Source organism: Choloepus didactylus, chromosome 18 (genome assembly GCF_015220235.1).
Source record: "Choloepus didactylus isolate mChoDid1 chromosome 18, mChoDid1.pri, whole genome shotgun sequence".
Lineage (NCBI taxonomy): Eukaryota > Metazoa > Chordata > Mammalia > Pilosa > Megalonychidae > Choloepus > Choloepus didactylus.
The window spans coordinates 43442628-44596060 of NC_051324.1; the positions used below are offsets into that span (position 1 = coordinate 43442628).

Consider the following 1153433-nt stretch of genomic DNA (forward strand, 5'->3'; position numbering starts at 1 on the left):
GAGCATCCCATGCAGAAAAACAGTATGTGTTAAAACTCATTGGTGGTGGTGGTGAGTGGTATTGAGACTTGAAAGTCTAACATAGCTGAAACATAATGTAGCTGAAATGAAGAGACAGCTGTTGGGGGAGGGTGGTTAATATTACACAATTGGGCTACAGAAGTAGGTAAGGGATGATAATTACAACTTTGTGGGCCATGCTAAGGACTTTGGTTCTTGTCCTAAGACTTAAAAGAAGTGTTTTCAGCTGAGAGTGGAGGAGTATGTTTATTTGTAACATGACCAGGTTTCTTTTAAAAATAAAAGTATTTTATTTGTAAAATAAAAAATTTTTTAAATCTCCGTGTGTGGAGAACAAATGGAATGGAGAGAACCAACATAGGTATATCAGGAAGGTAGAAGTGTTGGAAATGGAGATATATGCACAGATTATAGAAACTTAAGAAATATAGTCAGTGGATTGCATGAGGGGAATGAAAAGATAGAAGGATGTCAGAGATGATTTCTTTATATGTGAGTGGCACGACTGGATGGAGCAAGATACCACTCACTGAGACACAGAACCCTGGAAGATGACTTGTTGGGGAGTGGGTGGAGAAAATATTGGTTCACATTGAGACATATTAATTTTGATGGGTCCCTGAAAGATCTGATAGTATGGTCAAATAAGCTATTGAGAATTCAGAGGGGATGTCTAATCTGCATGTGAGTGCTAAAGAAAACCTTAGGATGGAGAAAATCATCTACAAAGAAAGCATTGAGTATGAGTAGAAGAAGGCCTAAGAGCAAAGCTTAAAGAATTCCACCATTCAATTGCTATATAGATAGGATAAGTCTGCAAAGCAGATTGATAAGCAGCCAGAGAAGCGTAAGAAAGAGCAGGACAGTGTGGGAATGGAAGTCAAGGAAAAGAGTGCATCAAGAGACCTTGAACACTGTGAGAAGCTAATGAAAGAGGAAGTAATGCAAAGCCTGAGTATTGTCAGAATAAATGGTTTAAAGAACAATGGTGGCAGAATAAAAACTGTTTTGGGGGAGTGACAGAGCCAGGTGCCAGAATGGATTGGGTTGAGGATTAAATCACAAGTAAAGACTGGGAGTGCCTGGTGTTATAAAATATAATAATAACAATAATAGTAATAATAATAACAGGGAGAAAGATGGGGAGGCAACTGAAGAGGAATATGAAATTAGAAGGGGTTTTTTGTCTTCTTGCTCATTTGTTTAAGTGTAAAACTTCAAAGGTATTTAGAAGCTGTAGGAAGGATCCAGATCATAGGGGGTGATTAAATATATGAGAGACTAATTTTAGAGATTTAATGACATTTAAAAAATTTAGATGTCAGTTGATTATAAGCATAATATGAGATGTAGCTAGTAAAACACAGAACAAAAGCTGGAATTTTCAGCAGGACAATTCTATATAAATAAATAGGCAGTCAGACTATTAGCTTAGGTTTATTTTAGCCCATGTTCCTTTTAATTAGGTTTTCTTGCCCACATTTGGGAAATGGTGGCAGCTATGTATAACATCCACATTCCATACAAGAAGCCCTCACTGAAGAATTTTTTAACTGCAAATAACCACTTTAATTGTTTTTAAATACGCAACAAAACAAAATTATCCATCTAAAATGAGAACCGCATGCTCCTGCCAAGAGCAAGCTTCTCTTCCAGAATCAAGAATCAAGACAGGACAGAGGAGGTGAGCCTACAAGTCATGGCATAATAAAAACACTAAGAGAACTGCACCATAAGTGCATCATCTTTAAAGAGGAACATGCTCAGAGTGAAAAATATTCTACTTTACCAAAATCTGTCCTTGTTATAGGTAACAAGTCACCAGAGCACTGTCCCAAACTTAATGAGGGCTGTGGTTTGTTCAACCTGCCTACTGAATATTAGGCAAATACTAGAGAATATTGCCTTGTTACCATCCTCATGATTGCATTTCATAAAGAATCATCTCAATAATTGTAAATGCTATTTTAGCAGAAGACAGGTTGCAGATTTCAGTGCTACTAGTGAACTGGTATTTTCAGTAAACGTTTTCTGAGCACCAAGGAACAAGAATTTTTCCAGAAATCCTAGAATTGGATATAAATGCTGGCAGGAGACAATCAATAAATATCGTACAATTTCTTAGATGAGGGTTTCCCCAACATGGACTCTTTCTCAAAAGACAGTCACGTCCCTGTCCTACCATCTCACTGGAGACCAGAGCTCAGCAATGTAAGGAGTGTCAGGTAATATGCAAACGGACTGAGGTGAGAGGCAGGAAAAGCAAATCAAGTCAGGTTCAATGTATACAAAGGTGAACTTCAAGTAAAGGACTCCACCACCTGGACCTTGCTACATGCACACCTCTCACTGGAACCTTGGAGTCAGCCATGATCAGACACAGAGACGTGGTGTTAAAACCCTGGCAAGATTTACTCCTTCCCCCACTTCACCGTGCATCTACCATGTGGGCTGGAAGCTAAGGAATGGGTGTTCTGTTGTTGTCTAGAGGCCTGTGGAAAAGGTTTGTGATTTTGCACAGTTCGTAACCAAATGGATGTAAACAATAAATATCAGCCCGGTCCTTTTGGCCATCACTCCCCATCAGTGTCACTTGTGCGTTTGCATCTTCTTTGGCACTGCCGGCTGTCTGCGCTGCCATAGTGGTTGTGGATGGTGAAGGCGTCCATGCTGACAGACATGGTTTTGGCTGGGATCAGGCTGAACTGCTTCTGGTCTGAGCTATATTTGTAAAGCTTGTCAATCATTTTCCTGGTGACGCTCTTGGGCCCCGTGCTGGTCAGTTTGCAGACCTCCTCAGTATCGGGGTAGTAGCAGTAAGGGACCCTGAACTGGCAACCAGCATCCCAGAACAGGATGATGTAGTGGTTGGTGTTGCACTTCTCCAGCTCCTCTAATTTGGAATTCTTGTGAGGTTCATTCACTTTTCCCACCAGACAGCAATGGAATATAGCATTGTGGATGATCAGTTTGTTTGATTTGATACTGGGGTCCTTAAAAAGCTTGGGACCTGTGGTCTTGGCCACAGACGCCAGGGAGGACACAGTGGATGCCAGCTCCCAGTCTGTCCATCCTGCTAGGGTTCCAGCTCAGTGTGGACAGGGTTTCCAGAGACTTGACTGGCTGGGAAGGTGTGCTCCCCGAATGCATGCTCTCCAGCTCTGTGGTCACTGCCGATCGCTGGCTGGAGCCAGTCTAGGCCTGGCTTAGATTATCAGTAGTTGAGGAGCCTTTGGTTCCTGAGTCACTACAGGATTCCTCTTGGTGGACCGACTTTGGTCATGGGTTTTTCAGCTTTGATTTAGGTTTGCCAAGTCCTTGTTCTTCTAGAATCTGTTGCTGCATCCTTTGCAAGTATTCCTGCTTAATAAGTTCCCACCGAGCCTTCTCTGACTCTTTTCAGATCCAGTCCTCTTCAGCTTAATGCCAGGCTTCATCTTTCTTGAGTTCAACTTCTGCTTCAAGCTGCTGTTTGCATACATGAACCTTTTCAGTTTTGTGTTGCTGTTTCAGAAGAAAGGCTGCCCTCTTCGTGGTGAGTTCACCTCTGCTTTCTGCTCATCCTTGAAGAAGAACCTGATCCCTGGCTTCTGCACTCGCTGACCAGGTCCACCAAGCCGTCATGGATTTCTGTCATCCCATCCTCCTTGGGGGTTCTCAGGTTTCAAATGTCCACTTTGATGAGTGTGGCCTTGCTCCTCAGGGGCTCTTCCATGGGAACACTCTCCTTTCCCAACATGACCGAAGAGCTGATCACCACTTCTTTCACGCTATTATCCAGAACCTCTCTGAAGCACATTTGCTTCGATATGATGTTTGCATATTTGGGCAAAGACAAGACACAGGTCCATTGGTTGCTTTCATCATGTCAGAGAAGAACTGGCCGTGAGGGTCCTTCCCAGGGCCAGCAGCACTTCCCAAGCGCAGATCTGAGGGTGTCCTGGGAGACTGGGTGGGATGGAGAGTCCTCGAGTGCAGGAGGGCCTCTACACTCAGTGTTGGTGTTTTGCTCCGGGATGAACCCAGCTGCCTGTCTTTCAGAACCATCAGCTCAGCTGGTCTTCCTGAATGGGAATTCCTTCCTTGACAGAGATGAGGGGGTTTGTGGTGACCAGTCATTCCAGTTGGAGAGAGCAGCACAACAAAGTGGATGAATGCCTCTACTTTCTGTCCTGTGAGTTATTTTTAGAACCTGGTGCTAGCACTGTTGGGGATTTCATGAGGAGCTGTTCTTGCTGCTGGGAAATCTTCAGTATTGCTTGCTGAAGTGTACTAATGGTCTCATTAAGTTTTCAATGGAAAGGTCACATTTGTTCACAACTACAACCTCACCAACACCATCTTCCAGGAGATCAGCGGAAATCATTTTATTTTTTTCTAAGTCATAGAGAAGCAAGGTCCTTTGGTGTGTATTGTGGAACAAAACCCAGGTTCTCTTTTTCTACATCTTGAGACTCATTGAGATCTTCTCCCTCTTAACAAGAAATGCTTCTGTCTTAGAAACACCATCGTCAATGTCTTCTCCATCATACTGAGAATATTCTTTTGCAAAGTGTTCTAGTTTCAGTGGCTGAGTGACATCTGCCTTGCCCTTCTTAATGACATGTAAGAACACTTCCTTCCCTAACTTCAGCCTCTGTGTGGCAGATTCGTCCATCTTCTTCTGGGTCTCTATGGCCCTGTGCTTCTCCTCCAGCTGCATGTGAAGCTGCACCAGCTCAGAAGCCATGAGGTTGGCATGATCTTTGTTCTGCCTGCTGGCAACTCTGTTCTCTTTTGTTTCCACATTGCCAGAAGTGCTGGGCAGCTTTCTGACGCCCTGAACATGGTTTTCTGAGAACTGCTTTACTAGACTTGGTTTCACAGCTATTCAGTCTCTGGAATTTCTTTTCTGCAATGCTTGTCATCTGAACACTCCCACTAGCCATCAAGACACTTCTAATTTGAGAAATCGTACTCAGACAGGGACTTGAGCAGCCACTGACTTTGTCCTTGTCTTTGTGTTCCTTTACTTTATATCCTCTTGTAGCTTTGCTGATTCTTCCTCACCAACATATTTAGTGGTAACTATAGAAGGGTCCTCACCACTTAAATCCTGCTCCACATCCTCTAAATCTATAACATTCGAATCAGAATCTTGCCTCAATATAGTCCAAGTGTCCAAATCATGTAAGTTCAAGATTTTTCAACAGCTTACATCGGATCTTCCCTCTATGTCCTCACCAGCTTTGGCCACATGAAGAAAGATGCCATTGGCAGATTGTACCTGAGGCACCTGGTGGAAACCACCACTGGCAAGAGACATGTCACACTCCTGCTCCAAGGCCTCCAGGGTGACGGCATCTATACCTATAGGGAATTCCGAGCAAGAAATCAGGGTGAAAGTCCTATTCAAGTTGTGGCTGGCATGAGCACCGGCTGCTTTCCTGCACATCTCACTGGGCTTCCTGGACGTGAGCTCTTTGGCTTACCTTCCCCACGTTCATCTTCCTTAGTAATAACCTGCTTTTTTGCTGGCTTAAGCACAGCTGGCACCAACAGCTCCCAGAGAAAACTCTTGGGCTTATTCTCCAAAGCGTCCACCTATCTTTGGGGAGACCTGGCACCTGCTGTCAGACCTGAGGCCTGAGGTGAGACCCTGGGGGTCTGCAAGTTGCCACCATGAGTAGCAAGCGGCATCTGTTCTGATAATTGCCACCAGCTCCTCATCCCCAAGCTCAATTTTGACATTGTTCATGAAGCCTTGCCCATTGGTCTTCATGACTGTGGGGGGAGCTTGATTCTGAAGGGTCAGACTAATGATACTGGAGGCCAGACTGTCTCTACTGATGGAGCAAGCCAAGCAGATGCTGTAGTCTGAGCAGGAGTCCATGTCACAGCTTGCAGCATGATGAAGGGTGAAGGGTGTCGGCTGGGACACAGGCCTGTTTGTTTTTGTTTTGTTTTTGTTTTTTTCTTTCTTCTGGCCATGCTATGACTGCACCATCAACACAGGTTAGAGAATTGGGTCTACTTCTACATCGTTGATCAGGGCTGTCCTCTCCCTGCAGCGTCTGCTGTTTCTGTCTCAAGGGCAGTAAAGGATGGGACAGGCTAAAAGCAGAGGTCCCTTTCCCACTGTGGTAGCCCTCGGCTGGCAGCAGGGTGGGGGGCTGACTTGCTGGGCTCAGTGCCGCAGGGATGGTCACGAAGCTGCATCTGGGCACGCTGGAAGCTGTGACAGCAGGCCGACTGCTTTTTTGGTATATCGCTGTTTTCAGTTCATAAACATCCCTGGGTTGAACAAAATCTGATTTGATATTCTCAAACCACCAGAAAAGTTCAGCAACAAAAACAATAAGATTCGGTGTCAGCACCAAGGGCTCATACAGCATGTCCTCCAAGGTGAGATAAAAGCACTTGTTAAAGCATTCATTTGAGAAGTCTCTCAGAAGCTGACCATCAAACAGACCGTTGGCCATCAGTGTTACCTCCTCCAAGCATAGATCACCCAGTGTCAATTGTTCAGGGCAGTAATAGTGTACCACAGCTAAGAGGGCAGCACCCTCACAGCCCTCTCACATCAAGTCTTCCAGCAACAGGAAGGAGGGTAACTGCCTATTGGAAGGGTTCTCTCTGCCATAGTGGACCTTTTGGTGAGCTGGGCTTTCCAGTAACTGCTGCTTTAGTTTAGCTTCCTTCTCTGTTATAGCTCTCATTTTAAGATTTAGTTTGTTGATTCCGAACACCATGGCCTCCTCCAGGTGATAGGGAAGCTCCTTCCAGGCCCTGAAAGTGGAGAAGCGCTTGTCTCTGGCCACCACCTTCTCCGTGCTCATCATTCCTTCCTGTAGGCCATCATCAGGGTGAGGATCATCGCCATGTGGGACTCATTTTTATGGGGGCACAGCTGAGGTCAGTTTCCATAACAGGGGTGTTGTCGATCTCCATCACATAAATCCTTTTCTGCGACAGAGCGTGGATGACCGACTGGTTCCTTGCAACACGGCGGCCTGTTCCCTTTCAGAATGAGACTGCAGACTCAGCAGTACAGCTCACTGGACAGCAAAAGCTTGATAACAAGGGGTTTAATGTGCTCCTGCTCACACTGGTCTACGTAGAAAGGTCTTTGAAATCTTCGGGGATATTGTCAGAAAGGGCACGGACTGTGGCTGTCTCTCCAGCCAAGCATCACCACATTCAGCAAATACCCCAAGGACTCCAATGCCAGTTCTAAGAAAACAATCGACAGCTGAGGAGCAATCCCCTAGGCCGTAGGCCTTGGCGCAGATCCACTGGAGGTTGGCGGCAATCTTGACCCTGGCGGAGTCGTAGCGATCCAGGGGCACAATGTCCACGGCGTTGTCCGGTGGGGCCTCCATCATCCTCCAGGCACCCTCTCCCGCCTAGCAGTCCCCTGGATCCACCATCTCAAGAGCAACCGCGGCTGCTTCATGCTGAGGGGCGGAGGCCAGAGGGGCGGCCCGGTGGAGCGGTCCAGTGAGGCGGCGATGGCGGGAGGGCACCTGGGTAGTGATGGGGGGTTGGGGAGCTGCCACGAAGTGGCGTCTCTGAAGGATCGCGAGCAATTGTAGGGAGCTTGCACGATGCCGTGATGCCTGCGCTTACCTAAGAATGTTAAGGAGATCTTTTGTGAACCTACAAAGCACACTGCATTGATTCATTAAATTTATTCTATTCATCTGTACAGATTGTCTAACCTAGACTGGGCACTGTACTAGGGCCTGTGAAAATAAAGATGGGCATGACACAGTCCCTGTCCTTGAGTAGCCAAATGCAGGAGGCACAGAGGTATAAGCACACCATGGCAAAATAAAATAATAAAGGTGCTGTGGGAGCAACAAGTGCTGGGGACATCAATCAAAGGACATCTATTGTAAGTTCTCTGCTGGATGAGGCAGGCCTTCAGCTCAGTACTCAGATCCCGGGTTCCATTGGATGTGTAACTGGTCAGCATGCTGTGAAGCCTGGAGACAAGGAAAATCGGAACGCAGCATCAAAGGGTGAAGCTGGGATCCAGCCAGATAAATGAAAGCCAGAACTCTCAATCCCTGCTGCACAATAGATCCACCTGAGGCGCTTTAAAAATATATGGATGTCTGGGCCTTCTTCCAGGATAATTAAATCAAAATTTGGGGGATGTGGATCAGATATCAGTATTTTTTAATACTCTCCAGTTGGAACTAAGGTGCAGCCTGGGTAGAGAAACACTGCACTAAAGCATCAAGTCAGAGGACAGAGACATAGAGGTAGAAATGAGGAATGGGAAGACCATAGATTCTTTCTACTCAAAGTGTCAGCATTGCCTGGAAGTTGGGGAAATGCAATCTCTTGAGCCCCACCCTATTAGAATCCACATTTTGACAAGTTTTATAAGATTCTTTTGCACATTGAAATTTGAGAATCTCTGCCATAGAATTTCAGATAATTGCAGTCCCCACCTCCACCCCCAACTGATCTTCCTGCTTTTACCCTTGCTTCCCCAGAACAGTTAGAATTCCCTGCTGAACTTATATTGCTGAGAGCTAAGCATGCATTATATCCGAACTTGCCTGAATTGTCTTAAAAGAATGAGGACAAAACCATCTAGTGATGAGGACAGATGTCACAAACTGTTGAAAAGCTCCCCCCAACCTCCCCTCCCCCACCCCCCTAGGAAGCAGACTGAACAGAATGGAAATCCAAGGTCAAGAAACTACCCTGTAAGTTCCTACTTGAGAAGAGTTGCACCAATCTAGCAGCCTAAAACACTTGTGAAATGCTTGAACCAGAGCTTGGATCAGTTTTTAAATCTGGGCAGCAATCTTCGCAGTATATATATTTGTAAATAAAGTCCAATCCTCCTCTCCTATTTCCTAGTCTTTCTCATCAAGATGACAGATTTTAACCCACACTAGGCCAATCAGGAATGTATAGCTGACATTCTTCTGAAATGTTATTGGATTGGTGATAAAATCCAATAAAGGACTTGGGTGTAAAGGAAGATCTGTTGCAAGAGCAGAGCTTTCATTTTTAGAGGATCTGATGGTAAATTGAAAGAACTCTTTAAAAATTTGGTCTCTGTCAGCAACACAGGAAAAGAGCTTCAAAATAGCTAACCGTCTTTGGGATTGTTCCTGTGTTTAACACTGATCAAATTTCTCTAAGACCATAACAAATCAATAATTTATTAAATATTAAATCTTAAGCTAACAACAGCAGACATTTCTGTAAATTCTAAACCATATAATCTGAATATCCACTACTTTCTATGTCAAAAATTTGAATATGGAGTGCAGAAAAACCTAGAAAGTATTGGCTAAAGCTGAATTATGCTGCAAATGTATGCAGACACACAATATTTTAAAACATTATGTTTACTTGTTATTGAGCCCTTAATCATCCACAAAATACTCACGTATATTTTCTCACTTAATTGTTACATCTACCCAACAGAGTGGGAATTATTTACTATTATGTTTTGATTGCAGACAAACCTGAGATTCAGAGAAGATGTGACTTTTACAAAAGTTTTGGGTGGACACAAACCTTCAACCAAATCCTCTGACTCCAAAACCCAAACTCCTTTCACTCTGTTAAGTTACCTCTCCTATTCTTTAATTTATCTCATTCTTGAGAATTGGGAATTTTTCTCTTTTACTATTACCTAAAGAGCTTGAAGTTTTCATGTTCCTACATTTTGCCACTGGGAAAGGAATTTCCAGCTTCATTTTCCCAACTCCCTTAAGAAACAGAAAAGCAATCTCTTCAAAACATAATTCCAATTCCATTCAAAGGAAATTGCATTTTGTTTGTTGGTTATTGACAGAGCCCCAGTGTCTTCTTAAATCAAATTGATTCCAAAACAATCAAACTTGATTTTGTTTGGAGTGAAGAAAGCTGGGTGAAGAGACAGACTCTATGTTGATCCTGTATTCCTGAATTAGACTTCAAGCGGTTAGTCAGTCTTAGTCATGATTTGTGATACCGTTTCAGTCACCATATTTACAGGAGTTCTGTTTGTTTTTTTTCCTTCTTGTTTTTATTGTTTGTTTGTTCTGGATTGCACTAAGCCCTGATTAGCATGGAAAAATCAGCTCATAAAATGAATGCCAACATTTACACAATTATGAAAATGAAATTAAAACTTCAAGTTGAGAGATTTTTGTCCTCTACAGAACAGCTTCTCCTGTAGAGTTTCTGTTGGCCCCACAGACAGGTGGGCACATGGTATGGTGTACGAGAAGGACTGCCCACTGACCTGATCCTCATGAGGGAAATCTGTGCTTTGCGGATGTGATTCCAGAGAGTTGTTTTGTCCTCACAGGAGGGTTTGAGGCAAGGTCCAAATTTTGAATTAAAAACCTTCTCTGATTAAAAAAGGACAGATTAACATAATTATTCAGTTTCTCTCCAATTAGAGAGCACCTGTGAATTCTTCCCCTACCTCTGGCAGAATGTTTAGGGCTTATGGGGTAATTTGGTCAGCTTATTTTCTTTTTCTCTTAATTTCCATGTTTAATAATATTTAACTCATAATCTGTGTATCTTTACAAATATCCTCAAATGTTTTTTGGAAAGAAATAGAAAAGAAATCAATTAATCAAACAAACATACTTTTCTTTGAAAGACAAGTTTTCTGTCATTGGTTGTCTGGCTCCCTTCTTTGTGTTCCCCAAATCCAAGGCATTAATATAACTTTGTGCAGGGAATAAATGATGTGGGGTCCTAGTAAACCCCAAATTGATTGTATTGACAGAATCACCCTAGAGAAGAAACTATCTACCCTGCATCTGATTCATCTACATAGGCCCACCAAGCAGCTTACCATTTAACACAATACAGATCAATAGAAATGTTTTATTTTAATTTAATTGAAGAATTGCAGACCAAATGGTAAGAGGTCTCTCATACAGTATATGCCCAAAGAACCTGTCCTCAGGACATTTTCCGTGAATTGGTGGCTTTTAGGTTGATTTTCTGCACAATGTTAGATTACAGGGATAACACACAGCCCAGAAATTAGTATTAACCATAACCATGAGATAGTAAATCATTACGGATACACCTGGCATTTTTAGTAAAAATTCAAAAACCCCACATAATCTTGAGCATCAGTAAGGAGTAAGTTGTAAGTCATCATCACTGATTACCTAGAGATAATTCTTCATGAAGCTCGAAAGAAGTCCGGGTCTAATAGAGTGATTAAATGCAAGAGCTGGCAGAGCCAGGTTTGAAACCAGATTCCACCACTTATTAGTAGTGTGACACTGAGCAAGTCATTAGAACTCTCTATGACACACGTTCCTCACCCATAAAATTGGAAGAAATAACAGTGACTACACCATAGAGTTGTGGTATGAGTATTACACAGAGAAGTGCCTAGTGGAATGCCTTCACATAGTATGGATGAAATAAATATTAGCTGGTTCTGGTTTTCTCCTCAGTGTGACTGCTCACAGGCCTAAGTCACAAGTTTTACCAACATGAATTCATTTTGGGCAGCCTTTCCCTGCCCACACCCTCTGGCAGCATCATTTCCCCTCTTACTATGCCATTCTCATAAGTGCACAAGTGGGTTGCAATAACTCTCAATTTTAAATCTCCTAACCATTCCCATTACCCAATTCCACTGTATGTTAAACTCCTGGCAAGGAGTGTGAGTTCTTATGGTTTTCACTTCTGCACTTTCCTTTTTCTCTTAACCCACTTTGATTTGGCTTTTGTCCCTACCATTCTGCAACCACCACATTTGTCAAGATTGTTCATTAATGGCCTCCATCTTCCCAAGTCTGTTGGTCAATGCTCAGTCCTCATTTTACTTGGCCTCTACGGAGCATGTGATATAGTTGATTATTTTGTCTGTCTTAAAACCCTTCAGTCACTTGACTTCTGGGAAACCATGTTCTTCTGGTTTTTCTCCTTCTTCTTTGACTGATCCTCAGTGTCCATTGCCAGCAACTTCTCCTTATTCCCAGAATCTAAATTTTGTAAGAGCCAATCTTTGACCCTCTTTTCTCTACACATACTCACTCCCTAGATGATCCTACCCGATTCCATAGCTTCGAACACCTTTTGAAAGCTGATACCTCCTATATTTTTATTTCTAACATTGTCTTCCCCTGGTTTCCAAACTAAAATATCTGAGTGCATCTGTAGCTCTACTTGGGTTTCCAGTAGGCAGCTCAACCTTACCAGGTATTGATTTCACCCTGAAGCTTCCCCACAAATCTTTTCAGTAAATAAATCACTATTCACCCCATTATTCAGGAAAAGAAATACAACTAAAATTTAAACTCATTTCTGTGTCTTCCACGTTTATATGACATCATTTCTTATGACCCTTATTCTTATTCAGTCAGCCCCACACACATTGGCCATCTTGTTGATAGTCAACTCCACAACATAATGTGCCTCAGGTCCTTTAACTTTTTTTCATTGTTGTTTCTGTTTTTCTACATCCCCCCAACATTTGTTAGTTTCTGCTTTTTTTTTAAATCGTAGTCATGAGTGTGAAATGATAAAAATCATATCTAAAATGCAGAGTTCCCATTTACCCATGTATTATTAACACTTTGCATTAGTGTGAATTTAGTACAGTTGATGAAAGAACACTATTATACTTGTACTATTAACTATAGTCCACGGTTTACCTTAGGGTTCACTGATAGTGTTGTACATTGCTATGTTATTGTTGTTGTTTTTTTAATTTTTATTCTAGTAACATATATACAACCCCAAATTTCCCCCTTTAACCACATTCAAATATATAATTAAGTGCTGTTAATTATGTTCAGAATGTTGTGCTATCATCACTACCACCCACTACCAAAGTTTTCCATCACCCAAACAGACTCTGTACATTTTAAGCCTTAACTACCTATTCCCTACCCAAACCCCAGCCCCCTCTAGATTCTGACTCTACGAGTTTACTTATTCCAATTATTTCATTTCAATAAGGTCATACAATATTTGTCCTTTTGTGGCTAGCTTATTTCACTCAACAGGATGTCTTCAAGTTTTATCCATGTTGTCACATGTACCAGAACTTCATTCCTTTTTACAACTGAATAATATTCCATTGTACGTATATACCACATCTTGTTTATCCATTCATCGATTGATGGACAGTTGGGTTGCTTCCATCTTTTGTCAATTGTGAATAATGCCACTATGAACATCAGTCTATAGTTATTTGTTTGAGTCCCTGCTTTCAATTCTAGCAGTGGACCATATGGTAATTCTATATTTAACTTTCTGGGTAACTACCAAACTGTCTTCCATAGTGACTGCACCATTGTACATTCCCATGAAAAAAGAGCGTGTGTTCTTATTTTTCCATGTCCTCTCCAACACTTGTAATTTTCTGTTTTTTTAATAGTACTCATTCTAGTGGGTGTGAAATAGTATATCACTGTGGTTTTGATTTGCATTTTCCTAATTGCTAATGATCTTTTCATGTGCTTTTTGATCATTTGTCTTTTTTGAAGAAAGGTCTATTCAAGTCTTTTGCTCATTTTTTAACTGGGTTGTTTGTCCTTTTGTTTTCATGTTGTATGATTTCTTTATATAGTCTAGATATTAAACTCTTATTGGACATGTGGTATCCAAATATTTTCTCCCATTCTTCAGGTTGGCTTTTTACATTCATGATAATGTCCTTTGATGCACAAAATATTTTAATTTTGATGAGGTACCATTTATCTATTTTTTTTTCTTTTGTTGCTCATGCTTTAAGTATAAAGTCTAAGAAACTATTGCCTAACACACGGTCCAGAAGATGTTTTCCTATGTTTTTATCCAGGTGTCTCATAGTTCTGGTTCATATATTTAGGTCTTTGATCCAGTTTGAGTTGATTTTAGTCTACAGGGTGGAGTAGGGGTACACCTTTATTCTTTTGCATATGGATATCCAATTTCCCCAGAACCATTTGTTGAAGAGACTATACTTTCTCCATTGAGTGGACTTGGCACACTTGTCAAGAATCATTTGGCCATAAATGTGAGGGTTGATTTCTGAACTCTCAGTCTGATTCCATGATCAAGTGTGATTTATCCCAGGTATGCAAGGGTGGCTCAACACAAGAAAATCAATTAATGCAATACACCATTAACAGAACAAAGGTAATAAATATGCAGAAAAAGGCATTTGACAAAGTCCAGCACCTTTTCTTAATAAAAACACATAGAAGACTAGGAATAGAAGGAAAATTCCTCAACATGATAAAGGGCATTCTTTTACTTTTCTGGATGCTAAAACCAATATCATGCAATGGGTTGGCTTAAACAATGGGAATTTATTGGCTTATGGTGTTGAGGCTAGGAGAAGTCTAAAATCAAGACATCATCAAGGAGATGCTTTCTCCTGGAAAACTGTGGCATTTGGGGGCTCACTGCTGGTAATCCTTGGTTGGTCCTTGGTTTTTCTGTCACATGGCAGCCTCTCCTGGCTTCTCTTTTCTCTTCCTATTTCTATTGACTTCCAGCTTTCTGACTGCTCCATGTCTTTCTATCTATGTACCTGAATTTCATTCTGCTTATAATGGACTCCAGTAATAGGATTAAGACCCACCCTTAGTCAGTTAGGCCACGCCTTAACTGAGGGAACCTCATTAAATGGCCCTATTTACAATGTGTTCAGAACCATAGAAATGGAAATTTTAAGATCATGTTTTTTCAGGGTACATAGCTCCAAACCACCACAGTCTGCCCCCTGGACCCCAAAAAGACGTTTTTTCCGTGTGCAAAATGCATTCATTCTATTACATCCCAAAAGCCTTAAGTCATTTCAGTAACAATAAGTACAAAGTCTCATCATAATCAATATGGATGTCATCTGTCCTATGACAAAATTTCTGAAGGTCTGTGGGCCATGAAACAGGAAATAAGTTATCTGCTTCCAACATAAAAAGGAGGGACAGGCATAGGATAAACATTCCCATTGCAGAAGGGAGAAATTGGAAGGCAAACAGGGATCATTGGTCCCAAACCATTCTGAAAGCCAGCAGGGCAAACTCCATTAGATTTTGAGGCCTGAGGATCATCTTGGCTTAATCCTTTGTCCTCTGGGCCTAATAAAGTACAGCCCCATCCACCCCTTCCAAACACTTATGCAGCAGCCATGCTTTCCCTGAACACTGCTGTAAGTTCTACTCTCTTCAAACATTGAAAGGGCCACCAGGCTTTCCTCAAATACCAAGACACAGGTCCTACCCTCTCTGAGCATTGGGGTAGGAGCACTCTTCCTTACCAATGGGTAAGGCCTGCCCCTTAAGTGCAGGAGTGGACCTACCCTTTACATACACATGCATGTGCCCATTCTCTTAGATTGAGGAGATCTCTGGTCCAGACCTCAGCTTCCATGGTTCTGCTCTTGTTATCATTCTCCCCTCGATTTATCCCTTTTCTGTCCCTTTCAGTCCAAGCTGGCAGTGGTTCTGCTCATACAAATTTTGCAAAAACTGCATGTTTCAGCTTTACATGCAGTTCACAGGGCATCCAAACCATCAGACAGAAGGACTTTCCACAGATACTTCCTGGATAACTGTACCTCCAATCTTAACATCCACAGAAATTACTATCTGTATCTATGTTCAACCATGCCTTCTTTAGCAAGTTAAGTTGAGTCCTCACATGCATCCCTGTCCTCTGAGAACCTAATTCCCAAAGCTCAGGTAGGTCCCTGATAGAGCTGCTTCCAGCCCTAGTTTCAGAGCACACTATGTGGATAGACTCAGAATTTTCCAAACTATCAATTTCTGGTTCCTTTGTACTTAAGAGTTCAGTTCTCAGCTTATTCCTTTCTTGTTGTATTTTACTATAAGCTGCAAGGAGAAGCCAGGCTGCATCTTCCCCAGTTAACTTGGAAATCTCCTCAGATAATATCCAAGTTCTTCACTTACAAATTCCGCTTTCAATCTGACATCAGAATATAATTTTTTTGAATTTCCAATAGCACACCTGTCATTTTCTGCTGAGGCCTCATTGGAAATACCTTTAATGTCCATATTTCTACTGACAATCTCTCTAAAGTAATCTTGGTTTTTTCTACAGAGTGCCTCAAAATTTTTCCAGCCTCCACCATCATCTATCACTTAATTCCAAAGCTTTTTCCAGATTTTAGGTATTTTTAATAGCAGCACCCCACTCCTGGTACCAAACACTGTTTTAGTTTCCTGGCTGTTAAAACAAATGCTATGCAATAGATTGACCTAAACAATGGGAATTTGTTGGCCTATGGTTTTGAGGGTAAGAGAATTTCACAAGACATCATCAAAATGATGCTTTCTACCATTTACAATAGCAACTAAAATAATCAAATATCTAGGAATAAATCTAAGCAAGGATGTAAATGACTGTACACAGAAAACTACAAAATATTGCTAAAAGAAATGGCTGCTTACACACCTTGGTCCTTGGCTTTTCTGTCACATGGCAATGCCCATGACAGCCTCTCCTGGATTCTCTGGGCTATACTGATTTCCAGCTTATTCCCATGATTTTCTCTCATTGCTGAAGGCTGTCTTCTTCATTGATTGTAGATGTAATCAGCCATAGATGCAATCAATTTACTGATGATTTAAATCCCCAACAAATCCTCACAATAACAATCAGGCCAGTGCTTGCTTGACCAAACAACTGGACACCATAACCTAGTTAAATTTATACATGAACTTAACCATCACAGGCATACATGAAAAATCTGCCACTAATATAATACTCTTTGGTGAAAGACTAGAATCTTTCCCTCTGAGATCAGGAATAAGACAAGGAAGCCCACCATCACCACTTTATTCAACATTGTACTAGAAGTTCTAGCCAGAGCAATTAGGCAAAAGAAAGAAATAAAAGGCATCCAAATTAGAAAGGAAGAAGTGAAACATTCCCTATTTGTAGATAACATGGTCCTATATACAGAAAATCCTGAAAACTCCACAACAAAGTTACTAGAACTAATAAACAAATTCAGCAAAATGGTGGGGTACAAGATCTAACATGAAAAAAATCAGTAGTATTTCTATACACTAGTAATGAACAATCTGAAGAAGAAATCAAGAAAAAAATCAGGGTACAATAGCAACTGAAAGAGTTGAATATATAGGAATAAATATAACCAATGATGTAAAGAAATGTACATAGAATCCTACAAAACATTTCTAAAAGGAATCAAAGAATACCTAAATAAATGGAAGGACATTCTGTGTTCACGGATTGGAAGACTAAACATTGTTAAGATGTCAATTCTACAAAAGCATTTACACATTCAATGCAATTCCCATAAAAATTCCAACAGTCTTATTTGCAGAAATGGAAAAGCCAATCATAAAATTTATTTGAAAGGGTAAGAATCCCTGAACAGCCAAAGCCATTTTGAAATAAATAAATAAGTAAATAAATAAATAAATAAATAACAAAGTTGGAGGACTCCCAGGTTCTTTAACTTTGATCGTCTTTGTACATGCCTAAAATGATGTTCTTCCACATCTTCACATGGTTTGCTCCTTTAAAGAATTCAGGTATAAATTCAAGTAACTTCTTCAGAAAGGTTTTTCCTGAAGACCTTATCTAATACAGATTCCCCCATCATTTTCTATATTATAATCTTGTAATTTTCATGTTGATTTACTTTATCTTATAATTACATGATTCATTCATTCACTTGTGGAATGCTTCTCTTACCCATCAGAATTCATTGTCCATTAGAGCAAATCATTCTTCTCTTTTTCCACTGCGTCCCTGATTCCTAATTTTAACAGACTCCCCTAAAAGTCTTTGTGGAGAATGAATGGATCCTGGAGATGGGGCTTGATTAAGGAGGGCTCTGATTCATACTTGGGTCTTGGAGGCCATTTACTGAAAATGTGTATTTTATTTAGCTAAAAACACGCTATTCTAATTTACAATCTCAAAGCACTTAGACATTGGAAAAAGCTCTGAACTTGAAAGCAGAAGCACAAAAGTGGTGGTTCTGGTCCTGTCTTCTCCAATCTGTGCCTCCCAGGGAAAGTCATTTGAGGTCTTAACAACTCAATACCCTAAGTAATAAAATGATGATAATATCATCTGACATCACTAACCTAGAGAATTATCAAATGGGAAAAGAAACTATCACTTATTAAGCATCTATGTTATATCAGGCATTGTACTATCACATGTGTCTCATTTACATCTCTTTTCTGAATTTGTACAAAGACTTTCTTACACATTTCTCTGACTTTACTCCACACAGTATATTTAAGATGGCCCTAGAAGACTTCTTATAGATATAAATATGATCCTGTCCATCTCCTAATGACCAGAATGCCATTATATCTCCATTGTCTAAATTAATAAAGTCCAACTTCCTCGGAGTGGCATAAAAAAACTTTAAATTATGGATCCTGCCTCTTTCTCCTGCTTCATTTCCTCCAGTTCACCTTTCTCCCATTCTACCATCTGACATTCTCAAAACATGACCTAGTGCTGGTTCCTAAATAAGGCAGGCTATTTCTCATCACTGGACTCTGAATTTGCTGTGTCCTCTGTCTGGATTTCCTTTCCCACCATTTGTCTGCTTGTCAAATTCCCATGTATCCTGAAAATTTCTACAGACATGTAATCACCTGCAGGAAGCCTTTACTAAAGCACACCAATCCTCCAGAACAGTCAATCTCTGTGTATTATTTCAGTACCTTTTACATATAATTTTCACCCTTAATATATTGTGCTAAAATGTTTGATTGCCATTTATACTGCAAGTTCTTTGGGGGCTACTACAAATTCTTCATTATCTTTGCATCTACAGATACTAAGCACACAGTAAATGTTCTATAAATGATAGTTGAATTAATTAATGAATTAACTCATATAATTTTAAAATGTTCACTCCATCAAGGAAGTCTCAGTATCCCTATTTTCAACAGAGGACATTATAAAATGTAAATATTGCCTAAATGTATCAATATTTAAGATTAATTTGAACTCATATATCTGTTATGAACTTTTAAATATGTTTTTATAGTATTTACTGCTCTCTCTGGGTTTTAGATGGTACTCAGTGGGTCTTTTTAAGTATGCATCTTAACTTCTTTCAACTATAAAAATGCTAGATGTGTTTCCCAAATATGATAGGGATGAAAATATTAATATATGCTGATTTTGTATCCCCATTTTTACTTCAGTCCTTTCTAAGGAAGATGTGGAGCTTATACTGTACTAAGCAAGGTAAAGTGTGTAGCAAGTTAAATGGGAGAAGTTAGGGACTGCCTTTATTTATGCAAGAAAGGCAATATGGGAGACAAGATTGGATAGATTTTTGGGAGAGACATGAGAGATGAGTAGTAATAAGGGAAATAAGGATCACGTATTGGGATTAATTGCTCTTGAGAAGACTTGGGGAAATTTTGTTGTGTATTATTTCATAAAACATTTCTTATGTTGCCTCTTCCAGAGACATCAGTAAATAACTGCATTTTGTTTCAAAGCATTAGGAGTCAACCCAGCAACTTTTAAAAATACTAGATCATAGAGAAATAGACCTTAACTAGGAACAAAAAACCCAGGATTACTGGCGTTTATGCTGGTAACAGTGAGTCATTTGATTTCTCTCTTTCCAAGATGTGTAAATTAACAAGCAGTCCAGCATGACTGCGTTGCACTCACAGAACTATATACACTGAAAATGACTTTAAAATGTTCTCATCCAAATATATCCTCTAAGCTTGTTGTAATTTTCCATATTTATTTTACCATTGCTTATAATTATATGATTCATTTATTCAATTGCTTGTGGATTATCTCTCTCACCCACAGAATTTAAGCTCCATTAGAGCAAAGCCTTTGTCTCTTTCTCCAAGCTAAGCTTGTAGCTCTTATTTGTTCATTCAACCAGTATTTACTAAGCACTCATATCTGTAAGAACCCAAACGGGATAGAGAGCAATCCCCTCCCTCACCCCTTACCGCAAACATATCGGCATACGCACGTGTGCACACACACATTCTCACACTTACACGCAAATCTACTAGCAGCTTTAACGAACAAGGCAGGAACTATGAACAAGACCAGCCATGGGAATTATAGCTTGGGTGAATATGCATTGAGAATTCATACAAAAAAATTGAGATCCTAGTATAGAAGGGAGAGCAATTTTGGGTGCCAAACCATAGTACCCAGAATGGGGATCAAGGTGTGATACTTGGTTTGAAAGAAGTCCTGATCCAGGGATAAAACAGAAAATAAAATAGAAAATATACTAGGAGCAAGGAGATAGTAGAGGATAAAAGGGAATCCTGAACCATTGTCTCAAATGCTTCTATGAGGCATCAAGTACAGCATTATTGGGTGAGTCTGGCTGGCTAAAATGGGCAAAGAATCAACCCAAACACATGACTGTAAATATGGACAGATGGTTCTCAGCATATTACATTCTAGAAAGGGCAATAAAGCAGATACAATAAAGATATTCAGTATTATGTGTTGTAGCTAATACTTTTTTGTTCATTATTGTCTCCCAGGAATTTTATCAGATGCTTTGTATGAATTATTTCATCAAAACTTTATAACAACACTATAATTAATTATTTTCCCCATGTTTCAGACAAGAAAACTTGAGAGATGATAAATTGATTACCTAAATCATGCATCTAGTAGGTGGGAGAGCCATGTAGTGTTTAATTCAGGAAAACATAAACATACAGGCCCCCCTTGAAAGATAGCACAAGGTGACCACTACCAACTGCCATAAAGTAAGCACCAAATATAGACAGAAATATAACTATTTTAATCAGTGGTGTTCAGGGAAGATCATTTAGCAGGAAGCCATTGAATTGGGCTATGAAAGATGAAGAGCAAAAATCTTCTCTATCTCAGTAAACAACAATTTTAGTAGCTCTAGCCAGTATAACTTGGAATCATTCCTGACACATCATTATCTCCAATATCATTTTGCTCATATTACCTTGCATGAGGTATGGTAGGCAAGATGTGGATCAACAGGGAGATACTGTATGAAAGATTTATTATACTCACAGTTCCCTGGGGAAAGCAAAGCACAACATGCAGAGTCACATGGGAAAAACACCAGGGTTGATCATGAGACAGTGAGAGGGAGAGAGAGAGACACTAAGTATTTTTACCATGGCCTGAGGGAAGCTTGTAAGAGTGTGGCATGGGTATGCAAACATGGGATTGGTTCGTTATATTTGAAAGTGGCGCCCATGCAAGTTTAAGGTGTTTCCTTGTGAGCAGGATGCAGCCAGGATTATCTAAAGAGTAACGGAAGTATAGGTAGTGGCTGAACACCTGGGACCATCTATAAACATAAAAGAAACAATTTACAGGAGCTAGAAAACATGGTTAATACATACACCAGCATTTATTCTGTCAAAATATTCTGTTAGCTTTACTTCCTAAATATACCCAGAGACTTCTGCTTACTGCGGTGATGGAGGATCTTGTAGCAGTCTAATGGAGAACAATTAGGATGTCCAGATTAAAAAAAATTTTAAAGCAAAACAAAATGAAACACACACACCAGTTAATTGGGATCAAGACATGCCAAGGCAACCAGGACTTGAGAGACCACAATTCTTGAAAGAAGAAAATCACAGAAAGGTGAGCTAACCTTCTGCATGCTACTTTTACTTTTGGGGAAGTTGCTGATTTTTGGCTAAGCCAAATGCCTGATAATACACAGAGAAACCAGCCATTTTGGGCAATATGTCAGGGCTTAGGAAGCAGGAATTGGAGTTGGTCAAAGACTGCCAGGACTTCATACTCTGCCAGTATCCCAGACAGAGAAAGGAAGAAAGAAAAAAGGCTAACACTCAGTGGTTTTCTCCTGGAGGCATCTGTCTATTTCTGATGTCCAGGGCTAGAGGCGGAGAAGCCAAGCAGAAAGCTGCTAAAAAGCAGAGCAAAATTTGGAGTAGTTTCAAAAGCTGAAGTGAGACAACTGACATTCCAGACCTGCCAAGAAAGGGAGGACATGGTAAACACTGGAGGTGATCATTTGAGATTCCTAGGAAATATATTGTAGCCAGAGAGAGGCAGAGCTTTTTAAAGAATTCAGCTAGCTCCAAATCAATTTAGCCCTGAATGGATTAAGGTGGTCTGACTCACTTAATCTGCCCAACAAAGAATAAGACAAACCCTCTCCAGATGGAGAAAACATTGCTCAGAGCCTCTACAATTTTCATAATCAATATTATGTATTCAATAAAAAATGAGCAATATATCAAGGAAGAAGACAAAAAGAAAAAAAAGGTATTGGAGACAGACTTATAGATGGTGTTATCAGACAGGGATTTTAATATGACTATGATTAATATGTACAATAAAAAGATTACAAGATGTAAAATTTCACAGCAAATAGGAATCTATAAAAATAATAAAATTGAAATTCTCAAACTTAAAATAACTGAAATTAAGATCTGAACCATTTGATTCTACAATAGATTGAACATAGTGGAAGAGACAATTAGTGAACTGAGAGATAGATCAGTAGAAAATATCCAGGCTGAAGCACAGTGAGAAAACAGAATGGAAAATACCAAAAAGAGAGCTTAAGAGATATTTGGGACATAAGAAAATCATACGTGTGTTATTGCAGTTCCAGAAGGAGACAAGATAACAAATGTGGGAGAAGTGATATTTAAATTTGTAATAGCCAAGAGTTTTCCCAAACTAATATAAGATATTAACACATTAAATACAAGAAAAATCACAATTAACAAATGATTACTAAAAAGCCATCATTAGGTATACTATAGTAAAGTTAATGAAATACAATGACAAAGAAAAAAATTTTAAAGCAGAGGGAAAAACAAAAAATATATTACTTCAAAGGATCAATAGCTGATTTCTCACAGAAATAAGTAAGCTAGAAGACAAAGAAATGACAGATTTAAAATACCTTAAATATATTAATGGCAACCCATTCTATTACCAGAAAAATTATCCTTCAGAGGTAGTGGTAAAATGAAGACATTTCCAGAGGAGGAAAAAAAACTGAGAGAATATGTAGTCAATAGATCCACTCTAAAAGAAATACCAAGACAGGTTATTCAGGAATAAGAAAAATAAATCAAGTTGGAAATACAGAAATTGTAAAATGATTAAAGAGTGACAGAAAGAATACATATGTGTGTAAATCCAAATTAATATTACTGTCATCAAACATAATAATATTAATGAATTGTGGGCTTTCATATATTTGTAGAATTAAAATTCTTGACAATAGCATAAAAGGCAAGAGAGAAGTAGGAGTTAAAGTGTTCTAAGGCTCTGTCATTTTCTAAAAATTGACAAAATTACTCATTGTATTAGATTACAGTAAGTGATAAATGCATGTTAATATCTAGTAGAATCACTAAAAATTGTAAACATGCATAAATAAGGAAAAAATTATAAAAATAATTTAAGAAAAGAGAGGAAGTGAGATAAAACGGAATATTAAACAAGTGATGTAAAGAGAAAACAAATAGTAAGATGGCAGATATAAAGCCAACTGTATCAACAATTATAGTAAAAGTAAATGGCCCACTAAGATGGCCATAATTAAAAAAAAATGAAAAATTGTTGGCAGGGATGTGGAGAAATTGAAACCCATGTACACTTGCTGGTGGAAAACAGTTTGGCAGTGCCTCAAGATGGTTAGCACAGAATTACCATATGATGCAGCAATTCCACTCCTAGATGTATACTCAAAAGAACTGAAAACAGATTTTCAAATACTTGTGCATGCATGCTCATAGCAGCACTATTCACAATAGTCCCAAGGTGAAAACAACCAAATACCCATTAATGTGTAAATGGATAAACAAAATATGGTATATGCATACAACAGAATATTATTCAGTCATCAACTGGAATGAATGCTGATAAATGCTATAACATGGATGAGTCTTGCAAAAATTGTGCTAAGCAAAAGAAGCCAGGCACAAAAGGTGACATATTGTATGATTCCATTTATATGAAATATATAAACGTAATAGATCCATAGAGACAGAAAACAGACGGTGGTTAAAAGGGGTTTGGAAGGGGGGGAATGAAGAATAACTGCTTAATGAGTACAGGTGATAAATTTGGGTGATATATTTTTGGAACTAAATAGAGGTGGTGGTTTGCACTATGTGCAAATGTACTCAATGCCAGTGAACTGCACACTTTAAAAAGGTTAACTTTATGTTATATAATATTTTTTCACCTCAAAAAATGTGAAAATCAAATGGCTTTCTTTGCCTATTAAAACAGTTTTTTACTTATAGTCTGTTTTGTCTGATATACATATAGCAACTCTAGCTCTCTTTTGGTTACTATTTGCATGGAATAGTTTGTCCATCCTTTCACTCTCAACCTATTTTTGTCTTTGGATCTAAGATGAGTCTCTTGTAAACAGCATATAGTTGGATCATTCTTCTTTATCCATGATAAATGAAATAGAGAATAGAAAAACAATCAAGCAAATCAACAAAACCGAAAGTTAGTTCTTTGAAAAGATTGATAAAATTGACAAACCTTTAGCTATACTGACAAAAAGAGAGAAAAGGTGCAAATAATTAAAATTATAAATGAAAATGGGAATATCACTACTGACCTTACAGAAATAAAAAGGATTATTAAGAGAATACTATGAATAATTGCCTGCCAGCAAATCAGATAATCTGGATAAAAGGAACAAATTCCTATAAACCCAAATTACCTAAACAGACTCAAAAAGAAATAGAAAAACTCAACAGACCTATAAAAAGTACAGAGATTAAATAAATAATCAAAAACCTTCTACCAAAGAAAAGTCCAGGATCAGATGGCTTTATTGGTAAATTCTACCAAATATTTAAAGATTAATGTGACTCCTTCTCAAACTTTTCCAAAGAATTCAAGAGGAGGAAACACTTCCTAATTCATTCTATGAGGCCAACGTTACCTTGATTGCAAAGACAAATAAAGTCATCACAAGAAAGAAAATTACAGACCAATTTCCCTTATGAATATAGATGCAAAAGTCCTTAACAAAATGCTAGCAAATCAAATCCAACAGCATATTTAAAAGATTATGAACCATGACCAAGTTAAATTTATCCCAAGAATGCAAAATTGGCTCAACATACAAAAATCAATCAATGTAATACACTACATAATTAAAAGAATGGAAAAAAAAAAAACAAAAAAAACACATGAGCATTTCAACTGACACAAAAAAGGCAGTTGACAAAATCCAGCACTGCTTCTTGGTAAAACTAAAAACTAGTTTTTCCTTGGTAAAAACTAGGAATAGAAGGAATGTTCCTCAACATGATAAAAATCATATATGAAAAACCCACAGCACTCCCCTTACTCTAAGAGTATTATTCAACAAATCACCTTCACAATAATCCCCAGCTCATAATCGCCTTCTACAAATCCTGACCTAAAACTGATTTTACACACCTTTGTCAGTAACAGATAGGAGACCTATTTAAAAAAAACAATCAACAATATGATTTGGAAGATATGAAAACACAAATAACAAAATTCACCTAATCAACATATATGTAGATCAGTATACCAAAAAAATGAGATGTATTATTTTCAAGAATCCATAAAATATTTATTAAAATTTACATATGCTAAGTCAAAAAGCAAATCTCAAAATATTTAAAAGAAATGAACTAATTAAGAGTACATCCTCTGATCACAGTAAAATCAAGCAAACTAATAAAAAAATTAGAAAATGGTCAAGTGTTGGTAATTTAAGCTATGTATGTCAAAATAACTCCCAGGTCAAAGAAGAAATTGCAATGCAATTTTGAAGTGCTTTGAACTAAATGATAATGAAAAATCATCATATAGATTTTCTAAGATGCAATTAAAAGTGAGCATATAGGAAAATTTCAAGCCTTAAATGAATATATTAGGAAAAAACAGAGGCTTAAAATCAGTGATTTATGTACCCATCTCCAGAAGATAAAAAAAAAAAAAAAGACTCAAAATAAAAGAAACCATAAGAGCAGAGATTAATAACATAATCAAAAGGTGAATAGAATATGTCAACCAACCCAAAATCATTGCTATGAAAAAATGAGTAAATTTGATAAACCCATGTTTTAGTTTCCTAGCTGCTAAAACCATTTCCATACAATGGGTTGGCTGCACAACAGGAATTTATTGGCTCACGGTTTCAGAGGCTAGAAGGCTTGCTTCTTCCTGGGGATTGGTATCTTACAGCTTGCCAGCAATCTCTGGGGTCCCTTGACTTTTCCACCTCATGGCAATGCACATGGAGGGTCTTCTCCTTTCTCTTCTGGGCTCAGTTAACTTCTAGCTTCTGACTGCTCCCTGTGGCATCTCCTTCTGTGTCCAACTTCCTTTATTAATTGGGACTCCAATAATTCAGATTAAAGCACAGCCTAATTCAGTTAGGCCACACCCTCACTTAAGTAATATCTTAAAAGATGTTATTTACAGTGGGTCCACACCTGCCAGACTATGGACCAGGACCAAGAACATGTCCAAACTGGAGGACACAATTCAACCTACTTCAACCCCTGAGAAAACTAATCAAAGACAGACAAGGGAAAACACAATTATCAAGTCCGGAAAGTAAAAGAAGATATTATACATATTCTGTTGACACAACCTTACACCAATAAAGTTGACACTTCAGACAAAATTGAGAAATTGCTAGAAAAAACACAATCTACCAAAACTGAAACAAGGAGAAATGACCACTACATAGTCATAGACCTAGATAGATAATCTGGAAAATTCTTACCTTGGCCGCTAATAAGCCAACCAAATAATTTATTATCCAAACCAGAAATGTTGGAGAATGAATAGAGAAATATCAATAATTTTGCTGGGAAAACAGACATAAACCTGGAGTCTTTGGAGAAACAGAGATGAAATGTCACCACATCCAGAATGACTGACATGACCCAGATCCTTCTTCCCTTTACTCTCTCCACTCCAACCAACCCTTGTGCCGCCTTTAGTCGTCCCGGAACACACCAAGCTTCCTTTCACCTCAGAGCATTTGCATTGCTGTTCCCTCTGCCTGGAATGCCCTTCCCTTAGATGGCCTTATAGCTTACTCCCTTGCTTCTTTTAGGTCTCTGATTAAATAAAGGCTACTTATCAGAGTAGACTTCCCTGACTGCTACCTAAAATAACCAACACGCCGTAACCCACCTCATTCTCCATCACCTAAACTTGCTTCATTTTTCCTCATAGCACCTATCACTGTCTAGAAGACTTGATTATTTGTATTCATTTATTTTCTTTAGTAGGTGCAGGGAAGTAATCTAAGATCCAATTTAGAGAGTGTGCATGGTTAGCCAGAAAAAGGATGCTTGTTACTAGAATAATGGAAATGTTGAAAGTTTATCAGAAGAGTTTGTATACCATTTGGTTGAAAATGAGTTGCCTCTGAAGATTTTCTACCAGGCAACTGGAATGATGGATGCTGTGCTTTAGTAAGATTAACAGGGTAAAAATCTGTAAGTGAAGCCCTGGCCCCTGGATAGCTAGGCCAGTGCCCTGACAATGGTGGACTATGATTGTGCTCTTCTTGTTACATGCTTGACTTCAAATATCAGTTTTGTACTGGAATATCTCCTCCCTTCTAGTTGGATACTCTGGATATCAAGACTGGTCTTAATAAGCCTGAGTTCACTATACTGAATAACGCCTTATTAGTCCATAAGACCCTCTATGGCTGGGTCATGTCCTCCTACTCTGGCTTCACTTAGTCCTACCTTCCTTCCACCTTCCAGACTGAGTGAAGTGAAAATAAACAGAACTTTACAACAGAGATGAAAGGACAAGGAAAGTCAGGTTGGGAGAGGCTTAGTTAAAAGTGATCCCACTTTTCAATCCTTAGGGATGGGAGGAGCAACAGTTCAATTTGTGTAAGTGAGAAAACAAAGAGAAAAAAGGTTCATTTCAGTTTTAAATATGTTGATTTTGAAGATGAGAAACTTCAGGTAAAAAGGTTGTCAGATAACTGGAAATGTGGGCTCCATAATTAGGAAATGTCTACACCTGGAACACAAAATTTGGGAATCATCCTCATCGATGTGATATTTGAAACTGAAAAAGCAAGTAAGATGAGCAAAATAAAAAGTGAGAGGACACAAACCATTCTAGCAAGATGTTATAACCAGTTTAAGCAATTTGATGAGGAAAAAAAAGAGAAGGAATGAGAGTGGAGGAGAAGGGAAGGTCTTCTAACACCATGTGAGTGGTACATGGGTGAGACAGAATCAGTAGAGAATAACTTGATTATAAAGCAGCCAAGAGGACCCAGCTGAGAGAAATCTATGGGGAACTGACGCTACGTGGTTTTATGCCTTTTTCTAGCTACCTCGGAAAAGAAATAGAAAAGGCAAATAGTGGGAAATTCTCCAGGTTGGCGCTTGATCCAGTAGACATAGGATTGATACGGTAAGCTAAGGATGACATCACCATCACAATCTGTCAAAGGTAAGGAATGCAAGGGCATAATGTAGCATTGTGCTGAGAGGCCCTGCCTGTCCTGGAAAAATCACCAACATCATTGAAAATCTAACCCTAAAAATCAGGGAAAGGAAGTAATAGATTCACAGAATATCAAAACTGGCAAAAAGAAAAAACCCAATTCCAATCCTCTACTGATTGATGAAGTGATTTGAAGTTTAATAGGCCTTGAGTAGTGACAGTGTGTCACGCACTGTCCTCAGCTCTGGGGATGCAGAAGTCTCAGATGAGGAAGGAGATGAGGGACAGAGAGGTGAAGCAATCTGATGAAGGTCCCACAGGAGGTTTGTGGCTAAACCTCCTGAGTCTTGGTCCATGCTTTTTCTCTCTGTGCCCAGTTCCTTCCATTTCTCTCTAACCAAGTGCTAGTTTTTTTCCAAATTCAGATTAATTTCTTTGTCAGTCCTTGTAGATTTTGGCATTTTCTCATTTGTGCTTATTTTTTAGATTCCTTAATTTAATCAAAACACTGTTTTCTCCCACTAAAAAATAATAATATAGACACAACTTGTTTATATATGATAATATGCATGACAGAGATAAAGTTCCCTGAAGTCCTGGAAAAATGCGCTGTAGTGTCAAAGGCAGGTATTCAATATTACAAATCAAATGATCTTCTCTTGCTGTCAAATGCTATTTAAACATCATGAAATAGAAAAATGTGACTTCCTCAAAATTCTGTTTTAGAAAGATACTCATTCCGATCTAACTGTGCCATGAAAGTATGAATGGAAAACACTATTCTTTGTACCTGGAACAAACAGAAAATGGCTGTTTTCATTCACTATCAGGCAACTCACTCTTCTATGAAAATAATGACAATATTTTGTCATACATGATGCATTATCTGGGGGGTAGGTAGGTATGCTCTGCTCAGTGCATTTTAATGCAATTTCTCCACCTTGCCTGTGCTGGAGTGTTCTATTGTCAACTTGGTAACGAGAACTATGTTTTCCAGAACCCCCTTCCCCATAAGGTTCTACGTTTGTGTCGGACAAAGTTGCATGAGATTTGGGAAGAAGTAGCAGCCACTGAGCTCTGAAATTTGTTGGTTAAAAGTAGTGAGAAACAGATGCAGATGTCCTGGTAGATTCCAGTTGCCCCACATTCTTCTCTTCTGCACACCCAGCTCTTTTTCCAACTGCTCTTTCTCTGCTGTGATGGGCAGAAATCTAAGATGGATTTGAAATGTTCTGTTCCGTATGTTGAAAATTCCAAATTTTCTTAAAACAAGGCTTTTGTTTTCTCCCCACCCCCTGCCGAGCTCTGAACTGTTGCTAGAGGAAAGCTGCAGTGAGGGAAGAAGTTCTAACTGGCTTCTTGTCTCTTTTCCCACCATCATTTCTACTTTTCAGCCACAACTTATTAACTAACTTTTCTTAACACTTTGGGTAGAACCATGGGGAATACTTATGGTTTTTCTCTGGACCTGGAAGATGTTTAAAGCTGAGCCTTTCTCCCATGGTGCTCTCATGGAATCTTTGGGATTATACCGGGGTTTTTTTTACCTCCAGTTCCTTTGACCTCCATTCTGTTTTTCTGGTCACTTACTCTATCCTCAACTCCTAAAAATCAGATCATACCTTCAGCTTGATTCTGATTATGTCCTTTGCCACTCTAGACAACCCTCTGACTCTCTTCTAGCTTTCTCTTACACCTGATCCATCACTGGCCCATGAGAAAAAGTCTTGTTTTCTTCACACTGACAAAGATAGGGAGCACAGGCTTCTCAATATAGCCATTTCTAACATGCCTCTTCATCAGCAGCTAACCAGGCAATGTCTTACCCTATGGCTTTCTTTGAGGAATTAGACCTTAGCCCAGGGTGTACCCCAACTCTCTGAGTGGTCCCCGTGAAGCCCTTCCCATAGGATGAGGTGAAGGGCAGGACCAACTACCCTTTTTGCTCGAACGGGGTAGGAGAACACAGTGCACACCAACAGCTTCTCCCAAAATTTTCTTTACAAATTCTCTTTTAATTTCCAATTCTAACCAACTTGCATCTGTTTGATGTGGAGGAGGGGATTAAAAACTGTCTAACCAGTTTCTAGCCTTCTCTTTTTGTGAATCTTTGACTGAAAATTTTCATGATTACTTTGGCATTTGATGTCTATTTGCTTGCATCCTAGAAGAAAATCCCATTGTAAAATACTACCACATAAAGTGATTTATTTCTCAAATCACTAAACCTTCCCATCCTGTACTTCAATTCTTAATCTGTTCCCTTACTTTCTCTAACTTACCAAATTCACTCTTCATGTTGTGATTATATTCTCTCCTCACTCCTTTCAAATAAATGTATATGTTATTTTAGATAGTTCATGACATGCTTCATAAATACAATTTCTATGGCTTAGCTTCATTCATCCAATTTTTTTAGGTGATACTACATGACATACTATATGTTTAGCACTATGCTATACATGATGATATCAAGGATCAGTAAGCTATAAACCCTGCCCACAAAGAGATCATAGACTGTTACATAAGAATTATTAGAAGAACAGGCAGAGGACATTATAATCACCCAGAGGAGAAGAATCAGAGGAAAGATATCACAGATAATGCATTAATAGTCTTCAAAGATAAATAAGAATCAGTGGATAGGGAGCCACTCTGGAAAGAAAGTAAGAAAGGTGTGTCAACGTGTGGAGACACAAGATGGGATGGGATATATGATTGGCCATAAATGGATTCATTTGCCTGGAATATATTGGGTGCAAGGCACAAAATGGTCTTTGATGAGCAGCCAAGTATACAGAAGACACATTTTCAACACTCTGTTAAAGGAAATGAATCTTGAAGGCAATTGGAAACACCAAATTTTGAGCAGGAGCATGCTGTTCTAAGATTTAAATTTTAGAAAGATCATTCTGACTAAATTAAAGGACTCCTAATAATTGAGGGGATGGGCAGTAAAACATCTTATGACAAAGCATTGACAGTCTCTAAAAATAAAGATCCCATACATATAAATAAAAAGCCAAACATTGCAAGAAGAAATAAAAACAAGATCAACAAAAATATATTCTGCTCTACCAGAAATCATGGAAAGTTAAATTAAAAATGAGAAGTTATTTTTCACCCATAAGATTAAAAAAACCTGTAATGTCAAATATGATGAGGATTTGGAGAAATCATCGCTTACACTGCTGGTAAGAGTGTAGGATACAGTCATTTTGGAAGGCAATTTTGCAGTTTCTATTAAAACTAAAAATGTTCATCCCCTGTGATTCAGCAGATACTCTTCCAGGTATCTTCCATCTCAAACACTTATAGCTGTGTACAGAAAGGCCTGTTCAAGGATGTTCAGAACTGCACGGTGAGGAACAGGAGAAACTTCTGTAAAAAGATGCAGTGAGATGCAAAATGGAATTTTTCTCTTTTTTCCTAGAACTAATGTGCACAGCTGAGAACAAAAGGAACTGTGTGCCCCACATTCTCTAAATCCAGAAAATGGTCAAATGTATGGGGGGCAGTCATCCTCCCTAGAGCCTGCCTAGAGGCAACAGTTCAGTGGAAATGACAGGTGGCTCCCTGCACCCCATCCATAGTCACACTAGGAGAAGTGGGAGGAGGAGAAGAATTTCTGGGGGAAACTTCCTCCAATTCCTCAGCCAGGAAAGGAAGAGCCAGGAGAATCACTCAGAACAGTCTGTAGGTGTCTTCAACAAAGGGAGATTGACATTTTATTCTCTTGCTGGATTTCTGTTAAGTCATGGAAGATACTAAGCTATAGGTGAATGGGATTGAATGGAACATTACAAGGGAGAGATGGCTTAGAGGGGCAGCCAGATTGATGGAGGAACTTACCATGCCCTGAAGTTCCCAATTTCCAATAGGTACAGAAAGTGGATCCTGCCTGGGCCAACTAGCCCCAGAGACGGGGGCCACAGAAAGGAGGGGAGGTTGGGCCGTGCTCTCCTGCTGGGGACTGCTGCAGCGTGAAGCCACAGGGATGCTGCTTGAGAGGAATGCTGTGAGATGTGCTGGGGAAGGCTGGATACCACTCTTCACATTGAAATCAGCTAACTGGGAAAGTGCAAGCAGCCAATCCTAGAGGGGATCACCAGGTTGGGCTATTAAACAGATGATATTCTTCATTCCTCCCTCTCCTCTTGGCCAAAAGCAGCAGGGAGGAGAAAAGAAAGTTTGCTAAAGCTGCCATTAGGCAATATACCTGAAATGGATTTGCTTTTATAAAGGGGATTTATTAAGTTGCAAATTGACAGTTCTGAGGCCATAGAAGTGTCCAAATTAAGGCATCAACAAGAGGATACCTTCACTGAAGGAAGGCCAGTGGCATCCAGAACACCCTCTGACATCTGGAAGGGCACATGGCTGGTGTCTGCTGGTCTGCAGGTTCTGGTTTCAAAACAGCTTTCTCCAAAATGTCTTCTGGGCTTCTGCCTCTCTTAGCTTCTCTCTCTCAGCTCCTGTGCATCCTTGCTTGTTCTCCCAAGGTGTTTCTCTCTAAGCATCTGGGAGTCCTCTCTTAGCTTCTCTGAGGCAAACTCTGGACTTTGTCTCTTAGCTTAGCATCTACAAATGTCTTTTTGTCTGCATCTCCCAGCATCTCCAAGCATCTGTGTCTGTGTGTGCTCTCAGCTTTCTTAAAGGACTCCAGTGATCTAATTAAGACCCACCCTGAATGAGCGAGCTCACATCTCCATGGAAAGCATCTAATCAAAGGCCTCACCCACAGTTGGGTGGGTCACATCTTCATGGAAACAACCTAATCAAAAGGTCCCACATAACAGTAGGTCTGCCCCCACAAGATTGCATTAAAGAACATGGCTTTTTATGGGATACATAACAGATTCAAACCAGTGGGGAAAAGGGGATGAGGAGTCATGAGCCATCTATACTTCCCCCCAATCCAAGCCCTTAGAACCCCAAGTTTGTTTAGGTGGGGAGGGGGAGAAAAGGGACAGTGTTTTAAATTAAATATGAAACTATAGTGTTAAAATGTACATAACAGAGTCCTAAAGCACTGAAGTGGGGCTGGTTTAATATCAGAAAGTGACTTTGCCGACTCAAATGAGGCGTCATTAAGGGATCCCACTACCAGCCGGAGGGAATGGGAAAGTGGACAGCAGAGCACCACTATTGTAGTTACAGAAAAAAACAAAGCTATCCATACACCCTCAGAGAATTGATATCCTTTTTAAATAATTGTACAAACTGAATGTTCAACAATGAGGAAAAGGATAAATAAATCTGTGTGTACATATATTGTGACTTCAAGTATACAGAGGTTCAAAGGAATGCAGTGGTTCTATGTTATCAACATGGATATTCCAAAAACATGTTGGCTGAAAAAAAATGAGTTGAAAAACAATTCAGACACAATATAATATTATATAAATTCTATGGATGATATTTATGTATATAAAGGTATACTAAAATTTTGGGGATTCAAAATCATGTTAGTGCTTTACTGGAGAATAGATAAAAATGGAGGGATCAAGTCAAGGGGAACTTTACCTGGATAAATAATGTGTTTATTTTCATTAAAAAAGGACAACATGTTCATACACTGCTTGTGTAACTTTAGCAACTTATAAGCATAAAGAAGACTGAAAGCAATTATACCAAAATAAAAACAATGTTTAATTCTGTGTGATGGGTATTTGGGTGACTGTCATTTTCTTCTTTGCATTTTTCTATATTTAAAAATAACCATAGCCTGCAAAAATAGAGGAATGAAGGAATGGAAAACAACATGAAAATAAATTCACTAAAGAAGAATTTTTAATTAAAAAAATCATAATGCAAAATAGCAATCAATATCACTAAAGTCACATAAAATCTAATAAAAATGACAATATTATTTTCTAATATATTGAAGTGCTTAATTGCAACAATCAAGGAGTTCATTTGCAGCAGGTAGATGTATATACTGTCATATTCCTTTCTGGAGAGCTATTTGGCAATAAATAAAAAGAGCCTTTTAAAAAGCCATGACAATGTAAGAATTTAAAAAATTCCAAAGGATTATATATTAAAATGTTAACTGGGTTAACCTCTTCGTTTTGGGTTTATGGGCAATATCTTATCAGTATTAGTAAGTTTTTTTCTATAATAAGCATGTGACATTTGTTATAAACATGTATACACATATGTGCACACATGTGTTTAAATTTTATACTCATTGACATAGCCAGTTCTCATGTAGGAATGTATTGTAGGGAAAAAATAAAAGATTTTCCCAAGATTTAGTACAAAGGTATCCATGGCAACGTTATTCGTAATAGCTAAAAATTGGAAACAACTTTTATGCTTAACAATAGGAGAATGTTTTAAATACATTGTAAACAACAATGTGATGAAATAAAAAGCAGCCCTTTGTAAAAAAATGATGTTTTCAAAACACAGTGAATCACATGGGAAAATTTTCATGATGTAATGTTGGAAGAAATAGGAAAGGAAGACAAACAGGAATAAACTTGAAATCCATGCATCTGTAGGGCACCAATCAGCCTGGCTGTGTGATTTTTCAGTACTCCAAATACAGAAGCACAGAAAATAGCTATCCTCTGGAAAGCTAAACCAATGCCAAATGCAATGGACCCCATGTTTTCCAGGGTTTTGAGCTTCAGTTTATAATCATCTTTGCCCAAACCACTGTATTCCCAAAGATCAATCATCAGAAAGTACAGAAGTCCCTCTGCCCTGGGAGATCCTCCAGTCAGGAAACTTGAAGCACTGCTGGCAGAAACAGAAGTGAAAAGCCTTTGGTGTCAGCAGCAGGCCAATATCTACTATGGGGGTAACCGGAAGAACTTTGAGATCTCTCTGACTCATCCCCCAGAGTCTGATTAGCAGAGCAATCACGGGATCATCTTTATTTGTGTATTCTGGCAAATGAGCTCCAAAACCAGATCCCTCGCCAGCTCCTCCAAGCCATTGTCACTCACACCATTGGAGTCTCTCCCACCACTTTGTCTGGGTTGCTGCGTTAATTGCTATTGTTTTGGTAACCCTGTATCTTGAATTATACCTCAGTACTAATGAATACATGGACCAAAGATATTTTAGGTTAAACTGGAGACCTTCTGAAAACACCTCTGAATTCCATGAATCTAAGAGTTTATGGAAAATAAATACTTTCAACTCCAATCTCCTCTCCCTTTAAGAGATGCTGTGACATTTTAGTCACAGTTGGCAAACAATAGTCCAAGCCAGGAACACAAAAAGGTCTCTGAGTGAATCTTTCAAAAACACGTATGTGGTCAGGCCTCACCTTCAAGGATTCTGATTCAAAATTCTGTGAGTTGAATACTCATTTTTGTAGGATTGCATTAAGAACAGCTAATCTAGTCTCCTTATAGGATTTCTTCTCTCAAAAAGAGATAGATAGCTATTTTCCAGAGGAAGTATTATGAATTCAGAGCTGGCTTAATACTCTGGTTTTTGAACACAGCCCTCAAATGGGTTCTAAATTTGGATGTACCACTCAACAGCCCTTTAGATTTCAGACCTCTCCTACCTCAGGTTTTGACAGAGGATTAACAGAATACCTCAGGTGCTGCCATCTCCTTAAAGATCATTTCATATGCAATAAGCTCCTCCACATCTCCCTACAGAAGAGTGACTATGGATTCTGCCACTGTAATGTCCACATGCAACTGAGCATCACCATAATGTCACCAGTGGCTGTCTGGAGGTGATGATCCCCCATCCTGACTATATTTTTAGATAACAGGATTCCAAAACCACTATGTAAAGCATGCACCAGACTCCACTTACAAATAATATTCTGATGCATGTCATTGATTTACACATTTCATTTCCTGAATAGCCATGCCTCACTCCTCACACCATTCACTTCACTTCCCAAGTTGCCACACCTCCTGAACTGCTACATGCACACCAGCCACTTGAGCCTAATTCCCATTCCAGTATTATCCAACTCGCATATTTGGCCTTGCTCTTGCTGTTGTTTTCATTTTTAGGGAATGAGTAGCTTGAACATGTCTGTAGGCTAAGGTGAAGAAGGTAGTACATAAAGAGAGAATGGAGAATCAGAAGACGGTGGAGATATTGGTGAAGCTAGATTCTGCTATGATGTGTTAGGATTTGACCAAGAGAGAAAGGAGAGTTGTTATCAGACAGTGTTTGGAATAAAATATATTGACAGAAAGATTGTTTTAGCAGAGAATCCTGAATTTTTGAATTACGTTCTTGACTGCTGTTTTAACATCATCCCTCTCCATGATCCCTCAGGGAAAATAAATGGACAAGGAAAATTAAAAGACCTAGATTCACCAATATTCCCTCTATTTTCTGATTCTGTATCTTCTCTTTCTCCACCAGCTGTTCCACTTTAGCCTGAAATCGTATTCAAGTTATTCATTATCTGATGAGTCCCATAATAGCCACAGCAAGGGCAAAGATATGACTTGGGGAATATGCAGGAAAATGCACTCATTTGGTTACTATGAGGTTTTGACTCAAAAACTCCATTCTGTAGACTGTTTCACTAGACTTGTCCTTGTGTAATATTTTTGTTTAGCTAAAGACAGTCCTGGAAACTTGAAGCCAAATAAATTGAACCTCCTTTCCCCTTGTCTCTCTAAATCATGACTGAATTCCAAGTCTATCTATTATAAAATTCTGATGAAAAGAAAGACTAATTCAAGAAGAACGTGCAGCAGGGAGACGAGACAAGCACAAGAGCTAAGAGAATGCATCACTGCCTAGAGCAGCAGTAATGTAGGCTTTATGCCAGAGGACTTTCTAAAGTGAGGACAGCTTCCAAGGCTTCAGGTTTTAAATTTCATGGAAAAAAATCCAGAGGGAGCAAAGGAAGAACCCAAAAGAAAGAGAGAAAGAGATGTCAGGGCCTTCATCTGAGCATGTGTGATGGAGGAAGGAAGAGACACAAAAGGAACAAAGACCTAAAGCTGTGTTTTCATTAGAAGGCTCTTGGGTAAAAGAGATACAGGTTTATTTATATTCTTCCTGCTAAGACCTACCCTTTAAAAATGTAGTACAATGAGGTTCTTGGAATTGACAATTTAAAGCATCATTCTCCCTCTAAAGAAGTTGTAAACTTCTAGTTAGCTGGGAACTGGATGGATGTTAAACATTTTCTCTGACATAACAGGGAAAGAAATAAGTTTAGGTGAAAGGGTTGGTAGAAGTGAAGCCATCAATATGTCTCTTAGGGTGAGTTTGGAAATATGCCTTAAGTCTAAATGCTATGTTACTTGTGATAAAAGTACAGGTGTTTCCAAATGATTTTTTTGAGGTTGAAAATTTTTAATTTTCAAAATCACAAATAAATAAGTGCACTCGAAGAATACCAAAGTGATAACCGGAAGACACTCTGCTCCAGCTCTGACATGAGTCCCTGTTTTATAGAGAAGGACCCCTAAGAAAGGTGATGGCAAGGGCCAAAGGCAGCAAGATAGAAGTCCAAAGCCCAGGACAGGGTGGGAGTCAGGGCCAGAGCCCCTCAGCCAGGGCAGCCCCTGCAGCCACAGTGATGATCATCCCACATCCAGTTTGCTTTTGTGAACCCAGCAAATGCAATGAGTTCCAAAGTTAGTATCTGAGTCAAATACATTGCAGGTAGCAACAGTATCTCACAACCCTCTCTTCTCCTTTTGATGATCGCATTTATAAGCTGCATAGCCTTCTTTAATGCAGTAGCCATGCAGTTCTTGGCTGATGGCTATCCACCTATACAAGAGGTTGAAGATGCAACGAGTTTTCTGATGAAGAACTCTGAAGATAGGTCAGAGAGATTCCATTTCCTCTTTCCTTTATGAGGCTCTGTTTTTGCTCCACTTATATTCTAACCCAACTCACCCAGGGTCAGCTAAGTCACCTCCCAGTCACTGGGGGAAATTTCCAGCTTCTTTTGACTTTCATCATTTTCCTTCACAAGATAATGTGCCAAATTTCTGTGACTTTGGAGAGGGTTGCATTCCCTCTCTAGTCCTCAGTTTCCTGATTAGGACATCTGTTTCCTTCAGTCGCCTCGTTGTGACTCAAATGATATGCTTTTAAAATTAGTTAGAGCTTATTCAAGGTTAGCTCTACGATACTATCAATCTCATCCACTGGCATCCTGATAGCTTTCTAGAGTGGAAGAGAAAACAGTCCTGTGGGTGTCTGCTTATAAAAGAAGTCTTTCTTCTTACAAAATCAGTGCTGGGGCTTCTCTGAATCTCAAGCCCAGTCCAAGAGAGTGGTTTGAATCTGATTTGGTATAGCTTGGTACAAAAAAGAACTGCTGAACTGACACAACAGTCTGAAGTTTACAAATGAGAACCAGAGAAATAAAGTGACTAACCACATGCTGAGGAGTAAATTAAAGGTAGAAAAGGAATTAGATCCTCATGCACTCCAATTCAAGGCATTTCCAATACACCAAGCTGCCCTCTTTCTAACGAACTAACCAAGACTTGAAAATAATATAAACTGGCAAAGAGAGAGGCAAGAGTAAAGTCTTGTTGGAATGGAGAGAAAACCTCACATATCCCCACATCTCCTGACCAATCCCAGAAAGAAAGCTTGTCTCTGTCACCTAAATTGGCTAATATTTGTTGGCCTTTCAGAAATAGAGAACAGTTAATACGTGCTGCAAGTATTGAGAAAGGGCTTGTAATTTTTGCTTTGACCTGCCATTCTTTTTAATTTGACAAAGCCCCTTTTAACACACAATTCAGATAATGCTGAAATGTCAATACATTTCTCTATTCAGGCAGCTCTTTACATTATCATAAGAAAGGCCATTCAATTTACCAGAGGGATGACATCCAGTGGAAGATCTAGTCTTCCTACAGAGAAAACCATTAGCACCCCCACCCCAAGTAATTATTGCCAATACCTCCAGTGAACAGCAAATTCCCTGTTGAAAGCTATCATTAGTGTCCTTCAAGGTCAGAAGCATGAAGTTTGAGGGGTAAAGATGACACATTTCAATGTAACCTTTAAAAGCCCCCTTTGAAATACTTTGCGTAAAAGAAAACTCTCCAATGACCTGAACTTTTGCAACAAAGTAAACACTCACCACTCATTACCATGGAAGACCCCCCTTAGTGATGATTTAATGAGTGAGGAGTAGATCATTTGTCAGGATTTCCTGCTTGACCTTTTGATTTCTTCATAAGGAGATTCATGACAGACTGTTGCAGAAGAAAGCTCTGTTTCTAGCTAGTGCTTACGTACATGTAAGTAACAGTAATGCTATTGACTATAATTTGTATTGCACTTTGTATTTTATGAAAATAATTCAGACAAATCGTCCTGTTTGTTACTGACAACAACCCCAGGAACAAAGCAGGGGATATTACTATCATTTTATAGATAAGGAGTTTTAGGCAGAAAGATTGGGAGTGAAAATAGATTACATAAAGATTACATATCAAGTTGTTTGCAGTGATATCTTGTACTGATGGAATGCCTGGAACAATATTTCGGTAGGACTATCATAACCTACAACTGCAAGCTACAGACTTTTGCTCATTTATCTTAAAAAATAATTTTGAAAAATTATATAGACTATGATACATGTTTGTATTCTCATTTAAAAGTTTTCATCATAAGGTCAAATACCTGTAAAGTATTTAATTTCTGGCATATTGTAAGAATTGGAATTTTAAAATAAGATTATTTCTCCACATTTTTAACATATCCAAACAAATCTAAATACCACTCATGATTGGACACATGCCTTTATCCATAACTAAATGTCATGAAATAGGTCTTGTCTAACAGTCAGAAATTTAACATCATTTCCTTTTCCTCTGGAATTCATATGTTGATTCCACTTATGCATGAAATGTTATCCTTGTATAGTGTATTTTTATATTTGGAATTTTGTTATATTGTCATTCTCACACTTCTGTGATGAAAACACACACACCCACACACATACATAGTATTTTTTTTCATTTATTTGAGTTTCCTGCAATCACAAGATTGTAATTGTTAAAATTCATGTTTTTAATTGACGTAAGTCATTATCATTAGTACAAATTGATTCAAATGACAGAAAATTATTTTAAATGTTGATAAAGAATTCTTACTATTAATATTAAAATTTCATTCAAAATGTGTCTCTTAATAAAATGGAAGGGGCTTGTGGTAAACAAAATAATATTGCACCCCCCACACCCCCGCCACCCAAATATGCCCATGTCCTAATCCCCGGAACCAGTGAATGTTACTTGACGTGGTAAAAGGGACATTGAAGATGTGATTTATTTATGAATGTTGACATGGAGAGATTTTCCTGGATTATCTAGGTAGGCCCAATGTAATATAAGGATCCTTAGAATAGGGAAGTAAAAAAGTCAACATCAGAAAAAGAAGATGTGAGAATGGAAGCCAAGTTTGGAACGATGTACTTTGAAGATAGAGGAGAGAGTCACAAGCCAAGGAAAGTAGGTAGCCTCTAGAAGCTGGAAAAAGCAGGGAATGGATTCTCCCTTGGAGCTTCCAGAAGGAATATGGCCTTGTGCACATTTTGATTTTAGCCCCTGAAGACTCATTTCAAACTTCTCTCCTCCAGAACTGCAAGATAATGAATTGGTGTTGTTTTAAGCAATTAGGTTTATGGGAATTTGTTATAGCAGCTATAGGAAAGTAATACAAGCTTTTACATTAAAAAGAAAAATTTTATCCATGAATGACTACGACAAAACAAGAATGACAAAAGATCCAGCATTAATTCTATACTTATTTATCATTTTTATATATGTAAGCATAAAGAAGTCTGCTCACAAAGAGAAGTTTCATCATGCAATGACAGTCATTTCCTTGAATGTTTTCTGAGCACTACAATAAAAATCAGAAAGTGACCTAATAGCAAAAATGGTCTTGAATCTATCAGCTAACATCTCAATTGACTTGTACTGTGGTCAGGACTAAGGTGAGACAAAACAAGGAGGGACTCACTTGCACATTGTGCAAGTGCAGGGTGGGCTTATGTATGACCCTTAGAGTTAGTGCCTGTTTAAATTTTGCTCCCTAGGTGCCTTGCTTGCCTCATCCTAGCCTGGCCTTTGATCCTACTTCAGTTACATATAGCAAAAGTATATCAAAAGGCTTTACCAAGACATAGCAAATATATATTATTGCTCAGTTAACTTTTTTTTAAAGGTTTCCTGCTTAATTTAATAGTCTTAGGAAGCTGGGAAAAAATTGAAATGCTGTTAATTTCATATATGTTTTCCGATGTTACATTTTGGGTCAAACATTTTTATTTTATTCTATGCTTGAAATGTGTTCTTCAAAGCCTGAATATACAACTCATGTGGTTTATAGAAAATTCCTCCCTATAAATTAATTGGAAAACTAATTAGCCAAATTAGACTTATTTTTTTTTAATCTTCATTTTATTGAGATATATTCACATACCATGCAGTCATACAAAACAAATCGTACATTCGATTGTTCACAGTACCATTACATAGTTGTACATTCATCACCTAAATCAATCCCTGACACCTTCATTATCACACACACAAAAATAACAAGAATAATAATTAAAGTGAAAAAGAGCAATTGAAGTGAAAAAGAACACTGGGTACCTTTGTCTGTTTGTTTGTTTGTTTCCTTCCCCTATTTTTCTACTCATCCATCCATAAACTAGACAAAGTGGAGTGCGGTCCTTATGGCTTTCCCAATCTCATTGTCACCCCTCATAAGCTACATTTTTATAAAATTGTCTTCGAGATTCATGGGTTCTGGGTTGTAGTTTGATAGTTTCAGGTATCCACCACCAGCTACCCCAATTCTTTAGAACCTAAAAAGGGTTGTCTAAAGTGTGCATCAGAGTGCCCAGCAGAGTGACCTCTCAGCTCCTTTTGGAATCTCTCTGCCACTGAAGCTTATTTCATTTCCTTTCACATCCCCCTTTTGGTCAAGAAGATGTTCTCCGTTCCACGATGCCGGGTCTGCATTCCTCCCCGGGAGTCATATTCCATGTTGCCAGGGAGATTCACTCCCCTGAGTGTCTGATCCCACGTAGAGGGGAGGGCAGTGATTTCACCTTTCAAGTTGGCTTAGGTAGAGAGAGAGGGCCACATCTGAGCAACAAAGAGGCATTCGGGAGGGGGCTTTTGGGCACAATTATAGGGAGGCCTAGCCTCTCCTTTGCAGCAACCGTTTTCCCAAGGGTAAAACCTATGGCACAGGGCTCAACCCATCAAACCACCAGTCCCCTATGTCTGTGGTCATGTCAGCAACCATCGAGGTGGGGTAGGCCAATACCCCTGCATTCTCCACAGGCTACTCAAGGGGACACTACATATTTTTTTCCTTGTTTTTCTTTTTTTTTTTTTTAACTTTCTTTTTTAAATCAACTGTATGAAAAAAATTAATAAAAAAAACATACAATAAAAGAACATTTCAAAGAGACTATAAGAAGGGAGTAAGAAAAACACAACAAACCTAAGATAACTGCTTTACTTCCAACCTGTTCCTGCTTTACCCCAAGAAAGTTACCTAATATAGCAACATTTCTGTGAACTTGTTCCTACTATATCCATCAGCAATTAACAGACCATAGTCATTCCTGGGCATCCTCAGAACGTTAAATAGCTTATCTGTTCTTCTTGGATTATTGTTCCCCCTTCCTTAATTGCTCTCTATTGCTAGTTCCCCTACATTCTACATTATAAACCATTTGTTTTACATTTTTCAAAGTTCACATTAGTGGTAGCATATAATATTTCTCTTTTTGTGCCTGGCTTATTTCGCTCAGCATTATGTCTTCAAGGTTCATCCATGTTGCCATGTTTCACGAGGTTGTTCCTTCTTACTGCCGTGTAGTATTCCATCGTGTGTATATACCACATTTTATTTATCCACTCATCTGTTGAAGGACATTTGGGTTGTTTCCATCTCTTGGCAATTGTGAATAATGCTGCTATGAACATTGGCGTGCAGATATCTGTTCGTGTCACTGCTTTCCGATCTTCCGGGTATATACCGAGAAGTGCAATTGCTGGATCGAACGGTAACTCTATATCTAGTTTTCTAAGGAACTGCCAGACTGACTTCCAGAGTGGCTGAACCATTATACAGTCCCACCAACAATGAATAAGAGTTCCAATTACTCCACATCCCATCCAGCATTTGTAGTTTCCTGTTTGTTTAATGGCAGCCATTCTAATTGGTGTTAGATGGTATCTCATTGTGGTCTTAATTTGCATCTCTCTAATAGCTAGTGAAGCTGAACATTTTTTCATGTGTTTCTTGGCCATTTGTATTTCCTCTTCAGAGAACTGTCTTTTCATATCTTTTGTCCATTGTATAATTGGGCTGTCTGTACTATTGTCATTGAGTTGTAGGATTTCTTTATATATGCAAGATATCAGTCTTTTGTCAGATACATGGTGTCCAAAAATTTTTTCCCATTGAGTTGGCGGCCTCTTTACCTTTTTGAGAAATTCCTTTGAGGTGCAGAAACTTCTAAGCTTGAGGAGTTCCCATTTATCTATTTTTTCTTTTGTTGCTTGTGCTTTGGGTGTAAAGTCTAGGAAGTGGCCGCCTAATACTAGGTCTTGAAGATGTTTTCCTACATTATCTTCTAGGAGTTTTATGGTACTTTCTTTTATATTGAGATCTTTGGTCCATTTTGAGTTAATTTTTGTGTAGGGGGTGAGGTAGGGGTCCTCTTTCATTCTTTTGGATATGGATATCCAACTCTCCCAGCCCCATTTGTTGAAAAGACCATTATGACTCAGTTCAGTGACTTTCGGGGCCTTATCAAAGATCAGTCGGCCATAGACCTGAGGGTCAATCTCTGAATTCTCAATTCGATTCCATTGATCTATATGTCTATCTTTGTGCCAGTACCATGCTGTTTTGGCAACTGTGGCTTTATAATAAGCTTCAAAGTCAGGGAGTGTAAGTCCTCCCACTTCGTTTTTCTTTTTTAGAGTGTCTTTAGCAATTCGAGGCATCTTCTCTTTCCAAATAAATTTGATAACTAGCTTTTCCAAGTCTGCAAAGTAGGCTGTTGGAATTTTGATTGGGATTGCATTGAATCTGTAGATGAGTTTGGGTAGAATTGACATCTTAATGACATTTAGCCTTCCTATCCATGAACATGGAATATTTTTCCATCTTTTAAGGTCCCCTTCTATTTCTTTTAGTAGAGTTATGTAGTTTTCTTTGTATAGGTCTTTTACATCTTTGGTTAAGTTTATTCCTAGGTACTTGATTTTTTTAGTTGCTATTGAAAATGGTATCTTTCTCTTGAGTGTCTCTTCAGTTTGTTCATTTCTAGCATATAGAAACATTACTGACTTATGTGCATTAATCTTGTATCCCGCTACTATGCTAAATTTGTTGATTAGCTCTAGTAGCTGTATTGTCGATTTCTCAGGGTTTTCCAGATATAAGATCATACCATCTGGAAACAATGACAGTTTTATTTCTTCTTTTCCAATTTGGATGCCTTTTATTTCTTTGTCTTGCCGGATTGCCCTGGCTAGCACTTCCAGCACAATGTCAAATAACAGTGGTGACAGCGGGCATCCTTGTCTTGTTCCTGATCTTAGAGGGAAGGCTTTCAGTCTCTCACCATTGAGTACTATGCTGGCTGTGGGTTTTTCATATATGCTCTTTATCATGTTGAGGAAGTTTCCTTCAATTCCTACCTTTTGAAGTGTTTTTATCAAAAATGGATGTTGGATTTTGTCAAATGCTTTTTCAGCATCTATTGAGATGCTCATTTGATTTTTCCCTTTTGACTTGTTAATGTGTTGTAATACATTGATTGATTTTCTTATGTTGAACCATCCTTGCATGCCTGGAATGACCCCCACTTGGTCATGGTGTATGATTTCTTTAATGTGTCTTTGGATTCGATTTGCAAGTATTTTGTTGAGGATTTTTGCATCTATATTAATTAGGAAGATTGGCCGGTAGTTTTCCTTTTTTGTGGCATCTTTGCCTGGTTTTGGTATTAGATTGATGTTAGCTTCATAAAATGAGTTAGGTAGTGTTCCATTTTCTTCAATGTTTTGAGAGAGTTTGAGTAAGATTGGTGTCAATTCTTTCTGGAAAGTTTGGTAGAATTCCCCTGTGAAGCCATCTGGCCCTGGGCATTTATTTGTGGGAAGATTTTTGATGACTGATTGGATCTCTTTGCTTGTGATGGGTTGGTTGAGGTCTTCTATTTCTTCTCTGGTCAGTCTAGGTTGTTCATATGTTACCAGGAAATTGTCCATTTCCTCTACATTATCCAGTTTGTTGCCATACAGTTGTTCATAGTATCCTCTTATAATTTTTTTAATTTCTTCAGGATCTGCAGTTATGTCACCTTCTGCATTCATTATTTTCTTTATATGGGTCTTCTCTCTTTTTGATTTTGTCAGTCTAGCTAGGGGCTTGTCAATCTTGTTAGTCTTCTCAAAGAACCAACTTTTGGTGATATTTATCCTCTCTATTGTTTTTTTGTTCTCTATGTCATTTATTTCTGCTTTAATCCTTGTTATTTCTTTTCTTGTACTTGGTTTAGGATTGGTTTGCTGTTCATTTTCTAGCTTCTTCAGTTGATCCATTAGTTCTTTGATTTTGGCTCTTTCTTCCTTTTTAATATATGCGTTTAGTGCTATAAATTTCCCCCTCAGCACTGCTTTTGCTGCATCCCATAGGTTTTGGTATGTTGTGTTCTCATTTTCATTCATCTCTATATATTTAGCAATTTCTCTTGCTATTTCTTCTTTAACCCACTGATTGTTTAGGAGTGCGTTGTTTAACCTCCAGGTATTTGTGAATTTTCTAAGTCTCTGATGGTTATTGACTTCTAATTGTATTCCATTGTGGTCAGAGAATGTGCTTTGAATAATTTCAATCTTTTTAAATTTATTGAGGCTTGTTTTATGTCCCAGCATATGATCTATTCTGGAGAAATTTCCATGAGCACTAGAAAAGTATGTGTATCCTGGTGATTTGGGATGTAATGTCCTGTATATGCCTGTTAAATCTAATTCACTTATCAGATTGTTTAGGTTTTCAATTTCCTTATCGGTCTTCTGTCTGGCTGATCTATCTATAGGAGAGAGTGATGTGTTGAAGTCTCCCACAATTATTGTGTAAACATCAATTGCTTCCTTTAGTCTTGCCAGTGTTTCTCTCATGTACTTTGTGGCACCTTGATTGGGTGCATAGACATTTATGATTGTTATTTCTTCTTGTTGAATTGCCCCTTTTATTAGTATGTAGTGGCCTTCTTTGTCTCTCAAAACATCCCTGCATTTAAAGTCTATTTTATCTGAGATTAATATTGCTACACCTGCTTTCTTTTGGTTGTCGCTTGCATGAAATATTTTTTTCCATCCTTTCACTTTCAAGTTCTTTGTGTCCCTGTGTCTAAGATGAGTCTCTTGTATGCAACATATTGATGGTTCATTTTTTTTGATCCATTCTGAGAATCTATATCTTTTAATTGGGGAGTTTAATCCATTTACATTCAACGTTATAACCGTGAAGGCATTTCTTGAATCAGCCATCTTATCATTTGGTTTATGTTTGTCATATTTTTTCCCTCTCTCTATTAATATCCTTTATTGTACCCATACTAAATCTCTTTAGTACTCAACCTTTCTCCAAGTCTCTCTGTCCTTTCTTTGTTTCTCTGTCTGTAGGGCTCCCTTTAGTATCTCCAGCAGGGCAGGTCTCCTGTTAGCAAATTCTCTCAGGATTTGTTTGTTTGCGAAAATTTTAAGCTCTCCCTCAAATTTGAAGGAGAGCTTTGCTGGATAAAGTATTCTTGGTTGGAAATTTTTCTCACTCAGAATTTTAAATATATCGTGCCACTGCCTTCTCGCCTCCATGGTGGCTGCTGAGTAGTCACTACTTAGTCTTATGCTGTTTCCTTTGTATGTGGTGAATTGCTTTTCTCTTGCTGCTTTCAGAACTTGCTCCTTCTCTTCCGTGTTTGACAGTGTGATCAGAATATGTCTCGGAGTGGGTTTATTTGGTATTCTATTTGGAGTTCGCTGAGCATTTATGATTTGTGTATTTATGTTGTTTAGAAGATTTGGGAAGTTTTCCCCAACAATTTCTTTGAATACTCTTCCTAGACCTTTACCCTTTTCTTCCCCTTCTGGAAGACCAATGAGTCTTATATTTGGACGTTTTATATTATCTATCATATCCTTGAGGTCCGTTTCGATTTTTTCAATTTTTTTCCCCATTCTTTCTTTTATGCTTTCATTTTCCATTCTGTCATCTTCCAGGCCACTGATTTGTTGTTCAACTTCCTCTAATCTCGTACTATGAGTGTCCAGAATCTTTTTAATTTGGTCAACAGTTTCTTTAGTTTCCATAAGATCATCTAGTTTTTTATTTAGTCTTGCAATGTCTTCTTTATGCTCTTCTAGGGTCTTCTTGATATCCTTTGTATCCTGTACTATGGTTTCATTGTTCATCTTTAGTTCTTTGAGTAGCTGCTCTAGGTGCTGTGTCTCTTCTGATCTTTTTATTTCGGTGCTTGGGCTTGGGTTGTCCATATCGTCTGTTTTTTTCATATGCTTTATAATTTTCTGTTGTTTTTGGCCTCTTGGCATTTGCTGAACTTGATAGGGTTCTTCTAGGATTTGTAGACCAATTGAAGTCCTTATCTCTAATTTATCAGATCTACAGCTTCATGGAGTACACTTTCTCTAACTAACCAGAAGGTGGCATCGACAAGCCACCTGTTCTCCACTAGCCAGTTCTCCCCTGCTTAGCCTTTGAGGTGAGTGCGGGAGTGAGTCTTGGGTTCCAATTGGTGTACCAAGCTTGCATGTGTAGTTGGTGTTGCCCGCCTTGTATATGGGGTGTGTTTCTGGGCAGTCAGGGAGGGGGGGTGGCTCTAACAATCAAATCTCCCTGGTGATCCTGGAATTTTAAAGCTGCTGCAATAATCTAATCCTTCAGTTCAGTCCTGCCACAGTTTGTCTCTGCCACTGACCCACAAGTCCTTGGTATTGGCGTATGGCTCCTGAGGCTTGGAAGTGGGCCCCTCTTCCAGGCTGTGCACCCCCTGATCCTCTGTTGAGGGATGACTGTGCTATGTCACAGGTGAGTACTGTACCCCCAGGGCGGTTCTGGGCTGCTGGGCTGTGTAGGGAGGCTCCCAGTCTGCTGAAATGATGGCTGAATGGGGCTTTGCTAATTCACACTGCTCCACCTTCCCAACTCTGGGACAATCAGCTGAGGTTGCAGGGAAGGCTAATGTCCACACCCAGTTTTGTGGTGTGTGCCTGTTATTTGAAGCACTTCTGTCACACTGGGTTGTCTGGGGCAGCTCTGGGCTATGGGGCTGGCGATGGGCAGGAGTATTTCCTGTCCACCAGGATGCTGGCTGTGAGCGGACACCTGCCTTTTCTTGGGAAGTTGTGGTGTTTAGTGAATTTTCTCAGCCACTGGATTATTGCCTTTTGTCTCAGAGCTCTCTTAGTTCTGCTCTTGTCTTGACCTGCCCAAATTGCAAGTCTTTGAAGCTTTCTATCTTGGGCTTCTTAGAGTAATTGTTTTAGAAAAAGAAAAAAAGGATTAAAAAAAAAAAAAAAGAAGGGTCCTCCTCAGAGATCTAATGGGTTATTGAAATGCTAAGAGACAAAGCAATTAGGGCCATTAAGGAAAGGTCCACAGGGTAGAGAGATCAGCTTTTCTTCGGGATTTGCATATGAGCCTGAGGGCCTGAGCTCTGCCCTTCCCCTTTCTATGTTCACCAGAACTCCAAAAATCCTCCGCTTTTATTTTGGAGTTTTTCGTGTTGTTTTTTTCTATGCCTGTTTCCTCTCTTCTGGGCTGGCTGCTTTCAGATTCTCTGGTGTCTGGTCCCAGTCTATCTATGGTTGGAGTTTGGATCAGTAGATAAGGGCTGCCACTGCAGTTCTCCCTTCTCCTTCCCGGAGCTGACAGCCCCTCCTCCCAGGGGACTGAGCCTGGCAGGGAGGGGTGTGGGTCCCCTGGCCACAAAAACTTACAGATTTCGCTGATTTCAGCAGTTCGACGTTTTCATGAGTATTGTATGAAGTATGCCCAAAGTCAGAATGCTCTGTGGTGTCCAGTCCATGCAGTTCCTGGCTTTCTACCTACTTTCCTGGAGGAGTAACTAAAACATACAGCTCACCAGTCCGCCATCTTGCCCTGCCCTCCTAGACTTATTTTTATGTCAGAAGGAATATTACTTTATTTTTTATTTTAAAACATATTCTGCTTTTTAATTCAAAGAAACATGCTAATACATAGCCCGATTGTACCAGTTTGTTTATGTTATGTCCCCCAGAAAAAGTCATGTTCTTTAATGCAATCTTGTGGGGACACATGTATTAGTGTTGATTACACTTCAATTCTTTCATTGAGTGTTTCCATGGAGATGTGATTCAATCAACTGTGAGTGAAACACTTGATTGGATGATTTCCATGGAGGTGTTACCCCACCCATTCAAGGTGAGTGTTAATTGGATCACTGGAGTCATATAAAGGAGTTCACAGACAGAAGGACCTCATAGCAGCTGTTAGTGACATTTTGGAGAGCAACTGAGAGAAACATTTTGGAGACAGCCATTGAAAGCAGACTTTTGCTGATGCTTTGGTAATACTAGCCCAGAGTTTGCCCTGAGAAGCTCAGAGAGGACAAAACGCCCCAAGAGCACATTTTGAAGAATGCACAGGAGCTGAGAGAGGGGCTAGAACATAACCTGGGATCTACAGATGCCAGCCACTTGCCTTCCCAGATATAAGAGGTTTCCTGGATGCCATTGGCCTTCCTTCAGTGAAAGTATACTTGTGTTGATGCCTTCATTTGGACATTTTCATGTCCTTCAGACTGTAACTTTGTAACAAAATAAACCCCCTTTATAAAAGCCAAACCATTTCTGGTATTTTTGCATAACGGCAGCATTAGCAAACCGGAACAGATTTTGGTACCGAGAGTGGGGTGCTGCTAAGTTTACAAAAACCAAACATATTGGAATGGCTTTTTTAAATGAATAAGGGGAAGATTATGGAAGAATTTTGAGGAGCTTTACAGAGAAGGCCTAGACTGCTTTGAAGAAACTGTTTTTTGAAATATGGACTCTAAAGACACTTCTGATGAGGCCTTAAACACGAATGATGAACATGTTATTGCCAACTGGAAGAAAGGCAATCCTTGTTTTAAAGTGGCAGAGAATTTGGCAAAATTGAGTCCTGTTGCTGGATGGAAGGCAGAGTTTGAAAACAATGAGCTGGGATACTGAGCTGAAGAGATTTCTACACTGAATCTTGAAAGTGTGGCCTGGCTTCTCCATGTAGCTTATAGTAAAATGCAAGAGGAGAGAAATGAACTTACAACTGAACAATTGGGCTCAAAGAAACCAGAAACTGATGGTTTGGAAAATTCTGGGCTTCCAAAAAGTGAGAAATCAGAAGCTACGGCCCCATGTAAGGATTTAATCAAACATGGAACCCAGTTGCCATTTCAGTACAAGCCAGGATTGGGGATGGAGTTATCCAGAAAGCATTTGTGGAAACTCCTATTGTCTAATGGTTTTGACCCCTGTAAACTGCATGCCAAGCCTATGGAATTTTTGTGAGGTCTATATAAACAGAGCCACTACTGGTCTGGACTGGAAGGGACACTGAAGGAACAAATTGAAGGAAAAATGTCTTCAAAGACCGAGCCATGGAGATTGAGGTCTGGAGTCAAGAGGTCTTGGGGTAGGGAGAGCTGAACATGCATGTGGAAAAGGTGAGTTTGCCCCGGAGGCAGAGGGTAGGCCTTCTGCCTCAGTGCTCAGGAAGAATGCTGCCCCCCACCCAGGCTTCAGAGACGGTGGAGCACCTTCCCTGGGTATTGGGGAGAGCCTGGCCACCACCCCACTGTTCAGAGAGGGGACAGCCTTTGCCCCAGAAAGGCAGAGTCCGGGTGGCACCCCAATGTTTGAAGAGTGTGGGGCCAAGAAGAAGGTGGTCTCCCCAGTGTGTGGCTATGTTGGAGCACTCACCCCAGTGTTTAGAGAGAAAAGGGCTGGACTCCCACTCGCTTGAGTCCCAAGGGTACAACGTCATTCTATAAATAACTCTCAGACCTTGAAATCTAATGGAGTTTGCCCTGTGGGTTTTAGGAAGTGTTTTGGTCCTTTAAACCCTGTTTTCCTTTCAGTTTCTCCCTATGATAATGGGAATGTTTATCCTATGACTGCCCCTCCTTTGTATATTGGCAGCAGATAACTTGTTCTAAATTTCACATGTCCACAGCTAGAGGGGAATTTTGCTTTAGGAGAGACCACGTCTGTGACTGATGGGATCTTGTACTTACTTATTGTTACTGAAATGATTTAAGTTTTTGTGATATTGTGATGGGATGAATGTATTTTGTATTGGGAAAGAATATGTTTTTCTGGGGTCCAGGGGGTGGAATGTGCCAGTTTGTACATATTATGTCCCCCAGAAAAAGCCATATTCTTTGATCCAGTTTTCTGGGGGCAGGCATATTAGTGTTGATTAGGTTGGAATCTCTGGATTAGTTATTTCCATGGAGACATGACCCACCCAACTGTGGGTAATACCTGTGATTGGATTGTTTCCATGAAGTGTGTCCCTGCCCATTCAGCGTGGGCCTTGATTAGTTCACTGGAGTCTTATAAAAGCTTCACAAATAGAAGGACTTCAGAGTTGCAGCTGAGAATCATGTTTTGAAGATGGCCATTGGAAGGTGACACTGACATTTTGGAGAATGCCATTTGAAACGCATCCTGGGAGCAAGTAGATGCCAACCATGTGCCTTCCCAGCTAATGGAGGTTTTTGAACACCATTGGACATCCTTCAGTGATGGTACCCTGTTGTTGATGCCTTACCTTGGACACTTAATGGCCTTAAGACTGTAGCTTTGTAACCAAACAAACCCCCTTTTATAAAAGCCAATCCATGTCTGGTGTTTTGCATTCCAGCAGCATTAGCAAAGTGGAACACCCATGGTAACCTTTTTATTTCTGAATCCTGATTTAGGTAGTGAGCAAGGCATTGGGGTATCAAATGGCTATAGCACTTAATCAGTATGAAGGCAATGATAATTGTAAGAACTGTGGAGTTGGATGCCTTCTTTTTTACAGCACTGGAGAACAAGAGAGAAAAGAACTGGAGAATATATATTCATGCAGTTTACCAGTTTAAGACATAGACATGCTCTCAAAGCTAGAGGATCTCTCTCTCAGCTTTAAAGGAAACTTATCTCCTGTGGCTGTTGAAAATTGGAACCAAGATCTAGTTATAAAGGTGGCAGATGTGAAAATGTACACTCTTGAGATATCTTCTCTGTTCAATTCAAGACAGTGAGATTATGAGAACTGAGGTGGTGATATTTGGGTGAATGACCTGAAAATACTGAACCTTCAAATTCTCTTGGCAGAGCAATGTTTCCCCCCTTTCCAGGAAAGCACAGCCTCTCCTTACATGAGGTTGTATAATATCCTAACTGTCTCACACAATAACAATATTTTTCCTCAGGTCCCATCTGTGCCACTCCTCATCGCTTACAGGCCAATAACCAGACGCATACCTAAACTGGCCTAAGCAGATCAATTTAAGCTCCTCTCCATGAAGAAATAACCTACATGCCAAAGAATATCTAATATACTGGCAGGAACTGGGAGAATACAGGGTATAAGACTTCATAGGGGATGATGCACTAAGCATAAGGGTACTCGATTTATGATTTGAAAGTCAATATTTTGGCAAGGATATCTAGAATCAGTCCTAATATCTTGCAGAGATTGCTCATTTAAGCCTGAAATCTGTTATGGCCTAAAGTCCACAAAGTGAAGGTGCCAGAATTTCCTTGGGATAGTATGAAAATAAAAGGGTAAGATGACTCATGGATGTGGGAATGTTAGGATGGATTTATTGTGTGTGACCTGAGACCTTCCATCTGATAATATTCCCAAGTAAGGCCTAGAGAACACTCTTATCGCTAAGGCAATTCAGAAAGAAATAGTGAAAGGAGGACTGGCATCTTCGAGACACTCAAAAATGAATGTGATCTATGGGCTAAGATTGATTGTAAGGGCTGTCTCCATGAAACTGGCTTCTCCAATGTTGATGGGAATGATAGGATCCAAGAATAGCAGAAGTGACAGCACTTAAAGGTCAGTAGCAAAATGGATGCAATTTCCATAATGGGAAGCAAAGTCATAGTAGAAAACAGGATAGTTTAATGCTCAGGGAGCTATAGAAATTGTTAATTATGGTGCTTCTAAGACAGAGATCTAGGTGCAGCCCTCCTGACTGCTGCTCAGTATTTATAATGAGAAAAGAAAGAGAAAGAGGGTTGGTAAGCAGAAGGCTTATGTCAGTGGCTACAATAAAAATTGTATTCTCCTCACCTAGTTTCTAGATCCAAGTCAATTCATGTCAGAGCCCATTGACTGAAGTGAAGGCTCCTGTAGAGGAAGGACTTTGCTACACATATTCCAAGTATGTGCGGTAAATATTCTCCCAATCCTCCCCAAAATGCTTCAATCATTTGCCAGGGTAAATGTGCATTAGAGATTTTTCAAGAACTGTCCCATGCCTATAGTGGGGCTGATAAAGATCAAGTGATGAAAGCTGAGATTCAGGTGAGGCAAGAGAGATGCCTAAGGAAGGAAATTTAAGGAGGCAATCACTCTCAGGGTTGTGCAAGTGACAAGTGCCAACCCTGCACTTGTATGACCCTAAAAATGGCTGCCTCCTCAGATTTTGATCCCTAGGTGCCTACTTGCTTCATCATTTCCTGGACCTGCAGATGATATATGTATGGAACTTTGGCACAAATTTTTCTCGTGTTGTGGACCCACTCTGTGTTTATTTCCAAGAGTATTGAATGAATTAAAAGATACCTAGCATTTGGCAGAAACTTACATTTTTTTTCTTGAGGGTAATTATAGGAAAAGTCAAGTGAAGGCCTGAACATGTTCTCCTCCTTTGTCAATATAGTAAATTAGAAGAAATACAGCAATCCCAAAGAACTGCAAATTGGTACCACTACAAAACTTAACATATCCAAGGAAAATGGGCTCCACCAAGTCCCTATTCAACTCATTTCCCTAGTTTCTGCAAAAACCAGATGGAATGTGGTAAATTACAGTGAAATACTGTAAACATCCAGATGTTAGTTCTAATTGCAGATGCTGTGCAGGTGCAGCAATCGCATTTACCTTAGAGGGAATATCACAGAATGCCCTGGACCACATGAGCCTTAAAAACTTCATCCATGTGGTAGACTCTTGAATGTTCATGGGTTTATTCCCCATCCTCTGGCATGCATATACCTTTATAGGGTATGTAGGTAACTTCCCACTTCCTGCTTATAAGGGCCAATGAACATATTGTCATCAATTTAAAGGACTGGCATGATGTTGTGCATAGTTGCAAGGTGATCAAGTTTCCAGTAAAACTAGTTTATGACAGAGAGCAGGAAGTTACAGAGCCTGGGTCAAGGCAGTAAAAGTCAATAAAAGTGTACTGTTTATCTTGTCATGTAATGGGAAACCATTTTTTTCGTCTTCCTGCTGATGGAGATCAAACAGAAAATATTCCCTGAGTCAGTAGTTATGTGCTACATACTAGAAGTTTTATTTCTCTGTTACACTAAAGAAGAGACCACATCCTACACAACACTTAGTAAACTTTATTTTTTTGGGGGGGGGGCAGTTTGGAGGCAGCATATATCACACTTGAAATAAGTTCCAATTCATGTATTAAATGACCTGAAAGGCTTCCAGTTTCAAGCAAATTCCAGAGCAAGAGAGAGATTTGCAGCTTGTCTAGGCTAAAGTATAAGTTATCCTACCACTTGTCATATTTGGGCCAGCACTATTTTTGACATTTTGGGTTGGATTATTATTTGTTTTGCGTGTATTTGAAGGAGGATGTGTCCAGTGTATTATAGGATGTTTATTATAGATGCCATTAGCACTGCCCTTCTCTCCCCCAGTAGAGAACCACAGTACTAGAGTGTGAAATAAGTATTCTAATGTATTGTCAAACCCCAATCAGACAGATGAATTAGAGAGCTCTTGGTTTCTAGAACAAGGTCATGACCTCCACTTCACAAAACTACTCTGTTTGAAAATAACCCTTGGCATGCTACTGGGCTTTAGTAGAGACTGAGTATTTGAATATGGAATATCAAGTGAATACATGACCTGAATTTTCCATTCTAAGCCCCATGTTATAAGATCTACTGAGTCATAAAATTGGTGGGCACAACAAAAATCCATGATATAGTGGGTATGGTACTTTCTAGTCCATGCTTGAGTAGATGTAGATGATATGATTAAATTACATGAATAGGTGACCCAAGAAACCTACTTCTGAAGTGCTAATGCCTCTTCCTCAACACATAACCATTACCCCATGGAACAGAGGTTTTCTGTGACCAACTAGTGGAGGAGAATTGGGCATGGCTCACAATGGGTTGAGGCAGTTGTTATCAATGGCTGGAACCTGACGTCTTCCACATTCCATCCCAACTCAGTAAGGATTGTAGCATAGGGAAATCTTTCTGGTGAGCATAAGTTTGAGCAACACACTTGGTCGTTTACCTCATGTGAAGCAAGCTGTAGCCTAAGGTTAGAATGTACAGTGACTTTTGGGCAGAAGCATATAGCCTACTAATGAGCCATGGGATTTAAACTAAAAATACTGGAAAACAAAGGACAGGAAACCCTTGAGACACAAGTGAGTAAGTCTTTGAGAAGGGGCACAAAGCATGTGAAACTTTGTGTTTTATATTAATGCCCTTAAAAGAACACAGAAGAATTTCTAACAACTGGGTTGACAGGATAACATACCCTGTGGATATCTGTCAGACTCTCTCTTTGACCATCTCACTGCTGACACAGAGGTCCCATGAATAGAGTAGTCATGGTGACAGGTACAAAGGCTATGTATAATTCCAACAGTATGAGCTCCTTCTCACCAGCATCACTGTTACATGCCCAGTGCCCAAACGCCTGCAGGATAGACTAACAACAAACATTCAGCATGACACAGTCCCTTAATGAAACCAGCCAGCCCTTTGGTCTTACACCCTGGAGAGGGTAGAAATTTATCTTTACTGTAATTAACTTCTACTCTAAATTTGGATTTTTCAGTCTTCTCAGTGCTTTTTGCAAAACTATCATCAAAATGGATTACAGAACACCTGACATCCTATATCCTTGCTTCAGACTGAGGGACCCATTTTATAGCAAAGGAGATATAACAATGGGCACATAACAAGCGAAACCACTTCACTTACAATATGACACATCACTCAGAAGGGTTCAGTCAAAAAAATGGATAATGGCCCATAAAAGACTCAGTTAAAGCACTAGCTCAAAGACAACATCCCATTGACTTTAGATGCTGACCTTCAAGATGCAATATATGCATTGAATCAAGCACCAATATATAATTCTCTTTCATTATTACACAAGTCTGGAAACAAAAAGATGGAAATAGCATTGACCTCATTCACCATCACTCAAAATTATCCATGTGTGGAATTTTTACTTCCTGTTCACACAATCATAGGTTCTGCTGGATAGGTGTTTGTTTCTGAGATGGGGGATAGTGAGGAGTGAGATATTTCTAGAAGGGAGCACAGTAAGATTTCCCTTACTGGAAGCAGTGCCTACTGCCTGGCCAGTTTGAACTCCACATGCCCATGAACTAGCAGAGAAAGAAAGGGGCTACTATACTGGCTAGAGAAATGACCTAACAGCCATTAGGAGCTAGGGTTGCTACTGCACAATGGAAGAAGGGAGCAGTATGTCTGAAATCTAGAGGATTCACTGGGGCCAAGCTTAATGCTCTCATATACATTAATACTTTTCAATGAACAGCTGCATCATTCTCAGTCCAAAAACAGTAGGACAACTGAAGAATCAGACCTAGAACATAGTAATAGATATTAACGATGGTTGGTAAAGAAAGGAAATAATGAATGTCAATTATACCTTTGGGGTTACCTGCAGTATCAGGGACTAACCTATTTTGCCTTGTGTCTTTTGGATGATCTCAACTTAAGATCACCTTAAATACATCTCTATTTTTCATTGAACTTGTTTTGACCAAAACAAAAAAAAAAGGCACTATGTAATAGTATGAGAACTGTATATAATGTGAATTTGAGTGGACTAAGGGTAGACTGTATTGGACACATCTGTGTACCTCTCCAGATTCTCTCACCCTCATTTGTCTCTTGGACTTCAGTACAGCCATCAAGTTGAAACAGTTCTGCATGGTTCCTCCAATCTGGATGACTGAACACAGGCCCAGAATCTCCTGCTCCTCACACTACTTCTGAACATGGATGAAGTGCTATGTTGCAGACATGGAACATGGCTTCAACCATAGCTAACAAAGAGGTCAGGTGACAAAACTTCAAAGAGGGGCAAAGTGTAACCAGTGGGAGAAAAGTAATGACAAGGAACTGTGGATTAATTATCTCTTCTTTCCTCCCCCTGAAGGACCTTTCTGAAGTGAGGTGTGCTCTGTGCAGCCAGTCCAGAGACATCTCACAGGACTAAGACGGTGGAGCGACTGGTTGTGTATGTTTGAATGTGTGTATAGAACAGGAACTCTCATGGCAATGCATTATCTTGCACTGCCTTCCATCATTCCCTCATTCTCTTCCACTTTTCCTTCCAATATTCTTAGTTTGTACCTCCCAAATAATGTATTCCTCTTGAAATTTTACCTCAGGTTTTCTACTCTAGGAAACCCAGACTAAGACACAATTGTAAAATAGATTTTCTCACAGAAGAACCTAACCAAAGCCAAAGTTCTCCATGTCTTAGACCAGGTTTCATCCCTAGAGTAAAACCTATACACATACATATACATATATATACACATATATACATATATATACATGTACATGTTCATATACATAGATGAGAGAGGGGAACTTTAACACAAGTTTATTGTAACTCTTTATTTTTTAACAGCTTTATACATGCACTATACAATTCATCCTAAGTGTACAATCTATGGCTCCTAGTATAATCACATAGATATGCATTCACCACCACAATTAATATGAGAACATTCCAATTTCTTCCGAAAAAAAATAAAGAAAAGAAGAATCCTATACCTCTCCTTTATATCCCCCTATTATTGACATTTAGCTTTTATATAGTGCTTTTGTTACAATTGATGAAAGAATATGACAATGTTACTGTTATCTATAGACCTTAGTTTGTAGTAATTGTATTTTCCCCATATACCACCCTATTATTAACACCTTGTAGTAGTGCCATATATATGTTCTAGTTTATGTAAAAACTTTCTTATATTTGTACAATTAACCACCATTGTCACCCACTCTAGGTTTTGCTGCTATATAATCCCAGTTTTTATCCTCTACCTTTCCTTCTGGTGACATACATGACCACAGTCTTCCTCTTTTAACCATAGTCACACTCATATTTGTTAATTACACTTACAATGTTGTGTTACCATCACACAGTATTGTGCTATCCATTTCCGAACCCTTCAGTCAACCTTATTAAACATTCTGTTTTCCTTCAGCATCAATTTTCTAATCTCTAGTTTATTGTATCTTGATTAAAGAAAGATTTTCAGTCGCTGATATTTCTAACTATCCATTTATTGGAAACTTGGTAGGTTTTAAAACAACAGGGGAAATGCCCTGTATTTGGGATAGCTAAGGATAGTCTTTTCATTTGAAAAATGGGATGAAGGTTGTGAAAGGAGAGGTAGAGAGGAGAACCAGCTGGATGCACAACTATAGACTATTCTTGTGCTGATCAGTTTGAAGAATAACTATAAAGGAAAGTTGGACATCTGTAAATTGATTGTCTTAGCACTATCCATGCCTGTGTACTATGTACATCCATGAAAATCCTCATGTAGTACTGGGAAGCACGTTCCCAGGAGCTGGGCAAACATACATGAAGCACAGCTGGTCATGGTCTCTCAAAAAATGATTTGTCTTGCAGGACTGCCCTGAGGAACTGGAGAAAAATGTGGAAATATTAAACTTTCCTACTCGGGGCATTACTGATATTCTCACAAGCATTGGGGACTACCAATTTAGAAGGCCGAGCCCTTGATTGTGGGGCTTGCCCTTGTCAAGCTTTTTACCGCAAAGCAGAGTCTAAGCCTACTAACAATTGTGCCTAAGAGTCTCCCCTAGAGACGTGGCCTCTCCCTCTTTAAGCCCACTTGGCAGGTGAACTCACTGCCCTCTCCGCTGTGTGAGACATGATTCCCAGGGGTGTAAATCTCCTTGGCAATGTGGGATATGACTCCTGGGGATAAGCCATGCATCATGGGATTGAGAAAATCTTCTTGACCAAAAGGGGGAAGAGAAATGAAACAAAATACAGTTTCAGTGGCTGAAAGATTTCAAATGGTGTCGAGAGGTCACTCTGGAAGGCATTCTTATGCACTATATAAATATCCCTTTTCAGTTTTCAGTGTATTGGAATAGCTAGAAGTAAATACCTGAAACTGTGGAAATGTAACACAGTAGCCTTGATTTTTGAAGATGACTGCATGACTATGTAGCTTACATGGTGTGACTGTGTGATTGTGAAAACCTTGTGGCTCACACTCCCTTTATCTAGCATATGGACAGATGAGTAGAAAAATATGGACAAAACCTAATGAAAAATAGGGTGGGATGGGGGTGGGGGATGGGATGCTTTTGGTGTTCTTTTTTACTTTTATTTTATTCTTAAGTAAGGAAAATGTTCAAACATTGGGGTGATGAATGCACAACTATATGATGATACTGTGAAGAGTTGATTGTACACTGTGGCTGATTGTATGGTATATGAATATATCTCAATAAAACTGAATTTAAAATTTTAAAAAATGATTTGTCCTCATGTGGCAGTAATGAACCGAGGTGAGCCACTCTGAACCATGGGAGTATATCATTTTGATATGGAATTTAAAATTTCAAAATTTCATAGACTTTGGAGTTGTTAGTAAAGCAGTTATTTTGGATTTTATAAAATCAATGAATAAATGTCAAAAGATATAGATCTTCATATAACCTTTGCTGTGTACAAACTAGATAATAAAAGGGAGTCAAACTCTCTGACGTTCAAAGTTTCTTTCCTACAAAATGGGTTAATAATAATCCCTTACCTGCCTAGTTTTCTGTGTTATTGAAAGTATAAAAGATTTTACAAATTGAAAGTTACTATTGACTGTGGAAAGAGAACAGGCTTTGGAGTTAGAGGGGCCTGAATTTGAATCCTGGCTTTGCCACTTGTCAGTAGCCATGACTAGAATTTGTGCTCAAAACGTACATAAAATCATGAAAAATAGCTACTTAATTTGTATACTTAAGAGTTTTACGTTCCTAAGATAGGAAGTATAAAATGAAAACAAAGCGGTAGTCAGACAAATTTAAAGGGCTTTGGAGTAAAGTGAGAAGATATCTATAAATTACATGAGTCTAATGGAGAGTCCAATCAGCTAGGAGTTGGGGTAAGTTGACTGAAAGTTCCAGTGCCCGGGATCAACTTCTTTGCATTTTGAAGTCATCATTGCAGTGACTAAACAGGATTCAGTATATCTTATCAAGACCACAGACAATATCCAGACAGCATCCCCATGGACATGCCCAGTTATTATTTTACCACATGCAATCTGAGAATTTACCCCAAATAACTTGATTAGAAGTTAATCTTAATGCAGGGGTGCTGGGCTTCCCCACCTTGATGGTTGCTGATGTGCTCACAGACATAGGGGACTGGCAGTTTGATGGGCTGAGCCCTCTACCACGTGACTTGCCCTTGGGAAGACAGTTGCTGCAAAGGAGAGGCTTGGCCTCCCTATAATTGTGCTTAAGAGCCTCCTCCCAAATGCCTCTTTGTTGCTCAGATGTGGCCCTCTCTCTCTAGCTAAGCCAACTTGAAAGGTGAAATCACTGCCCTTCCCCTACGTGGGATTTGACACTCAGGGAAGTAAATCTCCCTGGCAAAGTGGAATATGACTCCCTGGGAGGAATCTAGACCTGGCATTGTGGAATGCAGAACATCTTCTTGACCAAAAGGGGGATGCGAAAGGAAATGAAATAAGCTTCAGTGGCAGAGATTCCAAAAGGGGCCGAGAGGTCACTCTGGTGGGCACTCTTACGCACAATATAGATAACCCTCTTTAGGTTGTAATGAATTGGAGTAGCTAGCAGTAAATACCTGAAACTATCGAACTGCAACCCAGAACCCTTGAATCTTGGCGCTGCTTGTATAAAAATTTAGCTTATGAGGGGTGACAATGTGACTGGGAAAGCTATGTGGACCACACTCCCCTTTGTCCAGTGTATGGACGAATGAGTAGAAAAATGGAGGCAAAAAAAAAAAAAAAAAAAGGCACCCAGTGTTCTTTTTCACTTTAATTGTTCTTTTCCACTTTAATTATTATTATTCTTATTTTTGTGTGTGTGGTAATGAAAATGCTCAAAAATTAGTTTTGGTGATGAACGCACAACTATATAATGGTACTTTGATATACTTAATGATTAGCAACTTAAAATTCAGGGGAGATCTAGAATGAATTGTAGATGTATTTAGAATAATCAAGACCATAGAATTAAAATTTGAATTAAAGTGTGTATATTTATGTTTATATAAAGTATGTGTAAAAGTATTTTATATTCTTTTGCTATTTTATATAATTTGGCAATTAGAGTAATATTTCACCTAATTCCAATTTGGGATGTGTAATTGAATAACTGATTTAGATATATATTTCAGTTGAAATCATATTCAATTTATGTATAATACTACAAAGTCTTAAGGTTCAGCATATTTATAACTTTGTTTATATTGTTTAGATTTTGTGGGTTATGTAAGTATTTGAGAAGTCCCGTCTGTCAAGAATTAGAGTACTTACCACAAAGGAGAGTCTAAAGTTGTATGTAATGGTGCCTAAGAGTCTCCCCCGAGTACCTCTTTGTTGCTCAGATGTGGCCCTCTCTCTCTCTAACTGAGCCATCTCGACAGGTGAACTTGCTGCCCTCCCCTCTACGTGGGACCCAACTCCCAGGGGTGTAAATCTCCCTGGCAACGCAGAGTATGACTCTCGGGGATGAATGTGGACCCGGCATCGTGGGACTGAGAGTATCTTCTTGACCAAAAGGGGGATGCAAAATGAGACAAAATAGTTTCAGTGGCTGAGAGATTCCAAATGGAGTCGAGAGGTCACTCTGGTGGACATTCTTATGCACTATATCGATAACACCTCTTAGGCTTTAATGTATTGGAATGGCTAGAAGTAAATACCTGAAACTACCAAACTCCAACCCAGCAGTCTGGACTCCTGAAGACAATTATATAATAATGTAGATTACAAGGGGTGACAGTGTGATTGTGAAGACCTTGTGGATCACATCTCCTTTATCTAGTGTATGGATGAGTGGAGGAATGGGGATAAAAACTAAAGGACAAATGGGATGGGATGGGGGGATGATTTGGGTATTCTTTTTTCACTTTTATTTTTTATTCTTGTTCTGGTTCTTTCTGATGTAAGGAAAATGTTCAGAGATAGATTGTGGTGATGAACGCATAACTATGTTATCATACTGTGGACAGTGGATTGTATATCATGGATGATTGTATGGTATGTGAATGTATTTCAATAAAACTGAATTTAATAAAAAAAAAAGAATTAGAGTACTTAAATTTAAAAAAAATCCTGTTTTTCAAAAACATTATATATATAGATAAATGTGTGGTTCAAAATGTTTGTAGATGTTTAATTAACTAAGGTTGTAAATGGAAGTAAACATTATGCAAAATCCTCTTATATGTGATAGCTAAAATTTGCTAGACTTATGAATAGAATAATACTGTGTTTAAGCTGAACTTAAAAGCATCAGGAAGAATAAGGGTATGACTTTTCTGTTTTAATAAATTAAATATTAATTTCTAAAACCAATTTAAACATCTGAATAGTCTTTTCTGAGCACAGAAATTGCCCTCGAGGGCACCAAAAATCTAACATATAATAGCATTTATTAGTAGTATGACTAGCATAAGTTGCTTAGCCTTTAAGAGCCTTTTTCCTTACAGCAAATGGAGTAAGAGTCAAGATTAAATGATATGATACAGTTAAACTCCTAGCCTATGTCTGGAGCCTAACAGATAATTAACAAATGGTGATTGTTTTTAAATGCTTTGTAAGCAATAAAACACTACATGCATAAAAACTATAACTTATTTATTTCCTAAAGAAATATACATCTATGAATACAGAAGTATATGCATAATTATGTTCAGCAAAGCATTGTTTTCATAGTAAAAAACTGAAAACAATCTAAATGTCTAACAATAGGGGCTTAATAAAATAAATTACAGTGCATTCATATTACGAAATAATTTGCCAGTGTTAAAAAGTATGGGGTAGATTTATATACTCATATGAAAATCTCTCCCAAGATATATTATTAAATAATGGAAAACACATCACAGAAACATAAATATCAATATTATCACATTTATGTACAAAGAAATGAGATATATATAAATTTACAGCAAAAGAACTGGAAGCATTCACACCAACTCTTACCAATGATTCAGTGATTTCCTGTGGCATGGTGATAGTGAGAGGGTGATGATAGGTGGGGAATTGTGTTACTCTGTGTACCTATATAGTGTGTAAACTATTCAGATGATAAAAGATGGATGGCCAGTCACACATGTGTATGTATATTTATCTTTTATCATTATTTGGTAAATATTTGTATAATATATAAGTACACAAGAATATACATATTAACATAATATGTGGTATAAACAAGAAGCTTAATTACTGGCAAAATAAATTCATTTTTATTTAACATGATGTGCTTAAGCAATGCTCTCCACCTCTACATGACATACTTGTTCTACCACTGCTCATGCCACATGTTGAAACCTATCATTTTCATAAGCAGCTCTTTTGAAATTGCCCTGAGAAGATCTTTCCTGTTGTGTTTGAATACTCTGGTGGTATCAAATTATTTTGCTTTCCTTTTCCTTCACAATTTGAGCAACAACCAGGAGACATACAGGGTAATGATAATGATCACACCTATAGAGGTAAAATAACTGATACTGAGTGCTCACTATGTGCTAGGTATTGCTCTAAGAGCTTGAGTTAATTAACTTGTTTCATCCTAATGTCAGCTTCATGAGGTATACATCATTCGTATCATCCTCCCTAGATAATAAGCCTTGGGGCACATAAAGTTTTGGGTTACCTGCTGTAAGGCTGCACAGCCAATACGGGGCGGAAACTCAGGATCTGGCGTCAGAATTTGTGTTCATAACCTACTGTCTTTCTACTAGAGAAAGGATGGCAGTAATGTTACAATGGATGCATATTTAAGCACAAAAAATTGTTAGGTAAAAAGTAGTGCCATCCACAAATTGACCCTGCTTAACACTCTACATTTTTTGAAAACTGAGAAAAATACATGCTATTATAATATATGCTAAGTGCTGGTGCCCTCCAGTAAGATCAAAATTCAAGGGAAGATAGAGTTGCTATAACAACTTCTCCCAACATTGTTCCACCCACGCAGTCAAAAAGAACAGAAGAGTTCTCTTCATTCATTCTTCTACCCCATTTCCTTTAGGGAGGTAAAACAACTTGCCTGAAGTCTCATAGCTGTTAAGCAGCAGAGCTCCAACAAGTAGCTAGAATTTGGGGCAGGAGGTCCATATTCTCACTCACCTATATCTGAAAACAAGTAGGCTTGCTTTCTAATTATGAGAGCTACAATCTACTCTTAACCCATAAAATAGTATATTTGGATATTAAGTGGGCTCAAGGATATTCCTGAAACTATGTGGTTCAGGAAGAAACACATGGATTTTGGACTTAAACTTGAGTCTGAAACCTAGCTCAACCCCTTACTAGCTATGTCATATTGGGACAGTATCCCAACTTCTCTGAAAAGTAATACTTTAATAAGTAAAATAGTAAAAATGCCTATGCAATAAAATTATTCTTATAGTTTCCAGTCACACCTAAGAATTGAATTCTTATGATCTTGGACAAGTTATTCTCTTGGTGTCTCACTATTCTCATCTATAAAGTGGGGGTTTAAAAGTATCAACATCCTAAGATTGCTGGGAGGATTAACTGAGACAACCCATGAAAAGTGTTTAGTACAAGTTGAAGCACACAGTAGTCCTCTTATGGGCACTGTGACACACACACCTGATAAAGAAACATTTGTCTCAACAAACATAGATTCACTTTGTTGCACCTCCCTGGGCAAATAATATGGCACTTTCATAAGTATGTCTTCAATGTTCCATATGACACTTCTGTTCCTATCCTTTTGTGATATTTTGCTACATTGAGCTTGATTTATGATCCAATATACTTTTCAAAAGTAAATAGACAAAGGTTTCTACATCCCAACTTTTCTTATGAAGTCAGCATAATCCTGATAACAAAAAATAACAAGGACATTATATTAAAAGAAAATTATAGACCTCTTTTCTAATGAAATTATATGGACAACTTCAGGGAAGGAAGGAAGGAAGGGAGGGAGGGAGGAAGGAAAAAATCCAATGATATGTAAAACATAATCTAGAACTATGACTAACTTTGGATCATTTCAAGAATGCAAGGTTTGTTTAAGATTCAAAATCAATCTAATTCACCACATGAGCAGAATAAAGAAGAAAAACATGATAAAATCAATAGATTCAAAAAAAGCATTTGATAAAAACAACACTCATTCATGACAGAAAACTCTAAGAAAACTGAGAATAGAAGGGTATGATGAAGAAAATCTATCAATAAAATTGCATAGCAAACATCATACTGAATGGGAAAATACAGAATGTATTCCCCTGAGATTGTAAAGGAGACAAAGATGCTGGTTATCACCACTTCTAGTTGGCAATATTTGTAAGAACTAGGAAGAATTAAATAAAACTGTTTTTATTCATGGATTATACAATTATGTGTCTAAAAATTCTAACATAATATATGGAAAAACTATCACAACTTATAAATACATTTTATGAGGTGGCTGGATACAAGGTCATTATTTTAAAAAATCATCTGTATTTCTTAATAATAGCAACAAAGAATAGAATGTATGTATTTAAAAAGATACATTTACAATAGTATCAAAAATCTAGGAAGAAATCTTTTATTTAGAATGCCACAAAACATGATTAAGAGAAATTAAAGAAGACCTAAATACATGGTGGGATATACCATATTCTTGGGCTGGAGGACTAAGTGGTATAAGAATTTTAATTCTTCCTTCATAGATCTATACATTTAATGCAATTCCAATCAAAATAGTTTTTCTATGGTGGAAAGTAATAAGCAGATAATAAAATGTATACAAAAATACAAAGGGCAGAACCAGAGAATTTACTGTAGCAGATATTAAGATTTCCATAATGCTATGGTATTTCAGATAGTGTAAGGATAAATGTACCTAAAGAGAGAATCTAGAAATAGACCTACAAAAATCTGTCAATATATGACAAAGATGGCACGCAGTAAGTGTAATCGCGATAGAATAGTCTGTTCACTATGGAGCTGAGCCAATGGATACCATGTGGGAAAAAATGAATCTTGACAGCATCTAGAGAAAATATGCTAGATCATCTTAATTTCTGAGAATACGAGAAGCAGTAACCATAAAATTAAAGTTTGATCATTTCAACTACGTTCAAATTAAAAACTTCTGTTCAATGAAAGACAGAGTTAAAGAGGCAAACCATGTAAAGGGAAAAATTATTTGCTATCCCCATATCCTATGAAGGACTTATGTCAAAAATTCAGAAAGGGCTCCTACAAATCAATAAGATAAAGACCAGCAATCCAATAAAAAAAATCTGCAAAAGGCTTAAACAGGCAATGGGTCAAAAAATATGTGAAAAAGTGTCCACCCTCCTTAGTCACCAGGGAAATGCAAATAAAACTAACAAGGAACTGTCACAACACATCCAGCAGAGTAGCAAGAATAAAGTTGTCCAACAATACTAAATGTTGGCAAGGGTGTGGTGCACTGAAATTGCCATATAAATATGTAGAAACGCTCTGGAAAACTGTATCCATATATACTAAAATTCAACACATGTGCCCTATGAGTCACAAATTCCACTTCTTGGAATATACCCAACAAGAATGTGTATGTGTACCAAAAGACTTGCATAAAAGTATTTATATCAGTATCATTGGTAAAAGTCAAATACTGGGAGAAAGAAATGCCCATCATCAACAGAATATAAAAATAAATTGTATCATATTTGTATAACAAAATAATATACAAAATGGGAATGAACCTTGCAACCCAAAACAACATGGTTGACTCTTACAAACTCAATATTAAGTGAAATAAGCCATATCTTCTTTAAATTTAAAAACAGGCAATACTAAACACTCTTGGACCAGCAGGCTGCCCAGGACATCTTTTTTTCATGGTGGTGCCTGAAATGCAAGAGGTCAAGCCTGACCACTTGCAGAGCCTAAAGACTCTGTTGAGACAGTGGCTCAAGCAACATAGAGGAGAGATTAGATTTAAGAAACTGAGGATGAGCTCATTAGAAAGAGATAAAGGGAACTAAACTACAGAAAGACCTCTGAGAAGCTAACTTTTTCATTTAATTTATCTCATTCCTCACGTCCACCCCACATTAGTGTTACCTCCAGAAATGCTTTGTTTGACCATGTGAAAGATGGTAGGATGTAAGGAAAAACAGCCATTACTGGAAGCCAAATAGCTTTGGCCCTTGCTTAAGGCCAATCAAGTTTGTCCGTATAACTGAGCCTCAGTTTCCTCATTCATAGAAAAAGTAAGTAGTATTTACCCAGCTTTCCTAACATGGCTTTGAGTGATTTAAATTATACTAGCATTTATTTAGCTTGTTAGACCTTCTCAAGTGAGATGAGATAATCTATGGTGAAGTGCGTTGTAAACTTTAAAGGGCTATACAAAAGTTAAGAAAAAGTCATTGCTAACAAACGCAGTAATTTACACAAGCTGCTCTCATTTAGGTCAAATTACAAAGCAATCAAATAATGACGAGTCATATCATTAACTATATGTCAGCCAATATCTTGTAAGTTTTATTTTATTGCAGTATTAAACTGTTTACGTCTGTTAAGCATTCTCTGCTTGTTGCCCACATAGCATATTTGTCTGCTTACAGCTTTAAAAATTAGGAGTCGCATTCCTTGTAGTTCATTTCAGTGAGGAGCAAACTCGGTTTTAGCAAATCATGAAGTGAGTCAGTAGTGAAGATGGGCTATGAGAAGGCGTCTCTGAATTCTAAGACTATTACTTAGCGCAGCAGGATAATCGAAACTCTATAAATGGGGAGGAAAAGAGACCAACTGTATATTTGATGTCTCACTAAGATTCAGTATGGGTAATTTTAGGACTTGCATCTCAACCCCTGTTCTCCTGAAACCCTCAATTACATTTTTTTGAATCAGGAGGTGTTTTGAGTAATCGTGGGACACTAAATTGTTCATTCTTTAAGGGAAGAACTCCTAATTCTGCCTTTTGAAGTATGGGTTTCTGAAATTCTGTTTTTGAGAAGGAGGGAAAAAAACTTTTTTTATTACTGTTTGACTTATCATGTAAGGGGAAATGTTGATATCCTTTAAATGATTGAGGTCAAATGACATACTGGCACAAAATAAATGTAAAGATATTGAAAAAGTTCTAAATGTAACCCCTTTTCTTCTCTATAAGAGCAACCAGTTTCTAAAAGGTGTATAGCATATTGTTTACTAATTAGAAGTTTGGACTCTGGAGTCGGTCAAGCTGCATTTGAATCATGGATATGCTACTTCTTAGCCTTCTCTCTAAGACTTTCTCCATCTATAAAATGAAAACGGCAATAGTGCCTACTATACAGGGTTGTTTTGAGGATTAAATGAGATCAAACACTGAAAGCGTATGCCACATAGTAACTGCTCCAAGATTGTGAGCTCTTATTATCACCATCACAAAGCTGTTTCACATTCTAGACCCCAATCAGTAATTTAGAGACTTTAAGCTGAGATTGTTTCCCTTTGTGAACAATGTCAATCCCGTTTTGGAAGTTAAAGTGCAGTAGAGCACAAGCAGAGGGAGCATGGCACTTAGAAATTTAGAGGCCTGGGTTATAGTTCCATCTCTCTCATTAGCTGGTTGTGATCTTAAGCATGCTGACTCAATTTCCAATCTTCCTATCTTTTCTCCTAAGTTCACTCATAAGTGGTGAATAGGCTAAAGAAAGCAGCATAGCCACAGAAAGTGACTAGCTGTTGAGTATGTGCCAGCCCCTTCTTCCCACTGAAGTGACTAGTGCTAAATAACTGGCTGCAAACCCATCCAGGTCCACAGTCAACAGTGACAGTGCTGTACCAGCAGCACCTGCTTCATCAGTGTGGGAGCAGTTATGTATCATGACGGTCTCCTGACCTTCTACTGAGACTTCTTATTTCTTGGTGGAATAATCTCAACTTCTTGGATTAGATCATGGCATTCTCTGTACATCTTTCCAATTTCCATACAGACCTAAGGACCAAATGGGATTCTAGATAGAAGTGGGTTTATAAATTGACAAAGCATAGTGATGATATCTTCTTTATGCTAGTGATTGCCTTTGGTAAACATTTGCCCTGCCTTGTCTGCTGGCTTGGACTCTCTTGGTGCTAGTAGCTCTCTGAATTATGTCTGGCGAACATGGTTCTGTAAGAATGCGGCAAATATCTAAATCCCATATTCCCAGAGGGAACATAAGTTAAGGGTGAATCTTAGTCCCAATTTGATCCTATGCAAGTTACTTCCCCATCCTGGCAGCCCAGGTAAAAAGGTACATTGCTCTTGAGATTTCCTGAAGCAAGAGCAAGCAGATAAATGTCTTGGAAATAGTGAGTGTTGTGAATGCACAAACTCCAAGAAATGTGATCACTCTTGCTTTATTAAGTCTTTATCAGTAAAGGAAGCTAAATTATAGAATTTGAGCAACAAAGGGATGAATTTCTTTCTCCATTTTGGTCAGGATATGAGTTATCTGCAAATAAGCATTTTGAAGAAGAGAAAAAAATAGGGAAATGGCAAAGATTCTGTCCTTTTGCCTATTTGAGAAATCAGAATTGATTGCTTAGAAGATTATGGTTTTAAAAAAAAATGTGTTTACTGAAAGGGCCCCATGAAAAGTAGTGGAACAAGGGAAAATTACAGAAAACCCATACAGGGAGGGTATTGAAGGAAGTAGACTTAAATACAGGCTTTGTTGTCAAGATACATTACACTATATAACTTTTGTCCTGGATGGGCCTTCAATGGTGTCTGGAAACCATTTCACAAGATCTTGGTTGCCTCCTTCTGCTCTTCACCATTGTTCTTCAAAACCTCTTTTTTCCGTTTTATCAACTCCCCTCTCAACTTCTCACTCTCATCAGAAAACCTTGCTCCCTACTTCCACGGGAAAATAACCATAGAACTTGAATTTCTGAATCATAATCCCTGTGGCCTAAAATGTGTTCATTCTTTAAACTTTTCCTGCTTTTTACTTCTCCGAAGAAAGATATTGACATTTCTTTCTGAAGCTGATACCCCCACCTATGTTTTCAACTTTTTTCCCTCCAAAGCGTTGCTCCATCAATTATTCTGTTTGTTGGATATTTCAGACTTCCTCCATTGGCTTCTTCCCTCAATCCTACAGACATGTTTTAAATCTCTACCATCCTTTAAAAATTCAAAATAAAACCTTGTCTCAACCCTGTTCTCCCTAAAGTCACTCTCCCTCTTTTTTCCTTCTTACCCAGATTTCTTGAAAGAGTCAGTACTTTGTTTCTAAATATTTATCTCCCATTATCTCTTTAAACCACAGCATTCTAGCTTCTACTCCAACATGTTAACTGAAACTGCTTTTTTATAGGCTATTAACAATTTCTAATTATTAAACCCACTGTCTTCCAACTTTTCTTTCTGGTCTTCCTATTATATTTTATTGAGTAAATCCTCCTTGTGATACCATCTCTTCCCTTGACTCTGGTGATATTGCTCTATCCTAGTTTTATTCCTACTTTCATTGACAATGATTGCCTTCTTTTGACTAATTTTTCTGTGTTCATTAGTTAAATAATTTTAAAGATATACCCTCCTCCCTTTCCTCTTTGCCTACACACTAGCCTTGGTGAAACTAATCAATTCTTGTGATTTCAACTATTTTACTTTTGTTTGGATTATTCTCAAAGACTTAGCAATTATTTTAAGCACTTTCAAGCCCCAGGCTTTCCCTTATTTCATATTCTTATGCTAAAACTATCTCAGACTTGATGTATACAAAATTAAGCATACTATATGTATTAGTTAGGGTTCTCTAGGGAAACAAAATCAACAAGAGATATCTATAAATATAAGGTTTTATAAAAGCTTCTCATGTAACTGTGGGTGTGCATGAGTCCAAATTCCGCAGGGCAGGCAGCAAACTGGCAACTCCAATGAAGATATTCGATGAACTCCTCAGGCAGTGAACTGGCAACTTCAGTGAATGTGGTTGATGAAATCAGGAAACAAACTGGCAACTTTGATGAACTCCTCAAGAAACACCTTGCTGGTTAGCCGAAGAAGAAGTGAAGGTCCTCTATCTGTCTTGCTTAAAAGTCTTCAACTTACTGGATTAAATCCAGCTGATTGCATTCTCTCATGAAAGACACACCCTTCACTGATGTAATCAGTCACAGCCGCAGCCAATTGACTGATGATTTAATAAACCAGCCTTCTGGTTTATCAACCAGCCACAAATGTCCTTGCAGTAACGGTTAGGCCAGTGCTTGCTTGACCAGACACCTGGGCACCATCACCTGGCCAAGTTGACACATGAACCTAACCATCACACTGTATTTCCTTCAAACTTCCTTCCCTGGTGTTTAAGTTTCCTAACTGCTAAAACAAATATCATATAATGTGTCGGCTTTAAAACAAGTATTTAACTGGCTCATAGTTTTGAAACTAGGAGATGTCCAAAATCAAGGCATTAGCAAGGCAATGCTTTCTCCCCCAAAACTATAGTATTCCAGGGCTGGCTACTGGCAATCCTTGATCCTTGGTGTTTCTGTCATATAACAATGTGCATGGCAATGCCTTGTCTTTTTTCTTCAGGTTCTGTTGACTTCCAGCTTCTGGCTGTTCCCCATGGCTTCTCCTCCATGTCTAATTTTCTTTGCTTATAAGGACTTCCGTCACATTGGATTAAGGCCCAGCCTCATTCAGTTTTGGTACACCTTAACTGATAACATCTTCAAAGGTCCTGTTTACAAATGAGTTCACACCCACAGAACCAGGTGTTGGGACCTGGACATGTCTTTTGAGGGAGATACGATTTAATCCCAAACATATAGATAGGTCATTCCCCTACTTGAAAATTCCCACCATCTTAAAATGTTTATACTGCTGGAGCAGAGACTCTTAGCCTGTGTACACAGACATATGCTATTTCCCATATCCCTTTCAGGCGGATGTTGCCTTATGTTCTAATTCTGACAATGGAATAAGGATAGAAGCAAAGTGCTCTATGTCTAGGAATGACCCATAAGAATCTCCCATGCTCTCTTCCCCTGACTCTTTTCACCCCTATGTGCTGAGTAGATGTCAATATTCAGGGTGCTGAAGATGGCAGAGTCTGCTTCCGACCAAACTGAGCCTCAAAATAATTGTACAGAGCAAAAGACCCTCCTATGTCACTAATCAGGAACATTCAGTTTTAAATGTAACAAGTCCAATAAATAGACTTCTCTATATGTTAATCTAGCAATTACCTTCAACTAAAGGCCAAACTCTGGCAAACAGATACAACTTATTCCTAATGTACTTCCCCACTCAGTCTCCCCAGCTCACATAATCTATTCTTGACCCAAATAGTACTAGTTGCCTTGCTTTAGCCATATCATGCTCTTTTTATACCTTTTACCTCTGCACATGGTAAAAGTATATGTTCCAGTTTGCTAATGCTGTCATTATGCAAAATACCAGAAATGGATTGGTTTTTATAAAGGGGATTTATTAAGTTACAAATTTACAGTTCTAAGGCCATAAAAGTGTCCAAACTAAGGTAACAACAAGAGGATACCTTCACTAAAGAATGGCCGATGGCTTCTGGAACACCTCTGACATCTGGGAGGGCACGTTGGATGGTATCTGCTGGTCCTTTGCTCCCAGGTTATGTTTCAGCTCCTCTCTCAGCTCCTGTGTGTCCTCAGCTTAGCAACTCCAAATGTCCTTCTGTCTGCATCTCCAAGTGTCTCCACACATCAGTGTCAGCTCTCAGCTTCTCTCCAAAATGTCCCTCTCAGCTGCTCTGAGCTCCTTCCATCTCAGAAGAACTCCAGTGATTTAATTAAGACCCACCCTGAATGAGCAGGGCCCACATCTCCATGGAAGTAATTTAAACAAATGCTTTGCCCACAGTTGATTGAGTCACATCCCCTTAGAAACATTCAATCAAAACTTTCCTCCCAACAAGATTGGGTTAAAAGATCATGGCTCTTTTGGGGGAATATAATATATCCAAACTGGCACAGCATATTATTTTGTTTCATGGAATTCTCCCTTTCATCTCCTGTTCATATTCAGTATGCTTATTCATTTTTAATATATAGCTCAAAGATATGCTCTTCTGTGAAACTATCCCTAACTCTTTAGATGAATTCTTCCCTCCTCTATGTTCTCATAGCTCTTTATCACTTAACATAATGAATCAAGAAATTTTTCAAGAAATTTTGTGTGCCTTATAAGCTGGAAATTTATCTTTGTTTTTTTTCCAGCTCAAAGAACACAATCTGGCGTGTTTAGGTATTCAAGTAACTGGAAGAAAAACCAAAGAGAAATATTGTTAAAAATTCAAAAGCCTGGAATAAAAAAGTTCATATATACTTACACTTCTAGTAAGAAAGGGTCTATATTTTTATAATGTATTAAATGGACATAAAGTTAACATGTCATAGGATTATTTCAAGATTAGATAGCATACATTTAAATAGTTTTAAATTTTATGTTTAATTTGCTAAAAGAAAATTGTTATTCCTAGAATTAAGAAAACTTGTGATTTAGTTGTGGTATAAGGTGATTGCAATGCATGGCTGTAAATAGGTGATGTGCCAAATAAGAACACTGCTGACCCCTTACACAAAGGGATTAGTTGTGTTGCTCTTGTAAAAATGAGGGCAAGTATTCAATGGCACAGGAGAACTTATAAAAAGAAGTAAAAAATGCTGTGAGGACTAGACTCATAAGGCAATGAAATATCTTAACATCTGCCTCAAAGTATACAGAAAAGATACCTTAGCCCTAAGGAGAAAAAGAGTGAAAGGATCTTGGGGATAAAATAGAAGAAAAGTAAAGGTAAATCTCCAGAGGTGGTGTAGAGAGAGAAAAATATTAGCTAGTATAGAACTAGAAGCAGCATAGGAAAATAGCAGAAAGAAGGCTCTGAAACAGGAAGATGAAGGAAGATACATTTTTTAAAATTCAGCCTGGACTGTAATTCATAGAGAAAATAAAAGGGGAGATGGGGCAGTGAACCTAAGAGAAAAGACCTAAGAGAATTTGAAGAACAGGCCCATGCTTGAGAAACTTGCATCTTAGATTAAGTAGGCCAGCAGACGCTGATGAGTAAAATAGGAACAAAGAGAAATGCCAAGAGGGAAAGAAATGGGAGGGGTTCCAAAGAAGCCTAGATGGGTGAACCAAAATCACAGAAATGCTTGTGAGGCCTCAATCCCTAGGAAAATACAGAATTTTAGGGTTGTAACCTACAGAGCTCTAAGGTAAAACACTGGCTGCATAAAACTAGGTAGGCATTCTTTTTTATTTTCCATCATAACTAACTTTATGTTACTTGAAATGGTTAATGAGAGAAAAAAGAGCTATTCAGGTAGTATGTTATTTAAAACAAAATAGGGATGGTTAAGTGACATGAGTCCTGAGTAGGAAGAGGTGAATTAGATAACAGAAACATCAAAAATATAAATGTATGTAAAAGGAAAACAGCATTTAACGATAAAGCACTTTCCTTGAATTTGATTAGAGGAAAGTGTTAGAAGGAATTAACTATATCTCTGGGAAAGGAATTATGTACATTGGAGGATTATTGGCTATGCTGGTTTGAAAGGAAAGGCCATGTTCTTTTAATCCAGTCTTGTGTGTGCAGACTTATTGTGGGTTAGGACTTTTTTTTAATACAGTTTTATTGAGATACATTCATATACAACACAATCATCCACAGTGTACAATCAACTATTCACAGTACCATCAAACAGTTGTGCATTCATCACCAGAATCAACTTTTGAACATTTTTCTTACGATCCCCCCAAAATAGAAATAAAAGTAAAAAATAACATGCAAAACATTCCATCCCCCTATCCCACCCTATTTTTCATTTAGTTTCTGTCCTCATTTTTCTATTCATCTGTCCATACACTGAACAAAAAGAGTGTGAGCCATGAGGTTTTCAAAATCACACAGTCACACCATGTAAGCTACATAGTTATGCAATGGTCTTCAAGAATCAAGGCTACTGAGATGGAGCTCAACAGTTTCAAGTATTTCCTTCTAGCTATACCAATGCTCTAAAAACTAAAAAGGGATATCTATATAGCGCATAAGAATGCCCTCCAGAGTGACCTCTCAACTCCATTTGAGATCTCTCAGCCACTGAAACTTTATTTTGTTTCATTTCACTTCCCCCTTTTGGTAAAGATTTTCTCAATCCCACAATGTCATGTCCAGGCTCATGCCTGGGAGTCATGTCCCACATTGCCAGGGAGATTTATATGTGGGTAGGAACTTCTGATTAGATTGTTTCCCTAGAGATGTGACCCACCCAACTGTGGGTGAGACCTTCTGATTAGATTATTTCCATGGAGGTGTGATCACTGGAGTCCTTAATTAGATTAGTGGAGTCCTTGAGAGAGCTGAGAGCCCACACAGACCCAGACGCTTGGAGACACTGGGAGGTGCAGACAGAAGGACATTTGGAGATGCTAAGCTAAGAGATGAAGCCCAGAGTTCTCCAGAGAAGCTAAAAGGAGACCCCTGGATAGCTAGAGAGAAACACCCTGGGAGAACAAACAAGGATGCACAGGAGCTGAGAGAGAGAAGCTAAGAAAGACAGAACCCCAGAAACTTTGGGAGAATTCCGTTTTGAAACCAGAATCTGGGAGCAAGGGGCCAACAGATGCCAGTCACGTGCCTTTCCAGCTGACAGAGATGCCACTGGCATTTCTTCAGTGGTTATTCTCTTGCTGATGCCTTAGTTTGGACACTTTTATAGCTGTAGAACTATAAATTTGTAACCTAATAAAACCTCTTTATAAAAGCCAATCCATATCTGGTATTTTGCATAATGCAACTTCAGCAAACCAGAACATTGGCCAAAGATCTAGACAGTGGATTCAAAAAAAACAAGTGTACCAGACAAACTGACTACATTTATACCTTGTGTTATAATATGGGGTGTTAAAGATACTTCTTTTTATGGCAAAAGGCAAAATAAATTCCTCTAAAGCTGGGGTGTTTGGTTGAACTACAAAGAGAATATGTTCATTGCTGTTGGAATAAGAATAAATGTTAAAATAAAAAAAGGGATTAGGGAGAGGATGAGAATGAAAGCAATGATTTCTTGTATGTGTGCATGTGTGTTCTTCCTCAAGATGGCAGGAAAGTTTGTTTCATGTTACAAACTGATAAGAAGAGAGCTCTTAGGGAAGGAGTAACACCTGAAGTTTGAATAAGGCTGACAGTGATCCGAGAAAATACATTTATTGTGGAACCTGTTTTAGAGAGACTACAAAGAGCAGCAGCCTGCAAGAGGCTTAGCAAATGAGCAAACCTAAATTCGAAGTCTGGCTCTGCCCATGACCAGTTCTGAGGTTTTAGGGTATTTACTGAAAACCCACTAGAGCTTGAACTCTATGAAAACGGGGACTTGGACTTGGCTGATAATTCTCATGGCTGTGTCCTCAGAGTATAGAACAGAACCTGGCACATAGAAAATGCTCAATAGATACTTGTGGTATTGATAAATATAACTTGACCATTCATTTCATTTCACAGGTAAGCAGGTGACAGACCTGGCTGGCCAGTTTCTCTGCAGTTCATCATCTGTTCTTGAACAACCTTGTTCATGATTTCTGAGCTGCCTCATATAAGCAACCCAGCTCTAAACTGAGTACATATTGTGTGACAGGTACTTGAAAGACAGTGGTAAGACAGTGAGCAAGATACAATTCCTGTTTTCAAGGACATCAGAGTACAGACAGGAGAGAGAGACAAATGAACAATGTAAGTTGCTAAGTGAAAATCAACAGGAGAATGGCCTGGACTCTCCTGCTGGTGGTGATGGGAGAATCACAGAAAGCCTCACAGAGGGATTAAGACCACAAATGATGACTGACTAAATTTCTGGGTTGAATTCGGGAGCTATGGGTCTGATATACAGAGACCATAGCACATATAAAGCAAGACCACGTGAGCGTATACTGAAACTTTGAGGAAATTAACTTCTTTGAACCCAATATATCTTTAACTGTAAAATAGGAATAATACCACCAACTTCAAAGGGCTTGGGGGAAGAATTAAGTGAAATGTATGAACAGCATGACTTATAGATAGCTATTCAACAAATATTCTTTCCTCATTTCATTCAGTACTTGTTAAGTACCCATTATGTCCCAGGCACTCTGTTCAGAACAGGTATACAATACAGAGGGCATTTCTCCTTCTCTCCTTGAGCTTATAGCATAATGGGGAGGGATGGTGATCATAAGTATCAACAATGACAAGGGCTGTGATGGAAGAGTAGAGAGAACAGAGGGGATGCAATAGGGAAACCTATTTCATCTGGTGGGTTAGAGAAGTCTTTTAAAAAAATGGAATTTGAACCTATATCTGGCAGGTAACTAGGCACATCTTGATGAAGAGTAGTGCATGAAAGAACCTCCAAGGCAGGGTGTAAGGGTCCAGAGGAAGTGGCAAGCATGAGATATTTGAGGGAATGATCCACGGCCAGTGGGGCTGGAGCACAAAGAGGAAGGGTGATGGTGGTGAACTGAGGCTGGAGAAATAGTCAGTGGCCAGACCCAGTGGGTCAGATTCTCTGCAGTTCTCGATGTGATCTTGGATAAGCTCGCTGATGATTTCTGACTGTTTCATACATGCAATCCTGGCTCTAACTCTGGTGGAGTCTTGTCCTTCTATTTTGTACTTCCTGTCTTCCTAGTTGCTATCTTTCACTTAAAATTGCTTTGGCAACCCTTCGTATATTATAACTACTTTGTCTTTAAAACTCGGTTAAGTGTCTCTCCTGATGCATCCAGCTTGATTTAAAAGACAATCTTTCCCCATAAGACCCATGTGTATTTTACATGAAGACTACCTGAAGATAATTAACTATTTTCCTGACTAGAATCTAAGTTCCTTGAGGAAAGATGATGCTTCATATAACATGTTTTCCCATAATACTTGGAACAAGGTAGGGTATTAATAAATAAAGGGCAAATGGATGAATTTATAAATATGAATGTTGTGCCATATATTTAAATAATTTTACCTTGTGTTGGATTAAGAATTTTATAAATGTGTCCATGACAGTTTTTAAATGAGGACAGCATCTAATAATAGGTAGGAATGGTGCCTGTGCTGATTTTGTTCCCTGATTCCAGTGCAGAGGAAATCAAAATCATTTTGAAATTTTGCCATCCTATGAAAGTGGCAGAGATAATTATGCATTCATTGCTTTTTTTAATATAGAAGCCAAGGAACCATTATATAAGCAGATTTAAAAAGCCATACTCAACTCAGGCCATATATATGCATCCTTTATCTGAAGAACTCAAGGGTGTGGCCAGACGATTCTCTGGATTACCATGGAGAAGCAGGTGTTTGCATAGTTGGGAAATTGGTACCTTGACATCTCGGGGCATGTTCTGTGACCTCACCTCCCACCTCCACCACCTGCACAGCAAACCTCACACAAACAGCATATTGTTTGCAATGAAAGTATGTTTAGGTTTTATTTGTTTGTTTGTTTTTGTCACTTCCCTTGAGAAAAGTACCTTTTGAAATCATAACTCAAATCTCATATAAGTGGAAAACCACATGCTGAGTTTACACTTTGAGATCATAAGAAAAGAAAAAAAATCAGAAAGTGTACTTCATTCTTTGTTAGTTACAAAATGTATCTCATGTGAAAGAATCCTTGTAAAAACTGGGGCATGTTTGACAGAGTATCAGAATCAGTATAATAGGATAAAATTAGGAACAACGTGAATACTTACTGACAGAATACACAAACTAATGGAGCTATTCATCGACAACAATTGTTAAAAGGAATTACTACGATACAGTAAATGAAATAGCATGTGTGTGTGTATAAGTTCATATTTGTTCATCCACTCAAAATAATCCATTCTGTGCCCTCAGAACCTTCTCTGTGTCTATGATTTCCAATGGAAATTAGGAGTCAGTAAGATGTACACAATCCCTAGAGGCATGGAGCTTATACTCAAACTCAGTGGTTCTCAAAGTATGGTTTGTGGACCAGTAGCATCAGCATCATCTGGGAACTTGTCCAATATGCAAAACTTTGGACTTTATGTAAGACCTGCTATATCAGAAACTGTGGGGGTGTTTTAGCAAGCATCCTGGGTGATTTTGATGCAAACTAAATTTTAAGAATCACTGATCTAGCTGAGGCGGCAAATATTAAGCAGTGTTTTTTATGGTAATTATGTCAAGTGTCATAAGGGAAGGATGAGAAATTTAAGATAGGGTATGATGATAGGATGTAAGGTATTCTCTACTTTGGGGATAAGGGGAAGTCTTCCCTGAAGATTTGACTTTTAATATGAAATTTAATAGAGTAAGAGTGGGCCATTGAATACAATAGATGAATCAATAGATATATGATAAAAGAAGCATAATAAATTGTGAATAATAGAATCCAGGTGGTGAGTATTCATATTTTTGCTGTGAAATTTTTCAACTTTGATATATATTTTTAAATATTCATAATAAAATGTTGGGGAAAATAGAATGGTCTTTAAGGAAGATAAGAGGTGATAGAAGTGTGAATGAAGGCTTTCTGATAACAGAGAACATGTTCCTTGCTACCTAATTCTCATTCATCAACCAAGGTTTATGAGTCCTATAAGCAAAGGAAAGAAAGACATTTCTTCTGGAGCACAGTGGAGCTCAGTGAGTAGAAGAGAGTACGGGAGAGACAGGCAAACAAAGCCAAGACAAGAGGTAAACAGATTAGCTAATGTAGGGTTGAGTCAGAAAAGCCATGAAAGCTTGTCTTTTCCCTAAGTGCAATTATCAATTATTGAAATAGGTGCCAAGATAGGAATTATATTGGAAAACTACTCTGGCAGCTAGATAAATTATTTGAAAATTGACAAGAATGGATGTGGTGTCACCAATTAAGAAGCAATGCAATAGTCCATATGAGAGATGAGAGAAATAGGTAGATTTGAGATTTATTTAGGGTATGGAAATAGTAATATTTGACTTAATGGGGGCATAGATGCAGAAGATGTAAGTGTCAGTGATGGTGTTGATCCTATATATGTTATTGGGAAAACTTATAGAGAAGTATTCATTGGGAATGAATAACAAATGTTCAGTACTGAATGTATTTATACATGAATAAGAAAACCAAAAGGTAATAAACCCAAGCATTAACAGTATAAGGGATAAAATTGTGAGACAGCATTTTTTGCTGTAGTTTCCAAATATCGTGTAAATATGGTTACATTATTTTCCCTAGATACCTTTGTACTGTGATATAATTTACCTAAAGTACAATATGCTTTGACAAATATATATATATATACCATCTACACCATATCCCTATCAAGATATAGAAGATTTTCATCACCCTAGAAATTTTCTCTGTGTCTATTAAAAGTCAAGCCCCATCATACCCATCATAAGGAACTGTCCTGATTTCTATCACCATTGGTTTGTTTTGTCTGCACTAGAACCTGATATAAATGGAATCATACAATTATGTGCCCTTTTGTAAATGGGTTCTTTCATTCAGTATAATGTTTCTGAGAGTTATACATGTTGCTGCATGTAACATTAGTTCATTCATTTTTATTGCTGAGTAATATTCTATTATATGAATATACAGTTTGCTTTTTAATATTATTTATGTAGTTACTTTTATCAGTAATCATTATTTCTTTTTGAGGATTCAAGTTCTGTCTAGTGCCCCTTCTTTTCAGCCTGAAAGATTCCCTTCAGTATTTCTCAGAGGACAGGTCTGCTACTAGAATTAGCAGTTGTTGCTTATATTATCAGTTGTTACTTATATGGAAATATCTTAATTTCTCCATTTCTGAAGGACAGTTTTGCTTGATACGGATTTCTCAGTTCATAGTCTTTTTCTTTCAGCATTTTGCATATGCAATCCGACCGCCTTCTGGCCCGTAGGGTTTCTGATGAGAATAATCTTACTAAGGATGCCTTGTACATGATGAGTAAGTTTTCTCTTGCTGCTTTCAACACTCTTTGTCTTTGCCTTTTGACAATTTGACTATGACTTGTCAAGGTGTGGATCTCTTTGAGTTTCTCCTATGTGGAGTTCATTGAGTTTTTTGGATATGCAGATTCATGTCTTTCATGAAATTGGGTTACGTTTTTCACCATTATTTCTTCAAATATTCTTTCTGTCCCATTCTCTCTCTCGTTTCCTTCTGGGACTCCCCTTATGCCTAGATTGGTAGACTCGGTGGTGTTCCACAGGTCTCTGGGGCCCTGTTCATTTTTCTTCATTCTTTTTTCTTTTCTATTCCTCAAACTGGACTCAATTGACCTATCTTCACTTTTCAGTGATTCTTTCTTCCACCAGCTCAAATCTGTTAAGCCTCTGTAGTGAATTTTTCCTTACAGTTATTCTACTTTTCAACTTTAAAATTTCTATTTGGTTCTTTTTTATAAATTCTAAGTCTGTATTGATAGTGTCCATTTGATGAGAAATTATCATACTTCCCTTCAGTTCTTTAAAAAGAAGGATTTCCTTTAGTTCTCTGAACATATTTATAGTAGCTGATTTAAAGTCTCTGTCATGTAAGTCCAACATCTGCACTTCCTTAGGGACATTTTCTATTAACAACTTTTTTCTTTTCCCTCTCTGTGGGCCATACTTCCTTTTTCTTCATGTGTTTCAATGTTTTCGTGTGTTTTTTGACCCACCTCTTGTTTGCCCCAATTGGTATTGCAGCCTCTGTCAGCTGCCATGTTAAGCAACTGTCACTGATTTAGAGATAGGGCTTTTCTCACTGAGGGGCCCTAAGTCAGGCCAAATACACAGAAGCCCTGTCAAAGGGATTTTTCCAGGGCACCTCCAGACAGGTAAATGATGACAATTCTCTACGGCTGTTTGCAGAGTTCCAAACTCATTCGGATCCTTCTGGCTGCTGTTTTTCACAGTTGCCATGGGGAGTTCTTGGTGTCGTCTGTGAAGCAGCGGCCCGCGCAGTAGCAGCGGCAGAGGCGGGGCAGATCCCTGCGCCCCCCGGGTCCCATCTGTTATATCCCAGAAGAAGAAACTAACACGTAGAAGGAGTTTCTAACTCAGGGGCCCTGCAGCTTATCTCACAGAAAACAGGTGCCCCATAAATTAAAGAATGAAGCTGTTGAAAGCTAGTCAAGGCTGTCTCAGTCACAGTGGCATCTTGAAGGTGGGTAAGGCAAGGTCAGAGAGGCCCATAAAATAAACAACCAAAAAGGCCTGCTCTCCCCAGTTAGATAATGCAGCTGCTTTCCTAAAAAGAATATTGTCTCAGAATTCTAGCAACCAATCAGCCCAAAACTAGATAGGCACTTACCCAATAGAGGCACAGAACATCACAGCAGACCCCCTACCCAACATGGGTTCCTTGTTTCGTTAAAAAATGCTGCTCTCAGATAGAGAGCAGGAGCCATTATCTTTTTCTTCTTTTCTGCTGGCTCCCACCTGCTTTCTTCCTCTAATAAATCTTAAACTTTATACTTAAACTTTGACTCACTGCATTGTATGAATTCTTGAATGGCTCCGAACCTAACACCATCCCCGTGCCCCCCAGGTCCCAACGGCACCCCGCAGTCCCGTTCTTCCGCTCGCCCGCACTGTCATTGGCGTGCTGGCTCTTGCGGCCGCCCCTTCTGGCTTTAGGGTTGGGCCTGTCGTGGGCGTTGCGTGCTCAGTGTCGGTGCAGGAGGCTCCCCGCGGTTCGCACTGTGCATCCCGGCCGGGGCGCAGATGCCAGGTTCGGGTTCAGGTTCAGGGTTTGGGTTCCAGGTATGACGCCCAGTTCCGGACACAGACATCGAGCTAGGGGTTCGGGGCTTGGGCTCAGGACTTGGGGTTCGGGGCGCTCCCCAGCGACAAGGCCTCCCAGGCGGCAATGCATGTGAGATTTTGATCTCTGTTTTCTTTCTTGCCCTTGTCTGGTTTTGATTTCAGGTTATGTTAAATTCATAAAATGAGTTGGGAATTTAAATAAAGGAGGATTTTTATTTTTGGAGTTTATATGAAATTATTATGATTTCTATTTTAAATGTTTGATAGCATTCCCTAAGAAAGATTTTCTGGGACTGGAATTTACTTAGTGGAAGGATTTTAAACTTTGAATTCAGTTTCTTAACTGGATATTGCCCATTTAGGTTTTTTATGTCTTCTAATGTCAGTTGAAGTAAATCGGGCTTTTCAAATTTTTTTTTGTTTATCTAAATTGCTGAAATTACTGGCATAATTTTTTTTTAAATATAACTCCTCATTATACTTTTAATGCTTGTAGATCTTTCATTCCTGATATTGGTAGTTTGCATTCTCTTGTCTATTTTTTATTAATAGATTTTGTTAGGTTTTAGCAATTTTATTAAACTTTTCCAAGAACCAACTTTTGACTTTGTTGACTTTTCTTGTTTGTCCATTTCTATTTATGATGTCTACACTTATATTAAATAACTTCTACTTGTTTTGGTTTTATTAGCTCTTTTTCTAGATTTTTGAAGCTGAATCAGAGATCATTGATCTTATATTTTCTTCCATTTAATATAGTCAAACTATGTTTCCCTCAAATGCTTCCCATAAATTTTAACATGTTGCGTTTTTATTTTATTCATTCAAAATATTTTCTAATTCCCTTGTGGCTTCTTTGATAAATGGGCTACTCCATAGTCAGTTAATTCCCAAATATTTGGGGATTTTTCATATTTTTTTCCAAATTAATACTCTCATGGTAAGAGAACATACTCTGTATGAGTTCACACCTTTAAAACAAATTGAGACTCATTTTATGGTCCAGCACATGGTATATCACGGCAAATGTTCCTCGTACACTCGAGAAAAAAATCAATTTCTTGCTCATTTTCTCATGAGTCAGCTGAGGCCTTACAGAATCATCATCACCCTGAGACCCAGGTTGGTAAAGTATCCCCTAACTGGAACATTGCTGGTCTCACATCAGATGAAAGGGAGAGTTTAACAAAGCACCCAATGGCTCTTAAAACTTCTACCTAGAAATGACATATATTTCTTTCATCCATATTTCACTGGTTAAAAAAGTAACATTGCTATTTCTGATATCAATCAGAAAGAAATATATATAATCCTTCCATAGGAAGGAGCCCAAATAATTTAATCACAAATATCATCCATGACAAAACATGATTCTTACGTGACCTGTTGATAGAGTCTCCTAGTACATCTCTAATCAATAACGTCGCTGCTTCCCACTGGCCACACTTGTCCGAACACTCTCATGGCTCATCTGGATTGCTGCGAGAAAGCTCTTAATAGATTTATCTGCATCCACGTTAGCTCCCTGGCAGCAGAGTATTATATTATGAAACAAAAATCGGACCACGTCACATACATTCTCTTCCCACCATCTCTATCATGATCCACCCCCACCCCCCACCCCCTGCATTGAAAACCACTTAATGGCTTCTCTTTGCACTTAGGGGAAAATGCAATGCCTTCATGTGGTCTATAAGGCCCTGCATAACTTAGCCTCTGCCTACCTCTTCTGGCCCATCCCTCACCACTCTGGTTCTCACTCACTGTCTCCTGGCCTTTTCAGTGCCTAGAATGCATCAATCTATTTAAAGCCCCACAGCCTTTGCCCAGGCTGTTTCCGCTGTCCTCATGCTTCACATGGCTCACCTGAATATCTGTGTTAGAAACGACCCAACCCGGCTTATTCTTAATCATATAATGCCTTTTTATTTTATTCACACCAGTAATCTTGGTTTGTAGTTATATCCTCATTTGTTCAATTACTTTTCTTCCCCTCAGGGATCACAGAATTGAGTTAATCATATCATGAAGTTCAGGTGTACAATACTCTGTGCTAGATAATTTTCCTTTCCTGTTCATTCTCCTTTATCACTCCTTTTCTACTCCTCAGTTTAGCTACTAACCCCAGTCCATTTAAAGGGTGTCTCTCCAATTTTCATTGCATATGTTAATTTATACACATACACACACAAACCCACAGTGTTTTGTGTGCATTCTGATTCTTACTTTCCTCACTTAGTGCTAAGTTTCTGACATGTATCTATGTTGCTATGAGAATATCAAGCTCATTATTTCTGGCTAATCCTTTGTGGCATTAGTCCCAGTTTACAGATGAAGAAAGCAAAGCTCAGGGAGGCAACCTGATGTCTTAAGGCTTCATAGGAAGAATTCGGTAGATCTTCGAACACAATCTGGGTTTGTCTCACTCTAATGTCAGTCTCCTACACCCCCCCTTCTATCAGGTCCTTGAAGTCACCCTATCCTTGTTAGAGATAAGAAACTTGATATCAAAGAGGTCATGTGATTTGTCCAAGCAGTAAAGTTGGACCTAAAAGCCATTTCCCATGGGCCTGTCATTCTCTGTACAGCACCGTACAGAGTGGCTGAATTCAAGGTTGAATTTCCTGCCCTGATTTTAGAATCTGGATTTCTTTTTCCTCTCCCGAACCCAACTACAGCCACTTACTGCAAACCGCAAGCTATGTGCCAGCTCTTAGCTTTGTGCAAAGCATTCCTGTTTGCCCAGCCTGGAGCCAGTTGTTTGGAGTGGGTAAAGCTGTTTACTTTCAAGTCTCCATTGTCAATAGATCAAATAGAAACATTGATAACTCAATGAAGCTCTGGGCAGCCTGCCCATCAGGCGCATCAGCATGATACATTTCTATGTACAAGAAGATTTACCCCTGGAATCTTAGCAAACAGGAATTCCTGATTTTGTTCCAGAATGACTATCAGTATTGTCCAACCCCTTGCTTTCCAGGGCAGTGAGGAAGCTATGCAAACATCTATCTTGGCTAAATAGCCTTTTGGACCTTGAGGGTACTAATGGGCTTGAGGCTTAATAGACAAGAACAAATAGCCTATGGGCTGGAGCTGAGATTTGCAAATGATGTGCGAGAGAGGCCGCAGCTCTCACTCCCTGAACAATTACTTATTGAGTATCTATCTACAATGTGGCAGGCACTGTGGGAGGAATGGGTGATACTCCGGATAAAATACAGAGTCCCTACAGTCAGTGTGGTGACAGTCTAATAGGAGAAGTAAGTAAAACAAGATAACTAAGTAAAGCAACCATAGCAATGCTGTGCAGTTCCCTCCAGGGATTGAGTCTAAGTCTTACCTGATAAGGTAAAATCTCACAGTGGGATAGAGAACAGAGTTTCTATTCCTGGTGCTACATAATTGTGTTTTGAACACCTCAACGGTCCAAGTGTGGACAGATCATAAAACTGGAGATTTAATGGTAATGCTGACTGTGTTAGGCATTCTGGAAATTAACTCCTGAGGGGTGTCAGGAAACACATTCAAACTTCTTTTTCCGCAATTTTTAAAAAAATCTCTATAACTAAAATACTTGGGTTACTCTTTTTGTAAGCCACATGCGATGACTCACCGAGGAGTATTATATAAACCTAGGATTGTGTTTAAATATATTTCATTGCTATTCTGATATCTGATTTTCCATTAGATGTTTTCTGGACATTTTTTTTTCTTTGACTCTTATCTCAGTGTCACTGACTGCTGCTCCACTGTTCGTACTCTCTTTCTCTCTTCCTTTTTAATCACTTACTAAATAGAGAAGGCAAAGTTTGAAACTAGGGAAATAACACAAGTTTTTACTAGATAATGTAACATGTTCATCTTAGCAATTTATTTTATAATGAAACATGTTTCAGAAACATAATAAATCTTTCAGGACTCAAGATAGATTTGTACTCTTTTGATGATTACACTTTAATCACTATTTTTAGCCTCCTTAGTACACACAGCTACCTCTTGTAGGGGAAAACAAATTAAAAACTGCCATGTCTGAGCCAGGGGTGCTGTCTGTGGTTCCGTAGGTTACTCCAGGGGGTGCTATTCGCATCATTTCTAGTGAAGGGCATCCTTGCAGTTGTGCGTTGCACAACTTGGGCAGCTGTGCGTGACAGCCATGTCTAGGCCTACGTATTTCAATGGAATTCTGATACAAAATTAAGGGATTGAGCATGATGACATCTAAGGAGGGGACTGAACCAATGACAGCTAAAATTTCTTGCTGTTCTAATGTCTCTGACTAGAAATTCTATGCACTTGAAAGAAATGGCTCATTACTTTGTCTTGTGGACAGCATTGAATCCAGAAGGCAGGTGAGCCAAGCCAGAATTGACCATGAAATGTAAGGACAAGACATAAGACTGGGCTGCCCCCGTGAGCTGCATGTCTTGGAACCTAGTAAGTATTTAATACATATGTCATAAGCCAGACAAGAAGTAAATGCCAGTAAGATATGGTCAATAGTTTGGATTTGGTATTGACGCCCATAATTAATGTGGGTAAGTGGTAAGTAGGATATTCCACTTAGCAGAAATATTCACAACTTATTTCTAAGATTGGTTTACTTCTCTGTCTCTCCCACCAGAATGGTCACGTTAAGAGCAGAACTCTGTATTCCATGCCCTGCCTCTCTTTTTCTCTGCCTAGAGCTGCCCTCTCAGAGATTAATAATCAATGTTGGCATATTAAAGCATCTGAGAAGTGCTATACTAAGTAAACTGGTTTCATTTGGTTTAAGTCGGTGTTTCCAAACTAATACAACCACAGAGTCCCTTTGTCACAGAATACATATTAATGTCTCACAAAGCCTCCAAGGAATAGTTTGGACAGCACTACTTCAAGTGCTATCCTCCTCTTTGCTGCCAGAATTACATTTTATTACTGGGTTGTCAATCCCTACAACGAGACTGCATTAATATTAAAACAGATTCATAGATAGAGAATCATAGTTGCTAGGGAAATGGCTTTTGTCTGTCTCATGCACTACTACACCAATTATCTGTTAGAACTCATCCCTAGTCGAAGGTCTGAAGTTAAAGCTGCAGGAGGTGGGTAGAAAGATCAATGTCTGTTCCCTCTTTTCCCCATGTCATTCTGCATCAGGCTTCAAGCCAAAATCAGCATGATCACTGCCCATGGCTGTACTTCTCCCAAAAAGAATAAGAGAGTTTGATGCTGTCCATAAAAGGATGAGGGGTAGAGGCAGGGGCAATGGGATAGTTACCTATTTTGATGCATTTTCCTCCTGTAGTAACTATTATTGACCATCTTGCCTATTTCCATTTTCTCTAGTTCCTCTTGCCTGTTCTATACCCAGTTTTCCTAAGGGTCCTACTTCAGTCCCATTACCAGGCTACTGTTTTCCTCCTCCAGGGCTAAAACATTCTCTGCAACCAAAGACATATATCAGTATCTAATCCAAGGCCTTGACTGGTTCTTTTCCATGCCTCTAGCTTCATTTTGAAACGGCCAATATATTTTTTCATGGAGTTGTGAGTATTTCCCAAGGTCAAGAGAGGCCAGAAAACAAACAAACAAACAAACAAAAACAGAAAAGATAATATCTATGGGCCTGGGTATACAAGTAACTATGCAGCATCTTACAGAAACAAAACTTGCTCTTGTCACTCCCTTCCTTACATTCCTTCAAAAGTTCTCCAGGGTATAAAGGGTTAATAATAATGATGGTTAACCTTTACAGGGAACTAGCATTGTGTGAAATTCTATGGTAAGAGCTTTAACTGTAATCTCACAACAACTCTACAAAGTGGGGATAGTATTATCTCCATTTTATAGATGAAGAAACAAACGTTCAGACTTTACAAAAGCTATACAAGCGGCCCCCAATGGGGCCAGCATTCAAACCCAAGCAGCCTGATAGAGTTTGGGCTTAACCATTAGACAATACTGTCTTATTTAAGCCTGGATGAAGTATCAACTCTTTACCTTGTCATATTAAAACCCTTCACATTTAACTAGCTGAACTATCTGGGTGAGTACCTTTTAGGTAGAAGAACCATAATATACAAATGTTGAGTCACATATGAGCAAGGTCTATTTGGGGGGCCAGAAGTTCAAAATTATCAGAGTGCAGGGGTTTAGCAGAGAGTGATGGGAAATGGGGCTAAAGAGGTGTAGGAAAAAGCCAGATTATAGAGGGCCTGGCATGCCAGGAAAAGGAGATTTGATTTTTTTCCACTGAAAGGAAAGGAAAGTTATGAAAACATTTTACGCTTAAGATAGAGTGTACAGCTCTTCAGTTGTAAACAGAACTATGGAAATATTGTAAAGGATAGAATTTTTGGATTAGATTGAGCTTAGTACCCAGGAGACTGTTATCATTTCCTCTCCCCCCCTCCCCCCCACACAAACACAGTTAATAAAAAAGGGACATAGGAGCCCCTTGGCCTGGTTCCCCTGCTGATGCTGCCCTTGGAGTCTTTTGGTACAGGCCAGTCTCCTTTTTGCCTCCTTTTTGCCACTCTGCTTTTTGCTTTTACAGCCTCCCCATTTGTTTTGCTTCCCAAGGAAATTTCGGGTTTTCTTATGCATACCTTTACTATTTAAGGAAAATCTCATCATCCTAACCTGGGTCCCTGAAGATTTCTAAAATTTCCATCCTCGGAACACAAAAATATAAATCCCATATTCTAAGACATTCTGTATTTATTAGGATGAGTACAATTTTACTTGCAAGTGACAGAAATCCAACTTAAATTAGCTAATGTAAAAAAGTGAATTCATTTGCTTATGTAACCGGAAAGACCCAGGGTTTCAAATTGCCAACAGGGATCTCTCTCTTCACCTCCTGTCACAGCCCAAGAGGGCCATGCCAGTCCAGAGGCCAAAGAAGACAAGGAGCATTTTCTGACACATGAACTTCTATTCAGGGCTTACTTACAGGGTGAGAAGTCGTGGAGAGATCATGACGGCTCTCTCAGGCTGGGCATGCATCGTGTTCACAGGGAAGACGACCGAGCAATGCAAAGAGGACAGAAAGCGTTTTATAACAAAGGCCTTCCTAAGGATGGGGGGAGCATAGATGCAGGAACAGGTCACTTTGACCTGGGGGTAGTGCAAGAAGGACTAGATTAACCCTTGAGCAATTACATTTTGCTCTTTTTGTGAGACTAAGAGCCTCTCACTTCCTGCCTGCTTCCCATAAAGTTACATTTTAAGGTCAATTTACCCTTTTTCTATTTACTGGTTTAGAAAGACAATAGGTTAAACATTTAGCTGCCTAGGTCATGCAGACTGCTGTGCACCAAAGTTCTGCAGGCCTGTTTTGCTCAGGCCACGGGTTGCCACACCTCCTGACTCTTCACTCTTTTGTACCTTATTTTTATGTACTGTATGTTCTCTTCATAAGGTAGCAAGGATGGTGACCAACAGCTCAGGTTTGCATTGTTCTCACAGCTTTAATCCCAGAGGATTAAACCTGAAGCACCCATAGCAATTCTTCACAAGGATGTTAACAGTCTTGGTTGGATTATGTCCCTGACTCTGGACCAATCTCTGTGCCCAGAGAAATATAAGGTATCAGGATTTGCCTGTTGCGGTGATTTGATGGAGCTGGCTTGAATCAGCTCAATGGAACCAACTCCACACTTCTCTTCCCAACCCCAAATTTAGTGATGCCGTGTGGCTAGCTTGAAATCAGCCGTTGTGGCAAAATGGGGGCTTTACACCCTGATTTGTAGCAAACACTGCAAATCAGGACTTTCTTGTTTGGGCAGGGGGCAAATTATCAGCACACCACTCCTGTTTGTATCATATTCATATCCTTAAGAAATAATGTGTTACATGATTGACATTCCCACCAAAATCACATCAATTTCCAGAATCGAAGGGAAAAAAGAGAGAACAAAATGTAGCTAACATCTACCACATTTAATTTTTTTTCTTTGTTTTCAGTCATAAATGCTAAATCCTTCCCTTTTGGGTGGGGAAAGTACAGTTATCCTCACCACTTTAAATGCACACCTCCCAGACCCTTCCTGCCATTATCTTCAGAAAGCAGAGGAAAGAGGAAAAGAGGAAGAAGGCACACTCTTCTTATCCTTGGAGCCCTCTTCCTCTAGAAGTGATTTTCATTTTATCAAGCACATCTGCTGGGGAAGTTCAAGATCTGTAATGAGCAACTTAAGCAATAGAAGCACTACTCAATGCATATTGGACGTTTAATAAATATTTATTAAAATATCATGATGAATAGTCATTTTAGGACTATCATGTGTGTTATATTTGTTTTGGTTGGGCCAGAGCTAAGTTGGCTACTCTGTAAGACAAGGTAGTACCTCTCCTAAAGACATATTAGAATATGTGAACTTTCAAGAAGTTATGGATATACTGAAGTATCCAGAAACATCCATTGCTTTGATTAAAGCCCAAGAACAGATAGAAAAGAAGGTGAAACTTATTTGTAATTATCTTTACATCTGATAAACTGTACGCTCCTCCCCCCCTCCACAAGAAAAGAAGCAATAGCTCTGAGAAGAAACACACATACATTCACAGACAAACACACACGCACACACACACACACGTGGGCGCCATTTTGAACAAAGGGGACTGCCAGGGTAGGGCAGATTTGGTTCCCTGATACATGTGTTCCTAGGTGAGCTTATGCTTACTCTCTGACCAGATTTATCATCCTCAATGTCTGTGCCCTCAGGCAAGAGAATGACTATCATATGAAAACATAACTGTCCCTGGGAGTTCAAGCAGCTTTGCTGTTAGAGCCCTCAATGAAAGATCTTGACAGCCATGGTACAGAGTTATTGAAATGGAGAAGGCTTCCTGGAGTCAGCCGTCCAGGGGAGACCGAGAAGTAACAGGGAAAGTGGTCAGACCAGCAGAGCAACACCAGGTAAACTGGCAGAGGAACCCCAGAACAGCAAGTAGTAAGACATCCCTATGCCCTGCCAAACCCCAGGGAAACCGATAGAAGAAAGTGATGTTGGCTGGACATCAGAATCGAAGAGAGCATGCAGAAAGCTTTCAGGATTCCCAAGAATATTAACACAGGGAATTTCCTGGAAAATAATGGCTTCCTTGTATCAGTGTGTAAGGACTCAGAATGCCTAGATTTGGCTTCTTAAAGTAAAATGTAACCAAAACTTTGTTAATGAGCTAGTGAAGCCTGTGACATATGAGTTAAAATTAATGATCACCTAAGAGTGCTTAAAGATGCTAAAAATAGGAGGGTGGCCCCTATGTGGGTGCATTTCTCAGCCATCAAATTTAATGCTACAAATAGTCCTAAATAATTATGCAACTCTCTGTTAAAAAACATTTCACTAGTTGCTTATTTCCTCTAAAAGTAAAGACCTAACTCTAGTTTGGTAGATGACATCCATGTGGTTTGACCCCTGCATTTCTCTCTGGTCTCATCTCCTTCTTCTTTCTCCTATAAATTCAGAACCCAAGGCTGTGTCATTCTGAATGTAGTTCAGGAAACATGATATAAATGCCTTGACGACTTTAAATATGCTGTTCCCCCTACTTGGGATGCTTTACAAACCCTTACCCTCCCTATTTTGGTAATATCCTTCTTATTGTTTAAGAAATAGTTCAGTTAACTTTTTCTGATCCTACTTCCTCCTTGCTCACTCCCTTCTACCTCAATCCACACTCAAGCAATGTTATGTCCAACCCCTCCACTCTCCTCCTAACTAATCATGCCCGAGTATTCACCACAAGGTTTTGAGTTTATATGTATCTTACATACTAAGTCATGAGTTTCTTGAGAGTAGGAGTTCTGTCTGGGCCTTTTCTGCATTCCTGGAGCTTAGTACACTTCTAGTCACCTAGTAAGTATTTAAGAAAGATGAAATGAATTTAAATAGCCCAAAATACAGTTTTAAAACTCTTTGAAAATATTAGAAACTCTACCAAGAAATATTTTTAAGAATAATTATTTGTAGCCAGACTTTTAAAAATATTATAATATTTGCAAAGCTCTATGCTAAGTGCTATAAAAGTAGAAATTATGGAAAAACCTAGAAGTTATTTTATGTTTTTAGCTTATTTTTAAAATATTTTAATCTATTTTATCTAATAGAAAAAACTACTATTTATCAAGCACTAAGAATGTCCCAAAGTGGAGTAAAACACATTACCAAATTTTATAATTAACTGATTCTAGATAAAAGAGAATATTGAATTGCTAATTGTGTTAACAGAGCAATGGCCATTCAGCAGATGAGTGAGTGGAAAAATATCTCCTCAGTTCCATTAGAAAAATATGAACAAAGAAATTCCAGCTATACCAGCAATAAAGCACAATAATTTGCAAATCATTTCAAATACTAAAGGTGCAATAATATTTTTTCCCAAGAATAACAGTTTCATTGTGGAAAACTTCCTGTAATAAACATGAATGTTAAAGTAGAATTAATTTTATTTTGAAGAAATGGACCTATCTATACCCATATATATAGACACTATATAGATAGATAGATAGATAGATAGATAGACAGACAAATATGTAAGTAGTTGATATTTACCTAAAATAAGATGGAACCAACTATTCAAAAAAAGATGTAGCCCCAATAGTAATAGCGTTGGAAATATTTGGAAAAGCCAGGTAATTTTGGAAAAAAAAAAAAAGAGGATAAACTGGTACTTGCCATACATTATATTACAATAAACTATAAAAGTATAATAAAGTCATTTCACAAACTGTGTGATCTCAATGCTTCAGGATCTTGGCAACTTTAGCTTATACCTGACTTGAGCCCCCACTCAAAATTGGTATTTACTTAATCTTATTATTTTTATTCCATTTCTGACCTTATTTCAGATTGGTTCACCTCTTGAAGCAGTGTTTCTCAAAGTTGGATCCAAAGACCATCTGACTATGAATCATCTGTTTTGCATATTAAAAACACAGATCCTTGGCCCCACTGCAGGGTTCTTGATTTGGGACAGCCAAATTTCAATGAAATTTTAAGAACCACTGTCTTATATTTTGTTTTACATGTATCACCCCATGCCCACCCTTGTTCCCTAAATTGGCTGACAGCTTTATCTGAACTCTAACCACTGTTGCATGTACTGACCTTGTGGAATGATCCCTGATACTTCTCTTCCTGAAAAAGCAAAATTTCCTAGATCCAAGGGTAAATTTCTGCTTGCCTTCAGTTATTGCCCACAGTGCATACTCTGCCGTTTCATGCTAGCAACTATTGGTGCCACCTCCATCTCTTTATTGGACTTGACATTGTCAGTGTGGCACCAATTGCTGCTTATTGGATATCCATGTATTCTTCTATATTTCTCAGTCCCCTTGCAGTTAGGCAGGTCCACATGAATCATGTGGACAGCGGAATGTGGGGGAAATGGCAAGTATCACGTCCAGAATGAAACATTGAAGAGTTGGTGCTCAATCTTTCATTTCTCCTGTTCCCTTATAAGTAGCATGTTGAGGTGGTAGCCTAAGAATTCAAAACAGCCTGGATCAAAGAGTCACTTCAAGCAGGACAGCTGCCCTGGAGATCTCATCTTCCAACTCACATCAGAATTTACACGAGGAGGCAATAAATCTCTACTGTGTAAGCCGCAAAGATAATAGGGCTAACATAATCACAGCTCAGCCTATATACCCAATAACATGGTAGGTGTCCTGTATTAATCTCTTCAGTTTGTCACATTAATATTTGCGGTTCTAGTGAGTTTGCGACATATATGAGTCTTTCCCTTTGTTTACTGACCATTAACATTTGAAAACATTCATACCAGACATATTCTATCTGCAAGACTTTTCCAATGGCCTAGACTTGCAGTCACTGATGATCAAAGCTGGCCCTGCCCAGCCCCACATAGAATCTAGTATTGAGTATTGATTCTAAAACATACTTCCTTCTGTTTACTAGATGCCTTGAAAACATTAGGTGCTTAATACATGTTTATTGCAATGAACTTATAAATTCATTCATCCCTGCTACTGGACTACTTGCTTATGGAGGGAAGGAACTATGTCTTGCTTTTCTTTGCATTCTTCACAATGCCTTGCTTATATTAGGAGCTGTATAAACATTTAATTTGAATTTAGCAAGTAAGTATGACAATGTTCAAATTGGGGAGGGGTAGTACTTGGGCCACCAGGTGTGACAAGTGACTATCCATCTGTTTTGACTTTGATGAATTAGTGCCAGTGAGATGTTCAGCAGCAACATCGCAGGGAGTCTTTTATTTTCTATATTTTATACCCTTCCCACACTTAATATCTAGTCACAAGACTTAGCAGACAATAAGTATAGCAAACAAATATTTAGAGCCTCTAATTTCAGCTTGGCTTGCTTCTCAAAATCAACACTAGAGTTTTAAAATGTCAGTCAGATCAATACAGACTCATAACTACCTTTCATAAGATGAATATAGATAGATATATAAGAAGTTGATATTTACCTGAGAGTAAGTAAATACCAACCTACTCTTAGTAAGAGTATTTACAAAAAACATGATTGAAGTTTTGAATATGTGTAATGTAAATGATGTATAAGCAGTATCCTAACAGGAAATAGATGACACCCTCAAAAAGAATTAAACCAAAAATATTTTGTAATAAAGGAATGAGATAGTGAGGTGTGAATGTACACCAAGAAGGTTAATGTAATGACAACTAAAATCTGGGGATTATCTCCAGGATGATGCTCCCACCTTGAAAATGGTTGGAAAACAAATAGCTCAGGAACTCACAAGCACACATTTAACAAGTCCTAGCCATTATTATTTTCATGAAAAAAAATTAAAAACCCAAGGTTGGGAAATTCGGGCAATGCAACGGGGTACCAAATGTAAGATGAGCCCTTTGTTTGCAATTTGTAACTGTCTCTGGGACCATGCCAAACGAGGAATTCCCAATATTTTACATGGTGGTAATGAGGGAATGAGTACAAGCCTCCAGTAGCATCTATTTTGAAGAGTGCCACTATTTTGGATGCTTAAGTCCTGGAGTGCTTGTTTAAAGAGAAGTCTCTCTGCTTTATAGTCACCCTGAGTTCCTAGATGCAGGCTTAGGGACAGATGGATCCCATGCAAACCCACCTCTAAGGAATCCTATCTGAAGACCTTTGTAAACAGGTACAACTTGACTGGCAGGATGCTGCCTGTGCACAGGTCTCTTGATCTGCAAGCCTGATTCTTTCCCCCAGCTATAAGGATTTCTCTGCTTTTATTCTCCCTCCCAGGGACCCAGACACAGATCTGCAGATCTGTCGATTTGAACAGACTGCATAACCAGTAAGGAGAACTTGGGGCACCTTGCTGTAATCACAATGCTGGATGACACGCTTCAAGAGCCTCCCTTGCTCCTGGTTTTCTGAGTGACTGAGGCCCCTCCCATGAGACACGAAGCTGCTCCATAGGTAATGGAGCTATGTCAGGATGCCACTGGGATGCTTCAGGTAGAAGGAGTTAGAAGGTAAGTTATCCACACCTCCCCTGGGGAGTACACGTTGTAACAATGAACTTGGCCAAAATCTCAATGCAGGTCACTAAAGAAAGCAAATAGAAAGTTATAGTCATTTTTCATCTTTATAACTGTGATTGCCCTGGTTTAACTGGCCTCAGTGGTTGTAAAGGCAGGATTGGGGGTGGGGGTAGGGGATGCGAGGGAAGGAGCTGACCAGATTTTCTACCAATAATAATAGTTCATGTGTATAATAATAGTTCAATGTGTAAAGTTCTCCATCTAGCCCACCATCTTCCTGGAACTATTATTGTTAATTCCCCACTTCAGAGATGAAACCAAGGTGTAGAGACGTATAGGGACTTTTACAAGAGTTAAATGCAGCTGGAAAATGTTCAAAAACCTAGACCTCTGGAGCCAAATACTTGATTTGCTCCACACCCCCGCCCCCCAGATACCCACATCTATTGCCTGTGCTTTAGCCATCCTGCCACAGTTGCCAGCCCCATGACTCCTCCAGGAATCTCCCTAGTAATAATAATATTCCCTAGTGAGAAAAATATTTTTTTTATCATTTACTACGTCTCCTGTGCACCAGACCATGTGTTCAATGCTTCACAAGGATTGTCCCATTTAATCCTTAAAACAATTTTTTAGAAGTATGTGTGACCACTATCTTCATGTGAGAGATGAAAACACTGAAAACTTGCCTAAGGTCACAGAGCTGGGATTCAGCCCTGGTTGGTTTGATTGTGGGACCCAGAAATTTAAATCCTATATTGTCATAGCCAAGAGACCCTGATATAACTATCAAAATCGTCTGCGTGTGCTGCCTCCGAAGTTATCTTACTTTGGCTACACCACGGGCCTCAACACTGACCTCTGACCTAGTTAATAAGCAACTCTCCAGCCCTGGGGCATAATTTCCCCCAGAGCTCAAACCCACACCTGTGGCCACCAGCCACGCCACCCACACACCTCACTCCAAATCCACAGCTGCTCCCAACTGAATAGCTAACCATCCCCCTCGCCCTCAGACCCCAGTCCCCTTCCCTTCCCTCACAGGCGCGTTTGATTTAAACTAAGGGATCCTTAACTCCCGCGGGAAATTGACTGAACTCCACCCCTGACTTCAATGAAGGCACAAGCCCACGGGTAGCCCTTGCTCTGCTTGTGTGCTCCCCGCCCGCTGGCTGAGCCACCTGAGCTGATCGCGTCCTGCGGAGACCCCCCAGCGCCTCACGGCCCCCATCTCTCTCTGGGACCTGTGAATAACAAGCTTTATTTGTGCATTATGGCCTCCGATTCCTGGGCCCAAATTTAAAATCCAACTTAATCAATTCATAACGGATACCTCCCCCAGCACCCTTCCCCCTGACCCATAAACCCGGGGATTGTTCAACATAACAGGAACGGCCACCGCCCCTTTTCGGAGTCCCCCACCTTGGGGGTTTCAGATTGCGCATGGGAACTGAGAGGAAAATTAAGGGGCAGGCATAGATAAAGAGACTTGAGGCTCCCAGAGACTCTCCACAAACGATCACCTTTTTCTTTATTCCCCCCATTATGTAGCAAATATTTTTTTCCTCTTTTTATTTCACCCTATCGCTATATACCTGTCTGAGCGATCCATGGGCTTAATAAAATAGTCCCCAAACAACGTAAAAAACAAAGCAAGGCTAAAATGGAGTTGTAGGAAATAAAGTACCACAGACTTTGAGGGACTCCACGAGCTATTTTTCTTCTTGGTGCCTTTAGTACTTACTCCTCTCTGTGAACCTTCGGGCTCCCTGCACCAGCTTAGCAGGTTATTATTTTTCTCAGTGTTTCCTCAGTGGGTCCAGAGTTTTCAGGAGTCTGACACTTCAATGACTCTAATTTCATGATCCCTCACTCCCATACTTTTCTTTCCCTCCCCCTTTACTAAATGGCAGCCCTTACAGTAAGTTTTAGGATGAAAGCATCTTTACATGCATAGTCCCAGGATTTGGAGCGGGTACTTGTACTCAGGTGGTGTAGGTTTGAGAAGAGCCGGCTTAGGGCCAGGCAACAGAGCAGAGAGACCTGGAAGTAGACTTGTGGGTTCTAATCCTTTCCCTGCCAGTACCTCTTTGGTTTCATTCAGTGTCTATTGAGTGCTCACTGCCTGCCAATTACTGTGCCACTGGCTACATGAACAACAGGCTTCTACTTTTCTTCTCTGTGAAATGAAATGGTCTGGCTAGAAAATCTCTCCGGTGGCTTCCGGTTCTCATATTTCAGGCTTCATAATTGGAAGTACATGAAGATGTCAAAATTTGGTGTGGAGTCACTGATTTAAATGGAGGTGTTTATTTATTTGGCTGTATGAGCGGGTCTAGAGGATGGTTGGAAAAGAGTACTATAGAGAGTTAAAAAAGATTGAGTTAGTCTGGCATTCCCACCCTTCTCCAGCTTCATTTTCTCAGGCTCCTCCATCACTGGCACCTCGGTCTTTTCTGGGGCTAGAGGTAGAGCAATATCTATCATCGTAAGACAGCACATGTAGGCAAAGAGTTTTAAGGATTCTACTTCCTTCACTTAATTGGGGGACCCCACAAGCAGTATAGACTGAGGGGTGGACTTAGGACATTGAATTATCCTTTGGAACATGAATTGTGAACCTCTTTTTCTCCTCATTTTCTCTGTCATTACCTTAGCTCTGACTCGTATTAGCTCATTCCTGACTTAATACAACAGGGAAGAAATTTAGGTGGTCTAACTGCCTCAGGTTCTTTTTCTGCCCCCACCCTGCTCCTAATCCAGAGTGTGTTTCTGCTTTCATCATCTAGTTCTAAACAAGCAACTATATGCTTCACTGGCTCCCTGATTCCTCCCCACCCAGCCCATCTTTCACTCTGTGGTCCCAAACTGTGTGGCATCTGTTTTAAGTTTAAGGGTCATTCCCACCTCAACTGTGATGCCTCACAAACAATCCCCTTATTTTCTGCCAGATATCATCCCACCCTGGCCCTGCCTCTGCATTTTCCCATTTTATTTTTCCCTACACTTCAGTTCAGCTAAACAAATAGTAATTAACCCCTGTTAGGTTTGAAGACATGTTTTAGAAACTGGCAATATGTACACGAACAAGGAAGGTTTTAAACCATCTTTCAGTGTAGTGCAGTGAATTTCAAACATTTTCACCCTGATATCAGTATATACATAGAATATGTATATATGTGTGTTTGTGTGTAACTGAAAAATTTTGTGAAACTACTTATTAATGGCTGACTCCTGGTATTTTCTGTTGTATTCTATGAGTGTAAGAATAATGATTGCCATCCTGCTCAATTGATTCATAACTCCCTCATAAGTCAAGGCAGAAGTCTGGAAAGTGGATTTAGAGAAGGAGAAAGACATGCGACTCCCTGTTCTCATCATTTCTCTGTGAACCAGCAGCCTTGACATTTCCTGGGGGCTGGTTGGAGATGCAGAATCTCAGCCCCTACCCCAGATTGACTGAATCAGAATCTGCAGTTTAACAAGTTTTCTGACATTTCATATGCACATGGAAGTGTGAGAAGCACTGATGAAAACAACCACATATAAAACATGAGAAGTGATAAAATGGACATGTGTTTGGGGCATGGGAGAAGAAGAGGCAAGGCCACAAGGCTAACTTTTATTGATACAGGCAGCATACTGGGCTCTTTCACATAACACATCAACACAACCAGAAGGTAAGATATTGTTCTCATTTTCTGTGAGAAGACTGAGGCTGAGAGTGGTTAACGACTTGGCCCAGGTCATACAATTAGTAAGAGGTAGAGCTAGAATTTGAGCTCACATCTGCTTGATATGAAAAATGTGCTCCAGGAAGATGCCAAAGGACACTTGGAGCCTGAGGAAGGTGAGAGTAAGGTTACTTCGGGTGGGACATGATGAAGAATGTGAGTGGTTCTTTCTTTTAGAGTTTCTGCCTTTTGAACAACAAATTCCCTCTGCAGTGGCAGTGATACAGTCAGTGAATATCCGTAAAATAAATCCCAGAGTGTAATATAGAATATTGTTTCTACATAAACTCTCCCAGAAAATAGAAGAGGGAACACTTCCTAATTCATTTCACGAGGCCAATTTTACCCTGATACCAAAATCAGACAAAGACATTAGAATAAAAAACAAATCCAAAAGAGAGATCTTGTTTGTGATTCAAGTGACGTGACCTTTCTTATTTTTCTTGACAAACCCTCACTCACAACTTGGAAGGAAAAAACAAAACACAAAACTCCCTGACTTGGAATCATGTAAGAATTTCTGACAAAATATAATCAATTACCAAAAAGAAGCCAAGCGAAACAGAAACAGTGACAGTGCTGAAAAAAAATTGTCTACAATTTACAAGAGCAGTAGAATATGTATCTCCAGTGTGAGGATCAAATTGCTAAAGCACAGGCCTTCCTTGTAGCAAGCTATAAAGGACGTCTGTGTAACATTTATGTGAAGTTGAAGACACTGCGTTTGTGGGAGGATGAAGAGCCACCTGTGTTTTAGCTCTGGAAGCCTGAGCTGTCACCCTAGCCCCTGCTTAATCATGCAGTTGGTGGCATTGTTCCTAGGAATTGTTCCTAATTGATTATGAGGAAATTACAGGGGAAATTAATGGCAATTATTATTTTTGCATACATTTGTAAACTCCTAAGAAGCTCTATAATACTTCTGAAGTATAAACTAATATGGCATATTAGTTATTCAACCATAGTAAATAGGAACTTCTTTTAGCAATTTGGCTTTTCTGAGTTACCTGAAGGAATTCTAGAAGTTCAGGATTGTTTTTCACTCTACTCTATTCAAAGAGAATGTTACTACTATATTATAACTTGGTTCAAGGTTTAGGTGGCAGTCTTTCCCGGGTCCAGGCTTAATGCCCTCCCAATACTGTGGCTCATACTCAAGTCTGACAAACCTGGATCTTCCTTACCTCTCCCGTTTACCTAGGGTGATTTCTGGTGCTGCTTCCCAAACCCAGTCTCTGATCTTTCTGAACGTCTACACAGACCTTCTTGATTTTGAATTCATTTAATTTTTCTTTCATTCAGCAGAATAATTCAGTGTCATACAAATGCCAGAGCATGTGCCCAGCCCTGCCCACATACTGCCATCGTTTGGCGCCTTTCCCACGCACCTTCGCCCAGGTTTCTGACATTGGTTCTCCCTTGTCCCAGACTCCGTAACTCAGGGAAGTAGATTAGAGTCTACTTTGAGCTGTGTTGGCTGATCCTCAGGTTTGTCCACTCCCATGTGACCTGAGACCCACGAAATCCCTGAGTATGAAGTTATCCCTTGAATCCTGGAATCTTCTAGAGCTTCAAATTTTTTAACCCCTAGAGCTTAAACTAACGTAGCATAATTGACTGAATATGCTGAGTTTGGTTCTCTGTCATCTGGAAGATCTCCTTATATGGGAAAGAGATAAGTGTCTGAGGCTTTCGATGACCCTTCTACCCTCCAGCACAATGTAAGGGTACAACCTCATGGCACAAATCCAGGGTTGCATTTACATAATACGATGTGAGTGTGCCCCCTGGAGCACTGGATCTGCAACAGTCCTGCACACGATAGCAGGCAGTTGTTCCAAAGACTTGGTCCGGTATTGCATCACATGGCATAAGAGTACGGATGGAACTGACTGTTCCAGGGGCTGTGATGTGAACTCAGGGCCCAGTGAACCCAACTGAGGCTAAGATGATATTTTTTTTTTCTCCACTGAAAATGAGATGGTTTCAATAATATGAGGCCTGAGACTCTTTTTTTCTCTCTTTTATAATCATATTTTTAATCATTTTTTATTATAGAATATAACATATATGCATAAAAGTGATAGCTTTCCAAGTACAATTTAACAAATAGGAAATTTCAAAGAATTACAGGTTACAATTCCAGTTTCAGTTATTTCCTTATTATGAGATATAACATATATACAAAAAGTAATAACTTTCAAAGTATGATTTAACAAGTAGATATATAGGAAATTTCCAAAGTTATTGTGAGTTATAGTATTATAGTTTCAGTTATTTTCTTATTGTGAAATATAACATATATACAAAAAGGTATAGCTTTCAAATTACAATTTAACAAGTAGCTGTAGAACAGGTATCAAAGGATGCTATGGGTTACAGTTCCACCATTTCAATTCTTTCCTTCTAACTATTCTAATACCCTAGCAACCAAGAAAAAGAAAATTATATAAAGATTCAGTATTCATAATCCTTTGTTAAATTCCATCTTGTCTGTTGCTACCTCTTCCTCTAGTTTAATCATTCTCCCGATCTTCAGGGATGTCTAGGCAGTGACCACCCTAACCTGTTCATGTTAAAAATGGGTGTCAATTTTTTGAACAAAGGGGACTCATCTGACTGATGTTCTTGAAGAGGCTATTGCCTCTGGGTTTTGGGACTTAGCTGGCATAGGAGCACTTTGAAGGATTTAAGTTTCTGAAGAATAAACTTAGTGAGTGAAACTTTTATAGAGTCTCAGATAGGGATCCAGGTATTCTTTAAGGTTTTCGGGACTACTGTTGACTTGGACTTATCATATTTTGGTCATTTGGCATATCTAGGTGAAGCTTGCATAGGAGTAACCTCCAGGACAGCCTCTTAACTCTGTTTGAATTCTCATATCCACTAAAATCTTATTTTGTTACCTTTCTTTCCCCCCTTTTGGTCAAAAAGGCATTCTCAATCCCTCATTGCCTCTTAATGTATTCTCTTAATGAGCCAAAAGTTGGTGTTTGTTTTAGTTTCCCAGCTGCTAAATAAAATACCATACAAATGGGTTGGCTTAAACAACAGTGGGAATTTATTGTCTCATGATTTTGAGGCTAGGAAAGGTCCAAAATCAAGGTATCCGCAAGTTGAGCTTACTTCCTGAAGACCATGACATTTTGTTCTGGCTGCCATCCTTGGTCCTTGACTTTTCTGTCACATGGCAATGCACAGGGGCCTCCCCTGGCTCCTCAGGCCATCTGACTTTCTCTTTGCCTATAAAGGTTTCCAGTATCCCAGATTAAAGCCACACCTTAACTGAAGTAACCTCCTGAAAAGGTCCTATTTACCATAGATTCATATCCACAGGAATGGATTAAGATAAAGAACATGTTTCTCTTGGGTATTTAACTCCAAGCCACCACAGTGTCCTTGAGATTTTAGTAGGCCTTTCCTTCCTCTGCAAGGCCCCAGGTGCTCTCTTTTTTTAAAACAGTACCATTGAGATAAAATTTACATACCATAAAAGTCACCCATTTTAAGGCTACAGTCAGTAGTTTTTTTCTTCTTTGTATTTTTACAGTTATGTAACCATCACTATGATCTCATCTTAGAACATTTCCATCACTGCACAAAGAAATGTGTGCTGATTTTCATTCCCTCCCCATTCCCACTCCGAGCCCTCGGTAGCCACTAATTTGCTTTCCATTCCATATATTTCATATAAATGGAATCATACAATTCATGACCTTTTGTGTCTGGCTTCTTTCACTCAGCATAATGTTTTCAAGGTCCATCCATTTTATACCATGCATCAGTACATCATTCCTTTTTATTGCCAAATAGTGTTCCATTGTATGGATATATCACATTTTGTTTATCTGTTCATCTCCCAGTGCTGTTTTAAAATAAAAACTTGAGGATCTGAGGCCTCAATGCAGTCATCATCTGTGGCTTTTAAGTTGATTCTGAATAGCTCCAAAACTAAACTTTCATACGTATGGCACATATTGACATTGTCCTTGGAGGGGGGGTGGGTGATAAGGGTATGAGAGCTTTCTGGACTCATCTATTCCAGAAGGTTGTAATATCCTTTGGCCTCTGCAACATCCCTGTTATCTTCCAGTACTTGAAGAGTTGTGAGTTACTTTGACAAAACCCTGATGTAGTCTCTGGAGCTGGTATTTTGTGTGCTCCTGGCCCAGAGTCCTTGACTGTCTTCTGAGCATCACTTCCAGGCTAACACTAACAACTGGGTATATGAAAGTTCTGAGGTCGAGTTTCTGGGCCACATCCAAGCAGAAACACCCCCTTAGTCAATCTAGGATTTCCCATATTCTCTCAAATTTATCAGATATCTCTCTTACTCATTTTTTAATTCTACTACTCCCAACAGTCCTAAAGTCTTAGAACTTGACATAAATGACCCTCAAAAAAATAAAGTTTTTATGTCATGCCTGGAAGCTTCTGTTTCATTAAAATGGCTGAGGACTTAATCTCTGGCCTTATACTGGACTATTCTGATAATGTCCCACCTTGCATGTTTGAGACAGACCTCTCATTCAGCATTATAAGCTTTTATCTCACAGCAAGACCATAGTTCCTCGAGACAGAATATCCATTCTCATTCTTATCACGGTAGTTCCTAATTAATGTTGACTAGTTATCCAATGACTCTGAAATCACCAGCCATTGTAGAAAACTATGTGCTATATTCAAAATGCATAATAGAAACCAACTTCCAGTCAATAATTCTATTAGTATTATTTATCGTAAAGGCTTTGAAGCTTTAGTAAGCTAATAAATGGCTATAAATTGTAAGAAAATATTTGTTGAAAGTTTATGTTAAGAACTAGCTCTTTCCTACTGTAGATACAACTTTGGTTTGGATTCAAAGCTAAAATATCAGACTCCTTTTTTTTTTTTTTTTTTTTTGAGATTCTCTAGAGGCAAATGAGTAAACTGTTCTCTATGAAACAATATTTGAGGTAGTTAACACTTCAGTTTATCTGCTTTCTGAGAACGGCATTAAACAAAAACTATTCTTCCAGAACAACATCATGGGCAGTGTCAGCATTCCTCACGGAACCAGCTAAGTCTCTGTTCTAAGCCTGGAATACGATGTAGGCAACAAGTCTAAAAGTAAGTTCAGTTGCCTTAACTGAAAAGTGAGGAGGAAAATGTCTGTCTCTTGTCATTTTTGCTAGAACTAATGAGAAGAAAGATTGATGGGTACAGTTTTAAGGTGGCAAGAAGCAGGGATTTCAGGTGGTGGGTTTCATTCTTAAGCCAAACAAGACCGGGATAGATGAGATTGCTTAGCCCCTCACTGTATCTCAATGAACAGCTTGGGCACTATAATGGAAAACTGCAGGGCATCCCAGGTGGCATGGATTTTTCTTATGAGAGTAATAGCTATGACTAAAAATCTAATAGCAATCAAAAGCGAGTCCCGAGGGGTGAATTCCCTTCTTCCAATGTTGCTGAGCAATAGCAGCAGCATTTTGGATGCTTGAGAGCTGATGAATGAGCAAGGTTGCCGCAGTGTTGTATAACTTTTCAAAGCCATTTCTGACATCAGGAAAATCGAGATGTGGTAAGCAATCCTAAAAATGGCAAAGGCTCTAAAATAGACTCTAAAAAATAATGGGAGGCTGAGCTGCTGCAGTCATAATATAATACTTAAAAAACAATGAGTCCTGCTGTCATCTTCCAATCTTTCAAGACTCCACAAAAAACCTAACCTTAACTCTTTACCTCTGAAATGCAACTGCTCTCCTCACCTCATCACCTCTACCTCCAAAACCAAAAAGTACTTTTGCAAGGGAGAAGATCCATCTGCATTAATAAGTAGATGACCTTGGGCAACTTATTTGAGATTTAGTTCCCTAATTTGATTTCATTACAATACTAAGCACAATGAACAATGATAAATTTATAATAATGACAACCATTATACTCTAACAGGTTTTGAGGGTGATGAATATGGGCATTATCTTAGTTAATTCTCATTTTAAAAATTATGAATTTAGGTATTATATTATTATTCATACCATTTTACAGATGTGGAACTGGAGTTTCAGAATGCTTAAGTAACTTGCCCAGGATTAAGTCAATTAGTAAATGCCAGAATTGTAATTTGAGCCTGAGTATGTTGACTCCCAAACTTCAAACTGCTTTACTTTCTGGCATCTCAGAGTTTTAAGTGAATTTTGTTGACGGAATATTTCTCATATGCAGGACTCATAGTAGGACTCAGTAAATGTTTGTTTCCCTTTTTGTCTTTCATTGGTGAAACAAATCCTCTCCCTCCCTTCTGGAGTTCATAATGCACTGACACTCCTTCTGTCCTTCTGAAGGATCTTAAACTGGTGTTTATAAATAAACTATGATCTGCATCTTTTGGGAGCCATTGCCCACTGATCACTCTAAAGAATTAGCATTGTTTTATCCAACAGAAATGCCAAACAGCATTGGGTGGGGAATTGGAAAAATTTCCCAAAGAAGTGTCTGTAATTGATGAACTGTCAGAATCTTAGAACCAAGAGCTAGGAGAAGGTGGGGGCAAGCCGTGGGGGGATGTCTTGTGGGTTTGGAAGACTGTGTGTTCACTGGGAACTACACAATCACTAGTTTCTCAAATCTTCTATAATACATTCGATCTTAAAATTAATATGAGTAAGACATTTTAAAAAAATCAAATTGTATTTCTCCATTGCCTTATATTTGAATTTCAAGATGAGGTTCCAAGGGGAAAGCGATCGAAGACGTAATCAAAACCATATTTGAGGATTCAGTAAATGCCACATTTAAAGGAAACTGTAGGCATGTCATGATTAAATATCAATAGGCTCAGTGTGTACCTCTAGCAGATCTAAAGGTAGGTGTAAAGGTGTAGATATGCAATGAAAGACACAACTACCACAGGGCAGGACTCCTGCAAAGGAAGCCTCAAACAGACCTCTCAAGGGTGCAGCCTAAACGCCTTACTTGATGGTAATCAGCCGTAAGAAACCTGGCTCACAGCAATCAAACCCACATGGGACTGATTGGTATTAGAAGGGTATTTTAATAATTGACAGGAAGAATCTTCACTGTCAGGATTTCAGCTATCCACAGCAGCCAGTGCATTCCCTTGCCGTGGGGAAACTGCTTGAGAGAGAGTGTGCACCACAGGCACTTATTAGAGAATTCAGTCATAAATGGACTGCAAGCCAGGGTCTGCTAAAGGATCGTTTAAGGCAGATGATATTAGAGAGGGACAGTCTAATGGACAATGTAAACAATCTATTCTTTCAGATTTTCCAAGTTGTTAAATCATCAGAAAACAAAGTGCTTGGGCTATATTAGCTGAACATTCTTCATAATAGAAGATGTTGTCTGCTGTCTTCCAGATTCCTTTATTCACATTCCATAAATGTTGTGATCAAATTTTCCTTGAGTGCACTTATAGGGGTGTTTGGGGAGGAAGAGGTAAAAATTAGTCTCTGCATTTGTTTAGTCAGTCAGTCTCAACAGATATTATTAAGCTCCTACTGTGTGTTAATGCTCTGCAAAATGTTGAAATTATAAAATTGAATAACACACAGTCCTTGTCCTAGGGGAGTTCACAGTCGATGAGGGAGACACATACTTAAAGCAGCTAACAATATCAACATTGGAGGCATGTACAAAGAAGTGTGAAACAATTAATTCAGCCAGGATGGAAAGACTAGATAGTCCAGGAAGGGTATTCTGGGCAGAAGAAAACAGATACTTACCGGACAGAACTCTCTGGTTGAAAGTGGGGTAGATACCCACCACAAAGTAGACTGGAAAATAGGATTTATTGCTTTATAAAACTAGATTGTCCATGGGGGTATATACTGTTCACTATTTGCTTTTGGTTCACCTGAAACCTGGTGTTCACGCTGCATCATTGGCTTCTGTCTGTTTTCTACGCTAACTACACTGCTGTCTCCAGGTGATAAGAAAAAAATCAAACAGCAATTTAGGGCTTGCATGTCCCTCGAAGCCTGTGATCCCAGAGGATATTAGGGAGTATCTTTCTTAACCCCTGCAAACATCCAGGAAAGGAGTTTGGGTTTGGCTGGTGTTACGTGCCCATCCCTAAAATAACTACTGAACCTTTGTGTTGGTATGCTCTTAAACGGTCACCATGGACTATAAGGACTGAACAGGATTGTTACGATATCAAAGTTAGTTGGACTCCAATACGGAGCAAAGCTGGAAAGACAAAAAAGTATGTATTCACTACCCTGCAAAAAGCCTGAATATATATTGTGTTGTAGAACTCATGGGTGTGGCTTTAAGGAGATACAATTTAAAAAAATGGAGACTTGATCAGAAAAGTCAGGTTGTTCCAATGAAGCTTTCAGTAGAGTAATGCAGCTGACAAAACGATCAGTAAATATTTCCCTAAAGGGGTTGGCATTTATTCTAAATGTCAGCAGGAAGCAGTTATCACTTGTTGGCTACTTAAAATGTGCCTAGTACCTTGTAAAGCACTTTCGAGTACATCATTACATTGACTCCACGTTAATTTCTATAAATTATTTAACACTATCTTCATCGAAGGTGGAGAAAGTAAAATTAAGTGATTTGTCCAAGTTCACTGAACAGATACATAGCAGTCAGGATTAAGACACAGGTCCAATTCCAAGACCCATACTCTTAACCCGTAGGCAAATTCGTTGTATTTTAGGGGAATCTGCCACCAAAAGAAGGGTGGTTTCAAATGGCAGGTGCAAAAATGGAAGTGGTCTGTACTGAGAAAAGCAAAGGAGAGCTGAGGACTCCAGCACTGCCCCAGGGTTCTGCTCTATGACTATCTGGTTTTAAGAGGGTGAATGTGATTTAACAGATTGCTACAACTTGATAAAAATATCCGTTCCATAAGGGCAGCTAATCCCCTTTCCTCTGATCCATATCCAGTAGGCCTGTAACTCCCAGAATTGTTCATGCATCACAATATTTGGGCATTAACGAGCTCCACAGGTGATGCCAAAGATCAGCCACATTTGGAATCCATGGTACCATTGACCTCCTAATTTTCATGTGGCATTTATTTTTCCCTGAATATATTGGTTTTTATCCTGAGGAGCAAAGGGTTGAGGTGCCTAATAAAAATGTCAGGTATTTTACATGACCTTATACTTAGGACAGAGGTTTGCTGTCCTCTGTTCACTAGCATTTATGGTCTCTTGGTTCAAAATGAGCAAAGCTAATCCCCTCCATCAGGTATTTGCTTTCATTCTCTCATTTCAAAGTTTGAGATTTATTTATCCTAACCATTCTAAACATTTTGGAATTGTAGCTGATTTATCTACTACAGCGTTAAATTTTCTTTGACTTAAAAAAGCTGGGATTACCTCAATATCTTTCTAAAGTTTTTATTTTTCCTACCATTAAAGAAATCTGGTCTCTGCTTATATTCCCTTTAATAAATCTGAATTATTTCATTTTAAATGTTTTATGGTTACATTTAGAACCAACATTTATTTCCTGGTTCTAATCACTTTCTCAGATAATCACTCTTTGTTTGTGTTGTGGGAGTTTGAAAATTTTAAAGATCCTAGCTGAAATATCAGTAAAATAAACCAACAGGAATGAATTTACCAGTAATTGATAGTTCCATGTAAAGGAGTTTATCAGATCCTTTCCTAAGATCAGGTTGAGAAGAGCTAGAGAGGATCTGATTGCTGTGGGTACCCACAGGCAGCCAGCTCAGAAGGGAAGGTGGGTAAAGGGCACAGAAAGGGAAGACCTGAAGGTGAAAAGAATCACAATCTCTCTTCTGCGGTTCGTTAGAATGGCTTCCCTACTTGAGTTCCCCAGAAATTCTCAGAAATCTGAATGTATTCTGGGAAGAACATGGAGCAGATGTGTTGATCTTATAGTATGTGGAATTGTTTGCCACCAGAGAGCAAAGTTCAAGAGCATTTAGTCAATACTTCTGTTCTAGTTTGCTAATGCTGTGGAATGCAAAACGCCAGAGATGGATCGGCTTTTATAAAAAGGGGGTTTATTTGGCTACACAGTTACAGTGTTAAGGCCATAAAGTGTCCAAGGTAACACATCAGTAATCGGGTACCTTCACTGGAGGATGGCCAATGGCGTCCGGAAAACCTCTGTTAGCTGGGAAGGCACGTGGCTGGCGTCTGCTCCAAGTTCTGGTTTCAAAATGGCTTTCTCCCAGGACATTCCTGTCTAGCAAGCTTGCTCCTCTTCAAAACGTCACTCACAGCTGCACTGAGTTCCTTCTCTTTGAGTCAGCTCATTTATATGGCTCCACTGATCAAGGCCCACCCTGAATGGGTGGGGCCACGCCTCCATGGAAATATCCCATCAGTTATCATCTACAGTTGGGTGGGGTGCATCTTCATGCAAACAACCTAATCCAAACGTTCCAACTTAATCCCCACTATTATGTCTGCCCCACAAGATTGCATCAAAGAATATGGCTTTCTCTGGGGGACACAATACACTCAAACCGGCACAACTTCCAAAGGCATCCATATAAAAACAAATGTGGATCAAGGTTTTGGAGCTCAAAGCACTTAGAACATGCTCTCTATCATCCATCTATGAGTAAATAGAGGACCATCACAAGCAAGAATATTTAATAGTGCATATTTCATTACTATCAGATATCAGTGGGAGTTATGTGAGTGCTGAGAAAGGATAACTGACTTCTGATTATCTGTAGGAAGAGAAAGCAAATTTTCAGGATGGGAAGAAAAATTAATGCTTCATTATCAGACATTTTCTTAAAGTTAATTTTCCTTGTCTTTATCTCAGTGCTCAAGCTCTCTATCAGAGAGAAGATTTATGAGTGTCTTAGTTTAATTAGCAGTCTGGGGGTAAATGTTCTGTGGCAAGTTGAGTGTGTGGCCTCACTGCACAAGGCTGCAAGGGACACATATTGTGAAACATGTTACACAAGCTAACTAATGCCATATATTACATTTGCATTTATTTTCTTTTTTCTTTTTTAAATGTTTAATATGTGGCCAGAGGTGGGTTAACCATGAATCTAATAAAGCTGAGCTTCATGGCCCCTACCTTGTTTAGGGTCTTCATAAGATCTGGGATGAACCCAGCAATGCCACGTGGTCATGTTTTTGTAAAATTTGTTCAGTAAGATATATTTGCTTCAATGGTTAAGAGTACTGTTTCGTTCTACTCTAACTGGCTTTCCTTCAAACTGCCCCTTTTGCCAGTTGATATTATTAATGGCCATGAGCATTTTTAAATCCAGTTACAGGGAAGTTGAGTAGAGAGATACATTTATTTTGCATTTAATGGGATGTAGTTACATAGTTTGGGTCCACTTCTATGTATTGCCAAACATCCCAGGATTGGAATGGCGGCCAGAAGGATTCCTCCAGGCCAACATAAAGATTCGCTATGATGTGATGTGAATGTACAGGACCACCGGTGGCATCATAATGTGCTGTATGATATGGTATATTCATGGCAGAAGAGAATTTTTGTTTTGACTAGACGTCAGTAAGAAACAAAGCCTCTGCTTACAATTTTACTTTTGTGAAATTTGGGAGAAATTTCCAGAGACTAGCTTCTGGCTTCATGAAACCCAACCGGGTTTTCTTCAAATACTCACCTACTGCCATTGCTGATGAGATCTGAGGTCTCTGGAAAAAGAACAGATACCTTGTTCTTGCAGGGTGGAGTTTTTCTCCTTTCTAGAGAGTATAAACAAGTAGTATTCTAGGAATGTAAGAGATGAATAACTTCAGAAAAATCTGTTAAGGTATTTTACCCCATTAATTGATTATGTGACCCAATTATGTGATCATCTTAATAGATCCAAAAAGTATACTGGGTCAAATATAAAATCCATGAGAGATAAAACTCATAATAAAATAGGTGTAGCAGGGAGTGTCCTTAACTTAACAGAGGGACCTATCAAAAGGCTATAGCAATGATTGCACTTAAGGTGAAATATTAGACACAATCACTTTATGATCAGGAACAGTATGAAGATCCCCATTATCACTGCTAACCGGAGCAAAAATACAACAAAAAGCATTAAGAGAGAAAAGGATTGGAAAAGAAAGTAAAGATCCTAATCCACAGATTATGATTGTCCTCCTACACTATTGAATATAATCTGCAGTAAATCACTAGAAATAATAAGCAATATTGTTGCATTAAAGAGCCAAAAATTATTTATCTCCCTATATACTAGAAAAAGCCATTAAGAAAGTGTAATAATTGCTTTTAAAGACACCATTCACATTAGCAATGGAACCTATCATACAGCCAGAAGTAAATCTATCAAAAAAGGTCCAAGATCTATATGGAGAAAATGAAAAATATCTTATTGAAGGACATAAAAGAAAGCCCTAAATAAATGAAGAAGGATACTTTCGGTCATGGATGAGAAGAATCAGTTTCATAAAGTTGTCAATTCCCTCTAAATTAATCTATAAATTTAATGTATTCCTATCATAATCCCATTGCAGTTTTTAATAGACTGTGACAAGCTGGTCTGAAAATTCATATGGAAGAGGATATAGCCAAGAATGATTAACTTAATTTCAAGAGAAGAATATAAGGAGTAGGAATTTGCCTACCACATAGCAAGACATCATACAGTTATAGTAATTAAAATAATATTTATTCAGAGGTAGATAAACAGACCTGTGGAACATAATAGAAAGTAGGACTCTGACCTACTCAAAAATATGTGAACTTTATGTTTGACAAGGGTAGTAATACAATTCAGCAGGATGACTGGCTATGTTGTAAGTAGCAATTAGCATTCATATAGGAAAAGACAAAATATGTATGTAGCTTAGACTAGTGGTTCTCAACTGGGGCCGATTTGGCCCCCAGACAACATTTAGCAATATTTGGAGACATTTTTGGTTATAACAACCTGGAGAGGGTAGTGGAGGGTACCACTGTCATTTAATGGCTAGAGGTTCAGGATGCTGCTAAGCATCCTACAGTGCACAGGACAGCTCCCCCACCAAAAGAATTATCCTGTCCAAAATGGCAAAGGGGCTGACATTGAGAAACCCTGCTCCAGCTGGAACAGACTTCCCCCGGATGGCACCTCCCTTAACCCTTTCAAGACTATTCAGATGTCACATTCTCAATAAGATTGATCTGAATCCCTATATTTAAAATTGTCACCTCTGTTCCCCCTTTATTACACTCCTGATCCTTCTTACTGTATTCTCTTTTTTTCTTTATTCCATATCACTTACTGTATTCTAACCTAATATCGCTTATCATCTTCTAACAGTCAATAAAATTTACTTATTTATTCTATCTGTTGTTTATTGTCAAGCTGGTAGACTGTCTTGTTCTGTTCACTGATGTGTCCCCAAACTCCTAGAATAATGCTTACTACACAGCAGGTAATCAATAAATATTTGTTGAATAAATGACTAAACAACCCCAAGTGCTAATTAGGATGTAGAGTAGCAGTATCACTTATAAAATGCTGGTTGAGAGTGTCACTTGGGAGAGGAATTTAGCCTTGTCAGATATATTTGGAGATCCACATACCAAGGAAGTCAGTGTGAAGATGGCATGTTGAGTCATCACAGAAATTTATTCCCCCAACATCTAACCAAATGAGCCAAAAAAGTAAGCACATATTTTTAAAAATCACCACCAGCAAAACAAGGAGGAATGACTAAAATCCATAGACTTCAGCAGCATGTAACTAAATAAAGAAGCAGAAGATGAAGAACAGAAGAGAGATGCAGCAGAGCGGGGAGCCTAAGCTTGCCTTCTCCCCAATCTGTATGCCCTTACCTTTTTCATTTTCAGATCAAGTGTACAGATATGAATCACTATTACCTTCTAATGGAAAAAAATACTGGTTAAAAATGAAAAGGTATCAACTGAGAGCACCAACCTAGAAGAATCACATGATCACATGGGGAATAACTGTAAGCATGTGTATGTGTGTGCACATGCATACATACGTATGTATATAAATATATATACATGTCCATCCTAACCCAAGACCTATTGAACTAGGGTCTCTTGGTATGGTACCCAAGAATCTTTGGGTTTTTAAAAATTTTGTTTATAAAGTTTTTCAGCTGATTCTAATCATCAGACAAGTTTGACAATTATTTATCTAGAAGATTTTCAACTGCGTGCTGAGGAGCATTGGGTATCTGGGTATCTGTGGAGGTGTGTTAGTAGGGGTCATTTCTTGAACATGCTGGAATGCAACTAACATTATCTGTTTCATATAGTAAAATTTTGAGAAAGATATTGCTTGGAATGAAAGGTACTGGTTCTTAAAAAACAAAACAAAACAAAAAAAAACTGTCTACAATCCATTGAAACCTGGCAATTGAGGGACAGTTAAAGTATGGCAAATTGAGGGACAGTTAAAGTAGGTATGTGTGGAGAGCCGTCTCCCGGGACGGGCATAGCGCATGCGCTGTAAACCTGCTCCAAAGTCCCCCCGCCCATCGAGTGGTGCCAAGATGGCGCCCACATCCTGCTTCCGGCTTCTGATGTATGTAACCACCCGCTGTATTCACCAATCATGCTTGTGTGCGTGGCGTTAGCCCATTGGATACACGCAAGGTTTATAAGAAAGTTCCCGGGCAAAGCTCGGGGAGACAGCCCACAAGGAGCCGTACCTGACGGCCGCATCGAGGTTGTTCTCCCCCGAGGTGTCTCGCCCCGGGTGGAACCTGTAAAGATGATGATTGCCTAGTCCCATTAAAAGTTTATCTGCTTTACCACCGCGAGTCCTGAGTGATCACAAGTGCTCCGGGTAAGACGTTGTCCGCACCCTCTCTCCCCTTATCTCTCTGGTCCCCATCGCCGGCCGACCGAGGACTCGAGGCGGGGCGGGGCGGCGCCGGACAAGTGGTGGCCCGTACGGGGAACTCATTCGCGTTCCCCTCGACCCGACGGAGACGTGCTCCCGGGATCCGTGGTTTGACCTCCGCGACTGATCACCGCGAGAAGGTAAGCACCCCCTTTCCATACGAGGACTAGGGCCCGTGGGCGTTCAGGTAGCCCCGGGGACTCGGAAGAGCTCTCCGAGTGATTAAGAGATAGTGCCGACTGCAAGCATGGGGCAGTCTGAAAGCTCACCCCTATTAACCCCCTTAAAGACCCTTTTGAAGCAGCGGGGTATCTCAGTTAAGAAAAGTTCTCTCCAACGATTCCTTGATGATGTGGCTACTTTTGCCCCCTGGTTTCCCTGCTCTGGCAGCCTCAACCTGCCCTCTTGGATGAAACTTGGCCGTGATATAGACCGAGCGCGCCAAACGGGTGTCTGTTTGGACCCGATTCTAGTCCTTATATGGGAGACTGTTAAGGGCCATATCGCTCCCTCCACGTCACAGTGGAAAGGCCCTGACCCGGTGCTCGGCTGGGCCGGAGGCTCTGTTTGTGTTTTTCCCCAGGAACCAGGACGTCAACCAGTGTGGGTTCCGGAAAGACTGGTGGGAACCGTGGCATCACCTGGGGAGGCCGGGGAGCAGCTGTCAGAAACGCCAACGAATATACGGCCTGGGCCATTGGACCAAGCCTCCGGCCTTCAGGGACTTGAGAACATTAGGGAATTGAAGCCTGTTAGTTTCGACCTTTCCACACTGGGCGAGACTGTAAAAAATCTGTGGGACCAAGTCACCTCTTGGTTCTCTTGGCCCAATTTGACTAATTGGATTCTCTTGATGGTGGGACTATTGGTGGGATTAGTCATTGTTAAATCTTTGCTAGAACGCCTGTTTCAAGCGCGGCAGTACCGTGTTACCACTATGATGGCTATGTCCTCCACCTTTGATACCCCCAACAGCGACCATTCTGATGGCCATACCCCATCCTGGCCGCCTCGGGCGGGGCACTCGGGAGCGAGGTTTGTAGCTAAGCGCGCAGCTATGTCCCGGGTATAACGGGCGACGCCAGCAGTCATAATTTTTGTCTCAGGTAGATCCCTAAGGCAGAGTCATAGTTGTGGCCAGACTTGACTCTAGCCAATGCATAGGGACGCCTAGTGACGCCTCCGACTCTGGTTAATGCTATCCCTGCCCCCGCCTTTGTCCCCCAGTTGCAAGGCAAAGCACTGCAGGGAGAGTCATGTTGTTTCCAGCTCACGGACTCTCCTGTCTCCATATGAGGTGAGCATTCTGGTCGGTGCTAGAGGCTCCGCCGCTAAATGGCTGAGACCTAGTCCAGACTCCCCAAAGCACCGGAACAAATTGTGAGCCATCTGGGTTCACGGGAGCACACTCATCACTGGGGACACTGGGTCGATATAAATAATAAAGGGGGAGATGTGGAGAGCCGTCTCCCGGGACGGGCATAGCGCATGCGCTGTAAACCTGCTCCAAAGTCCCCCCGCCCATCGAGTGGTGCCAAGATGGCGCCCACATCCTGCTTCCGGCTTCTGATGTATGTAACCACCCGCTGTATTCACCAATCATGCTTGTGTGCGTGGCGTTAGCCCATTGGATACACGCAAGGTTTATAAGAAAGTTCCCGGGCAAAGCTCGGGGAGACAGCCCACAAGGAGCCGTACCTGACGGCCGCATCGAGGTTGTTCTCCCCCGAGGTGTCTCGCCCCGGGTGGAACCTGTAAAGATGATGATTGCCTAGTCCCATTAAAAGTTTATCTGCTTTACCACCGCGAGTCCTGAGTGATCACAAGTGCTCCGGGTAAGACGTTGTCCGCACCCTCTCTCCCCTTATCTCTCTGGTCCCCATCGCCGGCCGACCGAGGACTCGAGGCGGGGCGGGGCGGCGCCGGACAGGTATGGTCTCATGCCACCTAGATCTTCAGGAATGATGTTTCTCTCCCAGCTGTTAGGTATGTAGCCAGAAGATGGCCCTCAGTCTCAATCTTCCTTGAGAACTGACTCAACTGAAGGAAACTGCCAGGCCCAAGGTTAGCCTTCTCCAGGGAAAGCCCTTATCCAGTGACTGATCTATGCAGGAGTGAAAAGGTTTGGTCCTCTTGCCTCAAATTGGGACAAACTTAAAGAGCCATCCAGGCTCCCGAGTCCCCATGGGATCACCTGGGGCCTTCACTTGGACAACATCACAGCTACCTCCACCTAAACTTACTCTTTCCTCTCTTTCACTGTTAAATCCTCAGCGCACTCCCTAATAAGCATTCTGCTCACTAACCTCCATCTCAGCATCTGCTTTTTGGGAACCCAAACTGAAACACCAAGTGAACCTAGGTCATGGGATGTGATACATGATACTCCAATATTGCCCAAGTGAGTGAACAGACTAAATGACTGACAAGCAGATAAAAGGAGGAAAAATATAGTTCATGCCAAAATGAGACTGCTTGCATTTACAACAGATGGAAACTAATGGTCTGCAAGTTGTAAGTGAGTTAGGAAAATCAGAAGCTTGCAAGGCATACTGTTATGATGCTGAGATGGATACACATGTCTTTTGCCATCATCACCTGCTTATCCAAATGCACTATTTTAAATTTAGATTGGTGCAAGATTTAGAGGACAAGGACATGCATTACTTAAAATCTGAGAAATTAAACTATTGAAGAAAAGTCAAAGTATTTGTTGTAAAGATAGTAGACCCTACCACTCAGAGTGATGGAAAGAATTAAGTGAGCTTCATCCACCTTCCCATTTGTGGTCAATTTGTGTATGCATGTGTAATTTATTTATTTTGGGAGTATGATGATACATTAATAGAATAAGAAGAAAACACATACCAAGGCAGCAAGTTTCCACTGGTGGAGAAGGGGGTCCAGTTTAGCACCACTCTGTGCAACAGCATGGGGCCCTTTGGTGACATCTCTCCCCTCTCAGCTCTCTAGGGATGCTGTATCATTTATATCTTCTGAGGTTATGCACATTCTGAATCCTGGTATTTATGGAGGTTTGTAGTTGTTGCTGCTGTTTTAAACAAATTCCCTTCGGGAGGAATGTCATTTAATGTCATGAGGAAGCTTTCAGATGAATAACCATTGCAAAAGGTGAAAGGATCATTGTCAACATCATAAAAAAGTATAGTCAGAGAAATATTTGACAGTGTTGCCAAGATTACAGGATGTGCTAAGCCTGGAGCAAAACTGAATATGAAGACAACTTCCTAAGCAAGAATTTCTATGACAGAGAAGATGGGGAATAAAAGAGTGAGTGTTTTTTATTTATTTATTTATTCTGTGGCTCAAATGATCCCTGTCTCTAACTTTTATTTGATTGTTCATTTTGAAAAGACAGATTTGTATGCATTCATTTTCCCCCAAACTGTTTGTTTATTGTTTCAGTGAAAACTGTGGCGAAAAGCAAAAACAAACAAAAGCAACTTCAACATGACATTTTTTCCACCTGCTATAACATCAATTCTGCTTATTTTTCAATTTCTCATGAGACTGTGTATCTTAATTTGAGTCATTTCTTAAACTCATTCTACTTTTCATAAATCCAACTAATGTGTAAATAAAAAGACAAGTATAATATAGTAAGGGACCTAGTCGGTTTTCTGGCATTAGACATCTGTGGGATACTCAAACTTTCTCTGATGCCTAAAATTTGGCTCAATGCCACCAGAGAAACATTGTTACTTTGGGGTTTTAGATATAAGCAAAATGCTTAGACTTAACAAGCATGAATAACAGCTAGAGTTAGGATGAAAACGTCCTTCTCTCTTCAATGACTATTATTATATGCTATTTATTAAAATAGAATATGAATTATTTAAATGCCCACCATAAGAAATTTATAAAGTTTGTAAATTGGTAAATAGTTTGAAGAAATGCAACTATAACTGTAAAAATAAAATCTCCACCACAACCAGATGGGTAATGGGCATTAAGACACATTTTTAATTCAGTTTTATTGAGATATATTCACCTAGCATACAATCATCCATGGTGTACAATCAACTTTTCACAGTACCATCATATAGTTGTGCATTCATCACCCCAATCTATTTTTTAACATTTTCCTTACACCAGAGAGAATAAAAAATAAAAGTAAAAAGAACACCCAGATCATCCCCCCCATCCCACTCTCTTTTTTCATTTAGTTTTTGTCCCCATTCTTTTATTCATCCATCTAAACACTGGATAAAGGGAGTGTGATCCACAAGGTTTTCACAATAACACTGTCACCCCTTGTAAGCTACCGTAGTTATACAGTCATCTTCCAGAGTCAAGGCTACTGGGTTAGAATTTGATAGCTTCAGGTATTTACTCCTATAAAGCAGAGTTATTTTAAACTTTGGATTCACAAAAGGAGCCAAAAACTAAGCCTGTGGGGAGGGATTAGAAACAGCTAACTTGCTCTGTATAGGAATACAGTAAGTATTTGTATGTCTGTGAAACAACAAGCAGAGGAGAGAGGATGAGAAGGGAGAGAAAAAGAGACGTGGGCAACAGATGACAAGAAGCAAGATCAGGATTTGTAGAATTAGCTAAGACGGTTGAAAATTTGGAGGGTGTAACAATCAGTTAATAGATGTTTGTGTGATTGTAAATTCCTCTTTATCTCCAAACCTCCATTGAGATCTGCTACACTTTAAAATGGCTCCTGTGAATGATGTGTGAGTGTGTGTGTGTGTGTAAGCGAATGTGTATGTGTGTAAGTGTGTGTGTAAGTGAATGTGTGTGAGTGTAAGTGTGTGTGTGATAAAGGAAAACTGGACTTGTAGAGGAAAGGCACATACATAGGACGGTGAATGGATGAGGAACTCAGATCAAAGAACTTGGAAAAAAGACTTCCCTGGGGAATTTGAAGATCATGGGAGAACCTTGGCCCTTCCACAAACCCTAGAGCAAGCAGGAGCTTTGCTAGTCTTGTTTGGATATTATAGACTGATCCCAGCTGACATTTCGGACTCCTGTCTAAGCATGTGCTGGTACATTTTATGATTTAAAATTCAGCAATTCCTGCTAAATTTTACTCTGGTGTTCTCTAAGGAATTGGTTTAATGTCATGATGGATCTTTTCTTAAGGTCAGAAATATTCTGAGTTATCCTTACTTGAACATATTCAAACCAGTAAGGACAATGCCTCCCATCCCACTGACCCCGGGAGGCTGATACTAACTCTGCTATCTAGATCTTAATTAATTTAAGCTTTCTACCCTACTTAGGAAGCCTAGATCCTGCTACTGGTCCCATTGTCTCATTAAGTGATTTTTGCTTTAAGACTTGATGATCTCTCTCTTCTAAGAGAGACTCAAGCATTTAAAGGAAACCATATGTTGTCACCCACATAGTGTGATTCTCCCACAATGCCCTCTAACCAGGAGAGAGTAACTGTAGGAGACATCTCCCTGCCTTCCACTCCTCCAGTCTCTCCCTCCCTTTGAGCATTCATTGCTTGGTGAATACTTAAATGCTCTTTGAAAATACTCCTCAATTTTTAGAGCTGTTGCCAACTTACTTTCTGTTGATTCAGAACTGGTCCTTTTTCTTCTCTCGCTAAAATCACCCTTTTCGAAAGCATTTTAGAAATGTCTTTACAGTGGTTTCCTCACTGGGTCAGATTGTTAAAACTGCACAAGGAGGAGAACCGAAGATGGTGGCTAGGTGGGACAGGGCAAAAAAAAACACCTCCATGAAAAAATACTAGATAAAAGCCAGAAAGTGACCCAAAACACCAGTTCCAGCAATGCACCAGCTGGGCAAGGTCTGCTAAATCCACAGGGACATTGCATTTGGTGAAACCGGGAGTTTGCATTCTGAAACGAGTGAGTAAGCCTGTGGAAAGTCTGGTGGCTGCACTGCGGTGTGGGGAAACTGTGGGTTGGCATTTGGAGATGACTAGTTCTTTTAAAAAAACAAAAAAGCAAAAAACAAAAAAACTGGGGAGCGGCTGCAGATATGGCAGTGAGAACCGTGCAGTGAAGCACTGCAGGAGCAGGCTGTAGCCAACGCCTCAGTGTATGGTGTGGAGGATAGCCCTCCCCACACACACTCCTGACTGTCTCAGGGCCAGGGGGGCAGAGGGGAGCCAAAAGGAGAAAGAAACCGCTCCCTTTGCAGATATCTCTCTGGCGGGCTGGAGACACTCCTGCCCGGGGACAAGAGCCATAGCCCAGAGCCGCGCCAAGAGCGTTCCCCACAGTGCCACACACACACCACAATATCGGCCGTGGACAGTGCACCCACAGCTAATTGTCCTGGAGCTGGGAAGGTGGAGCTGTGCGAAAGGGGGAAAATAACATACCCCATTCAACCATCTTTATAGCAGGCTGGGAATGCCCCTGCACGGCCCAGCAGCCCAGGGCTTCCCTGGAGGCCGGCACGCACTTGTGATGTGACACAGCCTTCCCTCAGCAGAGGTCCTGGAAGAGCACGGCTGGGAAGGGGGACCCGCTCGGAAATCCCAGGGACCATGCACCAATACCAAGGACTTGTGGGTTAGCGGCAGAGACAATCTGTGGGAAGACTGAAATGAAGGCTTAGACTCTTCTAACAGCCTTAAATCTCTGGGAATACCTGGGAGGTTTGATTATTAAACCTGTCTTGTCTCCCTAACCACCCAGACACACGCCCCACATTCAGGGCGGACAGCACCAACAACACACCCAAACTTAGTGCACCAATTGAACCCCACAAGAATAAGATCCCCACACACCACAAAGACAAAGTTGGGGAGAACTGACTTGAGGGAAATAGGTGACTCGCAGATGCCATCTGCTGGCTAGTTAGAGAAAGTATACGCCACCAAGCTGTAGATCTGAAAAATTAGATATCAGTATTATATCCAGAAAGAACCCTGTCAGGTAAAGCAAATGCCAAGAGGCCAAAAACAGCAGAAAATCTTAAAGCAAATGATAAAACCAGACAATGTGGAGAACCCAAACCCAAACACCCAATTCAAAAGATCAGAAGAGACACAGTACTTGGCACAATTAATCAAAGGCCTAAAATCAAACAACAAGAGCATGGCACAAGACATAAAGGACATGGAGAAGAGCATGGCACAGGATATAAAGGACATAAAGAAGACCCTAGAAGAGCATAAAGAAGAAATTGCAAGAGTAAATAAAAAAATAGAAGATCTTATGGAAATAAAAGAAACTGTTGGCCAAATTAAAAAGACTCTGGATACTCGTAATACAAGATTAGAGGAAGTTGAACAACAACTCAGTGTCCTTGAGGACCACAGAATGGAAAATGAGAGAATGAAAGAAAGAATGGGGAAAAAAATAAAAAAAATCAAAATGGATCTCAGGGATATGATAGATAAAATAAAATGTACAAATTTAAGACTCATTGGTGTCCCAGAAGGGGAAGAGAAGGGTAAAGGTCTTGAAAGAGTATTCAAAGAAATTGTTGGGGAAAACTTCCCAAACCTTCTACACAATATAAACACACAAAGCACAAATGCCCAGTGAACTCCAAATAGAATAAATCCAAATAAACCTACTCCGAGACATATTCTGATCAGACTGTCAAATACTGAAGAGAAGGAGCAAGTTCTGAAAGCAGCAAGAGAAAAGCAATTCACCACATACAAAGGAAACAACATAAGACTAAGTAATGACTACTCAGCGGCCACCTAGAGGCGAGAAGGCAGTGGCATGACATATTTAAAATTCTGAGACAAATTTCCAACCAAGAATACTTTATCCAGCAAAACTCTCCTTCAAATTTGAGGGAGAGCTTAAATTTTTCACAGACAAATGCTGAGAACTTTTGCTGATAAAAGACCTGCCCTACTTCAGATATTAAAGGGAACCCTACCGACAGAGAAACAAAGAAGGGAGAGAGAGAGAGAGAGAATTTTAACAGACATATATAGAACATTACATCCCAAATCACCAGGACACACATTTTTCTCTAGTGATCATGGATCTTTCTCCAGAATAGACCATATGTTGGGACATAAGCCTCAATAAATTAAAAAAAAAAAAATTGAATATATTCAAAGCACATTCTCTGACCACAATGGAATACAAATAAAGTCAATAATTTTTGATTTGTAACTGCACTATTTACTTCCTACAGGATATAAAATACATAAACTCTAATGACAAATCAGTGGCTTTGGACTCAATGTATAATAGCTAATTTCTGACAAGAACTACATAAAGGTGGGGGAATGGAGGAGTATAGGAACATAGTTTACGTGTCCTATTGAAGTTAAGTTGGTATCAAGGAAAAACAATATTGTTATAGATTTAAGAGGTTAAATTTAAGCCTCACAGTAAACACAAAGAAATTATCAGAGAATATGACCATAGAGATGAAAAGTAGAGTATGGATTACAAGAAGTGGGGTAAGGGGCAATGGGGAGTTAAGAAATGAGTATAGGGTTGCTGTTTGGGGTGAAGGGAAATTTCTAGTAATGGATAGTGGGAAGGTAATAGCATTACAACATACTAAATGTGATTAAGCCCACTAATGGAATGCTAGGGAGGGGTGGAATGGGAAGATTTAGGCTGTATATATGTTTCCACAATTGAGAGAAAAAAAAAAAAAGAAAAAGACAGTCTAAATAGGCAATGACAATTAAAAGCCAAGGATGATCCTGGATGGGATCTGAGGATGGAGGAGAGGAGGCTCAAAGGGACACAGCTGGGACATAAGGAAAAAAAAAAAAAAAAAAAGGAAATACAGAACATAAGCTTTGTATCGATGTTGAATTTCTTGAACTTCTTAGCTGCACTTAATGGGAATGCATAAAAGAATGTTCTTGTTCATGGAAAATGTATACGTGAATTATATTGTTTGTTCAAAGATGTGTGCAGCCTGCTGTCATATGTTCAGAAGACAGAGCAATAGATGATGGATGATAGATAGGGAGGGAGGGAGGGAGGGAAGGAAAGAAATGGTGGTGTGACAGGATGTTAAAGTTGGTGGACCAGGGTATCGGGGGAGGGGGAATGGGGTATGCTGGGGTTCTGTATATGGGGTTTTTGCAACTGTTCCTGTAACTTTGAATTTATTTCAAAGTAAAATTAAAAAAGATAAATAAATAAAAAGAAAAAAAACTGCACAAGATGGCAATTCATTTTTCACCTCCTTGCAACTCTTAACAAGGAGCTGACTAACAAATAGTGGACAGAAAACAGCAACAGAGGACGTTTCCATAAGCTCTTGAATTTATAATGTACCTCATCTACACCTGTCTGCTGTATAGCATATGTTGCCTGAAATATACTTTTTGATTCCCCTATACTGAATCAGATATATCATTGTTTCTCCCACCGCAGATTATAAAATATGTGTTCATTTCAGGAGTTAATTGAATATATATAAATAATTAAGAAAGTAAAAAATCATGCATAACTAGCATGTCTGTATTACTTATTCAAATTGAGATACTTTTTAGATGGAAAAGAGATGTTGCTAATAATTACTTTGGGACAATAGGCTGTCCCAGGACAACCATGACATTAGTCACCCCACCCTGCCTTCAACTGATTTACAGAACTTAATCTATGAATATACACATTACAGAGTGCCTATCTATTTAGAAAACTTGGATCATAATATGCATACTCTTTCATGGGTCTTTCTTGTGTTAAGTTGAAATGTCTGTAAGCATTATGACATAATATTTGATAGCAAGAGTACCTATAAATTGACAATTCAGTGGGAGAATAATCATACAAATAGTGTCAAAGACAATATTTGAGGAAGACAGTATTTTTAGCACCTCTGCTTTCTCGTTTAAGATTTTAAGAATTATCGGTATAAATAGTTCAATGAGAAAAAATTTTTTCAGCTACTTTCTGGCTTTACTCTAAGTACAATCTGAGATGAAATTCTGTTTAAGTGTCTATTAAAAAAACAATGGGAAGATACAAGCATTGTAAAAGATTCAAGTGGAAATTCAGACTCAGCTGTTTTAAAATTTATGAACAGCATCAGTAATTTAACTTGTGATGGGGACAATTTTATTCCCATTCCCACGAATGCTAATGCTTACTTTTCAGTTATTAAAATTAATCTGATTCAATTATATTCTGTGGGCTTGTGTTCAGCTTTACTGATTGATATTTGCAACAAACATTAACTATGGTTTTGTGATCTGTGACACTATGTGGCTATTAACACCAAAGAGCAAAGGGTTGGCAGAGTGTCCTTTTGACCCAAAATGAAAAATCCATTAGGAATTAATGGTAAGTGATATTCTAAAGATAATGTCATTCATTCATTTGACAAATATTTTTTGAGTCTGTTCATAGAATCATGCTCAGGGAAGGGAAACTAACATTAACTGAGCTCTACAGTATATGCCAAGAACAATATTAGGCTTTTTTCCAAACTTACTTAATCCTCCTGGCAACCATGTAAGAATAGATATTATTACGAGAGTTTTACAGATGAAAATGTGTCAGTGTATCAAAGCTAAGTAACTTGTTCAAAGTCATGCAAAAGAAAAGCAGGTGTGCTGGAATTCATATTTATATCATCCATAGACCAAATCTTAATTCCTTTCATTATACCATGCTCCAGGTTACTCAGTAGATTCTAAGACGCTTAAGACATTGTTTGTTACTGTTGACAAAAGTTTACAGCCTAACTGAGAAGATAAGATATGCAAATGATCATTCATTTTACAGATACTTTTAATGGAACAATGTTTTATAAAGGTAGAGAAAAATAATAAATGCAGTTTATATCCCTTGCATTCAGAAGTTCATGAATTGGTTTCCTTTGCTCTTCTAGTGACAAATCAATTCATTTATATTTAATAAACTGAGGCATGATGTTTTCCAAGGATTGGCCAGTTTCTAATGTATACGAACTTAATCAGGGTGTTAGATTTAATTTAAAACACTAGAGTTTTTCAGAGAAATGTAAGTGGAAAGCTAATTCATTAATTTTCTGGCTCTACCTTATGCATATTTATACATATGTGTGATATGAAAATAGATTAAAATAGCTCAAATTATTTTTCATAAGTTATTTGGAAATCAGTAGATTTATTATTGTATCCAAAATGAAACTCCTGATTTACATCTCCACACTGGTTTCAATTTCAAGATTTTTCCATCTCAGTGAATGGTGCCTTCATCCACCCAGTTACTCAAGCCCAAAACCGAGAAGTCCTCTCTGATTCCTTCCTTCTACTCCGCATGGTTCAATTGCCTATGTAACCCATCTATAAATTATATTCATTCTATATGTCTAAAATATATGCCACAGCCATATACATTTTTCTCCATTTCCACTTCCTCCACCAGAACCTATCCCACTGTCACATGACATCTGCTCTGCAACAGTAACCTAACTAATCACTCTGTTTGTATTTCTGCCCTACACAGCCCCTTCTCTACGCTGTAGCCAAAACGAGTCTTTAGCTTTTTTCTTTACCTATAACCCAGATCCTGTCTCTTCTCTGTTTCAACACTTCACGTCCTTCAGTTCATTCATTAATTGATGTTCAGGTACTGTATTTCCATTGGCCTTAAAATTATATCCAAATACCTTACTCTATAGAAACCCAAAAGAACCTCTTTGTATCTTTTACAAAAAAAAATACTGGGACACCATAGCCCTTTCTTTCAATGTAAACCAAACCACAAAGCCAAGTAAGCCTAGTAAACTGGGTAAAATTAGGTAAACCAAACCACCAAACTAGCATAATCTCTCTTTGGACCAGTATGCCAATGCCCACATCATTTTCACTGGACTGTTTTATTTTATCCTACTTTTTGTATTTACTTAACGGGGCAAACAACTTAGGCAAGATTTATATCTACTTAAATTTAGGGTTGAATTAATCCTATTCATAGCCCTCAATATAACAGAAATATGTCTGGCTTTGGAGTGAGATCTTAATTGGAATATTGTTCCACCAATCCCTTATCTGAATATACTTAAGAGTTATTTCATCTCTCTGATTCTTGGGTTTTTAATCTGTAAAATGGGAAAAATAAGCATATACTTTACAGAAGAGTTGTTCATATTAAGTAGAATTAAATCCCCAAACAGGAATTTATCTAGGGTAGGATCAAATAAAAACTATTCCAGGCTTAGATAAGAAAAGACTTTATTGGAAGGATTTTTGAAAGAGGAGGGAAAGGGAATACTGCAATTGGGAGAATGCTTTGAACATGAGCTCTATAAGCATCTCAAGGTTTAGAAGAGTGATGGTTTTATTTTTGTTTTGTTTTGTTTTCTGTTTTTAATAGGGAGGAGCAAACAAGGCTCTGGATGAACGGGTGGAGGGGACCTAATCAGAGAGTAAATAGGTCAGCCTATTCTCGGGAAAAGCCATTAAAGAGGGACTGTATGCTGGTTTAGGCTAGGGTGACTCAAAGTACAGGGATCTGGGGAAGAGAAAAAAAAAAACTTTACAAAAATTTAGCTAAAAGCATTTTTTTTTTTTTTTATGATTCATCACTAGGGAATAAACAGTTCATTTAGGAGGCAAAAAAAAATGTGAATTTCAAGGGTCTTGTCTGATCTTGCCTAGGTAAATAAGGGAGCCATCTGTGAGTCTCATCTAAGTTATGTGGAGAATGGTGGTTCCTTGGTGCAAGCCATTTCCAGAACACAAAATGTTGAGGAAGTTTCTTTAACCATTGATATTTTTCAGGATCACAAAGCTCAGGAAAAGTTCAACATTGTTGGTAGGAATTCAGAAAACATTATTCCATTTTTCTATTCTTATCTTCTAGTAAACAGCCAAACAACTCTCTAGAGTTTAATAATGATCATTCCATTCATATCCTTTTATCTACCAAATTATGCTTAATTCTATTAACCAATTTTGCTTTCCTAAAGTGACCGTTTGCTTTAATAATAACATCACAGCAAATTTTTTTTTTAAATTTCCAGTTCTGAGATGCTTTCCTTTTAATATGTTCAGAACAGCAACATGCTATTCCTGGCTGAGGCAGGAAACCCCATGAAATCAGGCGTAGTTGCTTACATCTTACATTTCAACTCCACTGGGAGCTAGTACTGCAGAAATAACAGGGGACTTTTCCTTTCATTGTTTTGATGTAGATTCAGGCTGCATCTGTATGTTCTTTGACAGGTTTTTTAGCTTGAATACAAGCATTTTATAGCTCACTTTGTTTCCAGAGATTGAAAAATCCATCAATCCTTCAGGGAAAAATACACCCTAGTTTAAAGCAGTATATATAAACTCATTCTAGGATGATTTTTTAAAGCCTAATGTAATGTAGTAACCACTTTTGCTATGAGAGTTATTTGACACCAGAGATGATCAGATAGATCAGCCTTCACTCCAGGTGGACCTCACCTGAAGCTTCACCCTATGCTTTCCTGACTGCTCTGCTCAGAGGTCTAGAGCTATATGACCAAAGTCACATCTTGATATTCCTTTGAGGCACAGCAGTACTTTAGAATGTTGAAAAATAAATTCTTCCAAGAAGCTGAAATGTTCCAAATTGATGGGATCAGAATGAGATGTGGATTTTCTTATAATTCTTAGGAAGCATTAATCTGTAGAGAAAATGTAAGTCCTGTGATCTCTTCATGCCTTTGGAGACAAAGGCAACTGACTAGATAATATCAGATTTTCCATCTAGAATCCATCAGTTTGCAAACCTCTGATTAGTGCAAAGCAAATGCGATATCAGTTTTAGTGGACCCTGAATAAAGATTTTCATGTTGCATTTTTTGATGCCAAATGAATTTTTGTTAGTGAAAGAATGGATAGCTATTTTGAATCTTCAGGGAATATTTTTTAAAAAAGACATAGCAGTAGGAGAAGATGGCAGCATAGAGAGGAGTGGAAACTAGTTAGTCCCCCTGGAACAACTAATAAACAACCAGGAACAACTAGTAAATAATCTGGAAAAACTGCTGGGGAAAAAACGTGGCTGTCCACACATCATACAGCAACCTGGATTGGGAGGAATGCCTGAGATCGCAGCATAAAATCTGTAAGTAAAAACTACGGACCCAAGCCTAGAATGCCCTCCCCCCCATAGCAGCCCAAACTGCAAAGCCTTGCTGTCATAGAGAGCAGCACTCTCTGAACAAGCAAATATATCTCAGCCCAGCTCCAACTGGGGTTTTAATTAACAAATGTTGACTGCTCAATACAAGCTACAAATCTCCAACAAGCAGACAGAGGCTTTTGGTGATGACTGACCTTGGAGAGCTGGAGGACCTCTCTGGGAGGGAGGGGGAGACCAGAGGACCAGGTACTATCTCCGGCTGATGGGTAAAACTGAGGGTGGCCGTGGACTGGCCCTGAAGTGGGGCTTTCTGTCCCTTTTTTGGCTTAGTGGAGAAAGCCTCAGCCATTTTCATTTCCCAGTGCTCTGACCCAACAAGGGTGGAGATAGCAGAGTCAGAGAGACTATTCAAATGCAAATGATAGCTCCCTAAGAGGAAAGAGGTGGTGCCAGGTTCTACTACCCACCTTCCATTCAGAACCAGACCCCAGAGCCTGGGATAAAACAGCCACTGGCCACACCTCCTTACTCCGGTCTGGAGTGACAGGCTGACAGGGGCCACCTACTGGGCAGAAAAGCACAGTGGCTTGAGGCCTCACAGGGTTCATCAGTCTTCTAAGACACACCCTCAGGGAAATCTGATACTATTGCCTCCTTCTGAGATCTGAGCCTGTTCTGGTCTGGGAAAACCTGATCAGAGTAACCAAGGAAACCAGATGCCTAGACAGCAGAAAGCTACAACCTACACTAAGAAAAATGAAGTTATGATCCAGTCAAAGGAACAAACTTACACCTCAACTGAGATACAGGCATTGAAACAACTAACGCTAAATCAATTCAAAAAATTTAGGGAAGATATGGCAAAAGAGATGAAGCATATAATGAAAACACTGGGCGTACATAAGGTAGAATTCGAAAGTTTGAAAACAACTGGCAGAATCTATGGAAATGAAAGGGACAACACAAGAGATGAAAGACACAATGTAGACATACAACAGCAGATCTCAAGAGGCAGAAGAAAACACTTAGGAACTGGAGAACAAGGCATGTGAAATCCTACACGAAAGAACAGAGAGAAAAGAATGGAAAAATATGAGCAACATCTCTGGGAATTGAATGACAACACTAAATGCAAGAATGTATATGTCATGGGTGTCCCAGAAGGAGAAGAGAAGGGAAAAGGGGCAGAAGCAATAATAGAGGAAATAATCAATGAAAATTTCCCATCTCTTATGAAAGACATAAAATTATGGATCCAAGAAGCGCAGTGTACCCCAAACAGAATAGAGCTGAATAGGCCTACGCCAAGACACTTAATAATCAGATTATCAAATGTCAAGATAGAGAATCCTGAAAGCAGCAAGAGAAAAGTGATCCATCACATACAAAGGAAGCTTGATAAGACTGTGTGCGGATTTCTCAATAGAAGCCATGGAGGCAAGAAGGAAGTGGGGTGATATATTTCAGATACTGAAAGAGAGAAACCACCAGCCCAGAATCCTATATCCGGTAAAACTGTCCTTCAAATATGAGGGAGAGCTTAAAATATTCTCTGACAGACAATGATAGAGTTTGTGAACAAGATACCTACTCTACAGGAAACACTAAAGGGAGCACTAGAGACAGAAAAGACTGAAGTGAGAGGTTTGAAACACAATTTTGGGAGACAGTAGCACAGCAATATAAGTACACTGGACAAAGATGACTGTGAGTATGGTTGAAAGAGGAATGTTAGGAGCATGTGGGACACGAAAAGAAAAAAGGAAAGATAAAGACTGGGACTGTATAACTCAGTGAAACCTATGGTGCTCAACAATTGTGATAAAAGGTGCAAATATGTTTTTGCATGAGGGAGAGCAAATGAATGTCAACATTGCAAGTTAAAAATAGGGTGGGGTTGGGGGAAAATACAATCAATGCAAACTAGAGACTATAATTAACAGAAACATTGTATTATGCTTCCTTTAATGTAACAAAGGGAAAACACTAAAGTTAAATGCATATGGGGAGGGACATAGGGGAGGGGTATAGGACTCTTGGCATCGGTGATGTTGTCTGACTCTCTATTCTACTTTAGGTTAATGCTATCTTTCCTTTTGTTGCTTCCTAGCTGTCATGATTTTTTCTCTCTCTCTTTCTTTTTTCTTTTTCTTTTGTCTCTCTACCTTCTTTGACTCTTCCTCCTGCTTTGTGGAAGAAATGGAGATGTCCTTAAATAGATAATGGTGATGGTGGTGAATACATAAATACGTGACTATACAGGGAACCGTCAATTGTTTACTTAAGACGGAATGTATGGTGTGTGAACAAAACTGTCTTAAAAAAAATGGGCTGATGACGAAACCTTGAGGGCACTATATTGAGTGAAATAAGACAGACATAAGAACAAATATTGTAGGGTCTCACTGATATGAACTAATTATAATATGTAAACTCATAGACATGAAATATAAATTACCAGGATATAGAATGAGGCTAAAGAATGGGGAGTGGTTGCTTATTATGAGCAGAATGTTCAACTAGGGTGAACTTAAATGTTTGGAAATGGACAGAGGTGATGGTAGCACATTGTGAGAATAACTAACAGTGCTGAATGGTCTGTGAATGTGGTGGAAGGGAGAAGTTCAGAGTCACGTGTGTCACCAGAAGGCAAGTTGGAGGTTAAAAGATGGGAATATATAAAAGAGTGAATCTTGTGGTGGACAAAGTCCATGATTAACTGTACAAATATTAGAAATCTGTCTCATGAACTAGAACAAATGTATGACACTATACCTGGAGGATAATAATAGAGGGGCATATAGGAAAAAAATATACCTATTGCAAACTATATACCAGAGTTAGTAGTATTTTAACATTCTTTCATCAACAGTAACAAATATGCTATACCAATACTATGAATCAATAATGGAGGGGGGTTGGTTAGGAGTATAGGGGGATTTGAGTTTTCTTTTTTTGTCTTTATTTCTTTTCTGGAGTAATGAAAATGTTCTAAAAATTGAAAAAAAGTTAATTGTGGTGATGGATGCACAGCTGTATGACGGTACTATGGGCAATTGATTGTACACTTTGGATCTTTGGGTAATTGTATGGTATGTGAACATTCTCAATAAAAATAAAGACATAGCAGTGCCAGAAATTATGAAAGGTGCACAGTTTAAAATAATATAATCAAAGTAGAAGCAGGCAGGTGTGCAAGGGAATAATTTATTATCACATTTGTCTGCTTACTTGTTTATTTAGATATTTTTATTACATGCACAGAGTATAAAGAAAAAAGTGAGATCAGAAACTAATAAAAGAGTGAAATAATTACACCATATGAGCAATCTGTTGATGACTGGGCTTCCAAAATATAACAGGAAAGGGCTTTACATTAGAGCTTACCTGGGTGTTGTTATCTGATAAAAGAAAGCTTACCAGATCTTTGGAAGAGAAAGTTTTCCTGGCACTAAAGATTCAAAACAACCTATCTCATGGATAATTTTTTCTTTGATAAAGAATTATCAAGATGTGAAGTGAATAGCATGAACTTCAAAATAAACTTCTTAAGTTCAAATTATGGGGCCCATTAATTAATTACATCAAGATTCAGTTTCCATATCTGTAAAATGATAGCAGCAGTACCTACCAAATTGGACTTCTGTAGAGATTAAATGAAAATTAAATAAAATGTAATGTAACATTTAAGAAAAATATAATATAAAACAAATGTTAAGAGCTTTGAATAGTCTTAGGACATGGTAAGCACAACATAATTGTTTTGTTCATTATTATAATTATAATTATTATTAAAGAAGGGCATATGATAAAAATCAACAGTTTCCTACCACAGAATTCCCCTGTCCATTCCAGTTCCCAAGAGTTCTGTATTTTTAACGATTTCCATTTTTAGTGCTTCGGGTTGTTAATATCCCAGTATAATTGACATTCTAACATTTGATTTATCAATTTACAAACCCTATCCCTATCTTCTCTTCCCCCACTCCTAAGTCATCATCACCATGTCATTATTCTCAGGCCCTCCACTGATTCACCTTTTAGGATCATATCTCTAAACATTCATTATTTACTGATTTAAACCAGACAGTATCCCTTGACACTTATCAGGTTACGGATAAGTCATATTAAGGGAATTTCTTTAACCAGAGGTCTGGAGGAGCTGAAGAAACATAGGTCACCCAGCATAATATCAGTAATCTCGCCCATACTAGTGGCATAGTTTCAAGCCATTTTTTGTCAAGAAGTACCTCCAGTACCTAAATAAGAAGTATTAGCAATGCTTTGCTTTCTGGTGATGTGATTTGAGAGGTGAATTTTGTGAGAAACCAGAGAAAGAGGTGAGCTTGCTCAAATCTTACTCAGTTTAACTGTGCTTTTGACAGGAGACAAACCACATGCAGTTTAAGATTACAGTGTAGATATTATGTGTTAGTGATAGAAGATAAATGCTTATACTTGAATTGGCAAGCTTTCAGACAGAAGTCTTAACATTCTGTATTAACAAGTGAAAGGATCTGAAGTGTACTGTCGTTTGCAACTTTCCTTGAAATGCATTGAAAGTAAAATGGAGTAATGGTTGGGAAGATGAAACAGAAGTAAGATAGTCAGATTTAGCCAAAGCAGTAGGTTAAGGACACAGTCTTCCAGACTGCAAAGTCTATTCAGTACTTCTGACTCCAACATCAGGGAGTTAAGATCAAGCTACAAAATTAGAGGCAAGAATTCACTGAAGATCACCCTCACTTCTGACAGCAAATTCAAATTCAGGGGTTTCCCAACACCAACCACTAGAAAGTTGCTAGAATGACTCACAGAACTCACTGAAAGCTGTTATACTCAAGGATACTCAGGGAACAGATACAAATTAGAACCAGCCAAAGAGATTCATAGAGCAGAGTCTATGAGGACTCGAAACACACAGCTTCCATGGTGCTCATGGAAGCATTATCTTCCCTACACATCATGTGCCACATACATATGAAATTTGGCCAAACAGGGAGGTTCACCCGAGTTTCATGTCCAGAGTTTTACTGAGGCTTCATTACGTAGGCATGATTGTTTGACTGATTGCCCATGTGGCTGAACTCAGTCCCAAGGTAGATTGATACCTTCTGAGTCAAAGCCCCCACCCTAAATTATATGGTTAGTCTTTCTGAATGGCCAGTGCCCACTCTAAGACCGTTGGTGTGGCTAGGCCCACGCTGAGCCATCTTGTTAGTATAAACTACCAGATGTAGACCAAGGGCTCACTGTGAATAAAAAATACACTCCTGTCACTCAGAAAATTCTGAGGGTTTAGAAGTCATCTCTGAGGAGCTGACGATAAAGGTCAAACTTTTCTTTGGAGAAGGTCACATTTTTTCCTACACATATGGGTATGTAACAAAGCAAACATAACAAAATGTTACCGATTGTAACATTGAGGCAGTCGGTATCTGAATGTCTATAATTTTTTTTCAGTTTTGCTTCATGTTTCAAATTTATAATGAAATGTCAAAAAAATGGGTAACTCTTGATTTCCTTGTATTAGCTTGAAAATTCGTGGGTACAGAGATACATTGTTATTGTGGGTTTTTTTTCTCCAGGAAGAAAATAGAGCATTAACCTGCTTAAAATATGAATTTACACTTGGAGGCCCTAACAGTCTATATCGTAAAGGAGGAAAGAGAAATCTCCGTCCTGCAGAATTTTAAGGTAGCTATTAACCATCAGCAAACCTGATGAGTAAAGAATCCCATTGTGGCTCCTATTTGCCATGTAGTTTTGAATAACATTACCTCTTAGTAATCCCCTAGAATGATGAGTTAGCATGAAAATTTACCCCTAGAAAACTGCATGTATTAATTTGTGAAGTAGATTTTCTTAATCTTTTATCTTAAAAGGTTAGATAGTGACAGGAAAGGTCAACTGAGAGTAAGCTTAGTATTAAAGTATGAATATCTTAATCCATGATAAGAGAAAGGCGTTCCAGGAAGAAAATTCAAAGTAAGGCACAGACATGTAAAAATACGATGTGCCTTTAGCAGATGGGAAGTAGCCAATATGGTTGGAGTATAGCACATAAGGGGAGAATGGAAGAAATGGGGCTGAGAAGGTGGGAAGGGCCTAATTCAAAGCCATGATTAGTAATTGAGACTTTGTTCTACATGTAATGAGAAGCTATAAAAAGTTTTTAAGCAGAGGGTAATGTTAACATGTTTGTGGTATAGAAAAATATTCTGGCAGCAAGGAGAATGGACTGGAGAAAAGATTAAATTGAAGCTAGAAGACTAGATTCATAGAGTTACTTTTTTCATCCTACTGTCTGTCTCCATACCCCTCTCACTATCTCCCTACACCCTTTCTTGGCTCCTTTTTATCTCTGTGCTCTTGAAAAAGGCCACTAGTACCTATTTCTTTGTGCAAATCATATATATAGATAGATAAATTTATAGATATAAATAATATGAAATACATATATATATCAGATAGATTGGGTTTCAAACATTGGTGGGCAACAGAATGCTCTAGGGACCTTGTTAAAAATGCAGGTGCTAGGGTTCCACTCCAGACTGAGACTCGACTGAAACAGTTCATGAGCTCGACATTCTGAGCATTACTGACAAGCATATCACATAATAATGTACCTACAAATGAACTTTTAGCAAGCAGTCCACTGATCATTTCATAAGAGCAACATCTGCCCTGCCTTTGGCTTGATGTTTCATTAGATTTTTATGAGAAGTATAATTTGATGTCTGATTTGAGCTATCTTAGAAACTAGGGCTTTACAGAGATTTGCCTGAGGGACTAGCACATAAGAATTAACAATGACTTCATTATCACAATAAGCTGGCATTCAGAGTCTTATCATGGCAGAGAAAACAAAGCCAGCTTCCATTTCCTGGGCATCTGTGCACTGAGAACTTTACACCTGAATTATTGTGATTCACAATAAGAATCTGTGAAAGCACAAGAATCTTGAGGACGGGGTGGCTATGTAGAACTAGACATTAGCCTGAGTACCTAATGCTATTAATTAATACTATCCTTATTATAAGAGACAGATGCACAACTCTTCAATATTACTTCTTTTCTCTCACTCATTCATTCCTCAGTCAATACCTGTGATACTTAAATAAGGCAGGAAGATTTATGGAGAACTAAAATTAGTAGGACATAAAAATTCAGATGGATGGAGCTTTCTGGAAGGAGATCTGTGTGTCTGATTTAGAAGAATCACAATACAATTAAAGCATCTCCCTCCACCAACCTCAACCATAGGAAATGGGAGGACACTAACCTCTTGCATATTTAGATGAGACCCGGCTATGTGGATTATCAGGTACTTCCTAATCAGTGATTAAACTTCATTCACTGTGAGACACAGGGGCAAGGTTAGAGGTCAAGGGATTATGCTTTGACATGAAGGAATTATGTTGCAAGGATAAACGTGCTTCAAAGGTAACTCATCCTCAGGAAGAAGTAGAGTGGGATGTAATTCTCTATATATCTGAGGATCTCAGAAAGGATGTTTGGTAAATTAAAGATGGTCAGAAACTCTCAGACATTCCTCCCATCTAGAGGTAGGTCAAGATCCTCTTCTCTTGAATCTGAGAATGGTGAGGGACAGCTTTGACCAATAGAAAGTGATGCTGTACCAAGTTTGGGGGCCATTTTTAGGAGTAGCTTCTACCTCTTATCTCTGGGAATGCTCTTGAAGCCCTGAGTTCATAAGTATCCGGAAGCTGCCATGCTGTGAGGAAGCCCAAGCTAGCCACATAAAGAGATCAGAGCAAAGGAGGAAGAAAAGGGGCGGAGGGAAAAAGGGAGAGAAAAACAGAGAAGATACCTGGCCATTCCCCACTTGTTCTAGTTCTCAACCATTTGAGTCATCCCAGCCAAAGCTAGTTTGGGGATATTTCGTTCCGCAACAATAGATAACCAGTGGTGAAGCATGTGATGGTGGCCGCTAAAGAAAGACCTGGGAAACAAAGGGCTTTCATGACTGAATCCCTGAGGGAAGGGTGCTTCCCGCCCCCGTGGACATCACTCGGGACTTAGGAGCAATGATAGTGGTGACTCCCGTGGCAGAAGACCATGTCCCTCTCCCAAGAATTTTTGTTTAATTCAAGGGAAAGGAAAGGGACCTTGAAAGTTGACTGTTACTGCACTGCTTGCCAACCTTGGTGGAGGGAGAACTGAACCAGGTTAATTTAAATTAAACAAAAAAGTTACTTCTTGCACTTGAGTCTGAAGCAATTCTCACTGATTACACATGGAATTATTTGTCTCTATCACTTTCCTGAAGGATGAACTTTGCTGAAACCATGGAGACCCTCCATTTCTTCTTCAATAAAATGGGAGAAGCCTCTGCTCTACCTGTCTTGGAAAGTTGTAGTAAGATTGATGAAATAATGGGCATGAAACACTTTGAAAACTGTAATATATGTGTGCAATAGATAACTGAATCTATGAGCCTAAATCACTCCATTATATAATCAAATATATTTTGAAACAAAGGATAATGTATGTGTGTATGTATGTATGCACACCACAGCTCTCCTCTTTGGACTTATGTTCCGGTTTGCTAATGCTGCCATTATGCAAAATACCAGAAACAGATACACTTTTATAAAGGGAGTTTATTAGGTTACAAATTTACAGTCTTAAGGCCATAAAAGTGTCCAAATTAAGGCATCAACAAGAAGATACTTTCACTAAAGAATGGCCGGTGGCATCCAGAAAACCTTTGTTAACTGGGAAGGCATGTGGCTGGCATCTGCTCCAGGGTTCTGGTTTCAAAACGGCTTTTTCCAAAATGTGTCTGGGCATGTCTCTCTTAGCTTCTCCAGAACAAACTCTGGGCTAACATCTCCAAAGCATCAGCAGCAGTCTGGGCCTGTGTGGCTCTTTTTAGAGGACTCCAGTAAACTATTCCAAATCCATGCTGAATGGGTAGGTCCACACCTCCATGGGCATAATCTAATCAAGGGTATTACCCATGGTTGGGTGAGTCACATCTCCATGGAAACAATCGAAAGTTTCCACCCAAAAAGATTGAGTTAAAAGATCATGGCGAGGCGGGGCAAGATGGTGGCATAGAGAGGAGTGGAAGCTAAGTAGTCCCCCTGGAACAACTACAAAAAACCAGAAACAACTAGTAAATAATCCAGAATAACTGCGGGGGGACAAACGAGACCATCCACTCATCATACACCAACCTGAATTGGGAGGAATGCCCGAGAACACAGCATAAAATCTGTAAATAAAACCTGCGGATCCAAGTCGTGAGACCCCCTCCCCCATAACCCGAGCTGCAAAGCCTCGTGGTGCCAGAGAGAAGCTCTCTCCCAGCAAGTGAATATAGCTCAGCTGAGCTCCAACTGGGGTTTTAAGTAGCGAGTGTGAACTGCTCACTACAGGTACGCATCCCCAAAAAACAGACAGAGGCTTTGGGTGATGACTGACCTTGGAGAGCCGGAGGGTTGCCTTGGACTGGGTCTGAAGGGGACTATCTGTTTCTTTTTTGGCTCAGTGGAGAAAGCCCCAGTCATATTCAGTTTCCAGGGCTGTGACTCTGGGAAGGGTGGAGACAGCACAAGCAGAGAGAGAGACCATTGAAATGCTAATGACCTCCACCTGGGGGGTCTGTCTTCTCTAGGAGGAAAGGGGTGGGGCCCTTTCCATTCAGAACCAGACCCCAGAGCCTGGGGGAACATGGCCATACCTCCTCACAGCAGTCAAGAATTATAGGCTAACAGGCATCACCTGCTGGGCAGAAAAGCACAGTGACCTGAGGCATCAAAGGGTGGAGCAATTTTCTAAGACACACCCGCAGGGAAACCAGATATGAATATTTCTTCCCTCTGGGACCTGAGCCTGTTCTGGTCTGGGAGAACCTGATTTGGATAACCAAGGAAACCATGCCTGGACAACAGAAAATTACAACCTACACTAAGAAAAACAAAGTTATGGCCCAGTCAAAGGAACAAACGTACACTTCAACTGAGATACAGGAATTTAAACAACTAATGCTAAATCAAATCAAAAAGTTTAGAGAAGATATTGCAAAAGAGATAGAGGATGTAAAGGAAACACTGGGCATATATACGGCAGAAATCAAAAGTTCAAAAAAACAACTAGTAGAATCTATGGAAATGAAAGGCACAACACAAGAGATGAAAGACACAATGGAAACATACAACAGCAGATCTCAAGAGGCAGAAGAAAACACTCAGGAACTGGAGAACAAAACACCTGAAAGCCTACACGCAAAGGAGCAGATGGAGAAAAGAATGAAAAAAATATGAGCAACATCTCCGGGAACTCAAGGATGAAACAAAGTACAATAATGTACGTATCATTGGTGTCCCAGAAGGAGAAGAGAAGGGAAAGGGGGCAGAAGCAATAATAGAGGAAATAATTAATGAAAATTTCCCATCTCTTATGAAAGACATAAAATTACAGATCCAAGAAGCTCAGTGTACTCCAAACAGAAGAGATATGAATAGGCCTACGCCAAGACACTTAATGATCAGATTATCAAATGTCAAAGACAAAGAGAGAATCCTGAAAGCAGCAAGAGAAAAGCAATCCATTACATACAAAGGAAGGTTAATAAGACTATGTGCGGATCTCTTAGCAGAAACCATGGAGGTAAGAAGGAAGTGGTGTGATATATTTAAGATAATGAAAGAGAAAAACCGCCAACCAAGAATCCTGTATCCAGCAAAGCTGTCCTTCAAATATGAGGGAGAGCTCAAAATATTTTCTGACAAACAGACAATGAGAGACTTTGTGAACAAGACACCTGTCCTACAGGAAATACTAAAGGGAGCACTACAGGGTGATAGAAGAGAGGAATGCGTGGTTTGGAACACAATTTTGGGAGATGGTAGCACAACAATGTAAGTACACTGAACAAAGGTAACTATGAATACGGTTGAGAGAGGAAGGTGGGGAGCATGTGAGACACCACAAGAAAGGAGGAAAGATAAAGACTTGGACTGTGTAACTTGGTGAAGTCTAGAGTATTCAACAATTGTGATAAAATGTACAAATATGTTCTTTTACTAGGGAGAACAAGCAAATGTCAACCTTGCAAGGTGTTAAAAATGGGGAGGCATTAGGGGAGGTATGCAATCAGCATAAACTAGAGACTGTAACTAATAGAATCATTGTATTATGCTTCCTTTAATGTAACAAAGGTGATATACCAAGGTAAATGCAGATAAGAGGGGGGGATAGGGGAGGCATGTTAGACACTTGACATTGGTGGTATTGTCTGATTCTTTATTCTACTTTGATTTAAGGTTATTTTCCCTTTTGCTGCTTCCTAGCTGTCATTTTTTTTTCCTCTTTCTTTTGCCTCTCTACCATCTTTGACTCTCCCTCCTGCCTTGTGGAAGAAGTGTAGATGCCCTTATATAGATAGTGGAGAAGGTGGTGAACACATAAATGTATGACCATGCAGAGTACCATCAATTATTTACTTGGGATGGAACGTATGGTGAGTAAACAAAACCATATTAAAAAAAAAATGGGTTGATGACAAAACCTCAAGGGCAATATACTGAGTGAAATAAGCCAGACACATAAGGACAATTATTGCAGGGTCTCACTGATAGGAATTAATTATAGTATGTAAATTCGTAGACATGAAATATAAGGTACCAAGATATAGGACGAGGCTTAAGAATGGGGAGCGGTTGCTTAGTATGAGCAGAATGTTCAATTAGGATGAACTTAAAAATGTTTGGAAATGAACAATGGTGTCGGTAGCAAGATGTGAGAATAACTAACAGTGCCGAATGGTGTGTGAATGAGGTGGAAAGGGGAAGCTCAGAGTCATATATGTCACCAGAAGGAAAGTTGGAGATCAAAAGATGGGAATGTATAAAACTGAATCCTATGGTGGGCAATGTCCATGATCAACTGTACAAATACTAGAAATCGCTTCCATGAACCAGAACAAATGTATGACAATACAATTAGAAGTTAATAATAGAGGGGCATATAGGGAAGAACTATATACCTATTGCAAACTATATACTACAGTTAGTAGTATTTCAACATTTTTTCATAAACAGTAACAAACGTACTATATTAATACTACAAATCAACAACTGAGGGGGGTTGCTTAGGGATAGGGGAGGATTAGAGTTTCCTTTTCTTTTTTTCTTTTTTCATCTTTCACTTTATTTCTTGTCTGGAGTAATGAAAAGTTTCTAAAAATTGAACAAAAATTAAGTGTGATGGATGCACAGCTGTATGAGGGTACCCAGGGGCAAGTGGTTGTACACTTTGGATCTTTGGATAATTGTATGGTATCTGAACAATCTCAAAAAAAATGAAAAAAAAAAAAAGATCATGGCTCTTTTCAGGGGACATAATATATCCAAACTGGCATAACATCTCTACATCTGAAGACAAGTCTTCCATAGAGAGCTAATGGGCCTAATTGACTAACTGATCTCAGAATTAAAGAGGACAAGGACAGGGCAGGGGAGGGATGTGGAGTCATTTTTGTATTATTACAATGCTGGATGCTTTTTATACATCCATCTCATTAAACCTTTATTAAACCTTACAATCTGGATGTTGTTGTTGTTATTATTATCCCCTTTGTACAAATGAGGAAACTGAGGCACAGATAAGTTAGTTTCTTTGCCTGGAGTCTGAGGCTGGTAAGAAGTGGAGCTGAGTTTCAAACCCCTATATGTATAATGCCCCAAATTTTGACTCTTTCTGGGATCCTTAAACAAAAAGATACTATAGAACAATGAAAAGTTTTGCTTTGAGTCTTGAATATATTCTTTTCTCTATATTGTGCCCAAGCACATGTATCTCCATGTCCCAAGTATCACCATGATAACTGATCCAGCCCAAGGCCAGGTACCTTTAACGTGTTCCAAATTACCTCTGTGGCCGGGGTGCGCTGAGGCTTGCTGGCCTTGTGAATTAAGCAAGGAGTCAGTCAGAGCCATGAGTAAGCTAATTTCCACTAAATGTCTACATTCATCAACTTTTGATGTGAAGATCTGGATTTCTGGGTTCAGCCAGTTGCAGGGAAAGCCTGACAAGGATTGAATCAAGGATTGTGTAAAAAATGAAGGTTGAAAATAGAACAGAAGGCTCTGCATCCTTTTAGATAAGATAGGGATTTGCTATTTCCATGTCTTTTCCTTCTCCACATTCTTCCTACAAACTCAGAAATTCATCTTGGAATCCTGGCTCTGCTGTCCCATGTGTGTGTCTGCAAGGTCTAACCCTCAACCCACTGATCCACCTCTTTGACCTGCACCAGCGTGCCATGGGGCATTCAGCCCTGTGATTCAGAGCTAGTTTCTGTCAATCCTGCAGGGAAGATAGAAGTATGAAAGAGAGAGAAATTTTTGTTTGTTTGTTTTAAATTAAATCTGTAACAGAAAATAAAACTCCATCTGCCTTCTTAGGATGGTTGATGACCCAAACAGTCCATGTTGTTCTACCGAGCTTCTAGAAGAGCTGGATTGGGTGAGTGTAAGGTTAGTCACCAAGGAGAGCTGAATAGTAAGTAATAGTAAGTCTCCTTACTATGCTTAGTAAGGAGAAAGAATTTGGAGGCAATCTTGACAAGAGGTCCTCTCCTGTGACCTTCCAAGTCTTCAGCAAATCTTCTAACTTCACAGAATGTTTCATGTGAATAGATATCTCATGGAAATTGGTGGAGGGGTTACGTTTTCTGCCTGAGATGATGTGGAGCAAAACAGACGGTACCAGTTCTAGAGCTGGAAGCAGCAGGGATCATATTAAAAAAAAAAAAAAAAGCCTCTAAGAATTAGCATAAATACTGACAAGGTCTTTGGACTTTCACAAATTGTGAAATCTGTAATTAGAAGAAAGTTTAACTAGATACCTCAGGGGCAAGTTTCCTCCAAGTCACATATGAATTGCCTGTGAATATACAAAAGATTTCTCATCCATTCATCTTTTCATTAATTTGTTCATTTATTCACTCATTCAACACTTGCTGCAGGCATTATACTAGACAACCTGGGTAGAGAAATAAATAAGTCATAGTCTGGTGCTGCTCAAATTTGTTTGCATAAAAATCACTGGGTGATTGTTAAAAATGCAGATTCTGGAGCACCACTCATATTCACCAAGTTAATCTGATCCAGTAAACCTGGAGTGGGGCCCCCCAAATTTGTTGCATGTTGTATGTGCTGCAGACTATACATTTAAAGAATATAGACCTGATATTTTACTCAAGAAACTTACAACCTAGGAGAGAAGGCAGACATATAAATAAATAAGGATATTTATGGAAGTATTGTAGAAGCTCTCTGAAATCTCCAAAGGAGATAGTTTTTCTTTTGTTTGTTGGTTTTCACAACTTCCATCCTCCTTCACCATTCTGTAAGTTTTAAACCAGAGATTTACCACAGCCTGATTTTCAATCTGCAGATTTGCAAATTGAGTTCAGGATTTGGATAATGCCTATTAAGTCACTAGTCCTGTAGTCATCCTGGGTCTGAATCCAATGTCCAGTAATGACTATGTTTACCCATATGAAAGGTCCTCAATATTAGATAAAGCAGAGTATTATAAAGAGGTACACTAGCCATTTAGGTCAAAGGGAAGAATCAGAAATAAAGATGATCACTTTCCATTTGTTCTTTAATTTATGCTAAATGTCAATCACAGGGTCTTTATTCAGTGTTGAATAGCAGTTCAAACAGCCTGAGTTTGTTTTCCAAAATGTCCCACTTGTGCTTTTACACCCAGTGAAAGTGTAAGTGTATATCTACCTACAGTTGAGTAGTGTGAGATCCTTTAGATACTGATTTGGTATTTCTGTCATTCTGAACAAAGGTATGAATTTATTCCTAAACAAATTTTAACGGCAAATCAAAATGATATTAAAGGCACTAAAATAAAATAATAGCATCATCTTAAGTAAACATAAAGTAAAATATCACTCATTTGAAAGCAAACTTTTTGTTTAAAAAAAAACACTTGGAAAACATCTATTTAAAAGACTTATGCTTTTAATCAAAGTCAGAAAACCTCACATTCCATCTCTCATGAGTACAAATTTTTAAAAATAACTATTACAATATTAAGTGCTAAGATTTATTTATCACCCAGAGAGCTTAAGATTCGTGTCTGAGGTCTCAAAGATATTGAATGGCAAAGCCAGACTTCCAACTCAGACCTAATGTCCATATGCACAGTCACTTGCTTTGTCCTGCTTTGACTTTTCTGATGCTTTCCAACTTTAAGTGTGCCTCCTTGACATTCCTGCATATTAATGGAGTCTGAACATTAAGAGGGACATTGAAGAGCAAAAGTTTATACCTTAAAATTTATCTTCAAACTTTTCAGCCTCTTCTTCCCTGTACTTGCATGAGCAGACTCCCATTGCCTTGGGGGCATTGCCAGGGGGTGTTGTATATTGCTATACAGGGTAGGCATAAGCCTTCAGGACATTGCTGGAATTGGAAGACTCAAGCAGTCACATTCAACCGTTTATAATGTGGTAGGCTTATTCTTTTACTTTATGATTTGAAGCGTGAGGCTATTAAAGCAAGAACAGGAAAAACATCAGGATCCCATTTCCCTGAAACCTGACTCAAAGGTGAAACGAGCAACACTGGATGAGAATGACATGCACTAAGGTCCTGGGGCCACAAATGACTTTCAGACATCTCTGGAAAAGCACTGAGGAGGGGAGAACCCGAGCAGCTCACTGATGTACCAGCATATTCCCCACAGTCGCTCCTCTTGTCTGTACAAAGTGCTTTTTAAACAGAGAAAACTGGGTTCTAGTCCTGTCTCAGCCACCAACCTGCTCTGTGACTTGCTGGGACAAGTCATTTCTTTTCTCGAGACCTCATTTACTGATATGTAAAAAGAATTCACTGGAATAATGATCTCTTACTGTTGCTTTGTTTCCCTTAGCTTTCTAGGATCCTAAACAGAAGAAACATCTAGTTACTATTTGCGTAAGCATTATTTTATTGAGGGGACAGAGAATGTTCCTAAGGCACCACAGATCATCCTCCTTCATCCACTCCTGTACAGTCACTGGTAGGGCACGAATCCAAATAGCATCATGTTTGATTCTATTATCAGGAAATAAAATGAAACAACACAGTTTTATTTTAAGACTGTATAACAGTGATTCAAGCATTTTGAGGGGAAGAAGGTTGCAATTTAGAATCTCCTAGAAGCTTTTTCACACTACACTGGCCACCTACTTCCCTGCCCTCAAAGGTAAACAGAGGGAAGCTAAGTGCATATGTTAGTAAATCACATAGGGGATCTTTTAATCAACAAGTTGTGGGAATCGATGGCATAGACCAGTAACCTCTGGGGCAGGCCTGAGCTTCTTTGAGTGGAAACTCAGCTGAAGAGAGGTTGAGAAAGGCAGAATGAAAAAGAGCAAGAGGGGACACTGACAATTTTTACTGACTTTCTTATGAGAAGTGTCCCTTGCTTTGAACAAGCAGCCAGCTTGAGATATCTCTGTTTTCAGTAATTTCAGATTTAAGTCAGTGGCTCTAATTGGTCTTCTGAATTGGTTGCACCCAGATGAGTGTGTGTGTGTATTTTTTTTTATTATATCTACCTATTTTTACTGTTTCATCTTTGCCATTTTATGAAGTGATCTTTTAGCTTATTTTATTTTATTCATTTTATTTCCATTTTACTTTCACTCTTAAAAGTGAAATAGGAAATGGCAGTGTGATGAAAGTGGTTATGATGTCCATGGCCCTGGGAGAACAGATGCCTCCACTGCAGTGAGTTCTGCACAGCCAATTCTCCACTGTCAGATAGATCCCTGGGATCACAGCCTGGTCCTGCATGCAATCACTTAGGACCGACCACTGTGTACTGGGGTGAGAGGAGGGGGAAGATCAGCAGCAGCAGAAGAGGAGGAAGAACAAAGGAGAAAGGAGGAAAAGAAATGAAAAAGTACTTACACAGGGAACTCAAAAGAACCCCCAGCCAAATATAAGTCAAAGCAAATTGGGGTTAGGAAGCATTCCTAGAACATTGCTTTTTATCTTGTTTCAGAAAGCCTAAAAGAGAATTCGTTGCCTAAAACCTGAATTCTCTGACATAAATTTATCTAATAACAACAGTTACAGCAGTGTAATAAAAATATAAGAAACAACTCTGAGGTTAAAAACACTGGTCTAGGATCAGACTTCATGGCTTCAAATCCCCAATCCACTAATTATCTCATCACTTACAAATTATTAGCCTTGGGCAAAATATTAAACATCTATGAATCGCAGTTTTTTTGTCTTTAAAGCTAGGATAGTAAATTTACTTACCTTATAGGGTTATTCTGAAGATGAGATGAGATGATCCATTTAAGAAACACATTGCCTGACACAAATTGAGTGATCAATAATGTTAGCTCTGATTACTCATCATTAGTTGAATATCTACATGTGTTCTGAGTTTTAGCAATATTATAACTAATCCTTTTAGCATGCCTAAAATTTATTCTTTCATTAGATCAAGCACAGTCCTTTTCTCAAAATTGCACAATAATTAAACTGCAGACCTGTCGATTCCAAAACCTGTGGGGCTTCTACTACAAAACTGCCCCTAAAATAGGACACTACTAACTCAAGCAATTAGTACAAAAAATAACAAAAGCAGGATTATGTAACACAACAGATACATCTGAGACAAAATGAGTTAGCACTAATTTAGAGTACTCAGACTCTGGTGAGGTGATTTTGTTTTCTTCTACAACTAAACTTCAAAAGAGAAGAAATGATTCACATGGCTACTCTCCACTCAGTTTGCTGAAGAGGTGAATGGGGATAACTCTCCTGTTTAAAAGTTATCACGAATCATGAAAAATAATCAAAGATAATGCAAATGTACATAAAATGGAGAAACTCAAAAGAAAAAAAATCTAAATATGGAAAATTGAAACCCTTTCTTAAGATGAAAAAAAAAAAATTTTCAAAGTCATAGAATCCAACAGAAAAAATCAGACAAAATCATCAAACATTTCAAAAACAGGATTTTTTTAATCTACAGAAAATTCAGATATTCACTTTGATGCCCCAAACTGGATAATGTAGCTACTCTTTCCAGTGACTGTACAACAATGAATTCCAAATAGCAACACATTTGCTATAGAGCTCTGGACTTCATTAGATGTTTGCTGAAGGAGCTCATTACAATTAATATCACTGCACTGAATGTCAAAGGAATTAATAATGATTAGCCTCTGATTATAAAAAGCTGCCTATCATGTATATTATGTTAACATTCAAAAAAAAACTTGCTTTATTAAAGCATTTATTTTTAAATTGTCAACATTAATCTGTAAATCAATGGGTTGCATTTTTCAGGATCAGGGATCCCATACAGGTCGTTGGTTTTCTTGTTGGAGCTGTTTTCCATAATTATGTTATTCAGGCAGATGATCAATGTGTAAAGGGAGGAAAACAGAACTCCCTAAATAACATCTTGACATTGCTTACAACCCTGTGTGGGTTTATATCTATATTTACTTAAATAACTTGGAGACCAATTTTGCTATTTCAAATGTAGATCGCATTACTAGCTAGTCTAATCTAGAACTAAAGGATGTAAAAGTTTATTAAAAAAAAAAAAAAAAGCTGGCACATTGACCATTGTTAAATCCCATAATATTTTGTCCAAATCTATAAAATAGATACCTATGAAAATTAACTAAGGGCACTGGAGACGTGGGTGTCACTGACACTTCTCATTATCAACTTAAGCATTTCAAAGGTTTGAAATTCCTGAGCAAAATACCCTACAATGTATTTGAAGTTTTGAAAATTTAAAATCATTATCAGTAGTTTGAACCTGAACACCTGAAAGAACAAAGTAAAACCTGATTCCAAAAGGACAAAGATGTATTTATGTCCAAGGAACAGCTGATAATATTGAATGATTCTCAAATACTGGAGGATAAAAATATTTGGGGTTTATGGAAGATCATTAGGTTTAGACAGAGAGTGAAAAAGAGGAAAGTTTGTTTTTTCACATGTGCATGTAGTCAATTGGCCTTCAAAAGCTAATTTACTTATTTCTTTCAATTCAGCATGATGCATGTGAAATGTGCATCAGATTTAGCCTGCACTGTAAACTCTTCAGTCTTTGTGAAGTTCTTAAGAAAGAAAGAATAGACACAAGGCTTTGAAGCTTTCATGAAATACGACTGAGGAAAGGAAAGCGGGCAAGCTACAAAAATATGGTTCACTTGAACGGAGCGTAAAAATAACTTTTAATACAGTAAACAACATACAAATACTATACACTTGCCATAAAAAGGAAAATAGAGCTCATGAACCTTTATTATTTCTTCCTTTCTAATTTTTCTTAAAAAAATCCCCTCTGTCCCAAGAGGTGCTTGCTATTTTGACATTTGCTCCCATATCACCCTTGAAATTTCCATTTTAGATCAGTAGGGATCCTTTAAAGAATGATAGTAAAACCAGGAAAACAAAATTTATGTTCAGTAGGAAAACCAGTCACAACTAACATCTAGCCACTTTTAAGTGTAGTTTGCTCTTGTATGCTGTCATTCCTTGCTAGTATTATTTTTAATTTCAGGAATGTCTTTTCCCTTCTCTTCCTCAAAGTACAATTTCAACTGTTTCCTGCTCCAATAAATCTCCTTAATCTCTCCTTAGGATGTCCTCTCTGTACAGGTGTATTCAATACTTATCATGTTGTATTAAAAAGTTTATACTTCTGTCATTTCACTTGACTCAGGGTTAGAGGTTTTGAGCATGTTTGTGCCTCCGTATAGCAGTCACATTAGCATCTGTTCACTGAATGAAGTAACTTTTCAATTCAGGCTAATTTAGCAGTAATTCAAGTGATCCAAGTAAAAGCCTGCCTTAAAATTAGTGATTATATATTTTTAAATTCACTTTAATTATCATTTTCAACTGTATAATAAAGAACTAAAGTAGTTTTTCTCAAACTTCTTGGTCTCAGAAATCCTTTGCATTTGTAAAACTAATTGAAGACCCCCAAAAACTTTTATTTACATGGGTCATAGCTATTGATATTTGCCATATTAGATATTAAAACTGAGAATTTGTTAAAACATAGGAAAAAACACACTTTCCATTATGCATTAAAGTGATGATGTCATCACAGATCATGCAGCTTCTGGAAAACTCCACCGTTTTCTTGAGAGAATCAGAGTGAAAGAATATATGTAGCATCTTTTTTATTATTATGTAAATAATTTGGGCTCTGTAATGGTATAAAAGAAATTATGTTTGATGCCTCGTCATCTTCCCTGGCTTAGTCACACGTTTCTGTTTTGAGTGAACACCCCAGCTGTCCTTGCCCTGGATGTAACCCTGTCCAGCAAGGCCTGCACCTCTATATGGTTTGAATGGTAAGAGCTGCCCCTGGCTTCTCTCAACAGCCCCTGCCACTTCTCTGAACAGCTCCTTGCTGCTCCTGCTTTTTGCACCTTTCAGTTTGAAACTGCCAATTTCCCATATTCGCAGGAAAGCCCTGTCCCTCCTCTCTGGGTCACAATAATGGCGAGAGTTCGGGACCCAATGTACCGTCTTCTCCCTCCCCCGTTGATCCTCAGCGGACTCTCGTTAAGGAAGCCCAGCAGGCCCCTCCGCCAACCTCGCTCCCCCCACTTCCTCCCCAGAGCCTTAGGTCTAATGAAGCTGATCTCTCATGAATTCTTGGCTGGCTGGCCGTCTGTGTGTGCACCTCCTCACCCACACAACTTTCAGATAATATCCAAAACAGCCTCAAGGGGCTTCTGAAAGTTTTGGGGGATCCCTCAGAGTCTTCAGCTGCATATGAAAGCCACAGTGGTGGAAGAATAAAGCTAATAGAAAATAACTAACATTTGCTTGTGTGTGTATAGTTCCACAGTGACTTTGCATGCACTATCTCGTGAGAAGCTCCTGACAACTCAAGCAAGGGGTTTGGGAAACTAAGTCTTGGGTTAAACAGCTTTCCAATGATACAAGATAAGCATCAGACCCAAATTTTAAATGAAGATTTTTTTACTTCAAATCCTGTATCATTCATAAAACATTAAATGGTACCTTTCACTGTGGTCTTGGAGAGGGCTTTAAGGGATTAATGAATGAGTTTTTAATTTTTAAAAACATGCTTATTTTTAGTTTCATTTATTTTATTCTTTTAGGTTATAACTCAATTATTTCACTACTCAATTTTTTCTGGCTTTGGACATTGGGAGTGCTTTCAGGTTGGTTTCTGTGTCCTTTTGACATGCATGCCTCCTTTTCCTTTTTATTTATTTATTTATTTATTAGCACTTTTTTTACTTTCTGGTACCACCAGGTAATCCAGGCTCATCTTATATTTCCTGTGCCCTAGCACAAGTATCAGCTATTTCTTCAAGGAGTCTAGCTCCTTTGAATGGAGAATGGTGTTTAAAACAAAGATCTGGGTGCTAGCTGTAGATGTTGCTACTGGGGTGTCACAGCTTCTAGGCCCTCAAAGAAAAAAGAGCTAGGAAATACATGTATGTATACTAATCCATGTATTCACACATACGTGTATTTATTTCTCTGTTGATTGATCTATCTATAAAAATGAGTTCATACTGACATCTCTGACTGTAACCTAGAACTTCTTTCTATGACAGTGAGAAACATGCAGACTGTGATTTAAATCACTATACTATATCTTTAATCACTATACTCTATTTAAGACACATGTATCTTTATATGTGTTTTAAAAATTAAGTTTGAAATTTGGGGTGCATTTTTCCATAGGTATAATCAGTTGTATATATGGATAATTAGGTTCCCAGGCTAGCCTACAGAAACCTACTTAAACCCTGGTGCAGGACTTAGGACTTACCTCCCTAGTCAAGAGCCCAATTTATAGTACAAAGAAATGTCAGTGGGTTCTATTACTGCTAGAACTATAATTACTACCACATCCCACATTTGAATAAAACTCATTTTTACAAAGTGCTTGCATATAAATCATCTCATTAATCATCAAAAATACCACAAGGATTGGGTGTTATTATTTGTAATTTCTATTATTTTAGGAATTAGGAACTTGAGAATAAGAATGAAAGATTAGTTATTTATAACAGATAATATTTATTTGTTTACCATGTATCATTGTAATTCAGCCACATCATCTGGGTTTGGGGCCCAGGAATCCATATTTTGGTGAGTCTACGTGATTTTTATGCTCACTTAACTTTGAGAACCATTGTTTTAGAAACAGATAAACTCACTAAGGGCAAGAATGGTCAAGCTTCATGAGGACAGGGCTTGAACTTTGCTTTCTCAGCATCAGGGACAGGAATTTACTATATTCGGTTATGTGTTCAAGTACCTAAATCATATTTTTAGGTTAGACAATTTTGAAGATTTTACAAGGCAAGTTGTGACTAATTTAATAGTTCCCTTCCAGGTAGAAATATGGTTGAAAACATTCCTGGTGGGTTGGTAAATGTGTAATGTGTATTTTCAGGGCTGGTATGTGTCATGCTTGGCTTTTCTCAAGGAAAAACAAAGAAAGAAAAAAAAGTATTTGGTTCTTATTTTTAACCATGCTCACCATGAGGAATGAACATAGGAACTGAAAAAGAAGATTCCTGGATCTGCAGCTCAGGAGAAGGAAGGTTTTGGTGGCCATTGGAGCTCATCCTATGAAACAGCTAAATCCCCTTTTTAGTATTCACCATACCCAGCAAGCTGCACTTCAGAGCGTAGACTTTAAATCAAAAGCTTTGCTCAAAATTCTCATCTCTTTGCAAATCACAATGAATATCAATGATGAAAAAAAGTTTTAGCAGAGAAGATTACAAATGGACCTCAAAAATCATCTGCTCCAACTCTGTCACTTTACAAACAAGGAGCCTGAGGTATAGAGAGATTCAATGGCTTGTCCATGGTCATACAGCGAGTGAGTGACAGCACTGGGACTGGAACCTGGGTTTCCTGACGCCCTGGATAGCTGCAACTATTTAAATCAATCTTTTTAAAGCAGGATGTCCCTCAATGTCCCTTCCAGTTTAACATTCACAAAATAGCGATATGCCTATAGGAGACAGACTTTCTTGGGTGGCTCCACATCGAGGAGCTGCATGGAGAATAGGAAACATTATGCTGATAATTGGGAAGCCAGAGGCCCTAGGGGACTGGAACCAACTGAAATGCTGCAGATATGCCAATAATTTATAGATATCCCAAAGTGTATATTTTGTTGTGGTTCAGCTGATTTTAGGTGAGTATACACATAGACACAGGTGGTTTAAGTTTTCATAGTCAGGTATTTATTTGGGAGTGAAATAAAAATTATAAGACTTTTTTTTAGAAAAATACAAAACAGGGGACAGAGAACCAAGAGGCAGCAGGCCCCATGGAGGAATGTATGGGCGCAAAAAGTAACATTGCAGAGGAAGGAAGGATTTAGAGGTAGAGAGAAAGATGGCCAAGTCTTGGCAAAATAGATTTGATTCTTGCCCACCCCGGCTTGGCAATCAAGAATTCATTGATAGTGAGCCACAGGTTGAAGAAAAACCCTATAAGCAGTCTGCAATAGTGGCATCAGTCATCAAATCCTGGAAGCCCATGACAGAACTTGACTAAAGTACACATACCCAGGAGAAGAGCTAAGTATATTCAGGTGAGACCTAAATCAGCAGGAAAACTCTAACACACAAACTCCAAGTTTTACAAGTAGGTGAGGTGATTTGGTTTTGGAGCCTGAATTCTATATATAATCCACTTAATATTGTATAAATATGTTACATAACATTTTCAATTAACTAAACCTCTTAATATAGGTATATGGTAAGAATGCTTACACTATTTTGAAGCTTTTTAGGAGTCCTATAAAAAAATATATATGCTGTTGACCATATTCCATGAAACTAACAACCTGGTGGAACTCATGAAAATATCCATGGACATATGTGCTGCAGAAATAAACAACTATTCTTGGAGATCTTACCATTGCAATTTGTTTTCTTTACTTTCTCCTTTTTTTGGAATTTACTGTAGCCGATCACTCACCAAAGGAGTATAAGATATTAAGAGAAAAATTGGGCACAAATGAGCACATCGTGTTGAGTTCTGCAATTATGAAAAAACTATGAGGCCTGAAATAAATGCATATTTGCTAGTGTAGGAGAAAAAACTAACATGAAACAATAAAAAAAAAAAAAAACTTTTGAAGTGCTTAAATGGGCATGGGGAATTAAGTGATTATCATGGCCTGGAATAGACAAAGAAGGGTTCATGGAGGAAGTGGAATAGAAATAGGAACATGAAGAATAAATAGGATTTAGATGGATGACCAAAAGAGTCCATGAACATCAGGCAAGAAATAGGATGGCCTCTATATCTGGGGATTGGGGTAAGATGGTGCAGAGCTGATGAGAGTAAATAACCTGCTCAGAATATAGGGAATATATTTCAGAGCAATGTATGATTAAGTTGTCTGGGGACCAGATTACGCCCTGAGATCCAGAAGAGTCTGGCCTTGATGCTGAGAAAAATACGAAGACTTGAACAGAGAAGAGACATAAAGGAAACATTTTTTTTTTAGGAAGATAAATCCAGAAGGACAATATGGGTAAAACTGAGGAATGACATGTTACAATAAGGAAACATTTACAGTAATACAGGTGGAAATTTATGAAAGTCTGGTCAAGGTATTGATACCAGAAATATATGTGATATTTCCAAGGAAGAAATAATAAATTTTGGTGTCAAATTTTATGTAAGAAAGAAAGTATTTGTCAAAGATAACTTAAAGGTTTTAAACTTGAAATACTCAAGAAAATGTAGTGGATGACTATTGAAAATAGTTTGCTAGGTTGGCTAAGGACCATTTGGGATGATGATGATGAGTTAGATTTGGGACTTACTGAGCTTAAGTGAGAATGTTGTGGTAGAGACAATACTCTGTGTTAACCATATGTCACTTGATTTATTTCCTCTTGTGCTCACATGAAGACTGCAGTTACAAGTGTCCCTTAAAGTTTGTTTGGAGCCATGTGACTAGATTCTGGCCAATGGGATATGTGTGTGATCAGTTTGCCACATCTGGGTCTGTTCGGGAAGCATCGTGTAAGATGGCAGCACCACATCACAAGAAGGAAGGCTCTGGACCCCTGAGTCACCTGCCCCACACTGGGTGTAACATGAGTAGCAATACAACATTTTGCACATGTCACTCATCTTCCAGGTTTGCTTGTTGCGAAGCAGAGCATGTCTTGCCCTAACATAGATGTGCCATCTAAGTAGACATATTCTATAGACAATTGGAAATACGGAGTTAGAATGTGAGTAACTAGATTCATAGTTTGAAATTTAGACTGTAATTCATCTTCCTGGTGGTAGTAGTTGAAGAAATAACAGTGGTTTCCTGAGGTAATAACTGAACAGCAATAAAGGCATGAAAGACGGGGTATATGGAGAAATTCACAGTTACGTAATTAGGGAAAGCATATATAACAAAACACAATGTCAGGAAGGTTTAAAGAAGCAAAGCTTGATCAACAGCATCAATACTTCAAAAATATTGATAGTGAAGAGTAAGAAGAGTAATTGGGTTTCACAAAAGGCAGTTTTTCAGCAATATTTAAAATAATAGTTTCAGTAGATTGGGGCTGCCTGAAGCCATATTGATGGGAAGTGGTAAGGGGAAGGAGAAGGAAAGCTGCGGGTATATTGGAGAAGGCAGTCTTGAAAGTTGTGTATATATGGAGTAGAAAAGAAAAGATATTTGTGAGAAGCACAGCATGAGCTGGGTTTATGTTTGCATCTGATCCTCTAAGCCAGCCTGACCTATTCATGTGTCATGTACATTTTAGCTCATAAATATGAGGTGGTTTTTGAAGCAATCCCTCTTAAACTTCTTTTTCTTGATTCCATCTCTCCTAGCATTTCAAATCTGGCTTCATTACCTTGACTTTGATTTTATCTGATTATAAAAAGATTTGGTATTCCTGTGCACTCTGCGCAGTACTTAGATTTTTGGCTTAAATTAAACAATATACGTAAGGAGCTCAGGAAAGTCCCTGGCTCATAGAAAGCACAGATTAAATATTAGGAATAATAAAATAATTGTTATTACTATTGTTATTGTTTTAAACATAGCCTTACCATGCCTTTATACATCTCACACTCCATCATTGCCTTAAAAGGAAATCCCTTCTGTGCCGGTTTGAATGCATTTTGTCCCCCAAATGCCATTATCTTTGATGTAGTCTTGTGGGACAGACTTTTGGTGCTGATTAGATTTGCTTGGAATGTGCCCCACCCAGCTGTGGGTGGTGACTCTGGTGGGATACTCCCATGGAGGTGTGACCCCACCCATTCAGGGTGGGCCTTGATCAGTGAAGCCATATAAAACATGCTGACTCAAAGAGACTGACGGGAGTGCAGCTGTGAGTGACGTTTTGAAGAGGAGCAAGCTTGCTAGAGAGGAACGTCCTGGGAGAAAGCCATTTTGAAACCAGAACTTTGGAGCAGACGCCAGCCACGTGCCTTCCCAGCTAACAGAGGTTTTCCGGACGCCATTTGCCATCCTCCAGTGAAGGTACCTGATTACTGATGTGTTACCTTGGACACTTTATGGCCTTAAGACTGTAACTGTATAGCCAAATAAACCCCCTTTTTATAAAAGCCAATCCATCTCTGGTGTTTTGCATTCCGCAGCATTAGCAAACTAGAACTCCTGGGAATAAGCAAGAATATGCATGGAAAGTTTGGGAGATAGAGGCTGTTATTTCAGCGGGGGTAAAGGGTGTGTACTGAGAACTATTTGTGAACATGTGCTGGGTCTCTCTTGTCTTTTGTAGCCACAAGTCCTAGCATGCAGAAGGTTGTTGTTAACATTGGATGGAAAGAATGAATACATGCATGAATAAATAAAATGAATGAATGAAGTCAAGTTGAATGGCATTACGGTGTTATTGTAAAGAGATCAGATTCAATAGCCAGGTGGACCTAAGGTCAAATCCAAGCTCTGCGTTATTTTAAGTAAATTTTAAAACTCCCTTAGCCTATGTCTTCTATAAAATGAGGAGAATATCAGTATCTAACCCAAAAGTTCATTGCAGGGTTGATTACATTCATGTGTTTAAAGCGCTTGGCATGATGTGCAGTACAAAGTAAACAGTAAATGTTAGCTATCCTCATTTATCACTGTATAGTAAGATGGCAGTTGTTTATTGAACTCCAAAAGAAATTAATATTTCCACCCTAGCCCACAAAAAGAAAATCTGGCAATTTGGAAGTCTATATTTCTTAAAATGGCTCTACAGTAAGCAACCTGCATATAAAAGAATTCTAAGAGATGAAGCTAAGCCCAGATGCTGTTTTAATCACTTTGAAACTTTCTGGTTTAGATTGGCCCACACGGTGCTTCCTGCAGCTGTCTTCCTGTCAGATTTCCTTGAAGCACACACTACTCCTCTATCCAGGAGCAGTTCAGTGATTTTTTTTTCTTTTTTGTCTTCCAATTCCATCAATGTGGAAAGACATCTTACCTTATGTTGGATGCAGCTAAACAAATCCATTCATTTTAATCCCAGACTTCAACGTATCTAAGATGTCTTTGAGAGGCTTGCTGTAATCATGCCTTTGTTCTCACCATTCTTGCATAAATCACATTTCCACAACTCTGGCCAGCGCTTCAACCTTGTCATATTCCCCACACTGAATTCTGTTTCTTTTCCTTGCACTGTTTTAGATAAGTTTCCTATTCCACACATCTAAAGAGAGGCCGAAACTGCCTTTTATGCAGGTGGCAGTTTCCAACAGAAGAGAAGCCTGATTTCACTGGGTAATTCCTTGGTATTTTTAATGGAATTTTATTGTTCAAGTTCAAGTCAATTTTAATGATTTCCTTACATATGCATTAAGGACTGTCACAGAGCACTGCCATTAAAGTAGGTTTGCATAGTTTTTAATGCCTTACAAAGTGATATTCCCCTTGGACTTACATTCAGGAACTTCTCCTTCCTCCTCCTCTATACATTCATTTCGAAATAGTCCTGATAGGATGCAGCAGACCTCAAGAAATGCATACAGATAAAATAAAATCATGGCATTTCTAATTTTAGGCAACTTAAATTTCAATTACTCTGATTAGTTATTTAACTATAAATCCCCTCTACAACATTTTATAAATTTATTTTAATATGACAATCGATAAAAGCAGCTAACTTAACAAACCCCAAATGCTACAAAGCAGAAGCTTATTGATGTGATGGATAAATAATATGGTTACCTTCTTCATGCTCAATGGAAAAGTTCTGATTTCAATTTGGATTTCAATTGTGAAGTAATCCTTTCTACCAGAATGACTCCTTACACAGCAGTAGGGAGAGCACCAATTTGGGATACCATGCATTCCAGTTGGAAAACAGAAATAGCAGGCTATAGAGAAAGAGAGTGATGCCTTTTCCAGATTACTGCATAAATAGAAGCAAGAATCTTACAGAGAGCATTAGAGCTGTAGACTTCTATAGAAATCACTTGATAGCTGCCATTGTTAACGTGAAACTTTGGCATGTTCATGAAGAGAAGCTGGGGCTAGGCCCTGGTAATATAAGAATCATAATCAACATTTATTGAACATTAAGCACCATGAATTGTGTACAGGGCTTTGTATTTATTATCTCATTTAGTCATCACAACAATCCTAAGAAGTAATAATTTGAAAAAGTAGTTCCATGGAGGAAATGGAGTCATGGTGGTTTTATAATTCCCAAAGCCACACAGCTGCTAATTATCAAAGCCAGGATTCAATCCCAGGTCTCTCTATCCCAGATTCCAAACTCGTTGCCATTATGCAATTCCACTGCACAGGAAGTGACATCCCAGAACAGCCTTACTTAGAGTAATAATAGAATGGGACACAGAAACAGGTTCCTAGTATAACATTTAAGAAGACTTTGTATAAGACCCAAAGAGAGGCTCTGTGTGGTAGATTAAGGTTGGCCATAAGTCCTTTCCCTCTGCCCCCCTTAAGAGCCCTTGAGCCTGTGACTTGCTTTGACCAATGGAATGTGGCAGAGTGATGATCTGGGACTTCTGAGACCAGGCTTGGAAGGATGGGGAGCTTCTGTTATTCACCCCCACCCCCTATCCCCCAGGAAGACAGCTTCCAGGCTTTAAAAAAGCTATGGATAGACTACTTGTTCTCACCTGGGGGGAAATTTGACCCTCTGGGGACATTTGACAATGTCTGAAGACATTTTCATCTATCACAACTGGGCAGTGAGGGGATGCTACTGGCCTCTAGTGGATAGATACCAAGAACGCTGCTAAACATCCTACAATGCACAGGACAGCCCTCCCAACAAAGAGTTTCTGGCCTAAAATGTCAATAGTGCCCAGGTTGAGACACCTTGGGTTAGAATAAGGATGAAAGACCACCATGTGGAGAGGGGCCAGGTGTAGGACACCAGACATGTGAGTTTTATTGAAGCTTCTGGCCCAGCTCATGTGTAGCTAAATGCAACTGAGTAAGTAAATGACCTCAGTTGATTCACCTTGGAACAGAACAGCTCTGCCCTGCCCAGAGTCCTATACTACAGAATTGTGAGATATGCTAAAATCAAGTGACATTTTGGTCTGGTTTGTTACACAGCAATAGACAGCTTAACACTATGATTACTATTCTTTTTGCCATTTGTCAAAAAAGTTTTACGTTAGAACCCAACTGTATTATACCTGCAGTGTGGTATATTAATAAGCCTGAATTAGCAGCATAGAGTTTATAGTACACTACACTGCATTTGGGCTCATTCATTCCCAACCAAATTTGTGTTATCTGTATGAAGACCCAAGCCAAAGAAATCCTTCAAGTATTATTCTACATATGGATTTGGTCTGAGTGGATCACTTTGGTTATACCAGTCAAGATTTTGGTGGCAAAAGCAAATAATTCCAGGGAAGCAGCACCCTTTGCAAAAAGTGGCTCCCAAGGTTTACTTCAGACTGGAAATGCCATATTATGCAGGTCTTAGCAAGATACCTTTAGCATTGGCACAGTGCCTCCCAGTAGACCTCCCTTCACCATTGGACAATTTAAATGGTTAAAAATGTCTTTCTTTTAAGTCAAATTATATTTGCCTGCAATTTCATGCACTGATTCTATTTCTTTTACCTAGATCCATGCCCAACAGGTACAATTCCTCTTTGTTTCATCTGATAGTCCTTCACATATTTAAAGACCATTGATTACCATGTCTTTTCAGAATCTTCTTTTATCAGGCCTCAACTTCCCTGACAATTTCTTGATGAGAATGAAACCAGCCAGGGAAAAACCAAGCATGAATCACAGGTGCCAGGTCATTATCCTATGATAGCCCGAGGTGTCCTCTTCCTGGTAGGGATTTGCCTACTATGGGATGCAGACAAGTTGAATCTATGTGACCAGTCACCGTATTTAATGAATAATTCTGGATTAAAACACTACCTATGTTTGCTTCTAAATGTATTTTTATATGTCCCCTTGCCAATCTTAGGATGTATTATGGTTAAGAACAAGGGCTCTAGAGACTGAGTTCAAATCATGGTCTGCAAATTTCAAGCTGAGAGAACTTAGTTTAGGTTTGTGCCTGCGTTTCCACACCTGTAAAATGGGTGTAATGATAATACATGCCCCACAGTTACTGTGAGGATTTAATGAGTTAATATATGTAAAGAGCACAGGTCAGTGTCTGGCATATATGGAGTGTTCAAAAAGTGTTCGTAAAATTAATGAACCATCAGTGCTTTTCAGCAATTCCTTTTTTTTTTTCGTTATTTTATCAGTGATTAAGCTATAGTTAGATTGGTCTATTCTTTTCTTCTCCCAGTTAGCAAGATATTCTGTTCTTTAAAGTTACATGTTTGTTTATATACACGTTTTATTTTATTTTACATATGTGGATTTTGATACATTTATTTATAGAATTCTGGAGATGACTTGTATTTCTATACACTTTTATTCTATACACATTTATTAGCATTCTTTTAATCTTGCCTAAAATCACATTGGCTGTTTCAGATATGTTAATTCATTTGTCAAGAAAGGATTACTTCAGAACCCAACTATATACCTGCAAACTCTAGTATATTAACATGCCTAAATTAGCAACTTAGAGTTTATAGTACTCCACTGAATTGGGGCTCATTCAATCCCAACAAAATTTTTGTTTTCTGTATGAAGTCCCAAGCAACCCTGATGAACTTCTTGTTGATTAAAATTTCCATTTTTTCTTTTATTTGGTGATCCTGAGACTTAGCTCCCCCAATCTCTACTTGAACAGTTTTGTTTTTTTGTTTTTTTTTTTTTTTACTCAGGTCCAGGCCCTTACATTTAGTACTTTTAAATTCGAACTTGTTTTATTCACCTTTTCATTCCAAACTCTCAAGATTCTTTTTTTTTTCTTTTGCATTTGAAAACATCCTCGTGTTTCTGAGCCTCTTGTCAATTAAAATTTGATAAGCTTGCCTTCAGTTTGGCATAAAAATCCTGGAGAGATCAAGGCTGTAGATAATGCCCTGCACCTTGCTCTTAAAAATGCCCGTCCCCCTGGTTGACATTTTGGGATATGCTATGTGGCCGACACAAATCTGGGGGAAAATTAGGGTGAACTGTGGATTTTTCAGGTGCAGCAGTTTGTGGAAATGAGGTCTGGGGGGCCTGGTGGAGGAAAGCTTTAAAAAAATTTTGTCCTCTTTTGAGTTGATCCCAAATAATCAAATGAGCAAGAGGACATTAATGTGAGGACCTTAGGGTGTGGCCCTGGTAAAAAAGCATGTTTCCAGCATTCTTTAGTTAATTGTGACTCCTTTGGTAATAATGAAATAATTCTATTTAAGGTTGAGTCATATCATATTCTCAGTTAACTTACATAAATCCAATTATACTTGCCAGGTCTATGAAGGCAAAGGAGGGGAAAATAATAGCTTCAACAGTGCCCAGTTCTACTCAGGGAGCACATGCCCAATAGCAACCTTGACATGGGTGACATGAGTGGTTTCTCATGCAAAGATATATATTTTTGTATAAATTCACCTGTAAATGCAAGGCAATTACTTTTCATATAGTGCTTAACTGAAAAAAAAAATTCCAAGTCTGGAAGGAAGACAATGTGTTAAACAGTAATAAGGTTGCAACTATGCCTTACCCTAATGTGGGGTTTTCTTACAGGATTTTCAGGGACAATTTTTACAATATTTCATTTTTATTGTCAAAATTACTTAACATTCTGAAACTTATTCAAGGTTGCATATTTGCTGCTGCTCTTATGGTTATTTAATCACCTTAGAATGTGATTTCTTGATTCAGTCAGCAATGATCCAGTATTTTTGAATATGTACTGTGTGCTAGATTGAGGAGAATGCAGCCTCAAGAAACTCATGTTTTGATTACAAGAAATTCCATATTGGATGTCAATATAATTGATTTCATACTTCATCATTTTGGCATATTGGCTTCAGAACATTTGTTTTTTAGGGAATAAAACCTAACGGAAATGGTTGAAGACCTTCATCCCATTCCCACCTCTTTCTCTGCAGAGGTAAACATCATCCAAAATTGCTGAGTCTTCTTTATAGAGGCTCATGATTTTAATGTTTTTATCACATGTGTATATATCCCTAAAACTACACAGAATGTTAATTTGTGGTTTTATTTTGGAAAAAAAGATAAACATGGCAGGACATTGTTCAGTAATTTATCTTTCCCTCCCTTTCTCTCTCCCTCTCCCCTTCCCCCTCCCCCTCCCCCACCCCCTGCCCCCTGCCCCCTTCCCTCCCTCCCTCCCTCTCCTACACAGCATTATTTTGACATCTATTCCTGGAACATATTTATTTTGTTAATTTATTTTTACTTCTATGTAGAATTTCACTGGATTAAAATGGTATAATTTATATATTTATTCCCCTATGCTCTATTTTGGTTGGGGTCATACTTTCAATATTGCAAACAACTCTGAGGACATCTTTTCACCTGCCTCCTTGCAATATGGGAAATGGTTCCTGCAGAGGACAGACTTGTGTCATATGTAGGCACAGCTTCCGCTTGATCTGATGTGTGCTCACTCACATGTTGTTTAAATTTACCATTCTATCAGCAATATATGATAGTTTATCTTTTACCACATCTTCTCCATCAGTTGGTCTTAGTAGATTTTTAAGGTTGGCCAGTTGTGCATGTGAAGCTTTGTTATCTCATTTAATTTGCATTCCCCTGATTCCTAGTGCAGTTGAGCATCTTTTCATGTACTTGTTAGTCATTCAGTTCAGGTTTTCTCCTCTGTGAATTGCTGTTCATTTTTTTTAAGGGTTCTTTATATGGTCTGGAAACTAACTGTATCTGTTATTTTTCTTAATCGTGAGCAACAGTACATACTGTAGCCAGATTAAGCAGAAAAATTATGTTAAAAGGGTATCAGTGGGGAAAGATTGCTTATTAGGTACATGGTTTCCTTTTGGGGTGATAGAAATGTTTTGGAATTAGATAGGGGTGATAGTTATACGACATTGTGAATGTACTAAATGACAATGCATTGTACACTGTAAAATGGTTAACTTAAAGCTATGTGAATTTTACCTCAATAATTGGGGAAAAAAAAGAGGATACTGTGTGGCTAATAGCATCTCTGGATGACAGCGATTTGTCCAAATGACACTGCAGCGTTGTCCCAGCAAAGACCTTAGTGTTTCACAGTTGGGCCCAGACACAGTATTTCCCAGGAATGAACCTGGAAACTGAAGGCTGGAAACTCTGATACCACTTCCTGCCCCCCGCCCCAAAGCTGCGGGCTTCCTTCTTAACCAAAGTCTTGCACAGATGCATCTGATTGTTGAAACCTAGCCTGTGCCTTAGCCAGTTTCTGCCTTGGGGAAGCAGGGCTCATATAAGGAGAGACTCCCCAAATATTAGGCAGGGCTTTCAAAACATGCTGGGTGGCTCCAGGCATGGTTAATGTCCACCTTGCTAATCATTTGTTGCCTATAATTGCTGCAAATATCTATTTCCTGTAAGTGGTTCATCTTTTAACTATTTTATGATGATGTGTTCTGTTGCAGAGGAATTTTACATTTTTTATTGTCAGATTTATCGATCCTTTTCTTTGTTTTTATGTGTTGAGTGAATTATTTATTAAAACTTTATCCATGCAAAAATCATAATAATATTTTTCTATATTTTCCTTTAAAAGTTTTAAGTTTTACTGTTCACAATTGTATTTTTATTTTATCTGGAATTGATTTTTGTGTCTCATTGGAGAAAGAGATGAGCCTTTTTTTCCTTTCATATTTACCCAATAGAATAGTCCCTGCTTTTCTCACTGATTTGTGCTGCTATCTGTCTCATAAACCAACATCCCATATCTACATAGGTCTCTGTTTGGACTTTCCATTGTGTTCCATTAGTCTACCTGGATATTTTTGCAGCAATGCCACATGGTTTTAAACTGAGGTTTAATAAATCAACATCATGTAGTGTGAGTGCCACTTATTTATTATTTTTCTTGTTTGGGCTATTCTTGGTCCTTCTCTATGATGGGCTTTTGATTGCAATTGTCCTGAAAGCATTAACTCATATCAATTATGCATGTGTGTAGGTGAATGGTGTCTTTTTTATAATTAAATCTTCTAATTGACTTTTGCTTTTACATCAGAATTTCACTGATTTGGGCATATTAATCTTGTGTCAGGTAAAGTTGCTGAGTCTTTTATTGATTCTGATTGTTTTTATTGGATTATTTTGGATGATTTTATAAAGACAATAATTTCATCTGTGAATAGATTCTATTTCATGTTTTCCTTTTGATTCTTTTACTATGTGTCAATGTTGTCTTACTGGATTGACTGTCACCTAAAAGATAGGGGTGAATTGAAGCAGTAGCAGTAAGTATCCTTGTCTTGAATGTGGCTAACATTTCATAATAAAACACAATGCTTGTTGGAGGTTCTTGGTAGTTACCCTTGATCAGATTAAGTAAATTCTACTCTATTATTAAGAATGGGTATTGAAATTTATCCAATGCTTTTTTTTCTTTTTTACTATATTTTTAGATGACCATATATTTATCTCTTTGTTCTGTTGTTGTGGTAAATTGTTGATTGATTTTTGCATTCCTCGAATAAACCCTATTAGTCATGGTGTGTTTATATTTGTGTGTGTATATCCAAGTTCTGTAGGTTCTGATGCTTACACAATTTTATGGGACCATCTTTAAGGAAAAAATTCCAAAATTAAAAATCCAGAATGAGGTAATGAACCTTAGAGGAACCTCTTGTAACTGAAGGACCCTGAGGCTTAAATTTCATTATTTTCTTGGTAAATCCACCTCTGTCTATGAATGAACAACTAGATTCTGTTGGCTAAACATTTATTTGACTTTATCATTAATGTAGAATCACTAATGCAGAAATTGGCATATAATTTGCTTTACTCACAATTTCCTTCAGTCTTAGTATCAAGGTTATAGTTTATCATAACAAAATAAGAGAGGTAGCTTTTCATCCTTTTGCAGTTTCTAGAACAATTTGAATAAGATAGGAGTTACCTGTTCCTTGAAATTTTCAGTCTGGGGCTTGTGCTTTCACTAATTATATTTTGACAACTAGGTCTCGACTGCCAGTAATGGCAAGGGAGGACCAGGGATGGAGGCAGGGAGTATTAAGACCACTGTGTGCTACAATTAGCTTTTGTTCTCCACTCAAACTTTTAACATGCAATAAAAGTGATGTATTGATGGATGTCCTTTAAAATACCACCACCACCACCACCGAAAAACCTAACATGTCAGTCCCTGATACCATGATCCTTATTTGGAAGCCAGAACTGTGCATGTAATTTAGATAATCTACATTAAATATGGGAGTTTCTGCATGTCTACAACTAGCCAGCCATATGACTGTTCAATACAGTTATTGGTTAGCAGACATTGTACCTGTTTGTGCCAGTTTAGATGTATTATGTCCCCCAAAACACCATGTTCTTTAATGCAATCTTGTGGGGGCAGATATATTAGTGTTGATTAAGTTGGAATCTTTGGATTAGGTTGTTTCCATGAAGATGTGACCTACCCAACTGTGTGTGATACCTTTGATTAGATTATTTCCAGGGAGATATGGACCCTTCCCATTTAGGGTGGGTCTTGATTTTATCACTGGAGTCCTATAAAAGAACTCACAAACAGAAGGACCTCAGAGCAGCTGCAGCTTAAAGAGCCATTTTGGCGACCGCTGTTGAAAGCTGACTTTTGTTGATGCTTTGGAGATACTACCCAGAGTTTGCCCCAAGAAGCTGACGCAGAGACATTTTGGAGAATGCCATTTTGAAATGCAACCTGGGATCAGCAGACGCCAGCCACGTACCTTCGTAGCTAACAGAGGTTTTCCGGGCACCATTGGCCTTCCTTCAGTGAAGGTATACTTGTGTTGATACCTTAATTTGGATACTTTCATGGCCTTCAGACTGTAACTTTCTAAGCAAATAAATTCCCTTTATAAAAGCCAGTCTATTTCTGGTATTTTGCATAAGGGCAGCATTAGCAAACCAGAACACTGCTCATGGGAAACAAAGTCAAATCCAAGAATGGAGACTTGCTTCTGCCCTGTATTTTATAATATTGTTATATTAATCACAACATCCCAGTTATCTCTGGTCTTTGAGGAATAAAAGTTTTTCCTTATAAGAACATTCCAGGGCCACATATATTTTAGAAGTCAACACCAGTATTGTTTCATGAAATAGTTTGATAGGAATATTTCTAAGAAATTTTCTTTTCCTCTCTTCTTTTCTTATTTGGAGCAGTACACTGAGCATAGTCTCACCTTTGATTCAGACCTGTGGATCCACATTGCAGGTCTTTTTTAAGACCCTATGAACCAAGGTCCTAGGGAACTAACCTTCTGACTGGTCAGCAGCCAATGAAAGTATCTTCCTCTTGAGAGTTCATACCAAGCCAGGAAAAGACTAACTGTGTTCAACAGTGCTGGCCAGTGGAGCTGCAAGGTTATGTGGAACTAGGAATGGAGTCAGGCTCATAATAAGCTATTGCCTGTGCAAGCCAGTGTTATGGGAACAGGGTTTAAGAGCATCATTGAGGAGACTATACTGAAACAAAGAAAATAATGACATGTTCAGTACGAGGCAGAAATGAGAAACTTCACCACAGAAACAGAAAAAGAGCAAGCAAGAGAGAAGCCTGAAGACTTTACACTTCCATAAAGCACAGTTCTGTTTTCTGCAGTTGGTTCTGTGGGATTCTCCTGAATCCTTACAATAAAACCTTTATATTGGGTGTCATAGATTGGAGTTCTTGTTTTTGCTATCAAAAAGTCCCTAAATAGGAATTAGTAATACTCATTTGAAATACAAGTAATGGAAATCACATTAAATTAATATGACCAATGTTTTCTTTATTATAAAATTAAATTAATTACTTTTTTTAAAATTGAGATTGTTCACAAACCATACAATTATCCAAAGATCCAAAGTATACAGTCCATTGCCCATGGTACCACCATACAGTTGTGCATCCATCACTAAAATTAACTATTTTTTCCAATTTTTAGAACATTTTCATTACTCCAGAAAAGAAATAAAAAACAAAAAAAAGGAAATTCAAATCCTCCCATACCCCTAACCACCCCCCTCCATTATTGATTCATAGTTTTGGAATAGTACATTTTACTGTTGATGAAAGAATGTTAAAATACTACTATCTGTAGTATATAGTTTGCAATAGGTGTATCTATTATTAACTTCTAGTTATAGTGTCATACATTTGTTCTAGTTCATGAGAGAGATTTCTAACATTTGCACAGTTAATCATGGACCTTGTCCACCACAAGATTCACTGTTTTATACATTCCCATCTTTTAACCTCCAACTTTCCTTCTGGTGACGTACATGACTCTGAGCTTACCCTTTCCACCACCTTCACACACCATTCAGCACTGTTAGTTATTCTCACAACGTTCTACCATCACCTCTGTCCATTTCCAAACATTCAAGTTCACCCTAGTTGAGCATTCTGCTCATAATAAGCAAGTGCTCCCCATTCTTTAGCCTTGTTCTATATCCTGGTAACTTATATTTCAGGTCTGTGAGTTTATATTTTATAATTAGTTCATATCAGTGAGTCCCTGCAATATTTGTCTTTGTGTGTCTGTCTTATTTCACTCAATATAGTGCCCTCAAGATTTCTTCATCAACCCATTTTTTTAAGACGGTTTTGTTCACACACCATACATTCCGTCCTAAGTAAACAGTCATTGGTTCCCTGCATAGTCATGTATTTATGTATTCAGCACCATTGCCGCTATCTGTATAAGGCATCTCCATTTCTTCCACAAAGAGAAGAGGCAAAGAAGGTAGAGGGACAAAAGAAAAAGAAAAAAGAAAGAGAGAGAGGAAAGAAAAAACATGACAGCTAGAAAGCAACAAAAGGAAAGATAGCATTATACTAAAGTAGAATAAAGAGTCAGACAACATCACCAATGCCAGGAGTCCCATACGCTTTCCCTATGCACCCCCCCCATATGCATTTAGCTTTGGTATATTGCCTTTGTTATATTAAAGGAAGCATAATACAATGTTTCTGTTAATTATAGTCTCTGGTTTGCATTGATTGTATTCCTCCCCACCCCCGAACCCACCCTATTTTTAACAACTTGCAATGTTGACATTCATTTGTTCTACCTCATGTAAAAACATATTTGTACCTTTTATTACAATCTTTGAGCACCCTAGGCTTCACTGAGTTATACAGTTCCAGTCTTTATCTTTCCTCTTTCATTCTTGTATCCCACATGGTCCTAACCTTCCTCTTTGAACCGTGCTCAGTCATCTTTGTTCAGTGTACTTACATTGTTGTGCTACTATCTCCCAAAATTGTTTTCCAAACCTCTCACTCCTGTCTTTTCCTTTCTGTATGCAGTGCTTCCTTTAGTGTCTCCTATAGAGCGGGTATCTTGTTCACAAACTCTGTTACTGTCTGTTTGTCTGAGGATATTTTAAGCTCTCCCTCATATTTGAGGGACAGTTTTGCCAGATATAGGATTCTTGGTTGGTGTTTTTTCTCTTTTAGTATCTTAAATATATCACCCCACTTCCTTCTTGCCTCCATGGTTTCTTTTGAGAAATCTGCACATAGTCTTATCGAGCTTCCTTTGTATGTGATGGATCGCTTTTCTCTTGCTGCTTTCAGGATTCTCTCTTTATATTTGACATGTGATAATCTGATTATTAAGTGTCTTGGCATAGGCCTATTCAGATCTATTCTGTTTGGGGTACACTGCACTTCTTGGATCCATAATTTTATGTCTTTCATAAGAGATGGGAAATGTTCATTGATTATTTCCTCTATTATTGCTTCTGCCCCTTTTCCCTTCTCTTCTCCTTCTGGGACACCATTGACAGGTATATTCTTGCTTTTTGTTTTGTCCTTAAGATCTCAGAGACATTGCTCATGTTTTTCCATTTTTCTTCTCTATCTGTTCTTTTGCGTGTAGGCTTACAGGTACCTTGTTCTTCAGTTCCTGAGTGTTTTCTTCTGCCTCTTGAGATCTGCTGTTTTATGTCTCCACTCTGTCTTTCATCTCTTGTGTTGGGCCTTTCATTTCCATAGATTTTGCCAGTTGTTTTTATGAACTTTTAATTTCTACCTTATGTATGCACAGTGTTTTCATTATGTGCTTCATCTCTTTTGCCATATTTTCCCTAAACTTTTTGAATTGATTTAGTATTAGTTTTCTGAATTCTTATATCTCAGTTGAAGTGTAAGTTTGTTCCTTTGACTGGACCATAGCTTTGTTTTTCTTAGTGTAGGTTGTAGTTTTCTGTTGTCTAGGCATCTGGTTTCCTTGGTTACCCCAATCAGGTTTTCCCAGCCCAGAATGGGCTCAGGTCTTAGAAGAAGGCAATAGTATCAGGTTTCCCTGAGGGTGTGTCTTAGAAGATTGGTGCACCCTGTGAGGTCTCAGGTCACTGTGCTTTTCTGCTCAGCAGGTGACACCTGTCAGCCTGTAACTCCAGACTGGTGTAAAGAGGTGTGGCTCTGGGGTCCAGTTCTGAATGGAGGGTGGGTAATAGAGCTGGGACCCACCTCTTTCCTCTTAGGAAAGATACCCCTCTCCCCTAGGGAGAGGTCGTTAGCATTTGAATAGACTCTGCCTGTGCTATCTCCACCCTTGTCTGGGTCAGAGCACTGGGAACTGAAAATGGCTGAGGCTTTCTCCACTGAGCCAAAAAAGGGACAGAAAGCCCCTTTCAGGGCCAGTCCACAGCCACCCTCTGGCTCTCCAAGGTCAATCATCACCAAAAGCCTCTGTCTGCTTGTTGGGGATTTGTAGCTTGTATTGAGCAGTCCACTCTTGTTAATTAAAACCCCGGTTGGAGCTCAGCTGAGCTTTATTCGCTTGCTGGGAGAGTGATTCTCTCTAGCACCATGAGGCTTTGCAGTTCAGGCCATGGGGGGAGGGGGCTCCTAGCTTGGATCCGCGGTTTTTACTTACAGATTTTATGCTGTGATCTCGGGCATTCCTACCAATTCAAGTTGGTGTATGATGAGTGGACAGCCACGTTTGTCTGCCTGCAGTTATTTCAGCTTATTTACTAGTTGTTCCTGGTTGTTTATTGTTCCAGGGGGACAAACTAGCTTCCACTCCTCTCTATGCCACCATCTTCTCTAATTGCTTTTTTATAGTAACCTGGCATCCACCAGGCTCAAAGATGTACACTAAATTTCAAAGTTTAATATGTGAGTAATCAAAGGGCAAACATTCATTCACACAATGTTTATTGAGGGTCCATTGTGTGCTGAGCATGGGAAATATAAATAAAACAGGCAACACCCGTGACTTCATGGTTTTTATCATTCTTAAATAAGTGAGATATATTTTAAATAATCATATGAAAACTATTTATTGAGTACTATGAAGGTAAGTCATAGGGTGATATGCAAGAGGAAAACAGGAATAATGGATCCATGTTGGGGACAGTCAAGAGAAGACTCTTCGAGGAAGTGGCATGTCAACTGAGACTGAGGATACAGTCAGGCACAGTGGTGTGGGTGAAAGAGAAGGAGCATCCCAGGGACAAGGAAGAGCACATGCAAAGGCCTTCAGTTTGGAACAGAGGAGGCCACTGCACGAGTGAGATGCAGAGGGACTGCAAGCAAAGTGGAGAAAGAAGCAAGAGCCAGGTCACTTAGAAGATTCCAGATCTCATTTAGCATTTTGACAGTTACTCTGTAAATGTTAAAGCAAATTGCAGGTGAGAAACCCAGTGCTCCTCATTTCTAGGCTGGATTACTTTTTATGAGGTTTGATCTCTGGGAGATTTTTAACAAATAACTTTAAATACCCATAATGCAGTCAAATATTGATGCTTCTCACATGCGTTTCTTCTTCCTTCCCACAAACTTTCAAAAAGTAAAATAAAGGTCATGTGTAACTGAGAATTATCTAAGAATGATTATTAACCCCTAAAGAGTATCTGTTTACCACAAGGCTGCTCCAATGTGTAAAACATCTCATTCTTCCAAGGCAATTATTTCTCCACCGTATTCTGAACTACCATACCATAATCGCAATTTGGGTATGTGATGCAAGCAGCAGTGCTAAAATGTAAGACACTGAGTAAAATGCCAAACGAAGAAGTATAAGACAACAAATTGAAATCTGATAAAAGGTCTCAGTCTTGCAATCATCCAATTATACATCTAATGGAGACAGTAATTGTATCTAGCATCTCTAACTAGTGTGGGCCACATTACAAGGACTGCTTAGTTTGTAATAGGCCAGAGTGTTCCAGAATAAACTTTGCTGAGTTTCGGTCTACAGAGGCTAGTGGTAAGAACAAGAACAGTTAGTTTGGTTGGGGAAAGTGGATTTCAGATTAAGAGCTGCAGGCAGTAGGAGGAGGAAACATACTGATGGGAAGGACTACATGGGGACCAAAGCAAATTTGGTAAAATAACTTTCAGAGACTGATCAACCCACTTTGGTGCTTCTGGCACTGCATAGACAGCACCAGGGACAAAAGCATTTTTGATGAGCCAGTTTCCAGGCAACAGAGTCAAGTATTTGAATAGACATGGCTTTGCAGGGATTGGGGGTACAGGGTATAAATAAATATATGAAAGGCTCTCTGTTGCAAGTTTTCTTCTCTTTCTCTGGCCATATAAAAAGTATGGGGTGGGGGAAGAGTGGTATTATTTTCAAATACAACTAAAGAATATTAGAACTTAGAGGGACCATCAGAATGCCTGTTCAATTCTCTCATTTTTATGTATTGGGAAGGCCCAACAGGTACGTGATTTGCTGAAGGACAAAATGAGTGAGAGGCAGAGCCAGAATTAGCACTCACACTTTGATCCCAAACCTGAATATGGGCACATAAATAATCACTTGTGTACATGTTTCTTTATGAAAATAGTAGTTAATCATATTCTGCAGTTCATGGGACCCTATCTTCACTGATTCTAATAAAGGTACTCTCTGCTTTATTATTTCTCCAACATTCATCCCAGATCCCAATACCTCCAATTTTTCCGATATATTATCCATGACACACATCACTTTTCTTTTACCTTTATTTACTCATGGGCTAGAAATCCTTGAATATCTCTTACGGAAATTATGTTAGGCAAAATTATGAGGTTTTTTGGGGTGGGGAGGAGAGGACCTTTTGCGGGGTCGGGGTGGGGGGGCAGTGAATTGGAATACTTAGATGGTAATACAGTCCTTACAGAAGAGTTTCTACTCCTTTACCTTACTTGGTATCATGGATATTAGAACATGTTCCACCCCTATGTCAAATATCTGCTATGTCATCATCTCTTTCCCTGACAGAATGTTTTCTGACAAGTTCTTACCCTTCCCTGGCTTGAGTTTAGTCAAATATAAAATAATATCATTGGTCTGCAGACTTTTGTTATGTTGATATTTGTGTATCTACTAGTAGTGTTGCTGTTTCTTTTAAAATCACAACAGATTAAGCTGGAGCACCTAGAATTGTTTGCTCCCTCTCTCCCACCCCTAACGGAGCACCTAAGAAATCGTAAGGGTCCCTGTATTGTTACTTTAAAATCCTGGGGGAGATGAATCCCAAGAGCCTTTACAGCTATAACACTTTATAGCTTGTGATTAATTCTCCATCTATCAGGGAAAAATTTATAGTAAAATCCAAACTGGGAAGAAAACTAAAAATGTCATGCACTGCTATTGCTATGTTCCGGGGACTTTTTATCTCTGTATATGCATTATCTAATTTAATACCCATAGCCACCATAATAGGTAAGTACTATACTACCATTTTACCAACAAACTAAGACCCAGAGGGATTAGTCACTTCAATTCAGAGAGATTAAGTGACTCTCATAGTCATGGGATTAGGTAATATTGCTAGTTAGTCTTTGAAACTAGTTTCTGTTGGTTCTAAAAGTCCCTGCTCTTTCTACCGTTATGAGTTTGAGTAAAGAGTTAATGAGGTTAGGCTTGGTACTAGGCATGCCCTATTTGTTTGAGCTATCCAGATGTTCCAGCTGCTGCTCCACTGGGGCAGTAAAATTGAGTAGACTCTGATTTCTCTCCATTTGAAATAAATCTGAAGTGGTTTATAAAGCTCCTGAGTGATTTTAGTTGCTCGCACTTATTCGATTCTGCTTTATCTTCATTCTTGAATCAGCTGTTTATTTTATGCTCATGAAAGACACAGAGATAGGACAAATGCTCTATCAGAATGTTCTTTTGTTTGAGGAGCAATGAAGGGACATTTATTGAACACCAACTGCATACCAGATACTAGCTTGCACATATGCTATTTCATTTTATCTTCAACAATGCTACAACGTAGAAATTAACATGCATGGTTTATGGACAAAAGAAATGGAGAGTTACCTATTATGACACAGCTAGGAATGGAAGAAGCTGGATTTCAAATCCAGGCCTCCTGGCTCAAAGCCCAGTGTTCTTTTCATTTTTCCATACTGCTCCCTAATTCCTTGTCTGAATTAAATCATAGTTCAGCCGCTCTTTCATCCTTCCCCTCTTAGGGTTTGTATGCTTAACTAGATTTCCAAATAGTTGCCTGAGTTTTCAAAGAAATGTGTATTTCATTCTGACATCTTTACTCTCTCATTATTTTTAAATGCTGTTAAATTAAGTGCAAGTTTACTTTGAAATTCTCATATCAGGAGATTATGATCATCAGGGAAGGATTCAAACCCAGTGACAAAGCAGAAAAATTAAAGCATGGAAGTTAATTATCCAGCATGTAGGGTCCCTGATGCTGTGTCATGTCACTAAAAATGATTGCTTCATTTTCAAAAGACTCACCTCTTTCAAGTGAACACCATATAACTCACCAAAAAGTTATTGGTGCATGATACACAGATGACACAAATCTTGGCAACTGGGATGATTGCCCAGGTGGAAGCTCCCAGTTCCTGATAATTGGATGTAATTGTGGCTAAGATTGAGTCTATGACTGAGACAGAGTCTTCTTGAAGAAGAAGAATCTGTAGGTCTGAAACTTTGTAATCATATGTGTTTCTCCAGCCCTCGTCACTCATGATAGTCTCCTTCTTTAAGCAAATACTTAATTGCCAGCGATCTTCTAAGTACTGTGCTAGGCAGAGGAGATACCAAGATGCATAAGATCTCTGCCCTCAGGATGCTCACCCTCTAGACAGGATGGCAGACATACACCTGACCAAAGTACCATGTAATATGAACACCCTAAATACATTTCAAAGCATTAAGTATATCCAGATGTCACAACAGTTGATGTCGAATGATGAGCGGAAGGGATGGAGAAGGCTCCACAGAAGTGGCATTGTAATGGAAAAGAATGATTCAGCCTTTCAGAAAAGACGTAAAGAGCTTTTAAGGTAGGGGAAATAGCATGTACAGAAGCTTGGAATAAAATAACATGATTTAGGAATAACAATAAGAACCTAAGATGACTAACTTGCTGGTTTTAAGGCTGGAAATTATAGAAGATATATCCAAAAGGTAAGTTGATGCCAGATTATGAGGGTCCCTGAAGGCCCTGGTAAGAGCTGCAGACTTCAGTGTTTAGAAAGCCAGCTTTGTTTCTGGTCAGATGTCTCGGTGATCACTGGTGGGAAGTAGGCGAAGGTCACAAGGAATCCGGACAGCTCTTTTCAGCTCACACCAATCACACTGTTCCTGAGCCAGCTATATTAGAAAAAAAAGACGTGATGGTCTCTCAATTTCAATTTTCATTTGCACTAAAATGGATGGCCTTTTTACACACCATCAATAATGCCTGTGCTGGAGGAGCTTTTAATAGGACAAGCATTCATCATTTTAAGGTTACTGTTTCCCCAAAAGCGTGAGAGCAATATGTTGGTAAAATAGAAAAACCTTGTGCACTAGGCTGCCCTGCTGCATTTTTTTTCCCCCAGGTGGTACCCACTGATAGGAGAGAGTGGCAGTGACTAGGACAGAAGAAATATGAATTAGTATTTTGCTGAGCATTCCTCCCTCTGAGAAAGTTGCACCATATAGCAGAAAGGGCCAGGACAAGGGCAGCTGATCAGGGCTCTAACTTCAGCTCTGCTACCAAATTATTGTGTAACTTTAGAGAAATTACTTTCACTCCCTAAACCTAGATATTCTCATCTTTCAAGCAGAGCTAGATTATGGACATTCAATTTTTCTGATCCAATCCTATGTGCCTAACCAGATTTTAATATTAAATTAGATAATAGTAAAAAGAAATAAAAGCATTGCGTAATTCCAATACCTGGCGTGATATCCATAATGCCAGATGGTCCTCATAACCGATAACAACGCGTCATCTGTGTTCCAATTTTCTTACTACTCAGATTGAAAACACTCTTCCATCTCAAATATAGCCTGCACTGGTACAATAGTGAAATGTCCATAACTCATTTTAATTTGATAGAAGAATTGCTAATGGGGTGTCAGTCCAAACCCAAAGACTAAATATATTTATTTGCTGCTCTGACATTCTTTATTAATGAGGTTACAAACCTGAATCTCCAGTTAGTTCACTGGGTGGTTACTAAGGTGTAGATTAGTTCCTCTGGGAAGGATCATAAAATAATATACTTGTACAGCAGATGCTTTGGAGTCCAATTCATCCCTTTTTCAGTATATCACACAGGCTACCTGGAATATTTTAGACCCTGTGGGAAGTTTTGACAGCCATCGGAAAATCATTCCAATCATTCCTGACCTCGGGGAGGCTACAGTCTAGTTGTGGAAATAACACAAACAAATAAGAGAAAGAGATTAAATCCAAGGCAATCTATAAGTTTGTTCAAGAATTCAAAGTAAGTAAAGAGTTGTTCAGGAAAGCGTCAATTAAAAACAAAGTGATCTCTCCCTTGTTTGGGAAACTTTCTGTGGCAACATTTTTCCTCTTTTATACCTCATCCCATTTCTAGCATTGCATCATAGTGATCTGTATCTTCTCCTCATTTATTTGAAGCACTCGGAGGGCAGGAACCACATTGTATTCATGTCAGCATTCTCCAAAGCACCTAGTAACAGCCATTGCACACATCAGACATTCAACGAAGAGAGAGAAGAATGAACTGGCTGGATCAGCAAAGAATATGAATTGAAATGAGTGTTGAAGGATATAGAAGTAGGAATCACATGATAACTGCAGGGATCAATAAGGGCAAGAGAGAGCTGGAACCAAAGAACCCCTTCGAGGGTATGTTGGGGAGGTAAATTTATACAGGTAAAGGAGGACTGCTTGAGAAAGGGTTGGCAGGTGAATGGTCCCACTGAGGATTTGGTTTTGATCTGGCAAAGCTAGTGAAAGTTCTGGAGGAGAGGAGAGAGACATGATAAAATCTGTGGCTTGGGAAAATTTATTTCACAATGTTGTACATGTTGACTGAGTAGAGAAGCAGAAAAATCAATTAGAAGGCTATTGCTGTAGCCCGGACCTAGAAACACTGCCCTCAGTTGTAAACTTTTGATCTTTAATTTATTGTCTTTGAGTGGAGGGGTCCTTGCCTGGTGTTGTCCTGGCTGCTTCTCTGATCTCCTCTTCTATTATATGCCCTTTCACGTATTCCACTGCAGCCTTGCTGTGTGTATCTTCCACAGGTCAAGTAAAACTTGATGCAAAACCTTTGCTCTACTCTTCTGCCTAGAAAGTTGTCTTCATTATTGTAGAATACTCTTTTCCCAGATAACTAACTGGCTCCCCCAATTCATGCCGACATCCTATTAAATATCACCTTATGAGAGAGACTTCCTGGCTATCTGCCTATTGATAATAATGCCTTATCCCCACCAAGGCACTCCTTAGCCCTTTAATCTGCTTTCTTTTTCTTCATCATCTTTATTGTCTACACCAGTAGAATGAAAGCTCTAAAAGAGCAGACACCAGAGGCTTTGTTTTGTTCTTAACTGTGCTCCTGGCAATAGTGCCTGTAGGATAGCTGATATTATATAAATATTTCCTGAATGAATGGGCAACTCCAAGACCTAACATAAACTAATAAATATAGTTTCTCTTTTTCCAGGTCAAAATGGACATCCCCACCTACCAGATCCTACTGAAATGAGATCATCTCCTTTTATTTTACTCTTAGGATCACATTAAAGCTAAATTATCATCTTGTGATACAGTGTAGTGGAGAAGCACTGGACTTTGAATCAGGTATCTTAGTTGTAGACGTGGCTCTGCATGTTACTTACTGAGTGGCTTTAGGCAATTCCTTTCACCATCATTTCCTGCCTTATCTAATAAACCGTCTTCATAACTATCGTCTCTGCATTCTCCTTGCCTCCTCCTATCCAGTCTCCAAAACTGCAGCCAAAGTAGTATTTTAAAAGTTAGTAACCTCTCCACTTGAAATCAGCCAGTGGATTCCTATTGTCCAGATAGTGAAGTCAAAATGTTTTCTATGACCACAAGACTCTATATAAGTCTCCACTGATTTTTTCTTTAGCTTAATTGTGTCACACTTGTCTTATTTGGCTCAAGTCACCAAGAGTTTTTCCAAATACCTTGATTATATCAGGCATTTTCCCACTGAAGTCTTCTCGCATATGCTGGTCCTTCTGCCTGGAATCCCTTTTCTCTTTCTACTCCCTCCTTCTCTTCCCCAATTTGGACTCGATTCTGACTCATAGGTTCTGTCTCATCTTAAGCAATTCCTCAGGGAAACCATCCCAGGTCCTTCAGCTTGGCTAAACATTGCATACCTTTCTTTCTAACAGCATGCTTTCTAAAACATCTATTATTTTAAATTAATTTTTATGTGTCTTAATTTTTCGGGCTGCTATGACAAATACACACAGTGGGTTGGCTTGAACGATGGGAAGTTATTGAATCACAGTTCTGAAGCTAGGAGAAATCCAAAATGAATGCATCAGCAGAGATACGCTTTATCCCCAAAGACAGTGGCACTCTGGTAATGGCTGCCTGCGATGCTTGGGTTCCTTGGCTTTTCCATCATATGGTGATGTGCATGGCGATGTCCTCTCTCTCTCTTCCAACTCCTCCCTGTGGCTTTCTTTGACTATGTCTGAATTTCTTCTGCCAATAAAGGACTCCAGTCATATGGATTAAGACCCAACCTCATTCAGTTGGGTCACACCTGTCAGGTTCAGAGTCGTTCAAGAATTCACACAACGCAGTGAGTCAAAGTTTAAATATCAAGTTTGAGATTTATTAGAAAGAAAGTGGGCGGAAGTCAAAGGGAAGAAAGAAAATGGCTCTGAGTCTCTTCCTGGGAGCTGCATTATTTAAGGAAAAAAACCCACGTTGGGAAGGGTGTCTGCTGAGTGGTGTCCTGTGCCTTGATTGGATGAGTGCCTATCAATTTCTGAGTTGATTGGTTACTGGGGTTCTGATGCAGTATTCTTCTTTGAAATGCAGCTGTGTTATCTATGTAGGGAAAGCAGGCCTTTCTGCATGTTTGTGGTTGTTCATCGTATGGACATACCTGACCTTGCTTCATCCGCCTTTTGAAGGTTGAGGCACCACTGTGGCTGGAACAGCCTTGAGCAGCCTTTATCCCTTAGTTTATGGCTCACCTGGTTTCTATGAGATAAGCTGCGGGGTCCCTAGGTCAGAAATTCCTTCTATATACTAAATTCTTTTTCTGCCTAAGTCAGAAATTCCTTCTATTTACTAGATTCTTTTTCTGGAATCTAACAACACCATAACTAAAATTAACATCTTCAAGAGATCCTATTTACAACAGGTTCACACCCATAGGGATCTAGATTAGGATTAAGAACATGTCTAAATTGGGGTACATGATCCAATTTATCACATATGCTGACAAAAAAATATAAGCAAATAGTTATTTCTAAATAATAGGCATAAACTTTTCTCTCTTATCTATTAACTTCCTATTATAGGAGACAGATTTAACTCTCATACACTGCCATTTCCTCTGTGCTCCCATCATGTTCTTGACATAGATATGTTATACTTTTGTGTTCTTCTGAGCCAGAAAATATTACTCACAATTGAGCTTATCAGGTACCATGATCTTATTTTCTTACTTTTATTTTTGAAAATAATAGTATCCTTGTTTTATCATTTGCTTGGTTACTTTGTATCTATTGCAAATTCTTTCCACACATTTCAGTAACCTTTCCATAGGCTCAATTCTGTCAAAGGATCTATCAGATTCTGCTTTTATTGTTGTTGGAGGTGACACTCCTGTAGCCTTACTTGACTCTCCAGGCCTTCATCCTGGGTTTCCATTTTACTGTCATTTTAAAATTTCCTTTGCCTTTCTCCTGGATTTGATTTCCTATTTCTTAGGTTTTATGTTTTTCTCTTTTAGGATTTATTTTCTTGTTTAGGTGCACAGTAATTTTCTCAGGTTAAAAAGACAGTACAATGGCAGAGGAGGTGTTGATACTTCTCACCATATTATCTCTTGAGACAGGTGTTCCAGATTAGACTGTTTGCCCTCCATGCCTAGTTCCCTGTTGACATCTTGAGCTCTCCCTGCACCATCATCCTGGAGATGACCTTTCCTTCTCTCCAATACTCAGTTTCCTCTTTTTTGGTTAACCCCCTCATTGTGGTGGAAGTAATCATCCAGTACTTTCTAGAAAAAGGGTTCATGAGAGGTAACTTATTGAAATGTTGGAAAATGTCATTATTCTAACTATACGTATAATATTTTGGCTAAGTAGCATTTTAGATGTGAAATAATCCTCTTTTTGAAATTTGAAGACATAGCGTCTTCTAGTTTTGCTTCTAGTTTTGCTTTTGAGAAAGCTGAAGCTATTCTGATTTCTGTTTTGTTGTATGTGACATTTTCTTTTTTTCCTCTCTCTTGATCTCTCTTTCTCCCTGGAAACTTGTAGAATTTTCTGTTTGTCCTCATACTCTGAATTTATACAATGATTTGTTTAGGTGTATTTTCATCTCTTGTTTTGGCATTCATTTAATCCGGAAATTCAGTTCCTTCAGCTATGGGCGCTTTCTAGATTTACTTTATTGATGACCTCTATTCCATATCCTTTGTTTTTCCTTCTGGAATGCCTGTTCTTAAGATGTTGATGTTCTGAGGCAGTTTCTTTAATTTTTTTTAATTGTGTTATATTACCTACCCCCTACTTTTTTGCCCTACCTTCAGATAGATTTCCCTAACTTCATCTCCAAACTATCAGTTAGTTTTTCAGCTTCCTAAAACTTTTTTATTGTTCTCAGAAAGTCTCTTTTTTATATATCATTTTAGTCTCGCTCTTTTTTTGGAAACAACTTCTTTTTTCTCTCTGAAAATATTAGAAGATTTTTAAAAGTTTCCCTCTCTGAATGATTTCTGATTCCTCCAATTAGCTTCTCTCTCTCTCTTTTCCTGCTTTGATCTCTTCTGTGTGGAAGATTTTCCTCAGAAATTTCAATGTCAATAAACCATTGTTTGCACATAAATAAAAGCAGACCACTAAAATTCTGTTTGGAATCTCCGAGACTGTGGATGGGGCTTCCCCAGTGTTCTTCACCTTAGGTTGATCTGCGTGAGCTCTTTGTTGGGGAACGCTTTATGTCAGACTGTTACACTGGTGATCTCCAATGAATGCTCCCTCCTGGAATTCATTAATGTTAATGGTGACTCTGTGCTGAGCCACTGACTGATTCAATCAACAGACTGTGATAGAAGTGATAATGTGCCAATCCTGGGGTTAGCCCTTTCTTGACCTCCTTCTTTAACTGGTACCTCTTGGAGCATTATTTCTTGAAAAGCAGACCCAATGATGTGAGTCAACCCAGACAGCCATGTGGAGAGGATCGTGTGGAGAACTGAGGCTGTTGGAGAACTGAGCTCCCTGTTGAGCCTTCCCATGATTCCAGGCCAGGACCCCAGTCAGTGCCACCAGGAGCAGAAAAATTGCAATCAACACATAGAACTGTGAGAGACAATAAATGGTTTGTTTAAGCCAAGTTTCGCAGAGCACTAAATAACTGAAACGGTCAGTAGCATGAAGTCTTTTCTTAATTACGCCTGGCACATTTTCTGGAGAAGAGTCTTTCAAACCTCTGCTTAGAGCACAAAGTCTGTCAGCATTCTAAGACCTAACTGGGGAGAAGCACTAGGGGGTCTCAACATTCAGTCTGTACGTGGTCACTGAACCCCTCTTCCCCTGCCACCCTGTTTTTCAGGTGACATCTGTATTCTCAACTTGATCCTGGTAAGAATAAATCTCACCAGGGAGTAGATCTCCATTCCTCTGCCAGGTAGGATGAGGATGATGGGCAATCACTCAGCATCATGGAATGGGGGAGCAGATCAAGTTTTCTAACTAGCTCTCAAAAATATTTCACACAGTAAGACATGCTTACCTGCCTACCCTCCACCCCCTCCACACACATTCACTCCCATCCATTTCCTCTAATTCTTAAAGTTCTGTTGCTATAACCTAAGCCTTCTAGGGACTTTGCAGTATTAATCGGGTTGTTTCCCAGTTGTATTGCTGGATCAAGATTTGGCTTTCTTTGGTATACTAAGCCCATTATAACTGGTTCGTTTGTTTTCCAGTTCCCAAAATATCATTAATGCTGCATTCTCTCCTGCTTTCCCTTTACTTTTTGGATTTAAGTCCTAATGAAAAAAATTATCTTTGCAGAAGTTTTAGTGGTGCTTTTGGAGGGTTAGAAATTAGATGTGTATATTCAGTCTGCCATCCTAACAAGGAATTCTTGATTTTTATTACTATTTTTATGAAAATATTCTGGAACTCTTTTTAAACTACCTTGAAATAATTATAGATTCATAGGAAGTTGCAAAAATAAATTGCACAAGGAAGTTTGGTGTACCCTTTACCGAGCTACCCCCTTTTGGTAACAACTTGCTTAACTGTAGTACAATGTCAAAACCAGGAATTTACGGTTGCTACAATCCACGGAGCTTATTCAGCACCAGTTTTACATGCACTCATGTATGTGTATGCAATTTTGTTGTGTATATAGATTTGTGTAACTGCCACCACACTCAACATACAGAAATGTTGCATCACCACAAGACTCCCTTGTGCTTCCCCTTTATAGGCACAGCTACCCACCCCCATCCCTAAGCCCTGGCAGCTACTAGTCTCTTCTCCATCCCTATAATTTTGTTAATTTTAAAGTGTTGTGTCAATGGAATCATACTGTATGTAACCATTTTGAGGTTACATTTTTTACTTACCCTAATTCCCTTGAGATCCTGATTAGCTGTAAAGGCCTGGAGTCCTCACTAAACGTAGACTCTATGGGGAAAGAACCAGGCCTGCCTTGTTCAGTGTTGCATCCCTAGCTCTGAACACAGTGGCTGACACACAGTGGGAAATAAATGAAAAGAGCTGCCTAAGTGACCAAATAAAGCTCTGGTCCCTGAACCCCTTTATTGATTAGGATATGTTTGACCCTAAGTACCAGAAAAATGAAAATAAAAATAACTCTAAAAGACTTAAACTATACAGGGATGTTTAATCTCACATACGAAGGCGTCTGGAGGCAGAGTGGTTGTAACAGTATGCCAACATTATTATCAAGCACTAAGGTTCTTCTGTACTCTCTCCCCTAATGGTGTCAGTATGGTCACTACAGTTCTGGGCTGTATGCAGCTGCTACAATATTTGTCGCAGTTCCCATTAGTACAGGAAAAAGGAGCAACTGCTTTTGTTAGGAATATCAACTATAAAATGGAGGTATTCCTGCAATAGGATTCCCGAAGACCATGTCCACCTCTGGCTACCATGATTATAACCAGGCTGTTTGGGTAGACATTTTAAGTCTTACAGGACATGCATTTGTTCTACAAATTAATTCATTTGTTCTAAAATTTAATTGTAAGCTGTGAGACTTTATATTTACGATGTATCAAGGAAAATGTAAAGACTTTTAAAGAAATATCACCCTTCCACTTTTTCCTCAACCTTTCAATAGAACTTCCCGTTGTCCTTTCATTGACTACGACCCACTCTTCTCACAAAATGGAGTCGCTGTAGCCAAAAGGACTGACCAGATACCTGTGAAATGAGAAGAGAGAGAATGGATGAAACACTGCTAATGGCAGTTCAACAGAGATACACAGCCAGTACCAGCAAGCAATTCCAGAGGCATCTGAGGCTGTGGGTGGTTTTGCATTTCTGCTTCATAGATCTGATTTTCTCCATTATGAAAGGAACAATCATTAAAGGAGTCTGCTTGGTCCATAATGTTCTTCTAGACCCTTCATTTCAGTTCAGTTGCATTAATTTGGTGCTTAAATGCATTGCTCTGGAGTCTGATGTGTATTACTCCTGTCAGCATTACATTTAATTTACTGCAATGGGGCAAAAGGGTTGTTGAAACAAGATTTTAATTCCCAAGTCATTAAAATGTGTTGTCCTTGATAAACAAGATCTTTATTGTAAACCAGCACAATGTGTGTGCCTATAGAGCTATAGCTCTGCAAAATGTGCTTCTCTGGATAGGCTTTTTCTTTTTTAAATGATATGTTATCTCTTTATTCTGTATATATGAATATTCCTGAAATGTTGGGTTATTGAAACATTTTGTTCTATGACTTTTTTTCAGTTGATGAAATGGAAAATCTACCCCCAACCAGACTACAAAATATTCTTGTATATTCCTGCTGAGATCTTCTCACCAGTGGATTATAGCCAAAGACACCATGTTGACATTTTTCTAAGGGCAGATACCAGAGAGAGCAGCAATTTCTTTTTTTCTAAAAATGAAAATAGATTTTTTAAATATTTAAATTAAAAAAAACATTTTTATTTTTAAGGTAATATATGAGTGAAAAGAATTCAATTGGTCTGAAATATTATACATTGTCAGCATTTTGTCATATATCCCTTTGAGATTCTCCACACACACACACACTTTCTCTCTCTCTCCCTCTCTCCCTCCCTCTGATATATATATATGTATGTATGTATGTGTGTATATATGTATATTTATATAATTTGCTTTATATATTTGTTAACCTCTCTATTTCCAAGCATAGCAAATAATAAGTTCAATAAGTGTTTGAGGAATGATTAAATTGGCTAATTTATTAGTTATTCTTTTTCATTTATTAGTTTTATCATTTGCATCCACGATGATGTATGTAAAATAAAAAAAAAACAAAAAACAAGCAAGCAAAATCTATCTCAGATTGGTTGAGTATAAGGAAATGTATTAGCTCACATAGGAAAAGTCCATATTTAGGATAAGCTTTAGGGTTGATTTATCAGCAGTTCCTTGATGTTATCAAGGCCCTAAGTTTTTCATGTTTCTCCACTCTGTGATCCCCAGTTCAAGCAGAAGTCTAAGGCCAATTCCCCTTGTTTCCTTATTCTCAAATTACATTCCTTGGTTCGTTCACTCAAGAGCAAGAACTTTCCAGAAGTCCATATTATTCTTCTGCACAATCCCTCTCCCACCAATCTAAGCTGTGCATTTAGTCTCCCAAAATGTATTCCCCACATTTGGTTATGATCATGGTCTCTGGAGCCAGACGGCCACAGTTGAATCCTGGCCTTACCTGTGTCCCTTGGGCAAGTTGCCTCACCCATCTGTTCCTCATAGATGTGTCATCCATGGAAAGAGACCTGTTATAACACCATTGCCTTAGAGAGTTGTAGGAGTGTCTGGTACATAGTAAGCCCTGATGGACTTCTTACACTCCTCTATCATTACAAGAAGATGCTTACCCATTTGGTCTCCCAGAGAAGTTTTATTTTCAGAGTTTCATTCACTCTGATTGAAATCTGGAAATTATGAATATGTTTTTGATACCCCTTCTGAGATGAGAGAAAAGTCACTGTATTTGCAGGTACTTTTCATAGCTTAGAGCTTTAGGTTTTATTGCTTCTTATGAATTGAAATGTCCCCATCCAAGTTTTAGTCCCCTTTCCTCTGGATTCTCACTCTCTGAAACATTGCTGGGAAGATCCTGGAGCAACTTGTGGTTCAGGTAAAGATCCATGAGGCCCCAAATGACTCTCCTTCTGGCCGTCTCCCTCTTCATTGAAGTCTCCATCATTATTCATTTGTGCATTATAATTTGAGTTTTTGAATATGCTCCATTGGGCATCTGGGCTTTATCACTACCAATAAAGTTTTATTCTCTAATCTTTGTTTCTATTATTTATTTGCATGGTTTCAGAGAGAGCAGTAGAATAGAGAGCAGGACAGAGCCTTTTGTGTCCTTGAAGAGAATTTTATTTTATTCTTATTTATTCTTATTCTAGAAATATATATATATATATATATTCCTTGTTTAAAGAAAAGGTAAAAGATAGTGCAATAATAAAAAAAATTAAAAATCACTGTAAATCAGCAATTAAAAATTAGCTAGTATTTTAGTTTCCTAGGATGCTCAAGCAGATACCATAACTGGGAATTTTTTTGCTCACTGTTTTGAGGCTGAAAGAAAGTCTAAATCAAGGCACCACTGAGACAAAGCTTTCTTCCCAAGGACTGGCATTCTGGGGCCGGCTGCTGGTGATCCTTCATCCTTAGCTTGTCATATGGCAAGGCACATGGTGGCGTCTCCTGGTTTCTCCTTCTCTTCTGGGTTCCTTTGTGTTCACCTTCTGGCTGCTCCCTCTGTGACTTTCTCTCAGCTCCTTGCTTCCTGTGGCTTTTTTCCCTTGTTCTCTAAATTTCATTCTGCTTATAGAGGACTCCAGTATTAGACTTAAGACCCATCCTGGGTCACATCTTAACTGAAGTAACCTCATCAAAAGATCTTACTTATAGTGGGTTCAAACCCACAAGAATGGTTTAAGTTTAAGAACATGTTTTTCTGGGGTACACACAACTCCTAACCACCACAGCTGCCAACAACAGTTGGTTGAATATCTTTTCAAGTACAGGTCTGTGTGTATGACACACACATGCCTATTTATATGACTGGGTTTCCCTCCTCCTCCTTTTTTCCACAATATCTCATGAACTTCTTTCTACATAAAGAAATACATATCATTTTTAATGGATGCATATTATTCCTTTGGATAAAAATAACTTAATCTCTTGATCAACATTAAGATTGCTTCCATATTTTATAGGGCCTTTTTTCCTATGATGGATACTCTTTTAATGAACATACTTGTACAGTGATCTCTGTAATGGTACATTCCAAATTGTGAAATGAGACAGAAGATCTGGGCCTCTCTCCATTTAGCTGCTCTGTGAAAGTGTACCTTTTGGCCAAGAAGCTGATAGCTATCTCTTTTTCCTAAGAGAGAAATCATATGTTTTTTAAAAAAACTGCTATCTCAGTCGGCACAGAGATGGATAGTGACTTAAATCTGGAATGAAACATGTCTTCTTTTTCCAGGGGAATTCTGAAGTATTAAAGGGTTGGATGTAGGGTACTGAAACAGCAATTGTATTCTCTGATTTTTCCCTAAACTGGCATCACTACCAGAGGATGCTCTAAATATGAAATCCACTTGTTCAGCTAAAACCTTACTTTGCTCAGTAAAATCCAAGCTTGAGGGCTGTCAAGAATACTGGATCTCATCACCTGTCAGAAGCCTGTAGAGAAGACAGGGCTATTGAACTCATCTGGAAGGGAGAGAAAGGAAACTCTCAGAGGTCTGGTACAGAAGTCAAAACTCAAAAAAAAGTCTACTGCTTCCTTTTATATTTCTATAAATTTCTATTTATGGACAGTTTGGGAATTTAATGTGCTAGCCTACAGTGTCTGTGTTAACGACTCCTAGCTTATAGCAGTGAATCATCTAATATGCTTCCTTCTAGCATGTGAATTCTTCATGGAATTCCATTTGGCACAAATTCAGTAGTATTTTGTACCTTTATATGTCATACATTCATTCCATTCGGTACAAATTCAGTAATATTTTGGATGTGGTTGCTCTTTTCTTGCATTTTTCTCATGCAGAAATTTCCCTTTCCCTGGTGGATATTTATTAGGAAGATTGTATCTGTGTTGCAGAGAGAGATTACTCTGCTACCATTTTTTCTGCATGTTAAATTGATAACTCTGTAAAAGTAACCGTGGGTATAAAATATCCAAGGAATAATACTAAAACAAAGATGGCAAGAGACATATTGCCCAACTCACGAGTCTTCTTCTGTTTGTGGACATTATTGTACAGCAAAAAGCATTTTTGCTGATCTCAATGTCACTCTAAGATTCTCTTTTGAAGTCTTTACCAAGAAATAGATATAAAAATTTTCCAAGTAAAGCAAAAGCAGATTTATTCAGTTTCCACTTGTAGTTAGTTTTGCTATAACAGTTGTGAAAATGTGAATTTGTTCCAATGTGATTGATATATTAGGGAACAATTTGAGTACAACATGAATGTCACAATTACTTATGTGTGATATTGTCTTGCAGAAACAGGTGAATGCAGAAACCTAGCAGAAACCAGTTGAACCTAGCAATGTGGGAATACCCAAAATGTGGCACACAGACGCATACAAACACACAGATTTCAAACATCTCCAGCTACTTCAGTTCATTGCATATTATGAGGCACACTCATCCACATCTGATGTTACAACTGTCTGTCTGATTTCAGATAACCCTTCTCCCACCACTTCACAATAACTTACAAATTGTAACCTTCCAATGCCCACATCCACAGGCAAACTTTAGGTCTCTTTCAAGGTAAAATGCCATAACTATTGTAGTATTTGTGTATTTCTTAACCATTGGGTGTTCCTATCTTTTGTTTTAATGTGTCACTTATGAAGTTCTTGAGTGTTGTATCCCAACCCTATTTTTCCCACAAAGCCTGTTTTTTTAATATGTGATTTTGCATAGTACAGTGATTTTTAAGAAATCTATATGTCATGTTAGAGCAGAACTGATTGTGCGTAATCTCACCATGATAAACTCACTGGTGATGTTTACTTCAAACACTTGGTTAAGGTGATGTCTGTCAGATTTCTCCATAGTAAAGTGGCTATTTTTCCCTTTCCATATTTTGTCCTTTAGAAGAGAGTCCCTAACTCCAGCCATACCAAAGGAAAGGGGAATTAAGTTCTAACCCTTAGAGGTCTAGAAGTGTGGGTCCAGAGCCCACATCTTAACTACTAGGCTAGAAGGAGAAATTGTTGAGTCCCAGATATGTGTGGGAAATGTCCCTTGAAAGTTCTACAGATGATACTAAATGTTATGGTTTAATGATATTGAATGAATGGAACTAGAAGACCATGCCTCTGTAACATGTATTTCAGTATGAAAATTTGAAAAAGAGAAACATTCTTGGGACCACAAGGGAGAAGAGACAGCAAGCAATTTTGGTAGAAGTTAGTGTCAGTAATAGAGAATTAAATCATTTGTTGAGGTAGATAATGAATAAAAAAGATCTAGCAAATCAGTGGTCATGATAAACATAAATGAATATCTATGAATCCACATTGACTGACTTTTCCTAGTTGATGATAGAAATGCATGAAAAACTGGATGAGAGATGACAGGTCACCTTCTCCTGGTCAATTTTGCAAATTGCTCCATTGCTAGTAATTGTAGTGCTAATCAGCTGCTTTCCCTATACACTTGAAGTTTCCAAAGAGGGTTAATTCACTCAGAGGGGCTGGGATTGGGAATCAATTAATACAATAAAGCCTTTTGGTTAAAAGAAAGGACTTTGGGGACAGACATAACCAGGTTCAAGTTCTGGCTTGACCACTTGCCAGCCATCAAGTCTCAGGCATGTTATTTATCTCTCCTGACCTTTGGTTCCTCTTCTGTAAAGCTGAAATAATAACACATATCCCTCAAATTTATCATACAATGAAATAAGGGAATATATGTAAAGTTTACTCTCTGAAACATAGTAGATGATAAAGAAATATGTATTGCTATTATTATTATCACTTCTATTACCATTAGAGAGTATAGACATTTTTTGATTGAAGCCTAAGCTCTTTCCTACTAGTTAGCCGCTGCTTTTTTGCATACATTAGTATCCTCAAATCATTAAAACAATTCCCAAAATTTAGTTCCCAGTGTTCACCCTTGGCATCTCTAAAGCAGCCTTAGTCTGATGGTTGTACTTATACTGTCCAAAGGAGAGCTCTGGACATCCACTAAGACTGTGGCAAAAATGCATATTGTTTTAGACGTTGGTGGAGTTTGATAGTATTTGGAAGTCATGGTATAATGTTGGTACAAATATGAAAGGGAAGAAACCTAGAATATACCCTGAGGCATTGAACTGGAAATGGTGGCATTGGTGTGAACTCATGATTTTAAAAATATAGAGATAAATATAGAAATATGTGTATATATATTATTTATTTATATATTCCCTAGCTCTGTCCACTGAGAGGTGCTGGGGGCAATAGTGCCCCAATAGCAGTGAACATATCTAGCCCTGAGATACTGGTTTCTGAGTACTGTTTTTCTGTAAAAAGTAACAGAACTCCTTAAAGAAATAGATGACTCAGGGACTGGAGCAGAGTAAGTACACAATAAGCCTGGAATATTTTTTGTACCAAAAATCAAGCAAGTTCATCTGCCCTGGATATATATGCATTTTCTTCAAAAAAAATCTGAAGAAATTATATTTATAAAGTATATAACAGTATTTTTAATAGATAAAAGGGGAAAGCTGTTATTTTATCTAAACAAGTGTTATTAAATATGTATTCAGGCTCCATTTTGATTGAACTTCAAATGATGCTATATTCAGAGAATATGGAAAACTAGATTTTTTAAATGTAAAATATCTCATTATTTAAACATTGACTCAAGTTTTGTAAAACATTGTAAGACCTAAACCAGACACCTCGATGTGCCGGATGCCAGTGTGTAACCTCTTCTCTGTGGCTATCACAGAGAGCTTTGCCAGCCTCAGGTACCGCCCCAGCTGGAGGGTCTGAGAGGAAAGCTGATGGTCAGAGCTCAGGAACACACAACTGCTGCAACCTAAGCAGCTATGTTTGGTAGATTTTCTGTATTAGTTTTCTACATGAGGTTTCCTTTGGCATTAGTGTTGCAATGCTGAATTTTTAAGAGGTTAGAAATCTGCTCTAAGAACTGGCATCAAATCTTTTTAAAATAGCAAAACATCATCCCTGAGATGTTCTAAATCATTCTCTGGCTCAGCATCCAGCCCTGTGAAATATGGTGGTCACACAGCCGGGCCATCTCCCATCACATAAAAGAGCCTCTTCAAAGCCTTCAGAATCTCCTCCTCCTGGGAAGACTGGAGCCCTGTTGTTTGCATGCACTGAGATCAAATAAAAAACAAAATCCAGTGAATATTTATTGGGAGTTTCAAATGTGCAGAGTGATGTCTAGGAAATCTCTTCTCTCCATCCTTTTCTTTTGATTCCTTCTCCCACACCCCTGGTCCTGTACCTCCCAACTACTGCCTGGATCCTTTCCATATTTTTCACTTGTGTGCAGGGGCAATAAACAAGATTCTAGGCAATCCAGAATCTGAGAAGTCTACTTGGTTATAAAGTGGCTTTGGAAATATGATCTAGGGTAACTGCGTAAGAGGCTATGACAGTCTTAGAATCCTAAAGGAGGTCAGTGCTGGGATATTGTAGGAAGAGGATACTTCAGAGATCAAGAAGCATCACAAATTTAGGAGTCAAACGTCCTGATTAGTATGTCTTATGAAGGAAATTCTCGCATGTGTTAGGACACTGGCAGCACACCAGGAGCATAGACTTGTCAGAATTTAGAAGACAGGGAGAGGTTCAGCTGGGTATTATGACCCCAGCCAAGTATTTGGGGGGGCGGGGAGAGGGTTATAGCAGGAACCCTAGTTCTAGAATGAAATTGAAAATCTACTCTAGAAAAGGGGACAGTCTAGAGATGCAGTGGGAATAATATTCCAGTCTGTAGGATTGATTCAGTGCAGCAGTGGGGAAGCCAGGGGAGTCTGGATCAGGTTGCCAGTGGTAGATTCAGGTAGAAAATAAGGACATGGGAAGGATTCAGGTGCCCAGAGGTGAAAAGCACAGCCACCAGAATTAAGGGGTGGGTAATGTGACTTTATTCAAGCCTCTACCAAGCAGCTCCGTCCAATGGACCCACAAAGGCAGGTCTGACACTACTATGGAGCGGCCAACTCTAAGAATGGGGCAAAAGGGTAGGAAATAAAACAGGCTCTAAGCAGCCACTGGTGACCACTCCTTAGTGTACAGCGTTTGTCACACACATCTCTAGAGTAAGCCTTGTTTCCCCAGAAAGATGGGAAGCCCTTGAGGCAAGGACAGACTTCTGCCTTTTTTCCATTACCATGACCCACAGGTAGAGGCCTCCAACACAACCTTTTCTCTCTCTCAAGCACTGGCATAGGCCTCTAATTTGTTTATTTAAAGACGTTAATGGTTCCCAGTCTGTGCGTAAAATGAACATCACAGACAAGAGCTTCACAACCTGCCTCCAGCCCAACTTCCCAGCTTCAACTCAGCTCACGCCTCCCCATACATTCTACACTTGAACCATGCAAACCACTCACTGCTCCCCATACACATCAGGCCAGCAATAAGTATTAAATTTTACTTTGCAAATTCAGATATGCAAAAAACATCTAATTTTTTCATTCTCTTTAACATAAATTAAATCTAACTTTGCACCCATTTTACCCATTTTACCAAGTAGAAGGCAAATACAACTCAGTCAGTATTGGGGCCCTCTTCCTGCTTACCCACTCCCTTAGGGCCCTTTAAAGTTGTCGGCCGAGCAGAGCAGTTAGAGAACCTCCTCGGTGTCCTCCACACAGGGCACTGCTGGTCACTGCTGATGTGCACACTGTGCACACGCAGGGGGTTGTTACAGTCAGATGGCCCAGGTGACCTGCAGACCTCCAGCTTCCCCATCGTCTGCCCCCATCCCCCTTCCTCCAACCCCAGCCACCACACAAACACCCTAGCTCTGCTAGTCCACCCCTCCCACTAGCGTGACTCCCCCAGTGTGGGTTACTGAGCATATACCTCGACTTACCAGGTCTGGGCTAGGGGACCTGCGCAACCCCTAGGGAGGGTAGTGGGTACGGGCGGTCAGTGTCCTCCACAGCCCCCCGGACCTAAGGAAGCGAGGTCGAAGGCAGGCCCCATTTCCTCACCCAAAATACCACCGGTGGGGGAGGCTTGCCGGAGGAAACCGCCCTTCCCCCAACCGCCCTTTCCCCCACTTCCTTATCTTGCCCGTACACTCCCCGTTGCCAATGCAACTCCCATCACCACCAGTGCGCATACATTGTTGCCAGACACCGTTGCCAGAGCAACTCCTGCACCTTTTAGAACAACCTCCGTGCCCTCTTAGAACCAATCCTAACCTCCGCACCCTCTCAGAACCAATCCTAGCCTTTATCCCCTCAGCATTGGCTTGTAACAACCCCCGCCCTCTATGCCAGCCCATATAACCTGTGCTCACCCCGGAATAAAAGTCCTTTTGTTCTACCCTTACTGGAGGAAGAGTGTCTTATCTTTCCCTTCTCGCCGCCCTCCACACCTTGCACGCCTCCCGCCGGGGACCTGGCCAAGTCCCCCGCCTCGCCCTCGCCTCCGGGAAAGAGCCCCCGCCGCCGGTACCCTCCAAGCAACGCCGATAGCCGAGGGTTCAGCAACCGGCCGCCCCCCCCCCCTCAGACGAATCAACTGCGACCGCAACTGGCGCCCAACGTGGGGCCCCTGGAATTAAAAGTCCTCTCCACGCAGCGGTCCAGTAAAACCACCCGCTCGCCCGGACGCCTCTCCAGCTTCCCTTCTCCTCGCCTGCAAGGTAAGGGCCGCCTCTCCCTCGCCGCTCCCGGAGCCGCTCCTCCCTCGCCGCTCCGTGTCAGGGGCCGCCTCTCCCTCGCCGCTCCGGAGCCGCTCCTCCCTTCCCCAATTATCCCGGCTGCCTCTCATCCTTTTCTTCTATGTCCCCCATTCCTCCTGACACTCTTCCTCCAGTAACTCTCCCTCTTCCCCTCCATTACTTTGCTGTAGTCCTTTGTGTCTTTGTTTCTTTGTTTGGCGCCCTGTGCCTCTTTGCAACCGCCCCCCCAGACTGCTCCAAGATGGCGAACTTCCTCCTTCTTCTTCCATCGAGGGGAGGAAGTGCTCTAGTGATGACGTCAGCCCTAAGCCCTGCCGGAAACCGCATGCGCTTTACCCCGCCCTTTCACAGGGCGGAGCTAGTCCACCATCTTGTGCCTTGGACCCCGCCCTTTCACAGGGCGGGGCTGATCCACCATCTTGTGTCTTAGCCACGCCCACCGTGCCGCCATCTTGCGACGCTTGGGGCCTCCCACTCCCGCCTCCCCCTTCGACAAGCTCCCCCTCAGAGCCGCTACCGGCAGCTGCCGCCGCTCCTCCCACCCTGCCGACTAACAACCCCTGGCTGCCTTCTACACCTCAAGGCAACCCTTGGGGCAACGCTCCCCCTACCCCCACTCCCGCGCCAAGCCCTCTGCAAGCGCGTCCTCCTTTCTCTCATGCTTTTCGCTGCTTTCCTCTTAACCTTGCCCCCACCCCACAGAAACCGTATGACTGGTATCCCATTGACTCAGATACTATCAAGCAGCTTCGCAGGGCCGTCAAGGAGGACGGGTTAGGTAGCCCATACGCTTCCCAAATACTGCAGGATCTCGGCATGGACTATTGCATCCCCCAAGACTGGGCCTCGCTTGCCCGTTCCATTCTTAACCCCGGTCAGTTTGTTGACTGGCGTGCTCACTTCCAGGCGGAAGCAGCTAAGCAAAGTGAGCAAGACGCAGCCATTGGAGTCTATCATCCCCCCGAAGCCTATTTGGGCACTGAAGCGTTTCTAAGTGCGTCTGCTTATATTAATGTCCCTGCTACCTTCTGGACTGTCCTCAGAGGCATCGCCTTACGCGCGTTTGCCAACTGCTCTGCCCGTCGACCTGACAAATTTACCAAGCTCCTCCAGGAGCCAAACGAACCTTTTGCCACCTTCGTTTCCAGGGTTAAAGAGGCCTGTGCTAGAAAAGTTATTGACCCCCAAGCCCAGCTAGCGCTCACCCAGGAACTCATTCTAGAAGGGACTAACCCCCCCTGTAAGCAAGCCATTCTCCCATTGCGGGAAAAAAGTCTAAACGACTGGGTTCTCGCTTGCAGCGCCTTTGACCCAGCTGCCGCGTCCCTAGCCCAGGCTGTCTCTGGCGCTGTCACTGCCGCCTTAGCCGCCACCACCGGTTGTTTTAAGTGCGGGCAGAGCGGTCATTTTGCCCGGGAGTGCCCCAATACGGAGGTCAAACGCCCGCCTCCCATGCAACGCAATGGGCGCCCCCCTCCCACTCCATGCCCGCGCTGCCAACGTGGTTATCACTGGGCGCGCGATTGCAAAAGCAGCCACAGAGACCTTAACGAGAAAGATTTAAAAAAATTCTGCTATCCCTGGTGCCCTGATGGCAGTCAGCGCCAGAGCACTGGGCAAGCTTTAAACTCCAAGTGGGGCAAGCCTCAGCCCCGCCCCTAAGAGGCAGCGTGCCGGCCGGTTCTAATAAAACTAATCACTTCACCGGCAGTAAAACGCTTCTCTGGACAGTCCCCATCATTCCAGAAAAACCTACTCGTAAGTTAAGAATAGAGGGGCAATGGTACACAGGCACGCTCGATTCAGGGGCAGAAGTCTCTTGCATGCCCGCTCAGTATGCCACCATGTGCATGGTTCTTGATGGTCCCTCGGTAGTGGGAGCCACTGGTACCTCTACTTCTCTTCAGGCCATAAGACCCATTAAGTGGGAGGATGGAGAAGGCCACTCAGGTACCTTCCGCCCGTTATTTCTACACACCATAGACCAAATTTTATGGGGCCATGACATCCTCGCCGCCTCTGGGGCAGTGCTTACCACGCAGCCCCCCCAATAATGAGCGCCACTGCTCGTTTAACACCTCCAGCACCCATTCCTCTACAGTGGGATACTGAGAAACCTATATGGGTGGAGCAGTGACCCCTTCCCACGCATAAATTGGTAGTACTCCAAGCCCTTGTACAAGAACAATTGGATGCTGGCCACATAGAACCTTCTACTAGTCCCAATAATTCGCCAGTATTTGTTATTCATAAAAAAACCACAGGGAAATTTAGGCTCCTCAATGATTTGCGGGAAATCAATAAGCATATTCTTCCCATGGGTTCCCCGCAGCCTGGCCTTCCCCATCCGATGGCCATCCCGGCTCACTATCATGTAGCCACTATTGACATCAAAGACTGTTTCTTTTCCATCCCGCTACATGAGCGAGATCGCCCGCGCTTTGCCTTTACAGTCCCCGTCCCAAACCACGCGGGCGCAACTAGCAGGTACCAATGGAAAGTCCTCCCTCAAGGGATGCGTAACAGTCCGGCCATCTGCCAGATGTATGTTAATCACGCAGTGGCCCCCCTGTGAAAGCGGGCCATGCTCATCCATTACATGGATGACATCTTAGTGGCCTCTGAAGACGCCGAGGCTCTTCCTCTAATCCTAAAAGACCTTACTACTAATTTAGCTGACCTCGGCCTTACGATTCAACCCGATAAAGTTCAAATTGTGCCACCATTAGCCTTCTTAGGGTTTAGTATTGATAAAACCATTGCTCCGTCCGCTCCCCAGCTGGACATACCGGACCGGGTCACTATCACTGAGCTTCAACAGCTCTGCGGTCAGATCAATTGGTTCCGCTCTGCGTTGCCGATCACCACAGCACAGCTCCAACCACTCTTTATGCTACTGAGTGTCCCCGAAGCCCCGCCGCTAGCAATCTCCCAGCGCATTAAGCTCACCCAGGAGGCAAAGGAAGCCATTGCCGCAATTAACAAGGCACTCGCTGCCTGCTGTCTCAACAGGTTCAGCACTAAAGAGGGCAATCTTATAGCACTCATCCTCCCTACGCCCGGCACACCTATGGGCTGCCTGTGGCAGGAAGGCCCTCTACTTTGGGCGCATCCCGCTAAAAGTCGACTTAGGAAGATTTGCCCTGCAGTGCGGCTCTGGATCAGCCTAGCTTCAAATCTAGTTACCTTGGCTGTTCATGTATTCGGAGAGCCGCCAGAAAAAATTGTTTGGCCCCTAGACACAGGCCAAACCCGCCTGCTTATACGTGACAACCCGGACATGCAAATCCTTTTAGAAGGATTTCAGGGGGAATTCAGCTGCCACTATCCCAGCCATCGGCTGTTACAGGGACTCACCAAGCTTCCCTTCCGCAGCCCCTTCCATCCTTTCCCCTCCTCTGCACCCATCCCGGGTGCCACTACCGTCTTTACTGACGCCTCCAAAACCCGTTTCGCCTTCCTCTCTTATTCGCAGGACCATCCAGAACCCCGCCTATTCAGTTATGTCAACCTTCATTCAGTCCAAGTGGGGGAAATTCTGGCAGTGTCATACGCGCTAAACGCCCACTGCAACCACCCAGTGAACATTTTCACTGACAGCCTCTACACGTATCAGGTCTGCCGAGTCCTTGCATTTTCCACCTTTTTCCCCGGAAGACTCGGCCATTGATAAAGCACTTTCTGACCTCAGAAGCATCTTAGAGCATAGACAGGATCCTTGGTTCGTTAGCCACATTCGTAGTCACTCAGGCCTTCCGGGGCCCTTGGCTAATGGCAACAGTATAGTAGACCAAGCAGTCTCAGCTCAAACTACCCAAGCTATGCTAACCCACACGGCAGCCCCTCCGGGGGATGCTGTTAACCAGGCCAAGTTATTGCATTCCAGGTTTCACTTTTCGGCTACGTCGTTACATCATTTATGTGACCTTCCCCTAGACACCTGTAAACATCTTGTCCGCAATTGTACAACTTGTGCGCCCTTTGCGCCGCTTGGCCCCCTGCAACCTCAGGGAGTCAACCCACGAGGCCTAAAACCAAATTCTAGATGGCAAATAGATGTAACTCATGTTCCGTCCTTTGGGCACCTTAAGTATGTACATGTAATAATTGACACCTTTTCAGCTATGTGTTATGCGCTCCCCCTCGCCGGGGAAACGGCCAAACACTGTATCAAGGCCCTGAGACAAGAAATTCTCTTCATGGGAGTCCCCTGGGACCTAAAAACGGACAATGGGCCTGCCTATCGCAGTGCCTCCTTTCCGGCTTTTCTTCAGTTATATAACATCACCCATCATTTCGGCATCCCCTATAATCCACAGGGGCAAGCCATTGTAGAAGCAATCCATCGCCGCTTAAAAATACAAATTGAAAAAGAAAGGGCAATGCTCCCCCAGGCAACTCCAGGGGACCTGGTTATAGCAGCCCTTATTCACCTTAATCTACTCACATTCAATAAGGAAGGGCTTTCGCCCCTACATAAACATTGGGGGCCCTCGTATAGGCCCACCCAGGCCCCGATGGTTTACTGGAAGGACCCGGAGAATAATACCTGGAAAGGTCCCTCCCCACTTCTCGCCCAGGGGCGCGGGTTTGCTTGTGTTTTCCCAGATGATGCAGCACAACCAATATGGATCCCAGGAAGGGCAATCCGGCCCGCCACCAGCAACCACGCGTCCAACGAGACGAGAACGCCGCCAGTTCCGCAGCGTGACGCACCAGATGACAACAGTACACCTGGGCCTAGACCCCAGTCCGAGTGAACCCTCTTTTTCCACAGCCCTCCAGCCGCACCTCAGCTCCAACCAGCCGCACCTCAGCTATATCGCAAACCCCACCACCCCAGCCTCCTCTACCCCCCTCTCGTTATTCCTCTCCCCTCCTCAGCCTCATTCAAGCAGCCTTCACCTCAGTAAACTCCTCCAACCCCAATCTTACCTCCTCCTGCTGGCTCTGCCTCTCCACCTCTTCCTCACTGTACGAGCCCGTTGCCTCCAACCTCTCCTTTTCAGAAAGCACAGAAGACAGCCCCTTGGAATGCAATTGGAATACCTCTGCCGTCCCCCTGACCTTTCATTCAGTCTCCTATACAGGAAAGTGCGTCCGCCCTCGCTCCAGTAACTCTCCCGACCTCACTGCCTGTGCCAGCTACTCATCTCCCAGCAGCTCGGCAAAATTTCTCATTCCTCATAACTCCTCCCAATGGCTCTGCTCCTCTACAGGACTTACCCCCTGTCTCAGCACGAATATCATCAGTGAATATAAAGAAACTTGCCTCCTAATTGTCCTTATCCCTAGGGTCTTATACCACAGCGAAGAAGACTTCTTCCTCCGCCTGGAAAGAACTGCAGCTCCTGCCCTTCTGCAAAAGCGAGAGCCCATCACCGCCCTCACAATTGCCTCCCTCCTAGGTCTTGCCGGCGCTGGCACCGGAATCGCTGCACTAGCCAGTCAAGGCTCCGCCCTAACTCACCTCAGGGCGGCTGTTGACGAGGACATTCGTCACTTACAAAACGCTATTTACCATCTAAAAAATTCTGTCAATTCCCTCTCTGAGGTAGTGCTCCAAAACCGCCGAGGTCTCGACCTTCTCCTCCTCAAAGAAGGAGCCCTCTGCGCCGCCCTAGGAGAAGAGTGCTGTGTATATGCCAATTCCACAGGTCTCGTCGAGGACAGCCTGAAAAGGGTCCGAGAGGGACTGGAAAAGCGTAAAAGAGATCGTGAAGCCACCAGTTATTGGTCCAGTTTTTTCACTCCCATCCTCCCATACATCCTTCCTTTTCTTGGCCCCCTATTAATAATTATTCTAGCTCTCATCTTAGGACCCTGCCTCATCCGCAAAATTGTCCAGCTTGTAAGAAAACAAACGGATGCCATTTTTTCCTCGTTCGTGCAAATCCAGTATCAGCGACTCGCCACCTCTGACGCTCCCCACTCCGAGATGACAACCAACCCTCCGCGACCTCAACGCCACCGGTCAACCCGCCGACCGCGAGGCCCTTCTCAATCTCCTGAACATCGCTCTCGCCTCGAGTTCCAGCTTCTCTGAACCCCTGAACTTTAAACCCCTCACCTTCGCCCAGCCCGCTGCAGCAAAGCCCTTGTCGAGCACCCGAGCACCACACCAACACTGAGCTCCAGCCTCGCTAAGCCACCGTCAACCCCTTTTTCCCTTCCCCGACCTCCCCCTTCCCTCACCCTTAGCGGGCTTCTCCGGTAAACCTCTTCCTTTAAATTAGAAAAGAAAGGGGAATTGCAGGTTACTGAGCATATACCTCGACTTACCAGGTCTGGGCTAGGGGACCTGCGCAACCCCTAGGGAGGGTAGTGGGTACGGGCGGTCAGTGTCCTCCACAGCCCCCCGGACCTAAGGAAGCGAGGTCGAAGGCAGGCCCCATTTCCTCACCCAAAATACCACCGGTGGGGGAGGCTTGCCGGAGGAAACCGCCCTTCCCCCAACCGCCCTTTCCCCCACTTCCTTATCTTGCCCGTACACTCCCCGTTGCCAATGCAACTCCCATCACCACCAGTGCGCATACATTGTTGCCAGACACCGTTGCCAGAGCAACTCCTGCACCTTTTAGAACAACCTCCGTGCCCTCTTAGAACCAATCCTAACCTCCGCACCCTCTCAGAACCAATCCTAGCCTTTATCCCCTCAGCATTGGCTTGTAACAACCCCCGCCCTCTATGCCAGCCCATATAACCTGTGCTCACCCCGGAATAAAAGTCCTTTTGTTCTACCCTTACTGGAGGAAGAGTGTCTTATCTTTCCCTTCTCGCCGCCCTCCACACCTTGCACGCCTCCCGCCGGGGACCTGGCCAAGTCCCCCGCCTCGCCCTCGCCTCCAGGAAAGAGCCCCCGCCGCCGGTACCCTCCAAGCAACGCCGATAGCCGAGGGTTCAGCAACCGGCCGCCCCCCCCTCAGACGAATCAACTGCGACCGCACCCCAGGAGGGAGGTTGCTTTCAATAACTTCTTCCAGCTCCCAAACACAAAAATTCCCTGGCTTTTGTTGTTGTTGTTGTTGTTGTTGTCATCTTCTTAGAAAAGGAAAGGAAGAATTTTTTTTCGGAGAGGGAGAGCAGAGGTGACAGAGCACAACACACAAGTTAGTGCTTCAATAAATTACGCTGCTTTTACTCCCAGTCTTCTCTCCACGGGAGCAATATTCTCCTCTCTTTTCCTTCTGATAATTTCTCTCCTTCCCTCCAAGGCCACTCAAATACCACCTCCTCCCAAATCCTTTCTGTTTTTTCCCTACCAAAATTCAGAGCTCCCTCTTCTGGTCTCCCTGCGCTTTATAAAGCACCTTTACTCTAGCACTCATCTATCTGCACTGTTCTTATTAATCACATGTCTGTCTTGCCCCACATATATTTTTAGTTCCCCAAAGGTAGGAATTAAGTGTTGTTTTTGTATCCCTGGTTCTTAATAGAATTCCAGGAAAATGATGAATATTCAGTTTATATTTGATGGAAGAATGAATGGAGTTAAAAATAAATTTCTGAATGCTTATTTGATTTGACAGTGAAAAATAAGAAGAGATTATTGTTTGGGGGCAACCACAGATACAACCACATCCTAAAGACGTGGGTGTGGTTTGGGTTCCTTCTAATTTGTGTATGATTACAGCTACTCTCTAGGAGATGGACAGAGATACCCCAGGGGCCAGCCCTAACCCAGCAGCCTCCTCCAAAAGGGCAGAGCAGTGTCCAAGTGGCAAATACCTTTCCTTTATTATGGAATTTCCTTTAATTTTTAAAATGCTTCCAAATAAAAGAGTATCTTAAATTGGGTTCCTCAGGAGCAGACCCTGAGATGAAAATTTGTTGCAAGTGATTTATTAAGGAAGTTTGAATAGAAACCAGCAAGTGGAGAAGACAAAAAGCAGAGAAGAGGCCAAGCAAGGGTGCAATTTCAGGCAAAGCCCTGGAACTTACCCTCAGCCTGTTTCCCTACAGAGAAACTCTGGAGTATAAATTATGCTTAAGCATCATTACAACCTGAAGCAAGGGAGCTGGATTTCTGAGCTTCCTCACCCATCAGTAATTATTGGCTGAAGGCCACTCCTGGAAATGGATGGAGGATGGTGGATGGATTCCCGGCACTTCCCACTTTCTGTGTCGAGAGGCAGAGGGGTCCCTGTGGCCCCCATGAGAGACTTCTGAAGAGGATTCCCAGGTGCAGGCCATTGGAGGCAAAAGCCCACGGAAGCAAGCAAGGGGCTCAGAAACATAGGAAAAGGTCTGATTTGGGGGAGACATCAATGGTCCATTCAGAGGGTACAGCCAACCATTGCACGGGGACTCCGGGAGAGGTATGTCAAGACAACCATCCCAAATCAGCACATACTCTCTGCTCACAACAGGGTACATGTCAATGTCACACAAACATAGTCATCAAAATGTCCTGAAGTGACTAGTGTTCTTAGACATCAGGATTTTATACAAAGCCAGAATATATGGCATATTGTTCAAGACGTGTGTTAGGATTGGAGAGACAGAGATTAGGACACAGAAATCTGCCCCCTTGACCCCTTTGCATTTTCAGTTTCCTCATCCTTTAAATGGAAGTAATAATATCTATATTATGGAGCTACCATAAGGACTAAATGTATTTAACAATAACTTATGAAAGCATTTATCAATAAAATGATGGTGATCATGCTAATTTTTGTTTTGTTTTATTCACTGCTAGATCCCAGCACCTACAACAGTGCCTGGCACTCTTTTGCTAAACGTATGAGTGAATACATTGATGAACTTACTGTTATTGCTGCCACTCAATCATTCCCAAAATACCTACTGGGCACCCATGTTAAGCAAAACACTAGTCAAGGTACCATGGGGCATGCATAATTAAATGAAACTGTCCATACCCTTGAGGAGCTTACAGTCTAGTAAGAAAGAGGAAATGATAATGGCTATTATACCCATAACAGCTCCCTGATCAGGAAAAAAAAAAAAAAGAGTGTTCAATGTCTTAAGACAGTGCTACAAAAGCAGGTGAAGAGATGAGAAAAACAAGTTGAGTAGGGGGTCAGAGATGGCTTAATGGAGCAAAGAGCGTTCGAATTGGGACTTGAGGGGAGGAGTTGCATAGCCGTTAATATTCAACCGTATTTGAATTGATGCTTTGTAGCAGCAGGTACAAAAATAGACACAACCACTGCTCTCATGGAGCTTACATACTAAATAGAGAGATAGTGACAAATAGGCAAAGAATGCACACACATGATGCACGACATTGACTGCTATGGAGAAAAATCAAACAAGAAAAAAGGAATGGAAGACAGGAAGGCCTTTTTGATACATTAACAGGCCAAGGAAAGAGCAAGTCTTGTGAATATCTGGTAGAAGAGCATTTCAACCCACAGGGAAAAGCGATAGCCAAGATCTTGGGGCAAGTGTAAGTTGGAGAGTTTGAAGACTGAAGAAGAGGCCAGGGTTTTGGAGTGGAATGAGTGCTAAGAGATGAAGTCAGAAGGGTGTGGAGAGATCATGAACTCATGAAAATGGTGAAAGGGAGTTTTAGGTCAAAAGACCACACAGCTTCACAGCTTGGATAAAGTGCAGGGACAGTAAGCTAATCTGTTGGGCCATACGTTACCAGCAAGGGCAGTAGGCCCAGCTCAGGCCATTTTATATCTCTTACGTAAGCCCAGGGGAGACTGGCTTCTCTTCACTAAATGCTGGGACCCTGGCAGGCTATCCTTTCCTAAGTCTTTCCCTTCACCCCACTTCTTTAAAAAAATTAGCATTCCTTTTAACTCTGGCTTTATGAGCCAGACAGGTAGGGAATTTGGATAAGAGAAGAGATCTGTCAAAGAAGTTTTATTGACAGTTCTGCCTTTGGCTTCACCATCTTAATGCAGCAGAAGAGCTGCATTTGCAGAGAAGGAGAGTTGGCAGGGGGCATAGTGGCCCATGTTGTTTTGGTGACTCCATCATTTGTCATTCCTCAGCTTGCCTCTGCTGACATATATGAAAGCGAGATGGTAGTTATGAAAGGGTCCCTGTGATGCTGCAGAATGACTTAAAAGCAATGAGGGGATCATGGGCTTGGCTATTAGGCTAGACTTATTACTGGCATATGGTATCCAAAGGTACCTGAGTCCCTTTATGACTGGACTTTATTGGCTCAAATGAGTGATGCTTACTGTGCCAGAGATTTCTGAGTTATGGGGCTTGACTAGGTGGCAAACAGGAGACCCAAAATCACTTCCCCATACCACATTTTAGGAAAGATGGGTACTTTTGACCCAGATTCAGTTTCAAGGGAATATGTCCTCTTGTTCATGGAAAGGAACATCTGGTAGGAGACAAAGTGCCTCTAATTTTCCCTCTCACTCCCAACTTGGCATCCCAGATCTAACTCTATTCCCAATGCAGATATCCAGAGAGAAAACAAGATGATTGAGTGAACATTAAATCCCTAGATAACTAGTTCCAGAAATCATTAAAGGAAAAATTATCATTACCATTGATATCTTCCATTGGTATAGGGCTTTGCCATTTACAAAATGGGTTTGTGCATGTGTGTGTTTTATTTATTTTTATTACTCTGATTGTGACAACCACCTAGCAGGGTTATGTGTGGGCTATGTGGCTTTCCAGGAGGTGAAGACTGGCAAAACCAAGTGTTCTTGTTCTAACTCTTGTTTCAGTCACATGATGCAATTTAATTAAATACTGAGCATGGAATATGTTGGAGAGTGTGTTAGTATTGGTTCACTCTGCCTGTGTGTAAACATATTGTAGACACAGAGATGCTCTGCACAGTCCCCTTCAATTGCTGCCCAGCTGCAGGGAGTGCAATTGGCTTACAGCTTTCAGCTGTCGGCTCCTCCAGGATTTGCCTCACCTGCAGAGAGCCGTCCCACCCAAGATCATATCCTGGGTCAACCAACCAGCATCTAGTTACTGAATGAGGCAGGAATATGAAAGCCTGGCCCTTTTGATTCATAGTGGGAAAACTGTGACAGTCAGTTTTGACTCAGAGCTCTCTACTTGGTCTTGTCAGGCCTGCATCACTGTTTGACTTCTTCCACCCAACCCTCTTTTCCTTTCACAGGTGTTGATCCCTAATATATATCTTACACTCAAAATTACATTCCAGTGTCTGCTCATGAACCCAAACTTAGCAGTTGGTACCCTGAGTAATCCAAGGAAACAGCTGATAGGGTGGAATTTGGAGCACATTCCCTCAGCCCTGGCTGTCAGTGATAACACCTTCTCTGGTGATAGGTAAAGCACAGACAACCCTGGCACAAGGGTGTCATCCACCTGTTAACATGTTTTCTGAGGTAAGCTGGGATGGTGTACTGGTGAAAGGAAATAACCAGCTGGCATGATGTCTAGCATTTTAGAGGTATAGCAGAATTAGGACTACAAGTATAACAATATTGGATATTTATTGTGAAGTGCCATTGATGTGCTACAGAAAAGGGTCTCTTTCTTCGCATACAAAGAAGTTCTCACCTCCTGAAGCTCTCACCTTCCAGAAGGGTGGAGAAATCCAAGGTCTTAATAATATTAGTCCCTGAACTTCAGAGGAAGTTGAACACCCAGATGAGTCAGGTCAGCTATGCCAAGGTCTGCACCTCGACTGGGGAAACCTCAAAGGAGCTATCTGGTGGATGCCTCCAAAGATTTTGACTCCCGAGACTTCTCTGAACCTTCTGAGTCTACAGAGCGGCACTCTCCTCATACAGGAAAACAGTGCAGAGACCGCTCTCCTCTAGGAAGCAGGTGCATCCATCTTTATCTGTCCCCACAAACCCTCTTGGCTACTGGTTCTAGCACTAAGGGTTAAATCACAGCACAATATAATTGGGGACATGCTAAGTATTTTAAGAGAGAAAAGAGACAACATCCAAAGGAGCTGCAAGACCTGATCGTCAAGTATGCGTAGGACCAGATATGGTGCTTGAGCAAAGAGGCTGGAACATAAAATTTGATAAGGAAGAGTTTATCTATTTGGGCACTCTATTGAAATATGGGATTTGACATGCTGGCAAGGATCCCAGGAGATGGTGTGAATGCTCATGATGGAGTATAGTCTGTGTTCAGCCAGAAGACCCCCTCCCCAGATGATTTTCTATGTTCCACAGGAAGGGCCAGAAGATGAATTTAATTATCTAAAGGAGACAGAGGTGGTCCATTTAATTCTCCAGTCTGGACCCAGCAGAAACCAGATGGCACCTCAGAGATGACGGTAGACTACTGCCTTGTCAACCAAGTAGTAGCCCCAGTCACAGGTGAAATGTCAGTTGTGGTCTTTGCCAGAGCAGGTAAAGTCTTCTTTCCTGCTAGTAGATGGACACGAAGAGCCCAGAATGGTCAGGTAGCAGTCATAGCTTATAATTCAATGGGAGAATTTCACAAGCTCATTCACACACCCTATGAGACAGAGATTTTATTATCATTTTAGCCACTCAGAAACTAAGACATGAAGATATTAGAATCTGAGTGTTCTGACTGTACATCCATATTCTTTCCACCAGTTACTGAAGCACATACATTTTTAAAATACATGAACATTTTACCTACTCACAGAGACATGCTATCACTCACAAATGACCAACAAAACATTTTTAATATCATGCTAAATATCTAGAGTAGTCTGCATGCACTGGCAGTATTTTAAATGGCTTTTATTTCTCATAATTTATTTAATAATTCTGCTCAAAATAATGATATATTATTAGACTCTAGCATTTGGTAATGAGGTACAAGATTTTGAAGTTTTTTTTTTTAATTAGCTCTCCAGAATATAGAAAATGTTCTTTTTAAACTTACAAATAAATAATTTCTGCTGCCAATTGATAGAGAAAAATTAATGAATACAATCCATTTTACTGTAGTTTACATAGCATCCATCAAAATAGGAATTTTAGTTGCTAAGTTTTGTTGCTGCTAGAAACATTAACATTAGTCTCTAAAGTTAATACTATATTGAATTACAAATTTCTCCTCTTACAGATCAATGGACAGAATAGAGTCCAGAAGTAGACCCAAGACAAAAGGTGTACTTAGTATATGTTAAGATGACATTTTAAATTACTGGGGGAAAGTGGATTATTCAGTAGATGGTGTCAGGGCAATAGCCAATTGCTTAGAAAAATATAAAGCTGGATCATGCTTTTCAGATGAAAATAAAGCAAGAGGAATAAGAAATTTATGTGTAAAAAATTAAAAATTTAAATCATAGGTATATCATGCTCTATTTGTGTAACCAAAAGTTAGTTATTATATTTATTCATTCCAAAAATATCAACCATGTGACCGTGTTCTAAATGCTGAGAATAAAGGACATTTTGGCCTTACCAAGTTTAGAACCTGGTCATGAAGAAAGCAATTAAAAATAATCACATAGGAATAGTACAATCATAGACAAAAAGGCCAATGAAAGAGAATACTGATCTATACATGCAAGTAACCAGATTTAGACACAATACAGTTCATTGAAGGAAAAAGTGGTATTTTTTTAAATAAATGGTACTGCAGCTATTGGATATCTGTAAGAAAAAAAATGAACTTTGATCCCTATTTTAATTTTAACATTAATTCAAAAATTAATTCAAACTAGATCATGGACTTAAATATAACTGCTGAAAATATAAAACTTCTATAAGAAAATATTTTCATGACTTTAAGGTAGGTAATTTCTTAAATGAGATACAAAAATATTAACTGCAAAAGAAAATATGTTTAAATTGGACTTCATTAATATTAAGCATTTGTTCATCAAGAAGTTCATCAAGAGCATGAAAAAGCAAACTAAATACTATGAGAAGATACCTGCTAAAGGACTCATACCTGGAATAAATTAAAAATATATTACAAAAATATGAGAAAAGAAAAACAAGCCAATTTTAGAAATAACCAAAAGACTTGAACAGATACTTCATAAGAATATATCTAAATGACCAAACAGGATCAAAGAGTATAGAAAAGGTTCTCACCATCATTAGCCATCAGGGAAATGCAAATTAAAACCACAATGAGATAATACGACACGCCTACACAGCTAGACTGCTGTTGGGAGTATAAATTGGTACAGCTAGTTTGGAAAGCTATTTGGCAGAACCTACTAAAGAGCTTAACATGGCCCATCAATTCATGTGTGCCAAGATTGATCTGAACCACCAAAGACAAGTCTCTGCAGAAAAGGGTGAAGAAAAATCCAGAGACAATGTGATATTGAGACCAAAACCTGTTACAATGTGAAAAATCTATTCCAGTGCTCGGCAATTGCCCTTCATTCTAGAAGTAATTCACCTCCACTAAGGAGGAGCAATGGCCCAGTAATTTCACTCTTGGTTATGCACCCAAGAGAAATTTGTATATTTTCAAAAGACATGTACAAAGATACTCATAGCATCTTCATTGATCATAGCACCAAACTAGAAATAACTAAAATCTCCATCAACATTAGAATGGATAAATTAATTGCGGTAGATTCATACCATGGAAATACTACAGGGCATGGGAAAGAATGAACTACTGCTTCACCTAAAAACATGGATGAGTCTTATATATACAATGGTAAGTGAAAGGTAGACCCAGTCAAGTGTATACTGTATGATTCCATTTATGTGGAATTCAAGAACAGGCCAAATCAATACATGATAATAGGAATCAGAATAGTGATTTTCCTTGGGCAGAATTTGGGTTTGGTTTAGAATGGGAAAGGAAGAGTAAGCTTTCTGGGGTGCTGGAAATGTTCTCTGTCTCATTGTGAGTGATGGTTACACTGATGTAAACATAGGTGAAAAAATTATAAATTTGTGTATTTGACATTGTGCACTTTATGCATATTATACAACAATAAAAGTTTCAAGTCATCTCAACAAAAATACATTATGCAAAATTTATAATTATAAAATATAACTGCTTTGAAGAAAAATATAGGGTACTCTATAAAATGAAGAAAAATATGGGGAATCAGGGAGAGCTTTGCTATGAATATAAGGTTTGAACTGATCATGAAAGATAACTGAAGGAGCATTTCAGATAAAATGAAACAGCATGAGCAAAGGACCCCTGCGCACAATGGAGGAACTCAAAGGCCAGCGTGACCGGAGCACACAGAGTAAGCCTCTGAGAGCCACCTTGAGACGAAGTCGGAGGGCAGGTGGAAGCAGACCATGCAGGGCCTTGAAGGCCATGTTAAGGATGCTGGCCTGACCCAAAGATAACGGAGAGCCATTGAAGGCTTTGGCCACGTGATGAAGAACTAGAAGAACAGAACCAAGAGTGAAGGCAAGGGAGCCAGTGAGGATCCACTATAGTCACCTGGTGAGACAAAAGGCATCTTGGGCTAGGTAGGGATTAGTAATGAACTGGAGTTAGCTCATGCTGCTTGCAAAAACCAATTGTTAAATTTTTAGAAAGTTTGTGAGCCAAGTGTTAAGCACAGCTATTATTAAATTATATGAACTTAAAATTAAATAAATGATATGTTTTTAAATTATAAGTGCCCCAAATCTATTGCTTTCTAATTACTTTATTTTATATTATCTATGCTCTTAAGTTTATTGATCTCTATAGTAGAAATACTATAAAATAGCGTGGTGTTGAGCATCTCTCCCCAACTCCGCATTAAGTGGTTTCATGTTGGTAGCTTGAAAATAGCCAAGGTGAAAGTGTTTATACCACAAAAATCACCAGTTGCTGCAATCAAGTCTTTTTTATTGCTGCTGTTGTTTTCAGGGAGCCAGTCAATAACCATTTACCAGCACATTATTGGGGAGGAGGATGATAGAGACCAAGGCAGAAGGATAGATTTGAAGGATCTTTGGGAAGGAAAATTGAATTTGATGATGGATTGTACATGGAAGGTGAGGAAGAGAGAGGTGTCAAGGATAAGTCACGTTTTTAGGTTTTGCAACTATTTAAAAAGGAGTGCTCTTCAACAAGATAGGGAACACTAAAAGAGACAAGGTTTTGGACAGAAATGTGATGGCTTTGGTTTTACGCATTATGTTTGAGAATCCTTGGAGAATCCACGTGGATATTTTGAGAATGCCAGTGTATATTTGACTTTTAAGAACAGAGACTCAGTCAGTTAAAAATTATTCCTTTCCCTTACTCCCTTACTTGATTCTTTGAGCATATGGTCCCTCAGGGATCTTATAGGAAAAACCATATTTTGAGAGTAGGATGTGCATGTTTCTTGAGCCCTGGCATAATACCATCTTGATTTAACCACTGTATCCATAATATTAAAGTGAAGACATTGTTTTTGTTTTTGTTTTTGTTTCACTAATTGTAAGGAATATACTAAAACCATTTTAAAGATTTAGTATATAAATTCTAAACTTTTCTTTTCCCAAATCAGCAATAATAAGTAAAACAAACAAAAAATCCAGCAAGCTAAGAAAGTCACCTACAACATATAAGACACAAAGGAGGCATACTTCAAGATCTAATAAATCACTAAGTAAATATAAACTTCCCAATTAAAAAAAAAACTGAGCAAAAGGATAGAGATTCATGAAAGAAAAATGTTAGTGGCCCATAAATGTTTGAAAAATTGGTCCAATTGCCTTGACTTTTAAAAACACATAGAAAAATAGCAAAGAAGTTATCATTTGTGTTTTTCAGATTAGAAAAATATTTTAAATGATTTAAATGTTTAATTTTAGTAAAAGTGTAAAGATATGGACACTACACAGACTGTACCATCTTTCTGGAGGCCAGAGTGGTAATATACATCAATATTATAAACTGCAAATCTCTATATCCTAAAACATACAAATAATAGATACAGTATTTTCTGTAATATTGAAAATTTAGGAAAAACAGAAATGTGCATCAATAGGAAACTGGTTGACTATTTTATTGTGTATAGCAAGAGCAGACTATAAGTTACTTCCAGGGCTAGCACTTCATGGCTCTGAATTCCAGTAACTTCAGTTGCATCTAATATTCAATTTCCACAGTGTCATTTCAGTACCCATGACATACCCATCACTGTGCCAAGTGCTCAGTTTACAAAGATGAATAAGTCATATACCCAGCCCTTACGGATTTCCTATATTGATAGAGGAGGTAGACTTGTAAATTACCAACCAAAATAAACTAAGAGTGCATGCAAGAAAGGTATTCCTAAGTTGTTAAAAAAGTACAGGGGAAGTGCACTTAATTTAGACTCTGATTAAAAGACACAGATATCAGAGAATTGACACCTTTCCCATTTTACACTAAGTGATGCCCAGCATCACACAGTAATAAGCTTATGTTCCAGCATTTGAGTACAGGTATGCCTGAGGTCAGAGCCCTTAGATTTTTCCATTGCCCCACTTATGATTGGAATCAAGAATATCCATAGGGATGAGTTAATTCTTGGGGCAAAAATGAAGAGTGAGTCATTAGACCCGTACAATGGACTTGCTCAGTGCCTTTGCAGAGTACAATGAACGTAGGCGACTTTCAGTAAATAGTTGCACATGAAATGATTTTATTTTCCCAAAAGAGGATTGCCATGAGGTATACTAAAGGGAAGTGCCAAGCCTTTCTCCGTCAAGGGTAAACTGCACTTGACTGGCATATATATGATGCAGTTATATAGAAACAGCTTTATGATGATAAAGATTGAGAATGGAAATTCCCAAGCCCAATTACCTCTTTATTTTTCTAAACAAAGGGCCACACGAATGCTAATTTGCTCCCTGCAAAATCTGAACTCCTAACAGAAAGTCCAGAGAAAGCTTTGATATGACTCACTAATCTTTCAGCAACTGCCGTGCCTGAGAACTTTGTGCACCAACTTTTTTCTTAATTTTTTATCTCCTTCCCTAAAACAAAAAATTCTAAAAGAAAAAGAAAAATAATGATAATGGAACTACTCATTGCAGGAAGTTTAACCATAAATCACTCGTGGAGCTTTTAGGAAGGAGGAGGGAAGAGAAGAAAGCAATTAATTATTTTTTTCTTCCATAGAACAATGACTAGAAAATAGCCCATTGTATGCATGAATTACATCCAAGCTGCAAAAATATTGTATAATTTTAGCATTCTACTGACTTTCCCCAATCAATCTCATTGATGTTGTTTCCAAGTATAAAGAATGGAAGCTTGGCTTCTTCAACTTAAGGAAAATATAAGATCATTCTGTGCTTCTTTGTTTCTTTGTTATGATGCTTTAATGCCATCAGTATAATTGATTTCTCTCTTTCTCCTCAACTTGAATGCTCATTTTTGATTCTATCTTGATGGAATCTGCTTCTCTGTAGCTGTGATGAATGAGGTATATGCACTTTTCTAAGTCATCACTTTATGTCCAAAAGATACACTGGAAGAAGGGAATTGCTAGCTCTCAGAATGGGAGGCTGACACTGGTAACATATTTCCTGACTGCCTTTGGCACAACTCGAGAACATGTAAGAGAATCATCTGAAAACCCTAAGGGAGTGAAAATCTCTTTCAGACTTGCCCAGAAAAATCCACATCAGAATCTGTGAAATGTATCAATTGCAATTATTCATGGGCAAACATTTTTATGTAATTTCTCTTCAAATGGCTTTAGCTACCTCAATTCCCAAAGAAACTATGGAATCTTGAGATTCCACTAGAGCCAAGCAATGTGCTAGGAAAATTATATATATATATAATCATATATATGATCATTAATTCTTACAACATCCTGGAAAATAACTATTATTAATTACTGTCCCAGTTGAGAACAATAGGACTCTAATAGCTTAATTAACAATCAGTCCCAAAGTTGCTGAACTATTAAGCATTGAAATTGAGATATGAATCCAAGACCATCCCCAAAGCCCAGGCCAAACCAAACTACCCCACTGACAAGGATGTGGATGAGCCCAGGATTCATTCTTTAACACTGGGTTGGGTCTTAAAAACAAAACCAACATAGATCTCTCCATTTCACTGCTTTCCCCCGACCCACCTGCACCTTCCAAAGATGCATCTCTCTCTACTCGCACCCTCCCCTCCAAAAATTAAGGGCCATAAAAAATTATTTTGAATATGTTTGTTGGGCTCTGATAGAATATAATTTTGGTAGATGTGGTGGTAGTCAGTGAAATCTAGTTTAAAAGGATTTTGTTTTATAAATTTAGTACCTTGTGAAGGTTGATGTTTACCCCTGTGCTGCTGATATAATTTAGGTGCACTGCCAGCAAGCAAACGATATAGTCTTGAAATAGGATGCTGCAGCTGCAGAAATGCATGCTTCCCTTTTATTCAGGATAGTGACTTTCACATCTAACTCTCCCCTGAAATAATACTTCCTATTTCTAATACTTTATGTTGATATTACAGCTCATCAAAATGAGCTTTCTTTCTTTGTCTCTGTCTCACTGGATTTCTCACTTTTCCCTTATCTATGGGCCTACTTGTTACCAAGACATTTTCATGTTGTTTCATCTCCACTAAGAAAGAATTGTGCCTAGTTAATACTGCATGTCTAAGGGCCAAGAAGAGTTGAACCTATGATTTAATCCCAGATGTTTCTAACTTGAAAGCCCATGAACTTTCCACAACATCATGCTGCATTTCTATTATCCTTGTTGGTTTCTTTGTCTTTATTTCTCTATGTAGCTCTTTTTGATTGAATCTACTTTTATTGTACCTCTGGTCAAAGATGCACCTTCATCCCTATTTCTTCCATCACTATTTCTTTTGACTTCCCTGTTCTACCTGTACCAGGCCAGCTCTCCATGTCTAGGAGTATATTAGTCATTAATTCATTCATTATTTCAAATAATTAAACAAATATTTAGGGGGCACCTATTATGTGCCACATTCCTTAATGAGAAACACAAATATAAAGAGTAATATGATATACCCCCTCTGTCACAGAGCTCATGTTCAATCAAGACAAATATTCTGCGTTGGAAAATGTACCGGGTATATATATTCAACGCTAAGGAAGCTCAAAGGAGGAACATTCCATTTTGTAGAAACGGAAGTTTCTTGACTTTTTTTTTTTTTTGCAAAAGTGAAATTTTTTATTGTTTATATGATTTAGATCCCCAAGTAGCTTTTTAAAATCTTGGTACTTGGTACAGATTATGCAGATTTCCTTATGAGATCAAATATCCTTTTAAACATCATTTTAATGTCTGCAGAATAATCAGTGCATGGATTTATCATAATTTATTTTTAAAATCTACATTTATTGGTTATAGAGGTCATTTCCATTTTTTCCTCTATTAAACTAGTAATCCTGCAAAGATTTATCTGCATTTTGTATTAAACCTATAAAGTAGATGTCTAGAAGTGGATCATCTGATTCAAAAAGAAATAAAGTGTTCTTGATCCATCTTGCTAAAGTGCTTTCCAGATGATTGTACAAATGTGCATGCCCACTTGCAGTCTCCCCAGTAGTCAGCAATATAAAATAGTTAAACATCCAATTTAATACATGAAAAAGGATGCATATTATTACAAAAACTTTCACCTATCTGATTATTAACAGGTTTAAAATATTGGTAATTTGAATTTCTGCAGTTTTATTTCTTGCTCCTTGCATTCCACTGAGTCATTAATGTTTCTTCCACAGATTTATAAAAAGCTCTTTATGAAAACGTTAATTTTTTATTAAGAGTCTTCATTATTTGTCATTTTATTTTACATTTTATAGAGTATTTTCCATCAGATCAAATATTCATGCACTCATTCATACAAAATTGATGAAAAGGCTCTTGGTTCTAGATGATCGCCTGAGCATACCGTATTTTTCTTCCTCTCTTCTGAGTTCCCACTGAAAAGATGATAGAGAAGTAAAAGGGGAAATAAAACCAGAAGAACAGAAAGAATAAAAGGGGAGCATAGCAGAGGAAAGATTTCAACTGATGGATATGAAAAATAGATTGAAGTGTTTTGGTAGTTGAAACAAAGTGGAGGAAACCTCAATCGAGAAAAGCAAGAGAGATGTAAGCAGAATAGGGATCCCATTCTCCAGTAGAGCTCCAGGGAAGGTCCTGATGAAGAGAGGAAGGAAGGAAGTGAGGAGGAAGGCCAAATCTGTTCATGGGAACACCCAGGAGTGCTCCTACCCGCTTCTCAATGCCTGCTACAGTAAGGGACAGCTGAGTATTTATTCTCAGGCAAACAAACAGGAATAAGCCTATTAAAAGAAATTTGGTGGTTAACTGGGAGACTTAAGGCTGCTGAGGGTAAAGGGTGCAAGCCAGACTACAATGCACGTCACTGCTGGGGTGGAGTCAACAACAAAATGGCAAGGCTCTGCCTTCTTCCCTGAAGTCAAGTTTGATAGATTAAGCAAGTACGTGATGTTTTGTTTAGTTTTGCTTTGGCGTGCAAAGATTTTCATTTCCATGTAGTGCAACCTATTTATTTTAGGGGTTGGATTGCTTCCAAGGGTTTTTTTATTTTTTTATTTTTTTAATTTTTATTGGGATTGTTCAGATACCATACAATTATCCAAACATCCAAAGTGTACAGTCAGTTGCCCCTGGTACCCTCAAACAGCTGTGCATCCATAGCCACACTTAATTTTTGTTCAATTTTTAGAAGCTTTTCATTACTCCAGACAAGAAATAAAGTAAAAGATGAAAAAAGAAAAGGAAACTCGAATCTTCCATATCCCTAACCAACCCCCCTCAATTGTTGACTCGTACTGTTGGTATAATACATTTGTTACTGTTTATGAAAGAATGTTGAAATACTACTAATTGTAGTATATAGTTTGCAATAGGTATATATTTCTTCCCTATATGCTCCTCCATTATTAACTTCTAATTGTATTGTCATATATTTGTTTTGGTTCATGGAAGAGATTTCTAATATTTGTACAGTTAATCATGGACATTGCCCACCATAGGATTCAGTTTTATACATTCCCATCTTTCAATCTCCAACTTTCCTTTTGATGACATATATGACTGAGCTTCCCCTTTCCACCTCATTCACGCATCATTCGGCACTGTTAGTTATTCTCACATCTTGCTATTGACACCTCTGTTCATTTCCAAACATTTAACTTCATCCTAGTTGAACATTCTGCTCATACTAAGCAACCGCTCCCCATTCTTAAGCCTCATTCTATATCTTGGTACCTTATATTTCATGTCTGTGAGTTTACATATTATAATTAGTTCCTATCAGTGAGACCCTGCAGTATTTGTCCTATGTGTCTGGCTTATTTCACTCAGTATATTGCCCTTGAGGTTTTGTCATCAACCCATTTTTTTTAATATGGTTTTGTTCACACATCATACATTCCATCCTAAGTAAATAATCGATGGTTCTCTGTATGGTCATATATTTATGTGTTCACCACCTTCACCACTATCTATATAAGGGCATCTACATTTCTTCCACAAGGCAGGAGGGAGAGTCGAAGAAGGTAGAGGCAAAAGAAAGAGGAAGTAAAATGACAGCTAGGAAGCAGCAAAAGGAAAAATAATCTTAAATCAAAGCAGAGTAAAGAGTCAGACAACACCACTGATGTCAATTGTCTAACATGCCTCCCCTATCCCCTCCTCTTATCTGCATTTACCTTGGTATATTGCCTTTGTTATATTAAAGGAAGCATAATACAATGATTCTGTTAGTTACAGTCTCTAGTTTACGTTGATTACATCCCTCCCCCAATGCCTCCCCATTTCTAACACCTTGCAAGGTTGACATTTGCTTGTTCTCCCTCGTAAAAGAACATATTTGTACATTTTATCACAATTGTTGAACACTCTAGATTTCACCAAGTTACGCAGTCCCAGTCTTTATCTTTCCTCCTTTCTTCTGGTGTCTCACATGCTCCCCACATTCCTCTCTCACCGTATTCATAGTTATCTTTGTTCAGTGTACTTACATTGCTGTGTTACCGTCTCCCAAAATTGTGTTCCAAACCACGTACTCCTGTCTTTTCCTATCACTCTGTGGTGCTCCCTTTAGTATTTCCTGTAGGGCAGGTGTCTTGTTCACAAAGTCTCTCATTGTCTGTTTGTCAGAAAATATTTTGAGCTCTCCCTCATATTTGAAGGACAGCTTTGCTGGATATAGGATTCTTGGTTCTTGGTTGGCGGTTTTCCTCTTTCAGTATCTTAAATATATCACACCACTTCCTTCTTGCCTCCATGGTTTCTGCTGAGAGATCCACACATAGTCTTATAAAGCTTCCTTTGTATGTAATGGATTGCTTTTCTCTTGCTGCTTTCAGGATTCTCTCTTTGTCTTTGACATTTGATAATCTGATTATTAAGTGTCTTGGCGTAGGCCTATTCACATCTATTCTGTTTGGAGTATGCTGTCCTTCTTGGATCTGTAATTTTATGTCTTTCATAAGAGAGCGGAAATTTTCATTAACTATTTCCTGTATTATTACTTCTGCCCCTTTTCCCTTCTCTTCTCCTTCTGGGACACCAATGATACATACATTCTTGTACTTTGTTTCATCCTTGAGTTCCCGGAGACGTTGCTCATATTTTTTCATTCTTTTCTCTATCTGCTCCTTTGCATGTAGGCTTTCAGGTGTTTTGTTCTCCAGTTCCTGAGTGTTTTCTTCTGCCTCTTGAGATCTGCTGTTGTATGTTTCCATTGTGTCTTTCATCTCCTGTGTTGTGCCTTTCATTTCCATAGATTCTACTAGTTGTTTTTTGGAACTTTTGATTTCTGCCTTATATATGCCCAGTGTTCTCTTTACAGTCTCTATCTCTTTTGTGATATCTTCTCTAAACTTTTTGAATTGATTTACCGTTAGTTGTTTAAATTCCTGTATCTCAGTTGAAGTGTACGTTTGTTCCTTTGGGCCATAACTTTGTTTTTCTTAGTGTAGATTGTAATTTTCTGTTGTCTAGGCATGGTTTCCTTGGTTACCCCAATCAGGTTTTCCCAGACCAGAACAGGCTCAGGTCCCAGAGGGAAGAAATACTCAGTATCTGGTTTCCCTGAGGCTGTCTCTTAGAAAATTGGTTCCTGTGATGCCTCAGGTCACTGTGCTTTTCTGTCCAGCAGGTGGCGCCTGTTAGCCTATAATTTTTGACTGGTGTGGGGAGGTATGGCCGTGTTCCCCCAGGCTCTGGGGTCTGGTTCTGAATGGAAAGGGCCCCACCCCTTTCCTCTTAAAGAAGATAGACCCCCTAGGGGGAGGTCATTAGCATTTCAATGGTCTCTCTCTCTGCTTGTGCTATCTCTACCTTTCTCTGAGTCACAGTACTGGGAACTGTAATGGCTGGGGCTTTCTCCACTGAGCCGAAAAAGAAACAGACAGTCCCCTTCAGACCTAGTCCAAGGCAACCCTCCTCCCCAAGGTCAGTCATCACCCAAAGCCTCCGTCTGTGTTTTGGGGATTCATACCTGTAGTGAGCAGTTCACACTTGCTACTTAAAACCCCAGTTGGAGCTCAGCTGAGCTATATTCGCTTGCTGGGAGAGAGCTTCTCTCTGGCACCATGAGGCTTTGCAGCTCGGGCTATGGGGGAGGGGGCCTCATGACTTGGATCCGCAGGTTTTATTTACAGATTTTATGCTGTGTTGTGGGGCATTCCTCCCAATTCAGGTTGGTATATGATGAGTGGACGGTCTCATTTGGTCCCCCGCAGTTACTCTGGATTATTTACTAGTTGTTTCTGGTTTTTTTTTAGTTGTTCCAGGGGAACTACTTAGCTTCCACTCCTCTCTACGCTGCCATCTTCCCCATCCTCCCTTCCACTGGTTTTTATGCTTAGAAAATTCATCCTAATCTCATGATCAGTATATATATGACTCATCTTTTCTTTAATATTTTCAGTTTTAAACATTTAACACTTTAATCTCTCTAAAATTTATTTTCTAATATATTATAAGATCCAACTTAATATTTCAGATGTTCAAACTTCTGAACATCATTTTTAGTGTTTGGAACACTTATGTAAGTTTTTATATAAATTATGGATTTTTTTCAAAACTATTTATTCTTTTCCATTGAACTTCCTCTTGGATAATGTGTCAGTTCCACTTTGCTTTAATCATTATAATTTAAAAATACTTCTTAATATTTGATACAGCATATTTTCCCATTACTTTATTTTTTCAAAACGGTCTTATTTATTCCATAGATTAACTTTGATATCATCTCACTAAAGTCTCCAAAACATCTCGTAATATTTTAATTTCATTGTCTTAAAACTATAGATAAAAAGGAGATATCTTTAAAATATTTAGTCTTCTTAAATAGGGAATACAATGAGTTTCTTCATTAATTATATTTTTCAAACTTTAGGTAAAGTTTTGCCATTTTGTTCAAATGAGAGCAACACATTTTTCTTCATGGTTATCCCTAGGTATTTTTGCTTCTGCATTATGAAGTGATATTTCTCTCTAATAATTCTTTTTGCTGTCATGTCATCATTGCATTTTTATTTTTATTAAAAATATATACACACATGGAGATTAAAGAGTCAAATAGCTCTACAAGGCTTCTTACAGTAAAGAGAAATTCCACATCTCCTGATCCTTTTGCTATACCCCTCCCTATTTAAAAATATCCCACTGTTCTTACTTATATTGATTTTTCAGATTTGGGGATTATCTATTGATTTCCTCCTATAGAAAGTACAAATTACACTTTCTTCTTAATCCTTCCAACTCATTCTTCCAATCTCTTAATTTTTGTTTGATCAATCTTTACACTATTATTTTTATGTAAATACTATTGACCATTGAGCCATAGTTTACTTTTCCTGGTCTACTTTTTATTCTCCCTGGCATCATAATTGTCTTGTTTGTATTTGTTTGTCTGTCTGGGTGGGTTTGGGGAAAAGGAGAGTGAGTGTAGGTTTCTAAGTGATGCTCTTTAATTTATTCCACTTGTGCAAATCTCCTTTCATGAAAACTAAAAACATGGTGTTCTGTCACATTCGTCTTTCTGGAGCAGTTTTTCCTGGAGTGGTACCTTCTCTAGGCCTGCTACATGGTTCCCCAAGTGCGGTCTCCCATCACCGTCATCTGGTTACTATTCTCTTGGTCTCTCTCTTGGGTTGGATCCATTGTTTCCTGGATTCCATTTCTTCCTCTTTCTTGTGTTATTACCACATGTGCCAGTTTGAATGTATTATGTCCCCCAGAAAAAGCCATATTCTTTGATGCAATCTTGTGGGGCAGACATAATTGTGGGGATTAAGTTGGAACCTTTGGATTAGGTTGTTTGCATGGAGATGCGCCCCACCCAACTGTAGATGATAACTGATGGGATATTTCCATGGAGGCATGGCCCCACCCATTCAGGGTGGGCCTTGATCAGTGGAGCCATATAAATGAGCTGACTCAAAGAGAAGGAACTCAGTGCAGCTGTGAGTGATGTTTTGAAGAGGAGCAAACTTGCTAGAGAGGAACATCCTGGGAGAAAGCCATTTTGAAACCAGAACTTGGAGCAGACGCCAGCCATGTGCCTTCCCAGCTAACAGAGGTTTTCCGGACGCCATTGGCCATCCTCCAGTGAAGGTACCCGGTTGCTGATGTGTTACCTTGGACACTTTATGGCCTTAAGACTGTAACTGTGTAACCAAATAAACCCCCTTTTATAAAAGCCAATCCGTCTCTGGTGTTTTGCATTCTGCAGCATTAGCAAACTAGAACACCATATTTTCGCCAAGCAGGTCTTCCAGTCACTTCCTGGAAAAGGATGTATTGGAGGTAAGATTTTGTTTATGCCTTACGTGTCTGCAAATGCCTTTATGCTACCCTCACACTACATTGACAGTGAGGCTGAGTATAGAATTCTAAGTTGGAAATTATTTTCACTCAGCAGTTTGAAGGCATTTCTACAATTTCTTCCAGTTTCTGGTATCTCTGTTGAGAAATGCATTGCCATTCAGACTCCTCGTTCTTTGTCTGAAACGTGTTTTACTCCCTCTGGAAGCTTTGAGGGTGTCCTCTTTTTCTCTAGTGTTCTGAGAATTCAGTGACGTGTGAATTTATTTTCATCCATTTTGCTGGGTACTCAATGGGCCCTTCAAATCTGGGTACTCAGTGGGCCTGTTATGAATCCTCCCATTCTAGGATACATTCTTGAATTATTTCATTATTTGTCCCCTTGTCCATTTCTCTTTTTCTCAATCTCTTACCAGTTTCTGATGTTGTACATCCTGGTTTCTTCCTCTACTATTTTTTTTTATTGTTCCTTCTATTTCCCATCTCTTTGATATTTGGTTCTACTTTCCAAGATACATTTCTTCAACTTTCTTGTCCACTTCTTCCATTGAACTTTACTTTTCTGCAATCATAGTTTAATTTCCTAAAGCACTTTTTTGTTCTCTAAATGTTCTTACTTTTGGCTACGGCTCTTGATTGTTTTTTTAAATGTCTCTTTGAATAGTTTGTTTCTTCCAAGCTCCTTTAATGTTTATTTGTGTTGGCCTTGATCTTTTATGGTCCCTAGAATTTTAGAAAGGGAAACTATAAAGCTGATTGAAAATCTTGTGTACACCCATGGGCCTCACAGCAGAGTGATCTAACTGAACCATTTCCTTTGGAACCCCCCAGTGTTAGTATCTTTAGTCTTTTGTCCCGAGCTAGTCCAATTTACCAGAAAAACCTCCTACAGTCGCCTGACTGGAGGGTATAGACTGTTTCTCAGCCTTCCAGGGCACGTGTGAGACAAGAAGGCTAAAGATCTCAACAGTCAGTGAATGAACATATACCTCTTTCCTGCTTTTCCATAGTAGCGTTCTCCACTGAGCTAAGGCGCTCCCACTGTTTCCTCTCCAGAGAATAAACTCAGGTTTCCTGTCACCACGAAAGGGAAGGGGCAGTCACCCATGCAGGTAAAGCTGGAGGCAGAATCTGGGAGTCTGTGTAGCCCTTCAAGTTCTCTTCCTGTGTGAAGCCCCATAACCTGCCCTGCCATGCTCGGCTTCTCCCTCCTGCCCTTCTACCTGACCTCCCACATGGACCTCCTGCCCCAGTTTCTGAGCCTTTTAGTGGATCCACATAATAAATTAGCTTGCTTCACTGTTCTCCCCTATTGCAGCTTAGAATTTAAATTTCTTTAATCTAATAAGTGAAGAACCATTCTGCCATCTCCTTGCCAGCTTCCAAAACACTTCCCATTTTCATTTTCATCTTGGGTATATGCCTTTAGTTTTTTTGCTTACCCTCTCTAACAGAAAGCCCCCATTGATTCTACACTTTTATTTTTAGAAAAGAAACTATTAAATTTTTATATTCTTACCTCCTATTTATCTGTTACACCAAACAGATAAATGTATGAATTGATCTTTCATGAATTATAAGAGTTTTTCAACAAATACTTTCATATTTCTATATTTATGCAAGTATATAATATGCAAATAAAAATATTTTGCTCTTCTTTTTACTTCATGTATTATTGCATTTGCCAGAACTTCCAGGAAAATGTTAAATAACAATAGTTTTATTGTTCTTTTCTTATTGCAAAGTTCCTAATGTTTTACCGTTAAGTTTTTATTTCACCATTAGTTGCTGGTAAGATACATTTTATTATCTTATGGAAGTATTATTCATAGTGTCGTAAGATAGTACCAAAGCTATGATGTGTGTGTGTGTGTGTGTGTGTGTGTGTGTGTATGCACAAGAGAAAAAGCAAATGTCATTTGTTCCATTAAGTTCATGTCTATTTAAAAAAAATATTTATAACTGACATATATTGGTTTTAGACATTGTTTAAAATTCCCCCATCCAATATTCATAAGAAATATCTATTGAATTTTATTTTGTTAAATGCATGTTCATTGATTAACCATTCATTTACCAACAGTATTAGAGTCCTGCTATACAACAGGCAGTCTGATATGCCCTGGGCAAGATAAAAGGGGTCCTAAAGCCTATGGAGCTGACATCCTATTCACGCTGAGATGGAAAGGGTGTGGATATTCAGAATTGGAAGTCAGGAAGATCTCTCTAAGTTCACAGATATTTAAGCAGAGGTTGTGAGCCCGAATGGTATGGTGAACATGATATTTAATGAAATGAGGAATACTGGAGGGGAGCTAGTTGGGAGGGGCAATGAGGGAAGGGATTTTATTTGACTTTTTCTGTTTATTTGGACTTCTTAAGTATAAGATGTCTGTTAGGCAAGTAGGCAATGTGACTTAGGAATCTGGAGCTCGTGGGAGATACCAAAACTGCAGATATACATTTAGAATTTTTCAGGGTAAATTGTATTTAAAAACACAAGCTTGGTTATCACCAAGGGAGTGAGTGTAGCTAGAAAGGGAAGAGGTACTAGGATAGTACCTTAAGGAACATAAACAAGTTGAAGGTTTGGAAAAGAAGCAACAAAAATCTGGGAAGAACTGCCCAGTAATATAGGAAGAAAAACAAGACAGTACTAAATACTCAACACAGTAAGAGCAAAATCTCCAGGAGAGAATGAACATCTGTGTCAGTCTTCTAGTACAAACGGCTTGAAAAATGACCATTAATTTGGCAAAAACGTTGTTGACCTTGACAAATGTGATATGAAATGAGTGGCAGGGATACAGTCAATCAACCTATTTTGTGTGTGTGTGTGTGTGTGTGTGTATGAGTGTGTGTCTGGCTACTATTAAAAGGTTAAGTTCATGCACAGACTAAGTGAAAAGTTGGGTTTAACAGGTATGGAGCTTCCCTTAGTAAGTACAACAAAGGAGACAAAAGGGGAGGGAGGGCAAGGAGAGAGACAAGAAGGGAGGTGACTATAGGAGAATGTAATGATGTATCATAAAATCTAAGCTGAGCAAGATAAAAAGGACATGAAGAAAGTGACTGGCCTTGAGAAGATATCAGGGTCAATGAAAGAGACATCTTCATGATATTTAAGAATTTTTGCATTGAGAGTAATGGAATAGATAAGCTGCAAGAATAGGAGGCAATGATCAGAAAATGAAATGTCTAATGTCAAAATTTCTGGGCTGGTTCAGGGATGGTGGTGAAAATTCAAGGGTGTGGGCCTTGGTGAAGGCAGCTGAGATGAGGCTGGGGGGCGAGGGGGCGGGAATATCGATGGAAGTCAGAAAATGAAGGATCTGAGAGGACAGAGATAATGCATTATCCTCATTCTCTGCACAACAGCCAAAGCTTCTTTCAAACAAAAAGCAGATGCTCCCTGACCCCCGACTTAAAACCAACCTACAGTTTCCAAATGCACTTTGAATAAAATCCAATTTTCTTACCATGGCCTGAAGATCCTCCATGGTCTGGATCATACCTCCTCTTGGAACTCATCTTGACAGCTCTCTCTCTTCACTAAACTCCAGTGCAGGGGCTTCTCCCTGTTCTGAGCATGCCCTTGAGCTCGTTCCCCGTCACTCCCATAGTACTTGCACTTCCTTCAGCCTGTGCCCCTCCTCCAGGGCTTCAGCTCCTCTCTCCTTCCTGCCATTCGGGTCTGCTGCAGACACTGATGGTTACCTCAGCGACTATATCCCCTTTCTTCCTTGCTGTCAGAATCCAATTTTGTCCAGAAATTCATTCCTCCCTTACATGCCCCATAGGGTGATGAGCGGATAGAACCAGTCTATACCTGTTGCTCCAGTGTAATATATAACAGCAAACCATTTTGCTGTCAAAAGTGTCCCGATTTGACAAAAAATTGTTTGGTCACTCTATCCATGGGTAAATCCTGATCCATGTAAGCCAGATGTCAGCAAACTGTGAGGTAAAGGTCAAACTCAATACCTGTTTTGTAAATAAAATCTTATTGGACACAGCTGCACCCATTCATGTACATTTTTCCTGTGTCTACTTTTGCACTGTAACAGCAGAGTTAAGTAGTTACGACAGCGACCATGTGGTCTACAAAGTTGAAAACACCTACTCTCTGGTCCTTCTTAGGAGTTTGCTTTTTCAGTCTAAGCCAATCAGGACAATCCCATTCCCCTTGTCAGTGACTGGTCTGAGAATCTTTTTTTAATTTAGATTTGTTTTATTTTTTAATTTTTTGTGGTTACACATATACAACATAGTATTTGTCATTTTAATCACTTTCAAGTATACAATTCAGTAGTGTTAATTACATTCCCACTGTTGTGATACCATCACCACCATCCATTACCAAAGTTTTTCCATCATCCCAATCAGAAACTCTGTACCCATTAAGCAATAACTTCCCACTCCCCCCACCCTCTGCTTTCTGTCTTTATGAATTTTCATATTCTAGTTATTTCATATGAGTGAGATCATACAATATCTGTCCTTGTATGTCTGACTTATTTCACTCAACATGATACCTTCAAGGTTCATCTATGTTGTGGCATGTATCAGAACTCAATTCCTTTTAACAGCTGAATAATATTCCCTTGTGTGCATACCTCACATTTTGTTTATCCATTCATCTGTGTGTGGACACTTGGGTTACTTCTACCTTTTGACTATTGTGAAAATGCTACTGTGAACCAGGATTCTTGGCCAGTGAAATTTTGAAGGGACATCCGTCTGGGAAGAATCTGAGAAACATTTCTTGGTTGGTGAAAACAGGGAGAGTTGCTACTCCTCTGTTTCTTTTAGATGAACTTGATGTGTGGAAATAATGTATGAAACGCTGTAGCCATCTTTCAGCCAGCTGAGGATGAACCCATTAGGCAGAAATAAGAGCCAAAAGATTTTCAGGGAAGCAGGCTACAGTTCCAAAGTGCCACTCCTGGAGGCTCTCATATGTATAGGTATCTTCTCATGTGAGAAGAAAATCTGATTATTGTTTAAGCTAATGAGTATTTGGTATTAAAACTAAAATCCAACAATATAAGGTTTCCACCCAAAAGTCACCTTCATAGAGTTAACCTAACTTTCTAACATTTCTGTCTCACTCCCTCAGCCACCGTCACTTTGCCTTACTTTAATTTACTCGTAACACTTTTCACTATCTAAAATCATTATTTTTATTTATGTATTTTACTTATGCCTTTAGCTGTCTCTACCACTCAAGTGAAGCCTCCATTAAAAGAGAGACTACATCTGTCTTATTCAACCTTGAATCTCTGTCGTCATCCTGTCTACCCTGTCACATAAAACTCTCAAGGAATATTTGTTAAATGAGTAAATAAAGGGGAAAATTTTACAAAGGAGATAAGATTTAGTTAGGTCTGGAAGGATGCCAGGGACTGAGATAGCCTGATAAGAGTGGGAGTTAGTGGGTTTTCTAGGAAGGTAGAGTAGGATAAAGGCACACCATCTTCCTGCATTGTGAGCATGTCTGATTCAGCCAGCCTTCGGTAAAGGCATGCTGAAATCACAGCAGTGGCCTGGCCAGCAAGGGAAGGGATGTAGGAATGGGCTTATTTGGGGCTAGGGTATTGACCAAGATGTAGGATAGACTCTTGAAAGCACTGTCCAAATATCCAATGAGAGTGTGTGGAGAAGGTGCTATGTATACTTGGACAGTATCAGTATTGGAGAAGGTCTAACACAGAGTGTGGAGGGAGGGAAGGGGGCTGAGATAGTTGCCTGCGTCCCAGGAGACTGCAGTTTCTCATGAGTCAGCATGGAGCTGGACAGAAAGATAGTAGCTGGAGATCCAAAGGACAGGGACCCTCTCCCGACACTGGGACTGTCAGTAAGAGTTCAGCAAGTTGCCAGTAACCCAGCCAAGGAGTCTGAACTTCCGAGAAGGGCTCCAGAACCAGCATATGGACAAAAATGTGAATCATATGGACTAGATAAGGAGTGAAAAGTTCCTAATTCTCCAGGGCCAAGCCTTTGTGTGAATACAGTAGGCTGGCAAAACTGTGCCCCATCTAAATGAGACACTATTTACTAGATCCATCTGACTGATGCCATATGCAAGAATGAAGGCAAGGAAATTGCTAGAGCTAAGCTAGAAATATGTATGTATTTGGGAACCCCCAAGTTTTAAATGTTGGCAACTCATTTGAATGTTCAAAAAATACCATGTGAGAAACAAGCAAACTCCGTCTGAGTCTAGATAAAATCAACATGGCAGTGGATAGGATGCATCAGTGGAATGTGGGAGCCAAGTCAGCTGTGTAGGTAACCAGGCTCCAAACCAGGGGAAGGAAGACAACTTTGGGATGCCATCTATGGGTATAGATGGGAACCCTGACACACTCCTTTACCCAGTCAGGACTAATTCAGGAATGGGACAGCACAAACCTGTGATTGAAGTCTCAGTGAGAATCCAGCTGCTGCAAGCAAAGGAAGCCTAGTCTGGTTCAAGTAGAAGTTTTGTTTATTGGAGGAATGAGAGATAAAGACTAAAGATAATTTAGATCCAATTTGTTGTACAGGACCATTATTCAGGAAATGAGGCTAATAAAGAGACAGATCTTTGCAAATGGAAGTTTGATGAATGTCTCAGGTCCTAGTTTACGTAATAGAAATATGTGCAACAAGTGAGTCAATAGATCTGTCTTCTTAGTAGGCAGCCTGGGTCCAAATGAACCAGGGAAAAAATGTATCAAATCACAAATATTACAACAATTCAAATTCTCTTTTTTTTTTTTTTTTTTTTTTTAAGGGAAATAGGCCAAGCCTGTCCTAAAGCTAATGGGATCGGCATTAGGAAGGTTTGGAAACAATATGTCTGCACAAAGTGATGTTATGAGCTCATACCTTTCTCCCCCATCCCTAAATTTATTCTCAACGCTAAAAAAGGAGTTCTTCAGGAACCACTGCTTTTCCCTACTTGCCCTCAGTCTGCCTCATGTCAGCTTATATCTCTATGGAGAGAGAATGAGTTTTTGAACAGAACACAGTGTCTGGAACATGGCCAGTTACCTATTAAAAGGAAAGAATGGAAGAAGAAATCTGTTGTGTGTACAGCCAGGCTTCTGTGAATGCAGAGCATCAGCACAGTCACCTGGGAGAACGCCTCAGGAGGTAACACAGCCTGCTAATAAGAGGCCGTGTGAAACACTCTGACTACAAACTACTTAGGCTTTTGCGGATCAATTCCAGACTCACAGAGAATGACCCAGAGTAGTGACTCATTTGTAAGAATAGTAATGCCATGAGATCTGAATCTACTATAAAATAAATTGAAGGTCTTGTGCCAGGTAAATTAATGTCTCAGGAGCCTCAGACTATATCTGGATGCTTTAACAGAGCTGTACAAATTCTGTCTAATTTGTTTCCAGAATGACCAATTTTTCCTAATCATCATCATAATCATAGTAACAGATAATAAATATACAACATTCACAACATGCCAAGCACTTTGCTCAACATTTTATATGATTTATCTCAATTTAGCCCAACAGCCCATAAGATGGGTGCTATTATTATTCTTTGTTTGACAATGGGGAAAAATGAGGCTCAGAATAACGAGGAACATGACCAAGGTTCCACAGCTAATCAGTGGCTGCACTAGGATTTAAACCTCAGTCTCTCTGACACCAGAACCCATGTGCTTAATGAGCATATTGAACGGTCTTCAGATAACCTGCCTCTTCCTCCCTGAGGACAATGGGAACAATTTCCTGAAAGACAAGTTTACAGGATGGGCTCTTTCAAAGATTTAATTTATTATTTGTCAGTTCTGTCTGTCCTGTCCTACTTTTAAATGGATCCAGGCTTGCAAAACTGCTGGAAGTTTATTAAAGCAACATGTCAGGATCTGGCCTTTTTCTCCAGTGTCTCTTAAGAAGTTTTCCACCTACTCTAATCCACTGATTACTCCACTCTCATCTTTCCTGGCCCTGCAGCTCAATTTCCAGTTGTGTATGTGCCATTTCCCTCTGATACTCTGTTTTGGACTTGCCTCTAACTCAACACTGAAGTTCACCTTTAAACATGCCAAATAGTTATCCCCCTTTTCCTCACATAGCACTCACACCCTCCCCACCCCAATTCTAGGACCACATGGATCTACCCTACCTGACCTTTCATTTAGGGAAGAGAGGTCTGACAATGGATAACCGGCTATTGGGACTCTGCTAATGTTACACTAAATTTCAAATCTCTTCCTCCTGTTCCAATGATTGGCAATGAGATAGAGAGATCCCACACAGCAAATGTCAAAACCCAGAAGACTCAGCCCTCATGTCAGATCATTATTCTGTCTGGTGGGACAGCCAAAGGAGGCAGCCAATTACAATGAGCCAATTATAGGCCCCTGACCAAGGGCTGGCTCTGACCCAGGTTATGACAAGGTGAGGTAAGAGAGTGAATGAGAAGTAAGAAAAAACAGAGTGCTTTCTATACCCTTGATTTCCCTGACTCGCAGACCTACCGCCTGATTCCACACATTCTGCCATGGTAAGGCACGGCTTTCAATGGGCTGGTTGCCATTCCCCAGGGAAGTACAACCAAGCAGCATCTGACATCTCTTTACAGCTAATAAGGTCAGAATGTAAATGCCCAACCCCAATTGGAATAATAATATATGATCACTCAGAGTGAGAGATTTAAATTCCCATAATTCACCTCATTAAATAATAAAAATAATAATGAAGTACCAGCACCCTCTAGTCTAATTATGTATTTGATTCCTCAAAGAGGGTGAAAAAGCAATACCTGGCAAAGAGCCTTTGGTTCATGCTACTGGAAATTTTTTGTACCAGGGATTTTGGAGGTTTTGTTCAAAACCTAACATAGGAGCTGGAGTCCCTGACTGTGAAATTTAATAACTCTTCTTGCTTCATTAAGCTAACAGTTTTTTCTTTGCAAAATCTTGATTAATGAATTGGATAATTGATCTTCCCTACTGTGATAGTCCCTACTCATATTTAGCTTTGTAGTCTTTAGGTAAATACACACACACACACACTAAGTAGCCCATGTTTCCAATATTGTGGTTTTCTTGCACTGTCCTTGACACATGCTAATGCCTTTTCCTGGAGCCTCTTTACTCTTTTGTGGTCTGAAGAGAATCTTACCCATACTTCAGTAACCAACATGAAAGCCACTCCTCTGGGAATTCTTTCCCAGCTCCTCAGGTAGAGCTCACCATTTCTTGCAGTTACGACTTTACCCACAACCACAGTAATATGGAAAATTGCTACTCAATTTTTTGCTCTATGGACAAATTTGTTCAAAATCGCATAAGACTGTAATTTTCTTTGACTTTTTATCAGTCTTTGATTCTGTGGATAGGAACCAAAGAACCTAGCCAACTGATAATGTTTATTACCATTTCTGCAAAATCAGTATTCTAATAACACTGCCAAAACCAGGAATGGGGTCTGCTAATGGAAGGTGGCATTTTAGTAATCTGCAAGAACGTAGTTAAAAACCTCTCCACTATTTTAAAATTTATATCAATGTCAAAGTGAATTGGAGTCTGTGTCTTCTCACCATACTGAAATGAGGCTAAATATTCTTCTACAAACTTAGGAGAGCATCATAAAGCTAATGATCGATCGTGGTTAACTGCCCACTGCCAGTAATATATAGACACACCATTACTCTAAAAAGTAAAGCACTTCCTTTGCAGAATATCTGAGGCACACGTGGAGTCCATACTGACCACTGGAACCCTGTTTTGGAGGTCACCAATGAGCATGTTGCCCAGAGATGTTAGTCAGAACTTCAGGAGGATCTCCTTAGTCAAATTTCCATGAGAAGGGAATCTTCATATTCACATTACAGCTCCTTGGAGATGACAAGTCAAACTCACATTAGACTGAAAAATAGAAATCCATCACCCAAGTGTATATTAACAATAGGGCTATGTCTTTGCAATGCCCGAAATGAGCAGGCTGCCTATCCTGTGCGAGAGTCAGAAAGTGGAATTTATGGATATTACACCTAAGCTCTGGGAAAGTCCCAGTGACTGGACTGTTTGGTATTCCAGATTACCTCCTTTGGTCAAGGTTGTGTTCATACTGATAACACTGGTCTCTCCTGATCCAACTTTCTTTCTTTTTTTTTATTGAGATTGTTCACAAACTATATAATTATCCAAAGGTTGAAAGTGTACAATAAATTGCCCATGGTACCATCACACAGCTGTGCATCCATCACCACAATTAATTTTTTTTTCAATTTTTAGAACATTTTCATTACTCCAGAAAAGAAATAAAGACAAAAAAAAAGGAAACTCAAATCCTCCCATACTCCTAATCACCACCCCCTCCATTATTGACTCATAGTATTGGTATAGTACATTTGCTACTGTTGATGAAAGAATGTTAAAATACCACTAACTGTAATACATAGTTTTGCAATGGGTATACATTTTTTCCCTATATGCCCCTCTTTATTAACTTCTAGTTATAGTGTCATACATTTGTTCTAGTTCATGAGAGAGATTTTTAATATTTGTACAGTTAATCATGGACATTGTCCACCACAAGATTCACTGTTTTATATATTCCCTTCTTTTAACCTCCAGCTTTCCTTCTGGTGACATGTGTGACTCTGAGCTTACTTTTTCCACCACCTTCACACACCTTTCAGCACTGTTATTCTCACAACATGCTACCATCACCCCTGTCCTTTTCCAAATGTTTAAGTTCACCCTAGTTGAACATTCTGCTCATAATAAGCAACTGCTCCCCATTCTTTAACCTCGTTCTATATCCTGGTAACTTATATTTCATGTCTATGAGTTTACATATTATAATTAGTTCATATCAGTGAGACCCTGCAATATTTGTCTTTATGTGTCTATCTTATTTCACTCAATATAGTGCCCTCAAGGTTTCATCATCAATCTGTTTATTTAAGATGGTTTTGTTCACACACCATACATTCCGTCCTAAGTAAACAATCGTTGGTTCCCTGTATAGTCATGTATATATGTATTCAGCACCATTGCCACTATCTATATAAGGACATCTCCATTTCTTCCACAAAGAGGGAGGAAGAGTCAAAGAAGGTAGAGGGACAAAAGAAAAAGAAAAAAGAAGAGAGAGAGGAAAAAAAAAAACCTGACAGCTAGAAAGCAACAAAAGGAAATATAGCATTAAACTAAAGTAGAATAAAGAGTCAGACACCACCACCAATGCCAGGAGTCTCATACCCTTCTTCTTGCCCCCTCCACCCCCCACCATGTATTTAGCTTTGGTATATTGCCTTTGTTATATTAAAGGAAGCATAATACAATGTTTCTGTTAATTATAGTCTCTAGTTTGCATTGATTGTATTTTTCTCCCAATCCCACCCTATTTTTAACACCTTGCAGTGTTGACATTCATTTGTTCTACCTCATGTAAAAACATATTTATACCTTTTATTACAATCGTTGAGCACCCTAGGTTTCACTGAGTTATACAGTCCCTGTCTTTATCTTTCCTCTTTCGTTCTGGTGTCCCACATGGTCCTAACTTTCCTCTTTCAACCATGCTCACCGTCATCTTTGTTCAGTGTACTTACATTGCTGTGCTACTAGCTCCCAAAACTGTTTTCCGAACCTCTCACTCCTATCTTTTCCTTTCTGTCTTCAGTGCTTCCTTTAGCGTTTCCTGTAGAGCAGGTATCTTGTTCACAAACTCCGTCATTGTCTGTTTTCCAGAGAATATTTTAAGCTCTCCCTCATATTTGAAGGACAGTTTTGCCGAATATTGGATTCTCAGTTGCTGGTTTTTCTCTTTCAGTATCTTAAATATATTACCCCATTTCCTTCTTGCCTCCGTGGTTTCTATTAAGAAATCCCCACATAGTCTTATCATGCTTCCCTTGTTTGTGATGGATCACTTTTCTCTTGCTGCTTTCAGGATTCTCTCTTTGTCTTTGACGTGTGATAATCTGATTATTAAGTGTCTTGGCATAGGCCTATTCAGATCTATTCTGTTTGGGGTATACTGCACTTCTTGGATGGGAAATTTTCATTGATTATTTCCTCTATTATTGCTTCTGCCCCTTTTCCCTTCTCTTCTCCTTCTGGGACAACAATGACTTGTACATTCCTGCATTTCATTTTGTTCTTAAATTCCTGGAGACATTGCTCATATTTTTCCATGCTTTTCTCTATCTGTTCTTTTGTGTGTTGGCTTTCAGGTGCCTTGTTCTCCAGATCCTGAGTATCTTTCTTCTGCCTCTTGAGACCTGCTGTTGTATGTTTCCATTGTGTCTTTCATCTCTTGTGTTGTGCCTTTCATTTCCATAGATAGATTCTGCCAATTGTTTTTCGGACTTTCGTTTGCTACCTTATGTACGCCCAGTGTTTTCATTATATGCGTCATCTCTTTTGCCATATCTTCCCTAAACTTTTAGAATTGATTTAGCATTAGTTGTTTAAATTCCTGTATCTCAGTTGAAGTATAAGTTTGTTCCTTTGACTGGGCCATAACTTTGTTTTTCTTAGTGTAGGTTGTAGTTTTCTGTTGTCTAAGCATCTGGTTTCCTTGGTTACCCCAATCAGGTTTTCCCAGACCAGAACGGGCTCAGGTCTTGGAAGGAGGGAATAGTATCTGGTTTCCCAGCAGGTGGCACCTGTCAGTCTTTAGCTCCAGACTGGTGGAAGGAGGTGTGACTCGTAGCTGTTTTCCCCATGCTCTGGGGTCCAGTTCTGAATGGAAGATGGGTAGTAGAGGTGGGCCCCACCTCTTTCCTCTTAGGGAAGATAATCCCCCTAGGGAGAGGTCATTAGCATTTCAATAGACTCTCTGCCTGTGCTACCTCCACTCTTGTCTGGGTCAGAGTGCTGGGAACTGAAAATGGCTGAGACTTTCTCCATTGAGCCAAAAAATGTACAGAAAGCCCCCTTCAAGGCCAGTCCGCAGCCACCCTCCGGCTCTCCAAGGTCAGTCATCACCAAAAGCCTCTGTCTGCTTGTTGGGGACTTGTAGCTTGTATTGTGCAGTCCATGCTTGTTAATTAAAACCCCAGTTGGAGCTCAGCTGAGGTATATTCGCTTTCTGGGAGAGTGCTGCTCTGTAGCGCCACGAAGCTTTGCAGTTTGGGCTGTGGGGGGAGGGGACTCCCGGCTTGGATCTGCAGTTTTTACTTGCAGATTTTATGCTGCGATTGCAGGCATTCCTCCCAATTCAGGTTGTTGTATGATGCGTGAACAGTCACATTTGTCCCCCCCTCAGTTATTCCAGATTATTTACTAGTTGTTCCTAGTCATTTATTAGTTGTTCCAGGGGGACAAACTAGCTTCCAGTCTTCTCTATGCCACTATCTTCCTCCCAACTTTCTTCTTTAATGATGAACTTCGCATAGCTACCTATTACTGTATATCAACTATCCTAAGATTAGTGGCTTAAATCACAATCATTTATTATTGCTTACAAGGTTACAGCTGATCTTGGCTGGGCTCGCACATATGTCTGTGGTCAGTTGGCAGGTTGGCTGGAGGTTGGCATGTCTCTGATGATCTCATCCACATGACTGGTGGTTGGCCAGCTGTCAGCTGAGGTGATGCAGAGGAATGAGCCACGTGTCTGTCCTTCTTCAGCAGGCTGGCCTAGGCTTGCTCACAGAGCAGTAGCAGGATTCAAAGAGAGGCTTAGGCTTGGAAGTAGTGCACCATGACTTCTATTGTATTCTATTGGCCAAAGCAAATCACAAGTTCAGTTTATATTCAAGGACACTTATCTTGAAGAGGAGCCTATAAAGGGCATGGATGCAGGAAGGGCTTGAATAATTGTGGGCATTTTTGCAATCTGTCACAACCTCTACCTCCTTGCTTGACACATTCTTTCTTTAGATGTGTTGATGTCACTGATTAAACTATACTCAAGTGTCTGCCAGCCCTGTTGTCCTGAGAGACATCCTGGTTGTTGCTATTAGTGTGTATTCTGATGGTACCTTGTACCTCCTGACTTGAGTCACTTATTACCCAGGCACATATTTTTATTATTGCCTTATTACCATTAACTCTTTGTTCCACAGAAATATTACTTAGGATTTTTTGTAGCCATGGCTCATTAGTTATGGATGGTGCAGATGGGCACAGAGACTTTTTCCAAAAAGCAGGAAAAAGGGTTACATAAAAATGAGTTAGTTACTGCTTTTTAATTATTTAGCATTGATTCATGTGGATGACTGCCAATAACTGCCTGGACATTTTTCCTACTAAAACTTCTCCAGTCCTAGTCTATTACATGTCTCATTGGGATATTTTGCAGAGGATTTTTAGTGACATGACATGCAGTGACCTCAGTCACAGTTTCACAACAATGGAATTCATAAGACTGTAATCTCAGGAAAGTGCTGAGGTATATCTGAAATTTTTCCTGAGGAAAATCCTGGTATGATGGGGGGTACTTCCTGAATGTGTCCTCACATTGAGGCAAGGATACAAAGTGTGTTAATTTTCATGCCGTTGCCTACTCGTCTGCTTTCCAAGTTAATGGCTCTCTCATTAGTCAGCACTTTAGCGTATGCTTCATCCAGAATCTCAGAAGAGCATATACACTTTAAAATCTGTAATCTAGCAACTGTCAGAAATTCAGGACATTTACAATCAAACTTGGAAAAATTCACCCTATAATACCATTGGTAAGTAGTTTGGGAATATAAGCTCCTTCAAAATGGCATCATGCTGAATTGAATATCATTGCAAATTACCATGGAGAGAAAAATGCACGGAACACGCTTTACAATCAAAATTCAATAATGTGGGAATTATCTGCAACTTGAAAATTGTAGGTATCAGTCCACATCCCCAGCCTCTTTGTTTCTATAGACAATTGGGGATTCATACATACAGGCACAAAATGTCTGGTACAAACAGATCCAGGTAAGCTGGTCTTGTTGAGAGGATTATAGAGTTAATACACAAATGGAGGGAGAGGGTGCTAACTCATCAAGTGCTTCCTCTTTATCTGTAGCTAATTCTATTAATAGTGCAACTGAAGGTGACCAGTGGGAAGGAGTGAGGAGAGAGAATCTGAAGGCATCTCTTTTGAAAAATGCAGTTCTTCTTCAGGAAAGTAAAGCATTGTGCATGTTATCCCCTGGTGGCTCTGCTCTACCCTGGATGTTTTACAAAGAAGTTATTTCAGACAGTGAGCACCAGGCTCTAGTTTCATGGGAGCTGCCTGTGAATGTACGCCAGTCAGACGCTACCCGCTAAAAGGGCCGCCATGCTCACTGCTGTAATACTGAGAGAGCTTAAAGCTCAAGTCATGGACGAAAGAGAGGGCCTCGGAAGGACAGAGGAGGTGCAGTCAGATTTGGCCATAAATGATTCAACCTGTAAGAAATGAATGCAGTACTCTGCGTCCATAATCACACTCTGCCTTTGCAGAACACTTTAAAATAAAAAGACTTTTCTGCCGAGTTTTCACAGTGTTCGGTTTATGTTTTCTACACACTTTCCCTTAGAGACAGTTCAGAGCCAGTTGCATAAAATTCTCAGTATATTATAAGGTAGGAAATAAAGGCAAAGTGGGGTAAAGTCATTTGTTCAATGTCACGCAAATAATCAGGAACAAATTCAGAATTAGGATGTCTCTAGGTCTGTACTTCCTAAGGTCACCATTGTTCTAGGATGCCAGTAAATTTGCCAAACACATTTGGCAACCCCCAAGGTTGCCAAACAACCCTCCAAGATGAGTTCCTAATTATTTTTAGATGCAGCGAATACTCCATTCTTACTGTCTGTCCCCTCTGTACCTCTGATCTCTGGTCATCTTCGGTCCACTTTCCTTCCTCCATACCTCCCCAAGGCCAGTTAACTTACTGTGGGTGGATGGAAGGAGGACTTGCTTTCAGTATCTGCTTATTCCATTTCATTCACTCCATCTATTTCTAAAATTGCATTAGGTTGGCAAAGAGGCCCAATCAAAGCTTGAACAGACCCATTTGCTTATTCTGTGGCCTTGGACAAGTTATTTAACCTTTCTGAGACTCCATTTCTTCAACTGCAAAAATGAGTATGATAACTTCCATCTTACAAGACTCTGGGAATATTAAATGATACAACATGTAAAATCCCCCCAAACAGGCCAATAATTATTAGTCTCTTTATGCAGAGTCAGTTGCAAAACAATTTACAGGATAATCAACCCATCCAATTCAAATAAAATGAGGGGAAGAGTTTTCCTGAAAAATCTAATATATCTATATTATTAAATATAATCAGAAACACAATCAATAAATGTTTCTAAACTGGAAGTAATACTGATTATCTGTTTTATTAAACAAATAAAATACTGTGAAATTTGAACACTGCAAGTCAGAATTAAAATTTTGATAGAATTCTGTGGGATAGACTTTTCTTCATTTCAATTTGTACATTTCATTTATTAACTAAACCTTCTGTGATGGTCTTCTTGATCATCAGCTTGGCTAGATGATTGTTAAATCAAACACTAATCTAGGAGTGGCTGTGAAGGTGTGTTGTACATGTAATTAAAGTCCACAAATGTTGACTTTTCATAGGGAGATGGTTCTAGATAATCTGGGTAGCCCTGATTCGATCCGTTGAAAGTCCTTAAAAGCAGATTAGAGGCTTTCCTGAAAAAGAAGAAATTCTGTCTATGGACAGCAGCTTCAGCTTATGCCGAAGAGTTCCGGGCTGCCCTTCCTGATGTCCCACTCTATGGGTTTTGGACTTGGCTAGCCAGCCCCCGCAATTGTGTAAGCCAATTCCTTGCAATAAATCTCAATATATATCTGCTGGTGGTTCTGCTTCTGTGGTTGAACCATTACATAAACACCCTCTTTTTCTAATAGGTAGTAAAGATATATACTTTTATTCACTGTATGTAAAAGATATTACGTCGGTGTGTATATATACATACATATATCTATATGCCTATGGTTGAACTACATGGCTTTGTCCTTTTGTGGATCAAAAGAGTTCATCATAGAAAATATATCATGTTTTACTGTTCTCTGTGCTAGGGGGTCTTGGTCTGTTTTATCTGACAAGTGCTAGTGAAATGTGAGAATTTAGTGAGCCTCACTGATTAGTTGGGGTCCCTGGCCCTCAGTTCTCTTACAATAAGCATAACAAGCTGGGAGCTTGTAGAAATTTTATGAGGAAAATATGTGCAATCCCTCTTTCCTGCTGTTCTTAAGAGCACTGGAAATTTCTGTAGTCTTTGTGGAAGTGTGCAGCATGTCTTCCTAACTTGCTTATTGCCAGAACTCAGTGTCATCTCGAGTCACCAGGAACCTTCAGCAGAGTTTAGGAGCAGGGTTTAGGAGAAGTTAAGAATTGCAAGCATCCAAATAGCCATCCTTTGTGAACACAAAGCCTCAATAAACAAACTTGCAACTAATAGGTCACTGCCCCTCTCATTCTCAGACAAGTATAATCAATACTTCCAGGTTTGAGGATATAATCTTTCGTGCATTCTCCCCAATCTTCCAGACACTCCCATTGTTCACAGAATTCTCTCCAGCATAATAGTGCATTGAGGCCATGAGTCTGCTTTGAATTGAACTGAAACATTTCTCCTGCCCAGACAAAGCCAGGAAACTTTGCTTTGTGCACTTTTCAGCTGATGTGCAGCTTCCTATTATGTGAGTAAGCAGGCTGCAATCCATCTTCCTTTGGAAGGTTGTAACACTGCTCCACAGTTCCTAATGAACTGGCAAGGCCAATTAAGCACTGCATAGAATATCCATAGCCAACTAACCCAACAAACAACAGATAGGTGCATTAATACTCTGTCTTTTATAGATGAGGATTACAGGGGAAAAGGGCTTTTGTGTTATTTGCCAACTCTGAGGGAAATGGTTGCTCAAATTCAACAGTCCAATATCTTTTTTTCTTTAGTGGCTTCTTGACCAACTGGTGTGCTGGGTGCTAAGCTAGTCCATTTTGTATCTATTATCTCATTCACAATAATGACAGGACATAAGGATTACTACATGATGAAAATACTGACATTCGTAATCTTATTCGTAATCTTGCCAAATCATGCAGCTAACAAAATGGCAGGCCTGGGATTAAAATGTGCATTTGTTAACACCAAGTTTGATGTTCTTTCCACCCTGTTAGAGCTTTTTATATGTAAGAGTTGGATTTGTGAGATGAGTGACTTCATGAGACAGATACTGCTTATGGTGGCTTCCTCAAAACATCCTTTCCTATGGAAATTGTCCCTCTGCTTTCTTCTGAGTACTTCTTTTTCCCCATCTCAGTTAGAATTATTCCCATGGATTTTGGAAACAAAGACAGAGGGGAAAAAGTGAGTCCCACCCTGAATTGCTGAAATTGAGAACAGGTAGCCTGGGGAGCTATTAGCAGCTATGTTCTAACAGGAATGGTTTAGTCTCTGAGAAGGAGGGTGAAACAGATACAAGGAGAAGCATGTACAGCAGAAAGAGGGAAATTAGCACTTGAGTTCTTCTAGGGGCTCTGTCCTTCTCTCCAGTCTGTGGCTGGCACGAGCCAAGCTTTAGGTTTTCTTCCAAAATACCCCTGAATCCACTTCTTTTACTTGAATTACATAGGTAGTTTCTCTTCCTTGGAATCAAAAAAGCTCTTTTACACTAGAGAAGTCACAGAACACACTTTGTCATTGGAAGCTTACAGGAGACTGTGTTTGGATTCATACTGGGATCCTTTTTGAAGCATTGCTGTAGAGGGATAAGGCAGATTGTATATGAGATGGAGGATGGAATTTGAGGTCAACCTAGGTGTTAGCCAAAGCATTGCTGAAACTCCCAAGAGATAGGTATAGAAGGAATCAAGAACAGATGCAGGTAGATAATGCCATATTTAAAATATGAGAGGAAGGAGATGGGCAAAGAAAAAAAAAGAGTAATCATGGTTAGAGAAGTAGAAGCAGCAGCAGGATAGTGCTGAGTCATAGAAACTAAATGATGAGTGCATTTCTAGAGTGGAATCTTCAAGAGCAACCATTACACATGATAGGGTGAAGTGTCTGAGAACTAAAACGATTCTTACTCATGAGAAAACTTTTTCATAAAAGTCATAGGCACAGAAGCCAGATTGCAAAGCGTTATAGAGTATGTAGGTGGTAACAAAGTTGGTGCACTGAATGTAGATTACTTTTTTATAGAACTGATGGTGAGTGAAATGAAAAGAGGACAGTAGCTCAAAGAAAAGAGGTAGCACCCTAAGCTTTCTTTTCTTGTTCTTAGTGAATGGAGAATTTGAGTATCCTATTAGTTGAGGAGAAGGCAAACTTATTTCACTGTAATATTAGTCTAGCAACCTATGACTTAGAGACTGATAATTGTCTCCCATTTAGCTATTCTCCCCATTCTTTATTTTGGTAATAAGCTCCTTCTATCATCCTGTGATGATAGGCACATGACTACCCAGCTATACAAAACGTACCAGGACCTTCATTACAGCAGCCTCCCATGCACCAATTCTCATGAATAGTGTAGGAATAATGCGTGCAAATAATGCACACGATGATCTGGAGAGCAGCCTTGCTGGAAAACCAGCTCAGCCATGAGGACAAGGACGGCACTGTAAGGAATGGTAGAGCAGTAAGATAAAAGGAACTCAGGCCTTTTCTTGTGGGATGAAGCTGCCCATCTCTCCTGGATGACCCATAGGATCTCTGGATAACCGAGTATGTGTGTGTGTGTTAGGGGGGGTGGGTGGTGTGTGCGCGTGCAAGAGAAAACAAACTAGTATGCTTGAGTAACTGTATTTTGGGATCTACATTTCAAAAGCTTAGCTCATGCCCCAACCTCTAGCCTTAGCAAAGAGCAAAACTGCAATAATCTTATGTCATTTTAACAAGATCCTAAGTGACTAGTGAATATGATTCCCCCATGAAAAAAGTTGGGAAGACTGTGTCTTGAAGATCTAGATCAATCACTCTAAAAATGTGGCTATTTCTTAGATACGGGATGGAGCATCCTCCCTCAGACAAGTAACTATTGATTTCAGAGAAAGAGAGTGGGGAATTTAAAAGAATTCACCAAATTGATTTATAAGTGTTTGGGTCAATTGGAAGAGCTTTTGCTAAGAATGGCAGAGGATTCCATTTTGATGATATTTATGGTATTTGGGTCTCTTTTGGTTTCAATTAATGGAAACTGATCTTTGTGAGCTTAGGTAAAAAAGGGGGATTTATTGGCTCACACAACCAAGAAAAAGACAGGTGTAAGGTGGACCTTCATGACGATGTAGGCTGAGGCCTGCATGGCTCTCAACAAGTACTTACCAAAGTCATAGAACTAAAGATTTCTATTCTGTTATTTGTTCATTATATACTTGTTTACTGTCTCTCTTCCCCACCAAAATCTAAGTCCATAAGGGGAGCACTGGTCTGTTTTGTTCTTTGCTGAATTACAAGCGTCCCGAACACTGCTTGGCACATAGAGCAGCCACTAAATATTTACAGATGAATGAATGAAAAAAAGAATGATGTCCACTCAACTAGGAGATTTTTGGAGTGGGGAATCTGATATTATTCTTCTTTATATTTTCAGTGCTGGACTTTTTTTTGCCTGTTAGGTGCTTACTAATTGTTGCTGGATGAATTTAAATCTTCACAAATTATAGATGTTTTGCGGCCTTCCTGTCCTTTCTCCCTGCCTTCACCCTATTTCAGGTACAAATTACATCACACTCAGACTATTTTTATAGTTTCTTATCTCCTGTCTCCAGTCATTCTTCTGTAATCCATATTGTACTGTGTTGCCAGAAAAATCCACCTAAACACAGATTTCAATGTGGTGTTTCCTTGTCTCATTCTGACATTCCAAACCTTCCACAATAAATCCACCATCCAACTCTTGATTTCTTTCTTTTACTATTCTCTGCCTTATCTGAAACCTTTATTCTGGCTAGCTCTTGCATGCACCTTTCATTCTCCCAGTTTTGCTCCTTTGATCACATGAGTTGCTACCTGAAATGTCTATCCATCTATCTAGTATGTCTATTAAACACAGCAGCCTTTCTGACTGAACTTGCTGTCTAAATCATGTGATGCTTACCCCATAGTCCCCTTTCATTGAACTTAATATTTTCTCAACAAGATTATGGAAGATGACAAACAAATCTTGTTATTTATTTATTCATTGTTTCAATTATTTATTTATACTCATGTACTTTCAAAAATAAAAGAGCTGCACTTGATTCCGAGTGTAACGGAAAGCCACTGAAGTGTTTTGAGCAAAGGAGTGACATGATTTGACTTATAAAGCAGGGTTTCTTATTGGCACTCTTGGCATTTTGGCCAGATAACTGTTGTGGGGGCTGCCCTGTGCATTACTGGGTGTGCCACGGCATCCTTGGTCTCCACCCAGCAAAACGCCCACAGCATCCTCCCACCCAGTAGTGACAACCATACATGTCTCCAGACATTGACAATTACTGTTTTAAAGAATCATCCTGGCTGCTGAGTGGAGAAGAGAATATAAGAAAGCAAGCAAAAGAAGTGATTTTGCAAATCTCCCCACCCTCTCTGTTTTCTCTGACCTAAGATGTGAGGCAGGGAGGAGAGGGGACAAATGTCTACTAGCCTGTCAGCTGAAGCTTTACAGTGAACTAAGCAAAGATAAAGAATGCATCAATGAATAATCTTCTTTGAGAGATAAAGTAGAAAAACATAGCAGGTCCAAATAATATAATTAGGAGGTTTGCACTATTATGCTAGATCTAATTATATACAGATACTACGCTATAGTCTGACAGTAGAGCATATATATTTTTACAAGTTCTTCTTTTCTATGTTTGATCATTTGCATTTGTCCCTTTCTGGATCATGCTGGGGCTTGAAAAGCAGCTTTAAAAGTTAATCAAGAATAAATAACATTAACTTGCATCCAAAAAATGTTTAAAAAAGCACTGCCATGTTATAATATTCAGATTTCAACTATTTCATTCTTAATTGTTTTTGAGGGATAAAGATACTCCCATCTTCCTAAAATCAAAAGTGAATCGCAAATTCTCAGTAACAGATGACAGGCACAGCAGCTCACCCCCATGCATCTTCTGAGGGACAGCTCGCTCTCTCTCTTTAACCCCAGACCACAGCCCAGACCACAGCCCAGACCACCCAGGGCTCCAACACCAACCCTGGCTCCAGGCTGTGGCAACAGGAGCTCTGTGTCATTTACTTTCTGGCTCAGCTTCGAGTATGTGTTGCTTCCGGATCTAACCCAACTTTGGAATCAGCTTCTCAGTGATCTGCTTCCTAATTTGGTTTTTCATCTCCCCTGGATTTGATGTGGTGTAAACCAATTTTCTCCACTTTGCTGAAATTGCTGCCACTATTTTTCTGATACTGGCTCCTGGACTAAGGTACACTTTTTATGGATTTTTTTTTCTTTTTTTTCTTTTAAAAATAAAGTTGTTTCCTATAATAATGGAATCATTTGCAATCACAAAAAAATGTTTTTAAATTATTTGCTGGAAAACAAATGGAGACAGGAATATTTATTATGTAAAAATACAGGAGGCGGGCCAAGATGGCAGACTGGTGAGCTGTAAGTTTTAGTTACTCCTCCAGGAAAGTAGGTAAAAAGCCAGGAACTGCGTGGACTGGACACCACAGAGCAATCTGTCTTTGGGCATACTTCATACAACACTCATGAAAACGTGGAACTGCTGAGATCAGCGAAATCTGTAAGTTTTTGCGGCCAGGGGACCCGCGCCCCTCCCTGCCAGGCTCAGTCCCGGGGGAGGAGGGGCTGTCAGCTCCGGGAAGGAGAAGGGAGAACTGCAGTGGCTGCTCTCATCGGAAACTCATTCTACTGATTCAAACTCCAACCATAGATAGACTGAGACCAGACACCAGAGACTCTGAGAGCAGCCAGCCCAGCAGAGAGGAGACAGGCATAGAAAAAAAACAACACGAAAAACTCCAAAACAAAAGCAGAGGATTTTTGGAGTTCTGGTGAACACAGAAAGGGGAAGGGCGGAGCTCAGGCCTTGAGGCGCATATGCAAATCCCAAAGCAAAGCTGATCTCTCTGCCCTGTGAACCTTTCCTTAATGGCCCTGGTTGCTTGGTCTATTAGCATTTCAATAACCCATTAGATCTCTGAGGAGGACCGTTTTTTTTTTTTTTTTTTTTTAAATCCTTTTTTCTTTTTCTAAAACAATTACTCTAAGAAGCCCAATACATAAAGCTTCAAAGAATTGCAATTTGGGCACGTCAAGTCAAGAGCAGAACTAAGAGAGCTCTGAGACAAAAGGCAATAATCCAGTGGCTGAGAAAATTCACTAAACACCACAACTTCCCAAGAAAAGGGGGGTGTCCGCTCACAGCCACCATCCTGGTGGACAGGAAACACTCCTGCCCATCGCCAGCCCCATAGCCCAGAGCTGCCCCAGACAACCCAGTGTGATGGAAGTGCTTCAAATAACAGGCACACACCACAAAACTGGGCGTGGACATTAGCCTTCCCTGCAACCTCAGCTGAATGTCCCAGAGCTGGGAAGGTGGAGCAGTGTGAATTAACAAAGCCCCATTCAGCCATCATTTGAGCAGACTGGGAGCCTCCCTACACAGCCCAGCAGCCCAGAACTGCCCTGGGGGGACGGCACTCACCTGTGACATAGCACAGTCATCCCTCAACAGAGGACCCGGGGTGCACAGCCTGGAAGAGGGGCCCACTTGCAAGTCTCAGGAGCCATACGCCAATACCAAAGACTTGTGGGTCAGTGGCAGAGGCAAACTGTGGCAGGACTGAACTGAAGGATTAGACTATTGCAGCAGCTTTAAAACTCTAGGATCATCAGGGAGATTTGATTGTTAGGGCCACCCCCCCTCCCCGACTGCCCAGAAACACGCCCCACATACAGGGCAGGCAACACCAACTACACACGCAAGCTTGGTACACCAATTGGGCCCCACAAGACTCACTCCCCCACTCACCAAAAAGGCTAAGCAGGGGAGAACTGGCTTGTGGAGAACAGGTGGCTCGTGGACGCCACCTGCTGGTTAGTTAGAGAAAGTGTACTCCACGAAGCTGTAGATCTGATAAATTAGAGATAAGGACTTCAATAGGTCTACAAACCCTAAAAGAACCCTATCAAGTTCAGCAAATGCCACGAGGCCAAAAACAACAGAAAATTATAAAGCATATGAAAAAACCAGACGATATGGATAACCCAAGCCCAAGCACCCAAATCAAAAGACCAGAAGAGACACAGCACCTAGAGCAGCTACTCAAAGAACTAAAGATGAACAATGAGACCATAGTACGGGATATGAAGGAAATCAAGAAGACCCTAGAAGAGCATAAAGAAGACATTGCAAGACTAAATAAAAAAATGGATGATCTTATGGAAATTAAAGAAACTGTTGACCAAATTAAAAAGATTCTGGACACTCATAGTACAAGACTAGAGGAAGTTGAACAACGAATCAGTGACCTGGAAGATGACAGAATGGAAAATGAAAGCATAAAAGAAAGAATGGGGAAAAAAATTGAAAAACTCGAAATGGACCTCAGGGATATGATAGATAATATGAAACGTCCGAATATAAGACTCATTGGTGTCCCAGAAGGGGAAGAAAAGGGTAAAGGTCTAGGAAGAGTATTCAAAGAAATTGTTGGGGAAAACTTCCCAAATCTTCTGAACAACATAAATACACAAATCATAAATGCTCAGCGAACTCCAAATAGAATAAATCCAAAAAAACCCACTCCGAGACATATACTGATCACACTGTCAAACACAGAAGAGAAGGAGCAAGTTCTGAAAGCAGCAAGAGAAAAGCAATTCACCACATACAAAGGAAACAGCATAAGGCTAAGTAGTGACTACTCAGCAGCCACCATGGAGGCAAGAAGGCAGTGGCACGATATATTTAAAATTCTGAGTGAGAGGAATTTCCAGCCAAGAATACTTTATCCAGCAAAGCTCTCCTTCAAATTTGAGGGAGAGCTTAAATTTTTCACAGACAAAGAAATGCTGAGAGAATTTGCTAACAAGAGACCTGCCCTACTGGAGATACTAAAGGGAGCCCTACAGACAGAGAAACAAAGACAGGACAGAGAGACTTGGAGAAAGGTTCAGTACTAAAGAGATTCGGTATGGGTACAATAAAGGATATTAATAGAGAGAGGGAAAAATATGGCAAACATAAACCAAAGGATAAGATGGCCGAATCAAGAAATGCCTTCACGGTTTTAACGTTGAATGTAAATGGATTAAACTCCCCAATTAAAAGATATAGATTCGCAGAATGGATCAAAAAAAATGAACCATCAATATGTTGCATACAAGAGACTCATCTTAGACACAGGGACACAAAGAAACTGAAAGTGAAAGGATGGAAAAAAATATTTCATGCAAGCTACAGCCAAAAGAAAGCAGGTGTAGCAATATTAATCTCAGATAAAATAGACTTCAAATGCAGGGATGTTTTGAGAGACAAAGAAGGCCACTACATACTAATAAAAGGGGCAATTCAGCAAGAAGAAATAACAATCGTAAATGTCTATGCACCCAATCAAGGTGCCACAAAATACATGAGAGAAACACTGGCAAAACTAAAGGAAGCAATTGATGTTTCCACAATAATTGTGGGAGACTTCAACACATCACTCTCTCCTATAGATAGATCAACCAGACAGAAGACCAATAAGGAAATTGAAAACCTAAACAATCTGATAAATGAATTAGATTTAACAGACATCTACAGGACATTACATCCCAAATCACCAGGATACACATACTTTTCTAGTGCTCACGGAACTTTCTCCAGAATAGATCATATGCTGGGACATAAAACAAGCCTCAATAAATTTAAAAAGATTGAAATTATTCAAAGCACATTCTCTGACCACAATGGAATACAATTAGAAGTCAATAACCATCAGAGACTTAGAAAATTCACAAATACCTGGAGGTTAAACAACACACTCCTAAACAATCAGTGGGTTAAAGAAGAAATAGCAAGAGAAATTGCTAAATATAGAGAGACGAATGAAAATGAGAACACAACATACCAAAACCTATGGGATGCAGCAAAAGCAGTGCTGAGGGGGAAATTTATAGCACTAAACGCATATATTAAAAAGGAAGAAAGAGCCAAAATCAAAGAACTAATGGATCAACTGAAGAAGCTAGAAAATGAACAGCAAACCAATCCTAAACCAAGTACAAGAAAAGAAATAACAAGGATTAAAGCAGAAATAAATGACATAGAGAACAAAAAACAATAGAGAGGATAAATATCACCAAAAGTTGGTTCTTTGAGAAGATCAACAAGATTGACAAGCCCCTAGCTAGACTGACAAAATCAAAAAGAGAGAAGACCCATATATACAAAATAATGAATGAAAAAGGTGACATAACTGCAGATCCTGAAGAAATTAAAAAAATTATAAGAGGATATTATGAACAACTGTATGGCAACAAACTGGATAATGTAGAAGAAATGGACAATTTCCTGGAAACATATGAACAACCTAGACTGACCAGAGGAGAAATAGAAAGACCTCAACCAACCCATCACAAGCAAAGAGATCCAATCAGTCATCAAAAATCTTCCCACAAATAAATGCCCAGGGCCAGATGGCTTCACAGGGGAATTCTACCAAACTTTCCAGAAAGAACTGACACCAATCTTACTCAAACTCTTTCAAAACATTGAAGAAAATGGAACACTACCTAACTCATTTTATGAAGCTAACATCAATCTAATACCAAAACCAGGCAAAGATGCTACAAAAAAGGAAAACTACCGGCCAATCTCCCTAATGAACATAGATGCAAAAATCCTCAACAAAATACTTGCAAATCGAATCCAAAGACACATTAAAAAAATCATACACCATGACCAAGTGGGGTTCATTCCAGGCATGCAAGGATGGTTCAACATAAGAAAAACAATCAATGTATTACAACACATTAACAAGTCAAAAGGGAAAAATCAATTGATCATCTCAATAGATGCTGAAAAAGCATTTGACAAAATCCAACATCCGTTTTTGATAAAAACACTTCAAAGGTAGGAATTGAAGGAAACTTCCTCAACATGATAAAGAGCATATATGAAAAACCCACAGCCAGCATAGTACTCAATGGTGAGAGACTGAAAGCCTTCCCTCTAAGATCAGGAACAAGACAAGGATGCCCGCTGTCACCACTGTTATTCAACATTGTGCTGGAAGTGCTAGCCAGGGCAATCCGGCAAGACAAAGAAATAAAAGGCATCCAAATTGGAAAAGAAGAAGTAAAACTGTCATTGTTTGCAGATGATATGATCTTATATCTAGAAAACCCTGAGAAATCGACGATACACCTACTAGAGCTAATAAACAAATTTAGCAAAGTAGCGGGATACAAGATTAATGCACATAAGTCAGTAATGTTTCTATATGCTAGAAATGAACAAACTGAAGAGACACTCAAGAAAAAGATACCATTTTCAATAGCAACTAAAAAAATCAAGTACCTAGGAATAAACTTAACCAAAGATGTAAAAGACCGATACAAAGAAAACTACATAACTCTACTAGAAGAAATAGAAGGGGACCTTAAAAGATGGAAAAATATTCCATGTTCATGGATAGGAAGGCTAAATGTCATTAAGATGTCAATTCTACCCAAACTCATCTACAGATTCAATGCAATCCCAATCAAAATTCAACAACCTACTTTGCAGACTTGGAAAAGCTAGTTATCAAATTTATTTGGAAAGGGAAGATGCCTCGAATTGCTAAAGACACTCTAAAAAAGAAAAACGAAGTGGGAGGACTTACACTCCCTGACTTTGAAGCTTATTATAAAGCCACAGTTGCCAAAACAGCATGGTACTGGCACAAAGATAGACATATAGATCAATGGAATCGAATTGAGAATTCAGAGATAGACCCTCAGATCTATGGCCGACTGATCTTTGATAAGGCCCCCAAAGTCACCGAACTGAGCCATAATGGTCTTTTCAACAAATGGGGCTGGGAAAGTTGGATATCCATATCCAAAAGAATGAAAGAGGACCCCTACCTCACCCCCTACACAAAAATTAACTCAAAATGGACCAAAGATCTCAATATAAAAGAAAGTACCATAAAACTCCTAGAAGATAATGTAGGAAAACATCTTCAAGACCTTGTATTAGGAGGCCACTTCCTAGACTTTACACCCAAAGCACAAGCAACAAAAGAGAAAATAGATAAATGGGAACTCCTCAAGCTTAGAAGTTTCTGCACCTCAAAGGAATTTCTCAAAAAGGTAAAGAGGCAGCCAACTCAATGGGAAAAAATTTTTGGAAACCATGTATCTGACAAAAGACTGATATCTTGCATATACAAAGAAATCCTACAACTCAATGACAATAGTACAGACAGCCCAATTATAAAATGGGCAAAAGATATGAAAAGACAGTTCTCTGAAGAGGAAATACAAATGGCCAAGAAACACATGAAAAAAAATGTTCAGCTTCACTAGCTATTAGAGAGATGCAAATTAAGACCACAATGAGATACCATCTAACACCGGTTAGAATGGCTGCCATTAAACAAACAGGAAACTACAAATGCTGGAGGGGATGTGGAGAAATTGGAACTCTTATTCATTGTTGGTGGGACTGTATAATGGTTCAGCCACTCTGGAAGTCAGTCTGGCAGTTCCTTAAAAAACTAGATATAGAGCTACCATTCGATCCAGCGATTGCACTTCTCGGTATATACCCGGAAGATCGGAAAGCAGTGACACGAACAGATATCTGCACGCCAATGTTCATAGCAGCATTATTCACAATTGCCAAGAGATGGAAACAACCCAAATGTCCTTCAACAGATGAGTGGATAAATAAAATGTGGTATATACACACGATGGAATACTACGCGGCAGTAAGAAGGAACGATCTGGTGAAACATATGACAACATGGATGAACCTTGAAGACATAATGCTGAGCAAAATAAGCCAGGCACAAAAAGAGAAATATTATATGCTACCACTAATGTGAACTTTGAAAAATGTAAAACAAATGGTTTATAAAGTAGAATGTAGGGGAACTAGCAGTAGAGAGCAATTAAGGAAGGGGGAACAATAATCCAAGAAGAACAGATAAGCTATTTAACGTTCTGGGGATGCCCAGAAATGACTATGGTCTGTTAATTTCTGATGGATGTAGTAGGAACAAGTTCACTGAAATGTTGCTATATTATGTAACTTTCTTGGGGTAAAGTAGGAACATGTTGGAAGTTAAGCAGTTATCTTAGGTTAGTTGTCTTTTACTTACTCCCTTGTTATGGTCTCTTTGAAATGTTCTTTTATTGTATGTTTGTTTTCTTTTTAACTTTTTTTTTCATACAGTTGATTTAAAAAAGAAGGGAAAGTTAAAAAAAAAGAAAAAAGAAAAAAGACAAACAAGGAAAAAAAAAAAAAGATGTAGTGCCCCCTTGAGGAGCCTGTGGAGAATGCAGGGGTATTCGCCTACCCCACCTCCATGGTTGCTAACATGACCACAGACATAGGGGACTGGTGGTTTGATGGGTTGAGCCCTCTACCATGGGTTTTACCCTTGGGAAGACGGTTGCTGCAAAGGAGAGGCTAGGCCTCCCTGTATTTGTGCCTAAGAGTCTCCTCCTGAATGCCTCTTTGTTGCTCAGATGTGGCCCTCTCTCTCTGGCTAAGGCAACTTGAAAGGTGAAATCACTGCCCTCCCCCCTACGTGGGATCAGACACCCAGGGAAGTGAATCTCCCTGGCAACGTGGAATATGACTCCCGGGGAGGAATGTAGACCCGGCATCGTGGGATGGAGAACATCTTCTTGACCAAAAGGGGGATGTGAAAGGAAATGAAATAAGCTTCAGTGGCAGAGAGATTCCAAAACGAGCCGAGAGATCACTCTGGTGGGCACTCTTATGCACACTTTAGACAACCTTTTTTAGGTTCTAAAGAATTGGGGTAGCTGGTGGCGGATACCTGAAACTATTAAACTACAACCCAGAACCCATGAATCTCAAAGACAGTTGTATAAAAATGTAGCTTATGAGGGGTGACAGTGGGATTGGGAAAGCCATAAGGACCACACTCCACTTTGTCTAGTTTATGGATGGATGTGTAGAAAAGTAGGGGAAGGAAACAAACAGACAAAGGTACCCAGTGTTCTTTTTTACTTCAATTGCTCTTTTTCACTCTAATTATTATTCTTGTTATTTTTGTGTGTGTGCTAATGAAGGTGTCAGGGATTGATTTAGGTGATGAATGTACAACTATGTAATGGTACTGTAAACAATCGAAAGTACAATTTGTTTTGTATGACTGCGTGGTATGTGAATATATCTCAATAAAATGATGATTAAAAAAAAAAATACAGGCACTTTTCAAATTCTGGAGTTTAGATTGAGTGGATAACGCCTATCTACAGCTCTAATATCTAATAATGACATAATAATAACAACAGCAGTAGCAGCAAGTATGTAGCAGGATATATATATATATTTTTTTTTCCACTCACCCTTGCCCCTCACCTCACTCCTTTTATGATTAGAGGTGTTCAGCAAGAACAAAACAAAGCAGCAGCATGTTTGTATGATAATATATTAAAGTTATGCTTTGCCAGAAAGTCAATACATGGTGGAGAAGGGTGTGTTTGTCTTGAATAGGGTTCCCTCTGAAGTAGGTGAAGAATCTCAGGCCACCACCCTGAGAGTTAAGCCTCAACGGGCTGTTGCCACCCCTCCAGGGCAGAACTTTGGCCCTTGGCAGAGAGAGAAGCAGGCTGGAGAAAGGGAGAGCTGGTAAGGAGGAAGGGGAGAGACGAGCAATTAAAGGGAATCTTGGGTACCCATTCAAATGGCAACCTCATAGTTGATGAGTTGATGAGAAGAGCAGAGTTGTTTTGCTCCACCCTCTGGTCTCTGTGAGTTCATGACTGACTAATTGTGAGATTTTTTCATGGCAGTTGACTGAAACTATCCTCCCTCCTGCTAACTAACTACTACCAAAACAGAGCAACTAACTTTTTCTTAAGGCTTATACATACCACCACCTACCTGATAGGCCCCTAACCAGCCCTTCTTCCTCTGGCTGATCTTTTTGTAGGCTTACTTCTCAATGAATTGGAAAAGCCAATGCCAGCTGCTAGTGCAGAAATACCTTGGAGCTCATGAGCAGGGACCAAAATAAGGCAAATTATTTTTTCCTGGGAGTCTGACTGTCCCAGGTGCCACCTGCTCCGCATTGATGCCGCTTTGTTCATTTCTCAGTGATAAGAGCCGAGATCCTTGGATGCCCAGAGCTGAATTAGAAGACAGCTTCTCCCTTTCCTCGCTCTAACTGAATCATCGCTTTCTGAGGTCTGCTCTTGAACAAGCTCTGTGAGTGGACGACTGGGCTGTGTGATTACTCAGTCATGTCACAAGTGCAGAATTTTACTTTGTGGTATACGGGAAGGCTGATTAGCAGGAGGGTTGATGACACCTTGACAACCTGGGTTGCAGATGTTTTCAGCAGGCGCTGGGGATGCTTCCTCTTCCTGAGATGGCACTGCACACAGCCCTTTCCCCGGACCCCACCCTCTACCCATCACAACTAATCACCCCCTTGACGTGTTATGACTTTACAGCTACTATTCGGTGAGCTACATCTGAAGGGAAATAAATCCTCAAAGTGAAGGCAATTTGTCAGTGCAATATTAAAACAAAGTGTGGAGAAGGAACACTTCAGCAAAAGCCAAGCTCACTAACCTTTCAAAAGTAAGTGTATTTAATTTGAGCTGCATCAGGAAGCCTGTTTGGATGTCTTATGTATTTATACGCATTATGTGCAGGTTTCATTTTACCCTGAAGGCTGCTTATAATCCTGTCCCTCTGTACAAATGTCTCCTCGAGTTATATGATGAATTCTAAGTTCTCATTACTGTCTGGAGAGGTAGCTGCAGTCACCTATGTGGGGAAGTACTTCCAGGCTTGCTGGTCCCATCTTAGGGCCGCTTCCTAGATATTGCTTCCTTACCCCATTTTTCTGTCCCTTTCTTTGGCTACTGCAGCATGCTGGAGTCCCAAGCAGGACAGTCCAGACATTCCAAGGAGTTAACACCTCTGGGAGAAGCAGTCATCAGTCACAAAACAGCTCTTGGTAAGTAAATAGTCCAGCTCCTGTTACCCCTACTGGGGAGTCATCACTTTCGAGTCTTGCCTGGCACCATCTCCTGAAACTCCTCAGGGAAACTGAACCCTAATTGCCCACAACAGCAACCTGCTTATTAGGGTATCCTGTATTAACTTCCTTCTCTTCTCTGTCTCACTTCCTCACCTTGCTCCTCATGTGTCCTGAGATCACCTCCCAAATAAGCTACTTGTGCTTACATTCTAACTGGGGGGAACACAACCTAAGACCGTTCCTCCTTAAAGCTGAACTTTGAGCACAAATGTGAGAGTTCCCTGAAGTTAATAAATGAGCTTAAATAAGAAGGTAATGAATCCTCACAAACTGCCTTCCCTGAGACTGGGCATAGGAGGAGACCAACATGAATGCAGATCAGGCTTCTGGTCAACAACTATGGGGGGGAGGGGGGGACTGTAACCAATTCTGTAGTCAGATGTATACGAATTATATCTGTATGCGTGTCATCAAAATTTGCAATTATACTTGTCTTCCCACTGTCCCCAGAAGACGACATGTCCTTTCTCCTATTCAGGGCTAATTCTTCCTTCACCAGGGCTGTGTTCTGACCCTATTTCACCTTCCCAGTGACCCTGATGCATCACTTCTACCCTCTCTTTTGGTTTTATAGCTCCCTTTTTCAATTCTTTCCCCATAGCTGAAGTCGTTACTACAAAATTGATCCCCAATCCTTAGGATGTTTTCTTCCTATTTCAGAGAAACTTCTTAGAAAGAATAGACTCCTCTCACTGTCTTCTACTTCCTCACCTCTCTCTCCTTAGCCCACTACAATCCTCTCACCACTTGACTAAAACTCCTTTTTCAAAGGTCACTAATGAATGGCTTTTGGTGAAATCCAATCGTAAAGTTTCAATCCTTATTTTACTTAACCTCTCCACAATAGTTCATAATGCAGAAAATAAGAAGCAATATTGCATGTATAGTAAGTGCTCAATAATGATCTCTGTTACTACCAGAGAAATTATGATTGAGATGATTGTTGCCAACTCCCTAACTTCTTGAGACACATCCCACAGCTTTCTAGAAACAATTTTTGTTCGCTTTTATTCTACCCATCTGATTTGTCTTGCTTCATTTCCTTTCTTGGATCTTATTCTTTTGCTCTTATTAAATGTTTGTGTTCCTCTAGAGTTCTATCCTCTTCTTTTCTCTCCCTACACATGCTCCCAGAGAGATTCTACTTCAATATCTTCAGAAATTGATTTCTTTAGCTCAGAATTATTTATTGAATTACAGGTTTTTATTTCTGATTCTTTTATGAGTATCACTGTCAGGATGCTCTAAAGGACTACTAAACTCAACATATACAAGGTGGAATTTACTTACATTTTTTTATGCCTATCTATCCCTCTCTACTTCTCCTGTAGTGTTTCCTACCATGAATGGCACCACCCCCTCCTTAGAAGTCCAAGCCAGAAAGCTGGGTATAATCCTACTTCTTTGTTGTCATTCACCAACCATGTCTAATTGTATACTTTAGCCCATAGATTGTAATGCCCTTCTTCCTATCCAAACCACAGGCATTGCTTGGGTTTGCAGTCTCATTATTTCTTGCTGGGAAAATTGCTGCAACATCCAACTGGCTCCCTGTCTCCAGCCTTATCTAATTCCAGTTTACTGCCTAGTGGCAGAGGAATATTCCAAAATAAAGTTCTATGTATAATACAACCATGTTTGAAATCTTTGTATGGATCATAAATACAAATCACAAGGACTTGTGTGGATCATTATTTTCTAGACGTGTTTCACTTTGGAGTCCCATAAAACTCCACTCGCCCAATGTGACACAGCCATACAGAACTGCTTAGTGACACTTCCTGCATTTGTTTCCTTGGCACACTCTTCCACCCACCTGTCATCCACACTTCCCCCAAAGCAAAAATTAGTTTTCCCTTAGTACAATGAACATACATCCCTTTTGGCCCACTCTATATCATATTTAGAATAATTTGATTACATTCATGTCTTCCCTAGTGGCTTGTGAAAATACTCAGAATAGGAAATTTCATACTATTTCATCTTTCAAATGTAGTGCTTATCACAGTGCCTGGCACAAAAAGAGATGCTTAATAAATATTTGTTGAATGAATGATTTTAAGTAAATTGTTTTCACTCACTCCAGATTATGAGTTCAGTAACTTTTATCCAGTTCTTGTTTGTTTTATCTATCTTTGAAAGGCTGATTCCCAGAACCTCACATGATGAAATAGGTGAAGTCAATAACTTGGCTTCCACCATGAGCAAACTACACTCATTTGGGAATTGGAGTTAAAGACTAAGTGTTGAAGTCCTAACTTCTACCATTTTCTCTGTGAGTTTGGGAAAGTTATTTAAACCTTCTGTGCTTGTTGGCTCACCTTTAAAATTAGGATAGCAATTTCTGCCTCATATTTCTGTTGTGCGAATTAAATGAGATAATATATGCTCAGTGGATTAAATGAGATTACATATGGCACAAAGACTGTAAATTGGAAAATTCTAGAAAAATCAAGATGTTATGATCACACACATAAATGATTTATCAGATGTTCGAAATGCAATTGCTCTATCATTTAGAATGACTTCAACTGCAAGAAACATCAAACTTGAAATATGGTGACTTAAACAAATAGAAGCTTATTTTTCGCATCCAACAAGAAGTGTAGAAGTAGGGTAGTTGCAGATATTAGTACAACTGGTTCATTAATGCAATCAAAGATGGCAGGGCTGTCTCTTTTTCTATTCTATCACCTTCAGCGTGTTGGCTTCTGTCATTACACTTGTTGCCTCATGGTCACAAAAATAGCTGCAGCAGTTACAGTCATCACAGCTGCATCCAAAGCAGGAAGAATGGAAATAAGCCTCATGTGTTCTTTCCATTGGGAAAGCACAAGCTTTACCAGTAGCCCCTAGTAGCCTTCTGCTCCCATTTTATTGTCTGAAACTCAGCTGGCCACTCTGAGCTGCTTGGAAGGCTGGTGAAGTGTTTAGCTTTCTCAGTCTTTACAGTGGAAGTGGGCAAGGAAGAAGAGGGTTGAGAATAGGTGTTGGGTTTGCCAGTCAACAAGTGTTTGCCATGAATATCTCCTTGAACATCTCTGTCTTCAATCTGTTGAGTGATAAAACATCATATTGGGTTCTCAGAGCTGCTTCCAGTGGGGAAGGATAACACATCCAGGCTGATAGAGTGTCTTTTCAGATGTCTGGTTTTCCCCTCTGATATAAATGCACTTTAAATAAAGGTCATGGAGCTCTGCCTCTGGTTGAGTAGCAAGTTATCCTAGCTTTACACTTTGCCCCCCAAACACACCCATCAGAAGCTGATCAAGAATAGAAGAGGACAAGGGACCCCTTGGAAAGCAGTTTTCCAGTAGAGTTTCAAGTACAGCACAGTGTAGAAAGAGAAAAAACACAAAAGAATTAAGAATGGGAGATGTAGAAACAGGAAACAGGCTGGAAGAAAGCAAAGCAAAGCAAAACAAAACATGGAATAAAGCAAATTAAAAAACAAAACCAAAATGGTTTTATTCCTCTCTTTACCCAAGTCTCAATTTTATAAAGAGCAATGCAATATCCCTCTCCAGCTCCACCCCTCACTGGATATAATGGTAGGGAGCCCATGGAGTCTTTGGAAACACTGTCAATATCTTCAGAGTTTGGATAATTGTAAGTAACCTCTTTATTTTCATTAGATCAGTCAAATAGAACTAGAGGCTCTCTCAAGTATGCACCTGAAGTCTATTGCTTTAACACACATCTGTGACTCTGTCTAAGCCTCACTTTGGTCAAGGAGTATACCTCGGGTTGTGTCTGCTGTGCTGGATAAGGCAGCACCTTGGAAGAGAGGAACCACAGCTCCTGCAGATGGATACTTTCTGTGTTTAGAAGAGCCTACTTGGGATACCTTATGTTTTCAGTCTTGATGAAAGGCAGTCAAAAAACTCAGAGCCTGTAAATTGTTCTTCAACTTCTCCATTCAAGGCAGAGCAAAAATGCATTAATTTATTATTTAAAATGATAGGAATAGAATATATAATACCCCTCATAGAGATGTAATAATTAATTCCAGCAATAAATCACTGTGAACTATTCTAACCATCAGCATCTACTGTCATATGAAAAATTTCCTAGATGAAGCATTCCACTATATATTTCTTCCCAGGTCTTCCTTGCTTTCTTTTTGCTTTCCCTTGCTTTTTTAATTCCTTTCTAATTTCTATTTAGTACTTAACATAATGCCCTAAAGGCAGTAAGATAGGTGAGTATGTAACAGCTGTCTACCTGGAAGGTTCCACAGCCGCCTTATTTTAAGGTCTGCAAAGCTTTTATCTGCAGTACCTTCTACTAATGTTGTAGCTGCCGAAACTTTTGCAAAAGGCATGATTAAATACAGTCTCCATTTTCTCACTCAAATCATCTAATGACATTTTCATGGTTAAAACTAAGACACCAGTTCCTTAAATTAAATTATTTTTAAAATTCGTTTCCAGTTGGAGACAAGAATTTGATTTATTTGCTGTCCTTAGTTATATGTTATCATTGGTCAGCAAGCCTTCAACTAGCTTTTGGTTGTCAACTTCAAACATTATCAGTGCTACTCTCTTAACTTGTATACAGGTAAAGGAGTTGACTGACTTATGGGGATGTGTGGGCAATTGGAGAATTTTTTTAAAAAATAAATTTGAAATTGTCTTCTTTCTTATGGCTCCATTGCAAAAGGTAGTGTTGAAAATAGTAAAAGAGAGTTTACTCGCAAATACTGAATAGACTCTTAGAGTTGGAAGGGCAGAAAGAGACACAGTTTAATTGTTTTCTTTCAACCCTCTCCACCACCCCTCAGTCTTCACCACCTTTTTACAAGGTTAGGAGATTGTCCCTGAGAGAAGGACTTCCCAAGGTCAAATGACTCATTGGCATGAGATTTCAAATCTCTTCAACATCTTAAATTTATGATCAGTGCTTGTTCTGCTAAAACTGTTTTTTAACATGAAAAGTATTTTTTTAAATATTGAATGTACATTCAAACCAAACTCAATTTGAAGGAAAGAGCTCATGCTTAATTGATTGTATTAAAATTTTCACAAAGCAAAATCACATCAGAATGAATCATCTTTTTTAAACATTTCACAGTAGGATGTAGGGTAAGGTACACTGTTTGGGAGTCAGACACCTCTGGGTTTGCATCTCAGCCCTGTGTGATGACCTTGAGCAAGTGACTGCTTCCGAGGATAAGAATACCTATTTTGCACAGTTGTGAAAATTAGCAGCACTCTATGTGAGATGCCTAGCATAGTACCTGGAATATAATAGGTACTCAAAAAAATAGCAGCTTTTACCAGGTAACATCAAACCAAACTTTTATATAAGTCATGATGAGGGTCACATAGTTTTAGGAACAAAGGGGAAAATGTGTACTGGGCAAGTGGGCTTCGTAAAGTGAACACACTGATAAAATGACTCTAAGTAAACACAAAGCCCACAAACATTAATTCCTGCCTCCCTTGACAGGAGTCAGCTCAGGGATTGAAGGCTATTTCCATGACAAGTGCACTTTGCCTGGATCCTTAGCCTCACCCGACCAAGGAAGGGGCATAGTAGCAAATCAGCCACTCCAGCTGATGGGGCCTGCCACTCCTCTCTTGTGTCCTTCAGCAAAGTAGCCAACATGTCCAGCTTTGTGAGGGAGCTTCTGCCTTGGTGCCCTGATTTGCCTGTCAGGTCCTCTATTGGAGCCCAGCGCACACTTCACTGAGATTCTGATGTCCTTAAGAAAGGTTAGTCCTTCACACCCACTTCTCTTAGAGATAGACACTGTCACTTGGAGCCCTGATGGGGGCCCTGTGCCCTGTGGTGTTTCATCTGTAACCAGTATGCTTCCACTGAACGAATGCATTTCTTTTTCCAGAAGATAGCAAGCACAGGATCAGAATAAGCTCTGGCTCACCACATTCTTCTCAATATTGTGATTGGACTACGGGTCACCCCATCAGGTGCTAATCCTCCATTTTAGTTCATTAATCTATTCAGATTCCATTCTACCCCAGCTTCTTTCCTTTCTCCTACTGATGAGGCTCCACCATTCCTTGCACCAAGCTATCCTAAGCTAAGGAGTCTTTAGAAGATCTGCACATAAAAGGTTGCTGTAGATATCATGGATAAAGCTGATATCTGCAGGGCATTAATATGCTCATAGAATCCACATATTTCCTGAGCTGTAGTAGCTGTGCTACTTTTTAATGTCAAGACACAGATAAGTTCCCAGAAAATTACCATAGAATTTCCAGTGATACGGCTCTTTCCTTCCCAGGGGTTTTGGTGGAGCAGGAAGCCATTTGGGTAACAGTGCTGGCTGGGTATCAGTCCTTTGTTCTGAGGCTGAGCTATGCTGCTTGCACAAAGTTTGTATAACACATTCTTCTTTGTGACTCATTCCCTCATCTAAAGAGCTTTGCAGATATGCTTGCAAATATTTGAAATGGCAGTAGATAATCAGATTCAGATTCTTGATGTAATAATAAAGCCATTTATACATTTTGCCATTGTTTATACAAATGATGATAGAAGCCTAAAGAGGTTTTGGGTGCAACGTTTGGGCATCGAGGGGCACTTGACCGAGTATGAGTGGATCACATGGATTAGGTTGATGTGTGCTGCTGTTCACATTTAGAAATTGTTCTTGCCTCTGTGGGAGTAGGAGACACTCTGAAGGAAACACCCAGGTGGAAACTCTGGTCTGTAAATATGGACTTCCAGGGATCCATATAGGTAATTTTGTCCTCAATAAAGGCTCCCTACTTTGACCTTCAGATTGGATCCACAGTATTTGCTGCTTTTAGTTATTTTTAAATTAGAAAATAACTTGGGAGTCCTTCATTATAGCATTTGTTCAGTTTGATATGTAATATATTGTAGACCTAACATGGCTAAAATGCATGGCTTTTGTTGTTATTCCAGAAGTAGGGGTAGATTTCTTCCCCAAACTTACTCTTTCTCTGAGCTCCCATTATGACCAGTGACATGGATTTATGTGCCAGGAGAATCGTACACAGTCATGAACAGAAGAAATGAGAGGAGTGAAAAGACCAGGCATGCATAAGTGGAACACGGAGTACTGAGAGCCACTTGTATTTGTTAAGATTCTTTTGGTCACATGCAACAAAAAATAACCCTGGGAAGCTTATGCATGATAAAAAATATTTTATTGTGACCGTAATGTGATAGCTCACAGAATTGAAGGAAGAGATAAATAATTGAGGCTTAGGAAGGAAAAGAATGAGGGCAGATTGGACACCTTATCTGCAGAAGTTTGGGGCCTTTTTCTTGTGGCACCGCCATTGACAATGCATCAGCTCTAATTGTTCCAGGGCCTGGGTATTTCCAAAATACCATTGGACCTTCTTGAGCAGATGTCTGTGCTTGGTTTAAATTGTTATAGTCAGTGAGGGTTGTGTTACACACGCCTGCTTGGGCCTACACCTGGGGCCTAGGGATTAGTCTCAGAATGGATACTCATTTTGACCTGAAAAGCCACCTCTGAAATTCTCTGCTACAAACCTCATATTCCAACATTAATTCTCACAATTAAAAAGATTCTCAGATGCTTAAGAACAGATTGCATAGAAAATGAAAATTAACTGCACACACACACATCTTAGTATAAAAAAATTTAAAGCAATTTGATGCTTATAGCAAAGATGCTCAAGTTTTGTTGCTGAAGAGGGAATCTGGCTTTCAGCTCTTAGAATGATATTATCAAAATGTGAAAGGGCATTAGCCATACACTTAAAAATGACTTGATGGGAATTTAAGTTTGCAGAGAAAAAGATAATCTGATAAGGTTCTCTTTATGTTAGATTGTTGGGTTATTTTTTCACTGAGGCTAACCTTCACCTTTGTTTCTCTAGTAGTACATATGAGTATTTAATTAAATTCTCAAATGTATCAGAGACCAAATAAAATGGGTAAAATAGGCTGCTAAGTAACTGGACTAACAGTCACATATTATTTTTATCTTCTTGGGGCATATTCTGATGTTAAGCTCTCCTTTCTCAATTTTTAAATAATTAGGACTTGAGCTAAACAGTCACAGGAAAGTTATAAAGGAATAGATTCTGTTGTATTTTTAGGTCAACAGTGGGCTTTTTCTCTCTGCAATTACTAACATTTAGCTCAGCCATCTGTCCTTTATACCAGTGAACCCATACATTTCAAAGACTCCAGCTGAGAAAAGCTTGACTATTTCTCTTCTCCAGCAAAGCATAATGATTTCAATTAATTTATAAATGTTTGGAATAGCAAAAAATCTTGCAGATATTACAATGGTTTGTTCTGAGGTCAGTGTGCCAGTTTGGATGTATTATGTCCCCCCAAATGCCATGTTCTTTGATGCAATCTTGGGAGGGCAGATGTATTAGTGTTGATTAGATTGGAATTCTTTGATTCAGTGTTTCCATGGAGATGTAACTCCATCAACTGTGAGTGAGATGTATGACTGGAAAATTTCCATGGAGTTGTTACCCTGCCCATTCAGGGTGGGTGTTAACTGGATCACTGGAGTCCTATAAAGGAAATCACAGACAGAAGGGGCAGAGCAACTGAGAGTGACATTTTGGAAGAGCTGCAGCTAAGAGAGGACAAAACACCTCAAGAGCAACATTTGGAGAATGCCATTTTGAAATGTAACCTGAGAGCAAGCGATGCCAGCCACATGCCTTCCCAGCTAACAGAGGTTTTCCAGACGCCAGCGGCCTTTCTCCAGTGAAGGTACCTGTTGTTTATGCCTTACCTTGGACACGTTAAGGCCTTATGACTGTAACTTTGTAACCAAATAAACCCCCTTTATAAAAGCCAATCCATTTCTGGTATTTTGCATTCTGGCAGCATTAACAAACCAGAACAATCACCCAACCTCAAAGATACTGGCAAATGCAGTGGCTCAAAGGGAGACTGTAATTCTGCTAAACTATTAATAAGGAGCTTCCACAAATGTTTGGCGAGGATGATGGTGATGAACTCAATCTGAAATCTTTGTAACTTAGTGCAAGTGAGCTCCTGTAGCTATTAGCAAGTCATCGTAGAGAGGCCCGTGGTCTAGACTCTGCTCCGAGACTAAGAACTCTTGGGTTATTATTCATTTATTCTGTGCAGGAGGTTCTAGGAACATGAAGGTAATCAGAAAGTAGGCCCTGATTTTCATAGAGTCACAGTCTAATTGAGGGAGGAAACCATGCGTACAATTTTGTGAAGAGTACTATAATAAGGATCTGGACAAAAGTTGAGGGTAGCATGTAATATTGCCTGGGGAGGTCAGAACTGGCTTCCCCAGGAAAATGATATTTGAACAGAATTTTGAAGGAAGAAAAGGAGTTTTCTGGGTGGATTATTTTGAGAGAGGCATCCAGAACTCAAAGTCTATGGAAGGGGGTGGGGGATGGTATAAAATCAGCTTGCAAAATCTGGCAAGGACTGGAGGATGAAAGGTCTTTATTACTTGCTCTATTAAGGAGTCTGGATCTTGTTCTTGAGTGTGCTGAGTTGAATACTGTCCTCCCAAAGTTCATGTCCATCAGGAACCCATGAATGTGACCTTACTTGGAAACAGCCACTTCGTAGATATAATTAAGACAAAGCCATACTGGATTAGGGTTGACCCTAAATTCAGTATGACTGGTGTCCTTCTAAAAAGAGTGAAATATGGACACAGACACACAGGGAGAACGTCATGTGATGATGGAACCAGGGATCGGGGTGATGCATCTACAAGCTCAGGAATGCCAGGGACTGCTGGCAACCACCGGAAGCTAGGAAGAGGCAAGGAAAGAGTCTACTCTAGAAACTTCAGAGAGAGCATAGCCCTGCTGACACCTTGATTTTGGACTTCTACCATCCAGAAATGTAAGAGAATAAGTTTCTATTGTTTCAAGTCACCAAGTTTGGGTACTTTGTTACACTGGCCCTAGGAAACTAATGCATGTAGTAAGAGTAATGGTAACAACTGATGTTTGTTGACTACTTACATTCTGTCTCAAACTGGACTAAAACCTTCATCAGTCATCTCACTTAAATCTCACCAGGGCTCCTGGGGTAAGTGCTATTACTGCCCAACATTTCATAGCCAGTGAGTGAGAGAGCTGGAACACAAACCCAAGACTAGCCTTCTCCTAGCTCCAGAACCTACCACTGGAAACCCTAACGGATTTGGTTCAGGACATAATCCTTTAAAGATTTTGGTTTAGAAGCTGTACAGTGTGATAGCCAGGTTTGATTTGCATTTTAAAGATCACCTGGTAACAGTGAGTAATGATGTGTTAGATTTGGGTTAGACTGAAAGCAACTGTAATAATACAAGTAAGAGGTTATAGAATTCTAACATTAGGACAGTAGCTGAGGGTTGGTATAGGAATCCAAGAGGGTTTAAGAAAAATAATTCCAGGTAGGATTTTTTTTTTTTGTATTAAATTCAGTTTTATTGAAATACATTCACAAAGCATACAATCATCCATGGTATACAATCCACTGTCCACAGCATGATAACATAGTTATGCGTTCATCACCACAATCTATCTCTGAACATTTTCCTTACATCAGAAAGAACCAGAACAAGAATAAAAAATAAAAGTGAAAAAAGAACACCCAAATTATCCCCCCATCCCACCTCATTTGTCCTTTTAGTTTTTATCCCCATTCCTCCATTCATCCATAAAGGGGGTGTGATCCACAAGGTCTTCACAATCACACTGTCATCCGGGTAGGATTTTGCAAGCGATTATGTAACTATAACAAAAAGCTTAACTTCTCCTTTTCCTAATTACAGTGTGATAGGCTTATCTTGAAGATCTCACTCAAACATCATCCACTTGGGAATTTGCATCTGGTGTTTGAACATTTAACTAAGAAAAGAGAGACTGTCAGAAAGAAACATTTTCATCTTCCCAAATCCAATCTCTTATCTGACATGAACAAGTATCTTTCATGTTACAATTGAGGGAATCTCCCTTTTTTTTCCAAGTCCAATGCCTCCCCTTATGCTCCCCATCCCATAGTCTCTCACCTCCCTGAGGACTTCTCTTGTATAGTTATCAAATCTATCTTTCTGTTATCAATTGCTTCCACTCTGCTGGATCATTCCCATTAGCACGAACCATTCCTTTGTAAAAAGGACATTCCCCTTGCCAAATTCCCCAACTAACTACCATTCCATTTTTGTGCTGCCTCGCACAGAAAAATTTCAAAAGTGTTGTTGATACAGGCTATTTCCACTACCTAATCTCCCCTTCATTCTTTCACCCATTGCATTCCGGCTTCTCCCCACCACCACTCTGTTGAATCCCCCATGCTACCAAATCATCAGAGGTGCTCAAACTTTTAGGCACACAAACATGGATGATAATACTATTCTTCTCTCTTGGCTTTTGTGTCATTGATTCACGTACAGGGTCTTCCTATTCTACTTGACTTCTGAATTGCAGACTTTCTCAGTGATTTTTCTCTCACTATGCTCTCTCCTTTGATGCTTTCATCCACATTTGTGTCTTAAAAAGCCATCTAGTAGTAATGACCTAAACTAGTAATCACACGAAGCCAGAAAGATCTTGTAAAACATCTATTTGATCTTGTCACTCCCCTGCTTACATCATCAGGAGCCACCCATTGTTCTTAGAATGAAATGTGAATTCCCTGCAATGGTTTAGGAGGCCTCCACCATCTGCCCTCCCCCTCTGCATCCTCATTTTGTGCCACTGGTCTCCACCACTATCCATCAAACACGGCCCCTTGATGCATCTGGTCTTCACTTTTGCTGTTACCTCTGCCTACTGAATTCCACTCTTGGCTCTGTGCCTTGTTGGCTTCTTCACCTTCTTCACGTATAATTCGAAATAGCATAACCTCAGAAAATCTTCCCTGGTGTAGGTATCCCCTGGTATTCTCTCTCCCAAAACTTGCTTACTTTAGTAGCACTCATTGCAATCTGTAATTATCTCTTTTACATGTTCATTATCTCCCCTCTAGATTGTAAACTCCATGGGGGCCAGAACTACTTTTGTGTTGGTCATAATTGTATCCCATGAGTCTAGCACAGTGCAGAAGTTTTAATAAATATTTGTTGACTAAAAGAATTATAACTTATAAGCAACCAGTAATTACTACAGAGTCTAGGCAAAGTATTACCTGTTTGATGTGAAAAATAGTTAATTTTGTATTTCCGGAGGTGGGTTTCTACCTCTCCTTCATTGATATTTTAACCCACCAATTGTTATTTGTATTTCCCAACTTTGATAGGTCGTATCTTTCCTTTAATATCTTAGTAGTATAGTTCGTGTTATATATTTGTTACCACAATAACATTTAAAAAAACAGTAGCTCATCATTGCCTGTAGAGAGAGCCAAGTCCAAAATAGAGAGCAAAGCAAGTCTCTTTACAACTGGCCTTGATCAATACCTTCAGCCTCATCCTTTTCCATTTCCCCATTCTTTTCCATTCTCTTACCTTTCTCTCTCAATGTTCCTTATGATCTAGGCAGATAGCTCTATTCTCAATCCCAATTGTTCATATACTTTCAAAGGTGTATGATGGTGTGCTTGCTTAGACTAACTGCCCATGCCACCTCTGTCTATTAAAATCCTATTCATCTTACGAGACTCACCTCACTGCTTCAGTAGAAACTCCCATAAACTCTCTCTTTTTACAAAACTAACCACTTCCTCCTCAGTGCCCACCGAGACATGTGGTACTATTATTTTCCCTTGATTATCTGTGTATCCCTACTCTTGGATTGAGAATTCTCTTAGGGAATTTATTCATCCCTCAATCCCCTTTGTCTAGCACAGTGTATGGAACATAGTAGGTACATAGTTAACGTCACATGAGTCCTTCCTCGTTTTCCTCATAATACTTACTTTAAAATTCATTCTTTCAAAGAATATGTTAACACATGGCTTTACGTCCACAGATAAACTTAACCCACATCTCAAAAGTGGTCTGCTCATTTGTTCAGTGCTGACCTAATGTTTTATGGGGCAATAGAAGACTAAGACTGTTGGACCCTCACATCCCATTTTCAGCTCCTTTAAACATATCTTAAAGAAAGCTATCCCTAATGGCTCAAGACAGCCTGGTGTAGATGGCACATCTCAATGCTGAGGGACTATTCAAATTTTATATTTCTTTCTATTTTTACAAAATAATCAAGCTGGTGAATTAATACAGCTTCTTGTTCCTATTATACCCTTAGTCTAATTGACTTGGATTCTCGAGAGTCAATTAAAACTGAAAGTTATCCCACCCAGTCGAGGCAAATGGATGCATCTATCTAGTTTCTGTGTTGGCTTATACAATCTTTCTAAGGGTGATTCTGTGAGGACATGCCCAAGGCATGTGTATCTATATCCACAATCAGTTTTGGAAGGAATTGGGTTAAAGTTGGGAGGTGAGACTCCTATGGATCAGGTGGGCACCTGCTTCATTAATGCCACTGGGATTCCCCCAACTTGTTCCCCACATGAGTCCAGGGTCCTCTCCACAATGCCCCGTGGGATCACGGCACCTCCACTCCTGGGCATGCCGCAGTTGCCCAGAGAAGCTCCCAATTGAGAGAATGCAGATGGAACAACGAGTGCTTCTATTACCTTGTAATTGAGTTTTAGTGCAGATTACATGGTCTAGAGTGGTGTTACTGATCAGGTACCATAACTTCTGCATCTTCAATGGCCTTTTAATTAGGCAAAATGCTCTTTTAAGAACAAGTGGGAAAAATCCAACAGTATAGTGAGCTATTAGAAAAACAAAACTGTTTATTTCTTTAGTGAAATGATTCTTTTCCTAACTGTGGGTCCAAAGCAAAACAACAAAGTCTCTGGTTCCTCTGCTAAGGAAGGGATCTATCATTTTTAGAGATTTCCCATTTAAGCCAAATACTAGCCATCTAGCTCCTGAATTATAGTAGCAACTGACATTTGTCTATTGCAATGCAATTTAACAAAATGCTTTCCCGCAAATTAGATTTTTGGACCCTCTTTTAATCTGATGATATAGACGTCATTTTGGGTGACACAAAAAGTTTTGAGAGATTACATACTTTTTTAAGGCCACATAACTAGTATGTGGTATTTCTGGGAGTTGAACCAAGGTCTTTTGGTTCCAAACCTAAACCCTTTTTATTACCTGGTATAACATAGGTTTGCTAATTATTTAGCTGGAGCCTATACCCACGATGGCTATGAAATGAGAGACACTAAAAAAGGCCAATTATAAAACTATCTTTCCTAGTGGCCTTCAAGTGACATGCGCATTTTAACCAGGTAAAAGCATATGTTATCTAGGGAAAGTACCAGGATAACCAGCTAAAACAACAGCATAGATTCAAGAGATGCTTACTGAGTGTTTTCTATGTCCCAGTCATTATGTTAGGCTTTGGCTCTATAAAGACAGATAAGACATGGTCCTGCCCTTGAGTAGCCCTGAAGTCAAGATACCCAGGATAGATAAGGATAAGGAAAAATTCTGAGGAATCAACTATAAAACCAGGCTCCAAAGTTAAGTCACCTAACATCTAACTTAGAGTAAAGGTCCAAGTCTTTCCAATGGCCTTCCCAGGCCCTACAAATCTGCACCCTCTCAACTCTCTGATCTCAGCTGCCACCACTCATGCCTCACCCCCTACTGCTCCAGTTACACAGTCCTCTTTATTGTTTCCTGAACATCCCATCTGCAGCGGCAGTTTCTTTTACCAGGAATTCTCTTCTTCCAGGTATCTGCATGGCCAGCTCCTTACCCTCCCAACCATCTTCCTCTTCCATCTCCAGACTGTGTCTCCTCTGCTGGTCTCCATGGCATTTCTTTAATATATAGCCGCATCACTTCTCACCCTCTAACATACCATATACTTTACTTATTTGTTTTATCTATTGTTTATTATCTGAGTCACCATTCTAAAAGGAAGCTCCAGATCTTTATGTTTACCACCATGTCTCAAGCACCAGGAGAGTGTCCAGCACTCTTAGTATTGTTTAATGAATAAAATTCACAGAGTGCTTCCTCTGTGTCACAGTCTTCTGAAGTATATGATTTCCAGTATATTATTTCCATCAATCTGGGCAGAAGCTTTTTATTTTCTCCCTATATCAGAGATGAAACTGAGACCCAGGGAGCTTAACCATCCTGAATAAGCTCATCCAACTGGTCTATTTCAGAGTCTTCCTAGTACAACATGCTGCCTCAGTCTGGCAAGGAAAAGGTTTTAGATCATTGCAGCACAACTACTTTGCTTGAGCAAAAATTAGTATACAATTCAGGGTGAAGACTCTCCAGATATGGGCATGGTCCGTTGTTAGAGACAGGTTAGCAGGGTGAGTACAGAGACACCTATATTTGAGCCTAGGGTAAAGCAAATGAGGTAACAGGAGAAAGTATCAGAAATATCCAAGAACAGGGCTTTATCATTAAACCATGGTAAAGATCATACCACGTCAGAATCAGGTGGAGCAAGGTTGAAGATGTGTTTCACAGAAAACCAGAACATATTTGTATATTTTATCACAATGGTTGAACACTCTAGATTTCACAGAGTTACACAGTCCCAGTCTTTATCTTTCCTCCTTTATTCTGGTGTCTCACATGCTCCCAACCTTCCTCTCTCAACCATATTCACAGTTATCTTTGTTCAGTGTACTTACATTGCTGTGCTACCATCTCCCCAAATTGTATTCCAAACCTCTCACTCCTGTCTTTTCCTTTCTGTTTGCAGTGCTTCCTTTAGTGTTTCCTGTACAGCATATATCTTGTTCACAAACTCTGTCATTGTCTGTTTGTCAGAGAATATTTTAAGCTTTCCCTCATATCTGAAGGATAGTTTTGCCAGATATAGGATTCTTGGTTGGTGGTTTTTCTCTTTCAGTATCTTAAATATATCACCCCACTTCCTTCTTGCCTCCAAGGTTTCTATTGAGAAATCCACACATAGTCTTATCAAGCTGCGGTCGCAGCTAGGGGCAGGCAGCCACGGAACCCTCTGCGCTCAGCGTTGCTTGAGGGGTACCGGCGGCAGCTCTTCCCGGAGGCGAGGGTGAGGCGGGGGACTTGGCCGAGTCCCCGGCAGAGGCGTGCAAGGTGTGGAGGGCGGCGAGAGAGGGACGCGAGACACTCTCTTTTCGATGTAGTAGAACAAAAAGCCCTTATTCAGGGGTGAGCACAAGTTATATAGGGTGGCATAGAGGGCAGGGTCGGTGTTAGGGGTGTGGGGTCCTTACATGGCAATGCTGAGGGGATAAAGGCTAGGATTGGTTCTGAGAGGGCGCGGAGGTCGTTTGAAAAGGGGCGGGAGTTGCTCTGGCAACGGTGTATGCGCACTGGCGGTGGCGGGAGTTGCTCTGGCAACGGGGAGTGTGCGGGCAAGATAAGGGGGGCGGTTTTCTCCGGCAAGCTTCCTCTAACGGTTGTATTTTGGGTGAGGGAGGTGGGGCCTGTAGCCGGCTCCACTTTCTCAGGCCCGGGGGGCTGTGGAGGGTATTACTGCCCATGCCCACTACCCTCCCCAGGGGCTGGCCAGGTTCCCTGGGGGGGGGCTGTGGAGGGCGCTACTGCCCATGCCCATCGCCTCCCCCAGGGGCTGACCAGGTTCCCTGGCCCCGGCCCGCCAAGTTGGAACTCAGCACCAGCAACCCGCATCAAGCTTCCCTTGTATGTGATAGATCACTTCTCTCTTGCTGCTTTCAGGATTCTCTCTTTATCTTTGATGTTTGATAATCTGATTATTAAGTGTCTTGGCGTAGGCCTATTTAGATCTATTCTGTTTGGGGTATGCTGTGCTTCTTGGATCTGTAATTTTATGTCTTTCATAAGAGATGGGAAATTTTCATTGATTATTTCCTCTATTATTGCTTCTGCCTCTTTTCCCTTCTCTTTTCTTCTGGGACACCAGTGATACATACATTCTTGTATTTCGTTTTGTCCTTAAGTTCCCAGAGATGTTGCTCATATTTTTTCATTCTTTTCTCCATCTGCTCCTTTGCATGTAGGCTTTCAGGTGTTTTGTTCTCCAGTTCCTAAGTGTTTTCTTCTGCTTGTTGAGATCTGCTGTTGTATGTTTGCATTGTGTCTTTCGTCTCTTCTGTTGTGCCTTTCATTTCCGTAGATTCTGCTAGTTGTTTTTTAGAACTTTCGATTTCTGCCTTATGTATGTCCAGTGTTTTCTTTATAGCCTTCATCTCTTTTGCCATATCGTCTCTAAACTTTTTGAATTGATTTAGCATTAGTTGTTTAAATTCCTGTATCTCAGTTGAAGTGTAAGTTTGTTCCTTTGACTGGGCCATAACTTTGTTTTTCTTAGTGTAGGTTGTAGTTTTCTGTTGTCTAGGCATCTGACCTCCTAGGCCACCCCAATCAGGTTTTCCAAGATGAGAACAAGCTCAGGTCACAGAAGGAGGAAATATTCAGTATCTGGTTTCCCTGATGGTTTTTCTTAGAGGATTGATACACCTGTGCTTTCTGCCCAGCAGGTGGTGACTGTCAGCCTGTCATGGGCTGGTATAAGGAGGTGTGGCCTGCAGCTCTCCTCCCCCAGGCTCTGGGGTCTGGCCCTGAACGGAAGGCGTAGAGTGTTCAACAACTGTGATAAAATGTACAAATATGTTCTTTCATGAGGGAGAACACGCAAATGTTAACCTTGCAAGGTGTTAAAAATGGGGAGGCATTGGGGGAGGGATGCAATTAATGTAAACTAGAGACTGTAATTAACAGAATTAGTGTATTATGCTTCCTTTAATGTAACAAAGGCAATATACCAAGGTAAATGCAGATAAGAGGGGGGGATAGGGGAGGGGTGTGAGACACTTGATATTGGTGGTGTTGTCTGACTCTTTATTCTACTTTGATTTAAGGTTATTTTCCCTTTTGCTGCTTCCTAGCTGTCATTTTTTTTTCCTCTTTCTTTTTTCTTTTTCTCTTGCCTCTCTACCTTCTTCGACTCTCCCTCCTGTCTTGTGGAAGAAATGTAGATGCCCTTATATAGATAGTGGTGAAGCTGGTGAACACATAAATATGTGACTATACAGGGAACCATCCGATTGTTTACTTAGGATGGAATGTATAGGATGTGAACAAAACCATCTTTAAAAAAAAAAAAAATGGGTTGATGATGAAATCTTGAGGGCAGTATACTAATTGAAATAAGCCAGACACATAAGGACAAATATTGCAGGGTCTCACTGATATGAACAAATTACAATACATAAACTCATAGACATGAAATATAAGGTACCAAGATATAGAACGAGGCTAAAGAATGGGGAGTGATTGCTTGGTACAAGCAGAATGTTCAACTAGGATGAACTTAAATGTATGGAAATGAACAGAGGTGTTGGTAGCAAGATGTGAGAATACCTAACAGTGCAGAATGGTGCGTGAATGAGGTCGAAAGGGGAAGCTCAGAGTCACATGTGTCACCAGAAGGAAAGTTGGAAGTCAAAAGATGGGAATGTATAAAACTGAATCCTATGGTGGGCAATGTCTGTGATTAACTGTACAAATATTAGAAATCTTTTCCATGAACCAAAACAAATGTAAGACAATACAGTTAAAAGTTAGTAATAGAGGGGCATATGGGGAAAAAATATATACCTATTGCAAACTATATACTACAGTCAGCAGTAGTTCAACTTTCTTTCATAAACAGTAACAAATGTACTATACCAATACTATGGAGGGGGGTTGGTGAGGGATATGGGAGGATTCGAGCTTCCTTTTCTTTCTTTTTTTTCTTTTTTAGTCTTTTGCTTTATTTCTTGTCTGGAGTAATGAAAAGTTTCTAAAAATTGAACAAAAATTAAGTGTGGTGATGGATGCACAGCTGTATGAGGGTACCGGGGGAAACTGATTGTACACTTTGAATCTTTGGATAATTGTCTGCTATGTGAACAATCTCAATAAAAATTAAAACAAAAAACAAAACAAAACAAAACAAAAAAACCCAGAGCAGAGCAGAAGCCCTGAAGCTGATTGCAAAACTGAAAGGTGAGCTCCTGAAGGTCTTCAATACACAGATACTCTGATGGCGTCTCCTTGTTTCAGCCTGGTGGGTACAACAGACCATTTTCTTCAGCCGAGTGCTGGTTGCAAATGTTAGACATTCTGTATATTATCCTTTGTAAGGATTAAATCATATTTCTCTGTGTCTCTGGCCCCTTTATCTCAACTTCCTTGCCGATTTCAATTCTTCAGAAAATTTCCAATTGTGTGTCCTGGCAGAGAGTGCGGACACCAGCATTTGGAAGGCAGCAGGGAGCAAGATCATACAGAGTTGGGCACGTCTGTTCACATCCTAGCTTTGCCATATTCTTGCTATATAACCTCGGGCTGGTGGCTTATGTACCTTGGCCTCAGTTTCCTGAACTGAGAAGTGAGAATAATACTACTAAGTTGTAGGGTTGTTATGAGGATTGAACACATGTAGCAGATTTGCTTATGGGGTCCACTATGGTGACTAGCAAGTAGTAGGTGCTGAACAAATGGCAGTTATTTTTAGGTTTTTGCTCTCTTGAAAACACATTGCTGGGAGTTAGCCTTCCTGTTTTATTCCTCCAGTCAGCCAGGAAACTCAGCCACCTTGCTGGAGGCATAAAGAGAAACCAGAATTGGGATCAGTGGGAGGTAGGGAGAAAAAATACCTTAAAGAAAACCTCTACCCTTTACTTTAATCATTTACATAATCAAGATGTTTGGAATTTTAATGTTTAGAATTTAAATGAGAAAGACATTTAAGATTTGGCTACAGGTGTTTAAACTGCAATTAAAAAGATTTAGAATTCTGACCAAAGAGAAAAGATAAAACATTAAAATTGAGACCCTTCATTACTTGAAATGAATCAGGTACCACTCAGGTTTTTATGAGTCCAAAGTGAGATGCACTTTTCCTAGCTTTCCCTTTATCCTAAACTATACACATTAAATGAGCCCAAACTGATATCTGAACAGATGGCTATTTGCATAATTTAAAAAAATACCATAGTACATGTCACAGTTGACCTAGTGTTCCCCTGGGGTCCTGTGATCCTTGGATGAAATGATCAAAATGACAGAGAGGTCCTTTTCCTGATTAGGGGGTACAAAACACAGGACAGAATCAGTGGAGAAAATTAAAAGTATAAATTGATTTCCGTTTAGGTTTCAGAGAAGGTGCTCGTAAGTAGATTTTAGAAAGGAAAAAAATGTACTGAACTGTTCATTCATTTAACATTTATTGAGCACCTATTATGTGCTAGGCACTGAGCTGGACTTTGAGAAGAGAGAGACAGCAATGAACAAGGCACTTAAGGAATTGCAGTCTCTGGGGAAGAACGACTTTTTGTTTTAAGTCTGAGAAATGCTGTTTATGTGCTGATAGGTGTCTATGTAGGATATGGTTGTGACTCGAAAGAGAGAGTTTTCAGTTTTCCTTGAAGACAGTGGTCAGGAACGGGCTTTATAGCCCGAGCTGTGTTTTAAAAAATAAATAGGTGTTCTTTGGGTGGATGAAGCCAAATAGGGCATTGGGAGCAGAGGGGGACATTTGAGCAGACTGTGTCCAGTGACCAGTTGGCTGTCTGACATGACATTGCGTAGGATTCAAGTGAAGTAAGTATGTGTGTGTTTTGGGGGGGTGGGAGGAAGGGGAGACTAGGAAAGAAGAGATGAGACTTTGCAGGCTGCGTTAAAAATCGAGACTTAATCCTGGAGTTTGGGAAGCCAAGGAAAGACATAAACAGCTGCAAGACACAATCAGATGGGACATGCAGCGAGATGACTCTGGCAAGATTGTGAGAAGGATTAAAAGATGTGAGCCTTGTGATAGGGAGACCTTTCGGGACACTCGGAGGAAGTCCACGTGACAGAGATCGAGGGTCTGAGCTAAAGCTCTCCATTTTGAATTATTTCTAAAAATCCTTCCATCTTTCACTCTTTTTAAGTATTACATGGGATGATCCCCAACCCTGACTGTCCCTGAGCAAACTATCCCTACAACCGAGAAAAGAAGCAGGAGGTATGTTTTGCCCAAGTCCGCAAATACAGGGACACAAAGACCCATTTCCAGCTTCTCCAGCTCTCAGGGATCTGAGGAAGCACTGAGAGAAGAAAGACAATGCAACTCGGTTTTCATTACTGCAAGTCCAGAGAAACAGCTGAGACTAAAGGTAATGTCCTGTTGGTGACGCAAATGAGAAATGGGGAGCCAGAAAAGAAATAAACGAAAGAAAGTGCTGAGGAATCCAGACACATGACCCTTACAAACCTTGGCATATGAGTGAGTGAGACAGAAGAGGAGAAAGCAGTGTGGTTTGGAATCCTCACTTTTATTTTAGGAAATCTAAAATAGTGTAGCGAGAGACACTGGGGGTGGGGGAGGGTACTTCCAATTGTTTCACTAAGAAAAAACAAGAACACTCAAGTAGAACAAATTCACCCCTACCCCCCTTTCTTTCTTCCTTTGGAAAAGAAAGATTGCAGTGAGGGCATTTACATTGATTCTGATTGGTGTGTGTGAAATTAAGGAAGAAAAAAAGGAATAAAGAAATGAGGGAAAGCAGCTATATTCAAAACAATGAGTTGTCTTTGGAGCTGTGCTTCAATGACATCCTCCCCCTGAAAGGGCACAAAGAGGGCTGGTGGTAAGTAAAATGTCCTGGAAACAGACCCATGTTAAGTAGAGAGCCAGAGAAGTGCCTACAAAGATGAAAAGGTTTCCGTTTAAAACACATAAGGCCTGAGTCCCCTGTGGCTTGCACAGCGTGCAGCTTGAATTTCCAATTTCTTGCCCCTCACTACTTCCTCCACCAGCTCACATATTTTATTGAAAAGGTATTAGGACATGCATAGTGGGTAGCGTCTAGAGCAAAAGATATACTGTACTAAGCACTTGAGAGCAGAAAGCCTTGGCAGATCTTATAGATAAAATGCAGCCATGTTAAATTAACTGCACTAAAAATAAATAAAATGCAAAGTGGATTTAATGACTCACTCAGTTTTAAAAGGCAGTGTATTTCAAGTGTGGGGGGGGTGGTAAAGAAATGGTGAGCAGGGACATTTTTAAGAGTTCTATGACAAAGTTTTGTTCCTCCGATGATTTGCAGAAAATGAGGGAACTTTCTTGGTATTTTAAAAGTCAACAGCCCTGGGCTTTGATTCTTCCTTATTTCTACTAATCATTAGAGATTTTTGACATGCATTTATTTCTAATCTGTTGCTAGTCGTGTCTCCTTTTGTAAATTTTAGAGTGCTTGAATTGGTAAGGTCCTTAGAGACCAGCTGGGTTGGCTCATTTTACAAACAAGGTCTGGAGAGAAGCAGCTAAATTTCAAGATTTAATAACAGTCATGGTAAGAGAATATTTACTGAATTTAGACACAATTATCCTAAGGATGAGAATTTGTAGGTTAAAATATATATATATATATACACACATATATATATTTTCTTTTTCTGGTGTCTCTTAATTTAGTGAACTGATCACTTACTCAGCCACCTAAAGCAGCAGACTAGAGGAAAATGCTGGGTTTTATAAATTTCCTTGACTGTTAGAAAACAAGATGGAGCCATAGACAGCTAAACAACCACGTGGATCAATCTGCATGTTTGAAACTCCAGGACAGTGTTTTCCAAGTTTAAAGAGAATATAGACTTGCTCTCTTGCTTGCATCCATGAAAAATATATAAGCAGCTAAAACTTTTATCTTCTGCAGACAAAGAGGCCAGAACAGTGCTTAGGGGATAGATTATGTTATGGAGATTAAGTGATACAACCAAAACCCCAAACAAGACATTGAAAGTCAAGGGAGGAAAGTGAAAACTCCTTTTGAGATTTTCTATCTTGCTTTAGTTTTCATAATAAAATATAGAGGAGGATAAATTATGCATCACTTTTTGCTATCTAATCTCACTCCTAACTCCTGAGGTTACTGCTGAAACGTTCCCGAATTATCTCAGCATATGATTTAAAAAGCAGCAAAACCATTGGCCTTCCAGGGTAAACTGTTCCTGCTATTAACATGCAGCTTAATGAAATTCCATCTCCAGTCATTGATGAAATCCATTATCATCCTGATCAACTGCTTTGCTCAAATTCTCAATATTGCCTTCCTGCTTGCATCCAATGATTTCGTTCTTTGCTGAAAAGCTTGGGAATCCTGGCCAATTTAGGCAGAGTCTGATATTGGTGATCAGTTAACTCCACATGGAAAAGGAAGATAAAAGAGACACTTTTTTTAAAAAAAAATGAAAAGGTGCTTTCTATATTTTGCCTATCTCATTTATTTACTTAACACGTATTTGCTGAGCCTACTCTGTGTCAGAATTACTCTGTTATTTGCTCAGCCTTAGTTTCCTCTCATAAGCGCCATGCAACCGCTGGATGGTCTTCTGAAAACAAAAATAAAACTTGTTTATCTAAGATTGGCTTAAAACTCCCCAGTATCACTTTGTTGTCTATAGAATCAACTCTAATGTTCCTAGCTCAGATTTCCAGTATTTGACTCCTGCCAGATCTTTTATCTTGTCTTTTACAATTCTAATTTATATTTCTTATACACTTGTCATACCGATATATTGGTTGCTCTCCCTGAACATCCTGATATTTCTGCCCTCATCCGTCTGAGAAATTTGTCTCCTCGTTTGCAAACAAAATCAAATATCTCACCTCTTATACAGACTTTCTTTACCTCATCAGAGTTCATTTTTCCTCTCATCCCCCACACCAACATTCTTTCATTCAGTCAACAAATACTTAAACAAAGCTGACCATGTAGTAATGAGGGTCTGCCTTAATCCAATAAGGCTGAAATCCTTATAAGCAAAGGAAATTGGACACAGAGGTAGAAGTCAGAAGTAGGAGAAGACAGATCACCTTGTGACAGAGAATTGCCCAGACAAGAATCCTACAGACTTTGGAGAAAGCATGGGCCTGCCAAAGCCTTGATTTTGGACTTCTAGCCTTCAAATCTGTGAGCCAATGAATTCCTATTGTTTAAGCCATCTGGTGTGTGGTATTTGTCACAGCAGCAGTGGCTTACTAAGACAGCCACCGAGGAGAAGTACAGGTCCTATGAGAGCATAAAGCTGGGGAAGCAGACATGTTATTAGGGGAGGAGGAGTCAGTGAAGGCTGCTTCTATTAAAACACCTGCTAAACTCTAGCACAGCTGTCACGTTATTCCACTGCACCAGCTATACACATGAGCACATGAGTTCCTTTGTGTTAGGGGGGCCCATCTTAGTCATTTTTGTATTTCCAGTGCCTGGCAGAGTGGCCAACACATGGTAGGAATTCAGAACATGTTTAAAAATTCAACAACTTATACCAGTGGCCAAATCCAGAATTTTGCCTTTCTTAATACATTTTGGTATTTTCCCTCCAGAAAAAAAATGTCATTGTCCTGTGATGTAGGTGTTATTATGCTTATTTAATAGATGAGACACTGGAATTATAAGAGGTTAAGAATTTTTTTTCAAGTGCTTATATTCCTAAAATACTTATTGCTTTTATAAAGTTTGATACATTTACATGAAATTACGTGAAGATATAAACAGATTAATCAAAGAAGAAGAAATATGATCAGCTTGTAGTCATATGAGAAGATACACTACCCCAATAGTGATTAAGGAAATACTAATTAAAATAAGATCATAATAGTTTGATAAAATTGAACAAATCAATAGTATCGTGTAATGGAAAAGGTATGATGACAATGATGTCCATTCACACTTTTGGTGGGAATTTGAATTACTAAAACATTTTAGAAGTCAGTGTTTATAGTAGTACTTGTCACAGCTGAAAACCAAACCAAACCAAACCTTTGACTCAGCAATTCCATTTCAAGTCTGTTTGTCCTATAGACGTATTTTCACAGATGAGCATGGATATATGCAAAAAAAAATGTTCAATGCTTCCGTTATTTTTAATAGCCTCAAAGTAAAAGCATCATAAATGAGGGGATGAACAAACCATACATCATTGTTGAGGAATACTAGGCAGTAGTCAAATATAATTAGTTACGATTCTCTTTATTGAGTTGGAAAAATGGCCTTGTTTAGAGGAATGAATGAAACAGGCAAGTTGCAAGATAATATTGACCTTAAAGTATTAACCCATGGATGAGGAGAGGGGAGTGGCAGAAGCAACTGTCCACTTCTCTTGGATCAATTTCTTTATTATTTGTATTGTATTAAATGAATGAATGTGCATTAATTCTGTGATTTTATACACCAAGGAAACCTTGTAAAATAGGGCTGGTTTTTTTTTTTTAGTCTAAGATTACTCAGATGTCTTGCATTAGAATGAATATTTGAACCAAGTCTTTAGAACAAGTCCAATGCTTGTTCTTTTTCATTTCTCAGTTCCTAGGAGCCCAAAAGGTAGGAGCCCAAAGGCCAGGCTACAGTAGTCAGGGCTATTGAAAACTTGACCTTGCACTACTATACCTGCCTGGAAATATAAATGTATATTTGTAGTATGCATTTGAAGTTCTTTTTAGATGCCTAATGTTTTGAAATAGCCACCATATTAATGCATCTGAACTTGTGAGTCTGCATGGCTCACCCAAATTCATGGCAGTTACTGTATGAGAACTTGTTACGTAACAAGTGAATATTCAGCCCAAGGTAGTTTTTCTATGGCATCAAAAACATGACTGGGTACCCCATTCTCCTCAATACAGTTCTGAAACTTGAAGTCCTTGGTGTGTGTGTGTTTGGGGCTGGGGCAGGGGGAGATTGATCGAGAGGGACTAACCCAGTATTATTGGTGAACGACGCACAGTTAACTCATTTAGGAAAACAGGTAACAAATTACAATAAACAAAACAGACATTTCATTCTTTTTTAATCACAGCCCTATCTCAGATTAGGATTGGGCTTCTTTCCAGTCCCACACAGCACTCTCCTGTACCTGATGCTAGCACTGGTTTCCATGCTTATCTTGATCCTGCTTGGTTCTTTTCTGGTTATTGTGCCCCTAGATGTAAGCTGGATATGTTTCTTATCTCTTTCTCTCTTGTTATTTTTTAAAAATATATTTACTTAATTATTTCTGTTTCAGCAGTTTGAGTTAACATAAGCAAATTGATTATTCAAAAGTTACAGAATGTTCAAAGTAAAATCGTCTCCTCTCTCTTTTCAAACCCCCTGCCTTTGCCTATAGAATTAGTGTCTCATATTTCGGGTATTTTTGATTTAGATTCTTTTTTGATGGGACCAGATAATATTATTTCATCGTTTGTTTCCTTTTTAAAAAATCTAAAGTATATCACGAACACCCTTCCAAGTAAACATAATTAGAGACATGTCTTTTATCCTAGCTGTTAGTAATAGTATGATATTTTATATTATTAAAATATACTCTTGGTTTTAGACAGGCAGAATGGTACTAGAGCTTTTGTCTGTACTAACAATTCAGCAGTGTGTTCTTGCCTTTCTGTCTTCACTCACATGTATTTTATTCTGGATGGACACATTATGGAGCAAAGGTCATGCTGTTGGGTCAAAATAAATATGTACATTTTTTTAATTTAAAAAACATTGTCAGATTACTTTCAGAAGGTAGCTATTTATTTTCTCACCAAAAATGTACGCAAACATCCACTTCCCCATATCCTTACTAGTACTTGATGTTCACAATATTCTTATTTTTTGCCCATCTGATAAGCAAATAATTCCAGTTTCATTTTCAGCTTGATTTTCATTTCTATGAATAGCTATGAGGTGAACATCTTTTCAAATGTTTATTGGTCATTTGTATTTTCTTTTCTATGAATTGTGGGTCATATATTTTTAAAAATTTTCTATTGGGCTGTTGGGATATTAATCCTCTGTCTGTTTGATATGTTGCAAATATTTTCCTTTGTGGTTAGTGCTCTTTATATCTTATATTTGCATTTCTTAATTATCCCAAAGTCATAAAAATATTCTATATTCACTTCTCCAAGTTTTAAGCTTGGCTTTTCATGTTTAAATCTTTATTTCCTTAGTATCTACTCTTTTTTTTTTTTTTTTTTTAACCCATGTCTTATTTTCATCTTTTCCCCTTATTTCCTGTCTGAACACATAGCTCTGTTTGGTAAATACCACTTGGCATTTGTAAGCTGCCTTGCATCTTTGACATTGTTTTTGGATCCTGGCAGTATTTTCGAGGCACAAGTGGGGGCCATTGAAGTTTACAACCAGGAGAGGGGCGTAATCAATGAATTAGTTAATGTAATTTATGCCATAATAAATCCTGCTCCCATTTACTGAGTGCCTATTATACTCCATAACCGTGATGTAAACTATCTGTAATCTCTTTAGCAAGCCTGAAGGGTGGTTGTTACTAAGTTCATTCCCATATGCAGACACTGTATTTCAGGGATAGGCAAGTGCCTGGCACACAGAGTAGGTACATAGTGAAGCCAGGATTTGTGTTCAAGGCTGGCTCTAAAGAACAAACCACACTGCATCTTACCCCTTGCTCATAGCACATGGATATCTTTGTTCTTGCTTTTTTTTCACCTTATACTAGGCTATTCTTATCTCAGCACTTTTCTCATGGCAGCCTCCCCTCTTGTTATTTGTCTTCTATCTTTGGAGTTCACGCAGAAGAAGAAAGGGTTAGAGATAGGAAGTTCAGATGTGAGAGTCCATAGGACCTTAAGCTGGGCAAACGATGGGACATGATGGGTCAACAGGGAGAATGAACAGAGCCAGGGATTGTGAGGATCTGGGTTCAAGAACCACTTCTGACCTGTAATAGCTGTGTGAGGCCAGTTAGGTGAACCTCTCTGGCTTTTAGGCATTTTTTTTTTTCATCTACAAAGTTAAAAGTCATATGTAATTTATAAGGCTGTGTTAGAACTCATTTGATAGCTTATGTGAAATATAACATGTGTGAGAGAAAGGCTTTATAAATGGGAAAGTTGTTGGGGACAATTAAGGTAGCATATATAATATTCACCTTCAGCGATACCGGTAACATGCAACATGGCCGCCAGGGCTGATGCAAGAACAGCCTAAGCTATAATTAGCCTTCTTCTAGGAAGTAACAGTAGTTCCCGCCCAAGCAGTAGCTAGTTCGCGCCTAAACAGTAGCCGCCCATTGGCCATCCACCCCAGCAACAGCTACCACCAATCCCAGACCCCCAGCAACAGCAACCGCTAATCCCCCTACATCTGCCTTCCACCCTAGCAACAGCAGCAGCCAATCCTAGATCGCCACCCGTCCTTACTAGCCACTCCCTCCACCCTTAGAGTATATATACCCTGCCTCTTCAATAAAATTTTGCAGCTTGATCAGAAACCTGTCTTGCTGTCATTCCTTGTGTCTCTTGTCCCATACCATTCCTCCCTCACAGGACTCAGAGCCTCCGTTGAACATCCTGCGGGCCGGGACAGAAAGTTTTTGAATTGAGTATTCAGCTTTTGTTTTGTATGTCTCCTCTCTCCATCTAGATCAGTACCACTAGCAACATGTAGCTATTGAGCTCTTAAAATGTGACCAGTGATGTGCTGTCAGTGTAAAATACACACCAGATTTCAAAGACTTACTACAAACAATGTAAAATATCTTATTAATATTTTTGATGTTCATGGCATGTTGTAAAGACAGTATTTCTGATGCACTGGGTTAAATATATTATTAAAATTAATTTCACCTGCTTTCTTTTACTATTATTAATGTGGCTACTAGAATATTTAAAATTACACATGTGCTTTGCATTATATTGCTATTGAACAACACCGATATTGATCATACATTTTTTTGGGGCATGAACCCTTAGTCTCACTAAACTAATTGGTCTCTCTGAGTCTCATCTTACCCTTTTCAATAAACCATCTTCCACTCTGCTGCCAGAATTAACTTCCTTAACCCATATCTGATTTGGTTCACTCACCCGCTTAAATTCCATTTGTTGGTTTCTCGTTGCCCGTGGAGTAAAATCTATCTGTTCCAGTTTGCTAATGCTGCCAGACTGCAGAACACCAGAAATGGATTGGCTTTTATAAAAGGGGGTTTATTTGGTTACACAGTTACAGTCTTAAGGTCATCACGTGTCTAAAGTAGCACATCAACAATCGGGTACCTTCACTGGAGGATGGCCATTGGCATCCAGAAAACCTCTATTAGCTGGGAAGGCATGTGGCTGGCATCTGCTCCGAAGTTCTGGTTTCAAAATGGCTTTCTCCCAGGAAGTCCTCTCTAGGCTGCAGCTCCTCTTCAAAATGTCACTCTCAGTTGCTCTTGGGGCGTTTGTCCTCTCTTAGCTTCTCCAGAGCAAGAGTCTGCTTTCAATGGCCATCTTCAAACTGTCTCTCATCTGCAGCTCCTCTCTTAGCTCCTGTGTGTTCTTCAAAGTGTCCCTCTCGGCTGTAGCAAGCTCCCTCCTTCTGTCTGAGCTTATATAGTTCTCCAGTAAACTCATCAAGCCTCACACTGAATGGGCGGGGCCACACCTCCACAGAAATTATCCAATGAAAGATCTCGCCCACAGTTGAGTGATCACATCTCCATGGAAACATCCAATCAAAAGTCTCCAACCCAATCAACACCAATGTGTTTCCTGCCCACACAAGACTGCATCAAAGATAATGGCATTTGGGGGGACATAATACATCCAAACCAGCACAGTATCCTACCCTACCCCCTGAGCAAAAGGCTCACAAGGCTCTCTGTGGTCCACTCCCCAACTTCGCTACCTTAGGAAAGTAGGTAACTTCTACCACTCTCTATGTGCCTAATAGTAAAGGTGACTGACCATTTATTGTCCAAACAACCTAGGAGAGATTGAAGGTAGAAATGGGGCACTATAGCTATGCTGGGATAACAGGGGTAAACTGGGGCTGACCCAAGCAAATCCCACCTACAGTTCAGCTTTGCTGAACCATGTCACATGCATTTGCATTTGCTGCTCTTTCCTGCCCCATCTCCCTCCCATTCATTTCTCACATCTTGTTTTAAGCATCTCTTTAACTCTCCTCCAAGACCACTAATCCATTGGACAGTCCTCTGGAGTGATTTTAATGCACACTCCCTTACCATGCCCACTCCGCTGTACTTCAGGGCTGCTTCTCTGTTCTCATTGTTTTGTCTCCTTGAGGATATGAAATATATCTTTTTAACTATTGCCTTCCCAGTACCTAACCAAGGCCTTGCCTGAAGTTGATACTTGAAAATAATCACAAATGAATTTGCATCTCTTATCACAGCTAAAAACTAAGGCCACAGAGACATTACTGCTTAGTTAGCTGATGGATGGAGCTGCCATGTCTTCCATCAGGGATTCCTCCCACTGCAACTTAACCTCTCTGAGGATCCACACTTCAAGCACACTCTCCAAGTACACATGTACTTGGTGATTATAAGTCATTTCTAATCTGAATATGTATGACACTGAGCCATACAACAGAATCAGAGCAGGAGCAGAAGAGGGAAGCACTTAACTGTTACATTCACAAAACTCCTTCTCTCTCCCTGGGAGACACAGACAGAGGCAGCTCTGCGCTCTGACCTTTCATTAAAACACAGTTTGTAAGCAAAGGACAGTGTACTCCGCAGAGCACCTTATCTGCACTGGCACAGCCTCTCCTCACTAGGGATCCCTTTGTTCCCGGTGCCTGGTGGAGAGGCCGTGGGATCCCTCCTCCTGGCCAAGAGAGGTTTACAAAGTAAAAATGGGATTTTATCATGCCTGGAAATAAGAAACTGTAATCACTAATGAGATTTATAAAATTATGGCCCAAGCTGACTTTCACTTTCATAATAAAACACACCTCACCTTAGCCTGCCCACACCTATTGTCACTGTGAAAGCTGCAGGAGGCTAGTGGATATCCTTTTTGAATTATGGATTGATGAAAAGCAGCACAATGTGCTATTTGAAGGTTGTATGAAGGCTAAATAATCCCATCTGTGTAAGACAGGAAACAATATTTTATACTGTCTGTGGAGATAGGTTCAATTATGTTTTATGGTCTAGGCTCAAGAAAGATTCCAGCTTCTTATTTAACTCTGCAGGCAAGTGATCAGCAGGCCAACCACTCTCTCTGGGGCGGAGGAGACAGAGAGGTGGGGATCTGGAAATCATGATTTAGCTTAACCCCCAGGTCATGTTATGGGGTCAGGGACTTCTTTTGAAGTCTTCTTCTGTAGCAAACAAGAAAGAGAAAGACAGGGGTAGATGGGCTGCTCCCAAGATCTGATCCTGGGACTACGAGGGGCTCTCTCCATGTCACGTCACAAAAAAGCTGACTCAAGTTGGCAATGAACTTTGTGGTTAATTATATACTGTTTTCAAGGCCCTAGAGAGTCTGGTTTCATGTGAGTCTTCAATCTCTTAAAAGCTGCCAGCAATTGTCCTTCTTTATGCCATCTCATGTTACCTTGAGGCCACTATCTCCAGATATTCACTGTGTTTAGGTTCTATATATATTATGCTTCGATTTGGTTATTTCCTAATAGGAAGTTCATGCATATAAACTATGGTCAAACAATTGAATTAGGACCTTATATTCACAAATTCATTTTATGTCATAGTTCCAGAAAAGGGCAGAAATGGTAAGAAGTCATAGGTTTGTCCTAGAGGTTATCCAAAGCCACACATTCTTCTTTTCAGGAATCTAAACTTTATTTATTGTAAGATGGAAAGAATGTCTCTTGATATATGAGTTCTAAGAGGCAGAAAAAACAATCTCAAACTTTCCAAAATGTTCTAGTCAGACTTTTAGAGCATGCATTGTATTCTGTTTCTAATGTAAATTATTAAATACATAATTAAATGTATTAGGTGATCCAAGGTTGGTGCCCTGAGCCAAGCTAGGCCAGTTTGAGCCCTTCTGCAGGTCTTTTGGATTTAGGAGCAGAGAAAAATCCCAGCCCTTTGGAAGGTGAAGTTGAGTGATAAGAGGTTTGGGAGCTATCCATGTAAAGAAAGCCACTCTAAAACATTGAAGCCAACATGCAATGAAAGCAGAAAGGAGAGAGAGGAGGAAAGAAGTGCAGGTATTTGTATCCTTTTAAGAACAAAAATACTTATTAAGCAAAAGCTTAAAGTCTTAAACATATGAGATGTATTAAACATATTTTGTGTTCTTTTAAGAACAAAAATACATATTAAACATAAGCTCAAAGTCTCACAGTGGTGCTGGCAAAGCAAGACTAGAAAACTACATGACAGAGCAAAAGATAGCACCATGCAGTTTACAAAGCTCTTTATGTCTCAACTTATTTGACCCTCACAACAACTCTTTGAGGCAAGAATGGTCATTTCTCTAATACAGAAAAGGAAATAGAACATCAGTGATTTACCAATCTGAGGCTGAAGAACTAAAAAATGGCAGAGGCAGAACTTGAACCCTTATCACCTAGCCATTGCTCTTCCCGTAGATCAGACACAGAATATCTCCTGCTGGCCATGACCTCCCCAGTCTAGATGTGTGCACGGACAGGGGTTTCTCACTAAGGGAGTTTTCATTCCAACCAGAAATTCAGGTGTGATCTAATGACTAGGGGATATCCTTAATGCAGTGTCTAATATTCGACTCCAGTTCCCACAGTGCCAGATTAAGGTGGTAATCAGTTACCGAGGCTTCCTGGATTCCTGTTCGGGGAGCTGCCAATCAGGACATGGCTTCCAGAAAATTATTTTAAAATTTCAACTTTCCTTTAAGAAATGCCATCAGTTGGCAGCAAGTTTGGAGTAGAATGGTTTGCAATAGTGGGTGTAGTGTTGTGTGATATAAACAGCCCCGAATTTGGAAACAGAGGACCTGTATTCAAACCAGATTAGATGCGTCATACAGTGTGGCTTTGGCCAACCAAATTACCTCTGTCACCCTTACAATCTTCCTCTGTCAAATGAGGATTAGGATCTTTAAATACCACTAATAGCATATAAATAGTATTCAATAAAGGTGTACATATTTACTGTTAACTTTGATTACCTCTGAGAGATTTTTTCTTACATATTCCAGTATTATATGAGAACAAAAAAAGGTAAATGAAGAGATTAAAAAGTGGCTTTCCCAGACTCTTGAGAGGATAAAATGAGACAAATTTTTTAAATTATAAAGAGTTGTATGTGAATTGTTGTTCTTGACATTATTCTCTGAATATTCTGCTCCACAAGGCAAAGACAACCCCTCTGAGATGATCTGCTCTGTTTGCTTTCTTCCGGGATGGGCATGGCCCAGAGAATGAGGGGGCAGTCTTAGTTTGTCATTTTGGGAAGGCACTTGGCTAGCTTGGCTGGGGCCAATTCACCAATATGTTAGGACAACCCATAAGGTTATGCCAGACAATTAATGTGGGAGACGAAACTCAGCCTACTTCCTTCTTCATGTACTTAAATATGCTTTCAAGTTGATATTCAAGGCAGTACTAATTACTGGAAATGATCATGAAGCAGACTCTGTGCTAAGACCTTTTGCATATGAAATGAAATTTATTCCTTTAATTGTTCTGTATTATTATCCCCACTTTGAAGAAAATAGAGACTCGAAAATTTGGAGACAAATGATGTCACTAGAGCGTCTAATTCTAAACCCAATGATGTTTCCATTACATAGTATTGCCTCTCTACCACACCCATTGCACTTGGAATATAAGTAGAAATGTTTTTTCTCTAAAGGAATTTTTTTTTTAAATCATAGGGATAATATATTCCAATGATTACCAAACTTGCTTTAGCCCTTGCACATTTTGTTCAAGTAAAATTCTTTGCAAGGTTTGAGTATATAAAGCAGGTAAAAGCACAGCTACTCTATCTAAAGCAAGGTTAGATTTCTGTACTCCCATAACTTCACCCTCTCCTCTATTCCCCTCAGAATATGCTGAAAACTAATTTTGTCAAACACTTGCATAGCAAGAAAATAAAACTGAATCCAGGAAAGGTTCTATCTTTCAAAAACTCAAGCACCTGCCTAGCACCCAGAAGTGGGTAGGGCATGGGGGTTGAGAATATTGGCCATGGACTCAGGAGAACTGAGAATTGAATTCTGGCTCTACCCCTTACCAAGTATTTGAACTTGGGTTAGTTTCTGGAAATCCTATGAGAAGTATGTTGGAGTGTTTCAGTCTTTCCTCTATGTCTATCAAATTCTCATTCACATTTTCTGTTTTTTCATCTCTCTGTTATGCTCTGGAAGATTTACTCATTTATCTTCCTCTTCAAAACCAGTAATTATTCATCCTGTCCACTAAGGTGTCCATTTGATAGGAATTTTTATTGTTTTTGTTGTTTATTGAGTTTTTTTTTTTTGTAAAATTTGCATTTGTCTTTTACAAATATACCTGTTTTCATAATCTTATTATTTGATGTTCCTGTGCTTTATTTTATCTCTTTGCACATTTACACAGTTAATTTAACACCCATATCAGAGTGTTTTATTTTATGAAACTTATTTTCTATGATTTCTCTAACTTGCTCCATCAGTTGACTATCCTTCATGGCATTGTATTTCTTTGTATGCCTTGTAATTTTTGCCTGTGGTCTAATCTTCAGTAGAATTATTTTCTGAGAGAGTTGCAGATGTTCTTGTGTTGTAGAGAAACCCGTGAGGGGATATTTTTTTTAAAAAATCAGTTTTATTGAGATATATTCACATATCATACAATCATCCGTGGTGTACAATCAGCTGTTCACAGTACCATCATATAGTGGTGCATTCATCACCCCAATTTATTTTTGAACATTTTCCTTATACCAGAAAAAATAAAAAGAATAAAAAATAAAAGTAAAAAAGAACACCCAAATCATCCCCCACCTCCCACTCTATTTTTCATTTGGTTTTTGTCCCCATTTTTCTACTCATCCATCCATACACTGGATAAAGGGAGTGTGATCCACAAGGCTTTCACAATCACACTGTCACCCATTGTAAGCTACATTGTTATACAATCATCTTCAAGAGTCAAGGCTGCTGGGTTGGAGTTTGATAGTTTCAGGTATTTATTTCTAGCTATTCCAATACATTAAAACCTAAAAAGGGTTATCTCTATAGTGCGTAAGAATGTCTACCAGAGTGACCGCTTGACTCCATTTGAAATCTCTTAGCCACTGAAACTTTTTTTTGTTTCATTTCGCATCCCCCTTTTGGTGAAAAAGATGTTCTCAATCCCATGATGTCAGGTCCAGATTCATCCCCGCAAGTCATATCCCACGTTGCCAGGGAGATTTACACCCCTGAGAGTCAGATCCCAGGTAGGGGGAGGGCAGTGAGTTCACCTGCCAAGTTGGCTTAGCTAGAGAGAGAGGCCACATCTGAGCAACAAAGAGGAACTCAGGGGGAGACTCTTAGGCACAATTATAAGCGGGTTTAGCCTCTCCTTTGCAGTGATGAGCTTCATAAGGGCAAGCCCCGAGAGAGGGCTTGGCATACCAAGTTGTCATTCCTCAATGTTTGTGAGAACATCAGCAACAATCTAAGGGGATAGTTTATAATCACCTTTACTAGGACTGAGTAGGACTCGATTCCAGACCATATTTTACATTAGTTTCTAGCTAAGGGTTCTTACACAGTAAGAATAGTATATGAATTCAGATCTCACAGGTATCTGTGATTCAATGTTTTGAATCCAGTTCCCCACAGTTGACCTGTCTATAACCATGACTTGGGGCAGAGGACCCACTTCTGTGAAACATTCTTAGTTTGGTACATTGGATTTTTCCAAAGTGACATCCCTTCCTATATCCCAGCGTTAAAAAAAGGACTATAGTGCCTGTTCCCTTTATGTAAGGAGCCTGAAGCTTTGACTCAAGTCTCTGTGAAGATGTTTAGACTCTAGGCCTTAAGACACATACCTTATGTGATTACCCCATGATTTCACACACCGCTGGGATTAACTATTCGATAAAATATGTAAAAATATTTAAATTCACTATATATTTTAATTATGATGATGACTATTATAATGTCATCATTGTCATCAAGTATTTCTATGTGTTTGGAATATGAAGGAAGAGTCCCACATAACTTATGGGTCCATCTTTGCTGGAAGAACCCCCTTTACTGTGTGGGAGGTGGTAGGATTTTTCTTAATTCTAATTCTAGATTCAATATAATTTTCTCTCATACTTAAAACACCATAAAAATGTAGAAATACAACTTTATCTAAAAGTTATGATAGGTAAGTTCTAAAAAACCAGTATTCTAGTTAAAAGTCAGTCATTAAACTGTTGAAACTATCAAGGACATCAACTTCAGTGGACTTCTTGTGACACTGCAAACCTGAATTACTTAACTTACAATTTGAGGGACAGATAGTGCACCGATGCTCTCCCAGGAACTCTTTTGATTCCTAGTAACTGGAAGTAGCCACAGAGAACATGAGCTCTAGAACTGGTTCTCCCAGGAAACACAGCTGCAATAACTCTCATCTGCTTTCCTATAAGAACCAAACAAACCAGTCGGCAATTACTTGCCAGCAGTTCATCATATGGTTTAAAGATATATATCTTTATATCTTTATATAAGAGAGAGAGAGAGAGAGAAGGAACAAAAATCAGTGCACAAGCAAGAAACCAGCATCCTTTAGCCTACAGTTACACAGCAGGCTTTGCAGCTTGACTGATTTCCCTTTAAGAACTGGAAGCCAATGTACTTTCTCTTCATCTGAGAACAACTGGAGTATGTTTATAGACAGTTATCCTGATCCAATATATTCCTGCAGCCAAAATTTCAACCTGAAAATGTTTGCAATGTAAACAGCTATAAAGACTAGACAAAATATATTGAACATCCTTTAAAATCATAGCTAAAATTCTGAGAAAGTGAGGTAAATTTCTAGGGACCATATATAAAGAGAAAACTAAAAACTAGAACTGTAAGAAGATGAGCAGAAGCTGCAGCTACCCTGGGAGGTACTGTCATGTCAGCCTCAGTGATTTAGTGTTTTATATTGTTATGTTTTTAGACCACAGAGCTGAAAACTTGGGCTATGGGCAACAGGAAAATGGACCTGACTCCTATTACAGCTGAGAACCCTTGAAAGACTGCACAACCAAGGAAACGTTGGATTAGGAAAATATATCAAAGAAAGTTTATCTTCTTGGTCTTTGAAAGGGAAGAAGGGTCTCCCTTAAAACTTGATAATCATGAACTGTGTCACCCACAGATATAGCGTTGCATTAATACAACCTTCACAGGGTACAGACTTTTAAACAGAGAAGTGAATATTAAAATTGATCCCAATTTGTAATACCTCAAAGCTCTAAGCAGAAGCACTCAAAACCACCCTAGAGAAACATACCCTCAAGCCAAGACACAGGATTTCCAAAGGTAAAGCCCATCTAATGAAGAGCTTACATACAAAATTATACATCACATGAGGAAACAAGCCCCCATGAGCAAGAGTCAGTAAACATAAGCCAACATGCACACACAAACACATGTCAAATTCATATTTGAAAAAAATCTGAAAAATATAAATAATTGTATTTAAAATGATAAATAACATTAAAGAAGGAATTGGAACATAAAAGTATCTGTGTAAACAAGAACAGATATATTTGAAAAAGAGCAACATAACACTTCTAGAAATAAAGACTGAAGTATTTAAACTAAAACTCAACAAATAGGTTAAAGATAAAATTAGACACAGTTAAAGAGAGCTGGAAATATATAGGAGAAAGTTACCCATAATTAAACTTGGAGAGATAAAAGGACAGGAACTAGGAAAAGGAGATCAAGAGGCATAGAGAGGAGAGCAAAGTTTCACTATATATCTAGTAGGATCTCCAGAGAAACAGAAGAAAGAGGATAGGAAAAAGGCAATGTCTGAAGTCATAAACAACTGGTAAAGGACAAGAATCCTGAGGTTTAGCAAACTGAAGGAATCTCAAGGATAAGTTTAGATATTAATAACAATAATCCATATCTGCATGTATGGTAATGAAACTGCAACACATCAAAGCCAATAAGAAAATTTAGAGAGCAATTAGGGGTAAGAAAAAATTTTAAAAATAGCAGTCAGAAGATAATGTGATTATTTCTTTAAGGAATAGAGAGTTGACTTTGAAACCCAGAAATATACATAATTTTTATATCTATATATTTTAAATGAGGTTGAATAAAGGCATTTTTAGTCAGTCTGAGAGAGTTTTTCACCAACAGATCCTTAATAAAAGAAGAAACTCAAAATATATTTGCAAAAAGATGTAAGATAAATATAGAGAGAAGTACTGAAGCACAAGAAACAATGGCAAACTAACAAGTTGGTATTGTTATGGAAATATTAAATAAACATTATCTACAGAAAATAATAATAGTGTTCTAATCAGCTACTTTTCTGAAACAATCAATCACAAAATCTCAGTGTTACACAATAAAAAGCTTTTATTTCTTACACATCTGAACATGCCTGAGATTCAGCTGATGTAGGCTGGACTCTGCTGGGTTTGGCCCCAGGCTTTAGGTTGAGTCCAGGCCTGCTCCACGGTCTCTCTCTTGTCTTGGACTAGCGAGTCCCTAAGGCATCTTCTTCTCAGGGTGAAAGATATGTATATGTGTGTGTATACATACATATATGTGTATATCATATGTATCTTCTAAAACAATAAAAAAGTAAAAGGGAATAGACTACTTAATTAATATAAGAAGATGAAAAAGGAGGAAAAGCAGAAGTAGAGAGAAATCCTGGTGGATGGAAAGCACAAAATAAGATGGTAAAAATAAACTAAATAGATGAGTATGAGTCATAATAAATCAAGTAAAAGATAGAGGATCTCAGATTGGATTTTTAAATTAATAAATACATTTATATGTCATACACAAATGAGGAGAATGCACCTCATTGCTAACAGAATATAAATACCCACTGTTCCCCCCTTTAAAGTCTGGCTCTAATGATAACATATTAGTGTTTGAAAGTGTGTATGGGTATTTTGCTTCAAACCAAGGACAGTTAAGCTCTCTGTAGAATTTCCCCACATTTTTCCTCACATATATCCCCACACTGCAGATGTCAACAGTGAAGGCCAACTTTTTCAAGTGAAGAAAATGGCAGACCCTTAGAAATTTACAAGTGATATCCCAAGTGTAGGTTGTGGGAAGATAGAACATAAAAGATGTGCATCTCCAGGTCATGATGCAGTTGGGGTGCACTTTGTGAGAAGGAGTGGATCATTTGTTTCTCCCCTTCCCAATCTTTTGTTTTGAAAAGCTCCATGGAGGGGTCCAATATGGAAAACATTGAGGTGAGGGTTAGAGAATTAGGCAGAAAACTGAGTCTGAGATTAGTTGCTACAAACCATACTTCCCATATTAGATTCTAGATTCAAAAACTAGCTCACCAAGATTTCTGGTTTGACGGAAGCAAATAAACAAATACCTATTAAGTGTTTAAAGGGATATTATTGACATAAACGCAAAACAAAACAAAACAAAACCCCACAAGCTTCTCTTACTGTTTTGTGTGGTTGCTTAACCCCCAGGATAATCCCTATCTGCCTGAATTCATATTATCATATGGGGTGCTAAAAAGGTACACCAGTAGAAGGGGAAATTACCCAAATGGCCACCATAAAATAATGCCACCAAACATTGGAAAAGGAAGAGCCTGTCAGAGTGCATTACCTAGGGCTTTCAGATTAACTGACCAAGAAATTCCCTCTCATATCAGAGAAAAAAATTCCTTATTTCTGATCTGCAGGATCAGATAACTGCTATGAAGAGATGACCACTTATATTGTTTACCAATCTCTACTTTACCAAAGAGGTGTTTTAGTGCACATCTTTATACCACAGTGTATTGGTTGAATTAGGTGTGGATAATGTTATAATTTAGGCATAAATCAAAGGACAAAGAGCTTCTATATCCCAAAGTGACAGAGAGCTAACACAGCAGCCAAGGAGGGATCCTGGACTTGGGCTTTCTCCTTTTGACTAAGTTTCATGTATGAAAAAAAAAAATAGGTATGTGGATAGATTTTGGATAGCAAGGGATGTTCTTTCCTGGACATCTGTCGTTTGCAGTCTAGCATCCATTTTCCCTTCTTTTAGGGATGAGACCATGAATTTCCTTTGGGAAACTATCTTGCCTCCTTTCCTTTGGTTGGTTTGACCCCCTACCTATATGGTTTAAGCCACTCAATGAATCTTACCTTCCTAGAAACAACCCAAGTGAATTCTGTCTTGGGGGAAACGTACTTAACTCTTCTCCCTAACTGTATAAAACCAACAGATTACATATCTGTCTCTATGAAATTACTTGGTGGTTATCACTGTTTATTTGTTTGTTAGTTCTATAATTTTAGAAAGTTATTTGTTCAATTTCTATACAACCAAGAAAATAAGCACCAACATTAAATTGGTTCTATCTGCCACATTGAAACCAACAGTGGGTAATCAAAGGATACAATTCTGTAATATGTATGTTGTGAAGAGGGACAATTGGTACAGTGGGAGACAAGGGAAAAACCTGTTAAGGAAGATAGATTTGATATAAGTAACTTGTTTTCTAGTTCTGAAAATCAATGAGTACATGGGAATAAGTTTTTCAAATAAGGACTTGTATTAATATGTTTTCTATTGCTGCCATAACAAATCACCACAAATTTAGCTACTGAAGAGAACATGAAGTTATTATCTTGCAATTCCATAGGTCCAAAATCTGACACGAGTCTTATCAAGATAAAATCGGGACAACCGGAGGGCTGTGTTCCTTCTTGAGGCTGTAGGAAAGAGTCACGTCCTTCCTCATTCAAGTTGTTGGCAGGACCCAGCCCTTGCAGCTGTAAGGTTGAGGTTCCATTTCCTTGCTGACTGTCACCTAAGGACCATTCCTAGCTTCTAGACACCACCTGCATTCCTGGGTCATAGTCCCCTTCTTCCATTATCAAACCAGCAACAACAGGTTGAGTCTCTCTCACATATTGAATAGCTCCTCTTTCTTCTTCTGTCACATTTCACAGACCTACTCTTCTGTCTCCTCTTCCACTTTTAAGGACTCATGTGATTAGATTGGACCCACATGGGTAATCAAGGATAACCTCCCATCTCAAACCTTAATCACATCTGCAAAGTCTCTTTTGTTATGTAAAGTAACATCTACAGGTTCCAGGGATCAGGACATGGAAATCTTTTTTGGGGTTGTTATTCTGCCTACCACAGCATTGCCACTGTAACTTTTAGCAGGCTTTCAATGGAATTTCAGAATTGAAATCACAGTGGTGAATGTTTTATAAGAAGCGACTGAGTCCACTTTCTTAAAATCAGCTAAGCATGTTGCCTGTAACATTTGCACAAAGTGAAAACAGCCCTCATTACCCAGGTCCACTGATGCGTGCCATGCACCACTTCACCTCTGACTGACATCTATAGCACACAGCATTACTTGTACCTTCCACCCTGTAACACAAAGGCAATCGATTAGCGATAATGATAAACTTCCATACTGAGTCATAACCATGACCATGAATTATTCCTCTGCCTCTCAGAACATCAAGTCCCCATTTCCAAATTCTGTTTATCAGGATCTTAAAGTAAATATGCAAACCATTACCTCCATATTCAGGTATGTCCTAATTTTGTGTACTTGGTCTGTAGTAAAGCTATGTTGAATTATTACTTGATTTATTAAAATTAAAACCTATCTATAAAGTGAATAAGAAAAGAGAATAGAATGGGAAGTCAGACAAGCAGGGTTCCAGTCTCTACTCTGCCTCTAACAGCTGTGCGCCTTTGGACACATCACTTCAATACATGAGTTTTCTCATTCGTGAAATAGGAAAGGTGAGAGAAAATATTTTCTTAGGTCATTTCCAGTTCTGTAAGTTTACATTTATTCCTTATATCAGATATTGAATTCAAAGAGTCTTTTTTAGGTAAAAGACATGTAACATAAATTAACCATTTTAAAATGAGCAATTCAGTGAAATTTAGTATACTCACAGTGCATTGTAACCACCACCTCTAGCTAGTTCCAAAATATTTTCATCACTGGAAAATAAAATCCTGTACCCATTAAGCAGTACTCCCTATTCCCCCCTATCTTCCAGTCCCTGGCAACCAGCTATCGACTCTCTGTTTCTATGGATTTATTAATTCTGGATATTTCATATAAAGACAGCCATAAAATATGTAAACTTTTACGTCTGGCTGCTTTCGTTTAGCATAATGTTTCCAAAGTTTAGTCGTTGTTTTGGTTTGTTAATGCTGCTGTCATGCAAAACACCAGAAATGGATTAGCTTTTATAAATGGGGTTTATTTGGTTACAAAATTGTAGTCTTAAGGCCATAAAAGTGTCCAAGCTAAGGTGTCAACAATAGGGTGCCTTCACAGAAGAATGGCCAATGGCATCTGGAACACCTCTGTTGTCTGGGAAGGCACATGGCTGTGTCTTCTTCCTTTGCTCTCAGGTTGTGTTTCAAAAGGGCTTTCTCCCAGGACATTTCCCTGGACTTTCTCCTAGGATGTTTCTCTCTAGGCATCTGGGGGTATTCTCTTAGTTTCTCCCAGTCAAACTCTGGAATAGGAAAAGCCTACTTTCAATGACCGTCTTCAAAATGACTCTCTTGGCTGCCGCAGCAAGCTGCTTCTGTGTGTAAGCTTTTTTATAGGACTCCAGTGATTAAATCAAGACCCATGCTGAATGGGTGGGGCCACACATCCCTGGAAATAATTCAGTCAGAATTATCACCTACAGTTGGGTGGGTCACATCTTCATGGAAACAACTTAATCCAAAGATTCCAACCTAATCAACACTAGAATGTCTGCCCCCACAAGATTGCATTAAAGAACATGGCGTTTTGGGCGACATAATACATCCAAACCGTCACAGCCATACTATAGCGTGTATCACTACTGCAGTCCTTTTTATGGCTGAATAATGTTCCATTGTATGAGTATACCACAATTTGTTTATTCATCCATCGATGGATATTTGGATTGATTCCACCCTTTGCCTATTGTGAATAATGATGCTATGAACATCTGTATGTCTGCTTTCAATTCTTTGGGGTATATACCTAGAAGTCAAGAAGATTTTTGAAATTACTCACTTTTGTTTAATTTGTCAATATAATCAAGACTGTATGGAATAACTATCTTTTAATATTTAAAAACATACACTAATGTATGCTATTAGGTATTAAAAATTGCATTTTATTTTTTGCCAATTCATCTTCTGAAAGGGGATTTCCCTGAAGAAATAACGTTTCTTCTCCACGAAAGAGGCAATATCAAGTTATCATACGTAGATCACGGAAAGGTTACTTAACCTCCTTATGCATCAGTCTCCTCATCTGTAAAGTAAGTGCAATAATAATAGCCAACGAGCAGAGTTGTGGGGAAGAATAAATGAGGTTGTTGGGGGTTTAATCAGATCCCCCACAAAAGGCACGTTCAGGTCCCAACCCCTGGTCCTGTGGGTGTGAACTCATCTGTAAACAGGACCTTGGAAGATGTTCTTAGTTAAGAGGTGCCCAAACTGAATGAGGGCGGGACTTAATCATACATGGCTGAAGCCCTTATAAGCAAAGGAAATTGGACACAGAAGAGGAGCCGCAGGGAGCAGCCAGAAGGAGGAAGTCAGCGGAACCCAGAAGGCAAAGAAGACGACGACGCCATCATATGCATTGCCATGTAGCAGAAAAACCTAGGAATCCCGAAGATTGCGGGTTAGCCAGAACATACCAATCCTGGAGGAAGCAGGTCTTCTAGCCTCTATAACCATAAAAGGCCAATAAATTCCTATTGTTCAGCCAACCCACCATATGGCATTTGTTTTAGCAGTCGGGAAACTAAAACAGAGGTAATACAAAATACTTACAAAAGAGCCTGGCATATAGCAGATGTGAGATAAATGTGAGCTCTTATTATTACAAAACTCACAGAGTCCGTTTTTATTACTGAGGGTCCATCTTAAAAGAGGCCCATTCTCAAATTTGAACTTATCCCCATAGGCTGGGTTCATCCAGCCTATGATAAAAAAAACAATCCAGCTGAAATAATAGCAGAGAGCACAAGGAAAAGGCATATGCAAGAAACTAGCACTCCTTGTAAGAGTGGTGGTAAAACATAACTGAGCTAATGTCAGTTTTTTCTGTAGGCACTGTGATTTTAAGGAAGACTAGGGTCTGTCAGAATAAATTATCTAGTTCCACAATTAAAGGCTATGACTCTACACGAAAATATGGAAGCGAGGGTTATTAAGCAGGCTCTAAAACTTGTTGGGAATCCTTAGAAGTTAGTGGTTGATAATTAGGGCAGGTACTAGAGTTTAACTGCAGCTTCTTGAAAGGCATTGTTTATCCTTCCCTGTAGCATGAGGCCTTCCACCCCCATTTGTACATCTGCAGCACCAGCATGCTGAAAATGCACTTTGTGTCATGACCCCTTTCTTCAAGATTGAATCTTGGTGCCTAATACTTTTCTGCAAAAAGAGTGTAGGAGCAGACGTTACAGTCAGTTAAATTTGCATTTTTTTCTGGATCTTTCCAAACTGAAGACAGTTTCCTGATAAGAAAAACTTTGTGGTTTTAGATGAAAATGAAGAGGTTAATGATAATGAAAAGAAGGAACATTTTTGTGTTTATCAAGTACCGGTACTTTACATGCCTTATGTATCTGAGCCATACAACAAATCTGTAAAGTGGGAAACATTATGTCCGTCTTCTGTGGCAGACACCCAAGGCACGTTGAGGTTAAGCACTGGGCCAAGTCATATCATTGTTTAAACCTGTGTCTATCTGAGTCCAAGGACCCTGCGATGGGCTCCCTAAGGCCTGCCGTGGGGCGGCTCCTACACTCGTCACCTCAGCCCAGAGGTGGACTTTCCTTTGTCTCATTTTCCTTGAGCAACCAGCTCCACATCCAGTATTTGTGTTTACTGATGAAGGGCTTTGCTCCAGTGATTAAGGACCTACAGCAGATAATGACCCTGTGATTTGGTATTTCTCGAAGCATCTTGCTGTATGAATGTTACCTGTGTGCTGCGTCAGCTTATTGCCCACCTCGAGAGCAATCTCCCTGTTAGTTTTATGGCACATTAAGTCTCCTTTTGGAATGAATTGGCTTTGTACGAGTGGGATTGGTCACATCAGAATACAAAAGTAAACAGCAGGGACAACTAGAAAGCCATAAAGCAGAAGTATGAGGCAAAGGGAGGGGGGACAGGATGGGGTGGGGAGGTGTTGAAGGAGAGGTTTAAGATGATAAACTAATAAAAACGAGGTGACAGTCTGAGAGGGTTATACTTAATGCAGAGTGTGACTGTTAAAACAGTGGTGTGATTCAGAGGATGAAATAGCACAGCGCTAAAGGAAGGGAATTGTCTGGGGAAGGGGGGGAGAAGGGGAGGGGAGAACATTCATATTTATTAAATGTCCACTCTGAGTTTGTCCTTACACCTCGAAGCCAGTGGCCTGACGCACAAATTCTGACCCTTAGGACCTGACCTGACACCCCTGGAAGTCCCTCGGCTTGCCCCCTGCCCCCTCCAGCACCACCCCTGCCATTAGAGGGGTGAAGAGGGACTTGAGCACCAGGCACTGGCACTTATCACGTTAGGCAAGGTGCTGATAGCTGTTTCCTCTGCTAAAATGTTAACTTCTGGAGGCCAGAGGGCATCTTGTGTATCCGGGAGTGCCTGGCACTGGCATGAAGCTCTCAGTAAGCATTTGTTCCTTTTAACGGATCTAAAGTGAATGTACTGAGCAGTCAAGTCCATCTACAGAAGCGCTCACAGAAATGGATATTCTGGTATGAATTTCTGTACAAGATTTGAACCCTGAGACTGCAGTTGCATTTACTAATTACAGAACACTGGGAGCCTGGAATTAGGTCAGCTTCTCCTACGTAAATAATCTATTGGCTTAGAGATTGAGTTGTATTACAGCTGTGAATTTACTTTACAATAAATACTCAGTGCAAGTAATCCTGGATTTCCTCCTCCAACTGCTATGGAGGGATCTCGGTGATGTAAACTGAAAAAAAATTAAAATACCAAGGTGGTTTTTAAATAAATTTAAAAAATTAAAAACTTAGAAACCAAGGATTTAAAAAAAGACAGATAAAATTTTAAAATGTTACATGTGAGAGGAAGAAAGAGGATGGAAGGGACAGAGAAACTAAACATCTCTAAATATACCTTGTTTTATATGTTTTATCTTAGAATCAAGTAATTATTTAGCATAATTAGAATTCTAATTTAAAGGCAGTGCTAAAAATCCAAACCATTATGAAACAAAGGAGTTTAACTGTGCATTGAGTTGGTGGCATAGCAATACATAGAAGAGTTATTTCAAGTGATTTTAACATGTTTATTTCACTGATCATCCCTAGTGAGATATAACCCGAGGATGAAAGTTTGTAAAAATACCAGGAAACAAAATCTTAGTAACCATGCCTTTGTGGTAAATAGTGTTGGTATTGTTATTCTGACACTGTCATGAATTTTGGAATTTAAAAAATTTGTAATTATATTGGTAACGTAGGGGACCAAGATTTTTGACCTGGGAGAATGCATCACAGATATAATATTGAAAAGATAAATTAAAAATTAGGAGCCCTAAATTTTAATTGGAAGTATCAGTATGAACATACATGTTTTGTCTTTAAAGATAAATATGTACAAATAAATATGCCTTGAACACAGGCACACACACACACACATCACACACATATGTATCAACCCCCACCCCCACTCCAATTCTGGCCACTAAAAAGGCCTAGAAACAAAGGTCAACAAATGAGCACCCCTACATGCAGATTATAGTCTCAAACACTAGGGCCCATTGAGAGATTGCTGATTTTAGATCCTGGACAGGAACTGTACAAGATGAGCCAATAACACCTCATCATACCAAAAAGCAAGGAAGTTATCAAAGACTACTGTTGCTTTTTTAACTTGCTATCATATTCTGACAGCAGATAGAAATTTTTTTGTTTTGTGGTTATACCAGTTTATCCCCCCATTAGTGTAACACACATACACACACACACACACACTCTCTTTAAGAATTTAGTGTGGATAAACACAGACATGACTACATTTTAAGGGATGGAAAGGATAAAACCACTAAAAGTCCATTTAGACAATTCAGAACTGACCTTTATGTATAGCATAGAGTCTGCTGAAATCCACTCTCACTTAAATTTACTTTTATACGCCCCTAATAAACTTGAGGTCTTTGCCATTCATTGACTTTACATTTTAGCTTTTGTTGTAAATAAATATTATTTTCAGTTTGTTTTTGTTTTGCTCCCATTCTGTGCTCTGGTTTTCAAGCAAACTAATGATATAGTGATTTTTATGTTTCTACTAAAATCAATGAAAAATTTATGTTGCCTTTCATAGAAATTAAATGTAGAGGAAAATGGATAAAATCAGGTGCTGGAATATTTCATTTATATCCTCTTAAAAATTTTTTTTTTTTAAATATTTCCCTGTTTCTAAAAGTTATTTTTTTATATACCTGATATTTTATTAATTGGTGCACAAATGTCACGATTTGCCTTTTTGGGAAACTGTCCTTTTCAGTAGTATAAAATAGCCTGTTTTTTTCCATTTAATGTTTTTATTTTGAATACTACTAAACTGGAATAAAAATTTTCACCTGTGCCCTCGTTTTCCTGGTGCATTTCTCATAAACAGCATAGGATTGAACTTGGCGTTTTAACCAGTCAACAAGTTTGATGGTGGAGTTTCTGGGATAATTTCCCTCTGCCAATAGAATTTTAGCAGGGATAAATGTCCCTACTCCAGAAAAGATATCCATTTCAGCTTAGGTGTGGTACAGTAAAAGGAGGAGAGCCTGACCACATACTCTGTTACCTTTTCTTAAACATGGATGGTCGAGTGTGGGGTGGACTATCCGCCTTCCCCGGGATGCTTGTTGAAAAGGTAGGCTGGAGGCTCCCACCTGAGTCATACTGAGTCTGACTCTGTGGGTGAGGAAATACTCACTTTTGCATTTTTAGGAAGCGCAGAGGTGACTCCTAAGGCCACCACGCTTGAGCATCACCAATCACAAGGATGGAGATAAAACATTAGTAAAATAAATTCTTTTCTCATCTATTTGGGGGATTTTAAAAATAAAGTTTCCAAATTAACTTTTTCTCTGTACAGGAAGAGTTAAACAGTTAATAAGAGGAATTCGACAAGATTCATATAAGATTTTTTTTTTTCCTACTCCCTCCCTCTCACTAACTCAGAATAGGGGAATACAAGGGGTAGGCATGGTGCTCAAATTTGCTCTCTTTCCTGCTCTAGATTTTTCTCCCATTTTGTCCAAAGGTTTCCCATTTTCTATCTTGGCTCCATGTTTAGCCATTGCTGCTTTCCTCTTTATATTTCATGAACTTTGTCTATAGGATCTGTTTTCGTTTCCTAGCTGTTAAAACAAATCCTATTCAATGGGTTGGCTAAACAGTGGGAATGCATTGGCTTGCGGTTTTGAGGCTAAAAGTCCAAACCCAAGACGTCAGCAAGGTGATGCTTTTTCCCTGAAGACTATGACATTCTGGGGCTGGCTACTGGTGATCCTTGGCCCTTGGTTTTCCTGTCACCCAGCAATGTCTTCTCCTTTCTCCTTCAAGTTCCACTGACTTCTGGTGTCTTGCTCTTCTGGCAGCTTCTCCTTCCAGGTCCAATTTCCTCTGCATTTGAGGATGTCACTCATCTAGGATTAACGTCCACCCTCATTTCCCTCATTTAGTTTGGGCACACCTTAACTAATAATATCTTCAAATCTGTTTTACAAATGGGTTCATACCCACAGGCCAGGGTTTGGGACCTGAACAGGCCTTGTGTGGGGTGCATGATCTAATCCCCAACAGGATCTTTTATTTATTATCAACACACCAAGACACTTCATCAAATTTGTTTTTGCAAAAGGGAGGAAACACATTTGAAATGATAACAGTGTGTTAACCTGCTCTGATTCCACTATCAAGGTTTCCTTTTTTTTATTCCTATGCAACAGTTTCAATTTATCAGGTCAAATATCTCAGTACTTTTGCTGTCAGTCAATGAAGCTATAATATGTAGTTCAATTATCGTGCATTTCTTTCTCCACTGAACAAACATTTACTGACTTTTTAGATTAATCTTTTGGCTGAAGGGACTAGAAACATTGTCAAACACATAGTGGTGTTTAATAACTAGATTGAGCCTCTTCCCTCTGCTCAAGGCAGTAGTGAGGCAAATTTCTGTTTATTCACTCTCCTTTGTTAGGCCAGGTCATCAACATTGGACTTGTTGTAAGCTTTAAATGACATTTCAATTCATTGGGTATTGTTCTATTGGAATTCTATATACTTTTCCCTTGGGAAATACTTGCCTACAGTCCCCTATGAAGCAAAGACTCCTGCAAAGCCACTAATGGCTTCAAAATATCTATTAAAAAAATAAAGGTTTTGTTTAATCCTTAGAGACATAGCACAAATGAAGTGAATGGACCTTTAGAGGGCATTTATTTTAATTCCTTCTTTTGTACAGAGAGGGAAACTGAGGTGTGCAGAGATGGGAAATTTCTTGCTCAAGGCCAAATTCAATGTGGCAAAGCTCAGAAAAGCATGAGTTCTTAGTCCATTTTGTGTTGGCTGCACCATGCTGTCAATGGGATGTGTCAGAATATTATTCTTCATGCATCAATAGAACTTTTCCTTCGACCTGCTGGTTCTCTACCTATTTGCAAAGCCATTATATATCTGTTCCACAATTAATTCCTTAGCTCCTCTCTTTCCTCCATCCCCTAGGTCTGTCTACAAGTTGTATAAGTGCTACCCTTGAAATAGATCCCAAATCCAACCACGTGCCCTAGACCAATGTCTCAGCATCTATTGCCTAGTCTGCAGCAGTAGCTTCTCCCAGCGGATCTCCCTGCTTCCATTCTCCATGACCTCCCATCAACTATCACCCAGTTTAATTCTCTACACCAGAGCCAAGTCCTGTGACCTTTTCAAAATGATGAAGTCTTTTATCAAAACACTCAAATGGCTGTTCATCCCTCTTGGAATAAAATCCAAATTCATTACCATAACTTACGAGATTTGATAGCATCTGATCCTTGCTCATTTGACTAGAGCCACACAGGTCTCTTGCTGTTTCTCAAACATACCCACCTCATTTGCTTTTGGATCATCACACTTGCTGTTAGCTCTGCTGGAAATGCTCTTCCCTCAGATGCCCACTGGCTCATTCCCTTCTTTTGTTCAGGTCCCTTTTCAAATGTCTTGTTCTTCCAGATCACCTGATCTCAAAGAACTATGCCTTCCTCACCACCATGCCACCCTCTGTTAACTATTCTGCTTTAATCTTCTTCAGAGCACTTATCTACCTGATATTTAATCATATACTGATTAATTTATCACTTTTTGGTCTCTCTTCCCATTAGAATATAAGTCTCATGGAAACAGGATATTTGTCTGCTGTATTATTCATCTCTGATTTCCTACTATCTGGAACAGTATCTGACATGTAGCAAGACCTTAATAAATATTTAATGAATAAATAAATTAATATGCTTGTCCTCTGTGGCAAAAGCAAGAGCACATACACACACACACACAAATATAAACACACAACCTGCTCTGGTCAGACCAAACTTGAAATATTAGATTTAACTCTGGTCTACAGCGATGTTCACCTGTATTAGTTTTCCTGAGCTGCTATCATGAATACCACAAAATGGGTTGGTTTAAGTAGGGGAAATTTATTGGCTTACAGTTTTGAGACTAGGAGAGGTCCAAAATCAAGATGTCAGCAAGGCGGTGCTTTCTCCCCAAAGCCCGTGACATTCTGGTGCTGACTGTCAGCAATCCTTGGGATTTCTTGGCTTGCATCCTTGCCTTGTCACATGGCGATGTCCTCTTCTTTCTCTTCCACTGAATTTCTTCTGTTTATAAAGGAATCTTGTAATCTGGATTACAACCTACCCTCATTCAGCTGGGCCATACCTTAACTAAAAATAACATCTTCAAGAGATCCTATTTATAATGGGTTCACTTCCACCAGAATACGAATTAAGATTAAGAACATGTCCAAACTGGGGTACACAATTCAATGTATCACATCATCCTAAAAAAGGAATGATTCTGGGAGAGCATAATAAAACTCTTTGAGAACCTGAAAAACTGCTACTTAAAAAAGGATAAAACAGAGTACAGATAGAGACAGGATAGATGGGAATTTTGAAGTAAAAGTTATAGGAAAATGGAATCTAGCTCCATTATGGGAAAGGATTTTTAACAGACATAAATAACCAAAGATGGAATGGGCTACAGTGTGGAATAATGAGTCCAGCATCACTTTGAGTTGTGCAGGCACAGGCTGGACAAACACTTAGGGACATGGTTGTAGAAAGCATTTTAGCATCACATAAATTTCTGAAGGAGATGGCCTGAGTGTTCTCATTTTCAGATTCCACATGTTATCATTATTTAGAACATTTGTGAGATTCTCTCTTAGAAATTACTTACAAAGTCTTGACTTGTTCCTTTGGATATGTTCATTAGTGACAAATTCATGTCCAATAAATAAAGTGAGTGATAAAACTTCTTGATACCTATTATATCTTTTAGAAATGGTTGTGACTGTAATATAGTCGTTTTGTTTTGGCAAGATGGTTTTTAAATACATTTTTTCCCTCTAATATGAATTCCCAAATTATTTTCAGAAATGATACAGTTGTTGAAATAATACTTTGCTGAGGTTCTTTCTTTACAGGACATGTTTGTTTGAATGCACAAATCCTGACTGGTGTGGCTAAAATGAAACAAGCCCAGAAACATGTTAAAATCATCAAATTGCTTTATAATCACACATCTTATATAATATTCATCAAACCTCTAATATATGTAAAATGCTTTAACTAAATATCTCATTTTAACTCTTTCATAGCATATTTCATAACAATAATATTATTAGCACCTCCATTTGATGTGTAAGTTAAAGATCAGGGATGTTAAATGACTTGGTCCATAATTAGGTAGCAAATAAAGAGAAAGAGAGTAGATGAGCTCCCAGGCCTGCCAATTCCAGGTTCATGGTCATATTAGTCACCTCTGCATTTCTAATTAAGATCTTCACGAACTCTGCAGAATTCTAGACCCCACAGAAAGTGCATGGAAGAAATAATTCTGGAGTTTGACTTTACATTTTTCCTCAAGCTACACTGCATAAGAAGGCTCCTATTCAGCCTTCTTGTTGGCTTGTTCTGGCTGTAAAGCACAATAAAAATGCTGCAAATTATTCTCCTCTCTTGTAATGTGGGTCTTTTCTTTCCAGCATATGGAAAGCAATGATGGATTTTCCACACAATTTATAAATTGTCACACCCTTGTTATTTTGTTTTCCAAAATCTATTTATATTCCCTGGCTTTATGTTAAGCCTGGGTTACTAACTCACACATTTATTCTAAACTTAATTGAATTTTCATTACTCATGATAAAATTGGTATTTTGAATTTTGTGCAATATTTCTCTGTTGTGGTTTTTCATAAGTTACAATTATACTTGAATCAGAGCCTGGAGCAATTAATTATTAATGAATGGAGTAAAGATATTAATGTTTATTGTAACAAACGAGAGGCTACATTTGCTTCCCTCAATTGTCACAGCAAGCCTGGAATTTAATATCCTTTCCTTGCCTTAATCAGTAAACTCCAGTCCCAGGACTTCCACAGATAGTGTAATATTGAGTTGATAAAACAGTGTTAAATGTCTGGTAATAGTTTACTGTTTGCCTTTTTTTTTTTTCCCTCTAACCAGGTCCACTACCCAGTAACCTTGTGAGAGACAGAGACTTGGTATTCCTCCCTTGGTTTTCAAAATAAGGAAACTAAGACTTGGAGATTTTAAGTAATTTGCCCAAGATCACTTAGTAAATGCCAAAACTAGGACTCACACTTAGATCTGACTTATTCCAAAGTCCACCAAAATTGAACACTTAGGAGCTGACAGTAATGGCTCCAGTGCCTTTAGGGCTTATTCTATGCCAGGTACTTGCCTGTATTAGCCCATTTATTCCTTAAAACATCCCAGTGGGATGGATGCTATTATTCAACCTGTTACAGAGTCAAACAAAACAAAACAAACAACTCAGTCTGTGAAAGGTTAAGTAACTTGCCACACAACTTTTAAATGGCAGAGCAGTGACTTCAGCCATACCATTGGATTCCTATTCCAGTTCTCCTTGGATTACAATCTTCCTGTTGTTTTTCCTCTCTGATAAGAATAAAAACAAACAAACAAACAAACAAAAACACAAGACTTGGTTAGTGACCGTTAAATTATTTGCTTAAAATTAAAATATCCACCTGTATACTTTTCTGTTCCTCTCTACTTCACCTTTCCTATCCCCCAACTTCTCCCAGCTACAAGGTCATTGTATTGGCTAGAGAGTAGAGATGGGGGTGCATGAGTTCCATAACTTGGTATCCATTAAGTGTCTGATGCATGTTTTTAAATTCCTGGTTGGCATTTTTTGTGAACCGCATATCACGTTTTTTGAATTAGATTTGCATATAGATTCAGATTCATTAATAATTATCGAGTATGTATGTGCCGGTTTGAGTGTATTGTGTCCCCCAAATGCCATTATCTTTGTGGTCTTGTGTGGGGCAAACGTTTTTGGTGCTGGTTGGATTTGCTTGGAATGTGCCCCACCCAGCTGTAGGAGATGATTCTGATGAGATGTTCCCATGGAGGCATGGCCCCACCCATTCAGGGTGGGCCCTGATCGGTGGAGCAATATAAATGAGCTGACTCAAAGAGAGGAAAAGAGAGTGCAGCTGGGAGTGATGTTTTGAAGAGGAGCAAGCTTGCTAGAGAGGAACGTCCTGGGAGAAAGCCGTTTTGAGGCCGGAGCTTTGGAGCAGACGCCAGCTGCCTTCCTAGCTAGCAGAGGTTTTCCAGACGCCATTGGCCATCCTCCGGTGAAGGTACCCGATTGCTGAGGTGTTACCTTGGACGCTTTATGGCCTTAAGACTGTAACTGTGTAGTGAAATAAACCCCCGTTTTATAAAAGCCTATCCATCTCTGGTGTTTTGCATTCTGCAGCATTAGCAAACTAGGACAATGTATAATGTATTAAATGTTTTTATGTATACCATTCCATGTAATTGTCTCACAATTCTATACAAAAGATATTTTATTATGATTTTGCAAAAGAAATCAAGGTTTAAAACACTCTAGTGACTTTCTGATGTCCCAAAGCTGGTGAATGATAGATATGAGATTCAAATGCCAGCCTTCTGATTTAGGGTCGAGTGCTTCTTTATCTAGTGTTGTTCTGGTTTGCTAATGTTGCCATTATGCAAAATACCAGAAATGGATTGGCTTTTATAAAGGGGGTTTTATTTGGTTACAAAGTTACAGTCCTAAGGCCATAAAAGTGTCCAAACTAAGGCATCAACATTAGGGTACCTTCACTGAAGAACGGCTAATGGCGTCCGGAACACCTCTGACAGCTGGGAAGACATGTGGCTGGCCTCTTCTTCCTTTGCTCCCAGGTTGTGTTTCAAAATGGTGTTCTCCAAAATGTTGCTCTTGGGGCATTTTTTCCTCTCCTAGCTTCTCCAGAGCAAATTCTGGGCTAGCATCTCCGAAGTGTCAGCAAACGTCTGCTTTCAATGGCCATCTCCAAAATGTCTCTCTCAGCTGCAGCACTGAGCTCCTTCTGTCTGAGCTCTTATAGGGCTTCAGTGATTTAATTAAGATCCACACTGAATTTGTGGGGTAACACCTCTATGGAAATAATCTAATCACACATATTACCCACAGTTGGGTGAGTCACATCTCCATGGAAACACTCAATCAAGAGGTCACACCCTAAGCAAAAAGATCAATCAATCTGTCCCTACAAGATTGCATTAAAGAATATGACTTTTTCTGGGGGACATAAAAAATATACAAATCAGTACAAGTGTGTTCTCCATAGAGCCTGAGGTTGGCATATGTTTGAGTTCAAAGTGTAACCTGACTCACCTCTGCCACCAAGCTTTACCCAATTATTATCATGCTTCATATTGGGTGTTCCCCCTCTGAGTTTCCACAATGGTCTCTGTATCTGTAGGTCATCTATATTGCCTCTCTAACTCAGATGGTATTGAGGTTGAGTCTCCAGACCAGAAAATATCTCTTTCCCTTTTGCATCCACCTTGTTTTCTGACAGGTTCTAGGGATATGGCAGTGAAGCACTATCCTTGGTATTGTTAGCTATTTGGGGGCTGGTCCCAGCTGTGATTATCAGGAAGGCTCAGCCTTTGACTGTGGTGGAAGCAAGCCACAGTTATGAGATGTCAGATTTGAAGGTAGGTAAAGAGACTGTGGGGCAAACAGCTTAATCTCATAGGGCAGAGAGAGCCTAACACATGAGCAGGTTTTGGAAAGTCAAGTACATATGAAATTGTGGGTGAGATAGAACAGCTGATGAATCAGAGAGAAGCATACTGTTTCAATCTCAGCAAGCACTGTGGAAACCAGTGGAGGCTCAATACTTCATCTTCAAAAACTTAGATAATAACCACAAATGTGGCTGTGCAACTTTAGAGGCTAAATTTCCCTCTGTCCATGTCATGTTACTATCAACTTTTAGCTCCAACGTTTAGCTCCAAATCCTTCCATACTCTGTGATGCTGTGGCTGGCTTCTGTCAAGCACATTTCTCTTTTTTTCAGCTTGCTTTGCATTACGTTTGGCCAAGAGAGGGTGCTAGAAGAAGATTGGAGGTGGGAGGTGGGAGAAGGGAGATGGGACTCAATCCATTCTGTTTTATATCCTGTTTTGTCTCTACAGCAACAGCTCTTTACCCCAGCAAGCACCAGCTGGTTCCACTTTCCAGTTTCTTACAACAATCTCAGAACTAGATGCCACATCACAGATGTAATTGGGTTTAGTTTTCCTGACAGGACCTGCTTGGTTCATTGGGCTTGCATCATCTAGTTTGGGTTTCCATTAAGGTAGCCAAGAATGCCTTCCTCTCAGTGGGGAATGGTTAGGCTGAGATTCTTAGGTCCATTTACTTTCAGGGTTCCTCATTTTAAGTTTGGCCCTTGCTCCTCTGTTTAGATAAGGCATATCTAGGCGCGAGGTTGCACCCTGCTGGTTTCAAGTAGACAGCTGGGAGACAGGTGATGAGAAAAGGCTCTCCTGACAAAGTCCAGCCACCAAACAGCTTGGACAAAATCAGTCTCAGAACCATTCTAGAGCCATTGTACTGCCTGGTATCAGTGAGCCTTATCCAAACTCTTCATTTGATTTTGTGATGCTATCACCATGTACCTCCTTAAGAGTCATTATACTTAGAATACATTGAAATCAATTTGTCTTTGGAAATTTTATGAAACTTCTGCAAATGAGAAGTCTTTGGGGACAACACCCACATTCTGCCTAATAAGGAACCCTATTCTCTTTCTTTGATCACAGGGTATCACTGAACAAGCTAATTCAAGTAATAATTGATTGAACTGAATCCAAGAATCCAAAAATTATTATGGTAATACCTCCAAACTACCACCACATACTTCTGCAACTGACATACGCAAGAGGAGAAAATAGAATTCATTCTGCTCACTTGCTTTTTAACAAAAATCTGAAATGACAAGAGCAGGATACCAGTCTGCTTCCCATTTCATGGGAAAGCGAAGTGCGAAACAGCCGCTAGGAATTCCTATTTTATTATGAGATGTTGGAGTCTTCAAATGAAGAGAAGACGTTTTTTTCCTTCTTTTCTTTTTATTTTTTCATATTTCTCTCTGGCCAATATTTTTAGGAGTCCCTAAGGGGTATCTTACATGCATCCAAAAAAATCGTCTTGGCTGATACTTCCTGGTGCCACTATTTCTAGAGATATAACTGACAGGGTCACTGTGGCCTTCACCAACTTTTTTTCCACCATCTTTTTATCAGAAAGCAATGAAGTTGCCTCCATCACTACTGGCTGAGCCACAGCTGCCATAGTGGATCTTTGCTGCTCCCACTGGCCTCTGCTACCCTGCAGAGGGTTCTTAGCTTAGCACAGTGTCTTGCCTTTACTATGATTCCAGTCTCTGCCAACTCACCTTCACACCTGCATTACATTTTTAATATCCCCTGCAAAGGGAGGAAGAGAATACCATTTTTATTTTAATAGCTGATCATTTTGAATCTACTTAAGGTTTCAGTCACATCCATTTATAAATCCCATTTTTTTTTCCCTAAAGAAATGACAATATGGGGGATTAAAACCAAATATAACTTTACATGTAATTTTTATGACATTCTCCCTCCCAGAGGAAATTCAGCACAAGGTAATATAAATTTATAGGGTCTTCAAACAATCATTAAGAGAAAGTATTTGAACTTGGAATGAGATGAGAACCATCACTTGGCCATAAGTTTAGGTGGCATTTACAGCAGCCTTGATATTTGGGGGTACCTGATAATAGCATGTTACATTTTTTTAAGGAAAGTTCTATTCTCACCAACCCCTTTGGTCTCAATTGTTATTAACTCTGTAGTGGGCTTATGGCTACTCATACCACTTCTGTTCTGCTTAGCAGGAGGTTCTTGTCATTTTAATGAATTTTCTCCTCTATCTGGAGGCAATTAGGTAAGAGACAGAGCTTTGAGGGTTTCCTACCTTGGTAACTCAATTCCTGCTTTATTAAATCCACACAATAGTTGTAGGGAGAAAATACTCTTGTTGCAGTTAGGCAAAAATCTGGAAATCCCATTTACAGGAGCAGAAAATAAGCCACATCTGGAAACTTCTACAGCAGGGTCCTATCCTCTGCATTGATATGGGAAAATAATTTCTTTAGAGCCTACCAGTTGCAGCAGTCCTCACTTACTGAACACATTCAATGCTTTGAATAAAAGCAATGCTATTTCACCTAAGCATCTGATATTTTAACACTGTTTGGGGGGAGGGGAACAGGTCTGTATTCCCCAGGAGAGACTGTAGTGCTGGTGAGCAAACAATTGGAACTGAGGGGCTGCTAAGACATGACTATTTAGGAAGGTGTTTATGGGGGAAGCTGTGGATGTGGAGCTCGGGTTTGAGGTACTTGAGCTTGAGGTACTTGAGCTTGAGGTATCTAATGTCTGCATGAGGCCCTTCACAATTTGGGGCAGTGCTAGGAGTGGGAATGGGGGAAAGAGCCATGGACTTGTATGCTTGTGCCAGGACCCCAAATATTTGGGATGGGACTGTCTGCCATGCTCACTCTGTGGATTTTTCTAATTAAGAAACGGGATATATGAGTCTATAATACGGCATGTAGAAAATGCTGAATGAAGAACTGGGAGGTGTTTTTAAAGTTAAAAATGAAAAGCTAAACTTAATTTTTGTAATTTTGAACATGAAAAAAATGTTGGCAAATAATTTAAAAACTTTAGGCACTAGTGGCTAACTCCGAAATTATACCAGCTTAGGTGGGGCAGACCGTTGCCTTTCTTTAAACCTGGGATCCATTACGAAACTAAAGTCCTGTATATTGTTCTTTAACTGCTACCTGCAGCTGGCTTAAGAAGGAGAGAAAAAGGTTCCATTGGTATAAAACTTCACTGTAAAGTGTTTAATGTAAAAACAAAAACAAAAACAAAATCAAACAACACCCACATACACACAAACACACAATTGGTGAAGTGAATTTGAAAGTACATTGGACGGAATACAGAAAATCTGTGAAAAGCTTCTTTCACCAAATGGTATGGTTTGGTATGTTTCAGCTGCCGCACTGTATTACTTTGTAACAATAGAATGATGAGAATAAACGGCTGAAAAACGTACATAATTAGGAAGGCTGGACTCAAGCTTTGACTCTACCTCTACCTCTGTTTGAGCTTGAATGCATCACTTAACCTCATTTTAGGCCTCCGTCTTCTCAACTGAAAATTAAGGGGATTGGAGTAGATAAGTTCTGACATTGTATTAATGTGCACTTTAAATGAGCTATGAAACATCTACCATCAAATCCATGACAAAAATGCAAGAAAGACTGGAGTTATTTTAATAAGCAAACAAATAAACTTACTTGAATTTTCAGCAACCATTTACAGAGTGCCTGTTATTTATTCATTGCAAACGAATCTGCTATCTATGAGACCTTGAGATTGGGAGGCTAGAAATGTGAGAGATTAACTGTACTGAAAAGAATAAAAGTACAGCATGGATTTCACTAACTTCCAAAATGATACCCAAATAATTGACAAATAAATATATTCTTAGTGAGTATCATTTTCTAGTAATTATTCAACTGCCAATAGCAGATAAGGCAAAACATTTGATAGAAACAAACTTCAGCTACTTCCATTAAAAAAATAAAATTTTTATATGTTGATTACAAATTATGGTATGGGTGAGAAGAAATCCTATTTTTAAAATATAATGAACACTATTAAGTAACTAATCTGTTATCCGTTATGATGTCAGGGAGGAAAATAACCTGTTCTGGTCGTATATGCAATTACAGCCTCCTGATATTCTTTGTCCAGAGACGTGAACTACAGCCACTCAAATATGTTAACATCTCCTCTTGATCAACTCATTTATAGAGAAAAAAGTTACCACACCAATGTCTCAGATAACCCATATGAACGCGCTGTTGAAAATATGAATATTTTACTGCATAATATTGAAAGGTGGCAAGATTTTCTTTTTTCAGTTACTTCACAAAGAGCTCCATTGATTTATACTTGTCACTTCCTGTGATGCAAATCTGTACCTGCTTGCCGTAGGCAGAATAATGGCCCCCAAAATGCCCATGTCCTAATCCGCAGAGCCTGTGAGTATGTCAGCTTACACAGCAAAAGTGGCTTTCCAGGTATGTTTAAGTTAAGGATTTTGAGATGAGGAGATTATCCTGGGTTATTCGAGTGGGTCCCATGTAATCACATGGGTCCTTCTAAGGGAAATGGGGAGTCCGGGAAGTCAGAGAAGGGGGTGTGAGGATGGAGGCAGAGCTCAGAGCAAAGCCACTGATGGAAGGGGGCCATGAGCTCAGGAATGCGGAGGTCTCCAGAAGCTGGAAAAGTCAAGGAACAGATTCTCCCCTAGAGACACCATAAAGAGCACAGCCCTGCAAACACTGTGATTTTAGCCCCATAAAATTCGTATCAGTCTCCTGACCTCTAAAATTGTAAGATAATAAATTTGTGTTGTTTTAAGCCACTAAATTTTTAGTAATTAGTTACAGCAGCAATAGGTGATGCACTGCTTGGTGGCCTCACCCAGTATGCTGGATAGCAGAATCCAGGTTCCCACTTTGAGGGTCTTTCCTCCTACAGTCTCTTGGGGCACCTGGAGGGGGTGTCTCAACTGGGCTCACAATCTGTCCCATCACCAGGGCCATCACGATCCCTCATCTTTGTTATACCACGCAGCTCTCTGCTTTGCCCATGGCCTGCACTTTGTGTCACTGTCCATCACACTCTGCAGTTGGGGAGACCACAAACTGCTTCTGCTACCATCCTCACATTAGTCTTGGGACTTGCGATCCGCCTTACCACTGTGGCCCAAGTATTGGCACAGAAAATTTCCCACAGCAGGTTATGGTGTTTATTAATAGTCATCTGAAGAGACAGTAGAAAGGAACAACATTCAGAGCTTGATTTTCAACTGGTTCCTAGATATTATTACTGTCGGATTGCAGTATGCATGCCAATCTTATTGGGTCACCCCAGGATGCCTTCTTGCCTTGCTACAAGGCTTCCTCCCAGCCTGGCATGTGGTCCATATCTCAGTGGCAGAAGCCAGTTACTCCATCACCACAAAACAGAGACTCCTTGGCCTCCACATGCCCACAGAGAAGGAAGGGTTCCTTGCTCAGCCTGAGTCTAAAGCTCATCTTCCAAGTCTTTATTTCTGTCCCATGATTGGCCTCTCTCCAGGACAATTGACCTGGGTAATTTCTAGTATGTTCAAGGGAAATCTTCCCACTTAATTATGAAGGAGCTATTACATTATAACAAAATAATCCAATACTTGTAAAACAGATAAAGATACAGCAACAGTACCAGTGATCCTTCATTACACCACAGCTTCCAAATTACAGAAAATACAACTTTCATTTTTAACATTTCTCAAAATCTGAGTAATTTGGTAGTAAATAATACTTCAGATAGAACAATAGTGCAGTAAGGTTGAGCTTCTCTAAGCCAGTCCAGCACAGTTTATTAGATATCTCTATTTGTGATTATAGTCTCTGCCTTATATTTGCAAAAACTAACTCTTCCATTTGAATGGAGAATTTTGAGGTATAATTGACATAAAATATATTGTACATGTTTAAAACATAAAATTTGATGTTTTCACTTGCATAAACCCATAAACCATCAGCACAATTAAGATAACACAGCCATTACTCCAAAATGTTTCCTCGTGCTCTTTTGTAAACCTTCCCTCTTTCCCCTCCCCTCTGCCTTCATCTCCAGGCAACCACTATTCTGCTTTCTGTCACTAATGATTAGCTTATACTGCCTAGAATTTCATAAATGGAATCATACTTCTGTCACTCAGCATAATGACTTTGAGATTCATCCGTGTTGTCACAGGTAGCAATAGTTCATCACTTTCTACTGATAAGTAAGAATTCCACAATTTGTTTATCCATTCACCTGCTGATGGACATTTTAGTTGTTTTTAGCTTATGAGTATTGCAAATAAAGGACATTTAACATTGCTATGGAAGTCTCTGTGTAGACATAAGCTTTCATTTCTCTTGGGGAAATACCTAGGAGTGGAAAGACTGGGTCATATGGTTGGTGTATGTTTAACTTTATATATAAAGTTCCAGTTGTTGCTCATCCTCACCAACCCTTGATATGGCCAGTTTTTTGTTTTTTGCTTTTTTAATTTTAGATGTGTAGTGGTTTTAATTTCCACTTCTGTAATAACTAATGATGATTATTGTTCTATGCACTTATTTGCCAACCATATATATATGTGTGTGTGTGTGTGTGTGTGTGTGTACACATATATATATATATGTATATATATATATACACACACATATATATATGTGTGTATATATATACATGTATCAAATATATATATATATATATATGTATCAAATATATATATATTTGGTGAAGTATCTATTCAAATTCTAAGCCCAATTTTAAATTGGGTGTTTTTTAAATTATTGAGTTCTGAAACTTCTTTACCTGTTCTGTTCACAAGTCATTTGTCAGATATGTAATTTTCACTTATTTTATTTGCAATCACAGCTTTTATTTTTATTCTCCTAGCAGTATCTTGTGAAAAGCTTAAGTTCTTAATTTTGATGAAGTCCAATTTATTTTTTGTTCTTTTATGGATTGTGCTATTGGTATTATATTAAGAGATACTTGCCTAATTCAAGTTTATAAAGACTTTTTGCCTATGTTTTCTTCCAGAAGTTTTTTAGACTTGGGTTTTACATTTGAGTCTATAATTCATTTTGAGTTAATTTTTGTATATGGTGCAAAGTATGGATTGACTTTTTTTTTTCCTTGAAAAAGGATATCCAATTGTTCCAGCACAATTTGTTGAAAAGACTATTCTTTTTCCAAGGAAAAGCTTTTTTACCTTTGTTGAAAATCAACTGAACCTACATGGGTGGATCTATTTCTGTACTCTCTACATGTTCCATTAACATTTGTCTATCTTGATGCCAGTACCCTGCTGTCTTGATTATAGTAGCTCTATAATAAGTCTTAAAGTCAGGTAGTAACTCCAGATTTCCTCTTCATTTTAAAGCTAATTAGGTCATTTGTATTTTTATATGAATTTTATAAACAACTTATCAATCTTTACAAAAACAAAACTTGCCAGGATGTTGACTGGGATCACAGTGACTCTATACATCACTTTGGGGAATACTAACACTTTGAACAATATTGAGTCTTCTGATCCATGAACATGATATATCTTTTCATTTTAAAAGTAATTTCAACTTTTGGATAGAAGTCAGGGATTGCTTAATCACTAATCTCTGTTTCCCTTTGCCCTTTAATGATTAAAAAGAAAAAAAGTTCCTAAATGGGGATGGAGCCTTCATTAAATTAAGCATTATATGTCCCAAAATGTTCTATTATTTGGTTATATTGGAGTATATATTTTAGTCATAAGTTTAAAAGGCACTTTCCAATTACTCCCCATTCCCCATCCCCCTCTCAGCCCCCAAGAACTGGAAATTATCTGTAGGGATGGTTGGGTCTACAAAGATGATTCAAAATATGCTTTCCCAGCCGTATTGAGAATTGTGACTCCAAAATCCAGCCACTGCTAGAAAGCAGATAACTTACTGGCCCTCTCCTTCTAGGGTTGCTTATTCCTTGGAGAACAGAAGCACATGCTGATATATAATAATGTAATGAACCCACTGTTCCTGAATGCTGGTTGACTAAGAGAGTGGGAGAGGGGGGAAGAGAAAGGGATTTGCTTCACCTTGTAATACAATGTTCTCACCTTATGGGGAATGTCTTAATGGAGTTAAGCTCTTAAACATTTTACCAATCAGATGAGCCATTCCTTCTACTATGGAGTAGAGTGAAAGAGGAAGTAGGGACAGAACCTGAAGGAATGCAACATTCTCCTCTCCTAGTGATTGGAACTGTAATCTCTGCTCTCTTTGTGGCAACTGAGGTTGCCCATAACACTTGGGCTCAGTCAAGTCTTTCTGTTAAAAAATATTTGCACTGCATTTGGAGTGGACAAATGTAAAGAGAAAGACAAAATGAAAGAGACAAAAGATGAATGCAGGTACAATGGAGGGGGAGATATAGTTTTCAAAATATGGCTGCCAGTTCATCAAAATATGAAAAAATGCTAAGAAGAAATATTTTGTAGCTTTATGGGAGTTTTATCATTTCTTTGTTCTGCAGGTAAAAAAAAAAAACTCAAAAGACTGAAGACAGAATTCACTCCAGCTTTAAGGTTCTTGCTTAATACATTTTTCTTTGAGCTATTTTCTGGATTAAGATGGAGAGTTTCTTATAAAAAGGAGTAAGTTAAGCCTAGAGATGATTGAAGAAAGTATTGTCCTTTCTTGTAGAAAATGCTAATATGGAATCTAAAAATTGGGGGAATTGAGTTCATTAGAGTATTTCAAGTGCCAAGAACAGCACTGGCACCTAGCAGGTTCTTTCACTAAAAATGCCTTTGATTACACCCAATTCCCAGTGATCTTCTCCTTCTCTCAATTCCAAGTACTGTAGTTAGATGCTAAACTGCTAATGTGCTGTTACATTTTCATCCTTTGATTGACTTCTAGTGGTTTAATGTGTATACTTCTGCCCAAGTACACAACGACCTCCCCAACACCATACTCTTCCTCCAGTCCAAAGCATGTAGGGAGGGGGTGTGGCCGGGCCTCTAAGATAGGACTGCCCAACTGTGGGTGCTACATACCAATTAGTAGCTGTGAGACTGTGGGCAAACAACTACTCTGGGCCTCCATTTTATCAGCTGTAAATTGAAATAATAATGGTACCTATTTCACAGAGATGGTATGATGATTAAGTGAGATATTTAGTGTAAGGGATTTGGCAATGCCTGGCATACAGCAAGCAAGCAATACATGCAAGCTACTATTTTTACTTAAATGCTTTTGTATGAGTTGATGATTTTTTGATTGAAAGCACTAGTTAGAAGGGAATAGATTAAATGTTATTCAGGAGGTCTGAAGGCAAGTGTACAGGCAGAAGAGGGGGGATGAAATAAGCATTATTTTACTGGCATTGGTTCTAAAGGCAAAATGTAGAGGGAAATATGGCCTGTAAGGTTTTGGAAAACAAGAATCAGGCATTTTCAAATAAAAAAAAACCAACACCCCAGCATGTCGCCACAGTGTTGGCCACATATAAGGCCCTCAATATTTGCAGAATTAATTAATAAGTAACTGGATAGTGATATTTAAAAAAATATTTTAAAAAAAAAGCAAACAGGCACCCTCCTCCTGCTTCCAGAAGAGAGCGCTCCCCTGCTGACAACATATCCTGCTCTCCAAGAGCAGAAGGAGGGTCATTCTAGGGTGGATCTGTTCATCTTTGGCAAACTGCTTTTTTCTCTCCCCGCAAAAATCCCTTTCGTGCTGCCAACTTTGCAAGGCACTGAGGCAAACACCCCCGTATGTTTCCCAAATGGGCTAATTCTCACTCTCTCAAATTCAAGTTCTGAGGTCTCAGTGCCTTTCCTGCTGAGCCTCCAGGCTCTCTAAATAAGAATCCTGAATATATTTCATCTGCACCTAGATTTTTAATGTGTCGACCACCTGCAGTCTTTGGCCATCATCTCGGAGAACAGCTACCTCAGCTACACCACCTTCCTAACGAGTAGGTAAATCTGCTGGCGGTTCATTTTTGAATCCCTGGAGGCAGCGCGACGACGCAGCCCTAGCTCCTGCAGCCGGCCCAGCCCGGGCAGCTGTGAGAGAGAGATGCTGTTCCGCTCGGTTCCCTCCCGGATCTGCAAAGCCCTCCAGACTCCTGAGCATACTGGAGTCAGCTCAAGAATCCTGGGAGTACCACATGGTAACTCCTCTAGCCCGGACCGCGCACCCTAAGGTACCACACAGCTTGGGTGCCGCGATAGCCAGGGCCCGCTAGATGGATTCTGCTGACAATCAGTACTCTCTTCTCCCCCCTCCCCCACCTCGATTTATGCACCCTTCCTGCGGGTGTTTAGTTCGACGCTCACTCTAAAACGGCTTCTAAACACCACAAATAAAAAGTGCAGAACTACCCTGCGGGTTATGTGTGTTTGTGTCCATCCGCGCTTGTGCAAAATTTCCCAGCGTCACAGTTTGCAATCCCTACAAGCGCCCCGAAAAATCCCAGCTATTTGCCGGGATTCCCCCTACCATACCCTCCTCTTCTTCAGCGTCCCTAAGGAAGTCTGTCGGGGGCTCTCACAAACCACTCACTGCTGCAGCAACGGAGGCAATGCAAATCTGCGATTTTCCCTTCCCCCGCTCGCTCCCAGCCCTCTTCTCAGCCAAACAGTCCCGAGCGCAGGGTTTCCTTCCAATTCCCCCAGATCTCTTTCCCAAGCGGCCGAGCAGGTCCAAGTCCATCTTCCCAGGCCTTAGTCGGCTCGCCTCACCCCGAGACCTTCCGCGAACCCGCTGACTCCAACCTCAGCCTCCGGGGCGGGTGGTGCTCGCGCCGCCCCCACTTCCCCTGGGGCCGGGGATAGCCGCGCGCGGGGCGTGAGAGTGAGTGAGTGAGTGAGTGTGTGTGTGTGTGTGTGTGTGTGTGTGTGTGTGTGTGTGTGTGTGTACGCGCGCGCGCGTGCGGGGGCTTGACGGGGAAATCTTCGGAGAAAGCTGCTGGGTATCCCTGGCAGAGAGTATAATGAAGCCCAGGAAGAGCCTCCAATGCACTAGAACCTCCCGATAGAAAAAGAGAATAAAAGAAGGAAGGGAAGGCCGTTCCCCCAAAGCCCGGGGTTCCAGTAGTCCCGGATCCTCCCGGAGCCGGGCTGAGGCGCAGCCGGCAGTCGCCGCTGCTCGCACTCGGAATTGTAAAGAGGGATTTTTTTCCCCCTTTCGGGAGGAGAGAGGTGAGGGACCTGCAAGCGAGAGTTGCATCTGATCTAGGAACCTGCAGTGAGGAGAACTCTGGGGTAAGTAGTGTTCTGGCACTGGAGCGGAAAAGGGGAAGGAGGAGGGGGGCAGGAGAGGGACGAGAGGGAGAGGGCAGGGAATGAATTATGCAAAAAAAAAAAAAAAAAATTCCTCAATATTCCTCAGCGGAGGGAGAGCGCCGCACAGCACTCCCTGGTTGAGTCCCGCCCAGGTCTCCCGCGCCTAGCTGCTGGCGCGAAGTTCTTTTTAAGGAGAAGAGAAAGTCGAGAATCCTAGAGTGGCAGAGGCAGCCCGGACCGGGCGGAGCGCGGAGTTGGTAGCCGGGGACTGGGGCCGCGGTGGGCCAGTCCTCCGACAGCCAGCCCTCTCCCACTCCTTATGGCCGAGTTCAGTCTCGCCTCCCCATCGGCCTCCTGCCTCCGCCCCCGGACGCCCGGCGGCGGGGCTGACTTTGGGGCCCCGGGCGGAGGCGAGGACGCTCACCTGGCCGAGCCCCCCTCCTCCGCCTCTTCCCGCCCCCACCTGCCCTCCTCCTCCTATCCGAATCAGGAAGCGTCGGGCTCCCGTAGGCGAGGAAATAACGACCCCTGCAGTTACATTGCGGAAAATCTCGGCGGCGGCGGCGCTAGTTGCGGGCGATGGAAGCGAGGCAACTGGGGGTTCTGGGGAACCCAGGAAAATAGCCGAGGAGCGGAAAGCGCGCGCGCGCCCGCGACGTGGGGAGCCCGCGGGCTTCCGACGCGCCCCAGTCCCAGGCGTCCAGCCGTTGCAGCTCCGCGTCCTGCATGCGCGGCCGGAAGAGGGCTCCGAGGCGGCAGGCTGCGCGCGGACTTGGGGAGAGGGAGGGTCGGCGGAGCTGCTGGCTGCCGGCGGTGTCGGGCAATAATCCCTGCCTCTCTTTCTCTGTTTCTCTTCTGTGTCTGCTCCTCCCCTCGCCCCCGGAAGCAGGAGGAGAACGGCCCCGGAGCGGAGCAGCCACCCTCTGACCATGCCCCAGTGAGGGGAGGACTTCGAGGGCAACTTGTCGTGGACTGTCTGGGCTTAGCCAGCGAGCTGCGGGCTGCCGGGGGCCCGGAATTGCACGGCGCGGCCCGGCGGGGGGCTATCGTCTATGTCTTCTTGGGGCGCCAGGCGGATCGGGGTCTCGCTTGTGCAGGAAGAGCCCAGCGCTGTTGTCTTCAGGTGGCTGCCGCCGCCGCTGCTAGTGTTGTTTCCTCCGCTCGTACGAGGAGCAGAGACGGGCGAGCAGGGAGACCTCCGGGGCAGCGAGGCATCGGACATGTGTCAGCACATCTGGGGCGCACATCCGTCGAGCCCGAGGGGAGATTTGCCGGAACATTTCAAACTGCGATATTGATCTTGGGGTTGACTGTTCCTGGCCGGCTGTCGGGTGGGAGTACGAGTGTGCGCTCGGGAGTGTGTGTGTTTGTGTGTGCGTGTGTATGTGTGTGCCGTGTCGGGCTCCCCCCTTTCCCCCCTGTTTTCCCGTCGAGTGATGCACTTGGAATGAGAATCAGAGGATGGAAATAGTCTGGGAGGTGCTTTTTCTTCTTCAAGCCAATTTCATCGTCTGCATATCAGGTACCGGACGCGTTGGAGTCGCGGGCGGGTTTGGGTTGTGGTGTGGTGTTTGGAATATATGGGATTTTATTGTGTGTAGACACTCGAGTAGCCTGGCAAAGTGGGGAGGGGAAGGGAGGTGGCCGAGACCTTTGCAGCTCTGCGGGTTTGCCGCTTTCGGAATTAAAAACCTTCTGATCCCAAGCATGTATGTGTGCGCGCGCGCGTGTGGTTGGGTGGGTGGAAGGGTTGTGTGGATGGGTAGGAGCTGTGTGGAGTCCGGGGAAGGAGAAGAGGTGGCGATGTGAAAGAAGAGGCAGATGGGTGTTGGTTTTCAACTGCTTTTCTGGCCAGGAACTCTGGCGCCGAAATCTGAGCCTTGGCAACCTCCATCCCCATCCCCTAGCTTTCAAAGTTACCCAACTCTGTGATTCCTGGCTTGTAAAATGGACGCAGAACCCAGTCCTGGTATCTAGGTACTTGTGAGAGACTGCAGAGGATGCGGGACTGGAGAGTACTAGCAGGTAGCAGAGGGATGTGGGGGTCCACCATGTCTTTCCCAAAGATATCACGACCGACTGATGGTTTGAAACCTGGTAGAACGGCTCCCTCCACCCCAATCAACACAATATCATAAGTACCACTTTAGATCATGCTCTTTCTAATTCCCAGTGGCAGGATGTGGTGGCTCAGAGTTCCGGATTTCAGTCTACTTGTGCCAGTCTGATTTCAGGTGCAAATGGAAAGCCAGGGCATTGAGGCAAATAAGGCAGGTATTGTGCTTACCTGTGTGTCTCTATATTGGGAGGGATTCTGATTTCAGAGTAGAGTCTTTGTTGGTGCAGGAATCGGGGGGGGGGGGCAGTTGGAGCTGTGAGGGGAAGCCCCAGGACCAGCAGTATTCCTCCACATTGCTGACTCCTCCCATTGATAGTGCCCCCTCCACCTCCCTTCATACCTGCCATTTAAGGACTCAGGGTAAAGCCCATTTGCAGCACTCCCCTCTGCCTGCATTCCCTGCAGAATTGGGGAATCAGCCAACTTCCCATGAACTCACCAGAAGAGGGGAACAGGAACCATGCCCTTTTGAGGAGACACATTAGAGCAGCTTTGATGTGGAGGGACATGGTTCCTGACTCCTCTTTCAGCCCTATCTATCCCCACCCCCTAAGCTAGACCTGATTCTGGCAGTAAAAATCACTTGTCTTATCCTCGGCATAACCCAGTTCCCAAATAAGGCATGATCAGGTACTGTAATCTTATCTGAAATGTTCTTTTCAGAGCTTGGCCACCCTACTAAGAAATTTGGCATTGTAATCTTTTAGTGAGATATATTGCATACATGGCAGACAAGTAAAAGTGCCCTGGGATCACACCAACTTCTCTAGCAGGACCACTTTTACCCCCTTCCTCATCTAAGAGGAGAAACTCCCAGGTGAACTTATAAAGGTTTATATCAGCCACATGTCCAGGGAAGGACTGATTGGGGTCTCACTAAGGCCACCTTTTACATCTTTCTCTACTACATGTCTCTTTCAGACTGTCTTTGTTCCAGAATATTTCACTGGTCATAAAATGGCCTTCCCTTACCTCTCTCCAAAATCATAAATATATTTTAAATCAGACAAGCCATCTGAGCCCCTTTAAGATTTTCAAAGAGTTAACATGGATTTCCCCCGGCAGCCTCTTTGCCCTCAGCCCTGCCCTGCATTTGGTCAGGCAGTCACAGAGGGGAACCAGTGAGAAAGGGTCTCTTCTAAGTCTTCAAAAGAGGAATTAGTGGGATACCTGTCGCAGCTATATTTGATTTGGTATATCAGCAACTAGATTACTTAAATAGAAGCATCAGGAGGGGGTTATTTCAAGCGCGGGAAGGGTGCTATGGAGAATGTGGCCTTTCACATGTATTTACTAAGTAATCATCATTGCAATGTAATGACAGGATAAGAGTGTAAGGAAAATTGCTAGCTATTAGCTAAACCCAGAAAACTAGGTTAGCATTCCAAATGCCTAGTTAGGATCTGTATTAATTTGCACTTTATGAAGACATTTAGGCAGAGATTCAACATTACGTACACTGTATTTAAAATCCATAGATTTTGTTTTAAAAGGCCATTCTTTCTTCATGACCAAGGTGTCGTCCTCCCTTCGTAAGCAGAACTACACCTTGAACGATGCCTCTGTATATCAGAGTTATGATATTATAATTGTCACAGTTTGGGGGACTTGGGCTCCTTTTCTCCCACCTTTGACAGCCTTAAGAGAGATGAGAATGCAATGCATGTAAGTTGAATAACTGGCTGAGAGAGAGTTTAGTGGGTCTTTCATTTCCATGGTTTCTATGATTTGCAGTTTTAATTTGCCCACGACTGTTACCAAAAGGAACATAACCCTGGTATTGTAGAATCTCCTATATCATTTACAAAATTAAAAACCAAAGCACCTCTCCACCATTTGGGGGTTGATCCTCACTGGGTCATCAGGTACCATAGATTGATGTATCAGTAGTGTTGGCTCTGTTACTGAGGATTACCAGGCTGGAAGGCCCAGGAGAAGTCTGTAGTATAAACATAATTGCAGAAGGAAAATATTGGTAGTAGACTTGGCCCATGAAGCTATATTGACTGAATTTCACTGGGTGGCATTTGCTTTCAGAAGCACTCTGATGCTTTGTAGTTTAGTGTTTTGTTATCCAGAGGTCCCTCTCCCCAACTTCTGCCCACCCTCAGATTAAAAGTATACCAGAGAGTCTTATCCCTGGACCTGTTTCATTATATTGCTTAAAATTCAGAGACCCGGGCTTGCTTTGTTTGATGGCTTTGCACTAATTGGTTATGATGAAGTTGTCAGCAAATGAGGCTGGGGACCTGCTTAGCTGAGTTTGGCAGGCTACTGGGTAAGTAGCATGTGTGTGTTGCGTTTCTGAGATCACATCCATTTTGGCTACTTAATGACAACACAGCACGGCTGAAGAGGGAATGTCACAACCTGGGAGTTCTTCTGGCTCCACATTAAACTGAGATTTCATTTTCCTGAAAATTCAAAGCAGCCAGGAAAAGTGAAGGGACGAGAGAGAGAAAAAACACCAGGATGATTTTTCTCTGTGTTAGCAAGAGCACCATTCCCTTCCTACGAAAGCAGCTCAGATCAGCGAGAATGGATGCTTCACTGCACGAAGAGAAAATTTCCTGGTCAAAAGACAGCTGCCTGATATAATTTACACAATTCATCCTACTTCCCCCTTATGTAACTTTATTTCTTTGTCAGTTTATTCACAATAAAAACAGAAGCAATAGCAATTTTAATCCTGTGGTGCTTTTATATAGTTTACGTGATATTGCACATATTTTTACTTATTTATTCTTAGAATTTGTGGGGTAGTTTTATATACAAGGCAACCGGAGCACACAGAGGTTCAGCCTAGAGGCTGCACACCCAAGTCTGAGTCAAAACTCAGTATCATTTATGGTTTGGATCATTTATGGTTTGAAATGTTTTTATTCATTTTAAAGAAATTGATGTCTCCAATTGAAAGAATGAATTGTGTTAACTGGATGTAAGTCTCAAGGCATTTGGAAGTGGAAGTTTAGGGAGATTGTGGTTTAGAACTAGAATTAAGAAGGCAGCCTTTGGGTTATAGGCGACTTGTCAATCTACAGATGAGAGTATTAGCCACATTTGCTGTCCATGCCCTATAATAAGCAATCCCTACAACAAGGATTGTTTTATGCATTCTTTTCCTAAGGTGAAAATTAAAATGGTTAGACTTTGGTTTCTTTATGTATAGAAAGGGGATAATAATTCATAACTCACAAGTTTTTTATAGGGATTGAATGAGACAATGTGTCAAATGTATTTCACTTAGCACAATGTCTGACACATAGTAAACTTGCAATAATATCATTATTTATTTCCTGTCCCCATCAAATCTGACATTGCATGGGTTGTGAATTTATGGTAGATCTTGTATCTTCCTCCCTAGTTAACTTTTTTAAAAGCAAAAAACAAAATAAAAAACAACAAAAAAAAACACAGAAAATCAGCAGCAGCATTTTACAACACTTAGCACATATAACACTTGCAAGGAGGCCTTGGTCAGAAAATTTTGAAAATATCTGTTAATTTTCATTCTCATACAAGTTAGACTTATAGTATTGGTAGCATTAGGCTTTGATGCATACTCATGAGTGTAACCCAGTTTATTCCTTTGAGCCTAACATTGAGGTGAGGCATGCAAACTTTCATAAATCACCTGGGAACAAGTTAGTGCTTACTAACCAGGAGAGCAACAGAATTTTCTTCTTTCTGCTTGTATGTTGTAATTCGGTATAGATTCAACATTAAAGTTTTTCCAAAATGACAAGCTGCATATTCTGTTAGTATGGCTTGAAATTAGAACATGCCCTTAGTAAAAAGAGCCCTCCTCAATGGACAATACCTACTTGATTATCAGTATGGTTTCTTCAAATCCAGTTTCCCATGTGGTACCATATAGCTCTGTCACTGACAGATACCATCATCAAAGACAAGACCATCCTAGCAGTGAGTCAAGAGTCTTCCTGGATGATGTAAAATCCCAGGAGGGAAAAGGAATGCCAATGTGGATAACATTCTCTTGGGTGGGGAGGGGGTTTTGATTGCCATCTTAGGCAGTCAGTAATTAACAATCCAATATTTTACCTTAATTAAGAAGTACATTCTTGAACCTGGGGTTTAGTTTAGGAAGAGCCAGGGACCAGTAATTTGTGTGGTAGCAGGCCATTGTAGAAGCAGTGTGGAAATTAGAAGACCTTTCCTGCAATCTAACTGTACCTTAATTAATTATGACTTTGGGCAACTCTCTCAGTCTCTCAGGGCCTCAGTTTCTTCATCTGTAAAATCAAAATTCTATTTGCTTTTCCTATTTTGAAGGATTGTTGAGGGAAACAGTGATTGCAAACATTCTTTATGTTACATAAATTTATATGTAAAGTATCTGTGTCTTCACTATATTATGGAGTAAACTATGCTTATGATACAGTTGCAAAGCAAAATTGAGATATATACAAAATATAGAGTGACTAAAATAATAGGAATAACACAATTTATGATATATAGTTATAAAAACAAAGTTGAAATGCACAAAATGTAGAGGGGTATAAAGCAATAAGAATAATGCTTAATTGTTTGACAAAGGATATAAATGCTATAGACTAGAGAAATCCAGGCATGAAGAAAAGGAGGATATTAGAAAGCTGTTGGAGGTTGGATGGAAGAGATGAAGGGGGCCACATCCTCAAAAGGAGAGGAATAGGAATGAATGAGATGTACAGTGACGACCATCCCAATTGTAATAAAAGGTTCACTTTGGAAGTGACCCACTTAGGGAGCTGATGAGTTGGGAGAATATGGGAGGTCCTAATATGTTTACTCTGTTGATGACATTTATTTTCTTATTGTGGATCTTTGCATGAATTCAATGGACTGAACTTGTTTAAAAATTTTTTGAAATTTTAATGTTTCTTTGGATTTCAACTTTGTGTTGCTTGTCTTAAACTACTGCTGTGCTTTACATAGTTTGTTAGCATATTTCATATTGTAGGCAGTTGAACTTTGTGGGGAACTTTAACTTTCTCATCTTAAAATTGTTGATCTTACAGAGTAATTGTAAGGGTAACCAAACACTATTTATAAAATGCTTAACATGGTATCTGGAACACAGTAACCACTGGCCAAATGAAATATATCATATGAGATCAGCACAGGCTTTGGAATCAAAAGAGCCCTTCGTGAATTTTACCTTAAGCAGTCATTCAGTCATTCTCTGTGTGGTCTTGGAGAAGTTCCTTAAGTTCTCTGAGCCTCAGCTTCCTCATCTGTACCATGAGGAGTGGAGAAAATATACATAAGATCTTGACATGATGCCTGGCAGGTAGTCACTCAATGAATGACAGCTGCTCTCATGAAATTAACATCTCCATCATTGTCATCAATAATAACAATTGTTGTTGACACTTTGTACTTCTTCTTATAAATGTAAATTAATTATTCAGTCATTTCTTCTGTGTTCAGCAAAAAAGTATCAGTGGCCAATTGTGTCGCAGGTACTGAATTACAAAAATGAACAAAACCTAGTCTTAAGTATTTATAAGATGGTACTTGCTGTGTGTTAGAGTTGTGTACAAAGTGCTATGGGACTAAAAAGGAGGAGCATTTAGCTCTCATTGGGGGATGCAAGCAAGGGAGGGAAAGGATTTATAGACGAGAACACTTTTGAACTAGGCCTGAAAGAATACATGAGATCTCAAAAATGCTGAAGAGAAAAATAAAGACATCCCATGAGGAAAGAAGATTATGCTCAAAGACGAGGGATGAAAAAAACACAAAAATATGTTGAAATGGAAGTATGGAGTAGATGGGTTAGAATAAGTGACTGGGGATAGGGCTGAAAAAAATCTAAGAAGTCTAGGGCCAATGTGAAAGGTCTGGCAGGCCAAGGTAAGTTTAAACCTTATCTTTTGGTTATGAGGAGCTAAGAGGGAGCTAGGGAAAATGACATAATCAGGTTTGTGTGCAACTTAGTTAATGCTTTTCTATTTTGATTTTAATAAGCAATAATTTAGAGACCCATCTCCTTGCCTTCTTTTCTTGTCAACATTATTCTTGTCCACAATACCCTTTGAAAAACCCTGACCTAATAGATAAATTAGGCCATTATGGGACATTCTGAGTGATAGATTGAAAAAAAAAAAGACAATTGTCCTATCTCCTGTGGCCCTGATTTACTCTAATCTTTGAGATTTGGTATTTTCATGTTAAGCAAATGCAAATGTCTTCGATTTTGTACTTGAATAATAATAATAATAGTGTCTTTAGCATTAGATGAAGTCTAGGAGAAATGAATCATCCATACATGCTTTTGTGTCGTGAAGATTAATTATGTGCCAAGCAATAGATGCACCAGTTGACATGAAACAGATGCTAGAAGCACTGCAAAGCATTTTGTAGCAGTTTTACTTTACTATATTCTGCACAACTATTCCTTGCCACAGATACATGTTCACTTGGGAGAGTGCACCCCATTGTCCATTAAACTATGTACCCATTTTATCCTCTGGATGGTCCAGTTATAGTGAGTGTAGAGACCCCAAATGAAATCTCTTCCTTTGTCTACTAATTATTCAACATTTATTGAGGGAGCACTATATGTCAGGTACTGAGGATCCAACAGTGCTGCATAAGACATCAAGCTTACCATGCAGGAACATATAATCTAGGAAGAGACTGATTTTTAAAACATTAGTAATCACAGTAGGACATGCTAGGTATTGTAATGAAAAGAGATTCAGAAAGTGTTTGATGAGAGTAGAGAAGGGACATCTGACTTATTCTGGAGGTGGGAGGAGTAGAGGAAGGAGAGCAGGTAGACTTCGTTAGAGGATGCTTGGGCTGAGTCTTAGAGGTTGCTCAAGAGTTAGCTTGGAAAATTGTGGCTTATTGACCAGGAGGAGTGTGATGGGGAGAGAGAGGGAAGAGCCTTTACAAAGGCAGGGAATTAGAGAGGACACGATGCATTCAGGGGACTTTTGAGAGGTTAATATGGCAGCAACTAAAGGATGGAGTGTGAGAGATGAAACTGAGCTCTATGAGTGTTCAGCAAATATGATGTCAGTAACAGTAATATCTTGCATATAATAATAATAAGTAAGACCACCTGACTACCCTCTGTGCGGGACAGGCGTCCTTTTCAGGCCCAATAGGCTTTGTTTAGTTTACACCTGATCATCAGGAACAGACCAGTTACGGTTAAAGCTTTTGGCTCCACTTTGGTTTTGCTCCATTCGGTCCAGATCACTAGTCATTTTCCAGTGTTCTAATTCCAGGTATCTTCCAAGAAGTGTTTGAGGTAACCCAGATACAGATTATAGAGTTTATCTCCTAAATTAGTTTATCTCCATATATTTACATCTTTGGAAAAAGAGCCAGGACCCTATTAGCTGACCCTGGATTTTGCAATAGTAACATCTTATTCTCTTTGATTATTGACTCTTCCCTAACTTTATTTTCTTCTCATGTAACCTTAGGCAGGACTTTAGAGGATTTCCAGTATCCAGGGGTTGGAGTCGGGGGCCTGTGGGTGGTGAGAAATCATCTTGGATTGCCTTTGTAACAAATCTGTAATTGCTCTTAATAGCAAGATTGTCTGGTATTAGGGTCACCAGGATTTGTGTTTGATTACATTTGCATTAGGGCACCATCAGCTTGGCAGCAGAGGGATTGTCAGTGGTTGAGAAGGAGACAGTCTGCAAATGTCTTTCCTTCCTGGTCTGGGAGAGGTGGTACTTTTGTCACAGTAAATGCAGAATTAATCTTTAACTTTGCCCAATTCTTCATGCCCACTGGCTTAAAGGTCTGGCAATAGGAAATGAAGCCTGTGACTTTCCGGTGAGTTTTCCAGAGCCAAGTCCTGCTGACTTCACAGTGCATTTGGCAGCAATGCCAGAGTTGGAATAAACACATTTACTGAAGGATATGAGTCAACATATTCCCTTTTCATTGTCCCCTCTTCCCGCCACACGCAAAGCTACCTTTCATCCTCAAGGAAAATGATTTTGGTGGCAGTACTAATTGAGCAAGCCTGGACCTTTCCTCCTCTATAAGGTTGGAATTATAATAAATCCTTCATAGGATTCTTGAAATGAACAAATAAAGTAACATATCTATGCAAGTTTTTTTTCTGCCACTGTTTAATGTGCTCATTCATGCATTCCACAAATGCTGTGAATGCCTCCTATGAGCTAGGCACTGGGCCAAGCAGAAGATAAAATGCTGTGAACAAAATAGCCATGGTCTTTGCCCTTGTAGAGTGTATATCTAGTGAAACAGAAATACTGCTTTTCCCATTGCCCAGCTTAGGGCCTGGCATTTAGAAGATGCTCAGTAATGAATGACTGAATTAATACATAAATGAATAACGGAGTCTCTGTAGGAGACTGGGGGCTAAGATCTCAGGGTGGAAAAGTGAGGGAGATGAAAACTTTTTTGTCTGCTGCTCTCCTTCTACTGCATGTAGGTCTGTGAGTGTGCAAAGAGTTGGAGAGAAACGGAGTCTTCCCAAGGAAAGATGTATTTATTTGATAGCTTTCCCTTCCTTCTCAGACTCAACTCATATCTCTGTTTGAAAAAAGCCATAATTTTTTTTTTTTTTTTTGGCTGATGGAGTTGTTTAAAATGTATTTTGGCTCCCTTATGTTTTGTGATGCCACACTAAATGACTTGATTTAGGACAATTAAGGATTAATGAATGCATGGTTCTTTTTTCCATGCCCTCTCTGTCTTTTTTTAGAGGTGATGGCTTAGGATATGGTGTTTTCTAATTGGATCCCAGCTTTGGAGAAACCAGCCCTTTAGGAAAGCTCACTGTCCTTTAGTCAGTGTTGACATGGAGTGCTTAAAGGAAATCACCTACCCCACCCAGTAGTCTTGATGGAAAATGATACAGGGAATGACTCTGGGCTCGATGGTGTCTTCAGTCTTTTGTCAGAAAGCATTACTTCCCCTCTGGCCTTTTGTAACTGAAATGTGGTCAGCTGACTACTTCTTAACAGCTAGGAGGGCCAGGGGCCTAGGAATGGAAAGAACAAGGTGGATTGCTGTCCTTGGTTGAGAGTTCTGCCTGTAATCTCCTAGTTGATGTTTACAGATGTGAGGAAATGATCAGTGGGGTAGATTTCTTTTTGTTTGCTTGCTTGCTTGTTATTTTAATTAAGGAAAAAGTAAAATAAGGACAGGTTATAGGAAAAAAGGGCCTACTGTTAACCTCTTAGTAGATGTATGGAGATTATACTGATAGTTGGAAATGGAGGCATCTGCAGCCATCAGATTTTTATTGAATGGCCTGGGCTGAATAGAAATATGCCACTTGCTGTCTCAGCCCTGCAATATATCGTAATGTTATCAGCTCCATGTTGCAGAGAATCAAATCCCTGTAGAATGGAACATGATATAGTGAAGCCATTATTTTTTGTATGTAACAAGTTTCATCCCTATTTTTCCACTGTGATGAAGTTCTTTGTGGACTTTCAGTTTGTGTCCTTGAAGTACTATGTTGTAATGACTAAATGAGAGGCGCATGCAATTCTTAGTGCATGAGTTGTTGCAGGCTTTTTCCTCCTGCTTTTAGAACTGCTGAAATTAGATCTTGACTAAGTCAGGTGGAGTCTTGTAATATGCCACATCAAAGATTAAATGTGTTGAACTGATTCATGAATGAGTTTGGTTTGCACACCTGTTGTTCAGGCTAAGAGTGTGTTCAGTTGAGATGCCCTTCCTTGATCAGCACTCTTTGCAAGCTCCCTGTAACGTGGTTTTGAGTTGCAAACATGTAATGTTGGAAAGTTGAGAAAAATAATGATTCCCCATAGACCAAATTTTCATTTACCAAAGTTTGCAATTACAATTTTTGCAATCTCAGTATTTGTGTTCGCTCTTTTTAAAAATATGCATTATATCACAAGTATTTCCCAACATTGCTTCCTAAATTGTGTTAGTTCGGGTAATCTTGAACTCTGTGGTAGATAAGCCCCACAATCTCAGTGACATAACACAGTAATAGCTTGCTTCTTGCTCATGTTAGTTATCTGGTTGGTGCCATGTGCTTGTGTAGAAGTGTGACAGAGAAGGCAGAAAAGAGGAGGAAACCTGCTCTGTGTGGTGCTTCAGAGTCCTAAGGTTAATAGTCTCTGTTATCTCTAAGAAAATGGCTTCTGAAGTAGTACTGGGCATCAACATCTGCAGATGGAGAAAAAGAACATGGCAGATCATGAGAGAGATTTTTATGGGCCAAGCAGAAAAGCTGTGTACATCACTTCTGCTCAGTCACATGGCCACATCGTACTGCAGAAGATTTTGGGAATTGTTCTTGTGTTCAGGAGCACAGGGAAAATCACTTGTGAACATTTAGCTAATATCTGCTGCTTTAATAGTCATGGTTTTCTTTATAATAGTTCCATCATAGTCTATTAATCTAAAATAGCATTATTTATATGTGTCTTTCCCCCTATTTTTGAACATTTGTGTTTCTGGTTTTTGCCATTTTTGACGTGTTTTCATACCTATAGATATTTGCTTCTATTAAATCATTTCCTTAAAGAAATCTAGGTATTATAATTACTTGGTCAAATGGTATGAAGTTCTTTATGGTTTTACCATATAATGTCCATACATAAGGCACAGCTTATTAATAAGGCTTCAGAAATACACTTGAATTCTTAGTGGGGGGGAGTAAGTAGGTAGAAGGGTGGTGATTAAACTTTCGAAGATCCTTTCAACAGTGGTCTACCCCCAAAACTATTAACCAAAAATTGATAGCCATGGGATTCAAGATGTTATTTTGTTTACTAAGCTAACTTAGAGACAGGAACAAGCAAATGTTTTTCTTAGATCTAGAATGTTGAGGCTTCTTAAGGACAGTTCCTAGAGCATCTTTTTATAAATTATATGGAAGAGAGAATCAGGTGGTTTGCTGAAAAGATCACTGGATATAAGTTAGGACATCTTGGACTGAGTGTTGCTTTGCCAGTGCTAGCTTTGTGATGTGGGAGAAATTTTATTGCTCTGTGCCCATTTTCTCCTTTTAAACAGGGATTTTGCACTAGATAATTTCTAGGTCCCTTTCCAACTTAAATTTTTATGGTGTTAAGAGTTTTTACAGAAAATTGTCCAAGTTTGCAGTTGATGCTAAACCTCCAGTTTTTGAAATGTTGAGGCAGCAGGATTAAACTACAGCAAGACCTTTCAAGATAGTGTGTGAACAGAAACATGGCAAAGGACTTTCTGGATGAGCAAGAGTAAGATAAGGCATTGAGAAAAAATTCCAAACTGTATCTGTGCAATGATGAAACCACATTTCTCCGGTAAGACCCTGGGAAGGAGTCTAGGGGTCATTGACTGCTGCATGGAAGCTGTGACTGAAACCCTTGTTGTCCATATATTAATCTCCACTCTACCATTACTAGTTGCATGACCTAGTGGCTCAGCATTTCTAACTAAGCCTGAATATCCTCATTTGTAAAATGTGAGTAATAATAATATCCTTCTTTGGAGTTAAGGGAGGTTGAAATAAAAAAAAAATGTGGCATAGTGCTTGGCACAGAGAATGTACTTGATAAATGGTGTGTTTTGCTATTGTTATGGCTGAAACCAGAAGAACAAAAGACCTATTGGGCAAAATTAGGAAAGAATTTGGCAATAGCATGTAAAACATGGGGATTAAATGAGCCAAGGCATGTGAAACGGTTTAGCACAATGCCTGCGCATAGCACATAATTGGTCGAGGTTGGTTGAATCTGATTCACTAGGGAAAACTAGGAGGTTTGGGGAATATTTTAAAGGTAATAAGAAGGAAGACAGTCATGTCTCTCCATAAAATTATCTTCAGATATAATTTATTAGATCCAGCTCAATTTTTTAAAATTTTATCAAGGCCTGTAACATAAGCAGGTTGCATGACCTTATGTGATCCAGTGAGTATTCAGCCTTAAAAGTACTGGTATAAACAGAACCCTGATTCAGGAATTTCCTCATTGTTTTTCCTCTTGGTATATTAGTAAATGTAGGTTCAAAGCCCAGAGCAATAAAGAAATGAGATATTGTTATCCATTCCCTTGAAAATGAAGGATATAATATTTACTGGGTAGATTCTGCAACTTTCACTTGCTCTGTGTACCTGGAATTTGGCTCCTTTATTTTCTTTGGATTGTTTAGTCTTGCCAGCTTCCCCAAGCACTAATTTGTGTACATGGCAACCTTACCCATGTTTTTTCAATTCATTTGCAAAATTAAAAGATATTTTTGATTTAGGTTGTTGGTCTTCACTTGAGGGAATGATTTTTAAAATGATTATTAAATGCTGGACTCTTCCTGGGATTATGACATGGTTCCTTTTCAAATATATCTGAGAATTTCAGCAAAGGGCATAAAAGAAGAACCAACAAGAAATAGGGTGGATGATAAATGCTGTATTGATGTTAAGTAAAGACAAACAAACTGTGAACTCTGTGTGTGTTGGCCTCCAGGGAGCCTGCTTAGGAGCTTTTCTGAGTGTTTGGTTTTATGTGGGATTTTTTTCCCCCAATCATGTTGGCAGAGGCTGGATTATAACTGAGAGTGCAGAGATTAATGGACTGTTGTGACTAATCCATTAAATCTCTACTCCTGTTTCTCTTAAATTGATTGAACTTACAGATGTGGAAGATGGACCCATACCAGCTAGCCTGATATAGATCCCGATGAACTAATGAGGCCTAGTACATGTAACGTTGAATCATGGAGCCTTCATGGAACCTAGTTGCTTTTTGCATTTGGAAATTCTTTTATTAGTTGCTTATTGGATCCCAATGTGCTGTTTCATCATTTTTTAAAGAGAATTTTTTAACATTATTATATTTTTCAATTATAATACTAATAAATCCCAATTTAAAGTAATTTAGGAAAAAGAGATAAGGAAACATCTGCAATCACATTACCTTAATACAACTATTATTAATATTTTGTCTTTTTTCATTCTTGCTTTTGATTTATAAGCACTTACTTATTTGAAATTATATCCCACTATTAGCTATTTGGCCAAAAATCCATATTAGATAAATATATAGATTGTGTGCATTAAAGCAAGATGCACCCGAAATGTAGGCAAAAACAATGTGGAAATAATTTATAGACAGATGTATAGATTTGGCATTTGATGAAAATCAAAATTTTATGCCAAATTGGTGAGTTCAAATTAGGTGAAATTTGCATAAAATTTTGATTTCCAAACTTCAATTATGAATCCATTGCTTTTGCAAAAAAAAAACTGGTAGGAAGATAAAAAGATGAGAAATGTAACAGTGTGGGTTTTTAAACAGGAGAAACACTGGGAGAAACAATTTGTAAATTAGGTATGAAAAAATTTCATTTAACTATTACAACACAAAAATACATTTAAATGCGTTGAGAAGCCATCTAGGAGAGTGATTAAGAAGCTTAGGGGCAGACTGACCTATATTTAAACTGCACTTTGTCTCTTACAAGTTGGATCATTTGGGGTTATGTAAACCTCTTTAAGTCTCAGTTTTCCAGTCTGTAAAATGAGGATAAAAATAATCACCTCACTGATTTCTTTCTAAAAGTTAAATGATTTATAAAAATAAAGCACCTTTCACATTATTATCTGGCAGATAATAACAGCTGAATAAATGTGATCCATTAGCACTGTCATGTTCATAACATGTAAGATGTAGCCAACCATACCTTCTTTGTCAAGGAGGAGGTATATTTGACTTGCCTGATTTCTGGGGAACATTGTAATAGAGGCTGAGAAACCTTCTCTGTGTCCCACTGACTTAAGAAAAGGTTCAAGCTGTTGAAATTAATGTTTGTCTTCCATGATATGATATGCCACAAACCACCCTTTCCAACTTTGCCCCAGTTGGCCAGCTCAGTCTTCTGTGAACAAACCTTGCACATACTTACCAGTGCCTTTGCTTGCACTGCATTTCTTCCACATCGTCCTCTCCCACCTGAATGATGCTCATCTCTCACATTTGGTCACAAGGCACCTTCTCTGTGATTGCTATTGTCATCAGTCCAGACCGCAGAGGTCTGTTGGTTTTCTACACCCCACGGGCTCTTATCATCTGTTACAACTCACCTACTGGCCTTTCTTTCTTCCTCTATCAAATGGAAAACTCATCTCGCTCAGCGTTCATCTAGTCTACTTTTGCAACCCCTCCCCACTTCTAGAACAGCATGCGCATTGGCTGGGTTTTGCTCCCTACTCTGTAATGATGATTTAAACTGCATCCTCACAAGTAGTATCTGCTGATAGAAGTTTTATTTCCTCTTCCCTCACCCTCCTAACCCCTCTTGGAGATACTTCAACTCAGATCAGGGCTTGGCAAACAGCCTGTGGGCCAAATCTGGCCTGCCCCTGTTTGTTTTTTGTTCTTTAATAAATAAAATTTTTTTAGAACACAGCCAAGCTCATTCATTTATGGCTGCTTTTGCATCACGACAGAAGAGTGGCATATTTGCAGCAGAGATGAACATGTTGCCTGCAAAACTTAAAATATTTACTACTTGGCCCTTTACAGAAAATTTGGAGATCCCTAACTCAGTCAATTGGTTCAAATGCTTCCAACAAGTAGAAGAATAAATTGGGTGCTTGGATAATCCATTTTTTTCAATAAAGGCTTGGTTAAATTTTGGATGAAATATTAATTAAAAATAAAACCTGAAGCTTCAGGAGCCTGAAAACTATCTTGACTTTTATGGATGCCTTGGCATTTTTTACCACCCCATGGGGATTCCATAAGCATCTACCACGGTCAGAAAACAAAGAGGAACTCTGTGCTTGTTTGGATTTCTAAAGCTCACTTTGCTGTTGCAGGAGCTTGGAGTGGGTCTGGCCCTGCTCAGGTAATCATTCTGGGGAAGCCACCCTCCTTCCCCTGGGGGATAGCATGTGCCGGGGAGAGCAGCTTGGCAGGGGAGGAGCAAGTTTTCTGGGAATACTCTGCTGCTGCCAGCTCTTTGAGAAAATAACCCTTTTCTTTTGGGAATGTGAAGGTCAGACCACATTCAGAAATAAGAACATCACCTGGAGAGACAGGCAATTTTAGGAATGACAACCTGAAAAATCAAACCTTTCCCCCTGATTATTGAGACAGGCCAGACATACAACCTGGGCCACGATCAGTTTCTGCACTTAGGTGGAGCATTTTTTCTCACAAATAACAAGCTTGAATGAGCTATTTGAGACTCTGGGAGACTGGAGGGTGTTGTCATCCCTGGACAGATGGCAGATATGAAGTCAAGAAGCAGTGACTTAGCCTGGCCACAGAGGGAGTGGGTGACGGCAAGGATCCTGCGGGACATGAACTGGATTCCCAGTCCTCTTAGACATTGCATTTGCACTGTAAAGCCCCTCATGCAGATTTCAGTATGCTGCTTGACAGAGGTGCTTTTGGATTCTGGAATAGGGGCCGGCAGCCAACATCCTGCAGACCAAATCTAGTCCACTGCCTGTCTTTGAAAGGCCCAAGAGCTAAGGATGGTTTTTATATTTTTAAAATGGTTGAAAAAAATTTTCATGACATAGGAACATTTTATGAAATTTCAGTTACAATCAAAAATTTTATGGAAACACAGCTGTACCTATTTACAGTGCTCTGCTGGACAGTTGTTTATTATCAGTGGCTGTTTTTGTGCCACAGGAATGGAGTTGATAAGTTTTAACAGAGACCATATGGCCCTCAAAGCCTAAAATATTTACTCTCTGGCCATTTACAGAAAAAAGTTTGCCAATCCCTGCTCCAGAGTATATGTACTATATTAATATAAAAAGGCAAATTTTTTAATTGACTTTATTGAGATGTAATATATGATAAATGCACCCATTTTCAGTGTACTGTTGAGTTAGTTTTGGTGAAAGAATACAGTCATGTAACCACCACAATCAAGATGTAGAATATTTTCATCACCCACGAATTTCCGTCTCTCTTTGTAGTGGATCCTTCTCCCATCCTTGGCTCCAGGCATCCAAAGATCTGATCTCTGTTTTTAAATGTTTGTTTCCAGAGCATTTCAGATCATTGGAGGCTGTGTTGAAGGAAGATGGTGTGTGCGGGAGGGGGCTGGAGGTGTGAAAACAACATGAAGATGGTTTCATTCTTTTCATTTGATTATTTCTTAATTTTCTCCATCCCCCCCCCCACACTTATCTGTTCATAGTATTAGTAGCTAACTAACTTGCCATGTATTATCTCATTTAATCTTTTGACCCCCCCCCTAGAGAGTTATTATCTGTCTCCTGTTTAACTGATAGGAGATGTAGGAAGCCAGTTTAACTTGCTGAAGGGCATACAGCCATTAAGATGTAAGTCAAGATTTGAATTCTGATCTGTCTGAGTCCAGAGCTTGATCTCAGCCACTACACCATAGATTTATTCACTCTTCACCACACCTCTGGTGGAAGTTTTAATATCAACATTTCATAGAAGAGGAAAGCTCAGAGAGGTTAAGAGACGGTTTTGAGTTACCTGGATACTAACTCCCAGAGTCAGGATTTGAACCAAGCTCTCCTAACTGTGAGCAAAAGTCACAGGGGGCATACACAGAGAAGGAATGAGGTATTATTTTGAAAAGTCATCCTGATCCTACAAGTGGGTGAGTTGAGAGATAGTGAGTGAGGCCACAGGTGAAGGAGTTCTGGAAGATGCAGAGGTGGGCAGGACAATGCGTAAAAAGCAGTCTTAAGCCAGATGTACTTTTGCTTTCTAAACTAATGGATATTCCAAGACTATTTGATTTCATATAAACACCTAATGGTTGTAAAGTGCTTTGAAAAACACCGAGGGGTACCTCCATGCTGACCAGCATCGATAATCAAAGTACCTTGTCCTTTCCCTGCACAAACAGGATTGTGTCTGCATTTGGTCTGTTTAGACTGAGAAGAGTTGAAATCAAAGTCTCAGAGGAGAGCTATGTAGGGTGCTGCCTTTGTCTTCTCCCCCCTCAAACCTACTGTTACAAGGGATGGTGTGGTTTACCAACGCCTAGTTTGAATGATGACATTGCACTTCTTCAGAGCCTTTTATGACATGATGACATGCTTGGCATCTAAAAGGTGCTCAAAAGTCTGAGCTGTTTCAGTGTCCTAGGTGCACTCCGTGGCCTCTCCGCAGGCCCTTCTAGCAACCCAGAGCAGGAGGCTGTGTATTTCTAGGGCCCTCAGTGGCAAATAAGAGACCCCCTTCAAAGCTAGTGTAAGTAAAAAGAAGCTCATTAAGACATTTGAAATGAGCGCAGAATCTCTAGGTGGGCCAAAGTACCAGAATTGGAGGAAGGACAGACTCACAAGAATATGCCGTGGGATTGTTCCGGAAAAAGACTTCTGTTCCTGCCACTACTGGGCAGAAATGCCCAGATCCTATCAGTACTGATAAGGGCCGAGTACTGGATGCCACAGTATCACCACCAGTGTCCAGAAAGCCGGATGCTTCTGCCACCCTCCTCTCCACAATGTGGACTCCATATCAAACCTGCTTCTTCACGTTGTTCACTTCAGGACGGACGTCTCAGGCGTCTGAAAGGCCAACTTCAGTCTCATGCCTGTGCCCAATCAGCATAGAGGCTGCAGAAGCCGAGTTCAGATTCTGCTTGCATAGGATTGAAGGCAAAAGGCAGGAAGTGTTCCGAACATAGTGCGGCAGGCTGAATAACGTGCCCCCCAATATGCCCACATCCTAATTCCTGGAGCCCACGGAGAGGCTACCTTACACGCTGAAAGGGACTTCGGGACTTTGAGTTAAAGATCTTCAGATGGGAGATTATTCTGGATTATTCAGGTGGGCCTAATATAAACATAAAGGTCCTTATAAGGAAAATAGGGAATCCGGAAAGTCCAGGAAAGAGATGTGACAGCGGAAGCAGAGGTTGGAGTAATGTGCTTTGAAAGTAGGGGAAGCGTTTATGAACCATGGGATGCTGGAGCCTCTTGAGGTTTGAAAAGGCAAGGAACTGAACACAGCCCTGCTGACACCCTGACTTTAGTAGTATAGGACTCATTTTGGACTTCTGACCTCCAGAACTGTAAGAAAATAAATTCATGTTGTTTTAAGTCACTCAGTTTGTGGAAATATGCTACAGCAGCATTAGGAAATAAATACATGTGGGAGGGTGTTCAGAAAGAGATGAGAAATCAGAAAGCATGACATGCCCAGCACAGCAGAATTGAAGAAAAGCTGGAAAAATTGTTTCCCACATCCAGGTCATGGGGTTACATCTCTCCACCGTTTGAGGGCACTCTGATAGACCTAAGTTGAGGGCACAAGCTGAATAAAATTGCTTGTGGTTGTTCAGCTTGTTCACCTGCTTTATTCATTCCATGATTTATCCAATTAATGTTCCATTCACTAAATAAATATTTGCTGGAGCTATGTGCCAAGCACTGTAACAAATTTTATGGTTATAAAGGAAAATAAGAGAATAAGATTTAGGCAAGAAGTCTTATTAGCAGTCAAGGAGTTTAGATTTAACTTATTTTCAGTTGTCTCTTCATATCAAATCTAGGCAAAAAATGTGCATTAAGGTGGTTTTGAAGAATGGGAGCTAGGATGTCAGATGATCCCAGATGATTCTACAATTTATGTAGAAAGGCATTGTAACTGCAATGGATACTTTTAAAAAAAATTGTAACAGTAGTTAACATTTGTTAAAGATAATGCTAAGTATTTCTTTTAATGTCTGATTTCATTTAATTCTCATATATCAGCTCCATGAGTTGTGGACATTATTACCGGCAGTTTACAGATAACCCAGCTGAGGCTTAGGAAACCTCCTGACCAAGGTCACACTGCTAGGTAATAAACAGAGCTGTGATTTGAACCTCAGACTATGCCTTCTGAGTGTACACGCTTTGCCACTATGCTGTCCCACCTCCCAGGCACTGGGCTCAGTGGCAGGGATTCACTTGTGTGTGAGAGAAAATCCCCACATAAGTGAACCTTATGTTGGCTAAAAACAGCTATGATAACACAGATGAAGGATTAAGTAGCTTTCTAAGGTGTTTGATTTTGAAGGGGAAAACCCTCATTTGGATATATAATTTCTAGTCCATTTGGTGAAGGATCATACTATTTTACAACTAAGGTAAGGCAACAACCCTTGTGTTGTCTTCCTTAATCAAGATACAAAATGCGTTCTTCTAAATGATTTCAGTTTTAAACTCATGTTCTATTAGGGCTCCCTATGAATCATACTCTCCCCTTTCTCATCCTTCGCTCGAACCATAACTGTGTGAATACTTTTATCAGCAGTTTGTTTACATTGATACTCCTTGCTGCCTTTTGGAAGAAAGTATGAGGGTTGGTGAGGGTCACAGTGGAAGCTCTCCAGGACCCTGTTCTAAAGCTGGGTGCCTCCCGTCTGCAATGGCTTATCAAGCACCCGCACGGAAAATGCTGGATCCGGGCTGAGCTGTGAGCACAGACACACAGATATTACTTATCACTTCCACTTGAGCAGTTAAAGTATATAAAAGGCCTTGACCACCGAGCTAGTGGTTTCCCCTACCCGAATGGTGCCCTGGGTTCTGTGTTGTGCTGCCTGGGTTCTGGGATTGGCTGTTTGCTAAGTTACTGCTCAGCACTACTGGTGACAGATGGTGTGCCTTGCTCATTAAATCAGAATCCTCACCACTCCGAGGGCCCCAGGCATGTTGGGAGACAGACCTAGTGGTGTTTTCTAATGCTGAATGGTCTGCAGCTCATGAGCGTGAAGATAAATATTCTGCTTCATTGTGCATCCACTAGCTTAAGCCTTACTGGTCTATTCTGTTTGCTTTGACAGAGCACATTTGGAAAAGCGAAGTGAAGTGCTTTCAGGCACCCAGCTCCTCCATCCATCACTTTCTCTTGTACTATACCAGCCAGGCCCTTGTCTTGGAGACTTGTCTTCACACAGTGTTTTATGTCAGTTATATACAATATACTGACCCAAAAAGAGAAGTTCTTAGTCTAGAATTAGAGGCTTGACTTTGTTTTGTAGGGAGTATTGTGCAAGGCTTATTTCTTTGAGCAGCTTTGGAGGAAAAGAAACAGCCCATGCGAAGAGAAGGGCCTGGTGTAAAGCCAGTGTGGCTCCAGCACAGATAATAAACGCGGTTATAGAACAGCCCTGTTAGCTAGTTGTGTGTTTATCCTAAGGGCAATGGGAAGCCATGAGATCTTAACCTGCAGGCTTCACACGATCACATTTTAGCTTTAAGAAGACCCCGCTGCCTGCAAAGTGGGGCATTGGCTGGGAGTGAGGGAGAGCAGGGGAGACAGGAGACCTTCAGAGGCAGAAAGGAGGCTCTAGTGGCAGTCTGGGTTAAAGATGGAGGGAACCTGATGACAATGGGGGCCAGATATTGAGAGGAACACAGAATCAGGAGCGGTTCAGGACATGGACCAACAGCCTGATGGATTGTGCAAGGTTGAGTGCTGGAGAAGGGTGGGACAGAATGAGGCCCAGCTTTCTGAGTGGATGGTGGGGCCATTTACAGAGCTGGAGCACATGTGGAAGAGGGGATCTATTGTGCTTAGCATGTCCTCTGCCTTGAGTCACAGAGAGAATAAAGGACCCATTGAGGGGGTGTTCTAGTTTGCTAATGCTGCTGGAATGCAAAACACCAGAGATGGATTGGCTTTTATAAAAGGGGGTTTATTTGGTTACACAGTTACAGTCTTAAGGCCATAAAGTGCCCAAGGTAACAATCGGGTTCCTTCACTGGAGGATGGCCAGTGGTGTCCGGAAAACCTCTATTAGCTGGGAAGGCACGTGGCTGGCATCTGCTCCAAAGTTCTGGTTTCAAAATGGCTTTCTCCCAGGACGTTCCTCTCTAGGCTGCAGTTTCTCAAAAATATCACTATTAGTTGTACTTGGGATATTTGTCCTCTCTTAACTGCTGTGGAGCAAGAGTCTGCTTCCAACAGCCATCTTCAAAATGTCTCTCATCTGCAGCTCCTATGCTTTCTTCAAAGTGTCCCTCTTCACTGTAGCTCCTCTTCAAAAGTTCACTCTCAACTGCACTGAGTTCCCTCTGCCTGTCAGCTCATTTATATGGCTCCACGGATCAAGGCCCACCCTGAATGGGTGGGGCCATGCCTCCATGGAAATATCTCATCAGAGTTATCACCTACAGTTGGGTAGGGTGCATCTCCATGCAAATCTAATCGACACCAAAACGTCTGCCCCACAAGACTGCATCAAAGAATATGGCTTTTTCTGGGGGACATAATGCATTCAAACCGGCATGGGGTGGGGAGAAGGAGCTGTGGGGCTGGGGGAGGGGGAAAGAAGGAAACAGTAAGAAGTAAGAGAAGACACTATCCCCTCCCGGAGAGGATATCAGGACATAAGAACAGACCAATCAACTATTACCTCCACTTTAGTGAATATCAGTACCACCACTGTTACTAGCTGATGTTGATGGCTTAGTCCATGTCCAAATCTGACAGTAAACTTCAATTCTTACAAAAACCGTGTGCATAAGTATCATTCATCATCCCTATAGAGCTGGGCAATCAGAGATACTAAATAATGTAACTGAAATTAGAAAGCTAGTGAGTGGATGAGCTAGGATTTGAACCCAGGTTTATCTGGCTTTAAAGAATATACTTATAACTCCTGGGTATAACTGCTGTCCCAAATGACAAATAAAATAAGCTGAGAATAAAGGAGCAAGATAACAAAGAGTCTGATGAGAAATCATCTTAAGAATATTTCTTGGTGCAGTTGAGGTTTGCTGGTTTTAAATGCAGTCAAATATGCCAGATCTTGGGGTGCAAGCACATCAGTTTGAAGTGGGAAGCAAATAAATGAGATTAGTAGCATGTAGGGAGAAGAGGGCATTGAGGGAACAGCATTGGAGTTAGCTTTTTCTTGGTTCAACTTTTTATTGTAGTAATGTACATACTTTTTAATTGCCATTCTGCTTTGCAACTTTTGATTATGCCACTTTGCCAGTGAGATAAAGCCCAAATTCTTGCTCATCTTGGCACACATGATCCTCCCTTCTTTCTCCCCACTTCCCTCCCTCCCTACTTCCGTCCTTTCTTCCTTTCTTTCCTTTTTCTTTGTTCATTTATTCATTCAGTGAATTTAAATTGAGCACCTTTTATGTGAAAGTAACTGTATTGGGTTCTAGGCATATAAAGATGAGCATCATGAAGGATCTCATGTGTCTGTAATACATGGAATCTGTAATTCATCATATTATACTTTGAAGTACACTGTTAAAACATATTGTCATATCAAGTGATTATAGAGACCAGAAGAGGGTGTGGCTTCATCTACAGAAGATGAAATTTGAGTTGGGCTTAAGAGTAAGTAGAAATCTGTCAAGTGCACAGAGAGGAGTTGAACTTTTCTGCAGAGGAAGTGATGTATGCCCCAAAGAGCAGCAGGTATTGGAGAATGGAAAACAGTTTTCTGCAAAAGTTGACTTGAGCAATTTCTGAGATATGAGAGTTATTTTTTTTTCTTATTACCACATTTTACATTTCTTTTCCAAAATCCCAAGGCCTCTCTTCCTCTGTCTTCTCCTTTCTGCTTCCTCTTACCTCTTTGCTGACTCTCTAGATTAAACTCTTCATTGTAGACTCTGACAATTCCTCCCCTGCCTTGCTAACCACTTTAAAAAATAGACATTTAAAAGCCTTCTTCGTGTCTCCTGCTATGTTATGGTGCTTGTGCTGGGAGAATCGACGCTCGCTGCCCTCAGGACAGGTGCCCCACCGCTGGGGCCTTGGGGACTCCGAGGCATGCTGAAGAGGTTTGCACTGTGGGCTGTGCTGACTGACAGCTTGGCTTCCGCTCCCTGGGGTCGGCCACATGCCGTGTGCCTGCCTTCAGCAAAGGGCACGGTACCAGATTGCTTGCTTCCTGACAGGGTGAGGCTCGGACAGGGCAGTGAAGCAGCCCCACGCTACATGGATAGGGTGCAGCCTGACTGCCAGCTTTTCCTTACCACCGGGGTCACATGATCCTTACCTGCAAGGCTCAGCCTGCCCGTGGTTGTCTGGCTGCTCCTGAGCAGAGGTAGAGCAGATTTAAGCCACTCAATCCCATCTATTGGGCTCTGCTCAAGGCACCCTTGTGGCTGTCCCACTCTGCTACTGTGCCTTGGCTGAGCCATGGGATTTCACCTCTATCTGGGGCCTAGACCCTAGTTGGTGCCCCAGTCCTAATGAGTCCTCTTCCTTTGAGCCTTAGTGCCTGCATCTCTGTAGTGGTAACCTACACGGGGACCTTGAAACCTCTAGGCTATGGCCCGGCACCCTACTCTAGATTTGGTTTTGCTACCCGTGGGCTAACCTCATCAGAACCTACTGAGACACCCTGCAGCACCCTAAGACAAGATGCAGGATTCTGAATATCTACTGTGCCTTCCTTCCCCATTGTTGGATGGTGTATTCAAGCCCAAAATCCAGATATTAGTCTCCATCTAATTTTTATCAACAATATAGCAGTTAACACTTACAATGCACCTCTCTGCCCATTGCCATGCTAAGCAGTTTAGAAGAATTAGCTCACATAGCCTCGCAGTAGCTCCATGAGAAAGGCTCTCTGTGGCAGTGGGATTCCAGTTCAGGCTGCCTTGCTCCAAAGCCCATTTTCTGAACTGCCATCCACTTTATTGCCTGCTCATCTGGAGTATGTCCTCTTGTTGTCATGCTCAGTGCTTTTACAGCCAAACCAACTCTCTGGCTGTACCTTCCTCTGACTTGGCCTCACCAAAGCTTCTGTAGTTCTTGTGGGCAAATTGTGTTCCAGTCCAGCTCCCTCCACCATGCCCTGGCGCATGTTAGGTCATCAGACCTTATGTAGTTGAGTCTTGAGATGATTGTAGAGTGAATTTAAGGACTTTGAAAAGACCACTAGTGTCAGGAAATATACTGAGCAGCCAACAAATACTAATTGTATATTCTCTGTGCTCAGCTGTTCTCGGTGCTATGAAAGGATCACAGGAAAGACGAGCTCTCATAGTGGTTAAGCTCATAACTCTGGAACCAGACTGCCCAGATTTGAATACCTGCTTTACCACATAGTAGCCATATAACCTTGAGCAAGTCACTTATCTTTTCTGTGCCTCGGTTTTCTCATCTGCAGAATAGGAGTAATAATAGCACCTACATCAGAGGGTTGCTGTAAATATTAAATGAATTAATTCAAGTAAAGCACTAATGCACACAATAAGTGTTAAACATTTTCTATGATGATGATAATTAGAATATGAAAATATCGTTCCTGCTTCAAAAAGTTTTTGGTCTAATAAGGGAAATAATAAATCACATAAAACAATATGAGACCATGTGTAATTAAATGCTAGCTTGGGTGATGAATACCAGGAGTTTAATAAGAACTTAAAAAAATAAGGTTCCCAATACTTGTTGGGCAAAATTGGGGAAGGCAGCATGGAAAGGAACTTGACCATGGCTTTTAGGATGAGCAGGTGAAAGAGAGGCAGAAGGGGAAGTGGTGGTTTTGTCTTCCTGAAATGAGGGCTGTTTCTTCCAAGAGAGCACTGATAGTCCTTGTAACAGTGTTTTTATTTCCTGGTTACCAAACTTCCATCCAAATATGTGAGAACCTGCCATCTGGGTCTAAGCTGAAGTCTTGGGGGCTCATGTTAGTCATGGCAGTGGGGTGTGAGTGACTATTCAGAAGCAGAGCGTGGAGTAAAATATCAAGAGATGGCACCAGGGTAGGGGGAAGGGAAGTGCACCATGGAGGCAGGATAGTCTAATCAGGCTTCCACTTAGTAGCTGGGTTGGAAGGCAGAATAAAAGCATGAGCCAAAAGATTGAAAACTCAGGATAGATGCTAGAACAATGAAAAAACAGAAAACAGAACATAGAGTTGGGGTGTAACAAGCTGTTAAGGGCTTCTGTTGATAAGTTAAGGCAAATTAATTCAAATGAAAGCATCAGATAAGTGAATTCAAATTAAAGCAGCATGTCCAGTATCAGCAGAATCCTAGGGAAATGGGTTATAAGACGAAGCGTTCCTAATGGTGGAGATGGAATTAGAAGTAATCCATGTCTGGAGATTCTAATTTGGGAACCAGTCCCAGAATAGGTGCCACAGTGTGTGACCCATGAAGGCCACTGTCAGAATCAGCTTGGAGAGGCTCCGTGAACTTGATCTGTGTGGTAGAAGTTTTATGAGGTTGAGTGGTGAGGATGTTTCATGGTGAGGTACTAGTATCTGATGCTGTGGTGGAGACAGAAGAGGCTCAGCCATGCATCTAGCCTTTGAGAAGCTACTGGTCTAAAAGATAAGATAAATCCTATTCACAGATAACTAATGCAAGTTATAAAGCAGAATTTGATGTAAGGGAAGCAGAGATAAGGAGCCTTAGGAGGGCAGAGGAGGGAGTGATAGCTCGCAGTGGAGCTTGGTGGCTCACAGACCCAGAGTGGGCATTAGCATAACCCTGCCTGGCTTCACCGTTCTGCCCCACCGTTTGATAGAAGTAATAGGTTATGTAGCATCTTTAACTGTATCTTCATCTGTAAAATATGGATACAATAGTATCTATCTCATAAAGTTACACTGAACGTTAACTGAGATAGAGCATACAAAGTGCATGCCACTTCATAAATGGTAGTTGCTATTAATGCCAATGGACTATTGGATTAGGGTCACCCCCAAGAGAAATATAGGTCCAAAGGATATCCAGTGTCAGAGATTTAGGGGCAGCTGAAACCAGAGAAAATGATTGAAGCAGCATGAAAGATGAATTAACTTTGGTGAAATAGAAAGGGGACAGTTTTTGCCAGGCTGAGCTCCTTCCGCACCTTTAGGATTTTTACCTGCTGAATCTGTGTATATATCCCACAGGGAGCTAGAGGGCACCAGCTTCTTTTTCCCCATCTGTTCCCTCCCACAGTAACACAGAAATGCTCCCCTAACTGGAGTGAATCCCTGTTAGCAAAAGTGTAAAACGGTATTCCATTATTGGCACCAATTCTGCAGTAGCTATTAAAATTTAAGTAAAGTAAAAGAAAAAACCCCTGAAGCTAACAATTACTCCTCTTGGTATCTACCCTGGAAAAATATGCACATGTGTGCACTAGGAAACATATGTAAGATACTCATTGTGACATTATTTGAAAATAAAGACATTGGAAACAGCCCAAGTGTCCATCCAAGGGGAATGGGGTAGATAAACAATGGTGGATTCACATTATACAGTACAATTTAGCAATGAAAAAGAATGTGGGAGAGCTCTAGGTCTCCAGGATGTTTGTTGAAAAACAAACTTGGAATGAAATAGTGTGCTACTTCTATTTAAAAAATGTGTTTGTAATCACGTATTAAAAAGCCTAGAGGGATATATATAGCAAATTAATAACAGTAATTACCTTGTAGGTGAGGGTTGGTTATGATAGGGGAGGAGAGGAGGTAAAAGGAACTTGAGCCTTACATGTCAAGTTTGAATTACCATGAGGATGTGTTTACATATTATTGTGTAATTGCAAACAAAAAACAATACGTTAGTAAAATAAAGTGGCCCTGAAATAGCCGTTCCTATTTGGCACATCCTTGTCTCTTACATAGGCACATTTCAGAATGGTAAATATCAAGCTTTTCTGTAGCAAATGCGATATAGAAAGACATGGCTTAGTTCATGTACTGACCCTCTATAAAGCTGGTAAAAAAGTATTTTCTATTTTTAAAAATTTTGCAAACAGTTGCAAAGAAGCAATCTAGTTAAATTTGGTTCCTAAGTTTCATGGAGAATAATTTAAGGTTCTCCCACACATTGCTGGCATGCACCATATGTCCTAAATAAAAATGAGCTACATGGAAATAAAAAGAACATTTATTTGAGATGGGCAGTCCTATTTAGTTTGGTTTCAAAACTGGGCATAAATGCCCATTTTAAATTTACATTCAGACAGGAAAATTACCATTATCTCAATATTATAAGAAAAAATAATAATCCTACAGGTTGATGCTTTCAGGTGCACAGCAGTAAACTCATGGCTTTCCCAACAGTGCAGATATGTTAATCAAACAATCAGGTAAAGAATGGAGCCACCAGTCAGCCTTTGTTCATTTTCAAATGAACAAAAAAATGGCTTAATTTCTAAAATCTGTGTGTTGGTTCTTGGAGAGGGTAAAGACCATATTATATCAAAATTTAAATAATAATATATGCTTCATATGTTGTAAAAAATGCCTTCATATCCCTTAGTACCTGAGCCTCATAGTAACCCTGCTCATTATTCAGAGCAGACTCCATTAATCTCATTTTGACTCTGAGTTTCAGCCAAGTGTAATTGGATTGTCCAGGAAAGGGTGGGCAGTATCATAGCCTCCAGTTGTCCTCATACCTCTTATCACTACTGTGTATTACATGGTATGTTTATCTTTTTTTATCTGGTCTATCTGCCTCACTAGAATGAAAGCTGCATGAGGGCAAGGGATTTGCCTGTTCCTTCATTGCCTGGAATAGTACCTAATACATAGATACTCCATAAATAGCTGTTGAATGAATGAATGGATGGACAAATGAATGAATAAATAGGAACTGCGGTTGAAGTCTGCTGGTTCTTTCTACCACACAAGCCTACCCCAAAACCTTAAACAGTGATGATTACAAAGATGGGGAAGGAAAATCATGCACTCTCCTTTGGGACAGGCAGCGGTTTTTTCAAAAAAGAAAAAATCAGGGTGCAGCTGGGAGAGTCAGTTGCTAAGTACTTATTGATGAGACACTGGCAAGCAGGGACCCCAAAGAGAGAAGCCTTCAGGCAGCAAGGCAGGTGACTCGGGTTGGCTTCCTGGAGAAAGTCACATCACAGCTGAGACCTCCTGGAAGACTGAATTGGAATTTTCTCAGGATAGGGGATGAGGGATGCAGAAGGAACTACATGTGCAGAAGCTGAGAGAAGAGGACCAGCTAAAACAGGAAGAAATTGTTAATGCTGGACCAATTTGTATGTTTGTGGTGGTGGTTTTGGTGGCGGGTGGGGTAAATGCTGGAGTAGAGAAGGTGAACTAAAGTGTTGGAGATCCAGGAAGAGCGTGGTGGAGCTCCACAGTCAAAATGAAGTAGAAATAAGAGAATGTGGCCAGGGTTGGATACCAGAAAAAAAAGAAAAAGAAAAAAGAGACTGGAGAGACCAAGTGGGAGAAATGCAAGAGGAAGAATCTGTGGGACAGATCAATGGTTTGTTAGCCAGTTGGAGTGAATGAACATAGGTGTTCTGTATGCCTCTCAATGATTGTTCTGGACAAGATGCCTTTTTAAAAAGGGGACACAAGACTCTCTTGCCATTAGATGCTTGTATCTATCTTAAAAACACACTATTCCAATTCTGTGTCTTTTAAAGTTCATTCACCTGTCAAAACAATGGCGATGGAATAAAGAACTCATTTATTTAATCAACAGATATTTGAGTCTCTTCTGGGTGGGCACCCTGCAGAATCCCGGAACATTAGGTGATTCCTGTAACTCAGGGAGCTTACATTCTAGTGGATAACCTTGAAAAGTATTTGGAAAGTAGTTTTCTTAATGAAATGTTTAATTTCATTCAAAGGCATTTGGCCCCTTGGCCTTCTTCACAGCCCTTCTGTTCACAAGTATTTGCTCAGAAATTCATTGTTCTACTAGTTCTCTTTTTGTCTTCTCCCATAGCTGATTTATTTACAGTAAAACAGTGGTTCCTACCTTGGGGAATCCTCAGGGACCAACAGGGCTGGGAAGTTGGTAATGGACATCTTGACTGTTTCAACTTTTAAATGAAAACACTACATAAATTTTTAAAAATTGATCCATAATACTATTATTAGTCCTCCAAACCATTTTTCCTTTACGTATTGTCTTTCTAGCAACCTAGGTGAAAACATGGTGTAACTACCATATATTTTATGTTGCTCCTTTTAATTAATATTTCATTAAAATTATTTTTCAGAACTTTTCAGAATTTCAAAATGTCTGAAAAAATTTGACACCCTGTTGAAGTTCTGTGTGCTACTCAAGAGTCAAGTATTGATGCCTTTTGCCACAGTTGTGAGAGCTCGGTCTGGCAATCCTGTGATACTTCTGTTGATCAGAAGCTGTGATTGGCACAGATAGATATCTTGGTCAATGGAAATGGTGGACACAATTATTAAATGTATTAACAAATGCTTGGCAGACAGCAATTTTAAAAACATGGAGCCTGGTGTGAGTGGAAGAGAGGTGGAGTCTTCTGGGAATCACTGATTAAGAAGGACCTTGGTTGCAAAACAAGACCCGTGACATTAATGTTCAATTTGGGGCTTCCCAAGTATGGTCTTCCTTGCATAAAAGCTAGTGGCGTTTGAACCCAAGGAGAACTTGGAATCAGTTTAAAAATGCTTGAGTAAAGATAAAAGGATTTTCAGCATTTTGGAACAGATCAGGGACTAGGTGAGTGAAGTACTTACCTCAGATGCAAATTTAAGGAGGTGCTGAAAAACTCAGAAATCAAGATGAGTAACGTTTTAATGCAATATTTGTAAAACATCAAAATTAATGCAAAAAATCCACAAATAAGAAAATAGCAAACTTATAACAAAGATAGGATGAGTGTTACTGATTTTTCCCTTTAGCCTTAGGCTTCAAGATTGCATGGTGCTGTCAGATCGTTTGCTAACTTAAAAATTTGAATTTTTTTTCATCATGGAGTTTTTGCATTAATTTTGATTTTTAAGTAATTTTAATGAAAAAATATTTATGTTGGTTACTGAACTTTTTGGCTCACCTTAAATTTTGCATCTGAGGCAAGTGCCTCACTCACCTCCCTTGCCTCACTCTCATCCCTGGCATCTTTGTGTTCTTAATCAGATTTGACTTTGCAGCTCATTTGTGTCTGATTATTGAACTTCTTATTCGTCTCCTTCCACAAACTGTGTTAATGGCTATTTGGATAGTTCTGATTGAAGTGTACTTAAAGGGATATTTTCTACAAAATAAAAGGCAGTAAGAAGCATATTTGTGGTAGGGACTTTGGTTTGTTGTTCTGCAGTGTTAGGATAATAATTGTTACATTCTGAGAAAGGCACACCGGGTGGGGGAGTAGGTCAAGGCTCCTAATGATCAGCTTCTTGCTTGCAGGTTTCTGGAGACCTTCGGATGGAGAATGGCCCAGGTGTGCAGCAGGGCAGTATTGTTGTCTGGGAGACAAGCTTGTTTTCTTAACGCAACTCATGCTGTGTTCTGAGCTGTAAGTTATTGTGATGGGTCTGATGCTTTCTTAACAGTGATTGGAGGTTCATGTCCAGTATTTTGCCTTGACGTGTTGTTGTGTGTGTGTGTGTGTGTGTGTGTGTGTGTGTGTGTGTAGATGGCCAAGGATGCCCTCAGTTTTTCCCTTTTATATGATTGCTGGAGGATGCCTACCAAGAGGCTGTAATTTTCTTTTCTATGAAGGTCTCTTTCAAGTGAAAATTGTGAAATGGGATCACAAGTCCACATTTCACAAGTCTAAGCTTTGTAGAGTGATTTATGAAAGAGCTCTATAGCAACTTTGTTCTGCAGTACACACTAAGCATTGGATTTTCTTGTGCAGCGGTGTAGTTTTTGAAGCGATATACTATATCACCTGATTGGTCTTTGCCCTATTTTAATGCTGATGAGGAAATTTCCCAAATAGTAGAAGAATCAAGAGGAGTTCTCCCAAATTTCATCCTTCTCTCTCATTTTGCCAAACCAAGTGACCAAGAGGTGATGCAGAGAAGATGGATCTTTAGAGACTGCTTCTGTTTGCCACACCATCTGGGTGAAAGAACAGGTGACCTACACGGGGTATGACAGCTTACGCTTATTAGGTGCATAGTATGTGCCAAGTCTGACTATAAATACCTCCCACGTATTGACCTACTTAGCCCTCACAGCAATCCCAGGAGTTCTGTACTGCTATCCTCCCCATTTACAGATGGAAAAACTGAGGCTCGGGGGAGATGGGAAAATTGAGACTCGGTGGGGTATGCAGCTTGGTCAAGATCACAGTGGTAGACCAGTGAGCCACATTCTTCACCACTGTTCTATGGAGTTTATACAAGCAGATCACTGAGTCAACAAAATTAGAGCATTGATGATCCCAAAAGAACAGAAATCTGGGTATCTGTTGTTTCGGTTTGCTAAAGCTGCTCAAATGCAATATACCAGAAATGGATTGAATTTTACAATGGGGATTTATTAAGTTACAATTTACAGTTCTTAGGCCCTGAAAATGTCCAAGTTAAGTCATCAATAGGAGGATACCTTCTCTGAAGAATGGCTGCTGGCATCTGGGGTTCCTTTATCAGACGGCAAGGCACATGGCTGACGTCTGCTGGTCCTTTGCTCCTGGGTTTCATTGCTTCAGCTCCAGGTTCTAGTGGCCTCCTCTCTGAGCTTTTGTGGGTCCTCTCCCAGCATCTCTGGGTTTTCTCTCCAAGATCTCTGGGTGTTTCTCTCTCTGAGCTCTCTCAGCTTTTTTCTGTCTTTTATCCTCATCAAGGACTCCAGTACAGAATTAAGACCCACCTTGAATGGGATGGGTCACATCTCAATTGAAACAAGTGAATCAGAAGGTACCACCCACCACAGTCTGCCCCCACAGGAATGGGTTACAAGAACATGGCATTTTCTGTGGTGCATAACAGCTTCAATCCAACACACTGGTTGAACTTGAATTTGATGAACTTGAACTTTCCAAACATCAATGAAGTCAGGATTCCTGCAGTGCATTGGGGAATGTGTTTGAGAAGCTTCATTCAGGTATTGTCACAGGTGTTTCAGCTTGGTCTTTCTAGAACCTTCTGGAATTCAGCCTTTACTGCTGATTCCAGCTGGCTTTATGGAAGCTGTTCTCTGAGCTCTCTGCTATGTTCTTCAGCTATTGGGTCCCCTGATGTTGTTTCGGATGCCATCCCATCTTCATGTTTAGCTGTAGCAGAGTGCCTGCTTCTCAAGGCTTCACCATACCATGTGTCCTGAATTTCATTTGAATCTCTTGGTCTAATCTACATATTTCCTCCAAAAACATTATAACTGACATGGTTAGAAAACAACATTCAATGGATGGTTAACAAATACTGTTAGCCTGAGAAGCTAGTTAATGAATGTTCAACTGAAACTGAAACACTTTAAATTACTCACTTGAAGTGTAAATGCATATTTAACTTCAGCAGTTTATCTTCCTTCAGTAGGAGGAAGTAGGAGGGCCATTTTCTTGTGTTTTGGTTAACAGGTTCACCTGTCATGCTGCTCTTATTCTCCTCTGAAATTTCTGTAATGCTAACTATCTGAAGAGAGCATTTAGCTACTAATTACTTGCAACTTGGTGGTATCTTTTCCATTGTTGTCTTGCACTGCCATTGAATGATTAATTGCTATTTAACTTTTCATGAGTTTGTCTTGTCTTTCCAAGTAGATTATTAATTCCCTAGGACAGGAATTACACCTCACATGTTTCCTCCATTGCCCGCAGGGCAGTGCTTTGCACGTGTGAGTATCTTTGCACGTGTGAGTATCAATATGATTTTTCACTCAAGACACGCCTTTTTTATTGAGCCCTGGTCAGAAAGAGAAGAAAGAAACAGAGAGGGGTTTGGGGGAGTGGATCAGGGAGGGGGTGGGGTGAGGAGAGAGACAGGAACAGAGGGAGGGAGGGGAGGGGAAGGGAGGGGAGGGGAAAGGAAGGGTGGAGAGAGAGAGAGAGATGTGTGTGTGTGTAAGATACTTACCTATCTGTGTTTCTCAGTGAGGAGCATCATTTACAACTTGTACTGATTTTGCCTCCAACCTTACATTCCTGTCTTACAGAGGCAGGGCCCTCTGTGCATTTGAGCCCAGCTCATCTGTTCACACTAGTTAATCCTCTAAGGAATTGAGTGTGGGTGTTTTAAAGCACAGGCACTGTATTTTACAATACCTTCAGAGCCCCTAATATATTTTAAAGGTAAGAAGCACTATTGTTAGGGAAAACAAACCTGTTATTTTATCAAGGTTGTTATGCTGGCTGTTCTGGTTTGCTAATGCTGCCATTATGCAAAACACCAGAGATGGACTGGCTTTTATAAATGGGGTTTATTTGGTTACAAAGGTACAGTCTTAAGGCCATAAAAGTGTCCAAGCTAAGGCGTGAACAGTTCCAGATACTCAATGGCCAATGGCATCTGGAACACCTCTGTTGTCTGGGAAGGCAGGTGGCTGGCATCTTCTTCCTTTGCTCCCAGGTTGTGATTCAAAATGGCAGTCTCCAAAATGTTGCTCTTGGGACGTTTTGTCCTCTCTTAGCTGCAGCTCTGAGGGTCTGGGCCTGTGTAGCTCTTTTTAAAGTACTCTAGTAAACCAATCAAGATCCACCCTGAATGGGCAGGGCCAAATCTCCATGGAAACATTAAATCAGAGTTATCACCTACAGTTGGGTGGGTCACATCTCCATGGAAACACTCAGTCAAAGGATTCCAACCTAGTCAACACCAATACATCTGCCCCCACAAGATTGCATCAAAAGAACATGGCTTTTTCTGGGGTACATAATATATTCAAACTGGCACATTGGCCATTGAGTATTTTAGTAGAAGGCAGAGGGAGCAGGTTTGAAATCTCTGTATTAGGTTTTGTTTTTTTCCCTCCAAATTATTTTGATTTTTTTTCTTTACTAGAGAAGTTGTGGGTTTTACACTCTTTATTAGTTTTTTTTTTAATACATTTTTTCTTGTGAAATATAACATATCTTGTCAGTTGCTACTCCTCTCTCTCATTTGAACACTTTCTCAATCTTCAGACATATCTGAGCAATGACCAACCTAACTTGTTCATATTGAAAAGGGGTGTCTACATTATAAGGAAGGGGGATATGGCTGGTTTATGTTCCTGAGGAGGCTGGTATCTCTGGGTTTCAGGACTTATCTGGCTTATGCACAACCTGGAGGTTTTAAGTTTCTGAAGAATAAACTTAGTGAGTGAAACTGAAACTTAGGGTTTTCAGGGATACTGTTCATTGGGGTTTGGCATACTGTGGCAATTTGCAATGTCTACTTGAAACTTGCCTAAGAGTAACCTCCAGGATTGCCTCTTGACTCTATTTGAAATCTCTTAGCCACTGTAACCTTATTTTGTTACTTTTCTTTTCCCCCTTTTGGTCATGAAGGCGTTATCAATCCCACAATGCCAGGGCCAGGCTCATCCCTGGAAGTCACGTCCCACATTGCCAAGGAGACTCACAACCCTGGGAGTCATGTCCCATGTATGGGGGAAAGTAATGAATTTATTTTCAGAGTTGGGCTTAGAGAGAGAGAGGCCACATCTGAGCAACAAAAGAGGTTCTCTGGAACCTGTTTGCTCAAGGGCAGTCATTCTTATAGGTATGAGATGATATCTCATCGTATTTTTGATTTGCATTTCCCTAATAGCTAATAAAGATGAACATCTTTTCATGTGCTTTATAGCCATTTGTATTTCCTCTTTAGAAAAATGTCTTTTCATTTATTTTGCCCATTTTATAATTGGGTTGTCTGTATTTCTATTGTTGAGTTGTAGGATTTCTGTATATATACTGGTTATCAATCCCTTTTCAGATATATGGTGTGCCAGTTTGAATGTATTATATCCCCCAAAATGCCCTTATCTTTGATGCAGTCTTGTGTGGGCAGGAAATATATTGGTGTTGATTGGGTTGGAGACTTTTGATTGGATGTTTCCATGGAGATATGATCACTCAACTGTGGGCAAGATCTTTCATTGGATAATTTCCATGGAAGTGTGGCCCCACCCATTAAGCATGGGCCTTGATTAGTTTGCTGGAGCATTATATAAGCTCAGACAGAAAGAGCAAGCATGCTACAGCCAAGAGGGACACTTTGAAGAATGCACAGGAGCTGCAAGAGTAGCTGCAGATGAGAGACAGTTTGAAGACGGCTGTTGAAAGCAGACTCTTGCTCCGGAGAAGCTAAGAGAGGAGAAACACCCCAAGAGCAACTGAGAGTGACATTTTTGAGGAACTGCAGCCTGGAGTGGAACATCCTGGGAGAAAGCCATTTTGAAACTAGAACTTTGGAGCAGACGCCAGCCACATGCCTTCCCAGCTAACAGAGGTTTTTCGGACACCATTGGCTGTCCTCCAGTGAAGGTACCCGATTGCTGATGTGTTACCTTGGATGCTTTATGGCCTTAAGACTGTAACTGTGTAACCAAATAAACCCCCTTTTATAAAAGCCAATCCATCTCTGGTGTTTTGCATTCTGGCAGATTATCAAACTAGAACATATGGTTTCCAAATATTTTCTCCAATTGCGTTGGCTGCCTCTTCACCTTTTTGACAAAAGTCCTTTGAGGCACAGAAACATTTGATTTTGAAGAGTTCCCATTTGTCTATTTTTTTTCTTTCATTGCTTGTGCTATGGGTGTAAAGTCTAAGAAGCTACCTCCTATTACTAGGTCTTGAAAATGTTTCCCTACATTATCTTCTAGGAGTTTTATGGTACTGTCTCTTATATTGGGTCTTCAATTCACTTTGAGTTAATTTTTGTATAGGGTATGAGGTAGTGGTTTTCTTTCATTCTTTTGGATATGGATATCCAGCTCTCCCAGTCCTGTTTGTTGAAGAAACTCTTCTGTCCCAGTTCAGTGGATTTGGAAGCCTTGTCAAAAATCAATTTACTGTAGATCTGGGGGTCAGTTTCTGAACTCTCAAATCCATTCCATTGATAAATATGCCCATCTTTTTGCAATTACCATGAATTTTGACCACTATGGCTTTATAGAAGGCTTTAAACTCAGGAAGTGTAAGTCCTTCCACTTTGTTCTTTTTTAGGATGTTTCTGGCAATTTGAGGCCCCTTTGCCTTCTAAATAAATTTGATAACTAGGTTTTCCAAATCTGCAAAGTAGGTTGTTGGAATTTTGATTGGCATTGCATTGAATCTGTAGATCAATCCGGCTAGAATTGACATCTTAACAATGTTTAGCCTTCCTATCCATGAACATGGAATCTCTTTCCATTTATTTATGCCTTCTTTGATTTATTTAGAAAAGTTTTGTAGTTTTCTGTATAGAGGTCCTTTACATACATGGTTAAGTTTATGTCTAGATACTTGATTCTTTTAGTTGCTATTGTGAATGAAATTTTTTTTCTTGATTGTCTCTTTAGTTATTACTAGTGTATAGAAACATTACTGATTTTTAAATGAAATTTTATTGAGTTATATTCACATACCATGCAATCATCCAAAGTGTACAATCAGTTGTTCCCAGTATGATATAGTTGTGCATTCATCATGACTATCAACTTTTTGAACATTTTCATTACTCCAAAAAATAAGAATAAGAATAAAAATAAAAGTAAAAAGGAACAGCAAAAACATCTCATACTCCTCCTCCCCCCCCCATTATTCATTTACTTTTTGTCCCCCTTTTTTCTACTCATCTGTCCATACACTGGATAAAGGGACTGTGAGCCACAATGTTTTCACAATCACACAGTCACACCATTTAAGCTATATAGTTATACAATCATCTTTAAGAATCAAGGATACTGGATTGCAGTTCAACAGTTTCAGGTATTTCTTTCTAGCTATTCTAATACACTAATAACTAAAAAGGGATAAGAATAACCTCCAGAATGACCTCTTAGCTCCATTTGAAGTCTCTCAGCCACTGAAACTTTATTTTGTTTCCTTTCTCTTCCCCCTTTTGGTCAAGAAGGCATTCTCAGTCCCACAATGTCGGGTCCAGGCCCATCCCTGGGAGTCATGCCCCATGTTGCCAGTGAGATTTACACCCCTTGGAGTCGTGTCCCACATAGGGGGGAGGGCAGTGAGATCACCTGCAGTGTTGGCTTAGAGAGAGAGGCCACATTTGAGCAATAAAAGAGACTTTCTCGGGGTGACTCTCAGGCACAATTATCTTCATTTTTTCTAGTGTGAATTGTAATTTTTTGTTGTCTAGGCATCTGGTTTCCTTGATTACCCCAGTCAGATTTTCCCAGAGCACATGAGCCCATGTCTCGGGAAGAGGGTATAATCAACATCAAGTTTCCCTAAGGATGAGACCCAGAAAGTTGTCAGACTTTCCTGTAAGGCCTCTGGACTCTGTGCTTTTCCTATCCTGTCCAGTAGGTGGCGCTTGTCAGCCCACACCTCACTGTTGGTGTAAAGAGGGGAAGTGCCTTTAATTCTCAGTGGACTCTGTTCTTGTCAGGGGCTGAGAGTGCCAGAAACCAAGCTTAAGCTATTTCTGTTTTGTTTTGTTTTTGTTTTTTTTCCCTGGGCTCTAGGGTCTGAGTTCTCTGAGGGAGAACAGTCACTTGAGTTGGGCCCTGCATCCCCCTTTTCTTAGGGAAGATAAGCCCTTTAGGGATTTATCTCCTGCATTTGACTTCTTCCTTTGTCTCTCTAACTATCTTAACTCCATCCTTGCTTGGGTCAGCACTGACAATTGAAAATGCCCGAATCTTCCTTTAATGAGCTACTTAGAATGAGAGAAAAAAGGAAAAAAGAAAGAAATCCCCTTTTCAGAGCCAGTTCCTAGCTCCCCAGTTACCAGTCAAGAACCAGAGTTGGTGCCCAGTTCTGTGTGCCCCTTTTCTTGCACACAGCCCTTTTTTCAGTATTCTGAGCTCAGCCAACTCCAAAAGTCTCTGTTTTGATTTATTTATGTATTTTTTCTCTATCAGCCCTGCCTCCTCTCTATCGGGAGAAACCTCTGGGTTCCTTTCCTGCTTCTTCAAGGTTTATCTGTGCTTGTAGCTTGTATTCAGCAGTCCATATTCATTAAGTAAAACCACAGTTGGAGCTTGTTGAGCTACCTTTATTTCCTCCTATTAGACTGCTGCTTTTTCCCCAGGGAAGTGTTTCAGTTCAGCCTGCTATGCTGGTGGGGGAGGGGCACCAGCTTCGCAGTTTTGGGGCTTTACTTAAGTTTTTATGGTGTGATCTCAGCTGTTCCACCCATTACAGACTGTTATACGAAGTTTCTCTGCTCTCAGATGTACCCCAATAGTTATTCTAGACTATTTACTAGTTGTTCCTGGCTATATGCTAGTTGTTCCAGAGGACTAACTAAATTCCACACCTCCCTATGCCACCATCTTCACATTACGGATTTTTGTGTATTAATCTTACATCCCACCACTTTGCTGAATTTATTAGCTCAAGTAGCTTTGTCATTGATTTCTCAGGATTTTCCAAATATAGGATCATATCATCTGCAAATAATGAAAGTTTTACTTCTTCCTTTCTGATTTGGATGCCTTTTATTTCTTTTTCTTGCCTAATTTCTCTGGCTAGAACTTCTAGTACAATGTTGAATAGTAGTGATGACAGTGGGCATCCTTGTCTCGTTCCCAGTCTTCAGGGAAAGGCTTTCAGTCTCTTCCCATTGAGTACTGTGCTGGCTTTGAGTTTTTCAAATATGCCCTTTATCATATTGAGGAAGTTTCCTTCAATTCTTACCTTTTGAAGTGTTTTTATCAGAAAAGGATGCTGAATTTTGTCGAATGTGTTTTCATCATCAATCGAGTTGGTCATATGATTTTTTCCTTTCAATTTATTAATGTGTTGTATTACATGATTGATTTTGTTATGCTGAACAAGCCTTGCATTCCTGGAATGAACTCCACTCGGTCATGGTGTAATAATTCTTTTAATGTGCCTTTGGGTTTGATTTGCAAGTATTTTGGTGAGAATTTTTGTGTCTATATTCATTAGGGAGATTGGCCTGTAGTTTTCCTTTCTTTTAGTATCTTTTTCTGGTTTTGGTATTAGAGTGATTTTGGCTTCATAAAATGAGTTATGTAGAATTCCTTTTTCTTCAGTTATTTCAAAGAGTTTGAGCAGTAATAGTGTTAGTTCTTTTTGGAATGTTTGGTAAAATTCCCCTGTGAAGCCATCTGACGCTGGGCTTTTCTTTGTAGGAAGATTTTTGAGGACTGATTGTATATTTTTACTTATGATTGGTTTGTTGAGGTCTTCTATTTCCTCTCAAGTCAGTGTAGGTTGTTCTTGTGTTTCCAGGAAATTGTCCATTTCCTCTATGTTGTCTAGTTTGCTGGAGTATAGTTGTTCATAGCATCCTCTTAGGTTTTCTTTTTCGTTTCTTCGGGATCCACAGTAATGACCCCCTTTCATTTCTGATTTTATTTGGATCTTCTCTCTTTTTGACTTTTTCAGTCTAGCTAAGGATTTGTCAATCTTGTTGATCGTTTCAAAGAACCAACTTTCAGTTTTATTTATTCTCTCTCTTGCTCTTTTTTTTTTTTTTTTTTTTTTTTGGTCTCTAGATGACTTATTTCTGCTTTAATCTTTGTTATTTCTTTTCTTCTACTTGCTTTAGGGTTTGCTGTTCTTTCTCTAGCTTCTTCAGTTAAGTTAGGTCTTTCATTTTAGCTGTTTCTTCCTTTTTAATGTATGTGTTTAGAGCTATGAATTTCCCTGTCAGCCCCACCTTTTTGCTGCATCTCATAGGTTTTGATATGCTGTATTCTCGTTTTCATTCATCTCCAGATTTTACTGATTTCTCTTGCAATTTCTTCTTTGACCCACTGATTGTTTAAGAGTGTGTTGTTTAACTTCCATATATTTGTGAAAGTTCTGGTTCTTTTGTGGTTTTGATTTCCAGCTGCATTCCATTATGGTCAGAGAAAGTGTTTGCATGATTTCAGTCTTTTTGAATTTATTGAGACCTGTTTTGTGCCCCAGCATATCATCTATCCTAGGGAATGTTTCATGAGTTCTAGAGAAGAATGTATATCCTGGTGTTTTGGGATACAACAATCTATAGATGTCTGTTAGGTCTAATTCATTTACCACATTGTTTAGGTTCTCTTTTTCCTTATTGGTACTCTGTCTAGTTGTTCTATCTAGAGAATGGAGTCGTATTTTGAAGTCTCCCATTATTGTAGAAACGTTTATTGCTCCCTTCAGTTTTGCCAGTGTTTGCCTCCTGTACTTTGGAGCTCATTGATTGGGTGATTGGGTGCATAAACATTTATGATTGTTGTTGCTTCTTGGTGGCATTGTCCCTTTTATCAATATATGGTATCCTTTTTCCTTCTGACATCTTTGCATCTAAAGTCTATTTTGTCTGATATTAGTATAGCTACCCCTGCTTTCTTTTGGTTACAGCTGATGTGGAATATTTTTTTCCATCCTTTCACTTTCAGTCTCTTTGTGTCATTGGGTCTTGGATGAGTCTCTTGTAAACAGCATATGGGTGGTCATAGTTTTTAATCCATTCTTCCAGTCTGTATCTTCTAATTGGGAAGTTTAATCCATTTACAAAGTTCTTATTGTAAATGCAGTTCTTGAACCAATCTTCTTATCCTTTGGTTTTTATTTGCCAGATCTATTTTTCCCTCTCTCTCTTATTTTCCTTTAAGTTACCCTTACTAATACTCTTCAATTCTGTGCCCTTCTCCAGACCTGTCTCTCCTTTCTTATTTTTTTCAGCTCACAGAACTCCCTTTAGTATTTCTTGTAGGACAGGTCTCTTGTTAACAAATTCTCTCTGCATTTGTTTGTCTGTGAAAATTTTAAACTCTTCCTCACTTTTGAAGAACAGCTTTGCTGGTAAAGAATCCCTGACTAGAAATTTTTCTCCTTCAGAACCTTAAATTTGTCAAACAACTGCCATCTCGCCTCCATGGTGCCTCTTGAGTGGTCAGTACTTAGTTTTATGTGGTTCCCGTGTATGTGGTGAATCGCTTTTCTTTTGCTGATTTCAGAAGCTTCTCCTTCTCTTCAGCATTTGATAGTCTTATTAGTATGTATCTCAGATTGGGTCTTTTTGGATTTATCCTATTTGGAGCTTGTTGGACTTCTTTGATTTGCATTTTTATGTCTTTTATAAGGATTGGGAAGTTTACCCCAACTATGTCCTCACATACTCTTCCTAGCCCTTTTCTGTTCTCTTTCAGGAACAGCCGTGATTCTTATATTTGTGCACTTCATCTTATCCATCATTTCCCTGAGATTCAATTCAAATTTTTCTATCTTTTTCACCATTTGTTCTTTTGTTCATTCATTTTCAATTGCTGTCCTCTAGTTCACTTATTCTTTCTTCTGCATCTTTAAATCTGCTGTTGTGTGTCTCTAATGTAATTTTTAATTTGATCTGCAGTGTCTTTCATTTCCATAAGATCTGCTGTTTTTCTGTTTACTCTTTCAAATTCTTCATTATGCACTTGTAGTGTCTTCCTGATGTCCTTTATGTCTTTAGCTAACCCATTGGAGTTGTTTTGGAGATTTGCATGCACTTTGTTGATTAGTTGTTCCAAGTTCTGTGTCTCCTCTGGATTTTTAATTTGGTCATGTGGTTTGACCATATCTTCTAGGATCTTCATATGCTTTGTGATTTTCTGTTTTTTCTCTTGGTATTTGCTTATCTTAATAAGGTTATTTTGGGAGACGTAAGTCTGTTTGGACATCTGTATAAAATCTGGAAGAACCTCAGTTTCCCAGAGTGCACTTTTCCTGTCTTCCCAGCAGATTGCACTCTTGAGCTACCTCTTCCCTTCAAGCCTGCATTTTGCTGCCTGCGGCTGCATGGTGGGCAAAGTCCAAACCAAGTGGAAATCCTATCAGCGCAGCAGTTCTCCATGCACACCGAGACTGTGAGCCCCAGGGTTGGGGGATAGGCAATGTGCTGCTCGGCAGGGAATCTACTTGAGGGCATGGTAGGTCTGGTGATTCCCAGGCTTCTGAGTGGATTAATCTTGGGCTGTGTGTCTGCAGGGTCCACCTTCCCCAGCCCTCAGCTAGCTCAGAAGTGCCCTGTTTTCATCTGTCTACAAGATCCTTGCCCAGTGTGCACCTGTGAGCCTCTGGGATTGATGAGGGACTCCAAGTGGCACTCTCCCTTGTGCCCGCTTCTTTACCGATGCACACCAGGGTCCTCCCTGGAGAAGGGATATAGGCAGCAGAATATAGACTGTCTTCCTCACCTGCTAATTGTCTGATTAGCTCTGCTTAGCTCATGTCCCTTCTCCTCCTGAGGGGAGGGCCCTCAGTCCTCCCCCAAATCAGACCCCCATAGCGGCCTGCCTCAGGGTTGAGGGATAGGCACTGTGCACTCGGCAAGGCCTCTGTGCATGGCTAACACAAGTCTGTTGGTTGCTGAGTCCTCTCACAGGAGCTCCCAGCTGCGGGACCGAGCAGGGTTATCTCTCCAGCTGGTTGCGGAGATGGGAGTGTGGGAGTGTGGAGCTCCTCCTTCTCCCACTCTGGCCAGCACATAGCTGCCAGCCGCGGAGTCAGTCATGATTGAATAAACTCACCCCATCCTTTCAATCATAATTTCTGTACTTTTTCATCAGAGTTCCCCTATATATTGTAGAGGTTCTTCTCTGGCTGCTTGTACCCTTGAGCCACTGTCCTAGTCATTTTTTTGCCTTTTCTGTAGTTATTCCATGGGGGAGAAGTTTGCTCTGCCTCTCCTATTTTTCCATCTTCCTTGGAGTCCTGTATTAGGTTTTGACTGAAGCGGTCTTCCTGAGGTAAAAGGAGGAAAAGGAAAGATTGGTTTTCTTTCTGCATGAATGCCATGGAATACCTAAAAAGTGATCTTTACATCTGAAAGACATTCCAGATTTATTCATGGAAAAGGGCGGAGAGGTGTCCAAGTGATCCTGTTGGCAGAAGAGCCAGGAATATACATGGGGCAAGGGAAGAGTTTTATGTTATGCTGTTTATGATAATAATGACTATAACAACATTTTTTGTGCCAGACACACTAAATATTTTAACTCAGTCAATCTTCACATCAACTCTATGTAGTATGTAGTATTGGATTCTTCATGATGTCCATAGTGAAGAACTCTCTCAAGGTAAAACAACTAGGGCCAGGAGGTTTAATCCCAGGGAGTCGGGCTCTAGAGCAGGGTTAAGCAAACATTCTCTGTGCAGGGCCAGTTAAATAGTTTCAGCTTTGCTGGCCAGGTAGTCTCTGTTGCACCTACTCAGCTCTGCTGTTATAGAGCGGAAGCAGCCATCAACATTATGCAAATGAATGGACATGGCTGTGTTCCAATAAAACTTTATTTATAAAAACAGGCAGAGAGCTGGATTTGACCTGTAGTTTATCAGCCACTGTTTTAGAGCTCAACCATTTGCCTCTCCAAAATTAGTTTTTCCCACCCCTTGTTTTCCATACGATGAATTTATATGTGAGATATTAATTACTTTGTGTATTATCCACACCAAATAATGGGTGTTAATTTGTCTTTTTCTTCTGTTCTCAAATACTTTATGATCTGATAGAACCTAAAATGAAGTCTGATAAACTGGGGCAACAGATCCACTTGTTTCACACACATGAATCTCCCCAAATTTGACAACCAGTTGTCAGGCATTCATTTCCTTGACCATATGATGGTGACGATGGTGTCTAGAATCCCGGTTCCCTTTTTTATATGATTCCCAGGGGCCCCTAATATTAAGCCTTCCCTATCTACTTCTGGGATTTGTTTTTCTGAATTCATTTTGACCACTGTCAATACAGAGAGCACCAGACAAAAATGTGTGAGAAAAGTCATTCAGTCTACCTGGTTGGGGTTCTTTTAATATGTCTCCAGTGGCTAGAACCTAAGAAGTCTCTGGAAGGGGCTGATTAATTCAGAAGGAGATGTGGGGTCAGAGGATTTGGAGAGCCAAACAGAACACAAGGTTAATAGTAGAAGAATGAATAATAATAATTGACCTTTGTAAAGAGCCTTATAATTGACAAAATGCCTTCCCCCATTCCTACTGACGACCAACCGAGATCTCCCCTTCCATTCCTGGGTGCCTGGGGATTTGTCCTAATGGTGTTTCATTGTATAAGGCTGCTGATGCAATCTAATCTGAGCAGGTGTTTGGACCTGTGCACATTACTTATTCATGCATTTACTGGTAGAGATGGAAACCCAAGCATGACATCAGTAGATCCAGAAGGTGATGTCGTCACATCTTCTATTGCATTAAATCTGGGTCTTCCCGTGTCAAGGAGAAAAAAAAGTACATTATTTAAAAGTACATCTGTCACTTATGTGCTTAGAAATATGTCACAGTGAGGGGTGAAACATTATTAATTCCTTTTGCCTTCAAAGAATAATTCATGCACTTACAAGAATAATCTGCATCACAATGAAATATTTGGATGTAAGTGTAGATGTAATTAATGCCAAAAAATCTCTGAAACAAGGAAAGCAAAGAAATTCACTTGTTAGCTTCAGACATAATCATGGTGCCAAGGAATTTAGGGATATGCTACAAACTTGTGTAGCCTTGGTAATTTTGAGGGCCAGTGAAGGGAAGAAATGTGAGCTTCCTGCAAATCTTATGGACCTGTGGATGAGATTTGAGCTCCTCTTGTTTGTTTGGCATATGCTCTATAATTTGGATCATTTAATTTAATTCAATGTAATAACTAGTTATTGAATCCTTATCAGATAAAAAGCTCAGATGTAGACATGGGTGATACAAATATAATAATTGTTTAGTGTACGCTGTCAGTGCCTGGCCCAGAACCCCCAGGCCAGGTTGCTGTGAGTATCGGCTGTTATTAACTCTTAGCTACCCCCTTCTCTATAGAATTACCCTTGGCCAAACAGGAGCTGCCTGGTCATTGAGGATATATTGCATCTGCCTATAGGTCCAATGACTATAGCCAATGACTCTCTAACATGATGGGACAGACTGGGAGGAGATCGAAAGGGCTGGACCCCTTCCAAGGTGACAGCAACTCTTTGGTGCAGTTTATGCTTCAGAGCTCCCAGAGAACCTCACCTGGTTCTCTCGCTCTCGTCGTCCTGTAAGCGCTCCTTCAATAAATCACAGACACCCAGATTCCCATCTCTGACTTTGCCTCTGGAAAGCGCTATCACTTATTGCATCAATTACTAGTACAGGGCACTGGCTAAACAATGTATTTATATGTATTATCTCATTTGATCCTCAGAATAACTCCGTTTTACTGTTATTGAGTCTCAGAGAGGTTAATTAAGGGCTCAAACTCCCCAAAGTCAATAGAGCCAGTTTTCTAGAACACATCTATCAGGCTACAGAAGCCTTATTCTGTCTTGCTATAAGACTCTTGATCAGAGGTGCTCCCTACCCACAAAGAACTTACAGTTGAACAGGAAGAAAAGTGAAATGCAAAAATATTATCAGAGAGATGCAAGCAAAGGTTATGAGGGCTCAGAAGATGGAGGGCTCAGATCCATTTGGAAAAGATGACTATAGAGATTTTATCACAAGCTTCCATGGAGACAGTGCTGCCCTGCTGATTTCTGAGTTTTTGCAGCCAGACCGACACTGGTGTTTAGTCTAGTGTATTTTATGCTTTGTACTTGCAGAGCGGTGATGTGGATGAGATTGAGGGCATTTGAGCACACGCAGTTATGTCATAGGCACTCCCACATAAGCTTGTTGCAGATCAAGTTTTGTGAGCACCAAAGAAGGGAAGGGATGTGTTGTTTTAGGATTCTAGAGACAACAGGAACAGGGTCTCAAATTCTTCACTAGGTAGAAAGGAAAAGGGCTTCTCTTTCCTGCTCCCTTCTCTGAAATTGGTCACCTGAAAGTCGGGAAATGTCCCTTCAAAGGTCTTTCAAATGTCCTTACCCTATCTTTTGGATTGGGAAGGCTTAACGGTAGAGGGCACATGTTTTATGTTTAAATCAGGTCCTGCCACCAGCTAGCTATGTGACCATCAGTAAGTGATTTTCACTTTCCCATGTGTAAAGCTACATAAAGTTGTGAGAATTATTTTTATAGCCAATAAAGTAAAGGCTCAAAAAATAGCAGTTAGTGATAGTTCTGCTTATTTATTAATCTGGTGCTCTAGATTTTATCATTAATCCCAAATAACTCATCATTTGTACCATTCATTAAGCTCATTTATATTAGAGTTCTATCATTTTAAAATAAGATTATGACATAGTAAGAATTGGAAGAAATGTTAGAGACCATCTCCCTCAAGCTCTCATCTACTGCAGGAGTGCTTTCTACAACATGTCAGACAAACTGACCTCCAGCCTTCGTTGATCCCTCCTAGTGATAGGGAACTTACTACCTTCCGTTTTCAGTGGTTCTTTCAGTTGTAGAGAAGTGCATCCCCAATACTAAGGGTGACTGTGCTGGATTGGTGAAATTATGAGCGATTTGATTCTTTCTCCGTTTTCTGAAATATGGTGATATTTATTTTCTTAAAAAACTTATTTTAGGATAGTTTTGGGTTTACAGAAACTGGTAAAGATAGTACTGAGTTCCCAAATACTCTACACTGAGTTTCCTCTACTGTTAATATCTTACATTAATATGGTACATTTTCCACAACTAATAAATCAATAATAATAATACATGATTTTTAACTAAAGCCCATACTTGATTCATATTTCCTTAGTTCTTACCTAATGTCCTTTTTCTGTTCCAGGATCCCATCTAAGATACCACATTATATTTAGTCATCTTGTCCTCCTTATGCCTCTCTGGGCTATGACAGTTTCTCAGATTTTCTTTGTTTTTGATGACTTCAGCAGCTTGGAGGAGTATTGGTTATGTGTTTTGTAGAATGTCCCTCTATTGGGATTTGTCTAATATTTTTCTCATGATCAGACTGGGATTGTGGATTTTGGGGAGAAAGACTACAGAGGTAAAGTGCCATTCTCTTCCTATCACACAACATGATTTATTAATGTTAATGTTAAATTTGACCACCTGGCTGCCAGATTCCTCCACTGTAAAGTTACTCTTTATTCCTCCATTCCATACTGTACAGTTTTGGAAGCAAATCACTATGCACAGCCCACACTTAAAGAAGTGGAGAGTTATACTCTACCTCCTTGAGGGCTACCTTCATAAATTATTTGGAATTTTTCTGTACAGGAGATTATTCTTATCTCCCATTTATTTATTTATTTAGTCAGTCATCTATTTATATCAGTAGGGACTTGTGGATATTTCTTTTATACTTTGGGTTATAATCTACTACTTTTATTTTGTTGCTCACATTGTTCCAGCTTTGGCTACTGGGAGCATCTGTGTTCCTTTGACGTACTCCCATAATTGTGGTTTTGAGTACTTCTTGACTTTCCGGCACTATAAGATGCTCCAGGTCTGTTTTTTTATATTCCCTGCCCTGCCCTAGAATCATCCATTACTCCAAAAAGCCTCAGTTGCTTCTGTTGGGGAGAATGGTATTAGAAACCAAGACCTGAACCATGGATGTGCTCATTGCTTCTGGAGTGTCATTGCTTCTAGGCCCTCCCAGTGGACAGAGCTTGAAAATATATGTGTGTATTGTAACCAGTGTGTACCCACATCTCTATAATTGTTTCTTCATTTGGCTATCTGTACCTTTATTAAGCTAAACATTAGTTTATACTAATGTGTCCAATTTGAATCTAATAACACATAGTTCATTGTAGCCTTATATCTACTTTTATAATTTTTAAAAAAGAGCTTTTATTGAGGAAACAATTCTCATTACAAAACCAAATCCATTTCCTGTAACCGTTCACCTCATTAGCTCTGCCTACTGCAGCCTCCCAACATAAAGCAAATCTCACATCTTTGTTTAAAGGCTGTTTTTCTTTTCCAGCTAAAGGTCCTTAGTTCCTTCCACAATTCCTGATTTGAATTGAACGCCTACTATGCACCTATTGCTGCTCTAGTCACTTTAATGGCATTAATCCCCTGGATATAAAAGGCAATTTCAGAAAATTAAAAATACTTATGAAAAGTAAAACAGATTAATGGGACACAGAATGTTTGGTTGCAGGGAGAGGTTAATTCAGATTGGGCTGTTGGGGAAGCAGGGCCACTTAAGACTTTCTAAGGCCCTAGGTGCTTTAATTTTTTCTCCCTACTCTACATCTTTCTTTTATTAAATACAGGAAACATTTATTTTAAAACAATAAAAAGAATTTCAGTATAATTATAGAACAGTTGAGTGGCAGTTGACTAGTTGAAAAAATTGTTTGGTAAGCATGTAAACATTTGATAACTTAGAATTTACAGTTAGAGCTTCTTTTTTATTTTAGGAGTCACTATTATTTTTTAAGTTCCAAGCATGACCAAAGAACCCCCCTAAGAAGTTCATCAGCCTGAAACACTATGGCTATAACAGATAATGGACGCAGTGGCCCCACAGGGAGTACCTTTATGAGAAAGAGGTATTTGACCTGAGCCTGAAGGACAGGAAGGAGCCAGCAAGATGACATCCTGGACAAATGTTCAAGTAAGGGCCCTAAGGCATCAAATGCAAGCATGTGGGGCTGTAATATAATGGACTGAGGGAGAGTAGGAGAGATGAAATTGGAGAGAGGTAGTGCCCAGAGCATGCAAGGTTTGGTTTTTTTCTAAGTGCAGTGGGAAACTATTAGTGAGTTTTACTCTCAATTTTTAATTTTTAAAAATAACCTGGCCGCTTTGTGGAGGAAGTTTTTTTAGGAGGGCAAGAGTGGAACTGGGGAGACGGACTCCTTAGGGGCATTTGTATTCTTTGAGAGAGATGGTGGTGCCTTGGTCTAGGGCAGGGTTTCTCAACCCCAGCACTACTGACATTTTGGATCAACACCTTTGTTGTCCTGTGCATCGTAGGATATTTAATAGCATCTGTTCTTCTGCCTACTGGATGCCAGTAGCACCCTGTTCCCACCCCTGCTCCGCCATGTTGTGACAACCGAGAATGTCTCCAGACATTACCCAATGGTACCTGGGACCAACTTCACCTCCTACTGAGAACTCCTGGCCTAGAGTGGTAGCAGTAGAGATAGAGGAATGATGGGATTTAGGACATATTTTGAGGTAGAACTGATTGATTTTAAGGCTCATGACATTGGATATGGCCAGCATTAGGCTCCCTCTCCGTTATATTTCATCCTCTAGAATTTAATGGCTGCCATGTTGTCTGCAGGCCTCATAAAGTACAGGATGTAATCTGCAAAGCTTCTTCTACCAACCAGGAAATGAACTGGGTGGGGATTACCACCTCCTACAGTGATTCCCACTCAGTGCCTCGGAGTCGGAGGTGCCCAGTTAATGTCGTGGGGGATCTTCACATTGAGTACAACTTATGCTTTGGGGAAGTTCAATGCAGAGTCAAACTTGAACTTCTCTTCTCCCAGCTCTGTTGCTTTGGTTTTCTGCTGGTAATCCATGGTTTATTTTGTTTCTACTCTCCTAAGGAAAGAAGATGAACACATACATACATACATACATGCACATATGCATACATATGTATAGGTAATCCTCATATCCTTAGAATGACTTGCATGTTTTTCTCAGAAAATCTATTACAGCAAGATTTGAAATATCCAAAAATAGCTCTTATTAGTTGTGTGAGTTGATTTTTGTCGGCACTTTTGTCTCACCTTCCAAATTAGCCTGGTAATGCTCTTTTCAACTTCCTTCCAAGTGTGGTTTTAAGAATAAATGAAATTATGCACTTGAAAGTGTCTGGTAGACAAAAGGGCTAATTAAACATGAAGAAATTATTTGTTTGGTTTTTATTTTGGTAACATGATACATTTTCACTCAGCCAGATCACTGCTTGGTCAGTCGCTTTTATGTTGATTTATGTGGCGTTTTCTGTGTTTCCTTGTGGTAGAAAAAGAATTTCTCCCATCATTGCCTTGCTCTGACTTTCTTAAATGCTCTTAAGTGTTTGTTTCAAGGATGGAGGATTATACTGAGATCACCTTGCCTGAGCTAATGTCTCCTTTGAACTGTGACTAGGGAGGGGGGAGCCCTGAACAAACTGGTGGAAACAGAGGCCTGCTGATCACACTGCAGGTCTGCTTTGCACACAGAAGTTAGTCCAGCATTTTAAAAAAGTTTCTTTTTAGGGACTCAGAAGCAGCTGTTTTCCTTGGACTCGAAGAGCCTCATCATTTCATTTTTTTCAAATTATAAAAACCCACAACAAATCTGTATCTGGGGTCTGATGTTGTATCCTGCCCCCCCCCCCCATTTTCTAGACGATAAAAATGTTAGGATTTATTCAAACTGTTTGTGTACACACAGTAGCTTCAGTTACAGTCATGAGTATTCAGTATTCAGCTAATGAGTAGCTACATTAAGGATAAATCCAGTGGTTTCTGGAGTGTTTTCATAGGAAAACAAACGGGAATTATCCTTTTGAGAATTTTACCCTTCATTTATGTGTGCTCAGACTTAGAATGATCTAAGTCATACCATGTCAGAATTCACAGGAACCTTGGAGATTCTATTCTTTTCCTTTGTTCACTTTACAACAAGATTAATATATGGAATCGGAACTAGACCTCAGGCTACCTGGCTCCTAACCTGGGGTGCAGTGCTAGACCACGGCAGTTCGAGAGACTGAAAAGGAGCCTTGCTCCTGTCTTACCCAACCTTCTCCTTTTATGAGACGGCAGGCCCATAGGAACTCAGGTCTCCTGGCTCCTGGCCATGTTTCTTCATACATAACAAACACATGAAACCAGAATATCTCCTTTCAGAAAGCAGAATGTTAAAAAAAAAAATAAGGCAAATGTTTTTGGGCTTAGTATTTATGGGTCTCTTTCCATACTTACAATTGACCCGTAGAAAGTATGTTACAGTTTAAAAGCCCAGTTCTTTCTGGAAATAGCTATTACAGCTTTTGTAGGACCTGGTCAAAAACAGGTATGTACTCCAGCTTGTGGCCAGTAGAGGGCGTTCAAGTTAATACAATCTTTAGGAACTGTTGGGTTCTCAATGAATGCATGGAGATGAATAAATAAAACAGAAAACCAAGTTAGCCTAAATGTTTTAAAACAAGCCCTTTAATCAATATCCACTAAGTGGGGGAAAACACATTTTGCTTTCTATACTGTAGTCATTCACTAAGGAGTATTTGAGTTATGATGTTGTCTGTGACAGTTCATTATTAATTAAGCCCCAGAAACCCAGGCAGTTTGCTCCTCCATCACGGTCAGGGATGTGGTGGCTGTCAGGTAGAAGGCAGGCATGAGGCTTGCCATGTAGTTCTGTAATATTCATAGAATTTTCATATTAACAACAATAAAAAGCCTTCCTATGCCAGAGGGAATGGACCTCATATCAAATGTGATGGGAAGTAGCTCTTAATTCATTCCTCATATCTCCTTCTCATTCCCTACTCAATTTTCAAGGACTCAGCGATAAACAAATCAGTGGTGGAGGATTCTACCTCCCTGGATCGCTCTACAAGCAGCATAAATCAGGTCTGCTCTTGATTAGAGCCGTGGGCAGGTTTGCAGCATTTGGAAACAGACTGAGTAGCCTATGGTCAGTAAGGTTTTCGTGAGCTTGAAGCATGGGCAAGATCAGGCCGGAGAGTGAAAGTGAATACAGGTTCCCTGGCTGTTCATTCACGCATTCAGGAAACATTCCTTGAACCCCTGGTGCATGCCAGCCACTGTGCCAGTGGTGGAGAAACAAATACCAGTAAGACATTTGACTTCATTTAAGGAATGAAGTTGGGTCTGGCTTCTTGGACAAGAAGTGTCTGAAAAATACTCAAGGATTATAAACCTTTACTAAAGGTCTACTGTTAGGTATTATAACAGTTGGCATTTATTGGGCACTTGCTATGTACCAAGCCTCCACTAAACACTTTACGTGCAATATTTCATTTAAAACTCATGGCATCCTTATTCTATAGTGTTGTTTATGACCTCCATTTTATCAGTGAGGAATCTGATGCATGGGGGTGGGTGTGTGAGGGTGAGGTTATATAGCTACCCTAAAGTCATGCCACTGGAGATCAGAGACTATGTCATATATATATATTTATATTTATGAATGTAAATTGACAGTGCTTTCCCACAATAAGGGCCCAATAAATGCTTTAAAATGCTAATAATAATAACAATAGCTACCACTTAGTGAGATTTGTTATGTACCATATACTATACTATCATACAAATATCCTCTAGGAATTACCTACAAGAAGAAACAAAAAATGAAAACAAATAGCAAACTTCCTTGATCTCTTTCTCCTTTTCTATCCAGCTCCCACTCTCTTTGCTGCCCTTCACATGAAATCTTGAGCTGTTTGTCTACACCCTCCGCACACTAACCCATTCTATCAGGCTTCCCTCCCTACTGCTGCACTCGGGCTACTGTTGCTAAGGTCACCAGTGACTACCACCATATTTCCAAATCTGGTGGGCATTGCTCTGTTCTTATCTAGAAGACCTTACAGTAGCATCATATAAAGTCAGCCACTGTCTTCTTGAACCACTTCGTTGAACTCACATGACTCCACCTCTTCTTTTTTCCTCTTTCTTAATTCCTCAGATTCCTCGACCTTTCCTCCTCGGTCAGTCTTTGCATATGGCATCTCCTGTGGCTCTGCCCCAGGAACTGTCTGTTGTTATGCCAGGTCTTTCACTCCAGCTGGTTCTCCAGGACTCTATTTCCAAAGCCTAATTGGCATCTACTCATGGATGTCTAGCAGCCATCTCAAACTTACCAAAATCAAAATCAAACTCTTGCCTTCCCCTCTCAAACTTTCCCTGTACTACAGCTTTGCCCAACCAAGCAAATGGCCCCCAAAGCCAACTAGTTGCTGAAGCCAAAATAGATAGATAGATACCCAGTATTCCAACCTGAAGATAAGTCTTATGGACTCTACTTCTAAAATAAATTCAAAGATTTCCAGTGGCTTAGAATAAAATCTGGACTCATTACTCTGACTCAACATAATCTAGCCCTTCCTCAAATGTCACTGTACACCAACCCTCCTTCCTCTCTCTCCCCCCACCCTCACTCATGCTCCAGTCTCACTGGCCCTTCTGGTCTTGAACATATGAAACTCCTTCTTGCTTCAGGGTCTAGTACCAGCTGTTTCTTTTTCCTGGAATGTTTTTTTTTTTTTCCTGTGTTCTATACATGCTTTATTCCTTCTAGCTTTTCAGCCCTCAGCTTAAGTGACATCATCTCAAAGAGGCCATCTCAGAGCATTCAATCCATAGTAGCCATCCTAGCACTCTGTCACCCCTTGCCATTAGTCTCAGCATAACACTTGCCACCATATGAAATTCTATCCAGGTGGTTATTGTAGGAGTATATCTGGCCCAGCAGAAAATAAGCTCCACAAGGGGAAGGACTCTGTCTCAGTAACTGAAATAGTGACTGCCAGGTATGAGTGCTCAAAAACTATTCTTGAAGAAATGAATGAAAAGTTGTGTTGGATGTGTCTTACCAATGTAGCCCACTGGAGGACTTTTAAATTTAGCAATGGATCTCTAGACAGGTTAGCAGAAGCTCAGATGCATTGTTGGAGGCACACTAGGTATGCCTTCTCTTGAACTGACCTGGTTGAGTGATAGGCAGTTATTACAAATCCCTCCCAAATCACTAGTTCCAAATTAGTGGATGTAAAGCCCTCCCCAAGTCAAATAGTTTCCAAATTGGTGCATGCAAAGTTATATGGGTGTAGACAAACATATCTGCACAAATGAAAAATGAGGAAGAGTTGACTCTAAACTCAGTTCTTCCTAAAAAGACTTCACATGGGTCTTTAGCGTGGCACTACTACAAAAAGCTGCAATGACACCAAACCAGGTTATTAGCAGCATTAGTCACTATATTCCAAGCTTGCTACTCAAAGTGCAATCCTATGGCCAGTAGCGTCAGCATCAGCAAGCACGATGTTAGAAATACAAAATCTCAGGCCCCACTTCCAGACCTTCTGAATCAGAATCTGCATTTCAACAAGATACTTTGCTGTTTCAGGCATACATTAAAGTTTTAGAAGCACTGTAGTTAGACCTAAGTATATTTCCTAAGTAGATAGACCTAAGTATTATTTCAGGCACTGTAATTTAAGAGGATAAAGACAGATCCAGAATGGAGTAATTAGGATGATGAGAATACCTAAAACCAGGTCATCCACTGAAGGTAGCCCACATCCAGGAGAGACACTCAAAATATGTGACCATAGGTTTGATGGCAACCAATCAGAACAGTTGCCTAGTGTGGTGCAGGAGCAGGAGCACCCCTGAACACACACACCATGACACCCCTTTAGTTAATGTAGAAAGGTTGAGGGGGGTCCTTAGGAGGAGCCAGGATGGCCATATAATTGGAGGAGGGGCAATACATAAGTAGTTTGGGACACTGGCTATTTATCACAGATAAATTTTATGGAAATATTTAAATATTTTAGTAACTGGTGTGTCGAAACAGTGCGTATCTGTTGAAACCGTTCTCATTATTTCCTACCTTTGTGTCTTGTATATATCACTATTAATGGGCTTATCATGCTGTTGCGTTATGAGTTGATTCATTGTCTGTTTTCCCTACTAAACCATAGCTCCTTGAAATGAATGAATGAATGAATGAAATAATTTTAAGGCAGTCATATAAACAAGGGTCAGAGTTATTCTGTATGATCCCAGAATACAAAACCAGAGTACTGGATGAAAATATCAACAAAGAATATTTGAGCTCAACCTTAAAGAAGAAACTTCTGAAAATTAGAGGCATGAGAAAATGGATTGAGCTTCTGTGGAAAGAGTCAAATTCCCTGGCATTGAAATTATTCAAACAATCTAATGAACCATTTGATGTTCACAATGATATAAACAAGTCTGTTTATAGACGAAAAACTCAACTAGCCATAAATATATGAAAAATATGCTTATCCTCACTGGGATTCAGGGGAAATTAAAATTTCAGTAGCATACCATTTCAAACCCATCATATAGGCACACATTTTAAAATCTAATTACATCAATGTGGGAAAAGATATGATGGGTTTAAATTGTTATAACCACTTTAGAAAGATCTAATTATGTCAAGATAGGCATACTCTTCAATTCAGTGATTCTTCTTGGTATCCATTCTAGATTTTTAAAATTGTATATCTGAGTGCAGAAACAATGAAATATACAGAAGGATATTTCATTGCAGCACAGTTTGAAGTGGCAAAGCATAAAAAAAGGAAAATTCAATCATCTATTAGTAGGGGACTGAAGAAATCAGTGGTTGTTTATTTATACCATGGCTTACCACACAGCAGTTAAAATGAATGAATTTGGTCTGCAATATGTTAAATAGGAAAAATAGCTACAAAAGGATGCATATGACTTCTTCAATGTTATATAATTTTAACAACACACCAAACAACAGTTTATGAGTGTTTATGGGTAGAAAACCAAAAATGTGTGTGAATGATTTACAAACTGAAATACCTCAAGGGAGGAGGGAAATAAGGAGAAGGGAGGGGAGTGGAACTTCAGATCTATCTGTAACATTTAATTAATTTTTAAAAGAAAGATCCAAGCACATTTGGCAAAATGTTCGCTTTTCTTCAAAAAGGGTGATGGAGACATTGGTATCTATTATATTATTGTCTGAGCTTTTTAGTATACATGAAATGTTATATATATATATTTAAAGTAAGCCAAGTCTCATGGAAGTTGATGGGGCTTTTAGATTTGAACTGTTGGGAGATTGCCCACACCGTCCTGAGTTGGTTCCTATCGCTTGCTTCTCTGATCAGATGTCCCAGGGTGGCCTGGAACTTTTTCTCTAGGGATGGAGTAAAGGAGGACCCTGAGGTTCTGAGTTTCCTGGTCATTATCCAGCCAAGCCTTTTAAGACACTTTCACAGGCTTCTTGCAGAGTCTCCTTCCGGACAGCAGGAGGTCTATTTTTGTCAGGGGAAACATCTGCCAGATTCCAGAAAGGAAATGTGGCCAGAGAAAATGTGACAGTGAGATCCTCAAGCCGGTGGGGAGATGCTCAACCCTACTTCTTCACTGACCTCAGCCAGTGCAGCCCCCTGTGAGCAGCCAGGTGACCCTAGAACCGTGTTCGTGCATTCACGGTCTGCTGTTCACTTGCATTAGCCAAAGAGCTGTTGACAACAACTGTAAGTTAAATGATGGCATCATGGTTTTAGAAGTGAGGAGACAAAGACTCAACAAATGTAAGCTATTTCCCCAAGATCTCAGAGGTAGTAAGAGGAGGTCTAGATTTGAACCCAATTTTATGACTCTAAATATTATCCTTTGTACCACCTTTCAACTTCTGTCTTATAGCACCTTATTCATTCAATACACTGTTTTTACTGTGTCCTTACCCAACTGCAATGTGGTTGTGAGGTGGGGAGAGGTATACACGAGTGACCCTTGTCAGAATGGAAATGGGGTTGGAGATTGGGGAGTGGGGAGCAGAGGGAAGGAATGGAAGTAAATGTCCCCAAACCCAGGCCAGGAGAGTGACTGTATTGAATTAACATGAGATTCCTGGCATGAGTGAGACAGGGTGGGATACATGGTTTTATTTTCTGATCAAAGGAAGCTTGTAAGTGTGGTCAGGGGAGACAAATGTTTTCCCTGGAGGGATCACATAAATTCTTGTACAGGAAACTATTGTATTTACAATTATATTTCCATTCACCATGCTCTCATCATTGAGAGGATGGAGTGCTGTCATTTTCTTTTTTTATTGCAATATAACATGTAAAATGCACATCTTAATTGTATAGATTGATTAATCCTTACATATGTAAATCCCATACAACCACCCACCCAGATCAAATACTGCTATCACCCCAGTAGGTTTCTTCTGCTCTTCCCAGTCAATCACCAACTCACCACTCCGGCCCCCCAGAGGTAAAAATTATTCTGATTTTATTACCGTTGACTTGTTTTGCCTATTCTTAAGTTTCAGGTAAGTAATATTAGACTGTATTTAATCTGCATCTAGCTTCTTTTACTTAATTTGTCTGTGAGATTCAGCCATGTCATTGCAGGTAGCAATTGTTTGTCATTTTTCATTGATGTATAGTATTCCATTATATGACTATGTAAAAATATATTTATTTGTTCTACTGTTGATGGATATGTGGGTGTTTATAGTCTTTGGCTATTAAGAATAAAAGTGCTGTGAACAATCTTGTAACTCTCTTTTGGTTGACATGTGCATACATTTCTCTTGCATTATACCTAAGAGTGAAATTGGTAGGTGTGCTGGTTTGGATGTATTATATCCCCCCAAATGCCATTATCTTTGATGCAGTCTTGTGTAGGCAGGAAACGTATTGGTGTTGATTGGGTTGGAGACTTTTGATTGGATGTTTCCATGGAGATGTGATCACTCAACTGTGGGTGAGATCTTTCATTGGATAATTTCCATGAAGGTGTGGCCCCACCCATTCAGCATGGGACTTGATTAGTTTATTGGAGCCCTATAAAAGCTCAGACAGAAGGAGCAAACATGCTACAGCCAAGAGGGACACTTTGAAGAATGCACAGAAGCTGAGAGAGTAGCTGCAGATGAGAGACAGTTTGAAGATGGCTGTTGAAAGCAGACTCTTGCTCCGGAGAAGCTAAGAGAGGACAAACACCCCAAGAGCAACTGAGAGTGACAATTTTGAGGAACTGCAGCCTAGAGAGGAATGTCCTGGGAGAAAGTCATCTTGAAACCAGAACTTTGGAGCAGATACCAGCCACAGCTAACAGAGGTTTTCCGGATGCCATTGGCCATCCTCCAGTGAAGGTACCCGATAGTTGATGTGTTACCTTGAACACTTTATGGCCTTAAGACTGTAACTTTGTAACCAAAAAACCCCCTTTATAAAAGCCGATACACTTCTGGTGTTTTGCATTCAGCAGCATTAGTGAACTAGAGCAGGAGGTCATAAGAGAAGTCAAGTTTTTAGTTTTAACTTTAAAAGATATTGCCAAACATTTTCTTTAAGTGGTTGTACCAATTTATACTCCCACTTGCCACATAGGAGAATTCCAGTTGCTTCAAATCCTTGGCAACACTTGGTGGTGTTAGTGGTATTTCATTTTGATTTTTATGTGCTTGATGAATAATGTTGTTGAGCAGGTTTTCATATGCTTACTGGCCATTTCGATATCTTCTTTTGTGAAGGGCCTACTCAAGTCTTTTTCCTAGTTTAAAAAAATGGGTTGTTTGCATTTTTCTTATTAATTTGTAGGAGTATTTATTGTATTCTGGATACAAGTCCTTTGCCAGTATGTATCATCTCCTAATTCATAACTTGCCTTTTCACCTTTTTAGTGGTAACTTTAGATGAACACAAATTCTTGATTTTAATGAAGTTCAACTTATTGATCTTTTTCCCCTAGTGGTTAGCACTATTTGTGTCCCATTAAAGAAATCTTTTCCACAGCCCAAGGTTCTGAAGATATCCTCCTATATATTCTTTGAGAAATATTGTCACTTACTGTGATGCCATTTTAATGACACAGGCTTAGAACTAGATAGACTTGGAGTGGAATCTCAGTTTCAAGTCCCAGCTTCTGTACTTATCAGATGTAAGTTAAGAAGGTAAGATCTATGGTGCTCAGTCCTTAGAAAGGTCAATTACAATAAGAACTGATTCATAGTCATTGGGTCTTGGACATTAGAAGACCCTTGAAAGGAAAAGTTTAAATTATTTAAGAACACAAGCCAGGTTAGAGGGAGTGAAAACAAAAGCTGGTGGCAAGGGTGTGGAGGTGGGAATGATGACGGGCTGGCTGCTCTGTGGTCTCTCTATACTTGTGGGTAGGTCAGCTTACATCTTGGCCCTGGGTTTCCCAGCCTGTAGATTAGGAAGAACAATTGTTCCATCACAAAGAAAGTTCCTGCTGCAAGTGTGTTCTCAGACCAAGAAGCATGTGAATCCAGAGGGTGTGAATCAGTGACTCATCACCAAATAGCCAGCTGCAACCTCTGTAATCACAGCAAAGTGGGGAGATGGGTGTTGGAGCCAGACTGACCTAGGTCCAAATCCCATCCCCACCAACTACCTGCAATTTAGGACAAAATCCTTCTCTGGTCCTCAGTTTCCTTCTCTTAGGGCTGCTGACCACCTTGAATAAAATAATGCATATAAAGTAATAAACGTAATACCTGGCAAATAGGTGCTATATTAGTGTTATGTTAGTATCCCACACACAGTCTTTTTGGAAATTTCCACCAACAGGAAGCAAAGGAAGGACAGAACATGCACTGAGAGGAACACAGAAAGAGACAGACACACACAAAAGCAGAGAGACACAGATATGCTAAAGGCAGAGAGTGTTCTAGCTCATCCCTCCCACAGAGAGAAACATTGTCAGGTAAGAACTTGTGCAGTGTTAAAAAGGCATCAGAGTGTGTGAATGCATATAGTCAGCACTCACCTTTCACAGGTAGCATTTATCCTGCTCCCCATCCACCTCTCATCTGGGAGCCTCATGAAACCCCATTAGCTGTGCGGAGAGTAGGACCTTCCCGGACATTGTGCAGCTGATGTTCTATTAGGAAGACCCGATGTCAGGGGAATGGTCTTTGGGTTTGCTAACAGTATTTGAGATTTCCTGGTTAAGTGAATGCTGGCATGTAAAATGAGTCCTCCCACAGTGAAGTCTGCTGCCGTTTACAGCAGCAACGTGAAATTGAGTCCACAGTGGTACTAGGTTTCCTGAGCTCCCTTCCTTAATAATCACCCTTAAGGAGATTTCTCTGATTTGACATGTATCTTTTATGCATGAGTCAAAACGAAAACTAAGAATGGGGAAATTGTTTAGCCAGCAGTGTAGTGGCAAATGTGTGGGAATGAGAAATTATGCTCAGGAATGATGAGTGTCCTTTGGGTTTTCTTGCTCCCATCTATAGGTCTGAAAATTAAATATTAATGTTGGGGAAACTCATTATTTTTGCCATAGAGAAGAGGAGTTGTCAGGATATTCAATGAAATCTGGGTCACTGGCTCTAGGAAGCACAGCACACAGTGGGAGATTTTGCCTTTTAAATTTTTTATAACATTTTTATTCTAATCATAAAAAATAGATACACAACGTCAAAAATGTTGGAAAATACAGAAAGATAAAAATTAGAAAATTATCTTCACTTCATGATATTTCCACCTGAAATAACCTCACTTAACGTTTGGTTTTATTTCCTTACAAATTTCTTTATCTCTTCTCAAAATTAGGATCATATTTTATATACTTTTTTTTTCCCCATAGTGTTTTTAGGTGAAAATTTTTCTGTGTCATTAAATAATCTTAAAAAACATGATTTAACATTCCATTCCATTACATATTTAGGTAATGCTCTCTAGTTTAACATCTAGTTATTTCTAAATTTTGGTTATTATTAATAAGGGTATAGTCAACATCTGTTAGGAAAGTCTACCACTTACTCATGGTAATCTCCCCTAAGGAGTTTTTATCTTTCTTGCAGGAATTGACACATCAAATAATCTACACAAGCCTGTACCCCAGATTTAACTCTCCCATAGGGGAATGGCCAGCATTTGTTTTGATTTCCCTGAATGTTCTATGAGAGTTAGGTTACCGGTCTGCCTAGAAAGCATAGAAAACCTTTAGGTTTAAGTAAAGAGGTGAGCCTGGTTAACTTAGAATTGCTTTATTTCTGACCCAGACAAAATGCTTGTATATTTTATTTTACTTAAATTTCCTTACATTTATATTTTACAATTAACTTTTTAATTCATCTAGAATTTACATTATGCCAAAAATGTCTAACAACTTATTGTGTTACAACAAGCCAGTTTTCCTAGTAATTGTTAAATATCCAACTTTTTGCCATAGATTTTGTATATTTTCATATTAACAAATACACTAAAGAATCTTTCAGTACCATCAGTGCTATTTCATTGATCTGTCTGCCATTTACTTGTCATTACCTCACCATATTAGTTATTATAACTTTATAAAGTTTTGATATTTGCACATGTAAGTCCCTAGCAATATACTTTTTTTTGAATCCGTATGTGTTTGTTCTTCCATGTAAACTTTAGAAATAGTTTCTTGAGTTGCTAAAAAGATCTCTGTGATATTGATAGAATATCAATAAAATTATACATTAATTTAGTAAGAATTGCCATCTATTCAGTTTGTCATTTCTGAACCATGAAAGAATCTTACTGATCTCTATTTTCCTAGTCTGTTTTATTCAACTTTTATGAGGTTTTCTTTTTTCCAGTCAATTTAAAAAAATAGGTGTGTAAAGTTACATAATAACTTTTTTATTTATAACCATCTCTATTTTTTTAATGTATTTTAAAATCCTGGATTCATTTAAGCATACCAGAAAACTGCTGAGAATATAATGTCAAACATTACTGTAAACACCACTCTGAGATGATTAAATATTAACATTTTACTGTATTTTCTTCAGATATTTTAAATAAATAAATAGTTACACATGTAATTGTAGTCCACTGTGTACCTCTTTCCATTCCATTTCTCACTCTTTCCCCTTCCTCTCAGGAGAGAGAACCTCTTTGTTGAAGTTAGTATGATTCATTGTTTTTATAACTTTACTACATATGTATGCATGCATAAAATGTATAGTTTTATTTTGTTTAAAAATATGCATGTATAAATATCTTATATATAATTATGCACATAATCCTATATACATTTCATAAGTATTTTAAGAATTCCTTTTTTGAGTTAACATATTTTTGAGCCTATTTTGATAGATAGACCTAATTCATTTGTTTTAACTGCTATGTAGTATTCCTGCATATGACAGTTAATTGATCTAGTCCTATATTGATGAATATTTAGGCTCTTTCCAATATTTACTTTTAATCTTTTTGTGCTATTTTATTTTAGGCATAGCTCTCAAATATAGAATACAGCTAATTTTTTAAAAGTCTGGTGTGACAGCTTTGTATCTTAAAATAGCTGAGATTAATCCATTTATAGTTATAATGATTACCAATATATGTGAATTTATTTTCCCACCTTGTTTTGCTTTCCATATACATGATTTTTCTTGCTTCCCCTCCTCCCTCTCTCCCTTCCTCCTTCTCTCTTTTTACCTCTCCTCTCCCTTTCTGTCTTGACCTCATTCTTTCTCTTTCTCCATTCTTGAGTCAATTGGATTGAATTTTCTTCATTCCTTTTCTGCTTTTTTTCTTAGCTCCTTTGGAACTTACACATTTCATTTGACAAGATATTATGTACAAATAATGATGACTTTTTTTTCTGTTTCTTTCCATAGTTATTATTCCCATTTCCCTTCTATCATATTGTTCAGAGTGTGGATAGCAAAGCCCATGAGCATTAGCATCATACAGACTTATTTAAATCCTGGATCTGCCACATAAGAGCTCATGACCTTGGACAAGTTGTAATATGGTTTTGAATTTTAGTCTCCACAATATGTTTTATTTTGTGAATGTCTTTTGATTGGGAGAAATGAATATATGCAAAGTACCTAAAAGGATGTATGGCATTTAAGTGGTGGCATTTACTTTTTTGTTTGTTTTAATCAACCTTACCTTATATATGATTGGAATGAGGAAGTCCATTGGTTAAAGTTGTATTTCCTTTTTGACCCAAATAGTTCCACTTCTAGAATGTATCTTAAAGAATTAACCAAAGATGAAGCAAAGTTGTATTCATGAGAATGCCTCTGCAGTGACATTAACCAGTGTGCTGAATATCTGGAAGGAAGAGGACAATGGGGGAGTGAGCTGACCTTTTTTCTGGTGTCCACGTGAACCTGTGCTTTAAATCAGAAATAATCAAACATGGTTCTAGCCATTTGCTAGAACCCACTTGCTTCTCACCTGCCCCTTTTCTAACTTCATTTCTTATCTTTGACCTTTTGATCTCTTAGCACTATGGCCCTTCTGAGTACTGTTTTGCCCATTTGGACTTGGGAGCCAGACTGCATGACTTCATGTAGTTCTCAGCTCCGCCACTTAACCAGCAAGACTTAGGCCAAATTACTTAACATCTCAAAGCCTCAATTTCCTCACCTGTAGAATAAAGAAGATGAAAGTAATATTAAACAGAGTAGATGTGAGATTTAATGAGTCTACATAAGTAAAATGCTTAGAACAATGCCTGCACTTAAAAGCTGCTTAAATGTTATATCTTATTATCTCTTCGCTTGGCTGCCTCAGGGCTGCTAAGAACATCTCTGAATCCACGTAGAGCCGGAAACCTAATGCCAGTGGCCCCTGCGAGGACATCACACACCATGCACGCACCAAAGCCAGCGTCTTTTCATTTAGCAGCCACATGGGAGTACAATAATTACACAAAGCCTCATCCAAGGTCAATTTTGGTAATCTCACATGAACTTCTGCCAATCCTCCATACCTGTCTTTCTTTTTGACCTTGAAAGTAAGAGTGCAGTGTTTGCCATCAGCAGCACCCACACTGTTTATGTATCTGGTTTCGCCTACCTTCTGAAATTCCTGATGGCATGACCTGGGATGTTCCAACGGAAATGGATTTGTACAACTGCAGAACCTTAACCTAATAATGACAGAGCATATGCTTACTTTCTCAAGAAAACATGATCCAGGGAAATCTGGCCAGGATGATGAAACCACTTTATTGACTGAACTCTGTATAATCCTTAGTGTTTTTTTTTCCAATTTTGTGCCTGGTGATTTTCTGTGAAAGTCAAGGTTGCTGTAGCTATCAGGAATGACATCTGCCTCACCTGTGTGATAAAATAGTCTTTGTTCGTAAAGCCTTTTTCTTTATTTCTTGGTTTTGTAATGACACACCTGTGTGCTATTTTATAACAGAAATAGGATGTTCTTGATATTCCCAGAAATTTGAGAACACCTATTGTTTGATAAAAATGGTCATTTTAAAGTGTATTCGCCTTTGTTCCTTTAGAGATGAACTTTTAGAGGGGATATAGGAGAAAATAGGCACTCATTGGTTCTCTCTTACCATTCATAATGATCTCTTTGTTTTATAAGTGAGTAGACCTTGAGGGTCTATCACACCGAGTTCTGGAGGTGGATGGTTAAAAGAACAAAATGAGCCTTTGGAACTTGGAACTCGGGGGCTTGCCAAATGCTGTTCTTCCACTCACTTTTCTCAGGCAGGGGTACATCCTGTTCCAAGTCCCCTACTGTACATGGAGTTATATGCCCCAGAAAAAAAACATGCTCTTCTTCTTAAACTCTTCCTGTGGGTTTGATCCCACTGTAAATAGGCCTTTTCGAAGATGTTGTTTTTAGTTAAGTTGTGACCAACTGAATCAGGATGAGTCTTAATCCATTACTGGAGGTCTTATAGAGAGAAAGCCGCTGGGAGAATCCAGAAGCCAGAAGTCAGTGGAAACCCGAATCATAAAGAAGAGGTTGTTGCTGGGTGGTGGGAGAGCCAAGGATTGCCAGCCAGAATTGTCAACCAGAGAACTTTCAGCCCTAAGAGAAAGCAAGCCTTCCAGCCTCCGAAACGTGAGGCAAATTACCATTCTTAAAGCCAACCATTGTGTGATATTTGTTACAGCAGCCTGGAAACTAAAACAGTCCCTTTTTTTATTATGGATTCCTTTGGTGAAACTAGCGCTCGTGCTATTAAAAAACTTTGGATTTTGCTGACTACTGAACTAATAATCTGGAATAACTGAAGTTGGATTTTCTGCTTAAGTGACAACAGACCTTTCCTTTTACAACTTGTATTTAAAGTCCTTCGACATGTAGTTGAAAGAGCAGTGCTCTGCTCAGCAGAAGCCTGGGGTCACAGTACTGGCTCCCTGCTAAGTCCTCCAAAGGCTCTTAGACCTCTAGGTCTCCCATTTTGCCATCTAATTACAGAGGGGTCTGAAAACAGGATTTCAGAGTTACCTTCCCAGTCTCTAATTCGGTCGTGTTTACATGTTTTTTATACTTGTTGACCAAAATTTAGAATATAACAAAATGTAATTAAATTCATTATAAGATAATTGCAATTCATTATGTTCAATATTGTATAGCACAACTAATCCCAGTAGCTATTCCAGTCACTGTAGGACAGGAGTTGAAGAACGCATGGGGATTGTGCTATTTATTGATTGAGTGATGTTACTCAGAAGTGGAGAACCACCACAACCACTACCACGTGGCCAATAATATCTTCAATAAGCTTGTTTCTTGACATTTGCCCATTTTCTTCTAACATTTAAATACAAAGGAAGACATCTGGGTCATTGGATTTCTAGTAATTGAGTCTTTTCTGTGGTCATTTGAGTTGGTATTAATGGATTTATCAGTTAGCAAATGGTGATGAGGAAACAGGAGAAAGGGAGAAGGTATAGGAGGGAGGGAAGTGGTGAACATTCTTGATTTGGCTTAGCCAACATCCATACAGGAGCAAACATGGGTCAATACATGGAAGATCTGATATGAATCCAAATGCCCTAAAGGCAGAATCCTCAGAATAACTAAAGCTGCATGTGTAGAGATGAGCAAATCATTTATCATCTAAACTGGGACTCTTTTGAGAGCAAAAAAGTATCCTAATTATAATTACACTGGGCAACAGGTGTAAACTGGAACTAAGCATATTAGGAGTTATAATCACTCTGGCTATGTGTTTTCCAAAATACAGTTCCTTCTCATTTTGGTCCATTTCAGGGAAATGGGAAACTTTCAAATTCTCTTCTGTATCATTGTGGGATATAGGGGATTCTACAAGGCATAGCTCAGTTCTATCCAGTAAAATACCATTGTGTAGTCTACAGCTCGACTACGTTTCTCAACCTCCTTTTACAGTTAGGTACACTCATTTGACTATGTATTGGATCGTCTTTGCCCTTTTACGTTTTGGTTTGATGTACACAGCATGGTGGCCATAGAGGTCCTAAGTTGCCAATAGCAGACCCAAAAGCTAGAAGGAGACTGAGCCTTGAATTGGGGAACTTTATACCAATCACAAAAATCATTTTGAGATTTTTTTTGCATGTGTGAGAAATAAACTTGTACAACTAATACATTGCATAAAGTACTTGGAAATGCCAATCTATTTTCCAGTCTCTACCTTCTCCCAGTTTAAACCAAGCATACTGGTTATAGGAGACGTATGGTTTAATCGTTAGTTAAATAAATGAAACATATTCATTTTTCAACACGTACTTTTTATAGGTCACTTATTAGGAATAAAGCACTGTCCTAGGCATCAAACATCCTATAAAAATGAACTGAAATTCTGGGTCAGGGGTTCTCAAATGCAGGGTGTTGATGGACTACATCAGAATGTCCATGGATGTCCCATTCCTAGAGAAACTCTAAATATGCTTTTGAGAACTACTGTACATATAAAACTCTAATAGAAGAAGGAGAAATATACTATGCAATGCCCTTGTCTACTCATGAATGTCTACGTCCCCCTCAAGGACAGTTCATAATATCTACCTCTCTGGCATGGCTGTTAAAGAGCCCTGTTTTCTGGGTGGGGTTGGTGGTCTTTCTTTTCTGTCCCTAGTGTACATAAAGTACATAAAATCTTTGTAGGATTTAGCATGTTGCATTACAGATGTGTGACAAATATATTTCCTAGAGTCACAAATCTCATGTTTACAAAACGCATTATTATTTATGTCTTTAAAGTAAAACATAGCTGAGTTCTTGAGCTTCTGCTTAAGGGCAGAAGAGTTCTAGTTAATGATGACTTAGTTAACTCATCATTCCCATGTTTCTTTTTCCTGAGTCCTGTTGGGTAAACACTGAATCCAGTTCAAGATTTTGCTTTCCCTCTTCTCCTCCAAAAGATGCACATTCTGATGGATGAATGTATTCACCTGGCATGGGAAATTGGCACCTCTTCCAGGGTCTTTGGCTTCTGTCCACATGAGCTTCCAATGAGATGTTGGCTTTTGGTCACTGGCACCTAGCCACACTTCATCCGTTCTAGAATGTTCATCTTCTCTTCCTCTGTCTGGTTTATCTTGATCTTTATCAGCCCACCTGTTCTCTCCAAGTCCAACAAGCCACTCAACCACTTCTTTGTCCAACTCAGGGAAATGGGAAGCTTTCAGGCTCTGTTCTGCATTGCTGTGGAATGTGGGGGGTTCTGCAAGGCTTACCTTGGCTGTATTCACTCAAACACCGTACTCAGTCTCTGTTATGCTATTGCTCAGGCACTGTGTTGGATCCAAGACTGTTCTTCAAGGCTTGCAATTCTCCTGATTCCCCTCTGTTCTAGAATCCCTTCCAACTTGTCTGGAATTTGTATCATGGCCTCTGACATTGTGGCCTCCACCTCAGATCTTTCTATAACCTGAGACTGTCATTGCCTTTCTGTAGGTTCAGGAACCTATTTTGGAACTCAAAGCCAATAATTCTGTTCCTTTTCCTCAGTTTTCCTCCCCTGAGAATAGCAGGTTTGGAAAGCTATGCCTACCAACTCAATGATAGGGGGAAAACGATGGACAAAAGGAGTCACAGAGAAAACAATTTTCTGCTGATCTGGAATATACTAGCTTGGAATATATTAAAGACTTCTCTTTCTTTCTCATTCAACTGTAAACCTCTCAAAAATAGAGATCCAGAATAGGTTCACAAACATAGTGAGTACATTCTGAATATTTGTCGACTGGTTGTATTGAATTTTATTGAAATGAAACAACTTGTATATAAAGTGCTAAGAAACGTCAAGGATGAGAAAGCTTTCTTCCAGCTAGAGGGATTGTGAAAGATTTCAGGGATAAGGTGGTCTGTGAGCAATGCTTGAATAATTGGTTGTACTTTGGACATGCAGTGAAGAAAATGATATTCCAGAAAAAATAAATAACATGAACTCATGGCACACTTAAACAAGAGCAGTTAGTTCAGTTTGACTAGGACATAAGGTTGTCAGTGAGAAGCAAATACCTAAATATTACTTAAGTTCAAAAATATTTATTGGATACTTTTTCTGGCAGGAAAACAAACCTGTGAAATGGTGATTTTAGGAAAACAGTATATGTGATAAGGCAAAAGTATGGGGAAAAATGCTATGATTGCATAAGAGAAGACTCCCAAAAAAGATTGGAGTTTTGAAAAACAGGTAAATTAACCACCTCGCAGAGGGCATTGAGAGTCACACCAGGGCACTTACACCTTATGGTGTAACCAACAGGGAGCCATTGAAGAGTTATTGTGGTGAGCCTTGAATGATGATCAGTGAGTTTAGACATCTTATAATAGCTGGAAATCATTCAATACTTTTTAAGGGGCAATGAGAAACATTCCTAGAATGTTGGTTTAGGCAGAGGAATCTTTTTCTTTAAATTAAATTCAGTTTTATTGAGATAAAACATACCATACAGTCATCCATTGTGTACAATCAACTGTTCACAGTACCCTCATATAGTTGTGCATTCATCATCCCAATCTATTTTTGAACATTTTCCTTACACCAGAAAAAGTAAAAACATGAATAAAAAATAAAAGTGAAAAAGAACACCCAAATCATCCCCCACCTCCCACTCTATTTTTCATTTGGTTTTTGTCCCCATTTTTCTACTCATCTATCCATACACTGGATAAAGGGAGTGCAATCCACAAGGTTTTCATACTCACACTGTCACACGTTGTAAGCTACATTGTTATACAATCATCTTCAAGAGTCAAAGCTACTGGGTTGGAGTTTGATAGTTTCAGGTATTTGCTTCTAGCTATTCCAATACGTTAAAACCTAAAAAGGGTTATTTATATAATATGTTAGAATGTCCACCAGAGTTACCTCTCTACTCCACTTGAAATCTCTCAGCCAGTGAAACTTTTTTTTGTTTCATTTTGCATTCCCTTTTTGGTCAAGAAGGTGTTCTCAACCCCACGGTGCCGGGTCCAGATTCACCCTTGGGAGTCAAATCCTGTGTTGCCAGGGAGATTTACAGCCCTGGGAGTCAGGTCCCTCATAGAGGGGAGGGCAGTGAGTTCACCTGCCGAGTTGGCTTAGCTAGAGAGAGAGGGCCACATCTGAGCAACAAAGAGGTACTCAGGGAAATATTCTTAGGCACAATTATAAGCAGGTTTAGCCTCTCCTTTGCCGTGATGAGCTTCTTAAGGGCAAGCCCCAAGAGAGAGTGCTTGGCATACCAAACCACCAGTCCTCAATATTTGTGAGAACATCAGCAACAATCCAGATGAGGAAGTCCAACACTTTTCCGCATTTTTCCCCAGCTCCTCAGGGGTCCCTGCATATATATTTTTATTCTCTGTGCAAATTATTTTGGGATGTGTTGCTATTTCACACTAACCTATACAAACCTACCAGATCTCACTTCCTTTTCAAAGTTTCATGTAATTGCGGTGTTTGAACAAACTGTAGAAATTATATTGTTTAGAAAATATAGATCCTGTACCAAATAAGCATCTCTTCCTTTGGTCTCACATGGAAGTTGAAGCTTTAAAACACAGTTTTGAACTTTACCCTTTGGCCCGAGTTAGGCAGAGGAATCTTAATAGGGGTGTAGGTGTGGGGACAGAAGCAGGGTGAATGGAGACAAAGAGTCCAGTTATCATGCGTTTGAATTACCCATTTAAGAAATTAATGAGAGCTTGTGTCTAGGACCTGTGTCTAGTCTGCGTTTAGGCAGTATAAAGGTACGGGGGAGGATGGATGAGAGCTAGAGAAGAAGTAGGATCAATGTCTTCACTCCTTGGGTATTGGGAAGTAGATATGTATCCATTGGGATTAGTTTCAACTGTGACAGAAAATTCCAAATAAAATGGAACTTTATTTCTCTCTTGTACATGTAGGCAGTATAGGGGTCCCCAGGCTTCAGAGATCCCGGCTCCTTTTATCTTGTTGCTTGAAATGAAGCTTTTGCTTCATCATTCAGGATGGCTACTTGAGGTCTAGCCCTTGTGTCCACATTCTAGCCTACAGGAAGGGGTAAGAGGCATAGCCTTTCCCTTTAACAGCACTTCCTGGAAGTCTGACACACTTCCCTAACACCTCATTGGCTGGAATTTAGTCACGTGTCCACACCTAGCTACAAGGGAGCTAGAGAACTATAATCTTTCTTCTGAGAAGCCATGTGCCCTGCTAAACACTAAGGCTTCCATTGCTAAGGAAGGAGAGAGAGTGGATACAGGGGATCATTAGCACAGTCTTTGCCACAGCGGCAAAGGAAAATTGGGAATGTGAGGTCTTGGAAAATAGTGATACTGTATTCAGCAGACTGCTGGAAAGGTAGATCAGGGTAGAACTGGAATGAGAAATACAGGTGAGGAACATAAATCAGTGAGTCGTCCTTACTGAAGTAGTAACTGAGAGAGGTAGAATGATCAAGTCTTCTTAGCTACAACCCTCTAGATAATTCAGGTTTCAAACTTTACTATGGTCTTGGTTATCTGAATAATGGAACCCTAGTTCAGCTTATACGCTCATAATTCACTAGCTCTGCCACTTATAAAGAATGTGATAACACCTGTCCTGGAGTGCATGCTCAGCAAATAATGACTTAATCAATATTTGAATGAAGGACAAAAAGATGCTGAGCTGATGATATATGAAAATAATAAATAAATAAAACCACCTTGGCTTTTATATAAGGTTTGCATCTGGCCTTATGTTGCACCATATCTAATTGATTCCACCAGCTCGCTTTGCTCCCCTGCAGCCCTGTTGGTCCATGGGCTTTGTCTGGTCTCTGCCTCTGCAAAGAACACAGGTTCCATGCGTGAGCTGCCTGGACCAGTCATTTTGCTGCTTTTCTCTTCAAGTCTCTTGCTCTGTTCCTGCATGTTTGTAGGTGACTGCTTGCAAATGTCACGAGAGTCCTCTGGCTCCTGAACTCTCCCTCCATTAGGCAGTGCTATTGTCTTCCTTCCCTTTCCTTCCCCAAGTGGGCTCTGGAGTTTTAGAAGATGGAGTGTGCAGATTGAGCTTCTTCAAGTCAGATTTTTTTATTATTTTTGTTTCAACCAGATTCAAGAAAAATTGTGCCATAGCTTCAGGTTTTCTTTTCTGAGACATTTTATACTTGTTTTCTTTTGCCAGATTTCCTTTCTGTCTCTGGCTGCACCACCCACCCACCAGTACCACCACCACCACTAACTAACACCAAATGATAAAATTAATGGATGTCATTTATTGAGCACAAAGTCCTGGTTTATATATAGTAGCATATTTAGTCCTTTTATTTATCTCCCAAGGTACTTATTCCCATTTTTTAGATAAGGACACTGAGCTTTTAAAATGTGAACTAATTTCCCCAAAGTCACACAGTTAGTAGAACATTTGGGATTCAACTGCAGGTTTCCATTATTTCACACTGCCTCTCAAAACAGACCAAAAATGCTGCTTGATTCCTTTCTTTTCACTTGACTTAGCATTGCTGAATTAAGGCTTAATAGAGAGGAAGGAGATTTTAGTGTCAATCAAAGCTACTTGCTCGGATTGAAAGTTTTATGTGAAATAAGATTAAATCCACAATCGACAAATCCACTGATTTTAGGAATTATCAATTGTTTATTATCAACAATAGTTTGAAAATGGACTCATTATATAGTACTCTTTCATGTTTTGAAAACAACACACACTTTCTCCTTATTACTATGATTTGTGTGAGGCTGGATGAACCTGGTGAGGACTTAAACTCCTGGGGTCTGAACTTTCATTCATCTGTTTAAAAAAATAAGCAGACCCTACTATCAATTTGAGCGATGATATTCATGGAGAATACAGTTATACCTGACCAAAGCTGACAAATAATCATAAGAAATGGAACATGAAATGTGCCCTAACTAATGAATCATTCATTAGATGGAGTTGTGCTTCTTGATGAGGGTTTATTTATCACAAGTCAAAATTATTTTTAAATGGGATAACATTTTTGTACTATTTGACTTGATGTTACCCCCAATATTTTCCTTTCAAACATAATCACTTATATTTCTGTGGCAATGAACATTGTTATACGTTTTTTTACAAAGTACTTTGACATATATTCTTATGCTCTGTCTTTTAATTCCAATTTTGGTATTCTGTGCTAAAGAAAGATCTAAGGGATAGGGGGAGGGAGGCAGAGAAGGGAGACGCTCTGGATGTTCAGAGGTTAATTGCAACATTAAAACAACCATATGGCCCACAAGGAGGGAATAATTGGTTAATTATGGCATATCTACTAAAAGGATTGTTATGTTCACATTAAAAACAAAATGGGGAAAAACTCATAAAGTATTATCTAGTGAAAGTAGTAGAATACAAAATTATAGCTTCACTCTTACGAGTAAGTAAACTGGAGATGATGTTTTCTTTTCTTCCTTTTGAGTTCCACTCTTGTTATTGTTTGTTATGCTATTGTTAAGTCCTAAGGACCGTTTATCATTAAATTTATTTCAGGGACATAGTGGAGATTACCCTAAAGTGTGGACATTCCTAGAAACCTCGTGAATAGCATTTTACATGGAGCTTTCAATGTCTTTATTCCCTTCCTAAATGTATTAATCAAATATTTATTAAACACTGAGCTAGGTACACCTATTATATGTATTGCATTAATACAGAGATAACACTTGCTCTTGAGGTTTTTTTAATGAACCAGTTACATTTTATTTGCATTTAACGTGATTATATACATTCATGTGTCTAATAAAATCTGCACTGTTACTTTAAAAATACAGTACAATAACATTCAACATGACATTCAACATATACAGAAATAACTATGTAGTTTTCCTTCATAAATAATGCTGTAAGCTACTAAATTCAAGCACCCTGATGCACAAGTGGCTACAGGGTCCTGAAATTATAGCTGAGCTTATTTAAACCTTAAAACAACAACAACAAAAAAAGACAGTTCAGTGCAATAATTCTGTAGAAATTACGCCATTTACTTAAATGCTACTTCAAGATATGCTTAAAGAATGTTACATTAGAACAGATAGCCTAGTTACCCTTTATCCCCAGAATAACGACAACGAAGACTGCTAGGTACATTGAGGAAAGCAACTGCGGCGTATTCTGCTTAATAAACTTGTGTTTATCTACTCGAGTCCCTGCCTTCTCCGAACAATGCTTTCTAGTTTTAAAGGCTACAAAACTGGAGATTACCAAAGGAAATAAAGCAAACACATCAAAATTCATTCTATTTTGTCAAAAATGCAGAAGGAAGAAATAGCATTTGAAATATAAAAATTCTTACTCTAAGTCCAGTTTTCAAATTTAACCCACAGCTCTTGGCACCAGCCGATCAGATGATGGAGGTGCTCCCCTTTTCTAAAGTGATAGTAATTGACGTACCATTAAGTTCTTCTATGCCCAGTGGACAGGATCTCATTGGAGATTCACCAAGCAACTTCCCAGCCACATGGAGAGCTGCCAGCTAATGGGAGCACTGACAGGGAGTGTTACTGAGGAAACAATCCCCCTCTAAGGTTATCACACCCACCTCAAGAAGCTGATGTGATGAAATTTGTGCTAAGTAAAGCTTCTTCTCTTCTGGCTTAAAAATGAGTACTTCTAACCAGGTATACAGTCCACCAATTTGCATGGTAGCTAAGAGTTCCTGACATGTTTGACCATGCTTTAAAAACAAAATTCTTGGCGGAAGTATTCTTTTTTTAATTGGAAATGTGCCTTTATTTCATCAATGCTTTGCCCAAACTATTATCCATAATGTCTCTAATATGAAGTCATCGCTAGATCATTTTGGAAAATTGGTCCTGGGACGACTAGTCTGTAATCACCAGGAATAGTTTGTGATATTTTTGATTAAGTCAGGGAGAAAGAGCTAATAGAAATATACAAATTAAAAATATATAAAGAAATGGTCACTGCCAAAAGGAGACTACGGAGACATGATGATTAAATGTTATGTGGTATCCGGGATGGGATCCTGGAACAGAAACAGGACATTAGGATAAAAACTTAGGAAATCTGAATGAAGTGTGGGCCTTAGTTAATAATAACGTATCACTTGAGCAATTTGTTAACTGTGACAAATGCACCTATACTAATAATGTAACTTGTTAATAATAGGGAATCTGATCATCAGGATATATATGTATTTCACTCATATATTCTCTGTACTGTATTTGTGATTTTTCTGTAAATCTAAACTTATTTTAAAATAAAAAGTTTAATATATATAGGATATACCTGAGGTATACGTATATATATATGAGAGTGAGAAAGTGAGGGAGAAAACACATGAGCACACAGTAAAATAAAGATACAAGGAATAGCACCAGAGTACTATGTTTTTCTCCTGTTTCTTTTTTTTCTCTCTAACCTTATTTGGCTCTCTCTCTTGAATTTATTTTGGATTTTCCTCTTCTATTCAACCTGTAAATATTAAACATCCCAGAGGTTTACAGTCCCGTAGTCTTCTGGGTGACCCCTTCTAGGCCCATGACTTTAAATATCATCTATAGGTCAAAGAATCATAAATGTCTATCGCATCTTGATCTCTCCTCAGAACTCATTTTGTACCACTTGCCTACTTGACATCTCTCCATGAATGCTCACTAGCCTTCTCAAACTCTACACAAACCGAACCCTGGACTTCACCTATGCCCCAAAGCTCCCCACCCCATCTTACTCATCATCTTGGTAACTGTCACCATCTAACAACCCAGGCCAAAAAGGTGGGAGTGACCCTTGATCTGCACCTTTCACTTCTTTCAATTTATCAGCACATCTTATTCTCTCTTCCTCTAAAACATGTGGGGTCCATCCACTCTGTCTCCTCCAACACTACACTAGTCCCAGGCACCATCGTCCCACTCCTGGACCACTACCCACATCAGCAGGCCTCATCCTGAACCACTTTCCCCTGTGCCTACAATGAGGATCCCATATTGACCACCATTATGTTCTAAACGCCTTCCCGCTCTTTAGGGCCCATGGCTTCACCTCAAATACTATTATCTAGATCTTCATGAGGCCAGATCTTTTTTGTCATTTAAATCTCAGAACATTGTCACAGTTTTGAAGGCCATCTCTGTCATATAATCTAAGGTGTCCCTCTGTCATTCTCTATTACCTCATCTGCTTGAATTCTACAAAGCATTTTTCTCTATTTTAATTCAGCTGTTTGCTTATTTTTGTCTCCTTCCTGTGGAATGTAGGATCTCAGAGAACAGGAATGTTATTTGTATCCTCAATGCCTTAATTGTAAGTACTCAGTAAATGCTTGTTGAATTAATGAATGTGACAAATGAGGAATAGACATTAGAGTTTGGAAATTCAGGGAAGTCGGGGATCCCTGTGGAGTTGGAATCATCAAGAGAGGCTTCTTGAAAGTGAAAATTGGTGAGGCTTTGAGGATTGAGTAAGACTAGTGAAGTAATAGATAAAGAGGGAATTTCAGATAAAAAGAGTAGAGCAAAGATGTGGAGAGAATAATAAGCATGGCATACTTGAAGTTAGCAGGGAGAACAGAAACTTCTAAAGGATTGTGAGAAATGAGATCAGAAAGTTTGGTAAATCCGAACTGCAAAGATTCTAGAGTACCAGGTTGAGAAACAGCCATGTAAGGCATTTTTTCTCTCGATTTTAAACTACACCTACCTTTGAGCTTCTTTACCTTGATCATATTCTAAGCTTTTTCAGTAAAAGCAATACAGGCTGCCCCACCATCAATTTTTTTCTTTCCTTATCTCCCATTACAAATACAATTTTGACATCAGTTTGATTGGATCTGGTGCAATGTGCAAAATGATTTTAGTTCATCTCTATCCTGTATGCCTAGAACTCTGTTAGTGCATGAAATCTTTGATGATCTGAGTGTTTTGTCCAGTTTTAATGCAAAGTGAGGGTCACATAGGGTGGAGGGACAGAAATGAGCTTCATCGTTTCCCCACAAATTTAGAAAAAGTACCAAGTGGCAGAGAGTCTTAATTGTGACATTTCCTCCCCCTCCCACCTTTGCTTTTAAAACAGACACATTGAGCTAAGTAAAAATGGGTTTACTAAGGCCTTGATTCCCCCAGGCAGGGTGTGGGCTCCCAGTGCTCTTCCTGCTGCCAGGCAAGTATTGACTTGTCAGTCAACTTGAAAATCCTTCTGTCTGCATGCCCCTTGACCATAAATACAGGAAAGCATCCACAAGTCGTTGGATATAAACTAAAACCTCCCAAGGATTACTGGAGCTGAACTGCAAGTTTGTATAAATGCACAACTTCACTAAAGCATTTATTATACATTTGTTCTATCTTTATTGGGTACCTATTAGGTGGCAGGCTTGCATAAATGATGGGATTTCGAAGATGAATAAGATGCATTCTCTCATCTCAAAAAAAGTCACAATTCAGTGGGAAAGAATGACATGAAAACAGATGTGTAGGGCAGTATGTAAATGCTAAAATGCAAGGTAATGCATAATACTGAGGGTGCACAGAGGAGGGAGAGACCCCTCCAGGTGGTGTAAAAGTCCAGGCTTGGGGAAAAGCATTATCCCTGCCAGGTTCACTGGGTGCTGTGTAGCACACCAGGGCAGTCCTTGGCATTCCCTCTGCTGATCTGTGCCCTTCTCTTATGCATCCCACATAAGGGGCAGAATTGGCCATAACTGTAAACAAATGTTGTCCTGGGGATATGGTATGGTCTGTCAGTCATCCAATGTAGCAGGACTTTTGCTTCTTCCAGCATCTGGTTTTCCCGCTAGTTCAAAAGGCACAGTGCCTCCTTCTTTAAGTTACCTCCTCAGGCAGAGAAAAGCAGTATCTTAACAGCTGTTCAGGGCTTCTACTATCACATTAAAATGAAGCAACCACAGAAGCACATGTCCTTGCACTGCCTCTCCATGTATTTGGCTGTGTCTTATAGAGCACCCCAGCATAGGTATAATTGCACTGATGGGCCTGGAAGCTCGTTTTTGAAATGTGCATGTTTACACTTTGGTGTTTTTTAATGGAGGGTGGACTTTTACTTAGCAATCTCCCTTTTCCTGCTGGTCTCTCTGGGAGGGCACCTCTGTTTCCTCGTGCACCATTTTTCTTCTCTGCCTCACCTGTGTACCTTCAGTTGTTGTCTTTGAGTCTTAGTTTCCCATCAGGTCAGGAGACCACTGTGATTTCCATTTAGAGGTATTTTGCAATTTTGTTTTCTCTGAACCTAAGTTGCTTACAGTTACTTAACTCTGTTTTGCAACTAATGATAGGGATTGAAAGACAAAAGCATAAATAGAGGAGAGTTATAAAAGTCAATCTCAAAATGATATGAAAAGTAATATTAGAATATGAAAATATAATTACTTTGTCTATGGAAATAGGTGAGGTTTCCGGGACTCATCTAGAAACACACATGGGAGGAATGATAGGGGATCCCAGGAATTGTTCAAGTCCCTTATGACTAGTTTGGAAAACCCAGCTTGGAGTTATAAGTGGTGTTTATATGAAGCCCCTACAACTTTGATGGTTTAGCCTAGGAAATGGGATGGAATGGGTGTGGCAGCCCAGGGGCTGGAACCCCCCACCCCCTTAGGGTAAAGAGTAGAGCCGGGAGCACTCAGTGGCCCAGGTGACCAGAGCACAGACCTTGAAGGTCATTGAGCCTAATCACTGCTGGTAATCAACATTCAGGAGACTCAGCTGAGGCTTCTTTGTAACCAAATCTCCCCAGGCTCTGCTGAGCTATGTAAGGCACCCCTCTTCCTTTTGTTTGCCTGCATCGACTTCCATTTCCTAACCGGGGGTCATTGGGAAATAATCCTCCTGTAAGTAAGTAAATATATATATTTTAAAACTTTCAAAACAAAAAAAAAAACTCATGGGTAACTTTTTACCTGGTGTATTCTTTGGTCTTGGGGCTGAGTCGAGCTGGAGCAAAGGGCCATATTGAATTTTATGCAGGCTCTGGTGGTCAGTTTTAGGAAATCTGGAAAAGATTTAGTATTATGCATACTTTCTGCTGTGCTTATTGATCAGATATCATCTACATGAATTGGAAAACCATGTATTTCAGAATTCTTTCTGATTTTCTCTTTCAAGTAACTCACTTCTAAACATTTGAGTAGGAAGCAGGGCTAGATGATAAAATTCCTTGCTGGCTGTAAGACGGGGTCAGCAGTCTACAGCCCATGAGCCAAATCCAGTTATCTGTTTTTGTAAATAAAGTTTTATTGGAACACAGCTATACCCATTCATTTGCATACTGCCTGTGACTGCTTTTGGCTCTAAGGGCAAAGTTGAGTAGTTGGTACAGAGATAGTATGACCCATGAAATCTAAAATGTTGATCACCTGGCCCTTTATTTCTAAAGTTTGTCAATGTTGTTCCAAGTGATATCCCTTCTCTGTGCTTCAGTTTCCTTATCTGTACAAGGAGAGATTGGAGCAATTGAACTCTCTGTTTCCTTTTGAAATCCTGTCCTTTTGAAAGGCACAGGTTCTCAAACTGCCACAATGAAAAAAGAATAAAATTGAAATATGTTTTGTTTACCATCCCAAGAGAGTCCTTGCTCTGTAAACCTACTCATCCGGTAGTGATGACAGCTTTTATTGTCAACACGATATTTCTGATTAGATGCTTGGATTTTTCCCAGGGGCTGGTTGTACATTGAGGAAAGAAATTTCCATCCATAGGGAAAGAGAAGCAGGGAACGCTGTGGAAGCTAATCCTGCTCTCTGTTCATCTGTTTGCTCTGAGGAATTCTTAATCAGCTTTCCACTCACTGGAAATCAGGTGTAAACAAGATGACTAGTGAGAATCTGGCAGGCAGGTGTTAACATCGAAGAAATCCAGTTCTTCTCCAGATGCACCATCTAAAATAATCCTGCTGTATTACTGTAATAGAACTTTACATGAGGTGCCTTTTACATGTGCCATCCGGTCTTGCTAAATTACCTAGCAGCATGAGGCCAAACTGGGCATACAAGAACACTGGAAAACATATTACCTAAAGCACCTTCATTTTCTTCAACTCTAGCCTGCAGCTATCATTTTTTGTAATTGATAGTGGACCTGGCTCAGGCTGATTGATTTTTGGAGGGTGAATTTGGGTCCTTCACAATGCATGTCAAAGGAAGCTAATGGAAACGCTGCAGTTCCATCATTATGATAGACTTTACTCAGGTGGTCTGATTGTCTTCCTGCTTGTTGAAATCTTACAGGATTCCACTTGTGTAAGTGGATGCAATAGCTTAAGAAGCTATGATTAAAGCTGAAGAGAGAGTAAAGGATTTTACAACTTTCAGGGTTGATCAGAGGTTTTCAGTGGGCTTCTGTGTCTTCTTTCTCTTAAGTGACATTTCATAAATTGATGCTTTGGTCCCACTGATAGGTCTTTCTCGTGGGGGTGGGGGTGGGTGGGGGTAGTTGAGGGGTGTGTGGGTGTGTGGGGGGTGAGTGTGTGTGGGGGGTGTGTGGGTGGGGGTTGGTTGTGTGTGGGTGTGTGGGTATGGGTGGGGTGGTGGTAGGGAGAGGGAGTGAGAGAGAATATGAATGTGTCCAAAAATCTGAAAACCTAGTCATCTTACTCAATATTGTATTAGAGTTAGCTTTCCCTTTTTTCCCATCTTGAGGGCAAACATCTTTTCTCTCTCTTTCCCTCCCTGCTCTATCCTTTGTTTGAAATGACAATTTCTCAAGGATATTATCAAATAGGAAAAAGTAGAAAAATATTTGAGAATCTAATGGGTTAGCAAATGTACTCACCATTACAATTCAGATACAACAAGGAAAAGAGGCTACCTTTATTTATCTATAACAGATCTTCCTTAGGACACCCACCCTCTGATTAGTGTTCAACATAATATTTCATCTTACTCCATTTAGCACATATAAGTAGTGCTACAAACAATCCCTTTATGTCAGTGATTGTCAACAGCAGTGTCTGCTCCTTGGAGGATTATTTTGGAAGCAGGTGGGGGCTCTTGAGATAGTTACAGAGAGAGGCTGCAGTAAGCACCGACCAAGGGAGGGAAAGATGCTGCATTTTCTTCATGTATCATTCAGTTGCGAACAATGACAAATGATCCCAGGTTCTAGCAGTCATTCAAATGAGTGAAAAACTGGCTTATGATTGTCTGAGCCTAGAATCAAACTCCCATTTGTCAACATTGCAAATACTGTGTAAACTAAGGGAAAGTTGTACTTTCTTTTGTTTAAGAGTTTGCCAAGAGTTGTTCACTGTTTTTGGAAAATCGCACCACTGAAAGCAATGCCACTTGGAGTATTCTGGATTCTCCAATACAATACAGTGGTATCATTTGTACTTGCTTCAATCAAACATTGTACCTGTTTCAATCAAGCAATCTACTACTTCATTTTATTTTCTAGTGCATCATGTTCAAGCATTTACATAAGGAGATAGATATTATTTTAAGTTATAGCCTTGTATTTCTCTTTATATTGCATTTCAAGCATTAAATTGGTTAATTTTTTTAAAAAAAGTTATGTGTATAAATTATGAGTTGACAAACTTTTCCAGTAAAGGTCACATAGCAAATGAATTTAGGCTTTGTGAGACATAAAGTCTGTTGCAACTATTCACCCCTACTCTTGTAGTATGAAAGCAGCCATAGATGATATGTAAATGAGTGGGTGTGGCTGTGTGCTAATAAAAATTTTATTTGTAGACACTGAAATTTAAATTTCATGTGTCACAAAATATTGTTCTTTTGATTTTTTTCAACCATTTAAAAATGTAAAAATCCATTCTTAGCTCATGGGCGGTACACAAACAGGCAGCAGGCCATGCTTGTCTAGCTGGTCGTAGTTTGCCAATCCCTGTTCATGCATCATGCTTGAGCATTTACACATTGAAATATATATCATTTTATTATAAATTACATTCCTTTTATTTCTCCTTTATATTATAGTTAAAGTGTTATGTATTCACTTTTTGAAGTGGCATGTGGAAATTAAAACAAATTTTTGTAAAAAAAATGACAGAATTAAATGCAAAACAAACATTTTTTGAATGCTGAGTGGAGCCTTACTTGGAATACTGAAATGTATGCAAGGGACTGCAACTTGTTACCAAACAGCTAGCTCTTAGAATAAAAAGAAAAGGCTCTATTTATGGTCTAAAGTGTTCAATGGCAGGCAAAAATTCTGAATGGATAACATTTGGTGAGTGATAAAATCCAAAAATTCCTGTCTATGCAAAGGAAAACCAGTCATGGCTTATTTCTATGCAAAGCTGTTAGGTGATGTCCCTTTGTTCATTTCTTTTGAACTTTTAGAAATGTGAATCTTTTCCACGTTCGGGACATGCTCCAGGTCTAGCAGAGCTAGGCTGAACTAGCTAAAATGTCCAAATGTCAGTTACTTTTTTTTTCTTTAGTGAGTTGTTTATAAAGGTTTTTTTAATTATTATTATTACTTTCAATATGGATGTTACCAAAAATGTTTGTTTTTAAGAAAAGGGACATTGGGTCTCAGTGCTTTAGGTAGTATCTGATCTCATGGATGTCAAGCCTTAGGGATCCCCCTCTTGCCCTATGATAACCCCAGTGAATTGGGGAGGTATAGAAGGATGGATCATGTAGTGTCAAGGCCTGAGGAAAGAATCAGAACTTTTCTGAACTCTAGGGAAATATCCTTTGTCTACTCAGTTGATGAAGTTTCAGCCATGTACCTCTTGATTTGGTTTCTATTTGATCAGGCCTAAAGGCCTCCTGGCTGACATCAGAGCTCCTTGGGTTTTCCTCGTGCTAAACATATCCCAGTTGCTATTGAATTTTCCATTCGGCTCCCTGGCTTCTCCCAGCCGCTTCTTTGAGATCATGTCCCCATTTGCTTACTGTCCCAGAGCAGGTCCACTGGCTTTCAACTCAGCTGCCTTTGCTGTCTTCCTCAAGGGCTGTGGAGACATCTGAGCTCCATTTGTGCTACATGGGAAGTCAGAGAACCAGGAAATCCAATGTACTTGGTATACCATGCCCCAGATTTGTGCTGGGCAACTTGAAAGTTGTCTTCTTTCCAGAGCCTCAAATATGTTCTTTGTTGTTCTTCATTTGTTTCTAAAGTTCCCTAGCCCCACTGTCAACTCGAGAAGGGATGGGTATCTCTTTTACTTATTCTATGCCTTAAATTCTCCTTCAACCAGAGACAGAGCTGGAAGCCTCAGGAGTCCTAATGTCATAGGCAGAAAAAAGTGTCTTCTCTACACTCTGGTAAGACTCTTGGAGCTAAGCAATCCAGGCTCAGTCAGGAGTTAAAGATTTTAGCCAATCTCTCTCTATACAAAGCCTTGTTTTCAAACCCGTTGCTTTGTATCCATCCTCTCTAGCCCAGAATGATGAGTCTGAAAATTAAGCATTCTGAAGAGGGAGGATGAAAATAGAATAAGACTCAGAGAAGGAAATTAAAGTGAAATTTTAACTTTTGCTGTATACTGGCCACATTACAAATATGGTTGAAATAGATTTTATTTTTCTCTAGCATGACTCAGAGCTGAAATATTTGTGTAGTTTGTGTTACCTCTACTTTGGGATGCACACTCATGTGCAGTGGGATTGCCCCAGTTTACCTGTTAACTGTCATAAACGTCAAGGATTATCCCGAGCACATCAATATGAGATCACAGATTCCTATGTTATTTCCCAATGTCTTTTGTTCCTCCAGTCTTTCTGCTTGTGGTGTCAGAAGCTCTCACTGTGGTTATTTGTATTGTTGTTTTCATTTCCTGGGATCTGAGAGAAGCTGGTTGATTGCTTCCTTCCCCTTCTAGGTTGACCCTTTCAGCAAACTTCCTACCTCTACTCCACCCAAGGGTTCCATCACATGTAGCGTTCTCGCCTCAACTGTGGACAGGATCTGCCTCCTGTCCTCAATTCTGTGTGTGTATGTGTAAATGTGTGTGTGTATGCGTGTTTGTGTGTGTGCACAAGATAGGAGAAGAGGAGAGTCGGATAGAGACAAGTGACAGGAGAATTCAGATAGGCCTAAATACATAATTAATGGCTCTCTTTGATTAAAATATCCTGATGACTTTTTATAAAAATTATAACAATATAGTTACAGCTTGATAATCTATTTGAAAAAAGGAGGGGCGGGTTGCTGTTGCATTTTGAAGTATTACTTTGGGGTGGAAAGGAGTTTTTCTATGGCTATTCACACCTGCTTGGAGAGTCAAGACGCAGCGTTTATTACTGTTATCTTAGTCTCTTCTTTCTTGTTTTTCCTTTAGCACAACAGAATTCACCAAAAATCCATGAAGGCTGGTGGGCTTACAAGGAGGTGGTCCAGGGAAGCTTTGTTCCAGGTAAATGCGTATTTCTTATTTTATTTGGAAAAAAGGAGTTTGAGTGAAATACATTGTATTTCTAGAAATTTACTTTGCTTCACAGCAGGGACTGTATTGCAAAAGGCAACAGAGTCTAATTTGTGTGCTGAATGACTCAAGAGAAAGCTTGTCGAGTGAGTGGCAACTAACAGAATACTTTTTTACATCTGAGCCTACAGTCCCAAGGTTCTTTCTTCTACGGATGTCTCCATCAGGGAGAGGGGGCTGGAGACATGCAGATGGAGCTCTGTCTGCTGGTTAAGTGGGGCAGGGCCATTTCTTAAACATTAATGAACACAGTCTGGGAAGGCGAACTGTGGCAACGAAGCTTGCTGGGATGCATGCTGTCATTGATGTCACTTTATCAGCTGCCATGGCCAGGACTTAGCTGATCTGCCAAACACCAGCTAAAAATAACAGGCAAGGGGGAAGAGGACAGAGAACTGAAGACAGGTCAGATTCAGAAACGTACCATGGCTTTAGATATGGGGCAGGGTCCTTGGGAGGCTTATTCATCTCCCCCCTTCCCCCCCTGAACTACTCTTACCATAGTTATGGTCCTCATCCTTCAGTGGGTTCAAGACTTCAGTGGCCAAAGAGGAAGGAGAAGGAGCAAGCTTGTTAAAGAGAAAAATGGAAGGGAAGGCAGGTGAGATATGCCAAAGTATTGTTAACTGCTAGGATATGAGAGAGGAAGGAATAAAGCTGTTAGGAGGAGCCATGTGCTGTCCCTGCATAGGTTCTGAAAGCAGAGGGCCTAGGGTATCAGTGGACACCCCTGTGGTTGGTGGCAGCTGGAAAGAGAAGTGCCCCCAGCTTACCTGGTTCATTTGCTGCTGCTGTGTCTCCTATCTGCTTTCATCTATAGAGTTTATTACATCAATTATATAGAGCTAAGCAAGTTACCAAACCCCTCTGAGCATCACTTTTCTCATTTGTGTTATGGGAAAATAATATGTGCTTTTGGACCTTTCCCGTGGGAGAAAAGCAGGTGTGGTGAGGGAGAATAGGTGACCCTGGAAAACACCAGCTGGCTGCCAAATGGTCTCAGAAGTTGATGTTATTAACCTGATAAATTTACTCTGGTAAAGTGGGCATAGAAACTAGACGTGATTAATTCACTCAGAAATGTTAAGATTTCTAATAATAGTCTTTAACTTAATTGACACAAGGTATGTTCACATGACATGATATTGATATATAATATTATATATTTACCATTGAGTCTTCCCTTTCCAATGGATAGAATGTGGGCGTGTTTTTTTCTGGGGAATTTTCTTCTCATATTTGAGGTTTCCTCAAAATTACATTTATAGTTATATTCTTATGTGTTGCTTAGTATGGAATTAGAGCAACAAAGGATGTTTCCTCTAGGTTAAAATGTCTTTTTAACTAGTTCTACCCCTACAGAGAACATCCTCTGCAGTGATGAGAATGCTTGTAGACAGGACTGGATGGACACTGAAAAATTTTGCTTTTTAGCCCCACACTTTTCCAATGTGGATTTTTTCCTCTGTTGATGCATCCTTTCTTTACATGTGTTCCAGGCTCTGTTTTAATTTGGTGGTTGCTCCTAAGAGAACCACAGGAAAGAAGCTTTACCTTTCTGTTATGTGTTGATTTAAAGAGTTTAGCTTTCCCTCATTTCCAGCTTGAAATGAGATAATATGTGTAAAACCCATTTCGTGGGAAGCGACAGGGGCTGAGCGTGGAATATGCAGTCAGAGAGACCTGGGGTTGAGCCTGGGTTCTATGCTTTCTAATGATAGGACTGTCGGCGATTTACTCAACCACGCTAAGCCCCCAGTTTCTACATCTGAATCACGGAGATAAGAACCAAATCTACCTCGTAAGGTTTTGTGAAGATTAAATTGCATAATACAGGTTGCATTCTTATCACCATTCCTGGTGCCTGGTGAGAGTCAGTATATGCCAGTTGTTGGTATGACTACCATGATTTTATCGGTAACACTGTAACTAGATATTGATACTTCTTTGCAATAGAAGAAAGAGAAGCCTAAAGCTGAAAAATGTAATGATGCAACTGAGAGTCTCTCATGAAGCCTGGAATATGAAAGGTGCTTAGCAAATGTGCCTTGAATTTCTAAATTAAAGGGTTTCTACACCATGATTCACTGAGAAAAGACTTCATCATCCTCTGGATTTAACAATCCCCAAACCGTTTAGTGTTCTGGTAGAGACGACTGGTATCTGTTGATTTTATTTCCTAAATTTTTGGGAATTCTGACTGTGCTGGAAAGGATGCATAATTACAATTTGGGAATTAGGTAATTGACCCTGAGACTCCTAACACCTGGCAGACTCCATGTGACCTACTTCAACTGCATTGGTGCTTGGGGCAAGCGACGGATCCTTACCTCTTATTATTCCTTCTTGCTTATAAAGTTAAGTGTTTTCTTCAATTTGCTACTGGGATTTTTTTTTTTTTTCAGGCTGTGAATGTGTGAAAGGAAAAGGAACATCATATGAATAGACTACTTGTGCAATTTATTGTTCCATGAGTTTTTTACCCAGTATAGAGGTAATTGTCAGTTGGTGAAACAGTTGTGGATCTGTGACTTCAGCAAAGCTTGTTGTGAATAGAAGTATATGAGCTCTGTAGCAATGGCAAGCAAACGGTTGATTTAGCAAAGGAAGTCCCCACCTTGGGCAGTTCATCTGGAGTCGAACTGGAGTACTTATGTGGTGTCAAGCACCACATTTGGGGCTATTGGTGAAGAGGTGACTTGGATATTGTTCTCACTCAAGGGTGAACCCACAGTCTAATGAGAAAGATAAACCATAAATAGATGACTCAACGTGACAGGGGCTTTGATAGGGTTTATACAATGTGTTTTAACACCTAAAGAAGGAAACAAAGTACTGTGACTCTGCCAGTGGGGCATTTAGCAGACCTCGTTTACCTGTTCAAATCCATCCTGTCGCTCAGTTCTGCTCACCACCGTGGTCTGCCTTGCAGGCAGTGCCCAGATTTTGTTTGGGTGTACACCCTCTACAGCCAAGTGCTCAGGAAAGGAGCCCCTTCCCAGCACCAGATTAAATTTGATTACTATCTACATCAGTCATGGTGATTTCAGTCCCTTTGGTTTAGACATTGCATGTGACACGACATCCGTCAGAGACATGTGAGGGGCTGTCTGCTGAAAAAACCTGGGGACAAAAGCCACACTGAAGATGGCAGAAAAATAAAGTTGGGACACCCCCAGTCTTTTATGGCCCACTTGAGTGTTGAATTACCCATGGAACTGCCTTGACACTGGCAAGTGACTTTTTGTTTGAACCACATTTAGTCAGGTTTTCTGTCACCTGCAGCCCAAAGCATTCTCTCAGGTCCAGATGTCTCAATACAACCCTGAAAGGAAGGAAGTTGGAGCTGGGTCTTGATGATGTTTAAGATTACCCAAAGTGGAGAGGGAGGAGAATATTAAGAATTTCAGAGTAAACAGCACAGGGCAAATAAGGGTGAAAATGCACATTGGGTTTAGGGGGATGTGCTACTTTTGAGTGTCTGAAGGGTGGGGTGCATGGTGAAGCATGATAAGCAGGGAAGCCAGCAAGGGTCTCCGTGCAGATTATGAAACTCTTTGTTATTTATATTCAGGAGTTTAAGAATGGGAGAAGTGTAAAAATGTTTCTAAGCTCTGGAGAAACGCAATCAAATGTGTATTTTATAACACCAGCTATGGCTGCAATGATGGGGGTGTACTGTATTCCATCGAAGATACCAGAGGCAGAAGGAGCAATGAGGTGGTTTTTGTAATTGTCAAGGCAAGAAAAGATCAGCACCTAAGTTTTAAGACCGCAAAACCAAAAAAGAAAAAAAAAGGATATTGAAGGATTCAGCATGGGGTTTAGTAGCATTTGAAGTGTGTGTGATCTACTGTATACATATATTTAACTCACACATGTATATAATACGTTTATAATTTAGCATGAATAAACACACATTTACACATTTCAGGAAAATATATGCCAAATATTGTCTATTAACGTTCCATTTATCCTAAACAGTAGGGAAATTGGACTTTTTCTTTAGAGGTGGTACTTTGCTAGGAACTGGGATTACAGAAAGGTAGTCTTTAACCTCTTGGAATTTACAATCTAGTTGTTAAAAGTAATAAGCATTCCCATATCATTGAGATCACCCTCAATATCTTGTTTGTTCTTACTAGATTATTGTTCCTCTTTAACTAGATGCTGTCTATCTCTAGGTCCCCTATATTCTACAATATAAGACACTTATTTTACATTTTTCACAGAGTTTACATTAGTTATAACATACAATATCTCTCCTTTTGTGTCTGGCTTATGTCACTCAGCATTATGTCTTCAAGACAGGTGTGACTATGGTTTGTTAATTTTCTTTTGGTATGGTAGGATTATATTGGAAGGAATGAAATTATTTCAGGATATTTGTTTTCTAATTGCTTTGCTTTGTTTTGTTTGGAAATTTTTTTTTTTTTTTTTTTTTTTTTTTGATAAATAAAGTTTAAAAAAAATAATAAGCAGCCTCTTACCCCAACGCTGGCTTCATGGGATAGTGTTTGAGAGGTGAGTTTCCTTCCCCCTTTTCAGCCTGGGACCCCAGAATCTGGGGCGTGCTCCCATTTTAAAGCATAAAATGATGATCTTTGTTGTGTCTTTTCAACTTAGTGGAACCCTGAAGCAGGTAAAAAGATGCTTTTCAAGTCTGCTACTTCCAAAGGGTCACTTCCAGGTCCCCAAACCTGAGCTCTTCAGCACACTTGTCCTGTGAACTCTCTCTGGGCAACTGCTTTCGGCATGACCGTACTTGGACTTGGGTGTGTAAGATACAAAAGTGCCTCCCTGGTGGTCTCAAGGAGCTCAGGATAGTTGAAGAGAGATGGATGAATGTCTAATCATCTTACAATGTTTCCAGGATTGCCATGGATGGTGTTCAAAGACTACCCAGTCTGAGAGATCAAGGGGGGCTTCCTAGAGGAGGCAATGCCTAAACCAAGTCCCCCAAGGGTTAGTAGGATTCTGCTAGGGGAAGAAGAGAAGAAATGGTGCTTCAGGAAGGGGAGCAAGAGGGGCCAAGGCCCTGTGGCAGGGAAGACAGTGACTCACCAGAACAAGAGGCAGTTGGGGGGTTTAAGGTTGGGGAAAGCAGAAGGGGGCAGATCATGGTAGGCCCTGAATGAGAGCCAGGAGTTTGGATTTTACCCCAGGGTCACTGGGGAGCCAAGGAAGGGCTTGAAACTACTGCAGAATTCAAAGTGAGAGATGAGGGAAGTGTGAGCTAAAATAGAAACTGTGAGATTTCTAGGGTCAGGGACACTGATTCCTTCTACTCCTGCCCCCTCAAACCTTGCATACAACAGGGGCTCAATGTCTGCTAAATTGGCTTGGGTCAGAACAGACAGGAATTCTTGCCCCTTCAAAAAGCTAGGCAACAAAGGCCTGACTCTGGAGACAGCCGCTCCTTAGCCTTAGAAGGCAAGTGTGGAAAAAAGCAAAATACATAATTACAAACTGTAAGTTGTGTCAAGAGGAAGCTCTTTGGGTTCTGGAAATTTCAGCAAGGATGATCTGGAGATCAGAGGCCTTCCTGTGTGAGCCATGGGAAACTGAGACCAGAAGTTGAGGGAGGAAATTATACTGGTAACGAGTGTAGTGAGGGAAGTGTCCCAGGCAGTGGAGTGAGCCTGAGTGAAGGCTCTGGGGCAGGCACAGGCTTGGCCTATAGAAGACAAAAGAGAAAATCCACCGTGGCTGGTGGGTGCAGTGGTGGAGGCAGAGTGGTCCGAGCTCAGCCTGGTTCAGTGTTCTGGAGTCAGATGACAGGGGACCTTGTGGGCCAATCTTAAAAAAGTGTTTAGCTAGAGGTCCTGGAATAACAGGATGGTAAACAGGTGTAAGCAATTTACTTGTCCTCAGAGATCTGGCAAGCACCATGGGATCATGAAGCTAAGTGTGTAAGCAGCCTGAGTGATGAATAGAGAAACTCTTAGTTTAGACTTCAGATCAGGACTGGGACCAAATGCCAGCTTTGGCTCATTGCATCATCCCTGGAAGCTTAGGTTAAAATTGAGCAGTTGGGAGAGGTGAAATGAAATGAAATAAAGCTTCAGTGGCTGAGAGATTTCAAATGGAGTCGAGAGGTCACTCTGGTGGACATTCTTATGTACTATATAGATAACCCTTTTTAGGTTTTAATGTATTGGAATAGCTAGAAGTAAATACCTGAAGCTCTGAAGCTCCAACCCAGTAGCCTGGACTCTTGAGGATGATTGTATAACAATATAGATTACAAGGGGTGACAGTGTGACTGTGAAAACCTTGTGGATCACACTCCCTTTATCCAGTGTATGGATGGATAAGTAGAAAAATGGGGACAAAAACTAAATGAAAAATAGGGTAGGATGGGGGGGATGATTTGGGTGTTCTTTTTTACTTTTATTTTTTATTCTGATTCTTTCTGGTGTAAGGAAAATGTTCAAAAATAGATTGGGGTGATGAATGCACAACTATATGATTGTACTGTGAACAGTTGGTTGTACAACATGGATGATTGTATGGTATGTGAATATATTTCAATAAAACTGAATTTAAAAAATTTTTTTTTAAAAATCAAGCAGTAATTGTTCTCCCAGGCCAAAAACTTTTCCAAAATGCCTCTTTCCCCCTTTGTTGGGCAAAGGAGACCTCAAGATTGTTAGAAGATGAAGGTAATTATACTTCTTGGCAACTGTGGTGCTTTGGAGCTATATGTACTGGAGGAAAACATGTTCTTAAACCTTATCCGTTCCTGTGGGTGTTAACCCGTTGTAAGTAGTCACTTTCCATGAGGCTACTTCGGTTAACGTTGCGGCCCACCCCAGTCAGAATGGGTCTTTATCCTATGACCGGAGTCCTTTATAAGGGGAGTGAAATTCAGACAGAGAGAGCAAGCCACAGAGGGAGCAGCCAGAAGCTGAACATCATGGATCCCGGAAGAGAAGGGAGAGACCAGGAGATGCCCCATGTGCCTTGCTCTGTGGCCAGCCAAGGACAAAGTGCCACCGGCAGCCAGCCCCAGAACGCCACAGTCTCCAGGAAGAAAGAATTGTCTTGATGGCATCTTGATATGGACTGTTTCCCAGCCTCAAACTATGAGCGAATATTTGGTATTTGCTTGAGCAGTCTGGGAAAACTGAACCAGCAACTACATGTGGTCTATCTCTGATTCCTAATTAACTGTGTTTTCTTAAACAACCCGTTTTCTTTGGCTCATGCTACACACTGGTAAGGAGTGTTGTGTGCTCTTCTTCTCTGGCAATCTTCCAAGGAAGGAAAACAGGCTGGATGGTGGGGGATGCTTGCCCCCTAGGATGGCCTGGCTCTACCCCCACTCTTCCGTACTGTAAGCAGTGCCTATATTAGCTTTCCATGATGCATAACAAGTTACCAACAAATGTAGCAGCTTAATAAACCGTTATTATCTCTCAGTTTCCGTAGGTCAGGGTCTGGGCACAGCTCAGCGAGGTCCTTTACTTGGGGTCTCAGGGGCCAACGAAAGGTGTCAGTGCACTGCACTCTTAGCTGGGCTTAAGGTTCTCTTCCAAGCTCATTCAGTTCCTTGAGAGAATTCAGTTCTTTAGAGGTGTAGAGCTGAGGCCCTTGTCTCTTGGGTGCTGCCCCTTCTCCATGGGCAGTGTACAACATGTCTGTCTGCTTCTTCAAGACCAGCAGGAAAGTGTCTCTGTCCCTTCAGATCTCTCCCTGCAAGGAAGGTCTAGTTCCTCTTTTATAGATCTCACCCACCAGGGATAATCTCCCTTTTGAGTCACTCAAAGCCAACTGATAGAGGAATTTAATCGGATCTGCACACTCCTTTCACCTTTGCCATATAGTATTAACTTAGTCATAAGGCTGAAATCCCTACATAATCACAAGTCTTGTCCATACCTGAGATGAGGAATGATACAGGGTGTGTACGCCAGGTGGTGGGACTCCTGGGGCATCTTAGAATCCAGCCTACCTCCGGGCCCCTCGTTCCTCCATAGAATAGTCGAGCATAGGAGGCTGCTAAGATGCCCAGTCCCATCTCATCACCGGGTGGCACTTTAAGATGAACAGACACTGCTCTGGCCTGCTCTGGCCTAACACCTCCAGGTAGAGACGTGCGAAATAGTACTCCTTGGACTAGATATTTATTGCTTTTGTTGCCTTGATATGAAGGGTATCTTTGGAAGATAAACCAGTGCTTATCCAGATGAGGAAACAAACCAAGCTAGGTGAAATTGTGTACTGCATGTCAACATGGGATCATGTCTTGAAACCAGAACTCTTTACTTCTGAATCAGTGTTCTTTCCAGTACAAATTTGTCTAAATATGATTAGCAGAAAACATTTCTTAGACGGAATACAGTTCTATTTTATCTCTTAACAAAAAGATAACTAACCAACAGACAAAAAATAACATACAATGACAGATTAATCTCTCAAATTACATTTTTCTCTACAAATCTATGTTCTCTCTAGGCATGACCTAGCATTTGAATATAATTTATTATACTTAAGAAAGTCTTCTCTGTTGTTATCACATTTTCAAAATAAACTATTTATTTTGGAATAATTTTAGTTTTATACCATTTACACAGCTTCCCCTAATGTTGACATCTTACATAACCATGGTACATTTGTCAAAACTAAGAAACCAATATGGGTACATTACAATTAACTGAAGTCCAGACTTTATTCTGATTTCCCCAGTTATTCCACTGATGTCCCCTTTCTGTTGCAGGATCTAATTCAGGGTGCCACATTGCATTTAGTTGTCATGTCTCTGGACTTGGCAGTTTCTCTGTCTTTCTGTGCTTTTTTGACCTTGACAATTTTGAAGATTACGGGCCAGATGTTATATAGAATGTCCCTCAATTTGGGTTTGTCTGATGGTTTCTCATGATTAGACTGGAGTTATGGTTTTGGGGGAAGAATATCACAGAGGTGAAGTAGTCTCCAATCTCATTGGCTTTGGGGGTACATGATCTCAACATGTATCATCTCATTTGTTACAATTTCTCAGTAAAGTAAGAGAAATAGCTATGTCCGTCACCAGTCTGTAGATGTGGAAGGCTCAGCATGGCCAGGGATTTATCTGTGATTGTAGAACAAGTGAACACTGGAGTTGGGTCTAGAATCTTGGGACCTTGAATTGACAGCTGCTGTTGATGAATACAGACTATACTCCAAAGCCCCCCAGATGCCTTACTTTGTGACTTAAATTTCTTTGCTACAAAGTGTATGTAAACCTTTTTGTTTGTAAGTAGAATTTTTTAAAAACTTCTCTAAAGGATACAATTTGCACTTTGAAGAGCCCTGTGGCATGTTGTGTAGTCAAGGGAATAACCCTCTAGTAATGAGGATGGTCAGTCCTTATTTTGTAGATTCTTGTTTTGTCTGTTGAATTTTCCTTAGGGGGTGTAGGTGGTTGAGCAGACCAGAATCCCGCCCCTGTGCTTTGCTTGTACTGCGCATCTTCTTCCTCCTTTGGATCAGGAAAGCATCAAGGAATACTGGAATGTGCTCCCTGGCTTGGCTTTTCCCCTAATCAACCATGAAATCTTAGGCAGGTCGCTTAGTATCTCAGAGTCTCCATGTCCTCATGTATAAAATCAAGGTACTGGGTTGCCTGATTTTCTCACACCTGTTCCATCCAGCTCTGATATTCTCTGAGAGATTGCTAACGTGATCTAAGATCGGTTTGGCAGATATATTTAGCAGCATTAAGAAACAGAATACATGGTAGGTTAATATGTTTCAATAAAATTATACTTAAAAAGAAAAAAAAAAAGAAATAGAATACTGATTTCATTCACAGGATAATTTTATTCTGTTTTCAATTTCAGTTTTTGGAAGTGGAGTCAATGATGTAAGTGTCCATCTCTGTATTTCTGATTTTGCAGGTCTGAGAAAAAGCAAATAGAACTTAATGGATATATGCTTTTCTGTATAGGAGGATGATGTTACACTAACTCAACCCTCAATCCTAAATACTTTTGAGTTATGTTTTTTCCCAGAAATTGGGATGTGTGGAGTTTAAAATTTGCTCTGAGCTTGATATGTGCCAGACACCCTGAGAGACACAGGGATGCAAATAAGAATCAACCACAGCTCCTGATCTTAAAGGTAAGCTTACAGTCAAGTTTAGAGAGAGAAATGCAAATCAGGTGTTACAGTTTCGCCTGATAAGGGATGTGAGGCAGGTATGGTGAGATCCATTGGCTGCACAAAGGAGAAAGTTACCCCACCTTCAGGGTCGGGGAAGGCTTGGCAGAAGGCTTCTCTTCAGATAGGTCTTAAAGGATGTGTAGGGATCTGCCAGGTGAACAAGATGGAAAAGGGCATTGCCAGTGGATTAAATGTAAGGGAATCTGAACTGCTGCTGGGTAACAGATTATACACTCCTTGCAAAGAATAAGCCCTCTTCATCATTTTATCTATAACAGTCCCAGTTATTAGCATACTTCAGAGCTGTGTAGTTGAAAGTGCACTGGACTCAGGAGATTGTGGTTTGAGGCCCCACTCTACCATGTACCAACTGAGTGATGTTTGGCAGTCAATCAGCATCTCAGAGCTTCTGTTTGCTCATCTGTAAAATAAGGGCAATAAGTCCTATATCTCAAAGTTTGTGGGAAAATCAAATTATGTAATGGTCCTAGGTGTGTTTTATAGATTGTAAAAATATACAAAGATATTATGATTTTTTGTTATTATAATAACTGTGTATTAGCTATTTAAGGTTGCAAGAAAGAGACCTGCTCTGATGTATCACTACTCTGGGCTCCTAATACATCCTTCTGATACAGAGAGGCACCGTAAGCCTTTGAAGATACGTTAACAGCAGCAAACCGTGCATAAAGATACAACTCCAGTGCAAGTATAACTCAAGACTGCTTCTGTGCTTTACCACAGAGAGGGTTTGTTTGGTACAGATTCTAACCATCCAATCTTGAGAGCTCCCGTTGGATGGGATTTTGCACCAAATATTCTCAGAGGGACATGGCTTTCCTGGTGTCACACACTGATCTCTGTATAATCAACACATGTGGCTCAAGCCACTTGACTCCTTGGAAAGTACTTCTGAAGCTTCAGAACCTGTCCAGTCGGAGGTGTGCCAAAGGTGGCATGCTGGGCGTGGTCTACACTGGGCGTGGTCTACACTGGGTGCAGGCAGTAAGGGGCTGCATTGTCTATAGAAAATTTAAAAGCAGTGATGAAACCCACTGCAAGTTTGATCTGCTTTTCTGCTTTTTATTATATCCATGTGCTAGAAATGTTAAAAACATCCATGATAAACTATTCCTCCCCAAAGAAATCTTGTGTTGGTCTGAACTCTAAACAGTTGTTGTGGATTCTGTTGGGTTTTAATAATATATGTGTAATCTTCAAATTAGAACCTTTTTGCTACTTAGCCTTTAATGAACACTATATATTTTACACAGAAATTAATTTGGGTAATTCTGTTATCCAGTTAGCCTCCAACACACAAGGACTAGGCTGCATGTGTTTGTTCCAAGAAGTTCCTAAGGGCTCAGAATTGGTGGAGTTCAATTCAGGCTATGTCCTGTCTCCAGCCACTACAACTGAACGTTAACAGTCAATTCAAAATAAACAATGAAAGCACTCTTTTGATAAAGGCAAAGAAACAGAATTTGAATTATTTCAATTATGTCATTCTGTATGGCTTCTTAGAGTTTTTACTTGTGTTTAAACTTTAAAAGTGTGAAGGAGAGTGTGAACAACATATAATATTTTTGTTTGGTAAGTGCAATTTTTAGTTCTTGAAATATTTTGCTGAACCTGAATAACACCTATACATTGAAATTTTTAGAAATTGTTTATTTTCAAACTTAAGAAGATCAAGAAAAAGTATTGTTATTGATCATTACATGATTATTACTGAAAATAATAATGTTTGGAGGAAGGGGTATTAAAGAATGATCTGCTCTAGATGTCAGATATTCTAGTTCACCACTGTATACAGCAGTAGGTTCACTAGCTCTCTGTTCACTGAGAACTCATTCAAGGAGGGGGACCACTCCAGAGCAGAGTCCATCATTGCCTTCTGGCCGTAAAACACATGGTCTTCTCTGAATTAAGCTTACTGGCTCCTGGAGGATTAAAATCCATGGCAATGACTTCATTACCCCGGGCTTCCCAGCCAGATGAAAACCCACTTCCCTCCTCCTAGCAAAGCCTTCCATTTGAATGGCATGCCTTGGTTGCCTTCAGAAACCACAGATACATCTTTATTGGAGAGCAGCTTGGCGAGCTGTTGGGAGATACTTCGTAGGGGTAAATACCGATCATTGAATTGCTGTGTGATGATGGGATTGTTTATGGAATACACAGCAGGATGCTTCAACCCCAGGTTGTGCCTTTTTGTCAAGTGGAAGATAATCAAAAGCAGCAGGACTATGTCCCAGTACCAGGAGGCTACTTCTTATACCTGCAAAAAGATGACAGGGAGGTGCCCGAGGACTGCAAAAATAGAGCATGTTCTAACATTCTCAAAAAGACATACTATTTAGCAAAAGCTTTTATGCAGCATGTATCCAGTGTGGAGGGCTCTTACTTTGAAGATACAGCCTCATGTTTGGCAATGAGATAACCAGCTCCTACTCTCCCACCTCAGACCAGGTTTGCAGCATCCTAGTGTGATCATAAGGGCTGGGGGAGGGGAAGACTCCTTTCCCTGCCTCCCATGTCTCCTTGTGACTGGAAAACATGGCAATTTGTGATGATTTCTGCATTCCAGCTCCAAACTGCCTTACAAGCTGGCACTGAATAGAATTAGATCACCAGTTCCTGGCAAGTTCCAAACCATTGGCTCTTTTTTCAGCCCCTAAGACAATCACCAATGATTCTCCTTTCTGCATATCATCTTCCTTTCTGGGAGAGTCCACACGTTTCTACATCTGAGGGCTCCTTTGCAGCCTTTGGTGCCTGCTCTTCCTCATGTCTGCTCCTAAAAGATGGCTCTGCAGAGTGTTTTCCTTTACCTTAGCTCTTCTCAGCCTCAGTGGACATCTGTTGTGTGTGAGCAACTTGGAAATCCCTAGCACTGGTTCCAGCCTCTTCCCATATATGTCCACATTTTCCAGGCCTTTGGACAGCTCTGCACCCCATCGATTGAGCACATGGGCTTCATGGGACATAGTTAAGATTGATGATAAACCGTATTATGCTTTATTTCAGATTCTCTGATTTACCCATGAAGATTTGACTTTTTTTCCAAAGAATTATCTTTCTAACACCACATCCAGATTCATGCCTCATTTTAGAGTATTTTATATTTAGACCTTGCCTTTCTTGGATTTGTTTTTCCTGGAGGAAATATTTCATATTTATGTTGTTAATCAGAAGAAAATATGCTTTCATCTAATCAGTACCATAAAAATAAAATATCATAATATATTATATAATATATCATGATTTGTCAGTATACAACATATTTCTATTTCAGGGTTTTTAACTGTGTAATTTATGTTACGGCAGCTACTTTTCCTGAAGACATTTGTTCTGGTTTGCTAAAGCTTCCGAAATGCAATATACCAGAAAAGGTTTGGCTTTTACAATGGGGATTTGTTAGCTTACAAATTTATAATTCTAAAGCCGGGAAAATGTCCCAGTTAAGGCATCAACAGGAAGATACTTTCTCAGAAGACCAGTTACCAGCAAGCTTGGGTTCCTCTGTCAGCAAGGCACGTGGTAACGTCTACTCGTCTTCTCTCTGGGGTTTTGTTGCTTCAGCTTCTGGCTTCTGCATCTGTGGCTTTTCCTCTAAAGTTCTCTAGGTGTTTCTCTGTGAGCTTCTCTTAATTTCATCTCTTTTCTATAAAGGACTCCAGTAAGGGAATTAATACCCATCTTGAATGAAGTGGTCACATCTCAGTTGAAATAACCTAATCAGAAGATCCCACCTACAATAGGTCTACACCCACAGGAATGGATTAGAGGACATGGATTCAAATTACCACAGCATTCTTCCTAGAGACCTCAGATATTTTTGTTCTAATTTGGATTGATTGCTTTCTAAGCTTGCCAATTAGCTGTTGCATTAGCTACTTGTGTGTGTGGGTGTTTGTTTGTTTTTTAACCTTGTGGATTATTTCAACTCTTTCTCATTCAATGTGAAATCCTCTTTCTTGGATTCATTTTCTAATTTTCTGAATTCCATACTGAAGTTTTGCTTTTGGGGTTTTTTACAGAAAGGGTATATGCGTGAACAATTTTATAGGTCTTCAGATGTCCAATAAAAGGTCTTTCTCTTGTTCTCACACTTGAATGATAGTTTGGTAATAGGATTCTAGTTACAAAATAACCTTCCCTCAGAATTTTCTAGGCATTACTCTACTGTCATCTAGCAAATATGTCCCAGATGAAAAGTCTAATGCCTCTGTAGACAAATGTCTCCTGTCCCAGCTACTACTAGCTTTTAGGGCATTATCTTTATCCTTGAAGTTTAGAAATGACACTGGGTATATCCCAGTGTTCTGTGTGTGTGTGTGTGTGTGCGCACGCGCTCAGCATTCTGAGAGGTAGGCTCCAACAGGGCAGAGATTTTTGTCTATTTTGTTCACTGACATATATGGCATTTTATTCCCCAGTGTGTGGAATAAAAAGTAAGAGCTCACTGTGTGTTATTGAATAAATGAACTAATATTCAAGTCCATCCTTATTTTATAGACGTTTTCCTCTGTTATTTCTTTGTTGTTTTCTCCCATTGGTGCCCTCTGCTCTCTTATTCTGGATGAATTTTGGAAACTTAAGATCTGTCTTCCAAGTCTTTCTTTTCTTTCCAACCACAATTTCCATATCCCTTTCTTGATCTTGTAATTGATATCTCTGTCGTTTTGTTTAAGTTCTGGGAGATTTTCTTATCTTTCATTTTCCTACTTTGGTGTTTAGCAATGTCCATTCAATAGGACTTCTTTAAGTTTTTAAAATTTGGCAATCATATTTTAATTTCCAAAAACTATTCTTGCCCTTTGACTTATTTTTTATGAGTATTTTCTTGTTTGATAGACACATGGTCTTCCTAAATCCCTACAAGGATACAAACTGGATTTTTGAAAGTTCTCTTATGTATTCTGTTGTCTCGGTTTCCCTCTGTTAATCTTTGTTCTTCTCTTTCGTGCTGTTAATTTTCCCCAAATGTCTGGCGTTGTTTGTTCATATTTTTAGATGGAGTCAGTTGTTTGGTGTTGGAGACTGGTTTGGGTTTCCTCTACAGTCGTGCCTGTTTCTATGACAAGCTCCTACCCTGAAAGAGAGGGTTAAAGGTGGGAAATGCTGATGGTCCATCTTCCCTTCAGGGTATGTGAGAAGAGGATAAGACGGCAGCAAATGAATATTAGTCTCCAAACTGGGGAAGACTTTCCTCAGGGAGTGGTGTGCATGAGTGGATTTCATTCCTCTGCAGAATTGCCCTTTCTGTTTTTTCACCTCTGTGTCACCTCTTTGGTTTCAAAGTAACCTTGGGCTTGGTCTGCTTCTTTCTGGTCCCACACACATACTGCAAGTCTTCCAGCCCTTAGGGGTATTCTCTGCTTCATTAGAAGAGACTTTCTCATGGCTTCAGCTTGGGAGCAAATGCCATCTCCATATCCAGGCTCGGCATCAGCATGCAAGGGGGGAGAAGGAAAAGCAGCCCAACACTTCCATTGACCCTACTCTAGGTATTTTCCTTACATTTGGCCACAGACTGTGCCTTCTTTCTCCCCTTTTGCCTGTGGTTTGGAGTTTATCGGGGAGCCAGTGAAAAGTTAGGAAAAGCGGCTCTTATTCTCTGTTCTGGTTAGTTATTGTTTTGTTAATAAATAAATAAAATTTATATAAAATTTGAACTTAATTTAAAAATATTATCCTTTTTGTTTTCTTGCAAAATTTCCTCAAATATTTTATTAAATTCCCCATAGTATTTTATTACATCTTACCTTATCTGCTTGATGTCTTCCAGAATTTCTTCAACTTCCAGGTCCTGCAGTAGAACTTGTTCATATTTACCAATGCTGTTGTGTGTTTATTCCTTTTCTAATACTTTTCTGGAATTCTGCCTTTAAAGTAGGGGGCAAGAGGAGAGTAACTATGTTTGTACTACAGTAACAATAAACCAAAACCAGAATGAATTCTCTTTTGCCACCAAACCAACTCTCTTTCCAACTGCCCCATTAATCTAATGACTTCAGTTCAAGAAGCAAAAGTCAGTGGCAAACAGATGATTGGGTTGGTGAATGTCTGTCTTGCTGTTTTCTTTCTTGCTTCATCTCTTTTGTTCTTAGGATCAATAAATGCATTTTGTTCCAGGCCCTGAAGAGGAACTGTTATGTAGTGGTGAACAAACTATTACGTCCCTGCCCTCTCAGCTTACAATCTAACGGGAAGGCAAACATCAGCCAAAGAAACACACAATTAAATACAGATATATTAAATATGGTAGGTCCTATGAAGGAAATGCCTGTAGGAAGGCCTCTGCACAAGTGCCGTTTGAAGAGAGTGTAGGAATGTTTCAGCAAGATGAAGGATGACACTGGGAAAGGCGCTAGTGGGAAACAGCTTGCCACGTTTCAGGACACTAGAGAAAGCCAGGAAAGCGATTGAGGTGCCAACTGACATGGGATGAGACTGAAAAGCTGGGATGAAGGGGCCTTGTAGACCATGTTCAGGATTTTAGATGTAATTCTTTACTCAGTAGTAAGAAATTAACGAGTAGTAGGCAAGGGAGTGGCAGGCATGGTATACATTTTTTAACAATCATTTTAGCTGTCATGGGGACAACAGACTAAAAGAGGGCAAGAATGGAATTAAGGAAACCAGTTAGAGGACATTACAGAAGTGTAGGTAAGAAATAATGGTGGCTAGAACCAGGGAGGTAGCAGTCAAGGAGACAAGTGGACTGATTCTGGATATGTTTGGAGGTAGTATTGACAAGAGCTTACTGATAAAATCGAATGTGGAAGGGGAGAAATAAAAGGATGGCTCTTAAGTTTGGGGCTTGAGCAACTAAGTAATGGTGGTACCATTATGTGAACTGTTAGGGACTGTGGGAGAAGCAGGTTTGGGGATGGAAGAGTCAAGTGTTCTGTTTTAGCTGTGTTTAGTTTGAGATGCTTGTGAAACATTCAAAAGGAGGCATCATGTTGGCAGGAGAGATCTGAGGGGATATATACATTTGCCTCCTGCCAACATACAAATGGTATTTAAATCCACGGAATGAATGTGATTGCCTAAAGAAAAAATAGATCTTACAGAGAAAAGATTAGGAACTGAGAAGGCCATCATTTAAGGGGATGGGCAGAAAAGGAAAAAGTTTCACCCACCGTGACAACTCAGGTTAATGTAGGACTGCCTGAACCTGGTGGGGAGGGGACAGGTATTTATTTAAAACAAAACAAAAAAACAACAACAAAAAACATTTTTATAGCACTTATATTGTGCCAGGCATAATTCCAAGCACTTTTCAAATATTAACTCATTTATTCCTTGTAACTACCCTATGTTAATTATGATTATTAACCCCATTTTACAAATAAAGAAACAGAGCACGTAGAGGTTTAGTAACAAAGCTCACATGACTAGTAATTGGCAGGGTCAGGACTCAAACCCAGACATCTGGCTCCAGAACACTTGCTTTAACCACTCTGCCAGAGTACGTGTTGGCATTGTTTGAGCTTACCGGGGTCAGTGAGACCCAGTGATAAGCAGATATGGGAGGTAGGAATAGAGCTACATCTGCTGACTTTTGGCCTTGTAGACCCTGATCTGTACTGATGCCTGATGTCTGTTGCAAAGAAGTCATTTTTTAACTCCAAAATAATTGTTTTTTTGTCTGTTTTTTCATTATATTTCTTTTGCCACTCTTCTAATCTCAGCCTCTCAGAATATTGTGGGAAACTTCTAACTGGTCTTTACTTTCTCCCTGCACCAATCTTTTTTACCCACTGCAACCAGATTGCCCAACCCCATCCTGTTATCTCCTTGATCGCAACCCTTCCTTGACCTAATGTTTCTTACAGGGTAATGTCTACACACCTCTCCTGCTACCCAAAGCCATCTGTAATTTGGCCTCAACTTCCAAGCTCATCAGTCACAATTCTCCAGCATGTAGTTACTGCTGTCAACCTGGACTAATTAACTGTTCCTTGGATATGTCCTGTTCTCTGCTTAGTGGCTTTGTCATGCCTCTCTGCATATTTAGAATCACTTTGTATTCTACCAAACCCCAAGGGCTCCTATGCCTGCCTGTTGGTCTCCAACCCATCCCTCACAACACAGCTCAAAGTCCACTGCATGGTTTCCTGATTCTTTAAATAGGAATTGATCACATACTCTTCTGAACTCTTTGTACTCTTTACAACAGTCATCACATTCTGCATATTCTAGGTATTTGTGTGTATAGTTGCCAAGTCCTAGAGGGTATACCCACTGTCTCTCTCCACCCCCTACAATGCCTGTGCAATGCTGACAAACAGTTGGTGCTTCAAGTATTATGTACTCGGTAAAGAGTGTCAGGCTTTCCCCCTCGGCCGCTGCTTCCTGTCTGACCCAGACCTGCTGAGCACTGCCCTCTTTGTCTTGCTTTCCACTAGAAAAATGGGCTTCCCAAATGCATCCACTTCATGGAGTGATTTATTACATCTGTTCCCAAACTTACGCTAAGACCTGGGATGTGAAGTGACTGTCTCCCCAGTTAAGGCCTTTTGCAGATAGAATGAACTAGGGACAAGAATCCTTATTCCCAATTTGTCTCTCAGCAAACTGCTTTTCAGATACTTCAGGAAAAGAAAGAAAACAGCAATAAAGTTTTGGGGGGGGGGGGGGGGGCGGGGTATCTGTTTCTAGAAGGGAACCAAGTCTTGAAAACTTGTTTTCATCTAAGTATGAGAAAAGGGAACTTTTTCAGAATTTTATTTTACTGGTGCAATAAATATGTATATATATTTTACCATGATTCACATCTTCTAACTGGAATTTATTTTTAAGTTGCAGAGAGTAAGTTATTTTGTAATATTTATGAACTAGATATTTTGGGTTTTTTGACCAGGAAAATAAACACCGTAGATTAAGTTTTAACTTTTTAGTTTTAGTAATAAAAGCAAGATATTAAATTTAATATCCAGTAGATTCAATTTTGTTATATATTCTCTTATAACTATATAAGAAATACCCTGGAAGGAAAAACACCAAAATATAAAAAGTGTTTATCTCTGGGTGATAGTTGTTTTCTTTCTAGTACATTAATACATTTTATAACTTTTTAATAATTAGTATACATTACTTTTATGTTGAAATGTTATTAAAACTACAGCTTTTATTTAAAAAGAATAATTGCAGAAAAAAGGAAGTGACATGGGGAGTTTTCTTGAGCCCATATGAAATTTAGGGCTTGCGAAAAATCCATTTGGTCTTCTTCTTTAATCCATTTTATTATCTATAGTTTACATACAATAAAATTCTCTAATTTTAAATGTATAATTCCATTAGTTTTGACAAATGTATACATGCCTGTAACTACTACCAATCATGATATATGGCAATTTTATTGTAAACTTTTTATTTTTAAATACATTCAAACTTACAGAACAGTTACAAGAATAAACAGACACCATACAGAAAACTTTAACATACCCCATCCACCACCCCCCAGATACCCAGCTCCACCAATGTTAACATTTTGCCACATTCGCCCTTGCATTCTATCTGTCCATCAGTCTATCAGTCCATCTATCTGTTTTTCTATTTATCAATCCATTTTCTGAACATTTGAGAGTATGTTGTATAATTCATCATGCTCCTTTATCACTTAACACTCCCATGTATATTTCCTAAGAACAAGGATATTCACTTATATATCTATCTTAAGTGCGGTTATCAAGTTTAAGACATTTAAGTATATAACATTTTTATCATCCTCCAAAGTTCCCTGTGCCCTTTTGTAGTCTGTCATCTCCCCTGACCCCTTGGTCCCTGCCAACTACTGATCTTTCTATCAGTCTAATTTTACCTTTTCTGAAGGCTTTTATCAACAGAATCATACAATATGTAGTCTTTTGTGCCTGTTTTGATTTTTACTTAGCATGATATTTTTAAAAGTCATCTGTATTGTTGACTGAATCAGCAGTTAATTCCTGTATATTGCTTAGTAGTATTCTATTTTATAGACATACCACATTGAAAATTACAGAATGATGGACAATTGAGTTGTTTTGAGATCTGTTTTGGATAAAGCTGCTATGAAAATTCATGTACAAGTCCTGTGTGAGCACACGTTTACATTACTCTTAAATAAATACCTAGGAAGGGATTGCTGGGCTACTTGTAAGTTTATTTCATTTTATGGGAAATGACAAACATTTTTCTAAAAAGTTGTTGTAGGAAAATGCAACTTTATTTCATATTTGGAAGAGAATAATCACTATCATGCACAGCATCATTTCTGATTTCTCTGTGATATTTTTTTCCTTTGACCCATGGATTATTTAGAAATTCGGTGTTTAATTTCAAAATATTTTAGGATTTTCCCAGATATATTTCTGTTACTGATTTTTAGTTCAGTTCTGTTGTGATCAGAAATAATGCTTTGAATGTGTTAAAACTTTTTAACTTTAAAAAGACTTGTTTTATGTCTCAGAAGGTGGCCTATATTGGAAATTGTCCCGTGGGCACTTGAAAAGAATGCATATTCTGCTGTTATTTGGTAATGTTTCATAAATACCATTATTTGACAGTGTAGTTCAAGTTTTCTATAGATTGATTTTGTGACTACTTGTTCTATCAGTTATTGAGAGAGGATTGTTGAAATCTCTAAATATAATTGTGGATTTGTCTAATTATTCTTTCAGTTGTATCAGTTTTTGCTTTATACAGTTTTTAATTGTTATTAGCATGATATGAGAACCTTACAACAGTATACTTTCATTTCCCTTTCCCTAGCTTTATGTTGTTAACACCATACATTTTACTCCTACATGTTATAAACCCTATTATACATTGTTACTTTTCCTTTAAACTATGAGTTATCTTTGAAAAAGATTGAAAAGAGGAAACCTGTCTTTCATGTTTATCTACATATTTAAACTTTCTGGTGTTCTTCATTCCTTTGTGTAGATTCAAATTTCCATCTATTATCATTTTCCTTCTAATTGAAGAACTTTCTTTGATATTTCTTTTAGTACAGGTTTCTTGGCAATGAATATTTTCTGATTTTGTTTATATGAAAAAGGCTTTATTTCACCTTCATTTATAAAATGTACTTTCATTTGGTAACAAATTCTAGGTTGATAGTTTTGTGTTTTTGTTTTTGTTTTTGTTTTTTCTTTCAGTATTGGATATCCCTCCATTGACTTCTGGCTTCCATAGTTTTAAATGAAAAACTTATTGTAATTCTTATTTTTGTTTGTTTCTCTGCATATTACTATATCCCTTACCCTTCCCTCCAGCCACTTCTAAGGTTTTTCTCTTTATCACTGGTTCCATTAATATGCTTATGATGAATCATATTATGGTTCTTTTCTTCTGCGATGTTTAATCTGCTGTTAACCTCATGACATTTATTTTTCATTTGAGATATTTTCTTTTTCATGTCCAGAAAATCCCTCTGTGTGTTTTTTAAATCTTCCATTTCTCTTCTCATCATGCAAATGTTTTCTTCTTCTTTCTTGAACATGTGGAGAATATTTATAATATTTATTTTAATGCTTTTGTCTGCTACTTCTGTCATCTATGTTATTTCTGAATTTGTTTCCATTGGTTGAATTTTCCTGCTTTTTTTGCATGCCTGGTCATTTTGAATTAATTCAGTTACTGTGAGTTTTATTTTTTGGTTGCTGGATTTTGTTTTACTCCCTTCCTAGTGTTGGATTTTATTCCAGCATGCAGTTAAATAACTTGAAATTTGGGGATCCTTTTTAACGCTTTTAAGCTTTATTAAGACAGATCTAAAGCAGCCTTTATTCTAGACATAACTTAGCTCCACTACCAAAACCATACTCTTTTATGTACTCTACTGGATGCTCTATTTATTAATGGTCTTTACACTCCAGTGGTGGGAACATGAACTATTCCCAGCCCTGTGTGTGCTTCAGGAATTATTCTATTTCTTTCCAGTGGTTCTTTGTCTGGCTTTGAGTAGTTTACTTTACTTTGATGCATGCTCAGATCATTATTCAGCCAAAGACTCAAATGGGGCCCTCTGCAGATCTCTAGAACTCCCTCTCATCACATACCCCTCCTCTTCAGTCTCCTGCTCCACAATTTCTAGCTGCCTTGGTCTTCCCAAACTCTGAGCTCTGTCTCCTCAACCTAGCAATAACCCCAACTCTGCTTGGGTTCCCTCTCGCTGTACTTTAGTCAGAAACTTCATTCAGGCATGATCTGGAGCACTCAGAGGACTCATTGAGTTTGTACCCCTTCTCTGAAGATCATTGCCCTGCACAGCCTGTTGTCCAAAGTCTGAAAACCATTTTTTTATGTATTAATGCTATTTTTATAATTGTGTGATGGGGCGGATAAATCTGGTCCCTGTTATTCCATCATGACCTGAAATGAAGGTTTCCATTTCATTTCCTATTTTGAGACCTACATTCAGCATCCACAGAATGCAGAGAAGGCTTTAAAAGTGAAACCTAAAGCAGATTACTATCATGGGAAAGATCTGAGGGCCCACATACCTCTAATAAAAAAAAACATCACTACTACAAAGCAAAAATGAATGCCGTGGACAGACCAGGTATCTGGTATTCTTTGAGATTAGAGTTCCTTGTTTATAGGCTGGAAATGAAAGCCATGCTTTCCCTCCATTAAGGTGGAGGTTTTTCTAAACTATTGATTTTTAAAGTCCCTTGAGAATTGTGCAAAAAATTTTTTAAAAATGGAATCTTCCTGGTAGAAAAAACCTTTGTTAATTCCCACCATATCATCTCTGAGACATGCCCATCTACCCTCTGCTCACACATTTTCAGTGTTTTGTTAGAAATACCTTATATGAGGATCTATTCTAATGTAGGATTGCTAGATTGTTTGGAATCATTCAGCAAAGTATCTCCTCCTTTATCTTTCTCCTATTTACTTGTGATTATTCTGTCCTCTGGAATAATATCAAATATACTGTCCTAAATAATTGTTGGCCATTATGAGGTCTGTTGTAAGTCTTTTATATCTAGATTATAATTCTTTATGTCATAAATCTTTTATATTCAAATTATAATTCTTTAGATTCTTATGGAGAACATGGCTTCTAGACCTTCTCACCATACTGGTCATTATTCCTTGGACAAATTCTATTGTGTTTCTTTTACACTTAACATGCCATTGCCAGAAATGATTTCCATAGTTTAAATATAGTGTGAATGGGTCATTTATTTCCCAGGAAAAGGAAACCTGACTTCTCTTAATGAAGTTTAAGGTTATATTAACTTTTTATAGAATGTGAAGAGATTTAATTTCTGGGCTTATCTGAAACCACAGGTAATTTAAAACACATTTATTCCCTACCCCACTGATAGAAGTGAAGCAGAAGTGATCACAGGAAACCCGTTGGTTCATCCATCTGTCTGGGCTTTGGGTGGAGATTCTTGCTGGTTTCAGACGATTTTTTAAAAAAATCAACATAACTTTCATTCTCTGAATTAAAACATGCTCCTGCTGTTTAAAATGATCACTTCTCCCCTGGAATTTCCTATCAGCTGCCAGCTGGCAAAAGGTTCCATATAGAATGGAAGTGTTTTTATAAATCCCTGTCAACAATGAGAATGTGGAGTCAATCTAATATTTAGAGGAGAAAGCTCCTAATCCTGGAATTCAATGCTGTAGCAAAGATACTCATAGAAAGAGAAAATGCCCTAATACATACTTCTTTTACCTGGAATCATCCTAAAGGCAAGAAAATAGAGATCACCCCGGATTCCCATAACCAATTTAGAAAGAAGGGAGATGATTAAACCACCTTTCAAACGTTAAAATGATTTCAGAAAAGTAAATAATCATAAAATTCCAGAGTTGAAAAGGGTTTTAGAAATCATTTAATTCAAGTCTTTCATTTTCATGAGGCCACAGAAAGGAAAATTATTTCCCCATGGTCACATAGTTTGGGATAGAACAGACCTCTGACCCCCCACCCTCCTGCCCCAGGTGAAATTTCTACACCATTTGGAATGTTTCTAGAAAGAGACCATTTCTTTTACATTAACTCTAAGCAGGGCCCAGAAAAACACCATGGGCTTAATTGTCATCACATTATTATGATTAAGGCAAAAAAGAAAAGAATAAGCAAACAAATTTTGTAGGAAGGGGAGAGAAAGTGGGAAACCTGGAGTTAATTATCACTGAAAGACTTATAGCGTGTTCAGTTTTCAAAATGTTTGCAAAATACGTTGTCTTACTTTCTTCTCATCACAGCTGTATGTGTTGTGAACACAAGGCAGCTCTGACTTCTCTCCTTTACAAATGAGGATCTCAGGGCTCAGGGTTAGACGAGTTACTTACAAGGTAACTCAGCTAATAGTGGCAGAATTGTGATAAAAATCTAGACTATTGAACCTTGTTCAGGTTTGTTTTCACTGCACAATTCTGCCCACACACTGATTAATTATGATCCATCCTTTTAATTATACATTTTTCTGTTCTTGAGTTACAGACCTGGTTGCCCTTTACTAAATCAGAGAATGGATGCAAAGTCTCTATTCACATCTTGCTTTAATGTTTAATTCAGTCTACTCTTGTGCATCCTAATTCATGAAAGCAACAGAGTAGGTAGAAGCAGTTAGATTTGGAATCAGACTCGTTCCCATGCTGCCACTTATGAGCTCTGTGATATGAGGGGGGAGTTAGTGGCCTCTCCAAGCTCCTCTGCTCTCATTTGTAAAATGGGAATAATAATAATATCTATCTCACAGTGTTGAAGTAAGGATGGAATTACTGATAATGAATATGCGTGGTAAGTACCCGGTTACTCCTCTCCCTTAAAAGCCTTCCCCACCCTCTCCTGCTCTCCCCAGAACTCTCTTAGTTCTGTTTTTCTCACTCGGATAACTCTCCAGTATATATGTTCATATGTTTTTATGAATTTTCTTAGATTGCTTCTAAGTTATTTAAAAATTGGTTTCTAAGCAAATTGAATTATAACAGCCATTCAATAACTACTTGTTGAGTGCCTCCGATATACCAGCCACTTGTCTACACTAGATATAGTTGGATACAGTAGAGGTCTAGACAGGCAGTGGCCCCTTACCTTATGGTGCTTGCCTTACAGTGAAGAAGATAGCACATGAAGAAGTCAATAAACAAATTAAGTATACTTTGGGAAAAAGTGCCATCAGGAAAATAGAGTGCCATGTAGAGGAAAATGGTGGGTGGGCAAGTTGAGACGGTCTGGCATGACCATAGGTAGAAAACACGCACCCAATAACAAGCCTCAAACAAAACAAAAACAAAAAACAAGACCACTCATACTTGCAAACTCTCCTGAACCAACTTTGTTCAAGAATGAATAAGTTGTCCCCCTTACCCCTATCCATTCACAAGGCTGGTAAAATCTTTAAAGTATGAGTAGAATTTCTTTATTCCTTTAGGGAAAGGGAAGAGAATTCTAGATTGAATGAGCAGAATGACCAAAGGCAAGGAGGCTTGAAAAATTCATGGTGTAAATGGGGAAAATGCAGAACCTCACTGTGGATAGGACGGTCTTTGTGGAAGGCTGTCTAGGGAGGTGAGGCTGTACCAGTGTCATCTGGAGCCGGATCACAGAGGGCTTTGAAGCCCACACAGATCTTTTGGCAGAAGGTGAGAGTAAATATACAAATCTTTATTCTTTTTGAGGTTTTTCAGGACAGTTTTTGTTTGTTTGTTTGCTTTGAAAAAAAAAATGTGCTCTTTGACCTTATTACTGTCTACCCCCTTTACTTTCTTAAATGCAAATCTACAGTTCTTTATGAAATGTATATGGTGCATTCCACCTCGTATAAAGCACATTTTAAAAATGGATCCCCTGGTTGCTAAATCCAGTACTGCTCATTGATCCTTATCTTTCTTGATCTTTGGAGCATTTTGTATTGTTGATGGTATCTCCTTTTAGAATCTTTCTTTTTGCTTAGCTACTTGGATATTATCTCATGAGTCTTTTCCCTCAACTTCTCAGGGCTGATTCTTTAAGCATTAATGTGGGCCCTCTTCCCTCTAAATAAAATCTCTGGGTGATTTAATTCACTCCCATCAATTCAACTCTCAAATTTGCATAGCCAAGTTCTTTTTCTCTAGTTCTAGACATTTCTATTTGAATACCCCACTTATTTACAAAATTGAGCTTTTCTCTGAAATCTGCCTCTACCTCCCAAATTATAATATCACCCATCTTAATCATTCTCCCTCCCTTCAGTTATAATGCATGTAAGTCTTCTGTGTAAATTCTACAGTGTCTTCTCATTGCCTACAGGTAAACTGACAGTATAGCAGACAGAGTCCTTCATTGTCTGGCTCCATCTGCCTCGTTAGCTTCACCTGCACCTCCTTGTCCTGGTCCATTCAGGACTATGAATGTATCAAGCTCTGACACATGGTTGAGCTATGATAATAACACTAGTCATAATTGCTCCTATTTATTAAGGGCTACTTGTGTTTCAGGCACTGTGCACCTATTATTTGATGCAATCTTCACATCAATGCTAGGAAGTAAGTTTTTTGAATATCCCTATTTTTAGAAGAGGACACTGAAGCTCAGAGAGGTTAAATAACAGTGCAGCTAGTGAGCTGCACTGAAAGAATTCCTACTGTTAAGCATGTTGGTAGGTTGCTTCTCACATGCTTGCACAACCTGTTCCTGCTGCCTGGATTTTCTCCTTCCACCTGGTTATTTGGACTGGTTGGCTACTGTTTATCCCTTAAGATACCTCGGTATCATTTCCTTCAAGAAGCCAGGGACATTGCTTCCAGAAGTCTTACATACTGTATCATCTATTATCTCATTTTTTTCCACTAGACTGCAAGCCCCTGGAAGACAGGGACCATGTCTACTGTAGGCAGAATAACCACTCCACCTCACCCCCCCCCCCACAAAGGTATCCATGTCATAATCCCTGGGACTTGTGAATATGTTACCTTACGTAGCAAAAGGGACTTTGCAGATGTGATTAAAATTGGGGAGATTATCCTGGATTATCCAGGTGGGTTCAGTGTAATTACAACAGTCCTGAAAATTCACTTGTAGAAGGAGCTATGAAGACAGAAGCCAAGCCAGAGAGAGATGTTGGGCTGCTGGCTTTGACCGTGGGAAGAAGGGGTCATAAACCAAGGAATGCGGGTGTCCTTAGTATCTGAAACAAGGCAAGGAATGGATTCTCCCCTGGAGATTCCAGAAGAAGCACACCTCTGCTGACCCATTTTAGACTTCTAACCTCCAGAAACTGTAGGATCATAACTTTGCATTGTTTTAAGCCACGAAGTTTGTGGCAATTTGTTACAGCATGCATGAAAACTAATAAAATGCCATATTTATCTTTTTATACCCAGAACCTAGCACAACACCTAGGATAACAACTAGTATATAGTTGGAACTTCATACATACTTTTAGAATAAATAAGATTTTGCTTGATCCCCCAGCTCCCTCACTCACTAGCTTTCTGACCTTGCATAGGAAATTGAATTACTACCTCTAGGCTTTTTGTCTCGTGTGTAAAATTAGGAAGTAGGATTTTAGCTATGGTTCTCCAAGCATGCTAAGTGTGATTCCTGAGCCAGCATCAGCTGGAAACTTGTTGGAAATGCAAATTCTCATGCTCCATCCCATACCAGAAACTCTGAGGGTGGGACCCAGCAACCAGTGCTTTCTCAAGCCCTCCAGATGATTTTGATGCACACCCATGTTTGAAAGCCACTAGTCCAGGGATTGGAAAACCTATGGCCTGAGGACTTCTGGGCCAAATCCTGACCAAGGCCTGCTTTTGCACAGCCCTTGAGCTAAAATCGTTTTATATATCTTAAAATGTTATTTAAAAAATAAACAGAAGAATATGTAAAAAAATAATAATAGGAGGCGGGGCAAGATGGCAGACTGGTGAGCTGTATGTTTTAGTTACTCCTCCAGGAAAGTAGGTAAAAAGCCAGGAACTGCGTGGACTGGACACCACAGAGCAATCTGTCTTTGGGCATACTTCATACAACACTCATGAAAACGTGGAACTGCTGAGATCAGCGAAATCTGTAAGTTTTTGCGGCCAGGGGACCCGCGCCCCTCCCTGCCAGGCTCAGTCCCGGGGGAGGAGGGGCTGTCAGCTCCAGGAAGGAGAAGGGAGAATTGCAGTGGCTGCTCTCATCGGAAACTCATTCTACTGATTCAAACTCCAACCATAGATAGACTGAGGCCAGACACCAGAGACTCTGAGAGCAGCCAGCCCAGCAGAGAGGAGACGGGCATAGAAGGAAAACAACACGAGAAGCTCCAAAGTAAAAGCAGAGGATTTTTGGAGTTCTGGTGAACACAGAAAGGGGAAGGGCGGAGATCAGGCCTTGAGGCGCATATGCAAATCCCGAAGCAAGGCTGATCTCTCTGCCCAGGGCACCTTTCCTTAATGGCCCTGGTTGCTTTGTCTATTAGCATTTCAATAACCCATTAGATCTCTGAGGAGGGCCGTTTTTTTTTTTTTTTTTTTTTTTTTTTTTTTTTTTTTTTTTTTTTAAATCCTTTTTGCTTTTTCTAAAACAATTACTCTAAGAAGCTCAATACAGAAAGCTTCAAAGAATTGAAATTTGGGCACGTCAAGTCAAGAGCAGAAATAAGAGAGCTCTGAGACAAAAGGCAATAATCCAGTGGCTGAGAAAATTCACTAAACAACACAACTTCCCAAGAAAAGGGGGGTGTCCGCTCACAGCCACCATCCTGGTGGACAGGAAACACTCCTGCCCATCGCCAGCCCCATAGCCCAGAGCTGCCCCAGACAACCCAGTGTGACGGAAGTGCTTCAAATAACAGGCACACACCACAAAACTGGGCGTGGACATTAGCCTTCCCTGCAACCCCAGCTGAATGTCCCAGAGCTGGGAAGGGGGAGCAGTGTGAATTAACAGAGCCCCATTCAGCCATCATTTGAGCAGACTGGGAGCCTCCCAACACAGCCCAGCAGCCCAGAACTGCCCTGGGGGGACGGCACTCACCTGTGACATAGCACAGTCATCCCTCAACAGAGGACCCGGGGTGCACAGCCTGGAAGAGGGGCCCACTTGCAAGTCTCAGGAGCCATACGCCAATACCAAAGACTTGTGGGTCAGTGGCAGAGACAAACTGTGGCAGGACTGAACTGAAGGATTAGACTATTGCAGCAGCTTTAAAACTCTAGGATCATCAGGGAGATTTGATTGTTAGGGCCACCCCCCCTCCACGACTGCCCAGAAACACGCCCCACATACAGGGCAGGCAACACCAACTACACACGCAAGCTTGGGACACCAATTGGGCCCCACAAGACTCACTCCACCACTCACCAAAAAGGCTAAGCAGGGGAGATCTGGCTTGTGGAGAACAGGTGGCTCGTGGACGCCACCTGCTGGTTAGTTAGAGAAAGTGTACTCCACGAAGCTGTAGATCTGATAAATTAGAGATAAGGACTTCAACTGGTCTACAAACCCTAAAAGAACCCTATCAAGGACAGCAAATGCCACGAGGCCAAAAACAACAGAAAATTATAAAGCATATGAAAAAACCAGACGATATGGATAACCCAAGCCCAAGCACCCAAATCAAAAGACCAGAAGAGACACACCTAGAGCAGCTACTCAAAGAACTAAAGATGAACAATGAGACCCTAGTACGGGATATGAAGGAAATCAAGAAGACCCTAGAAGAGCATAAAGAAGACATTGCAAGACTAAATAAAAAAATGGATGATCTTATGGAAATTAAAGAAACTGTTGACCAAATTAAAAAGATTCTGGACACTCATAGTACAAGACTAGAGGAAGTTGAACAACGAATCAGTGACCTGGAAGATGACAGAATGGAAAATGAAAGCATAAAAGAAAGAATGGGGAAAAAAATTGAAAAACTCGAAATGGACCTCAGGGATATGATAGATAATATGAAGCGTCCGAATATAAGACTCATTGGTGTCCCAGAAGGGGAAGAAAAGGGTAAAGGTCTAGGAAGAGTATTCAAAGAAATTGTTGGGGAAAACTTCCCAAATCTTCTAAACAACATAAATACACAAATCATAAATGCTCAGCGAACTCCAAATAGAATAAATCCAAAAAAACCCACTCCGAGACATATACTGATCACACTGTCAAACATAGAAGAGAAGGAGCAAGTTCTGAAAGCAGCAAGAGAAAAGCAATTCACCACATACAAAGGAAACAGCATAAGACTAAGTAGTGACTACTCAGCAGCCACCATGGAGGCGAGAAGGCAGTGGCACGATATATTTAAAATTCTGAGAGAGAGGAATTTCCAGCCAAGAATACTTTATCCAGCAAAGCTCTCCTTCAAATTTGAGGGAGAGCTTAAATTTTTCACAGACAAAGAAATGCTGAGAGAATTTGCTAACAAGAGACATGCCCTACTGGAGATACTAAAGGGAGCCCTACAGACAGAGAAACAAAGACAGGACAGAGAGACTTGGAGAAAGGTTCAGTACTAAAGAGATTCGGTATGGGTACAATAAAGGATATTAATAGAGAGAGGGAAAAATATGGCAAACATAATCCAAAGGATAAGATGGCCGATTCAAGAAATGCCTTCACGGTTTTAACGTTGAATGTAAATGGATTAAACTCCCCAATTAAAAGATATAGATTCGCAGAATGGATCAAAAAAAATGAACCATCAATATGTTGCATACAAGAGACTCATCTTAGACACAGGGACACAAAGAAATTGAAAGTGAAAGGATGGAAAAAAATATTTCATGCAAGCTACAGCCAAAAGAAAGCAGGTGTAGCAATATTAATCTCAGATAAAATAGACTTCAAATGCAGGGATGTTTTGAGAGACAAAGAAGGCCACTACATACTAATAAAAGGGGCAATTCAGCAAGAAGAAATAACAATCGTAAATGTCTATGCACCCAATCAAGGTGCCACAAAATACATGAGAGAAACATTGGCAAAACTAAAGGAAGCAATTGATGTTTCCACAATAATTGTGGGAGACTTCAACACATCACTCTCTCCTATAGATAGATCAACCAGACAGAAGACCAATAAGGAAATTGAAAACCTAAACAATCTGATAAATGAATTAGATTTAACAGACATCTACAGGACATTACATCCCAAATCACCAGGATACACATACTTTTCTAGTGCTCACGGAACTTTCTCCAGAATAGATCATATGCTGGGACATAAAACAAGCCTCAATAAATTTAAAAAGATTGAAATTATTCAAAGCACATTCTCTGACCACAATGGAATACAATTAGAAGTCAATAACCATCAGAGACTTAGAAAATTCACAAATACCTGGAGGTTAAACAACACACTCCTAAACAATCAGTGGGTTAAAGAAGAAATAGCAAGAGAAATTGCTAAATATATAGAGACGAATGAAAATGAGAACACAACATACCAAAACCTATGGGATGCAGCAAAAGCAGTGCTAAGGGGGAAATTTATAGCACTAAACGCATATATTAAAAAGGAAGAAAGAGCCAAAATCAAAGAACTAATGGATCAACTGAAGAAGCTAGAAAATGAACAGCAAACCAATCCTAAACCAAGTAGAAGAAAAGAAATAACAAGGATTAAAGCAGAAATAAATGACATAGAGAACAAAAAAACAATAGAAAGGATAAATATCACCAAAAGTTGGTTCTTTGAGAAGATCAACAAGATTGACAAGCCCCTAGCTAGACTGACAAAATCAAAAAGAGAGAAGACCCATATAAACAAAATAATGAATGAAAAAGGTGACATAACTGCAGATCCTGAAGAAATTAAAAAAATTATAAGAGGATATTATGAACAACTGTATGGCAACAAACTGGATAATGTAGAAGAAATGGACAATTTCCTGGAAACATATGAACAACCTAGACTGACCAGAGAAGAAATAGAAGACCTCAACCAACCCATCACAAGCAAAGAGATCCAATCAGTCATCAAAAATCTTCCCACAAATAAATGCCCAGGGCCAGATGGCTTCACATGGGAATTCTACCAAACTTTCCAGAAAGAACTGACACCAATCTTACTCAAACTCTTTCAAAACATTGAAAAAAATGGAACACTACCTAACTCATTTTATGAAGCTAACATCAATCTAATACCAAAACCAGGCAAAGATGCTACAAAAAAGGAAAACTACCGGCCAATCTCCCTAATGAATATAGATGCAAAAATCCTCAACAAAATACTTGCAAATCGAATCCAAAGACACATTAAAAAAATCATACACCATGACCAAGTGGGGTTCATTCCAGGCATGCAAGGATGGTTCAACATCAGAAAAACAATCAATGTATTACAACACATTAAAAACTCGAAAGGGAAAAATCAATTGATCATCTCAATAGATGCTGAAAAAGCATTTGACAAAATCCAACATCCCTTTTTGATAAAAACACTTCAAAAGGTAGGAATTGAAGGAAACTTCCTCAACATGATAAAGAGCATATATGAAAAACCCACAGCCAGCATAGTACTCAATGGTGAGAGACTGAAAGCCTTCCCTCTAAGATCAGGAACAAGACAAGGATGCCCGCTGTCACCACTGTTATTCAACATTGTGCTGGAAGTGCTAGCCAGGGCAATCCGGCAAGACAAAGAAATAAAAGGCATCCAAATTGGAAAAGAAGAAGTAAAACTGTCATTGTTTGCAGATGATATGATCTTATATCTAGAAAACCCTGAGAAATCAACGATACACCTACTAGAGCTAATAAACAAATTTAGCAAAGTAGCGGGATACAAGATTAATGCACATAAGTCAGTAATGTTTCTATATGCTAGAAATGAACAAACTGAAGAGACACTCAAGAAAAAGATACCATTTTCAATAGCAACTAAAAAAATCAAGTACCTAGGAATCAACTTAACCAAAGATGTAAAAGACCTATACAAAGAAAACTACATAACTCTACTAAAAGAAATAGAAGGGGACCTTAAAAGATGGAAAAATATTCCATGTTCATGGATAGGAAGGCTAAATGTCATTAAGATGTCAATTCTACCCAAACTCATCTACAGATTCAATGCAATCCCAATCAAAATTCCAACAACCTACTTTGCAGACTTGGAAAAGCTAGTTATCAAATTTATTTGGAAAGGGAAGATGCCTCGAATTGCTAAAGACACTCTAAAAAAGAAAAACGAAGTGGGAGGACTTACACTCCCTGACTTTGAAGCTTATTATAAAGCCACAGTTGCCAAGACAGCATGGTACTGGCACAAAGATAGACATATAGATCAATGGAATCGAATTGAGAATTCAGAGATAGACCCTCAGATCTATGGCCGACTGATCTTTGATAAGGCCCCCAAAGTCACCGAACTGAGCCATAATGGTCTTTTCAACAAATGGGGCTGGGAGAGTTGGATATCCATATCCAAAAGAATGAAAGAGGACCCCTACCTCACCCCCTACACAAAAATTAACTCAAAATGGACCAAAGATCTCAATATAAAAGAAAGTACCATAAAACTCCTAGAAGATAATGTAGGAAAACATCTTCAAGACCTTGTATTAGGAGGCCACTTCCTAGACTTTACACCCAAAGCACAAGCAACAAAAGAGAAAATAGATAAATGGGAACTCCTCAAGCTTAGAAGTTTCTGCACCTCAAAGGAATTTCTCAAAAAGGTAAAGAGGCAGCCAACTCAATGGGAAAAAATTTTTGGAAACCATGTATCTGACAAAAGACTGATATCTTGCATATACAAAGAAATCCTACAACTCAATGACAATAGTACAGACAGCCCAATTATAAAATGGGCAAAAGATATGAAAAGACAGTTCTCTGAAGAGGAAATACAAATGACCAAGAAACACATGAAAAAATGTTCAGCTTCACTAGCTATTAGAGAGATGCAAATTAAGACCACAATGAGATACCATCTAACACCGGTTAGAATGGCTGCCATTAAACAAACAGGAAACTACAAATGCTGGAGGGGATGTGGAGAAATTGGAACTCTTATTCATTGTTGGTGGGACTGTATAATGGTTCAGCCACTCTGGAAGTCAGTCTGGCAGTTCCTTAGAAAACTAGATATAGAGCTACCATTCGATCCAGCGATTGCACTCCTCGGTATATACCCGGAAGATCGGAAAGCAGTGACACGAACAGATATCTGCACGCCAATGTTCATAGCAGCATTATTCACAATTGCCAAGAGATGGAAACAACCCAAATGTCCTTCAACAGATGAGTGGATAAATAAAATGTGGTATATACACACGATGGAATACTACGCGGCAGCAAGAAGGAACGATCTGGTGAAACATATGACAACATGGATGAACCTTGAAGACATAATGCTGAGCGAAATAAGCCAGGCACAAAAAGAGAAATATTATATGCTACCACTAATGTGAACTTTGAAAAATGTAAAACAAATGGTTTATAATGTAGAATGTAGGGGAACTAGCAGTAGAGAGCAATTAAGGAAGGGGGAACAATAATCCAGGAAGAACAGATAAGCTATTTAACGTTCTGGGGATGCCCAGAAATGACTATGGTCTGTTAATTTCTGATGGTTGTAGTAGGAACAAGTTCACTGAAATGTTGCTATATTATGTAACTTTCTTGGGGTAAAGTAGGAACATGTTGGAAGTTAAGCAGTTATCTTAGGTTAGTTGTCTTTTTCTTACTCCCTTGCTATGGTCTCTTTGAAATGCTCTTTTATTGTATGTTTGTTTTCTTTTTAACTTTTTTTTTCATACAGGTGATTTGAAAAAAGAAGGGAAAGTTAAAAAAAAAAAAAAAAAAAAGAAAAAAGACAAACAAGGTAAAAAAAAAAAAAAAAAAAAGATGTAGTGCCCCCTTGAGGAGCCTGTGGAGAATGCAGGGGTATTCGCCTACACCACCTCCATGGTTGCTAACATGACCACAGACATAGGGGACTGGTGGTTTGATGGGTTGAGCCCTCTACCATAAGTTTTACCCTTGGGAAGACGGTTGCTGCAAAGGAGAGGCTAGGCCTCCCTGTATTTGTGCCTAAGAGTCTCCTCCTGAATGCCTCTTTGTTGCTCAGATGTGGCCCTCTCTCTCTGGCTAAGCCAACTTGAAAGGTGAAATCACTGCCCTCCCCCCTACGTGGGATCAGACACCCAGGGAAGTGAATCTCCCTGGCAACGTGGAATATGACTCCCAGGGAGGAATGTAGACCTGGCACCGTGGGACGGAGAACATCTTCTTGACCAAAAGGGGGATGTGAAAGGAAATGAAATAAGCTTCAGTGGCAGAGAGATTCCAAAAGGAGCCGAGAGGTCACTCTGGTGGGCACTCTTATGCACACTTTAGACAACCCTTTTTAGGTTCTAAAGAATTGGGGTAGCTGGTGGTGGATACCTGAAACTATCAAACTACAACCCAGAACCCATGAATCTCGAAGACAGTTGTATAAAAATGTAGCTTATGAGGGGTGACAATGGGATTGGGAAAGCCATAAGGACCAAACACCACTTTGTCTAGTTTATGGATGGATGTGTAGAAAAGTAGGGGAAGGAAACAAACAGACAAAGGTACCCAGTGTTCTTTTTTACTTCAATTGCTCTTTTTCACTCTAATTATTATTCTTGTTATTTTTGTGTGTGTGCTAATGAAGGTGTCAGGGATTGATTTAGGTGATGAATGTACAACTATGTAATGGTACTGTAAACAATCGAAAGTACAATTTGTTTTGTATGACTGCGTGGTATGTGAATATATCTCAATAAAATGATGATTAAAAAAAAAATAATAAAATAAAACTGATACAGGAAAAAAAAAAAATAATAATAATAATAATAATAATAAGACCATATTTGGCCCAGCAAAGCTTAAAATATGTACAACCTGGCCCTTTACAGTAAAGTTTTGCCAAACCCCTGCATTAAATGGTAAGATTACCAGAGGCTATTCCAGTTTTTTCTTTGGGTTAATATGGGCCTGAGCCATAGTATGTAATGAATGAATCAGTGGTGATCTCTATTCTAACTCCATTGTGGCTGTTACTGCAGTGCCGTGACATTTCATATTTGCCATTGCTCCCTTCTTGCAAGTCTGAGGGCCCCTCAACCGCTGATCTTTTCATCCATAGTGCCCAACTTGCAGTAGCTGCTCAAATGTTTATTTCAAGCCAGTCACTCCTGTGTCATCCAGAAGGAAGGTTCGTAGGCACTCATATTTTATTCTCTTCTATTGGGACCTGACTTGGCCCAAACACAACTTCACTCTATAAGGGAGCAGAGTAAAGAACCCTTTCTCTGCAGCAGGCAGACCCTACTTCATTATTAGCCCTCAAGAGGAAGACACAATGGAATCAGTAACTAAAGTAAAAGGGGGCTCCTTTTATGTTTTTACTTCAACTGTTATTTAAGAATTGAGTTTATGAGACAATTAGAATAAGTCATTGTGTTTCCAGCATGTGGAAAGAGGTACAAAGCCATATGGATTAGAATTAATCGAGGAGCCGTCACATAGATCTGTGCAGAAAGGGAATTGCTCTGCAAGTAAGGTGCCTTGCCAAATGAAAATAATAATAATAAAGTGATATTGATAGCCTTTGGTTGCCATGGAAATACTAGTTCATCTGCTTCTGTTAGGTATTGTGGTTCATTTCACTGAATTAGGTTTAATAGAAGATCATGTACCTGGATATGTTTTTTAACCATGTCTGGGATTTGAAACATTCACTGGGCTATAGTGGGAAAGCATAGAATTATGCATTTCAGTTTGTGCATTGATATGACCTCCCTGTTGGTTTAGAAGGCAGAACAGTCAGTGCTTTTAACTTAATCCGTTTTTATTTTTGTGTATGTGATTAGAGATGTTTGCTATGTTCATGGCAGCTCCTGTATTTTTTCAGAATGCTTCTAATTTCAAATTCCTGTCCCTCTGTTGAAACTGTGTATTGCATTGAAAATGTGGTCATGGCAGCTATATCTCAAAGATTCCAAGGGAGGCAGACATTATCAATTTCTAATTTTTATCAATCTTATTTTTCTCCTTCATCATTTGATTTGTGGTTGAGCAAGTTAATGCAAAGGAAGATACTAGCATTTAACAAACCTACGATATGGCCCAGGAACTGTGTTAAAAACATTGCAATTGTTGTCTTTAATTCATAAGGCATTAGAGCCCTTAATTTTTTATATTTTGGTAAATCCAGTTACTAGAGAAGGGAGGTGATTTGTATATAATCCTGTATATGATTAGCGACAGAATCTAGTACCATTCCCGTTAAACACTGTTGAATTGGTATAGAAATCAACACCATTGGGCTCAGTTAAGTAAATGTGTTTGTGCTTTAGGTGAGCAAGAGTAAATATTTTATTTATTTTATTTTGGGTCAAGCTTTGCTGTGCACCCAAGGACCAAATGTTTGGAGCAGAGATGGAAACAGAATCCAGTGGACCCCTTGGTTTCCATTTACATGTGACTTCTCAGTTCACATAGGACTGAGGCCAGTTTTCTGTGTCATCCTGAACATCCGTTTCTCATCTCTTCCTCTCCACAGGGACCACTCCTGAGTACACACTCTTTCTCACTTCATTCCACTAATGTTATCCACCTGTTTTGCAAGTCATCGTTAAGACAGTAAGGTCAACAGGCATTACAGCGTGATCTTTAAAAGGCTGATAATGTCAAAATAAATGCATCGTCTTACATCTGTGTTTAAAGGCCAGAACCATTCATGATTACCAGGATCCAGGCTCTGTGGTGATTGGGAGCAGCCAGGCTCTCCTACTCAGCTGGACAGAAGCCTCTGCCACCAAGTGCCCGTCTTGCATCCCTCATGAACTCCATTTTAGGGTGTAAGGTTCAAGTCGTAACTTCGCACTCTGTAGCAAGGCAGTTTGTGGTCTCAGTGAATAAGCAGATGCCATCGCTTGACATAAAAATTCTTGACTTATAAAGTGGTGTTGCTCTCTTGGAGTATACACATATAGTGCATGAAATATGTACACATATGTTATGAGACAATAAATTCTATTTTATCTAAGCCAAGTGACTTTTGTACTTGGATTTTAAAATAAAACATAGGAATCTATGGCTAAGAACAGAGTTATGTTTCCTAGAAGTATTTATCATCAAGGTTCAATGGCTCATTCTTCTCAATTCTTTTGCTTCTCTTCGGAGATTCAGATTCAGGGTGACTTTGGAGTGCCCACTGTTGGCCAGACACAATGTCAGGCACTTTGTATCTCACTAATCTTCCCCAAGGATGATGGGGGTAGGTATTGTTGGCCTTTACAGCTGAGAAACAACTAAGACCGTGAGATGTTGAGTAACTTACCCAAGGCTGTGTGATTCAAGCCCTTTACCTACCAAGTCTTGTGCTCTGCTTTCTATATCACTGCTTCCATCCCACCAATAGCATTATTTTCAAGGCTAGACAACATGATGCTCTCAATCAGTGTTTCTTATTCTGGAACCAGAAAGAGCATGCAAAAAAATGTTGGAATATGGTCAGACTAATTGACCAAATGATGTTTTGGAATCATCTCTTGAGAACTTAAAGAGATGATAATTGTCCATCTTTTATGATAGTCATAACCACCAGGAGGGAGGTCCAGGTGGCCTACTGGGGCCCTTCTGTTCCTTGAGACATTGTGGAGGAGACATGAGAAGAGGCAAGTCCTGAGAAGATCCCTTGCAATGAGTAAATATAAAAGGATTCAAATAAATTATTTACTTTACTTAAACCAAACACCGAAGATGTTCCCTATTTATCATTAGAAAACTTTAAACCCTGATACTTTTGGCTATTTTGTCACCCTTCAAGGGAATTATCCAGTAGTTCTAAATAATATAATAGAAGAGCATGCCAGGGTATATAAAACCAGGTATGTGTGTTCACTAGATCACAGGGAAGGAAGAGAGTGTCAGAGATGAGCTGTGTAGAAAAAGGTAAAATTTGAAATGTTAAGAGTTATCTTTGCCTCTCCATGACCCTCAAAGTCCCGTCATCAAAGCATAAGTTTCATGGGCACCCAAACAGCAGGCAGTTTTGTAGATTAACATTAGAGGAGTGGACTGTTCATCTAATTCAGTATTATATCTACAGCCTTATCTTGATTAGCACTTCCCCTTTGGCATGCAAGGGCTCATGGCACAAGTTCAGTTTCCTTTTCATTTTGTCCACATCCAAGTATTATTTGTAACTATTTCTGTGAGCTCTAATGCCAGCCCAGGGAAATAGCTAACAACATTTGTAAGTGATGTAATTGGTTGGTAGAGTCTTATTCTGGGAGGGCCCTGCTGCCCAAACCCTGAATGATGATCCAGTAACTTCAGTTGTATCTCACTTTGTGTCAAAGATGCACTCTTGAAAGACTCTGTGTAAATCATTGTTTTACAATTCAGATTTCACTGAATGCTAAAAGCATGTGATATAGCTTAGAAATCCACTTTAAATAAAATCTAGAATAGTTCTGTAGAAGATATATATATATATATATCAATAAAGATTTATAAAATTACCTATTGGTATTTAATTGTTTATAAACTAGATTTGCGTATAATGGGATTGTTTGAAAGTAAAGGCACACTAGACAATTTTATTAATAGGAAACATTGGTCTGTGTTTCCTTCCTTTAAAAATGGGGATGTAAGATTTGGGCCAAATTTAACTCTGCAGCCCCTGCATTTTGTTAATAACATCATAATGCCTCATGGGGATTTTAGCACTGTCATTAAGAAAAACTCATTGGCTTCTTACCTTTATTACCTCATTTATCTTCCAGGCATCCCTGGGAGGCATGGAGTCAGATATTATTATTACTTGTATTTATAGAGGGGAAACTCGGAGAGGTCAGCCAGCATAAAGTGATGGTCAGCAAGAAGGCTCTGGTGAGAACTCTGGGACGAACCCCAGCCCAGCCCACCAGTGTACAGAGGCCCAAGTCACGTGAGGTTCTATGTGACTGCCCGTGTCTCCTTGTCGTCTGATGCTTATTAGAGACACTATGTGACCTGAGGCAAGTAATTCAACTTCTCTTACTCACAGCTTCCTCATCTGAAAAGTGCAGAAAGTAATACCTGCCTCCCCTCTGGGGAGAGATCCTCCCTAAGAATGACCAGCACTGATTCTGAGTAGGGATGAAGAAAATAGAGGGGTGGTTCATCTTGCTCTTTCTTCAGAACACAGATTCTACCAGAAGGATGGCTAGGTCACTCCTTTGTGGCCTCCAGGGTTCCTTCCTGCCTGTAATACATAGAGTTTTTTAAAAAATTAGCTCCTTGTAGGGGGGTGTCTTATCTCCCCAATTTTATTGTGAATTTCAATTTCCCCATTATCTCATCATAGAACCTAGAGCCATAGGAATTTGAAAATGTGTGCTGGTTTGAGAATGGTTTTCAATTCCTAAAAGAAAACATGGGATCTTATACTCTTGCATATCCCAGCTGGGATAGATGTCTTTGCATAAATGAAAAAATTGAGATACAGTGAGGGGATTCTAAGAAGAAACCAATCATTTGCCGGTTGCATTGCCTTCCCCTGAGGAGGTTTTCTCCTGTCCCCTGCTTTTGTTTTGGAAAACTTGAGATCCTTGGGAGGATTACACTAGAAAGAAAGGAGACAGAGATAGGTGTCATTGAATGGTGGAATATGGAAATTACGGGAGGGGGTGGTTAGAGTTCCCAAATCTGCAAACATGGTGGTGTTTGGAGGAGCCTCAGAGACCGATTTAATTTTACTTGAAGTAATGAAGTGCACATTTATCGTACACCCCACTTGGTGAAGCAAGATCCTCACCTACAACATGTGATCTCCTAACCTGCATCGCTTTGATCTATGCCAGTAGAAGACTTCAGATTTCCAAGACTGTTGCCTTAGGCTGCGTAAGGACAAGTTCATTCATTAATGGAACCCCATGTCTGCCAGAATCTTAACATCTGTCAAGTTGAAGATTAGGTAACTGTTGCTTTCCCCTCCATGGAAAAATACTATAAAAGTACACCCCAGTCACGCTTATGATTTCTCCTTTTTAATTTGTTTCCTCAATCACCCCCTTAATGTGCTTCACCTCTTCCCTGTTACCATCATCTTTCTCTCTATCCGCAGCTTGAAAAGCAATCATCAAATCCATTTGTCTCAACAGAGTTGCCCATCACATCCTGAAAAGGCTTGTATTTTATGCATTTTTCACTTCTCTACCATCAAAAATATTTTAAGATAAATGAGGACAGGAAAGGTGTTCATGAATAGAAATGGCAGTGTCCCGATTTGATCTATTCCTGTCTAGTGCCATTTTGTTTAAGTGGTAGTTAGATTAAAAAAAAAATTATCCGCTTTTAAAAATGCAGTATATTTGAAGCAAAAAGCCATCTAGTTCTCTGTGAATGAGCTTTAGGAAAATCACTTTCTATTATCAGTGTTTTTCAGCAAGAGCCAGAGGAATGTGCCTGCTCTGAAGTATGTGTTGTTACTCCTTTGAGACATTGTTTATCATTGTGAAATTCTGAGCCATGAAAACTCGCAATGAGCCGGTCTCCAAGCTCTATGCCAAGCAAGTTAACTTTATTCTCTCCCTGTGATGACTAGTTATGAGGGACAGTGGGACAGGACAGTGGCTGCGGCATGTCACGTGACACAAGGAGCCTGTCTGGGGTCCTGGTCTTTCAATCCGGAAGTCAGCACAGTCAGTCTGATGGAGCCTCAGGAGCACAGCCACGTTAAGGTAGAAAAAATATTCAAAGGCAATAAAGGCTAGACTTTTCCTTTCATTAAAAATAAAGACAAAAAGGAAAGTTAGCCAGAAGATATCAGGACCATGTACTCTGATGCCCCCAGTCTTCCTCCTGATAAAAATGATAATCATCATTTTCATTATCATCATCCCAATTATCAATATCTTCACAGTCATCATCTGTATCACCATCATCATCATAGCTATGATTTATTAAGCAATTACCATAAATAAGACACTATCCTAAGTACTTTACATATATATTATTTCTGATGACTGCAGGCCTGTAAGATAAATATGCATGGTTGTTGCCATTTTAAGAAAACCAAAGCTTAGAGACCAGAAATTCCCTGCTTTTAGAGGGAAGGTTGAATATCATTTCTGGATAAGGAAGTAGCTTGTGAAGCCCCGAGAGTGCTTTTGGATCTCTTCTAATGCACTACTCTGCTTCTTCCTTGACTTTGGTCTCTATACCTAGATCACTTTTTCTGCTTCTCTTTGGCTTGGGATTTCTGGCAATAGCTTTGCCACACTTGTCCCTGGCTTATGCTTGGACAGCCCACTCCAGTACCCCTGGGTTTGTAGTCAGGGTCTCACTGCCCTAGCACTCTCATTTAGGACAACTGGTGGCTAGGACAGCAGAAGATCTAAATTTCATTTAATGGACTTGACATTATCTCTTTCTTAATACAATGAGTTTGGATTACATTTCACATATATCATGTTGAAATAAAAATAAGATTGTGTTATGTCTATAACAGGGATTATTACAGTTTTAAAAATATCACCCCCAAAGGGATATATGCCTCCTGGTTATGGAGGATTGGCTTGTATTGGATCATACTCCTGCTGAGAAGAACTGGATAAGGTATTTAAAGTATTCTAAAAATATGTTGGAAGGCATTGGAGAGCATCTAAGTTTGACAGTACCTAAGAGGCCAAGATCCCAGATAGAAGGGAAGTACAGAATGAGGCAGAAGTAATATTTGATGAGAAGATGGCCAAGAATTTTCAAAATCCAGTAAGCATGTTACCCACAGATCCAAGAAACTTGACAAATCCAACTCAGGGTAAATAAAACCACACCTGGAGACATTATAATAAAACTGTTAACAAAGTGAAAATCTTAAAAGCAGACAGAGGGAAAAAAGGGCACATTACTTTCAAAGAAGCAATAATAAGACAGACTTCACATCTCAACAGAAGTTATGAAAGTCAGAATAAATGGAATGACATTTTAAAAGCAATTAGAGAAAAATAACAGCAATCCTGAAATTCTATACCCAGTGAAAATATCCTTTCAAATGGGGGCAAAATAAAGGCAGTTTTAGACCAATAAAAACTAAGAATTTATTACTAGCAGATTTGCAATAAAGAAAATACTACAAGCAGATTCTTTAGACAAAATAAAAATAATCCTAGATGGGAGCAAGAAAATTCAGGAAGAAATGAGGAAAAACAAAAACATAAGTTAAATAATATTTGACCATAAAACAATAATACAAGTAAACTAGTAATCTTGATGGTTTGGGGTCAAAATGGATGCAGAATTAAAATGCCCCAAAGCAACAGCATGAAATTTGGGAAGGGCATCATTGGAATTAAAGCATTCTAAGAACTTTGCGTTGTTGAGATAATAGCAAAAATAGTAATTTATATTAGACTTTAATTGATCAGGTATTCACATTATAATCTCAAGAAAAATATCAAAAGATAAATATACAAAAAATTTGAACATAAGAAAGTGAAAAAATATATACCACACAGTTTAATATCAGACAGTATAGACTTTAAGGCAAGAAATATTACTTCAGATAAAGAGGACATTTCATAATGATAAAAGGGTCAGTCCACCAGGAAAATATAACAGTTCTCAGTTTATGCTCACCTAAAAACATATCCTCAAACTTAATAAAGCAAAAAGTGACAATTAAAAAAAGAAAAGAGCACTCTGCAATTATAGTCCCAATAACTCAAAAAATCAGTCAAGATGTAGAAGATTTGAAAATATATTCTCTTCACAGTGTTATTAAACTAGAAATCAGTAACAGCAATATAACCAGAAAATAGCCAAATATTGGAAGGCAACATGTCTAAATTTTACCATGTATTAGAAAGGAAATCACAATGGAAATTACAAAATATTTTTGCATTTCCTTGCTTCTCTGTGGGACTTCTGGGGTATCGATAGTGTTCTTTTTTCTTGATCTGGGACCTCGAGTTTAGGTGGCAAATAACACAGGTGTGTTTACTTTGTGAAAATTCAACAGGCTATACAAATAATTGTATGTTATGTATACTTTTTTTGCATATATCTATACCTAAACCTGTATCTATATATCTGTATCTGTTTCTATACCTATACCTATGTATCAGTTCTTTTTTAAAAGAACATTTAAAAAAATATAAAAATGTATGCTCAGCTTGCCTCCTGCAAGAAATCCCCACATTGCTTTCAGATGCTGAAAGTTGTTTGGTGGTGTGCCGGTTTGAATGTATTATGTCCCCCAAAACGCCATTATCTCTGATATAATCTTGTGTGGGCAGATGTATCAGTGTTGATTACATTGTAATTCTTTGAGTTTCTGAGGAGATGTGCCCCACCCAACTGTGGGTGATGACTCTGATTGGATAATTTCCGTGGAGGTGTTATCTGAATGGGTGGGTCTAAATTAAATCACTGGAGCCATATAAATGAGCTGAAAAACAGAAGGAATGTAGTGCAGCCGAGAGTGACATTTTGCAGAGGAGCTACAGCCAAGAGGGACACTTTGAAGAATGCACAGAAGCTGAGAGAGTAGCTGCAGATGAGAGGCAGTTTGAAGACGGTCATTGAAAGCAGACTCTTGCTCCGGAGAAGCTAAGAGAGGACGAACACCCCAAGAGCCACTAAGAGTGACATTTTTGAGGAACTATAGCCTAGAGAGGAATGTCCTGGGAGAAAGCCATGTTGAAACCAGAACTTTGGAGCAGACGCCAGCCAGGTGCCTTCTCAGCTAACAGAGATTTTCCGGACACCATTGGCCATCCTCCAGTGAAGGTACCCTTTGTTGATGGACACTTTATGGCCTTAAGGCTGTAACTTTGTAGCCAAATAAATCCCCTTTATGAAAGCGATCCATTTCTGGTGTTTTGCATAACAGGCAGCATTAGCAAACTAGAATGGAGGCATTATCTAAATTAAACTAAATGAAACTTTGGGTGCCTTTTTTGTTTTTTTTTGTAGGTGAGTCAATTCAGAAAACTAAAATGTTTACAAGCACAAAATTGAAACAAATAGCTTTACTGAATTCAAAAAAAATTATAATTTTTCAACTAAGATTGCCTTCTTTATTTAAGAGAAGAATGACAATGAGAAAACCGACCCTATTTTTAAACCACTAAAATGCCGATTTCTGGGCATATATGAAAAGTAGTTAGATTTAACTAGTGTTCTGTTGTTTTTCTTTTTATCCCTTATTTTTGTAGATTGCTTTTGAGTTCTCAATATATATTTACATGCATTATCTCATTTCATTCTTGAAACAACCTCAGAGTTTGTTGTTTTTTTTAAAAAAATAAATATATATCTCCTTTCTGGACTGGTTAAGTGACTTCTTTAAGGTCTGTGCTGAGTTAATAGTAGAGCTAAGGCTAGAATTAGCCCTTTTCAAATTACTGAGTGTAACATTTCCTGGATGGTGATTGAAATCCCAGATACTCTACTATGTACTGGGAATACAGACTAAATAGAATGGCATGGGAGATCCTTTTCCTAAATGTCGTCACCTTCTGTAGTTGTAAGGTCTTTTCTTTGTTTCCCCTAATATATTAGGTTAACTCAAGAGAGAGTGCCTCTGTTTGTGGAAAGCTAGGGTGCTCTGGATGCTTTGTGTGGAGATGTCCCGGGCCCTTTTGGATCTGGTGTCTGAAGGTCCCAGCCTGTTTTAGATCTCAGATCACACTACGGCAGGGTACTGCAATGCCTCTTCAAAAGAAGTCTCTCTCCTTCTCGCAGACTTTCCTTCACCACCCAAGGCCATCTCCACCCATCTGACATGCACCTTCGCCAAGGACCTCCCATTCTAAAAGTGTTTCTCTCCACATTCAAGACGGTGGTCTGAAAGGATCTGTTTTGTTAATAAAAAGCCACATTTGAAACTAGATCATATGCCAGTCACTGTGGCCCTGGACTAGGCATGGCTCATCTCCAGCCCACAACAGAAGTTCTTGAAAATGGATGCCCTTGGATTAGGCTTAAGGTTTTAGCCTTCAGAAATTGTATATAGCTCTGCATTTCTGGGAGAGAGATTTTAAGCTCCCTTTAGAGTCTCAAAGATGTCCCTGATACAAAGAAGAAGATGTATAACTGGTGGACTGTGGCTTATAAAACCTTAACCCTGACTAGTCTTTTTGCCTCTGGCAATTAACTTCCTCCTTAAGCCTCAATAAGGGTTACATCATTTCATCTCAATTTATTTCAAGATCAAGTTATCTAACTTAATGAGGATGTGTTCATTTTTTCCATGTTCTCCTCATTGTCCCCCTTATCTACCCACATTTCACGAGCTGTATTAATCACTGGAAAATGTACTATTTGAGGCAAACTCCCTATTTACTTTTAAGGAGCTAAGAGGTACATAAAATGAGGGGGAAACTAAGAAGATCTCTGTCACCTACATAAAGTCACTTGCTTCATAGCCCAACCTCAGCTTAATGTCAGTCCCAAAAAAAGGAAATTTTGGCAACCAGAATAAGTCAAGGATTTTTGTGTGTTTGCTCCGATAATTATTTTTTTTAAGAAAATAGCATTATACAGCTAAACACTCCCCCATTCCATTTTCTTTTCCTTTGTCACCAGAGGAAAACATACACTGAAGTTAGTATGCATGCTTTTTACCCAGCTTCTTTTATTCTTGTTACAGGTGTCTATTCATAAACATTGTATTATATTATGCATGTCCTTTGCAACTTGTCTTTTTAATTCATTTTATGTTTCTGAAATACATCCATGTTTATACATGGGAGTCTAGTTCATCAATTTAACTGCTCTTGAGGGTTCCATTGTTTATGGTTCCAAGCTACCACAATTATTTATTCGTTTCCTTCTATGAAGTGTTTAACCAACTGATGAGCAAAATTTTGCTGATGGCTATGAACTGGTATCTCATTGTTGCTTAAGGATGCATTTCCCTGAATGCTAGTGAAAGGGAACATCTTTTCACATGACTGGGTATCTTCTTCTGTGAACCTTTAGTTCATATCTTTTGTCTGTTTTTCAGTTGGTTGGTATGGTAGCTTGAATAATGTATCACGAATTTAGACATATTCTTCATCTTAATTAGCAGTCCTGCAGGTGTGAATCCATTGTAAATAGGGTCTCTTGAAGATGTTATTTTTGTTAAGGTGTGACCCAACTGGATGAGGGTGGACCTTAATTTATCCCAATTGCTGGAGTCCTCTATGAGCAGAAGAGATCCAGAAATAGTGAGAGAAAGGTGTGGGGAGGAACAGGAAGCTGGAAGTCAATAGAACCTGGAAGAGAAAAGAGAGGACATTGCCATGTGACAGGAAAGCCAAGGAACCCAAGATTGCTGGCCAGCTAGGACACCACTGCCCCTGGAAGGAAGCAAGCCTTTCAGCTCCCGAAACTGTGAGAAAATAAATCCCTGTTGTTCAAACCAACCCATTGTGTAGTGTCTTAGCAGCTAGGAAACTTAGACAGGTGGTGAGTGTTTTTCTTATTGATTTATAGAAGTTCTGGACATTAATATTATGTCAGTATGTGCCCAGAAAATATCATCTCTTGGTCTAAGACTTCACTTTGATACAGAGGATTTAAAATTTTAATGTTACATTTATCCATTTAGCAAACTTTTCTTAGAGAACTTGTAGATTTTGTATCTTTGGTTCATTAATCCTCCCCTATGTTGATATTATAAATATATTCTTTATGTTTCCTTTTAAGTTTTATACTTTTTCACTTGGGGTTTTTACTTATAAGGTATTAAGTGTGAATCCAATTTTTTCCTATACCCAGTTGACTCAGTACAATATGTTAAGTAGTCTGTCCTTTTCCCACTGATTTTTTTTTTTTTAAGTTGTGGGTTTCCCACTGATGTTTTAATGTCACTTCCTTCATATGCCAAGTTCCCATACATACATGTGTGTGATTCTGGGCTTTCTCTTCCTTCACCTTGGCCTATTTGCCTATAGCTTATATGCGAGTCTTCATATCTGGCATGATGACTCACCTTTCCTTTTGCTTCTGAACTCGTCATCATCCTTCACTCTTTTATATTGTTTTAGGATTAAAAAGTTAATATAAAGTGCATAATTTGAATTTTTAAAAATTGGAATCTGGTACTCTTTTTCATTATGGAAGTTTAATTTCATTTTCATTTATTATGATTACTGATGTATTGGGTCAAACATCTACCATCATCTATTGTATTTTTGTTTGTCTTGATTTATCTTTGTTTCCTCTAGTTTTCTAAAATTTTGTTTATATTCTTTCAATATTTATCCTCAAATTTATACCATGAATACATGAATTAACAAAATTCAAATTTAATGTATTCAACTCTTGAATATTATAAAAACCCTAGACATCTCAAAAGAAAGAAAGGGAAGTCAGTAAAACACTGTCGTCGAAGACATGAGGGGAAACTAACAAACCACAAGTATATACCCATAAATTATTGCTTCTTGGAAGGTAATCTGTATTTTCTCCATCTTTGCATTAAAGATCTTTTCTTTATTTTTAGAATTCTAATTATTGTCTCTTTGAAAGTAATATCTGTCTTCTCTATGTTTGCTTCAGTTATCTTTGTCTTTGGTGTTCTATAGTTTCCCTAATACTTGCCTTACTTTATTTTGATGCATCATGTTTGAAGCTTACTATTCTTTTCAAATCTGAGAAATCAATTTTTTATTATGAAATATTTTCCACCCATTATCTCTTCAAATATTTATCTCTTCTATATTCTCTCCACTTGGAACCCCTATTAGATATATTTTGAACTTTCTCTTTCTATCCTCTTAACCTACTGTGTGTGTGTGTGTGTGTGTGTGTGTGTGTGTTTAAACTCTGTGTGCGTGCTGCATTCTGTGTGGCTTCTTCAACTTTATTTCCCAGTTTTCTAATTCTTTGTCTGACTCGTGTCTGTTTAACACAGCCATTAAGTTTTAATTTTGGTTTATTTTCAGATGTGTTTTTATTTCCCTTCTCCCCCATGAGGTCTTGTTCTTTCATTATGATTTCTATTCTTCTGTTATGTTTTTATTGAAAATAAATTTATTTTATTGTCCCTTTTAGGATTATATATTATTTCTAGTTCTCTTTCTTGCAGCACAAATTCTCTTTCATTTTAGCTCCTACTCTTCTCTATATTGATTCATTTCTTCACGTTTTTTTCTAATTTTGGGTAGGGATTTTCTATTCAGTGTATTGTTCTGTTTCTGTGGGAGCTCCTTGAGTGGGTGGTTGTAAAAGCATTTCTAAAGAATTATTTTGTTTTTGCTTCTCCTGGATCCAAGGGATTTGTTACTTTCTCAGTTTAGGACATCTTATGCTTGATGAGAGCTAAGTTAAAATTTTGCACATGACACTTCTCTCTGTCCACAGGCCTAGCTAGCAAGAAAGATACCTTGATATTTTTCCAGACAAATAGATAAAATTTTCCTAATTCTATGTTTATGGCAGAGGAAACCCTTTGAGAATTAATGCTAGGGAGAAAAAGTGCTGATGGCTATATAACTTTAAAACAGGACACTTTGATAATTGTAAATAGCAGAATCCATTTTCTTTTTATGTTTAAGCTTCCCATCTTCTAATCCTTCAATTTTATAAAGGTAATTCATTTGATATTGAAAAATCATTAGACCATTAATCAGAAAACATTAAATTTGTGCCATGCTGCTACACGTGTGAGTAGGGCTGAATAGTCTTCTGTGTGTACAACTTCCATCCTTTCTTTTAGCAAAAAATTATTGGACCTATTAAATATAGTTTAAGTTCAAGCAGTCCACTTCTCTCGGAGTATTTGCTCATGTGTGAAGTAAGTACACTGGACTAAAAGATGTCTAAGATCATTTTCTTCTTTAAAATTCTGTTAAACCTTGGCCTCCGCAAAGAAGAAATACTCAGTAACCATTTGAGCCAAAAATGGCCTCTCCGTGTGTATGTGTGTATATGTGTGTGTGTATATATATATGTATGTATGATGGGCTTTGCTCCTCTACTTATCAGCTATCAACTATGTGGCCATTATAAAGTTGCTCATTCTCTCCAGCTTCAGTTTTCTTATCTGAAAATAAGATTAGTAAAACAGAACTTGTAAGACTGTTTCAAGAGGGTTATTGAGAGAATTAGGACAAATTATTTGATTGTTCTTTTCCCTCAGTTTTCTCATCTATAAAATTGAGATAATGCCAGCATCAAGGAAGTGTTGTAAGGATTAAGAGAGAAATTATAATGAGTTGTTCAGTCTTAGTATTGTGCTTAATAAATGGTAGGCTACTGCTATAAACTCAGTTCATGGCTAATGACCTGAAAGGTGGAATGTCCTCCCAGCAGGCATCTTTCTTGCTCCTGGTGCATGGTTCCTGAACGAGGGCCCCCAGCTTTCTCCAGATGAGGGCCCCAGCTTCCGTCCGTTCTGCCTCCTTGGTCATGGAAGGCATTAAAATGCAGCGGTGTTCCTAGCCAGGCCCTTTGGGCTAGTTATCTGTAAAGGCAAATCTCCTTTCCTTTTGAGTTTCTGATTTTCTCTTCTGTGATGCTGAAGTCATTTCTCTGTCAGCATCTCTCTGGTTCTCTGTCCCCTTGAAGACTTTCTTTGTCCCACAGTCTACAGCCCTTCTCTGTGTCCTGATCCTTTGTAGTAGTTCTTCCTGGTCATGTCTCCAATGAATGTCACTTATAATACTGGCTTTATGTTACATGTGTATTTCTATACATTTTCATTATAAGGTGGGAAAATACTTATCCCACATTATAGGTCATATATAGTGGAGAAGAAGGAAAGACAAAAAAGATCCAAATGTACTTTTGGAAAATTAGACGTTTTTTCTCATTTGCTTTAATAAAGCATCTCATGTTTTATATATTGTTTAATAAAACTGAATAAAATTATTTAGCATTATCTTCCTTTTATGAAGGAGTGTTCCACTTTATTATCATCAGCTATGAATGAATAATGCCCATGCCATCAAGAATGCAATTTTGAAAGTTGCCCAGAGTATTTGAATCAGAGCATACTGTCATACTTATGACCTTGAGGACAAACTGCCTCCATCTGATCAAAGCAGAAACTCAAGTCCAAATTTACAGGCCTGATCCCATGACTTTTAAACCCAGAAAACATCGTTTACTTTGTGAAAAAAAATCTCTTTATCATGATCTTCGTCATCATTATGATCAATAACCCCATAAATTGCACCGGAAATGATAGATGTTTAATATGGTGTTAGAAACCATATATACTTTTCTGTAACTCTCATAAACATTACACAAGGTCAGCATTTCCCTTCTGTTTTCAGGCACCAAAAGTAAGGATCAAAAGAAATGTCTGCCTGTTCTTTGTACCATTTTGAGCACTGCTTCTCATCATTCTCTGCAGCAAATTTTCTGAAACTTAACTTCATCCTCTGATCATATAACTTAATCATATATATAGTGGTAAAATGAATTCAGTACTTCAATTTGATTAGATTGGCTTTGCTGAGTCTAATGTGAAACAGGACTAGCATGCATTTTTTTCTCAGGAAAAATATTGGTAGATACACTGTGAAGAAAGTATAAACATCATTTAGGATTTTTTTTTTTAACATTTTGGTTTAAAATGTGAGTTTTGATTCCTAAACTTTCCTTATTCCTCTAAAGTTATGCATTGCAAAATTATGAATTCTGAGGAGAAATGCTGTAATCACAGCAACCATTGTCTCCAGAGATCCTTTGAAAACCTGGGGAGGGTGTTTTGCCCTGCTAGATAGCCACCATGGAAGGTTTGGTTCTGTTTTTAAAGGAAAGAAGAAACATTTAATGCCCACATGATGTCTTCTCTTCAGTCAACATGTCAAAACCATAGTTCAAGAGCTTTATAAAGGCCTGGTGGGAATAATGATTAATTAGGTAGTGGGCAAATGAAAAACTCAAGTTCTTCATTTATCCTTATATTATAAACAATAGCTTTATCCAGCAAATATTTATCCTTTTCTTTACTAGTACAAACCACAAGTATGAATTAGAAATAGATCCTGCTCTCAGAGAGTTTACCGTCCTATTAGAAAGAGTGATATCTTCATAAATTATTGTCCTACAGCATGGAAAATAGTAAGTGGCATAAAAGAGATATGTAAAAGCCTTTACAAATTAAAGGAGGAAAGCAATGATTTCCAGGTGGGAGTATAGAGGAAAGCTTTATAATAGCAGGTGGCTGAATCTTGAAGAAGTGGGATTTAGACTTGTAGTGTCTTTGAAGTCTAGCATTCATACTTGTAGAGACGGAATAGACTAATGTTAGTGGCAAGAGGAAGCTGTTTGTTTCCCAGCTGCTGAAACAAATACCATGCAATGGGTTGGCTTAACAACAGGAATTTATTGGTTCATGGTTTCAGAACCAGAAGGCTTGCTTCCTCCCAGGTCAATATCTTCTGTTTGGCCGGCAATCTTTGGGGTTCCTTTGCTTTTCTATCACATGGAAATACATGTTGCAATGTCTTCTCCTGCCTCCACTGGGTTCCATTGACTCTGGCTTCTGGCTGCTCCCTGTGACTTTCACTCTGCTTATGGAGGTCTACAATAATCCAGGTTAAAGCCCAACCTGATTCTTAAGTAACATCTTGAAGAGATCTTATGTACAGTAGGTCCACAACCACCAGAATGAGGACCAAGACCGTGACCAAACTGAGTACACAATTCAGTCCACATCAGAAGCACTTTAATCTAGCCAAGAAACATTTGTTGAGTATTCTGTACCAGGAAATGTACGTACTAGTCAGTGAAGTAAAAAAGATCAGTAAGAAGTGCCTCCTGTCTTCTAGGAAGTTGCCATTTAGTGTTCAGGTGAGAGACTGTGGAGAAGGTCAAAGGGAAAGTAGACAAGGGCAGGAAGATGTGGATTCTTCAGGAGGAGCATCAACTTTTATCTGGAAAAATCAACTGAAGAGTACGAAATCTTAAGTTCATCTACAGAGGCTACTACATTCAGGTTAAATTCATTAGCTTTTTTATTTAATTTATTAAGTTCAAAGAGATTTTGCATATGAAATCTATATGACACTTGGGGCTAAGAATGTCATTCAAAATTTCTTTGAAGTAATTGGTAGGTACTAGAAGATCTGAGATTTCTGATAAACTCTGCTACTGATTTCTAGTCAAGATGATGTTGGAAGTTCATATTTTGAGCCCACACTTCTGCTCCAAGCAGATGGCTGTTATAGAAAGAATAGAAAAAGAGAAAATTTAAAAGGCTTAAGTAGAATACTCAAATTTTTAACATACTTAATTAACAAAAGCGTAAATATTTAGTTTCTCTACCCTGTTCTCTCCAAAAGGCAGTTATACACTAGATACTTTATATACCCCCAACTTCCTGGTAATTTAGTGTCTAAAATCCCTATCTCATCTTCTCAGTAAAAAATTGTTCTTATAATATTTTTATCTAGTCAAGAAATTTGAACATTCCTATTCTAAATTTATTTTCAGTTTCTTTTCTTATTTTCATTCCATCTGGCATGTATTCACATCTTAATTACTGATTTTATTGATGTGTACTATAGTTTTCCTTGAGTGTTTTAGAAATTTGTTTGCAAAGATATCATATGAAAAGAAGCAGTAATGAAATAGGAAACAAAGAAGAGATGATCAACAAAACCAAAACTGGCCCTTTCAAAATAAACCAAATTATATTAAAAAATAAAAAAGCAAAATTGATTCAGAAATGAGAGATTGCACAAACAAATAATATTAGTGATGAGAAAGGTAATGTTACTACAGGCACAATGGAGGGATGAGAAAGTTATGAAGCTATTTGATCAATTCTTTTGTTTTGCCAAATATTAAAAATTTTAGAAGAGATGGATGATTTTCTAGAAAAATATAAATGATTAAATAAATTTGCTAAAAAGAAACAGAAAGCCAAAATGAACCAGTAACCATTATAGAATTTTTTTCTTAGAAAGCTGTTTTTATGAGTAATAGATAGTCACAAATTTATAACATGAACTGTATCACAGAATAGAAAAAGAAGGAAAGCTACCCAGCTAATTTTGAGACTAATATGATCGTGACACCAAAATCAGATAAAAACAGAACCAGAGAAGATCACAACCTATTCTCTTGTGTGATTATAAATGCAGCATTTTAAATAAAACATTAGCAGATTAAATCTAGCAAATATTAAAATATAATGTATTATAAAAAGTTTTTTTTTTTTTTTTTCAGAAAAGTGACAGTGGGCCAACATCATAAAAATCCATTTGTGTAATTCCCTTTATTGATTAAAGAAAAAAAAGCACATGGTTGTCTCAAAAGAAGCAGGAAAAAAATACCTAAATTTTAGCTAAATCATAATAAAAAATTTTATTGACCATAGGAGTCAAATGAACTTTCCTTAATCTATTAAAGAATATCCACCAACACCCTCTAGCAAACACCTTACTTATGGATGAAATGTAAGTAGTATTTCAGTTAAAGGCAGGCATCTGAGTAGATACTCAGTGTCACTATCAGCATTTAAAATTATTATATAAGTAAAAGAAGAAAGAGAAATAAGCTATAGAGGATGAGAAAAGAAGAAGAAAATAATTGCCACTATTTGAATATTTATGACTTTCTAAATAGAAATTTGAAAGATGATTTACAGGCAAACTGTTAGAATAAAAGTGTTTAACAAGCGCTTTGGATATTAAGATCAATATGCTAAAATTTAGTGCTTTTGTACATTGGCCATAACAAAATAGAGAATATAATAAAAAAGAAAAGGTCCTACTGGGTGGAGTGTACACAGCAGTTTTATATTATTTCCTGTGTTTTTCTGCATTTTACGGTAATGACTATAAGGAACCTAGAACTGTGTATATAGAAAATGCAAAAGCCCTTTAATAACAACAACCAAAAAAGTTACAAGGTATGATTGAAGGATCTAAAGGATGGTGTTAAAGGGAAAGAATTCCGATGTTCATGAGTGGGAAGAGTTAATTTAATAAAGATGTTAATTCTCTTTAGGTTAATCAATCCAGTAATATTCTAATCAAAATCTCAAGAGAGTCCAAGAGTCACCATGGTCTTTTTAAACAAGGTATTTATTCAGGAATACTTTACTGAACTTAAATTAACTAGATCTTCCCATATCCATATCAACCTGAATAAATCTCACGCAATTTTGTGTGAAACAGCAAATTGGAGAATAAGTACTTTACATTTATATAAAACTCTTTAAAACTCAGAATAGACTGTATATTGTGTGGCAATACATATATGTAGTAAACCTATAAAAACAATGATCAAAAAGAGTATCAACCAACTTCAGAACAGTGATCACCACCAGCGAGGGAGGGGAAAGAATGGGCTTAAAAACAATGGGAATGGTTCTTCCGCTGCATTTGCGATTATTTTTCCACAAGGAGAGATCTGACGAAAGAACGATAAATGTTAACATTTATTGAATCTGGGTGGGGTGTACACAGCAGTTTTATATTATTTCCTGTGTTTTTCTGCATTTTGCAATATTTCCTAATTTTACCCCCAAGTCTGCTCCATTCTCGTTTTGTACTTGGTTGATTGAGCACTAATGGGCAGAGAATAGAACAAGTTGTATGTCATGACCTTACCGTGTCTCTTGTAGAGAGCTGCTGGCCTCATGCTGTAGCATTCAAGCTCCATCAGCCTGGTGTTTCAGGTTTGAGTAAGATCCGAAGTCATCTCAGGTTCTACCTTCTCCAGGATTTAGATCATTTTGCTGTTGATCAGGGATTTTGGAATATGAACCTTCTATGTCTGTTATCTCTGGCCCTCATTACTTCCAGGCTGTTGGATTCTGGTGTAATCTCTAAGGCACATGGAAGGTCTGTGTGGGGTTAATTTCTTTTACGTTAGTGCAATTGTTTTTCATCCTCTTTTCCTCTGGAACCCTTAACTCACTTTATCTTGACCTTTCCTATCTCTTTTTCATTACTCTTCTTCCATGTCCAGATATTGATAGTAGATCATGGTCACTATTCTCTGTCCCCTGATTAGTTCTCATGTGACCAATTAGTATGAATCAATAGGGTCAGGATATCAATATATTTTACAGAAAGTTCTCTGAAAATTAGAATTTGTAAGCTCTAAAAGGGATCTTTTGGGGAAGTGTTGGTGTATCTTATCATTACATCAGCATTGCAGATCAAATCCCACACTCCCACACACCAGATAGCTAGCTACTCTGTACCGTGAAAGTCTGGTAGAAAATTGTCCATCCATGAAATAGCTTTGAGAACCGTCCTCCAAATCAGTGAAATAGAGCTCTTGCAGGCCATCCTCAGGTGGCACGTTCATGGGTTTACTATTAGCAAAGTGCCAAAAGAGCCGTGATGTTCGTTGATTTATAATGCCAGTGAGGTATGGATTACCAATACACCATGTGGGGTCACTAGTAGAGCCAGTCACGTGGCTGGGGAGGGGCCCCAGAGGATGCCCACCCTCTTCATCTCAGTGAGTCTTAGTCTATTACTCACTACATAGAGAATAACTCCCAAGAGGTCAATACCTAATGGAGACAAAAAGTTTCTTTTATGATTCTAGTAGGTTCATAATTAATGTTAACGACAGTATTGTGGAAGCATAATGATGTGTAGAGTTTATTTTGGAAGCAGAATTTATTTTTATGGCTTTATGAATGATTTTATTACTGTATCTATAGAACATTTAAGGTTCTGAAGGGTCACCTAAATTATTATGTCATACATTATTGCACTTTATGGGAGAAATTATGTGATATAGAAGTATTCACAACTTTGGGCCTTTATGAAGAACTAAGATCTAATGTCTCTTAGTTATAACACCCAAATAACTTGCTGTTAAACCAGTGAAATTCAAAATCATCATAAGCATTTGAAAGTCTTATTTCTTAAGGTGTTTTTTTTTTTTTTTTTGGAGGGGAGGTATGCCGGTTTGCATGTATTATGACCCCCAAAATGACATGTTCTTTAATGCAGTCCTGTGGGGGCAGACTTATTTGTGCTGATTATGTTGGAATCCTTTGTTTGAGTGTTTCCATGGAGATATGACTCAATCAACTGGGCGAGACCTTTGATTAGATAATTTCCATGGAGGTGTTACCCCACCCATTCAGGGTGGGTCTTAATTAAATCACTGGAGACCCATAAAAAGAGTTCACAGACAGAAGGAACTCAGAGCAGCTGTGGGTGACATTTTGGAGAGCAACTGAGAGAGACGTTTTGGAGACGGCCATTGAAAGCAGACTTATGCTAGCCCAGAGTTTGCTCTGGAGAACCTGAGAGAGGACAAAACACCCCAAGAGCAGCATTTTGAAGAATGTACAGGAGCTAAGAGAGGAGCTGGAACATAACCTGGGATCAGCAGACACCAGCCACGTGTCTTCCCAGCTAACAGAGGTTTTCCAGACACCATTGGCCTTCCTTTGGTGAAGGTATATGCGTGATGATGCCTTAATTTGGACATTTTCATGGCCTTCATACCGTAGCTTTGTAACTGAATAAACCCCTTTATAAAAGCCAATCCATTTCTGGTGTTTTGCAAAATGGCAGCATTAGCAAACTGGAACAGGAGGGCAGTTTAATATTTGAATAAGAAAAACAAGAACCTTGTTCTTGGCCTGGTTTTGAGCTATCTGAGATCAATTGCTAAATTTTTTCAGAAGCTAAAAGCAAATTGGTATTTTAATAATTTTATACAAACAATAGAAATTTATTATATAATAAAACAAGAATTAAACTGGTTGACAATAAATGCTATTTATCACTAACTTATTCTTGGTTTGGGGGGCATTATGTTAAACTCCACATACCTCAATTACTCTGTAAAATGGGGAAAATGCTTCTTAATAATTGATGAGACATTTAGATTTCTTTGGAGAAATGGTGTGAAAATAATGTAAGGTGGTGACATATCAATTAATGCAAAATTCGTAAGCTTATTCCATATCTTGGATGCAATATAATTTCAGTAGCCATAACTCTCTGGCTAGTTTTAAGACACAGAATGGCTGCTCTGAGAATCTCTACTGTCAAACTCTAAAAAACGTAGTTTGTCTTTTCCTCAGTATTTGTTATAAATCACAGTTTTGGTAGAATCAGCAAGATAAATATACAGCTGGGTTTCTTGTTAAGTGGGCAGTTTTGTTCTGATTCCTAAATGGGTTAGGTATTTTCTCTGTTTGGGTTCTGGTTAAGGAATTATGATGTGAAAAATTTGTTTTGTTAACTCTTAAAATACATGTGTTTATATAAAATGCATCATTCGTGATTGTGGAAGGATAACATTGGAAAATTATATACTTATCATGGGAATTTATCCTGGTGCTGAAAAACAAGATATTAAATTATACTATAAGAAGCAGCATAATTCAATGAGTTTTTATGATCTGTAGAGATGGGCAAATTGCATTGCAAATGATAAATGAGTTTTTAGCATCAAGATTTACAAATAAATCATCATAAGTAGATATTTTGATTTATTAATATAGCTAGGACGCAGCCTTTTGGGCTGTGCATGTTATTTTCAGTGGTTGTCCTGGTAGGAGACAGCTAAGCTTATTTATGTGTTGTGTTGTTGCTTTTTTTTTTTTCCTGTAAGTAACTAAGAATATTTTTAGGAAAGGGTTATTCCATTAGAAATGAGCTTTCTTGTACATGAAAATGGGAATAGATGCTAATTTGATTAGTCACAAGTTGATAAAAACTTAAGTCAGTCTGGAGATGTCTTTTCTCTGCTATTTCCTTAAAGAAAGTCATTGTGACTAAGTGAACCCATTTCCCTGCATGAATAATCTCTGTGGGTTTTATTTTTCTACCTTAGTTGTGAAGTTCCATTTCAAATCCTTCTGTCATAAGCTTCTCCTACTCATCATTGGAAGAAAAATGAGCATACACATGTATTTGCTTCATCAGCTGCTATTCATGACTGTAGTCCGAAGATTGCTAAACAGAAAAGAAAGAAAGTCTTCATCTATTCATTCCTTCAGCAGAGACTCACGAACTGCTTACTGGTCAAGGGCTGTGCTAGGGGCTGGGGAAACAAAATGAACAAAATGCAGCCCCTGCCTTCAAGGAGGTTATAGTAATATGCGAGCTATCACAATGAAAAGGGGTTGAGCTTCATAGGAATTAGAAAAACATACCTTGGGAACCCATAGGACAGGCCTCTAAACCAAAGGGCAGTGTTGGGGGCCAGGATATTTGCCATAGTGAAAGGGTGGTGAGAAAGAACTTCTAGGTGGATATAGTGCACAAGCTGAATCTTGAAGGATGTGAAGAGCAGATAAGGACACTCCTAGTAGGGGGATTGGCATACAACTTGGCCCATGGGTTGGAGGGAGAGGATTCAGAGATCAACAAGGAGATTAGTCTGTTAAATGGTCCAGGATGCTACCGGAAGAGCAGAGTGGAATAAACTCAGTAACTACAAAGAACAAGAGACTTAGAGACAGCAGTCTTGCCCTCTTCCAGCCCTCTCTTACCTTATTTCTGAGGGTAAACCAATCCTACATCCCCATTCATTTCATGCATGGGTTAGGAAGGGTCCTATGGTGGGAAAAGACTGGGGTTGTAGGTAGACATGGAGCTCAAATTCCACCCTTAGAATTTACTGGTTGTGAGTCTTTACCTATGCTCAGCCTCAGCTTTTTCATATGTGAAAAGACAACAATATCGGTAACTAAATATATGATAAAACATGCAGGTTAATTGTGATGCTTGCATAAGAGACCTTGGAAGTGTCTAGACACATCAGAGGTGCTTAATGAATATAAGCTTTTCTTTTTTTCCCCTAATTTCTAAAATGAAGGACTTAATGCTTTCCCCATAGATGGATCCAAAGGAGCCAAAGAAATTATGCATTTAAAGTAACCAGTAAATGAAAATAAGAGATATAGTGCATGCTCATTATTTATATGTGGGGATAAATTTAGAACACCCTGAAGTCTCCCCATTTGCTTGGATGTTGTGTCCTCTAAGTTTGGGTCCATCCGTGCCCATCTTCCTTCCTCTACCTTCTCTATTTCATGATCCCAACCTGGTCACTTCCCTGTAGTAGCAACTCTTTCATGCACCCCCAGGGACCCCAGAGTTTTTTTATGGCCCTCAGTGGATTGGCAGGCTTTCTTCATTTGTTCTCTAACCTCCCCTCTCTTCCAGACATCTGCCACTGTTTTTCTTTCTTACACACCTTACCTTTGCAGTGGTCTAACCTAAAATATTTCCAGAAGACTCATGTCTTTAATTAAATATACATGCTAGTGTTGGAGCACATGCTTATTTTAATATGTGGTCTCTTCCCCATATATTAAGTTTCGAGCTTCCACAGCCCCTGTCGCTTATTGAGAGACCATTGAGAGATTCTATCAAAGACCATCTCCCTGGCTTCTCTTTAGTCTCTTCCTAACAGGCCTCTAGTCAAACCAGGATAATCCCAGAGTGACTCTCCAGGATAAACCCTACACTCATGTCATCTGTCTTCATTGCCTCTTGCCCCTTCTTCTAACCTTTGATCTAGAAACCAGGCCAGGAACCTCAGGGCACCTGTTGCATCCAGGACCACCCAACTAATTGAAGCCCATGGTCTTCCAGGACGATGTCTCTTGACTTCTCTTTTTCTTGTGTTTTGCATGAAGATAAATGCTATCTTCTAAACATTCACTTTTTTCTTTGAAAGACGATAAGAATAGAAACTGAGGATCTGCTGCTGGAAGGGTAATTTTGAGAAGATACATATATAATCCTAGTAGGGTTGAGCTGCCCTATGTCCTATTTTCACACTATGTAACATCCTAACACATACACAAATTCCACCTTCCAGAAGTAATATAAATCTTTATTAGAGCCTCTTAAAAAATGATAGAGGGAGATGCCATGGCATGACAGGTGGCAGTGTTCCCTAAAACATTACTTCCCATCAGTTATTTTCCCTCTTAGAGCGAGGTGGAACAGCAGAGGGTTTGGTGTGGAAGAGAGAACATCTGTTTGCTCATGCCTTTTTATTTTTCCTCCACAAAAAACAAAACAAAACGAAACAAAAACCCAAACAGGTCTTTCCTCTTCCTCGGTCACCCACTCCTCCTATCTTCCAAGATCCATTCATTTTCTAGGTAGGAGCTCTGCCTTTATAGAGTAAATCGACATAGCTTTGTTGGCTCTCTCATCTCTGCAGCTCAAGGTCAAAGAGGCAGTAGGGTATAGACCGTGAGTTGGCAAACTTCTTTATAAAGGACTAGACATGAAATAGTTTGATGTTTGCAGGCCACTTCAGTCTCTGTTGCATAGTCTTGTTTTTTTTGTTGTTATTGTTTGTTTGTTTTTAACAATCCTCTAAAAATGTAGAAAACCATACTTATCACATGGACCATCCAGAAACAGGACTCAGACTGGATTCCGGCCACAGGTCATAGTTTCTAATCCCTGGTATAGGCAAGCAAAGCATCGGATGGACTTAAGACTGAGTTTGACTGAGTGGATGCAGTAGCTGACATGAAATGAGTGCTCAGAACCCATCAGATACAGTGCAAGCATCATTCTTGTATTAGCTTATTTAGTCCTCAGATCAATGTTACAAGACAGTACTGTACTGATCCAGTATTAAGAAGCTGAGGCTTGGAACACCATTCCCATCCTCAACCCTGAGGCCCTTTGCTTATCTGCATCCCGATTTTAGTCTTCCTCCACCATTTACCTGCCATGTAACATTAAGCAGGTAATTTAGCCTCTCTTACTCTTTAAGCCTTGGTTTCCTAATCAATAAAGAAGGATAATATTATTACCCTCGTAGGTTTTTTGTTTGTCTTGTGTCTGTGCGTGTGTATTAAATGAGCTAATATGTGTTATCAGTGTCTGACACATATATGCACTCCATCCATGTCAGCTTTATCATCATCACTATTTCAAGGGATGTGTTAGTCTCTGTTCTATCATTTGCTAGCTGTATGACCTCAATTAAGTCATTTAGATACTCTGGGCTTATTTCCTCATAAGTGAAGTGAGGATAATAGCATTCCAAAATTACCCTGAAGACTCACTGAAGAGTTAGCAAAAGTCAAGAAATGATACAAATGCAAGAAATAACAATTACCATTTATTTGTCATTACATGCTTAGCCTCATCCTGAGGTTCCCACATCAATTAGCAATGTGTTTCTCACAGCAGCTCTGTAACGCAGGCCTTATGGACAGGCATGGGCACCAGCTGTGAAGGGACTTGGACGGAAGTAAGGTGATAGGCACATGTGTGGAGTTATTGCTTTCACTGAACCGGCACGAAACCAGGACACTCAGCAACTACAGGGCTTGTTCTCCGCCTTCACCTTCATCATATGCTTTTCTACATTGGTACCCAAGGCTTGAGGACTCCCTTGAAATGTTGCTCACATCATGAAGTCCAAGACCTAATTTCCACAGGTGACTCTTATTTTCAAAACAATAGCATCGCCTTTGATTATCCATATGCAGATTGCCTACTTTGTGGTTTATCTGTGGCCAAAAAGAAAATCCCCTCAGCACAATTCTGGGCCACCTTTCACTGTCACTGTGGAGCCACGTGAGACTATTTACTGATTGAGAAAGTAAGTCTGAAGAGAGGAAATGATTTCTTATGGCTACTCAGAAGCAGACCTATTAGGAGCTGTAGAGAATAAGGAATTATTATTATTTTTGGTGATCAGACCTTGTGCAATTATGGGAGCTCGTTTAAACAGCCTATGTGAGATTATAGCTTTTCTTCCTGATGCCTGAAATTGCATTTAAGGTAGTAGAGCAGAAAAAATGGATGTGTTGTGGGGCAAGCAAGGATAAACTGGAACCTGGGACCAAGAGAACCCAGGAAGACAGATTGTAACCTACATCAGTCTCCCACCACCCCCAAGCCTTTGATGCAGAGTGATCTGCAGAAGCTGACTCCCTTCCTCCCGGAGCTAAACACACAGGATGTCCAGCAGGAGCTGAAGGTGCTTCAGGCCCAGCTGCTGTTCCACGCTAACATGAGCCAGTGATAAATGACAATGTGTGAGCTGCTGGGCTTGTCTTCTGCCTTCCAAGTCCCACACAGAATGTCTCTTATGGCCCATGCTAACTTGAAACTCTGCAGTGAAGGGAATTCTGGGGAGGAAAATTACAGCTTAGCCAACTAGACACGAAACAAATCCTTCATGTTCAGTAAGTTTGTAGTTATCCAGAATTTGAACCCTGTTTTCCCTAATTCTTAGCCCAGATATTTTCCCACAATACTCTGTTGCCTCTGAATTTCCTCCTCTATAAATTGGAATAATGTCTCCCTTATAGAGCGATTACACAAGATAATGTTTATAAAGTACCCCAAACACTGCTTGGCATTCTGATAAGTGCCATATCCTTTTCCTTGATGTCTACTTGGTGACCAAGGTAGCTTCATTAATAAAAAGGTAAATCATTTTGGTAAAAAAAAAAAAAAAAAAAACACAAAACATGCATTGCACTCCTCAAGACAAATATGATCAATTCAGAAATAACCATTATTTTAGATTATCTACCTCATTGAATCCCATTACTGGTAGGGATAATGGAAAAGCAGTCACAATTTCATCAGAGCAATTTAGAACCTGGCTTTAGCTCTGGTTTGAGTGGAGTGGAGGAAATGTGCTATTCCATATGGAAGAGAGAGGAAGGGGAGGAGAGACTCATTTGATTACTCTCAGCTTACGGCCTACCCGACACAACTCGATGATTACCGAGAATTAGTCTGTGACCAAAATAAGTTGATTAAAACAGAGTCCTGCCACTGAAGTGAAATTAAACCACACAGTATGAGTTTAATATCAGGCTCTTTCCCTGTGGTGTGTTGCATAATAGAAACCAATTGAAAAAAATATATATTAGGATGAATAAATATAAATAAATTGGTGCACTGTGCAGAAAGCAGACTCAGGGGACCCTACAGAGAAAGGAGGTACTGCCAGAATTGAGAGCAATGACTTTTAATTGATAAAAGGTGCGGTCGCAGTTGATTTGTCTGGGTGGGGGGGGGGCGGCCGGTTGCTGAACCCTCGGCTCTCGGCGTTGCTCGGAGGGTACCGGCGGCGGGGGCTCTTTCCTGGAGGCGAGGGCGAGGCGGGGGACTGGGCCCGGTCCCCGGCGGAGGCGTGCAAGGTGTGGAGGGCGGCGAGAAGGGAAAGACAAGACACTCTTCCTCCAGTAGGGGTAGAACAAAAGGGGGGTTTATTCAGGGGGGTAAAGCCAAGAGCGTTTATTAGGGGTGAGTACAGGTTATATAGGCTGGCATAGAGGGCGGGGGTTGTTACAAGCCAATGCTGAGGGGATAAAGGGTAGGATTGGTTCTGAGAGGGTGCGGAGGTTAGGATTGGTTCTAAGAGGGCACGGAGGTAGTTTGAAAAGGGGCGGGAGTTGCTCTGGCAACGGTGTCTGGCAACAATGTATGCGCACTGGTGGTAATTGGAGTTGCACTGGCAACGGGGAGTGTCCGGGCAAGATAAGGGGGTGGGGAAAAGGCGGTTCCCTCCGGCAAGCCTCCCCTAACCGTGGTATTTTGGGTGAGGAAATGGGGCCTGCCTCCGGCCTCACTTTCTCAGGCCTGGGGGGCAGTGGAGGGCGCTGTCGCCCGTGCCCACCACCCTCCCCAGGGGCTGATCAGGTCCCCCAGCCCAGGCCCGCCAAGTCGAAGCACGTAATCCGTATCCCGCAAAAAGGGAAACGGGAAGGAAGAGAAATACATCAGAGGAAGATGGGGTAATGCTATAGTTTTATGAGGCTGGTATTTTATGGTATGAGGAATTCTCAGGGACAAGCATTAAAAGACAATAAGGTTAAATTTATCCTTGACTGACTCGCTCAATGAAGAATTACAGGATAGTGAATACTTGTATCCCATCCTTTTCTGGATGCTCTCAAATATCTATATTACCTGCAGTCTGTGCATGTAACCCAGCACAAAATCATGCACTATTTACATTGTTCTTTCATTTTCTTACACAGGTATGTCATTTTAATCTTTGTTCTCCCAGACGCAGCGGTCTAGGGTCGATGAACACAGGACCTGGACACCATGGCCTCTGTAATGGGTGTAGGCCTTGACCCATGTCCTCACCAGTGGAGGCCCCACCCCCTTGTGTCCATGCAGCTGGGTCTAGGATGACCTATCTTTTCTCCTCGGCAGATATTTTAAGTTAACATGCTGCTCTCCAGTCTGTTACTTGGAGGCCACAGTCCCCAGATGCTTCTGTCTCTGGGAAGATGACCTTGGATTGCCATTGGAGGTGACATTGCTACAACAGCTTATGTTGACTCCACTCTGTCTGTTACTCTGCGGGTTTCTCTCACTGGCAGTAGGGTGAGACATTTCCTCTATGGTGTCAGTTTTGTTTGGGACTCCTGAAAAGCATTGGCCTGTTCATTTAGTTTCTTACAGCATGCTCTTTTCGAATATGAGGCAGGTTTTCCCAGGCCGAGTCAGATGATATTTAATTGTCCTATATCATATTACATCTAAAATCCTCCCTCCTTGCTAAAATCAACATGTTTCATGGGAGAAGCCAGGATACCTTGACTCTCTTCTACTTTAGGATGAATTTTCTGTACAGGAGAGAGTTTGGGAGAACTCTGCTACTCCATTTATCTTCCAGAAATTTGACTGCAAATTTCAAAGTTCTTCTTTCCTCTGTCTTTATCTCAGGGCTTCCATGGGGTCTACCTGCAGACAGAAATCTTAGAAACCACTTAGCAGGCTACACATAACCCTCATATGTGTAGGACCTTCATCAACAACTGATTTCTCCAGCGACCAGGCTGAAATTCGTGGGGGCATGCCACCTGCTACTTTGTTATGCTTCTAGGTCATCTAATGTGGTGCAACATGGAATTGTACTCATTCAACACATATTTATTGAGAATCACTCTGTGCTGGGCTAGTGCATGATATGTACTGATGAATAAAACAAAGGTGATCCCTGTCATTATGGAGCTTACAAACTTGTGCAGAAAAAGACAGTAAACAAAGAATAAATATATAATGAATTGGGGTAAATGCTGTGAAGAAAAAGAATGAAATTCTATGAGAGATGGTAGCCGAGACAAAACTGGGTAGTGCATCTAGAAAGTCCTTTTAAGGAGGTTGAGTATAAGCCAAAACTTGAAGGATAAGCTGGGCCAACCATACAGAGGAAATTTAGGTTATAATCCAGTCTTTCTGACACCTAGAAGCTCTGAAACTCCAGCCTGCACCTGTTGGCTGTGAGAAAGTTATATATTTTGAGAAATGCAGTAACATGTTTAAAGCCATAGAAAACAATTGAGCACATTACAGCAGTTCTCTTGGTGATGTTTACATCACACTTAATAGTTTTGTGCTTGGCTGAAGTGGGGTCCTCAGCTGTTACTTAAAAGTCAAGTTTTCCCCCTCATGTGGAGTGCCTTGCAGTTGTTGGGTGAGTGGCCATCTGGTAGCCCCTTGCAAGTTGGGTGAAGAAAAGACCATGATTTCTTATCTATTGGGTAAGAATTTTCCCCAGGAAGATGGGAGCAGGAAGAAAGGTCTACCAAGCAGAGAAAAGGCCATGCCCAAAGCTACAGAGAGTTGAAAGAACATGGCATGTTTAAGAAATCAAGCAAAGTTTAAGGTTGCTTTGAGAAAGAGATGGGAATTGATGCCAGAGAAGTGTGTGAGGGGGAGATTGCAAAAAGCTACTTGTGCCATATTGAGGATATCGAACTTGATCTTGCTGATACGTTTGAGCCAGTTGCTGCTTAACAACAACAGTAATAATCTTTGGTGAAGAAAGTACTGGCAGGGTATAGTTATCCAGACAAAACTTATTGAGGGTCCATTTCATTGGCAGTGAGATGAGATGTCAGAGGTATTTTGAAAGCAGAAATCATCATCTGATGTTAAGGAGTGAAAGAGTAGAGGGATGTCACTTAGATGTGTCAGGGTCATGGTAGATGATGACACCATGGGTAAAGGAAGCAGGAGAGGCACTTCCCGGGTGAATGATTTGCTCTCTCACCTGTGCTTACATAGTACTTACCTTCCTCTGACTTGAGCACCTGATTACTTGCCTGCCTCTCCCAGTTGATGGGAACTTCTCAAGGGCAAAGATGCCTTCTTCATCACTGAGTCCCCAGCATAGCTCTCCAGACACAGTGGAGGAGTTCAGTAAATTATAACTACTGTTATTATTGGGCTTCCAGTGTATGTGTTAGAGTGAATGTATGGATGACACACTTTTGGTGGTATGATGGTGAAATTCTTTGGTGAATTCTAAAAGTTCCAGAGAGAATGATGGGAAATTGATTGAGAAAAATGATGTTGACTTTGAATTCATTTCAAGAAAAGTGACAGCTCTTAAGTGAAGAGGAAATGTAATATGTGTGGGGACACAATAGGTTACCCAGTTTGTTTCCATTGCTAAAAGGCAGCTGTGGGAAAGGTTTGAAAGCAAGAATAACATAGGATATGAGTTCTGAAAATCCAGCCGTCTCAGTTGGGCCATCCTTAGTATCGAATAGGTAGAGAAACTTTGCACAAAGAACCTATAACTTTCTCAGATAATTTAGAAATTTTGGAATTCACCCCAGCTACAGTTATCTCCATTTGCATCTTCTTTATAGACCCAATTTCCTTGGTTAGGAGCATGTACAACATGTCTTTAAACATAAGGATTGAACATAGTTTTCATGAAAATGTTAATTTGGCCTGCAGAAGTTTTTATAAATTTTTAAATGGTTTAGCAATGTCTTCTCCTTAGTGATCAAACTTCAATTGTTTCGTTGTCATTATTTGCATGATTTTTTTTTACAAAAAAAAAACAATGCTAAGGAATATAAACAGAATTTTTGCTTAAAAATTCAGCATGTGCATTTCAGGCATTTTATTCCCTGAATATTTTTTTCTTATTTGCAATAAGCGGAACACTGCATAGAAGCAATTAACAATTTTAATTAAAGAATGACATTTTTCTAATAATTCAAACGCTAGGTATTGGGTTTTATTTTCTTCTCTTGGTTGCTTTGTTTGTGTGAAGGGTTTTATGAATTTGAGATTTGGGAGGTAAAATACATTACACGGTTTTACTCCCTTGTCTAAGATAACCTTGTATATCAATCAGTCATGATCTTGATATCTTGTCAGGTTTATTCTCTTTCTTTTCATCTGGCTATGACTATTTGTTGATTTCTGGGTTGCCATCGCATTCAATTCCATTCAAGAATCTTCTGTTGGTCTCAAATTTTGCATCCATGAAAAAATAAACCATGGTCAGTAATAAAAAGGAACCTCTAAGACATTAGCTATAAAAGAGATAAGATTGTCCTCTCCATGTTGAATTATCAAATCAACTCAAGCACCATTAGAAATAGGTATTCATCTTAAAGAGAAGGAATACCTTATAAAATAGTGGAGACTTGATTGAGGGATAGATATTGTCAACAATTAATATTTATTGGAATCTATAGGAAAGAAAATATGGTGCATAGTGAAAGTGTAGAAGAAAAAGTCTGGGAGGTAAAAGTTAGTAGTGACTCTTCACTCCTGTCCTTGGGAAGGGCTTCCAGCCAAGCATATTAAAGGACAGTTACCTTGACAGACAGAGCTCTGCCCTGGGGATGGATGCATTGAGGTAGATGCCTGCAGGACCTGCTGTCTTTAAACATTTAAATCATTCAGTTCCCTTTGCTTTGAGTCTATGATTAACTAACCTTTGATTAAAATGCAGCTTTCCCTATAGTTTTCTGTAAGAGGAACATTTCATGACAGGCTGACAAAAACCTTTATTTTAAATCAAGAAATTGATTTACATACCTTAATTATTTATGAGTTTAGTCTGGTTAAAACAGGTACTCTAGTCCAGATATCTCTGTAGCACTGATAAGAGGGAGTTTATGCTCTTGCAGAGTGAGCAAGAAGGATAGTAAATTCACGAAGGTAGCGTGCCAGCTTACCTCTCCTGGAGGCAGACCAACTCATTACCCACTATCAGCCAGATCTGCTACAGCTCTCCATTTCAAGAGCCACCTCAATATTCCTTATATCACACTTGAAGAAATAAAAGCCCAGACTAGGGTCTCTTAGATTCACCGTCATCTTTGGAATAAGGAAACAATTTAACATATCTTATCAAAATCGTAGGGTGAAACAAAGCTCCTGGATTATTTGTCAGTCTAATCCTTATCCCCATAACTCACTGGATGATGGTCTAAATGCAATTTAATAAACCCTGTGAACCCTGCGCTCTTTCTCTTCTTTGTGATGGAGTCAGAACCAGACAAATTCCTCCTCACTTTTCTAAACCACCCCATTTGTTACTTCCTTTTTTAAACCTTCCTAATTTCCCAAAGCCATTCCCTTTTCTGTCCATTTCATGTCTCTGTGGCATTAAAAAATACCAGCATACCTATTTTATTGCCTGTTTTAGGAGGTGAATGTTGCTAATGAGGAACCACTGTTTAAATCTGTATCCCTTGAAGCAGTAATGATTTTCATCTGTTTCACCAATGATTCTCACAATGTCCAGCAATTGCAGACAAGCAATAAATACTTCTCGAATTAAACGTGGCTTGAGAATTAGCAATAGGAGGCCATCAAGAGTAATGTGAGTATGTAAATACCACATGTGCAAAAGAAAATTTGTGATGAAGGAATTATGAATACAAAGAAGACAACAAGAGGTAAAAACAGAGGTGATGGATTCTGAATGAATTCATTTCAATTCAAGTAATAGAGATTGTGCACCTCGTACATGAAAAATTTGGTGATATACTATGAGAATATGGAGAAAGATGTAGAAATAATGATTTGGTCCTTATCCTTGACAAACTTAGTTTTGTGGTACAAGGAAAAAGTAAGGGAGAAGTTAGGAGTGATTGGGGATGGGGAAAGTAATTAGGGACTGTTGGGGCAGGATTTGAGTTGAGTCCTTCTCTAGGCAAAATTTAGTGGATAACTGTGGGAATCATTGGGAATGGCATCATGGGGGAAGGGCAGAGATCAGGAGCCAAGAAAGGCGGTGTAATAAAAGGAAGACCTAAAACTATGCCAAGTGAAAGTAGAAAACAGTAGAGCAAAAGCCTCATGACAGAAGTGCACAGTGATTATAGATCCAAAACATTTTGTTTTGTTCTTCCTAAGGCATGTAAGTACATGACGCAACTTTTCAACACTGCTTATACACAATAAGTAAACAAGAGGGAAACTTGAAATCTTCATTTCTGATTATTATAAATAACCAAGGGTTACAAATATACAAAAGGATGATTGTTGGCTGTCATGGAGATAATGGTTAAAAAAAAAAAAAAATTCCGTACCCCTGCACCAGTAGTGCCTGGGACTCAGTTCCTTAATCTCTCAACAAAAAATGAGAGGAGTGGAAAGGAGAGAAAGAAGGAGGGAGGGCAGGAGAGAGAAAAGAAGAAAGAAATATGAGCACATCTTCCCCAGAGAGAACCTTCTGTTTTCTCAGTAGCAGATACTAGGATTATATGAGAAGATGAAGGTACAGAAAATGTAAGCAGAACCACATATATGGCTCAAAGCAATACTTTAATTTTCAAGGCTGGATGGAACAGCTCGAGTTATTTTCACTTCCTATTATCTTATGCAGAATACAATTATGAATTATTAGAATTTTTCTTCATGTTTTGTGGTAGAGTAAACAAATAATATCCTTAGAATCCTAGAGGCACTGGGAAGGACTTTTTCTCATGGTTACACAGATGCTGTTAAATAACTATACCATTTCTCCAAAGTGACCTCATGTCAGAGCTGAAGGGTAGTTGATTCCAGTGGTAACTGAGATGCTGCATCGGTTGAACAGATGGGAAAGAATGAAAGTGTATGCTTGAGAAGAGGTCCTTATGACATTCAGTGTCAAAGACAGCAGTGGATGTTAATCCAGCAGAGCTAATTCTGTAGTGGGGAGTGAAATATTATTTAATCAGCAGTGCTTCATACATAATTCAATTAACTGCCTTCACTCATCAGTGTTAACGAGAACGGGAGTTTGGATTAATGTGCAAGAGACTCATAAAGGAGCTCCCAGCCTACCTAAGTGCTGCCAAAACTTAATAAAGTCCTGCCAATCAAATTCTGGTATCTGGACCCAGCGCGTCAGTGCACTGGTATTGCAAATCATCCTGTGCGCCCCTCATTGTTTCCTAATTCTTTAATTATGCTGATCTCTGCACTAAAATGTTTAATTAGTGTATGGGGAAAAAAGAGTAAGATTGCCTGATGCTTCCTTGACTGTAGGTATTTAGCATCAAGTAAACAAAACTGAATTTTGTTGTAAGTAATTTTAAATGGGAAATTCTGCTTTTTGATGTTTGTAAGTCTCAATAATTGAAGAGGAGACACTAAGTTCGGTTATAGCTGTCTAAAAGGCTGCTTTTATCCTGAGAAGACATCAAGGATGCCGGAAGACTGTGTTCACCTCTATCCAATACCTGGTCATCTTTAGTGCAGCATTTGAGCTTCAGGAACCTTAATTTGGTCCTGCTCTCCTTGGAGTCAAGTATTCGATAATTATAAATGATACTAATGAACAGGATGTTGGGGCCACTTGAAAACAACTAAGAGATCCTCTGGATTTTTCTGGATGAATGAATATTAGCCTGCATATTCTGGTCAAGTTCTTATTTTAGGAAACTAGCAAAGAACCATGTGTAATATGTTTTAAGATTATGCCTGAAATTAGAGAACGGAAGGCAGTCTGTACAGCGTTCATAGCATTTATTCACTTTTTAAATTCTGTGTGCTAGTTATGCATCAGGAACTGGGCTAAGCCATAGGTATACAGAGGGGAGATGCAGTTGCAGATCTCAAAAAAATAAATATCTACTGGAGGAGACAGACAAATGTACAAATAAAAATGATAATGACAATAATGAGAACAACAATGATGATGGTGGTGATGGCCAACTGTTGAGCATTTAACTTTGTCAGCCACATTAACTATTCCATTTATTCCCATAACAACCCCGTATGAGGGATGTTACAACTTCATTTTTACAGAAAATAAAAATGAAATTTACACAATAGGCCAGTGGTTGCCACAGAGGAAGGAGGGAGAGAATAGGGATTGACAAGGACCCACTTGTATATGAAATACTTCTTTATCTTTAAAAACCAGAACTTGAGTAATATGACAGCAATGTCGACATTCATGATATCTGAACGGTAGAGGCAGGATGAATTACTTCTCTGTGTGTTTGAAAAGTTTTATATTAAAAAGAAGAAGAAAACCCCCAATTTTCAGTACGCGAGGCAAGGTTTACGATGGAGAGTTCCCAGGGTAGAATGAAAGTGTAGAACTGGAGAGGACCAAGCAGTGAGGTTCATGGAAGGCTCTTCAAAGGGGTCGGGTACCATTCGCTAACAGAAAGTCTTTAAGCACCTGCTTGTTCCTGGAGTTGTATTAGATGCCCAAGAAGACAAATGAAACTGACCCAGACCGTGGCCTAGGGATGTTCACAGTAAGATTGAGGGTAAATTAATAAAGTAGACCATTGCATACAAATATTTTTTAACATGAAATACATCTGAGAACTAAATACATTTTGGAGGAGGACATAGATATGTTTATGTTTGGCTACTGGAAAGTCTAAAGCAGTGATAATATCAACTTGAGGCCTCAAAACCCCAGTGATTAAGTAGGGAATGGATTCCTGACAAATACTAATGTGATATTATTCATCAAGTGCTAGGCTTTGCACTATATTCTTTCATAACTTTTTTCTCAGTTAATGCTGTCACAACCCTATAGGTAGGTAAAAATACATTATTATAGATGAAATTTGAGGTTCATAATAGTTAAGTACCTGGTTCAAGTTTACACAGTTCAGAAAAGTAAGGTTCAGAGAGTCTCAGTAATTTGCCCAAGGGCACACAGCTTTTAAGTGGTAGAAGATGTATTCTCATCATTGTGGTCTCTACACCCTCTTATAAAGGAGTGGATTTTTCTCTCTGATGGCGAGTTCTTCCTTTGTTGGAGAAGGGACTGAGGCCATCTATGAAAGAGGTGGCTACTCTGATTTGGCAGCATCTCCCAGGAAGAGTGGACAGCTGCTGGACATCTAGCAGAGGGCCCAAGGTACCTCCCTACCCAGGACTCCATGTCCTTGAGAACATCTCAGCCATTTCAGTGTAATCAAGTGAGGAGCAAAGACTTGAAAGCATCAAAGTCAAAAGGAAGGCAAACTGGACCCTTTTCAAAGGGAGAAAATTTACGTGGAATTCAATGAAGTAAGTTAGAGCCAAAGGCAGGAGTCTCCAAAAAGGGGGTCATTAATGGATGTGTGATTAAAGTTATCATCTGCATGTGGAGAAGGTGGTTGTTGAAATTTGGAATTATCCCAGCTTAAATCTCCTTCTTCGGTATGGCCATTTCACTAGTTAGACTAGTTAGGTTATTAGTTGGTAAAAATTATCTTTTAAAGATTTAGGAAGAAACTTTTTGTTCTTTAGCAGAAAATGGGTTTGGATATTTTCTGTGACTTTCATAAATATTTGCTTAATATTGACGTGAAATAGCACAGAAAAAAAACTGGCACCTAGGAGGTTCTTTGACCAAGGCCTACAATGTAGTAATAAGATGTCTACTAGCATGGGGGTTGTGAGCTATGGAAATGTGTATTATACTCTGGGTCATTTGGTCTTAGAAGGTTAGTCCTAGTAGAACCAAAGAAATCCCTCCCTCCCTTCCTTCCAAAAACTATTTTTATATAGGTATTATTGTGCAGAGATGTGTAAGGTACATGATATATCCCTGTAGAGCTGGATATCTCTCAGGTAGGAAACAGAAATATGAAAACAGATTATTGTTCATTGAGACACAGAACTTCAGAGGCAGAACAGTCGATTTCAAATCCCAGCCCTGTCTGTTACTATCTGAGTGATCTTGGGCAAGTTTCGTCATTTATCAGTGCTTCTGTTTTCTCTGTAAAATGGGAATGATAGTACATGCAAAGCATTAGCACACAGTACCTGGCACATATTAAGTGCTGTTTGTAGAAATGATGGCGGTGAAGAGAGAGAATAGTGGCAGAACACAGATTCTGCCTCAGGGAACCAGTGAAGTTCTAGAGGAAGACTCAGTTTGACCTATTTACTCTTGCTTCTGAAAGTATTGGCATCATCTGGGAGCTTATTAGAAACACAGATTCTGATTCAGTAGGTCCAGGCTGGGGACTGAGATTCTGAGTTTCTTACAAGTTCCTGCTGATGCCAGTGCTGCTGGCTGGTGGACCATAATTTGAATAGCCAGGATCTAGAACAGCACTGTCCACTAACGAAGCTACTAGCCACATGTGGCTATTGAGCTCTTGAAATGAGTCTGAATGGAGAAGTTCTTGTAAGTGTAAAATACTGATTATAATTTCAAGGAATTCAAAAAAGGGTGAAATAGCCCAGTAATAATTTTAATATTGGTTGTATGTTGAAGTGAGAATATTTTGGATATACTGGGTTAAATGAAATGTTATGAAAATTAATTTCACCTGTTCCTTTTATCAATGTAGCTACTTGAGGAAATTTAAAATTATATATATGTGGCTCCATTTATATTTCTATTGGACAGTGCTGCTCTGGAGCATTTTTCTAATAAGTTTTCCTATACATGTGCAACTCAAAAAGTATTTTACTTAGAAGCTGAACCCAGTAGAAAAATAGACAAAAAAGACTGTATCGTCCGACTAATAGTAAGGGACCCAATATTTTCAAAATAATTTTCTTTTTTTATTATAACAGCATTAAATATTTATTGCAGAAGAGTTTTGAAGCTAGAAACAAAAAGAAAAAATCAAATTATCCACAAACCCACCACATGGAAGCAACCATTGTCAACATATTGTTCTATATATATTCTACATTCTTAAACAATTTAAAATATTCTTTTGAATCCTCTTTTATAAGAATCTTTCTTCACTGGCCTCCTGGAAACCATTCTGTCTTGTGTTTTATTGTTTCCTACCTCACTGGCTGCTCATTTTCAGTTTTTTTTTCCTGGTTTCTCTTCATCCTTTCCACCTACAGGACTTGCACATCTAAACGGTTTCTCAAAGTTAACGTGTCTAAAACCCAACTCTTGATTTCCATCTCTCACCCAGGCTTGCTTTTTAAAATGACACATTCTGCTCAGATTAGAAAGAAACCTGGGTGTCACCTTTGACTCCTGACTTTCACGCTTCACATCCAGCCCAATGGTAAATCCTCTGGACTCTACCTTTTAACACACAGTTCAGATCTGGTCTTTTCCTACCTCCACCACTCACTGTCACTTGAGCCCAAGCCTCCCCTGGTCTCTCACTAGAACATTTCAGTAGCTTCTAAGCTGGTCTCCTAGCCTCAGTGCTTGTCTCCTATAATCAGTTCCAGAATCACAGCTAAAGTGAGCCTTATGTGCCCCTCTTTTTCTCAATCCCTTCATAGTAAAAAAATCCAGAATCCTCATCGCAGCATATAGAACAGGTGGGTTAGGCCATTTCTTGGTCCACCTGACCTTACAGCCTACCATTCTTTAATTACCTCACTCTGCTCTTAATCACTCTAGACTCCCTGTGTCTGAAACGCACCAAGAATATCCCCTCTTCAGGGTTTTGGACTTACTGTTTTTAATCTCCATAATTACTTTCCTTCTGATATCCACATGTCTTGCTCCTGCACTTCCTTTGGGTTTCCAAGCAGGTGTCATCTTATCAAAGAGAGATTTCCTGACCCTCCTATATAAAACACATGCCCACTCCTTTGACACATTCTACCCCCCTTATTTTACTGTGTTTTCCCTTTTAGCACTTAATGCCATCTGGTTTACTATATATTCATGCCCTTCCTTGCTCTGTCCCTCCCTCCTCCCTCCCCTCCTTTTACCACTAGGTGTGAGCTCCAGGGGATCAAGGAGCTTACATTTAGTTCCTAGAACAATAGGTGGCACAAAATAAGTCCCCAGTAAATATTTCAGATGAACACACATTAGTTTGCAAAATATACTTATAGCATTTATGCAGTTTGGATTCTGCTCTTTGCACCTAATAATACATTGAGCAGTGTTGAGAAAGGATTTCCCATTCCAGTGTTCTGAAAATATATTTATGATTCAATTTTACAGTTAAATTATTAATCCACATAAATTTATATAAGAAGTTGGACATGCCAAAGGACTGGCCTAGCAAGATGTACTGCCATTCTTTTCCTCTATGACTTATTTGACATGCACAGATATAATTACTTGCTTTTCTAGAGTCTCAAATCAGTCCCAAAAATCTAGATCTAGAGCTGAGCCAGTAACCATACAGTTTTTATTTACTGTGATTTTATAAAATAATACATTTTAGGGTTATTCCACTCCACCTTCATTATGCTAATTTTTCCTAATTTCCTGGATATGTTTATATATTCTTTGTAATGACATTTACAAATCATGTTTTATATACCATATTATTCCTATTAGAATTTTGATTGGAATTGCATCAGATTTTCAGATTCATTTGAGGAGATTTGACATCTCTACAGTTGAGTGCATTTCTACCCATCAACATAGTGATATTGTTCCATTAATTCAAATTGTAAATATGGCTCTCATTAAAGGCTTTAAGTTTTCCTCTCTTTGCATGTATCTAATTATGTGTATTTTTAGTTTTTAAAGCATTGGTTACTATTGTAAATATGATCTATTCTTCAATTATTTTTTTCTAATTATTTACTTGCATATTATCTTCCTTTTCTTTGCATTTGCTTTGTATGTTTTTGCTCACCATGTTATTTTCTGAAATTCTGTGCAGAATTATAGATGGGTAAATGTGCATTTTTCTGGTGAAAGGGTGCAGTGGTCTCATTAAATTAGCAAAGTGATCCATGATCAATTAAAGGTTAAACAGTACTATAATATGAATAACTTGCAGAAAAATAACTGAAAGGCAACAGCTATGATATACATACTAGTCACGGTCAACTCTCAGATAATATCATCTAGGGATTTCAGGTTGGGAATATTTGCCAAGGAGAACAGAAATCAAAGCCCTCCTACCAAGGCAGTTCAGGAAATTCCTCCACCCTGTTCTGTGGCAAACTCCACCTCCCTCTCTGAGCCTGAGGCTTAAATGATGAACTATTTCGCCTGTTGATACAATTGGTTTCCTCTCCATCAACCCCATCAGCCCAGTTCTTTTTGCTATACATGACATTTTGCTTCACCTACACAGACCTTTCTTTTCTTAATCATCTCTCCCGTATTCCAGCTACAGAACTCCTAGTAACAGTGATGAGGGTACTATGTGAGAAGTGTGCCCAATAAACCCTACAGACTGGCCTGCAAAACGCCCTCTTGATCTTCTAGAATGGGGACACTGTCAAAGTTCTGATCACCCAGCCTGTGCCCTACTGTTATATGTTCTTAATCTTGTTAGCAAAGCATTAAAAAAAAACTGCGTGTTTTATCATGGAAATGGGAGTGAGTATCAAATAGTCATTGACTTCTTTGAATATCTAGATCATTTCGGGGCTGGAGCTTTGTTTGCTGAAATTTTATCTTATCATAGTAATCTTTTCATGCTTGATGTACAGCTGCAGTCAGTGTCTTATTTTTTTGTTTTGCTTTTGCATAAGATTTTAAATCAATGAAAAGTAAATAAATAAATAAATAAATCCATGAAAACAAAGAAGTCCTGCCATTCTTGATGTTACTTAAGTAAAGTATATTATTGCATTCAAGTGAAAGAGAAGAGGCACTTCAGGTGCAGATAATTTATTAGGATGCCCATGGTACTTTTGATATTCTGCAGTACACTGGAAGAAATCAATCAAACAAATCAGAAAACCTGATGTGAGAGAGATTATGTACAGTAATCCCCAGATGGTTTTAGGAGAGAAAGAAATGGTATTCCTGATGGTAAGAAGCACTGTCTGTTATGAATGTCCTAGATAGGCATATAGCCTAAAAAGTGGTCCAGTTTGCCTGGAAAGCTGAAAGGGGATATTAAACGGTGAGTATTCTGGACAGTTAGTTTCATGGTTGGATAAATAGCACATTCTATTAAAGGTGACCAAATATAAAACACAAAAGTATTTGGAATCATGAAAATAGAGAAAATATATCATTTCCTAAAGCAAAATTGAAAGCAGACTCAAAGATGTGAAGCCAGATTAGGCCGGAGATAAAGGCAATATTACTGTGGAGGAGGATGCAAGTGAAAAAAAAAATCCAAAACATAACTGAATATCTTGAACTGAAAGAATCCTCATGAAGTTGACACCTAATGATCGTAGGGAGGATAGTGTTCCAAAGCCTCTGGTGCAGCTAGCCCGTTTGATCCTTCATCAGATAGTTATGTAGTACCTACTATGGGTTAGACCACATGGACACAAGGATTACTATTACCAAACACCTGCCCTCAGTGAGCTCCCAATCTTCTAGGAAAGACAGAGGTGTGAGCAAATATATTTGAAATACCCAAAGTTGGGGGGATAATGTATGGGGGAGAGGTTGTGGTATTTTCCCAGCCTTGAGTGAGTAGCAGGACTTTAGCAGAAGGAAATAGAGGAAAGAATTTTCCAAACAGAAGAGATAAAAAGGAGCATAGACACTATATAGATAACCCTTTTTAGGTTTTAATGTATTGGAATAGCTAGAAATAAGTACCTGAAACTATCAGACTTCAACCCACTAGCCTTGACTCTTGAAGATGATTGTATAACAATGTAGCTTACAAGGGGTGACCGTGTGATTGCGAAAACCCAGTGGGTCACACTCCCTTTATCCAGTGTGTGGATGAATGAGTAGAAAAATGGGGACAAAAACTAAATGAAAATTAGGGTGGGGGGGGGATGATTTGGGGGTTCTTTTTTACTTTTATTTTTTATTCTTATTTTTACTTTTTCTGGTATAAGGAAAATGTTCAAACAATAGATTGGGGTGATGAATGTGTGATGGTACTGTGAACAGTTGATTGTACACCACGGATGATTGTATGATATGTGACTATATCTCAATAAAACTGAATTTAAAAAAATAAAAAAAAAAAATTAAAAACAGAGCATAGGAAGTCTTGAGCACTACACGTAGTTTTGCCTGGCCTTGCCAGCTATAAATCAGTTCAAGCAAAAGTTGAATGCATGGAACTGGAGTCTCCTTTGTATTTTCTCTACTTAATTCTTTCTCCCTGAAGGTGTACTAAATCATGGCATTTAATTTCCTTCCCTGGACACTTTTAATTCATAGATGCAAAATCTTCTATAACATTTGACTGAATATTTGTATAGACCCTGATTGTACAATTTAAGTCAACTGAGGAACTAAACACGTTGTTGTTAATAGTGACTAGAATTTTCCCCACCCACCTGCCTTCATTGGGTCCCCAGATGAAACTTGCACAAAATGGGCCTGGTAGCAAATGCTAAATACCAGAAAAAAACACATTCTGAAAGACACAGTGCCTGTACTATTTATGCTCAATTTAAAACACAACATGATCTTTACCTTGATGTTTACCAAGACACCTTAGTTCTAAGTGTTTAGAATAAGAAGGAAGACTGACAGTGACTTATAATGTTAAAATTCATGGTTCGGAATCTAATTTTACATCTGATATTCTTTTAATCTCCTGCAAGCGTGAATGGCAATTTTACAAGTGCGCCTTAGGTTCTTACGTTCACATATATTCTGTTTACCTTTGTAACGTTTATGGAAAATAGATAGTAGATGAAGATAAGCCCATTGTCTGAATTCAGTCCATTCCTTCTCACCATTTAAATGAGTTCCTTTATCTTAAGTGTCCCATTCCCAGGGATTAGACAGGTTTCAAAATCTAGTTCAATTATCGTTTGAGGTACTTCTCAGTAACAGAAAAAGAGAGGGAGGGACAGAAAGGAAGAGAGAGAGAGGAAGAGGGGAAGGTGGAAATAGAAAACAAAGTTTAAGTACACAGAGGCAAATATCAGCTTTTCTCACTAATCAGATGAATAGTCTTTTTAAAAGTTGGAGTATAATTCACATCCAGTGAAATGCACATACCTTAACTGTAAAGTTCAGTGTGTTTTGATGCACATAAACACCTGTGTCATACCATCCATAAAAACAGAAAACATTTTCATCACCCCAGTTTCCTTGTGCCCCTTCCCAATCGATCAGCCTCCTCAGGAGTCAACCGGTTTTGATTCCTAAAATAGAATCTTTTAGTATGCACTCTTCTTTCTGACTTTTTCTCTCAACATAATGTTTCTGAGATTCATCCCTGGCATATCATATATCAGGAGTTGTTTGCCTTTTCCTCCCAGAGAGCACATTGCATGACTATCACGATTTATTTATCCATTTTCCTATTGATCATGTGGGGTGTTCACAGTTTTTTGTTAGGAAGAATAAAGCTGCTATGAACATTTGGGTACAAATCTTTTATGAAGATATAGTTTCATTTTGGGGGGTAACTATCTAGGCATGGAAAATCTGGATCACATGATAGGTCAATGTTTAACCTTTTTAGAAACTACCAGAATGTCTTCCAAAATTGTTGCACCATTTTGTACCCGCACCAGCAATTATGGATATTAGATTCACTCCACCTCCTTACCAGTATTTGGTGTTGCTAGTGTTTTTAATTTTATTTATTCTATTTGGTGTGTTATAGCACTGTGGTTTTAATTTGCATTACCCTGATGACTAATGATGGTGAACACTTTTTCATGTGTTTATTGACCATTTGTGTGTAATGTTTGGAGGAGTGTTTGTGCAATCTTTTGCACATATTTTTAAATTGGATTGTTTCGGTTTGTATTATGGAATTGTGTGAGTTATTTTCCTATGTTGGGTACAAGTGCTTTGTCAGATATATGTTTTGTAAATATTTTTCCCAGTCTGTTACTTGCCTAATCATTTCTCGACAGTGTCTTGGAATAGGCAAAATATTTTTAATTTTGATCAAATATAATTTATTCATAAACTTCCTTTTATGATCAGTGCTTATTGTGTTCTGCCTGAGAAACCTTTGCTACTTTAAGGTCACAAAGGTATTAACCTATATGTTCTTCTAGACATTTTATGGTTTTAGTTTTTTATTTAAGTCATGATTCATCTTGAATTAATTTTCATGTCTATTATGAAGTAGAGTTGAGGTTTACTTATTTTTCCCCATAAGGATATCCAGTTGTGCCAGCACCTTTTGTTAAAAAGAGTTTCTTTTCCTCATTGAATTGTTTTGGTGCCTTTATTAAAAGTCAATTGAACATATCAATGTGGGCCAGCTTCTGTAGTCTATATTCTATTCCATTGATCTATTCATTTATATTGTATCGGTAGCTCAGCTGTTTTGATCTTGTTTTGAAGTCCTCCAATTGTGTTCTTTTTCAAGATTGTTCTGCAAGTGCTGTCAGTGGACAGCCATGCTGTTTTCTAGATCTTAGGGGAAAGGCACCAAATATTTTTATAATTAAGTACAATGTTACCTATAGGTTTTTTAAATACAATTTTATTAAGATATATTCAAACACCGTATAATCCATCCAACATATATAATCAGTGGCTCACAGTGTCAACATATAGTTGTGCGTTTATCACCACAATCAATTTTAAAACATTTTTATTACTTTAAAAAAAAGAAAAAAATAAAAATAGAAAAGTACACCCAAAACATCCCATACCCCTTATCCACCCCCCCATTTATATAGTTTTTGTCTTTATTTTTTACTCATCTGCCCATACACTGGATAAAGGGAATATCAGTCACAAGGTTTTCACAATCACATGGTCTCACAATAAAAGCTATATAGTTATAAAATCATCAGCAAGAATCAAGCCTACTTGACTACAGTTCAACAGATTCAGGTATTTCCTTCTAGCTATTCTAATACACTAAAAACTAAAAAAGAATGTCTATGTAATGCAAATATTCTGGAGGAATGACCTCCAGAATGATCTCTTGACTCTAGAGCTATAGGTTTTTAACAGATGCATTTTAATAGGTCAAAGACATGCATTTCTATTCCTCTCTTGCTGAGAATTTTTATCCTAATTGGATGTTGAATTTTGTAATAATGATTTTTGTCATACTGAAATGATAATATGCTTTTTCTTCTCTAGTCTTTTAATGTGATGAATTACATTGATTGAATTTTGTATTTTAACCACCTTTACATTCCTGAAATCTCACTTAGTCATGATACATATAATGTGGATTTGGTTTACCAATGTTTGTAAGGAGTTTTGTGTCTATGTTTGAGAAGTATTATTCTGTAATTTTTTTTAAGCCCTTTTCTGGATTTGTTAATGAAGATAAGTCGTCTTCATAAAATGAACTGGAAAGTGTTTCCATCTCCTCTATTATCTGAAAAAGTATAGGTAAAATTGCTATTATAGTTTTCCATAATATTTTTGATAGAATTCACCAGTGAGGCCGTTTGTGCCCGGGGGGTGGGGGAGGGGTGGGGGTGGCGGAGCTGTTTCTATTGCAGTTAAATTCCTTTGATACAGAGTTTTCATATTTTCTATTTATTATTGTATCAGTTTTATTAAGTTTTATGTTTCATGGAACTTGTCCACTTTATCTGAGTTGTCAATTTCATTGGTGTAAGGCTATCCATACACTCCCTTAATATCTTTATAATATCTGTAGAAATATTCTTTCTTTCATTTCTGATACTGGTGATATTTGTTTTCTTTTTTGTCTTAATCAATTTGACTACAGTTTATCAATTCATCACCCTTTCAAAGAACTAACTTTTGAGGTTTCTTTAGTGTCTTTTTCCATCCTTAGTTTTATTATTGCCTTTTTTTAATTTACTTTGAGATTAATTTGTTCCCTTTTCTGTCATCTTAAAATGAAAGTTTAGGTCATTGATTTTTATACTTTTTTTCCTTTTTAATATATGGATGTAACACTATAAATTTATAAGTACTGCTTTAACTGCATCCTACAAACTTTTAAAGTAGTGTTTTTATTTTCATTTAGTTCAAGTTTTAAAACAAATTTCCTTTGGGATTTCTTTTACCAACAGGTATTTTAGGATTGTATTGTTTAATTTCCAAGTATTTATGAGGTTTCTTAAAATATTGTTACTAATTTCTAATTTAGTACCATTGTGGTCAGAGAATACATCTGTATGATTTTTATTTTTTTATTTTTTTGATTTATCAGCACTTCTTTCATATGGCCTATCTTGAAAAAAAATCTATATCATGCTGTGGCTGGATGTAATGATTCATGAAAGTTAATTAGGTCAAGGCGATTGACAGTGTTGTTCAAATCTTCTATATCTGAATACTTTTCTTCCATTTTTCCAACAATTACTAGGAGACTGGTGTTAGTGTTCCCAACTATGTTTGGGAACTTGTCTATTTTTCTCTTTAATTGAGTCAGTTTTTGTCTCATGCATTGTTGTTCCTTGTAAATAACCCATGGTTTACCCTTGCTTTTTTAATCCAATATGGCAGTCTCTGCTTTTTAAACAGTGTGTTTAGTCCATTTACACTTAATGTAGTTATTTTTTATTTTAGATTAATATACCTTGTTTATATTTTCTATTTATTTCATGTTTGTTTTCTATTGTCCTGTCTGCTCTTTTACTTCAATTCCTCCTATCTTCTTTTTGCTGAACTAAGTAATTTCCAGTATTCTATTTCATCTCCTATATTGACATTTTTATCATGATACTTTGTGTTATTATTGTTTTTTGTCCAGATATCATAATATGCATCTTTAACTTAATTGCAGTTTACCTTTTTTAGTATCAATTCTCCAAGAAATGAGAAAAATATTGTTTACCTATCTACTTTTAACCATTTCTCATGCCCTTAATTCTTTCAACTAAAAATGTGTTTTCATTTTCCTTTAGTGAAAAAACTTTAGCATTTCTTGCATTTCAAATTCTCTCAGCTTTGTTTTTATGGAAATGTCTTTATTTTACCCTCATATTTGAAAGATATTTTTGTTAGATATAGACATCTAGGTTGAGGTTTTTTCAGTCATTTAAATTTGTCCTATTTTATTTTGATTTACATTATTTCTGATAAGACGTGTCAGTGATAATTCTTATCACTGTTCCCGTGTATGTTACGTAACTTTTTTCTGGCTGCTTGTAAGATTTTCTTTTTATCTTTGGATGTTATTTTCTTCGAGAGGTCATAGAATCTAGCCCTGCATATCTGTAGTTTAGTATTTGACCAAAGCCTCTAGGTCTACACAGATTTCTGGAGCCTATTTTCTGCAAAGCTCCCTCCTCTCCTCCACCTTGCGCTACATATTCATATCTCTGTAGCTCAAACTCTGTTTCCTTCACCCAGCTGAGATTGCTGTTCTCTGGTTGATGTCCACCTCCCTATGTCAAGCTTGAAATGTACCTTCAGGGAAAAATTAAGAGTAAATATGGAACTGACTTTGTGATTTTTCCTTCTCTCAAGGGTCATAGCCTTGTGTTCTCTGTTGCCCAATGCCAGAAAACATTTGCTTGCCTGTGTATAGTTGTTTGTGGCAGGAAGGTTAGCCTGATCCTCATTATTTTAGTATGTCAGGAACTGAAAATTGTGACGCTTTATTAGCTTTAGACCCTGTAGAATGCTGTCTCATCAATTGGATAGTACTCTGCAGGCTGGTTTTGCAATACCTCCTAACCCAGTGGAGAGCCACGTCAGTCTGTGATGAAGTGAGAGTCTCTCCGGGTGTATCCTTGATAGCTATACTTGCAGTTTTTCCTCCATTTTGTTTGGGTGGTGTCTGGATGACCCTTTATTTAAACAAATGCATGCCATGGATGGCTTCACACAAATGAGATCAGTCTGGTCATATTTTGACACTTTTTTCAGTACTGCTTAATACGTCTCTTTCTTTCTTTCTTTCTTTCTTTCTTTCTTTCTTTCTTTCTTTCTTTCTTTCTTTCTTTTCTTCTTTTCTTTCTTTCCTTCCTTCCTTCCTTCCTTCCTTCCTTCCTTCCTTCCTTCCTTCCTTCCTTCCTTTCTTTCCTTCTTTCATCACCTCTTGCCTTTACTTATTCATTTGATCTTTTCTATTGCCTTCAAAAGTGAAAGCAGTAACACCATATGCTAGATAATATTTCACTTTTTGGCTACCTGTTTTAAAACATAATTTCAGGAATACATGTATTTTGAAACAACAGCCTCCTTTTGCTCCTCTAGTACCTTATGCTCTTATCACAATATATTAGTGTTATATGTGTCCATTAGTGTGTTTCCTTTAGGTGACCTCCTCTAAGACAAGAGTCTTGTCTAATCAACTTCTGTATGAGTAGCACTTCTGTTGTCCTTCAGATATTTTAGATACTCAGCAAAGTATATTATACATAACATAATTTAGAATATCATTTATGTTATTGGATATTCAGAGGTATAGATACAGAATCTGAAGATAAAGATTGAGGATTAGTAAATATCCATCAATATGAAGAGTAAAACAATGCAAATTATGACCACCACATTGTTTTTCAGTTGCTTTCCAAAGAGTTTTATGTTTGCAGTCTGAACCTTTCCTGCCTAAACCTTTCACATCTCCTGAAATCTTACTCTCTTTCTGATTCCCCAAATGGTATCTTTCCCTTTTGTAACTTTCATATCACATACTCTTTCATTTCTAATTCCATTTGTGTTTATAATTGCGTATGTACGTATGTTTTTCTTCCTCTAAGACTGTAAAGTAGCTGAGATTAACAAGTGTGCTTAGACTTTTGTTTTAATTACCTTCTACTTTGGTGAAAGGAATAGTATGAAAAATTGATGTAAGTTGGTGGAATAAGGAAATAATTCAAATAAACTGAGAGTGAGTCTTAATAACAATTTTTAATTGTAAAGTACTTTTTAAATATCTAAAAAATTTAAAACTATTTTTAAAATATGTTATACTGGCTTATGCTAATAAAATATCTCTAGTGGCTTTATTCTATATATAAACAAATAAGAATAGCTTTTCATTAACTAGGATTATGTGTAAAATATGGGTCCTTTTATTGTGGTAGAAGAGAAAAGCCAAAAAATGCACCAACAAATATCATTAAACAATTCCCAATATCTTGTTAATACACTGTTTTCACAACTACTATAAAAATGATCTGCTAAGAGTAGCTTTCAGTCTGACACAATTTCTATCTGAATTACCACAAGTTCTGATAAGCAAATGATAAATTTCCATTGTGATTGCTGTTGAGAGTGATGAATCAATGATTTGTCCATTTTTCTCCTGCAAAAAGAAAGGGTGAGACTTTCTAAGGATCCCTTCTCTAAAAGGGATCCATATCAAACACATAGATACATTTTGGATTAGTCATGTCCAAGGACAGATTTAGGGAAGAAATTGTTCGGTAGAAGTATATTATGTTTTTATTTTCTACTCTAGAGCTTATGCAGATAATAAGCTTGATGTTGCCCTTTATAGATAAGAAATTATAAGCTCAGGGCTACCTGTAAAATGGACATGTTGCATTCTAGGTTCATTTTTACACTCTTTTTACTCCTCACTTGTAGGCACAGGCAGCTACAAAGCAAGACAAGTAAGTATGTCAAATTATTGGTCTGAGGCTAATGAACAGCTCTAGGTCCTTAGCTAATAAATCATCTATGACTATTTTCAAATCATATCATCTTACGGATCCTAGAACTTCTTTTATAGCGTGTTTTGAAATCCATGTTTAGAATCACACTCATTGACAAGTTCATTCTCATTACTAAATAATACTTACAACAAATGTGGAATAGTTTATCTTAGTATTTCCCCTGCAGAGCTATGGTCTAATAAAATAAACTTGTATCACTTTGGGCCCACTTTCTTCACTGGTTCTCCTTCTACCCTCACCTCCCCCTACTATTGCTAGTTGCAGTATCTACCTCTGTTTCATTCTAGGCATGCAGGTGATTTACCTTCCCAGTGGAAGTTTTACTTTATTTTTTAAAAGGAACTAAAAGCACTGCAGATAAGACTTATTTGTGACTTACAATAAGCAGACTAAACAAAACAGTGCATAAAATGATAAAATTTTGGAGGGATCTCTGATGAATGTGCCTTAGTAACTTCTGAACTGCAGATGCATTAGATCACCGTAGGGTTGGTGTTTATCATGCTTATCCCATGAGAGCTAACATTTCAAATAATGCTGAAGAAGCCAAATAGTCATTTCAGCATTTGAGTACATTCTGCTTATGCCTTGCTATGTAAAACTATGCAGGGTGATAGTAAAATCACTTATCCTCTGCTAAAGCATCCCATGGCTGAAGAGCGTAAAATAAAATATGCTGCAGTGATAGCTGTTAATTCAGTTTTTACACTTCCCCTTGTCTATTCCTCATATGCAAGAGAAAAAGAATAATTTAAAAATATTTCTTTTACTTTGTGGAGGCCTTGTTTTTCTTGCATAAACACCTCTCTTTGTATAATTCCCTGTTTTTCATGTGCAGTCTTAATCCACACACCTGTAAAATTAAATTGAAGAGTAAGACTTTCTAGATATCATAAAAGGATATTTGAAAAGATTGTGCTTTAATAGGATTTAAATGGAGTAAAGACTTAGTCTGGGTAGCTTGGAATTGGACAAGTTTTCACCCAGCCTTGCATGGTATTTTTTTTAATTAAAGAGGCTATAAAAATTCTATGTGTAGTTTAAAATCTACATTGGCCTGAGGTGTGTGTTCCATCTCCCCACTTCCCCCTCTTTGAGCTAGCTAGCTGTTCTGTGGACTTCTATGACTCTACCCCAGCCTACTCAATAACTCCATATGCTTTGGCTGCCTCTTTGGAGTCCCCACTGTCCAAGATGGGCAAGAGGAGCAGAGAGCATATGAAGGCAGGCAGGGTAAAGTTTCTGAGAGCATAAGTTTTCTTAGCTCAATATCCATTTCTTTATTATTACTGTGCCCTCTGTCTGGAATAGATTTTACTGCTTATTTTCTACTTGTTCTCTTAAGATCCACACATAAGCTGTATGAAAATTTTCAGAGCTTTCACTGCTCTCTCACTGCACATCTTTCATGTCCTAATAACTTTCTAACACTGTATGATAATGATCTGTTTACACGCAATGCACATCTCCCCACCAAGGTGATGGGATCATTGACAATTCTTTTATTTTTTAAATTTCAGTCTATCTTCGTTGCTTAACACACTGCCTGGCAAATAAGAGGTACTCAATAAATATCGATCTGAGTAGAAGAATAAATACATAGTTGAGCTCATATAAGAACTGGGCTATACTTACATAGTATAATGAGATTAGCTGGTTGCTCATAAATGTGATGAAGAATGTTGGGAAATAATAGTAAGAACTCAAGGCTTCAGTTTCCCAGAGCAAATCTTCATAAAAGAAATGCAAGTTTCTACATCTCCCCTCAAATATACCTCACCTCTTCTAGTCAGATAGCTGATATTTCTGAAAAGCATCTCAGTCTCTAATCAACCTAGGGCTGCCATAACAAAGTAGCATACCCTGGGTGGCTTACAACAACAGATATTTTTTGTCTCATAGTTCTGAGGGCCTAAAGTTCAAAATCAAGATTTAAGCAGAGCTGTGCTTTAACTGAAGTCCATAGGGAAAAATCCGTTCCTTGCCCCCTTCTAGCATCTGGTGGTTTCCTGGTGATCCATGGCATTCTCCCTTCTGTCTCTTTCTATTTATCTTCTAAATTTCCTCTTCTATAAGCACACCAGTCATATTGGACAGGGCCCATCCTAATCCATCAGGCCTTATCTTAAATAATAACATCTTCAAAGATCCTGTTTCCAAATACAGTCATGTTCATGGGACCAGGAGTTAGGTCTTGACCATATCTTTTTGGGAAACACAATTAAATCCATAACAATTGCCTATAGTTCAAGCCATTCTTTCATTCATTGTGCTCATAGGCAGTTTAGGGAAGCTGATTTAGAAGGGTACTGTTCCTCTCTAAGATTTGTGAGTGAGTAGTAAGAATTTGCCAGAAATATGATGAAAAAAGACGTAAAGTTTGAAGGAGTATTATAAGCAAAATACAAAGCCATGACTGTGGTTTAGTAGAAAAGGCATCAGCTCAAATCTTTCACCCATTAAAAAAATTTTTTAATTGAGTTGTTTATTTTCTTACAATTGAATTTTAAGATTTGTTTAAAAGTTCAGGTTACAAGTAATTTATCAGATATGTGTTTTACATGTATTTTCTCCCAGTTTTTAGTTTATCATTGCATTCTCTTTACAGTGCCTTCAGCAAAGCAAGAGTTTTTATTTTTTGTGAAGCCTAATGTATCATCTTTTTTCTTTTATAGATTGCTTTTAGTGTCACTTGTAAGACTCTTTGCCAAACCCAAGGTCACAAAGATTTTTTCCTATATCTTCTTCCAAAAGTTTCACAGTTTCCAAATGATTTTACATTGGGGTCTATGATCCATTCTGAGTTAATTTTTGGGTAAGTTATGAGATACAGATTAAGGATCATTTTTTCTTTCTGCATATGGACTCACAAGTCTCTCAGCATTGTTTGTTGAAAAGCCGTTGTTTGCCCATTAAGTTGCCTGTGTATCTTTGTCAAAAATAAATTAACCATATATGGGTTGGTCTTTTTCTGAACTGTATTCTGTTCCATTGATCTATGTCTGATTAATGTATCATTATAATAAATCTTAAAATCAGGTAGTATGAGTCTGACAACTTTGTTATTGTTTTTCAGATTTTTTTTGTAGTCTGGTCACCTTACTTTTCCATATAAATTTTAGAATCAGGTTATTGGTTTCTACAAAAATTCCATCTGGGTTTTGATTGGGATTGCATTAATTCTTTAGATCACGTAAGGAAAAAATTGATGTCTTAGCCATCACGCATCTTCCATCCATAAACATACTATATCTCTCCGTTTATTTGATGAGGAATAGCCTCACACATCCACACATTCACACACATATGGCTTATTCTTTTGCCCAGGGAATTGAACCTAGGACTTCTTGGTAGAGCTGAGGGAATTAATGCTAATTGCCTAATAAAACAGTTATTTTCTGTGGACTCATATCTAAACAAAGTTTAAGGCAGTTACACTACTGGGATTCAATTATTACTCTGTCTAATTCCCAGTGCTAAATTTCCCTTTCGGCTGTCCACTGAATGAAGCTCATATTGAAACTGACTATGTGTTGACACTATGCCAGGTACTGAAGGGAATACAAAGATGATTTATGTGACTCTCTGTCTTCTAAGAGTAGGTGACATAGAGCCAGGCACCATTTTCCAGACTATTTGTCTGGGTATGCTGAGTGCTATGCTTTACAGGAGCAGAAACAGCCTTGTCTGGGGGTACCTGAAGGGATGATTCACCCTCAGGAGGTGAGTGGGGAAGGTTTCCTAGAGAGGTGACATTTAAGGATGCATTAGGCCACAGAGAAGTAGAGAACTCAGGGCATGTCATCCAAAGCAAGGGTATAAGCAAAGGCTTGGAGGCTTGAAAATGCATGGCACTCGTGGGGAATAGAAAATAGTTCAATGCAGCTGGTGTGTGGTGCACTTCAATTTGTTTTTGTTCTCTTGAGACGAATTGTTTCTCTTGTATCCTGGTCCAGGCAATGGTGGAATTGGCCAAACTAACTAGGATCTGGATTCCAAGTAGATGTGCTTTTGCAGGTGTTCCTTGTGGGCATTAATTGTTTGTCACTACCCCATGCCTTTGTTTTTGTGTTCCCGCTGCCTGGAATGCCCTTCCAATCCTATTTTCCAGCATTCCCACCAAATCTCCTGCATCCTTCAGAGAACCATGCCATCTCTTTTTTTAAAAAAAATATTTTTTCACCTATTTAGGAGTGGTAAGTAGATTCTTAGGGGTAGACACCACCTTATTCACCCCTTTGTCCTCAGTGCATAACCTCCATGCCTGTCCAATTAAGTACCCTCATAATAGGCAGAAAGAAATAAAAACTGATAAATGCAAATGTCCCAGTGGAATCAGGGGAAACTCAAAGTTAATAGGAGGCGTCTATTTTCCTCCCGAAACACCTTGTAATAATATTTCTTTCCTCCTTCCAATTTGTATAAACTCATTCAGAAATAAAATCCAAGTTCTGCTTTAATTAGCTCTCAAAATAATTCAGCTGTCTATTCCCTTATTTTCTGTGGAATTATTTATAGGCATATTTTTAAACTGTTTGGAGAAAAACAATCATCTCTTAAGTAGTCTAGGCTTGTGTTTTGAAAGAGTTTATTATTTTGAGGGAAGACTAAAGCAATCTGGGCAGAGCTGGAAGATGGGAAACTAGGATTTAGAGAGATAAGACCCTAGGCCGCCTTTGGTTTAATGCTACCATTTTGTATAATAGCATGAACAAACCTTCCAGCTCTATTTAGAGATTTGAAAGAGCATAGCAGAGCCTAAAGGGACTCCTGTCATACCTGTATTTCCCTGAGGAATGCTGATTGTTTCTCTCCTGCTTTTTTATGGATCTAAAGAAGAAAGGGGGTTTTGCTGAACCAAGAGGGACAGAAAACCTCTCACTACTGCTAAAAATATTTCTTTGACATCTCTTTTAATTTTTTTTTCTTCCCTAATGACTTCAGTGATGCTCTCTGGTGGGAAAGATTGAGTTAATGGATCAGTGCAGACCCACTTCCTGTTTCTGCTACTACAAACAGGGCTGCAATGTGTGTTGTGTGTTTCCCCTTGTCCACATTAAAACCAATGAGAAACTGAACTGTCTATCAATTGGAGAGAATAAATTTTTATGTGTTCATTTAATAAAATGTCTTTCAGAAAGTAAAATGAATGTACTAGATCTGCATAATCAGTAACACAATGCTGAATGAAAACCCAAATATGTAAAACAGATTGATATGTACACAATGATGCCATATATGAAAAGTATGACAATATGCAAAACAATTGTATATGACTTCTGGAATACATGCATATGCAGAGAACACAGAAAAGCATGCCAACTAAACATAAACACCAAATCAGGAGGGTTGTTAATTCTGAGGAGGAAGAGTGATTAGGATCAGGGAGAAGTACACAGGGGACTTAACATTAACAGGAAGATTTATATCTTTAAAAAAACTGAAGCTAAAGGCAAAATGTTGAGATTTGATAAAGTTGGAGGGGGTTAAGTATATACGTGTCTGTGATATCATTCTTTGCACTCTTCTATAAAATATTTCATGATTTTAAAAAGTTAAGTGATGATATTCCTGCAAGCAGTAGGGAATCCTAATTTAATAGGCTGAGCCCTTGATCTTGGGGCTTACCCTTAGGAAACTTATTCTTGCAAAGGAGAAGCTAAGCCTACTTATAAGTATGCCTAAGAGTCACCCCCAGAGAACCTCTTTTGTTGCTCAGATGTGGCCTTTTTCAGCCAACTCTGCAAATAAACTCATTACCCTTCCCCCTACAAGAGGCATGACTCCCAGACTGGCCCTGGCATCATGGAATTGATAATGCCTTCTTGACCAAAAGGGGGAAAAGAAATGAAACAAAATAAACTTTCAGAGGCTGAGAGAACTCAAATAGAGTTGAGAAGTCAATCTGGAGGTTATTCTCACACATTACATAGATACTACTTTTTAGTTTCCAGTGTATTAGAATAGCTAGGAGGAAATACCTCAAACTGTTGAATGGTAACCCAGTAGACTTGTTTCCTGATAATAATTTTATAACTATATAGCTTTTATCATGTGTTCATGTGATAGTGAAAACCTGGTGACTGACACTCCTTTAACCAGTATATGGGCAGATGAATAATAAAATAAAGACAAAAAATATATATTCATAATGGGGGTGGGGGATGAGGGGCATGGGATGGTTTGGGTGTTCTTTTTTATTTTTTTTATTTTTATATTTTTTTTCTTTATTTTGGAATAATGAAATTGCTCAAAAATCTATCGTGGTGATGAATGCACAACTATATGATGATACTGTGAGCCACTGATTGTATACTTTGGATGGATTATATAGTGTTTGAGTACATCTTAATAAAATTGCATTTTTAAAAAGTTATTAGGTGAGAAATCAGTACTATATAACTCCACTGTAAATCTAAAATTAGTCCAAAAACTAGTTTTTTAAAAAGTTATTAGATCTGGAGTCTGTTTGCAAATTGTGTTTAGGTGTTACTGAAAGCACCAGAACTTAAAGTAGAAGGCTCTGAGTTTATCAGTCCAGAGAAAGACATTAGGCAGAGGAATGATTCATTCAGACTGGTAGATTTCTCACAGCAGGGAGCTCCTGAGCTGAGCCTTAATTGCCGGAAGACTTTTTTTTTTTTTTTTTTAAGTTGTGCATTCATCACCCCAATCTATTTTTGAACATTTTCCTTATACCAGAAAGAATCAGAATAGGAATAAAGAATAAAAATAAAAAGAACACCCAAATCATCCCCCCATCCCACCTTATTTTTCATTTAGTTTTTGTTCCCATTTATCTATTCATCCGTCCATACACTGGATAAAGGGAGTGCGATCCACAGGATTTTCACAATCACACAGTCACACTGTGTAAGTTACATAGTTATGCAATCGTCGTCAAGAATCAGTGCAACTGGATTGCAGTTCTGCAGTTTCAGGTATTTCCTTCTAGCTATTCCAATACAGTAAAACCTAAAAAGTGTTATCTGTGTAGTGCATAAGAATGTTCGCCAGAGTGACCTCTCGACTCCATTTGAAATCTCTCAGCCATTGAAGCTTTATTTCATCTCATTTCGCATCTCCCTTTTGGTCAAGAAGATGTTCTCAATCCCACAGTGTTGGGTCCAGACTCATCCCCGGGAGTCATATTCCACGTTGCCAGGGAGATTTACCCGCTGGGAGTCAGACGCAGGAAGACTTTTTTTTGGCTGAAAGGAAAAAGAAAGGGCATGAGCCGAGGCCAGGTGTGGACAGCGAATGACATGCACGGAGGGTGGGGGTGGGGTGGGGGGGTGGCAGTGTGGGTTACTGGAGCAGAAGCTGTGTTTCCAGGAGGGACCCCACATGCTGCCTGAGGAATGGGGACTTGCCGCTGGGAAGACACAGACATTGCCAAAACCCAGCCTGGATAGCCGATGCAAATTGAGACCCATCAGGAAAACCTCCCTGGAGGTCACTGCCAAAATCACACCGCAGGGCAGAAAGGATGAACACTTGGAGGTCCAGAAAGATCCAGGAGCAGTGAGACCGGCTTCTCCATTTTCCTTTTTTGCCTCCTCCTTTTCTCCCTCTCTCTTTTCCTTTCAAGATTTCTCCCAAAGTTTTCAGTTCCTTTACGAAAGCCATCAAAACACTCCCCAGGAGTGAGGCTATTTTTAAAAATGAGACTCAGCATATTCTGTGGGAAGGTCATCAGTAATAGAGCCTGGAACTTCCTGCCTCTTGTGAATCCTGACAGCCAGAACAGAAGCATACATTATCTTTTACACACATTCCCTGGGAGGGGCTGATGCTCTCCCCTCTGGAGCTGAAATGGGGTCTCTATGGAATGAAGCCTCCCCCTGCGAAGTAGGACCTGTTTAATGACCTTACAGAGGGACCTCCTTTGTGCCTGCTGAGGACCCCAGAGCCTCCAGTTTAATAATTGTGAGTCTCACTGCTGCGCAGCATTGGCCTTTTTGCAGTCTCTGCTGTGCATCCTAATGACCTTTCGTGCCTTCAGAGAAAGTAGGATCAAAGCAGTTTGACTGGGACATTGTTCCAGCTGGTGATTCTCTTATTGAAACAGTACCACATCTGGCAAGCATCACCTGAGTTTTTAACCTAGGGCCTCAGTTTTCTTATTGGGAAAAGGAAGGATATTAAATTAGAAACCCTCTAAGTCCATTCAAATCCCAGGATGGTGTGATTCTGTGATTCTTTAAGGTCTGAAGATGGACAATCATCATCTACTCATGTTTTATGACTGTTTCAAGCAGCACCATATGCTGGGAGAGCTATCAGAGAGATGATTGGCCTCTGAGAAGTTCAGCAAATGTGCATTTTGAGGGGAAAGTAGAAAAAATTTGAGTTTATGAACTTTTAAAATTTTTAATTTGGTTTTATTCAACAGCAATAAGAATTTGGTAAAAAGAAGCACTGGGATTTGAATCAGAACTTGAGATAACATCCACCTTTTATCAGGCAGGGATGTAGTACTTTAATTAAAAATCACTTATTATCTTTGAACCTCAGTTTCTCTTCCTGTCAAACAAATAATAACACTTGCCTCTCAGAGTTTGCAAGAAACAAATGAGATTAATTAAAGAAACACTTTATAAAGTGGAAGCTCCAAATACATGGGAATAATTCTTATCACTATTAAAATTAGTTTTATTTATTAATCGAAACATGACTTAGAGTTCAAAGTGACTGCCACCTACTGTGCAGGCTCTTGGTTAGGTGTTTTTTTGTCTGTTTGTTTTATTCCCAGTGCCCAAACTAATCTTTCCCTTTCTTAATTCACCTCTTCTGGACAACTTCCACAAAACAAGCTGGTATAGACATGCTACATCTGCTTTCGGGTAATTTTCCAGGCAGGACAGGTTACTATTGCAGCTTCTTTATCTGCAAATGCAAAAAAAAAATCTCAGCTTTGTGAAGAATGAAACTAAAAGCAGTGATACATGCTTAGGAAATCACCGGAGTCAGAGTCAGAGCCCCTGTGTTCTGCGCCAGTCTCTGCCACTAACTCTGCCGGGTAGCCCAGGACAAGTCTCTTATCTTTCCATTTCCTCACTTAAAAAAAAGGAGGGGTTGAACCAGGTGACCTCTTAGCAGAAAACTAAATTTTTATTTTTAGCATTAGGGAGTCTGACCACTGCTAACAGTGGAAAAATGTAAATGTTACAGTTCAATTGAAAGAAAATTCTATCTTACTTTGCACATATCTATTTTTTGCAAGCTAATCCATTCTGGTTGCAATAGAAACCAGAGTTCCACTTTAATAACACTGGCAGTTAATTTCCTCTTCTTCCCAAAGACTGTTTGAACATCACAATGTTTTGACTTGCAGCTCAAGAAACTTAAAACCATTATGAGAAAACTCTTACTCATGCTACTATATATATAGCCAGAGATGAGCACGGCATTTAAAAATGTAGCTGCATGCTCATAGAAGTTACTGCCTTTACAAAATATTTCCTCCTGGATACAGCATTCAGCATTTCTGGCCACTCATGCTCTCCCTCTCAAGGCAACCTCAGCAGGTTCCATGAGGTTGACGTGAAGATTGGGTTCTGTTCAGTATAGTAGCTACTCTTAGAACCCGGCTGCAGTTATTGATTAATACAGAGGAAAGAAACTCAGGCATTTGAAAAGTGATCTGGTTAATCCCGGTAGGGCACTGTTCTAGGAATTGAGGATGGCAACAACAACAACAACAACAACAACACACACACACACACACACACACACACACACACTGCCCTCAAGGATTTTACATTCTAATGGAAGGAAGCAGACTATCAATATAAACATATGGTGTAATTAATGGTGATAAGTGCTGTATAGTCAGGGTCCTGGAAGAAACAGATGACACTCTCAAAGTAAGTGAGTTTAATGAAGAGTTCTTTAATGAGGTCTAAGCAGGGTTTAGAGAAATCAACAAGAATGGTGAGGCAGCCCAGGGGCTCTCAGTTGTAGGGTACTATCTCCCCCAATGGAGGGAGCTGTTACCCAAATCGAGAGAAACAGCTGTGGATATAGGAGAAGCTAACCAACTAGAATGGCCTTGGGAGAGAAAAAGAGCCATTTCCAATCCATATGCAGAAATTTACCAAGGGAATCAACACTTGGGCATCTCTCTCCTCTGGCCCTCCAGTTCATGGTGGTGCCTCCTATTTTCCCAACTCAACTGGAAACCTCAGGGTCAGGGAGCCTAGTTCATGAATTCCGTGCAAGCCAGTCTCCTGGGGCACAGAAATGTGTGGAGAAGGGGAAGAGGGTATCTGCAGGGTAAATGGAGAGCACCCAGCATAAGTGCCCTGGGGAAAAATAAAGCAGGAAGGGGGAGAGGGAAGGCAAGAAGCAACACAAGGGAGACAGTGGCATTTGAGCAAAGACCTGAAGTAGGCTAGGGTGTGAACCAAGTGGCTGGCTGAAGGAGAAGCAGCAAGTGCAGAAACCACGAGATAGAAACATGCCTGGCAAGGGCAGGGATCTGTAAGGAAATCGAGGCCACTGTGGTTGTAACTGAAGAAGAGAGGAAGAGTAGGAAGAGATGAGGTCAGACAGTGAATATCACTGCTGGCTGATAATCAGTGTCTTAGAGGGAAGCTAATCCTAGAAATAATTAGTACTGTACTATACATGTGTAATTTATGAACACATTCATATATAGGAATTGCAGACTCAGCTTTTATTTTTCCCCACTCTTGGGTCTATGCTACCCAAAATTTTGGCAACCACTGCTTTAGACTGAGTTGCTTTAAGAAGTTGTAGTTAAATGATTTTATGTAAAAGCAGGCTGCAAAGAGGCAACAAAGCTCTGCTAGTCCAGTGCCCATTGCTTCAGATTTAGACTTGTCCAAGTCACATTTAGGTCTCCTGTTCAGCACTTGCTTCCCTGCCTACATCATGCTCAGGTGTTTAAGGTCAGCTGTCTTAATCAGGACTTTTCTTTTTGCTTAAACAGTAAAGGCACATTCCTGGGATGCGGGAATCTTGGCCATTCATTGACCACCTTCTTGCCTGTGCCTTAGAGCCTAACATACACAACTCCAAGTGGAAATTGTGATAAAGAAATTAAGGTGTAGAAATTTCAAACATATGGGCAGGTAGAGAAACCCTCATCTTCTGATGGGAATTCTGTCTTGATTGAAGGCAGAGACAGAGATAAAATTAATTCATGGGTGGGCTTGAAATACAAGTGCAAATGAGAACATAATTAATGTTGTTGCTAATCTTCTTCCTAGCTGTGAACTTTAGTGTGAATTTTTAGCTGTATTTAGCTTTAAAAAAAGTTAAATTTTAGATACAGTAGTATGTATGCCTTTAAATTACACATGTATAAATATTTTGAACTTCAAATTGTGTCAAAAAAAATGAGGAAGAATCCATCTGAATTGTTTTAAAGTTGTTTCAAGCCAAGCTAAATATTGGACAAAAAAATTCATATTGGCCTGATTACATATACTAAAGAGTTATATTAACAGAGATGATAAAGTACTCTCTTAGAGATCACAGGATCCTATTATTATATTCTTCTTAATTTAATTTTCTCTGATTATGAAACAAATGCTTCCTTTAAGAGCACTTCCTTTATCACTCAGTGTATCAAGAACATTTTTCAGGGCAGTAATATTGAGCTAGCATGTTCTTTTTCACAAATGCAAATTATTCATACCCCTTTAGCACATGAATATACCTTCTAAAACATGAACATACCAACAATAGAGCAAAAATCCTTGTAACTCCATTAGAAACAGTAAGTTATATCCATTAGGGTCCAGTAAGGAAAACAGAAAGCATATCGTTTTTTCAGCAGTGATAATTTAATATGAAATTATTGTTTAATCATGTACCAGGGTCTAGAAAGACAAAAAAAAAAAAAAAAGTGGGGAGACCTTGCGCAATATCACAGAGGTCAAAGTAGCAGGAAGCAGCTACCACTCCAGGGCTGGCAGAACCAGAAGAGACAGGGACAAGAGTTAAGAAGCTTAGAGGAGGATCCCCACAGAGATGGTACAGAGATAAGGCTCTGCTCAGCTGCTGTTAGGGACCTCTGAGCTTGGAGGAGGGTTCCTGTGGAATTGGCACCCAGCCCTCTGCCAACTGGTTGGTGTTGGGATCTGCAGGAAACAGCATCAAGAGGGGTTCTGGAAATGAGGGAAAATCTGCCAAGTGGAACCAAGAGTGGCTTCTGGAACCACATGCTGCCAGGGTGAAGACCCATTGATGGCTGGGAGTAAACAGAAAGGAGTCCTTCACCTTTAGCCTTCCAGTTTCCTTCTAGATTTCCCTAAGGGCAGAGCCCATAGAATTGAGCTGCTAAAGGAGAAATGTGTTCATAGAAGCCCAGCCCCAGCATCTCAAGGCAGAGTGTAGGAAGGAGGGTTTGAAGCTGAGGAAAGTACACATGGTTGGTAGTGTTTGCTTGCTAAGCCCCAACACTAAAATAAATTGTACTGAGTGTAAACTCAGGTCTAGCCCAGCTCCCTGGGTCTCCTCTAGTTGAAGTCCTGAAGGAAAATTAGCCCTTAGAAGAGTTAGCATACATAAGATGGACCTGTTTCTTGTATGTCAAAGTTCCCGTGAATTAATCTGGATAGGCAGATTGGATCTTATCCCACCCTGTTCTTTTTACCTGAATTTCTTAAGCCTTCCTAATATCTTTGGAAAAACCATGCTCTAGATTTTCCTGGGAGCAGAACCTTATAATTGAAAGAAGTCGTTCTGTGTTATTCTGTAGAGATTTGCAGGTGGATGTGTTTGAAAGTTCTCAGGCCAATAAATATCGTCACAGCATCTTCCGCATCATCTCATGATGAACAAGGTGTGTTAAGGGTGTGGCAGCTTCTGCAAAATGACATTGCCGAGAGGGGCTTGAAATAGAAGCAGAAAGGCTTCAGTCAGGAAGAAGCGATGACTTAATTCACACTACAGAGAGCTGCGTTGTTATAAAAACAAAAACTTGACATGCACGACTTGAGCTCCAAAAAGGCACCCCTGTGTCACATTAAGAATTCAGACTAAAGTGTCATATTAAGTGAAGTTAAACATCTGTCTGTTTGCCGGGAGAATAATTTCCCTGAGTATAATGTGCCTTTGCAATTGAGTAGGAATATTTGCACAGCACTAATATAGTCTGCAAAGAGTCCTGCAAGGTCATGTCTACACCAACGGGAACATCTGCTCTGTTTACAAACCTCAGGTAGGTGAACCTCCGTCGGATTGAATGAGGCCCTGCAAAAGTTACCACTGTGGAATTTTGGGAAGCTTCCTCTCCTCTTTCTCCACAGCACAGAAAAGGTAGCTCAGAAAGTCTAAACAAAGGTTACTTGTTTTTCTTTCCACATGAAGGTGCATTCTAAAATCAAGATTGTGCACTGCAAAAAGGGCCTGAAAGTCTGCAGAACAAGGTGGATTCTACATTCAGAAATTATAATTAACTGCATTCTAAAAGCTAAGTAGGAAAAGATCTTCCTTATTTAAGAGAATAAAAGCAATGATTTTTTTGTTTTGTTTTGTCTTTACACTGGTTTTTTTTTTTTTCTTCTGCTGATCAATCTTTTATTTTTCAATTATGATACCTGGATTTTTCTCACTGACAGAAATATGTGAGTGTATGTATCTGAGAACAACAGGGAGTAAGCAGGAAGAGAAAGATCCTTCATTGTGGTGTGGTGGGAATCACTCAGAGTTTGTGGTCAGGATTTTTCAGTAATTCATTCTTCATTCATTCATTGAACCATTGAATAATAGATCATTGAGATCCATTACCATGCTATAAGTTAAAAGGAATATTAGGGTGTAAAAAGATATTTTAGGGTTCCCCAGAGTAATAGAACCAACTGGATATGAGAATAAGGAACTGGCTCACACAGCCTTAGGGACTGGCAAGTCTCAACTCATAGGACAGGCCACCAGCTGGAAATTCCTATAAAGCTGAAGGTGAAATCCTGAACCCATATTCCCCAGGGGAAGCTGGTCAGCTGGAAATTCCAACAAGAGGCCTTGATTAATTTGAGACAAAAATTCTTCTGACCTCTGAAATCCTCAGTTCTAGCTTTTAAGACCTCCTATCGATAGGGTTGACAGTAGGTGGAATCAACTGATCCACCCTCACAGGAACCAGTAGGCAGGGGCTTGGCCAAACAACTGGACACCATAACCAAGGCAAGTTGACATAAGAAATTAGCCATCACAGATGGCTTCTGCCATTATTACAAGGGATGTCATAAAAAGTAGCAGAAGAGAGACACTGGATATAACAGAATTTCAGAGGAAGAAGAGAATACCACTGAAAGAGGCAGAAGGGGAAAGGATACTTGAGTCTGGCCCAGAAGAATGAGTAAGACTTTAACAAGTAGACATGCCAAGCCAAGCACAACATATGATGAAGACACAAAGAGAGGAAAGCCCTAGGATGTGCTGGAGATGGCAGATTTCTCGTCTAGCTGGAGGCCGAGGTTCATGAGGTACAGCAGTGGGAGGTTAGTTCCAAAGGTGGGTTGCTGCCAGATAGTGGACGGTTAAAATTTGGCCCAACTAGGCAATGTTATTTATTTTTGTCTTTTTAAATTGTGTAGGTACAATCTGCTCATTGTAGAAAGCTTGAAACATATGGACACATCAGATATACATTAACAATGCCCTGTAATTCCATCATGCAGAGATAATGTCTGTGCACACTTTGGTTATTTATTTTTCCTCCAGTGCTTATTGTGTTATGTGTAAAAACTTGCTGTGAAGTTATATCTTGTGTGAATGACTGCACAGATACTCTTTATGTGGATGTACCTAATATACTAAACCATTCTCCTATTATTTGCACATTTAGATTTTTGATGCTTCATTATTATAAATTATGTTCAGGGGAACGTCTTTGTACACAAATCATTTTTGGTTTTTAAATGCAGTTTTTTGTTTCTAAAATAAACAATGAGTGGGGGCCCTTTTTCAGTGAGGTAGGGGCAGTCCATTGTGGGCTGTGGTAGGTTTGCTGGCTTCGCAAGGGCCACATGTTGCTTAAAACTCTGTGGCCCAGTGTCTGATGCGCAGGTTCTCAAATGCAGAAACTGGATATCCTTGGCATATCCACAGGTAATCAGGACCCCGTGACTGATTGGTGCTCAAAGAAATAATACAGGATGATGAATAAGCCATCATGACAGTTTATTTTTTTATTTTTTTATTTTTTTTTTTGGCCTTTTCAAAAGGGGGTTTATTTGGTTACACAGTTACAGTCTTAAAGCTATGAAGTATCCAAGGTAAGGCATCAACAATCAGGTACCTTCACTGGAGGATGGCCAATGGCGTCCAGAAAACCTCTGTTAGCCGGGAAGGCATGTGGCTGGTGTTTGTTCCAGAGTTCTGGTTTTAAAATGGCTTTCTCCCAGGATGTTCCTCTCTCAGCTCCTGTGCGTTCTTCAAAGTGTCCCTCTTGGCTGTAGCAAGCTCGCTCCTTCTGTCTGAGCTTTTATAGGGCTCCAGTGAACTAATCAAGGCCCACACTGAATGGGCGGGCCGCACCTCCATGGAAATTATCCAATCAGAGTTATCACCTACAGTTGGGTGGGGCGCATCTCCATGGAAACACTCAAAGAATTACAGTCTAATCAACACTAATACATTTGCCCACACAAGATTGCATCAGAGATAATGGTGTTTGGGGGGGACATAATACATTCAAACTGGCACACCACCTAACCTCATGTTAGTTAGTAACAGCTCTAGGAGCAGTTCTAAATGGAGATGTGGATGGGAGAGTTTTAATGTCAGTTTGAGGAGTCTTTCCAAACTGCACATTCCTAGTTCTATTATCTCTGCAGAGTTTCTGCTATCTTCTCCTGCCAAGTCCCATTTGAGGATCACTTATCTATAGCATATCCACAAATTTTCATTTGCTTCCAACTGGCAAAATTTAAGTCACTAGTTAAAAATTAGCTTAGAATTTTGCTAAGTGAAAAACTGCCTAGAGGATTAGAAGGTAGCAGAAAAAAGGTATTATGGTTTTCATATCTTGAAACCCATGTAGAGTCTCATAACCTTTTTCGCTTAAACATATTTTGAACTTGAAAAGCCCAGTTGTGTATCCATAAGCAATTTAATTTTTTTCTCCACTCGGTTCTTCCTTGGAATGCTCCTTCAGGAAAACGGGGAGGAGTGGGGGTGGGTGGGGATCCTGTGCCATACATCTGTCATACCACTACTTTTCTTTTTCCTATCTCGCCTTCAGTAATATTTATTAAACACTGTGGCATACGTGTTGCTGTTCTAGGCACTATTTACACTTGCCAGTGGTAAAACACAATTTATCTCCTATTTCCATCGAAAGCTCTTCCCGCTCCCTGTGGGAGGAATCAGTGTCTTCTTTTTCTCTCTCTTGGTGGGTGGCCTGTTGATTTGGGCTGATGCTTCTCAGTATGTACTCATTGGGTGAGCTGTAATTAGACCAAGACTGTAGCATTTTTTGCTTTGTCTGCATGACTTGGTGGTAGAGGAAACAAAGTCTCAGCATCAAGATTTGAAATGCTTTATAAATAAAAACCACCAATACAGAAAACAAAACAAAAACTAGAAAGAAAGAGAACAGGGTTAGCTGTTACAAGGAAATGACGTTAGCTTAGAGGCCAGCAGTAGCACTCACACATTTTAAAGTTATAAAGGAAACTATATACTGCCTTGTGATCCTATGTGCCTCTTAACCTACCTATAGAGTGAATTCTGTGAGGTCAAGATGTGAATCCTATACCTGTTAGTGCCAAGTGCACTGTGGGACATGGCTCCCTGCTCATACTATGTGCACAGCAAATGTGCATTAACTTATTGGCTGGTTAAGTTGAAAAATAAAGCAGAGATTTTATGCTTGGGTGATATAAAGTTAATTTTAGTTTAAATTTCAGTAGGCCTCCGATTTTAAAAAAAATATTATTTGTACAACTTGCACACAGCTTTGAATTTTTTGCTAGTTAATGTAGGTTCCAGGAAGTCAGGGATTGATTTTTATGGTATTTAGTACAGAATAGGCACTCAATAAATAATAGTTGAATTGAAGAACTCCAAGGGGGGAAAAAACTGCATTTTTCTGTAGATTTGACTTTTCTCCTGTTGCTTAAGCCTCAAGCCTTAAGTAATGGATTTGACAGTGTGGCAGAGAAAGCCTGCTCTCCACCAGGCCCCGTATGACAGTTTATTTTTAATGGGGAAATTGAGGAATCCCTTCCCAGTAGCAGGAATAGTCATGTCTACCGTCTCAGGCAATGCTTTTTTTCCTTCTTGGGATTATGACACTTGGGAGCTTCTATCTGAGAGTTGCTTGGTGGACAAGGATTTAAAACAAAAGAAGGTGTATTAAATTGAGGGCTGTTGCCTCCAGGCCATGGTGAGTCTTGGTGAAATATTCCTGCCCCTGGCAAAGAACACCTTTCTGTGCCTCTTTCTTGAGTTAGAAGAGGAAACACAACTTTGAAGTTTGCTTTTCTTTTCCATGCTTTCTTTTCAACACTTTAGAGATGTGTTTTTCTCCTTAGAGAGGTCACATTACTAATCTTGTGAATAGAGAAATCTGGCTCTTCCCCAATAAATGTTAATTGCGTTAGCTGGTTTTTCTTATGGTCTAGTAAAAACCTGCGTTGGGAACATCTAGGCTGCTTGTTAATAATGCAAATCCCTGGGTCCCACCCTATCATCTAGAATCTCTCATGTGGAGCCACTGATCAGCTCTTCTGACAAACTCCCCATTTGATTGTTGTGTAGCCTTAAAGATCATGAACCAAAGTGAGACAGGATCACATAGTGGTTAAGAGGTACAGGCTGTGGGAGCAAGATTTGAATCCTGGCTCGACGACCTCTTATCATCTGCAAAACTTTGGGCAATTTGCTTTAATCTCCCTGTGCCTCAGTTTCCTCAGCTGTAAAATGGAGATAATAATTATACCCATATCATAGGACTGCTGTTAGGAGTAAATGAGTTCATGCCTGTGTAACCACTTACAATAGTGCTTAGAATGGAGTTAGTACTTAACTTGTTAATTATGCAACCACACTCGACTGTTAGACCAACTTTCCACTTATGATATCCTACTAAGACCTTTAACCCTCTGACTGTCTTCCCCTGCTTCCCATTCTTTTCAAACATTGATCTACAACCTTATTTCCTCAGTGAACCAGTATAAACTGAGTGCTATCTGTGCTCACAGTTTCTCACTATGCCCCCAAATTAATGCTTCATCGCTATACTAAGGCTCTATTATATGTTTACAGCTATCGTTAATCTACCACCTCTGATTGCTTCTGGGTATAGGTTTTGCTGCCTGCTTTTCTAGTGAACGAAAGAGAAATTTAAAGGGTTGCTCCTTGCTGAGAAATTTAAAGGTTGCTCATTCTCCTGTTTGGTGACTCAGACTGCACAAGGGATTTTGTTGAAAAAGCCGAATTGTTAATGAAATCGTTGTGTACTATGCCAGAGAGTAGCAGAACCTGCATGTTTTGGAAACATGTTTTCTAAACCATTAAGTATTGCAAAAGTGAGGACTTTGGTGGTTCAGCCGGGTTTCCCAATGCACAGACAGAGGGAAAAGGGCAGGAGGGGCTGCGCTAGGACCAGCCGGCACTGCAGCTCAGACTCCTTTCGGGGGAAGCTTTTAAGGATATGTTCACTGCTGATTAAATTTCTGAGCAGTCCTTGCTGGCTCTCCTAGGCATCTCAGCCTTTAAAACTCAAATGCTCTTTTTAATCTCTTGTCACCAGGAACTGGTATTTCCTCCGGGCAGCTGAAGTTCTCAGTGAACACTAGGGAGCCTCCAACTGTAGTGAAGAAACTTCACATTCTTGCTGTTTCAAAAAGATGATGTCGGACTTTCATGTCCCGAGTCATTGATTTGAGAAAGTGCTCTAAGCTGGATCAGTCTCTAAAAGAAAGCTTAGCTTGGATCAGCATGAATTTCTTTTGCTGGGTTGCCAGTGATCTCCTGGGGAGGCTGCAAATTGGGATATGGTTTAGTAAGCACCTTACATTTTTTAAGCAACAATAAAGGAAAAGGCCAGTGTTCGTGCTGTTTGTGCACACATTATAACAAAGGTATATTCCTTGTATTTAGTATATGAACTTGAGTTATTGTCCTGCCAGGAGAGCAAAATCATACTGAAATGTGGAGTCCCAGCTGAACAAGTATAATGCTGGTTGTTTGCAAGCATGTTGCAATGAAACCTAGGTAATTCAGAAGCAACAATTTGCAAAGCAATATTACATGTATGAGTTGTCAAATATTTGTACAGTGCTGTCTAGAAGAGAGAAATATCTTCCAAAGATGGAAATTTAACTACTAGAACATGTATCTTTTTGCATTCTATAATTACATTGACCAATTTAATTGGTCAGGTTCTCCTATAAAGATGGCATTTGACTTTTTCTTTTTCCAGTCTGACCGTTCGATGTAGCCTCCAACCCATCTTTCATGATTACTACAAAGATAGGTCAAGTGTCTGCCCAGGGACTACACTTTTTTTTTTAATAAACTTTGTTTTTTAGGGCAATTTTAGATTTACAGAAAAATGAGTAGATAGTGCAGAGAGGTCCCATATACTCCTTACCCTATTACTGACTTACAGTAGTGTGGCACATTTATGGTTACAGATAACAAACCAATATTGATACATTATTATCAAGAGTCTGTACCTATTCAGATTTCCTTAGTTTTCACCTTTTTCTTTTCTTTTCTTTTAATGTTCCAGGAGCCCACCCTGATATCACCTTCTTAAGCTCCTCTTAGCTGTAACAGTTTCTCACAATTTCCTTGTTTTTTTTTTTTTTTTCATGTGACATTGACAGTTTTGAGGAATACTGGTCAGGTTGTAGGATACCCATCTATTAGAATCTGATCTTTTTTTGATGACTAAACTGGGGTTATGAGTTATGGGAAGGAAGATCGTAGAGATAAAGTGCAATTTTCGTCATATCATATGAAGGGTACATGCTATCAACATGAGTTAACACTGTTGATGTTGACCTTGATCACCTGGCTGAGATAACGTTTGTTAGATTTCTTCAGTGTGAAGTGATACTTTTTTTTCTCCCTCTTTCCATACTGTACTTTCTGGAAGGAAGATACTATGTGAAGTCCTTGCTGAAGGGGTGGGTAGTTTATCCAACCTTGATAAACAACACTGTATCCCTCTCACTTTATCTGGAGAGGGTGATCAGACATTAAATAGACATCCTAAGTAAATGCCTAACATTGGTCCTGTCACAAAGTAGGTGCTCATTAAAATGCTAATTCTCCCCACTCCCCATTCCTCGCCTTATCTTCTTCCACTAGTGTGTATCAGGTTTTAATTTTTATCCCTTTGTTTATTCAAACATTACCCATTAATCTGTGTACCATATACTGCACTTAGTGGTAATTTAGAGATGGAGGTCTCTTTTCAAGAAATGTCCTGTCTAAGCAGGTAGACAGTATGTACAAAATTACAATACAATGTGAGTGCTAGAGTAGAGGGGTGGGGCATATGACTCTATTGGAAAGACTGGAGGATAGAAGGAGTGGCAGGTGGGGAAGGCTTCTTAGCAGGGTCAACTGATGTGAATCTTGAAGGATGAAAATGTGCTTCCTACATGGGCAAGCGGGGGAATGCATTCTAGTTAGTGGAAGCACCAGAAGCAAGGAAATATGAGTGGAATTGTAAGGAGCTCTGTAGGGCTTGCACACTGTTGGGGAGAAGTGGTAAGAAATCACTGCCCTATGTCTTTTCAAATACAAATGCTTTCCTTAAAAGCTTCTTAGACAGCAGTTTTCATGATTTGCAGTGGATGGAGGTGGCCCAACAGAATGGTGAAATTTATTGGCTGATCAACAGAATGGTGAAATTTGGTGTATGCATTCAATAGAATATTGAGCAGTGCAAGAAGGAATGAAGTTGTAACTTGCACAACTATGTGAATGGATCTTGAGGGCAGCATTTTGAGTGAAGTACACCAGAAACGAAAAGACAAACATAATGCCTCACTAGTATGGACTAACTATAATGTATAAACTCTGAGAATTGAATCTTAGAGCACAGGTTATCAGGGAAATGCTTATTGTAATGATCCCTAGACTGGAAGCTCTTACAGAAGTCACATCTATTCCTAAGTTGTAATGGTTATCTACAAATTCTGAGATACTGGGCTCTTTGTGTATAACCTGGTCGGTCTCTGGAACTTTGGGTTTCTGTGTGACACCTGAGACTGAGAGCTAGAGCTCAGCAGCTATGAATGTCAGTATTACCTCATACAGCAACTGCTAAAAAAGCTGAAAAAGAGTTCAGATTTCAGTTAGAGATACGAATGAAATGGATCTGGTTAAGACTAAGGCAAATCAGGTAAAGGACAATATTGACTATGTCTTAAAACTTTAACTTCTGTGTGAGACCTAGGGAAGAGACGTTTCTTTGGTGCAGGATCTATATTTTCTGAAGCACACTAACTAATTTAACTTGTACATTCAGTTTATTCAAATACCATAATTACATGGAACTTTGAATAGGAAGTGAGATCTGCTAGGTTTGTACAAGTTAGTGTGAAATGCCAATACATTCCAAAGTAATTTGGGCAGAGATTACAAATGTATTTGCAGGGCCCCCCTGAGGAACTGGGGAAAAATACAGAAATGTTGGACTTCTCCACCTGGGAACTGCTAATTTGGTAGGCTGAGTCCTCAATCTTGGGGCTTGCCCTTATGAAGCTTGTTACTGCAAAGGAGAGGCTAAGCCTACCTATAATTGTGCCTAGGAGTCTCCCCCAGAGAACCTCTTTTATGACTGAGATATGGCCTCTCTCTCATCCCACTTGGCAGGTTAACTCACTGCCCTCCCCCATTACATGAGACATGACTCCCAGGGGTGTGAATCTCCCTGGCAACGCGGGACATGACTCTGGGAGATGAGCCAGGACCCGACATCATGGGATTGAGAAAATCTCCTTGACCTAAAGGGGGAAGCAAAATGAAACAAAATAAAGTTTCAGTGGCTGAGAGATTTTAAATGGAGTTTGAATATAGCCTGGTCAGTCTCTGGAGAGGTCACCCTGGAGGGCATTCTTATGTGCTATATAGATACCTCTTTTTAGTTTCTAGTATGTTGGGATAGCTAGAAGGAAATAGCTGAAACTGTTGAACTGCAACCCAGTTGCCTTGATTCCTGAAGATAATTGCATGACTATGTAAATTACACGGTGTGTGTGATTGTGAAAACCATGTGGCTCATACTCCCTTTATCCAGTGTATGGATAAAGATTAGTAGGAAAATGGGGACCAAAATTAAATAAAAATTAGGGTGGGATGGGGGTGATGGAATGCTTGGGGTGTTCTTTTATACTTTTATTTTTATCCTTATTTTAATTTTTTTTGGAGTAATGAAAGTGTTCAAAAATTGATTGTGGTGATGAATGCACAACTATATGATGGTACTATGAACAGTTGATTGTACACTGTGGATAACTGTATGGTATGTGAATATATCTCAATAAAACTGAAGTTTTGAAAAAAAAACCCTTAGAGAGATTTAATCTCAAACAACTAATGAACCATCTTTTATAGACCAGGCCCTGTAATTAGGTGCTGTGACATGTTCCGGTTTCTTAAGATCTTATTTCTAGTTAAGAAATAATACTAATGCATTTGCAGCTATATATAATTAAGTGCAATGCAGCCATATATGACAATGCAGCTATATATAATTAAGTATGAAATTGTCTGGTATAGAACCAGCTTCTCTTGGAATCCAGAGTGATGACTTGTATTGTAAAGGATGTTTTAATAGGACAGTTGGGATTTTGAAGTAGGGGTTGTAGGATGTTTGGGGTTTGACTAGGGCAAGGGAAGGTGAAAAACGAATAAAAGGAAAGGCACAGAAGTAAGAATGAGCTTGTGGTGTTGTTGAGGGTACTGAAATGAAGTGGAATAATGCACATGCAGTCATTCCACAAATTGTGTTAAAGGACTGTATTATGACAAGCACTGGGAAGAAAATAATACGCAGAGCAGACAACATGGCCCTGCCCTCACTCAGCAGTCCATCCATCCATCCATCCATCCATCCGTCCGTCCATCCATTCAATCAATAGTTGTTGAGTACCTACTCTGTGCCAAGCAGTGGCATCAGAACTGAGAATATAATGCTGGCATCAAATCAGAGCTTTTGGGTTACAAGGGAACACTGGTCTAGAATAACCTGATCTTCCCACTGTGGGCACTAAATTTTGTTATAGACCATGGATCTAGCCCGATATCCAGTCCTGGGTCTTCCTTGTCTGCCCACCTCCCATGTCATTTGTGATGTGGAACTGACCCTAAAATAGGGGAACTTATCAAAGAAATTATTGCAAAAGCCAAGGTATGTGGAAATGAGAAGTTGGGTTAGGATAGTGGTAACTTAGTGGTAACTGGGTTGGATAAGGAGCATTTTAAAGCAAAAGAAATCATCCATATTTGATTGTTGATAAGGTGTTAGACGTAATAGAGATCTACAACAAGTGAGATTTCTGCAGGTTTTCCCGCCTGGTTAATAGGAAGCATGTGATACAAAAGTCAAATAGGAAAGTTAAGAGGAGAGGCTTAAATGTATTGGTGAAGTCCCTACATCATAGAAGCTAAATCTAGCATCTGAATAGCAAATGCACTGCAGACTTATTGGACAATCCATCCTAGTACAAAATTGGGAAAAGACCAATAGATCATTTTTGTATTTTTGTTCCCTGTTTAGTGACTGATTCTGTTGTGTCTGCGCTTCAAGACTCAGTGGTGGCAAGAAGATTATTTCTCCCAATGTATCATGGAGATAATTGAGCCCTGTTGTTTTGCAAACAATAAAGAAAATGCCCTAAAACATGTCAAATTCAATTCAGACTGGAACGGTTGGAAGCTTTTGTAGGATTACACAAATGTGAACACAGTGGGAAGTTTCAAAAAGCTGAGATACTCACAGCTGTAATGGTGTGTAACGCTAGGCTCAGCTGATGGCCCCAACATTTGGGCAGCAGGGCTTGAAAGTAGCAGTTTACCCTTTGGCATGTGCCTATCTATGACATTTGTGTAAGGGGATAATTTCAAATGAGTAAGAGGAAGAGAAAAGAGAGGGAGATGTTAGCATCCTTGGATTTAAGACACTGTATTCCAAGATATGTTTTCAGGATTGTAGAAGTGTTTCCCTGATGTTTGAATTTGTACAGAATCACTGCCTCTTGGGTGACTTTTCAGAATTTCCCAATGCTGCAAGAAATCATCCACTTTCATGGCTGTATGTTTTTAACCTGGCCTTTGATTCTTATGCTCCCACTGGCTTCAGCATTACTGACATGTGCTTCTTGAAGCCAAGAGAATGCAACATTAGGAATTTCACGTAGGTCCTGTGATTATGCAGAGCCATCAGCTTGGTCATTACAAAGGGCAAGAAAAACTGCTATCCAAATGCAACCTGATAATGCTTAACACTATTTTTAGTCTAAATCTTAAACCTAAGACATACACACAGGGCTGAATGCATACAGAAACCTGACCATGTTTCATGCCTTTCTGTGGGTCCCCAAGATTGAGTCATCCTAATTCACTGGCCTTCATTCTGAAAAAGCAAAATATTGAGGAGAAAATGATAGCATTTTAGTTCTGCTGAGTTCTTTGCTGGGTCTGAGGAATGGATGAGAGCAGAATGAGGATGGGAGTTGGACCTGTGTTCAAATCACCGGCTCAGCCATGTATTAGCTAAATGTCCTCATTTAAGTCACTTAGCTGCTTTAGCTTCAATTCCTCTTTTATAGAATGGCACAAATAGTACCCACCTTGGATGACTACCATTATGAATAGCTTGATGTAAATCTATTCTCTTTCAGATCTGCCACCAAAGGCACAATCCACGAGTCATTCAGTAATGGAACTGGCTGTGATCATTGCCATTTTTGTCCTTTTAATTTTCACTATCATTTTGATGGCCAGAACTTTCCAGTGGAATATATCTTCTTAAGATCCTGATTTTACAAATGAGGAGTCCAAAGCTTAAGAGAAAATGTGTTTGGCTCAAAATCAGGGTACCAGGATAGGAAGGGAGTTAGGAACAAGGCATCTGGAACCAGATGGCCTGAGTTTTGAATCCAGACTTCACCACTTGCAATTTAGGTTATTTATCATCTCCATGCCTCCCATTCCTATAACGTTCTGTAACAGTAGGAGTAATAACAAGTTCTACCTCCTAAATGATTAAATGAGCTAATGCATAGAAAGTACTTAATACAGTGCCCAGCACACAGTAAGCACTCAATTAATGTGACTGTTATTGGGAGAATCAGGACCTGAGTCCTATTGTACTGGCTCCAAATACCATGCTGTCTCCATCACACTGGGCTGCCTTCTGGAGCATCTCTGAGTCCTTTTACATTAGAGGCAAAGGCTTCAAATGTACAATTTCCCCTTGAGTGGTTTTGGGGGAAAGGGGCAAACACTGACCTCTCTACCTATCATTCAAGTACATAAGTACCTGAAGACATGAGGATGTGCCAGATAATCTTGAACACTCTTGTCCCCCACCCCTACCCCAAGAATGCTACAACTGTGTAGTGTTTCAAGGGTAACTGATCAAAGAGGTTTTCTGAGAGGTCAGATGTTCTTATGGTCCCATAGTGGTAGTGTGGGAAGAGGGCAGGTTTTTGATCAGAAGCCTCATCTTATCAATTACTATAAATGTTTCTATACTCAAAACAATATGGCACCGACAGGGGAATATACAGATAGTTCAGTGGCACAGTCTAGAAAGATCAGAGCAAATTTGACATATATGGAAACTTAATATGTGATAAAAGTGGCATTTAACTTGGTGGGGAAAGATGTTATATTTAATAAGCAATGCTGGCATAATTTACTTTCTCTCTGGGGAAAGCTTAGACCTCTGTCTTATAGTATAATCAAATATTATTCTCAGATATTTAAAAATAAATTGTAAAAAGTGTAACAATAAAAATATTTTTTAAACATTTAGGAAAACTTTACAGGCCTTGTAGTTGGCAATGCCATTTTAAACATCAGGAAACCCAGAAACCTTAAAAAGAAATTCGACCATGTAAAAATTAAAAATTTCTATTTAGTGAAATAGCAAAAAGGAGACTAAAAGCTAGATAATAGGCTAGGAGAAATATTTGTGGCACATGAGAATACTTGTGCTATCCAAAGAACAGCTAAAATTGATATGAAATACAAAGGAAAAATGCGTGGAAACTATGATCACGAGAGAAATGCAAATAGTCACTGAGCATATGAGAAGATACTGAACCTGGGCAGTAGTCAGGAAATGCAAATAAAAACAATAAAGTAGCATACAGTGCTGGAGATTGTGTAGAAATGGACACATCTCTACATAACTTATAGGAGTGTTAATTTTCATTGACACTTCCAATATCATTTAAAGTAACCTGGCAGTACTTATGAAAATAAAGCATGAACATAACCTTGACACAATCCTACATTTAGGAAAACTGAATGAAAACACCAGTATGTAAAGGTATATGTTTGATGTTTATTACAGCGTTGATTTTAATGACAAAATAAGATGGAAACAACCATAATGTACTTCAGTTAGGGAATGGTTGAGAAAACTGACGTGCATTCTAGCAATGAATGCTCTGTAGTCTTACAAATGAATGAATAGATCCATTAGGTGTTGCCATGGGGGGTCATTCATGGCATATTATTATTAGAAATAAAATGTAGTTCTGTAAAAAGGGCATTTCTAACTCTCTATATATGTGTGTGTTTGTGTCTGTATGATCGATCATAGTGAAAGATGTGGAGTGATCCCTAATAAACTGTCCACAGGGGTACCACAACTGTGACCCTGAAAGGAAGGGGCTTTATACACCTGTGTGTTGTCTGGCATTTTACCACACACATAATACTTTCTTTGTTTCTTGTTTGTCTTTAAAGAAAGAAACTGATCTCAAATTCTGGTCTTCATTTACTGTATAAGTGACTTTGAGAAAGTCGCTTAACCCCTTTGAGTCTTATTTTTCTCATTTATAAAATAATGACAACATTATTTCATAGAATTGCGATGAGAATTAAGTAAGATGAGGTATGCCAAATTCCTAGTGCAAAGCTTACAAATAATGGGTGATTAGCAAGTGAAACCTGCCCCCCATTCACTTCTCTTCACCCTCAGTTGATGAGCTCTCAGGGATTCAAGTCAGTCAAACATGGGGAACAAGCACAGAAAAGGACAATAAATCTGCTGCACAAACAAATAATCCAACAACTTCCAAAAGTCAAATGAAAATGATTTTTCTTGAGAATTAAATCTATCGTGGATGATCCATGTCACAGCCCACTCCCTCCATTCATCCAGACATGCAAGAGTTATGGATCTAAGAAATAATTGCACATGGCTCATTAAAAGCATGAAATGGAGTGGCTGGTCCTGTGACTTAGACTGCTGCCTGCTCTCCAGCCAGGCTGGGTTGTGTGGGCATCTGAAAGCTGCCTCTCCTCCCGTCCTATCTGGGTCCTTCGCCTCTGCTACAGAGGAGGGACCGCAGTGCTAGGGCCAGGTGTTCCCCAGCATCCCCTCACTCGACGCCTCCAGCTTTTATTGAATACTTAGCATAGGACCAGCATTATGTTAGATCTTCTATAAACATGTTCTCACTTAATCTTCCTGACAACTCTGCGAAGTAGCTATCACTCCCATTTTACAGAAGGAGAAACTAAGGCTAGAGAAGTTGAGCCACCTGCTCCAGGGTCTCTGGTGAGGGTGATTTTCTCCTTATCTGGTAGTAACTCTCTAAGCGACATCAGGAGAGCCAGAGATTTAAATTCTCCCAGTATAATAAAAATTCAGTTCCAGTGATAATTCATCTCAACTGCAAGGGCTAGAATGTCTCGCTGCATGAGGAAAACTGCAATTTTTTAAATACTTACCAGGCTTGTGTCTTCAACCTCCTTTCATACGGAACTCAAATATCCCCTGTTCTAAGAAGGCCTACCCTAGCACTTGAGAAGAGGTCAGTTTGCTTCCCTCTCTGCATTTAAGCGTTAATGTGCACATCTCTTAATATACCACCTATCTTGTTTTGTTATAACTATTTACCAGCTTGCCTACCTTCGACCAAACTGGGTGTCCCTTAAGGTTGAGGACATTTGATTTATCTTTAAGAAGCTCCATTCATTTTTTAGATAAATGTACAAATTGGTGATTGAGAGTTAAATCTCCCTGTAGAGATCCCCAAGTGAGAAAATGGGAAGCACTAGTTAGAAGCCCTCCATGTAATATGAATCAGAGAGCCAGAAATGGAAGAATATTACAGCAACAAAGGAGTGAGTTCCAAGGCTAATTCACCCTATGAAATAAGTATGAAAACAGAAAGGGAGCAAAAACCTGTAGCAGTGGGTATTTTAAACATGTTCATTAATAATGGCTTAAAGTGGAGATTTATTACCATTGAGAACTAGAAGAAGAGACAGTAAATTGGCATTGGTGAGGGAAAGAGGAAGGGGAAGATATGAGTTCGTATTTAAAATGAATTTTTATGCTTTACAACCCCAAAGTAGAGATTGCTATACTGAATGGAAGGCTTTATTTGTAGGATTGAATTCATTGAAGATAGGTTTTATGCCAGTATTCATTTTCCCAACTTTTTTTTACTTTCCTTTGACCCAAAAGTTGGAAATTTAGTTTATTGCTTGAGAGAGAGAAAAGATTGCCTTAACAGTGTTTCTTCATGAAAATATTCCTTGTTCCAAATTATGACCAGTTGAATCCTAGGAAAATGTATTTTATTGGCACATATTGAAGAGAATAGTGTTTAAAATATTCAGTTGGTTCTTTCTTTGAGATAGAATCTTAAAACACACAAAGCAATAGTATGAAATTCATGTAAAACTCCACGTGTCCAACTGTTGCTTGGGAACCAATTCTTTTCCCCTTCAAATTATGCCAAGGGTAATCAAGCACATTCTTGGTTATATTCCAGCCAAGGCAGATGCATCCTTTTCATTCATAAATCAGACCATGCCCCTTGCCCCAAACCCTAAGTAGTGTGCTATTACACTTGGAGTAAAATGCAAACTCTTTCCATGGCCTGCAGATTCCTGAACCAACGGGCCCTGATCTATCTGACCAAACTCATCTCATCTCACTTTTTTCTTCACCTTATCCATCAAGCTTCAGTCACCTGGCTTCCTCCCAGTTCTTGACTCATCGAACTCCTCTGTCCTCAAGACCTGCTTTTCTCCTCTGCCTTGGACACCCTTTCCCCTGCCACTCTTCCGGAGTGACTCCTTCCAATTTTTCTAGGTTCTACTAGATGTCATTTTCTCCAAGAAAATGACTGTTGTATCTAGGTCACTGTCCCCAACCATGCCTTATCCTATAGCTCAGCATCATGCTTATCAAAAGTTGTCATTATGTAGATAATCATATATAAACTTACTTATCTCCCATGTTCCCAACTAGTTTGCAAAATCCATGAGAGCAGGAACCATGTCTATTTTAGTCATTACTGACTACCCAGAACTGATGACAGAGCCTGGCACATAGTAGGTCATCAGTAAATATTTGCCTCATGAATCCTCAGTGCCAAGCCTAATGCTTGGAACATTATAGCCTGTAAGTAAATGCTTTTGAGTTGTGTTTATCTCATTCCCATAGGATTTAGCAAATTCAAATAAGCTGTATGACTTCATTCCAAGTGCCCAGCTCCCACAGTAGCGTCGTCTCTACAGATTCTGCTGGCTCGGGACAAATGAATAAGGAGGATGCCTGAAAGCACAGCATGACTTTGGAACGTCTTCCCTAGCATAAAAATGTCATCAAGACAAATCTTAACTCTCCGTATCCCCCTTGATTCTTCTAGTTCTCTGCTTTCCTGACCATGTCTTACTTTGGTGAGAACTTTGTTTTTGACCACAGATTGCCAACATGTGTTAATGAACTCAACTTGAACTTGTTTGTTTCATTGTTTTGAACATGCAGCTGATAGGTTTTGCTTTGGGTTTGCCAAGGCTTACATTTTAAGCAGCTGGAATCACAGTCACTGAGCATCTTTCATAGCTTACTGGACCCAGAGCCAAGAGACTGTTTGGGATTTGTTTTTTATGGTAAGAATGGCAGTATTGCCATGGGGAAATGTTTTGGCAAGATAACACCTAGCTGTAACACATCAGTTAAATTCATTGTTTAGGTTCTGTGAAAATTAATTTGCAAAAATATTCAGATCTGTTGTATGTTCTAGTTTACATGTAAATTAGAAAATTGTTTGGAAAAGATGCCAGGGATGGTGGAATTCAAACATCTTCTGACCAATTGTGCATTAATTTGTTAGAGTGATTCTCACTGTTTTGCTTTACTACATTTACACTTTTTTTCTAAAGAATAAGTTCCATCAGTCAAGCTAAAAAATTATAGTAACTGACATTTTAAAATATGAATGTGAAAGTTTAAAAATCTGATTTATAAGCTGGGACAGCCATGGAAACTAAGAGAAAAAAGAATTCATCAATGAGACTCTAAATTTGGAAATAGAAGCACAGCATTCTGCAACCCCACCTGCCCTCCCAGGGTGACACAGAGCACCCATAAACTTGAAGGATCAACAATATGGCAGATCATTAAATATCAGAACCCTGGGGAGAACTGAGAGCACTGGGCAAACCCAGAAAGAGAGTTTCTTACTCAGTCTTGATGCTTTAGTTATTATGTCCAGCCCTGCTCTGCACATAAAGTCAGCCTGCTCACTCCCATGGCCCAGTCAGCATGCGGCACACTATGCCCTCCTGTTTTCACAGCCTGCATTCCAGGGATCCCAGATAACACTGCATTTGCAGACCTATTCCTGACCCATTTGGCACCCGGGGGTCCGGACTTGCTTCAGCACCTTAATTATTGCCCCAGCACTTGACACCAAGTTGCCAGGTCCAGCTATCCCTGGAGCAGCTCCTCAAGGACTGTCATTCCCACGAGGTCTCAGGACCCAGCGGATGGAACCCAAACACAGCTTTTCCAGCCTGAACTGAAGGCTTTTTGCTCCCAGACCATAGTGTCTACCTTACCCCATTGATGTATGGCTTTTATAGGATCTTAGCTTTATTTGAGAGAGTTGACTTTTGAAGTAGCTCGATTTGAACCTTTGCCCTGGAAATTTATTTTGACTGAAAAATACATGCTGATGTTGCTTCTGATATACCAAAATAGGAACAGGAGCAAAATTCTTACAGTGGCCATGGAAACAATTTACTCTGAAACTCCTTGGCTACAGTAATCTGTTCATGCATGGAGCCTGCTTGGGAGGAAAAGGTTTCAAGCACAGATGCCTATTAGGACTGCAAATCTGGAGACCTGGGTTCTGGTTCTTACCCTTCCTCTACCTGGCTGTGTGACCTTGGGCTGATGACTTTGTCTCTCTGGGTTTAAGCCTATTTCCATGTATGCATTTAGGTGGCCCCTACCTCTGAAAGTCTAAAAGTTTATGGCTGGTTTATAATCAGCAATCCAGTCATGAATAAACCTAGCTATCCCTTCAGGAATGGGACTAATGAAGAAAACAGCTGAGCAGGGGAGAGTGTTCCTGATTGTTCCTCAACTGACTGAGCAGGTTGTTAGAACCAGATACAGAGGCCTTGATAGTGAATGGGGAGATAAAACACCAAAACTGTTTGTCATAAAGAATCTCATGCCCAATAAAAGCAAAGGCAGATGTTCACATAAGGTTTTTTGCTGTTGAAGTTTTTGTGTGGGACTTTTTGGTGTGAAGTTTATTGGTGATGTGTAGCAGCAACTGCCTACCCATGTTGCCACATAATGGCAGCCTTGCAATCTATTTATGGGGTTGGAGTAATTTTTGTTAATGATTTTCATGGGAGTAAATGTGCACCAGCTGTGACTACATTTATCACACAGCTGCCATCCAGAGATGCCTCCCCCAGATATCATCAATGTTTTGATTGTCAAAGAGATTATTGACTCACAAAGTTTTAAAGATAATTAATTTCCTATTGCTGTTGTAAAAAATTATCACAAGCTTAGTGGCTTAAAACAACACAAATATATTATCGTACAGTTCTGGAAGTCAGAAGTCTGAAATGAGTCTTACAATACTAAAATCGAGGTGTCAGCAGGCCTGAATTCCTCCCAGAGACTCTAGAGTTGAGTCTGTTTCCTTGCCTTTTCCACCTTCTAGAGGTCCTTGGCTCATGTCCCCTTCCTCTGTCTTCAAAGTCGGCCTCTTAGCATCTTCTCTCCTCTCTGACCTCTGTTTCCATCCTGACATCCTTGCTCTGACTTTGACCCTCCTGTCTCCCTCTTATAAGGATCCACTGGGTTTACATGGATCACCCAGGATCATCTCCCCATCTCACGGTCCTTAATGTGATCACATCTGCAAAATCCCTTTCGCCATGTAAAGTAACATATCCAGAGGTCCCAGGATCAGTAAGTGGACTGGTCATTTTTCTTCCCACCACAGGAGACATAAGCCAACCAAGGCCCAAGGGATAAATGAGTTGTCTGAGGCCACAGAGCTGATCTATGGTGGTGCCGTGACTGTATCGCTGGCATCCCCACATTTACCACATTTATGTGCATCCCTGACAAAGAAGGATAGGAGCATGTCCTGAGAAAGGCTTTATTTTCATAATAAACTTGAAAGGATTGAGGAAGAAGTACAGAATTGTCAGTAATTGAAAAAAAAAGAGTAGTTTAGGGAAGGAAGAAGTTTCTGTTTTTTAAAGTACATTCTTAATGCTCAAACTTCCTTAAATATTATAGTTTTGCTAATACATGTTGGCTCCTAAAGGTGCTGAGGGACTTGCAGTGATAGCTTACCAGGAACAATGATGAGAGATGAGACAAACAAGGAATCACCATTTACATGTTCCTCCTAATACTCTACCTCTCACTTCTTCCCTTCTCTTTCTGCTTCTGTAATTGTCTGTCCATTGCAACCATTTTGAAAACCAAAATTATATAAGTAGAGCCCATTTAGACTCTTTAAACTGGAGGGAGTAGAGCCGTGAGAGGCTTATTGTCATGGGTTGAACCAAATCATGTCTTTGACATACTTCACAATGAGGCCCCATCTTCTTCTGGTGCTGAAGTATTCTGGGAATCCACTTCCACACAGCAATTCCTGTAACAAATAATAGGGTCATAGATTTTGGATTTAGATGTGGCTAAAGGTACCATCTAGCCCAATTCTTCTGAATTATGGACTTCTTATATAGTATCTCTGACAAGGCTTTCCCCATTCTTCTCTTGCCTAATCTTCTCCATGTGTAATAGGGGGAAAGGATAGCTGCCATAATTTGGAGTTGTGTTAAATTTACATGGAGTTCCCGAGAGGACAGGTGTATCAGGCAGTGTTGTGACTTATCTTCTCCAGGAGTCGTTCCCTGGCTCCCACTCCCACCACTGCAGCGCTGGGTGCCCCTCATCTATATCCCTTAACGCTCTTGACCTACCTTATTCCTAGTGCGGGGATTGTTCTTGTACTTATCTGTCCTCCTCGTTAAACATGTTACAGATGGATGAACAAACAGATATGTAATCTCGGATGTATAGAGGACACATGAATCTAGGACTTCGTGGAAATATACTGAAAGAGGAAGCATATCTTTACTGACATAAAATTAGTAGGTTGGCTCCACCCTACCCTGCTGACTTTATTAAATAGAAGAAAATAGGACTGGAAATTGATGTCAAAATTTATTTAAGTAGATGTTTTAATTTGATACTAAAAATGAGTAGCTGGTTTTCCTTTTAATATTTGCACTCAGCACTAAATTACACTCGTTCTGCCCATCAAATGAACATGTTCTTCAGCCACTGGTACATTAGGTTAATGTACAATGTTGACTTAAACAAGCACAAAGTCAAGTTGCCAAGTTCCTGTCTGGTATTAACTAGAGTTTGTAAAAATAATTCATTCCTGTAGTTTGGTCTTGATGACTCACAGACTAACATCTTGTATATGTTGAATGCTCCTTTCTTTGAAAAGCTTCAGATAATTTCTAGATAGAACAAGGTTGATTCTCACATCATTCCTACCATATGGGGAACCAGAGCGTCAACTCAGGAAATGCTGAATATTTGGTGTAGCTTAGACATTTTGCAAAGATCATGAAGCTGAACTGTGCTGTCTTCCCATTAAAACATTAATGCCAACCATTCTCATCAAAGAGGCCACAGAATGGATGGGTCTGGAACAAGAAAATTTGACCTTCAGAAATCATGACTATGGGACTTGGAGAAATTGACCAAGATACAGGCCATTAAAATGCCCCAGGACTCACTATGGGCAGAGACCTTGATTTTTACCATTTTTGTATCATGACTTTTCTTATATGGCTTCCCCAACCTTCACCCCAACTTAATTCTACAATTTCTTTTTGTTTCTAGTTCCTTCTTTCTGGGGATTGGTGAACTCAGCTTGGAATCTTTGCTCTGTGGGGAAACGGCAGTCACCAGTCAACATAGAGACCAGTCACATGATTTTCGACCCCTTTCTGACGCCTCTTCGCATCAACACTGGGGGCAGGAAGGTAAGCTGCCGCGTCGCGTCCACCATGAAGTTCAGGAAAGGGAGATGCTGAGTCTGAAAGCTACTCCTCCAGGAATTCTGCACACCTCAAGGTCTCCTGCCAACAAATACAATTATGTCTCAGTTGTGCTTTTCCTGCCTAGCTAGTAGGGCCCTCATGCTTCTAATTACTCTGCACCCCCTGGAGGCTGCCCGAGGCCCTATCCCTTGGTGCTCCATGAAAGTCAGAAAACAGAGTTGCCAGCCCTGCTTGTCATACCGGGAAAATTGCTGCTCTGGAAAATGTCTTTTCCTGGGTTTCTTTTAACCTCCGCACAATGAAAAATATTTTTAAACAAAAGCAAAATCAGGCGTTCATCATCCTGGGCAGAAAAACAAACAAACAAAAATCACCTTAGATGATTTATAAGAAAATCAATAATTAATCTTCCTAGGGGCGTCTTGCTGGCTAAAAATGCTAGCTCCTGCAAAGAAATGCTGAGCTGTGCTTTGTGATTGTCACCTCTGAAAACCTCTCCTCTCCCCCACCCCCCAAAATGAGCTCCTCCTTAATTTGCAGAAGGTCATGATGCCTGCAGTGTCTTCTCATTGCTGGAATCTAGCATTGCTGTTGGCTGGTTCACTTCTTTTTGGCTACCTTTTACTGTTAAATAGATTGTTGAAGGTGGAAAAAAACACAAGGGAAATTGTATCTGAAGGTGATGTAGCTATTGTGAACTCAAGAGGAATGGTAAATCATGTGTGTGCAAGAAATTGGGTTTAAAATTACAGACAAGTTTTGTTACTGCTGGTGACTGGGCTTTGGGTCCCTGCTCTCTCCTTCTCTTTTGTGGTCTATTTAGTATATTTCCCACTGAGTTTGTAAGTTATTTTTTCTCATTTTGATATATTGGAATTTTTTTCCTACTACATAACTGTCAAAAAAAAAAAAAAAAAAAAAACCTAAAAACCACAATGGCTCTTCAAAGAATTGTTGGTGACTTTTACTCAGGCAACAAGGCAGATTTTAAAAGATGTTGCGTGTGATTGCAACTATTTCATCACATCGTGTTTGTATGCTACTTTAGATAACACTTGGGAATCATTTTTATATAAAGGCCCTATGTCAGTCATTTCGTTTATTGCTCTGATTTCATAGGAAATCAGTCTACCCTAATGATTGCTTCATTTGCAGTTTTTTTTTTATAAACTCTAAATGGAACTTGAGATGGATTTTATATGCACATCACCCTAAAGAGGTGCGTCATTCAGTTAAAACGATGGGTATGAGTTCACTGGTCAGTACTTTGAAAGTTGCCATTTTGACTAAGTATTCCGTCATTCTTTCTTTCTGGGAGACGATGGTGGAGGGAATGATTGCATACTAGACAAAGGGAAAAGCAGTGCAAAAGCCCAAGGCAGAATGGCGTTTAGTACCCGAGTTCCAGAAATTACTCGAAATGTGGCCAGCAAGGCTGGAGCACAGAGAGCCAAAAAGAGGTGATGGGGAAATAAGCGTGGAGAGGAAGGCAGGGGCCAGCTCATGAGGCTGTGTTGAGGATCTGGAGCTTCTTCCTGAGAGTTTCAGCAAGCATTTGAAGGGTTTTAGGTAAAGGGGTATTGGAAGTGGGATGGGAAAGGTGACAAGCTAATCAAAGTAATGGATATATAATTTTCACTTCCTATAAGACCATCTTAGTTGGAAATGTTGATGTGAAAGAAAGGAAAGAAGACAAAATTCTAAGATAACTTCTTCTTAAAATGTATTGGGAAACAGTGGACAAGGAGATGGCTGATAATAAAAATCACTCATATGGTATGTGTTTTTTTCCCTGTGTTTGACAAGTGATTTTTTTTTTAATCTTTGCAGTTCAGTAAAGTGTACCTGATCCAAATCAATTTTCAAATGCACTGGAGTTTGGAATGTTGGAAACATTTACTTTTGATGATATAAATATTTATATCTGGAACGGTTTGTGTTGTCAGCTGTTTGAAGAGCTGAGAACTGTCTGATGGTTCCCTTTGCATTCGTGAAAAGTGTAAAATAACATATAGATGGTAGATGGTATTTAAACTAACTGGTAATGGATTGCTGAAACTTGATGGACAATAGCTAAATCATGTTTGCAAACTTCTAAAAGGTGATGTTTAATGAGTTGGAGGCTTTTTTAGGATGTGAGGATTTGAATAACTGTTCTGAATTTAGCTTTGCCTAAAACAAATGTGTGTCCAGTTCCAAAGGTATAAAAACCACCCTGCAAGACTGGAAAGTTTTGTTGAATTTGGGAAAGGTACCATATTTTTAAGTCTGAGATCAGCTGGGTGCCAACATGTTAAATGCATCCAGTTACTATGTGTTTTATGATGCATTTTTACACATGAGAATTATTTCTGCTGGCATTTAAATGTACCTTCTGCACAAACCTACGAAGCAGCTCTGCTGCAGATCCTGACTTGGGTTATAGCTTTGGATTAAGGGCTGTTTCTTAGCATGGGTTAGGGCTGAAATTAAACCTGAATACAAGAATAACAAAGAATAATCATAAATAGATGATATGCAAGACATGCCATATCTTAGAAATAATAGAGAATATTCTTTTTTACTTGGATAAGATTTCTTTCACCTGTTAAATTACTTATTTTCAATGATGGGTTTTAGGCAATTTTTTTTTAAGGGTGGGGAGATTTAAGCCCAGCCCTCCATGTATGGGACTCTTATGGCACATGGGACTCTTTTGGACAAAATGCATAATAATTCTATGCTTTTAGATGGCACTCTTTGTGATGTAGATGCATGTAAGGACCCTAGCTTGGAACCAATCTCCTGTCCTTGACCGCCCCCTCCCCCACCCCTGGCATTATACTTAACCAACAATCTGCTAAATGGTTTTTCTTTGCCTTGTGGAAGTTGGAACAGAAAAGAACTAATTAATACATTCTCGATAAAGCTACTAAGTTAACTGAGAAATTAAAAAAAGAGGTGAGCAGGATTGTTTCTTCCTTCATAGTCTTGGATCAATTAAAGTCTCTCTATATAGGAAGCTGGGTTATAATGTAAATGGTGTTTTACACCCAGGTCAAGCCTCACTGACTTTTAAAAATTTGAGACTCTTGGCAGCCATTGAACGTGTGCAAATTCATGCTGACGTTGACCTTCCTTGTCTTTTTGCTCAGGCCAAAGTGGGTGTATGTAGAATGTTTGTGTATTGATTTTAATGTGCTAATCACATAGTGAGCTTCTTGGTAATTTGAAAATGAAAATAAAATGTGAGAAGGTTACCCCAGCATGTGAGAGAAGTATAACCTCCCTTGGTCCTCTTGGGTTACAGTGTTTACCTGCAACATTCTCTGATACAGGTGGGTGCAGGCGGGTGGTGTATTAAGAGGTGAGTTTTGCTTTCATGGAAAAAGATGTGGTAAATAGATAGTCTCTCTGCTGGTCTAAAATAAATATACAGAAGAAGAAAAAATACATTGAAATCAAGTCTAAACCCAGTTACTAATTCTTCCATTTTAACCAAAAACTAGTTCTGGCATCTTTCCTCATCTTTTTTTTTTCCCCCCCAGTAAAATGGACACCTCAGTAGTTAATGACAATGGGAATTGCTCATGGTATGTTAAGTCTAAAATAGTCATTTAATTTTCTCAATTTTGTTTAAAAAGGGCTCATTATATACATAGAAAAGAGACTTGGATTAAAGGTAAAATTGTTTTCTTTCTACTTTTCTGTATCAAGACTGCATTAATTTAATAATCTGAAAATGCCTATTATTTTTTAATCTACCTCTCCACTTTGCGTAGAAACATACTTGGAGATGGAAGATGTGTAAGAGAGAATAATGCCTTCCCAAAATTGGCCACATCCTAATCCCTGGAACCTATGAATATGTTAACCTTGCATAGCCAAAGGGACTTTGCAGATGTGATTAATGTGAGGCTCTTAAAATGGGGAGATTAGGCTGGATTATCCTGAATGTGTAATCACAGGGTTCCTAAGGGAAAAAGGGAGGCAGCAAGTCAAAGCCGATGTGAAGATGAAAGCAGAGGTTGGAGTGTTAAAAGGCCATGAGCCAATTCATCTGGGCAGCCTCTAGAAGTTGGAAAAGGCAAAGAAACTGATTCTTCCCTAGAGCCTCTAGAAGAAACACAGTGCAGCTATACACCTTGATTTTAGTCCAGCGAAACTGATTTCAGACTTAGAAAATTGTAAGCGAATAGATTTGTGTTGTTTTATGCCACTATTTGGGTGGGAATTTCTTACAGCAGTAATAGAAAACTATACAGTAGATGTTATTAGCCACCACAAATCAACGGACACTATTAAAACTCTTTGGAGCTTTCATAAAATTACAGCTTTAAATATCCTTTTCCTTTACTATGAGAAAAAAATCAAAATAAACTTATTTACAGATTAATAGCATCTTAGATTTGTGAAGTCAATTGTTGCCTCTTCCCATCGAGTGTTTCAGTCTGTGTCAAGTTTTCCCTCTGGTATTGTCACACTGCGAATTCTAACCTCCTTACGTTTCTTCACGTGGGTCCTGTATTTGGTCTCTGCTGCAGGATATTTGACAAGATTTTAAGGGCATCCAGTATGAATCTTTGATATGCAATGGATCTCTGATAGAGGGCAAAAGCGTTAGGACCTGGAAACTCTGAAGGGAAATAATTGGGAAATATAAGTAACAAAAAAGAGGGGAAAGTCGTCTCAAATTTTTATCTCAAAGAAGCAGCCTTTCCAATCTTTATGCAATTTTATTTTTTTTAAGTTTGCTCAGTCGATGCCTGAAATTCTCAGGGGAAGACCCTGGTATCCCTACCTAGTACAGAGGGTCTCAGCAGGGGACAGATGGAACGCTTAAACTGGGTGAGTTTCAGAGATGTTAATAAGAGGATCACTTATAACTACCCCTGGGCTTGAAGGGGCAAGGATAGGAGTAGCTACCAGAACCTGGAGACAGGCAAAGCTGTGGAGAGGAATTCCTGACCTTCAGTGAGGGAACCGTCAGAGATGGAGCAGGAGAATAAAGACCCCAGCCTCACTCCCTTACCCCCATCTTCTGCAAGGTTTCCCTTGGAGAGAAGCCAAAGCCCAAGGAAGCCTATGGATTCAGTCCACAAAAGCCAACCTCCAGGCCACAGAGCAGCATGAAGATGGATCAGAAAAGGGTAAATGGAAAACATCCAATACAAGTTTATCTACACAATTATGTCCATATTTCCCATGAAATTAATATGAGCTAATAAAACTCATCATTACGTACAAAATTAGCTTAGCCTGGCATTCAAGACACCCCTGTAATTTAACCCCAAATCTCCTTTCTAGAGCCATATCTCTCTTACATTCTGTCGACTCATGCTCCCAGGGAGATTGTAATCCTTCTTTTTGTTTGTTTTGAATGTATCTCACCCTTCCTGTGATCTGTGCTTGATCACAGCAAACCCTTCCCCTAACATGCCTCAGCATCCCTAGTCCCCCCCTTTGAATATTCAGCCTCTGTGGTTCCAGTGCTATCTCCTCCTTGCAACTCCTGTCAGTCTCCCTAGCTGGCCGTGACATCTCCCTTCATTCAACTTCTTAAGTACCTTATATATATTTCTTTGGGGACCTGTATCTTGCTCTATAGTGTATTAGTTTTACTTGCCTTGTGTCCATTAGTGGATCAAGAGTTCCTCAAGATGAGTACACTTTCCTATTTTCAGTTTTACATCCCTGGGATCATCTGTGATGGCACTGGTTGATTTGACTTGAACCAAGATTTTTCTTGATTACCAAAGAAAAGTTTTAAGTAAAGTTAGTCAAAAGTCATGCAAGTCCAATGAGGAAAAAGTAAATTTGCTGTCAGTAGGGTCTGTCGCTAGAGCTAATCATTAGGTATTGCACATTTCCTGAGGTACGGTTGAAATTACTTGGAAAAAATAAGGAATATGAATTGGTTTAGTGCTTAAAATCTTATCACCTCCCTGCTTTTAGATTTCCCCGTGAACCTGAGAGCAAAATTTAATTGACAGCAATCAATCATTGCCATTCATATAATGTCTACTTATCTATGTCTTCAAACCTTTTATATGTGAAGAGCTTATGTTCTTTCATGGAGCTTATGACATATTTGGAGAGAATATATAGAAACACAGAAGTTAAATGGCAGTAACTGATTAAATAACTATTTGTGATAAGAGTGGAATAGATATTAAGCAGTGAAATGATTAATTAGCACCTCAGTCATTTTGGCATTCATTTTTAATAGAGGTTTAAGGTTGGGTTGGTCAAACTAAGATTTATTGAACTGATAGGATATGAGCTAATATGGAAAGATAGAATGAAATACTATTTGCAGGTGGTTCTCTAAAAGTCAGATGTTCTGGCTACACATGTGGAAGATTGAAAGAAAAGTTAAAGGTAGATACATTTTGTCATCTAAATATGTTTCTGTGGGCCTGATTTTTATTAGGCAACTGAGAGTAAACGTTCATAGGTAAATATTCTTACCCATTTGAAAACATTAGGTGTCTTTAAGCACTGTGGGTCTTTTTATGCTGAAGTTCTGGTATGAAAATGTTATGTGTAATTTTACATGTGTTTATGGAGTAGACTAGATCTTTAAGAACTGTTGAAGAAGTAAATGCAGTTCTTACTCATTTGTATGTTATGATATGATAAATTTCTTGACCTGTCAAATTAAAAAAATATCATTTATCAGCAGAAAGAAATTAGGGGTCTGTTTACTTGTATCCAGTTCTAACCAAGTGTTGTAGAATGGACATTAACTCTGGGAGAATTTCAACATGTTATCTTAGAAATTATGTTAGTCAAGGTTAAAAAAATCTAAGTATTATGAAACATGAATACTTAAGCCTTCAAAAGGTAGATTTTTGAATTTCATTGTTAAAATAGCTGTGCTGTTAATGCCTCATGGAAGATGACTCAAGCGGGTTGGAAAGCTCTTAAAAATGAAATTACGTTAATACAATTACAAATGATGATATCAGAAAGGAACTGGTCATAGTTAAAGATACTGACATGGCTGCACAGGGAGTTCAGCCAAGTCGTGTTTTTAAATGGCATGTAAGAGATGTGGGGAGAGACGGAGTATAGCCAGGAAGGAGGACAAAAGGGGAAATGACTTGTAAAATTGGTTTCAGAGAGAATAAAGACCACAGTGAACTGAGGCTTCCAGAAAATGAGATGGTCCTTTAAAAGTTAAGGTTAGAGGAAGTAGGAGTACTAGGGCAATGTAAATCTACATTTTGGAGAAGAGAGATGTCCACAGATGATCTGACATGAGTCCTGGGTTTGAATTCTAGTTGTGCCACTTACCAGCCTGTGCAAGAGGTTTAACCTCTCTCTAAGCTTCAGTTTTCTTCACATTTAAAAGATCATGAAAGCACCCACCTCAAAGGGTCATGGTGGAAGGAATTATGTGAACTAGCTCATGTATTAGGCTGGCTATAATGCAAGTTATTAGCCAAATGACTGGCAGAGAAGAGCATGCTCGTCAATTGTTAGCTACCTTCAGAGGTGGTGTTCTGCTTTTAGTGGGAAAACACAACTTAATTCCTAATGTAGTTTTCTCTAAGAGATTAATGTTCAAATTAGTATCAGGAACATATATTCTGAGGTGAAGTGATTGTTTGAGATTACCTAGCTGCTAAGAAATCATCCAGAACCTGCTAGTAAAGGAAGCAACACCCATAGGCCCCACCAGAGATTGCTAAGGACAGGGTTGACAAAATCTTCCACTTGGTTTTGTGATAGCTGCTCATGACTGGTGTGTCATGGGAAGGGTAACCAGCACTTCCCAGACTGCAGGCTAAGGAACACTTACTCAAGGATGCTGCACTGAGGGCTATTATTTAAAAAGGGAAACATTTTGCATCCTATGCCTCCCTTCTTGAAGTGTCTCAGAGCGCATCACCATATTAAAGGAAATGAAATGTTTTCCAGCAGGAGAACCTGCTTACCCAGCATTTCCCAGACTTACTTGAGCTTTGATTTGTTTCTTTGTTTGCTTGTTTGTTTTGCCACAAATACCCACCTACATCCCTTGGAACAGAGTTCTGTGAAAAAAAATAGTTGGGAAATTCATAGCATATGTAAATTTCAATCAAATATTTGATAAAATTTCAAACGGAATGAAGACAGAACAGTTAGGTGGGTATAATGAATAGTAATTGACCAGGGCATAGCTTTGTCTGAAGCTCTTTCCAATTCAATATTTTGATTGGAGGCTTGACTAGGAACATAACGTAAAGACAGAACAGAAAGCATTGCAAATTTTTGAATGACAGGATAAGAATTTAGAATGATCTGGTGAGTACCTTCAATCCAAAAATTTGAAATTCAGTATGGAGAAAGATAATACTTTCTTCTTAACTGTATGTATTTTAAAAGCTACACAGATTCAGGCTGAACAAGATATGCTATAAGAACACTACATGGGATAAAGTAGAGGAAGTCAGTGGGTGATAAGCTCAGTGTTAGTAAATACCATGGGGAAGATGCCAAGCAATGAATTCAGTCTAGTTATATAATACATAAGGTGCTACTTCCACGATAAGTGAGATCCTAGTCCTGCAATATGCTTCACTGAGAAGATGGTATCTGGGATGTTACAGACATAGCAGTTCCCCTAGTGCTAATGGTAAGATTAATGGAAAGGACACTAACAAAGTACAGTACAGGAGAAGAGGAACAAAGTGGTGATGAGAAGAATCAATGTTCTATATTCGATTTTATCTATTTGTCATTGTCTATCTGTTTATCTATTTATCTGAAAGGAAAATATTTTAGGGAGGTATTACAGCCACCTTCTACCTGTCATATGCAGCCTCAGACACCAGAGAACGAGCCCTGGTTTTTGGAAGTCGCTTGGACTTGACTTCAATTCCAAATAATAATTCAAGCTGTGTGAAAATTGAATGACCTCCTGTGTTTCACTGAGATGCCTTCAGAAAAAGAGGTCTGGCAGGCACTGACAGACACTTGAGACTGCAGAAAGCACTCAAGCATCTGATGAGAGACTTGACTTGACCTGGAAACTCCCTTCAACCTGGAAACCCTTTGATTCTATATAAACAGCAGTTAGAAAGACCCAGGGAATGTATTTCCTGAGGCTGACTCTAGAATGAGATTTAACTACAAAGTAAACCCTCCTGAAGGAAAACTCCTTTTAAAGCCCTGGCATTGGTTTGGGAGAAACTTTCAGTCTCTTCTTCTCAACCCCTATCAAAACTGTTTCTCAAAGTTTGGGATATAGGAGTCTTTCTCCTTTAGGATATTTTTCTCTGAAGAGCTAGAAAGGAGGATTCAGGGCAAAATGAATATTACAAGAAAGGACTTTGATTAAAGATAAAGGAATGAGGCCAACGTAATTGTGTTTATGCTCAGAACAGCTTTTCTGCAGGGAACAGAAGGTTTCAATGCATAGCGTTGAAAAGTGATGAAAGATAAGCAAAATGCAAAAGACCAAGATGCTGTATCCTAAATCCTAAATTGGGAAATAGATTCAGAGCAAAGGCATTCTGTTATGGGTATGAGGTTCCCATGCATGATTACTGAGCTTGCATCTGGGCTGAAGATTACTTCACAGGGTCTTTCCAGTTCCTCTGTAACACTGGCGTCTTTACATTGCCTGGCAAGTCAACTCAGCATTAGGTGGGTCTCCCAAGGAAACCCCTGGATGTCGGACTTAGTATTTTGTAAATGTATCCAGTTATCTTTCATTCATCACTCCTCTGGTGTGTATTGGAAATGATGTTGCTTCATTTCCTGCTTCTTACTCCTTTCTTCTCTCTGCCCATCTCCTTTTCTTTCTTCCTTGTGTCCACTTCTCTTACTCTCCTCTCATTCCCTCACCTCTTCAGTCCTCCTCTCCAATTTCCTCTCTCCCTTGTCCTTTTCCCAGTACCTCTTCTCATCCTTTCCTTTACTCCCCACCTCCCTTCCTTCCTCCTTCCCACTGGTTCCGACTGCATTTGACTGAAGAACTTCTTCTCTCTTCTGTATCAAAGTAGAGTAGGTTCTCCCCTTTCACAGAACATTATAACTAAACATAGAAAGGTTGACAGTTTAATGATTCTGGTGACAATACTTGAATGAGAGAAAAACAGGCTAGCCTTTCATAGCTGTAATAGTGGTGCTACATCACAGTAAATTCATAAGGTTGACAGAATTTAGAACCACATGGGGAATCCTGATTGCCATAGCTTTTTCTTGAGCTCCCTCCCTTTCAGTATTTTATTGGAGGGTTGGGTAGTGTTGGGGATTGAATCATGTCCCCTCAAAGGCATGTTCAGGTCCCAACCCTCGCCTTGTAAATAGGATCTCTTGAAGCTATTACTTCTGTTAAAGTGTGGCCTAACTGAATCCTGTTGGGCTTTAATCTGGATTATTGGAGTCCTTTATAAGCAGAATGAAGAGAGAGAGAGATGCCACATGGAGCAGCCAGAATACTGAAGTCAATGGACAAGGAAGAGAAAGGAGAAGATTCTGCCATGTGTTTTGCTGTGTGGTGGAAAAACTAAGCAACCCAGAGACTGACATCAGCCAGAAGATACTGACCCCAGCAGGAAGCCAGCCTTCTTGCCACCTGAGACCATGAGTCAGAAAATTCCATTGTTTGAGCCAACCCATTATGTGGTATTTGTTTTAGCAGCCAGGAAACTAAAACAGATAGGGACATAACATGGAGATGGAATGGCAAGTTGGGAACTTAACACAGTTTTTATAGGAGAATATGGGGAGAATTAATTTAAGATACTTAATGAATTTATAGACAGATTAATTCATAGAAGGAAGAATGTTCTCCAGGGACCCATGAGTTACATATCTGTCATACCTTTGTTTCCTGGCTACATGATCCTGCAGATGTAACTAACAAGCATTTTGCAAATTATTCTTTTAAAAATAGACAAAAAAATGTCTTATTTACATACTCTGCTTGCAGCTCAGGTCTCTTGCTAGCCATCTAATTATGGGGGAGAAGAGGAGAATAAGGAGAGGAAAGCAGAACCTAATTTTCACACACTTCCTTCGAGGTAGCTTCATCTCTCAAGAAGCCCAGAACAAGTAGCTCCTTTACAATCGAGAAGATAGAACTGGCAGAACAAAAATAGTCACATGCCCAAGAGAGGTTTTTAATTTTGATATTATAGCAGGCATCAGTTGTGCATTCTCTCCAAGCAACCTCTGAAGCTGGCCTACTCCTTGTAAGCCTGATCATTTGGTTGGATAGACCAGTGAAGCATTCCTAAATGAACTTTGGAGGCTTTGAGAGTCCCGGTAAAGTTAAATATTGAGTTGTGTTAAAATGCTGTCATTGCCTAATGGGATACTTTTGGTCTGAAAATTAAAATATAAATACATAATTTCCTCACTGCCTAGATTGAAACAAAAAGCTGGAATCAAAACTCCAATTTTGGGGGTCTATGCATTATGAACAATTGAACATCTAAGTGATTGTTGAGCTTTTAATTTTTCTTGTGTAAATTTGTTGTTATATAGTAGAACTTATTAACTCTGCACGAAGGATTCAGAATAACTAAGGTAATCAATCCAGTCTCTCCAATATCTCATATATTTTTAAAAGTTTAGAATTTAAGTGTTCTAATCTCTTGTTCGGTATATTCTGGGGCCAGGATCGAAACTATAAGCAAAGTTAGGATCAATCAATTCAGCTTAACATCTCTTTCTCTGATGTAGTAAACCTAGTGTCTATTCAGTAAGGCAGCAGTTAGCAGTAATTACCCACCTAATGTTCAAAACAGATTCTTTTCCATTTTCATTCAAATCTTCATCAGATGGGATACCTAAAATGCTGTAAGTCAGTTATGGCCTTAGCTCCGAAATGTACGTGCTCTGACTCCAACACAGAGCACAGGTACTTATGATGTGATATGATGAAGGTGCATGGCCACATTTCTACCCCCATAGATGAAAACATACACACCCACACAGTTTCATGTGTCATATCCAACAGACGTTTATAGGAACTGTCAAACTAGCAGCATTCCCCTCCTGAAAACGTCTTCATTTCCCACCTTTATTTCACAAATATTCTCCATATCACATCTCAGGAGCAGAGATTTTTTTTCTAATTTGCATTTTCCTCTCAAATATTCAGAAAATATTTCTTTTTTAATTGAAAGGCACTCATCCTTTATCTTTTTAGCCAAGTAGCTATTTTTGCTAATTTCTCAATATGAGCAAAATATATTATTTGTGCTGTGGTGAAGAAATTGAATACACATTACTTATAGCATGTTGCCATTCAATGCGTTTGTTAGGTAGGCTTAAATATAGAAATTAACTCAGTGTTTGTTGACTCTCAAATTATTTATTCTGTGCTTGTGAAAGCATTCACGACCACAGAATAAATAGACTAAGCTTTTGGCAAAATCATCAGTTCAGAATAAATGTATAAATCCTTCAGAGTCTGATACTCTCTAAGACTGGGTTTAGAGCCTGAGATGGGTATTCGTGTGCAAGTGAGTTGCTGCAGGAGCATCCTCAGGTGAAAGCCATAAGGGAATGGAGGATGTAGGGTAGGACTGGGGGAGCAGCTAGGCAAAAACATGTTCAACTGGAGTCCAACCTCAGCCTAATCCCATAGGGAATTCTGGCATGAGCAGCGACCCAGTGCTATTCCCACCCACTACCTCAGAGGTTAGGGAGCCAGCAGTCAGTACCCCAACTATCAGAGGTATAATCTCCCTGGCATTCCCAAGCAATGTAGCTTTTGTACTGTGGTGTGCTGGAGGCACTAGCTCGCCCCAGCTTTCAAGAACCCATCGTGCAAATCTCTTCCCAATTCCATGTTCATTGATGTCAAGCTGGTAGCCTGAAATCAACCATTGGAGTTAGAGTATTTAAACTTTGGAAATCTACAAGTGCTCCAAATCAAGGCTGCCTCCCCCACTGCATCCCCAACCCCACCTGCCCTGGAGAGCTGGTGTTAAACATTCATCAGCACAGTCACTACTCTTGGGGGCCAAGAATGATTCCCAGGAGAAAGGTGGGCTGAGAGCAGCAGCTGGGGAACCTGTCCACTAGCCCAGAAAATGGGATTCAGGTGGATCACTAACAATATCTAGCATAGATATTACCACAAAGAAAGTTCTAGCTTTGTTACAAGTATTCTTATTGGCAGTGACACCAGTGGCCATGGTTTGGACACCTGAAGCAAATCTAACTGAGCTGTCTGAGCTGTCTGTTCTGCATTCTACCCTCACCAAGCTGAAGACAAAAAAGCACAGAAGTAATTATACAGAACACTGACTTTTCTTACTTTTATCCTAAACCCTGTGTTATCCTGAACCCATGTGATTTACTTGCTTTCCTCTTCAAACCCATCTTCGTCCTAATCACAGCTTTGCTACTTAAGTAAGGGTAGCATATGGGTACCCGTCCACTGGCAGGAGAAAGCAATGTCCTCAACATCTTGACCAATTCAAGCCTCTATCAATCCAGAACCAAGTCTGTCCTGGGCTATCTCACACCCCAGGCCCCACAGCCAGCTTCTTGTCAATGATACATGCAGGAAACATGTTTGAAAATCCAAAATAAGGAAATAGGGAGGCTCTTAGAGACTTCTTCAAGTAACTGGTCCTTATTCTACACATTGCCTTTCAATGATTCTGAATCCAAAATGTAAGGTTAAAAAAAAAATCTAAATAGGAATGAAGAAGTAGCCCTGTGCCAGGCAGTTTTGAGTCCATGCTGTTCAATCAGTTCAAAGTATTACTAGCATTTTTCTCAAGAGTGTAATATATGGCAACTGCCAAGTTTTCCTTTTGCGATTACAAAGAGGACAGATACTGGAGTGAGCCATATTTCAGCACTGCAGGGATATAAAAAATGAACTGCTAAAAACGGCCCAGGAGAAATGAATAGCAATAAGACATCAGTGTCATCTGTATACTGATTTGTGATGAATTTCCAAAAGGCTTAATGGCATGATGCTATGATATATAGGGGCTTCCTGAAAGTTAATAACTGTAAGTTACCCGCTTGGAAATGGGGAAGGGTAAGTGATCACAGTATATAAATAAGTGACTTTACTAATATAGTCAAATGGTTCTATGTGTTCCATGTTGCTCCCCTCTGTGATGTGAAATATGAAATTTAAAAGATTGTGAAGATACGAGAAAGCCAAGTGTAACACAACACACACTAATAGTTACACATTTGATAAGGCCTTTAATTTGCCTTTTACTAGACTGGGATGGATGTAACTGAAGGGAAGACTGACTGCATACTCCAATTGGCTTTCAGGGGTGACTCAATAACAGGTAGAGGAGTCCTCAGATTCAGGTGTCCAGCTGGGAGCACCAAAATCTGTTTGGTCAAAGAAATGGTCCTTGCCAATTACCATGTGGTCTGGCCCTTCCCACATGGATTGTGTGCTTAAAGTATCAACACATACAAGGCATAGGCTCTTGAGTAACCTTGTGGTCTGAGTTACTTTTGACTCACTAATCTTTTACTGCTGTGGCAGACAGCTACTGGTGCCCTTATAGAGGTCACTCAGTGTTTACTGGATGAAATAGTAAATAGATGAGTGAAGATATGCCCCAGTTTCTGGAACTAAAAATAGATGAGAAAAGGGAAAGGAACTAAATATATTGAGAACCTACCTCATCCATTTACACATACATATTTGATCTCATGTAATTCTCCCATCAACCTGAGATGGTCAGTTGTTAAATAATTTACCTCGAGTTACAGAGATGACAAGGAACAGAACTGAGTTTCATACCCAGGTTGTCTGACTCCAGGTCAGTGTCTCTTTCCAGAATGTTGCATTAAAGTTGAAGACAGGCGAGAAATATTGTTCATCTATATCAAGGTTTTAGAAAGAAGACTTAGGTTCAGAAGAGCTCTGAGCTTCAGCCTTTCTTTCTTCGTCCCTTCTCTTTGTCATATTTTGAGAGTGAGGGCAGGTGGGTACCCTATTCCCCAGTTCTCTCCATGTTTCAGTCTCTTAATTGCATCTCAGCAGCCTGTTTGTTTTGGCTCTAGCAACATGCATATTTTTCTTGGAGGTGGTACTATAGGTCTGCTTTATTATCAGCCTCCCATTCTCTTCACTGGCAACATGGCAAAGCACGAACTGAATGTCATTTCTGAATGGGTAATTTCCATACATCCTTCAAAAAAGTGCCATATAAAATGCCCAAGCTAGTTATTGTTATCACTGCACCACTTCTGGCAGATGTGCAGTCAGGGAAAAGACACACAGTTTTAGTTTCTGGGACACAAATATGTGTGCTTTCTCTCTGTGTCATGAGTGGTGTTGCTTTCTCTGTTTCCTCTACTTTCTCTTTCTTCTGCTCTGTCGCCTTTACTTCATGATGAGGGCACACCTTGGTGCTTTTCCACCTGGGATATTTCCCCCAAAGAACATGATTACACTTTGGAGACCCTGAGGGTCATATGTCCAAGTTCCGCAGGACTCAGAATGGATCAGGAATAACTTTTAAAGTCCTGAGCCTCAGAGGACTGGTCAGTGTAAATGGCTTGTCCCTGTTTCTCCAAGGCAGTGATCCTTTAAGTCATTTCATAGGATGTGCATAATTTAACAGGGGAGAAGCAGACACGTCCCTGCCATTCATTTCTCAGTCTGCACTCAGTTCTCTGTGGATAATAAGGATGATAATGGATAGAAATTTTGGGGTTTTTTCTTCTCCATATCCAGGTTAAGACTGAAAAGAGTTCAAGGATGACCCTTACTTCATAACAAGAATTGGATGATCAAATCAAAGGCTTACATCTGCAGTGGTATTTGGCTCAGTGTCCCCACCCAAGACCACTGCTGTGAGCTTACCCCAGACTTCCAGTCCTCCCCCTTCTCCGTGGTCTCAGGTGACACATGCGTCTTTGGAGGCAGGTGCATGTGGAGGTGGAGTCACTCCTGCTTCTTCCACCAACTAAAACCTTAAACTGTGAGCACTGTTGAAATATGACCTTATTGCTCCCCATTCTGCCAGTGGTATTTCTCCGAAGCAAGTAAAGACCTTTTTTACAAGCCTGAATGGCCTGACCTTGAAAGGACTTTTGTCTTCTTTTGAATTCCCAGAAGATAACCTGGCTTTTCCAATTTCACTGGAGCCTCTGACATAAAAATTCAAAACAAGATCCCTAGGGATTCACCTGGAAGTCACCTGAGTGACCAAACCAGGTGGGACTTGGGAGCAATCCTCGCAGCCACCAGCAAAAACGCCTCACTTGAAGGCATCTGTCTTGGGGCTCTCCTACCTCAGAGGAATTTGCCTCTAATCCCTCAGTGACCAAATATTGTGTTTCCTCTCCCTATTTTTCTTGAGAATCTGAGAGTGCCCCGAAGCCTTTATGTAAATTGGCCCTTCTTAGTGGCTGGAATCAGTATCCTTGTGAATCTAGGGAAATATGCAAATTAAGCCTGTGCTTCTGGGCACAGGAATGAAATACCCAACCCACCAACTGGGAGAGGGTTCTGTAAATGGACGCCCTGCACCCTGCCCCTGCACTTCCACCCCTCCCTTCTCATAAAGATGGGAAAGTCACAGGACTGAGCTTCTCCCCCTCCCCGTCACTGAGGGATAGTCATTCCTAGCGCACAGGTGAGCTAACTAGGTCTGGGAATTTTCTAATACCATTAACGTGAATACAGCATTTTTACAATGTACTAAGTTTTAGATGGGTGTTTCATCCTTTTGTTACTGAGGCTTTTCAAAAGATAAAATATACATTATACTGTATGGAGTATATGAAAGTTCAGTAAAATATGATAATGTTGCTTCACACACTATTCTCCCAGGTATGATATCAGGAAAATGTTTTTCTCTGACAGTCTCTTGTAATGGATGAAAATATTCCTTCTCCACATACAGTGCAAAGTTTGAGGCATATTATAAGAGTCAGGTAATCTGCCTCTCAAATGCTGGTATTTGAAAAGCCAATTTAAGGCTTAGGACATTTTTGCTTTACGATCATTGACACTGATGTTAATAAACTGTTTCTCTAGCTGTGAAGAAGAGAAATAGCAGGCAAGTTTTTTTTTTTTTCCAGTCGCCATTTGCTTTTTAGAGTTTGTACCATATGGAGCTCAGTAAACAAACTACGAAGGTAGAGGATGCTTGGAAAAAAGCAATGCACTTGCATTCCAGTTGTCCTTAAGCAAGTTACCTTACCTCCTTGAACCTGTTTCCTCATCTGTAAAGTGGAGTCAGTATCAAAGAACTGTGACAAGTATCACAACTTATTGGAATGCTTCTGTAATTGTATCTAGCCCATAGTGTTTGTACAATTTAATTTTAATTAACAGAAAAATAGCTGACCCTGTAAATTATGTCAACAGAAGCTGCCCACATAATAATACACTTGTGATTTTAAAGTCAGTGTTACTTTTGCTATCAGCATTACTGTACTTACAAAGGAAGTAAAAGGCAATACATATAACGTGAAATATGTGCTGAATTATAGACTTTCTGATATCTGTACTTCTTAGTTTTCATGAAGTACACTCCTCAGATAGCTTACCATCAGACATATATTTATCATATATCAAATATTCCATCTTGCTTATTCCTGAGGCCACCAATTGTTTAACACATAGTAGGTTCTCAGTAAATATGCACTTAAATTGTTGGTAGGAACTCGATACATGCTTACTGAATTTAAGTTGGGCTAGGATGACCAAACTAGGTTCAAAAATATCCACAAATGTGGATATGTTTTACTGTAAGTCCAGAAAAAGACAAGTAGATAATTCAGAATTTTACAGATTAAACAAAGGTATCTCCATCTTGTCAAACTATTGCTTAATTGTAGACCAGCCTGACTTTGACTTGGGTTTCCAAACTCCTTTTGGTAGTTCATTACTATTTTGTCCCAGACTTTGTAACTGCTTCCAGCTTGTCTTTTGCATGATTCCAACCTGGTGTCTTACCTCAGCCCCTCATCTATGCATGTCTGGCCAAATATACACAGGACCTGTCACAATACAGAAAGTCCCTATAATATGTCAACTAATGAATCTGGTAATGCTGGACAGAATGCACATCCCCTCTGATAGGCGAATTGGTCCCAGTATTTTTTAAATACTTTCCTGCATCCTTTACTGCCCCAAGATCAGTCTGTTTGCCAGCAAGCAGCAGGCAGGTCTACTTTAAAGTAAGCCATTTCTTGACATGCACATTGAAGAAATGAGTAATTATAATTAACCCCATAAATTTGCATATGCAAATAGTATCCCTGATCATTCTCTCACTTAATCCTCACAACAACTTTGTGAAGTAATTAAGGCAGAGTAGTATTAGTAAACTACTGCCACAATAATGCTGTGTAACAAGCAACTACAAAATCTCAGTGGTACATAATAAAAGCATCTATTTCTTCCTCGTTGATCTCCCATTGAGCATCGGGGCAGCTCTGATTCAGGCTTCTGGTCTAAGTTAGATGTGGCCGGGGCTGAAGGGGCAGCCTCCACCTGGAGCATGTTCTCTTGGCCGAGGTCAGAATCTCCCAGAGAGGCAGATGGAAACATGCAATGCCACGTAAGGCTGAGGTTCAAAACTGGCCTGCTGTCACCCACACACATTCCACTGGCGAAGTCACATGTCAACTGTCGCTTCCACCCACATTCTGTGCAGTACCCATTGGCCCTTATTTGAGAAAATATGGCAAAAAACAATCCAGAGTTAATAGAAGTGAGAAATTGAAAGGTGTTAACTTACAGGCCAAAATTGGCCCCTTCCCCCAGTGACAAATACCTTTGCAGTTCATTTTGCTTTACAAAACCTAAGTTTATGAGCCATATGGGGGAAAGGTCTCTACCCTGTAAATGGCTGCTGGCATTTTGTTTTATTTTATTTTATTTAAACATTTTTATTGTGAAATATAACATATATGCACAAAAGTGATAGATTCCAAAGTACAGTTTAGCAAGTAGTTACATACCAAATTTCAACATATACTATGGGTTACAGTTCCACAATTTCAGGTATTTCCTTCTGGCTGTTCTAATATACTAGAAACTAAAAAGAAATATCTCTATAATGATTCAGTTGTCATAATCATTTGTTAAATCCTAACTTCTCTGTTACAGCTTCTCCTTCTCATTTGATCCTTCTCTCAATCTTCAGGGATCTTTGGGCAATGACCACTCGAACTCTTCATGTTGAAAAGGGATATCAATATTACGTGGTAGGGGACTGCAGCTGGTTGATGTTCTGAGATAGACTGATACTTCTAAGTTTTAGGACTTATCTAGCATAGGAACATCTGGAGGTTTTAAGTTTCTGAAAAATAAACTTAATAAGTAAAACTCCCATGGAGCCTTAGATAGAGCTCTGGGTTTTCTTTATTTCTTTAGGAATACTGTTGATTCGGGCTTTGCATACTATGGCAATTGGCAATATCTGGCCAAAGCTTGCATGAGAGTAACCTCCAGAATGACCTCTTGTCTGTATTTGAAATCTCTTAGCCGCTGAAACTTTATCTTGTTACATTTCTTTCCCTATTTTTGGTCAAGAAGGCATTGCCAATTCCATAATGCGAGGGCCAAGCTCATCTCTGGGAGTCATGTCCCACATCTCCAGGGGGACTCACACCCCTGAAAGTCATGTCCCATGTAGGGGGGTGGGAGGAGAGTTTATTTGAAGAGTTTGGCTTAGAGAGAGAGGGGGCACATCTTAGCAACAAAAGAGGTTCTCTAGGAGTGCCTCTTAGGTGTGTTTTTAAGTAGGCTCAGCTTCAGCATTATGGAAACAAACCTCATAATGGCCAGCCTCAAGATTGAGGGCTTGGCTTATTAAATTGGGAGTCCCCAGTGCTTGAGAAAGTATCACCTTTTTATTATCTGCCCAAATACTCTGGAATGTATCAAGGTATTACATTAAGCTGTATATAATCACCAGATCTCATTCCCTATTCTAGGCTCCATGTATTTAGATTGTTTAATTAAGCTGGCCAGATGGGTCAAGTTAGATAGTGTGCTACAGACAATTTAAATTTTGGCAAAAATGAACATTTCTTCCTTTGGTCTCAGACATAAGTTGAAGTTTTTAAAATACAGACAATATCATCTTTGACCCTATATTCTGATTTACCTCGGTCACAACCAGATAGGCTATAGGCATTTTTAAAGGAAATCATATCACTGGGTCTTCTGGAAAGAATCCCCAGGTGAGAAATTTCTTTAACACTAGATTCTTCATGAAACTTTGCTTCCCCTGAACAACTGACATGTTTATTCCCTCCTCCATGAGAGCTGTTAACTGTATCCATTTCCCTATGAGTGTCAAGACCCTCAGAGCCAAATTTCCACTCAGTAATAAAATTAGTGGGACTTTATACCCTGCTGAGTTATTCTCTGGATCCTACAATTCTCTTTGAATTTATCTTTAACCTGCTTTGATTTTTTGTTACATAAAATGTTACATATAATGTTTTTTTTCTGTAAGCCACATCAAGTCTTTTGCAGAATGAGGCAGGATAGAAGGAGGAACAAAACAAATCAGTGCATCTATGCACTGCCTGTGTACCCGATTAAGATCAGGAAAATCAGCTGGTCTGTTTCTCTGCTGTCTGGTTTTATTAATTACCATTGGTAGAAGGATATTCTGTTTATAGACAAAACTAAGCTAAATCTTTCGAGATTAAGTTTTCTTAAAGAGCTTAAGGACAGGATCAAAGGGGATTCAGCCCACTGTCTTTAAGCTCCCCTCTGACACTGTCCTCTTCTCTGAGCCTCCCCTCCCCTCTCCCTCCAGCCTGAACTGACAAAAGGACATGAGCTTCCCTTTCCACTGTTAATTCCTATCGCCCTGCTTTGGACTGGTAGGTCTGGCTTCAATAGCTTGCCACGAGGATTTCAAAAGAAAAGACAACAGATAATATAAGCAGGAGCAGATGAATTAAGCAAAACAGTCCAGGGCTACATTTTATTGTAATCAACAATTTCAAAAATTGAAGTGAAAATTAGTCCTGATATAATAGAGTGGAAGAAGTTTCAGTCCTTCAGAGAGCCATTGCAGTGAAATAGAGGAGAGGGCTGTGGGTGGTCTGCAGGCTGTTAACAGGAGGCATCTGTCTCAACACTCCTGGTACCCTCTAGAGTTAACATGAACAAGATGGTAACATTGCAAAAGAGTGAGTCCTACAATCTCAGAAGTACTCAATAGTCTCCTAAGAAAACAGGATCTTTTTCTGGGAAACCAAATTATATAAAACTGAGCCTCCAATTGACCATTAAAGAAAAAGCCGTCAAAAGAACATCTGTATAAGAGTCCCTGAAATGGACTTTTTGTCCTCTGGATAATTGAAATTATCTCTCATCTCAACACTATCATTTTGCTCTTATAAAATGGGTTGCTTTTCATTTTTAATATTTGCCATTTCTCCAATGTCTTCCATTTCTCCAGCTAATTCAATAGAAGAGCAGAGGAGACTGTGTTTCCCTCTTTTTGAGCTGACACTGTTTAGCTCTAAACTTCCCCTGACTCTCATGGCTTTCCTGTCCTTGAAATCATGATAGTTAGTGCTCTAACCTTGGTCTGTAGATAAATAGTCAAGAATTCTGCCGACCCAGTCTCCAGTTTTGGAAGAGCCTGAACTTCCCTTAAGTGTAATTTTGCAGAAACAGAGTTGGCATCTTGTCTTTTTCAGTATTGCTTTAACTTGGAAAATGAGTTTTCATCTTTAACCAAGACCAGGAAAAACCTACCTGAGTGCACCTTTCACCTTCTATCTCACCTGTGTCTAGGAAATGGCTGCATATTTATACAGATTGTGGAAAAGACAGCGTGGCTGATCTGAAACATTGTGTGTGCTTGTGCATGCATTCATGTGAGTGTGTGGTCTTCCCTAAAATATAAAGACGGCTGTATCTCTGGTATTTGCAGAAAACCAGATGAAATCAAGTCAAGAAATTAGTTATGAAAGCCAAGGACACGTTATTCAGTGATGAGGCCTATTGTACCAATGTCCTTGCATTGATAATCAGATCAGCATAATCAGAGTTTGATTTTCTCTGCACTAGGACAGATATCATAGTACATAGCTTTCCTAGTGATTTGGTAAGGTTGACTCTGAAGCACATCCATGGAATATGAGCTGTGATACTGTGGGTTTTAATCCAGTGGGAGCAACAGGAGTCATTTGGAAAGCACAGCATCATTCCTTAACAGAACTGGCTTTTTATTTAGTAACTGAATTTGTATGTCCCCACTAGTCAGGAATTAAGGTGGTCAATATTCTTAAGTATTCTTATTTGCTGCCTCCCATTTTATTTTGGTGTAGAGCTAACTAATACTGAATGTGTCCAAAGTGGAAGTCAAGAATAAGAAGCTATGGAGCTGAGTGCTCTCAGAGGAAAACTCTGCTTCCTAACAAAATCTAATCTAGCAAGCAGGAGCTGTCAACATGATAAATATTCCAGTCTTTAATACTGGTTTACATACCAGGGCAGAAGAAAAGGATAAATTATTCACATACTTAAATTTTGTTAAAATGATGTTGTTTGACTTCAAGTGACAGAGGCCCAAGGAAATTCAAAGTTAAGATGGAAACCTCAGGCTGAGCCTGATTCTGGGCTCTCCAGAGACCTTCTGATGTATCGATGCCACCAAAATAATTACACTGCCATGCATGAGCTCTCCCAGGTTCACCATTTGTGGGAATGAGTTCTTTCAATTAATCTCTGTGCCTTAGCTAACTGCAAGCTGCATCTGGTACCAGGTGCATGCAGACACAAGGGCAGAGTTTCAAGCAGAACTGAATTTCAAAGCTACAAATTAGATGGTGGTGTAGTGTGGGGCAGAGAATACAGGTTTTGAAATCATGCAGAAGTGAGTATGATCCCAGCCTTGTGACTTCATTTATTCATTCACCAACAATTTTTCAAACACCTACTATATGCCAGGCACTGTGCTAAGCTCCGGGGTTATAGCTGAAAAGAAGACCAATGAGGTTCAGCTCTGGTGGCACTTACACTCTAATGGAGGTATTACAGATCAGCTTTCCCAAGAAGCAGACTCTGAGAAAGACATTTGTGTGCAGGAAGCTTTGTTAGAGAAGGCTCTCTAAACTAACTGCCCCAGACAAAGAATTTGAAGAAAAGTTGGGCAGAGGGAGAAGGCGGATTATAATGCAGACCCAACAAAGGCTTCAGGTGACCCCATGGGGCACTCTGAAGCTAGGATGGCCCTTCAGAATGGTCCCGCACTGGGCTGAGGAGGCACCTGCCTTAAGCATTGCATAGGCCAGTCAATGACTACAGGCATTTCTGGGAAGGAGGCATGACCTTGGCCCTGGAGGCTCCTTCCAGCTAAAGGCAACAGGGAAAGGGCTGGCAGCTGAGGAATCCCAGTGGCAGCCTCCTAGCACCTATGGGAATAAGTTTTTCAGTCTTTAAGGAGGATCAGGACATTTATACATATGTTATATAAATATATAATAATTTTGAAATGTGGTATGTTAACAAAAATAAAGCAAAGTAGAGAACAATGGTCAGAGGTTTCTCTTTTAGATGGGGTGTACCGCACACCCCACTGGAGTGGTGACATTTGAGCCAACCTAGGCAGAGGAAGTGAGCTATGAGGGTGAGGAAGTAGATTATCCAGCCAAAGGGAACAGTCATGCAAAGACCATGAAGTCACAGAAGCTTGACCCATATGAGAAACAGCAAATTAGAGTTGCAGGTGAGTCAGAGAAGTGGCTAGGGACCTGATCGTGGAGGGCCACATTGGCCATGGAAAGGAGGACTGTGGTTGTAATGCTAAGTGCTATGGGAAGGCATTGGAGGGCTTTAATTAAGAAGTGGCATGATCTGATTTTAATTCTTAAAAGGTCACTCTGCTACGTGTAAAATTGACAGAAGCAGGGAGAGCAATAGGAAGCCATCTTGGTTCCTAGAGGAGAGACAGCAGTGGCTGGCAAATGCAGGTGTCGAGGTCCATCTCAAAGGTAGGGCCAGCAGAGCATATGAGTGGATTTCACGTAGGTTGGGGGAGAAAGAAAACAGTTTGTCTAGTGAATGGTGGTTCAATTTAATGTGATAGAGAAGACTAGGGAGAAGTAGGGTTTTGTAGGGGGTAGAGGATTAGGAATTCTGATTTAGACTTGTTGCACTTGAGGTGCATTTTAAACATGCAAATAGAAACATCCAGTTGGAGTTAGACGCACAAGTCTGGAGTCTGTAACAGAGAGTTGGTATATTAGTCAAGTTTCTCCAGGGAAGCAGAGCCAACAAGATATTTATAGTAAAATTATGAGATTTATTGTAGGAATTGACTCACACAACTGTGAATGTGCAAGTCCGAATTCTGAAGGGTAGGCCATAAGCTGGGAACTCCAGTGAAGGTTTTCGATGAATTCCCCAGGAGAAGCTGCTGGCTGGCTGAAGTGAGATGGAAATGCTTCCTTCTGAATGCTGAAATCATCAGTTCTCCTTTTAAGGCCTTCAGCTGATTGGATGAGACTTCTCTCATTGTTGAAGGCACTCTCCTTAGTTCATTGTAGGTGTAATCAGCCATAGATTACTGATGATTTAAATCCACAAAGTATCTTCGCTGTAACCATCAGCCAGTGCTTCCTTGACCAAACAGCGGGACACCATAACCTATCAAAGTTGACACATGAACTTGAACATCACAACTGGATTTGAGATATAATTGTGCAAGTCTTCAGCATATAACAGATATTTAAAACCCTGGGCCTGTGTTAGACAATGTGGGGAGTGAGTGTGGTTAGACAGCAGGGCTAATGAATGAACCCTGTGGCATCCCAATGTTTAGAGATTGGAAAGTAATAGAGGTCCCAGCCATGGAGACTGAGAAGGGGGGTGGCATTGAGGAAGTAGGGAAATCCAGAGAGTGGTGTCATAAAATGAGGAATAAAGGTTTCCTGGAGGGAGTAATTAACTGATCATTGGGTTTAGCCAAGACAGAAGTCGTTGATGAGAACAGTGTCAATGGAATAGTGGGGATAGAAGCCTTCTTGTGAGGAACACATTTAAAAATGGGATAGTGAAGATAGTATAGAAAACTATTTGAAGAAGTTTTGTGATAAAACAGAGCAGAAAATTGGGGATGGGGGATGTTGAGTAGCTAGAGAGGGATGAGGGTCAGAATAAGGAGTTTTTTAAGATGGAAGATATTAATGGTCATGTTTGTGTGTGCTGACGGGAATAATCCAATTCATTGGTGATGCAAAGAAAAGACAAGTTATCTGTAGACAGGTTTCCATTAGGAAAGAGAAGGTAGCATCCAGTGCAAAAGAAGAGATGTTCAACACTGGTAGGGGAAGGGACAGCTCACCACAAATAGGAGGAAAGGAGGGTACAGCTGGGGAAGTAGGTTTAGTTGTGTAAAATGAAGTAGTTCTTTTTCTGATTGCTTTATGTGCTCAGTCAAATAAGAATCAAGGCCACCCATTGAGAGTGAGAAGTAGTGTAAAATAGTTATCCTGAAACAAGGGAGAATAAATTGATTAGAGTAATGTAGTAGGATTGCTAGAGAGTGTTGAGGGCACACTTGGGAGTTCTGGCTACAAATGGAAATATAGTTGTATGTTGTTATCCAGATTCATTCAGCGGCTAGATGGCAGGAACAGAGTAAACAGAGTTGGGTCTAAGCAGTGATGGGATATGACAGGTGGCCTTCTATGACCCCATTTTTTTAAGGTTTTTTTTTAAACAAGAGAAAGTAGACAGATACATGTTGGTAAATGCTAACTGTCCATATTCATGTAGAGACACAGTGTAATCTTGAGCCCAATATACAGAGAAAGGAGGAAAAAAGCTAGAATTCTATGCACTACTACACAGGGGCCTAGCACCCTCCAGCTTCCAGATTTTTCTTTTTTCCCACAGAGCATGGTGGTGGGTTGATTCCGTAAAGTTTTTTTCTTGAGACAGGAAGGGATAAAAATGAATTTGAAACAGAAATGGGTAGAGATTCTTTTCCCACTGTATTCTGCACAAGGTAAATTTCCCCCATGCCGTAAAGGAGAGAAAAGAGATCTCAGAAACAAGGTAACTGAGCACAAGAGAAAAAAGGAAAGAGGATCAAAGGAGATGAGCTTTAAGTAATGGAATGATCATGGTGAGAAACTGTAGATTATGAGCAGGTAAGGAGGGAAGCAATGCAACAGGGGGAGTGATAGATATGCTACATACTAGCTGTGTGACTCTTTGATTCCTTTTGCCAAGAGGGGAAAAGAAGTGTGCCCAACTTAACCAACAGTTTTGAGTTCCTACGCTGTGCCCTGTGCATTTAGATCTGTTCTCAGTTAATCCTCACAACAATCCCAGAATGTAGGGAGGAGTTATTAACTCCACCTGAGACTCAGTAAGACTCTGCCCAAACGACTTCTAACTCCAAGTCCAAGCCTTGTTTTCTAACTCCTTTGCTGTCTCACAGCCACGGGGGAATCCTAGTCAACTGCAGTTTCTAGGGCGCTGATGGATAACCCTTTTGATTTCCAATCTTGAGTCAAATCTTCAGCCACTTACCTGCCTAGATGAAAGAATATGGAGAACATACTTTCATCTTTCTATAGTGGTTGGAAATGTATGCCTCATAATCATCTATCCAGCTAAACGTCAGAGCAAATGAAGCAGCCACCTCAGAAGGCTGGAGACACGTGAATATGACTTTTTAAATGCTTTTCAATCTCAGCAAAAATGTAATGAGAAAAATGAGGCTTAGAGGGATGAAATAATTCATCAAGAACTTTCAACTAACAAGTGGCAGAGCCAAGATCTGAAACCAGCTGTAAAGCAGGTTCAGAGCTCCAAAATCCTCATGGTTTGCGTTACAGACACCGCCTCCTGTCTAGGAGAAGCCGAAGGAGCCTAGGCTGGAGGCTCCTAATCAAGCCTGCAAACAATAGAGGCAAAGAGGAGATGATGGGCATGAGGTAGAAGTGGGATTGGTCCTCACAGGTATGCAGTTAGTAAATAATGAAATTTACACAGAACTTGCTCCAGGTGTATATAAAATAATTCCAAATGTATATTTTATTGTGATATTTTTGAGGCTGTTTTTAATTACTCTGAAAATTTACCTCATGATTATTTTTTTCTGTCCTTTGGTTAAAAAATCCTTGGAAAATATAAAAGGAGCTCTGGGCCTTCTTCATGGACAGAGGACAAAAGGGATGAAATTGGGAGACTCTTCTCCTTCTGCATTGTGCCGATTTATTGTCTTCAGCCTGGGAGCTTAGATGCAAGTTGCTGAGCCAAAGAAGAAAGATACTGGGAGAGGACTGGGAGATTTGGACAGATAATCCAGTTTAGGAACTAGAAAGATCTCCGCTGGCATTCATATGAACAGGCAGCCTCATTTCCCCACATTTGTCAAAGGAGATAACTGACCCCCTGACTTGGCCAACTGAACTTCTGAGTTTATACCAAAGGTTTTTCTTATAACCACAGTTTCATGCATCAAGAGTAACCAATTTGTCTCAGTTTGCCCAGGACTTCCCCAGTTTTAGCACTGAAATTCCTGTGTCCCCGAAATCCCTTCAGTCCTGAGCAAACCAGGATAGCTGTCACCCCATGATGCACCCCAGGTGAACAGGAACAGTGCTTGTTTCAAATATGCCAGCATTTGGTTCCCCTGTAAGTACATAAAAACCTCCCAAGCCATGGGTTTCACATTTTTGTGTAGAAGATATAGCAACCCTGGTACAACCAGGAAGTCAAGAAAATGTTCCCCCCTTCTGCTTATCCAAGAAAGAAGTAAGGCATTAGTAGTAGGAAGGCAATATAAAACAGCTTATTGCATTATTCTTTCCCCTTTGTGTTCTAAGAATTCCATTCCTGCCAGAATATTTTGAGCTCTTTTCTCTTGCTCTTGAAAACATAGTTTCCGACATAATGTAGATGGGGTACAAGTGTTGACTAAGTTTTGATACACATCAGAATACTCTACAAGGTGGCTGCAGGATTCTTCATGTAGGAGAGAAAAAATTAGGAAGAGCATAATCAGGTTTGTGTTTCTTCTAACAGAAGTGTCCCGATGCCATCTGTTACCCTCAGTGGAAGATGCTTCAAGTTGAGAAATAATGCTTTACTATGAATAATGAGGATGTGATTGCAGTTTTCTCTCCAACCCTCTCTAGAGTGTGTCTGTCTGGCTTATTGGGAAGAAAAGAACAGTTTAATTCTGCACTACTCCATACATAAACTGAGAACAAGAAGATAAACATATGCTGTATACATGTGGGCTGGGGGCAGACAATGAATGAAGCAGTGTTGTAAGAAAGAGTGAGTCTATCAAATTAATTATCATAGAATTGTAATTATTATAATAAAGAGTATAAGCATTCTTGTGTACCCCACTTCCAATGAGCACCTGAAAACTATGCTATCAATGTCCAAGCCTTGGAGGGAATTCAGAATTTCTCAGTTGCTATTGGAGGATTTCAAAGAAACACTGTCTTGAATCAAAGGGTAGATCATATGCTCTTTACAGTATATTAGGTGTCCTTTGCCATACTTACCACACTTATGACTTAACATTTGGTTAATTCTGTCTTCCCCATTAGATGATAATCCTTGAGGATAGAGATCATGTGTGTTTTGTCAATGTGCAAAGCATGGCAGTAAGAAAGTGCTCAATAATTGTGTGTTGAGTGAATCAATGACTGAGGAACAGCATGTCCCTCTTCTTGGAGACTATGACTCCTCCATACGTCTCTTTCACAGTGCTTCTCCCACCAAGCACTCATGGGTTTAACTGCCTGCTTCTCCCACTATAAGTTACCTGAAGGCAGCCATCATTGAAACCCCAGCACATCCACAGTGCTTGGCATACAATCAGTGTGTGTTGCATGAATGGCAGAATGAAAGACAGTGATGCAGCTGGTATTCTTTTGATTTTGCGGAAAGTTGTAACATACTAAATTTACAGCAGGCATTATTATATACAACCTTCACCCGTCAATATAGTAGACAGCTGGCAGCTTTGTCTTTCCTGATAGACTTGTCTTTTCTGCCAAGAATATTCAGGACTCCTCTTAGATAGCAGTCATCATTGAAGAGAGCACTGCATTGAGAGTTGAAATTGGGTTCCATTCTCAGATTTTTACTAATTCACTGTGTGGCCTTGGCAGGTAACTAGCCCCTCATTTTTTTGTAACATGGGCATTGATAAGGTCTGACATCCTAGTCTTTTAGGATACTTATGCAGAACAAATGAAAAAAGGATGAAAATAAAGTTATTGAGAAAAGTGTAAATCACCATAGACACCCAGGTGACTTATTTCCTAACCTCTATGAAGTACCAGAAGCATCTTTCCATTCTGAGAAGTCTATAACCATGTTCCTCTTTTGGTGAAATTCTAAGTAGCACCTCCAAGAAAGAATAATAGGAAATGTGTTCTGCTGATAAAAAACAAAATCTAAGCTAGGTTTCCTGGAGACCCCAAAAGACCCTTTGAGAATGAACATAGCCCACTTTGTCATCTCCAGATAAGAAATCCTACATTTTCTGTTTAAGTAAAGTTTCTTGTGTTTTCCCATTGTAAAAGTAACAAGAACTTAGAAAAACGAGGAATAAAGAAGGCTGAAATAATTACATATAGTTCCACCTTTGAGAATCAACTATTAACATTATACTGTATTTCTTTCTGGCTCTGTTTTTCAATGAGTAACTTTTCTTTTATAAAAGATACAATTTTCTGTCATGTTTTTCCATTTCTCCACTTTACTATAAACTCTTGGCAGCGCCATCTTAAAATGGCTAGATGACTCTCACTCATAAGATTGTTGTGAGGATGAAATGAATGAATATATTCCTAATGTTTGCTAATGAGGGCTCAATAAATGTTAGCTGAGTGGGCCTCCAGGAGGGTAGTTTGGGGGCCAGGCTAGAGTAGAATGGGTGTTTGTAGAGGCCCTATATCAGTGGTTAAGCACAAGACTCTGGGTTCAAATCCCAGCCCTGCTGTTTTCTAGCTGTGTGCCCTTGAATAAGTTACTTAACCTCTCTAAGCTTCACTTGTTGATATCTATGATGGAGATAATAACAGTACTTCCTCATAGGATCGAGAGGATATGTAACCATGATATATGCGAAGTCTCAGTGCAGTGTCTGCTACAGAGATGGGCTCAACCAATATTAGCCACTATTGTTATCATGATCAATGTATTTCCTTTTCTTCCATCTCCCCCTCCTCCTCTTCCTCTTCTTTTTCTTGGTGAACTGAGACAGAACACCACTTATAATCAAGGACAAAAGCTGAGATGGAAGCCTCAAAAGTGATGCCAAGTGTGACATCTTAAGAATGAGATGAGGCTGATAAACAAGAACATGAGTGAAGTTGTCTGTCATGGATGGAAGGATAAAGAGGAGGTCAGGATCTGGAAAGCACTTTAAGGCCAAGTCTATGAGAGATGTGAGAACTTTACATCAAAGGTTTGCTTTTTTTTGGTCCCTGAATAGGGGTGGATCTGGTGGGTCTAATAGCTGAAGAAGCCACTTGTGACTGGATACTGGCCATTTGTGACTTAAAAGATTACACACACACACACATGACTGAGAATTGGCAAAACACAAAATAGTTCACCAAAATATAATTAGGGCATGGTATCTTTTTATGATACATATAGGTTAGGGATAATTTGTGTTAGATTTGGAGTATGGTTTAAAATATTATTTTTTCCTTTTAATGCATGATCCAACCAGATGGCATATATACAGTATTACCATATACATATTACCATATACAGTATTACCATATACATATACATGGGCAGTGTGGGAGAGATTCCTGATATGAGGGTCTTTGTTCCAGGGTGCTGAGGGAGAGAAGTATGCACATCCCATGAACCAGAAACTCTACAGAAAAAATGCTCTGTAGTGTTTCATACTTTCTGGATGAGGTGCAGAAATTATGGTCTGAGTTTTTCTCTGCATATCAGAGAGACCGTAGAACCCATACCTCTTTCAACCATGGAATAAGCCAATACGAAAACAATAGTTTTTGCTGGTTGATTTAAACTAGAATCGCTTAGAAAAATCGTATAAAAAGACATTTTGTATTCCCTTAAGATTTTTAGCACTTATTAAGCAAGTTCAAAATCAATAAAAGTTCAGCTAAAAGGGTTATGTCCCCATCATAGCCAGAAATGAAATTGCCTTTTGGTAAGAGCACAGTCGAGGCCTGATGTCCATGAGAATGATTTGCCTTAAATGAAGGTCAGTTTTACCTCCTGTACCTCCTGAATCTGTCTACTACTCTGTATACTCCCAACTCCAGCCTAACCCAGATCATCATCTCTCTCAAAGACAACCATAATAGTCTTCTAAGGGGTCTTCTCCCTCCCTGAATTCCAGTTCATTCTCCACTTTCTATCCAAAGGAACGCTTTTGCAGTTAGAATTCCCCCATCCCTAACACTAGCTCCATTTAAACCCTTTCAGAAATTTCCCGTAGTGTTCAAGAGAAAGACAAAATTCCTTATCATGGCCCTACTATTAGCTCTCATTGAACCTTGTACCATTCCTTTGTAACAGCGATCATAGTTGTAATTTTACCTTTTACATTCCTTTGTGTGATTATTTAAATGACACTTGCCTGCCCCACTAGACTATAAGTTCCATTGAGGCCGGAACCACATCTTCTTGACTCACCACTGCATCCCCAGCACCCAATATACTACTTAGCAAATAGCAACTTCTGAAAAGAAAATCCAGTGAATTAATCAATGTCACCTAAATCCTCAATTTGAATCTTTTGGGGACACTTTTCTCCCTCACTTGCCATTGGTTCTAGGCAAAGGCAAGCAAAGTAAATATTTTGTAATCAGGGACCTACCTCCCAATTTAGGGGCCCTTGATTTTTTCATGTATTACAAAAATACGTGCTCATGAACTTAGTGTTTTCTGTGACTTTCTGCTGGTGTGGGGAGTGTGTAAAGAGCATGGACTGTATACTCAGACCTCACTTTAAATCCCAGCCCTCTGAGCCTCAGTTTTGTCATCTGTCCATGGTGGTAGTGAGGATTAAATAAAATAACCTTAATAAAGTGCTTAGCAAAATGCTTGGCAAATAATAAGCCCTCATTCACAGGGTAAGCTATTATTTTTGCTGTTAGTATTATCATAATTACTATCAAATTCCTATCCCTACTACTTCTATTATTTTTTATTGTTGTTATTATTTTCTACCTGAAATTCTGTGATCTGATTCCCAAGTGTAAGATTTCTTACAATAATGAAAATTGTAAGCTCTTACTAGACAACGGCCACAAATCGCTCTTCAACATTCCTTTACAATGTCTATTACCTATGGCTGAATTAATGTTTTCTGATAAATTTTTAATTAGGGAAGTTGTAGGTTTCCAGAAAAATCATGCAGAAAATACAGAGTTCCCAGATGCTCTCCCCCACATTAATAATACTTTGCATTAGTGTGGTAGTTTGTTAAAATTGGTGAAAGAATATAATTGTACTATTAAATGTAGTCCATAATTTACATTAGAGTTCACTGCTTGTGTTGCACAGTCCTAGGCTTTTTTTTTAATTTTTAGATTTTTTCCAATAACACATATACAAACTAAAATTTCCCCCTTCAATAATATTCAAATATATAATTCATTGATGTCAACGTCATTCACAGTGTTGTGCTTCCAAAACTTTTCCATCACCTGAAGCAGAAATTCTGTATTGATTAAGCAACTCTTCATTCCCTACACCCACCCTGGCCCTGGGTAACATGTATTTTAGTTTCTGATCCTACAGTTTTGCTTATTCTAATTATTTTGGTGAACTCAAACAATATTTGTCCTTTTGTGCCTGGCTTATTTCACTCAACGTGATGCCTCAAGGTTCATAAGTAATAAAGATGACGGCACCAGAACCATTCCAACAGATCTGAGGCTGCAGGAAATGTCGAGGGGGATTTTGGATTCCAATCAATAGCCTTTGGAATGTTCTTCCTCACCTAGATTTGGAAGTATTCACCACAACATTTCAGCCCCTTTTGTGGTGCGAGCAAAGAGGACTCTTCTTAGTGACGAAAAGGTGACAGAGGGGAGAGAGCATTTCCTGATTCAGACTATAAATGCTCACAGTTTATTCAACAATATTATTGAATTAGTATTAAAAAGGTAATTTCATGCTTGGTGAAGTGGTAAATTTGATTCATATGCCTGGAAGGCAAAGGAACAAATGTGACATTGACAGTAATAATTATACCCCACCATAAAACAAGGCAAGGTAAACATTTCACACCACTTTGGTGTGTAGCCTGCATTCCCTTATCCTTCTTACTGTCTTCATAAACTGTCTAAGGAGAGGACATCATAAGATGACAAAGGTCCCTTTGTTGGGATTCATTAGACTGCTTTTTCCCCCTAAGTAACAATTTATTGCATTTTTGTTTGTTCTGCTCAGGAACTGATTTGCCATTTGCTAATTTAAATTATTTGAATTACCTATATTTACTTATATGTAAGTATAAATAAGCTGGAAACATTCTCTTCGTCTCCAAGTTGTCCTCATACTCTGACCGGTTCTGGTCACAGCTTTGGCCTTAAAGGAGCATCCAGTCCTTGAGAAGGGAGTTTGGGAGAGCACAGCCTTATTTCATCTCAAATGCCACATTGCCCATTCATTCCTTTGTTCTTCATTTTGCACAAATGAGTTGTGATTTTTTTTTTTTTTTTTTTTTTTTAATGATGTTTCTGCTGGGAGTGTTTCTTGAAGCATCTTACTGGAACTCACTGATGTTTCCTCCAAGAAGGACTTTGCTCCTCCTTGGGTCTAATCTAATGAATGACTATTGATCAGTTTCGAAAGCAGCATTACAAAACTAATCATACTATTTGTTTGGGGTGGGTTGTGGAGATCACCTGCATCAACATTTTATATGAAGCCACGGGAGAAATGTCTGTTAGACCATAGTGCCAAAGTATGGTAACTGTTGTGCACTAGTTGTAACGGTTATTATTGTTATTATTATGGTTGTTACAGTTTCTGTGATCATTACAACTGATTATGTTTTCCTTCTTGCTTTGACCACCAGGATGCTCAGTGCTGTGTAGATGACCCAGTTAGTCCTAGCAGATGCCCTGGATTCATGTGAATTTGCCTACCCCTAGTCTGCTCTTACTAGTCTAACCTTATCTTGTTTTAACCTTGATTAATTTATCTATTTTTTTCCTATTAATTATAGTCTCTAGTATGTAATAGGTAGATTTTTCCCATATACCCTTCTGTTTTCAACTCTCTGTGCTAGTGTCTTACCTTAGAAGTATATCATTGCAAGCACCTATCTATGTTTGTGGTGTTGATCTGTGGGAAACATGCCTTTGAACAACCCCTTTCAATCCTACTTGCCTTCAATACAACTCTGATACTTATAATCCCATTAACAAACTATCCATTTTAAAAAATTACCTATTTTTGTTCATTTAAAAATACAATGGTAATGTTACCTGTCAGGTTGAAAGAAATATAGTTGTATAAAGTTAATCCCAAGTCAGATTCTCTAGGGAAAATCATTGTTGAGAATTCAGCAGTATATCCTATTAGAATTTTCTCTCCATATAGACAAATATAATTAATACATGTATATATATATACATATATACATACTGTGTGTGTGTGTAATAAATGTGGTATCAGACTATTTACAAGTTCTTTAGCTCTCTTCTCAGCTAAAGAACTCTCTTCTCTTATCTCAGCAATATGTGAATATTTTTCCATGTTAGTATATAAAGATCTGCATTATTTTTAAGATTTAAGTATTCCCTGGTATAGCTGGGCTCTTTTAGTTTCCTGGATGCTAAAAGAAATACCATACAATGGGATTGGCTTAATAACAGAAATTTATTGGCTCATGGTTTTGAGGCTAAGAGAAGTCCAAAATTGAGACTAGAAGGCTGGCTTCTGCCCAGTGTCAGTGTCTTTTGGCTGGCCAACAGTCCTAGGCTTTTCAGTCACATGGAAAGACACATGGCAGTACCTTCTCTCTTCTCTTCCAGCTTCCATTGACTTCCAGCTTCTGGCTGCACCCCGAGGCATCTCTCTCCATGTCCCATTTCCTTCACTTAAAACCACTTCAGCCGTATTTGATCGAGGCCCTCCGTCATTCTACTTGTGCACACCTTAACCAGTGACATCTTCAAAGGTCCTTTCTACACAGGACCAGGGATTGGGACCTGACCATGCCTTTAGTGGGGGACATGGTTCAATCCCCAACGTAGGCTGTAATTTATGTAGCTATTCTTTTGTCAAAATTGAAAATATCTTCAATTTTTCTCTCTTTAGATAATCATACATTGAGTGTCCTTGGAGGATAGATTCCTAGAGGTGGTTTTGCTGTTTCAGTCTCTGTGTTTTAAACATTTTGATAAGTTGCTCTCCAAAAAAATCTCTACCAGTTTTAACATTGGCCAAGAAGTTATAAGAATGCTTGATTCTTCACACCCCAACAAACTAGTAATAATCTGACTTAAAATCAGTTGCCAATCTAACGGGCAAAAACTGTATCTTGTTTCGACGTGCATGTCTCACATCACCAGTGTGAACATCTGTTGCTATGTTTATGTCCATTTCCTATTTCTTCCTGGATGAGTTGCCAGTTTATATCCTTTACCCATCTCTTGATTGGCCATTTATTTTTTCTTCTCGATGTGTAGGTTCTCTTTGTATGTGTTTGATGCTAAACCTTTACTAATAGGCTGCAAGTGTTTTGCTCCTTTGTCTTTTAACGAATCAGTGACCTTTTCTACATAAAAGGTTTAATTTTTTTGTTACCAAATCTGGCATTCTTTATGACTTTTATGTCTCAGATCTCATGCAGTGTTCTCATTCTGCCTCATTTCTAGAGTCTACAAGGTCAGGGTTATCTTTCTCTTTACCCAAAATGTTGTGTGGATGAGTGTTTTTTAAAAATCAGTTTGATTTTCCTTTTTCTTTTACTTTTTTTGTTGTTGTTATACCCTTGGTTTTAATATCCAGCTTTATTGCACTGTGGCCAGAGAATGTGACCTATACAATTTGAAATTTTATATATTTATTGAAATCTTTATGACCTAGAATATGGCCAGTTTTTGTAAATATTTCTTAAGCATATAAAAGGACTGTATAGCTTAAGTATTTATGGAACAAAATTCTCATTTTTGCCTGTCTTCTCTTTTTCCTTCTTTCTGTTTCCTTTCCCCCCTCTCTCTTTCATTCTTCTTTAACTATGTTATTCAAATCTTCTAATCCTTACTTTTGTATCTCCTTAATTCAAAACTCTCCCATTGATTCGCTTTTAAATAAGATTCTCCTTTTATTATCCATTTTTTTGTGATGCATTGTGCTAGATATTAAGGTTAACAACTATTATAACATATTTACAATACATGTTTTAGAAATATAAATTATACTTTTTATTGTATTTAATACTTTTGTCTTGAAGTCTACTTTTCTGTAACTCCCAGGTGGTTGTTTTTACTGTCATTTTCCTGGTAAATCTTCATCCAGTCCTTTATTTTCAGCTTATTTATGAGGCTTTATTTTAGGTATTTCTCTTTTAAACAACTTAGTTATGTGACTTTATTTAGGTATTTCTATTTTAAGTATTTTAGGTGATGGTATTGTTTTATTTCCCCTCACCCCCAAATTGAGAGTCCTTTAAATAAAAAAATTCAACTGGTGGACATTCATTACAGTGTTTTTAATGTGTTTGTTCTTATTTTGTGTTTTTCATACTTCATCTTATTTGTGTTGATTTTTTTCTTTACATTTTATCTTTTAATGCTCTAAAAAGTCTGTCTTGTACTTTTGTTCTGCTAATGCTATCCTTAAACTCTCCACACCCAGAAATTATTTTCCTGCCTCCATTCAAATGTAGCCACATCACCAGTCACTTTACTTAAACAAAATAAGGGTTGTTTTGTTTTTTAGTTGTTTTATTTTTATCTTTTTCTTCCCTTTATTTCTTCCTTATTACCTCCTCTGTACTATTAAAATTATCTTGAATTTTGGTTCCAGATTGTTAATTTTTTACTCTGTGCCTCTTCTGTTTTATGAGTACCTACTTAATAATCTCATTAAATTTCATGACCATATTTTCAACAATTACTTAGTATTTTAACTATGCTTTATTGATATCATTGCTCATTTTGGAGTATTCTCTGTATTTCTGTTTCTCAGCTTTATTTTGCCAAAGTACAACCTGAAATTTTATCTCTTTGAGTGTTTTGTTTTTGTAAGACATTATGTAGGTAGTAAACTCTTGAGTTCTTGAATGCTGGAAATGTCACGTCCCCCTGTTCCGTATTTGGATGATAGGATTTGAGCTTAAAATGGTTTTCCTTAGCTCTTTATAAGCATTGATCCACTGTTTTTCTGCTTTCGTATTATAGATGGGAAGTATGACATAAGCCATTACAGTCAAGGTCAGAATCAGGTAACCCGAGTTTTAATTCCATTTCTGCCACTTGCCAACAGTATGGCTGCTTAAATAACTTCAGCAAGCCTCAACTTCCCTATCCATAAATAAGGGATAAGCGTATGACATAGAATCATTGTGTGGCAAAGATTAAAATAAAATACTTTAGGGTCCCTCTTGACTTTGGCTTTTCATACTGTGGTCGTTTGGCATACTTTTTAGTTGCTAGGATATTAGAATAGCTAGAAGGAAATAATTGAAACAGTGGAACTGTAACCCATAACATCTTTTGAAATTTGTTCCATAGCTACTTGCTAAACTGTAATTTGAAAGTTATCACCTTTTTGTATATATGTTATATTTCACAATAAGGAAATAACTGAAACTATGGAACTGTAACCCATAACATTCTTTGAAATTTACTCTCTAACTACTTGTTAAATTGCACTTGGAAAGTTATCAATTCTATGTATATGTGATATACTACAATTAAAAATGATTAAAAATAAAATAAAATACTTAGCCCAAGTAAATAATGGACACAGGGAAGACAATGATATCAATTCCGTGAAACCAACCTTACATTTTTCTCTCTGGAAGCTTGTAGGATTTTGCTTTATCCTTGGGGATCACAGTTTTCTACAATTTTCTCATAAAGGACTAAGTTGGCCTTTTCTTTCTGAAAACACAAGTCCTATTTTGTCTCAGAGGCATGCCTTCTGTTATTTACTTGGTTACATCCTCCTCTCCATCCACATGTATTTTTTTCCTTCTGAACTCTGACTATACAGCTATTGGATATTTCGAGTCTGTTCTCCATGTGCATTAGATTCCTTTTGCTGCTGTGACAGACTTAGTGGCTGAAGACAATACCAATGTTATCTTAACCATTCTGAGGTCAGAAGTCTCAAATGCATCTTATAGTGTTAGCAGGACCTCTTTCCTAGGGGAAAATCCATTCCTTTGCCTTCTCCATCTTCTGAAGACCTCCTGTATTCCTTGACTTGTGACCCCATCTTCAAAGCTAGCAGTGCAGCATCTTCAATTATCTCAGACTCTGATCCTCTTACCATCTTCTTTTCCATAAGGATCCTTGTGATTACTTTGGGCCTACCCAATAATCCAGGATAATCTCCCCATATCAGGATCCTTAATTTAACCACATCTGCAAAGTCCTTTCTGCCTGTAAGGTAATCTATTCCCTGTTTCCAGTAATGAGGACATAGACGTCTTTGGAAGGCCATTATTCTGCCTACGACACAATATCTCTTTACTTTCTTTATAAAATTCATCTCTTTGGCTTTTTGCTCTGTTTTCCTGGAGGGTCGTTTGTCTCATTTTTCCATTCTCAAAACTGCAGGTATATTTTATTCCAACATTGATATTTTTAATTTTCAAGAATTCTGATTCATCTTTTTTTAATTAAGTGGGAAATCACAAAGATTTCTAAGATATTAATTTTATGTGGTTTAAAGTTTTGTGGGTTTTTTTCCTGTTTGCTGAATTAACTCTTTTGAGGATTTGTCTATTTATTCATGTTATGAATTATTTCCAACTGCTGGTTTTCATTAAATAGAAATGATTCTCAGGTTGTGTTCAGATTTATAAATGAAGGTCTAAATGATTGTTGCCTGGAGTTTGGCCTTCTCATCATATGCAGAAATCACCATTTCACCAGCAACGGGTGTGGGTTCTGATGACAGAGGCTCTGGCTCCTTTCAGGGTTTGGGGACTATGGGCTGGGAAGGCTTTGCTTTAGGAAGTATGGTGATTTCCCTTTTAGTGGCCCACCAAGGTAACCAGAAGTTACTTAGGGTGCACAGCGCTGCATCTTTTGGCCCTAGTGCCCACCCTGGGAGTCCCTCATAGCTGACTTGCCAGCCTTTGCAGGGAGCCATTCCTTCAGCTTTAGTCAGGGGGCAAATGCTGCCTCATGAGTAGTACAGCTCTTTCACAGCTCTTTATTCAGTTACCCCTCACCTTCAGGGAGGACCTCCCTACCTGGAGGCTCTTCCAGAGTTTTGCTGGGAATACTCATATTTCCTGGTACTGCTCTTTGCCACATTTTGTGTTGTGGGTTCTTTCACTTGGTAAGATATGTTACCATCTGCATTGCATCTTTCAGAAATTCCTCAAATTCTGATGTGCCCGTATCAGGCTTCCTATACTTTTCCAGTGATGCTATGGTTTTGCCGTTATTTGAATGTACCTTGCATCATTTAATGGAATGTGAAATAGGAGACATGCATAGTCTGTCTTGAACTGGTAAAGTATTTTATCTATTGTTTATTCTTTTTCTGTATGTTTTTCCATAAATTGTCACAAATATTTTTGGAAATGTCTAAATAATAAGGATGATACTGTTAGTAGCAAGGGAGATAGAAATTTTGCTCTACTGACTTTATGCATATGGCATCTCTGATTTTATCTAATGACACTATGCTATTTATTTGATGATTTGCTTATTTAGCAAACGTATATATGTCTAGGGCTATGGTAGGCACTGGAGTTATTTTTAAAAAAAAGATAGCCTTTTCCATGTGTCTTCGTATCTCTGATTTGTAAGATTCCATTTTGCATTATGAGGTTCATGCAAAACTTAGCCTTTAACATACATTATAGATTAACAATTCATCTCACTCCATAATTGGCTAGACAACTCTGAAGTTTGGAGAACTCTGAAGGTTAGCGTTCCATGAACTTTGGTTCCCCTGATTTCTAAATCCTTTATCTAAATTCTTTATTTATATTCTTTGCCAAAAGCCACAGACTCTCTTTGCTAGTTTGATTTCTGTCTATCCCCATGATCACTGAACACTGAATTTAAGGCATAGCCACATAATCCCTCTTCCAGGGTCAGAGTACTAATTTTGTAGCCATCACTCAGAATTTTCCAGTAGCAGTGTTTCCCTTCCCCACCATGTATGCTATGCTTCTGCATCTGGATAAATAATGCAGATATCTGAATAGAAAGTCCTTTCCTATAATCCTGGCTTTTTGAGCTTATTGCCTGGATTTTCCCGAAATCTGTGTAGAAACTTTCCACCCCTACAGAACCTGGTTTTATATCCACCCCTCAATCCTTTTTGGTGACTTTATTTCCATCTTTTCATGGGAATATTGAATATTCAATCATGTATTTTGATAAGTCTTTTCATCTGCAATGAAAAGTTAGCCTGTAGCTTGATATTATTTATCTCTAAAAGCAGTAATATTGATGATGATAGTAAGTATTCCTTATTTAGTAGCAACTAGGCACCAAGTGCTTTTATATACTATATCAATTATAATTATATTTGGCTGCAAGAATAAAAATTATACTTCAGCATATTAAACAAGTAGAAGTTTATTTTTGTCACATAATGAGAACTCCAAGAGTTGGCAGCTACTGGTGCTGTCCAATAGCCTCTCATAGCCTTGTCCTCATTATGGTAGGATGAGTGCCTCAGCTCCAGCCATCATGTCCACAGGCAGGAAGAAAAAAGAGAAAAGGAGAGGAACCTGTATCAGAAAAGTGAAAGCATTCCTAAGAATATAACCAACTCCACATATGTCTGATTGTTCATAGTGGCAACACCCTGCCTAGAAGAAGCCAGAGAAAGGTACTTGAGAATGGGGATGGGGTCAACTAACCCAGTGGTGTTGCATACCCACATTATCTTATTTAATGTATACATCTCTTCCATTGTTATTCCTATTCCCATTTGATACCTAAGGATACTGAAAGTCTAAGAATTTATGTGACTAGCTCCAATTCACACCCATTAGGAAAAGGAATAGCTGTATTTAAACTCATTTCTAGCTTTCTCTGAATCCCCTTTTTTCTACTTTATTATGCTCTCTCAGGAATGTTTACTGTACACAGGTACACATAACTAAAGCAGGATAGAAGGTGTAAATAAATGATTGGCTTCCTAGCTTTGGTGCTTATGCACATGGCTTTCTATGAGATAGTTCAAAAACCCTACAGGTACCCAATCATAAGGCTCCAGTCCTTAAAGTGAGTTTTGAAAGATGGAGGGAAGGAACTTGGGAGCCACCAGCCTGAGTTCAAGTCCCAGTTCTACCACTTATTGATATGTGACTGAATCCTTTACTCAACCTCTCTGCCCCTTTGATATCTCATCTTTTTCTTTGCTGATGTTCTCTCCAAGTCCAGCTCTCTGCAGCCAAATTAATTGTCATGTAACACGGCTTTGACGTTATCATCCTCCTGTTTGATAGTTTACTGCTTTTGTGGCAGACACCAGAGACTGGCTTCTCAAAAGGGACTCGGAAGTATCTTTCCCTTGGCTTTCTTGACCAGAGAGGGAGGGAATATAAAATACACAATTTCTCAGCCTCCCATGCAGGTTTCACACATTTCCAATCAATGACTTGCAAGAGGAAGTCTTGGGAAGCTCTTGACTTGCATGTCCCACTAACTTTAACCTTTCTACCTGCCTGTAGCTCAGACATGAGGTTAGAGAAGAGCACCATATATTGTGACCATGAGGTGGCAAGCATGAGGACAAAAGCCGCCAGTGGAGGATGATGATGGAGCACACAAAATGAGCCTGGGTCTCCCATGGCATCGCTGAGCCACATCATTCCAAGGTGGACTGCCTGCCCCTGACTTCTTGTTGCGTGGACTAAATGAAGCCCTTCTCATTTAGCCACAGTTTGGCATGCTTTTTTCTGTCATTTGCAGCTGAGCACTTTCTTATCTTACATGATTTCCTACCAAGTAACTATAAACCCTTTAGGTCATCAATGAAGATGCTCTAGGGTCTGGCCTCAGACTTGTTTCCAGACGTCCCTTTGTTCCATTCACAAACTCTATGATCCATCGAAAGCAAATTGCTTACTGTTACTACCTCTACTTCAAGGCCGGGATCAAGTACAACCTCCCCCTCCAAATCCTTCAGATGTCACCCAGCTACTGCCATTTCTCATTCTTTAGAATGTTGAGCTCTTATACTGCTTAACGTTTTTCTCTTGGATTTTAAGTGTTTAGTTACCTCTCTCATCTCTCCCTTTATGAGTGCCTAAACACTTTGCGTTATTTATCCCCCAACCAGGCCCTACACACGCAGCTACATACATACCCCTCCTCAGTCCCCACCCAGCACCTTCCCAGGCGGGTCCTCAGTCCCTCTGTGATGATGGATACGTTGTTTGGGGGTCTTTGCTTAAATTAACTTTCCTTTTGTTTTAACTCCGAAGGTCAATCATTGGTGTCTCTTCTTGTCCCTTCTGTTACTTTGAATCTGCGTCAACCAAAACAGTTTTCTTAGATTCAGAGGTACTTCTTTCCTGAACTGTTCTTGACCTACTTATAAAAACCTGGAAAAGGGGAGAAATGGCCTTATTTGCAGTGCTTGATTCACAGAACTCTTTCTGAACTGTGCTGTGCACTGAACAGAAACAAATTTTCAGTTCTCCCCTTGGCAGGCAGATTAATCTGTGCTGCTAGCCTAACTGTCAACAAGTTCCAAATTTAGCAATCTCTGGGTAAGCAGAGTAGAAGAAGCTTTGAAAACAGGGACCAAATATGAATCCTGTCCTCCATGGAGCCTAGCACAGTACCTCACATATGCTCGTGACTCAATAACTATTTTTTATTGAATTGAAGCTATGATTTTAGTCCAAATTTTCAAAGAGGGTTGCTTTCCTTTGTAATCCTGTTCACTCGTTTCTTATTTGTGTGGCTTATTCATACGCTGACTACTTCTCAGAGGGAGTTGTGGTAACTAAAATCTGCGGGTACACCCTAACCATTATATAGAAATCAAGTGAGGTTAGAAGGACAAAAACCAAACAAACAAACAAAAAATGGCCCAGTGGAAGGAAGACCTAGTATATGGTCTAAAAGTTTAGCTCATTTATTCCTCCCAACAACACTTTAGGTTTGGTGTTTTTTACAAATGAGATTCAGAGAGGTTGAGCAAATGGGAACACTTCTCACAATTCATGAACTTCAGAACCAGGACTCAAGCCCAGCATCTGCTGAAGCCGTCGTCCACACTCTGCTTCACACTGTGAGAGGACTTGGATTTTAATCTCGCTGCCTGCTTATTCTCAAAAATGAACCAAAATTTAAAAAAGAGATCGATGTTTTAGTGAAATGCAGTAAATTAACTGAAAATGTTCTACTCTGTGAAGTCTCCTATAAAACCCCAAGCCACTGATATATTAATGGAATGTCAGGAGGGAAGAGACCCTAAAAATTATCTAGTTTGTTCCCTCAGTTTTCTAGGTGAAGAAATCAGGGGAAGTAAGTTGCCCAAGATGCTAAATGTAAGTGGATCATCTATGCCAGCTTGCTTCCCAAAGACTTAGGAGCAAGGAGAATCTGACTGTGTTTCTGTCTGGAGATTGGAATCAGAAACTCTCAAAGGATGGGTGTCAAAAGTGGTCCCTCATTTGGTAAAAGGATTTTCACGGAACCTTTAACAAGGAATATTTGAGCATGTGTTTTGTTTCCTTTGATGGGAACTTCATATGTGCAGGTAAAACTTCTATTTGGAATTTGTAGTTAAATGGTAAGTGACTCCCTTACTGATCTTAGAAACGTAAAAATTAGCTCCTGTGAGCAAGGAAATTTAATTAAAAGATAGGTAGTTGTTTTAGATAGTCTCCCAAGATGCTCCCCCAAGGAGCCATGCCTCCCAGGAGTCATCCGTTTGCATATTGAAGTACTTGTGCCCTTGGTTCCTGGCTAGCCCAGTGTAACCGAAAGAATAAACTAGAAGAGACACTGCATGTCTGCTGAGACCAGGTCATAAAAAGACTTGCAGTGCTTACTCTTGGGGCTCTCCCTCTTGGAATCCAGCCACCATGCCCAAGGAGCCCAAGCCACCTGGAGAAGCCATGTGTAGGTTCTCTGGTTGACAGCCTCAGCTGAGCCCCCAACCAACTTCTGGGATCAGCTGCCAGTCATTTGAGTGAGCCATCCTAGGTGTCCATCTGAAGGCCTTCAGATGATTGTAGCTCCAGACTGCAACCACATGAAATGCTTCAAATGGGAGCCATCCAGCTGAGCTCTGGCAATCTGCAGAACCATGAGTGATAATAATAAGTCATTATTTTAAGCCACGGAGTTTTGAGATGATTTTGTTAGCAATAGATAATGGGTACAGTAGGCTACACAGAAAGATGATTTTTCTCTCTGGATTCCACAAAACCCAGTGGCAAAATGTAATTGCATCTACTGAGATCTAGAAAGATTGTCTAATTGAAATTTATTTAAACTTCTCTCTAACCCTGTCTCAGATTGTGCTGTTTCCAGCTAAGTTATTTCTTTCATTCCTAAGCAAGACACTAGGGATAGAAGGGTCTTGGAAGAGGAATGCAATTTAAAAATATCTATTGAGACAGGTGTTTTGACATTTGAAGGAAGAGAAAACAATTTAGGATGCTTTAAGAGCTTTCCAATGTTCACTTCATATTAGTGTATTCTGAGCTACAGAAAATAGTCCTTAGTCTGCTATTTTGTTATTTGGAACAATCTACAATGACACGATGTACCCTTTAACAATTTTAATTGAAACATGCAGTGAAAAATTTTGTGTGCAGTAGGATATTATATCTGCCAAACTGGACCAAGCTAATTTTATTTCTGTTCTCTATCTTTTCTTTTTCTTTATGTTTTCTCCTCCCACCTACCTCCTTCCCTCTTTCCCTTCCTTTTTCTTTTTCCTTTTTTGTTTAAGTCATGGCAACTATTATTGGGGACACAGAAAAGGAACCTAGAAGTGTCATTTCAGGTGTCCCTCAAGAATTCTGTCATTCTAGGTAATTTATGTGCTCCATCTAACTTATCTAATTGCCCAGTGGTGATGTTTTTCCCATTCTGCAGGTAAGGACACTGAGGCTGAGAGAAATTAAATAACCTGTCCAAATTCACTGAGCCAGAAGTAACTGGTACAGAGCAGGGATTCAAACCTTGTTCTTTCTTATTCCAAAGTCCAGTGGTTTCCACTATACCACCCTGAATCTGAAATCTATATTTAGTTTCTTGGGCTGCTAAAAAGTATAGCTGAATGACTTATCAGAATCCCTGCTTGCCTTTGGGTGCATTTGCTAGCATGCTGTCAAGAACCATTGTTCTCTTCCATTCCAGCCCTGTGGGCCTCCTGGCCTCGGCCCACAGAATTCTGGGTGCTCAGTCTAAGACTGGTTCTATCTGGGGGAAGTATTTAGAGGGACCACAATTTTAACATAAACAAATCTATCGAAAGACTTGCTGTTTTTCTCCATTTTCCCTCTCCAGCCTTGTCAAGAGTAGGATTGAACATGAGCAGTCATTTACAAGGGCTTAGGGGTGATCTCTGTACAGTAGTGATTCTTTAACATACATAAGCATCAGATTTTCATGCAGCGCTTACTGATGATGCAGATCCTCCAGCCCCACCCCAAAGATCTGATTCAGAGGGATCTTAGTTAGAACCCAGGAATTAGGCTTCTAAAATGCACCTCAAGTGATCCCAATGCTTCATGGAACACTGCTTAAAGGGGAGACAAGATCAGTCACATTTTTTTTAGTTACTTCAGGGAAGGGGGTTATTACTCCAAGAAATTTCGGTAGTGGCAGCTGTAGCTTTTATAGTCACGTGGGCACATCTATGAATAAGAGTATGCTGCTAAATTCACCCACAATGTTCCAAATAGTACTGGAAATGAGTCTAAGGGATTGGCCTTTAGAGGCGGTGCAGGTGGCTGGAGGGAGAACCCCTTACCTTCATGCATTGCACTGGGCTTTAGCCGTTAGACAAATTGGAGAGACAGAGCTCCTTTCCTCAGCTTCCTACAGGCTGTACACTCTGCCCATGGCTCAGGACATTCCTGTAAGGCAGTTGTTTAGAAAGACTGAAAAAGACTTTAGAAACCTCCCCTCTTCCACTCTACTCCCTGCCTGGTTCTCTAGTACAGATGTTCATGGGTTCACAGGCCAAAATCATATCTGCTGTTACTTCAGATCCCAAGATGGCAAAGTTTCCTTCCTTCTGTCAACAGGAATGTGGCATGCAGCTATTGCATTCCAAGTCCCAGGTAGATGCTGGAGGTTGGAGTGAAGGAAAAGATGGGAAGACAAAAAAGGCATTGACCCTCCTGCCCCCAGTGATCTCCCAGTTTAATGGGGAAGCACAGGGTTGTCATGTTAACAAACCACTACATCCACGTGAAAGGATACATGGTTTCTAAAGGGGAAAATAGAACAACTGTGAGGGACCCAGAAAAACAGGTTGTTAACTGTCCCCTGTGGGAACAGGGGAGATTTCAAGGAAGTGAGAACTGAGTTGATTTTAGGAGGGGTACGTTTTTAAGAGATGTGTATTGTGAGAGAGGAGGAATGTATTTTTGGAGAAGGGGAAGGAAATAGCAAACGACACGTTGTTGTGGAAGTGTTTGCTTAAGGAAGGGCCAGGAGTTCACTTTGGTAGGAATGGGGGAAACTGTGGGAGGTGATTAAAGATAAGAGAGAAAATTTAAGCCAGGGCCAAGTGGCCAAAGAGCCTGAATGCTGTATCTAGCAGTTTGACCTTTATCCTCTTGGCCACTAGGGACTATCAGAAGGTTTTCAATTATTCAACAAGTCTTTATTGGACACATGCTATGTATCAGATACCATTCTAGTCCCTGAGATTATAGCAGTGAAAAAAAACAGGCAGAAATCTCTGCCTTCTTGGAGTTGCATTTTTGTATGAAGAGAAAGGCAATAAACTAAAATATGTAGTATGTCAGATGGTAAAAAGTGCTATGAAGAAGAAAAAGCTGAAAAGAGTTATAGGAAATGGCCAGGGTCGAGGGGCTCATTGCTACTGTAATTTGAAGTAGTGTGCTCAGGGATGGCCTCTCTCCGGATAGGACATAAAGTCAAAGACCGGGGTGGGTTAAATTTCCAAGCCATTGGTTAGCTACGGAAAGAGTGTTCCAAACAGGACATGGCAAATGTAAAGGCCCTGAGGCAGGGCCATGCCTGGCTTGTTCTAGGGAAAGCGAGGAGGCCAGTGTGTTGGCTGAAGTGAGCAAAATGGGGAGTAAAAAACAATATTAGGTCAGATAGGATAATGGAGGTCAGGTCCTGTAGGGCCTTATAGGCCATTGTAAGGGCTTTGGTTTTCACTCTGAATATGATGAGCAGCTTCTGTAGAGTTGTGGGCAGTTATGCTCCAGCAGAATCACTGTGCTTTATGCTCCAGCTGAGAATCACTGAAGAGGCTCAAAGGCTGAGTCAGTGCAGCCAGTGAGGAGGCTCTTGCAACAGCCCAGAGGGGAGGGATCATGTCTTGACTCACACCGGTAGCAGAATAGCTGGTGGAGAGTGATCAGATTTGGTATGTAATTTGGAGGTAGAATAAAAAAGATTTGCTGGTGGATAAAATATGGAATGTAAGAGAAAGAGGTCAAGAATGCCTCCAAGGCTTTTGCTGGAGCAGTAGAAAGGATGGAGGTATGATTTATCTTTTTACAAAAGAATGCAAGAAGAGCAAGTTTGGGAGGCCATTTCCTGAATTCAGCTTTGGGTATGCGGAGTTGGATATACTTATCAGATATCCAAGTGGAGATGTTGCATAGGCAGTAGAATATTTAAATACCGATTTCAGGAAAGGGCTAAGCTAAAACTATAAAAATGAGGAATGTTTAATAGAGTATAGATGGTATTTAAAGCCATGACTGATGAGATTACACTAGAAAAAAAACTTAAAGACTGAGCCTTGGGGCACTCAGCTTTAAGATGGGGAGGCAGTGAGGTGAAATCAGCAAAGGATACTAAGATGGAACTGCCACTGAGGGAGCAGGAAAACTGTACAAGTGGTTTCTGGAAGCCAGGAGAAGAAAATGTTCTAAGGCAGAAGGAGCTGTTGATGGGGCAGGTATGATGAAGACTGAAACTGACCAATGGAAAAGCAAGATGGCAGCCATTAGTGGCCTTGGAGTGGAAGGGGGGATATGGCACTAGCATGTGTTCATGAGAAAATGGGAGGAGGCGATTTATAAGCAAATATAAAGAGTTCTTGAGGACTTCCGTGGTAAAGAGGAACAGAGAAATGGTGTAGTAGCTCAAGAGGGAAGAGTAATTGAGAGAGGATTTTTTTCAAGTTGGGTAGCAAGTATCTAAACTCATGACAATGATACAATAGAAAAGGAAAAAAATTATGAGGTGAGACAACCGTTTTGATAATTTTAGTTGGTTTACATGTATGTCTATATATACAAGTACATGTACATACACATACACGCACATACTTATGTACACACACATGCACACACGCACAAATTAATTGCCAAAAAAAAAAAATCAAAGCAAGCCATTCAAGATACTGTGGAATAAGGGTGAGAGTACTCCTTTAACTTCTGCTCTCTCATTCTCCATCTTCCGACATAGAGAGGGCCCACTATTAATGGTCTTGGTGTGGATCCCTACGGATATGTACTGTGCACAGAAAATTTAAACTAACCTATCGGCCAAGTGTCCTACCAGTACCTTACTCAAGATGTACTTCACCAGGATTTCTTGGGGACACAATTTCTCTTTTCTAGAGAGAAGTTGTAAAATATTTACTATGTTCTAGGAAAGGCAAATAAACGATGAATTTTAAGGCTTAGAAAGGAAAACCTGTCTGAACCCGTTGGTGGACCCTTTAGAAGGGACTGGGGGTGGCAAAGCTGAGCCTTTGTGTGGCCAGAGTCCAGCCTTGACCCAATGCTCAGTCTGGCATGGGTCCTGGAAGTTGATTGTATAGGAAGTGAAAGAGCGGAGCGTGAACAGCTGCACCCGCAGCCAACCTTAGCTCTCAAGGTGTGGGCATGTCCTCAGGTACCAAGATGCCCAGGGCAGAGGTTAGGTCAGGAGGCATCATCCCAGCCAAATGCCACCACCGTAGACTGCACTGTGCCGGGATGGTCTCCACAGTAACATCTTGTGGCGGCAAGTAGCAATGTTCATGACGGACATTCCGGCTCCAGAAGGCTCCACTTTTTGAGTCTGGAAGCAGGAGTGACACTCACCCCAACCTACAACCTACACACACAGACACACACACACACAGACACACACACACACACACACTTGGCATTCTGGAGACTCTGAGGTTTAGGGCCAAGTTTGGGGATGAGCAATAACAAGAGGAAGATCCTGGATTTCTTCTACTGAGGCTTATGGAGTCTCAAATGATTAGTTGGGAAAAATAAAACAGGATTTGCTGATGTAACACTCTTGAGTTTTGTGAAGCTGATTTTATCAATTACTTCACAGGTATGTTTTGTTATACACAGACATACACACATACACACAAAACAGATAATATCGTATGTGTTGTAATATTGTCTTGCAACTTTCCTTTAGTTTTCTTTCTTTTTTCTTTTTACCAACAATATGACATAGGTCTCTGTTTTAAAGTCAGGCCATGTAAATATAAATCTATTCTTTCTTTTCAGCCACTGTGAAGAATTGCACAGTACTTACCATGCCCGTACTGATGAACCTTTGGAATTTTTCTGATTTTTTACTGTTACAAACAATATTGCATCTTACATTTTGCAATATAACATGCCTTTATGCATCTCGATAGAATATATTCCTAGAAGTGCAATTGCCAAGCCAAAAAGTCACAAACTTGTAATTTTGATGGATACTGCCAAATTGTCCTCCCCAAAGTCCTATTGCTCTCACCAACGGTGTAAGGTGCTTCATTTCCTCCATAGATTTACCAACTCTGGATATTATTAATCTTTAAAATTTTTGCCAATCTGATATGTGAAAAATGCTATCTCATTGTTGATTGAATTTGCATTTCCCTGATTGCTACTGCGGTTCATCACCTTTTCATATGTTTGTCTTTTGTATTTTATTGTGAATTACCTATTCATATCCCTTGCCTTTTTTTCCTATTAGATAGGCTGTCTTTTGCATATTGAGTTTTATGAGTTTGTACACATTATGACTATTAGCCTTTTTCCCGTTTTAGATATTGCAAATATTTCTTCATGTTATCATTTGTCTTTTAAATTTGTTTATCCCGACTTTTGCTGCTGCATGGAAACTTCCATAGTTAAATGATGAAATCCGTAAATCTTTTCCTTTGTGGTTTAAGATTATAAAAAGGCCTTCTGTGGCAAAAGATTATAAAAATACTGTCCTATCAGTTTAATCACTGTGGGACGTTTTTACACTTATGTCTTTAATCCATGTGTTCTAGTTTGTTAATGCTGCCGGAATACAAAACACCAGAGATGGATTGGCTTTTATAAAGGGGGGTTTATTTGGTTACACAGTTACAGTCTTAAGGTCATAAAGTGTCCAAGGTAACACATCAGCAATCGGGTACCTTCACTGGAGGATGGCCAATGGTATCCAGAAAGCTTCTGTTAGCTGGGAAGGCACGTGGCTGGCATCTGCTCCAAAGTTCTGGTTTCAAAATGGCTTTCTCCCAGGACGTTCCTCTCTAGGCTGCAGTTCCTCAAAAATGTCACTCTTAGTTGCACTTTGGAAATTTGTCCTCTCTCAGCTTCTCTGGAGCAAGAGTCTGCTTTCAACAGCCGTCTTCAAACTGTCTCTCATCTGCAGCTCCTGTGCCTTTTTCAAAGTGTCCCTCTTGGCTGTAGCTCCTCTTAGAAACATCACTCACAGCTGCACTGAGTTCCCTCTGCCCATCAGCTCATTTATATGACCACTGATCAAGGCCCACCCTAAATGGGTGGCACCACACCTCCATGGAAATATCCAATCAGAGTCATCAACCACAGCTGGCTGGGGCGCATCTCCAAAGAAACACTCAAGGAAATCTAATCAAAACTGATAACGTCTACCCACACAAGATTACATCAAAGATAATGGCATTTGGGGGACATAATACATTCAAAACTGGCACACCATCTCAAAATTATTTTTAATGTATTGTATGGTAAAGGGATCTATGTAATGTTTTCCCGCTTATCCAATGCTTCTAATAAATCATGGATCTCCACTACTTGGAAATGCAGGTAAGTTCTTACATGTGCCTGCACCTGTTCTATGCTTTCTCATTTAGTTTCTCTCCTCATCTAGTCCTGCACCGATACCACAGAGTTCAATTCTTTCCATCTTATTGTTCTATATGTTTTCACACCTGATATTTTTTTTCTTCATGCTTCTACATTAGCCTTTTATTTACGTGTGTATTTATTTTTCCTTACTGAAACCTTTTGTATACGGCAATAAGCAGGATTTCCTATGGAAGGTTTAGGCAGGGAAATGACAGACAAGTTGGGGATTCCCAAGAGGATCAGAATAAGGAAGGCTTCACTCAAGCAATGCCACCCTTCAGTGAATTTCACTCCTGCATATATTTCACTGTCTTCCTTTTAAAAAAAAAAAAAAAACCCTCTGTAATTTGGATGTGGGGAGTTTCTTTGCATTCCATTGCTGCACCTCATATTTGCTGACATGAGTTTGGAGATTCTCCAGGACTCTGCTGGGAGCGACGGTGCCTTCTCTTCTTGAGTCTTTCCTTGCTCTCCTTGGACACTACGTTCTCTGGTCTTCACTTCCTACAAGTCAGTCTCATTTGCTCATTATCATTCAGAAATTGCTCAATGTTTCTGTTTATTCCTGGTTTCTAGGGCTTTTATTGATTTAGTTGTATATTTTATCCCTTCTCCCTCATCTTAAAAATACTGGGAGGTTGAAGGGAGGTACATACAGGTGCTCAGCCACGTCGTCTTGAACAAGGATCCCATCAGGGGCTTAATCAAATGGGGGAGAAAAGAGGTAAAATCTGTTTTAGAAAAATAATCTTGGCAGCAGTAAGGAAGATGAGAAGGAGGGACAGAATAGAGACCGGGAGACCATTTAAAAGGCTTGTGAAACTATTTTTAATGTCTGATTGATAATTCCAATTCTAGTAGTTTATCTTGAAGATATAGTCAGAGCTACATATAAAATGTATGTACAAAAGATATGCATCATAGCACAATGAACAATGAACATAACAGGAGATCACCTAAAGTTTCCAACATTTCAGGGATGGTTACATAAGTACGATAACTAGCTACTAACACACCTACGCAGATATTTAAAATTCCATTGTGCAAATATTGAGTCATGGAAAAATTCTCATGTATAGTGGAAAATTAAAAGGCAGGTTAAAGATCTTTGTGTTGTATGTTTTGTTTTAAAAACATGAAGGAAATAATCTAAAATATTAATGTTATTTTGGAATGTTGGAATTATGGAATTTTATTGTTATGTTTATGTTTGTTTTTCATATTTTACATAATGAGCATAAATTATATCTGGAATGATCAAGAAGTGTTACTTAAAAAATAAAATCGGAACTGATGAGACCCTCACTCAGGCAGTGCACCCTGTTCCTCAATGAATGAACAATTATAAACATTTATTGGGCCCATAGCATGCATTAAAATTCTGGCAAGAGCCTGAGGGCCCCCACCTCATGCAACCATCTGGTTGGGTAATCAAAATGAATGTTTGGACCATAGTAAATAATGGACATTTGTAGATGGAAGCACAGAGCACACATTTTGCAGCTGTGGAGTCTTCATGTGCAGAGAACTAAGTTCTCTGCCTAAAGTTTCTCTTCCACTTAGAGCAAAGCCAGGGATAAATTTCAATATTGAGCAGTAATATGAGACATATCCTACAGCTGGTTGTAACTGTGCCAAGTGAGCAGTATGGACTAAATAGCTGGAATGGTTTTAGGAGTTTTTCAGACTCTTTATTAGGATTCTCAGCTTCAGTTTTCCTGCCCTTTTGTAGCTCATGCTGTGGCTCCCAAACTTTTCTATGCATTACAATTCTGTGGGAACTCTTAAAAAGAATATTTTACATCCTAAGCCTCACCCTGGATCTAGTGCCTCAGATTGTCAGTGGGGTTAGGTCTTGGAATCAGAATTTTCAAGCTTCCCTAGGTAATTCTGATATACCATCAACTCTGAGAATATTGTGATTTTGTACCTCTGTACCTCTCTTTACAGTCTTGAAAAATGAGCAAGAGATAGATAATGTAAAAAAGTTGCCTGACCAATGAAAAGTCTTCAAAACATGTAATGACTAATAGGAGACAGGTTTTAAAATGACTTGATAATGTTAAGTGTCATTCAAAAGGATATATTTGCAGCTGCGCAGTGATGACACCTCCTTGAACCCTGGGTGGCGGGACAGCAGACCTGAGTGGCAGGTGGCCAGTAAAATGCTTCTTGCTTCATTCTGTCTCTCTGATTCCAATATGTTCTCAAGACACATTCAAGAAAATGAAGTTACTCTCTTAATGCATTATAGAGAATAAAAGCTGTTAGTTTAGAAAAGGGAGAATCAACATAGTGTGAGATGGTCAGAGAAGAGTTATAATAGTGACCATTTATTGAGCACTTATTTTGGGTTGAGAAATGTGCTAAATGCTTCACCCTCATTTATTTCATAAAATACTTGGCAATAAGCCTATTACATAGGAATTTGCTTTAATCAAGATAGGGTAAGTGTGATGAGGTAGCAAAAAATCCCCAAACATTGGTGATTTAAAACAACAAAAGTTTATTTCCTGCTCATACCTCATGTCCATTTAAGGTTTGGCAGAGGACTCTCTCCCATGTCATTTGCACTCAAGAACACTGGCTGGTCCATCTAAAGGGAGCTGGTTGCCAAAGCTGGGGGGAGAGAAGATGGAGCAGCGAGCCTTGGCCCTTATGTGTGTCCACCCTGATGTGACCCACTTCACTTCCACTCACATCTTGTGGCCAAGTGTGACTTAAAGGATACCGGAAATGAACTTTTCCCACATGACAGGAGCCAGAGAACCAGAGATATTGATGTGCTTCACTAATAACTTCCACAGTATTATTGTCCCTGATTTTAAAATGTGAAGGAATTACCCAACCATTAGAATGACTAAATTTAAGAAACCTGATAATACCAAGTACTGACAAAGATGTGGAGCAGTCAGAACTCTCGTGCAGTGCTGGTAGGAAAGTAAAATGGTACAGACAACCCAGAAAATAATTTGGAAGTTTCTTTTAAAGTTAAACATATACTTATCATATGGCTCAGCAATCGTACTCTTGAGGTTTTTTTTACCCTAGTGCAGTGGTTCTCAACTGAGGGCAATTTTACTCCTCCAGGGACATTTGGCAATGTAGGGAGACTTTTTTGCTTGTCATAACTGGGAGGAGCTGTTGCTACTGACATCTTGTGGGTAGAGGCCAAGAATTCTGCTAAACCCCCAACAATGCACAGGACAGCTCTCCTCAGCAAAGAATTTCCCACCCCAAATGTCAATAGTGTTGTGGTTGAGAAATCCTGCACTAGAGAAATGAAAATGTGTTCATACAAAAACCTGTACGTGAATGTTTGTAGGAGCATTATTCATAATCACTGAAAACTGGAAACAACCCTAATGTCCTTCAATAGGTAAATGGATAAACAAGCTGTGTCCACCCATACAATAGACTATTACTCAGCAATAAAAAGGGATGAACTATTGATACACACAACTTGGATGATTTTCAAATTTATTATGCTAAGTGAAAGAATCCATCTCAAAAAGTACATTCTGTATGGTTCCATTTATATAACATTCTGGAAAAGCCAAGGCTGTAGGGATGGAGAGAGATCAATGGTTTCCAGAAGTAGGAGTGGCAGGGAATTGGAGACCGGAGTTTAACTACAAAGGGACAGCATAAGGGAAATTTGGGGGATGATGGAATTGTTCTGTAGCCTGAGCTGTGTGATTGTTACATGAATCCATGCCTGTGTTAAAACCCATAGAACTGTAAACCATCTCAAGAAAGTAAATTTTTAAAATTTATTTTTGAAGTTTAAAAAATAAGTTAAAAAAAAAAAAAAAGCAGAGAGGAACAGGGGCTGAGATACTTGTCTATGGCACAGAGCTAGACATGGCAGAGTAAGGAGTAGAACTCAGAGCCATATGACTGCAGGGGCAGAGCTCTTCCGCTTACGTAGAGCTGCCTCTGTGGAGGGAAGGCCAGTGAGCTATGAGCAGAGCTTAAGTAAACTTTTAGGGTCTGAGATATTTCTGTTGTGCAATCGCGTTGACGGTTCAAGTGTTAAGTCTGCTTATGGCGCCTCAGATACCCTTGTATCCCATGGTTCTCCATCTGTCTGTGAACACAGATTAGGACTCAGATTGCGACCCTCCTCCCTATGCTCACCACCACCCACCCTGCCCCACAGAGGATGCTGAGGATAAAAATATAAAGACCAGTCACCAAGGGGAGACCCAGTTACAAGATGCAATATCCCTAGGTAAAGCAGACATTCTATGGGAATGGTAGAAGCAGACACTGAGTTTGGTGTTATAGTTTTATTTTACTCACATCTACATTTCATTTTTCCAGGCCTCCATTTTTAAAAACTCTAGTAGTGAGCAGTTGCCTGAGGTGCCAAAAATAAAACCTAGAAGAGCTGAGTATCAATGTTTTCAGCACATTTTACATTTGGAATGAGATTAACATAATACACCATTTTAATAATAAGGTCATATTTAAGAATCTAGCTTTCTCTCATAAGGCTTTCCTGGTGCTTGTGGTCACAGGCTATTCTAATCAGCTCTGCTCACCTCCTGACATTTTAATCACTGAAACAATTACTATTGCTTAGGAAATGAATTGAAAAGGATTTGAACAAAAGAGCAAAGAAAGAAGAACTGAAGTTTTTGTTGCTGTTGTTGTTGTTGTTTTATAATTACTTCAAGTGTAGATATTCACATGGCAATTTTTTTTAACAGAATTAATAAGACATTATTGGGGGTTGGACACCACCTCCATTGGCAGTGGGCATGAATGGACACAAGACCGATTCTCGGATACCAAGGAAAACTCTTCCAAACGATGCCATCTTTTATCAGATGGCAGAGGGAGTGGCTTTACTTCTGGAGTCTAGCACCTCCTGTATAATTCTGTCCATGAAGGCCACGGTCTTGTGACATTCTTCAGCATCCTTTGTGGATTTGCATATATAAAAATATACTTAGAGCAATGCTCTGGCTTTCCCAGAGAATACACATTTCTCCCATGCTCTGTACAGAAAGGTCACAAAACAAATCATGCTGATTACCAGCCGTGGTGGACTGGGCCTTTTCTTCCATAGAGAAATGAGGACTGATGAGTATGAGAAGGAAAAAAAGAACTCACATTTATTAAGAACCGGGCACACCAGGCACAATGCAAAAATTTTTTGTGTCCATCATCCAATGTGCCTACAGAATCCTCCCCAAACTCTGTGTATCAGCCAGGGTTCAGTTGGTTATTTTAGGCTTGGAGTTATTTAATAAGGGAACTGGATGCTTACAATATTGTAGAAAGGGCTGGAGGCGGTTCCCAGGCTGAATCTCTAGGAACAATTCCCAGAACAACGCTGAGGACTTGACCCCCCATGGGAGCTGCTCTTACTGCCACAAGCAGGAATGAGTATGATCAGCGACCCACCCCAGCCAACATAGTTGCCTCTTAATGCCCCCAAGGCCAATCTTGGATACTGTAACTCTGCTGCAGGAAAGCCCCAGCATCTCCACAACCATGCAAAAACAAGAAACAAAAAGTTGTCCTCTGCCTCATGTCTGCTTTCCAAGTCCCACACAAGTGCATGATATTCAGGGAACCCATTCACTTCTGACTGCTAGCTGCAAGGGAGTCTGGAAAATATGGTTGTTAACTTTCCAGCCTCTGCAATACTGAGAAGACCAGAGGGAGGGTAGAATGGATGTTGAGTGTCAACTACCTAACTCACTGCACCCTGTAAGGTAGTTAACATTAATCTAATTGTTTATATGAAGAAACTGAGGCCCAGAGAAGTTAGATAACTTTAAAAGGGTGGAAAATAGCAGTACCATCATTTGAACCTAGGTTAGTCTGCCTCCAAAGCCATCATTTATTGGGCATCACTCCATGCTATGGTTTGTTCTAAGTACCAACGAATATTATCTTCTTTAATCTTTACTCAAACTGTTAGATAAACATTATGATCCCCGTTTTGCAGGGAGAAAAACAAAGTACCCATACTTACATAACTTGCCCCAAATCACATGGTCAATAAGGATTAGAGCCAACATTCTTAAACAGTAAACCCCACTACTTCTCTTTCCCTTGCCTTGCTCTACAGTCTTGTCTGTAGTCCCTCCTGTATTCCCAATTTAGGATTCATCCTTCCTAGAGATACCCATGCTCCTCACGAAGATAAGTGTTTTCACCAGAGAGATTGTCTGTGGTAAAGCCATTGATCAGAACACAAAGAATTGTTGAAGTCAGTGTGCCAGTGCCTCCTTGATAGCGAATACTTCCATGATGGAAATGCCTTAATCACTTTGTGTTTCTCTGAGCGTGTCAGTAAGTGCTCATGTATAATATATGTGTGCTTACAGCATATAAAATATATATGGATGTATGTGCTATTTAGTATTCCATGCCTGAAAGAACAGCTGATTTATTTCGCAGCTTTTATGGACTGTTTTATTATTCTCAACAACATCACATCTATTCTCTTTGCATGCATATTTTATAGCACCTTGATGGACCGATTTGATTTGACCCAGTGTTTTGATGAACAGCACGACCATAGGTGGTGCACATTAACTTACACAAATCATTCGCTCAAGTCACTTCAGTGTGTGATCCCGCCCTCAGGTGATTTGTGGACTGCCAGCTCTTTCATAATGGGGAAAACAGCATAGCATGCCCTATAAAGCCATGGCCAACAAAAAACTATTGGTGCTTCCTGGGTCAGCAGTGTAGTGTCATAGGAGGAGCTCCTGATGGCTTCAGTGCAGTCAGTCATTGCCAGAATTACATCATTGCTTCCCAATCCATGTAATTCTTCTGGTCATGTGTTACATTCTTGAGTGCCAAAAGGTCCTACAGCAGGGGACTGGTCTTAAACACTAATTAAATAATGATAAGGGCAGGAAGTTTTGGGGCCGATTTTGGATAACTCCTGACCTCTCCCTTCCTCTCAGGCTTGGTAAACCCACATATGAACTCCAAGATTTACATCCTCCTCTTTTGAGTGCCCTAGTTTTTACCTGGCTAAGGAAAATTATCTTTTACGTTAGGACAAACAACACTTGATTTGTGGTGGTATAACCTTCCATCCTTCTCACCATTGTGTGACCTCGGGTGATACCTCCTGGCTTAGGTGATTCTTCAATTAGAAACATTTTGGGATGGTGACATCTACAGATGTTTGCTACCTAGAAAAACTTGCTCTGTGAAGGTGAATGTTTTCATTGGATTACAGGTTCTGAGACACATTCATTCACTCAGCACGTCAGTTCTTTTAGCATGCGTATTTGGAAGTTTACTAGGTGGCAGGTGCTGAATAAGACCTGATCTCTTCCTTTAAAGCCCCTTCAAACACCAGTGCATTTCAGAGTCACCAGAAGTGCTATGAAGATATACATTTCCATACTTACTAAATCCCCATCACTAGATATAGGGTCAGGCAAGTACTAAACCTCAAGGAGCCCTGCTTTAAGTCATTCATTTTCTTGCCAGGGATGTTAGCATGTTAACAAATATCTCCATAAAGTGCTGTAGGGGCCCAAAGATGGCAATGACAGACTCTATCTTGGGTAATTGAGACTGGGCTTCCCAAAGATTTGACTTCCAGGCTCTTTCTAATAACCTGGATTTTTGTACTTTGCTAGATATGCTGCTTTCTCTCCCCTGGCCTTGTCCTGAGTCAAAGTAGCTCTGCCCAGTTTCTGAAACCTGCATTCTATATGACCATCACATGAAACAATATCAAGGATATAAAAGACAGACTCTGCTTTAAGTCGCTGCAGTTCCCTGTACATCACTTGTAGTAATGAGACCTGAGAGCTACATGAGTAAATTGATATCTGAGGAAACTGAAGCCCCAAGAGGTCAAGTAACTCGCCCTGGATCACAAAGTGGGTTCACAGCACAACCAAGACCAGATCCCAGGCTCCCTGATCTTTAAGCAGCTATTCTTTCCATGACAGTGAGTTCTCCTCCCTTTGGCTTCAGAGATTCTCTGTTCATTTGAAATGATTTGTGATTGGGCTTGTGCCCTTCAAAGACAATTCAGTGTTCAAGTCTGAAGTTTTCATAATTTAACTTCGACAGAGATGGACTACTTAACTTTAGGATTATTTTCTTCTTCTGTATTTCCACCCTTAATTAATAGATGAGAGTCCTCACTTTTCATTAGCGTTTCTTTCTGACCTTTTCCCCCTTGATAGTTTAGGTTAAAAAAACTATTGAAAACCATATTTTATATCATCAGCGTCCAACTATCATAAGTCACTATATTTGAATGTCTTTCAGGGTATATGAATCTTTTTAAAAGTAAATGTGTTTGTTCCTTTAAGAAGTGATTAGCACAACTTGGACATCCTGACTTTCATAAAAATAGAGTAGAATAGAATATTAGCTTTTTGTAAAACCTTTTGTAAAAAGCCTCAGGCTTTGTGGCTAACTTGAAATTCCTTCTATAAAATTCCTTTGAGAATGACGATAAGCATCCAATATCAGCCATCTTGGGCAAGAACTGAGGAAGGCCAGTGACTGGGTAAATATTGAGTCACGTACAGCAGAGTTTCTCGTGGGTGTTGTTAAGGGAGGGCCTAAAGACAAGCAGCGATGCCAGAATTCCAGGTGGTAGGTCTGAACAGTGCTGGGTCAGGGGAAAAGAGGCAACAATTACAGTTGGAGAAATTAGAGAAACAGCTAATCCAAGGCTACAACTGTGTGGAACTTAACAAAAGGGAAGCAAGAAGATGAGGAAGCAAAGGACATCGACAAGAAACAGGCAGAGAATGAGGCAAGGCTCATGGTGAGGAATAAGGTCAGTTCAAGGGTAAAACTTGTACTCCTGGCCACTGAATGCCTTTTCCTGCAAACCTGACATCCTCACCATGGGGAAACCAGAGATACCGTGCTTCAAGCAGTGAGCCCTTCTGAACAGTAGGTCACTTCCCTTCCAGAAGTACTGCTGCAGTCATGCATTTGTTACCCATGGCAGTAAAAATAATTTGAGCATTATGAGAAAGAGTAGAAGAGATTCCAGTGCTTTGTATAAAAATCTTTAAATTCCCATTTCATTAAAAATTCCTCTGTGCAGCTGGTAGCAGAGATTACCACGGTTCACCATCTGTGCGGATTAATGTTTACTAAAAAGAGAGGAAGACAGGGAGAGAGAGCAACAGATAAGATGAATGGTTTCCCAGAGATAACAGAAAGCCAAGGTAGAATATCTTTCCATGATTTTTTTTTCTGCAACTTACACCTGTTTTATTTGAATCCTATAATAGAATTGTTTAAGGAAAACTCAGGTTTATTTATTTTTAAAGACTGAAAAAGGTAGAAACTGTGGATCGTCATCAAACTGTTTAGATTTATGTTTATGCAAAATTTGTGTTGAGAGGATTTTAGAATTCACTGGAAGTAATTAGGCACCATTAGCGCTTCCCTTTATTTCCCATTCTGGGAAGATTTTCCCTGATATTTTCAGATTTGATTCACAAGGCAGAACCCCAGATTCTGCCCTGAGGGACCACAGGTTGCCAGTTGCCTTGAGGACAGAATTTAATCACTTACAGAAGTGCGTCCCATCCATAGACTGACAGCTTCCATAGAGCACTGGTGGCTGCCTTCCAGTACCTGAAGTTTCTGTTGAACAAATACAATATGGGTTGCCTTTTTTTTTCTTTTCTTTTCTTTTCTTTTTTTCTTCTTTTCTTTTTTTTTTTCTTTTTTCTTTTTTTTTTTTCTTTTTTTTTTGTTTAGCATGTGCTGTGTGGTGGACACAGTCTTTGCTTTACCTACATTGTCTCTTTCAGTCCTCACAATTACCTAGAGAAGTAAACACTATTAGCATTCCCATTTCACTGCAATGGAGACTGAGACCTAGAGAGTTTAAGGAACTTGCCATGTATCAAACAAGTAATGTATGTTAAACTTGATCTTTGAACTCAGGTCTGTCTCACTCTGAAGCCCTTGCTCTTAACCATTATACTCTACAGTCTCGTTCAACAGTTAGGTTATTTCCAATTCTGTTTACATGCTTTCAGGCCCAATCTTAATATTGGGGTCTCATTTCCTTGAAAATCATGCTTTTTCCTCTCAATATGCCACGAGTCCTCATTACCAGGAACAGAGAGCATCTTACATACTGCAGTTACATTTGCTAATCAATTCTGCATCACTGCCCAGTGTTATAAATGTCTAGTTACCTGTATTCTATTGACATGTGGCCTCATTTCTTACCGAAATGGGCAGTAGTCTCAATTTAGAGGCTGTCTTTGTGATAGCACAGGGGAGCTAAGGAAATATGTCAATCTTATTGCCAACCAAACAGAAATAAACCGTAGTAGTCATTCCTCATTCTGGGAATCTGTCAGCTCAGTGCAATCCAGGCACTTCTGAGTTTTAACTTCTCCATTAAGGGGACTATTTCTGAGGAACTCTGCTTCCTACAATTATTTTTCAGATTTCCTCTTTAATATTCCTGTCAATGTTTGTCTAACATGCATTTAAAATATTTGCAGTGTTGCTTCATGGGGTTTAAAAGCCACTATGTGGAGCTACATTTCTACTAAGCTTTGAAAATTAGAAAGGTAAACCATGTGACTCTGTTGGAAGATACCCTGGGATTGATCCCATGACTGACTGGCCAAACTGAAGATGATCTGACGGGGGCTGAGGAATAAATATTCCAGAAAGGATGCCCTGTCACTGCAAAGGGAGAAGCCAGGAATCGTACCATCTAGGGGATCACTTGAGTATCCATTCCATCCAGGCTGGCAATGATGTCTAAGGGGCAGAAGGAGCAAGGACTCTTGGGAAGCAGAGGTCTAAGTGTCAGCTAGTTGCTTATACTGTAGTGGCTGGGGATTTCCTAGAAACATGGTCCTGTCTTGGGGAAGGACCGAACAGAGGCAGGTGAGGAGGACACAAGGAAGAAATAGAGTTAAAGGGCCAGGAGGAATAACCACAGGTGTTGGAAGGGGGCATGGTTACAGGGAGAGGTTATTGCATGAGCTCCAGCTCACCCTTAAGCAATGCACAGGGACAGAAGACTAATTGCAGAACCCTCTCCTTGCTAGAGGAATGGATCCTAATCTAGTGCCTCAATGGTGCTTTGATTGCTCAGATTTTAACCATGAGGGGGAAGGCTAGGGTTAAGACACTTAGGTTGCTTGCTAGAATGGTCAGGAACTAGCAGGACATGACAGGCTTTTGCAACATTTGCCTTTTCTTTACTTGCTAACAGCACCCACCCACCCCTCTTTTTTTTCTCCCAAGTTTTGCTCCCCTGATCTCTCTTGACAGTAAGTAACCAGGGGCACGGTCATCATAGAGATGAGGGAAGCCAACAGCTCATTCCTGCAGTAGTAGACAAATTCTGTAGTGCATCAGATGGTGACGAGTGCCAGAGAAAAATAAAGCAGGGAGAGGAGACGGGGAGTGTCAGGGTTCAGTGAACAAATTGCGATCTTAAGTATGCTGGTCACATCTCAGCAGGTGACATATGGACCCCAAGGAATTTCTACTGGTTGGGAAGGACCTTGGAGGGAAAGTGCATCCCACTTATCCCCCACCTCCTTTGTCCCCTGGACACTAAGTTCCTCCAGAGAAGAAACTGTGCCTCCTTGGTGCTGGTTTCCCCAGCTGCCAGCACCAAGTCTGACGCATCCTTGGCACTCGATAATTGTTGAACCACACTGCACTCCTCGGACCACTCTCTGCAGCCATCGTGCCCTTTGACATCTGAAATATCAGTTTGCATTAACAGCACCTCCAGCATGCCTCAGTGTGACAGGCAGTAAGCTCCAAGCCTGCAGGTTGCTTATTGATTTAACTAATAATGAGTAATGGAGTGGCAACTCAAGTGACATTCATATAATGTGGAGAGGAATGAACACCAGGATTGAAATGCTCTCATGCATCAAGGCACCTCTGCTCCTGAGAGAGGAATTTGATTTTCTTGCACAGTGTTTTCAGTCTCACTTCCTCAGCTCTCAGAAGTGTATAATCCCATTGAAAAGGTGTGAATGTCAAAGGCAGAGTTTTAAGGGGGAACGCAAAGTCTGTTTTACAGTTGTAAGGAATGATAATGTTGGGAAGAACTCAGTGAAAATAGGAGAAAATAGAGAAGGAAATAGAACAAGAGATGTGATGGCTTCAAAGGCCAGAAATACGCCTATCCCCCAAAATAAAGACAGTTGGCCAACTTTCTCCTTCCCCAGCTGGGGTTGAGACAATCGCCTTGTCTGACTTTTACTATTGATTCTGTCATTCCATAGATACTCACGGAGCACCTACTATGTTTTAGGTCCTCCACTAGATGCACAGGAAATACAGTCTGTCCCTCAAGTTGCTCGCACTCTAGTTAGAGAGATGAAAAGAAAAATCACATTCTCAGTACAACGAGAAAGCTGTTTGCACACAAACATAAATTTAGTGTATCGTGGAAGGGCAGGGTAGCGGCATCTAACTTACTGGGGATAATCAGAGGCTGCTTCCAGGACAAAGAGAAACTTAAGCTGAATTTAAGCACAAATAGTAATTAGCAAAGCAAGGGCGAGGTAATGGAGACAGAGAGAGAAGCATATGGAACAACTCTCAAAGTCATCCTTGTGCCATCTGAACTGATAACAACACTAGTAGCAGCTCAGATTCTTTGGACTGTTTTTATGCAATAGGTGCCTTATGTTCATTGACTCACATCATCCCCACAACAACCTTGTGAGGAAGGTTTTGGGGTTTCTATTTTCCAATGAAGTATCTGAGATTTAGAGGGAGTACACAGTGTGGCCAAAGTCAGCACATTTTTGCTTCACACTTTGGTTTCTGAACCCAGAACTCTTGTACATGAGTACTGCACTGTATTTTCTTTGGAGAAAACATCTTAGCCTCTGAAAAATATGGTCAGTGTAATGCCTCCTGTCTCCTCTTGGGCGAAATGTCATATCTAGAGGTGAGGGAAGATGCTGGAGGGGAGATCAAAGAAATGAAATCTAGTCGAGGATTGATTCTGCCTAGATTCTCTATTATCTGAATGAATAGAGCTTTAACTGTCCATTGTACCAAGGTCTTGCTCACAAACCAATTGCCAAAAAATCTTAAGCCTCTTGGTGCAAGAAGGGATCCCCAAATCTGATTCTACATTTCAGGCAGTCTCCAACTTAAGCTTAATACTATTTACTTAATACTTAATGCTTACTACCTTACTAGTAGGCGATGCCTTTTTCATACAGCTCAGATCATCAGAGCATTTCTTCTAGGAGTTGAAATTTAACTCTGTTTTCTACCCATTGGTCCTGGCTCTATCTGTGAGAGGATTAAGAAACTGGTTACTGGCAATGGCTAGAGGGTGGCTGTATATGGCGGGCCGTATCGGAAGGCTTGTGGTACTGTTTTGACCCCTTTCTAGCCTTGCAGAATCCATTATAGCTTGTTTTAAGAAAGTCATGCTTCTGGAGTTCTCTTTAATATAGCCTTTGGTGATTCGTCTTTTACTTGAGCCTTTGAAGTATCTAGTCATATACTTAAGTAATCTTTTATTCAACACTTATTTTCTGCATACGTGTTCACTGTTCACATTAGAATTCTTTTATGTAAAGCAAGTCCCCCAATATGAGGGAAACAAAGCAAAGCCAGATTAATTGGCTAATTTTCAAAGGCTTTTTCAAAATTGATCACAGCTTTTTTTCACCATAAATTTTTTTTATTATGCTCTCTTTGCTATGCCAAGAGTCGCTTTTGAAACAACAGTATATAAAGTTGGTATGTAGAAAGTTGACCCAAATCATCTCATTTAAAAAAAAAAGGCCACATACCTGCAATTGTGCCGTTTCTCATTTCTCTAACTCAGCGGGTTTAAAATATAATAGTGGAAGAAATGGTGTTTTCACAGGTGTAGCTTTTCCTAATGCCTTTAAACCTCACCCTTTATGTCTGACTTTTTCTTTTTCTCTCTCACATCCAACTTATTTTTCATCTTTGCAGTTTTAACCTATGAATTTAAAAACTTTGACTAAAACCAGACAATTTGATAACTTTGGATCTGAAAGGAATTTTAGCAATCCTCTCCATTGCTGCTTGAAGCCCTGCTACTCTAGCCTTACAGTCCCTTCCTCTGTTGATCATTTCTGATGGGAAGCCCACTGCTTCCCCAGGCAGTCCTTTGTATATCTCTCACTTTTGTAAAATTCCTGTTTATCTTGAGCAGGAATTACTGTCTTTCTCCTGTCAGCCCTTGTTTGACCCTTTGGGGCCATACAAAACATGGTTTATTTCTCATTTACTTCTGAGCCCTGAAGATAGTTAAATCGATTTAACTTGTCCCCCTACCCTACCTTCAGTTCTTCTCTTTTCTGGGCTAAAAGGAAAGTCAGCAACCTCCTTTTTATTCCTGCTACTTTTGAATAGCAAAAACAGGAAAGAGATCTAGCTTCCAATTCTGTTTGCCTAAATCCCCGAATACAGTGGTATCCCTTTTTTGTAATAACTTGGCAGGAAACAACACAAGCAGCTGTCTTATTTTAAAACACACACACACACAATTACTTTTTGAGCAGTCATAAATCAGCCAGATGCTTTATATGATTATCTCATTTAATATTCCAACAGCCCCATGAGATAGGCATGTCCTACCATGATCCAGGCATGTAGCTCTCGGGTGATCTGGCTTAATGAAATGTGGGGAATTTTGAGGCATGAATAGTTCCTATAGTCCTGGATTATTCTTCTCAAATATCAGCAGTCCCCTGTAAGCTTTCAAGAGACAATCCATAGAGCATGCATTTATATCTTTGATTTAAAAAAAATACTGTTAGTTCTCACTCCCAGGCATGATAAATAGCAAAAGTAGTGTCCAATCAGGAGACAGAAACCACACGAGCTATTTTAACGAGCATTTAATATAAAGGATGGTTAACTAGGACTGAATATCTGAAAAGGCAAAAAGAAACCACATTGGTATCACAGAGGTAGCAACTACAGGGAGCAGATACCACTTCTGGGGCAAGGAGAACAAAAGGAAGAGGTTGGAATTATTAAAACCTAGAAGTTTGGCCCATGGAGCTGAAACTCAGACCCCTGAGGGGGGGTATTACTCAACTCAGCCAGTGCTAGCATCTCTGGGCTCACAGGACCCAAATCCCAAGCTGGTATGTCTGAGGGTTTTCAGTGAGGCTGGTTCTATGTTAGAAAAACTGCAAACTGGATTCAGTTGCTGCTATAGGAAGGAACTGCTGATGCTGAGTGAAAAAGGGAGGCCAGCGACATGCTGCCAGGAAGTCTTAAACAAACAGGAAGTCCCTCCTCCAGCCGGGTAGCCTCCCTCTAGCACCCCCTTTTGGCAGATCCTGACAGATTTAGTGGCAAAGCAGAAATGTGTTTTTGCAGAGTCCCAGCCCCAGCCTCACAAAGCAAAGTTACAGAAGGCTGAGTTTGAAGCTGAGGACAACAGCTTAATAAGTGGCACAGAGGTGTTTTATGTTAAAAATTTTTTAAAGTGCAGTTTGTATCCTTGGCTTAATAGGAGATCCTCTAATACAGCCCATGAGTAGGATAATCAGCTTGTGGAATGGGGAGGGGGAGTAAATCAAGTACTTATTGCAGTATCTCTTAGTCCCATTCTCAGTCTTTTTTTTTTTCTTTTTCTTTTTCCAAATCTCAGCCCTTCGGGATGGCAGCTGCTGGGCTTACATTCTGAATATCCCCAATGACATTTTAATGGGGGACAGAAAATGCTAGCTGCTATGCTGTCATTGGCATATAGAAATACATCATTGAAAGTCCATGGACTGTTTCTGCTGTGTGGGTAACACACTAGGAGATGGAGGAAAGCTACTTGCTTCTAGTCTTCCAACTATAGGGTCACAGGGAATGATTTAGGACAACTAACATTGGGAGAGAGTATCCATCCTCCAGACACTCTCTGAGGAGTGTGGATAGCAGCTAGCCATCCCCTCAGTGGTCAGTTCTCTCCTTCAGACAGTTATCCTTGCAGATCTGCAATGTGAAATGCAGGCCTACCTCCCCCATAGCATCAGAATACATATCGCATATTTGGCCCACTCTCCTAACCATCGCTTGCAATAAGACTATCAGCCGCTCAATTTGCCCAGTGTTTCATGGAAAAAAAACAAGAGAATGTTGCAAATGAGGCCTCTAGGACTCGCCAAAGAAAATTGCAAATATGGCTGTCCTCAAGTCACTCTGTAATTGGATGGTTCTAAGTAGGAAGGGCTAATTTCAGGAGGTCATTGCTGGGTTCTGTAAAAGCATCTACCATTTAAAAATTAATGCTTGATGAGTGCTGAGTCCAAAGTGTCTCAAGAGACAAGGGGAGAAAGGGTTTCCAGGAATGGGTTTTGGACAGAGTGTAAGGAGAAAATAGGATACGTCTGTATAGAAGGAAGAAAATATAAAGTTTGATTCTAATAAACAAGAGAATGTGAACCTTTTGCTTTCCCTGGCACACTTCTCCTTCTGCATCACCATAGCCTGCATAGTGCTTGTACAAACAGTCTCTCGCTGCTCTCCATTGTGCCTCATCCTTATCCAATCCCACCTCTCTGACTTTAAAAAATACAGCATTTATTTTTCAGTGCATCACAGCAATCTTTAGCCACAAAACACTCACAATTCTTAACTGATCAGACAGTGATGACCCAACCTGCCAAAGTAATAAGAATTAACGTTTGTGACCCTTTACAGTTTTTGATGCTCTTTTGTGTTATTATCCTTTATTCTTCACAAAACTCTGTGAAATAAATAATATTTCAATTTTTCACATGAGAAAACTGAGACTCAGAAAGTTTGTTTAACTTGTCCAAGGTCACATGATCAGTAGGGGACAGAGCCAGAACTTGAACCAGCTTTCCTGACTCCAATATTTACATCCTTTCAGTGGCCTGTGGGAAATGTGGTCTAAGGAAACGTGTACCTCAGGGCGCAGCTGGATCCCCCAAGTTTATTTCCAAGTCCAGCCAAGAGTAAACTCTCTTTATAATCCTGGCCACCCTTCAAGGCCAGAATATTCCAGCATGAGGGAAAGAATTACAAATACAGCAATCGAGGAGGAACTAACAGACTAGCGCAGGATGCTGAACAATTGTATCCCAGGTCCTGCTTTCCTTTATTCATAGAGAAGGCCAGGGAGAGGGTTGGAGTGTAAACCTTGCAGTAAACTGGAATCCCTTGGTGAAGAAATAACAAGGTTCACTGTTAGTCCTCTAAGAAGCTGATTACAACAGAGTTTTGTTATGGTCATGAAATTGCATTCTGTCGCAGATTCCAGTACTCTGCCCTGATTTAGATGAAATAATATGCATACATGACAATAATAGTAGCTAACTTTTATTGGGCACTTACTGGATGCTTTATATGTCTCATTTAGTTCTCTGCATAACCCTATATAGGAGGTGCCAGTAGTGTTCCCATTTTATAGATGGGAACTCTGAGACTTTGAGAGGCTAAGTGACCTACTGAAGTTCATACAGAGATTTAGAGGCAGCTCTAGGATTCAAGCTTAGTCTGTGCATTTCCTAAACTCACCCTCTCAATCACTACATCCATGATCTAGATTTGAAGTCTGTTCTTACCTTCCCTTCACTTGCCACTCAAGTTATTTCAATATGACATTTTCTTTGGTGGGTTTGCATGAGCGTTCTAACCATAACAATTTACACCATTCCAGCAGAGGAAGGGACCAAAATGCATTGAAGCCAAGTGTTTTAATAACTTTCTGTGCTAGCAGTTATAAAAATCTGATTCTTGTGGCAAGTTCAAAGAATTAAAATATGGCACGGTAGAAGGGGCTCTTAAAACCAGCCTTCAGAACTACAGTTTTGCCCTTGTAAACAACTTTTATATACCCCTTTTGGAGTGTGTATAATGAAATGACTAACATTTTTAGCTGTAACCAGAGCTATTACACAGCAGCTGAGTGTTTTGCAGCTTGAAATCTGTTCAGGAAAACACTGAAAATTGGTGGAAGGGGTAGGCTGTGGAGACTGCGCCTCTCTGCACACAACACGTGTTCCCCATCTCCCAGTGGGAATGGCCTGCAGAAAGCAAAATGAGGTACAAGCACAAGGTAAATCACATCCCTGCCTTCTCATTATAAAACGAAGCCCTCATCTCCTGTGTTACTTCCGTTTTTAATGCCTATGTCCTTTCGCTCTTGCCCACCAAAATGGAATGCATGGCTTTCATGTTTTTTTAGCCTTGCCCCCAAGAAAACTCCAAGTTGAGGATTCCAGGTGCCCACCAAGAATCCAGAAACTTACACGATTTGCATTTCTGATTCCCAGGGAGATTTTTGATGAGTCATTTCTTAGCTCCTCCGTTTCTCAATTTACGTAATAATATAGTTGCAGATCATAGTTATGAATATTTTAAAAAGACAATATGAACTTACTGAGTCCTTTTACACCTGAATTTCTTCAGAAAGTAGGCTTTGGCAGATTGTGTGATCCGGGCTAAAGAGAAGCCCCTGAGGTTTTCATCCAGTCTCAAATCCGACTGTGCTGAAATGAGCATTTTCTAAGGAAAGGCACTATCACAGAATCAGAAAGATTGTTATTATGCTTGCTCCTGCAGACTAGACAAGGAATCATAAAATTATGAAAACAGAATATTGTGCCTGTGTCATCTGCTGTCTCGTATATCGTACAGATCATAAGGACAGACTGTTCTATTTCCAGCCCCTCGGCATGAGACTGGCTACAGGAACAGAACAAGGGAATGTTGTTCTTCCCTCAATCCCAACAGTAGTTTATTGCTGGAATTAGAAGCAAAAGAGAAGCCCTGTGGGGCCCAGCCTGAATCCTGGCAGGGAGATTGATCCAGAACCATTACCTGGGCTAGCTTACTGCATCACGCCTCAGGGAGACATCCCGGGGCGTCCTGAGTGCACCTTGAGGAGTTTGCTAATGGTGGGGACCGTCCTGTAATGCTCTCCCGGTGAAAGCATCCAGGAGCAGTCTCTTGGTTGATGAACTCAGTACCATGGTAGAAGGCATATACTGCAGGAGGGAGGAGAGCAGTCTCCTTTAGCCTTTGTTCTGCCACAGGATGCAGATTATGTCCCTTCTTAGAACCTCAGCGTCCTTATCTGTAAAATGGGGTTTAAGAGGATTGTGGTGAGGAGTAAATGAGAACATAATTGTAACATGCCTGGCAGTAGTAGACTCTCAGCAAATGGGGCTTATTACTACCATGGAATGTATGGTTTTGCAGAGAAAAGCAGTGGGTTTTAATTATTTGGAGGGATAATAATTTTTTAAAATCCTTGATTTACCTAATTGTCAAGTCACTTCCCTCCTCAAAACAGAAGGATTGCTCTGCATTGCACATAGGATAAAATCAATCAATCTCCCTGTCTCTCACACACAGCACACATGCACACACACACACACACACACACACACACACAGGAAATCCATGGCCAGTCACTACTCACTCTGAACTATTGTCTTTAACCATGATCTTTGCCCAGTACCTGAAATGCCAGTTCCTCCATTCTCCACATATTGAAGTTTTGTCAACCTGGTTGTTTCCTTCTACTCTCCTCCCATAGACCTTTTCACAAGCCCCCTACTTCAAGTTGAGGGTCCCTCTGTCCTCTAAGTAACCTGTCATTGCACCTGTCTCCCAGCTCTTTGCACAGGCAGGCTTGTAGTAAAGGGACCCTTGAAGCTTTTTTTTTTTTCTTTCCCTGTGAAAATGTGATAATCTCTTGGAGACAGGACTTGTGGCATAATCAGCTTTGTATTCCTCAGAGTTGTGGGCCAACTAAATGGATGCTGATTTGTGCTAAAATTTAGTGTTTAAATGCTGTGCTTATTGTTCTGAGTTTTCTAGTTGTTAATTTGTGATTTGTGCATCTTGTCATTATTTTCATGCTCTTTGGCAAACACTTACTTTACAACCGTCAGTCCTTTTATAGTAAGCATTTCTAGTCCTTGTACTATCATGTAAACCATTCAAGGATTTGGAGGGGTTTGTTGTTGCGTTCCTGAAATGTCCCCCTCACTTGTTGTCATGTGGATTACCCCTTAAATAACCAGAAGTAAAAATGGAAAACAAAATAAAACAAGAGTTTGGGATGCAGAATTTCTGCCATTGCTACTTCATGGGATGGAAAAAAAATCTCTAATACATTAGGATCGGATCTGCTTTAGGGAAACATTTGAATCCATCATGTCATTCCCTTGGCAAGAAGAAAGCTCAGGCAGCAAAGGGGACAGGATTGTCCAGGGACCAGGTCTGAAATGCATGAAGCATTGGAAAGCACAGTTTCTTAATGTTGTCTTCAGTTTAACCATTGCACATGTGCCTTCAGCGTAGATGTATAATTGTTCAGAGCTGGCAGAACCTCACTGTGTCCTCCTGCAGCCCCTCACTGGTAGAGGAGCCCAGAAAGTAAACCCACCAGCTCATGTTCCATAGGTAATTAGGGGTCCACAGGATACAAGTTCCACTGATCTTTCCTCTCCACCCTGTGGACTCCTCCCATCCACTGACTACTTATAGTGCAAATTTTGACATTTTAAGGGACATTTAAGGAACTAATCAAACTTCTTTGCCATTACTTCTTTTTACTTTGAGGTAGTGCCAGATTTTGACATTATTGTACTCTGCGGCTCCCTGAATGGTGAAGAGACTTGCCAGCACCTAATTGCCTTTATGGGTTACCTACTGGCAGAAGGCCCTGTGCTCCCCATAAGGCAGCACTGGTTTGTTTCCTTGCATTTCCTCCCTTCCTGGCTGAGTGGGGGTGGGGGCGGGGTCCATCTTCCTTTTAGCTTGTTTGTAATAGGTTTACTAAGTATTTTGTTGATTCTTAGACTCACTATATTTTGCATTTTAGCATTTCTGAAATTGAGCCCATCTTACAGTCAATGGTGTGTAATAGTTCATCAACATTTTTCTCTTTCTTAAGGGAATATAAAATAATGATTCATATTACAATCTATACCACCTAGGATTTTAAAGTATATCATAATTCAACGTTTACACATGACTTTCCCATATAATATTAAGTGCTAGCACATCTAGACTGCCTACTCTATGTCAGACACTGTGAGCTTGGTGGGTTGCACTATTTTATCGCCTCTTCATAATAACTCTCTAAGCTGGCATTATCCCCATTTTATAGATGAGGAAAGTCAGGTAAAGTAATTTCCCCAAGGTTTATACATCCATGCTGTTCTCTTTCCATTCTCCCCTCCCATCAGGTTTGCTCTCTGTCTCCCCCAGGGCCAGATGGGTGGCAGGATGGGCAGCGATAAGAGCACAGGCTCTGGAGTGACCTTGGGCAACTTGCCCAGCCTCTCTATGTCTCTGTTTCCTCATCTGTGTAATGGGAATGAAAATAGGTCCTTCCTCTTCGGGCAGCTGTGAGATGGATCACTGATGTGGCACGGGGTGTTTGGTAAATGTGATACTCCCTGGTTTGCCGGATCGCCCATGAGCATCTGCTCAAGCTTTGAAATGACCTCCTGTTTCTTCTACTGGGTCATAAGCCATGTATCCAGAGGCCTCTATACCACATACCATCTCCTAAGAGAACAGGAGGGGAATGGAAGACTCAATGCCTCTGCCTTCCAGGACCCACCTTGACAGTCTGGGCAGATGACTTGAGCAGAGCTCACCTCCCTCTGAGGCCCCTGTCATTGGGAAGTGACTCCTCAGCCAGCCCTTCCATTCTTCAAAACTCCCAGGAAGAAATGGGAGCTGCCCACGAGACTAGCCCCTGAAAACTACACACACCAGTACTAATAAACCCCAGAGGCTTATTGTCTTCTGTGCATTTGAGAACTGCACAGAAATACATTTCACTCTCCCCCAGAGGAACATTTTTCAGCTGCTGCTGCAGTATTGCTGCCTCGTCCCAGTCCTTGTCCTGTGTCTTCTGAGTACCCAGGGACACTCTGAACTCACCAGAAACTCACAGTACCCTGCAGGGGTGAAACTACTGCCCCTACATTGAGAACTCATTTATCCCGACCTGCGTTTCATAACCTCCCTAGGAGAAGGAAGGCTCCCACAGAGCAGGCAGACTAACCTCAGAAGCCTGGGTGGGAAGTGGGTGCAGCTCACCCATAGCCAAGTACTCAAGACCAAAGGGAGACTACCTGGAGTGTGTCTCAGAGCAGGAGCAGAAGCCAAGTCAGAAAACACATTTGTAAAATGGGTCGCCAAAGCCAGGGAAGCTGGAAGTGGACACAAAGAGCTGACAGGCATGGAGAGGCTACGGACCAAGCATGGAGAGGGGCAGCAGGTTGGAGTAAATGCACCACAGGTGATTTGGGCTAAGTCCAGAGTCATGAGTAGGTGCCTCCACTTGGGTTTGGGAGATGGGGTAGGAAGGGATGTTGCCAGTGTGGGCAGGCCACATCTGCTTAAAGGGCCCAGTGGGACAGACACGCCAGTAGCCAGCCCTCCCTGCACCTGGAGTGGGGCCAGTGGAGGGACAGAAGTCAAGCTCCCAGCCATGGCCCACTGACCAGCCCGTCTCCAGCCTCATGCAGGACAGCTGATGGGCCACAGATTCTGGGTAGCAGGCCCATGCATCTGGCATTATTACATTGCAGCAGTATTTCATTGCCCCACTCCCTATCTAGCCCTTTCTGTGGGTTTTATTATATAGTTAAATATCATCATTGGGACCTTTTTAATATTCTTTTTATTAAACAACTAATATATTAATATTCGAGTTAATACCTCACAGTAAAGTAGCCTCAAGCCCTCTTGAGCTATCTACTTACCCCTTTTCAATTTTTCCTAGCATGTTATGTTATGTTATAGTCTCCATAACACTTTTTCATTTAAATAAAACCAGTGAGCCAGATTAGTATTTCTAAGCTAGAAATTTGTAAAGCCATAGTTCCCTCAAAACTTAGGAGAACATCTGAGTTATGTAAGTAGCATGATGTAGCAGTGGTAAATAAAAGAATAATAAGTAACTGAACTTGATGGAGCTACTACACTGACATTGTGCTAAGTGAATCAAATGCATTACCTATTTTAAGCTTCACAACTGCTCTGTAAGGTAAGTACAGTTATTCTCTTTTTACCTGTGGTGGAAATGAGCTTTAAAAAGTTGAAATAGGTTCCCTAATACAATGCAATTAGTTACAGGCAGATGTAAATTTAAATCTAGATCCTTCGGATTCCAGAGCCCAAGTGCACAAGGCCTGTAGATTCAGACTTGGATTTGGGGTTTGAACTTTTAGCTCCGTAGCCTTGGGCACAAATTACTTAACCTCTCTGAGTCTATAATTTGGAGGTTTATTGTCCCTACCTTATAGAGTTCTCATGAGGATTAAGTTAAATAATCTATGAGCCAAGCGCCTAGAACTATAATAGTACTTTAACTAGTATGTGTTTGCTGCTTAACTGGCATGTATTTTCTGCTTAACAGTTGTTACCCAAATTCCTAAATAATTCAGAAAATTAGTGGGTTTTTATTTTGGTCAGAAATGTATCTGGCGGTTGATCAGCTCCACTCACCTTAGAGTGTGGAGACCACGGGCAAACATTATCGCCTTCACTAACTCGGTGAAGCCAGAGTCCACTTGAATGGAGGGTCTGTGGTCATGGATGAGGGTCAGCTAATCCCCAAACCTTCTTGCAAACATGGACCAATGAAGAGTGCAAGTGACAAACCCACTGCTCTTACCTCTATCTCTGACCTTACCTCTATCTCTGGCCCAGGAAGTTTTAAATGCTGTATTAGGTTGGATACTGGGTGGATGGCATTGCCTATGTATTTCTTCTATTTAATTGTATGATCCAAAGGAGAGCAGCAGATGGAAAAATTCCTTTCAAATAGGAGCCTTTATTATGTATGGATCTCTGGCAGTCAGCCAGAGAGAAAGCTCTTCTTTAATTTACTTTCTCTTAAAATAAGAGGATTTCAGTGGGGACTATAGGGAAGGAAAGTTTAGTGAAATCTAAACTTTTTAGGTAAAACTACCTAAGATTATTTGGCTCAAATTCCCCAGCTCTTGAAGCAGAACAGGACAATTCATGATGAGACATGGCCAAAGAGACTCGAGATTTTATTTTTCAACATCTGGTTTGTTTTACTTCAACAATTATTTATCAAAAGCCTAGCACCAGATCAATGGCGATACATGGATGAGTGGACAGAATCCTTGCCTTCTAGGAGCTTCCAGAATAGTCCAGAAAACTGACCCTAAAATATGTTAGCTTAACACACTATGAGAAATGGTAAATTAATTATAACAACTATTTCTCAAGCTCTTACTACATGCCTTCTGAGTACTGTACATCCTCAACACAACCCTATGAGGGACATACTCCTTTTATTCCCATTTGCAGATGAGGAAATTGAGGCAAGATGTCCCAGCCTGAGAGTGGCAGAGCTAAGGTTTGAACCTAGGTTTGTCTGGCTCCATTTGTGGCTCCTCTGTCCTATTCACCATTCTGTCCCCAATCCAGGAGCAGGGCTGCTGCACTGCACAACTCCAGGGAGCACCATTCCTTTTGTAGGTTACGGCAAGTGGAGTTGTGCAGTGTACCGCCCATGAAGCTGTAGCTACCCTAGGAGACAGTAAGATAACATTGATAAACTCATTTCAAAGACAAGAAGATGGAGGTTCAGGAGGAGTTAGGTGATATCTCCATAGTCACATAAATTAGGAAGTGGCAGAGGTGAGGCTTGGAGCATAGTTTGTTGCCTCTAGGCTTCTTGTTCTTTGTAGATTCTACGCTGCATCCACCTTGCTCCTCACAGAGGGCTATGCAAGCACATGGAAGGGACATTCAGCACAGCCTAGTTCTAAAGAAGTAGTCGGGGAAGGCACTGGGGAGAAGAGGCATCTTCCTGTTGGGCCTCTTAAACTGTAGGATCTCCCTGCGCTGTCCTACTGAAGGTTACAGCTTTCCCAGTACCCCTGTGGATCCTTTCTTCTGCACAGATGAGCTGCTTCTTTCCTCCCATCACAGCAAAATCTGATGGGAAGAACACCAGTCATGGAGTCAGAAGAACCTGGGTTTGTCATCTTCACTTATTTTATATGTTCAACGAATACTTACGGAGGATTTACTATGTGCCAGGCATTGTTGTAAGAGCTGAGGATACAGCAGTGTACAAGGTCCTTGCTTTCTGGCGGCTTCCATTCTAGTAGAGCATCTGCTGCCTACGTGTCCTTGCATTAGTAACTCTGTGTCTCTGTGTGTCAGTTGTTCCATCTATGAAATGGGGACAGCAGTACCTGCCTCACAACATTGTGGAGAGGCTGAAGTGAGATAATAGTTGTAGTGTGCTTAGCAGAGACCTGACCCATTGCAGGTGTTCAAGAAATCTTAGTCTGTTTCCCACTCACCCTGCTGCCATGTAAAATGAGTGCATCCAGGCCTGTCTTCACTGCTTAAATCCATTTGAGGTGGTGATTGCACTTTTTGATGCTGTATAAGTTTGATAGATTCTTCCAAGTGCTTTTGACCAGCACGGGTTAAAGCAATGTACTGGTTCTCCATGTTCCTCTACTTTATATACATTATGACTCTGTAGATGGAACCATACAACTCAGGACAGATTTATATAGATGCTGTACTGCATATTTTCGTAGAAAGGTTTTGCCAGGCACCTATAATACACTGATATATGTGAGCAGTTTTGTAAAGTTTATTTCGCATAGATCTTTCTTAAATTGCATGTGAAGTGGCATGTTATGGTTTAACTTTTGTTTTCATGTCACAGCCCCAATTTGCATCTCTTCTGTGGCATTTGGGACTTCCCTGTTGACAGCATGTGTGTTCCTCCTTTAAGCATTTCTTTGGTCCCACATTTCTCCAGGAGGCTGTTGCTAAAGACTCCAGTTTGGCATCTTTCCTGGAGGGACCAATCCATTTATGACTGTCCTGTGGAAATGGACTTGAATTATTCAAATACCATATCCAACTAGCTTTTGGAGTATTGATGCAAAGAAACAGACTGGTCCCATTCTTTGTGTGGTCAGAACTGTTGGCATGACAGCAATCGTGAAATCTCATTGCCTCTTTCCCAAAAGGTTTTCTCTGCCTGGTGATGACTTGGACTTTCTGACCTCTGCTTCCATCTAGTTCTGAAGCAAAGTGGAAAGGAAGGTAATGCACATCTGTCAAGTACTTTCTGTGAGCTAGACTCTTAATGAAGCACTTTGCAGACCCAAAATCCTCACAAAAGACCTACACTTTTGGTGGTATAAACCTTATTAGAAGAAACAGTTTCCAAAAGATTAAGTAAATTGACCAAGGTCACACAGCTATCAAGTGGTGGAGAGCAGCAAGTTTTAAGTTCAGATCCGTCTATCTCAAAATCTCATTCTGCCCATTGTGCCAGGCCACCAGCATCCAAGACAAAGAAGGGGCTCCATATGGGTCTAGTGTAACTTCATCATCTCCATCTTACAGGAATTCATTAATTTGAACAAACACTTAACGAGCATGTATTTTCTGAGTGTGGCTTATGTGTTAGGTACTGTGTTAGGTGATGCATTTGAACAAGGCATCGCAATTTTTGAATTCCAAAAGGATCCTCTCACACCTCCGCCTGCTGGGCCACTGTAAATGGAAATACTGACCCACATAGAAATGACGAGTCCCTTTCCGTGACCCAGTTGTGTGCCTGGCACCTACAGGGGAGGTACTCACTAAACATTTTTGAATGAATAAGTGAATGGATGCGTATACAACACACCTAATGAATGAATACTTGGCACAGATTTGTTTGTGTGTCTGTGTTCTGCAGAAGGCCAGTGCTGCGTCTCAGCGTCCGGCTATCCTCAATGCCTGGCCCGACACCTGGCATGGATCAGGGCTTGTCGAGTGAATGCATGAGTGAAAGGATCAGGCCAGTTTAGGCCCAATCAGGAATGTCAAGCTAGCATCAGAAATGCAGCCAGAATTGGGACAGGCTTAAGTGAGGGAGGTTCTTGCCTCGGGTGCAAAATTTTTAAGGGGACCCCCAAAAAACTCAATAATCAAGAAAGATCATATTTTAATGAAATGATACATTTAAATTAAACATTTTTTTAAAAATCAAGACAGGATCGAACCGGGCCAGGATTAGGTAGGATGAGTAAGGTGAGTTGTCGAGGTGCAGAGATAGATCCTGTCTTTGCTTAAAATTGTGACTTTTTTTCATCCTGGGCTATCTTTTACATTAATTCTGATTGATTAAAATATTACATTGAACTATTATTTATCTTGATCACTGAGTTTTGGTGTTCCCCCTTAAATTCTGTACCCAAGGTGAGCATCTCATTTGCCTCACCCTAGTCCAGGCCCTGTAACAACAGCAGCTGGAACTAAAATTCTTAGATGTTATATTCTGTGAAACATGCTTTATGTACATTAACTCACTAAAGTCCCAGACAGCCTTGTCAGGAAGGTGCTGTTAATGATCTCTGTTCTATACGTAAAGTGGCTATGACCTGAGGAGACGAAGCTCTCCTCCTCGGGTGTCACAAATGGGTGATAGGTGTGAGATACTGAGTCCCTCAGCCCTCAAAGGGTGCTGAGCAGAACCTGAGGCAATGGGAGCCACCAGTCCAGGTGCCTCCAGCCAAAAGCAGGCTCCCTCCTTCTCAATTACCATCCCTTCTGAGAAGCCCCACTGTTATGTGTACATCACTGCTGCCATCAATATGGCAGCAATTGTACAGTGCTAACAATTTTGAGATACATCCCTACTTCAGAAATTTTATAATCTGGAAAAAATTTTGGTAGCTTGGAATGGGATGAAAGAAGGTATTATCATCTCCCAAGTAGCCATGGCATTGAGAAAGGTTGGGAAGATACCGCTCAAGGATTTTGGCAGCATGCCTATCTTTAAATTTCCACAAGTCCACCCACTACCCCCAGATGATTGAAAGCTGATGTGATTGCTGTAAAGAGATAAACTTTAAACTAACAGAAAGGTGGAGTTTGCTTAGGACGGAGATGCTGCTTTGTTTGCCATCTGGAGAGATTTCCCCGAGAGAGGAAAGATTGCAGTTATTGGTTGTCTGATTATATTAATCTTCGATGTATTAAGAATTTTATCTGCTCACAAAATTACTGGGAGCCACAAATTAAAGAGGAAAGGGCTGATGTCATACAGCTGATTAGAGACTCAGACTCTTTTCCTTAGCAGCATCCATTTAAAGTAAATCTATGATGAGCTACAGAGAGGTTCCCTAGCTGGCATCCAAAGTCTCAGAGAATGGCCCTGGGTTTATTATATAACACTACACAGTTGATGTTATTCCACATCCAAAGCATCTGCCTACTCCATCACCAACAATGGGCACACCTAATTAATTGCATTCCAAAATACTGCATTAAAATTTATTTATACTTAAAATATACAAAGCAATGCATTGATCTAAGTCAGCTGTTGGCTTCCTAACCATTTTAAGGCATGATCACAAAACACAAAACAGCTGAGTCTGCCTCGCCATCATTTTCTTTTTAATATGTCTTTCAAGTACAGAAACAGATCAACCCTACAGTGGTAACTACAAACTCACTAGTGCTAGACCTATATGATTTGCTTAGAAGGCTTGAAATTCTCCCTCTTGTTACATTTCATCAAAACTCCAAACCAGCTGCAGGACAAATAAAATGTCCTCTCTGCTAATGTTCAGGAGTAATGAGAGATTAATATGAAGGTGGTATAATCTGGAGCCCAGCTGCCCAGGTTTGAACCCAGCTTTGCGTCTTACTGTGCCTTAATTTTCCTTATTCATAAAATGGGAACAATCTTCTTAAGATTATTGACAGGATTTAATGAATTAATATTGGCTAAGGGCTTAGAACAATGTGTGGCACCTGGTATGTAAGATTAGCCGGCATTTCTGACCATAAACAGCCCCAGGTCAGGGCTTGTTCGTTCCTCCAAGGGGTCCCTGTAAAACAGAGCTTATGATGTAAGTGGATCTGTTTCCCCTCCTCTGCTCTTCCTCCTCCTCCTTCAGTATAGGATGTTTGCAATTATTGCCTTCAGGGTGCTTTTCATACAATTCCTTTGGCAAACAAACCTACAGGGCAAACAGATTCTGGAATAAAAAGATTGGTCAAGCCCACCTCATCTCCTCTGGATTCCTGTTGAACTTTGCACATATGCCATTATTGTCCTTACCCCATGATCTTTTTATGGGTTTGTCTCCCCTGCTGGACATTGATGAGCCCTTATCTTATTCCCCCTTGTATGCCCAGGACATTACATCCTGTGTCCAGTGCACAGCAGGTACTTGATAAGTTTGTATTAAATCAGGCCTGGCTAATGCCTGAATCCGTGCACCTATGGCATTTCTATGAGGTACTTGTTTTCTCTCTGCTCCATGCTCAGGGATCCACTCCCTCTTTGGTATACTCACTGGCAAAGCTGTTGGAAGTTTCCTGACTTATAGCATATCCCAGCAGCAGAGCTGCCTTCATTTGAGCTTTCCAAGGAATCAGGGTGATCAGAGACAAGCTGTTCTCTGCATAGATGGGTCTACTTTAACCTTCTATGATGTTACTCAGTACAGTAGAAAGCCAGAATTGAATCTACATCCAAGAGAGTTTTCCAAGGGGATACGAGAGGCTTCAGATCATTTTTGAAATACATGAGGTAATGAAACTAATAAAATATCTAATTTATGAAAGTGGCAACCTCCATTGCATCGAATCTTTACATCTCAGAGATGGCAGGCCTTTATGAGAGAGAGTTCTGTGGAAGAAAGAAGCCTACTTTTTAACCTGTCAGAAATAGGAGGAAGGATAAGGAGTGTAAACCAAGTCATGAAAAGTTATCAGAGCCTTGGGAGAAGAAATTTCTGTTCAATTCTAAGTGCAGCTTGAGTAAAGTGGGATCTTCAGGAACTTCAGAGGTGAGGAAATTGGATCTGAGGGAACAAAGGGGCCTGTATTAGTTGTTTATTGCTGCATGACAAATCACCCCAAAACTCAGTGGCTTAAAACATGAGCATTAATTTTCATGTAGTCTCTGTGGATCAGGAAATTGGAAGCAGCCTTGTTGGGGGTTCTGGCTCAGGATTTCCCGTGTGGTGTAGTCAGGTTGTTGGCAGGGGCCACAGTCATGAGAAGCCTTGACCGAGGCTGGAAGATCCCATTTGCAAGATAGCTCCTCACTGATCCACTTCCAAGATGGCTGCTCACTGATCCACTTCCAAGATGGCTGCTCACTCGCTGGGCTGTTGGCAGGAGGCCTCACTTCCTCACCACAGAGGCCTCTCTGTAGGCTGGTTGAGTGTCTTTATGATGCAGCAGCTAACCTCCCCTAGAGTGAGAGATCCAAGAGAGAGCAAACAAGAAGGAGGCTGCAGTGCCTTTTATTATATGGCCTCTGAAGTCACCACCCTCACGTCTGTTTTATTCTGTCGGTTTGAAATGAGTCACTAAGTTCAGCCCACAGGGGCTCCACCTCTTGATAAAAAGAGGTAACCAAAAATCTGTAGACATATTTTAAAACCACCACAAGGACATTGTTACACTGCCTTCCCAGACACCATTTAGAAATGCTGGGCTTTTCTAGTCTCATGTGAGACACTGTGGTCCAGTGAATAGAGAATATTTTCAGAAGTTCCGTTTTATTTTAACAATAATGGATACCTGGAGAAGGCCAGTTAAAGTGAATTCTCTTAAAATAAGAAATAAAATTTATTTCTAAATGAATGAAAAATGTTTTTACTGGGACTTCATAATGAAAAATTATTAAAGTCAGTGTATTTTACTTAAATTTGAAAAAAAAACAGGTTATAAATATAACTGTACAAATTATTAAAATGAGGAATAAAAATTGTCTTTTTCCCCCCTTTTGGTATAATTTTCCCAACAAAATCACATGATTTCACAATATAGACATCACTTTTATTTTTACTTTCTCAACATAATCATAAAGAGGGTTGTTTTTGCAAAATTCAAGGATTTTATCCATATTCCTTTATTCCTTTGGTATCCATGGCATTCTCTTCTGTAATGCTTTGTCTGTCATTATCCTTGAGAATTTTCTCTTCTCCAGATAATACCTAGTTGTATTTCTGCCACATAATCATGTCAATAATTCTGTATGTAATTACAGACGTTCTTCAGCATCACTTTTTTTACTTCATGAAATATTATATTTTTTGGAAAATTTGAAAATTTATATTATGCTCAATTTGCAAATTATTTTTCACAAGAGTCAATGAGAGAGCTGGAATAATGTTGGCTACGAGTCTAGTGTTAAATAGGAACTGATCTTGTATGGGGACTGATTTTATAAGTGGTCAGTTCAGTAGTGAATATTTTCATGCTACTGTGAATTTACCTCTCTCTAAACCCTCACAGCTGTGGAGGCTGCAGTCCTGAAAACCCAGACAAAAGTATTCCCTGGCCTTCTTCAGCTCCACCTCCCTCCCTCAAAAGTAAAGATATTAAGATCTTCCCACCTTTTTTTAAGCATTACTGTGAAAAAGAATATATTAGATAGAATTACTTTGAAGAAAGGTATATTTGTGTAGGGAACAGGTGGTGTATACAGTTAGAGACTGTTACTAAGATTGAATTGCATCAAGAAAATGTTTATTGAATATGAGCCCATGTCATTTCAGAAAACCAGGAGAAGTTACCAGAGCCTTCATGTGGGGGAAAGTCAGCCAGCATTGGATGATTCTAATTTAATCTGTCCTGAAGCAGAGGTCTGGGATTTCTTCTTTAAAAGTCCCTTCCACTTGAATGAATGTGCAGGACAATCAGTATCAAAAATAAATAGGAAATCTGTTTTATAAATGCTGTTCAAAGTTCATTCAAAGGCTGTGTGATTAGAGTAGGCAATCGAAGACACTCTTTGAGCCAAACATCAGGGGCCCATCCACCATAAGCTCTCCTTAAGAGAATGGCTCATTCCCACAGTAATCCTCTCCAGTCCCAGTCTTTTCCAATTGGATGTGTTAGCCCCTTAGGGTTCTCCTGCTAACTTCAAGAAACAGACTGCCCCAGCTGCTAGAGATGTCTCCATGGTTCATTTATTCTGAAGCTGTTGTTATACCTTCACTTGAGCTTGTCTCTGGGTTAACTTAGCTGCCCCACTTGAGTATCTCCATCACTTCTGGTTTCAGCATATACACAATGGATTTTCACTGATTCACATGGTCACTGTACTTCCATATTATTCGTAGAGAACCTAACAAGGCTGCATATAGTCTTTCCCCTTGCTCAACCTCTGGAAACTACCCATCTGCAGCACCAGTTCTGCTCATTTTTCTGCTACAAAAACAAATTTTTGCTCGTCTCTCACAGGTTCATCTGTAAAAAATACAAAAACCAGCTGCAGTTGGGGAGTTGGGCTCTATGGTTCCATACGTTGTTTCTTTTCTCAGAATAAAATGTTTAAATTTTAATTACTTATTGATTTATTGACATGACTTTTATTAAAAGCAAAAGTGATTTGATATGCACAGAAAATAAGTGATCAGTTATACATACATCTCTTTGTAAATGTATATGTGAGAGAGTTTGTTGCCAATAAGGCTTTATTTTTTATAGGGACACATTTCCAACAAATAAACCTAGTAACTGCCAACTCTTTAAAAACACACAGATTCTGATAGTAAGCACAGAATTATCTGTCAGGGAACTGCTCCATTGCAGCCGTGTCTAATGGGTACACAGGACATATTTTGATATTTCTGCAGCCCCTGCTCACAGGCAGCCAGCTCTCTAAGCCTGACATTTTCTTTATGAATGTATCACACTGTTCATGACAAGAGTTCCTTGCCCAGAATCAGCTATCTTCTTGAGCCTGGTCCTGGTCTAATAACACCCTTTTCCTTTTCCTTTTCTTTTGAAATAAAAGGTATTATATGCAGAGAGTAACTGTAAAAGACCCTATTGGCTGCCCATGTAATGTCTGCTTCCTTTGTCCTCGTCACTAAGAGAGTACTGATTTTGTTCAGGTGGCTACTCAGAAAAAGTGACCCCAAATCCCAAATAGTGTAAGACCTTTGTAGTAATCTCATAAGCCTTTTAAGTGATTGGATTAGAGGCAGAGATGTAACTCTTGTCAGACCAGTAGGACAGAAAACCATCGGGCATTTGTGAGAAATGTTTCCTGACTCTCTAAGAGAGACATAAGGGGGAGACATTGTCTCCTTTCCCCCTAGTCTTGGCATGGCTGGATGTGATGTCTGAAACTGCTGAAGAAGCAAAACTCACAGAAGAAGACACGCCCACAGTGAAGGGGACAGAGCCTGACATACCCTGCCTGGAGCCTTCCTGACCAAGGGGCAGCTTACTCTGCGAGGTCATCAATCTCCTTAATATTAGGCTGGTTCAGTCCAGATTTTCTGCTATTTAGAGCCAAAGTGGTTTAACTGACATAGTGGCCAAAATAATTAAATAATCCAGGCTGTGTCCTTTGCTTGGAGGGGGTTTCTATACCTCCAATGATTTGAATGTCCCCGGTGCCCTCTCTTCAGAGTGGAACAAACCTCTCCCTCATCCAGTTCCCCTGAACCTATATGCCTGTATCCTGCTATTTATCTTACTTCCTGGCCTCATATGGTTTGTCTTCCCACGTTTGCACTGGGAGATCTCCTGCAAAAGAGCTAGATCTGTACCAGAGGTACTGCCAGGGCGCCATTAAATAAAACAGATCACCAAGGGAGATGGTTCTTAAGAGTGATTGCATGTTGGTTTATTGAAAACTACGTTTCCAGAGTTTGAAACAATACCAGTGCCACGGATATGTTGCAGAGGCCACGGAACCAGTAAAAGGGGCTCTGGAAACCAGCTAGAGATCCACAGATAAAGTCACACTGGATGGCAAATGCAAATGACACCTGTACTGAAGAGTTAATGTTGGGAGAGGGGAGACTTGGGCAGGGACCCTGACTTCTGCTGCTTCAGGAAGGTGGGGGGGAAGGAACCAAGAGGTGAACTCCCTCCTAAGGACAGGCAAAAAGGACTGTGTGTCATACAAAAAAAACGTGCTCTTCAGGAAGGCAGGAGCCTGACTTTCTGGCTGATGTAATGAAGGTCACTACTGTCTGTCCCCACTGCCGTCACTTAGCCCTGCAAAAACATTAATTCAGCTGTACTTCCAAAGCAGCAATCCATGCCACTCAAACAGGACTTGGCTCCATTTTTCCTTCTGTTCTCTAACTGCATGAGTGTATTCTCTCCGGGATCTGCCTCTGCTGCTGCTTTGGTTTCCATGTTGGTATGTTTTGTTTACGATATCTGGAGTAATAGCCACACTTTTTTCTGGACTCTGGTTGTGATGTTCTGCCTCCATACTCAAAACTGCATGGCCGTCTCCCTCATGTAGTCATTTTCCTGTTGACAGTGTCTTTACTGTGTCTTTCCCATTTGTGCTTCCTTTGTGCTTGTATGATCCACAGGAATCTCTGACCCAATATATTCAAAACTGAAATCATCCTGTTTCCCTTCCTCAGTCTTAGAATACTCTCCTAGGTCAGAAGCATGGGAAAGAGCCCTAATTCCTTCCTCCCCTTTTCTATCACTTACTAGCTCTGTATTACTGTAACTGTAAGGAATTATTACCAGTGTATTTATTTTAATGTGGTTGGGATTGGCTTCAGAGTCCAAGTGCATTTCAAAATCTGTTGTTGGGGTAGACATGCCCTGGTAATATGTTCAGAATCTAGAAGAACTGCATTCTGCACTTTTGTCCACATTAGACATCTAACGAATGCCTGTCGGATCACCCAGTTTTCCCAGGAAGGCAGCACGCTTGGTGGCAAGAACATGACCTTGAGCTAATGAAATAATCAGTGCTTAGTGTGTCCTCTATTAGGCATTGTGCTAATAACCACCTTACCTGCCTCCCCAGTGAGGTGGGTGCTGTCGTTACTCCTGTTAAGGTGGAAACCTGAGGCTTAGAGAAGTTTTGTGATTTGTCCAAGGTCACACAGTTAAGTTATGGGCCCAAGGGTCAAATCCAGCTCTGCCAGACTCCAAAGCTGGTGCTCTGAACCCCCGGGCTCTATTTATTTTATCTCCCTGATCCCAAATTTTTCTTTGTAAAAAGAGACAGGTGCATATGTCCTAGGGTTAGTGTAAGGAGTAAATGATGCAGTGGAGGCAAGGCACTTGCCACACTGTCTGACACTGAGTAATGCGTCATCAAAATTTTAGGAACCTGTTACTCTTAGTTGCCTATGTGTTGCTAATCCCCAGGATCAATTTTCCTGTGGATTTCTCTGCCAGGGCTGTATTTGTGTCTTCTCTGAAGTTTTCTGATTTTCTCCTTCACTCTTGCCTTACCTTTTGTCAGTTACTTGACTGTAGGCCAACTCCTTCCTACCAGTTGTAAGCCCCCAGGCTCCGGTCATTCCTTGTGGACCTAGTCATCAGCCAGTGCCTGCTCCACTTACATTTTTTACTTTTCTACACCTTTTCTACAATGGAGAGCACTTTAAGCATGGCATTCTGAGTATCACAGGGAAGTGCTGTACATATTCAAAGCCTGTTGCTTCTTTTTTTATTATTTATTTAACCGAGGCCTGGAGTCCTATTTTCATGCATTGTGTCTCCCTCCAGCAAACATTTCTGAGTGTCTGCTCTGTGCCAGGTGTAATGTGAAGAGGCATCAGGGATAAATATGTGACTAAAACAAAATCTCATGTGTCCCTCTAGGAAGCACACAATTTAGTAGGAAAAAAAGAGAAATGATAACAAAACGGCTTCATTACTCGTAGAGGTCCATGAGGGGCACAGTGGTGATGATGAGAAGGGGTGGTCCAGCCTTGGGTGGGGGAAGTGGAGAAGGGAGCAGCAGGAGCCAGGGTGGCAGAAGGTGCTGGGGAGCTGACAGGCAACCTTGAGAAGAACTGTGTATTTTCCAACCATCTTCTTTATGTCTGAAGTATAGGGCGTATATGGAGAGAGATTTAAACTATGCAGAGGGGAGGGGAATGGACACTTGCTCTATTGTGGAATGTTTCATTGAATTTCTGGGGAGCCTCTGGTAAGAAAATAATTGTCAGTTCTCAAAGTAAATAAGAAACAAGGCTATTTCTCTCACAGTAATAACTGCATTCAGCTCTTCGCTGCAATTACGCAGTTCCATCCCCTTTAATTGAGTCAGCGTACCAGCCATCTCACATATTTCTCAGGATTTCTGAAGCTATAGCAGTTCTAAGAGCCACATTTCCTTGGAGGTTCGGAGGCAAATGGGGATTGATTTAGGAGGTACTGGTTCCATCAGGATATTTCCTGCCATAGAAATAAATCAGCTAAGACATCAAAAATCTCTATCTAAAAGACATAGACTAGAACTGAGACCAAGGCAAGATGGTTTGTGAGAAATGCAACAAACTGAGAACCCAGAGCCAGGAGCCCTGATTCTGCTTCTGCCATTGACTTAGAGGTAAATCAACTGTCTCTCTCCATCGACTTTTTAAAAATCTGTTAATAAATATTTGCAAAATGAATGAATTAATTAATAAAGTTAAGATGATCATAATACCTGCACCACTACTTCACAAGAGTTTTAAACAAGGTAATTAATTATACATTGAAAAGATAAAATGCTTCAAGACACTTGCACTCCAATTCTTAAATCGGTGTGATAAATATCACTTTAAGGATTTCAGAGTCTGAGGCTACAGATTATTTCATCATCCAAATTTGTCCTTGACCAAGAGAGAAGAAACATTAACTTGAAGAGCAGGTGTTATATTGCATTTTTATTAAATAATTAGCTGGTTAGAAACTCCAAAAATTTAATCTCCTGTGGACCAGACTGGAAAGTAAAATGAGGAAGCTGTAAACAATGGAAAGTTTTTGACAGGGGTAAAATAATGATAATCATAAACCCTCATATAGAAATAATACTGGACATACGTAAAATATCTTACATCCTCCCATTTAATCCTGTACACATAAAATGATGTAATGGTGCTAGCTAATGTTTTCAGGGCAGCATCATATAGTGGAAAGAATATATGCTTTAGAATAAAAGAAACCTGGATTTAAATCCTGACTTGTATCAATTGTGTGGCCTTAGACAAATTATTTCATGACTCCAAGTTGCAATTTCCAGTCCTTGGTGAAATGGATTTGGCTTTTCATACCCAATGTTATCAGGTGGCTATAAGAAATAAATGGAATTGTGTGTGTGTATAGCATCTGCCAGAGTGGATCCTCAGAAGTGTTAGCCCACACCCACCTGCTTTCATATCAGGTACCATGATCCTGCTAAAAGAGGAGGAGCATGTTTTCTTGGAGACTCAGTTTGCAAAGAAAAGCTGTGTGCAAAGGCCAGCTAACTCGGTTCTGCTTTCGGTGCCTCTATCTTGGAGAACTCTCCCAAAGCCTTGGAGCTTAATCAGTACTAACCTGATGCTTTTTACTTCTTTCACCTTCAGTTAATATTTTTGTGGTCTACACTCAAACCAGTATCTATGTATCATTTCTTATGGCATTATAACTACAAACATGATATTTCATTTCCAAGTCTTTCTCCTCAGCCTCACACCCCCCTTCCCTCCTTCACTACCCCCTTATTCCCTGAGTAAGACCTTCCAATAGAAGGAACAGGTATATACAGTAAGAATTAAAACAGAATAAGTGCCCCCCCTTCTCTCCCCCCCCCCCATACTTAAACAAATTTACCTTTGGGAAGTATTTTCTGCACCCCTAGCCCTCCTTGCCAGTCCTCCTCGCTGACTGGGTCTCACTTTTTGTGCTACCACAACATCACAACATTCAGCACATGCTATAGCAATTGTTTTGCTTTCTTGAAATTTCTGCTTTCGTACTCACTGGGAGATCCTTGACCAAGGGGTCCATGGCACTTGACGCCGCTGGCACTTTACAAATGTCAAGCAGTGAGTGAATGCATGAAGTCACTTCTTTTCCTCCACCCTGAGCGTTTTAGTACATGGTGACAATGGGTGTAGGCAGGATGCTAAGGGGGCTCCCTGCAGGACAGTGTGGACAAGAGCCAGGTTACATATACCCTATCCCCACATTGCCTGATCTCTGCCCTTAGACAGACTGCTGCTCTGGTTGTCTTTGTCCTGTGGCTCTGATTGCAAAGGAGGAACCTTTGCACAAACTTTGAGTGTCAGGTCCTGGTGCCTTTTCAAAGTTCCTTTGCCTAGAGCATCCCATTGGATTTACAAAGGGGCCATGGTCTGTTGGGAAGAAAGATCCTATGAGTCGATGTTCGGTTTGCTAATGCTGCCGGAAAACAAAACACCAGAAATGGATTGGCTTTTATAAAAGGAGGCTTATTTGGTTATACAGTTATAATCACAAGGCCATAAAGTGTCCAAGGTAACACATCAACAATTGGGTACTTTCACTGGAGGATGGCCAATGGCGTCTAGAAAACCTCTGTTAGCTGGAAAGGCACATGGCTGGCGTCTGCTCTGGAGTCCTGGTTTCAAAATGACTTTCTCCCAGGACGTTCCTCTCTAGGCTTCAGCTCCTCAAAAATGTCACTCTTAGTTGCTCTTGGGGCATTTGTCCTCTCTTAGCTTCTCCAGAGCAAAAGTCTGCTTTCAACGGCCATCTCCAAAACGTCTCCATAAGCTGAAGCTCCTCTCTCAGCTCCTGTGTGTTCTTCAAAGTGTCCCTCTTGGTTGTAGCAAGCTCATTCCTTCTGTCTGTTCTTATATAGTGCTCTAGTAAACTAATCAAGGCTCATGCTGAATGGGTGGGGTAACACCTCCATGGAAATTATCCAGAGTTATCACCCACAGTTGGGTGGGGTGCATCTCCATGGAAAATCCTAATCCAAACGTTCCAACTTAATCCCCACTAATATGTCTGCCCCCATAAGATTGCATCAAAGAACATGGCTTTTTCTGGGGGACATAATATATACAAACTGGTAAAGTTGACATGACATTTTTCCTTTACAGTATGTGTACAGTGGCCAGAAAGAATGGCAGGGGAGAGATGGAGAGCCAGCCTTCACTTTTGGCCAGCTCAGCAAGTGGTTTTGCAGAGGCTGTATTAGTCCAGTCTGTGTTTGCTTCTCACAATCCCATTCAAGTCAATGAGTGAAAAGTGTGTATTGAAACATCAACTTCTACTTTGAGGTGTGTTCAGGGCGGGTGAGCATCTAAATTTCTCACCTCTTATTTAATTTTTCTTCTTTCTCCTCCTCCTCTTTTTGCTTCTCCCTGCTTTGGCCTTGATTGCCATCACCATCATCATGGATGCCATCACTACAGTTTGTGCTCTTCCTGCCGCACCTCTTCTGGGTGGCTAATTCTCACTCACCCCTCTAGTTCAAATGTCACTTTCTCTGCCCTTCTTCACAAGCCCTCTCTGTGCTCCTATAGCACTCTGCCCATTACACCCTTATGGCACTTAGTGCTACTATTTCCCATTCAGTTGGTTAAGTGGCTGACTCCCCATCTGACTCAAAGGCAGATGTCATATTGTTCTAGTTTGCTAATGCTGCAGAATGCAAAACACCAGAGATGGATAGGCTTTTATAAAACAGGGGTTTATTTCACTACACAGTTACAGTCTTAAGGCCACAAAGCGTCCAAGGTAACACCTCAGCAATCGGGTATCTTCACCGGAGGATGGCCAACGGCATCCGGAAAACCTCTGTTAGCTAGGAAGGCAGCTGGCGTCTGCTCCAAAGCTCCGGCCTCAAAACGGCTTTCTCCCAGGACATTCCTCTCTAGCAAGCTTGCTCCTCTTCAAAACATCACTCCCAGCTGCACTCAGTTAGTTTCCTCTCTCTGAGTCAGCTCATTTATATAGCTCCACTGATCAAGGCCCACCCTGAATGGGTGGGGCCATGCCTCCATGGGAACATCTCATCAAAATCATCTCCCACAGCTGGATGGGGCACATTCCAAGCAAATCCAACCAGCACCAAAAACGTCTGTCCCACAAGACCACAAAGATAATGGCATTTGGGGGACACAATACGTTCAAACCGGCACACGTATGTTAGTTATTTAAAAAAAAAAAAACAAAAAACACAAAAAGTACCCAGAGCACTGACCGCAGGCAGTAAAACTCAGTAACTGTTAGGAACTGGTGTTGGCATTAGCTCCTCTCCCACTGCTCCATGCCCTGGGAACTTGGAGGTGCTCCATGAATGTTTATTTTATTGGACTGAAAAATAACAATAAAACAACTTCCTTAAAAACATACTCTCATCCTGCCTTCTGCTAGTTTGCTTTCTGTGCCTGTGCTGGGCTCAGTGTAGAGGGGGACACTGAGAGCCAAGTGGTAGTGGCGAGTCAGGGATCACTGGTACGTTTGAGGAGAACTGCTACATTGCCAGCAGACCATAGCCCCACCCCTTAGGTGCCTCAGAGTACAACTTGACTCACAAAATATATAGGTCAAGGAGAAGTGGCCTCTCTCCCCAACCTTATACTCCAGGACATGGCCTCAACTCAGATTCAAAGTTGCAGCCTTCTCAGAAGCATGTTTTCGTCTAGGACATGTCACTCTCTGGGGTTCACTGTTATCTCTTTCAATGGGAGAGGCTTCAACTTCCCACAAGTGCAGACTGGTGTTGGCCCAGGAATGAACAACCCCCTGAGAAGCCGGTGTCCAGCTGTACCTTGTTTGTCTGCAACTTCCTTGAGCAGCTGGTGCACAAGACCAGATTGCTTCTGCCGCTCTTTGGCGAATTTTCTCACACTCTGTATAAAAAGGTAGAATAGCAAGAGGGGCAGGTCCCTCTCCCAGATCAAAGCCCCTGGACACCTCTCTGTGGAAGTGGAAAGATTGGGTGGAAGGGGTGTCTTGCTGACCCTCTGCTTTTCATGATACTGTGCTGGTTGGCATACCTCCACTCCCCATCAGTGGCCACCTGTAATTCTCTCAACAGCCCCATAGATAAGTTTCATTGGTCCCTTTTAGCCATTGAGGAATCTGGAGCTCAACTGATTTAAGTAACTTGCTCAGGGACTCACAGTAAGTGGAGGAGCAAAGATTCAAGGCCAAGCGCCTGTGCTACCGCCTCACATGGCAGCTGCCCTTCCCCATGGAGATGGGCAGATGACGTGCTACTGTTGAAAAACCTCCCTCTCACAGCCTCTTAACTACCCAGTTTCCTAACCATGAGGCATAGTCTCTGCCAATCTCTCTGAACCTGCAGTAACCAAGGAAGTGAAACATCAATAGCCCAACTTTATTGTTATCATTCTGACAATAAGCAAATTCTCCTAAGCAATTGCCATTGCATCATCATGCTCTTACACGGTATAGAAAGAGAAACCAAGGAACGAGGCAGCTCCAAAATCAGCATTCACTCTCTTCCTGTTTTTCCATGAAAACCTGGGAAGTGCTACGTGCAATTTCACTTTACGTGACTGAAGTTGGGATTGTCTCTAAATCATTCTTATGCATCATATACTGCTTTTCAAAGGGAAAAAATATGCATTAAAAAGATTTGTTCAATCTTAAACCTGCCTCGGAGCATCCAAGATCAATGTGGAGGCTGATTAAGTTGTGCTCTGTAGATTTCTGCAGTCAAGTTCATCAAGGTGCCCATTTCTCTTCCGCTAATGATGCTGAACCCCAAGTTCTACTCTGAAGTGCTTTAATTTTCACTTGGTCATTGTGAGGAGACACTGACTTAATGAACTGCAAATAGGAAAAGAAAGTTACATAAATCATCTTTATATACTCTTCTCTGGTCTTACCATAGCTGTTCTTTCATCATTATGGTGCCTCCAGTGGCTTCTGCATACTCGGCAGTGGAAATTAAATTATAAACCACATTTTCGGCAATGTAGCACACGAATAAAAACATAAAATCTTTAGAATAAATAACAAAGATAAATTAATGTCAACACAGCACATTATTATTTTCATTGTATTACAATAACTTTCTCCCAGCTGATTTTCAGTTAGATCTTTTAGAAGATAGCTGTTCTTCTAAAATATGTATATTTTAGAACTACTGTCTATCAGTGAAGATTTTACAAAGCCGGCTTCCAGGAAGTGACTACTACACAGTAGCACATCTCCCCATCTCTGGCAGACAGTCCTGCCTTTCAAAATGATGAGATAATGAGTTTGTGGTTTGAACACAGCTCTGGGTTTTAAAGGTAGCATTGAGAATTAAAGTGAAGTATTAATTAAAGATTAATCAGAAGGGCTAGACCTCTAGTAAATTCAGTGTTTTTTGCTTAATTCTGAATGGCCCAGTGTGAAAGAGTATTTCAACTAAACTAGAATTTTAGTAGCTAGGTAGAAATTGGGAGAGCAAATGAGAGATGGAAAGAAAGAGAAATAATCCTGAGGGTAAATGCTTAAAAACGCATCAAATGCTTTTGAAAAAGAAGCTCTTAATCTGTGTCATGTTGGAGGGAAAGTATGCTGGCAGGAAGGGGACAGGATGTGTTGGTTTCTCCTGGACTGCAGGGTGATGGCATTAGAGATCCACCAGGGCTAATGGTCAGCCTACTTTCCTTTCAGCACAAGGGGAAGCCTGGATACCTGGAAGGCTTTACTGTCCTCTCCTAGCAGAGGTGCTAAGGGCAGGGCAGAGGAATGGGCACCTAGGTTTGACTCCAGGGTGCCTCCAAGCACAACTCTCTCTGCTGGAAGGGGAGCCTCCACCCACCCCAACCCCACCTGGAGGCTGGTGTTGCCCTGTCCCTCTCTTTCACAGAGTTTGGATCTCAGAACTGAAAAGGTCCTCAGAATCATTTAGTCTTACATGTGTGCCTCCACCTAATGCGTAAAACACTTCTGCAGGAGACCAGTGCTGTTCACTTACTTCCAGGGACAGGAACTCATTCTCACAAAGGCCACTCATTCCACTGTTGCCCAGCCCCTGCTGCATATGCCGTCTTCTGCTGCTGACAGTTTCTCTCCAGTAACGTAATTCTTGTCTTCAGCGGCTACAGCCTTAAAGCAGAAGTGAGATCACTTATTCACACACTAGTCCTGCTGATATTTAACGGCAGTGAATGTAACACTTCCGAGTTTTCTCCAGGTTAATCGCCAGTGGTCTTCAAACCATTTGATTGGCCACACTGGTCAGCTTCCAGGTGCTGAGGTAGGAGGGGAAGAGCCAGGGCAGACCTGGCTGAGGAATTTGCCCATGCCCCTGAGCAGATACATGCCCTCAGGTCCATCGTGAATGTATCTGAGCCTCTGATCCCTCAACTGTGAAGAGGGTTGTGTGGAAACTGAATGAGCTGAGGCATGCAGCATTTTTTTTTATAACATACTCATAAACACACTTTTGACAAACACCTCACCTTGCACTTGGTATCAAATTAGCTCTATTCTAAAATCATCAGGTGATATACCTGTATTGCCATGCCAGCCTACCTGGGAACACTCCACAATAGTACACCTCCTCCTGCAAAAATAGTTTTTGTTTACCACGTTCTGGGGATTGGGAGTGACTATAGCATTCAGTCTTCACAACAACCCACGAGACTATTGCTATCCCCATTTTATAGATAAAGAAAGGGAAGCGAGAGAGTCCTCGTCCAAGTCAGCCACACTGGCAGCATGAGGCACAGCTAGCATTCAGACTCAGGTCTCTCTGACGATGGATCCATCGAAGATTCTGAGCAACTGGAATTTGGACTGGGGGGGGGGGGGGAATGGAAACCAGAATGTGCTAGGGAAGGCCCCTTTTATAGGGGCAGATTCCCATCACCAGGTCTGGTCAAAGGGAGAGCAAACTTGGAATCTAACTGTGGTAGACATTTTCAGTTGCCTCCTCAGAAGCCACCCCCTCCCTTCTTTCTTGATTATAGCCCCTGGGTCTAAGTTTACCATGGCTACCACAGTCCTCTTCGTCAGATACTCCGTTGGCAACTACTAGTGGTTTTATGACCCAGTTCTGGTCAGTGAAACATAAGGTGGGCTTCTAGAAAATGTTTCCTCTTTAGTTTTTTATGTTGTTGTTGTAGTTTTTTAAAGTTCCTTTACCGCCCATCCATTTCTTTTCTACTTGGAACAATAAGGTGTGAAGTTGTAATGTTTGAAACAGTGGTAGCCATCTTGATTCCATGAGAGAATCAGCCTTTGGATGAAAAGTAAACATGGAAGCTGGGAGACTAGGGGCTGAATCCTTAACGATATTCTTTGTGCTACTGCCCAGACCCTAGAATCACCTATTCCCCCATCTGCTTCTTGTCATGTGAGAGCATGATCAGAAGTTCTGAGTTGTAAACAACAGAATTCACTTCTGCTAGTGCAAGTAAAAATGATAATTTTTAAAAAGATGTTAGCTGACTCACAGACTTTCAAAGAGAGCCAGAGAGCCTACTTTGGAACTACAGAAACAAGAATGATGTCCAGCCACTCATGCCAGGGGAACTGCTTTAGGTAAAACATCACTGTCACATCCCTTGCCCCTCAGCCCCAGTGCTCCTCTTGCCTGGACACTAGAGGCTCTGCTCTGACTCCCCTGAAGAAGCAGAAGCCCCACCACAGTGATGGCCAGAGTACTAAGCACCCACACCTAGCCGCCTCCTCATGTTGCTCTCTTTTTAATCCACGTCTTACGTGGCTGCAGCTGATTGGGAGAACAGGAGCTCATGCTGGTACTCTAGCAGCAAGGGAGTCTGGGAACACGGTTTTCTGGTCTCTATCTTTGGGAAGAGAGAACTTGTCTATTGAGATATAACCAAAACAGAGGAAGAGTATGGGGCAGCCACAAGTGATAAATATCCCCTGGAGTAAGATAATCATATCATCATTTCTTAAGCCCACATCAGTCAAGTATTTTGTTTCTTGCTCCGCTCTTTCTCCCACCCCACCACCCACTGACAGAGGTGGAGTAAGCAGCTAGGTCAACATGGTGACCTCTTTACTCAAGCCAAGTGTCACCTTTCTATACCTGGAACATACTGGGGGCTCAGCTCTGCAAGTTCAGGGCTACAAAAAGCCATTCAATGAGGTGATTCCTGAAATTATTCAAGAGTTGCAGCTTTATCGGTATCAACTGGACATAAACTCTTTTAGAATAAGGATAACAAGAGCTAGAAAGCATAGAGACACAGAATTTTAAGGCTGGAAGGGATCTCAGAAATGGTTTATTTTAAAAAAAATAATGCTTTTTCTAAATAGGGCAAACCTTAAAGAGACAGAGAGAGGAAAGACAACTTCACTCTGGTTCTACTATGCATTAATCATATATATTCTTAAGTTGAGGGACTGATTCAGAAACCCCAGCCCACTCCTCACCCTCAGTCACCCATGCGTAAATATACTAGTGACTTCTGGATGTCTACATTGACTCTTTCTGCCTTTGAGTCAGGGCTATTTCTAAACTTCATAATGAAGTCCCAATCACATTCTGTTCTACAAAAGAACAAAGACTTGGAAATAATCCAACTTTCACTCCAACCCTATCTGAGGAAGGTCTTCAACAAGCCAGTTGTCTCTCTGAACCAGAGTTGCCTGGCTTGAAATATTGATATGAATATTATAATCACATGCCTTTGTTTCCCAACTGCTAAAACAAATACCATACAGTGGGTTGACTTAAACAAGGAGAATTTATTGGCTCATGGCTTTGAGGCCAAGAGAAGTACAAAATTGAGGCATCAGCAAGGCGATGCTTTTTCCCCTAAAGACTGTGGCGGTCTGGGGCTGGCTGCTGGTGGTCCCTGGCTTTTCCGTCACGTGGCAGTGCACATGGTGGCATCTTCTCCTTTCTCTTCCAGGTTCATTGACCTCAGGGAGCTTCTACTCCTTCCTGTAACTTTTTCCCTGTGGCCTTCTTTCTAAGGCCTCTAGTAATAGGATTAAGTCCCATCCTGATTCAGTTGCCACACCTTAGCTAAAAACAGCCTCTTCAAAAGATTAAGATTAAGAACATATTTTTCTGGGGTATATAATTCAACCCTCCGCATGGCCTCACTGGGCTGCTATATGAATTAAGATGCCAATGTGCTAATGAGGGCATCTAGTCCAATACCTGACACATAGCAGGTACCTAAATAAATGCTACTCCCCTTTCCCCTTCCCTTTAGTCATTTAGCTTAGAAGGCATGCATTGGTTTTCAATTTCATACCGCCCTCAAGACTCCTTCCTAAACATTAGCAGGAGGCTTTTAAATGTAGCTCCATGCTGCTGCTTTTATTTGCATGGAGATGACATCTTTGCAAGATGTCACGGGAGGAATCCCTACAGCCTTCACTGAACAAAGCCTCAGCCCCTCACCTCCTGGTGTCTCTTGTTGCAGCCCAGTTGGTAACGATCAGCTCCACAATACAGTGCTTGAGTTTCCTGGGAGCAGGAATCAAGGCTCCAGAAATCCTTGTGTATAATGAATGTTTACAGTCACTGAAGCTATAAACTTGGTAAAAATTTCAAACGCCTTAAAAATTAAAAAAAACTGCAGGGAGGCTGCAGTGGGCCATTCAGAGGACTCTGGACACATCCAAGGGGCATGGGCTTTGAATAATAGAATCTATCCTGCCTACAACCTTCCTTGCTGTAAAAGCACTTAGATCCTCAAGCTGGACTCTGTGTGTCTGGCAGAAAAATCAGGAAGAGCTAGAGGTCAGTTCTTGGAAGGGGGCTCATTAGGCCTGGTGGTTAGGAGTCCAGCTGTCGCCCTCGGCCGTATTAGCACCGGGGCCCTCCACGGTCTCCTCTTGTCCCCTCCGGCAGCTGGCACCTGTGCTGGTCTTGTACTGTGCTCTGAGACCACAGTCTTGCTCATTAAAAAGAGTCATTGGTTTCCTGGCTGGCTAGACCCACTCTAACATCTGGGAGAAAGACATCAGCAGCCATCGAACAGCTGCCTACGTGTGAGGCACAGACCTGCTCATCCAGATGCATGTTCTCACCCTTAACACAACCCCAAGAGGAAGACTGACCACTGCTGCCACCCCAGCCCACTCCCATTTACAGGAGAAAAAAATGTTGAGTTTTACACGTTAAAGTGAGGAACCAAGGCTCAGGAACATTACTTAACTTACCTGATCTCATATACCTAAAAAGAGTCAGGAATTTGAATCCAGCATCCCTATTACTTTCCAGTTTCCCATACCATCTTTCTAGAAGAAGAGATAACACAGTCATTTCCACAAGTAAATAGCTATTTGCCTAAAGCAGGGATCAGCAAACTTCGACTGTAAAGGTCCAGAGAGTAAATATTTTAGGCTTTGTGAGACACATACGAACTGTCTCATATTCTTTGTTTTTCTTTGTGTTTGTTTTAAAAATGTGAAAACACAGGCTTTGAGCCACACTTGGACTGCTGGGTAGTTTGTTAACCCAGGTGAGAACCAGACATCTTAATGAGCTCAGGAAATCCAACTCCTTGCCTATGAAATAATAAAAATAGCTAACATTTACTTAATGCTTCCTGGGTGCCATGCACTACTTTAAGCACTTAACATATATTTACTCCTGGCAACAACTCTGTATTATTATTCACATATTACAAGTGAGAAAATGAAGCAAAACTGATTAAGCAACTCAACTTCATGTCTGGTGACTAAGCTAGGACTCAAAACCAGGCAGTATGGTTTCAGAATCCCCACTTCAAACCACGACCTACAGTAAATCTTTGGAAGGTTTATTTTATTTCATGAACAAACTGTATTTAGCTATGAAACAGCCCTTTTGAGAAGTCCGTGGATAAGAAATACTTTTGCTTTCCATGTTTGGATTTCTCTGAACTATGATTCATCTTAGCGGATCTTGGGTTTGTTTTATGATGCACTGTTTTAATGGCTGGATTTCCTTGGAGTTACTCTAAATAAGTGGGTAAGTTAGGGTCTTAAGAGGCCTTACTTTGATCATAAGAAGTCCTAGGAATTCATCCATTCAATGAAATATTTTTTTAGTGTCTATCCATTGCCAACACTTATGCTGGGCCCTAAGAACAGTTGCATTAGAAATTATGTTCCTTGACCTCAGGGCACTCGTGGCCAAGTGAAGAAGATAGATGTGTATGCAGAGATAAAATGCAGCATATGAAGTGAGTGAGTAGAAGTTACACACAAAGGAGTAGGGAAGAATAGGGAAGGGATCATCCAGTGCTAGCTGGGACATGGGAAGACTTGAGAGAGAAGGCTGAATTTGGAGGGATGCTCTGAGTTTAAAGAGGCCAAGGCTGTGTGCAGTCCCCTGGTAGGATACTGGATGCTATGTCCAGCCTCCGACCACACTCCTAACTCCAGTCACTCCTTAGTCACAAGGGGGGAGCACATGCAGGAAATCAGTGATATAGGCTGCTGGAAGCTTTGTCATCTTCAGCACTTGGCCTCCGAGTTTGGGCATTGATGTTTCTCTAGCAGATGAAAGAAGAAAGCATGAAGCGGAGAGTTTTACGGACCCAGTTTGAAAGTGGTGCACATTACTGACCACATTCTTTTGGCCAGAACTCGTAGGCCACACAAAGCCACAAGGAAGTCTGGGAAATGCAGATAATTGGTTGCACAGGACAGAACAGAACTAGGCTTGGTCAACGGCTAGCCAATCTCTGCCACAGAAGCCACTCAACCATCAAGTATTTGTGGAGTCCATAGTATATGTTAGGTTCTATGTCTGGAGATGGGATTTTTTACAATTACCTCCAACAAGAGATTTATAATCTATTTGTAGTTAAGCCACAATGTCATAAGTTTTAAAAGGCACAGGTGGTATGTCTATTGTTGGCTGCATACTATCGATTCCATCAATTCTAAGAAAAACATCTTTATCACATTTTAACGTCTCTGAACTAGTAGTATATTTTACAGCAGATGATGACCACAGGCATCAGCCTTCCAGATACAGGTGGATAAAAGTAAAGGCAGGATCTGGGGGTCACCAATATCCAGCACAAGTAGGGCTTTGAAGAATACATAGACTATGGATTGAGCCTGATGAAATCCACCCAGGGAAGATATGATCACCTCCTCATTGCTTTATAGCCTATAAAGCCCTTTCATATCTCTCTGATTTGCTGTCATAACAACACCCTGGGGTATTCAAAGCAGAGGAATTATCCATTCTTGTTACTTGAAGAAACTGTGTTCCCCACATCTGAGCTGGAAAGGTCCAGTTGGCACTTGAAGGTGGGGCTCCTGGAGCCACCTGGTGCTATTTCCACTGAATCAATGACACACCTTGCTGAGGGTGTCCCAGAAGGTCATCTCCATGAAAATACATCATCGCTAGTCACTTATTGCTGCACTTTCAATAGATAGCACCTTCACTTCTTCTGTAATTAGAAAGCACTGTACACTTTCCATCCACTATACAGAAAGGTCATGTAAAATGCATGGAAACCTCTGTCCTCCCAGGACCTGAGAGGTCATTTCTATTGGGCAGATACTATTCCTGTGTTCCTTCTTCAACAAGTACTTAATTCAGCTGCTATTTTGCACAAGGCAAAGATGAATCCACACAGTCTAATAAGAGAGATCAGACTTGTATAGAGTAAAAGAACAGTGAGGTGCTTTGAAAGACAGAGAAATAAAGGGTTTGGGGCTGTTATAGGAAGAGCATCCTTGTACCTTAGAGTATCAGGGAAGGCAGCATGGAGGAGGTACCTTTTTATGTGAGCTTTGAAAAAAGTTAGGCTTAGGACCAGCAAGAAAAGGAGAGGGGCATGGGGCAAGACAGTAATTCTGTATATAATGTTTTATTGAATTAAGAACAAAAGTAAATATGTTCAAAGGTAGAATATATAAATCCAACAGGCCTACATGTTACATAGAAGAGGTCTAGTGTCTTGGCTAAAGGCCTGGATTCTGCAGTCAGACTGCCTGAGTTCAAATCCCCAGCACTGGTGTTCACTACCCATGTGGCCTTGGATAAGTTACTTAAGCTCTCTATGCCTCAGTTTCCTCATTTGGCACATAGTCCATTCTGGATTAACAATTATAATAATATTACAAGGATGTCCTCAGAAGAGCTAAAAAAAAAAAAAGAAGAAGCATCAGCAACCCAATTAAACCTCACCTTTGACACAATCTTTGATAATGTATCATCGGCATTTTATACATGTTCTTTAATCCTGTTTGTCACACGAAGATACGTAGTCAGTGGGCTGAAGCATCGTGAGCCTCTGATTGAAGCTTAAGAAGCATTGTGTTTGGCATGCCTAATGATTTCCATTGTGCTTCAGTTAGATTAGATTAGAAAACGTTCACTTCCTCTTGCTAGATTTACTTCTTCATTTTTCTGTTTTCCACTCATGTTCACAAAATCATAAGGGAAACGCAACAATAGTCTAGTAATTGATGCAGCATGGCTGTACAGACAGTAGCCCTGACAAAATGAGCAAATAGCTGGGGGATGGCGCTGCAAACACCACACTTCTGGAAGGCCTCAGTCAGCGGGGTAGGAGCTCGGAATTTGTGCGGTCGAGACAGCTACACATTGGTAAGTGAGAGGTGTCCTCAGCCCACCATGGTTTGGGGACTATGAAAAACCACAGACGTGTCAACGGTTCAAAAGGCAGATATCCCAAAGCAAAGGCCTAGAGAGAGGAAATCCCTCAAGAGTGAGAGATTCAGCACAGAGCTAAGTGTGATTAGAGCCCAAAACAGGACCAGGGTAATATCACATTTTAAATAAAGGATCTATGCTGGTCTGAGCTGTAATGGAGCCCAAGACAAAGAGAAAAATCAATCCTGTTCCTTTCTTGACTTAAAATGTAGATATTCTGTCCATGGTGGGCTTTTGGTATTGATTTTGATATTTTTAGAAAAATATTGCATGACAACATTATTTATCTTGACCACTGAGTTTTGGGGTGTCCCCTTAAATTTTGTACCAAGGTGAGTGTCTCCCTTGCCTCACCCTAGCCCCCACCCTGATAGAACGTGGGGTGCACGAAGGGAAGTATTGGAAGAGGTTTCTTTGAAGTCAGCTGCCCTGGGATCAAATCCTGCCTCAGCCCGAGCCTTGGCCACATTCTAGATACATCATTTTGGGCAATTTCTTTTAAACCCTTAGTTTCTTCCTCAGTAATGGGACAGTAATAAAACCTAACTCATGGGTTTGTTCATTCATCCAACAAATATTTACTGAGTACCTATTATATACATGTTAATAAAACAGAAGCCTCTGAGTTTAAGACATTTTCATTTTAGTTTGGGAGACTAATGAAATGCATAATGTATGCATAAATAAATGCATAATATAATGTAGCATAATTATAATAAGTGCTTAGAAGAAAGATAAAGCAGGGTGGGTGACAGAGTGAGAGAAACAAAGAGGAGCAAGAGAAGAGGTGGATCTGGTTCAGAGAAAGGCTACTGAGAAGAATAAAGGAGCTAATTATCTATAAAGCGTATTGCACAATGCCCAACACATCATAATACCTTCATAAATGTTGTTGTTCATGTTGTCGTAAGTAGGAAAAAATAAATTTGGAAAGGTAGTTTGAGACCCCTGAAGCTGAAATTCCAGGATTCTGAGCAATTCTCCCACTAAGCACACACACACAGACTTAAAGCGTCAATAGCTGTTTTCATTACCTGGTTCCGCTCCAGGAACATGGAGGTCTCTTGCCTGGAGGTCTCTTGCTAGGCGGGAAAAAAGGTTGTACCCTACCCTCCCTCCACAGGGAGCCACTTGGGCTACTGAACAGAGAAAGACCAGATATGCTGAAGATAGTAAAAGACATGAGCAGAGCCGGGAAAACAGCCGCTCGGTAATCGATGCACTGAAAGGGAACGTGATTCCTTTCAAGAGCAGCCTCCAAACCACCGGCAGGAAGCATCAGCCAAGCGCGGCTCCATTGCTGGGAGCTGGGGGCAGCCCACCCACAGCCCCCTGCCCAAGTGGCCTTCTGCCAACCTCTGGATGAGACCGTCCTGGCATTTCACCAGCTCATTTCATGGTGTTTGGGTTCCAGCAAAGCAGCATATAGAGAAAATGAAACCTTCCTCTTCTTCATCTGGACTTTTTATGCCTGTTTTAAAAAAAGATAAACAAAACAAAACAGAAAACAAAAGTAAAGAAAATAACCTGCTGCCCAGGTTAGAAAGAATAGGGCTCAGGAAAAGGTTTAAAACCCTCTCCGTTTCATGAAACCTCTAGTGAAGAAGGCTGTATCTCCTCCTTAGGCCATTGAAAAAGGATTCTGGACTTGACTTCACTCCATCTGGAGAACCACTTATAGTTCCCCAGAGGCATAAGGGTCCTTCCTTCCTTTGTGCCTCGGCTCTTGGTATTTGGATCCTCCATCAAATACATTATCCCCTCTTTTCTGTCCAGCTGACACCTTTTAATTCTTCAAAACTGAGGTCAGGAAGGACTCACGAGCCTTCCCTAGCCCCACCCAGTCCAGACAGATGCCCCTTCTCTGTGTTTCTGGTGCACCACCTTTCCCGTTCATTCAGTCACTACTTACGGAGTGCCAGGCACTCTTCTAGATGCTAGGAATATATCCATGAATCAAACGAACAGGCATGGGGCTTCCATTCTTTGGGGGGAGGACAATAATCACCTGAGCCATTAGAAATATGTCCACTGACATTAAGTCTTATGAAGAACAATTAAACAAGAGGGTAGTGATGATGGGAGGGCGTGGGTGACAGCTTAGGTTAGGATGGTCAAGAATGGAGTTTTTAATCAGATGAGGTGTGAACAGAGACCTGAAGATGGTAGCAGAACAAGTCATGTGAATATCTGCAAAAAATAAAAATAAAAAAGGATATTCTAAGCCAGTACTAGTATAAAAGAAGCTGTGAAACTCTGCAGTGGGTGTGTGCTTCAAGGAGTCAGAGCCAGGCAAGCAGCCAACGTGTGGGCTAAGCCAGGAAGAGAGTGGAGGAGCAGAGGAGGGCCGGGACCACATGGGTAGGATCCCATAGCCCCTTGTTAGGACTTAGGTTTTTACTCTGGGTGAGGTGAGAAGCCCCTGGAGTATTCTGAGGAGAGGAGTGATGTGTTCAGACTCACATTTTAAAAAGATCTTTTTGGCTCCTAGCTGTAGAATAGACTGGAGGAGAGTAAAGGTAAAAGGAGGAAAACCTGTTAGGAGGCTACTCAAATAGTTCTGGTGAGAGTCAGCACTAGTTTGGACTGAGGTAGCAGCACGTGCAGGGGAGAAGTGGTCAGATGCCTGATATATTTCGAGGGTAAAGCTGACAGTACTTGCTGATAGGTGGGCTGTGGGATTTCAGAGAAATGGAGAAGTCTAGGATGATTCCAAGGTTCAGCAGATAATACATTACACGCCGGATCTCCCTCCTGATTCCACCTGCTCCATGGCATGTGACATGCGTGTGGTGGTCATGGGTCCACCTGTCTCTATCTTCTTTTAGACTATGGGGTCACTGAGGGGCAGGAACTCTGTCTCGTGAGGCTTTGCATATCCAACAGTCGCACCCAAATATCCAGCATTTAGCAACTAGTGCCTGCATGAGGTGCACTATAAATATTTGAAGGAGGGTGGAAGGAAGGAAGAATTTTAATAGGAATTCATCAGCCATAGACCCTCCACTGAATAGTTTTACCTGCAAAAGCCATCCTTAAGATTTCTGCTGATTTTGCTATTCAAAATGAACCACAACTCAATTATTCTACCAAAAGAAATGCCTCTGCCACCAGCTTGCAGTTAATAAGACTAATGACCGATGTGTACCAGGGGAGTGAATCTCCCTGGCAACGTGGAATATGACTCCCGGGGAGGAATGTAGACCTGGCATCATGGGACGGAGAACATCTTCTTGACCAAAAAGGGGTTGTGAAAGGAAATGAAATAAGCTTCAGTGGCTGAGAGATTCCAAAAGGAGCCGAGAGGTCACTCTGGTGGGCACTCTTATGCACACTTTAGACAACCCTTTTTAGGTTCTAAAGAATTGGGGTAGCTGGTGGTGGATACCTGTAACTATCAAACTACAACCCAGAACCCATGAATCTTGAAGACAATTGTATAAAAATGTAGCTTATGAGGGGTGGCAGTGGGATTGGGAAAGCCATAAGGACCACACTCCACTTTGTCTAGTTTATGGATGGATGAGTAGAAAAATAGGGGAAGGAAACAAATAAACAAACAGACCAAGGTACCCAGTGTTCTTTTTTACTTCAATTGCTCTTTTTCACTTTAATTATTATTCTTGTGTGTGTGCTAATGAAGGTGTCAGGGATTGATTTAGGTGATGAATGTACAACTATGTAATGGTACTGTGAACAAGCGAATGTACGATTTGTTTTGTATGACTGCGTGGTATGTGAATATATCTCAACAAAATGAAGATAAAAAAAAAAAAAAATAACCAATATGTAAGTTGAGGCAATGTGTATTGCCTAACTTAACCCTCACACAAACTCAGCGAGGTGGTCTGGGTGGGCAGGTGCTACTATCTCCATTTTACAGATAGGGAAATTGAGGTACAAGAATCTTGAGCCAGGGGCCAAAGATTACACAGCTAGTAGGTGACAAGGCTGGGACTCAAACTTAGATCTTCTGACTCTAAACCACATGCTCTGCACTGTCCCACCCCCTTCCAAGGTGACTCAGTAGTGTTCAGTAGTCTTCTAGTTTAAGTGAAAATTTTCAAATATGATTCAGGACTCACCATTTTGATTCCATGCCCAAAGACAGAGTGAAGAACATAAGTTTAAGTGCTGTCAGAGATTTCATCCAGATGTGAGAAAGGTCTTGCTCAAAAAATAGGACTATCTGACATTCAGAAAAAAACAACATATTAGGTTTAAATTATAAGCTCAACCCTGTGCAAGGAGCATGGGGTGTGGGGCACCCAGATGTATAAGAAAAAATCATTACCTTTGAGAAGTTTATAACCCATGGAGTAAGGCAACAAATATTTACTGAATGCCTACTGTGTGCCAGTCAGGAAAGGCCATTGTACATAAAAAAATAAGAACAGACTGAAGTGGAAAATTGTGTGGGTTCAGACAGACCATTCCAAGAGCTGAGGGCCGTATTGCATGGGGGTTCAAATTCTTTCTCGTCACTTACAGCCAAGGGACTTGGGATCAGTCACTTTACCTCCCTGAGCCTCAACTATAAACAGGAATGACAACAATAACCACCTCATAAGGTTCTTACAATGATCAAATGAGAAAATACATATAAGAACTAGGCACACAGTAACTCATCAAACAAGGAGAGGGAAGAGGGAAAGGAGAGAGAGAAAACACATGTGAAAACAGACTTCTAGTAGGTTGTAGATTTGAGCAGAGCTCCAGAGGGGGGATCCAGTCATGAGAAGAGGAGGGATGGACCTCTCAATCTAAAACAAAAGAAAGTACAGTAGGACACCAGAAGCCCCTCCCATTTCAGTGGCATCTGTACTGCTTCCTGCTGGAAAGGTAAGAACATGGGGCTTTGGGGTCTTGGGAAAATGCTGGAAAGTTACTTTATTTTTAGGTCATAAATCTGCTACGTGACTTCAGAAGGTGACTAATTTCAGTTTCATCAGCAATTTCTTAATGAGACTAAATAGCGCCGAACAGCTCCCACCCCCATGGGGCCCCACTGAGAGCTTGGCTATGTGCAAACCAGCAAGCCTGCGATCACCCATCAGTGGCTGGGAGGCCTGGTTCCTAGGCACCAACCTCATCAAAGCTTAAAGACATCTCAACAGTAGGAAAGGGTTTGCAGTGGCCCTGGGTTCCCGGTGCCGCCAAGTGCAGAGGGCCGGCTCCATGGGAGCCCCCTGGCAGAAAAGGCCCACAGAGTTCCAGTGGGATTTCAGCTCCAACACAAAGCCAGGATGGAGGCCACCACCATGGGTTACCCTCGGGAGGATTAAACCAAGTGCCCAGGGCCAACTTTTAGCAGGAAAGAAAACTTGCACAAGAAATTTGACTCAGGAGGTTTAATTTGTTTATGGGTGATTTCCTGAGTACTTACACTCGCTGACACCAGAACATGAAATAAACAGATTTAAATTCACATTTAGTGATACCAAGCAAGAGGCCTAACCCAGCAGTAATTTTCTAGAGTGCTGGGTTTGTTGACGCTGCTGTTGTTTTTTTCGCCATCATAAAACTGGGCAGATAGCTATGGCTTCCCTATCCAAAGAAATCTAACTCCCTTGTTTCTTTAGCGTTCTTTTGCTGGACCTCAGGGTGACACATCGCAGGCTCTTTCCTGCCCCATGAGTGGATATATGAGGTACTGAGCATGGCTGCTAGAACAATAGCTGTGATGATAGCTAGCATTTATCAAGTCCCACTATATGCCAGAGACCTTATCGCATGCTTGTTTCCCTCATCTTAACTTCTCAACACCTTATGAGGTAGATCCTATTACTATCTCTATTTTATAGATGAGAAAACCAGCACTTTGGGAGAGGGGGTAAGATTTAGTTCAAGTTCACACAGCCCATCAGTGGTAGGGACACCATTCAAACCCAGGAGTTTCTGAAGTTTAAAGCTAGTGGATTTAATTTGCACACTGAGCCCCAGAGGAAAGGAGTGCATCAGTTGTGACATCCATGCTTGGATAACCATCCTCACGAAATTGGGCACTCTGAGCCAGAACTGGTTCCCCCTTCGAGAGGCATTAAAATTGCCTGGAGCTCCAGGCCTAGGTCATACATCCAAGGTGACCCAAAGCAAATTGCTTTGCCTCCTTGGGTCCCTGTTTCCTCATCTACTAAAAGAAGGGACTGACTTAGAATGATCTCTTCAACACCCTTCCAGCTCTAGCACTATATCACTATATGATATGTCAAGATAATTGAATCAAATAAGATGTATTTTAATAGAAAGAAGAGAACCAGATGCTAATTTTGGCAGCTACCAGTTTTGCAAATCTTTCAAAGAAAAAAATCTTTTTTTAGTGCTGTGACTGAAAAAAGGAAGAGCCTACCCAGCTAAGTATTTCCTTTTCTTCTTTGAATGAGTTATAAATTACCAAAGGAGGTAGGATAATGATTATAATTCTGTGTTTGACTGTTGAATAAACTGAGGCTCAGAGAGGTTAAGTGACTGACTTAGGGTTACATGGGAGTTCAACAGCAGAGGACAAATAAGAGCTGACTGTGTGTCACTTGGAAGACCATTCTAGCTGGTTTATGGCAGATGCCCTGTCACAATTATACCCTGTAACCACATGCACCACACAAAGGCTTCTTGATGATGATGCTAGTGGCTGTGAAAATGAAGGCAGAAGGGATATTGGGGAGTATAAACTCTGCTGGGCACAGAACTAAGCTGGGTTAAAATCCCAGCTCTGCCACTTATACCGATTACACCATCTTGGGCACGTCCTGTGACCACCTCCCCCTACCTCTAAATATATGCTTTGTGATGTGATTTGAAGGACATGGTCATTAAAGACACTTGATCGTTATATGCTAGTTCCTTTGCCACACTCCCTTAACCTCTCTGTGCCTCAGTTTCCTCATATGTGAACCATGTGTGATCGTATCTGTGCTGCTACCTACACTTTGTTGGGGTGTGAGGGTTGTGCTAGTGGAAGGGTATGAGGCAACTTTTCTTGATATCTGCCCCATACCTGACCTCCAGGTCTAAGGATGTCTTGTCTACCCGATGAAAGGAAACAACCCTATGTAAAGCATCGGTATATTGAACCAGTTCAAGCAAATTCCAAAGGGGGCTTCCAGTTCTGGCTTGCAATCCTGTTGGCCCAGCACCTTTATCTGGCAGGGCAGCCTAGCCTAGCAATTGTGCCTGAAGAGGGTAGCATCCTCCCAGGCCTTTTATCCACACAAAGAGCCTGAAACTTTTCCCTCCCCTTGCTATGTCAAGGGGAAAAGCAGAACCTTGGGGACAGAGATTGGCAAACTTTTTCTTAAAGGGCCAGATAGTAAATATTTTAGATTTGTGGGCCATAGGATCTCTGTTCAACTCTGCCTTGAAAGCAGCCATAGACAATACAAACAAACGGGCGTGGCTGTGTTCCAATAAAATGTTATTTTCAAAAACAGGTGGGCTATAGTTTGCCAGCCCATGGCCTGTGAAAAAGCAGCCTCACTTGATGATTGCTTCTCATCTGTGGTATCTTTCTACACACATCCTCCCATTTAGTCATTGTAGCCATCCTGTGTGAAGATATAATTCTTTCTTTGAACAAGTTTGGAAGCCACTGCTTGGAGGAGTTGAAGAGCTTGGCAAGGCTAATCAGTGTGAGTCAGGGTTCACTAATGCTGTAAAAAACACCCCCCAAAATCTCAGTGATTCCTTAACAGAAAGGTTTATCTTTTGCCCATGCTGCAGCCAGGGGTGGGTTGGCAGGGCTGTGGGGTGCTGGGAGAGGGCTCTTCCCCGTACAGTCATTCAGGCACCAGGCCCCTTCCAGTGAGAGCAACGACTGAACCTGTTTGTGCCATGAACCCTGTTGACAGTCTGGTGCAACCTAGGGACTCTTCTCTGAACAATGTTTGTAAATGAATAAAATAAAATACATGGAAGTACAAAGAAGCCAATTTTAAAATATTATTGGTAATATGTGTGCTTCTTTATTAATGCATTAAAAACCAAGCTCTAGAGGTCGAAGAAGATGGCAGCATGGGGAGGAGGGGAAGCTAGTTAGTCCCCCTGGAACAACTACTAAGCAAACAGGAACAACTAGTAAATAATATGGAATAACTGCTGGGGGACAAATGTGACCCTCCACACATCATACACCAACCTGAATTGGGAGGAATGCCCAAGACCACAGGATAAAACCTGTAAGTAAAAACTTCAGACCCAAGCTGAGAGCCCCTCTCCCACGGCTGCCCAAACTGCAAAGCCTTGCTGTGCTGGAGAGCAGCACTCTCTGAACAAGCAAATATACCTCAGCCAAGCTCCAACTGAGGTTTTAATTAACAAATATTGACTGCTCAATTCAAGCTATGAATCCCCAACAAGCAGACAGAGGCTTTTGATGATGACTGACCTTGGAAAGCCGGAGGACCAGGTGCTATCTCTGGCCAATGGGTGAAACTGAGGGTGGCAGCAGACTGGCCTGAAGGGAGGCTTTCTGTCCCTTTTTCGGCTCAGTGGAGAAAGCCTCAGCCGTTTTCACTTCCCAGCACTGTGACCCAGACTAGGGTGGAGAAAGCACAGGCAGAGAGTCTATTGAAATGCTAATGACCTCTCCCTAGGGGGGTTATCTTTCCTAAGAAGAAAGAGGTGGGGCCCAGCTCTACTATCCCCCTTCCATTCAGAACCAGAACCCAGAGCCTGGGGAAAAACAGCTAGGGGCCATACCTCCTTACACCAGTCTGGAGTTACAGGCTGACAGGCACCACCTGCTGGGTGGAAAAGCACAGTGACTTGAGGCCTCACAGGGTGTACCAATCTTCTAAGACACTCTCAGGGAAACCAGATACTATTCCCTCTGTCCAAGACCTGAGCCCGTTCTGGTCTGGGAAAACCTGATTGGGGTAATGTTCTAGTTTGCTAATGCTGCCAGAATGCAAAACACCAGAGATGGCTTTTATAAAAGGGGGTTTATTTGGTTACACAGTTACAGTCTTAAGGCCGTAAAGTGTCCAAGGTAACACATCAGCAATCGAGTACCTTCACTGGAGAATGGTCAATGGCATCTGAAAAACCTCTGTTAGCTGGGAAGGCATGTGGCTGGCATCTGCTCCAAAGTTCTGGTTTCAAAATGGCTTTCTCCCAGGACGTTCCTCTCTAGGCAGCAGTTCCTCAAAAATGTCACTCTTAGTTGCTCTTGGGGTGTTTGTCCTCTCTTAGCTTCTCCGGAGCAGGAGTCTGCTTTCAATGGCCATCTTCAAACTGTCTCTCATCTGCAGCTCCTGTGCTTTTTTCAAAGTGTCCCTCCTGGCTGTAGCAAGCTCGCTCCTTCTGTTCAATCTTATATAGTGCTCCAGTAATTTAATTCAGACCCACCCTGATTGGGCGGGCCAACACCTCCATGGAAATTATCCAATCAGAGTCATCACCCATAGTTGGGTGGAGCACATCCCATGGAAGCACTCAAAGAATCACAATCTAATTAACACTGATAGGTCAAAGATAATGGTGTTTGGGGGGACATAATACATTCAAACTGGCACAGGTAACCAAGGAAACCAGATGCCTAGACAACAGAAAACTACAACTACACTAAGGAAAACAAAGTTATGGCCCAGTCAAAGGAACAAACTTACACTTCAACTGAGATACAGGAATTTAAACAACTAGTACTAAATCAATTCAAAAAGTTTAGGGAAGATACAGCAAAAGAGATGAATTGTATAATGAAAACACTGGGCGTACATAAGTTAGAAATCGAAAGTTCAACAAAACAACTGGCAGAATCTATGGAAATGAAAGGCACAACACGAGATGAAAGACACAGTGGAAGCATACAACAGCAGATCTCAGGAGGCAGAAGAAAACACTCAGGAACTGGAGAACAAGACACCTGAAAGCCTACACACAAAAGAACAGATAGAGAAAAAAATGGAAAAATGTGAGCAATGTCTCCGGGAACTTAAGGACAAAATGAAATGCAGGAATGTATGTGTCATTGGTGTCCCAGGAGGAGAAGAGAAGGGAAAAGGGGCAGAAGCAATAATAGAGGAAATAACCAATGAAAATTCCCCATCTCTTATGAAAGACAAAATAACAGATCCCAGAAGCACAGCGTAACCCAAACAGAATAGATCTGAATAGGCCTATGCCAAGACACTTAATAATCAGATTATCAAATATCAAAGATAAAGAGAGAATCCTGAAAGCAGCAAGAGGAAAGTGATCCATCACATGCAAAGGAAGCTCAATAAGACTATGTGCAGATTTCTCAGCAGAAACCATGGAAGCAAGAAGGAAGTGGCGTGATATATATAAGATACTGAAAGACAAAAACCTCCAATTAAGAATCCTATATCCAGCAAACCTGTCCTTCAAATACGAGGGAGAGCTTAAAATATTCTCTGACAAACAGACAATGACAGAGTTTGTGAATAAGATACCTGCTCTACAGGAAACACTAAAGGGAGCACTAGAGACAGAAAAGAAAAGACAGCAGTGAGAGGTTTGGAACACAATTTTGGGAGATAGTAGCACAGCAGTGTAAGTACACTGAACAAAGTTGACTTTGAGTATGGTTGAAAGAGGAAGGTTAGGAGCATGTGGAACACCAGAAGGAAAGAGGAAAGAAAAAGAATGGGACTGTATAACTCAGTGAAACGTAGGGTGCTCAACAATTGTGATAAAAGGTACATTTGTTTTTACATGAGGGAGAACAAATGAGTGTCACATTGCAAGTTGTTAAAAATAGGGTGGGATTGGGGGGAAATGCAATCAGTGCAAACTAGAGACTATAATTAACAGAAACATTGTATTATGCTTCCTTTAATGTAACAAAGGCAATATACCAAAGCTAAATGCATATGGTGGGGAGGATATAGGGGAGGGGTATGGGACTCCAGGCATCAGTGATGTTGTCTGACTTTATTTTACTTTGGTTTAATGCTCTTTCCTTTTGTCACTTCCTAGCTGTCATGTTTTTGTTTTTGTTTTTTTCTCTTTCTTTTTTTTCTTTTGTCTCTCTACCTTCTTTGAGTCTTCCTCCTTCTCTGTGGAAGAAATGGAGATGTCCTTATATAGATATTTGTGATGGTGGTGATGTGACTATACAGGGAACCATCGATTGTTTACTTAGGACAGAATTTACGGTGTGTGAACAAAACTGTCCTTAAAAAATGGGTTGATGAAGAAAACTTGAGGGCATTATATTGAGTGAAAGAAGACAGTCATATAAGGACAAATATTGGAGGGTCTCACTGATATTAACTAGTTATAATATGTAAACACATAGACATGAAATATAAGTTACCAGGATATAGAATGGGGCTAAAGAATGGGGAGCAGTGGCTTGTTATGAGCAGAATGTACAACTTGGGTGAACTTACACATTTGGAAGTGGACAGAGGTGATGGTAGCATGCTGTGAGAATGACTAACAGTGCTGAATGGTGTGTGAAGGTGGTGGAAAGGGCAAGCTCGGAGTCACGTATGTCACTAGGAGGAAAGTTGGAGGTTAAAAGATGGAAATGTATAAAACAGTGAATCTTGGGGTGGACAATGTCTGTGATTAACTACAAATATTAGAAATCTCTCTCATGAACTGGAGCAAATGTATGACACTATAACTAGAAGTTAACAATAGAAGGGCATATAGGAAAAAATATATACCTATTGCAAACTATATATTACAGTTACTAGTATTTTAACATTCTTTCATCAACAGTACCAAATGTACTACACCAATACTATGAATCAATAATGGAGGGGGGTAGTTAGGGGTATGGGAGGATTTGAGTTTCCTTTTTTTGTCTTTATTTCTTTTCTGGACTAATGAAAATGTTCTAAAAATTGAAAAAAAAATTGTGGTGATGGATGCACAGCTGTATGATGGTACCATGGGCAATTGATTGCACACTTTGGATCTTTGGATAATTGTATGGTTTGTGAACAATCTCAATAAAAATGTAGACTCAAAAAAAAAAACAAAAACACACAAGCTCTAGTAGCCATTTTGATAACTACTGTTAACACTACAAAGTGGTAATGAGTGAAAATGATATTTTGAGATGTTGATGTAACAACTGCAATGGGATAAGAAAATATCTCTGATTTCTATTGGTGACAGAGTCAGAGGTACGGCTAACACTTCAAAGGTTTGGTGCTTGCATTCATAATTGAAAAAAAATTCCAGCTTCCAATTAGAGGTTGTGAAACTAAAGGGATAAATTTTCCCCTTTCAAGTTCCAGTGTCCACACATCTCTTAGGGGGATCCAAGGACCTAAGTTTAAGGACCCCTGAACAATGTGTCAGGCATCACAATCGTCCCCTGGGTTCTCTGTTGGCAAATGATGGAGGAGAGAATGTGTAGAAGGTCCAGGCTTAGGGTCAGGGCCAGAAGGGGACCACATCGCTTCACCTGCATTCTGTTACCAGGTGCTAAGTCACAGATTCCACCAATCTGTGATAAGGAGCAGAGAGGGGGCTGCTGAGTGAACTTTGTCTGTAGGCCCAGGAAGGAAAGGAGAACTACATGACAGTGAACCCCAGAAGCTTCTACCACACTGGTGGAACCAGAATTTGAACCCTGGCTCTCAACCAACCGAACTGTGCTCTTCCCACTACTCCACTCTGACTCAAATAATTTGACACACAACCCGAACCATCTCACTTCCTTTATCCCGCATTTCTCCACCCTGGCACTATTGACAATTTGAACAGGATAATTCTTTTTTCTGTGGGCTGTCCTGTGCCTTGTAGGATGTTTAGCAGCATCCATGGTCTCTTGGTCTCTACCCACTAAATGTCAGTAGCATCCCCCCATTGTGATAACCAAAAATGTCTCCGAACATTGTCAGATATCCCCTGGGGGTGGGGTGGAGGGATCGCCCTGGGAGAAGAACCACTGCTTTAGCCCCTCTCCTTATTCTTGGTGTCTGGTATTTGGTGTCTGGAGTACTGTCTCTGGAATCTTCAGAACAACTCGGAAAAAAATCCAGGACTACACAAGTTATGTTTATAATGCATGATCTTTTTAGACTAAGACAGAAGAGCCTCTGTACATCCCATACTTAAACTATTCACTGGACATTTACAGGGAGAATGAGCTCCTGGACACTGGAGAAAGCTAAGTCAACCATGTGGTGATATGAAATTACCACATGGTACAGGCAACCTAGCATTTCATCAGCAACAAGTGCAAGTAAAATTCAGTAGGGGCTGGAGTGGTTGTGCAGCCCCAGTGGTCCAAGAGGAACAGAAAACTAACCCATAAAAGCAGTAAAATTTATTATAACTGTAGGACTATAATATGTTTCTGCTAATGGCCAAAGTCAACTGCATATTGACTCAAAGATAGACAAATTGGCTCTTCCAGCCACATAACCTTGGCTAAATCGTGTAGTACAGATATTACTAAAGGTCAGTTCCACAGAACATGAGCTCCATGGAAGCCCACTTTCACAAAATGCTAACAGCTATTTGGAGACGGGGGTTCTTGTTCATAGTCATATAAGTTTAGCAAACATTGCTTATATAAAATCAGGCAGATTTCCTTACTGTAGGACTTATCAGAGCCTTTAATGTACCACGTGTACACTTTGTAACTTTCTCTGTGGGGTCGATAGCATGCAGCACTTCCTGCCCGCCCCTTCCTTCATGAATTATCTCCAGGGACTAGTGTGTTTCCAAAATACGCTTTAGAAAATTCTTGTGGAATATCTCTAGGCCTCAGTTCCTTCACACTCATATTGGGGCAGTAATGTCTGCCCTGCTGACCTTACAGAGATGTTGAGAGAAGAAATGAGAAAACACTTGAGAAAGTGCTTTGTAAACTCTGAAGAGCAAGAAAAGTTTAAAAGGTCATTATTTATGCATACTTATTAATAATTTACTAATCATCTTCCCTGCCTCACTTAGATGTTGAGCTGATGAATGGGATAACTGAAGTAACTGGGGCCCTGAGAGGTTAAAGTTTTGCCCAAGGTCATGCAGCTAGACATGGAGTAACAGATTAATTAAGGTGACAAATACAGAAGCAGTCTGCACACTGGAAAGTACTGTGCAGTGTCAGTTGTTTTTGTTGTTGGGATGATTATTATTTTGACTGTAATGGGAGACAAGGCAGTTGGAAATCACAGTGAGATAAGCAACCCAACAGTTTGGAGACAATGAGGAAAGAACGGTAGACTTAGTGTCAGAAATAGGCTTGAGCCCTTCTGCAAGCTACTTGTCTTTTTGGGGCCTTTGTTTCCTCATCTACAAAGCAGAGGTTTTATGTAATGTCTGCTGTATTAGTCAGGGTTCTCCAGAAAACCAGCACCGACAGGTAAATGAAAGGAGATTCATTATAGGAATTGGCTCATACAGCTGTGAGGATTGGCAAGTGTGAATTTCATAGGGCAGGCCACAAGCTGGGAACTTGATGGTGACATTCAGCTCCCCAGAATAAGCCACAAGATGAGAACGCTGACAAAGATTTCAGTGAATTACCCAGGAGGAATTGGCTGGCTGAAGTAGAGACAGAATTACTTCTTTCTCATTACTGAAATCCTCAGTTGTCCCTTTAAGGCCTACAACTGATTGGATGAGGCAATTCCTCGTGTTGCTGAAGGCAATCTCCCTTGTTGACTGTAGATGTAATCAGCTGTAGATGCATTCAGCTGTAGATGCAATCAATGGGCTAATGATTTAAATCCACAAGTACTCTCACAATAACAATCAAACCAGTGCTTGTCTGAGCAAAACCTGGACACCATACCATAACTGAGCCAAATTGATACATGGAATTAACCATCACACCTGTCTTCAAGAGTGGTTGGAAAAATTGGAATATTCGGTGGGATGTAAGGATTGGTGTAACAATACTGTAGAGTGGCAGTGGAGACCATTCAGAGGAGAAACCTTTCATACTCACCGTTCAGTCACACACAGCTCTCTAGAGAACCCAGTAAAGCCATAAATCCCTGATGGGCAAATCCCTATGCAGAGGGCAAGAGAAACAGGTGTGTGGTCCCAGTCCTCCAGGTAAGAAATGCAAATGGCCATGTGAAACAGCGTGTGGTAGGTGACCAAGGGTGATCCGAGGCCTGGGTAGTTATTGGGGTTCAGAGGAGGGTCAGAGGGGAAAGCAGGGCCTGGTGGTCCAGGAGGGCTCTGTGCAGGTGGAGCATGCACTGCCTGTCTCCATGTCACATGTAAGTGCAGACTTAGCCTCTCGCACTCCTCTGGCCCTCACTACAGAGTCCCAGGTGAGCCCTCCAGGTGTGGGGCAGGCCCAGTGTCCGATGGAAGCCAATGGATTAATGCCAAGAAGTGGCACTGCCATCTACCATTTAAGACCCCCCACTGTGAGCATGTGCAATATGCTCTGGGTCCTGATATAATGGCACAATTATGTCTCAGCATTGATGCAGAGCTTTATGCTCTTGAAGCATGTTACAACCATTAATTACCTGGACTATTAATGTACCCGACACCATCATTTTAGGAAGCTGCTTCCTTCTAAGCATCATGCTCTTGCTCCTCTCCCAGTGGTGCAATTTTTAATCTGTTATATATAACTCTCCTTTTAATCTTTCCTATCAGCCCTGTGTGTCTCAATTATCTGATTTAGTCTAAGTGAAATTTTAGTGCCGATTGGAAATTTCAAAAAGTAAATAAATAAGTTTTAGGCATCTTTATTTAACAGCCACTGAAGTCAATTCAGGGCACACACACTGTGATTGTTCTCTTCCTGAAGGATGGCAAGCCTCTCGGGAGACTGCTAAGCACGGTCCCCTCATCCTGACGGCTGTCACCAGAGCCCCACAGCTAGCAGAACTCCTCTGAACTACTTTTTGCCTTTCTTTGCACTCAAGCCATAGATCAGCAGTCGGCCTGCGAGCAGGCAGGACACAGGGCAGCATCAGGAAGGGGCATTTGACCCTAAGGACAGGCCTTCTGTTCTAGTTTGCTAATTCTGCCAGGATGCAAAACACCAGAAATGGATTGGCTTTTATAAAGGAGGTTTATTTGGTTACACAGTTACAGTCTTAAGGCCATAAAGTGTCCAAGGCAACAGATCAACAAGCGGGTACCTTCACTGTAGGATGGCCAGTGGCGTCTGAAAAACCTCTGTTAGCTGAGAAGATGCATGGCTGGCATCTGCTCCAAGTTCTGGTTCCAAAATGGCTTTCTCCCAGGACATTCCTCTCTAGGCCACAGCTCCTCTTCAGAATGTCACTCTCAGTTGCTCTTGGGGTTTTTGTCCTCTCTTAGCTTCTCCAGAGCAAGAGTCTGCTTTCAACAGCCATCTTCAAACTGTCTCTCATCTGCAGCTCCTCTCTCAGCTTCTGTGCATTCTTCAAAGTGAGCCTCTTAGCTGTAGCAAGCCCGCTCCCTCTGTCTGAGCCTACACAGCGCTCCAGCAAACCAAACAAGGCCCATGCTGAATGGGTGGGGCCACACCTCCACAGAAATCATCCAATAAGAGTCATCACCCACAGTTGGGTGGGGCACATTTCCATGAAAATAACCTAATCCAAATGTTCCAACTTAATCCCCACTAATATGTCTGCCCCACAAGATTGCACCAAAGAACATGGCTTTTTCTGGGGGACATAATACATACAAACTGGCATACCTCCTTAAACCAAGGAAACCTGAAGCTTCACACTGTTTCAGGGCAGAAGAATCAAGATAAGTAATTCCCTTCTCCATCAACTTCCTTTTCACCTAAATAGTTCTTGAATCATCCATTGACCTCCAGCCCTACTTCCTCTTCTCCCATTCAAGGCCTCAACATCACTGATTATCATGACCTGTAGTGTGCTGGTAAATGCTTAACAACCAGCTTTTAGGGGTGGGGGGAGCAGCACACAGGAGAAGCCATGATTTTTCAGTGTTGTCAATTTCCATGGTGTCAATATCTCCTTTATGGCCGGTTTTAAGCTACCAGTATGGCATCACTAAATAGGAAGTTGGAAAGAGATACACAATAGTCCACCATTTTATGGTATTTCCACCATAAAGAAGAGATGTTATAACCTCAAGAGCAGAGATAATTTAGTAACAGAATTATGAAATGAGTTTTGAAGATGTACTACCTTTGTTTTTAATATAATTAAATTTATTTGTCATTTTATATTATTTATTTTTTATAATAACTGTGTTTGCCAACCAGCTTGCCAAATTTCTGAAAAGTTAACCATCAGCTCTTAAGAGCTGGTAGATGTGGGTTCCAGCACACAGCTGATTCTAACGGCCTTTTAGCAGTGGTGACCAGAGGAACACACCTGTAGTTGAACAAGTTAAGATAATTGCTCCTTTCAGTGAATGAGAATGCCTACCTTGGGTTATCACAGGCATCTCAGTAAGGTGGTATTAGAAAGGACTTGATACTAGATATTAAGAAGTTATAGGATTGGGACTTACATTAGGTGGTTTGGAGGAAGGTCCAGCGAAAGAAGGCTTTGTTCTGGACTAGGTGCTGTCAGGAAATGGGAGTAATTTCTAAGATTGAGAATCTTAATAAATCTTATCTATAAGGCTGGAGGAATGAAGCCAGGCTAAAGTTATAATTGGTAAAGAAGCATCAGCCATTCATATTAGCCAAGAAAGGGAGGTGTTTGGTTAGTTTTGTCATTTGAACAATGTTCGCAATTTTGTCTGTGTTCAGACTTGATTATGGAGTGGGCTTGCTTTTGCCTTGACCCGTCACAATCACAGAGTGGCCTTGTCTGGTGTGGTGGTGTGTGAAAGTGTTTATGTTCATCAGGAGAACACCACAGCCTGGCTGACAGTGCCAGGCCACACCTCCTGGGTACCAGGGGCTGCTTTACCTTGCTTGGCAGGGATCCTTGCCCCCAGTCTTGTGTCACTGAGAGGTGTCTTTCCACATTGCCAGTCATTCAAAACACACATCTGATCGTATCGTGTCCCCACTTAAAGCACTCCAGTTGACCTCCTTTGTCTTCCAAATAGAATCCAAACTTCTAAGGCCTGCTGGAGCTTGGTCCCTGCGTCATCATGAGCCTTATCCTTAGGCACACCCTGCTATACTCCCCAGCTGCTCTGCACACCTTCTTCACCACCTCGTCTTTGCCTACGCTGCCCCCTTGGCTGCGATGCTCTAACCCTTCCTCCAGCCCTCCTGCGTCAACCCTGACTCTGGGGAGGGCCTCCTCATCCTCTAAGGCCCACCTCAGGCGCCACACCTGCGCAAGACTTCCCTGACATCCTCTACCTGCCTGTATCCTTCTGGGCTAGAGCTCTCCTTGGTGCACCCTTAAAAACAATTAATGCATTTGATAAATATTTAGTGAATGTTTTCTTTTCCAGGTACTGTTCTAGGCTCTTAGAATTCATCCAGGAATAATAAGACAGACATGGTCCCTCCTCACTTGGATTTTGCATTCTAATGGAAGGAAATAAGCAATAATTTTTTAAAGCTGCAAAACAAGTAAAATAACCATACTTCTAAATGCCCTACATAGATTTAAGATGGGGTTCTATGGAAAGTGACCAGATGGCCACTTTAGATCGAGCCTGACATCTAAATGACAAGATATCCTGTCTCATAATCTTTCCTCATTATCTGATTATGGGCCCATCTCCCTTGTAAGACTGTAAGAGTCAAGGAGACTGGACTGTGACTTATGCATCTCTCCATCCCTAGCACCTAGCTCAATTTAGATATTTACTAAATATTTGAAGAATCTATGACTAGCCCTTCCTCATTCCTCATTGTAGCCACTGCATTATATTTGAAATAATTCCCTGGGCAAGATTGCCTGTGAAGGAAGGGACCAAGCCCCATCCGTGTGCCCCTCCACCCGCTGCACCCCAGCCTCATGATCATGTGATTATTCTCATCTCTCTGCCTTTCTGAGCTGCTGGACGATCTTGCTCCTCACCTCCACCTTTCCTAATCTACCCCATCTAAGGCCCAATCAGGTTCTCTTCCATGGAGGCTTTCCTAGCTACTGAAGAGTTTGTCAGTCTGGAAGCATCCATAACATGTATCTCATGCTGGTCTTCAATGCCAGGAAGTTACAGTTACAGCAGAGCAGCTGCATATGGTGCAAAGAGCAAGTTATTCAAGCCTAAAGACCTCTGCTTAAATCCTGGTTCCATCACCATCTTTCTGTGAGACGCTGGACAAGGTGTTTAACCTGTATGAATCTAAGTTTTTCACCACTATTAACTGGGTGAGTCTCCTTGAGGTAAAGGTATGGTCTGAGCTCTGTACCCCAGGAAAAAAACCTTATCTTAAACTTTATCTATTCCTGTGGGTGTAGACCCATTGTAAGAAGGATCTCTTCAAGGTGTTACTTTAATGAAGCTATGACCCAAATGAATCAGGTTGAGCTTTAATCCTGATTCCTGTAGTCCTTTATAGACAGAGTGAAAGTCAGATACAAAGCCGCAGAGGGAGCAGTCAGAAGCCAAACATGAATGAAACCCAGAAGAGAAGGGAGAGTCTGGGAGAGGCCACCATGTGCATGGCCATGGGACAGAGGAACTAAGGATCACTGGCAGCCAGCCCCCAAAAAAACAGTCTTAGGGAAGAAAGCATCACCTTGATGACACCTTGATTTGGACTTCTCCTAGCCTCAAAACTGTGAGCCAATAAATTCCCATTCCTTGAGCCAACCCATTACACAGATTTTATTTAGCAACAAGGAAACTAAAACAAAGGGCTATGCTTTTTTTTCTAGTTATAATGTACATATAGCAATTAGAACTGTATCTTTTTATCTTTGTAGCCTCAGCGTTTAACACAGTTCCAGGCACGCAATAGGTGTTATAAATGTTTGTGGAATAAATAGATAGGAATAATAATATCTACCTTCATCACTGAGTGTTTTGGAGATAACTGATTTCAAGGTAATCAGTTGAAATAAACAATTCTTGTTTTTATATTTGCCTCTCTTGCTTCTCTAACACTTCTGTCCCTGTTATCAACACCATTTTATACACACGCACACATAATAACAAATATTATTCTTATAATATAATATTGCTTTGAGAAGCCTTGGACACAAAGTTAGGGCTTAATAAACCTCAGTTTACTGGTTGAAAAATAAAATGTTATTAGTAATATGAGGCAGTCTGTAGATCTGAAAAATGGAAGGTATTTATAAAGTGTGCCTTAAAGATACTGAAAATATTTTTTATTTCCAAATTTATTTAGAATTTTTAAAGAAAATTTGGAAAATGTAGATAAATAAAAAGAACAAAATACCCTGGTTCTCCTATCTAAACACAATCAATGTTGACATTTGGGTGTACTTTCTTTTCATGCATCTGTAATTCTTACCAAGTCAACATATACTGTATATACAATTTTGTTTGCTTTTCTTCCCTTAACATATCACAAGCATTTCCAAGCTATTGCCTACTTTTAAAGGCTGCATTATATTCCGTCTAGCAGATACACTATCATTTGTTCAGACATTCCCTATTATTGGATGTTTATTTGCTTCCTATTATTCTGTAAAATAAATAATGCTGCATTAAATGTTTTTGTGGAGTAGGATTCTCCCTCAAAAACAAGCAAACAAACAAACAAAAAAAAAAAGGGAAGTTCGGGGGTTAGAGATGCAGATGTAAATCTGAAATTGCCTCTAGAACTCTTGGCTAGTAAAGCAAACCATGCTTAGTGCTGCAAAAATTTATCCCCTTAGATCCAAACTACATTGGTATAGGTCAAAAAGTCAGAGAAGGAAGTTAATTGGGAAGTAACAAGCAAGTTGAGTAAATTGCCTAATCTAAACCCATTAGATTAGCATTTATTGCAATATAGAATCTTGATGACTGTAATTAACACATTTACAAACCCTGTAAGAAACTTAAAATCTCTCTCTGTTGGCTGACTTGAAACCATGAGCTTTTTCAAGTGGAGCTTATGACTGGGCTGGCCCTTTCCCTGGGCTGTGGGGCTGGTCAGCAAATGCCCCAGGTCTAAAACTCCTACTCCTGTTCTTACTCCACCCCTTTCAGTATTGGAACAGGAGCTGATGAGTGTAATCTTTTTTGTTTTTGATTCATCAACTCTATGGTGATATAACTTGCATTCAGAAACATATACATCTTAAGTGGATAGCTTGGTGAATTTTTATACATGTTTATACCCGTGTTACCACCACCCATATCAAGACACAGGACATTTCCAGCACCCTGGAGAGCTCCCTGCTGCCCTCTTTTCCCCATTACTGCCACCCACCCACTCACCCACCCACCCACCCACCCACACACACACACACACACACACAGACACACACAATGTAAGCACTCTGAAGACTTCTATCACCATTTTGCCTATTCTTGAACTTCACATCAGTGAACTCATAAAGTATGAACTCTCTTTTGGTCCAGCCTCTTTGACTCATCATTATATCTGTTCAAATTTTTCCATGTTGCTTTATGCAGCAGTAGCTCATCATTTTTTTGTTACTGCATTTGTATGTATATATTGTATGAATATACCGGATTATCACAAATATGTTGATTTCTAACCCTATTCAGATTAGAAGTCAGTGGGAGCTAAATATTGTAATTATCGTTCCTGAGAACAGTGTTAGTATAATTTATAAACCCATTTTACCGTTGACTTATTTACTCATTTTACCATTGATACACATTTTTGTTATTTCTACTTTTTAGCTATTGTAGATAAAGGTGCTGTGGACATTTTTTGATATGTCTTTTGGTGGAAAGCATATGTAAGCTTTTAAGTATTTTACAGTTTAGTAGTAAGAACAGTGAACCAAGAGCTAGGGAACCTGGGTTTTTTTTGGAACATTGCCATTTCCTAGCTGTGTGGTTTATGCAAATCATTTCACATCTCTAGTTCTAAATTCCCTCCACAGTAAAATGAATGAGGTCTTCTCACTCCCAGAGTTCATGGCTTTCTGACTAGAGTTGTGTAACTTAAAAGAAAGCTATGTCATTTCTCTAGGCCTTTGTTTTCTTACCTGTAAAATAAAGTGATTGAACCAAATGCACCCCAAGACCCCTTCCATCTTTAAATTCCAGCTTTCAAAAGAGTCAACATGGAGTGTGTCATAGAAACAACTGTTGTTTTCCACAGGAAAACTTCCCAGTGTCATGGATGTGAGAATTCTTTCCAAGAGTCATTATCCAGCAAAGGGACGTGGAAGCAGAAGGCGTGGATTTGAGTCTCAGTTGTCACTTTAGCTATGCCCCTCAATCTACCCGTGTTTCCTCATCTGTGAAATGGGGATGATGAGGCTTGACCGGCCCAATTAAGCCTGTTGTGAGGAAAGGATTAAATGAAGTATGATACTCTGCTCCCCTCCAAGAAGCATGGAAGGAGAACTCTGTGTTGTTGAATCCTGTAACACCCACCAACACCCACCAGTGTGCCTGGCATGTAGCAGGTGCTCAGCAACTGTTTCTTGAAACTGAATGAATCAAAGTGATTTGAAAACTGTAAGTTGTTATATAAATGTTAGCTTCCGCTGTTACGACAGTTACATTCCGTGTTCTGATGGAATCCCATCTCAAGGTAGATTCATTTATGCAACACGAAATTATACATTGCTTATCTTGTGCATTAAATCATGCTAGTTGCTGAGGGGATTCAAAACATGAAGCATGGTGTCAGCCCCTGAAAAGATGCATCATTCAATTCAACAAACATTTATATCCATAACACCTGTTATTGCACCAGGCAGAGTGCCAGGTGCTAGCAAGAGAAGAATAAATAACGTAATTCTTTTTTCTTTCTCATTTTTGTTTGTTTGTTGGGGTTTTTCCATTAATTTATTTATTTGGTGAGATTTCTCCCTCATGTAAACCACCAAAGGAGTTTACAGCCTATAGGGAAGAGAAATAAGTAAATAAATTATTAACAACCCCACATAATTGGTTCTATAATGAAGGTGTGAATGGAGCTCTTTGGGAGAAGGTGGGGACATTTCCCAAGCAGGGAATCGAACCCTAAAGAGTAGAAAGAAGTCAGCCATGTAGAAGTAGCCTCCTAATTGGTCTCCCTGTTTGTCTCTTTTGCCCCTCTCTAATCCATTCTCCACAGAGCTGCTAGGAAGCTTTTTGAAATGAGATTCATAGCTAGTCACACTCCTACATAAAATCCTCAGTGACCTCCCACTGCTCTCAAAGGAAAACCCAGGCTCCTCACCATACCACAAAGCCCTGGGTCAGCCTCCTGCTCATCTCTCTGTCATGCACAGTGGCCTCCTGTCTGCTGCTGGGCCACAACACACTCTGTCCTCCTCCGAGCCTTTGCCCTGACCGTTTCTTCCTCCAGGAGTCCTTTTCTCCGCACTCCTTGTATGGCTGGTTAATTCTCCTCCTTCAGTTTAGCCTGGTCACTCCACTCCCTCCCTCATTTACTCTGTCTCCACAGCTGTCAATCCAGAGCGCACATTAGAACTCCTTGGAGAATGAAATGTCCAGAAAAGGCAAAAGTATAGAAAGAAGATCAGTGGTTGCCTGGGGCTGGGGGTGGAAATGGAGGGACTGCATGTGGGCAGGAGAGATCTTCTTGGCATGATAGAAATGTTCTAGAACTGGATTGTGGTGATGGCTGCATGGCTCTGTAATTTACTAAAAATCATTGACTTGTGCGCTTATACATGGGCAAATTTTTAGTATGTAAATTATACTTCAGTTACCTGGGGAGCTTTTAAAAAATACTGGTGATTTGCTCCCACCCTCAGGTATGCTGACTTTACTGATGTGGGGATGGGGCCCAGGCATCCCTAAGTTTGTAAAGCTCTCCAGGTGATTCTGATGTGCAGCCAAGGCCAAGAATCACTGCTTATCTTATCACCTAGTTCTTTGCCTTCATAACACTGTAATTATTTTATTTACTCAATTGTTCACTTGCTTATTGTTCTTCTCACCATTATAATAAAACTTCTATTAGGCCTGAGACTTTACCTGGATCAGTGTTGAACCCCCAACATCCAGCACACAGTAGCTGTTTAGTAAATGTTTATTAATTAAATGAATAGAAAAGTGGAGGATGGAGGAAAAGACACCATGGCACAGCAACATGAAAGAATGTGGCATGTTTGCAGATATCAAAGGAGATGACCCGGTGGACAGAAATGAAATTCCAGGGCAGGAGACATCTTGGGAAAGCAACACATGATAAGCAAGATGGGGTGGAACTTGCCCAGAGTTCAGAAAGATAGCAGCTGCCTTTCCTGCATGGGTGGTTCCCACTTGGCCAGTCCTCAGCCTTGTCCCTAGCCTTAAAAAATGTCCATGCTAGTTTGTGCTATCACGTGAAAATACTACATGCTGAAAACTCAGAAGCAAGAATAGAAAAAGAATAGCTGATAAATCAATCTGTTGAACAGACTTAGTGAATACAAGCCAGCAGTGTTTTGGAAGATGCCTGCCGCAAACAGTGACTTTAACTTTTGGTAGAGTTGTTAGCTAAGCAACCATCTCTTCTGAGACCTACATACAAAACCATTGGTTAGTTTCAGCAACTTCTAGATTGTGACATCATAGGAGACATCCTTTTTTCCATGCTTGAGCAGTTTTGAATGCAGACCATTGTAAGCTATTTAAGACTGTAAATATGTAAGCCAGGGGAGACTTTTGTTACTAAACATAATCATCTGATTTCTCAGAAGAGGATACCCACTGATCTTAGGTCTCTTGGTGGAATTGCAATGCAACTTTTTTCTGAGTGTCATTAAGAATCTGTAGTTCAAAGCTGGAGTGGTCGATGATTGTGATTAAATGTACAAATGCGGAATGTTTTTACATGTGGGAGAACAAATGAAGGTCAACCATGCAAAGTGCTGAAAAAGGGATGGTATTGGGGAAAAAATATAACCAAAGCAAACTGGAAAAAAAAGAATCTGCAGTTTAAACCCATTCTGGGCCAGGTTAAAGGCTGAAAAGAGGCCAGTGAAAGCTGTAAAGGCTTTGTGCTGTTCTTGAAAACTTTTTGACAAAATGATGGCCAGTGTAACTGCTGTCAAGAAAAGAGCAGCTTTGCCTTAAAAAGCCCATTTGCTCCTCAAGAAAAGTATTAGCATGAGAAACCCCAACTTCAGTTTGTCAGGAATAAACTGACCATGTTTTTGTGTGATGTATCCAACCAATTTGTTGTGAGGAAGCAAAATCGTACCCTCTTTGAAGATGGGTGAATTACACTTGAACCCATTCAGGTGCAATCTTGCCATGGCACTTGTGAAGGCAAGCAGGTAGAGCCTGCCACTCAGAAAGGACCTGAACTCTTCTGGGGGGTACAGAGAGCATTTATTAATTAGATTGAGCTAACGCTGAGATTAAGTGGATTCCCAAGAAAGCAGTTTCCTCTGCATATGATGTTGAAAGGATGCCTGCCAGCACGGGGACGGCAGAGAGAATATTGGGTGTCAGGGCAGGAATGAAGTCTACGACTCTGCTAAACGCTCCACCTGGAACGAGGCAACCAAGGCCTCTGACCAGCTTCCTTTCCTCCATATTTTGAAACATATGAAAAAGAGTTCTACTGTGGAAGTACCTCAAGCATTTTATATTTTAATGCTTCTGTCTTCTTGTGACCTGTATAACTGGTCCCAAGCAGGGACTGACCTGACCCAAATCAAAAAGTGACCAGCAATTCCAGACACTTGCAAAACTTCAGTTGTCAGAATTTGTGAAGGGGACAAAAAAGAAGCATTTGAAGCCAAAATGGGGATGGTGATAGATTAAAAATTAAGAATAATTGGCTAAATCAGTGAGGCAGATGTTACGATCAATGAGTTTAGGAATTTACTTTTTTTCCTCCAGATCCATTACTACAAATTTGTAATTTTTTTAAAATCTGGTTTAAGTCCAGAAAGCATAAGGAATTTTAAAAATATTCATGGGTGACACTAATTAAGCACTTACTGTGTACTGGACACCGTTCTAAAGGTTTTGCAAGGATTAGCACATGTATTCCTTACAACTCTGTGAGATAGGTACTGATCAGTATGAAGAAACCAGGGCACAAAGAGATTATGTAAGTTTGTTGATCAAGGTTACACAGTCAGTAAGTGGCCAAGCCAAGCTTTGAAAAAGGCAGCCCCGTTCCTGGGCCTGTGCACTTAATACTGTATGACTCATATAAAACACAATGTTGGAAGAAAGTTTCTTTCATTATTGTTGTTCTGCCTGCTTTTTATTCACTGACAAAAGGAAAGATGCTAGATTCCTTGCAGCTAAGTAACTAGCAGCTCCATTTGTAGCAGAAATTTAAAATATTGAAAAGCAAATTTAATTAGTCCTCTGGTAATTATTGTCTGACTAAATTATACTTTAAATTTTAATTTACCAATCACCACTTAATTAGTGAATCAAGTTATAGAGGGTAGCCTTCTGTTCCTAAGGACTAAAACTATCACTTAAAAATAAGCATTGTGTAGATTTCTATTTTTCTTAAAAGGTAGTGTTTCTTTGCTTGTTCTTCCACACCATGCTTTCCCCCAACACTACCACACACACACAAAGAGAGACAGAGAGAGAGAGAGAGAGAGAAATTAGAAAATTTCCAGATTGCAAAGCTGGGAGAGAGATACAGAAATCAGGATTTGGGGAGTAGAGGCAGGAAACAGGAAACGAGGTCTCTAAGCAGGGCCTGGGACACAGGAATGGAGGAGAGAGAGAGGCAATAGGGCGCGCTCCCCAGTTTGGGCTGCCGATTTGGAACAGAGAAGGCCCCAGAAGGAGACCCATAATCCCAGGAGGTTGGAGGACACAACTACATCTGCTTCCAGAACCTTGGACAGAGTACTCGATCTCATCAGCCTCTCAGGACCCAAACCTCAAACCCGACCCCCCTGAATGGCTTTCCAGCTAGATCTTCCTACTGGCCTGCAGATAGGAGATTCTGAACACCATCCATTTTCTGGTAGGGTTTCAAGTGATGTCAGGGAGCATAAGGAGAAACCTGGCTTACTCTGCATTAGGCTGATCTCCCATTTAGATCAGGAGTAGCATGTTAATCCTTTAGCCAGAACAGTATCTGTGCATGGCTGCTGGAGTCCTGAGATTTTAGGCTGTGAGTCTTGCTGTCTGCTACTCTGCACTTAATGTCAAGGAGATGGCTGTTTTATTGCTGTTGGGAAAGGGATGGGGCACTTAGAGATGGGCAGACTCAGCAGAAACTGCAAGCCCATATAACCTTGGAAGCAGGCACCCTGTCAGGTATCACGTCATGCCTAATGGGCATGAAACGGAGGTGGCTGGTTCCTTCCTCACCTCAGCTGCCAGTGCCACCTGCATGTTAACTGGAGAGGGGACACTCTACAGATGCCCCCAGCCATCTGTCCCTCAGGCTGAATCCAGACTCAATCAGCCCCTCTTGTGTTAACCTTAATCCCCTGATGCGCAAATGTCAGAAGCACTTCTTTTTTTTAGGATTTGAGACACAAATCCTCCTCGCAGGGCCTTGTAGAGTGCGTTAGGTTTGATCTGAAAGCTCTGGCTTGCAAGGGAAGGTTTCCCATGGGAATGGATTCCCGCAAGGATGAATTGTGCTAGGCATCTGTGATAATCACATGAGTTAAAATAGGCAAAACACTTTGGGACAGTACCCAGCACAAAGTGAAGGTTATGTAAGTGGTAACTATTGTAATTATTATTCCAATTTTGCAAACGAGTAAATGGAGGCTCAGGGAGATTATATAAATTGCCCCACTGTGACGTGGCTAAAAAGAGAACCAGGATCGAGACCAGGGCTGCCTGATTGCAAATCTTTCTCTTCTAGGATGTTGTCTCCCTAAGAGGAGATTGTATGAGAAGCATTATACCAGACAGAACCCAGCTAAGAGCACACAGGGGCATGGTTAGTAATAGTACATTTTCCCATTTTCCAGCTGAAGTTCTGAAGCAACCTCAGAGTCCTCTTCAACATGGTATGCCAAGCAACCACCTCCAATCCAATGGGCTCCAGATGAAAAATGAAACCTATTTGACATCTCTGAACAGTGATTCTCCTTGAGCCTCTAGTTCTGTAGACTACAATCTATGTTCTTTCTTATGGAGCTTCTGTTGGATTGGGGTCTATTGGGATTGTCCCATGAGCATTGTCTCCAGTAGAACTGAAATCAAGTCTCCAGAAAAACAGTCTGACACATTTCAAGTCAAACACTGCTGTGAGAATTACACAAGGCAGCACACCATGATCAAACACTTTACGGTGTCACTGGTTAAATATGGGGAATCTTGCACCATAATGCCTTCTTCTTATATCACCAGAATCCTCATGAAGTTATGCTCTAAAGCTAGAAGCATCATTAGCAAAATGCCTGCCCCAGATAACTAAAATAATGTTAGCATCTGCAATGCTTTTCATTGAACTGTTTCAAGATTTGTTTCTGAAAGCAAATGATTTTTATCACTAATTTTTCTTAATTGCATTTCCCCCACAAGAAATTCTATAGTTCAAGTAACGTTCCATGGCTGGAAGATAGGACTGAAGAGTCTGGGTATTTTTCCCCTCTGGCCTGAAAATTAGATGGTACGTTCACACTATGAAGAAAGCTCATGGGAGCCTGCTGATGATGAAGCTATTCTCCCATCTTTCCTAGATGAGACTGGTAAATTGCAAGAGGGAGAAAAGAATTCTCCCCAGTCCCTAAGATTTACTGACAACCGAAAGATAGATGCGTAGTGCTTTTATTCATTCTACCATCCATCAGTCATCAGCTCCAACTGCTCATCACCCAGACAAAGTGAGCATGTGTGTGGTTTCTCATTCCATCTTCAGTGGAGGCTGCCATGAGGGGGCCAGATGTCTCCCCCACAACAAAGCGCTCTCCTTCTTTATCCCAGTCACATCCCATCATGAGAAAGAGAAAGGGTTTTGGAGGCCTAAGTGACCTCCAGTTCCCGAGGGAAAGGCTGACTCCAGAGCCTTGCTTGTTCCTTGCTCAGGCCTCACCTCCATACAAAGAGACAGGAGATACTAAGGCAGACCAGGGGCTTCTAGGACTGCTCTTCAGTGGGGAGGGTTGGGGGCTGGACCAGGGGGGCTAGGCCCTCACCCTGGCACAAGAATGGATCCCCCAAAACCAAATCAAGAATGGATCCCCCAAAACCATAAATCTGGGGAAGGTGATATGAGCCTGCTAATTGAGCTGAAGACCGAAAGATTTACTCTGCCGAATAGATTTAACTTCAGATGCTACTAACACTTCTTCAACATGTGCCATAATTCACTGGTTCTAAGACACATTTTTCCTTATTTTAGCATCTCTTAAATTAGGATACATCTTATAATTGATGGTCTGTCATAATTTACTTGGCATTGTTTTTTCTTTCTTGGTGGCACATAAAATGATGCATGTCTTATAATCTATAGCATCTTAGATTTTACAAAGTATGCTAACATAGCCAAGTATTGTGTCAGGTATTTTTACAGGCATTATCTCATTTATTCATTTTTGATTTTATAACAGCTTTGTTGAGATATAATTAAACCATAGGATCCACCATTTAAAGTGTACAGTTCAGTGTTTTTGCATATTCACTGAATTATGCAACCATCACCATAATCAATTTTAGGAAATTTTCATTATTCCAGAAAAACCTGTGTCTTTTAGCTATCATTCCCCAACTTCCCATCTCCCCCTACCCTAGGCAACTACCATCTACTTTTTAATCTCTCAATATATGTTCATTCTGGATATTTCATATAAATGGAATCATGTAATATGTGGCCCTTTGTGACAAGTTTTTCACTTGGCATAATGGCTCTGAGGTTTATCCGTGTATAACATGAATCAGTACTTCATTCTTTTTATGGCTTAATAATATTCCATCGTGTGGTATACTGCATTTTGTTTTTCCGTTCATCTGTTGGCAGAATTTGGGTTGTTTCTACCTTTTGGCTATTATGAATAATGCTGCTATGTACATTCATGTTCAAGATTTCATGTGAACACATTTTCATTTCTCTTGAGTATATATCTAGGAGTGGAACTGCTGGGTTAAATGGTAACTATATGATTGCCTTTTTGAGACCTTTCAGCTTGTTTTCAAAAGTGGCTGCTCTGAGGTGTTGGACTTCATCACCTGGATTGTTGCTGATGTTCTCACAAACATTGGGGACCGATGGCTTGATGTGCTGAGCCCTCTGTCTTGGGGCTGGCCCCTACAAAGCTTGTTGCTGCAAGGAGAGGCTACACCTACTTGTAATTGTGCCTAAGAGTTTCCCCCTGAGTGCCTCTTTGTTGCTCAGATGTGGCCCTCTCTCTCTTACTAAGCCACCTTGGCAGGTGACCTCGCTGCCCTCCCCACTACGTGGGACCTGACTCCCAGGGTGCAAATCTCCCTGACAACACAGGATATGACTCCCGGGGATGAATCTGGACCCAGCATCATGGGATTGAGAACATCTTCTTGACCAAAAGGGGGATGCAAAATGAAACAAAATAAAGCTTCAGTGGCTGAGAGATTTCAAATGGATCAAGAGGTCACTCAGGTGGACGTTTTTACGCACTATATAGATAACACTTTTTAGGTTTTAATATATTGGAATAGCTAGAAGTAAATATCTGAAACTACCAAACTCCTACTGGATTGGTAGCCTTGACTCTTGAAGACGATTGTGTAACAATGTAGCTTACGAGGGGTGACAGTGTGACTTGTGAAAACCTTGTGGATCGCACTCCCTTTATCCAGTGTATAGATAGACGAGTAGAAAAATGGGGACAAAACCTAAATGAAAAATAGGATGGGATGGGGGAGGTGATTTTGGTGTTCTTTTTTTATTTTTATTTTTTTGATCTTATTCTGATTCTTTCTGGTGTAAGGAAAATATTCAAAAATAGATTGAGTTGATGAATGCACAACTATAAGATGGTACTATGAACAGTTGATTGTACACTATGGATGATTGTATGGCATGTGAATATATCTCAATAGAACTGAATTAAAAAAAAAAAAAGTGGCTGCACCAATTAACTCTCCCACCAGCACTGTATTAGGGTTCCAGTTCCCTTGCATCCTCAGCAACACTTGTTATTGTCTGACTCCTTGATTTTAGCCATCCTAGTGGGTGTGAAATAGTGTCTCATTATGGTTTTGATTTGCATTTCCCTGATGGTTAATGGTGTTGAATGTCTTTTCTTATGCTTATTGACCATTTGTGTAATCTTTTTTGGAGAAGATTTAACTTATTTTTGCAACAAATGCTTATTGAGCCCTTACCATATTCCAGGCATGTGGGATATTGGTCATATTAATGGCTTTATTTCTTTACTCTTTTCAGTGTCTATATCCATTGCCAAGTAATTTGGTAGTACCTTCCTATCGTAACTCTGAACATACCCACAGGGCTTGCTTTGGCAAATGAGCTGTTAGGAGAACATGCCCAAACAAGCCTGCTAGAGGGTAAGATAGATATGTGGTGCAGAGCCTAGTTGCCCCAGGCATCCTAGCCAAGACCATCCCAGCTCAGTCAATACCCATCCAACCCCCCACCATGTGAGCAAAGCCAGTAAGTTTGGCAGAGCTATCTAGAAGACCACAACCAACCACAGACACATGAGTAACCCCAGCCCAGGTCAACTGAACCCCAAAGACACAGGAGTTAAATAAATTTTATTGGTGTATATTACTGAGGGTTTTTAGCTGTTTCTTTTGCAGCAGTTTCTTGAGTACTGATGATCAAAAGATGAAGGATACAGTTCCTGCCTTCCAGGGGCCATGTTGAATTAGGTGAAGCAGAGAAGACAGAAAGTGACAATGCAGTTTAGTCTGTGCTGTGAAAGACAATGTACACTCTTTTGACTGAGTGAGGCTGCTCATTTTGCAGGAGAAAGAGGCTTTGAGAGTTCGAGCGACAGAATTTCATAGCTCTTCCCCCCAATTTTCCCACCTTGTGCGTTTGGCTCCCTTGGTGTTCACAGCAATGTATCTTGTACCCACATCATGTTCTTCCTGGAGCCATTAAAAATGTTTGGTGATGCACAGAGTTGGCATAAAATTTTAATTATGAATCTTGGTTGCCCAAATTAATGTAACTGGCATGACTTTAATTAAAAGTTACTGCTTCATATTCCTCCCAAGTTCTGCCCGGATAAAGTGGTTTAGTGTCCTTCCAAGTCTGTGTTTCAAGTCTTCTGTGACTTGAGTTTTTGGTTTGGCCATACTTTTGCTTCACATAAGTGGCAATGCTGTTTTTTGCCCAATTTTAAAAAAAAATTTCAAGCTGTGTTACCATTCATCAAGCTAGGTATGCCAAAAACCAGTAAGTTAAGCTGAGTTTCTAAAGTAGATCTTCCTTCATTCCTCCCTCCCTCCCTCCCTCCCTCCCTTCCTTCCTTCCCATGCTGTAGCATGAATCAGTACTTCATTCTTTTTATGGCTAAATAAACAAAAGTGGGCATGTTTCAAGTTCTAAGCCATCTCCTTCAAAATGGTATAATATCTTATCGGGGATATTAAAAACCAGAGGTTTTAGCCATTTTAGGGATATAGATAGATGCCTCTGAGCATCTGATGAAAACTGTGAACCTTCTTGCAGGAAACAAGCACAGATGTCTATATACAACATTTTTCATTCATTTTCAGAGGCTTATCCGACCTCTAAAGCCTCAGGGTCTTTCTTAAGCCTTGGGATTCCCTGCCTTTCAGAACTCATATTCAGAGGGAATTTGAGCTTCCAAAACAAGGCAGAGTTAGATTAAATATTTTTAATCAATAAAAGTGCTTGCTTAGCCAAGTATGCATTTGTTGTATTGTGAAAAAGAGATAACTAGGAAGGAAGGTTTGTCCATTATTAAGGTGCAGGGAAGTATGCGTTGTGGGAAGACACAAAAAATAAGAAGTCAGGGGATTTGCTTCTAGTCCCATCTCAGTTAGGGCTTTGCCATGGGCTCAAGGCAAGTTGCTTCCTCTCCCAGGGCCATTGTGTCTTCTATAAAATTTTTCTAAGGGTAGGGGTTTAGTTGAGCTATGGTCAGTGGCCCCCAAATTCTAGTCATTGGATGTGTGCTGGGCTGGCTATATCCAAATCACTTGGAAATCTTGTTCAAATATAGATTTTTTTTTTTTTTTTTTTTTTTTTTTTGGCTTTACCTCTGGACTTAGTAGGTCAGGAATGGAGCCTGGGAATCTGATTCCTAAAATCTCCAGGTGATCAGTATGTATAATCAGTGTAGGAACCCATTGGATTAAATGATAACTTGGGTCACTTCCAGTACAACCATTTCATGAGTAAATGGGTGTGTGTGTGTGTGTAGAAGGGGGCTTTGCAGTCTGAGCCTAGGAAGTTCAGAGAAACAGCATTTTGCACAATGTGGACAATTGCACATCCATTTTTATGCTGCCAAATACCCTCAGTAGCTATTCCATGCCCAAGTTGGCTATGTTAGACACCGTCAACTGGGGCTGTCCCATGACAGGCCCGCCTGCCTCCCTGATGCTGGAGATGCATTCCTGAGCCATGCAGAGACTCTCTGGGTTCATCTTCCATCTAATAGGCAGCTGTTCTGGCAGAAACATCTGGCAGATGATCTGTATGTAGAAACCTTAGTGTATCTGGGATGTTTCTGGAAAAAAAATGTCATTAAAGGTAAGAATGATAGCGGAATCATGGTGAGGATGCCATCATCATCTTTAAAGACACCTAGTTCTGCATCTTGTAGAAAAAGGTGCCCAGTGTCTTTGACAGCTGTGGGAGCTAGCTTTGCAGGGACCTTCCCAGGCATTGGTGACTTTAGCAAATGCATCAGTGGTCTTCGCTCAGATATGGCCTTGGTAATGGACAAAACTCTGGGGGAGTTGGAGAGGAAGGGGATGAAATGGCCAATGCTACACTGTAATTAGGATGATGGATTTCCTGCTTTGAAGTTCCCCAGGCACCCTGACTACAAGAAGAGAAAGAGCCAGAGGAACACAGTTTTGTGACCATTGTTGTACACTTAGATTTCACCCCAAGCTAAAGTGGTCTAGGATTCAGGAGTTATACCTGAATTACCTAAAAATATTTAGACCAGGGGGAAATAGGTCTTCTTGTCTGTTTTGTTGATGCAGTCTCCTTCCATAGGGTATAAATTTTTCTTCGTGGTGCACTGTAAGTACTCAGGACAGTGCAGGATGGCACTTGAGCTTGCATTTCCTGGGAGTGGTGGGAGCACATTGGGCCTCTTTGAAATCTCGCTGCATCGCTTCCACACAAGGAAACAGAAATGGCCCTGGGCCCGTGATAGGTGAGGTGAGCTCTGGTTGGGTCCTCTCACTACCTTCCAGGAGGCCCTGGGCAAGGCATTTTCCCTTTCTGGGCCTTACTGTCCTCCTCTGAAAAACAACAGGCTTGGAACAAGAAGTTTGTAAGCTGCCTTCCATTTGCAACATCCAACTCCATGTTCGTGGTCCACAGCTGGCCCTAGGAAAGAAGGCCAAGAACCAGGCTGTCAGGGAGACAATGGGAAGAACACTGCACAAAAAAATCAGTACCCCTTGGTTCTGATCCCACTGCTGCCATTTACTAGAAACTCTTGTCCCTTTCCAGGCTGCAGTTGCCAGTTCTATAAGTTAAAACATCTAGATAAATAGCTCTTGACTTCTAGGATATTTTTTAGGCCATTATTTTCTTATGCTTTGGATTCTCCCCCACTCCTACCTATTCCTAAAAGCCACTTTTGGAAAGCAGAGGTTTTTGACACGTTCAGAGACGTTAGCATATACGCACACCTGTTCTATGACCACCATGGGGAGAGGGGTGGGGTTGGGGCCGAGTATGCAGAGAAAACCTTGTGTCTCCCCAGGGTGAGTCCTGAGCCCTGTCAGCACTGGTCCCATCTAGGAGAGGCTATCTTTAGTGAGGGCACTCAGGCCCTTTGCCTTCTGGAGCAAGATGATGCTAAGAAACCCATACCTGCATCCAAAGGCACCTTTGGTAGGTTCATATAAAACAGGACCTCAGTAACCCACAACTCCCACAGCAGCCGTGTTCTGGTGGGAATCTTCGAGTTGGCTGCCTGGGAAATGTTTTTCTTTTCCATTTTTCTGACTAAAAGTCTCTCCAAAATGTATAACTCCCTTGTTCTGCTTTGGTAAGTGAAACACCTTAGCTAAAATGGAACCATTTAAAAATGACTGTGACTCTCCTGGGACGTCATCACCGTCATTCCAAATGGTGTCCTCACTGTTCCATCTTACAATGTAGATGTGCTGGAGCCAGCTCGGAATAAGGGTCAACCCCAGGAAAGTCCTCTGGAAGTGCCATTTTAGAAATACGGAAGACAATGAGTATTTACCAAGCAGGTAACGTGCCACACTCTATCCTGGGTACTCTGCATACAGTATGAAGCCTTGTGGTAGCTTTTACAGAAGATGAAACTGAGCCTTAGAGAAGTTAAATCCTCACACGTGAACAATCTGAATTTGAACCCAAGCCCTTTCCAGATGCCATCCTGCCTAGTTTGTCCTAAGTTCTTTGTGGTTAGTCTCTTTCTCCCAAAGTACAACTAACCAAACCAATTCTGCTTACCTGAGAATCTTGGTTAATTCCCTTCTAGTGAATTGAGGGTTCACTATAAACCCTATTTAAACTGAGCAGTTTTAGATGTTTTAAAAGTCTCAAGTATCCTGTCTTGTTTTTTCTGCAATTAGTACATTTTCTGGGTTGCAAAGTCTACTTTTTTCTTTCTCTCCTTTTCCATTGGATTGTAAATTTCTTGTAGTTATTTTTTGAAACTCTGACAATCTCTATCCCAGTGCTTTGCACAAAAGTCCTCGAAAAATATCTGTCGAAAGAATTTGGAAATTTATGGCAATGCACGTGTGCTGGTTTGGATGTATTATGTCCCCCAAACTGCCATTATCTTTGAAGCAGTCTTGTGTGGGCAGATGTATTAGTGTTGATTAGATTGTAATTCTTTGATTGCATGTTTCAGTGGAGATGTGACCCACTCAACTGTAGGTGATAACTCTGGATAATTTCCATGGAGGCGTGGCCCTGCCTGTTCAGCCTGGGCCTTGATTATTTCACTGGAGCCCTATAAAAGCTCAGACAGAAGGAGCGAGCTTGCTACAGCTAAGAGGGACACTTAGGAACACACAGGAACTGAGAGAGGAGCTGTAGATGAGAGACATTTTGAAGATGGCCGTTGAAAGCAGATTTTTGCTCCGGAGAAGCTAAGAGAGAACAAACGCCCCAAAAACGACTGAGAGTGACATTTTGAAGAGGAGCTGCGGCCTAGAGAGGAATGTCCTGGGAGAAAGCCATTTTGAAATCAGAACTTAGAGAAGACGCCAGCCACGTGCCTTCCCAGCTAACAGAGGTTTTCCGGATGTCATTGGCCATCCTCCAGTGAAGGTACCCGATTGTTGATGCATTACCTTGGACATTTTATGGACTTAAGACTGTAACTGTGTGGCCAAATAAACCCCCTTTATAAAATCCAATCCATTTCTGGTATTTTGCATCCTGGCAGCATTGGCAAACCGGAACAGCATGTTATATTTAATACATGTATAATACATAATGCTTATATAGTTTTATTTGTTTGGTACCATCAATTTTAAAGTAACAGTTGAATTTAAGCTTTAAAAAACCCAATCTGAATAAGAGAAGGTGTCTTAGAGGCCAGTTATAGAAATTAAAATTGATAGGATATAGTGGAATGATACTTGCCCCCCCTGGGGGTAAAAGAACTAGGTCTCCAATTCCACTTCAGCTACCAATTAGCTGATGACCTTGAGCGAAGCAGGCACCTCTCTGACATCAGTTTGCTCACTAGTGACTTAGAGAAGGACACTTCCAGCAACTTTCCTTCCAGCTCTTACCCTCTAAGCTTCCAGGCACTGGTGTTCATACCCATGGTTGTCTGCACAGCTTAATGCACTGTTTAAATGCTCATTTGTGTTGTTGACAATGGAACCAGAAACAAACTAAAAACATGCTCTTCCCTCTTGTGATACTCAAGAAATTCAAGGTGACTAGAGTAATTAACTTCTCTCCACAGGCCTTGCAAGGCCCAACAAAAGCCCTGGCAGAAAAGCAGTTGTTTTAATTTGCAAATATCTGCCCTGCCTAGTTCAATTCAGCCTTCTCCCAAACAGCTACCCAGCATCTGTTGACTTTGCAGAGGTGGGTGCCACGGTCAACGCTTGTTATTTAATGTATTGTGTACAAAGAGAAAAGGACTCTGAAAAGCACATCCCCATCAGATTGCGTCAGATGTCCGGAATCTGAGCATGCTCAGGTGTTCAGAGGCAGCTGGAGGCACAGCAGGTAGATAGATGGTAACCCTATACTGAATGAACAGTCGACAAAGAAAGGTCAGAAATGAGATGGTAAGGAAAGAAAGCACAAGGAACACCGAACATCTGTCTAAAAGACAGAAGGGATAAAGAAATTGTCTTTCCTCCACAGATACCATGTGGGTCTGTATATTAATTTTCCAGTCAGCAGCTGTTCAGTGTTTCCACTGTCCATTGTATAGGAGACAAGTTTATTAACAAGCTACAGCAAATTTCTCTCAGCCCAACCTCTAATCAGCCAAACCATTTGTTTTATCCTTCCTCCTGATCCAGTAGCTTTGACACAGGGCAAATCCCTGCTTTCTGTGTGGTACCCAGTAGTAATAAATTTGCACCAAATTAAAGATGATAAAGAATTATGGCTGCATTCTCGGCCCATTCACTTTTGTTGCAACCTGTAGTCTTTGTTCCTCAGTGGCTTTTGGACTTTAATATGTGCGTGTCATGCAGATAACGACTGATAGGGTCAGGCAAATAACCTTAAACCCACTCCCATCACCATGAAACCTTAGCCACATGGTTTCAGTAACACGCATCTTGCTTTTCATTTCCTTGACTTTTATTTCCCCTAGTGGCCGATGATCCAAAGGAAGTTGTCAGGAAATCCAGGCACTGCAGGAAGTCATGGCCCAGCATTCTCTACCACAGCCCCCCCTACCATTCATTTAAACTAAGAAGCAACATTTCCTGTTGCTTGAACTCAAGTGGGCTCAGATAAAAAGCATGCTGAGTCCTCAGCAGATGGACCATGGAGAGAAGACAGAAGATAAAATAGCGTAAGAGAGGAATACAGTGACTATGGTAATCAATTTCCATGAACCTCACTAGGACCAACAAAATCCTTGGAGGAAAAGCAGTTCCTTGAAGGCTTTTGTTCTCTTCTTTGATCTTCCAAACTACAAAGAGCTGCATACACATAAGAATATTGTTATCATTGTAATAATAGCGGTTGGGCGCGACACATTGATCATCCCTGAAGTTCACACGCACATGATTTATAGCTCCTGTCTGCATAAGGCAGACCATACTCTCTGTTGGATCTGGTGATCTTAGTGCTTATTTTCCTATTTTTCCTTTTTCAGATGCATAAAAACATAATTAATAGCTACCAGTCAATTTACTTTTGATTTAATCATAATTAACAGCATGCTATGATGATGGTTTTGCACGTATCCAGCAACTGAGGCTGATCTTATACACTAAGCTCCATTCATTAATTCAGTCTCTGCTTCCTATTTAAGTAAATTGCCTTCTCATAAGTAGTAATTCTGACAAACATATGCTGTCACCCATCTTCTGCTCAAGTACTTTGAAGCTGTTAAATTGGATTTGATTATGTTTAGCTATAATCACATACCCTCTCTTTGTTATTAGGCATATCAGGTCACGGTTCAACAATTACCAAGCCTCTGTTATGTGTAAAGCATTGGGGAAGAGCTGATAAAGAGTAAAAATAAGCTTTGAAACCAAAAGAATTGGGCTCTACTTCTAGTGCCGCCATTTGCCGTCTTTATCACTTGGAACAAGCTTGGAGCCTCTCTGTCTTCTCCTTGGTAAATTTGGGGAAGTAATATTTGTGTCTCAAGTGAGAATTACCCATGATATCCATGAAGCACCTGGCGTAATCCGTGTAATCAGGGTAGATTTAATGCAGCACCTCTCTATATCTTTCTCTTTCAGTTTCTCTCTCCTCCTTTCCCAGCCCTGTCTATCACAACTGATACTTTTCTGGTTAGAGGTGAATATCTGCTCTCAAGAACTGATTATCTAATAGAAAAGATTGAAGTACAAATAAGTAATTTCAATACAAAATAGAAGTGGGTTCTAAAATCGAGGTTCAAACAAAGTCCTACAGCATCACTGAGGAAGTAGGTTAATTCCAACATGTGAAAGACTTTAAAGGTTTTCAAAGGCCAGTAGGAACCTGACAAGTGGGAAAGGGAGAATAGTCATTCAGATGTTTAGCCCAGAAGAGCCGATTCTACCATAGGACCATGAGGAATTAATCTATCTGGTCATCTGAGGTGGTGGCACCACACATGATGAGGCTTCATCTCCTTCTGGACCATGGATGAGTTTTCTTAGGTTCTTGGTCACAGACAGTTCCCCTTTTGTGGACCAGAGAGAATGGGATTGGATGGGGCATGATCCAAACAGTCGTGTCAGTAGCCTCCCAAAGCAGTCAGTTAGAAAGTCCAGCACAAACAAGGTTGGGAGAAAAGCAAGGAATCCATAGGGTGTTTCATTCAACAAACATTAGTTGGGCACTACTTGTGCCAGGCACTCTGCATTTCATTCAAAGGAACACAGAGATGGAATATGAATTGCACCTTTGTAAATGAAGATAGAAATACGAGCTCGTTGTCACATCCTCGCTTGACCACATGAAATGGTTTGAATAGAAATTCAAAATGGCAGGCTATCTGTTAGTCAGGCAGTACTGCAGACAAGTCATGAAATTTGGAGTGCTTAGCTGTTGGTCTACCTCTACTACTTACTAGGTATGTGACAGGAATGCTATTATTACTTACACAGAGTGTGGTCTATAATCTGGGTAATTACATAATCTCACTTACTATTCCTAAAGCTCTTTGAGATATGTATCTTGATTCTCATTTTACAAATGCAGAAACTGAGGCTAAACGAAGTCACATACCTTGCCTAAAGTCACATGATTATGGCTGGTAGAGCCCAGAATAAATCCTAGTCTATTTCACTTCAGAACATGTCCTCTTGATCAGTATGCTATGCCACCTCCCATGCAAGTTGGAAAAGTTTCTTTCTCCCCAAATTGGAGATAATGTTTGTGAAAGTGATGAGATGCTGTAAAATATTATATAGATGTTGGTTATTATTTCAAGTATTGTTTAAAGTGTTAACAAATGGAAGCATGACAGATGTAAAGCTGGTAGAATCTTTAAAATTGATTCACCTGCTTATCTTATCTTTCCAAGGTAACAGCATAAATTGGAGACAGAGTTTATCTGGATATGCATTCAAGCAACATACATTTGTTGAGCCCACTATGTTCCCAAAATTTTAAAAATGACAAGAGTCCCTGTCCTCCAGATGCTCTCAGCCTAATAAGGAAGACATACTTGCAAGCAAATAAATTACAGTCAGTTTTGGTGATTTTGGGAAGAGAATTGTATTCAAGTTAGGGGAGTAGCAGAGAGGAAAGAATGCTCACTTCAGCTAGGAAAGTGATGGAAAGATGAGGGTGAATGATTATGGGTTTGCCACATGCAAGAGGTACAATCCCAACCACCTGTCACTTAAGCCAGAGATTTATGACTTGAAACCCAAAGGACAGTTGTTATGATAGGAAGATCGTCTCCTTCAGGCAGGGGTCAGGTCCCAGCCACAGGAGCTGTAGACTGTCATGTTCTCACTGAGCTCTCCGCTCTTCTTGTCTCTGTGGCACAGTCATCACAGGCCAGCCAGGAGAAATCAGAGACTGGGGCTCCTGCAGAGCAACAAGTTGAGCCAGGGACCTGACCCTGCCAATTCAAACCATTTTTATAGCTTTTGCATGTCTAGAAGGCCACCCCCCAGATGAGCCGTAGCTCCTCACTCATTGTTCTGTCCAAGCATGTGATAAACCTGTGGATGCAACCATGGGGCTGGGAGGTGATGGGGAGATGAGATACATGGGCCTTTCCTTTCAGAGGAGAGTTGGGTCTAGGGGGCATCCCCAGTCTTCATCCTCTAGTAAAGCCATTTCGCAGGATCTCCTAAGGCAACCAAAATCATTTTCTGGGCTTCGCAGGCCCACATATCAGGGTAGAAGGGGGGTGGGTCTAATATCATAGGCATTTAAAATAGAAAATGGTAAATGTGTCTATGTCTGTTGGTGCAATGAGTACCTATGCATAGGTGCTCAGCATACAGACTTAGGGAGCAGTTACAGAATGTGGGTCAAGGAAGGTGTCCCCGAAGAAGTGGGAAAATGTGAGCCAGGTAGAATATAGGTGCAAGGGTGGGCAGAGCAGGCTGGATATCCAAGCAGAGGAAATACCATGAACAGACCCTCAGAGACAGAGAGAGGGTGGTAAGCTCAGAGATCTATAAGCCATGTAATGTTCCATGCAGGGGTGGAATCAGAGAGAGTAACTTGGAGGGGAAGATGCGTGTCAGGGTCTGTCTGTAGTACATAGAAGAAGATAATTGTGCATGCGCTGAACTTGTTTCTTTAAGCTGCAAGCTGTTATCTGTCAGCATAAAGTACATCACAAATAAATATAGCATTATCATAATATGAATATGTTTTATTAGAAAACTATATAACTGAGAACTAAATTGTATGACGAAAACTATGTGTAATTGAATTTCAGAGAAAGGGGGAAGAATGAGAGAAGATGATTTCTAGCATTTATTTAGTTAATCTGCAATTATATATTCTATCTTGAAATATAGTAACTCAGGTAGATTTTTTTTTATCACTCGTTTTCAGTGAAGGAACTAGAGCCTCAGGGAGGTAAAGTAACTTGCCCAGTATCGCACAGACAGTAAGTAGCAGAGCCAGGATTTGAACCTGGTGTATTGAAAGCCATTGCTCGTGCCTTCCACGCTCACCTGAAGTGGTCAGGGCAAAGCTTCCTGGTGGAGGAGAAAAGGGCCTCTGTGGAAAAGCTCTGTAGTAGGTTTTGATGAAAGCTGTTTTACACCAACACATTTTAAATTAAATCCTCACTAGTTCTGGAAACTAGAACCAGGCATAAACTGCCTCTCGTGTCCCCCCTCGCACCTCCCACATGCTAGTGAGTTGCCGTTTTGCCGCTGGATCGCAGACTCTGGGCTGTGGCTGGATTGTGGGGGCTCCTTCCTAGCTGAGAAGGGAACATCACCCCCCAACCCCCACCCCCAGCATTCACACAGCCGGGGTTTGCCAGCTCCCTTGGTCTAGCCAACTTCTCTGAGAAGTTATTGCAGAATCTGCCCTTGGCCCCTGGCCTTGAGCAACCGAAGTGATCTGAATTTCATCCTTGCCTGAAAAATGGGAATAATCGTGCTTAACTCACGAGGCAAGGGGAGTGAGAGAAGTGATTCCAGGGAATATTTACACAGCGCTGCCAGCATGGTTAAGCAAGTTCTTCCCAAAGCCATTCCACCCTGTACGCAGTCTCCCCAGGCAGGCCTCTTCTCTAGAACCTTCTCCTGTTCTCCAAACAGCCACTGTTCAAGAAACTCAGGGGAGAGGCTCTAAGGGCACAGGGCCAGGCCAGCTTTCCAGCCTTGCTCTGACACAGCTTGGAGAACTGCTCTGCCAACAGCTCAGGACCTCCTCAGATACTGGCTCTCTCCACAGGGGTGAACCCCAGCCTCCTGGCCCCCATTGCACAGCCTTAGCACCCAGCATGAGCAGCCTTCTCCCCCTGTTTGTATGCACGAAAACACAGCCCTCCGGTAATCCTTGCTTATCTAAAGGAGGGAAACCCATCTTTGAAATATGCAGGCCTTTGCTTCCCCCAGACCTTCGCTTTTCTTTTCCTTTCTCTCTTCCTTCCTTCCATTCTTTCTTTTTCTTCCTTCTCCTCTGTTCTCTTTGGCTGCCTTAGCATGGGGAGTTGAAAGAGCCTACTTTGGATTTAGGTTGTCATTACTTTGAATTTCAGCTCCACTAGTTATCACTATGAGACGCTGGAAAAATGTATAACCACTCTGCATTTCATTTCTGTATCTGTACAATGTAGATTATAATAGCTACTTTGTGTATTGTTGTGAAGACTAAATATGAAAATATCTGAGTTATCATCCAGCCCACAATAGATGCTAAGCAATTAATTAATCAGTCAAATATTTATTGGGTGTCCAGTGTGTGAGAGGCACTGTTCTGCATTCCAAGGAGACAGCAGGTGAGCAAAAGAAACACTAGCTTTCCTACTTCTCTAATGGGTCACTTCAATAAATATTCATTTCCAATTTAATTCGGGCTTTGGGGGAATCTTCCAGCTTATTAGTGCCCATGAAATTTGAGAGGGAGAGCAATCACAATTCCCCGTCAGCCAGTGGCATTGCCCAGAAGCTACTCAGGGGAATAGAAGTTAATATTATAGACAGTTCATTGGGAGATTGTCTATAAAATTCTATGTTCTGAACTATATCACTCAGGATTCTTGGTTGCAAACAATAAAAATGAGCTCCAATGGGCTTAAGCAAAATCGGGATGTATTGGAAGGACATTGGTAGGGCTAGAGGACCAAGCTTGGAACAAGGGATGCCACTCATCAGGAACAACTGCCTGCTGGTTGGAAGGCTGTCAAGGGCATCTCACATCACTGCTGCCACCACTGCTGCCTCTCGCTGCATTGCTGCTGCCTCCATGGCTAGGAGGAGCTGGCCCCCAGCCAGCCCCTGGTTTGCTATCACATACTCAAATGTAATGTCTTGCCTCCTGGCTGTACCAGGGATTATTAGAAGAATCTAAGTCCCAGGCTTCCAGAGTGGGAGACGGGCATTGGGAATTGCTTTCCCTCCAAGATCACACCCACTGGAGGAGAGGGAGATTCCTTCTCTGTCAGGAGGCTGATGCTGGAGAATCAGAAAACTGATACCTGTCTATCACACTGGTCTTCCTGTTTCCATGGAGAATGAAGAGATGAAGTGAGCTTCCCTTTTCTTATCAGAAAGGAATGGACCAGTGCTTGACAGCAGCTGCTATTGTTAAGAGGAGGATTCTAGTCCAGTGGGCTCTAATTTTATTTTGACTCAAGGTGTTTTCTCTAAGAAGATCCCTAGTATCAGGCCTGCTCTACAGAGAGCTGGCCTGTCATCTCTGATTACAGCATCCATGTGCTTGTGTGATGGATGGTAGGCCTACATTTTCAGGCAGCTGTTATAATGCTGCTTAGCATATAAACAGAAAAACATTTCCATTCTTGCCATATGTCAAAATAGCAGGAATTCCCAAAGTCCAGGAGTTAGAAGTGCTCTCTGTGGCACAATCTAGGTGACCATAGGACAAAGGTCTTTTCGGGGTAAGCCTCCAAGTATTTAATACACATCAGCTTTTGCACAGTAGATTGGGTATTGAGAGAAAAAAAAAAATCCGAATCACAGCCTGGTAGGTCGAAGAGACCAATGTACATGGAATCACTTGGTACATCGGAAGACAGTGCACAAACGCTATCGGTCGATGCACAGCACAGTCCCAGGCTTTGGGGTCAAATGAGCCTCTGTTCAAATCCAGTTTGGCTATAAGATTGGGATCAGGTCTTCTGAGCCCTGGTCTCCTCACCTGTTAAACATGAGTAACAATAGACCCACCTTGTTGTTACACGATAGAAAATGTTGTCATAGATGTGTAGGATAATGCTGGGCACATAGTAAGAATTCAGAACTTGTCACATATCATTGTTGCTACAAGGGGTGGCTCCGCGGTCTATACAACATGAGAGAAGGAAGGTCCCCCAGGCAGACTCAGTGACAGCCACAACAATATCTTCATCAAAACCATTGAACCCTACTGAGTGCCTGGTACTGTGGATGCAGATGAATGGCCCACTTTCCAGGAACTCACTGTCCAGAAGATGAAAATGAACAAGTAGCTTTCCATTAGGAGTTATGTAAATAAGGTCAGACAATAAGAGGAGGTCATTTGACTGGACTTATGGCCAGATGGCATCTCTCCTTATTTAACCTGCTGGAGGAAACAAGGCACCTTGCTCCTTGAGTCTACTCTGAACTCTTGAAAACGCCACATCCCCATCTCTTCTAAATGCATCCCATTTGTGGAGGAAGTGGCAGCAATAACAGCTAACATTTTACAGCACCTACTAAATGCCAGGAGTTGTGCTCTCATTATCCCAATCTCCACATCAGACCTTCTGGGGAGTTGCTTTTATTTCCATTTTAATGAAGACGAGTAACTTACCCAAACATGTCTTTAGCATATAAGTCCCTTCTTGGTCTGCCATTTACTGAGATGTCCAGATTCATCTCTTTCCACATCTCCTCTCCTAGGTCTTCTTCCCAGGAGTGGACTGAATAGTAGCCAGGAAAAGATATATCCGAGTTCTCACCTTGCAGGGTCTGTGAATGTGACCTTATTTGGAAACGGGGTCTTTGCAGATGTACTTAAGGTGAGGACCTTGAGATGAGATCATCCTGGATTTAGGTTAGGCCCTAAACCCAATGGCAAGTGTCCTTCTAAGAAATAGACAAGGAGAAGGCCATGCAAAGATGGAGGAAGAGATAGGAGGTCTGCTGCCTCGAGCCACGGAAGACCAAGGATGATGAGCAGCCAGAGGAGCTGGAAGAGGCTCGGGAAGACAGAAAGGGTCCCTCAGAGCCTTCGGAAGGAATCAACCCTGTGAACACCTTGCTTTCGGGCTTCTGCCCTTCAAAACTAACAGAATAAATGTCTGTTCTTTTAAACCACCCACTTTGTAGTCATTTGTTACAGTAGCCCTAGGAAACTAATACACTCTCTGAGCTCTGTGATCGAGCCACATCAAACTTCTTATGGCGTAAATACCTTGGAGCAGGGGTCAGCATAGTACAGCCCAGTGGCCAAATCCAGCTCACTGCCTAATTTTGTAAATAGAGATTTATTAGAACACAGCCACGCCCATTTGCTTACGTTCTTGTCTGTGGCTGTTTTCATGCCGTAGTAATAGGGTTGAGTTGCTGTCACAGAAACCATTTGGTCCACAAAGGCTAAAGTCTTCACTTCCTGGCCCTTCACAGAAAAAGTTTGCTGACACCTGCTTTAGAGTTTCAGACCTCCCAGCTCTGACACATGCTTTCTTTCTTCCAGGTATGCCATTCCTTTCAGAAACACATGATAAACTTTGATTTTTACCTCAAAACCCTCTAAGACTTGTTTTCTCAAGGAGTATGTCACTTCCTTCCTGGGTTTACCACTCTTCTATGTACACTTCTACTTTTGCACTGTCTCCTGTGCTGCAGTTGTTCATTTACATGTCTGTGTCACCTAAATGAGGACAGGGAGCTCCTTTTATGCATCTTTATATCTCAGTATGCAATTCAATTCCTTGAACATATTGGACCTTCCCTTCATATTTATTGAAACAAGTCGAAGTCTTTCCTGCCTTCCCTCTTCCTGGCACCCTATAGCCTTGTTTTGAGAGGACCTCAGAGGCAGTGCAGTGTGCCGGAAAGAGGCACTGGGAGCTAGAAGCCAAGATGCAGGAAATGTGGTATCTCTCCCCATCTTTGTGTCTGTCATCCCTTCACCTGAGTGGCCTTGGGCAAGTCCTTTCCCCTTTCTGAGCCTGCATGACTTCATCTGCACAGTAAAAGTGTTGGACTAGAGTATCCTGAAATGTCCTCTCCTGTGCTAAAATTCCATGAGCCTCTGATGTCTGTGCCTGCGGTTCAGCAGTTAGAAATACAGCTAGCCAGGGAGACAACTAAGTCCCCAACTCTCCTCCTTGTATCTGAGGAAGGTCTTATCTGAATGTATCCCTAGAGTTTTCCAGAAATTTGGGTTGAGTATCCATGATTACACTCCCAAAGTGATTTAAATCAAAGTTTTTCTTTTTTTATATATATAAAACAATTTTTAATTGGTAAATCCTGGTGCCCCTTTCTGAGTTTTCATGCTTATTGGGGTAGAGCACTCAACATTCAGCATCCACAAGGAGAGATACAACCTTTGGGATCCTACATAAGGCAAAGCCAAACCAGAAAGGGGTAGCAAATGTCACTCTGCAGTCCCACCGTCTTCCACCCCACCGGTGGCATTTCACATCCCCTGGACAGCTCCCACCTTCATTTGGAGCACATCTCCCAAACTTGTCTCATGACAAAAATCACATGAATTATATTTTAAGCCAAAGATCCCCAGGCGTGTCACCCAAAACCCCTGAATCTGAATCAGTGGGAGTGGGGCCAAGGAATGTGTATATTTACCAGGCACCCTGGGTGGTTTGCAACTCCTGACTGAGGTGTCTGAAGCCAAGTATGAAGCTCCACTGGCCCCGAAGCCACAGAGGTTCATCATCACAGTTTGCTTGAAATGGCAACTCCGTTTGTCACCCAAAGGGTGATGTGAGGGAAGTGTTTGCTGGAGGGGAGGCATTTTTCAAGCCCTGCTGCAGCGCTTTCAGGTAGGACTCATTTGCAAGCCTGCATATTTCCCCCAATTTTCTAGCATAACCCTGTGTGAATAATTGCAGTTTTGCTAATTGAATCTGAGAGCACCTGTTTCTTAATCAATATTAATGCATTGCTTGGACACAGAATTTGTAATGAATCACTCTGGGGCGGGGGACAAAGGATTCAATTCTAAAATGCATTTGGTGTTCATCTGCAGCCTGATGACTTGAGGCCTGAATCCTGTCTGAGGAGGTGCGGGGTCGAATGGGGTGGCCAGACAGGGAGGGAGCCCCAAGATGCCAGACTCCTCAGCAGGGCTCTCAGTTGAGACAGTGCTGCTCACTTATCTTTCCCACTATTTTTGGAAAAGGGAAACTGTGTCTGTAACCTACCAACCCCCAGACACCAGCCGTGTTGTCCCAGGGGAAAGCCCCTCCTTGGCCCCTTAGTCCCCAAGTCCAGCTCTTCCTGCTCCTCCATAAAATGTCTCTTGATCTTGCTGTGGATCAAAAGATGTCCACTTGAGCCAAGTGATTTATAGCAGAGCCTTTCTGCAGGCAGCGGGCTGGGTTCCATGTCTCTGCAGATCTCTCCCAGTTCTTTGACACACGAAAGTGACACTTTGGTCCTCCTGTTCTCCAACCGTTTCAGCCGAGAAGATTCTTCTTCAGGAAATGTCCTCATCTCTCCCTCCCTGCACAGCCTACACTAGATGCCTCACTTCTCTGATCTTCTCCGTTGTACCTTTTAACACACGTGACTCTGTTTCCTGGTCTCCCTCCTGACTGGGAGCAGGATCAGTGCCCTGCTCACCTCTGGGTCCCCATGCCTTGCTCAGGGTCTGGGAAAATGTAGGTGCTTTATAACTTTGAGTTGAACAAATGGTTGAGCCCTAGATTATTTCCTCTGTGGAAAGGAGTTTGATGTGATTTTTTTTACAGCTATCAGGGCAATTACCATGTGGTCAAGGTGTGTTTTCTACAATCCCATCCAGGCTGATGGAACAAAACCTCCTAACAAAGTGTGAAATCCTGTAAGACCTCATCATCTGTATCATGTAGAGTGGCCCTATCCTGAGCGAGCTGTCTGCAGGGTACCCAGTGTGCGAGCCTGCAAGCAAAACCAGCCAAGCTTGGTCTGTAAGAGCCTACAGGCTCTGCCACTGGTTCCTCCTCTGGCCTGTCAGCTGAGTCCAGGAGAGCCTCCTGTGTGCCTAGCACTGGGCTTATCCTATGGGCCAGGGCACTCTGAGTGCAGGGGTGCCAAGGAGACAGACCCAAGGTGAACAAAGCCCCAGCAGGTGGCAGTGTAAATCCAACAGCTGCTGTTAACATTTAGAATAGGTGACCCTTTTCCAACGACTATGTCCTTTTCTAAGATAGCCTCTCTCTACTATCATCTGCCAAGAGAAGGTGCTTGATGAGCATGGGCTCAGAGGAAAAGGGAGTAAACATTCCTAGAGGATTTTTTTCTACACAAGCAGAGGGGAGTCCCATGAACCAGTAGTGCCTCACAACAAAGGAGAACCCCACTAGAGACCAGATGTTTCTTCAGAGATGTTAATACCTGCAATTTGGCCACTATTTCATCTTGCACTCAGCCTGGGAGCTATTCTATATTATTTAAGGTGAGTTTGCATATAACTGATCATTCCCGTTATATATTTCCTTGTATTACTCAAGTTCTAGGCCCAACTGGATTATCATGGACTGCAGTTTACTGTCCTGACGTCTTTCTTCATCTCTTCACCAATTCATCCCAGAGCCAACTCGACATCTCTACTTGGGTATTTCACAGGAACTTCAAACTCAATTGTTCGAAATTAAGTTAATGGTTTTATTCCCAAACCAAGGCCTTCTCCCATCTTCCCTCTGTCGATAAATGCTACTGCTACACACGCAGTTTTTAAGCCAGAAATCTGCAAAGAATACCTGATTTTTCCTTTTTTCTCATTTTACACAGCCTATAAACTCTGTTTCCAACATGAATCCTCCTGTAGCAGATTCAAGCCTACCCTTATGCCCTTGGGCTTTACCTTGGGGTGCACAACCATCCAAATACCAAGTGCCCAGGGCTTTCTCTGGCTGCCAGAGTCCCCTTTGCCCAAGAACAGGCACAACCCTCGACAAATGAGTGACTTCACTGGGTGTATAAACTTCCGGCTCCCCAACTTTAAGGCTGCACTGTCCAATACAGTAGCCACTGGCCACATGTGGCCACTGAGCCCTTGAAATGGGGCTAATGCAACTGAGAAATTGAAATTTTAATTAATTTTAATTTTAAAATGGATACTCAATTCCTTCATTGGAAAACTTTTAAATTTATTTGGAACAACTTGGGTATATGAATCTACATTTTCAACTACAAATTTTATGAACTCTAAATACAAATCAAGTATTTCTGATGAAAATTTAATGTTCTAATTGAGATGCACTGCAAGTATAAAATACACATTGGATTTTGAAGACATAGTATTAAAAATGCATGTAAAATAGCTCATTAATCATTTGCATTTGGTTACATGTTAAAATGATAATCTTTGGGATTTATTGAACTAAATGCATATTCTTAAAATTAATTTCACCTATTTTTCTTTTAATTTTTTATGTGGCTACTATAAAATTTTAATTATAGTATGTTTCTGCATTATGTTTCTGTTGGACAATACTGCTCTAAGCATGAGTTCCAAAGATATCAAGCTCCAGTTACCCATAGTAGCTTGATTACTCACCCTTTATTGACCTCCTTTCTTACAACCCCAGACCCTATTGGTGTTTCCTGAATTCACCTACCAAATAAATTACTGTGCTGGAATCCTTGTCTCAGTTTCTGCTTTGGAGACAATCTAAACTAAGACATCTAAACCACCTCTGTTGCCACAAAATGAGTTCTTATCTCTAATACGATATTTGGGCCTTGGTAACGGCCTCCTAATTGGATACCCAGCTTCTGCTCTTGCTCTACTCCAGTCCATTCTCTAACAACAGCTAGAGTGATCTTTGTGAAACCCAAATCTCAGTATATCCTATTCTTGTTTCAAAGCCTTTCAGTAGTTTCCCAATGATCTTGGAAAAAGCTAGAATATTCTAAATTTGACTCACAGGATCCTGCACATTCAGTTTACCTTACCAGCTCTGTCTTGCAGCATGCCCCCCTCCCATCCACTTCACTGTTTCTGCCATACCTGCCTCCTTTCAGGTTCTCAGATGCCATGTGCTAGGATTATCCCCTGTCCCTCTCCACACACATATGTGCTCAGCTCCTCCTGCTCATCCTTCAGAGCCCACTTTAAATGTCACTTGATCAGAGAAGACAATTTCCACCTTCCACACTAGATTATGCTAGCCCCCCATTTTATATTCTCCTAGCATTATGTACTTTTTTCCTCTGTTCTTATTATTGCATACCTATGTAATTAATTGTTGACTGCCTTTCTCCAACATTAAAATATATGCTTGATGAGGACTTTTTGTTTTAAAACCTAAGCCTTGACACATAGTAGACACACAATTAGTGTGGTGAATAAATGAAAGAGCCAGCAGTCTTACTAAGTAATCTTGGATTTGATTCTTAATTGTGTTGGAAGGGGCTAATAAGTAACATTTCCTATCCACCCTCACATACTGCAAGTTTTAAATTAAGAGGGACCCAGGGGTCTGACAGATGGAGACCAAAATGCCAGCTTTATTAATGATAATAACTATGTTGGAAGATGTGGCTAAGGTGTGCTACAGAGTGAATCCGGGAACATTGTCCGAGTTTAACTTGCTCCCCTAAACCACAGGCCCAACCTTGGAGGGGAGAAGTCTTTACTACCAAGATCCCAGCATGGCCAAGAGAACAACCCAGAGTGTGCCCTCTCTGTGGGCAGGCAGTTCTGAGCAGAGAGTGGGGCACCAAGTGTCACAGGCCCAGTTCTTTCTCCCAGGCTCACCCATCAGAGAAATCGCTCCCTCTTCCTTGCGGACGACCGAGGAAAGGGGGCAGAGGGACCAGGGATTCTTTCTGGGAAGAGTCCCTCCTCATGAATCAGAAGGCTGGGGACCAAGCGTTTCCCACAAGATCTCGGAGCCTGTTCACTGCTCTGGGAGAGGACGGTGATAAACAAACACCACTGCACAGTTGAGAGGACAAGGGAATTGGGATATGTGTAAGTGATCTGAGAAGAGCTGCAGAAATATAAGGTATTATTAAGAACCCTTACACACACCTAGGCTGGCTGGCCCCTGCTCTTTCTTCCTCTTTCTTAAAAAAAAAAAAAAGAAAGAAAAGTAAAAATTATCCATTGGCTGAGAAACCTGATCTTCTGACCCATGACCTTGAGCCTAGCTGTGGCCTTCAATGAAATAAAGTTTCCACTCACCCATCCAAACAGCCCAGCATTACTGTGTTCACCAAACATATTAGCCAAACAGATTGATTTGCAGGCTGAAAGAAAAAAAAAAAAACACCAATTAAAAATGTGCTAAAGTCCTTTGAAAATTCATAAGTAACAGCTAAGTATCTAGTCTGGTGCTTACATTCTGACAGCCTGACAGGTTCATTTGGTGAACTCTTTTGAAAAAGTAACTTTCAAACTTGCATAAATTGCACCTTTTGTGTTTTAAGTCATGCAGGCATGACAACATGATTATTCATGACTTTGGAGAGTGTTTTTGACAACGAGAAGACATTAATATCCCCAGCCCTGTACCAAATTAATAAGAAGCTCCAAGAATCAAAGAGAACAAACAAGCAAACCCTCTTTTCCACAGGAAGAGAGAAGAGTCTGTGCTTTGAAATGTGCTGGGACCTGGGGTGTCACAAAAAGACAGGTGTGTGTTTCTGGCTAGTGACTGATAAATATGCTTAGGCAGAAGCTGCTGAAAGACAGGTCTCTCTAATGGCAACTGAGAAGCCTTTGATTTGCTTTGTGTTGCAAGTAACAGTTGAGTCTCCAAGAGTTCCAAAACGAGGAAGGAAAAAGTATCCAAGACGCTAGAAACATACAGATGGGAAACCCAGCAGAATCAAGTGGCCATACAACCCTAAAATGATAGCTTCATTTCATTGTGGGTGTATTGAGTGTCCAACACTGGGCTGAAGTACGTTACACAGACATGGGATCCTGGGGAAAGTCCTTTCATCCTCATTTTACGGAGGAGGAAATTGAGACACAGGGTGCTTAAACAGTTTTCCCACTGTCACACTGATTCTAAGGGGCAGACCCAAGATTTGAACCTGAGCAATTTGGTCCAAAGATCCAAGTGGTCTCCCGTGACGCACCTCCCTGTAGAAATCTAGCACCTTCTCCATCAGGCTGTAAGGGTGTCTTCTCTCCCTGAACATCTGCTTCATGCTCCTCTCTGCAGTCTGGCTTTCTCTGCTTCTCCGGCAGAAGAAGACTAGCTCACAGCTCCTCTTGTATTCACATCCCCTGCATGTAAAGGAAACAAGCCCAGGCTGAATCCCCTATCCAAATCCAAATAAGTAAGAAAAAAATCTGAATAGCCCGGCTTCAGTGAAGGATTCATACTGAGCTAATCATTGGTTGCCAATGGCTTCCAAAAGTCACCCAGTCCTGTGGGTAGGGGGAGTAAGGAGGTCCTCATAACGATACATGGAAGAAAGGTTCTGCACACTGAGGACGTTCCCAGGGGACCATTGCTTATGGAAGTGCTGCCTTCTCTCCACTCTTAAACATTACGGAATCTCTTCTCCACCAGGTCACTAGATGGATACCTACTATGCACAAAGCAATATTCTAAGCATTGTGGGAAATATAAAAGTGACTGAGGCACTGACCCTGCCTTCGAGGATCTTACTGCCTGGCTATAGAGATCACTCAGGTATAAATATAAGGCAGTGCATGATGTGTGGGCTTTGTGTGCAAATTACAGCAGTACTGAAAGCTCTAAGAGATCAGAAGTCATAAGCTGCTCCCCTGCAACACTCCCCGGATTCTTCTGTTATTGTCAGCAAGATAGGGAAAGCATGGGTTTTGTAATAAAATGTTTGTGTTAAACTTCCAATCCATTTTATGACCTCGACATATTGCATAATTTCTTGGCGTCTCAGTTTCCTCATTTGTAAAATGGGGACACCACTTATCTCACACAGCGGTTATGAGAATTAAATCACAAGACCATGTTAGTTGGGCCAGTAGAAGACTTGCTTCTGTATTCTCCTTTCCCCTCTCCTTCTCTTCCGGTTCCCATGGCAGTGGTAGTCCTTAGCTCATTTTAGCCTGCTCACCTGCTATGTGTCTGTCTCTCCACCTTTCCCATTTGTGAATCCCTCAAGGATTTAGGCCGTTTATTAGTCACCCTTGTGGCCTTAATGCCTGAAACATGAGATGTTAAGGATATAGATCAAAAAAGCTAAATTCAGGAAACCTTATTTTATATCACTTTTTGTTCAATATCACTCAACACTTTCATTTTATAAGTAAATTTTATACTCATTTGCATAGTTCCTTATATTTGTTTTTTTATTTGTTGTATAGACATCATAGTCATAGCAGTGATGGTAATACTATTAGTAAATACCAGTAATAGTAACTATTAGTAGTAACTAACCAGTAACCAATGTTTATTGAGTAATTCCTAAGTGCCAGGTATTTTTCTAAGTATTTTTACACATATTCCCTTAACTAATCTTCACAACAAACCCAAAGCCACTGTTATTCTCCCCTTTTTACAGATGAGGAAAGTGAGGCCTAGAGAGGTTAACTAGTTGTACCAAGAATGAGAAAGAGGAAAAGAAGAGGCGTGCTAGGACCCAAGCAGCAATGCAGAGCGCTTGATGTGGGATCATGTGAACTGCCGTTGAGCCCTGATTCCACAAATGTGTGGCCGTGGCCAAGTCCCTCAGACTCTGAAAGAGGCTTTGTCCTCATTTGTCAGATGAGCTGCCTGCCCGTACTTCAGAAATTTCCATCTGGGCATGACCATAAGAGAACAGGAAAGGAGCCGTGCTGAGTTAGCCAGCTCGCTATTGGTCAAGTCTCGCCTCATGCTTTCCTCCCTTCCTTGCCCCACTCCACCATTGTGGGACTGGAGAAACACTGGCACATGGCGCCTGCTCAAACGGGACTGGCTCAGTGAGCCAGGAAAGAGACAGGGCTGGCTGGCAGTCGCTTTCTTGAATTTAGGGAGGATACATGTCAAGGCTGGGCATGGCGGGACAGCTGCCATGACAAAAGGGGGAAAGATGGACCTTAAAAGAAATCCAAATGTATGACTATGGAGATTCATGGAAAGTCAAAGGGTCCCAGATCCATTGCAGCCATTAGACAGAGTGGGCACTGCCAGATATGGGTTGGAAAGCTCCTTTTACTGACTTCTGGGAGGTGATGTGGTGGGGAGAAGGCTTTGGAGTGGACAAGCCTGGATCAGTGATCTAGTTTTATTTCCTCCTAGTTGTGTGATCTTGGACAGGTCAATTATCCTCTCTGAGCCTCAGTGTTACACCTATAAAGTAACTGTAATACTAGTACCAGCTTAGTGGATTGCTGTGATGATTCAATGAGAGATTGTCCTCAGCCCTGGGCATGGCACATAGGATGTCTTCAACATGGGTTAGCAACTATTATCATGGATGTTTTCATTATTTCGCAACCCTCCAAGCTCTGAGGGGCTTTGTGTCTTATTCGCTTTTATTGTTTTAAGATTTTTTTGTCCCTCTGTAGTATATGGAGAGAACATAGGATGCTATAGCCACACTTGGTAATTTGCTGTTCACCGCAGATAACTATGATTTAGAACATAAATGAAACTCATGCCTTGAAAGCTTTTTGTTTTTAGGGGAAAAAAATGCAGTTTTACAATGTGCAGCTACTGTACATTCCTACGCATAACAACAGACAGGTACTCCCAAATAGCTCTAGGGAATTAAAAAAAAAAAAAAAAAAAACCACAGCTACTTTAAAAGGCTTTAACATCAGTCTGTTAAGAGAACAATGGGGATATAGACTTAGACACTCTGGCACCAAATCCTCCAGTTACTGGCTTAGAAAACCCCCATAGGACTTGCTTCATGGCCTCAGACCAACAAAGGATATATCTGCTCTTTAAGTACAAATGGGCCCCCTTTTCCAGACTGCCTCACACCGCTGTCTGGTGGTTGCCTGAGGGTAAGTTATGACGGCCTTCCCAGCCTGAACCATCTCATCTTCACTTGTATCCCTGCATCCATGATCTGGTGCTGAGCAATCAATTCTGTTAATCAACTGTTTTAGGATGCACCAATGAGTGTCCAGGAAACAGTTAAACCTTATTACCTGTATTGAGTACTCTTGCTCCCAGGTGCACTTAAAACAAAAGGACAACTGATGTGTATACTTGATGTATCATGTTGACCTAATAGGATTCATTTGAGCCTGACTCCACCCTCTTTTACATGTGACTAATGTCTACCAATTTTCCCAGACTCAGATGAGCTTTTACCTCCTTCAGGGAAACTTCCCTGAATACCTCTTATGCCCAGACACACACATAAACAGAGTCTGGGTCACAGACCTCCCTGTGTATCCCATTAGTGCTCTTTGTTAACCAATAGCACTTAACACTTTGTAAATAATTATGTTTACTGCTCAGCCCCCAGCAGACTGTGGAGACTCTCTTTTATCTTCCTATTTCTAGTCCTAACACACTACTTAGCACATTGTAGTTTTTAAGAAATGTTAGATGAATGATCCAATATGCCTACTGGTGGCAAAACCTTGCCTTCAGCTCCCCCATCTCACTAACTTGTCAGGGACTCTGTGATGTTATCTCAAGGGAAGCTGTCCATCGTTTTAAAAATACAATGGCACAAGCCAAAAGAAAAAAGAAAAAAAATAGATAAATTGGACTTAATCAAAATTAAAAACAGTACATCAAGGGACACTATTAAGAAAGTGAAAAGACCACTTATAGAATGGGAGAAAATTTCAGCAAATCATATATCTGATAAGGGTCTAGTGTCCAGAATATATGATAAACTCTTACAACTCAACAATAAAAAGGCAAACAACCCAAATTTAAAATGGCAAGAAATCTGAATAGACATTTCTCCAAAGAAGATACACAAATGGCCAATAAGCAATGAAAAGATGTGCAACATCATTAATCACTAGGGAAATGCAAATCAAATCTACAATGAGGTACCTCTTCACACCCACAAGGATATCTATAATTAAAAAAATTGAAACTAACAAGCGTTAGCGAGGATGTGGCAAAATTGTAACCCTCCTACGTTGCTGGTGGGAATGTAAAATGGTGCAGCAGCCATGGAAAAGTTTGATGGTTCCTCAAAAAGCTAAACATAGAATTACCAAATGACCTAGCGATTCCACTCCTAGGTATATTCTCAAAAGAATTGAAAACAGGTGTTCAAACAAACACTTGTGTACAAATGTTCACAGCATCGCTATTCACAGTAGCCAAGAAGTGGAAACGATCCAGCCTATCAGTGGATGGATGGATAAACAAAATGTGGTCTACCTGTACTGCAGGATGGCATTCAGCTGTAAAAGCAATGGAGTCCTGATACATGCTACAGTGTGATGAACCTCAAAACATTATGCTCAGGGAAATACGCCAGACACAAAAGGTCACATAGCGTATGATTCCAATTTCCACGAAATATCCAGAATAGATAAATCCGTAGAGACAGAAAACAGATTGTTGGTTGCCAGGGGCTGGGAGGATGGAAGATAGGGAGTGACTACTTAGTAGGTACGCGATTTTCTTTTGGGGGTGATGAAACTGTTTGGAACCTGAAAGAAGTGGTGTGAATATATAAAATACCACTAAATTGTACACTTGAAAATGATTAATTGTATATTACGTGAATTTTACTTCTGTTAAAAAAAAATTTAAAGACTGCAAGCAGGCTAAATATTAGTCATCCAATTACTATTTTCTCATTGAGCTGTCTTGGCAAATGGCAAGAACAGATGGTGTTCAAAGCATGTTGTCATTATACAAGCATGAAAACATTATTTGTTTTTAAGAATTTTTAAAAGAACCTGCACATAACTGCAAACGATTTCAAGAGCAGGCCTGGGAGAGCTAGTGTGGCGAAGAAACACTGTGCTTTAACATTTCCAAGACTCTTCTGTCTTGCCATGATAATAGTTTTCATCAATTGCCCTTTTCTTTCTGTAAATTTGATAAACTCTCAAAATTGAGTTCTAAGATGCTTGATCTTCTTTCTCTCTGGGGGGGAAGGAAGCATTATCACAGATTGCATACCCACTATGCACCAAGTACTTTCTTAGGTGGCATACAGTTGTAGAAACACGAGGTTCCTCTCCACATACTTTAATAAGCATAAATGAGAATTTACTATATTAATTTTTTTATAAAGTTGGGTTAACAGCGACTGGGGGGAGGCCACTTATGATCAATAGGAATCTAATGTAGTGCCAAGGAGCTGAAATTTAGAGTCAAGGATGCTGACCTCTTAAACCCACCTACCCATGTAATCACATGACATCTTATTTGCAGAAAAGTCCCAGCCAGCAATTCTGGCCAGCTTGCCTTATTGAAAACTGAGCACTAAGATCAATATAGTAATATTTTATGAAATTCAATTTATCAGAAGATTTGACGTCTTAAAGATGATGGAATGTCTTCTTTATTGGCAATTGTGGAAACTTCAGGAATATTTTGGTGCAGTGAATGCTAAAGCCTAAAGTTGATTTGAAATTTTCTTGCCCTTCAAAGAAGACAATGATGGAGAGTTGCTTTGGAAAGCTGACTTTCAATCCCAAACCTCCACAGTCATTGTACAAACCAGCCAAGATTTCAAGCCGAAATGAAAATGTTATTTGCAGTGAGTTTTAAGAACTGCTTCTACCAAAAGCAAAATTAAAATTAAAAAAAAAACTAGCACTTTTTTTTACACATAGGTGTAGCCTGAAAAAATTTTAGCCTTTAAACTTTATCCCTACTCTAGCCTTTTCCCAACTGAAGTTGCAGCAAACAATCAGATTAAAACTGAGAGTCATTAAATGAAATGTAGTGTCCTGGACTGGATCCTGGAACAGACAAAAGGACATAAGTATGAAAGCTGATGAGATCTAAATCAGGCCTGTAGTTTAGTTGATAGTGATGCACCAATGTTAATTTCTTAGTGGTGACAAATGTATGATGATTATGGAATTGCCAACACTAGGGCTTGCTGGGTGAAGGGTGCACAGGAGCTCTCTGCATTATCGTTGCGACTTTTCTGTCCATCTAAAATTATTCCCAAAAGAAAAGTGCACTTGAAAAAAATTAAGAGGATCAAATCTAGAGGTCATCAGGGATGAGGCGTGAAGTACTAAATATTGCGTGAGACATGGAATCCATGCAGAGACTTGTGTGTGGAGATCTCCTCTCTTCTTCTTAGCTGTCGCTGGAATTAAATTCCTAACATCCCTAGAACTCAGTTTTCTCATCTCTAAACCAGGGCATAATTAAACTATCCTCATGCAATTATTATGAAGAGTAAGTGACATAACAGATACAAACTGGCAATTAGTAAAAGTCAGTTCATGTTAGTTAAACATAGTCAATGGCTGAGACAAGCTAAAAGTCAAAAGCCAAAGGAGGGTTTTTTTTTTGTTTTTTTTTTTAAGGTGGGAAACCCTTGCTACAGCACCTCCCACAACTTCTGAAGTCGGGTGTCTCATTTTAAGGCCTGGGCACGCTGTGAAGTATTCCTCTCATTGCCAAGGGGGGAACTCGGGCAGCAGTTTGCAGAAGGGTAAATTCAGCACAATCCATTTCTCACATTAAACACACACCTCCTAATTAACATGTTATTATTTTGAGCCCTCCGACCCATGGAAAAATCCTCCTTTCACAAATTTATTTCCAAGTTACTCAAATTAAGAGCAACCTTACTTTCCTAAGTCAGTCCCATTATATATAAGAATTGCTTCAAAAAAGACTCCTGATTCTGTTTGTAACTTATTTTTCCTTATCTCTGGTGTTGGAGAAATAAAAATAAGCAAAAGTAAGCAAACTGACATATTCATTTATCTCTCCACCTCCCAGCAAATAGATAGATTGCCCAGCAAATTAAATGTCAGTTAGGAAAACTACCACTCAGAGAAATTGAGCCACTTGCCCAAGACCACGCAGCCTTATAGCAGAGGAACCAGAACTTGAACCTGACTCCAGGAACTGTCCTCTTTCCTGAAACATTGCCTGTCCACTCCCACTAGAGTCAACTTGGAAAATGCTGATGGAAGCCCAGTCTTCCCCCCATCCCTGCAGAACCGAGCTTCCCAGCATGGCTGAATAGCACGCTAGAGGATCATCAGCTCCTTCAGGGAGACTTGTGAAATTTATTTCTACACTTCTATCTTTAAAATAGGTACCTTTTCACCCTTGGGTGCAGATTACAGAATCAAGCAATTCCAACAAGCCTGGCCACAGAGTCCTTCTCTTAAAGGAGCTGTGCCAAGCTGGAGCCTTTTAAGGAGACACCCCTTGGGCTGGGCTGTCCTTTGCCCTTTCACCACAAAGTGCCCAGTCCTGCCCTAAGCCACATGGGCAACCCAGAATCAGCATGCATTCCCAGCAGCCTTTCTTGCTTCCAAGCCTGAGTCTTGGACCCTTTTGCTGCCCAGCACTCCCATTTTTGCTTCCCCTAAAGGATCCCCTGCCTTTTTTTTTTTTTTTTTGCCAATGATTTTTTCAATCATATTTTTATTGTAGAATATAACATATGCATAAAATTGGTAACTCTCCAAGTGCAGTTTAACAGGTAGTTAGCAAATTTCAAAGAATATCATAGGTCACAATTCCACAGTTTCAGTTATTTCCTTATTATGAAATATAATATATATACAAAAAGGTAATGTCTTTCAAAGTATGATTTAACAAGTAGATAAATAGGAAATTTCCAAAGTTATTATGAGTTATAGTACCATAGTTTCAGTTATTTCCTTATTGTGAAATATATATACAAAAAAGTATAGCTTTCAAATTACAATTCAACAAGTAGCTATACAACAAACTTTAAAGGATGCTATGGGTTACAGTTCCACCATTTCAGTTCTTTCCTTCTAACTATTCCAACACCCCAGCAACTAAGAAAAAGAAAATTATGTAAAGATTCAGCATTCATAATCCTCTGTTAAATTCCATCTTGTCTGTTGCTACCCCTTCCTCTAGTTCAATCGCTTTCCAGATCATCAGGGATGTCCAGGCAGCGAACACCCCAACCTGTCCATGCTGAAGAGGGGTGTCAACGTTATGAGCAAAGGGGACACATCTAATAGATGTTCTTGAAGAGGCTATTGCCTCTGGGTTTGGGGACTTAGCTGGCATAGGAGCACTCAGAAAGATTTAAGTTTCTGACGAATAAACTGAGTGAGTGAAACTTTTATAGAGTCTCAGATAGGGATCCGGGTATTCTTTAAAGGTTTTGGGGACTATTGTTGACTTGGGCTTATCATATTGTGGTCATTTGGCAAATCTAGGTGAAGCTTGCATAGGAGTAACCTCCAGGACAGCCTCTTGACTGTATTTGAATTCTCTTAGCCACTAAAATCTTATTTTGTTGCCTTTCTTTTCCCCCTTTTGGTCAAAAAGGCATTCTCAATCCCTTGATGCCACGGTCAGGCTCATTCCCGGAATCCATGTCCCATGTCGCCAGGAAGGCTCTTACATGTTGAAAGATCCCTGCCTTTGCAGTCTGAATTTCCCACTTAATACTGCTTGCCTAGTACTGACCTCAGCTTCTCTTCTCAGCTGCAGTTCATTCTTGGCTCCCCAACTATCTACTCCTGACTTTTCCAGGTATCTGTCTGTCTGTCTGTCCTTAGCCATCCCAGCCCTCTGGATCCTCCACCAATGCCCTTCCAGGTTCCTGACTTTCCTGCTAGGTTTCCTGAGCATGTTGGCCCCCCGCTTTACACACACCACTGGAAGCTGCCTGCATTGCAAGGCCCTCATTAGCATTAAGTGATGCCAAGTTTCAGGAATAACCAGCCTTCTTGGTTACAAGTAAATCAGAGATTGCTGCATTAATGCAGTAATGGAAATATAATGAAGGGATTTATTGTCCCTGAAAGACGGTATCTGCCACACAAACCCCATGGGGCATCTCCAGACAGTAAGTACAGCTCCACGCCTCTAATCCCTCTGGCCCGCAATTATCTCGGGAGGACAATGACCCTGTAGTTCTCCCCATTAAAAGTATATTTCTTTACAAAATGAACTGTGCTTTATTGAATCGCATCATTCTGATCACTGGAAAATGACATATTGGGCTCATTAGGCAGGAAGTTGGATAGTTAATTTATGAGGTTTCCTCAGAGCCTGTCCCAGACCACTCATCAAGGAAGCTAAACAGCCCACAGTGAGATGGGAGAAAGTTACTCCGACAGAGTTGCTTTATTTTTCTCTCATTATGAAGATAATGAACAAAAAACGTCCCTGGTGAAGATATTGCTTCCCACTCCTCACCCACCCCCCCAAAAAAAATGGTTTTGCTTTATTGCAACCCGATACCATTTGATGGGCAGTCTTATTCTGCTCATTAGCACCATTTTTTGTTTAAAATGCTTCAACTGCTGAGATGAAAAGACTATCTGAGTCTTCGTCTTTATCTTTAATATTTAAAACTGTTCGCAGAACCTTTCAAAAATCAAATATTGATGCTGCTACCTGTTGTTCTTCAAAGTGGAGCAATTATATTGCAGGCCCTTCGCAGCAAGGCTGCCTTTATGTGAAACGAGAATGGGGGGTGTGAGGGAGCTGTTTCCTTCCCTCTCCACAGCCCGGCTCCTGTCAGCCAGTGCTGGAAAGCTGGGAGAAACATTTGGCTCTTGTCAGAGAAATGTGCTGAGGCAGCCTCCTGAAAGCACCTAGTGGCCAGGCTGACAGGGGAGACAAAAGTGCATGGGGCATCCTCAGAGTAGATTCTGCACAATGGTGCTGTGTCCTTCCGAAGCTCTCAGCCAGGTTGCCCATGGGAAGCCAGCTTCCATCAACCTCTGCAGTCTGGATTTTGGGGAACAGCAGTTGTGGGTAATGGAATGGTTCTACACTGCCCTCTAGTGGCTGTGCACAGAAGCTATGTGAGAAACACAGTCCTCAACTGCATTCAGCAGTATCTTCTTGGGGTCCGGCTGTTACCAGGGATTGGGGATGTCCAGGTGAACGAGACACGCAGCTCACCCTCAAATTTCTCACAGTCCTTGGAGGCGAAGGGCATGTAGGTAATCACCAAGCAATATGCATGTGTTAGTATACACACGAGAAAGTTCAGAATGCCATGGGAACACGGGGTAAGGGCACCACCAAGCAGGGCTTGTGGAAAGACTTCGAGGGACTTTGAGGATGTCTTGAAAGGTGAGGAAGGGTTTGCTGTTCAGAAGGTCAGAAGACACAGCCAGCACCTGACTGCGAAAGGCCCGTTGGGCCAGGGAGAGTATTGTCGGCATGAACACTTAGGAGCCAGGTGTAGGAGTTTAGCTGAAATACTGCATAGTATCAGTTTTTAAGATGTACATTTTCTTTTCACATTTTCACATTTCTTTGGGATGCCTCCTACAGATGGTGATGTGTCACAATTTTATTTGTACTATTTTTTTCTTTTCATGGTGAGACAAAGTCATGGTGCATTTTACAATCTCTGGCATCTGAGATTTGAGAAATAAGGTAAAATAAGAACTTCACTTGGTCAGTGGCTGTGGAAACAGAGAGGAGGGGACACATTATAGAGGTTTTAGGGAGGGAAGGATTTTTAAACATTAGTGAAGACGTGGAAGATTCCTCTCTGGGATGTGTATGTGGAAACAATTGGAAGGAACTAGTAAAAAACAGTTTTGCTGCGAGTATTTTAAGTTCCTTGACAATAAAAGAGATAGGGAGAACTGCATAACAGAAAAGAGCCAGGAAATCACCTCCCTGAATGAAAATCTGAGAAGTTTTACGCTGGACCAGGATGATGGAAGGGAGTCAGGGAGGGGTGTGGAAATAGATGAGATGATTTCTCTCTGATCCTCTGGGTTTATGACTGCCATCTGCCTATAGGAAATGAGAGCACAGTATTGCATTTAATTTGCCCTAATTCAACTGATAAATCCACTCTCTTGATATCAGTTGGGTCAATTGTACAAATAACTTCTGAGCCACTCGATACCTCTGTCATGGATGAGATTGAAGGTACAATTTGCTTTCTCATGCTGGATACCCAGAGAGCTGATTTTAGGATCGCTAAACAATGACGAAGAATGCCTCCCAACAGACAATACACACACCGCTGCCTTCCCTCAGTGGGCATTTAACTGTATTAAGGACAAAAATAGGCTGATGTAACTGTTGCTTTGGAACCATGAAATGGAATATCAGTTGCATAAAACTGAGCTACATATTCTGAGATGTTGGTTGTTGTAGCACTTACCTTCTCATTCCTGAGGTGAGATTCTAGCTGGTGCTGCCAGCTCCTTAATCATTTCACTGGGCTTTTCTTGGTTGGTGAGTTTTAGATTTCATTCCTATTAGTCAAAGCCTGGGGAAGAGGGAGAAAGGGGTTGTCAGTGGTGATGGTGGTGGTGCCAAGCCATACGGTAGAGGCACCGGAGTGGGCATTCTCCCTTGTAAAGAAATGCAGCAGATCTGAGGACTCGTGTAGCAGGCCAGGACATGCCAGCAGGAAATCATTTCTTTAGGAAAAGCATCCATTTTTAATGTGATTTCACAGTGCAGTGGAAAGAGTTGGACAGGGGATGTTCAAATCCTACCTCCCATTCAAATCCTGCCTCCTTTCCTAGCTAGCTGTGTGACCTAAGCAAGTTCTTTCATCTCTCAGAGCCTGGTTTTTCTCATTTGTAAGTCAGAAACCATGATGCTTTGTACTTCACAGGTTTCTGTGAAAAGCAAACGAGTGGGCCTATGTAAAGTACTAGCAGATGTCTGTCACCTCACGGCTGTCCGGAGCCTCCCATCACAAATACCCTGTATGAGCCCCCGTCACTCACCTCATATCTCAGCCACCCAGCCCCTGTGAATAGTCACTGCTGTGGTTCCCTCTCTGGGCCTTGTGTTCTCCCACTCCCAGGTCCTCGAGGGTGTTGCTCCTTATTCTGGGGTTTTCTGGACATCCACATCCTACACATTCTCCAAGGCCTGTTTGAAATGCAGACTCCTCTAGGAAACTTCCCTGGTATCTCATCTCTCCTGCCTCAGGGCCAACATAACAGCTCAGAGTGCAGTATCCATCCTGGGCCCTTTCACGTATAGTATCTCTGACACTTTCTGGCTCTGCAACCTATTTACCCTTGCTAAGCCTCAGTTTCTGCATCAAAGTGGTGATAATGAAAACATCTGCTTCCTGAGGCAGTGACAGGGTTAAGTTGCTAATGTATGGACCATGGCAGATACAGCGCCTGACAGATGATAGTGATGATATATTACTATTATTATTATATCTAGATGGTAATCATGATGTATTATTATTTTTACATCTAGATGTGCCCTCCTGTCATAAATGTAATTGCTTGCTTGCTTGCTTGCTTCCAGAAAGGGCACCTGCTCTTTCTAGAAATCTGCGTCTTTTTACCCCCTCGCTTGTTAAGGTTGCAATAGTGAGTGGCAGCAGAAGCGAATCCAATAAAAATTCATCAATGGTTGGAGTCCTGTTTGGATTTCAGTTGTAGATGATATTTATTTATCAGCTTAAGACCCCAAGCCTTGCTTCCTGGGCACGAGAAGGGTGCATTACACTTGCAGACCCACTGAGAAATGCAGAGCACGTGAAAACTTGACAACAGTGTGAAATACACAGTCGGTGACTGACAAGACTAAGCTTTGATGAATGTAGAATAAATGACTGACCTTCGTGATGGGAGCAGCGGCTGCCCCATCTTGGGGGGAGGAGGGAGCAGTGGGATGGAAGCACGTGAGAATTCTACCTCCGTGCTCCCCGATAAACACACCTGTGAGCAAAAGCTTTCTCACTTTTATGTCCTTTCTCTTTTCAGTTTATTTCATGATTTTCAGATTCAGACAACTTCTTAGGAGGAATATTAAGAGGTTCATAATTTAGATAATGGGATACATTATTCATTACTAGTAAATAGCACTGTGCCACACCTTCATGGGTTTCAGAATGTAAGTTGCAGCCACCAACCCAGGTGACTTGTCATTTGGCTGCTCCCATGCATGGTTGCCCCATAAGACTTGTATGAATCACACGCATGCACACACACACACGCGCTATCCCTCAAGAGAAATAAGGGCTGTCTACTTGGCTGGGAACCAGATCTGAGTTACTAGCACTATATTCCTAATTTATTCCAGGAGTGTTTTAGTGCTCCTTAAAGTCTATCTCTGTCAGCAGCTCCCCAGTGGGCCCACCCCTTAATATAGCTCTGCTTGCTTGAGGGAGAACAGATTGGAAAGAAAGACAGGCCAGACTGCTCCGTCCAACATAGCAGCCAGTAACCACATGTGGCCACTGAGCACTTGAATTGCACCTGAATCAGCATGTGGTGTATGTGTAAACTATACATCAAATTCCAAAGATGTCTTATTTAAAAAGAATGGTAAACTTCTCATTAATAATTTTATGGCAATTATGTGTTGAAATGATAGTGTTTGGGATGTATTGGGTTAAGCCAAGCATATTCTTAGTGTTAATTTCAACTGTTCCTTGAACAGTTGAAACTGGCTTGGTGTCTATTTCTAACGGACAGAGCTGCTGTAGCCCAGCTCCTGGGCCACGTCACCACTAGCATACTACAGCCCAGACTCACAACCAAGGTGTCTGGTCCACGGAGTATCTCATTTCATTGTTTGAATAATTTTGTTTACTTTTAACGTTTGAACAATACAAAAGGGCACAAAACGAAAAATCAGTCTTGCATGCCTGCCCCGTCTTTCCCAGTTCCTCTCAGTTCCTCCCCCAGAGGCAGACCTCCTCCACCTGTCCTGTATTCCCTTCCAGAGATGTCCAAGAGATGGGGCAGGAGCTCCCCAGGGCCCTGCTGTGGCCACCACTCCCCGTTGTCCTACAACTGGCCTGCCTCAGTTATTGGCATTACCTGCAGGCCACTGTGAGCCTTTGAAGATGTCCTGGAGGGTGACAGCTGGTGGTAGGCAAGAGTCAACAAGGGAGAACACTGTGGGAGAGCAACGTTAAATAATTAACTTGCATACAATGAAGTGAAGAATGAGCTTAAGGGACTTGCTATCTAACTATCCCCCCATATTTGCTATTTCTCATTTCTTTGATAAACTGACATCAAGGGTTCTAACACATGACCGAGGACCCAGGGATACCCACAAGGGGGGATGTTAAGAAGGTGATCTTTGTATCCTGCTAGTGCCTGTGTGCCATTGTGTTCCACAGACTCCCCTTAAAAGGCATTTTCCTCTTTGGAGATAAAGTAACTGGAGATTGGGAGTTATTTGCCTAAAGCACTGTGAATCAGGGATTGAATTAAATGACATTAAGCTAGAAATAACCTTTTTAAGGCATGTTTTAGTGTGTTAATTAAGGCAGCCTAACCTTGAATTTCCACAGCTGAGGGAAAAACAGTGGCCTGAGATGATCAATGTACGGCCTATATTTAGAAAGAGCTTTAGTGCTTCCATCCTTATAATTACTAAAATGTGTCCTTAAGGCTGCAGGGTGGGGAAAACAAAGAAAATTACTCTATATGACTGTGCCCCTCCGTCCCGCCCTGCCTCCACTGGGCATTGAATATCTGTCAGACTCGGTTAAAATGAACATCAAGGGAAGCCCAGACAAGGAAGATGGCAGAGTCCTGCACCCCACCTCAGACCCACTTATCACAGGGGTGCAGCTTGGGCCAGGCACCCAGTCATGCTTGGAGTGGTCCTTGTCCATTTGTTCAACAAACAGAAACCAAGCATTGTGCGGGTGCTAGTGGAGACAGGGCAGGAAACAACAAAGGCAAATCCAAACAAACATGCCCATACTTACTTTTCAAAAAATAACATACACACACACACACACACACACACACACACACACACGAGTGCAAAAATGTATGCTAAAGCCAAGCTTGATTTGGGCTAGTGTGGATAGCTAGAATGAGCTGTCAGCCCATGAAGGGGTCAGCAGGGTGGTCATTTTCATCTGGGAAACACTACTAGTCAGTCACTGGTTTCATCCTGGCACTGGTTGCTCTATGCAGTTGGCACCAGGTTTCCAGCCACTCACTAGGGAGTCAAAAAAATTGGATGCAGACAGCCAACAGTGAGGGGTTTGGCAAGAACCCTGCAGGCTGTCAGAGTCCTGGTGGGCTAAGGTTTAAAGCAGAGTTTCAGTGCAGGTAGGGGAATTGGAGAACTAATCCCGAAACCAAAACTGAGCCGCAGTCATCGAGACTGGGCCTGCTTGTTGAGGGTCAGGGGAAGCATGGTAAGACAGCAAGGAAGAGACTTATAGTCAGACACTCTTCGTTCAAACCCTGGCTCTTTAACCCACTAGCTGTATTATATTTGGCAAGTCACATAACCTTCTGCGCATCAGCGTGTCATCTGGAAAATGAAGAGATCACACCTACTTTTCAGATTTTGTGTAGGGATTTTATATGTATCTAAGGCACCTAAGGAGACGTAGAAAACAAATTACTAAATTATAATTATAACAAATATAATTATAATAAATTCATTGATATTATAATTAATAATATAGAATGTTACGTTATTAAAATAACAATACTAAGTTGTAAAAATTGTTGGTTGCAGCAGTGGCTCAATAGGCAGGCGTACGCAGGGCTCACACCTGGAAACCCAGACACCAGGACTGTAATGGAAAACTCTGCTCCTGGAGTCCCCTTTCCTGGTCGGGAATGGCTCAGGGGCTGGGCAAGCCTAAGGCATAATGGAAGGACTTCAGCATCAGCCACTAAGTGTGGCAAGAACCTGCCCAGCCTGATGCTGGCCACCAGCCCACTGTCCCCTAGAGGGGAGATGGAGAATGGGGAGCAGCGTTCTCTTCACACAATCCACACCTTTGTGTACCAACCAATATTTTTCATGCCTATTCTCCAACCCTCTGGTCTTCCTCTTGTGCCCATCCTGACCATCAGCACTAATCATGTTCAAGAGGTGCTTTGGAAATCCTGTTATTTCCTGGAAAGAGATTGTGAGTCAATATTCCTATAAATAGGTTCCATTTTAACTTACTAACAATAATAGAATTCATAGAATAATAAGCAACACGTGATCATTTCATCTAGTTTTTCAATGTTGACTCCCAAATCCTGGTGTCTTCAAGCAGGAGAAGCAGATTGACTTAGGTGGGTGGAAGAGAGAGATTGAAATAAAAAAACATTGCTAGGGAAGGAACCTCTATCCTCCCTGCAGGATTGAGGATGGTGGGTGAGATTTTGGAAGTACTTCTTCAACCCTCCCACCAATCACTGTCCATGGTAACTCAGCAGATCACTCCAGTCTGGTTCCATTTCCTTCCTTGCCCACATCTCAGCCACTTGCTTCCTAACAGTCCCATCCCAAGAGCTCCAAATATTTATAGCCTGCTTTCTTTCAAAACTGCATTGCAAAAATACCATCTCCTAAACTTCTGCCCTTTTATCTCCCATTCTTGTTTCTCAACATCTGATCCTTTACAATGGAATCTACATAGCACAAAACACATGGATTCATGGCACCATGTAAACGGTATATTCCAGATGTCAGGTCGAATTTTCCTATTTTTCTATGTATTGTGGTATTCATATACGCATATTCTTGATAGTCCACTGTTTCTAACTCTGAGTCAGTATGCTTATGTACCTTTAAACATAAAATGAATTAAAGGAAAAATAAAAGAATAAGAAGAAAGGGAAGTGTGCTGCGCAGAAAAAGAAACCGAGATAGTTGGTTGATTCACTTACTAGCTGTGCAATCTTGGGCAAGTCACTCAACCTTTGTGTCTGTTTCCTGGTCTGTCCAGTGAGAGGTTGGGCTTGATTATCTCTGAAGTTCTTTTAGCTCTAGAAGTCCATCCTACCCTAATTTTGCCACTCTGTGGACATGCTGTGCCACAGTAAGTCTGATGATTTGACTCCAGTTTTTCCTTGCAATGATGCCTCCAGGTGCCATGTCAGGAAGCAGCCCACCAGCTTTTTGCATTCAGCCTTCACAAATCAGCCCTTTGGCATCTAGAGCTATTCTGCAGGAAACCAGACTAAATGATGTTATTAACTCTCTTAGGCTCACTAATTACACTGCAATACAGACCTATTACACACCTCAGCAGAGCAGTCAGAGACGTACAACAGGAAACCTCAGTTACAAAGAAAGGACATCTAATTTATATGACATGGTTGTTGGACTTTCTTCACTAACTCCTCTTGGCACTGAGCAGCCTTCCACATTTATGGACTTGGCCACCCAATTGCTAAGCCAACGTGAAGATAGGCAGGTGTGACCCATCTCTCAACTCTCAGCAAGTGGGGACAGGAATTGCCCCTGCTGCTCTGGGTCTAAAAACCCCAAGTGTATCCAGGCCACGCCTGGCCAAATTAAACCCAATTTAGTGCATCCATGTGGACACCAGATGTTGGCTTTAAGAATTGATCTCAGATCCCAGAAGTTAGTTAGTTATAAGCCCTATGGTTTCCCCAGTACTCTGCCAACTTCTGCCTTCTCTTTTAGGAGCTAGAGAATTTGGAATCAAACAGGCCTGGGCTGGAATTCTGGCTCTGCCAGTTGCCAACTGTGAAGCTTTAGATAAAATCATTTAACCTCTTTGAGCCTCCATTTCCTCATCTGCAAAATATGGATAAGAATGTCTTCCTCACATGGACAGTGTTAAGGACTGAATGAAAGAATGAACGTGAAGGTGCCAAACGCGAGGCCTGGAATCCACTGCTGGAATCCACTGCTACTGTGGTGACTCAAATTATACTGGACAATCTGCTGAATAAGACTGTATCCTAAAGGCAAAAATGCCCGCACTGCTGTTATGAGTGAACTGGGCTCATGTGCCAACTCCATACAGAAAAATAATAAAAAGACCATCATTAAATATCTGATATTTACAAGTCACTGGGAAACAGAGTTGGGCCTCTCTGAGGTGGCTCTGATGTTGCCCTCTGACACATTGGCAAGATCATCATGAAGACTTCTTTTTGAGTTCTGGTCCCCACACTGGTCTCTTCGTGCCCTGGGGTAGAGTCCTTAGCTTGTCTGAACCTCAGTTTCCTAATCTAAAAAATCATGTGGTATCTGACATGTAGCAAGCCCTCCAAATTTAAGAGTGCCCTCCATCCTCCCTCTCCTGACCAACTGTGTTGAAAATGGAAGTAATTCTTGTGCAAGTTGGATGGCTGTCTCTTCCCTTTACACAAATGGAGTTCTGTTTCCTCTCAGCTACTCCATTTGTGGTGTTACATTTCCATTTTTACTGCAGAGAATTATTTCTGAGTATATTAGAGGAGATTTGGGTCAGACTTCCTTGAGAGAAAATATAACAGAAACCTCGCACCAACCAGGTTACTACTTATTGAATCTTTTGGAATTTCTGAAGGTGAGGTTTACTCAAGCTTAGCTTTCTGCAATGAACATCAGCTCTACTAGTGCCATCTCCATTAAGCTGAAAAATCTCCAATATGTTTATTTTGTGAACTGTGTCTTTTACAAAAGATCTGGTGACCTTTTCCCAGGGCCCAATTCTAGCCCTCTATTTCCCTAAAAGAATCCTGCTGCCTCTGGAACTGCCTAAGACCTGCATCTAAAAACCAAAGAAGAAATCAAAATTCCCAACATATTTTTCATCTTAGATGAGCTAAGATACTTGCAATTGTTCATGTCAAAAGCATTGGACTCAGATTCAGAAGACCTAGGTTTGCCACCTGCCGATTGTGTGACCTTGGACAAGACACTGAACCTCCACCAATCTCACTTACTTTCTCTTTTGTAAAATGGGCATCACACATTTCTCTCACCTCATTTTCCAGTGGATTAAACTAAAACAAACCAGAGAACTCTGGGGCAGCCACAGGCAACCCGGATATCCTGCAGCTATAACTTCTCCATTCAGCTGTTTCCTGTGTTTCCTGGTCTGCGTAATCCAACTTTTTCCAACGTGCTGGACACTAAAGTAGTTCATTGGAAACCCAGTAATTAGCATGACAGATAAAATGACACTGCTGCATTGTTAATTACTACAGTGCAGATGTACCGTTAGATGTCATACATAATGTTGTCAAGCCTTTATTTTTAAATTAAAGTGCAACAAACCATACCTCAGCTACACAGCTTTTTTGATTAATACAAATTAATGTTATTTCAGTGTCTAGGGAAAGGATGGGAATAAAGGGGGTGTGGCATCTAAATGTAAGGACACACCGGCAAGTGGTAGAATTTCAGGTGGACTCCCCTTAAATTCTTGCCCTCCTTCTGGTCTCTTCATAATGGAGAATGTGGACTCCAGGAAGGCAGGGGCCACACCTGGTTTGTTCATCCTATCCCCAGCACCTAGCACACAGTCAGATGCAGGGAGTATTTGTTGAATAACAGAAGGGAGGGAGGAAGGAAGGAAGTCATTACACAGAAGAGATTTGGAAGTGGAGTGGAAGAACTGGAAAACAAAGTAGTTCATTCTTGATTCCCTTGGTTTTGTGTTTGCTTCATGGCCTTCGTGGCATATATAGTATGTGTGAGGAGTATTCATGCCAAAATATTAGTGGTAGTTATTGATGAATTGTTGAATCATGGCTAAATTTTATTTCCTTGAGCTGTTCTATATGTTCCAAACCTTAAAAACGCATGTATATTATCTTAATAATTAGAAAAATAAATTTTATTTAAAAACAAATGTGCTGTCAAACATGAAATTGTATTGAACCATTGTATTGACCAAAAAAGGCATAAAATGGAACATGAAAAGATAGCAAGGTCTCATTACCTCATACTGATTATCTGTGCATTTATTTTGGGACTGGAGAATAGGAGTGGAGTCTTTATCAAGGATCATTTGCATGCAAGGAATAGATAAGAAAAAAATGAATTTATTGGTAAGATGGAAAGTATCTGAGAAAGTGCAGCACAGACCTGTTTAAGGGACTGGAACAAGGATGTGTGAAGGAATCTGGAGCTCAAGTCATTATTGTCTCCATTTCTCTCCATCTCTCTCTCTGCTTCTCTCCTCTCTCTGCTTCTCTCCTCTCTCTCTCTCTCTCAGAACTCAGTCTCTCTTGGCACATCTGCGTCATTCTTCTCTCTCCCTGGTCTGACTTTCCAACTTCTCAGGGCTCTAAGAAGATGGGTGTCTAGGCTCTCTGTGACCTTCCAGTTTAGGCACTCAATAGAGACTGTCCAGAGTTTCTGTTGATAGCTCCACATTCATAGGAGAGAGAAGCTGATTGATTCAGTGTATATTTAGTGGCTTGAAGCAACCAGTTACTTAGCACCCAAGTCTGTGGGTCAGTGGGAAGTCCTTCTGGTCTGGGCCAGGCTAGGTTGACCTTGGCTGGGCCAGTCAGCTAGTGATGAGTTGTAGAATGGCTGGTCTGAGATGGCCTCTCCTGGTCCTCTATTTGTCTCATCCTCTTGCAGGCTGGCCCACGCTTGTTTACATGGTGATCTCAAGAATCCAATAAGGAGAGAGGAGGCATGCAAGGCATCTAAGAGGTCTAATCTTAGAACCAGAATGTTGCACCCCCTGCATGCTACAGGGAAAGCAAGTGACAAGGCCAGCTCAGATTCAAGGGTTGGACTCCTGTCTTGATGAGAGCAGCTACAAAGTCACTTTGTAAGGGGTGAAATTATAGGGAAGGGAAGGATTTTGACCAGTTTTGAAATCTGCATATAGTACCCCAGGGGCCCAGGCTGTCATGGACTCCATCTTGCAGCTGCTCCACATTTATAACGTCTACATAACCTCCTTGGCTAATGCAGCAGGGGAAGCGAGAGACTGGAGAACAGTTCATAAGCTTTTCACTGTTGCAGCCTGAAAGTGACACTTGTCATGTCTCCTCACAGCCCGTGGCCAGTGTCAGTCACATGATCAGTCACATGGGCTCCACCCTACAGCAAGATGGCAGGGAAATGAGTCAGTGACGTATTTGATGAGCATTAATATCTTTGCTACAGTGAGAAATCTACAGAACTAAAGTGATTTATCATTCAGGAGACCAGTTTCAGAAAGGTAGAGGGGACAGATGAAAGCCAGTGTGCTTCAGAGCAAATGTATGAAAACCTTGTCTAATGAAGGTGTCAGAGGTTACGTGAAGCCCTTAAGGAATCCCTAGGACAGAAGGCTGGGTCCAAAGGAGTCAGAGAAAGCTGGGAGAAAATCAGAGTAGCTCACACCCAAGAGCCCAGAAGCATTCCATCCAGCTCTGTCAAACCTTCTGTTCTAGTTTGCTAATGCTGGAGAATGCAAAACGCCAAAGATGGATAGACTTTTATAAAACAAGGGTTTATTTCACTACACAGTTACAGTCTTAAGGCCACAAAGCATCCAAGGTAACACCTCAGCAATCAGGTACCTTCACTGGAGGATGGCCAATGGTGTCCGGAAAACCTCTGCTAGCTAGGAAGGCAGCCGGCGTCTGCTCCAAAGCTCCGGCCTCAGAACAGCTTTCTCCCAGGACGTTCCTCTCCAGCAAGCTTGCTCCTCTTCAAAACATCACTCCCAGCTGCACTCAGTTCCCCCCCAAGTCAGCTCATTTATGTAGCTCCACCGATCAAGGCCCACCCCGAATGGGTGGGGCCACGCCTCCTTGAGAACATCTCATCAGAATCATTGCCCACAGCTGGGTGGGGCACATTCCAAGCAAATCCAACCATCACCAAAACGCCTGCCCCACACAAAACCACAAAGATAATGGCATTTGGGGGACACAATACACTCAAACCGGCACACCTTCCTTATGTCAACCCAGGAGAAAAGATATGTCATAGGGTCATGTGTGGGAACCAAAATCCTAGACTCAATTGTTGAGAGGTTCTAAGGTCATAGTCAGGAAAATGAAACTGAACTTCAAGTCCAAAGAAGAAATAAGATAAAGGAAAAAAACAAACAAACAGCAAAGCAGTAATGTTAGAAGCCTGGAATGTCTGAAGCAAGGTGGAATTGGGAGACAGAAAGCCTGGGAATCTATGAAAGGGAAAGCTTGTGTGAGTCTCTCTCGTTTGCCAGTGAGGCCACAAGCTATAGAAGGATCAGAACTCTCATTTTGCCCAACGTCTGGTGCGGGGGAGGGTGAGGAACCTAACCAAGGTGCTCCAGATGCAATGCCTGAGACTCCAGACCTAGGCCTTTGATCTCCCACTAGGGCTTGCAACTATTCACCCATTTCAGAGTCTGTTTCTCACTTGGCCTTCCTAACCTCTCACCCCTGCTAACTCTTTCCCCAGTTTCTCACACCTGAGCTTTGAACTTTTGGAGCATCTCTACATTCCTAATAGCTGTAGTAAGAGACATGCTAGGTTTCTTTCTAAGATGTGCTGTACAAAATATTAGTCACACTTCTTGAAAAGTCCCCTTTGGGTTCCTACCTAAAATTCCTAAATTAAATGTGGTTTACTCCTCCCAGACTAGGCAGGAACTCCCTCTGGGGAGGCCACCACTCCCTGCCCTACATGTGGATTTCACCTGCTGGCTTCCCATCCAAGAGGAAGCAAATGGCCATGGTCTAAGCACCACACTGGGTTTGAAGAGGAATGGAGGGAGAGGAGCTTGACCTGTTGCCTGTTGTCTTACAGGTCAGTGGAACCATGTACAATACTGGAAGACACGTGTCCCTCCGCCTGGACAAAGAGCACTTGGTCAATGTTTCAGGAGGGCCCATGACGTACAGCCACCGGCTGGAGGAGATCCGGCTACACTTTGGAAGTGAGGACAGCCAAGGGTCAGAGCACCTCCTCAATGGACAGGCCTTCTCTGGGGAGGTAAGTAGGTCTGTTGGAAGTACTGAGGTTAAGTGCCAACAAAGAAGATTTGGGGTCTGTTTATATCTGAGGTGGGCTAACAGATGGAAAGAATTCTCTTGAATCAATGAAATGAAAAGGTCTGCGCCACTTCTCCCCACCTGTCTTTTACAGATTAACAACATCTATAATGAGTTCCAGTGTTTTCCAGGGAAAGCCACAATAAAGCTGGATATTTCTTTCTGAGGTGTTGGTGCAGCTCCCCTGTGACCCATGTCCTGAGAACTCCCTGAAGCATTATTACTACCCCAAACCCATACCTTTCATGTACATTTTCACTTAACACCTTTCAGGGCAATCAGCCCAGATTCTGTGTTCCTCTCTTCTGGCAGAGTAAGTCTTATTTGCGCAAAACTGTAACATACTGTGAAATAAATGTCAGGCAACTAAATAGTCTGCCTGAGTTTCTGCAGAATGGAAATGTCATCGGGTGCCACCATTAACAATGAGTGTCACTGTGTGCCACCATCAACTGATATTGAACCTGGGCCACAGCCATGAGCCAACCATGGTTTCAATTATAGGATGAGAACTACAAGTTAAACAGATTTCATCCAAGGTGTGACATTTGAAAAGCAGGGCATAATTAATTTGACCCATTTTACCTCTCTTAGACCCCATGGTGGTTAGCAACTTGAGATCAGGGTTCTTTATATGCTCAAGACCCTGATAACTAGGTTTCTGCCTAAAAGTCCTATATAAATGCTGTCGGGGAGGCGTTGGAGTTATAGAAGTATGTATCTCATTACCAACTTGGTTTTGTTTTGTTTGTCAAAATCATCTTTAAGCCTGTTTTTAAAGTGACAAGGCCATGCACTGAGGACTTGGCCACTGACAAATTTTAATGTGTGCTCAAAATGTGTCCACTGAGACCTTCCCTGGGCACTCTCCTATTCACCAGGGACACAGAGATTTTAAAAAAAGAAAGAGCTCCTACCACAGAGGAGCTCAAAGAGTGGCGTATCCAAATAATAACGTAGAATATCATGCTATAATGGATATGTGCAGAAACCCCGGCAAGCTCAAAGGAAGGAAGTGACAAATTTTACTTAAAGAGGTCAGGAAAAGCTTCACAGAGGAGGTGCCTTTTGAACTAGGATGTGAAGAGAGGCAGTGTAGACCGATTTAAAGAGCATGAGCTTTGCAGTCAGAGGAATGAGTTTGTACCTCCTGATTTGGTACACACTATGTGATCTTGAAAGTGTTACTTGATCCCTCTGAGTCTCAGTTTTAACCCCTCTCAAGGTTGTTGTCAGAATTAAGTGGGATTCCAGAGGTAAGGAGCCCTGGAAGTGCTTGATGATTGGTAGATAAGAAGGATAAAGTTGGAGATGGGGCATGGCATTTCAGGGTGAGGGACAGTGGGGGCAAAGGCACTGGGGCACACCAGGGCACTGTGTGTTGGGAAACTGCATATAGGTTTCATCTGGTACCTGACCTCTGATCTTCTAGTAATAGCTACATGAGCATCAGGCTTGAGTAGGAATATGAACCTGCATCCTGGATCTGTAGGAAAAATCTGGATTTGATTAGGGATGTCTGCCAAAGGCACTAGAAGGAGAAGCTCTGGGGGGTTGCAGATCCTGCTGGGAGTATGGTGAAGGCAGGGCAAAAACTCACAAATTGAGAGAAATCGGGGGACTGCCAGTCAGAATTATAGAATATTCAAAATTTAAACTCTTCCTTTTAAAAATAAGGTTACTTTAAAATTTGTAATTATTTTATTTTTGTTGGCTTATTTGCTCATTTATTTGCTTGCCATAATTTGTTTGTTTCTCCAGTGCCTATCACAGTACTGCCTCAGAGTAGAAATATCTGTTAAGTGAATGGATAAAAAAGATGGGAAAAATATGGATGGGTACTGTATTTCTTTATAATCTTTACAATGTAGACTTCCTTAGAGGTGTTTGTTTTTCCAACATGTAATAAGGTTGCTTTGTAACTTGTATTAAACCACAATTTTGGAGTTAATCGGTGCTTCCAGAATCCTCAAAGGAAGCATGTAATAATTTGATCTCTTAGTGTGTTAATGTTCTCAGCCCTACCTCAGACCAAGAGGTATCAGGCTCTCCAGGGTGGGGCCTAGGAATCTGCATTTTAAAAGTTCCCGGTAGGGTCTGCTGAGTAGATTTGTGAAGCACTCTCTCAACAGTGCATTATTAATAAATGTTCTCCATAAATAAAGCACTTAAACTGAGTTGCAAATCAGAATTAACTGGGGAGCACTTTGAAAACTTTTACGTTTGGGTCCTTCCCAAAACTAGCTGAATCAGTCTCCAGAAATGGGATCAAGGTATTGGCATTTGTAAAAATTTCCCAAGAGCGCTCAGGTAGGGACCAGGACCACTGTATCAATTTCAGCTCAAGCTCTGCCTAAATTATCCTAGTTTTCTAAACAGCGAGGACTTACTCAACAAAGCCTTACAGCACAAAACAGGGAACCCAGAGGTAATTGCCCCCCGGCAAGGCAAAGCAAAGGTGCTGTCTAGACGGATGGGACTTGGATAACCGCTTCCCACACAGGGTGACCACACAGGCATCCATTGCTCCAAGGCCAGCTCTGTGTAAGCCTCAGCGTACATACAGTTCTCCCTTCCCCCTCAACATGAGGGGCTCTAGACAACCTAATGTGGGTTTCGGTGCAAGAGACCAGAATTTTGGAGGCACAAAATGTCATATGGAAAGCAATTGAATAGGCAGTTGGCCTCTGGGAGATTTAAAGGGTCCCAGTGAGCAAGAAGAGCTTAGCATCTTCTATATGGCCTGAGGGAAGAGAACTAAGGCCGATGGGTGGAAGCCACAGGAAGACACAGTTCAGCTTGCTCTAAATCAATGAAATGAGTTTGCCTGTCAGAATAGTGGGTTCCTGTCATTGGAATTATTAAGCAGAGAACCAAATTTGGGGACTTCATAAAAGTGGCTCACATCCTAATGTGCAGGTTGGCTGTTAGCTTTAATGTATCTTCTAATTCTGAAATTTTACACAAGCCATGATTCCCTTATAGAAAAGTTCGCCCAGTTGGATTCTGCTGAGGGTTAACCTCAGTTTAAGTAAATATATCTTGCCTGGTAGACTGACTTGTTATTTTTATTTTGTGCTACCTTTAAAACCACCTTTGGTCTCTATATTTAGTTGTCCTTTGAGAGAACCCAAGTACCATGTCTAGCAACAAAGCATGTGTTTATTTTGTTGACAGTGAGTAATCCCATTGCCATCTGCCCCATCTATCATTGCTGATCGTGATAAGTCAATTAATGCCAGGCATTTTCCCTGGCACAGAATAGCCATCATTATCTGAAGAGCTGTGGATTAATTGCAGTCTTGTCTAGTGAGGTTATTGTAATTGATGGTAATCATTTGCTTTGTTTTATAAAGCTGCATGGATGTACGACACAGTCAGCAACTGCGTTTTTATAAAAATTTTTCATGTCCTACCCAGAGAACTCCTGGACGCCTTGTTGGGGGTTGGTGATAAATGAGCATATTCGGGGATTCAAATGTCTCCATTTTTTAAGAAGGGAAAATTAACTGTTTTTAATAAGTAAGACCCTTAGCTTGCTAATAATGGCTACGTAGTTAGAGTAATGTCTAGTATAAAATAGGGTATTTATGAAAAGAAACAAGTACATTAGCAGGGCAAAAGATAATATTTGAAAAGAATGCATGCCTGTGGATTAAGTTGCAATAGAGAGGCTAGACAAGAAGAATCTTTCCTTTTTGGGGGAAATTGGACAAATTCATTTTAAAGCCCTCTTTTTTTTTTTTTTTTTTATTAGTTACAGTCTCTAGTTGATGCTGATTGCATCCCTCCCCCAATGCCTCCCCATTTTTAACACCTTGCATGGTTGACATTTGCTTGTTCTCCCTCGTAAAAGAACATATTTGTACATTTTATCACAATTGTTGAATACTCTAGATTTCACCAAGTTACACAGTCCCAGTCTTTATCTTTCCTCCTTTCTTGTGGTGTCTCATATGCTCCCCATCTTCCTCTCTCAGCCATATTCATAGTTACCTTTGTTCAGTGTACTTACATTGTTGTGCTACCATCTCCCAAAATTGTGTTCCAAACCACACACTCCTGTCTTCTATCACCCTGTAGTGCTCCCTTTAGTATTTCCTGTAGGGCCGGTGTCTTGTTCACAAAGTCTCTCAGTGTCTGTTTGTCAGAAAATATTCTGAGATCTCCCTCATATTCAAAGGACAGCTTTGCTGGATACAAGATTCTTGGTTGGCAGTTTTTCTCTTTCAGTATCTTAAATATATCACACCACTTCCTTCTTGCCTCCATGGTTTCTGCTGAGAGATCCGCACATAGTCTTATTAAGCTTCCTTTGTATGTAATGGATCGCTTTTCTCTTGCTGCTTTCAGGATTCTCTCTTTGTCTTTGACATTTGATAACCTGATTATTAAGTGTCTTGGCGTAGGCCTCTTCATATCTCTTCTGTTTGGAGTACGCTGCGCTTCTTGGATCTGTAATTTTATGTCTTTCATAAGAGATGGGAAGTTTTCATTAATTATTTCCTCTATTATTGCTTCTGCCCCCTTTCCCTTCTCTTCTCCTTCTGGGACACCAATGATATGTACATTATTATACTTTGTTTCATCCTTGAGTTCCCGGAGACGTTGCTCGTATTTTTTCATTCTTTTCTCCATCTGCTCCTTTGTGTGTAGGCTTTCAGGTGTTTTGTTCTCCACTTCCTGAGTGTTTTCTTCTGCCTCTTGAGATCTGCTGTTGTATGTTTCCATTGTGTCTTTCATCTCTTGTGTTGTGCCTTTCATTTCCATAGATTCTACTAGCAGGTTTTTTGAACTTTTGATTTCTGCCGTATACATGTCCAGTTCTTCCTTTACAGCCTCTATCTCTTTTGCAACATCTTCTCTAAACTTTTTGAATTGATTTAGCATTAGTTGTTTAAATTCCTGTATCTCAGTTGAAGTGTACGTTTGTTCCTTTGACTGGGCCATAACTTTGTTTTTCTTAGTGTAGGTTGTAATTTTCTGTTGTCTAGGCATGGTTTCCTTGGCTATCCAAATCGGGTTTTCTCAGACCAGAACAGGCTCAGGTCCCAGAGGAAAGAAATATTCAGTATCTGGTTTCCCTGAGGGCGTGTCTTAGAAAATTGCTCCACCCTTTGATGCCTCAGGTCACTGTGCTTTTCTGCCCAGCAGGTGACGCCTGTTAGCCTATAATTCTTGACTGGTGTGAGGAGGTATGGCCCTGTTCCCCCAGGCTCTGGGGTCTGGTTCTGAATGGAAAGGGCCCCACCCCTTTCCTCCTAGAGAAGACAGACCCCTCAGGTGGAGGTCATTAGCATTTCAATGGTCTCGCTCTCTGCTTGTGGTGTCTCCACCCTTCCCAGAGTCACAGCCCTGGAAACTGAAAATGGCTGGGGCTTTCTCCACTGAGCCAAAAAAGAAACAGATAGTCCCCTTCAGACCCAGTCCAAGGCAACCCTCCGGCTCTCCCAGGTCAGTCGTCACCCAAAGCCTCTGTCTGTTTTTTGGGGCTGCGTACCTGTAGCGAGCAGTTCACACTCGCTGCTTAAAACCCCAGTTGGAGCTCAGCTGAGCTGTATTCGCTTGCTGGAAGAGAGCTTCTCTGTGGCACCACGCGGCTCTGCAGCTCGGGCTATGGGGGAGGGGGTCTCCCGACCTGGTTCCACAGGTTTTACTTACAGATTTTATGCTGTGTTCTCGGGCATTCCTCCCAATTCAGGTTGGTGTATGATGAGTAGATGGTCTCGTTTGTCCCCCCACAGTTATTCTGTATTATTTACTAGTTGTTTCTGGTTTTTTGTAGTTGTTCCAGGGGGACTACTTAGCTTCCACTCCTCTCTATGCCGCCATCTTGCCTGACTCTCTCTTTTTTTTTTTTTTTTTTTTTAATACAATTTTATTCAGATATATTCACATACCCTACAGTCATCCACAGCATACAGTTATTTCCAGTACCATCATATAGTTGTGCATTCATCACCAGAATCAATTTTTGAACATTTTCCTTACTCAAAAAAATAAAAAATAAAAAATAAAAGTAAAAGTAAAAAAAGAACACCTAACACATTCCATCCTCCCCCATCCCACCCTATTTTTCCTTTAGTTTTTGTCCCCATTTTTCTGCTCATCTGTCCATACACTGGATAAAGGGAGAGTGAGTCACAGGGTTTTCATGATCACAGTCACCGTGTAAGCTACATAGTTACACAATCATCTTCAAGACTCAAGGCTACTGGATTGCAGTTCAACAGTTGCAGGTATTTCCTTCTAGCTATTGCAATACACCAAAAACGAAAAAGGGATATCTATATAGCGCATAAGAATGCCCTCCAGAGTGACCTCTTGACTCCATTTGAAATCTCTCAGCCACTATAACTTTATTTTTTTTTTATTTCACTTCCCCCTTTTGGTCAAGAAGATTTTCTCAATCCCATGTTGCTGGGTCCAGGCTCATCCCCAGAAGTCATGTCCCACTTTGCCAGGGAGATTTACACCCCTGGGAGTCAGGTCCCATGTAGGGAAGAGGGCAGTGAGTTCACCTGCTGAGTGGGCTTAGAGAGAGAGGCCACATCTGAGCAACATAGAGGTTCTCTGGAGGAGATTCTTAGACACAATGATAAGTAGGCTTAGTGTCTCCTTTGCAGTAATAAGCTTCATAAGGACAAGCCCCAAGATTGAGGGCTCATCCTACTAAATGGTTAGTCCTCAGTGTTTGTGAGAATATCAGTAATAACCCAGGTGGGGAAGTCCAGCATTTCTGCATTTTTCTCCAGTTCCTCAGGGGGGCCCTGCAAATATGTTTTTATTCTCTACCCAAATTACTTTGGGATGTATTGGGATTTCACACTGACCTATACAAACCTACCAGATCTCACTTCCTATTCAAAGTTCCATATAATTATGGTGTTTGAATAAATTGACCACACAAGTTAAATTGTTTAGTGTGCTGCAGAAAATATAGATCCTTTAAAGCCCTCTTTAAGTTCTTCTTTTCAAAGAGGCAAAGGGGTATACTGAGAATTGAACCAGCCACTTGACCAATATCTGTAGCCGGATCCTACTGCTCATTTTCTCCCCTTTTCACATAACCATTGTGCTTCTGCTGTGTTCTGGGTTCTGAGCTAGGCACTGGCCACAGCCTGGCTCCTGCCCCAGAGAAGCATACAGCCCACTGAGGGATATTATATTTATAATGCAATGTACTGCAGATTACATTTGAGGATTGCTCTGGAAGGATATTTGAAATGGCTCTCTCTGGATGGCATTAAGGAGAGAATGGATGAACAGCTATGCGGCCTGACATCCCCCCACCCTCTGAAGGTGGGGTGCAAACGCACTGACCTTCCAGGGTCACAGCCTTTTGGATTCTCTGATACTGCTCAAAATGCATCTGAAGGAGGAAAAAGTCCACAGCTGTTGCTATGGTGATGTAGATAAGATTTGTTTAATTAAAAGGGGGGAATAAAAGTCATATGTAAAAAGAGGGTTGTTTTTAATTGACTCAGTCAGAAAAGAGAAAACAATTCTCTCAGAGATGATAACTGAAACTAAAAAACAGAAAACGCAGGCCTTGTCCTCTTAAAGGAATCAATTATTTGCATCCTTGAGAGACTGGTTTCACTAAAGCAACACAAAACTGTAGGAATAAGCAACTAACACCAAATTGTCATGAAGAGTGCTGGGGTGTGTGTGAAAAGTGCTGAAGCACCCATAACAGAGAACCAAGGCCCCATTAGGGCTGAAGGGCTCTGGGAGAAGTGCCCCTGCAATCTAATTAGCACTTTGCTTCCAGGCTGGATCTCCTGGGAGAAATGCTCAATTGGCACAATTGGAGATTTGAGGGGGAAAGAGAATTGGCATATGTAAGAATAACAGGTACACAAATAAAACCTATGTTAAGAGCTACTTAGGTACCATGTTAAAGCTGTTCCCTGTACCTGGAAAACCAGCTCCATCTCTCTCCCCCCATATCCACCACAGCACCCCCCCCCCCTTAGAGTTTCCCAAGCCTATTTGCCTCCTCCCAGCCAGCAAGGTGCTACTTCCTCTCCACTTCCAGAGAATCCTGTATATTCGTCTATTACAGAGGTCGGCAAATCATAGCCTGTGTGACAAATACAGCTCACAAGGTATAAGTGGTTTACATTTTTGAAGGGTTTGAAAAAAAGGAAAAGAAGTAGAACAGATGGCGATTATATGTGACCCACAAAGGTTAAAATATTTGCTATCTAGCCTTTTACAGAAAAATTTTGCTAACCCCTGATCAATTACATTACCCACCATGGTGGGTTTTCTAACAGTTGACTCTCACTTCTATCAGACTCATGGTTCTTAGTTGATAGGAATTTTATCTTAATCATTGCTATATGCCCAATACCTCATACAGTATCTGATGCACAGCAAGCAATCAATAAATATTTTTTTAAATGAATCAGTGATCTTGGTAAACCCTTTAAGGACAGGGATCTTCTATCATTTATCTTTGTACACCAAGCACCTAGTACAGTGCTTGACATACAGTAAGTGCTTAACTGATGTTTGTGGAATCAATGACTCAGTCAACTCTTGGTCTCCCAGGAACAGAAACTTTATTAGCTGTTTCCCTGGAATTTTGAGGTGAGTTGTATTCATTGACTGTTCAGGAAATATACAGCCCTATTTGAGTCAAAGATGGAGTGTTTCAATAAAGGCTGCCTCGGGCATCAGCTTCCAGTAGAAACTAGACAAGAGAATGTGCAGCACACAATAACCAATAAGACATGTTCTGAGATTTCTCTGGGAAAGGAGAGTGTTTTGAGTAATTCAAAATGTATTTATGGGGAACCAACATAGCCTTATCCTAAAGGTGTTGAAGGACACAAAGGGAGTGAACAATTAAGTGTCAGCCTGGAGGAATTTCAGGTCCATTGGAGGGACATGGGAGAGATGTGAATCAATTACTCTGCAGCACAATCCAGAACTTGCCCAGTCTTGGCCATAGATGGCTGCAGAATCTCACTGTTAATACCTGGCCATTGTTCAAGTGCTTTGTGATTTTCCTTCCTCCATTCAGTCAGTCTACAGATATTGATGGAGCACCTACATGAGCTGCAGAGAATAAAACAGATAAAAGTCCCTGTCTGCAAGGCACCTACAGTGTAGTGGGGATGAACAGATAATAAATAATAAACATAATAAGTGAGTAAATTGGTATGGTAAGTTACAGTGTGTTAAGTACTATGGGGGAAAATAGTTGAACAAATTGGGGGGATCATAGAATGAGGAGTGGAGGGAGTGCGTTACAAGTTAAACAAGGTGGCCAATGTAGGCCTCGTGGAAAGGATGAGCTTTGTGAGACTGCCAAGGGAATGTCTAGGGAAAGGACATTTCAGGCAGTGGCACCAGCCAGTGCAATGGCTGTGAAGTAGGAGAGAGCCGTGAGGATCCAGGAAAAGCAGGAGGCTGCACAGCCAGTGCGGTAAGAGCTCATGTGTAATAGGACCACGTGATGGGATGTGAGATCAGAGAGGTCAGAGTGAGACTGGAGGTGTTGCTGATTGTGGGTTCTCTTTGTATGAACTTTTTATGGAATTTGCCTTTTACTCTGAATGAATTCCAAAGCACAATGTTGTAAATTTTCCCATTTGATCACTGAACACTGGCTTGATAGTTTTCTCTTAGTATGATTGTGCCAGTTTGAATGTATTGTGTCCCCCAAATGCCATTATCTTTGATGCAGTCTTGTGTGGGCAGACATATTGGTGCTGATTACATTGTAATTCTTTGATTGAGTGTTTCCATGGAGATGTGACCCACCCAAATGTAGGTGATGACTCTGACTGGATAGTTTCCATGGAGGCATGGCTCCGCCCATCCAGCGTGGGCCTTGATTGGTTCACTGGAGCCCTATGTAATCTCAGACACAAGCAGCAAGCTTGCTACAGCCAACAGGGACACTTGGAAGAACACCCGGAAGCTGAGAGAGGAGCTGCAGATGAGAGACAGTTTGAAGACGGCCATTGAAAGCAGGCTCTTGCTCCGGAGAAGCTAAGAGAGGACAGACACCCCAAGAGCAACCGAGAGTGACATTGTGAAGAGGAGCTGTGACCTTCACCTGGCAGAAAGCCATTTTGAAACCAGAACTTGGAGCAGACGCCAGCCACGTGCCTTCCCAGCTAACAGAGGTTTTCCAGATGCCATTGGCCATCCTCCAGTGAAGGTACCCATTTGTTGATGCGTTACCTTGGACACTTTATGGCCTTAAGACTGTAACTCTATAACCAAATAAACCTCCCTTTTATAAAAGCCAGTCCATTTCTGGTGTTTTGCATTCTGGCAGCATTAGCAAACTAGAACAATGATCTCCTTACCTGGGGACACTGAGACCCAGGACCATCCAGACAATAAATGACCAAGATTGACTTCAGTCAGGTCATCTGATTCATAGCACTGTTCAATATAGGCCAAAGTTTACCCATGAGCCCTATACTAAAGGCTATTCACCTACTCTGGACCCTGGCCCAGTGAAGAAATTCAAGGAACAGTAGGCTATCAGGCCCGCCTTTAAGGAGCCTACAGTCAAGACGAGGATCCTGTTATCCCAAAGAGATGGTTAATTCCCAGCAGTCACAGAGTAGACTGTACTTTCTAATATCACCCCATCCCCTTAACAGGCACTGGGTTGATACTATTGAACAAAGAGATTGAATGAGTAAATGAAGATGATTTAAATGACTGTATCTTTCAGAGTGCCTAAATTATGTCCAGTATCTCATGAATTGAATTCTGTAGTCATAAATGGTAAATCTAATAAAGTTTAGATCAATATTAACAGAAGCTCTAGACTTTTTATGTTACATTATTCTCAAATAAATGAATTCTTCAGGAAAGCAGGGTACCCATAGGTATCTGGGAGGAGTAATTGAACAATTGATGGCCAGTCTGCTAGAAAAATTCATTTAGTGAGTTTGTCAATGCTAGAAACTAAAATTCTGGATACTGGGAGTCTGCCCCCCACCAGAATGAGCAAACCAGCCTTCAGGAGGCAAAACAAGCAGAGGGCAGGAGTCCAGAGGGAGCCAGGGCAGATTATGATGATACCAGCAAGTAGATAATGAGCCTGATCTAAGGACAGGAACTGTTTTCCCTTTGGACGTTTTCGTAATTACTTTGCGAAAGGACAGCCGAGTCAAGCAGACAACTTCCTGAATTGTCAGTTTTGGATGGACACAGTGGGGCAGCCTACAAGAGAGGACATCGCATTTGAAGACATCCTGCTGAGGTCAAGTCATTGCCCCAACTCTCTCCTAACCTGCATCATCATTCTGCGAGGATGGCCTTGTGAAAGTCACTAACCTTCTCCACTGGACTCCAGTCTCCCCTCTGGTGTTCTGACTAAAGAGAGAGACATTATATTACAAGGAAAATATTAAAGACAGGCATTGAGTGTGAATTGATCAGGATTCAACCTAGAACCTGTTACTGTGGAGACCCTCACTGTTACAGCTCTACAAGTGTTGCATGGAGCCTTGGTTTATTTAATAGCCAATGACACCCCAGTTAAAGGAATAGGTATGGCTCATAACATTGCTGTGATGTAGGAGGGCTTTTTATCCATTTCCAAAGCATGGGAATAATATCAATTGGAAAAGAAGGTGTGAAGTAAGAGACATTTATTCACTGCCACCATGACTACTGTCAACAGTTAATTACAATCTATAGAGGTTCCACGAACGATCACATTCCCCACTTCAAGGTATAGCCTGTAAGGAGGTGGACCTGCTGTTGGAAAAAGCAGGTGCACTCGCAGCTGGAGTCAGAGGCACCATTGAGGTCATCTGTCCTTGCCCACCTGCTGTACAGAGGAAAAATCAGGTGCCAGAAAGGTCAGTGGACCTGCCCAAGGTCACTGAGATTTAGTGGTAGCATTGGGACCAGAATCCAAATTTCCTGACTCTTAGTTTGGGATTTAAAATTTTTCAAACAAAATGTAACATTATATCAAACTCCGGGATTCCAAAGAGCCTTTTGGGTCAGTCATTGGTTTAATCACCGGGAGAACAAGTGTGGCCTGAGAATCAGTAGGAAACAGATTTCCCTGGCAAAGATATTTTTGCAGTCAGGCAGCCTCAAAAGGAAAAGACATTGGCAGATTCTTTTGCAAACATGAGCAGTGATGAGTGTCCATGAAGAAATGAATCTGGATGTCACTAAATCATAAACACACACACACACACAACACAAACACACACACACACACACACACCCCACTGGTTTGAAAAACATTATAGTGTCTGATTACAAAAGCTGCAGAAGTTAAAGACTGGAAGACTAAAATGGAAATTCTAATGCTTTAAAGATCCTTTGTTTGACCTCAATATGAGAAGGCAATCATAAGAACCTAAGGACCCAGGTAATGCATTTGTGCAGTTTGAATTCTCCCACCCCTGCTCCCCAATAACCCTCCAGAACAGCTCAGTAATATTAAATTTAAGTAACCTCAATAACAGTATTACAAAATTAAATCATTGGATGTCTAGCTTCTCCATGGATGTGCTGCTCTACAATTCAAAATTAAGCTATTTAAAACCCCAGATTCATTTGCTCTGACATATCGATAAACTTTTGCTGAAACAAAACTAATCATCTCGATGGTGCTGACTTAATTGTTCGCCAGTTGACGGATAATAAACAGATCTGAGGATTAAAATAGGAACTAATTACTGTACTCAATTCCATTTACTTGATTTCATGTTCCATTAATTTTTTGCATCATTTCTGGTGGAAACCTTAGATTTATGGTCTCCCCAAATGAATTATACCTCTGAGATGCCTGTGGCATGCTCGTGTTCAGAATTGGTTGGAAAGAGCAGAATTCTGGGTAGTAAATATTTAGCAGAAGCAGCCTAAGATATAGTAGGTGAAGGTAATTATCCGTTCCCAAATATCAGCCAGAGCCAGCTTCTGTAAATCTATCCCCATCTGACCAGTAAAAGGACAACACTGTGATGGCTCTCATGATTATTCATTGGATCGGCTTGTCAGAGACCTGGTTGCCTTGGCCTGGAAGGGGCTGCAGGAAAGCAAAGATGAATACATATAGGGAAAGGGCATTGGCCTCGGAGTCAGACACTTGGGCCATTGGACAGAGGCAACATTTTTACTTAGAAGATCCACGTTCAAGACCCTGCTCTGTCACTTGCTAGCTGTAGGATCTTTGTAAGGGCAGAATTGGGCAAGTCACTTACCCTTCCTAAGTCCTTTTAAGCTGTGAAATGGGGCTAATAATGCCGGTCTTGTATGCATTATAGGGTCATTGTGCAGCACAGGGAGGAATTACTCCTGTGAAAAGGATTTTAAGCTATAAAGTTCTATACATGTTAGTAACTAGCCAGCCTAAGCCTTATAAGTCATTGGTCAAAATCCCTTGCAGATAAGATGCATCAGGATAATCACAATGAATTAATACAATACTACCTTCAGCTTTCATTTACTGAACATGTACTATGTCCTGGGCATTGTGCTAAGTACCTTACTTAGCAAACCCAATCCTCACAATAAACCTATCAGCTAGCTCTCATTAGCCCATTTTACCTGAGAAGAAAAGAAACTGACCTCAGTCACATAATTGGTACAGGGAAGAGCCAGGATTTGAACCCAGGTCTCTGGCTCTAGCTGTATGCTATGTGGCCTTAGACAAGTCACCTCACCTCTCTGACTCTAGGTTGCTGCTTGATGACAGGTAAGTCCATTCTCTCTAATCAAAAGTGCCTTGTTCTACACCTGAAACTCAGAGCTAGAGCTCGGCAGATATGAATATCAGTACTTACGCATACAGCAACTGTTAAAAATAAAATGCTGAAACAGAGCCCAGATTTCAATTAGAGATATGAATAAAGCAGATCTGGTTAAGACTAGAGCAAATCAGGCCAAAAGGTAAAGGTTGAAACTGACTGTGTTCAAACTTCAACTTCCATGTGAGACCAAGGGAAGAAATGTTTATTTGGTGTAGGATCTATACTTTCTAAACAATATAACTCCTACAGTCAGTTTGTGAAATACTACAATTACATGGAACTTTGAATAGGAAGTGAGCTATGGTAGGTCTGTATAAATTAGAATGAAATAGCAACACATCCTAAAGTAATTTGGGTGGAGAATAGAAAGAAATATTCGGGGCCCCCCTGAAGAGCTGGGGGGAATGCAGAGGTGTTGGACTTCCTCACCTGGATTGTTGCTGATGTTCTCACAAACACTGGGGACAGACAGCTTGATGTGCTGAGCCCTCTGTCTTGGGGCTGGCCCCTCTGAAGCTTATTGCTGCAAGGAGAGGCTAAACCTGCTTATAATTTTGCCTAAGAGTCTCCCCCTGAGTGCCTCTTTGTTGCTCAGATGTGGCCTCTCTCTCTAACTAAGCCACCTTGGCAGGTGACCTCACTGCCCTCCCTGCTACGTGGGACCTGACTTCCAGGGGTGTAATTCTCCCTGGCAACTCAGGATATGACTCCCGGGGATGAATCTGGACCTGGCATTGTGGGATTGAGAACATCTTCTTCACCAAAAGAGGGATGCAAAATGAAGCTTCAGTGGCTGAGATTTCAAATGGAGTCGAGAGGTCACTCTGGTGGACATTCTTACGCACTATATAGAGAGCACTTTTTAGGTTTTAATATACTGGAATAGCTAGAAGTAAATACCTGAAACTACCAAACCCCAACCCAGTAGCCTTGGCTCTTAAAGATGATTGTATAACAGTGTAGCTTACAAGGGGTGACAGTGTGATTGTGAAAACCTCATGGATCACACTCCCTTTATCCAGTGTATGGATGAATGAGTAGAAAAATGGAGACAAAAACCTAAACAAAAAATAGAGTGGGATGGAGGGGGACGGTGATCTGGGTGGTTTTTTTAATTTGTTTTTTATTTTTTATTCTGATTCTGATTCTTTCTGGTGTAAGGAAAATGTTCAAAAATAGATTGGGGTGATGAATGCACAACTGTATGATGGTGCTGTGAACAGTTGATTGTACGCCATGGATGATTGTATGGTATGTGAATATTTCTCAATAAAACTGAATTTTAAAAAAAAATAGTGTCTTGTTGTGTTACCTGAGATCATCTTCCAGCCCCTCCCAGTTCTGCATCAGCCTTGAGAATAGTCTGCCCTTTTTCTGGCTATAAAGTGATACAGGAGCCTATTTCTCCAAGTGGCACAATAGCGATATGAAATATGATGTGGCATCAATTTGTGTGCCTGCTGAGAAAGGTGACTTCACACAGCTCCCATTCTCAGGTGGACACAAACAGGAAGTTACATAGAGATGTACAGTTCTATTTTTTCTCTCTTTAAAATGTAAGTAAGTTATTCTATATCTGTATATTCGTATGTGTACAAACACATCTATTTCCTCCTGTAAAACAAAAGAAACTGTAGCCTCGGAGGTAACTTGGGTGAATACATTTTCCTGCTTTGGATCTATTTGCTGAGCTAGAAATTTTTTAATTCATCCTTGAAAAGGAATCCTGCAGGAGCTGTTTGGCAAGATGAGCTTAGCCAGGAGGTTTTAAATCGCAGTCCCAGTCAAGAATAAGGGGAAGGCCCAGGGATGAGCAGATATCTGAATCCAGGATTCAGTGCACCATTTCTAGCAAATAATTTTGTCTGCTCTGGAAAAGACTAATTGTGTATGGGCCCAAATGACTGCCCCAGAGCAGCTGCTATTTTCTGTAAGTTCCTCTGCAGGGGTCAAGCAGTTCCTGCCTGTTACACAGGCCTCTTTAGGGCTGATGTGTTTCCCTGATCCTGGTGAGGAGCTGTGACCTGCTTGTGTGAACAGTGGTTAATTGCTGGAGTTATCCATTCCTGTGTTTAAATCCTGGCTCTATCACTTATCAGCTGAACCTTGGCCAAGATGCACAACCTCCCTGTGCCTCAGTTTCCATCATTAATAATAATACCAGTGCCCAGGCTATAGGGCTGCCCCCCCCACTTTGTTTATGTAGAGTTTACACAATAAAATTCAGCAATGTTAACTGTATAGTTTGATGTGTTTTCAAAAATATATAGTTTTGTAATCCCAACCATGATCTAGAACACTTCCATCATCCCCAAAAATTCCCTCACATCCCTCTGCAGTCAGCACCCCCAACCCTGACCCCTGGAAACCACTTATCTGCTATCACTATAGTTTTGCCTTTTCTTGAATTTCAATCAGTGGAATTATACAGGATGCCATCTTTTTTTTTTTTACTTGATTTTTAAAAATTATCTTACGGTAATTATACTGAATCATACTGGATTATACTTATGTATAGATTCATGTAACCATCACCACAATCAGGTCACAGAACAGTTCCATCTACAGGCTTGTTTCGAGGTTTAAGAGGATGAATATCTGTAAAATGCTCAGAACAGTGCCTAGCATATGGTGAGTGCCCCAAAATTGGTAGTGTTTATTAGCAACAGCATGTTTCTTTGAGCTCCATCTTCTGGGATCAGCATTTTTATCCTCCATCCACATCTAAAGTGGTGTCAGGGCAAGAAGTTAAATTCTTAAAAATTACATCAGTCATTGTGAGTTGGTTCCAAATACCCTTCCTCTGAGAAGGAGGGTCTGGGATCTTTTTCTGATGCCATTTTCTTGTCGGTGCCCACGCTGCCGGAAGTAGCAATGCCAGGAGAAAAGAGCTCCTTTTACTTTGTATAAGGAGCCATCCACTGGCCAGGGTGGGTGTCCTCAGGACTGGGCCTTTTTAATACTCAGACAGGCCCTGTTTAGGTGAGCTAAGCCTCTGCAAATCCCATTGTAGGCTTGCGGGGAAATCTCATCAACTTGAGCACATGCAAGGAAATGCCCTCCCCACTCAGGCCTCCTGGGGGATCCCTTCCCTGTTCCCAGAAGGCAGCTCATCCTTGCAAAGCACAGCGGCAGGTAGAGCATTTTCCCATTCCCTGTGAGTCTGAGGCAAAGCCCTAAGCTGTCCAGATAGGGCGATCCCACCCCCTGGTTTGCCTGGGACAGTCCAGCATGATGCCAGCTGGGCCTGGTGTGTGCCTCCTTTCACTCCCAAAGGTGCCCTAGTTTCCTTAATGAGTCATATTGTCACCCTATGTCTAGGTGACCTTAGACAAGCCACTTAACCTCTCTGGATCTTCTTTCCCACATCCGGAAAATAAAAGGATTAGAATAGCTTGATCAGGGCCCTTCCAGCACCAAGAGGCCTATGGAAGTAAAATCTTGCATAATTTTATCATCACAAATAAACCTTGATTGAGGGGTCCCCATGCGATCTGGAGAGTCAGAAACATTGATCTGCAATAAAAATCTTTATGGGATTTTGGAGAGATTTTCCCCAAAGGTTGAGTATACATTTTATAAATAGCTACCCTCACACCTCCTGTAAGGTAAAATCATGGGAAATGAAGTCAGTTGATGTGACACCAAAGTGAAAAGATAAGATTATTCTGCTTGCTTGGGCACATGACATTTTCTTATTAGGATGCTAAAAATATGGATCATATTACTCCTGTGCTGCTGCAGCCACCATTGCTACTAGTACCCACACGTGCGTGCGTTCAAACGCGCTTCAGTCATGCAGCTACCTCCCAAGTAAAATTTCTCTGTAGTTAATAAGGTATTTCAATGGAAACTATGGGCTCCCCTTGAACCATTTTGCTTTGTACATTTTAATTACAATTTAAGTGATTTCGCTACACTGAGCACCCCTAGGAAGAAACCCCAGGAATTACCATCATCATCCACTTAAGCTTTGTTTCAATTCTGGTCTCTAGAGAGTCAGAACAAGAAGATTCTTTTACCTTAAAATCCTCTGTAAATCCCTAGTGGTGTCAGCATTTAGCCTCCTTTGCCATCACACAAAAAGGAGAATGTTTCTGCTCCAAGACACAGTTTGCAGTTTGCAGTTTGCAGGCTTTGCTTTCAAACCTCTGGGGCATCCAAATAATCCTACCAAGCTCTAGTGCTGCTTCTGGAGTATTCATTTAGCTTGAGTTACATTATTTTAATTTTCTTAGGGGTGTCTTTACTAGCTGGAGGGTGATTTTTTTCCCTTTAATTAAAGAACAAGTTGATTCCAAAGCACACAACAAAACAAGCCCCTTTCATACCCTGTCTCGCTTGTCACTTTCTCCGGCTGTTATCCTTTCTGAGTGCTTTTCAGCTTTTCGCTGCACCTGGCTCCTCAAACTGGAAATGGGATGGAATGACAGCAAGGCGAGACATGGCTTTCAATGGAACCAACCAGCCCTTGGTTTCAGTTCATTTAATTTCCTGGAGCAGACGGCAATTTGAGGGAGAACCAGGTAGTGTTATCTTTATCTCTTAGAAAGGAAAGCTGTATCCATTCAGTGCAATTCAACAAATATTCACAGAGCTGAGCAAGGGCCAGGATTTATGCTAGCCTAGGTCTACCCAGAGGAACAAACTCCGGACTACCACTGTTCTCTCGGGGGTCACGTTCCTGGGGGCATCTTAGGTCAGATGCTTTGGGGTGCAAATAACAGAAAGTCTCTTGTGCTAGGTTAAGCCATGAGAGGAATTCACTGGAAGGCCTCTGGGATATGTCTTAGGTCTTAGGGGCAACTGGGCCATGACCCCGGGAATGATGCCTTTTCTGTTTCCCATCCACATAGCTGCTTGATTATCATTCTCTCCATAAGCCTTCTCCGTCTGATTCTCTGTACACACAGAGGGCAGAAATGGCCCCTTTCAGTCCCCAAATTGGCCCCTTGGATCAAGACTATCTTGGACTGGCTGACTAGCTGGCTCTTTATTCCACTTTCAAATTCTCCAAAGAAGAGATCTGATTTTCCCAGCTTAGATCTGATGTCCCTCTAACCCAGTCACCTGGGTGTGGAGTGGAGACCTGTAGAATAAACAGGCCTTGGGGGACAGCCCCTGCAGTTGGGAGAGCAGTTATCTGGAAAAGGTAGCCATTGTGAGCTGAGAGGACATCCCAGACGATGTTTACTATGGTGGGAGACAAAAGGCATTCTTTCTTTTTTTTTACTGTTCAGCCTGACAAAATCCACAAGCCAAAGTGCTATTGACTCATCTGACTCAAACTGGGGGGTCAGAGAAGGCTTTCTGACATAAGCAGGACCATGAAAGAGAAGTATGAGCGTGACTGAAATAGGATGAGAACATCCCAGACAAAAGGAATATCAGATATTAATAGAAAGAATAACTGTAGTCAGTCCATAATGTTCACTCAAAGGATTCAGCATCTTGTAACTGAGTGTCACAACAATCTTACTGATTAGAGACATCAGTGGTACATCACAACCTCGTCACTTGTCTTCCCGGCTGCTAACATTGCCGTCTCTTTCTTTCCGCCAATGCATAAATCTTGGGGTGGGCTCAAATAAGTCACTAGAGGCTAGCACCTAGCAAACCAGCTCTTCCATTTACTGTATGCCTCTTAGCAAGTTATTTAGGCTCTTTCCAATTATAATGTCATCCTCAGAGGGCTGCTTGTGTAAAATGAGATAGTACAAAGTAAAGAACCTTAGCAGTGTGCCTGACACACAGTAGTGTCAAGGTAGTTCTTTCCAGCCCTTCCCTCTCCATCTGTTTTCTTCTCCGGTAGTGGGCTGATGAGATATTTTGGATAAAAAATCCAGACCTTGGGGCTGATGTGTGTTCCAACATTAGGACAAAATTGTTAACGTAGGACCTTCTTCCCCGCAAAAAGGACCATTTGTAACATAATCAATGGGCCTTCAGATATGTTCTCACCTCTTGTCCTACTGTCAGTTTCCAGAACTCAGAGCAAAAAGAAAAAGAATTGTGTAAACTTCCCAATTGCTCATTGACTAAGCTCCATTTTCACTTTCTCGGCATTGGGCCCGTTGGATGTGAGCCATCCTGTGTAGCAGTCTCCAGACTCCACATCACCCACCTCAGTCAGGGACCACGACATCTGGACACAGGTGATTCATCAGTGACACTGTAGGTAGTATCTTTCCCTTCTAAAGCACTGAAAAACCCAAAGACTTATTCCTTCCCTTCTGTTGACTTACACTTTCAAGAGTCCCAGATGTGAAGCACTCTCCAAAAATCTTTTGAAAATACTTCAAAGTCCAGGACATCCACTGGGAAAGTTTCCCCATTATTAATGTTCTGAGGAATGCCAACAGGTTAGAAACACACAGCTTTCTTACGTAGAGGCTGAACTTGATCAACATTATAGGTTATATTATTTATTTTTGGTGCTCACTTTAATTAAAAGAAAAGTTCAGTTACAGTGGACCTTTAACACTGAGAATGCATTTTTTTCATTCTGGCCTGTGTTTGATTTCTTTCTCAAAGGGAAAAAGAATGTTTGCTTGAGTTAAGAGGTAGGAATCAGGGTTAAATTTGCAAAACCAGCTACTTCCTTTCCTCTAGTATGACTTGCTTTATTGCAAATACACGTTAATCCCTTTAACCTCGCTTAAGTCCCTGTTGCTTTTGTGGCCAGATTTACAAAACCATTCTACAGGGAAATAACGGTCAACAATTTCAGAAAGAGAATCTGACTAGGGAGAATATTCGTCATCACAGGGCTTGACAAAGTCTGAATGATGTGTCTAATATCTTCCTCATTAAGGAAACAGAAGAATGACTACTCCAAAATAATGAATAATCCAAAAACTCCTTTTAATGAATTATATTTATTCCTCGTAGATATATATTTGAGTTCCTACTGTGTGAATTATTTTGCCAGTATCTGAGTTCAAATACAAATAGTGTACAATCCATGTCTTCAAAGAGCTCCCGTTCTATAAGGAGACATTTACCGTGTGTCTTGCTGAGTTGGGAGTGACCGCATGTTATGCTGTGCTAGGAGAAAGCACTGCCTGCAGCGGGGATGCAGAGGAAAGTGTGCTATACTTTCTTTGCATTTATGCTCCACCGATTCATCTCCTGTCCTGATTCACTGGTCATTTGAGAGAGATTTGTATTCAAGACTTATTTCCCCTTGTCTGACCACTGGGTTGACTTACCTTTTGTGTTTGCTGAAAATAAATGTAATGTCAGTAGCCACATCATTAGAGAAGACAAAGGCTTGTTAAATTTAGCTGAAATGATACGAAGCTGTACAACATATGCTACCTGAGTTCTCAGTCCACTTTCCACTCACTGGTGTGTGTGTGTGTCTGTGTGTGTGTGTGTGTGTGTGTGTGTGTGTGTGTGTGTTAAATATAGTGCAGGTTAAAAGGTGATACATGCCTGCCAGAAAAAAAAAAGAGATCGAGTTAAGGGGCATGGGGGTGCCAGGGGTGGGGGGCATGCGCCTATATTTAGTAGGAAGGTCAAAGACACTGAGAAGACACTTGAGCAAAACCTTAAAAGAGGTGAGGGAGCTGGCCTTGAGGATACAGGGGAGAAGAGAGTTTCCCCAGAGGGATAGCCAGTGCCAGTCCTAAGTGTGGCGTTTCCTAGCGCATTTGAGGTTCAGCAAGGTGGTCAGTGGGACCAGAGCAGCGTGAGACAGAGGACATTAGAGGGCATGAGGTCAGAGAGGACAAAGGGGATGCCGATCATGCAGCATCTTGGGTCCATTGTGAGGACCTTGGCTTTCACTCGGAATAGGTGGGGAGCCATCCGAGGGTTTCGAGCAGAGGTGTGAGGTGGTCGGATAATGCCAAGCTTGTTCCTGCTTTGGGAGTGGTTCTCTCTTCCCAGAAAGATCTTCCCTGGGGTCTTTTCATGGCTGCCTCTTTCTTGTATGCAGATCTCTGCTGAAATCGTCCCCAAGCCCCCACTCACCCGTAATCACATCCCCCTGTTTTAATTCTCTGCCCGGCATTTATATCTCACTGTTAATTTTTCTTGTTTATTTATACATTATACTTGTATATTTTCTGTCTCCTTTCACTAAAATGCAAGCTCCCCTAATTCCCATCCCCTACGCTGTGGACTGGGCTTAGTGACTCACTTGGATGGAAGGGGAAAGTAGTGACTTTACAGTGGGGACTTCACAGTGGGGACTTCACAGTGACTTCACAGTGGGGACTTCACAGTGACTTTATAGTGGGGAAACCCAGCAGGTGCCACCTGGACCGAGGCTCAAGGCCAGCATGCCCACTGATGCCCTGTGGCTGGGAGGCAACGAGAAGGCCACTTTACTTCTGTGCTATGCGTCCCAGAACCATGATCCCACTCTAACCATGAGAACACATCAGACAACCCCAAACTGAGGGATAGTCTACAAAATAGACTACCCTTCAAAAGTGCTATGATCTTGAAAACCAAGGAAAGGCTGAGGAGCTAACACAGATTGGAGGAGACTGAGGACAGAAGACAATTAAATGAATGTGGGATTCTGGAACAGAAAAAAGGACAGCAGCGGGAAAACTGGGAAAATCTGAATATAGTCCCTAGTTTAGTTAATAGTGTTGTGTACATGCTAATTTTTTTTGTTCTGATAAAATTACCACAGTTATGTAAGATGTTAATATTTAAGGTAAGCCATATGAAGGGTATCTGGGCACTCTCTACTATTTTTATGTCTTCTGAAAATATGAAATTATTTCAAAATAAGGAGTTATTAAAAAGTAAGTTCTGTGTTACTGGGGACATTGCCTGTCTTCCGATTCACCGCTGTTCCCCTAATGTCTAGGATGGTATTAGGTGCTCAATAAATATTCAATAAGTAAATAGGATGGACACAGTAAAATCATTAATGAGGTCTTAAAACTAAATGAATCAATTACAGTGTTTTTCCAAGTGCAAAGAACTTTGTAAGTAGCTCATTACAAATGTAAGGGAATATCATGATTATTTCATTTTGATTTTTTTAAAATGGGGAAAGACTGCCCACTTCCTGGGGCATAGCTGCAGTAAGTGACAGCTTTGCATGTGATCAAGCAACTCCTGGGCATTGCTGACATGCAGCCATCTCTGTTCATAAAGATTTCCCCAATCAAAGGCTCTGAAACAAGAGAAGACTCATTTAAAAGTGAAAAAATCATCATCTTGGTGACATCTTATTAATCTAGGCTCATTAAAAATGTGTAGGATCCCCTTCCCACTCCACAGCAGATTATTACTCTGGAAACACTTGTCAAAGACAAGGGGAAGACCTTTCTTTCTGAAGAATTGAAAGTGAAAGCAGATTACATTTCCTCCCCTCCCCCCTTCACCCCTCAATGCCAGGTGCGTTGTGAAAGGTGACCTTAAAAGTCTCAGGGAGGAGATGGCCCAGTGCTCAGGAGTCTCAGCCTCTGTAATGCATGCTCTCCTCCCCCAAGATGGTGTGGGCTCACCTGGGAGAAGGGGGAGGGGGCAAGTGGCTGAAGAGTGGGCAGCATTGAGAGAAGGCTGTAAATGACTTGCATCCTGCCCCTATGATATCCATCCACCCATCCATCCATGCATCCTTCCATCCATTCAACCCACAGGGAGGCAGCTGTTGCAACAGAGCACAACTTGCAACCTGGGTTCTGATACCATCTTGGCCACCAAAAGGTTTCATGAATCTGGGCAGTTAATTTCCCCTTTCAGGATCTCTCATCTGTCAAATGAGGGCCATTCACCAGACAATCTCTAAATCTTTTTCGGACTCTGACAGTCTCATTCTAAATGCCTAGTAAGTAGTTCTAAGTACCCTGTGCTATGCTTGTTATAGTAGGAGAACAACAGATCAATAGATGATAGATAGACTAATGATAGGTACGTAGGTAGGTAGGTAGATAGACAGATAGGATATGGTCTGTGTTCTCCAAGATATAAGAAACAATACAAGACACTAGATGATTAAGTGTAGATAATCCTATAAAATTATTTTAAAAGGAGGCCAGGTTCCTGAGGTATTCTATGTTGGTCTCTTAGATAAAGTGGAATTATGCTGGACCTCGTGCTAGGGATGTGTGGAAACACCAAGGAGGCTAGGCTACTAGCCCTGCCATGCAGAGCTTTACCAGCAAGCCTCTCCCTTGTCTTTGTTGATATGCTGGGCAGCGCCATGCCCTTAAAAGCCTTCCTTAAAACCATGGCTTTTGCTGATGAAACCTTGACTAGGAAAGGGGATGATGCACATTCTATTAAGTTCAAGCTGGAGCAGTTGGGAATCAAAGAAACCAGTCTGGCTTACTGAGCCTTTCTTGTAGGGTTTACTCCAAAGCTGTTTTTGAAGGGGCTCTGGCATGCTTATGGATGGTTGGCCTGTCAGTTGGGAATAAAGAGGAGCACACCTGCCAGGTGCAGTAACATGCATCCATCCCACCAAGAGACCACAGAGGACAGAGCAGGGGCTTTGGAGTCTAGGAAACCCAGATTCAAGTTCCAACCCTGCCACTTACTCTCAGTAGTCTTAGAGAAGACTTCATCTCTTTGTGTCTCAGCCTGACCACATATAAAGTGATGATATAATTCCCTTCTTGCTGGTTCGTCCTGAGGACTAGAGATGATGAATATAATGCTCCCCTCCTCCTTGCTCCTGATAGACACTCAACAGTGGTAACTGTTATCCTCATTATTAGCTATTACCATGCCCTCGATCTTCAACAGTATTTACTAAGCTGCCAGTAAGCTCATACCAACATGCTAGGCCCTGGGGAGGCACAGAGATGTTTAAGGGAGGAATTTCATGGAGAAGATGGAATTTTCTCTGGGTCCTCAGAGATAGGCATGATTTAGCTTTTTTTAAATGAATTTTTGATTTTGGAATATTTAAGATTCATGGTTGCAGAGATCATACAGAGTTCCCATATACCCTTCACCTAATTTCAGTTTCTCCTAATGTTTTCATCTTACCTTACCATGCTACTTTTATCAAAACTAAGAAATCAATAGTGTACATGATGAACTAATCCAAACTTTATTCAGATTTTACCAAGTTTTTCCATTAATTCCCTTTTTTGGTTGACGCAATCAAGTATACTACATTGCATTTAGTTGTCATGTGTCCTTAGTCTACTCTGGTCTGTGACAGTTTCTCAGACTTTCCTTATTTTTCATGACCTTGATGCTTTTAAGGAGTACTGGTCAGGTATTTTATGGAATGCTCTTCAATTTGGGTTTGTCTGATAATTTTATCATGACTAGGCTGGAATTATGAATTTTTGGAAATAACACCACAGAAGTAAAGTGTCCTTCTCTTCACATCATTTTAGGAATACATGATGTCAACGGGTGATATTAACTTTGATCATTTGGTTATGGTAACATTTATACTCACAATAATGTGCTATCATCACCACCATCCATTTCTAAAACTTTACAATCAACCTAAACAGAAATTCTATACAAATTAAGCATCAATTCCTCAGTCTCTACCCTCAGTCTATCCCCTGGTAACCTATATTCTACATTCTAAATCTATGAGTTTGCTTATTATAATTAGGTCATATCATGCTTATTATAACTAGTTCCTATCAATGAGATCATACAGCATTTGTCCTTTTGTGTCTGGCTTATTTCACTTAGCATAATATCATCAAGGTTCATCCATGTTGTCAGTGACTTCATTCCTTTTTACAGCTGAATAATATTCCATTGTATGTATAGACCATATTTCATTTAACAACTCATCAGTTCATGGACAGTTGGGTTGCTTCCATCTTTTGGCAGTTGTGAATAATGCTGCTTTGAATTTCAGGGTGCAAATATCTGTTCAAGTCCCTGCTTTTAATTCTTCTAGGTATATCCTCGAAATGGGATTGCTAGGTCATATGGTAATTTCATACTTAGCTTCCCGAGAAACTATCAAACTGTCTTCCACAGTGGCCGCAGCATTTTACATTTCCCCCAGCAATGAATGCATGTTCCTATTTCTCCATATTCTCTACAACTTTTCTAATTTTATAGGTTTTTTTAATAGTAGCATTTCACTGAGTGTCAAATAGTATCTCATTGTGGTTTTGATTTGTATTTCCCTCATAGTTAGTGATGTTGAGCATCTTTTCATGTGTTTTTTAGCCATTTTTATTTCCTCTTTGTAGAAATCTCTATTCAGGTCTTTTACCCATTTTTTTAATTGGGTTGTTTATCTTTTTATTGTTGAGTTGTATGATTTCTTTATGTATTCTGGATATTAAATGCTTTTTGGATATGTGGTTTCTAAATATTTTCTTCCATTGAGTAGGTTGTCATTTCACTTTCATGATAAAGAAGTTTTTAATTTTATGGAGGTCCCATTTATCTATTTTTTTTTTCTTTCATTGCTTGTGCTGTGGGTGTAAACAGAAGGAAACCGTGGACCTGGTTTACTTTTGTTCTTAAGTCAGGTAATATCCTCTCTTACACTGAATTTTGAATTGCAAACCCTTATTCTTTTAGAGTGCAAATAATTGCTTTTTTGCATTGCACAGATATCATAATATTCAGAGAAAACAAAATAAAATAAAGAAAAAATGTACCCATCATCCTCTGCCCCACCAAATCAAACGGTTTTTGATCTCCCATATTCATTAGGCAAACACCTAGAAGTGGAGAATGGGCCTCTTTCACCTCATCACACAAACGGGGATGCTAATGCATCCTGGTTTTTTATTGGCAACAGGTTTACAAAGAAAAATCCATCCTGAATGTTCACATTATTTAAAAGTGCACATCCCAGTTGGACCTCCCTAAGCAAGTATATGGTAAACAGTTTTCTTAAGTAGAAAATAAGCAGGCAGGACCAGATAACCTCAGCACATCTCCCAACTGAGGAGTTTCTTTTATTGTAGCAATATTCTTTCATATTATATCAGTTCCATAATGCATGAGTGTGTGTGCCTGCCATTCTGTAAGAACAGCAGTATAAACCGCACTTCCCAAAGCTCCTGCATTTAGAGTGGCCATTTACAAAATCTCTCACACTTTATATTTCTGTCCCCCAAAACCTCTTTCCTCTCCAGCCCACTCAGAATTCAAACTTCTTGGCCCTTTGTGCCATTTACCCCTCACCCTCATTACGACTCTTCAGGGCTGATCATCTGTGGCTGCTGTTCCCTGTTGGGAGCCAGGACTCAGGGCAGGAGGTTGGGGCCATCGGCGTCTCTCATGGGTGCCCAGGGTGCTGCCATGCACCCCCAGGCACCCAGGAGACATTGGCGGACGTGATGCAGCGGTGCCCAGCTAATGAGTGCCAGGCTTTTTATCTTTACTCAGAAATGTAAGGAAGGACAGGGAGGGGTGTTGAGCAGAGGGGTGAAAGCAGCCTCACACTGAAGCCCAGATAGCATTGCCCCCGCACACTCGTCAGACACAAAGGATTCTGATTCTGGCAAAGATAAAAGGGTCAGCAGGCACCCCGTATGAATGGCAAGTAGGTAAAAAAGATCTCAGTCTGATTCTGCTTCTCTCACATCAAAGAAAAGATGAACTCACTGAGTTTCAAAAAACTTCCCCAGAGACCTAAATATATATATAAATTCTTTGAAATTTTAAGACTAGTTACTTCTGGAATGTATTCTTTCCCATGGATGATACTCACAGGACTGCTCATCAGAGAACGTGGTCAGTCCCGTGTGGTTCTTCCAAGCAATATGCCTGTCTCCACAACACCAAACTCCATGCTGTATGGCCTCTAGGCCCACCTCATTGCCTCTTAAAAGCCAGAAAATCCATGTTCATCTCCCTCTCCACATGTTTAGCTCCTTAAATCATCCGAACACAGGGCTGGGACACCACGAATGAAAGACGTCTGTGGGTCTCAACCTCCCTTGGGCAAGGCAGCTCTCCACCCCATTTAGAAACATGCAAGAAACGCTCCACTGAAACCTCCTGTATTCCAAGCCTATATTAGGTTATGGGGCCACAGGGAAATACAACATGGACCTTGCCTTCAGTTCTCCAGTGACTCAACTTCCAAGTCTACTCTTCGGCAATAGACTGAGCTCAAGAGTCGCCTAAGTTCAATGGTACCTGATGTAGGTGCTGCACAAGTTTTGTGAAGACAAGATGAAAAGAACAGAGGGGAAGCCATCTGGGAGTTTAAAATTTCATGCCTTCATGCCTCAATTTGCAGAAGATGTCATGCATCATTTATGTGGGGATTTTGGTGGCATTTATTTTATTCAAAGCCCATTTGCTGGACTTTTTCCAGTGCTGTGTGAGATTTTATGATTCATCAAATCCCTCTTGTCCATAATGTAGTCTTGCACACATGCCGATCTGCAATGTGCTCAGTGAGCCCCCAGAAGGAGGCAGGGGCTGGAGTGAGGTCAGAGGAAAAGGCAGGGCCATTTTTGGAAGTGTCCACTGCTTCCTGTTTTACAGGGCTGTGATATAAAGGGAGGCACCAAAAAATTCCTCACTGCAGCACGTTTCCAAAATGGCAGCAACCTACAGCACAGATTAGTCAACTAGCACCGTAATTCATTTCTCCTTATCCCATCCTATTTAAGAGCCCTTAGCCTGCATATTCAAAGTTAGAAAGACCATAAGACTGATGAGTTAATGCTGGACACCACCCCCCCCCATGAACCTGGTAAATCTTGGGCTTTATATTGAATGGAAAATCTGTTTCCTGTCATTATTCAGTAGCAGAGTCAGGAGCCATAAAGTTGAAGGTGTATAAGGGAAAGGATTTTATATTCAATTCAACTACCTTTACTGAGACTCATAATTCAATGGGGGAGACAAGCACATGCTTAATTAACTTCTCAACAAGATAATATGGAGCAAACTGAGGCTAAGAGCAGCTAAGTGGGGTGCCCAAGTTCATGCATGTAGTAAGTGGGTAAGACAGTCCTTGAAGCACGTTGCTGATCTGCTCCCTCGCTCCATTCTGAGTTCAATCCTGGGGGGCTACAGGAGAGCAGGAGGGGACAGGGAAGGGGGCCAAGAAATGGACATCTTGGCAGTTTTTTCTTTTTGTCTTTGAATTAATGTCATTTTTTTGAGGCAAAAGTCCGAACTGTGAACATTTTAGACACCTTTTTCTTTGGGGTTGGTTCTTGTCCCAGATGCTCTCTTTTCCCAAAAACACACTAATCCATTTCCCTAACTGGGTCATCTCCAGGCACTGGGACTCTCCACAGTCCAGCCAGATTCCTTTGAAAATAATGCAAGGGGTTACAATATGTCATTTTGCAATATGTCATTCAGCCTCATTTCTTGGATCAAGTCTGGAGGGAGAATTCTTGAGTGAAGTGGCCCAGAGGACTGTCCCCACGTGGGGAGCAGAGCAGAGAAAATGGAAGCCATTTTACACGGTTCTTCTAACATTTATTGATTCAGGAAAACAAACCCAAAATTCTGAATAAAACAGCTTGGACACTGCCCCAAAAAAACACTTGTTTTAATTCTCAATACTTTGTTCTTTTCACTACAATAAACTTAGAATGTGAGAATGTGAAGCTATAAAAATTGATTATTGAGAAGCTAGACCTCTTATAAGAGTGATAACTAGAGAGAAGATTCCTTGTACAGAGAGACTATGATGTTTTTTCATTCTCTGAATAATCAGCAGGATTTGACATGTCCTCTTACACATGGACATCCACTCCCTTGCCATGCTCATGACCAAATCAAGCAGGGGCCAGTCATAGGCTCCTTCGTCTTCCTGCGTGTGCCTGAAGTCCAGCCATCAGTTCAGTGCGTTAGTCAGGGGTGAGAGGTACAACCACATCCCCTCTTCAGACAATGCAATGAATGAAGGATAAAGGCATTTTGAATAGCACATCCAAAGTCTTCAGGGACTCTAAAATAGGAAAACACTTTCTTGAGACGTCACCTAGTTGGACAAGTGAAGGCCCATGTTTCCCAATAATGAAATCTTGACATCCATTTTAATGTTTGGCTGAGTCTCTGTGATGACCCACACACAGCTGCCCAGCAGGGGCCAGAAGAGACAGCCTGCGGAGGCCAAGACAGACCACTGGACAGCTGGAGCACGGGGCACAGAGTGCCCGCAGTAACTCTCTCCTGTCCTGGCACATGCGCTCACTCTCACTTTGCTTCCCTGGTGGGTGGTGGGGAGTGCTGTCTTATTTTTGACAAACCCAAAAAAAGGAGAATTCAGCTTCATGGTCTGAGAAGGAGGAGTGAGTGTTGTGAATAGACACCTTTCCAAGGGCTAACACACAGGAAGAACTCATGATTGACCTGCAGCTCACAATTTCTCTAGTTACGGGGAGCTCAGAGCCTGAACTACAAACTATGTTGGGACATAGAACAATGAGAGACTCACTTTAGGTTGGCTTCACTTTCTGTAGTAGATTTATTTCTAAAAGCCAGTATGTTGATCAGTATCAATCCTTTATGCCTATTGACTTTACAGCATGGTTCCAGTACTGCTTTATCTTTAATTTTTTTTTTTTTTTTTTATGAGAGGCTTCTAATCCTTTAGCTTTAAATGACTCTATTCCTATACTCCAACCTCTCTGCCAAAGAAAAGTATTTTAGGAGAAGCAAAATTACTGAGCATTTCTACATGCCATTTCTCTCGATCCTCACAAAAGCTTTGTGAAGTCCTACTTTTCCTATTTAAAATAGATTGGACAACAGAGGTCCAAAACCACATATTTAATGAAAAGCTACACTAGGGTTCCAACCCATGTCTTCTGATGAGATTAAACCTTAAGTAGCGTATTATTGTTTTCTCAATATTTCAAATGGGTGTTTGTGAAGTGTTTGGAAGGGGCATGAACACGACTGCATCTCCAGTTGACACTGTAAGTGATTTGCACACTGTTCATTTAATGCCCATTTGTTGACTGACTCATTACTCCATTCATAGATGACAAGACAGTGTCTGGAACCGGGAGTAGCTAACAATTTTAAAGGGGCTTGTTCACTGAAAGTGACATTTGGCCCTTCCCTTGCTGGGATCACCCAACAACCTCTGTGAGACAGAAATTCTGCCCAGACGCCATCCGGTAACCACTGTGCCCATCCCCCGGAGACTATGACTTTGGCTGATAACATCTCACAGCCTTTTCCTGGGAAATTGCCTCCTGCTAAATGCTCAGGAGGCCACACCCTCTGACACACCCATCTCACACCCAGCAGATGTCTGCAACCAGTGGCTGACAAATAGAGAATGGGGACACAGAGCTGACTCCCTTTTTTCTGCAGTTTGTGCTCCTGAGCTTCCCTGTGGGCTCAGACTGAAGCTATTTCCAGCTGAGTCCACACCTCACTTAATCTTTTTCTCTTTTCTCTTTCACTATCCTGCTTCCCTCCCTCACTTCTCTGGAGAGCACAGGCTCAATAAATCACTAAAACTAGACTCTCCATCTCAGGCTGTGTCTAAGGAAACCCAACCGAAGATAGCTAGTTTGAGTACCTTTTGCAGCAGAAGAGTTACAACATAAAGATTTTGAAAAGAATCTGTATTCCATGTCTTCACTCATTCAGATTGGGCCTTCCCCTAAAATGAAACAAAATCAGCAGGATCTATTTCTGTTTCCATGGTTTTGTTTGTATGGAGGCTAAGGACACAGTGTCTTAAAATATTCAGGGCACTCGAAAACCACGACCATTGCCAATTTCCCAGTAGAGTGTCTCTCTAAACCAGTTCCTGGTGAGAACATCATCTCATCGATCACATCGAGCTGGCGGGAGTCACAAGTTTTTGCTTTTGAGTAATGGTGCTAATGTAAGTATGAGCTGCATTGAAATTAATGTGCTGCCTGATTATTTCATAGGGTCTTTGGTGAGGTTGATGTTGAGCTTGTTGGATAATTATCTGTTGTTGTTGTTGTTGTTGTTTAATCTAAGCATCCTTTTATACATCGCAATTTCTGTTCAAGTTTAGCTTCAAGTTTACTGAACCATTTAATTAACTTAAGTGTTTAAACTTCTAGAGGTGTTGATTGATTCTAATCAGTATTTTCTGCTACTCTAATTGAAGGCTTCCTCTCTTGGACTGTTGTCAGTGAAGCAAAAAAATAAAAAATAAAGCAAAATGTTGTTTAGTCTTTGGCATCATCTAACACAAATTTAGTTCGGCCCGTAATTGCATGAACTTCAGGAGGTCATAATAGAGCCAATTTTTCTGTTTCCTTATAAGTGGGAGAGTCAGCCCCAGAAAGAGAGGCTGTGCAGCGGCTGGGAGGGAGTCTTGCAGCCTCTCAACGGGACTTAGACTTCAAGCCAAGCCACTTTCAGGTTTGGCAGTTTGCACTCTTCATGGAAACTCAGTGGGAGGATGTTTTGCAGAGATGCTTGCCACCCAGAGGAAACGATTTTCTCTTACAACAGCTCTTCTGTTCTCAGAAAAACAAAAATCACCGCAACCTCCCACATCATGTAGTAGCTCCCCAGGCAGAGCAAACCTAGGATAAGAGCCACCCAAGATTGAGTAGGTCTTTCGGCTGGAAACAGGGCTTCCAGACTCCAAGCGCTCAAACATCCTGGGCATTGTCTTTATCTGCCCTTTAGAGCGCCACTGGAGGGAGGCAGCAACAGAGGAGAGTTGTGTCAGAACAGCTCTGGGGCGCATCTCAAACCCTCAGGCACCCAGTCCATGGCCCAAGAACCTCTCCCCAACTTTGGATTTTGGAGACCAGATTTCCCATTAGCTTCAAAAAAGATTTTCTAGCAAGCTGCCCTTGGTTTTTCCTGAGACGATTCTGTTCTAGTTGACTTCTACTCGGCACAAAATAATGTATTATGGTTATTGCATTTTTCTGCTAAGAAAATATCGGCTGCTAAACTACATCAAACCGCTCTCTGGTTCTTCAGTGCTGACTCATTTTAATTATTGAACTTCTCTCCCTGCAAAGCACACTCTGTGCTGTTTGCCGAGAAACTGGCAGTTTTTAACACAATTTGGAAACTTTTCATAGATTGATCACCCCGGGAAAATAGGCAGCTGATCACCAGAGAAATTCTGCATTTAAGATTAGCTTGCTACTTGATGATTCTGAAGCAGTGAAGTGTATGGGTTCTCTCTCTACCTCCCACCCTGCCTCCCTTGCAGCTTACAAGGCAATACCTTCCTTTGAATAAGCCAAGAGCCCCTCGTATCCTCTGTATTTCAGAGGTCGGGTTCTAGAGTCACAGCCAGCTCACCAGCTCATCTTGGCCAATATAATCCCTACCTCCTTCCCCAACTCTGTATTTTTCCTCCCTCTGCCTCTATCATTCCATTCTAGCCACATCCACCTTTTTTCTGCTTTGAGAACACTCCACCCTTTCCCTGCCTCAGTTCCTTTGTATTTGCCATTCTATGTAGAAAGTTACAGACTTCTCATCTAGAAATGTGCTTTGCAACCCTGGCTGTATGTTAGAATAACCTTATGCCTCATCTCTAGATCAATGGAATCAGAATAACCGGAGGTGAGGCCCACCATCAGTAGGTTTTAGAAGATCCCAAGTGATTTTAATGAGGAGCCATGGTTGCAGCCATCGCCTTAGATCTTCATGTGGCTGGCTCTTCTCCATTGTTCAGCGCTTGGTTCCAGCATTCCTTTCAGAGAACCCTTCCCTGACCATCCCATCTAAATTAGCCTGAACTCTGCATCACATCACTGATTTTAATGTCACTATAATACTCGTAAATGTCTAGACTTATCTTTTGTATTTTTTATTAGTTTATTGTCTATCTTCCCCACTATAATTCAAGCTCTTAAAAAGCAGGGTACTTTTTCATCTGGTTGACTTCTTTATCTCCAGAACATATGCCTGATACATAATAGGTGTTCAAAATATATTTGCTGAATGAACAAATAAGTGAATGAATGAATATACGAATGAATAAAAGAGTAAATGAAGAAGTGAATAAGTGAGCTCCTGCTACCATACTTCACTTGATATAGTCAGTACACCTGGGGAAATATATTTACCAACATCCATCAATTTCTACTGTAAGGTCCTCCTAACAAGAATCTGTAGAAAATTTTGATGGACAATGACAATGAATATATTAAAAAACATCATTTGTAAGTTGCATATTGATAATGAAAATTCTCTTGAACTCTAGGTTTTTAAGTTCATCCCCTTCCTTGTGTCCCATTCATGGCCATCAGACCAGCAAGCTGATGCTTTACTCTCCAAATCTCTACCCTCCCCATACCACTGTTGAACTATAATGAAGATATCTGAGCTCTTTCTATCCCTCCTGTTTCCCTCTATCTCCCTTCCAGGCTCCCCAGGGGAGCATTTAGATAATATGCTGGTCTTCAGTAGAATCTTATTGGAAGGAATACTGAAGTAGCAAGGAGCGATTGTATCTTTCGAGATCCTCCACCACTTCTAGCGTCTTCTTCCACTTCACTCCCTTGTCTCCTTGGTGGGCATGCCTGCCTTAAATGCCTCCGTAAGAGTCTCACTCCATCTAGTTCCTTCATCATGAATCCCCAGGCAGCTCATCCTTTGACCAACATGGAGAAGCGTGATGAGTTCTTCTGAGCACCACCTTTACCATTTTCCTCCTCCTCAAGGCTGACTCCATTTTTCCTATAAAAGCTAAGCCACTATTCTCCAAAACAGAGGGAAGATACAGCCCAAGATTTGGCCGGCCGTTTTTCCAGATGGGATTTCATTTGTCTGTTTAAGGATAGGAACACAAGAAACAAACATATATATCCATCTGCTTTCCTTCCCTGCCCAGTAAGCATAATACCCGGTGATGAAGATGGTAAACAGGAGACTTTACTTCTTCTTACCTGTCCTTGGCTATCTGTGCATATCAGTAGCTGTGTTCTGCTTCACAGAACTGAGAGATATTTCCGGTAACCTGAGAGCTCATTCACCTTCAGGAGGAGAGTAACTGTCCCATATCAGAGTCTGACTCACTCTCCATTACGTAAAAATGTGTCACAGTTGCCTACAGTTTGAGCTGGGTGTCAGGGCCATCTACAGTCCAGACTGACTGTAGTCTAGAGAATTCAAAAACTTGATTGTAGCCGAGTGCCCCTGTGAAGAGGAGGTTCTGAGAATCCAGCTTGCACCAACCATATAATCCAAGAAAGTTTTAAAGTATAAACAGAAAGCATCCATACCCCAAGAACTCGACTGGACATTCATGCACTCATACAATAAATATTTATTGAACACTTAGCATGCATCTTCTGTGAGAATATAGGCACCAAGGCTATATCAGGGAACTAAAAAGAACAAAAACCTCTTCCTGGTAGAACGTAGTGGGGGAGACAGGCAATAGACAAATATGTGAAATATATAGTACAACAAGTGCTATGGGGAAAATAAAGCAGAAGAGGGATGAGAGGAAGAAATGCCTGGGGATGGGGTGGGGATTATAATGTTAAATACGGTGGGACTGGGAAGGCCTTACTGAGAGTGTGACATTTGAGCCAAGAGCTACAGGAGATGGGGAAGCAGCCTTGCAGATTTCTAGGTGGAGAGTCTTCCAGCCCTCAGGTAGGAATGTACCCAGTGCCTACAAGGAGACCTCTGTAGTCAGGCACCTACACATTAGAATAGGAGAGCGGGTAGGATCAAAAGGTTGGCTGGGACAAATCACGAAGTTTTGGAGGGTGGGATCGGGATTCAGGTTTCATTTTAAATGCAATGGGGAGCCGTCAGAAGCTTTTAAGCAGGGTGTGACATGCTGCGACTTAGGTTTCACCAGGTTTGCTCAGGCTGTAGGAAGCAGAAGCCAAGGCAGGGAGGCCACTGGTAGCTTGGACTAGGGTGGGAGCAGTGGAAGGGGGAGAAGTGGTTGGATCCTGGATACATTTTTAAAGTAGAACCAACTCCAGTTGCTGATATGAACACCAACAGTTCTGTGTGAAAAGAAGAGATGAGTCAAGGTTTGGGGCCAGAGCAGTGAAAAAGATAGAATTGCTGTTTGCTGTGATGGGAAACAGTTTCTGTAGAGAGCCCACTTCTTGCAAAAGAGTCCACTCAGGAATCAAATGCAGACCAGATGGACCCTTAGGTGAGCACAGAATTACAACAAAGAGAATCATTTATCTTATGGTAATAGCTTCCATTCACAGGGCACTAAATACCTGACAGACTTTGTGCTAAGCACTGAGCCCACATGATTTCATTTTCTTTTCAAACAACCCAGTGATAAATGTACTATTATCCTCATCGATGAGGAAATTGAGGCTTCAAGCAAAGGGACTTGCCCAGCCTTGTACATCTACATAATCCTGGAACTGATTCCCACTGAGTCTGCCTGGCTTCCAGACTCAAGTTCTCACCCTTACGCCACCCGGAATCTCATTCAAAATATCTTTTTCCACCAAGCTCAAGAAGAATTATGATTTGTCTTTCCTTCTAAGGCTTTTTAAACTTCAAAAGCAGTTTTCCAGGCTGAGAAACCTCCCCTCCCTTGGACAGTGATAGGGACCCCTGGTCAAATTCTGTCTCTCAAGCCTTCCATTTAAATTCTTTCCTAACTGTCACCTTGACCCTCCGTCAGCAGCTCCACAGTGGCTTCACAGCTTGTGATATGTTACAGGTTTCAGAATCATGGTTGATGTTACATCCATTTGATTCTGATGAATATTTCTAATCGAGATTTGAGAGGCACCCTGGACAGCTTGATAGCATTTAGATAGCACCTTGCTCTTATCTGCAGCAAGTTTACAACATATGGGTGGCTTTCTTTTGAGATGACATTTTTTCAGGAGAATTAAGTCAGTCAGGTGTGGGGGGGCTCATATTTGTCAGCATGTGGTATGAACCATATATTCCTTTTTTATTTGCTGAGAAAAATCCTTAATGAGTGCCCCCGATATGCCAGGCAGTGTTTTAAGGAATGCAGCGGAGAACAAATGCAACACGAGTCCTGCTCCCATGAGCCTTACAGGCTGGTGAGGGGGGTGGGGGGGTCAGACACTAAACCAAAGGGCCCTTTTGTTGGAGTTTAGGGTAGGGGTAGGAATAGGGCTTGCACTCCAAAGGGAAGAAGCATCGTTCTATACGTGTATTTAGCAAAGGAGTCAGGATTTGCCTGGGAGGTGAGAGAAGGTGTCCCTCAGGAAATGGCAAGTAAGTTGCTATTCAAAGGATGAGTAAGTCTCCCTGGATAGAGGATGGGGAGAGGAGCAAGTGGCCCAGACAGAGGCTTGTAACAATAGGGACTGTGGCAAGTTTAAGGGACAAAGAAAGCAAGCCAAGGCCTGATGCAAAATTTGGTCGAGTTAGGCAGGGTTACGACTATGCAGGGCCTTAGGGATGGTGGCCCTTAGCATAGAGGGATAACCCATTAAAGGGATGAATGATGATCAGATTTGAATCAGAAAGGACCACTCTGCCTACATTGTGGGAGACAGATTGGAGGGGTAAGATGAACAATGGAGACCACTTACCAAGTTATTGCAGTATCTATATTCACCTGATGATCTACTGTACACTGAATTTGCATGGACATAGAATCTTAGCCTATCTAACCTGGAAAAGATCTTAGAGAGCATTCTTCTAGACCAGTTGCCTTCTTTTGTGGATGAAAAGTTGGCCTAGAGAGAAGCGACTTGCCCAAGACTACAAGGCCACTTGAATTATGAAGTCAGCACTCAAACACAGGTCTTCTGACTTAAAGCCTTGCCTCGTAGCCATTGTTTCTGTTATCTGTATTTACAGGCAGACTGAGCTCTTTCAACGCATACTTAGTATAGTATTCTCAGTGTCTAGCAGTTGTAACTGTTCAGTATATGTTGGATGAATGGAAGGATGGATGGATGGATAATGGATGGACAGTTGGATGGATGGATTTGGAAGGATACCTTTCCTTCTACACTCCACTAAATTCCATAGCAGCAGTTGAAAGAGGAATCATTTTTCCATTTGTGAAAATCTTACCAAGTGACCTTCCTTTCCATAAAGCACGTCCTCCAGTCACCTCAGTCACTCTTGGTCCACGGCATCAGTGTGACCCCACAGGGCAGCCTAGATCCCGGGGGAAGCTGATAAACTCACTTCTTTCAAAACTCTAGTTGTTTGGGGTGGCGGGCAGCCAGGGATCAGTTAGGTCATTGCACTGGCTCTTTTCTCCTCCTGGAAAGGAGCCTAGCTTGCTAACTGTCCAAATTGCATTTTAAAAACTTTAATTAGGTCACCATAAAGAGCTGTCTCTTTTAATGGCATAAAGCCCAGTTTCCTGTTTCCTCAGGAGCTCATTCTTTGCCACCCCACTACTCCCGTTCATCCACACCCCATTAAAGGAAGGCTCCTAATGGAATGCTGATTAAATATTATCTCGAGTGACAACAAGCATGACTCAGGGGCTATTACAAAATACAACCATGACAAATATGCTCTGGTTTAATCCTCACGACAACAATGTGGGGAAATGGATCTTCTCTCAATTTTATAGACAGGGAGAATGAGACCACAGAGTTAGTTAAGGGGCTTGCCCACCACAGGGCCAACATTTAGATTCACATCTGCCAGGGATCTTCCAAACAGCTTGCCTTCCTCATTTTAGTAACTTATCGCGTGTAATCATTGCAGCCAATGAACAAAGAAAACTTGTGTCATCAGCCAACATTTATTGATCACCTACTATATACAGGTGTCTTACAGAGGCCAGCCAGGTACTTCTCTTCCCCTTGGAGCACTGCACTAGAACTTGTTCAAGCCCCAACTCTGCCACTTTCTCCACCATATTACCTGGGGAAAGACGCTTAACCTCCCCAAGTTTCAGTCTCCTCCTCTGCCCAGTGGGCATAGTAATTTGCATCTGACACATTCCCAACAGGATACATATAGCACAGTCAAAACTGTCAAAAGCAGGTAATCTGAGGAGGTTATACTGAAAAAGGGCTATTCACAAAGGTGTGTATCCAAGAACTCTACCTCAGCCATGCCCCCTTCTGCAGGCCGTGGCAGCCTCTGTGTAAGTGGAATTTGAATGTAAGCTAGAAACGTCGAAGAATGCCCAATTTGCCAAAATGGAATTCTTCAGGCAGTACATTAGAAATGACTGTGAAATTACTTTCCTGGCAAGTTCTCACATACGGGTAGATAATTGAGAATTAGCTGCTATGAGATTTTTCATTTAAGAAAATAAAAAATACTTACAAGAGGAGAACTTGGAGGAAGGAAGCTGACATATGTTGAGTATCTTGGGGTACACTGGTGAATAACACAAAGGTCCTGGTCCCCTACGGAGCTTATCCAGCAGGGATGAACAGGCAATAAACAAGAAACATAATAAAAGTTAAATTATATTGTATAGTAGAAGATAGTAAATGCTATCAAAAAAGATAAAACATTGAGCAGGGAGAAGAGGATAAGGAAGGTGGGAGGAGGGTGGGTGTGGGAGGTGAATGTTGAGTGATCAGGATGGGCCTCACTGAGCAAGTGAGATGTGGGCAAACATTGAAGGCAGCGGTGGGTTCAGCCAAGCAGAGATGGGGGAAGAGATCAGCATCAGGGGGAGCAGGCATCCTCCACGCCCTGAGGCAGAGTGTGGTGTGGCGGGAGTCCTGAGCAAGCAGAAGGGGAAGAGGGGACCAGAGAGGTTAGTGGGGGCCAAATGATGAGGGCCTTGAAGGCCATTGTCAGTACTTCTGCTTTCACCCTGAGTGGGGTGGCGAGTTTTTGGAGGGTTTCGAGCAGTTCAGTGGTACTGTCTGAAATACCATTTAAGAGGCTCTCTCTGGCTGCTGAGTTGAGAGTAGATGGAAGGCAGGTAAGGACAGCAGCAGGGAGACTGGCCATGCCAGGAAGCCGTTGCACCATCCAGCTAAGAGAGCCTCATTTACAGGGATATTCGCCATTCCCCCCAAGGACACCCAGCTGGCTGGGAAACAGACCTGGGATTCCCATCCGCTTCCCAAGTTCTTATCTGATTTTCTGCTACATCTCACAGCCTGCACGTCCACCACTGGAAGGCCCAGGCTTCTAATCACACCCTTGATGCAAACTTACTCTGAGTCCTTGGAAAGTAGGAAGGAAAGTACCTTGCCTACCTTCCTACATTTCCGTGCCCTCAACTCTGACATCTGTCTCACAAGGATGTTGCAAGAATCGAATGAGGGAACAGCTATGGAAGCATTTTTGAAAAAGCGTAAAGCTCTAGATAAATGCAAGAGTTTGTAATTAATACTAATAACAGCCACCCTCTCTTCACCCTGCAACTCTGAGCCCATAAATACCACCACAGGAATATTCATGAAGAGATGGGTCTTCCCATGGAGATGAAGCAGATGCACACATCTGTCAGGGAGAATTTCTCATTTAATAGATTTCCTTGTCACAAGATCAGCAATGCCCTGCTACCGTGGGCCATCTGATGGGATGTAAAAGTAGCCTTGTCACTCCCAACTGGACCTTTGAAAGGAACAACCCTCTATCAGCATGCAATAATTTAAAGCACTGGATTCTTCTACAGTGCTCCATTTTTGTTGTTAATTTTTAAAGGTCGCTGGATTTGTTTTCTGAGGTTTGGAGGGATGTCTGAGCTGAAGCTAAGCAAAGATCTGGCGTGGGCAGCCAGAACTCCTGCTGGCACTCCAGTGTTCGCATGAATCGGTATGCCTGGGAGCTTTGCAGGTCTCTGGTTGAAGGAAGAGGGAGGAGGTTGGTTCAAACGAAGCTTGGAGCAAAGACCAAAGGGGAGATAAGAAATAGAGGGCAGGATGGTGTCTCTTCATTAGGTACTAGTAGGTCCTAAGCAAGAACTGAAGGAGACCATTTTGTTCCCTTTGGGCCTTGTGAAATCTGGAGCACACCTGTTTTGCTTCAGGGTCCAGGTGACAGAGGATAGAGAGAGGAACATTTTCTCCATTGCTGGAGGAACACAGTGGCAACATTCAGAGATGGCGGTGGAGCCGCCGCAGCATCTGCTGTGCCTGGTGGAGTGAGAAGAAAGCAGCAGGAGGCCCACTGGGTCTGCAGGGAGGCGGGGAAGCTGCAACCCACAGAAGGCAGCACGTGGAGGGAGCCAGGTCCATGTGTCTTCAAGCACCTGAAGCTACCAGAAGTCTGGAGCTGTGACACGATGGTAATTGCTATGGGAGAAGAAAAGACAAAGCCAGGAGTTTCAGGAGCGGTGGGAGCAGGGTGGGGAACTAAGTAAGATGGTCAGAGTAGACCTCATGGAGGAGGCACTTGGAAGCCAAGACAAAGAGCTGAGCCATTGAGCATCTGAAGCGAGAATGTTTAAAGCAAAGAGAAGAGCTGGTACAAAGGTCCTGAGGATATAAGCTCAGAAAGGAAGGGGAGGCCAAGATCAAATGGAACTTTATATAGTTGTCATATCAATCTTCACAATGAAACTGTGGAGTGAGTGTTACTATCCCCATTTTACAGATGAGAAAACAGAAGTGCCAAGAGCTTAAGTAATTTGCCCACATCTGTGTAGCGTGTAAGTGATCAGACAGTCCAGCTCCAGCATGACACATTTTACCCTTAAGACACCCCCATAGGATTCATACCCATGTGCGTAGGTTAAAGTCAAGGCCATGTAGTTTACTGATCTATTCTCCACAGCCAAAACACATAGCCACAGTTATACACTCACTTGTAGATCAAGTTTTGAGAACCACATTTCATTTTTAAGCACTCCTATTGGTTGAGACTATTTTTCTCAGCAAGATCTGAAAATGAGTCAGGCCGATTTGAAAGGAAGGGCATATTCTATGAAGCCAAGTCACAAAAGGAAAGCGGGACAGCTCAGGATGTGCAGGATATTGGCCTATAAATCAGAAATTGCTATTGGCAATCAACAGTTCACATAAAATGAAAAGCTGTCCAACACTAAGCCAATATTCTACTTCCTATGACATCATTTCCTTATATGTAGACAACCCCACTATTACTTCAAATTGTATTTATCTCAAAGCAGAAATAAGTATATACAGATCATCGGCCTTTCTCCGTTACTATTTTTATGACAGGGATTTTCCATCATGTATTAATTCACTTGTTCATTCAAATACTATTGGGAGTGTCTGATGTCATGAAAGGAGAACGACGTTTGGAATTGGCAGCCCTGGGCTGGGATCCTGGCTGCATGTGCCACCAGCAGAGATCTTAGACAGTCAGTCATTCAACCTCCCTCAGCCTTAGGTTTCTCATTTGTAAAATGGGGGTTTAAATTCCCTGCTTTGTAAATTCCCATCATACTATGTTACAGCTGTGGCAGATAGTCAATCAATGGCAGCTATTTTTTTTTTCATTTTATTGAGATATATTCACATACCATGCAGTCATACAAAACAAATTGTACATTTGATTGTTCACAGTACCATTACATAGTTGTACAATCATTACCAAAATCAATCCCCGACACCCTCATTACCACACACACAAAAATAACCAGAATAATAATTAAAGTAAAAAGGAGCAACTAAAGTAAAAAAGAACACTGGGCGCCCTTGTCTGTTTGCCTGTTTGTCTGTTTCCTTCCCCCACCTTTCCACTCATCCATCCACAAACTAGACAAATGGGAGTGTGATCCCTATGCCCCCCCCAATCCCACTGTCCCCCCTCATAAGCCACATTTTTATACAATTGTCTTCAAGATTCATGGGTTCTGGGTTGTAGTTTGATAGTTTCAGGGATCCACCACCAGCTACCCCAATTCATTAGAACCTAAAAAGGGTTGTCTAAAGTGTACGTAAGAGTGCCCACCAGAGTGACCTCTCGGCTCCTTTTGGAATCTCTCTGCCACTGAAGCTTATTTCATTTCCTGTCACATCCCCCTTTTGGTCAAGAAGATGTTCTCCGTCCCACGATGCCAGGTCTACATTCCTCCCCAGGAGTCATATTCCACGTTGCCAGGGAGATTCACTTCCCTGGGTGTCTGATCCCACGTAGGGGGGAGGGCAGTGATTTCACCTTTCAAGTTGGCTTAGCCAGAGAGAGAGGGCCACATCTGAGCAACAAAGAGGCATTCAGGAGGAGACTCTTAGGCACAAATATAGGGAGGCCTAGCCTCTCCTTTGCAGCAACCGTCTTCCCAAGGGTAAAACCTATGGTAGAGGGCTCAACCCATCAAACCACCAGTCCCCTATGTCTGTGGTCATGTTAGCAACCATCGAGGTGGGGCAGGCCAATACCCCTGCATTCTCCACAGGCTCCTCAAGGGGGCTCTGCATATTTTTTTCCTTTTTTTTTTTTTTTTTTTTTTTTTTTAACTTTTTTTTCTAAATCAACTGTATGAAAAATTAAAAAATTAAAAAAAAAATTAAAAAAACATACAATAAAAGAACATTTCAAAGAGACCATAACAAGGCAGTAAGAAAAAGACAACTAACCTAAGATAACTACTTTACTTCCAACGTTTTCTTACTCTACCCCAAGAAAGTAACCTAATATAGCAACATTTCTGTGAACTTGGTCCTACTATACCCATCAGAAATTAACAGACCATAGTCATTCCTGGGCATTCCCAGAATGTTAAATTTACCCTCGATAGCTTATCTGTTCTTCTTGGATTATTGTTCCCCCTTCCTTAATTGCTCTCTATTGCTAGTTCCCCTACATTCTACATTATAAACCATTTGTTTTACATTTTTCAAAGTTCACATTAGTGGTGGCAGCTGCTATTTTGATTACATGCTTCCTGTGTTCCAAAAACTCTAATGGGTTCTGAGGAGACTGATAAGTGAGCCACGGCCCTGCCCTCACTGGGCCTCCTCTGTGTAGACAGGATGTAATGAGCTGGTTGAAAGCAGGGCCTCAGGGGCTGAAATGCCTGTATTTGGATCCTGGCTCTATCACATATACCTCTCTGTGCCTCAGTTTCCTCTTTTGTAAATTAGAGATAAAATACCACCTGACTCATAGGGTCATTGTGAGGATAACAAGTTGGTATATGTACAAGTGTTCGGAAATGAGTAGCCCATGGTAAGGGCCAAATAATTGTTTGGTATGATTGTAGCTGATAAAGGAAATGGGCATAAAATTAACTACTTCTAATATAATATGATGCATGCTGTAATAAAGGCAAGAATGGAAGAACAAAGGAGAGAGGCATCAGCTCTTCTACAATGGTCAGGAAAGGCACCTTGGAGAATAAGATACTTGTACTAAGTCTTGAAGAAAAGTAGTTCTGCAGGTACATGGGGAAAGAGATGACATTCAGGCAGAGAAAACAGTACTGCAAAGTCATAAAGGCAAAATGTATTCTATAACAATATGAAACACTCCATAATAATAATAATATAGGAAAAATGATAACAAATAACACATACTACTACTACTAATAGTTCCAAACACATGCATCATCTCATTCAATTCCCACAGCAACCTGAGAGGTAAGAACAAATATTATCCACATTTTGCAGGAAAGAAAGCTGAAGCTTAGAAAGGCTGAGTGATAAAACTCATCAATGGTAAAACCATGTTTCACAACAATTTAGAACATTGCAGAGAGTTCCAGATTCTTGGATTCTTATGAATCAATATATTAGTTATTCACTGCTGCATAACAATTATTACCAAAATCTAGTGACTTAAAACAATAGACATTTATTATCCCACATAGTTTCCATGGGTCAAGAATTTGGGAGCTTCTTTGCTGGGTGGTTGGGCTCAAGTTCTCTCAAGAGGTTGTAGTCAGATGTTGGCCAAGGTGACAGTTGCCTGAAGGCTTGACTGGAGTGGAGGATCCAGTTCCTAGCTGGCTCACTCACATAGATGGCGAGTTGCTGTTGGCTGTTAGCTGGAGGCCTCAGTTCCTCACCACATACACCTCTTCAAATGGATGCTTGAGAGTCCTTCACATATTGCAGCTCTTTCCACAGGGCAAGTGATCCACGAGAGCACAGGGCAAAGCTGCGATGTGTTATGATGTAGCCTTGAAAGTCACACACTCTCATTTACTTAAACTCCTGTTGGTTTCACAGTTCAGCCCTCTTAAACATGGAAGGAGACTACATAGGGGCAGGAATATCAGGAGGAGAGAACCATTGAGGATCTTAGAGGCTGGCTACCACAATCATGTCAGACCATTTTTATTCCTCTTTTGAAGCATGGAGTAGTACCTGTAAGGCAGGGTTTGGCCTGGTCTTTCTCCTCCCTCTGACTCTTCTGGGGTTCTTTTCCACCAATGGAGACCAGCCTCTCCAACCTTTTACTCTGTCAGCTCTTTGGCTCCTGCTCAGGGCCATTTCTATTCCCCAGTCAGTGCAGTACAAACCAATTCATTTAGCAGCTGCTCCTCCTTCTGATTGTTTGTTCCAAGATATATTATTCCACATTTGTCCACATTAAACTGCATTTTATCATCCATTATCCCAAGTCCTTCAATGATCTGGACCCCTCTGCATTTGATTGCAAGGCTTGGTGATTTGTGATGCCTGCAAAGCTGTCATTTGCAGAGTTGAAATCCTTCTTGCAGGGCCATTACTCGGGTCATTAGCATCAATAACACAGACTGGCTGTACCTGGCAGCTTTGCAGAAGCAGGAAGAGTTAAGGGAATGGAAACGGGTTTGTTTTCTTTACCCAGAAGAAACAAGTGACACATTACCCTCACTCCCACCCAACCCATCCCCCATCTGGGTTTCCTCCACCTCTCCTGACATTGCCACTGAGACAGTATCCCAAATGATTTTCTAACTCCAATTCTGAGTCTTCATGCCATCCTCCCTGGTGCACGTTGCCTCCAGAAATCTCAATACTTTAATAGCTGCTCACACCAGCATGCCTCTGGCTATCTCTAATCAACCTGGATGCATTTTCAAACAATCTCTGGCCTAGTTATAAAGGATGTTTCTGGAGATCAAACATATATTTGCATTTCCACCATGAGATTCCCCATGCAGCCAGCCATATCTGGTAAACAACTTGTCACTCCTCACAGTATCCAATGATTCACCCTTGACCAGCATGGGAAACCTAAGGGGTGGCCTGTCTTATGTTTACAGTCAGGAATTCAAGGCCAAGTGTGGAGCTCAGAAACAGGAAGCCCACCCCAAGTGCCCAAGACATCTCTTTCAATGCTCCTTTTAATGAGATTCTATTTTCTTTATTTTCAGCTTACACTTTTTAATATCTTAAGTCACCATAAATCTTTCTTGGAAGCCTGCAAAATCATTAATTGAATAATCAATGTAGTTTCTTCACAAACAATTAGAAAGCACCTGCTCTGACCGGTGGTAGGTCCTGATGTGCAGGGAACAGGTAGGCGTGAATAAGTTTCCAATGTAATGGCGAGTAAATAATGCTAATGAGGACCATTGAGCTTTAAATGTATTTTTAAACTCTGCTTTTAGAATTTCCATCCCATGCACCCCTATTTTCCCCAGATGTCCCAGTCCTGGAGGCTTTTCTTTTCAACCTGGGCAATGTCAGCCCCTGCCACAGGGCATTTGGAAACACTTGGGCATGTTATGAATGTTCATAATGACTTGGGGGGAAGACGAGGCTGGCATTTGGTGCCCATAGGATGCTAGGCACCCTGCAATGCTCGGAACTATCCTTCACTGAAATGCAAAAGCACCCATCAATAAACACTGAATGAGGGTGTGTGTTAGTTTCCTCTGGCTATATAGCACATTATCACAAACAGTGGCTTAAAACAGCATAAATTTATTATCTTACATTTCTGGAGTTAAGAAGTCCAAAATGGGTTTCAGTGGGCTAAAATCAGTGTTGACAAGGCTGCATTCCTGCCAGAGACTCTAGGGGAGATCCATCTTCAAAGCCGGCTGTGGCCGATTGAGTCTTTCTCAAGCTGTATCACTTGACTTCTGCTTCCAACACCAGATCTCCTTGTCTGACTCTCCTGCCTGCCTCTTTCAATTAGAAGGGCCCTCTCGGATAATCCAGGATCATCTCCCCATATCAGAGTCCTTAAGTTAATCACATCTGCCATGTAAGAAAACATACTCACAGGTTCCTGAAATTAGGACGTGTACATCTTTGTGGACATTATTTTGTCTACTTCAGGGGAACAAATGTTCAGGTATCTGAAGGTGCGCTGACAGTCTCAGCCAGTAGAGGGCGCCCTCCTACGAGTCAGGCAGCATGCCATTATCCCTGCTAAAGCTGCAGCTGGTGAATATACATTTACTGCAGAAGTGGTACACTTACTGTCACACAGTTTCAGAACACGTGTACAGGTGTCTTTGGAGGATGGCCTACCTTGGGGCTTCTTGCACTTAGGGACAGCCTTTGATGAAGAGCCCTATTCATGCATTATTTAATCTGTCAATAAATAGGAATTCCTGAGTCTCACATTGACCACACAAACCGTTAAGAAGTGATCCAAAGGTGAGAAGAAGAATTCAGTGCTTTACATGTTCCACAAAATAGAACCTGGTTATGCAGATAATTGGGCATCAGCTTAATCAGGACTCAGTAATTTTAAAAGCCTCACAGACAGCTTTACCATTTGCAAATCTCTTGCACATACATTACCTCATTCTATCCACACAGTGAATCTGGAGGCAAGTGGAGCAAATACTATTTTTTATCACCATTTTTCAGATGTAAAAACTGTGACCAGGAGAGCTTTAGTAACTCGCCCAAGGTCACAGGGCTAATAAACCAGAGAGCCGTGCCTCAAGTTCTTGGGCTCCGGTCATGGCAGTTTCGTACACCACGCCAACTCTCAAAGCTCTTAGAAGCGGATATGCAAAGCAGGAGGACACATTTAAGCCTACCTTGTCTGAATCTTAATTGGACCTGTCATTTCTAAGGAGGCAACATGAAGTCATGAAAAGAGTTTAGAATTAGGGGTCAGGCGAAGCCCAGTTTCCACATCTATTCACTTGGGGATGATAAATTACAGTTTACTGAAGCATTTCCCAAACTAACCTGATCATTAGAAACCCCTGGGGCAATTGTTAAAAAGACAAATTTTCATATCTCCCTGGAGAGCCTGATTCGATCGGTCCAAGGATAAGACTCACATCTCTGGCTTTTTAATAAGCATCCCAGGTAGTGCTTGAAAGCAGACAACTTTGGGAAATAACTGGTTCACAGGACTTTTCTGTGGATTAAATAAGATGATGTAAATATCAAGCACTTGGCACTGTTCCTGGCACCAAATAGCCCTTCAAAGACATTGGGGTTCTTCCCTTCTCTCCATCTTCATGGGGGGATTTTCTGTCTTGCCATTTCTTTTGATTATCAGTGTTAAGAAGACTGGTACCTGTTTCTAATCATGTACAAGTTTCAGAACTTTCTTATAGAGAACATGGCCTTGGAGGGAGGTGGGGTAAAACCTTTGGGTAGTAGCAGTAACTGATCGTTTAAGGAAAAACCAGCTGAATTTACTGCATTCCCTTCATTTTCCTGCCTTGAGTCACTGTATTCCACCATCCCCTTCCACCTTTATCCAGGAACAGGGAAATCTAGCCCAGTACATTTATTTTACTTATCTGCTGATTTATAAGTCCCTCCTTCTGCCTTGAGCTCTGAGTACATTACACTCATATATACAATACACCTCACATATCAGTCTTGTCAACCAAACCTCCTTCCTGGGATAAATCCGGCCTCCGCACGGTGGCAAGGGGAGATTTCATTTTGCCAGCGGGTTCAGCTTCTGCCTTGGCCCGGCTTTCAGAAGAAGCACCAGCATCAAGTCCATCCACCTCCCTTCTTAGCAGTTCAGCCGACTAACCTCATGGTTTCCAGAGACACGACAGCAGAACCTGCCTGGAAAATGAATGGCTGCTTTATGGCTCAAGTTTCAAGAAACTTCTTCCCCAGGTGGGACTGTGTAAAGACAGGTAGCCGTGTCTTGTTTCTGTCTGTCCTCAGGGCCTCAAGCGGTGCCTGGCATTGAGTGAAAACAGGATACATTGTGTTATTTCCCGGCCAAAGAGTCTGTGGTCAGAATTTTTGCTTACACAAGAAACAAAGCAGCCCCCCTTCCTCCCTTCATTTAAAAACACCCACAACTTATTTTTTTTCCTCTCCTAAAACAGGGGTTCCCAGCTGGGGATGATTTTTCCTCCTTGTCCTGATCGGGGTTGCTATTGGCATCTAGTGGGTAGAACCCAGGGATGCTGCTAAACACCCAAAAATGCACAGGACAGAACCACCACCCCCCGCCCCCACTACCACCAACAACAACAAAAAAAGCATCCAGCTCCAACTGTCAACAGTGTTGAAGATGAGAAGCCCTGCCTTACACCAATCGATGTCCTACTTGGCTCTCCTCTAGTTTTTCCAATCAGCCTATCGTAACTGATCAGACATAGCAGCTCCGTTGGCAGCAAAAATCAATTTGTGCTCATGGAAGCCAAGACAGAAAGAAACACATTTATTGGGCACCATAATGGGCCCCATTATTGTGCTAAGCCTAGGCTATGGATTATCTCAATCAACCCTCGCCACATCCCTCACCGTACCCATTTTACAGATTAGGAAACTAAGGCATGGAACACTTAATCAACTTTCTCAGAGTCACCCGACCAGGAAGGGACAAAGCTGAAGCCATATCCAGCTCTTTCTGATCCCAAAACCAGCCATCCAGCCCCTGTGGTTTAAGGCTCAAAGACCGGTTGTGGGTAAATGGCAGTGACAGACCTTCTCTCACCACCCAAATCTTATCTTTCATCAACACTATACTTTTCCTCCAAAACTAGATTCTCTTTGGATTTGTACTTTTCCCTGGCATTCTTGTTCTCTGGTAATCTGAAGAAAGAAATTAAAAAAAAAAAAGGAAATAAATATTTCAGTTCAACTGCCAAGAATTGGCCTCAATTCACCCACTTGCTTTGGTCTCTATTCATCGGTATCCAAGTGGTTTGCATTCCTTTTATCCCAGTTTTTATATTCCCCAACCCATGCCACTTCTGCACCAAAGAAGAGTCCTCAGCCAGAGTTTGTCAGTGGAGGTGCTATTGGCATTTAGAGAGAAACCATTCAACATCACCCAGGATAGTCCTCTGCATTTCACAGCAAGTCCATTTAGCATCCCAGGGCTGTAAATGTCAGTAGGTGCCCCCGATTACTGTGAAAACCTGAAATGCTCTGACACATTTCCCAACACTCCCTGGGGGGAAGTGCCACTCCCTAACTTAGTGAACCACTGGGTCCCAGATTTCACCCAAAAATCCTAGAGTATGGTACCTGGGCTTCCTTGTTGCTCACAGACACACACACAATTCACCACACATTTACCCAGCTGGTTTCATACCCCCAGAGTTGGGAACAGGGTTTCTTTTGTCAGACCATTTCTTTTTTCTGTTCAGAGGGAATCTTTAAGGATCTCCCACATTGGCAGTCCAGACAATGGCCCGGAATCTTAATGACTTTAACATGAAGATCTGCGATCCCATCACATGCTTTTCCCACTTCTAAGCCTTTGCACCTACTGGATTTCCTTCCTCCCCAAAGGCTATAGTCCAGATCCTACCCACTGGCCAAAGCCCCCAGATGCTTTCCTCTTGAAGTTTTTCTTGATTAATCCAGCTGGAAGTGGTCTCTCCCTCTCTCGTGAAATCCCCTTTTGCTTTATATCAGGGGTAGTCAAACTTTTTTCTGTAAAGGTGCACATAGTAAATATTTTAGACTTTCTGGGCCATATGGTATCTGTTGCAAACTTCTCAACTGCTGTTGTAGTGCAAAAGCAGCCATAGACAATATATAAATGAATGAGTGCATTATTTATGGACACTGAAGTTTGAATTGTATATAATTTTCATGTGCTATGGAACAATATTCCTCTTTTGACATTTTTTCAACCATTTAAAACTGTAAGGACCATTCTTGGCTTAAGAGCCATACAAAAACAGACAGCAAGCCATATTTGGCCCATAGACTGTAGTTTGCTGAACCCTGCTTTATATCATCACTTTTATGGTGTTTATCACAGCCTAGCTCCTCACTGTGCCAAGTGGGGTGCTCAGACCAGCAGCATGGACTTCACCTGTGTAATTTTTTTAGAAATGCAGATTCTTAGGCCCTAATCTGGACATAATGAATCAGAATCTGCATTTTAACAAGATCCCCAAATAATGCTTATGCACATGATAGTCTGAGACACCCTGTCCTAGTTTGCTTATAATTGTTGTGTCTATGTCTATATCTTTGATTCCTATATTATGCAAAGCAGTCATGCAGTTGTTTTTGAGAATAAATGAAGATACTAATTAGTGAATTGGGAAGGCTTAATTCACTAACCAACACCTACTTTTTAGTTGACAGACAGCCCTTTCCCTTTATTATTAGTCTGTCTCAAAAGCTTAGTTTTCTGTTTTCTGGCTAATCCATCAGAGAAGGAGAGGGCTTAACAATCCTGGACTTTGCTTTGCTAATTAAGATAAAGAGAGAGAGAGGAACTTGGATCATCCCAAACTGTTTAATGGAGAAGAATTCCCAATATTACTTTTTATTGCCGATTACCAGACTCAATCTTTCAGAAGAACTTGCCTGCATCCTTTCCTTCACATTTTTCTCATGACCACATAAACCATTCCTATGGCTCCGTCTTAGATGTTCACCTGTCTTAGAAATGGCTGAGTTATTAACAAATTTCATAGTTCCTTATTTTTACCTGAAATCCCCTAGACCAGCAAGGCCAAATTTATGACCACGTACACTTGCTGGAGGGCCACTCATTCTTCACCCGAGTTTCCCACATGAATTGAGGATTTTTAGTTATAGCAAGAAGCAACAGAAATAGAAGCTCCTTTTAGTGGTTGTGCTTTTCAGGAATACCTAAAGCAGTCATTGGGACTCAACCTTTCATCTCTTATTGTTCTATAAGAATATATACATATTTTTTAATGAGGTTAAATTCACATAACAAAATTAACCACTTAAAAGTGTGCAGTTCAGTAGCATTTAATACATTCACAATATTGTGCAACCACCATCCCTATCTAGTTCCAAAATGTTTTAATTACCCCAAAAGGAAACTCCATACATTAAGTAGTTACTCCCCATTCCCTCTTCCCTACAGACCCTGGCAACTACCAATCAGTCCCTATGGCTTTGCTTATTCTGTATATTTCATATAAATGTAATCATACAATATATGATCTTTTGTCTGATTTCTTAGCACAATGCTCTCAAAGTTCATCTGTGCTATAGCATGTATCAGAACTTCATTCATTTTTATAGTTGAGTAATATTCCATTGTATGGATGTAGCACAATTTGTTTATCCATTCATCCGCTGATGTACATTTGAGTTGTTTCCACCTACAGGCTGTTATGAATAGTGCTGCTAGGAACATTGGTGTACAAATATCTGTTTGATTCCCTGTTTTTAATTCTTTTGGATATACACCTAGGAGTAGAATTGCTGGGTCATATGGTAATTCCATGTTTAACTTTTTAAGGAACCACTAAACTAAACTGTTCTCCATTTTTAAATTGAGCACTTACCTGTGCCAGGCACTGAGTTAAAGAGTTCAAAAGACCATGCGCTTGAACAGTAGACATCTGGAGACAGGTGGAGGTCAGAAGGGCGGCAGTAGTTCCAGAAGTCTTCAGGAATCCATGACAGTTGTCTCTTTTGCTTTCTCTCATTCTTCCTACCTCACCTTAACTGTTTACCTCTTTCCTTCTATTTCCCTTTTTACCATTAAAAGATGACGTGGGAGAGTGGGGGAAGAGGGGAGCCCAATGGAGACTTCCCCTACACAGCATCAGCAAAAATTAATAACAGTAATAGCCATTATTTACTGGACAAATATTATTCCATAGTAGATATTATTAACCCATCTTGCAGGCAAGGAAATTGAAGACTCAGCGAATTAAGAAACATGTTGAAATTCAAATAGCAGAATCAGGATTTGAACCCTGGTTTGTTTGACAACAAAATGCATGCTCCTTCAACACACATGCACTTCCTAACCAGCAGAAACATGGAAGGCTTAAAACAAACACCAAATATCACGCGTCAAGGCTACTTGCAGCTTGTCAGAGTCACAGGTGGCTAATCCTGCCGTAGCCAGTCGTCACGCTGGCAGGCTGAAGAAAGGGGCGTGCGCCCTGAAGAAGGGGACAGGCTCAGGAATGACTCGCAAGACCCTAGATTGTTTCCGCAGCAGCCGCTCGAGAGCCACTGATCTGGGGCCAGGGTGTTTCTCCCTCAGAACTGCCTGGAGTGGGAGCGTCTTCTTATCAGAAGTGGAGGGGGGCACCTGTACTTTGCTACTAATTTCAAAGTGAGAAGTACAGCATATGATTTACTCTTTTACAAATAAATTAGAGTCAATTCTCAGCTATCCGTAAAGCAGTAGCTCTCCCACCCGCTTTGCTGCAGATAGGTTTTTTGATGTGAGAGGAAAGAGGGTGTCTGTAGGCTGCCCCCGAGTCTTGTCTCAGAGCTTCTCAAACTTGAATTATTGTGAGAATCACCTGGGGGCTTCTCCAAAACCGATTCCTAGGCTGCGCCCCAGAGATGCTGAAGCCCCAGGTCTGGGGTAGGGCCCTAGATTCAGTATTCCAGCAAGCTCCTAGGGGATGCCAGTGCAGCTGTCGCAGACCCCACTTTAAGCAGAGCCGGCCAGTAGCCCCCATAACCAACTATTACTGGCTTAACTTTGGGCAACTACAGGTTACCATTGTGCTCTGTATTCCTTTCAAGATTTTTGTCAGTCTTTTTCAAAATCAGGGTATTGCCACGAGGGTGTCATTTGAATGTCATGCATGTGTCAAGGTGAGAGAAATTTTTAGAACTTCTGGCCCCAACAACTGAGAGAATTAAAGAGTCGCAGATCCCATTCCCATTGCTCTGGCCACACAGCAATAAGGACAGTTATGCTAATTACTCCTGCAAACCCCAGGGCAGAAGGAGCACTTGCAACACAGGAGTAACGCAGGTATTCTCGCCCCGCCAACTCCTCCCCGAGCAGCGTCCTCTGCAAAGCTGCCTTCGTCCCTTTCTCACCTCTTCAGGGCTCCTCCTTGTGAAGGAGCACACACAGCCTCCTTGAGCTGGTTCTCTGTGTATTTAAGGCAACTGGGGGCAAAAGGCTGCATGCTGGAGATGAAATGGAAGCCGTGTTAATTCCGAGCTAATGACGGCAGAGCAATTTTCTTACAGGAAATAACTAGTTACCTTAATCATTTGAAGTCGTTATTAGCAGCAGCCTAAAAAGGGTGGTTGTGCTTATCACGGTCCACGCACAAAGGAAATGAAGACATGACTAACGGGGCCTTAACCCGATTTCTGGCATCTTCCTTCTGGGTGGTATTAAATAGTATTAATCTTTTTAACTGACTTCAATCCTGAGACCACAACCGTGTGATAAAATGTGAACTGAATTGCTGGAAATAGAGGCGGTGCCGTCAGATTTATTGTGCCAATTTACCAACAGCAGAAGTACACACCACTGCTGTGAGGAAGGCAATGGAGAAGGAAGAATGACAGGTAGATGTATGGATTAATTAATAAAATGCAGATAATAGCATCTTTCCCAATATTCATATTTCTTTGGAGGCTGCTCCATATATGTCTCTGGGAAAGAAAGGAGCCACAATCTACTGTGCGTTGTTTCATCCCCCCAGCCCCCAAGATAACAATCAGAGTTGGGAAATGAATAAAACTCAGGCAACTTATCCAGACCCACAGCCGCACAATAAAAAGAAAAAGTAACCACAAAAGAAGAATTAAGTGCTTGCTCAAGGGTTTTCCAGTTTCAACACGTCAAGTAATTTTTTTTCTAGGTAAGAGGACTATTTCTCCTCCCTGCAATGGTTGTGCTTTGTGAAGGAAATGGGCTTGATGAATTTGGAAAAATTGTCCATATCAACAAAGTGTATTTAGTGCCTATTATTTGCCAATGTTTATGCTAAATCCTGGGAAAATGATTTCTGTTATCCACAGTTGCACCCTCAAACAGCTCTCGTTCTGCTGATGACATATCTCTGTAAACAAATAATTGCATTGTAGAGAATAAATGCCTTAATAGAGGTATGTTGTAGGAATAATGGTGGCACAGAGGCATGTGTGAGCATCTCTACCAGGAGGGTGAGGCCTGAATGAGGGGTTTTGCAGGGTGAGTAAGAGTTTACTAGATGAATGCAGAGGTGAAGGACATTCCAGGAGGGGAGAAGACATGTTCAAACACCCAAGTTATGAAGGTAGTGTGTGGTGGATGATGGTGCAGTTAGAGGGGACGTGGGAGGAGGAGCAGATCTGGAGGGGAGCTTGGGACGGAGACTTAATGAGCTTGGTTTGGGACAGGCTGATATTTGGAGGATAAAATTCCCTCTGAGTGTGCATAGGTCTCCTTTGCCTAGGCACAATGATAGGCTACAACCATTGGGACAGCTTTTTGAGACTGGCTTGGCTTAGTCCTGTATCTCTGCCATCTGGATCTTCAAGCACCCTGATTTTCAAATGCCAAAGAACAAAAACGTGAACCAAGGAGAGGTTCCAGGGCTAGAGCTGGGAGGTTTGGTTTTATCATCCTACTCAACCCATCTCTATGAGAATCTAGAAGGCAGAGAATGGCCCTTTCTGGCACCATCCAATCTGACAAGTTTTAAAGCCACAGGACTGTTTAACTCAGAAGGACCAGCAGGAGAGATATGTGTGTTTTGTCTCAGGCAAAGACAGAGTTAGGATCCTACATGTCCACTTAGAGCATGTCTTGGGACAGCCTAAGTTATTGAAGCTCTCCTTCCAGGTCTCCCCTCTTGCTGGAGCTCCCCGCCAAATGCAGCCAGCCCTTGGGGATCGTTTCTGCTATCGAGCAAGGTTATTGGGAGAGCAAGAGGTCTGGCCTGGTGGAATTCATTTCCGTTCAAATCCTCTCCAGGGCAAATAGATCTGGAGTAGGAATCCAGAAGTGAGTTTTACTCCCTTTCCTGCAACCCTGGAGAGGACTCTGGAAAGAATGCAGGATAGCTGGGATCCACTTTCAGTTTAGCATCTAGTTAAAAGGCGGAATCTGGAATTAGACTCGTAGGGCTAAAATTCTAGCTTCTCAGTTTATTAGCAAATTGAAGTATTGGGCAAGTTATTTAATCTCTTTAAGTCTTCCCGTCTGTAAAATGGGGATGATGAAATGTTACTATCTAACCTAACAGGGGAGTCATCGGGAGGATCCAATAAGATAATGCTTGTAAAACACCAAACCCAGTGCCTGCCATATAATAGGAATGCAATAATTGTTAGCTATCATTACCATATGGGGGGCAACTGGCCCCCAACAAAGTGCTAGACATTTATTTGTAAAATGGAGAGCTGGACTCTGTAACTGCTAAAAAAAAAAACCCTCTAGTTCTAACATTCTGTAATCCTGTGTGTAAGAGGCACTGAGCACCTCTCATGGTGATAGTTGTGAGGATGGTAATGGGGACAGCAGTGGGGGTGGGAGTTGTATGTTGGGGAAGAGATAAGGAAGTAGGGTAGATAGGAGTAAATTAGGATTCTTGAGTGCCTTGAGTATATCTCGAATGTGCTGGGTATTTTACATGTATTAATTTATATAATCCTTACAATTGGGATAATCAATAGTTATTATCCCCATCTTAACGAGGAGAGAGGTTAACTTGCTTGCCCTAAGTCACAATTAATAAGTGACAGGACTAGGGTTAGATTTCTGACTCTTTCCCATATTTCTTGGCAATGGGGGAATGGCTACAAGCACCCAAAAGTTATGATTTAAGGCGGTGGAAAAGGTGAACCTTTGAAGAGATCAGGGAAAGTGCTACTAGAGTTCAAAAGGAAGAAGAGAACAAATTCAGTCTGGAAAATCCAGAAAGCCAAAGTGGAGGAGATGGCAGTTAAGAGGGGCTTTCAATTAACAGCAATGATGGCTGTTTCCAGTGGAGACAAGGGCGTGGGCAAAAGCCAAAATGTGTGAAATGACAAGGCATGCACAAGGAGCAGCAAGGGGCCTCTTAGGCTATGGGTTATCTGTGGCTTGTATGGTGCAGAGAAGTGGGCAAGAGAAGGCTGGAAGAGTTGGGGTCAGGCTGCAGCAGGCGTTGAGTGTCAACCAAGGAGATGCCTGGAGGTAAGAGGAAGGAGACAGCATTAGCAGTTGGGAAAAGCCAAGAAACTGATCCCAAGCTGGAACTTGCAGGGTGAAGGGGTTTGTGGTGTGTCTGGGGCAGCTCCTACCTGGAAGAGACAGAATCTGAGACTCACACCTGGCCCGGCCCAGAGCTGGGAGGCCCAAGTCTGCACTAAGCCAGCTCCCTTCAACCTCAGAGGGCAAGATCCCAGCTGTCTGAGCTGAGGCAGAGAAGTAAGGCAAGAAGCACATCTGACCCTGAGTAATATACTCTGGTGCAAGAGGCCTTCATTTGACAGGGATTCAGTTCTTCAGCCAGCCCCTTTGGTCTGATTGACAATCCCATGTCCCAAAGCTTTTACCATCCATTTGGGGCCATATGGCACAAGTAGTTGACACAAGCTCTTTGGCAGCATGCGCAAGCCCTGTCCTATCCATTAAGAACTGTGCGACTCGGACACATTACTTAATGTCCCTATGCCTCCAGGTCCTTATCTGTAAATTGGAGGTACTAATATGATTCTCATGCATGGGGTTTTGTGAGGATTAAATGAGATGATGTATGTGAACTAGCTAGCACAGCCCCGGCTCACACTACTGGCTGAATAATGTTTGCTACTGGTAGTGTTGGAGGTGATGTTACTTGCTGTGGATATAATTGTTAAACACAGGAAAACTTGGGCATAGTATGGACAGTATTGATAGAGTCAGAGAAAGGCAGTGCAAGAATCGAGCTCAGAGATCACTCAACCCCTCAGCCTAGATCCAGCCAGGGAAGGTACGTTCCCTTGGTTCAAGCATGAGCTGATGCCCCAGAGAGAGGCTCAGAGAAGGAAGAGGAATTGTTGATCAGGGGGAGTCTCTAAACAGGAGGTAATCGCACCTTCCTTGGGAAGCAGAGGCTCATACTGTGGCCATCAGACCTGGGTTTGACTAACGGCGCTGCCTTTTCTAGCTGGGTGAACTTCAAGCAAGTCATTCTACCTTTCTGACTTTGGTTTAAAGGGGACAGTAATCCTGCCTGTGTATCTGTGTGTGTTGCAAGAATTGACTGAGACGACAAGCCTAGGCATTTGTGTCCCTCCAGGAATATGGAAAACTCCCAGGAAGTGGTAGCTCCTATAACTTTTTTAAATTGAATTAATAGGCAAGATAGGATGGATGGATAAAAGTAGGGAGAGTACAACAGACAGAAGAAGCAGCTTAAACAGAAGTCTAGAGACGGAAATAGACTGTGTTTGGAAAAGACCTGGACTCAAGTCTAGGAGCTACCACATAGCGGCCAAGGCACCCTGGGTCCTCAGTTTCTCTTGTCTGAAAGTGCATTTCAAAGCTCCTTGGACTAATTCTCAACAGGGCTATTGTGTGAGTCCATGAAAAAGCGGACATGAAGATGCATTGTAAATTATAAAGCTCTCCATGTATGTGCTGGTTTTCTCCATTCCTAGATTGGGAACTCCTCCAGGGCAAGACCAGATCTGATCTCCACCTTAGACTCGCCACCACCTGGCCCGGAGTGGGTGCCAGCTCTCTGGGGATGTGGACTGCACTGTCCCCACCTGCCCTTGGGAACGCCTCAGAACGATGTAGAGGGGACAAAGAACCTCTCCTCTGGCTCATCCGGTTCTGTTAGAAACCACCTTTGCCTTGGCAAATAACACAGGTCCCATGATACTGGGTAAAACCCTTTGTTAACTGCTTAGGCCTGGGTGACAGGGAGAGGATGGAAAGAATGAAAATGTGGTCAGCCCCAGGGAGACTGAACCCAGTGGTTTCCACCCAAAGCCATGTGCTCTCACATGCACACAGCTATGCTAGGAATCGTCGTTGAAATCTTAACATAGACTGCTCACAAGCTTGTTCCCCAAATGCTGTGAGCAATATGCGGCCTCTGTTTCCCTCCCAGAGTGTATTTTGGGAGCCTGGGACAAGGACACCATTGGGACTCCCTGTAGTACAGGGAGGTTAATTCTTTCTCTTTTCCCAACTCTCAGCCCAAACTAACTCCTCAGTAATAGGATCAAAGGATACTTCTGGAAAATAAAATCCACTAGGAGAGGAAGGAATTAACTGCATGCTGTGCAGAATTTGGTATTAAATGACAATCAGGGTGAAGCATGAAGGGAATTGCAACCCAAGGTGTTTTTGCTTGACCCCAAAACTCTGCAGCCTTCCTGAAGATGTATAACATAGACATAGAGCATGAGAACCTCCAATTTACAGATAACAAAACTGGTTTTCCTACATGTGACCTTCAGTCTGGGCAGAAACAACAACCCAACCCCCTATACTCCAGGAGCTCATTTCAAAATGTTTAGGAGGTATTTGGGATCATCACTGTGATGGGAAGTACTATAAGAAATTAGTGGGAGGGGCCCACTGGCACTAACATCCCTGCAATGCACGGGACAGTCACACACAATGAATTCCTGCCTGGCCCCAACCATCCTCAGCTCCTTGGTGAAAACCCACTGGCTGATGAGCAGAGGGAGGGCTGGATTCTAATGTTCTCTTAACTTGGCCGATAAGCCCATCCACCTGTGTTTATAACTCCTTTCATTCTTATTCAGTGTAGAGTGTCTTTGTGGCTCCTCTCTCCTGTGTGGCATGTAAAAATCCTAAAAACAGACCCGGGTGTCCTCTGGAATTTGCCTACATTGTAAATTGCAGAAGCAGACTGAGTCAACCAGGCCATCCCAGAGGCATTCAAATTCGTTACTGAAAATAATTGCTTTTGCCCTTTTCCATATAAGTATTGGTGCTTTCTTGGCTTTTTGTTTGTTTGTTTGTTGCCATCTATAGATAGCCTATGTCTTATTTCTTGAAATAAGCTAGAACTTGTCTGGGTTTGCCAAAAGTTGTTTTGTACTGATTATTCATCTTTTATAATCTTGAATACTGTTCCTGACTTTTCAGAAGCCTGTTTGGGAGTCTCCCATACCCTGTAATCTGGATTGGTTTATTTTCTTATTCTCTCTTGTTTTTTTCCTTAAGAAAAAAAAAGAATCACTAAATAATCTGTAATGCCTTTTATGATTAAAGTATTTGGGCAAACATTCAAATTACTTTTAGTTTGTCAAGCACCATGACATATGTCATTAAATTTGGGTGATCCGGTTCCAGGTCTGCCTTGAATAGCTGAATGACTGAGCACCTGTACAATTAGTTCTGGAAAGTCAAGAACAGGGGAGAGCTGGTGGGCAGTTGGTGATGTGATTCCCAGCAGTTGGTCACCACAGTGAGAAAATGTGCTATGGTAAAGGGTCACTTCTCTCTATACTTGTTGGTTGAGTGATCTGTGCCAAAAGCAAATCTGATGTCATCACCATTCCCTACCCATCCACACATACCCTCTCCTCCATCTTAAAATTTTGGATGACTTTCCAATGTGCTTAGAATAAAGGCAAAAACATCTTACCAGGGTCTCCAAAACTCACTATGGTCTACTCCTTTCCTTTTTCTCCTCAGTCTTCTTACAATCATATCTCACACCCTCTGGGCCCCAGCCTTTTCCTCTTACACATGGTCCTCTGTGGCCACAGGGCCTTTGCACATATGCTTCCTTCTGCCTCTGAGGTCTTCCCCCTCTTCATCACTGCTGTCCATCACAGTGCCTGGCCCATAGAGTCATAAGTAAGTGTTTATTGAAAGAATGGATGAATGCAAACTTGGGAGGCAATCTCAGGTTGTGGTTATTTTGTTTTGTTTGGGTTGGGTTTGCTTCTGCTGAAACACCATCAGATGAATAACCCAGAGGGTACAAACGGGCAGACAGGAGGCCCAGAGACTGTTTCTGGCCTATAGACATGCCTTCTTTGGCCACGGTCCCCCCCTTGCCCCCTTCTCTCTTCATACAACCTGACCTGCCCCTGTAATTGTTCCATTTGCAGCTCTAGGCATAAACATGATCCTACTGAACCTTTCATTTAAATATTCAGTTTCAATTCAGTAGAATTTAAATGACTTTGATAAAAATTCAGAGGCAACACCCTATACTGCCCACCAATGCCTGTTTCGTTTTTAGAAGAATCACAAAATGCTGGTCCTTGAAATCTCCATATTTTCCAGAAAAAGGCCCCAAGGTCTAAAAAGGGGAATGACTCACCAAAGAGCACCCAACTAATGACTGACAGAATTGTCACTTAAAACGCAGTCCCCTTGACTCCTGGCTCGGGGCCCTTCCTTCTCCTCCTCACTCCAAGAGCCAATCCACTGTGGGTGGTGTTTGTGTGTATTTAATGGCTTTGAAAGTATGTATTTCTAGTTATTAAGCATCACATTTTGTGCAATTAATGTGTACAAAATCAAGCCTGGTTATATGAACATTTTCTCTAAATGACTCCACAGCTTGATTTACAAGAGGAGATAAAACCTTCCTCTCTTACCTAATAGATGTTGTGTTTCTATTTTCCATTAATCTGACAGTTAAGAGTGCTTGTCTAAAGTGACTCTTCTGAATTAACTTCAGCTGAATAAAGGGGCTTTGGCGAGTGTGTGTGAGGATTTAATCTTTCCTTCCTCCATGGGTGTTTGTGGCCTCTGCAGTTTATAGGAAGCAGATGTGAATGATTAATGTGTCATAAAAGCCTTAATAGAGTTATTTGTTTATAGAGTTGGAATCTGAGAGAACTGAGGGCTTGTTACTCTGTCTCTTGTTCCTTTGCTCTGTTCCGAGAGTCTGAAGGGACAGTCCTGCCCCCAAGCACCACCTAATTTAACCAGTGTTAATGACTGAAGGAGACACACTAAATTCTTAAGAGAAGGGTTTTTTCCCCTAAAGAGGTCATCCACGAATCTTACCTGCCCTGGTTACCCCCATCGGGATGCATATAGGACTGATTTGTTGGAGTTCCAAAGGGATTGAGGATTGAGTGTTGCACACTTTTCAGAAAAAGAGAAAAACAGACAGGCAGACAGACAGATAGATAGATATATGTACATACATATATACACATATTACATTACAGTTCATAAAGGATTTTCATGCATGCATTTGTTTGTTCAACAAGCATTCAAGGGCTTACCAAATGCCAGGCATTGGGGTTACTGTGCTGAAAATACAGCCAGGTGTATATCCATTATATTTCTTGATCCCTCCTCCAAAGCCTAGAAGACAAAGTGATTAGCCCCATTTTACAGATTAGAAACCTGACTGAGAAAGATACCAAATGGTTGCCCAGGGTCACAAAGGAAGTAAGGAACAGAGACAGACTTTGGGTACTGAAACTTGAGATGCTAAGTCCCTTGCTCAATCCAGTTCAACAAGCTGCCTCCTATTAGGAAGGAGCATCCATTTCTACTCTGTTTCTCGGTGATTTGAGCTTGGCTGTGAAGTGTAGCTTAGAAAAGCTGTCTCCGTCAAGCCTTTGGTTTATATCTACTGCAGAGCACCTATTAATAGTCATTCCTCCTGGATATTTGACAAACCACATTTCTTTTTAGGTTAGTTTTATCCAAACTAGTGGCGCCGTAAACATTTATAAATTACTGTAAGAGGATAAAGACCTTTACCACAGCCCCTTGAAATGTCATTCGTGTCACACAGTGGGTGTCTGCTCCTAGCAATGAAGCATAAGCTTCCAGAGCCTTTCTCAGCCTCCGTTGGACATACTGTGGCCCAAATCATCAAGCCATCTCCCAGAGAGCAGACCAGGGGCAAAAGATATCTCAGGCATCAGGTTGAGGCCCTGGAGTCTTTATTATTATTGTTGTTACATTTTTAAACTGAGGTTATTTTAACCTGGAGAACAGCACAAAATTAACTTATTAACAGTTTCCACTGTGTCCCCCAGATACAAGAAATACCTGTACATCAGTAGAGGCAACTGTTAGAGCCAAATTCTTTCACTGAAGTGAGAAATTAATTCCACCAAAATGGGTGTGTGTTCTTTTTGTATAGACTTAACTTAAATATGGGTGATTTTAAAAAGCCATAGTATGAATGTAAGGCTGTGGACAGAAATCACAGAAGGAAGGCTTTAGGAAAGATAAAAAGAAGGAATGGAAATCATGTCTGTGAAGACAACTGATGTAACAAATGAACAATTCCCATTTCTTATTCTTCTTTCATGATAGACCTAATTGTATGGACATATTCTAGTCTGGAAACAAGAAGATCACTAGTACAGGTCCTTCCAGATTCTCCAAATTTGCATCCCTTGGTGGTTTTCTCTTTTCTTTTTTTTTAAGTGCCCCCTGAGCAGATCACATTTCTAAAACCATAGCACATGCTCATCATTAGTATATGTCAAGCCCATTTTTTTAATCTTATGTATTTTATTTTACATCATTTCCCCTTCCTGGCCCATCCCTAATCCCTGTACTCTCTCACCATAGGCACCCACTATGGTGCATTTGATATATGTCCTTCCAATTGTCACAGCCCAAGAGCGCCATGCCAGTCCAAAGGCCAAAGAAGAAAACAACAAGCATTTTCTGATACATGAACTTGTATTCAGGGCTTACTTACAGGGTGAGAAGTTGTGGAGAGATCATGACAGCTCTCTCAGGCCAGGGAGGCATTGCATTCACAGGGAAGATGACCAAGCAACGCAGAAAGGGTAGAAAGCCTTTTATACGGGTTTAAGACAAAGGCCTTCCTAAGGGTGGGGGGAGCATAGATGCAGGAATAGGTCATTCTGACCTGGGGGGTGGTGCAGGAAGGACTAGAATCACGCTTGAACAATTACATTTTGCTCTTTTTGTGAGACTAAGAGCCTCTCACTTCCTGCCTGCTTGCATAAAGTTACATTTTAAGGTCAATTTACCCTTTTTCTCTTTACTGGCTTAGAAAGACAATAGGTTAAACATTTAGTTGCCTAGGTCTTGCAGACTGCTGTGCACCAAAGATCTGCAGGCCTGTTTTGCTCAGGCCACGGGTTGCCACACAATCTACCTTCTATATACTTTTAGATACACCCATTAAATATATATATAGCAGATTCCCTCTTGTCTGATACAATTCGGATCAGCAGTTGATCATTTAATTGAAAAAGTTATTTAAAACTGGAAATCATTTTAAAATCATGCCTATAGACCTTAAACATTTTGCTACAACTGAAAACATAAATATGCAAACATTTGACAATCTTTTGATGAAGGTCTGGGTCCTTTTATTTGGAGTACCACACTAGTTCCCCTTTTGATCTCTTTAAAAAGGATTGAGAACTTTAAAAAGGCTTGCAAAGCAATAAGAGTACATAATCCTTCTATGTTGTAATGGTTTTCCCCAATAGTTTCCAATTATTTCTTGCAGACCTAGTGTGACAGCATTTTAAAAAGCAGTTCATATCTATGAGTTTTTGCAAACACTTCAGCTGGGTTTTCATAGATGCATCAACTCTCTTTTCACCCAAATTATGTTGATGTAAGTAATACTTAATCGGCAGAATTAAAATGACAATTGTAACTTTCATAGATAGTTTGGGGAAATAATAAGGAATACTAGAGAGAGGCAGCTGGCAGCCAGCATTCCAGATGCTGCATGGCTCTGCTGGTGGGCTCAAGGGAATGGAAACCCTCAATTAATTAGGTAGGTTAGTTCAGCAGAGTTTCAGGTTAGATATTATTTTAGTTTGTCAGGCTGCTATGACAAATACCACACAACAGGTTGGCTTAACCAACAGGAACATATTGGCTCATGGATTTGAGGCTAGAAGAAGGCCACAATCTAGATTTCAGCAAGGCTTGCTTTTCCCAGAATCTATAGCATGCCAGTGCTGGCTGTGAGCAATCCTTGGAGTTCCTTGGCTTGTATCTCTGCCTCCCATCACAGGGCAATGACTTCTTTCTGGTTTCTCTGACTTTCAGGTTCTTTATAAGGTCTTAGTAATACGGATCAAGATCTACCCTGATTCAGTTGGCAACAACTTAACCAAAAATAAAATCTTCAAAAGGTCCTATTTACAACGGGGTCACACCCACAGGGACACAAGTTAAGAACATGTGTTTGATGGGGATACACAATTCAACCTTCCGTAGCTGTCTCATTCTGTTCATTCATTTTTTTTACTCGGTGTTATTTGTAAGATCTCTTCATGGTGCTATATATACATCTGGTCCATGAATTCCAACTGCAGAGCAGTGTTCTTCGTATGCCTATCCTGCATGGTAGTTTTGGGTTTTTTGTAACTCAATTCCCTATTGATGGAGACCCAGATGCTCCCAACACGCAGTACCGTAAACCACACAGCAGAGAACATCCTCAAACTTGTTTGTCTGTGACTCTGTGTGAGCATTTTTCTGGGTGAATATCCTACAGTAAAATTGCAGGAGCGCAGAACATTGTTAGATCCCAGAAGAAGAAACTAACATGTAGAAGGAGTTTCTAACTCAGGGGCCCCACAGCTTATCTCACAAGAAAATAGGTGCCCCTAAACTAAAGAATGAAGCTGTTCAAACCTAGTCAAGGCTGTCTCAGTCACAGCAGCGTCTCCAAGGCAGGTAAGGCAAGGTCAAATATACCCGTAAAAACAAACAACCAAAAAGGCCTGCTCTCCCTAGCTAGATAACGCAGCTGCTTTCCTAAAAAGAATATTGTCTCAGAATTCTAGCAACCAATCAGCCCAAAACTAGATAGGCACTCACCCAGTCAAGGCACAGAACATCACAGCAGACACCCTACCCAACGTGGGTTCCTTTTCTCGTTAAAGAATGCTGCTCTCAGATAGCGAGCGGGAGCCATTATCTTTTTTCTTCTTTTCTGCTGGCTCCCACCTTCTTTCTTCCTCTAATAAATCTTAAACTTTATACTTAAACTTTGACTCGCTGCATTGTATGAATTCTTGAATGGCTCCGAACCTAACAAACATGCTCTTGTTTGATTCCATTAAAAACACTCAGATTAGCTGCACTGTTTTTCACCCCATCAGAAATGCATGGAGAAACTTTTTTCCTCATCCTTATCAGTACGTGACATTATCCAACTTTCCCTTTTTGCCAATCGGTGTTCCTATGTGTAATCTTGTTTTAATTGGTAATTCTCTGATTGAGGGCCTCTTCTTATACTTATTAACATTTGGTTTTCACCTTCTGTACATGCCTATTCAGAATCAGATCATTTGCCCATCTTTTCCTTTATGATTTGAGAGGAGATCCTTGGATAGTAGTCTCTTGTCAGTTTCAGATATTGTAAATCTTTTCTCACAATCCATCACCTATCTTTTAATTTTGTTCGGAGAGTCCCTCGAGAACAGAAATGTGCTGTGAAGAGATCTGTCGTAAAAACTCCTTGCCAATCCTGATGTCACAATAATATTCTCCTACATTTTATTCTTGAACTTTATAATCTTATTTTTATATTTAGGTCTTTAATCCTTTTGGAGTTTATTTAGTGTATGATGGGTTTTTCTATATAGAGCCAATACTTCCAGCACCTAGATCATTGTAGTTTTTATTTTTCTTGTAAATGATACACTACTTTCTGTTAACATTTTTCATTCATTATTTCTGGCATAGCAGAATGCTATAGGGTTTTGTATGCTGATCTTTTACCCAAAAACCATGCTCATCTCATTCTGTTTGTTGATTCTCTTGAATTTTCTATCATATGCAAATAGTGACAATTGTACTATTTTCCTTCCAAAATATATACTTTCTTTTACTTCTTTTATTATGTTGCCAAACTATCAGTGATAATGAGCATCCTTGATTTGTTCCTGACTTTAAAATGAATACACCCAAAATGTATCTCATATATACACTTATAGGCTGTAGACTTTTGTAGCCAGCCTTTAACAAATTAAGGAAGCCCCTTCTCTTCCTTGTTTTGTGAGAGGTTTTTTTTTCCTTTAATTATAAAGAAGTGTTGAACTTTATCAAGTGCTGTTTCTATCCCTATTGAGATATTCGTGCTTCTTTTTTTGTGCTTTAGTAAATTGTGTGCTAAATTACACTGGAATCTTTTTCTAAGGTTGACCCATCCTTGATTTCCTGGTACAAACCCTACTTGATTGCGACAACTTAAATTTAATACCATGTTTCAATGTAATGTTGTCTTCCATTAGCTAATATTAACTTAGGCTTTTTGCATATATGATTGTAAGAGAATCTGGCCTATCTGCCCCCATAAAAGTCTTGTGGAAATATCTGTAAACTCATCTTGGCCAAGGCTTTTTTCATGGATAGAAGTTTCTATGGGGAGTAGAAGTAGGAAAAGGATTCTTGCTTTAATTCAAAGGAACTAAATAGAATTATGTTTCTATAATAAATAGAACAAGGTTAGCCTTCACAGATAACCTTTACGTGACTTGGGAATTAAATGCCATGAACACCCCAGTACAGTGGTTTAACATCCAGGGAATTACTATGCCAGAGAACTGATCATGATCTGAAGGGAAGCAGTATATAGATAGTTTGAGACAATGTGTTCAGTATATCTATAATTTTTGTAGTACAAACAACAGAAAGAAAAGACTAGGCAAAATCTCCTTGTCAGTCAGAGCCACAATAAGATGAAGTGAGACACAAAAAATGAGTAATAGTGGATAATACACAAAACACAGCTCAGAAGTGTTAACTGCCTGTCTCTGCCATTATCTATGGAACTTCATAAGTCACCTCATCATTCTGGGCCTTGGTTTTCCTGATGTGAGCCCTGCCAGCCAGACATTTCTGGTCATAATGATTCCAACTCCCATTTGATGAGTGCTTACTTTATGCCAGGCACTGCATTTTATACACTGCAGCTCATTGACATGCTTTGGCTCATTTAGTCAGTGCAACTCTTTTGAGTGGTCATGTCATAATCACAATTTTGCCTGTGAAGAAATTGCATCTCAAAGAGACTAACCCAGGATTTGAAACCAGGATGTTTGACACCAAAGCCAATGAACTGTCTTCATCCATGCCCCATGCTGGGATGAATCTGAGGTAATAGGAATGTAGGGGAAATAGGTGGATGTAGCGGAAAGTGGGGCACAAGCAGTGAAATCCAGGTTGCAGGATGTCGGGTGGAGGAGCATGAAGCAAAGTTAACCAAAGTTCAAAAAGTACCTCCAGACCTCGCCTTGAAAGCCTATCAGGGTGGCAGCCACTGCCTGGGAAGCACTTCTGGAAATATCTGGACCTTATTACAGAAGGCGAATCCTGCTCTGGCTTTCAGCAGCATTTTCCTTCAGAAGTGGAAAACATACAGGTGCTTTGTAAAGGATCATGGGAGGAAAGTTTGACTTCTGGAGATGGCTATTTCAAAACGTTTCAGAAAAAAAATAGCATTAGGGAACATCCTAACTCAGTGGTTCTTGATAAAGGTGTAAGAAATATGCTCCTCTAAAGGAGAGTGCTTTCTAGGAGACAATGCTTGGCATATGGTTTGTGACAATATATTTCAAGTCCATAAACCAAAAAGAAGGAAAATATGGTCAATCTTTGCATTGTGGAAGGGAAAAGAAGGAACATTTCATGACTGCCTTTTATGTGAACAGCATTTTATATATATAGTGTGCCGCATTTGTTTTGCTTGTTTGCTTATACCTTGCCTGGTTCCTAAAAGAATTTGTAGTGGATCATCTTGTTTCATTCTCATGACAATCCTTAGATGCATCCCCATATTACAGATGAAGAAACTAAGGAGTGAAGAGACTAAATCACTAACCCGAAGTCACTTAACAGAAGAGGTATCTATTGGGATCAAAGTTTTGCATTTTCCAGCATCATCCTGCACCCAGACATATCACTCTCCACTTGCACTTACTGCCATACGACTCAATGATAAATACCACATTTTAAAATCCAAATTTTGTTATCTAGTGGGGGAAAAAATATATCTCACTCTGGTTTTCTAGGTTGCTGAGATAGTTGGATCGCATTTGGGGGGCTTCAGTCAATGAGATTACAGGCACTTGTTTTGTTTTGTTATTTTTAGCCATAACTGCATCCCCTGTCTTAAAATGCAGGGAATCATCAGTCTCCAGGCAGACCAGTGATAATTGTCAACCCTTAGTGTGAGAATGTGGTGGTTGGTAAATATTGAACTGCATTTTCTCTGCAGACTCTGTGTACTCTTACATATAAAGACAAACTTGTTAATGACTTTCTATAAATAAGTTCTAGCTTATAATTGTTGTTCTAGCGACAACTGCTGAAATGTGATTTCCCCTCAAGTATGAAACACCCTTCCGCTTCTTTTGGTTTGTTGTGAAAAGAATATGTTTGACTACCTGAAAGCGTGGACCAGGGTCACTGCCTGGCTGTGTGAACTTGGAAGAGTTGCTTGACCTCTCTGTGCCTCTGTCTTTGCCTGTTTCAGGAACAAACGGGATAATATGGATGAGCTCCTCAAGGATATAGGATATATGGCATGCATCTCTGGATTCCTGGGGCATAGTCTAGGGTGGACACTCAGGACCTGTGGTTTGACCTCGATGAAACTGACTTGAATTGAATATGCTTGGAAAGTTTAAAGGACTACAGAAATGTGACAGTGGTGGACATTAGCATTTAAAGGGAAGGGAGAGGGGTAATGCTTAGATCCTCTGGATCTAATCCACTTATTCCGGTAAGTATTCCAGAATACTTACCAGAAAATGTATTCCATGAGAGATCTTTGTTTTCATCTCTTGAATTTAAATTAGCAGAGTCTGGGAAACTACAGCCCCAGGACAAATCCTGCCCACCACCTGTTTTTGTAAATAAAGTTTTACTGGAACCCAGCTATGTCCATTCTCTTACGTTTTGTCCATGCTGCTTTCATACCACAAAAGCAGAGTAATTGTGACAGAGACCATACAGCCCACAAAGTCAAGAATATTTACTATCTGGCTCTTTACAGAAAAGGTCTGCCAACCTCTGAATTATACCTTCAGCCACAGGAGACACGTTTCTCTTTAAAAGCTCATCCAATTCCTGGAACACATGAGTGCTCCATGCATGAGTCTGAAAGGAACAAGATGAAACGATCCAGGTTGTGAATAAGCAACACGCTCCTCAGTTTCCTTAGGGGGAAACAGACTCAAAATGAGAATTCAGAAGAGGAGGCTGCACACACCTGGCCTCTTTCTGCAGGACCAGAAGGCTCTATCATCTATTTCCTGTATAATAATTACAGGGTAACAATGACACCAACAATAATAGCTAATTATTGATGGCGTACTACATTCTAGGCCCTGGGCTAAATGTCGTATATATTCTCTCATAAAATCATCAGCACAGGCTTAGGATGGAGTTAGGGTTATTATCCCTGTTTATATATGAAGGTCCTGGCTTGCCCGAGGGTCCCCGGTGATGGAGCCAGGCTTTGCAATTCTTGTAGCCCCATGTGATATTCAGTTTCTCGGTTCCCATTAGAGATGCCCTCCAGGATTCCAGGCTGTTCCTTAACCAGCTCAGTCCAGCTCAATCCAGTCTGCATTGCTTCATCAGTTTGCTTAACAATTATTCTGCCTTGCAGCTGTTAATATGTGCCAGGTACTGGGCTAGGTATTGGGGACATCACAGGGACCAATCAGAGTCAGTCTTTGTCCTGATGAAGCTTAAAGTCTAATGAATGAAATGGGCATTAATTACACAGTAAATGTTGAAATACAGTTGTGATAGGCGTTTCAAAGGGGAACGCTACAGGGCACCGTGAGGGGGGGTTATGGGACCTCCATCAAGAAGCATGCCTTGAGCTAAGATCCAAAGGAGCTTATAAATAGGAGTCAGTTCAGGTGTAGAAGGAAGGGAATGGGATTTATAGTGGGTTGAATGGTGGCCCCACCCCAAGATATGTTTCTGGTCCTAAGCCCCAGGATCTCTGCATGGGATCTTATTTGGAAACAGAATCTTTGTAGATGGAATTAAAAATCCCAAGAGGAGATCACCCTGGACTTAGGATGGGCCCTGAATCCAAGGAGAGTATCCTTAAAAGATGCAAAGAAGGAGAAGACACGGAGAAGAAGACCATGTAGAGTCAGAGGCAGAGGCTGGATTTTTGCTTCCACAAGCCAAGGAATGCCTGAGGCCACCAGAAGCTGCGGGAGGTGAGGACGGATTCTCACCTGGAGACTTCGGAGGGAGCAGGGCCCTGCTGACACCTGGACTTCGGATCCCTGGCCTCCAGGACTGGGAGGGAGTACATTTCTGTTTGTTTGAAGCCACCCAGTTTGTGGTCATTTGTCACGGCAGCCCTAGGAAACTAAGACAGTGTCCTCAGCAAAAGGAGCAGCGTGAGCACGGGCTCCAGACAGGAAGAGGCTGGGGCGTGAGGGAGACTGAAAGGAGGTCTCTGGGCCAGAGCATGTAGAACAAAGAGACGCAGTTGGAAAATGCAGGCCCACATGAGGCTGTGTACTCAGATTTGGGTGTTTATCTTAAGGGCCATGGGAAGCCACAGAGAAGAGGAAAGAGATGGCATTATCAATCCTGAGGACTGTGTGTGCTCTTCCGCTACAAGGCTGCTCTCTCCTGAGTTCACTAAGGGGCCTCTGCTAATGGAGCGTCACACTGAGAAAGGTGAACTAAGGGATACACGTCAGGGTCTGCAAGGAGCTGGTCGCTCTCCCAGGCGTGAGGGCCGAGCGGGCAGCATCCATCACACATGGATGAGCCACCTCACTGCTGCAAAGCAAAAATTCCTTTTGGACCTTTATAACAGAGGCTGCACCCAGCTCTGTCAGCTTACCCGTGACAATGAAGGCTTGGAAGTTTGCAGGCAATTGGCCTGTTCATTTACTGAAGATGAGTACTTGTCTATTAGCTTGAAAACTGAAGCACTTGTCACCAAAGGCCAAAGTTTTTCAGAACCCTAACTATAATGATGGGACATACAAGAAGCCCAGAAGAGACCAGGATTCTAAACACAATTCTCCATCACCCTTAGTATCATGGAATCCAGGCTCTCCAGGTCTGGTCCTGCCTGCTTGTCTGTTCTCCTGCCATTCTCCTTCACTTAGTAGTTTCTCAATAAATATTTGCTAAATCAATGAATGTATGAAAGACCATATGCTCTTGGGCAAGTCACAGTCCCTCTCTGATCCTTAGTTCCTTCATTTTTAAAAGCAGTGGGCTGGCCTCAGGTATCTCTGAGGCCCCTTCTATTACTAAGACTCTACGAGTGATGCAAAGCTGGATTTCATTCAGCAAATACTTGCTGACACCTTCTCTGAGCCAAGTTCCATGATAGGCACCAGGGATATGATGATGGATATTCCTGCCCTTGAGATGTTTATCCAAAAGTAGAGACAGGCACAAAAAGACAATACTTTCAAAATAACCTGGTGGGTGAGCATGAACTCTACAGTCATAGGAACTGGGATCCCTCCCAGCTTTACCACTTCTTGGAGCAAATAGTCTCTCAAAGGCTAGGTGTCCCCATGACTCAGAGGGAAATAATGGTACTAACTCATGGAATTCTGTGAGAATTAAGCAAGATGATGTTATAGTAGGCATCATCTCTGGCACAATGAAGTGCTCAACAAACATTGGAAGTTTTGATGATGATGATGACTATTGTCAACAGTGCAAGTCAGCACGAGTGTCGCTGTACCAGAGAACTGCGGCTGGCCTCTGCTCTGCTCACCCAGTTCCCACACCGATAAAATTGCAAGATATTTTGAACATGCGCTTTAGACAAGGCACACACAGAGTACCACGGGGGCAGAGAAGAGCTGCTATTGACTAAAGTCAGTGGTTCATAGAAGGTATCCTGGAGACGATGAGGACAGAGCTGAGCTGTGAGATAAAGAAGGATAGGCAAGGCTCCCTCTGTCTCCACTCTGCCCTCCTACAGCAGCCAGACAGATCCTTCAAAAATGTACATCAGATCAATTGATTTATTCCTTAAAACCAGTGACTTCCTGTCCTCACCATGGTCTACAAAGCCCTGCATGGTCTACAAAGCCTTGAGCCTCTTCATCCTCCCCTGACTACCCCTCAGCTGCTGTTCCTCCCTCTGGCCCTTTGCATGGACTGTGTTCTACCAGCAGTGCCTCACCCTCTAGCCTTCTCATGCCTGGCTTCTCTTCATCAACAGACTCAGCTTCAGAAAGGCCTTTACCGACTCTACTACCTGAAGTTGTGCCCACTGCCATTCACTCACTAAGCCACTCACTACTACCTGAAGTTGTGCCCACTGCCATTCACTCACTAAGCCAAAATCATGTCTTGTTTCCTGCAAAGCACTAGCCACTCTCTGAAATTATCTCTCGGAGGGCAAGGACTTTATCAGTCATATTCCCACTGCACTAAGCACATAGTTGGCCCTCAAAGATTTTTTGAATGAATGTTCTGGGATGCAAACGGCAGGATTCTAGTTAATATTACACAATCACGGCATAGATTAGATACAGAGAATGTGCTGGATCATGGCACTGTGTCTGAGCATAAGGAAAAGATAAACGATATCTCATTTCTTCCTCTGAGAGGGCCTTTTCTCAGTCTTGCATTTCCAGAAAGCTTCTCTGGGAGGATACCTGCCTGAATTAGTAAAAAGTAAAGATTATAAAATAATTTCCAATGATCCAGGTATAGTTCTTTCACATGGCAGTTACAACAAGGCTAGCAGAGGCTCTTGGGGTATCTACTAAATGAATAGGTGAACTTGGTGTTTAATTAGTATGTCATCATTTGCCTGCAAAGAGTTTGCTCATATAAGGAGTTTTGACATTATCCCCGCAGTCTCAGTAGCCTAGTGCACTTGCCCAGAACCGTGAGCCATCACTTATTGATCACCTATTTCATAGCAGTCACTGACTACCCTGAGTGAGCCCCAGAGTTGAGGCTCATTTAAACTATAGCTTAGCTCCCATCCAAGTTATTCAAAAGTCTGAAACCCTGTAGAATTTTTCATGTAAAAGTGTTACCTATAAATTCCAAGAAGTGATCGACAGGCATGACTTTCAGAATCCACGTGCCGATCAGACACTCTGGTAGGATGTGATTTGCACATCGCTGCCCCTCAAACCCAAATTAGTGGCAGGACAAGCAGCAAACCCACCCCAAGGCCCACCCACACCCGTCACACACTGGGAGTAGGGAGTGCGTATTGGTGCCACTATGCGTGGTTGGGGGAGAACAAAGATAACAGCTACAGAAACCGTAACTGCCGCTGGCAAGGACCTGGGAGGAGACGGGGGGCGGGGTGGGGGGAAGCAGAGGTTTCTCACAGTAGAGCCCTGCTGCTGGCATGAACTGGTGGGGGGCTCCAGGGCAACTTCCCCTCTTCCTTTGGAGGTCCCAGTTGGGTTCTGACAGTGGGAAAAAGAAGCCTGACCACTACCAAGCTGCCTGCCAGGCTCTTTTGGTGCTCCTGGGGGATCTCTTAGTGCACAACCCCCCACCCCCACCCCAAAACAAACATTCTGTAAATTGCAAAGTCCTCCAGATCATATCTCTGCCTTAACGGCAACCATCTGAAATTACAGCCTCCTCACCTCCAGTCTCTCCCTGCTCAAATCTGCCCTCTAACAGTCCATGCTGAGTACTTCATTCCCCTGCCCAAAACCTTTCTGTGCTCACCACCTGAGATTCTAGGCCACCTATGATCTAGACGCTTCCCTACATACATGAGGCACGTGTCACTTAACCCAGCTAGATGTAATAGGAGAAGGGGTGAACACCCAAACGAAATAGGGCTCTGCTAGCAGGGAAGAGGGAAGGTGGCTGTTGTAGCCAGTCAACAGTATCTGCCACAGCAGCACTTCTCAAATTTCAATGTGCATTCGAATCACTGGGAATCTAGTTAAAATGCAGATCTTGATTCACGATGGCTGGGATGGGGTCAAAGATTCTGTATTTCTAACAAGCTCCAGATGCTGCCACTGCTGGGGGTCCAGGGACCACGCTTTGAGTAGCAAAGTACTATGTCATCTTGCTGACAATCAATTGGGAGACAAGGGGAGGGTGGACCATGCTGAATTCAAACTAGCTTTATTTTAATAATAGACTGAACTATATGAAACCACCATTTTTGTAGATCAAAAATAGTTCAACCTAATAAAACAGGCAGTCCATCAATCATCTCCTAATTGAAACCGAAGCTCACAATATCAGAATCCTAGTCTACTTACCCTGGAGTAAAGAGAAGGCAAGACTTCAGTCAAAATTCTAAACGTTTTGAAAACTCAAGCTTAAAGCAGAGCACAGCCTCATCCCCACACCCACTAGCCCCTCTCTCACAGCTCGCAGTTCCATTCTGTGCCATACTATGGGGCTGGAGAGTCTTCCTGCCTTTTCCTGGCTTGCAAGTTGGAGCAAAGGATCACTCCAGTGGATGGTCTTTTATTTCCACAGTCTCCAAGGCCTGCTAAAATTCCAAGGCATGCCGTGATACACTGGCATATCCCCATGGGGTTTTGTAGGTCACTTGGATCAGGTGGGAAGATATTACCAGATGGCAGGGGTGTGTTTTGATTCTCATTAAGAAGCTGCCTCCACAATGAAGGGAGGTACAGCAAGTCCCCCAGGGCTCCTGGTTCCTACACATGGCAGCACCTGGCGAGGGGCGGGGGGAAGCGGTTGATGATCACAGGCCTGATAACTTGCCTGGCATGAGCCCCACACAGGCAGGTGCGTTCTCCAGTCCCTGCCTGTGGTTGCCCTTCCGATGGCAGACTAGCTGCCGTATCAACCATCTGCCTCCGTTGGCAAAACTAACAAGAAGTAAAAAAGCAATAAGCAAAAGGGTATTTCAAGAGCAGCACAAGCATGTGCTCCCTCCATGAGATGCTCCACTGACAGGATGCTCAGGGCAACCTCAGATTCAAGGTACATCTGAGGGGCAGTAACAGAATATTGATGCTCATTGGTTATGTTCCACTAGTTCTCAGTTCAATCTGCCCTCTAGCTGGAGAGCTTTTAGCAAATACCAGTGCCCAGTTCCTACCCCAAACCAATTAAATCAGAATTGGGGGGAAGGGGAAGACAGGCATAGGTGGGTTTTTAAATATCCCAGGTGATTTGGATGCAGTGAGTTCTGCAAATCACTGTTAGCCAAATAAGATGTTCTTTCAAAGATAAAGGAAGAGCACCTCATTCTCAAAGTTATTTCTCAACTTCTAAAACACTGTTTTCATCTCCTCTTCTGAAGGCAATACAGGATATCAGCAATAATGAATACTCTGTCCTACTTTCAGAGTCACAAATCATTTTTACTTCATTTCCTTATTAGAGTTTCGAATCAGCCTGTGAAAAATTCTAACACCACTGCTGAGAGATACATGTTTTTGTGTTTGCTGTGACATTGTTTATAAGAGACCAAAAAAAATGGAAACAACTTAAAAGTCAGGGAGCAGATGGTTAAATACGTTCTGGGGCTTGCATGCAATGGAGAAAGCTGAAGCTGTTAGGAAGACTTAGGTAGATCTATACATAAATACATATGCATTATCTAAGAAAGACAACCACAAACTGTTTTTAAATTTAAAAGATTCAACTTCCAGAATCACATTTATAGGTGATTCCATTTCTGTAGTTTTTTTAAACCCAACATATGTGTATGATTTATTAGCACAAAAAAAGATTTTGACTAGAAGGATATACACCAAACTGTTAATAGTTGTGTCTCTTAGGCTGGCCTTGGACAGAGGTGGTGGGAGATGATTGCTTTTTTTTGCTATTTCTATATTCTTTTTTACAAAAATTATACTTCCATACTTTAAAAAGAAAATTCTATTCTAAAACCACAGGCCTGAGACGATTCCAAGAAGAGATAATCGTCATCATTTTTTTAGAGGACACAATCGCGGGTCACTGAGGCAGAGGAACTTGGTCAAGTAGCTAAAAATTGGTGGTGCATTCATTTGAACATAAATGTATGTAATGCTTCACAATAAAAAAGGGTTTTAGAAAATTAAGTGAGGTCAGAGGGGGAACTAGCTCAGTGGACCCCAGGTCCAGGATTCCTTTGGCTACCAAACCCTGCCTGTCTACAGGAGCTGGCCAGGCAGACTCACTGAATTCCCTCACGACCTGATGTCCCCAGGCTGGCCCGCACTGGGGAGCCTAAATACAAGTTCTCTCTCCCTCTGGACGGCCACTCCGTACAGGCTGGCCGGTCTCCTGCCAGGGTCTCGGGGCTGCGGGAAGATGGACCCCGGGCCAGTGGCAGTTGTTGGTGGCGCTGGGAGAGCAGGCCCATCCTCCTCGGGCAATCCCATTCCTGACGAGGGAAATTCACTTTACACATACTTCAGGGGAAAGGTCCTGGGCTGGAGCCAGAGCCAGCTGGGCACTGGGTTTATTAAATGCATGCTTGTTACTGGAAAACATCTGCAAATATGTATAGGTATTTCTGAATGTGTGTGTAAATGTGTGTAGGCATTTTACACACATGCATACACACCTAATATATAAATCTCCCTCTGAAATCCTTTCAGTTGAAAGATGATGCGTTTTACAATGTACTTTACAGCTCGCCTGCACATAGGGTAGCTCCTGTGCTCCCACCTTGACTGCTGCCTTGTTCTTATTCCTGTTTTTCCTTCCTGTCAGGTGCAGCTCATCCACTACAACCATGAGTTATATACAAATGTCACAGAAGCTGCAAAGAGTCCAAATGGATTGGTGGTAGTTTCTATATTTATAAAAGTAAGTCTCTTGCAGTCCTTCATTCTATATGGTCTCTTAGAAATATTAAAAGGGGTGTCCCTTGATATCCATGCCCAAGAGAAGCTGCAGAGTGGTCCTTTTTATATCCATGGATTTTAATGGAAACCGAGGTCCCCTTCAGAGATGCAAAAACCATGAGCTCCATTTCAGAGCCTCAGGGCCCAAGGCGACTTCTGTGTTCCACAGGCTTCTGGTCTCCCTTAAATTGCAGACGAATCAGAAGGATGCAATAGAAGGGGCTCACTGATGTCCCACAGGATTAAAACCCCATCCGTCTGCTTCCCCTTTGGAAAAGAGATAAAAGAGAGCTGTAAGAGGTGTCTCCCTTCCGGACACTGCATAAACTGCTCCCTCTGGCTTCCCCACAGCTGCTCTGGGTCTCCTCGCTGCTCTCGTGCTCACCCTCCCTCGTAAGCATCCTGGGTCAAATAAAACAAAGATCACCAGTGCTGCCTTCACAGCCTTCCAGGGAGGCCCTACATCTCCCTAACAGTCCACAGTAACAAAATAAAATGTCCAACCCATCACATTCTAATGTGTTAATAAATAATTACCCTTAACATTTTGGAAAATGTAGAGTGAAACAGGCATGCTACGTGAACTTGGGTGACATGCCCAAGATTTTCTGCACCATCTCTCCCATCTACAAGATAGGGACATTGATGCCCACCTCATAGGTTTATTAGGATTAAATGATAAAAATGGATGTAAAGTACATTTCACTGGTATCTGGGGATCTACTGTGTATTCTTATAGGGTTTGTGGTGATGCCAAGAGATTTAGAGTAGGGACTGAGTGGGCTCTGTGCCAGGACCAATTGCCTTTGGGATGTCACATCCAGCGTTAAGAAAGCATGAGAGGCTAAAATATGCTTCCCTGGCCAAAATGCCCCTCCCTCTCTTTACTAACGACACATCAGAGGAGTCTCAGGTGGGAGGTCAGGGGCAACCTGTTTGGACCACAAAAAGGTCCAAGCCAGGTAAGGGAGAGGAAGCTAAGAGGTGGGGGGGAGTCTGGAGAGGCTTGCCCAGGCAGGGCCAACTACCCCTGGCAAAGGGTGATGCTTTGGGGGAGGAGGAGGGAGAAATGCCCTGGGGGTGCCCCAAGGGGCTCATTCTTCTGAATAATGATGTTCTCACTACGAGAGCTTTTTTAAAACTTCCTGGTGGGGACTGCTGGGTTTCTATTGATCATCTTCATCAGATTCCAAGTTCTGGTTGGGACACTTCCTAGTAGCCCAGCCTGACAAGGGGTCAGGTGTTGCCTGACTTTAACACTCAAGGCCTTATTTATACTATATGCCTCAGAGCTGGAGAAAGGAATCAAGAGGAAAAAGAGAAAACTACATCTAAAAACACCACCCCCACCACCCCCATGCTCCCCATGAACTCAGGGCAACTTCTTGTTTATCCCTAGTCCAGCTCCCATTTCGACATCGGTCCCCAACTGGGGAGTCCAACCCTGGCCAGCGCTCACCCTTATGTAGGGGTACATGGGGCCTCACACCTTTCAATGCTGGGTTGTCATTCTTGCTCCTGTTTTCCCCTCATTGTGGCGAAGGCTGCTGATACGCCACAGGATCCCATCGTGTTTCTCCAGGGGCTCACCTACCCCTGTCCTTTTCTGTGAGTCACTCCCGCAGGCCAGCCCCCAACTCCTGACCTTCCCAGTCTCAGTGCCTGAGTTTGTCTCACTTTGATCAAAACTCCTGAGTCGGGGAAGGTCATCCTGGAAATGCAGGTGTATTACAGCTGACAGGGTGATTGATGGCCCCGAAGCCAGCCTCCTCCACAGCCAGACCACTGGTGTTTCTCGCAAGCTTTTGCAGAAATGCTCGCTCCACCGAGATCACTAACCGGCAGGCGAGGATCGCAGGCCTCGTAGACCCTGGGTGCTTCGCTGTGGGTTGGGAAGCACTTAGGCCCCAGACCCTGAGGCCAGAGAAAGGATGTTCTCCTGCATCTTCTAGGGCCACTTTGGCCCCTCAGCATGTTCCCATTCTTTCCCTGAGCAAATCTGAAGCTTCTGGCTGGATCTCAAAATAAGCCTGGCATTTCTATCTTTGTCTGACTTAATCGACCCCCAGCTGTTCCACAGTGAGTTATCCAAGCTGCGACTTGTCATCCACCCATCCCAAAACACCAACTGCACGTGTGACACAGGCCAGCCCTTTGCTGGACACTGGCCCCCAGAAATGAAACAAGCAAAGCCCTTGGTCTCCCAGGGTGCAAGCCTCTTGGAGTCCTCCTCCCCTCCTTGCGATCCTCCCGCCTTCCCTTCTCAGCTCCCTGCAGGGTGGACAGGACCAGATGAGGGGCCCCACATCTAGATCAGCTGAGGCCAAGAGATGTGACCCTGGACAAAATCTCGACCATGGAAGCCTGGGGACTTGTTGGCTAAAAGAAGAGATTTGTTTATCTGTGGGTTTTATTTATCTCTGCCCCCTGCTTCGAATCCCTCCCCCCTTCTAATCCCCCACCCTTTCCAGGACCACAGGGAACTAAGATTTGGCTGTAATTGCTGCTCAATCACACATCATTAACTTCCCACTTAAGCTCACTTATTTCAAGTACATATTTTATCCTCTCACCCACGCAGCCAACACACTAAAGCCCACAAATCATCTGTGTGCACTTTGGAATTTTTTTCACTTATCTGTAATCAGCTCCAAAAGGTCCAGTCCCAACTTCAGCACTGCCCAGACCCACCAGGCGCCAGGATCCCAAGGCAGCCGATTAAGGGAGGGCGGATTCCTTGCTCATTGCCAACAGTGATGGGGTTGATTTGTTTTATTGACGTTCCTGTTTTCGTGGGATGGATCAGGAAAAAACAAGAGGCTTCAAGCTATCTTTTTGAATGGCCGAAGATAATGTCAAAGTAAAAGTTGAATTTGGCACTGAAGCTTCAGGGTTTGATCTGGGGCTTTTCTCTGTTGCGTGGACTCTCACCTCCTTTAAGCATCATCACTCTCCAAGCTCCCCTCCGTACATGTCTTCCCAAAACACACCCAGGAAACTGTATTAGAAAGAGAGACAGATGGAGGGAAAATAAACAGTCTGTGCTTCCTCCAAACCAAAATTACCTGTTGCTTATCTAATAATAATAATCATCTGTTGCAATTTTTCCAACCCTCAGAATAAATCAGATTTAAAATGTTGATGTGTCACAACATCCGATTAACAGCTGAGGCATAAATTACAGAGCAGAGCTAAGCGAGGTAGGAAAGCAATGACTGGAATGAACAATGCTGCCTTGGAAAAGGCTGAGTTAAAAGTGGGTTGTTAAGAAAACAGCATACGCAGTTATATAGCGGCACATCACCATCTCCAGAGGATGGTTCCCCAACTTAAGCCCTTTGAAGCTTGGCTGGCACTCCCAAGGGAGGACTCTGGAGATACGAGAGCACGGGCATTGAGTGGGAACTGGTCCCTTAACATCTCACACAATGTTTGACCTGTAATAGGTACTCAGGAATTACTTACTGGATGGATACATGGATAAAAGATTAACTGAATGACATGGCTTATAAATATATTCAATTCTTATATTGATATAACAATATATGAGCAGTGATAAAACAAGGTTCTGTATTACTTCTTAGAGATAATTTTTCATCTCCTGTTACCTGTGTTCTGGATACTCTGTCTCTCGCATCCTTTACTGAGATCAATATCCCCTTCCTAACATGTCACTCCCTGCCTACTGCTTAATGGATGATTCTCCAGCCCTACAGAATAGAGTTTGTGTTCTACCATGAGATTCAAAGTCCGACATGAGCTAGCTCCTGTCTGCCCCTCTAGCCTCATCTCCCATCCTTCCCCCACACCATTGGGAAATACCTACAGTTCCCTAAGCATGCCTCGTTTTTACTTCTCCATGTCCATGTGTGTGTATATCCTCTAAATGTAGAGTTTTTCCTTGCTCTTCTCCACACTTTACCACCAAAACGCTTTCACTTCCAACCCTCCTTTAAGAGCCAGCTTGTGCCCTAACTGCTCAGATTCCTCAGGTGAGTGGCGCTTCCTCTTTAGTGACTCTGTTGCAGCACTCTTCACGTGGTATTATGACAATTTATTTACTCGTCTGTTTTCCTTCTCTCAACTGGAGTTTCCCCGAGAGTAAAGTCTGTATCTTTCATCTCTGAATTTCCAGCCATCATCGTATTATGCACACGGTAGGTACTCGATACATGGGAATGAATGAGTGAATCCTGGAGGTACAGCTTATCCTGGATCAGTACTGCACAGTCATTAACATTTTCTTTTCTCCTCTAGGTTTCTGATTCATCAAATCCATTTCTTAATCGAATGCTCAACAGAGATACGATCACAAGAATAACATATAAAAGTAAGTTCGGTTCAATTTCCGGTACAGCAACTATTCTATAAAGCTTAGTTCTGTCTGAAGGCAGGAAGCCAGAACGGATGATCTCTGAGGGCCCTTTCCAGGTTCATGATCCTTTAATTCTGCAGAAAGTCATGCTGGAGAGGCAGGACTGGCCAGGAAGCAGTCATTTCAGACAGATGTCCCAGGTGGCCTTTGTCATCCAGGCCAGTCTATGGTGGTGATGATTATGATAATGGCGGTCTTTGTTACGGCCGTGGATTGGTAATGAGCTGGGGGATAGGGCTCACCGACAAACTCTGCCACATCAGCTGGCCCACATTTGGGGTCTTGCCAGTTATGTGACTGGAAAAGCATCCACCAGATACTTTGGATTCAGCCTCCACACTTCCAGCGGCCCTCAGCTGGACCAGGTCTTCCTCGGTGTCTCTGGCTCTCCCTTCCAGGGGAAGCAGGGTGGCATCTTTCTTCATTCCCGTGTGGCCCACTATTCCAGAGGACTCTGCTCAGTTTCCTTAGGCATCCAGAGTTTTGTTCTGTTTTTGTTTTTATTGCCAGGCTCCATAAGCAGAAAAGAGAGAACAGTGCAGAGTTAAAGGGTAAGAGGGGAAAAGGGTACAGCTGTCATCCACAGTGATGCCCGAGGCTGCAGGATTTGGGAAAAGTTATGAGAAATACCACAGCCCAAGAGATGAAACAATACAGGACAGGGAAAAATAAATACTTAAATGAGAGTGAGCGGGAACTGGGATTTAAGTCCTGACATTGTCCTTGAGCAAGGAGCTGCCTCACTTGGAGCCTGTTTTGCCTCCTGTAAAGTAAAGTTGAGCTTCAAGATTCCTAAGGCCCTTTTAGGTCTAGGATTCTGAATCAGGCCATAGGTAAATAATGATTTTAGCAGAAGTGAAAAAAAACAGCATGCAAACCTTCTAACACCCCCATGTGCCCTTGGCATGTCCTTCACCAGTCGAGCTGTCTGCTGCTTCCACCTTTCATGGTGATGTGGAAAGAAAGAGCAAGTGTTTACAGATCTCCCTTTGGACTGCTGGAGGGAGCCCAGGGGAAATCCTTCCTCATTCATTTATTCATTGATTCAACAAACATTTCCTGAGCACCTGCCCCAGGACAGCTACCAAGTGAGGCCCCCAGAATGCAAAAATGGGTTGGACACCAGCCCTGCCCACCAGGTGCACATGGCCAAGTCACCCCTGATGGCGAGGTTGGGGGAGGGAGAGTGGTGAATGGACCTGGAGAATCACACGCCACCTGGATGACACCCCCTGTGTGCCCTTCCTCCTTTGTCACTACAATCCTCTACAAGCACACATGCAGATTGCTCAGCTAAGGGAGAGTTTTCCGTCTCTTGGGTAAATAGCACATTTTATAACTGCCCATAAAAGATTATTATTCTTTTAACTTTTTGATTTAAAAAAAAAGCATGAAAATTAAATAAAATGTTTTCAAATAATCTTCAATTTGCAGTTTAGAGACCGTGCAAAGCCATGAAATTGCACATTAGGTCCCAACACACAATCTAACAGATTGCCAGCTGCAGTCGGGCATCAGTAGGACTTCCCTCCCCACCCCTGCACTGGTATGGATGACATTAAGTGATGTGGCTGCTCCCAGAGATGCACAGGTCTGCACAGGTCTGTGCCAAGGGGAGGGGCCTCCTCAGGAGCAGGTATTGATTCAAATGCAAGTGGGGGCTGGGGAGGCAGGGTGACAGATCTTGTCGGGACCAATGACAGATGGCAGTTGTGTGGTGAAGGAAAACTTCAACTGCATCAATTTCAAAGGAGGTATCCCTGCTGAATGCCACCCCTGTCAGGTCTGTGGGGGCTGAGAATGACACACTTCAGCAATCGCTGAAGTAGACGGCATTGTGAAATCCCAAGACCTTCCTTCATTTGTTCATTCACTCACTCCGCGGACTCCTGAGTGCCAGGAGATAATCAGTAGGACACCTTTCCCGTCCACAAGGTTCCTCGGTCTCAAGCTGGGGAGACAGGCATGCCACAGTGTATCCTGAGGATTTGTGTCACAAGCACAAGGTTGGAAGTATGAATGGAACCTTGTGGGATCACATAAAAGAGAATGACCAGATCTGTTTATGATTATGTGGGAAGGTTGCACAAAGCAAGTGCCAAAGAAAGACTGAACTATTTACTAGGAAGAGAAGGAAGGGGGGTGGGGAGAGAGGGATTAGGGGTGGAGGAGAGAGAGAGAGAAAGGAGAAAAAAAAGCAAGTAGGGAAGGAAAGGGAGGAGAGAGGAAGGAAAGGGCAAGGGAAGGGAAGAGGAAAAGAGAAGAAAGGATGAGGGAAGGAAGGAAGGAGAGAAGGAGGGAGGGAGAACATTCCAGGAGCAGTATGTACCACAGCAGACAGCCTTGCAAGGATTCAAAGGGAGGAACTCTATCTCCATCATCTCTGCTTCTCTGCACCTGGAAATATAACTGATAAACATTGGTGAGAGCCTGAGTGAAAGGTGGAACGAATGGCCTCTTGGGGTGGCAGTGATAGGGCAGAGGGAGTGGCAGGAAGATGGTCTGGAGCCAGATTTGAAGGGTCCTGATGCCCTGCTGAGGAGTTTATGTGGTAGGCAGGCAGGCACGTTTGGAGAAATGCCCGTGCCACCTCTAAAGACACACTCCTAGAAATGCAAATAGAAGGGCGCAGGAGCACACCCCCTCCTTCTGTCACTCACAGTCTATGCCTGCCAGGGCCAAAGGAAAAGAAAGGGGAGCTAAGGCAGGATAAAGAGACCCTGGCCTGCATGGGGAGGGCTAACTGCTTTAGGCCCCTAATCGCAGGTATTTGGCACTGTTACACGCAGGCTGGAATATGGAGGCATCCCTAAGTAGCAACTGTCATCACATACCTGAAGGGAGTAGCACAGCAGGGATAATGATGGCCCAATACACAGAATGGCCTAGACACACACTGTGCCCAGGACACTGGCAGAAAGGGATTGATTTGCTCAGCAGGAAACCCAAAGCACTCTTCCCTCCGGCTAAATTCCCTAAGGTGGGCAGCCTGTGGATGGTTGGCCGGGTGGCAAGCAGGCAGGCAGGGGAATTTCTGAAGTCATTTGCTAGGACACTGCCAGTGGGTGGAAAACACAAGCCTGGACACCTCTCCAGTGGCTCTGCAGGGGACAGCAGGATATGCTGGCATGGACCCACAGATTCACATCAAGATAAGACAATGCCACCGGCTCAGGGACATCTATCAGGACACCCTGCTTCTATACTTCTAAGTAAGATAGAGAGAAACCACACTCCCCTCCCACCCACCACACTACCCAGGGACACCTGCTTTCCACCCTTCTCCCATTCTCTCAGTTCTGCTGCCTCTGCCTGGAGTCACACCACAGCATGCTTCACCTTGCCCTGTTCATTTAGATGCAGTGTCCTATCTGACAAATGGAGCATCAGGAATATGGAGGTGATGCTCACTGAGCCCTTTCCACCCTCCAGCTAAGTGCTCTCCATGCAGTACCTTATCTGCTGCTCAAAAAGCACCAAGCTCCGAAGTAGGCACAATTATTATCCCGTTTACAGGCAAGGAAACCAAGGCTCTAAGAAGTGAAGTCACATGACTGAGGACACACGCCTAGTAAGTGGCTATATATGTCAGTAACTTCTGCATAAGAAACAAGCATTCAACGGAAAGCACTGATTTCTCACTGTTGCATCTGTGGGGCACTGCTTTGGGCTCTGCAAGTTTGCTGGGTAGTTTGGCTTCATACAGCTCTCATTTTCCTGGGATCAGGAGACCTCATGGATGGAAACATCTCATGACACTTAAGGCCTAGAGTTGAAACTCACACATTTCCACTTCTGTCCATCTTCCACTGGCCAAAGCAAATAGTGTGGCCAAGCCCATCATCACCTCCCACAGAGGCGGGGATGGGGAGGGAGTGAACATTGCTGAACAGTAATCTACTCTCTCATAGTGGAAGCAAGGATTCAAACATCCCAGACTCCTTCCTATGCCCTTTCCTTCTATCATGCTTCTTCCCTGAGAAGGAAGGAAAACTTAGCTCTGAGGTCTTACAATAAGTTGTCATACAATAGTTTCACATTACACGAAACGACCTATTTTCTATTAATTCCAACTTGGGTCTGGTTTAAAGACCTGTCTCTACTCGCATATGCATCCACTTGGAAGAGACCCACACTAGCCCCAGAGCCGACAGGTGCTTTGACAGTGCAGACTCATTCTGGCCTAAGCCCTCGGCAACCCCTGCTGTCCCATGGCATGAGACTTCCAGTGGAAATCACCGTCACCCAGAGGCACACGGTGGCACAGCCATTATTGGCAAGTATGGTAACCAGAAAAGGCATAAAGATTGCTTCTAGTATGGGGCTGGTCTTCCCCCTGCAGGCATTGCAATGAGAAGCCTGTGGAAGACCTTGAGTGGAGAGTGACATGACCTGCTGACATAAGGATCACTCTGGTTGTTCTGTTGAGAATAGACTATAGAGGACCAAGGGTGAAAGCTGGGAGATGATGGCAGCAATCCTAATGATGAGATGCTATTGACCACACCCAGGCTGGTGTGATGGTTCTCATAGTGAGTTCTCTCCCCACCCTCACCCCTTCACTTCCAGGGAGGTCTGGAGCAGCTCTCTGGCCCTCTTGGACCACATGGGAAGGGTCCTCTTCCCTTTTGGGCTAGACCCCTGCTGGCTCCAGGGTCTATTCCAGCCCTGAGGTTCTGTGTTTCATTCATTCAATTTATTCAATAGATATTTATCAAGCAGCTAATTTGTGCTAGGGATACATGAGTGAATAAAACAGATGAAAATCTCTATCCTTGGGGAGCCTATAGTGTAACATGGGAGGCACCACAAGCAATAAACTTAATAAGTAAATTACATATTATGTTATAAGGTGAAAGTGCTAAGTGGCGAAAAATGGAGGAAGTGTTAGAGGGATCAGGGTTGGGGAGAAAGTTGAAATCTTAAATAGTGTGGTCAAGGCCAAACTTCATTAAGAAGGTGTAAAACTTCTCTCCCATGAGTGAAAACCTCAAGGTAAGGGATACTCCAGCCTAACCTCTCTGACTCTCTGGGAGGAAGTGGGTGCAGGGGTAGGAAGCCTTCTAGGCAGAGGAAATAGCCACCCAGATGTCAGCGTGGGAGATGTTCAAAGAACAACTAAGAGGCCAGCATGGCTAGAGCCCAGGGAACAAGGAAAAGAGGAGAAGACAAAGTCGGAGAGGTAAGAAGGGAACAGATCATGCAAGCCTTTGTAGTACATTGTAATCAAAGGCAAGTGTAAGAGAGTGACATGACCTACTGTCAGAAGGCTCACTCTAGTTGCTCAGTTGACAATAGACTTTGGAGGGGCAAGCAGGAAAGTTAGAAGGCTATTGCAGCAATCCAAATGCTGAAGCAATGACAATCATGGCCAGGCTGGTGTGGTGGAGGTGGTGAGAAATGACTGGGGATATGTTGAAGCAGAGAGCCAAGAGTTTTCTTGATAGATCAAATGAGTGATATAATACAAGGTGAAGAGTCAAGGATGACTATAAGGTTTTTAGCCTGAGCAAGTGGAAGGAAGACATTCCATAAACTGAGATGGGAAAGACTGTGTATGCCAGTTTGCTAAAGCTGCTGAAATGCAAAATACCAGAAATGGATTGGCTTTTATAAAGGAGGTTTATTTGGTCCTAAGGCCATAAAAGTGTCCAAACTAAGGCATCAACAAGAGGAGCTTCACTGAAGAACGGCCAGTGGTATCTGAGGTTGCTCTGTCACATGGGAAGGCACATGGCCAGAGTCTGCTGGGCCTCTCCTGGGGTTAGCTTCTGGTTTCTGTTGCTTTCTCCAAAATGTCTCCGGGCTTCTTTCTTAGCTTCTCTCTCTCATCTCCTATGCGTCCTTCCTTTCCTTGTTTCTCCCAGGGTGTTTCTCTCTAAGTATCTAAGGGTCCTCTCTTAACTTCTCTGGGGAGAAACTCTGGATTTCATCTCTTAGCTTCTCTCCTGGTTCTGGTTTCAGTGGTTGTCTCCACAATGTCTCTGGGCATTTTCTCTCTAAGTGTCTCTGAGTTCTCACTTAGCTTCTCCAAGGCAAACACTGGGCTTCATTTCTTTGCTTAGCATTTCCAAACATCTTTCTGTCTGCATCTCCAAGCTTCTGGGTCTGTGTCGGCTCCAAGCTCTCTCTCTCTGTCCAAGCTCTCTTAAGGACTCCAGTAAACTAATTAAAAATCCACCCTGAATGGGCAGGATCACTTCTCCATGGAAATAATCTAATCAAAAGGTCCCACCCACAGTTGGGTGGGTCCTGTCTCCATGGCAACAACCTAATCAAAAGATCCCACCGATGATAAGTCTGCATCCACAAGATTGGATCACAAGAACATGGCTTCTGTGGGGTACATAATAGATTTGAACCAGTACACTGTGGATGAAGCTTATCTGTGGGAAGAGAGGGAATCGGAAGATTTGCATATGTTAAGCTTAACATGCCTTTTAGGCATCCAAGAAGAGGTGTCGAGTAGGCAGTTGGATATATGAGTCTGGATTTCAGGAGAGAGGCCTAAAGATATTAATGTGGAAGTCATCAGCATCCAGATGGTTTCTAAACCTGGATGAAATCCTGGGAGTAGGACTAAATAGGCATTTAGTAATTTCCTCACTGTTGAAAGAGCAGCTCAAATCCCTGTGACCTAGGATTGCAAATCACTTCTAAAGATACCTGGAAAACCCCACTGTGGAAGAGGCCTTCCAGTGTGACTGCCTCATCAGCTAGCCAAGGGGTTGGGGTGAGGCTTCGGCACAAGTATGGTGTGAAATGGTGACTGTTAGGGACAGGCCATTTGACAAGTTTATAGAGTGGGGTGTTGAATGACTAAGAAAAAAGGAGACTTATGCAAAACCATATTTGGAGAGGGTTAAGAAAATCTATGCCAGGAAATCTGAAAAAAAGAGGAAAGAAGGAGAATCTTGGCAAGAGGACTGGGAATTTGAAGAAGCCAAATACCATGTTGGTGAAGACAGTGTGTTCCAGTGAACAGAAATGGAATGAAGCTGAGCTGGGTTCCTATTCTGGCGCCACCACTTCCTTTGCTGTGTGACTTGAGGCAAGTATATTAACATCTCTGAGACACAGTTTCCTCCTCTATAAAATAAAGATATTGATATTGATTTTTTTTATCTTCATTTTGTTGAGATATATTCACATACCATGCAGTCATACAAAACAAATCGTACTTTCAATTGTTTACAGTACCATTACATAGTTGTACATTCATCACCTAAATCAATCCCTGACACCTTCATTAGCACACACACAAAAATAACAAGAATAATAATTAGAGTGAAAAAGAGCAGTTGAAGTAAAAAAGAACACTGGGTACCTTTGTCTGTTTGTTTCCTTCCCCTATTTTTCTACTCATCCATCCATAAACTAGACAAAGTGGAGTGTGGTCCTTATGGCTTTCCCAATCCCATTGTCACCCCTCATAAGCTACATTTTTATACAACTGTCTTCGAGATTCATGGGTTCTGGGTTGTAGTTTGATAGTTTCAGGTATCCACCACCAGCTACCCCAATTCTTTAGAACCTAAAAAGGGTTGTCTAAAGTGTGCGTAAGAGTGCCCACCAGAGTGACCTCTCGGCTCCTTTTGGAATCTCTCTGCCACTGAAGCTTATTTCATTTCCTTTCACATCCCCCTTTTGGTCAAGAAGATGTTCTCTGTCCCACGATGCCAGGTCTACATTCCTCCCCGGGAGTCATATTCCACGTTGCCAGGGAGATTCACTCCCCTGGGTGTCTGATCCCACGTAGGGGGGAGGGCAGTGATTTCACCTTTCAAGTTGGCTTAGCCAGAGAGATGATATTGATTTTGAGAATTTTCAGGTGAGGATTACATAAGGTAATGAATCAAGTGCCTAATCAATAACTGGTATAAACTAGGTGTGTCCCTCTCTTCCCCTTAGTTAGACATGGCATTGTCCTAAGGCAAGTGGTAGTGAAATCCAGCCTCCTGAGGAGGAGCCAGGACACTGTGGTGCCAAAAAAATTATGTTGAAGGTGAATGCGTCCAGGGCACGCGGTTTGCTTACCTTAAGTGAAGCACAGCTCTTGCACATGAATCTCTGCAGTGATGGTAATGACTTAGTGGGGTTCTGCAACTTTCCTTGAAAGCTTAGATTTCATACATGTAAGAGTAAGGCTTATGAAGCACTCTCACTGACTGAGACCAACAATGGGAAAGACCAACCTGAAATTAATTTCAGGCTGAATTTAGAAGTCTTCTAAAGAAAATCCATTTTATTAAAGTTAAATTACCCTTCAACAGCTTGAGGGTTAGGACTAAAATCATGACATTAAAAAATGGATTTTCTGAATGGATTTTCCGGAGGAGATATTGGTCGTTTACTCAGAAGTATTTTATTTTTTCATATGTGTTAATTAATTAGTGGACATAGAAGCCCAATTACATAAAAGGTAACACCCTTGTCTTTTTAGTATCTACCTGATTTCATTGAGCGAGCATTTCTATCCAGATGGCATTATTTTTTTTTTCATTTTTATTGAGATTGTTCAGATACCATACAATTATCCAAAGATCCAAAGTGTACAATCACTTGCCCCTGGGTACCCTCATACAGCTGTGCATCCATCACACTTAATTTTTGTTCAATTTTTAGAAACTTTTCATTACTCCAGACAAGAAATAAAGTGAAAGATGAAAAAAGAAAAAAAGAAAAGGAAACTCTAAATCTCCCCTATCCCTAACCAACCCCCCTCAATTGTTGACTCCTAGTATTGATATAGTACGTTTGTTACTATTTATGAAAAAATGTTGAAATACTACTAATGGTAGTATATAGTTTGTAATAGGTATATAGTTCTTCCCTATATGCCCCTCTATTATTAACTTCTAATTGTATTGTCATACATTCGTTCTGGTTCATGAAGTGATTTCTAGTATTTGTACAGTTGATCATGGACATTGCCCACCATAGGATTCAGTTTTATACATTTCCATCTTTTGACCTCCAACTTTCCTTCTGGTGACATATATGACTCTGAGCTTCCCCTTTCCACCTCATTCACACACCATTCGGAGCTGTTAGTTATTCTCACATCTTGCTACCAACACCTCTGTTCATTTCCAAACATTTCAGTTCATCCTAATTGAACATTCTGCTCATACTAAGCAAGAGCATCTACATTTCTTCCACAAGGCAGGAGGGAGAGTCAAAGAAGGCAGAGAGGCAAAAGAAAGAGGAAACAAAAAAATGACAGCTAGGAAGCAGCAAAAGGAAAAATAACCTTAAATCAAAGTAGAATAAAGAATCAGACAATACCACCAATGTCAAGTGTCTAACATGCCTCCCCTATCCCCCCCTCTTACCTGCATTCACCTTGGTATATCACCTTTGTTACATTAAAGGAAGCATAATACAATGATTCTATTATTACAGTCTCTAGTTTATGCTGATTGCATCCCTCCCCCAATGCCTCCCCATTTTTAACACCTTGCAAGGTTGACATTTGCTTGTTCTCCCTCGTAAAAGAACATATTTGTACATTTTATCACAATTGTTGAACACTCTAGATTTCACCAAGTTACACAGTCCCAGTCGTTATCTTTCCTCCTTTCTTGTGGTGTCTCACATGCTCCCCATCTTTCTCTCTCAACCGTATTCATAGTTACCTTTGTTCAGTGTACTTACATTGTTGTGCTACCATCTCCCAAAATTGTGTTCCAAACCACGCACTCCTGTCTTCTATCACCCTGTAGTGCTCCCTTTAGTATTTCCTGTAGGGCAGGTGTCTTGTTCACAAAGTCTCTCATTGTCTGTTTGTCAGAAAATATTTTGAGCTCTCCCTCATATTTGAAGGACAGCTTTGCTGGATACAGGATTCTTGGTTGGTGGTTTTTCTCTTTCAGTATCTTAAATATATCACACCACTTCCTTCTTGCCTCCATGGTTTCTGCTGAGAGATCCGCACAGTCTTATTAAGCTTCCTTTGTATGTAATGGATTGCTTTTCTCTTGCTGCTTTCAGGATTCTCTCTTTGTCTTTGACATTTGATAATCTGATTATTAAGTGTCTTGGCATAGAACTATTCATATCTCTTCTGTTTGGAGTACGCTGTGCTTCTTGGATCTGTAAGTTTATGCCTTTCATAAGAGATGGGAAATTTTCATTAATTATTTCCTCTATTATTGCTTCTGCCCCTTTTCCCTTCTCTTCTCCTTCTGGGACACCAATGATACGTACATTATTGTACTTTGTTTCATCCTTGAGTTCCCGGAGATGTTGCTCATATTTTTTCATTCTTTTCTCCATCTGCTCCTTTGCATGTAGGCTTTCAGGTGTTTTTTTCTCCAGTTCCTGAGTGTTTTCTTCTGCCTCTTGAGATCTGCTGTTGTATGTTTCCATTGTGTCTTTCATCTCTTGTGTTGTGCCTTTCATTTCCATAGATTCTACTAGTAGATTTTTTGAACTTTTGATTTCTGCCGTATACATGTCCAGTGCTTCCTTTACAGCCTCTATCTCTTTTGCAATATCTTCTCTAAACTTTTTGAATTGATTTAGCATTAGTTGTTTAAATTCCTGTATCTCAGTTGAGTTTGTTCCTTTGACTGGGCCATAACTTTGTTTTTCTTAGTGTAGGTTGTAATTTTCTGTTGTCTAGGCATGTTTTCCTTGGTTATCCAAATCAGGTTTTCCCAGACCAGAACAGGCTCAGGTCCCAGAGGGAAGAAATATTCAGTATCTGGTTTCCCTGCAGGTGTGTCTTAGAAAATTGCTCCACCCTTTGATGCCTCGGGTCACTGTGCTTTTCTGCCCAGCAGGTGATGCCTGTTGGCCTATAATTCTTGACTGGTGTGAGGAGGTATGGCCGTGTTCCCCCAGGCTCTGGGGTCTGGTTCTGAATGGAAAGGGCCCCACCCCTTTCCTCCTAGAGCAGACAGACCCCTCAGGTGGAGGTCATTAGCATTTCAATGGTCTCGCTCTCTGCTTGTGGTGTCTCCACCCTTCCCAGAGTCACAGCCCTGGAAACTGAAAATGACTGGGGCTTTCTCCACTGAGCCAAAAAAGAAACAGATAGTCCCCTTCAGACCCAGTCCAAGGTGACCCTCCGGCTCTCCCAGGTCAATCGTCACCCAAAGCCTCTGTCTGTTTTTTGGGGCTGCGTACCTGTAGCGAGCAGTTCACACTCGCTACTTAAAACCCCAGTTGGAGCTCAGCTGAGCTATATTTGCTTGCTGGGAGAGAGCTTCTCTGTGGCACCACGCAGCTCCGCAGCTCGGGCTATGGGGGAGGGGGTCTCCCAACCTGGTTCCGCAGGTTTTACTTACAGATTTTATGCTGTGTTCTCGGGCATTCCTCCCAATTCAGGTTGGTGTATGATGAGTGGATGGTCTTGTTTGTCCCCCCACAGTTATTCTGGATTATTTACTAGTTGTTTCTGGTTTTTTGTAGTTGTTCCAGGGGACTACTTAGCTTCCACTCCTCTCTATGCCACCATCTTGCCCGAGACCCAGATGGCATTATTTTTTAAAAAGACATTTTATGATATTTTCAAGTGATGAAACCAGTGAGTAATGGAGTACAAAGAGCCTTCTTAAATGGGTAAGAGGGTGTAGTTATTAGAACATTGCATATAAATGAACAGTATCTTCCAACATCCTAGGACAGTGTATCATTTTGGTAGCTTCATTCTCCTTCAATTTCATAACTACCAAACACAGTGAGGAACTTCAGTGCAATAACTATCCAAAGAATCAAAAATTCCAAATTTTAAAAGATCCGCATATTGTCTCAATATATTTTCTCAGAGGAAACAAAAGACATACGACTGAAGGCATTCAGAGCAGGGCTTTTAAATGTGGTGTTTTGACACACCATAAGAGCTCCATAAAACATCTTTTTTAGTCTTGCCTGTGTATAACTTTGTTTTAGCCCCCCCCCCCCCCACTCCACCCCAGCTAGAAGATGACTGTATAGGCAAAGACAGATCAACTTGTGACTGCCCCCTATTGGCCGTGTGCCTTGGGAAGTGCCCTGTGTACCCGCTTCTCCGAAAGACGCAGCATTAAATGTGATGAGCTAGCCCTGGGGAGCTTAAGCCTGTTGCTCCCGGTGCCTTTCTCTATGCTAATTGAACTCGTACTTTCATTTCAAAGGAATGGCGCTGGAAATGTTTTCAAAGAATGCGAAATGCAACGCACCACTTCTCATATTGCAATCTAAGTTTTAACTCAAGTCAGGGAGGAACTGAAAAAGAAGCAGCTTACCTCCACGAATCCAATTCTCCAAGGCACTTTCTTTCATGTATTGTTGGTGTAAAACAACAAAAAAAAATCATATTACTTTAATCTTTAGTAATTGCCTTTTTTCATTTAAGTTGAATTTGCCTCAGATTACAAGGGAAAATATCATTCCATATGAGAAAATTGCCAAATAGTTCCATATTGATCAGAAGCAAGTACCGTATTGATCTCCTGAACTGCCATGCCATTTCACAGTAGCGTCGTTCTCTTTGAATGGGAACTTCATAAGCAGGAAGCCAGGCGATGTCAATTCTCATCAGTGGCCCCCACAAGAAAGCGCCATGCATTTCACAGCAGCCGCTATTGAAGCTCAGACTGAGGGAAGGATTCCACCCACCAAGCGGCCCTGGGCATTTCATCTTAGTGTGTCTCTTAAAAAAAAAAGTCTACTTGGGAGTTGTGTTTTTGACTAAGAACACAGCATAAGATAAATCATAGATTCATCAAGAGTATGTCATAAAATCAGAGATACAGCTGTCAACGTCTACAGTCGTTGGAAAGAATAAAATTGGGCTATAAACTGTGCATAAATATTCTATACCTTTGAGCTATCCAAGGGGTCTTCCTGTACTGTAACGATGTGGCAAACAAAAAAAATTGCAACACTGTCCCACCAAAAATTTGACCTACCTAAGTTAGAGGTAAGCTTAGGACAAAGCATGTTTTTGGTACCACAGAAAATTTTTTACCAGAAGGGGTAATTATTCAGGAAATACCATATATTTATATAAATAATAGCAATTATTCAGGAAAATCCAGTGCCCCCCAAGTGAGAGGTTAGATGACTTACCCATGAAGGAACCATAAGTTACTTAGACTTAAATTAGAGCTCCTGACTTGAAATCCAGGGCCTTGTCCTTGTCCTATATAAGCCGTTTCCTCAGGTGTTGGGAAGGTAGAGAGAGAGATGTAAATCAATAGATAGAGATATTAAGACTTCCATATAAAAATATCTGTGAAAACTTTATTTGAACTTCAAATGTATTTAAACAAGCAGAAGTGCATATGTTTATCCCCACGGGCCTCTGAGCTTCACCCAAATTTGTATTTCTCTTTTCACAAACAACTCAGCTCTCCTTCCTTGGGACTGTAGTCAGTGGGTGTCAAGAGCTGAGTCAGGCTCTAGCACATTAGTCGTCAGGCCCCTTTCTGTCTATAACCCCCAGATGGTAACTTTAACTTGCACAAAGTGTTTTTTTTCTTCTGGCTGCTGTGTGGACAAGATAGTCTGTGGGCAAGAATCAGTGCCTGGCCTGATCAGCCATGGAAGACACCCAGCACGCCTTGACACTAGAGGTGAAAACTACTGGTTTTGCCCGTATTCTTTTTTCTTTGGTCCTGCTACCTCCATCCTACCAAATACACTAAGCAAGCCTTGATGGGGAGTAAAGAAGATATAAAAAGGTAGCCTGCAGGATATATCGTGTGCTCTTGGTTTGCAAATTTTAATAGACTGATTTGATGGCAGCTTTTGACTGGTGAGTCATGAGGATAAACATTATGTGTTTGGTGCACACCAATTTCAGCAGTGTCAGTATAGGGGTGTGGGCTTGTTTGGTGTAGAAACACGGTGATGCCATATAAAGAAGGAAATGGGGAAAAGCAGTCTTATCCCAATATCTTGACATATGGGGATGGGGCTGGAGGGTGACGGGCAGAGTATATTTAAGCTAATGGCACAGACTGCAGTCTCAGAGATTTGTTCACATCATCTGACAGATGATGTTGCCTTTCTGCCTTAATTTCTGCTCAACACCACCAGCAGGTGGAGCTGCTGCAGACACCAATTTGTTCATTCATTCAACCAGTGTTTGCTGAGCACCCGCTGTGTGTTAGACTCCACTCTGGGGCTTGGGATTTAGAGATAAAAGATGCAGGCACTTTCCTTCAGGGCTCACAGCCTAATGGGGAGAGGCAACAAGGTAAATAATTGTTTTCAAGCCAATTCAGTAGATACGATGAAAGAAGAGAGCAGGAAGCACAGAGGGTACAGCCACGGAGCCTTCCGGGAGGACAAGCCGTGGTTTCACCAGGCAGAGAGAAGTGACATCGGTGCTCCCCAGCTCTCCTGAGTGCTTACCGTGGGCCAGAGTGGGAGCAAGGGCTGTGGGAGGGCAGAAGGTGCTGCATTCTCTTATGACCATTGCATCTAGCTGGGGAATTGTGCAAAGAGGAATCACCCTGGTGGGTGGAGTCTGAGGGGTATCAACACAGTGGAAGCACACGCCTTGTTACCTTCTGTGTGGGGAAGACATGCACACAACCTTTGCCTCTTGCTCCTAGCCTGCCCCCGACACCACCACCACTATACCCCTTACCTCAACCATGGATGCAACACGGAAGCTGGTTGTAGTTTCAGAGAAGCACAAGTGCTCTTTTCCTTTACTCTAGGCATGCCCGGAATGCCCCTCATTATACTGCCTTCTTTCTTCCCTCCCCCACCACCACCCCGAATAAAATAAAATACAATAACAGCAGCATGCTCGAGTACCCAATATGCTCTGTGTGCAAGCTTGGTTAAACAAATCACATTGACCTTTTAATAAAAATGTGCAGAATGCTTCCTTCTCTCATTCACTATGTTAATCTCCAGGCCAAACCACAGTAACTGCAAGCCTCATTAAGTGCAAATCTGATCATGCTACACCTCTGCTTACAGCCCTTCAGTGGCTCCACGTTGCCTACAGGATGAAACCCAAACTCCCAACAGTGCAGACAGGGTCATCTTGGTGTGGCCTGTGCTGACCGCACCAGCCCCGTTCCTCACAGTGACCCTCCTGCATTCGTCCCCCACAGTGGCTATGTCCAAGCCTGCACAGCTCTCTGTACTTCCTTAGCTCTTTCTCTAATTTGACTCTGTCTGCGGTGCCCTTAACACCCCACCCCGCTGCCAGCCACACACTGATTACCTCCAGGTCGTTCAAGATGCATTTCATGTCACCTCCTCAGTTAATCCTTTCCTGAATCCCACCTCCAGGCAGAACTGACATCCTCTCCACATGCCCAGTGCAGATGTAGATCACTGTCTCTGTGGCTTCTTGCTGCGTTCACTTAATTAAGTCCTACTCACCTGTACGTAGCTTAGTGCCTGACACGTATTAGGGGCTTAATAGAGCCAAATGATGGATACCCAACGTAAGCTTGTGTCAGACCCTGATCTGACTGCCGAGCACCATCACATCGGTGTGTGCTCTGGGCACTGTGGCTCTGTCATGGAAGCATCTGACTGCACAGGCCACAGTGCTGACCTGGCTCAGCCTTTTGCCATCATTACTTCTGTCTTGGGTTCAGCCAAATTAGTTACCCTGGTTGTTTTGATGTAAAGGCAGAAATGGTCAGCTGTAAAGCAAGAGAAAGTCATTCTTCCTGGGGTTAGTCTCCAAATCTAACATGACCAAACCCTCTCCCTCATGGTTATTGCATGGGCAAAGCCCTGGAGGGGTTCAGGTACCCCACCAGGTAGTATGAGGCCTGGAGGGACAGAGTGGGATGGCAGGCAAATGGTGGTTCTACTTAGATCAGTTGCTTTGTTCCTAATGGAATTGGCAAGCAATGGAGCACTGATATTCCAGTTTCCCTTAGCAAAGATGGCTCTTGTTCTATCAGACAAAGTAAAGTCAGGAATTTCTAGAGGAAGAGACAGGACTTGGAGGAGACTTTTGCCCAGGAGAATTGATTAACAGCGTTAATGCTTGAGATCAGAGCATAAATACAGGCCAAGCCAAGGCACACTTAGCACCTCCTGATGTCATAGTCTATGTGTATTCATTTTGCCATTGATTGTCTGTCTTTTCAACTAAATGAAGGCAAATCCCACATCTGTCTTGTTCATTGCTGGAGCCCCAGAGCCTAATCCTGTGCCCAGCACAAAGAGGTGCTCAGTGAGTATTTGTTGAATGAGTGAATGAATGAATGACCCTGGTCTGGAGCTCAGGAGAGCTGGCTTCCTGTTCCCACTCTACAAGCCACCAACCTTCAGCAGGTCACTTCACCTCTCTGATCCTCACTTTTGTGTTAGTGAGGATTTACTGTCTCACAAGCTTAATATGAGGGTCCAGCCGTCTGGGAAATTCCTTTTTTACCCCTCCATGTGCATAAAACTGTAATGCTCTACTTGAGAGATTATATTAATCACTGAAGAGTTAGTCTTGTCCTACCAGGAGCTGTGTGTGTGGGTGAGAGGATACTCCCTGAATCCAGGGGGGCTGGGAAGCCAGTCTCATCCCTCTGCCAGCCAGGTTCTGGGTCCCTGCCACGTGTACTCCAGGCTACCTGGATCAGCCGTTATGGTGGGCGCTGGAGTCTCTGGGGTACTGAGGGCAGTGGTATAAGCTACCATGGGATGAGAGAGAAAAGAAGAGCACCTCTGGCTGATCCTCAGGGAATTCCAACACTGAGAGGAGGAGGAAGAAGACCAGGAGCCAGCCACAGAGCCTGAGAAGGAATGGCCAGAGAAGGAGGGTGCTAAGGGTGTTTTAGAAGCCAGGGGAGGAGGTGCCAGTTTGAGAAAAGAAGGGAGGAGGGATCATGGGGAGGGGAAGGGAGAAAGAGGGTCACTGCAATTTACTAAGATTTGAAATCTCTAGTACCTCATAATTTGGTAAAAATACAACTAATGCATTGAATAAAAAAATTAGAAGGTAATACACAAATTGCTAATGGTAATTGTTTTATATTATTGGAATTGTTATTTTCTTCTCCTTTTCTCTTTTTTTTTCCACAGTCTGATAAGTATCCATATCACTTTTATAAATGAAAAATATATTTAATAATAAAAGATATGAGTATAAATACCTCAAATCGGTATAAGAGAAAGGGCTGTTGGCATGGGCCTGACAGAGAGGAGATACACAAAACAGAACATCAGTTGTTAAATTTAACTGTTGAAAAAAATTTTACCTGTTGAATCTCATGGTAGGATTTGACCTGATTAATTTTTCTATATAAAAGTATTTTCTTAATGTTCTTCTAATATAGTTTCTAATTAAATAATGCCAATAAATGAGAATGGTGACCAGACAGCTTTTCAACAGGCCTGAAGCTTTCAATTGTGCATTTCTCTAGGACTCCAGTGTTTCTAGGTGCAGGTCACAGGGGGCCACAGCCAAGGACTTGGCACTTCAGATAGTCCTTGTGTAGACCATGTTACTATTCACCAATGCCCAGTGTCCGAGTGCGTTGCCTCGCATCCCAGACATCAGCCTTGGCCATGTGACTTCTTTGTCGACCAGAATACGAGCAGAAGTGACGAGTGCCTCTTCTTGGATGGAAGCTTTAAGGGCCTTGCTTACTTTTCTCTCCATCATTGTAATTCACAGTGGTCCAGATAGCAGCTACCTCAAGAGCCTGGGTCCCAGGATGTAGACAGCAATGTCAGGGGGAAGCCCTCAGCCAATCTTGGAAGGGACATGTATGTGAGCAAAAAATAAACTTTTTTATTTAAAGCAATTGGAACCTGGAGGGCTGTTATTGCAGCCTAATCTGATGGATACAGTCTTTTAGAATAATCCATAAACGGGGAAAATGTATTGGCAATACCAGGCACTTCTTCAAGGAATCTAATTCTTAAGTCTTTCTAATTTTCTTCTCTAGATGATGCATATTTACTACAGGGACTTAATATAGAGGAACTGTATCCAGAGACCTCCAGTTTCATTACTTATGATGGATCGATGACTATCCCACCCTGCTATGAGACAGCAAGTTGGATAATAATGAACAAACCTGTCTATATAACCAGGATGCAGGTGAGATTTGTTGTGGTCCTTAAGCTCATGGGGAAGATGGGGTGAAGACTGGCTGGGTTGGTGGAGTGACCTATGTTTAAAAAACCATCATCTGAAAAAGTTACCATGGACTCATTGTAGAGGCATCCTACTGGAGTGAGAAAAGACAGAATGGTTAGTTCTCAAAGGGCATTCTGTAATTACAGCACCCAAAAATAACAAACAAAATGAATGAAAAGGTCAGTGCAAAATGTTTGGAAAAGGGTCATTTAAAAATTTAAATAGATTTTATTATTGGGAGACTCCTCAGGGCCTTTAAAATGATAATACATGAGTCAGTCCCTAAGAGGAGGCAAAGAATATGAAGAATTTCATCCCCATCTTTGAACATGGAATTTCTTTCAGAGCACCTCACAGTGCTAGTATTCTTCAGAACTGGCTGGGCACTGGGAGATATGGCCTCTGGTTCCAGCTTTGCTAATGGCTCATTGCACACTGTCTCTCTCTCTCTCTCGTTCTTACTGCACATTTGCCTCATTGTTCTCTCCTGCTAGAGATGGTTTTCCTTTGCTTCAGAATCCTGCAGTGGACATGGCTGCATACATTACAGTCCAGCCCCCTGGCTATGATAGTCACAGAAAAGGAACAAGATTGGTCCACCTTAGTTTAGCTGTGACTCCTTGGCCAGTCCTTGTGGCCTAGATGAGACCCATGTGGGAGTCACAGAGTTATGGAGCCATGGCATGTCAGAGAATGGAGGAACCCTGGAGAACACATAGCTGGGTCTCCTCCTTTGACATCTGATGTATTTGAGAATGAAAAAGAGTAAATGACTTGTCCAGAGTTATATGTGAGCTACTGAAGTAGAGCAGGGCTCCCGCCACAAAGCGAGTACAGCTGAATTCATGGAACAAGGGGCTCTCGGGGGGTCACGTGCCTTCCCGGTCAGCCAGTGTCGCCACAGTAGACTGGCCAACGGTCTGTGCGACCTTTCTTCCCTGGTGCGTTTACAAGGATGGGTGGTAGCTCACAGCTATTGCTCTCTCCTCAGATGCACTCCTTACGCCTGCTCAGCCAGAACCAGCCATCTCAGATCTTTCTGAGCATGAGTGATAACTTCAGGCCTGTCCAGCCACTCAACAACCGCTGCATCCGCACCAACATCAACTTCAGTTTACAGGGGAAGGACTGTCCAAATAACCGAGCCCAGAAGCTTCAGTATAGAGGTGGGTACAATGGCCCTGAGAGCAGGTGACCCAGCCCCCAGCTTCATCTTTCTGCTTAGGCATGATCTTAAAGGCCTGCTGTTACCTCCCATTAGAGGAATCTTTATTGTAAATGACAGTAAGACCACCCCAAGTTCCCTCGGTTTGCACTGCATTTTTCAGTTGGCTAAGTCTAGTCACGGGCATCAGACCTTAAATCCCCATTGGGTCAGGCAAGATGGCTCTTTTTTACCCCCGTTTTACAGAAGAGCCCAGAGAAGCTGATTAGTCCGAGGTTGTCTGTTAGAACAGTGCAGCTAGAAGCATACAGAGCTTTTAGTAATATGCAAGATGGGACTCTCTTGTCCCCAGAAGGTGAGCAAATACTCTGGTGCCAGGCCATTGGGATCCAATGAGGCATTGTGTATGAATGTATCTTTGCCCATGGCTACGTCCGTAGAATTGATGATTATTCCTACCAAAGGCACATTTAAGATGACTCCCGCCTCTGGTAACCCTCTGGTCCCTGCCCAGCCCTCTCTCCTCTCTTTCCCCACACTGACTAAATATCTTTGGATCATGGGAAATCCTCAACATAGAAAGGAAAATAGGAGCAGGACAGCGTCACAGAGGTGCCCTGGACTAGGAGTCGGGACACTGGAGTTCCGAGTCTGCTTCTATCACTAACAAGCCACACAAACCCAGCCCAGTCATCGACCCGTCTGCACTGGCTTCTTAGGACAGTCCCTATCCATCTGCTTCAGAAGCTCGTTTGAGGAGCAAATGAGAGCCCAGCTGGGGAAGCTCTTTAGAGCAATATCATGCTGCCTAAATGCAGGGGAGCGTGGTTATTGCAAGGTGGCTTGTAGAAACAGCCACCACTGTGTCCCCTCAGTCCCCCTGTCCACCCACTGCATCTCTCCTACTCCCCCCACTTTTCCTTTCTTTTTTTCTCTCTCAGACACACAGAGTGCCAAACTATATAAATTTCCTGTTCCCTTCCTGACAGATCTACCAGACAAATAAACATCTGACTCATCCAGATCCTTCTCTTTATTTGGCACAGACGATTGTACACCCGTGTGCCAAGCATGGGGCTGGGTGATGAGGATATAGTAGTGAGGAATCCAGATATGACTCCTATCCATACAGAGTTTACAGGCTAAAGCGGAGGATGGCAAACTTCTTCAGCAAAGATCCAGAGAGTAAATATTTTAGGCTTGGTGGGCCATACAGTGTGTTGCTCTCTGACATTGTAGTGTGAAAGCAGCCGGGGTCGATATGTAAATGAATGGGTGTGACGATGTTCCAATAAAACTTTGTTGGCAAAAACAGGCAGCAGGCTGGATTTGGACCACAGGCTGTAGTTTGCCCACCCCTGGCCTAGAACCCCCTAGATTTTTCTGTGATGATAGAAATGTTCTGCATCTGCATCCTCTAAAATATTAGCTACTAGCCACATCTGGCTTCTGAGCACTTGGAGTGTAGATACTACGATGGCCCAACTATTTAATTTTAATTTATTTAAATTTATGGTAACCAATTGTGGCTAGTGGCTACCATGTTAGGTGGCATAGTTCTAGAGGTGGGGTGGTGGGGGGAGGGTGGAGCAGGGCAGCTGGGATATATTGTAAGAAAGCAGACATTTGTAATACTTTCCCTTTTCCTTTGGAGTAAGCCCCCAAAACTGTGCAAATTAATTCAAGTATGCCTTGTTTTGTGTCGTGTTACTTTTTTCTTTTTCTCTCTCTTTCCAGTAAATGAATGGCTCCTCAAGTAGGGAACAAAGCCAAGAAGAATCCCACCTCACTGAAATGCTACAACTACAACTGTGAATTGACATAACCTAGAATGTTCCCCTTCTTACTTCTCTCTCCTTCCTTCCCCCAAGCCTCACTCACTCTTTGGATTGGCCCTTTCTCCATTAAAGTGTCTGCAATACCACAGCAGAGGAACAGATCTCTTGTGCATACTGACAAACACACACACACAAGCACTCATACATTCTTATACACAGATGCAAACATACATATACACACACACATATTCACACAACCTCCATGATGGGCAGTCACGTTTCAGAAGTAAAAGGCTCATTCATAAGCGGTCATAGAAGAAAATAACTTCAGTTAACCTGATGACAATTTTGATACAGTTTTCCCGAACTAATAAACCTACCCAATGAGACTTTTCAGCCTTTGTACATACAAAACTCTTCCAAAAGAGAGAGGAGGAAACACAGCTCCAACAGCATCAAGTGGACTTTGTTCTTTGCATCAAGTAATCTCAGATAGTGTCCTAGGATCCTTCTAAGGGAGCTGGTGACAGGTGAGCTGGACAAGGTTGGCCAAGGACACTTATTTCTAGATTATGATTCTTCTGTTTACTCAATTAAAAGAAAAAGGACAGACATTGAAGAGATACACAATGTATATATATCACTGCAGACTATAAAGAAATGGAATTATTTCCTTCTTTGTCACTTATCTGTAGTAGGATTTGCCAAGATCAGAACTGATCCATTTGCTGTTTCTTGTTTTCCAAAGGTCATCCATGGTGTTTGGTTATTGTTAACAGCTCAATAAATGTGTTTAACAAAAGTTAATTTCATTTTTCTGGCTTTGGTCTCTTCTCCTTCCTCACAGGCTAAGCCCTAGCCCCATGCAACTGCATCCTTTGGTTTTACTTGTTCTTTCATCTACGTGTTTTGTTCACTTGCAGCCAGTTTTTACTGAGTCTTTGGCAATCAGGAATGCAATTGCTAAGCAAGTATAACTTTAATTCCACTCCATGGCTCGATCATTCATACAAGGTGAGCTTCAGCCTGAGATAGCAGGCGACAGATTTCTTGCATTTCAAAACTGCCATTCCCACCCCCCTGTGATGCTCCCTTGAAGGAATGCACTTTGCCTTGTAAATTCCTGGGAAAGGGGTGTCTTTTCTCTCCAGGTACAGCCAGATCTCACCAAGTACAAACGAATGCCTTTCTTTTCTTGTTTATAATGGTCACTCACTGTGTTTGGTTACTGTCAAGAAATCAATAAATGTGTTTAACAAGTTACCCAGTACTCACGTCTGAGTTTATTGAGAAGGAGGACGCTCCCTGCTGCAGCCTCTGCGTCCTGCTGGGTCCTCGAGCAATTGCATTAAGGCCGGCAGGGCAGCTGGAGCCGCCAGAACAGCCTGTCTGGCCATTCTGAGAGCCAGGTAATTAATACCCTGTTGAGAAAACATACAGGCTTAGCTGCTGGATGGGAAAACTTGGATGTCTGTTCAGTGGCCAAATTAAAAATAACTTTTGTCCCTCCTTTCCATCACAATCTCAAGAAAGAGGGAGAGCACAGGCATGCGGTTTGTGCAAACAGGAACATTTGCAAGCATACCTAAAACAAACGGCAGGTATGTTGACAATGAAAAATCAAAATCAAACACCCAGTCTTTTCATGTTTGAAAGAATACATACAACTGGATTTTTTTTTCTCTTTTTTGCACCAATATTACTTACATGAAGGCCTCAGCCCTGATACATCTGAGTCTCTCTGAGCAATCATGTTTTTCCAGAAAACCAAATCTGTCTGCAAAGGTTTAGGGTGGGCTGGTGCCAGTTTTCTTAGGAAGTCCTCCACCGTGTGACTCACTGCTTCTTCTCTAAAGATGAGGATGGAAACTATGGGTGGTAGCTTCAACCAGGCCTGGATTTAAATCCTCACTCTGCCACTGGCCTGCTATGCGACCCCAGGCAAGTTGCTTTGCCTCTCTGATCTGTACAGTGGGGATGCTAATGACTGCCTCGGAGAGTTATGAGGCTTAAATGCTATATATACATAAAGCAGCTAGCACAATGCCTATACTGATTGTTCAGATGGGTATCTGTAGAGCATTTGCATGGCCTACAGATCAGGGGTTTATCCAGATAGTTGCTGCTGTATAGAAAGGGGTTAGCATCAAGCACAACAGGGAAATCAAATTAATATCAAGCAAGAGCAATAGAGTCCCAGCAGACAGCCCCTAATTAAATGCCTAAGGGTGTGTGGGGACAGAGGAGGCGGCGCAGGTAAGGAAAGAAGGCAGGGCACTGGGTGTCTAGGCCCTGTTCTGCTACCAACCCCCTCTGTGAATTTTGGCAATTCACATCCCGTCATCTGTAAATGATTTTGACCAGATGGCCTCCTAGCCTTACTACTCTATTATTCCTGAATTCTGTCATTCATTTCTACAATTCAGGGAAGACAAAGACCCAAGCTCTCACCCCTGAGGTCCCTGGGCACAGGCAGGATTTTACCTTGGCCAAACACAACTCAGAATAGACTGACCTGGCCCGTCTTCCACCTTCTGTCCCAGTCCTCGATGGCCCTTCTCCCCACTGTCTGACTTTCCCAAACTGTATTTCCCTCAAACCACACAGGAGAAACAAAAATTAGCTAGCTTAGTACCTCTCTAAATAAAGATTTAAAAGTACCAAAGAGCCCTGAGGATTTGGCCTAGTGAGGACACCCAGGGACAAAAAGGAAAGTCATCAGGTGCTAAAGAAGGGGTGGGCGGCAGTGCCCGTTGAGTCTTGTATCCACAGTGTGCCCGGATATAAGTCCTGAGCCTCAGCTCCCTCACTGGGGAAGAAGCTAAATATGCACATGAGAGAGTTCTGAACAAGTTGAATGAGAAAAGGAAAAGACATGGCGAGCCTCAGTCCCTACTCAGGGACACATATGTGGTTTGCGAGGTTATTTAGGGCCTTATACCCACCTCCCTCACTAGCAGCTTGGTTTCCATGGTGACAGGACAACCACAACTCACTGCACTAAATGTCTGGAATGTAGCACCGGACAGTGTGGAAATAACATGCAGTTTGGACAGAAGCGCAGCCCATAGCCACCCATGTAGGGCGGAAGGGCCTGATTGATGGTCATCAACTAACATATACCAACACCCCCAGGGGCCTGTTCCTGCTGGACTCAGGGCACTTGCAATTTATGAGAGTGTCTCACATTTTCCTGGTCTGGAAATTACTGGGGCTCCCCAGAAGCAGAAACTTACATCAACATTATTCACCAATTAGTACAATTGAACATAAGGAAAGAGTAGACAAAACCCAAGTTGAAGAAATGTATTCATTAAAAACACCACGTGTGGCCCATTTCCCAGAGCCCAGGCCCTGCACTAAGCAGTTTACAAATATCTCATTTCAGCCACACGGCTACCATGGCTGTCCCTATGCTATAAAGGAAGAAACTGTAGTTCTTAAAGATGAGGGGACACGCTCAGGATGACACAGATCCTAAGTGGCAAAGCCAGACCCAGCCCTTCTAGGCCAGTGGTTCCCATCAGCACTGCTTGGGAACTGGATAGAAATGCAAATTCTTAGGCCCCACCATGGACCTAGTGACACTCAGGGGTGGAGCCCAACAATCTGTGTTTTAAAGAGTCCTCCAGACGACCTTGATATACATTCAATTGTGAGAACCCCTGTAAGTTAAATGTTCACTCCTACTACCTTTTACTCTAGTGGACCCCAAATTTTGCTACACATTACAATCTTCTGGGAAGTTTTTGTTTGTTTGTTTGTTTGTTTGTAAAATCCCAATGCCCAGGTGGTATCCCATACCAATTGAAATCAGAAGGTCTCGGGGTGGCAGCCCGACCTCAGTGTTTTCTAAAGATCTGCAGATGGTTCCAATGTACGGCAAAGTTTGGGAACCACTGTTCTCTGAAGAGGCTTCTCAGAGGAGGGCTCACCTGTAAAGTGGGTCCATGGGAGCCCAGAGTCATCGAACACATCTCCCCTCTCTGAATAGCATCCTGGTCCCTGTGCAGGCTAATTTCAGATAGTTCCAGGCACTGTCCAGGCCCCTTTTCACCTTCTCCAAGTCATCATTTAATAGCCCAGAGTTTGAATAACAAATCATACACACACACACCCCTCTTTTTTTTAATAAAAGAAGCATTAGAATTTGAAATAATGGCTTGGCATCAGCCTTCCAAAACCTACCCCAGGTCTTCATTCCTAATTACTCACATTGCAAATTTCCAAGACCTCAGACCATTAGGGACAAATTAAGCAAGCTGTAAGTCAGGAGACCAAGTTCGGAAAGATGAGCTGCCTCCATAATTAAATAGGCAAATTACAACCCTGTCAGTTCTGACTTCATGGTGTCTCTTCCATGCAGAGTTTCACTCCCCAGACCTTGCAGCCCCCATGAAAGCCCTAAGCCAAAGCCCCATCATCTCTGACCTGGCCAATTAAATCAGAGTCTCTGATACATTCCAGAGTCTTTAGGGCAGAAAATATATCTATATCTATATCTATCTGTATCTATATCTATATCTATCTATATATCATCTATCTAGCTATCTATCTATCTATCTATCTATCTATATGTATATTTGCAAAGTCCCTTGAGGGACTGGAGAAAAAACATGAAACTATTAAATTTCCCCACCTGGGAAATGCCTGTCTCTCAAGCATTAGAGACTCCCAGTTTAATAAGCCAATCCCTCAATCTTGAGGCTTGCCCTTATGAGATATTTCTATAATGACAAAGCTAAGCCCACTTATAATTATGCCCAGAGAACCTCTTTTGTTGCTCCGATGTGGCTTCTCTCTCTAAGCCAACTCTGCAAATAAACTCAATACCCTCCCCCCTACATGGGACATGACTTCCAGGGGTATAAGTCTCCCCTGCAACATGGGCCATGACTCCCAGAGATGAGCCTGGCCCTGACATCATGGGATTGAGACTGCCTTCTTGACAAAAAGGGAGAAAAGAAAAACAAAAATGTTTCAGTGGTGAAGAGATTTCAAATAGAGTCAAGAGGTCATTCTGGAGGTTACTCTTATGCAAGCTTCGGCCAGATATTGCAATTTGCCACAGAATGCCAAGCCCCAACCAACAGTATTCCTAAAAACTCTAGAGAATACTGTGGGCTCTATCTACGACTCTAACATAAGTTTTACATAGCAAGTTTATTTTTTCAGAAACGTAGAGCCTCCAGACAGTTCCTATGCCAGATAAGCCCTGAAACCAGAGGCACCAGTCTCTCCTAGAACATCAACCAGTTTCATTCCTCCACCCCATAATGCTGACATCCCTTTTCAGCACAAAGAAGTTAGAATGGTCATTGCCCAGATATCCCTGAAGATTGAGAGAATGATCAAATGAGAGGGAGGCATTGTAACTGAGAAGTTAGGAGTTAACAAATGATTATGACTACTGATTCATTATGTAGATATTTCTTTTTAATTTCTAGTGTATTAAAGTAGCCAGAAGGAAATACCTGAAAATGTTGAACTGTAGTCCAGTAGCTTTGATCTTCGATAATGACTATATAACTAGATAGCTTCTATCTTAAGACTGTTTGATTGTAAAAACCTTGGGACTGACACCCTTTTTATCCAGTGTATGGGTAGATGAATAATACAATGAAGACATGCATTGGAAAAAAAATCAGAGTCTTGACTATGAGTCTAGGCTGTAGATGTATTTTGAAATCCCCATTTGATTCTACTGGCTGCAACATGCATCCAACAGGCCCTCCTGCCTCCTGCCTGAGGTCAGGTAAGTGAGAGCAAAAATGTCTAAACTCTGCTTTCAGGAAAAGGGAACATGAGTCCACCCTGAATAGAGGCTGTAAGAAGTTTAGGCTGGACTTGGGGTGGGTGGAGAATAATCTGAAATGCTTTTCAGGGGAGACATCAAAATACAAAGCTAAGCAGACAAACCCAAAAGGGCAGCTCTCCAAATCCAAATTGATTCGGTAAAGAAGCAGATTCCAGGCGCAACACGAAGAGACAGAACCTAGTGCCAGACCTGGAATAGAGATAGGAACAGGACCCAGGGAAATCTCCTGAGCTGCTTTTCATAGGGCCTGAGGGTCATGTTTCAATGCAGACATTTCCAACCCAATACCATTCCATCAGTAGGATCAATGAACCAAAACCTCCAACTGGAACACATCTCCCAACACCCAACCTCCAGGGGTCCCCAGTTGTGTTCAAGTGAAAGTTTCGAATTCCTTAGCAAAACGAAAGCGAAGCAAAGCCCAAGTCTTTGCCTTTCATCTAGTTCCCAAATGATGCTGAGGGTCAGAACTACTGAGAACATTTTGAGAACCACTGGCTTCGAAGGGCTGGGTCTGGCCTTGCCACTTATGAGCTTTGTCATCCTCGGCATGTCCTCCAAACTTTAAAAACTACAGGGTTCAGCCATCCCAGATTCTTTGCTGTTGTCCAGACACTTGCTCATATTTTCTATCCTCTTGGCCTTGGTTCATGTCATCCTCAGTTTGGAAAGCGCTTGCTGATTCTTCTTCATCTGTGTATATACTATATACACTTAACAAGAGTGAGCTGAAATCCCACCTAGGCTTCCCTGATCCCCCCAGGGAAAATTATTTTTTCCTTGTTCTGAGCTTACACAGAATATTAATTATATCTCTCATTAACAGTTACTTCAGTTGGTTTTATATTAGAGTTGTGTTTTTTTACTGTCTGTACTTGCCAATTTGAAGTTCCCTGAAGGCAGAGATTCTCTCTCCATTCATTTTTGAATCTCTCCTTCCTATGCACAGAAATAAAAAGAAAAATAAATGATATGATAATGCTTTGCAAACAGTAAGCACTCCAAGTTTCTTGAGATATAAAATGTTCCTATCAAAGGGAGGATAATATTTGCTTCTTTTCAATTCAACTCAAAATTAATTGAGCTCCTTCTGTGTGTTGGGCACAGTAGGGGGTTCTTTTTACATATGGTTTACACACATTCTTTCTTCCATTTGATCCTCATACCAGTTCCGCCAAGTAGTTTTTGGCTTTATTTTGATTTAAAAAAAACTAACAATCAGAGAGGCAAAGATACTTCTTGCCAAAAATCACACAGCTGCTGAGTGTCAGAGTCAGAAAATTACAGCAAAGACTGACACTAGAGAAGCCTCAGGTGCACTTTCTCTTGCAGATACTAGGATGGAAAGGTTCTTGCCATTAGGACCACAATCATTTAGTCCCACCCTATAGTTGACACAATGTATAGGAGCCCTGTCAATGGTTCTCAATCCAGCCCGATTAAATCAGAGACTCTGACTATGAGTCTAGGCCGTCGATGTATTTTAAAAGCCCCAGGTGATTCTATTCTGCCATTAGCATTGAGGACCATTCTCAACCTTGGCTGCCCATTGGGATCACCTGGGGAACTTGTAAAGGTACCAGGCACTGGTACTCTGAAAGTTCTTAGGTGAAACTAATGTCAGCCTAGGCAGAGACCCACTGTTCTTTACCAAAATATTTGCCAAACAGTTCCAAATATGTCTGGTAAACTTACAGGTTACCTTGCCCCTTGAAGAGATGCTCTAACAGATTGGAAAAATTCTGATGGAGAGTTGATTAAGGAAAGGAACAATTCTTTTAAGGACTCAGGACGCTGGATTCTGACCCATCAACCCAATGAGAGAGAGTTCATGAAGACACTCAACCCTCCCACCCAGGTCCATCTGTTTACTTAAGGGGTCAGACTCAGTGAGAATTCCAAGGATAAAGAATGAATAGTTAACTTCAGGCAGGAGTTACAAGGATAAAACTGCGGCCACCTTGACACTGGGCCTCCAGTGGCCCAGAGCAGCTCTCAGCACATAGTGTGTGAGTGGCTGCCTTGCCCCTGTCACTAAACTATGGGATCAGATGCTTCACCTCCCAAGACTTATGGTGCCCCATAAGTGAAGCCTTCTATCTCAGAAGCCACTATTTGGAATCAGTTTCTCCCTCCTACAATGTCGTTTTGCTGGATCCCTTCAGAGCCAATGGGGCTGGCACAGCACTTGTTCTAAGTCACTTTATTAGCTAGTCCTTCCACACTTGAGCAGCACCAACTAATTAAATGGCTCTGCGTAGGCATGATGGGGAAAACAGAAGGATAAGTCAGGCTTCCTGACCTCAAGAAGCTTAAAATCTAGTTGGAGGAGGCAATGAATGAACATGAAACACTTGAATACTGTGTGATTTAAGAATGCTTACACTTATGAAACTATTTTTGAACCCGTCAGATAGGCAAGCCTATGGAGTGTGGTTGCATGGGGACACCTTTTTACAATTTCTCATCCAGGAGGGTATGAATGCCTCCTTATAATTCACACAAAGACATCATTCCTGCCAGCTGAGGCCCTGAGGACAGCAAGTTTAAGAATGATAGGCAGTTCAGAAATGAAGAACAAGGTCTTGATTGAAAATCTCTGTGGGGAGCTTTAGCGAAGCAAGAAGGCTTTGAACGAGGCTTGCCCAGGCAGCAAGATTGGAACAGGTGGGAGGAAGATGGTGTTTGAGGCAAGGAAAACAGCTTGGGCTAAGATCTGAGGCTACAAAGAGCCTAGCAGGTGCTCTGGGCAAGATGAGGAGTCACTGGCTTAGCATAGAACAGACGGAGGTGAAGTAAGGAGAGATCAGCTGGGGTTGGTAGCAGGATGCCAGAGCGGGTAGAAGTCTACAAACCGGAAGATCTCTACTGGGTCTGAGTGGAGTGTTTGAATCTGAGCTCTGTGACCCACTTGCTGGTGACATTTGGTAATCATTTTATGCTTCTGAGTCTAAGATTCCTCAGCCATAAAAAATAGAGGCAACTCCCACACCCCTTTGCAAGCAAATACACAGAAACCAAACAGAGAGAGATACCTATTTCACGGGGTCATAAAGGAGCTGTCATAGTGTAATAGGCAATAGAGAGCCTGTGAGCCTTGAGCAGGAATAAGAAGGGAGAAAAATTTAAGAGTCATCCAGCAGCACTGAGCAGACAGAAGGTAGCCATTGTGGAATCTGGGAATCTACTTAGGACATAGATCCCAGGGGTTCTATTTTTTTTTTTTTTTTTTTTTTTGAAATAAATTCAAACTTACAGGAACAGTTGCAAAAACAATACAAACCACAGACACAGAACTCCAGCATACCCTGACCCCTCTCCCCCAATACCCCAATCCACCAACTTTGACATCCTGTCCCGCCACCATTTTTCTTTCCCTCCCTCCCTATCATCCATCATCTATTGCTCTGTCTTCTGAACATATGAAAGCTAGCTGCACACATCCTTGAACAAACAATATAATTCACATATGTACATTTCCCATAAACAAGAACATTCTTTTATGCAATCCCATTAAGCGCAGCTAAGAAGTTCAAGAAATTCAACATTGATACAAAGCTTAGATTCTATATTTCCTTTTTTTTTCTTATGTCCCAACTGTGTCCCTTTGAGCCTCCTCTCCTCCATCCTCAGATCCCATCCAGGGTCATCCTTGGCAATTAATTGTCATTATCTATTTAGACTTTTTTTTTTTTCACTGTGGAAACATATATACAGCCTAAATCTTCCCATTCCAACCCCTCCCTAGCATTCCATTAGTGGGATTAATCACATTTAGAATGTTGCAATGTTATCACCTTCCACCATCCATTACTAGAAATTTCCCTTCACCCCAAACAGAAACTCTACACTCATTTCTTAACTCCCCATTGCCCCTTCCCCCGCTTCTTTTACCCATACTCTACTTTTCCTCTCTATGGTCATAGTCTCTGATACTTTCTTTGTGTTTACCATGGGGCTTAAATTTAACCTCTTAAATCTATAACAATCTTGTTTTTCTTTGATACCAACTTAACTTCAATAGGACACGTAAACTATGTTTCTATACTCCTCCATTCCCCCACCTTTATATAGTTCTTGTCAAAAATTACATATTTTACATTGAGTCCAAAACCACTGATTTATCATTACAGTTTATGTATTTTAGATCCTGTAGGAAGTAAATAGTGGGGTTACAAATCAAAAATACAATAGTATTGGTATTTATATTTACCATGCGTTCTTTATTGGAAATCTTTATTTCTTCATGTGGTTTCAGTCAATTGTTTAGTGTCCCTTCCTTTCAGCCTGCTCAATTCCCTTTAGCATTTCTTATAGGACTGATCTACTGGTGATGAAGTCCCTCAGGTTTTGATTATCTGGGAATGTTTTCATCTCCCCCTCATTTTTACCCTCCAGGTGTTTGTGAATTTTCTAAGCCTCTGATGGTTATTGACTTCTATTTGTATTCCATTGTGGTCAGAGAATGTGCTTTGAATATATTCATTTTTTTTTTTTTAATTTATTGAGGCTTGTTTTATGTCCCAGCATATGGTCTATTCTGGAGAAAGATCTGTGATCCCTAGAGAAGAATGTGTGTCCTGGTGATTTGGGATGTAATGTTCTATATATGTCTGTTAAATTTCTCTATATCTCTCTTTCCTTTCTTTGTTTCTCTGTCAGTAGGGCTCCTTTTAGTATCTGAAGTAGGGCAGGTCTTTTCTTAGCAAAATCTCTCAGCATTTGTTTGTCTGTGAAAAATTTAAGCTCTCCCTCAAATCTGAAGGAGAGTTTTGCTGGATAAAGTATTCTTGGTTGGAAATTATTCTCTCTCAGAATTTTAAATATGTCATGCCACTGCCTTCTGGCCTCTATGGTGGCCACTGAGTAGTCACTACCTAGTCTTATGTTGTTTCCTTTGTATGTGGTGAATTGCTTTTCTCTTGCTCCTTCTCTTCAGTATTTGAGAGTCTGATCAGAATATGTCTCGGAGTGGGTTTATTTGGATTTATTCTATTTGGAGTTCACTGGGCATTTATGCTTTGTGTATTTGTACTGTGCAGAAGGTTTGGGAAGTTTTCCGCAATAATTTCTTTGAATACTCTTTCTAGACCTTTACCCTTCTCTTCCCCTTCTGGGACACCAATGAGTCTTAAATTTGAACGTTTTATTTTATCTGTCATATCCCTGAGGTCCATTTCAATTTTTTCAATTTTTTTCCCCATTGTTTCTTTTGTTCTTTCATTTTCCATTCTGTGGTCCTCAAGGACGCTGAGTCGTTGTTCAACTTCCTCTACTCTTGTATTATGAGTATCCAGAGTCTTTTTAATTTGGCCAACAGTTTCTTTTATTTCCATAAGATCTTCTATTTTTTTATTTACTCTTGCAAGTTCTTCTTCATGCTCTTCTAGGGTCTTCTTTATGTCCTTTATATCCTGTGCCATGCTCTTCTTCATGTCCTTTATATCGTGTGCCATGCTCTCGTTGTTTGACTTTAGTTCCTTGATTAATTGCACCAAGTACTGTGTCTCTTCTGAACTTTTGATTTGGGTGTTTGGGTTTGGGTTCTCCTTATCATCTGGTTTTATCATATGCTTTAAGATTTTCAGTTGTTTTTGGCCTCTTGGCATTTGCTTTACTTGATAGGGTTCTTTCTGGATATAAAAAATATCGATCTCTCATTTGTCAGATCTACAGCTTGGTGGCGTACATTTTCTCTAACTAGTCAACAGATGGTATCTGCAAGTCACCTATTCCCCTCAAGTCAGCTCTCCCCAACTTTGTCTTTGTGGTGTGTGCGGATCTGGTTCTTGTGGGGTTCAATTGGTGCAATAAGTTTGGGTGTGTTGTTGGTGCTGTCCACCCTGAATGTGGGGCGTGTGTCTGGCGGGGGGGCAGGGCAGCTTTAATAATCAAACCTCCCAGGTGTTCCCAGAGATTCAAGTCTGTGGCAAGAGTCTAAGCCTTCATTTCAGTGTTGCCACAGATTTTCTCTGCCTCTGACCCACAAGTCCTTGGTACTGGTGTAGGGTCCCTGGGATTTCTGAGTGGGTCCCCCTTCCCAGCCGCGCTCTTCCAGAACCTCTGCTGAGGGAAGGCTGTGCCATGTCACAAGTGCACATCGGCCCTCCAGGGAAGCCTTGGGCTGCTGGGCCGTGCAGGGGCATTCCCAAACTGCTGTAAAGATGGTTGAATGGGGCGTGTTAATTTCCCCCTTTTCACACAGCTCCGTCTTCCCAGCTCCTGGACAATTAGCTATGGGTGCGCTAAAGGCCACTGTCCACAGCCGATATTGTGGCATGTGTGCAGTGCTGTGGGAGACACTCCTCGTCACACTAGGTTTCTTGGTGTGGCTCTGGGCTATAGCTCCGGCCCCGGGCAGGAGAATTCCCAGCCCGCTGGGGAGATGGCTGCAAGGGGCTCTGTTTCTTTCTCCTTTTGGCTCCCCTCTGCTCCGCTGGCCCTGAGGCAGTCAGCAGCAGGCTGTCCTCCACACCAGACCCCGAGAGGTTGGCACAGCCCACTCCTGCCGTGCTTCACTGCATGGTTCTCACCGTCATAACTGCAGTTACTCCCTGTTTTTTTTTTTTTAAAAGAACTAGTCTGTCTCCAAATGCCAACTCACGGTTTCCCCACACCGCAGCTTGGCCGCTGGACTTTAAGCAGGCTCACTCACTCATTTCAGAATGCAGACTCCCGGTTTCACCAAATGCACTGTCCCTGTGGATTTAGCAGACCTCGTCTGGCTGGTGCATTGCTGGAACTGGTGTTCTGGGTCACTTTCTGGCTTTTATCTAGTATTTTTCATGGAGGTGTTTTTTTTTTTTTGCCCTGTCTCACCTAGCCACCATCTTATGTTCTCCCCAGGGGTTCTATTAATGAGAAGAAGAAGGCAGATTCATATGCTGATGAGTCAAGCAGGAATAAGATCCCAGCCCAGCTCCTCCAAAGCTGAGGGGAATTACCTTATTGTTTCAGAGACTTGGGTCTTCCAGGGACCCAAGACTCCTGTTAAATGAGGAGCCCTGTAGCTCAGGCACCTTGCCCAGAAGAAACTTCAGCAACCAGCTGCTCCAGGAAATAGATGAGAGAGGCTATCAGTCTGAAAGACGCAGAGGTTAAAAAGGAGGTTCCAGGAAGGAAGCACAGGGAAGAGAGAAGAGTGATAGCTAGTTTCCCCAAGCACAGACTATGAGTTTTAGAGCTATCAATTCATTTCAACATCACACTCCTCCTGTAAAGTAATAACTGTTGTTATCCTTTCCATTCTACAGAGGGGAAAACAGAGATAAGGAGAAGTCAGGGCCTGTGCTCAATGTCACTCAACTAGGGAGCATCAGGGGAGAGGCTCTGCTGCCAGAGCCCTCAGGCCTCGTCACTCTGTCATGGTGCCTCGCAGAAGACGTGCTAGTGAGAAACGCACAGCAGAGGTGAATTTAGATAAGCAACCAAAGCTCAGGATGGGCGAGGGTGAGGGCAGAGATGCCTGGTTGAGTGGGAGAGTAACCTAAGGAAGCATCAGTTACATAATCATCAGCCTCTGGCTCATGTACCTTGGCTTTTTTTTGAGAGGAGAGGGGGGCTCCTTTTATAGATAGAAAGATAGATAGATGATAGATAGATAGATAGAGAGAGAGAGAGATAGACAGACAGATATAGATATAGATAGATAGATAGATAGATGATAGATGAACAGATAGACAGATAGATTTTATTGTGAACTTTAACGTACATACAATGGCTGGTTAAACCCAGCTTTGCTACATCACTTGGTAGGAGAATGTCCACTAGTCACTGAATACCTCCCATGTGCTAAGCACTGTGCTAAGAAATTTGCCAGCATTATCTCATCTAACCCTCGAATAGCCTTATGTGATAAAAGCAATTATGGTCCCCAAGTTCAGTGAGCCAAAGGCTCACCCCATTTAAGTCGCTTATCCAATATCCTACTCTTAGTAAGCTGCAGAGCTAGGATTCAAACCCAGGTTCTCTAACTGTTCCACACTACACCCTCCTATACTACCCTTTCTGTCTCTGCCACTTCAGAATCCCTCTGCAACACTGGGCTACTCTGTGGCTGGAGGGCACCAGCAACACCTTCACCCCAGCTTTTTACCATCCTTTGGACAAAGAAGTAAGCTCCTTCCTCCCACCAGCAGCATGCACCAGAGCTCCCTGCCTGAGAGCAGTTTGGACAAGGAATGGGCAACTCAACCACGCTTTTTCCAATTTTCTTTCCCAACCGGAGATGGACAGGGAAGAGCCATTGGAGCTCAGAGCAACTGTTTGGTTTTCAGTGAATTAAAGCAACTGTCAAACAATGGAGACCATCTTCTGCACTCTTGCTACAGATTTATTTGATTTGCATGATAAAAACGCAAACCAATTATAGTGAGAAGTCCTGCATCAGAGAGAACCCAGACTCCTTCCTGCAGTGGCCAAACCATAGAAATAACTAAGGATCTGTCAAACACCCAAGTGAAACAGAGGATGAAAAATGGATAATAAAATCTTTCCAAGGGGAAACTGGGCACTGACAAGGAGAAAGCATTAGAAATGGCCCAATTTGCGTAACTCAGAACAGCTTAACCCTCACTCAAGTGGGAAACCCAGACTTCTGAAAAAAGTAAGTCAGGAGAATTGACAACACTGAGTAAAGGACAGTAGGATAGTAGAATGTAATGGGAAAGAATGGAATTTGGAGACTCTAGGTCCCAGAAACTTCAAGAACTAGCTAATACTACCCCTGAGAAACCCCCACACTTTCAATCCTAAAGAAAGTCCTATAAATAAATCCTAAGAAAGACCTATATACCTGGTTGGGGGTTCCTTGAGCACACAATGTAATTGGTGACTTTTGAACAAAAATAATTAAGTTCATAAATTGATGTTGATGGTTCTTAAACCTATGATGAAAAACCTTAGCAGAAGCAGTGTGAAGGCAAGTGCTTGGTTTGGGTGGAGACGTTTGTCAAATTTAAAAATGTTTTATGTGCCAGCTCCCCAGCTACCAGAGGTGCCAGCCTATCTCCACCTAATATGAAAATGTGGCTATTTACAGTGGATTGTTCAGAAAACTGAGTAGGAACGATTCCGGATGTTCTGATTAGAGGCTCATCACCTTTTAAGAGAACTTCACTTATCAGTAGAAGAAAAAGAATTAGGCTTTGTTTAATGGGTTCAAATCCCAGCTCTTTGTCTCACAAGCAAGATAACCTGGACATGACGCTTTATGAACCTCGCATTTTTTCATCTAAAAGAGTAGGGTATCATCTTCCTTTCCATTTTTTTTCACTGAGAACATGCACATACACACACATGTTCTAAGTGATGCCTGGTGAAGCTTTCTGGATTCTGACAACTCATTTACTCTGCCTCGCCTCCCCCTGCATGAACGGATAATGCCCTTCATCACATTAACTTATTCCCTTCCTGCGCCATCTTGAAATCCTTCTTATGTTGTTTCATCTCAGGGTCCCCTCAACCCTCCAGACTATTAGTAGTTTCATAGCTCCCTAGCTGTGCAATGATAGGAAAGTTAATTTCTTTGAACTACGGTGTCCTTTAATGCAAAAAGCAGAGAAAATAAATAAAAAATAATATCTAACTTGTGATTGTTGAGAAGATTGAGTTAACATGCATAAAAATGACTAGCATAGCATTGATCACAGAGTCAGGACTGGATAAATGTTATTTTCATTTTTGTCTAAGTGTAGAATCCCAGAATAGAGGTAGTATCTTCCCTACACACTAACAGGTATTTTCCCCCTTAATCTCTCAATTTCAGGGCTCGGGGCAGAAGGCACACATTTGGGGTATAATCAATAAGTATAGATTACACAGGTCCAGTCAGTGACTCAAGGGGAAGGAAGGTATATACTGAGGATAATTAAAGCTAGCTGCCATAACAGCCAACCCCCAAATCTCAGTGGCCTTACGTAATAAATATTTTTGTCTGTTTGGCGTTACAGTTCAATGCCAACATCAAATCTCCTTGGTAACGCTCTTCCAAGAGGAGGTGATTCAGGAATCCAGGTTCCTTCTACTCTGACATTGCCATAGTAAACAACTGGTGTCCCCTATTGATTTTGCAGAAGTGTTTTGCTTCTAGCTGCATAAATGGGAAAAACAGAGAATTTGTAGATAATGACTCACCCAAAGCGTTTTATTGCCATGCCCGGAAGTGGCATAAAAAATTCCCCCCTCCTCCTATTGGCCAGAAGCCCTGGGAGAGGGAGATTGACTCTCATTTTTGCACAAGGAGAGGGGCTCCAGTGAAAGCAAGTGCCTCTGAGGACACAAACAGTTGCCAGGGATACTCTGCATAGGAAATATTTATTTTAAACTATTCCAAATCTCTTTCCTCTCTGGATAATCCACCTTCTTTCTACCATATGGCCCTTGGGAAAGGGGAGGCCAAATACCAACTCAGGAATGTGAGAGACACCGTGGAGAGAGAGAGGCTGCTGAACAACAAAGGTTTCCCTCCTGGCGGAGGGCCCAGGAATGAGGGGGAAGGACAAACCCATACACAAATTCTCTCCAGGCACAAATCCCAGGACATAAGCTCCTCATTTCCGTAGGGTGCTATAGAGTGTCCTTTTACCCTTCAGACACACTCTCCCCCGTCTCCACCCTGCTCTTCACCCCAGGAGGCACCTGGCCCTCTTGCTTCCATTCAGCTCCAGCAAAGGGAGTCACAGGCAGGGGACTGGAGGATGGGAGGAAAGCGGCGTCTCAGGATTTGTTCCCCCAGCTCCCCACCAGGCAGCAGGCTGGCAGTGTCTGCATTCTCTGTTGAAGGCCATAGCTCCCTCTGTAAGGCACTCCTACAGCTCAAGTCTTAGAGGGGAACGCCACACTCCACCTCCCCAGGTATATTATTCACCTAGGATACAAGCCTCGACCACGCTCCCTGGCTGTGTGTTGGTCCATCTTCTCCGGGTAACCAGGGGTCTCCCCAAAGGGAGCATCTGTGTCCCAAGTCAAAGCCCTGGAGGTTGAAGGATTTGGGTCTGCACCTGAAGACCTGAAGGCTATAGGACCCTTGACAATGCAAGGTGGGCTCACTGCAGCCTCAGGCCCCAGGTTCTGTACCCAATGGGGCCAATAATTTGTTTCACAAATGTGGATAGTTTCCTTGGCCTCCCTGAACTTCTTTTTCCTTATCTGTGAAAAGAGGTGGCACCGTCCCTGTCATGAGGGGGTTGTCCGGAGGACTGAAGGGACAATGTAGAGGGAGGGCAGTGTCTGCCACAGCGGAGCCTTCAGTATATGTTAATTAACTAACTTCCTTCCTTCCTTCCTTCCTTCCTTCCCTCTTAAATCCCTCACCTATAAACTAAAGGAAGGACTACTTTGAAAAATCACATTTAAGAAACACCACACCTTAATCAAGTATCTACTATGTGCAAGCCCCTCTGCAGCCCCGAGAGCTCTGGAAGACCCCAGGCCATGTGAGCCCCCGAGCCTGATCCCGAGAGGTTAGGGTTCTAACACGCAGGACAAAAAGAGTCCCACCTGCAGCCAAAACAGGTGGTGGTCAACAGAGGGCTGAACAGGGCCCCACAGGAGCACAGTGCAAGGAGCAATTAATCGGGGCTTGGGAAATGGAAATCCTGAAGGAGTTCAGTTCTGCAGTTCTGCGTTTTCTGGGGAACTGTTGGGACTGTTAATTGGCTATTCACACCAAGTACCTCATTCCGTACAGCAGCCTGTCACTGACAGCAGGTTGGGCCTGACATCCAATTCTGCCCCAGGCGAAACACTTACCTGAGTGTAAATGACATTTTCTTATGGTTTCGTCCAAAAAATAAGAAAGGGCACATACAAAGGGAAAAGAAATACAGTGCTTCATACTCGAGGTTTCTGGCTGCAGTGGTAACAAGGCTGACTCCTTGAGGAAGTCTCTAGAAGGCTCCACGATAGCTCCTGGGGCAGGGTTATCTGCAATCGGATCCTCACATCCTTTACGCACATTTGACCCTGTCACTCCCTCTTACAAACTTTCAAGGTTCCCTGTTGTCCTCAGAATAAAGATTAAATTTAAGCTCCTTAGTCTGATCCTGAGGCCTTTGTTATGTGACCTCACCTGTCATCCCTGGACTCTCTCCCATACACTGTACGATCCAGTCACACAGGTTACTTGCAAGTCCTTGAACAAATCCCATTATTTCAAGCCATGGCATATGCTTTCCCTTCTGCTGAGAACATCCTTCCCCAACTCTCCCACCTGATAATCTCTCATCTACACGTTAAAAACCAAATGTAAGTACCACTTCCTCCCAGAAGCCCCCTGACTTCATCATCCAGCCACCTTGTGTCTATATCACGGACATTTTTGCACTATACTGTAATTGCTTGCCTATCACTCCCACTAGACTACTATAATCTGAGTACCAAACATAATGCCTGGCACATATTATATGCCCAACTAATGCAGAATGAATGAATGAATGAATGGGTGGATGGAAGGAAGGAAGGAAAGAAAGACAACTAAGTGAACACTAAGAGGAGCTACTCAAATCAAACCAAAGAAATTCATTCATTCAACAAAATGGTCATGTAAACCTGGGGCAGAGGTGAGCATCTGGGGCCATGCGCAAGCCGATGAGCATGCAGAAGACGCCTGTCTGTAGAGAGGGGGAATGGAGCAGCCACTCAGTGGTCACCAGAAATCAAGCTGCTCCATAAGATGGAGGAAATAACTATATTTAATCTCACTGCAGTCTTGTGTTGTACATACAATTACAGTCTCCATTTTACACATTAGCACATTAGAAACCAAAACTTGTCCAGGGTCTCAGAGCCAAGTGTTGAGCCAGGATCCACACCCAGACAGCCTGACAGCAGGGCCACGTGCTCAACCCCTACCCAACAGCCTTCCAACTTGATGCCATGACTCAGTAACACCATTGTCAGGTCCTCATCACTTCGCACATTCCAAGACACCTGGCTTGGTTTCCTATCCTTGTCTTGAATGATGTGAACCTACCTGGACTCTTAACATCACAGTCCCTGCACCTGGCCTACAAAGTCTGTGGGTTTCCAGAAGGCCCGGCTAGAGGTCTGCAGATGGAGACCTCAAAGGGACGCCTAAAACCCTAAAGATGAGGCACAGGCTGCCTAGAGCACAGGCAGCTTGGAGAAACATGCCAGAGGGTAAGGCCCAGACTGGGCATTTGACTAAGTAAACTCCCCCAAACCACTTAGAATGCTGTCCCCAAAGCTCTGCTTTACCTATCGGGTGGCATAAGTCTGAAAAAGGAATCTGCTCAAATTGTTTATTGTTTCCCAGAGGAACTGTCACCTAGGAAGCTGTCAGCCTAGGTCTCAGAAAATCCTGGACTAAAAATAACAGCAGAATACTTAGACTTACAGACTCCTCGATTATTAGAGCTGGAATAATGAAAATAATCCTGAAAGCTGCAGTTACCATGTATGTCAGCCCCTGGGATAAGTGCTTGATATATATTCATCTAATTCTCAGAACAACCCTCCCTGAAAAGTAAATATCAGCGTGGTTTTTATGGGGGAACAACCTTAGGATCAGAAAGATTAATTAACTTGCCTAAGGTCAAACAGTTGGTATCCAAGGTTGAGGAGAGGTGTCAAAACCATGTAGAACTAATTCCAGTACTCCAGCCCTTTGCTGCCTATTTCATAAATAAAATGTCACTGGAACATAGCCAGACTCATTCGTTCTGTGACTGTTATTGCGCTACAAGGGCAGAATGCAGTAGTTGCCACTTAGTCCATATGGCAAGCAAAGCCTAAAATATTTACTCTCTGATCCTATGCGGAAAAACTTCACTGACCTCTACCTTATACCCTGTCGCCTCAGTCTTATATAGGATCCTGGGCAAGTTACTCCTCTCTGAACTTCAGGTTTCTCATCCATAAAATGGGATTATCACCAATTACGTCATTACCACTTGGGTTATCGTGAGAGTTTCTGAATCCATGTGGAGGAGGAGAGATGAGAGAAGTGGGCTAATAATACCCCTTAACCAAAGGCAAACAATTCCCTAGGTTAGACCAGAATTCATGATTTTTGTTTTCACCTGTGGTGATGTCCCAGGTCAGTGGGGTGCTGGGACAACTCATACCAGCTCAAACAAAGTTGATTATTAAATATTCAGGAATTTTGCAAGCTAGACTGTTAAACTGTTGGTGGCTTGAAATCAACCAAAGTGGTAATAACATGGAAATTGGCAAACACTGCAAACAAGGCCTTTTTCTGTTTTATTTTCCTCCAGAGAGCTGGTAAACCAGCTCACCAGCGGCAAGGTGAGCAGCTTAGTGTAGACCAGAGCATTAGGGTCATTGCATGGTTCCCAGAACTTCATTCCCTGTGGAATAAGATGGCTGGAGGGAAAGAACAAACTCAATTCCATGGTACTTTAGATTTGAGGGGCACCATTTTCCTTCCTAAGACAGTGGTTCCTAAACTGTTCTCCCACTGCGACATACATATCACAGGTAAAATACACTCCCCTGGGTGTCCCGGGCTCAGTCAGATTTCCCAGCTCCCTGCCAGGTGCCCACACCTTTTCCCTCCCTCTGAAGAAAGCCTATCAGAATGCCACGAGTGGAGGTGGTACTTTTATAGAAATAATCTTGATCTGCTCTCTCTTTTACTAAGTCATTTGCAAACATTGTTACTTTATTACTACCAACAAATTGGTTATGACACAGCTCACCAAGAAGCCAAGACCGAGCTGTTGGGAATCATTGTCCCAAGCATATTGTATTTGCCTCATGACTTGTGTTCAATCCTGTTTCCCCGTTTTTCAAACTGATTTGAAGCTGCTTACGCATTCCCTGAATTGATTTGGAAAAGGAGAAAAAAAACCATCTCAGAATTGGCACTTGTGATTTTATACTCTGGCTTTTCCTCAAGAAATCAGTCATTCTCTCATCTATTTGTTCAATAAACGCATACTGAAAACCTGCCCCATCCCCATCTTCCAACTACTGCCAGGGGCAGCCATCAGAGTGCAGGTTTGCTCCCCTTCTTTCTCATCCTAAACCCTTCCATAATTCTCCATTGTCTACAGAATGAATTTAAACTTGAGCCAGACATACAGGGCTCTCAGTCTGGCCTAAGCACGTGTCTCTAGGCTTTGTAGTTTCTAGAATGAAACAACTCTGCCCTTCCCCAACACCCTTTTTAGAGAAAACAATTCAAGAATACATTCTCTGCAGGGGTATTGGGCTCCTCCACCTCGATGGTTGCTGATGTGCTCATAGACATAGGGGACTGGTGGTTTGATGGGCTGAGCCCTCTACCACAGGACTTGCCTTTGGGGAGACTGCTGCTGCAAAGGAGAGGCTAGGCCTCCCTATAATTGTGCCTAAGAGCCTCCTCCCGAATATTTCTTTGTTGCCCAGATGTGGCCCTCTCTCTCCAGCTAAGCCAACTTGGCAGGTAAAATCACTGCCCTCCCCCCTATGTGGGATCTGACACCCAGGGAAGTGAGTCTCCCTGGCAACATGGAATATGCCTCTGGGGGAGGAATGTAGACCTGGCATCATGGGATGGAGAACGTCTTCTTGACCAAAAGTGGGATGTGAAAGGAAATGAAATAAGCTACAGTGGCAGAGAGATTCCAAAAGGAGCCGAGAGGTCACTCTGGTGGGCACTCTTACACACAATACAGACAACCCTTTTTAGGTTCTAGTGAATTGGAGTAGCTAGCAGTCAATACCTGAAACTATCAAACTACAACCCAGAACCCATGAATCTTGAAGACGATTGTATAAAAATGTAGCTTATGGGGGGTGGCAATGTGATTGGGAAAGCCATATGGACCACACCCCTCTTTGTCTAGTTTATGGATGGATAAGTAGAAAAATGGGGGAAGGAAACAAACAAACAAACAAACAAACAAACAAAGTCACCCAGTGTTCTTTTTTACCTTAATTGCTCTTTTTCACTTTAATCATAATTCTTGTTATTTTTGTGTATGTGGTAATGAAGATGTCAGGGATTGATTTTGGTGATGAATGTACAACTATGTAATGGTACTGTGAACAATCAAATGTACACTTTGTTTTGTGTGACTGCATGGTATGTGAATATCTCAATAAAATGAATTAAAAAAAAGAATACATTCTCATAGTCGAAGTTTTAAAAACAAAAAACATGTGGAGTAAAAAATGAATATTCCTCTTCACCCACCACCTCTGACCCCCAATTTCATGTCCCTCCCCAGAGGTAACCACATAGCAATTTAGTGTATATATATATGTGTGTGTGTGTATATATATGTATATGTATATGTGTATACACACACACACACGAACGAACATGAGCAAATGTATATCTCATTTTTCCAAACAGTTAAATCAATTTCCACGGTATGAATGTATTTATTTAATCAATTTCCAGTTGATGGATATTTAGGTTAATTGTTTTTCACTATTACAAACAATTGTGCAATGAGCATCCCTACACATATTTGTGCACATCTGTAAGTATTTCTCTAGCTCAGAAACCTTGAGTTAGAGTTGCTGGGTTCAAGGATATGTTCATTTAGAACTGTAATAGGAACTACCAAATTGCTCTCTGTAAAGATGCTACTGATTTATACTTCTATCTACAGTGTATGACTGTTCCTATATCCTCACAATCCCAAGCAATCCTGGACATTATCACATTTTAAGTTTTGCTGGTCCGATAGGTTTAAAAATGATATCTCATTCATTGTTGTTTAAATTTTCATTTGCCTGGTTATTAGAGAGGGTGTGCAACTTTTCAAATATTTTTTCTTTTTCTTCTGTGAATTACCCGTTCATATACTTTTCCCATTTTTCTCCTGGATTGTTTTTCTCTTTGATTTTTTTAGGCGTTCTTATGGATTAAGAATAATCCTTTGTCTGTTGGATACATTCATGCAGCACTCCTTTGCTTTTCCAGCAGAAGGGTTGAATGCACAAAGGCACAGAGGTGACCACTGCAACATCTCCAATGGACATACGATTACTTTTCATTACATATGAAGAATCCCTACAAACACTTCTCTACTTATATTGCTCATCCTTCCATAGGTACATCCACTGTCCCTTCCTGTCCTGTGATGGACTCACTAAGTAATCCTAGCCTTCTACCTCACTGAACCTGAACATGGCCCTTGAGTCTACATCAATGTAATGCTCCAGGTAACTAATATAAATAAAACAAAATTAGCTCAAGGGATTAAACCTCTTTGCCACACTAGCTGTAAAATAAATAAGGTGTATATTTAAGGATGGCACTTGTCCAAAGAAACATCATCCCTCAGTCCTTAATCTCCAGATAGATAAATATTAAAGCATCTCCTAAGTGCAGATACCCAGGGAATAATCCCAGTTCTGGTGTCTGTTTTATGTTTATAATAGATGTGAAAAAGAAGATAGTGTAAGACTATTTACTCAATCTTCACTCCTTAGATGGGAGTCAGGAGTTCCCTCTTTAGGTGTAGCTAACAAGGCATTATGTTCTAGCTCTGATATTTAGCTTGTCCCCGGCAGCCCTCCTGGACCAGGTGGGTTAGTTCATCTTTGGTTGCCAAACAAAAGCAATATTCTCTCCCTCCTTTTCAAAGAGAAACAGTATTTATCAAATTGAACATCCCTGATAGATGTCATAGGTGCATAACTAGTTGTTCTGATTCTCCCCCAACTGTCCTTTAAAGGGTCTGCCAGGTATCGCCCTAGATGCCAGAAATTGTCTCTCTCAGAAAACCCAAAAATTTCCCATGGGATCTCCATTCATCAGTTGACTTACAGACCACTTTCCCTGGCTCAACAACTAAGGGGCCTTTGTGTGGCTCCGTTCTGATAGTTCCTATCAGATGAGCACTGCTCTGTCCAGTTCATCCATGGCCATCAGCTGGCTTGTCTGGCCCAGCTATCTAGAAGGCCTAGTCTCTCTTGGCCTTTAATAATGTCTCCTGCACAAACAGAATAGAGGGATGGAGGAGGCATGCTCCAAGTCACAGAGCAAGCACACGGGGGCATGCTCACAAAATGGACACAGGAATCCTAATCTGTGGTGCTGGGAGAAACTAATGTCTTAATTCATGGGGAGAGGAGGAGATATAGATATGCCTAAGAGTGCATAGTATTACACCCCTTACATACCCAGCCACCCAGAAAGCATAAGCACCATCTCCTTCCTGGTCCCTTGATCCCATGTGCACTGCTCTATTCCAGCTCTGATCTCCTGTTCTATGATTGTGAGTTACTTATCGATGAGCTCTTCGGGGGCCAGGATGAGGCCACGTTCTAATGTTTTAGCCCAAGCGCTTATCACAGTGAACCACAGCTATTCAGTAAGTGTTGTTGCACAAATGAATGAATGGTTATTGAACCATAACTATTCTGTATTGGGCCCTGTGCTAAGCAAATTACATGCTTTATATAATTTAATCCTCACAACGTTTCTATGAAGTTGGAATTATTATACGTATTTTACTAATGATAACAATGGGTGTCAGAGAAGTTAAATGAATTCCCTAAAACCATACCGGTAGAAAGTGACAGATCCAGAAATAACACCAAGATCTGCTGGAATCCAAAGCCCACTACTCGGAACCACTACTCTACACTGACTTCAGCTGAAGTCTGGTGTGTGACTAGGCAGAAGCAAAAACCATAACCACACATTCAGTATAGAAAATATACTGTGTATAAAAATAGGATGTTTTCAACTATTACAAATGATGACTTGCAAGATGAATAGTCATTGAGAAGTGTTTGCAATATATTGTTAAGTGAAAAGCAGCCACTTTCAAAACAATATGCCCCATGATATATATAATTATACACAAAAAAGAGACCTAGAAGAAAATATACACTAAAGTATTACAATATGATCAGGAGTCTTGTGAATTTTCTTCTCTTTGAGTTCATCTGTATTTTCCAATGTAGCTGGAATGAACCACTCTACCCATTTAAGGTAGAAATAAGGTACATTTGTACCTTTTTAGACATAAGTTAACCACTCAAGCCCCTCCATTCCCACATTAGCAGGATGCCTAGTTTCTCATTCTTAGAGTTGATCCCTTCCTGAAGGGTCCAAGAGTCACGAGGCTGAGTTCTGTTTCTAACCGTTAGGTAAAAAGAGAAGCAGAGAAAACCGTAAGTCCATTGACAAGCACTGGGCTTCCATTTTCACTGCCCCTGTTGCTGTTGAAATTTGGGTCTGCTCAGTTCGAGGCTTCCTTCTTGATCTTCTTGCCAATGCAGACCCTTGCCCAAGCCACAGACATCCTTTGAGGAAGGGCAATGCCCTCCTACCATAGTACTTTGGCTGGGGTGCAGGCGTCCAGAGTTACAGCTCTTCAGTTTACCTTCGCAAGCAGGACCTGTGTTCCAGGCTGAGTCTCCACCCAAAGACCCCTCTCTCCTAATGAGGGCCTTTTGGAGTCCTCACTCTCTTTTCCAGTAAGTGCATTTCACTTGGAAAGGGGTGTCTATTTTGAACCTCTAAAGGGAAGCCTTAAATAGACCCACCGTCTCCAAAGCACCCTGCATATTCAAAGGGCATTCCCAAGAGCATCCTGGCAGATCACCAGAGGCCCTATCACACTCTTTGCCCAGGACAGAAAGCTGCCATTAAATCTTCTATTTATACAGCTAGAGAGGCCACGTGAGTAAATCTTTCCTAAAAGTGATCTGTCTCTTGTCTGCCCACAGCAACAGGGAAGCTGCAACTTGTAGATGGCATCTGCTTAAAGACCAGATCGACAGGAACCCCCATTCCAGTAATTTTCTCTACAATAGACAAGCACTGCTTCTTCAATAAGAAAAAGGTTGACTTTTTATTAAAATGTAACCTTTTTTCTGTGGATCCCTCATAGTCCATTTTTGGGGAGTATTGTGGCCAAAAAAGACAATCCAACAATCAAAAACAAGATAAAATCATTTCCCTGCATTTCTCATAAAGGTGACTCAGATCCAAATACATATTTCTTTATATTGAAAAAAATTCCTTTCCACTCCTATCCACAATTGGCTCTCTAATTATTGGCCCAGCACTGTTTCTTTTTTTCTCTCTCCCAGGTCTTCCTACCCCAACCTCTGCTTCCCTGACTCTCTAAACAGAAAAAAAGAGAAAAAAAAAAAAGGCAAGGATGGGGCAGGAAAGTGAAGGATTTACTTTTGGTAGTCTGGAGAAGACTGGCAACACTCCCAAATTAGTCCATTCCCACATTAATCATTTTATGTGTGCGTGCATGTAAGCATGTGTGTTAAGTGTGTGTGCATGTGCAATTAATCTCCAAAAAATGAAAATGATTGCTGGGACTGTCCTACCCATAAGGTTGAGAATTACTGTCCTCAGGAAAGTCACCCACATAATATTGAGCATAATTAAACTGCAAAACCTGAGCTATGGCTGCTGGGAGTGGGTGGGAGTGGGGTTATGTAATGGAATTGCACAGGAAATATAACATATAGTTCTCATCTAACTAGTGCAGCATTATAGGGGAATCCACTATTAGTTCAGATCTCAGTCAGCAACTCTCTCTTCCCGTGGAAGGCGATGAACACCCTTTTCCTTCTGCAAAGAGTGGGGACCATTGGCACCAACCTCAGCATCCTCCTTAAAAAGAGTCAGAGACTTAGGAGAGTGTCCCTTTGAAACAAACACAGACAGCCAATATTTTGTGCATGTTGAATTACATTCCAGGAAAGTGAGGCCTTCCATGAAAATCAATTCTAAGTGACTAAATCCTTAGAGACTTCTCTTAGATCAGGTGGGGATAATTATTAGGACTCTGCAGGAAGAAGCCAATTTGGGAAACATAAGAGAAGATCCCCAAACCCTGAAGGAAAAAAGAGCCATCCTAGGTCAGCACTGAGAGTTATTACCAGCCCTTCCTGAGGAGGACTATGGACTGGTATCTGCATTTATGTAACCTTCCGGTTCATCTCTGATAAGTGTGCATGATAAATGGCTCTGACTGCAGACTGAGGATCCAATCATTCTTCACAAATCCTTCCTTTGCATTGCTCTCTCTCTGCTCAGGGCAACTGGTACACACTGGCATGTCTTCCCAGCTGGGGGCTGTTCTAATTTGGCAGGACTGATGCCATAGCTGTCAGATATTTTGACTATTACCCCTGATACGGATACCAGGATCAGTCAGGATTCTCGTGCCTTTCATAAGCAAAACTGGGAAAACAACAGCACTTACCAAATCCTTCTTAAAATTTATTGTAATATGATTGTATTACCCATTATATAAGTTCACCTGTGTCACTGTCAGAAAACATCAAAACTATGGTTTGGGGCACCTACCCTACCTCTCAACCTTTGGCCATTATAAAAATCTGTGTGTAGCAGAAACTGCTATTTGCCTGCTCAGTATCCATTTTCCCCTTTTATTCTATATGACATTGAGAGCAGTAAGTTGCCAAGCTAAAATACTACATTACTGGAAGATAGGGGTGACCTCTGGCACCTAAATGGAAGTCACTGGGTTGAGTTTTCAGGAATGTCATTTAAAGTCTTTCCCTTTTGCCTTTGCCTCTTGCTCTCATCCGATGCTTGGAATGTGAATGTGATAGCTGGAGCTACAGGACCCACTTTGAGACCATGAAGGAACTTTTAGGATGAAAACTATAGTAGGGCAGAAAGATAAAAGGACTCAGGATCCCTGTTGACATCATGTAGCTACCATCTCAGCCCTATACAACTGATTGAGAGAAAAATAAATACCTATTATCATGAGCTACTAATATCTGGATTTTCTGTTACATGCAGATAGATGTCATTATAATTCATATATTATAGTACCCTTGAGACATGAGAAGACAATTCCCTCAGCTAGCAACTGGTAATCAGAGATGTGAAATAGCAGAGGATATTAAATTAAAAGAAATTTAAGAGGTAATTTCATGCACAGATAAGAAGATTGAAATCTAAAGACATGAAGTGACTTACCCAACTTTTCCCAGTTCCTGATTGAAACAGTCCAGGTCAGAGCCAGGTCTTCCTTCTTTCAGCTCAAGTTAACTCCAACTTACAAAGCAGCCAACTTCCTCCAGCAAGCGTGAATGAGGCCCCTCTGCCGATGCCTCAAATAGTCACATGACACGTCCCTGTACTGAGCTCCATTTTCCTCATCACTCTCTCCCTCCCAAGGTGACCTCTGAGAGTGTTCTGGGATTTAATGCTAACTTATTTCTTAAAAGCCTCTTTTAAAAACACAGAAGATGCATAAATTTACAAGAAAAGGTAAGAAGCTACAAGAGAAAATTACTCTGAAACAGGGGTCAGCAAACAAAGGCCCATGGGCTGAAACTGGACCACTGCCTGTTTTTGTAAATAAAGTTTTATTGGAACACGCCATGCCCATTTGCTTATTTGTTATCTTTGGCAGCTTTTGTTCTCCAACAGCAGAGTTGAATAGTTGCAACAGAGACTGTGTTGCCTATGAAGCTGAAACAATATCTACTATCTGGCGCTTTACATAAAATGTTTGCTGACCCAGGTGTAAAAGAACAGTATAATTCCCCCTTCGATGACACTCATCAATGATGACATCAACCCATCAAAGAATCTGCACAAGTTTCCAAGATGGCCATTGAAGGCCACACATCCACACGCTCCCTCCCACCAACTCCAGCAGGCACGAGATGGGGGAGATAGATAGCCCAGAACCCAGAAACTCTCAAATGGTAACATTCAGATAATTGCCACATTTTTAATCTTTGTAGCTTTCTTTTTTCTTTTCCTTTTTAATAAGAGAAAAACACAAATCACTAAAACACAACTAAAGGTCAATGAGTGTTAAGAGAGAGTGACAGGGCAAGTTATGAGAGAAATGCTATCAGAGCAATGCGTGGGACTCCCTCCAATCAAATGGCTTCGATAAGGAGCAATGGGACATCTGAAGAGCTGGAAAAGGTCAAGGAAGACTGGGTGGGTGATATTAAAACGGAAATGAGGAAAATTGGAAAAGGCAGAGTATTCATAAGTGGGGGCAGGAGAGACAGATGGACTGCCACAGAGGGTAAATTGCTCTGAGAGAGAATGAGAAATGTGCCAAGAGCCATTGAATCCTGTATCTACCACACGAGCTGGGGAAAGGAATAATAAAGACAAGTCTGCAAGCAAAATGATGTACAAATGGTATTTTTTCAGAAACAGACTAATAAAATGTAGATGAAACTCATCAAATTGAAAAATGCCTTTCATCGCCTGAAATGCAGCACAATGTGCTGAAAAGTGTACGGCTGTGGAAGCCAGTTAGAGATGGGCTTAAATTCCGAGTCCAGCACTTACTAGTGCATCCATATCATATGAAATTTTACGAAGAAGAAATTCTGTGAGTGATCTTGCTTAGCTAGTTTGGCTCGCTCCAGGCACCAGAGTCTTGACTGATCCCCATATCCATATTAGGCGTGACGGTCAAACGATCTAACGAGCTGTGGCATTGTCCCTGATCCATCAGAACAGATGCCAGCTGGTAAGACATGCAGGTGTGCATCAGCGGAGTATCAGACCTGAACATGGCACAGCAATGCCTTGGGTGGACTGGTGAAGAATGACTGGATCCTCACTCTGCAACAGAAACTACAACACGCGTGTGCATTAATGAACTGGAAGGAGACCTAGGTTTTGATACCAGTCTACGCTTCTTCCTCGGGGGGTGCTGGTGATAACTCTCAGTGCTGGCCTAGGACTGATCCTTCTTCCTCCAGGTTTTGGGGAATGCCTCCTGGTTCCCAAGTTGGCTTCTTCCTGCAGGGCCCTTATAACCAATTCTACCTGCTCTTGGTTAAGTCGCTACAGATTGAGTTGCTTTTAATTGGTGTCCTTGGAAGGCAACACTTTCCTCTAACATAACCCAACAAATAAGTACCAAATATTGGATGTGTTCTACCCAATCAATGGTAAATCCTCATAACTCTCACTCTTTCTGACTAGAATGCTGAAGTTAGTGCCAACAGTCCCCTCGCCGTGACAAAGGAAGAGGGTTTTCATCACCGTCAATGGAAAGAGACACTTGTTGATCGAGATCTGAGCTAAAAGTGGATCAAAGGCATGTTACTTAACCTTTCTGAGCCTCAGTTTCCTCACTTATAGAATGAGTGTAGCAGACTGCAGAAATTATATTAACAGTTGATATATGTTTGAGCCTTACCTTTTTGGATGAAAACATTCTTCTACCGACTCACCAGAGAACACCTGTGTCTCTCACCCTATCAATAGGGACTGGGGAAAAAAAAAAAGTTAAACAAAACAAATATTTGTTTTTTAAGCCAATGTAGTCTATTTAAAAGCACACAGCCTATGAGCCAGGCCCAGAGACCCAGGTTCAAGTCTACATACTGGAGACAACTGGCCTTTTGCTTTTGTGCTGAGTTTCCTCTCTAGGGCGCAGTTTTCCCATCTGTGTATTCAAAGTTCAAATCCAGAACAACAGTTTTGTGCCTCAGGAGCCACAGAGAGTGAGGATGAAGGGATCCTCTCTTCTCCCCATCCACAATCCATTTTTTTTTCATTTTTTTCATTTTTATTGAGATTATTCAGATACCATACAATTATCCAAAGATCCAAAGTATACAATCACTTGCCCCTGGGTACCCTCATACAGCTGTGCATCCATCACACTTAATTTTTGTTCAATTTTTAGAAACTTTTCATTACTCCAGACAAGAAATAAAGTGAAAGATGAAAAAAGAAAAAAAGAAAAGGAAACTCTAATCCTCCCCTATCCCTAACAAACCCCCCTCAATTGTTGACTTGTAGTATTAATATAGTACATTTGTTACTGTTTATGAAAAAATGTTGAAATACTACTAACTGTAGTATATAGTTTGTAATAGGTATATAGTTCTTCCCTATATGCCCCTCTATTACTAACTTCTAATTGTGTTGTCATACATTTGTTCTGGTTCATGGAAGTGATTTCTAGTATTTGTACAGTTGATCATGGACATTGCCCACCACAGGATTCCGTTTTATACATTCCCATCTTTTGACCTCCAACTTTCCTTCTGGTGACATATATGACTCTGAGCTTCCCCTTTCCACCTCATTCACACACCATTCGGCACTGTTAGTTATTCTCACATCTTGCTACCAACACCCCTGTTCATTTCCAAACATTTAAGTTCATCCTAATTAAACATTCTGCTTCCACAATCCATTTTTACCTGAACAACTTCACCTAATGTCTTACATATTATCTGGACATATAAGATTTCATTTGATAAAAGGATCCTGTTATTTAAGGAGATAAAAAGTTTGAAAAATCCCCATTAACATTCTATGCTCCTAAAACTTGAGATATTTTTAAAAACATTTTTGCCAGATAAAAATGTAGCGCATGATTCTTAAAACCAAAAGAAGACATGAGGAGAAATATGGAGGATTAACCAATGGAAAATAATAAGTTTTCTTCTGTCTACTTCAAATTGGAGGTGGAAAGCTGGGGTGGGAATTGGAAGAATATTACTTGTCATCAACTGCTGGTATACCAAGTCTTTTGGAAATGCTTATTCTAAAATACACGTTGTTAGATCCCAGAAGAAGAAACTAACATGTAGAAGGAGTTTCTAACTCAGGGGCCCCACAGCTTATCTCACAAGAAAACAGGTGCCCCATAAACTAAAGAATGAAGCTGTTCAAAGCTGTTCAAGGCCTTCCCAGTGGCCCCTCAAAGGCGGGTAAGGCAAGGTCAGAGATGCCCATAAAATAAACAACCAAAAAGGCCTGCTCTCCCCAGTTAGATAATGCAGCTGCTTTCCTAAAAAGAATATTGTCTCAGAATTCTACAAACCAATCAGCCCAAAACTAGATAAGCACTCACCCAATCGAGGCACAGAACATCACAGCAGACACCCTACCCAACGTGGGTCCCTTTTTTCATTAAAAAATGCTGCTCTCAGATAGAGAGCAGGAGCCATTATCTTTTTCTTCTTTTCTGCTGGCTCCCACCTGCTTTCTTCCTCTAATAAATCTTAAACTTTATACTTAAACTTTGACTCGCTGCATTGTGTGGATTCTTGACCAGCTCCGAACCTAACACATTGTTACCTTGTCTTCCTGTCTTTAAGTCTAAGCCAATGCACCAGGAGAAAGCACATAGCCTGCCAGAAAGGGCAGCATATTAGTTTTCTGTAGGTGCTGTAACAAATTACCATAAACTTAGTGGCTTAAAACAGCACATTTCTGGAGGTCAGAAGTTCAAAATGGGTCTCAATGGGCTAAAATAAAGGTGTCAGCCAGGCCATTTTCCTTTCTGGAGGCTGTAGGGGGAATCTGCTTTCTCTCCTTTTCCAGCTTCTGGAGACTGCCCCATCCTTGGCTCATGGCCGCCTTCTGTCTTCAAAGCCAGCCATGGCTCGTCAAGTCTTTCTCACGTCCATCACTCTGACCCTGACTCTCCTGTCTCCAGCTTTCACTGTGACAATCTCCCCAGCTCCAGGTCAGCTGATTAGCAACCTAATTCTATTTGCAACCTTAATTTCCCTTTGCCATGTAAACATATTCACAGTTCCAGGGATTAGGATATCCTGGATACCTTTGGGGGCCATTAACCTGCCTGCCACAGGCAGTTTATAAGGAAGGAGGCCTCAGAAGGAGGTAGGTGGGAGAAGATGAAAGGAGGGAGGGTCACCACTAGGACATCTACCAGCACTAATGTCAGGGTAGAAGGATGAGCTCAGATCAAAGTATCAAGAGACAGAGACCAAGGCAAAGGTGAGAGCCGTGACCAAGCACGTTGATGTCAGACCTGGAAGGCTCGTCAGAGGTGAAGATGGAGAGATGGACCAGGGCAGGCAGGAAGGACGGCTAGAGTCAGGGGAGGTATGGGCAGTAAATCAGGACGATGCATAATGGTGCTCAGAAACTGGAGCTTCAGGAACATTCACAGTGATAATGGCAACTGCCTTTTACCGAGAGCTTGGTATGTGCCAGACATAATACTTGATCATCACCTTATGCAATTCTGCTAACAACCCAATGAAATAGGTAGTATTAAGCCCATCTTAAAGACAGGAAACTAAAGCTTAGAGAGATGGAGTGACTTGCCAAAGGACACTCAAATTTGGAGACTGGGATCCTAAGCCAGGTTTGTCTGGCTCAAAAGTCCACTAAACCCCTGGGCATGGCATTTATAACAGAACTGACATATTTTGCAAGACTGGGAAAAATGTCTTAAAACAATTTTGCTACTCAGCAACCTCAAATTTTTCTTCTAAAATAAGTTTGTGTAACCAAAAGTAAATTTTAAATATATATATTTTTAAATTCTCAATTTTTAACTTTTTATTTTAAGGGTTTTAAACCATACTTACTAGTATCCAATAATTGAAGGGCACTGTGTGAGGTACCTTAGGCTATGTGTTTAGAAAGCGCTTTCCCAACTGACAAGCGGTTTACAAATGTTAGTTATACCTCAGTTTTAAAAGTATCGCCCTGAGAATGTTATGCTTGGTGTTAGAATTCTGTCTGGGCAGGGGGAGACTACAGACAAAGCCTCTGCTTCAAAGTTTTCATGCCTTCTCTCTATTCACTCCACTGTCACTCAAGAAGCTCTCCACTCAACCCTTCAGGTTTTTGAACTTCATGAAGCAAAGGATTCAGCTCACTTTAGCTGCTGGGTGAATGACGGTCAATAATTTAGGTTTTTTTTCCCAGAGTTTATTGGATGAATTCAAATTGGCATTGCTTCACCTCCAGGAAAAAAAAAAAAAAAAAATTGCCTATGGAATCCATGGAATGCCTTGAAATTTGAGGCAAAGCCAGCCTTCCTTTTAATCTCAAAACTGAGTTCTAGCATACTCCTCCCACAGAGCCCCATTCAGGCTCTGACATTTTCTGTCCTGATTTATCACCTTCCATGCACAGGCACTGAAATAAACATGGTGAGAATCCTGGCCCACCAAGAAAGAAACAAGGTATTCTCCCAAAGGGTATGCCCTACATATCTGGTCATCAGTAGCCACTCAGGCCATAAGACAGGACTATATGCAAAGGTAGCAAACTTTCTGAAGTGAAGCTAGATCATATCACTCTTCAGTCCTTCCATGATCCTCCAACACCTCGGGGACTCATTCCAAACTACTTAGCAAAGTACAAAAGGCTCTTCATAATCTGGCCTCTGCAACTGTTTCAGCTTCATCTCCAGATCTTTCTCCAACCCCCGGACAGATCTTACATTATAATCTTACCAAACACACAGTTTCCAAGTGCACCATGTTTTAGAAGCTTCACACATGCTATGAATTCTGCCTGGAAAAGCGAATTCTTCTCATCAACCTCTACTCTTTTGGCCAAACTAACCCTTATATAATCTCTATGGTCCTAATCAGATTTCATCCCACCCATCTATCCACCCACCCATCCATCCATCTATCCATTCACTTCACTACTGTTGCCATATCAGTTATGTCATATGTGCATCCTCACAGAAAATATGTGTAACTCATAATCAGAGAAGGCATTACCTCTCTCCACAGCTGCTCCAGTTCTCTTAGTCATTTCTAATACATTAGGAGGACAATGAAATGACTGAAGCCCAAATCAGGGTTGGATTTCTCTCCATCTATGATTTATACCCATAGGAATCCGTAAATCTGCAGAGACCAGCCTCAGAATATCTGATTTAGGGACCAGATAAACCAGGGTTCAAATCCTGGTCTTGTCCCTTATTAGTTATTTCATCTTTCATAAGTTACTTAACTCTTCTTATCCTTAGTTGTTCTCTTCTGTAGAAGAGGTGTGTCAATATCTACATTATAGAAACATCAACAGAAATTAAGTGAAATAACTTACGTAAAGTGCCTGGCAGTACTTGGCACGTAGTAGTGCTCAATAAATGGTATTACATTAACTATATATGCTCCATACATAATAACTTAAAGTTCACATTTAATGAGAAAGAAAACCTCTATAACCATGTTTCAAAATTAGTCTCCTTAAGAAATGCAGCTGAAAAATGATGAAGCCATTTACTCAGGAAGAAGTCACAACTATAAAAAAGCCCAGAGATTAGCCAATCCAACCATCTAACATCACACTTTCAAAGAGGAATCAAAGACCTTTACAGTCTGGGAGCTTCAAAGGACAAGGGTAGAAAGTAATTAAGAGAAGTTAGCTGCCTAAAATTGATTTTGGAAGCAGGTGGGGAGTAAATAATACATAAAATTAAAAAGAGTAATACTTTTCTTCTTAACAGCAGCTAAAGACTGCCTGAAGCTGAAAAACCATAAGCCAAGTGAAAAGACCCTCAGAGATGGATATTAGCCTTTTTTCAATCATTAAAGAAAGGCAATGTTCAGAGAGGAAGGGCAGATCCCAGTAAAAAGTCTTCAAGGAAGAGTATGAGTGACAAAATATACATTAATTATAAGTAGAAACTAAAATATCAACGTGTTTTATTTCTTAATAAAGAAAGGCTTTTGTAGAAAGCCTGGGCAAGAATGAAGAAAGTCAATTTATTATAAGATATTGCAAACAGAAAGTTCCCCAAAGTGCCCACATTGTTTGTAAGAGATCAACGCTCCCATCTAAGGCTAGCTTTTCATCCCTTAAATGATGTTACTGATGAAACATTCATTTATTCAATAAATATTTACTGAGCACCTATTAAGTATCAGGCACTGTTTGTCTAGGCACTAGGAATACACTGTTGAAGAAGAGAGACAGAGTAAATGATTAAATGCACAAGCATTTAATTTCAGGAAGTGGCAACTGCTACATGGAAAAGAAAACAGGGTGAGGAGATGGAAAGAGCTACTTTGGTGATAAAGACAGACTTTTTTGGCAAGATGACATTTGACTGAATGACAAAGATGAAGCAGGTGAAAATCTGGGGGCAATGTTCTAAGCAGAGGGAACACAAGTTCAAAGCTCTAAGGAGTGAGCTAGGGCACAGAAAAGAAACCAAACCAAATGTGGCTGGAGGAGAAAGAGCAAGGCAAGAGGGCAAGGAGAAGGGGTCATAAAAGCAGTGTCAGATAATGAAGGGGCCAGTAGGCCAGAAAAAGGAGTCTGTATTTTATTCCATATGTAAGGGGAAGTCATTTGAGGGTTTAAGGAGGGAAGTGAAATGATCGACTTACACTTTAAATATCAAGTTTTTAAATCTTCATTATAAAGGGAGTTGATTTCTAGGATGGGTATTCTTAGAGGAAGAACCTCATGCCAGTAAGAGCATCCCCTAGACTGAGGCTAAAACATCAACTTTGAGAATCATGTGCATGTAACTCAAATAAATCCCAGGAACCATATGAGCCAGTGAGAGTATGATTCGTTCATTCACTCATTCATTCATTCATTCATTTGTTCAGTCAACATTTATAAACCCTGTTCTACGTCCTGGGTGGGTATGCAGCAGTAAATGCAATAAAATTTATCTCCTGATAAGCCTTACATTTTAAGAGGGAGACAATCAATAAATGAACGCATGATATTTAAAGTTAGTACTAAAAAAATGAAGAATACAAAATGAAGTAAGAGTGAACACTGAGAAAAAAATTTTAAAAAAATGAAGTAAGAGGCTAATGTGCATCTGGAAATGATATTTTAGATTTCCTTTATTTCAGAAGGAAAGTCCCTCTGAGATTTAAACAGAAAGCTAAATGAAGCCATGCAGGTAGCCAAAGGAAGAACATTCCAAGCAAACAGGATAGCAGCCAAAGGAGCTGTCAGGCAGGAGCAACAACAAACAGCAAAGAGGGCAGCGAGGTGGAAACAGAGTAGCCAGTGGTTAGAGCAATAAGCCATATGATCAGAGATCAGCTTCATTTATTGAAAAGACCATTTTCCTCACCACTGCTCTGCAGGGCCAACTGTGTCATAATTCAGGTGTCCATTAGCAGCATGAGTCTTGTCTGGGGCTCTCTGTTCTCTTCTATTGGTCCATGCAACTGCCTTGTGGCAATGCCATTGCATCAGTGAGGATACAGTGAAGAGACAAAAACCTTACCTGAAACTTGAACAGAGAAAATATAAAGAATGATTCACTAGTCAAAGACGGTTAACTACTAAAAAGTTTTAAAGGAGATGCTAAATAAGACAAATAGCAAATGTAGAGAGTAACTACAACCCCTAAAGCTAAGGCAGTACTCAAAGAAGGAACAAATTGAAGAAAATGGGCACTCCCTCCCAGACTAAGATTCAGACCTCACTGGAGGTGGTGTGACTGCAGCCCCCTGGATAGTGGTGAAGTTTACTTGGCCTCCAGGAGTCAGAACTTACCCACAGCTAGCAGGCCAAGGCTGGTGAGCAGGAAGCTGCCTGATAGGGTGCTGGCAGAGCAAGCTGGAAGGTGAGCACCGCTGGGTTTCCCACATGCCACAGCCACACCGTAAGAGCAAAAAGAAAACTACACCAAAACCTCTACTGACAAAGCCTACCATTCCACCACCTGGCAATGGAGAAACGTTTACAGGGTCTAGCTCCAGACTGATAAAGGAAATCAAAGACAGGTGGAGCTGAAAGGCAATAGATTGATAACCTGCAAAATCACATTATGCTAATTACTGGGCTCTATGACAGGTTTTGAAATCCTTTAAAATAAGTCGTGAGCAAGTCCTCCCACCTTGTCCTTCTTCAAAAATGTCTTGGCTATTTCTGGCCCTTTTGCATTTCCATATAAATTTTGGAACCAGCTTGTCAAGTTAAAAAGAATAAAATGATTGATATTTGGCATATAAATCAATTTGGGGGGTACTGACTCTCCACAATCTTCAGTCTTTCCCTTTATGAACACATTCCATCTCTATTTAAGTAGTTTTATTTTTTTCTGTTTTCTTTTTCTTTCATCTTCTACGTAGAGGTTTTGCCAATTTTTGTTAGATTTATTCCTAGGCATTTGATATTTTTTATGTTCATAAATTTTATCTTTCTAAAAATATCCTTTTCTGTTTGTTACTGGTTGTTAGAGATTGAATTGAGTTTTCCCCAAACAGCTGTTGAAGTCTTAATCCCCAGGACCTCAGTATGTGACCTTATTTGGAAACATGGTCATTACTGATGGAACTAGGCAAGTTAAAATGAGGTCATACTAGTTTACATATACTAGTTTGTATGAAATTGTAATTATATCTTTCTTAATAATTTGGTAAAATTCACCCAGTGAAGCCATCTGGGCTTGGAGATCTCACTGTGGAAGTTTGTAATAACAGGTTCAATTTCTTTAATAGTTTTAAGACGATTCAGATTCTACTTTTTCTATTTTTTCCACTTTTATAGTTGCTCTTAATGGGAAGGTTGGTCCAAATTTCCAGAGGTAGATGCCCTGACTTAAGTTTTATTTAGACCTCTCTGACTGCTATGGGAAAATTTGACTGTAATGGAGAGAGTAGAAGCAGGGAGACACTTTGAGGGGTTATTTTAGTGGTTTAGGTGAAAAATGATGGTATGGCTTGGTCTAAGGTGTTACAGGTTGGGAGTGGTAAGAAGTGACCATATTCAGTACTTATTTTGAAGGTATAACAACAAGAGTTGCTAATGTAGAGCATCAAGGATGACTCCAAGAATTCTTGGCATTAATGGTGGATCTGTGTTTTGATAAGAGAAACACTGGGAGAGGAACAGTTTTGAAAGGGTGTGAATTATTAAAAATTCCATTCAGCTAAAGGTAACAGAAATTCAGCTGACATTGACTTAAACAAATAAGTTTTATTTTTCCTCACACAACAAGAAATCAGGAGTCAGGCATGTGAGAAACAAGCACTATTCCTAAAAAGGAATAAACGCTCACCCGATTGTGGAGAAGAAAAGAATTTATTCACGGTTTTGCAAGAACGGGCGCCCAACCAAAATGTGGGGGTTGGCGCCCAGAACAATAGACTCAGCAGTATTTATTCCCTACACCTAACCGCAAGGCCCTCCCCTGTTTCTCCATTGGCTGGATACTTCAGAGGTTACATTCTATTTGACAAGCCTAACTAGCCCACGCAAATTTGAAACATGCAGCCCGCCCAAATTGGAAACATTTGAAATATGTTTCCCGCGTAAATTTGCAACATTAGGAACTGTTGGAACAAATCTCCACCCCTGACTATAGTGGTTATGCCCAGGCCTCTTTAGAGCCAGTCTGGGCTAGTTTGGTAACAGGTTATGAGGCTATTTTGGGAACCTCTATTCTGAGTCTCCACCTTGCAAGGATAGTAGATAGTGGGCAGATAAGCAGGGGGACTGACTTTGGATAGTGGGCGGATAAGCAGGGGGACTGACTATGGATTACAGTTTGTCTTTTTAACCTTCTGCCAATTCCTTAACTGCCCCACCCTGCAAGGCACACCTGTCCTGTGTGAAAGCTAAACTTAACCTCATTCTCACAGGCAGCTGTTGCTCTTAGTACAAGGCTACGGCCTTGATGATGTCAGTGTGTTTCTCTTGGTCATTCCACCATGAATGTTGCCTCAAGGTCCCAGGATAACCACTGTAGCCCCAGACCTCATGTCCACATTTAAGGCAAGAAGAAAGTGGAAGTGCAATTCTTTTTTTCAGTAGCAAGAGCCAAAACTTCCCCAGAAATCACCTAGCAGAATTCCTCTTATGTCTCACTGGTCTGAACTATGTCATGTGGCCGCCTTTAGCTCCAAAAAAGTCTGAAAAAGCAGTTACTTGGCTCTTCCAGCCACCATTGAGGAAGACAAAACAGAAGCTAAATTTCTGTCAATTCACAAACTCTGACCACCACAAGGGCTAGAGGTGGGGATAGAGACCGAGTTTGGCTTGGGTTATGCTAAGTTTGAGATACCTGCTATATACACAGGAGATGTTGAATAAAGAATTGAAATGTGAATCTGGAGATCAAGGGAGAGGTTGGGCTAGAGATATTTGGGGGAAATTTTAAGAGATTAAATTTTGGGGAATCTGGAGATCAAGGGAGAGGTTGGGCTAGAGATATTTGGGGGAAATTTTAAGAGATTAAATTTTGGGGTCTTCAGCAATTAGATAGTATTTAAAGCCGTAAGACTAGATGAGATCACGTACAAGTAAATTTAGATAGAGAAGAAAACGGTCTAAGTTCTAAGCCTCTGGGCCACTCGAAAATTTAGAATTTAGGAAGAAAAAAAAAGAAGAGGAAATAAAAGGTAAAAAGGAGGAGGAGGAGGAGGGGGAGGAGGAGGGGGAGGAGGAGGGGGAGGAGGAGGAGGAGAAAGAAAGAAAAAGAAAAAAAAAGAAAAGAAAAGAAAACATAAAGATAAAATAGGAAGAAAACCAGGAAAACCTAAAAAGTCAAGAGAAGAAAATAATTTTTAAAGGTTATAATAGCCATCTTTGTCAAATGCCACTGAGGTGTTAAGATTAAGACTGAACATAGGTCATTGTTCGTGGCTATATGGAAGTCATTAGCAGCATTGACAAGAGTTGCTTCAGGGGAGTTATGGGTACAAAAGTTTGATTGGAGTTTGTCCAAGAGAAAACTCAAAAAAAATAAAGTAAAAAAGTTAGTATAGTCCTTTGGGAGACATAAGCTATTTTTAAAAGAAGGAAGAGAGAAATATAACAGTAACTGGAAGGGTATGTGGGGTTAAGGGAAGTTACTGAGTTGTTTTTTTTTTTTTTTTAAGATAGGGGATATTATTCATATTTGATGATAAGGGCAACTAACCAATAGAAAGGGGAAAATGGAGCTGGAGAATAAAGAAGGAATCATTGCAAAATTGAAGTTCATAAATGGACAAAAGTGGATGAGATCCAGTCCATCAGAGGAGAGCTGACCATATGGACAGAAGAACTGTGATAGCAGAGAAGTCAGAGAACTTGAGGAAAGATGAGGGAAGTGGATAAATTTGGTAATGGGAGAATGTGAACATTGTCTTCAGATTCTTTCTGTTATCTCAATAGAATACAAACCATGGGTATCAGCTAAGCAGGTGTATGTTTAACAAGGGATGGAAGTATGAGGAGAGAGAAAATGAAAAAAAATTATGTTGGAAGTTGTGACTTGTAAAATATAACAGGATTTTGCTGCTCATGACCATTTAGTTTGTGCTCATGAATTTCAAATGAGACAGTCAGTACAGCTGTGATTTTTCTTCAGTTACATTCAACTCAGGAGCAGATACATTGTAAGAGGAAACATTTAACCTGGGATGGCATTCTTCTCATTGAGTAAGACAGAGGGAAATAGGAACAAGAGAGTTGAGGATTTATGTAAAGGGTTATAATGTTGGACCATGAAATTTAAGTTGGGTAAGAAGGAAAGTGAAGACATGAGAAAGATAATGGAGAGTTAAAAGTATTGAATTCTGTGGAATGGAAATCCTTGTAGAACCAAAGTCAGATACTTGGTGTGAGCTACAACCCTATAAAATGGTAGTCAGAGATTATAATGCTCGAAATTGAGTTACTGGTAATGACAAGGTCTTAGTGCAGCACCGTCCCATAGAGCTTTCAGCAGTGATGGAAATGTCCTTTATCTGCACAGTCCAGTACAGTAGCCACTAGCTACATGTGGCTATTGGGCACTTGAAATGTGGCTAGTGCTACTGAGAGATTAAATTTTTATTTTATTTTATTTTTATTAAATTAAGCCTCCATGCTTAAAGTTTATTAATCAAATGGTCTGTGCATGCATACAGTTTTTAAAAGCATGGACAGTGCAGGTCTAGTATATAAGCATGGGGATGTATGACTAACGTGTGGTGAGGGACAAAATCACTGGAGGTGAAGTGGCCAAGGAACTGGGAGACCAAGATATTGGATGGTTCATCCATATGGATTTTGAAAATGTCAAGAATGGTGACAAGAGTATGGACAGAAAGATAGAAGCAAAACCATGTGCTTTGATTTTCAATGAATGAGCAAGTTGAACCATAAAGACTGAAGATAACTGCAACAAGGGAGAATATTGGGTTGTATGGACTGAAAGAATGTGCTTCAAAGGAGCTGGGGTTATTTTAGGGGCGAGGAAGGAACAGTGATCTGGAAGTGGTGATGAGGAGCAAAAAATACCTACCCCATCTCCAGGCCCAGTGGTATTTGGGAGGTGGGGCGGGGGCAGGGGGACACTGTCACATGAGAAGTGACCTGGGAAACAGAGCCTCAGAGGGCGTCAGTTTTCAGATACAGCAGGAAGAGGAAGGAATGTTCCAAAGTGAGTTTGAGAGTACTGGGAATTTTGCTGAAGGCAGACCCATGAGTCCCAAAGGGCAGAGTGGAAGGGTTGAGGAGTCAAGAGGGATGTCATTTTGGGTCAGATTGGGGGATGTACAGACCCATATGGAGATGAGAGACTAGAAGTGAGGAGAGATCTCCTGGGAGGCTTGAATGTCTTATGGTAATTGGAATAAACACTCATAAAGATATGATGGAACTAGTCTAAGAGACAGAATATAGAACAGAAAATGGCCATACCATATATAAATAAATACCATATACAGAAAGTAGATCTCCGACCCACACAACCTCTGCAGCAATCAGTCCAGAAAGCCAATCACAACCTCTGCAGCAATTGGCCCAAAACAACCAGGACTTGGTCAGTGGCTGCCAGATTCCCTCATTTTTGCTCCCACTTCCAACTTAAGACCAACCAGGAAAGCCAATATGCTCCCCTAACCAATCACATAGGATGTTCCGCTGCTAGTTATCACACCTCCAGCTTCCCCACACCTCCAACTGGGACATACCTGAAGTCTTCCTTTTTTCCACTATAGAAGTGCCATTCCCCTGCCTGCTTTTGAGTGTCTGCCAAACACAAGTGATGGTGGCTGACTCTCTTGCAACAGCAAGTTCTGCTTGTTCTCATCTGGGCGCTCTTCGTTTATTTCCACAGGTCCTCATAGTCTCTTACAGCAGAGCCTTTTAATCATTTTTTTTACCAAAACTCACAATAAGATGCAACTTTATATACCCATAATGTACACACTACACTCTTGTACATAGAGAGAAACAAAAATTTTTACAAAACAATACCTGCTCATGCTAGTTGCCATGCACTCTGTTTATTTCCTTGTCTATTCTTTTTCATTAAAAACACAATAAGCTGAACACAAGCCACCAAATTTATTTCATGACTATAATTTGAAAAATACTGGCTTACGAGGAAGTGGATAATCAGGTCTGATTATAGTCTTCTTGGAAATGGTCTCTTGAACGTTTTAGCATGATGAAACGGGGAATTTGTATATGGAGGAGCTGGGTGGTAAGGGAAGGCCTGGTCTTATCGGGAGTGTAGAGAATTCTGAGTCCCTCATCTCAAATCCTGTAAAGAGAATTTTTGAAGCCAGAAGGGAAGTCTTGATATGACATTGTGATGTCGTTTTCAAGGAAATACAGACCAGCTATCAAAAGCAATTCCAAACCCTGCTTACATCACTTAAAGAAAAAAAAGTAATCCAATTTATAATTCACAGCACTGTATCTTAACACTTCTTAAAATCCATTTTCTCCTAATCATCTTGATTTCCAGTTCTCTCACAAGACCCAGGTACCCTGAAACCTTCCTTCTTCCTAACCTCTCACTCCTCAAAAACACAACCCTGGTGGGTCCTCAACCCAGGCGGCTCGATTGAATCACCAAGACAGCTTTATAAAATGCTAACAACCAGACCACTCGAATTAGGGGCCCAGTTTTAAAAGGCTCCCAAGGACATTCTAATGAGCAGCTGGGGTGAGAAGCCCGGTGTCTGCGTTCCCCCACCCCTCCCTTCCCAGCTCCTTCTGCCACCTTTAACTTTTTCTCCCAACTAAATCTTGGCCTAGGAGCTGGATGGGGGAGGAGTCATGAAGAAAGGAGGGATAAAAACCAAACAGACAAACAGAAGTTTTCCTAGCAGTGTTTGGGGGAGGAAGAATTTCTGTAAATACTTACAGATTCATAATTAAAGGACGAAGAAACAGAATTTGGGTATTAATAGGCAGAAAATTCCGAATTAACCACAATATTGACTCAGTACAGAGTATGGGAAGACTAATGTGGGATTTCTGTCTACACAAATCCCATGCGAGCACATGTGTGCCTTATAGTCCCTGGATATAAACCTACCCATTTACCCACAGGGCTGCCTGGGTCCAAGTGATGGGAAAGCCATCTGGGCATATTTAAATAAACACACTTTGCAAGACAATTTTTAGCAATGCAAAGTTCCCCCTGATTTCAGTTTAGTATTAGCAGATAATGAACTCATATTTTTGAGGTCTGGGGAACTCTGCCCTTTTTAAAAGAGTTATGTGGTATATGTAAATTGATCAATAGTTAAACGGTTTCCAAAGTAACTTGGCAACAAGTACTGCTTTTCAAAACAAAGATTTTTCATCCAGAAATTGCATTATTCTCATCAGAAATCAACCCTCAAAGGAGACAAGTAAGGAATAGAGTGGGAATGGCAGAGAAAGGCAGGAAAGCTGAAATTCACCATTCATCAAGTTTTTTAATGCCCCTCCTCAAAAGGAGGATAAATTCAGCAAAATAGGGGAGGCTGCCCTAAAATGTGCTCTTCCATTTAAAGCTCCAATATAAAAAGCTAATGATAAACATAGAGGAAAGAAAAGTAGGGAGAAAATGTGCCCCAAACAACCTGCCTTTAAACTTTCCCTAAGCAAAATTATTGAAAATTTAAATTACTTGTGCTACTTGGAGACTGACATAGTTTTGCCTGTTTCTAATGAACACTCCCTTCTGTTTCTCTCATTCATATTTTCTTCTCAATTAACTTGGGCAATAATAAAAATTTTCCATGACTTTTAATGTGAGAAGCAAAGGGCAAAAGGACAGCAGCAGTGCCGTGATTAATTCACCTTTACTCTGAAGTTTTACAAGGAGATGCCAAGATTTACAAACCCATGCAAAACTGTAAGCCCTGCTCAGGGTTTTCCTCCATCAATATCAGTTTGCTTTATATAATCTGCCTTTCAGTTTGGTGGTTGATTTAACCTCAGGGTGAAACTGGACGGACTCAGTGGCCCTTCATTTGCCGCAAGTCCAAAGGGCCTTCATAGCTCCTATTTCACAGGTCTATGGGGCAGGAAAGGACTAAGTTTGAACCTAATTCAGACAGCCATCCTGGCAGTAGCCAAGGCAAAGTCTCCAACCTTTATTTCAGAGCCATCTTTGTTTCCCCAGCTTGGTGTCAAGTGGCCAAGGAGAAAGAAACTCAGTAAGACTAAGAACCATGCATGGATACTGTCATTTTCCCCCTTAGGATTCTGTGGGTTAGCAATTTGGGAGGGCTCAGCTGGGATGGCTCTTCTCTGCATCTTGCGGCGTCAGCTGGCAGCTGGACTCACTCGTACGTTTGCACTCAGGTGGCAGGTCAGCTGGTAGCTGGCTAGTCTAGGTGGTCTTACACTTGTCTGGCAATCGGCTGGGGCTGTCATCCAGTGTGCCACGACCCTCCTTTGCTTAGCCTCTCTACCTCCAGCAGTTGGGCCAGGCCAGATTTCTTTACATGATGGCAGACTCATTCCATGGGGATAACAGTGGCATGGTTGGCTCACAAGTCCCTCCCTCTCTGCTGTCGCTTCATGAGGCTAGGCTCAGTTGCCCATTAGGGTAATACACAAGCATGGAATATCCCACATGCTTATCACCAGTGATCAGTTCCCATGGAAACTGCACACCAAGGGGAGGAAATCTTAGAAGGAAGCTAGGAACAAAGCCAATGGTGGCCTTCTAAGGTGAAGGTGTCAGGTAGAAAAGAAACTCAACAATAGAGAAAACTATTAACAGGAAGGCCACAAGTTGGGAAAATGTATACATGGAACAGTTCCATGTCTTATTCTATGATGTTGAGCATCTACGTTCTCTAGGCCCAGGATTGGCTCTTAAAAGAACAACAAGCCAACAGTATTCTTTTTATTGTCATTAACAAAATGGGATCTCTGCATTCACCTTTCTAAAGCAACTCTGCTTATGAGAGTTAGCATGATACAAGTGAGACCTGGAGAAATTTAATTTTTCTTCTGTTGTCTAACTACTGAGATGTTAGCACAGTTGTCTCTCATTTTTTCCAAGGTTCTTACAAATTTTCATACAAAGGCAGCAAACATATTTCTGCTCTCCAGATGGTTGGCTCTGTGAAACCAATCATCTCCTCCAATGGAGGAAACAGAGCAACCAGGGTAGACCTGCTCTATTGTGGGCTTTTTGTTTTGCTTTGTTTTTATTTCTCACTGGTTTACTCAAGAATGAAACAATCTTCAGAGATTGGTTTAGTTCCAAAAACTAAGTATAAAATAACAATAAAATTTAAAACCTCTATTTGCCAGTTTGGAGCAAATAGAAACCAACACTTGTCACAACACCTTCTACCTGCCCATGGTGCAAAGAAAGCGCAGGTCTGAAATCATGTAATATGATAACATCTATCTTCAGTGATAAAAAAAATATGAATATTCCAAGGAAACTACTTATCCTAATGGGGAAGTCAGAAGTTGGGCAAAGGATATCCCTGGAAAGTCAGTTCCACTGGTACAAAGGCAGAGCATACAGGCAGGATGCCACTCACCTACAGACTTCATTCATGTGCCAGAAGGACAAGAACATTTCCTAGAACGGAGTCAATGATAAAGCCAGAAGAATGGGTCAAACCAGGGCAACAAGCAAGGTGTAGAAAGGAAAATGGGATTCAGAATCAAAATTAGGGAGGCTGAGCAATCAGCAAGCCTTAAACAAGGAGTAGTAAATGAGCAATTGGGAAAGGATCTACAGAAGGTTTGGAAATTGAGTCTATAAATGCCATAAGAAAATTTTCATAGCATTTATAAGGAAGTCATGGCTATTAAATGGGATGGAAAGGAGAAGACCTGCATTCCAGAAGTCACCACATAAATTACCTACTCAACCCATACTCATCCCTTTAAGCTGCTTGGAAATAACATGGCTGGGATCAGGATCAAGATCTGCTAGGAGCCAGAAATACAGGCTGCTGGTGAGATGGCATTGAAATGAGGTAAGGAGCTGACCAGGCTGCAGATGCTGGTCCTGGTGAGAACAATGCAGCAATTCAAAGTATAATGTCCAAAGGACATGGTAAGCTCAAGCATGGTCTTGGCATGTATTGGTGATAGCAGAAGCCATCTGGCAGAAGGACACAGTAGCAATCAAAGTCCAAGCATGAGACTGCATAAAGTCAGAGGAGGAGTTTGCATTATTCAGGTAATAAACTCATTGTTTGCTGGATTTCAGCTGGTGGTTAAGGGATAGGGAGCAGAATTCAGTCCCCCACCCCATGGGAGAAAACCTGTAGAACTTGGCAAGATATCAAGGTCTTAGCTGCTGGAATATCGCCCAATCCACCGTGCTAAGGATCCCAGCCAGGGAAGGCATCAGCCAAGGGGAAATTGTCAGAGATTGTCCAAAGGGGCATGCATAGTGAGGGCAGCCCACAGTGAGCCAAGTCAGGTTTCAAGCCAAAGTCTATTAGGGAAAACCACAAATCCAGTGCCAAAGAGACTAACACAAGCAAAAAAGTCAAAGGCCCAGAGGCATCAAAGCAGAAACAAGCAGGGAGATTGCAGGGCATATGACACTAACAGCTCTGAAGCAGCTGTGGCTCACCACTGTGGACTGGTAGGTGTCTGGTGTACGGGTGTGAGGCTGGCTTAAGGGTTAAAACAAGTCAGAGTCCATGCAATCTTGAGCTAACAAAGGGAGTTGGCAATGCTATTACTGAAGAGTAGAGAAGACTCATCCCTGGACCTAAGCTTGGAAAACTGATTCCAACCTCTACCAGGTAATGGCTCTGCAGCCACTAATATTTTTCTGCCTTTGTCCTAACTAACCAGAAAGAAGGCGGACTTTGGCTCTATGGTTGATTAGTCAACCCAGCAATAAGTTTGGGAAAAATCAGGGGAATAAAATAATCTAAAGAAGGCTTTTCCTCAATTTCAAAGGCCTCAAGGCATATCCTATCTGCTTTGGCTGATAAGATTTTTTTAAGTAAATTTTTTATTGAAATATAATACATAAATAGAAAAATGTACTGATCAATAGTGTACAGCTAGACATATTTTCACAATTGGAGCACACCTTGTACTCAAAACCCAGGTCAAGAAACAGTACAATACCTGCTCCACAGAAGACCCTATCATGTCCCGTTCCAGTTACTACCCTCCTCTCATGTGACTTTTTTTTTACTTTCTATTTTGAAGTAATTTTAAAGTTACAGAAGAGTTGCAAAAATAGTACAGAGAGTTCCCATATACCCTTCACCCAGTTTTCCCTAATATTCACATCCTCGTAAAAATGGTATACTTATCAAAACTAAGAAATTAACATTGGCACAATACTATTAATGAAACTAGAGACTTTATTCAGATTTCACCTGTTTTTCCACTAATGTCCTTTTTCTGCACAAGGATCTAATCCAGGACAACAATGCATTTTCTCTACTTGACTTTTGATCTATTATTTCTGCTCCACCTTCAACCATCATCTTCCACACACTCTATAGCTCAATTACTTGTTTGGCTGCTGTTCCGTTTGCTGGAGCTACCATTAAGCAAAGTACTGGAAATTGGCTTTTATAAAGGGGATTTATTAGGTTACAAATTTACAGTTCTAAGGCCATAAAAGTATCCATACTAAGGCACCAATAAGAGGATACCTTCACTGAAGAATGGCTGATGGTGTCCGGAACACCTCTGTCAGCTGGGAAGGCAAGTGGCTGGCATCTGCTGGTCCTTTGTTCCTGGGTTGTGTTTCAAAATGGCTTTCTCCAAAGTGTCTCTTGGCTCCTGTCTTCACTCCTCTCTCAGCTCCTGTGCACCCTTGCTTCTTTCTCCCAGGACATTTCTCTCTAAGCATCTTGGGGTCCTCTCTTAGCTTCTCCATCTGGGGATCTTCCCTTAGCTTCTCTGGCACAAACTCTGGACTTCCTCTCTTAGCTTAGCATCTCCAAACATCCTTCTGTCTGCATCTCCAAGTTCTCCAAGCGTCAGCATCTGCATCGGCTCTTGAACTCTCTTAGGTACTCTAGTGAACTAATCAAGATCCACCCTGAATGGGTGGGGTCCAGACATCCATGAAAATAATTTAATCAGAGTTCTCACCCACAGTTGAGTGGGTCACATCTTCATGGAAACACTCAATCAAAAGTTCCACCCAACAAGATTGGGTTAAAAGATCATGGATCTTCTGGGGTCTGCAAGAGTTTCAAACTGGCACAGCTGCCCATTAATTTCTTCGTCTTCCCTGGTTCTGGACACTCATCATGACTTGACTCTACCCACCTTTCCTAACCCTCACTAGCTCACAGCCCCAAGTTCTGGCTTCAGCCCTGCATTCTTGACTGACCTCTGCCCACAGCAGAAAATGTGATACAGGTGGGCATGCAGACAAAGTATCATGTCCAAAGGACATGAGAAAATGGCTGCTCCTGAGCATGTGTTTGCCAAAGAATCTGACTTGCCACTTTGAAAAGTACTATTTTGTAACTTGACAGAGCCAACATTTTACACTGCACGGAATCAAGGGGCCAAAGGGGACGGGAAGAGGCCATCTTGGTATCCCCTTGCTGTCCAACAGAACAATTTGTCACTGCAAAAGGCAGGTGGTCTTCCTTCTAAATACCCCAGAGGATATTTTATAAGACCTTCTAATCATTCTGGATTAAAAAACAGTTTTCTAACTAAATTTCCTGAAGTCTTTTTTTTCTCATTCTGTGATCATGACCCATAGTAACCTGATGAGGTTGGATTCTATGTCTCATCACTAATTAAATATACAAGGATAATCAGGTCTTACTACTATAATGGTCAGGTCACTGCCAGTCACCAGATTGCTGCTAATTTACTAAATTCCACATTCTGGTGACTCTCGATCAATACACAAGGCTGCAATGGGGCTAGTTCCATGCTGTCTTAGGTATCCTACAAGCATAGGATATGCGTTGTTACTGATAATTTGACAACAAAAATACTGTATTTAAAACAACAGGAAAATAAGTTTGAACATCCCAAAGGTTGTGACCTCAATAGAGAGTAACCTCCTCAAATCCAGGGAATTCAAAGTTCATTATCTGATCAACCCAAGCAGCCATAAAACCAGTCAACCAATCTAATTACCAAACCAATGCAAGGTAATCCTCTAAAGAGAAAGGGAGGAGAATTAAAAACTAGTTCACTAATAGTCCCAATAAAAATATATATCCTGGTATGTTTTTGGTATTACCATCAGCTACATTTAACAGAAACCTGGCATTGGTGTTTTAACCCAAAAGAATTTACTGTTCTAATGTAACAAGAAGTCTTGAGGTAGATGATCCAGGACTGGTGCAGCTATTAGAGAAAGTCAGTAAGGACCCAGGCTTCTTTCAGCTTCTGGGTCCTCAGCCCTCAGTGTGCGGCTCTCCTCCTGTGGCCACCACTTAGCTGCTCCTATTCTATTTAAAAAAGAAGGTGAAATTTTTTCCTTAAAAAAAGGAATAATGAATGACTTTGTTATTTTAAAAAAGTAAATAGTACAGACAAGTACAAAGGAGAAAGTTTAAACATGAGCCTAAATCCAGTCAATCAGAAATAACTTATTATTTGGTAACCATTTTCTGATAGTTCTCCATGCATATTTATAGATAGAAGGATGGATGGACAGGCAGATAGACAAGCAGAATAGATAAATAGATTAACAGTAATGGGCTATGCTATACATTCTATTTTTAGTTAAAACAATGTTCTTGAGGCGGGGCAAGATGGCAGAGTGGTAAGGAGCAGAATTTCGTCTCTCCCCTAGAGCAGCTGGCAATTACCCAAGAACTATATGAAACAGTGTTTTCGGGGTCTCCAGTAACCAGTCACACATTGGACACAAATTTGGAATTGGAGGAAAAGCTGAGATCGCAACAAACATTGTAAGTTTCCCGGACCAGGGGTCTGGCGCCTCTCCCCACCCAGACCTCACAGACTGTCTTGCTGCCGGCTCCCTGAAAGGGGGGAAAAAAAAACCAAAAAACAGCAATCTGCTGAGGGCAAGAAGGGAGGCTGAAACCAGCCTCAACTGCAGAATTAATTAACAAATTAATTAACTAACTTTGGGAGCTGGGGTGCTAAAGAAGGGCTGGGCTCCAAGAAGTGGGGGCACGTAAAAGCGGGCACCCATTCCCAGACTCCAAAAAAGCCATTTTTTTTTTCCCTTACATTTTGTCCCTTCTGGCTTCTCACTGATCCCTTATCTTTCTGTATTTCAATAGCCCCCGGCAGGGGTGGAACTGAAGTGGTTGGAGAGTAATTATCAGACAATAGCCCAAAGCATATCTTTAAATGCTCTATTCTGACACTGACAAAACTTCCAGGCTGGGGAAAAACCTTTAAAAGAGACTCTTTTTTTTTTTCCTTTTTTCTTTTTCTTGATTTCTTTTCTACCTTTTTTTTTTTTTTTTTTTTTTTTTTTTTAAATCTAAAAGTAATATATGTGGTTATTTTCTACCAGAAAGCCCAGATTGGGGGTCTAGGCTGGGCTTGGGGGAGACAGAGTACCTACAGTGTCTTTGAATTCCGTATTCACTACTGAAGGCCTCCACCCCCGTCTTTAATTGGCAACTCAGGCTGACCAAGGAATCTACCTGGAGAGGCCCCAAAGAGGAGAGAGGAGAAGGGAATAGTGCCCCTGAGAGACAACTGGAATTCTGAGGATTGGGAGAGTGGAGGGAGGCCCAGCTCAACTAGCAGTCCTCCTTCTGGGAATTCAGACCCCAGGGGCTGGAATTCAGATTCCAGCTTCAGTCAGCCATGCCCCTGACAGGATCAGAGTCACCAGGAGAACTAAAGGCTCCATACCTCCTTACACTGGTGGGGCAGCTGCAGGCTGGCCAGCGCCACCTGCTGGACAGGAGTGGAAAAGCACCAATTCTAAAGGCCTCATAGGAGGGTCTCATTCTCAGGAAAACTCCATACCCTCCCAATGAGACCTGGGCCTCACTAGACCGGGAAAATGTGACTAGGGTCGACCATAGCTGAGGAGACCCACTCACAAAAAGGTTACATAGAGGCAGAGAAAGAAACAGAAAAAACAAGAGGGGAAAAATTCTGATCAACTAAATAGAACCTAAGTTAGAGGTCTAGAATAAGTTGAACTGAATAACAGGCCAGAAAACAAAGCCAACCAACAAGAAAACCACTAAGTAAAAGACAGAAAACAAGCTCCAAAATAAACTAATCAAGAGAATCAGATGCCTAGACAACTTAAGATAACAAGCCATACCAGGAAACACGAAAACATGGACCAGCCAAAGGAACAAACTAATAGCTCAGCTGAGACACAGGAGTGGAGGCAACTAATGCTAAATAAATTTGATGAAATGAAGGAAGATATAGCAAAAGAGCTGAAGGATATAAAGAAGACACTGGCTGACCATAAAGAAGAATTCATAAACTTAAAAAAACAAATGGCAGAACTCATGGGAATGAAGGCCACAATGGAGGAGATGAAAAACACAATGGAGGGACACAACAGTAGATTTGAACAGGCAGAAGAAAGGATCAGTGAACTGGAAGACAGGTGATTAGAATTCATACACACAAAAGAACAGATGGTGAAAAAAATGGAAAAATATGAGCAGGGTCTTAGGGAGCTGAGTGACCACATGAAACACACAAATATACGTGTTATGGGTATCCCAGAAGGAGAAGAGAGGGGAAAAGGGGCAGAAAGAGTAATAGAAGACATATTCACTGAAAATTTCCCAACTCTTATAAAAGACAGAAAATTAGAGATTCAAGAAGTACAACGTACCCCAAATAGAATAGATCCCAATAGACCTACTCCAAGACACTTACTGGTCAGATTGTCCAATGTCAAAGACAAAGAGAGGATTCTGAAAGCAGCAAGAGAAAAGCAATCCATCACATACAAGGGAAAGTCAATAAGACTATGTACAGATTTCTCTGCAGAAACCATGGAGGCAAGAAGACAGTGGCATGATATATTTAAGATACTGAAAGAGAAAAACTGCCAACCAAGAATTCTATATCCAGCAAAACTTTCCTTCAAAAATGAGGGAGAGATTAAAACATTTTCAGACAAACAGACACTGAGAGAGTTTGTGAATAAGAGACCAGCACTACAAGAAATACTAAAGGGAGTGCTACAGGCTGATAGGAAAAGACAGGAGAGAGAGAGTTGGAGAAGAGTGCAGAAATGAAGATTATCAGGAAAGGTAAAAGGAGAGGAAAAAATAAGATATGACATATAAATTCCAAAAAACAAAATGGTAGTAGAAAGTACTGCCCTTACAGTAATAACACTAAATGTAAATGGATTAAACTCCCCAATAAAAAGACACAGACTGGCAGAATGGATTAAAAAACAGGACCCATCTATATGCTGTCTACAAGAAACTCACTTTAGACACAAGGACAAACATAGACTGAAAGTGAAAGGTTGGAAAAAGATATTTCATGCAAACAACAACCAGAAAAAAGCGGGAGTAGCTATATTAATATCAGACAAGTTAGACTTCAAAAGCAAAACAATTAAAAGAGACAAAGAAGGACACTATATATTAATAAAAGGGTCAATTCATCAAGAAAACATAACAGTCATAAATATTTATGCACCAAACCAGAATGCCCCAAAATTCATGAGGCAAACACTGCGATCACTGAAAGGAGAAATAGATACCTCTACAATAATAGTTGGAGACTTCAATACACCACTCTCATCAATGGATAGAACATCTAGACACAGGATCACTAAAGGAACAGAGATGTTGAATTGTATGATAAATGAACTAGACTTGACAGACATTTATAGAACACTACATCCAACAGCAGGATACACGTTTTTCTCAAGTGCTCATGGAACATTCTCTAGGATAGATCACATGTTGGGTCACAAAGCAAGTCTCAACAAATTTAAAAATATTGATATTATACAAAACACTTTCTCAGACCACAATGGAATGAAGTTGGAAATAAATAAAAGGCAGAAGGTCATAAAATTCACAAACATATGGAGGCTAAACAACACCCTCTTAGAAAACCAGTGGGTGAAGGAAGAAATTACAAGAGAAATTAGTAAATACCTCGAGGCAAATGACAATGAAAACACAACTTATCAAAACTTATGGGATGCAGCAAAGGCGGTGCTGAGAGGGAAATTTATTGCCCTAAATGCCTATATTAAAAGAGAAGAGAGAGTAAAAATTGAACAGTTAACTGCTCACCTGGAGGAATTAGAGAAAGAACAGCAAACTAACCCCAAAGCAAGCAGAAGGGAAGAAATAACAAAGATTAGAGCAGAAATAAATGCAATTGAGAACAGGAAAACAATAGAGAGAATCAACAAAACCAGAAGTTGCTTCTTTCAGAAAATCAATAAAATCGATGGACCACTGGCTAGGCTAACAAAAAAAAAAAGAGAGAGAGCAGATGCAAATAAATGCAATCAGAAATGGGAAAGGAAATATAACTACCGACCCTGCAGAAATTAAGGAGATAATGAGAAGATACTATGAGCAACTATATGCTAATAGACTAGACAACTTAGATGAAATGGACAACTTCCTAGAAAAGCATAAACAACCAACATTAACTCAAGAAGAAATAGATGACCTCAACAAACCAATCACAAGTAAAGAGATTAAGTCAGTCATCAAAAAGCTCCCAAAAAGGAAAAGCCCAGGACCAGATGGTTTCACATGTGAATTCTACCAACCATTCAAGAATGAATTAGTACCAATCCTGCTCAATCTCTTCAAAAAAATTGAAGAAGAGGGAAAGCTACCTAACTCTTTCTATGAAGCCATCATCACCCTAATACCAAAACCAGGCAAAGATACTACAAAAAAAGAAAATTATAGACCAATTTCTTTAATGAATATAGATGCAAAAATCCTCAACAAAATACTCGCAAATCAAATCCAGCAGCACATTAAAAGAATTATACACCACGACCAGGTGGGATTTATTCCAGGTATGCAAGGCTGGTTCAACACAAGAAAATCAATTAATGTAATACACCACATCAATAAATCAAAGCAGAAGAACCACATGATCATCTCGATTGATGCAGAAAAGGCATTTGACAAAATTCAACATCCTTTCCTGATGAAAACACTTCAAAGGATAGGAATAGAAGGGAACTTTTTCAATATGTTAAAGGCAATATATGAAAAACCCACAGCTAACATCACACTCAATGGGGAGAGACTGAAAGCTTTTCCTCTAAGATCGGGAACAAGACAGGGATGCCCACTATCACCATTGCTATTCAATATTGTGCTGGAAGTTCTAGCTAGAGCAATTAGGCAAGAAAAAGAAATAAAAGGCATCCAAATTGGAGAGGAAGAAGTAAAACTTTCACTATTTGCAGATGACATGATTCTATATTTAGGAAAGCCAGAAAAATCCACAGCAAAGCTACTAGAACTAGTCAATGAATACAGCAAAGTAGCAGGCTACAAGATCAACACGCAAAAATCTGTAGTGTTCCTATACACAAGTAATGTGCAACAAGAGGAGGAAATCAAGAAAAAAATCCCATTTACAATATCAACCAAAAGAATCAAGTATTTAGGAAGAAACTTAACCAAGGACACAAAAGACCTTTACATAGAAAACTATAAGAAACTACTAAAAGAAACTGAACAAGACCTGAAAAAATGGAAGAACATACCATGTTCATGGATTGGAAGACTAAATATAGTTAAGATGGCAATTTTACCTAAACTGATTTACAGATTCAATGCAATACCAATTCAAATCCCAACAACTTACTTTACAGAAATAGAAAAACCAATAACTAAATTTATTTCGAAGGGTAAGATGCCCAAATAGCCAAAAATATCTTGAGAAAGAGGAGTGAAGTGGGAGGTCTCACACTACCTGACTTTGAAGCATATTACAAAGCTACAGTGCTCAAAACAGCATGGTACTGGCATAAGGACAGATATACTGATCAATGGAATCGAATTGAGTGTTCAGAAGTAGACCCTCACATCTATGGACAACTGATCTTTGATAAGGCAGTGAAGCCGAAGCAACTGGGAAAGAGCAGCCTGTTCAATAAATGGTGTTTGGAGAACTGGATATCCATTTCCAAAAGAATGAAAGAGGATGTCCATCTCACACCTTATACCAAAATTAACTCAAAGTGGATAAAAGACCTAAACATTAGCACCAAGACCATAAAACTCTTAGAAGAAAATGTAGGGCAATATCTTAAAGATCTTGTGAAAGGAAGTGGTTTCTTAGACCTTACACCCAAGGCACAAGCAACCAAAGAACAAATAGACAAATGGGATCTCCTCAAAATTAAACACTTTTGTACATCAAAGGACTTTGTCAGAAAAGTCAAAAGGCAACCTACACAATGGGAGATGATATTTGGAAACCACATATCAGATAAGGGTTTAATATCCCGAATATATAAAGGAATCCTGCATCTCAATAACAGAAAGACAAACAATCCAATTAAAAAATGGGCAAAAGACATGAACAGACATTTTTCTGAAGAGGAAATACAAATGGCTCAAAAGCATATGAAAAAATGCTCAACTTCACTGGCTATTAAGGAAATGCAAATCAAAACCACAATGAGATATCATCTCACACCTACCAGAATGGCCATTATCCAAAAAACAGAAAATGACAAGTGCTGGAGAGGATGTGGAGAAAGAGGCACACTTATTCATTGTTGGTGGGAATGTAGAATGGTGCAACCACTCTGGAAGACAGTATGGAGGTTCCTCAGGAAGCTAAATATAGATTTGCCATATGACCCAGCTATTCCATTGCTGGGTATATACTCAGAGGAACTGAAACTTAAGACACAAACAGACATTTGTAAACCAATGTTTATTGCAGCATTATTCACAATTGCCAAGAGATGGAAACAGCCCAAATGTCCATCAAAGGACGAGTGGATAAACAAACTGTGGTATATACACATGATGGAATATTATGCAGCTGTAAGACAGAACAAAGACATGGATCATGTAATAATGTAGATGAACCTTGAGGACATTATGTTGAGTGAAGTTAGCCAGAAACAAAAGGACAGATTCTGTATGGTCTCACTAATATGAACAGACATTAATGAACAAACTTTGGGAGTTAAAAGCTGACAACACAGGCAACCAGGAGATAGAAAGAGGGCAGAGATCAGCCATTTGATGCTGAAGGACTACAGAATGTTTAGGATTGATTGCATAGATCCAGAAATAGATAGCATAATACTGTGTGATGGTAGCACAGTATTGTAAGTACACTGAACAAAGATGTCTGTGAGTAAAGCTGAAAGAGGTGGGATAGGAGAATGTATGACACCAGAGGTAAAGATAGATGATAAAGACTGGGACTGTATAACGTGGCAAAAACTGGAGTGGCCAATGACTGTTACTAAATATACAAATATAAAAATGTTTTTGCATGTGGGAAAGCAAATGAATGTCAACCATGTAGAAATCTGAAAAAGGGATGGTATTCAGGAAAAAACATAATCAAAGCAAACTGGAGTCTATGGTCAACAGTAACATTGTAATATACCTCCATTAAACGTAACAAAGGCAATACGCCAATGCTAAATGTATATGAGAGGGGGATATAGGGGAGTAATATGGGATTCTTGGTAGTGGTGTTATTTGCTGTCCTTAGTAGTATATTGTATTGTATGACATGTTATTTTTCTTTTTATCATTTTTTCTTATTGCTAAAAAAAAACAAACAATTTTTCTTGTAGTAATCAGTATGTTCAAGTGCTGATTGTGGTGATAAATGTACAACTTTATGATGATACCATGAACAACTGACTGTACACTGTGGATAAATGTATGGTATGTGAACATAACTCTATAAAATTGTAGGAAAATATATATATAGGAGTAAAGGTGTTGGAGAAAACATGGAGAGGGATGATGCCTCACTAATATGGACTAACTACAATGTGTAAACTCAGAATTGAATCTTAGAACATAGCCTAACGTGGACACAATAATTGTAATAGTCCCTAGATTGTAAGCTCTTACAGCAGTTAACTCTATCCCTGAATTGTAAGGCCTATCTCTAAACTTTAAGATGCTGATCCCCTAGCATATGTTGTCACAAACATTGGGACTGGCAGTTTGATGTGCTGAGCCCTCAAGCATGGGACTTGCCCTTATGAAGCTCATTACCACAAAGGAAAGTCTGAAGTTGTATATAATTGTGCCTAAGAGTGTCCCCCTGAGTACCTCTTTGTTGCTCAGATGTGGCCCTCTCTCTCTCTAACTGAGCCATCTCGACAGGTGAACTCGCTGCCCTCCCCCCTACGTGGGACCCAACTCCCAGGGTTGTAAATCTCCCTGGCAACACAGAGTATGACTCCCGGGGATGAATGTGGACCCGGCATCGTGGGACTGAGAGTATCTTCTTGACCAAAAGGGGGATGCAAAATGAGACGAAATAGTTTCAGTGGCTGAGAGATTCCAAATGGAGTCAAGAGGTCACTCTGGAGGACACTCTTATGCACTATATAGATAACACCTCTTAGGCTTTAATGTATTGGAATAGCTAGAAGTAAATACCTGAAACTACCAAACTCCAACCCAGCAGTCTGGACTCCTGGAGACAATTATATAGTAATGTAGATTACAAACGGTGACAGTGTGATTGTGAAGACCTTGTGGATCACACCCCCTTTATCTAGTGTATGGATGAGTGGAGGAATGGGGATAAAAACTAAAGGACAAATGGGGTGGGATGGGGGGATGATTTGGGTGTTTTTTTTTCACTTTTATTTTTTATTCTTGTTCTGGTTCTTTCTGATGTAAGGAAAATGTTCAGAGATAGACTGTGGTGATGAACACATAACTATGTTATCATACTGTGGACAGTGGATTGTATATCATGGATGATTGTATGGTATGTGAATGTATTTCAATAAAACTGAATTTAATTAAAAAAAACAAAAAACAAAAAACAATGTTCTTATACTAAAAAAAAAAAATCAAAACTGAAGGAATAGAGCTGAGTGTTTATATCTCCTGAATTCTTGTAGGATTTAAAATAGTTGTTTGTTGACTTTCTATGGCCTTTGTACCTGAAAAGCATCTTGGTTGGGCATAAAATTTTTGGACTCACCCATGCTTTCCCTCAGATCTCTACAGACACTGCTTCACTGACCTCTGGCATTAGGCATGGCCATGAAGAAATCTGAATCTCAGGGCCACAATCAAAAAATGATTGGAGAGACTTCTTCTTAAGACTTTTTCTTTACTTTTTTTTTTTTTTTTTTTTTTTTAATCATCATTTTATTGAGATATATTCACATACCACGCAGTCATACAAAACAAATTGTACTTTCGATTGTTTACAGTACCATTACATAGTTGTACATTCATCACCTAAATCAATCCCTGACACCTTCATTAGCACACACACAAAAATAACAAGAATAATAATTAGAGTGAAAAAGAGCAATTGAAGTAAAAAAGAACACTGGGTACCTTTGTCTGTTTGTTTGCTTCCCCTACTTTTCTACACATCCATCCATAAACTAGACAAAGTGGAGTTTGGTCCTTATGGCATTCCCAATCCCACTGTCACCCCTCATAAGCTACATTTTTATACAACTGTCTTCGAGATTCATGGGTTCTGGGTTGTAGTTTAATAGTTTCAGGTATCCACCACCAGCTACCCCAATTCTTTAGAACCTAAAAAAGGTTGTCTAAAGTGTGCGTAAGAGTGCCCACCAGAGTGATCTCTCGGCTCGTTTTGGAATCTCTCTGCCACTGAAGCTTATTTCATTTCCTTTCACATCCCCCTTTTGGTCAAGAAGATGTTCTCCATCCCACGATGCCGGGTCTACATTCCTCCCCGGGAGTCATATTCCACGTTGCCAGGGAGATTCACTTCCCTGGGTGTCTGATCCCACGTAGGGGGGAGGGCAGTGATTTCACCTTTCAAGTTGGCTTAGCCAGAGAGAGAGGGCCACATCTGAGCAACAAAGAGGCATTCAGGAGGAGACTCTTAGGCACAAATACAGGGAGGCCTAGCCTCTCCTTTGCAGCAACCGTCTTCCCAAGGGTAAAACTTATGGTAGAGGGCTCAACCCATCAAACCACCAGTCCCCTATGTCTGTGGTCATGTTAGCAACCATGGAGGTGGGGTAGGCGAATACCCCTGCATTCTCCACAGGCTCCTCAAGGGGGCACTACATCTTTTTTTTTTTTTTTCCCTTGTTTTTCTTTTTTCTTTTTTTTTTTTTTTTTTAACTTTCCCTTCTTTTTTAAATCAACTGTATGAAAAAAAAGTTAAAAAGAAAACAAACATACAATAAAAGAACATTTCAAAGAGACCATATCAAGGGAGTAAGAAAAAGACAACTAACCTAAGATAACTGCTTAACTTCCAACATGTTCCTACTTTACCCCAAGAAAGTTACATAATATAGCAACATTTCAGTGAACTTGTTCCTACTACATCCATCAGAAATTAACAGACCATAGTCATTTCTGGGCATCCCCAGAACGTTAAATAGCTTATCTGTTCTTCTTGGATTATTGTTCCCCCTTCCTTAATTGCTCTCTACTGCTAGTTCCCCTACATTCTACATTATAAACCATTTGTTTTACATTTTTCAAAGTTCACATTAGTGGTAGCATATAATATTTCTCTTTTTGTGCCTGGCTTATTTCGCTCAGCATTATGTCTTCAAGGTTCATCCATGTTGTCATATGTTTCACCAGATCGTTCCTTCTTACTGCCGCGTAGTATTCCATCGTGTGTATATACCACATTTTATTTATCCACTCATCTGTTGAAGGACATTTGGGTTGTTTCCATCTCTTGGCAATTGTGAATAATGCTGCTATGAACATTGGCGTGCAGATATCTGTTCGTGTCACTGCTTTCCGATCTTCCGGGTATATACCGAGAAGTGCAATCGCTGGATCGAATGGTAGCTCTATATCTAGTTTTCTAAGGAACTGCCAGACTGACTTCCAGAGTGGCTGAACCATTATACAGTCCCACCAACAATGAATAAGAGTTCCAATTTCTCCACATCCCCTCCAGCATTTGTAGTTTCCTGTTTGTTTAATGGCAGCCATTCTAACCGGTGTTAGATGGTATCTCATTGTGGTCTTAATTTGCATCTCTCTAATAGCTAGTGAAGCTGAACATTTTTTCATGTGTTTCTTGGCCATTTGTATTTCCTCTTCAGAGAACTGTCTTTTCATATCTTTTGCCCATTTTATAATTGGGCTGTCTGTACTATTGTCATTGAGTTGTAGGATTTCTTTGTATATGCAAGATATCAGTCTTTTGTCAGATGCATGGTTTCCAAAAATTTTTTCCCATTGAGTTGGCTGCCTCTTTACCTTTTTGAGAAATTCCTTTGAGGTGCAGAAACTTCTAAGCTTGAGGAGTTCCCATTTATCTATTTTCTCTTTTGTTGCTTGTGCTTTGGGTGTAAAGTCTAGGAAGTGGCCTCCTAATACAAGGTCTTGAAGATGTTTTCCTACATTATCTTCTAGGAGTTTTATGGTACTTTCTTTTATATTGAGATCTTTGGTCCATTTTGAGTTAATTTTTGTGTAGGGGGTGAGGTAGGGGTCCTCTTTCATTCTTTTGGATATGGATATCCAACTCTCCCAGCCCCATTTGTTGAAAAGACCATTATGGCTCAGTTCAGTGACTTTGGGGGCCTTATCAAAGATCAGTCGGCCATAGATCTGAGGGTCTATCTCTGAATTCTCAATTCGATTCCATTGATCTATATGTCTATCTTTGTGCCAGTACCATGCTGTTTTGGCAACTGTGGCTTTATAATAAGCTTCAAAGTCAGGGAGTGTAAGTCCTCCCACTTCGTTTTTCTTTTTTAGAGTGTCTTTAGCAATTCGAGGCATCTTCCCTTTCCAAATAAATTTGATAACTAGCTTTTCCAAGTCTGCAAAGTAGGTTGTTGGAATTTTGATTGGGATTGCATTGAATCTGTAGATGAGTTTGGGTAGAATTGACATCTTAATGACATTTAGCCTTCCTATCCATGAACATGGAATATTTTTCCATCTTTTAAGGTCCCCTTCTATTTCTTTTAGTAGAGTTACGTAGTTTTCTTTGTATAGGTCTTTTACATCTTTGGTTAAGTTTATTCCTAGGTACCTGATTTTTTTAGTTGCTATTGTAAATGGTATCTTTTTCTTGAGTGTCTCTTCAGTTTCTTCATTTCTAGCATATAGAAACATTACTGACTTATGTGCATTAATCTTGTATCCTGCTACTTTGCTAAATTTGTTTATTAGCTCTAGTAGGTGTATCGTTGATTTCTCAGGGTTTTCTAGATATAAGATCATATCATCTGCAAACAATGACAGTTTTACTTCTTCTTTTCCAATTTGGATGCCTTTTATTTCTTTGTCTTGCCGGATTGCCCTGGCTAGCACTTCCAGCACAATGTTGAATAACAGTGGTGACAGCGGGCATCCTTGTCTTGTTCCTGATCTTAGAGGGAAGGCTTTCAGTCTCTCACCATTGAGTACTATGCTGGCTGTGGGTTTTTCATATATGCTCTTTATCATGTTGAGGAAGTTTCCTTCAATTCCTACCTTTTGAAGTGTTTTTATCAAAAAGGGATGTTGGATTTTGTCAAATGCTTTTTCAGCATCTATTGAGATGATCAATTGATTTTTCCCTTTCGAGTTTTTAATGTGTTGTAATACATTGATTGTTTTTCTTATGTTGAACCATCCTTGCATGCCTGGAATGAACCCCACTTGGTCATGGTGTATGATTTTTTTAATGTGTCTTTGGATTCGATTTGCAAGTATTTTGTTGAGGATTTTTGCATCTATATTCATTAGGGAGATTGGCCGGTAGTTTTCCTTTTTTGTAGCATCTTTGCCTGGTTTTGGTATTAGATTGATGTTAGCTTCATAAAATGAGTTAGGTAGTGTTCCATTTTTTTCAATGTTTTGAAAGAGTTTGAGTAAGATTGGTGTCAGTTCTTTCTGGAAAGTTTGGTAGAATTCCCCTGTGAAGCCATCTGGCCCTGGGCATTTATTTGTGGGAAGATTTTTGATGACTGATTGGATCTCTTTGCTTGTGATGGGTTGGTTGAGGTCTTCTATTTCTTCTCTGGTCAGTCTAGGTTGTTCATATGTTTCCAGGAAATTGTCCATTTCTTCTACATTATCCAGTTTGTTGCCATACAGTTGTTCATAATATCCTCTTATAATTTTTTTAATTTCTTCAGGATCTGCAGTTATGTTACCTTTTTCATTCATTATTTTGTTTATATGGGTCTTCTCTCTTTTTGATTTTGTCAGTCTAGCTAGGGGCTTGTCAATCTTGTTGATCTTCTCAAAGAACCAACTTTTGGTGATATTTATCCTCTCTATTGTTTTTTTGTTCTCTATGTCATTTATTTCTGCTTTAATCCTTGTTATTTCTTTTCTTCTACTTGGTTTAGGATTGGTTTGCTGTTCATTTTCTAGCTTCTTCAGTTGATCCATTAGTTCTTTGATTTTGGCTCTTTCTTCCTTTTTAATATATGCGTTTAGTGCTATAAATTTCCCCCTTAGCACTGCTTTTGCTGCATCCCATAGGTTTTGGTATGTTGTGTTCTCATTTTCATTCGTCTCTATATATTTAGCAATTTCTCTTGCTATTTCTTCTTTAACCCACTGATTGTTTAGGAGTGTGTTGTTTAACCTCCAGGTGTTTGTGAATTTTCTAAGTCTCTGATGGTTATTGACTTCTAATTGTATTCCATTGTGGTCAGAGAATGTGCTTTGAATAATTTCAATCTTTTTAAATTTATTGAGGCTTGTTTTATGTCCCAGCATATGATCTATTCTGGAGAAAGTTCCGTGAGCACTAGAAAAGTATGTGTATCCTGGTGATTTGGGATGTAATGTCCTGTAGATGTCTGTTAAATCTAACTCATTTATCAGATTGTTTAGGTTTTCAATTTCCTTATTGGTCTTCTGTCTGGTTGATCTATCTATAGGAGAGAGTGATGTGTTGAAGTCTCCCACAATTATTGTGGAAACATCAATTGCTTCCTTTAGTTTTGCCAATGTTTCTCTCATGTATTTTGTGGCACCTTGATTGGGTGCATAGACATTTACGATTGTTATTTCTTCTTGCTGAATTGCCCCTTTTATTAGCATGTAGTGGCCTTCTTTGTCTCTCAAAACATCCCTGCATTTGAAGTCTATTTTATCTGAGATTAATATTGCTACACCTGCTTTCTTTTGGCTGTAGCTTGCATGAAATATTTTTTTCCATCCTTTCACTTTCAGTTTCTTTGTGTCCCTGTGTCTAAGATGAGTCTCTTGTATGCAACATATTGATGGTTCATTTTTTTTGATCCATTCTGCGAATCTATATCTTTTAATTGGGGAGTTTAATCCATTTACATTCAACGTTAAAACCGTGAAGGCATTTCTTGAATCGGCCATCTTATCCTTTGGATTATGTTTGCCATATTTTTCCCTCTCTCTATTAATATCCTTTATTGTACCCATACCGAATCTCTTTAGTACTGAACCTTTCTCCAGGTCTCTCTGTCCTGTCTTTGTTTCTCTGTCTGTAGGGCTCCCTTTAGTATCTCCAGTAGGGCAGGTCTCTTGTTAGCAAATTCTCTCAGCATTTCTTTGTCTGTGAAAAATTTAAGCTCTCCCTCAAATTTGAAGGAGAGCTTTGCTGGATAAAGTATTCTTGGCTGGAAATTCCTCTCACTCAGAATTTTAAATATATCGTGCCACTGCCTTCTCGCCTCCATGGTGGCTGCTGAGTAGTCACTACTTAGTCTTATGCTGTTTCCTTTGTATGTGGTGAATTGCTTTTCTCTTGCTGCTTTCAGAACTTGCTCCTTCTCTTCTATGTTTGACAGTGTGATCAGTATATGTCTCGGAGTGGGTTTTTTTTGGATTTATTCTATTTGGAGTTCGCTGGGCATTTATGATTTGTGTATTTATGTTGTTTAGAAGATTTGGGAAGTTTTCCCCAACAATTTCTTTGAATACTCTTCCTAGACCTTTACCCTTTTCTTCCCCTTCTGGGACACCAATGAGTCTTATATTCGGACGTTTCATATTATCTATCATATCCCTGAGGTCCATTTCGAGTTTTTCAATTTTTTTCCCCATTCTTTCTTTTATGCTTTCATTTTCCATTCTGTCATCTTCCAGGTCACTGATTCGTTGTTCAACTTCCTCTAGTCTTGTACTATGAGTGTCCAGAATGTTTTTAATTTGGTCAACAGTTTCTTTAATTTCCATAAGATCATCCATTTTTTTATTTAGTCTTGCAATGTCTTCTTTATGCTCTTCTAGGGTCTTCTTGATTTCCTTCATATCCCGTACTATGGTCTCATTGTTCATCTTTAGTTCTTTGAGTAGCTGCTCTAGGTGGTGTGTCTCTTCTGGTCTTTTGATTTGGGTGCTTGGGCTTGGGTTATCCATATCGTCTGGTTTTTTCATATGCTTTATAATTTTCTGTTGTTTTTGGCCTCGTGGCATTTGCTGAACTTGATAGGGTTCTTTTAGGGTTTGTAGACCAGTTGAAGTCCTTATCTCTAATTTATCAGATCTACAGCTTCGTGGAGTACACTTTCTCTAACTAACCAGCAGGTGGCGTCCACGAGCCACCTGTTCTCCACAAGCCAGATCTCCCCTGCTTAGCCTTTTTGGTGAGTGGGGGAGTGAGTCTTGTGGGGCCCAATTGGTGTCCCAAGCTTGCGTGTGTAGTTGGTGTTGCCTGCCCTGTATGTGGGGCGTGTTTCTGGGCAGTCGGGGAGGGGGGGTGGCCCTAACAATCAAATCTCCCTGATGATCCTAGAGTTTTAAAGCTGCTGCAATAGTCTAATCCTTCAGTTCAGTCCTGCCACAGTTTGTCTCTGCCACTGACCCACAAGTCTTTGGTATTGGCGTATGGCTCCTGAGACTTGCAAGTGGGACCCTCTTCCAGGCTGTGCTCCCCGGGTCCTCTGTTGAGGGATGACTGTGCTATGTCACAGGTGAGTGCCGTCCCCCCAGGGCAGTTCTGGGCTGCTGGGCTGTGTTGGGAGGCTCCCAGTCTGCTCAAATGATGGCTGAATGGGGCTCTGTTAATTCACACTGCTCCCCCTTCCCAGCTCTGGGACATTCAGCTGAGGTTGCAGGGAAGGCTAATGTCCACGCCCAGTTTTGTGGTGTGTGCCTGTTATTTGAAGCACTTCCGTCACACTGGGTTGTCTGGGGCAGCTCTGGGCTATGGGGCTGGCGATGGGCAGGAGTGTTTCCTGTCCACCAGGATGGTGGCTGTGAGCGGACACCCCCCTTTTCTTGGGAAGTTGTGTTGTTTAGTGAATTTTCTCAGCCACTGGAATATTGCCTTTTGTCTCAGAGCTCTCTTAGTTCTGCTCTTGACTTGACGTGCCCAAATTTCAATTCTTTGAAGCTTTCTGTATTGAGCTTCTTAGAGTAATTGTTTTAGAAAAAGCAAAAAGGATTTAAAAAAAAAAAAAAAAAAAAAAACGGCCCTCCTCAGAGATCTAATGGGTTATTGAAATGCTAATAGACAAAGCAACCAGGGCCATTAAGGAAAGATGCACAGGGCAGAGAGATCAGCTTTGCTTCGGGATTTGCATATGCGCCTCAAGGCCTGATCTCCGCCCTTCCCCTTTCTGTGTTCACCAGAACTCGAAAAATCCTCTGCTTTTATTTTGGAGTTTTTCGTGTTGTTTTTTTTCTATGTCTGTCTCCTCTCTGCTGGGCTGGCTGCTCTCAGAGTCTCTGGTGTCTGGTCTCAGTCTATCTATGGTTGGAGTTTGAATCAGTAGAATGAGTTTCCGATAAGAGCAGCCACTGCAATTCTCCCTTCTCCTTCCCGGAGCTGACAGCCCCTCCTCCCCCGGGACTGAGCCTGGCAGGGAGGGGCGCGGGTCCCCTGGCCGCAAAAACTTACAGATTTCGCTGATCTCAGCAGTTCCACGTTTTCATGAGTGTTGTATGAAGTATGCCCAAAGACAGATTGCTCTGTGGTGTCCAGTCCACGCAGTTCCTGGCTTTTTACCTACTTTCCTGGAGGAGTAACTAAAACATACAGCTCACCAGTCTGCCATCTTCGAGCCATCTTTCTTTACTTTTAAGGAAATCCATTTCCTACTTGAGATTTAAGGAGAAAGTGTGACATCACAGAATCCACTCTCATTTTGGTCCAGATTTCATAGCTTGAGACATGCATGCTTGAGAGTTCATAGTTTGGGGCAGTGTCATTTCTTTGTTTCACTAAAGATGGAGTATTGATCTTTTTTTTTTTATTTCAATTTTATGTGAATATGAAGGAAAGGGATTAGGGTAAAAATGACTTTACTACATCTTCTCTATCAATCTCGCCCCCTTATGTTTTTGGTGAGTTAAAGAACAATGAGTAGAAAAAAGAGCACATGAACCAAATTCTTGGTTCCCTCCCCACCAAGCCTTTCTCATCCCACATCCAGTCCATTGACGCATCTTCTCACTCTTCTCTAGGACATCCACTCCAGGATCATCCACTTGTATCTCTACTACTTTACACCCCTGTTCCAAATCATTATCATAGCTTGTCTGGGCAACTGCAATAGTGACTTAACTGGTCTTCCACTTTCACTGCGGCCTGTCTTCATTTCATCCTTGACACTAACCACAGTATTCTTCCTAAACATAGCTCAGATTGTGTCACTCATTTCCCTGTATAAAACCCTCCAGGGTTATTTATTATGTATTATTATTTATAATAGCCAAAAACTGGAAACAACCCAAATTTCCGTCAACTAGTGAATGGATAAAAAAGGATGGTTTATCCACACAATGGACTACTAACTCAGAAAAAGAAGAAAAGCAACCAAGCAAGGAAAGGAAATGAAGTGTAGATACATGCCATAATACGGTTGAACCTCCAAAACTCACGAAAGCAGCAAAGGGAGGAGAAGGGTGAAAAAAGCCTTGGACTAAGAGAATTGGCTTGTTTATAGAAGTGGCCCCGAAAAGGAAAATCATCAGGTGCATCCAGCAGGATGCAGTGATCTCAGGCTTGACTGGGTCTGGAGCTGCAAAGCCAATGACCCCATCCTTGAGCGTGGAATATGGTGGCCAGAAGAACCAGGCAGCAGCACTATGCAGAGCCCAGCGACGAGTACCTAAGGAACAGAATATGATTTCTAGGGGAAGGATTGGCTGAGTTGGAAGACTATCAGGGTCCCTCTCAAAGAGCTGGGATTCAGAACCAGACTCCAGCCCAAGTGTAACAGTAGAGATGAACAAGGACCCAAGCAGAAACAGCTATGACGAATGAGCCAGGCTGCTAAGATTAGGGAAGACTGTGCCTCTGAGTGCCATCGTCCCCCAGTCCCTCAGCAAAACTTCCTGACAGTCAGTGGGCTCAGAGCCACCCAAGAGCCTATGGAGTCTTAAACAGATGTCACTATCTGTTAGACTAAAGATTTGAGACATCACTCCCTAAAGGAAAATGTAATGGGAAGAGACATGGGATGACAATTTCCTGCTTTGACCAAGACCCTGGGAGAGTGGGAGGTATAACAGGTTAGCTTTGATGGGAGTGGAGAGTCGGGGAGCTTCAGAAAAGAGGCTGAGAGCCAGGGAAGGTGCCTGTGTAGGCAGAAAACATGGAGCACTGCCAGTGAGAGGGCAGAGCCCCCCCAAGACGGCGACTCACCATCTGGTCAAGAGTCAACTCTGGCAACAATAAGGAAACCAAGTGAGATGGAAATGGGAACAGCATTTCTTCCACGCCTGATATGATGGATACACTTTCTCTTCTAAACTTTCCAATAGACTTTATCTTCATATTACAGGTGAGGAAACTGAAGCTCAGAGTGCTGTTGCCCGGCTGTCATGTGACAGGGCCAGGATTCAAACTCAGACCCGTCTGACTCTTGAGCTGGTCTCTTACCGCACACTGGGCTGTCATCCAATAAGAGGTAATAAAAAGTAAATAAAACTATTGGGGCTCACTGAAGACCCCACTTGGTGCTGGGCTGGGTGCAGACTCTCCCCAGTGAGGTTCAGCCATTCTCCCACTCTGGGGATGGTGTCTGGAGGGTTTCAGGAGGGGAAGCACCTGCCTGAGGAGGGTGTGGGGCTCCCTGGAGGCTGCACTCACTTTCCCCCATAAAGAAATCCCAGACTCCACAGGTGCCCTCCACAGCTTCAGCTAAAGCAGCAAGTTACTGCTGCCAAGCAACTCAGGCAAAGGGCTCTCGAACCTGAAAGGTCAGAAGCGCGCACCTCACCGCCAAATGGCAATTACACCTCCACGAGTGCAGGATCCCTCAGGCCTGCCCTGCTCAGCTTGACATTTCCTCTTCAATTGCCAAACCTTACTTTTTACATCTCTTTCAGGAGCTGACTCATCACTGTAAGTCATATAACTGGCATTTTAGTGTCCCCTGGTTTCTCACATGCTGATTTTTTTTCCAAGAGGTGTATAACAAGGAAAAATTCAGGCCTAAATCAATTGAATTTAATAAGCATTTCTTGATCTCTTTCTGTGCACAAGCAACTGTGCAGGCTTGTGGTGGACCCCAGATACCCCATCTAAAGGGAAGGCAGAAACGTGCATCACTAACTATAATGCCAAGCTTGCTAGGGAACTCTCTAGAAGCCATGGTTAAGAACAAACAAACAAACAAAAAAGAACAATCCAGTGGGGTCTTAAGCCCTTATGTTGTAAAATCTCTGGGGTTCCCTTATCTAGCAGGTTCTGGGAAGATAACATCTTCTCCTGGCCACTTAAGTTTTCTGCCTGGTGCCATGGGTGCCCCTCTCCATTCTGCTGACAGGTATTTAGGAAGTCCTTCGACTGCTTAAGTTGTTGACCTGACACTTCTGTGTTCCCACAGAAGGTGGGGGGAGAGAGCCTTCTCTCCATCAGGATGAAGACAGTTTTACTATATTCCCAAGAAAGGGGAACTCATTGTGTCTGTTCCTCATTAAGGAACTGTTCTAGTTTGCCAATGCTGCCAGAATGCAAAACACCAAAGATGGATTGGCTTTTATAAAAGGGGGTTTATTTGGTTATACAGTTACAGTCTTAAGGCCATAAATTGTCCAAGGTAACACATCGGCAATGGAGGATGGCCAGTGGTGTCCAGAAAACCTCTGTTAGCTGGGAAGGCACATGGCTGGTGTCTGCTCCAAAGTTCTGGTTTCAAGATGGCTTTCTCCCAGGATGTTCCTCTCTAAGCTGCAGTTCCTCAAAAATATCACTCTTAGTTGTTCTTGGAGTGTTTGTCCTCTCTTAGCTTCTCCGGAGCAAAAGTCTGCTTCCAACGGCTGTCTTCAAACTCTCATCTGCAGCTACTCTCTCAGCTTCTGTGCATTCTTCGAAGTGTCCCTCTTGGCTGTGGCAAGCCCACTCCTTCCGTCTGAGCTTATATAGTGCTCCAGTAAACTAATTAAGGCCCATGCTGAATGGGCGGGGCCACACCTCCATGGAAATTATCCAGAGTTATCACCCATAGCTGGCTGGGGCGCATTTCCATGGAAACAACCTAATCCAAACATTCCAACTTAACCCCCACTAATATGTATGCCCCCACAAGATTGCATCAAAGAACATGGCTTTTTCTGGGGGACATAATATATACAAACTGGTACAGGAACCCAAGATAAATTCCCCTCCGAAACTGGGATGGAGGGCATTTGAACATCACCATCTATGCGGCGCCCACAGTCTCCCTCCTTGTTCATCAATTTGTGGCTCAAGACAAAGGCCAAGAGGCTCTACGTCAAAGGGAAATTCTAACCTACCCCAAGAATTTCCCCAAGAGGTGGATGATATAGTTTACCCCTTCCCTTTGCTGCAAAGTCTTGAGTTTGGTTTTCTAAGGCCCCAACCATCAGTTTCAAAGTTCTCTTCTCTAATAACTCAAGAGGTCTAGCAAATCAACACGTAAATATTACTCCTGACAACATGCTGCACTGAGCCAAAATTCCCACTGGAGCAAGTGGTTAAGGTCTCTCCGTTGAAACCATACTGTATTCATATATTTATATACAGATATATAAATATATTTATAGTCCTTTGTTAATAACTATGTAAAGAAAAACCCAAAAGCATCAGGTCTCAAAAGCAATGAGAGACTATTTATGAGTCCAATCTAGATATGAGGCACTACAAGTCAGGAGCCAGGGGGACGAACAGCGTGTTGTTAAGCAATGTGTTGCTACAAATGGCTTGAGAATGGGGCTGTGAATGGTGAGAAGGTGTTCCAAGCCCACTTTTACATGCGGCTGACTGTGTAACCTGGGGCAAGTCCAATCACCTCAAGGGCCAGTACAGAGCCAGACATGGTGGCCAATGAGGTACAAGCCAGCCGATCCCCAAATAGCCATGCATGGGATGGGTAAAGGTCCCTGGCTCCACTTTGAACTGAATTTAGAACTGTTTCCTTTTGAAGCCTGTGCTTACGCAGAGCTTTGTTTCAGAAATGCCCTGAGAGAGGGGAGGCTTGGGAGGAAGTTGGGGCGGGGGCTCTTAGGAAGAATTGGCTGTCCCTGGAGTTCATCTTGATTGATGCTAATTGAATTCTAATTGAAACCATCTATCCAGGCCCCAAAAGCACCTGAAGGAAACTTCAATATCCGAAAGCCACACTCCAGAGTGTTCACAAGCATCTCTCATTGTGCAATTCTACCAAGTACATTATTTGCCCACTAAACCCTGATACACCTTTGGAGACTCACAGACTGCCTTTCTAAAGACAAAAAGAGCACAGCCTCTATTTTGGGATGCCCTACAAAAGTGGGTTTTGACCTGATAAGACTATTACAGTTCATTTAGCATCATTGCCATGCACAGGCTAATTAGAACTTGGGGACTCTTAAAAATCACGGGATTATGCAGTGTTTCTTCCCAAGCCTTTCTGTGTTGTGGTCCAAATCCTTATGAAATTTGTATTTAATGAATAAAGAGGGACAGGAAATGGGTGGGATGGAAGGGAGAAGATAGAGGTGAACAGGAATCTGATATTACATCACAGGATAAGCAAGCTCTTCAAATAGTTTTTCCTTCATTCATTCAACAAATATTTATTGAGCCCCTACTGTGGGGAAGCATTAATTACCCCAGGTCCTGGGGATACAGCCCCTCAAAAGTACATATTCTAGTGGAGGGAGGCAAATACCAAACAAGTGAAAAATTAATAAATGAAATTCATTCAGTTACTGATAAGTGCAATCAAGAAAACAAAATAGGGTAATAAGGTCAAGAGTAGGTTAGGGAAAGAGGTGGTTAGCCAGGGTAGATGGAAAAGGTCTCTCTAAGGAGGTGAAATTTGGGTTAAGAGCTGAAGGACTAGAAAGAGATCTGTGAAAAAATCTGACAGAAGAGTATTGCAAGGTGCCATAGCAAGTATAAATAAACTAAAGCAGGAAAGAACTTGGCTGGTTTGACAGTCAGAAAGAGAGCACATGTGGATGAATAAGGAGATAATAGTGGCAGATAAAACTGAAGAAGTAGGCAGGCACCAAATCTTACAGGACCTTGTAGGTCATGGAACGGAATTTGGATAGTGGTGTTTTTTTTTCCCCTAAATGAAATGGAAACTATTGAAGAATTTTAAGCAGAAGAGTATCATGATGTGATTTCTACTTCAGAAAGTTCTTTCTGACTGCCATATGGAAGATGGATTGGGGGAACAAAAATAGAGCCAGAGAGCTCAGTTAGGAAAGTGTTGTAAGAGTCCAGGCAAAAAATAACGATGACTTGTATTGGATAGGAGCAGTGGAAATGGAAAAATTTGGAAACAGAATCTACAGGATATACTAAAGGATTATATTAGTGTGCAAAAAGAGAAGAAGCAAAGAGGCTGAGGTTTTGGACTGAGCAATGAGATGGATGGAGGTACTGTTCCTAAGATGGAGAGGGCTGGGTGGAAGATTGCATTGGGGAGAAGCAACAAGAGTTGTATTTTGGCCATGTTTCACTTGACGCAACCATTGGACATCTAAGTGGAGATGCTGAGGAGGAGGCAATTAGATAAACAGGGCTTGTGCTCAGGGAGAGGTTTGGGATAACATATCATCAGCATGTGGAGGATGAGGCAGGATGAAATCACTAGAGAATGTCAATAGGGAGGAAGGTCATGAGTTCAGAACCAAGACACTGGGAGTCAGGTGGGGGAGGAGAGCCTCCAAGGAGACTGAGGGAGAAAACGGGGGAAGTGAAGAATCAAGGAGGAGGTCACACGAGCGCTCAGGAGGGAGAGGTTAGTCCTGCCAATGCTGCTGAGAGGTCCCATAAAGTTGTCTCTTAGAATTGACCATTGGTTTGGGCTGGGTATGATCACTGGTGACCTCATTTAAAGGAGTTTCCATGGAGAAGTGGGAGTGACCACCTAACTGAAAAGCAATCTGAGAAGAAATTGAGGCAAGAAACTGGAGAAAGTGAGTATAGTCAACTTGGTTTTTCCATGAGAAGAAATGGGCTAATAGGAGGTCAGGGGTATGAATGGATTTTTTGTTTTATTTTAAAGATGAATTATATTATGGTTCATTTCTGTGCTAGTGGATATAACCCAACAGACAGGGAGAAATTGATTATGTAGAAAAAAGGCTCTAACTGTTGGCGCAGAGTCCCTGTGGACACAAGGATACAGGGTTTGAGTAGACATACTGCCTTAAATAGGGTCAAGAACACTTCTCCAACAAAACCAGCAAGATCCTTCCTAAATAATTGTATTGTATGTGAATATATCTCTATAAAATTGTAGGAAAAATATAAATAGGGATAAAAGTGCTAGAGAAAACATGGAGAGAGGGATGTACCTATTTACTGTTGATGAGGAAGTAGTAGAATGGTGTAGCCTATCTGGAGGTCAGTGCGGTGGTTCCACAAGAAGCCAAGTATGCGGGTGCCATTAGGTCCTGCAACCTCATTGTGGGGCATATACTTGGAAGATCTGAGAGCAGAGACATGAATGGACATTTGCACACTGGTGTTTATGGAGGCAGTGTCCATGATTTGCCACAGGTAGAGGTGGCCTAAGGATACATCAACTGAGGAACAGAATGGTGAACTGTGGTGCACGCATAAAATGGAATATTGAGTAACGAGGAAAAGGAGTGAAGCTGTGAGACACACAACGAGGTGAATGGGTCCTGTAGACAGCATTTTGAGTGAAGTATGCCAGAAACAAAGGCAAACACTATAATGCCTCACCGATATGGACTAACTGCAATGTGTAAACTCAGTACTGAATCTTAGAGCACAGTTTATCAGGGGAACAATTATTGTGATAGTCCCTAGATTGTAAGCTCTTACAGCAGTCACTTCTATTCCTGAATTGTAATGGCTATCTCCAAACTCTGAGATGCTGATCCCCTTGTGTATAACCTGATTGATCTCTGGGACGTTGGGTATCTGTGTGACACCTGAAACTCAGAGCTAGAACTCAGCAGATATGAATGTCAGTATTACTGCAAAAAGCAACCGTTTAAAAAAAGAAAAAGAAAAAAGAAAGCTGAAAAAGATCCCAGACTTCAATTAGAGATATGAATGTAGCAGATCTGGTTAAGACTAGGGCAAACTGGATCAAAGGGTAAAGGTCGAAACTGACTGTGTTTTGAAACTTCAACTTCCATGTGAGATCAAGGGAAGAGATGTTTATTTGGTGCAGGATCTATATTTTCTAAACAATATAACTTCTACAGTCAGTTTGTTCAAATACCATAATTACATGGAACTTTGAATAGAAAGTGAGATACAGTAGGTTTGAATAGGTTAGTGTGAAATAGCGACACATCCCAAAGTAATTTGGGCGGAGAATAAAAATATATATGCAAGGCACCCCTGAGGAGCTGAGGGAAAATGCAAAGTGTTAGACTTCCCTTCCTGGATTGTTGTTGATGTTCTCACAAACATTGACGGCTTGGTATGCTGAGCCCTCTGTCTTGGGACTTGCCCTTATGAGGCTCGTTACTGCAAAGGAGAGGCTAAACTGCTTATAATTGTGCCTAAGAGTCTCCCCCGAGTGCCTCTTTGTTGCTCAGATGTGGCCTTCTCTCTCTAGGTAAGCCAGCTCGGCAAGTGAACTCACTGCCCTCCCCCCTACATGGGACCTGACTCCCAGGGGTGTAAATCTCCCTGGCAACAAAGGATATGACTCCTGGGGATGAATCTGGACCTGACATTGTGGGATTAAGAACATCTTCTAGACCAAAAGGGGGATGCAAAATGAAACGAAATAAAATTTCACTGGCAGAGAGATTTCAAATGGAATCGAGAGGTCACTATAGTGGGCATTCTTATGGACTATATAGATAATCCTTTTTAGGATTAATGTATTGGAATAGCTAGAAGTAAATACCTGAAACTATCAAACTGCAACCCAGTAGCCTTGACTCTTAAAGATGACTGCATAACAATTAGCTTACAAGGGGTGACAGTGTGATTGTGAAAACCTTGTGGATTGCACTCCCTTTATCTAGTGACTGGACAGAGGAGTAGAAAAATTGAGACAAAAACTAAGTGAAAAATAGGGTGGGATGGGGAGGATGATTTTTATGTTCTTTTTTACTTTTATATATGACAGTACTATGAACAGTTGATTGTATACCATGGGTGAGTGTATGGTATGTGAATATATCTCAATAAAACTGAATTTTAAAAAAAAAGATCCTTCCTAAAGCTTAATTTGTAGAGGGGGGTTACAGACAATAAACAAACACACACATAAACGAATTGGAAAATTTCCAAGAATAATAAGTGTTATGAAGAAATATAAGAGTGATGTAACAAAGAGTGACCGGACAGTGCAAGGGCTCCAAAAGCCACGAAGGCCTCTGTTGCTCATTCCAAGGCCCAGACCCGGGTCCCAGATCTCTGCCACACAAGCCCCTGCTCGAGCCAAGTGGAGAATCCTTTGGAAAAGCAATATTCATCAAGCACCTTTTATCTGCTGGGCACTTTATAAGTATTCTCACTAAATTCTAGTTTAATAATCACAAGAATCCCAAGAGGTAAATACCAGGTGACAAGTCTGAGGCTTAAAGAACCTAAGGGCCTTCCCCGGATGTCACGGCCACTGGGCGTCAGAGCTAGGATCTGACCTTAGGTTTGCCTGACTCCAGGCATCACAGACTTTCCAATATGCCTCACAGCATTTATGGTAGAAGGAGAATTTGGGTGGGGAAGCTTGGGAGAAGATGAAGGGAACCGTCCTGAAATTCTTCCCAGTATAAAGTCCGCTCTCCCCATTCCCCACACTGAATCAAGCCTCTCATTGCCTTTCAGATCCTAAATTAAAAACTTGCCCTCCAGGAAGTCTTCTCAGCCTTCCCTTTCCAGCCCAGTTCCTCAGTGTGCATCCTCTGCAGCATCCTGTAAGGCGAGGGCGATGGTGTTTATATGGAAGGAGGGTTGCTGGAAATAAAGATAAAATACTAAAGTGATTGCACTTAATAGGTGCTCATTGTTACTACTTATTATTATTATTATTACTCTGGCCTTTATTATTATTACTGTTATTAGTATGGCTTCAATTGCTAAAAGCTTTCTCAAATGTGTCTCCCTTCACCCGAAAACATGTGGACCACAGCAAAAAAAGAAAAACAATGTAGATAACGCACACTTGTATACAAGAAACCAAATCCTTCCTATTTCCCACGATCTTGTAAAGCTCATTCGTAATGCAAAGGTACGATGAATTCCATCCACATCACAGCTTTCCATTTTCCCTGACTCATGGCTCGGAGTCACACGTTATAAATTGCCTTTTATGTTATCCCTCTATTCCAGTAAACCTTTCCCCGAATCCCCTCATCCTGCCAGGCGCCCGTGCTCTGGGGCAGCCTGCAGCGCCCTGACAGCAACTGGACAAGCTGCTCTTTGTAAAGCTATCGATCTCAATAAACTACTTTATTAGTGGTCATTATTATTCTGTTCCTAATCACCGCTTTAATTAAAGTTTTATCATCCACATTAAAGAGGGTATATGACTTTTAAAAGGCTGGATGCTTCTCCCTCAGCCATGAAGCATTTCCATGAAATCAGCCAACAGACTCTTCCTTTCAAGGACTTTCTGATGCTCTGCTTCCTTCAGGACACAGGTGTGTGTGTGTGTGTGTGTACTTATGACTGAGGATGGGGGTGCAGAGGCAGATTTCCTCCTAAGCAGCCCTCTTGTCTCCCTAGAGGGAGCCTCCAGACAGGAAGAGCCAAGCTCAGCAGTCACAGCCTTGGAAGGATCTAGCCACAGTGAAGTACCCATCTGACTTGAATGGTCTGTAAATTCAAATGGGGATATTGATTGTGATTCCAAAATCTCCTTCAAGTCTCCAATTCTTATAATATCCACTTTAGCCGAACCCTCTCCTCTTATAGGAGTTATCCACTTGTTCAAAGACCAAAAGAAAAAGCAGAGGCATTAATTCTCTGACAAAACTTAGATCCAAGTAGAATCATTTGCTGAAGCATCTGCCCCTGCAAGCTCCTTAGCACCCTCCCACCAACTCAACTGAGTTCTTTGAAGGGAGGGACATGCCAATCGATTTTGTTTCTGCAAACACCAAATGGAGAACACAGTGGGTGTACAAAGGGTTTTAAGTGAGGTAGCTGATTCTGCCCCGGAGGCCAAGCTATAATGGAAGGTAAAACAGAATGGGTGGGGCATTGCAGGGCCCTTCTTGCTTTTTCTTTCTCCAAGAATAAAAAGAGGGAGAGTATTCTTTGTATTTCAGGGGCTGGGGGATATAATGATTTTATAGGTAGCCCAATCTTTTAAAAATCTCCTCCTGGCCTTCTGGAAAGTCCAACCACACCATGGTATATGCCACTAATTGCATTCATCTTTCCATTCAGCAGACACTTAGTGTCTATCATGTGTTAAGAAATAGAGCTACGAAGATAAACTGCATACTCGGTGCGAGGGGTGTGCTTTTAGGAGGCCAAGCTTGGAATGTCGTTTTCTAATCAAAGCTGCAAACCCTAAAGGGTCCATGTGACACTGTGTTCCCTTTAATCTGTACTGTATGGGGTCACTTTGGGTTCCTCAACAAATGGAGAGAATGTCCCTCACCTCAAGGCTCTATCCCACTTCATCACTGGACCCGAAGCCGCTTCACTTTCCAAATCCCATGAAATCCTAGTAAAAACAGTCCCTTCCATTCAAACTGACAAACTCATTCCAGAAGGCTCAGAATGGGTCTATGAAGCCACCCTAGGGGCAAACACCATCTATCTTCTCACAGACCAGACTTCTAAGGTGAGGCAAATGCTCAGTGTTACTAAATTTTCTTTCTGCTTCAGGCTTCAAGATGGCTTAGCATAGCATTGTTAGTTTAAAAATTTTAATATTTTGTTCATCAAGATTTTTTGCATTAATTGTAATTTTTTAAAATATTGCATCAAAATATCATTTATGTTGATTACTGAGTTTCTTTGGTATGCCTTAAATTTTGCACCTGAGGGCATTAATCCCAGCCCTTCTTCTCATTTCCTTCTCCCTCCCATCAGCAAGCAGCACCCAAAACCTCCTTCTCTCGGGACATCTTCAGCTCCTCCCCACAGGTCATTAGAGGCCCACCTGCTCTTCAGAGAGTGCAGCCTGAACCATTCCAGGTCCATCCCTTTGGGAGCAGGGGAGTGGGGACTTTCTCCTCATATCCAGGACCAGCCATCTCTCCCGCCACCTGCCGGCTCTCGAGGACAGGAACTGTGCTTTCTTGGTTCATGTAACCCATGTTCACATCTGTAACCCACGTTCACATCTGTAACCCTAGGACCCAGCACAGAGCCTGGAACAGTGTGGGGTCTTGAGCAATGTTGTCAAATGAAAATTAATCCTCTAAGACTTCTCGTGAAAATATGTAAGTACATTCACTTTCACATTCTCTCTCTTGTTAGCTTCATGTTAAGTTTCACAGCAGCTTTTTAGTTTTATTTATTTTTTCAACCCAGGCTTCTTCGAGAAGTTAAGCTACTTTTTAATCAAATGCATTTCCCTTGCAACCTGTCCCTCACTTCTTCTCTATCAAGCAGGTCACAGACATTTGCCTTTAATTACCCCCTATTTTCAGCTTGCCTTCTAAGCCTTCACCGTGGAGTTCATCTCCCGCAGATCATTTTCAGCTCTTCTGTGAGCTCAAACCAATCCCCATCCCAGCCCTGGGACATCCTCTTATAGACACTTTAGCGTTCACTATTTTATTTAATTGGACTTTAATTTATCTCATTAAACCCAGATTTACTTAGAAATTCCTCGTCCCACGTTGAAATTGCAAATTGAAATGACACACACCTTGCAGAAAGAAGAGGAAACAGAATGTAAGCCAGGAAAATCACAAAGGGGAGAAAAGGGTGCAGAAGAGAAAGGGTTGGGGATGACTCCCTGCTCAATTTTGGAATATACTTGCACTAGGAAAATGTTCCAGAAAGCATACCTTGCCCACTGATAACCAAGGAGGCCTCGGAGTGTGCCTTGGCTGGCCCAGCTACAGTCATCAGACAACATTCCCATGGGACTTTGTTGTGATAAGAAAGTGCCTTGCCTTATGTAATAGCCTTGGTCATCAGAAGCTCTCCCTGCCACTCTGGGCAGTGGACACCAGCAAGGACAAGCTTTCTCAAAAAAGTAAGCCCTGGGGCACATCCTCCTATAGCAATACGGTCCACACAGTGTGTCACAGGTTGGGCTCTCCAGAAGCAGATGCTGATATGCAGTTTGGGTGAGAGATGTCTATTAGGGATCAATCCCCGCAAAGGGAAGGAGGAAACAGGATTGGGCCGAGGAAGAAGTCAAATCGCAATGCAGGCCTGACAAAGGCTCTGCCAACATGGTGGGAATCAAATAGTTCCTGCTGGTTTGTCCCACATCAGGTCACAATGGCCAGGCTTTTTCTACCCCACCTCTCTGTCACCAGATGCTGACTGTCCCGAAAGGGTGTGACCTCCGAGGGAGAGCTCTTTGCAAGTGAGGCAGACCCTGGAGGAGCTAACAGCTGGAGGCTAGGTGCCAGACAATGTAATCCTCCCTTTGCACATTTTGTGAGACTGCAGGGTAAAGATTTTAATTGTTTTTAATTGCTTTGAATATGCCCCTTGTGTTTCTGTTAAATGTCAACACCTTGCTGAGACCTGCCCTATGGCAGTTCAGCTTTATTTGCATATCAACAATATCAATAATAACCAGTGGTAAAATGCAATGGAATAATGGGGGAAATAGTCTTTTTATAATAATAACCAAAAATTACAAATGTCCAGGAATACAGCAAACATGCAGAATATATGACAGAGGTTACTAGGGACATACAAGCAGATTTGACTAAAGGGCAGTCATTCATTCCTACAGTGAACAAATCTTTGGTTGTAAAATCAAGGTCTCAGAAAATAAGGGGGAAGCAATGTAAATATATATGATTTAAATATAAATACATATTGTAAAACATGATACAACAAAAATTGTAGATGCTAACTTCTTCCAATGCAAGCCATACACATTGGCATTAGAATTCTTTTTTGTAGGAAATCCTTTTCTTGAAAATTTGGAGAAACACTGCTCTGGCATCATGATGTTCTGGGAGAGATTATCCTCAAAATGTTATATTGTACATGTGATAGTTAAGTTTCAAATGTCTTTTCTGAATTTAAGCATAATGCTTGTTCATTTGCAATCTCATTTCACAAATCATCAAAAATGTCTTTGCAGAAATAATCATGGTTCTAAAGGTGAATTTTTCAAGACCTGGTATTGGATCTGTATATAGAAAATTAGAGTATGCACTGACTTTCTCTCTCTGAATGACCTCATTGGTCAGTTGTGGTGTAAGTCCTAAAATTAAGGCCCAGTGTACTGTCTGGACAACGGGAGGTTCCTTGCCAAAAAACCCTCTCTATCAAATGGACCAGGTGTGGTTCCTGCTTATCCCTGAGCAGCAGGTTTCAGTTCCCTGTCAACCCCCTCGGAAACCAGGGGTCACCTCACCCTCTTGATCCAAGGCCTGCCTCCCACAGCCCCTGCTTGTTCACTCTGTTCCAAATGCTGTGGCCCTGGCTGGCGTGCAGTGCCCTCCTCCCAGGGGCTGTTGATCTCATCCATCCAGTACTGGGTGTCATGTGTTTGACCATCCCCATTACCCTGCAGAAGAAATCCCTCCCTCACCAGAAGTGTGAATAGATTGCGATTGAAACTCCAGTCCATGTGGCCTACAGAAAGAAGCAATGATAGTTAGCATATTCACTTAAAGACCGTTTTTTAAAACTGCTAAGTTTAAATTTGTGGAGTGCAAATTTGAGATTGTCACTCAAAACTGAGGTGGGCAAAATCATTGTAACTATGAATATATGCCCATATAGGTCTCCTAAGGCAATGGGTACTATTATTGTCACCATTTTGCAAATGAGGAAAGTAAAGTAAAAGGCACCACTAGACACATTTCTAAGTGGCAAAACTGAGCTTCAAATCCCAGCAGGCTGGCTCCTCTTTTCTTAGCCATGACATAATCTTAATATGCAACAATAGGCAACCAGTTGTAGCTATTACAAATAACACGTAAGAGTGGTCTGCAAACTGGCCTTCTAAAGCAGCAAGGGGCCCAAATGCTCTAGCATGATCCACTCCACCCAACCTCTATTCAGAGAACTCCACTTCCAGTTTGTATATTGAGATCCCACAAAGGATTTCATTTGCAAGAATGATTATATTGGAGTACGTTGGGTGGGGGAGAGTGGAGGATCAAAACCAAAGTTGGAGACTATCTAATGACATGAGGAAATATGAAAGGAAAAAATGATTTGCAAAACAGCACATGTAACAGGACACCGATTTGTAAAAAAGGCACAAAGATACAAATGTCTGAAAAGACATAAAATGATGTGGTAATAGTGGTTATTATACCTAGATTGTGAGAATATAGGTGATTTCTACTTTTACTTTGATTTTTCTGTTTATTTTTTACTTTCTGCAGTGGCTATCTTTAATTTAAAAAATTATAAAGTGCATAAAAATGCTCAACATCATTAGTCATTAGGGAAATGCAAATTAAAACCATAATGAGATGCCATTTCACAACCACTAATGACGATAATAAAAAAGACTGGCAATATCAAATGTTGGGGAGGATGTAGAGAACTGGGAACCCTCACACATTGCTGGTGAAAATGTCAAATGGGAAAACAGTTTTGTAATTTCTTAATAGGTTAAACACAAATTTGCTACATGTCTCAGCAATTCCACTCAGTTATCTACCCAAGAAGAATGGAAATACATCCACACAGACTTGCAGGTGAACATTCTTAGCAGCGTTATTAACAATATCCAAAAATTGGAAACAACCCAAAACGCCCATCAGCTGGATAAATAAAATGTGGTATATCCATACAATGGAAAACTATTCAGCGATAAAAAGGAATGAGCTACAGATACATACTACAACACGGGTGAACCTCAAAGACATTACACTCTATAAAAAAAGCCATAGACAAGAAAAAGGGAAACTTATTCCATTGTTAATATTAACAAATACTCCCGTATCCTTGGCCTCTTTGCAGAACCTTTTTTTCATTGCCAGACTTAATGGGACTTTGACCCTTGCCTGAGGATACCACATCACCTGCAGCTTTCTCCCTATTTCACACCAAATTGGTGTTGGACTTTTACTGGACCCCCCACTGCCATTTTCTAGAGCTTATCCTTCTACCCTTATTTTCCTTTGCAATTCATGCCTTTTGGCTCTGCCACCCTCTCCCTCTACTGAACTGTCCATCCACTAACCTCTTGATCACATCCTCTTGCCCTAAAAATTCTGGCACTTCTCATAGTCTTCTGCTCCAACCCAGCAGGAGCTTTCAGCCTCCCCATAAATGATGCTTAGAACAACCTAGCCTTGGGCTTGAGCTTGGGTGGGGTGGAGCATGGGGCTCAGTGTGAGGAGCAGCAGAATGATGAAGAAAAATATCCATGAACTATAACCTGGGCAGACAAGCCATCTGAAAGAAAGGAGCCCAGGTGAAGAGTGCAGGCTGGGAGAGGGAAGTCCACGAGGCCTTGCAAGCTGGTGACCTGAAAGAATATGTCAGCTTAAAGGACTATCTACCACACACTCATGAGAATGACTGAAGTTCAAAAAACACAATTCCCAATGCTGACAAGTACATATGGAACAGCAAGAATTCTCATTCATTGCTGATGGGAATGCAAAATGGTACAGTCACTTTGGAAGGCAATTTGACAGTTTCTTACAATGTTCAACTTAGTCTTACCACATGATCCAGCAATTGCACTCCTAGGTATTTACTCAACTGATTTGAAAACTTATAGCCACTTAATTCATGGTTACCAAAAACTAGATGAAACCAAGATAGACTTCAGTAGGTGAATGGATAAACTGATTTATCCATACAACGGAATACTACCTAGTGATAAAAGTGAATGAGCTATCAAGCCATTGAAAGTTATAAATAAATCTTAAATACATATTGCTGAATGAAAGAAGCCAATCTGAAAAGGCTACATACTATACGATTTCATTTATGTGAGATTCTGGAAAAGGTAAAATTATGGAATCAATAAACAGATCAAGAGTTCGGGGAGGAGAAAGGAATTTTGGGGAGTGGTGAAACTATCTGAAAGTGGATACCTGGCACTATGCATTTTTCAGAAACCATAGAACTTTACAGCACCGAGTTATCCTTAATGTATGAAAATTTTTAAATGCACTTATGAGGTCAGGAGGTCCCAAGGTGGAATGCAGGGACAAAAGAATCTGACTGTATTACAAATGTATGAGAAGAAGGTGCTGACCTAAGTAACTTTGGAAATGAGTGGAATCTATAGGACTAAAGGCAAAAGGAATTGTAAATAAGCACTGTTCTCTAATTGATAAAGTTGTTTCCCACAGAGATACAGGTTAAGAATTCTGGAACCACTATGCATTAATACTGGAATTGAACAATTAAGCAAACAGATGGAAATGATGGAAGCCAGATTTCTCACTGTTAGAGTGGGAGATTATAGATAAGCAAAGGGAGGAAGCTAGAATGATCCATGTGGTACTAGATGAAAGTCAGAGACATCAGTCTGAACTCATATTTAGCTTAAGACAGACACATAAAATATATACATAAAATATATAAAGATATGTGTATGTACATGGGTTAGTTTACACACAAATATTTCCTTGCTCTGTCAGCTGAGAGGATCTAAAAGCAACCACATCCCAGCAGTAATGAGCACACTTAGCACCCAAATCTTAGTTTCTAATACCATTCTACAATAAGGGAACCAGGGCCCCTTGAAGAAATGGCTGATTCTAGGACTGGGGCAGTGAATATACAAAATGAATCTGGAGTGTCTTATAATACCAGAAAGTAAGTGCTCAAAAAAAAAAAAAAAAAAAAAAAATCTCACATAGATGGGGGTAGGTCAAAGAAGCAGAGGGGCCATCCAAAAGAGTCCCAATGGCCAAAGCTGAAACAATTTAAACAACAAAATAAAAACTAGTATCGGATTGTAACCCAAAGTATAAAATAAATATCCATGACTTCATATGGGCATGAATAAAAGATTGGATAAACACACTGTGGAGAATAGAAATCTTCCATGCAGAAGAATTCCAATAACTTATGCCCTGAAAGAGATGGAGCATAAATCCCCACTCCTTAAGTGTGGGCTACGCAGAGAGACTTCCTTCCAAAGAGTACAATATGGAAAAGGGTGGTGGTGGAGTAGTAACCTTAGAGTGGAGATACCTAACAGACATTACCTCAAGCCAGGTGATCAAGGTTAACAGCAACAGTGACAAGTAATGTTGATACGATACACCCTAGACATGATGTGATATGAGTGGCACTTTACCTCTGTGGTCTTCCTCCCAAAAACTCATATCCCAACTAATCATGAGAAAATTTTCAGACAAATCCCAATTGAGGGACATTCTACAAAATACCTGTGCAGTATGCCTCAAGGTCATCAAAAACAAGGAAAGTCCTCATAGACTGTCAAAGGCAAAAAGAACCTAGGGAGACAAGTCAGCTAAATACAATATGGTATCCTGGATGGGATCCTGAAACAGGAACAGGACCTTAGGTAAAATTTAAGGAAATCTGAGTTAAGTATGACTTTTGTTAATAATTTTATTAAAAAAAAGAAACAATGTGCTTTTCTCTCTTCAAATTTTCCTCCCATTATCCTCTATGCCTCAAAGTTTCCTCCTCATCTCCCCTACTCCTCTTCTCTGGCCATTATTCATTTTTATCACTCACTAGATCACAAGCTCCCCAAAGGCAAGAACAGGGCCTGCCTTGTTCACTATTGCATCAACACTTAGCATAATGATGCCTGGCACATAACAGGGGCTCAACAAATATTTAGTGAATAAACATTAATTCTAAAAATTGTCCATTTATCCTGCAACCTTCCAGTTAATATCAGGCTTTCCTCACTTTCTCATCCAAGCTTCTCAAAATGGTAATTCATTTTCGCTCTCTTCCGATTCACTTTCAACCCACTGAAATTTGGTGTCCACCTCCTATCAGCAGTCTGTTGGCATTGTCCCTCCTGGTCACCAATGACCTGCAGATTGCCAAAATCAGTGGACTTGCGGAAGATGCCCTCTCTCTGTGTTCCTGTGCCCCATTCATATCCCTCAATATATAACTAGCCTTTTATCTCTACCTTTTCCACCAGACTGAGACCACCTTGAGGACAAGAATTGGGTCAAGATTATTCATCTTTGCATCCTCAGCACCTGGTACTTCTCTCAGAACTTAGTAGATGCTCAATAAGTTCTTTTTGGTTTTCATTGAGTTTGTGAGGCTTGGCAGCAAAATGGAATTACATGCAAGGAACAGCTATAAGACCCTGTTTCTGAATAAAGACTGTGACTGGTGCATTTGTGTTGGAGCTTCCCTCTTACATGGTGTTTGGGCCGGGTATGACAGTTTAAAGGAACTTTGTGCCATGAGAAAAGAGACATTACTCTCTGTAGCTCTCACTCTTGGGGACTCGTCAGGTCTGAAACACCACCACAAACTCACAAGCCCCTTCTGGGCAGATAAATATTCTATTAAACAGGCGTTCTCTGACTCTCGGAACTGCTGGTGGACACGTGCACACTCACAGGTATATCAGTACCTGCTCACTCACATCCTTGAGTGAGGCCTGCCCACACTCAGCAGTGTAGACAGCAGCCTCTGGGTTGTGATTTCAGGTACACTGGGAATGTTTTCCCGCCTGAATTATGCCTTCTTTGCCTAATGGCTAGTCTCTGAGCTTCGATCAACAGATCACTCACCCAGCCCAAGACTTTCAGCCTTTTTCAGTCTTTTGAAAAAAACAAATTCTACTAAGAGCAGCAAGGCTGTCAACTGTGATCCGGCCTTTGTCCCAGTGCAAATGACTCCCAGCTTCTTTCCTGAAAGGAGGTGTTGATCGAGGGGACACTGGAGTGTCTGCATGAAACAGGGAGAGGAGCCCATCAGATGTGAAAAGCCAGAGGAAACCGAAGGTGCTATCAAAACGGCGTACTAGTCAGGTGTGCCTGGAATCAGCCTTGCAAAGACCTCTGCTTGTGCCGGCTCATTTGTTTCTTGAATTGCTGCAGGAAGAACATGGAAGAGAGAGGCTGAGAGATGAAGACGAATTTTCAAGTAGGGAAAAGTAAGACACTCGGCATGAAAAATAACAGCGCCAGTCCTGCCTGGGGTCACATAGCAAACAGGTTTAAAACCCACAGAGAACACCGGCCTCCATGTCTCCCCCGGCCACTGCCTACAACTTTCTGAAATATAGATGTGACTCTGGCATAAATTCTTCTAATGGCTGTAAAGTTCCTCAGGACAGCAATTCAAACACATGGCACTCCCCAAATGTGTATTCTGTACTCAAATCACAAGACGTTGTGCTGATCCCAGGACACTTCTGTGCCTGGAAAATCCTCCCTCCTCTCCCCTTCAGGCAAAGCTTGGTGAATCCTTCCTTAGTTTTCCCTTGCAGAGGTCTTCACTGCTATCCCTGTTTTCCCCGTGGCACCCCACAGTCACACTTTATTACGGCATAGAGGTATCAACTGTCAATTAACCATCCCTCCTGCCCACTGGGCCCTAACTGGTTGAGAATAAATACTGAGAGTCAAATAGGCTCATGGTCAAATCACCCTGTTCATGATAAAACTCGATTGGAGAATATGATTGAACGAAGCCCAAAATGGGGCTTTCTGCTCCCTGCCTGACAAACAGAAGACAATCAGCCCCTAGGAAAGGGATGACCTAATCCCACCCCCTTTCACAGGCCAAGATGCTGGAACAGAAAGAGCCATGGACAGGGGAGCTAGAGGCAGGTCCCACCTGGTCTGGACCCCTTAGAGACTAGAAGTTCAAAGGGTCTGATATAAAAATACGTCCAGTAGTGCTGGGCCATGGCTGCACAGTAAAGTCACCCGGGAGTTTTTTAAAAATACTGTTGCCCAGGCCTCACCCCAGACCAGTTAAGGCAGAATCACCAGAGGTGGGACCTAGACATCCATATTTTAAAAAAGCTCCCCAGGTAAATAACTGAAATTATGGAACTGTAACCCATAATTTGCTCTCTAACTACTTGTTAAATTGTATTTTGAAAGTTTATACTTTTCTGTATATATTTCACAATAAAAAATATAGAAACAAACGAACCAACAGAACCTCCCCAGGTAATTTTAATGAACAGCCAGGGGCTCATGAAAACTGGAATAATCTCTAAGTTAGTCCAAGAAGCCAAGAGGAACTGTGAACCCCATGCAACAGATAAACTAGGTTATGAACATCAATGGCTTCACCTGCTTGATCAGGCCAGCTGCTGCCCACCCCCTAGGAAAAAGGTGAATAATGAGTGGGTAGAAAGAAAAGTGGAAGGTCTCTTTCAGTTCTTTCCTATTAGCTGGACAACAGTGTTGTCAGTTTGTTCTCTTATGGGCTGAGGAAGGAATATGGGAATAGAATAACTGTTTTTGGATATTATTTCATTTGAACTTCACAACACTTCCTGTATGAGACACAAGCAGGTAGAATGGGCTCCATGTCACAGGGGAGGAAATTATTTATACCTTGTCATCCATATCTTACTATTTGACCTTTACTTCTTTATTTTTTTATCTTTTTCTCATTATAAAAACAATGCAACTTCACTGTGGAAGATGTGTCAAAAACAGGGAAACATAAAGCAGAAAATAAAAACACATAATTCTTATACCAATCATTGCTATCATTTTGTTTTATTTCCTTCCAATTTTGTTGTACTCTGCCTTTTTCATTTAATGATATGTATATATATATACACACACACACACACACACATTTAATTATTCCATAATATTCCATTATATGAATGTACCACAACTTATTTCACTATTGTCCTCATGGTAGATATCTAGGATATTTCTAAATATACACCATAATAAATAAAGCTACAGGGAACATCTCACCTTAAACATATAACTTTCTGCATTTCAAATTATTTCCTTAGAATAACTCATTATAAATGGACCTACTGTGTCAAAGAATATAAATATTTTTAAGGATCTTGATATATTCTGCCAAATTGCTTTCTGGAAAAGTGTTCACCAATAGAAGCTATAATTATTTATGAGAACAATCAAAACTCTGAAGTTTTCCTTACTAGTGACAACTCAGAACATTGTTCCTCGCACATTTTAGAAGTAAAAGGGATTTCTGCTTTTCATTTAGGGGGATATCTTTCTTCTGCAGGCACTTCTAACGTTGGTCATCTTTATAGCAATAGTCATTTGCTTCTCACTATTCCTAGTCAACATCCAAGTGATTCCACTAGAACCTGGATAAAAGACAAATAGGGCTAGAAAAATTCTCAGTGTAACAGTCATGCTTCCCAAATAATGAAGAGCTTCCACATACTTTGTCTGGATCCATAGAGCTTTAAAAAGCAGCATAACAAGGTTTCCTCTCTTGACATTGCTGCTGAGGAAACTGGGGCCCAGAGAGATTGGCATTCAAAGTCACAAAACTGGTGAGTACCCAAGCCAGGACTCCTGGCTCCATTCCTCAGATCTTCACCCCTACACCTCAGCTGCCTCTTCCGTGTCCTGCTCTACAAATGATGGGACGGAGACATCGTTTCTTACCCAAGACATCACAGAGGTCAGCTGAGATCTCCCCTTCTCTTAAGATAAAGGTAAGATCATTTAACCCCTCATTCTGCATCCTAGGAGAGTGTAAAGGTCTCTTCAAAATGATGTGGCTCCTTAGAGGTGGAGACAATGGTGGTGGACGGGGCATGCAGCAAGGGGAAGGGCTGCCCCTCTCCGACTCCAAACTCCTGCTTTCACCAGATTAACTAAGATTCTCAATCTTGTCTCCACCCAACAGCTACTCTCTCAGCTCCACTTCCCATTGACATAGAGGTGAGAGAAAGCTCTTACATTTTCCCCAATAAAATCATTCTCATGAGTCATTTGTGTGTGGATTAGATATAACGAAAATGTCCAAGAGCAGAGTGGCTAGAAACAGGATCTATACAAACAACCTCAAATGGAACACCAGACATTCTTATTCTTAGAAGAACATACTACTGCCATTTGACTCCTGGTTTTATTCTCAACCAGACAGAGCCCAGAGGGGCAGGGGGGACCTTTAAGTGACAGTTGATGTCTCCAACACCATAATAATGTGTGAACTCTGTGTCACAGAGATAACAGGGAAAGGAGTGACTACTCCTGTGGGCTTTTCACTGGCTACTTATCCCAAGTGGTTCCCAGCCTGGTGCATTATCAAAGAGTCTTCTCTCCTGCTTAGCCTTCCTTCATTCCTCCCCAGTCTCATCCTCTAGAATTGTCCCCAGGAACTCCACATTCTTCTTATTCCAGCTCCTAAAAACAAACAACTTCAGACTATCTTTGAATAAACACACCAATGCCTTTAAGGGCTCAATAGAACAGAAGGCCTTCATTTAACCAGCTTCACCTTTCTTAACCTCCAGTCATAATTGTAAATAGCATTTGTGTCTTCACTATTCAAACAAATCCTAATAATGTTGATACTAGCAAAAGATGAGTTTTTACTCATCTTATGGGGCAAAAGTGATGAAGTTGCTAAATAAAGGATGAGGTCAGAGTTGCTAAAATGCTTGAAAAGTCAGCTGGGATCCATAAAAGGGCATGCTGTTGATGAGTGGTTAGGAATATAAAGTAGAATCATCTGAGAGTGAAAGTTAAGTGAGGCAAGCTACAGCCCTAGGTGTGCATATGGCTACAGTCAATGATACGATTTAGTACTACAGCATTGCTTATATCTGGGGGGAGAAATCTGACCTTGGGGAGAGACACAGCCAGGGAAAAGGATAACTGACAAAGAAAGGATGTTACCAGGGGCTGCCTCTTACTGTTCTCCGTCTCTCCTGCTCTGGCTTTGCTGGACCCAAGGAAAGAAGCTGCTCTTACCTCCCCCAGCCATCCCCTTCATGGATAGGCTGCCATTTCTTTCCCACCCTTCTCTGAGTGTCCTTATTAACCCACCTGTGCTTCCTTTACAGTGGCAGGATCCCGTAGAAGGATATGTACAAATTAGTGTGTGTAATCTCACCTCCTCTGGGCCTGGGAGGGAACTGCCCCAACAGGGTGGCTTCCAAAGTCTGCCTCCCAAAGGAAATGAGTTTTGACTCACTGCATTCAGTGACTTATAAGCAGGAAAATAATCATAGTGAAAAACCAAAGAGTGGAGTTTGAGAGAAAGAATGAATCTATATAGGAATCTCACAGAGAAAATGAAAAGTTGGCTCTTATTCTTAGCCCCTAAAATAGCAGCTAGAATTTATTGAAAATCCCCAGATATGTGCCAGGCATTGTTCCAAACTGGAAACAACCCAAATTTCCTTCAACAGGAAAAGGGATAAACAAACTATACATGGACTATTACTCAGCAATGAAAGGAATGAAGTATTGATTGACACAACTTGGATCTCAAAGGCATTATGCTGAATGAAAGAGGCCAATCCCAAAAGGCTGCATATTGATGATTCCATTTATCTGATACTGAGAAAGTCCAAACTGTGGTGATGAGAACAGACTAGTGGCTAGCGTAAGGGGTTAGAGTGGGGGAGGGTGTGATTACAAAGGGGCAACCTGTGAAACTGTTCTATATTTCCATTGTGGAGATGGTTACACAAATCTATACATATGTTAACACTCATAGACCTGACCCCGGTCAATTTTACCATATATTAATTTTTAAAATATATTTTTTAAAATCCATCAACTTGACCTTGGTGCCCAGGCCTCCACCCACAGCACAGGCAAAAGCCCCTAGGGTGCAGAAATGGTGGCGGGGAGTAGCCAAGCCCCAGAGACCCTGGCAGTGGAAAAAGATGGCAGCATAGAGAGGAGTGGAAGTTAGTTAGTCCCCCTGGAGCAACTAATAAACAACCAGGAACAACTAGCAAATGATCTGAAATAATTGCTGGCGGACAACCATGACTGTCCACGCATCATGCACCAACCTGGATTGGGAGGAATGCCTGAGATCACAGTGTGGAATCTGTGAGTAGAAACTGCGGACCCGAGCCAGGAGCTCCCTACCCCCATGGCAGCCTGAACTGCAAAGCCTCACTGTGATAGAGAGCAGCACTCTCTGAACAAGCAAATATACCTCAGTCCAGCTCCAACTGGGGTTTTAATGGGCAAATGTGGACTGCTAAATGCAAGCTACAAATCCCCAACAAGAAGATAGAGGCTTTTAGTGATGACTGACCTTGAAGAGCAAGGGGATTTCTGTGTCCTGAGAAGGTAAGCCCAGAGGACCAGGTGCTATCTCTGGCCAATGGATGAAATTGGGGGCCATAGACTGGCCCTGAAAGGTGGCTTCCTGTCCCTTTTTGTCTCTCGCAACCTGAGTGGCTCAGTGGAGAAAGCCTCAGCCATTTTCAATTTGCAGCACTGTGACCCAGACAAGGATGGAGAGAGCAGAGTCAGAGAGACAAAGAACCTATTTAAATGCAGATGATAACTCTCTAGGGGGTGTATCTTCCCAAAGAGGAAGGAGGTGGTGCCCAGCTCTACTACCGGCCTTCCACTCAGAACCAGACCCCAGAGCCTGGGAGAAAACAGTCAAAACAGAAGCTAAGGGGCCCACAGCTCCTTACACCAGTGGGGAGTGACTGGCTGACAGGCGCCACCTGCTAGGCAGGTTAGGAAAAGCACAGTGGCTTGAGGCCTCACAGGGTGTGTCAATCTTCCAAGACACACCCTCAGGGAACCTGATACTGAATATTTCCTCCTTCTGGGACCTGAGCCTGTTCTGGTCTAGGAAAACCTGATTGGGGTAACCAAGGAAACCAAATGCCTAGACAACAGAAAACTACAACCTACACTAAGAAAAACAAAGTTATGGCCCAGTCAAAGGAACAAACTTACACTTCAACTGAGATACAGGAACTTAAAGAACTAATGCTAAATCAATTCAAAAAGTTTAGGGAAGATATGGCAAAAGGGATGAAGCTTGTAATGAAAACACTGGGTGTACATAAGGTAGAAATCGAAAGTTCTTAAAAACAACTGGCAAAATCTATGGAAATGAAAGGCACAACACAAAAGATGAAAGACACAATGGAGACATACAACAGCAGAGCTCAAGAGGCAAAAGAAAACACTCAGGAACTGGAGAACAAGACACTTGAAATCCTACACACAAAAGAACAGATACAGAAAAGAATAGAAAAATATGAGCAACATCTCAGAGAATTGAATGACAACATGAAACACATGAATATATGTGTCATGGATGTCCCAGAAGGAGAAGAGAAGGGAAAAGGGGTAGAAGCAATAATAGAGGAAGTAATCAATGAAAATTTCCAATCTCTTATGAAAGACATAAAATTACGGATCCAGGAAGTACAGCATACCCAAAACAGAATAGATCTGAATAGGCCTATGCCAAGACACTTAATACGCAGATTATCAAACATCAAAGATAAAGAGAGAATCCTGAAAGCAGCAAAAGAAAAGCGATCTATCACATACAAAGGAAGCTTCATAAGACTATGTGTGGATTTCTCAGTAGAAACCATGGAGGCAAGAAGGAAGTCGGGTGATATATTTAAGATACTGAAGGAGAAAAACCACCAACCAAGAATCCTATATCCGACAAAACTGTCCTTCAAATATGAGGGAGAGTTTAAAATATTCTCTGACAAACAGACAATGACAGAGTTTGTGAACAAGATACCTGCTCTACAGGAAGTACTAAAGGAAGCACTACAGAGACATAGGAAAAGACAGGAGTGAGAGGTTTGGAAAACAATTTTGGGAGATAGTAGCACAGCAATGTAAGTACACTGAAAAAAGATGACTGTGAGTATGGTTGAAAGAGGAAGATTAGGAGCATGTGGGACACCACAAGGAAAGAGGAAAGATAAAGACTGGGACTGTATAACTCAGTGAAACCTAAGGTGCTCAACAATTGTGATAAAATGTACAAATATGTTTTTTCATGAGGGAGAACAAATGAATGTCAACCTTGCAAGGTGTTAAAAATAGGGTGGGATTGGGGGAAAATACAATCAATGCAAACTAGAGACTGTAATTAACAGAAACATTGTATTATGCATCCTTTGATGTAACAAAGGCAATATACCAAAGCTAAATGCAAATAAGAGGGGGACATAAGGGAGGGGTATGGGACTCTTGGCATTGGTGATGTTGTCTGACTCTTTATTCTACTTTAGTTTAATGCTATCTTTTCCTTCTGTTGCTTCGTAGGTGTCATGTTTTTTTTCTTGTTTTTTTCCTCTTCCTTTTTTCTTTTGCTTTTGTCTCTCTACCTTCTTTGACTCTTCCTCCTTCTTTGTGGAACAAATGGAGATGTTCTTATATAGATAGTGGTGATAGTGGTGAGTGCATAAATATATTACTACACAGGGAACCACTGATTGTTTACTTAGGATGGAATGTATGGCGTGTGAACAAAACTGTCTTAAAAAAAATGGATTGATGAGGAAATCTTGAGGGCACTATATTGAGTGAAATAAGTCAGACACTTAAGGACAAATATTGCAGGGTCTCACTGATAGGAACTAACTATAATATGTAAACTCATAGAAATGAAACATAAGTTACCAGGATACAGAATGAGGCTAAAGAACAGGGAGCGGTTGCTTATTATGAGCAGAATGTTCAACTAGGTTGACTTAAATGTTTGGAAATGGACAGAGATGATGGTAGCACATTGTGAGAATAACTAACAGTGCTGAATGGTGCATGAATGTGGTGGAAAGGGGAAACTCAGATTCACATATGTCACTAGAAGGAAAGTTGGAGGTTAAAAGATGGGAATGTACGAGGCCTGCTTATAATTGTGCCTAAGTGTCTCCTCCCGAATGCCTCTTTGCTGCTCAGATGTGGCCCTCTCTCTCTAGCTAAGCCAATTTGGCAGATGAAATCAATGCCCCCCCACACACATGGGATTGGACACCCAGGGGTGTAAATACCCCTGGCAACTTGGAATATGACTGCTGGGGAGGAATCTGGACCCAGCATCGTGGGGTGGAGAACATCTTCTTGACCAAAAGGGGGGTGTGAAATGAAATGAAATAAGTTTCAGTGGCTGAGAGATTCTGAAAGGAGCCAAGAGGTCACTCTGGTGGGCACTCCTATGCACAATATAGACAACCCTGTTTAGGTTCTAATGAATTGGAATAGCTAGCAGTAAATACCCGAAACTATCAAACTACAATCCAGAACCCTTGAATCTTGAAGACAATTGTATAAAAATGTAGATTATGGGGGGTGACAATGTGATTGGGAAAGCCATGTGGATCATACTCCCCTTTGTCCAGTGTATGGATGGATGAGTAGAAAAACAGGGGCAAACAAACAAACAAACAAAAAAAACCAGTGATCTCTTTTACTTTAATTGTTCTTTTTCACTTTAATTTTTATTCTCATTACTTTTGTGTGTGTGGTAATGAAAATGTTCAAAAATTAATTTTGGTGATGGACACAATTATATGGTGGTACTGTGAACAAATGATTGTACACTTTGTATGGCTGTATGGTAGGTGAATATATCTCACTAAAATTGAATTATTAAAAAAAAGAAAAAAAAAGATGGGACTGTATAAAACAGTGAATCTTGTGGTCAGCAATGTCCATGATTAACTGTACAAATATTAGGAATCTCTCTCATGAACCAGAACAAATGTATGACACTATAACTCAAAGTTAATAATAGAGGTGCATATAGGAAAAATATATACCTATTGCAAACTATATACTACAGTTAGTATTTTAACGTTCTTTCATCAACAGTAAAAATGTACTATACCAATACTATGAGTCAGTAATGGAGGGGGATTGGTTAGGGGCATGGGAGGATTTGAGTTTCCTTTTTTTGTCTTTATATCTTCTCTGGAGTAATGAAAATGTTCTAAAAATTGAAAAAAAAAATTGTGGTGATGGATGCACAGCTGTACGATGGCACCCGGAGCAATTGATTGTACACGTTGGATCTTTGGATAATTATATGGTATGTGAACAATCTCAATAAAAAAACTCTCAAATGCAAAAAAAAAAAAAATCCGTCAACTTGAAAAAATTCCATACACACAAAATATGTGCACGATGTGATTCCACCATATGTTTCTGATCCCTAGGATTCCTTAGCGATAAGCCAGGTACCAGGGTAAAGGCGTGGGGGAGGCCAAGAGCAGGGGTTTCCCCCTTGTTCAGTTAGAGAAGCTCTACTCTAATATGTTTAGTATACTTAGAGTTTCAGGTAACATTTCATTTGAAAAAATAAAGTTTGAAAATCCCAGATATAATAAAAGCTAACAATAATTGCTAACATTTATTAAGAGTTTACTACAAAGCAAGCACTGTGTGAATTTTTTTTATTATTATTAATTTTATTTAAATTTTTCCAAAATTTACAAACACTATACCCACTAATCAACAACTTCTTCTTTCCCCCTCCCCTATCCTCTGGTCACCTCTCATCTACTTTCTGTCTCTATGAAGTTGCTATATCTAGACACAAAGTGCCTTCCTTATATGCATCATCTCGTTTATTCCTCTGCATAATCCCATGAGATAGGAATTGTCTTATTTTAATGATAAGGAAAACAAGGCTTAGAAAAACTACTTAAATTGCCCATAGTCACCTAGGTACTGAGTGACAAACAGGAATGGATTTGAATTGTGGCAACCTTGAAAACGCACCTCTGCTGGGAGAATAATTGGCCAACAGCCTCAGATTCTTGGCTCTGAAATCTATCGCCACTGCACCCCACCAATGGCTGAGCCTGGTGGGTACTAAGGGCAGGCCTATTCCTGGGAGATATGGGTCTCCTCGCAAGGGAGATTTTGGCTTGGACCCCCGCCCCCCAACAACCTGGTTGAAACTTCCTTAAAATGCACTGCAAACTACCACCTTTCTTCCCTCATTTTCTTCCTTCCTTCCCTTCTTCCCTCTTTCCTTCTTTCCTTCCCTCCTTCCCTCCTTCTTTCCTTCCCTCCCTCACAGGGGCCAGCCTTCTCTGGCTCCCTTCGCATTTTCCTTCATCAGTGAATCCCACAAAGAATCTCTGGCATGCCTAACTCATCTTGGCGTTTGCTTCTTGAAGGACCTGGATGATCACATCTTACCACAGAAGTAAAATTCTTACACGCTTTACAACAAGAGAGCAATCCAAGTCTTAGCGATGATAATGCCTAATTTATGGAGTTGTAAAAATTAAGCTCCCTGACACAGGTGAATCACCACTGGATGCCCTTCATCAAGGACAGTTCCTGGCTTAAAATAGATACTCAATAGTTATTATATTAATTAAGCAAAATAAAGTTTGGAAGACCATTAGCTAGGAGGAATTTAATGGTTCATTCCCCTCCGGCAGTTAAAGAGAACAGAGCAGGTAACAGAAGTCAGATTACCTCTCAGCACCTGGCAGTCCCAACGCGAGTGTCCCCAGGGCCACACCCCTACCAGCCTTTTCCTCCCTCCACACCCAGCTGGATTTGGCTGGGTTTGGAGGGAGGCCTGGCTGCCTCTTCTCACCCCCAACAGCTTTTTATAAAAAAGAAGAGTTTCCATGCTGACATCCCAGCCAGCCCTCAAACCTCATGAAAGTCACTTCCATGGGCTGAAAAATCTCTCTCTGAAAGAAAGACTCTCATAAAGTGCTGTGCACTGATGCTGACCTGGAGCCAACCAAAGGAATTTTTCAGTAACCCATTTTTAGATGTAAAATTTGTAGCTCTTCTCTCCTCATTGAAACTAGGTGGTAGTGATTCAGCAAAAATTCCAGGAAAATGTGTTTGGAACTTAATAGGGGTGAGCCGTGGTAACTACAGCTACCAGCAGTTCAATTAAAATTCCTAAGCAAAAGAAGGAAATAAAATAAGAATCAATACTTCCATAGGCACACAGTTTAAGAACTTTGTGGTGATTTGAGCAGAGCCTCCTCCAGCCACAAGCAGTTCTGATTCCTGCCATGGGGCTGTTTCTTCATTGTTTGTCAATAAGGAGGAGAAAGGAGGAGGAACTGAAAGGGATATAGATGGAGGGGATTCCAGCAGAGAGAGACAAGCAGGGAAAAGAGAGCAGAACTAAGAACTAACCAGAGAGCAAAGTAGATACGCCCTATGACACCAGAGCACCAAGTCTTCCCAACTGATAAAGGTCAAGGATCCTTGTCTCCAGAACTTATGGAAAAACTAGAAAATGTCATATCTGGAAGAGCCCAAGTTATTCCTTTTTTGCAAATAAAACTGAGGCTTAGAGAAAGAAAGCAACTTGCCCAAGACCTTGAAGAAATAGATGAAGAAAGGATGAGGACCGAGTCCTGTCACTTTATACCATTCCACATGGGCCCTCTTCTTTCTCAGCATAAACAAACTCACTTCCTGTAAGTTTCCCCCTTCCCTACCCCTTTAATTACCTAGAGAACTCTACTTTCAACTTTTTTAAGTCTCCCAAACCCAGGCACACAGTGTTTATCCAACTTTTACTTCTACTGTGTTTTGTGACTTGTGGGTTGGTATGTGAAACATCACAATTGGGAGTTCCTGTGGCAATGCCTGACAGGCAGAGGTAACAAGACATAGTGCTTGGTGTGAGGATGGCATAGGACTTGGTGTTAAGGGACCTTCCTTTTTAGGTTGACTCAAGAAGTTGGGCCAACTCCGATCAGAGCTTCCACACTGGGCCCTGAGTGATAATCTCACTGGCCCACTGTAGCCTCTTCTGATAAACCATGATTAAAAATTATCCTAAAGAACTGAGGTCCATCCATTCTGTTCTGATTATGTGTAGTGGCAGGGGACTTGTTGAGTTGATCTTTTGCTAATCAAAGAAGCCAACTTTTCTAAGCAACATCATCTTTTCCCAACCAGGAGAGATCCTTCTCCACAATCCCACCTCTGGAGTGTTTGGGGCATCTAGCAAGCACTGCAAAGCTTAGCACTTGGTAGGACACACTCAGTAACTGTGCTGAATGAGTGCACAAATGATTAAAATAGCCAACAAAGGAATGCAGTGCTGCTCAGGTAGTGACTTCAAAAACTGGAGTTCATCATGGTGAAATGCAGTGGTATCTGGGAATTCTAATGGCTGCTTTCAAAAGGGTTCACACTACGGTGGTTCCACAAGAAGCTAAGTATGTGGGGGCCATAAGGTCCTGCAACCTCATTATGGGGTATGTACTTGGAAGATCTGAGAGCAGACACATGAATGGACATTCGCACACTGGTGTTTATGGAGGTAGTATTCATGATTTGTAATGGGTGGAGGTGGCCTAAGGGTACATCAACTGAGGATCAAAATGGTGAACTGTGGTGTATGCATACAATGGAATATTAAGCAACTACGAGAAGTGAAGCTGTGAGACACGCAACGAGGTGAATGGATCCTGTGAACAGCATTTTGAGTGAAATATGCCAGAAACAAAGGCAAACACTATAATGCCTCAACAACATGGACTAACTACAATGCATAAACTCAGAATTGAATCTTCAAGCACAGCCTATCAGGGGAACGATTATTGTAATGGTCCCTAGATTGTAAGCTCTTACAGCAGTCAAATCTATTCCTGAATTGTAATGGCTATCTCCAAACTCTGAGATGCTGATCCCTTTGTGTATGACCTGATCAGCCTCTGGAAAGTTGGGTGTCTGTTGACACCTGAAATTCAGAGCTAGAACTTGGCAGATATGAATGTCAGTATTAGCACATACAGCAACTGTTAAAAAAAAAAAAAAAAAAAGCTGAAAAAGATACCAGACTTCAAGTAGAGATATGAATGAAGCAGATCTGGTTAAGACTAGGGCAAATCGGGTCAAAGGGTAAAGGTCAAAACTGACTGTGTTTTAAAACTTCAACTTCCATGTGAGACCAAGGGAAGAGCTGTTTATTTGGGGCAGGATCTATATTTTCTAAACAATATAACTTCTACAGTCAGTTTGTTCAAATACTACAATTACATGGAACTTTGAATAGGAAGTGAGATCTGGTAGGTCTGTATAGGTTAGAGTGAAATAGTGACACATCCCAAAGTAATTTGGGCAGAGATTAAAAATATATATTTGGGGCCCCCCCGAGGAGCTGGGGGAAAATGCAAAGTGTTGGACTTCCTCACCTGGATTGTTGCTGATGTTCTCACAAACATTGAGGACTGATGGTTTAGTATCCTGAGCCCTCTGTCTTGGGACTTGCCCTTATGAGGCTTGTTGCTGCAAAGGAGAGGCTAAACCTGCTTATAATTGTGCCTAAGAGTCTCCCCCTGAGTATCTCTTTGTTGCTCAGATGTGTCCTTCTCTCTCTAGCTAAGCCAACTTGGCAGGTGATCTCACTGCCCTCCTCCCTATGTGGGACCTGACTCCCAGGGGTGTAAATCTCCCTGGCAATGTGGGATATGACTCCCGGGGATGAATCTGGACCTGGCATCAAGGGATTGAGAACATCTTCTTGACCAAAAGGGAGATGCAAAATGAAACGAAATAACGTTTCAGTGGCTGAGAGATTTCAAATGGAGTCAAGAGATCACTCTGGTAGACATTCTTATGCACTGTATAGATAACCCTTTTTAGGATTTAATGTATTGGAATAGCTAGAAGTAAATAACCTGAAACTATCAAACTCCAACCCAGTAGCCTTGACTCTTGAAGATGATTGTTTAACAATGTAGCTTACAAGGGGTGACAGTGTGATTGTGAAAACATATGATGGTACTATGAACAGTTGATTGTATATCATGGATGATTGTATGGTCTGTGAATATATCTCAATAAAACTAAATTTAATTTTTTTAAAAAAGTGTTCATACTTATACGTAAAAAGAGAAAATCACAAAAAGCATGGACTTAAGACCAAATAAACCTTGGCCTGAAATCCCATTTCTCAACAATCAGCTATGTAACCTCAGTTAAAGTATTTACCTTCTCTGCACTCCAAGCTATCATCTGTAAGATGAGGACAGTGGTAGATACTTCATACAGTTGTCATATATTAAATATGGGGAAAATGATATGTTTAAAACCATTTAAATTGATGAAATCTTACCTGGGGAGAAGAGTCGCTGAGCTGGCAGGAGGCTTAAGTGCAGTGGGATCTGACTTGGCCGCCAGCCTCATGATGGTGACCAACACAGACAGAAAAATAGGGAGATATAATGCTAAAGTTCTACCTTTGCTGTGATATAACTCTTTCCTCTCTTCCCAACCTTCAGTAGAGTCTGCTACCCATAAACAAAGGCCCTTTGTGACTGGGGGTGGAAGAGGGGAAATCATGGAGAGAATCTTTCCATATCTGTGTTGATATGGTATCTAATAGGAAGTAAGATGATCCAAATACTCAACTTTTCCAGCAGATAAAAGGGCTCGAAGCCAGTGCAGACCATGAGAATGCAAGCCTCCAGGAAGTTTGCTGAGGTTTGGGGGCTTTGGCCTTTCCATAGTTCATGGAAGAGCATTTTGGATCAATTTTATCTAGATATTATCTAGACCAAAGTCCAGCTGACTTTGAGTTACAAGTAAAATGCATTACAAACCCTTAAAAAATATTGGTTTATTTTCTCATCTCTTTAAGAGACTGTTGATGGATTGTGTCTCTTGAATGACTTGTGCCACTCTAACTCCTGGCAATTTGGAATAAATGGAAAACAAGTTGTGCCAGTTTGGACATAATATGTTCCCCCACAAAGCCATGTTTTAAATTCAGTTTTGTGGGATATTTGGATTAGGTTGTTTCCATGCTGATGTACTCATCCAACTGTAGGTGAAACTTTTGATTAAATTATTTCCATGGAGATGTGGACCCTCTCCATCTTGGGATGGGTTTTTTTTTTTGTTTTGTGATAAAAATTGACATATTTATTGTGGAGAAAAGAGTACAGTTGTCTTTTTTTTTTTTAAAGAATTATCAATTACCATTTTTAAAATTTTCTATATTATCAACAATTGCAACTATTCCACTCCTATTTTCTTATGCCGTAAGTTTTTATTGCATGACATCACCTTTTCCTAAAATATTGAAAAGCTAAAATGCAAATGCATAGTTTAAATGAAAGAATCAAAGGAACTGAAAGGAAAAGGAGGGAATGAAGGAGGGGAGAGAGAGGAAAGGAGGCAAAGTAAAAGAGAGAGAGAGAAAGAAAAGAAGACTGAATGATAGACTATAGTAACCAGTTAGGGAATTACTAGGCAGATATCTCTATGGCTTTGATTCAACAAGCCAATATTAATAATATTAAAATCTGCCCATAGGGTTTGTGTTAGTGCTTATACTACATGTATTATGCTCAGTAAATAATTGCCAACACCCAGTATGTTCAGGAGCTGTTTGTGATCCAATTATATGTGATCATATCTAATCTTCCCAAGAGTCATATAAGGTCAATGCAATGGGATCTACTTGAAAGTTAAGTAAATTGAGGTTCCAAGAGGTTAAATGGCTTGCCCAACATTATGCAGAAGAAAACATAAGAAAACAGGCATAAGAAAACAGGAGTGGAATAATTGCAATTGTTGATAATATAGAAAATTTAAAAAATGGTAATTGATGGCAAATCAGCTGACATTTTAACCAGTCTCCAGATGCCAATTATAGAACTTCTACTATATTATAATTTATTTCTTATTTTCATAAATGCCCTTCTTTCGTATTCTTAAAAACTTTCAAAATTTGAAAGCACTCTACTCTTGCTTATGCTGCATAAAAGTAATACCAAATTAAAAAGCAGATATGTAACATCTTATTTTCCTAAACCTAGAAATGACCTTTTCACTTTTTTTTTCAAAGACATTTTTTTATTTTGTTCACATATTTATTTATTTATTTATTTTTATTAAATTCAGTTTTATTGAAATACATTCACACACCATACAATCATCCATGGTATACAATCAACTGTCCACAGTATGATAACATAGTTATGCGTTCATCACCACAATCTACCTCTGAACATTTTCCTTACATCAGAAAGAACCAGAACAAGAATAAAAAATAAAAGTGAAAAAAGAACACCCAAATCATCCCCCTCATCCCACCCCATTTGTCCTTTAGTTTTTATCCCCATTTTTCTACGCATCCATACACTAGATAAAGGGGGTGTGATCCACAAGGTCTTCACAATCACACTGTCACCCCTTGTAATCTACATTATAATATAATTGTCTTCAGGAGTCCAGACTGCTGGGTTGGAGTTTGGTAGTTTCAGGTATTTACTTCTAGGTATTCCAATACATTAAAACCTAAGACGTGTTATCTATATAGTGTATAAGAATGTCCACCAGAGTGACCTCTCGACTCCATTTGAAATCTCTCAGCCACTGAAACTATTTCGTCTCATTTTGCATCCCCCTTTTGGTCAAGAAGATACTCTCAGTCCCACGATGCTGGGTCCAGGTTCATCCCCGGGAGTCATACTCTGCATTGCCAGGGAGATTTACACCCCTGGGAGTCGGGTCCCATGTAGAGGGGAGGGCAGCGAGTTCACCTGTCGAGGTGGCTCAGTTAGAGAGAGAGAGGGCTACATCTGAGCAACAAAGAGGTACTCAGGGGAGACTCTTAGGCACAATTATATGCAAGATTAGCCTCTCCTTTGCAGTAACGAGCTTCATAAGGGCATGTCCCATGATCGAGGGCTCAGCACATCAAACTGCCAGTCCCAATGTTTGTGACAACATCAACACCAGTCCAGATGAGGATGTCCAACACATCCGCACCTTCCCCCAGATCCTCGGGGCTGGGGAGGGGGAGGCTGTAAATATATTTTTATTATCTGCCCAAATTACTCTGGGATGTGTCACTATTTCACTCCAGCCTATACTAACCTACCGTATCTCACTTCCTATTCAAAGTTCCATGCAATTGTGGTGTTTGAACAAATCAACTGTAGAGTTGTACCATTTAGAAAATTCAGATCCTGTACCAAATGATATCTCTTCCCTTGGTCTCACATGGAAGTTGAAGTTTTAAAACACAGTCAGTTTCAACCTTTACCCTTTGGCCTGGCTTGCCCTGGTCTTAACCAGACCTGCTTCATTCATATCACTAATTGAAGTCTGGGCTCTTTTTCAGCTTTTTTTTTTTTTTTTTTTAACAGTGGCTGTATGCACTAATACTGACATTCATATCTGCCGAACTCTAGCCTTGAGTTTCAGGTGTCTCAGAGATACGCATTTTTCCAGAGACCAATCAGGTTATACGCTAACGGATCAGCATCTCAAAGTTTAGAGATAGGCATTACAATTCATGGATAGAGTTAACTGCTGTTAAGAACTTACAATCTAGGGACTATTACAATAATTATGTCCACATTAGGCTGTTCTAAGATTCAATTCTGAGTTTACACATTGCAGTTAGTCCATATTGGTGAGGCATTAAAGTGTTTGCCTTTATTTCTGGTGTACTTCACTCAAATACTGTGTACAGGATCCATTCACCTCGTTGTGTGTCTCACAGCTTCACTCCTTCTTGTAGTTGCTCAATGTTCCACTGTATGCATACACCACAGTACACCATTCCATTCTTCAGTCAATGTACCCTTTAGGTCATCTGCACCCTTTGCAAATCATGATTACTGCCTCCATGAACACCAGTTTGCAAATGTTCATTCATGTCTCTACTCTCAGATCTTCAAATGACATATTGGGATGGGATTTAATTAAATCACTGAAGTCCTATAAGAGCAGCTGAGACAGACTTTTGAAGAGACGCTTGGAAGGAGATGCTTAGAGATGCTTGGAGATGTTTGGAGATGCTAGCCCAGAGTTTGCTCTAGAGAAGCTAAGAGAGACAAGCCCAGAGACATTTTGGAGAACGTCGTTTTGAAACACGACCTGGGAGCAAAGGAACAGCTGACTCCAGCCACGTGCCTTCCCAGCTGACAGAGGTGTTCCAGACGCCATTGGCCGTTCTTCAGTGAAGGGATCTTCTTGTCAATGCCTTAGTTTGGACACTTTTATGGCCTTAAAACTGTAAATTTGTAACCAAATAAACCCCCTTTATAAAAGCTGATCCATTTCTGGTGTTTTGCATAATGGCAGCATTAGCAAACTGGAACACAAGGGAATAAGTAAAAGATTACCATAAGGAAAAGTACTGTCTGTTCTACTTGGCTGCACATGTCCAGCAAATGAAAGCACACAATAGTTTGTATCATAAATGTCCAATAATACATTTTTGAAAAGCTGGTTTGAAGCCCAGCTGTCTCTCAAATAGCTGACTTAAAACCTTGTGTCTATCTTTTTGCAGTATCTTCTTGGAAACAACTAAAATGCTTACATAACTAAAGGCAGGGAAGGAAAGACATCAAAAATATCCCTCTTTTCATTTACAGATAGCTCCTGCAACCTTCTGGAAATTCTAAAGCTCCCCTCATGAGACTGAAACGGCAGAAATCACATGGTGATCCGAAGTGTAGTGATGCACTGGTTTGGGACCCATGGCTTGGTGGGACCTTGGAGGAACCCTACACAAGCTTTTATACCCTTAGATGTCACTGGTGATAGCTGGCTCCTCTCTAGAGGTGGGAGTGAGGAAGGGCTTCTCAGCAGTCCACCTCATCTTCCCCTCACACCACTATCAACAACAACAACCCTGAGCCTCCAAGTGATGGGGAAAAGGTCAACAAGAGAGTCCTTCTCTATCCGTATGAATTGGACAGTATGGTCTTGTTCCTCCAGGAGGCCTCTAGACATACTTCTCCCTTCTCACAGCTCCACTTTCTCCACTTCCCATTCATTCATTTTACAAATATTAATTATTGAGGGTCTTCTATATGCCAGGAACTATCCTAGGAGCCAGGGATACAGTGGCTATCAAAAAGTAGACTTTGTCTCCCCAGACTTTTTGATATGGGAGAGCCCCATTAAACTGTGAATTGGGACCCATTTTACTAGTTATACCGTTGCTAGTAAACAACTCTTATTGCCACAAAGCTATCCAGGACCACTATGTTGCAGAACCTTTGCGGAAATGTTTGATTCACACTTAACCAGAAGACAGTACCAAGGGCTGTGGGACGGTACCAAAGAAGTAATGCTCCTATAGACAAGCCATGCCAACATTTCACACATCTCACTAGGCACATTCCTGGGGCATGGCTGCCCTTTCTCAATGCATGCATATATATCCTTATTGAATCCTCACAACTGCTCTGCACTGTAGGTACTGTCATCCAATCTGTAAGAAGAGGAAACTTGGATTATGAAGGTGTGATTAAAATTACTGAAGATAACACAGACCTTAATTATTAAAGCTGGCTCAGCATATTCTCTCCTGACCTCCGTCAATGTCTACCCAGGTTATGTGTGTCCAGAATGCTACAGTCCACAGTAATCAGGTCCCCTTGAAATTAATGAGTTCTGTGCTGCTGGGATTTTAATATGGGATTAGGCCACAGATGGTTTGTAGCAAACAAGACAGCATGGAATTTTTTCCCATGGCATTTTGTAATTGGTTGTTATATATTTGTTTAAACTAATTTTGATCCTAGCCACCTTTCCAAACTCTCTTTTTTTGTTCTAATAATTTTAGAATTTATGGAGTTGGGTTTTTTAACAAAGCAATTAATATCATCTATCTAAAAAAGAATAACTTTATTTCCTTATTTGTAATAATTGTAACTTATTTTGATTTCTTGTCTTATTGCATTGATTAAATTTATCAGAACATTTTTAAATCATAGTGTTAGTAACTGCCAAAACTGTCTTGTTTCTTACTTTAAAGGGAATGTCTTAAGCATTTCACTATGAAACATGGGTTATTCTTAATCTGATAGTCCCTACTAATTTAAGATTGTATCTTTCATTTTCAAGTTCAAGTTTTGAATCTGAATGAATTTTGTATTTTTATCAGATATATTCTTTTGCATTCATGTATATCATTATGTGGTTTTTCTCCATTGAATAATTGATAAATTATTAGATAGGCTAATATTATTGCCATTTGGCCATGGCATATAATTCATTCAATAAATTGTTGGATTCATTTGTTAATATTTTTTCATCTATATTTGAAAGCAAGACTAGCCTGTAGTTGTGTTGCATTTATCAAATTTTATTAGGAGGATGTTAGCTTTGTAAAATTATTTTGGAGCATTTTCTTATTTTCTGTGACCTTTAACAATTTGAACTGCGTAGGAATTATTTTTGCCTTCAGATGAAGAAAAAACATATGTAAGAACATCTGGTGACAGAAATTTGTTAAAGGTAAAAACGGTACAGATTTTTAAAATTTCTTCCCTGGTTAGTGGAGCCTTCATTCTTTCTACTTCTTGAATCAAGTGTGGTAAATTATATTTTCAGAAAATCATCTATTCCTTTGATATTTTGAAAGTTGATATCACATAGTGGAATTTTATATCACCCTCAATATCTGTTGTTATATCACCATTCTAATTTTGTGTGCTTGTGTTTTCTAACCTAATTCTTGATGAGAGTTGCTGGTCACTTGTCCATTGTATTACATATTTTTTATTGTCCTTTTTTAAATTTCTTTAAGCTCTGCTATAATCTTTGTTTGCTTTTCATTGGGCATCTTGGGCATATTTTGCCTTCCTCACTTATTGAATTAAATATTTGTGTGTAATTTATTCCATGTTTAAAAGTAAATATATTTAAGGCTATATATTTGTCTCTGAGAATAATCATGGTCATATCCTATGAGTTTGGTACCGAGTGTCATCATTGTCATTATTGTCTACATAATCTCTATTTATACTTCTTATTTCCTCCTTGACCCAAGAATTATTTAGGTGAATTTTTTGTATTTGTTTTAGTTTTAATTTTCAAGTGTTTTTTTTTTGGTTTGTTTTTTGGTTTCAGCTTTTATTTACTAATAGCATTGTAGTTAAAGAGCATTATCTGAGAAATGTCCCTATTTTGGAATTTGAGGGGCTTTGTAGTCTGGTTTTTAACTGTCCAAGTCTTTCAGCCTTGATGAAGGGAAAAGAGAAAAGTTTTTATTTACTTCAGTCTTCCAGAGATCCAGCAGCCTGAGGGAGGGAGCCAAGGCTGTATGACACTGCAGCAGAGGTTTCATCTCTGTGTTTCCAGTTTCTTTGCCGTGCTGGAGCGGCACCAAGAGTTGGCTTGGGAGTCCCCATGCTTTGCCCAGCAGAGACACCTGTGCCAAGTGTGGACTGTGAGTAGGTCCCACGCTGGCACAGGACACTTAGAGGGCTGCTTCTTGCAGGATCCGGCAGAGCTTCCCTGACTACCTTTGGCCCACCCTTGCTTCCAGTCAGCATCTCTCAAAATAAAAGAACGTCTCTGAATTCTGGTGGAGTCTGTCCCACTCACTTCCCAGACAAGCCGATTTTAAGGATGAGAGGGGTCATGAATCCAGGTAGTCCTCCTTTTGATCCTTATTTAGCAGAAATTCTATGTCTTCTGGTTTGCATATAGCTGTAAACATTCCGAGGGTCCAGTGTAGGCTTTTCCTTCCTTTTATAGTTTCAGCCATTTCCATGAGATTCTCCAAATGAGACACATTCGATACGGGTGCTGAAGTCACCAACTCGCTTAGAAGTCCCCCTTGCCTCTTTTTTTCTGACACAACAACAGTCCATTGGCAAAGTTCTCACTAGGAGACAGGTTAAGTTTCCTCTTCAGACATATAGTCACATCTAAGGATATGAAACTGAAGGCACTGAAAGCCACACTCTTACAGAATGCACTCCGCCTAAGAGCCTGGTTTTAGCTGCATCCTTTGTGCACGCCACTCCTACCAGAACAGATGTCCTTCAGTCCTCATAGCTGCCTCTCAGTAATATCTTACATCTGAAGATAAGCCCAGCTTTAGGCGGCCGACCACACGTGTGCCTCTGAAACAATGGCAACAGAAAGGCCTTTTACCTCCATGTCCCAATTAAAAGTGCCCCGTTGGCTGTAATTGAAGTATTTGGTCTCCAAAACTAATACATCAGAGCAATCACGTAAGCCTCAAATGTCACCATCACACAAACTGACATTTCCCTTGCAAGCAGCAGATGAGTGGTCAGAGCAATGCATGTGTGGGACTGAGGTTGCAGAGAGCAGATAAATCCATGCTGGGATCCTTTTCTCAATGCCTCACCCCATCCAAAGTCTGACAGCTGATTGAATGCTGGGTTGGGGGTAGCAAGGACAACAGAGGTTTCAAGTCTGGATGTCTAGGAGATAGAGGGGCTTTCAAAAGAAATGGGGAGAAAATACTTGAAGAGTAAATTTCACAGAAAGAATGACACATACAGTGAGAGATAAATGTGTTCGTGTCTACTCTATTAAGAGAGCCAAGGGTTTGATGTTGAATTGAACCAGGGCACATAGTGTTTGTGTTTCCTCCCTAGTTAAAAAAAGAGAGAGAGAAGAGAAGAAAAAGAATTAAATGGTAATATGAATTGCTCTGTTGATCATAAGACTTTCAGATTTATTTTATCTTAGTTACTGATTCTTTTTTTTTCCCATACATGTCTTTATTTTATCTATACACTGGATAAAGGAGGTATCAGTTGCAAGGTTTTTACAATCACACAGTCACAAGATGAAGGCTATATAGTTAAACAATCATTATCAGAGATCAAGGTTACTGGATTACACTTCAACAATTTCAGGTGTTTCCTTCTGGTTATTCTAATATACTAGAAACTAAAAGGAAATGTCTATATAATGATTCAGTAGTCATAATCATTTGTATTTTAAATCCTAACTTCTCAGTTATAACTCCTCCCTCACATCTGATCATTCTTTCAATCTTCAGGGATATCTGGGCAATGACCATTCTAAGTTCTTCATGCTAAAAATGGGTGTCAACATTATAGGGTGGAGGAATGAAACTGGTTGATGTTCTTGGAAAGCCTAGTTCCTCTGGGTTTCAGGGATTATCTGGCATAGAAGCCATCAGGAGACTTTAAGTTTCTGAAAAAATAAACTTAATAGTAAAACTTTTATAGAGTCTTAGATAGAGCCCAGAATATTCTTTAGGATTTTCAGGAATACTGTTGGGTTGGGGCTTAGCATACTTTGGCAATTTGCAATATCTGGCTGAAGCTTGCATAAGAGTAACCTCCAGAATGACCTCTTGACTCTACTTGAAATTCCTAATTGATTCTTAATCAGCAATAGCATAGAACAACTCAGCTTTTAGTTTCTCCTCTGTTCAATTATGAAATAATCTATAAACAAATATTTATGATCCTTTGGCAGTGCAAATAATTTCACCCTCTAATAATCTGTTTGCTAACATTTTCAGTACTGTTTAATCATGTAAAAGGCTATTTCCTGGGGAATTAGGGTTTATCTATACAGATTTTTTTGGACTGTATCAAAGGAATATGGTTGTCTACAAATAACAGAGAGATCAACTTCCAGTGCCTTAACCAAGCTAGAAAGCAGATAGTTCAAGCATGCAATTCTCTTGGTCTAATGGTCACCTCATGGTGGCAAGAAGGTTATTCCACCTATAGCCTGGCACCAAATTCTAGGCAAAAAGAAGAATGAAAGAAGACATGGCACATTAGCTGGGTCTTCCCTGATTTAAGGGCAGCTTCTCAGAGGCTCCACCCAATTACTTCTATTTACATCTCATTGACACGAGTTGTGTCATATGGTCATCCCATTTGCAAAGAAACCTAGGAAATGTGGTCTTTTAGCGAACATACCACCACCCGTTAGGTGGAGCTCTGTTAATGCTGAAGAAAGGGAGAATAGATACTGGATAAGCAACTATACGTCTCCCCTCCCCATCCAACACACCTGGAAGGCCTGGCATTTTTATAGCAGCCTTCAGGCAGCCTTCAATCTGGAGTTTCAAGAGGCAAGTCATACATGATCCATCATTAGAGCAAAGGAATTTGAGCCAAAAGACCAGGCCCTAGCTCTTGACCTTGGGCAAGTAAGTCATTTTCTTTCTCTTCTTATCAATAAGATGAGGAAGCTTAAATCAATCACTGTAAAGATCTCTCTGCTTCCATTTTCAAGCCTTACTAGGGAGGTATCCAAATTCCATGATGTTGTTCTCCTAGACCCCATGCCTCACCCCCATCCCATGTCCTTTGTTCATGGCAGACAGGGGAGTATTGTCATCTTCTTCTGTCCAGGACCTAAAAGCAGCACCTCTTCAGGAATCATATTGCTTTGGAGAAATAAAAAATAGCCTCCTTCCCTCCACTATAAAGAAAAGATTGGAAAGCAGTGATGTTTCTAAGACAAGGTAACTGATCCACTTCGGCAAGGCCCGTGGGCTGGGCAGGACCGGCACACCTGTGTCTGAGGTGAGAGACACTCATGGAAGCCAGGAATGAGTGACATCCAACAGGAGCAAGAAAGACAGTAGCGACTTCCACTGCCACCACCACAGACTACCAGAAAAACAATTGGGAGAATGGTAGGAAAAAGGGAGGAAGGGTAGAGAAGGCCAAGGTAAGAAAAGCTTAAGGTAGCATGTGTAGCTTGCTCATATCTATAACACTAAGGGTTCATGGTGTTTTCTCTGATAAACTTACACCACCAAAAAGGAAAAATGCACTTTCTTCCTGCTCCCTCCACTCAGGAACGTCATCCTCACTTAGCTAAACCCGCTTTCTGGCTCACTGGAAAAAGGAGTGCTCTATTTGTTATATGCAAGAGGGACAGATTACACTTTGCATCAGGGACCTGTTTTACTAGCTACGCCTTTGTTGGTGAACCCTCTCAATCCAGAAAAATTTCACCCTCTACCTCTCTCTTTCTGCTCTGCCCACCCACCTTCCCACTGCAACAAATTTACTGATGAATAGAGACTTTTGGAACTGCCTCTGGTTAGCTGATAAATTGAGCATTAAAATGCATCTATGGCTTTACATCACCCACTAAATTCTTTAGATATTTAATAATAGAAAAACCTGGCCTCTGTTGGAAATTATTCTCAAAAGGAATACAGCAAGTAGAAGAATAAAAAGTGTCCCTTACCCATGTAAATTTCACATGCTAGAATCATATCTACCAGAGCCTGAAAGATCTCTGAAGTTTCTGAAGGGAGAGAGATTGCACATTATCTCTAATGGACCATTAGAGAAGAAGAAATAAAGGAAACTTTGTCTTGGATCCAAAGAGCTGCTTGGCCGGTTTTTGTTTGTTTGTTTGTTTTTGATCCACTATTTCACATCTTACACCAAAATGAAACTACAAAACTTTCAGAAGAATCCGTGTGAGAAAATAAGAATGGCACAAAGCCTGGAAGTCATAAAAGATTAATAAATTTAATTTCATAAAAAATGTTTTTAAATATTTGAAACATTAGTCAAGTTAAAAGACAAATTAGAAATGAGAAAAATTGTAATATATCACAGAGAAAGGCATAATTTCGTTAATATATAAAGCATGCCTGCAAAATCAATAAGGAAAACATCAACTAACCAACAGAAAGAAATTAACAAAGGATAAGAATGTGACTATTCACTAAATAGGTGATACAAATGGATAATAAACATATAAAAGTGTTCGGATCTGGAAATCTCAGTTGTGCTGGAGAGGAACAGAGACTTTCCCTCCCTAAGCCCAACTTTGGCTTCTGAGACTCAATTCTGATATGCAGATTGGTTTTGTACAAAGTTCCCACCCTACACTAAACTGTCCCAAATCATATGGGAAAAAATGAGCTTAAAATTGAACAAGGAGGAGGATCTAAGATGGCTGCATAGAGAGGAGTGGAAGCTAGTAAGTCCCCCTGAAACAACTAATAAACAACCAGGAACAACTAGTAAATAATCCAGAATAACTGCGGGGGGACAAACGTGACCATCCTCTCATCATACACCAACCTGAATTGGAAGGAATGACCAAGATCGTAGCATAAAATCTGTAAGTAAAAACTGCAGATCCAAGCCGGGAGCTCCCTCCCCACCACAGCCCAAGCTGCAAAGCCTCATGGTGATAGAGAGAAGCACTCTCCCAGCAAGTGAATATAGCTCAGCTGAGCTCCAACTGGGGTTTTAATTAACAAGTGTGGACTGCTTGCTATGAATTATGAATCCCCAACAAGCAGATAGAGGCTTTTGGTGATGACTGACCTTGGAGAGCTGGAGGGTGGCCGTGGACTGGCCCTGAAGGGGGCTTTCTGTCCCTGTTTCGGCTCAGTGGAGAAAGCCTCAGCCATTTTCAGTTCCCAGTGCTCTGACCCAGACAAGGGTGGAGATAGCACAGGCAGAGTCTATTCAAATGCTAACGACCTCTCCCTAGGAGGGTTATCTTCCCTAAGAGGAAAAGGGTGGGGCCCAGCCCTACTACCCACTTCCATTCAGAACGAGACGCCAAAGCCTGGGGGAAAATAGCCAGAGGCCACAACTCCTTACACCAGTCTGGAGTTACAGACTGACAGGCACCACCTGCTGGATAGAAAAGCACAGTGGCCTGAGGCATCACAGGGTTTACCAGTCTTCTAAGACATCCTCAGGGAAACTGGATACTGAATATTTCTTCCTTCTGGGACCTTAGCCCCTTCTGGTCTGGGAAAATCTGACTGGGGTAACCAAAGAAACCATGCCTAAGCAACAGAAAACTACAACCTACACTAAGAAAAATGAAGTTATGGCCAAGTCAAAGGAACAAACTTACACTTCAACTGAGATACAGGAATTGAAACAACTAATAATAAGTCAATTCAAAGAGTTTAGGGAAGATATGGCGAAAGAGATGAACCGTATAATGAAAACACTGGGCGTACATAAGGTAGAAATGGAAAGTTCAAAAACTAACTGGCAGAATCTATGGAAATGAAAGGCACAACACAAGAGATGAAAGACACAATGGAAACACACAACAGCAGATCTCAAGAGGCAGAAGAAAACACTCAGGAACTGGAGAACAAGGCAACTGAAAGCCTACACACAAAAGAACAGACAGAGAAAAGAATGCAAAAATACGAGCAACATCTCTGGGAATGTAAGGACAAAATGAAAAGCAAGAATGTATGTGTCATTGGTATCCCAGAAGGAGAAGAGAAGGGAAAGGGGGCAGAAGCAATAATAGAGGATATAATCAATGAAAATTTCCCATCTATTATGAAAGACATAAAATTATGGATCCAAGAAGTGCAGCATATCCCAAACAGAATAGATCTGAACAGGCCTATGCCAAGACACTTAATAATCAGATTATCAAACATCAAAGATAAAGAGAGAATCCTGAAAGCAGCAAGAGAAAAGCGATCCATCACATACAAAGGAAGCTTGATAAGACTATGTGGGGATTTCTCAATAGAAACCATGGAGGCAAGAAGGAAGTGGGGTGATATATTTAAGATACTGAAAGAAAAACCACCAACCAAGAATCCTATATCCAGCAAAACTATCCTTTAAATATAAGCGAGAGCTCAAAATATTCTCTGACAAACAGACAATGACAGAGTTTGTGAACAAGATACCTGCTCTACAGGAAACACTAAAGGAAGCACTGCAGACAGAAAGGAAAAGACAGGAGTGAGAGGTCTGGAAAACAATTCTGGGAGATAGTAGCACAGCAATGTAAGTACACTGAACAAAGATGACTGTGAGTATGGTTGAAAGAGGAAGGTTGGGACCATGTAGAACATCAGAATGAAAGAGGAAAGATAAAGACTGGAACTGTGTAACTCAGGGAAACCTAGGGTACTAAACTATTGGAATAAAAGGTACAAATATGTTTTTACATGAGGTAGAACAAATGAATGTCAACATGGCAAGGTTTTAAAAATAGGGTGGGATTAGGGGGGAAATACAATCAATGCAAACTAGAGACTATAATTAACAGAAACATTGTATTATGCTTCCTTTAATATAACAAAGGCTATATACCAAAGCTAAATGCCTATGGTGGCGGGGGGGGGATAGGAGAATGATATGGGACTCCTGGCATTGGTGATTTTGTCTGACTCTTTATTCTACTTTAGGTTAATGCTATCTTTCCTTTTGTTGCTTTCTAGCTGTCATGTTTTTTTCCTTCTCTCTCTTTCACTTTTCTTTTTCTTTTGTCTCCCTGCCTTCCTTGACTCTTCCTCCTTCTTTGTGGAAGAAATGGAGATGTCCTTATATAGATAGTGGCAATGCTGCTGAATACATATATACGTGACTATACAGGGAACCAAAGATTGTTTACTTAGGATGGAATGCATGGTGTGTGAACAAAACCATCTTAAAAGAAATGGGTTGATGAAGAAGTCTTGCTGGCACTATATTGAGTGAAATAAGACAGACACATAAAGACACATATTGCAGGGTCACACTGATATGAACTAATTATAATATGTAAACTCATAAACATGAAATACAAGTTACCAGGATACAGAATGAGGCTAAAGAACAGGGAGCGGTTGCTTATTATGAGCAGAAAGTTCAACTAGGGTGAACTTAAACTTTTGGAAATGGACAGGGGTGATGGTAGCACTGAAAGGTGTTTGAAGGTGGTGGAAAGGGTAAGCTCAGATTCACATATGTCACCAGAAGGAAAGTTGGAGGTTAAAAGATGGGAATGTATAAAACAGTGAATCTTGTGGTGGAAAATGTCCATGATCAACTATACAAATATTAGAAATCTCTCTCACAAACTAGAACAAATGTATGACACTATAACCAGAAGTTAATAATAGAGGGGCATATAGGAAAATACATATATATATTGCAAACTATATACTACAGTTAGTAGTATTTTAACATTCTTTCATCAACAGTAACAAATGTACTATAACAAAACTATGAATCAATAATGGAGAGGGGAGTGGTTAGGGGTATGGGAGGCTTTGAGTTTCCTTTTTTGTCTTTATTTCTTTTCTGGAGTAATGAAAATGTTCTAAAAATTGAAAAAAAATTAATTGTGTGGATGGATGCACAGCTGTATGATGGTATCATGGGCAATTGATGGTACACATTGGATCTTTGGATAGTTGCATGGTATGAGAACAATCTCAATTATATACATATAAAATTGAACAAGGAAGATAATTGCCAATTTGGTATGTCTTCAGGTTTATTAAGAAGACTCAGTAAAATGCCTCCTATGTTGCCCACTAATGCCTGAATTCCCACCGTTAGAGATCTATTCATTTGGCTTATAGCTATCCCTGTTAAAAGCAAATAGATATGAAAAGAAATGGCCCCTGAGCCTTCTAATCATTTATTCTTTGGCTTGAGTAGTAATGATAGAAACTTCATAACCTCATATTTTGCTTTGTCATTTGCAATATACTGCCACAACAAGATTTACTTGATTTTGTCAATAAACCTGTAGAGTAAGAAAAGGGAAACAGATTCTGATATTATAGATACTGCTTCAACGATGGAGACACTACTTAAACCGAGGTTTTCTGATTCCAAATCCTGAGCATTTTCCAGCACCCCATGCTGTGGATGGACCTGTAAGTTTGTTTCCCAAGATGGGGTCTGGCAGGAGAAGTGAAATGAGAATATGAGGCCATAAACGCTTAGAGTTTCTAGGAATTAAGGAAGGCTAGAGAGAAGGTGCCATCACAGAGAAAATGGTACTACAGGAGAGTTCAGGCATACTAAAGACATGTTAAACTTGACTCCTAATTTCATCTGCTGATCTGAAAATGGACATGTAGTCATAAGCTACATTTTTATACAATCACCTTCAAGATTCATGGGTTCTGGGTTGTAGTTTGATAGTTTCAGGTATTTACTGCTAGCTATTCCAATTCATTAGAACCAAGAAACCTTGTCTATATTGTGTGTAAGAATGCCCACCAGAGTGATCTCTCGGCTCCTTGTGGAATCTCTCTGCCACTGAAGCTTATTTCATTTCCTTTCACATCCCCCTTTTGGTCAAGAAGATGTTCTCCCTCCCATGATGCCGGGTCTACATTCCTCCCCGGGAGTCATATTCCATGTTGCCAGGGAGATTTACTCCCCTGGGTGTCTGATCCCACGTAGAGGGGAGGGCAGTGATTTCACCTTTCAAGTTGGCTTAGCTAGAGAGACAGGGCCACATCTGAGCAACAAAGAGGCATTCGGGAGGAGGCTCTTAGGCACAATTATAGGGAGGCCTAGTCTCTCCTTTGCAGCAACAGTCTTCCGAAGGGCAAGTCCTGTGGTAGAGGGCTCGGCCCATCAAACCACCAGTCCCCTATGTCTGTGAGCACATCAGCAACCATCAAAGTGGGGAAGCCCAACATCCCTGCATTCTCCACCAGCAGCTCAAGGGGGCTCTGCATATTTTTTATTGTTTTTTTTAATTAACTTTTTTTTAAATCAACTATATCCAAAAAATTTTTAAAACATACAACAAAAAAATTTTCAAATAAACCATAACAAGGGAGTAAGAAAAAGACAGCTAATCTAAGATAACTATTTTACTTCCAACATGTTCCTACTCTACCCCAAGAAAATAACCTAATATAACAACATTTCTGTGAACTTCTTCCTACCATACCCATCAGAAATTAGCAGACCATAGTCATTCCTGGGCATTCCCAGAACATTAAATTTACCTACGATACCTTATCTGTTTTTATTGGGTTATCATTCTCCCTTCCTTAATTGCTCTCTATCACTATTTCCCCTACGTTCTACATTATAAACCATTTGTTCTACATTTTTCAATGTTCACATTAGTGGTAGCATATAACATTTCTCTTTTTGTGCCTGGCTTATTTCGCTCAGCATTATGTCTTCAAGGTTCATCCAGGTTGTCATGTTTCACGACATCTTTCCTTCTTACAGCCACGTAGTATTCCATCATGTTTATATACCACCTTTTATTTATCCACTCATCTGTTGAAGGACATTTGGGATGTTTCCATCTCTTGGCAATTGTGAATAATGCTGCTATGAACATTGGCGTGCAGATATCTGTTCGTGTCACTGCTTTCCGATCTTCCAGGTATATACTGAGAAGTGCAATCGCTGGATCAAAGGGTAACTCTATACCTAGTTTTCTAAGGAACTCCCAGACTGACTTCCAGAGTGGCTGAACCATTATACAGTCCCACCAACAATGAATAAGCGTTCCAATTTCTCCACATCCTCTCCATCATTTGTAGTTTCCTGTTTGTTTAATGGCAGCCATTCCAATTGGTGTGAGATGGTATCTCGTTGTGGTCTTAATTTGTATCTCTCTAATAGCTAGTGAAGCTGAACATTTTTTCATGTGTTTCTTGGCCATTTGTATTTCCTCTTCAGAGAACTGTCTTTTCATATCTTTTGCCCATTTTATAATTGGGCTGTCTGTACTATCGTCATCAAGTTGTAGGATTTCTTTATATATGCAAGATATCGGTCTTTTGTCAGATACATGGTTTCCAAAATTTTTTTCCCATTGAATTGGCTGCCTCTTCACCTTTTTGACAAATTCCTTTGAGGTACAGAAACTTCTAAGCTTGAGGAGTTCCCATTTATCTATTTTTTCTTTTGTTGTTTGTGCTTTGGGTGTAAAGTCTAGGAAGTGTCCGCCTAATACAAGGTCTTGGATGTTTCCCTACATCATCTTCTAGGAGTTTAATGATACTGTCTTTTATATTGAGATCGTTGACCCACTTTGAGTTAATTTTTGTGTATGGTGTGAGATAGGGTCCTCTTTCATTCTTTTGGATATGAATATCCAACTCTCCCAGCCCCATCTGTTGAAAAGACTGTTATGTCCCAGTTCAGTGGCTTTGGGGGCCTTATCAAAGATCAGTCGGACATAGATCTGGGGGTCTATCTCCAAATTCTCAATTCAATTCCATTGATCAATATGTCTATCTTTGTGACAGTACCATGCTGTTTTGACAACTGTGGCTTTATAATAAGCTTCAAAGTCAGAGAGTGTAAGTCCTCCCACTTCGTTTTTCTTTTTTAGAATGTCTTTAGCAATTCAAGGCATCTTCCCTTTCCAAATAAATTTGATTACTAGCTTTTCCAAGTCTGCAAAGTAGGTTGTTAGAATTTTGATTGGGATTGCATTGAATCTGTAGATGAGTTTGGGTAGAATTGATGTCTTAATGACATTAAGCCTTCCTATCCATGAACATGGCATATTTTACCATCTTTTAAGGCCTCCTTCTATTTCTTTTAGTAGTTATGTAGTTTTCTTTGTATAGGTCTTTTACATCTTTGGTTAAGTTTATTCCTAGGTACTTGATTTTTTTAGTTGCTATTAAAAATTGTATCTTTTTATTCAGTGTCTCTTCAATTTGTTCATTTCTAGTATATAGAAACATTACTGACTCGTGCATTAATCTTGTATCCTGCTACTTTGCTAAATTTGTTTATTAGCTCTAGTAGCTGTATCATCGATTTCTCAGGGTTTTCCAGATGAAAGATCTTATCATCTGCAAACAATGACAATTTTACTTCTTCCTTTCCAGTTTGGTTGCCTTTTATTTCTTTGTCTTGCCGGATTGCCCTGGGTAGCACTTCCAGCACAATGTTGAATAACAGTGGTGACAGCGGGCATCCTTGTCTTGTTCCTTATCTTAGAGGGAAGGCTTTCAGTCTCTCACCATTGAGTACTATGCTGGCTGTGGGTTTTTCATATATGCTCTTTATCATATTGAGGAAGTTTCCTTCAATTCCTACCTTTTGAAGTGTTTTTATCAAAAACGGATGTTGGATTTTGTCAAATGCTTTTTCAGCATCTATTGAGATGATCATTTCATTTTTCTCATTTGATTTGTTAATGTGTTGTAATACATTGATTGATTTTCTTATATTGAACCCTCCTTGCATGCCTGGAATGAACCCCACTTGGTCATGGTGTATGATTTTTTAAATATGTCTTTGGATTCAATTTGCAAGTATTTTGGTGAGAATTTTTGCATTAGGGAGATAGGCCTGTAGTTTTCCTTTTTTGTGGCATCTTTGCCTGTTTTTGGTATTAGATTGATGTTAGCCTCATAAAATGAATTAGGTAGTGTTCCATTTTCTTCAATGTTTTGAAAGAGTTTAAGTAAGATTGGTGTCAGTTCTTTTCGGAAAGTTTGGTAGAATTCCCCTGTGAAGCCATGTGGCCCTGGGCATTTATTTGTGGGAAGCTTTTTGATGACTGATTGGATCTCTTTGCTTGTGATGGGTTGATTGAGGTCTTCTATTTCTTCTCTGGTCAGTCTAGGTTGATCATATGTTTCCAGTAAATTGTCCATTGCCTCTACATTATCTAGTTTGTTGGCATACAGTTGTTCATAGTATCCTCATAATTTTTTTAATTTCTTCAGGATCCACAGTGATGTTACCTTTCTCATTCATTATTTTGTTTATATGGGTCTTCTCTCTTTTTGGTTTTGTCAGTCTAGCTAGGGGCTTGTCAATCTTGTTGATTTTCTCAAAGAACCAACTTTTAGTGTTATTTATCCTTTCTATTTTTTTTTTTTTTTTGTTCTCTATGTCATTTATTCCTGCTTTAATCCTTGTTATTTCTTTTCTTCTACTTGGTTTAGGATTGGTTTGCTGTTCATTTTCTAGCTTCTTCAGTTGATCCATTAGTTCTTTGATTTTGGCTCTTTCTTCCTTTTTAATATATGCATTTAGTGCTATAAATTTCCCCCTCAGGACCGCTTTTGCTGCATTCCATAGTTTTTGGTATGCTGTGTTCTCATTTTCATTCATTTCTATATATTTAGCAATTTCTCTTGCTATTTCTTCTTTAACCCACGGATTGTTTAGGAGTGTGTTGTTTAACCTCCAGGTATTTGTGAATTTTCTAAGTCTCTGATGGTTGTTGACTTCTAATTGTATTCCATTGTGGTCTGAGAATGTGCTTTGAATAATTTCAATTTTTTTAAATTTATTGAGGCTTGTTTTATGTCCCAGCATATGATCTATTCTGGAGAAAGTTCTGTGAGCACTAGAGAATAATGTGTATCCTGGTGATTTGGGATGTAATGTTCTATATATGTCTGTTAAACCCAATTCATTTATCAGATTGTTTAGGTTTTCAATTTCCTTATTGGTCTTCTGTCTGGTTGATCTCTCTATAGAAGACAGTGATGTGTTGAAGACTCCCACAATTATTGTGGAAACATCAATTACTTTCTTTAGTTTTGCCAGTGTTTGTCTCATGTATTTTGTGGCACCTTGATTGGATGCATAGACATTTACGATTGTTATTTCTTCTTGTCGAATTACCCCTTTTATTAGTATGTAGTGGCCTTCTTTGTCTCTCATAACATCCTTGCATTTAAAGTCTATTTTTATCTGAGACTAATATTGCTACTCCTGCTTTCTTTTGGCTGTAGCTGCATGAAATATTTTTTTCCATCCTTTCACTTTCAATTTCTTTGTGTCCCTGTGTCTAAGATGAGTCTCTTGTATGCAACATATTGATGGTTCATTTTTTTTTTTGATCCATTCTGCCAATCTATATCTTTTGATTGGGGAGATTAATCCATTTACATTCAACATTATTACTGTGAAGGCATTTCTTGCATCAGCCATCTTATCCTTTGGTTTATGTTTGTCAGATATATTTTTTTCCCTCTCTCTCTTAATGTCCTTTAATGTGCTCATACTGAATATCTTTAGTACTGAACCTTTCTCCATCTGTCTCTCTCTTTGTTTCTCTGTCAGTAGGGCTCCCTTTAGTATCTCAAGTAGGGCAAGTCTCTTGTTAGCAAATTCTCTCAGCATTTGTTTGTCTGTGAAAAGTTTAAGCTGTTCCTGAAATTTGAAGGAGAGCTTTCCTGTATAAAGAATTCTTGGTTGGAAATTTTTCTCTCTCAGAATTTTAAATATGTCATGCCACTGCCTTCTCGCCTCTATGGTGGCCGCTGAGTAGTCACTACTTAGTCTTATGCTGTTTCCTTTGTATGTGGTGAATTGCTTTTCTCTTCCTGCTTTCAGAATTTGCTCCTTCTCTTCCGTATTTGACAGTGTGATCAGAATACGTCTCAGAGAGGGTTTATTTGGATTTATTCTATTTGGAGTTTGCTGGGCATATATGATTTGTGTATTTATGGTGTTTGGAAGATTTGGGAAGTTTTCCCCAACAATTTCTTTGAATACTCTTCCTGGACCTTTACCCTTCTCTTCCCCTTCTGGAACACCAGTGAGTCTTATATTTGGATGTTTTATATTATCTATCATATCCCGGAGGTCCATTTCAATTTTTTCAATTTTTTTGCCCATTCTTTCTTTTGTTCTTTCATTTTCCATTCTGTCATCCTCCAGGTCACTGATTCACTATACAGGTTCCTCTAGTCTTGTACTGTGAGTGTCCAGAATCTTTTTAATTTGGTCAACAGTTTCTTTTATTTCCATAAGATCATCTATTTTTTTTTTATTTACTCTTGCAATTTCTTCTCCATGCTCTTCTAGGGTCTTCCTCATGTCCTTTATATCCTGTGCCATGTTCTTGTTCATGTCCTTTATATCCTGTGCCATGCTCTCATTGTTTATCTTTAGGTCTTTGATTAATTGCTCCAAGTACTGTGTCTCCTCTGATCTTTTGATTTGGGTGTTTGGGCTTGAGTTATCCATATTGTCTGGTTTTTTCATATGCTTTAAAATTTTCTGTTGTTTTTGGCCCCTTGGCATTTGCTTAACTTGATAGGGTTCTGTTCTAGTTTGTCCTAGTTCTGCAGAATGCAAAACACCAGAGATGGATAGGCTTTTATAAAACGGGGGTTTATTTCACTACACAGTTACAGTCTTAAGGCCACAAAGCATCCAAGGTAACACCTCAGCAATCGGGTACCTTCACCAGAGGATGGCCAATGGCGTCCGGAAAACCTCTGTTAGCTGGGAAGGCAGCTGGCATCTGCTCCAAAGCTCCGGCCTCAAAATGGCTTTCTCCCAGGACGTTCCTCTCTAGCAAGCTTGCTCCTCTTCAAAACATCACTCCCAGCTGCACTCCATGAGTTCCCTCTCTCTGAGTCAGCTCATTTATATAGCTCCACCGATCAAGGCCCACCCCAAATGGGTGGGGCCAACCTCCATGGGAACATCTCATTAGAATCATCTCCCACAGCTGGGTGGGGCACATTCCAAGCAAATCTAACCAGCACCAAAACTTCTGCCCCACAAAACTACAAAGATAATGGCATTTGGGGGACACAATACATTCAAACCGGCACATTCCACCCCCTGGACCCCAAAATGACACTATCTTTCCAAATACAAAATACATTCATTTCATCACAATATCACAAAAACTTAAATCATTTCAGTAACAAAAGTTAAGTACAAAATCCCATCAAAATCAATTATAGGTGTGGCCAGTCCTAAGGCATAATTTTCCTTTAGCTGTGGACCTGTGGAATTAGAACAAGTCATGTGCTCCCAATATACAAAGGACAGACATTCATAGGATAAACATGTCCATTGCCATAAGGAGAAACAATAAGGAAAACAGGGTTAACAGGAGCAACAGTTCCTTAAACCCGCAGGACAAACTCCATCAGATTTCAAAGTCTGAGAGTCATTAACAGAATAACATTGCATCCTTCGGGCTTGAGAGAGCGGGAGCCTAACCCTTCCCGAGGGCCTTTTTGGCAGCTGTTTCCTCTCCAAATGCTTGGGTGAGTGCTCCAACATATCCACACATTGGGGAGACCACCTTCTCGGCCCCACCCTCCTCAAACCTCGGGGCAGCTCCTGGATTCCCTTCCATCTCCGGGGCACAAGCTCAACCCCTTCAGAACAGTGGGGTGGCAGCCAGGCTCTCCCCAATTCCCTGGAAATGTGCTCCACCCTCTTTGAGACCTGAAGTGGCAAAACTCTTCCAGAGCATTGAGGCTGAAAGCCCGCCGTCGACCTCCAGGGCAAACTCACCCTTTCCATGCGTGTGGGGTGCTCCCCTCTCCCAGCCCAAGACCTCTTGACTCCAGACCTCAACCTCCATGGCTCTGTCTTTGAAGAAATTTTTCCTTCAGTTTGTTCCTTGTCTGTCTCCTCCAGTCCAGACTGGCAATGGCTCCATCTATAAAGATCTCGCAAAAATTCTGTTGGCTTTGCATGAAGCATGCAGGGGTCAAAGCCATCATACAATAGGACTTTCCACAAATCCTTTCTGGATAATTCCATCTCCAATCTTGGCTTGTACTGAAATGGCAGCTCAGTTCCGTGTTTGGTTACATCCTCATGTTGGGCTATAGCTTCAGGGATTCCACCCCCTGGAAGCTCGTAATTTTCCAAGCGATCAGCTTCTGGTTTCTTAGAACCCAGGAGTTCAGTTCTAAGTTTCTCTCTCTCTGCTCCCATTTTACTATAAGCTGCAAGGAGAAGCCAGGATACATCCTCCACACATAGTCTGGAGATCTCCTCAGCTAAGTATTCCAGGTTGTTGCTTCCAGATTCTTCCTTCCATCTGACACCAGGACTCAATTTTGCCAAATTCTCTGCCACTTTAAAACAAGGATCACCTTTCTTCCAGTTTGCAACAACACATTCATCATTTCTGCTCAAGTCCTCATCAGAAGTATCTTTATAGTCCATATTTCCACAGTCCCTTTAATCAGTTTTGGCCTTTTCTATCAAGCTCCTCACAATTCTTCCAGAAACTCCCCATAATCCATTTAAAAAGCCATTCCAACATGTTTGGTATTTGCAAACTCAGAAGCAAAAGCACCCCACTTTCCTGGTACCAAAATCTGTTCTAGTTTGTCCTAGTTCTGCAGAATGCAAAACACCAGAGATGGATAGGCTTTTATAAAACGGGGGTTTATTTCACTACACAGTTACAGTCTTAAGGCCACAGAGCATCCAAGGTAACACCTCAGCAATCGGGTACCTTCACTGGAGGATGGCCAATGGCGTCCGGAAAACCTCTGTTAGCTGGGAAGGCAGCTGGCGTCTGCTCCAAAGCTCTGGCCTCAAAACGGCTTTCTCCCAGGACGTTCCTCTCTAGCAAGCTTGCTCCTCTTCAAAACATCACTCCCAGCTGCACTCCGTGAGTTCCCTCTCTCTGAGTCAGCTCATTTATATAGCTCCACTGATCAAGGCCCACCCCAAATGGGCGGGGCCACACCTCCATGGGAACATCTCATCAGAATCATCTCCCACAGCTGGATGGGGCACATTCCACGCAAATCTAACCAGCACCGAAACTTCTGCCCCACAAAACTACAAAGATAATGGCATTTGGGGGACACAATACATTCAAACTGGCACAGGTTCTTTTAGGATATGTAGACCAATTCAAACCCTTATCTCTAATTTGTCAGATCTACAGCTTCGTGGAGTACACTTTCTCTAATTAACCAGCAGGTGGCATCTGCAAGCCACCTATTCCCCCCCAAGCCAGTTTTCCCCCACTTTGTCTTTGTGGTGAGTGGGGATGTGTCTTGTGTGGTCCAATCGGTGCACCAAGCTTGCGTGTGTAGTTGGTGTTGCCTGCCCTGCATATGGGGTGTGTGTCTGAGTGGTTAGGGAGGGAGGGCAGCTTTAATAACCAAATCTCCCAGGTGTTCCTAGAGATTTAAAGCTGTTGCAATAGTTTAATCCTTCAGTTCAGTCTTGCCACAGGTTGTCTCTGACACTGACCCACAAGTCCTTGGTATTGGCGTATGGTCCCTGGGACCTGCGAGTGAGTCCCTCTTCCAAGCCGTGCACTCCTAGGTCCTCTGCTGAGGGACAACTGTGCTATGTCACAGGTGAGCGCCATCCCCCAAGAGAGGTTCTGGGCTGCAGGGCTGTGTAGGGGCGTTCCCAGTCTGCTGAAAGGATGGCTGAATGGGGTGTGATAATTTCCCCCTTTTCACACAGCTCCACCCTCCCAGCTCTGAGACAATTACCTGAGGGTGCAGGAAAGGCTATTGTCTGTGCCCGATATTGTGGTGTGTGCATGTGCTGTTGGAAACACTTCCCATCACACTGGATTGATTGGGGCAGCTCTGGGCTGTGGCACTGGGGCTGGGCAGGAGTGTTCCCTGACCAGGAGAAGATGGCTGTAAGGGGAGGCCCCCCTTTTATTGGGAAGTTGTGGTGTTTAACAGATTTTCTCAGCCACTGGACTTAATGCCTTGTGTGTCAGAGCTCTCTTAGCTCTGCTCTTGTCTGGGCCCAAATTGCAAGTCTTTGAGGCTTTCTGTAATGGGCTTCTTAGAGTAATTGTTTTAGAAAAAGAGAAAAAGATAAAACAAAAACAAAAACGGGGCCCTCCTTGCAGATCTAATGGGCTATTGAAATGCTAAGAGACAAGGAGATTAGGGCCATTAAGGAACAATCAAGAAAGCAGAGAAACTGGCTCTTCAGACAAGGAAACTGGCTTTCTGGATTTACATATGAGCCTGACTGCCTGAGCCCTGCCGTTCCCCATTCTATGTTCACCAGAACTTCAAAAAGTCTCCATTTTTATTTTTGGGTTTTCCTTGCTGTTTTTGCTATCCCTATCTCCTCACTGCCAGGCTGACTGCTCCCAGATTCTCTGGTGTCTGGTCTCAGTCTGTCTATGTTTGGACTTTGGATCAGCCATCTGAGATTTCAACAAGAGCAGCAACTGCAGTTTTCCCTCCTTGTTTCCAGCAATGATGGCCCCTCCTCCCAGGAGACTGAGCCTGGTTGGGAGGGGCACGGGTCCCCTGGCCATGAGAACTTACAGATTTCACTGATCTCAGCTGTTCCACGCATTCATGAGTGTTGTATGAACTATGCCGAAAGTCAAATTGCTCTCTGGTGTCCAGTCCACACAGTCCCTGGCTTTCTACCTACTGCCCTGGAGGAGTAACTAAAACCTACACCTCACCACTCTGCCATCTTGCCCCACCCCTCCGCCATCTTGCCCCACCTCACTCCTTCTGTTTTTACTGATAATTCTTACGTATGGCAGATGACTTCCTTTGTGCATAATGTAATTTAGGTTTTAAGCTCAATTCTAGTGGGGCTTTATCTGTGGAAATACCAAGTGGCCTGAGTTAAGGGTCTATCCATCTTTATAAAGCAGTTTTGTACATTCTTCTGTAGTCATTCCAAGGGGATAACCTACCTGGCAAGAATGGTATGTTAATTTTTCATGTTAGGGGTTCTCATACCATGCAGGTAGTATAAACTGGAACCCCAAACTTGGGCAAGAAGACTTCCATTGTTATGAATTCTCAAGGGGAAATTTCTACCCATTTCCCTCATATTTGGGGTAAGACAGATAAACTTTACTATATTATCTCTGCCAGTGGGTACAGTTGTTCTATCTAACCATTTCTCTGGAAGTGTAGCCTTTTGAGGGCCCCAGCTTTTTGCAGTGGTCTCAGTTACAAAACTTTGCCCCAAAAGTTTCAAGACCTCATTTCCCATTTTAACATGAACATTAAAATCCAAATTCCTGGTCTTCCAGAAACAGTAAGACTTGCCTCCCCAGGGCTGCTAAACCATCAGCCCTGGTCTTCAGTTCCCTCTGCTTTTGGCTCCTGGGGAACACTTTTTGGCTACTTATACTACCATATCACTGGAAATGGAACCACCAGTCATGATAGAGAGATTATTCCACTGATTCTCATCCCAACCCTGCATTTGTGGAACGGAAATATTATAAAATCATATTCCCATTTCACAAATGAGGAAATTGAGACACATAGAAGTTAATGTTCTCAAGGTCACACAACTAATGCTGTCGACCTTGAACACATGCCCATTCCCTTATACCACACTACGTCTCTGAAGAATTATCCTGTTTCTCTACTGTGTCTGAAAGGAGTCCAGAGCTTATGAAGAGTTTATACAGAACAGTCCTTTGAATGCTCTCCTTAAGGATTCTGGCAAGACTCCATTATTAATTATAAGGGTGAATGGTAAGCCAAAGAATTATGAAGCCTCAATGTGGCTTGACATCACCTTTGGGGAAACTGTCAAGAATCACTGAATAGGCTTTTGCCTGAGAATACAGAGACTGTGGGAGAGGCAGACCTTCCTTCCCTAGACAGCTGGCCTCATTTTATCCAAGGGTGGGTCAGAAGCTCCAGAGGGTTGGCTCTGCCTGAAATCTGTAGGAGAAAGTAGATACAGGAGAGGTTAATGCCCATACTTTGGAATCATGGAGCCAATGACAACCTGGATCACTGGGTAAGAAACTTGCCCAATGCCAAACACAAAATATAGCTATAATTGGAGCCTTCCCAGGTAGAAAAAGGTTATTAAAGGAATCACATTAATCACAATGATTAATGCTGAAGCACAAGCTTTTTATTATGTAAAAGGCTCAGAAGAGTATATTGACAAGGAGAAAAAAGGGTCCCAATTTTACAGAAAATAGTGAACCTAAGAAGGACAGTAAATATTCAGGACATGGTTTGAAAATCAGAAACCTAGATGAGTCATATAAATCATGCTTAAAAACTGCTTATGCCAAGAAGTTTTCCAGAAAGCAAATGAGTCTACAGATGGCCCATCAGGAGGTATTAGGTACCACCTGAGGGCTGCAAGGGCAGCCAGGACAGGGGACAGGACAAGGGGAAGCATGAGCCAAGAACAATGGTTTAGCTATCTGCAGTCCTCTCTGAGTCCACAGCCTGCCAAGGGCAGTGCCCAGGAAGGATATCTTGAAACTCCAAGGCCTGTAAGTCTCCTACCCCAGCCAAGCAAGGGAATTGGGACAAGGATGCAACTTGTGAGACTAAGAGAAATTGCAAGAAACAGCATTAAATCAATATCAAAGGGCACAGATCAAAGCATCACCCCAAAATCCAAACAAAAGTAAAGGAGAGGAGGGTCATTGACAAAGAAGATAGGGGATAACAGGGCCATTGGAAGAAAGAAGATGAAAGCTGACCCTGGAGAAAATCTCTAAACTGGAATTAGGTGCTCAGGTGGCTTTCTGTGGTCTGACCATTACCACTGGTGTGGAGTTGAACTGGTGGACAAGAAAGGACCAAGGGTGCCCTTTCATATCCGTAGGTTTCCCAAGCTGAGAAAAAAACATTAAATAATTTTCCCTGCCTTACATTTTATAGGAAAGTTTTCCTGGAAGAAGAGGGGCTAGTTATATGTTAATTTATGACGTACCTTGTTTCCAAAAGGATCTGAAGTATGTGATAATAGTTAAATAAAGTTGCTTAGCAAAGACTGGCTTTCGCGTCACCAAACCCATTTCCTCTTCTTCCTGGACATGAAGCTAGACCACGTTTCCTAGCTTCCTTTGCAATGATGTATGACTTCCCTTGCAAACAGGAATGGCTGAGTTGTAGCCAATAAAATGTGAGCGGAAGTCTGTGTGCCACTTCCAGGCCTGGCCTATGATCACCTCCCTGGCATGACCATCCATTTTATTTCTTCATCTTTTGGCTAAATGCAGAGGACTCTGAGGCCCAAGAGAGGAACAGCTCTGGATCCCTGAACCTCCACTTGTGGGACAGCTGCTTGATGATTGGAAACACCCATTTGAACTCCACATAAGAAAGGGGAAAAAATTCTATTGTGATGAGCCACTAAGATTTGGAGGATTACTTGTTAGAGCACCTAGCATTTCCTTAACTAATACAGAAATTGGTAACTTAAAGAGGAATGACAACATAATAAAATCCTAAAATACACAGCATGGGCTTGGAAATCAGGTGGCAAGCAGAGAGGAAACTGCTGTCAAGGAATGGAAAGTTGGAGATCCAAGTTATTCAGTGATGAAATGTTAAAACTGTTACCAGCCACAACTTAGAAGATAGACCACATGCCAACTGAGCCTGCAGCTGTAAAGAAATGATGGGGAAGAGGTCCAAGGGTTTGTGTGTGTGTGTGTGTTTCCTGCTTGTAATAACAAGAGAGAAGGAGGTGGAAGGTAAAACGAGATTGAATTCAAGATCTCAGGCCACTTGCATTCCTCAGAAGGAAGAAAGGAATTTCTATTGTGTTTAAGCCCCTAACATTTTGGGAGCTTATTCCTTAACAGCTAGCATTACTGCTAACCAATAGAGACAAAAGAAATATTAGAGACCACTTAAAATTAGGTGATAAATAAACATATGAAAGAGAGAAATAAGACACTGTGGTAATTTAGCGTTTGACTCTGAGCTTCATGGGAGCCAAAAAAAAAAAAAAAAAAATACCTCAAACAAACAAAAATCCCACAAGACAATACAGTTAATGGTGCTTAAGTAGAAAAGTGTATAAATATCATGTGGAGAGACAAACTTCTTGGCACAAAATGCAGAATACATTTTTTACTTGGATCCATATCTTTGGGAAACTACAAAATGAGACTCTTCAACTCTATTTTGGTAAATGATGTAGACCAAGTCTTACAGGACAATTCCTGAGATGACCCTTAATAAAAGTTAAGAACATGAAATCAAACTTTGACTGAGCAAGGGGGATGAACAGATAATGAACAGATAATGACTATATATCTTTTTTTTATTGTCTTTATTAGAGAAGTTGTAGGTTTACCAAAAAACTCATGCAGAAAATACAAAGTTCCCATATATCCCCCTCCCCATTATTAACACTTTTAAGTAGTGTGGTACCTTTGTTACAATTGATGAAATATTATTATAATTGTTCTATTAAATACAATCGATAGTTTACATTAGAGTTCACTGTTTGTGATGTACAGTCTGACGGTTTTCTAAAATTTTATTCCAATGACATATATAACCTAAAATTTCCCCCCCTTTAACCACATTCTATTATATAATTCATTAGAGTTAACTACATTCACAATGTTATGCTACCATCTCCACCACCCATTTCCAAAACTTTTCTGTCACACCAAACAGAAACTTTGTACCAGGTAAGCATTAGCTCTTCATTCCCTACCCCCACCCTGACCCTGATAACCTGTATTCTACATTCTGACTCTATGAATATGTTTATTATAATTATTTTGTATCAGTGAGATCATATATTTGTCTTTGTATGTCTGGCTTATTTCACTTAACATGATGTCTTCAAGGTTCATCCATGTGTTGCATCATATCAGAATTTCATTCCTTTTTATGGCTGAATAATATTCCATTGTATGTATACACTACATTTTGTTTATCCATTCATCTGTTGATAGAAACTTGAGTTGCTTCCATCTTCGGGCAGTTGTGAATAATGGTGCTATGAACATCAGTGTGCAAACATCTGTCAAGTCCTTGCTTTCAATTCTTTTGGGCATATAATTAGAATTGGGGCTGCAAGGTTATATGGTAATTCTATATTTAACTTTCTGAGGAACCAACAAATGTATTTTACAGGGTCTGCAACATTTTACCTTCCTATCAAGAATACACAGTGTTCCTGTTTCTCTACATCCTATCCAACACTTGTTAATTTCTTTTTTTTTTTTTAATAGTAGCCATACTGGGAGATGTGAAATGATATCTCACTGTGGTTTTGATTTATATTTCCCTAATGGCTAATGATGTTGAACATCTTTTAACGTGCTTATTGGCCATTTGTGTATCTTCTTTAGAGAAATGCCTATTCAAGACTTTTGCCCATTTTTTAATTGAGTTTTTTGCCTTTTTGATGCTGAGTTGCAGACTTTCTCTATATATTGTGGATTTTAAACCTTTATTGGGTATGTGGTTCCCAAATATTTTCTCCCATTCCGTAGGTTGAGTGTTTACTTTCTTGATGAAGTCCTTTGATGCACAAAAGTTTTAAATTTTGGTGACATCTCATTTATCTATTTCTTCTTTTGTTGCTCATGTTTTGGTGTAAAGTCTAAGTAACCATTGCTTAACATAAGGTACTGAAGATGGTTCCCTGTGTTTTCTTCAAGGAGTTTTATAGTTTTGGTTCTTATATTTAGGTCTTTGATCCATTTTGAGTTAATTTTTATATATGCTGTGAGGTAGGGTACCACCTTCATTCTTTTGCATATAGCTATCCAGTTTTCCCAGTATCATTTGTTGAAAAGACTATTCTTTCCCAATTGAGTAGACTTGGCACGCTTGTCAAAAATCAGTTGGTCAAAGTTATAAGGGTTTATATATGAACTCTCAATTCAACTCCATTGGTCTACATGTCCGTCCTTGTGCCAATACCATGTTTTTTTCATTACTGTAGCTTTGTAATAAGTTTTAAAATGAGGAAGTATGAACCCTCCAATCCAGTTTTTTCAAGATGGTTTTGCCTATTCAGGGCCCGTTCCAGTTTGCTGAAGCTGCTGGTATGCAAAATACCAGAAATGGATTGACTTTTATAAAGGGGATTTGTTAGGTTACAAATTTACATTCTGAGGTCATAAAAGTGTCCAAACTAAGGCATCAACAAAAGGATACCTTCACTGAAGAATGGCCAATGGAATACCTCTGTGAGCTGGGAAGGCACATGGCTGGCGTCTGTTGGTCCTTTGCTCCCAGGTTGTGTTTAAAAATGTCTTTCTCCAAAGTTTCTCTGGGCTTCTGTCTTCACTCCTCTCTCTTAGCTCCTGCGCATCCTTCCTTCTTTCTCCCAGGGTGTTTCTCTCTAAGCATCTGGGGGTCCTCTCTTGTTTCTCCAGCAAACTCTGGGCTTCATCTTTGTTCTTGTTTGCTAATGCTGTTGGAATGCAGAACACCAGAAATGGATTGGCTTTTATAAAAGGGTGTTTATTTGGTTGCACAGTTACAGTCTTAAGGCCATAAAGTGTCCAAGGTAACACATCAACAATCAGGTACCTTCACTGGAGGATGGCCAATGGGGTAGGGAAAACCTCTGTTAGCTGGGAAGGCACGTAGCTGGCATCTGCTCCGGAATTCTGGTTTCAAAATGGCTTTCTCCTGGGATGTTCCTCTCTAGGCTTCAGCTTCTCTCCAAAATGTCACTCTCAGTTGTTCTTGGGGCATTTGTCCTCTCTTAGCTTCTCTGGAGCAAAAGTCTGCTTTCAAAGGCCATCTCCAAAATGTCTCTGTGAGCTTCAGTTCCTCTCTCAGCTCTTGTGCATTCTTCAAAGGGTCCCTCTTGGCTGTAGAAAGCTTGCTCCTTCTGTCTGAGCTTATATAGTGCTCCAGTAATTTAATTCAGACCCACCCTCAATGGGTGGGGCAACACCTCCATGGAAATTATCCATCTCCGTGGAAACACCCAAAGGATTCCAAAATCTAATCAACACTAATATGTCTTCCCACACAAGACTGCATCAAAGATAATGGTGTTTTGGGGGACATAATACACCGAACTGTCACAATCTCTTAGCTTAGCATTTCCAAACATCCTTCTTTTTGCATCTCCAAGGGTCTCCAAGCATCAGCATCTGTGTTGGCTCCTGAGCTCTCTTAAGTACTCCAGTGAACTAATCAAGACCCACCCTGAATGGGAGGGTCCACACCTCCGTGGAAATAACCCAATCAAAGGTCTTACCCACAATTGGGTGAGTCATGTTCTCCATAGACACACTCAATCAAAAGGTTTCAACCCAATCAAAAGACTAATAAGTCTGCCCCTACAAGATTGCATTAAAGAACATGGCTTTTCTGTGGGACACAATATATCCAAACTGGCACAGGGCCCCTTACTCTCCCATATAAATTTGATGATTGGCTTTTCCATTTCTACAAAGAAGGCTTTTGGAATTTTGATTGGGATTGCATTGAATCATTAAATCAGTATGGGTAGAACTGACATCCTAACAATAATTAATCTTCCAATCCATGAACAGGCAATATCTTTCCATTTATTTAGGTCTTTTTTTATTTCTTTCAGCAATGTTTTGTAGTTTTCCATGTACATCCTTGGTTAAATTTATTTCCATATATTTGACTATTTTAGTTGCTATTTAAATGAAATTGTTTTCTTGATTTCTTCTCCAGATTATTCATCACTAAGGTATAGAAACTACTGATTTTTGCATGTTGATCTTGTACCCTGCCACTTTGCTGAATTCATTTACTAGCTCTAGTAAATTTGTGTGCATTTTTCAGGATTTTCTATATATAGGATCATGTCATCTGCAAATAGGGAAAGTTTTACTTCTTCTTTTCCAATTTGGATGTCTTTTATTTCTTTTTCTTGCCTAAGTGCTGTGGCTAGAACTTCCAGTTGTAGCATAGTGGTGAGAGTGGACATCCTTGTCTTATTCCTGATCTTAGAGAGAAAGCTTTCAATCTTTCACCATTGAACATGATGTTAGCTGTGGGTTTTTCATAAATTCCCTTTATCATGTTGAGGAAGTATCCTTCTATTCCCACTTTTCTGAGTGTTTCTATCAAGAAGAATTTTTCAAGTGACTTTGCTGTGTCAATTGATATGATTATGTGGTTTTCCCCCCTCTTTCTATGGATGTATTTTATTACATGAATTGAATTTCTTATGTTGAACAAATTTTGCAAATCTAGGATAAATCCCACTTGATCATAATGTTTAATTCTTTTGATGTGCTTTTGGATTCAGTTTGCTAGTATTTTGCTTAAGATTTATGCATCTATATTCACAAGGGATACAGGTCTATAATTTTCTTTTCATGTTGCATCTTTATGTAGCTTGGATATTAATGTAATGTTGGCCTCAGAATCAATTTTTTGGAAGACTTGGAGCAGGATTGGTGTTAATTCTTCTTGGAATATTTCACAAAGTTCACCAAACTTTGAAGCCATCTGGTCCTGGGCTTTTCTTTGTAGGGAGTTTTTTATTAGTAGTAGTATTGATTCAACCTCTTTACTTGTTATTGTTCTCTTGAGTATTTCTATTTCTTCTTGACTCAGTGTAGATAGTTTGCGTGTTTCTAGGAATTTGTCCATTTCATCTAGATTACTTAATTTGTTGGAGTACAGTTATCCATAGTGTCCTCTTATAATTCTTTTTATTTCTTTGGGGTCAGTTGTCATGCACCCACCACTCCCTTTCTTTTCTGATTTTAAATATTTGTGTCTTCTCTTTTTTTTCTTTCTTTCTCAGCATAGGTAAAGGTTTATTGATTTTAATGTTCTTTTCAAAGAAACAGCTTTTTATTTCATTCATTTTCTCTATCATTTTTTATTCTCTTTTTCATTCTAATCTTTGTAATTTCCTGCCTTCTGCACACTTTGGGGTTAGTTTGCTCTTCTTTCCTTAGATCTTTCAGTTGTGAAGTGAAGTTTTGGGTTTGAGATCTTTCTTTTTTTTTAATGTAAGAATTTAGAGCTATAAATTTCCCTCTCAGCACTACTTTTACTGGGTCTCTTAAGTTGTGGAGTGTTGTTTTTGTTTTCATTTGCCTCAAGATATTTCAAAATTTCCATTGTGACTTCTTCTTGGATCCACTGGTTGTTTAAGAGTGTGTTGTTCAACTTCCATATATTTGTGAACTTTCTAATTCTCCCCCAGTTAATGATTTCTAGCTTCATTCCATTGTGGTCAGAGAAGGCACACTGCATGATTTCAATATTTTTTAAATTTATTGAGACTTATTTTGTGGACTAACATATGGTCTATCCTGGAGAATGACCAGTGTGCACTAGAGAAGAATGTGTATTCTTCTGCTGCTAGGTGAAGTATTCTATATATGTATAGTTCAGGTCTTTGATTTTTTATGGCTCTTCTGTCTAAATGTTCTATCCATTATTGAATGTGGTGTGTTGAAATTTCCTACTATTAAGGTATAACTATTTATTTCTCACTTCAAATCGTCAATAATTCATATATTTGGGGGCTCTGTCATTAGGTGCATATATATTTATAATTGTTATGTCTTCTTGTTTAATTGACCCTTTTATCAGTATATAGTGACCTCCTTTGTGCCTTGTAACAGTTGTTTTGACTGAAGGTCTATTTTATCTGATAATAGGAGAGCTACCCTACCCATTTTTTTTGGTTACTATTCACATGGTATATTTTTCTCCATCCTTTCATTTTCAAAATACTTGTGTCTATGAATTTAAGGTTAGTCTCATATAAATAGCATATAATAGCATGTAGGATCATGCTTTTTTTATCCATCTGCCATCTCTGCCTTTTGACTGGAAAGTCTAATCCATTTATGTTTAAAATAACTACTAATAATGCAGGACTTTCTCCTGTCAGTTTGCTATTTGGTCTTTGTATGTCTTATATTTTTTTTCCCCTCATTTCTTCCATTAATGCCTACTTTCATATTTATTTGATTTTTTTTGTTGTACCATTTTCAGTACCTTCTCATTCCTTCTGTGTAGATTTTTCAGATATTTTCTTTGTAGTTACCATGGGGCTTAAATTTAACATCCTAAATCTAAAACAATCATGTTTGATTTGATACCAACTTAATTTCAATAGCATATACATACACTGTTCCTATACCCTCCAACCCCCCACCATTTTGTTGTACTTGTTACAGATTATATCTTTATACACTGTATGTCCAAAACCCTAGATATGTCATTCCTTTTATGCATTTGCATTTTAAAACATATAAGAAATAAATAGTGGAGTTACATACCAAAAAATACAATACAATAGTATTGGCATTTATAATTACCCATATGTTTACCTTTACTGGAAATCTTTATATCTTTATGTCTCTCCTATCCACTATCTGTGATCTTTCCTTTCCATCTGAAGAACTTCTGTTAGCATTGCTTCTAGAGCAGGTCTAGACAAACTCCTTCAGCTTTTGTTAATCTGGGAATTTATTAATCTCTCCCACATTTTTGAAAGTCAGTCTTGCTGGATATAAAATTCTTGGTTGGAAATTGTTTTCTTTCAGCACTTTAAATATTTCTTCTCACTACCTTCTTGCTTCCTTGGGTTTATGATGAAGTGGGCACTTAGTTTTGTTGCAACTCCCTTGTATTTAACACATTGCTTTTCTCTGGCAGCTTTCAGAACTCTGTCCTTGTCCTTGGCATTCAACAGTCTGGACATGGTCTTCTTTGGGTTTATTCTATTTGGGATTCACTGGGCTTCTTGAATGTGTATGCTCATATCTTTTGTTCAATTTAGGAAGATTCCTGCCATTATTTCTTTGAATGTTCTTTCTGCCCCTTTCTCTCTTTCTTCTCTTTTTGGATCTTCCATTATGCATATATTGGGATGCTTGTTGGCATCCCACAAGTCTCTAGGCTCTTTTCCTATTTTTTTTAATTCTTTTTTCTTTTTGCTCCTCAGCCTGAATCATTTTGATTGTCCTGTCTTCAAGATCACTGATTCTTTCTTCTATCAGCTCCAATCTGTTGCTGAAACCTTTGAGGGGATTTTTCATTTCAGTTATTGTGGTCTTCAATTCCAGTATTTCTGTTCGATTCCTTTTAAAATATTTTTTTCTTTTTATTGAGATTCTCATATTATTCATTCATCGTTTTCCTGATAACCTTTAGTTCTTTCTTCATGTTTTCTTTTATCTCCTCGAGTTTACTGAGGATTATTCTTTTAAAGTCTTTGTACGCTATGTCCACAGTCTGATCTTCATTGATGGTTTCTGGATTTTTATGTTGTTCCTTTAGATGGGCCTTCATTTCTTGTTTCTTACTTTGTCTTGTAATTTTTTTTGCACACTGTACATTTTAATATTTTAAAGTGTTAATTCTGAGATTTATCCCTAAGCAGTCTGTTCCTTAAGTTTATATCCAGCTGGTGATATGACAGAGATTTCTTGTGAGTGCCAGGAGTTAAAAACAAACAAATGCAGGGGAAAAAAAAAAAAAACCTCTTTTCACAGTCTTTGCAATTGGCTCTGCCTTGGCTGGTATTCTCCTCCAGAGTTTAAGTCTCCTATCAAGAAATTAGCCTGAGGCAAAAATGAAGTGCAGGGTCCTCTCATCTTTTCTGAGCCTGCATCCTGTCAAGGGCTTATGCTTGTTAGTGGCCTTAGTAATTCTCCCACTGACACGAATTCTAATGCCCCTTCTACTCCCTATGAAATAAGCTCCCTACCACCCCATCCCTGGTGCTCTATTGTATTTCTCAAAGCAATTAATGCTTTGCCCCAAGCCACTTTGACTTAACTGTTCTTGTGCTGCTTTAGCTGTCTGTAAGCTGCTTCTGCTTGCAGGGCAAATTCTGGTTCAGTCTTTTCAACTGCCACTGAATAGATTCACACCCACACACAGGCATCCCAGAATGCACATGGGGGTAACTCTGCTCCCTCTAGAACAAAGCCAGGGACCCACAATGATGGCAAATGCTAGCTCCACATGACATTGGAAAGGGGTGGGGGGGGCCCTCAAGAGTGTGAAAGCACCTCCTACTGTTTTTAAAGCTGTATTTTCTTGATTCTGCACTCACCCAGTTACTACAACCCTTTAACTGTTTTCTGGAGTTTTGAGGAAAATGTCTCTGCCAGTTTTTGCTAGTTGTTCAAATATTCTGTGGGGAAACTGCACCCTGGAGCATCTTACACTGCCATCTTGGTCAACTAGAAGCCATAACTATATACTTTACATGTTTATTCTGCATATGTGCTCTTTCTCCAACCCCAACCCCTGTCTCCCCAGTGCCTTCCATCAAAACTTCAAGGCACTAGAAGTATACTTCACCTTCCTCTCCAATATAATCTCTTCCCCCATAGACATCCTCTGCTGTTGTCGTACTTTCCTGCATTCTGGTCCCCACATCCCCAACTCTGATCATTCACTCACATACCCCCCCCCATCCCCTGGAATTCACTTTCCTTTCCTCATAACTTTGTTGAATCCTACCTTTTATTCAAGGCACAGCTAATTTGCCACCTCTTCCTTAAAGCCTTTGGCCAGCCAGATGCCTGCTACTTTAAGGTCCTTGGTGTGGTTCTGTAGGAGAACATTTGTGGTAAGCAGAACAATGTTCTACCGTCACCACCAGGATGTCTATATCCTAATCCCCAGAACCTGTGTTAGGTTATATGGCAAAAGGGAATTAAGGTTGCAGTCAGTTGATCTTGAGATGGGGAAATTATCCTGGATTATCCAATGGGCCCAATCTAATCACAAGGGTCCTTAAGAGGTGTTCTAGTTTGCTAATGCTGCCAGAATATAAAATACCATAAATGGATTCGCTTTTATAAAAGGGGGTTTATTTGGTTACACGGTTACAGCCTTAAGGCCATAAAGTGTCCAAGGTAACACATCAACAATCGGGTACCTTCACTGGAGGATGGCCAACGGTGTCCAGAAAACCTCTGACAGCTGGGAAGGCACGTAGCTGGCATCTGCTGCAAAGTTCTGGTTTCAAAATGGCTTTCTCCCAGGACGTTCCTCTCTAGGCTGCAGTTCCTCAAAAATGTCACTCTTAGTTGCACTTGGGGTATTTGTCCTCTCTTAGCTTCTCTGGAGCAAGAGTCTGCTTTCAACGGCCATCTTCAAACTGTCTCTCATCTGCAGCTCCTGTGCTTTCCTCCAAGTGTCCCTCTTGGCTGTAGCGCCTCTTCAAAATGTCACTCACAGCTGCAGTGAGTTCCTTCTGTTAGTCAGCTCATATATATGGCTCCAGTGATTAACTTAGACCCACCCTGAATGGGTGGCGTAACACCTCCATGGAAATTATCCAATCAGAGTCATCACCCACAGTTGGGTGGGGCACATCTCCATGGAAACACTCAAAGGATTCCAATCTAATCAGCACTAAAATGTCTTCCCCACAAGACTGCATCAAAGAATAAGGCTTTTTGTGGGGGACATAATACATTCAAACCAGCACAAGAGGAGAAAACCAGAGAGATGCTATTTTGAAAAAGACTTGGCCTGATGTTTCTGGCTTTGAAGATGGAAGAAGGAGCCATATGCCAAGGAATATAGGTGCCCTCTAGAAGTTGGAAAAGCTGAGAAACAGGATTGTCTCCTGGAACCTCCATGAAGAATGCAGCCATGCTACCACCTTAATTTTAGCACAGTGAGACCTATTTTGGACTTCTAACCTTCAGAACTGTAAGATAATTAATTCACGCTGTTTTAAATTGTGAATTTCATAAAGATTTGTCACTGCAGTCATAGGAAATTAATACAACATTTAGCTGTGGGAGTTCAGGAGGTCACAATTCTGCAGACCTACATTCACTCCCTAACCAACTCTATTTTGCATCTTGACACCCATGTGCTTCAGCCCATTCCCCTGCACTCTTTCTCCAAGCCACTGTCTGAATAGAAGCCTACCACACCATCTACAAGCTTTAGGCAGTCAGATACAGAAGGAGGGAGGGGGAAATGACCTTAAGACCCATAACAAGAAGTTCCTTTTGGCACACTCACACCTAGCTCTCACACACCTAGCCCTCACTTAGATTGGCACCCAGAAAGAACCAATGAACAGTGCAGCTTATCAATCCCTTATTAGCATAACCACAGGGGGAAGGGCCCCTCCAAGTCCTTATAATGCAAGGATCCCGACCTCAGAGGGCTTCACCTCCTTCAAGCATGTACTTTCACTATGAATCAAAACTTTTTGGCTCTACACACTGACTAGTCTTTGGATTCTTTCCTAAGACTGAGTCAAAAACTTTCAGGGCATCAGCCCATGGTTGAGGTCTCTACTTTTCCAAGAACTCCCAGGACTCCTGATATCAAGAACTCGCAGGGCTTTCCAGCATCCAGTTGAGAACTCCTGGGGCTCTCTAGCATCCAGCCGAGAACTCCCAGGGCTCACCAGCATCAAGCTCATGACTCATCTCCTATGTACATCACTGGCATTGCTTCAACCATAAATGTGATGAATGTGATGCCCTTAGGGATGGCTGACCTGTTCTGGCTACAAGTCACCATGTTGGCATCCACCACAGTGTGATCGGTTCTTCCCAGTATGATTTTGAGCATGATGATGGCATCCACATCTAAGAGTTGTGGCTCCGGCTAAGACCTCCAGTTATGACTCCCTGCCCTCTGTGGCTTCCCTGTCCTAATGTAGCCCTCCAAAGCCCATTACTTCTCTAGCACTTGTAAAACCCCACCCACCCACCACTACCACCCAACACTGAGGCACTTGGAAACCCCCAACTACCTGGAAATTTTGCATACATCCGGGGGTACTGAAGAACTCTCTCAAACCTAGCTTCATGGACACTTCCCTCAGCCATTTTTAAACATGACCCCTCACTCCCTGTCCCCCAGCAGGACTGTGTTATCCTGCACTGTGGTGAAAGTGGAGCATCTCTAAGGGCCTGGCAATTTTCTCAGGTTGTAGAAATGAGGCAGGGAGGAAGTTCCCTGCACTAGGTTTTCCATACACCTCTCTGGGTGCTTCTACCACACTGTGATTCTCCTCTCCATAACCAACTCTTGCCTCTCAGACCTAAAGGGATTCCTTCCTCCTCTTCCTATATGAAAGGAACCACCTCTAAGGGAGGTCAGTGAAAAATGTTGATCATCTTACATCTCTGCCCAGCTATATTATAGATACTTGATAGCAACAATCCAACCTCATATCTTTAGTACCTACCAGGGTCTGGCATGCAGCAGGCATTGATGCATGTTTGGTGAAATAAACTCAGCTATACTGAATTAAAGATGGAGATGAGGGCTCAGGAGCCAGAAATGGATGAGGAATTCCAAGGTCTCAAGACAAATACAAAATGCATGTGTATGGGGCAGAGCAGGGAGGTCCAGCTTGTATCTCCTTCCTGGTATAAAATTCCCAACATGATTTCTGAATTCAATTTCTTGCCATCCCTTTTTTTTCCCATTAGAACCCATGGCAGCAGTACAGGCATGACTGCATTCACTCACAGAAGTCCCAGTTTAAAAGCCTAAACTGTGTTCATGTTACGATTCAAATATATCTGGTAGAAGGTTAATGAGCAGGCCTTCCAAGGGTCAATTTGCATGATGCACTAAGGAGTGTCTTGGGAAATACTCCATCCCAAGGACAGAAAAAGTTGAACTGAACAAGTTTGGTCCAAAGACAATAAAGGATCAGGAAGGGAGGAGCAATTTTGAGTAGAGCATAATGGCTATCTTTCAGCTCACTGTTTCCGGTCCCTGTGGATTCATGCCAGAATCCAAGATAAAGCACTTCACACTGTATTAAAGAATAATTTAAAGAGAGAGTTTTTTTCTTTCTAAAAACAATATTATTCAGTTGGTACTCTTGAAAATGAAAGAAAGTTTGAGTTCTAGGTAAGGCGACTACATATCATGGCATTCCCAGGATAGTCCAAATTTATGGAAGTCTCAGAGTGAAACTCTTTTCCCTATTCTAGCTTACTTTTGAAGTGTCCCATTTCAGGTAGTATATTATATGGTCACCCTCTTCTAGGACACCTTGTCGGGATAAATCTAGGTAATTCACACCCTCCCTTTCCAACACATAATGTCCTATGTTCATAAAGGGATTCTCTTATTGAAAAACACTGTAAAACAAGGAAAGAGAGAGCAAGAGAGCGAGTGAGAGAGCGAGCAAGAGAGCAAGCGAGAGTGAGAAAGGGCAAGCAAAAGAGAGAGAGAGAGAGAAAGCTCTATGCTTTATAAGACTAGGATACATGTGTAACCAGAGCCACAATAGATGAATCCAGAAAGCAGATAGAAGAATGGTAAATGACTAGACAGGACAGAGTAAAATATCTTCAGATAGGAATACTAGTGAGAAGGGAGCGGATTTACCCTAAAGAGCCCAAGAAAGACTCAGAAACTGGAGTCACAGGTACCTAAAAGACAGGAGTAGAACCATTGCCACATGTTAGGAAGCAGTTACCCTCCCTCATCCAACAAGGAAATGGGATCTAGATTCTCTAGATGAATTGTACCAGACAGGCACCATAGCAAGGACACTAGGCAGAGGAGGGTATGCATAAGGTGATAAACTTGAATCAGGAAATATTAACTGAATGATGTATCCAATCTTCTTCCCTATTCCAGCTCCAGAACACTGGCATCTAGCCTTATACTCCCCAAGAAGATTTAAGAAAGTAAACCATCTCAGAAAAAAAGACCTATGGATAATGATATTTGGGGCCCAATCTGGCTGGTCAAAAAATTTCCCTACATGAAATCCAGAAATTGACAGACCAATCCAAGCCCAATCAGAGTTTTAGTGCCTCACTCTTAAATATAAATGGACACCATGCATTGGTGGACAGCCAGTAACTTGAAACACAGAGGCTAAAAAAAATGGGGAAAAAAATGAATCAGAAAAAAACTAATGCAAAGCAGAAAGGAAGACAAAATTTCAAGGAAAAATTAATTAATAACTTTAAGGAGTAAAGAAAAATAAGGGAAAAACCAGAAAGCAAGAATAAGCTCTTAGAAATCTAAATATTATATTAAATTTTTAAATTGTGAACTAACAGGTGAAGAAACAGACCCTAGAAAAGGAAAATAAGAAAAGCAGAGGGTCAATCCAAGAGTCCTAATATATGCCTAATAGGAATTCCAAAAATAGAGAACAGAAAAATGGTGGGAAAGAAATTATCAAGGAAATACTACAAAAACATTTCCCAAAACTGAAGGGCACAATATTCATATTGAATGACCCCACCAAGTATACAAAACATTGAATGAATGAAGGCACATCATTTGTGAAATTTCAGAACACCATGGATAAAGGGAAGATCTCAAAAAATCTTTAAAATTTTCAGAGAAAAAATAACAGGTTACATGAAAAAGACTGGGAATTAGAATGGCATCAGATTTTTAAACAGTAAAACTAGAAGCCAGAAAAAAAGGCAATACCTTACCAACTCTGTGGAAAAATGGTTTCCAACATAAAATTCTATACCCAGTTAAACTATCAATCAGTTGTGAAAGTAGAATAAGACAACCAGAGCCTCATAAGATTTACCTCTCCTATGTCCTTTTCTTGGAAAACTACTGCAGAATGTGCTCCACCAAAATGCCAGAGTTAACCAAGAAAAACATAGTACCTGGGATCCAGATTTAACATAGGAGAGAGACAAAGGGAATGCCCAAGATGAAATCTGGCAACCATTCAGTTATTACTCAAACAATTTCTGGGAGAATGGACTCCAAGAAAGGTTAAAATGTTAACTGATAGATTATCTGACAGGTGTGGGTGGAAAATCTAATTGAGTGAAATCTGACAGAACTGTAGGACAATGTGGAAAGATTAGCCAGAAAGCAAAAGAAATGAAAATAAATGAGATAATTATTAATTCTAGGAAAAAACAAGTTGTTCAAGGAGGAAATATAATAGTGCACTCAACTCAGGAGTGAGCAAAATTAAATAGTTATATTAAAAACAGCATATATAGACTTCAGTGTAATTATATAGTATTCTAATTGTGTTGGGAAGATGGGGAGAGAGAAAGTAGGTATAGAGACTTAAAATTCTCATGTCTGCATAATGGGAAGAAAATAAACAAATGATTTATCACTGAAAGTATTAATCAAGAGAGCAGAGTATCATTATTTAGAAACATGGAGGTAAACATATCAGAAGAAAAAAAGATTGAAAGTTAAAGTGATTGCTTCTGCAGAGATGGAGGAGGGCTGTTCAGCAGAGAATAGCTGGGCATTTTTAATTAGCTCTTTCAGTACTACTTGGCTTTTTAAAATTATGAACATATATTTCAACAAAAATTAAAATTCTCTTTTAAAAAGTGGGACGTCTTTGTGGGCTCTTTTTCTTCCATAGTGTAATTTTTAGGGTGCCTAAGGCATTAATGAGTGGTAAAAGGCATTCTCTCCATTTTAAAGTCATTGTTAAAGCACATAACAGACCCACCAGACAAAATAGTGAAAACCAAGAATTTTTTTTCAAAATTTCTGGCACTCAGCACTGTTTCAATATCCTTCCTGCATTTAAGAAAGTTTACACCTCATGACTCTCACCTCCATAAGATAGAAGTCAAAACCTTGTTTTCCCAGCTTTCTTTGCACAGGGCACAGGTGTGAAGATTTAGTATGAAAGACAGTGATGTGAAGATGGAGGCATGTGAAAGCCATTCTGGCAAGAACAATACAGCCCGGCACGATTGTAACCAGCTCTCCCAGGCAGTGATGGCAAAGGCCTTAGGGGTTAGCACGCCAGGCCCAGAGCCTGCTCACAGAGGGGAAAGTGATCAGGTCTCCACTGGAGCAGTCTAGCTGTGTAATTTAACTTTATTTCTTTATTTCTGATCCCTTAAAAGAGTCTTTAAGCTACCTGATATCCTTTAATAAAGTTCTTTTCTGATTAAATTAGTGAGGGCAGGTATTGTTGTTTGCAGCTAAGAAACTTGACTGATATAACAAGCTAGACCAGCATAATCTGGAGTGGAGAGTTACGAGATGATGAGAGGAGAGAACATGGAGAATATTAGAATGCCAAGTGTCAGAGAAAACTTCCTTGCAGCAACCCAGAGCAGGAGGGAAGGAAAATGTTAGAAGAGCATGATAGTTTGGAGAATTGGGTTAAGGAATACTTAAAGATGCCACACAGTGTATCCCTGAACTCATTGTGGTAAATTTCAGGACAGACTGGAATTCCAACAAAGCAGATAAGGGCAGAGTTAGAGATATATGACTGTGTTATTGTTATTGTCAATTTAGGTTTTTCCCAAAACTGGTATGTCTAGGAAGCATAGCCTGCAATAGTTGAAAACCTGAAAGGAAATCAATGTTTCAGATTCAGATTGTCCTGGGCATTGTGCTCCTCTGCTTAAACACTCCAAAGGCTCCCGTCTCACTTAAAGCCCAAGTCCTCACAGTGGTCTATGAGCCTCAACATACCCATTCTAGACCCCCCCCAATTAACCTCTCTGACTTTATATCCTACAACCCTCCTTCTTCACTCCTCAGGCTCCAGCCACCATCCTTCTCACTGTTCCTCAAACATGCCAGGCACGGTCCCACCGCTAAGCCCTTGAGCTGGCAGTACCCTCTCTGTAAAACATCTTTCCGCAGATATCCACAGGGCTCACCCCTCACTTTTGTCAAGGGTTCAAATAAGAGCCACCCTGTCCACCCTATTTTAAATTTCACTCCTCCCAAGCACTCCTCAAGCCCCTTTACACTCTTTATTTTTTCCATAGCATTCAGTGCCATCTAACTCACTATGATTTACTTGTTTATTCTGTTTACTGTCTCCTCCAACTAGACTGTAAGCTCCATGAAGACAGGGAATTTTGCTGTTTAGTTCATTCTATAGCCTCGCTACAGTAGTAAAGCTCAATAAATATTTGTTGTAGTAATGAATAAATAGTATCACAGGAAATGTAGGGGTGGGAGGTGCACTGCAGAAAAGGGTAAGATGGGATTTAGGGAGAAAGTGAATGTACAGAGCTGGGACTGGAAAAGCGCAGATGAAAATGACCATTTGCCACCAGAAGAGGAGCCGAGGTGGTGCAAAAGGAGTTGCCCCCTCTTCCTTCCTCTGGTTTCCACCTCTGCTGCCTGCCCTATTACCTGCTTCACCCTGGACCAGCCCTAGAGATAAATCAGAAACAAGATGGGGGTCAGGCAGTCTCGGGCAGCAACAAATTGCCAAGAGATAGAGACCGAGTAAGGGGAGAAATCCCAAGGGGTTCTAGTGGGAGGGAAAATAAAGAGTTCCTATGGCCCCTGTGGTGGTTTGGAGCTGTATATTCCCCAGAAAAACCTGTTCTTAAACTTAATACATTCCTGTGGGTGTGCACCCATTGTAAGTAGGACTTTTTAATGAGGTTACTTCCATTAAGGTGTGGCCCACCTCAATCAGGATGGGTCTTAATTCTATTACTGGAGTCCTCTATAAGTGGAATGAAATTCAGACAAACAGAGAAAAAGACAAAGAGTGAGCAGCCCAAAGCTGCACCCAGAAGAGAAGGGAGAGGCCAAAAGAGGACACTGTGTGCCTTGCCACATGACAAGCTAAGGACCAAGGATCATAGGCCACGCGCCCCAGAGTGCCACAGTGTTCAGGTAGAAAGCATCACCTTGCTGATGCCTTGATTTGGACTTTCCTTTAGCCTCAAAACAGTGAGCTAAAAAATTCCCATTATTTAAGCTGACCTATTGCATCGTATTTGCTTGAGTAGCCAATGAAAGCTAAAACATATTCATATGTAAAGAACATCTGGGATTTGGAACTGGTGAGTCAGGAATTGCTAAGAAATCTTTATATTCCTCATACCTTCTCACTCAGTGCTGAGGCAAATAATCAAAAGTCTGGAGACAATGCCAACTTTCATTTGAACTTTGGGCTCTTTCTCACAACTCACTATGCTACCTGTTCCTATGATCAGAAACAGAATATTAAGTGGGCTGCTCCATCTATCTGATTCAATGGAATAATTATGGCTGTATTTACAACTAATAGCTAGCATTTAGTGAGTGCTTACAAAGCACCAATCACTCTGCTAAATGCTCTGATGGAATCCAAGGACAGTAACCCTATGAGACATGTAATATCTTTATGTCCATTTTACAGATGAAGAAACTGAGGCTTACAGAGGTTAGGTAATTTGCCCGAAGTCACAGCTAGCAAGTTGTGGAGTTGGGATTAAAGTCAGCTCTCAACCGTTCTGTTATACTGTCAACATAGAGAATTTTGAACAATATTTTCCAAATGTGGCAAAATCTATCTTTTGTCTCCTAAGAGCTCTTCTCCTCTCCCTCCTTTAATGGAATCTTTGCATTTCAGCTAGACATATGACCACCAGAATAAAGATTGAATTTCCTAGCCTTCCTGTCAGTGAGGTGTGGCTTTGTGACTAGGGGCTGATAGACGACACATAAGTGAAGGGATGCAACTTCCAGTAAGTCACAGCAAGGGGGCATGCCCTTGTCTCCTTTTCTCATTTCTGCTACTATAATGCAGATATGGTGGCCTGAGTTGGCATTTCCTTTATTTGATCATGAGATAAACTAAGGAATGGAGGCCACATACACAGAAGCAAGAAAATAATGGGAGGCTAGGTTGTTCATACCAGTTCTCAATCTTGTCGCTGGACTTTCACACTAGAGAAAAGTAAACTTCTAGTTTTCTCATTTCTGACTTTTCAAACAACATTGTTGCTTGGGTTTTTCCATTACTTGTTGTCTAACTCCACCCTAACCAAACTATGAACCCTAAAAACCATCCTGACTCTGGATCCCTGAATTGCCTCTGCCCATGTGGTCTCAGTTACTCTCAGCAAGAAGGCCTTTCACGAGATTTCATGACAAATTAACCCCATGGTTCCTGGGATGCATTTCCAACTCTCTAAAAGGAGGACGGAGCTTTCTTTTTGAGAGTGCTGGATCTCAAATGACGGGATTTGGTCCTTTTTAGTATTGGTGTCAACTAATCTTCAAAGAAAGAAAACAATTTTAACAGTTTCATATTCGTAAATATAGCTGAATTACAAAACAACAGAACTCAACTGGCTTGAGCAACACATGGCTTGACTTTCACCCAAACTGAAGTCTAAAGAGTAATGAGTGCAGTAGGCAGACTCAGTCTATCTTCCATGGTAGTTAACAAACAACTTAGAAAACACTTATCTCTGCTCTCAGAAGCCTTCCAAACCCACCTTACAGTCAAGAGGATCTGATTTCATTATGTTCTTAGGATATGAAATCTCCAGTAAAGGAAAGAAAACTTTAACACACACATACACACACACACACACACACACACACATTCCATACAATACATAGTAATTCCCTCAAGGTTTGAAGAGCTGACTTCATACCAAGACTTAATTAAAGCTAATATCCAAATATTCGTGTGAATGAAATTAGAACAGACAGGTCTCCCTGATGCAGGTCTCCATTCACTTTGACATTTCCAGCACGGTCCACATTTGTAAATGAGGATGAAGTAATAGAAGCAGAGCCTTGGTCTATGCCCCTGAGGAGAATTCAGATGAGCAGCTGCTCCATTCCCTCCCTCAACTGCGTGCTCATGAGTGTTCTGGCCCCACCTGGGAAAGTGCTAACATCATCGGACAACACAGACATCTGGAGGGTCACTTGGAGGATCTAAGCTCCCTCCCAGATACATGGGACCTCCACTCTGGCTGAGATCTCAGGAGCATGCTGAGGGAGTATGAAGGGGAGAACAAAGGGAAAGTGGTGGAATGCAGAACAAAGGGAAATGGAAAGAGTGCCAAGGGTGAAGGGCACTCAGAAGCAAGGAATGGTATAAATCTCCAGGTTGGAGGAGGCGACCAGAGAGTCCAGCCCAGAATCAACACCAGAGTCTGTACCCAAACGCAGGCCAGCTGTAGCAGGCAGGCTCAAAAGGCAGTGCCATGTGAAGTCCCCATGGTACCAGGGCGCAAAGCAGGGAAGCTTTAATAGGGCCCCTAAGATCTCACTCTTGAACAGGGAGGGAGCATCAAGGGTAGTGACCCACACCAGACTCTGGAGAAAAATGGTTGCCAAAGAGGCAGCTGCCATCACTGTCATCGAGGGTTGACTGAGTGCCTGAGTCCACACGGACCACAAGGAAGTAGATGGAGAGTGTCAGCCTGTCACCCAGGGCAAGTTAAGGGGTCAAGGAAACACATGCTAGACCCCGCGTGCAACACTGGTCACTGAAAAGGTGTTTGAAAGTTAATTTCTGATAAACCAAAAGCTTTCAAAATAATATTGAGATGATTTTTAAAGGATCCCTTGTCATGTAAAAAGTCTTTGAAGTGTTATTTAATTTTAGATCTCTGGACATTTGAATTTCTTGCAGCAAGTCAAGCAAGTGCACAATAGAAAGGATTGTTTCTGGTGTTTTCACCCTGCCTGCCATCGGGAGGCCTCCCAGGCACAAAAGAAAAAAACAATCCTCACTAAAGCAGAATTCTGCAAGAGGAAGGGGGAAGCCTTCTTGTTTGGTCTTTATGGGACCAGAATCTTGACCATAATAATCATTTAGGAGTCACCCAGTTTGAGTATCAACATAAAATACCTGAAGAGATTCTTTAACTTGAAACTTTGTGAAAGTGACAACATCATTTCTTGAGAATGTCTAAGTCCCTTCTCTGTAATGAGGATGCCATTTGGGGTACTCTGCGCATCAATACACAGAGGACATACAGGAGTCCTCACTCCAAGTCCCCACTTCCCAAACATTGTGGAGCTGTGATAACTGTCAACCTTTGGGCGAAAGGATGTTCTTATCTGTCTCAAATCCTTTTATTTGTATTTAAGGTTACTCTTTGCAAATGCTGCTTCTTAGTTATCCTCTGCCTTTTCACTATTAAATATAAATTTGTGTGTGTGTAGAAGACTTTTGTCACCTACAAGGTCCTTTTGGATTTAACATTCACAGTTTTGACCATTCGTGAATGACACCAAAAGGTCCATGCAGTTTCTTTGATTCACAAATTTAAATCCTGTATTCTGCAGTATCAGTGGTCTGAGCCAAGTCACCAACTCAGTTGGTGAATAAACCTAACCAAACTCCCAAATCTGCATCTCAACACGATTTAGTCATTCTCTCCTAGTGACTAAAATTTTGATTCCGTGTGAAAAGTGGCTCCCAAAAGAAAGTCAGCCACTGGTGCTGATGATAAAAAATGAAGAAAAACTGAAGACATCTGAGAAAGTAATGGTTCTCACCAGAGAATAGAAACGTTGGAAGCATTCAGGGTACAAAGTCAAGTTTGGCAGCATCTATAATCTGAAAGATTCCCCCATACATTCCATATAAAAACAAGTAAGGTCATTTGTAAAACTGCTTCAGGACATGTGATAGTGCAAAATTATTTATTGAGTGAGCAATAAATCATTTTTGTAAGAATCACATTTTTCAGCTATACTTATGGGAAAAGTATAGGCTGTAATGGTGAGGATTCTAGTTGCTCTTGGATCATCCCTTGAAAAGCAAAGACACATATCTCAAATGTCAGTTCTATTGAGTCTCTAGCAAATGTCACCTACAAAAGGTTTCGCTTTCCTCCAACCCGCTCTGCCATGTGCCAGCTGCATCTGCAAGTTCCCAGCGCTCTGCCTCTCTAACCCAGTGCTCGAGGTTGGTGTGGTCCAATCCAGGATCCCTCTCCACTTACTCTGTGATGGGCAGGATGGCCCCTTGGTGGTAGCCATTCCTCCTGCCTGGAGTTCACTCTGAAAATGGCGCCCTCTTGAGGCAGAAATATCCATGTCCTCACACTCACTGGAGTACACTGATGCGTCCCTGGAATCAAGAGTTACTAATAATCACTTCATTCACTCATTCACTTACTAAGTTTCACTTTTCTTGTCAAGACCTTAAAAAATAAACAGCATACCTCTTCATCACCTTCAAACACACACGTCTTTGCAATATCAGACATAGACCATTTGTGGACACAAACTTGATGAGCTTAACCTTAGCTCCTTGAGACCCACTAAAGTGCATAGATTTTCATCTCTCTTCAGAGGAAATGCTTTCCTTTTTTTCACCATTTTTATATAAGCTGAGCAGAGGTTCACTAGTTCCAGTTATTCCGATGCTGTGATGTACTTCACATATTTGATACCTAGAGCAGATTATTTTTTAATATCCCCTCTCCTCTATACAACAAAACTACTGTCAGTAATAATCACAAAATGAAACTAATAAAAATAATGGCCATGAAGGAAGTGCAGACAGTAAAAAGTTTCTTCTATTGAATTTCATATATATATATAAAATCATATTAGTAAAAGAATAATAATAACAAATAAAATAAAATAAATACAGTGCAAAAAAGGAAAAGAGTAATGAATTAAGGCCTTTTAATCCCCAAACTAAGCTGTGTGTCCCAAGGTTGAGAAAGGGGCATGAGGCGAGCAGCTGCCCTATTAAAATGATAAAATGACTCCCTCTGGCCATATCATTCTTGGCTCAGTTATAAGGAAGAATTCATTCGTTCATTTTTCAGCTATTTAAGCTGTTTGCTTTCATCCACAGCACGTTCAAACCATTCTAGTAAATGTGCACACGAGATTTCTCCTGAGATAACATAGTGTCCTTCCGGACCATGCCTGCTTTTCGGCCAGATTAATTCAGGTTCATGTTTAGTTCTCTATTTACTATGGATAATTTTGCAGAAACATATAATGGCTTATAAAATATTTCCATGATGTGTTAGTCATTATCTTGGCAGCTTTCTCTTTGGAAATATGTTTGTGCATAGAATTTGGTCTTCAAGGCAGAAAATCTATGCACAATGGTGCTTGCAGGGCACCTACACCTCTTCGTCCATTCCTTTGGCTGCCCTCTCCACCTAGGACTTTCATTTCTGTTTTATGTGACTGTTGACACCTCTATTTCACTTCTGGTCAGTAAAATTAGTTTTCTGCAAATTCATGTATTCAATAAATATTTACTGAGTCCCTGCTCTGTGCCAGGCACAGGTAATAAAAGAGTAAACCAACACAGTCCCTGGTTTCAATGAATTTCAAATCTAGTAAGGATCCAGACAATAGATGTTAATTATAATATAGGACCCCGATGAAACCTTGGTTCTTTACCATATGACATTACTTCTTCCTTCTGTGAACATATGGACTTGGTAAACATTCAATAGAATACCAAAGTACTAGTTAATTTATATAAATTACAATAGGAAAGTGAATGAAAGCCATAAGTTCCAAAGTCTTTGTATTGTGAGCCTGCTAAATTGTAAAATCTCCCTTAAAGAATTGAGTAACTCTTTGTAAAGCTTTATATAATTACAAAAGGGTCAATCCAACAAGAAGACACAGCAATCCTAAATTGTATGCACCAAACAACAAAGCTGCAAAATATGTGCAGCAATAACTGATAGAATTAAAAGGGAAAGTAGAAAAATCCACACTTATAGTTGGAAACTTCAACACTCCTTTCTTAACAATTATAGAACAATTTAGCCAGAAAATCAGCAATTATATAATCTGATTGACATTTATAGAACACTCCACCCAATAATAGCAGAATGCACATTCTTTCCAAGTACCCACAGAACATTAAGCTAAATGATAATGAAAATACAACTATCAAAATTGGGGGGACACAGCTAAAGTAGTGCCGAGAAGCAAATTTATAGCACTAAATACATACATTACAAAAGAGGAAAAGTCTAAAATCAATAATTTTAGTTCCCACCTCAGGAAACTAGAAAAAGAACAAACTAAACCCAAAGCAACCAAAAGAAAAGAAATAATAAAAAATAAAGATAAATAATAAAAAAATATAAAATTGAATACAGAAAAACAACACAGAAAATCAAATAAACAAAATATCTGATCTTTGAAAAGATCAATAAAATTAAGAAAGCACTAACAAATCTGATAAAGAAAAAAGAGAGAAGACAAAAATTACCAATATTTGTGGATCTGGGTATCTGGGGCAATAGAAGTATGTTGGAATTCACAGTGTGGGGTTTGTATTATTTTTGTAACTGTTCTGTAACTTTGAAAGTATTCCAAAATAAAAATTCCAAAATAAATAGATAAATAAATAAACTAGTAAAATAAAAAAAATAAAAATCCAATCAGAAAATAGGCAAAAGACATAAACATATTTCACTGAAGAGTATATACAGATGGCAAATAAACAATTAGAAGATGTACAGCATCATTAGCCAATAGTGAAATGCAAATTAAAACACAATGAGATACCACTATACTTATCAGAATGGCTAAAATAAAAAACAGTGACAACACCAAATCTTGGTTAGGATGCAAAGAGACTGAATCCATCATACATTGTTGGTGGGAATCTAAAATGTTATAGCTACTCTGGAAAACAGTTTGGCACTTGCATTCAAAACTAAACATGCAACTATCATATGACCCAGCAATTACTCTCCTGGGTATTCATCTCAGAGAAATGAATATTTACAGTCACACAAAAACCTGTACACAAATTTTTGTAGCATCTTTAGTTATAATAGCCTAAAACTAGAAACAACCCAGATGTTCTTCAATGAGTGAATAGTTAAACAAACTATGGTAGAGCCATACCATGGAATACCACTCAGCAATAAAAAGGACCAAACTACTGATGCGCACAACAACCTGGATAAAGCTCCACAGAATTATGCTGAGTGAAAAACCCAATCCCATAGGGCTACATACTGAATGATTCTATTTCTATAGCATTCTTGAAATGACAAAATTATAAATAGGGAAAAGAAATGAGTGATTGCCAGGGGTTGAGAAAGTGGTGGGATGGGAGGGAAGTAGGTGAGGCTATAAAAGAGCAACATGAAAGATTCTATGGTGATGGAGATGTTCTATATCTTGACTGTATCAATGTCAATATCCTGCTTATCATATTATAATATGGTCTTGCAAGATAGTACCATTGGGGGAAACTGGATGAAGTATACATGAGATCTTTCTGAATTATTTCTTACAGTGCATCTGAATCTATAATTATCCCAAAATAAAAGTTTAGTTTAAAAAATCAGAAGAAACAAATGAAAAAAGACAAAATAAAAACATTTTCAGAAAAATAAAAGTGGAGAAACTTCATCACCAACAGATGTGCCCTACAAGACATAATATGAAATGTTTTTTAGGCTGAAGGAAATGATCCAGGTAGAAACCCACATCTACAGGAAGGATAGGTTAAGTTATACTGATAAATGTTAAAAAGCTATTTTTAAAAATATATTTCAAAGACTACTGATTGTGTAAAAAAAAATGTAATAGCCAGGTATTCTGGTTTGCTAATACTGCCATTTTGCAAAACACCAGAAATGGATTGGCTTTTATAAAGGGGGTTTATTTGGTTGCGAAGTACAGTCTTAAGGCCATAAAGTGTCCAAGGTAAGACATCAACAATAGGATACCTTCTCCGGAGAAAGGCCATTGGCATCTGGCAAACCTCCGTTAGCTGGGAAGGCACGAGGCTGGCGTCTGCTTGCTCCCTGGTTGTGTTTCAAAATGGTGTTCCCCAAAATGTCAGTGTTAGCTTTCAAAGGCCATCTTCAAAATGTGTCCCTCAGCTGCAGCACACTAAGTTCCTTCTGTTTGTCAGCTCTTTTATATGGCTCCAGTGATTTAATTAAGACCCACCCTGAATGAGTTGGGTAACACCTCCATGGAAATTATCCAATCAAAGGTCTTGCCCACAGTTGATTGAATCACATCTCCATGGAAACACTCAATCAAAAGATTCCAACTCAATCAAGACTAATACATCTGCCCCCACAAGATTGCATCAAAGAACGTGGCTTTTTCTGGGGGATGTAATATATCCAAACTGGCACACCAGCTATTGTGGGGTTTATAACATGTAGAAGTAACGTATTTGACAGCAATAGGACAAAAGGCAAGAAGAAGTAAAATAAATTTTACTGTTGTAAGGTCCTTTTGTTATAAAGTAGTATAACATTAATTCAAGGTGGACTGTGAAAAATTAAAGACGCATGTTTTAATCTTTAAATAACACTAAAAATTACAGAAATAAATAGAATTAAAAAGCTAATAGAGGAGTTAAAATGGAATACTTAAAAAAAAAACTAAATTAATCCAAAAGAAAACAAGAAAGAGGAGACAAAGAAAGAGTTCACTGATGGGAGATATAGCAAATAACAGCAAGAAAGTACACTTAAATCCCACCAATTCAATAGTTACATTCAATACATATAGATTAAACATTCCATTTAAAAAACATATTGTCCAACTAAGTACAAAAGCAATACCCAATTATTTCCTGTTTAAAGGATGGAATAACATACACTGTACAAACATTAATCGTGTAAAAGTTTGAAGTAGGCTCCCTCCCCTTAATCTGTAACAGGAGGGTCCCCTCCCCCTCAACCGGCAACGACTGCAAAGTAAAAAATGTTGTGTAAGCATTAAGCCCTGAGAAGAAGGAAGTGAAACTGTACCGTTTTAGGGAGTGAAACTTGCTGTTGTACGCATTAGCCAAGCATAACCATTTCAACAATCAACCATTGTGCCAACCTTGAGAAAATTTCTCAACCTTGCTAAAGATCCTAAGCAACCAATAACTAACCGCCAACTCTACTTCTGTCAAAGTAGCTTGCTTGCAATTTCAGGATGTGGTTTCTGCCTATATAAGTCTCAAGCACACTCAGGTCGGGGCTGCTTGCCGAACTCCCTGCGCAGAGTGACGGTGAGCAGTCGCCGGCCGGCTAATAAAGGCTCTTTAAATTCTGTTTGGCTGTCTCGTACTTCAACTCGTGGGCACCGTAACAAGTTGTTGTGGTTATATTAATGCAAGACAAAGAAAACTACAAGTCCAGAAGCATTTCCATAGATAAAAACATTTTAAATAAATAAAAGGGTCAATTTACAACATAATCCTAATATGTGTACATCCAATAACGTAGCTTTAAATACATGAAGTAATAATAATAATAATAGAACTAAAAGAGAAATAGATAAAACCACAGCTGGAGAATTTTACACATAATCTCTCTCGGTAATTAATAGAACAAGCAGACAAAAAGAAAACAGTAATAAAGAAGTTTTGAACAACACTATTAATCAACACAACCTATTTGACACTTAAGAAACTACACACAGTAACTACAGAACACATTCTTTTCAAGTACACATGGCACATTCACCAAAATAGACCATTTGTCAGGACATAAAACAAATCTCAAAAAATTTTGAAGGACTGAAAATCATACAGAAAATGTTCTATGACCATAATGTAATTAAACTGGAAACTAATAACAAAAAAAGATAACTTTTTAAAATTCCCAAAATGTTTGGAAATTAAGCAACATACTTCTGAATAGCCCGTAGGTCAAAAAGAAATCATAAGAGAAGGTATGAGCTATTTTGAACTGAATAACAATGAAAATGTAATATAAAGCTTTGTGAGAAAACTGTTTAGCTTTTCATGCCTATATTAGAAAATTAGCAAGTTTTCAAATCAATGATCTAAGCTTTTACCTCAAGCAAGTAAAAGAAAATTAAACCCAAAGAATAAAGGAAATAATAACAGCAGAAATCTATGAAACAGAAAAAGAACAATGGAGAAAATAAACAAAGCCTAGAGTAGATTCCTCCAAAAGAGTAACAAAAATTATAAATCCTTAACGAGACTTACCAAGAAAACGAGAGGTGCACAGACAATGAATCATCAGGGAAATGAAAATTAAAATCACAAGAAGACATCACCGCACACCTACAAAAATGGCTAAAATTTCAAAGATTGACAATATCCAGAGTTGATGAGGATGTAGGTCAACGGGAACATTCATACATTGCTGGAAAACTGCTTGGTAGTTCCTAATAAATATTTCATGACACAGCAATTCCTCTCCTAAGTTCCCCTCTCCCCATATATCCATACACAAAAAAATTAAAACTTATAAAAAAATATTTACAGCAGCCTTATTTATAATATCCCAGAACTGGAAACCACCCAAGTAATCATCATTCAAAAAAAAAAAAAGATAAACTATCTGTGGTATATTCACACACAACAGAATAGTTTCAGCAATAAAAGTAGCATCTCTGGATGGATTGTCCACTGAAAAGGGGAATAAGGGAAATTTATGGGGTAATAGAAATGTTCTATATCTTCATCTGGGTGGTGGTCACATGGGTATATACCTATGAAAACATTCATCTAAGCTGTACACTTAAAATATGTGCATTTTTGGTTCATAAACTTTTTCCTCAATAAAGTACTGTTAAAAACAAAAGATGGTTAACTGTTGATTTGGAACAAGAAGGAGAGACATGGGAATAAGTTAGAGATACTATAGCAGACTCCCAGCATGGCTCAGGAATGACTTTACCACAACCTCTTCTCCCACCACACAAAATAATGTTGTTTATCCTACTAAGTTTGGCCATGTTTCAAATGGTGACCCTAAAACGCATATTAAGACCATCAGACAGCAGAGGTCATTGTGCCCTTTAACAACTTCTTTTCGTCATGTGATTAACTCCAGCCATTGTCAGAACTATCCACTGTTTTCAGAGCCTAGTAACTAACCCAGAGACTCCCAGCCCTGGCCACACGTTGGACTCACCTGGGAAGTTTTAACAAAAAATACCAATGCCCATGTACCACCCCAGAATCTTTGGGGTGGGTCCAGGTGTAGGGCTGTTTTGTAAAGCTCTTTGGGTGATTCTAATTAACAGTTAGATTTGAGATTTGCTGCGCTAAGAAAATGAGCATAATGGGACACTAAAACTTGTGCCTGGGTGGATTCAGATCTGCCAGAAAACAGACCCAAAGAAGGCAGCTCCACATGGAGTCCAAAAATGGAAAGAATCCTATTCTGAGTGAGGGGTAGGGGAAAAAATTTTCCTGTGTTAAAGGTCATGAAAGAGCATGACAAGCGGCTTTGGTTTTCTGGACAGCTCCATCTCCAGAGTGAGGCCTTTAATTGAGCTCCTCCCCAGAGACCACCAAGAGACAGCTGGGGAAAGAGCAGCACGATGGAGACATCCTCTTGGAGCCAATCTGCAGACCGAAGTCAATCGAAGAATTTTTCCCGCAAACTTTGTAACAGTTGTCTCCTCAGTCTTCTGCAGCTCTGAAATAGCCTGGGGAAGGACCCTGCTCCCAGAACTCGATGCTTTTCTTAAGTCTGACTCAGAAAGAGTTGGCTATGTTGTAGAATATGTCTGCAGTTCAGACAGAACTTGTTTATATGTGCACATTCTCCCAGGACCTGAGTTGTGAAATCTAAATGCCTGCCAAGGTTGGTGGCAGCCCCAGCTTTGCCCCAGCCCCCCCAGGGATCTTAACTGCAGGTGTAGTGTCTCTGCCCTGGGATCATGTGTGCCCAGGGCCAGCCCTGAGTGTCTGCATCCCCAGGAGATTGAAGCCTTTCCTGGCTAGCTCCCTGTCTGCACTATCCCTCACTCAAGCCCACCCTCTGAGGCTGGAGCTGACATCCACCTTGACTCTTTGAGACCTTCCCCTCTGGGAGCTGAATCCTGCTCTCCACACCCCTATTCGCTGGCTGAGAATTTGCTATGAACAGACATTAAAATGGGCACCTCACCTTCTTGAATGTCTATCAACAGCTGCTTTTGTGCCCACTCTCTTGCCCCAAATTGGGCTCCCTGAATTCCATCATCTGCTGAAACAAGTTCAAATGTTTCACAGCCATTTCAGCATGGGGTATTGTATCTCTAAACCGTCATTTTTGAATCGGCTCACAGTAGCTGTGTCAGTGTCCTCAGCCTCTGTCTTACTCAGCCTTGACTTCCTCCACCTCCTTGGGATCTAAATTCCTGAGGACTCCATTAGAATTCTGACTCTTGGGAATCCAGAGTTCTTCAGATGGAAGGAAACAGGTATTATTCTATTAATTTATCTATTTCAAAAAAAAATACTTATCCTAATCTATGACAGAATTTTGGACAGGAAAGAATTGCTTTGCCACAGAGTGGCAAGTAGTTTTTATCGTTTTTATCTCTGGTAAACCTAATCAATTAGTGGTAGCTGCCTAGAGAGCTTTCTTGAGAAGAATTCTGAGGCTCTCCCTGGACTCAGCTAGAAAGCTTACCTTGATCTATGAGCAATATCTGCCATGGACAAGGAGAGGGAGTGGCAGGATATATGTCAAGTATCTGCAGACACTTATTCTATTCCAAATTAGCAGCAAAGTCAGAGCTAAAACCCTGTTGTCTCTCATCTCTTTAAAAAAAAAAACAAAAAAAAAACAAAAAAAAAATCCCAAGAAATACATCTGAGCTTATCAAATAGAAACTGGGTATGATCCGTTGCATTGCAGAACTATTCTTCACCTTGAAATGTTTGTTTTTTACATGGAAAAAATATCAAATCTTTAGTAAATTAACAACCTGGTTTGTTGTTCCTTGCTTAACAGTGAAACCTGGGAGCAGATCATTAAGAGGTCTCACTAAATGACCATCAGAAACAAATTAAGCCAAAATTTAAACACAGATGATCATGTAAACAAGCGGTGGAATAAGATATAGTTTATAAGAATTCCATATACTCTAAGCTTATAGGATCATGGTTCTGGGGGAAAGAAATGTATACTTAGAGCAAAGGAAAAAGACATACTGTTTCATTTTTAGTTGTCCTCATAAGGTATAAATGCAATGCCCTTTGGTACACATGACTTATAAAATTAAACATTCTTTTAAAAGAAAAAGAAGAGCTTTAAAATGTGAATACCCTTTGAGCCAGCAATTTTGTCCGAGCTGATGGATTAGCCAGAAGTCACATGAAGAGACATGACACCTGTCTCCTGGGAGAAGAAACCTCTGAGCAACATTTCTAATTCTGAGATGTAATGAGACATGATGAAATAAATAGTAAATTGAGGCAGGATGTCCAGACACTGGGACTTGATAGGCATGAGTTTCATAGGAAGGAGACAAGGGAAGGAGACAAGGAGGGAAATCTGGCCCAGAGGACTTTAAAACTCTGACTCCCCACTGGTCACCGAGCTCTGCCGGGCTGGCACTGGCTATGAACCGGCTGGCTGGTGAGACAAGGGTTCTCAGGTGGGAACAGGTGAAAAGAGCTCTTTCTCCACTGATGAGGAAAGATGGCCAGTCACCTAAGGACTCACTGGTTAACTGTTTTTCTGGTTGATTAAATGGTGTACTAGTGATCTGGGAGTCTGGAGCAGGATGCAACTTGACTCAAACTTCCAGGTTACAAGGTCTCCACCCTTCACCAAGGTACTGCCTCAGTGAGGACTCAGCGCCAGTTGCCCACCCTTGGACAAGTCTATATCCCACCATTGGACAAGTCTATATCCCACCCTTTGAATTTACAACATGATCTACAGCAGTAGCATCCTGGAAGGAAATGATCCATAGAAATAAATGACCACGGGTTTTCACTTTCATCACATCAGGAAGGGCTTGCCAAAGTAATATTTATTTTAAGATCCAAAATATAACCTAGACATTTCAGGCATGGAAGCTGTGTTGGAATTTCCATGCACACAGACCAAGAAGCTCACTGATTTTTTTAATCCACTTTTTTTGAAAAATAAAAGAAGGCAAAACAAAATTGTATCAATAATTCTTGTAGACTGCAACTATATATCTATGTCAAGTGGTTGCCTTGGGCAATTTTTTTTTTCATTTTTTTACCCACTTAATTACAAACCTGCAAGAAAAGTGATGTTTAATGAAGTCACTCGTGTAACCTTAACAGGCTCCATACTAATAGGTGTCTCTCATTTTGCAAATTATAACCTGCAAAATGATGACATGCCTGGAAAGCAGTGATGGGGACTCATGAAGCTTAGCACCAAGAGTAGGAAAAATGCCCAAGAGAAGCCATCACAGGCAGATTTATTATGACATTGGACAATACTCGTATGGCATTAATTATACCACCGTGTTTTGCTAGACTGCAGCCACAGACAGCGTGTCAGGCAGTAACACCCCATCCACAGTGCTTCTCAGCCACTTACCAGTGACATCTTTTGTCACAAACAACCTACTGCATTAAAAGGCCCCAGACCCAGGCCCCGAGGACAAAGTCTCTAAGTGATCCTATTTCTCAGTCCAGTGGGCATCCGAGTGAAGCTAAGCCAATGAGCAGAAAGTGGGACATCACCCCCCAAAAAAGACATCTCAAGATTAAAGGAGAAAATGAGAGAATGACTGAAAACCTAGAAACTGGACTAGAGAAGGCAGAAAAGACTTGGAATGCTTTAGCTAAGACGAGAGGACAGGAGATGGGCAAGAAAAGGGGTGGAGGAGTTAATGTTAATATCTGTCTTTATATCTTTGAATTATTGATCCATCTGTCTCTATATCTTTGAATTATTGATCCTCCTGACTGTAAGGGATCTAAAACTTCCAGCCAAACCTTTGATGCTTAAACCCTACTAACACTCCACCAAAAAGTATCTGTACAGCCCTGCACAACCACAGCCACAAGAACTCACTACTTCCCAAGGCAGCCCAGCTTGTCTTTGGACAACTCTGATGATTAGCAAGTCCACCTTCCCGTTGAGCCAGAAACACAGAATGATTCTGTCCCCTCTTTCGAGTGACAGCCCTCAACTTATGGATAAAAGCTGTTGTGTCCCCACAGTACTCTTCCTTCATTTGGCATAGATCTGTCTCTGATCCACTAGGACATTATTACCATTAAAAGCAAAAAAGAGAAACTATAAATAAAGCATTGGGTGAACGAAACACATGGAAGAACTTCTTTATCCTAAGGAACTGTTAAAGGATAATTCCTCCTCCCCACCCCCAAAAAAGTAAAATTTCTCATACAAATACAAAATGAATAGGCTTAAAGATTTTATTTAACTCTATTAATAAGGGAACCGGTAAGATATTATATACAACCAGTTCAAAGGACAAACCAAAGAAAAGACACATATACAGATGAAGAATATTCAGATGGTGGCAAAATTGGCTTCTTTCGCATTGGGGGATGAAAGCCAAGTGAATCTCTATGGGAACAGGACATAATTCACATGTCTACAGACGAGAATTATTTTGGATTGCTATCAGTTATCTACAATACACAGAGGTTAAAATAGCTCAACAGCAGTGAACGGTACAGAGCCCCCATAGAATCAGAATACAATAACCTGAAAGGGTGCACTCTAAAGCAATGCAGTTTTCCATTGAAGCACAAATTTCTTCCATGCAGAGCTTTGTAAGGAACTTCCATAAAACAATTCCATGAAATACTGTAAGGAACATAGTGTGTAATTAAGTCACTCGTGTAACCTTAACAGGCTCTTTAACATCTACCAGACAGCTGGATATTTAGAATTTGCACCCAGTTTTTTTGTGTGGGGGCTGTTGTGGGGTGGTTTTTTTTTGTTTTTGGGGTGTTTTTTTTGCATAATTTAACAAAAGAGTGTAAATTCTGTTCTGCTGATCATTCTCTAATAACCTCGTGGAAAAAACATTCACAACTTAGAAAAAGGCTGAGGAAGTTACCCACTGCTGCAAATTCACTCACTTGCATAAAAACCTTGTCTGTTTCACTCAATGTTAACTAATTAACTCATTCATGGAAACTAATTGGACTGGGTTGGGAAAAAAAAATCTCTGTTATGAAAATAATCACTTTTATAGTGCTTTCTAATATAATTTTCATGACCCTTTGAAGCAAGTAGTTTGGTTACCATTTTATAAATGAGAGAACTAAAACTCAGAGGATTTAAATGACCTCTCGGAGTCAGAAAGAATTTATGGCAAGCACCCTTATTCAGCTTCATCTTATTATTGTTGTCCTGCCTTCTTTCCTCCTTTGCCCAAATTTCTTTATCTGCTCTTTAAACCATTGATTAGTATTCATTTCTCAGGCCATGTCTAAATGCTTTGTTGAAATGGAGCCAGGGATAAATAAATTAAAATTCACACAACCAGGACTTCAATGCAACACTTCCGCAGCAGCATAGCTTTGTAAAAACAATGAGCCCTGCTCACTGCCGCCACTGCTGCCACCACACAGCCACCTGTCTTGGGGGGGGGATCCAAGTGAGCACGTCTGGTGGATGGGGCTGGTGCTTAGTGCCCTGGGAAAAAAACTGACAAGTGCCAGGGTTTCCAACATATCACACGGGTTGTCAGGCCTGAGCAAGAAAACATACCAGAAGGATCATACCTTCTTGTAGCAACCTGATATAAACAAGATGAACAAAAATGAAAAGTGTAGAATCTCAAAACTGCAGAGGATCTGGGTACTGGATATGTTGTGTGACAGGGACTAGCACCTGGCAGCAGGTGTGCAATACATATTCTTAAGTTAATTTTCTCCTTTCCCACCTGTTCTAGTTTGCTAATGCTGCAGAATGCAAAACACCAGAGATGGATTGGCTTTTATTAAAAGGGGTTTATTTGGCTACACAGTTACAGTCTTAAGGCCATAAAGTGTCCAAGGTAACGCATCAGTAATCAGGTACCTTCACTGGAGGATGGCCAATGGCATCCAGAAAACCTCTGTTAGCTGGGAAGGCACGTGGCTGGTGTCTGCTCCAAAGTTCTGGTTTCAAAATGGCTTTCTCCCAGGATGTTCCTCTCTAGCAAGCTTGCTCCTCTTCAAAACGTCACTCACAGCTGCACTAAGTTCCTTCTCTTTGAGTCAGCTCATTTATATGGCTCCACTGATCAAGGCCCACCCTGAATGGGTGGGGCCATGCCTCCACTGGAGTATCTCATCAGAGTCATCACCCACAGCTGGGTAGGTCACATTCCAAGCAAATCTAATCAGCACCAAAACTTCTGCTCCACAAGACTACATCAAAGATAATGGCGTTCGGGGGACACAATACATTCAAACTGGCACACCACCCTTTGAGTAAAGCCACGTTCACACAGCATGCAGGTTTAACCCATCTCTTTCACATTATCTTTATCTTGCTTTTTTCCCGAGTTCAAAAGTTGAAGGGATACAGGGAAGTTTCCTACTTGTTGTGGTTATTCCTCAGGTGTTACTGATTCAAATGATTTTTATTTTATTTCAGTAGGAGATTACCCCACTACCACCACAGTCATAACTGACAAGCGGGTAGGAGAGGAGGCACTGCTGATCTTTGCTTTAATAAAACACCTAGTGTTTTCATACCTATATTAGTCCACCCTTTCTAAGCATGTGCACGTCAACATCAAAAAAAAGGAGAAAATGTGAGAAGCCATTTCTAATGGGCCTGCTCTCGCTAACTTCGGGGAGGAGGATGCTTTTCAAAAGAGATTCTAATGGCAATCACCTCCCCTTTAGCAAATTGATGGTAATGTGGCTTCCAAGCAACCCTGTGAATGAACTACCCTGCCAGCCCTTTGCACCTACCCTAATCCTACCTTAAATGTACATGTTTCCAGAAACCCTCCCTCTGAGTGGAAAGCAGAGGAAGCAGTAAAACCCATGTCTCAAATATAAATTGCCTAGTGACAGCAGAGAAAAAAGCTACTTTCTCTCCCCCAGGCTGAGGAAGGAATGTTCTCAAAGTAACTCCAATTAGATACTTTATTCATCAGATATTGATTGAATACCTGCTATGTGCCAGGCACTGTGATAGTTTCTGTGAACGCTAATTCTAGAATTACTCTGTTTAGTAATTCTAAACAGAGTTCGCTGCCGTGAACAGGCAATTCTGACTTCTGTGAGCAAATCATTAGCTGGTCCTTTGCCAATGTCACAGTAGAGTGCCACAGTGTTTGTCTTTATTTTTATATTTCCTACAGCTCCAAACTGGAATTCCCAAATACTGTTCCTTCTTGCAAAGAAATCATGTGAATCAAAGGCTTTATCTTGCTTCATAGACCATTCACAAGTAAAATTAATCCAGCAAGAAGGAGACATCTCTCCCCTGGGTAATACCCATATTAAGAGATGAGTGCTGGGCCAAAGCCTTTCACACAGGTCTCCTCCAGGATTTGAGAAACACCGAGGATTTGAGAAGCTGGAGAGACTCAGAAGCTGCCCAGCCTACCTCTTCAACTTACAATGGGGAGAACCTGAGGCCCAGAGAAGTTAAGTAGGTTGCCCAAGTCACACAGCTGGAACCAGAAGCAAGATCTCCTGACCACAGTCAGTCAAGGGGCTTTTCCAACGCATCCTAAAGGGCTTGGTTTTATTTAAAAATACTCACTCCTCCTCCTGGTGATCTGTAATACCTATCAAGTTAGTATGTGTTTGCTGGCTCTACATTTTGTACTGCTGGGACTTTTTAATAGTAAAATAAAGGAAAATCTTAACTTGAGGACTTCTTTTGAAATTTTATGATAGCTGTTAAGTTTATTGGAGAATCTCAGACAGGGGTTTTCACCGTGTGAAACTTTAAACACACACACATGCCTAAACCCCTTCCCAGGCCTACCAAATCTGAATCTTCAGGATGAGGCCTAACATCTCAGGGGATTCTGAAAGTTGACTCCAGGTTATTTCAGAACCAACTCTAGGAATGGTCCTTTCATGAGGCACATTTATTTAATGCAACCATTTGACAAAGAAAGAAATCAATGCTTATAAGTATTAAGAAAGTCAGAAGAAAAAAAAAAAAAAAACCCAGAGAATACACACACATAATCCTCCTCCTCCTTCCACCATAAAAACAGAAATGTTAGATATAATTTTTAATGTATAAAAATATGTAGTTATGAGATAAATAAGTTGTGCTATAGTCATATAATGGAACGGTATTCAGCAATAAAAAAGAATAAACTACTGAGACATCTGACAATATAAATGAATCTCAAAATCATTACTTTTGAATAAAAGAAGCCAAATACTAAAGAGTACATATTTTTTCATTCCATTCCTATGGAATTCAAGAATAGGCAAAACTAATCTATGGTGATAAGAATCAGAACACAGGTTTACTCTTAGGGGAGATGATACTGCCTGGAAAGGAATCCAAAGGAACTTTCTGGGGGGAAAGATATGTTCTATATCTTGACCTCAGGGTTGAATCTTAAATACACTTCAGATTTTGCATTTTACTGTATATAAATTATACCTCAATAAAATATTATTAACACAAAAAAGCAAAAAGATAAAATAAAAAACTGTGCTCAAAAACAAGAGAAAAGAAGGGTGAGAGGTTATCATATTCAAGGTAGTGGTTCCTGTAGGGGGAGAAAAAATGGGTCAGGGTGTGGGGATCAAAGAGACGCTCACCTTTATCTATAATACTTTATGTCTTCTACAAAAAGCAAATATAATACAAAATTTAATTCTGGGCTATCAGGCATTAAATTGTTCTCTCTACTTTTTTTTTTTTTTTTTTTTTTTTTTAAGAAGAAGGAGAAATAGATTTGAGAAAGCACCCAAGATCACAGAGCAGTAAGCAGAGACCACATCTTCTGTCACAAAGCTCTGCCATCTTTCCCCCTCTCCAAGCTGGCTTTTGGGACACTCTTTCTCAAAAACGTGTGCATTCAAGAAGATTTCAATGAAAGGAGAGGGTGTGTGCTGATGTTATGCCTTGTGGTGTTTACATTTTATATTCAATTTGGGGGTAATAGTGGGTTCCCTTTATTCACTGAGATGGAAAGATGAGCCACATCTCCTCCTCTGAAGAATGTTTTATATCTTGGTTTCCCCATCTATAAAATGAATTTGTCAGACCAATTGATATGTAATTTCCTTTTATTCTTTCAGTCAGTTGATCAGTGCTAGGCAATAAATTGTATTACCCTAAAAGACATGTTCAAGTCCCAACCCTGGTCCCACTAGGGTGAACTTATTTGGAAATAGGGTCTTGGAAGATATAATTAATTAATTAAGATAAGGCCACACTAGATTAAGGTGGTTTCTAATCCAATATGACTGGTGTCCTCATAAGAAGAGAGAAATTTGGACACAAAGTTAGTAGACACAGAGGGAAGATGGCCAAATAATCTTGAAACTTTGAATTCAAGGCATGTTTTCCACACCAGTGGTAATCTCAAGGAATTGTATCAGTTTCGTTCCTATTTTCTCACCAGTATCTACAATAACTGGTCCACAGCAGGCATTACATAAACATTAGTTGAATAAAGGAATGAATGATCAATCTGACTCCAAAAAAAATTTACTCCTATGGCAGTTATTCGAATAAGGAAAAAAAAAAGATAAGGAGAATAGATGAGAGTGCATCTTGGGCAAGTATTATATCTTGCAACTCCTACGAGTAATAATGGGTCATGACATAAAACGTATTTCTCACTGTGAGTCTCCCAGAAGTTTGAAAGTCCTCCACTAGGAAATGGTGACTTCCTTATCAAAACTAGGAAACATGGGAAGATGGAGAAGTTTGGGGCTGAGATGATAAATTCATTTTGGATCATGTTTTTATTTTGGAACATGATTTTGAGGTGCTGGAAGGACATGCAAATGGAGACACTCAGCAGCCAATTGGACTTGAAATTCTCACAACAGAGAGATGCCAGGGTCTACTTCATGAGCAGTTCATGAGGACAACAGAATAAACATCAGGGGGACAGTGCATATTGAAACAGCAAGTTAATGTCATTGTTGATAATGACAAGGGGCCCAGAGGAGGAAGGTACAGTTTCAGACTGGGGTAGTGAGGGACACTTAACAGACAGAAGCATCTGGGGTAGGTGAGAAAAGCAAGATACACCAGGCAGGGAAAACAGGCATTGCCCAGAGGCAGGAAAACACACAGTGTTCAGGAACAATGAGGAAACCAGCTTAGCTTGAGCAGGGAATTCAGGAAAAGGAAATAATACTGGGAAATTATAACTATTTGTAAATTATTCTGTCGGATTTGGCTGTTTGTGAGTCTGGTATTGTGGGGAGAGCACTGACAAAGAATTAGAAAACTCAACTCTTTATTCAAAAACACCTACCGCGCAGCTACTAAGATCCAGGCTCTCTACTAGCCCATCGGTACTCAGCCTTAACGACACATTAGAATTATTGGGGGAACTTAAAAAAATAGCAATCCTGGGGCTCCACCACCAATCTGATTTAATTGGTCTGGATGGGGCCTGGCATTGGTGTTTTCAAAAGCATTCTAGGAGATTCTAATGGGTGCCCAGGATTAGGAATGACTTGGAAGACCCTCACTGGAGATTCTAGCCCTAGTGCAGGCTAAAAAATATGGACTGTAATTTCCGAGACTGTAAAACAAAACAGCTGGACAATATGATTTTGAGTTCCCTTTTCAGCATTGACATGTCATGTCCCAGAGGGAATGGCCCTGTGGCCCAATTATTCTTTTCATCTTAGACACTACTATCTTTCATAGCATCCTGATAAGAAGTGGCATACTTGGGGATCAAGAATAAACACAAAGAAACAGAAAAGTTACAGGAAGATCAACTTTCAGCCAATCGGGTGGTTGCCAGTAATACAGCCGAGCAGGATGCTGGTGGTGTTCTGCCTAAGTGCTTCTGCAGCTGAAAGCTATCGGGAAAACATCAAGGGGCCCCGTCATTAGCGCCTCTGTGCAGCTGCAATGGGACACCTCTGAGAGCGAATTTTCACAAAGAGTGGTATGCTAATTAAAATGGAATTCTGTAAAGACAGTTCACTTGTGGATTAGTTAAATGCAATTAGCATCTGGGGCAGAAAGGGTACAGTGGGAAAGAGGCTGAGATGGGTGCATTTTTAGGTGGAATGGTAAAATTAGGCTTTGGCTATAGCGCTTAAGGGAGCTGACTCTGCAGTCTCCTTGGGTGTTCAGTCACAGGGAAATGAACTCCACAGAGCAGGTTGGGAGAACCCCAAATGCCAGGCCACATGACAGATTTACTGGGTTCTTGAGTTCATGCCTACTTCCTGTCTTCCTGTCTTGCTCACCACCATTAGAAGCATAATATGATAAAAGCAGATTATACATGAAGTATTCCTTTGTGGTTAACTGGTAACTTGAGGCATCAAATGGCATGTTTCCAGAAAATTTCCTCAAAGAACCTTAAAAAAAAAGGGCAAGTCCCAAACTGCTAGGTACAGTGAACAGTGGACAAATAATTGAAAAGCACATATGAATTGTGAGAATTGGTTTTTCATACCCCTGCACAGAGATAAGATGAAGAGGCCTGGAAATGGGAGGAAAGAGTTGGTGGAAGATGAAGCAAGTTAGAGAGAATATAGCGGCTGAGGGTCCTCTAGTTAAATCCCAGAGAAAGCAGGGCAAAAGAAGAAAAATACAAGGTCTCCTGGAACAGGTGAACTAATGTGCTCTTTCTTTGCTAACATTGGAAAGCAACGGTCCCACCAATGCCACACACAGCACAGGACACAGACAGAACAATAAGGAGATAGCAACAGGCATTTTCAGACAGGAAATGCGGGGAATGCCCCTGGTTCCTCGCAGCCTGAGCCTGACATGGAGAGATCCAGAAGGACTCCACACCCAGCAGAGAGGGGTGGGGGGACACCAAAGGTAGCTGAGAGTCGTGGCTGGTGTGCTTAACCAGGGATTTCCATGGAGAAGGGCAAAATGACCCTGGAGTGGACGGCTAAAGGGCAGGAAGCAGCAGATCCCCACCTTCAGCTGGAACCAAGGCTGGAGTTCCCCCAAAGAGACTGCTAGTGTATGGGTCAGCACCCAGTCAGAAGACAGAAACCATGCCAGACATTTCAACAGAGAAAATTTACTATGAAGAACTGTTAACTAGGTAACTGGAGATGCCAAAAGAGAATTCTAAAATATCACAGAGGCAACAACTGCAGGAAGAGCCGCCAACCCCTTAGGGCTGAGGGAACAAAGGAAAGAGATTGGAATTATTAAAATTTAGAAGGCAGAGGAGAGGTTCCACAGCAGACCCCTCAGGAGGGGCGACAGCCAACTGGTGCTGGTATCTCCGAGTGTGTACAAGGCCAGTTCTGCGATGCTGAGAAAACTGAAGGGAAGGAGGAACTGCTGTTGCCAGCATGAAGAAGCATCGCTGGACTGATGCTCACAGACAGACAGGAAGTTCACAGGAAGCAGACAGGAAGGAGAGTATCCTTCTCCCTGTTCAGGCTTTGCAGTCTCTCACTAGCACTCCCTACTGTGAGGGAGCCAGTCAGCAAATAAGAAAAGTGTTTCCAGACTCCCATCGCCAAGAGCATGAAGCAGAGTACAGACGAGGGGTTGGCTCCAAGACACAATAGTTTGATGGCTGACACAACTGGTCATTATCTATGTCAGGGACAAGACTGTCTGAAGCAACAGTTGTGGACAAAAACCAACCTTCTTCTGATACACTCTTCTTTCTAAGGCCTGCTGTTCCCTAATCACATGGTTTCTAACCATCCGAAGCCCCAATTCTCAATTCATTTTGCTGTTGGTCTACACCTAGAACTCTAGAACCACCATCCTCTTTTGGAGCAATGCTGCTAATGGTAGCATCGAGACATCGAGAGGAGAGTGTTGTAAGCAAGTCTACACACATATTGCTTCAAGTTCTGTCTCAAGTGGTTTCCCTGACTTGATTTTAATTTCTAACCACACCACCAATAAAACTTTATTGAAGATCTAGGTGTTACCAAGGAAAATTACCACATGGAACAGTAAACAACTTAAAATTGAATATTAGACATTACTGTTGCTAAAGTACAATGAATATTCTCCTTTCAGAGAACTTCTGTTCTTAGGGCCTGAGCTATAGCACATTCCTGGGGCCTATTTTACTATTTTCTCACTTCCTTGAGTTCGGGGACCTAAACCCAGCAGGAAATGCTGAAAAGTTCTGCTAATTGTTACCCACAGCAAATTCAATTCCCTTGCCTTAATCTGGCAAATCCAGAATCAGCCTTGAATCTCACCTTTTATAAGTAAATGGTTCATTATGAGCCATTTCTAAATAAAACAGCATTTTTCCCTTGAGGAAAATTATACTACTCCTCTAAAATACAAAAGCAACTGAAGTCAATATTTTCATGACTCTTCTTTCACCCTTCTCAATATTTGTCCTAGGGTAGACCTTCCTGAAGCATCTTGTATCAGAGTGGACCAAATCCTCTGACTTGGACGGATCATAGGCTGGTAGTCTCCACCTGCTGAGCTTCCATTTCTTGATCACTGAACCCGGAGGCTGGATCAGATCCACTCCATATCTCCAATATGATTCTATGATTATTAATAAGAACCATGAAAGTGTTTGGTTCTTCTTCAGCTTAGGTTTTCTAGCACCTACCAAAATACCTGACATACAGTAAATGCTGGCTCAATAATTGTGTGTGGAATGAATAAATAAATAAATTATATTAGTAATTTTTGTAGTTTTTAAAGATCTATTAGGGAAGGGGAATCCAGCTGTGAACTCCATATGCATGTGAGGAGCTGTAGTTGATCTATCACCGAAAAGACACATTAATGGATTATTAAAGAAAAATTATATAATTGTGTCGATAGATGTATAAAAATAAAATATTTTATAAACTTCAACTAATCAATTTTTTATTCATTCAACAAATAATTTACCAAGTGTTCAATTACGTATGAGGTGCTATTCTAGGCACTGATATATATCAGGTAACAAAACAAATAAAAACCCTATTCCTTGAGGCAATTTGGGTAGATTGCAATCACAGCATCCTAACTCTCTTCTAAAATAAATCCCTCCAACTATGAACTAGATCCCATTCTCTCTCTCTCTCTCTCTCTCTCTCTCACACACACACTTTCACTCACATTCTCACTCTCCACTAGACTATAAGCTTCCTGAAGTCAGAGACCTTTTATCTTGCTCACATCAGAATCTCTAGCCGCTAGCTCAGTACATGACCCACAGTCAACACTCAATAAGTTATTGTTGAAAAAAATGTTTAGAGAGATTTTTAAGGCTGTGAATCTATAATTAGGTGAAAAGTTGTGAATGTATACATTAAAAGTTTTATTCTTGTTTATATTTTTTCATCATTGTGTATATCTGATCAATTTTCATATATTAACATTTTTGCCATTTTTCACCATCCGAGTGTTAATTGTCTCAGATCTTAGCCCTGAATACTTTCACTAATAGTAAGTTTAGTGAAAAAATGGTCTGCAAATAGGTGAGGACCACTTGTATAGTATTGTATATTTGGTCACTAATTGTGCCTTAAATTGATATAGCTAGTGTATTCAAATAGTTCTTAACTCCCTGATTTTTCAGGAACCTTGTATTAGTTAGGGTTCTCCTGGGAAACAGAATCAGTGAGAGATGTCTCTGATTATCAAATTGTAAAAGTGACTCACGCAACTGCGGGCACGCACAAGTCCAAATTCTGCAGAGCCGTCAACAAACTGTCAACTCCAAGGAAGATGTCCGACGAACTCCTCGGGAAACGAACTGACAACTTTGACGAACTCCTCAGGAAACAAACCGGCAACTTCGACGAGCTTCCCAGGAAATGCTTCACTGAGCAGCTGAAGAAGAAGTGAAGGTTCTCTAACCGTCCGGCTTATAAGCCTCCAACTGATCACCCGGACCAAATCCAGCCAATTGCATTCTCTCATTGTGGAAGTCATGCCCCTTGATGAGTCATCAGTCAGCCGCAGTCAATTGACTGATGATCCAACAAACCGGCTGATCACCTGGACCAAATCCAGCCAATTGCATTCTCTCATTGTGGAAGCACGCCCCTTGATGAGTCATCAGTCAGCTGCAGTCAATTGACTGATGATCCAACAAACCAGCCCGCTGGTTCATTAACCAGCCTCAAATATCCTAACAGCAATCGTCAGGCCAGTGCCTGCTTGACCTGGGCCACCTAGCCAAATTGACGCATGAACCCAACCATCACAAACCTCAATTAAATCAGTTTACCAGGTAGTTGCCTTGAGCAGCTCCTGGGAGGGAGAAGAGAAGTAGGTGTGGTTCATTCAGAGGTGTCGTTCTCAGTCAAGATCAGGACCCAAAGTACCAGATCTTAAAAGATAAAAAGCAAACCTCGTTTCTTCTGAGGCCATAATCTTGTTGACCATGTAAGACAAAGAGTTAAACATGTCTTTCTCCTCTTGAGCTTCAAGCAAACATAAATGGAAAGTGGAGAAGTTAATGTAGCAGCTTGTGATTTCTCTTATAAATCATGAGCATGAGCAGCAGCCTTTGGTCTGGCCATTTTAAAGTTTATTATGCTCTGACTCATGCAGTCAAGAATGACATCAGCACAATCTCAATTTTGGTATATAAGATGATGACAACCCTGACTGATGCCCCCTTTTAGCGTCTCATTTCCAAAAGCTTAAATGTGCCCTTTCTCCCTCCAGATACAATAAATTCACATTGACTTGGGAGACATCTTCACAAATAAGATGCCAAACATTATCTAAGAGTATTTCTCTTTAGGACAATGGGCACTATCATTGGCACAGCTGGCTGTTCATCCCATGCAGAATTCTTTAGAGAATTATAAAAGGTAGTATTCCCTTTTTGGTAGCTGTGGTTTTGTTCTAGGGTAGCTTTAAAGTAGGCAGAAACCTATCAGGCTGCCATCTACTAGAGAGGTTTTGTCACTTTCATGAAGCCAGAGGGTCTCAAAGGAAAGTTAACACCACCCCCATACCAGTCTCAAAAGTGTCCATTTGTACACAGGGGACTGAATCCCCCTGGCAACGTGGAATATGACTCCCGAGGAGGAATCTAGACCTGGCATCATGGGATGGAGAACATCTTCTTGGCCAAAAGGGGGATGTGAAAGGAAATGAAATAAGCTTCAGTGGCAGAGAGATTCCAAAAGGAGCTGAGAGGTCACTCTGGTGGGCACTCTTAGCTCAATATAGACAATTCTTTTTAGTTTCTAGTGAATTGGAGTAGCTAGCAGTAAATACCTGAAACTATCAAACTACAACCCAGAACCCATGAATCTTGAAGACGATTGTATAAAAATGTAGCTTATGAGGGGTGACAATGTGATTGGGAAAGCCATATGGACCACACTTCCCTTTGTCTAGTTTATGGATGGATGAGTAGACAAATGGGGGAAGGAAAAAGACAAGCAAACAAACAAAAAAAAATTGCCAGCATCCCAGAAATGCCTTCTTGAATTATCACATTTTCCTTAAATGTAGCTACACTTTTGATGTCTAACACTTTAGTTTTATCTGTTTTTCAACTTTATACAAATTGAATCAATGTTCGTAAGATGCAAAAAAAAAAAAAAGGCACCCAGTGTTCTTTTTTACTTTAATTGTTCTTTTTCACTTGAATTTTTATTCTTATTATTTTTGTGTGTGTGGTAATGAAAATGTTCAAAAATTAATTTTGGTGATGAACGCACAACTATATAATGGTACTGTGAACAAATGAATGTATGCTTTGTATGACTGTATGGTATGTGAATATATCTCAATAAAAATGAATTAAAAAAATAAAAAAATAAAAAATAAAAATAAATACATGTTAAGTAGTGAGTTAAAAATTAAAACTAAGCTGTTAATGATTAGCCCATACTTTTTCAATTCAGTTATCAATAAACTCATTTTAATTGAAAAAAAAAAAGTGTCCATTTGTAGAGTCGAGAAGCTATCCTGGAGGTTACTCTTATGCAAGCTCCAACTAGATATCCAAATGGCTACAGTATGCCAAGCCTTAATCAACAGTAATCCCAAAATACCTAGGTCCCTCTCTGAGACTCTATAAAAGTTTCACTCACTAAGTTTATTTTTTCAGAAACTTAAATCCTCTAGAGTGTTCCTATGCCAGATGCAGCCCCCTTCCCCATAATGTTGACACCCCCTTTAAATATGAACAAGTTAGGGTGGTCACTGCCTAGACATCCCTGAAGATCAAGAAAGTGATTAAACAAGAGGAAGAGACAGCAACAGACAAGATAGGATTTAACAAAGGATTACAAATACTGAATTTTTATATAAATTTTTTTAGATGCTAAGGAAATAAATGAAATGGTTGAACTATAACCCATAACATTCTTTGAAATATGCTCTATAGCTACTCATTAAATTACACATTTCACAATAAGGAAATAATTGAAACTGTGGAACTGTAATCTATAACATTCTTTGTAATTTGCTATATAACTACCTGTTAAATTGCACGTTGAAAGTTATCACCTTTCTATATATATGTTTTATTTCACAATAAGGAAATAACTGAAATGGTAGAACTGTAATCCATAACATTCTTTGAAATTTGCTCTCTAATTACTTGTTAAAGTCTACTCTGAAAGTTATCACTTTTCTGTATATGTTACATTTCACAATGAAAAGTGTTTTAAAAAAAAAAGTGTTCACTTGTTGATCAAGACTATAGTTGCTTAACTCCAAGACAGCCACCATCAATTATTTGCTCCATGCCATCTTCTCATTGAAAGATGGAGCCTGGTTCAAGATGGCGGAGTGAGTCACTTCAGGGCTACATCTCCCCACAGAAGCTTTGAACAACCAGCGAAACTCTCAGAAACATCTTTCTCAAAGCTCCAGAAAACAGAAAAAGGAATGCAGTAACAGGGCAAGCCCCAAATCAAGAAAAAGGCTACTCAAAAGTTGTAGGAACTCCTGGTGCCCTGGCTGGTCCTTCCTCAATCCCTCACAGTCTCAGAGCAGAACTAGCCCATAATCCCAGTGCAGAGCCCTGGTTCCAGTTCAAGAGGGAAAAGAGTAATCCTCCTGCACACACCGGGAGGATATATGTCTGGCCCAATCTGAGCGTGGCAGCCTGAGGTACACACTGTCCCAGAACTTGTCCTGCATGTAGAAGGTAACTCACAGAACTCTCCTCAAGAAAGCTGTGGGAGAGCAGTCAAGTGTCTGCCTTGGGCATGAGATTGATGAAAGACATATAATGCAGTGCCCAGACTGTGAGGAAACTGTTTCCTTGGGAAAAGGGGTCATTTGTACCCATATAAATGGGGGAATTCCTAGGGCCAAACTTGCATTACCAAGACAGGATGCATGCCCAGGACCAGAGAGGCCCCTATACTTTGACCTAGAGCTATTCTCTAAACTCAATGTATGGATAAGCCCTGAAAGAGAGGACTCACACAGGTCAATTTTCAAAGACAGGGAAAGGTGTTTATTTTATCATTTTATTTTTTTGCTTCTAGCATTTAAGAAAACTGCAATCATAACACTAGCTGGATACCAGCTTAAGGAACTGATGCCTCAGAATCTAAATTGCAGCAACACACATTAAAATACAAAACTTCCAGGTTCCCACAAAAGATTACAAAACATAAAAAAAAAAAAAAAAAAAAAAAGACCAGAAGTAATGGCCCAGGCGAAAAAGAGGATCAAAGCATTAGAAACTGTCAACGAAGAGGATCAACCAGGGGCATTCCTGACAAAGATTTTTTTTAATGCTCCTAAGTGTGCTCAAAAAGGTAAAGAAAAACATGGACAGAAAACTAAAGGAAATCAGGAAAATGATAGATGAACACCAAGAGAAGATCAACAGAGAGATGGAAATTATGAAAGGAACCAAACAGAGCAGAAGACTACAGTAACAAAAATTTAAAATTCCCTAAAAGGGTTCAACAGCAGATTGGAACTGGCAGAAAAAAGAATTAGTGAACTTGAAGATAAGACAATTGAAATCATCCAGTCTGAGGAGCAGAAAGAGAGATGACTAAAGAAAAGAGCATGATGAATCTGTGAGATACTGCATTGTGGGAGTCTCAAAAGGAGAAGAAAGAGAGAAAGAGACAGAGAAAATATTCAAAGAAATAATGGCTGAAAACTTCACAAATTTAACAAAAGACATGAATATACATTTCCAAGATGTTCAACAAACTCTAAACAGGATAAAACCAAGTAGACCCACAATGCAGCATATTATAAACTATCCGTTGAATGCCAAAAATAAAAAGAGTATTTTGAAAGCCACAAGAGAGAAGCAGCATGTCACATACAAGGAGCCTCAATAAGATCAAGTGCTAACTTGTCATCGGAAAACAGGGAAGCAAAAGGCAGTGGGAAGGCATATTTAAAGGGCTGAAAGCAAAAAAATTGCCAAACAAAAATTCTATATCTGGCAAAACTATTTTTCAAAAATGAGGGAAAGATTAGGACATTTCATGATAAATAAAGGCTGAAGACTTTGTCACCACTATACTGGCCCTTATTAAAAATGCTAGGTCAAAGCCCCATGAAGAAATAAAGATCTCCAGTAAAGATAATGACATGGGTAAATATAAATGCCAGTACTATTGAATTTTTGATTTGTAACTCCACTTTTTACTTTCTACCGGAACTAAAAAGCAAATGCATAAAATGTAGTGATAAAGTGGTTTTGAACTCATAGTACCAAAATAGGTAATTTGTGACAAGAACTACATAAAGGTGGGGGAATGGAGTGGTATAGGAACATAGTTTATTCTATTGAAATTGGTATCAAAGCAATAAAATTGTTATAGATATAGTTTGTTAAATTTAAGCCCCATTGAAACCACAAAGAAAATATCAAAGAATATTCAGGGGTAATGGGGAATTAATGCAAAATGAGTGTAGGATTTCTGTTTGGGGTGAAGGAAAACTTCTAGAAATGGATGTTGGTGAGGGTGCTGCGACATGGTGAATGATTAATCCCACTGAATGGTATGCTTGGGAGGGACTGGAATGGGAAGATTTATGTTGTATATGTGTTTTAAAGAAAAAAAGAGGAACTAAGGAGATAATGACAATTAAATGCAATGCATGATACTGGATGGGATCTACGAATGGAGGCGAAAAGCCTTAAAGGGACATTATTGGAATGTAAAAAAAAAATGGAATAAAGAATGTAAGCTTTATAACAATGTTACATTTTTTGAACTTGATAACTACACTCAGGGCTATTACATAAGTGAATATCCTTGTTTGTAGGAAATGTACATGGAAACATTATGTGTTCAAAGAGTATGACATGCAACCTACTCTCAAGTGTTCAGAAGATTAGATAATTGATAGATGATAGATAGATAGATAGATAGATAGATAGATAGATAGATAGGTGAAAGAAAGGAAGAAGTAAAGAAGGAGAAGAGAGGACAGAAGGAGAGAAGGAGAGGAGCAAGAAAGAAAGAGCAAAGGTGGCAAAACGTTAAAATTAGTGGATCCGGGTATCTGCTGGGGTGTGGCAGGGGGTAGGTATGTTGAGTTCTCTGTCTGGGGTTTGTATAATTTTTTTCAACTTTCCTGTAAGATTGAAATTATTTCAAAATTAAAAGATTTATTTAAAAATCACATGCAAAAAAAGGTGGAGCCTGTTTATGGAATAAATAGGAAATGTTTCCCTACCCTTAGGGTATCAACTCACAGGCAAAGTTTCCTCCTCCCAGCACCCATGGCACTTGGTACATTCCTCTATTGTAGCACTTACCCTATTCTTGCCTTCAGTGTGTAACTGTTCTGTGTCCAGCAGATTGCAAGCCCCTTGAGAGTACCAAGCACAGGTTCTGGTGGGTAATGGACAGTAGTACCAGGTTTAATCCTGGCTCCCCTACTTCATCAGATGTGAGACTTTTTGCAAGTAACTTAACTTCTCTGATTCTTGGCTTCACCATCTGTAAAGGGGGTAAGAATATCTATCTCATTGTGTTGGGTGAACATTAATTGAGATAATGTGTGTAAAGCACTCAGCACAGGACCTGACAAAGCAAGTATTCAATACACCATAGTAGTATGATTGGGCACTCAGCAGATAAAGAACAAATGAAGACATGTCTAACTCTCACCTGCTCTACAGTGTGGTTTCTTTTATTTCTTTCCTACCATCCCCTTTAATCAATAGCTCTCTGCCTTAGCTGCACAGTGTAGTTACCAAAATTCTGAAACCCAAGTTGCCTTCCAGGCCAATGAAATCAGATTCCCCAGAGGTAGGACCCAGGCAGGCATTCAAAGCTTTCAAAGTTCTCTAGATGATTCCAAAGTTGAGCCAAGATTGAAAACCACTCCCTGAAATAGAACCATTTCTCAAGGACCAGCCTTTGTACTCATCTCTTCCTGCTCTGTGCATTCTCCATGTGGGATCCCCTCCTCACTCACTGCTTCACTGCCTTCCTCCAGGCTGGCAAGTCTCAGTACCCTACCTCTGGACCTACCTGCTCTTCTCTCCGAAACTCCAAACAGGCACGTCCTTCTGCAGCTTGGTCCTTTTGTTTTTATGCCTCACAAAGATGTACATCAACAAATCCAAAACAGAGGTCTCCATCTTTCATCCCTGTCCCCAATCTAAATCTCTTCCTGGGTTTAGAATGATCCTAAACCTAGCGATTTAGGATCAGTCCTAAATGTTAATGGGAAAAGCACCTTCCCAAATGTTTTTTTCAAAATCATGTTTTACTCCTCAAGCCCCACAAAATTCAGTCATCCAAACTTAGTTCATCTTCTCATTGTGTGCATCATCCCCATTCTTCTACTCTAATTGCTTCCCAAATCAAACCCCAAAAGCCTCTAGCTCAGACTATTGCAGTTATCTCCCCATCCCAGTCTGTCCATCTTCTGATAATTCTTTCCATACTGCCGGACAGATATTCCTGAAACACAGCTCTGGTCAGGTCACTCCTCTATTTTAAAATGTAATGTCTTCCCATTTGTTCTCAGTCCAACTTCTTGCTGGGCTCAGAGCTCTCTTTCCAAGATTTACCTGCAGCTTACTCTCCAGTCATACAGTTCACCAAGGCTGCCCAGACGTAACTTACACTCTAGTCTTTGGGCCTTTATTCAAGCTGGAGTTTCCATCTTAGTCTCTGTTTTTCTCTCTCTCTTTCTGTCTTCATTCTCTAGCTGTACAGGAACCTTAAGGTAAAACTCCATGAGCCTTATTCCTCTATCCTATTTTCAACTGCCCAGACCAGGGTAATTCAGCCTCTTGAGGCTGGTCTTTTGCTCCTTGCTCTAAAGGTATGAGCTTGGATGACTAGATACCCATTTCCCTATTAGTTTCCATAACTGAATGTAGGTTTTTCAAGCCACTGGGTTTATTACCCATTGTGCCAAGAAGAGCGCTAGCACAGGATTAAAGGGACAGATTCTGGGTCCAGGGTGCTTCTTAGTTTTGATTCCTGACTCTTAGGTAAGTTACTTAACTTCTTTGCTCCAGCTTCTCCATTGTGAACTGGGAATAATTAGGGTTGTTAAAAGGATTAAATGACTCAATATTTTAAGGTACTTAGAACAGTATCTGGTACATGGGAAGCAGTGTGTAAGTGCTTGTTAAATAAATAGGGGACCTTAGTATGTGTTAACAGGCCATCTAATAGCATGTAAACCCCCTCAAGGAAAACATAATGTCTGATTTGTCTCATAGACAGTAAGTGCTCAAAAAATATGAGTGCCATTAGATGATAGAAGTGAAAATTGGTAGATATCTTGAAGATTGTTGGACCATATATGTCAAAAATTTTAACATGATTACTCTCTAATCCAGTAATTCCACCTCTAAGAATGTTTTCTATGGACATAACTAGAAAACATGAAAAGATGTATCTGCAAGCATACTCATTGCAGTGCTCTTTATAACAGAAAAAAAGAAAAAAACAACCTTAACATCCCTTAAAAGAGAATCAGTTACATAAACCAAGGGACATATAGACAATGGAATGTCATGCAGCCACTAAAAGATGATAGTACATATCTATAGTTTGAGGACATAGAAAGATGTTCAAGATATATCATTAGGTTTTTGTTCTTGTTTCTAAACAGTTTTACTCACACAGCATACAATCCATCCTAAGTAAACAGTCATTGGTTCCCTGTATAATCACATAGTTATGCATTCACCACCACAATCTATATTAGGATATTTCCATTTCTTCCACAAAGAAAGAGGAAGAGGAGAAAAAGAAGAATAAAAAATATATAGAATGAAAATAAAAATAAAATATAATACAATGAAATGGTGAGACAACAACAACAACACCAAGAATCCCATAGCCCTCCCTTGTAACCCCCTCTTATAGACATTTAGCTTTGGTATATTGCCTTAGTTAAAATTAATGGAAGCATCTTACAAGGTTACTGTTAACTATAGACTCTAATTTGCATTGATTGTATTTTTCCCCTATACCATCCAATTTTCAACACCTTGCAATGTTGACATTCATTTGTTCTCCCTCATGTAAAAACATTCTTATTTTTGCACATTTAATCACCATCATTGACCACTTTAGGTCTCATGAAGTTATACAATCCCAGTCTTCATGTTCTATCTTTCCTTCTGGTGTCATACATGCCCCTAACCTTCCTCTTTCAACCATACTCACACTCATCTTTGTTCAGAGTACTTACACTATTGCGCCACCATCACAGAGTAATGTGCTATCCATTTCTGGATCTATACAATCAATGCTGTTGAGCCTTCTGTACTCCTTCAGCATCAGATGCCTGATATCTACCCTCTTTCTATCTGCTGATAACCATGCATTCTCAACTTTAACTCTCAAAGTTCATTCATCAATGTTAGTTCATATTAGTGATACAATACAGTATTTGTCTTTTTGTTTCTGGCTAATTTCACTCAACATTAAGTCTACTATCTACCATTTGGTCTTTTGGATTTTATATGTCATATTTTATTTTATTTTTCTTTTCCTCTCACTCACTTTTTACCCTTATTGATAGTCTTCATTTCTACACTCTTCCCCAAATCTCTCTCTCCTGTCTTCCTATCTGCCTGTAATGCTTCCTTTACTATTTCTTGTAGAACAGGTATCTTGTTCACAAACTCTCTCAGTGCCTGTTTGTCTGAAAATATTTTAAACTCTCCCTCATTTTTGAAAAACTGTTTTGCCAGATATAGAACTCTTGGTTGGCAGTTTGTCTCTTTCAGTGTCTTGAATATGTCATATCACTGTCTTCTCACCTCCATGGTTTCTACTGAGAAATCTGCACATAGTCTTATCGAGCTTCCCTTGTGTGTGATGGATCGTTTTTCTCTTGTTGCTTTCAGAATTCTTTCTTTGTCTTTGACATTTGATAATCTGATTAGTAAGTGTCTTGGAGTAGGTCTACTTGGATCTATTCTGTTTGGGGTATGCTGTGTTTCTTGGATCTGTAATTTTATGTCTTTCATAAGAGATGGGAAATTTTCAGTGATTATTTTCTCCATTATTCTTTCTGCCCCTTTTTCCTTCTTTTCTCCTTCTGGAACACCTATGACACATACATTCTTGTGCTTCATGTTGTCTTTCAAGTCCCTGAGACCCTGCTCATATTTTTCCATTTTTCCCCCATCTGTTCTTTTGGGTGTAGGATTTCCAATGTCCTGCCCTCCAGTTCATGAATCCTTTCTTCTGCCTCTTGAAATCTGCTGTTGTACGTTTCCTTTGTGTTTTTCATCTCTTCTATTTTGCCTTTCATTCCCGTAAGTTCTGCTATTTGTTATGCCAAGCTTACGAATTCTTCTTTGTGGTCATCCAGTGTCTTTTTTATGTCCTTCAACTCTTTCGCCACATTTTCCTCCAGCTCATTGATTTGATTTAGAAGATTTCTTTGAATATCTTTAATTAGTTTTTTCTACTCCTGTATCTCACTTGAAGTGTAAGTTTGTTCCTTTGACTAGGCCATATCTTCATCTTTCCTTGTGTGAACTGTAATTTTTTTGTTGTCTAGGCATCTGGTTTCTTGTATACCCTGGTCAGATTTCCCCAGACCAGACAGGCCCAGGTCTCAGGATGAGGGTGTAATGAATACCAAGTTTCTCTGAGGATGAGCCCCGGAAGACTTTCCTATGAGGCCTTAGACTCTGTGCCTTTCTTATTTTGCCCAGCATAAAGAGGTACAGTGCCTTTAATTCTCAGCAGACCCTGTCCCTGCCAGGGGCTGAGGGTGTATCAGAAGCCAAGTTTAAGCTTTTTCTGTAATTTTTTTTCTTTTTCCCCAGGTTCTGGGGTCTAAATTTTCTGAGGGAGTGCCACAACTTGAGCTGGGCCCTGCCCCCCCTCCTTTTTTTAGGGAAGATATGCCTTTTAGGGAATTATCTCCTCCACTTGACTTCTTCCTTTGTCTTTCTAACTATCTTAACTCCACCCTTACCTAGGTCAGGGCTGACAATTGCAAATGCCTGAGGCTTCCTCTAATGAGCTACTTAGAATAAGAGAAAAAAAATAAAAAAGAAAGAAATTCCCTTTTCAGAGATAGTACCCACCCCCCTACCCACCCCCAGTTTCACCAGTTGACTGGGGTTGATACCCAGTTCTATGTGCCCCTTTTCTTGGGACACAGCATTTTCCAGTACAGTGAACTCAGTTGACTCCAAAGACTCTGTTTTTATTTATTTATTATTTTTTTCCATCAGCCCCATCTCCTCTTAGCAGGGAGAAAATGCCAATTTTCTTTTCGGCTTGCTCCGGGTTTATCTGTGCTCATAGCTTGTATTCAGTAATCCAAATTTGTTAATTAAAACTAGTTGGAGCTTGGTTGAGCTACCTTCCCTTGTGTCCTAGTTTGCTAATGCTGCAGAATGCAAAACACCAGAGATGGATAAGCTTTTATAAAACGGGGGTTTATTTCACTACACAATTACAGTCTTAAGGCCACAAAGTGTCCAAGGTAACACATCAGCAATCAGGTACCCTCACCGGAGGATGGCCAATGGCCTCCGGAAAACCTCTGTTAGCTAGGAAGGCAGCTGGCATCTGCTCCAAAGCTCCGGCCTCAAAACGGCTTTCTCCCAGGACGTTCCTCTCTAGCAAGCTTGCTCCTCTTCAAAACATCACTCCCAGCTGCACTCTCTTCCTCCCCCCGAGTCAGCTCATTTATGTAGCTCCACCGATCAAGGCCCACCCCGAATGGGTGGGGCCACGCCTCCATGAGAACATCTCATCAGAATCATTGCCCACAGCTGGGTGGGGCACATTCCAAGCAAATCCAACCATCACCAAAACGCCTGCCCCACACAAAACCACAAAGATAATGGCATTTGGGGGACACAATACACTCAAACCGGCACATTCCACCCCCTGAACCCCAAAATGACATTATCTTTCCAAATACAAAATATATTCATTCCATCACAATATCACAAAAACTTAAATCATTTCAGTAACAAAAGTTAAGTACAAAATCCCATCAAAATCAGTTTAGGCTTGGTCAGTTCTAAGGCATAATTCCCCTCTAGCTGTGGATCTTTGAACCTAGAACAAGTTATGTGCTTCCAATATACAAAGGAGAGACATTCATAGGATAAACATTTCCATTGCCATAAGGAGAAACAGTAAGGAAAACAGGGTTAACAGGAGCAAAACAGTTCCTAAAACCCACAGGACAAAGTCCATTAGATTTCAAAGTCCGAGAGTCATTTACAGAACAATGTTGCATCCTTGGGGCTTGAGAGAGTGGGAGCCTAACCCTTCCCAAGGGCCTTTTCGGCAGCCCATTCCTCTCCAAACACTTAGGTGAGTGCTCCAACATTTCCACACACTGGGGAGACCACCTTCTCGGCCCCACCCTCCTCAAACATCGGGGCAGCTCCCGGATTCCCTTCCATCTCCGGGTCACATGCTCAACCCCTTCAGAACAGTGTGGTGGCAGCCAGGCTCTCCCCAATTCCCTGGAAATGTGCTCCACCCTCTTTGGGACCTGAGGTGGCAAAACTCTTCCAGAGCATTGAGGCGTAAAGCCCGCCCTCGACCTCCAGGGCAAACTCACCCTTTCCATGCATGTGGGCTGCTCCGCTCTCCCAGCCCTAAACCTCTTGACTCCAGACCTCAACCTCCATGGCTCTGTCTTTGAAGAGATTTTTCCTTTAATTTTTTCCTTGTCTGTCTCCTCCAGTCCAGACCGGCAATGGCTCTGTCTATAAAGATCTCACAAAAATTCTGTTGGCTTTGCATGAAGCATGCAGGGGTCAAAGCCATCAGACAATAGGAGTTTCCACAAATCCTTTCTGCTTAACTCCTTATCCAATCTTGGCTTGTCCTCAGGTTGGGCTGTAGCTTCTGGGATTCTACCCACTGGAAGCCTGTAATTTTCCAAGCCATCAACTTCTGGTTTCTTTGAACCCAAGAGTTCAGTTCTAAGTTTATCTCTCTCTGCTCACATTTTACTATAAGCTGCAAGGAGAAGCCAGGATATGTCCTCCACACGTAGTCTGGAGATCTCCTCAGCTAAGTATTCCAAGTTGTTGCTTCCAGATTCTTCCTTCCATCTGACACCAGGACTCAATTTTGCCAAATTCTCTGCCACTTTAAAACAAGGATCGCCTTTCTTCCAGTTTACAACACATTCATCATTTCTGTTCAAGTCCTCATCAGAAGTATCTTTAGAGTCCATATTTCCACAAACAGTCTCTTTAAAGCAGTTTTGGCCTTTTCTATCAAGCTCCTCACAACTCTTCCAGAAACTTCCCCTTATCCACTTAAAAAGCCGTTCCAACATGTTTGGTATTTGCAGACTCAGCAGCAAAGGCACCCCACTTCTCCGGTACCAAAATCTGTCCTAGTTTGCTCCTCTTCAAAACATCCAAAGCTCCGGCCTCAAAACGGCTTTCTCCCAGGACGTTCCTCTCTAGCAAGCTTGCTCCTCTTTGAGTCAGCTCATTTATGTAGCTCCACTGATCAAGGCCCACCCCGAATGGGTGGGGCCACGCCTCCATGAGAACATCTCATCAGAATCACTGCCCACAGCTGGGTGGGGCACATTCCAAGCAAATCCAACCATTACCAAAATGCCTGCCCCACACAAAACCACAAAGATAATGGCATTTGGGGGACACAATACACTCAAACCGGCACACCTTGCTCCCAGCAGATATCACTACTTTTTCTGACAGGGAAATGTTCCAACTCAGCCTGCCATGCCTGTGGGCAAAGGCCACTAGCTCCGCAGTTTGGGGAGCTTTTCTTACAGTTCTATGCTGCCATCTCAGCTGTTCCACTCATTCCAGACTGGTGTACGATGTGTGTCCAGTCACAGATGTCCCCCAAACAATTGTTCCAGACTATTTTCTAGTTCTTCCTGGCTATTTACTAGTTGCTCTAGGGGACTAACTAAATTCCACACCTCCCTATGCCGCCATCTTTCCCCACCTTGAGAGGGCTATTATTAGGTTTTAAAAGCAGGTAATAAATATATAAGTATAGCATAATCTCATTTGTCACACATTCATGCATGTGTGTTTATATAAGAATAAAAAACTTTAGGAAGAATACATGTTTTAGTTTCCTGGCTCCTAAATCAAATACCATGCAATGGGTTGGCTTAAACAATGGGAATTTATTGGCTCACAGTTTGGAGGCTAGGAGAAGTTCAAATCCAAGACACCATCAAGGTGAAGCTTTCTCCCAGAGACTGTGGCATTCGGTGGCTGGCTGCCAGCAATCCTTGGTCCTTGTCTCTTCTGTCACATGGCAATGCACTTAGCGTCCTCTCTTGGCTTCTCCCTTCTCTTCCAGGTTCTGTTGATGTTCAGCTTCCGGCTGCTCCCTCTGGCTTTCTCTCTCCGTGTGTGACCTTCCCTACAAGGCCTTCGACAAAAGGATTAAGACCTATCCTGATTCAGCTGGACCACACCTTAACTGAAGTAACCTCAACAAAAGGTCCTATTTACAAGGGTTCATAGCCACAGGAAGGGAATAAGTTTAAGAACATGTGTTTTGGGGGGATGCATAGCTCTAAACCACCAAATGCACATAAAATGTTAAGTGTTATTACATTTGGGCTATGCAATTATGGATGATTTATACCCTTTTAAATTTTCAATTATAAAAATGGTACATTTTTAGAATTAATGTGTTTTTAATTAAATAGTACCCAAGTATACCTTTTAAGACGTGAATGTCCCCTCAACCTCCCAATCATTCAAACCAAGTAGCACTTCCCAGGTACAGCTAAACACTTCAGGGTGTGTTCTTCCTGACATTTTCTATTTGCATCTGTGCCAGTTTGAATGTATTGTGTCCCCCAAACGCCATTATCTTTGATGTAGTCTTGTGGGGCAGATGTTTTGGTGCTGATAAGATTTGCTTGGAATGTGCCCCACCCAGCTGTGGGTGATGACTCTGATGAGATGTTCCCATGGAGGCGTGGCCCCGCCCATTCAGGGTGGGCCTTGATCAGTGGAGCCATATAAATGAGCTGACTCAAAGAGAAGGAACTCAGTGCAGCTGTGAGTGACGTTTTGAAGAGGAGCAAGCTTGCTAGAGAGGAACATCCTGGGAGAAAGCCATTTTGAAACCAGAACTTTGGAGCAGACGCCAGCCACATGCCTTCCCAGCTAACAGAGGTATTCCGGACACCATTGGCCATCCTCCAGTGAAGGTACCCGATTACTGATGTGTTACCTTGGACACTTTATGGCCTTAAGACTGTAACTGTGTAGCCAAATAAACCCCCTTTTTATAAAAGCCAATCCATCTCTGGTGTTTTGCATTCTGCAGCATTAGCAAACTAGAACAGCATCCAAACATATTAATGTATTAGATTAGATTATTCTAAATTTTAGGATTTAAACAAAATCGGCACCAGTCTCCTCTCCTACATCCTGCAGGGAATACCATGTCCTATCCAAGATTTCTGTGAATCTCCAAGAACGTATGTTCTTGTGGCTTCCACTGGTTTTGAATCCCTGTTCTTACCAAATTCTCTGTCTCATTTATGAATTCCCTTCCCCAACACTTCTTTCATCCACTCTCACCAATCCTTATGTGTAGCAGAGTTCCTTTTCCTTGATTTTGCTCAAAACCACTCCTGTTAGCCATAAGTCTAGAAGAACTGATGGAAGGTTTGTTGTAATGAGGAGGGATTTATTTAACAGAAGAACTGCTTGCAATTTAATAACAGAAATCCCCATTCTTTAAAATCTTCCTGCCCCCCAGTAACGCAAAATTCTCCTCACCACCTGTCTCAGCAGTCTCAAGACTTTGGCCAGGTTTCTTGACCTTTTATATCTCTCTCAAGACCCTCCTTACATTTACTTTTGTATATTTGAGGACTTAAGAGCTGTGCTCAATAAAAGGTCCTATGCTCTGGGTGTCATTCTTAAGATGTCATGCTGGAGACCACAAACCACACTACAATTAAAGCTTGCAGATTCTTTCCCAGATGGTGCCCCCACGATGGAAGGGAGGCTATTAGCATTCCTTAGAACACTGATCCACGTGGATAAGGTCTTCATCTCTCACTCCAGGGGTACTACAAATGATTCTAGATAAAGGGCAAATTTCTAACTCTCCCCATTGAGTCATCCCTCCTGTTTCATTGTGTTTAGACGGGTTTCTTCCTACCACTGCTGTTACAGAATGCTACTTCAGCTGCCCAGAAGACTTGGCTGAATCAACTGGTCAAGTGGCCCCATATTTAGCTTAAGTCATGGGGAGATTGGGAGATTTTATTCTATCTTCAAGGGCATCATCTGTCTCACCTTTATCCTCAGACTCACTGTCTACCTCACTTCTCTTTTCCAACAAGTATGGAAAATCCCCTTAGTACTATCTCCCAAAAGTCGGAGGGGATTTATGGAATTCCTTCAAGATTAACCTTACAGTTGTGGGGGTGTATGCAGGTATACTGTCAGAGAGCCAGAAATTTCCCTTGGCAAAGGAGGCCCCTGGAAGTTGGTTGTAAAATCAGCTTCTATAAACATAGGGTCTCTTTAAAAGTTAAATTTTTCCTGGAAGACCTATTTGGACTAATCAAAAATCCCTATCTAGCTCCATCTGCCAAGGCAGAAGTCTGAGGAGAAACTGGCTGATACTGCGCTGAAAGAAATTAGGGGAGTGCTGGACTTCCTGGCAGAAGCTATGTGCTATTAGGTACGAGGGAAATTCTAAGGAAATGCAATACCAGGGTCTGGAGAGGATAATTGTAGCATGCAGTTATACATGCTCTGGAGATGTTACAATACGGGCAGTGCCTGAAGCAGAGGAGAGGATGTTGACAGTAAGTCTCCCAGTCCTTGCTTTAGAAGCCATCAGCTGTCTCGGAGCTGCCAATGCCTCGGTCCCTGTGGCTGACTGCCTAACAACACTCAAACATGTAGTCGGTAATGCAGAGGGAAGTGGGGACTCAGACGTTAACATTTTGACTGAGTACCAATAGAAAGGGGAAACAATCTCTTCATACATGTGTGCAAGGAACAGTTGCTAAGACAACACAGGAACGCAGAGCTAGCTCCAGGGAGAGGCCCACCCCAGACTGACTCATGGTGGTGTGACCAGACTCAAGTCTCAGGGGATTGTGGTAGGCCCTCAGAGGGCCAGCAACCAGCTCAGATCTAGCTGGAGTAAGCAAACCTGTCCACTATTTGGCTACCTGTGGACATGGCTACAAACATGGTAGTTATGACTGACAGGCAAATTGTCCTGGTTCTTAGCAACAAGAATGAGGCAAATTCTGGAAAAGGCAAAGAATATTCCAGGAAGCCAGGCTTTGGTGACTCAGGGTCTCTGAACTGTCCCAGAGCTAACTGTAGACACCCCCAGCCTTGGTAGGGGGGTTACTCTGGAATTTTGGATTGGGAATACCTGTTGGGCAGAACCCTGAAACCCTGGGTAATCAGAGCAAGTTGCTCTGTGTAATCCCATTTCCTTTCTTTAGATAAGGTCCTTAGCTCTTTTCCATTATTGTTAAGTAATAAAATGTGCTCTGCTCACAAAGCAGTGTGGTAGTTCTTCCTCAAAGCATCCATAGGAGGCAGTGAGTGCTCAGGGACAGGGTGATAGGTGGGTTTCAGGGGGCTCAGGCAGTGAAGAGGCAAACTAGAAAGAGGTAAGCTTCAAAGGTGAATCCAAGTTGTTGGTCCCTATGTTCCTTCCATCAGGGCATGCCTGCCTCCATTCATGCATCAGGAACAATTTTCACTCCATTTTTTTTGGTAATTGAAGGCACTTAGCGTGTCCACAAGTGACCTCACTTTCAAACTATAAAGCATTGTAAGTTGGTTGACCAGTGAAACCCATACTCACAATATTGACCCATAATTCATTCAACTCATCCAATATTTATTGGAATCTACATAGTGCCAGTGCACATGCTGGGCAGGCAGGGATGTCACCACCCTAATCATATCATTGATAGAGAAGCTGCATTGAGTGATGCCCTCCTATATGTCACGCACGATGCTGAGTGGTTTACACACACAACCTTCATTCAGCCTCCCAGCAGCCCCATGAGGTAGCAATTGCTTTGCTCCCCAATCAATTAATCTTCCCCAAGACAGTTAAAGAGCTGAGACTCCAAAAGCCATGCTCTTAACCACTCCCCTACATGGGCCCCAAGAGGAAAGAGAAAGGAATAAGCATTGATTGAGCAACTGCTATGTGCCAAGTAACCCTTCTAAGGGCTGGAGAGACAAATGAAAAGAACTGCTCACTACCCTGAAGGAGCATAAGGCCTCCTGAGGAGAGATTCAGAATGTAAAATCATAAAGTAGTAACATAAGGGCTGTGGTTTTCTGCTGTTCCAGGAGCCCTTCCAGGCCTGAGCTGGGTGCCCCCACTCTCTGCTCCCAAGGCGCCCTCTCCTTACTCTCCAATCACTGTCTGCTTCCATCAGTCTCTCCTAGTGGACTCTGAGTGTGTACAGACAGTACCATGCTCAGGTCAACACCATGTCCCTGGAACAGAGCCGCACCTTGTAAATGCAGATGCTACCTTGAATGAAATCACTGGAATGGATATGCAAGTTTATCAAAATGAAAATTAAATACTGAATACATACAATAATTTTAGTTTGATAACTGAAATATTCACACCCTCAAGAGACACAGTACAAGGCTCAAACCAAAAGATTCCCTCTCAAATGAAGCCATTAAACAGCAGCCAAAAAAAACATCAGACGTGATCCAGTAGGCAGTTCAAATTCAGCTCAGACTCTTGAGGTGTGGCCCTGAGCAACTGGGTACCATCTGAGCCTTACTGCCCTTGTCTCTAAGATAGGAATAATCACAACAGCTTTGCTTCCCTCCTAAAGTTATGGTGACGCTCATACAGTCATTGAAGAGGTAGAATATAAAAAAGTGCTCTGTAAACTATCAAGAGTTATTCAGTGGTCTGGGCTACAGTGATTTCCATATTTCCCATTGGGTGAGCACAAAGGTCACTGCAGGCGCAGAAGGAGAAATGGCAGGTCACATCCAAGAGAGAACTAAGACCCAACCGAGACCTCCTGCCAGCTCTCTCAATAGCACCTAGCTCATGCTGGCTCCAAGGAGTCCTCGGGAAAAATCTACAGACTAGAAGCACGTCTTCCCTGAGAAAGACCTATATGGGCCCTTACTGAGCCTGGGCAATTTGAGTTGAGCTGCACTGGACCACTCCCTTCTATCAGCAAGTCCTTACCTGCATCACCTGACTGAGGCCACTCAGTATGGAATAAAGATCACGTGCCTGGGGTGTAGCAAACCTGGCTCTGCCTCACCTCTGCCTCAGATGAGCTGCACCTCACTGCTCAGAAACCCAGTTTACACACCTGTGCACCTGTAAATAGGGAGTTATGTGGACCAGAGTTTCTCGACCTCGGTACCTTTGACATTTTAGGCTGGATAATTCTTTGTTGTGGGGAGCAGTCCTGTGCATTGTAGGATGTTTAGCAGCAGCCCCAGTCTCTATCCACTAGATACTAGTAGCAATCCACCACCACCACCACCACCCCCCCCCCCACCATGACAATCAATGTCTCCAGACATTGCCAAATGTCCCCTGGGGGACAAAATTGGTCCTAGTTAAGAATCACTGACCTAGATGCTCTCAGAAGGACCCTTCAACTTGCTTCAATACCTCCACCCCAGAAACCACACTTCAGGTACAAAGTTTCCCATGCTTGAGACAAACAGCCATTTCTGTCAACTGTTGCCTTCTCTTTAAAAACCACAACCAAAATGAAGGCGTTCACCTCTGTCAGTGGGTTTCATCAATGATCTGCATTCTTGCATTTTATTTAATTGATTGTCAGAGACTAAAACCTTAAAGGACCCAGCTGTCACACTACAGGACTCAAATGAAAGGGAGATTTATAGAACGGCCTTCAAGTCAAGCAGATCTGAATTTGCATCTTGGCTCTGCTATGTGACCACCAATTCATTTTGATTCCCTCATCTATAAAGTGGGATAAGATTAACTTCACGCAGTTAGCATGAGGATTAAAGAAATACTGAAAAGGCCTGTTCCTGTGTCTCCCACTCACTCCCCCCGGCAGGCTCTGGTTGTGCCGTAGCCCCTCACCCCCAGGAGCATTCTCTAAGTGGGCTGACATCAGGGAGACCCTTCATCTATTTCACCTGACACCTTGTTCAAACCTAAGTGTAGTCTCAGGGCTTTGCTCCATCTCTCTCTGCTTTGCCCGTGTTTGGCCAGAGGCAGCCACCAGTGAAGCCCGGAAGCCTAGTCTCCCCTTTGGCCTCAGCAGTAGATGCCTGTCACATCCACCAGCTCCCCAAGGGGAGAGCCGATCCTGGTGTTCAGAGCGCCACCCAGGCACAGCAATTAAGCCCGTCTTCACATCACGTCAATACATCCCGACTAAGTGGGAAAAGCTGCCAGGGAGTTCATTACATGCTGAAGACAGAGTCCTCTCTTAACCCTGCTTCACCTGCCTTCCAGCCCACGCTCCCCAATGCCAGCAGTTCAGTAATTTAATGAGAAGGCAGTTGAACCAATAGGAAACAAAGCTGTCGGTCTATTTGCAATAAGCACTGCAAAATCTCGCTTCAAGAACAAATCCAGGAGCCGTCGTGCCTGGGGATGAAGCAGCCTCCCCCCACCCCAACTGGCTGCAGCAAGATGCTGTCCCAAGGCCAACAGAGGGCTGCAGGGAAAACACATCAATTCTGCAGTGCGTGTGTGAGGCTGGGCTGTTGGCTCAGCCTTCTCTCTGTCAGATGGAAAACATCAAAGCAGACTCTGAGCACGTGCTTTAACTGCTCTCTGCCTCTGTCAAGTTGAGGTAATAATAGCACACGACCACATAAGGAAGTTTTAAGGATTAAACGAGTTAATATATAAAGTACTTAGGATAGTACCAGAGACATAGTAAGTGCTATGTCAGTGTGCACTACTATCATTATCATTATCTTTTATTACTATTGTCATCATCCTCAGTTTCTGTTCCTAGTTATTTGTGATCTCCTGAGAGACAGATAAGATCTAACACAGCACCATAATCTGTGCATGCTTTCATGATTGTAATTAAAATCAATGCCAATGTTTATTGAGCATTTGCTATGTATATTTTCATTTGTCTTTACAGCAATTCTAGGTGGCTGGTATTATTAATAATCCCATTCTATAGATAAAAAAAACTGAGGCTTAGAGAAGTTTGGAGAGTTATCTAAGGATACTAGCAACCAAAGGAGCCATTAGAAGTCCCATCCGATTTGACATAGGTCCATTTCACTCCGGGGCCTGAATATCACCAGGTGGCATGGGGCGCACTTTCCAGCACTGCCAGAAATATCCGAAACCTAGAGCAAATATTCTTCCCAAAATTCACATTTAACAAGTTTAGCAGCAAATTCCTCAGTATTTATAGATCTTTGGTTGCAAACAACTGAAACCAATTTTTCTAAATTAAGCAAAAGCAGATATCGTAAAAGGAGATCAGAGGTTCTCAGAATCAACTGGAAGGCCAGAGACCCAGGACAACACTACTAGGACATAGACAGCTTCTGCAACAAGAGGTACAGAAATGGTCAAAACAAGATGCCCCAGAGGAGTGGGCAACCCCAGACATCTTCAGGCTCTTCCTATTTGTTCAATATTCAAATTCTAGGAAAGGAGCATCTGATTGGCCTGGTTTGTGTCACATGTGTCACATTTCCACCCCTTGTTTATAGAAGGACAAGGTCCCCCCAGATCAAAGTCACTGAAAAAGAAGTAACTTCCCAAGAGGCTATCAGGGTGCTGTTAGGGATAGGAAGTAGATTCTGCATGGCCAAAAATCACACTATCCAGGACCATGGTGTTTCCCAAACTTTTTCATACTGTGGCACAAGAGGAAAAGGCATCCTCTGGTGAGGGATGAGCCAAGCTGTCTTGGAAGTAAGAGCTAAATAAGAATCATAATTTGTTAGACTTTGAAAGTAACTTAGAATTTTCTAATCCCACCCCCACCCTCATCCCCAATTTTTTGTACAGAAAAACAAAGCAAAGCACAGGATGAGAAATCTCACTACTGGCTAGTGGAAGGGCCAGGACTAAAACAAAGGACTCCCCAGTATCTCCACTGCTTCTTTGACTAGGGTGCTAAAGATCTCTCACTATCCAGAAGCATTGCCACCCATTCTGAACCCCAAGTTCCATACCCCATCCCAGTCCCAGAGATCGTTCTGTGGTCTAGAAAATCAGGGCAATCATCCTGCTTCTGGACTTCGTCATGCCCCCCTCTGCTGAGGAGCCAGCCAGCGAAGTCTGCAGTGGAGACAGAGAACACAGAGGAATGGGAACCTTGGCCAGTCACGGGACACTCACAGGTATATTGGACCCGAAAGGGAAGAGGAGTTGCCGCTTATCCTTTCCCCTCTCCATACCCTCCCAAGTTCATATGGTCCTTCCCTGCTGAATCCTCCCACCCTTTTCCCTTTCAGGGATACTTGAGATTTCCTTAACCAGATCCTGATTTGGGAAAGTCTAGGGGAGCCCTCAATGAGACGCCCCCAGGCACCACCTTCAGATAAGGAGGGCCCCATTAGAATTTGGAAATACATTCTTGGTCTTTTGGGTTGTAAAGTCTAGGTTGTCATTGGTTGTTGCCCTAATTTAGACTGCATCACTGCACATGCAGGGGAAAGGGAAGGCAGTGGGGAATACGTGTCCCAGGCACCAAAGTGGTCAGCTCTGCAAAGACGCCAGTCTTTGCAATCCTAGAACAGCCATGCAGCCTATAAGAAGAGTGGGCATAACCATATTGCTCCAGCCTGACTCAGCCCCAATACAAAAGAACACACCAGGCAAAAAGTTCCCCATGAATTTTAATAGGGACTTACTTACAGGAAGATTTTTCCCAATGGTGGCGGTTGGGAAATGGAAGTCAGTGATCTGTGCAAACAATTGGAAGAAGAGTGCCTCATAAAGCTCAGCAGAACCTCCAGAGATTTGGTTACAGAGACGCCTCGGCTGAGTCTCGTGAAAGTTGATTACCAATGGTGATCAGGCTCAATAACCTTCAAAGTCTGTGCTCTGGTCATGGGGGATGCTGTCTGCTCAAGGCTCCACCCTTTTCCCTAAGGGAGGAGGTGAGTGCTGCCACACATATACACCATTACTCCATGTGCTCTCTGTTCTTATTCTAAGTCAAGATCATAGAGATAAAATATTAACTACCCCTCAGTCAAACTTCTGGATGGGAAAGAAAATTCATTGCCCCAGCTGCTTTTTTTTTTTTTTTTTTTTTTTTAATCATCATTTTATTGAGATATATTCACATACCACGCAGTCATACAAAACAAATTGTACTTTCGATTGTTTACAGTACCATTACATAGTTGTACATTCATCACCTAAATCAATCCCTGACACCTTCATTAGCACACACACAAAAATAACAAGAATAATAATTAGAGTGAAAAAGAGCAATTGAAGTAAAAAAGAACACTGGGTACCTTTGTCTGTTTGTTTCCTTCCCCTACTTTTCTACACATCCATCCATAAACTAGACAAAGTGGAGTTTGGTCCTTATGGCATTCCCAATCCCATTGTCACCCCTCATAAGCTACATTTTTATACAACTGTCTTCGAGATTCATGGGTTCTGGGTTGTAGTTTAATAGTTTCAGGTATCCACCACCAGCTACCCCAATTCTTTAGAACCTAAAAAAGGTTGTCTAAAGTGTGCGTAGGAGTGCCCACCAGAGTGATCTCTCGGCTCGTTTTGGAATCTCTCTGCCACTGAAGCTTATTTCATTTCCTTTCACATCCCCCTTTTGGTCAAGAAGATGTTCTCCATCCCACGATGCCGGGTCTACATTCCTCTCCGGGAGTCATATTCCACGTTGCCAGGGAGATTCACTCCCCTGGGTGTCTGATCCCACGTAGGGGGGAGGGCAGTGATTTCACCTTTCAAGTTGGCTTAGCCAGAGAGAGAGGGCCACATCTGAGCAACAAAGAGGCATTCAGGAGGAGACTCTTAGGCACAAATAAACCCCAGCTGCTTTTTAAATAATCTTCTGAGAATGTTGATGCCTCTACCAGAAAAATGATTTAGAAGAGATTTCCACAGAAAATAATAAATAATTCTTCCTCCTTTCTAAATGTGGGAAAGCTAGCCATCTCCTATATTAAACTGGGGTACTCTTCAAAACTTTCAAGATCATGAAAATAAGGAAAGACTGAGAAACTGTTGCAGATAGGAGGAGGCTAAGATATATGACAATTAAATGCAGCGTGGAATCCAGGACTGGATTCTGAAACAGAAAAAGGACATTAGTGGAAAAACTGGTGAAATCTGAAGTCTGTAGTTTAGTTAATAGTATTGTACCAATATCAGTTTCTTAATGTTGACCAGTGTACCACTGTTATCTAAGCTGTTCATATTAAAGGAAGCTGGGGACAGGTATTTGGGAACCTCTGTACAATCTTTGCAATTTTTCTGAAAATCCAAACTTATTCCAAGATAAAAAGTTCACTAAAAGGGGGTGTTCCAGTTTGCTAATGCTGCCAGAATATAAAACACCAGAAATGGATTGGCTTTTTTAAAAAGGGGGTTTATTTGGTTACACAGTTACAGTCTTAAGGCCATAAAGTGTCCATCAACAAAGGGTACCTTCACTAGAGAAAGTCCATTGGCATCCAGAAAACCTCTGTTAGCTGGGAAGGCACGTGGCTGGTGTCTGCTTGCTCCCAGATTGCGTTTCAAAATGGCGTTCTCCAACATGTCTGCATCAGCTTCCAATGGCCATCTTCAAAATGTCTGTCTCAGCTACAGCTAGCTGTGAGCTCCTTCTGTCTGAGTTTACATAGTGCTCCAGTAAACTAAACCAAGGCCCACGCTGCATGGGCGGAGCCACGCCTCCATGGAAATTATCCAGAGTTATCACCTACAGTTGGGTGGGTCACATCTCCATGGATACTGAACCAATAGGTCCCAACCCAATCCACACTAATATGTCTGCCCCCACAAGAATGCATTAAAGAATATGGCTTTTTCTGAGGGACATAAATATTCGAACCAGCACAGGGGGTGTCTCAGGTAGAGCAAAGGATGTACCACCCCTTGGTATCAAGCCCAGCATGCACGAAAGGGATCCTCAAGTCACACCCAGGAAGAGCACACCTGACTCAGTTTTGCTCAGGCCCTGAGTGTTCAGAAACAGTGTGGCAGAAACACCAGAGGAAGGAAGCAACCAGAAAGCTGAAAGATACCAGGATTAACAAGCAACACTGGCAAAAAAATTCAGGAGAAGTCAATTAGCTGTCTCTTCACTGCCACAAGGATTTCTCTCATCCTTGTGAAAAAAGTAGAAAACAAATAAGCATCCAAGCTGGCCCAGCTTGGGTCCTAAGCTACCAGAAAGGAAAAAAAAAAAAATGCTGTGCTTTTTAATAAAAGAAAACCTTAAAATTTTAAAGTAGCATTGATAAGGGAGCCAGGGGGTTAGGCAAACAAAGGGTGGGAAGCACAGAAAGATAAACACAAGATCTTCTCTGATCAACAGGAGTAGAAATCAATCTGACTGTGCAAACAAACTCACTGGAAACCAAGGATGCTCTTGCCAAGCTGAGCTTCCCAATGGAGCCCACTGACCTATACGTATGGAGTACGGGAAATCACTAAGATCCATATTCGCCCCAGCTCCTCCGCCTGCAATCTGCAACCGTCTTTTGGCTGAACTCATTCAAAACTCTTTCAGCTGGAGCCCTCGAGCATGGGACATGCCCTTATGAAGCTCATTACCACAAAGGAGAGTCTAAAGTTGTATGTAATGGTGCCTAAGAGTCTCCCCCTGAGTACCTCTTTGTTGCTCAGATGTGGCCCTCTCTCTCTCTAACTGAGCCATCTCGACAGGTGAACTCGCTGCCCTCCCCCCTACGTGGGACCCGACTCCCAGGGGTGTAAATCTCCCTGGCAACGCAGAGTATGACTCCCGGGGATGAATGTGGACCCGGCATCGTGGGACTGAGAGTATCTACTTGACCAAATGGGGGATGCAAAATGAGACAAAATAGTTTCAGTGGCTGAGAGATTCCAAATGGAGTCGAGAGGTCACTCTGGTGGACATTCTTATGCACTATATAGATAACACCTCTTAGGCTTTAATGTATTGGAATAGCTAGAAGTAAATACCTGAAACTACCAAACTCCAACCCAGCAGTCTGGACTCCTGAAGACAATTATAGAATAATGTAGATTACAAGGGGTGACAGTGTGATTGTGAAGACCTTGTGGATCATACCCCCTTTATCTAGTGTATGGATGAGTGGAGGAATGGGGATAAAAACTAAAGGACAAATGGGGTGGGATGGGGGGATGATTTGGGTGTTCTTTTTTCACTTTTATTTTTTTATTCTTGTTCTGGTTCTTTCTGATGTAAGGAAAATGTTCAGAGATAGATTGTGGTGATGAATGCATAACTATGTTATCATACTGTGGACCGTGGATTGTATATCATGGATGATTGTATGGTGTGTGAATGTATTTCAATAAAACTGAATTTAATTAAAAAAAAAAAAAAAAAAAAAAAAACTCTTTCAGCTGAAAAACAAAGGCAGAAAGGTCTCCTGAGAGGGGTCTTCATATTCAGGGCACATGCCTGAGTGTGCAGGTTTTCATTCTCTGTTTTCCTTCAATTTCCACCCATCTATTTGTTCACCCAGGAACTGTGCATTACGGTTCTCAATGCACAATTCTCAGAATTCTTGCAGATTTGATCCTCAACATTATTAACTAGCAGGGCAAGTTATTCTCATTTTAAAGTTGAGGAAATGGAGGGTTAGTGATTGTGGTGGTGTAACTGAGAAGTGGCTGAGCTGACACAAACATGAGTCTAACTTCAGAGTCAGTGCTGGGTCCTCTACATCCCACTGCTGGGCGGGGAGAGAAACAAAGAAACCAAAAATGCCCCTATGTAATTCAAATGAATAAATATTTATCAATAACTAAATCTAAGCGATTAAAATGTGTTTTAAAGCTGAAAGGCAAGTGTTAAAGGATTTTTGAAATATGAGGTATATTTGAAGAAAAAAGTTAATAACATAAAATAAAATTTCAAATTATTTCAACAAAACTAGAGGGAGGAACATGGTCATTATTTCATACTTGTAATTTTTGGAAAAATGTAAATTTAAATATGTATATTAAATGCTTAAGTGTAAACACTATTAGAATATAAAGGCATATTGGAACTTCCAATTTATTGGAAGATAAGAAAACTTCATTTCAACAAATATAAGAAAAGGGGAAATGAAGAAACAAAGAGAAAATGTAATAAATACAAAGTATAAAATGAACAGCAGGAATGAGACAAACATCTAGGATGCCAGATAAATGTAAGAGGATTGAATTCCACTATGAAAAGACAAAGATCCTCAGAATTGGTTGGAAAACAAAAATCCAATTATATACCGTTTTTAAGACATGAACCTAAAACAAAATTACACAAGGAAATTGAAAATGTATCCATTATTCAACAGATAAGCAAACAGATATCAGACAAAAGCAAACAAAAAGCAGCAGGGTTGAAATATTAAGGGCTAAGGATAGAAGTGTAAATAGTTTAAAGAAAGAAATTTTAAGTGATAAAAGTACACTCCGTGAAGAAGTTATAATAGGCATGAAAATTTATGCACTAAACAGTACAGCAGCAACAGCTGCTACGGCCAAAGCTCTTAGAAATGCAAACAGAATTAAATAATACCAAAAGTTACAGTGAGAGAGTCCAAAACACCTTTATTCAAATTTTTTAGATTAAACAGACAAAAAGAAATAAGTATATAAATTATTTTGGCAATTATCAATCTTGATTTAATAGATATGTAGAAAGAGAACTATGTACACAAAAGAGAAAACTAACTCTTCTTTATGACCATAAAAGTTGAAAAACAGTGATCATGTATTTGGCCAAAAATGTATATATATTTTTTCCAAAAGTTAAATATTTTACAGGCCTCATTTATTGACTACAATGTCATAAAATCAGAAGCTAATAACTAAGAGGTAAGCAAATAAAACAATTTAAGCTTGGGGTAAACCTAGAAACAATCCTTTATGTAATTCTGGAATTTTAAAATTAACGTGACAATATTATTTAAAGCTAGTAAAAATCAGAACTTCATGTCCATAGGATATGGTTAAAACCCATACTCAGAGGAAAATTCATAGCCTGAAACTATTCAATTACTATATAAGAAAGATTTAAATGAATTAAGCACAAATAATGAGTAAGCACATGAAAAAAATGCCCAACAACATTAGTCTTCAGGGAAACTAAGAACATGATTATACCACTGCATAGCCACTAAAATTAATAAAATGGAAAACATTGACAATACCTAACATTGGAAAGGGTTTTGTGTAATCAGAACTGTCAGACATTGGCAATAGGAATGTAAAATAGCATAACCACTTTGGAAAACTGACAGTTTCCTAAAAAATTAAACATAGATCCACCATATAAACCAGAAATAGAAATTTATCCAAGAGAAATAAAAATATAAGTCCAGCAAAAGTGTTAAACAAATAATGTTTATAGGAGCTTTATTCAGAATAGTTCAAAACTAGAAATAATATAGATGTCCACCAACAGAATAGATAAACAAACTATGGTAGATTCATACAATGGAATACTAATCAGCAATGTAAAGAAATGAACTACTGGTATATGTAACATGGATGAATCTCATAATTATTATGCTGAGTGAAATAAGCCAGATACCAAAAAAAGTGCATATGATTCCATTTATACAAATTTCAAGAATATGGAATACTGAACTATGATAATAGAAATTAGATCAATGATTGAGCAAGAGAGAACTTTATGGAATGAGAGGAAGCTTCTCTTTCTTGATAGGGATGTGGATTACAGGAATGTTAGAATTTATCAATATCAATTAAAAACTTAAATTCTGAGCATTTTATTGTATGTGAACTGTACTTTGACTTTTTTTAATGGGCAAAGATTTTAACAGAAGCTTCATAAAAGAAATCATATGAAAAGCCAATAAGCACATAAAAAGATGCATAACAGCATTAATCATTAGAGAAATTCACGTCTGAATACAACAAAAAAAATTACAGGACATGCAAGAAGCATGAAAATGTAACCCATAATCAGGTGGTAACAGACAATCCAATTGTTAGAATCAGCACACACTGACATTAAAATAATGATGATAACTATTTTAAATAATTTATAGGAAAAGATGGGTATAATGGGTGAAGTGATTGTATATCTCAAGGAAAATAAGGGAACTCTAAAAAGAAGCAAAAAGCAATTCTAGAACTGAAAAATGGGTGGGTGTACTGGTTTGGATGTATAATGTCCCCAAAACACCATTATCTTTGATGCAGTCTTGTGTGGGCAGGAAATGTATTGTTGTTGATTTGGGTTGGAGACTTGTGATGGGATGTTTCCATGGAGACGTGATCACTCAGCTGTGGGTGAGATGTTTCACTGGATAATTTCCATGGAGGTGTGGCCCCACCCATTCAGCATGGGCCTTGATTAGTTTACTAGAGCAAGATATAAGCTCTGACAGAAGGAGTGAACTTGCTACAGCCAAGAGGGACACTTTGAAGAATGCACAGGAGCTGAGAGAGGAACTGCAGTTTACAGAGACATTTTGGGGACAGCCTTTGAAAGCAGACTTTTGCTCCAGAAAAGCTAAGAGAGGATAAACACCCCAAGAGCAACTGAGAGTGACATTTTGGAGAGAAGCTGAAGCCTAGAGAGGAACGTCCTGGGAGAAAGCCAGCCATGTGCCTTCCCAGCTAACAGGGGTTTTCTGGACACCATTGGCCATCCTCCAGTGAAGGTACCAGATTGTTGGTGCATTACCTTGGATACTTTCTGGCCTTAAGACTGTAACTGTGTAACCAAATAAACCCCCTTTTATAAAAGCGAATCCATTTCTAGTATTTTGCATTCTGGCAGCATTAGCAAACAAGAATGTGGGCTTAATAAAAGATGAACACAGCAGAAGAAAGAAACAGTGAATTTAAAGGCTAATCAAGTAAAATTATCCATCCTGAAGAACAGAGAGGAAATAGATTGAACAAAAAGATGAATAGATTCTCAGGGATCCGTGGGACAATAACACAAAAGGTCTAATGTATGTCTAATTGGAGTGCCAGAAGACAAAGAGAGAGTGTATGGAGAGAACAAAAATATTTGAAGAAATAACAGTCTGAATTTTTCCAAATTTAATGAAAAACATTAACCAACAGATCCAAGACACTCAATAAACCCCATGCAGGATAAATTCACAGAAAATCTAGGCACAGCACAGCCAAATTGCTGAAAATCAAAGATAAAGAGAAAAATCTTAAAAGCAGACACAGAAAAAAGACACATCAAATACAGGGAAACAATAATAAAAATGATGGCTGAATTCTCATCAGAATTAATGCAAGCCATAGGAAAAACATCTTTAAAGTATTGAAAGAAAACTTGCCCAACTGGAATTCTATATCCAGTGAAAATATTCTCCAAAAATGAAGATAGAATAAAGTTATCTTCAGACAAAAGCTGAGAGTATTTGTCACCCAGCAGACAAAGAAATACCAATGGAAGTTCTTCAGGCTGAAAAGAAATGATAACAAATGATCTACTTGAAGAGTGCCAGAAATGGTAAATTTGTAGATAAATATAAAATACTATATTTCTTCTTAATTTCTTTAAAAGACAATTGACTGTTTAAATAAAAATAGTAATAATATTTTGGAATTTATAATATATGCTGAAGTAAAATATATAAAATAACAGAACTAAGGATTGGAAAGAGTGAATGAAAGCATATTGTTTTAAGGTTCCTCCATCATACAAAAGTTGTATATAATGTTTGTTCAAGATAGACTTTGATAATCTCATCCCTAGAGCAAGCACTAAACAAAAGAGAAAAAATAAAGAGGTATAGCTAAAATATATAAATGGAGAAGAGACAGTGGAATATTTAAAAAGATATTTTAAATTAATCCAAAAGAAGGAAGGAAAGGAAGAGCAAAGGAACAAAAACAACAAAAAAAAAGTATACCAGGTATCCCTGAATATTGAGAGAATGACCAAATGAGAGGAAGAAGGTATAATTGAGAAGTTAGGATTTAACAAACGATTATGACTACTGAATCATTATACAGATATTTCTTTTTAGTTTCTAGAACATTAGAATAGCCAGAAGGAAATGCTTGAAATCATTGAACTGTAACCCAGTAGCCTTGATCTATGTAAATGATTGTGTAACTACATAGCTTTTATCTTATGATTGTAAAAACTTTGCAACTGACACCCCCTTTATCCACTATATGGTTAGATGAGTAATAAAATACAGACATGCATAGAAATTTTTTTAAGTATGGCATATAGATAACAATAACAACATAGAAAAAGAAGACCTAAATCTTTATCAATAATTATGTTAAATGTAAATGAACTAAATGTTCCAGTTAAAAGGCAGAGATTGTCAGAATGCCTAAAAATGCAAGACTCAGCTACATGATGTTTACAAGAGACTCACTTTAAATATAGATACACATAGGCTAGAAGTAAAAGGATGATAAAATATATACCATGCGTGCTGGTTTGGATATATTATGTGCCCCCAAAAGAGCCATGATCTTTTAACTGAATCTCGTCAGGTGGAAATTTTTGATTGAGTGTTTCCGTGGAGATGTGACTCACCCAACTGTAGGTAATGACTTTGATTAGATTATGTCCATGGAGGTGTTACCCTGTCCATTCAGTGTGGGTCTTAATTAAATCACTGGATTCCTATAAGAGCTCACAGACAGAAGGAGTTCAGTGCTGCAGCTGAGAGAGACTTTTAGAGAGACGCTTGTGAGCTGACTACTTTGGAGATGCTAGCCCAAAGTTTGCTCTGGAGAAGCTAAGAGAAACAAGCCCAGAGACATTTTGGAAAAAGCCATTTTGAAACCAGAACCCTGGAGAAGACACCAGCCATGTGCCTTCCCAGCTAACAGAGGTTTTCCAGATGCCATCGGCCATTCTTCAGTGAAGAATCTTGTTGATGCCTTAATTTGGACACTTATGACCTTAGAACTGTAAATTTGTAACCTAATAAACCTAATAAACCCCCTTTATAAAAACCAATCCATTTCTGGTATTTTGCATAACGGTAGCATTAGCAAACTGGAACACCATGCAAACACTAATCCTCAAACAAAAAGCAGAAGTGACTATATAAATATCAGATAAAGTAGGCTTCAAGACCGGGGGTTTTACCAGAGATAGAGAGAGGCATTTCAAAATGAAAAAAGGGTCAATTCATTAAGAAGACATAACAATCCTAAATGTATATGTACCTCATAACAGAGCATCAAAATACATGAACAAAAATTTATAGAAATAAAGGGAGAAATAAACAAAACTAGAGTTGCAGTTGGAGATTTTAAATACTCAGATATACCCACACAACTGTGCACGGCTTCCCCAAGTGACAATTGGGAAAGTTAACATTCGTGGGGGTCTGGGGAAATGGTAGAAGTCCCTGTGTGTCTGCTTAAATTCCTTCATGACCTCACAGAGACCAGCCCCTTCTTAGGTTACATGGACCCACAGACAACCCTCAGGGATTCATTGGTTGCAAATCCAAAGACATGCCCTGCTATGACTATTCTAATTACCTTATCTCTGTGGTCAGATGTAATTCAAAGATCTTCTCAGATGGCAGAGCATGGAATTTAAAAGCATGGGTCATGGGTCAAATTGCCTGCTTTGACTCTGTTCTAACTCTTAATAGCTGTGTGGTCTAGGACAAGTTATTTAACCTCTCTGAGCTCATCCAAGGAAGACCTCATCTATAAAAGGGATAATAACAGCACCACTTCAAAGGGTTGTTACAATATTTAATTAAGCACTAAAAAGAGTTTCTAATGGTGCCTAGCACACAGCTCTATACTCAATAAATGTTAGCTATTATTACATCGACAAAGAAAGGAGCCAGCGGCTGCCTGTGCAGAGGCTAGATGATTTGGTAAAGTCGAGCCCCCATGCCCTATTACAAGGTCTCATGTTTTCATGCAGCACATTGGATAGCAGATGGGACCACTTATCAAATAGTGTGGTCACTCTGCCCTCCCTAAGGAACTCCTCTTCTCTCTTTTTCTATGAACAATAAAAGATAACTCCTTAAAGAGAATAATACCCACTAAGCCATTGGAGCCAGAAAGCAGGATGTGAAACATAAACACCCTGCTGCCCTTTCCTCCATTCTCCTTTCACAGTAAAGCAGAGATCCACTTCAGGGCCAGCCAGGGGAAGAGGATCAGGGCTGAGGGGCACTGGCAAGTCCACTGGGCGCCTCTGCCCAAAACACCTCCTCGCCCCTGGGTCCTGTCTGCCAGCCTGAAATTCTGCCTGCAGGTCCCCATCCATCCAGAGCGGCACCAAGCAGCAGAGACTTGGGTGGAGTCAACCCAGGTCTGAACCCCAGCATTGCCACTCGGTTGCTGTGGATCATTGGACAAAGCCCTCCACACCTGAGCACAGCCTTCCCCATCTGTTCAGCGCAGGTGATCACGTTCACCTCTGAGGGTCAGGAAGATCACGTGGGAGTTTATATTTAAAGCTGCATCTGGGACACAGCAGCCACGCAGCACATTTGGTTCTCATGCTTAGTCAAGTCCTTTCTTGGTCGCAAGCACCTCCTTTGGAAAAGTAATTACCTGTATTGTTTGAATTTTGTTTACAATGAGCATGTGTCACTACTAATCAGAAGAAACAATAAAGATACTCCCTCTACAAGATCAAAAAAGCAATAACACTGGGAAATAACCATCTAGGCATGGATCAGCTTACATCTTAACAAGGCAGATTGCTTGAGGGGGTGGAGAGGGCTTGCAACAAAACATGTCAACAACAGTAATAACACATTACAGTTGCATCACCCTTTTCCATCCACAAGGCACTTTCACAGGTGTGATTTGGGTCCCTTCTTACAACAAAGCAACATATGTTCTTCCCCATAAATACCTGCTCCCCCCTCCCTTAGCGCAGGTCTTGAGCATCCTATCAGAGAGGTGGTCCATGACCTCATTAATAGACATATCCCTCTTTCCATCGCACCATCCCCCATCCTGCTTTGTTGCTTCAAAGCTCTGACCACTGCCTCACCCTAAATACATCTAGACTAGATCTAGATCTATATATCTCTAGCTCTAGCTCTAGATATAGCTATAGATAAATAGCCTATGCAAGCTCTATGTGGTAGAGAATTTTGTTTACCTCATTTGCTGTTGTATCACCAGGGACACATAGTAGTTGTTTTAGTTTCCTAACTGCTAAAACAAATACCATACAATGGGTTGGCTTAAATGACAGGAATTTATCGGCTCTCAATTTTGAGTCTAGGAGAAGTTCAAAATCAAGGTGTCAGCAAGGCAATGTTCTCTCCCCGAAAACTGGGGCATTCTGGGGCTGGCTGCAGGTCATCCTTGCTCCTTGGCTTTTCTGCCATATGGCAATGAGTATGGCAGCATTTTCTCCTTTGCCTTCTGGGTTCCACTGACTTCCAGCTTCTGGCTGTTCCCTGTGGCTTCTCTTCTGTGTCCAATTTCCTTTGCTTATAGAGACTTCACCTGTATTGGGTTAAGGCCCTCTCTCATTCAGTTTGGGCTCACTTTAACTACTAACATTTTCAAAGGTCCCATTTACAAATGGGTTCACTTCCACAGGACCAGGGATTGGTAGCTGAACATGTGTTTGTGGGGGACATGATTCAATCCCCAACAGTAGTGCTCAGTCAATTTTTGAATGAATCAATGACTGCGGTAGTCAGCCTCTAAGATGGTTCCTAATGATCCCTTTTCCCAGTATTCATGCCCTTATGTAATTTCCTCTCTTTGAGTCTGGGCTAGACTGAGTGACCCAGTCCTAACAAACAGAATATGCCAGAAGTGATGGGAAGTCACTTCCAAGATTAGGTTACAAAAGACTGTGTCTTGGGAATGCTTTCTGGCTCTCCGTCTTGGATCACCAGCTGCCATGTCATGAGGACACACAAGTTTGTGGAGAGGCCAATGTGGTGAGAAACCGAGGCCATGTGAGTGAGCTCAGAAGTGGATTCCCCAACCCCAGTTGTGCCCTGAGATGCCTGGAGCCTTGGCCAACGAGCTTGACTGCAACCTCCTAAGTGACCCTAAGCCAGAGGCACCCAGCCAAGCTTGGACCAGATTCCTGAGCAACAAAAACTGTGAGATAACAAATGTTTGTTCTTTTAAACGCATAAGTTTCAGAGTAAATTATAATTCTGCGATAGGTAACCAATACAATGAATGAACAATTCTCCAAGCTAGGTAGAGGCTGTCTTATCATTATCCCCTTTACAAGTAAGGAAGCTAAGCCTGGAAGAAGTGGGATGACTTGCCTACGGTCAAACAGCCTGGCAGGGGCTTCTCAAGGGATAATAGAGGAAGCCAAAGACAAGCTTGGCCTCCACACAAGTTTTGCCTTGGGCTACCCTGCCAGGCCTGTTCATCTGGGGGCACCAGGATACAGAAAACTTTCCTGAAACACCCCAGAGTGTCACTTTAATGGTCTCCTTAGAGTCCTTGCTGCCAAACAGAGTTAAAAGAGCACTGGCATTTTAACAAGGCCCACCCTGGTAACTTTTCCATAGGCAGTAATGAGGCCCCATGGACAGGGTATAAGAGATCTGCCTCCATCATACCAAACTGGGAGCTATTGAAGGTCATGTTAGAAAGGGCTTCCAATGTGTGGGATCGCTTCAGAAATTGTAATAGCAAAGGTTTACAGAACACCTGCTGTATTTAGGACAGCATTCTAAGCATTTCAGTATATTCATTTAGTTCTCTGACATAATTCTGTTACTATCCCCATTTTATAGATGAGGAAACTGAGGCACAAAGGGGTTGAGCAATTTGCCCAAGGTCACACAGCTAGCAAGTGAAGAACCAAGATTAAAAGCAAAGTAGTTCGGCTCCAGAAATAACATTTCAATATATTTTCTCTAGGTTTTCACATTATTTACTTTCCACAGTATAATGCTAACTTGTTGGAAAGTTTCTATCTCATCGCCTCTCTAGCTTTAGAATAGCAAAGTGACAAGTCATCACAATGCATGGAGGACATCTTGCCATGCCCCCAGGGGAAACCTTCCAGAGGCTCCAGCTGCCCTTGGAGTGGCTCATGAGGCCTCCGGGCTGACTCCCACCTCCCTCCCCAGTCTGCACCTGCTGCTCTTCCTCCACATTCAGGCACGCACAGCAGCAGGTTCCTCTTTGCTGTGACCCAAACAGCCAAGTCCCCATGTCTCCCTGCCTTGGCACAGGCTGTGCCCGGGAAACCACCCTCACTCATCTCTCTTCCTGGTTCAGCACTGCTCAGCCCTCACCACTTCGGGGAAATTTCACTATCACCTCAAACCAGTCGGCCTCTTACTCCCGCCCCGTCACACCTGTGAATCCCCCTGGCCTGCACCTTTGTTTTACCCCTTCTCTCTCTCCCATTAGACTCTGATTTCTGAAGGGCAGAAACAGTTTGTCTTTATATTTCCAACAATTTGCACAGCACCTGGCACCAGTAAGTAATCGGTTTGTTGAGTGAACACAAGCCCTCCAAAGAACCTGGGGACTTTAATTATTCACTCCAGCTGTCTCCAGTAGACAGTCCTGGAGCACAGAGACACAGAAACATGATCCTGGAAGGGACTCGGGAGAGATGCTGGTCTAGTCCAATACCCTCAACAAACAGGTGCAAAAAAACGAGTTCAGAGAAAAGAATCGACCTGCCTCAACTGGTCAAGCGCAGCCTTGGGAGCACAGCAGGGTCAAGTGTGAGGGCAGCGGAGCTCAGGCTCTGAAAGACATCATCAGTATTGGTGTCATGTAAGTGCTGTGACAAATAACCACAAATGCTGGAGCTTAAAACAACACAACTTTATTACCTTACAGTTCCAGAGGTCAGAAGTCCAAAGCGGATCTTAATGGGCTAAAATCAAGGTTCTGCAGGGCTGGTTCCTTCTGGAGGTTGTAGGGTGCAATCCATTCCCTTTCCTTCTCCAGCTCCTACAGGCTGCCTGCTTTCCTCAGCTGAGACCCCTGCCTTCATCTTCAAAGCCAGCAGCCTGGCACTTTGAAATCGCGCTCCTCTCTGACCTCTCTGCTTCTACCATCTCCTCTGACTCTGGCTCTCCTGCCTCCCTCTGTCCTTAATAAGCACCCATTTGATTATGTTGAGCCTGCTCAGATAATCCAATCTCTCTATCCTTAATTTAAACACCCCTGTGAAGTCTCTTTTACCATGAAAAATATTCACTGATTCTGGTAATTAGGTTGGGGCATTATTCTGTCTACCACAGCATCCCAATATTTCTGATGTAAAAACAGATTCATGATCTGACACATCTTCTATGGGTAGAGTGGCAGAAAAACCTTCACCAAAGTTCCAATATATTTTGTTCTCTTTTTTTCAGTTTCTAAATGTCTAGCTCAGAAGAACTGGTAGGAGAGGTAGTTATCAATATATTTATATAAAATACAGTATTATGAATTAATAACTATAGTATACTCTGTGCTGTATGTTCTAAGCTCACATTTCTAATATTTTGATCCTTCTAACTGATTTCATACAAAGTCAATATTAACTAATTTGTGAAGAGAAGGAATGGAAGGAAGTAACGTTTAGTGAGTATTGCCATCTTCCAGGAACTCTGGATCTTATTTAATTTAAACCTCACAATACGTTTCTGAACTTGATGCTATTATCCCCCATTTCATAGAATAAGAATGTGTCCAGGGAGATGAAGGAAATTCTCTAACTCATAAAGCCAGTAATGACAGAACTGTGTTTTAAACCCAGATTTACTTGGCTCCAGAATTCATGCTTTTTTCACTAGAACTCACTGCCTCCCAAAAAAAGTTAAACTTTCTTTCAGCTGCCTGCTTTATTGATTGAGAAAGAGAGAGAGCACATCAGGATGGGTTTGGGGTGAAACTTTCATGAGCAAGCAACTTCGGGGAAACCCTTCCTGAGGCAATATGGATGCAGCTTACCGAAATCTGCAGTGAGGGCCGGGAGACTGCTGGTTGCTAAGCAACACCTCTCCGACCACGCTCCACACCAATTTAATTAGCAGATATCACCTGAGTCCCAACAGTTGCTAGGTAACTCCAGCTGGGGCCTTTCCCCCTTCCCTCCAAGCCAATTTTGATCCCATAGGAAAACAAGAGGGCGTTTTTTAAAAATCTACTGAAGTTATATATATACACACATAATTCCCCTTGTGGTTTCACGATATCCACTTAGAGTAAGCAAATAGAGAAGACATAATTCAGTGGCACTGGCTTTGCAAGAAAGAGGTCCCCTGAGCGAGGGAATTGATTCTTCAGGGGTAAGAGACGTATGGGAAGAGAAAAGGCCAGAGGCCAGGCTGAACTACCTTTGGGAACTGCTTCAGACAAGAACTCTTATTGGGGGTTCCAAAGGGACTGAGCCTTTGAGCAACCTGAGAGGTAGAAAACGGAACCAATATTTATGGAGCACCTGTTGCGTACCTGGCAGCGGGTTAGATGCTTTCACAAACACCTCACCTAATCCTCACAAAATTCCAGTGGGATGGGTAGCTGTTACCATTGGCATTTTAAAGATGAGAAAGTGCAATTCAGAAATAGCAAGTCATTTGATCATGGCCCAGAGGAAGTTAAAATCAGGATGGTCAGACTAAATTCATGTATGTATGTTCCTTCCACTCTTCCCTGCAGATTCTCCTGTCTCCGTGGAGCTGTCTCCACGGGATGATTAGTATTATCATTTATTCAGTATTACCTCAGTATTGAAACTGACTGCCGGAAACTAAGATGTAAGTAAGGAAAGCATGCATTCCCTTCCCTTTTTCATTGCCAAGAATTTAACATTACCCTAAAGCAGCGGTTCTCAAACTTTTTAGTCCCAGGACAGCTTTACACTCTTAAAAATTGTTGAGGGGGGCGGGGCAAGATGGCAGACTGGTGAGCTGTATGTTTTAGTTACTCCTCCAGGAAAGTAGGTAAAAAGCCAGGAACTGCGTGGACTGGACACCACAGAGCAATCTGTCTTTGGGCATACTTCATACAACACTCATGAAAACGTGGAACTGCTGAGATCAGCGAAATCTGTAAGTTTTTGCGGCCAGGGGACCCGCGCCCCTCCCTGCCAGGCTCAGTCCCGGGGGAGGAGGGGCTGTCAGCTCCGGGAAGGAGAAGGCAGAATTGCAGTGGCTGCTCTTATGGGAAACTCATTCTACTGATTCAAACTCCAACCATAGATAGACTGAGACCAGACACCAGAGACTCTGAGAGCAGCCAGCCCAGCAGAGAGGAGACAGACATAGAAAAAAAACAACACGAAAAACTCCAAAATAAAAGCAGAGGATTTTTCGAGTTCTGGTGAACACAGAAAGGGGAAGGGCGGAGATCAGGCCTTGAGGCGCATATGCAAATCCCGAAGCAAGGCTGATCTCTCTGCCCTGTCCACCTTTCCTTAATGGCCCTGGTTGCTTTGTCTATTAGCATTTCAATAACCCATTAGATCTCTGAGGAGGGCCGTTTTTTTTTCTTTTTTTTTTTTTTTTTAAATCCTTTTTGCTTTTTCTAAAACAATTACTCTAAGAAGCTCAATACAGAAAGCTTCAAAGAATTGAAATTTGGGCACGTCAAGTCAAGAGCAGAACTAAGAGAGCTCTGAGACAAAAGGCAATATTCCAGTGGCTGAGAAAATTCACTAAACAACACAACTTCCCAAGAAAAGGGGGGTGTCCGCTCACAGCCACCATCCTGGTGGACAGGAAACACTCCTGCCCATCGCCAGCCCCATAGCCCAGAGCTGCCCCAGACAACCCAGTGTGACAGAAGTGCTTCAAATAACAGGCACACACCACAAAACTGGGCGTGGACATTAGCCTTCCCTGCAACCTCAGCTGAATGTCCCAGAGCTGGGAAGGGGGAGCAGTGTGAATTAACAGAGCCCCATTCAGCCATCATTTGAGCAGACTGGGAGCCTCCCAACACAGCCCAGCAGCCCAGAACTGCCCTGGGGGGACGGCACTCACCTGTGACATAGCACAGTCATCCCCAACAGAGGACCCGGGGTGCACAGCCTGGAAGAGGGGCCCACTTGCAAGTCTCAGGAGCCATACGCCAATACCAAAGACTTGTGGGTCAGTGGCAGAGACAAACTGTGGCAGGACTGAACTGAAGGATTAGACTATTGCAGTAGCTTTAAAACTCTAGGATCATCAGGGAGATTTGATTGTTAGGGCCACCCCCCCTCCCCGACTGCCCAGAAACACGCCCCACATACAGGGCAGGCAACACCAACTACACACGCAAGCTTGGTACACCAATTGGGCCCCACAAGACTCACTCCCCCACTCACCAAAAAGGCTAAGCAGGGGAGATCTGGCTTGTGGAGAACAGGTGGCTCGTGGACGCCACCTGCTGGTTAGTTAGAGAAAGTGTACTCCACGAAGCTGTAGATCTGATAAATTAGAGATAAGGACTTCAACTGGTCTACAAACCCTAAAAGAACCCTATCAAGTTCAGCAAATGCCACGAGGCCAAAAACAACAGAAAATTATAAAGCATATGAAAAAACCAGACGATATGGATAACCCAAGCCCAAGCACCCAAATCAAAAGACCAGAAGAGACACACCACCTAGAGCAGCTACTCAAAGAACTAAAGATGAACAATGAGACCCTAGTACGGGATATGAAGGAAATCAAGAAGACCCTAGAAGAGCATAAAGAAGACATTGCAAGACTAAATAAAAAAATGGATGATCTTATGGAAATTAAAGAAACTGTTGACCAAATTAAAAAGATTCTGGACACTCATAGTACAAGACTAGAGGAAGTTGAACAACGAATCAGTGACCTGGAAGATGACAGAATGGAAAATGAAAGCATAAAAGAAAGAATGGGGAAAAAAATTGAAAAACTCGAAATGGACCTCAGGGATATGATAGATAATATGAAACGTCCGAATATAAGACTCATTGGTGTCCCAGAAGGGGAAGAAAAGGGTAAAGGTCTAGGAAGAGTATTCAAAGAAATTGTTGGGGAAAACTTCCCAAATCTTCTAAACAACATAAATACACAAATCATAAATGCTCAGCGAACTCTAAATAGAATAAATCCAAAAAAACACACTCCGAGACATATACTGATCACACTGTCAAACATAGAAGAGAAGGAGCAAGTTCTGAAAGCAGCAAGAGAAAAGCAATTCACCACATACAAAGGAAACAGCATAAGATTAAGTAGTGATTACTCAGCAGCCACCATGGAGGCAAGAAGGCAGTGGCATGATATATTTAAAATTCTGAGTGAGAGGAATTTCCAGCCAAGAATATTTTATCCAGCAAAGCTCTCCTTCAAATTTGAGGGAGAGCTTAAATTTTTCACAGACAAAGAAATGCTGAGAGAATTTGCTAACAAGAGACCTGCCCTACTAGAGATACTAAAGGGAGCCCTACAGACAGAGAAACAAAGACAGGACAGAGAGACCTGGAGAAAGGTTCAGTACTAAAGAGATTCGGTATGGGTACAATAAAGGATATTAATAGAGAGAGGGAAAAATATGGCAAACATAATCCAAAGGATAAGATGGCCGATTCAAGAAATGCCTTCACGGTTTTAACGTTGAATGTAAATGGATTAAACTCCCCAATTAAAAGATATAGATTCGCAGAATGGATCAAAAAAAATGAACCATCAATATGTTGCATACAAGAGACTCATCTTAGACACAGGGACACAAAGAAACTGAAAGTGAAAGGATGGAAAAAAATATTTCATGCAAGCTACAGCCAAAAGAAAGCAGGTGTAGCAATATTAATCTCAGATAAAATAGACTTCAAATGCAGGGATGTTTTGAGAGACAAAGAAGGCCACTACATACTAATAAAAGGGGCAATTCAGCAAGAAGAAATAACAATCGTAAATGTCTATGCACCCAATCAAGGTGCCACAAAATACATGAGAGAAACATTGGCAAAACTAAAGGAAGCAATTGATGTTTCCACAATAATTGTGGGAGACTTCAACACATCACTCTCTCCTATAGATAGATCAACCAGACAGAAGACCAATAAGGAAATTGAAAACCTAAACAATCTGATAAATGAATTAGATTTAACAGACATATACAGGACATTACATCCCAAATCACCAGGATACACATACTTTTCTAGTGCTCACGGAACTTTCTCCAGAATAGATCATATGCTGGGACATAAAACAAGCCTCAATAAATTTAAAAAGATTGAAATTATTCAAAGCACATTCTCTGACCACAATGGAATACAATTAGAAGTCAATAACCATCAGAGACTTAGAAAATTCACAAATACCTGGAGGTTAAACAACACACTCCTAAACAATCAGTGGGTTAAAGAAGAAATAGCAAGAGAAATTGCTAAATATATAGAGACGAATGAAAATGAGAACACAACATACCAAAACCTATGGGATGCAGCAAAAGCAGTGCTAAGGGGGAAATTTATAGCACTAAACGCATATATTAAAAAGGAAGAAAGAGCCAAAATCAAAGAACTAATGGATCAACTGAAGAAGCTAGAAAATGAACAGCAAACCAATCCTAAACCAAGTACAAGAAAAGAAATAACAAGGATTAAAGCAGAAATAAATGACATAGAGAACAAAAAAACAATAGAAAGGATAAATATCACCAAAAGTTGGTTCTTTGAGAAGATCAACAAGATTGACAAGCCCCTAGCTAGACTGACAAAATCAAAAAGAGAGAAGACCCATATAAACAAAATAATGAATGAAAAAGGTAACATAACTGCAGATCCTGAAGAAATTAAAAAAATTATAAGAGGATATTATGAACAACTGTATGGCAACAAACTGGATAATGTAGAAGAAATGGACAATTTCCTGGAAACATATGAACAACCTAGACTGACCAGAGAAGAAATAGAAGACCTCAACCAACCCATCACAAGCAAAGAGATCCAATCAGTCATCAAAAATCTTCCCACAAATAAATGCCCAGGGCCAGATGGCTTCACAGGGGAATTCTACCAAACTTTCCAGAAAGAACTGACACCAATCTTACTCAAACTCTTTCAAAACATTGAAAAAAATGGAACACTACCTAACTCATTTTATGAAGCTAACATCAATCTAATACCAAAACCAGGCAAAGATGCTACAAAAAAGGAAAACTACCGGCCAATCTCCCTAATGAATATAGATGCAAAAATCCTCAACAAAATACTTGCAAATCGAATCCAAAGACACATTAAAAAAATCATACACCATGACCAAGTGGGGTTCATTCCAGGCATGCAAGGATGGTTCAACATAAGAAAAACAATCAATGTATTACAACACATTAAAAACTCGAAAGGGAAAAATCAATTGATCATCTCAATAGATGCTGAAAAAGCATTTGACAAAATCCAACATCCCTTTTTGATAAAAACACTTCAAAAGGTAGGAATTGAAGGAAACTTCCTCAACATGATAAAGAGCATATATGAAAAACCCACAGCCAGCATAGTACTCAATGGTGAGAGACTGAAAGCCTTCCCTCTAAGATCAGGAACAAGACAAGGATGCCCGCTGTCACCACTGTTATTCAACATTGTCCTGGAAGTGCTAGCCAGGGCAATCCGGCAAGACAAAGAAATAAAAGGCATCCAAATTGGAAAAGAAGAAGTAAAACTGTCATTGTTTGCAGATGATATGATCTTATATCTAGAAAACCCTGAGAAATCGACAATACACCTACTAGAGCTAATAAACAAATTTAGCAAAGTAGCGGGATACAAGATTAATGCACATAAGTCAGTAATGTTTCTATATGCTAGAAATGAACAAACTGAAGAGACACTCAAGAAAAAGATACCATTTTCAATAGCAACTAAAAAAATCAAGTACCTAGGAATAAACTTAACCAAAGATGTAAAAGATCTATACAAAGAAAACTACATAACTCTACTAAAAGAAATAGAAGGGGACCTTAAAAGATGGAAAAATATTCCATGTTCATGGATAGGAAGGCTAAATGTCATTAAGATGTCAATTCTACCCAAACTCATCTACAGATTCAATGCAATCCCAATCAAAATTCCAACAACCTACTTTGCAGACTTGGAAAAGCTAGTTATCAAATTTATTTGGAAAGGGAAGATGCCTCGAATTGCTAAAGACACTCTAAAAAAGAAAAACGAAGTGGGAGGACTTACACTCCCTGACTTTGAAGCTTATTATAAAGCCACAGTTGCCAAAACAGCATGGTACTGGCACAAAGATAGACATATAGATCAATGGAATCGAATTGAGAATTCAGAGATAGACCCTCAGATCTATGGCCGACTGATCTTTGATAAGGCCCCCAAAGTCACCGAACTGAGCCATAATGGTCTTTTCAACAAATGGGGCTGGGAGAGTTGGATATCCATATCCAAAAGAATGAAAGAGGACCCCTACCTCACCCCCTACACAAAAATTAACTCAAAATGGACCAAAGATCTCAATATAAAAGAAAGTACCATAAAACTCCTAGAAGATAATGTAGGAAAACATCTTCAAGACCTTGTATTAGGAGGCCACTTCCTAGACTTTACACCCAAAGCACAAGCAACAAAAGAGAAAATAGATAAATGGGAACTCCTCAAGCTTAGAAGTTTCTGCACCTCAAAGGAATTTCTCAAAAAGGTAAAGAGGCAGCCAACTCAATGGGAAAAAATTTTTGGAAACCATGTATCTGACAAAAGACTGATATCTTGCATATACAAAGAAATCCTACAACTCAATGACAATAGTACAGACAGCCCAATTATAAAATGGGCAAAAGATATGAAAAGACAGTTCTCTGAAGAGGAAATACAAATGGCCAAGAAACACATGAAAAAATGTTCAGCTTCACTAGCAATTAGAGAGATGCAAATTAAGACCACAATGAGATACCATCTAACACCGGTTAGAATGGCTGCCATTAAACAAACAGGAAACTACAAATGCTGGAGGGGATGTGGAGAAATTGGAACTCTTATTCATTGTTGGTGGGACTGTATAATGGTTCAGCCACTCTGGAAGTCAGTCTGGCAGTTCCTTAGAAAACTAGATATAGAGCTACCATTCGATCCAGCGATTGCACTTCTCGGTATATACCCGGAAGATCGGAAAGCAGTGACACGAACAGATATCTGCACGCCAATGTTCATAGCAGCATTATTCACAATTGCCAAGAGATGGAAACAACCCAAATGTCCTTCAACGGATGAGTGGATAAATAAAATGTGGTATATACACACGATGGAATACTACGCGGCAGTAAGAAGGAACGATCTGGTGAAACATATGACAACATGGATGAACCTTGAAGACATAATGCTGAGCGAAATAAGCCAGGCACAAAAAGAGAAATATTATATGCTACCACTAATGTGAACTTTGAAAAATGTAAAACAAATGGTTTAGAATGTAGAATGTAGGGGAACTAGCAGTAGAGAGCAATTAAGGAAGGGGGAACAATAATCCAAGAAGAACAGATAGGCTATTTAGCGTTCTGGGGATGCCCAGAAATGACTGTGGTCTGTTGGTTTCTGATGGATGTAGTAGGAACAAGTTCACTGAAATGTTGCTATATTAGGTAACTTTCTTGGGGTAAAGTAGGAACATGTTGGAAGTTAAGCAGTTATCTTAGGTTAGTTGTCTTTTTCTTACTCCCTTGTTATGGTCTCTTTGAAATGTTCTTTTATTGTATGTTTGTTTTCTTTTTAACTTTTTTTTCATACAGTTGATTTAAAAAAGAAGGGAAAGTTAAAAAAAAAAAAAAAAAGAAAAAAGACAAACAAGGAAAAAAAAAAAAAAAAAAAAAAAGATGTAGTGCCCCCTTGAGGAGCCTGTGGAGAATGCAGGGGTATTTGCCTACCCCACCTTCATGGTTGCTAACATGACCACAGACATAGGGGACTGGTGGTTTGATGGGTTGAGCACTCTACCATAAGTTTTACCCTTGGGAAGACGGTTGCTGCAAAGGAGAGGCTAGGCCTCCCTGTATTTGTGCCTAAGAGTCTCCTCCTGAATGCCTCTTTGTTGCTCAGATGTGGCCCTCTCTCTCTGGCTAAGCCAACTTGAAAGGTGAAATCACTGCCCTCCCCCCTACGTGGGAACAGACACCCAGGGAAGTGAATCTCCCTGGCAACGTGGAATATGACTCCCGGGGAGGAATGTAGACCCGGCATCGTGGGATGGAGAACATCTTCTTGACCAAAAGGGGGATGTGAAAGGAAATGAAATAAGCTTCAGTGGCAGAGAGATTCCAAAACGAGCCGAGAGATCACTCTGGTGGGCACTCTTACGCACACTTTAGACAACCTTTTTTAGGTTCTAAAGAATTGGGGTAGCTGGTGGTGGATACCTGAAACTATTAAACTACAACCCAGAACCCATGAATCTCGAAGACAGTTGTATAAAAATGTAGCTTATGAGGGGTGACAGTGGGATTGGGAATGCCATAAGAACCAAACTCCACTTTGTCTAGTTTATGGATGGATGTGTAGAAAAGTAGGGGAAGCAAACCAACAGACAAAGGTACCCAGTGTTCTTTTTTACTTCAATTGCTCTTTTTCACTCTAATTATTATTCTTGTTATTTTTGTGTGTGTGCTAATGAAGGTGTCAGGGATTGATTTAGGTGATGAATGTACAACTATGTAATGGTACTGTAAACAATCGAAAGTACAATTTGTTTTGTATGACTGCATGGTATGTGAATATATCTCAATAAAATGATGATTAAAAAAAAAAAAAAAAAATTGTTGAGGACCCCAAAGAGCTTTTGTGTATGTACATTGTATCCATCAATACTCACCATATTAGAAATTAAAACTGAGAAAGATTTAAAATATTTATCTATTTTTTAATCTTAAAATGATAAGTCCATCTTCTTCTGTTAACATAAATAATCTATTTTTATGTAAAATAACTGTTTTAAAAAAAAATAGTGAGAGGAGTGGCACTGTTTGACATTTTTGCAGACCTCTTTCTGCATGTCTGCCTTAATAGAAGAGCTGGGTTATTGCACCTTCTGAATTTAGTCTGTAGCACTATCACACACCAGGCAGCCCTGGGAACATTTCACTCTCCTTCTATACTATGTCAGAATGAGAAAGAAAAAGGCATAGAACCTCTTAATATTATTATGAAAATAGTTTCGACCTTGAGGACCCTCTGAAAGGGTCTCAGGGTCCCTCTGGGGTCCCCGAACCACGCTTTGAGAAACACTGCCTTAAGACAAAATAGCTTTAGTGCCCAGAATGCATTCAGAGTTTGACTATGTTTCTTCCATTTTTCCCAGCCAGTTGTTTAAGCATATCCCACATCTTTCTTGACTGTAGCATTTTAATCCCAGATTACCCCTCTGGTATGCAGTCTTTGCAATGCTGTCTTCCAAAACAGGACATAGATACCAGATGACTGAAAACTAAAAAGGTTAGAAGCATCAGCATGCGTAGTTTGCGTCTCCCCAGCAGTCTTTCCCCACCTCTTCTGGTAACTGGCACAGAAGGAAGCATGAGCCCTTCTGACCTCTGTGACTGGCAGAAAGACGTCAGACCCAGCCAGTCCAATCAGAATCCTTCCCTGAATTTTTCACTCTCATTTGCAATTTCTTTTTCCCCTGAGTTATTAGGATGTTACACTGGATCATCAACTTAATGTTGGTACTTTAGTCACCAATCCTGGCCCCCTTCCCCCATGCCAATCCCACTCTCAAAGTTTCACATGCTAGAGATTCTGTCAGATGATTTCTAATGGTCCTTTTTTTAACATAAAGCAGTTTTATTGAGATATATTCATATACCATACAACCCATCCAAAGTGTACAATCAATAGCTTTCAGTATAATCACAGAGTTGTGCATTCATCACCACAATCAATTTTAGAACATTTTCATTACTTCAAAAAGAAAGACCCCACACCCCTTAGCAGTCACCTCTCAGTCCTTCTATCCTTCCCCAGCCCTATATAACCACTAATCTGATTCTGCCTCTATAGATTTATTTATATTTACATTTTATGTAATAGAATCATACAATATGTAGTACTTTATATCTAGTTTCTTTCACTTAGCATAGTTTTTTTAATTTTTTTTTGTAATTAGAGAAGTTGTAGGTTCACCAAAAAGTTCACATAAAATATACAACATTCCCATACACCTCCCAGCGTTGACACTTTGCATTAGTGTTGTACCTTTGTTACAATTGATGAAAGAATATTAATATTCTATGTTAACTATAGTTCATGGTTTACATTAGGTGTATTTTTCCCATATACCCCACCCTATTATTAATATCTTATAATAGTGTCATATGTTTATTATAATTCATAAAAGAACATTCTTGTATTTGTACTATTAACCACAGTCCATCATCCACAAAAGGATTCACTGGGTTATACAGTCCCATGTTTTCTTTTAACTTTCCTTCTAGTAACATACATGACCCAAAACTTCCCCTTTCCACCACATTCACATACGTAACTCAGCACTGTTAATTACACTCACAATAATGTATTACCATCATCACTATCCATTTCCAAACATTTACATTCAACCTAAATAGAAATTCTGCACAAATTAAGCATCAGCTTAATTCTCTACCAATCTCTCCCACTAATCTATCCCCTGGTAACCTATATTCTAGATTCTAACTCTTTGAGTTTGCTTATGATCGTTAGTTCATATCAGTGAGATCATATAATATCTGTCCTTTTGTTCTGGCTTTCTAATGGTCCTTTCTACATTGAGGTCCTTGCTGGACATGTGCTTCATCACCCCTGGGAAATCCCACCTTGGCTTCACTGTCCATCAGAGACCAAGGTGGCTGAACACTGATGCTCTTCAACTCCCCAAATTGTAGTAGTGCTCATGGACATGTGAATTTTCAGGTAATAACTTGTAACAGAGTTATAAATAGATATGCTTTAAATATATATAAAGCAAATACATATTGCTGAGGTGGAAGCGTTTTGGAAATTGAAAGGGACTACACAGAGGGCAGGTGTTATTAAAGTCTAGGAAATTTAGACTAGACTGGCCTGTCCCACCCTGCTCAGCTCTTTACAAGAGCAATTCCATCCCCTCTGTCTTTCATCCAGGACCACCAGAGGCAGATCCTTCATATCTGCTGTCCATTCTCAACTTCAGTATTGCCTGCCCATCCACAACATATATCCAACCTGCTCTAAATCCCAAGACCATTGTTCTTTTCATTATTTATAGCCTCCCCTCCCTCTTCAGACTTGAAGCTTTCCCAGATATGACCCTATCTCCACTCCTGCTCTGTAAAGTCTCCCCATGGCTACACTGTCTTAGAGTTCATGATAGAGGGCCTCCCTCTGATGCAGGACAAACACTCCCTTCCAAGATGTTGTTTGTCTTGGTTTCCCCTTGATCCTTAAGGAAGAAGTGGGCAGCTCTAGGCAGGTACCTGACGACCCTGAGCCATGACCTCTGTCTTGGTTTGGCTGGGCTGTTATCACAAATACTACAAACTGGTTTTGGCTACAGTAAAAGGGATTTATTGACTCACAGTTCCAGAAGCTGTTGGCAATCCTTGGGTTCCTTGGCTTTCCGGTCACACAGTGATGTCCTCTCCTTTCTCTTCTGGGTTCCATTAACTTCTGGCTTTCAGCTCCTCCAATGGCTTTCTTTCTATATATCTGAATTTCTTCTTATAAAAGATTCTAGTAATTCATAGAAAGACCTATCCTGATTCAATTGCCCATGCCTTAACTAAAAATAACATCTTTGAAAGATCCTATTTATAATGGGTTCACACCCACAGGAATAGGATTAAGATTAAGAAGATGTTTTTTTCTGGGGTACATAAATCAATCTACCATAGCCTCTGAGAAGAATACATAGGTTGTTTCCCAGGTGCTGGTGATGTCAAATAGTGGGAGGCAGGGAGTAAGATACTGTGAGTTCCTGAAAAAAGAGCTCTTTGATTGTAAGACTTTGGCAGACCTGCCCATCAGTGTACTCAGAGAGGTCTAAAACAATGGCTGATGATAAACAAAGGTCTAAAAAGAGAGTAAATCTTTTTGCTCTCTGGCCAATTTGTTGCTGCTCTCCAAATTTCTCCTCCATCACTTTGGATCTCTACATCCATGTTCATATGGTATAGATGTTAAAAGCAAAGGTAATGTAATTAAATGACCTAATTCCAAACTTGGGCACTACCGCTTACCAGCTGTGTGACCTCAAGAAACTCACTTAACTCTCTGAGCCTCAATAGTAAAATGGGGGTGCCAATTCTGCCCTGCCACCTCATAGCTGTCTAAGGAATAAGTGAGACAAAGACTGGAACACAGCAATTGCTCCAAAGTTGTGGGAGTGAGCTCTTATTAATAAAACCCAAAGATAAAAGTTCTCAGATTGCCCCTCAAATGCAGACATCTGTTCTGCCCAAGCCCAAGTCCCTCTTGAACCCCCAGGGAACTATTTCCCTAGTATATCCATCCTTAAAAGGATAGCCACTCAGAGCTCATCTCTCCATAGAAACCCAGAGAATAAATAGAAGTGTCAGGTTTTTGGAGGTTTCTACTCTGACTGCTTCAATTAAATAAACTCCACACAACTCCTCCGTTAGCATGTGGGTGGAGAAGCTAGAAATGTCTCAGTGACCCTCATCCTATGGTTCACTGAGACCGTCCAATTATTTTCAGCCAATATCTCATCTCCTCGGCAAGTAACCCACGCCAATGTCCACAGGAAGGGATATGATTGGGACGTATCCACTGCAACCTTCACATCTCTCTCATATCTCTCACAAATGCTGAAATTATAACAATGTTTTTTCAAATCATGAAGTCCTTTATCAAGTACTTTTCTTTTTTCTCCCAGTGGACTCTCCCTCCAATGAATGCTTTTGCTCTGTTAGACTCTTGGACTTACGAAAAGGTAAATGGTGAAGAAATGAACTAGGAATGCTTAGCTCAAACGAGAGCCCCAACACTTCGAGGCGCTCTCCATGAACAGGGATGCAGACAGCAAACTCTCTTGTTCCCACCAGATATAACCAGGCAGCATCTCAAAGACATGGCTTGGCTGGCTGCAGAAGGAGGAGAACAAGAGAAATCCTAGCCTTGGTTTCATGGGGAGATGCAGGGAAAGAAGGATGAGGATTTTTGCATTCCCTGCCTGGGTGCAGGGAAGTGGTTCTGCATTTGGATTTAGAAATCCCAAACACAAAAAGAAAAGTGTTGGTACCGCCACACCAAGAGAAAGAATGCAACCGTTAAAAGAATGAAGCAGATGTATGTGAACTAACATGGAAAGACCTCCAAAGCAGATTGCTAAAAATAAAAAAAAGTCAATTTCAGTATATGTACAGTATTCATATACATAAAAAATATACATGCACACACAAAATAAAACCATGTATTTCCATAGGGATATATTACATGCATAGACATGCATAGAAAAAGGTCTGGAAGGTCAAATACAAAACCATTAGCAGATACCTCCAGAGAAGGGGCTATTTTCAGTGTAGGGGGAGAAGACTTGAAATCCCAGCACTTGGGTACCACTTCTTCTGCATTAGGCTCATACTGATTTTCCCATTCTGCAGTTAGAAGATTTGAGGTCTTAAAAGATTACCCAACAACCCAAAGAAGTCTCTGGCCATTTTCATAAACATTAAACAGCTTTCCTTTTATAACTGAAGATGATGTCTTTTGCTCCCTATAAGTACATGTATTTATTGTCCACATCATGTACACATGCATCCTTCCAGCTGGTGGTTCAAAGACACTACCATCTAAGTGTATCATCTGAAAGTATTATTTCATTAACCTAAACACTGAACTTGAGTCTGATTTTTTAGTTCTGTCCATTTAGAAACACCTTATTGCCTACAATACCTAAAGACCATTATTCCCAATTAGCAGTACCTATACACCCTCCTCATCAGCCAGGAGAGTCGATGATTGTTGCCTTTTTCTAAACCAGAACTAACCATTTAGGCCCTAGGTGAGTACTCAGTGCTTACTCCTGTATCTCTGTTTTCTTGTGGCCACATCAAGTCTCCCCATCCTGGATTCCTCTACCACGGGCAGATCATCCTTAACTCCCACCATGATTCTTTCAAGAGGCTCCTAAGTGGTTTCCCTCCCTCTACCTAATCTGCTCTATGCTATACTACAGGGTGTGTTATCTAAACCACAGATTCAACCACATCACCACTTGAAACCCTGCAATGACTCATCTCCTTCAGCTGTAGTTCTCAAGGTCTTTATGCTTCAGAATCACCTGGGAGCTTGTTTAAAATGCAGATTCCCAGGCCCTACTTTCAGAGGTTCTGATTCAGTAGATCCTGCGTGTTTGAAAAGAACCTCAGGTGATTCTGATGCAAAGGGTTTGGGGAGCAAACTCTGAAAAATGCAAACCTGAGGCTGAAGACAGCTGTAGTTCTTTAGCACGGCAGTCAGATCCCTCACAGCCTGGCTCTTCCTGACCTCCCCAGCCCCACATTGCACCTCCCCCTACTTATACATTTCCTCCCAGCAACACAGACCAGCTTCTTATCTCTCACTCACTGTTTTGTCCCTCAGTGCCCTTGTTCTCAACTCTGTCCATAATGCCTTCCTTGCCTATCCACCACCACTCTTCATCTGGCTAATACCTTCACATCCTTTAAAACTTAGCTCAGTTCTCACCTCCCCCAGGAAGCCTCTCTGACACTCCCAGGTTATCTGACCTTCCCCCATCTTGTTGCTCTCACAGCCAAGGCACATGTCTGGCAAGGTTGTTACTTCTTTCCTGGATTTTCGGGATTTCCTGAATTCTGAAGGCCTTGCCGCAAGGCCATGTTTTATCCATCCCCCATTTCCCCAGGAGTTAACACAGAGCCTGGCACACTGTAGGCAGCTGCAAATTTCTGCCAATGCTTAGATGAGACTGCAAAAGATGAAGGCTTTTCAAATGGCACCTCCTTGAATTCACAAGAGCAAGTCGGCCAAGTGATAACACACATGCTCCACCCCGCTTCAACCAAAGGATGTAGCTGCTCTACCTGAAGTTTGGTATTTTTCCAACCCCACCAAAAAAGCTATGACTTAATGCTTCTAGCAGCAGTTTGGCTCCAGAAATTCAATAACCAATAAGCCAGCCACAAGCTCATGCTTCTTACATTGCTACTGAGAAGGAGAATGTTGTCTGGACCTCACAGTAAAGCAGATAGCCTCATGCTGGGTGAGATCCTTATTCATCCCACTATCTTCCTTTGCCACCATTCCTTCCCCTAATCCCATCCTCAGTACCAAATACTTTTTAAATTCTGCTACATGCTCGCAAAGACCCTACACTCTAGAGAGCAATGCCTATTCTTAGGGTCAAATGTAAAGAACAAACCCTTCCCTTTCTCTTTGCCCATGACATGGGTCTGGAGGTCCTTGATGAGTGAATCCATGAACGTCCACCTGAGTCCTGGAGGGTTTGTGCTGCTCAATCACAGCCCTGTTCAGCCCCAGTTCTTTAACAGAGCAGTCTTTAACATGCTGCTCTACATTGGGTGTCACCAAAAGGGGAGACAGAATGCATTTCCCAAACTTATTTGACAGAATATCTCAGATGATAAGTGTTCCCTCTAATACATTTTGGTAAATGCCTTTGAAATATTAATGTACACTATGAGTTTGCAAGTGAGGACTAGAGTATGCAGTGATACCCAAAGTTATTTGCTCTTCGGAACCTCTTTTCGCAGAATATTTCAAGGGACAGAACACACTTTTGTAATCTCTGTCCTATAGGAAAAGGGAGTGTAACCTATGAAGATTTTCATAGCCTAGCCTTGCCCACTTTTAAAACTCTTTCCCTCATTCTCTTGTCCTGATCTGTTTTAGTTTCCTTTGGCTGCTGCAACAAATTACCACAAACTTGGTTGCTTAAAAAATGACAAATTTATTATTTTACAGTTCTGTAGTTTGGAAGTCCAAAATCCCCCAGGCCTAATTGAAGGCGTTAGCAAGGCTGTGTTCCTTTTCCAAGGCTCTGTAGGAAAATATGTTCCATTGCCTTTTCCAGCTTTTAGAAGCCACTCACATTCCTTGGTTCATGGTCCTCTTTCTCCATCTCCAAAGCCAGCAACAGCAGGTTGAGGCCTGCTCATAACTCATCACTTTACTCACTCTTCTGTCTCCCTCTTTACATTCAAGGACACTTGTGATTACATTTGGCCCACCTTGATAATTCAGGATAATCTCTCTATTTTAAAATAATTATCAACCTCAATTCCATCTGCAGTCTACACTCACCTTTGCCATGAAACATAACATATTCACGGGTTCCTAGGATTAGGAACTGCCTATTACAATCTTTCCCATTTCCCCTCCTTTCTCCCATGGTACCCTCTAGACCTCTCACCAAAGCTACAGTTATTCCCAGAAAACAAAAGTGATTTTCATACCCCTAGTTTCCTCTGCCTCAAATGCCCATCCCATCCCCACCATTGCCTTATCTCTCGGGAGCATTCCGACTCACCCATAGAAGCCTTACTCAAATCTCACTTTCACTGTGTACATTTCCCTGAAGTCCCCAGGCACAGCTGGGCAGTCTGTGCTCCGGTAGTATTTTGTTCATGCCACCACTTGGCATAATACTCATCACACTGTATCCTATTCATAATAATATAACAGCTAATATTAATGGAGCACTTACTATGTGCCCAGCACTGTGTTATGTGCTTTACCTGCACTATCTCATTTACTCTTCAGATGGACATTTATCTCCTCCTCCAGTCTAAACTGTGGGCACTTAACAATGCATGAACCATGTCATATGCCTTAATCATCTCCACATCATCAACATCTCACTCAAGGCTTAGCACATAATTCAGGCTCAGTTAATTTGGATCAATTTAACTGTACTGGTGGTTCTCTGAGCCAAAAAGACTGTTATTGGCCATCCTATTAAACAATGGAATCAAAGCTTCTCTAAAGGTCAAACTAAAGGCAGATAACATCTGATCTGTCCCAAGTCTTCAAAGTCAGGAACAAATGTAGATGAACTTGGCACATGGTGGATCACAGTGCAGCCCAGCTGCTCAAAGGCCATACACAAAGCCCGTGATGACCAAGAGAGAACAGCTTGCAAGGAAAGCGCTGTGTTGGGAGCAGATTTCTGCTGCAGCATCTGCAAACACCACAGGAGTGTCCAACTGGTCATATACTCCTTCTAAAAGAATGAGTCATCCCCCACTGACTGAAGACTCAGTTCTTAAAATGACCAGGCAATAAATATATGTTTAGCATCCCCCATATTATGGATTAATATAAAATAAATTCATCTGATCAATAAATATATTAATGTAATGAATGGCAACATTTCTTCATTCAAAAAATAGTTCCTAAGGACATGTCACATTTTGGGCATAGAAGATAAATAAAATTGGGGCTCCTGCCTGTGAGGAGCTCATGGTTCCATAGAAGCAGCAGACTGGAAAACAAATCAGTACAGTGCATTGTGATATAATACCAGAGCCCTTGGACATTTTCTTCATTGGGTAAGCCTCGGCTTCCTCACCTTGGAATAGGGTATAATAATAGTACCTACCCACAGGGTTTGTTTGAGGAATATGAGAATTAATGTATGTAAAGAGCTTGGAACAGGGCCTGGCACAGCAAAATCTTATCAATGTTAGCCATAGACAAGGGACTGTGGAAGCAAAAAGAGGGACTGGGCTGCTGTGGAGCTAGGGCAGTCTTCCTAAAGGTGATGGTGTGTAGGCTGGGCCTAGAAGGGTAAATAGATATTCACACATCAAGAGAAGCAGGAGGAGGAGAGTTCAGGCAGATGAAACAGCAAGGACAAAGACACAAAGATGTGAAGAATAGACAATGCTATTTGTTCATCGAGCCCACTTCATTGACCTCTGGGGCACATTCTGAACTACATTTCCCAGCCTACCCCACAGATAGGTTGGGCCACATAATTGAGTTCTGACCAATAAAATGGGGGCAGAAGTGATATAAGGTCTGGCTCCTAAAACTTCCTGAGTATCCCTCCATGTATTTTTATCCACTTTTCTATTGGCGGGATGATTCCACAGTGAGCTTGAAGTCACTCTTTTAGAGATGTAAGGAGCCTGAGTCCCTGAGTCATTGCTTGCAGGAGAGCTGCCCAAGAAAGCCACCCAACCAGAAGCATCCACACTGAACTGTATATAAGCAATATAAACATTTTATTGTGTTAAGGTACTGAGATTTCAGGGTTTATTTGTTACCTCAGCAGAGCCTAGTACTACACTCTGGTTAATTAGATATGAAATCTCATCTTAGGCTTAAGCAATGTCTAGGAGTTGTTTGCTAAATTTTAGGAAATTTGTAGAAGAAAGGCTAAAAAAGTAAGTGGGAATCGATTTAAAAAGGAACCCAATGCCTCACTAAGGAGTTTGGACTTTGTCCTATAAAGGGTGGAGAGTTATTTAGAGGTTTTAACCAGAGGAATAGCAGAATCAAACTTGTACTTACTTTCTAAAGCTCACCCTGTAAACAAGGCGGAAGGAAAGCCTGGGTGGAGATGAAGCCAGAAGTGAAGATTCCATTACTGAAGACCATTAGCTAGTGAGGCCTTGGAGGCAAAGACTGTGTACCTCAGCATGTGTCCCAGGGCTCAGCCTAGTGCATGGCACATGGCAGCTACTCAGTACAACTGGATGGATGGATGGATGGATGGATGGATGCATGCATGTATGCATGGATGCATGGATGCATAGATGCAAGGGTACATGGATGAATGGATAGAAGAAAGGATGGGTGGATGGAAGGATAGTAGGATGTTTGCTATTACAATAATAAACGTAAGAAATGATGAGGTCTGAACTAGGATTGTGGCAGTAAGATGGAGAGGAAGGAACAGATTGGAGGTATATTTAAGGAGACAGAGTAGGCACAGCTTGGGGACCAATCAGCTGTAGAAGGTGAAGAATTCCTATGGAACAAGTTTCATGCCCTGAAATCAGAGCCCATAGGCAGGGAAGACAAATAGTAGATGAGAGCCCTGTTCCACCAGACATTCAGAAGGACCATCTTGAGACCTGACCTTTTGCCAGACATTCAACACATATTTTCTTATAATCTCTGCAAATGGCTTTGCATCCCCACAGAGACAAAGGAATCAAAGGGAGCATATTTCTTGATTTCCTGATGTTTCCTGGCTAGTCTTTTGAAGCTATTTCCAGGTCTGTTGAAGGTCTATATTCTCCCTTCATTCTCCTGCCTCCTTTCCCTGGAAGGTGGTGTTTTCCCTCAAATCCTTCTCTACTTTACCCTTTTCAGGGTTTCTTCACTTTCCTGATTCTGTGATTCCCTACTCTGAAATTCCTCCCACCTAAGAAGGCATGGGACATGGTGTACCAGGGGTTGGCAAACTTTTTCTGTAAAGAGCCAGATAGTAGATATTTTAGGCTTCACGGGCCACGTGGTATCGGTAGCAACTACTCAACTCAGCTGTTGCGGCACAAAAACAGCCATAAAGAATATGTAAAAGAATGAGCAAGGTTGTGTTCCAATAAAACTTTACTTACAAAAACAGAAGATGAGCCTGATTTGGGTCCATGGGCCATAGCTTGCCATCCCCTGCTCTAGACAGACAGGAGACAAGAGCTGATTGACCAGTTGCTTCCGGACAGACTCTCATTAACCAAGCTCACAAAGGACTAGTCGTAAACCAAAATGCCAAACTGTCCATTTCTCATGAGGGACACAATTCCTCTTTCCAGGAATTAGAATGTCCCAGTCCCTAAACCAACACACTCCTTCCTAATAGCAGGGCACACAGAAGTCACATTAAAAATCTCAATGAGTGTGAAATCAGGGCAAGAAGAGGTGGGAAGACAAGATGGGGTCCAGCCCAGGAACCCTCTCTGAACACGACACAGCCTGGAATTTTCATGGCCCCAAATTCAGGTTTCAACCACCAGGACATTGCTATACACAGCACCCTTCTGTTCTCTCTGGCTTCTCATTTCCTGACTTGACACTAAATACCTTCCTTTAAATGGCCTGTTCTTTTTTCCGTTAATTTTTTTATCTTATTCCAAATACAAGTTCATTATAGAGCACTTCAAAAATATCGATTAACAAAAAAATCTAAATCATCTACAATCCCACCACTCTGAGATAACCACAGTCAATATTTTGGAATACAAATAACCAGTCTTTTTTTTTTGTACATGGTAACAATATGCATATATACACATATATACGTATAGATATATGCATATACATACTTGTGTTTTATAAAAACGGGAACATATACATACTTTCTGGTCACCTTTTTTCTTCCTAACTAATACATAGCAATCAACTTTCCATGTTGCTAAATATTCTTCTCCATTATTAATTTAATGGCTGCATAGTATCCTATTGTAAGTATGTGCCACAATCCATTTAACCAGTTCACCTACCGTTGGACTCATTCTTTCTTTAGCTGCATTAATATCCACCAATTTGACTATAGCTTGGCCTGGAAGCCACTAGGTCTCTTAATCCCTTGGCTTATTTTGATTAGTCACGCTCCCTGCCTCCCCTATCTAAGCCCACTCTTTCCTCACAGCAAGCATGCTCCGAGGTCTAATGAGATGTGTGCATTAAAACCCTCTGTGCTCTGTAGAGCAAGGTCCCCAAGGAGGGGCTGACTGTGCCTGCAGCTGAGGAACCTGACAGGAGCCTGGGATTAGCACCTGGGACAATGGTGCCAGGGAGAGGGTGTGGGGAATGATCTTGAGCCTGCTGACCCGGCCTCCACTTCCACAGGAACCCCAGGAACACAATCCAGAGAACAAGGAAGTGGGGTTGGGCAGGCAACAGCCAACGTGCATAGGTTCCCAGCACTCTCAACTGGGACAGTCCAGAACTTTCCGGACTCTCCCGTACTGACTGCAGCTGCCCTTGCACACATGCAGGCACACATGCACACCCTCGAGCCCACACACACATCAGCCTCCTGAGAATAAGAAGCCACTCAACGTCAGCGTCAAAGTGAGAGTGTCTCCTTCTGCCTGGGGTTGCTGGCAGAGCAGGGCGAATCTGGACACCGGATTCAGACTGTCTGGGTTTGAATTCCCAGTTCACATCCTACCAACTTTGTGGCCTGGGGTGCAGTGCTTAACTTCAACATGCCTCAGTTCTCTTATCTGCAAACTGGAGGTAAAATAGTGCCTACCTTACAAGACAGTTTGAGGGGCATGAAATAATGTATGTTAAGTGTTAACACAGTGCTGGGCACATAGTTAAGTCTTAGTAGGCCTGAGCTATTATTATTTCCATTAGTAGTAGTAATAGTAGCAAAAGTAGTTGCAGTGCTGTGGTTGGTAACAGAAGTTAAGTGATTTTGCAGAACCAGCTACACAGGGAAGAACTTAGGCCTTAATAAATTCCAGCTCACAGGGGACCATAACAACTGCATTATCACAGCCATAAACCTCTGGGGGCACCTTCAGCACACTGGCTGATATAAGGCTGTAGTCTGGGTGACAGAGGCCAGCCCATAAATAAATCAGACCAAGCTTCAAAGCCCAGGCACTCTGACTCCTAAAATTTAGTGGTGTGTTTCTCATGGCAGCTTACAGAATGTTCTCAACAGCAGAGTCCCAAGGGCCTAGGTTTCCACACCCTGTTACCAATGATTGGTCTAATTAAGAACGGAGGTGGTAGGGAAGGGGGCAGAAGCAGAAGAGGGTGTGAATAGAAGGGTCAGGGGCATGATGTCACTGGTGGTGGTGTGTCTGGGGAGGACAGACAAAGAGATGACCACTACCGTGAGCTTTCAAAGGTCCAGACCCGGCACTGCTCATCACCATGGTGATCTGAACTAATGGAAACAGGCCAGCAGCACACACTGAGGGATACAAGTTGGACCTTGGGCATAACTTTATGGCTAGAACAGTTAAAACAGCAGGCTGAGAGGTCAAAGTTGCCTTAGCATAGATTTCCCCAGGGTAGCATTAAAAAAGAAAACAGATTGGATCTCACTGGTTCAGGCCAGCTATCCGGAATAGGGGAAAAAGAAGAGGGCAAGATGGGGAAGAGAAGGCAGTGAACAAAATGTCAGGTGTGCAACCTGGACCTGTTCATCACATTCTGCTTTACTCAGAGATCAACTGTATAACAAGTTTATATGCTCTAAAGTTAATCATGACTTAAACTCCAAAATGAGATTTATTTCCTCGCCTGCGTTGAAAGTCCTCCTGTATTGAGACGTGTCTGCTGTTTGGTGCCCTTCTTGTAAATTAATGCCTCTTTCCATCAGGTTCTTCACGATGATGAGGCCAGGTGGATTTTTGTAGCAGAGTCAGTCTCCGGCCACATGGTTTGAAATTAAACCACAGGGCTGCAGCTCGGGCCCAAGCAAGTCACTCACTCGAGGCTGAGTGTGCCAACCCCCGCCAGCCCCCACCTAGGAGAAGGTGCTCTTCCTGCACTGCGCCAGGTGGGAAGGGGCTTCCTTTCCTGCTCCTTCATTCCCTCCCTCCCACATCCATCCCTCCTGAGTCTTTGGTAAGGCAGAAAATAAGGTACTTTGTTAGGATAATAGTGCCCCAGGTTGTACTGTTCTCAATCATGTCAAAGCCCAGCCTTTTGGTCTTATGGAAGTTTCTCTCTGAAGGCTCTGCACAACCTGGAGGGTGCAGGGCTTGGGACTATGATCAAGTCCCCTCAGGATGGAGCCAGGACTCAGTGGAGAGAGGAGAGAGCCTGCAAAGACCAAGAGGATCCCAGGGAGGAAGGGGAGAAGAGGGAGGGTGGTCAAAGGGAGAAGAGCCTCCCAGGCAGCCAGCAGCAGGAGTTCAGTGTAGACTGAGCTGATCAGATACAGAAGCAAGCAGGTCTACACCCTCTGCACTCTGTGGGATTTTCTTGGTCAGCTGAGAGTAAGACTTTCTTTCTGATGTCAGTCCACATGATCACACCACAGTGGATGTCCTGGGCATTACGGAGGGTTCCATCCTGTTCTGAGACTCTGTCTGCCTCTTCCAGGATACCAGTGAGGGCCCAAATAGGGCAGCATGATAATAAAAATGATGATGGCACGTAAGGATTGAGTGCTTACTGCATGTCAGGTGCTGGTCTGATCCTCACAACAGCCCTCTAAGAGGTATGGCATTATCCCCATTTTACAGCTGGGGAAACTGAGGAACAGAGAGGTTAAGGAATTTGCCCAAGGCCACACAGTAGGCAGGGGGTGAAGCTGGGATTCAAACCCAGGTACTCTGGCCCCAAGGAAGGAGGGGCCAGGATCAAAGCTGAATAATAAAGTTCATGCCATGTCAAAGAGTTTTGAACTAGGAGACAATCAAAGGGAGAGGAGGTCAGGGCAAAATAAGAGATGAGAGAAGACTTGAGGACTCCCAAGAACACTCTAGCATTCAGGACTTGTTTTGGGGGTATACAGGAGAATGGGGCATGGTATGTCAACGGTGCAGCCTGGCCTAATGGCCGAGGAGCAGTAGACAAATGGGGCAAGCAGCACCCGTTACAGTTGGGAGTGAGATACTGACAGGCTCCCCGATTTCCACCCACTGCTCCTGCACATGACCGTTTACCTGTCTCTGACCCTTTCACTCTATTGAACAGGAGGACCCCTGAGCTAAGCACTGTCCCAGGTGCCTGGGGCATGTGGCATTGAATAACACAGAGGCCTGCCCTCGGGGCACTTGCATTCTAACGGGGCCAGAGGAATACATTTCGAGCAAGAAAAGGAGTGAGCAAATGGGATGAACACATTCAAAGGGATGTTGTGAAAATGAAGTCCAAAAACAATCTGGAAATAAAGCACTGTTTTTACAGCCTTTCTGTGCCAGTTTGTAAGGAATGTCAGCATTAAGGAAACCAATTTGATCGTTTTAAGGTACTTTCTTGTAGGTGGTGTAGTAAATCTTTCAAGGTTTAGCTAAACACCAACAAATTGCTCTAATAAACTCATCATAATCAGTAATTTGTATCACCCTTCATGAGTTCTACATTTTTAAAGTGATAATATTTTAATGTACTTTGCAAATTACGTGCCTTCCCCAAATGATATCTAAAGTTCATGATAATTTTTAGTGACAGCATGTGTGTGTCTGTGTGCGTGTGTATGTGCTATTCACTCATTAATATTATCAACAAGCAAATACTGGGCGCCTGCTCTGTGCTGGGCATTCGGCATGCAATGGTGAGGAATTCAAAGGCTTTGCTCTCGAGGATCTTACAGCATAGTGGGGACACAGATACGTGCAGGCAATTACAACACAGCCTGAAACGTGGCACTGCATGGGGCAAATACCCTGTTCTAAGGAGGACCCAAAGTAAGGGAAGCCGGCATGAAGGAAGTAACATCCGAGCTCAGACCTGGAGGATGTGTAGGAGCAGGAATAAAATATCCAAATAAAAAAAAACATGTCCTCATTTCCGGAAAGAATAAAAACTTCAGATTCAGAAGAACCTAGATTCAAATCTTAGCTAACTAGCTGGGTGGTGTTGGGCAAATTACTTCATGTATTGAGCCACTGTTTCCTGATATGGGAAATGAACACAGTAACATTTACTTTGAAGGCTAAGTTTAAAGAGTAATTGTAAATTGCCTAGCACGGTGCCTGGCAAACAGTAAGTGCTTAATAAGTGGGAACCGTTGTCTTTATTTTAGTGGGCAGTCAAGAAACCTCCTTTCCTTTCAACCAAGCAGGAGTAACCCTGAGCTGAGAAGTAGAAGGCAGCCACGGAAGCCAAAGTAAACACATTGTCATATTTCCTCATTAAAATCTGACTTCTATCTGGAAACAGGAAGATTTTTCTACCCTCTTTTCCCATACGTGGTGATTAACCTACTCCAAAGTGGGAGAAATGCCACTTTCCCCTCACATAAATAATAAGGTGAAACTTTGTGCCCAGGGCCACCCCGGGTCTCATCTTTGCCAGCCGGCAGGAAAGCTCTCCTGAGTGCTGAGGTGCCTGTAATTGCATCATTTGGCATGAAATTGGGGAATGCACCATAATAAATCAGACCCGCTCCTGCATCCTAAAAGAGGTCGGTGCCTAGCAGACCCTGATGCCAGATCTAGCTGGGAGGATACCTGCCTTTCTGCACAGTCGGCACCAAAAATACACTTCCTGGTGCTGTTGAAGGCAGGGATATTGAGAGGTCATCCCGTTCAGTCCCCTGGCTCGAGAGAGTCCTGCCTTAAACCAGTGGACACAGATCAAGCCTTGGATGTCATTGCAGGTTGAACTGTGTACCCCAAAAACCTACGCAGAAGTCCTAATCCAGCAGTTAGGAGTTTTGACGACCTTATTGGGAAATAGGTCTGTGCTGATGTAATCAGGTTGAGATGAGGTCATCCTGGATTGGGGTGAGCCCTAAATCTAATGATGGGTTTCCTTAAAAGGAGATAGATTTGGAGACATACAGACAGACACAGGGGAGAGAGACTCGCAAGGAAGAAGGCTGTGTGATGGCAGAGGCAAAGACTGGAGTGATGCGCCTACAAGCCAAAGAATGTCAAGGATGGCTGGCAACCACCAGAAGAGAGGATGAGGCAAGGAGGTGTTCTTCCCTGGAGCCTTGAGAGGGAGCAGGGCACTGCCAACATCTTAATGCTGGACTTTGGGCTCCTAGAACCATAAGAGAATATGTTTCTGATGTTTTCAGCTGTATGGTTTGTGGTACTTCATTCCAGCAGCCCCAAGAAACTAATAGAAATGTGTTCAAAGATGTACTTATGAAAGATGATTCCTCAGGCAGCAAAATCAGAGAGTGAGAAAAGCAGAGGGTCTGAGTCTAACAGGTTTGAGCTGTGTGTCACTGAGCTCCCTCGTTTGTGAAAACGGGGGTCATAAGAATACTGTATTAGTTTCCTACAGATACTGTAATAAATTACCACAAACTTAGTGGCTTAAAACAACACAAATTTGTTGTCTTACATTCCTGGAGTAAGACAATTTATTGTCAGAAGTCCAAAATCAGTTGCACTGGGCTAACGTCAAAGTGTTGGCAGAGCTGGTTCTCTACGGAGGCACTGATGGGAGAATCTGTTTTCTTGCCTTTTTGGCTTCTAGTGGCCACCCATATTCCTGGTCTTGTAGCCATCACCACATTGCTTTCTCTGGCTCTGTCTCCTCCTGCTCTTCTTTTTAGAAGGAACACTGTGATGACACTGAGCCCTCCCGGATAACCCAGGGTTATCTCCCCGTCTCAACAGTCTGAACTTAGTCTCATCCACAAAGTCCCTTTTGTCATGTAAAGTAACATTCATAGGTTCCAGGGTCTAGGACATGGGCATACTCGGAGCCATTATTCAGCCTACCACAACTACCAAAGGACAAAACGAGACAGAGATGTGAAGCTCCCAACACCGTGCCTGGGACCCAACTGGTCCTCTGTACCTTTTCTTGCTTTTCTTTTCCCCTCCCTGGACACTTCCCTAAAACTTATGTACCTGAAAACCATCCATCTCTAAAAGGGACATAAAATTCTGTGCTGATATTCAAAAGTGATTGTGCCAGTTTGAATGTATTATGTACCCCCAAATGCCATTATCTTTGATGTAATCTTGTGTGGGTGGACCTATCAGTGTTGATTGGATTGTAGTTCTTTCGATGTTTCCATGGAGATGTGCCCCACCCAACTGCAGGTGGTAACTCTGATGAGATAATTTCCATGGAGGCATGGCCCCACCCATTCAGGGTGGGCCTTGATCAGTGGAGCCATATAAATGAGCTGACAAACAGAAGGAACTCAGTGCAGCTGTGAGTGACATTTTGAAGAGGAGCTACAGCCAAGAGGGACACTTTGAAGAAAGCACAGGAGCTGCAGATGAGAGACAGTTTGGAGACAGCTATTGAAAGCAGACTCTTGCTCCAAAGAAGCTAAGAGAGGACAAATATCCCAAGTGCAACTAAGAGTGACATTTTTGAGGAACTGCAGCCTACAGAGGAATGTCCTGGGAGAAAGCCATTTTAAAACCAGAACTTTGGAGCAGACGCCAGCCACGTGCCTTCCCAGCTAACAGAGGTTTTCCGGACACCATGGGCCATCCTCCAGTGAAGGTACCCGATTACTGATGTGTTACCTTGGACACTTTATGGCCTTGGAACTGTAACTGTGTAGCCAAATAGATCCCCTTTTATGAAAGCCAATCCGTCTCTGGTGTTTTGCATTCTGGCAGCATTAGCAGACTAGAACAGTGATCATTAGCTTTATAGCACTTAGAATACCCAAGAATCATTAATAACAAAATGCCTAATCATTAAGAATGAGAATCCCATGAATTGCTAATCACAAATTCCTACTTTCTTGCCTTACAGCTGGCAGCCTAGTAAAGTAAAAGACACCAGCGGGACCCAGAATCTAATGCTGCCAGCTGCTCTGCCCCTGGAAACAAGGCTCTCCATTTCCTCCAAGGGCCCAGGAAGCCCAAAATGTGGATGAGAGTGACCTGTCTTAGCAATCTAGGGATGTCCTTCTGTACTTAGACCCTAAGACAGTCACCGTTCAGCAAGATTAGTAACCTAAGCCCCGCTGTCTGAGCTTTCAACGATTAATGCAAAGTTTGCCCGTTTAAAGAAATACGGACCTGAGATTTGGCCTCAAAAGGGCAAGAATTAAAAGGCAGGAAGAGAGAGAGACAGAGTCTGGTCAAAAGAAGCCCTCTGCCATATCCCAGACTCATGGCAGGTGGTGCCCCTGTGCCCAGGGTATCAGTGATATCTGTTACTAAGACTGTGTGTTGTTATTAAGACCCCATAGCCTAATGGCTCTTCTCCCAAAGAGGAGGCGGGGACACTCTGTGTAGGGGAGCCTCCCCCCATTCCCTCAGCCCGTAGAAAGAGAGCCAAAAAAATGTGACCTTGCTCCTAGCTGGGTCCATCCAGACCTTGTCTGTTTCAAACACACTGGAGAAAGGGGGGTGGTTTAGAAACTCTTCTTTGGGACAATGGGATTCCCACGGTGCCAGGGCTCCTCTCCTCTGCTGAGCCCAGCGTAAGGGAACACAGCTTCACAGAGGGAGGATGTGGGAGTGGGGTGCGTGCAGCGTATGTTTATCAGCTCACTTCCTATTTTGTGCTTGAAATCAAATAGTCAAGGATCGGCACCTTTGAATTTTAATCTGTTCCTTTAGGGAGGTCACAGGTTATGAATACGGAGAATGAGTTTCAGGCACCGTGAGCCAGCTATGCACACAACCATTTATCCCTTGTGCTGCTCTCTACCAAAGCCTCAGCATAGAGGCCCTGCTGGTCTTATTTTAGCCAAAATTCTTGTGCCAAAAAATAAAATAAAATAAGAAAGGCATTTTTATTTCCACCCAGTGAAGACCATCTGACTATGCTCTAGAGGCAACAGGGCAGTTGATCAACTTTCATTTCCTCTCTCCAAGTTACCTACTCTGACATCTCAGTCCCCAGGTGACCATTAACAAAGGACCTATTATTTATCACTGGCATTTTTCCATCATTGAAATGGATTCTTAGTTTTCAAAAACTCTTCTCCATGGTGGCAAAAAGAAACCAAATATTCATTTTCTGGGGTCTCAAAATTGAAATAGAAGTAAAAATGAACATCAAAAAATAAAACATTAGAACTTTGTGAGTAGTTACTGATTTTAGATATTTTGAATTTATGTATTCTTTCTATGTTGCCTTATGTTATACATTCCAATATCTTTGGCCATGCTCTGCATTCTCAGAAGTTATATGCTGTCCAAAGACATGAGGGACTGAGTTCTAAGTTATGGGGGCAGGGGAGCACATTTTCTGAATAGGTGATCCCACAAGCAACTTCAGAAGTTTGCTATCAATAAAAGCACCTGACACTCAACTTGGACAGGAGGAGGTGCGATTCTCAGCTAAGTCTAAGTCTATGTAGTTGGCAAGTGGATAATAAATTGCTGCTCAGAGTTTAATCATATTTAACTTGTGAATAAAGAGCAAAGAAAATCGAGATGAGTTTGTTCAAAGGAAGTTGCTTTTATTTTTGCAGAATTCAAGGTCAATGCTGCTTTCTTTTCCCATTTCAGATTCTAGCCTAAGATGTCCATTTAAATCTAATCAAAGTCTTCTTTCCTTGCATACCACATCAGTGTTTCTGAATTATGGGTGATCAACCACCATAAAGCTCAAAAACTATGAAGCCATGGGTTTTTTAAATTTAAAATCTGATTTTGTAAATGGGTTAAACAATCAAGTGACTCTACAAGCTTCATGTCAATTACACTTCCTCTGGGATTGGTAAAAAAGAAAGAAAGATCCAACCATCTCTGGAGGGAAATATTTGGCCATGAGCCATTGATGCAAACACAACAGCAGAAAAGAATCCCAGTTAGCACACAGACATTTATCTTTGCACCTTTCCCACTTTAAATCAGTCTCGATGCTAAATGGACCCCTGCAGTTCATTGATTTCTTTCTCTGTTGCCTTCAAGGACAAAATTTCCTAGGAACAGGACTGCTGGGTAGATTTAACTCTGCAAAGAAGATTGATAAAATGGAGAATAGGAGAGATTTTCCCAGAAGATGAGCACCTCTTATCATTCCTTGGCTTAATAAATTATCTTCTCAATCCATTCCACCTCTTTCCTACTCACCCAACCTGGAGACCATGTGTTCCCCAAGGGCCAGGACATAGGTGTTTCACAGAGCCTGGGACCTAATCAGCTCTTGGAAAACTGGTGAATGATGGAGTCCATCTACCCATAGACACAAAGAAAGATAGGCATTGGTGTTCTCTAAAATCAGGAGCAGGAACAATAAACATGGCAGGATTCAAGGGAGCTCTGCTGGCAAGAATCCCCAGGGAGGAGGTGCTCATTGGCTCCACAGCTCAGCCACAATCCTCGGTCATGAGTAACACTTTGGCATCCAAAGTATTTCTGACCTGCCACCCACAAGTTCCTAGTCTTCTTTCCTTTATTCTCCCCTGCTGGTGCCCACTCTCATCCCCGAAACCAAAATTGTGTATCCAGACTAACTCCAAACAAATTTACCAACTACTACAACTATTACAGTTGAAGATGAAGTCCATGAAAATCTGTTTGTAGATGCTGACTCCTGACCAGCCTCACTACTGAAAAAAATACCTGGGACAACACTGAGTGAGCAAGTGTAACCTTCCTTTTCCCATCCCTTGGCATACATCATAGCCTTTGGGTGTCTCCAGCCTGAGTCCTGTTTCCGGGCCTCCACCCCCTGCCCCATCTTCCACCCAGCGCCTTGGAGGAATTGCAACTTTTAGCATAAGGAAAACAAAAAGAAAAGAATGATGGTTTCCACTCTCCCCACACTCCCCACAGGAACTAATGCCAAAGAAAGTTCAGTGGTTAATGGGGACGGTGAGCGGAGTGAGAATAAGAGCCTCCCACACCCCTCAACCTTCAGAATAGCTGCCTCCACTTGTGAGGGTTCTTCCCCCTACGCATTCTCTCCACAGCTGCTGCCCTGCTCCAAATGCACACACACACACACACACACACACACACAATTCATTCTTAGCAACTCCTCCCATCCAGTGCTCCAGATGGAAAAATGGGAGGCTCTGTCATGTGTCAGCTTATCTAGGCTGAACTCCATTTCCCCAAATACCCTTCCCAGTGTGCCTCTCATTAGGGTAGGTGTATTAGAGTTCTCCAGGGAAACAGAACCAACAAGAGATATCTGTAAATATAAGATTTTATAAAAGTGTCTCACGCAACTGTGGTAATACATGAGTCCAAATTCTTTAGGGCAGGCAGTGAGCTGGCATCTCTGATGAAGGTCGTCGATGAATTCCTCAGGAAACGCTTCGCTGACTAGCCAAAGAAGTGAAAGTTCTCTCTCTTTCTCCCTTAAAAGTCTTCAACTGATTGGATTAAATCCAGCTAATTGAATTCTCTCATTGCAGAAGACATGCCCTTTGTTGATGTAATCAGTCACAGCTGCAGCCAATTGACTGATGATTTAATAAACCAGCCACAAATGTCCTTGCAGTAATGGTTAGGCCAGTGCTTGCTTGACTAGATAGCTGGACACCATCACCTAGCCAAGTTGACACATGAACCTGACCATCACAGTAGGCCACAAGAGAGATTCTAATGGAAGCTTTAAAGGGAGTAAAGCAGCACTCATTTTGTGTTTTTATACCTGGAAGTTTGGGGCAGAGCCACCAGCTGTTTTGTAGCTCACCTCATTGGCAAGGGGAGGCTTTTAGGCCTACAACTGACCACCTTCCCCTGGATCCTCCTTCAGCTTCTTCTACTCCTGGGCCAGGTATGAGTTTAGTCTGTAATCAAAGGCTCCAGCTTCTCCTACAGGATGCCCATATCATCAAGGTGAAGGCAGTGAGAACTGGCACAGTTTTTAGTCTGTACTCAAGGGTTCTCACTTGCGTTCATAGATTCCAGCTTGTGTTTATTCTCTCCCACTTTAAATCCATCCTCCCTTCCAGACTGCCTGCCCAGAGAATTTCAAGTTCCAGCATAAAGCATCAAACACAAGGCAACAGCCCGACAGAGACAGTTTCACCAACTCCCACAATTAAGAAAAGTCTAATCCCTATAACTAATGTATGGCTCCAAGTGCTTCTGCTTTTCTACTTGAACCATGACAATACAACAAAGATACTGGAAGATACCTCTATGCCCCAACAGTTCTGCATCCACTGGGGGCTGGATGCTGAGTCCGTCCTTCAACACTGCAGCATGACAAAGCTCTTTCTACCTTCTTTGCAGTAGATGTTATCCTTATTTGTCCCATATACTTTCACTTCCCACTTCTGGAGTATATCCAAGTGGGGCCAATAAAAGAACCTCCCTCACCAAATGTGACCCATGCTGGGGGCATTGGGGTCGTTTTTATACCAACACTGGCTAGAAATACTCTTATTTTGAGATCATGGAAAAAGTCCCTCTGCAGAGACAGGTAGAGATGAAAGAGAGACCGAGAGGAAAGGAGGAAGGGAGACAAAGAGAAACTCAGTTTCTGAAGGCCTTCCTTTCACTCTAGTGTATACGTATATATACACACACACATTCTCTCTCTCTCTCTCTCTCTCTCTCTCTCTCTCTGTCTCTGGGGAAAGACAGACAATTGAGAAGCAGAAGAAAACTTAAAGGAAAATACAATTAATATCCTTAGAGAGATTAGAGTCGATATTGCACCCATGAAATGAGAACAAGATACTATAAAAGGAATAATCATAGACAAGAGCTCTTGGAAATTAAAAACATGATGGCTGATATTAAAAATTTAGCAAATGCTTGAAAGATAAAGACAAGGAAATCTCCCAGAAAGTAGAACAATATGACAGAGAAAGAAAATAAGATAGGAACATTAACAGCCCAATATATAATTAATAGAAGTTCTAGAAAGCAATAACAGAGAAAATGGTCAAAGAAATAATGATAAAATTACCCATAATTAAGGACTTGAGTCTCTAGATTGAAATAATGAAAGAAAAAAAAAAAGACACACACCAAAGCCACATTATCGTGAAATTTCAAAAACTAGAGGAAAAGTTCCTAAAAGTTCCTAAGCAAGAGACAAAATGGTCATTTATAAAAAATTAGAAATAAAAACAGTGTAGAACTTCTATTTTAAAAAAAAAAGTATAGGCCTACTCAACAGCAACACTGGAGCTAGAAGATAATGAAGCAATACCTTAAAATTCTGACTGAAAATTATTTTCAGCTTAAAATTCTTGCCCTGGCCAAACTCTCAGTCAGGTGTAAGGCTAGAATAAAGATGCATTCAGATATTCATGGACTCAAAAGCTTTTGAGTCCTTTCAGGAAACTTCTAGAAGCTGTGTTCTGCTGACATGAAGAATTAAATAAAAAAAAATGGAACCATGAGATCAAGGAAACAGAGTTTCCACACAGGAGAAAAGCAAGGGGAATCCCAGGATAACAGCCACGCAGCAGGCCGAGGCACCAGCCAGAAGGGAGCAGGAAAACGGGGGGCTGCAAGAGGAACGTCTCCAAGGCTGAAAATCTACCAGATTTGACCATGTGGAAACCTGTATAAAAACCTGTTTCATAGAACTGTTAGAGGACGTGATGAGGCTTAGCCAGAAATGCAAAGAAAACAAGCAAACACATAAATGCCCTCATTATTAACTTTTTAAGAGTTGTCCAAGAAAGGATAAAGGATCATAGCACATTGAATAGTGATCAATAATTATACAGTCATAATAATGATGCACTTTGTATTGTCAAACTTGAAGGGGGTGAACAAGTAAAACTTTCTCATGTACCACATAGAAATTAAATGGTGAATGTTTAAATCATGAGAGAGCCGTGCATGCATATGATTTATGTACCTGGTAAAATTGCTTTGAAAAAATGGAAAGGGACACCTCTGGAGAATGAGAAGGAGTGGAGAAGAGGAGGGGAGGCTGGGGGATGCTCTTTTTACTGTGAGACTGGTGGAAGTACGCGTCCTTCATGGGCACATGCCCGGAGCAGCGGGAGGCCCCTTGGGAACGGACAGCACCGAGTCCCCTGTTTGAGACCTTGGCACTGCACAAGAACCCCCAGAACTTTGTCCCACCAGGAAAAGGGAGAGAGATCACAAAGTGACTATTAAGTATCCCTTTAATAGAACAGAGGCTTGTAATAAAAATTAAGTTCAGTAGCAAAAAAATGAAGTTACATTTCCTAACCACCTGCATGAACAAATTGATATTTACTCGTGCTGGCAGTGCTGCCCGCTAGGACTTTCTGCGATGGAGGAAATGTCACGTGCTGTCCAAAACAGCAGCTGCTCACTACGTGTGGCTATTGAACCCTTGAAATATGACTAGTGTGATGGGGGAACTGGATTTTTAATTTTAATTAATTTAATTTAGATGTAAATAGCCAGTCCATCATTCAACAGATATCAGGGGTCTGCTGTGTGCCAGCTCTGCCCAAGGATATTGAACAAAATATTCCTAGTCCTTTTCCCCCCATAGTGTACAAGCAAATAAGTGAGGCAGACAGTCCTCACTCCACTTAATATATTATTGCAAATTGTGGTAAATTCAATGAAGGAAAAGGAAAGGGTGGTATAAGATTGTACACCTGTGTGACCTAATCTAGATTGAAGAGGCCTCTCAGACAAAAAAAAAAAAAAAAAAAAGCAGAAATTAGAAGTGTGACCAAGGCCAAGTTGCCCACAGCCCAGCGTTCAAGGGACAAAGTACTGAGACACGAGAGGTGTGTAAAGACCAGATTCTACAGGCCTCACAGGCAGAGCTGAGAGTTTTATATTTTATTATAAATGGCATGAGCGGATTTCCATCTTAAAAAGATCACTCCAGAGTTGTGTGGAGAATGAAGAGGAGAAGGCAGAGTGAGGAGGTGAAGACTTCAGAGGCTGTCACAGAGGCCTGAGGGGGAGGTGCTGTGACAGAGACCCAGGCCCGGATGTTTGGGGTCAGAGCCAGTATAGTAATGGATTGGTCCAGGGAGCAGGGGAAACGGGACGTCAAGGAGGCCACTGCCGTTCTGGCAGAAGCAAATGGGCACCTTTGCAGAGGGGGACAGAGGTGCCGTCTGAGGAGGAACGATCACTGCCTGATCCCTCCAGTGATCTCCTTGTAGGTGCTAGAGTCTCAGAGCCAAGGATCTATTCTCCCACTCTGCCCTGGACCCCACTCTGTTTTGGAAAGAACTGGGGAGGGCATGGGTGGTTCCTTTCAGTTCCCCTGTGGATCCTACCTGGGCCTGACATCTGCTCACATCTCGTTCCTCACTCCAGTCAGAGTTTTCACAGCAGGTGTTACATTCCCCCTGGAGTTCTTCCCAGCAATTAGTGTCTCACAGGGCTCTGAGCCCCTCTCCACGGAGCCTGACCTATGCTTTCCAGAGCAAGGACCCATGCTCAGGACCAGGGGCAGGCATCAGAGTGGGGGGTGGGGGGGTCAGAGCAAATGCAATGAGAGTGTGAATGGAAATCCAGGGAAAGAGCAAAATCCTCAAATCCCAAAGAGAAGGAAGACAGCAGGAACAGAACCCAAGCAGATGGAAGGCTATGGAGACCAGCAAGGCGGAGCCCAGCCCTTTGGGAGGGGTGCTGGGGTAGATTCCTGGGGGGCAGCAGATGGGAGGAGAGAGGATCTTTCACAGCCTGCCCAGGCTGGGACAGAGTTGCTAAAAGAACTCAGAGAAACCATTTCTTGAAGAACTTTCAAAAGCTGGATCCATTCTCCTCTACCCAAAAGAGGCACTGCACCCCATTGCACCCCAAATTCAGCAAAAGCCTCAGCCCCACAGGGCTGCCTGGCCCGAGCATCTGTACCCTGGGCAAGTGCAGCCTGCTGGTGCTCTGCAGCCCTGACCAAATCTCTCAGATCCAGCCAGTCCACAGGTGCCCGGGGGCACACTCAGGGCCAGCCCAGGCCCCTTGGGAGCCTGCACTGGCCTTTTCTCCTTCCCATAACCTGACTCCTAAACCACTCTGAGCTCTCAGCAGACCACTCACAGCTACATATCCTTTCTACATCTGGGATGGGGGTGCCAGTCAGAGGAGTAAACTGGGGCCTTCCTAGATTTTAGGCCTATCTGGGAACTCTAAAGAGTCAATGAGCTTGCCTACCAGTGATTGTGAGCAAAGAGGAACAGGGGGTCCCTACAGTGAGGGGCCTCAGCCTAAGGGAAGAGGAAGTAAAGTAGGAACTTGGGGGAAAGAGAATAAATTCACGGGAGTGGGGTATTTCTGACCACAGCCCGGGAAGAGGTGTTGGTTGGAATAAGAGCTCCACAATAATCCCATGCTTTCCCGTGGAGGCACCCCAGACCAGGTAAGTTCTCCCCGCCAGATACTCCCATGCTTCCCTCTCTGCATTTCCCCAGCTCTTTAGCAGACGCCTACTGGCTTCTCTGTCTTCCCGTTGGGATGGATGGAACTGCTGTGAGCACAGGGACCACTTCTGTCTTGTCCACTGCTGTAGGCCTAGCACCTGCTCTGGGGCCTGGCACAGAACCTGGCATATGGGGGCGCAGGTGCAGGCACTTCCCCATCTCTGTAAGGGAACAGGCACCTTCCTCAGGGTGCCTCACTCCCACGCCCCCCCAGGGCCAGAGACTCCCTCACGGAGCAGGTAAGAACTCAGAAGTGGTTAGAGTCCCCAGAGATCTGCAGGTAGGAACAAAAGCAGACAAATGCTGAATTAGTGTGCCTCTTACCTTCAACCTGGTCTAGCCAGGAAGCAGCTATTACCCACTGTTTTAGCTGCCAAGCTGCTAAAACAAATACCCACACAGTATTTGTGTGTATTGTATTGCTTCACAGTGGGAATTTACTGGCTCACGGTTTCAGAAGCTAGAAGGCTTGCTTCCTCCCATGGTCTGTATCTTCTGGCTGGCTGACAATTTTTGAGGTTCTTTGGCTTTTCCGTCACGTGGCAGTGCACATGGCCATGACTTTTCCTTTCTCCCCTGGGATCCGTTGACTTCCGGCTTCTGGCTGCTCCCCGTGGCTTCTCTCTGCCTTCACTCTTTTCATAAAGGATTTCAGTAACCCGTATTAAAGCCCAACCTGGTTCCGCTGGGTCACATTTTAACTGAAGTAACATCTTGAAGACATCCTGTTTACATTGGGTCCACACCCACCAGAACATGGACCAAGACCAAGAACATGTCCAAACTGGGGTCCACAATTCAATTGACCCCACACATACTTGGCTATTCTAAGAAAGGATACCAAGGCCATGCCTCTCCCACTGCAGGTTACAAATGTGTGGACTAAGTTGTTTCAGGCGATGTATGTTAAAGTAAAGGTTCTAATAGAAGCAACAACATTTCTTCCACTTCACAGAAGCCATCAGCTGCCACTACAGTATTCATTGTCTTTTTTCCTGACTTAAATCTTTTCTCAGCCATGGGGACCATCAGTTTAGAATCTGATGTACAGCTCTCAGAGAGAATAACAGAAACTTGCTGCTCCAACCTTGACTCCTAAAACAAGATACTGTAATAATTCTTCTGACACCTCGGAGAATATCCCATCAATTGGTCAAAAATGGATGAATTCATCTAAATATATTTCCAGGTCCCAGCAGGGGTTGCTTTAAGCACATTTGTTTAAAGAATTGAAAGGGGCATGGGGAGGAGATTCCTGATTCTTAAACCCAGAAAAGTCATGGATTTACCACTTGACTGCAGGCTAAAACCATATTAATTTGATTTCAAATATACGTATCCAAGCTAAGAGAGGTTGTTGTGAAAGGTTTAAATCTTAAATCAAATGTTCTTTCCAATAAGGTCATTAGTGACAGGCTGAAATGTAGCAAGGGATGTTTTACATGATGGATGTTTGTCATTTATTCAAAGAAAAATGCTACCGTGAGCCTAAAGGGTCATTTCCCAAGCCGTGAGGAATTCTCAAGAGGCAAAGCTGCCAAGCGCTGAAATCCAGATTGCTCTCCTCCCTCCTCTCGCCATGTTAATTACTCCTGAACTTTGCAAGGACATGCATTCTGCCAGTGCTCAGCTGTCACCCTATGTGGCCTGGTGAAGGAACTCAGCGCATGTTTAAACATGTGCTCTTCAGTAGCTCATGAAACCCCAGAAAAGGGAGAAGGAAGAGGCACATCACACAGTCAGAGAGATCTGGAGGCTTTTCCTAAGCATGGTGTTTCTGGACCTTTCTGGATGTTTCTATTTGGGAATAACCCACGTAACCAAGGAGGACATTGGGCCAAATGTCAAAGGACACAAATTCAAATGCCACCAGTTGATACAAGACCTGTCATTGGGGCATGAAGTAATAATACTGCTGCTAAATCCCTAGCACGTACAACAGTGCAATTGTGACATCTGCAGAATCCCCCATGTCCTTGTAAACAATCTGAAGTTCCACTGAACATAGTTCAAAAACCACCAGGGAATTTGAGTTTGTACAGGTATGAGCAAGGTCAAAGCCTTGCCCCATCCCTTTCTAACTGGGCAACCATATACAAACTGTGTAACAAAGTAAGTAACCCTCCACAGCACCTCCCAGTTCCTCCCAGAATCCCCTCCTATGCCCTGAGACTGATGGTATCCCTATTGACAAGTACCTGTAATAATCAACTAGCAACAGTGGTTGCAATAAGCTGAGGACCTCTCATTTAAATAGCACTTTATAGTTTGCAAAGCATTTTCAATAAGCGCGCTCTCACATCGTCCTCCTGACAACCCTGCATGGGAGGGAGGTAGCAGAGGGCCTATTATCCCCATGTTAAAGACCAGGAAGGTGAAGCTCAGAGAGAGGAAACAACTGGCCCAAAACCACCCAGCAAAGGAGGTGTGCCAGGATCAAGACTGGGAGCTTCTGTCTCCAGCTCCCATGTTCTCTCCCCTACATGGCGCTACCTCCTCCTCCGGCACCCAGAAGTACTCACTAGTCGCCGGCACACACTTGGGCCCATTGCCGTGCCACAAGCTACTCCAAGGGGCCTGTGGTCAGCATATGGACCCAGGAGAAATGGCTGGCCCTGTCCCACACCTGCCTTGGCCTGGACTTCACTAGGAATAGCATCTACAATGAAATGAAGCCAGGGCTCTCCTCAGAGGAAAACAAAAAGGCTCTTGCATGACACCCAAACCCACTGCTTGAACATTGCAAATGAGAGTTTCTGGCTATCATGGAAATGGTCACATTACACTGACACTGCTACTCTGGGCTCCTCTGGACAACTATCTTCCCACACTGGATTTTCTGTTTGGAAACGGCATGGAAAAGTCATTATAGGACAATAGTTCTCTATGTTCATTGTGAAAAGGAGGGAAAATGGCCAATATGAACAAGTCATATCTGATATTTTCAAGTGACACTTGGTGTTGAAAAAATATTTGTAATTCACAAGCCTTCCTGGACTGGCAACTTCAAGCTACATTAGCAAAGCACAAAATCTGGGAAATCAAATGGCAGGGCAGCCTCTTTCCTTCACACACATTGAGAAAACAGCTCTTAAAGCCCACTCTTTCGCTGCTTAGGTCTTTCCAGATTGCTGGAGTTAGATTCAGGAGAGGCACCCTCTGTTGCTAACAGTCTAATTAAGTGATCAGCCTTGACCAGGCTTTGGAGACTCATGGTCGTTTCCCAGAGGACTCTGTGTGCATGGACTTATCTGCCAGGAAGGGCAGATGATCCTTGGGGATGACCTAGTCTTACAACCTCATTTGGCAGATGAGAAAACTGAGGCCAAAAGAGTTGAAGCCCCCAACCACCCAGAGTTGATCAGCACTTGAAGATAAGAGCTAGGACATGGGATAAACCAAAACAGCTCTAGTTGTTCCTAATCAACTCTGTAATAATACAGTCAACAGTTTTTGTTCCTTTCCAGTAAGCATCACCCTTTGTTCTGCCAAGCTAAGCCTTCCTGTGTATCTCATACAATCCTCACATCAGGAGAACAAAGGGGCTACCTTATTTGCCTCATTTTAGAGACAAGGAAGCTGAAGCTGAGTTGCCCAAGGTCACACAGCTGGTGAGAAGCAGAACCAGAATTGAAACAATTCTACCTGGCTCCAAAGTGCAGGCTTTTTCTCCCTCCTCTCCAGAGGCACTCAGCTGAGTTACTCGGGAGGCTAGAATCACTTGATTTTGGAAGGTTCCAGGTAGGCTTCTGAGCACCTGGTCCCATGCTCTCCCAGAAGAGTACTCTTTCTGCCTAGCTGTTAGCAGAGCCTGCAGCTACTGCCCACCACGATGCTGAAACCATTCTCCTAACCACTCACCAGAATAGCTCAGAGACCCTACCCTCAACTGGTCACCACGGTACCGTAGCCTCAGGCGCATGCTCTCTCCTCCCAGGAGGGCCGCCAACCTCAAAGCCTCCTGTCAGAAGTAGAAAACTTCCTGGGCCAAGAAATAGGGCCAAGCTCTAGGAGGAGCGTGCCTCCTCAGACCCACATGACCTGAAACCTGCAGCCTGAAACCTGCCTCATAGCGGCACAAACACCCTCCGGAGCAGGCAGCCTCCTCCCCTGGACCCCTGGCTCCACGCTTCAGGAGTCTGCTCACTCAGAGGAACGGGACACTGCCTCTGAATGCTAGTGGGAAAAGGAAAACAATTGCTTTTGTTTGGGAGAATTTTATGTTAGTCCTTTTTATTATCTCAAAAAGGGTCATGCAATTATCTAAAGCAAAATCAATTACAGCCCTGCTCGGAGAGGCCAGAGCAGCCCTTTGGCTTACAAGCAACGGGTAGGTCTCCAGATGAGAAGGTTCCATGTCACCATCTGCCCTCCACAAGGTCCGCTTCCAGGATGGCCCTGCCCCCAGACCCTTGGTAGTAGATGGGGCCAGGGGTGGACACCTGGTCCGAGCTGGACCAATAGATTCCCTGTCCCAGAAAGTGCCAGAATGTAGAAAGTGGGATCCAGAGCCAGTTAGCCTCTGGGATGTTAACCTGGCAACTGGGAAGACATCCTCTGCCACATGCTCCGAAAAGCAGAGAAAACCCATCTGAGCAGAGAAAGAAGCAACTGATGGGTAGAAATGAGCAAAATGAAAGATGGAGTATGGGCAGGTCTTCAGACCCTGGAACCAGACTCTCAGCTGGACTGGCTTCCAGAAGGAACTGAGATGAATCGATAATCTCCCTCTTCTCAGTTAAGATGGCTCAAGCTGGTTTGTATAGAAGTATCTTTTTTCCTTCAGTTTGTTTGGTAAATGTAAGAAAAATACCCTGAAAACTTGTTTACTTGTTTTCATTAAAGGCCAGTATGTTATATGAACTATCCAAACAGAGACAGAAAGCAATTGGTTGCCAGGGGCTGGGGTAAGGAGAAAATGGGGAATGACTGCTTAATGGGTACATGGTTTTCTTTTGGAGTGATGAAAATATCTGGAACTTGGTATAGGCACTAGTTGCACAACATTGTGAATATACTAAATTTCAATGAAGCGTGCACTTTTAAAGTTAATTTTATGTTATGTGCAATTAAAAAAAGAAACAGTATGTCATGTCTTTGAATACCAAGAAGTCCCATGAAAGATGCAGAATTTACCAACTAACTTGCAGAAGTATCTCATTCATTTGCTCATTAAGTCAACAAATATGAGCATTAAATCAGCATTGACCGTGGGCCAAGCACTGGGCTGATGATACCATGGTCAGGAAGATGAGGCAGGCCTTATCTCAGAAAGCTTAGAGTGGACAATTAACAAGCTATTACATTAAAGTACTGCAGTGGGCATCCATTGTCTGTCCTCCAGCATCCACTCCTCCTCCCTTTCTTCTAGCAATGAACTCCCCTTCCCAACAGGGAATGTTTTCCCTGTGATTCAGAAGAGACTGATCCTGCCCACTCCTTCCAAGAGGTAGCCAATCAGAACATCCCCATTCTCCTGGCCACAATGATTGGTTCAGGAATGGGCACATGACCAAAGGTGAGCCAATCAGAATCTCCCTGGGATTTTTCTGCTGGTGCTATCATAAAAGACCCTGTCTTACTACTGGTGTTGGCAGGCAATAAGATGCCAGTACCGTATGCCAGTGGTCACCATGCCCACTATGGGGTGATAACTGGACCAAGAGATTGAGAGACACAGAGAGAGAGAGAGCCCAGGGTCCTAAAATTAACTGTCCTACTGATCGCTCCAGTGAGCAAGCCAGAAAATCTCTTCGTTATATTCCAACCCTTGTGTATAAAAGAATTCTTTCACCTGCAAGGAGGACAAGTGTTGTGATGAGGGAAATACCCAGTACTCAGGAACCACATAGCAGGAATATCTATCAGAAGATTGTGTTCAAGTGTTAGGTGTCTCGTCCCATAATTTACACGTATATTTGAGATTTTGGTGTTGATTGACAACTGAACGTTTATACTCAAGCTGCTATTGATATTTCACTACCTTATGATTTCTAAAATGTTTTATGGTCATTTATGCTCATAATACACTGTCTCTAAATCCTTGGAGAACAGTCTGTAAGGAAGGCACTCCTGGGGCCTCTGTATTTCAGGAACCCTGAGGGATTAGCAGGCTGAAGCCACGCAGTCGCTGTGGCAGTGCAGGGGTAACCCTCAGTTGCTAGCAGCACAGAAGGGACAGAATTGATCAGGTCCATTTGGCATCCTGCATCGCATCCTTCATGCCAGCAGGACTGAGTCTGGTTGGCTGGCAACCGTACTCCCTTCCTTACCCCCACCCACAACTGCAGTCCATTCTTCCTCCCTAAGCTACTGGGCTCAAACTCTGATGGTCTAATGTTCAAAGTCTACTATCTTCCCCTGCCTCAACTATCCCCCAGGAGGGAAGTTCTCACTCTTCATCCTACCTGACATTTACATCCAGCTTTACAGTTTATAGCATGCTTCCACTCACCTTTCTTCATGAGTTAGGAATCATTCTTGCCATTTTACAGCTGAGGAAACTGAGGCTCAGAGAGGCTGAGTAACTTGCCTAAGGTCACACAGCTAGCAAATGAAGAAGCCAGGGAAGGACAGTTGAAGAAGAAATCCCCCATCTCAGCCAACTACATGAATGCTCATAGGCCAAACTCTCTCCTACCCTGGTGTCTGGGCTTTGCTAGAATACCCTCTCATCAAAGAGAACTTGAGCCCAGCAAGACTCCATCCTGACTACCTGGGGTAGGCCCAGGGCCATGTTCCACCAAGGCTGGCAGGTCTTCCAATGAAACCAAAAACAAAGCAGTTTCTCCAGAAGAAGGCACCGAGTAAGCAGAGAAGATTGTGCAAACTTGTTCAATTCAATTTAAAATTCTAAGAAAAACTCCAGGAGAGACATTCTGTCATAATGTCAACTGCAGCAGCTTGTCTAGGACAGGGCTGGCCATTCTGAGCCAGGCTGCCAACCCCGGTAACAAAATATATCTGTGCATGATTGTATGGGTGTATGTGCGTGTGTGTACCTGTGTGTGTGTGTGTGTGTGTAATGTTGTGATCAAGGCAGATAAAATTGCTGCTTTTGTAGATCAAAGCAGTAAAGTTGTGGCAATTTAATATGGTTCAAACTAACGTTTTGAAAAATGGAAAATTCTATATTCATGGATGATTTATTCACAACCCTCCTCTGAAGATTTGATTTTCAAAACCAACAAGCAACACGAGAAAACTATTTGGTTCTTATTTGACAGTGTTAGAAACAGGGACCTACGAGCACATGGGCCTTGCTCCCAATTACGTCCCAGTACTTGGCAGCTCCAGCAGGCAGGCTCGCGGCTGGCCCTTCCTAAAGCAGCATCTGCTGGAGTCAAGGCAGAGCCTCCCATGTTCTACTCCAAACCGCTGTCTGCCTCATTTCCTTACCATGGATTCAAGCCGAGCGCTTCCTCTGCCTCAGAGCTTGAAGGCTTCCAGGGCTCTGGGCTCAGCCTGCAACCCCACCCCCAGCTTCTCAGCCTGAAGGTAGCTTTTGCTTGCTGCTCTCCTGCTCTGGGGCCCTCCTCTCCTCCCTGGCTCCCTTGCTATGCCCCATTCCGTGCCAGCATTCTGCAGCATGGCTGTTGTGAATTTTTTTAAATGTCTCGGAGATGGATAACAGTGACAATGTTATTCAGGTCTGTTTCCCTAAAAATGTGAGCAGGCTTGAGGAAACGTCAAAACAGCAATGAACTGCTTTCAGGGAGAAGCTGGGAGTCTTGCAACTGCATCTGTTGAGGACCTGGGGAAAGAGAGGCCTGAGAGCTGGCAACCCAGCAAGGGGCAGTGCTGGCCAGAAGAAAGGAGCTGACCAGGAGGGGATGAGCTCTAAAAGGCCCCCTGTCAGACTCTGCAAGGCCTCTCAAGGAAAACATCCTGAAGTAACATACCCTGAGACTGGCAACTGCAGCCCTCAGTTTAGATTTCAGTGCTGACAGTCATGTGGGGGGGAAAGCAGAGGTTGAGAAGAGGGAAAGGAGGGGGGCAGAGGGAGGCAGGAGACTAATTTTATTAGGGGTGGGAGGTACCAACTCTGATAGGGGCTTATAAACTCCACCACTTCTTTCAAAGCAGGCTATTTCACCAAAAGGGTCTCCTTGGTTTGGTGGAGTTCTGGTAAGGGTTCAGTATTTGGAACATATATATACTAACAAATTATTCATTGTTTATCTGAAATTCAAATGTAACTGGGTGTCTGGTTGTTTACACGGCAAATCTAGGAGGGTGGGGAGGCTTCCCAGAAGGGCTACAGAACTGCTGCCCCAGTCTGTGATGACAGCTTAACCCATAGCCTCCCTTCCCACCTGTCATCCCCTCAGAGTCTAATCCCACATTCCTTTCAACCTGGATGAGGGACATGCTCACACTCCAGAGGGAAAATCAGGGGGGTCTCAAGATGGGTGCTCACGAGAGAAGTGCCAGCTCCCCTCCCAGTTCCCTGCTTCTGTGTTCCCCACACCTGGGCTGAGCCCTGCCCCAGTTCCCAGACTAAAGGTCCAAGCATAAATGATTTATGTAGCTGCCCACACCTCGCCCCTCAGTAAGGGGAAATTGGGTCCCTTGCCCTGGGGCACGGTATCCAAATTGCACTTCAGCTCCTTAAATCACCTTCTTTAAGAATAAACTTTCCTTTTAGTCTTGATTATGCAAAAGATAGGTGTTCACTGTAAGGGAAAAAAAAAAAAACGGAGAAACAGAGAAAATTCTAAATTTAAATAAATGACACAATCCTATTATCTGATATGTTTTCTGCAGTCTATTTTATATGCATACATGGACTTCTTTTTACACAGCTGGGATCATAATGTACATTCAATTTTTTTCTTGCTTTTTTCACTCAAGTTGATTTGACATTATTGCATTCAATTCAATTTTATCCAATAAATATTTACCAATTGCCTACTCTAGGCCCCACACTGTGTGTAGAGCAGTAAACAAGCCTGACACAGTGTCTGCCCTATGACGCTATGGTTCAGGGTGGGAGGCAGACAGAGAGCCAGGGAGATAAGAAGTCAATTAAATAGTCTACCAAGTCTGTAGTATAATTCAATTGTACATTTGTTTTTGAGGAAATATGTTCATGGAAATATAGATAGAAGGTTTTAAATGGTTATATTTTAAACAAATATTTCGTTTATGACTAAGTGATAGAATGTTTAAATGAAAATAGATAATGCATGTTTACATTCCGTTCTTGATTCACATGAACACTGGGGCCTCTGGCAATTTCTACAAAGCACTGTGACAGCTGTGGGACCAAAAGACATTTTTCTATGGCACAACTTTTGGTGGCTGCATAATATGCTTTTGTGTGGATAAACCATCAGTTATTTAATCCCTTTTTACTCTACAGTTGATTCTAAATATTTACTTTTATAATAGCAGAGCACTGACCATTTTTGCTTATGAATCTGTACACATCTGATTATTTCTTTGAAAATCAACGCAAGAGTCCAGCTGTTTAAATAATGAGTCTTAGGGTGGACACTGGCTAATTATACACAAAACCCATTTCCTTGTCCTCCTGGGCACACTACTGGACTACATTTCTTGGCCTCCTTTGTAGTTAGCGTGACCAGACAACTCAGTTCTGGCCAAGGGAGTGGAGGTGGGGGTGGGGGCTCCACTGCCACTGGGCTTGGCCTATTAAAAACCTCCCACACCTGATCCTCCATGTTCTTTACCTTTCTGTAGAGTCGTTAAGAGTCAGGTGTTGAAAATGGCACAGCCCCAGATGGAAGGAGCCTCAGTCCAAATCACCATGTGAAGAGCCACCTGCTTGCTGATCAGAATCATCCACTATGGACGTTACATGAGCAAGAAATAACCTTATGTTAAGCCACTGAGATTTAACGTTTCATCTGCTACAGGAGCCAGTGTTAACTCATATATTAGCCCTGCCCCCCTTCCCAAAGCTGAATCTGGTCCTGTTGGGCATCTCAGGGAGAAGAAGTGCTGTATCCCCTCCCCAAGTTTCCTTCCTCAGCCATCTGTGTACTCCCCCAGTTTTAGCACAGGGATCAAAGCCAGTCTTGCTCTTGGCAGTTTTCTTCCCTAGGGATTGGTGCAAAGACTGGCCCTCTTCTGCCCAGCCTCACTTGGGGCTGCCCTACCCAGCCACTCACCCAGAAAGGCCCTGGTGAAGGCTGCCAGCTGCCTGTCCTGGGCCTTGCCTTATAACTTCCGCACCTGGAAGGCCAGCAGCCAATTTCTTTCCATGGAGCAGAAGGAAGCTACAAAAGTCACTGGATAAATAGCCCCACAAATTACAAATAACCCATTCTCCAGGCTCTCCTGCACACATTCCGTGTACGGAAACCTCTGTGTCGTTAGCTAGCTCCTCTTTCATCAGATAGCAAAATAGACAACATGGCCCTGTTCTGGAGAGAGCTATGGGTTACAGCAAAGGGAGGTGACTAAATACGAGGACCCAGGGTTTGGGTCAGCAGGGGATGTCAGCTTTGCAGCCCCTCTTTAAAAGCCCCTTCCTCCCACTGTGCATTGGAGAGAGCCTTTGTAATTCAGAGACAGACACTCAGTGCTCCTTCCTGGGCTGCGGTCTGTGCAGGCTGCCGGCCAGGCCATCATTGTTCTACGATTGCCATCTTGTGGCAGAGAGAGAGAGGTGTCACGAGAAATCATCAAGAAGATCCAACCAAAGGAACAAAAGATCAAAGGCCAGAAGGATGGAAGGACCAGCCTATGCAGAGCACGATGAGACGATGGTCAAAATCAAAAGTTGCTTCCTTCAGCTGCCTCTCCTTTGCCTGACAAAAAATCCCTGCTTGCCCGTTCACATCCTGCAAATCATATGCTTGGGGGATTATCTGAAACCAACTCTTTTAATTTATTACTTATTGTAAAGATAACACACGCACACTATTTAACTAGTGTTACTATTTAGGACAAGTCACTGCAGAAGTCTCCTTGCCACCCACAAGCACGGAGGCGGCATGGCCTGTGGTGGCCCAGGGCTTGGGCTCTGGCACCAGACTGTGGGGGTTTGTGGTTGGCTTTGCCTCTTCTGGATATGTGACCTCAGGCAAGTTACTTAGCCTCCCTGCGTCTAGTTTTCTCATCTTAGAACCATGGATGGAAGTGGCATCTCTCTCCTAGTGCCACCCTGAGGACTCAATCTGCAGACTCAGCACAGTGCCTGGCACATGGTAAACCCTCACATTTTAATCATTGTTACAGTGGATGGATGAACAGATAGATGGCTAGATAGGATTTTAGGAGGATATTAAATATGCATGTTACCTTTTACATTTAAAAAAAAAAAGTGTAGGGGCTGTGAAACTAACAGGAATAGGGAATCCATGATTGGAGAGACTCCAACTGAGCACCTGAATCCTCCTTGGTCCACAGGTGATCAGCAGTGTGTCTCCTGGCTGGTTCTAAATCCCTGCCTGGTCTCCCCTGGCACCAGCATGTCCCCAGGGATGCTGTCCCTAGTGGTAGCAGCTCCTACTCAAGCAGCTCCCACTCAGAAGGAACAAGCAGTGCTCATAACCAATGAGGGGGAAATAGAAGAAGGAGGGAAAACCTATCCTGCTGCAGGCATAAGTCTCTGAGTTCTCTGAGGGCAACTCCTGCCTCCCATGTGCAGTGTTATCCCAGCACCTCTTTCCACATCTGGCAGGTCATGGACGCTCAATCACATGTGCTGAATGAGTAGGTGAATGGCGTGTGGTCCTTGAAGGCTAGGCCTAGAGAGCCCTCCCAGGAGATGCCCCACACTGAGAAGGTCTCTAGCAGAATTCCAGCTCACTGTCAGGAGACATGGTCCACAATGGGGAGCTCCCACCCAATGCCCTCAGAAAGCACCTGAGACCCATCTGTCACTTCATCCTCTGGATTGGGTATTATTAATTCCATTTTACAGTTGGGTAAACTGAGGCTCAGAGAAACAGAGAAACTTACCTAGGGGCACATAGCTAGTAAGTTGCAGAGCTGCTATTTAAATTCAGAATCCAGGGTGTCTCACTCCAAAGTTCTTTCAACAATTCTGTGCTTATAGCAAAGGAAAAGTAATAATCAAACCATTTGTCTATTATTTCCAAAGAACTCAGGAAGTTTCACATTTGACCTCAATCCACATTTAGTCTAGCCAAGGAATCCCAGAGGTAATTTGAAGTGTACTTTGAATCCTTACATCTTTTAATAAGCACATTTTATTCTACCAAGTAGAGTAAAATCATGGCCATATAGAATCCTCAGGAAATGGGGGTAGGTTGGTTGGTTGGTCGGTTCATTCCAAACAGGTAACCCTAGCTTCTTCAAAGAGTCATATGTTTAACATAGTACAATCTATCAGCTACCAGAGTGACAGACCTTTCTCAAAAGCACAGCCAACCTTGCTGCTCTCTCACTTAAAACCCTTCCCTGTCTCCCCCTCACCAAAGAATAAAGTCCACGACCCCATGCACAGCAGATAAGGGCCTTCACAATCTGGCCTTAGCCACCCCAGTCTGCACCCCTCCCCTGAAAAAGCCCTTATCTTTATTCAAGCTGTTCCTTCTACCTGGAAATCCTTCTCCACTTTTTACATCAAAAATTCCTTGAGAAACCAAAACCCAGCAAAAAAGAAACAAAATAATCAGCCCTGGAAAGCTTTCTCTGATATCGCACAAAATTCATCCCTCCCTCTTTTGTGCTCGAAAAACAACGTCCCTGCCTGGGTCCCCTTTGGGGGCACCAAGTAGATGCCCAGCGAGTGTTTCCTGGTTGTGAGGAACAGATGCAGAATGCAAAAGTTATCTGAGACAAATCTTAAGGGAAATAATGCTCTGGTAGAAAGTCTACCAGGGGCTTCAAAGCTGCCAAGGAGGAGGAAAGAAAACAGAGGTCATTTCTGCAGTTTTGAAAGGCAACGTCCCCTGCCCCCTTCATTCCACTGCCCCATACCGGAGTGTGAGGCAGGCCTCCTCAGAGCCCCAGAGGGAAGCACAGCTGCCCTGGATCTGACCACATCACAACCCCGAGCTGACCAGCGGGGCCAGACTGCTTTCCAGGATGGGCCCACAGTCCCCCACTGGGTTCCCAAACCCAATGATACACACAAATGTTCTACTGAGTGTTCTTGGGCCCTAGATTAAGAACCCCAGGAGAAGAAAGACCTCAGGAAAGGGAGGCCCTAGAACAGTCACAGAGTTGGAAGGAAAGCTCTTACTGGGGTCATTTTCCCCTTATCTTTGGGATCTACCACACCTGGAAATGGGACATTTCCCCTGGGGAACCCCACAGGCTTTTGTTGGGGGGTGGGAGGGAAGCAGCTGGCAGGCTGGGATGTGTTCAAAATGGCCAGCCCCTGGTCAGAACCCAAGGGGCCCAGGGCATGGACACTCCCTCTTGCCCAGGATGGGAGCACATAGTTTAGGCAACTCCCTAGGCCCTGGAATAGGTATTCCCCTTTTATCTTCACCTCCGCTCAGCATAGACAGTTAAGAATACCCCCCAGAAGGGCATGTCCTTGATGAAGCATGGTGAAGGGAGAGCACAGTGTTCCCAAAAATGAGTCCAAGGATTCCACTAGTCCACAGATTCATCACATGTGGCAGCCCTGCAAGGGTCTCTTGATCTCTTTGTGTACTAGTTTAGCTTTGTAGACAGACATTGAACTTGTAGTCTGAAAACTTGGGTTCAAGTCCGTTCCAACCATTCACTAGCCAAGGGACCTTATGGGAGGCAGTACCCCTCTCTGGGTCTCAGTTTGCTCATGAGCATGAGAGAGTGAATTAAGAGTTATCTCCATGCTCTCTTCCAACTCCAATTGTACAGTCCTCAGTGGTGGCCTTAACATGGTGAAAGGAAGGAAGAATTATGGGTGAGGCTCATTATCAGCTTAGCTCCCACCCCAGAGGGTAACCAGAACCATGTAGCAAATGAATGTCTACCTGGATGTGTTTCCACTCTTACCCTTTCTACTCAAAATAAGTCTATCCCTAGATATTTAAAGAAGGAGACTCCCAATCTCCATCTTGACATCTTGACGAAAACAGAATGACCCATAGTCAGGAGAGACTTGGAAACCATCTGAGTAATCCCCATGTTTTCTAGGAAAGGAAGATAAAGCCCAGGGAGTTAGAGGCAGAACTGGGAGTGAAACTCAGAACTCTGAGTCCACCTCCATGGGGGTGACTACGGGCTTTCTGGATCATCCTATTCTTCTCACTCATATTGCCCAGAAACATTAAGGCCAAAATGGTGCCCAGGCACTAGTGTGGTGTGCACAGGGTATGAATGTGGAGATTATTAATTATGGGCATCCAGATGCATTGCAGACGAATTATTTGCAAGATCTCAGTAATAGCAGTTTCATACATTTGGAATTAAACAGTTTTTCTATCTTACAAGAAAGTCAGCATAATGCAATGGTTCAATCTGAGGATCTGTAGAAAGCAAAGGACCCTATCCCAAAAACACAAACATCAATTTTGCAAATAATTTCAAAGGGTCACAAACCCAGTGAAACACACAAATGATCTACTAGGTGTTCTTAGGCTCCAGACAAAGAGCCCCCAGAAAATAGAGACCTCAAGTTTTTAAATTGGAAGTCCAAGGTTGAAATCTTAGCTCAACCACTGACTAACTATGTAACCTTGGGCCGGGTCCCAAATATCTGAGCTCTGTTTCTTCATCTGTGAAATGAAGATAATACCTCCTACCTCACGGGGACTAAAGGAGAAGTTATGTCTCATGATATAGGGTTGCCACAGGGTTTGCAATTAATAATAACTAATAGATACTGAGTGCTTACTAAGAGCCAGGCTCTGTCCTATGCCCTTTATCTGCACTATCTCAACAACCCTAGGAGGCAGGTACTATTATTGCCTCTGTTTTATAGATAAGGAAGCTGCTACAGAGAAGTTGGGAACCTGCCCAAGATGGCACAGTTTCTAAATGGCAGGGCCAGATACTATACTTCAGAGTCTGTGTTCTTAACCACTAGACTACATTGTCTTGATGAATGACTATTTACTCCAGAAGGGTAGTTTATTTAAGGGAAGGAAGGAAGGAAGGGAGGGAGGGAGGGAGGGAGGCAGGGAGGAAAGAAGGAGGAATTAAGTGTCAAAAGGGAGAAGAATGGAAAGAGATCTTGGTGAGGAATGATTTAACCCAAAGGTGCCTTTGCAAACCTGCCCATTTTGCCATTTTCTAGGGATAGAGGCTGAAAAGCAGAGTCCTGAGCTCTGGGGCAGCACAGATGCCCTTTAAGTCAGAGGCTTTCAGGCAGGCCAGTGCTTTGAAGATGCATGTTTACATGAAAAGGTGCTGTCCTAAAAGTCTTTACATAAATCAGCCCATTCAATTCTCATTATAGTCCTAGGGATAGATACTATCATAGGCCCCATTTTACAGATAGGGAAATTGAAGCACAGTGAGGTTTAAAAATCTTCCCCAAGACCATAAACCAGAGAGAGGCAGAGCTGGAATGAAAACTCAGATTGGTCTGAAGCCAAAGCTCTTACCTGCTGCTCTAAAATGCTTCCAATCACAGGATGCCATAAACAGTTTTAGTATAATATGGTGGTTAAAATCAGAGGCTTTAGAATCAAATCCAGGTAAAAAAAAATGGGGGGTTGATAGGGAGAGAGGTTAAACAAACACATCATGTACTACACATCAGAGCTGAATCTCCCCAGCATGAACTGCTTAAGGTGTGAAGGAGCTCGTCAGAGAAGCCGTCCCAAGGCAGGGAGTGAAGAAGTGGAGGAAGTGAGTTGGTGAAGTGAAAGCACAGGGTTGGCAGGTGAGGCAGATGCCACTTTGAAAGAAGAAATCAGCAACCCAACCTCCAGCTAGAAAACAACCCACTATGAGCTCTAAGCCCCTGGGAAAACTCATGCATCCATCAGCCATCAGTCTGCAACTCAGCACCCAGCGCTCTAGCATAAACACCAGCAGGACACAGGGATGGCCCCCACCCCTGCCTCATCCCCTCCATCCAGGTAACGCAGACTTGTTCCCTGGCTCTGAACAGGGCCACGAGAGCAACGGCAATGCGGGGTGGGTGTGGGGTGATGGGGTTGGCGGGCAGGCCTTCCAAAAGAAGAAGTACATGGCAACAACTCGTTAGAAAAGCTAATTGCTTTTCCTCGATTTGGGTTGGTGCCCAGGAATCTGCCTCAAAAGGGCCCCCACCCCACCGCCCCACCCAGGTGATTCCTTGGCAGAAGCTATGTGGACCTCACTTTTATCTTCTCTACGTTGCAAATGGCTCCTGCCAGTCCCTGTCTTCCTCCTGCTCTCAGGGCCCCTCTCTTCCTCTGGAGCCCGGGTTCTCTAAGTGTGGTTCCGAGACCTACAGCAACCGCTGCATGTGGGAACTTGTCAGAAATGCAAATTCTAGGTGCATCCTCAGATCTACAGAAACTCTGGGGTGGGGTCCAGCAATCTGCTTTTTAACAAACCAATGCAGTTGATTCTGATGCATTCTCGAGTTCGGGAACCACTGGGCTGCCTCCCTCCGGCTTGGGCCTGAATGCACCTCCCACACACGGTGAGCGTCCACCAACCACACCTCTGTCCTATGAGCTAATTAAAGGCGTTTGAGGGGACTGGGGGTGATGAGCTGGAAATAATGAAGCACCAGGACCTTGGAACATATTAAAATAGTTTCCTTATTTCCAGTTACTTGATTCAGGTCCAATTTCCTATTAATCAAGTCCAATTGTTATTTCCATATACTACATGTAGTTATTAATATCACAGAACCTTAGGATTCTAAAGGATCTCAAAATCCTCATTTACAATTGAAGAAACAAAAGCCCAAAGAGGTTGGGACACTTTTCTCTAAGGTCCCACAGCAAATACAAAGCAAGACGAGAACTTGCAATGAGGCTAATGTTGACTGCCTCTTGCAGGAACAAGGCTCTCTCTCCCAACAGGCCTCCCCACCTCACCCTGGCCTTGGAGTCAGGAAGTTCTTCTGGACACATCCTATCACTTGTATACCTGCCTCCACACCAGGGCAGGTAATCATGTCCCTGAAAGCTCAAAACAGGAGGTTACTTATCCCCCATTCCCCTGTGGGAAGGAAGGAGAAATGTCCAGTTAGTCGGAGGCGTCCATGCACCACCTAATTCAGAAGTAGACCCTGCCTCGAAAAGCGCCTGGATGCTCCACCTGCGTGGGAACAGGAGCCTCGTGGGGTTGGTGGGTGAGGAGGCTGAGACTGTACAGGGGATTAGGCAGCCGGACACCCGCCGCCACGCCGAGCAGAGCCAGCTGCTTCACACTTGGCCCCTTCCCCTCTGGCATTTAGAAGGGTTCTAAACTCTGTACCTCAGAACCAAGAACAAGCACAACTGCTCGAAGTCCTTTTATAAACTCTGCTACATTTGTGCCTCTGAGCAACCTCAGAGGGTAGGATATTACAATTTACTATCGTGCTCATTTCACAGGTCACCGAGGGTCAGAGGAGCAGGGTGACCAGCTAAAGGAGAGTTGGCTACCCATGTGGCACAGCCAGGATAAGAACTTGAGGTGCCTCCGAACCTGCGCCACTCCACCACGTGGGTCTCTCTGTCAGGAAAATCTTCTCTGGTCATTTCCTGGTTTTAATCCCTTCCATGACTTCCCATTCCCCAGGGACCAAATCCCGGCTCCTGAGCCTGGCCGGGAGGACCTTCAGGGTCTGCCCTGCTCCTCCGCCTCTGCTGCTGTCCCTCCCAGGTTGTCGCCCACAACTGGGCCTTTGCCAGTGTTGTCCCCTCTGCCAGGCATGCCCATGTCCATTCTCCTTTAGGACTTCAGCTTCACTCATCCCGGAAAGAGAGAGATGGTTCTCCCTGCAGTCTGCCTTCCTCCTAAATACTCCTGTGGTTGCAGTTACCATTGCTGCCCTGCAATTGTTGCCCTTTCCAACTAGACGGTGACCTCCTAAAGGCAGGCACTGGTTCCTGTCCACCTCTGCTTCTCCAGCCCCCACCACAGCAGGTGCAAGTGTTGGCTGCAGGAACACAGTTGAATTCCGGTTGCTGTCCACCAAGCTGCCTAGTGGGAGGCAGCTCCCAGGACCCAGAGGCACCTGCTGAAGAGAACTGGAAATATCCAATAGACCCTTAGCAGAAACTACTCTCCCTACACAAGGAATGCATGAAAGGCTCCATCAATAATCATTGTTTAAATAATAGTAGTGAGATCTTATATATTCCTGAGCGGTGGCAGGCAAAACTAGGGTAAGGCTGATCAAGGGTGAGTGGCAATACCCAGGTCCTCATCTGAGAAGCACTGATCTAGGGTGTGAGACCTAGAGGCTTCCCGGTGGGCAGCCAGGGGAGCTCAGGAAGCAGTGGTCCTTCCAGGGCCCCCTGCCCCCAGCTGTCTTACCTCAGGATCCTTGCCCAAACACCCCTTTTGCCAGCTTCAGAAATCTGGTCTCCAGACCTGGGCTCTAAAACTCCAGTCAACACAATCTGCTTTTCTTTCTTCTCTTTCTCTAACATAAACAAGAAGAGATTTTAGGGGAATAAGAAGAAGCTATGAATTTAGGTGCGGTTTGGGATGAAATCAATTTTTCATTTTTGTTGACTCCCTTTGCTTTCTATGACTACAACAGGAAAACATGAGTGGTCCACAAGGTTATCTTTATCTAACCACCATAATCTTTGCTTATTCACGGCTGTAGCATGCATGGAGGGTTAGATGGATGGTTAGATAGATAAATGGCTTAATCGATAGATAAAGGAATTGGTAGATAGATAATGCTGTGTGAAGAGAGTGACAGAGATACAGAGAAAGGACTTTAAACAGTCCATCAGCAAGACTAGAGCTGGAACAATGTGTGTCTAGAAAACTGCTGGGGATGAAGAGTGCAGCTTCTGGGACCCTGCTGGGGTGTACAGTGGAAAATATTCAAACCACTGAGAGAAACAAACCACCACCACCACCACACACACACACACATAAGTTTCACAATTATGAACTCAGTAAATAAAGGACACAAAATGGAAAGAGAGACCTATGAAGAACCTCAACCACCTCTATATACTACCAGATTCAAAGTCAAGTTCAAATCAGTTAGCTAAATTCCTACCAGGAGTCTGCAGCTGCAAGAAGTCCCACTGAGGTCACAGACTCCCTGCCTGCCTCGAGGTATAGCTGTTCCTAAATCATCCTTCCTCGGAGCAGAGACTCTCCACTACACGGATTCCCAGGCAGATGCTCTGGCAACACTGCTCCTTGGAGAAATGCTCTTTAAAACTCAAGGATCCCTTTGGCAGTTCTTTTTCTTCTCTTGCCCAAAAGAGAGGATGCACTGCAGCTGACATGCCCCACAGCCCCACCATCAGTCTTGGGAAGGAGTTCACATGTTTGCTGTCATCGAACAGTTCTGTCCCTAAAGCAAAGACTTTCTCTGGAGTCTAAGTTGATAATGCCCAGGAAATTAGGACCACGGCCACTGCTGTTTTTCCAGATCAGCCTTGGTCAGTTACTGGTGGGAGCTGGAGGGAGTGGATGGAGAAAGTAATCATCTCTTGTAAGTAGGGATGGCAGGCAGGTGGAACGTGAGCAGTACGCAGGTCTTTGGGTTTGCATTTCTCCTCTGCCCACTGACAACTGTGCCTCTTTAGGCAAGTTACCTCGCCTCTCTTAACTTCTGCTTCAACTATGAAAGAGAATATTGGTGCCCATCTCATGGTGTGGTTCAGGATTCAAGAGTCCATATGGGAAAGGGCCTGGCCCACAATCAGTGGAAGCTACCGTGATTGTCAGGCCCTGCCTCGCTGTTCCACCCCTGCCCAGGCCGGCAGTCTCTAGCCCCACACGCAGGCTCTGCCCTCCCTTACTCTTCAAACGAAGGCAGCTCCAGATTTCAACAGGGGACTCAGTATCAAGCTTTCCTCACTGCTATCCCCACTCTGATGGGGTTGCTCCAGCATTACGGGTGGACCACTGCTCTGGGGTCTGCCTCTGATTTCACATTCTCATAAACTACTCCGTGGACTGACTATGTTTTCTGAGCACCTGCTGACTCAAGTTTCTTCTCAAACAGGCATCCTGTCTGGCTCCTGCCCTGCTCTTGCTGTTTTTCTCGCAAAGATTGCAGCCCTCTCAGAGCCCCAGTTTGGTGTTATCAGAGAAAGACCTCCAGGCCCACAGCCCTTGTGCCAACAGAAGTGTCAGCATCACCAGCTTCCTTGCTCTTGAACTCTGCCCATGTCAACTCCCATCACGTCATTCCAGCTGCCCTATAGTGGGCTGCTTGCCAGGGGTTACCAGACACCTCCTGCCTTCCTGCCAAATCCTTCTGCCTCTCACAGAGGTTTAGTGGAATAGACACAGACTGTAGAATCAGACTCCCTGCACTTTCTGTGTGACCTTGGCCAAGTGTCTTTGCCTCTCTGAACCTCATTTGTAAAATGGAGATAATGCCCTCACCAGGTCCTGGAGGAGAAGAGAGGACAAGGCGTACCCTGCACCCAGCATGGTGCCTGGCACCTAGCGAGTGCTCCCTGAAGGCCATCTCACTCCCTGTGCCTCCTCCCACCCCAGATGGCCTGTAACTAGTCATGCCCAGCTGAATCCAGAGATATGACAACGGTCGTTAAAACAACTTTGTCATTTGATTCTATAGCCAGGTGGCACATGACAGCCATTAATTTTTCACATGAAAAATGGCTCTGCTAATTGAAAAGCATCAAAAAGACTGCAGTTTACACAAATGTTCAGCTCTGTTTATTTTTCCTAATTTACTTTTCAGCAGCAGTAAGAACTTAATGAGCTCTCATTTATGACTTCCTCCCTATTTATAGATATTAGAGCTTGTGGTGTTCTAGAAGTATATACTGAAAGCATTCCGCCCGGGCTGCATGGCCAGTGGGGAACAGTTACTATACCCAGGTGAATTCCAGGCAGGAATTATTGCCCCTCAAAAACTTAGCCGGTATACACTGTTCATTAGGAAAACACCCCAGCTGCTACTTTATATCAGCTGGATTGTTTTCCTTTACTTGGCACAGACTTTTCTGGCTGGGCAGTGGCTCATTGTCTTTTTATTGCTTTGTTTGGTATGGAAATGAAAACAGGTACTGTTTCATGGGCAGTTCCTGGGTGCCACACAGCATGCTGTGCACTTGACAGGTCCCATCTCATCTCATGCTCGTCACAGCACTGTGAGGAAGGCACATTAGTAACCCTGTTGACGGATAAGGAAGCTGAGCCCTAGGAGGAGATTAGGAATCTGGGGCTCAGGCACAGGGCTCTCTAGGCCCGAAGCCCATGGTTTTATCACCATGTCTGCATGGCTGTACCCTCTTTTCAACAACCAGGGCACCACTGATGAGAGTCTGCCCACTCGAGGAGGAGAGAAGGAGATGAAGGAAGGGGCCACTGTCAAGAGGCCAGAATTCAAGTCCCCCATCTGCCAGGAGCCCTCACAACCTTGAGCAAGCCCCCTACCCTCTCTGTCTCTATGGTCCTTGTTATGAAGTTTGGGAACAAGTTGGAGCCAGAATCCTACCACCTACCCTTCTTCCCATCCAGTTGGCCAGCCAACAAAGGTGACACATGGGGGATAGGAATATCAGCTTTAGCAATGACCAGTTTTGTACCCAATAACCCCCAAAAGGTAGGACCCTATGGCAAAGCCAGAATGGCAACACAGATTGGACTGAGGCCAAAGTTGAGGCCTCCTATTCCCTCCCCATATCTAGACCTACAGCCCACCTGGCTTTGAGGATGCCCCACCTGTTCAGGCCTGAGCCAAGGGCAAAGCTCTTTGCATCCTGGAGTAAACAGGTCAAAAAGACAGGCAGGAGCCTCTTTCCCCCTGTAGAGGCACAGTAACCCTGCCTCCCAGTAAAACACAGCTAAGCAATCTGCAGGTAAAGAGAAAACAAATAAGAAGGCAGCAAGAGGGGCAGGGCTTCCAACCACAGCATTTCCCTGAGTGGAGAGATGTGATAACAAAAGTTCCCTTCTCTTTGGGCCAAGCTGAGAGCCTGGGGGGGGGGAGCCCCCTAAAATTCTTTGCTGTAAAATGACTGAGGCAAGAGATTACAGGAGATGAACTAGAGAAATGGCCACAGCGATGGAAAGAGAATGGACTCAGGAATTTTGATGGTATCTGGTTGCAGACAGAAAGTACAGTGTGGAAGATGTTGAGGTTTCTGGTTAGGGGAAACTGGATGATCCCCTTCAGGGAAAGGATCCTGTTATATTTTTTTCTGTATTCCCAGCACCCAGTATGGATGGACCTGGCACAGGTTCAGGCTCAATCAGTATCTGCTGTACAAATTTGAGAGTAATAGAACAGCTGTGCTCTGAGCCTTGTTTCATAGGCCTTATGGGGCTGCAGAATTGTTAGCTTCTATTACACCCACTCATTTGGACTCACAGTCCCATAATTAACCAACATGGTGGCAACAACCTCTATAATAGTATTTCTGGGGAGATCATGGAAATGGAAATAATTTACTAAGGAGATCCAGCCATGTTACAGCTCAATCACTTGCCTAACCACAGACCTCAAACCTGTGTGAAATGTAGCATGGAACCCTGGTCTCCTGGTTCCCATTCTAATGCTCTTTCCCTCAGCTGTAGGGCAGGGGCAGAGGTTATAGTGGAGGCAGAGTCGCATGCAGCACAGGACTGGGAGTGGCAGCTATGAGGAACCCCTTCTGAGACCAGAGTAAGAGCTCTTCTTGAGGACTGGGTTTGTCAACCACCCCTTTCCTTGCCTTGCCATTGTCCTACAAGCACAGAAGACTCACCATCCTCTTCTGGAGTTCAAGGTACACACAGAAATGTATTCATGTGCTACATCTTGATCTTATGTTGACAACTGAACCAATGAGTTCAAGCAGCTAGTAAATAGCTGAGCTGGGATGTGGTCCCAGATCTCCCCTGGGGAAGGTTCAGGGAAAGCTTTTCCGAGGATGAGATGTTTAAGCTGAGTCCTGAAAGATGAGTAAGCAGAAGTCAGCTTGGAGGAAAGGATGGAAAGGCAGCCCCTACAGGGAGAAGGTTTGAAGTCCTTTGGGTGAGAGAACCTATGACTTTTCCATCAGACCACGTTGTCTCGTAAAACCCCACTTACAAGAATGAAAAGAAGGCTTCTCCATACAATGATCTTGGACAATTTGTATTTAAGAGAACACAGAACAAGGAAAAATACTCATTGCATTTCTTGGAACACATTCCCTCCTCCAACTGAATGTGTGTATGTATGTGCAGGTATGAAAGAGGGAGAGATGGGGGGGGGCGGGGAAGGGAGGAGAGGAGAGATCTAATCCATCCCCATTCCAATATTCCAAAATCCTTTTCCACAAATCACTAATCCTGGGAGATGCTCCATAAAACTAGAGTTCTGAGATCAAATAAATGTGGTAAACACCACATGCTATCTCCTCCCCTTGACAATTCACACAGCTCATTAACAACTTAAAGACCTTGAGAAGTCCTGCAATAAAGAACATGGGTTCTCCAAACTCATTTGACTACTTTTTCATGCAATACCTATTTAACATTCCATAGAACATACATCAGGGAAAGACTGCCATAAATTAATCTCAACAGCCATGTGGAAAGTGCCAATGTGGACATCAGCCCCAAGGACCAAAAGCTCTTTAATATAACAGTCTATTGCTGCAAGTTTCTCATGCAATCCCATGAGCATCACAAATGCCCCGGCCCAACCCCATGCTTAAGTCTCTGATCCCCAAGACAAGGGGCATGTGGAATGAAGCACATGCTCACCTTCTTATCCCTGGGAAGAAGGAAGAGGAGGCATGACTGAAGCTGGCTTAATAGAGATTTACTTCCCCGGCATCCTTTGGAATGGATATCCTGCATGATTGAACCGGGCTTTGTTCAATTCTCAAAGCAATTTGCCAGAAGTGCAAAAGGAGCGCTTAGTAAAGCAAGTTGGTCAGTCCTGGATGATTACTTCTTATTCCAAAACAATTACTATAAAGGTAAAATGGGTTATGTTCCTGTAAAAAATATGACTCTCTCCAAACAGAAACACATGAATTCCCAACCAGAGCCATCAAGGCCACAGCCAAAAGCAGGCCAGGCATGGGTACTATGGGGAGTACACTTCTGCCCTGTCAAACAGGACTGACGGGTCTCACAGAATTAAAACAAACAAGGGAGTGCTGGGTAAGCGAGTGGGAGGTGATGAGGTACCCTGGAGACAAGTGCCTACTTAGCCACCTGAGCCTATCCCTAAAGAGTATCCTAGGGAAGTATCAAAGACAACCACCACTACCTTCTTCCACTCAGAGCTCCAATCCCCAACCCCACTGAACAGCCTAGAAGAATAGCCCTAAGCCGGATTTCTCAAAGTTGGCACCACTGACATTTTGGGTGGATTAATTATTTGTTGCAGGGGGTTATCTTGTGTATTGTGGGATGTATAGCAGCATCCCTGGCCTCTACCCTCTACCCATTAGATGCCAGTAGCAACTGCCTCCTCCCTCAAATTGTGACAAAAAGAAATGTCTCCAAACATTGCCAAATGTCTCCTGGGGTCAGGATGGGGGGTGCACAAAATCAGCCCTGGTTGAGAATCACTGGGCTAAAGCTATATGGACATGGATGACAGGTCTCACTAAGTACCTCCTTCCAGCACGTCTCCAAGAGAAAACTATGCTCAAGACTGGTCTTTCCAAGAGAGCCAAGGGGAAAGTATTCAGAGGTGGTTACTCTTGACCCTTTTCTGGGCATTGAGGGAGCAGGAATGGCCTGAGTTCCTGGACATGCTGCCCCATGGCTGGCATCACAGATATGTGCCCAGTCTGCTCTGCAGAGGACAACCTGGTGGCAACTCTAGCATATAGAAGCCAACAGATTTCAGAGAGCTACCTATCAAGCCAAGGAAGATGTTCCAGTCGGCCACACCCCTTCCCCTGCCTGGCTTCCGATCTTTCCTGTCTTTGAAGGATGCTATTAACTTAAAATATGCAGCTGTCTTTAGGGGACTCAGGGAGGCCCAGTAGGAAGAGTTTGAGAACTATTCCTCAAAACCAAGGGTACTCACCATTTCCCCAAATAGCACCATCACATGATGCTGATGCATATGGGCCTGAGGCCATTTCCCTCGTTTGTGAAGAAACTCCCAGTAATATCAACTGCCCATGGATGACACAGCAAGAATAACACCTTGGCTTGGACTAAGAGGTTGGGATACAGGTCCTGATGCTGACATTTGCTCAAGGTCACTTCCTTTCAGCGACACCTAGTTTTCTCTCCACCGTAAAATAAAGAAAGCAAGACCCACTTCACCAGGTTGTTGTGAGTTTTCAAATGTGATCATATGCATGAGAGCACTTTGCAGATGGAAAGCACAGGACATTCCATTGCCTTTATTATCTCAAGAGGCATCATGAAAGTCGCAGAGCAAATCAATTTTAATTTACTTAAAAGTAGATGCCTTGCAGTCATTTGCAGAGGAGAAGACCTGGAAGGAATATCTGGTTTGAATAAACTGATTAAGAGCAGCCAAGAAGGAAGAAAAAACACAGGACCATGTTTTTAAGCTTTTGAGAGTGAATATTACAACACCTCAAAACTCTTAGGTACATAGAGAAAAAATAACATTGCTTTTCAAAGTGGTCCTTTCTGTCTCTTTTTTCCACTTCTTTAGACCTTTATTCTCTTTTCCCCTCATTTCCACTGCTGCTAGGGGCCCTGAAGTACACTTAATTGTCATTGCAAGCCTCAGTTGAGCCCCTATGAAACATTTAACAGCTCATGGCACCATACCAGGCTCTGTACCAAGAAAATTACTACTGGTAATGGGAAGGAGCCAGGGAAGGAAAGTAGAGAGAAGGAGAGAGGGAAGAGGTGAACAGAGGAAGATACTGGTCGTGAGCTCTCTGGGGCTTTATATCTCAGACTAAACATCCAAACTGGGAAGGGGAAGGGACAGATAACCTGTGCCAGGGACTGCGCCAGGTGCTGCTGTAGCTTACTCCATCTAATCCTCACAGCCATCCTAGGTAGGGCAGCGTCTTCCAAAGTGTGTTCCAGGTAATGCAAGTCCATTCCCAGATTCATTCATTTAGCCAGTATTTACTGTGCTTCCTCTGCATGCCAGACCCAATTCCAGGTAATAATAAAAGCAAATATTTATATAGTGCCTACTCTCTGCCAGAAGACAATCTTATAAAAGATGTATTACCATTAGTATCCCGATTTTATAGATGAGAAGACTAAAGCACAGTTAAGTCATTGCCTAAAGTCACACAATGGATGTGCTAGGGATAGATACTGCTTAACCTCAGCCAATCAGAAAGCAGTCGGCCCACACCTGGAAGCCTTCATCGCCCAGGGGACATAACCTGCACAGTGGGAAGTAAGGAAGTCTCATCCCCTGCAACTGTAAAACGATTGTGGTGAGAAAGTGCAGCCTCATAAGCGAGCGCCCTAGGACATATGTGTAGGGCATCACAACCCCAACTTCCCTATACTCCCTGCTTTGCTTGGTCAAATGAGTTCCAGGACTCAGAAAGTGCTGCTCAGAAGTGACCTGGAGGACCTGCCGTCCACTTAGACTAGGGGGCCCACCTTAAAATTATTTCCCTGCTTAAGGGAGCTTAGTGTTCTCACACCTAAATAGCTCACCTGTTGATAGTGCTCTGAAGAAAATGAGGGGAAGGACGGACGAACGTTAACAAGTGGCCTCGGTTCCACGGCGAGTGCCAAACCTACATTAGGGCGTTTAATCCTCTCAACAACCTTCCGAGGTGGTAACGGTTCCCCAACCCCCACATTTTACAGGTGAGAACACTGAGGTTCACAAAGGCTAAGGCATCTGCTCAAGGGGAATAACTGGAAGAATGAAGATTTAAACAGAGGTGGGTCTGACTGCAAAGCCCAGGATCCATTTAAATGTAGTTTCAAGCAGACAGGAGTGTGGTAGAAACCCTCTCCCTTCTCTTTACCTTTCACCTAAAGGTGTTGAAAAATGGATGTGTGGGGAGCTTCCCAAGAACCAGCAGTGTTCAAGGAAAGCACCTCTTTCTTCAGCACTATGAACACTCAGTCCCTTCCATGTGTGCGGGAAACCGTCACGCTAAGAAGCAGCTCTAGAAGGAAACCACTTATCCCATCTGTGGACAAATCTACAAAAACTCCCTTGGGGTTAACTTAGGATGTGAGGTTTAAGTTTGGGGTTCCTTTTAATGGCCATTTTTAAATAAATGAAACGAAAGGAGCTACACTTTCCCAAATAATACAGAGGGAGTTTTTTTTCATCCTGGACATCTCGGGAGCTGCACGGCTCAGACAGAGCCAGGGTCTGTCAGTGCTAGAGGTTCTGCCTCGTTACAAAGCTGTGGTTTGGGTACATGATTGGAATACCAACTGCGAGTGGGATCCACAAACAGCCCTTTGTGTAGACAGGCTGTGAAAGCAGATGTCTTCGTTAATATTCTGCCGGGCTACTCTCCGGCTGACATTTCCTACCAAGTGTGTGTGCGCGCGCATGTGTGTGTTGTTTTCTCTAAGACTCAGTCACCCCTAGATGGGCAAAAAATTGTGAATCACTCCACCAGTACACAAAAGAACAAGGAAAATAAAATTATCATGTAAGAATTTGCCACCACCTCCCCGCCTGCCCCCGCAATGCTGCACCAGACTCTGAGCATACACCATCTTGTACTATGTTCACCTTGCAAGGTGGAGCCCCCACCTGTGATCCCCAGTTTACAGATGAAGAAAGGGGGACTCTGAGAGGTTAAACCACCTATGCAAGACCACATAACTAGTACATGGAAAGGCCAGGACCTTACCTAGTTGAGTTGAGTCTAAAACTCACGCTCATCCTCTGCACCAGGCTACTTCTGAAAGGAGAGAGGAAGGGAAAGGGAAAGAAGCAAACACTAGGGGGGGTCCCAACTGTATGCCAGACACCATGCTGGCTGCCTTCCACACTCAGCGCTTGCGGCCATCCTGCAAGGTCCATCTTATGATACCCATTGCACAGATGAGGAAGCGAAAGCTCAGAAAGGTTTAGTACATTACTACAAGAGACCTGATCTAAGCCTAGATATGTCTGACTCCAAAGCCTGGAATCTTTCCACCACATCATAAATAGTCATGGACAGCTTCTGATGCTCCATGCCTTCCCTCCTCAAGCACTGACTCAAGGGAGATAAAAAGAGAAACTGGGAGATAGACACACAGGGTAGGTTTGGGGGATAAGGCTTTGTCTCAGCCTGTCACTGTCAGGTCTGAACAATGACAAAGAATAGTTTCCATGTATAGAGTGGAAATTATACACTGGTCAAAGGAGGGTGTTGTGCTGAAGAGAAAACATCTATTAGTTGCCTCTGGCCTAGTTATTGTGCTCTCTTAGCTTCAGTAGTCCCATTTATAAAGTGGGGTCACCTCAATCATCCCTGAAGGCCATTAGCTCTTGGGGTGCATAGGTGGTGGGAGAGGTGATTTCTTGAAAGAGCAGCAAAGTGAAGTGCCTTTGGGTCCAACGCCAAAATCACTCAAGTGCCAAGCAACCAAAAGAAGTTCAAGTTAAACTGTATAAACCCATCTTACATATTTGCTTTCCCTTCTCCACTCTTAGTTCTCCTACCCTTTGGTTCTAAAAGATCCTTGAATGTTAAATTATAATTTTTAGTTTGTTTATTTTTGCCTTGATAGAAACCAATTTGCTTTATTTATTTATTTTGTCAGATTACATTATGTGATTCCCAGTGTCTGTTTGCTATATCCATTTAGAGAAGCATCTTAGAAAAATGAAATATGCTTTTAAGTAAATATTTCAAAAATGCATCTCCATGTTCTTGTAGGGATATATATATACATGTTTCCTTGGCAAGAGTCTCAGCCTACTGTTCTTTTTAATTTTCCCTTTGATACCTGCACAGGAAGTTGCCTGAGTCATTACTCCCTAACACGTCCATCCATCCATTTATTAATTCTTTCATTCACCAGAATTTATTTATTTATTTAACACCTACCATGTTGTAGGTTGGGGTGGTTGCTGGGGAAACACTGGCACGGATGAGCAAAATAGACCTTGTGCTTCTCATGGAGCTTGTAGTCTAGTGGAAGAGTAAGGAAGTAATCAATTAATCACAGGCAAAAAAGTTATAATTACAAACCAAGATAAGGGCTTGGAAGGAGCAATACATGATGCTTTAAGAACAAAGTGTTTGTAAAAATAAAAAATTTTTTAAAAAAAGAACAAAAAATCACAATGAACTGACCTGGTCTAGTTGAAGAAAGTGATGACTGAAATGAGATCTTAACAATAGGGCAGGAGTGGGGGGCTCAGGGACAAGATCAGATTTACATTTTGAAAAGCTCTGGTTACAGTCTCGGGAACAGGTTGAGAGTGGTGGCAACAGAGAGGTGTTGCATGATCCAAGGAATAAGGGGAGAGCAGATAGGATGCTATTACAGAACTCCAGGAGAAAGGCCTAGGGTGGTAGCTACAGGGTGGGAAAATAAAGGACAGACCTAAGAGCTATTGCAGCAATATCACTGACGACTCCGTGAGCACTGGGTGAAAGAAGGAGGTGCCAAGACTGGCTTCAGGTCTGGGGAACTGGATGGCTGCTGGCGCCACTCACTGAGCTTACCACCTATTGCGTGTCCACACAGTGCCCAATGCCATTAGCAACACAAAGGAAACTCCAGTCTCAGACCCTCCCCTGTGTCCACACAGACAAAGGCCAGATCCCACAATCTCTCACACAGACCCCACCCAAGCCATTAGGTCCATATGTGAACCCTGGCTAGAATGAATCCGACATCCTCCCTGTCCCAGGCCCCACGCTAGGTGCAGGCAATTACATGGTCAACAAAACAGATGGGCTTCCACCGTGCATGGGGGTGAAATTTCCCTCCCCCACCTCCAAATGTCCACCCTGACTCTGGGCCTTTAAAGCCAGGACCCACAGCCCCACTTGCAGTCACTGTCTCAGACCCTTTTGCTGCTCTGTGACCTTGCTCTTGGCATCCATTCTGTCCCAGTTTCCGCCAGCCTCTTAGACAGTGTCCACAGGCCCCCATCTCTGCTGCTCACTTACTCCCTTCATCTGATGACAGAATTTGGCTCTCCTGATTTTAGTCCTCTGAGGCTCTAAGGACACTCTGTTCCCCTCTAGTTCTTTCCACCATCCCTACAGGGCAGGCTCCTAGGACTAAAACAATTGTAAAAGAGCTATGAAAAGCCCTGTGACAAAAAGCAGGAGTGCATCAGGGTTGGGTTGGGCTGGGTTGGGGGAGAGCAGTAAAAGTGTGAGAACTGAATTACTAGATGGCTAAAGATTACCTGAAAGCAGGAATAAGAAGTGTTTAGATGATTCTGTGAAGTCACCCCTATAAAGATAGGTAGGTTTTCTCATGAAGGAATATTTACCAGGTTCTTAGAGAAAAGATCAAGCATTAATCCCTAATTTGCTGGGTATTAGGTAAGAGATATCAGAGAAGTCAGATAATCTTTCTGAGTTTGTTTTCTTTCCCCTATAAGGGGAAAAGGATGCATCCAACAGGATCGTTATGAGGTCCAGATGGGACCTTGGTGACCACAAAATGCAGTAGAAAGGAGGTCCTTGTCACTGCTCCAGAACCAGGCAGGTCTGTGGGTTCGTGGTAAGGTCTCAATCCTCACATTCACTGTCTCTAGACCTGTTTTCTCTGCCTTCTATTTAAGGGGCACTGTGGTCAGCAGAAGACTTCCCCAGGGGGCTCATCATACTGTTCCTCTTCTCGCTCATCCAGAGAAGGGAGTAATGCACTCGAGACCCCAGAATTTCAGTCCGATGGGTGCCCTCCCTGGCCAGGCCTCCAACCCTATCCATTCATTCATTCGGTAAATACTTAGTGAGGATCTACTTTGTGATGGACACTATTTGGGGATATAGAAATTAAAAAAAAAAAGAAAAAGAAAAAGAAAAACCACAGAACCCTTTAAGGAGCACATGGTCCCAAGGAAAATAGCGAAGTAAACAGAAAGGTACCCTAGTAGAAGATAAGGACTCTTTCAGGCAGGCATAGGACAAAGGCAGTCAATTCCCATGATTTCCATGGGAATTATGAGCAGGAAAGAGATGTCCAGGACAGGAGGGCTTTTTTAAATCAAAGGGAGATGCTGGAAAATAGAGAGAAAGAAACTTCTCCTTCTACCTGTCTTTGACAGTTTTTCTGTCAGGTCGGAGAATTTTTTTAAAAACACAGGAATCAAATATTCTTGGATTGGAAAGTGAGAGCTCACCCATGCATGTTCTTTTAAAATCCTATTTTGATAAAACCAGTGACCTAGTAATGACGTAAAGTAAGTTGTTTTCTTTTCTTTCTTCCTTTGTTTCCCTTATACCCAAAATGGACAAATGTAATACATACTTCTACCACTTAGAAATTAGACAGCCACAAACCCTGCACTGAGCAACTTTGGGGAAAGTAAACTTTTTTTTTTTGTAATCACACACACTATAATCATAATCAAGGGACAAAGAAATTAGCAAACTCTTCTAGTAATGTTCAAAACCCCATCCCTGGCATTTACTTGAGAATAGTAAGTACCTTCAAGGCAAACCATTAAAGTGGTTGAGCAATCTCTACTGCAATATTTAACGATGCTTATAAATCCTAAAACCCTTTCGGGGCTATTCCTGGCTGGTGACGGAAGAGTGTTTGATGTTTCTGAAATCGTGAGTGCTTAATTATGTCTAACAAAGCCAGTTATCAATAAAGTGTGCATCCATGTCTGAACTCAATCTGTCTTTTCCTTGGTCATTCAGGGTGACCAGGAATCAGTTTGAACAGGGTGATAGAAAACATGTTAGGTTTGGCCCTAGTGTTTCTATTACAACTACTCAACCCTGCCATGGTAGGGCAAAACCAGACATAGATGACACATCAATCAATGAGTAGGGCTGTTTGCCAATAAAACATTATTTATGGACACCAAAATTTGAATTTCATATAATTTTTGCTTGTCTAGGAATATTATTCTTCTTTCGATTTTTTTTAAACCATTTATAAATGGAAAACCATTCTTAGGTCACATATGGAAACAGATGGTGGCCAGGATTAAGCCCTTCCCCCGACTTTGAATGATGGGGTTGGGCTGTGTTGGAAAAGCACGAAGAACGTAAACTTTGCCTTTTCACAGTCCTACATCTGGGCAGCCAGATAAGATCCTTAACCTCTCTGGGTCCCTGTTTCTTTTCTCTTAAATGAAGATAATCAGAGTGCCTGGGTGAGAATTAAATGAGGTGATGCTTGTCCCCAGAGGCTCCAGAAGGATCCAGAATGGCTGAGCTCAGATGGGATTTGAATGCTCCATAAATGCTGGCTCTCTTTCCTTTGCCTACTTTCTAATTGTCTTACCACCTGGGTTTTTAATTTCTTTCTCTCTTTGTATTTAATTTTCCCTCGTAGAGACTGATTAAGCAATGATGCATGAGAAGCTCCATACAGGAAGAAAACCAGTGCCCTTCCCTGTTGACTTGAGCCCTCCCAGCCAGCCTGACAATCTTCGTCTTGGCATTGGTGGCCTGAGCTGGTCCCTGGAGGGCTGGGGATCAGCTGCTATTAAATATCAGGTGGAGACTAATGAAGCCACAATTGATTCATCAGGCCGGATGCAATCTCCCTGTGAAAGCATCCCGTTAGAGACGTGGAGTCTCTTTGAGGGGATTTACAGCAGCGGCAAATGTCAGTTGCAATTATGTGCATCTCATCTTTCTTAGCAGAGCTGCCATCCACTCCTCCCCACCTCCTGGCCCCACCCCCACCCCCAAGGTTTGGGATGATCACAGCTGCCAGTCACATGAGCCACAGGTCGGAGCAGACTCCACCAAGCTCAGTGTCTCCTAGAAGGAGAAAGTGAGTGATGAGGTCCAGGAGGAAATGAGGAGGCCTGTGCAGCTAGAGATAGGATGTTACAGCTGGAGAAAGGAATCCAAGTGGGGTTTTCAAAATCACCTAACACTGATTCTTTCCAACTGTGGAAATATCCAGAAGTTATTTTAAAAAGGCATGTTTCATCCTACTGCTTCTTGAGGAACGGGATCAGAAATCCTCCCACAGTGAATGCTTTATAGTAGATCTTAAGAATATTCAAGGAAGAATATCCCTACTTGCCAATACCCAAAGTTGAACAGGAGTCGTTAGAAAGAGTCAATGAGATGCAGTAGAGAGGACGCCGCTTCAGAATTAGGAGTCATTGTCCAAATCTCCCCACTTACTGGCTCTGGGACCTTGAACTTTTCTCTCTGTCTCTCACCTTCCAAATCTCTAAAGCAAGGGGAAGTTGACAATAATAACAACTAATATTTTTGCGGAACCCCATGAGATAACCAAGAAGACAGCATCTGCTGCGCTGCTGGATTTTCTTATTAGGATTTCTTCCAGGAAGGTCAGACCCTTCCCTTTGGTTTCAAGTACCCATCCTCGATTCCAGACTTCTGGCCTGTCCCCAGCCTCTGGGATTCATCTGCTCTTTTTATCTTTTGCCTGCACTCGTCTGTGGCATGATAATATTTTGAACAATTAACTAGTATGTTTTCTCTGCAATTCCTTCTACCCCTTCCTGTCCCTCACTATCCAGGCTTTTCCACTCATGTCCATCCCCCATGTTCTCTGCCTCTTCATGTATCTGGAATGGTATACAGAGGTGAAGAGAAAAAGTGCTTTGGCATGATTACGTTTTCTTTCCAAATCTTTCTATTTCACACCTGCTCCTTGGCTCTGGAACTTAACAGGTAACAATGTGCCACCTCTCCTCTCAGTTTCTGTCATGAGTTCCCCTTTAGGGCAGTGCTGGTCTCCTCTCTTGTAATGAGAATGGAAGGGGCGAGGAGTCAGGAGTGAACAAGGCCTGTGGGGAGACGTCCTTACCTCATTGCCCTGCCACCCACACATCAGAAGACCTTTGTTTCTGACCCCACCTTTCTTGGCCAGCACTTGGGAGAGCCCCCAACGAAACGAAACACAGCCCTTCCCCTGGCCTGGAATGCCCTCCTCCCCCACCCCTTCTGAGGTCCATCCACACTTGAGGAGGCTGCAATATCTTGGCTTCTACTTTGGCCGCAGGGCCCCATGTCCATTCTCTCATGGAACCCTGTGCACACCTTTGTCTAAGCATGCACCAACTCATGTGTCCCTTCCCTCAACACTTGACTGTGCAAGCTTCACTCTGTGACCCCAGCATCCATCACCAAATCTGACACATAGACCGAATGAGCATAAATGAATGAATGAGCAAATGAGTGACTCAATGAATGCATGAGCAAGTAAATGAATGTACCAACCATCCAACCAACAGGCTTCCCCAGAGCGGGGACATAGAATTGTTCCTTAATTATTTTGTAGGTTTCCTCTTCTTCCATATGCTCTACTCTGGTAGGGAGGATAGGATGAGACTGCAGGCCACAGATGTCTGCTCCATTTGGCTAAGAGACAGCAAAGCTGTACTGAAGTTTCTTCCAGGAGGGAAGTACTAAACTGCCAGGTTAGATATAAACCCCAAAGGGCACATGGCTTTAATCAGCAGACCCATTCCAGAAAGGACAGTGAGGATTTCTCATCTTAACCCATGAGTCATGAACATGGAAAGGTTCCGGTTTGCTAATGCTGCCATTATGCAGAATACCAGAAACAGATTGGCTTTTATAAAGGGGGTTTATTTGGTTGCAAAGTTACAGTCTGAAGGCCATAAAGTGTCCAAGGTAAGGCATCAACAATTGGGTACCTTCACTGAAGGATGGCCATTGGCATCCAGAAAACCTCTATTAGCTCAGAAGACACGTGGCTGGCATCTACTATGGAGTTCTGGTTTCAAAATGGCTTTCTCCCACGACGTTCCTCTCTAGGCATCTGTTTGCTCCTGGGTTGTGTTCTCCAAAATGTCTCTGTAAGCTGCAGCTCCTCCAAAATGTCACTCTCAGTTGCTCTTTATATGGCTCCAGTGATTTAATTCAGACCCACCCTGAATGGGTGGAGTAACACCCCCATGGAAATTATCCAATCAAAGGTCTCGCCCATAGTTGACTGAGTCACATCTCCATGGAAACACTCAATCAAATGATTCCAACCTAATCAACACTAATATGTCTGCCCCCACAAGACTGCATCAAAGAACATGGCTTTTTCTGGGGGACATAATATATACAAATGGACACAGAAGGGAAGCATGAAAACTGCCCCCAGGGTCATGGTTACCAAGAGGTGCATGGGCATAGGATCCATCCTCCTGTCCAAGGCCCAGCAAGGATAGATGGAGACTGTGCACTATCCCAACTCCTTACTCCATGGTCTAGGCCACTGCAGCATTACACCCCACCCAGCACCTTCTCAGTACCAACTGCTATGAGCTCAGGGCAGGCAAAACAAATTTGAATGCTCAAGCATGTAATCAATACCCTCATCTGTTTTCTAAATTGCTGGGCCTCCTCTGATCTGGCTTTTACATACTTAATCTCACCCTACTTTGTTGAAATTGTGCATTTAGACAGTGGGAGCAGGAGAAAGGACTTGGAAGTGGTTTAAAGCCCTCACAACCATTTGATCTTGGTCACCTTACCTCTCCTCTCTCAGACTCACCTGTAAAATGGACTTGGACAGCTCTTCACAGGTATAGTTGTGAAAAATAAATGAGACATTATATCAAAAGTGTCTAGCACATAACTGGTGCTCAATGGATGTTCTCACCCTTCTTCCTTCAAAGGTCACCAATGACAGCATAGTTGCTAAGTCCCTTGGCCTTTATATTTTTAAAAGACCACTCTCATTGGTATTGCAAAACGCATTTAAAGCTGTTGAGCTCTTACTGAAGTTCTATCTTCCAATTGAAGTGAGGAGTTAAAGGGAAGCTAATCAGCCTTTACTGGGTGCTTGCTGTGTGCCAAGCACTGTGATAAAAGTTTAACATGTATTATCTTATTTGATCCTTACAATAAGCCTATTATCATTATTGCGTTCATTTTACAAATTAAAAAAACTAACATTTAGAAAGATTTACTAATTTGTCCATAGATTACACAACTAAAATGCAGATGGTCTTGGCTTCAACCACAGTTAACTGGTTCTGAAACCCAAGCTCTTTATCTCTGCTCAAAGAGCCAGAAAAGTGGGAAAAGAGGTTGGGGAAGCATCTGGCACAAATTAAGCATCTCATAAACTCCAGCTGCTATTATTATTATATATTGGTGACTGGGCCTCCAGGAAACCGAGGCACAGAGAGGAGTTGACAAACTTGCCCAAGGTCAGAAAGCTGTAAATGGTGAAGTCAGGATGCAATCTCAGCAGCCCAGCCCCAGAGGCCATACTCTAAATCACCACACTCTACTGCCTCTAGGTACAAGGGTCCAGAACAGGTGAAAGCTGCAGTTCTAGGTAAGGTTGTCAGAATAGGAACAGGGAACAGTGACCTATGCAATCTAAGAGCTGGACCTCCCATGCACAGTCTGAACTCAGGACCAGGCAGGTGTCCATAACTGGGGACCAAGGGCGGCAGCAACCACCAGCATGGGCTAAATCTGGGGCTGTGGCCCTGGAGCTGCTCAAATAGCCTCATCTTTGGTCTCAGGAAATGCAAGGGCTTAGTCAACGGTGGAGACTCTGTGGCTCTAGCAGAGAGGAAAGTTGGTGTACAGGGCTGGGAAACAGGCAGAGCTGCCAGATTGAATGAGAACTAAATGAAAGAAAATATCAATAGAAAGTTAAATCTCCTGGGAGTGAGGGGATTTCAACAAATATTAGGCAATAGGTTTGCAAAAAGTGGAATAGGGCCTGATCCCTGCCCTTGAGTTGCTTACATTCTTTTTTTTTTTTTAATCTTCATTTTATTGAGATATATTCACATACCACGCAGTCATACAAAACAAATCGTACTTTCGATTGTTTACAGTACCATTACATAGTGGTACATTCATCACCCAAATCAATCCCTGACACCTTCATTAGCACACACACAAAAATAACAAGAATAATAATTAGAGTGAAAAAGAGCAATTGAAGTAAAAAAGAACACTGGGTACCTTTGTCTGTTTGTTTCCTTCCCCTATTTTTCTAGTCATCCATCCATAAACTAGACAAAGTGGAGTGTGGTCCTTATGGCTTTCCCAATCCCATTGTCACCCCTCATAAGCTACATTTTTATACAACTGTCTTCGAGATTCATGGGTTCTGGGTTGTAGTTTGATAGTTTCAGGTATCCACCACCAGCTACCCCAATTCTTTAGAACCTAAAAAGGGTCGTCTAAAGTATGCATAAGAGTGCCCACCAGAGTGACCTCTCAGCTCCTTTTGGAATCTCTCTGCCACTGAAGTTTATTTCATTTCCTTTCACATCCCCCTTTTGGTCAAGAAGATGTTCTCCGTCCCACGATGCCAGGTCTACATTCCTCCCCGGGAGTCATATTCCACGTTGCCAGGGAGATTCACTCCCCTGGGTGTCTGATCCCACGTAGGGGGGAGGGCAGTGATTTCACCTTTCAAGTTGGCTTAGCTAGAGAGACAGGGCCACATCTGAGCAACAAAGAGGCATTCGGGAGGAGGCTCTTAGGCACAACCATAGGGAGGCCTAGACTCTCCTTTGCATCATCCGTCTTCCCAAGGGTAAAACCTGTGGTAGAAGGCTCAACCCATCAAACCGCCAGTCCCCTATGTCTGTGGTCATGTTACCAACCATGGAGGTGGGGTAGGCGAATACCCCTGCATTCTCCACAGGCTCCTCAAGGGGGCACTACATCTTTTTTTTCCCTTTGTTTTTCTTTTTTTTTTTTTTTTTTTTAACTTTCCCTTCTTTTTTAAATCAACTGTATGGAAAAAAAAAATTAAAAACAAAAAAAACAAAAAGAAACAATAAAAGAACATTTCAAAGAGACCATAACAAGGGAGTAAGAAAAAGACAGCTAACCTAAGATAACTGCATAACGTCCAACATGTTCCTACTTTACCCCAAGAAAGTTACCTAATATAGCAACATTTCTGTGAACTAGCTCCTACTATATCCATCAGAAATTAACAGACCATAGTCATTCCTGGGCATCCCAGAACGTTAAATAGCTTATCTGTTCTTCTTGGATTATTGTTCCCCCTTCCTTAATTGCTCTCTATTGCTAGTTCCCCTACATTCTACATTATAAACCATTTGTTTTACATTTTTCAAAGTTCACATTAGTGGTAGCATATAATATTTCTCTTTTTGTGCCTGGCTTATTTCGCTCAGCATTATGTCTTCAAGGTTCATCCATGTTGTCATATGTTTCACGAGATCGTTCCTTCTTACTGCCGCGTAGTATTCCATCGTGTGTATATACCACATTTTATTTATCCACTCATCTGTTGAAGGACATTTGGGTTGTTTCCATCTCTTGGCAATTGTGAATAATGCTGCTATGAACATTGGCGTGCAGATATCTGTTCGTGTCACTGCTTTCCGATCTTCCGGGTATATACCGAGAAGTGCAATCGCTGGATCGAATGGTAACTCTATATCTAGTTTTCTAAGGAACTGCCAGACTGACTTCCAGAGTGGCTGAACCATTATACAGTCCCACCAACAATGAATAAGAGTTCCAATTTCTCCACATCCCCTCCAGCATTTGTAGTTTCCTGTTTGTTTAATGGCAGCCATTCTAACCGGTGTTAGATGGTATCTCATTGTGGTCTTAATTTGCATCTCTCTAATTGCTAGTGAAGCTGAACATTTTTTCATGTGTTTCTTGGCCATTTGTATTTCCTCTTCAGAGAACTGTCTTTTCATATCTTTTGCCCATTTTATAATTGGGCCGACTGTACTATTGTCATTGAGTTGTAGGATTTCTTTATATATGCAAGATATCAGTCTTTTGTCAGATACATGGTTTCCAAAAATTTTTTCCCATTGAGTTGGCTGCCTCTTTACCTTTTTGAGAAATTCCTTTGAGGTGCAGAAACTTCTAAGCTTGAGGAGTTCCCATTTATCTATTTTCTCTTTTGTTGCTTGTGCTTTGGGTGTAAAGTCTAGGAAGTGGCCGCCTAATACAAGGTCTTGAAGATGTTTTCCTACATTATCTTCTAGGAGTTTTATGGTACTTTCTTTTATATTGAGATCTTTGGTCCATTTTGAGTTAATTTTTGTGTAGGGGGTGAGGTAGGGGTCCTCTTTCATTCTTTTGGATATGGATATCCAACTCTCCCAGCCCCATTTGTTGAAAAGACCATTATGACTCAGTTCAGTGACTTTGAGGGCCTTATCAAAGATCAGTCGGCCATAGATCTGAGGGTCTATCTCCAAATTCTCAATTCAATTCCATTGATCTATATGTCTATCTTTGTGCCAGTACCATGCTGTTTTGGCAACTGTGGCTTTATAATAAGCTTCAAAGTCAGGGAGTGTAAGTCCTCCCACTTCGTTTTTCTTTTTTAGAGTGTCTTTAGCAATTCGAGGCATCTTCCCTTTCCAAATAAATTTGATAACTAGCTTTTCCAAGTCTGCAAAGTAGGTTGTTGGAATTTTGATTGGGATTGCATTGAATCTGTAGATGAGTTTGGGTAGAATTGACATCTTAATGACATTTAGCCTTCCTAGCCATGAACATGGAATATTTTTCCATCTTTTAAGGTCCCCTTCTATTTCCTTTAGTAGAGTTATGTAGTTTTCTTTGTATAGGTCTTTTACATCTTTGGTTAAGTTTATTCCTAGGTACTTGATTTTTTTAGTTGCTATTGAAAATGGTATCTTTTTCTTGAGTGTCTCTTCAGTTTGTTCATTTCTAGCATATAGAAACATTACTGACTTACGTGCATTAACCTTGTATCCCGCTACTTTGCTAAATTTGTTTATTAGCTCTAGTAGCTGTATCATCGATTTCTCAGGGTTTTCTAGATATAAGATCATATCATATGCAAACAATGATAGTTTTACTTCTTCTTTTCCAATTTGGATGCCTTTTATTTCTTTGTCTTGCAGGATTGCCCTGGCTAGCACTTCCAGCACAATGTTGAATAACAGTGGTGACAGCGGGCATCCTTGTCTTGTTCATGATCTTAGAGGGAAGGCTTTCAGTCTCTCACCATTGAGTACTATGCTGGCTGTGGGTTTTTCATATATGCTCTTTATCATGTTGAGGAAGTTTCCTTCAATTCCTACCTTTTGAAGTGTTTTTATCAAAAAGGGATGTTGGATTTTGTCAAATGCTTTTTCAGCATCTATTGAGATGATCAATTGATTTTTCCCTTTTGACTTGTTAATGTTTTGTAATACATTGATTGATTTTCTTATGTTGAACCATCCTTGCATGCCTGGAATGAACCCCACTTGGTCATGGTGTATGATTTTTTTAATGTGTCTTTGGATTCTATTTGCAAGTATTCTGTTGAGGATTTTTGCGTCTATATTCATTAGGGAGATTGGCCAGAAGTTTTCCTTTTGTAGCATCTTTGCCTGGTTTTGGTATTAGATTGATGTTAGCTTCATAAAATGAGTTAGGTAATGTTCCATTTTCTTCAATGTTTTGAAAGAGTTGGAGTAAGATTGGTGTCAGTTCTTTCTGGAAAGTTTGGTAGAATTCCCCTGTGAAGCCATCTGGCCCTGGGCATTTATTTGTGGGAAGATTTTTGATGACTGATTGGATCTCTTTGCTTGTGATGGGTTGGTTGAGGTCTTCTATTTCTTCTCTGGTCAGTCTAGGTTGTTCATATGTTTCCAGGAAATTGTCCATTTCCTCTACATTATCCAGTTTGTTGCCATACAGTTGTTCATAGTATCCTCTTATAATTTTTTTAATTTCTTCAGGATCTGCAGTTATGTCACCTTTTTCATTCATTATTTTGTTTATATGGGACTTCTCTCTTTTTGATTTTGTCAGTCTAGCTAGGGGCTTGTCAATCTTGTTGATCTTCTCAAAGAACCAACTTTTGGTGATATTTATCCTCTCTATTGTTTTTTTGTTCTCTATGTCATTTATTTCAGCTTCAATCCTTGTTATTTCTTTTCTTCTACTTGGTTTAGGATTGGTTTGCTGTTCATTTTCTAGCTTCTTGAGTTGATCCATTAGTTCTTTGATTTTGGCTCTTTCTTCCTTTTTAATATATGCGTTTAGTGCTATAAATTTCCCCCTTAGCACTGCTTTTGCTGCATCCCATAGGTTTTGGTATGTTGTGTTCTCATTTTCATTTGTCTCTATATATTTAGCAATTTCTCTTGCTATTTGTTCATTAACCCACTGATTGTTTAGGAGTGTGTTGTTTAACCTCCAGGTATTTGTGAATTTTCTAAGTCTCTGATGGTTATTGACTTCTAATTGTATTCCATTGTGGTCAGAGAATGTGCTTTGAATAATTTCAATCTTTTTAAATTTATTGAGGCTTGTTTTATGTCCCAGCATATGATCTATTCTGGAGAAAGTTCCATGAGCACTAGAAAAGTATGTGTATCCTGGTGATTTGGGATGTAATGTCCTGTATATGTCTGTTAAATCTAATTCATTTATCAGATTGTTTAGGTTTTCAATTTCCTTATTGGTCTTCTGTCTGGTTGATCTATCTATAGGAGAGAGTGATGTGTTGAAGTCTCCCACAATTATTGTGGAAACATCAATTGCTTCCTTTAGTTTTGCCAGTGTTTCTCTCATGTATTTTGTGGCACCTTGATTGGGTGCATAGACATTTACGATTGTTATTTCTTCGTACTGAATTGCCCCTTTTATTAGCATGTAGTGGCCTTCTTTGTCTCTCAAAACATCCCTGCATTTGAAGTCTATTTTATCTGAGATTAATATTGCTACACCTGCTTTCTTTTGGCTGTAGCTTGCATGAAATATTTTTTCCATCCTTTCACTTTCAGTTTCTTTGTGTCCCTGTGTCTAAGATGAGTCTCTTGTATGCAACATATTGATGGTTCATTTGTTTTGATCCATTCTGCGAATCTATATCTTTTAATTGGGGAGTTTAATCCATTTACATTCAACGTTAAAACCGTGAAGGCATTTCTTGAATCGGCCATCTTATCCTTTGGATTATGTTTGCCATATTTTTCCCTCTCTCTATTAATATCCTTTATTGTACCCATACCGAATCTCTTTAGTACTGAACCTTTCTCCAAGTCTCTCTGTCCTGTCTTTGTTTCTCTGTCTGTAGGGCTCCCTTTAGTATCTCCAGTAGGGCAGGTCTCTTGTTAGCAAATTCTCTCAGCATTTGTTTGTCTGTGAAAAATTTAAGCTCTCCCTCAAATTTGAAGGAGAGCTTTGCTGGATAAAGTATTCTTGGCTGGAAATTTTTCTCACTCAGAATTTTAAATGTATCGTGCCACTGCCTTCTCGCCTCCATGGTGGCTGCCGAGTAGTCACTACTTAGTCTTATGCTGTTTCCTTTGTATGTGGTGAATTGCTTTTCTCTTGCTGCTTTCAGAACTTGCTCCTTCTCTTCTGTGTTTGACAATGTGATCAGTATATGTCTCGGAGTGGGTTTATTTGGATTTATTCTATTTGGGGTTCGCTGAGCATTTATGATTTGTGTATTTATGTTGTTTAGAAGATTTGGGAAGTTTTCCCCAACAATTTCTTTGAATACTCTTCCTAGACCTTTGCCCTTTTCTTCCCCTTCTGGGACACCAATAAGTCTTATATTTGGACATTTCATATTATCTATCATATCCCTGAGGTCCATTTCGATTTTTTCAATTTTTTTCCCCATTCTTTCTTTTATGCTTTCATTTTCCATTCTGTCATTATCGAGGTCACTGATTCGTTGTTCAACTTCCTCTAGTCTTGTACTATGAGTGTCCAGAATCTTTTTAATTTGGTCAACAGTTTCTTTAATTTCCATAAGATCATCCATTTTTTTATTTAGTCTTGCAATGTCTTCTTTATGCTCTTCTAGGGTCTTCTTGATTTCCTTTGTCTCCCGTACTATGGTCTCATTGTTCATCTTTAGTTCTTTGAGTAGCTGCTCTAGGTGCTGTGTCTCTTCTGGTCTTTTGATTTGGGTGCTTGGGCTTGGGTTATCCATATCGTCTGGTTTTTTCATATGCTTTATAATTTTCTGTTGTTTTTGGCCTCGTGGCATTTGCTGAACTTGATAGGGTTCTTTTAGGATTTGTAGACCAATTGAAGTCCTTATCTCTAATTTATCAGATCTACAGCTTCGTGGAGTACACTTTAACTAACCAGTAGGTGGCGTCCACGAGCCACCTGTTCTCCACAAGCCAGTTCTCCCCTGCTTAGCCTTTTTGGTGAGTGGGGGAGTGAGTCTTGTGGGGTCCAATTGGTGTACCAAGCTTGCGTGTGTAGTTGGTGTTGCCTGCCCTGTATATGGGGTGTGTTTCTGGGCAGTCAGGGAGGGGGGGCTGGCTCTAACAATCAAATCTCCCTGGTGATCCTAGAGTTTTAAAGCTGCTGCAATAGTCTAATCCTTCAGTTCAGTCCTGCCACAGTTTGTCTCTGCCACTGACCCACAAGTCCTTGGGATTGGCGTATGGCTCCTGAGACTTGCAAGTGGGCCCCTCTTCCAGGCCGTGCACCCCGGGTCCTCTGTTGAGGGATGACTGTGCTATGTCACAGGTGAGTGCCGTCCCCCCAGGGCGGTTCTGGGCTGCTGGGCTGTGTAGGGAGGCTCCCAGTCTGCTCAAATGATGGCTGAGTGGGGCTTTGTTAATTCACACTGCTCTACCTTCCCAACTCTGGGACAATCAGCTGAGGTTGAAGGGAAGGCTAATGTCCACGCCCAGTTTTGTGGTGTGTGCCTGTTATTTGAAGCACTTCCGTCACACTGGGTTGTCTGGGGCAGTTCTGGGCTATGGGGCTGGCGATGGGCAGGAGTGTTTCCTGTCCACCAGGATGATGGCTGTGAGCGGACACCCCCCTTTTCTTGGGAAGTTGTGGTGTTTAGTGAATTTTCTCAGCCGCTGGATTATTGCGTTTTGTCTCAGAGCTCTCCTAGTTCTGCTCTTGACTTGACCTGCCCAAACTGTAAGTCTTTGAAGCTTTCTGTATTGGGCTTCTTAGAGCAATTGTTTTAGAAAAAGAAAAAAGGATTAAAAAAAAAAAAAAAAGGGGGGGGCCCTCCTCAGAGATCTAATGGGTTATTGAAATGCTAAGAGACAAAGCAACCAGGGCCATTAAGAAAAGGTCCACAGGGCAGAGAGATCAGCTTTTTTTCGGGATTTGCATATGCGCCTCAGGGCCTGAGCTCGGGCCTGGGCTCTGCCCTTCCCCTTTCTATGTTCACCAGAACTCCAAAAATCCTCCGCTTTTATTTTGGAGTTTTTCGTGTTGTTTTTTTTCTATGCCTGTCTCCTCTCTGCTGGGCTGGCTGCTCTCAGATTCTCTGGTGTCTGGTCTCCGTCTATCTATGGTTGGAGTTTGGATCAGCAGAATGAGTTTCCGATAAGGGCTACCACTGCAGTTCTCCCTTCTCCTTCCCGGAGCTGACAGCCCCTCCTCCCACGGGACTGAGCCTGGCAGGGAGGGGCCCGGGTCCCCTGGCCGCAAAAACTTACAGATTTCGCTGATCTCAGCAGTTCCACATTTTCATGAGTGTTGTATGAAGTATGCCCAAAGTCAGATTGCTCTGTGGTGTCCAGTCCACGCAGTTCCTGGCTTTCTACCTACTTTCCTGTAGGAGTAACTAAAACATACAGCTCACCAGTCTGCCATCTTGCCCCGCCTCGAGTTGCTTACATTCTTATAGGAAGAGATATGTATGTAAATTAATAACACCAACTGTGAACTTGTCATACATGTAGGCATTTGTCTATTCACCACCTGCTGTGTGCTGGGCAGGGTTCAGTATTGCAGAAACAAAAATGAACTAGACATTGTCCCTGACCACAAGGTACCTAAAGACTAGTGGCTACAGGGTACAATGGGAGAATGAAGGAGGCAAAGAAGGGAAGCCTGGAAACTGGAATTCTGAGCCAAGTCCTGGCTCCAGTCATGAGATTCAACCTAGTCTTGAAGTTCCAAAGAATCTCAGATTCCCCAAATCTTCTTTGTCACTAATCCAGAAATATAGAAATAACAAGATAAATCTAAGTACAACCAAGTGCAGTAAACCTATTTCATTGGGTTCATTTCAGTATCTAACAGAATGTAAACTGGATTTCTGCTCACTGCAACTCCTACAAACTGAATCTATTAGAGAGACCTTAATAAGTGCAATCTCTTTGGGGTTAATATGTCTGTATAGACATACATTAAATATACTATTATACATGCCCAAAGGAGACAAATAGAAATAGCCCTGCCAGCCCTACCAGTTGAGCATTGTAGATTGAACATATATATTGATATCTTTTCTTTTTATATCCCCCTAAATTTATAGTAAAGGAATAAAAAACAATACATGTCCACATATATACAAAAAAAGAACAGGAGCAGGGAGGGCTCACTGTGAATAAAGGATTTCAACAAACATGTAGATTGTGGGAAGCAAATGGAGGAGTGATAATTGATGTAGCAGGGCAAGAAAGCCCCAGCAGAGCATGTTTGGGGGGGGGGTTGGCTACAAACATGAAGAGAGGCAGTTTGCCCCCAAAGAACCCAGCAGAGACTCAGAGCTCGGAGACTCCAGGTACAGGGAAAGGCAGAAGTGAAAACTCAGGACTGAAAGCAAAGGGATTCATTGAACATTTGTCAAGGGACCTCAGAATTCTAAAGAGTAGGTAGGCATTAGCCCATCATCATCTAGCCAAAAATTAGAGATTTCTTCTCTGAAAAAATTCCAAACAATCCCATAAAAAAGAGACTACCGAGGAGCTAAGATTGCAGCATAGAGAACAGTGGAAGACTTTTAGTTCCCCCTGGAATAAATCATAAACAACCAAAAAACTAGTAAATAACCTGGAATAACTGAGGGGAGACAAACATGACTGTCCACTCATCACCCACCTACCTGAATTGGGAGGAATGCCTGAGATTGCAGCATTAAATCTGTAAGTAAAACTGCAGACTGCACTGAGAGCTGAGAGCTGAGAGCCCCTCCCTCACGGAAGCCTCACAGTGCTAGAGAGCAGCACTATCCAAACAAGCTAGTGTACCTCAGCCTGGTTCCAACTGGGGTTTTAATGTTAACTGCTCAATACAGACAGTGAATCCCCAACAAGCAGACAGAGGCTTTTTGTGACAACTGATCTTGGGAGAGTTGGGGGACATATCTGTCTCAGGATGGGGAACACAGAGGATCAGGTGCTATCTCTGGCTGACGGGTGAATCTGGGAGCTTTCTGTCCCTTTCTCTCTCTGTGGAGAAAGCCTCAGCCATTTTCAACCTACAGCTTTTGCAGTAAAGAAAGCTCAGTCATTTTAAAATCGCAGCACTTTGACCAGCAGAGTCAGAGAAACAAAGAACTTATTGATATGCAGATGACCTCTCTGGAGGGAGTATAGCTTCCCAAGAGGAAAGGGAGGGGACCAGCTCTACTGCCTGTCTTACTGGAACCAGACCCCAAAGCCTGGGGGAGGAGAGCCACAGGCCACACCCTCTTACACCAGCTGGTGAAGGCTGACAGGTGCACCTGCCAGGCAGAAAAGCACAGGGTGTGTCAATCCTCTAAGAAAAACCATCAGGGAAACCAGATACTGAATATTTCCTCCTTCTGTGACCTGAGGCTGTTCTCGTCTGGGAAAACCTGACTGGGGTGGCCTAGGAGGTCAGATGCCTAGACAACAGAAAACCACAACCTACACTAAGAAAAACAAAGTTATGGCCCAGTCAAAGGAACAAATGTACACTTCAACTGAGATACAGGAATTTAAACAACTAATGCTAAATCAATTCAAAAAGTTTAGAGACGATTTGGCAAAAGAGATAGAGGCTATAAAGAAAATACTGGGCATACATAAGGCAGAAATCAAAAGTTCAAAAAAGCAACTAGCAGAATCTATGGAAATGAAAGGCACAGCACAAGAGATGAAAGACACAATGGAAACATACAACAGCAGATCTCAAGAGGCAGAAGAAAACACTCAGGAACTGGAGAACAAAACACCTGAAAGCCTACATGCAAAGGAGCAGATGGAGAAAAGAACAAAAAAATATGAGCAACGTCTCCAGGAACTTAAGGATGAAACAAAGTACAAGAATGTACATATCATTGGTGTTCCAGAAGGAGAAGAGAAGGGAAAAGGGGCAGAAGCAATAATAGAGGAAATAATCAATGAAAATTTCCCATCTCTTATGAAAGACATAAAATTACAGATCCAAGAAGCACAGCGTACTCCAAACAGAATAGATCTGAATAGGCCTACGCCAAGACACTTAATAATCAGATTACCAAACGTCAAAGACAAAAAGAGAATCCTGAAAGCAGCTAGAGAAAAGCAATCCATCACACACAAAGGAAGCTTAATAAGACTATGTGCGGATCTCTCAGCAGAAACCATGGAGGCAAGAAGGAAGTGGTGTGATATATTTAAGATACTGAAAGAGAAAAACTGCCAACCAAGAATCCTATATCTGGCAAAGCTGTCCTTCAAATATGAGGGAGAGCTCAAAATATTTTCCGACAAACAGACAATGAGAGTCTTTGTGAACAAGACACCTGCCCTACAGGAAATACTAAAGGGAGCACTACAGAGTGATAGGAGAAGACAGGAGTGCATGGTTTGGAACACAATTTTGGGAGATGGTAGCACAGCAATGTAAGTACACTGTACAAAGATAACTATGAATATGGTTGAGAGAGGAAGGTTGGGAGCATGTGAGACACCAGAAGAAAGGAGGAAAGATAAAGACTGGGACTGTGTACCTTGGTGAAATCTAGAGTGTTCAACAATTGTGATAAAATGTACAAATATGTTCTTTTACAAGGGAGAACAAGCAAATGTCAACCTTGCAAGGTTTTAAAAATGGGGAGGCATTGGGGAAGGGATGCAATCAATGTAAACTAGAGACTGTAACTAACAGAATCATTGTATTATGCTTCCTTTAATGTAACAAAGGCGACATACCAAGGTAAATGCAGATAAGCAGGGGGGATAGGGGAGGCATGTTAGACACTTGACATCGGTGGTGTTGTCTGACTCTTTACTTTGATTTAAGGTTATTTTTCCTTTTGCTGCTTCTTAGCTGTCATTTATTTTTCCTCCTCCTTTTGCCTCTCTACCTCCTTTAACTCTCCCTCCTGCCTTGTGGAAGAAATGTAGATGCCCTTATATAGATAGTGGTGAAAGTGGTGAACACATAAATATGTGACCATACAGAGAACCATCTGTTGTTTACTTAGGATGGAATGTATGATGTGTGAACAAAACCATCTTAAAAAAAAATTGGGTTGATGACAAAACCTTGAGGGCAATATACTGAGTGAAATAAGCGAGACACATAAGGACAAATATTGCAGGGTCTCACTGATAGGAGCTAATTATAATATGTAAACTCATAGACATGAAATATAAAGTACTAAGATATAGGATGAGGCTAAAGAATGGGGAGTGGTTGCTTAGTATGAGCAGAATGTTCAACTAGGATGAACTTAAATGTTTGGAAATGAACAGAGGTGTCGGTAGTAAGATGTGAGAATAACTAACAGGGCTGAATGATGCATGAATAAGGTAGAAAGGGGAAGCTCAGAGTCATATATGTCACCAGAAGGAAAGTTGGAGGTCAAAAGATGAGAATGTATAAAACTGAATCCTATGGTGGGCAATGTCCATGATTAACTGTACAAATATTAGAAATCTCTTCCATGAACCCGAACAAATGTATAACAATACAATTAGAAGTTAATAATAGAGGGGCATATACGGAAAAAAACATATACCTATTGCAAATGATATACTACAGTTAGTAGTATTTCAACGTTCTTTCATAAACAGTAACAAATGTACTATACCAACAGTATGAGTCAACAATTGAGGGGGGTTGGTTAGGGATATGGGAGGATTCGAGTTTCCTTTTTTTTTTTTTTTTTTTTTTTTTCTTTTTTCACTTTTCACTTTATTTCTTCTCTGGTGTAATGAAAAGTTTCTAAAAATTGAACAAAAATTAAGTGTGGTGATGGATGCACAGCTGTATGAGGATACCAGGGGCAACTGATTGTACACTTTGCATCTTTGGATAATTGTATGGTATGTGAACAATCTCAATAAAAATTAAAAAAAAAAAAAAATAAAGAGACCACCAAAGGGGCAAGATGGCAACATAGAGAGGGTGGAATTTAGTTAGTCCCCTGGAGCAACTAATAAACAACAAGAAACAACTAGTAAAAAATCTGGAACAACTGCTGGCAGACAACTGTGACTGTCCACACATCATACACCAACCTGGATTGGGTGGAATGGCTGAAATCACAGCCATAAAATCTGTAAGCAAAAACTGCAGAACCACACCAGGAGCAGGCTGAGCTGTAAGACCTTGCTGTAGGAGAAAGCAGCATTCCTGGAGCAAGTGAATATAGCTCAGCCCAGCTCCAACTGGGGTTTTAATTAACAAATGTTGACTGCTGAATATAAGCTATAAACATAGACAAACCCTTAACAAGCAGCCAGAGGCTTTTTTAAAAAGCCAGAAAATGCCTGTGGCCAAGGAAAGGGAGCCCAGAAGATCAGGTGCTCTCTCTGACTTGTGGGGGACTGTGGACTGGCTCTGAAAGGGGGCTGTCTTTCCCTTTTTCTCTCTCTCAACCTGAGTGGCTCAGTGAAGACAGCCTCAGCAATTTTCAGTTTGCAGCACTCTGACCCAGATAGGAGTGGAGATAACAGAGTCAGAGAGACAAAGAAGCAATTCAAATGCAGAAGATGGCTCCCTCGGGGGTGTATCTTCCCTAAGAGGAAGGAGATGGGGCCCAGCTCTAGTGCCAGTCTTCCCTTCAGAACTCAGACCCCAGAGCCTGGGGGAAAACAACCAAAACAGAAACAACCTAAGCTGAGAGCTAAAGGGGCCACACCTCCTTAAACCAGTTAGGAGCAACAGACTGACAGGTGCCACCTGCTGGACAGGTTATGAAAAGCACAGCAACTGGAGACCTCACAGGAAAGTCTGTCAATCTTCTAAGATACACCTCAGGGAAACCTGAAACTCAATATAACCCCATTCTGAGACCTCAACCCATTCTGGTCCAGAAAAATCTGATTGGGGTAACCAAGGAACCCAGATACCTAGACAACAGAAAACTACAAATTATACTCAGAAAAAAGAAGACACAGACCAGTCAAAGGAATAAACTTACACCTCAATCAAGATACAGTTGAAATACTGTTTCACTTTAGTGAAACAATCAATTAAAGATTTTCAAAGAAATATGCTAAATCAATTCAAAAACCAAATCAACAAGTTCAGGAAACATATGGCAAAAGAGATGAAGGATATAAAGAAAACACTGGGGGAACATAAGGTAAAATCAAAAGTTTGAAAAAAACAACTGGCAGAATCTATGGAAATGAAAGACACAACACAAGAGAAGAAAAAACATCATGGAGGCATACAACAGCAGATTTCATGAGGCAGAAGAAAACACTCAGGAATTGGAGGACAAGATACCTGAAATCCTACACACAAAAGAACAGATAGGGAAAAGAATGGAAAAATATGAGCAACATCTCAGGGAACTGAATGACAACATGAAGTACATGAATGTACGTGTTATGGGTGTCCCAGAGGGAGACAAGGAGGGAAAGGGGGAGAAGCAATAATAGAGGAAATAATCAATGAAAATTTCCCATCTCTTATGAAAGACATAAAATTACAGATCCAAGAAGCACAGCATACCCCAGACAGAATAGATCTGAATAGACCTACACCAAGACACTTAATAATCAGACTATCAAATGTCAAAAACAAAGAGAGAATCCTGAAAGCAGCAAGAGAAAAATAATCCATCACATACAAAGGAATGTGTATGTGTGGATTTCTCAGTAGAAATCAAGGAGGTAAGAAGGAAGTGGGGTGATGTATTTAAGATACTGAAAGAGAAAAACCTCCAACCAAGAATCCTATATCTGGCAAAACTGTCTTTCAAATACAAGGGAGAGTTTAAAATATTCTCTGACAAACAAACAATGAGAGAGTTCAGGAACAAGATACCTCCTCTACAGGAAATGCTAAAGGAAGCACTACAGACAGATAGGAAAAGACAGAAGTGAGAGGTTTGGAACACAATTTTGGGTGATGGTGGCACAACAATGTGAGTACACTGAACAAAGATGACTGTGAGTATGGTTGAAAGAGGAAGGTTAGGAGCACGTGGGACACCAGAAGGAAAGAGGAAAGATAAAGACTGGGACTGTATAACTCAGTGAAACCTAGAGTGCTCAACAATTGTGATAAAATGTACAAATATGTTTTTACATGAGGGAGAACAAATGAATGTCAACCTTGCAATGTATTAAAAATGGGGTGGTATTGGGGGAAAAAAATACAATCAATGCAAACTAGAGACTACAGTTAACAGAAACATTGTATTATACTTCCTTTAATGTAACAAAGGCAATATACCAAAGCTAAATGCCTATAAGTGGGGTACATAAGGAGAAATATGGGACTCTCTGCATTGGCGATGTTGTCTGACTCTTTTATTATACTTTAGTTTAATTCTATCTTTCCTTTTGTTGCTTTTTAGCTGTCATTTTTTTTCTTTTCTTCGTTTTCTTTTTCTTTTGTCTCTTTACCTTCTTTGACTCTTCCTCCTTGTTTGTGGAAGAAATGGAGATGTCCTTATATAGATAATGGTGATGGTGGTGAATACATAAATACGTGATTATACAGGGAACCATCAATTGTTTACTTAGGACAGAATGTATGGTGGGTGAACAAAACCATCTTAAAAAACAAAAAACGAAACAAAACAAAACAAAAAAGGGTTGATGAAGAAACCTTGAGGGCACTGTATTGATTGAAATAAGTCAGACACATAAGAACAAATATTGTATGGTCTCACTGATATGAACTACATATAATAAGTAAACTCATAGACATGAAATATAAGTTACCAGGATATAGAATGAGGTTAAAGAATGGGGAGCAGTTGCTTATTATGAGCAGAATATTTAACTAGGTTGAATGTATGTGTTTGCAAATGAACAGAGGTGATGGTAGCACGTTAATTGTGAGAATAAGTAACAGTGCTGAATGGTATGTGAATGTGGTGGAAAGGGGAAGCTTAGAGTCACGTATGTCACCAGAAGGAAAGTTGAAGTTAAAATATGGGAATGTATAAAACAGTGAATCTTGTTGTGGACAATGTCCATGATTAACTGTACAAATATTAGAAATCTCCTTCATGAACTAGAACAAAGGTATGACACTATAACTAGAAGTTAATAATAGAGGTGTATATAGGGAAAAGATATACCTATTGCAAACTATGTACTACAGCTAGTAGCATTTTAACGTTCTTTCATCAACAGTAACAAATGTACTATACCAAAATTATGACTCAATAATGGAGGGGGGTGGTTAGGGATATGGGAGGATTTGAGTTTTCTTTTTTGTCTTTATTTCTTTCTAGAGTAATGAAAATGTTCTAAAAATTGAAAAAAATTCAATTGTGATGGATGCACAGCTGTATGATGGTACCATGGGCAACTGATTGTGCACTTTGGATCTTTGGATGATTGTATGGTATGTGAACAATCTCAATAAAATTGAATTTCAAAAAAGAGAGACTACCTTATTCTAGCATTATCCTCAACACAGCAATAGTATTTTGCCTGCTTACCCAAAGCAAAGCCTGACAACTATACAGTGCCCCCTTCTCACTCACATAAAGTTCAACCAGCTTCACCTGCCTCATTCCTTTCACTGAAAGGACCAACCAGGAATCACCAGATTAGCTCAGATCTCCAACATGACAAAGAAAAAAGACAAACAGGAAAAAATGATATTGTAACTTTAAAATCTATAATTATTGTCCTAAAAGAGAGTAGAGAAGATATTGCATTAAAATAAGAATAAGACTTTATGAAAAAGGAACAAGCATAAAATTTTTAAAAGAAGAGTTCAAGGAAATTATAACTGATAAAATACGAGAATTCAAGAGAAAGGCCAGAAGATAAAGTCAGAAAGCAGAACAAAAACACATAGGGACAGAAAATATGTAATGAAGAAAATGAAAGACATAGAGGATCAATTCAAGTGGTCTGAAATCTAATTATTGATTTAGTTGTTCTGGAAAGTAGGAACAGAGAAATAGAGGGGATAAAATTGTTAATGAAACAGTGCAAGGTAATTTTTATTTTCAGACTGAAAGAAACACTGAGTCCCTAGAACAAGAGATGCAAGAACACACACACAAAGGCACATCATTATAAAATCCTATAATACCAAGAATAAAAATGGATTATAAAAGCTTCCAAAGAAAAAGACAAAAAGAAAAAAAGAAAAAAACACAAAGAGTTACCTTGAAAATAACTAGAATCAGAATGATATCAGATTCTACAACACTAACACTCTCCCAGAAGTACAGTGCCAAAAGAGCAATGCCTCAAAATCTAAGGGAATCAATTTTCAAAACCAAGTAGATATTTTTATACATAAAAGTTGTAAAAAAAAAAATTGCCTCCAATATATCCTATTTTAGGAAGTTCTTCAAGAATGTGCTGGAGCAAATGAGGGACCAAACCAAGAAAATAGATGATGTGGGAGCCAGGAAACAGAGAATAACAACCAAGAGAACAGTCAAAGAGAGTCCCGGAGTCCAGATGAGAGCAGAAGGTAGGGTTCTGGAAAACAGACACCTAACCTAGGCACAACTGGGGGAAAAAAAACAAAAGATATGATAAAGAAAGACAACACAAAATTAAATGTAATAAAAATACACTACTTCCTTTTACAGTTTATATTTACTTTGTCATAATAGTCAAACACCATTTAACTAAAACTGAAATTATTATAGCAGGAGGATTGGATAGGAGAGGGGAAACTGGTGCAATGGAAATAAATCCTCATTTGACATAGCAGGAAGTAAACAGATAACGCATAAAGATGATAGACCAACAAGTGGTAGTATAAATGTGTTATTTAAAGAAATGGAAGCAACTACCAGAAGAAAGAGCTAAAGGCATTCAAAATGGCTGCCACTAAGGAGTAGAACTGAAGGTGGTAATGGTTGAGGCAGAGAATGTTTTTGAATGATGAGCCTTTCAGTATCACGTGGTTTCTTGGCCATGTACATTATTGTTTTGATTAAAAAATTAAAAACCTGATGTATGATATGAAACAATGAAGCTGACAAAGACTAGAGAAAGAACACAAAATAGCTAATGTATTGGGGGCTGTGGGCAATTGTTTTCTATCTTTGTTTTATTTTTATATTGTGTTGGTGGAACTGATTTTATATATAATATGAAGAACTATCTGGCTTAGGCTTAATTTCAGGCAATGATATAACATAAACATATTTTAAAATTGCTATAAAAAGGATTCTGGGAAGATGGCAGCAGTGGCATCACAGTTTCTCAATATCTCCAACCCCCCACCCCCCGCCCAAAAAAAAAAAAAAACAGAGTAACTAGATAACAAAACCAAATAGGGGCAACAGGTCCATCAAAACTGATACTCAAGAACCTCAAACTACAAGCAAGGGGGGACAAACCACCAACAGCCCTAAGACCTGAGCACTGTCTGCTTCCATGCAGGAGAAAACAGAGGGAAGCAATAGGCAGCATCTGAGAACAGAAGAACTCACCGGTACTCACTAGAAAGCAAGAAGGGCCAATCTGAAAACAGCAGCTGAAAATGGGGAGAAGTTTGGCTCTCTACAGTATTGGGTAATTGCAAGGTGCCTGTAGTAAGAAGGACTAAAGGGCTTTCTTCTAGGATAGGGCCCCACACTGAGGAGAAACTGCTGGGAGTAGAATCAATATTGAGCAAAAACAAAAGACATGAAAGAAAATGTCTAAACCAAAGAGGGGGAGTGAAACAGTCAGGAAATTCCTAGAAAGCAAGTAGTCACACTTTTGAAGACTACACAAAAACAACAGAAGACAGATATCTACCTCATTCTAAAAGTTCAGAAAACTAATGTTTCTGTTTGCTAACGCTGTCAGAATGCAATACAACAGAAAAGGGCTGGCTTTTTCAATGGGGATTTATTAGGTTACAAATGTACAGTTCTAAGGCCATGAAAATGCCCAAATTAAGGCATCATAAGGAAGATACATTCTCTGAGGAAAGGCCAATGGCATCCAGGGTTCCTCTGTCACATGGGAAGGCACATGGTGGCATCTACTGGTCCTCTCTCCTGGTTCTGGTTTCAAAGGCTGTCTCCATATTTCTTTGGGAGTATCTCTCTCAGCTCTCTGGGCTTTTACTGTCTTTTATCCTCTTCACAAAGGACTCCAGTAAAGGATTAAGAACCACCTTCAACTGGGTGGGTCACATCCCAATCGAAACAACCTAACAGAAGGTCCCACCCGCAATAGGTCTGCATCCACAAGAACAGATTAAAAGAACATGGAGTTTTCTGGGGTACATAACAATTCCAAACAAGCACAACTAATTCCACATAAAAATGAGCAATGGAAAAAGTATCAAGATCAAATCCCTACAAAGTTATTACATGAGGAAAAAAAAAAAGAACATGGGGCAAATAACATCACTACAAACTACGAAAGCCCAGAAAACAAAGTATAACTATAATCAATTATTTCAAATCAAGTTCAAACACATTTTTAAAAATACAAGACATAAAAGAACAATACAAATCACAATTAGAAAAACTCAGAAGTGAGATGACAGAACTCAGGAAAGAAATAAAGATAAAAGAAAAAAATCATTTCAGAATTGAAGACTAAAATAGAAGGAACATAAATAAAAAAACTTATTTCTTAATAGAATAAAAGGTAAAAAACAGAAAAAAATTTTTTAAATAAATGAAGAAAGAAATTAAAAGGATTCAAGAGAAAATGACAAATACTGAACTAGGCAAAGAAGATCATACATACAGATAACAGAGTCCCTAAAGAAGAAAACCACAACAAAGGAACAGAACAAATACTAAAAACTATAATTCAAGAAAACCTTCCTGAAATAAAGATTTGAAACCTTGTACTGAAAAGCGCAGACTGTATACTTGAGAATATTGACCCAGAATGGCCAGCACCATTCCAGCAAATTTACTGGACTTAAAAAAAAAAAAAAAAGCCTCTGTCTATGTAGAAAATGAGAGCATATAGCTTAATAAGGGAAATAAAATCAGATTTTTCTACAGCAACACTTTATGCCAAAAGGAAATGGAAATTTTCAAGAGAATATATTTAAGATATTTAAGGTATTCAAGAAAAGAAAGTGTGAGACAAGGATTTTATACCCAGTGAAAGTCAAGTGAAAAAGGCACAGAAAAAAATATTATCAATGTGTAGTATATCCCCTTCCAACCCCAATCCCCAAACTAGTTGCTTCTATTGAAAATGTCGAGAAATAGTCACCAACTTCAGTAGCAATGATCATCACTAGCAGCCAGAGTGCAGTCTTGAAATATAACTTCCTAAAGAAACCAGAGATTTTTGGAGGAATGGCTCATTCCAGTTATGCAGCAGAAAATATACAAGACGAGCCTGGAACATTTTGTTCTAGAAAATAATGAAGTTGTTAAAAAAAAAACAAAAAAACAAAAAAAAAACACTAGGGCCATGTGTAAAGAACTTAGGAGCCAACTTGAAGAAGCTTCCACTGGCCAAAGAAAGAACAAATTGAGTTTCAGTTATAAAAATTGCAAGGATTAAAACCCATCAAATAGATTTAACTTCACTGTTTAATAGTGGTATTTTAAAAATGAATTGGTCAAAAAAAAAAAGATTGGGGTGATGAATGCACAACTATAAGATGGTACTGTGAACAGTTGATTGTACACCATGGATGACTGTATGGTATGTGAATATTTCTGAATAAAACTGAATTTAAAAAAAAATGAATTGGTCACCCTTAGAGAATAGGAACTAATTCATTGTCTTAAGGGAAATAATACAGCTTTTATCCTGCCTTTTCTATATGAACTGTACTACTGGGTAACCAATTAATAAATGAGGATTTCTCTTTATTAAAGTGTTCCAACTAATAAATGAAAAATGAATTATAGAATATCAATATTCTGCAACCTCCAAAGAACTTAAGCACCAATGATTGCTAATGTCATAAAAAGAGAGTCTCCAGACATGTTGCACCAGACACTATTCCTATAGTCATGCCCAACACCACTTGGCCAAGGAAACTGAACCTGAGTTCTGATCCAATCTTGGATCCAGCTGCTAATTTGCAGAAAATACAGAGAACCAAGGAAAATGCTTAATGAATATAAAATTGGCAAAACTCAGACTGTGGAAAATTCTACAAGACAGATAACCTTGATTCTTCAACAGATAAATTGTAAAGAAAAAAAAGAATGGAGGTTGGACTTCTGGGGAAGATGAAGAAGTTGGGAGCTCCAGGACTCACTCCTCCCACCAAAACAACAAACAGGCAGGAACTGTCCGACACAATCATGTTGAAACTCCAGATGTACAGCATCCAGGGAAGAGCGGGAGGAAGAGGCTGATAAATTATGGTAAATAACTGCAAACTGCTCTCTCTGCACAGCAGCTACCAGTGTCCATCCCCCACCCTCACAGCAGGCCACCAGGGGGTCCAGTCCCTGCCCAGCTGCTGCTGACAGAAAGGGAAATAAAAATCCTCTTCCCCAAGAACAGAGGTGTGCATGGCCCATCACTGATCATGGCTTTTGATTAGTGAATTTGGATCTCTGGGTCCCAGCTCTGAGGACAGCCATTGTTTCAACCCCACCCCAGGCAAAGGCTGCGGCAGCCATTGTTTAAACTCTCCCTGGACAAGGGTGAAGGCAGTGGAGATTTAAAGATGCAACGCCTCCTCAGGGCTGTGGGGGAATGTTAGCCAGTGTGGTATATTTGCTAAGCAGGCCAGGAAAGCTTAGCTTTGGGGAGCCATCAGAGAAATTTTTGGCACCCTTCTTGACCCTGAACATAGGCACTTTGAGGCCAGTCATGCACCCTTCATTGGTCTCTGGCCCTGTTTGGGTGGGAAAGACTGAATTGGGGAAGTTCTCAATGGCGAGACCTTCCTCCCAGAATTTGTCCTCCAGGTAAAAGTAGAGCGAGATAACGAGAGGAGCATAAAAAACTATAAAGGCTGATAGTCTGGGATGAAGGCCTGTGGGGAAAACAAAAGGGGCAACTGAACTCCTGTAAACAGGGGAACTCCAAAACAACTAGCATGCAAAAGCCCACGACAAGACAGAAGCCCAGTAAGACAATCTGCACAATGCATTCACCTTGGGCAGAGCTTCCTGATGGGAGGGCTGAAGCTCAAGGATCTCTCTTATCACCAACTGGTTACAAAACCAGGAAGCAGACATCCCAGGGAGTAAATCCCAGAGTTAACATTTTAAAATATTAAAATGTACAGTGTGCAACAAAAGAGTATAAGACAAACCAAAAAACAGGACGTGATGGCACATCCAAAGAAGACAATAAAAATACAGAAAACATCAACAAATAAGATGAAAATATGAACATACTTGTGCTGGTTTGTATATATTATGTCCCCCAGAAAAAGCCATGTTCTTTGATGCAATCTTGTGGGGGCAGACATATTGGTGGGGATTAAGTTGGAACATTTGAATTGGGTTGTTTCTGGAGATGCGCCCCACCCAACTGTGGGTGATGACTCTGACTGGATAATTTCCATGGAGATGTTACCCCACCCATTCAGGGTGGGTCTAAATTAAATCACTGGAGCCATATAAATGAGCTAACGAACAGAAGGAACTCAGTGCAGCTGAGAGTGACATTTTGAAGAGGAGCTACAGCCAAGAGGGACACTTTGAAGAATGCACTGGAACTGAGAGAGGAGCTTCAGCTTACAGAGACATTTTGGAGACAGACTTCGAAAGCAGACTTCTGCTCTGGAGAAGCTAAGAGAGGACAAACACCCCCAAGAGCAACTAAGAGTGACATTCTTGAGGAGCTGAAACCTAGAGAGGAACATCCTGGGAGAAAGCCATTTTGAAACCAGAACTTTGGAGCAGACACCAGCCACGTGCCTTCCCAGTTAACAGAGGTTTTCCAGACACCATCGGCCATCTTCCAGTGAAGGTACCCAATTGTTGATGCGTTACCTTGGACACTTTATGGCCTTAAGACTGTAACTGTGTAACCAAATAAACCCCCTTTTATAAAAGCCAATCCATTTCTGGTGTTTTGCATTCCGGCAGCATTAGCAAACTAGAACAAAACTGAAAAAAAGCCTTTAAAAACATGGTCTTAAAAATGCTTAAGGAGACAAAGGAAAGTACAGAGTAGGAAATACAGATATCAGGAAAACAATGAATGAACAATATCTAAATAAAGAGATAGAAATTTTAAATAGGAACCAAACAGAGCTACTGGAGTTAAAGATCAAAATAACTGAAATGAAAAATGCCCTGGAGGGTTTCAAAAGCAGAATGGAGCTGACAGAAGTATCCATGAACTTGAAGACAGGAAACATGTAATAAGTCAGGCCAAGGAGCAGAAATAAAAAGAAATATTAGAAGTGAAAATAAACCTAAGACAGATACGGAACAGCATCACGCACACCAATATACACATAACGGAGTCCCAGAAGGAGAGAGAGAGTGGCAGAAGGAATAGTAAAGGAAATAATGACAGAGAACTTCCCAAAATTAGCAAAAGACAGGAATATGGACATCCAAAAAGCTCAGAGAACACCAAACAAGATAAACATGAAGAAAAATATACCCCATCACATACTGATTACACTATCAAATGCAGAAGACAAGGAGAGAGTTCTAAATTTTGCAAGAGAAAAGCAACGTGTTACATACAAGGGAATCCCATTAAGATTGAGTTCCAATTTATCATCAGAAACCATGGAGGCAAGAAGGCAGTGGGTTGAAATACTTAAAGTGCTGAAGGAAAACAACTGCCAGCCAAGAATTTTATATCCAGTGAGACTCTTTTTCAAAAATGAGGGAGAGATTAAGACATTCTCAGATAAACAAAAAGCTGAGGGAGTACATCATCACTAAATCTGCCCTACAAGCAATACTAAAGGGAGTTCTTCAGGCTGAAATGAAGGACACTAGAGAGTGGTTCAAAGTAGCACAAAAAAATAAAGACCTGCAGTAACCATTTGGGTAATTATAAATGCCAGTATTATGGTATTGTATTGTTTGGATATAACTCCATTTCTTACTTCCTACAGGTGCTAAAATGCAAATACATAAAAAGTAATGACAAATCTAAGTTTTTGGACATACAATGTACAAAGATGTAAGTGGTAACAAGTACAAAAACAGTGAGGTTATGGTGGCTAAGAGATCTCAAATAGAGTCGAGAGGCAATACTGGAGGTTTCTCTTTTGCAAGCTCCAGCTAGATATCCCAAATGGCCACAGTATGCCATGTCCTTACCAACAGTAGGTTCTATTTGAGATTTTATAAAAGATTCTCTCACTAAGTTTTATCTCTCAGAAACTTAAATTCACCAGAGCATTCCTATACCAGACAGGTCCTAAAACCCAGAGGCAACAGTCTCTTTAAGAACAACATTCAGATGCAGCCCCCTTCCCCATAGTGTCAACACCCCCTTTTAATATGAACGAGTTAGGGTTCTCCCTGCTTAGACACCCCTGAAGATTGAGAAAGTGATTAAATGAGAGGAAGGGGTAGCAACAGACAAGATAGGATTTAATAAAGGATTAAGAATGCTGAAACTTCATGTAAACATATATAATATGTTTATATATACATTAGATGCTAGGGTATTAGAATAGCTAGAAGGAAATAACTGAAATGGTAGAACAGTAACCTATAACGTTTGAAATTTGCTCTCTAACTACTTGTAAATTCATACTTTATGAATATATATTAAAATTTGTAATAAAAATGCATTAAAAAATGATGGGGGAACAGAGGGTATAGGAAAAGTCTATGTGCATGCTATTAAAGTTAAGTTGGTATCAAACCAAAGATGATTGTTATATATTTAGGATGTTAAATTTTAACCCTATGGTAACCACAGGAAAACAGATGAAAAATATAGACAGATAGAAATGAGAAAGCACTCAATTATGGTACAACACAAGAAAACAAATAAATTTTTAAAAAATCGGCTTTAACAGAAGTGAGGGACAAAAAGGTATAAGACTTACAAGGCTATATAGCAAAATGGCATAAGAGAGACCTGTATTATCAGTAGTGACTTTAAATATAAATGAATTAAACTCTACAGTTAAAATGCAGAGATTGGCAGAATGGGTTAAAAAAAAAAAAAAAAAAAAAGCATGACTCAACTTTATGCTGACTGCCAGAGACTCACCTTAAAGTCAAAGATACAAGTAGGTTGACAGTGAAAGTATGGAAAAAAGTATACCATGCAAGTAGCAACCAAAACAGAGCAGGGGTGGCTATACTAATATCAGATAAAACAGACTCTAAGTCAAAAACAGTTACAAGGGACAAAGTCATTACAGACTGATAAATGGGATAATTCAACAGGAAGATGTAACAATTGTAAATATATATGAACCTAACAGCAGAGCCCTAAATATATGAAGCAAATACTGATAGACTTGAAGAGAGAAATTGATGGTACTACATTAACAGTAGGAGACTTTACCACACCACTCGCAATAATGAATAGAACATCTAGTTAGAAGATCAACAAGGAAGTACAAGACTTGAGTAATACACTAAATCAACAAGACCTAATGACATATACAGAACACTGCACTCAATGAAAACAGAATACACATTCTTCTTGAGTGTACATGGATCATTCTCCATGATAGACCATATGTTGGGTCACAAAACAAGTCTCAATAAATTCAAAAATACTGAAATCATACAATGTATATTCTCTGACCACAATGGAATGATGTTAGAAAAATTCACAAATATGTGGAAATTAAACAATCAAAGAGTTAAAGAGGAAATCAGAAGTAAAATTAGGAAATATCTTGAGACAAATGAAAATGAAAATACAACCTACCAAAACATGGGATGCAGCAAAGGCAATGCTGAGAGGGAAATTTATAGCTCTAAGTGCTTACATAAAAAAGAAGGCTTTATATCAGCAACCTAACCTCAAAACTGGAAAAACTAGAAAAAGAAGAGCAAACTAAACCCAAGCAATCATAAGGAAGGAAATAACAAAATTAGAGCAGAGAAAAATTAATAAAACAAAACAAGAGAGAGAATCAACAAAACCAAAAGTTGTTTCTCTGAAAAGATCAACAAAATCAACAAACCTTTGGCTAGACTGACAAAGAAAAAAAGAAGAAACAGATAACGAAAATCAGAAATGAAAAGGGGGACATTACCACCCACCCTGCTGAAATAAAATGAAGATAAGTGGGTACTATGAGTAACTGTATGCCAATAAATTAGATAATCTAGATGAAATGTACAAATTCTTAGAAACACGCAAATTACCTACATTGACTCAAGAAGAAACAGAAGATTTCATGAAACCTATTACCAATAATGAGATTGAATCAGTAATCAAAAACCTTCCAACAAAGAAAAGCTCAGGACCAGATGGTTTCACAAGGGAATTCTACCAAACATTCCAAGAAGACTTAACTCCAATTCTGCACAAACTCTTCCAAAAAATTAAGATGAGGGAACACTCCCTAACTCATTCTACAAGGCCAACATCACCCTCACGCCAAAGCTGGATAAAGATATCACAAGAAAAGAAAACTACAGACAGTATCTCTTATGAATATAGATGAAAAAGTCCTCAACAAAATACTAGCAAACAAAATCCAACAGCATATTAAAAAAATTATACACCATGATAAAGTGAGATTTATCCCTGGTATGCAAGGTTGGTTCAACATAAGAAAATCAATTAATATAATACAGCACATTAAAAGAATGAAGGGAAAAACTCACATGATCATCTCAATCGATGTAGAAAAGGCATTTGACAAAATACAGCATCCTTTCTTAATAAAAACACTTAGAACACTAAGAATAGAAGGAAAATTCCTCAACATGATAAAGGGCATAGATGAAAAATACACAGCTAACATCCTACTTAATAATGAAAGACTGAAAGCTTTCCCTCTAAGATCAGGAACAAGACAAGGATGCCCACTGTCACCAGTGTTATTCAACATTGTACTGGAAGTTCTTGCCAGAAAAACTAGGCAAGAAAAAGAAATAAAAGGCATCCAAACTGGAAAGGAAGAAGTAAAACTTTCCCTGTTTGCAGAGATACAATCCTATATGTAGAAGATTCTGAAAAATCCACAACAAAGCTCCAGAGCTAATAAATGAATTCAGCAAAATGGTGGGGTACAAAATCAACACCCCCAAATCAGTAGTATTTCTTTTCTATACACAAGCAATGAGCTTAATGGTATTGCATAAAAGAATGTTCTTGTTCATGGGAAATGTATATGTGAATTATATTGTTTGTTCAAGGATGTGTGCAGCTTGCTCTCATATGTTCAGAAGACAGAGCAATAGAACATGGATGACAGGGAGGGAAAGAAAGAAATGGTGGTGTGACAGGATGTTAAAGTGGGTGGACTGAGGTATCAGGGGAGGGGGATAGGGATATGCTGGAGTTCTGTGCATGGGGTTTGTATTGTTTTTGCAACTGTTCCTGTAAGTTTGACTTTATTTCAAAATAAAAAAAAAAAAAAATTTACATGGAAGGGTAAGGGATCCTGAATAGCTAAAGCTACCTTGAAAAAGAAGAATGAAGTTGGAGGACTCACACTTTCTGATCTTAAAACTTATTACATTCAACCAGATGTGTCCCCTTTTTGCAAAAAGTCGACACCCCTTTACAACATGAGCAAGTTAGGGTGGTCACTGCTTAGACAGTGCCGAAGTTCAGGAAAGTGATTCAACTAGAGGAAAGGTTAGCAACAGACAAGAAGGATTTTAACAAAGGTTTATGAATACTGAATCTCTATATAATTTTCTTTTTCTTAGTTGCCAGGGTATTAGAATAGCTAGAAGGAAAGAATTGAAATGGTAGAACTGTAACCCATAGCATCCTTTGAAATTTGTTTTACAGCTACTTGTTAAAGTGTAATTTGAAAGTTATCATCTTTTTGTGTATATGTTATATTTCACAATAAGGAAATAACTGAAACTATGGTGCTGTAACCCATAACATTCTTTGAAATTTGTTCTCTACTTATTTAAATTGCACTTGGAAAATTATCACTTCTATGTATATATGTTATGTTCTACAATAAAAATATGATTTAAAAACTTATTACAAAGCCACAGTCATCAAAACAGCATGGTACTGGCACTAGAACAGACATATAGGCCAACAAAATAGAATTAAGCCTCTTTTCCGGCTGGAACCATGGAGGGTGTCGAAAAGAGGAAGGTTCCAGCTGTGCCAGAAACCCTTCAGAAAAAGTGAAGGAATTTTGCCAAACTGAAGATCAAGCACTTGACAAAGAAATTTGCCCAAAAGATGCTTCAAAAGGCAAGGAGGAAGCTTATACATGAAAAAGCCAAGCAGTATCACAAGGAATATAGGCAAATATACAGAAATGAGATTCAAATGGCTAGATGGCAAGAAAAGCTGGCAACTTCTATGCACCTGCAGTACCCAAATTGGCATTTGTCAACAGGATCAGAGGTATCAATGGTGTGAGCCCAAAAGTCCGAAAAATGTTGCAATTTCTTCGCCTTTGCCAAATCTTAAATGGCACCTTTGTTAAGCTCAACAAGGCCTCAATTAACATGCTGAGAATTGTGGAACCATATATTGCATGGGGGTACCCGAACCTGAAGTCAGTGAACGAACTGATCTATAAGCGTGGTTATGGCAAAATCAATAAGAAGCGGACTGCCTTGATAGATAACTCTCTGATTGCACGATCTCTTGGTAAATACAGCATCATCTGCATGGAGGACCTGATTCATGAGATCTATACTGTTGGGAAATGCTTCAAAGAAGCAAACAACTTCTTGTGCCGCTTCAAATTATCTTCTTCCAGAGGTGGGATGAAGAAAAAGACCACCCATTTTGTAGAAGGGGGAGATGCTGGCAACAGGGAAGACCAGATCAATAGGCTTATTAGAAGGATGAACTAAGGTGTCTACTATGATTACTTTTATAATCTTGTCAGTTAATAAACAATGATTGCTTTCAAATTAAAAAAAAATAGAATTAAGAGCTCAGAAATCAACCCTCACATTTATGGCCAACTGATTTTTGACAAGGTGGCAAAAACTACTCAATTGGGCAAGAATAGTCTCTTCAACAAATGGTGCTGGTAAAACTGGATCTCCATTCGCAGAAAAAAAAATGGACTTCAAAAAAAAAAAAATGAAGGACTTCTACTTCACAATGTATCAAAAATAAACTCAAAATGATCAAAGACCTAAATATAAAATCTAGAACTATCAGACTCCTAGAAGAAAACATAGGGAAGCTTCTTCAGGATCTTGTGTTAGGCAGTTGTTTCTTAGACTACACCCAAAGCACAAGCAACAAAAGGAAAAATAGATACACAGAACCTCATCAAAAGCAAAAACTTTTTCTCCTCAAAGGACTTCTATAATGAAAGTAAAAAGACAACTATGCAATGGAAGAAAGTATATGGAAACCATATATCCAATAAAGGATTAATATCCAGTATATATAAAGAAATCCTTCAACTTAACAACAAAAAGACAACCCAATTTAAAAGTGGGCAAAAGACTTGAACAGACCCTCTCTAAAGAAGATATACAAATGGCCAAAAAGTACATGAAAAGATACTCAACATCATCAGCCAGGGAAACACAAATCAAAACCACAATGAGATGCTATTAAAAAAAAAAAAAAAAAAAAAAAAAAAACCAGAAAATTAGTGTTGGAAAGGATGTGGAGAAATAGAAACACTTATTCATTGCTGATGGTGATGTAAAATGGTGCAGCCTCTGTGGAAGACAGTTTGGTGGTTCCTCAGAAAGCTAAGTATAGAACTACCATATGACCTGGCAATCCCATCACTGAGTATATGCCCAAAAGAATTGAAAGCATAGGCTCAAACAGATATTTGCAAACCAATGTTCATAGCAGCATTATTTATAATTGTCAAAAGATGAACACAACCCAAGTGTTCATCAACCATTAATGGAGAAATAAAATGTGGTAGACACATACAATAGAATATTATTCAGCCATAAAAATGAATGAAGTCCTGATACATGTGACAATATGGATGAGCCTTGAAGACATCATGTTGTGTGAAAAAAGCCAGGCACAATAGGACAGATATTGTATAATCTCACTAATTTGAAGCAATTAAGAATAAGAAAACTTAGAGTCAAAATCTAGAATATAAGTTACCAGGGGACTGTGTGGGATTGAGGAATGAGAAGTTAAGGCTTAAAATGTACAGGGTTTCTATTTGGAAAGATGGAAATATTTTGGTGATGGTAGCACAACATTGTGAACACAATTAACAGCACTGAAAAATATATCTGAATACGATTAAAAGGGAAAATATTTGATTGGATATATGGTAACAGAATAAAATTAAAAAAAAAAAAAATCCCTGGAACTACACTACACAGTGAACCCTAAGTTAAACCATGAACTTTAATTAATAGTACAATTATAAAAATGTGCTATCGTTGTTATTTGTTCTTGACCCTTATAGCTTCATCTGACTCTAAAGAACTTTCTACTATTTAACAGTTTTGGCTATTATTGTTATTTTTAAAGATTTAAAAAATCCTTATCAGACGTTCAACTTTAAAAAATTACATAACAATATGAGATAATCACAACTGCACAATCTCTTTAATGCCTTTTCATACCTGAGTGTGTGTGTACATGTTGGTGGTCAGGTGGTGTATGGGAATCCTGTATTTTATGCATGATTATTCTGTAAACCCACAATTTCTCTAATAAAGGTGTTAAAAAAAGAATAAAGGAGAAACTTAAAGATTAAAAGAGACTTAAAAGAAGTATAAAAATTTTTAAGGATGCAAATTTCATTAGTAAAACTATTTTTTTTAAAGTAGGGAAGTTATTACTATTAAAGTAGGAGAGTGGTTACTTAACAGGGGGAGGGCTCATCCAGGGGACATGAGAGTGGGTGGCAAAGTTCTATTTCTTGACCTGGGTTATGTTTGCCTTAACATAGTTAATTAAGCCACACATTTGTTATGTGTGTGCATTTTTTTTTTTGTATCTATGTTTTATTTTTCAGTGAAAAAATTAAGGTATACCTAAGTTGATACTTCCACTGACTCTGAAATTCCACTTATACGAAATTCTCCTAAAGATAAAATGACATATGTGTACAATAACGTATGTAATACAAGAATTTTTGCATAGGAAAAGCAAAAAATTGAAAACAATCAAAAGATCCAAAAATAGGGGACCAGTTAAATTAATTATCATATACCCTACTACATACTTAAACAAATGGGTTTGATATGTATGTATCGACATGGAAGTCTCTCTAAGATATACTGTTACATGAACCAAAACAAATCCTGGATAACAATATATGCCATAATAGTTGTTCTAAAGAATACACATGTGCACACACACTCAGGTATGAAAAGGCATTAAAGAGATTGTGCAGTTGTGATTATCTCATATTGTTATGTAATTTTTTAAAGTTGAACATCTGGATAAGGATTTTTTAAATCTTTAAAAATAACAATAATAGCCAAAACTGTTAAATAGTAGAAAGTTCTTTAGAGTCAGACGAAGCTATAAGGGTCAAGAACAAATAACAACGAATGTGACTATGGATTGGGAAGCATGAAGGACTATAGAAATGTAAGGTAAACTCAGGTTTTTCCAAACACCTACCATGCCAGCCACAGTGCTGTGTGAGGCCCTGTACACACAGCATCTCTCTGAACCCTTTACAATTCCCATCACTTCAGATGTGGTAACTGAGGCTCGGAGAAGTTCAGTGGCTTATCCAGAGTCACCCAGCCAACAAGTGAAAGAGCCTTTTTCCACTTCACCTCAGGAATTAATACTCCAGAAGTAAAAGAATAAAGAAGCACCAGCATTTACCTTGCCCATGAATTGGACAGCAGAGGAGGAAACCCAATGCTTTTGAACCCAATAGGATATTCTACGTGATGTATAAAATCAAGTAGCCCAGAGGCCTTGCATGAAACTTTATCGTTTGTATAAAATGCAATAGTGTAAACGCTCACTAGCATCTTTTCAGCAGTATCATACATATATGATATTGGTTATAAAAATCAAGTCACTGCAATTTTCAAATGCATAAACATACGATACCATGTTCTTATTTCAAATTGGAGTGATGCAAAGTAACACCACTCAGGCAGCAAAGTTAACTCCCAGCTGAAGGCTCAGCGCTCACAGCACCCACAGGGCTCGCTGCGGCCAAGGACCCCTCCTGATCCCTTCCAAGAGAAACCTGTGTCCCTGCCTCACCGCAACAGGCAGAGGTTTGGCCCTTAGTTTCTGGGAACCGAAACCAGGTGGAATTCTGGCAGCAGGAAAGAGAGAAAAATGACGCGAGTATAATCACAGGCATGAAAGAGTCAGGCAGGCCCCAAGGGAAACACCATTCATTTCAGAGGCTGCTCTGAGATGGGGCAGGAGCTCTGGACTGGAGTCAGGACACCTGGGGTCCCAACTGCCATTTACCAGCTTTGTGGCCCCAGATCAAGATATTTAACATTTCTGAAACCCAGCTTTCCCAAGGGGTATTAAAGAGTTAATAAGACCTGACCTGCCTACCTCCCAGGGCCACTGTAAGGATCAAATGAGAAAACAATAACAGCTGGCATGTATTAGATGCTTGGGCTGTGCCAGGGAGTGGGCCATATGCTTTCTATGCTTTCGTGTTATCTCTTAATTCTCCATCAACTCTCTGAGGCAGCCTCTGCGTTTATCCTTGTTTTACGGATAAAGCAACTGAGTCCTGAAGAGTTTAAATAATTTTAGAGCTGACGTTTAAAACCAAATAGTCTAGATGACATGTTGAGTGAAATAATCCAGATACAAAAAGACAAATATTGTATGAGCTCAGTGGTATGAAATGATTAGTATACACAAACTAATAGAGTCCGAATCAAGAATATAGATCACCATAGTTTGGCGTTGGAGCTAGGAAATGGGAAGTTAAATGCAAAAATTGTTCAGACTTTCTATTTGTGTTGATGAAAAAATTTGGTAATGGATGATGATGATGTTAGCACCCCATTATGAACATAATTAACAGCACTGAATTATATAATTGAATGTGATTAAAAGGGGAAATTATAGGGTGTATATATGTTACTAGAATAAAAAATAATTTTTCTGTAAACTCACAACTTCTTTAATAAAAATCAATCAATTAATTAATTTAAAAACAAACAAAAAGAATAGGATTGTGCAACACAGTGAACCCTAATGTAAATCATGGACTGTAGGTAACAGTACAATTATAAAAATGTTCTTTTATCAATTTTATCAAATATACTGCATTAATACAAAGTGTTAATAATAGGGCAGTTTATGGAAACTTGTTTTCTTGCATGATTTTTCTATAAACCTACAACTTCTCTAAGAATAAAAATATTTATATGGAAAGGGAAGGCACCCCATATAGCCAAAACCATCTTTAGAAAGAAAAAGAAAGTTGGAGGACTCATACTTCCCAATTTCAAAACTTAATTAGAAAGCTACACTACTCAAAACAGTGTGGTACTGGCACAGAGGCAAACATAGAGACCAAAAGGAATAAAATTGAGAGTGCAAAAATAAACCCACACATCTACGGCCAATTGATTTTTGACAAAGAAGTCAAGTTCACATAATGGGGAAAGAATAGTCTTCAACAAATAATGCTGAGGAAACTGTATATCCACATGCAAATGAATGAAAATAGAAACCTAGCTCCATCATATACAAAAATTAATTCAAAATGAATCAATGACTTAAATATAAAACCTGAAACTATAGAACTCTTAGAAAAAAATATAGGGATCTTCAGGATCATGATTAAGTGATGCAATCCTAGACTTTACACCCAAAGCACAAGCAACAAATGAAAAAATAGATAAATTGGACTTCATCAAAATTTTAAAGTTTTATTCATCTAAGCACATTATCAAGAAAGTGAAAAGACAACATACAGAATGGGAGAAAATATTTGGAAACCATATATCTGATAAAGTTTTATACCCAGAAGATAGGAAAAACTCCTACAACTCAACAAAAAAGAGACTAAAAACCCAATTTAAAAATGGACAAAGGACTTGAATAGACTTTCTCCAAAGAAGATATACAAACAGCCAAAATGCATATGAAAAGATACTCAACATCATTATTTGTTAGGGAAATGTAAATCAAAACTAAAGTGAGTCACTCCCTTTATCCAGTGTATCAATGGGATGAGTAGAAAAATGGGGACAAAAAGGAAATGAATAATAAGGGGATATGGGGAGTAGCAGATGTTTTGGGTGTTCTCTTATTTTTATTCTTATTCTTATTCTTATTTTGGGGGAGTAATGAAAATGCTAAAAAATTGATTGTGGTGATGAATGCACAACTATATGATGATATTGTGAACAATTGATTGTACATTTTGGATGATTGTGAGTATGTGACTGTATCTCAATAAAATGCCATTAAAAAAAAAAAAAAAAAACAAATAGTCTGACCTCGGGCTCTGTGCTCTTAATTCTGAGGCTGCACTGCCTCCCCGGACAGACCTCTAACACAAAGACTGAATACTTAAAACCATTTACAGGGGAAGACGTGAGCAGTAGGAGCCAAAGGCTGCCAATAAGGCAATTCCACCATATGCAAAACAGAAGGGAAGCTTCAAGGACACCTCCCAGCAAAGACTGAGAGATGTGGGGGATTCAGTAATACAGATCCTTCAAACCCTCAAGACAGGACAGATGCTGGGAAACAGCAGGAAGAGGCATTGTATCCTCTTCCCTCCCCCCACCCTCAGGCCTGACAGACAGCCGGACGCTCTCTGGAGAGGAGAGTTCCTGGGAGTTTCCAGGATTGGTGGGACAGTCCACTTCATGCAGAGGAAACGAGCAGAGCACAGACGGAAGGCCTTCATCACCCTCCAGTGAAAAGAGACAGAGAGCCCCACCGAGAGTCCCCACAGGGAGACTGGAGGGCATGGGGTACTGTGGTAGAAAGAGCTTGTTGAAATTGTAATGACCTGTTTAACGTGTGACTTCCCCTGCATGTATTATAGGGGCTAGAAATCCAGCATGAACAATATACTCCCGACTTACCCTGTGTGATGGTTAGGTTTGTGCATCAACTTGGCCAGGTGATGGTGTCCAGGTGTCTGGTCAAGCAAGCACTGGACTGTTACTGCAAGGACATTTGTGGCTGGTTAATAAACCAGAAGGCTGGTTTATTAAATCATCAGTCAATTGGTTGCAGCTGCGACTGATTACATCAATGACGGGCATGTCTTCCACAATGAGAGAATGCAGTCAGCTGGATTTAATCCAATCAGTGAAGCGTTTCCTGAGGAGTTCAAAGAACACCTTCATTGGAGTTGCCAGTTTGCTGCATGCCGTATGGAATTTGGACTCATGCATCCCCACAGTGTGTGAGACACTTTTATAAAATCTTATATTTACAGATATCTCTTGCTGATTCTGTTTCCCTAGAGAACACTAATTAATATACTCTGCATGCATCATGGGTGCTGAGAATTCAGCATGAACAACACAGTCCTTGATGTACACTGGTACTCAATTAAAATTCATTGGATGGATGGATGAACAGACAGACTGATGGACAGACGGGTGATCTGAAAATTCAGAGGACAACAGAAGGAAGACATTGCATTTGAGGAAAAATAGCAGCATTTAAAGGAATAGTATACCACTACCCTAGAACTTCAAGAGAATTTCATTTCATTTCACTCTGCCAAGCCCATATATGCTTTATTTTTTTTAATTTTATTTTGAAATAAATTCAAACTTACAGGAACAGTTGCAAAAACAATACAAAACCCATACACAGAACTCCAGCATACCCCGACCCCCCTTCCCCAATACCCCAATCCACCAACTTTAACATCCTGTCACACCACCATTTCTTTCTTTCCCTCCCTCCCTCCCTATCATCCGTCATCTGTTGCTGTCTTCTGAACATATGAAAGCAAGCTGCACACATCCTTGAACAAACAATATAATTCACAAATACATTTCCCATGAACAAGAGCATTCTTTTATGCAGTCCCATTAAACGCAGCTAAGAAGTTCAAGAAATTCAACATTCGTGCAAAGCTTACATTCTATATTTTCTTTTATTTTTTTTTCTTATGTGCCAACCTGTGTCCCTTTGAGCCTCCTGTCCTCCATCCTCAGATCCCATCCAGGATCATCCTTGGCATTTAATTGTCATTGCCTATTTAGACTTTTTCTTTTTTTTTTTTTTTTTTTTTTCAATTGTGGAAACATATATACAGCCTAAATCTTCCCATTTCAACCCCTCCCTAGCATTCCATTAGTGAGATTAATCACATTTAGAATGTTGTAATGCTATCACCTTCCCACCATCCATTACTAGAAATTTCTCTTCACCCCAAACAGAAACCCTACACTCATTTCTTAACTCCCCATTGCCCCTTCCCCCACTTCTTGTAACCCATACTCTACTTTTCATCTCTATGGTCATATTCTCTGAGAATTTCTTTGTGTTTACCGTGGGGCTTAAATTTAACCTCTTAAATCTATAACAATATTGTTTTTCTTTGATACCAACTTAACTTCAATAGGACACGTAAACTATGTTCCTATACTCCTCCATTCCCCCAACTTTATGTAGTTCTTGTCAAAAATTACATATTTTACATGGAGTTCAAACCCACTGATTTGTCATTAGAGTTTATGTATTTTATATCCTGTAGGAAGTAAATAGTGGAGCTACAAATCAAAAATTATTGACTTCTATTTGTACTCCATTGTGGTCAGAGAATGTGCTTTGAATATATTCAATTGTTTGTTTGTTTTTAATTTATTGAGGCTTGTTTTATGTCCTAGCATATGGTCTATTCTGGAGAAGGATCCGTGATCACTAGAGAAGAATGTGTGTCCTGGTGATGTGGGTTATAATGTTCTATATATATCTGTTAAATTTTTCTATATCTCTCTTTCCTTTCTTTGTTTCTCTGTCAGTAGGGCTCCCTTTAGTATCTGAAGTAGGACAGGTCTTTTATTAGCAAAGTCCCTCAGCATTTGTTTGTCTGTGAAAAATGTAAGCTCTCCATCAAATTTGAAGGAGAGTTTTGCTGGATAAAGTATTCTTGGTTGGAAATTTTTCTCTCTCAGAATTTTAAATATGTCACGCCACTGCCTTCTCACCACGATGGTGGCTGCTGAGTAGCCACTACTTAGTCTTATTGTTTCCTTTGTATGTGGTGAATTGCTTTTCTCTTGCTGCTTTCAGAACTTGCTCCTTCTCTTCAGTATTTGACAGTCTGATCAGAATATGTCTTGGAGTGGGTTTATTTGGATTTATTCTATTTGGAGTTCACTGGGCATTTATGCTTTGTGTATTTATATTGTGTAGAAGGTTTGGGAAGTTTTCCCCAACAATTTCTTTGAATACTCTTTCTAGACCTTTACCCTTCTCTTCCCCTTCTGGGGCACCAATGGGTCTTAAATTTGGATGTTTTATTTTATCTATCATATCCCTGAGATCCATTTCAATTTTTTTGATTTTTTTCCCCATTCTTTCTTTTGTTCTTTCATTTTCCGTTCTGTGGTCCTTGAGGATGCTGAGTTGTTGTTCAACTTCCTCTAATCTTGTATTATGAGTATCCAATGTCTTTTTAATTTGGCCAACAGTTTATTTCCATAAGATCTTCTATTTTTTTATTTACTCTTGCAATTTCTTCTTTATGCTCTTCTAGGGTCTTCATGTCCTTTATATCTTATGCCATGCTCTTCTTCATGTCCTTTATATCCTGTGCCATACTTTCGTTCATCTTTAGTTCTTTGATTAATTACACCAAGTACTGTGTCTCTTCTGATCTTTTGATTTGGGTGTTTAAGTTTGGGTTCTCCATATCATTTGGTTTTATCATATGCTTTAAGATTTTCTGTTGTTTTTGGCCTCTTGGCATTTGCTTTACTTTATAGGGTTCTTCCTGGATATAAAAAATACCGATCTCTAATATGTCAGATCTACAACTTGGTGGCGTACACTTTCTCTAACCAACCAGCAGATGGTGTCCACGAGTCACCTATTCCCCTCAATTCGGTTCTCCCCAACTTTGTCTTTGTGGTGTGTGGGGATCTGATTCTTGTTGGGTTCAATTTTCGTGCACTAAGTTTGGGTGTGTTGTTGGTGCTGTCCGCCCTGAATGTGGGGCATGTGTCTGGGCAGTTAGGGAGGCAGGGCAGCTTTAATAATCAAACCCCCCAGGTGTTCCCGGTGATTTAAGGCTGTTGTAAGAGTCTAAGCCTTCATTTCAGTCGTTCCACACATTGTCTATGCTGCTGACCCACAAGTCCTTGGTATTGGTGTAGGGTCCCTGGGATTTCCGAGCGGGTCCCTCTTCCCAGCCGTGCTCTTCCAGGACTTCTGCTGAGGGAAGGCTGTGCCACGTCACAAGTGCGTGCTGGCCTCCAGGGAAGCCCTGGGCTGCTGGGCCATGCAGGGGCATTCCCAGCCTGCTTTAAAGATGGTTGAATGGGGCATGTTAATTTCCCTTTTCGCACAGCTCTGCCTTCCCAGCTCCGGGACAATTAGCTGTAGGTGCACTAAAGGCCACTATCCACGGCCAATATTGTGGCATGTGCACAATGCTGTGGGAAACACTCTTGGTGTGGCTCTGGGCTATGGCTCCATCCCCAGGCAGAAGTGTCTCCAGCCTGCCAGGGAGATGGCTGCAAGGGGCGTGGTTTCTTTCTCCTTTTGGCTCCCGTCTGTCCCCCTGGCCCCAAAACAATCAGCAGCGGGTGTGGGAAGGGATACCTCCATACCAGACACCGAGGCATTGGCTACAGCCCGCTCCTGCCGTGCTTCACTGCGCGGTTCTCACTGCCGTATCTGCAGCCGCTCCCGGGTTTGTTTTTTTTTTTTTTCAAAAAAGAACTAGTCCATCTCCAAATACCAACCCAGTTTCCCCACACTGCATTGGGGCCGCTGGACTTTCAGCCAGCTCACTCACTCATTTGCCTGGTCCCTGTGGATTTAGCAGACATTGGCTGGCTGGTGCATCACTGGAACTGGTGTTCTGGGTCACTTTCTGGCTTTTATCTAGTATTTTTCATAGAGGTGTGTTTTTTTTGCCCTGTCTCACCTAGCCGCCATCTTAGGTTCTCCCCCATACATGCTTTCTAAAGGGGAGGCAGAAACTACAGTGAAGGAATTTTATTGCCACTTAGCTGTCAGTGAGAAAATGCATTTGCCAGCTACTAGCTGATTCAAAGTTTCACAGGTTATTTTCAACTCATCATTTTAAAACCTACTGACTTGAGTTCTGCCACCAGCTACCTATATAGTTCATCTCTCCTTTGCTTCAACATTCCCTCTCAAGCCCAAAAGAGTCCCAATTCCACATATTCTGACTTGCTGTCTAAAGAAACCATCAAAATGTCTCAGAAGTTTCATCATGTCTACATTTCATTTGATACATTCAAGATGAATTCTCACATCTGAAAGTGGTACAAAATCCCACCTGCATATAATTGTGCCTAAGGGTCTCCCCCTGAGTGCCTCTGTGCTGCTCAGATATGGCCCTCTCTTTCTAAGTCACCTAGACAGGTGATATCACTCTCCTTCCCCCTATGTGGGACCTGACTCCCAGGGGTGTAAATCTCCCTGCAACACAGGATATGACTCCTGGGGATGAATCTGGACCAGGCAGCGTGGGATTGAGAACATCTTCTTGACCAAAAGGGGGATGTGAAATTAAACAAAGTAAAGCTTCAGTGGCTAAGAGATTTCAAATGAAGTGGAAAGGAAGTGGGGAGGTCACTCTGGTGCACATTCTTACACACTATATAGATAATACTTTTTAGGTTTTAATGTTTTGGAATAGCTAGAAGTAAATACCTGAAATTACCAAACTCCATCCCAGTAGCCTTGACTCTTGAAGACGATTGCATAACAATGTAGATTACAAGGGGTGACAGTGTGATTGTGAAAACCTTGTGGCTCACACTCCCTTTATACAATGTATGAATGGATGAGTAGAAAAATGGGGACAAAAACTAAATGAAAAATAGGGTGGAAGGGGGGGAGTGATTTGGGTGTTCTTTTTACTTTTATTTTTCATTCTTTTTCTAATTCTTTCTGGTGTAAGGAAAATGTTCAAAAATAGATTGGGGTGATGAATTCATAACTATATGATGGTACTGTGAACAGCTGATTGTACACCATGGATGATTGTATGGCACCAGTGCTGTACTATTCAACAGTTACAAAGACTGAGGTAAATCCATATGTACATAGAAAGATAAGTGAAAATAGTAACTTGGAGAAAATTACAGTTTGGACCATTAATATAAAAAAAACAAACAAAAAAAAAAAAAAAAAAGACCTGTATATCTGTGGTTTTCTACCCAGCAATTATTCCCTACTTCCCCTTCCTCTTTGCTATCCAAATTACTTGAATTTGTTCAAGGCACAGCCTGATAGCCACATACTCAGAGGCAGGAGTCCCCTCTGCCAGTCCCATGGATGAACTGTGATTGGTTTTATAGAAAATCAGTCCTCCTTGACAGTGATATTTCTGGAGGTAGACCTGTGACCCTTTTCTGCCAAGGAAACATAAGGGAAAGTCTGATGGGTGACTTCTTGGAAAAACTTTCTCCTTTGATAAAAAAGGAAACCTCTGCCAGGAAAGACTGCTCTCATGTTGTGTGACAAGGTCAAACTTGGAAGTGCAGCAGCCACCTTGCAGCCATGCCAGAGGTAAACAGAATCACAGACAACAACGGAGATGGCACGGTGGGCCACGGAATGGATTCTGAAGACCAGCCACCACTACGATTCTTAAGTAAAGAAGAAATATTGTTATAATTTAAGTCATTGTCGGGTTTTGTTTCTTGCATCTGAACACATAATTGGTTCAATTCATATATTTATAAATGACAAAAGAAAAAAGTACTAGCAAGACATACATGAAACTGTTAACAGAGGTTTCCTTGGGAAGGGAGGGAAAGGAGGACTTTTACTTTTTCTTGAAGTACATTTTTTATAAAATATATATTTTTGAGTATTGCTTAGACCAAAAATGGAAAAAAAAATTACAGCTCTTTAGTAACCATGCATGGCCTACATATTTGTGTTCTAATTTTCCCTGACTTGTCTTCATTTTCTAGGCCCTGATTCATTTATATTTTCTCTCCTTACTGTCTTTTGAAAAGCCATTCCGAATCGTCTATGGAGAGACCATATAAATAAGCAAACAAATGCAGCAGAGCTGTAGGGAATATTTATAGTCTGTCCAGTTTACCAACTAGGACAAAAAATAGAGAAGGAAATCAAAGGAGTCTCACCAGATGTACCATGTTTGAAAGACAGAAAGAGAAAAAGTAAGGAGGAAAAGTAACAGGAAAGGCATGGAGGAGGAAAATAGCTTGGCTTATCAGGGAAATTACAAGTAGCTCAAGCTTTCTGGAGCACAGGGTGGGTGAGAAAACTGGAGAGAAGGGAAGAGGCCAGCATCATGTCCAAGCAAAAGAATCCTGGACATTGTCATGGTTTGACAGCAGCTAACATTCACTGAGCACTTGCTATAGGCCAGGTGTCGTTTCTGAGACAAATAGAAGGCAGGTTTTATTTTTATGCCCTTTGTACAGATGGGGAAATTACAAACAAGAGTACCGTCTTGAGATTTATATTTTAAAAACACATCTCTGTACATACTCAAATATTTACAGATGAAATGATACATCTTGGCTTTACTTCAAAATAATCAGAGGGTTTGTGGGTGGGGATATAGATAAAGATTTTCAGCAGCTGATAATTGTTGGAGCTGGGTATACACAGGGGTTTATTATACTGTCCCTCTTCTTTTGTATAATGTTTAAAAATTTCCATAATAAATGTTAAAAAAAAATCTCTAGCTGCAAGGTGGAGGTCTGATTGAAAAGTGTAAAGAAGTAGTAAGACCAGTTAAGGGATTAACAGGTGAGAGCTGATGAGAGGCGGGAAGTGGCAGTTGGATAGAGAAAAGAGGACTATTTTGGGGGGTGGGGGTGGGGGAGTGGGGATTAAGAGAGAAAATTCCTTGGTAAGTAGATAATCTTTGTGGTGGGGGTGAGAAGAATCAGAAGGTAAGTCTTACATACTTGATTTAGGTACTAAGTGAATGAAGATACTGTTAACGTTACAGGGAAAACAAAAAGAGAAGTTTGGGTGAACAGTGAGGAGGGAAGGGTGTGGAGATATGTGTTTAGCTCTAACATGTAGAGTTTGGTGTGTAGGTAGTTTGGGCATCTTCATCAGGGGCCCTAGCCAAAAAAAAAAAAAAAAGCTTGAGTAAATAGCCCCAATATGAACATACTCATTTATAAAGTACCTACATTACTACAGTATAAGTACATTATGAAACAAAAATACTTTTTTTTACATAACATAAAAGTTCTGGTATCCCCTTCCCACAATCGAATGGACTGTATCTCTTTCTACTTATTGTATATATACTCTATTTTGAGGGCCATTGATCTATGTAAATATGATCTGTTTAGAATGGGGATGTTCAACCTTTCAGAACTTATATTTACTTACTTCCCTGTAAAACGAGATTATTATTTTCCTTGCAGAGGAATGAAAAGAATTACATGAGAATACTTGTATATATTAACATTCTATCTTCTTCCCACACCTCTTGTCCCAGTCCCCATTTCTTCTGGTTTAGAATAACAGAACAGACAATACTATATTTTTGTTTCTTGTGTGATTAATTTAAGTGGGACCCCAAGCAGATTAAGAACTAGAAAGTGTGAGCAAGCATTTCATTCAGGCCTTCATCCCATCCCCAGCCTGAAGTACAGAAATGCTGGTTACCAACCCTGCAGCTGCTTGCGTCATTCTGTGCCAGTTTAAAAAAGCTACACATGTCCTCACCAGAAACACACATGCACTTAACATCTGGTAATGCAAATGACTTCTCACCTGTAATTTGTTCAAACAACAGAAGAAATGTCCTCAATAGATTAATAATTCTTCTGTTCATTGAATATTAGTGGAGATGGGAAGGTTGGTGAGTGGGATACAACTGTGTTTTCAACTTACCAATTAAACACTCCAAGTAAATCCTGTGTAGCTCTGGATGGCACAATATCAACACACAGTCAAGCTGGTCCCCCAAAACAGGGATATGACCCACATTCATGCTATTTTCACAATTGCCAGTGGATGATTCTAATAAATTGGGGGGAGCAGATAGAGATTTATTATAAGGAATTGGTCATGCAATCATAGGGGCTGGCAAGTCCAAACTCTGTAGGGCAGGTCACAAGCTGGAAACTCCAATAAAATTGAACTGGAAGTCCTTAGTCCAGATTTCCCCAGGGAAGCCAGCAGGCTGGAAATTTTGGCAAGAGGCCAAGATGACTTTGAGTCCAAATTCCTCTTCTGACATCTAAAATCTCAGTTCTGGCTTTTAAGACCTCCAACTGTTTGGATGATAAAACTCCCCACACTGTTGAGGGCAATCTCCTTTATTGATCACAGATGCAATCAATGGATTCATTTATAGTCATTAAAGAGATTGGCCTGTAGTTTTCCCTTCTTGTAGCATCTTTATCTAATAATATCTAATATCTAATAATATCACTATTAGAGTGATGTTGGCTTCATAAAACGAGTTAAGTAGGTTCCATTTTCTTCCATTTTTTTTTAGAGAGTTTGAGTAGGAATGGTGTCAGTTCTTTTTGGAAAGTCTGTTAAAATTCCCCTGTGAAGCCTTCTGGCCCTGAGCTTTTATTTGAAAGAAGCTTTCTGATGACTGATTGGATCTCTTTACTTGTGATTGGTTTGTTGAGGTCTTCTATTTCTTCTCTGGTCAGTTCTAGGTTGTTCATGTGTTTCCAAGAAATTATCCATTTCCTCTAAATTGTCTAGCTTGTTGGCATACAGTTTTTCATATATCCTCTTATGATTTTTTAAAATTTCTTTGGGATCCGCAGTAATGTCCTCCCTCTCAGTTATTATTTTGTATATTTGGGTCTTCTCTCTTTTTGGCTTTGTCAGTCTAGCTGTGGGTTTTTCAATCTTGTTGATCTTCTCAAAGAACCAACTTTTGGTTTTTTAAATTCTCTCTATTGTTTTTTTATTCTCCATACCATTTATTTCTGCTTTAATCCTTACTTTTCTTCTACTTGCTTTAGGATTAGTTTGCTGATCATTTTCTAGCTTCTTCAGCTGTTCCATTAGTTCTTTGATTTTAGCTCTCTCTTCCTTTTTAACGTATGCATTTAGAGCTACAAATTTCCCCCTCAATACTGCCTTCACTGCATCCCATAGGTTTTGATATGTTGTGGTCTGTTTTCATTTGTCTCTAGATATTTCACAATTTCCCTTTCAATTTCTTCTTTGACCCACTGATTGTTTATGAGTGTGTTGCTTAACCTCCAGATATCTGTGAATGTTCTAGATTTTTGATGGTTATTGACTACTAGTTTCATTCCATTGTGGTCACAGAATGTGGTTTGAATGTTTTCAATCTTTTTAAATTTATTGCAGCTTGTATTATGCCCCAGCATATGATCTATCCTGGAGAAAGTTCCATAAGCACTAGAGAAGAATGCATCTCCTGGTAATTTGGGATGCAATGCTCTATATATATCTATTAAGTCTAACTCACTTATCACATTGTTTAGGGTCTCAATTTCCTTACTGGTCCTCTGTCTGGTTGATCTATCTATAGGAGACAGTGGTGTATTGAAGACTCCCATGATTATTGTGGATAATCTATTGCCTCCTTCAGTTTTACCAATGTTTGTCTCATGTACTTTGGAGCACCCTGATTGGGTGCATAAATATTGATGATTGTTACTTCTTCTTGGTGAATTGTCCCTTTTATTAGTATATAGTGTCCTTCTTTGTCTCTTACGACATCTTTGCATTTGAAGTCTATTTTATCTGCTACTAGTGTTGCTACCCCTGCTTTCTTTTGGCTGTAGCTTGCGGGAATTTTTTTTTCCATCCTTTCGCTATCAATCTCTTTGTGTTGCTTGGTCTAACATGAGTCTCTTGTAAACAGCATATTGATGGTTCATATTTTTTAATCCATTCTGCCAATCTGTATTTTTTAATTAGGGAATTTAATCCATTCACATTCAACGCTATTACTGTGAAGGCAGTTCTTGAAAGTCATCTTATCCTTTGTTTTTTATTTGTCAGAACTGTTTTTTCCTTCTCTATTTCCTTTAAGTTAACCTTATTAATACTCTTCAGTTCTGTGCCCTTCCCAAGGCCTCTCTCTCCTGTTTTTTTCCTCAGCTGGTAGAGCTCCCTTTAGAATTTCTTGTAGGACAGGTCTATTGTTTACAAATTCTCTCTGCATTTCTTTCTCTGTGAAATTTTAAGCTATTCCTCAATTTTGAAAGGGAGATTTTCTGGATAACGAATTCTTGGCTGGCAACTTTTCTCTTTCAGAATTTCAAATGTGTCATACCACTGCCTTCTCCTCTGTATGATGCCCACTGAGTAGTCAGTAGTCTTATGTTGTTTCCATTTTATATGGTGAATTGCTTCTCCCTTGCTGCTTTCAGAACTTTCTCCTCTTCAGCATTTGAAAATCTGATCAGAATATGACTCTAACTGGGTTTATCTGGATTTATTCTATTTGGACTTCATTGGGCATCTTTGATTTAAATATTTATGTCATTTAGAAGAGTTGGGAAGTTTTCTCCAACAATGTCTTTAAATACTCTTCTTAGCCCTTTTCTCTTCACCTTCTGGAACACCAATGATTCTTATATTTGCGTGCTTCATGTTGGCAATCAATTCCCTGAGATCCATCTCAAATTTTTTTATTTTTTTCACCATTCATTCTTTTGTGCTTTCACATTCCATAGCCCTGTCCTCAAGTTCGCTAATTTGTTCTTCTGACTCTTCAAACCTGCTGTTATGCGTCTCAAAAATTTTTTTATTTGATCAAGAGTATCTTTTATTTTCGTAAGTGCTGCTATTTTTTTACTTACTGTTGCAATTTGTTCTCTTCTTTTATTCAGTTTTACTGAGATATAGTCACCTACCATAGAATCATCCACGGTGTACAATCAGTTGTTCACAGTACCATTATCTAGTTGTGCATTCATCACCACATTCAATTTTTGAACATTTTCATTACCACCACAAAAAAGAATAAAAGTTAAAGTAAAAAAGAATACACAAAACATCCCATACCCCCCCATCCCTCACTATTATTCATTTACTTTTTGTCCTCATTTTTCTATTCATCTGTCCATACATTGTATAAAGGGAGTGGGAGTCACAGTTTTCACAATCAGATGGTCACACAGTGTAAGCTATATAGTTACATTATCATCTTCAGGAATGAAGGCTACTGGGCTGCAATTCAACAGTTTCAGGTATTTCCTTCTAGCTATTCCAATACACTGAAAACTAAAAAGGGATATCTATATAATGCGTAAGAATAACCTCCAGAATGACCTCTTGACTCTATTTGATATCTTTCAGCCACTGAAACTTTGATTCATTTCTCTTCCCCCTTTTGGTCCAAGAAGGCTTACTCAATCCCATGATGCCAGAGCCAAGCTCATACTCATTAGTCATGTCCCAAATTGCCAGGGAGACTTACACCCCAGGGAGTCATGTCCTATGTAGGGGGGAGGGCAATGAGTTTACCTGCACAGTTGACTTAGAGAGAAATGCCACATCTGAGCAACAAAAGAGGTTCTCTGGGGGTAACTCTTAGGCACAATTTTAAGTAGGATTAGCCTCTCCTTTGCAGTAACAAACATCTTAAGGACAAGCCCCAAGATTGAGGGCTTGGCCTTCTAAATTGGTAGCCCCCCACACTTGTAAGAATATCAGTAATTCCCTAGGTTGGGAAATTTAATATTTCCATATTTTCCCACAGTCCCTCAAGGGGGCTCTGCAAATACATTTTTATTCTCTGCCCAAATTACTATGGGATGTATTGGGGCTTCACATTAACCTGTACAAACCAACAAGATTTCACTCCCTATTCAACATTCCATGTAATTATGCTGTTTGAATAAACTGACCATACAGGTTAAATTATATAGTGTGTTACAAAAAATATAGATTTTGCACCTAATAAACATCTCTTCCTTCGGTCTCACATAGAAGTTGAAGTTTTAAAACACCATCACTATTGCCCTTTGCCCTTTACTGTGATTTACCTTAGTCCTAACTAAGTCCATTTCATTCATATCTCTATCTGAAGTCTGATCTCTTTCTTCAGATTCCTTAACATTAGCTGTATGGGGTAATGCTGATATTCAAAGTTGCTGGACTTCGGCTTTGAGTCTCAGGTGTCACACAGATAGCCAAAGTTTCAGGGACCAACCAGGTTATACACAAAGAACTCAGTATCTCAGAATTTAGAAATAACTATTACAAATTAAGAATAGATATAACTACTGTAAGAGCTTACAATCTAGCAATCCTTTACAATAAGTCTTCGCCTGACAACCTATGCTGTCAGACTCAATCCTCAGAGTTTGCACATAATAGTTAGTCCATATTAGTGAGGCATTTAAATGTTTTTCTTTCCATTTCTCATTTATTTCATTCAACATACTGTCCTCAATGTCCATTCACCTCACAACTTCACTCCTTCTTAAAGCAGGTCAATATTACATTGTATGTATACACCACAGTTCGCCATTCCACTCATCAGTCAATGTACCCTGAGGCCACCTCCATCTGCTGCTTATGGTAAATACTGACACCATAAACCCCACTGGGCAAATGCCCATTCACATCCCTCTTTTCAGTTCTTCCAAGTGTATACCCAATAACCAAGTTGCAGGACCATACGGCAACCCCATGCTTAGCTTTCTGTGGAACCACCACACTGCCCTCCAGATGGGCAGCACCATTCTTGTTCCCCACCAACGGTGATTAGGTACATCCCTTTCTTCACATTTTCTCCAACTTACATCCCTCTGTTTATCTTTTAGGTTTTATTCACTCACCATACATTCCAACCTAAATGAACAATCAGTGGTTCCCTGTATAATCACAGTTATGCATTCAGCACCACTATTTATATAAGGACATTTCCATTTCTTCCACAAAGAGAGGAAGAGGCGAAAAAAGTAAAAATAAATAAATAAATAAATAAAATTAAAATTAAATACAGCTAAAAAGTCAGACAACACCAACATCAAGAATCCCATATTCCTCCCTTATATCCACCTCTTACAGACATTTAGCTTTGGTATATTGCCTTTGTTACAATTAATGGAAGCATATTACAATGTTGCTGTTAACTATATACTCTAGTTTGTATTGATTGTATTTTTTCCCCTACACTACCCCATTTTTAACAACTCAAAGTTGACATTCATTTGTTCTTCCTCATGTAAAAACATATTTATACATTTAATCACAATCGTTGACCACTCTAGGTTTCACTAAGTTATACAGTCCCAGTCTTTATCTTCTATCTTTCCTTCTAGTGTCCTACGTACCCCTAACCTTCCTCTTTCGACCATACTTGCAGTCATCTTTGTTCAGTGTACTTACATTATTGTGATACTATCACCCAATATTGTGCTCCAAACCTCTCTGTCTTTTCCCATCTGTCTGTACTGCTCCCTTTAGTATTTCCTGTAGAGAAGGTATCTTGTTCAGAAATTCAATGTCTGTCTGTCTGAGAATATTTTAAACTCTCCCTCATTTTTGAAGGACAGTTTTGCCAGATATAGAACTCTTGGTTGGCAGTTTTTTCTCTTTCAGTATCTTATCACACCACTGCCTTCTCACCTCCATGTTTTCTACTGAGAAATTTGCCAGTCTTATCAAGCTTCCCTTGTATGTGATGGATCGCTTTCTCTGGCTGCTTTCAGAATTCTCTTTGTCTTTGACATTTGATAATTTGATTATTAAGTGTCTTGGTGTAGGTCCATTCAGATCTATTGTTTGGGGTATGCTGCGCTTCTTAGATCTGTAATTTTATGTCTTTCATAACAGATCGGAAATTTTCTATGATTATTTCCTCCATTACTGTTTCTGCCCCTTTTTCCCATCTCTTCTCCTTCCGAGAAAACCATGACACATACATTCATGCACTTCGTGTTGTCATTCAATTCCCTGAGACATTGCTCATATTTTTCCATTCTTTTCCCTATCTGTTCTATTGTGTGTAGGATTTCAGATGTCCTGTCCCCCAATTCATGAATCTTTTCTTCCACCTCTTCAAATCTGTTTTGTCTCCATTATGTTTTTCATCTCTTGTATTATGCCTTTCATTCCCATAAGTTCTGTCAATTGGTTTTTTTTTTCAAACTTTTGAGTTCTTCCTTATGTTTGCCCAATGTCTCCTTTATATCCTTCATCTCTTTTGCCATATCTTCCCTCAATTCATTGATTTGATTTTTGGGATGATTTAGGAGATTTGTTGATTAATAATTAGTCGTTTCAATTCCTCTATCTCAGATGAAGTGTAAGTTTGTTCCTTTGGGCCATATCTTCATTTTTCCTAATATGATTCATAACTTTTTGTTGTCTAGGCATCTGGTTTCCTTGATTACCTCAGTAAGATTTTCCCAGACCAGATGGGCCCAGATCTTAGGAGAAGGCTGTATTCAGTGTCAGGCTTCCCTGAGGGTGAGACCCAAAAAATTGTGAGGCTTTCCTGTGAGGCCTTCAGACTTTGTGCTTTTCCTATCTCTCCCAGCAGGTGGCACTTTTCAGCCTGTAACTCCCCACTGATGTAAAGAAGTGTAGTCTGTCTAATTCTTGGGGAACCCTTCCTGGCCAGGGCCAAGGGTATCAGAAGCCAAAACTATGCTGTTTCTGCCTCCACACCCCACCCAAGCACTGGGGTCTGAATTCTTGGGGGGGGGGGGGCAGCCACTTAAGCTGCAACCCACCCCCCTTTTCTTAGGCAAGATACAGCCTTTAGGGAGATATCTTCTACAATTGAATTTCTCCTTTGTCTCTCTGGCTCTGTTAACTCCACCTTTGCCTGGTTCAGTGCTGACAATTGAAAATGCCTGAGGCTTTCTCTAATGAGCTACTTAGAATGAGAGGAAAAAAAGAAAAAAGAGAGAAAGCGCCTTTACAGAGCCAGCTCCCAGCCCCGCAGTTTCTCCAGTCAACCAGTGTTGGTACCCAGTTCTCTGTGCCTGTTTTCTTGGGACACATTTTCCAGTATTCTGAGCTCAGCCTTTGTTTATATTTATGTATATTTTTTCCCATCAGCCCTGCTTCCTATCTGCCAGGAGGAACCCCAGGTTCCTTTCGTGCTTGCTCCAGATTTATCTGTGCTTGTAGCTTGTATTCAATAGTTCAAATTTGTTAATTAAAACTGAAACTGGAGCTTGGTTGAGTTACTTTCTGTCACTCCAGGTAACCTGCTTCTATTTTCCACAGGGGATGTTTCAGCTCAGCCTGCCATGCCTATCGGGGAGGGGTGCCAGCTCCACAGTTTGGGGAGTTTTACTTACAGTTCTATGCTGCGATCTCAGCCAGTCATGGAGGTCCCCCAACAATTGTTCCAGACTATTTACTAGTTGTTCTTGACTATTTACTAGTTGCTCTAGAGGCCTAACTTAAATCCCATACCTCTCTATGCCATCTTGCCCTGCCTCCGCAAATTATTCTTTATACTCTTCTGAGGTCTTTTTCATGTCTTTTATATCCTGAGCCATGACATCAATGTTTGTGTGTACTTCTTTAATTGCTCCAAGTTCTGTGTTCCCTCGGACTTTTGAATTTGGATGTTTGGGTTATCCATATCTTCTGGCTACTTCATATGCTTTATAATTTTCTGTTGTTTTTGGCCTCAACATTTGCTTGATAGGGCTCTTTTAGGATATGCAGGCTTATTTGAACACTTACCTATAATTTGGCAGAGCTAGCTTTGTGGGGTGCACATTCCCTGACCTACCAGCAGGTGGCGCTCTTGAGCCACTTCTTACCGTCAAGCCAGTTCTCCCCCAATTTCATCTGTGCACTGAGTGGGGGTCCAAACCTTGTAGAAGTCCAATCAGTTCACCAATTTTCCATGTGCACTGGGGACTGCCAGCCCTGTGGGTGGGAGGTGTGCTCTGCGCAGTTCGGCAGGGAGTCTGCTCCAGGACACAGTGGTCCCGGCCATTCCCAGGGCTGCAGCTGAAGTACTCTGGGGCTGCAGAGCTGCACATCTCACCTTCCAACTCAAATACCCTAAGTCCCTGTCTGCTGTGTGCCTGCAAATCCTTGGGATTGGGGGAGGGCTCCTGGCACTTCATGCGGCACCCTTGCCTCTAGGCTGTGCAAACCGCAGGCTTCTGTGGAGGAAGAGTGGATGCTGTCACAACCCACCAAATCCTGAATTCCCTCAAGGAAGTTCTTGACCGCAGGGCCGCAAAGGGTCATCTCCCCACCCAACTGCAAAGATGGATGCACAGAGCATGGAAAGCTGCCCCCCTCCAAGCTCGCCTGCCTGCTCCCACCGCCAGTCACTGGCACAGGGGCTCTTGGCCACAGGTCGGCGAAGGGTTATTACCCGAGCCAAGTGCTGAGGAGGATGCCCAGAGCATAGAAGGCTGCTCCCCTCCATGCTCGTCAGTGGGCTCCAACTGCCCATTCCTCAATGGCATTCTGGGCCAAATACTCTCTGGTCTTAAATGCAGTCTCTCAGCTTCTCCAAGTACATGCTCACTATGGGTACAGAAGTCCCTTCCTAGCTGGTGAAACCCCAGAACTGCTGTTCTGGGGCACTTTCTGTCCTTTATCTAGTGTTTTCCACAGAGGAGAATTCTGCTCTGTCTCTCCTAATCTGCCATCTTCCCAGAACACTAATAAATTTTAATAAATGAATTCACGATTGTGGCTCTCATCTCACTAACAGTAAGCTTGGCACTGGAAAACCCGTGCCAGCCTGATTCAAATTCCTAACTCCCATTGAGGAGGGGGAAAAAACAATTAAAAGACTGACTGGTAGCATCATTTCTGCCTGTAGAAAACACAGTACATTAGTCTATTTTGGACATTGGAACTGAGAATTCTTTATGCCCCTCCTAGTGGTATATAAAAATGATCTAGAGATTTTAAGAAAGCAGGGCTAAATTTAAACTCTCCTTCCATCATTTTCTTTACAATGATAAATTACTATAAATCTCCAAGCTCTTGGAAACTGAAACCCATATGTCAAATAAGAATATGTAAGGCTTGGTGTCCATTCCCGAAACAATGATTCAGCCAAAGTTAAAGGTGATGGTAAAAAAACTACAAAATGCCTAGCATTCAATTACTCCTATAATCCAATGCTGCCCTCTAGCAACTCAAGAGAGAAATAGCACTAACAAGCCAACAGCTTTCAAGAAGCATTAAGTTTCTGTTATTTGCTAGGGACGGTAACGCTGACAAAGGAGAGAAGGGGAGGTTCTCCACAATTATATAGCAATAGCCCATCTCAATAGAAAATATTCTTTCAGACTGATGTTGGGATGTTAACAACAGCTCACACCTATTATTAGACTGCTTTAGGTCATTCCCAGTAGACCCGGAAAGGCCTTGGACACTGAAGGTACCCTCTACTGACCTTTCTGTTTAAATATAGTTAAGTGGGAGCTATAACTTTTCTGGGTAGAGCCATTCTTTGTCATTAGAAAAACTCCTCCTACCCTGTTTTTTTTTTGTTTTTTTTTTTTTAGTTTATTTTTTTAAGAGAAGTTGTGGGTTTACAGAGCAATCATACCTAAAACACAGGATTCCCATATACTACCCTATTATTAAAACCTTGCAATGGTGTGGTACATTTGCTGTAACTGATGAAAGCACATTTTATAATTGTGCTTTTAACTATACGTAGGTATATCTCCTTTGTTTTGGCAGGAAGATGAGGTGAAAATTATCTGACCTACTTGAAGCTTCTCACAACTCACCCCTCATTCCCTTGAACTCTACTTAAATAAATACATAACACAGTGTCAAGTATAAGAAATGTTAAGGACTTACCTAAAGCAAGGTTACACCATAAAGAATTATGGTAGCAATGGTCAATCTTGCAAACTAAATAAATGAAATATTTAAGCTGTTGCAATGAACATTTCTAAGAAGGGGAGTGGCTAAAAATCAGGACAAGTATACTGGATTTTCATATGCTCCTGCCCCCTCCCCCCCAAGTAACAGTGACCGCTATTCGAGGTGCAAAGCCCAGAAAAGTCGTTTCCACAATCACCATTCTAGGAAGACTTAGAAGTTCAAAATTCACTCCATGAGATTTCACCTCTGAACTCCACTGACCTTCATGCTTGGCTGACATCCTAAAACACAGAGAGATCTATGCTAGGAAAGGGGGAAATAATAATCAGGGTTAATTGTGAAGTATGAGCATATCTGCCTATAATATTTTTGACTACACACAGGTATTTCCAATCTCTCATTTATTAAAATGAATGCATACATGTTTGTGTGTGTGCGCATGTGGGGAAGAACCACATTCACTTATTTTCAAACAAAAGCCACCATGTATTTATTAAGACATTTCTGTTAACGTAAATAAACACAGCTGACTGAATAAACTACCATCTATTATCACACATTCAGGAAAGTTTCTGAAAAGTTGTATCAGGATGGGCTTCTCTTGTGGCTCAACTGGATCTGAGGAAAGAACAGGAGAAATTACATACCTAATGAAGAGTGGCCTCATCAACAAACAACATGTAGGGGCAATGCAATTTGGAAGGCAGGACAGCTGGGCTGCTTTCCCCACCTGACTACAGCTTTTCTCAAAATTCTTCTATCTTCAAAAAAAATCTATCTGCCTATGCACCCCAGCACTCTCTACTAACATTGATGAAGCTCAGGAAAGGCCAACAGTCAACTGTGATTAAGAAGCCAATTGTGAAGCTCAGTCACAAAACCACCACATCTCAGGTCAAAGATCTAGCCATGGGAAGGGAAGTATTTCTTCCTATTTTCAATATTGGGCAGCAAATCTAAGAGCCAACCATTAGCTAGCATGATATAGAGCAAGCCATTTGTAATCACTCAAGAAACATATACAAAATAAAAGGGTTTGAACTCAGACAAATTATAACGCTATCTGAGGAAAGCAATCTCTCTGCTCAATATTCTTCTTTTGTAGATTAAACACATTCAGTAATTACATTTTTGATGCTCACTACTGAACACAGTTATTAGAGATCTGACCTCAAACAGAGCCAGACTGTCATGATTTAAGATAAGAAATTCAAGTACAGCTAGGCCTTTTCTTATCTACTTCCACCTAAGCCCCCAAGTGAAGATGCAGCAACCCAGGGACATAGAAACAAAGATCAACCAATGTAATTTCTTTTGCCAATTGCCAGCAATGGGTGTAACCCTAAAGCCTGTAGAAATAATAAAAAGGATTTCCTTACTTCAAATAATCTCTTTAGAAGTCTGAGTAATGGTGCAACCTGAAAAAGTAATCATAAGTCATCTAAACAACTTTGCAATTACTCACAGTATTGTTAATCAGATCACTAAATGGCAAGATTTAATAATTCTTTGCATGGTAACATTTTATAATATTTAAAACAAAAATAAAAACAAAAAACGGGTGTAATCACAATCATTCTCACCAAGCAGCGAGGTTCAGTCTCCTCCATCTAACATTTTGAAGGATCCTAATACCTCAGATTTTAGAGAAGAGCACTAAGCTTGCTCCAACACCTCAAACTGAGGTCTATGAAATACATGATCAGTCACACCCAATAGAAATGTTGTCTATTTGCTAGCACAGCTAGAAACAGTGTCTCATTCTAGAGAGCAATGCTCTGGTGAAATACCTGATGGCCTTTGAGGCTTGCTTAGAGAAAAAAAAAATTCAATTATCATTTTAAACCAAAGCTTTAGAAGAGAATTTCAAAGTGCAATAGGAATCTGCATCCTTTTTTAAAATCCTGAGATAGAGAACCACTCCAAAAATGACCTGAAATTAGAATTTTCAATTTTTCTGGAATATCCTATTTCCCTTTCAGTGAGTAGAACTTTAAAACATATTACTGTTTGCTATTTCTCTTTTCACAAATATCTCCTCAAAAACAATTTACACTCCTCCTTTTCTTCACCCAAATTTCAGTTTATTTTGAAAGCAGGCCTTCCCTAAAGTATACACACATAGACACAGAGTCCTGTATAACATTCATTACCATACAAAGGAACGAGGAAGAGAGACTATGATTTAAGTCACAGGTTTCCTACTAAAAGCTCTTCGATTCTCCCTGAAGATCTACCTTGTCACCTATATCTTCTAGCCATGAGGCAATTAGATTTTGTTTGTTCCTGTTTTATAGCCAAGTGTGTTGGATGCAGAAAAAAAACCTGGACAGAGCATATAACTTTTGGTTATCTTTGTGGTTAACATCCTTTATTTACAGCTTACAGCTGCACGGAAAGAAACACCTTTTTAAAAAATCACTTAAATCTGGTGGAGTAAATAAGTGAATTGTCAAATCAATAAAGGTTAATCAAAACATAAGGAACCAAGAAACTGGCAGTATCATTAAACAGTGGCTACTTTCCCTCAATCTGACATTCTCAAAATACAGCTTACAAATTAAAAAAAAAAAAAAAATCCCCAGGTGAACTTCCTGCTGGCAACATTTTATGACAGAAAAAAGGACATTTTGCTGGATAATGAAGATGAGAGTCAAGCTGAACAGTCTACAATTTATGAAAGGCTGCAAATATAATAAAAGTCTCTCTTCATGTTTTCAAAAGCAGTTTATAGTATGTCTGACTTTTAAATGTAAATAAAACCTACCTATACATCAGAGCCTTGCCCTTCTCATTCCCCAAGGCAAAATATCCACTTCTGGGAGAAAAATCCATGGTATGAACAAGAGAAATATTCTTCTTTTTAACTACTGGAAAGTTTGAAAATACTGTACAGGAAGGAAGGTGAACCTGCAGGAGATAATAAAAAGTTTTAAATTGCAATAACTGGGAACTAATCTTTCTTACATTTTAGTCTTCATTCTATCTTTTTGCTGGTACATTCATTCTGATTGCAGAATACATGAAGCACAGTTCTCTAAATGTAGCAAAGCGCTCCAAAATTAAAATTTGATTTTCAATGCACTATTACTTGAGAGGGAACGGAGGAAGGGAAGGGAAGAAAGAATTTTCCTGACATTTTTAACACAGCATTTAGCATAGGATCTCGTAAATCCCAATGTTTGTTGCATCAACAGGTGAATGAATAAACCAAAGTGAAAATCAATGATCATATTCATCAATGCTCCAACTTACTGACCAAATTTTTAAAATTTAATCTAAAGTAACAGATACTTTAACCATTATGAAGAAAGAACCTAACTTTATATAACAGCAGCCCAGGCAAAGTCATAACAAGTCCTCCAACATCATATAATTTCATTTTACATTTTCGTTTTTCAACTATGTGATACACGATGTTTGCCTCTGCAATCTCTTTGGCAAGGGCTCAATTATGAAAACCTGATTCATAAAGTTAAACTGTGTCCAAATTTAGATAAAGCCAAAGCTCACCTCAAGGCTAGGCCTAACCATGAGGAGGGCCACCATCTCTTTCTCCAGGAGAGCTCCACTTCTTAGGGAAAAGGGGTCCAAGTTGAAGACAAGCAAGACAAGTCATCCAACTTGTGAATGAATAAAACCCAGGGGTGGAAACAATTACCTTAAACAGACTAGGATATTAACAACTCTCACTTTCAAATGTCTTCTAGCTCTTCCAAGAGATACAGTACACATTCAATTACATACACAGTTATTCAGCTATTTATCTTAATAGTCTGTCATCCTCAACATTTTTAGAGGAGACTTTATACCATCCAATCAAGGTGATTTTCACAGACAAGTGCTAGGTAAAACCCACTGATACATACACCTATTAAGAGGTTTCAGTCAGTCACTTATTAGGCCCAATTCCCTTGGATAAAACACCTATTGACCGTTTTGTCAAGAAATGTAAAGTTTACAGTGAATCTCGAAGCCATGTTCAATTATTCTCAATTTTGCCAGAAGACAGGTTCTGTCTGCACAGCATGACATCAATATTAAGACATTAGTGCTAATGAGAAGTGGTCCTGACTCATTAAAGCTAAGATGTTGGCAGTATTCCAATCTGATCTCAACTTTTAAAATTCTTAAACACCACTCTCTACACAGATTCCTTGAGAACTTACTTAGGTATCTAAAAAAGAGAGAAGAGGGGACTCGGGCAAGATGGTGGCATAGAGAGGAGTGGAAGCTAAGTAGTCCCCCTGGAACAACTACAAAAAACCAGAAACAACTAGTAAATAATCCAGAATAACTGCGGGGGGACAAACAAGACCATCCATTCATCATACACCAACCTGAATTGGGAGGAATGCCCGAGAACACAGCATAAAATCTGTAAGTAAAACCTGCGGAACCAGGTCAGGAGACCCCCTCCCCCATAGCCCGAGCTGCGGAGCCGCGTGGTGCCACAGAGAAGCTCTCTCCCAGCAAGCGAATACAGCTCAGCTGAGCTTCAACTGGGGTTTTAAGTAGTGAGTGTGAACTGCTCACTACAGGTACGCAGCCCCAAAAAACAGGCAGAGGCTTTGGGTGACGACTGACCTGGGAGAGCCGGAGGGTCGCCTTGGACTGGGTCTGAAGGGGACTATCTGTTTCTTTTTTGGCTCAGTGGAGAAAGCCCCAGTCATTTTCAGTTTCCAGGGCTGTGACTCTGGGAAGGGTGGAGACACCACAAGCAGAGAGCGAGACCATTGAAATGCTAATGACCTCCACCTGAGGGGTCTGTCTTCTCTAGGAGGAAAGGGGTGGGGCCCTTTCCATTCAGAACCAGACCCCAGAGCCTGGGGGAACACGGCCACACCTCCTCACACCAGTCAAGAATTACAGGCTAACAGGCGTCACCTGCTGGGCAGAAAAGCACAGTGACCCGAGGCATCAAAGGGTGGAGCAATTTTCTAAGACACACCCTCAGGGAAACCAGATACTGAATATTTCTTCCCTCTGGGACTTGAGCCTGTTCTGGTCTGGGAAAACCTGATTTGGATAACCAAGGAAACCATGCCTAGACAACAGAAAATTACAACCTACACTAAGAAAAACAAAGTTATGGCCCAGTCAAAGGAACAAACGTACACTTCAACTGAGATACAGGAATTTAAACAACTAATGCTAAATCAATTCAAAAAGTTTAGAGAAGATATTGCAAAAGAGATAGAGGCTGTAAAGGAAGCACTGGGCATGCATACGGCAGAAATCAAAAGTTCAAAAAACCTACTAGTAGAATCTATGGAAATGAAAGGCACAACACAAGAGATGAAAGACACAATGGAAACATACAACAGCAGATCTCAAGAGGCAGAAGAAAACACCCAGGAACTGGAGAACAAAACACCTGAAAGCCTACATGCAAAGGAGCAGATGGAGAAAAGAATGAAAAAATATGAGCAACGTCTCCGGGAACTCAAGGATGAAACAAAGTACAATAATGTAAGTATCATTGGTGTCCCAGAAGGAGAAGAGAAGGGAAAGGGGGCAGAAGCAATAACAGAGGAAATAATCAATGAAAATTTCCCATCTCTTACGAAACACATAAAATTACAGATCCAAGAAGCGCAGCGTACTCCAAACAGAAGAGATATGAATAGGCCTATGCCAAGACACTTAATAATCAGTTTATCAAATGTCAAAGACAGAGAGAATCCTGAAAGCAGCAAGAGAAAAGCAATCCATTACATACAAAGGAAGCTTCATAAGACTATGTGCGGATCTCTCAGCAGAAACCATGGAGGCAAGAAGGAAGTGGTGTGATATATTTAAGATACTGAAAGAGAAAAACCACCAACCAAGAATCCTGTATCCAGCAAAGCTGTCCTTCAAATATGAGGGAGAGCTCAAAATATTTTCTGACAAACAGACAGTGAGAGACTTTGTCAACAAGACACCTGCCCTACAGGAAATACTAAAGGGAGCACTACAGGGTGATAGAAGACAGGAGTGCGTGGTTTGGAACACAACTTTGGGAGATGGTAGCACAACAATGTAAGTACACTGAACAAAGGTAACTATGAATACGGTTGAGAGAGAAAGATGGGGAGCATGTGAGACACCACAAGAAAGGAGGAAAGATAACGACTGGGACTGTGTAACTTGGTGAAATCTAGAGTACTCAACAATTGTGATAAAATGTACAAATATGTTCTTTTACGAGGGAGAACAAGCAAATGTCAACCTTGCAAGGTGTTAAAAATGGGGAGGCATTGGGGGAGGGATGCAATCAGCATAAACGAGAGACTGTAACTAATAGAATCATTGTATTATGCTTCCTTTAATGTAACAAAGGTGATATACCAAGGTGAATGCAGATAAGGGGGGGATAGGGGAGGCATGTTAGACACTTGACATTAATGGTATTGTCTGATTCTTTATTCTACTTTGATTTAAGGTTATTTTTCCTTTTGCTGCTTCCTAGCTGTCATTTTTTTTTTGTTTCCTCTTTCTTTTGCTTCTCTACCTTCTTTGACTCTCCCTCCTGTCTTTTGGAAGAAATGTAGATGCTCTTGCTTAGTATGAGCAGAATGTTCAATCAGGATGAACTTAAATGTTTGGAAATGAACAGGGGTGTTGGTAGCAAGATGTGAGAATAACTAACAGCGCCGAATGGTGTGTGAATGAGGTGGAAAGGGGACGCTCAGAGTCATATATGTCACCAGAAGGAAAGTTGGAGGTCAAAAGATGGGAATGTGTAAAACTGAATCCTATGGTGGGCAATGTCCATGATCAACTGTACAAATACTAGAAATCACTTCATGAACCAGAACAAATGTATGACAATACAATTAGAAGTTAATAATAGAGGGGCATATAGGGAAGAACTATATACCTATTACAAACTATATACTACAGTTAGCAGTATTTCAACATTTTTTCATAAACAGTAACAAACGTACTATATCAATACTAGGAGTCAACAATTGAGGGGGGTGGTTAGAGATAGGGGAGGATTAGAGTTTCCTTTTCTTTTTTTCTTTTTTCATCTTTCACTTTATTTCTTGTCTGGAGTAATGAAAAGTTTCTAAAAATTGAACAAAAATTAAGTGTGGTGATGGATGCACAGCTGTATGAGGGTACCCAGGGGCAAGTGATTGTACACTTTGGATCTTTGGATAATTGTATGGTATCTGAACAATCTCAATAAAAATGAAAAAATAAATAAACAAATAAAAAGAGAGAAGAGAGCACTTCATAAAGCAAACTCTTCTGTTTTACAGAAAGAAAACACAATATGGAATTGCAAAAATATATTTACACTTAATTTGGGAGTGCACATTATATTAATTTTTGGTAAGTGGCTTGGTTTCTTAATTATGTTTTACTTATTATAAGTTTGTATCCTCCAAGCATGTACCAGAACATGTGACCCAAAGCATCATGGGAGCAGAACATCAAGAAATAACCATTTACTCCAAGTGACAATAACAGAGCTGTCCTATGCCTACTTTTGTTTCACTCTATATACCCCATGATACTCTTAAACTATGCCTCAGATACTCACTCATTAACTTTCCCAGCATGACTTTGAAGTTTAGGGAGCTGCTTTCTGACTCTTCCAAATCAAAATACACTAGAACCAACCTTTCTACTTGAATGAATTCTTAAAGATAATTATATTAAACCACCCCTTTAATTTCCAACCAAACTTGAAAAAAACTGGTCTCCTAATTTGGATTCTTGTAATTTATAATTAGGTCAATTGCTTATAACAAATATGGAGCTCACCGCAGGGCAAAAACTGGGGTACAAGACACAGAGCAAATTTTTAAAGCTTATTTTAATCACAGGGAAGCTGTGTGTTCTCGTAGCTGAATAAACAGAACAGAGCACCAGAAATGGTGCAGTAAATACACAAAGTCACAAAATCCATGATGCGAATGGTGTCCCCTTAGATGTGGTGGCCCACACAACAAAAAAACCTACACAACCACACAAAGTGGCCAAGTGTCTACACAACATGCCAGTCTGTTCCTTCTGAGGAAGAAGAAACACCAAATGAGTAACTTATTTTAAAATGCTGTCTCCTCTTCTGAGTATCAGAAGGGGAAAAAAAAAGGTGTACAATGTCCCCCTAACAGACAATATCTACTTGCAAAATTCCCCAGTGTAATCTCTCATTGCATTAATTCATCTTTTCTCAGACCAATGATCCCATCTGGTTAGAACTCTGCCATGTGCCTACTTCTCTTTTGAGCCCCGGTATATTGAAAACTATAATTGAGCTATTAAGAAAAACTCCCTTGAATACCCAACTTCTTTCACTCAGAAATTTCCCTTTATCTCCAGCACCATTTCTGCCATAATAAGGGACCAAGCATCAAAATTCAACAAGCAAAAGCTTACTTATCCTTGATTTAATGGAAAAGAAGTTCCACAGTTTTCTACTACATCCATGATGGTAGGCAGTTACAATTTAACTTCTGGGTCCCCTACTAGTGCTGTGATTTAAGATTTATGCTTACTGCATTGTGCTGGAATAAAAGAACTGTTTAGATCATTATAAGCAATTGCATTTAATGATACCAACAATCTATCACAGAGGCATTCTGAAGCTGTTATGCCTGGCTTCTTTCCATTACATATTATGGTTGACTACCATTTTTAAAATGTCATTTGGCTGTTACTAATGAATTCCTTGTGTGATTTCGCCACAATAAGAAAACATAAATGCTGTCATGATCACTGAAGCAAACTAGGCAGAACTAAGTATTCTATGTCTTGCAGAATATATTATGTCAACAGGAGATTGATCCCATGGTTTTCTAAAACAATTTACTACCATTAAAATGATAAAAGGTTAGTATGTACTAGTATACTGCCCCATTAGAGCAGGAATTTTAAAGCTAATTTGAATTACAGCCTTCTCATTTATCAAATGATTCATTCAACAGAGAGGCAATAAAACTCAAGGGTCAGTTTTTTCAAACTCTTTCCAGCAGAACCTTTCTCCTGTCAAAGAAAACCTTACGCAGAATCCCAATATATACCAGACAACAGTGGAGCTGCTCTACATGGTTCAAGTAGGAGTTCAGCCTCCTTCTTGCCCTATTTGCCATATGAAGTTCAAACCAGATTCTAGGGCTCAGAGGAATTCAGTTAGAAAACCCTGAAGTATTAGAAAAAGTATGAAATTTCAAATCACAATTCTGCCATTCCCAAGCTGCTGACTTTGGGTTAATCCTCTGAGGACTGTTATATAACTCAAAAATTTTTTGTAGAATTCTTGTAAATCTTTGTGAACTATCTACTATTATACAAAGCTGATGAGGTATATACTACACGCAAGACTCTTTGCTAAGTAGGCAAGATAATAATAACATAGTCCTTGTAAAAATCTAGAGAAAATAATTGTTAAATGAATGAAAAAATGAATGAAGAGATTGGTTGGGCCTGGAGGGGTAGGAAATTCAGAGATGGGATGACATTCAAGGTTAGATCTAAGGCTGTTCTGAAAAGAGTTAATATACAGGCCTGAAACTGCTATCCTGAAAAAGGCCTGCTGCCAAGGGAGGCCTTTGCATGAAAGCATTGGGAACCTGCCTGGTCAACAGTTCCCTACAGTGATAAAAAAGTTTTCTTAAATGATAAGATTGGCTCACTGTGCCTAAACTGTTTGTACAAACAATGTGATTTAAGTTAAACACATACTTTCCTTCTGGGTGCCTGGAATTTTGGTACATGCTAGGCAAGGTGCCTACATGACCAACCCCCAACAGAAAGCTCTAGGCACTAAGCTTCTCATGAGCTTCCCTAGAGGCCCACACTTCATACATGTTGCTACAACTCCCTGCTGCAGAAATTAAACAAGTCCTAAGTGACCCCACTGGGAGAGGATTCTTGGACACTATTCCTGGCTTCCTCTAGACTTTGCCCCATGTGCCTTTTTCCTTTGCTGATTTCCTTTTGCTGAATCATTCACAGACAAGAAGTATGTATCCCTTCATTGTAATAAATCTTAACTGTGAGTAAGAATGAGTCCTGTGAATCCTTCTAGCAAAGCAACAAATCTAAGCTTGTGTTGGAACCCCCAAAACAAAAGTATACTCACAAGAGTTACCCTAGTCATTTAAATTGCAATATTTTTACACAATTTATTTTCAAGATCAATTTATTTTCAATATTTAAGAACTGCTCCACTTCCATTAATGCAAATCTTAAAAAGGCAGACTGAGGAAAGAAAGTTGTAAAGAATGAAGTGTTTGCCTTAAATATATCCCTTAATATATCAGACCTCATGTTGAAAGAAAGCTCTGAAAATTAGGTCCACCACTTAAGATGAGGTAACAGAACGGACAGCACAGCTTTCCCAAAAGAACTAATACAAATTTGACGGCTATTGACCATCATTTCTACAACCATGCCCCCAATTACAAAAATTTCTATATCAAAAGAAGCCACTTTTTAAAATAATTCAACACTCTCTTCTCCCATTACCCTTTCCATGTTTTCAACTTAAATCTTTAAACCATCAACAATAAAAGGAAAGAGCAAACCTATATACCAATCTGACTGCTTGTTTCATTTTTTCTGAAGCAATTGCCAAGATTTCTGTGGTTGGATTGAAGGCCAGAGAAGTAACACCTGTAACCAAGTTCATTATCGCTTTTATTGGCTTTGGGTTTCTTTCTTGGAGACAAGAATCTTGATTGTATATGTTTACTACTCCACAATTAGAACTGCAAAGAGAAAACAGGAAAGAGTAAATTACTGAATATAACAGATAAAAAACAAGCAAAAGAGCTTTCACAACCTCAGTGAATATAGATATAACACAACAAACTGATTTTTGCAGAAACTGTATTGTGTTACAAAGAGACAAGCTGCCAGAGAATTCATCCCAAGACAAAGCTAGCAACCTTCTAGCAGTTCAACTTCAGTCTTGCTTAACTTTTGTTAACTCTGGCAGGATTTCAATTGTGGGTCTAGCTAGAAAATTCAAGAAAACCATAAAATCCTCATTATTTATTCCTTTGGTAAATAGTTATTTTATGTTGACTCTATGCCAGGCACTGTTTAGGTACTTGGAATGCAAAGGTGAACAAGGAACCAAGTTCTCCATTCCCATGGTGCTTACATGCTAATGTGTAAATAACGTCCTTGCCCTATTCATATCTCCTTTCTGTTTTTCTTTTATTTGTAAGAACTTCTCAAATTGTGCAGACCAGCAGCAGTAACAGAAGGCATATATCTTAATTTTACTTTACTGGTTAATACCTAGAGTCAAAGGTTATGGAAGTGATCATCTACTCCAAGTTTACTAAAGCATTTACCAGCAATGAATTGTATCCAATATTATTAAAAAGTAAATCTTAATGACCTTATGTTGGTACATCATTCACAGACAAGAATTTTAAATGAACACTTTATATCTCAATGTTCAGACCAGCTAAAATTATGGGCATAATTTATAAGGTACAGGAACAAGGTATTTGTAATTCACAGATACTTAATTCAACTTAATTAGTAATTACAATATAAACTTGGAAGATGCAACAAATTAAACCACAATCTCATAGGGGTGACAAACATGTATTCAACTAAATGTAGTCTCATTCCTACCATTCAAATATCCTCATTTATTCACTTAACAATAATACCTACTGATTGCCTACAATGAGCCAGGCCCAATACATAAACAAGACAAATTCAGCTCACATGAAAGACTCTATAGCTTGAAATTATAGCCAACACAAACAGTATGTTAGAATTATTTAGTGCTTTAAAGTTTTCAAACTACTTAGGCATTTTCTCATTTGAGTCCAACAACCTCTTAAGGTGAGTTAACTGTATGTGGCCCATATTAACCATTTGGGAGAAATAGTGTTTATCCTTCGCTTATATAATTTCACTTTTTCCTTATTTATATTTTTAATTTGGAATGAAACATCTATTTGCTGTACTTATTTTATGTTAAATCTCTTTTCTTGCTGAAAACTGATGTATGCCTAAATCCACCTTTAAGGACAAAAAATCGTAAGCCATATGGCTCTCTTCTAAATATCAATCATAGATCAAATCTTACCATCAACACCAGAAACTCCTTAAATAATGTCAATTCTCATTTGACTACTATGTAAATTAGTGGAACAAAAATAGCATGCTAATCATTGTGATATATAGGAACTTATTTTTATAGGGATATTTGTGCTAAAAGGGCATACTGAGTCTAATACACTAAGAATGGTTAGTAAATATTTCTTGAATGATATCCATTTGTTCAGTAATATGCAAAGAGTCATGGGAATACAGACTACTAGTATGAGATGATGCTCCTCCAGACACAGCTTTGTGGATGAAGTGGGACTTGAGCTGAGATTTGGAAAGGCAGGCATTAAGTGAAAAGAAAAAAAAACAAAAACAGAAACAAAAACGTAGGTTAGGGGAACAGCAGGGACAAAAGGAGAAATAAGCATGCTTATTAGCTTGCCCCTAAATCCTAACTGAAGGAAGAAGACATGTTCTAAGTGACTGTTATCCTCCCATTCCGAACCACTAGAAGTGGGCTCCTGAATCAAGGGCCGTCAATCCCTAGCCATTCAGCAACCACAGAGCATTCTGGTACACAAAGTTCTCAGACAGGAATTGATAGCAATTAGCCAAATCAATCTCTTTCTTATAAACTGGGACTAGAAAATATGGTGGTGGGAGTTGAAGCTGAAGACACAAACAGAAAGGGCACAGGAGGGCCATAAATAAATTGATATTATGAGCAAGAAGAAACATTAAGGAAGAACAGTGGTTATCAACCAGGGGCAATTTCACCCCCTTTGAGGTCATCTGGCAACATCTGGACACACTTTTGTCACATCTGGGGGAGACTGTGTTACTGGCATCTAGTGGGTAGAGGCCAGGGATGCTGCTTAACTTCCTACAACACACAGGACAGCCCCCCACAACAAAGAATTATTCATCCCCAAATGTCAATGGTTCCAAAGTTGAAAAAGCCTGAAGCGGAGGGAAAATGTGTACCAGTGACTAATCACCAAACTTTATCGTACATATAAAATCACCCAGTATATACTAAAAAAAGTAGATTCCTGGGCTTCATGTGCCCACCCACTCCTCCTCTGCTTCAGCATTCTGATGCACACACCTGAAGTGGAACCCAGGAAGCTTGTTTTTTAACCACTACCTCAGGTATTCTGGTGCTGGAGGGGGTCTAAAACCATACAGAGAAATACTCAGGGGTGAAGCAAACTGGTAAGAGCAGAAGAGTAAGCAAAAGCAGAAAATGAGAAAAGCTGTCATCCTGATTGGCAGAACATAAAACAATATACCAACAAGGGAATCAGAAACAATCCAAACACTAGGGCTGCTCAAATTCTTCCAGTGCTTAAATCTACTGCACTCTCTGTGTGGCCTTACTATATAGTTGACTTTTTCTCCTTCACTGCCATTTGAAGGAGGTCTGAGGAAGTAAGACTCTCTAAATTTGAGGAACAAAGTCACAACCATAACCACCTCCTCAAAGATAGCCTATAGAACCACAGACCAAACAAGCTGAAAACAGAACTCAAATTCTCTCCTCTGTTGGGTACTACCTGAGTCTTCTCTCATCCTCAGTCTCCTTCAGAGTCACCTCCTTTCCAGCAACTCTTGCCCCCAAGTTTCTACTATGTCTCGTATCTCATCTCATTTACCTCCTGGCTTCACTTAGCACCTTTCTAAAGAGTATACCTAAATCAGTGACCTAATCCCATACCTCATTTCTAACTGCTTTATGGACACACCCACCTGAATACAATACCTCCAAAACATCTTCCTCCTTCCCATCCCTTGTTCAGTGACAATTCCACTCTTCTGGTTGCTCAGGCGTGGAGCCTCAAAATGCAACTGCTTCTCTTCCATCGCCCCCACTAGGCAGTCACCAACCACCTTACGAACATCTTTTGTCTACATCCCCTATTCTCATACCCACTGCCCTAGTGATGGCCCTTATTACTTGTTACCTGGATTAGTGCTATGACCTCAAGAACTATTCCCCTGCTTCTCTCTTCTTCTTTTAAATGTTGTCATCAGAATTATCTACTTAAGACACTAAAATTCAGAAATGATCAGAATTCTTTGCTTAAAAAGCCTTGATAGTTTCTCTTTCCACTCAACATAATGTCCAAAATCTTTGACATAACTTGAGACCTCTACAAGATGTACCCTGCTTGCATATCTTTGCAACCTAACACTTAAACCCTTTAGCAGTCATCCCATCTATACCCCCTCTCTGAACGCAGACTCAAATTCTCTCACCTCTGTACCTTTACACTTTCACAAACTACAATGCTTTTCTCTGAATCCTGTCCCTCAAAATGCCCAGCTCAAGTGTCAATATCTCCAAAAACACTTTACCAGATGTTCAATTATAACACCCCTCACCATTTCCTAGACTCTTAAAAAACAGTTTGTATCTCAACTGCAGCCCTTACCACAGTTTGCCTTATAGAGATACATGTATACATCTGTCCCCACCATAAGATCATGAACTGTGAGACAGTACTGATGTGCTGTTGTTCTTCTATCCTACAATCCCTTGCTCAATGCTCAAAAAACATGTTTTTATGAATGAGGAAACTGAGGCAAAAACACATCAACAAATAAAATAGATTTTTCTTGCATTATAAAACAGACATATCCTGAAAGATTCTCTAGACTAATTTTTATAAAGTGAAACCCATTTTGTATCTTCAATAGGAGTGCTAAAATTAAAGGACTACTAATTTCAGGCCCTAAAAATCATAATGAATCTTATACTTTTCTGGAGCCCTGGAAACATTCAGTATGCTTTTAAAATGAAATCAAAACATTTGGAGGATGTGGTATGAAAGAACACAGAAATGGGAACCAGACAACCTGAGTTTCAGTAACCAGTTTAATGAACAACAACCAATAACCAAAAAAAAACCTCTTAAGACATCAGTTGTCTTATCAATAAAATGATTGGATTAGGCTAGTGCTATCCAATACAACTTCTACAATGATGAAACATTTTATATCTGTGCTATCCAATACTATAGCTATTTGTTATATGCGATTGTTGAGCATTTTAGAATCAAACAGGTGATTAAAGTCATCTTTTCCCCTTACTTTTTCCAGTTGTAACACAATAAATCTGTTATATAATATTTTTAAAGTTTCTGCAATACTAACAATCAGTATTTCCAAGAAACACATTCTTGGTTTATAACCTCTATCTAGATGAAGGAAAAACACTTTAGGCTCTTTAAGACTTAACCCCAAATTTAACTTATTCTACTTCTTTATCAATGGCAAGAAGTTGAAAATGCTATTTCAATTATAGGAAAAAATACAATGGTAGAAGGCAGTCCAGTTTCTTTGCTAAAGAGCTGATAAACCACCATTAACATTATTAAACACTGCAGCAAGACAATAAAATACAAAGAGCTAATCCAGGTTTACAAATTTGATATTACTGAACAGTTTATAAACAAAACTACTTATGCACCATCTAGTACATGCAATTCTTTACTATTTTCTCATTAGCAGAATGTGATTAAGGTTACAAGTACCTCTCTTTACTTACCCACAAGCCACAAACTGTCCATTCCTAGATGTGGCAATGCTTAATCCATATAAACTGCCTTCATCAACAAATCTGTTAAGGCACTTTCTAGAGTTCACATCCCAAATGTAAACTTCCCCATCCCCTGAATGAAAGAGTCAAAAGAAGGTTTGATTAATTTTGCTGAACACTGAAAACCAGATGAACTGAGCATTCTTAGTCCCTCTTTAATAATACATGGTACTAAAAATAAAGAGCTACTATAAACCTCCAATTTAGAGTAAACAAATCATAGACTTTTGGTTTGAGTTGAGCTTTTAGAAGAAGCTTCCATTTTTCATTCAGATCAATTCTTGGAGCAAAATTTCAGGAGGAAGAAAAAAGACCACCCATTAGCAAAGCTCTTCCAATATCTATCAACAGGTTTTAGAATACCTAATATATAACACTAGGCGATTTAGAATACAACGGTAATAATGACGGAGGAGGAGGACATGAAGAATCAGATCACAAGGAATCTATAAATTAATTAAGATGACACACACAATTTA

At 40.7% G+C, this 1153433-nt stretch overlaps 2 protein-coding genes and 1 pseudogene across 3 annotated transcripts in view; 1 reads left to right on the plus strand and 2 right to left on the minus strand.

The window, feature by feature from the left end:
* Positions 1–2610: 2610 nt before the first annotated feature.
* On the minus strand, positions 2611–7391 carry LOC119514243 (annotated as a pseudogene).
* A 311641-nt stretch (positions 7392–319032) lies between these two features.
* CA10 (carbonic anhydrase 10) lies at positions 319033–804891 on the plus strand. Of its 2 annotated transcripts, none has more exons than XM_037809183.1 (9): positions 319033–319768; positions 403041–403115; positions 524106–524248; positions 700858–701043; positions 778160–778255; positions 782551–782623; positions 800530–800684; positions 801715–801889; positions 803626–804891. In XM_037809183.1, exons 1-9 carry the CDS (start codon positions 319708–319710, stop codon positions 803646–803648), a joined length of 987 nt encoding a protein of 328 aa, XP_037665111.1. In that variant the 5' UTR covers positions 319033–319707; the 3' UTR covers positions 803649–804891. The 2 variants fall into 2 exon arrangements, with proteins under 2 accessions (XP_037665111.1, XP_037665112.1); XM_037809184.1 differs by lacking the exon at positions 803626–804891 and adding an exon at positions 802878–802989.
* Positions 804892–1137716: 332825 nt separating this feature from the next.
* UTP18 (UTP18 small subunit processome component) overlaps positions 1137717–1153433 on the minus strand; it is a 50860-nt gene continuing 35143 nt past the window's right edge. The window contains exons 10-14 of the mRNA XM_037809721.1: positions 1152904–1153027; positions 1147870–1148044; positions 1140100–1140242; positions 1138712–1138750; positions 1137717–1137950 (exon numbers count right to left, since the gene is read on the minus strand). Coding sequence (XP_037665649.1) covers positions 1138726–1138750; positions 1140100–1140242; positions 1147870–1148044; positions 1152904–1153027 — 467 coding nt within the window. The 3' untranslated portion in view covers positions 1137717–1137950; positions 1138712–1138725. The remainder of the gene's footprint in view (positions 1137951–1138711; positions 1138751–1140099; positions 1140243–1147869; positions 1148045–1152903; positions 1153028–1153433) is intronic.

Coding starts and splice junctions, on each gene's coding strand:
- CA10 (XM_037809183.1), top strand. CDS start 319,708: ATGGAAATAGTCTGGGAGGTGCTTTTTCTTCTTCAAGCCAATTTCATC. Junction 403,116..524,105: donor CCAGGGAAGCTTTGTTCCAG/GTAAATGCGTAT, acceptor TTTTGTTTCTAG/TTCCTTCTTTCTGGGGATTG. Junction 782,624..800,529: donor CACAAGAATAACATATAAAA/GTAAGTTCGGTT, acceptor TTTCTTCTCTAG/ATGATGCATATTTACTACAG.